Source organism: Corvus cornix, chromosome 3 (genome assembly GCF_000738735.6).
Source record: "Corvus cornix cornix isolate S_Up_H32 chromosome 3, ASM73873v5, whole genome shotgun sequence".
NCBI classification, from domain to species: Eukaryota; Metazoa; Chordata; class Aves; order Passeriformes; family Corvidae; genus Corvus; species Corvus cornix.
In genome coordinates this window covers 37097136-38250568 of record NC_047056.1, presented here as the reverse complement: position 1 = coordinate 38250568, position 1153433 = coordinate 37097136, and the positions used below count along the sequence as shown (strand labels likewise).

At 36.9% G+C, this 1153433-nt stretch overlaps 3 protein-coding genes and 2 long non-coding RNA genes across 15 annotated transcripts; 2 read left to right on the top strand and 3 right to left on the bottom strand.

The window, feature by feature from the left end:
* Positions 1 to 25692: 25692 nt before the first annotated feature.
* QKI (QKI, KH domain containing RNA binding) lies at positions 25693 to 182039 on the bottom strand. 10 transcript variants are annotated; one of them, XM_039569236.1, is made up of 9 exons: positions 181358 to 182038; positions 145184 to 145326; positions 118625 to 118741; positions 95681 to 95731; positions 77646 to 77789; positions 46229 to 46316; positions 43590 to 43886; positions 40856 to 40930; positions 25693 to 27005 (listed from the first exon to the last, which is right to left on the bottom strand). In XM_039569236.1, exons 1-9 carry the CDS (start codon positions 181497 to 181499, stop codon positions 26995 to 26997), a joined length of 1068 nt encoding a protein of 355 aa, XP_039425170.1. In that variant the 5' UTR covers positions 181500 to 182038; the 3' UTR covers positions 25693 to 26994. The 10 variants fall into 10 exon arrangements, with proteins under 10 accessions (XP_039425170.1, XP_039425169.1, XP_039425171.1 ...); XM_039569235.1 differs by lacking the exon at positions 25693 to 27005 and adding an exon at positions 30062 to 36149 and having other exon boundaries at positions 43590 to 43883; positions 181358 to 182039; XM_039569237.1 differs by lacking the exon at positions 25693 to 27005 and adding an exon at positions 30062 to 36149 and having other exon boundaries at positions 43590 to 43862.
* A 13845-nt stretch (positions 182040 to 195884) lies between these two features.
* On the bottom strand, positions 195885 to 211434 carry LOC120411703. The gene is made up of 3 exons (XR_005604210.1): positions 211348 to 211434; positions 199218 to 199341; positions 195885 to 196360 (listed from the first exon to the last, which is right to left on the bottom strand). It is a non-coding gene; the product is annotated as an uncharacterized LOC120411703 (long non-coding RNA).
* An 18576-nt stretch (positions 211435 to 230010) lies between these two features.
* PACRG (parkin coregulated) lies at positions 230011 to 445317 on the bottom strand. Its single transcript, XM_039569209.1, has 9 exons — positions 445147 to 445317; positions 444741 to 444950; positions 436256 to 436297; positions 435569 to 435619; positions 395764 to 395898; positions 335374 to 335545; positions 324154 to 324303; positions 265101 to 265148; positions 230011 to 231118 (listed from the first exon to the last, which is right to left on the bottom strand). The coding sequence occupies exons 2-9, from the start codon at positions 444906 to 444908 to the stop codon at positions 230964 to 230966; spliced, it is 921 nt and encodes a 306-aa protein (XP_039425143.1). The 5' UTR covers positions 444909 to 444950; positions 445147 to 445317; the 3' UTR covers positions 230011 to 230963.
* On the top strand, positions 233446 to 244270 carry LOC109143530. Its single transcript, XR_002043763.3, has 3 exons — positions 233446 to 233558; positions 239357 to 239445; positions 240939 to 244270. It is a non-coding gene; the product is annotated as an uncharacterized LOC109143530 (long non-coding RNA).
* Positions 445318 to 445566: 249 nt separating the features above from the next.
* On the top strand, positions 445567 to 1143483 carry PRKN (parkin RBR E3 ubiquitin protein ligase). Of its 2 annotated transcripts, XM_039569206.1 has the most exons (12): positions 445567 to 445678; positions 575670 to 575833; positions 668880 to 669120; positions 690377 to 690495; positions 760113 to 760196; positions 787849 to 787964; positions 866185 to 866321; positions 1018170 to 1018231; positions 1029787 to 1029936; positions 1124415 to 1124501; positions 1136922 to 1137039; positions 1141424 to 1143483. In XM_039569206.1, exons 1-12 carry the CDS (start codon positions 445672 to 445674, stop codon positions 1141531 to 1141533), a joined length of 1395 nt encoding a protein of 464 aa, XP_039425140.1. In that variant the 5' UTR covers positions 445567 to 445671; the 3' UTR covers positions 1141534 to 1143483. The 2 variants fall into 2 exon arrangements, with proteins under 2 accessions (XP_039425140.1, XP_039425142.1); XM_039569208.1 differs by lacking the exon at positions 760113 to 760196.
* Positions 1143484 to 1153433: the final 9950 nt, after the last annotated feature.

The window sequence follows — 1153433 nt, the reverse complement described above, 5'->3', positions numbered from 1 at the left end:
AGGAGTAACCTGGAAAGAAAAGAGAGACTGGGAAGCCATAGTGGTAACTGAGCCCAAATAGCAATTACATTGTAATGTCTGGGAATCCTGCCTCTGTACAAGTAACAATGCGTTCAGTCATCCTGAAGCTGTTCTCTAAACATGCTCTAGCCATGATGCATTTGCACTGTTCAAGTTTATGCTGAAGACAGTTAATTCATATAGATGGAAAAAGTCAGATGGATGGATTGACCTTGGAACTTGGCCTGGAAGTTATTCATAGTCTCCACAAGAAAAGCACTGTTCATTTTGCATAGTAAAGCCTGAGAAGTGAGCATGAGAAACCCTGGGATATGCTGGTGACTTGCTTGGGAGTTCTGTTCTCTTAAAGCCACTTCAAAATTCAATTTGAGTCATTTTTCCCTTTGCTACAAACATTCCTCAAGCCCCAAAGGGGCATGAAATCAGATCCAGTACTTTTCCCAATACATTGCTGAATGGACCGAGAGGTCAGGAGAGCTTGGAGAAGAAGCTCCAGGTAAAATCCTCACAGATTCAAGGAAGGCTAAGGCCTGGTCTTGTAGTGCCTATAGCCTTCCACTTGGAAGTGGCCCTCCTGCCCTAAGACCTTCAGTGAAGGACAAATACGGCAAGGAAAACTTGCCCTGGAGCCAGATAAACCTGCTCACTCCTTTCCACAGGATGAAGCGTTTCCGAAGATTCAATCCTGTGTCATCAATAACAGTGGCCAGTTTGTCATCTGAAAGGTGGGAAATAGCTGTCACCTAGACTGCTGTTATTGGAGTTATCCTGATATGGATATAGGATGTTGCCGTGAGTATGAAAGACACCAATGAGCAATGATCCCTCTCACCTTTCAATCCCTGCGCTGGCTTATTCTGTTGAATAAAATGCTTTGGTCTATGGACTGGAGCCTGAACTGGGTCACTAAGTACCTTCACTACAGTTGGGCCCATGTAGATGGTGCCTTGAAACCTTTCTCAAGTCCATTTGAAGACCTCAGGCTTGAACTTTGTGAGCACTATGTTTATAATTGGTGTTTAAAATGCTGTACTCTGTGCCCTGGGTGGGCAGCCCACCTGCTTTCCAGCGAGGATTCCGGGAAAATCTCTGGTGCTATCTGCACCTAGATTCCAGGAGGGCAGACGGGCTCCAGCGGACTCTCAGGGTAGGGATGCAACACAGCACTAGTGGCTATGATGTAGCAGCTCTCTCCTGGGCTAGCTTAATCCATCCTTGCTCCCCATGGCCCTGCAACTAAAAGCCACCCTTTCCAAGGGGGATGCTGTCTGCTGGAGGCTGATCTCCTTCCCAGGCTGCTTCTGCATCTGCTCTCCCCAGGGCAGCAGCAGCAGACCCAAACCTGGGAGGCCAACACAAGGACACACACCTGCACCACAGAGGGTGGTCAAGACAAAAACCCCTACAGTGGGTGAGCAGCCAAGCTCACGTCCATCTCAAGCGGGAGTCCTGTCACCTGCTGACAAGTGACACGCTAGAAAATGTAGAAACCTTCTCTGCTGCCTTTTCCCCTCCCAATCCAGCATAAATCATAAATTAAAAGGCAAAAGAGGTAGAAGCCAGTTGGCTTTTCCTCCTTGCTGACTCACCTGTCCTTTACCCTTGTCCCCTTGCCAGAATGGAAAGCACAGGTTCCAAAGCCCCAGGGAGTTGTTTCTCAGGTTGTCCAGTTCAGCTGGAAGAAGAGCCTAACACAGGTGGCCAGAAACCTAGTCTGGTGAGAGCTCATCTGGGAACTGCAGAATGAATTTGGCAGCTCCCCTCCAAGCTGCCCACTGTTTCCTTGGTGCAAGAGTGAACTTAGAACCTGCCCCAACTGGCATCTGGGATCCACTCTCCCCTGTGTGAGGTTCCAAAAAACAAAGGGGCAGAGCCTGTAAGCTGTAGAAGGCCTCCTTGTAAAGTCACCAAGAGACAAAAAAAAGTAAAACTCAGTTCATTGAAAATACAAGACCAAACGTTTCTTAGCATTCCCACACACAGTACCGTGCAATATACCTTCTGCAAAGACATTTTAACCATGCTTCTGTTAATGCTGCCTTGTGCCCCCTCTGGCTTGTATTTAACTTTCCACAACAGATCAGACTCAGCTTTGGACACAATAAAACAAATGCGTTTCTTCCTTTTTATTTGTGCATGTCATTAACATTAAGCACATGCTGCAATGACAGTGGAATTGATGGCTGAATGGGATGTATTTTAATTTAAGTAATATTTCCATTAACCTAAAAGCTCTCCCTTAAAAGTCTGTACAATTTATTTATTGGAAAAAATCCAGAATAATTGTACTGAAAATTCTGCTCTGAATGATAATATGTCAGACTTTTAAAGCTCTCTTCTGGCAGCTTGTCTTTTCTCCTTTGAACATTACTGACATAAGAATACATTTCTCACAAGTCTGATGTGTATTGAAAAAAAAAGAGAAAAGAAAAAGAAAGAGGGACTGCTACAGAAATCACAGTAGGTGTAAAACACCACAGCCCCAGATCTGTCCCCTTGGCTGGGGAAATGCATCCCAGATTTGTTACTCGTTTATGTTAGGTTATGGAAAATGCAGAGGATTAAAAAGGCAGGGGGAAGCAGATGCCATGCAGGCAGAGACAACTATGAGCCAATCTCCATCCGAGAGCACATAGGCACTGCACCCAGCAAAAGAATGTGTTTGGAGGCAAAGCTAAGCTGTGGCAGCTGGGGCTGGGACAGAGAGGTGCAGCTGCACTCGAGGAGGCGGAGGAGCAGGCGGCATTCCTGAGCTCAGAAAACAGCAAAATCCACCGTGCAAAACAAATAAAAGCTGGACTCTCCTCCCACCCCCGTGTTTGTGCTCACTGGCTTCAGAGCACAGGGGAACAGGATGGGGTGGGAGCTGCCTCTACGTCTCAGCCTCTAGAGAGGGGCTGCTGCAGGTTTGTCCCTTTCCTGCTGCCCACAAAGGGCATGGCTCTGACTGTGTCTCCTCTGGGACGTGCCATGAAGGGCACGCAAACACACATCTACATGTGCTTTTCTGTAGGGCAGCAAACACATCTAGTCTTCTGCCCAGACTTCTTTCAGGGAGGAGAGGGAAAATCAGAGACACATGACAGCTGTTGTCATGTCACTTTGTGCTCCACCGATCGATGTATGCAATCCCCAGCAACTCCAATTAGGCAATATAAAGTGCCTAAATAGGACAGCATGGAGCTTCTCCCCAGGGAGCACAGCCCTGAATTTGGGATGCCACAGCTCAGTCCAGGCACATTTGTCCAGCCTTTGCTTTCCCCAGCCTGGGGAAGAGGTGGTTGGGCAAATACAGGGCAGCTGTGGGTGTTTGAGGATGACTACTTCTCTCATAAACAGCAGCAGGCTTCTGACAGATATCAGCACAGAGCCCTGTGAGCCAGCACAGGTGAGAGAGGCCCTCTCTTGGGCAGACCCCTTGCTCTTCTCTCATCCCTGTGGTACCCACCTGCCAAAGCCAGCCAGCCCCAAGGCACCACCAAGGCTGTGTGTGTGAAAATCAGGCACAGCAGCCCAGCACCACCCCAGAGCCAGACCAGTACAGTCAAACCCTCCACCTTGGCACAGCTCCTTGGAAGAGTTTAGATCCACTCTGAGCACCTTGAGAAGCCACCTTGCCTGCTCTGGCCAGCACAGGTGGATGTCCCACGTCATGCCAAGTCCTCTCCTGGGCTGTGTAGGGGCTGAGTACAGGGCAGCACTGCACTGAGACCCTGGAACCATCCAGAGCAGCACTGGTGGGCAGCGCTGCTCTCCCCTCTCCCTGCTACAGACCAGGTCAAGCAGCAGCAATGAGGTCTGGGTCAGAATGTAGCAGCTCTCTCCCTTCCTCCCCTCCATCTACTGCCAAAACACCCTTGGCTGTACCCCACACCCCTGCACTGCAGCCAGCTGACTATTCATTTTGATTTAGGATAACTGTCAACAAGAGATCAGAAACTAATTGTACGAAACAGCAACACCTCAGGCAAGCAGAAGTTGCTTAGGATTTGGAAATACTTTCTCCTGTCTCCACCCGCAGGTTGTACCTCCAAGACAGGCTGGTTTCTTAAGCAGCGGAGGTGGAGCTGCTCCAGCAGCAGGTGTCCAGCAGCTGGAAGACTTTCCACCCAACTGTCTAGCTCAGTTGTGACAACAACACTCCCAGCAACTCTGTTCGGGGCCGAACAAAACCCATCTCTTCCTTGCCAATAGGGGATTTCTTCTGGAAGATGAGACTGACCCCACAGTTTCATGGTACTCACACAGGGACATGAGTGGAAAAGAGCATGCTCCCTTCCAGTCACAGCCTTGCAAGGTCTGCCTTTCTCCACAGTTAGGGAGGGTTAGGAAGGGCAGCCAGCCCTTCGTGTGTGGCCCGAGCCTGGTTAGCATCTTTCACTCTTCATCACTCAGCCATTCCTCCCATCTGCACTGGCTCTAGCTGTCTCTCCCTCCCCTCTCCTCCCCTGGCTTCTCCTTGCATAGACTGATTTTGTGATACATCCAAAGGAAGACAGTGAAAAATACATTAATATTAACTCCTGCCTGGACAATAAAAAATGTTCCCAATTCTTTACCACCCATAGAGCTAAGTAAATCCACCTGCTTTCTACTACAGGCAGCATGCTGATGCTGACCATCTCCTTGCAGTCTTGTGCAGGGGAACACATTGCTGAGATGCAGCCATGGTAAATACCTGATACAGAATGCATGGAAGGAAGTCGCTCTAATCACCAGCTATTCAGTTAGTTTATAAGGCCTCTGCAGACAGATGCCTTTATATGTCTCATTCATGTATCACCCTCTCTTTCCCCTTTGTCTCCTCCTCCATTCCCAGCACCCTCTCTTTCCCCTTTGTCTCCTCCTCCACTCCCAGGACCTCCCCATGCTGACTCCAGGTTTCAGCCATGATCTAGTGGATTAGGTACAAGGCTGACTGGCAACTCTTATAACTGGCGAGCTAATTCACACTTCTGCAGCTGGCTCAGCCCATCTCTCTGAAGCCCTCAGTGGCTCTTTTTTCTCCACCTGGGAAGCAATTATGCTTATCCATTTTGGAAAAAACGTTATTTCCACTTAATATACCTAAGAATAGAGTGGGGTGTTTTTAAATAGGAAATCTAATGTGAGAGAGCATGTGTATGGACTGCTTTGCTCGGCCACACACAGCTCAAGGAGAGCCATCAAGGATCTGCATCCCCTGGGACTGACCTAAAAGGAGCAGCCTCAAGACAGCATCTGGAGTAGCCCATCCATCTCCCTCCCAGCAGGGCACTAAGCAGATACACTAACAGCAGTTGACAGTGGGAAAGTTAATGGGTGTGTGCATTAACCTACATAAGCATGTTTAAGCTAGGGGGGCTCTGCAGAAATCAAAGGGGCTAAGTTTCTAAGCCTTCTGTTCCAGAGATCGTGAAACCACTCCAAGGGCTCAACCTCTGTCGTGGGATGGCCTCAAAGGGACTTCACGTCATCACATTTTTTACCTCACTCATCAGTGCAAACTCTAATGTGTGTGTGCATGCATGGGTGTCTCTGTATATGCTGCTCAAACTAATTGTTTTAATTTCTCCCCACTACCCCCAGAAGCATAGATCTATTATATGCAAGATAGAGGAGAGGTTTATTTCTTTAAACTCAGAAATTTTCCAGTTTAAACTCACCCTTACTCCGTCCACTGGTCCAGGCCGGAGTCAGCAAGCAGCCCACTATGGCTTGGCACAGGTCAAACACCAGGCACCTGATAGATCTGTGCCACAGAACTGAAAAGTTATGGTGACGGTTTTTTCCTCGGCATAAGGAATAGATACTTCTATTTGGCTTAATAACAGATGCAGAGCCTTGAAGTAAATATTTCATTATAAACAAGAAACCTGCATAAACAGTGAGTGTGGATACATAATTGATGATGGATGCACTTGGGACCAGAGCAAGATCTAGAGAACTTGGCTTTAGGCACAGTATCCAGAGGAGATAATTCTCCCCCCAGGTCTGACCTCTGACATGTCCTCCAGTGCAGGTTCATTCAGCTCAGCTGTATCTAGGAGCTTGAACTGCCCTAGAAAGCTTGAACCACATGGGTTGGGAATAGGGAGAGGGAATGAGAGTGAAGCCAGACTGGGTGAGTGGAAAGTCCCTCCTGCAAAAGCTGGCAAGACCTTTACGGATCATCATAATGGCTTTTTGTTGTTGTAGTTGCAGGGATCATTTTTTAAAACAAAGAGATAACGTTTCGTTCATTTCTTTCATTTTGGAAAAGGGCAGCTCCTAAGCCCTTATCATTAAGAAATAAGAGCAGTGTTACATGTTCAAACAATTTATGTGAAGATCCTGCCATTTGTTATGGGAACAGCAAGTACAACTGCAAGTCCATTATCATCCCTCCCTGCCTCTGCATGCACAGCATGAGCAAGTGAGGAAGATTAGGGGTAAGAGCAATGGAGCCAGCAAAAGTCAGTGACAAATATTCAGTACTTAAAACCCTCTTTGATGCTTTCCACTCTGACGAGAGGCTTTGATTTGGTCAGCGGTCAGACATGGACCCACTGATTTTTCTCCAATTTACTCTCAGTCTCGAAGAATAGCAACCTCTTTTTGTGATCTGATAGCTGAGAAGTAAGTGACCCAACACTACCACAGTACCCTCCCGATGGCCCCATAAGCAGTGCTGACAGGAGGTGGGCTGCAGAACTGATACAGATAAGTTAATAGTGTTGGAAGGAGTTTCTGGACACCTGCCAATGTTAAAACCTGCCAGTGATATCTGCCTCTTTACTTAAAAAAAAAATCACAGGGCAATTGGCATTATATTCTGGTCTTGTTTTCAAACCCACACTTCCTGTGACCTCCACTCCCTTTATCTTCACCCTCCCACTCACAGCTAATCTCTCCCTGCCTCTCCCCACTCCTCTGTTGTTTCTGCAGACAACACATTTATGTTGCTGCGAGTCTGCAGCAGCCGACAGACCATTTCTCATAATAAACCACTCCTGGCTGCACAGCCAGGCTGGGCCCTGCCACGTGACCAGCCAGAAGCTCATGAGTTTTCAAAAGAAGGAGCTTTGCACTCCAGAAAAAAAACCCCTACATCTCCTGTAAGTAGAACCCATACCAGAGCAAGAACACACAGATGGAAGAGAAGGACTGCAGGGACAGCTCAGTTCTGGTGCAGCCCTCTGTGATGTCCTGCACAGTAAGTGCTCAGCAGTGAGCCCATCGTGAGCAGAGAGAAGGAAACCACTTATTGACGGGCATCAAGGAAGGGTAAGGGACCTGCTACAATTACTTAGCAAAGTTTAGCTGCCTTTAAACAAAGAGAAGGTTTCTGAGGAATGATGGTGACCAAAACAGCAATTTAAGGAGCCTCCTGAGAGTGTGCTCTAGCTATGCCAGCACATCCCTCTGTTCAGAACTTCTGCCCCCAGATGTCACGAGGTGCAGGGGAAGCAGGGGCCCTGGAGGGAAGAGGCTTGTCTGCTGTGCCACGGTGCCTTCTTACACAGAGCTGTGATGTTGCCACCACAATGGCCTGTCAGGGCAGTGGCAGATGCCAGCACAGGTTTGGGAGGCAGCTTCCACGGGCAGGTGTCCATAAAGGAGGTGATTGTTTCCTACACAGAGGACAGCAGCAGCAGCAGGAGAGCCAAACCCTGCTGCCCAACTGCCCCTGCCACCTTGCAGATGTGGCAGTGCTTCTGGCACAGAGTTGGGGTCCAGCAAATCTCCAGAGGGAGAATCAGCTTGATCCAGCATGCAGGGCTGTGACTGACAGGTGAGGGGAGCTAGCTGGCAGCAACGTCCCCTTCAGCCATCGCAGCTGAAGCTGGTGGTGGAGCAAGTGACACCATGGCATCACTCCTGCCAGTGATGCTTTAGTACAGGCCAAACCAGCAAGGGTGGGGGAGAGGGGACCTTACCTGCGTAGACAATGAAATAAAGCAATGAAGCAATGAGACCCTGGACTGATGAGGTGCCAGGGGACTGATGGGGACCCTCAAGGTGTGGGTCACACCCCATTATGGGCTCAACTGCTTCTGTAAAGAGCGGAGTGTGGAAGGAAACCACATTTGGGAGCGGAAACCCTGTATGGGCAGCAGAGGAGCACCTTGCTGCAGGAGGAAAAGAGGAATAGGGGGAAGTTGCTGCATTTGTTCAGCCTAAATGCAACTGTTTCTTCCTCAGCCCCTCCAGCAGCACTCCCGTGCCTATAGTATCTTCCTCCCTCTTCAGAGGGAAAGATTTACAGGCTCAGTTGATACTATTCGTTTCACTGGAAATTTGAGAGGGACCCACTTGTGAAAGTCTGTGCAAAACACCAAAAGGAAAATGGCAGAGGGACAGGGCTGCTAGATATTGGCAGTTACAGATGTCTTTATCTGCTTGAAACAGAAGAACTGCACAGCCTACTCCAGCCACATGCACCAGCAACAAGGAAAGAAAGAAAAGGGAAAAAAAAAGGCATAATTAAAGGATGAACAAGCCCCTTAGCTTAGAGAAATATGTGTCCCTCTACCCCTGAGCTCAAGTACTTGCTGCAGGTCCCTGAAGCACTCCCTGTGCCAAAACAGACCTGTCATGAGGGGCCAACAGAGCTACAATGCAAAGCCTAAGTACAGAGTGGTAAATTTTAAAGAAATTCAGATGTGGTAGAAAGTACCAAAGCTGTGGGAACAAAAACTTTGCCCACTTCTGGCTCTTCCATTGAAGTCTCCAGTGCTTTGGACAGTGATCAATGAGGGGAAAACAACAGCATTTTCCCTCTGTACTTGCTAAACAGGCACACTGGCACAAGCAGCTGCTGAACCCGGGCATCCCACTGGCATCTTCTGGCCATGAGTCCATGGCTGGAGCAAGATGAGTCCAGCTATAGAGGCTTGGAAAATGCATCACTTTATAAAAGAAGAAGTTTTGTACTAGTGAGAGAAGAATCAAAGTGGCGCTCTCAGAAAACACCACTTTCAGTATCAAAATTTTGGTGTCAAGGCGCCAAGTGAAGGCTGCCAGAGGGCACAGCCAAAAGTGCTAAAGCAGTGAGACTCTGAGGAATTGATGGCAGCAGCATCCAGAAGAGCTCTGGCACCACAACATGTGGCAGGATTCAAGGCCAGACACCTGGAGGGTCTGAAAGCCCTGTCTCTGCAGATGAAAGAGACACATCTCAAAGTGAGGCTACCAAAGCCTTTTGGAACAAGAAAGTCAGTGCAGAGGAGGGAAAAACATCACCTTATAGGAGTGAGTAGCAAATGAAGACTCTGAACGTGAAGTCAAAATAGACACGAGCCCTTGGGAACAGAGGCATCATGAGGTATGGGAGCTCAAAAGAGGGCACATGATCGAACCTCTTTGCCTGAAGGGGTCCAGCAGAGCCACAACTCAGCAATGTGGATGATACTGGCTACCCTACAGCTTAAAAAATGGCCTGATTTTGAGTAGTCCTGAGTACCCAGCAGATTCTCACTGAAAATTTAGTCCATATTTCAGACCTAGTAAGTGCCTAACACCCTCACCTTAAGCTGGTCTCTGAAATCACCTCCTCAGGAGTCACAGCTCAAGGTTCATGGTCACACACGTGCCTGGAGCGCATCCTCATGTTCAACCTCTCCTGTGCCAGGGAAGCACAGTCCCTGCACTCAGCTACATCCCTCTCAACCTCTTCTGCTTCAACACCACAGGAAGCATGGGGACACCACTGCAGATAGTGGGAGGCCATGCTCAGGAGCACCTCTACATCCACTGCTTTAACTCACGTCCCTGCTGCTGCTGGTGCCTCACTCACACCAGGGCCACCGTGTCAAAGCCGTGTTGGCAGAGACAGGTCCCTCAGGAGTAGATGGCAGGAGGAGAGGAGAACTGACCTTCCAGTAAGAGAGGCTGGGTGAAAGTGTGACTGTAAAATAAAACACTACCATGCCCCCCTCCATGTTGCTGTGGAATGATTCCTCTCAAAAACACCAAGCCTGATCACCTGAGTGCTGGGACTGCTGCAGAAGACTTTAATCTGTTATGGTAGTGCTAGTGCCTAAAGCCATGGTGAAGGCAGTGCTTGCAACACGGAGATGTGCCTAAGCCCCTGCTCCACCTCTCTGTACCACAGTGTACCTGTGCTAAAATCTGGCCTTTTCACCAGAAAACTCACTTGCCCTTTTTCCAAGGTGAAGGAGGTGTGGGTCTTTCTCATGCATTTCCTGCATTACCAAAACAATCCTGTAAATACTGCCTCAACCTTTCCACTGGAGTGGTCCGTTCCTACAGAGTATACTCTTTCTTCCCAGGTTATAAGAAGAATGGGAAGTCCCTTCATGGCTCATTATCCTGTCTCTCCACCAACCCAGATCTCCTCTTCCTCTCCACCCTACAATTCTGGATAGGGGATCTCTTGACAACAGGGACTTAGACCTATGAAGTGGTTCATTGTCTTGGCAGCAGTGAGCAGGAAACTCAGAAGCTTTACCACCATCCCTGTGGATATGAGTCCAGCTCCCTGTATCTCCAAACACATTTTGCAGAATTTAATTCATACAGTTCAGCACATGTTGGCAGAGATTTGTAACAGAAGGTTCACCACAAAGGTGCCTCTCTTAGAGAGTTCACCATAATTTCCCAGTGTCTGTAACTTAATCCTGTAACTGAATGAGTCAGCAGAATTTTCTATCACTTATAGAGAACAAAAGACTTAAAATTTAACCTGAGTGGCCTCTGAGGGCTCAAATCCACAGACTCAATAAAATTCATGGCAGAGAAGAACATCAACACATTTGTTTGGTGTTTTCATTAACAGTTTTTTCATCTAGTCTTATAATTTATGAGACAGGGAGATCTGACTCATGCCTTTGGAATGCTTGGGGTTGGCAGGAGAAGATGCCCCATACATGTTTGTACCTCTGTCTCTGAAAAGGTCAACGCCACTCATTAAGTGGTGTGTCAGTGTCCTCATGGATAAAGCACCCACACAGCTGGCCAAGAGGTGCACAAGAAGCTGCAATGTGCATTATGCTTTATGGAAGAGGATGCTATTTCACTTAGGAGGGGCTGACCTGAATATGCAGCTTGGTCTGCTTCTGTCTTTGTAATTTTCTGAGATCCTGTGATGCAAGACTTTTGCAAAGAAAATGTTGTAATAAAAAATGTTACAATAAAATGTTGGAATATCCTGCATATTCATGTATTCACCATACAGTAGAGGTAGGAATATGAGATTTATTTCTGCAAAATTGACCTTCATGTGTCTGTTCTAGTCGATAGCATCCTTTTACCCCACTCAGGTGAATTTCCATACTGAGCTAAAGAATTCACCTAATGAACAGATTATGTTACAATTTGCTTTTGGGATTAAAATCCCTACTTACTCCTCATCTGTTTCCAAATAGTCATGGAACCTGTAGGTGGGCAAACCTGAAAAATACAAGAAAAAGCTCATCCATATATATGTTAAAATATCTGAATGGTATAAAATGAAAGCTTTCTCCTTGCTCTTCTTCAAAAAACAAATGAATGAACCGACCAACCAAATGTATTTGAATTCATGAGCATATAAAGAAGGATTTTTTTCTATTATCATAGCAAGCAGGATGCATACTACCAAAAAGTTCTCAGCTAAGCAGCACTAAAAGGGTTTATGTCAGAAACACGGCAAAAACAAACATGGCATGGAGCTATACAAATCCAGGGTGGTTTGCTACAGCTCAGTCCTATTATCCAAGTTAATGATGCTGTGGTGTCACAGCTGCACACCCCCGCAGGGTGGGTCTCCAGCAGTGCTGTCCTGTATCCATGGAGCTGACTCAGTCTCCAGATGAGCTGCCCCATGCTGTGGGGCCAATATCCTTCCTTGCCTGTGGAGAGGGAAGTGGGGCAAAAGACAGGGGGTGAAAGGAAAAGGGGAGTCTTGGTCACTGCTGTAGAGGTGGAAAAGAAAGGAGGAAGGTTTAAGCATGAGGAGCACTGAGTAGGGAAACTCCTCCCTGTTGCCCCTTCCCAGCAGGAGCCACTTCCCTGCATCCCCCCAGCCTCCCTCCACAGCTCTACCCAGATGAGCTTCTCATGGCTGGAGATGGGCAAAGCAAACGCTGAGGATGACAGCTGGTTTTGTGCCAGAGGTTTGCACTGCCCATGTCCGCCACCAGCCCTGAGACCTGCACTTCGTGTCTAGTTATACCTTTGTGATTTTGTTTCAAGCAGATATCCCAGCCTAAGACCTGATGGCAGTTGAAGCTCCCTGCATGAACCTGAGGTAGCTAAGAAAAGAATGTGTTAATCTGGTAATAATGACCCTTATTATCCAGCAGTTAAGAAAAGTTGTGTCTATTAACATGCATTTGATGTTTATATTGAATCATACATCCAAAGCCTGTTTGTTTAAGCCAGAGACATCTCAGTCATTATTATGATGGTTTTACCAGGCACATTTTTTGGAAATCATTCCTCTTCTCTTTTGGATCTGTATCACCCATTTTTCCTGCCTCCTCCCTGGCTCCCATGCCCAACGGCAGGGAAGGAGAGAGACGAGGAACTGCAGTCAGAGCTCAGGATGCTGCTACAGCAGACAATACCTCAGGATTCACCCCTCAGCACTGGGCTTCCCATTGCTTTCAGTCTGGGTGAGTGCATTGCACCAGGCTACAGCTACAAGTTCAACAAAATCAAGGCAGCCTAAGGCTGGTGTCACGCTGCAATGAACCAGACCACTGACATCCAGGTGAAAGATTTCAGAGAATCAAATACGTATTTATTCTCCTATAAGGGTTGCAGCTAAGACAGGGTCTTCTGCATGAGATTTGGAGAGGCTCTCTCCTCTAATTCCCTGAAGAAAATCCAAAAGCAGAAAGCGAGACCAACATTGCACTGCTATATTGGCTGATGGGTACAAAATCTTCTGACAAGTTGTTTGCTTGGCCCTGATTGGAAAATATCTTTAATTAAAACACCACATCAGAATCCTGAACCAATTTCATCCCAGCTCCACTAAGTGCTTTGTACAAAACATTAACTCTAAAATCTCATTACACATTAGCAATCCCTGTGACAAACATAAATGATAATTTAGCTCTAATGCATTCTGGAGCAAGCCATTTTTAAGACAGGCACATGATACCAGCTTGCTAGGAGAAGGGGAAGAATTGAATTTATCTGTCTCTTTATTTTTTAAACAAAAGGCTCCAACTGGCTCAGCAATGGGCTGTGCAAATCATTGTCATGTGTAGATCTGACAGTACATAGAAGCTGTTTAGCCCAAATCCAGCACTTGAGCCTGGGCCAGGTTTTGAAATCCCACCAGCAGTGCCGAGCTCCCAGGTCTTTAAGCATTCAGAGGAAGGGAACTGGGATGGAGAAGATGGGATGTCTCTTGATTTTACAGGACAGCAGGGAGGGAGATATGTCCAGAGACTGTGGGTAATGTGAGATTGCTCAAAAACACAGGGAGGAGGAAGGAAAAGGTGGGACTGAGTGCCTGCAGTCACTCCAGCTGGCTTCTCAGGAAAGAAGCACGAGTGCAAAAAAGGCAACACCTGCAGTGGTGATGTGATCCCTAGCACTAGTGGGAACTTTGCACCACTAAACACTGCACAACCCAGCCAGGACAACAGAGGACACTGCAGTGGATAATATTTATATTAAGTACTATAACTGTCTTAACAGCACTTCTAGGCCAGAGGGACAGCAGTGGAACTAATGTTATTTGTATTTCTTGTCAAAAAGATGTTAAATATTCCTTCTTCGATTAGCAGCAACATATTCAATCTCTCTCTAGTTTCCTCAGGCTGCACCTTGATCAATTTTTCTGTGTGCAGGTGAGCACATGGGCAGTTAACTTTGTGAAATGGGGAATTTATGGTTATTTACTATGGGATTATGAAGCATGTACATAATGAATATTATACAGGGATTTCAAAAACAGGCAAACCCCAACATTTCCTCTAAATAGACCTACCAGATTTGGTCATTTCCTGGAAATCTAGAGCTGGAATCACTTTTTTTTTACTGTCTGAATAGAAGCTGGTGAAGTTTTCAGTGAAGGGAATGTTTTTCCCTCGTCTGATCCTTTCTGGATGCAGTAGAAATCAGAAAGATTATTTCTGATCAATTTTGGTTTGGGCTGGAAGGGAGCAGATCACCTGCACCCACTCCCTTGTCAGAGCTGAAAGATATCCCTGTGGCCTAATGACTGGATGATGTTTCCTCTGTTGTATCTGTAGAGAAAAAGGTGCAAATCAAAATAAACTTGACTTTGACAGTGCACACCTCTCTCCTGTAAAAAGACTTGAAAAATCTGTGTTTGGTCTAGCAAGAAAAAAATCCCCTAAAACTTACTGCAGCATGGGTGCAATCTTCAACCAGCTCTTCTTTCAAGCAGCAGCCGTGCTTTACTTTGCCCAACAAAAGTGAGGAAGTTATTTCTACCAGCTTCAATGGGTGCCCAGACATGTTATCTCCATGTGCTTTTGAAATCTCTTTCTTGTGTGGCAGAAGGAAAGTAACCACATTAGATTTAAAAAAAAGAAAGGACTTTATTTTTTTCTTGCAACTGAAATACCATTCTGTGATTTTCCCTATTTCCAGTCCCGGAGCAGCTGCCTCCCCTCTGTACTGGGGCTGCTCCTGCCCTTTCCCAGAGCTCTGCAAGAGGTGTCAAGTCCAGCAATCTCCATAGAGAGATCTGCTAAATGCTTGGCATTTTACTTACATCTCTGTTCCAAAACATCTGAAAGCTACCACACAAATCAGACACAGCTCTGCTTGAGAGTCAGGAAAAAATGAGAAGCCCCAGAGGAGGTTTTTGTGAAAAGACAATGATCTTGCATGTAGGGAAGCTGACAGCAGTCAGGTGGTGGGTGGTTGTCTGGGTCCTGCAAGGCCAATAGTTCCTTGATTTTTACTGCTTAAGAACAGTAGCTTGGGGTTGCAGCTCTACCTGTTTTAGTCCTGCAGTTAGACCAATGTCCCAAAATCTTTCAGATTCTTTAGAAGACTTTTCCTTGAATCACAGACTCATAGAATATCCTGAGCTGGAAGTTACTCTTAAGGATCCTCAAAGTGCAACTCCTGACCCTGCACAGGACAAACCCAAGAATTCCACCACTTACCTAAGAGTGTCATGGAAATACTTCTTGAACTGTCAGGCTGGTGCTGTGGCCACTGCCCTGGGGAGCCTGTTCCAGTGCCTGACCACCCTCTGGGTGAAGAACCTTCTCCTAATATCCAACCTAAACCTGCCCTGACACAACTTCAGGCCATTCCCTCACATCCTGTCACTGGTCACCACAGAGAAGAGATCAGTGTCTGCCCCTCCTCTTCCCCTCATGAGGAAGTTGTAACTGCAATGAGATCTCTCCTCAGTCTCCTCTTCTTCAGGCTGAACAGACCAAGTGACCTCAGCTGTTCATCATACGGCCTCCCCTTAAGGCCCTTCACCATCTTCCTGGCCCTTCTTTGGATGCTCTCTAAGAATTTTATATTCTTCTTATATTGTGGCACCCCAAACTGCCCCAGGACTCGAGGTGAGGCCACCCCAGTGCAGAGCAGAGCAGGACAATCCCCTCCCTTGCCCAGTGGCAATGCTGTGCATGAGGCGCCCCAGGACAGGGTTGGCCCTCCTGGCTGCCAGGGCACTGCTGGCTCACGTTCAACTTGCCATTGACCAGGACTCCGTGTCTCTTTCCACAGCACTGCTCTCCAGACTCTCGTTTCCCATTCTGTGCATACATACAAGTTTGCCCCATCCCAGATGCAGAATCCATTGCTTATCTTTGTTAAATTTCATACAGTTGGTGATGACCCAGCCCTCTAATTTGTCCTGGAGACTTTCTGGCTAGCCCACAGTTTTTCCTTTCTTCATTTACAGTTTTCCTGAATTGTTCCCCCTCTAGAGGATTTGTCTTCCAAACCACCCTGCCACACTGCCAGGTCTCAGCAAAATTTTCCTTCCTCTTGCCACACCTGCATGTTTGCATCAGATACTGGACACTTTTATCATAGACTAAAGAATCATATATAGTAAAACTTTCAATAGCGGGCAGCATGATGCCAAGGCAGCTCTACTGCTGTAGCTGCGCCTGTGTTGGGTAGCTGTACTCTTTCTGTTCTCTGGGTTGAAATCAGTACACTGGGTTTCAAACAGACTTCAGTCAAAAATCGTCACATGTTGTCCACAGAAGGGGTGGGGAGTAATTTGAGGTGATAGCTTCTTTCCTCCTCAACATGGCCCTTGGATAATCATTAAATCATGTCGGCAGGCTCTGCAGAAGTGAGTCCATTTTGAAGGGGTGAAGGGGACCAGCTTGATAAACACTGCAGGGTGGGAACAGGAGCTGTGCTTAGATTTGTATTTGGCAGTGACAATCAGCATTGTCAAGTGATGCTTCATTGGTCATGTGAAGAACTGAATAATGTTGTTGCTTTATTTGCAGACTTCTGCCTCAGTTATGTGCTGCCCTTGGTCCATACAGCTCCAGTCATAACACTGTCCTTCTGTGGTATATCTTAACAGAAGTCATCAAGGCCTTTGACTATTCATGACATGCTTCAGAGCTCTGCCTACATACCTGCGTCTGCATGCATTAATAGCTGTGTCCCACACCTGCCCAGGACCTCACCACCCTTGTTCAAAGGCAGCAACTCAGCCAAGGTAGCTTAAAAAAAAAAAGGTTCAACTTGTTCTACTCCTTAGTTCAGCTTATCCTTGTAGAAAGTCACTGCCTGTGTACTTTGTGCCAATCACATGTTCAAAAACTACATTTGGTTCACATCAAGAGGAATTTTCTTCTCAACACTGCTCCAGCAGAAAGCATAAGCTTCACTTGCTGTGGAACACATGACATCACGCCAAAAATAGTCCGCTACTTCTTCAGCTTGTTTAAGAGTAACCAAGCTACCTGTTGGAGAGAAAATCTACAGCTACAGGCAGGGAGCATGCTGGAGCAAGGCAGAGGACAAACTGGATCCTGAGAAGCAACGTGGTGCAAAGCAGCAGTAAAAGGGGGCAAGGGAAGTAAATTGGGATGGGAAGCCTTGGGAATGCCAGGAAACAGATGCAGTGATAGACAAGTGAGAAGTATGGACAGCCCTTGTGTAGGCTCTCAAACCCATGTAGATCAGATACATCTGGAGGTGAATTTGACCTGGGCAGGTCAAATGCAAATAAGCCCTCACTTGTGAGTGATGAGGTAAATCTCACCTGGCAATGGCTCCACAAGAATTGAATGACTGCTGCAGACTTGCAGCTCTTCATGTTGCACACCATGGGTCACCTGCAGCCTGTTTGTGGTGGCAGGAAGGCTCCTCAGTGCTCTCACTGTCTTCTCCCAACTCAGCTTCCTTAGACTTTTTCCCTGGGGGTGCCAATGCCATGTCCTGCCCCTTTAGGCTGCAGCTTCTCCACTTAGCTGGTACCTAGGGAAGGGAAACAAGAGGCAGAGGCACATCACAGCTGGCTGGAGCAGGAGCTGCCCCATGGGACCAGCCTGGACATGGCACTGTCCAGCAGCCCTGGCAGCCTTTTCCCTCCCACTGAATAAAGAAGACACGAATGCATCAGTCTTCACAGGATAACCATTACCCAGGTATAAAAACAGGTAAGTCCCATTACCCTTGGGACTTTCGCTCTCTGGTCGTCTCTCTCCCCCTCTGCTTGACCAGATGCTGTTCTCTGCCAGTATCATTTCTGGAAGGAGTCCATGATAGAACACCCACGAGTGCTGCTGGAAGCAGTTGGGAAGTGAGGTGTGGGAAGTGGAAGGACTGTATCTACTCACAGAGATCTGTGCCCCTCTTCAGGAGCAGCTTGTGGGGATCCTATTCCAACTCTGCAGCTCTTGTAATTTCTATGGCATCCCCTGCATAGTCTCTGTGGCTGGATGTGCTACATGGAAGAAATTCCTCACCCCATCCCACTGGCTGTACCTGTTCCAAGGAATGGCTGCCCCAGCTTGGGTGGCTGTGCTGTCCTTTTCAGTGATCTGCATTCACAGTGATTTGTGTCTGCCTCTAAATCTGCCACCTGCGCCCGGTGCCATCAGAGCTCTTCCAGGAAAGCCCCGTGCCATGGCCTCTCTGCCTGACACTGACCCTGTAAAAGGAGGCTGGGACAAAACCAAACTGTGTCGTGCACTCTGCTGCAGGCAGGGCATCCCAGGGCTCTGAGTGCAGCCATCCCTGTGGATCAGCGAGGCTGGCCCACAGGCGAGCAGCGGGGTGGCCACTGGCCATGCAGGCAAGTCCTGTAATGTGTTTTGCTCTGGTGTCATCCAACAGAGCAGAGTAAGGGCACAGCCACGACCACCCAGACAAATGCAAATCGACTGCATCAGCTGAGGGAAGACAAACATAAGGAAGAGGAACGGGGTGTGCAGCAGCTCCTGGCGGGATCAGAAGCAGTGCTGCTTTCACACACTTTTTGCTTAGCATAAAGGCTCCTCTGATGTTTCATGACTATCAAAGGCTTTGAAATTCACAGGAATTTCAAGGAAGGCAGAAGTTCATCTGAAATGAGAGAAAGATTATATTTTCCCTCCCACTATATTTCCAGCTTCCCAAGAATTTTCCTTTGAAGACTCCACTGCTCCCAGAAATGTCTTTATGATGTTTTTAAAGTCATTTCCCATACAGGATCATCACTGCACGGCACAAGCAAATGGTAGAGGCTCAGAAAGCAACGTGTGGGGGTGAGAATTGAGGATGGGGGTGAGCCTCAGCTTCTTAACAAAACCAGTTCATCCCACCACAATGTAGTAGCATTGGTTAGAGGCAAGTGTACCAGATGTCCCTTAGTGGAGGGAGTGCAGGGTCCTTCTGAGCAGCTGTTTAACCGAGCAGTGCCTTACTGCTTCCATGCTGGCTAAACCAAGAATACAGATTTGAGCTATGGGAGAAATTGCACTTTTCCAAACTTTTTTTTCAAGTACAAGCCACTCTCATCTGGAAAAGAAAGCACCTGCTAACTGGCTGCAGCAAGGGACAAGGGTCTCACAGCAAGGCATTTTATTTTCCAGCCCCTGGAAGGGGACTCCTCTCACTGGTCTGCTCTGATAGCTGTCCACCAGGGAATAGATAAGCATGGGGCAGACTTCAGAAACTGAGATGAAACTGCTCCTTTCCCTCTGATAAGAGGGAGCTGATATTGAACCTATTAGTCAGATTATGGTGGATCTGAATTTGTTTCCCCTTGAGCAGCAGCTACAGAGACAGAGCAGCTGGATTTTCACTTTCCTATGTAAAATGACTTAACAGAGTAGATAAAGCTTAATATTTGTGAAGGCTCATGTGTTTCCCTGAGACCTGATCTCAATTATGTCTTATGAATGCCTTGCTGATTGTTTAATGAATTATTTTTCTTCCTCTCAGACTGTTAATAATAAGTTATAAGTAGAGGCAATGTACAGACTGCTTGAAATAATTCCTCGAATATGAGTTCAGCTGCAGAACTCACTCTGTTTTGCCTTCTTCTACCTCTGAGCAAGTGCTTTTTGATGAGGATTTTGGGGCAGAGGAGTTCCCCCTGTTCTTGTGAGATAGGAAGGCCCTAGGGATCTGAAGGGCAATGAGTGAGCTGCACTGGGGAAGGTCAGCCTATCTGTGAAATACATGAGGTTTCAGTGTAAACCAGCTGGCTGTGTGTGTACATTGTTGTACACCTCCCAGATGGACTTTCACTTGGCAAAGCAGAGGCAGGAGGGACAGAGAAGCTTCGGAGACAGAAGAGGAGGGATGGTCCCATTTCAAGGCTGTAGAAAAGGACTCAGGATCTCACCACCTACCTCACCTGCCATGGGCTTTGAGGGACGTTCAGCATGAGTCACATTCACCTCATGCAGGTTTTGCTGTCTGAAGGACTCACATCCAACCATGCCACCTACATGGAGAGCCCAGGCATATAACAGAGGAGAACAGTTCTTGTTTGTATCAGAATTTCTTCATAATCTAGGCTGCACTGCCCTTATTGCTGTCCATGTCCTGCAGCTGACAAGGAGCAGGAGCCTAGCTGAGAAGCCCAGATCAGGACTAGAGTCAGGCATCGCACTGCTGCTGCCAACACCACCCACCCACATAGGAATGTTATGTGGATGGGCCTCTACTGGAAGCTATTAACCATAAGAGGGGTTTCCTTATTAGTCATGAGCTGTATATATAGTCTATAATATATATATGTATTATGGAGTATAATCTACAGACTGTGAAAGTCTGTCCCTTAGCATAGCTCACCCTGGAGGTTTCATGGATCTTTCACACATTTCAGTGTTAAATTACAGCCCACACTGTACCCATAGGCACATAAATGGATCAAACTCAGCCACCTCAGTTACTCTCAGCAGCACTTTGTTCACAGGGGGAAAACAACAGAGCTTTAAAAGAGAGAGCACCAGGAGAGCAAATGAAGGACGACATGAAAGACAAAGGGTGCTAGGATGTCAGCTGCATTTATAAACTTCCATTATTAGCCTTCACCTTCATCCTTGCCTCTTCCAAATCAAAGTGCTTTCACTTTAAATAGTGCCATGCACCCAGGGGAAGCTGCTGAAAACATCCAGTAGTGCAGTTTTCTGCATGCAGCCAAGCCAGCCCACGCCTTGCATTCAAACCAGAGGCAAACAGCTTTCACCATCCCCAACATGCCAGTACCACACATGGAGCTTAACCCAAGCAAGGACATTGAGGACTTCGCACTCAAAGGAGGAGCCTTTTGAAGTGGTAGAACAGGCAACATCCAACCCTGCAATGTGGGCACAGTGTAGAGCAGGGAGGACAGGAGAGGCAGGGATACTTTGTGCTGTCCCCAGAAACACAGAGACATGGACTAAGCCAGCAATAATCCCAGGCACTCCTCTGCCCAATTGCTGCACACCAGTCCAGCCAGCTACAGCTGGCCAGGTTGGTGTGCACAAGAGAGAGTGATGTGCAACTGAAATCTTGATGGTAAGGAGTAGGAAAAGGTTCTTTAAATCAAAAACAATTCTGCAGTTTCAGCAGGGAATGACAAATACAGAAAACCCACTGAAAGCTTCCTAATTATATACACCAAGTGTTTGGGCACACATACATCCTACAACAGCATTTATTCCACTGGTAAGGTTTGCAGTAAAACCAGTGTCCCAGGTTCCCCTCTGCCCAAAAGGCAGCCCTGAGGCACACCAAGGCTGCAGGTTAGCTTGGAGTCTCAAGTGAGGAAGCATGAGATGGGCAGGTCAGCACTTTTGGTATTGCTCATTAGAATGACTCACAGCTTGGATACAAAGCCAGGTAGATGAGGATTACTCACTGCTCCTTTCAGCTGATCAGAGCTCACTTCCTTCCAAAACCTGAGTTAGCAACTGTCACCTTTGCAGGCTACAGGGCAGCCAGACCTGCATCAGGGCTTGTTACCATAATTTAGGCACGTGTAAGTCATCCTGTGGTGGGACACCACAGTGCTGCAGGTTGGCCAGGAGGGGTGCTCTGGCTTCTCTGCTCTATCCGCTCTCTCTATGACTCCCACAGCACCCACCAGCTGGTGGCACATCAGCTTTTCACCACGCTGTGTGGGGACTGCTGCTCCCTACACAGGGAGCAGTCACTGTGTGGGTGGTGCCCAGGTTGGAGGCTGCCAGGCTTTAACCCACTGAGTAACTCTGCTTCACCACTGCCATGTGTGTGAGCCAAGCTGTGGGTCTGCCCTTCTCACAGGGCCTGGAAGTCACCGAGGTCATTTCAGGGGAAAGAAAACTCCAAGAAAGGTGTGAAAGAAAGACACCTATGTCCTCAAAGACACATAGGCACCTGCTGCTGAATGAAATCAAGGGTGAAGTGGGTTTTCTTTGCACCTTTAAAATCCAGGGTGTGGATTCCTCCCAGGCCGCCACCTGATCCTCAGAAATAGCACACACTGAGGACTGAACAGCAGAGCCCCAGAAAGGTTCCTGTGTGTCATCCTAGGTTTTGCAAAATGGCACGTTGCAAACACCTGCGGTATCCCAGCTCCTTTTTCTCTACTCTGAAAACAAATGTTTTGACCTTAGCTAGTCTTCCCTACCTCCTAATCTGTATAAACCCACCATTTCAGAAGCAGTGTTTTTGGTGCTGTGTTGCTGACTCCTGCAACTTGGGCAAAATTGCTCCAGAAATCAGAAACTTGTAGGTCAACATTTATTAACCTTGTATTAAACTGTGTGGTCATTATTGCCCTTGTGTTACACCATGCTCCTGGCAGTCACTACGAGCTCACTACGAGCTCGCCTACTCATGTCTGTACCTCCATCACACTGGTTTACTGAAATAGCTCCCATATGGGAAATACATTTTCATGGTTAGTTTTCTCTTTCCCCAGCCATATTGCTTGTACATCTCCTTCTCCTTTGGCTGTCAGACCTGCACAGCACCAAACCACTGACCTCTCCTATGTCTGGCAGGGAGCTAAGAAGCATTTCCATATTTCCCCACATTGGTAACATCCTTATTCTTAGTGTCTGGGATGTAAGAAAATAGGTGGGGAAAGGAGATTTCTGCCAAAAATACATGCCCTGGTTCTTTAAAAAAAAAAAAAAATCATGTTTCAGGCATTAATTCAGCCGCCAATTATCAGGGAGATGGCTAAGATTAACTAACTAACAGGCCCTACAGCTGCTCATTGAAAGATCATTGGGCCTTCCTGTAATAAATCACAATAAAACCCCATACTTATAAGGATGCCTTCAGAAAAAATCAGTAGGGGAGAGAGAGAGAGAAGGGGAGAAAGCATCTGACCAGTAATTGTAATTAATCTGTGGAGGAGCAGGTGACAACTTAGGAGATCCAAAAATGCTGTTTTTACAGTCATGAAAATAGCACTGAACACTGCAGGCCTGCATTCAGGCCACCAAAAGAGAAATCTTGTGAAGCAAGCAGGTGGGGCTGATTTTAATGCAAGGAGGAAGCGTCTCTGAAGTTATCCATTTTCTTTTCAAAAAGATTCTTGCAGCAGGCAGGGATCAAGTAATTACTTTGCCCCTGTTCACCAGATATCTCAGAATAGTAACAGACCACACACCCAGGAGATGATTAAAGGAAGTCAGGGGTCAGGAACACAGAAAAGCTTGTGATACAGAAGAGAAGATTTGCATGGCCATTAATATTTCATGACTTACAAGCCATGTGGTTCAGAACAAATATCTGCACAATAAAGTAGAACTGTCTGCCATCAGGTTGCATATTTCAAGACATACCTGAGTCATAAAGGTATTATTTACATGCCTTTACCCATGAACAGAATGCAAAACTGTCTGAATCCTTGTACCTACCATAGGGGAACATGGAAAGCCTGTCTAAAGGCTCAGCAGGATTTAAGTGGGGCCTCTGCCCTTTGCTAGACCTCTGCACAGAGTGAGTTTCACTAAAAGCAAAGCGCAAGCAGCATTTTTCATACTGCAGGCCTATTAGATCCACTACAAAGGAAAAGAGCTGCTGCACTGTCAGTATGTCTCTTCAGCCTCTACTCCAACCCATGAAACAAAAGTGCTATTTATATGCAAGTGTATAGATAGCAGTGCAGACAGCAGATATTGTATTCTCTGCCATTATTCCCATTTTAGACACATCAAAGCTGGTAATTGAATTTAAAGAAAAAAACCAAAAATACAAAACACCAAACCATAAATGACTACTTTTCTCCCAGTGAAAAGAACAAGATGTGTCAGGGGTTAAGCAGGAGTATTTCGTCCCAGGATTTTGGCAATTATGCCTGGTGAGATTTCATTCTGGGAAAACAGAGTTTATTGTGGTGGCATAAGCAGGCCCTTTCCTCACAATCAAAGCTAGGAATTTTCCCTGCCTGCACTTGCCTGTATGTGGCTGGAATAAGCAAGTGGAGCGAGTGGTTCAGCTGACTCACCAGCACAACCAGACTCTCCTGCTGCTGCCAGCCACTGATGGAACTTTTTTCCTGCCTTTGCACCTGGGCTCTCCCTTTCCCAAGCTGCTATAAGTGGTGAAGCTCCTGACTTGAAAGAAATGCTGAGAGCCAGAGTGACATTGCTAAATCGCCCAAAGGAATTGCTCAGAGCAGGAAGGCATGTTAGCATTGCTTGTCAAAGCTGCTGCTTCTCTGAGTCTCTTAGTGCTCTGTGCGTGTGTGAAGGGTGAGAAGAAATGAGAAGCTGTGGGGAGGGAAAAAAAATAAAATAATGAAAGCACTGCACCAGAATTGCAGTGTTTTACTGACAAGAATGTAAGTCGTTGCCTGGGGAATTTATAGCCAAAATGAGTCTAATACCACAGGGCTTGATTGCCATGATTGAGTGCTTTACAAATTACTCACGTGAGCAGCCCCACTGACTGTTGGAAGGATACTTCCATGTGCACATTCTGACTCACAGTGATTAGTGACAGCAAACTGCAAGGGGAAAGGCATGACAAGGGAGAAAGTAGTCTAAGGCAACATTATTTACTGCTCCTCTCTCTCCAAAAAGAGTCAGGTGTTTGACTATTTCATTCATGGGCTGCACCTTTGTTTTAAACCAGGTGCTTGCCAGAGTGGAAATCATTTATTTTAAGGTTCCTTCACACAAGGAAGTCTGAAGACAAATCCAGAGCAGGTGAAAGTCCTACTTCATCAATATAATTTATTATTATCATTGTGAGGTACATGACAACTAATAAAACACAGTTGTTTACTTCACCAAGACAAAATTTTGGAAGAGTCTTGACTGAGGAGGTAAATCCCCACTTCTCCACCTTTCACTATACCTATGTTGGCCAAAAGCGTTTGGTTGCCAGCTGTCTTGTGGTTGAGTGTGACCAGGGATAAACTGGTTAATGTTGGATTTTGCTGAGATTAGTGATATGGTTGATGAGGTGATTTTGTTTTGTATCTACCTGCTAGCCCTGGTTCTTGCTTGAGAAAGCAAGGAAGTTGTCTCTCACAAATGGCATTTATCTCTCTCCTTCCAAAGCAAATTGAAAGCTCACTGAAAAATTGGTATCCCAAATGTAACCATTCACAACTACAGGCCTGAAGCTGCAAAAACTGTTGTTCTTGCTTCGAAGTTAATTATTTTAAGGCATTTCAGTTTTAAAAATTGTATGTTATGCTGAGAGTTGAACAATGTGAACCTCACATGATTGCAGAGGAAATCTCACTCCTGCCAACCAGATTCTCAATATAATTCCATTTTTTTCTTGGTTCTCCCAGGTCTCAAGCGCTGTCAGTGCTCCCCACATCTACATTTCACTGGCAGAGACAAAGCAGTGCTGTTTCCCAAAACTGTATCTCTGTCCCTTTGCCTCTCCTTGGACTTGCCAACTGTGAAAAACTGGAATGCAGCTCAGTCCATCCTCAATGAGCCTGCAGGATTCAGATTGTTATGAACACAATCATAGAATACCAGATTGAAAGGGATTGCAAGGACCATCTAGTCCAACCTTTTTTGGTAAAAGCAAGGTCTAGATGTGAGCTAGTATGCTGTCCAGCTGAACCTTAAAGGTGTCCAAAATTGGAGAATCCACCATTTCTCTGGGGAGATTATTCCAATGGCTGCTATCCTCCCTGTAAAAAAATTTTCTCTTGCATCCAACCAGAATCTTCCCAGGAGTTACTTGTGCCCATCATTTCTTGAGATGGCCATCCCTTGAGACAGCACTACTGGTAGGTACCCACTGAGGTGATCTGGTTTGAGACTAGGACTCAGCTGGCCTACAAGATTCTGCAAACTCTTTGTATCATGGGTTTGACTAAGCAAGAAGTCAGAGGTATTTTGTTTTGCTTTCATGCTTTATTCTTAAGTACATTCATGATTATGAGACACTTGGACATTGTGATGATACCGGAGTACACTCAGCATTGTACTGCTTGAGCACTCTACAGACTCGAATGCAGCCATCCACAGCTTGCACTCCACTGGGGTTCTCCTGTTAGCCTCATTTCACTGACAGGAAACTGAGGGACAAAGATGCAGAACAAGAGCGCCAAAGGTACTTGAGTAAAAGAGTAGCTCTCATTATGGGTAGCTGGGGAATGCAAAAGGCAAAGTTACAGCCATACATGCTGTGTATGTGGAAACAGGGAGAAACATGTCCAAGAGATGGACCCAAGCAGCCAAGCTGCCCAGCTGGTTACTGTGGGTGTGGTGGAAAGATGGGGATTTATCAATCAGTGCTTTCCCTTCTGCACTCAGGCAGGTGTATTGTCTCTGGGTACCAGGGGTTTTCTTTTTTGCTGATGTTGTTGCTTGAAACCAACAAAAGACAGTAAGGCTATGGTGTTTTCTTTTCTGGAAGACCATAAAAACGATTCTTTTGATGAAAACCTAGGTGACCACACTCCGTATTTTGATACATCACTTCAGGTGATGGTGGTACTTTGTGGATTTGGCTGCAGGGGTCTTGCCCAAAACTGCACAAATCATCAGCAATGAAAGAAGCATCTCAAAACCAGATGTTCCAGACATTAGATTTATGCCCTCACTATGAAAATATTTCTCTTCCATCTGCTCATATGGAGTCATGTGTATGTAAAACAGGCTTTCTAAATAGTGTACACTTGAACATCCTGATCTAGACCTGAAGTCTTGCTTGTTGTCTTTCTGTAGCAAGAACGACCTGTGCCACCTCGCCATCCTAATGAAGGGAGCATTTGTCTATGAAATGCAAGACAGCATGGAAGGGGGCAGGGCAGAACCTTAGAATACAAGAACAAGAAATTCAAATTAGGCCGAAAAAGGGAAAAATTTCCAACAGAGAAATTAACAAGCTTGCTTAAGATAACAGGAAGATATGGTAAACCAGTTCTTCAAGGACTGAGATAATTTCAATTTTCTTCACTTAAAATTCCAGCCTACAGTCTCTGATGAACTTCTTGTCAACACAGCATGGGCTTGACAGTGCTGCTCTTGTTTAGGGTTGTTTCCTCTTCTTGCCTCATATAAAAGTCCAAAGTAATTTTTAGTCATCTGTTCAGGGCAGGGTTCAAAGCTCTGACATTATTATTTATCTTCTTTCAGTCCACATTGGAATACATTTCCTATTTTCTCTCAGAAACAAAGCTGAAGATCTGCTTCACTCGTTGCCTTTCAGGGAAAGAATCAAAATTATCTTATCACTAAGGTTATATAGGAAAAGTCACACACGGGCATGCAAGCAATGGCCTTGTGGCCCCCTCAGCAGTACTGGATCCACTCTTCATGAAAGATCATGAAAATGATCCAGAGATTTATTAGAGTAGTATGCATGTGAAGGTCTCCAAATTGCACCCTAAAAACAAGACATGGAATTTGCCACAGCAATTAATATGCAGTAACATCTCCAAAATGGTAACGATGTTTGAACTTTTGATGATTCTTTTGATGAACTTTTGGTTAGCAGATAGGCTAACAAATAAACTGAGCCCCCTGCATCACAAATCACAATGTTTTACCCAGTATCTGAGGTCAAGACCTTAAAAAGGCTGTGCTCTATGAAAAGGCACAGATGTAGGAGTGATCTGCAGTATCTTGTCATTTCACTACCTCTGAACTGCTCAAGGTACAGTCTTACTCTCATGAAAACCACCTTGTCTGGAAATCGTAATTGGAAAGGTGTAGAAACTAACAAGACAAATATTACACAAACATTTCATTGTGGGTTTCTAATGCACATAACACAGTGAGCCTCTAAAACAGTGATCCCAGTATCTTTATCATGTATTAACACATTTCCTGTAACACTCTTGCCCACTCAACCTGCCGTTTTACTGAAATAACTTCAATTAAAAAAAAAAATCCCTTTAAAACACTGCTCTACAGACTGATACATCTGTCACGATATTAAAAAGGCCTGGATACAAAAGATGGGGTTTCATTTTCACGTGAGTATAAAAGCAAACTAGAATCAACACTGAACACTTGTTTGCTCAATGACTGACCTATGACAAGAGGACCTGGGAACTTCCTATCTTCAGGCAGTGGAAGTACCACCTGCTTAATAAAGGCCACCCTCAGTGAACTGAAAATCTACAGAATTCATTCTGAAAAGGTTCCACAAACAAAAATAGTTTCTCTGCTTAGCCTCTTGTCCTTGTAAGGGGCTTACAAACACATGAACTTTAGAGAAAACAGCTTCATTTACTGATAAGCTGCTGAAATGATGCAGTCTTGAAGAGTGCCATTATTTGATGGTTTTTTTCCTTGAACCTCACCTCTGAGTTTATTCACGTTACTCTTCAAAGTAGTAACTGTATTTATTGCTGAAGATGAAAACACTCTAAAAATGCTGTGGCAGAAATTAAAAAGGACAAATATATGGTATATTACTTTGTGAAAAAAAAACCAAAACCCCACCCCTTTTTTGAGAGTTACTGATTATTTGTGATTGTTAATTTTTATCGAGTTCAACTCAACAGGAACTGGCTGTCAGTTGTCTACTTTTAACTATTTGGGAACTTCAGAGGGGCACCAAGAAAACAGTTGGATAAAGTCTCTTTCTACGTTTGCTGGTAGACGTGAATGCCAACATGAAACACAGTAATTTCTGACCCTGCACTTCATACTCTTTGCTGTGAATGTCTCTCATTATTTTGACACTGATAATGGTTAAGTTTGTATTTCCTCAAGGGAACTACAGTAACTGTAGTAAAACGAGGAGCCATCTAGTAAGGTCAGGCCATCCCCCATAAACATACCAAACCACACAGACAGTGCTGGTAGAATGGTGATAAAGTCTGTTGATAAAAATTTTCCAGTCTTTAAACTCCACATCTAATTTTAACTTGTAGACCTATAAATGCAATTCCTAAAATGAACGTGACCATAAACAGGTATTACTGACTTGGTGCAAGAGGTAAGGAAGGTCAGCACAATTCTGTTCTCTAGGGATCTGGATGGATGAAGGAGGGGGTTTACACAGTGCAGCCAGAGACAGCACAGCAAGTGAGGCTGTGCCCACACTCCAGACCAGGACTGCAGGGCACAGGCACCTGGCACTCAGAGTAACAGCAAAGATGATAGGGGCTGCTTTACCTGCTCGAGTGGCACATGCCAAACAGCATCCCTACATTCTGTGAACTTCGGAGTTCAGCTAGCTCAGACACACCTATACACCACTACTTTGGTGAGACTCATCATGGAAGGTGTCTTTGAAAACTAATTATGCCAAATTTTTCATCCTTGCTGGGAGTGCAGAAGGGTACCTTAGCACTGGCATTTAGCCTCCTCTCCCCTACTCAACCAGATTTCTTAAGATGCCACTCTTATCTACTTCACTTATTTCTGAAGCAAACATTTTTTTATTTAAGCAGTATGAAGTGGAAGGAATTTTTAGCAAAGAATACCTTGATAAAAGAAATTGTCCTTAACTAAAACCAGGCATAATCACATAAATGAAAGTGTAGAACACCATAATCTAGTTCTTCTCCAAAGTGTGTTTCTCACCAGGTTCACAGTAGGTGGGGTGGCAGACATCTTGATTTTTTACCGTAATCAGAAACCATGCCCCAAACCAGTATGTTAACATTATAGTAAAGTAACACTCCTCTTTCTTATTTGCTCTGAACAATTTTAACAGTTATGCCTACAAAATTACAGTAACATCAAAATCACTTGGTCATCTTCGAGAAATTTATAGAATTGGTGCATCCACATATCCATATGCAAGATGTGTATTGCACGTTTATGGTATATAATGCATACTTCCTTCGTTTACAGTTACAAACAACAGCATAAAGCAAAATATACCCTGATAATTGGACAACCATGAAAGTTTAAGCCTCTTCAACAATTAACATCTTTCATAACACTGCTAGAAGCATTAATGAAAATTTAAGTGTGAAAAATGTACATTCTTTATTCTGTTGTTTAGATACAGAATAAAATTTAACTTTTCAGAAAATAAAACTATAGCTATAGCATTGAGAGCTGTCAGTTTTCTTTTGAGGATAAAGTACATGCACCTTTTTCCAGTTACTTTATTGCACATAATGTACAGTCATAAATGGTGTTTATTTACATGTGTTTTGGCAATGTCCATGTTTGCTTTTCCCCTCAGAATACATTATTTTGCACAAACAAAACCTCAAATGTTTCACACAAACTGCCATAGTACAAGTCAAAGCATTTATGTATATATGTCACTTTGTTGTTGCTGTATTTTCAATTAATTCTACAAAGAGTTTCAGATCTCAGCTAATCTTTGCCTTGGGAGGCAAAGTCCTCCCAGTTAGTCTTGTTGTCAAAGACGGACACCCAAACTGCAGGCACCAAGAAATTAGGACTGTAACCTGCTGTGCCTAAGCCCCAGCCCCTATGCACCACCTGCAATTAGTGCGCAGGCACAGAGAAGGAAGAGCACTATACTTTCGTCAACCAGTTTGATTCAACATTGATTACCACGTGCTAACGTTATGGGTCATGTGTTATTTGGACAGTATTCCAGTGTTTTAGAAAAATATATCAAGCATATTAAAACAAAACAGAAATTCCAGGAAAAACCATGTACTTCCAGCCCTAGGAATGTGTTACTCAGATTTCGTTCTGTACAATGCGCTATTTCTGATAACTGGTATTTTTATCCAGATACAAAGAACTCAGTTTCATATACTCCTAAGTATGTTTCCGCCAAGTTAATTTCTAAATGGATGGTAACACACTTCAATGCTTCCCTGCTTTTTCAGGGCAGAAAACCTTTTAGTGGTCCCCCTCACAGAGTACAACCTGGCAATAAACCTTTCATTACATGTAGATTTTCGACACACATTTAAAAGGTATGTTCAAATAAAAGATCAGTATTGTCAGTACACTGAACATATGCTCATTAAAAATATCTGAAGTGTGTTCTTGAAGGCACTTTATAAAACGCACAAAAATACTCTAACTGAAACCAAATTTGGTGTACTTTGGTACAACAGTTCACTTTTAAGATGTGAAGAGCACTGCTCAGAGTTTACTTTGAAAGGCCTGATGATATTTTTATTTATATGCTGACCTAATTAAAAAAACCCCAAAACCTAAGATAAATCCCACTTTATTGGATCAAAGAGCAATTATCTAATTGTCTTGAATGTATGATCTTTCAAATGTTAAGACAATTTAACCTCAGAATAATAAGAAAGAAAAAGAAGCTAACTTCAGTGATTTAGCAATATTGAAGTCATTCTCAAATTCAGTTCTAAAAACAGTTCATATCTTTCCTGTAAGCAGGCAAAGTAAAAAATAGTTAAATTTTCAGACAGGCACTCAGGTAAGTTGAGAAATGCCTTTGGTGGACAACAATAATAGTGTATTATTTTGATTTTAGAGTTTCCCTATTTTTTTCTGTCCTTCAGCTTTAAAGTACTACAAAATTTACAGCAACTTTCACTATGGCATATACTGAAGAATGAGATGAAAATGCACTGTGGACAAAGTATGACAGTAGTTAACATCTATTGATAAAAATAAAAAATAATAAAAATATTACAGAAAAGCAGTAGTTCTCAGAATAGAAGTATTCTTCAATATAAAACACTAAAGTTTTGTTCCATCTGAATAGTTTCACCTATACTGGATAGAGTACTTCACCAAACCGTGTGCCTCTGATAAAATTCTTTAAGATTATAAATTATTTGCACTGTAATGACACTTGTTCCATTATCCAGTCAAAAGGTCCTGATATTATCTGTTGTAATTACCTAATATTCTTATCATCTGCCTGTGGCTGAGTTTTAGGATAGCAACATGATCTGTTGAATTTTAAAAAAAAAATTCTGCACAAGTGAAACTATTCAAAAGGTATTGGTATTTCAGCTCTACCTAAAATTTTTCTAAAACAAAGAACTACATGCCATTAGAAAACCAACAAACATCATGAAAGCTAGACTATTTTTCTCCATAAAATAAAGATGCATAAAATTTTAATTACTAGCAATACTGTGAGAACTCTATTTATACAGTTTTATATAGCATGTATTTCAAGATAAATAGTTTGAAACGTCATAAATTAAAGGAGGAATTTGAACAGATTCAGACTCCTCATCTGGAATTTTACTATCTATAGGAAAAAAATGGGACTTCCAGGAAGAAATCCATCGACATCTGAGAAGTTATCTACATCGAGGATGTCCCTTGATATTAGTGGTAATTACTGCCCACTCAAGGTTACAAATCCAGGAGAACTACCTGGGAAATATGAAGGAGGCTCAGATAGTGTAGTTCTAAGAAAGGGGAAGCATTTCTGTAAAAATATTTGCATAGATGTACATTCAAAACAGCATTTTCACAATTTCAATTCCCTGCATTCATGTTGCTCCAGTCATCCACAGGGATAAAGATCACATAAAGGCAGCTCTGGAATTTGAAATGGATATTGCTTGGTAATTTAGTGAAAGGTGTATTTTTGTACTTTCTGCAGTCATTAGGAAAAAAAAACAGTTTGACCTTTGGCTTACAGAAGTTGTACTCCCCTGAGCTAGGCAATACTGACAGACTACAGCAGAAGTACCATAAAAAAAAGTTACTTGAAATAGCATGGCATAAATAAGGCACTTTTGCCAAAGGAAACCCCCAGGTTTTGTATTTCAATGTACAGCAATTTTATACAGAAATATTTTCTGCTTAGAAATGTCACATGATGCAACAGTGAATCAGGTGCCAAAACCAACAAATCACAAATTACTGTGAGATTAATTGCAACCTCTGAATGGTTCAACAAAGAATCAAACTGGTTTCTGTACACCGTCACGATTTACCAATACACTGGCATCTTTTGCTCTTTTGCTGTGAGCCAACAGTAATTATTTTAGAGAAAGAAAAAGAAAGTGTGGAATTAGTAATGCAGATGCTGAAAGGCAAGTGGCGAGACACTACAAGAAGAATGCCTCAAAAAATGCTACTTTGTTCCCATTTCTACTGGCACCTATTCCCCAAGGTAAAAGGCCAGAATGACCAAAGCCAACTTAATAGTAGTGTGCAGAATGTCAGCTGACAAACAACACAAAAACAAGTCACGTTGTGTTATCTGTGGTCACGTTCTTCAGGGTTAGTCCAGTAACTCAAGACTTTACATTCTTCCGTCTTTATTTGTTTATTTTAATTAAACATGTAATGGTTAATAAACAGACATAGTCCAGAGTTAGTAGGTTGGTATTATAACATTTATTAAAATAATGCTATGGGTTAATAGAAACAGCAAAGAACCAAAGAATTAAAATGCAAGCTATGTAAAAACCCAACTAAAACCCAAATATGTCTAATGTATTCATCCAGTAGCTAACTAAAAGCCCAAGAAAGACAACACTCCCAATATAATAAAGTACTGCAAAACAATTGGCAATTTTTCAGTTATCAAAATTGTGGGTTTTGCATTTTGTATCCTTTTTTCTCAATCAGGAAAAAAATTCTTTTGAATGTTATATAACATACATATAAAACAAGATAGAAAAATACATTATAAACTTGTAACAATGGCTGTAAATACATTATCTTACATGTTTCTCATAGGCAATAGGTTGGTTATGGTACATACATAGCATGAAACTACTAAGATAATAAAGAATAGACAAATATATGTCATCTGTACGGTTACATACAAGCGACACTCCCATCTACCCACTCTAAAAAAATTACATAATACTGTCAGAAAGAAGTCTTAAAACTACTTATTTTAATAAAGAAAAAGTCATTAAAGAATGATAATACTGAGAACCAAGGCATTCAGAGATTTCAAAAGTCATGCTTTTAAGTTGATCCAAAATTTTGTCAACTAAGTTTTCAGAAGTTTGTTCAGAGCAAACATTACTTTCACATGTCACACATCTATTCCATACACTTCCCCTCCCCCCAAGTAAAAGACCTTTGATAAATGTCTAAAATGTCCAGGTTTTATCATAGTTGAGATGAAACTGGATCAAATACTGGTATTGTTTTAGCAAATCTCTCTTCAAATGTTCGAGTGTCGCAAGTTTATTCAACCAACCAACCAAAATAAAATCAAAATGGCACAGCATATACTGTAAATAAAATCAACACAACTGTATGTGTAACAGGAAGACAAAGCCGGTGGCACAATAAACAAAAATCTAGCTGAATACGAAAGGATGAATGTCTATTGCATAGTAAATAAACTGATAATTATTTCCAGGTGAGACAAGATGTTAGATGAGGTCACCATGCAGGTGCTTAAAAACGTAAGCCCTCTTAGCTTACTATTGACCTTTCACTTGGAAGCTGTGAAGATTTGCAGGAGGAGAAAAGTTGACAAGAGGGGAATAAAATTATCACCTGATATTTGCCAAGTTTAGTACTGAGCCCCACAAAATAATACTTAACGTTTTCAGAACTAAATACTGTGCGTTCAACAGCTTCAGCTCTTGCAATTGCCCAGCTAGTCGAACCTCATGTGGAAACAAGGGTTAAAAATAAAGTATAGCTGGACTTCAAATGGCTGAAGTCCCTCTCCTGCTTATCTTTTGAAGAAAAGTCAATGGGCCAGATCTAACAATAGTCAAAGACGAGCTGAAAACTATGCAACTTCCGTGCTGTTTGCCACTGCAGGAGCTGCTTGTGAAAACTGGGGACGTGAAAACTCGCTAAGCACTTTCAGTTTCATTATCCAAAGAACATCTGTTTTCTGGGTGGTGCCAAAGCCTACTATAGTTGATGTATATTTATTTCAACCAAAATCAAGAAAACTCCTCTCCATCCCTGAACAAAAATGACATAACTTCCAGCTCTACAAACATTTGTCAGCTAATAATCTCCTTTAGCATGAGACAGTCTGTATCACAGAACCCTTTGGTTTACGTTGCACAAGTACGGCATTTACTATGATTTAAAAAGTAGAGTGGTTGAAATAATAATGGGCTGGTTTGATGAAAACTTAGCAAATACTTCACTTAATGAGATTTTGGCAAAGTCACATCACACTAGTATGGCAAAAATCAGGTAATTAATATGGTCAACTCATCATTTGTCTTCCCTCACAGCTTCTTTCACATACTGGGCGACTGAGTGGCATGCAGTAACTTGTCTGAGGGAGAAGCTGATTATACAAGACATTTGACTAAATGACCATGAAGAAAATAAGGCACTTCCTTTTCTTTAGACTTATTCCAATACTTAAAAAATAAAAAAGAAAGACTAAAAGGCTCTTTTGGTCTTTTGTTTCTTGACAACCACCAGAAAAAATCATTTAATGAAATAAAGGGTTTCTTTGTTCTTTTTTTCTTTTTTTATAACACTTGAAAGTATAAAATGCTACATTTCCAAAAATATATTTTTTTTCTGCACCAGCACCCTTGTATAGTAAAAGTATCTACTTTTTTGTTCATTTTGTTTCAATGCACTACACTTTATCTACAATTTCATTACATGTATACAGCAAATAGGCAAGCATGGCTTTTACATCCTTAATGAAATTTTTTCTATACAGGGAGGTTTAAAAAAAATATTTGAACAGTTTGCCCAGTAATGTGACACATAATGCATGTACCTTGTTCTCATGTAATCTTCCAAGGAGATTAAAATATGGTTAAAACAATTTAAACTCGTATTTTGCTTTAATAGTGTTGCTGTTTTGTTCTCTGCATTAATGTAGTTCTGAAAAGTCATCATAATCTGCATTTCATGGCACACTTTCCTTTAAAACGTCCAATTTGGCAGGCAATAGAAAAAAGGCTGCAACATCTGCCCTTTGAGGGCACTGGTAGTGACTAAAGAGCGTATCAAATTTTGAATACTTTTTGGAATCCCTTCCCCAATGACATCCCTGACCAAAGGTTCATGCATGATGCATCATCACACAGTACATTCAGAGAGAGCTTTGACTTTTTTTTTTTTTTTTTTTTCTGAGAAGAAAAATATTCCTAGAAGTCTCTCACAGTAACTGCCTCTGTCATCGGGTAGTTAAGGGACATCTGTCTCCATCTCGTGTGAGGCCTCCTTACCGTTCGCTTGGGGCAGGACACTAGAGGATGATCAGTGCGGAGGGATGAGTTGGACCTTATTGCTTTACTACTATTCAGTGCAGGTTCTAGAACCACTTTCACCCAAACAGGAGAACAACAAAAAGCGGAGTTGGAGGACAACAATTTCTTTGTCTGTTTTGTTAGATGGTAAGACGAACGGACAAGTGCCCCAGCTCGCTGCACTGAAGACAGGCAAGCAAAGGCGTTTACCAGTTAACTGATCAGCAGGCAGGCATGGTCAGGTCATCATTGGGTGAAGAGTTCAGAGGTCAGAAGGTCATAGGTTAGTTGCCGGTGGCGGCTGGGTGGTTAGAAACAAAAAAAAAACAAAACAAAAAAAAGAAAGAAAAGATAGAGAAGAGATTAGTTCCAGCTAGTGACGGCTTAATGACAACATGAAAACTAATCACAACTAATAAAAAAAACAAGCATGTTTAATTCTGACATACTGATCGACACCACCATCTACAGAATGCAATAAAATCATGACAGCCCTCCATCATGATTTGGACATGTGAAGGAGAAGCCCACTCCCACAAAACCGGTTAACAGGAGAAATAGAGATAAAATATGACTAACGACTAATGGTTAGTAGCAGTCGATGAAGGAAATTGGAAAACAAAAAACGATGAACAGTTTTTGAACTGGGTAGAAGATTTCTGGAACAACAGTCAGTGCACAGCATCAGTATCTGACTGCTATTAAGCATTAGTACCTCCCCAGGTGCAAGCATTAAAGCAACTATTAATGATGGATGTGATTATTAATAACTGGTTGTTAAAAGAATGGAGTCATCTAAGGAATTCTGGATTTAGAGAAACAATTTGGTTCAACAAACTATGGGCCAAACAAAGGGTTTTTGTTCAATAAATTTTTTATTGCCTTTCATTTATTCTATTTACAAACAACACGGAATTTCTTGGCCTCATGATACAAAGCAATACTAAACTGTAGTCTAGCAACGTAGGCATCATCGTGGAAACCAGGAAAACGCTCAGCCTGCTACTATAGCCAGCATTTTCCTGTTCGAAATACTATTTTACACATATAGGACACTTATAAAATGCACTTGCATGTAAACACTGTAGAAGTCCTGCCATTTTAAAGTCTATACTTAAAAAGCTCTAAGTACATGAAAAAATAGAGAAAATATCTAATTGATACTAATAAGGCATTTTAAAACTACAAACAGCTCTCTTTATTCATTTTCAAAGCTAATACTCTGCAAATACAATAAAATCTGACATTTCATATACATTCCTGCTTTATATTTTTATATTTTAAAAGAAGCCACCTGTAAATACTATTTTCTTTTGCAAAAAAAAGGAAAAAAGAAAAAACCAACAAAACAAAACAAAAAAATAAAACCCAAAACCACAAACAAATTACAGTAAAACATAAAAAAGTTCTCAAGTGGAAAGTTATCATTCCCAATGTTCTTGAGCTATTCCTTCTTTATTCATTCTCTCGCATTCTCCTTCACCAAACTTGGTCCACTTAACAGTAGTATGATTTTTTTTTTTTTTTTTTTAAGACTCATTCAACAGCTTAATTAGAGCTAATATATTCTGAGGTTGATAAAAGTTTCTGTACTGTTGCCATTTTGACTAAGGCAGAGGAGATGAAAGTGAGAAAGGTATTCAGTGCAAAGTCAGATTTGTGCCATTACATAAAATGAAGTCCAGTAGGTGTAATATTCACAGATACCATCGATTTAACAATGTTTCTTGTGGATTCATTTACTTTCACATAATAAAAGTGGCCTATCATTTAGGATACAGTTTATAACACTACAAAAAATTACTACTGTAACATAAATGAGACCAAACGCTCCCTGAATTTTTTTTCAGAATCATGCTAAGTGGGATTTGTTAAAATTAAAACAGCTGTTTCAAAAAGAAGAAAAAATAAAAATAAATATTTTATGTGGCACAATCTTACCACTTTACAGGTATACTAGAAACAGACTCTTAAAGCATTTTGATACTCATTACAATTTTGATTAAAAGGTATTAAAATTTATATATAAATTATGTGAAAATTGGTTTGGATAAAAAATTTGAGAAAATTCTCAGCATTAATATTTCTTGTGGAGTTTAAAATCAAAGCAAGCTACCTTTAAAAATACCAGTACACCTGTGATACATCCTCTGCCAAGTCTCTGGCCTTCTACAGTACACACAGGTTTGTCAACTGTGCAACACCATTTACAGTTTATTACAATTAAATCAGTCAGTCTCTCTGTTATATGAATCAAATTTGATTTTGTATTATTTATAAACTGGGGGTTTATTCTGAGTTAAAACGAGCTATATTTTCAAACCCTTCACCAATTCTACATGCTTAGTTGTAAAACATTTACATATTTGGGGATTCTTGCTTTAAATGCAGTGCTTATCTCTGGAAAAAAAAACCCAAACCCCAACAAAAAACCAAAACTATGCAAAGAATAAGAACTACTTAAAAAGTGAATGCAGTAGTACTACAAAGTCATCTGAGAGTCAATTTAGAATTAAAAAAAAAAAAAACAAAAAACAACTTTAGACCCAATGAATGCAAAGATAGATTTAGTGACATTTAACTACGTAAAAAAAAAGTATTTCGGTTTGCTGACATTGCTTTTCATGGCCATAGCTATAGAAGTATCTTGGTGATAGAACGACCATATAGGTGAATATAGCAACTACTGATAGGATTTTAATTCTACAATGTAATTTTAGTATATTAAAAGAAATTTTTATTGCTTAACAAAGTTATCTCCAAAACCTTTTGTGGAACTTTTAGATCTGTGCAGTGATAACCTAGGATTTAAAATTCAAAATACAATGACGTTCAGTTGTAAAATTAACTTTGTGTAAGTCTCTTCATACACATTTGGATTATTTAGATAAGACTTCAAAATAATGTTCTCCTGAAATATCAGCATGGTTTTCCTAAGACAGAGGTATGCATGACTTATTCCACAGGAAAAAGACGTGTATTTATTTCTCTGTTTAAGACAGTGGGTTTCCAATATCGCTAGAGATGAATGCTGTTCTATGAGAAAATTGCTGCATTTTAAAAGAAGGTGAAATTATACCAATAATTAATTTAAATTACTTTTAAGTGACCCAGATGAAACATCTAGGCCCTTCAAAAAATACTTAAAATCTATGTTGAGCAAACATTACAATGATAAACTACAAATTGGTATTTTCTCCATGAAAACATCTCTATCCCCACTTTATCAGTGTATTTACTAGTTCTCTCAGGTAAATATCTAATTACACAAAAAGGTAGCCACATCTGTCACATGAAACTACCATTGCAGATCATGAAAGACCATTAGCAAAAAACTGATTTTTGCAACATCAGGTCAAACTTTCAAAGACAACCAAATCCTTACAACCTATTAGTCTTGACAGAGATAGAAAAAAAAAAATAGCAAAGATTAGAACCTATTTCCTCTTTTTTTTTTTTTTTTGTAAACATGGGCTATGACCTTCAACTGATTATGTCCTGTAGCCCCATTGAAGTGTTCTTAAGAAATGAGAACAAGCCAATGGGCTGCAAATAGTGTGCAGTGATATAAAACAATCTCATAGAAAACTAAAGTAGTGTCTTCTATCAGCTTCACACTTTCTGTAAAGCCTAAAATCATATGAAAGATAAAAGTGTAACATAAATATAGCAAATATCCAGGAGGGCCCTTTTTACTGTATTGACCAGAATTTGTATTCTCTCTTGTAGCTAATTTATGGAAGGAAGGTTGTGAGAAGTGAAGTGTAGTCAATGTTAAGAGATGTCAGATCTGTCACTGGAATTTGGCTTTTGAATATTACAGTATCATGGAAACCTGCACAACATTGATCTGGATGAGAGTAGAATAATAATACTTGGCGCATAATGCTTTGCATCCTCAAAGCCCCGTACAAAACAAGAACCCCCACAACACCCCTGTGAGGTAGGGAAGTATTATTATCCTTATTTGACCAATGGGAAACCATACACAGAGAGATTAAATGACTTGCTGAAACCCACAGTGAGTCAGCAGCAGGGATGGGGTAAGAACTCATCCCCCCACACTGCTTCCTAGCCAATGTCAATAAACCGAAAATATCAGTTTTCTCAATAAGCTTAAACACTTCATTCAGGGGTCCAAAGGCATGACACTTGATAAACAGGAGAAAAATGAAGATTTACTTTCCATTCAAGGGTTAAAGAGAGATGCCCAAATATTGGATGTCATCTCACCAACAGGTCTTCAAAAGTTGTTTCTCCTTCAGGTTACACATTTTAGCAGCAAAAGGCAAATACCAAGAAATAGATTTTGGAAAAAAAAAAAAAAAAACCAACAAAACAAAACCAAAAAACAAACCAACCTCCCTTCCCCTAACCCATACTAATTCAAACTCAAACAACTTTTGAAGTTATCTTCACAGCCCTTACCTTTCTGAATTCAGTTAGGTATCTGAGAACATGCATCCTCCTCATAATATACAGTACAGTGGCTCAAAAGTTTATTGGAAAAAAAGGAATCTAAATCTTCAGATTTCTCCAAACACAGACAGGAGGCATTTATTCCTTTACTTCTTTCTCATTAAGCAACCATCCATTCATTTTATTTTGCAACACCAATCTGATATTTCCACACCAATTAAAAGAACGAACTTGGGGGGGGGGGGGGGGGGGAAAGTGGGGAACATGACCAAATTAATTATTGCAGCACTGATTTCATAGCGTTTCCTGATGCAGATAGATGTTTCATTCTTAAAACTGAATCAGTTATAGAATTTCTGTTAAATATATCAAAGTGTATGTCTTTAAATTGAGCCGGGAAAGCTAAGTTTAGAAATTTTTTTTTAAACCACAAGCATTCCCAAAGCTTTAAAATATTAACTGTCCAGGTTTTTGAGAAAAATCACGAATGGGTCAAGATAGGGTATTTGGTTAACCAGCTGTGGTGTTGCAAATCTCATGTACACTCAAAGCACTTCTTACAAACAAGAACTGCAGAACTAAACTAACCTCGGTCTGCGGTCACAATCCTTTGGTAAGGATGGACACGCATATCGTGCCTTCGAACTTTAGTAGCCACCGCACCTAGTTAAATTGCAATTACCAAGACAAAGTTAGAAAACATTCACAGAAAACATTAACAGCAGGTTTATCAAAATGGATTTAAATGATCATTAACTACAAAAGTTCATTTTAAGAAAAGCAACAAGTTAAGGCACAGTAGTTTCAAATCTTAATCTTAAAAAGGAGTTTATCTGTGCAGATTAATATTGCATTTATTTTAAACATCCTGGCCTTAACCTGTTTAATCCATTCATTTACAATCCCAAAATTACAGTATTTCATGAAATCTATTAGACCCAAGCACATTTAAGCTTTACTAGTCACATATTCACTGAAGTGCCTTTCTTGCAGCAGGACTATTTTAAATAATGCCATCTTTAATACTGACAATTATTTGCTAACCTTAAGATCACTTCCAGTTCTACCACAAAAAAAAGTTTTAAAGCAATTCTTCAAGCCTACAGATTGTGATTTTAAACTTTAAGTCAATAAGTATGAACTGCAATGAATTAGGTGATTAGTAAAGCAAACACTATATAGAACACTTAGCAGTCAGTATACTACTATACACTCATAAATTACAGCTACTCTGTAATAATAGGACCTAATCCAAATTAATAGCACTATTTTATTTTAAATCTATGTGCAAAAAAGTGCAAGTAAGTCACTGACTGCTAGGCCAAGCTTTTTTCAAGGCTGCTGAAACTAAGCATTTGTTAAAATTCAGATCTGATGAAGGATCAGTTAAGACCGTTCTTGAATTCTTAGCCTTTCGTTGGGAAAGCCATACCTGAAGATAAAAGGAAGGGAATTGAAAGTTAGTCACCAACTAAAAGTTGATCTCAACACCAACATCCCGAAAAATATTGATAGGGATGCATTTCTCTGCCATTTTTAACAGAATTATTTTAAAACATCTTAAAGGTCCACCACAAAAATGGACAAAATACTATAAATGAGAATGAGCATATAACAAAATAAACTCAATGAACCCCAAATTTAATACAATTAACTCTATACAATTGCTCAGAGAATAGAGCAGATGTATTAAGAGTTATTGATTCTAGGCAGCTTAAGTGGGAGTGTGGGGGTTTTTTTCCCTGCCCCCTTTTCCTTTTTTAAATAACATCTTCTTGATGAGGTCTGTTTTGGGCAATACACCTCACACAGTTAAGCCCAGGAGTATACAGTGGTTTCAGATGCCATTTTAGAAGTAATTTTTATTTTTCCCCTCCTATCTCTTTATAGAAAATCCTGTGAGAAATCGAAGTTCCCTGCTTTGTAATAAACTTTGGAATTATGTTTTTATTTACTTGCTATTAACTGAATTCAGGAGAGGGGTTTACCACTAAGAGCTGATAGCTACTTTGATGAACTCTCTAACTGTTACTTGACTTTAGCCCAGGATGCACTCACAGACTGGGGGTAGAGGAGCTAGGGGGAATATTTACATATTTGTGGGAAATTAATAAATCATGATGTTATCATATGCTCACTGAACTTGGCTATGAGTTAACTGACAACAACCATAAACTGACAGATGTAGTGCATACTTTTGTCCTACTAGAATTTTTGGTATTGATTCACTAATCCTGCAAGACAGAAGTCTGAAATATATTTTCTTTTTTACTGTACATGATGTGGAAACATGCACACATACAGATAACTCACCAAGTATTTGTCACATGAAACACTGATTTTTTGCAATACTTTCAACAAAATATTGACTTTTAACCTTATTGTCCAGTGTTCATTAGAGATGTTTAGAATTTGTGTAAATCAATAACTGCCGCTGAACAAAGATCAAAGTCCTATAAAATCAACATTATGCAGCACCAAGGTCATACGCAATTCAGAACAAACTGGAGAGAAAAGATTATTTAGATTCTGTAGAGGGTAGGGAAGGAAGAAACTACTGGAACTGCCTGTTCCATATTGGCCAGTTAACTGAATTGTCACGGCTGCTTTATCATTCTTGCCTTCACACACCAAGTCAGCGGTCTGAAATATTAGGAATGATGGGACATTTCAATGCAATGTATATAAAAGAAGCCATCAGTAAAGCTGCTAGTTTTATCGTCCTTTGGTCAGAACTTGGTTTGCTTTATATTCATTCACCGAAATAATTTTCTGCTCACGGTATGATTTAGAGCTGTCTGACACCGAGGAGAGATTTATCAGTTGCGTACTAAATAAAGAAACAAAAACTCCAACTGAACGAAGACTTTTCCACTCCCTCCAGTTTTGCTACTAATACAATATAGCAAAATAACAAGTCCTCTCTTCCAGAAATTGCTGGATGTTAATTTATGTTAAAGAGAATACAAACTAATCTGTTATTCATGGGAGCCCAGACGACATGTAATAGACATCAACTTGTATTTAACTGTTTTTTTCCCTTGCCTATGTATCTACCATCTAATATCATACAAACATGAAGATTTTATTTTCGGTAAATTTATTAATATAAACTAAGCACACACATTCAGGAATGCCAAATACATTTAAAATGTTTAAGAGCTGCACACCATTTGAGCAGCTCTCCTAGGCTGTTTTGATATACCTGAGATAAGTTTGTTGCTTCAGATTTTTTTCTTTGAGCACCATGAACCTCTACCTCACAAACACAACAGAAGCATAAGCAATGCATTCTCCAGTCATCCACATGCGAAGATCTTACCTAATACACCACTAGGTTCAATAGGGTACTCAAGGATTGATGTAGCTGGTGCCAGCGTGTAGGGGTATTCATATGGTGTGTAAATTAAGCCGGCCTCAGGTCCGGGTGGAACTATTGCAGCGGTGGGATGAGGAGTTCCGTTTGGCATGACAGCGGTTTGTATTTGTCTGATCAAAGGCATTATGGTAGGGCCAGCTGGCGTAGGAGTACGCAGGGCAGCTGGTGGGAGAACAGGCGCAGGCCCAGTGATAATCCTTGGAGCCTGGGCTGTTGCTGCAAGAGAAAAGGCAAGGGCTGCTACAGTAAGCAAAGAAATTCAGAGGAAAGTATGGAGATAGCAGTACAAAACGTGGAAAGAATGGGAAAAAAGGGAAAAAGTAGGAAAGAAGAAAAATAAAAGGAAATCATTAGTACATGCGTTGATCACACAGTGCCAAAGCACACCATTCAAATGCAAACAGCTTTCCATTTTCCAGTGTGATTAAGTATGAACATGCAAAATAAAAAAGGCATTGTAAAACAGTGAGGTAGATTTCTCAAACAGGTTACACAGCACGAAAGCTCCATTTAGACCACATTTCTTCATTTATGCTATCAAGACTGCATGAGACTGAGATGCATGCAGGAAATACAAGGAAAATACTGTCACAATCAAATACAGAGTACAAAATTTAGTGCATCTATAGAGTCCACAGACATTCAGTTATGCAGAGCTGCTGTATGAGTCTAGAGTTTTTATATGTCTTAAAACTGCATTTAAACATATACACAATTCCCATTTCCAGGATCAGTGAAGTTGAAGATAACCTAGAAACATGAATCGGTCCTGTCCTACTCTAGCTTGAATAAAATAGGTTTAAATTTTATTTCCGTATCAAATTTCACCAAATAAGATACTTCCTTTGTATTAGAAGTTCACTACGGCCTTGCTTAAGTTAAAGAAAATACGCAGTTTTTCTGTTTTAGTTTGGTTTTTTGTTTGTTTCTGGTGGTTTTGTTTGTTTTTTGAAGTGATGCTAGCACATTTCATTAAGTGTTATTTGAAGCTTGTTGGCACACCAGATGAACAACTTAAGCCCTAGCACATCTGCTGGTAACAGTCAATCTTATGGTTATAATTTCTATTATATTATAATCTAGGGTTATAATTTATGTATTTCTATGCACTACTGTTGATCTCCATTGATTTAATTAAGTTACAGGTGTCCTGAAAAGACAAATGTTGCTCAGATTTGAGACTGGTGCATTTTTTAAATTGCTTTTATTTTTTAAACAAAAATGCTCAGATAATTTTAAAAAGGCACTCAAATGTTTTTACTTCCTTTCGTAAACAGAAATAAACCAGTACAGCTTCTACATCTTCAACTTTTCAGTAAAATCAAAACACAAAGAGTGAAACTGTCTTATCAAATATTGAGTATTAGTGTGGCAACACCTAGTCAAAAATTAAATAAAAAAATTCCATCCTCCCACTTACACTGGTACAACAGACCAATGGGAAAAGACCAGACAAAGAAATTGCTCAAATGAATAAAAAAATTTCTGTGCAAAAGTTTGCATGAATTTAAGCTATTCTGAAAGCTATTTTACTCATAAATTTGTAATAATTTAGAGACTACCATATATTTAAAACTTACCTAGCTTTAAATATCACAGTGTTCATTAGGGCTGAAAGATTTACCATTACCATTGTAGTGGTAAAAGCCCTTGCTTATGTCTCTTTTCAAATCAGAATAATTACACTGGTGTAAGCACTCTCAAATTGACCTAACTGCATTCCAACCTTTAAACATATTCAACATTGAAACGGGGACTGTGTGGAGAAACAAATTTGCAAGTATCAGTAGGTCCTTAGTGAAAAGCCTGATTTAACTGTGCTTACATTTGACATCTGTATCACAGCTACAGCAAAAACGTACTTTTGAACAGCATCAGCAACTATATTTTCAGGAGGAGAAATTAGATTTTTCAACTGAAGTAAACAATTTGTATCACACAGAATAGGTATATGCTTTCATTAGTAGGTGCGTGTAATTAATTTTCAAGTGTAAACTTGTGCATACATGCGTTTGCAAAAGCATCTTCACACAAATGTAATGGAAGTAATCGTAAAAATGGCTCATTACATCACTGATCCCTGTGAACTCAGCTGTGAAATCAGTTGATGAATTGTTGGTAAAACATAACATTGGGGGTACACATGCAAGCAAGATGAAAGGAAGGAATATAATACAGAAAAATGTATCCTGAACATCTGTAACATTTTAAAATTAAATCTCTAAAAACAAAAATGCAAAGGAGTCAACTGTCCTGTATATGCTTTATGGAAAAAATGACCATAAAATAGAAAAATACGACTTAAGGGTTGAGGTTTTTTATACCATATATTTGTAAATATTTCAACCCATACATACTGGTAAAAAAACAATGGGGCAAGAAACAAGCTAAAAAAATCCCCAAACTGAAATAACTTCTCCCCCAAAAATCTTTTGCAACAGCTACCTACAGTTTTGTTGGGTTCTTACTGCCTTCCATTCTCCAGCGTAAATTGCCACTGTACATTTTCCAAAGGTAGCCTTAATATTCAAAACCTGCAAACACTTCTATGGCATTGACCCTTGAGCTTATGACATGCTTACGTGATTTGATGTTGGCATCTCTGTAGGTGCCATTCAGAATTGCAAGCTCCATCAGCTGCATCTTTTTAAGGCTGTCTTCTCCTTCTGCCTGCGTAGGAAAAAATGGGAAGAAAGTCAGGATTATGAACTCACTAGTGCACAAGATGTAAGTGACCTAGAATAAAACTGTTCAAGTTTTAACCAAGCAAAATATCTGCTTTCCATTAGTCACAAAAGCAGCAAGCTTTGTCAACTTTTCCATAAAATTAAGTGGAAGTTGCCTGTTGACTACCATTAAGACTTCTTGACAAATATCTTAAAAGAGTTTTGAAAAAGGTTCATAACATAAATTATAAAAATTAAGGATGAAATGTAAGTTATGTTTGCTAGAAATCATTTAAGGAATTTTTTTCTCAAATACATTTTCATGTACTCCTAAAGGTATCTTTTAAAAAATTGTATTATTGGGCCAGAGGAAGAACAGAAATCACAAATTTTAAGCACAGCAATTTATTCTAATTTGCTCCACTGTAGTCGATACTGACTACTGGGGGGTGGAGCAAACAAAAAAATAAACAACAATCTCTAGTAGCTTTCCAGACAGGATATTGACAACTGCCCTGAGGCTGAATTCCTAATTCTGGCACATGTAGATGTACTCTGATGAGGATCTAACTACTATTTACACAGCATACACTACTCTTGGTTTTGCTTCAATAAAAACTACTTCCCTGAAGTTACCTACTCCATTGGTATTGTGCAGGATGCGTAAATATTAAGAAATGCTCACTTTTTCAGTTAATAATGAAAACATTTCTAACCATATAATTTCATTTTTAAGACCAGAGATCTTCTGATCTGTCTTTCCAGAAATACTACCATTTGTTTAGTCTACAGTCTATCGAGCAGAAAACGTGATTATGACATAGGAAACCCAAGAGGGATGGTCAACATCTACTTTAATGTTAGGTTACCACCTTGCCTCTTGTATGGCATGCCACTGCTGAAATTCCTAAGTCAGATGCATAAAAGAGCAGCTTTCCTGTGAGCTGCATTGCATTCTTCCTTTGCTAAACTGGATTTCTTGCATTTTTACTTATCTACTCGCACAATATTTTCTGGATATTTGGAACAGCATTTTCCATAACAGCTTGTTATACATACTTTACTCCCAAACTATGGATTAGTGATTTACTAAACTCCAAGACAAAAATAGTTTTCAAATTTTATCTAAGCAAATACAGTACTTATTGTGAGGTATGCTCAAGGGCCATAACCCCTTGCAAAGGTAACTTTTAGCAGTTGATTTTTAGCAACAGCTCAAAATCAACATGGTAAGATGGGTCAACACTGAATTCCTTTCAAATGTCAGAAATTGAAAGTCCTAACTGTAATACTGAGGACTTGCATAAACACCAAGATTACCACACAGTAAACATTCCAAATATACTGAAAGTTAAACATTTTCTTTATATGTTAAATACTGTATGACAGGGCAAGCTGACATTAATACTAAAAAAGTAAATACACATTCAATTACCATCTTAACTAGAAATTAATTGTACTGTTTAGTACTGAACCATCCAGAAATGTCAGACACCATAGTCCCATATACCCTTTGGAATACAAAATATGCCGATTCTAGCAATCTTAATGTGACACAGAACAGATTTACAATTTACACGCAAAATAATTTTATCTTCTTTTTTTAAGAAACAGTTTTTCCGTTGCATCTTTGCTGGTAAATTACCTAGGAAATCACGACACAATAAAACCAACTCCAAATCTACTTCCCTATCCAGAGTTCACAAATTCTTGTCATTCTGGGTATACCTTATCAAAGTTATTTTAGCAATACAGAGTTTTTTAATATAGTGGTTAGTCTTTTCCCCTTCCCCCATAAGTTATACTTTGCTTTTTGTTTGCATTCATGTATTTATTTATTTGAAAGTGTGTAACAAGAAAACCTCCTCACAACATCAGCTGCATCTCCCATATAGTTCCATTAATGTTACTAAAATTGCACACTTCCTCCAAATAAGACCTTCAGGTGATTGATCTATGCCATTAAAGACTCTCAGTAAATGCTGAATATTACATTCCACTTGCTGGGATAATTTTAGTAACCCTAATCCCAGATTTTGCACCACAATGAGTATTTCCCAATATAACTATTTGTAGGGTAATAATTTTAAGACAGAAAATACTTTTACCCTTTTGACATGGTCAAAAGAAGGAGATATAGGTCTAAGTAATCATTCTTACTTTAACATTTTCCTATAGGTCACTACTGCTTTCTATTAGAAAAGATGTTGCACAATTATTTAGGTTTTACAAAGTAAATTTATTAAAATAACAGTGGACTTAATCAAACAAAGCAGATCAAGTCCTTTGATTTTTGAGATTTACTTCTCTAGACTACTCAACAGTTGATAAATTTTTCTTCTTTTAAACAGATTCCAAAACACAGCTTAAGATTTTCCCTTAAAAACTGTACCAGTAAAAAAATCAAAGATGGAAGATGTGGATTTGCATTACCAGACATCAACACTGTCTTTTGACTTCTGCTACTTTGATTTTTAAAGCATTTATTAGATAGAAAAAAACCCCCAACCCGAACAAAAACCCAACCCCACCACTTTAAAAACACGTGTAATGCTGGCCACAAGGTCATCATTCCGACTCCTCCCAGAAGATGGCACTGTTTGTTGCACAATGCCATCTCTGCGGGACATGGGTGCTCAGCACTGCTTGCACCACCCTACCAGGGCTACTCAAAATCCTGCCAGCCCCTCGCAGCCTGAACTTGGAACAGTCATTTGCCACCTCTGCTCAAGGTGAAATCACAGAGGCGGCCAGGACCACTTGGGACACGCTGTCATGTCCTTCATTCTCTGGTACCAAGTTCTCCACTTGAACATCCTTCACCAATTGCCAACCCCTCAAATTTCCAAGAGCTGCGACAGAGCAAAGGGCACATGTTTTTCCCTGCCCTATCCTCTCGCTTCTTTGCTGACAGATGATCAAATGAGGCACATGAGATCTATCTTAGCTCCAGGCATTCCTGCAGGCACTCTCTGTTTAAAGCAAAGAGAGGTTGCATCAGGGATACAAAGGCAATCCCTAAAGGGACAGTACATTACCTGTACAATAACTGCAACAAAGCTCAGTCATTTGTACCAAAAGGAAGCTACTTTGAGCAAACATCAATAAGATCACTTAAAACCAGATTTGCATTACTAAGTTGAAGCTCAAGTGATTGACTCAAACCTCTCATCCTCTTAAATCTCCAGTGCTTTCCTTGTATTGTATCATGTACAATATAACATGCAGATTAAAAAAAAAAAAAAAGCCTTAAATGGTATCTTGAAACATAATTCTTTAAATGTAAGCAACTACTTGCAAATGCTCACTGCATACAAATAGGGAAGAGATGGAAGCAGTAAATCCTAACAAAGCCAACTGCACACAGACACTGCTGGGTGCTGTTCTGTGAACACACAGCCTGTAACTCCTCACAGTAGCTCAACTCTACTTCGGCTAGCAATAAATAGACCTAAAGGAGACCAAATGCCAGTGAGAACTATCATTTTAAGTAACTTGCCTTCTAATCTTTATCAGTGTAGGATTAATAGTTGCAAGGCTCAAAACACTAGTCACAACAAGTTCTACCTACATGAAGTCTCTGGGAAACACTTCCTAAAAAAACACAATTTCAAACTAAGTAGACAGTGCTGACCATACAAATGCCCAGTTAAAACCACAATTGTCTCCCCTACTTTAGACAATATTGACAGTTCCACAAAAAAAAAAGAAAAAAGAGGAATGCAGTTTATTATATAACTGCTATTAGTAAGAACTTGTTTCATGTCATGAAATGGGGAGCTCAGATAAAACACTCTAACGAATTCTTTTCATTATCAATGCCCAAGCTATACTTCAACCTCAGATACTCCAAAACCTTCAGAAAATCCCTTATTTTTAGGCACTAAAATGCCTCTGATTCTCATGTGCATACAGTGTACCCTAAAGAGTATCATACAGTTTAGCTTCTTATTTATACACAAAACATACATATACTAGATAAATTTGTTATCTAGGTGGAAGAGAGACAGGCATGCAGACTCCAAAGGTAAATGCCTTCATTGTGCAATGTCAATGAAGGACTTCAGCAGATGACAACAGTTTAGAGAGATGAAAGGTGGACTGATAGATTCTGTGTACAGTCAACTCTGAGACAAATTACAGTGGAGAAGGAAAGAAAGATACTATTTAAAAGAAGGATCAAGTAGCAGTGTTTAGGATAGAGCAGAGATCCATAAGCTAGCATCCAGTGGAGACGGTCAGTGGCCACACTGCCCTGCCATACTGCTGCCAGACCCAAAAGGAACATCACTGCAGCTCAGGTAATTCAGAAACCAAACAACCCACTCACTTGTGCCATAGCTGAGATACCTTGTTCTGACAGAGCTTCTTGAGCCTTACAGTCTCATGTACGTAGGTCTCAAAATGTTCTCTGATTCTCATTATTACCAGGGCTGGAAGCGAAGGCTTTCAACATATCTCTACAAACATAGGCCCATTCCCCATATAATACTCAATTTTCTTTTAAAGTAACTGCTTTGGAAAATATAATAGACACAATTTTTTTACACATTCATAACAAATATATCCTCATATTCAGGTGATGTTAGTGACTTTCACTGACAGTCTAGCTTCCAAATGTCATGCATTTTGGATGACATCTTTGCAATCCTGTCACATCCCTGTACTTCAGCTGAATTCTCATGAACTGAAGTGAGCCCAGCCCTAGGAAAGGCTGCAGACAGTTTTATTATCCTGCACAAAATGCAGCGAAGTCTGGCTTTGGGGACCAGTCCTTCATAAGCTGTTCTAGGGCTGTCCTCTCAGGCTCAGAGCACGAGCAGCAAGTGGGTAGAGAAAAAGGTGGCAAAGCAAGACAATGGATAAATCAGCCAGGAATAACAAAGGCCAAAAACCAGTCTCCATCTTCCCCTGCTGGCTGCAGCAGGCCTGTCCCACCAGGTTCATGGGAAGAATGACCAAGGGCCTCAGCAATGTCACAGCACCAAAGAACACTCGCCTTCCAAGCACCTCAGCAACCTCCCCTGCAGAGCTGCCACCCTGCCTGCTCCACACCACTCCTTGTTAAACAGAAGCTTCGCCTTTCCTGCCACCCTCGGGGGGAACTCCTCCAGCTACCTAACATTTTGTCCAAGTCCATACACCCCTTCTACACATTTGCTTCAAGTAGAGAATTCTTCTAATGAACAAGAATAAATACTTAAAACTGTTCCTCAAATAGAAAAGTAATTTGTAATTGCCACATAAACATAACTTTTCTACTACCTGGAAATACACACATTAAATATGAAGACCTTAATTATTCTTTAGACTGCCTATCTGCATAGTATAAGCCATCTACTATTTACTAATTTAATATGAATTTTGGTAAAACACAGTATCACCACTGAAATATTTTACTGTCATTGATCTGATCCTACTTATCCAGGAGGCAGTGGTGCTCCTCAAGGGTCTGTCACCCTGCCTTCCCCAAGTCCCCAGCTGCTCTATATAGCCAAACAGCTGCAGCTTGGAGGCTTGCACTGTGACACTGGCTGGACTCTAGGGCTCTAGAATGCTTTTATCTCCCTGACAAAGAAAAATCTTCCACTGCAATTCACTTGTAGATCAGTAAGTATTCCTAACATACCATGCGCCAGTCAAACAGTCTTAACACATGAATGTCTCCATTCAGGGACAAAAACCTTCCATTCATAATTTATAAACAAAAAAACCTTACAGACATTATACTACCAATTCCTAGACGTACACGTATTAAACAAAAAAACAGATCTGAGCCATCAATATATTGTAAAACATACTACAAAGGCTAAAACACATTGGAATTTTGACGCTAAAGCATAAATGCTTAAAATCCATGTTTGGAAGGTCTTTTTTTTCCATATCTAAGTTGTTGAAAGTGATGTATCTATAGCAACAAAATCCTAGACAAGAAGACAGGTAACTAGATGTAAAAGAAAGAAAAGATCTTTTTTACTGTGAATGGGAGTACCTCAACTATTAATCAGTTACCTACTGCAAGAGATTAGATTTTATTTTTGTAAAGGCTTTTAGTTCTGGTAAATTACTCTATTAGTCAGTATTAAAGAAAACATCTCATCCTCCCTTTCCCTCAAAAAAATCTGGCAGAGACCTTCAAGTTTCCCATGCCCAGAATGTAAATATTGATAGTTAGAAGTTGCTAGTAAACATACATAAAAGACTTTCCCATCCTTGATTATGCACTTCTGAGGGTGATGGAGCAGAAATCCTACATAATAGGTTTGTTTGTTCTGAGGAGAATTGGTCAAAGGGGTCTTTTCTGTCAGTTTGGCAGCTATTCTTATATTAGAGGAAACTTTCCCAAATACTTCTGAGACAAAGACTTCCAGACCAGCCATGTTTCTCAGAGTCCTGTATGCCATCAACAATACTACGGCACTGAACAGGTGGCAAACTATAGCTCGGTTATTTCTCTATTTCCTTTTCAACACTGACACACACTGCTATGGCTATGAGGACAGGCAAAGATAAATTAGCATCATTATTTCTTCTGGGCAACAGTCTGCTTATCTTCTTCAAAGCAATCTCTCAGTTCAAATGATATGCAAAGAAGACTTGTGCTGCTTCACTTGACAAATTCATTGGTCATAATGTTAAAGATACACTAGGGGGAAAAGGCATCCTATCTTTTTACACTTCCCATCACCTTGTCCGACATATCCCTGTTTAATCATGATACTTGGCTTACCAGTAATACTTCTGAGAGTCCTTATGCCCTCCCTCCCTCACTTTGCATTTCTGCACGAAGGAAATACAGATAAGGTACAGAAAACCAGCACGAAGCCTGTTTTCTAAGCCAGACTGAAATAACACACCAGTGGAACTTAGAAGTTTGCTTCACCATATATCCTCCCTAGATATTAGTAGTTAACACACTGGGATGGAGGGAATTTTGCTTGACCTTAACAGGTCAGCACTTCTTTACAACAGATGTGATGAGCTCATATTTAAATCACAAGGTTTTAGGCTTTGAAGGAAAAAAAAAAGGTTCCCCGGATAAGGTAAATTAGACCCTCAACAATACTTACTTTAAGAACTTGCTTTTTGCTTTGCCTTTTTTTTTTTTTAATTATCATTCCTATTTTCCTTGCACCTCTGTTTTAATGCTGTTAATAAAATCTGTGATAAGAATCTCTATACACCACACTGGAGAGCTTGAGCAATTCGAAAGCTCCATAACAAGAATACATCTTTCATGATACACATATACACATTAAGCCCCAAAAAATTCAAAAAGAAAGAAAAACCCCATTGTTACAGTACATTCTAAAATGTTTTTAAAGGACAGAATAATACTGAGATATGTTCAGATTTATTTGCAAGCACAGACATCTGCTGATATTTGTATTAAGATTCAAATGAAATATCTATCAATCTAAAGCCATCTATGCAGTCTAAGGCATTAGACCTATTTTTAGCAACGTGCAAGCCCAGCTTAAAAACTTTCAGAGCTGAACACTTTACTTGTGGTATTTCTAGCTTTAGAATGCTAGACATTCAAAATTCCTCCTCACTGGTTAGTTTAATTCTGAAAACAGCAGTTAAACTATAAGCACGCTGAATGAGACAGTACCAGGCAAGCCTCTTGTACTAATTTCCCACATATGGCTCTACCAGCAACATCTTGAGTTCCACGAGCATCCTAGGAATCTAAACAGAGCAGAATGCAAACACGACCTATATTATGCAGGTCTTTATTCCAGCAGTAGCCTTTGGAACAGACTGAACAGTGCCAAAACACTCCGACAGTGTTGACACATTCCACTTTTATCAGGACAAATTCATTAACCCATCATGAGTTTTAAGTAAATTATGAAAACAATTTAACCAATATATGCTACAGAACGACCTATGATCAAGGTGGTTGTTCTAACAGGTACAAATCAGAGGAAATTGTTAGAAATATAACAATGGAATGATTAATTAAAATATTTACAATTAAGTGTGGCCTGACCTGTAACATTTATTTTCCCTCTGTCATCCTAGGAGGTTTCTATTCAAAGTTTGAGTTTATACACTCCAAATAGCTGTAAATTGCCCTGAACCTCAAAGACGCCTAACTCAAATGCTGGAGTGGGTCGGGACATGGGGGGGCAAGACGGGACTGGAGACATGGAGGAACCCTATTTAAGGGTTTCAAAACCAGTATTTTGTTGGGAACTCTAGAGATCCCAATGCTACATAGTTTTCTTTCCAGCTGTGCTAATGGTTTAGTACATAAACAAAGCCTTTCATTTTCAAAATGGCACTGAAATATGACTGCGTGTTTTCATATGGAAAACATGTCCAGTATGTTTTGAATCTGTTCCCATCCAGAAACACTAAAAAAAGAGAGAGAGGCAAGAAAAATGACATTTCATATCAAATTTAGTAACCAAGAAAGAATATGACAAGTCTCTCTCTTTAGAGCAACAGAAGACAACTAACTGCTGGTGACAAGGAGCACAAAGACTGTTGCTGTGAATTAGTATACATCTTTCAAGTGTATCTTCTCTCATGTGTTTCATTAAGGACAGGACTGAGGGCTGCACACTACCACATGGGAATTCAAGCTGCAGTAGTAACTTCTAAGACATTTTTATCTTCAGCATGGGATGTCCTGAAAATGTAATACTGACTAACAAAATTAACTAATTTATTACAATATGGAGTAAACCCATGAATGTTCAGGCTTTTCCAGTTACAAAATGTTAGTATTCCAGGAGCAGTGGTCTTCTAATAGCTTCTTCAACTGTCACACTTAACTGCTCTACTCACATTTTCAACAGAAATCATGACAGCTAAATGTGATAGAAAAAATTGTTTCTGCATTTCACCTACATTCCCTTTGTAAAATATTTGCTTAATTTTTTTTTTTTTCAAAGTGACTGTTTTCTGCACACACACCACCTCTAAGGTCGAGGTACGTAATGACTGTTACATGCAGAACTTTATATAAAGCCATCATCTAGAGAAACAGTATTGTCTTAAACTTAAGATAGACAAAAATTCAACCAATTTAAGTTGTACATTTCTAATACAACTAAGGAAACAGAAAATTGGAAGTTTAAAAGGAGATATGCACTCACTTTATACTTGCAGTAATTTTCAACAGCTGCTAACAGGTGAATGAATACTAAAAGCTCACAATTACCCCAACTGCTTACATGTATATGAGCAGCCCACATGTGTCTCATGCACTTTACTGGTACTCTAATACTAATGTTTAAACACTGTTTAAAAACCGAAATTAGCTCTTCCATAAACACCACAGATGCCTCTCCAGTTCTTGAATTCTCAGAGCTGATGAAGTCCAGGAGAAGGGTGCGATAATATTCCAACTGGCCAGTCTCCTCTTGTATGGCTGCTAAAACCCACTTTTCACACAGCTTAAAAATACAGAGAAGTGAAAAAACTAATTGTGTGCATTCTCCTTAGGGGCCAAATATGTCAATCACAGGACCTTCCGTTGGAAGGCTCGGGCTGCTCGAGGCAGCGTGTTGCTAGGGAGAGGGCTTTCTCTGCTATTTACTGAGCTTTCTTTTCAGCTTTTAGAGACCGGCCAACCCTTATTTTCCACAGACAGGAGCGAGAACCGGCGCTGCCTGGCAGGGGCTGGCACAAAGGGCCTTTGAGGAGTGCCTCTTCCCCAGGGAGCCACGCCACTGCTGGGCACACCTGACCACTCACCACATCTCCTCCTCCTTCAGGCACAGCCCCAACCTGCGGCTACCGCCATGGATGGATGGCGAGTCCCTGCCTCAAGGAGGAAAGGCAGAGGGGAGCCATTCTGGCTGGTGAAGGCTGCCTGAGGAGCCTGAGCCACACACAGCAGCCACAGGTGTGTGAGCTGTGAGGTGTCCATCACTTAGGAGCAGCAGGCAGCAAAGCACAGGTTTGATCACAAACTGACAAAAGGCAGCTTTTTGACCCCAGCCAGCCCTGAACGTTTATTCATGCTGTCACTTAGGAGCAGAGGGAAGGCATTGAAGTTCCTCCTATCAGTTTGTATCATTATTTTGTTTCTATGTAACATAAATTTAGCATTAAAAATACTTTTTAAAGCCTTTTAAGATACTCTCAATTAGCCGAAATATTTTTGATATCCACAAATATTACATAAAAATATACATGCAAGAGATTTTAATTTTTTAATCAATTCCTTTAATCTTAGCAACTTTAGTTACAAAAGATTAGTGGATTCTTAGTAAATCATGAAAATCATGCAGCATACTTCAGTTTCTTGTACCTATTCTAGAATAACAGAAGTGATGGTATTTTGACTTTTTTTAATGCAGTCACAATTTTCCAGTATAATCATCCAGAATAATTCAAACATACACAAGTCTTATTTTAATTATCATAGTTCTTGGGGAAAAAAACCCCATGGAACCTGAAGCTGGAATAAGCGTCAAAGAAAATTAAACCAACTTCATATTTGAAGATATTCACCTTTTGGGCTTTGGGATATAATCATATACCTTAAGATCAGTATTTATCATCCAGATTTTAACAAATAAGAACCACCTAATTTTCATAATGTAGTAATATGAATTCAGTTTCTTACAATATTCCACTTTGTATATGAGATTTTATTCTGCTACGTTTTAAGACCAAATTACAAATACTTATTACTGAAAATAGGGGACACCAGCAGTAACAAAAATTTAGTTTTGAAAGTATGACTAGTGTTTTAAAAAATACCCCTTACATTTTGAAAAAAGATACCAAGTTGCAATAAAAATACCTTGCCGTTATCCACCAATTTCTGAAAGAAATTTGTATTTCAGCAAGCTATGTTTATAGAGAACTTTCCTAAAACTTGTTAAATTAAAAAAAAAAAAAAAACCAAGCAAACAAAAAGCCCCCAAGAACAACTGAAAAAAACCCCAATACCAACACCCTCCCCCTGCCCCACTTCCCTCCCCCACTAAATAAAACAACAGTTTTTATAAAATGTGTTTTCTGGAATCTGCAGAAAAACCTACAGACTTTTTTCCCCCTTCCCAAGATTATGCAGATGCCATGCATAAATAACAAGTCTGCCAGTTTTGGTTTTGGGCCATGTTTCAGAACTCTACCTTTCCCAAGCAAGCATAAGCTGTGACAGCTCACATAGGGAAATGAGACCATGGTATAACAAACATCTTCTGTCCAGAAGGTACTGGGATTATGAGGGACCTGACTAGAGACTCGCCAAAATAAAGGACTAGCTAACCCATTTGGAAAATCCCTAAAGAAATTACTGACCAGGACTTTTTCATCTCTTTTTTTCCTAAAATCCTACATTACCAGAATCAACTAATTATAATTTATTTTCTATATAATAATTGAGCCTACATGATAAGACAATTAAGTTCTTTAAGTATAATCTTCTGCCCTAGAATGAGAGAAGTATGTATCAGGCCTATCTTAAATAATTAATTTCACCATTCTTCCCCTCTGCTCTACACACTAATTTAAAAATCTGCCTCCTCAGCAGACACAGACACTAAAGTAACCATTTAACAGGATTCACAGTATAAATTTCACTGCAAGTTAAAGGCTATACTGGGCCAGAAATAATCAAGACTTCTGTGCTTCTCTTTGTTGCTGATCATCACATGTTTTATAGTGTTGCATCTGAACAGCTTGCTACAGACTCTGGACCAGATATTACACAGATAAACTTCATTTAATGGTTTTCCTTTTTCATTTTCTAAGCAGCTGGGTACCTGAACAGTGGCTGAAACAAACTGCAGCCACTGAGCCATCCTAGATCAATGCTGTCATGTCATGCTCAGGAAACCATTCTTGACAGGATACTCCTGCAGTATTTCTACATAGCATCTCCCCTGTAGCTTCTAACTAACCTTAAATGCCAGATGCATATTGTAGGACCTTTGCAGAGAACAAGCAATGTCGGTATTAAAAATATTAATCCACCCTAATAACACCAAATTGTTCCAGTGGTAACTTAATTTCTTCCCACACACTTCCTACCAGTACCTTGCTCTTCACTCTCACTCTGTATTGTATTGATACGAGATTTCCACCTGCTTTCAGAATGACCCTTGAGTCCTGTTGAACAAGTAACACTTTACCATTTCTAGATTTCTGACCCAATTCTTCACATCCTTCTGTCTCAATCTGTTTGAATATTGTTCAGACACTCTGGTTCTCTAAACATTTACTGCTCTAATCCAATTTTTAGAAGAAACAAATTTAGACTCAGATGTTGGAAATATAGTTAGAATTAAACTTTCAGAGACTGCCAAACTGTACTTTTGTATTTCAGCAGACAAGGTGCACAACCATAAGCAAAAGCAGCTTAAAATACGTTTTCTACTACAAGATAAATCACCTTAGTGATTCTTAATCTCCTGAGCCTCAGAATCTCATGAATATTTCAAAATAATACCTAAATTCACACAGTCGCTAATTTTATGGACTACATTCTTATACATAGCACTTTGCAGCAAAAACCTCCCTTAATGTGTGTAAAAAATAATACATAGGAAAAAAAATCCCAAACCAAACTCATAAAAAGTCTATTTTAAGCTTTCAGTTACAAGACATGGCTGAAAAATTAAGAAGTGAACCTAAAAAGTGATGCAAATTTTTGGACACTGAGAGTAACTGAAGAATATTCATTTACTGAGCATTAATGGGAAGAGACAAATGAAGTTCTTTTCCTTAGGCCAAGGGAAATAAGGACAACAGTGGTACAAAAGGTGTGAAAAGCAAGGCATATAATTCTGAAGCGATTCAAATAAATGGATAAATTAATGGAATTTTCTTTCAAGAATGTGTAAAAATAAGTTGCTGTGCATCAGTGCATGAATGAGTTCAAGAAGCTAAGACTCTGCAAAACAGAGGATGGAATGGGAATCAATCAGATGGAAAACTTAGGGAGAATAATTTCAGAGGAAACAAGTTCAGACAAGTCTGCCTAGCAAATACAACAGTCAATTTCAGAACGTAAAAAATTAAAATGCTATTCTTAAGATTTTTTTCCCAGGCTACAAATTAGTTCAGGATGACTAGGCTGAGGTTTTACATTGCTGTCGAAGGAGTCAAGAATTATTTTTCAAGATGTAAAAAGCCTCTCAACTGGCACTCCTGTGGTACTTTAAGCCAATTTAGCTAGTGGCGGTCACAGTCCTACTCTCTCCTCACTGTTGCTCTTCTGCACCCATCACTGAACCCAGGACTGAACCATGCCAACCTGCTCATCTGGCAACACCTCTTTTTTTTTAAACCTGTGTATTCTTCTGCCAGGTTACAAAACGGGAAGAGCTCAGACTGCAGACTCACCAGTAAGGGAGGAGAGACTGATGGGAGCTGACACCTCAGCGTATCAATTGACTCAGTTCCATGTGGAATCAGGAGTCTTAGTTTTGCTAATTCTGAAGACCAGCAGTTTTCTAACTGAAAACCACCACCTGACAACTAAATGAATTTCTCTTCATATTAAAATATTTAATTTCATTTTTCTTATTCCTCATTCTTTGACAATTTTTTTTTTAAAGTTTTTGCCCATTTCTTTACTTACAATCATTCTCCTTTCTGTCTTTCTTCTCTCTCAATGCCAACCTTCAGTGGAGAAATACTATTACAGCTTCTCTTGGCCAGCTGTACTGATCACACTCCTCTAGCAGTTACCTTAAACTGTCTGAAGTATATTTTCTCCATCTGTAGATCTGCTCATCAGGAGCAATGGCTACAATCTCAACCATTTACTTAATACTCCAAGTATACACATTCATATTTTGGAGAGATCTTTGACCTTCTTTGGTATTTGCAGTCCATGTTCTAAAAACACTGAAAACAACTAATTTCAAACCTCTTTAAAAGCATCATCATCCTAACCTGGCAATTCTTACACCTTATACCAGCAACTTTAAAACCGTAGCAGTTAAATAGCATAGCCAGTACTTACGAAACTCCATGTTAAGAAACATGGAGTTTGCATGGTTTGATAGTGAGAGGACTCTACAAAAATCAGTTTCCTTATTGATATTTTTTCTTTTTTGTGTATTACATTCTTCTATAGAACTAGATTAAGTGAGAGCTGCTGATTTTCTTTAGCCAAGAATTGTACAACTTAGACGATGCATTTTGTTTTCATGTCTCTGCATGCAATGTTAATTTTAGCATAAGAGTATATAAACACTCTTCTGACCTGGAGTTCAGATACCCACAATACACATGCTAAGAACCCGCTCCAAAAAGTTTACAAGTTAGTAAGTGAAAAAATTGTAGAAGGAAACAAACTGTTGGAATCTAAAGATCAAAGGCAAAAGTAACAATGCCCCAGCAGATGCAGAACTAAACGGAGACTGAATAAAAATACTTGCAAGAGAGGTTATTAGAAAAGAGGGAGTGCCCAGAGAAGAAACAGCTGCTATCCCCACTGGTCTAACAGCATGCACATTTCTTTGATTCTCTGGATTCCTGGACCAGCAGGAGCCAAGAACCCTCAAAATATAGCAAATTAAACACAGAGAACAAGTACTTTGCATAGCTTCCCACTTCTTCCCCATTATGGTATTCCCACCTTTTCTGCTGTGCACATCCATGACACTTCCTCTGTGTTCTCCAGTGGTGGCTGAGACATTCAACAAGGTGATTTACCTCTCCAAAAACCCCAGAAAATTTGTGAGTTACTTTTCTAGCGCTTAGAAAAATCTGAAAAGTGTTCATTTATTATATCCATCCACAAATTAATTAGCCTGCAGCTGCATTCACCAGTGAAGCAGAGAGCAGACTTTTGCTTTCAATATGAAACAACAGACTCATGACAACTCCTGAGAACATACTTTTATCTGGAATCAGATTCAGAAGTAAGAAGGCCCATCTCAGTTTTACATAAACCCAGACTTTTTTCTGTATGCCATATTTTAGATGGTAAAACTATAAGGTTTCTCCCACACTGCTCATGAGGTAAAGGACAGAATACCCTTCAAATGAAATATCCATCGTCTATCAGGTAACTTGCCTGATGTATGTTTTCATATACCCTGGAGAAGGATGTTTCTGATGTGACCAATCAGTAAGTTTTAGGTTACGAAAACCCCTCATTAAAAAAAAATACAGTGAAATACTAGGCAATAATGCCCACCTTCCCCTTTCACAGGTATTGCAAAACTAAAATCATACTATGTAGCCCAGATTCAGTTTTCTGTAATTTTAAAATATCCTTATCTCAACATCTGACCCGGCCAAAAAATCCTGCCAGTTTAATCTTTTCCTGCACTCCTACTGCCACTTATTTTCACCTCAGTTTTGCAAGTCAAGCAGAGAGGAGAAGAGGAAGAATGCACAAGATGTAAAATAATATAGGTCCCAATCAAGCCTCACAACCTAGGGAACCAAAATTCTAAAATGCAGAAAAAATCCGAGATTTTGAAATCTGAAAACTGTAATACCTTTTTATTTTTCCAGGTTTTTTACTGCCTGATTTCTGTAAATAGCATCAATTTGCAGAGCTCCTGTAAGGTATTGGAATTAAGGACGTAAGTGAAGCACTCAGTTCAATCTAGTATCCCAAAGAGTCGTCTGAAGCACTGCCTTTTCTACATACTTTTTTTAATGCTCATAATGTCCTCTAATCATTTAGCAACCCTCTTACAATACAGAGTGTAGAAGGTTTCATAGTTTCAGTTTCTCAAGCCACTTCACACTTAGATAATACCTTTAAATTTTGCCTTCCAATATTAACTCTTTTAAGAAATAATAAAATATGGGGGTGGGGATCAATTCTGATGAAATCAATTCCCTGACGGTATTTCTCAAACTTTAAATGAACAGTTAAAATTCTGAGTATTAGTAAGAGTAAATGCTGCTCTTGTTGTCTTCTAATTTCTTTGGAGACATTTCTAAAGTTTCACAGAAACAGGACCCTGAGGCTACCAAACAGCTTCAGCTGCATCATTAGTAACAGTTCAGGAATTTGTTAGAACTTAGCAGCTGTTCAACCACTGAATCACCAGCACAAATTTACTATTTTCCTTTTCTAATTCACAGGATTCCTGCTAGTGATGTAAGATTATATCAAGGAGTTCTAACCGTTTTTTTATGGCTTTAAACTAAAGTTAAAATTGCTGCCATTACGGCAGTACTGCCCTCTTTTTAATTAGTTCCACCTCCATATCCTAATAGTCATGGTAAGTAAAGATTTGAGATATGTACTCCAAAGGATCACAAGGCAACATTTAAGCCTTAAGCTATATAACTGATATAAATTATTTTGGGGAAAATATTGCATACTGTTTCAAGTATGACATGTCCTTGAATATACATTTTTAAAGCTATTATCAAAATATTCAAGCACGTATAAACTTACTATTTAAGTTACCCGATCTAAGCGGCTAGGAGAACATTAACACATGCTTCCAAACAAGCGGTGCAAAACACCGGTCATCAGTTCTTCCACAGTCTACTACAGCTGACTTCTCGAGCCCAACTGAAGGTTAAACAAGCATAAGTGATGTTCATCACTTGAGGCACTTGTGAAAGCACCAAGTCCATCTTCTCACATTTCAATAGCATCGGTGCTGACAAAGAAGTCAGCAGGTCAAAGCCCAACTCCCTTTAGAGAGAAGGCAGGCCTGAGCTGGGAAAACATTTACATGTGACCCAAGAAAAAAAAAAAAAAAACAGTTTGAAGGGCCATAGGACCTTATTTGTTTTCGAAAGAAACCTCAATGCCCTCCCTCCCCTTTCAGAAGCAGATCTGACAAGTGTTGTAATAAATATTACATGCACAGAGGAAAGTTGAAATCAATAGCAGGTTAATGTTTATTGAAACAATACAGAGAACCATTTATAATAGCATTACTTGAAAATAGATCTAATCTAGCAAAGGAAATTCAATTTATGTTTAGAGCAATCAGATTTTGCTTTTTACTCCGGGGATTTGTTGCAAACTATGTCTCTCAAAATGTGCTTACTGTACTGTATTTAGCAGAAACAGTTTAGCCTTAATAAGCTGATAGTCTGCAAGGGAGCATGGATCAACTTATTCTCATTAAGAATGTAAGCAGCTTTCTAACAGCCTTCTTTGCTGTTCAGCCCATGCCAGAGAAAGCAGGGATCTCTCCTCTAAACCCCGTAATTTACGAGTTTCTTCAAACTCGCCAAATTGCTTTAAGTAAACGCCTCTTATATTTGAAAATTCCCATGGCAACTCATTTAGTTTGGCAGGAAGGCAGACCCAAATTCAATCCTTTTATCCTCCTGCTAAACCATTACAATGGTAATTCTGCTCTGACACTCTGAAGAGACTGCTAATTACCGTACTCGGGTCCCCAGACAGATTCCCCATTCAGATTAAAATGGCTGTGCACGGCAGAGAACAGCAGCAACACCTTTGTGTACAGGAAGGGATGTACTCTCACATTACGGCTTTTTACAAGAGAGGCTCCAAGACTTCGAAGACAAAGCATCTCCTATCCACTAAGTCGTGCAGAACAAACACTGAGGAAGGCAAAAAGCCAGCTGCATTGACAGCGAAGGAGACAACGGAACCACTAAATTCGGTGTGCTGAATACTGAAGATACTTAGTCACCTCTCAAATGAAATTAATTAATCTTGTTATTGCTATTATATACGGCATGTAATAGTCTAAACTAGATATCAAGGAACTACATAAAATGCTACTGAGTATTGTGTCATTATACTCCACGTGCAAGAGCCCGGTCTCTCTGTCATGAGAAAGTCTCAATTTTTAAAAAGCCACGCAGGCCCTTTTACAGCGTTATCTATTTTGAGAAGGGGATGTGAGGATTTTGTAGCAAAGCTTTTTTTCCCCCTGTCATTTTTAATCGAGAAAATGCGAAGGAAACTAATGACTGCACCCTTGCTCTTTTGCCCTAGCTGTCCCCTCTTTCATTGAAATGTAAACAGCAGCTCAATGCTGAAGAGAATAAACATTTGCTGTCTCTGGACTAACAGTGTATTGGAAAGCCTAAACCCTGGCTTAACTCATTCTTCTACAGCAAATAAAGATGGTGGTCTGTCCTCACAAAAAAATTAATTTTAGTCTGTCTTGGTCATACCACCACTTCTTTTGGAGCAGGAACACCCACAGTAAACATTACAACAACTTTTCTTCCTTTCTCCAGATGGAAACTTACCAGAACTAGTAAAGAACTAAGTGCACAAAAGTAAGGCACATTCTTAGAAAGTTACTCAAAAGGGAAGGAAGCCAACTTTTAAAATGTTCGAGAGAGAAATCAAGCAATGCATTTAATTTCAAAACGTGTCGTCTGATTTCTCTTTTAATCTGAAGTGAACAGCTTACATCTCATACTTTTTCTTCAAAAGATGATTTTAAATTGTGCATTAGTTTGATTCATAACATTTGAGAAAGTTAAGCTTTCACTTAAAAAATTACTGAGATATTCTAAACCTACTGCATATTTGTTTTAAGAACAGATTTAGTTCTAAAATCCTATATGCAACGGCAAACAAGAAACCCAAAGACAATTTTATCACGCAACATTTCTAATGAAATGCAGCCGTACTGTTAAGAACATCATTAAAGTGTAGGCTGACTCATCTAACAAAGCAGTCAGATCCATCTGGCCCAATTAGTGAAGCAGTCTACAACTTCTACCAACAGGAAAGTAAAAAAAAAACAACCTAAAAAACCCCAAACAAATAACCCCACAACAAAACAACAACAACGAACCAACCAACACCACTACACACACAAAAAAAAAAGCCCAAAACAAAACAACCCCAAAAAACCCCTCATATATTGCTCCATCTGACCTTTACATGCAATTCATTCTGTGGTTTATAAGGATGCTGGTGAAGTCAGGACTAGTACCAGAGGTACAATCAATCTAACAATGTACTTTAATCTGAGAAGCAAGGAGCATTTGAGATAAAACCATACTGGATGCATTAATTATGCCTGCCCATATATCATACTTGCCAATTTTATTAATTTTTTAATTAAGTGCCTATTGGTGTTCTTGATAAGGTCTTCATATGTCTGTAGAACATTCAATGCATATCTACACTGCTGCATCTTACACTGCACATACAGTGTAAATTTACTGATGTATTACATGTGAGACACCACCTACGCATATTGAATGCAGTATGGTCCCAGGTACTGCATACAAATTCCTCTACAGATAAATGTCTGCCACTCCCATCCTCCCCCCAAGAACAGTTCAACTTCAAATTTCAACTACAGAAATATCGCTCATCTTCACTTAAATAAGAATTAGTGCCTAGTGTTATTACTAATACTTTAATAAGGATAAAATGTAATTTTAAATTTGTGGTTTCTGGCAATATTTTTACATTTAAGACTGTACTATACACTTGTATTTGGCAGTTTACAAATACAAAGAAGCTCCTTTGCCTTACTGTGATGGTAACACAGACTACCACCCACACTTCTTTACCTTGCTTTGCCATTTGAAAACAGTTCATCAGTCCAGCTGGACAGCATCTGAAATCACTATATGGGATTCATATTTTGGATTGCAGTAAGTTTGTTCTTTTGTTTTTTTGGCTACCCCATGAGCCACCAGACAACAAAAAAAATTTTGGTTTTCGTTTTGATTATGAAAGTGTTCAGTAGAAACGTTCTTTATCAACTGAGCCTTATTACCAACTGAGCCCCCAGTTTTAACCCTTCTGAAAGCTCTTATTTCAACTGTCTAGGATACAATATATTGTCAGTCTTACTGGGGAGAGGAAGGGGCATCTCAAGAATAAGAAAACCCAACTGGTTTACCTAAAGATAACCAGCAAATAACACAGCAGAAGCTTTTGTGCAAGTACATAAAACTGTTGAGGGTGAGGTCTGGATGTTAACTGGAGAGGCCTAAGTGACAGACTGGTTCATATTCGATTTTACAAATTCTTTTCCCAAAACATCTTTCAGAGGAGGCTGCAGGGCTCAGCAATGATTCAGAAATACCAGCTGCTATGGTTTCCTGAAAGCAATGTATTTTAAATGAGGCAACATATAACAAATACTCTGGAAGGTAGTGGAGAGTTCACAGAAGCAGTTTTGGAAGTAGTTTCCTATACTTCCAAAAGCAAGTGTGGATAGATTAATGAACCAAAGAACTGTTCTTGAGCAAGGTCATCACTACTGAGATGAGAAGCAATTTCACTTGCATCAGATCCTTCAGGATTACAAGAGTCTCTCCAAGCAGGATGATACTCTGGGTTCAATACAATTTTCTTCCTTTTGCAGAACTCGCATGTACACAGAAAGGACAGGAGAACCGTGCTCTGGCTAGCACCCCTAAGATGTTGCACTTTGGGTATCAAGAGAAAAGAAGAGCTCTGCACTGCACTAAGTACTTGTCATAGGAAGCAGAACTGAGACTTAAATCCTCATCAGATGTATTTATACTTCTGAATCAATGAACACCGTCACAAGTGAAGGCATAGACACATTATCAACCCGCCTTTTCCAAGCAATTACATGGAAAAACTCTTAAACCCAGCTTTTAGATGGTGCCATTTTTTGCCTCTCTTAAATGTGGGTTATGTGGCAAACAGGACAGATACTGTTCTCTGCCATAAATGCAACACACCCACGTGCTTTTGAGAAAAAGAAACTTTTCTCACCAGAAACTCAAAAATAATCCTGACAAAGTTAAGGGAGTATAGCCATAAGCCTGAGGTCAAAGACAGGAAAAGAACTGGTCTAATCAGTCAGACATCTAAAGGATGCCACAACAGTAAAGTGAGAAGGTAACTGTATAGAGAAGCACTGAAAGGATAATTTGGGAAAAAAAAAAAAAGAAATATTCTTCTCCCTCAGAATCCACAGTACACTCTTATTTCTGTGCTCTGGAATGTAATATTTACTTGTTTGGATTGATACCATATGCTATTAATACAATTGTTTTAGAGCAATATGGACATGTTTAATTTCTATAAATACAACTACGTTTTTCCTGAAATTACTTTTTTTTATCATAAGTAACAGGCTGGTACTCTAAAGTAAAAACTCAGTTTTTCTACTTTTTACATAAGCTTCCCTTCAAATACAAGCTTTTTAGAGAAGCCAAAAAGTCATAAATTTACTGGTCTTATGCCAGTTAAGGTTCCCTGCTAATCAATTGTTTTAATTAAACAGGATTCTATTTTGACATTTCTGTGAAAGAAATTAAAGAAAAAAGCAAAGCTTATTAAAAAAAACCCAAAGTGATTGACATCAAAACACCAAAAGGAGTAATTGTTTTCTCTTTCCCCTCATGATTCTAGTACACATCTCCATCAGAAAGAGGCTACTGAATCTAGAAAGAGAAGCCATGCCTTAAATCACAAGTGCTTTACATTAAATGACATGGAATCATATATATAGTTTCCTTAGTTCCCCTGAACCTTAATATTCGGCTGAAAGCCTATATGTGATTCACATTTGAAGAAAATTAACTAAAGAGACTAAAATACAGCAAAAATAAATAAAACCAGCACCTCAGGTGTATGCTGGGGATTACATCTCAACTACATCATCACAGAAGTTGTCTTAGCAAAGATTTCTAAAGTTTTCAACTCAATTTGAGACTTTTAGTAAAAATTAATTCCTAGGTTCCAAACCTAAACCACTGATGCACACAACTGTGCATCTTTCAAGTTCTTAGAAGTAACCTAGACAGGTTCTGCCTCCAAAAATCACCTGTAAAACTACTTACACTGCTACAGAAGAAAGAGCATTCCAGTAATGACCTGTCACATATTCATCATTAAGTAAACATTTACCTCTCAGAGTATTTAAAAAAACAATAAGGTGCTCTCACCACATTTTACAGATGAAAAAGTTAAGGTTTATTTAAAGTACCTTTGCTATCATAGGAGAAAACAAGTGTTGCTATGACCTGGTATATTTTAAAAGCCTGATTTTTTTTAATGTTTATCTTTCTTGAATCTGACTGACCTTTGGATCTTCAGAAGTAAGAGATTTCCCTGAAGCTCTCCTCACTGCTGAGTAATAAAGTATCTCTTCGAAGAGTTCTCCACCATCCACTAAGAGAGGAGCTGATACTGCAAGGATGACTAAAGGAGTCCCTCTCCACAGCCCAACCACCTTCTTTGGAAATTAATCAGTGACTTCAGAAATGACTACTGAAAGGCACATACAGGCTTTTCTCTTGCTGGCATTAAGAAAAAACAGTATTCTTCCCAATGCTGTATCAATAGCCTATCTGTTCCAAATGCCAGGATACCACTAATGACAAATCAGATTAGCACAGTGTTACCATACATCCTGCAGCGGGTTTAAACCAGGAGAAATCCAGACAATCCTCTCAGCTCCCTTGGTCTTTCAGAACTTATCTTCCAAGACAAAAAAAAAGTGACTATACTGCAAACAGCTTTTCTGAACAATACATGAAGATTTTATTATTCAACATATCTGATGTCCGTTGACAGTAATGATTTTGACTGTTAATTCCAACGAACTAAGCAACCAAGCTTTATTTTAAAACTTTGAAACTTTTCTTTAAGATCCTGGAAGCTACAGGTCTGCTCATTAAAAACTGAAACCTCAGACTAGCAGACAGAAAAATAAGGCCACCGGCTGCCTAACATAGCCAAAAGGCTGAGCAAAGAACTGGAATTGCCCACTTCCATCACCACAGCACTCAAGTGCCCATGTGTACACTTGACAAATTGCCACTCCACCTTCTAGTTCCATTTCACCTGATTATCATTTGCTTGCTTTAGTACAACTGTATCAGCATAGCTGCCAAGAAAGTCAGGGTAGCCAAAGTTAGAATTCTTGTTTTCAAACTAGGACACAAGCTAGAGAATGAAGGAATCATAAAGATTCTAAGATGAGGGCATAGCAATGCATGCAATTACTTGACTGAAAATTAGTCTTCATGAATACTGCTTCAAATGATCGTAAGACAGCCAACTCCAAATGGTGGGTTTGGGGCTTTGATGTTTTCAGTCTCATGAAAAAGGATTTGTAATGTACAATTTTGGAGGCTGTAGCAAAGTATCTATCAAAGGCTGGAATTATTTATTTATAAACTTCTTAGTATCTGCAGCTGTGTTTGGTCAAATAGAAAACCTCACATCTTCCAATCCATTTATAAAAAGCTGCAGTATCAAAGGACTGGATATAGTGCTAGAGACCTCTGACTTCATTAGATTTGCTGGTGCTGAAGTTTCCTTCTATCCAGTATTTCCAAGTGATTTGGAATATAAAACACATCTCACTTTACAACTCAAGTTGAAACTGATTAACACAATTTACTACATACACAGATGTTGTGAAAACATTAAAAATGAGCTAATAATGGTAATACTGAAAATGTAAAAGGCAGTACTGTTTTCATTAAGCTATCCCTACTAATAAAATGTTTGAAAACAAGGCAGAGACTTTAAAATACTTAATGAAATACAGAAGATGCAAGATAAAAAATTATAAAATTCGTACCATTTCCAACAACAGACAAGAAATATACTACTTAATAAGGAAAAGCATTTAAGATTCTATCAACTGTTTTCCAAGCAATGCAACTTTCCAGTAAGATTTCATCTATCACTTTCCAGGATGGTTTACCACTCTCCAATTTATTATAAAGTATGTTACAAATGACCTAGTCCAAAATCATATAAGCTATTTAACATAATCAGCTCCAATCTCTTATATCATGCCCACCTATGTTAATCCTGCTAACATATCCATAATTCCCCTGTTAAAGTCTTAGCCTATAAACAAATTGTGAAAGAAAAAGAAACCATATTATCCCACCACTGGAAGCTCTGGTATTTCTGTACTGTTTTAAAATAGAAACACTTAAGTTTTCTATTGAATAGTCAGTGAAAAACCCTTGGCGCTTTTCCACAGGTTAGAATTTTCTGTGTCTGACGTCAAAATAGCATAATGTAGACCAACTAGATGACTGTAAATCATCAGTCAGCATTAAACCACAGATGTCTGTATGACAAACTTTACTTCAGTATAATTAGAAATCTAGATTTCAAAATTAACACTTGCAATAAAGAATGCTTTAAATGGCTGGAAAAGGGAGATGTTTACTGGTTCCTTTACTATTGTTTCACACAAAAATCTTTGCAATTGCTATGATCCTTCCAGAAACCACTCCAAGGTGACTCATGCATGAAGTGATCTGACCTCCTTAATATAGTCTGGTTAGTGTTAAGCATTAAAATGTGTTAAAAGTGCAGGATAACAAAGTCCTACTCTTTATACTACATCTCCCCAGGAATCACAGTTCTACAATTACCATTTCTTTCACTTAGGTATAAAGTTGCGATAGCAAAAAAGAAAATCAACCAACCAAAAGTCAACTGTAACTAGAAATGAAGGATAAGAAAAACAATGCATGGGTAATTCACTGCAGTTTTGTCACCATCTTCATTAAGATGGCCAGACAAGGAGAATTGTAGCCTAATCATCTGCTTTTTGAAAAAGTGGAGAAATGCTGTAACAAGATTTTATATAAAGATCCCAACTTACATTTTCTGTTCCAGGACCATCAACAGAAAACAAACAGAAGTATGGAAGAAGAAGTAATAAGAAGAAAAATCTACTAGAGGAAGCACTGGGAAAATATCCAAGACTAGAGGAAGCAAAATTAAAAAATGAGATGAAAAATTAAAAAGAAGTTACAGGTACCACAAAACAAATTACTAGAATAGGTCAATACCATTTTTTCTTTCAACTATGTCTACCAAAAAACCAAAGAGATTAAGCTCATTTCTGGAAGACAGACAAAGCCCATGCAGAACCTAATTAGAGCTCCTAATCAATGCATAATCATGCTTTAGAAGGGCATGTCCCAGCTGAGTTTCAGGCAACAGAGCTTCTTTGTTCTCTTTGAGAAGAGTCCATTTTCTAAGTTTCCCAAGGTCTTTTCCAGACTTTAGACCTACCACTTCTCTAGTCATACATTTGCAACACCTTAAATAAATGAATACAGAGGATGGTGGAGAAGAAGGAAAAGGGGAAAACAGAGGGTATTCAACAGTAACTGTAGGTAGGCACAACTAACTAATTTCCTTGGGTTCTAGAAGCCATCAGATGTCCAGAAGATTCAGAGTAACAGCTGGATTAAGGTGCTTATAAATAACTGTTGGAGAAGCTTCTTTCTGCCATTAGTATAAGGAAAGCCATGGGGAAGTAAGAATCCCTATGAACTGTTATCTAAGTTATAAGCTAATAAAACTAGACATATTTACAGTTATATTTGGTCATGACTATGTCCAAATTTGTAAAACAATCAACTGAAATGTATGAGGGCACAGATCACCATAAATTTGTACTTGCCATTTAATTACTTGTCAACTTTCTGAAAATGGAAAGTTGAAAACCAATTTATCATCATATTAAAACCAGCACATTTTATATCTCTTTTCAAAATTATTCTCATCACAGAATCACAGAATGATTGGGCTTGGAAGGGACCTCATGACAGTCCAATCCTCACCCAGAGCAGGCTGCAGGGTATGGCATCCAGGTGGGTTTTGAATATATCCAGAAGGAGACTCCACAACCTCTCTGGGCAGCCTGTTCCAGTGCTCTATCACCCTGAACAATATTCTGATGAATAATTCTGATTTTCTCCTTTGTACTATGACGATCATTTCAGGAAAGTTGACAAATTCTAACAAAATTTAAACCAGATTTATCTCAATTCAGCTGAAAATCATCACGATATGTTGTAGTAAATATGGTCTCAAAAAACCATTTCCATTCAACAGGTAGTATTTTGGTGGTAATGAACCACTGGTTTCCACCACAGTACACAATGATGGAGAGAGCTACTTCTCACTTGCAGCTGGCCCAAAATAATTTAGTTAATACTAATGTAAACTCAAAAATTTAACACTGCAGTGACATATCAAGTACAATATGTAAACACTTCGTATGTGAACTGGTGTAAGAAATTCATGTTCTTATTTTTAAAACTCAGACTTGCATGACAGTAAATACTTTCAGGAAAGTAAGACCATTAAAATGAATAGCAGAATTTACTTAAGGACTGCTCAACAGAACTCTCATAATTCTTTATTCAGTTTGTGAATAAGGTACTGGAATTACCAGTACTAGACATACTGGACAGTGGAAAACACGAAGAGGAATACTTACAATCCTCTTTTGTTTTCCACTGCCATAACAGAAATTCACTGTAGCAGGATATTTTACTCTCATGCTATTTGCAGGTGAACATATTCACTCGCAGTTGTACAGAAATTTGTTTATTTAAGGGATGTCTGCTGCAGTACCATTTTTCCCTGTCTGCCTGTTCTCAGGCTGTCAATTCTGTCAGTGCTGAACCAGGCCTGACTCTGTAGCAAGTCAGTCAGTGAGGTTAAGCTCTACACCAAATGGACTCGCCACACGGTCAGATGAAGGCCAGGGCTTTCTGATGCAAAACAGGAAGCAGGAACAGCAAATCATGAAGGAATGGCAGGACTGCAGCAGCCCTTGGTTCATACGGTCATGGAAACATTAAGTCCGCTTCATGCTACTAAAAATAACACATTATCACCTCTCCCCCACATCAAAAAGTTTACCACGTTATCTAGTAGTCGCTGCCAAGATGTTTGGCTGCTTCACTGCCCTTCGTACAGAGCTTCCCGTCTGATCGTTCACCCTGAGAGACTTCTATCGGAACTGACAAAGCAGACATAAACGTAGGAATTTCCTAAAATGCTCTTAAGGACAGCAGTATCCTTTTTCTGCTACTGCATCACTTATTAATTTCATGACTTGAACTGAATAAGCAGCAAACAATGGATTGCACAGCATGACCAACATTTCAACAGGGAAACTATACAAGGCAGCACTATATTCTCACTCATGAAAGCAAAAATGTAAAACCAATGCACCATGTAGGAATGAATCGAAAGAGCTATTCAAGAAGGTCAAACTTGCATGCAGAATTTATTGTGGCTTTTTAGATAGCCAATATAAAAATGAAATCTTCTAGTATCTTTCGAATGTCAAGTTTTTGCTAGTTTAATTACAGAGCAACAAATTATGTACAGCATTACTGTAATAATTATGTTCTTTTACTAAGGCTAAAGCACAGTTAAACATTCTTAAATTCAATTTTTTTCTCTGTATTTTGCAATGGAATTTACAGCACACCAAGTTCCCAGGGTAAAAATTAAGACACATTTGAGTTTACTCTAAGTAGCTGAAAATAAACCACAATGAACATTTACAACCACACTTACATGGAAGGTATTAGAAATTTACTTTAATTAATAAACAAGCCCCACCTCATCACACTTGCTGAAAGCAGTCTTTTAGAAAGAAATGCTTTTAGCTTATTCAGCTGAAAAATAAACCACTCTACCAATACTATTGCCCCTTCACAATATTCTCTCCTGTTATATAAAGAAACTGTGTTGTACATAGGTGTGATTAAAAACAGAAACACCATCAAGTAACAGCTCGAGTAACAGGGACTGAACAGGAGGAGGACAGTTAGTGAATGAGGACATACCAAGCACCACTATAAAATATGCTCCAGTTTGTAAAAATCATGCCATATACAGCACATTTACTTTCTCATACAGCTACATTTAAAGATATTCAAGACTAAAAAGTCAAAAATCACTATTACAGGCAAGATCCAAATGTAGGAGCAAAATGAAACAAACTTCTACTGAAGCATTTTTTCCTACCCATCGTAACTGTAAAATTCTACATAGTAGTGGCAAATTATAAACAAAGTTAGACAGGGAGCATCACTGAATAATTCTGCGTTGTAGTTGTCTTCCAAGAAGATGGCAGCAGCAACCAAGTTAAAACTACAGCTGTCCCAACACAGGAAAAGCAATAAAAAAATCTGAACAACACTGTTTCCAGACCAACTTAGAACAGCTAAGTAGAAACCAAAAATATGATCTTTTCCTCTGAAAGGAAACATGTGGAATCAAAAGGAAAAAGGGGTAAAAAGTATTCATCCATAATTTGAATTTTGTCATACATGCCTCGTCCTATACAAAGCCAGCTAGTATAAAGGTGAATTAGTAATTAAACGAGACATGGTCATCGGTAAAATGAAAGGAAAATCTAGATAAACTCATCCAGCTAGAAAGATTTATTCAACACCTCGTAGAAGCCTAACATTTCTGGCAGAAGAGTTCAGCCCTACAGCCCAGGAGCTCGAAGAACAACTTCAAACCATTAATGATGCTCTGATTTGGTAAGCTCTACTTCATTATTATGTATGTCCCCCTAAAAAGGTTCTGAGTTCTCTCTTCTGTTCTGCAGTGAACAACCAACCCAGAGCACCTTTTTCCTCTCCTTTGCAAGAGAACCACCCATCCTAACGTTAACTCTTGCATATAACAAACAACTCTCAAAGCTCCCACAATAAAGAGAGATCAATGATCTGGAGGATTCACTTCAGAAGGAGGCATAAGGAGAGCACAACTTGATGTGATCCCTAAAGTCTGCAGACTGCTTTATTAATTCTACTTCTTTTTTAAGAAAAACATGGAAGAAGTAATATTGTATGATCTTGCAGGTCTAGATAAAGATCAGTATCTCACTGAACTATGGGAAGAGGAAAAGAATTAGTCCTATGAAACTTGCAGTACAGCCAAAAAAATAAAATAAAAAAAAAAAAGGTTTCATGCTAAAGAAATGTAAATTTAATACAAATGAATAATAATTTTTAAAAAATGTTCGCCTTTCTCCTCAAGGAGAAAAAAATGGCTTGTTCAGCCAGTCTTCCTCAAGTTGTGCTTTTCATTTCTAAAGATAAACTATTTGACTGTACAACTATCTTGGTAAAAATGCAAAAGCAAATGAAAAGGGAAAATATTAATTCACATCCACAAGGAAAAAAAGTGATCCAGATTCATAAATTTAGGAAACACACTTTAGTACTGAAATAGTCTCTCTTCACCCCAGTACATTCAAAAAGAAATCCATTTTAAGAAATGTGCCTATTTGTACACTGTAGCTAGAAAATGTAATTAGGCTTTTTAACATCTTGAGTACAAAAATAACTGATCATTCCAAGAAATTAGCAACTAATTTCCATCTCTGAACACTAGAACACTAGCACGTTTCTGAAATTTATCTCATAAACACAAAGCATTGTCACACTGTATGGCAAGAATGAAAATGAGTCTTCTCTCCCACATAGCCTCAAATTTTAATCAAGTTGGACAGTGACAGAGCAGAAATACATTTACTTTTTTTTTCAATTTTGACATTTATCTGAAAAACAGTAATAGTAGCAGGTATTCTACCATATGAAAGGGAATTTACAATTTTCCATTCTTACATCTTGGAGTATCTTTATAATATTCCAAAATCCACAGTTTCACTCATACTGCTATAATTCACTATGATTTCCTTTTTTCCCTACGCTTATCCTGATTATTTGAAGGTTTATGACTTCCCTCATAGAAGTTTTCAATTCCTACCTTTTAACACTAAACTGAGTTTTTCAGCTCTCAAACTGCCTGAAGCCACAATTCCATTTTTTATACTAATTGAACAGATGCAATAGGTAGTACAAAACCAAGTTCACCTATATACCAATTAATTAGTATGTACTACACATACCTGTTTCAGCAAGGAGTATTTTTGAGAAATTAGAGCCAGCAGACCTTTAACTCTTGTGCAAGTAATACGTACCACCCAAATCTCTTATGCCTACGCATAACATATAAAAATGATAATGAAGTGAACTGACAAAGTGTATTTTAAGTGACGTTCTATTCAGACAATAGTTAGCCCAGTATTGTTATTTTTCATTAAAGGGGAAAAACAGTTATTTCTGTAATCAGGATTACAGTGCTTCCCCAACTGATTAGGATACTACCCGAGGCAGAGTGCTTTCAAGACAAAGAGCTGGCTTGTCACTTTCACAGTGAAAGAAGTACTAATGCATTACATGTTTTCTGGGGCTCAGAACACAACAGGTCCACAAAACAAGCACAACACAAACATACACAGAGTATACACACCAGTACTTCAGACATACTGGGGGTTTGTAACCTATCAAGTCATCCTGAAGTTGACCCTTCAGTCATATTATTCAGCAATAAGGGGGAGGTAGAAGAAGGAAGAAACACCTGACAAAATTAAGTCACACAGAAGTTTGGTTTTTAAACTGTTTGCTCTGCAATAGCTAAAGAATAAACATAAGGGTTTCTAAGTTTTGCCCGTATAAAAATTCTGACTATAAACTCAATCCTAATGTGCTCAAGGTCTCTTTAATAAAGGAGTAAATTCTGAAGATCTACTTTCTCTGTCTTCTGCTTTCAGAAACTGACAATGTGCAATGTCAAGAGGTCTAAATCACATTTTTTCATACCTCCTGCTTAATAGTCTACCATTTTTTGATAATTAAGAAATTAAGTCTCTCTCCCTATCTTTAGTAACTTTTAAAAATGTCTTCTGAATAAATCTGCTTATAGAGACTGCACGTGTCACTACAAGTTTCCTCACAGCCAGCATCTATTAGCATTCACTAAGTACCCAAAATCAGTAGGCCATTTTAATACCACCTACTACTTTCTTTCACAAGATAGTCTCAATTTTCCCTTGTAACATGGAAAGTTTTTCTGCCACTGAAAAAGATCTAATTTATTCTTATCATTTTACAGGGGCACAAAAGTGGTGGTAAAAATGAGCACAAGATGCAAGTTAATGGCATAGGATGCACTACACAGCCACACTGAGCCACTTTGCTTTGAGTGAGAATGCAGAGAAGATCTAAGACAAGGGCTCTCACAGGGCAATTCTGGTCTCTGAAAAAGGATTTAAGTCATCTAGCTATGCAGAAGCCCGTTTAAGTTATCAGAAAATGAGAAACACAACCATTTTCCCATTTCCCTACATTTATTTTTCCCCAGTATACTGACAGCAAAGTTTTTTGATACTAAACGGTTTTGTTCTTTTTGCAAAATGTTTAATGTGACGATCTAAAAACACATGCCTTTGTTTCTTAAAATATCAGAATCATCTCAAAGTGAAACATAAAAGCACGTCATATTTCCCCAGCCTTAAAGAATACTAATACTGAAAGAAAGACAGAAAACTAGTGTTTGTAACAGTTCAGCATTGCCTTCTAAAGGTGATAACAATTTCCTGTATCTGATCTAAAACAGGCAAAAAAAGACAATGTCTATTTAAAATACTATTGTGTCCTAAGGAATAATTCAATCTGGGATGAGACATGTTTAAAGATCACTAGAATATTACCAAATCATATCCTAACTTCCTTCTAGGATGCCACTCTGTAGGCTTACTCTTACACCTGTAGTAAATTAGTTGTATTTCAAAAGTACCTTCTGAAAATGGAAATCAAAGGCTTGCATACAAATACTTACTGCAGGTATCAGTAACTTTTTTACTTCTTCAACAGCCCTCTTCAGCTTTATTTCTGCTCTGTTTTGAGCATCCTCCACAGTGATAAGTACATGTAAATCTTCGTTCAGGTGTTCCCAGTTGGGCTTGCCTCGATTCTGCTCTTCCTAAAAAAAATTAAAACACAGAAGCTATGAAGGACTTACATTCTGTATAAAGCAATCACAAACAGTAGACAAATTCAATTCTGTGCATAATATGGACTTCATTTTCAGCAATGGTTCTTCATACTTCAGAGACTTTTGTATCATATGAACTTAGGCTTCAAACTATCATTTTTTTGGTGTCTTGGAACCTCCTACTCTATATTACACCTTTTACAGACTACAATACACATGCTGTTTCTTGAAGAGTACCTTCCCCAGCTGAACAAAGGAACAAGAAATACTACAAACACAGTATTACTTTCAATATTATTTAGAGCATTTCAAGACTTAAACAGGTAAGACATACCAGTGGTTAAGTAACCGATCTTTTGAAGAGAAGTGAAACAGACACCAGACATAGAAACTCCATCTGAACCACTCCAAAGGACAAGAAAGCAATTCTCCAGTGTTAAAAAAAGCTTTCAAATACTCATGAAGACAAGATTCAAAGAATAAAACACTACAAAAGGAACACTACAAAAGTTGCCATTTTCAAAGGAGAGCATGTACTGGATGAAGAGAAAAGAGGAGGAGATGACAAAGTTTTAATACTGAAGTTACAGAAGGGCAAGTGACAAGATGGTCACCATTACACAGGTACTCATCACATCCATGCCATTAATAATCCCAAAGATAAATCTTAGAAATGTTTTCAGAAAAAGAAAGCGTGCTAAACAAAACATTCTTAATGTAAAAAATTGTAGACAACAGAAAACAGTAAATTTAAGCAACACATTCAAGTATTCAGTCTTCCAAAAAAAAAAGAAAATGAAACACAACACAGAAAAAACTTCCCAACTCCTTTTTTATTAAATGGTGAATAAAGCTAGCTAAATTTTCATGAAACCTCACTTAAATTTGACAATATTTAAAATATAATATAACAAGTTAAAAAAAAAAAAGGCAGGGGCTCAAAAAAAGGTTTATTACAATTTTGAATGTATAAAAAGGCCCGCATAAACAAACCTCACTTATTTAAAACTTAAAAAGCTGGGTATAATAGAAGAGCCTCCTATTTGTAAGATAAACCTTTGTGGCTTAACCACAATTCACACTTTAACTTTTTTTTTTTTTTTTTAATTGCAAATGTGTCTTTTTCCCCAAATTTCATGAAAAATTCCTCCAGAAAACCAGATACATTGAAGAAATGTACTAAGATTTAATACAAACAAATGTTTGCAGTGCTTCATATTCATATATACCTGAGGGAGCACTGTTCCTTAGAGTGTTTTATTTTTAATTCGGCTAAGTCTGAAATGTTTTGTGGAATAGACAAGGATTTTTAAAAAAAGGAGGAAAAAACCTGAACCAAGAGAGATGTATGAAAAATGTATGTAATAGAATCAGTACTTTGAAACTTCTTTTCACTGTGTATACAACATGCACATATCCATCACTCCATTTTATCAGCTACAGTGGTATGTTTTGTTGTTTTCAATGTTATCTTCACCAACTTTCTAAACAAAGGTGGCTGTGAAAATAGGTCTGCCAATTTCAGAAGCTGAAAACAGAGAGAAAAATAACCCTCACTACTTATGGTACAGAACATGACAAAAAGTGCAGCTGAGTTATAACATGTTCTCTGTTGAAATGTAATCTTTGAAAGAACTACCTATGACAAGGTATTTGCATCTTATTTATTCAATCGTGATCAAAACTCCACTCTTATTAATCAATTCATTATTTTTTTTAATCCAAAGCAGGAGTGAGCTGTTTTCTTTTAAGATGGTGGCAAGCTATATCAATATGAGGTAATGTACAAAATAATATGTTACAGGTATGAAGAATGAGAGAAGGTTCCTAAACCAGCAGAGGGCAGAGGAAGAAATGTGCAACTATGCCTCTTCTTGCACTGACACAGTATTGGAACGGGAAAAGTCCTAGTTACTAACACCAGGTGCAAGACAACCTGCACGACTATAGTATCACAAGAGGCAAAAAAAAAAAAAAAAAAAAAAAAAATTAAAAAAAGGCCAAGAGGAACAAATGAGAAGAAAGGTATCCCCAAGTAAAGCAGCAAGATCTGTTCCTGAAAGAGAAGGAATGCCCTAGTGCAATTTTAGCTACGACGCCATTAAGCACCGTGCACCATGTTTACACATAGCGTGGGCAAACATGAAGGGGCTTTATGGTGGTGTATCCATTTCTCTCATAATGAAAATAATACTGTACAAAGTCTCAAAAACTTGTTTCAGATTAATGTCACATCAATTATTGGCACTGTACTCCAAATTATTCTATTGCAGCATGACAATTTTTTGTTCAGTTTAAAAAGAGAACAAAAAGCTGCATATAGGACAAACACATACTGAAGATTTTTTTTACCCCCCTAATTTACTTTTAGGTGGAACGTGTTGTGTGTAATGTTTATAATCACAGGTATTATTAGGGTGAGACTTCACAGCACAAACAATCATATAAACTACTTATCAGTAAGATAACTGAAATACTATATGACTACGATAAGCTCTTCCACGACCATGAAGTGCAGTAATAAAAGTCCTGTTATTGAAAGTGCTATTTATTAAGTCAAATGGTAAGACTGAAAGAAAGGCTAAGAATAATAAGAGTTCACACTATGTTTCAAAATAAAAGAGAAAAGACAGAGTTTGGAATGGGCTCATAATTTCTTCTGTTCTACCTCGATGCACTGGGGTTTTGAATTCATCCAGTGCTCCCATTCTGTCTCATGAGATGGTTTTCTTAGTGGGTTAACAGTTTTCTAAGAAATGTCTTTTTATACTAGTATGTATATTTGATTATTTACCCGTTCAGTTTTACCCAAATTGGGAAATTCGGGTCTTTACTAGCTCATTCATTACAACAGAAAGTCAGGTGCAAAACATATAACAGAGTTACATTCATGAAAGAGAGAATCTTCAAACCTCTTGCAGTTAAGAGCTACCTTTTTTATGGTACCTCGTTCTCCTTTTAAATCCTAAAATGAAGGTTTGGAAAAAAAAAAATTTCCCCCAAGTAAAATCTTTATTTACATTAAACTAATCCTCTGTGCAACAAGTCTTGAACACATCTTTTCTCAACCATGTTTTGTTATAGTAAAGACTGAACAGGTAATTGAATATATCTGGAACACAAGTAGGAAGGAATCTTTCTGAAGACTCGTGAAACATGGTCCACGATTTTAAGGGTTGATTAGGGTTTTCTTTTGATATTTTTGGGGGAGAAAATAGCGAAAAAATGGGCAGGAAAGAATTACAGCAACTTGCCTTGCTGCATAATTTGGCACAAAGAAATAAAGTACAAGATGTGGCAGTCTTGAAGTGAATTGCAGGTAAGACAAACCAGTTCACTTCATAGATTCAGTAAATGTCTGGGGTGGGAAGAGATCCTGAACATCATCCAAACCAAACCCCTTGGTCAGGGCAAGGTCAATTCAAGCATGTTGCTACGGGCCAGGTTTTAAACATCTCCAAGGATGGACACTGCATCCCCTCCCTCAGGAGACCTGTTCAGTGTTCAACCAGTGCTCAGTCACAACAACAAAAAGCTTATTCTTAGGTTTAAACATGATTTTTCTTCTTTCAGTGGCCCAATTGCCCCTTGTCCTTCAGTAGCAACTGTTGAGCGATTCAGCCTAGTTGCCAGGTCTACCTACTGAAAAAGCAGTCAAAAGTAATAGAAATTGCCATGAGAATTATTTTGGGAAAGAAACATTTGCCACCGCAGCAGGAAGGGTATGCAAAATGAAGGAAGAAATAGCACCAGGAAAATCAGAAAACCTAAGACTTGGGGAAAAAGAAATTCAATTGCATATACTCAAAATTGTATTACATACACAAGAAGTAATTGACAGCATGAAGTCTTCCTGCATCCCAGAGATTGCTTATGGAAGAATTATACAAGAAAAATGGCGACTGAAGATGCAGAAAACTACAAAGTAAAGTGATTTATGCCACAACCTTGAGGAACAACAATATTAAAAAAGCTTAATTATAACCAAACTATCTTGTCTGCTAAATTAAAGAACATTAAGGACAACATAAATGGCAGATGAAATTTCACTGTGCTCCTTGTCTGGCAGAAATTTCAGTATCCTTAAATATACCCTAATTCTGTAGACAGATGTGCTTTCATTCTCTTGCCTGTGCATATACACTCATTAATCCTCAGAACACCTATGCACAGTAATGGAGTACTCAGTATTTATCTTGCTATTAGGGTCAATGTATTAGGTAGTTTAAAAAAAATATTGCTACAACTCCTCAAAATTTAGCTGCACAAAAAAACGTAGTGTAACTACAGGAATTTTTTTGGGGAGGGATTTAGGGGGAAGCAGAAAAGCAGGTAAAGCATGCAACTGACTTGAATCTATACAATCAAAACTTAAATATTAGAAAGGCTGTTCCATGAGGGAACTACTGTAGTCCAGCTCACTGTTAAACTGTATCCCGTATTTTCCATACATCTCACCATAACACAGTAACTTCAAGTCGTGGTCTTGCACCTCCTGCACCTCAGGCCTAAATGGCCATTTCTATTTACATCTTCATCCCATCCCAAAGATTTCTTCTTAATTCCTCAACCTCTGACTGAACAAGAACAAGACAGCAGCTTACTAGCTTTCCACAAGCTACACAAAGCAGATGACTCAAAACTCTTCTAGAATAGAGTACAAAGTTAGGTTGCTTCCCTAGTCAATATGTTTCAACGTACTTCAAACCCAACTGAAAGAAGTGTCAAGGTTGACTGAAATTGTTAGAATTATTCAAATGTTGAAAAAGGAAAATATCAACTGAAAGCAATCAAAAATATTTTATCATCAACTTTAAAAAAAACTTCAAACCTTATGTCTCACCCCAAAGACCTTCACAGTATGGCCAACTGACGAAAAGTAAGCTGACAAATGAAAAACCGCTGAAGTAGGATCCAGTAATTTCCAACTGTCAGAATGCCATTAAAGAAAAATGAAATAAACTCTGAAAAAAATACTACTCTAGCGTCTGTTTATTTGTAGGCAAAAAAATATTAGTTAGACAATAAAGAAAGAATGAATGCGATGTGGTAAGAGTGGAAGCAAGTTTTCCACACAGCATTTTTTTCAAAAAGCTATGGACTATTCTATAGTATTAAAAAAAGTGCAGCTTCCATTCTATGCACTTTTTTCCACTCCATCTCATACAATTTCCTTTAATGTAGGCCACTAAAAAGACACAAAACCAGCTCGGTACCAAGAGCAGGGATCTTTTAAAGTAAAGCCACCAGCTCAAGCAAGTGTTGAAAATTAACCTTAGTATTCTCACTCATTTTGAAGTGATAGGCTATTAAATTGTTTTCACCAACCTATTAAACAAGCTGCTCTCCCTACTGAATGACAAAAACCACAGAAAAAATAGAGTAAAAGGGAAGAATGTTTTCATATAATGTCAAATTTAACACTAAAATTAAAAGGCATCAGAATAGCTTTAGTCCTTTAAACCATACAAAGGTTTAATTCAAGTACACTCTAAGAACTTTAATTAAAATTATCCTAAGATATAAAAAACAGTATAATCACTCACAGCCACTTCTCACAGTCAAATGGAGGAGGTAAGATGTGGAGAGAAGAAAATCCGCTATTTAGTAAAATTCTCACAGTATGTTTTGTCTAATAAATTGTGCTGCAGGTACATTAAAATTGACAGTAGCTCTAGGCGAATATTTCTTTTCCATAATGAAAACATTCACACATAGATATCAAAGCTTTTAAAATAATTCAAAGAGCAGTTTAAAAGAAGGTGTGTGAACTCAAAAAAAAAAAGCTAACATGTTGATTTTGAACAGTTTTGAAACAGAAGTTAAACTGAAAGGTCACAAATAACATCACTATAAATACATTCTAGTCCTGATCTAATTCTAGTATTTTTAAGTAAGACATGATATGTATTGCAGCCATGCAACAACATCTGAATTATTAAGTCCAAGAGAAACACTACTCGGCCATTCAATACAGTTTACATCTTACTTTACAACCTTTTGTTGACACAGTTGAACTGGTAAAACCAAGTCAGAGGAATCTTAGAAGAATGCACTTTGCCCTGAAGTCATTCACTCCCAACCTTTCAAGAGTTGTCTGTCTTGTGTTGTTTAATGAAACTTCTGCTCTTGCAACTGTTCTGCCAACCTGAACTACAAAATTGTATTTTCAAGTTTTTGGCTTTTCTGCTGCAGAGACATCTCAAAACAAACATCCAGAAGACAGAAGGTTTCTTTAACATTGTGCAAGGAATAAACCATTCAGTCTACAAATAATTCCACATCAGCTGATCCGTATTCATGAGAGGTCCAGCCCTAATGAAACAAAAATCACTTGGATAATCTCTTACTGTTGTATTCCTGCATCCTTTCCCAACCAGTGTAACAACTTCCTAAGGTTCACTCCCCTTGCCAGGCAGCCCTTACTGCTCCCACTAGGACTGGCCCCAGCACCACACCAGCCTTTCAGACTACATGCTGATGCAGCAGATGCCTTCTCACTCACCCCCCCCCCCCCCCCATTTTCTGCCTGACAAGGGCGTTTACAACCATAAAGGGCTACTGAGTGCCAACACAAGGTCAGTGCTGTAGCTGGGAAAAGGAGAAGGTGAAGGACCATGTTTTAACACGTAACTGCCCCTTAAAAGACTGTCTCACCATGTCTCATGAAACTATCTAAGTGAGATCCAAGTATGCACATGCCAGGGACAGAACACACAGTCATCTTTATTATCTGGTATGAAGTAACCTGCTCATCTGTGACGATGTATTACATGTATTAAATGCTAGTATTACAGTAACAGTTTGTAAATCGGGGCTTGCTCCTTCCATTTTTGCAGCTGAATCTTAGGTCTTGACAGGATTGACTGATAAAAAAAAAAAGAAAAAAATCGCAAAAAACAACCTACCCACCCCCAAACCCGTATTGGAATTATACAGTCTTGATATTAACATTTCAATAGAAGTTGTTAATTTCGATGAGGCCTGCAAACAACGTAAGTGCTTAGGTAAGTACCAAAAATAGAGGTTTTTAACAGATGAAACTCCAAGCCAGCCCCGCAGAAAACCAGTTTAAAATGATGCACTAATTACAGTATCTGTTTGAACAACAGAAGTAATTTTATAACATGAAGCATCAGAACACACTGATTGTTCTAACCCCTGCTGATAAACTGCTTTAATTGTGCAGTTACAGTCAGGCAAATTAACACAGACTTTCGTTCCTACTGTGTTTCTAATGGCAGCAGTTCACAAGCAGAAAGCTGGTGAAAAAAGTAAGTTACAAAGGTGTGCTGAGGGAATAGCACCTGGTCAGGGAGAACATGGCAGCTTACGCCACACTTATTTCTGATCTAAGTTTACACCTATAGAAACAACAGATCAATTGCTTAAATTAACAGTCAAACACTTGTTGTTTTGATTGTCAAACAAGTTAGTGCTATTTGTCATGTCTTTAATTATAAATTATTATTGTACGCTAAGCCCCACACCAAGATACTTTTGGATTGAAAAAGAGCGTGTCTTCCGGCACACATTAAACTAGCCAGTAGCTGTCAAACATTGTCAAAGGGCATTATCTAAAGCATCTTTTAAGAACTGTTCTAAAAAAAAAAAATATGGTAGCATGAAGCAACCTAATGTTTAAATGACACAAGAGGATTTTGTTCTCTGTCTCAAAGCCTCAACACAGACTTTGTGCTCAGGAAACTTCAAACCAGGCACCGCCCCAAGTTCAGATCTGCCCTGTAGTCAAAATGGTTCCTAAATGCTCCAAACACAGCCCTGGATCTTTGTAAAGCTGCTGCTTCCCAGCACGAGTGAGCGGGGCTGATCCAGCCCTCGGGGGCTGCTGACAGAAGAGGAAGCCCCTGTCACCACCGCAGCTGGAGCGCTCACCCCCTGCTCCGCAAGGCTGTGCTGCGCAGGAACTGCTCCAGAGAGCCGAGCCAGCACAAACGTGCTCAAGAAGGGGAAGTTTCTGGGAAACTGGCAACAGGACCGCATCTCCCCGGGATTTTCTTCTTGCATATTTCTCTCAAATCTACCAGTGTGAAGATAAGGTTTGTGTAACCAGCTGTACTGTCAAGTGCTATGGAAGTCCAGGAGCCTGTTAAGACTGAGTATTTCACTGTTGTGGGATAAAAGTAAAAAAGTTTTGCATGCATCCATATCCACAGGGAAATAAATGAGAATTTAGTACATGAAATGCATAGCATAAACTCAATACCTGGATATATTTGTTAGAGATGAATGCAATTTTCAATATTGATACTTAAAATTACCATGAAGTAACAAACTTTACCCAGGCAGAAGAGTGAGACTGTTCATTTCTCTGACTTTGGACTACAGGTTTTAACATGTTAATTTTATCAGTATTCCTGGCGTAGTAAACTTTATATGGAGACAGTTACACTGATATCCAAGTATGGTTTTATCCCCCTACAGAAAAGGGAAAAGCAGTATGAAACATTTCACAATACTGAGATTCTTTCTACACTGACCACTCACTGAACAAACATCAAATTCCCTTGAAAGAAAATGAAATACCAATAAATCCTGAATGCAAGTCTTCTTGGTTCAGAGTTAGCTTTAGATGGCTTTTTGAAGAAAAGTACCTCCATATTCTAAATCTCAAGGTAAAAAAAACATTTTTCAGTGAAGGCTTAGACCAACAAAACCTAATCTGGAAGAGTGGACACATTCCTCAGAGCATTCTCAGCAGTCAGAAAATACAGACAGTAAGTGTATTTCAACTCATGACTCAAGTCCATTCATCATCAGTAACGAATAAAATTAACTTCAAAGTAACCTGCAACTGTTCTAAAATCACTTCTGCATAAACCTATTTGCCTCTGAGTTTATGAGCATTATTAATCAGTATAAAGCTGATTCCACTATTCAGCTTTAGACAGAGGAAGGATGACAAAAGTAAGTGTTCTTTTATATACCTTATTATCAAGCAGCACCTACGTACCACGTACACAGAGCAAATTACTCAATTTACTTAACATATTTTACAGTTTTTATTTTAAGAATAATTAACAGGATGTTAAAATTATATATATGTAAAAGCAAACAAATCTAGAATACATCAGTTTTTATGAACATGAAAAGGTATTTCTTAAAGCAGGACCAACATGTCACTAATATAATATTTTACTATATAATACTATTGAGTTTACTCTTTTAAGTACATTAAGACCCCTTTGTATATCTGAGTTTTTATTTAGGCAGTATTCCAGCTGTATTATGTTTTAATTTACCATTGCATTCCCTTCTATCCAGGAAGAAGACTAGGACACCAAGGTACTAGCCTTGCTAATGCATGCCTCTCTTCCACCCAAAAACTTACCAAGGTAACTAAAACTCTGCTAAAGTACACGCTGACAGGCAAAATAGTCTTAATTAAAAGGAAATCTGATGACCATTTTCCATCTGGGATTCTCAAACTAGGAGATCTGAAAGTGTTGACATCCAAAAGGACCTAATCTAATACACTTTCCAAAACTAACTCAAGGTATGGCAACTTCAAGAAATTTGCTTGAAGAAAGAAGTTGCAACTCTAAGAAAACACCACATAACAATCCAGTGGTTCATACATGGTCCAGAAAGTGAGCATCAAGATCCTAGAACTATCTCAGACAAAAAGTCATCAACATCACCAGGTGGTGTTCCAGGAGTGCCCTAATACTGGGACAGAGAAACACAGAAGGAGGTGCTTCCCACTTTGCCATTTAAGAAAGCAAATCACTGCCCAGAAGCAGAGGGGAAAAAAAAAAAAGGGATAGGACTGGAAGCTTTTTAGAGTAGTGAATGATTAAAACATATGAAGAGCATACTGAGGTGTGTACCTTTACTTATAGCTTCAAGGTAAACATCCTAGTTTTTCATTTTTCTATTTGTATGAAACTTTTACTTTCATCTGTGCAATGAACACAAACGGTAGAAAGCATCATAGGCACCTGTGGTTCAATGATTTGGGAACTCAGGGAAACACCTGAGCAGTGTTTTCATATTTCAGAGTACTGTATTGTTTACAGTAAAGTGCTATTGCTATTCCTCAACTGTATTTAAGGGGAAAAAACTGTCTGCTCATTGGTTTCTCATCAGTTTTATTCTACACAGTATAGTACTCCCAAATATTTCTCTAGGAACTTTTTTTTTTAATGATTAAAAGAAAACCAAGCAAACAAACAAACCCAAATGAAAACCCCAACTCCAAAACACACTGTTCTCGACTCCACTTTGGAATGCCATTTACAGCATGCTGTATTTGGAAAACTGCACTCAATGTAGTAGTATTAGTCACTAGCACTTGGCCAAGTAAAAAACATAAAACAAATTTATACTTTTGTATTCAATGGATAACATGATCAGCTCCTAGGCCAGTAGTGTAATTGTACATGTTTTGAAACATTTTCTTTCCTCTTTTGAAGTACTATCATGCAACTTTCATCAACAGTAACTGCTACACATAATTGTGGCACCTGCCTTTACTGAATTTTAGCCATTTTTATTTCTCTATTCCATGTTTTATTTCCTCTGTCTTGTTTTGACTTGATTGCTGCTTCACACAGCAAACCTGGCCAATATATAAACATTCCCCTCACCAATAATTTGAATTCAGTGTTAAAGTAATCAATTTCTCAGTTAAACTCATCCACAAACCCCTGGGCTCCTGCTCTTTTATGACAGCTCCACGTATAAGTGACATTGAACAAACTGTAAGGGTCAAGAAGTATCAAAATAAAACCACACTTCTCCTTCAGGTGCTACTCCTGCTTAATCTAAACATGAATTCCAGAAACTGGACTTCATTTATGTTAAAAGCCTAAGAAGCAAAGCTACAGTAATTCATACATAAATTTGTGAAATTTCAATTTTTTTTTTTTTTTTTTTTAATAATCAGGAATAAGTGACTGGGGTTTTTTCCCCAAACTGAATTTAGAGACCTGTTAAAGAAAAGGAGGGGAATGAAATATCAAGATGAGAAAAAAATGTAATAGCTAAGTGACTTTTTGGAAGTATCAGAATAAACAGCTGCTAATACCCTGCATTTTAATGCCAACACTTCTAGTTCCTTCTTCTCAATTTGCCTATCATGTCCAGAGTCCCGTGGCTCAGCCTTTGCTTGAGAATCTGACCATTCTGCTTTTAGCACTTCCTCAAGGAGAAGCTGCACATGCCTCTCATATAGATAAAAAATACAAGATATGTCAATAGGGGTTCCTCTGCATAAATCTTAGTGAAGGTCTTAAGGGAGTATATTGAAGGAAACTTCGTAAAATTGCAATATAATCCTGCCAACCCTTTGCTTTTTTTGTTACAAAATAACTGTAAACTTTTTAAAGAGAGAATTTTTCTTCCCCATTTTCCCATGCTGCTAACATTTATAATACACCATTACTAACCTTAACATCTTTCCTGAGACTGCTTAGCACTTAGTAAGAAAAGTGAAATTTCACTAACTCCAAATCTTTGCACAGAAGTATACAAAGATGTTCCTACAGACTATTTTTAACATAAACTTACATAGAACACGTTAACATAAACTCAGTGTGCCAAGAAAATTAAAAAGCATCACCTCTTAGCCTGCAATATAATAGAAAAGTTTCAGATACAGTATAAAACCACACACAGAAGCCAAGTTTAAGAAAATAAAACCAAAAATTCTTCCCTATTTCCTCCCTTCCCCCAAAAAACTGAGGTAAAAAAGTAACAAGTTTATATTTTTTACTTTTCGTATGTACAAAAAGAGACCTCGGTTTAAGAACATGAAGTTACTACTGTTTCTATAAACTGAAATGAGACTTGTATTGTAAAATAAAATTATTTTTATAATAATATGTTGTTATCTTTATTTTAGGACATTGTGATCTTTAGGTTTTTACTGTTTGTCAAAGCAACTAAAAAAGAGACACATGACTCAAGCTAAACATACCTAGGTAGTAGTTAAGTAACTTCAAGTAACTCAAATAACCTCCCAGCCATAAAGAAACTGTTTTGCTCAGAGAAATGAGAGAAAAAAAAAAAATTAAGAGAGTTGAAACAAACATTCAACACCACTGATTTTTTTAGAATGGTTCAGGGACAGTTTGGGGAGGGGAAAGGATAGAGTATATTACTTTAATACTTTACCTGTAACACTTTGCCAATAGTACTTTATTTGTGGGCCACAAGAATGCAGTCAAATGCAGGAAAGAGGCCATGTGCAGGAAAGCAAAGCTGTTTTTTACTGCTAGGACCAGGCTGACATGGTTGCAATGCCACAGCTTTAGCTCAAAATCTGTATCTTGCAATTCTTGGGAATGATGCTTTGTGATTTGGATGTGAAAGTAAACAATATCCAAGTTTTGACAAGAGCAGGCAGAGTCAGACAGGAAAATACAGGGCAAGGGGGGGAGGGCTGTAACCAATGTTACAACAGCTCTCCTATATAAACTGAAGTGCTTTGTGGAATCCTGACCTAAGTAATATATAGTGTATCAAGTATTATATGATAATACCTAGTATTTTTTTTATTCCCCTTTCTTGTTTCAGTTCTTGGGATGAATCTTCATTGGAGATTTCCTCAAAGATGCACTCCTGCTTTCTCTAGGTCTGCCAGGATAGCAAGAAGACTCGAGTGCCTAGGCAGCTAAATACTACCCTGGATTATTTAGAGTCAAAGCACCTCTTTGCCAATAAGAAAGCAGAGTGCTAAACATAAACCAAACCTTTTCATAAGCGGTTGCTTAAATGAATATTGACAACGTTAAACACAATGTCTGTGGTTATAATTAGAACACTAATCTTGTATAGTCACTTCAGAAAAAGGGATGGTCCCAAATCCCAAGACAGAACTATTCTGAGTTTCCTTGTACAGAAGGTTTTCCTCCATAGACTCCAGTTTAACACAGCTGCAAGGGTAACCGCTCACTCCCACAAGAGAAGTGGCTCCATTCCTTTCTCCTTCTGTCTTCTTTGTACCAGCAGCAGCTTTTGCTGGGGCCTTCCAGAGCCAGCAAACCACTGCTGTCAGATTAGGTTTTGCCTGTTTAGCAAGCTGAACTGGCTCAGTGACACACTCCACAAGCAGCAGGCTGAGCACAAAGGAGGGCACAGGCAGATTCTCCCTCTGTAGGAAGCTTCGAGCTGTGTCAGTCACACCTCTGGCACAATACACAGCAGCCCAGCAGCTCCCAGAAGGCAGTGAGGATGGGGAGCCCCTCGCTCTGACTGCCCCGTGGACATGCTGGCATTTACTAGTGCCACGTAAGTCAAATGTAATCTTACCGCAATACATAAATTACTATTAAAAGTTAAGTATTCTGAAAACTCAGTTTCCACTCCAAGTTAGGCCTGCAAAGCAATCACCTTCCCTCCACTTCAGATGCTACATCTCAGTTGCTTACCTGAGAAACTAGCACACTATGTCCCATTTATTTAAGCCAGGGTGTGTCCAAGAAAAAAACCTTGCCATTCACAGCATAGTGATTAACTCTAAAAAAAAGTTCATTTAGACATAAAGGTTTGCAATCTCAACACTCTTCTTAAAAATGTGTAATTTCGTAGGAGACATCAACCAGTTTTCAGCAGCTCCATTTCCCCTCTTCATCATACAGCAGTACCAATACTGCCTTATTACACAAGGCCAACTTTTTTAAGGTTTTTGTAATCACTTAGGAGTGATTTCCACTAACAAATTATATAACTAATGTCACTCAGTTATTCACTCTCTTTTCGTTATGCAGTGATTTCTCCCACAGTACTATGTTCCGAATTTTCAAATTTGTAGAAGCATTAGAAGAACATCTTGCATTTTAGATTAGAGAAAAGCGAGTCCAGAAACAACGCATAAAGTTAATTCTGCAGTCAGCAGGTCTCCTGAAACTCTATCTGTAACAGAAGGGCTTTATCTTAGTGACCAGGTACTCTTAAGCAGGTGACTGCCTGGGGTTCTTACCCAGTGCTTACACAGTGGTTTGCTCTGCTCTAAACAGTGGCCCCCTCTACAGTCCACGATTCTTTCGGAAAAGATGGTCAAATTCTTTGATTAATGTAACAAATACTTTCCACAAAATACTGCTGGTAAGCACACATATGCCACAAAGTGGCGTAACTTCAGAGCATGTTACCAAATACACTGTGCTGCCAGATAGGGCAAGATGTTATTTACCAGTTAGAAGCAACTGGAAAACTGAATTTCATGGTCATTCTAACCCATATACTAACTTATTGGCTCTATAGCTAGAAAGCTCATGAGATAATTGCAATGTTTTTATTTAGGTTGAGCCTCCTTTCATACAGGTTTTCTGCTTGAGTTTGTTTTTCCCCTTTTCATTTTTTTTTCCCCTTTGAGGAAAGGGCTATGTGAGCTTTATGTTGTCTGGTTTGGATCCATACTATCGTAATACTTCCAAGCAGTGCAAAAATAATAGTGTGGTTTGTTGTTGTCCACTATTTACTAAACTTTTTCTTCAACAGTGAGCCACCATCAGTAGTACAGTGGTGAATGGAACAAGGAATATAGCATTTTATAAAGTACCACTGCTAAGTCTGTTAGATCTTAGCACATTTAACAGTAACAGTCTAGCCTTATGTTTTCCCTCTCTTTTTTTCTTTTTTTTTTTTTGCTGAACAGCAAGTTTACTCAAACTATAACAATTCACTCTTACAGTGATTAGACAAGCATATCTTTGTGTTTTAATCATTTCACTCCCTCCTGGAAGAGTTCCATTCTTTCGAATTTATGCAGTTGCAACAATTACAAAACAAATCTGTGTATAACTGGACAACAGTTCAAGACTGTATGGAAAGTATGGAAATGGAAACTGGTGGGAAAGATCCTAACGCATATTAAATAAACTGATGTCTACTTTAAAAATAAAGGAAATTTTGTCACAAAGAATACAGAAAATCGGATTTGCCATTGAGTACAGAATTGACAATAAACATTGGCTAACAAACTAGAGTCCTTGAAAGAATTCAGAACTCCTGCCTCAAATAATCTCAGCACACAAGTTTTCCCTGTATTTATGACTGAAACCTTGCACACAGTCTGTAATTACAGTTTCACTGCAGCAGTTGCCTCAAATCCTTGCTACAATTACATGGGATTTGACACACCCAAGCTACCACCTAGATAACTCAGAAGTGTGACCACTGTTCCAAACCTTCTTTACGACCAATTTCATGCAACTACTCTATTGATTATAATGACTGCAGAATGAGGAGTATTCCAGCACGTGCCACATGTTCTCAAGGCTGGATTAAAACGTAGTAATAGTCATGCCAGTTAAAGACTTTGCAGTTGAGTGCCAGCTAGGCACTGATATTAAATGGCTCTTGAGAATACCACTAATAATACATTAGGGAAATCCTTCCTACAGCACAGAAATGATGGATGTTCAGGATTCCCCCTTCACTGCTCAGGTAGCATCAACCCAGTGATCTTAAAAAAAACCAACCAAACAAAAAAGCCCAACACAATCAACAAAAAAAAAAAAAAAAAAAACCCAAAGCAAAGAAAAAATAAATTAATCCCTGCAACAAACACACACCACCAAAAAAACCCCCAAAAAACCCAAAAACAAAAACACCCCAAAAAAGGGCCAGTGCATAGCAATATGACTTTAATGATTCTTCAGAATTAGAACATAGAACATTGTAACTCATCATACTGTCTCTGGTGGTTTTCACAGAGAGCTCCCTGGTCCTTCAATCAATCTGTCCTTAAGGTCAGGGCTTGTAAATCTTTATTCACTTTCTACACTAATGAGCTGAAAACCACAAATTTTTTAGTTCATTTAAAATATTGCACACGACCATCAGCTCTTTATATACCAACACATTTAAAATAAAACCCTTGCGAAATTACTGAAATAAGTAATTTCTATAAAGGAGTAATTATGAAAATTCTGTCCACTTTTTAAATTGGAAAACAACGTTTAATAGACCTCCTGCTCATTATATAAGCACAAAAGAAAGTAAAAGCTATTAATAATTTCGATTAAAAGTCAAATATCACAGTATTTACATGTATACTGGTTTTAGGAGAGAATGCTTAGATATGCATCCTTCAAGATCCATTCAATTAGCAGTCCTACAACTGCTGTTTAGGGGACATCATCATCCTTTCAACAAGATACCTGGTTTCACGAGAACTTTGTGAATGCCAGAACTTCTGCTAAAATGTACAAAAACATTCACTAAAGGAATGTAATCTTCTAACAAACTCATTAAATAATGAATTTGCTGATATTTTCACTTGCATCATTTTGAGTAAAATTGAGTGTGCAAAATAAGATCTACAACTAACCAAATTATCACAGCTCCATTGCAAGTCACCATAATATGCAAAATTAAGGCTTATTATGAAAAATTTCAAGTTCTGTTTTTTCAACACATTCCCTCAGCCAGCCATTTCCCTCAGCTACCAGAGATATTAATGCAGAGAGAAATATCATGAATAAATACTGGACAGATAAAAGAGGCAAACAGAATGTCATTACAGTATGAAGCTACAGAAGCAAAGTAAATCCTTGATGAGCTAACCAAGTCACTATTTTAAAATTAGCAACTTTTAAACAAATTCCAGTATACTATCAGAAACACGCAAAAAGTTATTTAAAAAATTAACTGCTTCTGCTCTTCAAAAGACAAGTTCCAAGCTTCTTTCATTAAAATATCCATTATATATGTTTTCAGATTGCACGCTTATCTGCCCCCACAGAAACCAAATGGAAGTTTTACAGTTTAATTTAATATATTTCTGAATTACAAAAGTTGAAGGGTGTAAGACTGGATAGAAAAGGTCATTATGTGCAAGCCTTTCTTACATTTTACAATGATTTCATCCACCTTAGAAAATAAGACAGCATGGTACATGAATTGAGGACAAAAATAATTACACACTTAGCTCACATCCTCGATAGACAGGTAGAAAAAAGGTCAATTTCTTCATTCTAAATGTTTCCTCTTCTTCAGAAAAGCACAAGCTTTACAGCTTTCTTCAAAATGCATTTCCAAGAGATGACAAGGATTTACTGCCAACTGACAGGCAGTAAATTTTTCCCATCAGTACAGCTTATTAACTAGTAAATTTTTTTAAGCCCACTGAACTATTCTCTCACCTCAGCTGGCCAAAATCTAGCTTCTTTGCTGTTCCCACTGCAACCCTCTAACATGAAGTAGAACATTTGTTCCCACCATCCAAGAGAGAAGTTAAGCAAAACTTTCCCAAACACGTATAATCATGTACTGTTATGCAACGATGCAAACTGTCTGGTTTTATTCACAGTAACAGATAGGGAGGTCCAAAAAAACTTCAGCAAAACAGATGGATAGTTCTTTCCTGTACCTCCAATATAGCCTTCAAGATAATGTGATGCCATCAGGAGAAACTCAACATGAGCTTTCAGAGATGTCCCTAGCACAGAAATATTTACAGGTTTCGTATTAGTACATAATAGGTTGCTCAACTGTCCTTACTGAGAATGCCAAAGAGCTGATTTGAACACCAACAGCTGGAGGTAGGAAACAATCGGCACTTCCTTATTTTTCTAAGGAGAAAATCACTATATGACCCACTCAACAAATTTTCATTTTGTAGATCAGTTCAAAAGAAAAAACCTCAATAACTATTATCACAAAAACCTTACTAATATTAGAGCTACATATTTTTACACCAATTGGGTATTGCAACAGTGTGCAACTGATGTGAAACCTGTCAATAATCAATAAAAGCTTAAATAAATTCTTCCTCACGTAGAATCACACACAGCAAATTTAGGAAAGGGGACGAGGCTGAGGTTCCTTTTCAACCAGAGTCTCCTCAAATAATAGATGACTTGCAAAAACATACTGGAATGTTTACAAGAAGTAAAACATTTACTTGCCTCTACCTCCAAAATTGCTGGATCATGGCTGTCTCTGCTCTTAAAGGAGACCTGAAAAGCAAAAAAAAATTGGGCTTGTGCCCTATTTTGCTTCTTTAAGATGTTTGAGAGGCATGAAGAGTTGGAATTAGGGTTTTGGTTTTTTTTTTTTACCCTGTGATGGATATAAATTATTCCTTCTTGTTTACACTTGAGATTGAAATTTCAAGAAGCCATACTATAAGACAACCTAGTAAAGGAAAAACAGTGTAAGAATCAACAGAAGCTAAGTCACAGAAGAAAGAACAAACTTCATTTTTTTTTCTGCTCACCCCTACTTTTTTCAAGCTCTCTTTCATTTGAGTGATGAGTAACATAAAATTCTTTTCCAGAATTAAGCATTCTTGCACTACTACTACTGGTGATTTGCACACAAAATCATGATTTAACTTTGTGCATGCTAAAGAAAAAAAATGGGGGACAAAACCTAGAAATTTGATTGAGGTTGTATTTGTGAATTTAAGATAAAAACAATTCGGGAAAATGAAAAGTTCTTTTCAGGGACTCTTTGTGATTCAAAATAGAAAAATAAGTAGAAAAATAATTGTTAGAAGTTCTCTGCAAATGGAAAAGAGTGAAAAATCCATGAACTGGCTAGGTCTAAAAGGGAGACGAACACATGACTTTCTCTTCCACTACTAATACAGCCTGTAAGACATTTCCTGTGTATGCTGTAGTGATGCAGTTATCAGAACAGAAAAGCTGCTGCAATGTATTTTCTAAAAATTAGTGTATTTCATCTTATAGCACTAGGCTAATTTAAAAGTAAAATAAAACTAAAATTTATACTATATGCAAATAAGCAAAGAGTATAGCTTATTTTAACTAATGACCATTACTGCTGGGGCAACTAAAATAGCTCATTAGTGTTAACTGAGATGGGATGGCACCATGTATTTCCATTCAAAAAAATTGTTCAAAGCCCTTTCCTATTCCTTCCACCCATACTTCAACTATGTAATTACCATATATGAAAATGAAAGTCTAATTTTTTTTTTTTTTTTTTTTTTTTTTTTGTAAAAAGGGAAATTTAAAACGCTGCTTATGGAAAAACATGCAATCGTCAAGAAAAATAAAAGCACGATGCCTAAAAATAAGAAAAATATATTCAAAGTACATCCTTAGAAAACTATTTAAGACAACAAATTCTCATAAATTATATATCACTGAAAAACAACAGTCAACCAGTACAGGGCTGTAGTCAGTATTTTAAGCCAAATCAGTGAACTGGTGGAAGGTTCTCATCATTACACACAAGGAACATGATCTTCCTGAAATGCGAAACCAACATTAGACAGGCCAAAGAGCTGAGCATCGTTACCACAGGTCTATTACTCAACTCAGCTCTCTAATATCAACAATTATAATGTTACTTCTCCAGTTGCAACATGCAAAAGGCACCAATTTAAACAATACTGGCACTTAATTAAATGCTCCAGTGTCATAATTCAAAAAGGGTTATTTTGGTTTGTAGGGCTTGGGACAGTTGGTTTGTGTTTGGGGGGTTTTTTGGTATATTTTGCTTTTGGGTTTCTTTGGTTGGTGAAGGGGGCATGTTTGGTAGGGGTTTTTTCCCCCCCCCACATAAGAATTATAATGGAACTAAATAAAAACAGGAAAAAAAGCAACAAATTTCATGTGTCTTTAAAATATTGGAAAAACTCTTAAAAAATGAACCACATTTAAGAAAATTATGTTTAGTTCAGAAATGACTTACAAGTCTATAAAACATCACATTTCAAGATCACACAAAAGACTGTTTCAAAGCTATGGAGAAAAAAAAAAAATCACAAAATGATTTTTTTTCTCCTTTCTGTTGAACAAGAATTCTCATCAGAAACTTCTCACTTTTCTGGGTAAAATATATGGTGACATAGCAAGCTAAAAATCAAACTGAGAGCATTTTAATGCAGACACTCATGTATCTCATATCATGGAATGTGACGGTGAAGTTTAACTTTGCAGGTTGAGTCTATTTAACAACCAGCTGTCACTGAAAATAGCAGCCCTGACTCTGCTACTTCCACTGAGCTGCCCCTGCTGCTTAGACAATTGCGCAGGGGCCAATTTAGGAAACTCACAAACTCAATTGACTCCCTCAGATGCACATGGAACAGTGGGAACAGATGTCCTAAGGCCTTTAATGTGAACTGACCATCATATCGATCCAAACGTAGTGCCATACCACTCACAGAAAACCTTCAATAATTTGCAACAGAGAGAAGATTTTGTCCTCTGAGGACTACTAATATGATTAGAGCTGAGGCATTACTCCACTTAAGAGTGTGTGAGCCTCTTCAATCCTGCATAATTTTATGAAAATTTAAGTAAAGACACTTAAAATTAAATTCTAATTTAAGGATATCTGTGGTTACTTCAATATCCATTATAACACCTTCTTAATATTTATATAATGTAGAAACTACTTTAAGATTACAAAACATATGAATGACACGAACATATTACTTTTTTTTTTTAATTATGCTTTAATACCCTTTTTACCATGCAACACATAGTACATATGTAACTATTTACCTTGATACCTCTTCTACCTATGGAACTACTTCATACAAACTATTAAATCCCATTTAAATGTTATGGAACAGAAGTGACTGATCGACTTGGGGGGGGGGGGGGGAATCAAAGTAATCAAGTAATATAAAGTTAAAACCAAAGTACCTCAACCACTGGTTTCAATGCTGTTCTCCATGGGAATTTGAAAGAAATTAATCTTCTGCTGTAATTTACAAACAGTGCTTAGACTGTATACTCAAACTTCTTGCTGCAAAACCATATGGTCTCACAGGGAAAGAAACCTTCACAAAAAAGTGCTTGCATAAGTCAGAAAAATCATCAGCAAAAGTTGTTGATCGGATTTTTTCTCTCTTTTAGTAAAGCATGTTTTAATTATTCAACAAACTACATTAATACTCGTAAAACTGAAGTTTCCAATGCAAGTCATGCTCAGCTAAGCATACATAGTATAACCTCCATATCCTCCCTGTTCTGCCCCCAATCCTACCCTGCAGGCAGAGTTAACAACATTTATTCCACTTTTGTAGGTAGGATGTCACATTCTTGTGATGGGGACAAATTTTTATTGACTTTATTGACTGACTTAGTACGTAATATACAACTATTTAGCACACCAGCACTCAAGCTTCACAAGGCAAGGAAGGCACACATTGCAGTTGCAGTGTATGCAAAGTAAAAAGTAGGCACAGCTCATCATCTATAAAAAAGTTAAAGGAGACCAACAACATAAAATACACAGACAAATCAACAGATGAAGAAAGGACTTCAAAAAAACCATGAGCTGTCTCACAGCAAGACAGGATGTTTTTATTTGAGCACTTAAATACATATAAACTGTTTTAATAGCTTGCTCTAACATGACACAACATCCAGGATAACATACCTATTAGAGTTTTAAAACACTACCCCATTTTAGGCATGAGATGTTACTTCATTACTCTGAAGATACCAACAAATAACCTCCTAAATCTGGTGATGAAACAGTACATAAAAATGCCACAAATATTCAAAAACACAGGCATGCAAAGAGCTTTTCCAATATACCTATATAAGAAAAGGTACTAAGAAAAGAAAGAAATACACCAAAAAAGGAAGTTTGCACTGTATATGCTCACCAAGAGTCCAAAGAGCATCTGAATTACCAGTGAACAAGCACATAGCACCTGCAACTCCAGGTACGGAAAATATTAGTACAAAGCTCCACACTGAGCTTTTCACTTTGTACATTTCAAATGTTTCCCTTACATATGGGAATAAGCTTGGGGTTTTTTTTGTGGTGTGTCAACAACCACACACAGTCCCAGGACAGTGAATTCCATGCATTCTGCAAGTTCTGCATGTGGTAATATTCACCCCCTCCTCCAAGTAATTACATGGCTCTTAACACTATTAACCACTGTAAATGCTGGTAAGAAGAACTGAAGGAACAGACTAGAATTCAAATATCTAGTTTGACACATGAAAAATCTCAGCAGCAGAAAGCAAGAAACTGTTTATCATCACAGAAAATATACTTGCAAAATTCACAGATAAGTAAGCATTTATGAATATGATTTTTAAAAAACCAACCTTTTGCTACTATTGTCACGATTTTGTGGAGAGTTAACACTTTGTTCTCAGTTTCCTCCCAATCTCTCAGGCCTAATTTTGTCCATCTCAAACTTGCTGTATTTCCTGTTGTCTGTGTTGCCTCACTTCCTTTTTAATAAACCCCCTTGCAGAGTCTCAAACTGGTCACACAGGTGATCATACTTGACTTTTTTTGAAACAAGCAATAAAATTTCCAAAAACCCTGCCTGTTTAAACTAAATTTAGAATTTTTAGTTTTTCTAATTTAAGGCCAGTAACAAGACACACAACGAAGACCACTACTCTACTCACTAAAACTTGTGGCTGAATACTACTCAGGATTAATGACAACTGGCTAGTACAGAAGCATCACACAGTATGACCAAAGTAACAGCACTCAATGTACAAAACAAAACAACAAAAAAAATTCATGTGATGAAGATTTTAGTTCTCTGAGATTAGATGTAGACAAGCCATACTGGAGTACCAAAAATTTGGCATGATCTTTATCAACAGGCTGTTTTCATTTTAGCATATAGGAATGTATGAAGTCCATGATGCACAAAACCAGACACAAGGGAAAAAAAACCCCAAACACATAAAATGGAACTTGATTACAGAACTGTTGACACACACAAACAAGTGTATATACATATGTATAGGTAAAACAAAAGGTTTTGTGATTTGTATAACATTTTGATAAATTAGATGTTACACTATACTACACTGAAATGTTATTCTATACATCTTACCCATTATGCCTCTTTTTAGACTTAAGCTTACCTCCAAGTAATTTTTTCCCAGTTTTAGAAACTTTGACCAGAAGGAATAGTCAGGATGATTTAATCTGGCCTTCAATATATCACAGACCATTACTTTTCAATAGAAAAATAACTGTTCTGACAGTAATCATTAAAAATTGGTTTAGAGTGTATCCAAGGTCATCATAACTTAACTCTGCTAATACATGGAATGAAAGTTTGTTTCTAGATGGATTATTCACATCTTCTTGAAGACAACTCTCTATCACTCAAAATTTGATTTTAAAAAAATTCTTAGCTTTGAGGCATAGATACACCAAGGGCTAACTGGTAAATTCCCCTTACTTTCTTTCACAGTACATTTTGAAATTTTACACTTTAACCTCATTCTCAACGGTCCAAACGGCTAAGAAAATGAAGAAGGGATAAAGGACATCAATATCACTGCTATCTACTAAAAAGAAAAAAAAATCTTAGGTAGTTGTGCTCAGAGCGACCTCACTAGAGAGAATACTTCAAATACCAGATGCACCAAGAACATTGTTATGCAGCCAAAAACTGAAGTATGAATGTGAGACACGCTCTATAGGTCCCAACCATAAATAAAATATCGTTCACATTTTCAGTTTTTTAGTTGTTGATCCTACGTAGGCAGGATCTGAGCCTGCAGGAAATTATGATTCATTGTGTACCTCTGCAATAAAACCAAGTTTTATGACATGCTTTCAGCAAGACTGTTTTCATCAGAAAAAAAAAGCATGTTTAGCAGGTGTATATATATTTCAAATGACAAGTACTATCAACTCAGATTATAGGGGGAGATAGAGGGTCTGAATTTTCCTCAGTGGTACATAAACCCTGTCGACAGGATGCTTAACTGTTCTTCTGGATGACTGTTTGGAGAACTACAAGCTCTCAGCTTCTAGATTTTTCATGTCCTAAAAGCTTAGTGGTACAAGAAAGTTAAACTTTTCTTTCAAAGTTACCAAGATAGGGAGCTTTTCCTATTTGACCTAGTATATAACTTAACACAACCATTTTTGTCCAACTTTTTAATGAAATTTGTGAAAAATTGTCCATGGGGCAAGTGCAGAAAATTACTGTATTTGTACATTCTAGCTGGTATTTTTCAAATGGGAAACCCCCCCCAAAACCTTAGACTGGAAAAGAAAATTCCTATTCCGTCTTAGACCTCACTCTGAAGCACAGACACACAGCAATTCCTCCCTCCAAAAGGGAATGCAAGTCCTACAACAATAGTAAAGAACATGAAGGGAAACAACAATAGTAAAGAGAACATGACGGGAAAGCATGTTCGTGCAAAAAGGGTCCAGGAAAGGCAATTGTAAAGTTCCTTTACTTTTCCACATCTTAACACTAAAAATAATTTAAAACCAGAAATTTTCCTCTCTTCAAGAAGATCTACACGTAGAGATTATGTGAAAATATAGCAGATTAATATCTATTCAAAATGGGATATCACAACATTATTTTAAAATTTTGTACATGGAAATAACAAATTTCTCTAAAAGCAAATACAAGAAAGAGCTCCTCAAAATTGTAACTGAACTACGTAACAAAGAAAATACTCCAAAAAAGGCTAACAAATTTTTTTCAAGTGACCAAAGTCAATGAAACATAATCAGAACAATTTAAGCAGGAAAATGTGACAGCCTTGTTGCATTTTTTTTTACAGGGAACAAAAAGTACAGTATGTCCATTAAGACTGTTCATTCTGGAAGAACACAGTCATTGACTTTATTTGAGGCTGGGAATTTGTACTGAATGCATGACAGTCTGAGGAAGCCTTAACAGACTGGCTTTGATTACAAAAACTGTCTGCGGCTGGACAGTGTGGGCTGCAGTACCCACCTACAAAGTGAAATGACTATTCAATGTTTGAGCAGAGAAAGCCATCTAATCACTGCAGAACCTAATCCTAAATGGATGAGCTAACACAGTTACACTAATACATACTGTGCTGCAGCACTGCTGTGCCATGAAATAAATCTACTAATCTGAATGCATGTCAAACTCATATTCGTGGTTTTTTTACAGTGCAGAAAAAAGAAAACTGGAAAAAACTGTTAAAGAAACAGACAGATAATTGCACTTCAAAATGCCAGATCATAAAACACTTTATCAAGTTCTTTTTTAATGCTTATCACTGTTTACTTGGCACGAAAGGGCAATTGTGTGGTGATTAGGAACAACTCTGCATTTACTAACTTCATGAATTACCTATAGAAAATGTAACCGATAATCATGTAGCAACTTATTATTAAATACAACAGTTTAATGAAATTTATCAGTTAATATGCCCAGATAAACATTTACTTCAAAAGAAAAGCAGACTACTTAAAAAACATGCCAGTTGTGAACTAAGATGGGCTTTCTAGTTTTCTTTCTGTAAACCATGATCAATTAACACTATAACAACTTTTTTTCTTAGCCTGATTTCTCACAGCACTTTGCTTGCATCCTGTTATACTACAGTGTTCCACTACAAAATAAAATCTTTCTGCTCTTTAACAGTGACAACAAAACAAGAAAACCTTTCAAGTTTCCACACCTTACAAATTCTTTTAAGAAATTGTTTTATCTGTAATGATTTTTTTGTTTATTTGTATATGGTTATATCTAAGACCAGTCATTACTGCTAAACATTCAGTATGCACAATATGCCTTCTGAAGAAACTTTATTAATTGCACCTAATTAATTGCAGACAACCACTCTTACTCGGCATGTGACCTCTATTCACCTAACAGTTGAAGCTCTGAAGTTCTAGTTGAATTACCATGCATTGCCATATCCACTGAGCTCCTCAAAAGAATTTCATGTACACACTTTAAAGCTTCTACAGTAATTACTCCTTTCCACTTACTGTTTCACATTTTTGGTCAAAATAGTCTAGCATCAAACATTCAGCTTTCACTCCAGAATAGACCTGTTCAAGCTTGCTGAAGACAGACCTTCCAAATTTCGTAAGGAAAGCAACCAAACCATTCCTTAATTTCTTCGGATGAATGAAATAATAAACATTTAAGTGTTACTATAACAATTTTATACCCTTTCTTACTGCCCATTGATATAGTTTTGATATAGTATATTTTTACTGTTAGAATATTCTTCAGCACTGGCATCTGAAATAAACCAAGACTACCAAATCTTCTATGTTAACTTCTTTGCTTTACTCCTCCTTGTTATTTCTGTTCAGATATGCAAAAATAGATGCTACTTTAAAAAGTCTGTCTCAGACTGCATTAGGAAACAAGCTTCCAATACTTGGAATAGAGAACTCAATCAAAACCTTTAATTAAAAAAAAATTAAAATTCTGACATGTAAGATATGTAAGATGCCATGTCATGCATGATACAATAGATTTTCAAAAACCACTGAAATAACGACCTATGGCAACAGATGCTTCACACAGAGGAATGAGAAGGAACAGGATAGGGCAAGCATCTTCCAAATTTGCAACTCTTAACACTGAAGTTCAGGTTTCTTTCCACTTCTACTATAGCCACGGTTATTAAACAGCAGGATTCAAGAGTCGCAAAGATTTAAAAAATAAATAACCAAAGCTCACCATACACTACTCCACCCAAAAAGACAAAACTCGTTTGTCTTTACTGTCACTAGGTTCATAAAAAAAAAAAAGCTGCCTTCAAACAGATGAAAACACCCTGTTAATTTTCTTCACCTCACGTCTTCTCCACCAGATAAACGAGGGCATTATCACTGTTTAATACAAGTTTTAATTGAGTACTGTCACTGGTGGGAAGAAAAGTGTGGAACCACTACTTTCCGTATCAAACAAAGCAGGTAATTAACAGCTACTTTGGCACAATCCCTTATCACCAAAATACACAACACTGCTAAGTTCTCTCAATGTGAATGCTTTGCTTCAACAAAGGAAAGCTGATGTTTCAGGGTCACATTCACTCCTTTAATACACAGGCATAAATTTACTGCTCAGTCAGACACCTATAATTAAACACAAGAAGAATATAATTCTAATATTCAGACAGGCTTGCATATGAGTGGGATATCTCCCCCTTTAAAGATGATTGCCTTTCATTTTTTAGTTTCAAGCAGCTACAGTTCACTTAGTTTTGATTACATAGCAATTAGATATGCAAATACAAGAGATCTAAAAAAATGCTTTTTCAAATGTCAGATTGTAAGCAATCAAGCTTATTCTTTTCTCCTGTACACACAAGCTATTCATTAAATAGCTATTGTCTTAAAAACATTCCAACAGATTGCATTTATCAGTGTTTTAGAAGCAATGGGAGTGCACACTACTCAGAACACAGCTCATCAGGGAACGAAATCGATCTTACAATTAATTTAATACATTCATGATAGTGGTTAACTAAGTTGAAACTAAGTATCATCTTCTTTGGGCATTTTTCCCACCGTTGTTGTTAACAATACTGAAACTCACTGCATCATCAAATTAACCAAAAGTCATTTGTTTATATATTTAATGACAAATGTCATTTGTGATAAATGTCACAGCTAAAATCACTGAATTGTGACTATCAATAACTTTTCATCCTATACAGTAAGTTCATTCTGAATTATTATCAATTATTTTTTCATTGTATCTTACAAATGCGCTCATATAAAGGAATTCACTGTGAAATGATGTGGCTAGTATAATTTTGGCAGGAACAGCCATTCTGACACCTGTCCTTCTTTTTCTCCCCTGAAGGCCCACAAATATGTTCTGTTACAAATACAGAAATTCCCATCCATCTAGACCACATATACGGTCTTGGTTCTTTGTGACACATTTCATTTGGAAGCCGCTTGAGATCCACTGATCACTAGTTAAAATGGTGGGAAAGGATATTTGGCAGCAGCTCTGAAGAGACCAGGAAAGAGTAACTACTGCAAAACCATATGGACTGGTCTGTAAAATATTCTTACCCACAGCTCTGGACAGCCACTGAAAGCTTGCTCTTGCAAAACTCTAAAACACAAGAATAAAATGGGATGGAGGCAGGGGTTGGTCGGTTGTTTTTCTAAAGATCACAAAATCACTTTCAAGATAACAGGAGGGGGAAAATAGATCCCTAAAAGCAAGTCCATGTCGTCAGTTACTCAGCTGTGCAGAAATGTACACTAACAAGGGAAGCTGAAACAGTTCTTTCCTCAGGCTGAGCTTTCCAGCTAGGTAACTGAAGTAAATAAAATGCTTTCATAGCTGATTCCATGATCACCAACCACCCTTCAAGATATCTCTCACAGGAGCACAGACCTTTTTTCAAGGTCAGGAGAGCAGCAAAAATTACAAGAGATGCCTGATTCAGAGGTCTGTTTAAAAACCTGAAAAAAATCAGTTTAGCTCTGCAGCCCAGCTGTAAGCCCCAAAATGTTCTGCAAAGTCAGATCCAAGAATAAGCTGGAAAGGCTTTTTACAAGAATTGACTTCTATGAACTAACAGATGAATGTGTGTGACAAATTATTTGACATTTTGAGGGTCTTCAAATTTGCCTTTTTTTTATCCCTTTAAATGCTCAATGTGATTTTCTCTTTCCTTCCCCTTGCAATACAGGAGCCTTATTTAACCAGCCAGTGAGGTAAAACTCACTGCCTCTCAGCCTGCTGTTGTTGCCCATGCAATGTTTATATCCCTTCTGCTGCATCTTCCCTAAGGGTCACTGTAAACAACTGTGAGAGCAGCAAACATAACCTGTGTATTTGAACTCCTACCCACTACAGACTAACATAAAAAATGATACAGCTGACAGAGGAACGAGAATAATTCCCTCCCAGTGGTGCCCCTGCAAAAACTCCCTCATCTATTACATGGTTCTCTAAGAAGACACAGGGAAAATCCTGTATCTGCTACTGTGAAACACCAGGACCCAAAAAGCATGTGGCAAAATGCCACATTCCTGCCAATTTCTGCATCTGGCAAGATTGGTGATACAGCTTTGTGTAATCAAATCTACTATACTTAATACTCTGACTTGCAGAAACAGCCTTTTGCAAGTGGTTTTTACAGGAACACAGGTACTATGACAAATATGACTCATTTAAAATCATTACACTTTATTCTACCTGGTAGATTCTTCTACTGTAAGTCATGAAACATATATTAGACTGCACATAACAGGTGTGAAGCCTGCAATAACCAAATGAGACTTCCTTAAGAGAGCCTAAACACATAATCAATAATAAATGTGTCTTCCTCTTCCAAATGTTTCTGCAGGTGTATATAGAAGACAAGGCAAAGCCATCTATATATCTGATTTTTCTTAAAAATGGAGAATTGTGGTAGGTTTTCTTGGGTTTTTTTTTGTTTTGGTTTTTTTTTGGTTTTTTTGGGTTTTTTTTTTAGGGAAGGTTAATTTTACCACCAAATGAACTTTTCCAAAAAAGTACACTTCAAGCTAAATTGAACTTATCATTTAAAAGGCTGGATACTGAAATATTCCACAAGTCAGGCTGGAAAAACCAATTTTGGTATTTGCAATACCCTTGTGTCCTCACTGCATACTAATTTCCAGAGTAGCTTTGGTATTTCAGACTATGCAACGTTAAAGTTTATCACTTATTTTGGTTTGTAATACAGCTTATCTTAAGACCTTTTCTGATTCATGCTGTTGTGAGTCAATGTGAGCTAACAGATTTAAGTTCTGGGTCTTTTTGTCAGTCAAAATTTAAGTGAATGTTCAATTCCAGCATTGTCAACTTGAAACATAGGAGTATTTCAGAGCTACCTCAAAGACTGCTTGGTCATTTACGGATCACTTACAAGATGCAGAATGAATACAACATACTTTATCAACAGAGAAAGCATCTGTTTCTCTCTGTAAAATTTCATTTTAAATCTAATATTTGTCAACCACTAGCTTTTAGTTCTTGAAACTATCTATCACTAATAGTATATTTCACAAGTTCGGCAAGCCAGTTACAATACCTGCCAAGATCCCCAAGAGCCTAAAAATTAAATTCCCTTGAATACATACGGTTGTAAATATGGGAGTGTTTGAAATCAATAGGTCTGAATCTTAAGTGGCTCCGATATAATTCCATCAATTGGATCAATTAAAACAGTCAGGTACTTCAAGTGGATTCAGTCAGACAGTTAAACCTGGTTTTAAATTCTTTATCACTGTCTGATTGCCACAGAAGCATTAATTGTTTTTGTGTGGCTGCAGGACTGAACAGTCCAGATAACCATTTATAAAAATACTCCAAAGAGCCCACAAGCAGTGGCAGAGCTGTTAATAATTATGTTATGGGTCCCATCTTTCAGAAAACGACTTCTTTCTTATTCAAGACAAACATGCCGTCTTAGAGTTTACTGTGACTTTACCACAGAAAGGACCCAGCGCTGTCACCGCTTCTTTCCTTACACCACAGGAAAGTACCACCACAGCAGAAACACCAAGGGCCAATAAATTAAGGTACACAATCACACTTACTGAGGAAAAAAGCTTATCTAGGACAAAACATCAGGATCTGGTGTCTAGAGTTTAAAGGTCCAATAGGCAGAAAATGAACCAGCATTTCAACATGGAGAAACATGGGAAACAAAAAAAAAAAAATCTGTAACTAGGAGCCCATGTGCATGCTTTGGACAGGATTTAGGGAACTGCTCCCAGAGCTCCAAACTGCAGAGACAAGGCATGTACACCACCAAACAATACCAAGGGAGGACAGCAGAACAGAAAGACCTGTTTTCAGCTTTTAATTTATAACACTGGGGGCTGATTTTGCTGGCAATCAAGCTGGAAGAAGTTTTCTTAAGATAAACTGCTACCACAGTGTTAAAAAAAATCCAAATAAGAAAACCACCGCAATACCAATATCAAATCAATATCGAAGAAAATAATTTCAAGAAAACCCTCCAAATAGTTAAATAACCCTATACCAGAACATCCAATGCCAAGAAATAAATGCTGACCTCACTAGAAACAATATCAGCCTTGTGTCACAGCATGTGATCACAGAATATTACAGAAAGATGAGGAAGAAAGTAACACCTACATCTGACTTACCAGACAGAAAAAAAATAGTATAATGATTTACATAAGTATTTACATCCAAACATTTCAGTTATAAGCACTCACTGCCCACATGCCAGATAAAGGCACTCAATCAACAGGCTGTCCTTTGCTTTGGAAGAAAAATCCCTTCCACTTGTGCATGCAAAAATACCACTAGCACACTTGTAAAATGATGCATAAAAGAAAGGACAGTTTGATTCATAATTATATTGCCTATTTTTAGTTGTGTCAGGAATCAAAAAGGTTTCAGGAATTCCAGTTGAGATACTAATTAATCTTAACCTTTCATTTCTACTCATTCCTCATGTCACACCTACAGCTTACCTACAGAAACCTCTAGCCAAATGTGAGAGCAACATTGCTATCTACTCACCACACCTCTTCAAAAGCTACTGCATTCAGAGTTCATGTTCCAGCAACTTCAAGACAAGCAAATTGGTGAATCTGCCTTATCACCCTCTCAGGAAATAATTTTCTTTATATGTTTTTGCTGTTGGATTTTTTCTTCCCATTCAGACAGTCTTATGCATGCTAAATAATTTAAATGTTAGTTAGTAGCATGAGAAGTGTGTCATTATTTCCTTCTGCCTCATGTAATCTTCCTTGCCTGCATTACTCAGGTTCCCCAGTTACAACTCTCTTTTTAAACACCAGTGTTTATATCATTTGCTACCATAATACAAATATATGAAGTGTTGCTGGAAACCAAAATTCAGTTTATTGCACTTTCATGTCATCTAATTGTATTTTCAAAAAATAAACGAAGCACCATAGAAATTAACCGTCCTTTTATTACAGTAATTTATAAAGCACATGACCACCGAGAAGGAGGTACTCAAGGATCAAGATGGAAAAAGATAGCCAGAGAAGATTACTAGAGAGAACTAAGAGGAACCTTAAGTCAAATCAAGGAAAATGAATATAATTTACAAAACAAGAGAGAAATTCATGAAAGAGGGAGAAAAAAAACCCAAAAAGTTGACCTAGGTTCAAAGCAGTAGAAATATTAGGAAGGAGGGAGGAAGGCAAAGAGAGAGGAAAGGAGGGAGACTTAGGCTCGCCAGGGAAGTGGTCACCAAGCCTCACAGGCCACCAAGCCTGACAGAGCTCAAGAAGAAGAGTTTGGACAACGCTTCTGGGCACATGGTGTGACTCTTGGGGTGTCTCGTGCAGGGTCAGGACTCAATGATCCTGAAAGGTCCCTTCCAACTCAGCATATTCTATGATTCTATGTAAGATTGAATAAGAAAAAAAAATCTCCTGTAGCTTTTGCTGCGGAAACGTAACTGGCTCCTTAAATTATTTTGGATTACTTTCCACTCTACTATACATAGGTTCACTCCCCACAAATGCTAATTTTTCATGCATCAAAACATCCTGGTATTTCCCAGCAGCTGTGTCAAACTCATGGCATTTTTATACTAACTAGGCATCTCCTCCCTGTATTGATTCCATCCATTCTTATCAAATTTTCTGCATAATTCTGTAACACCTTCTAATGAAAGCAACCAATAATTTGATATTCCCATTTTTTTCCCACAGCCAGAGTTTTCACGCTACTTCAGCTGCCAGCTAAACCATTCTGTTAGGCCCATTCTGCTACTGCCTGAATGCAGTCACTGTTTCGCAGATCTTACTTTCAACACCCAAAACCAGCCCAATGTTTTCTTCATTTCAAGCTATTAAGGTTAGGACAAGATTTTGTTTGTCATGTAGGAATATAGTGCTGAATTGATTTATGAGTCAAATTACATTCAAGAATCACTAACATCAACAAATGCATCAAGAATGCATAAATACTGTATGTTGTGTTTGTTCCATGGCAAGTTTGTGGCACTTAAATCGGATAATTTACACAGAGTATCAGATTCTATTAAGGTAAACAGTCTCCAAGCTTTGCTTGAAGTGTTCTACTACTGTAAGAGTAACAAGTTCTCTCTAACAGAAAAATAGATTTGTGTCCTTGGCCTTACCAAACATTTAAATAAGCTTTCATCCTTTCATGCATGTACTTAACACACACTTTAAACAGAACTGTTTTGAGTTGCAAGCAAATTTTTAAAGATATATTCAGTGTGCAGGCACTTCAGTGAGTCCCACATTTATCAAAACATTCCCCATTTACTGCCCAAAAATATGTGAAAAAATGTAAAAATTACTAGACAGAAGCTGCTAATTACTCTCATGAAGGGTTAACAAAAATGTCCAACCATCTGTAAATAAATACCCCCTCTACCTTAAAAGTGCAAAGACTAAAAATAAAACCTTGCAATTGCAGCTGGATGAACTGTCAAGTGAGGATACTGTCCCATCACATCCTTATTAACATCTACACAGCTACTTGGATTTCACTCATATGCCTAATGCATGGTACCTTAGGCCATACATCACAGAAGTGGAGCCTATGATTAACAATATCCATTTCAATCCAAGCCTAGGCATGACAAAGGCGAATACTAGGCCAGAAACCTAAGGAAAGTCACCATCTATAAACAAGTTTAAATTGATCAGTCATTTTAGGAATTACAGTTTGTGACTGTTACTATACAGTTGACAAGGAATTCAGTACCTTGCTGCAAATAAACAGCACAGATTACTTGTCTCTATTTGGAAAACAATATACTAGCACAAAGTTAAATAACTATGTTCTAAATGTTCAATTAATAATTTTATTATTTGGTTTCAGCAATAGTTGTATCTTATTTTGTGCTGGATTTTTGTGCTCTTTTACTCCATGCTAAAGATCTTTCCTATCAGTCTCAATAAAATGGCTAAATCTGACCCTGAGGAGCCATATCCGCTATGGTAAATAACCACCTGCCTGTATTCTGCCTGCCAAAAGCCACCCAAAAAATAAGAACCAAGAACTGCCAGGAACTGATAGCTACTCAGGAATCACACAGGCATGCTGCTTTCCCCCCTGAAACAAGTTCTAACTCTGTTCCCACATTAAAGTGGGCTCAATCTTCATGCAGGTACAAGAAAATTCCCATGAGCCTCAAACTAAGTATGGCCTTTCCCACACAGAATTGCAAGCACAGTTGCATGATACTGAACAAACACACTGAAAATGCAAACCTGAATACAAATTATTTCTGGTAAGCAAGATTATCACAGCATTAATTCTTAAGAAAGTTAGATTATGTTAGTATGAAAAAGGTTTCAGGTTACAGTACATTTTCATTTTTTAAACCTTGCTTCACTACTTTGCTAGACAAAGCAAAATGCAGATAGATGTTTGCAGACAATTTCGTCAGCATCTCAAAACAATTCTGTATGCAGTCTCCCAAGCCTTTCAAAACTTCTATTCAAATGCCAGATACAAACCACTGTGAGCTGAAACCCGGTCAAGCTTTTACAACAAATTAACACTCTCTGTGCTTACCACCTAACAAAAGCTTAAGAGTAATTCTGCAGAAAGAGAACTTCTGCCATGCTACAGGATGAGTCAATTCCTGTTCAACAGACATAGCATTTTAATTTATAAACCAGACTTGTTTATACAGAGACGTTCAGGCAATGATTCAGGATTCCCTTGATGTACTTTTTCCACTACACTTCATGCTACTTTTCTCCAATTTCTAGATAATCTAGATTCTCTCACTGCTTGATCACAAGATTTTTTCCTCACAGGGAACTGAGAGAAAAACAAATAAAAGGAAAGCATAATACAAGTTGATTTCAACTAGCAGGGCTTTGATTACACTTCTACAGTCTACAGCTTCCAGTGTATTTAATGGCAGGAAAGAAGTGTTTTGTTAAAAGTCAGTTATTTCCATATTTAATTAGCTCAATAACCAATTTAACTGCTCTAGAACAAAATGACATATAATGAATTTTTGATAGCAAAGTTAATCATAGCCAAAGGCTTCAGCTACTTTTCACATTACACAGGAAAACCCATGTCTTAGTAGTGTTAAAATCTGCTTGAAGCTGCAACTTTGTATTGAGCTCATGTAGAAATATATCCAATATATACTGGGTATATTCGGTTTGTAGCCAACAAAGGGCAAAAGTATGTATGAAATAAACCATCTAAAAGATGCATTGCATCAGATACATATCAGTAATTTTTTCTGAAAGACTAATATTGCCTTGTAATAATTTTTAAGGTCCTCAGGCACCTAATTCTTTTTTCCCTTCAAAATAAAACCATTCTGCTCTTGAAAGTAAGAGCATTCCCCTGGCTGCTATGAAAATACTCTTGAAATAAATTACTTCAAATAAGAAGCGTTTGTCAAATCTTATATAAAACTTCAGGAAAATGTTCTCTTCTTGTAAAATTTGCATTCCCATATGTAACTATGCTAGTTGTCCCTGCATTCTTCACTACTGTCATTGTGAACTGTTTTTTACTTAAAGATGTATGAGGGTAAGATTCCAAAGATAATACCCTAGAAGCTCTGGAGTACAAAACCCCCATGTACAGGCTTAAAAGGAGTCTGATGTCAGTGAGAAATAATATCTATTACCTTCACTGCTGTCTAATAAAACTGTATTTCTAAGAACTAAAAATTCAGTAGTCTTTAGCATTTAATTATATAATTAAATCAGTAACTTGGTAAGAGGACTTCTTTTTTTCTTTGTCTACACTATTAGCTAATAGTGTAAACAACTCTTAAAAGGGTCGCTGCTCAAATATTACCAGGGATATAATTTGAGAGATCTCTGTTTTGTCTGTGAAAAGGGAAAAATGCTTTAACAATTCTTTAATTCTTTAAATCCAGCTTTACAATTCCCCCTGTATTCAAAATAATTAGCTACAAATGAAATGGAGGTTTTGAAACTGGAACAGAAAAGTCCATTTTCTGTAGTACTCACTACTAAAAAAAAATACTAGCTTACAAGCAAACAAAAATATTTTAATCCATCTTATGTTTTACAGTGAACCTCTAGGAAGGCAAAGCAGTATCAACCACCAAGTATATTCTTAAACATCTGTATTAAAATAGCAGTTGTGATACAGTGAATATGTAAGTTTACATGAATACCTTTTTGTTTAGAGTTAGTTTAAAAATATAAGGCCAGTTATTGTAGTAGTCAAAAATTAAGGATGAAAAAAGTCTGCCAAGCCTGATCAGTTTGAGAAATCAAACCTAATCAAGACATACAGGCTTATGAAAAAGTGTGTTCAGAGGAAATGTCACTGTAGAAGATGCTGAAGTTTATTGTTCCCAGGGCAGTATCTTAAACAGTTCATTCTGAATGCCTTAAGTAATTTTCTATTCCGAGTTTCTAACCTGAATGCAGTAGATTCAGGACACACTGTATAAGCCATGTCTCAGTCTTAGCTATGGAGCCTGTTCATACAATGACTTTCATGTATAGTCACAGAAGTTGATAGCAATTAAAATGAAAGTAGGAGTCTCTTATATACAGTTGCAGCTTTGATTTGCAACAGAAATTAACAAACCACAATCCAGCATTTCAGACATGCTGAGCTGCTGCTCCACACTGCTGCAGTGAGTCAGTATCCAGTCACTAGAGGTCAATTTTAATAAACAGCATCCTTAAGGGTGGACATTGACAAGGGATTCTGCTACCTATAGTTCTAGATGTAAAATTAAGCATCTGACCTCCAGAAACTCCACCAGCATTATCAAAAAAGGATTTTTTTTTTAAATAAAAGGACAGTCATTCTAGTCATGTATTATGAATACGGAATTGCTTTTCACTTTCACATGTCTATGTCCCCAGTCACTTAAAGTATTTTTCCCCTACTATTCCTAAAGGTACTGACACAGAGCCAAACCCCCACCTTTGCAACTAGTTACAAAATTTTTTTAAATTGCCATTCCAAACCACTGTTTGTCAACACAGACACATGCAATCATCAAACACCATTGGCATGCTTTTGCATAGAGGCACGTGTTAGAGGCAACAGGCCTCAGCCAAGCAATTTACTCCCGGAATACAAGAACAATGATGGCTGGGTCAGCCTTCCATTTTGAAACACAGAACAACTTCATTGCCTCCCATATGCTAAATATATTCCATTTCAACATGCATGTCAGCACCAGACCTTTATGATTTGTTCACACATAGTACTTTTCACAGAATACAGAAGTTAAGCATCTTGTAATTAAGGTAGCAATAATAGGGTTTGCTTAACAAGACACAGTACGGTGTATTTTCCGATGTCAGTAACATCACTTCATTACCTAAGCTGAATGTTTAAGCCTTTCCATTGGAAAACAAAGTTTATCAGATGATATTTTAAAGCCTAAAAGGTAATAAAATATTACGAATATGTAATACTACATATTTAATAACACAGAATGTAAATTTAATAAAATATCCTGCTCACAAGACAGATGCATTTTTCCACTATGATATTTTCCTCAGACTTTGTGCAGGTATCAAGGACAGAGTTTTTCTAATTCCTTTTTAGCCATACTACAAAAACAGAAAAATGGACAGTTCAAAGATATGGAATTATCTATTTATTGTAACAACTCTGCACAAGTCAGAGGTCAAGACTGGTACTAACTGAGAGCTTGCCTTTTGTGAAACCTTACGTTTCTGCTTGCAAGGTGAATGGGGTTGTGGGAACAAGTAATCTGGAACAAATAGGTCAGAAACCACAAATCAGTTCAAATGATCTAATACGGAGTGAAGTGCAACAGATTTAAAGCTACAGAGGAGGAAGGCACAGAGTTTTTCAAATTTAAAACTATCCATAGCTGCCTGCCCTTCTACTTGAAATTACCAATTTTAAGAAAAAAAATTCTGTGTATCATAATGAGATGCTTCCTCCTGAAGTAAAAACAAATGATGCTCTCTCATCACACACTGTTCTAGGGGAGATTCTTCTCTAGAAGAAGAAAGAAATAGAGAAAAACACCAGTTGACCAAGGCTGCCACAAGTCAGCAGCCTGATGCTGTTGGGCTTCATACCCCTCTCTAAAGTGAGATAATGGCAGTGTGTTAAAGAGCACAGGGCTGACACCCTAGGGGTGTCATCGCCTGTTTTATGGAATTCATGTAAGACAAGGGACACGTAAAAAAATCTTTTGCTTATCCATCATTGGACAGTCATCACTATACACATTCTTTAACTGGTGTGCAAGTTACCAGTTTTCTTCTGTGCCTAATGAAAGGTGCATTCAGACTAAACAAAAAGAAAATGCCTTGGTCTTAATAAAGTTACACATTCATTAGCTTTTGATGAATGCCTGCAACCCCTTTTCCCTCCCCAATAATCTCCTTCAAGTACCCCTAGGCTCTAATCACAGTATTCTCAGTAATTAAGGTTTTGATTTTAAATTTGTTGAAAGCTGCCTGGAGAGATGTTCTGATTACCAGCTGAGATTCAAATACAAACGATTTGAGGATTTCCCCTGCTTTCTGTGGGGAATCTGTCAGCAAGTTTCAAGATGTGATGCCAGTTCCAGTGTTTTGGCCATGTGACAAAGATTTCTAATTCATTACTTCTTTCATAGGATCACACAGCAAAGCAAAATTCTCTACAGAGCATATCTGGATGGTTTATTTTCCAGCATGTCAGTCTTTGTATTTTCTTTTGCATTCTGCAACCACTAGCAAGGCAGGAAAAGCACATGGACAGTTTACTCGAGATAGTATTTAGTACCATGTAGCTGTCATGTTAAGATTGACACTGCTTCAGTAATTATTCCTTCCAACAACCAATAAAGTTCCTTGTATAATTAGCACTGGGAAATCAAGTTTGCAGATATAGAATATACTCACAAAATATACATAAAAAACTAACCTGCATCTCTTATGTCTTCCAAATTTCAAAACTATTCAGTGAAAAAAAATCTCGAATACTGACAACACTGGCTGTAGAGCAAGGAAAGGGTTTTAAAAAAGAATTAGTGTATCCTAACCTGCCATGAAAAAAATGATATTACTTCTGTATTTTATACAAGTTCATTAGCATTTTGAAGTACAACCTGCAAACAGAGAAGCCCTTTGAGAAAATGAAAAAAAGGTAGTTATCATTAAAGGGCACAGACTGCCAAGAAAGTTGATCATCTTGCACTGCAAGACTAGGGAGTTCATCTGTAAGTATAACTCATCAGGAAAAGAGGCAAGAGTCAACAGCAAGAAGTGTACTTGTGCTTTAAACTGAGGGATGTCACTCATTCTTTCTTTAGTCTGTGACCACCATGTCTTAAATCAGCTTCCAAATCATCATTTTTACAAGAAACATCTTATTGGTATGCATTATAATCAAGGATTATGAAGCTCTTCCTACTGCATCAACACTGGTATAGCACCAAAAAGTCTGCTCTTAAAAATGTAAACTAATGACCAATACAAATCACCTCAGGAAAGCAAATGAGCTGAAAAGATTAGGAATGGATGACACGAAAATCAGCTCTGTGAAGAAAATTATTTGGCACTCAACATTGGTTTACAACCAATATCATACTGTTTGGTATACAAATACATTATATTATGGTATCATTCAAATACAATCCATACTAACTGCAGTATTATCTCATTAAATTATCAATGGTCGAGTACTTTATGTTTAAAAATTATGAGAGAACCAACTTCAAAGTGATAATGGACATTCAAGTGCTGACCGGATCAATTTATAGTTTTTAATGTGTACGATGTTTTATCTGATGCAGTATCTGATACTTGTCCTTGTTGAAGGTAGCTTTCTTTTCTTACTAAACTTAAAAAACCAGGTGACTGGTTAGAAGGTCTCAGCTCCTCTAATCTTTTTCTTAAATACAAAACTCCAGTAACTCCCATTGCCTATTCTTTTGTGAACAGTCAAAAAAAAATTTTAAAAAAAAGGCATAGAGAAGAGAGGAAATCAGTCCAAAAATACTTCTCCAGAGAGTAAACCTGCCCAAGCTGTCTATAGAGACGACTCCCCACAGGACAGGACTGGTTCTGAAGCACAGTGGTAGAAGAAGGACTCTACACCTAACAGCCACCTGGACATGGTCCTAGGAAACCAGGACATGGTGACTCTGCCTGAGGTGGAGAACCTCCACCACTTTGTGATTCTGTAACAGACATTTCACAAACTCCAAAACGTACAAGAATGGTAGAATAGGACAAAGGATGGTGACAGTATTATAGCAGATTATGAAAACAAGAGACATTAAATGAAACTTGACGGTAACAGATTTATAAGCTCTGGGAAGGAAGAGATGTTTAACTGGGTAGACATTAACTTTCTAATAACTAACTAACTAATTATAATTGTTATGTACTACATACGTATCAATAGAACGGATGTGGTTGATCATGTAAGGAAAACGGGGGGCGGGGGGGGGTCTCCTAAAAAAGAAGCAAAAGAAAGTGTATTTCTGGGAATAAAGAGGAAACATTCAGAACTACAGTGGAGATGTCAGTGTAACTCCAGCAGCAGTAGCCAGAGGTAGAGGGAAATAGCTAGAAAATAAACCTAGAAAAACAGAGTTACCACGAGAGCAACCTGACATTCAGGAAGGCTCTGTTCTATCATGCAGTTTCCCTATTCATATGGGCAGAGCATGCATATTACAGCACAAGGCAAGAACAGCCCTAATTACTTTGCAACTCCACCTGAACACAAAACAAAACCAGAAACACAGCGCTTTTTGGTTCACTCAGACAGAAGTGACTGCTGGAAATACAATTAACTCTTTTTTTCAATCCATACTCCATGTACAAATCATTACTTTGGTAATTCAATCCAAGAAAGTTATTAATAAGACCTTTGAGGTTAACAGCTCTTTCCTAGAAAAATACATTTAACTTCAATTTTTACCTTTACCTTGTGAAATGTGACACAATTATAAGTTACTTATTATTTAAGAATATAATTGCTGGCTAGACTCCCAGTTGCAGAATTATGGAGCATGTACATTTTACTTCTTCAGGACAGCCTGTGTTATTTACTAAGTTTATATAAGACACTAGATAATGACAAAGCATATAGTGAGAACATAACAAGTAAGAATGAGAGACATGAGCTTATTCTCCATTAGAAATCAAAATTATGCATCTGAAACTACACTACCCCTTTAAGACCTTACCTTCTTTTTGTCCCTCATTGAGCCCTTCCCTCGGACCATTATCTTGCATCCTGTTTCTGCCTCAAGCTGTTTAGCTGTTAGTCCTCTGGGCCCAAGGATTCTTCCAACAAAGTTAAACTGAAAGAAAAAAATAAATAATTTCTATAAAATCAAGCAAAGAAAATTAATTAAAAATGTAACAAGATATATTTCTGTGTTTAAAAATATCAAGGGTTTAATGGTTTAGGACACCACAATAAATGCCTGAGGTTGAAAAATGAGATAGGTACTGTTTTTCTACATTAAGTACCCACGTGACACCAACTTTGGGGATACAAGTTTCAGGTGAAACTAGGTATTTTAGATGTAACATCAGGCAGTCTACAGAAGCAATAGTGTTAATTTCCTCCTCATTAAGTTGTACAAGCTCTTACAGAAAGCTCGGGCCACTCTCCTCACCACTAACATGTCCAGCCATGCTCATCCGTAGGCCAGCGAGTGCATCACGGAAACACACACAGGGGCTGGGTGCACGACCAGACATGCACACAAATTTCAAGAGGTGGGAACGCTCAGGTGCTGGGGGAGCTGCAGTCCCACAATGGCACAGGATCTTCGGGAAAGGCCCCTGCGCTCACTGTTCAGTTGTTCCCTGCTCACAGCTAAGGGGCCTGCAGACAGCATTCTCCTTCCCCAGTCCATGTGGTTCTGCTGGGCTCCATCTGGGAAGGACATCTAGAGTAACTCTTCTTTCTCTACCCATGCCATGGCATTTTCTTCAGGAAAAAAAAATGAGGCCTCTTACATGTTTATTTTAGGTTTCATGGGGCAACATTTCTTAAAAATATGGTATTTTCGTACACACACACATATATAAAATATTTATACATGTAAAATTTTATGTGTATATACAGACAAAACAAAAGCACATCACTTTTTGTAAGTTGTATCATTTATTCAGTTGCACATACAAATAAAGCATGCATTTCATGTTTAATTGGCTGACTTCAGCAGACAGCCCCCCACCTACACTCAACACAGTACCACCACCATTTAACCATACATAACATTATTTCCTAGTTGTCCTCAACAGCTTTTCCCCTTTCATTATTTTTAACCACACATTCTGAAAATTATGACATAAATAAAAAAAGTAGTAAGTGACAGCAGCATTGAGAACACAGAGCAGTACTCTGTGACAACTGCAGTGCAAAGATGGAACACCAGCTCAAAGGATACATAAACAATGAAATTTCAGAGCAAACATTAAATTCCAAGAAGAAATTAAGAGAACAGAAACTCTGCTGTAAGGACGTAAGTCTGGATATTTTAGATCCCGGTAAAAAAAAGTTATTCAATAGAATCGTGAAGAAGTTGTTGGCTTTCATTTCCTCAGCTAATTAAAACCGGGCTTGAGTACTAAAACTCAGCATACTTGAAATCTTTATGAAACTGCAAAGACCAGAAATGATTTAAGAGTGAGCAGAAATAATGAACGCAAGCAAATTAAAGTTCTTTAAAAAAAACCCCAGTGTTTCACGGCAGCTAAACTATTCATAGAGAATATATACTCCCAAAGTTATTTAGTATTGCAAGCTCAGAAAACAAAGACATATTATGAAGCCTGAATCAACTATTGGGAGGTGAGGGGGTGGGGAGTAAAGACTAATGGAATTTGTGAACACACACAAACTGTGAATCATAAGAAATTAAGGAACATTCACTAAGCCTTGATAAAGCAATGAACTAGTAACTAGTAATAAAGTTCAGCTGTGAAATATTATTAAAATATTACATCTCACATTTCATGTTTAATACCAAAATTGTACCATTGTCTTACATGAACAACATCTTACTCGCCTTTCTCCACAACCACACTGCTGCACACCAAACCTTTAGATATCTATGCCATTCTACCTAACGCTAAAATAGTACTGCAAAGCTGACTTTAAATCAATATTTTAACCAACACACAAGCTGACTATTGTTATATTCTCAATCTCCCAAGAAGAACAGCAGTCTCCAATGTTTCATTAATTTGGATCAAGACTAAAAGAATAAATAATAACATACTTCGGATAAAAAATAAATAGAACAATATAGGATACTAAGAAAAAAAAGGGAGTAATCTGTATTAGTGTCAAGTTTGCAACTTTATTCATGTTGTCTGAACACTATTTAGAATTTGTAGTTGAGAAATCACAGACTTAAAACTGCAACACATTCTGTTGAATGTTAAGCCAGTTCCTTTACCAGTTATGCCAAGGATATCCTCCTTATAAAGAGCCTTCAGGAATTGTTCCAAGGCAGCTCAACCCTGCCTTTTCTTTCCAAATGGTATGTATTAACCTTTTTGGATAGCTATTCCTCCCAAACCCCAGCCTGTTCTCATTGCCTCTCTTGCGCCCTACAATTTGATCATTTCTAAAAGCAGGATGCCTAGACAAGGCAATACGTCTACTGAGATCTCAACTATGTTAAGTTACTCAGAACAATTTTATCTTATAAACCACATTCTTATTAACACATCCCAGGTTGGTTCTTTCCCTCCCTCAAAAATTCAGCTTTTATGCTTGTTTCAACATTCATTGACCCCAAATACTCTCCTCCATTACCTCAGCCATGATCCTTTCCCCTAGTTTTATATTCATATGAAGTTCTATGCCCCCCTACAGCAGCATATTGCTCTACATTTGTGTAACGAATTCCACATTGTTGACTTCAGGCACATTAATTTCAAGACAGAATTAAAATTCAAAACCATCTTTAGAAGCATTTGGTAATGACTTAATTTTTTTTCTAAGCATACTTTCTATCCTACCAACCAAGTTTTCTTCAATGTGTTAAGAGATAAAAGATGAAGGAGAACTCTGCAGGACCTCCCTACCTGGGGCGCAGTCTTAATTGACTCATCAGTAATCAATTATCATAGATTAAGCCAATTATTGCTTTAACAAATGATCCCCTACTTTTTATACCAATCTATCACTGTCAGTATTCAGTTCCTCAGACAACCATCTTAAAAGTCCTAGCTCAGAACTCATAGAAAAACATAACTCAGACTCTTCTGACAGAGACAGAGCAGTGACCAGCAAGACCACAACTAAGAAACACAGAGTAAGCCTTCAAGTTAGACCGTTTTTTCAGAATCCAGTTGTATCTGCAGCTACTGCTTCTCTTACCTATCAGGCCAGCTAGACTATCAGACAGAATTACCAGAACGAGACATCTGACAAATTCAGAAGACCATCCTTAACATCTAACTCAATATTTCTTCTGCTCTTTGTCTCATACTGTCACCCAATCACACTCTTCATTGCTTTGTGTTTCTCTACAAATAACATACCTGTGTTCAGGAATACTGTTTGTTCTAACATTTGTACAGGGACAAAGCTAAGAATATTTCCCTTTAATTTCTGATAGTGTTTCTCACTTTGCATTTGTCTAGTACTGTAGGATTCACCTTACCCCCAGAGAACTGCTAGTTTAGAGCAGAGGTTCAGAAATCAATTTGACCAAAAAAGGGAGTAATCTGTATTAGTGTCAAGTTTGCAACTTGGCTGTACTACTTTGACTGTATGTAACCTCACACATGCTGAAAAATGAGATTATGTTAAAAATTAAGCAGAAGTGGCCCTTATTAAAATTAACTGCTTCTACATCAACAACACAGAAAAAGCAATCAAATTAAGTCAGTCTTTCCTTCCACAACAACTAATATCTCTACACTCGATATATTTTTATATGTAAAATTTTCACTAGTGGTATTTCACAATTGTTTTCCTGAGTTTTATTTTCATGTGCTCAAATCTTCCTCAACTCAAAATCACAACTAGAGAAACAACCTCCAGAAGAAGGTGACACACAAACACAAGAGCATCCTAAAAGCCAAGAATTAAAAGTGTTTAGCAGAGCTCAGGTGCTGAAGTTCCAACCAGTTACAGCCTTGTTGCTCTCCCTCTCTGCTTGTTTCTCTGCATCATCACTCACATTCCCTTAGTTTGCTAACCTTTCACGTTTGAAGTTTTCAGCATGTACAAACACCACTGGAACGTGCCAGTGCGTAAGACAGTTGCTGCCTTTCTTTGAGAAGATATCCAAAACACACCCCCTTAAAGAAAAGCAACAGACAGCAGATGTTGGGACACTGAACACGAGGATCTTTGTTACTCAAAGACTTTAAGCAGTAAAAAAACATATTAGGAAAAAAAGCTGCTCCAAATTCTAATGTTCGCACCTACTCTGGGATATTAACGATTATTCTGCAGCAACTGACGTTCCCAAGAGTCGACAAAATTTCCATGTGGTGACCTAACAAGTCCACTGCATGAGAAATTCCCTGATAAAAACATCTTGTATTCCCTATGCATAGAACAACTAATTCCTAAGCAGACCAGCTGCTTTTACAGTCCTTCTACGCTTCACCAGTCCCCACTCCCACAACAAAAGTAGTGAAGAAAAGCAAAAATGAACCATGCCAAAGACTCAGAGCTGCTGCAAAGAAGTGTCTGGTTTCTACAGTATGGGAAATGCAGAGTTTAAGGAACCTTCCATGCAAGTTAAAATCTGAGGACCTTCAGGTAGACCAGTAATATTAAATTTCATACTACTATTGTGACTTTTGTATTTTGTGTTTTCCTTTGAAATATGAAAATAAGATGTGGCAAGATCTAATTTAACTTATGAAAAAAAGTGTCTTTACTTCATTACTGGAAATGAATTTTAAAAAATCCAATTTGATTGAAATATCCAAATCTAGCAAGAAAGAGCACAAACACATGCATTTGATCGAACAATTATTTAACTCAATTAAAAACTCATTTATTCTACCATCTTATTAGCAAATGTTCCAGTGACTTACTAAACATTGACTTTGCAGAGTCAGTTACTTATCACTGGAAAAAAGCCAAAACAAGCTATTCTTCAAGTCTATTTCAAGTTAAGGAAATCAAGAAAAGCCTCAGAAAGCTTTTATGTTCCTTAGGTACAATGCATATTTGAGTACTTTTCATACACAGCCTAAACTTTATTTTAAGGAAAGTCTCAAGAAAAGCTCAGTAGTTCCTCATTATACCAAAAGCAAAAGATGCTCCACACTTCATGCTGACTTTCAGCATACTTTAAGATGTAACAAGCAGCTAAGTTCAGAAAAAAATTAGAAACACACAAAAAAGGACCCCTTTCTTTAATAATGATTTATAACAAATGCTTTGCAATCTATGTGTCTAGTAATCTAGCATTGGTTTCACCTTCTGACCCCCAGCTTAGAAAAATCACATAAATTCTATTATTTCCTTAAACACCCCCGTAACTACAACTGAGTACTTGTAACCATAGATGTCCACTCTTGATGATGTTAGTTAATTCTTATCCTCCTGCAGAAAGCAGCTTCAGTATAGTTATGCCATACATGAAAACAAGTTCTCCATTTTGAGACTACCTTTACATATAGTTTCCTTTTTTTTTAAATCATAACAGGTCAAAAACTGCAGACTTCTCAGTTAACGAGCAGCCTCACCTTCACTTATCCATATTTTTTCCAAATTACATTTTACAGCCTAGTTATATGCTAGACATAACCGCCAACTGGCTGTGGATTTTCATCAAGAGAGAACACTATACTTATATCCAGCCTTCTCCATAGTCAAAACAGCTTTCAGATTGCACACTGATACATTAAACAAACTAAAGCACCTCAAAAATGTGCTTTAAAATGTCCTGGTGGTTAGTTTGATTTTTGAAGACACGGAGAGCAGCATTTTCTGCTCATTTCATTTTCATATGATTTTCCACACCAAATAAAAAACATCTGAAGACCAGGACTCCGCATGGTTCAGTGGTTAAAATATGTCATGGTTAAGACGCAACTGAAAACTGGATGTTATAATGGACAACATCTGCTAATTTTATCTTAGGCAGCAACGCTGGCAGTCAGTTTAGCCACTTCAGAGGAAACCTTCTATGTCTTCAGATTGCAATAGTCATATTCCAAGACCATTTAGGAGATAACTTAATCTGACAGAGTCACAGGCTAAAATGCCAACCACAGAAATGGAGTAATGAAGAGACACGAAGGAACTGCAAGACAATGAAGGCACTCAAAACAAAGTGTGATGAATGTGTATGACACTCACAATGGTGTTTGTTTAATGTTAGTACTCTTTGTGAGCAAGATTAACATCTCTCCAAGGATTAATATATTTCTTAAAGATACAATTAAATTCAAGTATGTATTTTCATGCATGTTTTTTATTAAAAAAAAACAGCCAATGCATTTAATTGAAACATTTATATGCAAACAACCTGGAAATACTAAAGAAGAAGATAAAACATAACACTACGCTGACAGAACAAATACAAGAATGGACTCTGAATCCAGTAAAAGCTTTCACTGACCCACCAAAATTAGCAAATTTAGGTTTGATTTTTTTCATTGATTTCTTTTTAAATGAATATTGTTTTATGATACTGGTAATACAGTTTTTCATAAAATATTTCTCAGAAAATCTTGTGTTGCTCTCAACCGAGTTTTAGATAATGATAAAAAAAAAAATCAGATATGTGTGGCTGATTTGATTTTTTGAAAGTCTCTAACCTGAAACAAGTATAAAACCACTTGAGATATTAGAAAACAAAATACAGCATATTAAACCTTAAGATACTTTCAGTTAGGTAGTCTAGTGTTCAATAAACAAAACTTGTAGCATAAAGTTACAGCTAGGTACCTTTGAGACTGAATTTCTGAGAAAGTAATCTGAAACATTTTACAGGAAAAAAGAAATGACAAACGGGCAAATTACTTACATTGCATATGCTTTCTAGAAATAACATTTTCCAATATTTACTCCATTTGTATACCATGCCCACAAAACCATTTTCACAATGACAACTTTGTCAAAAAATTGGCTTCTGGTTGTTGCTTTGGGGTTTTTGGTTGGGTTTTTTTTTTTTTTTGGGGGGGGGGGTGGGGAAGAGGAGATGTTTGGTTAGTTGGGCTTTTTTTACAAGTACAGTTGCAGTGATGTTTATTTATGCACATGTATATATACAAACACAAACAATGTTACCAAAACCAGCATTTACACCTGTAAACATGTAATTTGCCAGTAAGACAGCAGGGATGGATTAAATACATAACCTTTCAGTTAACATTTACAGCCCCCACCCCCTTATTTCAGTCAAAATATTTTCTTTAGATACTTGAAACTGTTGCCACTATCTCACCCCATACAGAAGATGACACCACTACATTTTTTGGTAGGTTGTGATTAACAAAACAGAAGGTTTCTTTTTCCATGAAGAGAAACCTCAAATATATTTCATACCTTAAGTATTTTCAGTGATTCAACGTCACACTTATCACAACAGAAAACAGCTACACAGCTTTTGTTGAAGCAGTAAGAACTACTATAAAATAAAAACAAGTGCATCCCATACACGACTGACTCAGTGACCACATCATAGATTAACTAAAAACAAAGGCCAAGTTTACATAAACAGCCACTTGTACATATTTCAGAAATCAAGAGGGTAAAGCATAATGTTTCAAGAATAATGCTGAAATTGTGGTATCTTTCATTAACTGCATTAGCTTGTATTCTGAGGATTAAATGTGCTCCAGTGGAATTTGTCAAGTTTGTAACATAGTTAAGAAAAACAGATTATCTGATGAGATTTTAAAGGGAGAAGAGGCTGACAAAGCAGATGGTATTATCACTGTCAATACAGTGAACAGAGACAATAGTAACCACATTTAGAAGGTAATTTTTACACACAAGCTAACTTTAGGTAGTAGTTAAGACTGCTAGTGACAACATGTGAAGTTGTTTCCCCAAGTCTCTATCAAACCCATCTACTGCTGGTCATAGAAGAGATGCTGCAGGCAACAATGCATGAGAAACATTCTCTCCATCCCTAAACATGTCATGTTTTCTAAGCAAAACAACCAAGTAAAGGCCAAAGTACACATGTAGTGAATATCAGCAGCATAATCTGCTTATGTCAAATATATCCACTTATATTTGGTGTGGGTATCTGATATACACCATTCCAATACTATAATCAAAACTAAATGAGAACTATTGAAGCATTTAAGTGATGAAGTTAAGTAGCAAATTAGAAATGCTGTGCAAGCAACATTGTATAAGCAACCTATGCATACAAATTATTATTAAATAATCTCTTCATCACTTAAACACAAAAATAAAACCATTAACGTACTGGAGAATAAAACACAGAATATCAACCGTCAGAAAATTAGGATCTGTCATATTTTCAATTAGGTACTTTTGCGCTGGACAAACAAAATCAAAACTTCTTGTAGATCTGTTGAAATACCTCTGAGATTACTTCAAGTGTGAGCAATTTAATCTCCAACATTTAACAAAAGGGTCACTACAGCTGAAATATTTAAAGTAGTTCCAATTCTCTAAAATTTGAGTTGACACAAAGAGGAGAACAACATCTTAGAAAGGAGATAATGAAAAGATTTTTTCTTTTTCTTAGTGTATTAAATGGATAAGAACCATCTTCAGTACATATGTAATGCACTAAGACTGGTTCCATCTTTATTTAGTACACTGCATACATTTTTAACAAAGATTATAGGGTTGGGGGCATTTTTGGGTTGGTTTTTTTGTTCTAGTTCAGTTACCATAATCACTTTTAAACATCAAAGCCAGATAATAACTTCTCTTGTGATGGGAAAGAACTGATAATTATTGTGGGAGTAAGACCAGCTTGGTCTAGTTCAAAAACATGTATAAAATATGTATTAATGCAAAAACAAAGGATATGAATATAATTGTAATATATTACTAAAACATAGTATTTGTGCAGCAGGAGAACAAAGTTAACATTCGGTGTTTTGAAGTCTGATGTACTATACAAAAAAAAAACAGCATCTGGAGGAAAATGAACACATTAGTGCAAAGGTTTTGACTTTTACACAATGCAGAGGTTCCAAAGAAAACTTCAGCCAGTAAAAGAGCAAATGAGTTCTCTCAATACAAATAACTTTATCTATTACTCTCTCCCAGAACTATGTTTAGCTTAAGTATTACATAATGCACTTAGTGTAGGAGTAATTTTGGTTAAATTAAAAGGAATTCGTTAAATTCCTTTAAATTACATTATATTTAATTGGGAGTTTTTTTCTTAAGTCAATTAGAACAGTACAGATTCTATGGGATGTCCAGAAAGATCCCCAGAAACTTTATCATATTTATCATATAGCAGGGCAGAACAGCTTAAATCTCCGCTCTAAGTACTGGGGTATTTATGTTTCATGGCATGCATGAGTCAGTCTTCCTCAACGCTGTTTAACTTCTAACTCACCTCATCTAGAAACCTGGTGCCATCAGCACAATTCAAACACTGAATTGTTCACGTTATGTTCGGAACCAAATAAAATCTCTTGAATGAACGTACACATGCTGCAAGTCAGCTGGCTCACAAAACTGAGCACAAAATTTAGCATCCGTTGGGACAAGTTAGTAAACAGGCCTTGCCTACACAGACTCTGCACATGATCTTTAGTAAGAAATGCTGATACAAATTTATCTGTGTTTTCCAGTAAAACTTAAATAAGTATATAATAAACTATCAGTGATGAACAGTAGTACACCTTGTTCTCGCTATAGGATTAGGAATTGCTGCCTTCCCTTCTTGGACATCAGCAATACACGTTTAATGGTTTAAAGGATGGATTACCATAACAAACAGTTTGGTCTACCTTAAAAATTGCGCATCTATTACTATTTCTTACTGGTAATGTTCTCTAAATAACATTAAAACAGGTAGTACAATAAATAAGAACTTTTAGAATGTTTTAATATGGCAAATCAGGATTTGTTTCAATTTAAGGTTTTGCCACTTAAAGTAGTTCTATTATTTACTAGAATCACAAATACTAAATTTTCAAAGGGTAACCCTGAGTCCTGTTCAACTATTAAATACTCTTTGCTAGTACCTGTATTCTGGCACTGTAACATTATTTAACAAATTGAATACATTACTTCCAGTTATGTTCTGGAATGTGCCAAAATAAACAGCACCCCCTATAATTTCAGATAGAAAACTGAGGTGATTTTAACTGGGGGATAAATTTTAATAGACACATTGCTTGCTACAATAAAAACTAAATTGTTTTTATGAAGCACCACCATACAATTAAAGCCCCAGCACCACAGCAACATAAGCATCTTGAAGTAAAAATGTCAACTTGCTGCATTTCATAAAGTCATAGAACAGTTAGAGCTGGAAGGGAACTTGAAAATCATCTAATTCCAAGCCCCCAGCCATGGGCAGGGACACCTTCCACCAGACCAGGTTGCTCAAAGCCCCATCCAACCTGGCTTTGAACACCTCCAGGGATGGGGCATCCACAGCTTCTCTGGGCAGCCTGTTCCACTGTCTCACCACCCTCACAGTGAAGAATTTCTTCCTAACATCTATTAATTCTACCCTCTTTCAGTCTAAATCTATTCCCACTTGACCTATCCTAAAAGACCCTCTCCAGATCTCTTGTAGGCTCCCTTCAGGTCCTGTAAGGGTGCCACAATTTACATACCATAACTCTGCAATCTTAAGCTTCGTTGGTAGAGTTGACTTGCCCATTACGGATTATTACAGATTATTTGCATTTGTTCCTGACTGAGCTGAGTATCAGCCACTGATACAGTGATCATTCAAAAAGCTCAGCTGCTGATCACTGCAGCTGTAAGCTAGACAAACCAGATTATCCATGTGATGTCAATAAAATATCATTTTCACCCAGCAGACCACATCCTAATGCTTAAAACACTCCTTCAAAAAAAAAAAAAAGAAAAAAAGAAAAAATACGCATTTAAAAGTATAGCTGGGATTTAGAATGAATTACTAAATCCTTTAAATCCACATCATTCACCTCTAATAACCTTTGCTGAAGGCTTTGAGAGCATGTTTAACTGACAAACAGCTTTACAAACCTCATGTAAATACATTAGACCAGATCTATAAAAAATGAAGTAAATAAATAATAATAATAATAATAATAATAAAATCAGGCTAGCTTTCCAGGTCATTTCAATAATGGTAACACAGCTTCCTTGATTAAAGAATGAAGAATCTCAAAGCACAGATTAAAAGATATAAAGCAAACTAGAAGTAATACACTGAAGTATACCACTTTTTTCTCCAAATTCTCACCTTGCAGTTTATAAGAGGACCTTATCAAATTAAGTACTTGGTGTTGTTTCGCTTAGTTATTGAAAATCTTTAATGAAATATAACAATAGCTAGGTATTTATCTAAATGACACCTAATTTTTAGCAATGAAATTCTAATTAATGCAACAGAACCATCTGAGCAGTAGCTACACCTAGTTGGCTGAATGCATTACTACTAATCAGAGAAGTCAACGTAGAGTTTTCTTTTGTCATCTGTTTGAAATAGGTATCTGTCAGAACTTGTCATCAAAATGAAGCCATAAGAATTCAGGATGTAGTAATTCCTGTATATCCAAAACTCAGTATCTTCAAAATGTTATCTAGGATGCCAACTTAATTTTCATCCATTGAAACAGCACTGACCCACTAACACAGTCTTTCCAGAAAATATATTTTCAGCTCCTCTGGGCAGAAGATCCCATCCCACCTTATTTTTTAAACACAATGTATGTGTATGTTATCACAGGTGGAAAAAATAAAAAAAAAAAATTCTATGCTAACACAAAGATATTATCTTTAATCTCAAAGGCACTGTTTTCCCAGATTAGCTGCTACAGAGCTAACAATTTCTTCACATATTCTTTGGCCAATCTGAAGATCAGTCTATCTAACAGCATACCAAAAATAGGTATCCTAATCTTCTAGATTTGGCAAATTACCACATCTAATCAATATTTTATTCAATTTCATTTTCTAAAAACTAACCCAAGATTTAATCATTTATGCCAGGAGATTTACCATTTAGTTCAAAATTAAGTGAATACTAAGAAGCTTTACTGTCCGAGGATTGAGTAACAAATCTTTTTTCATTTTCATTTTTCTGTAGCAAAATTACACCTTCACCATATAGTTTTGGCATTAAGAAAATAGAACCTTCAGATGGAAGCTAGAAAGCAATCCAAATCCAACAGCAGATCTAAATTTTTTGTGAAAATGAATGCAGCCATAAAACCTTACATTATATTGTCAAAGGATTGAGAAATTTCGAAGTATTGAAAATATTGCACTCCGGAAGTTCCTTTAAAGAGCAGCAGCAGTAGTCAGATACCAGAGTACAAAGGTAGAGAGGATTTAAAAATAACTCTTAAATTACTGACCTCTAACATAAAGCTTTAAAAGCTGTGTGCATCTGGTTTTTACTGTGCAGAATGAAACAATCACTTGGAAAAAAGTTAATGCTATGAATAAACTTGCATTAGATACATAGAAGGAATAAAGGCAAGTTTATTACATTAGCTAAGTTCTGCTGATATTTTTCTGGATATTTTTGTATAATGTAACACAAGGGTAATACTGGCATCTACCTAAACAAGTTACAGAATTCAAAATGAAGACCCACAAAGAGCTCCTATGCTAATTAAAAAAGGGAAGCAGCACTTCACAAATGGCACCATTTAGTAAACGCAAGAGAAGATTTTCAAATTACTGTACAGCTCCACAGCCATAAAGCTCTCAACACAGAAGTATATAAAAAAACCGAAATCTGCCTAAACACAATACATCAAATTCCCTGAGCAAAGCAGCTCAAATCTCTCTAATCTCTTTTATTCAAGGCCTGAAAACCTTAACTGGTGCATCATCCCGCTACGTACAGTCCACCTGAACTTTCGCATACCGTAGAGAAGAAAAACATATACAAACACAAATTAATGCAAGACCATCTCAAAATGATAGAAAACCACACTGGTGGTACTACTAAGGAGAAGCTGCTCCTATAATAGGAAGAAAACCAGCTCCTAACATTAAGACAAATGAGACCCAACTATCACTGTCGCAGTCTTCTAAAAGCTGACACTAAACTGCTCGGTTACACCTCACTTCCACAAACACTCCAACAAGCTTTAAGGAAGGCGACAGATCTAAGAGCAGGAGATCTGGAATTTCCTGATTCCTTCCCATCCTGTCAGATTATGCCACAGCACAAGGAGCACTTACAATAGGAAAAAAAAAAAAAAAAAAAAAAAAAAAGGGAAAGTCCCCTCCACTAAAGGCTTCTAACCTGTATCACATTTTCACGTCTTCAGCCCACAGCGTCTTTCAGGGACATGTTCAATCCAGCACCAGAGTGCCACCAACACAGACACTCACTCTGAGTACAAAAGAGGACAGAAAGGCTTCTTCACTACCACTTTACTTGCTGAGGAGCCATAAATGAGGTTTTGTTTTTCACTTCTCTCTGAGTCAGCTGTAAGACAGTGGTAACAATGAAGTTTGGGTTCAAGAACTAAACAGGTTCTTGAGAAGAAACTGTTAAAATCTCAGACAGGAAGAAGCAGCAAATATCAAGCAGGGCTCATCTTTTGACTAAGGTGCTGTACTTATTTCAAGCTGACATTCAAAACAGCCTTTACTGCAAGAACTAGATGTAGTTACAAGTTACATGACAAACATGAAGCTTTTAAGCAATTAAACACGGATTTTTCTAAACATTAACTTTTGTTTTGAAAGTGTATCAGACAAAATCATATTTAAATCACATGGCACTTTTCTATCTCTCTAATAAAGACGGGGTTTAAGATACATAAAGTTTATACCATTCGAGGGCATTAATGCTTTCATCTATTAGAAAAATAAGCCTTTTCTAAATTAAGCATTAAATGCCAAGATACTTAAGTATCAAACTGTTTCCAAGAGTTTCCTTATGGAGCAAGAAAACATCAAAAGTAAGTTACTGTAAAAACCACCTACCAAACTGCTTGAATCAAAAGTAAGCAAATTTTTAAAGTAATTTTATTTGGACAACAAACGAAGCATTCACATCTTTTTGTGCTGAACAAGCCACGTTCTAGAGTAGTTTTATAAAGCTACTGATAACAAATTAAAAATTTTATGTTACTAATAAAAGCACTCTTTCAAGATTTGTCCTTCCAAACTCTTTAACCTTCTCTGTCATTAGGCTGACTGATAAGCCACCAGCTGTTTTTTTTCTTCTCGGTGCTACAATGCATTCTCTTCCTTTTTAAGGCTAGTATACCCAAGCAACAAACAGCAGGACTTTAGCCAGCTGCTAGAATGTCACAAACCTATATATTTAGCTCCCATCTCATTTACTGCCATCCCTCAGTGTCAACCATTTAATGTCCCTTTTGCTCCAGTCTCCTGACATTCCTCACTGAGCTGACAACACTGCGGGCTGGATCAGCAGACAGAAGATACAAGAACACACAACAGCAAAGCAGAGACCTTATCAGTTACCAGAGACAGAAGCCATGCCTTGTCAAACACACTCAAGCAAAAAGCATTTTGGGGTTTGCCTCCCTCCCACCACTTCTGGACTAATTTTTACTGTTTATAAATTGTGTAGTTGTTTGTATAAATATTACCTTTAGAAATATTACTTGTGAAATAGCAATTTGTTCTTTTAGCATGTTTAATTAGTAACATTGTTTCTTCACCTAATAGGGCAAGAACCCCTCCTGTTTGTGTGCTGTTTCACCTCTGCTTTTTCATTTTGTACATAATAATATAAACTAGTCACATTTTCTTTCCATTTAATATTGTTTTTACCATTAACCCTTTTCCTCATGCCACAAGTTTAAAGGGAATCTTAACTGGGTAGTTTCAATTCCACTTCAAATAACTAAAATAATATCCCTCAAAATGATTTTTTTTATGCTACATGTTCTGTTCATGTAAAAACACTAATCTAATTACTGTCATGTTTTGGAAATAATTGGATTTTAAATTGCTTAGAATTATCAACATAAGTGAGAAAGCTGTACAGATAGACAAATTAACAATTTCATGGTTTTAAAATGGGAATCTCTGTTATCATTAGATTCCCATTTGCAATTATTTAGAGGCCCACAGAACCGCTTGGTAGTTCCCTCCTTTAAGTGGTCATAAAAACCTTTAAACAGTAATTGAAAGATTGTTAACAGAAACTCTCTCAGGAAATCAGATCCTGTGAACAATCTAATAGTAGGCATGCTTAAGCGAGATAGTGAATAATCTCTTTCATCCTATTCACTAAGAGGAGGTTTTCAGAACAGTGACAAGACATCAGTTTCAATAACACCACGAGATGAGTAAAAATTGTTCAATTCCATGCTCTACTTGGGAATCGTGACACATTTATCTAGAGAATTAACAAGTTGTGCTGTGTGTAAATCGGTCTCCAAAACCTAATTGTAGGATCCAGCAGTGCCCCCTAAGCCTCACAGTTTACATCATTAGACTCATATTCCAATAACAAAGGATCCTCAGGATATACAGTCCAACAACTAATTTCCATAATAATACCTTTTAATTAGATCTGACTACATATGACATTACCCAAGGCACTTGAAGTTGGCAATTTAGCTGTAGACTACTTCCATTTCTCAGTAATTAGAAGTGAGAAAGATACATTTAAGTTGGAGCACCATTGCAGATAGTTACAAATACTAAGCAGAAACAGAATACTGGTACTTAAGGGATACTATTCTCTTTTTTTTAATTTACCAGAGAAATGCAGTCACTTTTCCTCCTCTCAAAAGGAAAACTGACTTTGCAGAAACAGGCTTTGAGGTTATACTCAAGTTTATGCAAAGGAGAGGTGCTCAGTAACAACTTCATTTTATTTTATTAGTTACTGGAATTTTAGACAAAGTTCTTCATCCCTTTAAGGCAACAGATTTTATGCTGAATTATTCAGTCTTTTATAATTCTAAGTTGCAAAAATACACTTGTTTGCCACCTTGAAAGATGGGAAGGGAGGAAACACAAAAATTGCACACTTCCAAACCAGAAGACCTCAAAGCAGTACTATATAAATAGCAATTAGTATTTTTTCCTCCATAATAGCACTCTTTCACACAAGCAAAGTTAAAAATAAAGCAGTAAAGCACCACACCAAGCAACTAAACCCCATGATACGGATGCATAGTATTGTTTTGTGAATAAAGATAGGCCTTACCAATTAGAGCTGTGATGAAAGTTTCCATATTCAAGCAAGATATTTTGGGAAAAAATGCATTTTATCAAATTTCTGAAGTGAGTGACAAACTAAGGTGTTTAACATTCCTAAACATAGACATGCTTTTCATTCATGTAACTGATTTTAATTGCTTAATTTAGCTGACTAAATCGTAATTTATAATCAGAACCAATACTAGATAATTTTTGCTTTGCTTCTTTAAATTTTACACACATTTGAGAATTGGTAACACAACTGCAATCTCATTCATAGACTAAGAGCTCCATAGTGAAACAAACTGAATTTTACTAATTCATAGGGGAAGGTGAATCAGAATTCTTACCTCATTTAAGACAAACTTCTGAAATACCTATTTCTATCTTTAAATATATTGAAAATACTCCCAGTATTTTACAAGCATAACTACAGAACCCCACTTTTTATATAAATATCATGCTTAATCATAGCTTTATACACAGTTTGTACTACTTCAGGTTGATTAGGGGTTCATTTACCAAACTAGGTCTAGAATTTCAGGCCATGAAAATACTGAAACATGTCAGAGAAAGTAATTTTAAATTGTTTCATCAAAACAAAAGCAATCCCCCTTCCAAAATTTAGAACAAAACGCAGCAGGATTATCTAACTGGTAGCATTTCTCGTGCTACTACAGACTTCAAATGATACACTTCAATAAAGTGTAAAATAAAGTAAGATATAAACTCTCAATGCCTATTTGCTGCTGTATAAGCATTTCTTCTAAAAAAAGAAGTTAATAAATAGACTTCTCAGTGTTGACCATATTTGAAGTGAAAAATTAAACTAATAATTCCATTCACCTTCTGGAAACATTGTTACAAAAAGTCTTCTCCATATGTGTACATCTGCCATAATCAGTAAACTTGCAAAATTCAAACCTAACACTGCAGAACAGGTCAGAAATACAGAGGACGGCTCAAAATATAGCACTCAATATCTCCTTTAGTGTTTTAAGATCTAATCTGCCTTGTTTGCTCTAAATGACTTTTGCTAAAAGCTATTACCAAACCTTAAGTCTACGCTCTAGCTGTAAAAAGGCAATGCATAAAAAGACAAATGAGTCAAAACTAAAAAGCACCTGAAACACGTTAAAAAGCCCCCCTGGTTGGGAGCACTTAAGGGTAGAAGCCTCAAAACACAAGCACTATACAGTTATGTGCTTCAGTCAGCATCGAGCACTAAGAGCAGCAGTATTACAGTCTAATCATACAATAATAGTAGTACCTTTGGATATCAAATCATATTGAATCTACTATCCTAAATATCTACGATTACAACACTACTAAAAGAGCAGCATATCAACAATTGCTACATTCAGCCTTCATTTCAACTAACTTTTGCCTTTTACTCTGGGCTTTTAAAGTAAGGAGCGGGGTACTACCACTTTCTACAGTTCTGTGATGACCAACACTGCAACAGAAGAGAAACTACCTCATATTTACCACAGGAGAGACAGCAGAAGAAAAGAGTTATCATAACGCTCTGAGATGTACTTCAGGTTTACATGTCAGCCTACCTGTCTGCAGTGACTTAGGATTTAGAGATATATGTTATGTTCCAGCCCTATCTACATTACAAAGCCAGAGTTTCAGGTCTCTCTCTTGTTTCAGCTTGCCCATCAGCTGACTCGCAGAAAAAACCGAAGTCCTTCACAAAGACTCAAAAGCCCTTGTTTACAATTTTTCCCAGTCTCAAGGGTAACATCTGCACTTGTGGAAGAAAAAAAGATGTGCAAAATATTATTTTGGCTAGAATAACTTGAAAAAATCTAATGAGATTGAAGCCCAAGATACACTATTTTAGTATTTGTGTTGAATGACATCAACTTTGCTTTACTTTTAATGCAAGTGACATTCATTTTTTTAAAAAATGGTAATCAAATTGTCAAGTAAGTTCAAATTATAAAATTCAAGCAATTAGGTTAAATAGTATGACCCAGACATTTAGGATGTTAATTTGAATAATATATTCATTATCATCAGTACTTAAATACATTAGCAATGTAACAACTGGTCATTTCCAGATGGAACATCAATAAAGATATATCTATTTAACACAGCATTCACATTTTTAGACCACCTGTACTTTACAAGGAAAAAAATAATCTGATAAACGGCTGCATATTGAAGACAACTTTAAATCACAATTTAGTTGATAATCTTCCCAGAGCAAGCAGTCCCTGTATCACCGACCACAGGGCAAAGCCCTCAGCGCCCTCTGACACCACAGATCACAATGTTTGCAACTAGAACTAACTCGAATTTTTGGGTCAGTATGTTCTGAGTGTTTATAAACCACACAGCTGAGACACACTGATCATGCTTGTATCAGCACTCTAAAGAGACAGAAACCTTCTGAAAAAGCATTAACCAACCCAAGTAACTGAAGTGTTGGGTGGATGAATGCACACAATTAGGACAGGTGCATGAGCATTCCTGAAGAGAGGAAGTGCTATACTATATAATAAGAGACAACTGAGTGCAAATAAGGTGTAAAAAGGAACTGGCTGCTCATCAAGCAAAATTATTTTTCTTAAAGTATTGAGCGTATTTGACAGAAAAAGAATTCAGTTTCAAAGCAATGCAGCAAATTTCAAAAGGAATCAGTGCCTTCACAGAATTCACTACTATACACTGCTCTTAAAGAGAAGCAGCATATAAAACTTAGAACTGTGAATTAATATTATGTCAAAGTGACTGAAATTAAACAACGGTGTCCAACTAGTATTCTTACTAGCTTTAAAAAACAGCACACTAATTTCATAAATTGAGTAGATCCACACTACAATGGATGAATACCTATTAGCTACAGAAACCCAGAATCTCCTATGCAGAGATACCTACTGAGACAGCATTTGGGTTTTATTTTAAATCCAACATTCCAAACCAAGGCAGGTAAACAACAGTTCTCTAGCAATGAAACAAAACATGGGAAAAGGAAGGAAATGCCTAAAACAAAAGTTTACTCCTGAAGCTGGATTTGTGTACAATCTTCCCCACAAAAAGACCCTTGCAAGACAACCAAGTGACCAGCAACAATGAGACACATATGGAGAGCAAAACTACTCTGTTCTTTTGAAATACAGAACAAATTCAGATCAGAAATGTATGCTATAGATACAGCATTACACTGAAAACTTTTCCTTGACAAGTGATGCACACTTCTAAATGTATTAATAACTTCAGAAGCAGTACAACCTCAAAACAGCACACCTGTTTAAAAAAACTTGACCATGTTGTTTATAAGGCACCTTTTTTCTTTTTTTTTCTTTTCTTTTTTTTTTTTAATTAATTAATATGCACCTCCAAGGTCTGTGGGCAGACTTACCCTGGTAATAAACAATAGACCTTTTACCACTGAGGGCATGTACATTGATTTTTACCTAAGCATATGATTTAGGAGTAATACAAAGAAATTATCAAGCTGGTATTTTGACTGGAACTCAAAACTACATTAAATAGCAATTCTAAATGGGGCTTGGTGTCATCTTATCCTGGCAAAACACAGAGCAACCACAATTAGCATTTCACTGACCTACCCATACAAAGTTACCAAACTCTTGCTGTCCTCTGACTGGAAAGCATCGAATTACTTTTGCAAGGGCAACTCCATAAAAATCGGAGTGTACAAACAGTAATATCTAAACTACAGAGCTACTAAAAAGGAAGAAATATCTAATACTCAGTCTGTCAAAAGCTGACTGACCACTGCAGGGGGAGGGGGTGAAGACAACATGGTACCATAATTGCCAGTTTAAGTTTCTGGGGAAAGCACTACAGCTTAGTGCTATAGGTCTCCTTCTGTCAACTAATCAGAGGGGGGGAAACTAAAAAATTTAAAAACCTCTTAACCCTCAAAAAAGGGTTTTTCTCTCTGTATTTCCTCCCTCCTTAAAACACTGTGCTTCTCAAATACCAGCCCCATCTCCTTCAGGAGTCTGTTTCAGCTCTCTAAAGCAGAGGGAAGATCTGTTCCTGACTTTGAGTAATAAAGCACAACTACTAAGGATTCTGATGTCTAAACAGTAATTTGTGAATTCACCTATGTGTTTTAAACACAAGCTCTACCTTGCTCTGTTAAGTATTGTTTCAGCACTTACTCGATGTATTTCCATGTTTACTGCATTCCCCAGTACTAGTTAAAGTACATTAGTTCACAAAAAACTACCAACAAGTTCAGCAGGTGTGTACCCAAGCATACCTGACCTCACAATAGCAAGCAAAAGTACCATGCTGAAGCATTTCCTCATCCCTGTATAAAACTCTTCTTTCCTAAAATAAACATTTCAAAAGAATAGACTGAAAAAAAACCCCAATGTAAAACAAAGTCAGTATGCAACAATGCCTCACAGTTGACTTTTCATTACTTGTACTTGCACCCAGCTCTCCTAGACTTAAGTCTTGCAAGAGCTAATACACAAAGTAGCAGCTCTAAGAAAAATCAGTTCAGCAAAAGCAAGCACACACTGACACCAGAGTTGTAGTGCATAATCAACTGAAACCATGCACCCAAATAATTCTGTAATCCATGAAAGAAAGAAACATATGCACATGAAGTGCAGAATTCAAAATGGAAGAGGGTATTAAGAAGACAGCCCTGATCAAACAGATTGCCCACTGAAAGCCTGACTCTACACAGAAAATGAAATGAGCTATAATGAAAGGCACTACAGGAGCACAACCAATCATGATGGATGTTGACTGCTAGACCAACTTCAAAAAGTTCTGTTGGACACTTTCTTTGCAACCTCAAATTTTGTATATCCCAAAGTTAAACATTTTAAATAAAATTAATTTATTAGAATAATTTATTTCATCCACAGAAAAGTAACAGGTATCTTTAAACTAACTGTTTAGACTAATTTTCTAGACTACCATTCTCCTTTAGCACTTGGCTTCCCCATAAATGCACAGTCCTCTTCATCCACGGTGAAGAGAGGCACCCAAACATCTAGCACTAGCTGTTAATGTCAGAGTAGGGGATTCCCACCCTTACAAGTTGGAACTGTATACTGATTAAACAAGAAAAAAATTCCACTGCTTTCTGCAGGGAGTATCATATACATGCTGGACATAGCATGTATATGAACATACATATAAAACTAGGAGTTTCATCTTATGATGCTAATTTGAAGAAGTTAATAATACAAGCATCACCATAAAAACATGGTGTCCTAACAAATATGTTCAATTTTCCTATCAGTACCAGATACAACTCATTTCTTCTCCCAGATTTCCAAATTTACTTTGTCTTACATTGCCAAGACAAAGGCTACTTACTAAGTTTTTACTTGTCTTACTTCCACCCTACCTTCCTTTTCTTTTTATTTACACACACAGAAAGACCGCAGGATCTGCAAACAGCAAAATTAAAGTAAGAATAAAATGGGAAGAACAACATTAAAAGATGAATGACAAGGTAATCACCAAACCTAACTGGACTGAATTCTTGAAGAGCTTAACAGGTAAAAAATAATGGAGATATGGACCAAGTTAATTGGTACTGTTGAGTACTGAGCCTGCAAGATTACTGTAAGGGACTAAAGGACAGGACTTTTTATTCCAATGTATTCTAGACTGTTGTCCATCCTTTTGCCTCCAAGTACAAACATGCTCTGGAGATTTGACCAACTTATTTATGAATAAAATTATGACATCTGTCATCCTTCACCAAAAAAACCCCAAAACCAAAAAATCCACCAAGAAAGCACCCAACCCCCCACACCAGCTATTGAGTGTTTAGCATGGTTCAAAAAAAAAAAAACAACAAAAAAAAACAAAAAAAAAAAAAAAAAAAAAAAAAAAAAAAACAAAAACAAAAAAACTGTCAAAAGGTGATTCAGAGGGTCAGTAATGGAAGGATATCTAATAAAACATTAGATAGAAAGGGTAAAAAAAATCTTCATACAGATATTAAGGCATGTACATTTTAACAGCATCTAAACAAAAGGGCCCTTTCTCAACCCATTCCCTTACCATGTGCAACCAGAGCACATAAAGCCTCTCATGAATATATAAAGATTGAATTAAAAATTTAATTTTTAGTTCTCATTATTTCTACTAGAATGTTTTTCCAATTGACCCTACTAAGACTGAAAATTAGTAATCAAACTACTTTAGTGTTTGTTATTTTGTGTACATTTGTACTTTCATCAGTAGCTGACCTCTTTCCCAAATCTTCCTTCAGCCCTGCCATTACTCTGTATCCCAAGTTTATCTACAGATACCAGTTATATTCTCTCTTTGCTTCAAATTGCAAGGGTAAGCAAGGCCAAGTCTTTTAGCCTCCTTCCCTGTTTACCACTAGGGAACGAAAAGCTTAAGTAAAAGAATCAGAACAATAAATAAAGAAGATGTTATCATTTTTCTAATCCATATTAGGGATGCTATTAAACTCTGATATTACAAATTGAAAAAGTATTTAAACGTTTTGTCAGTAAGTTCCCCACAGTAAAATGAGTCCCTGTGTTCATCGTTGTGTTGTTCTAATTAAACAGTTTTAACTAAAACGGTCAGAAAGTACGCACAAGCTGTTTATCACTGCTGGCCTTTGAGCTTCAGTATACTCAAAGGACATGCTACTATAGATGCGATAATTACTGAGTTCTTACATTTTTACTGAAGAGGCACAGTAGAGTTCCAACAGAGAATTTCACATTAATCAGAGCTAACAGGGTACTTATTAATAATAAAGCCATGATTATAATAGAAAAAACATTTATTCAGTTCAACATTTGTAGGTACTAATTCCAGAAACTGTTTAAATTGATATCAGGCAGAAAGTTTAGTCTCAGCTCTTTAGGGAAATTTGAGAAAATTAATCATTTATCTGAAGCATAAGAAATGCTAAAGACTATTAACTATTCACCCACAAACAATATCTTATCCTCCATTCTTCTGCTTCTTAAGAGCTCAATAATTTTTCTGACATCTTTTCTTCTTACTTTTTAAAATTCTGCTGGAAGTTATTTCTCCATGAATTGGAAATGCCTTCAAACTGTAACACCAAAGACTTATATGAGAGTACAAACATTACACTATAGAGAACAAACACATTTTTAACTGCAGGGCAGAATATAGACAATTAATGGAATTTCATTTTTTTGGGTGCCTGCTGCACAAGTTCTCTCTCAAGTTTCAGGAGCATATACATGGTCCAGAAAAGTTAAGTATCTCAAATCTCAGTTTTAATACTAAAATTTCTATAAAGATTAAACACCTTTCAAGGGTGCTAGAACAAAACCATACAAACAGACCCGACTGCGTAACAGTAACTTCCTATGGAAAAAAATGTCCCAGAAAGGAGACCACCCCAACAGCTACACAATTTATCAGACTGTGACTATATCACAGAAAAATGCTCTTTATTAATACAACACACCAAAGAAAATTAATTTTTGTTTAGCAAGATTTTTGCATATCTTCCACTTACTAGTACAGAAGTAGGAATTCAGACTCTGAACAGCCAACATTTAAAAACTAAAGGCTGTTTCAGTCAAACAATTTTTTGGCAAGTTGAATCTTGCATCAACTATGGTCTTCAAATAAAAATATTAGATTAAAAATACTTAATACACACTAGTATAGAAAAATAAATTAAGAGCCTTCAAGGGATCTTATACATTTATTTCAAATTTAATTTGATATATTCTCTACTTTGTGTGGGGAACCAAAGGGTAGTAAAACAGTAATAACAAAGTGATGCAGGCTATGAAAATTTATTGTTTCAGCTTTTGTGCATGTCTATACATACACACATATAAAGTATGTTTGTTTAAACCTATGGTAGACTACTATTGTTTTGCCTCACAAGTAACTGAGGATTCTCTGCACAAAACGGCATTATAGTACTACGCAGTATTCACTATAGAAAACTAACCAATATGCTCAAAATTCTAAATCAAAAATATTTACCACAACAGAAGTTTATTACAACCTCCTAACATTTTGCTAATTTTTTTTTTTAATTTCTGTTACTAAAAATATTATTAAATATCTATCAGAAAAACAGTTTCTGGTCACTCTTCTCTGAGCAACTTTAGGTTTATTCAACTTTACATCTTTGTAACATATACAAGATTGTCAGCTGGAAGAAAATTACGGCAACACAAAGAATTAACTAGATTTATCTGAGAAGCTCACTCTCAGTCTATACACCATGTCTTTCCTACATCTGGTAACAACTAAATTAATTGCTAAACATGAGCCAGAAGTTTCACATAACACCGTGAAAATTATCACAGGTGACAATTTCTATCTTTACCCACAAATTTACCTTTACTGGTGAAGTTAATACTTACAAGTGAATTTCACAACTTTTGTTCTTTTTTTAAAACAAGTTGGAATCACTGTACCCCCAACCTTCTGAATGCTAGCCTGAATTTAAAGAAGGTTACATAATTTCTGACTTGCACAAAGATTTTAGAAAGAGCCTACGTACAAAATCAAAGCTTTCTGTTCATATGTAGTGGTATATTCTAGTTTATTAACCAGTTATTGAGGCTGTGCAAATCCCATTCAAAGTAGCAGTGAACACATATAGGAGCACAGAGAGAACACCAGGCTTGGCTCTCCAGTGAAGCTTGAACTGCCGGGTCCCACCACAGCGGCAGAAGCAGCACATTTTCTAGCACACACTTCACATCATCTCACAAGAACCAACAGCCTTTTTATTCCAGGTCACATGTATACAAATCACAAGCTTCTCCAACTTCTGAATGCGTAAGTGTTTATTACAATAATTTAGTGACCACTTCAAGGCCGTTCTTCTGAAAGCACACAAAGAGCTAGCAGTAGCTAGTGAAATCATTACTTTGACAGTAACTAGAGACAAACTCTTTCCTGCTTATTTACACTATATTTGACAATTAACTGGCAGTGAAGAGCTAAGCTACTAAACCCCTGATTTCTAGAACAGCAGCTTAATAGTTAAAATAATAGGGAAATCCAACCCCTTTTTTCTTACTCATAATCCTCGTACAGCACGCCTCAAGTTCTGTAAAAACTGCAACAAATAACTAAGGCAACTCTTCATAAAGAATACATTGTCAAGTTATGAAACAAAGATTTCAATAACTAAGAAATGTTTTAAAAAGCCCTAAGCAATATAATTCTAAGATATATGCAGGTATTAATTCCACAGCTACTTACATGGCTTTGTGGAACAAAAGGACAGGACAATTCCTCTCAAAAATCTGTAATTCTGTGAGTCTCAAAAGAATCACTGTTTTTGGTGTGGGGAGAAGTATGCATGTACAAATATGTATACAGACACACATTTGTTTAATTTGGAAGAAAAATACAATACAAGGGGAGAGAGATGTCCTTGCGCCAGTGCAAATTCCTTAAACACTTTTCCCAGTACAGGTATTTTAACCCCACAGCAAAACAACTGCGTGAAAACTTGAAAAGAGAGAAAAGACATTTGTCTAAATATTCTGTTCTGAATAAGGACTTGCACTTAATTTTCTTAATGGAGCGTGGCACAATGAGGTTTATTTAGAGGCCCGTATGTTCTAAGCAGAATTGAAATAATAAAACTCCATTTGGAGAGCTTAATCTAATTAAGCATACAAAGAAAAGCCACAGAAATAGGCAAGTGTTAGCCCCATTTTTTGCTGTTCTGTACTTTCTTCCACTTTATATCACTTTAATGGGCAAATCCCTTACTTGGACCCTGCACTCCTCTATCGCAACAGAACCTCTAAATTCTATTAGGGAAGAATAACACAATTTCTTATTCTGTCACCAATCAATGAATATGGTTGGGGTAGTTGGGGGTAGATTTTGACAGGACTGTTCTTCCCAAGCAGTTTTTAGAAACACAGATGAATTCAAAACAGTTCCAGTTAAATGAAACCATTCTCTTTCAAAAGGTAAGCGTACAATGGAACTGAACACCCCATGGAGAGCACAGTATTGACAGGCAAGCAAACAGTTTTGCTTAAGAAGGGCAGAGAAAGGGGAGAGGACAGGACAACCAACCCTGATATAAAGACACTTCTGTAAGCAACAGAACTAGTTACACAGGTATGGGACAAACAGTAACTGAGACTAAGTACAGTCTCCAAAAGGTCTCTAAAGGGCCTCTAAGCATTCTGCAGCTGACTTTTAGCAACACACCAAGAGGAAAAAACATCATCCCAAGAACTACTTTCCTCCTAATATTCACTTCACAAGTGTCTCAGGACAGACAATACTGAATGAACACGATAATTAGGATCTTACATCTATGGTTTAGCAATCCAAACTAGTTTGGTATTTAACACAACCTTCTTCCACTCACACTCTCTGCAAATCAAGCCAAGTGGAACATACACTAATTCCCTGGTGTCCAAAGCAACTCAGCATGATCCAAGGGTAGCATCACATGAAATTTACACTTAAAGACAACCACAAGGATCAAAAAATAATTTAGGGACTAAAAAGATATACTTACATCTGGATATTCTTTTACAGGCACATATAGTTTCTCTTGTAACTGTACAATAGGTCCCACAGCATCTGGTAATTCTGCACTTCTCTTCTCCGTACTACCATTTAATGTGTCGTTATACATGTCTTTCCGTACTCTGCTAATTTCTGTGGGGGGGGAAAAACGTATATTAGCCATTAAATACAGTAACAGATTATAATCTCACATGACAATCTTCTCTATTATTTCCCAAATCTTAATGCCATTTTCTTCCTTGTGTCATGAACATCATAGTAGCTGAAAAATCTGCTCTGGTTTTGGTTTTTTCCTTCTGTTTTGTTTGGGGGTTTTCAGTTGTTTTTTTGGCTTTTTCTTTTAAATTGCAGCACCCATCCTTAAATGTCTTTCATGTCTGTAAATTTGCTGCCTACTCATCCTGTTTATGGAATTCAGCTATTGAAGTAAAAATTATGTGCAGCTCCTCAGAACACTTACAAGATTGTTCACATCATTTAAAAGGTGTATAAAAACAGCTCTTTTAAGGTTTTTTTTTAATAATAAGGCAGTTAGAAAGCAAAAAAAAATTAGAAATCTGCACCTAACATAAAAAATAGAAAAATGCATCTATACAGCACTTTTTGCTAGTTATGGGATTAACAACAGCACCTGGAAATTAAATGGAGCATCTTTCAGCAATGGGAAATAGGACAACTTAGCAGTGAGCGCAGTTCATGAGCACATGGTATGACAACAAACAGGTAGATATTGTTCTACTGACTACCCCCAGAGAGATAACAAAAGAATGAAGGCATGCTCTGGGCATGACCTGGGCAAGCTCTCTAAGCACTCAGAAGCCCTACTACTTCATTTCAAAGTAATGAAAAACTCCTCAACAGCACCAGGAAATGTCAAGGGTGGACTTCTAAGTACTGTTTCTACCATTTGCACATGTATTACTCATACCTTGAGGTATTTACTTGGAAGATGTAGTTCAGTAGTTATGAACAAGGTAGTTAAAAATGGATAATTTGATTCAAATCTACATTAGCATCACTAAAATCTAATAGTCCGAGAATGAACACAAAGCTTTCTTTTGTTTAGCCAAAAAAGACATTTAACACGAGGTTACATTTTATTTCTAAACCTGTTAAATGTTAAATGTGGTATTTAAATTGCTGCTATAAGAATAAGAAATTCCACATTTCATAACTTACAAAATCCCAAATAGTGTAAAAATGTTCTCAGTGAGTTTATTTCAATACTACAGAAGAATTACTTAAAATGAATGTATTAACCAAGTTTCAAACAAAAAACTAACATTTCAACAGGATAGTTCCCAAAGCATTAAGACTTACAATAGCATGGGCTGTAAACAAAGCCAGGTATCAGTAATTCCAGTCTTTCACTTAGAATTGCAACAGCTGCTTTCAAAACCTTCAGAATTAAACATGACACTGAAAACAGAAATCTTATGTTTTCATCTAAATACAGGAAGCCACAGAAAGAAGTAGTCTGCTGCTAGAGTTTCAAGTGACAAGAGATTAATATAACCTCTGTTTCATTATCAGTTTCTTCTCTGGCAAATGATTAATAGCTGAGATTTCACCACCTGAAAAGCTGTAGGGTGGGGGACAGTGTCAGAAAGGACGCATCTCTGAAACGCATACTCAGGAACAAGTTGTTTCTCGGCTGGAAACTGACACAGTCATGTGTACTGTATCATGATTTGGTAGTTAACACCTGTTTACAATGGGGAACACAAGTTTTGTCACCATATAATCATAGCTCAAGGAAAAAATCCTCATCTCCATCTACACTGGCAATTTTGGCTACGAGCACAAATTCCTCTGAACTACAAGCAGTATTTATACTGGCTTCAGTATATAAAGAAATTCTTTTGCACATCTCTGAACAAATATTACTATCTTTTGCCACACTTTGTTTCCTTTTCATTCTCTTCAGATTTTCCATTAATTTACACTACACTGAAACAAGCTACGCAGTCCACAGAAGTACTGAAGCATAAGTAGCAACATGGTTATTTTTATTTATAACTGGCAGCTACTGAGTAGCTGCACCAAAATTTTCCTTTCAAAATGTATCTTTCATGCAGAATATAATCATTAACATTAGGTATCATAGTTTTCACAGGAGAAAACAAACATTTATTTTAATCCTTCCCTTGCAAATAATCTTATGCCACATTCATGACACTTGAAAGCCAAACATTCAGAATACACACACACAGTATGAGAGCTGGCTTAAGGACTACCACTCAATTTTTGCTTGAGTGAAACCTAAGCTACCTCAAACTTTATAGAGTGAAGACATCTACCAACTCAGTGGAGTCGAAAACGCCACTACAGAACCAGACACCTGAACTTTAGTCTTCTTTGCATGCGTAGGTTTGTATTTCCTCTCACTACATTCAAGCCAGCAGTAACGGTAACAAACATCAGGACAGGGACAGTCAGCTCCTCAAGTGCTACCACTTCTTCTGCTTCTTGGCATTTTACCTTCTCTCGTCTTAGATACTTTCTCCAAGGCCTCAGACAAAACATTCAGAAGCAACAAATGAAATAACAGGCATATATTATATATTCCCGGTTTTCTTTAACTTCCGATCCGATCTCCAAACTCCCTTTCTGCACAACACGTCATCTATGAAACTCTCTCTCTCCACTTTTCTTAAATTTCACAGTACTGAAGGGCTACTCCTTAAATGATAAAATAGATCAAATCTCTAGTTCACCCATTCTCTCTCACTTCTATGAATTGAGTACAACCTATCTTCCTTCCTAAGGTATTAGTGCAGCTGACCAAAAGCATTCTCTCAAATGCACAACTCATGAAGTTATCTGCTTGATATGCCTCCTGGGTTTTTCCAGATTCTGCTGAATCCTTCTACACATCTGCAAGATTACTTTTTTTATTATGACTAACACCAGTTTTCTCACATACCTACCTCTTGTTTAATCACACCTCTGGTGTCTCAACAAGACTCCAAAGTATTGAATTTTGATGACATAATCTTTCCTTTTACAGTCTCCATTACAGCCAATTCAAGTTTCTAGTTTCTTGCGTATCTTGCAACTTTGCCACTCGCTTTAGGCTGTTTATGGGAGTTATGTGGCACTGTATTTTCAGCACCTCCCTCAAGCTTATCAGGAGTGAATAAGGTTTCCAAAAGCATCACCAGCAGAATGTCAGAGAAGATAAAAGCTCTGCTCTCCCAAGCTCTAGAAAGCACCATTTTATTCTGTTCTGAAATACTTTAAAATACCTAAAAACCTGAGGAGCAGTGCTGAAGTAGGAAGGTCAAATCCTCCATGCACACCTTTTTATTTTTTAGCATTGAATTCACACATCTTTAAAAAAAAAAAAAAAAAGAAGAAGTCAAGTAAACAATCTTTTCTTTAGATTTATTTCACATTTCTTACACACTACCAAGTAAGTCCTCCCTTGCCCAGAAGCTTCTTTGGTATGTCTCTCATGAAATCACACTGTTCAAGTTCATTTGTAAAGCTTTAGCTCCTTCCCATTTACAATTCTTTACTGATTCTTCCCTCTCACAGAAAGCCAACTGATTCAAAAATAAGGAAAGCTTTACTTTCAGAGTGAACATCTAAGTACAATTCTAGGTACTTTATCTTAACGCTGCAGTGGTAATTACATGGTGTAACACTCTAGGGATTTAAAAGAGTGTTAGTAAGGAGAGATACTTAATTATAATAGTAGATATGGCTTATAAAAAAAAGAAAGGCATACAGCAGCTTCCCCACACCTTTAAAACCTGTGAGTTCTGCCAATGCATTAATAGGTCTCTGAAAGGATACAAGTACCCATCTCTACTGTAGGTAAAAGCAGAAACTCATGAAGAATTTTGAAACCTACAATAATCACCTTTAACAATACCCTGGTCTGTACACTCTAAGTAATAAGTTTAGCAGTAAATAACAAATTTGTCTTGCTCACAGCAGGGTGAAATAAACACAGTGGAGAAAAAAACTTTAAAAAAAAAAAAAAAAAAAAGACAAACTGGTTTCAGTATCTTCATCTTGTTCCACCTTAATATGGTACGACCTAGTTAGCCATGACATGCATTCTGGTCCAGAGGACATTTTTCTTCCTCTGTCCCTGAAACTACACAAGTAATGTAATCTTCTGTTTCCTTTATCTACAGATCGTATTTTTCAATCTCTCTAATACCATTCTAAGAGATGTTTTGAAGCAGGATATCCTGTTTATACTGCTTACATCTGTCTACAGATATCCACTGGTTTGATTTCTTCATTAAAGTATTCCTTCCCCCTGAACACACAAAGAACGGTGTTCATGTGAGTGTTTGTCATCACATGAAAAACCACCAAGAAGTTACTCATTTTCAGCTGTCAATTATTCCTTCAGAGGAAGTAAGACTCCGCACATGCATTTAAGACTGCTGGGTTGCAACGTAAAATTGGTTTACATAAACCATTTTCTGCAAGAATATTCAAAATAGGAAATCACTGAAAAGATTCAAATCCTTCCTGTCCCACCACTTTGCAAATCACTTTCATCATCAGTGGCCACAGTTTTAGTGTTTCTCACCACGAAAACTTCTTCTAAAGTTTTATCTTTTGGAAGAGCAGCAGACTTAGTGTTTTTAAACCAATGCATTCCTCACTGTAGTTTAAGCTAGAACTAAGAATTTGAAGAACTGAAACAAATCTTCTGATGTTCCAGTTTAGCTGCATCCGTTTAAACAGAGTTAAACTGATGCCACTCTCAGCTTATGTTTCTCTCCTAGGACCATGTTAAGTCATCAACACACACAGAATTTCAAGCAACAGAAAGCAACAGAAGAGCACCTCAACTATCATTCATTGTTTTTACAATACACAGCAAGTAAGGGTGGAACAATCCAATAGCCAAAATCAGCAAGAGATAGAGAATTAATCAAAATGCTAACCACCATCTAGCAGCAGCAGGCATGCTTCCTTAACCAAGTGAAGTACCAGTCTTTCAAAGATTCTCAAGCACAAGCTAGTTTCCATATGAAAAAATAACAGTTAGGAGCAAATGTTTAAAGTTAAAAGTTTAAGAGTTATGGTAAGAAAAACAGGTATGTTCATACAGCTAAAAATCTACATGGTACTTGGACTCACTGAGCATCAGTTTCAGTTTTCTACTTTCTCAGGGAAATCAAGTTACGCCCAAAATACCACCAACACCAAAATTTTTACATGCAGAGTAATTTTATGTATTTTGACAGGCAAAAGTAATTCCTATCATTTTTTTTTCTTACAAAATATGACACTAAAATGAAGCACAAATAACACTTTCAGTATTTTACCAACATTTTGCAAAAAGTGAAAAATTCTAATATCTATCAGAGACCACTTTAGTGGGTCTACTCAAAAGCATGTGATTAGCATGCATTTGCACTTAGGGGGCAGGTGAGGAATTAACTGAATCAAATACCTTCTCATTCTTTCCTACTATGCAGTTTAATTTTTTTTTAATGCTATGTGTGAATGTGTGCAATAAGTTAATATTTTTATGAAGTGTTTTTATTGCACACAACTGTTGCTAGATCATCACTTCAGGCATTTGAGAGTTACTTTTAAGCAACAATTTTTTTTTTCCAGTCAGGTAAGTCTCTGAACTAGAAAAAAAGGGTTGCAGACACTCTAATTTACAGACATAAAATTACAACTTTGTAGGATCCAAATCCACTGAATACAGACCCATGATTTATACAGGCAGGCAACCAATTCCATGTGCCATTAAAGCATCACCCATCAATTAGACAACTGCAACTAGATACCAGTTTATTTTATATACTACACATTGTGTCAAACACCATCCAATAATATTGTAAAAAATATGGAAACTATATTAATGGAGAGAAAAAAAGAAGAAAAAGTAGGAAATTTATATACTGCTCTTACTTAAAATCTCTGAAGACAGGTGAATTATAATCTCTCTTGAAAGCATTCTAAAGACTAACACAAAGCTTGTACTCAAACTAGAACATGAGTAGTGTGCTGAGTTCATCCCCTGCACAGAAAGAATACTGTTGACACAGCACATACCAAATTTAAATACAACTTTTATGATAAAAAAATTTAAAGAAAAAACAAAGTGACATCACACCATTAACGGACTGGATCAAAAGACACTTAGTCTCTCAGAAGAACTAAAAAGAATGTCAAAGTACTCGACACCACCGAGAATATGGCACACAAGTCATTCAGGAGTATCACAAAAAATCCCAAAAGTGTTTGCATTTCAAATTTCAATTCATCTTTTAATGCTTTGGAAAAACTACAGGTTCATCTCCTTTGCTCCTCAGAGCCCAGTCTAACAGTACACTTTCAATGATTAAACTGTCAGTCCAATGACAAGTGGGCAGCACTTTCAGCAATTTGTCAGCACTCCTGGTGTCAAAATTCAGTCTTTTTTTTTTGCCATTAAGAGCCTGCAAAACTCCTCCTTTTGTGGGCAGTTGTAAGGTTTGTATCAAACTGACTTCAAAACCAAATAGAGCATAGTCATCTGTTCTCTTTGTATAAATGTCAACAGAAAGCTTTAAAGTGCTTTATTACTGGTGGAACATTGCAACTCATGTGTTTTCTAATCTAGCAGCTTTAGTATGCTTACTTGGCAAAGAAATAGCTGGTTTTATTCATCACAATTTTAACAATCTTCACTGTTAACACCAGTGCTGTTTGCTACTACTGCTGATGCAGCAGAAATAGCAATGCTAGCAAAAAACTAAGTCATTTTTAATATTGTGCCACATGGACTTGTATCCTGCATGCATCATCAGCACACGGTCTAAAACACTGGCAAGCGTTTACACTCCCCACCCCTGATATTAAATCAGTGACATGCCTGAGCATCAGGCAAACAAGATTCATAGCATCTTTCCTTCAGAAACCAACACAGAGTTAAAAAAAAAAAATAAATTAAACTTAGGATCAAGTAGAGCTGATCAAACAGGCCACTTCTGAAAAATTTTCATATATCAGCAATTTTGGTCTAGAGCATGACACTGAACTCTGACATAATTAACTGGCAATTTAAAACAGTCATGCGTTTGTTTCCACTTACTAAAACTTGCATTTGTGTTATTTAATATTATGGTATGTCAGAAAGGCCAGAGGAGGTCTGAAAAAGCCCATCAATCCTGCATTACAGCTGCCAGTGGCAATCTGCATTTGCTTAAAAAAAAACAATATAAAGGAGATTGCATACAGTCTCCTCATTTTCTTGGTAAGCTCCAAAAGCTGTACATTTGAGATGAAGTTCTTGTATTTGTCTCATCATATCCCAGCACTATGCTCCAGAAACCTAAATACCTTTTACACAAAAATCAGTTTATAAATTCCCAAGAGGATACTTTAAAGAACTTTTCAGCAGTCTACTCGGCATATTCAATTAACATAATACAGCAACTGACATACACTATCCATCCTCACCCAAATGAGCAGCACTGGAAAATGGAAAGTTTCTTGAGATGAGTAATTAGCTGATACAGAGAAAACTGTAAAACTAAACTGAAGTCCATCAGCACAGCACGACTGCAGAAGCAGATTTGGTGGCTCATATTGTATCAGGCTTAAATATTACCCTCTCAAAAACCTACTCTAGCTCCCTTTTGCAGCAATTTGCCCCTAAATACTTACAGAATCAAAGAAGCAATTAGGTTGGAAAAGTCCTCTGAGATCCAGTCTAATCTGTGACCAAACACACCAACATACCAACTTGACAACAGCACAAAGCGCGACGTCCAGTCTTTCTTTAAACTGTGTCCTCCTGTCCTGCCACTGGCTGCCTGGGAGAAGAGGCCGACGCCCACCGGGATACATCCTCTTTTCAGGGAGCTGTAAGGAGTGACAAGGTCTCCCTCAACCTCCTTTGCTCCAGGGCTAAACACCCCCAGCTCCTTCAGCGGATCCTCCTCTGGAACACTTGTGCTTCAGACCCTTCACCAGTTCCGCTGCCCTTCTCTGGACTCACTCCAGCTCCTCAAGTCCTTCCTTAGTTACAAGCAGCACAGCTAAATGTGCATCAAGCTTCTAGATCTATCCAGAGTTTTTATTTGTGTGTTTTTCTTTCCATACCCAGTAGCATAAATCAAATGTTTGGCAGGTAACCATAATTATAAACAACTTGAACACCTTAGATGTGGGATAATCTGCAGTAATACTACTTTGTATGAACTACTAATCATCCAGAAGATTAAAGAAAAGAGCCATCCATTCCTGTGAGATTTAAACAACAGTGTTACCTGGTGCTCTTTAAAAACATCAGCTTTACAGTATCAGCTCAGAGGTAAGTTCTATAGTTTTAGTTCCTCAGGTGGGTATTTTTTTACAAAAAATACGTTACCTGTTTACTGTCTTTTTTTTGAAATTGATCTTTGTGAACAATGCAGATTGACTGGTCTGCAATGGAACTTCTCTACCCACATACTATTCCATGCTCCCTTCACACCAGAATCAACTGCTGTCCACTTTCCACAGGTATCTTCCGCATATGAAATAAAGTGTATTTATGTTCAACAACAATGAAGTTATGTAATGGGAAGCTCTCCAGTTAAAGCCAGAAGAACATTCTCTCAAAATGTATACTGGGCGCTTCAGAACACAACTGACTTACTAATATCAGAATCACCTGGGTATCAGCACTGAAATCCCACACTATGCTATTCTGCCAGTATGTGCAAGAAGTGCCTGAAAGTAAGGGGCAAGACACTATTTTACAACCTTTGAAACAAAACTAACTAATTTAAACAAACTCCTGGCAGAGACCCTTCAAAATAATGAGTTTTGAAGTTTACTATAAAATATAAATCATGACTGAGTTACCTAAACTTTAGAATTGCTTATTCTTGGAACTGAGAAGTAAAAACTACTAAAAAGCCCCACTTGAAAATTAAACAGCAGCACCATTTTCTTTCCTGTATTCAAAGGTGCACTTTAAGACTCACCAATTTCAAAGAGCAACATGGAGCACATGCAGAGATATTCTCTCAGTCTTTGGGAACCATCCACAATGATCCTCCACAGTCAGCAATTACAAGAGAGCATTCCACTGGTTAATGTACTCTTTGACTTTTGTATGAAAGGAGTGAAGGAATTTTTTTTTTTACCTCCATGACCACCCAAAAATAATTACCTATTCACTAACACAGTAATGTTACGTGGGTCTTCTCTCTATTTTACTAATTGTTTTAGGGCTCAAGTAAATTTCATACATTCTTACATTACATACAAAGGCAACCTGAGGAAACACAAAACTTGGTCACTAATATAAAGTATTTCAGGAAATGCTGGGAAGTGAAGATGCATATCCTCCTGTGTTCTGCCAATTTTTCAGTTTTGTATGTCTTTCTATGTCACAAAACCGAATCTTCTACAGTTCATGCACACAGTGATCACTTGACACATTGAAAACCACTAGATATCCAGACCATACCCTACATGATTCATGAAATAAAAGGGAGGAAAAAAAATTAGTCATTATCAGCTGATTAGTTGTGATGTATTAACATTATGCATTATATAGTAATACTGCTACTTAGATGCTGATGGAAACACTTTATAACCATAAAAGCATGTATTTAGGCACTACAGATTTTGTATCCATGACATCTAAACAAACTGTTGGTTACCAACTGAAGAATTTACCTAATACTGGAAGATACGAAACACCAAAATGTGAGAAAGCAAGCATACCTACACATAATTGACTTAGTTACAAAGAGAACATCTCTAATTCTAACCTGCTAGCATGTCAAAACAAAGCTATTCCAGTACTTTTAAGAAACATCTCTCTCTATGTATTCCTGAAGTACAATTTCATAAGAGGCCAACCTGACAGCTTTCATCACTTCAACTGGAATCTAATCCATTTGAATAGGACTGACTAGTGCCTCTCATTCCCAATTTACTTTTTCTTAGCTGATCGCATACAACAGTAACACAATCCCACTTTTATACACACTGCTCCCCATCACACGGTATTGTTGTAAACGCTGCCCTACCTGACTCTGTCAGCATTTTATTCACAAGACTAAGAAAGTAACTATTTTTGCTTGACAAGTACCAGCACTGACTGGTTAGTCATCTACAACACTAAATACATTAACTATTGCACTGCTCTGATATAAATTATATTATGAACATGCACTGTGCAACTTCAAATTAACTTTTAAGTATTAGAAGATTTCCCTGAGTTAGTCAGTACATAAACAAGATCTGTACTTAATCACAATCTCTACTTAACCAAATACATAACCAACACCATAGCTTAAGAAATTTGACAACACAGCTGACCAAACTACAACCCTAAATTAAGCATTAGCTAACTGTGTTAGAAGATTATACACATCCAACACACCTGAAAACTCTTGAGTTGGATATAGAATAGCAAAACACATAATCATGCAGGAAAACACTCCAAAATTTAGTTCTAGAATAAATATTCCATCCAGACACATCAGTCCATTTTTATTACTATGCCAAGTTTAACTAAAGAAATTTGGTTAAAACATGGCAGGGAAGTTGGAACTAGATGATCTTGAAGGTCCCTCCAACCAGAACCATTCTATGACTTTATGAAATGGGTACTCCTAGAAAAGCTCTATAAGCTAAAACAAAGTGACAATAGCTGTGCCAAAAGCAGAACTGATTAAAAGGAGGTTGTCAAAACATGAGTAAAAAATCTATTACAAACAACACATGCTAATAGGAACAGTTTTTACCTTAATGCAAATTATAATTTATTATACAAACACCACCAGGGACAACTATGACTAGTAAAAAATTTAAGTAACGTTATTGAATATTTTAAGCAAGGTGTTGAAAGGAGTTAAAAAATGCTTGTATTTATGCGAGGTAATACATACAGAAAAAAACACTTAAAAATTATGACTGAGTTCCTCTATTAAAACTGTTAAACAACTTCTATATCACGTTGAAGTGATTAAGATAACCAGTCAACTTTGAAAAGGTGATCATTTTTCATCAGTGTAGAAAAAAAAAACCAGTGTGCTTGAATTCACTACAAATACATACACCTGAATAATCTTCTAAATGATAAATATACCTATGTAAACATGGTTCTCCAGGGAAGTGAAACCTGGCAACAATCAAACAAAATCTTACACACGACTGAGACCTAAATTCAAGGTTCAAAAGTAGGCTCTTGGCAATTGTAATTTTTAATAAAGGTATTTTTTCAGACTTGAACATTAAATGAAGTGACATATTAGTACACTAATCTAACTGTTATCCATCCTTTTGTACCATACATTAGTTCAGCCATCTGACTCAACACATTACCAACCAGCAGGAAATCAGCAAGGCAACTAACTCTTTCTAAACATGCAGAGCCAGCAAAACTTTAAAGAATCCACTACCATCATCACCCTCCAACAAAGTGAGAAATAAGAACATTACTATTTATGTTTCTTTTACTGCAGTGAAAGGCATTAACTGTTACTTGTCCTATTTTAGTTATTCCACATAGTGAATGGAATGTTCAACTTAATTTGCAGTTGAGTATGCTAGAACCTACTTAGATCATCTTACAAAGTTTCATTTCTGTCAAGAAAAAACAAAGCTCTTCAAAAAAAAAACCTCCATTGATATTTTTATACTATGACAAAACCCCATCAACTACCAGAGGCCTAAGTAGATTCACACTCTTTTTCCTCCTTTACACGATAAACAGATACATGCTTTTGAAAAACTGCAGTGCAACTTGCTCTATCGGGTGGGTTCTCATTTCAACAAGACAGAACACAGACCTAGCTCACCCCCTTCAACCATAACAGAGCTAATGAGAATGTAGTTTGCCTGCCTACTATGTAAACAGAAGTATTTGGTTAGTGATACTACTCTAGAAGTACTACTTCTAGAAGTAATCAGAATAAAACAGACTAGGCTGAGCCTTCTAATCATCCTTCTTGTTCATTTTGCACACAGTATTTGATTTGCATATAACATCAGTCCCCCATTAGGCAGATCTGCCTTGACAGGTGAGGCAGCCAGAGTCAAAACAGCCCTCAGAGTATTTGGATCAGTACACGTCCAAACTACCTTGGAGATATCCTTGTAAAGGTATGTAGGTAACTTAGGCCGTTTGACAGGAGATTCCAAGAGGCATGGTTATGTCCGTTGTCACAACAGCAATCCACTAAAACCTAATAAAACAACAGCCTTTGCTCAAAAAACAATTGTACACTCTTCAGGAATGTGAAGAGGTGACTATTCCTTGATAAACTACTACTGATATTTTTAGAGTTGCACAATGTAACTATCCTGGGAACTATGACAATATTATTATATACCCCTGGTTCCAAACTAGCAAAAAATGCCATTATTAACTGAAATAATTCTTCAGACTTCTAATCCTCAATTACTATTACTAATCAGTAACAATTACTGCGATTACTGCATATTTAGGCCCTGCCTTGAGACACCACATCAATAAAGTATCACCCTCAACAATAAGCCCAATGCTTCTTTCCATGTAAATAAATACACACTGTCTTGGTCTATACCTTATTGTCTAAGTTAACATTGTTCAGCACCGAGAGGCATTTTCTAAAGTCTGAATCACACTCTGCTGGGAGGGAGACCTTTATGAACAGTCTCATGAAACACTATAAAGAAATGAAAGATGTGAGGTTTTTTCCTTACAATATTCAAGACCTGACCAAACAAAAAAAAAAAAAACTAATACCGCTTCAGAGAACTGCTGCCTGAGATTCCCTCAGTATCAGAAACATCACTCTTCCAAAACAAGCATGCCTGAAAGTTCTCATCTGTGTGCATCTTATGGATCACTTTTACTGCCACAAAACAACTGTGCTCCTATCTGGTAACTTGCTAAATTCAGCCAGTCAGCTAGGCTGGCATTTTTCCATCCAAAGACCTCTGCCACATGAAATAAGGTATTAACTGACAGCAGAAGAAGATACTGTCCAGCAGCACAGGAGCAATGAGACAATTTGCCTCTGGGTTTCATAGATATTTCCTGACAGCAAAGACATGGCAAGACTCCAAAACTTTGAGTTTACCCCAGGCTCTGGAAAGCAGTTTCCTCTAGTAGACACATACTTTTTGTTTTCCGGTTTTCCTCATCCCAAACCTTCTCCTACTCCCAAACTGTCTTTTCTCCATACTCAAGTCCCATTTTTTGCCTATGGAATATACAATTCTTCATTCCTTCAGTTTGTCCTAGTTTTCACCCAACATTGCTTTATACCTCCAAAGAGTCCACAAATGGTGAAGGATGGCTACACCACCAGACTATTGTGCTCTAACACAGTATCTTCCTGTTTAAAAAGTATACCTTCATAAGCTCTAAGATTTCAGAAGAAAGCCATGCTTTTGCTTACAACACAGGAAACTCAGTCTGCTCTCCCAAGTCCGTTCCCCAAATGCACATAAACTCACAACAGCAAATACATGGCTTTCTCAGGTTGGAGTAAAGCATCCCTGTCCTGTGAGCTCAGTAAGGGAGATTGCATGGAGGCACAGCACATACTCAGCAGGACAACCTTTTTGTGCTCAAATTTAGGTGCTCAAAGGCAAACATGTGATCTACCTTATTTATATCTAGGCAGACTTCCAGACAACATGATAAAAGTACTCACTTTAGCAACCTCCCACAAAAAAAAAAAAATTAAGTGCATTTTGTTTTAAAATACTAGGACTTTTTCCCCCATGTTTATTCTTGAAAACTTTTTCACTGCTTTAATTGAGGCCTAAACCACAAATTTGGCATGAGAAGCTTCAGGTAGTTCTGGAAAGTTAGAACAGCAGAAGAGGCCATTTAGTGGAATGTATAATGCAAACTTAATCACCAGTTGTATCAAAGCTATTTAAAACACATATGATAGTACAGCACATTCCAGAGATCGTATCTGAAGCTTTACATTACATAATTCATATATTTCTTCAGAAACACACCCATACTCTGAATCGCTGAAAAAGGATTTCAGTTTATGCACTAGAAATATGAAGATTACAGGTATCATGATAACAGTGTATTTCTTTTCAGTGTCATAGTGTTTGGTACCAGATACTACAGTAAAAGATAGCATCACCTCTGCCAGCCTGCCTATAGTCACTATTTTAATTTTGTTTTATGGTTTATCTTTCACATCTTAAGGAGAACCACCTCCTGCTAAAAAAACACAAAACACCAAATATCCCACAGAAATATCCCTCCCTGCCCTTCCCCCCTCTCTCCACCCTTGCTAACCACCCCATGCCCCCCACTATGCTAAGATACAGTTCAACTTTAAATACAGGGTATCAAAATGAAACGGAGATGAGGCCTCGACTACACACCAGCTTACACCACTGCTTCCAACATTAATTGCCAGATCTATATTCCACCCAAGCAGATGAGCCATCACTCATTAAATCCCAGCCATGCACAACTAGTAATGGTATATAGCTGAGGCTACATTACCAGAAGGAAATAAAATTTTAACACATACTGTGTTGAGCAGGAGTAGAGAAGTTTCATTTTCTTCCTCCATTTAACATTCCAGACTTGTTTTCATAAGCTTTGAGTACAAAAGCAGCCAAAACCTGAAACATCCTTTCAGGCTTCTATTTTCTGTCTCTTTAACTCTTCTCTTTCACCTGTTCTCACATACTGGCTGCAGGGGGAAACAATTTTTTTTTTTTTTTAATCATCTTTGAAGGATAAAGAAAAAACAAAAGGTAAATAGGCAATCCCCTCCTATCACTAGACCTGCAGAACATCTGGTGAGAAGCTTGACTGCTTTCAATTACACTGTGCTGGGGAAAAAGAAAAAAACAAAACAACAAAACCAAAACAAAATGAAACCCAAACAAAAAAACAAACAAACAAAAAAAACCCAGAAAAGACCATAGAAGAGCTTTTTGGGGTCCTCTGACACTTCAAAAACTCATTTCAATGTGACTTTCCTACAGAGCATGGAACCACATTATCACACCACAAAGTGTTCTTCCAAATACCAAAAAGCACTCTAGGTAAAGTCTATAAAGCTCCATACAGTGTAGTGAAGAACTAGAAATACAACCAGTAACACTAGTTATAATTACTATTCAAAGCAGCCTGGATGCATGCTGGATACATTTCAGCTTGACAGAGAAAGTTTATAGGAGTAATGTTCTATTACTCATTACTGTGGTGAGTATCAAATCACAACGTCTTAGTTGGTGTATTTTCTCAGCTTTGAGAGGCAGCAGCCTTGGTATCAACTCTCATGATTCCTCTAAAAACTTTGAAAAAAATAGCTTAACACTGAACTGCAAATTGCAGCTGTGCACTTCAAAAGGAGACTGAACACTGGGAGCTTTGCACTCCATTTAGGTGTCTCCCACGATCCCTCAACTCCCCCTTAAGGAGCAAATTCATATATAAATAAATAAACCCACCACAACATTTTTGGGAATAATCTCTGTCACCTGCAACATCTCTCCTCTGGGTCAGTATTGAAATTAAAGTGAAACAGGAAGATAATGCTGACTGCATGATGAAGCATCTGGACACCTCCTCACAACTTCCTATACTGGAAGGAGATCCTAAATTAAACTTTTTAGTTGATATCAATATAGAATAACATTCTGCAATGAAATTAAGAGACCCATGTATTTAAGCAACCTGCTTCTCTTATTTACTAAGACTCTGATGAATTATTTCAAAATTGTGAACCAGACAGCTGGGAGAAATATATTAAAATTTACTTTGTTTCTGCCAAAAGTCAGTGAACTGACTTTTGCCCTCTCAGAGAAGTAGCAGTAATTAGTAAAACTGGAAAGTAAATTCAGTTTCCTACCTCCTTCCATTCCTTTTTCATTCTTGCAAAAAAAGTAATCAAAAGACAACTCTAATTTTACAGATTCACACCCTGACCTTAATAAAAAAACCAGCTCTAAATAAACAATCTTTTCTTTATTAAATAATCTGCTGCTAACACTACATCTGGTTAAGAACATGAAAGATAAAAGCTGCAGCGGGGAAGATGCTTTAGTTCTTAAAAACATGGCAATGCAATGTCAAGAACAAGAACAAAACTGGACTTCAAGATGTTCATAAAGTTTTCTCAAAAGAAAACTTTAAAAACCTCTCAGTTTAACTGATTTTAGCCCACAATCAAATGCACAGATCAATTCCTTAACTTGGGAATGACTTGACACACTATCTAAAAGTCTTCCTTAAGGACAAATGTTAATGTATGTTATGTACTAGAGACAAACTGAAAACAGCTTTACAAATTCAGTCAACAAAGCAAAACAGAAACTAAACTATGAACAGGAAGGCCGCAGTAAACAACACTTATGAAAGCTATGAAATGTTAGTATAGATTGAGACTCTACAGGAGGACTGGAATAAAAAATGTAGCAGGTTAAATCCAATGCTACATACAAAGTAAATTGAGTGGGAAAAAAGATGTGTTCTCTTACACATAATGCTAAGGTACAACAGTACCAATTCAAAATAAAGTCCACATCATTCTGAGTAGGGTAACAAAGACATTTAAAAAATAACTAATATTAGGACCAAAGAAACAGAATTGAAAATAACAGAGTATGCTTAAAATAAAACAATGGTTACCATTACTGAACAAGCAAGCAGCATGGAACACACAAGTTCAAATAAATAAGAAAGTGAAAAGACACAGATTGTCTTCATCACAGTTTATGGTAGCATCAAGACTTTTTGTACTGCACACTGTAGAATATCTTGCTTCACCACAAGAGAAAGCTTTCTGAAAGCTTAAAATGTAGATATCAGTAAGGGGAAGTAGAAAAATGAGGTGGAAGTAGACAGCATAATATATCTGGTTACAAGCACAGACCTAAAAAACCAGTTTAGTGAAAAGATAAAGAAGACAAGAGCAGATGAACGGCATAAAGAAAGCAACCCAAGCCAATTTCCCTTGTTAAAACTCAAGGTGAAAACCACAGTGGATCAAACAAAGGCTGCAAAAGGAAACCCATTTTGATATAATACAGACAATACTGCCAAACTGTGAACGTGACTACACAACTACAGAGGGTAAACACCAGTGCAATCACGGTTATTGGAAACAAGCCAGCAGGTGCATAAGTGCACCACACACACAGAGAAATAGTGCAAAAAGTTAGAACAGGCATTTTCTGTGTGTTAATATATGCATAAAACAAACAAAAAAAAACAGTAGGAAAAAATTAACTTGAAAATCAATCTACATCAGTGTTTGAAAATAACACAGCATTAATCATACACTACACTGGAAGTAAAATGCTACTACTAGTAGTTTTGTTACACACATTACAACTCATTTTTAAGAGGATATTAAATTATTTTGGATTTTAGGTTGTATGTTATTTCCTTTTTATCTGAAAGTTAGTGAAGGTGAAGGGCAATACAGAAGCCTAAGTCTAGAAAGACATTTAACCAACAGGAAGAAAGAACAGTGGAAAAACAAAGTTAATGATAACCAAATGGAAGATGCAAAGAACAGCAACAGCAAGCTGCATGAAATTATTCCTGCTCTTTTTATAGAGGAAAAAAATTGCATAGTTAAAAATGACACCACTCATCCCAGAGAAGAGCTGCATACTTTGAGAAAGTTGCAAAAAATAGATTTAAAAAATGACAACACAAGAAAGTTCACTTCTCTGGAAGAAGGAGACTACATATCCCAGACTATGCACGAAGTCCAGAAGAAATTAGAAATTTGGACCATTACTCCAGAAGTCAGGTTTGCTACACCAATTCTCCTTCCTTTGAAGGTAAGAGGAGTTACTAGTAGTAGCAACACACTGCTGCTGAAAAATGAAGTTCCTTAACACGTCTCACACCAGCTCTGTCTTAGTAGGCCAATTCAACTCACTAATCGAGTGAAAGACTATTCTTAGTCATTTTCTGGTTTGCTTGATTAGCTTTCTTCCAGGTTACTGAGCTGAAACAGATCACTGAAGAACTCGCTGAATACCAGAATTAGCAAAGAGAAACAGGGACACCTTCTCCAACAAGAATCTACTTTTTGCATTATCAAGCTGCTAAATTACTTCAAAACTATCTTCCATTACTCCCCTCTGAGGTGATTCCAGTAATTGAAACAAAAACAGGTCCTACAGCTATTTTGCAGTAAACAGGTTGGACATAATCTTTTCTATTAATCAGCAAACACATTCCAGTTTCAGCTCTATTCTACATCTGTACTTGATCTTTCCTAAGTTCAATAGGTGCCTCTGAATGCTTACAGATAGAAGGCAATAAAAAGCATAGGAACAGGGGTAAAAGTTATACCAGCTAACTCTGGATGCCTGTATGTATCTGAACTTGTCTACCTGCTGTACTTCCAAGTTCCAAGGAAAAGCTAGTCTCTCATGTGCCAAAGTACAGAATTCCAGTTAATGTGTTCATTTGAATCTACTGCAGTCTTAGAACACCAACATAACAAGATTATAAATTCTACTGCATATTTCTCAAGCAAGTTAGGCCACAGCTTTCCCGTGATCAGAAAATAGAGAAATTTATACTGAAAATACATTCTATAGGAACTTTATTCTGTATTTTCTATTGAAAAACGAAAATAACGGTAACAGACAGTCAAGAACTTGCCAACCATTCATTTAATTTTGTTACGAATCTGCACTTTCAGCAAAGGAATATGGATGACTTACTCATTAACTACAGATACTGTGTAGGACAGATTTCCAACAACTGCCAAAATCAGGCTCAACTGTTTTCATCACACAGTGAGTTAATAACCCTTACGTCTTCTGTTAATAAGAGTATTACCTCTCAGGAAGCTTTACTTTGCCAAAAAAATAATGAAGTAATAATTAAAAAAAAAAAAGAAATAATAAAATCTATCAGAAATTGCTAACAGGTTTAATTTTCTAAAGGGCATAACAAAATTAGATCACGAACAAGAAATGAGCAGCTCCTCTTTCATATACTTGCTATAAAAATTCATCATGTTGGCCAAGAAATTAGGTTATATTTTACCTTAGGGATCATATAACCAAGAGAATCATTCTAACACAGACCTTTACTTCTGATGTCGCTTAAGAGGAAAAGCTGGACCAACAAAACATTTGAAGGAATAACTTTAACAGATGCCACACTCAATGTCTTAAGTGTTCCTATTCTCTTCATCTCAAAGTCTGTATCAAAATCCAATGCTACTCATTCTTACTCCCACCTGAATGATCACCTCTCAAAGCACTCAAAAGAACAGTCCAAAAGTGTCTTAGTGACTACATTTAGTTCAGTGTCCAAGTCAAGTATCTATTTCTAAATTATTATCTGCAATTTTTTCTATGAACAGCTGATAAGCATGCCATCTATCACTAAGTTCCTTATATTTTGTCTTCTCTTTTTAAAATAGTGCTCACCATACATGGGAATCATATTTGTACATTCAGCTCCTAGTTATCATATAGGAAGAACATCAGCATTCGGCACTGCTAAATATAAGGGGTTAATATTTGCTGAAATGTATCAGTCCCGACAACTCTGAAAAATGCAGTGCCGCTATCAGAAATTACATTAACATACTGCTAGAGACTTCCAGTGGGACTTCAAGACCAGTTCAATTATTTAGGGAACTGCTTCAATGCAAATAGTCTTCAAATACAAGGCTATGTGGTTTTTAAATCTCATATCACATTAGGGTTAAATCTGGCATAAGGGGAAGTCTGTGAGGCAGTTGCCAAGTTTCATTTAATTATACATACTAGGTCCTATTTTCTAATAGGAGCAAATATCAAGCAAATAAAGGAACGGATTTTTCCAAAATAGTTATTGTGTAAAGTTTAAGCAGAAGGGGCAGGGTTTTTTTATTTTTAAAAAAACAGTGCAACACTGTAACTAGTTCTTAAATAAAGGAAGAATAAAGTGTCATCCATCTGAACTAAACAGCCCAAGCAAAATACCCTGCAATTCCTGTGTTCTCCTCAATGTCGAAATGGGTGGATAAATTTAAAGCCTGCTCTCTCAGGAGTTGCTTTATAGGCAATTTTCTCCCAGTATCAAGGTCTGCAATTTCCATTTGGCTGCCAGTTTGCGATTAAATTCATCACCTTTATTATAAAAATGTGCTGCACTCCATGGCCTGCTGCACAAGAATCGTAAGGAAGACATTTTTCACTGCTAACAGCAGCATCAGTCCAAGGCAGCCATCACATCCATTCAGACATTAGCATCTCCAATGCAATGCAAGGACCTATCACTCACCTGAAAAAGCCCTAGCAGCAGGTATACCTCAGAAGAACTTCTTCACAGGTGGTACCTGTAGTTCAACTTTTTCAGTAAAAGCCACCATTACAGCTCCTGTGTTAAGTGATTCTAAAAGTCAGCGGTTTAAAAACAAGTATGTTGACATTAAACTTGCCTACTTGCATTACTCAAAACATTTCTGAGAATGAAATCCATCCTCATACTGCCTACACCTTCACATACACCTTGCACTCCTTACTAAAATACATTTTGGAGGAAGCACTCCACATGAATTTTTTTAATATACATTTTTTTTCATAGTGTCCCTTTCAAAGCGTCCCTTTCTTTCCCACACACTTTGTTCACAGATTTCCACTGATTTTTCCCACCTCCATATGATACATTTTTTCTTAAAAGTTTTTGGACAATCCTGAAAAATACTCAGAAAAAAAAAAATACTTATGCTCGCTATGCTATGTGTTTTAAGGTCCTCCTCTGATAACTAAAAGGAAAGGCCCTATCTTCTTCACTTTGCTTCCTTTTTGTAGTACTACCTGAGCTAAGCGAGATGTAATACAAAATTTGTACCTTAAAAACAAAAATATACTACTGAAAGGACAGAGCAGCAAAGCCATAGCTACCAACAGGAGTAAGAGCTAAGTGAAAGCCACATACCAAATCTTTACGCAGCATGAGAGTTAAATTCATATTGGTTTGGGCTTCATTGAATAAAAGACTTTAAATTACAGTAAAACAAGGAAAGATAATATGTAATAAGCAATTAAAAATATTAACCTTTAGCATTCAACAAGAAAAGTAGCATAAGAATGTCATTTTAGCATGTGAAACAGCTGTACTGGTCACACTGAAAGGTAATCAAATTGTATTAGAGGTAACCAATCTATATGCACAGCATGACAATTTCACACATTAGGTAATTTAAGTTTTACTCTGCTATCTTAACTAATGCAGTACTTCAAAAGGTGAATTTTTCACCATGTCCACTAGTTTTCAAAAATATTTTGTTATCAGATAAACAAATAGTATCTCATACAAAGCTGATGTACCTGAATAGTCAATCTATCTTCTTAAGTCATTTCACTTTATGTGGCCACATTAAGTGAAGATAACATTCAAAAGAATGTTGTTCTGGTTAACTCCTACACACCTTTAGAAAACGCAAGAAAAATACATTAAACCACAAATCTCTGATACCTAGCTGTCAGAAGTTTAAAAATGAAGTAAATTATGGGCACATACAAACAATTACTAAACCTTGCACAACTGAGATGTTTTGCACTGCACCAGATGGGTCCCATGAAATGAAATGAAAGTGCCATCTAGACTTCAGGGACTAATAAAAAGCAGATATTGCATGGCATTAGCAGCACTGTAAACTGGAGAAATTACCTGACAAGCCATTTGTTGAACATGAACTCTAAAATTCAAAATTAAACAACCAAAGGCTCATTAGGCCTATTTGTCTGCAAATTAACTTAAATTGCAACAAAAACTAGCAAACATTTGTTCACATTGCAGAATAATACCAGAAACTCTCTTTTGGCAATAAAAAATGGCATCTTGTCACACTGTAACTATTTGGTTTCCACTGCAATGCAGCATAGAAAGCAGATTTCAACTCAACTTTACTGAAAACAATAGCTTGGTATTTGCAAGCTGAAGTTCCGATTATTTCACAGCCCAGTACATTCAACAGTTGGCACAACAAGTTCCGGGACCATTCGATGAAATTATCAACTAGATAAGATAATGCAGCATCAGTGTTTACCTCTTGCCATTACAGCAGAAGTTGAGATTGGAGCTTTTCTAACTGAAGCTATAATGAAAGAAGGACTACTGTTTTGTCATAATCTGGAGAATTAACTAAAACGCGTTTTATTATAAAAGAAGATGCTCTGCAAGACGCCAACAGATATCAGACAACAGGCAACAACCAGCACAAAAAAAAAAAATTCCATGTGCAAGTTTGCATTATTATATCCACCATGTTCCATAAGTAAATTTCAATGCTGCATTTTAAGAAATGCAAATATTCATTTTGCTTCCTGTCAAATATAAAAATCTATTTACATTACTTATTAAAACCAGATAGTTTTATTTTTAACAAACACACTTAAAATTAAAGATTTACAATGCTGAAGTTTCTAATGTACATGTTCTTCATTCACAAAGAGAACATTTTAGTTCATCGAAGTTCAGTAGATTCTCCCCTCCACCCCTTTGGCTTTACACTACAGCAACCTGATGTATTACTTTTAATTCCATTAGAAAAAATAAGTAATTCTAATGATATTAAATTTTGCCCATAGAGACATTTATTACTCACTAAGCACTTCCTACTACTATAAGGGAGAGGTATTAACAAGCACCACTATCACAAAAGAGAGGGGGGAAGGGAGAGAGCACAGGAGATAGACTGTACTCATGTCTATATACACACATGGTAGAAACAGACAGAGAATATTAAAACAAAACTAATATTTATTTTAACAGTCTGGTAGCCAAGATCTCTGCTACTTGCATAATTAAAATGTTGAAGATAATCTAAGTTTTTATGGAGTAGCTACAGAATCATCAATTTTCTCTTCAGCTGACAAACAAACTGACTGAAGAACAGCCTCTTTTAGGAACAAACTTAACAAGTTGAAAAAGTGCAAGCCACCACAGAAATTAAACATCCAATATTGAAACAGAATGCTAAGTTTAATTCACGTAATTTTTTAGCTTTTTACAGGCTTCTAACACAGCATAGATTTCAATTATATTAGTTCCATCTATCTCTTCAATCCACCAGAAAAGATCTTACAAATTAAGCACTTATATTCAGGATTGATTTAAAGAACACACTTATTACATTAGCATGATCTATACCTTGACTAGTATGTATTAAACATGTTACAACCTCTTCTGTAAGTTCTTTTTTTCCCAAGCTCATTTATCACTAACACTGAACAACAGGTTCTATCAGCTCATAAAGCTGTCTATTGTGGGGAAAAAGTTGGGGAGGGAGGGGGGCGAGAAACAACCTGAAACATTTATTGAAATGTTTACAGCTAAAGGTACTTGAGCATCTGAAACTGGCTTTAATATCCTTGTCCACAAATTACAATAGTGTGGCTACTTTAATGGAATTTAAATTGAAAGGTTCAGATGCCCTAAAGACAGTTTACTACTGAAATTATTCTATAATAATAGCATACCTATTTGAATTTAGTAGGTTACATCTCTTATACGTACTTTTGGCAATTAACATCTTAATATTTTGGAGCTCCAATGTTGCAAACTGGACTCTATAGATTACTATAATTAGATTCTCTACATCTCATCTGGGAAAAACATCATCATGCTCACTAGCTCAGTAAATATATAACATCAGGAAGTCTTAAAGTAAGAATAAAGGCTGATAGGTGAAACAAGTTTCAATACACATAATGGTGAACACTATTTTATTTTGTGATCTTCTTGAAGTTTCTTGTTTCAAATTTTTATTTCAGTCCACAGCCAAGGACAATTACTATAATGGAAATGCCCTTACATCAGTGGTCTTCAACTTTTTTCACTTACATAACAACAAAAAGTTGCCAAAAAAGGTGAAAGCCCAGTGTAGCCTATTTAAATCTCCCTATAACAGACTTCCTTTTTCTCTGTTATCTGCAGCAACTCTTCATATGCAGTGAGTCTGCAAACAGTAGATTGAAAAACACCATTCTGGTAACTCATACTGTTTTTCACTTAACTCCACTAACTTTGCTAACAAAAAAAGATGCTGTCTACTTCAGAGAGAAAGTGGTCTCAAAGGTCTCATATCAAAGACTATTTTGTTTCCATGCAATTTCCAAATACAACCCCTTCAGTTCAGGAAAAAAAAAAAATCTGTTTGATGTTACTTTTTGTGCCAGTGACTACACTACAGTTTCGCTGATGGTGCTGCAAAATAAATACACCTGGCTTTGTAATTCTTTTCTATGTCAGAACAGGTATGGGCAAGGAATGGCTGGAGTGGCTCAGTGTGACAAGCATGAGAAAAAATAGCATAGGTTGCATTGGAAAAAGACACTACATGCAGAGGAAATCTTGATTAGATTGAACAAACATTAACTTCAATATAAAAATCTCCATCTCTCATACGTGTAATGCATAATCTCAGAACATTTGAAGGCTAAGTAAATTGTCGTATTATTTTTGTAAATTAGTAACACTTCCTGAGCAAAAAAGACATGTCAAATCTCAAGGAAATACATTCTGATTTTTCTGTTCCTTTCATATAATAATCTGTTTAATGCAGCAGTTTCAAAACTAACATACAATACAATTTTTGCAGGTACTTACACAGTAACATGTTTTTAAAATGTACTGTGTCCTTTCTGTTAATTTTTTCATTATACCAACATCGATAGTTGCATACTATTGCACTCATATTTGTGGCATTAAGTTTCATTAATTAGCTCAACAGCCTGGAGATTATCCAGGTTTCATTCCTAGCAATATTTAGCAATTCCTTCACTTTCCATGGAGGGAAAAGAAGTCCCAACTTTCCATGGTAGGGGAGGGTGTGGGAAAAGATAAAAGCTTATAGCAGGTTAAGTTGTGCTTCAGCTGTATTACATCCTATGAGAAACCACTCACTCATGACTAGACTAAGAAAAAAAGTTCCTTAAATGTTAGTGCTTTATTAGTATCCCATCTTTTATCTGAAATTTAAAACTAAGAGCACAAAATAAAAGTTTGAAGAAGGAGACATCACAATATACTTCCGATTATTCATGAATACATTTTAGTTATTAACAACTCCTCAAAACTTTCAGCAGCCCAGATGCTAAATCCAGAAAAGCATACTAGAAATGTAGTTTAATCTGTGCAACGATTTATACTATAAAATACCATTACGCTATACTAGTTATGACTGCTATACAACATACTGAAATGTTTCTTTGATACAGATTTCAGTACTGAATTGTGCTCAGGGCTCCAAAAGCCTGTACATACCGGTTTAGTAACCTAAAGTCAATCAGCAGTCAGAAAAAAATCCATATGAGGAGCCCGAATAAAGTAGAAGACTTGAATATTATTACTTTAAACCGTTCTCCATGTATCAAGTGTTCAACAATGTAACAAAAAGCAGTCAAAAACAATTCTGTTACAAACCATACCAAATGGGATTAGAAAGACCTGTGCACATGACAAAAACCACTTAGTCATGCTATTAGGCTGATGGAAGAAAATCCCCCCTCCAAATCCCAACTATTTTCTTTATCCTGAAACGGAAAAAATTAAAAATTAAAACTGAAAGTAACCAGTAATTGAAGTAACAAAGTAACTGAAAGCCGTCAGCTCTAAGACAGGCTAACACAGAACGTGAAGGAAAATTAAGTCCAGAATAAACTAAATCTGCCTCAAAATTAATTTATGCAAATTTTTGATGCCATATAAGGTTGCTGAGCCTGCAAAGATGAAGGGAAGTTCACAAGTCTGTCTTCAAAACATAACTCACATTTATCAATAATAAAGACTGATGTAATCTTTTTCAATGAATTAAAAAAGTGGTTATCCATCTGTCATTTTAAGCTGTTGAATTTCATAACCTTTTTGGACTGCAGAAGGGACACGTTTCTTTTTCTTCTCTCTTCAGCTGAGCAAAAGCGTTCGGTCCCTCCTCACTTAATTACTCAGCGTACACCTAAATACCAACTGCCATCCCTCAACACCCCAGCGCTGAATGGAGCAGCCATCTACTGCAGCATCCATTTCTCTCCAATTCATCATCGTCAGCTTTCTTGCTGACACTCTTCAGAGCTGCCTAGCTGATGAATTGCTCTGTTATTCATCCTATGTTAATCCGAGGCTGACGCAAGAATACCTTGCTGAAGACACTTAACAGTATTAAAATTCAGCACTACCAAGTGCCCTCAGTGTGCATTAAACCTCCCATTTGGAACCAACATGATTCCTCATGAACAGTTATGAATAAGATACAGTTACTAAATCAATAGACACTAAGTTTATGTACCCCATCACCTATAGACAAAGCTTCCACACAGTCCCTTCCTTCCCTGGAAGCTACACCTGAATTATTCGAAGTTGGAAATACCTGGATACATACAGAATTTAACCTCAATTAACCCTATAATTAAGATGATATCGAGATGTTTTCCCCCTCCTCCCCCTCAAAATGTCAGTATGTATCTTAAATGCCACAGGTCCCTAAAAAAGTTTTTGAAGTTTGTAACCTTAAAAAGCTTTTCTCAAAAAAACCAGTTGTTCTTTTTTTCCCTCCGAAGGTGGATTTGATCTTTAGGTAATGTTTTCTCTGGGTTTGTTTTTTTTTTTTTTTTTTTTGTTTGGTTGGTTTTTTTTTTTTTAATATAAAGAACTGTGCTAGTCTTGTCACAAAATTTATCCACAGAATGAACACAAAACCACTGCAAGAAATTTCAAAATATGACTCAAATCTCTCTAAACATGTTATTAAAACAGCCAAATATAATTCCCTTCTGTACACAATTACAGTCACTGATTTTATACCTGAGATACTAAAGTATCATTCTCCCTCTGAAGATGTTTTAATACACATATAATCAATCTTCCTGATAGAACCTTGGTTAGAATTCATTTCTGATCCCTACCACATCATCTGTGCTCAGATTTTGTTCAAGTCTATTTGAGCACAAAGTTGACATAACTACATGAAAAGTGGGAACAAAAGAATGTGCATAACGAGTCCTGCTTCAGGTTGATTCAGAGGCAGTATCAGATTTCCATAAAAGCCTCCAGTGATTTAAAGCAGCAGTAATTCCCTTGTAAACTGACTGTATACGAGCCTCTCTGACTATACTTATCTTTATAGATGATAAGATATTTAAGCAATTAAAGAACTATCAACAACTTGTCTCTACCAACGTCTAACACACACACCACTTTCTCACTGCACAGCCAATCTTCACAGCAAAAACATCACACTTTAAACAAGACAGCTGGGCCTATTACAGCATTTTAACCTTCAACTTTAGCACACAAACCAACTGTTACGAGAACACGCCTGACAACAGATTGTACATGTAGTATTTAGGCAAAGTTATTTTGTAAGTTTGGGCGGGGGTTGATGACTGAGACAACTTTCTGAGAAACTGTCCATGTTGCTTTATGCTGGAGGGGTGCAGCTCATGCTCCTTCAAATTGAGACAAACCGAAACTAACTAAAAGCAGTATGATCAGCAATACCGCTCAAAAGCAAACAGCATCGGGTCAGAGCATTGTCTTCTTGTGTTCTCCTCCTCCCTGTTCCTGCACAGAAACCTAAGATATTCACAGCAAAGAGAAGTGGATTTGGCTTGCTCTGCATCTAAAAGTTGAAAATTATGCATCAACTTTTAATATAATTATTTGCAGGTTATTAGATTAAGCTGCATTGAGAAGAATATTAACTGATTTGCTACTGCTTTGAAGTCTGATAAATAAATGGAAGCATTATGCAACATGAGCTGAATGCTTTGGTTTAGCTGCCATTTAAACACATGAACCAGAACATTAAGTTCGTATTAATACTTGTGCTAGCAGATCTGTTGCTTACTTTTTAAAATTTCAGGCACCTGCCATCTCCTACACATTAATGAAAAGAATATACCGTAGCTAGGAAAGGACAGTTTGACCAGCTAATGGTTACAGAGATTTCTAAATCAGTTCTTTAATCAGAATTAGAAAAAAAATACCAAGAAGGTTCATTATTTCAACAGCTAAAGGATTTAAAGAATTCAGCAAAGTCTGACTTCCATCTAGTGTCAGCTAGTCTGCAAATAAGCACATCCTTAAAATTCTGAATGGACCAGATCCACAATCAGTGGACATCAATCGGGAGCTTCAGACTTTTAAGTAAATGTTCAAGCAAATGCAGTTCCCTCCCCACGGCACTGCTCTACATCGTCACTATCGAGCCACCTCAGCCACTGTGCCAACACAACTACTCTGAGATCACATATGGGGAGTGAGATCACAGCTCTGAGCCATCTGAAAAGAAAGCCAGCACCACACAAAAACAAACTCAAAAAAACCCCTGACCAGTACAGAATATCAGCTGACCTTTTAAGCCAGAAACTGATCCACCAGATAAGGGTATAAAGTACTGTATTATCTTCCCCTGTCTCTGCACTGACATCAGCAGCCATTCTGATGCATTACTCCCTAGATTACGTAGAAGTAACTTCCCAGCAAAGTAACAAGATTTTAATTGCTTATCATGCCGGGATGTTTTTACTTTTCAAATCAAGTCTTAAAGACACACCAACATTTATAAGGTTATACACCACTGAAGTGTTAACTGTTCCAGCTGTTAATACCCTCAGATTTCAGTGAGTTATCACGCAAAGTGCTTCATGGTTTATCCCTTCTAAAAACGGGTATCCTGAGCACCTTCCCACATGGGCACTTCCTGCAGCACTGCAATTACAATGCAAAGTATCAAAACCTCGCTCTGGTACTGGAAACACAGAAAATCCCTCAAACTACAGAATGGAGCAAAGCAAAAGGATCCAAGTGCAGATGCAAAACAGTCAAAAATATTTTTTAAAGCAATTAAAAAAATTGACTTCCAGGGTGCTACTCAACTATGCACCACCAAAAACATTAAAACACATCAACAGCTACCTACTGCCATTCCCCTTCAAAAGAAAAATTTTTTGCACTGAACTGAAAAACAAAATTTACTATTTGACACCAAGTACAAAAAAAAGATCAATTCTCAAATGAAAAGTAACTGAAAATGTATTTTCAATTTCTACACTATTTCAAACCATGAGAATAAAATAAATAAAAAATCCCATTAGCATTACCACACTCATTCCCACCACTGACACCTGCTAAAATAACTGCAGAGATCACAAAAGTTGCAACTTCAAGTGCCAAACTGAGACAACAGAGGTTTAAGTAACACAACTCCACTTTAACTTGTGCTGTCTTGTTCTCAGACACGCAGCTAGCCTGCGAAAGATACTTTCTAATGGAAGCAAGAATAACAAAGTGGAGGAGCACCTCTGCTAATGAAGCCAGATATTATTTCTCTTTAGGGTTGTCACAGCTGTTTTGTTCATTCGTGCATAAATTGTCTCAAAAAATCTAAGCTCTGCTATTAAAAAGCTAACTCCACTTCCATGAAATGTTTCCAAGAAAAACAACCAAAAGAAACACAAACCTGGACATTACTTTGACTGCATTGTACAGGGTTACACAGGGTATTTTCTGAAGTCAAAAGTAAAAATGTAACGTTGCCTAACTTTCAGCAACCCCACTCTTTGTCTTAGCAAAGCAAAGGTATATAATTCAGACCATAAACATTACACGTATTAGCTGTTTCAGGATTCAAACAGTAGTTTCGATGTACCTCACAAGCACCGATCCTCCTGTTAGCAAGCCACAGGTGCAGCTTGTGTGGCACTTCTACTGACATAACCAACTGCATAGTGAGATTAAAAACACTGGCAGTTTTATTGTTCTTACTAGTTTTCTAAGCACTGGGTTATTAAATTTCTGTAAAATGTCAAAATCAACAGAAGATCTTCATAGTTCGCATTCTGACTAAAATCAATACAGAAAAATTCACACAGCACAAATGAGAAGTTGTGAGTTATGTTTCAATAAAGACAAGGGTCAGCGAGTGAGGTCATTTCATTAGTTCACAGCTTTCCTGGCAAGGCATTTCCCCCATCTCCCCCCTCTCCCGCCCCCCCCAACATTCCATATAAGCAGTCAAATATAAACCATCAGTTTCCATGGCAGACTCCTGCTGTACTTCAATCAGCCTGAGCTGTCAGGATGGTCTGATAATTAACACAGGTCTATCCTGTCAGCCACAGAAATATACCAGATCAGTGTCTAATAATACATCTAATTAATAGGATACCTGCATCAGTGTGCATTCTCAAAAATGGAGAACACTTTACTGTTACAGACAGCAATTAAAAACAATTCAAATGTACTTGCTTTTCTAACAAAGTCTACACAACTCAAATCATTGTAAGCATCCCATTCCTGTCCTGGCATTGTATAGTGTACTCAAGAGGAAAAAAAGTTTTAGTCTAAGAATGACTGAAACAGATAACCTAGTCAAAAACATTACTAACCCACAAAACTCACCATCCACTTCATGACTAGCCTTCTCTTCACACCCACAGCACCCATCAAACGTAAGTAATTTCTTTCCATCTTTTGATGCACGTAAACTTCATTTTCATAATCAGGACATCCTAAGCGCTCTCTTAAAATCTGTAGAGTTTTTCTCAATTGGTCGTGGTTGGTTTAGGGGTTTTTTTTCCCCTTTTACTACAACATTAACCAATACACCTCCAGTTCTTCCCCTTGTGCATTACGAAAGCGCTGCGTGCCATGCCACTCCCTAAAGTAATCGGCACTTGGTCAGTTTTTCTAACCATAGCAAGAGATTTTTGTATGACACCAGTTATTTTTGAAATTACTGCATTCAATTTCAGAGGAGGAAAATGCAACTCAATTCCAACCTTAATGAACAAGTAGCACTAAACAAAAACAGTAAATTCGAACAGGCCTCTTCCAGTTTAACAAGTCAGCACCTCCTGCATAGAACTAAGTCTACTGTGGCTCTTCTTATTTAAAAAAAAACAAACACCCTAAGACAGATATTTTAACAAGCAATTATTTGTAAGGTTTCAAAGCATGAGCTTAAAATAACTGTTTTACTAACTTAAAACTTGTTATCAGTTAAAAAAATACCCTTTTTTTAGTTACAAGCCAGGTGACTGCAATCCTATAAATGCTGCAGATACAGCTCCAAAAATAACGTATTTTAAAAAGAACTGAACTGTTGCCGTTTTAAATATTTTCCACAAGCCAAAAAAAAAACCCGCCACACTTATTTCTTAAGTGCAATGGAGCTTTTGGTTTGATGTTATAAGAGGCTGTGCCAAGGTATTAAACCCACTCCCCCCCTCCGCCAAAAAATAACCAAACACCCTCACCCCAAAATAGCTCTCACAAGGTTTTTGAATTCAAGTTCTAGAAGCATTACAATCTTGTTATTACAACACATTCATAAATCAGAAAAACACCTCAGACCATTAAATTTTAGAGATTATTAAAGAACCAAATTCAAAAGAGTACTAATGATAAACAGCACACAAACAATACTCAATGCTCTTGTGGCATGCTGTTTTGACAATTTTAACATTAATACACCAAGTTTAAAAATTAGTCTGAGACTCTCTCGGCAAACACCTTTCATAACAACTTTATCCCAAAGAATATTCATTCCTGAATATTGCATAAAGAAGCACATTTTAAATGAAATAATGGAGGCTTATTGCAAGACCTGATACAACTGAAAAAACTGACATGCTAATGTGGCCAGTGCCCCTCCATCAAATCTGACAAGTCAGCAAAACCCTAGCTAAGCTACATTTACATAATCACAAACAATAAGGTCATGTACAAAAGTAACTAGATAACTTCTCAGAGAGAATTCATTTACAACACCAGAACACAGTTCTTCAGCCTTACTTCAAGCAGACGTTTTGGCTCATAGAACTGGACTGACACAAAAACTGCACTCTTGAGCACTGGGCCCTCCAAGTTCACATGCACTTTTCTCAGTGAGCAAATTAAACAGAGAGCACAAAATTCAAGAAAAAATGAACCTCATATTGTCTACTTAGATGTTTTTACACTAGGTTTACTACACCTGGTAGACAAAAAAGAGGCAGCCTATTTGACACAAAATTAAATTTACCTCCAATAGGTAGATGCATGGTTTAATTTACATTTAAACGTAGACATGCTTTTAAGTCACCTTCAACGCAGTTTTGAAGGGAAGATGTAAGTTTTTGAGGTATAGGTTACCAAGGCAAAATGAATTCTTCATAAAGTCCGCCTCAATCTCTTTTTGAAAACAGTTCAGACCACAGATCTGATCTGTGTACAGTCCGATCAGGTGCAAGAGTCTAACCACTTACAGGTTCAAGAAAACAAAATGTAAATTTAAAAATTAAGACTACTCAGATCTCAGTTAATAGTGCAGGCACATTTGTTCACAGCCTCCTGAAAGGACACAACTGAAGTACCTCATTAAATTCAATCTGTCAGCGTGCTACTGAGGACTTTGAAATGTCCAATTTAGTTTTTAAAAATAGTGCAAGAAAATTAGTACAACTCTATTCACTGTCCACAAAGAGGATTATTAAAATATACAAGTTGTCAGAAAAAAAAACAATCTAGGTTAAGATCATAAAAGTTAGTATCTCAGAAGCTTAAGCAGAAAAAAAAAAAAATCAAAAAAAAAATCAGGTCACATTTGATGGTGCAAACAATTACAGGAAATACAGCCTATTCCACATTCAGGAAGAACCCTCTCTTCCCACAGGTTTGCACTAGTCTGATAAAAACAATTCAGCTTCCTAGTTATTATGATGTGCTCTTTAAACATCCTTGTTAATCCACAGAAGCCTTATTTACACATAAGAAGTTAAAAGCACGCATATGGAAAAATAACCGTAACATAAACAAAACTGTGACTTTCACATTTTATGACAGTAGTTTTTATTAAAAAAAAAAAAAGGTTTCCCAATACACTTCTTACATTTAAGCTAATCTTCAAAAACAAAATGGTGCAAGACAGAGACCATCTACTAAGTTAAGCACTAAAATTTTCAAAGATCAAAAAGTAGGATAGAGTTCAGACAGGAAAACATGTTTTGGATAATACACACAGCGTAGAAATGCCCCCCAAAAAAGCAGATGTATATTCTGTAACCTAACCGGATTAGATGTACTGTTCACCTTCACAGGTCCCTTTCTATCTCTTGTTGCACACAGTTACAAGAAGTCATCACAACAGAAGCCCCTTTGAGCTCTGTTTTTAAATACTGACATGGCATGTAACAATAAATAAATAATAATAAAAAAACCCACCCTAGCATTCCAGTAGGGAAAGCAATCCCATCTTTTATTTGTTTGAATTCTTAGGGCTGTGACTTTATTTCTTCATTTTGATCAGCACACAAAATAAAAAACAATGGCTGATCATAATATTATTCTTCTCAAGCATAAACAAAACCTTCAGGAAAATGGTTGTATAGTAACTAAAGAAAAAAACCCCACCTACCTAAAGCACAAAACAACAAACTAGAAGAAGCAAATCAAATGACAGGGTGGAGGAGGCAAAGAGGGAATGTGAACCCCGTAACTTTATTTTTAGATTATATATACCTATATATACACACACACTTGCCCCATATACTTGGTATTCTCAAGGGTGCCAGGAAACAACTGATGAAACTATGAAATAATACACTTTTAAGTTAAGCAAATTAAATCCTGCAGATTTTTCTAGCAAACCTGTAATTCGCTATTACTAAACTCCTCTGCTGGAGGATGTCAGTGGAGCATAGAGTTCAAGACATTTAACACAGCCCCCACTGGTAACCACGATAGGTGTTTTACAGCAAAACAGTTATTCGAACTCCTCGGCTGTTCATTGCTACTGCCGATTCCACCTATGTAATACTGCCTGGAAGCATACAATACATGGAAGTCCATGAAAATACAGATACCTGCACAAATCCACAAGTATTTTGTCATTCTTTGCCGTCGATTTGATAATTTTACTGCCCGAGTCAATACTCGGTGCTCGCGGAATTACGCCTCAGAAAAAAAAATAACTGGCGCCCCTTAGTGTTCAAATTTTGAAGTCTTCAAGCAATTTACTAGATTTGCATGAAACATTTTTTTCAACATTCCAAAAAGTTTTCTGCCTCCACAATACTTCCACCCAATTGCCAACGTAAACAGGAAAAGCAGAAAAGCTTAAAGGGATAGCAGGCTTCTTCCAGAGACCATTTAGGAACACAGAGAGTACTTTATTTGCTTTTCTTTTGAAGAAGAGTGTAAAGAATAGTTCCAACACAGTTCTTAAACTTTTTCAGCAAGTGTCTCAAGAGCCCTCGTTTTGGAACTCCAATACTTTGGAAACAGACTTCCAGAGTTTTCAGTATTTCAAAATATATGACAAGATGTATTTCAGGCATTCCTTTTTCAGTGTCCTTTTCACATCGGAAAATGTTTTTCTTCCTTTTGTTCTCTGAAAATAAAAAACCAGCTTCAGGCCTCCTCTGGCCAAATACATTACATTGAAGAGATTCAGGAATTTAAAAATCCATTATCAAGCCTCTGAAAGGCTCATTTGTGCTATAAAGGAGTCTTCTCAGTCAAGTTTCTTCTTGATGTTTATTGTAAATCTACCAACTCTGAAGAGGTTGTTCACTGTGGTGACCAAGAACGTAAGTTTTAAATAGTTTTGCTTTTCATGTCCATATTTGCTCCAATGTAAATTCAAACTCCTCCAAGTGTCTTGAAAATAAAAACAGATGGTCCTACTATAATGCTTCCCACAATCCATATTTCAGTATTCTTCACCCTTTGTTTGGGGTTTTTTAAACTCCTCTATCACTTATTTCCGAAGGTAGCATTTTCTCAACATGCTATTTTTGTGTCGTACTACAGTCGCTATCTCATTTTTACAGTCTTGGCAGAGGGCGGGGAGTTGTTCTACCAAATATAACCAGTTCTTTCATCTTCCGAGGTCAACAACTTCCCAAACTTCTTTTAGTGAGGTGGAATACATCCGCAAACAAGAACCCCAACTCAAAATCTCGAAAATCAGTACTTCATACTAAGAATCCCAACAAGGTGAAACTGTATAAATAATTTATGGTCATATCATATTCTACTAAGCTATCAAATACTATTAAACAAACAGGTCTAACTCTCCAGAAAGCCTAGGTTTAAATTGGAAGGAAAGGAAATGCCTCTGACAAGAAAAAACAAACCTGTGAACCCGACTATAAGGCGAATTTAAAATACTAAGAACAAGCGTTTCACCTAATTTTTAATACACAGTGGGTCTGTTACTGTAGTGGGAAAACATATGGGACACCGTAACTTCCCAGCTCGTACTTTTCTTTTTAATTTCTAAAATGTGATTATTTATTTGTGAAAGCTTAGCCTTAAACAAAGTTATTTAGCGAAAAATTGGGGGGTTGGGGGGCCTCGCCCCGCGCCAGGAGCGGGTGCGGGGCCGGGATGGACGTTTGGCAGGAGCGGACCAGGCAATTTCGTAATCCTTTTTGTTTCTCCCACTTCACTAAAGTCACACGTAGGAGTCTTTCAAGTTAAGTTTCTTTAAAAGGTAAAGATAGCTCAGAGAACAATTTACTCGCTTCCCTTGCGATATAGGAAAATGTAATTAGTTTGTGGCCAGTTCGGGGTGGGGTAGATCTGGAGCTGAAAAAAGAGCTCAGCCCCCCTCCGCCTTAGTTATTCAAGTCCAAGCAGCTTCCAGAACAGCCAAATCTCGAAACCAAACACCCCCCGCCCCCCCGGCGGGGGCCCTGGGGCCGGGCGGCGGAGCGCTCCGAGGGCGCCGGCAGGACCCCCGTGTCCCCCGCCGCCACGGGAGGGAGGGATGGAGGGAGGGGAGCGCCAGCCGCCAGCCAGCCTTTCCCCTCCTCCCTGCCTTCCCCCAGAGCGCATTCCTGAGCTCCTGTCCTCGTTCCCTCCCTCCGTGCTGTAGTTACCCTTCCCCCGGTTTAAGGAAATAGTGCGGAAAAGGGTTAAAAAAAAAAAGGAAAAATAAGGGGGAAAACCCTCCGGGGGGTTCGAGGACCCGTGCGGCCGGGGCTGCCTCTCCCCTCCCACTCGCTCCCCGAGTCCCTCGGCACCGCGCGACGGCGGCCAGGGAGGGGAGAGCCCGCACTTCCCCTTTGTTTTAGGCTCCCCAGCTGGGGCCGGGAGCGTGCGGGGAGCAGCGGGGAGAGCGGAACAGGCCCCGGGCCGCCCCCATCGCCCGGCCGGGCCGGGCCGGGGGGCCGAGCGGGATCCCCGGGCCGGGGGAGGCAGGGCAGGGCGGCGGGGCGGGGGAGGGGGCGGCCGGGCGAGTGCTTTTACCTTCGTCCAGCAGCCTCTCGAGGTGGTTGAAGATCCCGCAGAAGTTGGGGAGGCTGCTCATCAGCTTCTTGTCGTTCATCAGCTGCATCAGGTAATCGGGGCTCGGCTTCGGCTTCTCCTTGGTTTCCATTTCCCCAACCATATTCCAAGCCCGCGCAGAGACGGCGAGCGCCCGCAGCAGCTCCGCCGAGCAACGCGACCGCGGCACGGGGCGCCCGGCTGGATCCGGGCGGGCAGGGAGGCGGTGGGGGAGGGGAGGGGGCGGGGAGGGGAGCTTCCCCGAGGAAGGAGGAGAAGGAGGAGGATTCAAATCCGGAGACAAACGCAGACCCGCCGCTGACTCCCAGGGACCGAAAAAAAAGAAAAAAAAAAAAGGAAAAAAAAGAGGAAACTCGGTAGAAACCCCCGTGCGGGCTGCGCCCTCCTCTCCGGGCACGAGGACCCGCCGCCGCCGCCTCTCGGTGCCGCCGCCGCTTCCCTGCTCCGTGCGCCCTCGGCCGGCGCAGTCCTCGGTGTGTCCCCCCTCCTCCTCCTCCTCCTCCCGCGCACACACACGCTGAGCCCGGTTCTCCTCTCGGCGCTGCCCCCAGTCTCCGCGGCGGGGGAGGGAGGGAGGGGACGCGCGGGGCGGGCGGGCGCTGCTGGCGCGGCTGCCGCTTCCGAGGAGCCGCCGCCGGTGTCTCCCCGCTGTTGCCGCCGCCGCCGCCGCTGCTGCTGTTGTTGCCGCCGCGCTGCGCCTGGCGTGTCCTCCTCCTCCTCTCCGCCTCCCGCCCGCCCGCCCGCCCTCCCGCCGCTGCCGCCGCCGCTGCCGCTGCTGCCGCCGCCGCCTGTGGCTGGTGAGTCTCAGCCCCGCCGCCGCCTCCTCACTTCTCCTCAGTTCGCTCCGGAGTTCGCTTCAGTTCAGGCTGCGCTGGCAGCAGCGGCGGCGGCGGCAGGAGGGGAGGGGGCAGGGCCCGCGGGGGTGGGACACGCCGGGGGCGGGACCAGGGGCGGGGAGGCCGCTGCCCGGCGGCGGCGGCGGCAGCGCCGCTTGGCGGAGCCACAGCCGTCCCTCCCTCCTTGCCTCCCTTCCGCTCCGGGGGCCCGGGGCGGCGGCGGGGGGGGAAGCAGCTGCCGCGCGCGCACGGAACTCTCCCAAACAAAGTCGCGTCGCGGCACCTCCGGGGCGGGGATGGGTCACGTGCGCGCCCCCCCCGGGGGCGGGGAGAGCCCCGCCGGGGCGCGCGCGCTCCCGCCGCTCCGCACGGCCCCGGTCGCGCGTGGCGGCGGCGGCGGCGGCGGGGGGCGGGCAGGTGCGCGCGGGGGCTGCGGCCGCGCTTGCGCGCGCGGGCGGTGGGCGGTGCGGACGGCGCGACGAGCGATTCCCGGTCGGTCCCGGGGCCGCGGGGGCGGGCGGGGAGCGCGGAACCGCGGGGAAGCCGCCACAGTGCCCCGGGAGCCAGCCGCTGACCGGCCCCGCGCGGGGGCGAGGAGGGAGAAGCGGGGCTGCCGGGAGCCGCTCACCCCGGCTGCGGGGCCCCGCCAGTACCGGGCGGCCGCGGGCGGGCCCCGCGGAGCGCGGAGAGGGTCGAGATCCGTCCGCTCTGGCGCTGCCCCGGCCGGGCACGGCCGGCCCTTCCCCCGGCCCCCCGACCTGCGGCGGGCATTGCGCAGCGCCTGCCCCGGTCGGTAGCCCGGGCCGTATCCCGGCCCGCTGAGCTCCTTCCCGCCCGAGCCTCCTCGGCAAGGCTGTGCGTCGCCCTTGTTGCTTGTAGGGCAGCGCCGCGTTTTGGCATCAGCCGTGGCTTGTTTGACGGGTTTGGATGGGAAACGTGACGGGAGCAGCGGTGTCCGGCAGCCAGAACCAAAATTAACGTGCTCCATCCACTGTAGCCGCAGAGGCAAAGCAGCGCGACGGGGTTGCTTGTACGTATTCCTCCTTACCCACGCAGCTACTCGGTGTTCTTACTTGGTGTTTAGCACTTAAGAGGCTGTCAGGAAGCTTTGAGGCAGTTTGCGGTAGCTTGGTAGAGCTTTTGTTACAAAGCTGGATAAAAACCGCTGCATTCTTCACGTAGCTCGCTGAAAACTGTCATATTTCATAGGATTAGGTACAAAGTCTAGCTACTGCTTGAAGTTCTGTGAAAAATTCCAATGTATTTCAATACGTACTACACAGTATTTGAAGATACTTTCAATATTAGGTTAATGGCAATGAATAATGCTTCCTAAACTAAAAAGAAACAGAGACACGTCATCTTGACAGGAGTACAGTGTCATTGGGTATTATCAAGCAGTGTTAACTCTGCTTTTCCTGAAAGATGTGCATTGACAAAAATGTAGAGGATGCATAGTTCTCGTAACAGTTAAAATGACTTGGATTATTGCATGTTCCATTGCATGCATATCCGGTGTTCATTGTATATTTCCCCTTCAAACGTGTAGATAGAGCTCATTATTTGGACACTGGAGTTTTTATTTCATTTTAGGGTTTTGTTTACATTAGTAGAAATTAATCGCTTATGTAAGGTAAGTCAGTCATACTGCTTCTATCCTTAAAAAAACTGTATGTTCAGTAAGAAAATACTATCCTTGTTGTCAAAGAATAGCAGTGTTACAAACCATTTTTTTAAATATAGATTCTTAGTTCATCAATAGCATGCCCACAGCACACCGCAGTATGGTTATGGATGACAAAACAATGCAGTTTCTATTTAGTAACATGATTGTGTTTGCTCTTTTCCAACCTTGTTTTAAGATTGTGACAAGCTAAAATACAACCTTACACGCTTAACAAAATTGCCATCTTTTTACTTCTTGTAGACCAGTCTGGACAATGATGCATTTTTGTAGACCTTTCTTGCTAATTTTTAACTGGTGAACGAAGGCTCTCTTTAACCCTGAGAAACCGTGCTGTCGAATCCTTCCATTTGATTAAGGGCATCTGCTGAACAGCAAGCTTTCATCTTAAAATTAGATAAATGTAGATGATGTTAGAATAATTGTTCTGGACTGATGATTCTCACAGTAAAAATAGCATATGGAGACTTTTTTTCAGCAGATTTGGTGCAGCTGTTCCCATACCACTTCATTATTGCTTCCTGGACATAAAGAGTTTCCAGTGCTCGAATATAAGCAGACAATACGAGGTAAGAAATACCAGCACAAGTTGTTGTGCAGTAACACCAGTAACCTACTAACAGGAACAATATAGTTTGTCCTAAAGTATTTATTTTGTGCTTATTTAGTGGAGAATGAGATGGTGCACGCCAACACTTGTGGAATCACCCATGCCAGTGATTCAATCTCTAGTTTGCTTGGTTGCTAATCTGAATTATTTTCTCAGTCAGAACAGTACAGAAATTGAGGCAAAGCTACTTAATGAAGCTGCCCGTTTAATTAGGCGCAAATGACAGGAAAAGTTCTCATCCTTGACTTTTTCCATAAATACCTCAAAACTCAGAATTTAAGTCTTTAGAAAAAAGCCCTTGGAAAAGCTGAATGTTTTAATAAAATGCAGAAACCTCATCATTGGTTTCAAATATACAAATCAGCATGATATCTTTAGCAAGTATACAGTGAAAACCAAAAAAGCTACCTGAAAGCCCCTCTCAGCATACCTTATGTTCTGCTCTCTGCCTTTACCTTCCCATACTCCCACATTGTAAGAAAGGGAGTTTTAAGAGTTCCTGGGAGATGAAAGTTGAATTAATTCAGGTTAAAGAGCTGAAGGTACAGCTCCCATCAAGACTGCCATGACTACAGCCTGATCTACTGAGACCGTAGAAATACTTTTGCACTCTCTCAATTTTGCAGTTTTCCCATGGGGGAAAAAGGCTGGGGGGAGGACATGATAGAGGGCTGGGTAAACAGGTTCTGTGGGTATGGGGGAGAGGTGTGTGGTGTTAATATCAGGGAAGGGGAGGGGGCAGGGAGATAGAGGTTGCTTAGTCTGTTTCAAGATAACCAGGTCCTGTGGTCTTGTAAGGTTCTTTAGGTAACTACCCAATGTCTTAACTTCTATCTAGACACAAGCAGAAGTGCCTATCTTCAGCACTTGTGTTTTCATCTAGGTAGCCCTTCTTGTATCATGTAACCTGTAGTATTCTCCAACAGTTTCTCTTTTAAGGTGAAGTTTTATTGCATTAATCTAATCTCAAAGTTAGAAGGATTACGATAATGCCAGCAGCGGCCTCTGTGTATTACAGTAAAGGCCTGCAATGATCATAAAAAGCAAATTCAATTACTGCTATAATGTTCATAGCTGATAACACCTTTGGAAATAGAGGCAAAGGCTAATGACTACTGGGAAGCTCTTTCAAGAGTGTTGGCTATTACTTCCAATGTCTCTGTTGACCAAATCATAGGCATAGGCTGTTGGATGTCATCAGCCTTCTGCGATGCTGTCTGTAACAGGAAGGTACCAATATGCTGTACTACACTTCTTTAGGAAAAGAAGCAATTCTTCACTCACCCATTACAGTCACTTGAAAAAAAAAATACTGTGTGTGTGATTCAGTATTGAATCGTTCATGGTGTACAAGACTGTAGCTACTGTAACCAAACATGCCCAAAACCAGATGAACATCTGAAATACATTTATTTCTGCAAGGTGATGAGTGCCTTAACAGAATAAGGTCTAGAGCCAAACTAAAAATCTCAAGGACCAATTACATGAAAATTCTGCGCTGTGTTTGACAACAAAAACATATTTCCCTTGACATTAAGGCAAACTTGACAGGTAACTTTTCAAGCAGAAGCTATAGTAGTGTGTCATTCAAAGTAATAAGTAGATGATGTAGTTTTCAAAAGGGACATGTGCAAGTATTCTGTGTAATCCTGGAAGAGATAATGCCTGTATTTGTCCACTAGTGATGTTATGTCATTGCTGAAGAACTGAAAGATACAGGTTTTAAGCACACCTTAGTCTGGAAGGATTCAGATTTGTATCTCTTATACTTCAGTTACTTCAAGCTGTACCACAACTGTGAAGAAGGGTGTAGTAACCCACAGTATCACTCCTGGTAGAACTGGCTCTTCCTCAGTCTGGAATAAAGGAGCCAGAAGAAGAGATACCTTTGTGATTCATCAACTTACACAAGAGTAGGAAGAGCTACATTCTCTTTGCTCCTGTGGTTGTGTATTAATTAGGCAATCATTAAGCTGGGGAGAAAAAAGTAAAACAAGTAAGTATTTTTCCACTTTTGACCTAAATCTTGTACCTGTCAGCTTTCTTGGTAAGGTCTTTATTTCATGTATCTTAAGTTACTGCTGCAGGATGCTGTTACATGGATAGGATGGAGGGGACTAAATTCTGCTTGATAAAATACTAAGCATTTTGTGTAACTTTCAGTAATTAGGGAAGGCAGGAGTATCTCTGTATTGGGCTTCACTTTACCTACCTACCAGAGAGTCATGGTTATGCATGGGAAAGATGTAAATCAATATATAGTGGAATGTATTACAGCTGTGTTCAAGATTATCATAGAATGATTGCCTACGAGATTGCACTTTTGAGTAGATTATTTCCATGGGTATGCAGTGGCTGTACATGCAGTTTCTTTAAGTACTAGGCAGACTTTTTTCTAGAAAAGATCGCATTTTAGCAACAAGAAAAGGTGTGTCTGTCTAGAGAGGGTGGTGCTTCTGCTGTGCTCTTGAAAAATCTCTGTGCATTAAAAACAAAGTTTAGATTGGTTTTGTTTCACACTCTCCAGTAGGAGATGAAAATGAAGTCTCAGGTATGCCAGTTTTATTACAGCGTTGTTGAGCAAGGCAGAAAATGGTGGGAAGGAGGAAAAGAAAAGCAATCTGACAAGGCATAGAAGAGAAAAAAATTCCAGCAGCTACAGAGAGAAAACTAAACTGAGGTACTGCATTGTAAACATAAAATTTATCCACTTTATCATCTTCATAACATCTTTTTAATTGAACAGTGGGGGGGCAACACTGTTTACAGAACATATTTGAATCCTGTATTTTGAAGGTATGTGTTGCCTCTAAGCTCATAACATTCCTACACCTTATAATTTATGAACACTTGTATTGTTTTAGTGCATTTTACAGTTGTATTATCAGTAATTGATGCTTGTCCTAGGTCAATAAAAGAAGCCAACTAATCTCTTGAAACACACCGTACACAGTGTTTTCCCAGTGTTTCTAACCCCATGCACAGCCCCATGGCTTCAGTTAGTGTGCTAGGATATGACACTTCCATCTCTGCAGTTACAAAATTACTACCTTAGCTGTATAGCTCTGTGCTCACACAGGGAGGAATTTCATATGGCTTCTGGCCTGTCACTTTTGGTAGCAATAAGTGAGCCAGCCTGTGCCCCACATTGCAAAGTGGGAGTAGCAGTGAGTGCGTGTTGCTGTAAATGCAGCCCTGATCTGTGGGGCACTGAACTGACCATTGCTAAATATAATACCTGCCAGTGGAAGTCCAGCTAATGCACATTCAAGTTTAAAAGATTACCATATTATCATATCTGGAAATTAAGAATATTGAGGCATCTTGGCTATTATTTCAGACATACTTGGGGTTTTTTACCTTCTGTCTGTTTTGAACTAGATGCCTAAGTTTAAAACTATCCAGGATAACATTCTGCATATTAATTGTTGCAGTCATCTCAACTACAGTAGTGCTCTCAGCAGCTTTTTAAAATTTGCTACATGTAACTAAAAATACAATGTCGAATGACATACTTATGTGTAAGATAAGGGGGGCTGAGCTCTTTCTTCAGCTCCAGATCTACCCCACCCCGAACTGGCCACAAACTAATTACTATTTTCCTATATCACAAGGAAAGCAAGTTATGACTGAAACACAATAGAATTTAAAATGCAGTTGAAGCATTAATTTAACTTTTCCTAACGTGTGAAATGTGAATGCATATGTATATTGACTTACACTGTGGGATTGCTAGTGATGTGTTGCATATGGTTCTTAATGTTCAGTACTTAAAGAGCAGCATTTCTTACAAAAGGAGCATATATTTAACTGGACACAAGACATCTAAAATTATAAAAAAACTTTAGCCTTTTTTAAAACTATTTGTATTGTATTGCTGGGCCTTCTAAGAAAATGTAATTAATCAGTCTGAAAAGGCCAGAATTTTATTTTTTACTAGAAGTCTTCTTTTCCTATCTGCTCAAAATACTTTATATTTTCCAAGTCTTTATTAAATGTAAATCTTTGTTTTATTGGTGAAGAGAAATATGTGGAGGTACAAAGCTGTGAGAAAAGAAAGGGACTAAGCAGTATGAATGTTGAAAGCTTCTGGAGATGAGACAGAGTTGCTCAACAGTGCTCATCCAAAGCAAAGGACAGAGCAGGGCTACAGTGGTTGTTGATTACCCACACAAAGACCATTGTGCTTCTGTGCTGTAGTAGCTCAGAGGCTCTTTTTTTATCTGTCCATTGCTATTTGTGCCTTTTCTCTAAAAGGAAACAACAGCGTTCAATTTCTTAATATTTTCTCATGGTCCTTTTTCACTTTAGGAAGCCTAAACTTTGTTTTGATTGTGGATGACTCATTGTCTCCCATTTGTTCCTCCTACCCACAGTCTTTCTGTTGAGTGTGGGAGATATTTCCTGGAATATAGTAGCCACATATATTTGAATTATCATATGCCCTGGAACCCATTTCACTGTTCTCTACTCTTCAAAAGCTGTGAAACACTTTGTAGTTGAATACTTCAAGTTGCTTGGATGAAAGGCATTATGAAAGTGCAGAGAATTATTGCTTAAGCACTCACATAAATTCAGGATTTCCTCATAGAAACAGGAAGTATCCCAAATCTCATGCCATCTTCGTTGGAATTTGTAGGCTGGTGCATCGTAAGTCCCTGTTTGACTGTCACCAGAGCTCAGAGGCCAGGTCATAACAATCAGTAAAACACGACTCTTGGGCTCAAAGCCAAAAGGTGAACATCACTGGATTTTTGCTTATCTAGGAGATCTGGCTTGTTTTGAGCTGCAGTCACTTCATACAAGATGGTATCATCCTATATAGCTAATGCTGGATCTGATTATTGTTTAAAATGAGTTAATTGTTTGATCCTAGTAAGTCACTGTTACAGGTTTATAAGCACAATAAAGGATAGGGTTCCCTTGCCTTGTGGTATTCCACTTGAATCTCCAGAAGTTCACTTTAATCTCATAGTTTCTGTATGGCATCTGCCTGCTCTGTGCAGATGTGTCCTACACCTTTTGGATGTCTGGAGTGGCCATTGCAAACTGTTGAGCCATCAGCTACATCTCACTATAAACATACAGAAACGTTTTCTATTAACCACTTCTGCTCTTGGCGTAGTTTGAACAACAGCTTGGGTTCAGGATTTTGACAAGAACCAAATTACTTTGTTGAAGGTAATGCAGTCATTCCCTAGCTTTGCCTTTCGGAAGTGGGTTAATATTTTACATTCATCTAGTCATTGTGTTGGCCAGACCACAGAGTAGAGGCACAAGGGAATAAGCTGAAAAGTTCGCTGTGGTGTAGAGGCAAAATACATGCAAAAATCACTACTAAATTTGCAGTGTCTGGAAATTATGCTTTACACTGCTGGCCATTCTCAAATTCTTACAGTTTTTTGTTACTATTCTTAGTGTGAAATGTTTTGTGCTTGGTCTCAGATTATGACTGAAATATACGGAAGGGAAATACAAGGCATTTCTTCTAGATTCAATTTACTTCTGTACAGATCCCGTTCATGTGAGTCTAAATATTCCTGTTTGTTTACAACATGAGACATTCCCAATAGTGTACAACTTTTCTTATAATTTGTAAAAACTTTTAAGACCCTTCTCTAATAGGCAGCTTTTTATTATGGAAGTTACTGTACAGTTCATAAATAAGGGTGATCACTGACATGTTAACGTTATCTTTTATGGTATTGTATTTGTTTAAAAAAGAGTATATGAAAGTTTCATGGGCAGTTCTTCACCTTTTAGGTATTTAAGTAACTTGTCAAATTGTTAAAGAAAGGTTACGACACTTCTTTGATTGCAGGTTTTTGTTTTGACAGAACAGGTACAGCAACTGTCTCTGCTTTAAGCATGTGCACACCCTACACACCTCAAATTCTGATAGGGCTAAAGAACTGTTACCCTGTCAGCAGAGCAGAGAAATGCAAAAATCAGTTTCCCAGAGAGTATACTCTGCTATTCAATTTGCATAATAATACTGTTTGTATATGTATTAACAAATAAATACTTGGTCTGACAGCATGCTCAAAAAACAACAGGTTGTGGGGGCAACTGTACAGGAAAAAGAAGGTACTGTTAATTTTTGTTGTAATGTTTTGATTAAAGAAGGCCAACATGAAAACAGGTATTAAGTAATCCAGATTAGACAGCCTTCATTCTTCCCACGGTAGAAGGGGCTGTAAAGTTCCTGTTACTTGGGAGGGTGGCAAACCATTTCTCTGCTAGAGGTGGAAGGAAGGTACTGCTTGACTTAAAGCATTTCCCCATCTCTAGAATTTTTCTACTTGGTTTTAAGAAGTCATGACCTAGCCAATTAAATGGCCAATTTTCAGGCCAGAAGGTGGTCTTCCCTTTAGCAAGTCAATTAAAATATACATCCCTACTTGGTTTTCCTTCCAGATAGTCTATTTATAGCTGTCCATCTGATTCTCATTACTAGAAGCATAATTGATCTTTTGTCCCATTTTGAAGTTTGTATGCACCTGTCTTACAGGTTCATAGCAAAATCAATTACCCCTCTGGCTACAGATACATCCTGGTACTTCATTAGGAGTTCATCAGGGTAGGCGGAGTCCTGCCTGTCAGAGTGACACCAGGTGATGAGTGGGGGAGTAAGAGCAGCTTGCACGCTCATGCTTGTACCTGATGTCACTTTGGTGTGGTCACTGACACACGGTTTTGAGGAGGTCTGGTAACAAAAACCAAAAACCAGCCGACCAAAAAATCCCACTTTGGCTGAGTTCATTTAATGAGGAGACTGAAATAGAGAATAATTTGAAAACAGTACGCTTGGACTTTCCGGTTATCACAACTAGATAATAGAAGATCAGCACTGTAGTAAGATGAGTGATTATTATGTGACTGAAATGACCATTTTGCAAATAGTATTTATGTAATTTTGCTGTAATTCAATTCATCTGACTGATGTGGAGTTTGATTAATTCAGTAAGTAACACGTATTTCATTCAGTTTGTCCTCACAAAAAACTGCTGTTTTGGCTGTTTATGATCAAGAATTTTGTTTTGTGTGCAATCATTATTTGTGTCTGGTAAAAGACTTTAGTGGTCTTTATGCCCTTTTGGCTGAAAAGAATACCTGAAAACAGTAGTTGTAGATCAGAAGGCATTGTATGTTGGTAATATGATGAAATCAGTCAAAATTAATTTGTCTCAGATCATAAAATAAAAAATAATGTATTACACATTCCCTCATTTTTAGAAATTAAAATATATAAAAACAATTTGCAGAATCCTAAACTATTCTGTGACTGTTCAATTGTGAAAGTACACTAAGTCCTGAATTTTATGCGTGGTCTGGTTTTTTATCTGTAATTTTTTGACATTGTTGTTTGTTAGAAATAGCAGAGTTTTATATGTAAATATATACAACCCGTGGCCCAAGTTGTATGGATTTGTAGCATGCTTAAAGCTACATCATTATGTCATTACTTCTCATTAATTGTCAAATTACCTAAAATTGCTTTTCATATAACCTCCTTGTCCTTTTATGTAGATGTTTTAAGTTTGCATGTCAGTGTGTGGACCACAAGCAGGTAGAGAAATTTCTCCAGCTTCCTAAAGGTGAAGTATTTTTCTTCTCCTCTGGCAAAATGACCTGATAGAAGCAAGCAAAGCAGGCTAAAGCTCGCAAAGGCACATCCTTTGCAAAGCCGGGTCATGCGCAGAGCACAGCCAAGCAGTGAGACTGAGATTGTATTGACAAGAACAAGATGAATGGCCCCCTGGAGACTATGGGGTTTGTATGCTCGTTTCCACCACCTTTTCATCCTTTTGTACCCCCTTTCAGTTCATATGCAGATTAACTCAAACCAAGTCCACACTAAATACTCTTTTTCACTTTAGTTTTGGAAGGTAGGTGGAGGATCTAAATATTTATGAGGCTTTTTTCCTCTGGTTTATGATGCACTCTTGTTGAATGTTGAGGAATTACGTTAATGAATGCATGCCTGCACACACAGACACAGAAACCAGGCAAAAGGAAAAAAAAAACACACAAAGCATTGTCAGCTCTAGTGTCGGCACTTACTAAAACAGTTCCCATTTTAAAAAAAAAAAAGGAAAGAGATTTTAAATCCATTGCCAGGAGAAAATAAATTGTATGGCTGAGCACAAAAGAAAGAACAAAGTTTCATCTTTGCTTTCCTCAGCTGTAAATGAAACTCTTGTTTCAGCTCTGAATAAAATTGAAATAAAACATGTTAATTGAAAAATGAGAGCTTGTCTGAAGTCTTAACTGGATTTGTGTTTTCATTAATAAAGACCAAGCTTCAGTCCTGTACAAGTTTCCTTTAACATCAGTAGTAATAAATATGGTATTTTTTGGTATGATACAAGGTGCAGTTAAGTATACTTTAATTAGACTTACAAGTCACATAATTGAATGTCGCTGGTTTTGCCATAATTTTGCTGAGTTCAGTACACTTAGGAGAGTTAGTTTTTATGAGACGGGTTTTTATGAAAATTGAACTTTTTTTATTAAATAAAATATACCAAGATTATAGCCAGATATACTAGAATATTAATTTATTTTCAGAATGGTTAGTCAAAACTGTAACTTAAGTTACAGTTAAGTGTTAAGTACAGTTAAGTGTTTTCTATAGATGGAAGAGTAAATGGCATTAAAATACTAGTACTGAAATATGGGCATGTTAATTCTTTTAAGACAACATTATCAAAAAGAGTCGACTCTTCAACCTATAATTATCTTTGCCTTCCTTGCACCCCTTTTTATTCTCCAGTACACACATAGCTGTGTGAGACAGGGACACAGCTCACACAAGTGGGACAGTAAATTGTTCTGCATTCAGGAAGCAGAACAAGAGATTTTAAAATGTGCTTTTGTGCTATCCATTTAAAAACCTACTGAAGCATTTGCAAAATACCAACTCTTCAAGTGCAGTAGTATTTCTCTGTCTAGACTCAGTTATTCATATTAATAATATGCATATCTGAAGTCCATAAAACATTGTCCTAATAAATACGTTTATCTTTTTATGGTACTTGGTTTTCAAGGTATTCAGTTTCATAGGTAATTAAATCCAGTAAAGTCACCTGTATTTCATTCGTTCTAAACTTATTGTTTACAATCTTAAAACACTGATTTTGCTGTTTTTAATGATTTTGCCTGTGTTGCTTAAGGGTTAAGTGAAACAACTTTGTTTAGCAGATCCCAAAACAGTAAAGCTGTATATATGACCTAATAAAAAATTAGTATTTAACAATTGAAATTGCATCACTTTTGTTTAATCTTTTATCCTTTAGCCTAAATCTTTTCCCTCTTGCCTTTTTTTTTTCCTAAGTCTGCATAGCCAATTGTGACCACAGATACAATATTTTAAATTTCAAATTTACCTGGACTTGTCCATTGTGGGAAAATTGAAGCTCTTAAGTGTTACCTTAGCAAAACATACTTGCACACCTGTATAATGATGTGCCTCTTTTTGTCTGGGGGTGGGTTTGCAGGAAGGGCAAGCAGGACTTCCTTCTATGTATACATATACAGCACGCAGTGGACTAATAGGCGAGTGGAAAAAAAATGCATCAAGCTGGTAAATGTTGGAAGAAAAGAGCATCAGGGAGATGACATACTTGAATAAGCTTTGAAGAAGGAGAAGGGGTAGAGGCACACATAGCAAAGAGCTTTTATATGGAGGACAGTAAGAAAAAAACAAAGTTCTGAGAGTCCTGGGCTTGAGTAAGGGCTTTGGGGGCTCCCTTTAAGCTATTAACATTCCCAAAGAGAGAAGATAAAAAAATAACACACCAGCCAAGGTCCTTTTTTGGGATAAGAACAGTGGATGACTTATAGTCAGGGAGCAGGCACATCAGAGTGCTGTAAAAGGCTTTCATTTATAATACCAAGTACCCACACAAACACAAAAAAAAAAAATCCCCATAGCCGAAGAGGTTGTAGTGCACAGGAGTGCCATGTTAATGATGAGGAAGGAAATTATCTCTACTTTGCCTAAAAGAAGGTGGCACAGGAAAATTTAAGAATGGACAAAGATCACAAGCCTGAGCTAGGCATCATCCACATGTGCCTGTCTGCTGCACCTCTGGGCAGCATGCTGACACTAAGGACAAGCCACCTTCTCCAGGCCCAGAGGTTCCTGTGGAAAGGGGCCGTGTGAGGAGCCAGAAAGTCCTGTTTAGACCAGGGGGACTTGTGGCCTGTGCAGTAGGTAGCTCACATTCCTTAAAGAGAATATAGGACATAAACTAGTTACCTAAGCTGAGTGCTTTGCTTCTTCTGCTGAAACCAATCTGCATCTACAGATTTCTAACCCATTAGAATAAGCTCTGCTTCCAAAAGATGAGAACACACAAATTCCACTGTGCAAATACAGCACTGATGCTTTCAGTGCATTCTTCAAGGCAAGACGGTGAGCCTACCTAGTGATCCTCTGCCTTATGGATTTTTGCTTCAGCCAAGGGTAGGAGCACATTCCTCACTTTCTTGATCAAGAGTCCCACAACAGATCCAGGCTTTGGGTCCCAGTGCAAAATCCTAACTCCAGGGGAAATAAAACAAAAACAAAAAAGGTAATGGAACTGATTATAAGCACCCAAATTACACCACTGTCAGGATTACCAAACACATTAAGATTTCCAACAATAGAAGCTCCCCTTCATTTGTTTGTACTCACTCTACATTTTTTACTATTTTTGCTCTGAATTAGTTCAAATTCAGAAATCGCAAGATATGTAAGGATTAAAAAAAATAAATTTAAGAAACCCACAACACATACCACTGGAAATTGCAGGTAAGTTCTTTCAATACTCAACTTTCATGGTGAACATCAAAGATGAGCAATATTCCTTTTTCCTGAGACTGATTCTGAAGCATTGTCACAATATATCTGAAGGCAGTGGGATGCAGCCAAGTGTTTTCAAGAAAGTACTTTCGTGAGTCCACCTAATCTTGAGGCTGAGATCTTTCCAAATGGCATCCTGCATAAATTTCCCTTTTTTTTTTCTTTCTCAAAAAGAAATTTCCTACAGCTGAATCATAGGATTCTAAATGGAGTCTGCCACCTGCCTAAGCTATGAGAAGTCTGGCTCTTTCCATACTAGTGTGACAGAGTCATCTCACAGATGGGAGGTGTATCCCCACGGACAGCACTGAACTGAGAGAGAATCTGAAAAAAAATTTTGTGAGTTTGATGTACGGGCTTATAGTATTTGTCTTTGGTGCCTAAAGAACTGAATTAGATGTAAAACACAAAAATTCTCTCTACTCACAGATGCCTTAATTTCTGCTGAGAGAAAGACATAGAGCTCGTAGCAGACAGAAATGTGCAAGTGCTGAAGCCACAATTATCAGTAAGTGCTTAGAGGTCTACCATATGTCCTTAGACAAGTTTCTCGAATGGCAGGTCTACAAAAATCCCCAACAAAACAGGTCTGCAAGTTTTCTCAAGTTATGGGTGATGCACGCTTTTTTCTTCTCATGTACAGAAGCAATGTTTAAATTCATAGTTCAGATTCATTAGCACAGTCCTATTAGGACTCCCCGGCCAATCTAGTTTCCAGAAATATCCTTCAGACACTTAACCTTCATTAATTAATTGATGAGGGAACCTGAGCCCACCTCTAGACACAAAGATTTACTACCTTGGGCACGGAACTCCTGTAAGGCTTAAGTGTCATAACAGAACGGCTGTGAGATGCTGGGAGAATAAAACAGAACATCATTCCTCCCTCTTACACAAATCAACTCCAGATTTCTTCACAAATCATCAAGAGGTTCATGGTTGTTCTTCAGGCAAACAGCTTCCAATATCAATAAGTGCTGTCCTAGGAAGGAGGAAAGTGGATTTGTGAGAGTTTTATTCTCCAAGCACAGTATTTTTTCTTATCCTGCTTTCTTCTGCTTGAATTTCTCCATACAAAGGAGGAAGGGCAGAAGAAGAGGCTTCTCTTTGACAGCTATTTTCTTACCTGTTACTTTTGCCAGCAGAATCTTCACCCTTTATAGATACAAAGTGATTATTTGAAAGGCAAAAGATGATATAGGCAAAAGTTACAGACTTATTTGAAGGAGAACAGAGTAAACTGAGGAGACTATACTGTTATTTCAATAACTATTCCCTGTTTCAGAACACAATAATTTGCCTCCATTCCATTTCTGACATTTTTAAAGCAATAGCCGTTGCTAATTTGTTTGTCAAGCATTTTCTTTGTCAAAATGTGAGAATTTTTCTTTTCAAAGCTATTGAATACAGGAATTAAATAAATGGAGTTTACAGAAACCTCAAGCATTATTTCTTCTTAAAGATCATTTAGTGTTCCTAAACTGTGTGGACTGAATTTGTTATTAAGTTTGCAAATATAAATGCTCGTAAGTTGAGTATTAATTACATAATCTAATTTGGGAGCATTCAAAAAGTTCATTACTGAACCAGCTATTTTAGCTTTTTTCATTTGTCAAAAAAAAAACAAAACAAAAAGCCAAAGCTGGAAACTAATCAATTAACATTTCGTGGTATTTGTCTGAGGAAGATAAAAGGGCTTGTTTGTTCTTTAAACACTGCCTTAGTCACTTTACTAGAGTGATTGTTAAGAATAATGTCATCTGAATAAGAGTAATGATCTAAAAAGACACTGAAATGAGACAAAAGAAGTTTTAATTTAATGTCAACTTTTGATACAGATTTTTTTTCTGCCTCTTATCTAAAAAGTTTAACAAACAGAACCAGGGTAAAACTTGACCATAATGCTGCTCACCCTGGGCTGGCCGTGTTCATACTGTTGAGATTTCATCCAACACAGCATGGCAACTCATCCCACAATGCCTGGCAAGTCTTTGGGAAGGTGTTAGTTAGCCTTGGGGGAAAACTGTCCCTAGGCTCTTCTGAACAGCACTGCCACTGGGATGCACTCCCTGGCACTGGTGAATTTCTCAGTGCACATGTAATTCCCAGGAGTTTGATCAGACCATGGGACAGTTCTATCAGTAAGTGGCCCTTTAGTGGGCAGTAACGATTTTTCCTTTCTTCCTCTTATCATCTGCTACATCTATTTGGGCCATCATATCACTGGCAAAAGTAATCTCTCCCTATTAGGTGTAAACCATCTATTACAGGGGAGATCACAGCTTTAATTTGAAGCTATTACATAGTATATTAATTAGAGTAGCAACAGAGAGATTGCCAAAATATAGAAAAGTCTGATAAAAGAAAAGGAAATCTGTGTCTCCCCACACAAATATCTATATATACATATTTCTGTAAGTGTGAATCTGTCAGTATGTTAATATACAGTAGATATGTGTATATATATTTTTAAATATACCATTTAAAGGGTTGTGCATTACTACATCCCTCTGCCAGCAGAATTAAGATAACAATCTATTACACAGCTTTTTGACAGAAATGTTATAGTTAATTAGATAAGCTTATTCTTGCATTATGAATGGCTCCTCCAAAAACCTGGACATAGGCATATATAACATTTCACTCAAAATTGACAGTATTTCACAGAGAAAACAAAGATAGCTATTCTCTGATAATATTTTAAATTGTGTTTTAAGATCAGTTCATACCATATCATTTAAATTATAGCACCAAAACACCCTACTTAATGAGGGATTAAGTTAAGAATAGAGATGAAGGACAGCACAAGAAAAATAGAGCCCATGCCTGAGACAGGGGTTTTAATGGCTACATCTTGGCAGTGAATTTCTCTCTAACACTGGTAGCTGTACACAAAACAAGAAAGGTAGTTAAGGAAACAGCAAAGGATAACAGTACATGCACAAAGAGGGACCTTGCACAACAGTGCGAGACAAAGAAAATCAACCTCATAAACTGGAAACCAGGAATTCAGAAACCTAAAAATATTTTATCTTTTCTTCTAGTAATCATAGTTCCAAGTAAAACGGGATGAAAGAGCCACGAAATATGCAAAGTAGCTGTCTAATCACACTTCAAAATGACAATCTACAAATACTCCAGACTTCTTTTGGATTTACCAGCTCCATCAAGAATGTGCATTTATTACCAGCTGCCAACATTTCCAGGAACAAATGTGTTAAATAGATATTACAGCATGTGGCAGAATTTCCTCAACTGATGGTAAAATATATGACTTTGCAAACTGATACAGAGCCTCCTCCTTTGGTCCAGGCAAAGGAGCAAAAAATAAATGATTGAGCCAAACACTTATTAAGGCCCTTCAGACCTGATTAAAGTCAAATTGCAGGAAACATTTACTTTAATATAAAATATGCACAGCAACACAACCTTAATTAGGCACACACGTTTCTCAAGATATCAATAAATGTTTCCTTTTTGATAGGTCTGATTTAATAGACTGTAATAACGGGAATGTTTCTGAAACATCGTTCAAGGAAGTGAAAGAAATAAACAAGCTCAAACATTTAAAACTCAACACCAATTAGCAGACCATTCTTTTCAAAAGAAATCTGAATTTCAAGTTTATTTAACTTCAGTCAAACACAATAAGGGCTTTGTTTTTAGAATAATTGGGTTTGAGGGTTGAGAACAGCTTCTGGGTGTTGGTATCTTCATTCACAGAACGCTACATTAGCAGCAAAATGTGTTGGATGCTTTAAGTTTTAGCAGTGAATTAGAAAATGAATGTAAAGACAGATCTCCCCATCTAAAGAGGTGGTGTGTCTGTTTGTTCTTACCTTTGGCATGAAACAGAAACTGAGAGGTCGGAAATGGGATCTTGCCTTGTGCAGCTGCCTGGTGAAGGCACCATGTTCAGCTTGACCATGTGAGTTCTCACCTGGGTTTGGCACCTTAGGGAACCTTCAAGCAAGAAATGCACAGCACATACTTTTAGCAACTTCAAGCAAAGCAAAGACTTGTGTGTCCATTCACAGAGGCACTTGCACTCCCTTTTGGCCATCTACACCACAGAAAAGTGCTGCAGTTTGCTTAAAACTCCAAGAACAATACTGCAATATCTCTTCTGATAAAGGTTTCTGCTCCAGTTCCGACAGAGAGTGTTTGATTTGTGTTGAACAGTGCCTTGCTGGTTGGATTTCAGAGGTGATGACAGAAAGAAAAACTGTCACAAGGAAAGACCTGCAGGAAGAAATGAGGACCTACTGTGTCTCCAAGCACAGGAGAGGGTTTGGGGGAAGGTTTGTGTCTGAAGCCAGTAAAGGGTGTGAAATAAAGTAGTGACCTTAAATCTCACATCATACTATGGCTGTTCTGTGAAGAAGCCCAGGGCTGCAGAATGAGATCTCTTTACTCTAAAATTATTTTCTTGCCAGCAAGGAAGAGGGGAATGAGCATTCCTACATGAGTGAAACCTGTGAGAACTGTGCTGATATTATTTATTTTCTCAGAATGGTTTCCTGAGTATCAGTGGGTTCAGCTTTCCTGCATGAAAGTAAATGGCCTCAGTTATCCTGCTGTCATGGGATGTGAAGCAAATAATTACCTTTGTTCAGGTTCTTATAATTCGGAAGAAAGAATATTTGAGCATAAACTGAATAGTGGATTTTTAATGCAGTCAGTTCATGAAACCAGGTAACACAATTTTTTAAACTAGAAAGAAGATTCAAGCCCACCTGACTTCAATGAATAACTTGATATAGTGATGCCAAGATTTCATTCCTAATTTTCCAGAACAATGATTAAAATTACAATATCCTCTTGAAAAGGGCTATTCTTAAAAAAATAGAAAAAGAAAAAAAAATATTTTTAATTCCAAATATTGTATTTGGAAGGTTTTAAAATTGTGTCTCATAAACAGTGTCTGATATGTACCAGAAAAAGGAGAGATTTCATCTGTATTATTGTTTCTGTCATATCAGATATTTAAACATGCTGCAATAAAAGACCCCAGAATAAGCAGCAGTAGAAATCATAGAACTTAAAACACCAGAAAACTTCACAACATCATTAACTGCAAATAAACTGAGTCTCAAACTCGGCATTTTGTATTTCTCAACATGACTACCTTTTTTTAAAAGACATAAAATCAAAAGCATAAAACACTTTCTAAAAAGTTAGCAAATATGCAGATATTAACTGTGACATTCAAATGTATTATCAAAGAAGATAATTGATTTTTTTGTGTATACTGCTATATTACTGATGACACCACATCAAAAAACCCTACATTTTAGCAATGATTTGCTGCATTAAGTCAGTGTAAGTGCCCACCAGGCTGTCACAATGTGCCCAGTGAAAGAGACTGGATACTGCATGATATCCTAGCAGGTAGCCTCTTTTAAATAATTTGTACGTGGTGCTGAATTACGTGCATAATTCCCTCCAATCCACTAGAATGCTGGAGTGGCCAATGCATAATGGGGCCTTTGATGATGAAGAAGAATAGTGGAAGAAAGATGCTCTAACTTAGGTACTTCTCACTCCTGATCTCTATCCTTCACAAATCTTGGGGGAACAAAGGCTCTGTTGATGGAAAGCTTGTTTTCTCAAAGGTAAATGGAATAAAAGGAACATGCAAAGAAGACATTCCCCAGGATGAGAAAGTACAAAGGTTTCTTCTGCATCTTCCCTTGCCACCACCTCAAACTGGTCAGGTCTTCCAAAATTTAAAAACCACTGAAATGACTTTAATCACTTCTCAGAGAAAACCTCTGTCTCAGCAGATGGGAGTTAGATTTTTTTTTTTATTTGCTGCCAGAAAAACCTAAGTATTCCTTGGTATCTGTGATTCACCTAAGGAAAAACACAGCGAACTGCAAACAGAAAGAAAGGAGCAAACTAATGCTGTGGGTGCCAGATCACCTGCAGAAGAAAGCCTTTCCCGAAAGAAGGAGGGAAACGTTCAGCAGTGCCTATGGGAATCAGGAGCTATAGAGAGAAGGAAATTACTTAGCAGAGAGCTTTGGTGCCTCTCAACAGCAGCAGCAGCAAAAATGTAACATGAAAGTAGAAAAATGCAAAGAACTGAAGCAAAGAACAAAATGAACCCAAGAGGAATTCAGAGGGTGGTGGCGAAGGGCACTTGTCGTGAATGGGACAGAGCAGCCACAGTAAGGAGGTGATAAACAGAGTGCCAGAGGCATGACGGCATGTGCTGTGGAAAATAAAGTTTGTAACTGCAGACATTTTAAGAATGCATTCATTCACTGAATACAGTGCAAAGCACACAAGCACACAATGTCTGGAGGGCCAGAGAACTGTTCCTCCCTGAAAAGTTGAACGGCTTTTCTTTAGAAGTTACTTTATTTTGTGGTATTGGACCATACTCTGATACACATCACTGAAACTTTCACCCTGTTTTGCTTCTGTTGTGCTGACTAGAAAAGTTCTATGACTTTCCGTATGATTTTTTTTACCTGTGCTTCTATTACTAGCAAATCTGTAAATAAACTCCTTGAGACTGAGTATTGCATATAGATTCAGAGAGGTCACTAAAAGCAAGGGTAACCCTCTATCCTCTGCTACTGCTTTGCTTATAAATTGCATAGATAATCTACTAGACTACTGTTCTCCCACCTATAAAGGCCGTGTTTCCTTCCTTTTCTAATGCTTCCGTTCCTTCTTCTGGCCCTGTAATACACATCTCATCCTCAAGTTCCTTTTTTCTCCTTACCTTAATTTTCCACTGCCATGCTTGCCTCAAAAATAGATGTACCTTAGCCTCAGCTTTCCTTAACTTGAATTTACTACTTCTTCAGAGCTCAACTCCTCACCTCCCTTCTGCCTCTCAGTTTCAGATGATATCTTTAAAGCCTCTCAGGTGGCCACACCTTCCTTATTCCCTTCACCTGCTTCTCCAACTTCAAACACATAATGCAGACAATTAAATCTACTCAGTTTACTGTTCTTTCCATATGTCTCACAACTCCTGACTTTCTAAGCTTTCTGCATCATTTCTTTCCTGCCTAATTACCCAGGCTTTTTCTGGGGAGCCACTCTCCCTGAGCTGTTGGTTCGGTCAGCTTCCATGTGCTACGTCCCCTTGTCCTGCATTAAAATCCACCCTTTTCTCATGGCTGATACAATTGAAGCATATATTTTGACACAAACAATGTTATAGTATTTCCACTTTCTATTTTGCTGTGTTGTGCAGACACACAAAGGTTTCAATTAACCTGTAAGCTTGTCAGGACAAGGATCTTTCTTGCATAAACTATAAAGGACCTTTTAAGCACATAACAAATACAGAGATTTTGGCGCCATCTTATTTCCAGAGGCCTTATTTTGTGGAAAGTAGAGCTCAGTGCTTCCTCTCCTCCCCCATGTTCTCTTTGCTGTCTCTCCGATCCATTTGGATCTCCAGGCATAAACACGATTTCACCGGAGTTGTTTTGCAGCTCTGTAAAATTGCATCAGACCCAAAGAAATGTAGAGGTTTCTGGGGTGACTGTTTCTGCCTGTTACAGTAATACAGCCTGCTGGCTGCTGTGCTGTAGCACACCACAAATTTAAGTCCACATCTTACCCCAGATACCTCTACTACAGAGTATAGGTAGTGGAAAAGTAAGGAGTACAAATTAGGAGAAATATATGGCTCGTGTCATCCTTCCACAAATGTTTATCTTTCCTACAATTAAAATTACATTTTACCATCTTCATTCATTTGTTGTGTGTTTCTCAACTAAATCTTGTTACAAAACTCTGTATCACAGACCAGAGGAACAATTAAACTGAGTTATGTCAGTCATGTTGTGAAATGGCACCTTCGCTCTCAGTCTTTCATTCCACTATTCAGTAAAGTCTGTATCTTGCTCTACTGAATACCGAGAGAAGGAATTCAGTACAGCATCTACATAAGCACGGCTTAGAGGTGTAGTTGGTATAAAGATATTACAGAGCATTGTAAAATGAAGGCATAATTTAAATAACTTAGAACATTTCTTTCAAGGCATACATCACACTTAAACAATCAATTTTTTCTGCCAATATTTTTGCAAAAAGTTGAATTGCTTATTATTGCAGCCTCTTCCCTGCATCAAATGGAATCCTGATCTCATATTCAGTTTCTCTGGTTTTTCAACCACATTGCTCCAATATCCCTCCCAACCACATACACATTACTGCATAAGAACAGATGGAGTTTATGCACAACTGGCTTTTTTTTTCCTATAACGAATGGAAACAACCAGCCAGACAAGACAAAAATTTGCTGAAATTCTGAATTCTTTCTGCAAGTTTAAAGATTTTATAAGTTATCATTCATTGATTATATAGCATCCATGCTCACAAGCATCTGTTGGTTGCATATGGGAGTTAGATAAACTCCTTTTCTTATACTACTGTGGAAAGTAAGACACAACTTGATCACAAGAGAAATGCTGCAGCAGCTGTTTGCAGGATGAGCTCTCTGCCCCCCTCTGAACTGGGGCAGAAGCAACCAGTAAGAGAGGATGTACCATATCACGCACGCCAAGAACTCAGGGACAGATATGATAAAGCCAAATTTTCCCATCTGGGTAGAAACAAGGGGAGTTACGGCTGAGATCCAGCTCTGGCAACTTACAGAAAGATTATGAGCGGTTCATAATAAGCAGGAGTTTTTCTGGCAGCTGTTTCGTATGTTTATGCAGATAATCTATCCATTTGGAAAAACTGCAGACCAGGTATATGTAAGGCTGCTGAAACTCATGGATTTATTCCTAATCATTGGGAGATGTGCTTATACATCACAGATCTTCATTAGCAGAATTTTAGCCTTCAGATTTCTGCCTCCAGCCTCAGCTGCTTGTTTCAGTCCATTCAGCTCTCTGAACACTGGAAAAGATTAATAAATCCTGGCTTATACTCTTTCCTTTTCCTGACTATCAAAAGTTCAAACCTAACCATTAAACATGTAACATTTACTTAATGGCATGCTTTGTTAAGGAATACTGTTCAGTCCTTTTGAATATGCCAAAAACTCAGGAAAACAACTTAGAAAAATTTAGGAAAATTACTCTGACTCATTCAGTTTGTTTCCTTTTTTCTACCGTGATGAAACACTGAGCTGTAGGAATGGAGGCTTCCAGGAAGCACTAGGGAATTCTTGTCACCATTAAATATATCACTACATTGAACTATTTTTTTTTCCCCAGGGTTAGAATTACCAGTCTTTTAGGTTGCTCTCCCTAATGGTGAAAGAGAAGAACATGCTAAAGAAATAATAGCAAAGTCAAGAAAATATCTATCACTGGAAAAAAAAAAAAATCCCACTACTCCAAACAGCAGAAAGACAGCCAGCCATTAATTTAAATCAATAAAAGAGCTGGGCTCACTTGTCTTCACTCTGGTTTTCTGTGCTGAGTTGGGAGCACATTCCTGCAGTTCAAAACTTGGCACATTTTTCCCTTTCTCATCTATGCTGCCTCCTTCAGATATCTTCTCATTTCTACTCTTTTCTGAGCCTAGTCTCGGCTTCAAACTTTCTAAGTATCCCATCTTTTTTTAAAAAAACTTTTCTTAAATGAATTTCCAGCCATCTCAATTAAAACAATAAAGTTAAATCCACATGGACTGGTTTTTAACCAGCAGTTAAAGTTCACTATTTCTGTTTCAGACCTGAAATTCAAAAACATTTTTCCAAAAATATCATTTGGTCTAGTAAAAGAGATTTATTTCCTCTCTCTTGAAAGGAGCTATTCTTTTGTGAACAGTACCACCAGTGTGCTCTCTGGTGCACAGCTTTTCTATGTTGTTTTCCTGTGCTATATATTGTATTTCTCTGATTTACATTGTGTATTACTCAAAATCAACACCTTGAGTATTATAAGAATTTTATCAAAGATGCTCCACAAATAACAGTGCTATAGGAGATCAGTGCCAATTTTGTTAATGCTTTGCTAAAATTCGGTACAGCATTTTGTTAATTAATTGTATGATAATGGCTACTTTACGACTAGCCTGATCCAAAAAAGCACATTCAGAGTTTGTATCTAGATTTTAGAAAAACCCCAAAGTTCAAGGCAAACTCCAAAGTCAGGGTTCAGGTTTGTATTTTCACACTCCCCCCAGCACACTGTAGCTCCTACAATGCAGTACAGACAGGATTAATGGCTTCATTTCTAGCCAATTTGTTTTCTAATTCCATCTGGCTTTGTTTTATACTTTCACAATCCAGTGACTTTGTTGACACTGCAAGACAGGAGTAAGTCACATACACCATGTTGTGTTTGGATGCTGCAGTATATTACAGAATTCAGACAGAAATAGAAAACGGCAAAGCATGTGCAAAAGTAATCTCATAACTTTGCCAAGGCATTCTGGGTTTCTCCTAGGCTGGATAGTGTTTTACTCAAACTATTGCAGAATATTCATCAATATTTTTTGTTTTAAATAGTGAACATGGTCTGCTTAAAATAATGTGCCTGTTTCAATATAAACAAACCACAGCCTCTATACCTTCTACATTTAATCCATTGTAGCATGTAAGGGAGATGGAGAGAGATTGAAGAAAATTTGCTCAGCTTCTGTTTCTTGACTTCCAAGAACTTCCAAGGTCTTTTACAAATGAATGAGGAAAAAAAAAAAAGTCTTTGTATGTAGAATCTGCTGGGTGCTAATTTGACATGGCAATGAGATGAAAGTTGGATTCATGCTAGTTTCAACATCAGAGGATTGGAATGCAGCCTACTTAGCATAGAAGTCAAACAATTCACTGGCAATAGATTGCTTTCCACTTCTAGATCTGCTAAATAAATAGAAAACTAATTAACAGTGTAGTATGGCAGATGTAGCAGGCTTGAATTTCATTAGAGCACTGGCTGAGAATTGAAAGAATCACGAAGTCTTTGTATGTCCTAGTGTGTAATGAATCCTTCTTACTGTCTTTTCCATGGGACAGACAAGATATAATTTGTGTGCCCTCTGCGTAAGAATTTCCTGATACATTTCCACGTAAAATAAGAATCAAAGTATAAGCCCTTGAAATTATGCAAGTATTCATTTCATTTCCCAAAAAATAGCTTTGGTTCCATAACAGCAGCATCACGTTTCTTTGCCTTGTGCATTTTGGTTCAGCTACTTAAAGCTTATTAAATATGTTTTTCACAGGGTATTTTTCTGTTTCATTATCTATGCTTCTTTTTCCCTGATTAAAAGTGATAATAGGTTGTATTTCCTGCAGTGTTAATAATAGGGATCACACAAAGGAATATCTATACTCACATTCTGAAAAGGAAAAAAAGTTAAAGCATTTATTTTTAGACTTTTCCCCATAAACACACATTAAACTGAACTTCCTATATCCAGAATTGCATAACCAGATTTGGCAGTATTAATTAACAATAAAAGTAGTGTTTTGCCCCATAAGAATCAATAAGATAATTATGTTACTTAGGAAATGGTAGTCATATGATTTTGCTTTCAGTGCATAATGAATAACATTAAGTTCTGTGCAACAAAAAGGTTTTACAGACCTAACCAAGCCCCAGGACCTGTCTGAAATCCTTCCAGGAAAGCCTGTTTGAAGCAGACATGCTTTTGGGCTGGCATGCAAGAAATACCAGGACCATTTCTATATTTTAATATTTGGACATTGGAACACTTCTGCCACACTCCACATAGCTTCATTCCTAGGCAAAAAATGAATTAAATGTCTTTCAAGTGTCCATTATAAAGCTAAGTGCTGTACATAAATATGCATGAGAGGTCATTATTGCCAAGAGATGATTCTTAAGAGGTTCAAGTGTCTCTTACTAAGATTTTCCTCCTTGCTCTATGGCAGTGAAGTGAGTATTCAAAGGTGTAGTTGCATCTCTAGAATCTGATTTCAGTGTTTTGGCTTCTGCCCCTCCTGTTTTCTTGCAGAGTCTCCCAGTGATCAAACATACACTCCCAGGTATCCCCAACAGTGGGCTGGAAAATTGCAGGGATGGAAGTACATCTTAGGGTTTACCTGCACTAGGGCCCTAGCTGGGATCTCTATCAGGGCAATCCCTGCCAGCAGACAGGGGGATCAAATGCACTCTGCAGCCTTTGCTTTCAGTCTCAGCAGAAGCCAGCTCCAGAGTTAAGGAAATGTCTCAGATCCTCCTCCTTTCTGCAGCGTGCAGCTGCCAGCCTGCTGCACCCCGCAGCCCCTGGAGCATGCAGGCAGTGTCCGTCCTGCTCTCAGCTGCTGCAGGAGTGGGCACGACTGCCATGCTCACCCCCACCTTCCCTAACAATGGGAAAGTGCGGCAATGGGCAAGGCGTGGAAAGTGAAGGAGCAATCGTGGGTGTGATAACAAGGCTGAGGAATGCAAACATATACTCCAGGTAACTTTGCATTTCAGTCTATTCTTTGACAAGGTAAAATCCAGAAAAGATCACGCACTAAGTGTATTTAGACACGACTATAGCCTGCTGGGGGTTTTTCCAGCATTGCTAAACTCTTACATTTCCAGCAATTACTGTGGGAGCTGCATAAAGCCAGCGTCTGACTCCAAATCCCAGGGTAGACTCCTACCAAACGCTATTTTCAGCAGTTCTGTTGTAGGCACAGGATACCTACAGTGGCAGCAGCTGCACTTGTCAGATGCCACATTTATTGTGTATTCCCCCCTCCCTTTGTGTTTTTTTCCACAGTTCTTCCAGTGGGGATTTTGGCTCTCTCACATGCATATTAGCTTGGTATTATGTCATTCTTCCAACTGCACAAACCTTTCCAAAATGCTTGTCAAACCTGCAACTTGTTGCGGCGTTTTGTCATTTTTGGTTTGGTTTGGGGTTTTTCTTTCTGAAAACGTGTGGGTAGAAATACAAAACATGTATTCCCAGCCTTTACTTGTATGCAACAGGAAAGCCTGTGGTCTTCTCAGCACAGGGTAGCCTGGAGAAGGTGACTACATGATCCCTAGATGTTGTTGCTCCTTTTCCATCAAGTCTGTCACATCGTCTGTTACAGATGGCTGGCTTGTAGATAACCCAAAGAGCAAAAGAGGTCATTCACTCCTGATCATAAGGCTAATTTATTCCCATGCCTCCCCCAAATCTCAGTTTCTACCATACAACATGATTAAAATGAAAACCTGTAATTATTTCTGTTTCAGTTTTTTGTTTATAATTTCAACTGCTTTTAGTAAGCTGGTCTGTATCCCCTCAGTACATCTAATTCCAGAGCCATGGTTCAACTTCAGAGTATATTGGTTCTTGCTCTCTGGTTAATGCATCCATTTCTTGAGTTATTGCCTTTGCATTGATCTCTATTGATTCAGTTAAAAGACCTTATCCATGTTTCCATTTGTGTGAGGGAGACGTGCTTGCATTATTGCACCTTTAATGGCAGGGTTATCTCTCCTGTCATAGCCTTCATCTGCAACGTATTTTACTGATTATTTTTCATGAGTAATCCTCAGCAGAGACTGCCTAAGAGATGGAACAATAGATGTGTCTGACGCTCGTCAGGATTTTGCACTTAGCTAATGAACACACCCATGCAACGTGCAGCACTGCTGGCTTGGACCTACTCTTCAGTGCTAAGGAAGGCTGTCACCAAACCAGTAAATCCATCCAGGGCATGGAAGGAACAATAAGCAAAAGCATGCACATTCATCCAACAAAATTAAAACTGCAGTAAAGATTTGATAACATCATCTGAGAACAGCAAGGGAAAGAGCAGAGGAATGGCTGGCAGAAAGTTCCCTGCTCTTTTGCAGCCAGATGTTAAGTGAAGGCTGTGTGCTCAGACAAGAAGCTGTTTGGAAACAAGGGAAATGACATAGCGTCAGGAGGTTCACTTCCTCACACTAAAGCAGCCTGATTTCCAAAATAACCCCAGCCCTTTGCTAATGAAAATGTTGCAAATGCAGCGAAAGTACAAATAGATGATTTTTTGCTAGCTCAGCAAAAAGAAAAAAAAAGAAGAAAAGAAAAAAAAAAAAAAAGATTGGTTTTTCCTCTCAGCTAGAATCACCAAGGTTTGTGCTCTAGGACTGCAGCGTTTGCTTGTCAGGTTATAGGGAGGACCTGTTAGAGGGGAGGACAAACTCCAGCAAGGTGGCTCTGTTTCCAAAATGATCTTTGGACAGCCTGGGAGCTCATGCCCAAACCCTTACTGCATTTTAGGGAAATGAAATTCTGATTCCCAAAAATAAAAAGGAGAAATGAATCTGACCAGCTTTACATTGATTTAGTTTTCTGCCAGTCTGTGGCATGTTTCAAACACCAGCTCAGCTGCCTTTTAAAAAGAAAATCAGAGCTGGGGTGAATGATGGCTCAGCAGCTGGGTTTGCCTGATAAATACCCATTAGATGCATCAGCCTCCAAGAACCTCAAAGTCGAACAATATCTGGAATTTTAAGCTTCCTCTTTCCCCACCATCTTCCAGCTTCCCCCTGACAAACAATTAATTTTAAAACAATATGTCCCTAATCCTATCACCGTTCTATATGGTCACCAAATCACAAGATGAAACAGGTCCTCCGGGGAAAACTCATGTCCCTGCATTGTCAGTAATGAATAGAATTATTTCATGCTTCACAATGCCCTTGAGGGGGAGTCATACCAATTAACATAACCGGGCTTTTCTTATTACATGATTGAAATTAATGAGAAGAGAGAAAAAAGGGGAAAAAAGGAAGATGGAATGGAGCAGTGTTTTATAATGCATTTTGATCATAAGTTGAGGATGCATGACTGTCTTAACAAAGCCCAGCCCCTGAGAGGTAAAAGTTGTCTCAGTACTAAGAAATTCGGGCTGGTTTTGTCCATGTAAGTCCATCAGGACTAAACCCTGTTTCAAAATAAGTTTTGTGTAATACTCAAGTATAGGACAGGCCTTGTGTTTACACACAATGTGTTATTGCCCGAGTTCACTAGGGGTAAAGATCTCCTACAAGAGCAGCCCGCATCTTCTGAGGAAAGTATAAAGTCGTTACTGCAAATGTCTACACTGTGTGGAAGAGGGAGCTTTGCAGCCATAGCAAAGCAGCTCTGGCATTCCTTCATTTCTTGCTATCTACACACAGAAATACAAAAATAATTGCTTTGAAAATAGGTAAATGCCAACAGCAGTTAGGTTGGATGTTAGGATCCCTTATTTGCTTTGTCACAGCTGGGAGTTAGTAAAGATTTTGCCAATTCTTTGCAGGGCTAGATTCATGAAAACGTGCATGAGAATGCAGCTGGCATCTCATGGTCTCCCTTGTAGCTTGGTCTACATATCATTTATAGTAACAGCTTAACAATACCAGCTTGAAATACATAGAGACATTGATATAGTAAAATTCCTGCATTAAGGGAAGTATTTCTCCCAGGGGAAGGCAAGCTACTCGCAGCAGCTTGCTGTAGGCATCTACCTTCAGTGTCTAACTGGGATTGCCCGGCTGCCTCCACTGACACAGAAGCATTCTGTGATCAGCTCAGGGCCCGGGGTATCAGCCTTTCCTCTCTGTTCATACAGGGGCTGCAGAAAATGGCATTACCTCCTTTTCGTACCAAGGTCCTGAAGATGATTCTTCAGAAACTCCTCTGTTAACTGCACTCCATTACCTCCCCTCTGAAACTCACCCACTATCATTTCCCCACCAGCTAAATAATTTTCTGTCTCAGAGTTCCCTTTTTAATTCTCAGGTCATCCAGTTTCACCAGGCATCTACATTTCCTGAGCAGGAGAACTAAGTATTTCCTTTATCTAGGACATAAAATTCAATTTAATCAAAGAAAGATATCAGTCAATCTGGCATAATCTACTGCAGTAAGCTGAAATCTAGCATTTTCTTTCAATTTCTCCTACCTCCATGTATCTGAATATTCTTCCATTCAAAAATTCTAGAGCTCTACATGCCCTTAAGGCTGCCCATTTTCCCTTACTTACCACCCTTCTGCCTCCCTCCTTCTGCAGATGAATGCTGGAACCCAAAACTTCAATATTAACATGTTCAATCTTACCCACTTTCCATGTCATGCTGAAATATGAACATCAGCAGAAGGGCACCTGGGCCATGCAGGACAGTCTTGCTGAGCCCAGGTCTTGTTCTCTCTGTGAACGAATTGCAACACAAAAATTAGAAAAGCTTTCCTTAGGAGGAATCCAAAAGACCTCGTTCAAGAAGGATTCACAGAGGAGATCTCCAGGAAGGGAGGGCAAGCTTTGAACTCAATGTCCCCATATCCCAGCCACATGCTCTGATCACCTTCATGACAGGAGATTGCAACAAGTCAGCTGAAAGGTGTGCCTGCAGCCCAGCTCCAGCTGTGCTCCTGTTCCACAGCAAACACTGCACAGAAAGAGCTGCTGAACCACCTTGTGTCACTGGGGATCTGCAGCACTTCTTGTAGGGTAACCACCAGCTTAGTATGAAACAAGCTCTGAGGCCCATTGCTGGGTAGCTCTGTCTCCTCAAGCACTGCAAATGCAAGCATTAAGGTTATGAACTCCATCAAAGTACATAAAAATTAGATGTTGCAACATTCACGCCTAGTTCTTTAATTCCCTGAACCTTAAAAAGGAACACAAACAGAAACTTGGCTGCTATCCTCAGATATGTTTCCTATGCTGACTTGGCCAAGCTATCTCCTTAAGGCACCTTTACCTTGACTTTCTTTTTCCCAGCTTGACATTTTTTCAGGTTAAATTCCATATATCAGTGCAAACATTCTCTGCTTCCAAAAGCCTTCTTCCTCTTCACTCTCCCTCATGCCTCTTTCTTTGATGTCTTTGCTTCCTTGTGCTGTTTCTTCCAAGTGACAACTGTACAGTGCTAAGAGAGTTCAATATATAAGCATGTCACTCCCTTATCCACCTACCCTAAGTAACTGCTACATATTTATCACCTGGATTCAGTAATCAAGCCTGACATCAAGAAACTCAGTCCCATATCTCCCATCTTACTCAGTGGCGTCTCATAGGGCACTGAATCCTTGTACTCTTGAAATCTGCGGATGCTAAAATTAATCTTTTCTTCCTCTTAACACATTTTTTCTTCTTTTATTTAATGAAGTAAAATAATTGGTGTCCAGTTTGATCTGCTTTTCTAGTAATGATAATCAGCTGTCTTAAGTGCTCCCTGAAGCTGATAGACAATTCTTCCTCTGTTACTTCCTTTTAAAAGTCTGGGATGCAGCCATGTCTCCTCTCAGTTTCTCTGGTACCTCTCCCATAGCCAGCTTAAGTTTCCTGGATTATTTCATTCCTTTGACATTTATTTTTTAGGATAAACCTGGGGTATAAACAACCCAATTTTTAAATAGTTCTTTATCTAGGTGGGTTCAGTCAATTGTTTGATTTCCTGGTAACCTTTAGAGTTAATGATTTTTTTTTTCCTGTCCTTGGAAAATGTCTAGAAACTGTGACAGACTTCACATCTCTCCCTACTGAAGACAGAGGTACAAGTAATAATTCATTTTCCAGGCAATATTCCCCTTTTAGTCAAGGTAGCCATCCTGTTGCTCAGGAAGATGATGGCTGTATCCCCAGCTGCCCTGCAGCTTCCTACACAGCAAATTTATAAAAACTTTTATCATGTTCACATCTTTTCCCTTCTTTTTCTGTCTCAGCTTTTTGGATCATTTTCTTGCATTCTTTCACAATCAGCTCTTCTACCTGTTCCTGCAGCACTGACCCTGCTGATTTATAATTCTCATATTCTTCTCTCTTTATTGCTCATTTTGTTTCCCCAGTCAATCACAGTGGTTGTCCCTATTCCAAGTAGAACTATTCCTCAATGGTATACAGATTTCTTGATTTCCATGGACTATATCTTTGAGTATTTCCCCACTGCATCCTACCTCTTCACTGCCTTTTGCTGTTTTTTTAAGAAAACATATGCCCCTCTCAGTGTTCTGAGAAGTGTGGAGAACTCTGGGTGTTTTCTGAGAGTTCAAAGCTTTTGCACTTCTAATTTTGGGGATTCATATGTTCCTGATTTCAGAACTCATTAAGTTTGGCCTGTGTTTTCGTACCCTCCTCTCCTGGCTTTTTTGTATGATACATGGCATATCTGGGGAGATGCCAAGTGCCTCAATGCCAGCCCACAGCTTTAGCTGTATATTCATAGTCTTTGCTATACTTCCCATATAGCACAAATGCTTCCCAGAAATGAATGAACTTGCTTTCACACCACCCTGTGAGTAAAGAAAGTGCTATTACTTACATTATATGAAGAGGGAAACCAGGGCACAAAAGTTAAGATTCATATTTGTGAATGAACTTAAGTGCTTTACTCTAATTCAGTTGAAAATAAAAGTATTTTCTTAATTCTGTAAATTATTAGGTGTTTTTTGTTGTTGTTCTCAGAAGCCCAGCTGCTTTCCTCTGAGAAGCTTCCTATTTTTTAACACTTTCCAGCCCCTTTGTCCCACACACAAGTTCCGCCTCCGTCAACACCAATTTGTTCATTCCACCTGCCCACATAATTCGCTCTCATTTTCCCTTTTGCTTTTACACAGAAGCTTAACATAAATGTACTTAACCCAGCTAAAGCCCGGGCCAGCCTGCAGCCAGCATCACTTCTGATAGCAAGGATTTGTACATCTTGCTTTGTTTTCCCACCAAGAGCATGCAGAACACGGGTATGACCCATTTGCTTTGGAGTGGTTTAAAGTATTTAATTCTTCAGTGGTGGGAATTTGCTTCCTACACAGATGCAAAAAACGAAGAGATGAACCTCTGGAATGCTCAGTCCCCAGAGGATGAGAAAGGCAGTCGCTGTGGTAAGGCCCAAGTCCCCAGGCCCCGGCTCCATTGCCAGCTGCTCCTGGAAGACCATAAGAACTGCTGACCCTCATACTTCCCCTGCTGAAGCCCCACAGGGCCATTTCTGCAAACCCAGATACAAAATGATGATGGGTTACAAAACCAATCTCCTCCACACCTCTCCACCTTTTCCCCAGCCTTTGCTCTCCTGCTCACTCCCTAAAGAGGTGTGTTATCTCTACCAAAATGGCCTGAAGGAAAAGCCTACCCTGGCTGTGCCTGCAGGTGCGAAGGGTCAGGGCTGGCTATGCTGGCTGACCAAAACCCTGAAGTCAGGGTACTGCCTGTTCCTGGTGGCTTGTTCCTGGGGATTGGATCATGCTCCCTTTTAGTTAGTGGGGGTCAGTCAGCACAGTCAGTGGAGTCAAGATTTGCCTGACACGGAGATGTCCATCTGACTGGCTGATATACAGACTCTGCTGGCCACCAGATTGCTGCACATAGGACCAGCTTCCCATGCCAGGCCAGGGGAAGTCCACCCAGATCTCCCAGAACAGCAATACACCCCTTGGGCCACAGAATTTTACTTGCTGTGTCCCAGGTTATTGGCACAGTCAACATGAGTCTCACCCACAGATGGACAGAAATGCAGTGGGGCTCAGGGGGAGGAATTCAGCAGGAGCCTGTGCACAGGACATGGGACAGACAGCAATGCTCTGTCAACAGACAGAGCTAGGCAGATAAATGGAAATTAATGAGGAGAGCAGCAGGAAGTGTCACAGCCCTGCCTTCCTACATCACCAATTGATTGCAAATGACCCTGTTTTATCAGGCACTCAGTAATGGCACAGCAGTCTCAGCACCGGGCAGTTTATGGCACGAGCCAGTTTGCTGTTACAATAAGATGCTAATATTTTGAACAATCAGGTACTCACCACCATAAAATAAAGCTAAGCACTTTAGATCCTGCTTAACAAGCCTGCTAATGCACTATTGAAATCAATGACACATTTGAACAGTAAGAACTGCCCTGAAGCTTTTTAAAGCCTGCTGTCCTTATTTTTCATTTTGTGAGCAGAATTATTCCTTCCAGGAGAGCACCTTCTGTTTGACAGGCTACAGGACCGAAAGCACAAAGACAAGGACAGAGATTGGTTGCTAACATGGGCCAGCAAGTAGCATCCAAGAAGTTACTTGATCTTGCCCTACCTCAGCTTCTGCAGGTTGCTGAGAGCCAGGTATAAACACAGAAATGGCCTTCTGTACTGCTCAAGCGCTTTGTGACTTGTGGATGGATGGAAATGCAATATTAAAGGTTACAGACAATTTTTCTTAAATGGGCTCCAGCGATTTTTGTTTACACAATGCAAACTTGATAAAACAATTTCAGATAAAACATATATCAAAAACATTTAAGCAAGAGCATCTGTCACAACCTAAAATATGGAATCTGTGAGAGACAAAGAAGAGAAAATGGGAACTGTATAATCACAGACAGGAAGGGACAACGGGGAAATAATGGCAAATCAAATATAGCAACTTTTTTCTCTTTCAAATGACACTTCTCATCAGCTAGCTTATGTCGAAGGAAAAAGAAAAAATCTCCTGTGATTTTTATCTATTAGATTTTGCTCCAAATACTTGCCACGCTCAGGAGCTGCGGCTGCGAGGAGGCCCAGCTCTGCCACTCTCAGCGAATAGGTTTGATTGTTCCCTCTGAAATTATACTCACAGATACTGACCTGCGAGTCAATCTGCCACTCAGCTCTGCAGAGCAAAGACGGGCCCCAGATAAGGCGGCGGGTGAGCGACATGTGCAGCCTGGCAGCCTGCGGCGGAGCTCGGCCACCCCAGTGGCGCCGCCGCTGCCTCTCCCCTTGCACCTCGCAGCACTGCTGGGGAGGTAAGTCATTGTGATCCACAAACTGCTGGTGTTTACTAGACAGTATTTATATTTTATGAATGTTAACAAGCAAGAAGCCCTGAACAACTGAGCAGTTACAAGCTCAAAAGGCTTTGTGAGATATTTTCTCTAAGGGCTCATTAATGTGGTCTTTTAATGGAGTGCTTGCATATCTGAATCTTTAACTGTAGCTATAAATAGAGTTTATAAGCACTTGACAGTGTGTGGCAAAGCTGTGTTAGCGGTGCTTGCCCTGCTTTTTTGCAAGTTCCATTTGCAAAAGATATTTAAGAGGTGGAATATAAATGTTTCCCAAAACGTAGAGTTGTATACATCCTAATAATGCTGCATACCCCATACCCACATGCTCCCTCATTTAACAGAGCATCACAGCACCTCAACAAAACAGCTAATATTCACATGCTATTGAAGGGAAAATTAGAGCATAAAGAGGTCAAGCTGCAACCCAAATGTCCTGCAGCAAGTTAGCAGGGGAGCAGGGGCAGGAACCAATGAGCTCCAATTACCTGCCCTAATGTTTAAACCCAGAGAGACAATTTCTGCCATTATTGTCACTGGTGCTGAAGTAGAGTCACCCCAGGCCTGCAAGCCACCGTCCCTGACTGATGTAGCGAACAGCAGGATTCACCCTTCTGTAGTGGCTTCCCTTGCCCTGAGAACACCCACACTGTGCTGATCATGTGGCTTTTTCTCCTCTCTTAATGATACACTTAGACTGACAGCACTTTCAGCTTATCAGCTTATGCAATCTTACCTATAGTTTTGTCAGCCCTGGTGAAGAGCCAACAGAACTACCCGGTTTAATGCACTATACTGGAGTGTTGGTTTATGATGATACAATAAAAGCTGCTGGAGAATCACAGCTTTTAATAAATCACCACATAGTATTATCCATAAAATTGCCATTTCCATGCACTGCAGTGCTTGTAATAGCTCTCCTGTTTTGCCTGGCCACCTGGGGCTGTGCACATGTAACACACCAGCACCATGTACATGCTGCTGCCCCATGCAAAGTGGCAACCACAGGTCAAGCATGACAAATTCAAAGGGCTAGTTTCCAAAATGTCAGTGACTTGAAGCATCCAGCACACCCTAAGGTATTCACAAGGTGTAAACAGACTTTTTTTACCTGTTTGGGGTTTTTTAAATACTTTTAAAATGTGGACTTTAAAAATATTTCCTTGTTGAAGTGGGCCCTGGAAGCCTTGACAGCCCCAGTAGATAAACAGGGGCACATCCACCTTCATCTGTCTTTCCTATCCAGTAGTTGCATTGGTTTACTTTACCAGTTATACAATGGAGACTGAAGTGCTGACGTGTCTAGAAAAGGAAACGTCACACAGGTCCTGAGGCCACACTGGGAGAAGCTTTCTTACTGGGTGCTTTGCTTCAGCACCCAGTTGTATGGTACACCTACTCGGACAGAATTACATGTATTTACAGAGCATGTGTTATCCTCTCAGGCTGACATCTACCAAGGGTCATTATTTGGATTTTCCACTAGCACTTCTGAATGCTTCCATTTTTGGTTCATCTCTGATGCAGCTGCAATTGACTTTTCCGCATGCATACATCCTGAATTTATTTTAACTCTGCTCAGTGTTTACAAGGTAAGTGAGGATGCTATTAGCTACCAGTCTGCATCTATGAATGATCAATTACTACGTTCTCAGTAGTTTTGTTCAACATGTGAGAGAATATGTCAGTTTCTAATGAGACTATCAGGAGCTGCATTGTTTGAGGGAGCCGGTTGTCAAATGATTACTTTTGTCTAGAATGGGAAAAAAGAAAATCAACCAGAATAATTTATAGCTTGAAAATGTGGATTTTTTTCTTTTTTTTGTGAGCCTGTTTTGGATGCTTTAACACCAGTAAACTACCGTAAACTGAAACACAATCAAATATTTAAGCAGTATTCTCTTTACTACGCAGGAATAAGTGTCTATTTGTCTTGTATCACAACTGTAAGCACTTAGTGTCTTTTCAGCACTGTGGTGTCTAACAGTTCATACTCAGGATCAGGACCTGCTGGAGGAGCATGTGGGCAGCTCCCAACTACTGTTTGAGCAGATCTAGCAGCCACATCCTCCTATTACAGCAATGAAAGCATAGGAGTTTTTCCTCCTCCTCAGTGACCCATGTCCACCTACTACAGGGAATGTATTTTTCTCTGCTCTTTAGTTAATTTGCATTTCACTCCTTCTTTTACTTGTCCTTCCCCACCACCAATCTTCCCTGCCTTGACCTTCCTCCCCTGCTACCTTTTGCTTCCCATACGCTACAGGTCTTCTAGAATATTTACTCCTTTTCTCATTAGCTTTTTTCACTTTCCTCCTCTCACTCCATCAGCCCTATGATATTGAGCACTTCTTCCTATGCTCATGTTGCCTGCAAACCTTAATTTCTGAGGAGCTCAGCTCCATTTCTCCTGCTTGTAGAGGGCTCTGTCCCTTCCCAGAGGCATTTCTGAGCATGTGCCACTGTGCTGAGCTAAATACCACAGAGAGAAGAGGAGGAGACAGGCTGGGACCAGGTGACCAGATCTAAGGAAGCACTTGCTGGGAGAACAGTTTATTTCCACTGCCTCTTGGTGGCCTGGGAGGGAGACCATTCATCAAGGCATAATTTGTTGAGACATCTTTGTCCAGCTGCAAGTCAGCTTGGATCCATCCCTTGAAACAACAGCTGTATATTTCTCTTTCAGCACTATGAAGTTGTCCACAGGAGAACTTTCCACCTGGAGCCCAAACAGACCATTAGATGGGGGGACAAAGCCCAGCATACAGGGTTTATGCACCAACCACCTTTCCAGCAGAACACACTGCTGCTTCTCTGGCATCCAAAATGCTGCTGTAATTATTCACTCAGTCAGCAGCAGTAGGTCACCATTGGGCTCAAGGAGAATATGATCAAAATTCAAACAAACATAGGACTGAGCTAAAAAAAAAAATTTAAAAAATAATGTAACCAGCAAGGAAGGCTGATTTTGCTTTCCAGTACATAGCTATAAATCAGGGTGAGTGAGGCAGTGGAGAACACAAAACAGGATGGGTAAGAGAAGAGGACTCTGCCTTTTGACCTTAACAGGTAGGTTTCATTTTTCTGGAAGAAAAGCCAGAGACAAAAATCTCAGAATACAACCTGGGACTCAGTCTCTGGTTATTAGGGGAAATATTATGGCAGGGCTTGTCCCGTAGGCTGAGCTCTCATTAGATAGACACAGGATGTCCACATCCAAACAGGATTATCTCTCCAGCACATCCCACCCTGCCTCACACTCTCAGCTCAGCAAGCAAAGCCTGCAAGTGGTCATATTTGGGTACCTGTATGAGATTTAAAAATTGGGGTTTGACCTATTAATCTTGTTCAGGAGAGTCTATTCTTCCAGCTGGGACTGGAGGGAAAACTGTCTCTGTACTCAGGAAATTTTGGCAGAAGCAATTGTGCCAGTTGGGAAGGTACTGACACAAATTGGCTCTTGCAGAAACAGGGGCTGCTGAGGTGGTTCCTACCATCTCCCTACCTCCCTCACATCCTTCCCTTCACTGAGAGGGGTATCACAAATGCAAGGTTACAGTCAGTCTTACAGAAGAGTTATTTTCAGCTTGCTTCAACCTTCATTTATCTGTTGGCTTGTTTGTTTGTTTGGGTTTTTTCCCATTTTTACTATTTGTATTGGGTTTTATAGGGGAAAATGAGTAAAGCATAAACATACAGTTTAATTTTTCCCTGTTAAATTCAAGTTTCAAGGCTATTGCCTGTTTCAGTACAAGCAGCTGCTGACACAAAGTTTGGTTGCCTTTCCCCTCCAATTGAATTTCTTTCACAAATTCTACATTTACCTGTGGTGCTAACCAGAGTACCACACACCAAAGCTCTCAGCCCCTTCCTGTTGGAAAGGGAGCACAGCCCTCACTCCCTTCCTCCCCTCTCCCTCCCAGGGGTGCAGACCTGGCCCCACTCCCTTCCCATCTGCCTTTGGGCATCAGCCACTGCTGGTTATTTTCCTCCCTCTCTCAAGCATGGCATCAAGTGGGCAGCACGTGCTGCAGGCAAAGTGGGTTTTTCCAAGCCTGTGTTGGGAAGGTCCCAAAAGCAGCCCTTGGCACCACAGAAGGCTGGGTACTGCATGCAGCAGGAAAGCCAGACAGCTGCAAAGCCCGGAGTGCAAACCCTCTATATGTGCACTTACAGTATTGGATTTATTGCACTTTTATTGGGCATTTACTGAAATAAGTGAAGAGGTGTAAAGTTCATAATAAAAAAGAAATTCCTTTCATAGAAATTTCATGATTCTTATTATTGTCTGATAGTAGCAGTTTTGTGTAAGCTCTTAAAGAAATAGGTAAGAATCACAGATTTTAACCTCAGCCAGTGCTTAAAGAAAGGTGCACACTACTTTTTTATCAAATCACAACATCATGTAAGAGACAGAGCTCCCCAGCTCCCTGACATTTTCTGTAGAAAGTAATTTAAATAGAAAACTGCAGGTTAGGATCTAATGAGTAAAACAGATTAAAATTGCACAAACCAGAGGAACATGAAGAAGACAACTGAAAAGACCCCACAGCTACAACATGGAAATATGGTTACATGCAAATACGGTGCTTCTAAAGCACTGCTTGGGGTAGAAGAAAATCTGTACTGGAGAAAACCCCCACACAACCAACTCTAAAGCAACAACATAAGTTTAAGGTAAGCGCAGGAACCAGCTCCTGCTCTTCTTTTTCTATGGATAGTCCCTTTGACTTTATTAAGGCCAATCTGAAGGCTAAAATGGGCAATATTTAGCAGCAATTGTGGCTCTGTGCAGCTACAGCCTGTTCTGTCCGTGCTGAACTGAAACCAGAGCAGTCACACAGCCCTGCTTCCCCATTTCACTCTCATTGAGACTGAGGCAAGGAGGAGGTCTGGCACCAGAATGGCATCAGCAGTTGTTAGAGCAAGTGACTGGGTTTCACCCTCTGCTCCAGCACACATTTTCTGTGTGACTGCAGTTTGCTCAGCTAAAAGCAGAAACAGCAGCACTTTGGACTGCACGGCAGCACTTTGGGTTTCAGCTGGCTGACCCGGGGGAGACAGCAACCCCCAGGAAGAGGGCTTGTGGTGGCCTTCCCTGCCCACCATAAAGTTCCTCCACATCCACTGAGGAATAGCAAGAGAGAGGCCCTTTGCTGAGCATTAGAAGTGAACAGTCACAGCTCTTTCCTGGTCTCCCTGTATTTGCAGCACATCCATCATTCCTGTCCTTGCCTGGAGCAAAGCTAGTGCAAAGAACCAGCACAGGCATCTCCCTTGTAAAAAATATCACTGTGTTCAACCCCGTGCCCTGCTGCTGCTTCATCCTCCTCCTCCCAACCACCAAGCCCAGCTGATGCCAATTACCAGCTGCTTTTCTCGGCTGTAGCAACCATCTGTTGTGGCAGGAAGGAAGCAGATGTGTGGAGACTTTGGCAGCTCAGTGCACACTGGGCACAGTGAGCATCTGTTTTTGCCAGGAGCAGGCTGGTAGGTGCTGCAGGGCTGGGCTTGGCAGGTGCCCGACCACCACCAGGGCTGCGCACAGCTGGGTGAGGTGGCCACTAAACGCATCCATGGGCACTGGGAAAGGTCCTTTCACTGACCTTCTTGGAGGCCACAGCTTTGAGGGCATCTCGCATCCTTGGTTTATAAGGCCAGCTCCAAGGTGGGACAGCACACAGCTTGTTTCACCCTACTCTCAGCCAGGTTTGTAGACATTTCTGCATGCCAGTGAGAGCATCTGCCCTTCAAGGTCTATTTTGGAATGTTTATGAGGGAAGAGTAGCTTCCCCAAGCCTTCAGGATGGCAGGTGCACGTGTCTGCATGGACCAGGCAGCCCAGGAGGGCCATGGTCAGTGCCGTGGTTTCACAGGAGGGAGAGGGAAACAATTATCATGAAATGTCTCAGGCAAAGCAAATGAAATTGCTTTCTATAGTAAAAAAAAAAATTAAATTTTCATGAGAAACTTGAAACTCAAATTGGAAATTAAAAATTGCTGTTTGTACAACTGCCTTCTATTGATCAAATTATAGAAAACAGCCCTGAGTGAGGGCTGTGGAGAAACCAATCACACACTCAACACACTATCCATCTCCATTCCCCAAACTTAATTATAGCAATATGGGAGACATGCAAATACCGTGCAATTCTGCACAATAGTATTAAAGAGCTGAAAACATTTGTGGGTATGAAGGGAAGCTGTTTAGCAGAGCAATGCAACTATCTTCTCAAGAAGCCAAAAAATGCTCAATGAGTAAAAGGTTTTAAAAAACCCCACTGAAAACAGAGGAATATTATATTTCTTTCTTTAAAGAGAAAAAATCCATCACTATAATATGTATGGAAAAACACTGCAGTTTGCAACTGCCCATTTTTCCTACCTCATGTGGTACCAAAATTGTCTGATAATTAAAAGCTGCTATAACACAAACCACAAAAATCAATCCTGCACTATGTCAGTGGCAAAATTATTGATAGAAAACAGCCTTATCAAGTTAGTTTAGGCCCTGTTATTTTCATTACTGGATTTAAGTAAAAGAATCCATCCCTTAAAGAAGGCCAGAGCACTGTTACGCAGATTTATATATATATATATACACACACACACACACAGAGAACTTAAAAGCAAATGGTCAGAACTTACTAACTTAAATTTCTTTCCTGTGAAGAGGATTTATTTTTTTCCTTCTGCTGATAAAGACTAAAACCCTTATTAATGAGGCCGCACTGGTAGTTACACTGCTGCCACTGCACTGTGAGAGATGTACACTTTTTTTTTCCCAAGGAGGGTTTAACTGCTTTGTAGATCCATAACAATATTTCACAGAGAAAGCTTTATTCAATTGGAGCTCTTAAACCTCCTTTGTGAAATGTTGTGGTATTTTGTGAGATACGTGGCCTTTGCTATGCACGTGATGCTGGTAGGTTTCTAGGCATGCAAGTTCAAGAGCTTTATTTTTCAGATACTTTTTCAATCAATTAAGCTCATTGGTAAGACCACATGCACTTCAAAAAGGCAGGAAAAGAAAAATAACCACTAACTCTTCCTTCTGCAGAAGCAGCTGGATTTGCTGCTGTTTGTGCAGAGCAGCTCGGATGCTGGCTTTGGCTGCCTGAAGGTTCACAGCACTGGAATGTTTCTGGTGGGCTTTTCCTCCTTCATTAGGAACATTCTTGTGATGCGGGGGATTCCTATCAAAATTATCGTCACCCTCACAACGCCAGTCATTCCCCAGCCTTTGAATACAGACAGCTGCCAAGCTACAGAAAACATAGCTGTGCCTCTACAGAATTCCTCACAGAGGGTTTTTTTTCCCCCTTAATGTTACATTTTAACGTGCTTATAACACCCAGCCCCTATGGGGGAGTGAACAAAAGGCCTTTTAAAGGCAAGCTTTCAGAATGCTCCAATTGTGCCCTTAATTGCATGTAAGTACATGTGGGCTCAGCTCTATGCAGACATAGTTTTAGCTGTAGGTTGATTTGAAGCAAGCCACACATTTCATTGCAAAGCAATGCATAAAAGCACACACAAGAAAAGAAAGCTTTAATTTAGTCACATTACTACTGTAAGTAATAATACATAGCAAGCAATAATCAGATGCAAGAAGTTTAGAGCAGATGTTCCCTTTACTTTGATTCTTGAGGCAGTGCAGTAGCAATTTCTTCCTTTGTAACAGACATAGATGATTCAGTATTAGCAAAAAAAGTGTCAGGCATGGAGTTCTTCCAGTAAATAGCTGAGGAATAAGTCACACTGTGAAATGTGGGGCTGAATGAAGGCATCCAGGTATCTCCCCTCCCTGTACTAAGAGCATTTTGAGGGAGATTACTAATCTTTGGGTTTAGAGTAGTGGTTTAAGTACTATTTCTGCTAGATTCTATTCCTCCCCCTACCCCTGGAAGGATTTAGTTGCTTTCCAAAGAGGTGGAGCATTGCAGACCACCCACCTCAGAGTCCCTTGCTCAGCATGTGATGGGGAACAGGCTTTCTCCAGCTTGAGAAAACACCACCAACAGCCCATGGGGGAAAAGAGGCTCAGCGGGTTGTGCTACTGGCTAGGAGCAGCCAGGCTCAGCACCATGATGCCTGGTGATATCCTGGCTCTGATGGTGACACCATCCCATCCAGCAAGGCAGGATGTTGCCATGGGTACACTGGGGCAGAGAGGGCGGCGCCTAGAGGAGAAGACACCTGTTGAACACATGCTGCCTTCCCAGCAACATCAGCAGCTCCAAGCAAGCCTTGGAAGTCACATAGGAATTGAGGGGAGAAGTCCCAGGCTGCCTCATATCACAGCAGTGGGGCAACTGTCTGGCCCTCCTCAGGAGCAGAGCCTAGAAGGGCTCTGCCAAAGAAAACCCAGAAAACTCCCAGCCACAGAAAGAACCCAGGTTGTAGCAAATGGTAGCCCAGAGAGGCAGGGGGTTGGGATGTGCAGCTGCAGGGGCCCAAAAAGCTCAACAAATGCAGCCACTAAGTGCTCACGATGAGAGCAAAAGGTGGGAAGCCAAGAGCTTCCCACCATTTGCTCTCATTCCTGTCACCCACCTGCAGCAGAGCTAATGTTTTTCACCCCAGAGCTGCTCCCTGGGCAGTAGCTGAGGCAAAACATCTCTGGAATAAGTCCTCCTCCATTCTCTTCCTCCATAATGCAGTGTATTGGGAGAAAGAGATGCAAGTTCCCCAAAACTCACATTTTCCAAAACATAAACTGTCAAGGAAAAGCCTTTGCCGGAATAGCTGCTGACTCCTGGTCTTTTCTCATCAGCTTCCCCCCTACCCACCCAGCTCCCTCAGCATCTCTTCCAGCTCGGCACAGTACCGCAGGGACCCAGGAGAAGCGGGAAGCAAAAACACATGAAAATGAAGTAATGAGACTAATGCACAAGATGGAGATGGCCAGAGGCAGGGATATCATTCCCTGCTTCTAGGGCTAGAGTTAGGTAAGCCAAGCTGCTTTTCAGTAATTGCTCCTTAGGGAAGGGCTTAGGAGTTACACCCAGAAAACAGAAACTGAAATTTGATACAAAAACTGGATGGACCACACATTTAAAGCCAGGTCCCCTGATTAACTCGATAATATGCAACCTGCGGTAGATGCTTTATATCAGACATTAATTTTCCCTGCCTATACCCAGTGTGCTTCATCATCCTGCACTGCTATAGATGTTGTTGACAGGCTGTGCTTGTGATGTGGAGACCTCCTTGAGATTTCTGATGCGTTTTAAGGAGTTTGTGTACAGGGTTTCTTTGATCACTATGCCCATATCAGAGGCCAGAACGACTCTGTGGCAGTCACAGAGCTGCAGTGGCTGCAATGCTTTTTGCAGAGGAGTATGCTACCAAAAGCATCCATGCACTTACCTGCAGTCACATGAAGTATGGCAGCCTAAATTAATTTCTACCAAGTTGTGCATCATATGGCTACAGAAGCAGAAGAGGTGCAGGTCCACAAGCAACATGTTCCCACTGCTGCAGAGCAAGCTACAACAGCAGGCTGGTATGTAGCTGATCCCATTCTGCCCTCCAACAGCCTTAACCTTTGATTTTATTTTTTTTTCCAAATGAATTGTGCTGATGCAGATAAACACAGGAAGTTTGGATTGCTGAGACCATTTAATAAATTAAGGGTATGTCATACTCTTTTCTTAAGACAGCAATACAAGATCTAAAACATGGTGCTCTGTTTACGTGCGCCCTTTCTTCCTATTACCTCCATGCATTAACCCACCTTCACCGAGGCAGAGTAAGGAGGCTGGGATTTAACTTCTTTCAGTATTTGAAAAGCACTAGGATTACTTCCCATTTCATCCCCTCTCACCCCACACCCCCAGCAGCTAGGGTCAGCAGACCATAGCAAATACAGAGGGCTCCTGTGCATGGGCACCCAGAGCAGCAGCAGAGAGGGCACAGTCCCAAAAATGCCCCTGGCCACAGCCTTGCCAACACGGCTGTGCCCTGAGCTTTCTCTTCCATGAGGGTTTCCATTCTTCTGTAGCTTAAGGCTTTTGCTTTATGTGAGGGGGCTCTGTTGGCCAAAAAAAAAAAAAAAAAATCTGAGCAGCCCTCTTCTTTCCCCTTGAGGAAGGGCACTCAGGGCAAGTGCCACAGCAGGGTGATCAAGATTAGGTGCTTCTGCTGCTAATGGGGAAGCCCAGAGAGGCGAGCAGTGTCACCCACTCCAGGCACGCTGACCCTGTCCTGCTGCACACAGCCCACACCAAGAGCACAAGGGGTTATGAGCCAGGGGTTTGCAAGTGCTGCTCAACTCCTGAGTGACATTGGTAAAAAAAAATTTCTTGATTTGCGGCATCACAAACGGGACATGAAGCACAAAGCTGACTGCCTGCTCTGCAAGAAACATACTTTTTCCTGCCTGAGGCTGCAGTTTGCTGTCTCTGCTCAAGCAGGCTTCCACCCACCTCTCCAGAAGCCACCACACACTGTCCAAGGAGGGGAGAGCTCTCAGCAAGGAGCCCCACAGACATACCCAGGCTGGATTCGCTAGGCAAGAACAAGAACAGCTAAGATATGCCCCACCACACACATTCCCCTTCCCTCCCCTCACATGCCGGAAGGATTATGGGGCCAGTGCAGGGAACTTCTTGTCCTGCCAGGGCATAAACCTTCCTCTCCCGGTCTCCAGGAGGCACAAAGCAGCTCTGAGAGGTTGCAAGCAGACAGGCTTTATATAGAGTTGCCACAAACATCACTGCTTTTATTTAGGGCAGAAAACACAGGATGTTACAGATGAGTGGAAAAATGTGACGTGCCCCATTGCCTGCAGAGCCCCTCAGACTGGAGAGTGCTTTTCTGGAAGTCAGAGGGTCTCCAGACAGGATTAGGAAAGCACATAGTGTCTGCTCTAACTTTTTATTTTTGCCCTGCTTGGCTGCAGCTACACCTCCCTGCACTCCACACACAAACACCCTCCCAGCTAGGGTCCCATACCTTCCCTCCCACTTACAACTTCCCATAGCCCTTTTGTATTTGACTCCTGGGAGACTCTTTTCAAACTTTTTTGGCAGCTCCATCTCTTTGAAACACTGGAAAGCTACCAGTGAGAAGCCTGGCTCTGGCTCCCTGCCACCAGTGCTGGCAGCAGCTTGCTCTGTCCTCTGCCAGGCTCTGCCCCTCTGCAGGAGCCCACAGGCAGCCCCAGCCCAAGCTGGGCAGGAGCCACAGCCACCCCTGCCCCTGCCCCCCTTCACATGGGCAACTCAGAGCATTCAGTGGATCAATAACTTGCACAGTGACTGCTCTGTAGCACCTGACAGCATTCACAAAGTTCCAGAGTTCCCTAAACTCTGACACCTGTTACAGAGTTCCCTTATACAGCTTTGGGGAGGAATCATCAAAAATATTTTATTTTATGCTTGTTTTCATGATCACACATGACACAAGGCGGCCACAAGTACATTTTCTCCCCCTAACATTACCACATGCTTTTTATTCTTCAAGCTAAACAGTTGCCAGCCAACCTAACATGTTTATTGAGATAAACTGGAGATATTTAAAACATGTAGTTTCAGAAAACCAGCACTTAAACTTAACTTCCACACATTTGCTCACTGATGCTCCTTACCATCACTAAGGAGAAAGCAGCAAAAGACCCCAGAGTAAGACACAAACCACATCACTTCTGTAAAGCCAAATTAGCCTTAATAGTGCTACTTAATTTATACCCCTTGAAACACCTGGCCCAGGGTACCTTTTAATTGATTACAATTAAAAAGTGTTGATTGGCTTTCCCCTAGCATCAGTGACCATGATCTGGTCAAAAGAGAGGCAGTTACTATTTTTTAACCATAATTCTGGTTTTTTTCAGCATAGTAAGACATCTAAGCAGTATATTGAATGACATAGTATTACTTGTATGCTTAAGCACCTGAGTCCTTGATCTTGTGCTTTATAAAGTGCTCTGAGCAGTGCTGTAATTGCCTATAAATATGCTGCTGATCATGCTTAAAGGGACATTGTCAAGGTTGGAAGGCCTACAGTTTGACTTAGCAAAATGACATCTTAAAGTAGTTTAATTTTCAGTGTTCCTAAATTACCAACCTGTGGGTTTTATCATGCTTCTTTTTATCAGTCCAGCTCTGAGAAATAATAAGGTTATGGGAGAATGTTCACTTTTAAATCAATGGATCAGGCATAGGAATAGTATGATGAAGGCTAATGTTCCCATCCTGACCATGCAAATAAAAGCACTTTTCTATAAAACTTATTTTTCCTGATGTGAATATGTATGACCTCTATTGCCCTTATGGTTTGCCATAAGGTCACCCCTTGTTGAACCAATGTATTGTGAAAGAAATCTTCAAGAAAGAGCACAAGTCTGAGGCCATCAGGCCTGGCAAAGTCTGCAGCTTCACAAGGTACCCATTTTCCATGGTGTGTCTTTGTCAGTCAGCAGTCTTGTCCTAGGTGAGCTGAAGGGGAAAGGATGCAAAAGAGGGTGTTGGGGAACAGAATTAAAAAGGCTGGTGAGGCACCTGAAACTTCTCATCCTCAGCAGAGCTGTTGGGAATGCAGAGGAGTGATGGGATGGGGAAAATCCAGGGCTGAGAAGCCTTTCCCTCACTGTCCCTTCTGTGAGCAGCTCTGTGGCTGGAGCCCAGCATCAGGGGAACTGAAGCCAGCTATTGAGGAGCTTTTTGATCTCAGGCAAAGAGCAGTACTGGACTTCTCTTAAGGAAAGAATACAAATAGCTGAGGAGTGAAAGGTGGCCTGGGAATTCTCCTTTTATGAAGGGCTTGGTTTGTTTCTGAGCTGAATAACTCAGCTCCCTCTGAGCTGCAGTCTTCCAGCACAGTCTGTACTCATGGGAAACCTGCAATGCCACAGTTACTAAATCCATAGATGTCAGCAAATGAAAAAGTATGGCTCATTGGTGCCAGGGACAATGCAAGGCAAATGGGGAGAAGCTGTAAGTGAAGGCTGTGTGGATAGTGACAGGGTGGCTGTGTAGAAAGGCATTTTTGGAGAAGAAGACGTGGCCTATGCCCCCCTGCAGTATCCTGCTAAGCTCTGTGCTGCCAGGTTTGAAGACAAAGCTCTTGAGATTACAAAAGCATGGGCCTAGAGCCAGACTTCACCTCCCTTTCTGCCTGGAAGGTGAAAGATTTGTAGATACCCTAGAGATGAGGCAGAGTTTTGTACATGTTTATCCATCACAGTGTATGTTGGACAGAGGACAGACCTTGTCTAAACTGCAGGGACTTGAGGGTAGCCCTGGAAAAACTGTAAAACAAAACTCAGGAAGAACCAAAAAAACAAACAGAAAAGAAAGGCCTATGGAGCCTGGGAAAGAAGCACACCTCCAGCAGCCATGCCTAAACCAGGGGCTGATGAGGGCTCGTGGCTGGTGGCATCACTTGAAGGTGCAGCTCCTCAAAGAGGTGGGAAGAGTAAAAATCTTCACTTTTTTTCATTTACAGGAATGAGAAGAAAGTAAAAGGAAATCCTCAGGCTGAAGATGCCACAGAACAGGAAAAGGCAAGTTCTAATGTCAATCTAATGACAGATATGACTCAAAGTTTCAGCAGGTGGGAAGGTGCTTCCCACACTTACAGCAGGCTTCCCAGAGAGCAGGGCTGTGTCTCTCACTCGGGCAAGACTTTTAAGGTGTGAATATGGATATGGATAAGCACTTGGAAAAAGTCTCATGTGTCTAACATCAAAGAGTGCATTTCAGGCTCTTAACAGTTACAGTGAAATGCTTGAAAGTGCAACTTGCATACATTTGAAGAGCTCCAGAAACCAGAATAAAAGCCAGATGAGCCCAAAGTCTTTTAAAGTACTTTTTAAAATGTCATGTTTTTAGGCAAAGTTCATATCTCTGGTTTGTTTTGAGCTGACTCAATAATTTTAAATGGTTGTCCTTGAGAATCGTCAGATTGCTTTTTTTTTTTTTGGTAGGTTTATTCCATAGAAATGCTTAAAAAGCAATAAAGTCAATCTCAATAGCTTTGCTTAAATCCATGTTTATATCAGTTCTGTGTTATAGGTACACAGGGAGAAACTAACTGAGTAGGAAATTGTAAGGGATTCCTACAACAATAGCTGTATTGTTTGCACACATACACACCATAATAATAACAACAGAAAAGCAATAGCAACCTTGCAGTTACAAAAATACCAAGTGCCCTTTAAAAATGTACGTGTACATTCTGTGTTTACCTAGTGTCGCTAGGAACCAATACTTTATGTATGCTGTATCTTCCATCTGATTTATTCAGGCTTTTTTCTGGGCTTCTTTTCTTCATAACTGTGTTTGTGCCTTATGTTCACCAAGAGAAACCCAAGTTCCATGAGTAAACACCTGGAAGCTGAGAACAGGAGTGTGTAAGAAACCTTGATTAATTTAATGACAGTGCTTTATAATGGAAAATATAAATTTTCCTTCTGCAATTGGTATATACATTCAACAGTTTTATTGTATGTCAGTGCACATTATTCAGCACAGCTGCTAGAGAGGCATTGCTGAACTGGTGTTTCTCTTCCATGACAAACACCTATTAAGCAGTCAGCATAAACTCTTCTTGTTACAGCCTCTGACATCACCCTCAGGGCAAGCGGACACAGAACAGCAATTGCTGAATCGCGTATGAAAATTATAGTTTTATTGTCTACACAAGTGAAGGTTTAACTCAGATTCCTGTTCAAGTCAGCTCTGTTATAAAGGAGTGATTCTTTCAGGGAACAAACAAGCACAGTACACCATTGTAATCAAAGGAACAGACACTATTTATGTATTGGAAAGCCTTGTTCACAATAGTGCTAACACTCCAATGCCCCAGAAGCCACTATTTTAGCAGCTGTAGAGAAAATAAAGCATGACTAACAAGATGCCATACAGAGTCAGATACAGTTTTTTTAGAGCACAGGTGGAATCATCCCATTTAATATAATTCAGTTTAAATGCACGACCAATAAGTGGGGATCATGTATTTAATGTTTATATAAGCATGTTCTCCACCGTAGCGTTCAAAGAGTTCCAGTGTCTCTTGAATGAGAACTCCAACATTTTCACGCTTCTGCTGGCTGTATTCTATCCCATCACCTAAATTAACTGGTTAATAAAAGACAAAAAAAAAAAAAAAAAAAAAAAAAAAAAAAAAAAAAAAAAAAAAAAGAGAAAAAGAAAAGAATTATATTGAATTTTGTCTTACACTTCAAAATAATGACATAGGAAATTGCAATTACTGGTCAATTACTGTGCCTCTATTAGAAACTTTTCTGTGACATGAAACAGAGCTGAATTTGAAAACAGGATGGGTTTGGTATCTCTATAAGGCTTTGCTCAGGCTCCAGCTTCAAATGCTTTCAAAATGTACGTATGCATTACTTCAGTACCTAAGCAAAAATCCTAATGAAACTAAACCACATTCTTTTATAAGATGAATGTGGATTCTCACTTTCACAGTTCACCTCTAAAACCATTACTACTTTATTTTTAACACTGCTTACTTAAGACAAAATTCTACTGCCAGATGCATAAGCACTTGTCTAAAAAATTACTTATTCTAGACTTGTTATGGTTTGAAATCTTAACTAGGTATTAGTTTGGGGTGCTCCACATTAGTCATCATATTAACACATTTTTATTGTTCCTGATAGAGGGAACTTAGCTAAAAGAGATTTTTGGTGTATATCATGGTGCTCATTCAATTTCAGCTTCCTGAAAAATGTGCAAAATTAAGTCAATGTCAAAAGGACAAATTATTGCAGCCCCCAGGTGCAGTAACATTTACTGCTGTTTTCTCTGACATGGACTAGCAAGGATGACACACGCTCATACACACAGACCATAATTCTTTAAAAATCAGTATGAATACTGTGACACCAAAATAAAATCAATAAGAAATAACTTCACCTACAAAGTTGCTGAGAGATTTAAAGGTAGAAAATATATTTCATTTGGTTTTAAAACAATATTCTGAAAAGTATCAGAAAAAGTATCTGTATATATATTCCAAGATGTGTGAAAACTAATTTGGAAGGGGCAGAATGTACTCAGATCCTGTTTGGTGTAGTGGGGGAGGTGGGGCAGCTGTCACACTGCTGTAGGGTAGTCCACATGCAAGCAGCCAGTGGCCTCACTCTGGGCAGTGGTGACAATGTGCCCATGTTAACATCTCAAACACTCAGTGGCAGAGAAAGAGCCACTTTCTTTCAGCCAGAGAAAGACCCATTTGTCAAGACAATGCAACTTCTCAGGCAGAGCCGGCCTTTCACATTTGAAACAGGGCAAACAGGCAAACACGAGGGCAAGGGTAGATTTTGCCCCCACTGCTGCTTCCAGATCCCCAGGTTGATGCAATGTAGATGTACAACTCCACCCGTCCTCACAGCCTCTTCTAGATCTAAGCCCAAAGATCTGGATTTAAAGCTTGTGGTTTTGTTACCAGCAAAAACTGAAGAACCACGATCATGACGAAACAGCTGGTGAACATGGGTAAAAATCACCCTTTTGATGAATTTTCCTGTAAAATATCTGACTGCTTACACATATTTATGTCACTTTACTTTTTATGAAATGGTTACACAAATACAGACGTGACATACAAGGACTGTGCTTCTGAGTGGGAAGGAGGTAATTTTTTAAAATGATGATTACTTTTAAGCACACAAATATTTTCCAAGACATTAACCATTAATTTCATTGACATGAAAAGCCAGGATTGTGACAACAGAATTTATTACAATGAATTTACTGTAATGCTACAAACAACAGATTATGAGAGTGCATAGAAAACACCAAGAACTATTAAAAAAAGGATTGACTTATACAAAAAAAACAGTGCAAAAAGAAAAGCACACCACAACTGAGTGCAATTTAGAGTAAACATGGTTTGCTCTTGCAGAAGGCAACTGAGATAACTGTGCCTCATCACCTGTCTTGCATGTGCACTGCAAGCCCTCCCCAGAACACCTGGAGGTATTTCTGATTTCACCAGTTTGAGCAAAGGAAATCCTGAACCTTGACCTAAGTCTTGGCAAATACGTAAAGGAATTACTGACTTTCCAACCATATGTCTATTATCTGTAATTTTAAGCCTACACACATGCTCTGCTAATGAGCTTACACAGCTTTCATCGTTCTTTCAAAGAAGTAGTAAAAAAAATCAGCTGTCTGGAAGTAATGGTGATACATTTCTAAGGAAGTCTGGGGGAGGCCAATGAGAAGCCACGATAACGCTGGTAGCAGAGGTATTTTCCAGAATTGCATGTTACAATCTTTATTATGGAGCATAGTCTGTACAAAAAATTATGTCTTAGATGCTTGATTAAAAGGTATCTAAGAGTATGAGGCAATGATAAAGGAAAGAGTCTGCAAGGGAAGACTGAATGTGTGATGTATAGACTGTCATTACAATTTTTTTTTCCTACAGACCATCTGTGCTATATGAAGGTTTGTATCCTCAAGACAGCCATAATCCACACTAATGTCATGACACAAGCTACAACCAACAATACTAGAAAGGTTATGTCAGCATCAAGGTCACCTGGTAAGTATTAAAATAGCTATCCTATGTACTTATAGGAATTAACAAAGCTTTCATACAAAAAAGATAATCATTAACCCAAGAGGACAACATCCATTAAATGGATAAGTCAGAATTATCTGCCCAATGCATCTAAGGGTAAATATCTACTCATAATAATAATGATGATTAGCAGGAAAAAAATAGCCACTAAAGTATAGCGGTCTCAGCATGCCCTTCTCTGGTTTGACTTTATTTCCAAGTTAGTTTGCCTGAGAAGCCAGCTTTGTCAGCCACAAAAATGTTGCATATGTAAAGAGTGAACATGGATCTGATTCAAACTCTTTATGAAGTTGTCCTTTGTGAGGAAGAATAAATCAACATGAAAATGCTGGGATGCACATTTGTCATATCTTTGCCTCAAAGTGAAACGTCTGGCAAATTCAGCATGCACCAAGAACTCATTTCAGAGTAAATGTTATTTCTATGTTTAGAAGAAACGCACTGAAGGACTACCAACAGATCTAGAGGATTGCTATCAGGAAAAGATCTTACTTTCCCTTTCTAGATCAAAAAGTTAGTTCCCAGTCTCCCAAATCATGCACCAAAGGTTTTATGGTGCTTGAAGTGAAGTGAAAGTCTTTGCACCTGTCAAGACCTGTGTTAGCTGATGAAATCACCCGGCACACCAAGGCCAGGAGCGGCACTCCCTGCCCTCCCAATGCCAGCTGCTGTAGCCAAGGAAACCCTGCTCAGACCCTCAGGGACTGAACTCAGCATTTGGCAGGGAACAGAGGAGGATTTGAATTTTGCTATAAAAGGTGGTTTGTATTTGAGTCTAGACATGCTTCTATTCATGATTCGGGATATTAAAGAAATTCTGGTGTTATTTGTATTCTATGTCATTTCATTTTAAAGTTTCACTAGGGTAATGCTACAAATATAAAATTTTATTGCTTTAAAGAAGGACAAGCAAGTTCCTCTCTATGCACTAAGAGCCTGATATGGCAGTTTTGACATCCTGGTGTTGACAAGAAAGGTAAACCAACCCTTAAACTCACTCAGATCTATTCTTAACTCTAGACATTTGTTAGCATCTGAAAGTGCCCAAGACATTCTTTTAGTTTATTAGATTTCACTTCAAGGCAGGCTGGATCTCAAAAAGAGGAGTTCTTAATCCCCTAAATATGTTGCTTGTATTTCACAGAGACCAGAGGTTGCTCCTGGTGGTGATTGTTCCAAAGGTTCTGCTTTACACAAATTAAAGTCAGGGTTTTCATACACCTGTTGTTGCAGGGATGTCATAGATCTTGGGATATTAGATTTTCCACAAATGTTAAATACCTGAGGAATGCTTAGTACTGGAATAACAAAATATATTTCTGAAGTGACTGTGAAGACAGCCCCATGTCCCCAGTTTAGACAACATTTTAAATCAAATTGTAACTCAAATGTCATTCCTTTATTCTTTACTGATGAAAGTGGTTTTTTACTGATTTTAAGTGCATATAGTCACACTTGTGTATTTCAACTTGTCTTGGAACAAATGATTCTTGGAAGAAATTTTTGAAGTGCTACTAGTTAACAAAGAGCTCTGGTATAATGGAGTGAGCTTTTTTGTCGGCTTTTTCTTTTTTTTGTACACAAATCAATAAAACTACTTGGAAAGATAGGCATCATTCCTTCCTTTTGGATCTTGAGAAACAAAGATACTGAAAGGTAAAGTGACTTGCTCCAAGTCATGGAAGGTATCAGTCACAAACTCAACTTTTATTGTCAATAATGAAAGTACTATTTATGGTAAAATACAACCATGGAAAAAATCGGTTTTAAGCAGCTCAGTTCACCCTAGTCAAACCAACACGTATTTTCAGCAATTAGAATGACTACAGTAATGCAACATGCTAACCTGAATGTTAGTTCAAAACAAAAAAAGCCAGCTGCATTGAGATTGAACCTGTCACATAACAAAATGCAGTTAAGCAGTATAAACTAGCATTAAAACATTTTGAGGAAAATTTCAGGACTTTCTTTCCCTCTAGGAGCCATCACCAATATGAAGAAATAAATGGAAGCTGATTTAATCTATAGGCTGGCATGCATCTATGTCAGGGTTCACATCATGTAAGTTCACTGCTCAGGTACAGTTCAGAGCTTAATTAAGTTTTCAAAGTCTTCTTGTTAGGATAAATTTAATTGTCATAGAATGTGTTGGCTTCCTGACTGGAGTGGAAAATGAAAGCCCTGATGAGTCAGTGTGGGGAGAGAGAGGAAGGCTCCTCGGCACCACTCCTATCACTGTGACTCAGAACTGTGCTTTGAAATTGTCAGCTCCAGGAAAGATGAGGTAGTTCAGCCTCCCTGTTCATTTAATTGAAAGTCTGTGAAAAGTCACAGGGTAAGACTCTAAACCCCTCCTGTCTGCTAAGAAACAGTGGGACATTGCCAGTTCATTTCACTCAGGATAAGGAAGAGACACCAGGAGGTTATGACTTCTGGTTGTTACTAACCCACACAGAGAACCCCATGTTCCCTCTGTGAAGGCTCATAGTAATGCGAACATCAGTTTTAAATGTTCCTTAGGATAAGTCTAGATTATGTACACACTAAGTGCAAACTGGCCTCATGCAGGCTGGCCCCAAAGCTAGAATGTTAAAAAGAAGAGCTCATAGAGTAGTTTATGTTGGAAGGAACCTCTGGAGTCATCTGGTCCAAATGCTCTGCTCTAAGTCAGCTCTGTTTTCTAAGTTAGATCAGGTTGCTCAGGGTGGAATATCTGCTGTTGCTCAGCACAGAGCAATCCCAGAACAGGAAATGGTGCAGAGATCTCTTTGAGCTGGAGAGATTTTCACCAGCCATTTCAAATGTAATGGAGGAGAGTGCTACTCCTTTAATATAAAAATGTCTTTCATGAAGGAGGGTTTGCTGGAGTTACAAATGTAATAGGGAGAATTCTTATCTGTTATGATACAAAAAAAAAAAAAAATCTAAACTTTTGGTATAGTAACAGATTACCACATATATAACACTGCTTTTGGAAGCTTGATCTTATTCCAAGGAAAGAAGCACAAATTTGGCTGAAAGATCAATAAAATTTAATAAACACTCTGACTTGAAATCATGAAACAATTTAAAAAACTCAACATGTATATTTCAAAGTACTTTAAAACATTGAAGCTAAATGTATTAATATAACTTAAGAAGGCCAAATCTTTGAATAAGCACAGACCTGTTTTTTGACACTATCAACACTTGTCTCTTGCTTTACTTGGCTCTTCCTTCTATTTTTCATCACTAGTGCTGAGTGTTTATCACTTTACGATGCTACAGTACTGCAGAGATTACAGAAGAATGTTTCAGTCCAAGAAGGCATATATGCTTGGAATTTAAAAAGAATACTAATATAGAGACATTTCAGCTCATCATGTCTTAGAGAAGATTTTCTTAATTCTCATTGAAGGCATTTTGCTTTAGCACAAAATACAGATTCTTCCTATAGTTCTCTTCCATATGCAGCTAGCTTTTAGTTATTTCATAAATTAGCATTTATAGCAAAATGAAAGTGCTGTTACTATAAACGCTATTCAGAAAGTCAACAAGTCAGCAAGTAGACGAAGTGCTCTGATTGGACAGGAAACATGGAAATGATGTTTTCCTGATGATGTAAGCTAACTAGAGATAGCTGCAACTACTTGCAAATTGCTGTAGTAAAAAACCAAACCAAAACAAAAACCTAAACCCAAAAAACCAGAAAACCCAACTGAAAATGAACCAAGACAGCAGCTGTTACTGCAGTTTTTCCATTTCCAGGAAATGTTAGCAATATCAGATGTAATCCTTTCTAAGCCCAGGTTTTGGGGTTTTTTGCTGTTTGATTTTTTTTTAATAGAAGTACAAGAATGAAAAAAGAAATCACAGCTTTTGTAATAAAATTTATTAGCAAACGTATCAATGTGGTAAAAAAGAAGAGAATATTTTTTCCTTTATGAGTACTTAAACTTCCCCAATTAATTTAGACTTTGAAGTGTGCTTATGTCTGTGCTACAGATCAATATCAAACAAAGTAGAGTTAAATAATTTTAGACAAATAGTATGCTCAACAGGGGAATGGAATTTGGAGGCTGACATCTTGTCGGCCTTGGTACACTCTTTACTATTGCAAAACAATATATTAGTCCCAAATCACACTTAATGTGCAACAAGAGTTGCACCAGTTATGCAAATCCAATGTTCTGCCAGTTGTTTTAGATATATGTATATAAGCTAGTACAAAGTAAATAATATTTTTTTTTGTTGGAAATCATGTTTGTGTGTGCAAAATTTGCATAGCTTTGCTGGACTGATGTAAAATGTTTGTTCATCCCATTAATTTCTCATCCAAATATAGCATCATTAATGCAAAAGGAATTAAAACCATAAAAAACCAAATCTTTGCATGTGTGTGGAATGAACATAATTTATTTTTAGTGTAATTCAAAGTGACAAACCTGAAAGTCCTCAAGTGCTTCGAAGATCACTGATTTCGACATGGAACACAATCCTAAACCAGCCAATTTTTGACATTGAGTTACATACATACCTAAACCCAAGATGCTTAGCAATCCATCCTCCTTCCACCAATGGAAGTTTTGAATTAATGCAACCAAAATGCTTTTAAGGGGGAACCCTATGTTTTTCTTCACAAGCAAAAAGCTCAGTAATCCATTACTTTGTGTTAATAACTGCTGCTATGTTTGTACATCTGCCATGTACTAATGGAATCAGTTGTGTATAATTTCACCATTCAAAATCATTACCATTTGAGAACTCTGCTTGGTCTAGCTTGCCCATGAAAAATGGCAATGACAACTGAATTCCTTCAATGACTGCTTTCCTAACTTTGTGACAGAAGGGTGAACCCTTTGTTGTCATGGGAAGTTTCGCCTCAACCTGAGGAGAAACTTTTTTACATTGAGGGTGGCAGAGCACTGGAACAGGCAGCCAATGGAGGTCATGGGGTCTCCCTGTCTGGAGACATTCCAAACCCACCTGGACACGTTCCTGTGTCACCTGCTCTAGCTGACCCTGCCTTGGCAGGGGGGTTGGACTACGTGATCTCCTTTCCAGCCCTAACTATTCTGTGATTCTGTGGAATGCAACTAAATAAAAATAGGTCAATGCATTAAAAATTTCCCATCAAAATTATGGAAGCAAGTGGTTAGATATGTCTATAGGTTGCTGAATATGCCTGAAGTTGCCAGTTTTCTAGTTTCACTGTTCCTTAATTAAGCTAAAAAAGCAAGAGCCTGAAGTCAACAAAGGGTGTTTTAGCAGTGATTTGAGAAAGGACAAGGAGATGAAAGCTATGAATGACTGTGTGGATTTGCCAAGATTTCTTTCATTGGTGTAGGACAAGGACAGAATTTATGCAGTTTAAAGGACAACGAGCACTGAAACTGGAATGTGCTATTTTATCCTCAAGCGAGACATAAAGGAACACCTTGCTCCCCAGATATCAGTACTATAAGGATCAGGATATCTCCTTCTGGTGTGTCTTTATATTATTGCAAAATACAGATGTAAATGAATTGAGTAATCTGATTACTCTTCCTTTGTTTTTCCAGTTGAGTTAATGCATATTATAGATTTTAAAAAAATAGCTTTCTCAAGATGTAGATTTCCTTTCTTTTTATGAAGGACATAAAAATAAATACTTATCAAAAGCTAGTTAACAGCTATTAATTTTTACATTAAGAAAAGCATATATTTGAATTCATAACAGCTTTTCAAGCAAACAGAAAAAAGCCAATTTTTATACAACTAAAATGTATTATAATCTGTAGTCTTACAGGAATGAAAAACAGATAAAAAGAGAAAGGAAACTGTGTCCCCTAAGTGTGGTGTTTCTGGAGATTCACGGCTTTTGAATTTGGTAAGTTGAAGCCTTTTGAAAGCAATGTAGAAACTGCACATACACCACATCCAGACTGATTTTTTTTTTTTTTTTAGCTATAGGAGTCTGAATTAAGTGTGAAAACAAGATAAGTAAATAAAAACTATTTCATTAGTGACTCTTAACTGGAAAACACTCAATCTTCTTCCTGTCTAAATTACACCAGCACCAGGTGACAGAAGACATTTACATGTCAGTAACCTGACTTAGATCACTTACTAAGATTTAGTAGACTGACACACTCTTGCAATACACAGCAAAACCTTTTGTTTTGCCACTTATGCAATGTTTATAAGACTACTTCCTTCACTGTCTCATATAAAATCATGATTTACTGTGCCACTATAGATATCACAGACTCTAGGCTGTTTATCAAAATGTACTCCTAATGTTTTCACAAAGGGATCACAGTGTTATTAAAACACAAGCATTTTAGTGAGGCCTAAATACAATTGTTTGTAACAAAGAAGTAATTGCATACAATAAGTGTGTATAAAAACAATAGGATGGAAAATTATTAGCATTTTTTAAGGTAAAATTAGTATTGAAATACATTATAATATTTTAAAAGAAAATTATTTTTAATATATTCCATATATTTATTTCATTACACTTTATTACTTTTCTTCATTGTTTTAAGAAAATGGTCTCAGTCCAGTAAAAATTATTAATTAAAGGTCATTTTCCCCATTCCATATAGCATTTTTTCTGATAAAAATAAAAAAGCATTCAAAGATCCTAGCTATAGGAGTGAGAATTAAGGACATATTTTTCTGATTTCCAGTGTGCATGACACAGTTTTACTGTTGGCATGTATGAATATAGGAAAAAAACTGCTGCTCTTACTTGCATTGCTTACACCTGAAGAATTGCAATCATCCAGAAGCATATAATGCCTTAAGGCTGTTGGAAAAAAGACCTTTAAACATCTATTCTGGAACTACATGGGAGCAAAAAAAACTTTTCTGTGTGCAAAGAGGATATATGCCATGCTCAGCACTGTGAATTGGAACCTGGTTAACACTGATCATACACGTGTCATAACAGAGAAAACCTCCAACTGCTAATGATGCAGCACTTCTGGTTCACTTTGTAAAGCTTCTCTTAATATCCTTTCACTTCATTACAAAAGCAGCGAACCTGAACAGTCATGCTTAAAAAAAAATCTTTGTTTCTCAGGTGAATTTGTAGCTGCTTGTCCAAAACTGCTGCACAAATCATGTATCTATAGGCTGATGGCAGTGAAGTAGTTACAGTAATTTCATCTCCTTTGCAGTGGTCATTTGAGTGTTTGCTATCCTGATTTGCTGCCACACCAGGGCTTTAAAGCACGAGAGTAGAAATTTTGTCATTTATCATTCTCCAGCCAATCCCGACAAATATGACCATTTTTGTTCTCTAACATTTCTAAAGCATGCTACATTTTGTAACCACAATCTTAATTCTCTATTCATCATTCACTTATCTTACAGTCCTTCCAGCCCTGGTGCCTGACAAGCCTACAACAGCTAAGATTCAGAAGGAAAACAGCTCATACACACACATACACGTGCAAGTCAGGTCAGCGAGGAAGAGACAAGAGAAGAGGCAAGTGATATGGCTGAATGCTCTTGGTCAGCTCAGGCCAGCCTAGAGCTTTATAACAGCCAAAAAAACACTTACACAGCACAGCAGAGTACAGTGTGTTTGAATAGCTGGAGTTTGCATTTTCATGTATTATAATGAGGAGCAAAAGTAAAAAGCTGTCAAGAAAATTCTTCCCTGGCAACTTAAATATGCTTTCCCACACTTGAGTGATCTGAGAGTACATGCACACATTGTAATCAGCTTTACATTAATAACAATGAAATGTCCATTCCTATGAAGGAAAGTCATGAGGGGGGTTTTTAGATAAATTTGGGACACCTTGCAAAGATAACTTGGAAGTCAGCTTGACAATATCTAAGGGACATATTTCAAGAGTAATATTCTCTTGAAGTTTTCCTGGAATACTTATTGCTCAGCGGATAGGGTCACTCTCCAGAGGAAAGGAAGAAGTAACACCTCACAAAATTCCTTTATCGCTTCTCTCCAGCAGACCACAGATGGCTGTTTCATCTCCTGTGTTGTTTAATGCTAATGGCTGCAGTGAGTTTACAGGTGTCTGATCCAACTCTGCAGCTGCAGTGCTGAATTGGTACCCATGGAAGCACTACCTCAAGATTAAGAGAAAATTCTGCATCAGAACTGAGCATTTTTGGACAACAGCAGCTAGAGCAGAATGATGATTTTGAAGGAAACGATGATATGTTATTTTAAGGGAAAAGAATAACATATATTAGCCTCAGTAAAATCACGTGAAGAAAATTCATGAGTCACCAAGAAATGTCATCACTGGATAGTGGTATCTGGAAAAGTCCTCCTGAATTACTTGTCCTAACATAGCCAAAGTTTATTGGGTGCTTGACTGATAAGTAAAATAGACATTTCTTGTCTGAGGGAGAAGAATGTGGACATGGGAGAAGTAGAAGACAAACAAAGGCTGAAAGTGGAGGAAGGGAAGCCAAGGACATTCCTTTGGCTAGTTAATTTTCCAAAGTATGCTTCATAAAGGTTCTAACTCACATGAACGTATGCATTATGGGTTAGCATAACTATTCCACAGTGTAACTTAAAATATCCCACTGGATGCCGATTAAGATGTTGTGTCTGAGCCTGTTGACTTTCTGCTGTAATTTTGTAGCAAAACACGGTGAAAGGGTAGATAGGCTTATCTGCACATCTGTTGCTAGAACCCAATACCTTTGCTTTACAGTTATGAGTAAGAATCTCACCTACTTAAAAGTCTGCTTGGGAAATTATTAGAACGGAATGTCAACCATAGGGCATAGGACTCTCACAGGAACGTGTGTATCAGCTAAAGAATTGGCTTTATGAGATGGAGGAGGTGAACTGAAGCTGTTACCAGCCTGTGAGAAGAGAGGTACCAACAGCCTCCCAGTGCTTGAGACCTCTCCTCTTCTACTGTCTTCTTTTCCTTTAATTGTATGGATTAAAAAAAAAAAAAAAAAAAAAAAGTAATCCCGATATCTCTTGCTGGTTTGGTAATATCCTCATTTTACAGAGGCACCAGCTTTCCTCTCTACCTAATATCATAAAATGGAGAAAAGTCAGTAAGTTCAGGCATGCTTTTTATCAGATCTAGTGCCTCAGCCATCTGCCTCAACAGTTCCTGAAACTGCTGATAGTTGTCTGGCAGAGATTACAACCACTGTCACTAAATCCTGAGAAGACATTGAACAAGACAGGCTAATATTAATTTATTTACATATCCTTACCCTTGTAATATATCTCTATCTAGCAGCTCAGAATGGCTTAAATTGGGGTTATGGTTCTAGTTCTGCAGGGGAAATGGCACAAGAAGATAACTTGATTTTGCAGGAGAAGAACAATAATAGCACTCTCAATTTTCAGCTAACAGACTGACTTAACTTCACACATCCACAGAAGACAACTGTGAAAACAGGCAGAATTAGAGACACAGGGCAGGAGAAAACATTGTGGTATAAATCTTTTACAGCCAGAATGGAAATTTAGACCACGTCAGGAATTGCAGCACTTAATATCTGTCACGTGGGCTCTGCAGGAGACTCAATAGGGCTGCATTAAATTTACCTCTCAGCATATAGTAGGAGTTGGATTCCCAAGAGCAGCATTCAAGTGAGTGAAGGGCTGATCAGTGAGTCTCACAGAGGTAGCCAGTGGGGAACAGGGAGCAGAACAGTTTTTCTCTGAGACTTAAATATTTGCATCTGGCCTCGAGCTACAGCCCAGGAGCTTTCCTGGTTGTAGATAGCAATTGCCATTCCTTCTGGGTGAGACCAAATGATTTCTTTAAAAGCAAGTTGTGTCATGAAACAGTAGCGATACCTGTTTCCCATGGATGCATGCTGATTTTGCACTACACCTCTTTACAATGACAATTTGTTTCCCACAAGTCCTACCAGCTAATAGGAGGTATGAGCTAAGGCATGTTCTGACACCTTGTATCTCTTGCAAACCCTACAACAGTTCTCTCACCTGGACATGAATTTGGACCTCTCCCTTCTACCCTGATGCTTATTTTTCCAGAAACTCTGCCCCTTTTTCAGTTTCACTGAATTTGGACAATGAGTTTAAAAGTTATGTGAATTGAGGGGGTGGATGGGGAAGATTTACAGAAAAGAATAACCTTATGGCCCATTACACTTGGTATTTTTAAGAAGGCAGGAAAAAAAAATCAGCAAGGGCAACAATGACTGCCTTAGTTTTTATGGTTTAAAAACCTAGTGATGAAGCACCCTCCCAGGAAGCAGGAAACAAGCCCAGCCTATGTCGTTTTAAATCTGCATCTTTCGTGATCAGGGAGATTTCACCTAATTATCAAATTAGTTACTTGCAGAGAAAGGCTCTTGTGACCTCTATGCTTATGATTTGGCAAGGAAGCAGCTGTGAGACAGACCTATTGTTAGACTATAAACTTGTGTCAATAATTCAGAGAAACACAAAGTTTAGCACCTGAATCCAATTTTCAGCAGCTACCTGAGTGGGTCGATCCTGAGCCCTTAGAAGTCCCCAAATGAAGGCTGCAGTGAATCAGAACATCTGTACATGAGCCTAGATAATTAAATGTCTAAATACATATTTACATGAATACAGTCTACAGTGCCAATTTTTAAGTGTTTTGACTTGAACTAACTTCCTAACAGATGGTTATTCTGAATCTATCTTCATTTATTTATGCCTGTTTATGTTTTTACAGATATAATAAATGATCCAAAGCTTATTCCTTGTCTATTTATTTATATTTTAATAACAGTTAAAGATATTATTGTACTACAAAATTTATAGAAATTATATAAAGATGGTCTTTCTGTGTTGTACTTACACGAGATCCCTCTGAATAGTCAAGGAAAAACTTCCATAACCATAAGGCAAAGTGAACAAGCATAAATAAAATGTTAGAATCATCTATACTATTGTAAGCTTAAGTGAGATGTTGCCATAAAATAAACCCCCAAAAAATCTGAAATCAAAAAAAGAGGAGAAAATACAGGAAGACAAAGAAAGTATTTAAGTGCATGTATGAGAAGCTTCAGAAAGTGTAATTCAATAGAATTAATGCAAAATTTCTCAATAAGATAAAGCTCATGCTACATAAAATGCTGGCTTTGGTATCATAAGCAGATATAGGCCTGACTCAGGAAACTGTCATGCAAATGTTTAAGTGATTGCAAAATCAGGACTAAAGTGTGTTTATTTATATCAAAGCATTTCCTAACTAAAGAAACAAGCATATACAAAGTATTAAGAAATGAAGGGTATATAATACTGCTGCCAGCTATAGTCATGCTTCACCATGTAAATCAATGAGTTTCAGAAAAGTAAATGAGAGAGGGAGTTAGCTTTTCTCTGCCCACTACAGTGATTAATTAGCTTATTTTCAATAAGAAAAGTACTAGCTATGGTGTTATCTCACAGGTTTTTTTTTTTCACATTATCAATAGTACCAGAAAACAACAGCTGTCCTTTAGCCCTCTAAAAGGAAAAGGCACATGTGACCATGAAACACTATGAGACTTTGGTAAAAAATGTCATGAGAAAGAAAATCTCTGGACATTGAAGTTGTATTTGTTTATATGTAAGTTGTAATATCCAGGAAAAGCAAAGCTTCCCGTAATAATTTTCTTACATTACTATGACATGCATTTTTAATGTATGGCTTTAACTACCATTGTCTGAAGAAGATTCAGAAGATATAAGAGTTGCCAACTTCTATTATACTACTTTACATGCACTCTAACACCACTGCATTTGTACCAAGAAATCTGGTCTGGAAGGAAAGACAAGGAAATTTTCCCACTGAATGATAAAGATGGTTTATTTCCATAAGCTAAATAAATTTTTCAGGAAACATAAACTCAAAAAATTATTGATGTAGAATGGTTTTTATCGCATCAGCTGCAGAACTCCACTGGGGAAAACAGAAAGGAGAAGCCCTTAGGCCACATTTTGTGTGACCTAATTCTTTCAAGGGTATGTTTCTGCAAATTTTTAGGAAGTGACAATGCAAATGAACAACAGTTCCCACTGTGATGTTTTCATGGAATCTCTGCATAACCTCCAAACAGCAGACTTTGCACCAACACTACAGTACACAGTTTTGTTGTAGAGCTTAATTACTTTTGGATGTAAATGAGCAGAAAAACAATTATCACACACCCAGCAGAAGAAATGGTTATGCTTCTATAAATTTCTGGTATTCTACTGCTGGGATTGTCAATTTAAAATTTCAGTCTCTATGCTGCTGCCAGTTAATGATTAGTCTACTACATTTTGGTGAAATTGCACTCCAGTCAAGGGAAATGAAGTAAAAAGATGAGGGAAAAAAGAAACTAATATTGTTGAAGTCTAATTAGAGTAGCAGGGCCAGTGCTGGACTTAGCTGTGATGAGGCTGACTTTCTATTAAACTCAATACACTGAATTCACTGAGAGCAAGATCAAATGCTATGATTTCATTTTCATGGGTGATGTGTTAATAGGAGTGGGATTAACTTCTTCCTCATGTAGTGATTTTTTTATATTAATGTAAATCAGAATGCAATCATTCTTCTCTTTCGAAGTATAGTTCTAAAACCTGCCACTTTACTTTCAGAAGGATTAGTGCCATGCAGCTTATTTTGAACTAAATCACACTGCTTTAACAAAGAAAAAAAAATTGCTCTATTGACTTCAGCATCATCAGCAATATCTTCCAGAAATACATTTTAACAGCTTCCTATGTCAGACAACCATTTCTTACTTACATGGTTTTAATTCATGCTCCTTTGTTTCTTTCTAAATGAGTACTTGCAGCAAGTGAATGTGCTTTCATTTCCCAGCTTTTCATTTAAAGAGCTAAAGATCACATTTGAGCCATAGTTGAGAAAAACATGCTAATGATTTTTTTAAGAATATAATTGGATTTTATCTCAAAAAAAGTAATCCTCCAAAATCCTCCCCAAACCCCACAAAACCGCAAGCCAACCCCCTTCCCCAGACCACCCCCCCGCCAAACCAATACCCTGATATTGAACTTTGTATTTCCTCCCTAGAACACCTATGTATCATAATATTGCACTTCTCCTTGAGAAGTGTTAATGGGCATTAATCACAGCTTTAGTAGCCATATATGCTGAAATACTTCTGGGTTCCTGACACATGAAGTCACACTTGGTACAATAAGTATTGATAATAAAATCTTTCTGAATGCCAATAAATATATATTGTGGAGAAATACTACATATGAAGCTTCATCCTTCCACCTACAATTATTTAATACAGAAAGATCCAAAACATATATAATTTAGATAAGGCAGAATAGCATTTTAAATGAAAAAGGTCAGATGCATGTACTACACATTTTTCATTTTAAATTGTACACAAAGTCTACTTGTAGACCTTTGAAGTGGATGGCAAATGTGGGTGTTTATTCAGCTGGAACTTTAAGTATTTCATATATAATGCATATGTTCCCTGAAATAGCTTAAATTGACTACTACAAACAAATACCGGGATGTTGTGCACACATCTCAAATATTCTATACAGCATATTAAAAATGTCATATGGACATCAGTTCCCTAATGCTTCATAATGTCTATTCAATAGTAAAAGAAATCAATAAAATTTTGTATCTGATTTTCTAGGAGAACCATAACCCCCCTTTTCTTACACGAATACAAGGAAAATCTAAGGAGTGCATATAATATTTATATATTTTTCTTTTTAATTATGCTGTTCTGAGGATTTTCTCAAAAATTATTTTGAGAAACATCTTTAACATTGAACACTTCTATTGGCAGGAATATTTTCATTGGGAATAACTTTGATAGTCCAAAATCTCTGATGTGTCAATACTTCCACCATGTTGTTTATTTATCTCAAAATTGTTCTTAGCTTTCACCTGTTCCAGTGTCTCACATGAATCAGCTCTTAAAATACAGAAGTTGTACAAATTCAGATTCTATCAAGATAGAAAATGACAGGAGAAGAGACTATTAAGTTAAATTTTGCTAAAGCTATCATCTTGCAACCTATCACCTTATATTGATGGATTCTCACGTTAGCTAGCCCACCAAAGCAATCCACTTGGATAGCTTGGCATTCAATCATAAAATGACTGAATAGTTAAAAATTTTGAAAAATGCCTTTTCCCACCTGAGGTTGACTGTAAAGCTGTACCTGAGCCTGCTGTCTTATGGTTAGGCCCTGGCTTTTTCACTGAAAACTGCCTGAATTAATTACTGAAATTTATATTACTTCAACCGTAGTACAACACACACTGACTGTTGTTATCCTTTAAAATTGCCAGGCCAAAGATGTGGTCTCTATCTAAATGTAAAAGTCCTATGAAGTTTTTCCCCACATACTGCAGAATATATTTCTACACGAGGAGACTGCCATCCTCAGTTGTTCTCTTTTGTATTAATCATGAATCTATCAATCTGAAAAACAAAGCTCATGGGAGCAGAAGATACGCTAATTCAATAAACAGAACAAAAGATTTCATATTGCTTGTCAGAGGATATTAGATTGACCACAATTTTCTCAGCTTTCAGAACAAAGCTGAAAACTCACTTCAAATTAGTATCCTCATAGTCACTATAAAAAGCAGCTATGAAGAAGAAAACAGGACTTGGATCAAGGCAGAAGGCATGAGGTTAAGAGTAAATGGGATTGCTGAGCTGTTGTGAGTCTAATTAGTTTTTGGAAAATACTCAAATTCTATGATAGCTAACATTAAAATAGGTGAGAAATACTTTACCCTGGAAAAATATTTCATGTTGGGAAATGTTGGTTAAATAGAAAATAAGATAGGAGGGTGATTTTTTTTTTAATTAGCAATGAAATAATCGCATTAAGTAATAAATGCATTTTGGCTGTTGCCATAATCATAATTGATTCCTTAGTTGCAATGGTTTCTAGAAAGGAAAATGGTTTAAGTTAAGAAAATGTGCTATTTAACATGCATGTGTAAGGTACTTTGTAATAAGATATGGATTATAACAGTGTAATTGACTGACATTCAATTAAAAAGCTTTAAATTAAGTAGAGATGGGTGTGTATTGAACTGTTGCATTTTAATGCAGTTTTGGTGGTAAATCAAGAAATCATTCTTGAACTGTATCATCAAGGGTGTGGGGCTGTGCATTGAAGGGCAGTTTCTGTAACCAACATGCTGCTCTGTCTAACAGGTGTTATCTCAGCACATGCACATGTTGTTTCCATCTTCTGTACAAAACAGAAAACATTAGGACAAAATTTTAGGTTACTTTTCCATAAAATTTAACTACAACTACCATAAAATAACTTTTTTGGAGTGACAAGCACATATAGGAGTTGAAGATCTGGCCAGTTCCATTTATTTACAAAAGACAAAGAGTTTTTCTCAAAGACATATCAGTTCATAAGTTTCTGAAACAACCACAAGAAATCATCTTACCATCTTAAAAGCATCTAGAAAAATATACTTGGAATGTTTGGAATTATAACATAGACCCTAAAGAATAATTTATATATCGGCATTAAAGTCCAGTATTCACTCCAGGTTTATTGACATAGCAGGAAGTAAGTGTTATTTGAATCTTAAAATTGCTAGTGCACAGAATTCAGTTTGGCTTCAGGAAGAAGAACAGGAGTAACAGAGTGAGGGAATGATGAGTTCTTTGGACCTCTAGATCATGATGTCAATGAGTAGCATGTGACAGAGCCCACCATTGGATATTACGGACTTTCAGTGCTGGAGATCATTCCTTGGAGTTGTTTAATTTTTAATACTGCCAGTAGACCTACTTCACCATAGACCATGTAAACAGGGAAATGGCAAGACCATGGTCTTTAGGGATATCTATAAATAACAAAAAAATGAATCCACTTTTGTCTGTGAAGGTGGAGTAAATGAGTAAGGAAGAGGTATTTCCTACTCCTACGATGTAAGGTCAAATTCACTCCACGCATATAGATGTGTTTTCTATTTTAACTGAGGTACAAAGAGATCTGCAAACAGAATCTAAGATAAGGCATCTACCATTTTAAGCAGAAATAACATTAGTACAAGGTACGTAATATTAAATATCTAGTAAATTGACCTTAGTGGAGTTTACAAACTTGGACCTAAATACAAGATGCAGCTATTTGAATCACCATTTGTACTCCAGCTATATATTGTGACTATCCTTTTGCACAATTTTAACACCATTTGTTAGTTATATTTTATTTATTAAAAGAAATCAATAATCTATGTTTTATTTTTCAGAGAAATATTTTCTTAGAAATAGCAAACCAGGAAAAAGCATTTAAAATTATTCTACTTTACACAACATGTTATAAGCTTCAGCATGTATTTTAAATGCTCCTGAAGAACTGGATATTTGTGGTTTTTTTAGTTTGGTACTCACCATTGCTTCATGTTGAACAATTAAACTGGTCAAATACATTGTTTCTCCATGAATGACAATGAAAAACACACTGTCAGCATGTTTGCTAGATGTCATTGAATCAGCACATATGGTAGGAATGAAATCTCATTTTTTCTTCTAAATGTGTAGATCACATGTTGCATTAAGTGGAGCGTAACTGCCACACAATGTTTGGATTTTGTACCATTACATCTCAATAACTTCTTCTAATTTCATCATTATAGCATATAACTAAGATGCTGACATTTTTTTTTTTCTGATGAATGTTGTCTTTTTAACATATTATTTAATAACTTCCATATTTCTGAACCCCACTATTGATTAGAATAGGGATTTGAACAAATAAAATACATATATTTTGTTGGCCACAAACAACTGATCAAATACAAAGAGATGAAAATCAAAACATAAACCCAGGAATGAAAGACCTTGAGCATCAGTGAACATTGGCTGCTTACCTGACTTCTAACATGAGCTTTCATGGGCTTCAGTAGAACCCTGAATCCACCAGGGACTTTTTCTGATGAATATCCTGACTATCATTCACCGCTTCATTTATAAATAAGACCCCACAATAACGTCTTTTTTCTCCTGTCTTTCAGGTGTATAGCTGGTATATTTGGATATTTATGTCAGTGGGCATTTACTTTATGGCTTGTTAGCTTTGGTAATAAGTTCCCATTTATGTCCTAACTAGCATGTACATAAGTTTTTCAGTGAGCCACACTAACACAGAAATATAGTTTGAAATATGCTTTAAAATGACAAACTACTAATTAACATAAAAGGTAAGTGGGCATGGCTACGGTACATGGTATCAGTCATTTATAAAAATTTTTTGCTTTACTATTTAGAAACTGATGTGTTGAGCTATACATCTTGATACACATACAAACTTTTACAGTTCTAAGCAATACTAATAACATGCTTTTACTATACGTAAAGCCTCTAGGATTGTTGGCAATATCATAAAAATAAATAAGGTGTAGAAAAAACCTCTTCAAACAAGAAGCCTAATAAGGCACAGGATTTTCTCTAAAATAAGTCAGTACAAGAAGAAACAATCTTGAAGTATTTTTCTCTTTCCACATAAGCTCTGGAGGTTAATAAAACATAAAATAAAGTCAGTAGTATGACTGCTTAGCTAACCCCAAAGTTTTTCAAAAGACGTAAGGCAAAGATCATCTAAGCTTATTTCATAACTACAGTCATCCACGTGATGAAATCATCGGCCTGCAGTAAAAGTTAAATCAGATGCTGGATGAAGAAAGAGTGTATTTCAACAATATTACCAGGTAACTTTTAGACTTAAATTGGTATGAAGACAAAGATAAGAGAAGAAATGTAGATAGAATGGTAAGCTGACACACATTAACTGGATTTTCATGCCAACATAGGAGAGTTGAAAGTCAAAGTGTAAAATTGAAAGGTGTTTTCTGGTGTCTTGTCCATTTGTCCACAGTACAACATCACCATGGATTTTTCTCCAATTAATTGTGATTTTTAGCTGTGTTCAAGTAGTTTGGAACTGTACTGGAAGCTGTAAAATGAGAAAGTTCCAACACCCATGTAGAAAGGTAAAGATGTCTGATACCTCTACATTTATCTCCTTTCCATGGTAAACAGCATTTAATCTTTCCAAGAACTGAAATCACACATGAAAAAAGAAATGTAAGTAACAAGGACAGTCTTTCCTTCCCCACAAATAACAGTAGGATGAAAGAGTAGAAAAAGGATTGGAAGGAAATGCTGTCTTCTGGAAGTCTTCAGGAAGCATGAAGATTATGTACATTTAAGAGGATAAAAAATCAGATTTCATTTAAACACAACTGATAATACATTTCAGTTAATTAAGATGATCATCATGATGTCAGTAGATAAATCTCTTTTGCTTCTTGCAGTGGCCTTCTGCCACTTCTACCTTCACTCTCAGTTTATTTCTTTCAGGAAACAAAGAGGCCCATTTATGCAAATAAACTTGATATGGGCAGATATAAACTACCTTTCTGATGGCTGATATTGAAGGTTTGTAATGCATTAGTTTCTGACAACACCGACTCAGTTTCCAGAACGAATCCTGTCCACAGGAAGAATTGTATGAGGTACATATAGAGTTGTAAAAAATTACTGTCTGAACCTTCCCACACAAAGGCTGAAGAAATGTAGAATCAGGTAAGCAAGATAAGACAATAATTACCAGGGACAACGAAAATTCCACATCTTCCTGCTGGAATATACTTGCAAGTAGTTTATCTTTCCATTTCTCATGTCTTTGTCACTTCATCCAGAAGAAACGGTAGGATTTGGTAGGCTTTAGCCATTGCAGAACAATCAGCCCAGCATCAGGAAGGTTCCTCTCTGGACTTTTCCATCCATTCCTAAGATGCTAATCTATCTGAAGCTTAATCGGAACTCCTTTCTACTTTGCAACATTACAGTTCTATTTCTCATTCTGAAAGGACTCACTAACCCTTGGTATTGGGTAAATATCCAAAGTAACACAAAATTTTGAACTTCTGAAAGTTCACAGGCTACCTGTGCAAGTGCTGGTCATTCCTGTTTAGAAAATTTCGCAGTCCTTACTCTACAAAATGCAGCTAAGCTCTAAGTCTGATAACAAGATTTTCATGAGACAACAGTTAAATCAATTATATCTGAAACAATGTGTCACTAAGACGCATCATTGTAATTTTCCAGTGTGAAGTCAGTGGGAACTATAAGAGAGTGATTTTGTGCTAAATAAGAGATAATACAGTCATACCCACTTAAATGTTTGTATTCAAATTAAGGGCCAGGAGCCAAAACAGAAAGCAAACCTAATTTTTAGACTGTAGTCTCCAACTTCAGGAAACCTGTTAATATACTTAAATCCATCCCAGCTTAAGAAATATACTTGATTATGTTCTTAACTATAACCCAATGCTTCGTTATGGGATGTTTCCCTAAATTCATTGCCGCAAGAAACAGTTCTTCAAATCACTGTCGGAAGATCCTTTCTCCAAATCTCGGAGATACATTACCAGATCTAAAACTAAGTGTACATGATTGAAATATTCCTTTTCATTCAGGATCATTTGTTAACTTTGCACACTTCTTTCATATACAAATAAATATGTTCATTCTCAGTGGTCTGAAACGGTGAATGATATGAAATGCAGTGAAATGTTGTGAATGATAGCAAAGTAAACAAAGATGCTGTGGCTTATTTAGGGTCATCTTGTAAACAGGCCAGCCATGTGCTCATCAGGCAGGGACTGCACTGGGCTGGGTTATCACACATGGGTAATGTGCCACATTCTTCTCATGCCACACTGTCGCATTCCTTACTACACTGGTTGTAATCTCACAGGCTCACAGCCACGATAGAGAGTGCAACAGCAAAGTTACATGATCCTTCATTTTAAAGCATCTTCTGGGAGATACTGTTAAGGCTAATTAATTAGTCAAAAAATTTTGGGATGAACTATGACCCTGCTAAATATAAAAGGAAGTGCTAAATGCTACACAGCCCATGTTTTTCATTTTTTCATGGTAATACAAACCTTTCTTATTATCTAGAAGATCTATGTTAACTTGATAAAAACCTTGGAATATACTGTAACTCCAAATTCTGGATTAATCCCTGATTTAAACAAGGAAAATGGAGATCTGAACAGTCTCTCCAATTCTTGGCTGTAAACAGAAATGGAATAAAATCAGATCCCATCTACTGCTCATGCTCAGAGGTACACAGGGAAATTAGAAAGGCATTTCTGCATTGGCAGTTTCACTCAAAATGGTTTCTTGAATTGAGAAACAATACTAAAGATATAAAACAAAATAAGAAAATAGAAACTTTAGCGTTTCTCTGGCTAGAAAGTATTTTTCTTCTTGTAAGAGATTAATTAGGTTTATACTTCTCTATTATGAAGAGACCCAAGACTGACTCCACAACACGTTACAAAATAAGTGATTCCATTCTATTGAGTTAGATGGAATGTCATCCAGGAATAAATATTTATGCAATTAGACATGTTAATTTTGTACAAGGCAATGCTCTAACCTAAGGCAAACAAAATGGAATCACAGAAATTAACTTAAACAAAAGTGAACATAAATTTGGAAAGCGGCACATTTTTAATAAAGAAGTGTACTCGCACAGTGATGTGTGAATTCATTTTCATAGACTTTAATATTTTTCTGACAAAAATAAATTATGATTTAAAATTTACAACAAAGTTTTGACAAAAACTTGTGTTAAAACAAGAAGGATCGGTGTACAGGAAGGGGTAGGAAGAATTTAGCTCTGTTCTTTCACAACTTACATATTTTCACTCATACTTTTGTAAAAGTGCAAAAATCTCTAGCCACTTTTGGAATTCCAGGCATAGCTATTCTATTTAGACTGTATATCTACATTTTAAATATTCATGCCATCTTCAGCACATCAGTATATGAAATGATTCACCACTTTCCTGATACTGAGCCAAGGAAACAGGTTGGTTTCTATTTATAGAAGACTCTTTGTAAAGGAAGGAAATGCAAGGAAAACTAAAGATACCAAATAAACAGCACTTACAATTGTGGTCTACAAGGTACAGTATGAAGTTCTCTAATAAGAATTACGGCAAGGGAAGGCTTGTTCTATAACAGTCCAGAAAAATCTCCATTATCCTATTCTCTTACTTTATGATTTTAAAAAAGTCTTAGATTTCTAAGAAATTGAAAGGCTATTGAACTAAATTCTTTCTCTTTTTTTTTTTTTTTTTTTTTTTTTGGTGTGATTTGGTTTGGTCTGATTTTTTTTTTGTTTTAATCATACCATGGGAGAAATGACATTTTTTCCAGGAACATACAACATTTTTTGATCTTTACTTGATAGAGTGGAATAATGCCAATTAATAGAACAATGCATTAGAAGCTTTGGCTCTCTGTAAGAAAGAATCAAATACTCAGATACTACAAAAAATATTTTGGGAGAAAAGTTACCCATGTCTGAAAAAGTCCACATTAAAAAAAGAATTAGATAGATTTTTTAAAAATAAATTACATATTTTGAGTTTTTAAATAACAATGGAATGAAAAGTTAAAAATATTGACTGTTCAGAACATAATTTTTGATGTAAACTTAAGTATAGAAGTTTTCTGTTACAGAATCAAGCCTTGATTATTTTCTTCCAACCAAAAATTCCAAACTAGAAAAAGTTAAAAAATTTTCAATGACTGAAAGGTAGCTTTTGTCAGAATCATAGAACTATTTGGGTGGGAAGAGACCTTAAAGACCCTTTGCTTACAACCCCCCTGCCATGGGCAGGGACACCTTCCACTAGGCCATGCTGTTCAAAAGCCCATCCAGCCTGGCCTTGAACACTTCTAGCTTCTCTGGGAAACATGTTCCAGTACCTCACCATCCTCACAGTGAAGAATTTCTTTCTAATATCCAATCTGAACCAACTCTCTTACAGTGTACAGCCATCCCCTCTTGTCCTATGTGTAAGGAAAATACTATTAAGGCAAAAAAAGCTAATTTTTTTTGTTCAAATCGAAGTCTGTGTACATTTCTAAGCTCTGATTTGCAAAAATTTCTGTATATACACAAAACTACTCATACAGTTGAGTTCAGTCAAAAGGCAGGGAACTACTCACAAGTGCAAACTTGTGTTTGCCAAAGCAAGGAGTTTAGAACTTGATCATGCACTGATAATAAGGCTATGCAGGTACTAAAAAAATTTAAAAAATTTGAATGTAGAACATGTGTTATAAAGTATGCAAAACAGACAAATCCCAGCTAACTAAAATTTTTTCCTTCTTTTGAGAAAGCAAAAAATGTGTTATCGCTTCCTCATCAGTAGGCTGTTACAAAAAAAAATAGGGAAAACTGAATTTGAATTTACATAGTATAAGCTACAGATTTCTGAACTATGGAAGAACACATTATTGCCATTTTTATTTCTGTAGAAAGCATAGTAATGGAAGAGGAAAAAGATCTTTAGCCTTACCTTCAAATATAAATTTAACATTTTGTTTTCTGTTTTGTCTTATTCTCATTTCTGTATTGTCAGAAATAGTAATGAGTTTCTTTCTTCTGTCTGTCAAAGTCCCCTAGAAAACATTTGTAATATAGTAGCATATAAACTAATCCCAAAACCTGTTTGTAAAATGTATTTTTGATTGTTTCATTCTAGAGTTCTAGCTTTAGAATTAGGTATTAATTTACTTATTTTAAACAAATGTTGAAGTTTCTTAGTGCATCACAGGTACCGAATACAATTGTGCAGTAGAGATTCCTAAATAAAAAAACCTAAAATCAGAGTTAGTAATCTAACCAATACAGATGCTAGGAACTCTGAGATGTGTACAGGTTACAAATCATAAAGCACGATATTTATTTTGAGGTAGAAAGATCTGCATACTCACTTTTTGAGGAAGAATGTTCAAAACTCACACAGATATGAATTCTATAATGAAATATTTCAAAGAGGTGATATCTCAATTCTGAATTTATTTTTGATACAGTTTGTACACAAGCTGCTTAATTTTTGATAAATCATGCTGAATTGCAATACAACATATTCAATGGATTATCAGGAGATGTATTACAGGACAAAGGCCTGAGGTATAGAAATGTAGGCAAAATGTCAGTAAGGGAAAAAGAGACACAGGAGTTATATCAATGTACAGGAATTTTATTATTGACCCACATAATCTCATGTGAGGTTAACAGTAAAATTTCAGGACATTGGAATACAAAATGGAAAAAAAGTCCTCCTAGAATTTAGTATGTTTTAGGTCAAATACAGCCCTAGAACAGATGTAATTTCAGATATTTTTGTGTTTACTGGCTGAAATTACCTTTTCTGTTTTCCAGTTGCTGATAACTTTTTGCCTCCTTATAAAGACTCCTGAATTGCCCTCCAGGGAAATGTGTCTATACTGGGGGAAAAGGAAATCAATGCCAATGGATACAAGTTTCTTCTACCATGTACAAGTATTTTCTACATTATTAGGTTTCTGAATAATTTTCTGAAATCTAGAACCTACTTAAAATTACCAAAGCTGAATTTTGAACCAAATTAGTTTAATTCTTAGCATTTCTCATTAGAATTTGATTTGCACATTGTTGAAGCCACTGGAAGGCAAACACAAAGGCTAACATTAGCCTAAGGTTAGTCTCTTAGTCTCTTCAACATTTACAGGACAGGAAGAGGTCAGATTTCTCCTGAGGTGAATCAAAATGCCTAAAATTAGATTCTTGTTGGGAACTGACTTCTAGAGAAACTTTCTACTCACAAATGAGTAGAGAGAAATTCTATAGAAATAATCCTCCTTAGCATAATTGCTAACCTTTTGACACTCGTTGATTCTTCTTTCTCCTCCTTCCCCTGTTAAATTCTCTCTTATTCTGGATGCATTTTAATTTCATGTTAGGCCAGATTTTTTTGGTGTGTGTGTACGTGCAATATTAAAAAATCCAATATTTTTAGTACTTATTTATTTTATATTTTGGGGCCCTAGAGTTGGAGGAACACGTGTTATTCTTTTACCCTCTGTCCTGCAAACATTTTTTCCTTTCATTTTCTCTATGCATCTCACATGTTTGTAGGCAAATTCAGCCCACAAACCCAGCAGAAATACCAGCCATACTTATTTTTGTTGCTAGATTAATTTTCAGACAAAATACTTAATTGAATTAGGTGTCTTAGGGGTGAGCGGAAGGAAGCAGCAGGGCCCTTTGACCAGGAGGGAAGGTGAGAAAGTGACTGCCTCTTTCAGCAGAGGGAAATACGATAGTCACTCTGTGACTGTGGGCAGACAATCTATTCCAGCTGCCGGAGCAGACTCTGTAACTTTGTTTAAGAAGCTACCACGTAAAGTTACCAACCCTGGAGACTCATCATTGCTCCACCTACCCTCTCAAGCACTCTCTATTTTCTTTAACCAACCATATATAACTTTGGTAACATAAGCGGGAGTAAAATGTAATGAGGAAAAACTTTTTTGAGAGAAGCTTTTGATATGAAACATGTTTGGTTTTTTATACATAGGGCAAATTATAGTTATGTGCTGAAAGGTAGCAATGACTCAGATAGCACATTACAAATTTTGTGAGAGACATCAATACAAGTTTTCTGTTTGGTTGGTTTTGAAAAGCAAAGTACTATTTTATACTATGTATTGAATCACTGGTAGCCCCAGGTTCAAACTGTTCCTTCTCTCCCTCCCTGCCAATCATCTAGATACTGGCACCAGGACGGACCTTCACTCATGAAAACCAACAAATACAGGCCCTGGTGCAGCACAATTCTACTTCTGTTCATACCTGTCCATGGTATTAGTGGATTTAAAAAAAATCTATTAGTAACAAAAAATAAGAAGCATATCTACAGTCATAGTTGCTGCTGTGTCACATTGTCCTGAGGGTGTTTATATGGTCACACGTACAGGAGTGACTATAATCTTTCTTGCACCCTCCCCACCCCAAAAACAATGTGCCTTAAAAAAATTCAGTTGGTGTTCTGGTGATAACATGGATGCATGAAAGCAAGGCATTACATTCCTGAATATGCATGCTATTCATGCTTCCTCTTTTCAAGATACTTCCTTTTTTCAAGAGCAATAGTGTGTTGCTTGTGAATAGGAAGGATGGGGTATAAAACAGCAGCAAAAATATGTACTTCTAATTGCTGTGAGTAAAAATTACAGTAAAGCAACAATTTATGGAAGAATAAACAGTTTGCCTCTGAATCATTCTTGTAAAACGAATTCTATTATGGGCACTTTCGTCACAGCCACTTGTTTTTCTTGTGGGGTCCATTTCCCCCAGTTCTTCCCCGCAAGTTGCTATTCAGGAAACCTGTGGTTTGCTTAAGACAGGATTAACACCTAAATTTAATCTATAGTAAAAAAAGACAGATGTATGTTATTCTTATGGCTAGCTTCATATAGAAAAATTATTTACTAATTCCATAAATAATTTATGTTGTAAAATATCTCAATATAAATTGCTAATACATGACCAGCTGACCTTCCCTTGTATGTGTGGACAGAAGAAATAAAATGTCGTATTTTACATGTTGATGAAAAACAGAACTGGGCACAGAAGTATTTATTACATGTAAAGACATTAAGCAGTGAGATTGTCAATTAATTAATAACTAATGAACTGTTATAATCTTCTTTCTTACTAAGCCAACAGTATACTCCCCTGGTCCCTTTTTAATAATTGAATATGAGTCAGTTTAAAAGTCAATGCATTTAAGATGGCTTTGATAATGTCAATAAGTGGGGATTCTCCTGCCTTGTTCTACTGCTGCCTAATTCACCACAATTATGCAGTGCTTCATTAACTTCCATCTTATTATAAAAGAAAGTGAAATTTATCATAAGCACACATTAAATGGTGTGACTTCAGCTTCCTGCAATGGGCAAAGTAATGATTAAAATATATGCCTGCAACCTTATGGCCGGTTGGAGGGATGCCACTAATGTTTGAAAAATAATGGTATTGCGTGACAGTTGTTATGGTGGCAGGGGGTGATGTGTCAGTCATTTATTCCCTGTGGTAGAAACTTCATATGGGGAAGCAAAAAAAGCATCACATGACTGGCATTTGTAAGTCTAACTTGTCTTATACTAACCAACTGGCTTTGCTCCCCTTTTGAGAGAGAAAAAAATCAGCATTGATTTAGCCAAAGTGAATCTTATTAATTTTAAGAACAAAGCAGCCTGGATTCAGTATCCTTTAAGGTAAATTCAGGAGTGAATTTACCTTAAAGGAGAGTGTGGATATAAGATCAGAAAGAAGTTCTTCTAAGATTACTTCCCTTTCCATTTTAATTTGCATTTGAAAAAAAACTGAATTGTTCTTGGACTTTTTTATGTATCCCACTTAACATGCACCCTTTCAAGCTGATGCCACTCAAACTTTTATCATATTTCCAAGAGAGCAAAGGATAGCTAATAATATGTGCATGTTGGATTGACCACAGACAATAATGACAATAAAAATCTTAGTGTAAAAATGCTTATTTGCAATTTCCACACACAATATCTACAATGTCTCATGAACTTCACATTGGAATACTACACATGGAAGAACAGAAAATTGGTTGAGCCAGGATTTACTCAAAACATGTGAAAGAATAACTCTGTACACTATATTCACTGAACAAATAACAATTTCAGCACACGTTAGCATTAGCCTAGGAGTTCCTATTTCTCTGCAGTACAGTCAAGAGGGAAATGCATCTTCTTCAAAAATATTAATTCATAAGTTAAATGTGTGAATGTTGAACCACAACAACAAAAAACAAGCCCCCCCCGACCCCCCATCCCCCCATCTAAACAGGATTTGACAGAAGAGTAGAGTGAAATAAAACATGACTGATTTGAACAGCAAAAAATAAGCCAGTCATATTATTTTATGAAAGTGTTCACCTACAGATGAAGATTAATGGAACTGATTAGAGATAGTTAATCAAAAAACTCCACAAACAATCCCTCCCAATAATTTCTGAGAAAGATTTTGCAGTCTTCTTCCATAGAAATCATACATATACTGAACCAAAGATTATACATCATATCTTATTTAAGAGTGTTACAAAATGAATTAATATTAGATATTCATTGGCTTTGGAATGGATTTAGATTTCATTAGAAATTGAGCTTTTTGTGGGTTAATGGAGCAGGAAAAGCAGCAATCACAGCAGTAGATCCTCATTCTCATAAACTACTATGTAGTTTGGAAAATAAATAATGTGCATTGTTTCTAAACACATAAGGAAATAGATTTACTACATTGACTGAATATTCTGCTACATATTAAGAGCAACCACAAGAAAGGAAATAATTAAGAGTAAAAACCTCTAAAGGTCACACAGTCAGTAAAGAAGAGAGTGGGTACATCATAGAAAATAAAATTTTAAAAGGGAGAAAGCAAAATCAATCTAATTGTTCCCAAGCTTCTTAACATGGTGTTGCTTTCATCTTATTGACTAACACAGTTGCACCATATAAACCCCATTATAATCTTCCATCTTGACACCAATCCTTCCAGTTCTAGCCTCCTTGACAGAAACGGTTCCATTTTCAAGTCAACTCAAAACACAGCTGCTGTCATCTTCCTAGCCTGGAGCTCTGACGTAAATAACCACACCATTTTTGCACACCTTTCTGTCTTACCATTTTCCACCATATCAGGCTCAGAGTTCTGGTTCTGTAACTATCACTCCCTCTTCTACTCACCCCCTTCACAGCTTATCAACCTACTCTAATTTCCATACTACTCTATCGACCAGCTTGCAACATGTTTTATTGATTGCTCCTTACAAACAGCTTTGTATCAAAAGAAACTTTTCAAAGCTTTTTTATTAGAAAGAGGAAACTGAGAGGTGATAGAAAAAGAGTGCTCAAAATCCTCTGCAGTATGAGCTGAAAGAATCCTATATCATGCCTGGTACCAATTCTAGGTGTTCAGTTTCCCTAGAGCAGCTGCTAAACTTACTAACTGTAGCAAGCACAGATGTGTGTCAGCTCTCTTCAAAAATCTGTCAATATCTTGGCCAAATATTTTTGACTAAATAGATAATTCATTTTCAGTGTAGTAAGGTGTTTCAGCAAGAAGCAGCAGCTAAAATTTTTCAAAATGAAAGAGAAAATGCATATAAATCCATCTTCATCCCTCCTAGTTTTGTTCATATGAGTCAGAAGGCTGCTAAGAGATGTTACCATTATATCCATCTGAGAGACAGGAAAGGGAATCCCCTCACTTCCATTAAAGCTGTGGTAGAGCTTATGAGAACCTACAGCTGCAGTCACAGAGGAGATGACTGGTTCCTTCTGAAGGTTCTGTGATTACTGAAAATTAAATAGCTCTAATTTATATAATTCCCTTCAGTCCTGCCAACATCAATATCCTTCTACAGACATAACTATCTCACTACCATTAATGAACAGACTGGAGAAATGATGGAGAAAAATTAATAGGGAGCAGCACAGAAGACCTCAAACCCTCAGAGAATGGAACACGAGTCTTCTCTATAAAAGAGGGATGCTCTTATTTCCCTATGTGCAGTCACTACTCCAAAAGCTGTGTGAATGGGTGTATAGCTACACACATGTTCTGGGAGAGTCCTACAATGCACAAACAATTGCTTAAATATGTGAAAATCATGGGTTTGAATTAAAAAAAAAAACAAACAACTCTGCAGCTCTATACTTTCTTTTGGACAGAGGAGAAGACTATGAAGGGCAATGTGGAACTGACAGGAAAGCAATTTCTTTCCTAATACAGGTAAACATTTATCTCCTTAGTAAATATCTGGAAAAGTTATTTGTATCATTTGATAAGTCTAGGAGTTTTGAGAAGGAGTCTGACTGAAATATTTCAGATTGGTTAACCAGAGCTTCGCACACAGCAATCATGTACTCTTTTGAAAAATTACTTTCATTTTAGCTGCTCATTTTTGATCAAATGATTGCATCAAAAAAGGGGTTCAGCTTGGGTTCAGCTGAGGAGCAGCATGGAGGAAATCCTGTGTATTGCTTGCAACACAGCTACTAGAAGCTATAGTAGGCTATTTTAAACTCTTTAACTGTCAACTGATTCAACTTACCCAGCTTTAAATCTTATTACTTATGGTTCAATTTATGCTGATGATGACCTTTACAATCAAAGAAATTGGAAGACAACAGGCGTTAGGTATGCAAGGATGCATACCATATCCAAGTTACTGAAAATAGCTATATGAAAACAAGAGCTTTGTTGTTTCTTTTTTTTGAAAATTGCAAATGAGACCTATTAGTAATAATGTTTTCACCCAAGACTCTAAAAACAAAGAATTGTTATTACAAATTATTATAAATGCTAATAAATATCATAGAGTTACCCATGTAATACAAAGATCCTTTTCTTTTGAATGCTCATAGATCTTGTTATGCTTATTTTCAGAACTGCCCTGACAGGAAATAATGTGCCACTACCCTTATTATATGGACAACAAACCAGAACACAAGAAGCTTTGGAAGAGCAAAGTTAAAACTTGTTTATGATCCCGAGCTGACCCTGATTACAAACATTTTGAAATCTCTTATATTAAACATGTTGACAGATGTTTGAGTAGGAAAGAGAATTTGATCAGGACAATTGTTTGATTAGGTGTGAAAGGCTGTTTACCATGTTTAAAACCAGAATGTAGAGATGTTAAGCAATGTACTATGAGGGAAGCTTGGATGCTGACACAAAAGAATTTAAAAAAAACCTCAAACATTTCCTCAGCAGACAGTGGTTAAATTTCTCCCAGCAAGGGAACCATAAATTCAAGAAGACTGGAAATATGCAAACCGAGTAATTTCATTGCTCTAATAGTTCCATTTTAAGGGTAGCTTTTTCTCCTGTTAGGTTATCTTTTCCTCTTTCCTATGGTAAACCAGTGCAGACTGTCAATTAGTTCATAAATAACCTCATCTCAGAACTTCTGGTATTCAGTTAAGCTAATTACATGATTGCAGGCAGTCCAAACCTCAAGTGGTTGTTCCCTTCTACAATCCTGGCAAAGGCTTCGGGAATTTCTGGCTATGTTAAATAAAAATTTAACACACTGTTTACCAGAGATCAAGTGGAGTCATAAACACTGCAGCAGTTTTGATATTGTAGCAGATTAGATTTTGTTTGCTTTTATTTCAGTTCATAGTAGCCCAATAATACTGTGAAACCCTGAATTCAGAGTGGAAGTCTCCGATAAACCAGCTGTTTCAAGAACCAAAATAATAAATATTAAAATACTGTACTTAATACAAATGACTGGAAGGTAGTTTTAATGATCAAAATTAATTCCATAAGTGATACACAACATGGAGTAAAGACCTCATTGCAAAATAAAAATGCTTATTTTTTTTACTGCTTAAAACTTGCTCACGAATACTACTGAGCAGATGTATCTATTTTTACGCTGAGAATGAAAAAAATTATTTTCACACTTAGGAACATGTTAAAGAAGACTTTGACTCCCTGAAACAGCAAGTAAGCTTGGCTTTGGTTATTGGATGTGAAAATATTTTTTACAAGAGGCATTAAAAATGGCACTGCTTAAACACAGCATCTAAATATCATGGTATCACGTATTATACCACGTGTGTGGTATAAACACAAGTTTACACCAAATTTGTAGTAATTTCTGCTACTGATTCTATCACTTCTCACTGTCTTGTACATATCACACCTAACTTCTGAGCTTCAGGTGAAGTATACTTCCTTTCTCACTCTTCCTCTTTTAACTACTAATATTTCTCTTTTCTTCGCCTTAAGAATCAGCTCAAGTGTTTGAGCTGAATACAGGGAATTGTTAAACACTGGCCAAACTCAACAATTGATTTGTTTAAATGTATTTTTGTATTATGAAAAGAAATAAATTGAGAAGATTTCTATTCCAGCATGCATAGCAATTATGTAAAAGAGACAACCAGTTGATGACTAAACTATCAACTAAACAAGACTCATTTCAGTTGCAATTTGCAACTCATCATTGAGTGTCCTTTAAATGTTAGTTTGAGTCTAAAATCATTTGAATATCAAAATAAACAAATCGCTGTAATATTTGGACAAATCATCTTTGAGAAGTGAATGAAAAAAGAAATTTTAGCTGTCTGTAAAACTTGACATACACTGAAGGACGTATTGGCACCAGAGTATGAGTTTTTAAAGTGTCACAGTTTATATCTCTAATTATAGATATACTTAATTAAATAAGTCTTTTGAGACTGAAGACCATTTTATCAGCAATACTAATTTTCTGGGGTTATAATTTTTAACTGTAGAAAAAAATCAGTATTGTCTTACCTGTTTAAAAGTAATGATAAAATGCAGCCTTAACCAACTGAAACTGAACGAAAAATTTCTTAAACAAGGAGAACTGACTGGAACCTAAAGGTCATGAAGAAATGTCACAGTGACTGTACCTTACTAGTTCCTTCACAGCATTTTCCTAATATATTGGAAAAACTTACACTGAGGTTGTCACCAAGTTGCTAAGCACAATTCCAATCTGTAAACATTCTGCAGACAGTAATTTGCATTAGTTCCACATAATGTACAGCAGCATTAATTAATAGAGTGGATAGCGTCTGTACATCTGTTAGCTATTAGTCTTTACTCTAATTCATTAGATCTTTATCATTTACCTGAGCAGCCCATCAAGATCAGAGAAAGGAGACCTTGGCTCATGTCATCTGTAGAACAAAACAGTCCAGAATATTAAATTCTCTTGTGTATGCCCAGCTACTTTATATGAACAATGATCTCACAAATTTTGGTAAAGGACTTTGAAATTGCTCTTTTGTGTGAATGAAACATTCAAAAATTATCCAGGTCTAATCTGTGCAACTGCTGTGAAACTATGGTAAATACCATTGGAGCCAATTCACGATGCGCTTAGGATCTTTCTGATCTGACTAACTGAACTGCATTCCTGCAATTCCTCCAAGTTGCCTTCCACTTTTGGTCCAATTTAGAGCTGATAAAAATTGTTATTAGAACAACACATCTACACAATTCAGCTGATTGTTGTGCTTATTTTTTGTTGATGACTCTAAGTCTTGGATTTAAGTTTAAATGATCCAGTTCTTCTGGTTCAGCATTATCCTTTCTTGTATATCCATCTCAGAGGTAATGAAATTTAGGCAGAATATAAAGATTGAAGACATGATGAAAAATGTTATTTCACAAGTAGTGCAACAAACAATGCAACAAATTGCACTGTATAGTGCACATATTAATTTCAAATCACTTCTTCACCCTCCCGATTTGATGAGTAAGTCCTTTGGCAAATAATCTCACTGTCCATCTTGAAAGTGAGGGTGTCACAGACACTTAAATATTTACACCAGTATTACTTTGGGATGAGTTCTACTTACCCTCGTAGAAAGACTCTGACCCTTGTTGGAATCCCACTGACCTGAAAAGTTTTCTTAAAATGTGCAAATTCTCTTAGACTGGGGAAATTTCAGGATTGTCGCTATAGATCTTATTAAAACAGGTAGTGATTGTGAGAAGAGGCTTTCAACAAAGAAAATGTATTTGATTAATGGACCAGAAAACGAATGATTAGTCATTCTTACTAATTTAGCGGAGCTAAATCTATGTTTGCAGTGATATATCCAGTAAGGAGCCATACATCTTTGGCATATCTCTTAGTTACAAACATGAAAACAGATACAAGTGGCACAATAACAGTTTCAGCGTATTACACCACTGTGCTGAACCTATGAAGAAATAGCTTATACACTAAAAATTAACAAGAAGACCTAAAAAAAAAAAGTAATTCCAATTACCTAAATTCCTGGCCTCACTTAATGGTTTAAAGAGGAATAATTTTCACACAGGCTAATAATATCACATATACCTACACGAACAAGCCTGGCTCTTCCCAGAAAAGTGATGCTACCAATACCTACACGAGGAGGCTTTACTCAGCCATGCAGACAGCTGATAGTACAGATTAGCTGCTTGCAAATGAATAGTTCATTTTATTTCATGATGAATAATTTCTTGCAGGCATAGAGAAACTTCCTCAGGACTGTATGTTTACTGTAAATTGGGCTATAGCTCCAGTCCTGTTGTATCACTGGTCCCTCTGGAAGGGAATCTGCAGTGTAAGATGTGTTTAGAAAATTAGCTGGGTGTCATTGCAATTCCACCATATGATTAGATAAAAGAATCAACAAACAAAAAAACCACCAAAACCCCCCAAAACCTAAACCACCTGATTAATTATATCCCAAATCAACTTTTTATGTTTGTAAGGTACATTAACAACACAGTAGTCTATCCTATGAAGTTGGCAGTCATGGATGTCCAGTTAGGTCGACATTGCAGTAACACTTGATATTTCACTGTGAAGCTGCATATCTGTAAGCCAGTAGACTTCTCTACAACTTTTGGCACAGTGGTTACACGAACACATAGTCCTGTGTTTGAAGACGTCTCAGCAAACAGAAAACAAAGTGGGAGGAAAGAGGGAAATAAGGAAGAAGAGGGCATGGAAGGCTGATTATACAAGATAGTGATAGAGATTATAGGTTGCCTTTCTGAAAAGGAAAAACAGTGGCCATGACTGGGAAGTAATGAACAGAACTTTAAAAGCTCATATGGCAGCTCATGCTTCAGTGATTTTCTCCATAGCAATGCATTCTGAACATTTGAAAGGCTGAAAGGCTAGCTGGCAGTAAAAATGAGACACAATCCACTTCAGAGAGATCTCAGCTGATTTTATACATTGGATACTGTACAGTTGAAAAGCCTTTTCAGTTACTGAGTTATTGTTAGCCCTGGCATCTGCAGTAGCTTTCAAAGGAAACTGCAGGTTGGTGCTTATGCCCTGTGGCAAAATCTGACTTATTCCATCATAATTTAGAGGTCTCATCTGTGTTCTTGGACTTCCTGTAATTCATTTTCATACTTCAGTTTTATTGTGGTATTGCAACTGCAATTCCACTTATAATCAGGCTTCGCTATGTTTTTATTATGACTAGAAAGTGTCTCTGTCGTGATTTCTTATCTTTAGGGCTTCTGGACTCCTGACTCTCCTGAGGACAAATAAATTTAGTATTTCTGCATGGGTTCATATGAAAAGATATCAAAGCATAGTATGGGAGTAGAACAAGTCCTAACTACACTGACTCCAGGCACAAGCAAGTGCAAATATGCCAAGCCTTTCTGTCAACTCTAAAATAGGCGGGTGACATTCAATCAGCTTCCTCCAAAGTAAATCCAGACCACTCAGATTAAGCTAATAAACACACCAGACCACTGCAACAAACATCTTGCTAAGGCTGAGAAGTAGTATGGCAGAAAGAACGAAGATCTGACAAATGGACACTTACGCTTAGAATCCTTAGAGAAGCGTATGTGGGGACTATGGCCTTGATAACGTAAATATTGCTATTTACTATTCTTTATGTGTTCCACTGGAGCTTCCCTTATGGTTCAGAACCTCCATTGTGTAAAGCTCTACAGACAGGCAAAAAATCATTCCGGGGTCAAAGACCAAATAGATTTGGTGGTGGACAGAAAGCAAAAGCCTAAATGTTAATCATGGGTGCACATCATTTAAATGTAAAAGTAAAGACACAAGAGACACACAATGCTGATTTCTATCACAGTGTTACTTTAGATTGACTTTATGTTAATTTTTATGTAGATTACAGCCACTCTCACCATTATACAATTTACTTGGCCTTTTATTCAGAATTTAATTCTGTATCATGTTTTCCTGACACAGTCTGGTCACAACTGAGATGCTAAACTGTAAAACTAAGATGATCCTGAATTTTTAGGATATCTTTAAAACTTTTCCCAGTATCTATTGTATCATTTGGGTTTTGTCCCATTTGCTATTATTTTTAATTGTTTTACGTTATTGAGAGTCAGCTGCAGTCACAAAACCCTTTGATGCTGATAGGTGCTAAGCTCCTACTGATGTCAGCAGGAGATACATGGGATCAGCACTCCTCAGGTTTCACCCTACAGTCTTCATTGAGTTGACAAATATAGCCAAAGCCTGTGGGAGGAGGAAACCTTTGCAAATCTCTGCAGTCTCAAACATTACAGCAATGACAGTCTTTAGTACTTAACGGAGCTCACTTCTCTGAAGATCAAAATTGAAATTATCGTTTTGTTATAAGCTGCATGGAGCTCAGGTAAACTCCTTGGTAGTATGAAAACAAGCTGCTGCTACTAGCTTACAATGTTAACAGAAATTATCTTTATATCATCAATCATCAGAGAATTTTTCTCCTAATCTAACATAAAAGATGTGTAAACATTACCTTCTACAATTGTTCTTTGAAACATCTATGACATTTTTTTTCATCCTGCAGATCTCTTGGAGCCAACATGAAATTTAATTAAACATAAAAGCCAAACATAATCTTGTGTTTCATTTATTTATTAAAATAATATTGTCATTTTGAGGAATAAATCAAGTAACTGACAATAATATAAAGTATTCTATCATTTGATATTACACTGAAATGTCTTGGTTTTGCTTCTGCACAAAATTGTAATTTTATCATTTATTCAATTTTTTTAATTTTCGTGTTCTTAGTGAACCAAAAAAGTTATAATGACAATAAAACTACCACCTCAACCCAGATATTGAAGGTATTACTCTCTGGAGCCGACTTTTGATGGGGATGGCTGTGACCAACTGTTTGGAACACGGTAGCATGTTCTGGATGCTGTATAATGGTGCTAAAGGTTCTTGAGTTTTGACTTGACATATTTTAAGCATTGTTAAAAAAAAGTTCTGCTTCTTTCACAGGCATAGGCTTCAAATATGCTCCATTCTTGATGACTTTCTGGTAACATAAACAGTCCTTAGGCTTAACATTTAAACCTTCCTTTAAAGCATACTTAGTGCTATATCCCCTGTTAAACAATTTAGTTTATAATGATAGGTTTTATAGAGATCATATTAGCTTGTTAAAGTTGAAAACTTCCCCTTTTAGTGTCTAAAGAAAAACTTTTATATAGAAATATTTTAACAGAAGTAAGGATAGAGAAGGGGCAATTCACTTATTCAGATCTCAGTAACTTGTTCCCCGCTAAGTTTTCCAAAGTCTATCTCCTAGTTTTGGAAGTTCTAGGTGATTTTTCCTTCAAGAGAATTTTTTGAAAACTGAAATATCAGAACAGTAGGGAGTATTTCCCTAATTCCAGTCTCATGTATCTTTTTTTAAATTTCATCCTTTCACTCATCATTATAGCACCATGGTATCAATCTCTCCTTGATGTGAATGAAATTCAAATACTTGCAAGTTGAAGCCTTGCCTTTTCAAAAGTATTCATATGATCCTTCTTCATGTATCAGTTCCTACAGGTTCCAAGATCCTTTATTGCTTGCTTTAGGTAGACTGCATTCAAAAAAGTTTGTGTTTTATTGTGGTAATCTGAAGCCAAGAAATATTCAAAAATAGTGACACCAGATGCGTGCATGGGGGCCTATGGCTTTCTTAGGTCTTTAAAGGCTTTGTCTACCCAAGTTGAATTAGTTATTTTTGTTCTCTACAGTACATTGAAAATTTATTTATTGTCCACCATCACCCTGGCCTGTTTTGTCATTGCTGGGTTTTAGAGTATCCCCCACGGTCACTAATTGCTGAAAGGCAGATGGATAGAAATGAAAACACATAAAACTGCTACAACTTTCCTTCTGTTATTGAGTCTGAAGGGTGCTGCCAGAGGTGAAAAAATTAATAATACCACTCTGGGACTGTGTGTGAGTGGAGTACCAGGAGATGCATTACTTGAATGCATTTTCATAGCTGTTTCCATTGGCCAGTATCTGAGTAAGTCCTAAATACAATTATTGCTGCCTCTCCCAAGATGTGTGCAGGCACATAACAGCAGATATACCAACTGGTCTTTCTCTCAAATGCCACCTTTTTACTACCACCATGGTACAGTGATTGCTGGCAGCACAGCAAAACAAAATTTGCACTCTGTGCTTGTTGGGGTAACTTGGCCTAACATGCCCTATAATCTGTAATTGAAGATAAGTATCTCATATCCTGAATTTCACTTTATCTGCCACCCAGCATTGAATAAGTGATGTTTTTTTTCAATCTTATTTAGCTGCTTGCAAGAGACTATTTTTATGACTAAGGATCACCACTGTATCAAAGGTTATTGGCTTGGATCTATCGTACTTGTCAGAATTAGTCCTCAACAAACCATGCAGGCAGAAGTGGAGATACAGAATCATGTATCCAGAGAACCAGCCCTGTATCTGAGTATCTGTGTGTTTGACAAGGCTGCATAGAATATGGTGTTTAGCTACAAATAGAAATCAAATTGGATAATCTACTTGTGTTTCTTGCCCTGAGGAATCCCACAGAGGCATGGCCTTGCGTCCAGCAAAAAAATGTTAATTTTAGGTCGAGGTGTCTTTAAAATGAGCAACATAAAATAAATAGTGGTACACACTGAAAGGGTGTAGCTTCATCAACATGAGACAAGGTCAAGAAACTATGAGAAGCACAGATCAAACATAGGGAGGGAAATTATAGCAGATAAAGGAAACTATAAAAATGTTTTCAAAATAGCTGGTAGATATTGAACTTAGGAAAAGTGTAGTTATTGAATAATAGAAAAATCCTATTTAAAACCCAGCAGTTAGAGTTGTTTAACCAGAACTTTCATTTTCCAACATTGTAATAACTTCATTAACAGAGCAGTGACAAAGGCACTAATTTCTGGTTCTGACAATATATTGGACTTAAAACCTCAGTTTTGGTCATCCAGAAACAAGTTATATATTTATAATGAAATTGCTGAACAGATTCTGGTGAAACAGTTTTGTACAGCATAACTGGACAGTGAAAGGGACATCCCCTTTCTTCAAGCATGCTCAGTAGCAAGGGTACCCTTCCCTGGAACACTGAACACCATTTTCTGTTCTTGATGAGCTGTCACTGAACTGTTTGTGAACTCTGGTCACCTATTCATGACAGTTTTTGAGCAGAAGTTCTGAATCTAGTATTTAATTTGTCTGGCTTTGATAGTAACATATCAATGAAGAGATTGCAGAACAGTATGAGAGAAATATACTCTTCAGAGTAACCTTTAAGCTCAGATCATCTTACTTTTCCTTGTAATGTGCTGGCTCAGAATAATTGAGAGAACCGAGGCTGAGTTTCTGGTCTATAATGAACAGGGACTGTTAGAAATAGGTAATAATATAAATTCCTTGTGCACCCTGTCTGGCAAGTGTGCATAGGAAAAGTCCATAGCTTCCATTACTTTGGATTTTTTCATATTATTTTACACTGAAATGAAACATGTTGACTTGATTAAACCAGTATCTAATTCATTCTCAAATAAGTTTTCTTCAATTTTTTCCATTTATCTACTGAGTAAAAAAAAAATTTTTGTTCTTCTTTAGTAATGACTACTGCAGCTGAGTCAGATCATTTGTTTGGTAATTAGTACAAAAATTTCCAATAGAAGTAACTAATCTCATCAAGATTTTAGCATATCTTTGAAAGCAGCACTTTAAATGTACTGAATTGTTCTCCAAAGCAATAACATTTCCTTTTTAAAAGTCAGAAGCCAGATATCCTAGTTAAGCAATTATTCACCCTATGAAAAGAAAAGAAAAGATAAGAAAAGAAAAGAAAAGGAGAGAGAAGAATATGATCCCAATCCAGAGAGCATGGGTTTTATTTAACTGAACAGACCCTAAGTTTTCAACTTAAGCTTGCATACAAACATTTGGAAAACACTCTTTAAAAACTCATTTTCATTAGCCATTGGGTTTATAACTGCTTATATAGTAGAATCTTACTAGGATTGCTTATCTTTTCAATCAACTCCATTCCAAATCATAGAATTTGATTTTTTTTCCCTGTGGAAGCAAAGAACTATTTCCCTCTGCATAGGAAGTCCCTAAACTAGTATAGAAAGTGCCTGCAAATGCACCTGTTGTGAATACAGCAAAGTAAAACAGCTTCACTTCTGCATACAGCACAGATTCTTTGCCTGTGTTCACTAATAGCAATTTCTTCCTGTATTGATCTAGAGAGCTCAGAGACTTTATGTTGAAGAATCTGTATAGAAATATAACAGGAAGAAAAGAACATACACACACAAGGAACAAATCCTCATATTCCTATCAGTACATGAAACCTAATCCAAGAGACCTGTTAGTTATAATCCCCACCATTGCTTTGATCTGACTCCCTGCGTGACCCCATGAGCCAGTGCTGAGAATGTGGCTGGAATGAATAACTGGTGTCTGGGACAGAGGGCAGGTGGTAGTAAAGGACTTCTCTTCTAGGAAACAGCCCATATTTATGCTAGACATTAACTACTGGGTAACCACAAGCCTACTTATAAAATGGACAAAACTAGCCCATAAAATCCTTTTGGAGCTGACCTGATCACTCCTGTGCACAGCACAGATTCTCTGCCTGTGTTCACTAAAAACATGCCACCCTACAGGGTAACTGGAGGAAAAAGCAGAATAAAAGTTTCATACTATGAGCCATTTAGAAGAAAAAATTGTAGTACTTTATAATGATATCAAAACTGCAAGTGAAAATGACAAGAAATTCTAACCGTGGCTAATGTTTTTCAAAGCTTTTTCTGGTGCTCTGACAAAAGACACTGTAATACCAGGTTATCACATAATATTGAAACTTCTGAAAATAATAGTAGAAGCTGTAATTGGAGAGTTCTTTGCTTTACTAAAGGAGTAAAAGGGAAAGATACTTGTGAAGATCTCTCTTTGCTATTAAATCGACTTTTTATTTCTTTCTTTAAAATATCCTTTCCTGACAAGCACAGCAGAAGGATGCCTGCATTGCTTTGGGCAAGCCCCTGAATAAACAAGGTCTAGGCTGACCACTTTGTGAAATAGGAAAAAAAGAAACCTTAAGAAAATATGAAAAAGAATATGACTTGTTTGGCTTTCTTTTCTTTTCTTTTCCTTATCTCAGAAAAAAGATGCTCTGTTTTTTACAGTAAAATTTCACCTGAGAAAGTCAAATGCAGAGGCATAAACAAAGATATTTTAAAGCTGAAGTTTTCAATATGACAGAACTAATTTGATAAGATCTTTTCCTTTTTCTTAAATTCCATAGGCATTTAAACAGTGACTCTTCAAGCACACAAACACTTAAGTTTTCATAGCAAATACTGTAACTGTCCTTAGTGAAATATGGTTGCCTATAAAGTTAGTCACATAGGCAACCACGTAAGGGGGGCATTTTAGGGGAATTCATTAGCAATATCTACAGTGGCAAATAAGATCACTTGGTTATGTCCACACAGGGCAGTGGAACCCAACTGAGAGACCCCAGATTCAGCTATACTCATCTGCTTGTCTCTGGACTGTTTCATGCTTCCAGTGGGCTTGGCCTTAATGAAGACAACCCAGTGTGCTGCTACAGTGCAGACATTTCCCAAATATTAGCCAGCAGCCAGTGGAACTTTTAGGCCTGTAGCTGTGTTACTGGTAATGACTGTAGAGACCATGACTAGCACACAATAATCTATAGGTGGCTGAGCTATTCTGTCATTCATAGCTGCACACGTTTATGCACACCTTAAAAAGAAAGAAACTGATAACAATATGTTGAGATTATATTAGAATAGAACAGAAATTCCTACTGAAATTAATTTGAGAAGACTGTTTTATTCTGAGTCAGTGTTACTGAAGTGCTAAATTTGCCCTTTAAAAATATTTAACAGCCCTTTGTTTAATTGAAAATTAAAAAGAATAACAAAAATTTCTCAGTGTGTAAGTTATGTCCACTTTAACTCTTTGCTATCTTGAAGGCTTAAATTATTTGGGTTAAATTTAATTTACAATGAGAGAAAAAAAATCCCTTTGAAATCAGTAACTATTGTGTGCTTCCTTTTTTAGACATGCATTTACCCTTCTTATCAAAACACTTCTGTCAGTGATGACTATTCCCTGTCCTACTTATTTGCCACATAAGCCTTACTTATATAAATCCCGTTTTATGTTACTTGAGAAGTAAAAAAGCTGAAAATAATACAAGGAAATACATGGTGAAAAAATCCTCTAATGTGAAGTTGATAAAGCCAATACACTGATATTTCCATAATTAAAAGCATACGATAAGACATTCCTGTGAGATCAATCAAATCTTGAGTATGTGATTTTTGCAAACCTATTCTGGATATGCACGAGATATGTTAAAATACATACTGAAGTTTCACTTGTCTGTCCCAAAACTACAAAGTATTCAAACAAATATTCTTCTGTATTTTCTTGTAAACACTAATTGTATATTTATTAGTACCAATAAAAAACAACTTGGCACAACAATAATCAACTGAGGAAGAAGTTTACTCCAGCGACATACAAAACCATATGCTGTGTAAAAGTATTATTAGAAATACCTTGTCTGGTAAAAAAAAATAAAAAAGTGCAGCAACAATAAGGCGATGGCAATGAAAAGTGGGGGCTCTCTTGCTTTAACGACACACTGTGAATTGACTCCTGAAAGCCCAAGTTAATATTTACTAACTCTAAGCACATTCAATAGCTTCAGATTTCTTTTCTTTTAGTGGGGCCACTGCTCCTGTTGTTTGAAGACAGAGCAAAACTGTGAATAATGCCTAAGAGCAAAACTAAACCAGAAGTAAATGACTTTTTTAATGTGAGACCTTCAACCTCAATTCCAGCTCCCCAGAGGCCGCCTTTGACTCCTTATCACATAATGCTCTTACAGGTGTCAACTGGGGATAAAGATTCTTCCACAAAGAAACTGATGAAGAAACTACTGCAGAGAAAGGTGAGCTTACAAGTCTCTCTTGACATTGGTGAAGGGAACTTAGGGCAGTGTCATTTAGAACAGCCAATTTAAATAAATGTGCTGTAGGAGGTAGTGACTGCAGTGACTGCAGATAGCAAGGGCAAACTACATAGCTGTTAAACCAGTCAGTGAAGTCTACTGCTCAGCTAAAATAGTGCAAAAATTTTGGGTGCTATGCAACATTTTCTGGACTGTTTGAAATGCATTTGTTAGTGTTTCATGTTACTGGACCCTTCTGAAGACCTCTTATGACCCAGCTAGAAAAAAAATACTAGAAAAGAGCCATTTTATATGGATAAACTGCTCTTCCTCTTTGCACCATAAAGGAGTGTGGGGACTAAGGAAAATAGCCAGACTTTTTACTGTCTTAATGAGTGATGCAAGAGCTGCAAGAGTTAGGGTTGCCAGGAGTTAAGAAGGAATGTCCCAGGGAAGGAATGAAATTGACCTCATCCCTGATAGGGGCTGAATTTTTATTGACATTTGTTTTCTTTTCTGGAGAAAGATTTCCATTCTTTTAATGTGTATTTTGGTTGAATTGAAACTTGTTTGACATCCACTGTGATACTGCATAATGACCTAAGGGTTTTGCATGAGTTTACAATATATAGAGCTATTTTTGAAGTAAAAAGTTTATATTTAGTACAACACTACTTTCCCCCATCCCCATACCCTCTCAAAAGTTAGAACTTTGATAGCTAAATTTGAAATTTTTAAACTTATGTTCATTGATACAGCATCTATTTTATTCATTTATTATGTCAGTTTACATCTTCCTATCCGTGCTGTTGATTGCATATTTCAGCATTCCTATATTCAAGAGGCTTTCTCATCTGTGGCTTTTGAAAAGCATTCTCTCACTATTTTCACTCTGACTGATAACATTAGGTGGTTTTGCTCTCTGACCATGAACTAGCCAACAAGGAATTTGAGATGGTTTTATTTAATGACTACTATACAGAGTACAGAAAATAAAAATTAAAGAAAATGCTAGGTATATGACGTCCTATTAGAGCAGTGATTGGATATTTGCTTGTTCACCTTCAGTTATGGAAGATAACTTAATGGATGCAGCTTTCACAACTTATCAAGATTTATAGTAGATCTCAGCATAATACAAATATGTCAATGCACACCATTCTTTTATCAAAGCAAAAACTCCATACAAATAAAATGTATACCATAAAATTGTAAGTGCAATTGTTTAACAAAATTTTTGTATTCTAAAAGTGTGTATCAGTCTTACATAAATTAGCTTTTCCATTGAAAGCTGTTTTTCTGCTACTAATTTAAATGCAATGTTAGTATTTACAGTCACCAAATTTTACATACTAGAATAGAATAGGAAACTCTTACCTAAACCAATGTTAATAATTATGTATATTATCAATTGCTTCATTAAATACTTCATGTTTCACTATTTACTACTTTCATTAAATTCACCTAGATTATTTTCATAAGAGAAGGATATCAGAAGAAGTATGCAATATTTATCCCAGAGCCTCACCTAGTAACTGAACCTGCAAAGGGATTGTGTGTGAATTAAGACAGACTCTTGCTCTTATTAGCTGTAAACCAAGCCTGCTTTTCGCATCTGCTTCTTCTCAGTAAAAAAAATAAAAGTCTTATGTCCACTAACAGGGGTTGTTAATATACACTAAAAAAAACCTTAATGAAAAAAATATACTGCTTTAAATTGCAGAGGTAACATCTCTCTTTTTCATCTTCTTGCAGTAAAAAATACCTATTGAAGGATGATAATTCAAGTAGTATGATATTAAGCCTGTCAAGAAAATAAAATATCAAACTATATTTTCCCATTTAAACCCCCCCACCCCAAAATTGCAATACTTGATTTGTTCCTCACAAATCAAAGATCACAGACCCACTTCTGTAGAGAGGCCTTTTCTGTTTGTAACAAATTGTCTCTGTACAGATTTTTCTTAGTTCAGGAACTCCTACATAGCCCAAGATGACATTAAATATAGCATAGCATATGGAAAGTTATTACGCTGTTATTATGCATTTGTCATCATATTTATTGATTTGATATAATGATATTATATTTGAGGTAAGATCAATACAAAAGATCCTTGTTATCCTTGCTAGGTCCTTGATATTATTATCTCATAATTACTTTTCTTCCCTAATCTATCCTGTAGAAGTGAAGTCCACAAAGACTTTCACTCATCTGGGTGTGTATAAAAGTCTAAGTCCACACTGAACTGTACAAGACAAAATGGATCCTAGAATAAAATATCTGTCTCACAACTACAGAATAAATTAAAGTTATATCTGGTTCTTCAGGAAATAGTAGATTTGACACAATGTTAATTCTAGAGATAAATCAGATTGCTAACACAAATACAAAAAGTGTCAGAAATTACTACTGCTTTTTAAATTGGGCTCATATTTAAAGTCATGATGTCAGGAAAAACGCAGAAGGTAGAGGAAACATTGCTGTAAGAACAGTCATCAAAAAAAAGTTACTCCCATATGTCATTACAAAGCTAGCAGCTGTGTTGATGAAATCACAACTCCTTTTGGTGACATCCATATGGAATGCAGAGCTTTGACATTACCCTTCAGTAAAAGCTGTGGTCTGATTTTTTTGCATTAGGCAGTTGTCAATTCTATTTGATATTTTATTCCAAAATAAAAATGCTGTGGAGCATATATCCACAAGAAATTCAGAGTTACATTTGGTGTGAAATATGTTGTGGTGGGCTTTTTCCTGATGCAAAGAAAATTGTCTGAGTCACGAAAATCACAAGACATTCAAGTTGGAAAGGACATGAGCAGGTTTCTCATCCTCCTTCCTGCTCAAAGCAGGATCAGCTATGAGATCAGATTAGGCTGCTCAGATCTTTGTTTAGTTAGGTCTCAAAAACCTCCAAGAATGGAGACTCTGGAGCACCTGTGGACAATCTGCTCTGGTGCTTGCCTGTCCCAAGGATGGCTTCATATAGAAGTTTACATCAGAAATTAACTGTTTCATATTTTCACTGACTTGAATTAAACTGACTTGAATTTTCTACTAATTAACTATAAGGAATGTTCTAACTTTTACTCCTATTGTACTCTCTTTGGGACTTTGTTTTTTGAGTGCTAAGTCATGACAGCTTTAGGTGTATACTGAGAAAATAGTTCTGCATCCTTTATACTTCTCATAGATCTCATGATTTATTAATCCTTTAAAGAACTCCATTTAGTGCTTCTCTAAGTCTGTAAATGGCTTTTTTTGCATGACAAGAAAAGAAAGTTGCAATTATGAAGGTACCCACTGTACAGGGAATTTCACTGAATCTGAATCACACAAGTTTTCAGAACACAGTAGCCCAGCCATTGTCACTGACAGACAGGAACAGCATGCCCTTTTCCCACAATATGAGTGAGGAAATGCCCTTGCTGGCTGGCCATGAAGATAACGTAGACATTATGATATAGTCAATTCTTATAATCAAGTCGTATAAATAAAATTATATGCAAGTCATACTAGACAGCCATAGTAATTGTTTCTGACTTAATTAAGCTATAGATCATTATATGATATACCCAGCACAAACAGTAAGTTGAAAATCCAGAGATGTTGTTTCTTCCCTCTGAGTGCCTACTGAATTTTCAAATACTAAGAAAAGTCAAGAGATAAAAACCCAAAGAACTGAGGAAATCAGGGAAGGTAAGGAAAAGCTACAGATCAGTTTAATACAGGGTTTAAATATGGGACATAATATCTATCAAAACAGAATCAAATAGAGAACAAGTAACTACACATACAATATATCACTGAAAATGTCTTATTTGTGCCTATCTTTATTAGCTACTTCTTGCTGCCCTTTGTATGAATAAATATCTTTTATATTTAAGGTGAAGAGCTTATTTGATATAATGAAATAGTATAGGGAACAAATAGGTATTAAAGAACAGCAAGCAAACTGCAACAGGCTGTACCTCTTATGGTCTGTCATATTTCCTTCCCTGTTCCACCTGACGCTACAAAATTGAGATTACTGGAATTTCCACTTTAAATCAAATTAAGCTACTGAAAGTTACTGCAAGAGTGTGTCAGTAGTCCCACATAATAGTAGTCTGGACATTAGGAAAAAAATCTTCACAGAAAGATGGATTGGGCATTGGAATGGGTTGCCCAGGGAGGTGCTGGAGCCACCATCCCTGGAGGTGTTTAAAAGAAGACTGGATGTGACACTCAGTGCCATGGTCTAGTTGACAAGGTGACATTCATAGGTTGGACTCCATGATCTCAAAGGTGTTTTCCAGCCTAGTTAAAATTCTGTGATTCTGTGACATGAATGTACAAACAGCAGTAGCAACAGGATTTTAAAATGTAGATCATACTTCACACTTTCTATATTGTGATACGTATAATTCACCTTAACAACAAATGAGCTCATCAGGGCTCTAGATGCACTAACAGGCAAGGTTACCTGTGAGGAGTCTCAGTGCTGGCAGGGACTGCTGCACAGACCTCAGGACACTGATGGCTGTGGCTGCCGGGAGACCCTGTTACCAGCTATCCTGTATGGGACTGTGACCACTGGGAAGGATCACCAGCCTGTGCTGGGGTCACCTTTGGCTCCTGGCTTGTCCCCATCCATGGAGCTGTGCTGCTCTTGCTTCTCCCTGCCAAAAGTGCAGGTCCAAAATGAGCACGTACTGCCAGGAGGACTGGTGTTCTTCCAGGTCACAGGAGAGCAGGGTGAAGAAGCACCCCTGCTAGCTGATTACTCATAGTGAGTTTTCCACCTCTCATCCTAAGCAATTCTAATAATATGATCTTTAAAAACAAATAATTTGCTTCACAGACTGCTCAAATAAAAGGTCCTTCTTCTGAGCATCTTCTAAGAACTCTTGTTTTTTTAAATGGCACTTGCAAGGCTGAGGCCTTTGGTGGGTAAAAGCATTATTTGGTGGTACAAAAATCTAAAAGAAACAACTGCAAAAAGCCAGAAGGTATCTATTCACAAAACACTATGGAGTGCTTGTCATTCCTCAGCTCCACCCAGCTTGACCCAAACACCTAACAAGGTTTGAATTCCCTGATAACAGAACATTCAAACCTTGACTACATAGCTCTTTCCTAAGATCTGCCACTGTTGCTCTTTCAGAGTCACATAAGAGTGGGAAGTTTAGTGCAGAGAGGTCACAAGATGTTTTGTCACACATCTCGGCTGGCTTTGGGGAGACGCCATGGAGAGCCAGCCTATGCAACATTCCCTTCATCGTTGGCATTGCTGGAGCAGCACCCTGTGAGATCAGTCAATGTTTAAAGGACTATAAATATGGCAAGAATTCAGAGAGTAGGCAGGCTTTTGAGGCTGCTTCAGGATTCAGATGATCATTTAAATCACTGAAAAGGCTTCCAAATTAAAGCAACAGCTGCTTTCTCATTGGAGAATCAAGGAATAGCAGACAAAATTAATTTTATCTTTCATTTCACAGTAGCTACCGATCAAATGGCAAAACTGCTACTGTTAAAGCATAGACATTTAAATAGAAATTTTCTGCATTGATGCTCTGTCCTGCTGCTTTGTCGGTAACACCTGCCTCTTTTTAGTCCTTAGTGTATCTGTCAGTAACTACATGGCACACAAATGCTGTGAAGGCATCTGAACTCTACAAGTTATCATGGCATTTTGCCTAAGGCTTTGTCTCCCTTTCCTGCAGGGTTTGCTTCCTGGAGCCAGCTTACTTGGCTTTAGTGGACCCAGTACCTGTACCAGGTTGCTCAGCGAGAGCTTTCACACTGCTTTGTGTAACAAATATTCTTAACTGTCTGTCAGCTACTGGAAAGCAAGATGCTTGCCAACTGTTTGAACATACACTTAAAAATCAAATTATTTCCAAATGAAAATGTAATTTCTTATTAATTTTTTTTTCGCATGATAAACACAACTGGAGGTTTTTAATTTTACACCATTTTATTTCCTCTTTTTCAGTATGGTTCAAATTATGCCACTGAATAGATTAAATTCAGGGTATTGAATGGGTTCCCTGATGACTGTATTTTAGAAGTCTTTCAACTATGTTTCATACAGTAAAGAAAACAATACACACTGAGTGTTAAATCATGATATAAAAGCACCTATAAAGCTGACTGCTGAGTTTTTAAAATGGCACTTAAATCCTGATTTATATCTCTGAATGCATCATTTCTGAGAATCAAACTGAGGTAGGTGTCTGGCTACAACTGTAGTTCTTTAACTACACAAATTTGCATCTTCACTCAATGAAGTCCCAGTTTCAATGTTGAAACATGACTCAGCAGTCACAAAAAAATTGGAAAATGCTATTGCTCCTGTTGGATAACAGGACTAGCCTAAGGAGAGATCTATGGAAATATAAGAGTTAATAAATATGCTCTCACAACAGCTGAAAATAACATTTCACTTATACTGAGATAATGCTGAGAGTATATTTCTCAAATGTAAGCCTAAAAAAGGTGTAATAATTGTCCCAAACTAAGTACTAAGACGGCTGGAAATTCAAAGATGAGCTCATCCTCAGAGAAATCCCAAAGTTTTGAGCTAGCCATGGTCTATTTCTTTTCTCTAAACACTATTGACCATTTCTGTATTTGGATTTGTGTGTTGTATAAACCAGTTAGTTTCATGTGGTCAAGACTTGTTTTACTGTAATAAGGTACTTAAGCCTTTAAAAGCTCTGCCCATGACTGCATGCTTAATACTACTTAATTTTTCAAGACCCTTTTTCAACTGTTAATTCTGTATTTTGTAAAATTATTTGGCTTACAGTGAAGACTTCCTGGTCAGTATGAGCTATGGAGTTGCAGTAAGTTATTATGTAAGATACGGAGATAATTACTGAGGGGACAAAAAACCAAGGCCAAGACAAATTTGAAGAAGACAAAGAAAAGGGGAAAAATTAAAAGGATGAGTTTTAAAGAAAAAGGTGGACATACATTTATATTTAATGCATTCATATTGGAAAGACATAGTCTGTTATGCTTAAAAATTCATAACAAAATTACATCTTGGTTCCTTTTTTTTTCTTTGAGAAATCTACCCTGGTGATTGGAACTTGCTGCTGAGCGTTGGTCTTATCAGTGGATCTTGAACTGTATACATGGAGTGCATGTCTTTAGTACCAGACATGGAGTCCCACTGCTGCAAACATGACCGAGTACACAAGCGTTTGATGCATGAGCACAGTTTAGCTTGTGACCTTGCCATCTGTAGCTCAAAGTTAATGCCTTTTTATTTTGAAGCACATAATGCATAATGGAGCTGAGCATCAATTTGTTCCTATGATGTCACAGGTATGAGATTCGTACTAGAAATGACTGAAAGCTGTGTTGCTCTCCTCAGGTGTAGTCTGTCTTCAGATCTCTCCAGTCTGAAGCACAGAAACCAGACCTCACAGAAAGTTATAACAAGCCTTCTTGTGTTCTCTACCTGCCTCCTTTTGAGCTCGGCTCTTTTTTTCCCCTTCATCCATGATACTCTCCTGTATCTATGCATCTTTGTCTGCTACACAGCTGATTTGACCTTGCTTTTGCTCCCTTGTAAATTAATAATAAAAGTGCACTTGAAGCTCAGGACACTTTCTGGGTGACATGTTTTTAGCCTTTTTAGTTACAAAAGAGTTGATAGGTCTATTAAAATAACAAAAGAGTTCTAGTGTGCTGCAAAAAGATAGCTCCTAAATATGAGAAATTTCCAAAAAGAGACCATTTTAACCACAAAATATACTTTCTTAATAGAGAGTAGGCTACAAAACTGTGTCTGTGGGCTGGGCCAATTGATTTAAGCTGAGAGATCAGATATACTCTTTAAAGATTTTTCTTCTCCCGTGTACCTAAGAGGAGCTACTTGAAAGGATGAACTGAACTCTCACCTGTTTTGAACTATTTTGACTGAAATCTCTCTCTTGGTTTACATAAAGCATGTATAACACTTTATTCCCAGCTTCAGTAGCACAGCATCAGTTACCTGTTCTTTTGATGTAATTTTGTCAAAGTTCTTGAGTTGTGAAAGTCATCTGATGTTCTAAAGAGCAATGTTGAAAGATAGATGAATTTTAAAAAAAACCAAAACAACCCCAAACAAACTAAAAATAATCACATCTATGGTTCTATTCTCCTTCATTCAAATGAACACAAAACCATAAAGACCTACTGCCGAGGCTACTGGCAAATATCTAGATAATCAGTTGTCAAGAAGAGCTCTGCCACACATTCACTTTTCTGACAACTGCAAAGCAAAATTGCTTAGCCCACAATCTAAAAAAAAATTGACAAGAGCTTTTATACTTCAGTACAAAAGAAAGCAACACATTCCTGTGCTGTACTGAATAGTAACCTGACCATAATCCTACTAATGGAGTCAGCAAACATGAGGATTGCTGACAGAGAACAATAGAAAGAATTTTTTTTCCAAGGCATTAATAAAGTCAGAATGTAGTCTTCAACCCTGTGATAAAATGCTTTCAAGATTATGAGTATTCTTAAGCATAAGTAGAGTTTTCACTGATAATCAAACACTGCATGGATTATTGCAGTGTGCTTCTGCATCAAAACAGTAGTATGCAGTGGTGCACAGAGCCACAGATGTATAGTGGCTGTTAAGCAAAATACCAGGAAAGGAAAACATGAATGCCGCACTATATATCACTTATGGGATCTTTGCCAGAGGAGTCAGAATGATTCCTTCATAGGTCAGCCTTCAACTGCCTTCAATTCCTAGTGATGTGTTCGTGTTTTGGATTTCTGTACACATGCTTGAGCTAGAGGGTAGTGGGTAGTCTAGCAGAAGCAGTAAATTGAGATTCCAGGAGCTAAGAGAGTTTGAGATCCTCTCCACAACAGCTAATCCTGTGATAGCCATGAGCTTTATAAAGCCACAGATGTTCGCACCTGTCCAAAGCCTGACAAAGTGTTTCAACAAAACAGACACTAAAAACTTAGAGATACTCTGTTTCCATGAATGTTGGGAGAACTTTTTAATCTGTAAAACAATAAATGATGGCGGACAAAAAACATATGGGCTTAATGCAAGGCATGAAAGAATATTGTCCAATGTTTATGAAACAGATTAGGCTAGTAGAAGCAACGTATAAGAAACTAGTTTAAAGACAGAAATTTTGTTAGTAAATCACAAAGAAGGTAATAAATAAGGAACAGGGTTTTTAGCGTCTGACAAACCAGAAAGAGAAACACAGCCTATCTCATAGTCCCACATTTTAAACTATGCATACTATGATTATAGTAATAAATAACAGATACTGTGTCTATACATAGGAAAACAAAGAACAGTTCTTTTTTAGGAACTATCTGTAGGAAGAACATACAATTTAGTCAACAAGCGAGCTGGAATAACCTCTTGTATTCTTTCCAATGACTATAGTTTAGTATTTAGCAGAAGGAATGTTTTTGTCCTTTCCTTGGGCTTTTTCTCTTCTGTCTATCCTCCTCCTCTTTCTGGCAAAGCGTGCATTTTTTTTCTGTTCTTGCACCTGGTCTGACAAACAGTACCCCCACTATTTTAACATGTTCTAATGCACAGCACTTTTTTTCAGACAGCTGCAAGCGCTGTGCTCTCTGACCAAGAAGGCAAGTCTCTGATCTCCCACTAATGCATATAGGCAATCAGAAAGCATATAACACTCCAAGTAACAATTTCTTGTAATGTCCATGATGAAAAACTGTACAACAATCCTAGTCCAGCAATCTCGTCCTGAAATTCCCCTATCAACTCATGCCTTCATAATAAGTGTGGGGTAGCTACTGAATTAATTTGTGAACCTCTGTTATGTATTCTTTCTTTCAGACAACCTGAAACTGTTAGTGGAAGAAATAGATGAAGTTCAGCCAAAGTGTGTTAAATGTTAGATGGCATTTGAAGATGAACCAATGTTAGCTGGGCAACAACAGGAAAGATATCCTTAGAATAAGTTCCATTGCAACAAATAGTTTTCCTGTTCTACAAAGCATGTACACTGTCAAAGAAGAAAAACATGGGATAAACATTTTTGTGTTTTGGGCCTGACTGCGTACTTTGACAACTTCTATTCAGATGAATAGATGATCTTACAGGTTCAGTGAGGAAAGCAATTGCTCAGAATAGAACAGTTAGAAACAAGTAAAATTTCCAAATTAATATGCACTCCAAAGTGAATGTTGCCCAAAGCTTGATTTTAACTGACTACACTTTTATTGCATTTGACATTTCCTAGGATTGTTAACACACCACAGAAAAATTCTCATTTAATAGATTTTACTTCTTTGTGGAATTCTTTTCAAAGCTCTTTTTTCACAGCTATTCCATTAATCTTGATGATTTACATTTGTTAAGTATTGAAAGGCAAGGTAAACTTTTAATAAGCAATCTGTAATGGAACTTGGAAACTTCAGAAATTTAGATGAAAATATACGAGTTTTTGTTGAAAGCAAGCAGATCATAAGATAAAAAAATGTTTTTTTGATAGTGTGTTTTACACCACAATTGTTATGATGTAAATGCAAGTATAAGACAATTTAAACCCAATGTGAAGGAAATGAAAACTTGTTCATAAATTAAATGTGAATTCTTTTGAAATATATTTTCATATGAAACCTGAGAGAATCTGAAGAGCAGTAAGTCACAAAACAGACATTATGTTATTTCCTTCTCTTCAGCAAACACGGGAAAGTTTCTTTAAAAACACAAGTGATCATCTGCTGATAGAAAGTGGGAGCAGCATTTCTTGCATTTTCAGAAAGTAATTACAGCCTTTAAATGCTAGAGATCTTAAGAAGGTTGCAAATAATTTATAGGTTTTCTTGGATTTTAAGAGAACTTTTATGCATTTTTTAAAAGAACAATTTTTCTTTTTTTATTCTATTAATTTTTTTATTTTTAAAGTATATTTGTTCCAGATGACAAAACTTCTAAACAAAGGGCACATCTACCCAAAATACCAGGTTGGATCTGATATATGTTTAAATTGTCAGTTCCTTAGTATGTTTCAGAAATTAAACTATATAATGAAACCAGTAGGTTTTTGGACCTCAAACTCCCACAATTATTCCAGTTACTTTTGAGAAGTAAAGTGTTACTAAGACTTTACTGTCACCACATATTTGCATTATAAATGAATCCCATATTTATCCCAAAAGGCATATTTGCAGCATTTTGTAACATGTCAACAATAAAGCTACTTTGGATCAGCATAAAGGGAGCATTCCACAGACAAAGTTACTTATTGGAAACAGCAATCAATGAATGGAGAATGAAAGGATCTTCATCAGACAACCAGGTTAACCCATACCTAATTGATTACATAAAGAGAGGAAATCTGTCATCTGAGAAGACTGGGAGTCTTAGATTTAGAGGTAAAATTTTCAGGGTTTGACTTTTAGAAATTATAATTTAAAAAAACCCCCAAACTTAAAAGTTCCTGCTGTTTTCTGGGAGTAAATATTGTGCTTGATCCACTAATCAAGTACACTTTTCCACAAATGATGATTCTAAGAAAAACAGCTCATGGTGCCTAAGCCTTTTAGCTGTGATGTACAACGTCTTACAACTTCCTTTCTTTTGGAGAGAAAAAGTTCAAATTTTGAATCAAATTATCTTTTAAAGAAATATGGGAGGTTTAGAGCGCTAGTTTCAAAAGCAAAACTTCAGAACTTCAGGTCTTGAGAACACACTGGTGTTCTGGCTGGATCAAATCTATAGAGTTACATTTGTCCCTTCTCTGCCTGAACAGATTGTTATTGTGCTTAATTAAACTATTTATACACTATGAAATGTATAGTTTAAGCAATGTATCAAGTTCTGGTTATTATAGATATTGTATGCTGTCCAGTTGTAAAAGTGGACTGATGCACTGAGGGAAAGTAATGGAGAGACAAAAGATGGGAAGAATGGCAAATGGACTTGGTTGCTACCGGCCTATGAATGCCCTCCTATAACTGAAACACAACGTAGCACTGAAAGCATTTGGATGTAATATATAAAAGTTGGAAAGAACAGAGGAAAGACTCTTCTAGATGGTTCCCTCAGTCTGCTAGTACTGGAAAATACCAGAATGACATTGCCAAATATCTTGATCAAGATTTTTAGGTGGCTCTCTAATTTATATTAACACTGCACATCTGCTTGATCATTCTGCAGAGATGTGCATTTTTTGCAAGGTAACTACTATATTCTTCTGTCACCAAGGCACTTGGGATATTGATTTCTCAGAAAAAAATATAGCAGCCATTTTTTCAGATATTTAGTGTGTCAAACCACTGGCCATGCTCTGCTTCTTCCTTCTTTTGTCTTTACCCCAGCAATTTTAAGAAGCCAGATACACGCTGATGTCACTGGGGCCTCTGGGAGTTGGACAGCCCTATAGAAAATCAGATTTCATGTTATCTGTCTTCAGGAGCTTCACAGAATTTTCTGATGTACAGGTAACAGCTTAGCAGGACAAAAATAGTATTGCTTCAGATTTTCTGATATTCTACTGCTGGCAAGTTTTGGCACTAGAAACAAGTACATGACCGTGCAAGATACTGACCTGCCAACCTAGCTGTGCTTAACATCTTAGAATGACAATGTGTGCTACTTTTTGTAAATGCTACTACTCACATGTAGCACTAGAAGAAATATCTATTTTGGGTGGTTTCTACAATTTAGTCCAGAAACATCTTTCTATAGTGCCAGATGCTGATGACATACACAGTAAAATGTGAATTAGTCTCTAAACTCAGTTCTGTTAGTGGTTTTATGCTACAAAAATAACATACAGGACAAATAACATTTTCCTGCAAAAAACATTAACATACAATGTATGTGAAAAATAGAAGTAGAAGAAAACAATGTAATGAAACTCTGATTTACAAGTGAACCCAACTGAAAAGAAATTCTGGTGCAGTACATGCAACTACAGCGTAATGAATAATCAGCTCATAAAAATTCTGAATTAATTAGCTTTTGTTCTTTAGTCTGTATTTGTCACTGAGTATTCCTCTTTGTTATTTGTTCCTGACCTCTAATAGGCTGCCCACTTTTCACATAAAACAAATGTCTACTTATGGATTTCTAATGCATTAAGCAAAGTGAAGTAATTATCTACTGTGTCACATGCCCCATCAAAATCATTCTGACAGTACATTTGGTTGGGTTTAGATATACAACATGGTAGAAAAATAGGAAATCGATAGAATTGCTAATATGTGTTTTGACTAAACTGAGGTAAACATGTTCTAATTAAATCCATAGATTTTAATTTAAAAAAACCCTCAAAAATTCCAGCTTTCTAAACTATGTGGCTTCCATTTATGAGATACTGAAATATAGATCCTGTAAATAAGGAAAACCAAAATAAAGTATAATTCAGCTTTTAAAAATATTTAGCTGAATTCAGTTTTAAATGATGAATGAAAAGAGAAAAGTTGCTGATCTATCATAAACATTATCATCCTATTTCACTTACTAAACAGTGCCCTTCTAAATAATTACAGGATTTTCAGACTTTTGGCACCATAGAACAGATATTTCTGGAGTAAACTTTAGAAACCACCCACAAGCAAAGGATGTACTATTTTAGAATATTATGAAACAAAATTACTCTATATTGTACCTGTTGCACTTTAGGAGAAATTAAGTGTGGCAGGTATAATAGCAACAAACTACTTTAGTGGTTGGAGTACACAACAAGAGATGTATTATTGACACAGTCAATAGTTGGGTATATTTATATCAGGGACTCAATTTCTCATATTTAAGTAGGTCAATATTACCTTTTCAAAACAGTTACAGATCATACTGTGAAATACCACAATATTGTCAGAGGATTATACTACAATTACCACAGCATCACAGTAAAGTGTGATAAAACAGCTCTGACATCTATTACCGAAAAATAAAATAAAGGCTCTGAATAGCAGTTGTTATCACTAGCATCTCCAGAATGAAAATTTGGCTAAGCTTTTAAGCTGGACAATTTCTGCTATGAACTCCTAGAAGTGAGCACAGCTGCTCTTCAGCCTCATAGGACACTAAACATATTTGGAAGCACAGGGTGCCCTCAATACTGCAGGGGGGGTATTGTTTGCTTCTTATTCAGTGAAGGAATTTTATCCCTTAGCCAATTAAATTCTCCAGTTTCTTTGCTTTCTTGTTGGTCATTCAGGCTGTGGTTTGTAGCTCATGACAGAGACTGTGCCATTTTAATAATGTCTCTTGACATCTTGTTATCTCTGGCTTTATCTGTTCTTCCCAACTCACTCTTTATTCCCACCATCTTCATTCTATCCACCCTGACTTGATCATCTCGTAATGTATCAGGCCATATCACCATGCTAGCTTCATAGCAAATCATAATCGTTTTGTCAGATCATATTCACTAGTAGGAGAAACAGCAGGATGAAGCAAGTCTTGGACCTGGCCCAAGAGAATAGGAAGGAATGTACAACTTGGTAGGAGAGAAAGAAGAAACAGGACGTAGATGAGCTTGGGTTACTACTGTGGAACACTGACCACATAAAAAAAGCTAAGCCTTTCAATGTTAGCCTTATAAGATTTTGTATATTCTACTGAATATAAAATTGAAAGTATTCCCAAGCATTAGATATTATTTAAAACTGATTCCTTAATAAACTGTAGATTTTAATACAAAGATTCAAATGCAAAACCACAATTCCTGTCTTGTTTTAATGATGCTAGTGAACTTAAGAAAGAATACATAGGTTCAGACTTTAAGTAATCATTTTTTTCTCCAAAAATAAATTGTCAGAACATGTACAGATATGTGCTACACTTTGCCTTTACCCAAACTAGGAACACTCTAAATGTCCACACAGCCATTCTCACTGTCCACCTTCAAACCCCTATTTAAAATCCATTGCCATGATGATAAAAAAAACCATGAAACCCTCACACACACAACTGCTAGATGGCTGTTTTCCTGACTTCTGTTTTCATACTGGTTTGATGCTCTCCTGTGCTTCCCCTGTCCACGAGTTTTCTTCCATCTGTTAAAGGCAGAGCTGCCCTCTAGATTGTGAGGTGTTTTGAGTAAGGATGTCCCTTTGTAGCATGTTTGCACTGTGGGGACTAAAGTATCCAGGAATCTAGAACTCTACAAAGGAGACCACAACTTCATGGGACATAATGCCTGGATATGGCACTTTCTTCTTTCCCTGTGTTTGAAACGTTCCACAGGAAGGAGTCAATCAGAATGAAGAAGGATCTCTAGCCACTGGTGACATCAGATTATGTGTTACTATTAATCAACCCGCCTTTGTCCCTTCTGATTCTGTTTATTCCAGCCTTTTTCTGTTTTATACTGTATTTCAGTCACAGACATTGCTTTTTCCTATTTCCTGCTCTGTCTTCTTCTTTCACTCCTTCTTCTATATGGATTTTGCTCTTTTTAAATGAAATATTCCCTAAAAATATTTAAGTTCTTTGTAAAGCTTTGCACCTTTGGCTTTATGGGCAAAGTAGATCTCCACCACAAAGAAGCAAGTACTTATTTATGGGGTGCTAAAAAAGTGCAGTGAGAGAAGCAGCAGGAATTTTTATCATCTTGGTGAGGCTAGTTCTTGAATATATGTATTGATCCTATGTCTTCCTGAAAAAAAAGGGTGAAAAACTGGCAGAGGTATAGCAAAGAATCACAAGGTCTGAGAAAACACCACACAGTGTGAGTCTTCCAAAGTGCAACACTTCCAAAGCGTTTCAGCTATTTAGAAAGAAAACCAACTAACTTGTACAAAAGTAGCAGTACAAAAATATCTTCATGGGAAGAAAATAATATCTACTAAAAAGCTCTTTGATCTTATGAAGAGGGATATCACCAAAACAAAATGCTGAGCACCAAATTCAAATGCCAATTGAAAACTCAACTGAGAATATGCATGCAATTTCAACAATAAGAACATCTGGCTACTAGAAGAAATGCAAACCAAACAGGGCTTCAAATAAGGTATGGTTGTTTTTGTGGAAGTTAAAATTCAATCAACCTTTGAGCCCTACTTTTTTCAATAGGAGACACGTTTTATTCAAACACACATTATTGGGCATCAGCATCAGTCTGCTTATCTCTCTGGCTGTGAAATCTATGTATCTCCTGATGTTCACCAACTCCATGGCCTCAGTTCTACCAATCCTGCCTGTGTGCTCCCCTGATTCCAAAGTTATTGTGCAATGGCTGGCTGTTTATTACAGAAGATTCTTTTGAAGTACTGAGTTAAAATATAATTAACTCTTCTGAAGCCTCAAAACCTCTGTTCAAATCTGCAGCAAAGCAGAAAGACTGCTTACCTCTCATTGCTTAATTACTATACAACTTACTAAGCATTGATACTTTAGGAAGTTTATTGCTTGCTAAGGTTTTGGGTACCAGGATCATTAGCAAAAATAGGCTCCTTTCATCTCACTGAATATAATAACTACAAATTTTATGATGCAATTCAAGAAAGCTGAGAGATATGAGTCTAGGTGTTTTCAGGACATTTGGTGCATCCCTCCCACAGCAAAAAAAATGCAGATTGCAACTGTATTAATGAAACAAACAGAGATAGAGCATGGCCAAGCACTGATCCAGTACTGCCTGTACTGTTTAATTATTAGCAGGCTTCCAAGCACAAATGCTGAGCCATTAGAGAACAGGCTCAAGAGATTTTATTTGCTAATACAGACATAGCCATAGAATCTAAGGCTATAAATACATGACAATTTCCTCTCCTAAGAACTGGATTAAAATATCTCTTTAATAAATCTATCCAGTTCTATCTTAAAGGCTATTGTAGAATCCTGAATATGATACATAAATTGTTCCAGGGCATAATAACTACACTTGCAACTGGAACTTTTAGTCAGAAGCTAACAACTTTTAGTCCTTGGAAACTGTATTACCCTCTGTTGGCAAAATTAAGAGCTACCAAGAGCTTATATAATTTTTTTTTTTGTCATGAGTAGCTATCCATGTCAAAGGACTAAGTTCTCCTTCAATAGCTTCTGTAGTGTATAAAAGACTAAATCGAAAACTGTAAATTTCATGTTTCAGGACATCTTTTTCCAATTCTTTGAAATCTCTCCAATATTTCATGTTCTTCTTGAAGTGTGAATATCAGCTTTAAACACAGCACTGTCACAATAATTTTAATGAGATGTGCACAGACATGTTCTATTTCTACTTGATAGTCCTTCTCTTATAAACATTGTATTATCCTGTTTAACCATAGCAAGGCACTGAGAATTCCTGTTGAGGTAGTGATCTTCAATAACCTTTGTTTCCAAGTTTATTGTGCTGCACCTAGCTATATTAAAACAAATTTCTCTACTATATGGTGATTAAGGGAACTTTTGATTTTTTTTTACTTTTTTCATACCCAACATTCTTACCTGCCAAGGTTTTGTAACATGTATGATCAATCACACCATGGATGAACCCAAAGACAGAAAATAATTCCCTCTGAGAGATCCCTTCACTTGGAGCCATTGGTATCTTCCCACAAATGAGTGCATTTTGACATCTGCTTCTGAGGCTGTCCCTAATACACCTAGTATACTGATTAATTCCATATAATTACACTTCAGCGACATACACTATCAAAACAAATCAATTCAAAGATCCATGTAATCTATGTCAACATGAATCATTAAATGGCCTTTATAACAGTCTTACATTAATTGGTAGAGTTTACCTCTTCTGTTTATTCTATTTTTCATTTGTCAAAACTATCTTTCCATGGAATTAGAATAATTTGTATTTTTTGGATATGCTTGTTGTAAATCTGTAGTAACAGGTGCATTAAAAACATGGCTAAGATTAATTCTATTGATTTTTAATAGGTAAAAAAAAATATATATATTCTTCCCTAATTCAAATTAATTATTAGGTTGAATATTTGTGAAAGCTTTCTGTGATTCAATGAAAAGATTCAAAGTTAGAAGGTTTTTACAAAGAAAGGACTGATTAAAATACCACAGAATGAAACTGTGGCATAACATGCTACCTTGGGTTTCTCTAGCTTTAAGTACTTAAAACTTCATAAATGTGTTATTTACAATATATGTGAAAATTGATTAAAATATTCCAGAAAAGCTGTGTGATTAATACATGCAGTATTTCTATACCCTTTATCCATATTTCTCCCTACTTATCTTAAAACTTGTGTGATAACAAAAATTTACAGAACTGTCTAGTATTTACAGCCAAATACATGCTCTACCCTTACTCCCACCAGTGTCACATATTCCAGCCCCCTTTGATACTTGTCAGATGTTTCACTTGCCCTCAGTCTGGTCCCTGATGCTCTAAAGTGCTGTATGATAGGAGTTGTGCATATACAGAGAGATACATATACACACAGGCATCCTAATACACACCCATGCATGTACATACTTGCCATCACAAGAAAGACTTTTTTATAAATTTGGATTGATTACTTGAAGTTATGCATGCAAATATGTTAAAAGTTCATGATTCCTGAATTAGTGAAGAAATCATAGTCATGATGCTCTGGGTTTTTAATGTTTGTATTTAGAGCCTGGTATCAGCAACCTTAACACATATTAGCATGTCTTCTGTAGTTGTAGCAATCACAGCAAAACTAGAATGCAAATTTGGTCATTGGTTATGCCTTTTGCTTAATGTTTGTAGTTAAATTCAAAGGATGGAGACAAGGTTTTATTTTACAGAGGCTGAAGTTCAGTAAGAATATAATAAAATATTGTTAAAGTAAATTTTTCATAATGAAATTTCTAGTAAAATCTCACTTCTTTCAATAATGTGCTAACATAGTAAAACAATGTTATAGAGAACTAAGCTCCCACAATACTGAAGAATTATCAGAATACATTGGATAGTTATATTTTAATTTAAAACGAGATAACATCATCTATTTGATGCTGATTTAAGAATACACACTCAAAATATTAGATACCTAAATTAATAATGAAGAACATATGATTCCCTGCACTTCTATTCTTAGTGATTCATTTATAAACTGCATAGAAAGAAAGTGAAGAGAATGTGTTGTCACATACCATGTTCTTTGAATAGAACGAGGTTTTTATTTGATATTACAGCATTCTTTTCAGTGCACAGTTTTGGTGAAATTTTTTGAGTGGCCAGGGAGCCCTGAAGGTATATCACCTAAAACGAAGTTTCAAAACCTGTAATTCCACAGGTAGAACTGGTTTATCAGCTCTCAGAACTCAATAAAAACATCTCAGTTTCTCCACTATTTTTTTTTTCTTAATAGTAGTAGAATTTTGTTGCCTAGTTCTTGTGTTTGTAACTTCTTTTGCCATTGAGAAAACTCTGCAAGTAACAAAACAAGTTATTTAAACAAGCTTCAAAATACATTTACTAGCCTCTATAATATGCCATCATTTTCACATATATGTACTCTTAAGTTGCACGTCAACATGTGATAGAAAACTCTTTATAGTAGAAGATAGTAAATACATTCTCTACTCACACTTCCTTCACATGAAAATGTGAAATGTTTCTGCCTTACAACACTCAGACATTCCTGTTGTTTCAATAACAAAGAAAATAAAAAAATAAATACAATAATTGCAGAAGGCCAGATCCTAACAATAGAAAATGTCATCTGCCTGCATCATGAACAAGATTTGGCACAGAGAAATGTAAAGAGAGAACTGTCACTGAAGTCAATAGCAAAACCTCTGCTAATTTTAATACTCAAGAGTTCAAATTGAGTGTTTAAAAGAAAAGTAAATAGGCATGTATAATTAAACCTGAAGCTAGACAAGTTGATTTTCAAGGAAATGAAAGGAAATGCTCTCAAAAACTAAACAAGAAAACAAGGTTTTAAAATTGCTTTTCTTATACTGTCAAGTACAGGTTCTCATAGAATTGCATTTATTCTTTCACTATATACTTTCTGAATGCCTGTGAAACTGGTATCTGCAAAAAATCTGTGCGTTAAGGTAAGCCTGAAGAGGACATGTTCAGAATCTTGCAAATGAGATGACTAATATACATGAAACCATTGGACTCAATATCCTGAGGCATGAGCATACTGTCACCACTGACTGGTGACTCAGAAGTGCAAATGCTTCCTTCAATCTAAAAAACATTAATGTGGGAGAAAGACAGATGTTACTAAGGAATACAGGACTTGCTCTATAAGGATGAAAATTAATTTCTCTTCCTGAGAGTAACCAGCAGTACAGGAAAAAAAAAAGTCATAAATGCTTCTGATTAATTACATTTCTGTGTTTGTTACTCCTCCTATTGTATATGGTCTGTATTGCTGTAAACTATGCTCTTCATGCTGTTACAGAGCTAAAAGATGAACCAACCCATTTTCCACTAGCTGTCTGGATATGGACAGTATTTACCTAGAGACTGAAGCAATGAAGCTCTTTTGCAACTAGAAGGTAGTCTAACTAAACATGTATTTTTTTTTGTACCTTGCTTTAAATTGTCCAATCTGATACTTATCTTCAGTTTTTTATCACTTAGATTTATTTTCTCCAACACATACAAAGCATGTTTGATCTCCAGGGGCCATTATTACAACTGCTAAATAAAGGAGCACAATATAATTGTGTAATGCTATTTCGGATCAAAATACACTTTGGCCAATATGTCTTTTCCTTTGATATATGATGCACATTTCCAATTTTTACCATGTTTACAAAGCTTACTGTCTATTTGTGTCTGTGTTCAAAGAAAACTGCTGACTGAGATCTACCAGGAGTTTATCTTGTTGACACTGATTTTATCTTCCTCCTGCCTTTTTCACAATTAGTACTGCATATTTTAAGATTAAATCTGTCTGGAATATGCTTTATTCTATTGAACAATCTGAAAACAACAGAGAACAGTAGCATGGTACTGTCACCACTTGGAATGTAGTAGGCTGATAATTTTGCTCATAGGAGGCTCAAAAGGATGCAGAAGAAACATGACATTTTCTTGAAATAAGCTAGTATAAAGATCTGGAAGGTAGATTTTAAGGTCATTTCTGAGGGGCAGATTGGCCACATGCAAAGACTGTTTACACAAACTGTGTGTGAAACTGCATGTACTAAAGAGTTTCTTGGGAAGAAGAAATATTTTATCACCATTCTAATTACCAGTCTTTATGAAATAAGGTGAATGGGAAATACCCGAAACTTCAGTAAGTGTAGAACAAAAAATACATTTTCAAAAATTTCTGAAGTGAACCTGGAGTTTTAATATCTAAAAAATTAATTTTCTTCACTTTTATCAGTCACATCAGTAAAAGAGATCTCTCTCTGGAAACAGTGCCTATCATAATTTTTTGCAATTTCTCTCAAGTCTAATTAGAAAAAAAGTCACTTTGACAGCTCATTCCGCCAGATGGAACTGTTCATAATTCATTTGTAAATGTTCTTATTCAGACATTAGCACATATATTATACACAGCATGCACAGTATATATATGCTGAGAGTCCATCACTGAGACAAAATAACAGATCTACTAAACACCTTAAACTTCTTCTAGACTGGTTTAACTAAAAAAAAAAAAAAAGAGGGAAGACCAAATTTTAGTGATAAATTCATTTAGAGTAGAATAATCAATGTGTCCTCTTTGGTTAACTGTTTAGCTTTTTCTCCTCAGAAGACTGACTACTCCTTAGTGTCCAAGATTTTGCTTCCTAAATGTTTCAAAGTTGAATGTTCCTTAAGAAGGTATTGGCATGAATAATAAGAATTGATAATAGGCATTTTGGAACAGGAAATAATTGATTAATGCCATGAAAAGCAAAGAATACTTCTTAATAATCAATATGCATACATTCTTCCTGTGATACACAGCAGCTTTCTGACTCTTTTCTATTGTTCTATGGAAACTTGCATCTTTACTGTGAAATTATGCAGCATACTTTACACAAGCAAAGTGTTGAGAGTAAAAGCCAAATGCTTAATGAAGATGAAGTGAAAAATAATATCTAACTGATTATATCTAACTAATTAATAAAGGAGATTTCTTGCACAATGAACAGGGAAGGTGAGAAAAGAATCTCCAGCACAAAAGGGGATATTCCTACCAGCTCATGCTGGGACTCCCTGTGTAGGATGAGAAAAATAAATTCTCTTAAGCAGACTCATCCTCTGTTCTGTGTAGATCGACCTTATGCTGAAGATGAACATCCTGAGTGAGGGAGCTTCAAATCACTTTTTAGCACGTCCTTTGCCAGAGGCATGAAAGCTCTGCTTGGACAAAGTAGAGAATCAAGACATTTTGATTTGCAATTTTTTTTTTTTTTTTTTTGTGAAACTATTTCTTAACTGTTAACAAATTCAGAAAAAAAATGCAGACATCAAATTATTGTAATTTCATTGTTAATAATTACACGTAACAGGTCTCAAATACACACTAGCTTGTTTGAGAAAGTGACTTGAAAGATGCAATTTACACAACGTGCATTGAAACAATATATTCTTTGATTCTACAGAACGCTTATGGAGGTCGGGTATACAATGACAGTCAGTAATGTTCAGCTAGAAGCTAAGACCTCTTACATTTACCAAATGTTTTATGTACAGTCCTTGGGAAATTATGACATTTTTCTGAACATTTTCCTGAATTTTATTAGTATTTTTTAAATGTTACAAAAATAAATAATATATATGTTATATAATATCTATCATAATACATGAAATAAATTAGGGCACATGCTATAGCATAATATTGAAAAATATTATAAAAATTATTAAGCACCTCTTTTAAGGAACATTAATATTTTACTTAAATGTTGTTAATATTTAGTATTTAGAATTTATCTCATTAAAATTTATTCACTACAGAAACAACACTTTTTAGTAGCATTTTATTTGTAAAAAGCTGAATGACAGCATGATGAACAAACTCCGTCCCCCAAAGATAAAACAAAGCTCAAGGAGTGGATAAAAGTGAACTAAATATCAATGGCTGTCTGCTTTTGTAGATCACTCTATTTAGGTGCTTACTGCTATAGCTGACTATGTCTAACTTGAAAAGGAATATTCCACACTGACATGCTTGTAAATGTATCCCCAACCAGCACAGATGGCATAAAATGCTTAATGTTGTTTTCACACGACATGTCATGCTGTGGGAAGATACGGCTGGGAATAAATACATTTTATTTTGTCTCCTGACATTTTTCCATATGATTTAATTATTCAGAGAATAGTTTAAAGGAGAAATTCAGTATGAGGGGGGTTTATTATATACTCACAAGTGAATTCAATACTTTGTCAAAAATGAAAATACATTTGTATGACCTGTAAATAAGATAACATTAGGTGGCACTTGATTTAGCTTATGTATTTTGCCCAAAAGAACAGGTGATTATGAGCTTACCCACCCCTTCATCTACATATTCTGAACAGTCTACATAATAAGCAATTATTCAGATACCAATGTATAAATTCAGAAAATTTTTCTTTCGTGGACAGAGAAAGAGAAGATTGATTCTACCCTATTTTCACTATGTCTTTTGACAACAGAAGAAAGAAACTAACAATAGTTACATGCAGGAGTGGAAAGAAAAAAGGACAGATTCTGTGTCAGCTCTGTGCAGATGCAGAGGAATCAAGTACAATAACCTTTTACATGCAGTAGTCAAGAAATAGCACTGCACAGATACTTTTTTTTTTCCTATTGCAGAACAAAGAGCCTGAGTTCATGCATCACTGAATGTGAGGCAGCAGCTTCCCATCAGGGACTGGCTCTTGGGGAACCCACAGGCAAAACAATGCAAACTGTAATTAGAATACTTTTCTCTCCCATTCTGGGAATAAACAATCTTTTCATTGTTCATGTTTACACAAATAACAAAATGCTCAGCTGCATTTTAGTAACGATAGATGATACAGTAGCAATTTTGTTATAAATAATATATATGCCAATGTAATTTAGGATTTCTAATTAATGTAGAAATTCTTTAAGCATTTTCAGCTTCCTGAATTGCTCAAGCATGCATTTCTGCATACTATATGACTCAGATTCTGTAATGTCTTTTCTGCTTAAATATTTTCAATTAAATGATATTAAGTATAACCACTTTTAAAAGTATTTAACTTCCTTTTTCAAAGCTTTCTGACTTTATATTAGTTAATATACTGTGGAAGTTGTAAAAAAAATTACATCTGCTTGTCTGACTTCAAGTAATAGCTACAGAATTTCTCAAATTTATTTTGGTCCAATAAAAAAATAGCAGTATCATTTTTATTTCCTACAATTATAATTACTTTATAGTAATGGAAGTATTCACATTTTAAGCTAGACCTCTCCAGTTATGATTCTTCCTTACAAGCCCTATCTAACTTTAAATTCATTATTTACTTAAAGCAACAAAACACATGGGGAAATTTAATATGTAATATCAATGCATAGCCTATTTATAAATGGATGCTATATTTCAGAAGTGAAAAACAAAGCTATTAATATTTTATTAGTACTCTCAATTATGCCTCTAACATACTGTACAGGGTACTTCACTAGCTGGGGAAGAGTTAGGAGATCTAGTACACTTTATCTGAGTTTTATGATTCCCTTTAGATCATTGTGTTTGGAATGCATGCTATCATAACAAAACATGTATCAGTATGATGACTAACACCATCTAATATTAGATGACTAATAAAAAAACTAATTGCAATTACACACTATGGTCAGCTTGGTGTGAAAGCAATGAGCTCATTATTTGGACTTTGTGTGGGTAAGAAGAGTGACCATTCCATTGAATAAGCAAATGAAACCAACAGCGTGCTTTTTAAACCTATACCACACATATGCAGGCAAAGACTTAAACTCTTATGGTTACCTACAGCATATACGCTTCTTCATGAGAAGGCATCCAAGCTCCAAGCACACTACAGGTACTAGTTTATGTTCTTCAACATTATTATCTTTATTTTAGAATACACCAGTTAAAATGGCTGAAGACATCAAAAGGACATAGGATGGAGTCTTTCTGGAACACAAGTCAGCCTTGAATGGATTTTTACTTCCTGTCACCATATATCCTTTACCATATATTATAAAATTGTAATGGTAGGGGTACTTTTGAGAGATCTTCCTGACAGACAAATCTGACTTGGTTACAATTATGAGTATTTTTTAATCCATCCAATCCCAAACTCAGCTGATTTAAGTGACAGATAGAATTACAACATGGGGGGAAAAAAAAAAAAGAGAAAAAATAGATTTTCTCACTTAAAATATTTATTCCCTTTTTAGTTTTTGAGCAAAAGAGAATTTATAGATGTCATGAAGTTAAATTGGGATTACAGAATTTCACAAAAATACTTTGATTTTTGGCTAAAGGTTCGAGATTTTTGGGGATGTAAAATCAGGTGTCTAATCCTATGTTTCAGTAACTGAAAATGGAACTTGATTGTCAAAGAATGGAAGGAACTCCTCAAGAAATGAGGTCCTTTTCAGGCAATGTAGGGCTTGGAGGCAAACCAGGTATATGGGAGAAAGAGCATTTTAGTATATAATACTGAATTTCATACAGTATCTCAGACAAGTTACTGTGACCATGTCCTAGGATGCTTATCTGCGTCCTGAAATAGGCTGAGTGTAAGTTTGGCTTCAAGCCTAGTGATACACAGCTCTGAATCTCAACCTGGGATGGCTAACATGAGTAACATAGATTTTAGCTTATTGTTTTTTTAATTTAACAGCAAAAAGAAAGAAGATTTTTTTATGTTCATAGCCATGTAAGATGATCTTGCAAAGCAAAAAACAATTATATGATGTTCAGCCTTGAAATCATCTTAAAGCTGCATTCTTCTTCTGGCCAAAAAAATTAAAGATCACCTTCCCTCTCACTTTTTATCTCGTACAAACCAGATCTGGATCTTCTTAAAAAGATGTCATTGCAATAAAAATTGAGAAGATTATTATGTCCATCCTATGCATTTTAAACTACAGGAAAGAAATGGAACTAAGGACTAGACATCCAACTTCAGAAACTAGAAGGAGATGGTGGCAGCTTCTCCTGTACATATAAAAGGGGCAGAGAATCACCCAGCATACTGAAACACTCAGGTTTTCTTCTCAGATTGACAGGAGTTATATCTGCATTTCCTACTTTACACTGAAACTGCTCTGATCATTGTATTATGCATTAGCCTGGGTTTTATGCATTAATTTGTATTTTCTCACTCTTCTCTGGTTTGCATCAGTTATTTAAATGCTTGCAGACACAGATAAGATGTAGAATGTTCAACTCTAAACAAAAACCATAAAACATTAAAACTCAAATTCTTGCACTAAGAAAGATTTATATGTTGTATAAAATAGTAGTATTGGTTTACTTAGTGGAATAACACCTGAAAAAAACCCTGAAAAAACACTGTCAAAAGATATTGCAGTTCAGCTCTACCTTCTGTGTTCAAAGAGAAACGCAAATCCATACTTGCCAGGTTTTGGTTGGTATTTTAACAAGTAGTTAAGAGGAATCAGTTTCCTGCTAATTTTATAATTTAGTCTCTTATTTATGAATTATTTTCTATTTTTCTCCAAACACTATTCAGCAAAATAAAGTTTGCAAAGAGTTTACATGTAAAAAAAGCACTGACTTTGCTCCACAAGTTAATCAACATATGATATAAGTATTTTTTCATACCATCTTCTATGGTCTAGGCTTAATTCCATTTGCCCCAGAGTCAATTAAAGTCACAGATTTCAGTAGATATAAAATATTGATTTCTGCTTGTATTAAAAATTACAGCAATAAGTACATAATCATCAGCTTACATTACAGCACTTCAAGCAGAATTTAGAATCTGAATCAAACTCATAGGTTGGCTAGTGCTATTTATACACCTTACTTTTGTTCATTACCAAGTACCACAGGTGTTTGGTGAACCAGCATGAAACTTACATAAAACTCAAAAGATTTTTGAAGTGTCTTTAATTCCAGATGAGGAAGAGCAGATGATTTTACTTTAGGTATTTACTGAGATTTGTTTGATTTTAAAACTCTGACTGCAGCTCAGGAGGCAGCCTCTCAGAGTGGTTATTTTTTCACTGTTCTTATTTTTAGTTTCTTTGAAATTGATTTAGTATTACTCATGCTATTCTAGTTACAAAAATCATTATAAAGCACTCAATTCAATAGTTAAGATTGACAACCACTATCTTTTCCTAACTAATGCAATTAATAACTCTAGCACACTTTGAATGGGTGGACTCAGTCTCAAAGAACTGCCAAAGAATTTCTAAACCCTGGATATACCGTGTAGTTCTTGAAATACAAAAGCTGGACAGTAAAATGTAGCAGCCAGATAGACAATTGCTTCATGCACCTATTCCCCAGCACATGGGCAAAGGTATTGGTACAGTACCAGACCAAGATTAATTCCTTATTCAAGTTTATTTTCAATTTTCATTTGGAGTAAGTACAACTCCAGTCCTTAATGTTTTGTCCAGAGCAAATTGCGCACAGTTTAACTACTTTTTCTTGGAAGTGCACAGTCAATCATTTCATTATTGAACCTGTGGTTCTCTGCAGTCTGCCAAAAGGACATTCTTTTCAAATGATTATTGATTCAGAGAATAATCCAGATTACACCTTGATGACATGAATTATATCCTCTAATAGCACATGTAGACCTTCAGTTAGGAAGAACTGAATCACCAATTGTACGCATAGTCCTGTGATTCTGTTGTGATGACTAACTTGGCCACTTTAGTTAATTAAAAGGCTGTACAGATTGTTCATTTGTGGGCTGATCTCATTAAAGTTAAAATCAATGGGAATCCTTCCTGGGTCTAACTGTTTTCCAGCTGCTGAGTTTGGAAGGGTATTATGATTCAAGTTTCAAAAAACATTAACACAGTAAGAGATGAGCAACAAAGCTATGAGAACAATGACAGAAGAAATTTAGTAATGTCAAGTGCTAAAGAGTTATGCAGTCCAAATTAGCCATTCTCTCTGGTAGGTCCTCTCGGAAGCAGCCCTGTTCCTCCTCACTCTGGTGACCCCCCACTGCACTTCTAAAGGAAATCTACAAAATCCACTAACATTGCAGTTACAACGAGCCACAGCAGAAGAGAATTCTCTGGACTGCAGTGCCACCCAGAGCAGGCACTAAGTGCAGGGGGAAAAAAAAGGGGCAATAAATTAGCCTACTGGTAGCAGAATGGGGTGTTTTAAAAAAATGCATTGCATTCTTCACACAGATGTAGGCTCTCAAGTTCTTTGTGCAGTTAATTTTCTGATTTGTGGAAGCCAGTAGGGCTCATTTAAGGTTAAAAGAACTTTGGTTAATTAGTGAAAAAGAATATATGCTCCAGTTATCCCAAAGAAAAACGGAGCCAATTTTCTTTGATAATCCATAACCACAAATGTTTTAGAAAAATACCTTTTTGCAAAAAAAAAAAAAAAAAAGTGGTGATTTCACAATTTGAAGCTTTGCCTATTTATTGTTTCCATCTTAGAATGGAATTCGGTTATTTGGATTTGAGCAATACAAAATAATTTTACTTACTTTTTTTAGAATGTACTTTCTGATAACCTATTCCACAAGTTGTCACAATGCACCCTGATAAAGTACAATAGTGCATACACTGGGAAATCTACTGTTTTTAAACTAATAGTTGATAAATTTATGATAATAACATGATAAATATTATAATGTAATAATATAATAAAATATATTTTATTTAAAAGAATATACTACATATGCATTATCTTAAAAATGTGCAACTTAACAGAAAATTTATTATATCATTTTTTGTCCACAAGCCATTTTAAAAATAGTTTTATACTATTTTTGCTTTAGGAATTCTTAGATTGAGTTATATAAAAAACCAGGGGAAACAGGGAAGTTCTAATCTAGATCTATATATTGTATATAAGAATTTATATGTTAGTTACAAAATGGTGATGGTTCTGACAACACAAAATCTGCTTAGGTTGATTTCTGTTTTATTTTTGTTTGCACAAACAGAGTTAATGTTACACAGCTTTGAACAGAAAGAGATGCTTTGCACATTATAGAATGGGAAAAGTTCATTCACACGCTTTTCTGAACCTTAAGACTGGTGGATTTCTGCACCTGTTCGTGCAAAGGAGGAGTTTTAGTTTTGCACTGATCCAGCTGTGACTACATGCCCCATTGGTTCACTTCTGACTATTTTTCTATGTTTTTCTATCAGATTATTTTTGCTTTGGAGAAATTTTAGGTACTAGAAGTAAAGACAATTATTTTGACTCAATCTTAATTTATGGGACAAAAAAAGCCCCAACAACAACAATGACAAAAACTCCAAAACCAGACCAAGCTTCTGGTTATAACAAGGGTTAAAGCATCCAGTCAGTTGCCACCCTGCAGGCAATTCAATGTTCTCTCACTGACATAATTCTGTGTTCATGACAATAAAAAAATATAATTGCTTACTTTGTTCAGCAGTTATATCTCAAGATATATCTAAGTTCTGAAAATAAATTATCCTCAAAGCATCTACTGAGATTTTTATTTTACAGTTAGGCAACATAAAAATGATAAATAGTACTTCTTTACATTTATTTGAAAGAATTAGCTCTTCTAACATGAAAGTCAGTCAAATTTCATTTCTAAGAAGAAATTAAGTGAGAGAGATTACTTGAAAAACAAAAAGTGTGCAAGCATTACTTTAGTGTCAATGTTATGACTACACAGGAGTGGTCAGACAATGATAAAATCCACAAATGTATGAGAATTCTTGATAAAAGTTCATCCCAAATTTTCACATCACCGGATTAGTTCAGGAAGAATAGCATTAAAAAAAGTGTTTTGGGGGCCTATCAGGTTATTTCCTTAATGAAACAGGCCTACATAAATAACAATACCAAATTTGCAGCTTCATCTGGACTCCATAGCTATGTGATATTTCTAGCCTATGCTGAGAGAATTTCATTATAGCAGATGAAACAAAATACAGAGAAAACAACTCTGTAGTGGAAAAGCTACAATAAACCAAATAGAAAAGAAGTTTCAGGATAGTAACGATTTATAAAATCTTTGGTCAAAGAACACGAGGGCTCATATAGAAATTTAAGCTTGCAATGGTGCTGAAACCTCATATGGGTTTTGCCGAAAACTTTGTACGAAATAGTTTAAATTGGTCAAAGCACCAGGAATCTGGTTTGCCCCTGACTATGTAACTCCGAGCAATTCATGCATTAAGGGCACACTCCATTTTGGGTAAGCTGAGCCTGGCAGATAAACTGCTGGCCCACAGAAGTCCATTATATTCATTAGGCACCCAAACCCTCACTGAAAGTAGTTCCCCCCATCAGGTCCAGCAGTATAGTTGTACCTGCAATCCTTTTGTAACTAACTTCTGTTAGAATGAACCAGGTTAGCAGAAAGATTAAAATTCTGAGGTATTTGACAGACTTGGGGCAAGGAACAATGACACATGCAAATATATCAATTTTTAAGCAGTTTGGGCAAAGGTCCCTCATTTGTCTTCTGTAGAACCATCTTGATCTGATTTGGCTACAGCCATAAAACAAGTCTACCTCTACTGTACTTTCTCAATTTATAAATTGCTTATATAAGGTTTTGTACACCCACAGAGAAGAAAAATCCTCTGCAGTTAAGTACCACTGTCAGCTTCTATCCATGCTGATATTTTGTGTATGAATTAGTGTATATATACTTATGCAGACAGTATTTATGAAAGAAATCTTTGAAATGTTTTTTCTCCAAATTACCATGAACTGCACTTAAATGCAGTTTATTTTCACTCAACTCTATATAGAACAGTCTTAAATGGAGACTTAAGTGACTAGTCTTAAATTGATAGTCTTAAGTGGTGTATTAATTTAAAAATAGTCTCTTTCTTAGATGGAGATAAGATTTCAACCCAAAAAACATTGCAAGTGGACCACCAACTCAGATCTGCATAATTAAAAACTTCCATGAAGAACATGGGTATAAATATCCTGTTGCCAGTCTCATTTAAATCTTTCTTTTGCATTCTAATCAGATATAAACAGGATCCAATTCCCAATTTGAAAAATAAACACATTAAAGAAAATTAGTTTAGGCATCATTACAGTGTACATACACGAGTGTCTACATTTTTTTTAATGGACACTTGCCATACAGCTTTTAAGTATGAACTGTAATTTCTCTGTGTGGCTAATTTGACCACACATATTGCAAACTGTTTTCATTTTCCTTTATTGTCCTCTAATGAGCTCATCAAGAGTATATAATTAGTGCAGTAAACTGCATAACACAGGCTCTGCCCTAAAGCAGCCAAGCAGAGTTCTCAACTAGCCCACGCTCCCACCGGAACTTAGTACTGCTAATGGCCCATGATCAGTAGGAAGTATATCGAGGGATATGCTCTGCTTTAAACAGCTTGTGATCTCTGGCTCGAAGCAACAGTTCTGGGGCTATCACCATCTGTACTGACACACAAATGAAAGTTGTTCTATCTCTTTTTAATGAAGCCACTGAGGTCAATTAATAATGGCTTCAGATCCCTGAAAGACACGTATGACTGAGCAACCAGATTCTAAAGCAATTTCTCTCTGTGTATAAAAGTTTTAATATTCTCTGCAGTAGGTAATCCTAGAATTCTCTGCTAAAATCTGAACCTAGAAGTAAACATGAGTTTACAAAGATACAACTCATAAAAGTAACAAAACATTGCAGACACTCAAGGAGGGCACAAAGACAGATATAAATATGGTGTAGCAGTCAGGTAGATTTCAGACTAGGTAGCTTTGGAGGACACCGTACTTGAGAGGTATCATGCTTCCCTTCCAATATACAGTGTATCATAACAAACAAGCACTTCCAAAAATGGACACATTGAAGACTTAAGAATCTGGTGGTTTAGATTCACAGCATATGCTACGCTGTTGTCAAAGATCCATAAGATAAAGAGATTCTCATATAATATCTACGTTATCATATAGAAATTTATTCTATTTTTTGTGATCTCCTGCAGGAGATGGCTATATTAACACAAGGAATCACAAGATGCTTGGTCTTGTCCCAGTGTTTTTGTCATTCTGTTTTTGACACCACCAGCCCCCAAAATATGTGGAAAACTGTCAGTAGCCCAGAATCAGTACTGCAGTACTATTTTTCTACTTCACAACTAGCATCAACATGCCTCTTCAAAGGAGATATGGCATAGACTCTGAATAAGCAAGTTTTACAATACTTTTACAAGCTAGAAGTAAGAAATTTCTTCCAGAAGAGAAGAGTATCATCTGTGCATACCCATTAATAGAAGGGGGTGGGTGTGTATCTGTGTATGTGTAAGTATATACACAGGCATATGCATACGTACAGGTAATGTCCACAAAATCAGTTTTGGATATTTTCCTAGTGTCAACCAATCACAACTATTAGGACAGTGCTTAATCACTAGACACATGAGTAACTGACAGAAATGTAAGGCAGGGAGCAATAAAAGATAATAAAGAATGCACTGAAGAATGAGACAAAAATACAAACTTGGTTACTGTGAAATCTGACATCACCATTCCTCTCCAATCACTTCTTATTTATCAGAGCCAGCATAGCAAAATAGCACACTCAGGAGCTTCTCCAGTAATTAGTTTATCAGAGCTCTAATCTTCTTTTGCAATTAATCATGCAAAATCTTCTCACCAGTTTAATTTTAATCCCTGCTGTTCATCTTCTACAGAATAAAGTACAGATACGTATTGTGGTGGAAAGAGTTTTCCATTTTAGTAAACACTTAAAATCTGAAAGAAAAGTTAAAAAAAAAAATCTGTGCACACAATAAAATTCTTTATGGAAGGCTGAAGTACCATTATAATTCATCTTCCAGTGCTGCTGCAGCAGATTATTAGATTTCACACCACACTTAAAAGAGATAGAAAAAGGAAAATTAACAGTAGCTTAAGAATTAAGAAATGTAAATAATATTTTTAGGGTTTACTTACATGTATTTAGATTTTTCTGTAAATAAATACATACATACCAGCATATAAACTATAAAAATCATTAAATATACATTTTTGCCCAACATAAATAAGAATTTATTTATTTTTATTTTCTACAAAAGCATTTGCAAATAAAATGACAAATATATAAAGCAAAATCAGCAAGTACTAAGGATATATAATTATAAAACTAAGTTTATTACACAACAGTAGGGAATTGTTTGTCACATTCTTTCTCAGATGACATTGCAAGCAGCACTAGATTTTAAACAATGACTCAAGCAGTCACGAATTAAAAAGAAAAAAAATACTGCAGACTTAATGTATTATTCTACTCTGTGACAAAGTTGCTATTTAAAGTGAACCAAAGAGGCCCTTCAAATAATTTTTTTCAGTAAGTAAAATTCCATAAAGTTTACAAAACAATGGTGCTTATAGAAACAGCATAAAGAGTAATAATTATTTGAGTTTTAACGAAGTATTATAAAATGTCCCTGTTTTTAATATATTCTCACATCTAAAGCAGGAAATCTGGAGTTTATAATGTTTTCCTCACAGAAGGAAAGAGAAAAACTTTAAGATATATCTGCAAGTCCTCAGGAGTGAAAGAACATAAATACTGATGAGAACAAACTGGAAGTACAGAAAACGTCCAAGTTAAACTAAATTTAGACCCTTCCAGATCAATATGCTTCTAGTTGCACTTCTAGATGTAGGTTAGATCTACATTAGATCTAAAAAAGAAAAAAATGAAATGAAATGTCATTCTTCATTGTAATTCATCTCTGGGTTTTTCTTGAGAGCAGAGTAATTTATTAGAAAAGAATTTTTTAAAAATCTGAAAAGATGGACATAAATCAGAATTTTACTTTTGAAATAGAAGATTCTATTATTGAAATTAGTTTTTTATTTCCTGCACCACTACATAAAGGTCATTCCTTGTCTAACTTAGCAGTTCCTTCAACAATATTGTCCCTACAATAATGCTGCCATTTGTGTAATTTTTTTAAACTAAAATAAATTCCATACTGAGTAAGGTCTTGAAATAAAACTAACGCCTCTCTGAAGACATTTAACAATAAATATTGTGTGGATCAATATGAATCATTATAGATTTTCTTGTAATTTATAAGCTTTAATATTTAGAATTTGTACACTTCATACATGTTCTGTCAAAGACTCTTGATTTTCACAATGTCATTTCATCACATATGTACTCACCCCACTGCTAAACTTTGCATCTCAGTCCCCAGTGTTTGATGGATTTTTAAGAGCATTCCCACTTTCTGTTTCTATTTGCGACTTCCCCAAACCACAATGGGAAATCACAAATTTGTGGTAGAGGTCAATTTCAAAGGAAGCCTCTTCTTGAAAGAAAAGTAGTGAAGTTACCCAGTGGTAAATTATATAAAAATTTCTGAGACCAGAAAATTATCCAGGTACAGAGCTGAAATTGCTGAAGGGCTTGCCTGCCATTTTTAATGAATTCACAACATTTCACTTTTTTTCATATTGGAAACACATGAGGTCCTACTACAGCAGATAAACAATCATAGCTTAATGAAATAGTGATGATATAGCAGCAGCTAAATGGGATTCTGACCAGAAACATACAGTAGAAAAGGTACAGTTTGTTCCTGTCCTGGCCAGAGATAGATGTTACACAGAAAACAAAGTAACAGGAATCAAAACATGTATGCTCACAACTACTTCCAATGGGAAGATAATTTCATGTAAAAGGAAACATAATACCTAATTAATATATGCATAGCTAATATCATTAGTGTTCAGATAAATGAACTGCGGCATGGTGACTGTCACTGCATCTGATAATGTGGGCTTCTGCACTTAAACACTTCTGCTTGGTTAGCACCAGAGTCCGCTCTCATTAAGATTTTCAACAGGCCCTCACTTTGTGAAATCCCCTGGCTTCCCCTGGCAATTTGTTTCCTTGGGATCAATAACTATGAAAAGTGTTGCCTCAGTGTGAACGAGAAGTGGACCCATTGTCTCCAAATGGCTCCTTTATATAAACAGCATATTGCTTGTCATTCTAAAAAATGCAACAAGAGGGACCTTTCTCTTGTAATGTTGATGAACAACTGCACTAGAAAAAACATGGTAAATATTAATTATAGTAAAGTCAGTGTGTGCAGAATCCTGCCCTTTAATAACATACTTTGTAAGTCTGATGGCATTCAACAAAGCAGAACAAATGTACTTCTTCTGCAGTTATGAGAAGTGCATCTGTTAGATCAAAAGTAAAAGAACAAAAAATATAAGAAAGACAAACAGCATAGTGTTAACTGTTTTTAAAAACTACATATTACAAAAAAAGGCTAGAAATAATTTTTATTGCATAATCCAGATTCTCAACTGAAATACAATTGTTTTCACTTGTAAAAATACCTCCTCAAATATTTTAACATGTAACTGTTCTATCATAATTGTTGTCTGAATTTCTGTATCTAATTAATGCAAACCCATAAACAGAACAAATCAATGAAGAATCTGCATATATTCCAGCCATTTAACAAACATTTTTTAACTGCCATAGAGTATGCAGACAGCTTAAAGGTAGGATGATATTTGAGGACCACTGTTTGTTTAACAGCTCAGACTGACAAGGTGTCTTGATTTCTTTTACCAATGTGTTTGCATGTGGGATTTTCAAATCAACAGCAAAACAAGATGGACACTACCCCTGGAGAACCCTTATAACTGCCAGGAATCACCACCAACACAAAAGTGGCAGAAATAAGAGAGTAAACTTCTGTGCTAAGTTTTGCCTAGATTTCCACTCTATCCAGCCACACCTAGCATATCTGGTATTGGTAGATGGTGGCTGAAGAATTGTTTCATTTTTAGGCAAGGGACAAAAAAAGGGTGCGTTATGTTGGATACTAAACTTACAGGAAAAATACCGAATTATTCACATAGTAATACATTAATACTTGGAATGCATGAAGCCAGATTAACTTCCTAATCATTAAAACAAATTAAAACTGTCCTGGAAGTAACTGAAGTAACTTTTTAGTTACTTAGGAAATACATTTTTGGAATGTGTTTATCTTCCTGTTGCCAGCTGGCTGGTGAAAGCATGCTGCACAGCACTTGGCACTGTCTTTTGGGCCAGAGGTGACATCTATCTGACCCTCATAAAATTGGTTTCCGTTCTCTCTTCAGTTCCAAGTGTCTGAAATGAAGAGCTGCATCTAGTGCCTGAATTAGTGTGTAAAGTAGCATGATTTTTGCTGAATAAAACGTGAACATTTCATCGCATGACATATTAAAAAGGTAATTTGTGTATGTGTTGCTCCTCAGAGCTACTTTTATCAAAACAGAGATTTGAGCATGTATTTTATACCATTTGGGATTGTATTTATACTTTATTGGTTTAGATAGTTTTGTGAACTATAAGTCACAAATATCTTTGGTCTCCCTAAGCAGTTATACAAAGAAAGACATAGAGACAGACCACAGCTGACAAATATGCTGTATGACTTTGAAAAATGGGAAAAAAATTTTGTTGGATTCAGTGATTTTAGTTTTTTTTTCTTGAGAGTTTGACACTCAGGAAATTTCACAACCCTCAATTCTGAATAATCTCTGCAGAGGTTAGAATCTGCATAATGATTGTAAATTGAGTCCTTAGTCAATATTATTCATTCATAAGAAGTGTATGATCCAGAGATGTCCTAAAGATCTGGAATGCAACCGAAATTATATGTCAGAGACCCAGAAAAGAGGACAGGAAGTTCTGAAACTATCAGTTGCATTAGAGGACAGAACACAAAACAAATAGTAACCTGTTATTTTGTATGTGTCTTGGACTAAGAATATTATAATGCAAATTTAAAGATTTTTCTCATTTTATTTTCCAAAAAGAAAAGGTTTGGAATACTTCTCTTGCGTGATCATATACTCTACTATTTATATTTAAATCTGCAGTACACCTACACTATATATCCCATTCAAGTTATGTAATATTTCAAAATCTAAGTAACAAGAAATTGGCTTTTTTCAAGGCCACACATGAAATTCTTGTTCTCCAGTTGGCTTCCACAAAAAAGTCTCTGCTCCTACTTCGAGTTTCATGGGTTTTTCTGGGATTACATACAAGAAATAATAACACTTGACTACCAACCAGTTTCAGCCAGAGAAGCAAGAATACTTTCTGTAAGTTTGATAACAACACATAGAGGAAGAGTTTAATTTTCAAGAATATAGGAAATAATCTTTGTGTCTCCTCAACAGAACCTTGAATTGCTAAACCCATAAAAATAATGTAACACAATCTTCACTATAGATCTGCCTTCATTAAAAAATAATTCACTCACATTTCTCATGTTTTTTGGTTCCATCCTTACACATGCATCATTCCAGATGGAAAGTTCATGATTTTCCCTTTCACACAGAAATATGCATATGCCAACCATTCCTGATCATTTAAATTTGCTCAATCTCTTCCTCGGGGGGGCCTATGACACAGTAGTCCCCCTATAACAAGTATTTGTTTACACCAAAGAAACAATAGAAAAAGTATTCCAAAGCAACAACATCATTCACTTTCATATCTGATTTCATCAAATTGTTTGCACTACTAGTAGGTGGTTAAATAAGGTATGTGCAAGTTCATTTAACAGAAAAAGAATACAAATCATATCGGATCTTTCAAGAAGAGATTCTGGGGGCCAACAAGCATGTCTCCTGTGCCACAGGGAAACTTGCCTTTTCCTAATGCCTGTGATAACTATTTGTGCTGCTGCTCAAATAACATACTACATAAGGTTTTTATTACAGAGACTGCAACTGCAACTGAAATTATCCATATGCCTTACATTTATTTTTCTAAGTTGTAATCATGAACATCTCTGAGGATTTGCCTGTTATGACCACTCCACTGCTTAGCCTTGATTTGCAACTGGCATTTTTGTGATGATAGATGAATCCACAGGGACAGTCTGCTTCTCTCTGAAATCTAACCCATGGACAGTGTATTCACCAAAGCTAATTTTGCTCCTAAAATGGCTAATCTCTCCAGGCTCTCCTTGCAATCAGTGGAGACAGGTTGCTCCAAAGATGAACCTTAATTTCACACATCCAGCCTTTCTGAATACATTTTTAATCTGTTTAAAGTACGATCCGCATTTAACATCACACTCTTATATTTATCAGTAAAGGTTTTTGTTAGTGTATGGTTCTCACTAAACCAAAATACAGCCACATAAAGAGATTCAGGGATCTTGGGCATATGTCCTGGTTCTTTTCATTTCTCTCATGCTCAGTCAGTCAAGCCAGCATGACTGAAAAGTATACTCACTTTGCTTATCAAATCACAACACACAGATGGACAACTTCTGAGACAATGGCAAGGAAGAGATGGAAATTTCTTAGTATTAAACTGATAACAAGAAGGAAAACCATCTCAAGAAAAAAAACATCCTCAGAAGAAAGTGTCTTCACATATATCACAGAAATATCCCTCAGCTACAGTACTTTCAGGAACTTCCTCTACAATGAAAGGTTAGGTAATTTTCTTTCTCAGTCTCAAAACGGATTTATATCATTTTCTTGCATAGCACTTCTATTAGTGAGGTTAGATTTATTAAACATATAACTTAAGATTATGTTATATTGAATAGACAAAATAAAAAACTTTCTTTATGTAATGCTCCCTCCTATTTGCTTTGGTTGAGCAGGAGTTAATTATTAAAGTTAATTTTTAAGTTAATTCTTCAAATATATTTAATTTCTTTTGGCAGCATTTGCTGAAGGACTCTTCTCTCTTACACAAAGACACTGACAATAATAGTAAAGCGGCAAAACTGAAAGTATTTTTTATTCTCAAAATTGGATGAAAAAATAAAAACAAAAGTAAAGTCTTCAAAAGTAAGGCTTACATAAAGTACAATGAGATCAGAAAATGAATGAAAAATGGGAGAAAATTCTAGAAAGAAAAAAGAGGGCTGACAAACAGACACAAAAGTGAGGTTTGCAGGAGGAGGACATTCTGTGAACAAAATTTTCCACTAATTATGAATGTTATGCATCCAGTTTCATTCCTTAGTTATTTGCTAAAATTTGTGTTCTTTTCCTTATACTCTGCTAGCCACAGAAATATTCTGAATTTTTATATCTAATTAGAATTTCTGCTCACTTAAAGTATAACAGTCCATAAATTGATCATCATTGTTTTTACTACCTTACACTAACATACTCATAAGAGAAATATAAGGAATAATGCATAATACAAAACTACACTTAATTACAAATCACAATCCCTACCTCAGTTCAATGTCACATCATTGCTATGTAGTTGAACTATTGTTGAGCTTCAGAATCCTAGTCAGGGACCATGGATTATTAACTCACCATTAAAAATACCATACAAATACATCAGAAATGCATCTGCTTCTGTCTTTGAGAATTGAACATTATGTAAAAAACAAGAAACTACATATCGATACACAAGGATTGTTGGGAGTGAAAAAGAACATATACAATTACTGTTGACATTATAGAAGATCACTTCAGAATATCAATGTCTTAACCAATACCCAGCATTATGGAGGTAGAAAAGGTACTGTGCAGCGAGACAAGAGGTACAGCACCATTTGACAACCTCTGCTTTGCCTATTGGCCAAAGTCCTTTCCCATTTAATTTGTCCCTAAATGGGTTTCTGATCACTGGACTGGAGAACCAAAGGCAGACAGTAGCCTCAAGTAACCCCATCACTGTCATGTGTCAACTGAGCTCGAGGGTAGCTTGACAACTGCTAAATCTGAAAAATTATTAACATCCTTAATTATATATTGATTTAATTTCCTCCCTTGTACTGTGACATTCTTTTTCTTAGAAACTGTATCATAATACACAAAACAAAGTGAGACGAGAGAGAGTTCAGTGATGGCCGTGGCATTTCTTAACTTTTGCTGAATGTTCGGTTAAGTTTTCAAAGCAAAAATAACAGGGAACCTAACATGGTGTACAAGTGGAAAGTCTTAACATAAAACCAGGTGGTTTAGGGGTTGGTTGTTTGGTTTTGGTTTTTGTTTGGATTGGTTTGGTTGGTTGGTTTTGCAATATTTTTTTTCCCCAAAAATGTAATTCCTAGCTGAAACTTCTAATTTTTGAATTATATTACATTAGTAAGCAAATGCCCTTATCATAAACGTCTAATCTACTTCACCTAATTCTCAAATAAGAAAAGTCCAAAGGGTACCTCTCAGCTAGTATAGTCCTGTCAAAGAAGCAAAGATTTCCATGTGCTAATTGCATCAGTATTGGGACAGCCAGATGATGTTATAACAAGAATACATATTTTTGCTGGAGTGTCTAAAAACAAAGATGATAGATGTGCAATATAAAAAAATAAATCAATAGGCCAAAGCTGTGGGCCTCACAAAATCAATTTTGTTGCCTAGAGTGTTCTTCAAAAACTATGAAAAAAGCAACATCTTGAAATGAGATGAAATGATATAACAGAATAATAACTGAAAGACCTGAAGCACTTTAATCACCTGAGTATTTTGGTGGTTTAATCACACTGCAATATTTATGTTCCCAGTGGTATCATTCCATTATATGGGGCTTTAATCTGTTTTCCTTCAGGGGAAGAGAAAGATGCCACAAGAAAAATTGTCATCCATACAAGGAGTTCCCTCTCTCCCAAGCTTCTCTTCCCCCACCACCTGTTGGTTTTAGGGTTTATTTTTATTAATATAAGAACAGAAAGCCAGGTGCAGTACAAATTTCTTCGATTTTGGCAACCTCACACTGACTTTCACAGAAATATTTTACTCAGAACAGAAATACTAATTGAGCACACAAAGAAAAACATCTGCAACAAACAAGTATAATCAATTTAAAAGTATTACGTGAACACAGATTTCAGATGTATATTTAAAATAAAAAAATATGCTACCTTAAGAAATGTGACAAGCTGAAATCACCTCTCCTCAAACTTGAGGCAAATTTGTAAGCATATATAAAAAGAGAAGAATTACACAGAAAACAAATATTTTCTCAGAATCATTTAGTGTGTACTCAAAGTAGCTCTAAGTGAAGTTGGCAGTGCAAATCCAAGTGAAGAAATCACTTCTCAATTCCAAAAATCAGCTGCAAACCAACTGTGTGAAAATCATAGAAATTAATTGCCCAGGAGAAAGGAATAACTCCTAGCTGGAGGGGCAGTTGTCAAATTTTAAACAATCTACATTGTGATGGGTAGATCCAAAGAAAGCCTTAGTATCTAGAGAACAAATGTAGGTGTCTCAGCTCTTTGCAAACTGAAACAGGAGCCTGGGTGACAAAAAAGTCCATAGGAAGCTGCTTACAGCAAATCAATTGAAAATGAGAAGTTCAGGCACATGTATGAAAGTCTACTTCTCCAAAGCCTAAAGGCCTTTAAACAGAACTGCAGAATGGAAGGTGTTCTGATCTACTCAGGGGAGCTAGGGAACTGTGAACCTATGGATATACAATTCCACCAAACTGGGACATGTGCTGAACTAGCTGATTCTGTGGGGTAGTATTTTCTAGATAAATCTGTGCCAGCCTGCACCATCCCTTATGGTGTGGTTCGGTTAGGTTCAGCAAAGAGTTCAGAACTCCTACCCAAAGAAGAAATTACAGATGAAAAAGTTACACAAGTCACAGCAGTTGAGAACTGTGGGTTCTAGTTCCAGCTTGCACAGCTGTACATGCATTTTATTTTTTAAAAAATAGCATAGAACTATAGAATTGTTTAGGTTGAAAAAGATCTCTAAGATCATCAAGTTGAACCATTAACCTAACCATGTCAAATTCACCACTGAGTCATATCCCGAAGTGCCTCATCTACAAGTCTTTTAAATAGCTTCAGGGTTGGTGACCCCACCACTGACATGGACAGTCTGTTCCAATGTTTGAAAACCCTGTCCATGAAGAAACTTTTCCTAATACACAATCTAAACCTTCCCTGACACAACTTGAGGCCATTTCCTCTTGTCCTATTGCTTATTACTTGGGAGAACTGGCCAGCCCCCATCTTGCTACAGCCTCCTTTCAAGCAGTTGTAGAGAGCAAATGAGATCCCCTCCGAGCCTTCTTTTCTCTAGGCTAAACACCCCCAGCTCCCTCAGCCACAAAAGACTTGTGCTCCAGACCCTCTCCCAGTTCCACTTCCCTTCTCTGGACACACTCCAGCACTTCAATGCCCTTCTCACAGTGAGAGGCCCAAAAATGGACTACAGGATTGGAAGTCTGTCCTCACCAGTGCCAGTACAGAGGGACGATCACTGCCCCAGTCCTGCTGGCCGCACTATTCCTGAAACAAGCCAGGATGCCATTGGCCTTCTTAGCCAACCCAATGCCAAACAAGCCAGAAAGAAAGCTGCAAGCAAAATGAACTAAAATTACTATGCCTGCTGTGTTTTGATGTTAGTACTACAGCTATGCACTAGATTTGCTCAGAGTATGCTTCCACTATGGACGTCTCAGGTAACTTAAACTCTTCCTTGTTTCATTTGGAGGCCAGATACACACCTGCTGATATTAAGACAGGTATAAGCATCCAGAATAAACAGACATACTGATGCTACTGTAATTCTGTCCAAGCCTAGTCCTGAATGTCCAGATCTTCCTCAAACATGGTTTCCAAAGGCAACTATTTCCCAAAGGAACAGAAATAGAGCAAAAGTATTAAAGCAAAGCACAATATGAATTCTTAACTCTATGAAAATTATGTTTCACTGACATATATATCCACACTCCTGGTACTTTGTGAAAGCTCTGATTAATTGCCAAACAAAATTGAAGCCTACAAGACCTTTCAGGTTATATCCATTTTACAGCTGTTTCTACTGAAGCAAAGGAAGAATTTAAACTTTCCACTATTTTACTTGTCCATGAATTTTCTGTGAATTCAGAAGTCCTAACTCACACACACCCTGTTTGTCATTCAATAGAAAACTCTCATTTCCTTGAGTCATAATACCCAGAAAATTAAAAACTGAAAAAAGAAAAAGAAAATATTGGATGTAATGTATCACCCTCTGACATAGGAAGGTTTTCATCTTTCTTTTATCAAAAATTCAAAATGCTGAATTAATTAGACCATTAACACATTAAAAGTAAATGCTAAGTGTGAATAGCTTCAATTTAATCACAGCTGAATCAGTTTTATTTTGCACAGACTGGTGCTGTATTTTCAGCTAAGAAATTAGATAGTAATTAGAAATTACCCATCAATTATGATCTAAGGGTGATGATTCTCTCAATGTGTTAGAAAGTACCTGACAGAGTATTGATTATACATTAGAAGTTTACTACATAATCAGCTTAAAATCACATGCTTTGTATTGAAGATACTAAGGCAACAAATGCTCCAGTACAGGTGGATCTTGTGACCCTCTAATTTCTGTGCTTCAGAGTTCCAGTGAGTTTTTTGTAGCTCCATATGTAAGAGGGCTCATTGAAATAAAATGAGATTGATCAGTGCAAAAAAAGGTGAGACAGCAGATGACAATGATTGAGGATCACTTTCCTGCTTACTCAATTACAATATAAAGCATTATTTTGTGAGATTCTTACCTTCAAGATGAGACTCTTGACAAAAAGTACTGAGATATTTTTGAAAAATACCATTAAAAGACCATCAGCGGATCTCATACATGAGAAATGTTTTGATGTTCTTAAAACATTGAAGAATATTTGTTAAATAAATATCCTTAGAACTATAATTCACAGAAAGCCTGTTGAAATAATATCACACACACAGTTGGGAATGACGAAAATATATTTTGCTTCTCACCAGTATGGTAATAACATTTTTTGGAGCGCAATCAATCTGTCTTTATCTGCTTAAAAAGGTGATTTACTTGCAGATGCCATTTTGGGAAAACCACAATGTTTTTCATTAAATTTTGATGCATCAGAATGCTCTGAATCCCCTTGTACCAAAGGTATCTATTAAAAAACCCCCAGAAAATGTATCAAAACTAATTTTTTTCACTCAGATCTGTGGTGTCATGGTGGTCTTATTCCTTCGAAGTGTGTATTATGAAAGCCACATCAGAATCTTTGTTGTCAAATTTTAGAAATTATAACTGAGGGAATTCAAAGAAAGCTTAGAAATAATGAAAATCTTTCAAAATATGCATAGGAATAGGAAGAATAAGTATCATAATGAAGCCTAAGAACAATGTGAAAACTGGATGTAGAATACAGTTTATGTTACTAGTATACTAACATGGCTTATTTTATCAATAATCTTATGGCATTAGATTTTTTTTATGCAAATTTCAACAATGAATCAACTAATTCTCTGGGAATCTGTATTTTCAGTTTAAAAGCAAAAAAAAGAAAAGCTAAAGCTAGTAGCACTGGAACTCTGAGAAAAGTTGTCTGAGAATAATCTGTAATCTCAAAGTTCATAGGAGCAATTAGGAGAACCTCAAATACATTACCTTGTAAACCTTGATGTTCCATTTTTTGTCTTGTTTGTGGGGTTTTTTAAATCTGAAACAAGATTTCTGAACACAGAGTTGGCAACATGCAAAGTATTTTAGAACAGGACTGACATTCTTTGTGAAAGAACTTTTGCATTTCCCAGCGGAAGAAGCAAACAGTTGAAATGTTCTGGGCAAGAGATTTTTCTTTAGAGCATATTCAATCACATTAAAGGATAATTGCTGCTTCTTACTAATAACCATGAACCACTTGGAGGAGCATCACTGCCTCTGGAATACACAGGCAGTTCTGAAAAGACTCGAACTTCAACACAGGGAGGACTTGTACCTTTAGGCACAGTCTTTCGCTTTTGCCATTTAACACTTAGGTCCTGATTCTTCCTTTAGAGTCTATGCAGTACTATTGCATTTTGTAAAATAGAGTTCTCCAAAGTATGTGAAGTACCTTCCGGACAAGAGAATGTTTTTTCCCAAGTGAAGTTCAGGTGCTGTAAAGCATGCAGTAAAATTCTGTTTTGTGGCTTCACACTTGGTTGAATGCTGTGATACAACTGCATCAGGTACTCTCAGTCATACCTCTAAAATTTTATTTTCAAGGACTGGCTGCATAGGTAGAGACTGTCCAAAGTTTATGTTAGCTGTAAGTTATTGATAGTGTCAAGGCATTTTTATTGCAACCAAAAGAAAGTTAGGCTTCAGTCTGCCCTACTTCCACTGTTTACCTCACAGTGACTGTGACAAGCCACATATGAAGTTACCACGCTAGAGAGGTACCTTCCTAAGAGCAGTGGCACCCCACACTTCTCTGAGGCCTGTAAATCCTAATAATATCTTGGTTTCATCTAACTCTATTTTATCTGTTCTTGATCACTACCAAATAATATAAATTGATAACATGAAAATAGCTGCTAAACTAAATAAATGAAATTTTCTTTTACCAGTCAGGTAAATCAAACAGGAGAATTTTGCTTTTTCTAACAGTCTAATAGTTTTAATGAATAGGTTTCTGTTTCAGACATCATTCTGGTATAAATGCACCCTAATAGCATATTCCAGGCTCTGAAGACTCCTTTTTTTCCCCCCTTTTTTTCTCTTTTATTTTTCTCTTCCATCTGCTTTCATAAAAGAACAGACTTACTGTATTTGTTTTTAATTGTATTTACCCCAGATAATTCACAGATTTATAAAAGACATTTTAGAAAATAAGATAAGGGCTTTGTGATGCAAAAGAAGAATACTTCTGTTTGAGTCTATACAGAATTTTCTTTCCCTCTTCACAAGATTTAAGTGAGTTTTATAAGAGTACATTTACCTTACACATTTAAACTACAGTGGCATTACACAGTTTATAGTAAGATTTAGTAAACACTATCATGAAACTTTTTTGTTTCTTATCTTATATAGTAGCAAATTTGTATAATATGTTGTATAATATGTATGTTGGGAAGCTTGCTTGGAGACTGTCAGTCTCCTCCCAGTCTCCAGAAAACAGACAAACAGCTCCTGTATCTCAGCAGTATTCCCCTTCCTCAACCCCTGGAATATACTCATGTTCCCCTCTCTTGCTCTCCCGCCAGCCTTACAGCTCTGGTTAGCAGTTCCAACACACAGCTTCAACCCTGTTTCAGGGCACACTCTGGCCAGATGGCGAGGCTACTCTCCCTGTCCCCGCCAATAAAGACACGAGTGATAGCAGCTCCACCAGAACTTCGCTCTTTTACGTTAAAATGCCCTGCAACAGGGCACTTGGGAACCCGAGGGAAAACAAACATCAGCAGGGCCTGAGTTCCAGAGAGGGCACAAATTCAGACACACCAAATATGCTTTCTGCACCAAGAAGCCCCTTGCTTACTAACAAGACTCTTCAGAAGTTCGTTGAACGCTCTCCTCTGGCTTTCACACAGACTGTCTCAGGAAGTTTGGATTTTTCCCCTGGCATTTATAACTTAGATTACATTGATATATTTTAATAAAAAATCTGAATCTTACGACTCAGATGGGTGAACATGTTTTATAGGTTTTCAATTATTAAAACTTCTAATTTATTTTTCATCAATACTCTACTTTTTTATAATTTACAAAAATTACCAATAGCAATGATATATATGTTTTACTAAACAAGCAATATCCTCTTTTTTATGACATTTCTGAGCCTCCACCTAACTCATGGAAACCTCTTATATCTAAAGAATTTCAGGTTGGGAGTTCCATAGCTTCACACCACACATACTGCATGAAGAATCATTTTGGTTTCTTCTAAATTGGTCACCAGGTAACTTGAACTTAATTTCTTAATAACACTCTTTTTTTTTTTTTTTAATATTCTCTTGACTATAAGCTTGTTTACTGAGAGTAGTATTGACACATGATGAATTTAGGACAGAGCTCTTTTCATCAGATAGGTACTGATCTAGTGAGGTGCCAATGACTAAAACATAGCTTCTTCCAGTTAACTTAATTCTGGACCAACTTCCACAGTGTCTGATTTAATAGACTGCAAATCATACAAGTCCTGGAAGATGCACCACAGTTCTTACTTTCACAAGGTATACAGAAAAGAAGGAAGAAGAATTTACACTTCACTTACCCCTTCTTTCAGCTGTATCAATAAACAGTGAAGAAAAATAGCCCAGATCAGCCTCTGCAATTTCCTTGTAATTGGGAGCAAACACCTGCACCTCAGTTGCCTATTAGCTCATGTGAGATAAAAAGAGGAGGAAAGGACCCTCTATTTTCTGTCAACCACCAGTGAAGGAGGAATGAAATATAATCTTCTTGTGGAAGGAGAAGACAGAGTTATTCCCTATCATCCACATATAAGTACAGAGTAAGTTGAACAGTTTCATATGGTAGGCCTAGCAAATAGCATCTATTTCACTCCTGGTAATACCAAAATTTTTATTTCTAAAAAAGTAATGAGTCAACAAAATCAGTTAATTTTGGACTATTACTTTTCATTTATTTTTGGGGCTTTAGTTCTTAAATGTCAAATACCATGATTTAGTGTAGTTTTATACTTGAATTCGCAGAGCACAGATCTCATGCAAATATGTTGAAAATATGTTTTATTTTTCTCACAATACAATCAAAACTGAAGATATATTTAGATTGGGTCTAATGCCTTGCTAATCTATGTACCTGCCTACACTTGAGCTTTCCCTATTATTCATCTGAAATCACTGTAGAAAAGCCTGGTCAAGAGAATTTATGGGCTACTTCAGGCTGAAATTTGGAAAAAAGCATGTGTGGTATATTCATTAATCAATGAGAGTAATTTTTACAGTCTTGTTTTGTGCCAGATACTGAAATTAGATCTCTTAGGGGAAAATCTTCCAATTCATAAAGAAACCTACAGAAATTTCTTAACTTCAGCCTACTGATTTCACTCATAAGCTTTCATCCCACAATTTCTGGAAAGCCACAGCTGTCGCCAGAAAAAACTTGCATTTACGGAATTCCATGTTACTGCACGTTTCTAAGTAAAACGAAGTCAGAGATGTAAATGTATCTAAAGGGATCTAAAATGTAAATTTCATTTGTACCTCCAAGTCAATCTCTGAACAGGCATTTTTCAATCTGATTTGAATCTTATACTCACTAAAGAGTGAGTATAAGGCATTATATAGTAATGCAAACAGAAAGTACAACAGGAAGGAGTCCTGCAGAGAACTATTAAAATGCCATGAATTTAATGAAGACCCTCTTTTGAAAGCTTGTGAGGAATTAATTTCTTTTCATCTATATGGCCACAAGTCAGTAACTTTGTAGATAATTGAAAATAAGTAGAGATATATTTACTACAGAAAAATATTTTAAAGATTAATTTGGCAAAAGCAATATACATCATGTTGATTTCAGCTGGTGACTGTGGTGTAAACGTATTCACGGTATATAGAACTCATAGTACCAGTTATTAAAGACTGAAACTGGTAAGATCTGCACTACAAAGAAAACACATACTTAACTGTAGATATAAAGTAGTTCTAAATTTCTCTATAATAAAAGCTGCTAAGTGTGCAGCAATAACTTCAAACTTCACTGTTTTGCTCAATATTATCTAACTTGAAATTCTTCTTCAACATGGAGTTCTCTCAACCCTCAAATTAATTAGTTTGATCTCTACTTTTATTTTTAATCTTTCCTAAACCTTCTGGTAGCAGAAAATTGCTTGTGGAGAGCACAGAATGGAATAAAACAGCTGGACTAAACTAATGTGTTGGAGGGAAGGAAAAACCTTTGCCGTTTATTAATGTATTCAAAAGACTGTTACAAAACTTTACAATTTAATTATTGGAAGATTATAGAACTGCTTCACTGCTTCTGTACTGTGTTAAATAAACTCTACGTGCAAGGAGTAATAAATGAAATTGTTAATTTCAGTGCATCCTTAGGGAATAGTAAGAGGGGGAGTTTACATTATTTAGAGTTCCAAATGGATTTGAGTTTATATACAGTAATAAATCTTAACTTCATTGTTAATTAACCCTGCCTCAAGCCCCTTTTTGCCTTAGGAGTTGAAAGACACAGTGTCTGTTAGGATAACTCACCATTCATATTCTTAAAGATGCTTAGGACTGGGAGAATTTGCCGATAATAGGGCACCAAGGCCTCCCCCACCATTTCAGCTGACACCACCAGGTGCTGGAGGACTTTCAGTGTGGTGCAGAGGATCTGTCGGTTACGAAGGTTCAGTGCATCTGTGATGCAAAAAAGAACAACAGGCAGAAAGCAGAATTAATTTCTAAAATGTAGAGGGAGGGGGAGGAGTCCTCTAATGGACAAATTTAATTAAACTATACTCTGTCGGGAATTGTAAGTGGGCCTTTATTAGCCCAGCTTAGAAAGATCCCAAAGATGGATTGCAGTCCTGATGTTATAAAACACTGCCTTGTCTGATTGTTATTTGTTCCCACAATTTGTGCTGACTCTTCAGTAACCCAAAGAATGCAGCTCATTATTCTCTCATGCTGCCTGTATAATACTGGTGTGGTCCAAACAAATGAAAAATAAATGTTCAGTAAGTACCATTTGGGGCCAATGGAACTGTACAACTGCAAGACAACCTGCAAAGGTTGACAACAGATGCATTCTAGTGCAACAATTACTGTTTGTATGTTTGTACTTATTTTTTTCATGATCATTTTATTCATTCAACTGACAATTCCTAGTATTCTGAGAATCAGTACAATGAAGCAAATGTTTATAGAAAAAAAAAAAACACAAACAAACCTTGTAGGCTTTTTTCAAAAGAAAAACATTCTAGGGGAAAAAAAAAGATTTTGTCTAGCCTACTTAAATTTTTCTCTTAGCTTTCAGTGTCATGCTTCTAATCTTATGACACTAAGACATTTCATAAAAACCTCTTGTTTCTCCTCTTTTAATTTTACTAAAAGCAAGTACTTTGCATTCTCTTTTAATTAAAAATGAGTCATGCTTGAAATAAGTTTTTTTTTTTTCCTTGCAAAATCCATCTATTTATAAAAGCATTTCTGAAATTATGCAGCTGGATAAATTTGTTAGCAGTTGTCAAATTCGGTATGCTCTTATATATTGGTCTGCCCACCAGTGTTCTGCCCACTTACAGATACTTCTATATCATTTCACTGGGACAGAACTGAAAAAGATAAGCTCATTTTCATTACTATGTTTTATAAACACAGAAATATATAAATATGTGATTTGAGACACTGTAACAAAGTATATGCATTTAGAAAAAATTGTAGCAAAGAACATAAAAAAAAAATTGAAGAGGGGTTACTAATAACTTCAAGAACTGCCTCTTCAAATCAAAGTAAAAGGATTGAAGATATCTCTCTACTCATTGCAGAGGTGCTGGAGCTTGATGATCTTTAAAGGCCTCTTGTAACCTGAACCATTCTATGACTCTACAATTCTGTGATTCAGTATTTCCAATGATGAGTTTTACCAGAGCACAGGAATGCTGTTTCATAGGGGATGAAGAAGTATTTCCACAAAGGAGCAGTGTCAGTTTTTCCATCTCTTTAAGCAAATGCACTGTAACCCACCTGCTTCTGCTTCTTATCACATGCCTGCTGAGTGTTAAAAATCAGAACTAGATTTCCAAAGCAAGGGCAGAGCAGATTGGTTGTGCGAATGGACAGAGAAAATTCTCAAAAATCAACTAGTAAATGATTATTTACTTCCCTTCACGCCTCTTTACATGCTTGTGAACAGCACACTGAACCTACTGTTAGAAAACAGAAAGCCTAAGGTATAAGGGTACTATTGCACATCATCCAACTTAAAGGAGTAGTGTCAAATGAAAATACAGACTGAATTCCATACTTCCTATTTTCTAGTCCCTATTGTAGTCACCAGGCTGCACTTAATTTCATATTGTCTCTGAGCAAAATAATGTGTGGAGAGGAAGCCCAACAAGGCAGCATGCTCACACTAAGTTCCAGCAAAGAGGCTGGCTATTCCAAATTACACTTTTGAGGATAGACGTTCTAAGGCTGCTTTAGCAAAGAGAGACCCCCAGACACGATTTTAAAGACTGGGTCCAAGTCTCAGGTAGGAAAATACTCTGTCAGAGAGAAACAGGCATTATTCATTTTCATGAAAGAGTGACTGGAAGAGGAAGTTTTGGGGTTCCAACATATAGATTTATTCATTACTAACTTGTCCTGCACATAAATAATAGCTAACTGAACTAATAGGGAAATTATCACTAACGTTTGTAATTTTCAGTTCAATTTCAGCATGAATGTTTATATTCAATTTTATGCATTATTACAAATTAGCAAAATTAATTATTCATACACACACCAATAATTAATTAAGAGATATATCATTGACAGAAATCACTGCTTCTTAATCCTTAACAAAAAAATTGTACCCACTCCCAGGAGTAGTACTTCTGGACTGTAGAAGCTGTCCCAGAGGATGAAAAACCTTATTTTTAGGCATGCAGAGTATGTCATATAAGTGGAAATGGCTGTCCAAATACTCCTAAGAAGAACTTTTGGATGGATCCCATCTGATGCTATAGACTTGTCTCTGTCCAAGTGGAGCAGGAGGTACCTAACCATTTCTCATTGGACCATGGTGACTTCATTCTGCTCCCCATCCCTATCTCCAGCTCAGAGGTATTCTGAGTATTCTGACAATACCTGGTTTTACAACTAAAGATGGAGGCCATACCAGGGGAGGAAGCTTTCTCTTCACATCTTTAACCCCTGCAGGCCCCAGGGAGGCATCAGAATTTCCCAAGTGGGTCCAGTCTGCATATTGAGCCTTCTGTCAGCTGCTGATGGGACCCTCTTATTAAAATGACCAGTTGTTTTTTTATTTATGGAAGCAGTTTTGATGCAGGGCACAGGTCAACTTAACCTTTGTGACATCTTCATGCTAGATGAACCATTATCCTTGTTGTTGCTTGGTACCACTTGCAGATCCTTATTGTATAAGGGCACCTGGGAAGCTGAGGCGGTCCCAGAGGAGATGTGCTTGTCGTACCAGCGAAGAAACTTGTCACCTTTGCCCCCTATCCCCTGGGGCATTCTGTTTTCCCAGGCAGAGAAAGGACAGGGAACCAGCGGGTCTGCCTGTTGGGCCTGTCTCAGAGAAGACAGGGTGCAATTTCAGTAGTCTCTCTCTTGCTCTCCTTGATACACCTCAGCCTATCCACCTCCTCCTGGAGCTCTGTCACTAATCTAAGGAGTTCCTCTGCCTGGGTGCACCTCCCACAGCTGTGCTTGCTGCTGCCTGGTACTGGTATAAGAGTAGGGCACACACTACAGCCTGCAGAGGTATGGATGCAGATGGATATGGTAGAATCAAACAGACTGAGAATTCAAGCCTGAATCCCTTCAAATTGCAGAAATTGGCAGCATGTTAGAAAAATACTTGTAAAAATCAAAAGAAAGATCATTTTGACTACAGAACTGTTGTTCTTAAATATTTGGGCTGCAGCATGCATAACAGTAAACCAGCTCCTGGCTTGATTATATTAGGCACTTTATAAACATTCAATTAGAGGCAGTCCCTGCCCCAAAAAGGTACATTCCAGTACATTGGAAAACGTCAGTGATATCCAGAGGTTAACAGAAATGGAAGAAAGCACTAGTATCCTTACACAGGAATAAAGCAGACCATTTAGAAATCCTGGTACAGTACAGCTACATAACCTAGATGAAGGAAAGATGCATAATACCCAAAGTATTCCAATTTAGGAAACATTCTAGGCTGTTGCCTCTTAGTCTGGAAGTCTGCTCTAAGACATGGATCTTCACAATAACAGCAAAGTGAACAACTGGTTTGCTTCTCAGCTAAAGATACTTTTCTGCTCCCTAAAGGGTTTTGAGAGGATTTACCTCCCTCAGTGGTACATATTTATTTTTGGTCATTTAGACTACTGTAACATTCTCTTAAGCAGCAAAAAACTCCAGCCCAATAAATTTACTCTGTTGCTTGGTAGTTTTGATGTTTTCTACTTTAATGATATAAACTGGAAGATTTTGCTTCTGATTTAGAATACACTTTTCCAAGAAATCCTCCAGCTTAAATAATTGCTCAATTGAAGTATATAATGAAGTATTTTTCGTTCAAACATACGTTATTTTGTACTGCTATAGCTTTTCCAAACAAATATTTTCTGAAGTTCATCATAACTTTCTTAAATAAAAGAGACTTTTACCATGATAGCAGATTAAATATCTGATTTAAAAGCTCAGTATTTGAGTTCGTTCTGTTTTTACCATTCAAAGCCAAAGATAATTATGAAATTTGAAAGCACCATAGTGCTGTTTATTAAAGCCTGTTAACAATGAGACAATATAAAATACCAATTCATTCACTTCAGTGAATGTTAATCCACCCTATTTTTAATTTCTGATAAATTTTATTGGAAATTCATGTAAATTGATGTAAATTTAATGTTTCTTTTGTTAATTTCCATTAAGAGCAGAATCTTAAGATATATGCCACTTTTTTGCTATCCATTTAGCTAATGTTTGCATATAAAGCAATAGAAATAATTATTTTAAAACATTCAAGTCTTTTTCTTGAGTAACACTTCTAACATCTCAAAGAAAAGACCTAGAAGTTATATAAGTTTATATATATTTTTTTTTTTTAATTTTTTTTTTTTTTTTATGTGGCAGTTTGGAAAATCCTATCTCAGTCCCAGATATTGTCTATAATAGAAGCCAGAGTTCTCATCTGATAGATGATATTGATAGATTTTACAAGCCAGGAAATACGACAGCATTTCTCCCAGTACCCAGTGTATCTTTTTCATGACACAATGTATTTCCACAGAAGAGATCCAATCAGAACATGCTCTCCCAGACAGCACATTGATATCCTGAGCTTTAGAGAATCAAGTCAGTTTCCCTAAACTTCCATCTCTTCTCTAAATACTAACTTTAGATTTTGGTAGTTATATAAAAAGTTATGTTGATAATTTAATTCTCTTCAACTTCTTTTTCAAGTACACCTGTGAATCTATGCTTAGAATTGAACCAACAGTTTCCATTTTCTATTTAGGTCTCACAACCCAACACTAAAACCAATTTAGTTTGCATTCATATCTCTCACTCAATTGGCAAATGAGGCAACAGTTTTAGAAAATTCTTTGCCTGAAGCAGAACAAGATACATAGAATATCCTGTGGGGTAACAAGCACTCAGGATAAAAATGCTTGACTGTTGTGATCTACTTAATCTTGTTGATCAAGGTCTTCTTTTAAATTCACGGAGCCAGGTTTAAAGAACTCCTAACGTGAAGGATTCTCACAATGCAATTGATTAAAGTGATACATACTTCTCTTAGAAAATTTTGTCCAAAATTTCCGAAGTGTATAATAATTAACTACCTGCACTTATATAATAGTATTATGCTAAATTTACAGAACAGTAATGAAGGCTGTTACCAAACAAAGTGTTTCAATCAAGAGTGAATAAAAACCAGAACAAGAACCTTGTGTTCTGTGCTTTTTAGAAGTCCAGTAAGAGCCTGATCCAAATAACAGTATAGATGTTACAAATTTCTTTCTGTACAACTGGAAGAGTGATGTGTTACAGTGAAATGATGGGAAGGAGGAATAGGGGGCAAGGCATGCAAACCTTATGCCAATTTTGTCATCAAAGACCTTTTTTTATAAAGCCAAAGTCTAAGGCACAGAAAAGGCTGATACATAACTGAAACATTGATGCTTGCAAGAAACATGATCTAGCAGAATGTGGAAGAGAAAGTCAGTGGCTTTTTTCAGCTTGAGTTGTGCTTGTAATTGTAGCATTTTACTAGATCAGCTCCTATAAAGCTTGAATTCTATTAACATTTTTGGACCTGGTTTAATTATACAGTATAAAGAACACTTAGAGGAGAGTCCCAAAAACCTGCTCAGTGACTATGCCAGTCTACAGTTTCCATCCATTCCTAGATGTACGTTCATTCCTCTGTGCTAAGATACTAAAACTGCACTGAGTACCCACCCTCCTGATGAAAACAGGTCTCTTACCAATGAAATGTGATGCCATTTATAAAAAAGGTCTGCAGAATCAAAGACCAGTAGTACTGGCATCTGTACTGCAAAACTTAATATAGCATTCTAAATGTGCTGTCTATGTTTGAAGAAGAATAATGTGGACAAGAAAAACCTGATAATAAAGTTTTCTTAGACTTTCAAAAGGTATTTGATAAAGTCCATCACTGAGCTGCTGTGGCTTCCATATAAATAAATAATGACTTAGAAACTTAGGGCAACAGTAAACGATCACAGAGGAGGAGTATCACTAGTAGGGGCTAGAAAGAATCTGTGCTGAAGTTCATGTTTTCCACTAGATCCATAGGTGATTGGGAAGAGATTTTACTGGTGATAACAAAGATTTCTGATGATACCAAGTTATTCCAGATGCCAAAGACAAGGACTGACTCTAAACAACTTCAAAAGGACTTTAGAGTACAGAACAACTGGGTGATAAAATTGCAGATGAAATCGATTACTACTAAATGCTATATATATTAATAAATTTATGAATTCAGGAGAGACTAGCTCTAACTCCAACTTTGAAAGTCAGAGATGTTAATTGCAGATTTCACTTTCCAAACATGGACAAGATTTATCTTTATTGAGTAAGAAACACAGTTTCTCCTCACAGACAAGAGTAAATAGCAGTAATAAAGAATCTACTTCCTATACCATTTGAAAATACCTGAAATGACCAGTTTTGAGCAGAAGACTAACATAAATCTAATTGCAACTACTCGTACTGGTTGATGAAACCTCCAGGGGAAATGCTTTAGTATTTGAATATCACAACAATTTAAAAAAAAAAAAAATTCAGAGACCTTTGCTTTCTTTAAAAGCATTTTAAGTCTATAAAAGCAAGCTTGTTTTCTTTTATCTTTCAGTCTGTGATCTTAATAAACAGAACTGGTTCTCAAGAGCAACAGTCAGCCAGGAGGAAAATTACAATTACATTAGAGTTTTAACTTTCTATCGGTGATAGAAATCAACTTACACGATTTGCAGCAAGAAAATGACTACAGACCAGAAAAACAAATTTATTCCATAAAACATTGCAACACTTTGTGAAAGGAAGTATTTAACAGTCATTAAATACTCCTAAATACAGTGAAGATATGTGAGAAATACAACTGTGCTTAGAACGACTGCTAGCAACACATTCAACTTTACATATCTAAATGTAAAAGTGATACTGATTTGACATTAAATGGGAATTAACTACACTGTAGTCCAAGACAACATTTTACATACAAATAGAATGTGAACAATAAGAAAACAGAAATCAGTTTAATTTGGAAATTTATTAAACATTAAAAAGGACTCTGTAGGTGACACTGAATGAGGAATACTGTATTCATTTCTCTAGATCTGAGTCACAAAAAAATCTGTTTCCTTAATGAAACATTTTCAACAAAGTTTAAGGTTTCCTTGATTTACTGTATCACAGAAGTTACTTTTAACAGCATGGTAAAAGCCTCAAAAACAAAAACTTCAGTGTTCCGTAGGATGGAGATTATTCCTTTTGGGCTCAACCAGAAGAGCTAGTCTGCTGACTGGAACTGTGTAGAAACAATACTTCCTTCTAAGTTACAAGTGCAAAGATGCGAGCTTTTCTGGCTTTTAGGACTAAATTCAGATTATCTACATATCTGTTTTAGGATTCACAGCACAGAAGAGAAAAGATTCTGGCAAGTGGGTGATCCAAGATACTTAAGTGTTTAATTTCACATTATTATCTTCATTAGCAAAGCTATATGAAGATCTTCCTATTGATCATTTCTACCCATTCATGTCTGTGCTATCATGTACTGTTCCTTCATTTGTGCATTTATAAACTAGATCATTGAAATGATCTGACTTTCAAAGTAATGCCACTCTGGAAATATTTTGGATTTGTTTTAGATTTGGGTTCTATGGCTTTTTTTTTTTTTTTTTTTAAATACATCTAGATGAGAGATTCACTGAATTGCTCCACAAATAATTGCACTAGCAAAAGTCAGAGTGTGGGAGCTGGAACAATTGGTGACTTTATGTATGAAAGGGTTGAAAACTCCTACAACTACATTGCCAGCAAAGGGAATGTGAATGATAGCATGCTCGCTGCCTCTGAAAGGAGAGGAGGTGCCTCCACACTGTGTTGCATGTCCCTGATGTTACTGCTAGAAATAATAGACAAAGGTGTAGAAACTTCTGGCTCCCTCAGTGTCTATGTCTGCACGTGTGTCTCATGCAGAGAACATCGGGGAGCCTTGCGGTCAGGAATCTGGGACAAGCCTAACGAAAGCAAGCAAAAGGACTTCTGGCTTTTCTGATCTGACATTAATTATGGCAAATGTAATATTAAAAGCAATAATTTGCCCCAAAAATGAGTATCAAAAGGAATTTTACATTCCTATAACGACCATACAGAAAAACATGGAAATGCTAGACAGATTCCTCAGTTTCCTAAAAATAAGGGAACTCTCATGTAACCTACAGATATCTTTGCTTGCTCCCCCAGTGGGCTGTGTCTGGGTTCTGTTCAGCTCTCTGCCACCAATGCAGCCTGTGATGTGGGGTAAAATTAGCCTCCTTCTTCTGCTTTTTTATCTGTCAGCAATATGAAAATAACAATAGGAAACTTTTTGGAAAAGCAGATCTTTGGCTTGTGTTGTGCCTCAGAACTTTCATGATACTGCTGCAAAGTACTTTGCTACTTGCTATATTTCTCAGTTCATATTTCTTTGCTGAGGTTATATAACTAAATAACTTAGACAATGGGTTTGCCTACATCTTCTGTGAAAGGGAGCAAAAAGCCCTATGCCTTAAGTAATTCTATTTTCTGGTATTGTATTTTATTTATTTTTAGTAGGATTCCTTACAAGTTTGACATATTCAGGTAATTTGTTACTTCTAAGTTTTATGTCATGCAATGACTATATTTATAAACTATTTTATATTTTTACAGTGCAAGATACAATATATTTTTAATTTATATTTTGAGAAATCAAAATATATTTTGAAAATTTTTCTCTCTGAGAAATTAATGCATCCAGCCTGAGGGATTTTTTTCTTCCTCTGAATTTCCAGTAAAAATATTCTTTCCAGTGTGACAAACAACAAAAAAAGAGAATTATTTTGCAACTAAAGATCATTCTTTATTATTTTGATCATATTTCAGGTATTTTAGAAGAGAAACCAGGCCTGTAAATTTCAATTGTCTTTTTTTAGTTTAACCAGAAAAAAAATTGTTGAAAGGATTTGGGCTTACAATAACCCAGAGATGGATTAAATAATATAATTTTCATCTTTAATGATATAGTGTTTAAATGTCTGAACTTTAAGTAAGGATGGCTGGAAGACAAATTTCTCCTTAAATCATTAAAATATAATACAGAATTTTAATATTTAATTTAAAATGTTTTTAGAGAACATTTAGATCTTTACTAATATATTCCTTTGATGAACATGCAGGAGAGAAAACTGCTCTTAAAAGCATTCTATCTGTAGAGTTGTTTTTCTGTCTTTCTTTTAGCCTTTTCCCTTCAATCATATATATTACCTTGGCTAACAATCAATTGATTCACTCTTTCACAGTCGAAATATGGTAGTGGTATAGAACAAGACTGGTTAATCAGAAATAACTCACCCAGTGGGACACTTTAGAGACAGTAATCTCTGTAAAACATAGCTGAGTTTATTGTGGATGCAGCTGAGTCACAGAAATGTATAGCTATGGCTATGCTGCTGTATTACACAGTCATACCAAATTTAAAACCCCTTAAAAGTATACATTTTCAAACTCCTGGAGATGGTGGTGTCTTTTAATATTAGTATGGCTTCAAGTAGGAAGAAGCCTTTATCACTGATAATACTTAGACTCTTCACATATTAAAGCTGATACAGAAGCCTTTTTAAAATAAAAAATAAGCACTTTAGCATAAAATAAAGCAGAACCAACAACTAAATTTAGCTAGCAAATTCTTGAATGTGTTCCAGCACCATAAATTATGACTTAAGACTACATATCAAACCCACAGAAATACCCTTACCTAGCAGTCTCCTCCTAATTCTAAATGCTGTGTAACAGCTAAAACTTCCAGGTAATTATATCTAAGCTAGATTCTGGTCTCAGCAAAACTTTTAAATCCTAACTGAATAGATGCTGTCATAAACTTGCAGTCTTTTCTGAAGAAATTATTTCAGCTTTCAAAAAAAATGATACTACTGTAGATATATTTGGGTGTCATTGGAAATACGATTCGAAAGAAATTATATCATTCCTCTCTTTATGTGTTTCCCTTATAGAGAGAAAAAATGGTAACATTGTTTTCATAACCTTTCTCAAGCATCACAGAGTAAACATTCTGAATATTATATATTCCTTTTGGCATTTTCAAAACTACAGTAATATAGACATAGTGACATCTATAATCAATCTTTTTAAATTGATAAAAAATTGAATGAAAAAACCACAATTCTGACCCTTCCCACACTATTGTTTCAGTATTATCAGGCTCCAAACTACATTCACTTTCCCTTTTACAAAACTGTATTTAAAGCTGAACTGTCTCATGGACAGGACAAAGGACAGCAATGATATCATTAATGATTAAAAGAGAAACCAAATTTAACAAACACGAGCCCCTATCAGTATAGGCGTACCATGTAGATTTAAGAATCACAGTAACTAATTAGAGAAGGATGATGGCTCAGAATAATAGCTCTTCAAGGTACTGACCTAAAGAAACAGGAAGGGACAAAGAAATACATCTGAAAGACTAGGTGGTTCAAGAAACTAAAGTTTTAGTTTTAGTGGTAGTACACTTGAAGTTTAGCAGTATTGCATTTGTGTTAAAATAATTTATTACTTCTTAAAATTTTTTTCTACAAAAAATCTATGTTTAAATATACAAAACCTTCAAAAGTAATATTTTTAAAGTGCCATCTGTTGATTTCTCCTGTCATTTTAGATGAACTGGTCTGTACAGTAGAGGATTTACATAATAAATATACAAAACCAGCTAAGAAAATGTCACTTCACATTTCCAAAGACCAAGAGCCACCTTGTAATAAGGAAAACACTAACCAGAGAGTCTATTCTTCTGAAATACTGCACTTATCAGGGTATTGAGGGCATAAGCTTTCTGGCCTTATATCTTAAAATTTACTCACATTTGCAATAATCTTCATGTGATGTTCAGGCTGTCATGTCTTACAGCTCAATTAGCAACTTTTCAAAAATTTAGATCATATAAATACAAATTACGGATTTTTCTCCTACATGTTTACCTACCTTTTATTGGGATAATGAGCTGAGGAACAACAGGAAGAATCTTGTTTCCACCATGCTCCAGCATGTCATGGACTCCTTGACGAGCAAAAAACTCATATGGAAATTCTGTTTCACGAAGCCCATCAAAGAACAAAGGCAGAAAGTAATGATAGTCCAGATTTTCAATCTCCGCCTGAAAATACAAAATAAATAAACAGATAAATGCAATTTTTCAGTACTAATACAATGTGATCAGGCCAACAGATAATTCATGCCACATATAGAGGCATGTTTAGTAAATAATAATTCATTTTTTATCACTGCAGAATATATTGAATCCCAAATATGGTTTATGACAACATATACTAAAATACAGAAATATTAGATCTAAATAAGAGAATAAAATTAATATATTCCCATATGTTTTTGATAAGACAGTACCAGATTCTGATATTCTTGCTTACACACTTTACTTTGCAATAGGAATCAAACCAGTAATTTTAAGAACAATACTCTGCCCATTTAAAAACTTGGACACTGAAAACAACAAATAAGAGACAGAATCCTGTAAGCAACAAAATATCCAGTACAGGACAAATATCGATATTTGTACATAATTCCTTAATTTTTAGAACATTGACCTAATTTATTTCCTATAATTTCAAGAGCATAATTATAAAGAAATTCCATGGTTCTCTACTGTGAAAAAAAGGTAGAGAAACTATGTACCTATTTTTAATAGTAATCTCCTTCCAATCCTAAAATACAAAGTATACTAAACTTAGCACACTATGGAGGGATTTTGCACTCTAGTTCTCTTCCCTTTTCCTCCTTTTACCCATTAGGACTCTACCACAGACACTCAGGCTAGCCAGGGAGAATCAGAAGTGTGTTTATGGCCTGTCAAAACTCTGAATACAGCTGAGAAGTGACTCAACAACAATGCATTTTCTCTGAACAGAATAAGATCCTTAAAAACACTTGGAGACAAATCCATCTCCTTATGAATGCACTTCCATCTTTAAAACAGTGCTTAGCTGCTACCCTGTTTTTCCAGTGAGATTAGGTAATATCCAGGTAAGTTTCTTCATACGTAACAAGCTTTGTCACATAGACCAAACTGAAGCTCCAAATTTGTCAGGTTAAGCAAAAAAAAACCAAAACCACCCATTGATTTCAGAACAGAAATCACATTCTCATTTGAACTGTGGAAGTCTGAACTAAAGCAGCCAAGAACTGAACTTTACAGTTCTTGGGTAAATCCCACAGTCAGGAAGTAGCACACAGACATTCTCTGTTTGAGGCCATGGTTCATTTTCCTCCTTGCTTGACTCTGAGTAGATCTGAGTCCTGGTCTTGCACACCTTAGCTACTGACTTCAATTTTTTATGTTGAAACAGATCAATCCGTGATAAATCAAAATTAACTGGAACTGATACTTGAAAGTAAGTATTATACATTTGCTGTGAGCATCTCACTATTGGCAGACATAGTGCCAATGACATACTAACATAGTCTCACATGCACTGATTGTTAATCCCTCATGGGAGATTAAAAGGGCAATTGCATAATACCTATTCACCAATGTGAATGAAGTCAAGTCCCAGCAGTGGATCATGCAGGAGAAGGAACAAAGGAAACCCGTATTTCCTGTTTTCTCAACATCATATATTATTTGCTTGTCTATAATTTTTTTCTCATTGGCCTTCACAAGAAAAAATGTCTTTATCAGATGCCTTTGGAGTTAGTATGAACCCAGGGAAACGGCCACAAGTTGCTCCAGGGAAGGTTTAGATTAGTTATTATGAAAAATTTCTTCACAGAAAGGGTTGTAAAGTACTGGAACAGACTGTCCAAGGAAGTGGGGGAGTTGTCATCCACTGAAGTTTTCAGAAAATGTGTGGCTATAGCACTTGAGAACATGGTTTAGTGGTGAACATGGTGGTGGTGCTGGGTTGACAGCTGAACTTTAGAGTCTTTTCCAACCTTAATGAGCCTATGATTATATAATTCTATAAATATGCCAGGGTCAATTTGTGAGAAAGTTCAAAAATAACAAAAGATATAACAAAAAAAATTAAATAATATGATTATTAAGAAATAAAACAACAAGAATTAATAGACATTTAAATTCCTAAATGGATGGGGTTTGTATTTCTTGAGGACATTCAGCATGCTAGTAGCAATACTTGTGAGATGACAAAAGAAGTCTCCCCCAAAGGTCTCTGAGAACAGAAGACAGCATTACAGCAATTACAAAATTCTGGTGACAAGCCTAAAACAGAGGTCAAATTTTTCATTACAGAAGGAAAGCTCTATCAGGTAAGAAGAGACCAGGAGGTCAAAAAATCATTGACAAAAAAGCAGGACCAAGAAGAAGCAATTTTTTTCATGTTCTCTGTCAACAGGACAATAAAACTTCCTTTAATATTTCTTTTTAATGCTTAATTTGTAATTTATAATATTATTAGATTTTTGTTATTTAATGTTCTAGTTTCAGAAAATCAAAACCAAAACCTTTCACAGCTACTTGTGTCTGGCAAAAGCTTTAGATGTTGAAGAGAGATACAATTAATAATATGTGGGCTTGTTTTTTTAAATGAGAGGTGTTTCAAAAGGCAAAACACCTTTACCACACTATGTCTTATTGAGATGGGGTTTGGAATGTATTCCTTAAATGGGCATTTGACAATCCTTTCAAAATTACAAACTATTTCTGTGGTAAAAAATATCCTTAATACATATCAACATTAGGTTACTGATTCAGGATTTGGAACTATTTTCCTCCAAACACACACAGTAGAATGTCTAATTTTTTTTCTACCACTCTTCATTAATATCTCATCTAACTGCATCTACCAGTTATTGTTCTCAAAGATTTGATACTTCTGATACTCCATGCCATTTTTTCAGCTATTTTTTGTGCTTGAAATATGCTTTTTCTTTTAAGGAAGAAGGCTTCTGTATTCAGAAGCTTGTCAATGTTTTTCAGCAATAATAACTAGTGAATAAAAGATACTATCCTTATCTATCAACTCTGTATTATGGTTACACATTACATATACATAGGAATGATATACCAACTTTAAGGTGAATATGATTTCAGGGTTTAAAAACAACTCTGATTTTTACACATAGCACAAAAGATTTATTGAGAAGAATCTTTTACTAAATATACATATGACAAGCTGTAGATTATAAAGTATTTGTGTGTACTCGTCTCTTCTCAATTAGTTTCAAATCCCTAAGTGGTTGGCAACTGGCACGATTCTGAAAAGGATTCTGATTTCTAACTTATTTCTTGAAGTGTCAGCTGTCCAAGCACACAGACAATTTTTACTTAGCTTTTTTTGCTCTATAATAACTCCCACAATATGGAAGCCAGAAATATTTTGTCTTACATTCTATGGTGTGAAACCCTTTCCTTCTGTGTTTACTATTTAGCTTTTAAAAGTGACTATTATACAGCTGTTCAGAGAAAAATGTGATTTTTCTGTTCACGCCTACAAAATCCTTTTGTTTTTTATATCCACCCACAAAAAATGCTGATTAATGCTCAAATTCTTGGCAAAACTTGTCCACATCTGACAATAATGCTGCAGATATGGATTTTAAGAAGAAATCTCACAATAATTATTATGAACCTCTGTTCATAATAGTTCAAACTAGCAGTTTGTGAATTTTGCAGACATAGCCCCCGAACTTTCAGTAAATAGGCACTAATAAAAATTAATATATAATATATGATTAAGTAACAAAAGCAACCATAGTATGAGTAAAATCTGTTTCTCAAAACTTCCAGGCTCCTTATGTTCTAAAAGCTCCCTAGGTGAAACATAATATACACTTAGTAAGTGTAGTTTTATCATTACATACAACTAATGTACAAGATGGAAGGAAACTAATGGCAGTATCAAAGTCACTTTGTCCAGGAGAAAATCTGTTCTTATGAAGTAGCCCAAAGTGAGTGGCAAGTCTGCTGAGACAAGGAAAAATCAGATAAAGATTCTATGCTGACAATAGAAAAATTAGCTTTGTGGCTAATCTGTCTGATAGACAAAAAAACCAAACTATTTGAGAAAAGATATAGAAGAACTTTGACAATAATGGTATCATTGATCTTCCTTAAAGGATCTTATTTAAAATAATCTAGTAAACTATAAGACAAACTCAAATTTTAGAAGGTAGTGTTTAAGCCACATAATTTTCCATCTCATTTCACACAACTGGTTACATAATACTGCGTCTTTGCTCTGATTATCCAAAAATTGGATTTGATCTCCCAGAAACATTATATATAACTGTGTATGTACTCATTTAATATCTTTGTCTAAGGCATTAAAATTAAGTATAGTGAAAGAAATTCTGGAATTCTTGGGTTGATAAGGACAAATGGGAGTTTTTTGTAAGGATTTTTTGGTAAAATAATAGAAAGATTTACTTTCATTTCTGTTTTGTAGTTTAATGAAAGGAGAAAAACAGAAACATTTTTGAGCAGTCTCAGTTTTGAACTTCCTTTACACTTTTTCTTCCAAGATTTCTTTCAACCTTTCTTTTTTTCTTCCAATAGCCTGTACAAATAGTCAAGATGAAGCCTATGTGTTTCACAGCTCTTGGTTTCTTGCTTTTAATATATTTGATGCATAATGGCCTGTTAGTTTTAATCTTCATTATGGACCGAGTAATGCTCACTAGTATTTTCCAGACTTGACTAGATGGATTTTTCAATATGGTAATTTTGCTTATGGCTCAAAACACAATTTTGTCCCTACAAGTTTTCTAGCAAGAAAATATTCTCCTTTTAGTCTGCTGTATTTCACCTTCCAGTAGGGTCATACTACAAAGATTTCCTATTGAAAGAGCTTTAGTCTAAGTTATTACCTGTGTCTTATTAAAAAAAAAAAAAAAAAGACAGTTCTGCCTGTATTTTCCATTCTGCAATGAAATGCTAAAATACTTATCTTAAAAAAAGTGGAAAATTATCAGACTTGAAGAGAAACAGATAATGGCAAGGGACCTAACAGAAATCTTTTAACTCAGACTGTATTTAGAGCCTTTTTAACATATTCTGTAGATATTTAACTTCCCACAAGAAGTTAAATAACAAAAGAAAATATTTGCCTCCTATGGATAAATTAAGAGAAGAAATAATAAGAAATGTTATTGGAGTGTTACTATACTGGCTATCTGAATTCAGCTTTGAAATAACTCCTCATGTAAAAATTAAACCCAAACCCTCAAAATCTAAAAATACAGAAATGTCAATACATAATAATTTTGAACGTACTGCATTTCCTGCTACCTCCATGATAGTTACAAAAGTAACAGTTACTTGGGAAGACAAACCCCATCACTCCAAATGTCCCACCCCCCTCTTCCTCCTTCTTCCCTCCCCCCCCCCCACTTTATATGCTGAGCACGATGCCACATGGTCTGGAATGTCCCTGTGGTCAGTTGGGGTCACCTGTCCTGGCTGTGTCTCCTCCCAACCTCCCATTCACCCCAGTCCCTCACCAGCATGGTGGAAAAGCAGAAAAGGCCTTGGCTCTGTGCAAGCCCTGCTCAGCAATGACAAAAACACCTCGATATTATCAACCCTGTGCTCAGCATGAATCCAAAATACAGCCCCATACCAGCCACTGTGAAGTTAATTAACTCTACCCCAGCTGAAACCAGCATGATAGGATAACCAAAACATTTTCCTTTCAGTTGCCACAGCTGAAGATGACAATCTAATCTTACTGGGGTTACTGAGGTGAGGAAAATTAATAGTCAACAAGAAGGTCATATTATTCCCTAAATAACCAGAGGATCAATGACTGGCTCAGAAATGGAGGCTAGGAGAAGGAAGATATGAATTTGTGTAAAATCATCTCCTGTTAGAGAGAGAGTAAAAAGCCCAGCCTGAAATCTTGTCCTATAAATGTAACTTAAGAATTGATTTTTATTAAAGAAATGTGAATCTCTAAGTCGGTGAGCTATGCCATTCAGAAGATAATCTAGCACATTTCTGGGAGGAGGGGATTTTAATCCTGCATTTTCATAAATCATTTTAATTGTACTGCTGGGATTTAAATTTTTAAAATATACACCTCACTGATAATACAGAGCAGGCAAGTCTTGCCAAATATAGAGGAGGGTCAGTGTATCACCCAGGAAAAAGCAGGATGATAATAAGCCCTTGGATTATGGGATATAGGCCTTAAAGTACGATATGCAATATTGAAGTGACAGATTAACAGCAAGACTTCTGCTACAGTATAGGAGTTCATTACTGTGACACAGAAATAGTGTGACAGGAAATAGAGTTGAGCCAACTAATTAATCATTATGAGCCACCAATATGTTGCAGCTATGAAAAGGCTAAATATTATTTAAAATGTATGAGCTATTTCCAGTACAGATAGGAAAGCATTAAGGCTACTACACAAGGCAGTCATGAGACCTCACCTGTCATTATCATCAATTTGCCCTAATATAAAAAATATAGAATTTATCCTCATTGATTCCTCATTGGAAATGACAGGGACAAACTGATATATAGGAATACACTGAACTGAAAAGAAAATAAGTGCTAACTTGCTCTTATTTATTTGGATTCTGATCATATTAGATTATCTGAGTCAACTGATTTCTAAAAAAGCATGTAAAATATACCATTCTTTCAATACAGCAAATAGTTGTACACTACACTTCAAGGACTGCTTCCTTTTAATTGATGGGAAGCATTATAAATAGAAGATGAAGTACCCTGAGAAAAGGGCTCTGTAAACACGACTCTGACAAATGTAGAACATACCTGAGAATTGTTCATGTGAAGCAAACAATGGACCACATGATAACCTCAGTGGCAGACAAAAGTATTTCTGCTACTTCAGGATGTATGATTATCTAGTTACAATCCTCTTGCTCTTCAAAGGATTGCTGACACATTTTCAGACACTCAGTTGTTCTCCTTTTTCTTTACATGATTTATTAATATGTTTTATGTATTTCACAAGCACAGTAATGTAAAACTTTAGATTAAGACAGAGAAGCATTACTTCTCTACATTCTGTTAATCTCTCATATTTGCAATTTCTTAATATGAGCTTTACATGATATACAAAGATAAATTTCACAATTTAAAGCCATGTGATATTATATGTATTATATACACCTACTCTGAGAGGGGAATGGGAATTAGGGTCTCCACTGGGGTCCATGGCCCAGTGGTAGATTAAGTTCCACCCTCAGGTGCAACATCTAAGAACTCCTCCCAGATGCACTTAGGCACCAGCAAGAAGCAGAGGACAAGCTCTGGTCATTTACTACAGAACACGCAGGGGATTATCGTTGTGAAGAAGAAATGTTCAGTTTTGCAGACACTTTTTATCAGACACCAGTGGACAACTCTTCTCTGACAGGGAAAGAAAAGATGCTAAGACTGTCCCAGGCAAGGGGAGGAGGGCAGGCAGAGCCCTCTGTCTAAGGCTGAGTTTGAAGGTAGGATTATATGGAGCTGGCTGCAAGACTCTCCCACTACCTTCTGAGCAACATATGCTGATCTTCATTTATTTCCTTCGTGCAGTACGAAGTTCATTTTAAACTTCATCAGAAGAAGAGTGAACCAGTTTGTTCATCCCCACAAAACACATACAATGCAGTACGTCAGTGAAGAATTAATTTGAAATTGTCTTTTTGGAAATAAATACTCTTTTGCTTAAAGAAGGTTTGCTACCATTTTAATAAGATTAAGCCTAACACTACATGTTATTTTTAAAGAATTGTGAAGGTAAATCAGGAGAGAGTCAACTTATTGTATCCCCTTAGTGAAACCAGTGGCTAAATTATTGGGTTTTTTTATTTTTTGACATTCTTCTCCTTTCTCTTTGCCAATTATTCATGCATAGCTGTTTGCCAAATTAACTTGAAATTATTTGGTTTTAATAAAAATAACACAAAGTTAAAGAAGAGCACTGGGACAAAGGCACATATAAAAAGTGTCTGTGGGAAAAGTTAAATACAACTCTGAAGACTTACTTTCTATTAATAATTAAACTATAGCATAAAATACCACAAAACCTTCTACAATGTAATGCACAACTAGAATTGTCCATGCATCCAATTTTTTCATGTTTGACATATAAATGTAATGAAAACCTGGCAGTTTTATGGTGTTGGAAATTGTGGAAGCTTATAAAACATGTCATTAAACATTTTCATTTGTATTTTTACACACAGTTTTTAAAAAATATATAACAGAAATGACAAAACCAAATAAGAATAGTGATTTTTCTATACTAAGAGCATTCTATGATACAGTTCCTATTAGCTTCTGACTCTTGACATTTATCTCATGTATGAAAATGACACTCCTCCCCAAGAAAGAGCCATGTCTGAACATTTCCACATAACCATCCAGAATCCAGAAAGATACTATAACACAGTGGGACAATAGCCATGAATGCTGTATATCTAGGCCAGGAACTCTTGCATCTTACCAACCAAGAAGTTATGCAGTCAAATCTCCCTGAAACAAGTTGGAGAAAGCAAGACCACAACATGTCATTCTTCACTAACTTCAGACCCAGTACAGAGGAAAACCAGAATGTTCTCACTGCCTCCAAGTGTGATTGAGAAATAGCATGGACCAAGAGCAGTTTTGAAGCAGATGACTGTCTTAAAAAGATGAGGTCAACCACCAGAAATCCTTTGTCCCATGGTTTCCAAGAGTCCTGGGAGATGGCTCAGAAGTTACTTCATATTTTCAGTCATAACCTGGTGGAATGAAATACCTGAGATAATGTGCTAGCAACACTGAAAGGTCCTCAAAGGTAAACTGCAGACAGGTGAACGAAATACTAAGTGAACAAATTCTAGATATTGACAGAGCCCAGAAATGGAAGGGAATACTGCACCATCTGCTGGCTGACACCAAACACTGTGAAGGTGTTCTCTCTATTTCAAGAGCAAACAATGAAACAAAACAGGCAGGATATTACTGACAATTTCAAGGTCAGATTTTGGAACAAACTAACTGTGTTACCATAGAAAAGTTAAAATCCTCTTATGAAAATCCACGTTATTTCAAAGAAGTCAAAATTCAAGACTAGCACATAATTTTCAGAACTCATAAGCAACAGCACGACTAACAGATGTTTGCATGAACTGTATCTATGCTTAAAACCAAAACAGGGTGTGAGTCATTCTCTGAGCCTGAGGCACAGTAGTATGGAAGAGATAATTTCTGTACAGCTAAATTCTTTGATTCTTTGTACAAGACAGGGTAGTTGACTTTAAATTATATGCTGTAAATAGCCTTGGTAGTTGCTTATCCTGAATCATGGATGAGCATTATCTAGGCAAATAAACACTAGACAGAATCATAGCAGGGCCTGTGCTATCTGCATACCTCAATAGTGCTGTGTCAATGCTCAAGGCCATACTGTGGTATGAATGACCCTGCTGGTTTTCCAGGATACATGAGGATGTTGGCATGACCCACCCAAACTGAGATGGAGTGAATAGCAGAAATACATTTGAAAAAATAATTCAATAGGACTTGCCTTGCATAACTTTTTAATACTGTATTAAATATATCAAAGCATATATGAGCAAAATTTTAGGTGCAGATGCATCAATCAAGACTATTAAGGAAGTTGAGTTGATTAGACAGTATTACTTTCAGAAAGTTAAAAATAAACCCAGCTTTGGGAGGAGATTAGAGTTGCTTGTGGCATCTGACATGGGTGTCTATGAAACGAGACACCTGAACATAACTGTTACATTGATAGTGCCATTGAAAATGGCATTTAACAGTTGGAAAGAAGTCTTCAGATGACTTTCAGTCAATACATCCATATGACCTTTGCTGATTTTTTTTTTTTTTGAGATAATATGCTGTCAACAAATTCAACAGAAACTTAAATATTGTAATTATTCATTTGCTTCTTTGTGGCATATTCATTTACCTGTGATAATTTATCAAGCTACAGTAATTTGGATTTTCTGTGCATACTGCCATGCCAGCCCACACAGAAGTTTTCTTCATATATTGGATACAATGTTAGTGTTACGATAACTGAGTACACTCATAGCAGTCAGGTCATTCAAAAGATCTTTCTCAATTTGGTACTCATAGAAAATCTACTTAGGTGTAAAAATATGGCACTTTAAGTGGCCCAAATTACTTAAGACATTGAATTTAGAAATGCTTCCTGATGTAGTTCTGAGTTCTTTATTAAGCATTTATCTGCTCTCTCAGGGAAACTTCTTTCCCAAACTGTTTTACTGTTTTCATTTCATCAAGACAGAGTGAGTCCCCAGAAAGATGGAGTAGTTTTGGTAAATTGAAAACTTTGAAAAAATTGGACTACAATACCCAAAGGTTTTATTTTGTTGGGTTAGAAAAGTAACAGATAAAATTGGTTTTTAAATTTAATAAATAAAAAAGCTTCTGTAGTGTGCGTAAATACAAGGATCATTTGCCCAAGTTCAAGTGAAATTTCATCTAGTAAAATGTGTTTTCTGACTTAGCAACTGAACGAGTTGGTAAAGGATTATTTTCTAATGAGAACCATGACTAGCAACCCAGCTTTCAATGTTGGAGCATGGGTCTTTTTCTCTTTGCCTTAATACATTTTATATACTTCTTTTGTTTCAATACTAAATTTGTCTTGAAAATTCATGTGCCCTATAATGCTGAAAATGTGTAGTTTTAGAGGTTTTTAAGTTCTTGCTTACAGAGTGCATATTACTGAGAGTCTAGATAAATTTAAGAAGGAAATATTAAAGCATTGTATTCATACATTTTTCTATTTTAATAGTGGTTTTTAATTCTGGAAACAACAAAGAAACAATTTCAAATTATTTTCCCAAGATCCCGGAATCCTTACATTTTGTGGATCTACTTTGCAGGCCTATCTACAGTCTTCACAGAAACTCCCAAAATATTCTTTTTAAAATACATGTACTTAAGATCTGACCATACTGCAGATATTGTGACAGTGGTTGCTGATATAAAATTCTGTCACTAATACACATGAATTGAAGATAAGACAATAATATTCTGAATATATATGCAATAAGAATATTTGGAATTTGCATAGCAAACTTAAAAAATGTTCCTAATCAACTCCTTTCAAAAACAGAAGCCATTAAGAAATAAGCTAAATTTTGCATTTTTAGCTCAAAATTAGACTTTTCCCCACTACAAAAAAATGAGTATCATGTTTACTATGGTTATTAACTGTGGTAGCAATCTGCACAGCAATGCTTTACATTTTAACCATCCAGAATAGTGACTCAAGAACTTTTATTCAGGCTAGATGAAACTCTTCTGAAAATTATGGGCAAGGACAAACTACCATAGAAGCTCAGATAAATAACGGCTGTAGAATATGGCAATGACAGTTCTGGCTGATTTTTTATTTTCTTTGAAGGTAATAAAACTTGTAAACCAAAGATGAATTCATGGAAAGTAAACTGAACTTTTATAAAATAACTATCAGTTAAATAAAGTAAAATAAATAACGGCAAAATGGTTGCTAGCATAGTGCTTTAATATCTCTGCAAGCCTCATGAATTACATTACACAAAATATTATATCACACAGCACAGTAAGTCAGAGTGTATTTCACAGGATCATTGCCCAGTTCTTTGTCTTTTCTATTCAATTTATCAGTGAAAGATGAACTGTGCCTTTCTGCGTGTTACAGTCTGCATTTTAAACAAACAGATTTTTAGAATTACAGTTTTTTACTAGATGAAATGAGACAAGGTCACTGGATTTGCAAACGGTCCTTAAAAAAACGCACTGAGGAGGTCAACATATCATGTTGTATGTGTCTCTAAGTTACAGTATTGATAAGTGTCCTAGGTATGTATCTTTGTAAGTTTACTTCATAAGATTTTTGATTGATACTTCTAAGAGTTTTATGTTTAAGTGTTGGAACCTTGGGTTCAGAGAATTTCAGTCTTTCAGTGCTGACAGGCAATGATCTTCAAAAGCACGCTGCATTTGACCTGAGGCCTTGGGAAAGGCTTCCCAAATTATGTGATAGCACTGAGATTGTTGCTGTGTAATTAAAAAATAAGTTTGTTATATCACTGGGTGGAATATGTAGAGATGTAGAAAATTTAGGTTTCTGGGATATAGTAATATACATGTAACAAGATGGAGGATTTTGGGTGTAGGTTAGTTCTTCTTCTTTCTTCTTCCTTCTTCTTCACAAGCCTGGGTGATCTGGTATTGGTTCAAAAAACCCGCAGTGAGGAACATGAATGATTAGTTACTGGATTATAGGTAAAAATAAATTCGTTGACATTCCATAATTGGACAGTTAGGGATTTAAAAGACCTTGGAAGGTAGAACTCTGGGGCCATTTCCACCTTGTTAATTTAGAGGCACATTCTGTGCAGCTGCACCATAGATAAGAAATAATAAACATCTGAGTCCAAAGAAAAACTCCACATCTGCTGCGTTTCAATCCAAACTCTGAGTAAAAGAACCAAGAGACAGAGGCAAAGAAAGAAAGAAACAGAAATGGGAAATTTAATATTTAAGAGACTTTCTAAATTCAGAAGGAATGCTGTGCTGTTTTGACATTATCCAAAAGAATAAATGGCAACAAGTTATACACAAAAAACTTGAGAAGTTATGCCTATACATATGGGATTTTTTCCCCAACGCTTTGTCAGCCATAGCTATATTCATTCACAGTTAAATAGCATACATAAAGAAGTAATGTCAGTAAGTTGAACACAGAAGTTAAATGGACTAAAACCATTGTCATATATAAAGGAAAGATTACAAGTTTAAAAAATACTTGGTTTCCAGGTTATATATATAACTGCATAATAGGGGCAGAAGGGAAGTTAATGCAGGTAAAATAAGCCACTGTGTTTGGTTTGCTTCACATAGTTTTGTGTGTAAGTCCTATATTGGACTACTTGTCAGTATTCATAGTTGATTTATGGTTGATGGAGTTTTATGCCCAATTAATAGTCATGTTCTCAGGTCTAAATTCCTATGTTTTTTTTGTTGGTTAATAGAGCTATAGATTTTAGGTAACCCTATTAACGCAACCATTCCTACACATTCTCTAAAGGTAAAAGTAGTTTTGAAAAGCAGAGATCAACAACGAAGATCTGTTCATTACCCATTACCAGAAATCTAATAAATTTTTCTCAAATAGAAATATCCAGAAGTCATTAAATCCTAACAGTGTAAATTCTGAATATCCATACAAAGTAAATGGAGACTGCACTTTTTAAAAGTAATCTTCAAAATAACATTTTTTCTTTTTTTGAAGTATGTTTTATTTGTCACTGAAGGCCTACTTGTTACCTTATTTCAATAAGCTTCCAGGCAGCTTTTAAGCTCAGTTAGGATTGAAATGTACTATAAAGACTAATATAAACATATACTTTTATTCAATGTAAGATAAATCTGAAAAGTGAAATAATAAAAAGAAGGAAAATGGAATCTGATAAAGATTCATATTAATAGCTGTCAAATGAGCTGCAGAACATAAATTTGAAAACAGGGCGAACACACTTTGCTGGAACACTATGGAAAACCTATGACAATATTCTTTTTTATTTTCCATACCATCATCAAGTATCAGTTATGCCTAACAATACCTAAAGAGGCAGACAATTAATCAAACTTCTGCAGGAATCCAAGAAAGTTTTAAGTGGGCAATAACTCAAAATCCTCTTAATCAATTTTTTAAAAGAGCAACAAATATTTTCTTTATTTGAATAATCCAAATTATATTTGATAGACCATTCAGTGGCTGCTACCATACTTACAGCTTTGTTCCTGTACTACGAAATTCAGTAAGATCAATTAAACTTTTTAACAACTTCATCTAATCACACCAGACAAGCATTCAAGACGAATATTGTCATAGAATAAAGAACTCTAAAAATAATTTAACATATTGAGATTTAAGTGATCATAATCAACTTTCAGACTTAATACTCTGTTAAGATTGATGGTTTTGTTTTTATCTGCCATGGTATTATCATTATAACAAAAGATGTCTTCTTGACAATACCCAAAGAGACCAAAATAAGATCTTTAATATTTAGATACCAACTGTTTCCAGTGTAAAATCATTCTATTCCATTTTATTAACTGAAAAACACTTCATATATAAGGTCCAGAATTTCAATGGAGAATTAAGGATATGATGTAGGGCCAATTCTATATAGGAACCAGAGAGTGAAGTTGTGATTTGTGTTCTTTTTATATAACTGAGCCACTAGTTTAAGCCTCAAGTCATTTGTAAATTCAGTTGATGTTTCTAGTTCATCATCTCAAGTAAAGTGAGCTTGTCTTTACAGTCAAATGATGGTAAGTATTAACCTATCATTTCAGAGAATGAATTTACATTATTAAACCAAAAGCCATGACTCCATTTCAAATTGAGGTAGAACGGTTATGGAGTTTGGCACACAACATAACCCACAAAGTCTGATCCTTGTGCACAAGTTCTGCAAAGAGGAAGGAGACAGTGGAAAAAATGGAAAAAGATAAAGCGATAACGGCTAGCAGGTTTAAAAAATAAAGATATGTAAATCTGCCCTTATAAGTCACTGCACCAAACTATCTCAAATCTCATAATGGCTAATACTGATACTTCAGTAGAATGACCAAAAAATGCCTGTTAAAAATCTGTTTCTCTCTCATACAGCTGAATGATGCTTATAAGCAGGATGAGTGTATCGTTCAAATCTTCAAAATTTTATTTAAGCACCAACTAAAGTTCTGATTCTTGAGATGAATAATTTCTTAGCCTCAGTGGCTTCTTGTAAGGATATTTTTCACTGCACAAGGATTTCTTATGCATTGTATTATCAACATTTGATCTTAATTTCATACTTGTAAGCATTGTAGTTTTTCTCATCAATATAGAAATATTTTGTCTGCCAGTGGAATATGCTCTCAAGTAAAACTTCAAGAGCAAAATTTCAGGCCTGTGACAGTAATACCCAATCCTTCAATTTCTTATGAACTGCATGTGAACAAGAATAGCTTCCAGCTCCTCAGCACTAGGATAATTCCAAGCTACTCCCAGGTTCCATGTAAGGGAGAAAGTATGAGAACATGTAACCATTTCCTCTCTCAACCTCTGTCCTCTTTCAGAGGAAAAGGCAGCTAAACAAGGAGGCTGGAAAGCATTCCCTGTAAAACCAGGCCACTCAGTGTCCCAGGATATATTGTGGCAAGCACCTATTTCACAGTTCAGAAATAAACTAAGATTGTACCATCATACTCATGACAGTTTGCTTCAGTGACCAGTGAAGCCTATGGAAATGCCAGTTGATTGGTCAGAAGCCAAATCCTCAGTTTATTCCAAAGGCTTGTTAGTTACATTACTTTTTAAATAATGGATTATTGTCATCTATTACCAAACTGATGAAATATCCTGGAGTACCAATTTCATGATACAAAGGAGACAATTTTACATGAGCACTAACTCCATCATGGTTCAATCCAGGGTAATTTACTGAAAACAGATATGGTATCTAAAACCTTTCATTTTGAGAACTCTCACACTCTTTGTAAGACCAGAACAATAAGAAGTCACATACCATCTTCCTCTGTGGCAAAACTGCCTGAGTAGACCTGGCTGTATCAGAACTAGTCTTTTGGATTTATTTAGCCAGATCTATGTTTTCACATACAAAATTTAAGGCCTATTTTTAAGAACTTCATGGTTGCTACCACATTAATAAATATATTTCCTCATTTGTACGAGAAAATTTTGAACAACTTATCCTTTGTAAGGTAATGGGCAAGAACATTGAAACTGAAGCTATTTGTATTATCATTACTATTATTATTACTTATATTTTCTTTAAATACCTTATCTCCTATAGATTCTTAGAATGGCAATTCTAAGTCTTTAAAAATAGCTCTTTCCATGCCACAGTGCCTTCAGCTCCCAACAGCATTATTAACTGCCATGTTCAGGTCAAAAAGAAAAAGGTCAAGGAGTACTAAAAAGTACATCTGGAGGGAAAACCAGTCGCTGCATCTTCATGTAACTTCAGCGAAATACATCCCAAATAACTTCTATCAAGAAAAATGCTTATAATTGACCTCGTCACAACCCTATGAGTTCATCAGATACAAGCGTATGCTTATCTTACAAAATGTATTTATCATTTTGGGGAAAAAAGTATTTCTTGTCATCACGCCAAACATATTCACTGTAATCACACTAACACTTCAGTTTTGAATTCAAACTTCCTGTCATCTTCAATATGAAAAAACATTGCTGTTTAGCCATAACACACAGTAAGGAAGATATGCATCATTAAAACACCAAAACAAAAGAAACCCACAAAAAAGAAATGGGGAATTAACAAAATATCTTTGGTGTTAGGGTAGATTTTATATTACAGACAGCAAACAAACCCATATTTAATCCTTAAGTTTTCAAACAAAGCTAAAAATAACTGTAACATCTAACGACACTGAAGGGTAAATTATCAAAAAAAGCTTCTCATTAGTTGCCAGCTCAAAGTAACTTCAAAAGCAGTCCCTGAGCATCCAGTAATAGCTTTCTGACAACCTCCTTATCTCTTACAAGCTGTTGTGAGAGCTGAATCAAACCAGCATGTCAGGAAAACTTCTTTCTAACAGTGTAAATCAAAGGAATGACATGCATCTCATCAGTTAACTACTCCTTTTCAGATCATCACAAAAGGTTAAGTTTATATAATGAAAAATAGACAGAAATCTACTTCTGTCACCTGAACCTGTGGGGATTCTTTGGTTTGTTTGTTTTGGTTGGTTGGGTTTTTTTTAATATAACATCATAGAAATAGATTAATGAGGATTTAAATATACAATTAAAAATGTCAAACCTTTCTAAATGAATTGTGATTTCATGTTTCCACATTTAAACATTATATTTTGAAAGCAAAATTAAGACACTATAGTTTACTAAACTTTCATTTTCCACTTTTTTCATGTGATACATAGTAATCTACTATCTGCATTCACATCTGTGTTGTAAACATATTTACATTGACAGCTTCCTGAATACACTGCCTCAATACAAGCTCTGGCTACAAATGTTCCAGAACACTTTGGAATTCAACATAAAATGTTATATATTTGTTTTTAAATATTCACTTGTAGAAAAGTGGGTGGTACTATGTGAAAATTTAATTTTATCTCTTTTTGTAGCTTTTGAATTTACCTGAACATGGAAAATAGTTTTTTTGTTCTGTCGTTTTGGGATATTTTTCTCTGCTTATCTAGAGAAAGCGAATAAGTCATAGGACATTGGACAAAATCCCTCTGTAAGTCCAAGACTAATGTAACTTTTGAGTAATAATGATGGTACTTTCCAGATTATACAAAAGAAGACTGTTATGCTGTGGAGCCCCTAAAAGTCTATGTGTGTTAACTACCTTTATGTCCCCCTTTTTTTTTTCAACAGTGAACAAAAGCAGAAGGCAAGGAAAAGATTTTCACCAAGATTTCCTATCATAGTATAAAATACTCTCCAGATGGCTGAGAGAGTAGAAAACCACTGACATGAACAAAGTGGAAAAAACCCCCAAGTTGTTGAAGAAGAGAGTTTCATATCCTCAGCCCTACAACCTCCAGAAAACTGTGAGTTTAATGTCTCGTAATAAAATTCTTCTGAAAATATTAGCATGCAAACAGTGAATATGATAAGACAAAAATCAAATTATGAGATTAAGACATTCAAACATCTGAAACTTGAATGTCTGAAATTATTTTGAAAATCTGAACAGCTTTATTGTACAATGTGATTCCCATACCAAATGAAAAACATTTTGCAGTAAAATATTCTATACCCACAGTTACAATGACAAATCCTAGGCGGCTTTAGAAAAGCAAGAAAAAAGCCTACATATATACACATATACACATGCTGTTTTCTTCAGTTGCTATTGTGTTCAATAGTTTTAATAATTTTTTTAACTACAGTGAAATTAAAGATGAAGTAATAGGTTGGATCAAGCCTTAGAAAAACTCTTATTTGTAAGCTATTTCTTACTGAGAAACTCTATGACCTCTGTGGAACTCACAGTTTTTGTGAGCATCATATTGGGCAGATTATGTTTCATGTCTGTGTGTGAATGAGGCAGGCCAGTTTTTGAATGAGATAATCAACTTCTAGAAAAGGTATAAAAACCCAGGGGTATACGTTCTATGCCAGAAAGCTTCTTCTATAGAGAAAGCTTGAAATTAGACTTTTAGTTAGAGTGAAGACTAAAAAAGCAGGTGCCATGAGTTGAAGCTGTTTCCCATCCTTGAATTCCCCTAGCATTTAGGAAAGCAGGACTTCACACTTTCTTGTAAACAAACAAACTTGCATTAAAACATGAACTTCATTAATACTTCCTCCTCCAAGCTAGAAAGATGTGCAAAACCTTTAAGTCCAGTTAATTGCTTTGGTCAAAACCCATAACAAACAAGTAATGTATCTAACTGGAACAGAATTATTTTTCCATGGCATGTAAATATACTCGAAGAGGAACATAGTAAGGACACTCATAAGCAAATGAAATAGCCCAGGGTTATTTTCACAGTCATATAACACAGTACTGTCATGCAATGTACTTATCAAAGAATTCATATAAATTCAAGCTCAATAGATACAATAAATCTTGAAGTAAGAGGATACGAATGTTCCTTTATATTACACAGCATCTCCATTTAAAGTCAGCTTTTCTCCATAGAGAAAATGTTCTTCCTTTCTAATCAATCCAGAAAAGTAGTGAAGCCTTCCACTTGTATTTTTTTTTTTTAATTCACATTTCCCAGACTTTTATACTGCAAAACCCGACTTACTAGCCCTGAAAACAACACATGTTGACTTGGAACACTGTGATACCACAGAATAAATTACTGGAAAAGATGGACAGAAACAGGAAGTTTCATCCAGCCAGTTTGAGAGGTCAGCTTCAGTCATTCTACAGAAAGAGTGGACCAGGATACACTTGAAATCTAGAAAGGCAAAGAAAGAAAAGATCTTGACTAGAACAGGACGAATGGAAGTCTGACCCCTGGGCATAGCCAGGTATCATCAAAAATTTCAGCATATACAGGCACTCAACTGGTTCATTGACAGTGAACTAACTTAGGCATGCAAATCACAAGGGTTGTAGAACTTGGTACACAATAGAAACAATTCCTTGTGAAAAAGCAAGCAGCTACTACAAGAAGAGCCAAACATTTATTGCTCTTTATATAAAGTACGGTCTAACAAGTTTGATGGAAAATGAGACACCATTATGGTTTATGTGACTATTTAGAAAAGCAATATATTTATTTTGTTTTCCAAACAAAATAAATTTACTGTGGAAATCTAACTACTGAATATATACTATGATTTATTACATAAACAAGAAAAGATACTACTAGAAATATAATATTTTTTTTCCACTAGACACATTGAAACATAATTTCCAAAACTGCTCTCATATGGAGCAATGTCTACCACAGAAGTAAGGTAAACTCATTTTAGCACTTCTTTGTTTCACTCCTGCAGAAAACAATGTATTAAATCCAGGTTTATTTTTGGTCCTTTACTAATGCTTTGGGTCAAAAATAGACCAGTATTTAATGAAATAGTATGTTTAAAAATATAAATATTTTTGGCATTTGAGCAAATAAAGAATCTTCGAATTTTGCTTTAACACTACTTGGATTTCTTCAAGCTTTCCCTATAATAACTAAAAATTAAATCTACTTTAATTTCCCATTGCCTTATGATATAGTGTCTACATTTTCTTAAGGAAATATAATTCTGTAGTGGAATTTGTTTGGGTTACTTCCGAAAGTACGGGATTATACATTACAGAATCAAAGCTGCCTATGTAATGACCCCTTAGTACAGAAGGTGTAATTTCTTCCTGACTGAACTTAATAATTGGCATTCATTGGTGGGACAACAGAAGAGACAGAATAAGAGACAGTAAGGGCTCTCATTCAGACACTCCACTGATCTCGTTTAAAGAGTTGAGACTCTCATATTAATTCTTATTGTTAAACTAAATAGATGTATACAAAATAACCAAATGGAAAAATGTTTTTGTTTTAGTCTTTTTTAAACAAGGCCATATAAAAAACTTTACTTAACTCAAGATGGATTAGCTTCATTGCATTACACTTAAACCAGATGTTTTTCAATTAGAAAAACATGCAGTCTAACATGATTTATTTTATAGAAAATCATGCTTTTTTACCCTCACTGTTTTCTTCCGTGATATTGTCAAATTGATTTACTTTAGGGTTAGCGTCTAAGTTCTATAAAAATCCCCTACTGTACTGAATCTGTCACTATTGAAGATGTTACTTGGGCTTCCTAGTGTGATTTTAACCTTATGATGTGGCTACTCATTGAGTTCTTAGTTTAGGCCTGCATCACCTTTGAAAGGGACAGATTAAAGAACAAATATGAGTAACAGAATAGAAGTGCATATTCACTAACACTAGAAAATAGGGTGTCTGTTGTAATTTTCACCCCATAGAAGACTTCCCTTTGCCTCTGCCACTCCATACTTCCTTTTACTTTCCATAGACTAAACTGCAAATCTCCTATTTATAAGATGAATAACATAATGGTTTCTGATAACGATGGCTGATAATAGTGTCTGAAAATGTACACAGCTTTAACATTTCGAAATTGTTCCTACAACTAGACCTATAATTATTTAATCAGTAACTTATAATTATTTAATCAGTAAACAAATATTAGTAGCAATTTTAGGTATATACATGTGACTATATATAGAGAGGGTATAATCTGTAGTATTTATATCTTGAGTGATAACAGGTTCTAAAATCACTCCACGTGAACAATGGCCTTCTTCTTGAAGTCGACATATGAAGAAGATATCAACTGACTTGTTTACACACTTCTGCAAGTATAATTCCTGAAGACTATGGAAGTTTTCCATAGATATCATTTTGCAAGGCTAATTTATTCAGGAAATATGCTCTGACCTCTAATGAACATAATCACTGATGAATAATAATTGACTAACATTTTCCTGCTTCATGACACTTAACACAGAATGTTGTATGAAAGACCACACAGGCAGGAACATTGACTGTGTCATATAGGAATTTTTATGGCCAGCAGAATGAGGGACGGGATTCTGCCCCTGTACTCTGCACTGGTGAGACCCCACCTGGAGTACTGCATCCAGTTCTGGGGTCCCCAGCACAGGAAGGACATGGACTTGTTGGAGCAGGTTCTGAGGAAGGCCACAAAAATGTTTAGAGGGATGGAACACCTCTCCCATGAATACAGACTGAGAGAGTTGGGGTTGTTCATCCTGGAGAAGAGAAGGCTCTGGGGAGACCTCATTGTGGCCTTTCAGTACTTAAGGGGGACTTAAAAGAAAGACGGTATAACATTTTTTTGAATGGCTTGCAGACACAGGAGAAAGGGTAATGGTTTTAAACTAAAGGAGAGTCAGATTAGATAAAAGGATGAAGTTGTTTATGATGAGGGTGGTAAGACACTGGAACAGGTTGCCCAGAGAGATGGGGATGCCCATGCATTTAAGGTCAGGCTCGACAGGGATCTGAGCAACCTAATCTAGTTGAAGTAGTCCCTGGGTTGGACTCTGTGACCTTAAAAGGTCCCTTCCGACCCAAACGATTCTATGATTGTATTATTTAGCAAGGGAATTCGCTCAGGTTGGAAATGGGCTTTTCCTTTGTGATGAAAAACTCAAGCTTTAGCCAAGGTATAAAAACCACAAAATACATGATAAACTCCTTTCTCTTATTTGCAATGTACAAGCACATTTTAATGGATTGCCAATCTGGCTGAGTATGTACTTTCTAAGCCTGGGAAAAAGCTGTTACAAAAGACAGAATTACGAGATATCAAAAAAGGTGTTGTGGAGCAGACAAACAAATCTGTATTAGACTCTCCTCCTGCCACTGTTTGTAATATGTTGTTGAAGACTTATGGGTGCAATAAGTGCTAAGGTCATATAAAGTTATACTTTCTTAGAAAAGAAATTTTACCTTTTTTTCTTAAAAAAAGAAAATAAATTCATATCACTATGAATTTATTTTTAAAAATATTAAACCTATTTCAGAAAACCATTAGAATGAAAAGTCAACATCTAAAAAAACACTGGGTTCAATTGTCTGCACAGTGTTAAATTCCCTCTTTGTATATCTGCACCACTGAATTCAACAATTTGAAAACTTTAAACCTTATATTCCATGCAAAGAAAGAAAGTGCAAATGATCAGAATTTGAGTTATTCAGGCACCTGTAAGTCTGGTAATTCCTGACTTTCAAGTTTTAAAAGCCTCATCTTAAATAATGCTCTTTTAGCTGCCATATGTAGTCCCATGAGATTATATTTTTAGTACCAGAATTTTTATTCTCCATTATTCCATATACTAGCAACTCATAAAGTTCTTTGATTATCTACATATGAAAAATGGACATTTCACTAAAAAGAAAAAACATGATTCTAAACAAAGATCATGAAGTACCACTGTCATAAGCACCATAAAAAATATAGAGGGGATTTTGCTTCATGGAATAGCCCATTATTTCTTTACATTAGCACTTTAAAATGTACATGAAGTGTATAATGTGATTTTTTCTTGAGCTAAAAATTGCCAAGAAACTTATCTAGGAGATCTGGTAGAGAACCTTAAGGATGGAACTCTTGTGACAGTACTGAAGACTGTGAAGTAGATTTTTGTCAAGCGGAGGGGAAGGGGAAGGAGAAAGGGAAGGGGAAAGGGAAGAGGAAGAGGAAAGGGAAGGGGAAGGGGAAGGGGAAGAGGAAGAGGAAGGGGAAGGGGAAGGGGAAGGGGAAGGGGAAGGGGAAGACACTTTCAGTGGAAAGGACTATAACGACCATCTAGTCCAACTGCCTGATCAATGCAGGGATGGCCAAAAAGTAAAGCATCTTGTTAAGGGCATTGTCTAAATGGCAGGCATCAATCACCTCTCCCAAGTTTGAGTTATGCAGCTTTTCACTCATCTTTGTTTTCAAAAGTGATTTACTGAAAGTAAATTCTATTCCACTTAGTGATAATTCAAGTGTTTTGTAGCAAAAAGCCCCTAAATCAGAGCGTAAATGTGTTACTGAAGAAAAAGACAACTGCTAAGTCCAGTATGAAAGATTTGGATACATAATTAAGGAAGACTAGACATCAAGGTTTAAGAAACGAAAATTAGCTGTTTTCTACTGAATCCTCATATTGAGAGTTAATGACATTTTTTCTCCCACAGTAAAATACATTTAAGTCTTCTAATTTAGTTGGGTATCTGAGCAATAGTGCCTGGTAATTTCTTTGCTAAATGTCTACCAACACTCAAGTCACCTGAAAACATACTTGTTTTGTTTCTTTCTTTGGAGGGCCATAAATTTCCATGTCATTGTTGTTTATTGCTGTAGTTTTATCTCACAAAGAAAATATCTAAAAATATATTGACATTGCTGGTGCTTTCCACTACTTTACAGATAAGGTAAAGTTTAATAAAAAACATAAACATGAACTCCAAACATCTTAAAAGAAACTTTTAACCAAAAAGTAATCAGAATATAAAAGTCCTATCAGTTTATTAGGTAGCTACTGATTAAAGCAGTGACTGAAAGTCAAATATACTTTTTTTAATAAAAAAGGTACTTCAGTCTAGATCTCTTTGTGTCTTATTAAAATTCAACATGTAAATATAAGAAAGAAAACAGCCATCCATGATTGTTTCATCACAGACCACAAAAGAATTAATCTGTTTATTTTGACTTAAAAATATTATTGGAGAGTTTTTCACTGACAAGGTTGAAGTAGATAGTAAACAATGGTCTGCATTCATTGTTGTAGGAATGATATCTATGAGATCTAAGTTAAAAAACCAATAAATCACTTTTTCTATTGCTTAATGCAGCAGCTGAGAGTAATATGAGGTTACAGACCTGCAGTTTTACTATTGGTATGTTTCAGGTCTTTCTCAGAAATACAAACTCAAAATATCCTAACATATATGCTATTTTTTTCCCAAAAGAACAATGATTCTAGGAAGGTTTTGATTCATGATTCTATAGATAATAAAAAAGACATAATAAAAATAGGTGCTAAAGAAAACCACTGCTTTAGAAAGATTACAAAAAGTTATATCAAACTGAAAATTATGGTATGAATTGTGTAATGACACAGTTTCCAACACAAACTACTTTTGCCTGTATGGCAAAGCACTACTCCAATTTGCACATAAACACACTTTTAGATGCAGGAGCTCCAGCAGTCTAATCTGCTCAACTCACAGTGGACTTTCACATAACTTTCAGAAAAAGGGACATCATTCTCATACTGAATTCCTCAAAAATTCTACAAAATGGACAGGACAAAATAACAATAACATTAACAATAATATGTGTCCTGCTCATTACCAAAGTAACTGAATGAACACATGACCTGAAATACAATGAGTGTTACTAAATGCAAAACAAGCCATACAGGTGAAAAAAAACCTCCAGCAAATTGCAATGACCTCAAGAAAAGGCCAACTCATCAATCATTCACAAATAAATAAAAACCAATATGCTCATTAGGGAGATGTATCTAAGCTGTAAACAAAATGTTAGAATTTGGAAAACATGGAATAGAATGAAAAGCAGAGAAAAAAATGTAGTGCAAATCATCCAGAATATTATAGGAAGTAATGATTACTTCCCTTTAAATGAAACCTCAGGGTTAAAAAGAGTTCAGAGGTAGTGAAACAGTGAGACGGGTTAAGGATTTAAAAAAAAAGCCTGAGGAAATAAAAAACTGTGATTGATTATTTCAAAATGGTAATGAATAAATATTATTTTATTGGAAGTACATGAAATAATGAATGGTATATGCAAAAATAGATTGGGAGCTTCTGCTCTTCCTGTTGCAAAAAACAGCAAGGCAGGCAGTGAAAATAGGAAAAAAAATTTAAAATAGTAAATTTTTAGTCATAAATGCATAATTAATGCATGAAACTCATCAAATAATATTACAAAAGAGTAAAGAGATTCAAATGACTGAATAATCATTAGACTCTCACTGAAAACATATTCGATCATTAATTGAATAATACAACAAAAGACAAAAGTCAATGCTTTACAAAGTATGTTGGAGAGTTAGAAATGTGGGATACCCTGTGCTTCATAGTTTTGGTCCACTTGCAATTACAAGAAGAAATTTTCAGATAATTCTGCATTTCAGCAGCCTGGTTTCCCTTTCTTCCCACTGCTTCTGGCTGAACCAAAACTCAGAATATAACAGGTCCCAGCTGGCCCTCCTTTGATCTAGTATTCAGTATTTAGTAGCTGTGGTGCAGAAGTAGTGCTACAGTACAGATGAGGAATTGGACAAAGTAACAATGCTTCAGCAAAGCTAATACCAAGTCTTTGTTTTCATGTATTCATCAAGGTATTTAGGGAAAAAAAAATCTGACCTTCTGAAGAGTTATACCAACTCTAGGTTGTTGTCATGTACAACTGCGTGCCAAAAATTTTAATAAGAATCCAGTAGAATGAAAAAATTACTATGCAGGACAAAGAGGGCCAAAAGGGCTAAACAAGCCCTTTGAAGCATGACAACTTCTTCACAGTCAAGCAAGCATGGCAGAAGGACAGCAATTTTCCATGGAAGTTACAGAATCTTGATACTAGGAAATTTTTGAAGAACTCACTTCTTCAAAGTTGAAGAACTCACAGCTCTGAGCTACCTGATCCAAGTGGTTCCTGCATGAAGGTTTGGACCTAATAAACTTTAGAGGTCACTTCCAATCATAAAGCATAATTTACTCTTTTAATAGTCCTGTATGAGTATCTTATCTCAGCCTGCACTTCAGCACCCTCAGAGTAAAAGAACCACTTTTAGTGCTTATCTCCCCATGGAGTAAAGAGTTGCCTCCTAGTCTGCTGCCAATCTCCCAGTATACTGAATATCACTTTTTCCTTAGTCATATCATTATGGGTAATATAGCAAATTCTAACTCAAATTTTCAACCATTTCTTCCAAAAGGTTATCAAGAATCTAGGACATCTAAAAAAATCTTTTTTTTCAAAACTTAACTACCATGCATGTTTAAGAAAACATTTTGTTTTAGTAGTTTCTAATCACTAAATCTCCTTGTAGTAGTAACTAGCAGCCACCTACTGTACAGGTATTTTGGAACAAAAATTATATTCTGCACTAAATTGCCAGACAAAGATATTCCATTTAGTTAAATATTTTCATAAGCATTGAAGAAAAGCTACTTTCACATCTAAGGAAATACAATATGTGTTTCATCATTATGGTACAAGTCCTAATATTTAAGCTGAAGATCATATATTCCTCTTAGCTAAAAGACATGTTCAAAGTAATACAAATATAGAGAGATAAAATTACTGCACAACTTTGGACAATGTAGACAGTGCAGTAGGAGGGATAAAAGTTATTCACAGGCTCATGGAGCTCCTGTACATTAAGTAACCATGCTTATTCAAAGGAATAAAGCAGTGTTTTGTTTTCTTTTCCTTATTTGTTGATTTTGCTAGGGTAAGCTCTTCAGAAGCACTAGAGATGATAAATACTGAACTTGAAAATTTTTGTCTCTGCTTGACACTTACATCCTTCCAAAGTATTGGCATGAATGGGAGACTGAAATATAGATTCCATGGAAATGTAGTGGAAGGAAGAAAATCAGTGAGAGGTATTATCAAAGGACAACCTATAGCTCAGCCCTGCTGTTGGAGGGCTTCGGTTAGACATTAAAGGAAAAAATGCTGTGAGTAGATGTTAGCTGTAAAAAGATACATCAGTAGCTCTAAAGGTTTAAATGCTACATTTAATAATAATTTATTTGTATCAAAGCTACTGACAACAATTTATCTTAAAGTAAATAGAGCTATGAAATTTCTGTATCACCTACTGCAGTGTGCATCTTATCACATAAGCAAATACTAAGAGCAACAGAACGGAACATGGCAGATATGACAGCACTTGAAAGGGTAAAACAGATCATAAAATTAATGGATACATATGTAAATATGATTTACATGGAACGATTCAAAACATCTTAAAAGCCATATAGCAGGCATCTACTGCAAGAACAAGCATGGTTCTGTGTTTGTATTGGTATTTCTAGAAACCTTCAATGAAAGGGTGCATTCTTACCTGTTGGACCCTAGCGTAATATCTCTGGAGCGAAGAGGTACAGAAGAGACAGAAGTGTGATTCTGGGGGTGGCTTTCAATGGGAGTCTAGCTTATTCCATGTGAGAAAGGTCTATTTCAGTGCATTAGTTAGGGGAAGTATGCTTTTGAAACAAATCTTCCTATCATCCTCACTAATAACATAAAGTGATCTTGGAGAGCTTGAATGGGATTCCATTCAGATAAAGCTAAATCAAAAGATGTGCTCCAAGGACTAACTTAGCCTATTCCAACTGCCAATGGGTACTCAATGCACAGAATCAAAGCACAGATACCCAGACATACGTCTCCCATAACCCACATGGTATGGATGCAGAGTTATCATGACCAACTGTTTCACAGACCTGCTTCTATTGCACCTTAAAGTTCACTAAGGTGATGATAGCTTGAGTTTGTTCCAGTGAGTTTCCTCTTTCTCTGTTGTCTACAGAAGATGCTTCCAAAGGATATTTAGCACAGTTAGGTGTCTGAAATTGCACACACAGAGCACCAAATCCATCAAAAGATTCTTACGGAGACTAAAGACCAACAGGATAACAAGGAAAATCCTTTAATGTAGTAGTAACTTGTCAAAGTACAGTAGTGAGGGATAGAACTGAGTATTCAATTTCTGTAATGTGGAGAAGTTACTAGCATGATTCCAAAGGGTTATGTGCTGGCCCATGCTGTTCAAGGTATTTTAAAAAGAACTAGAACATGGTGATAGCATGATAGATTAAATTCATTATCGGTAAAGACAGAGTAATACATATGAGGGAAAACAATAAACAATCCTGATTATACAATCCTGAGTGTTCTACTCAGGAAAGAGATCTTGAAGCCCTGCAGATAGTTACCTGAAAATGTAGGAACAGCGTTTGGCGACAGCAAGAAAGACAAATAAAATGGTTTCAATCATTATTAAACATTAAGTAATGGTCCTAAATCGTCATTACGTCAGATGACAAACTCACCATGCTTGATTGTTGCAAAATTTTGTACTCACATGATTCTAAAGAGGGTGCAAAGGAAGTTGAGAAGATAAAGAAAAGGGCAGCATGGATTACCCAAGGCACAAAACATTTTTTCATAGTGGAAAAAAAAAAGTTTTTCTTAGTTTTCTTGGGCTAGAACTGTTCTGTTTAGATAAAGTGATGACTGAACAGCATACATCAGAAACCATGAACAGTAGAAGTGCAAAACAATAACAATAATTCAACTTTTTCATAATACAAGAGAAAAATAAACAATTGGGACTAAATTTAAGATCAAAGGAAGAAATTTTTTTCCATAAAATGCATAAGGAAATAGTAGAGTTTATTGACAAACTGTGTTGTGGAGATCAATTAATAAATACATTTAAGAGGATTAAGAAAGGTCCATCCAGTCTTCCTAAATGCAAAAATTTTTATTCAACATCCCAATTAGGAAGCTGTTAAGCTACTGACAGCTGGAAACCAGGAGGGTATACTGGAGAATACAGATGAAATATTTACCTCGTTGATGATACTTTCTCCAACTGTTGCATCCCAATCACCTTTAGAAATAAGACAAACAGACCTTCGACTGAGCGTAATACGGTCTTGTTCCTATGAATATTAAGGTAGTTAAAATATTCTTGGGCTCTGTATTGAAAGGAGAATATGATCATTGGAATTTTAAAACTACTTTGGATAACAACTCTGAATCTATATTTTTAATATTCACTGAATTCGAGTGTAATCTTTTTTGTTCTCATTCAGGACCGGGATTGTGCTTATTAAAAATGAATAGGAGGCTTTTTATGAACTTCAGTAAAAGGCCTGAAATTCAGTTTGAAGTGACATGTATAATTGTCAGTGAAATATATGAACCAAATGTGAAAAATTAAAAAGAAAAGCTCAATTCTTTCTCCATATAATTTAGTAGTAGAAATAAAACATGTATTACCCCTGCAACTAGGCAAATTACATCTATTTACATGTCAAAGTAACTTTAAAGATACAATACACCAAATAGTGATTGTAGAATCAGACTACCAAGGAAACTTACCTACCTCTCTCCCTAATAGAAAACCCAAGCATCACTTCACTACCATGCACTCTGAAACTAATCACAAAATGAAGGAAAAATACTAGAGAAGAAATGACAGAAAAAATAATGGAGCAATTAATGATGTTGGAATACTGAATTTACTCCAAAATTCATTAACAGTAATATTTAATACATGGATTTTTGGATTTCCAGACGAAAGCTTGTCAGAATTATCTCTAAGGTAGAAGAATGATTGGAAACTGTTTTAACCATTAAGAATACCCCTACTTAAAGATAAATAAAGCCTATTTTGTAAGAACAGTAAGACTTCTCAAAAAACAATGCAACACTGCTTAAGGGAAAAGTTTAGGTATGTAACAAAAATCTCTCTCACCTGATATTGAACTATTACATGTTCACTTGCTGCAATAGGAAGCAAGTCTTGTTTTACACAGCTATATTTATCACAGAAAGGCATTAGACACATCCCTATAATGCTCAGTCTCATTTCAAGAGGGTTTTTTTTCATTGTTAACTTTTTAAAAGCAGTATCATGAAAAGAAGGCAGTGATGGATTCTTCCATTTCTGCAGGCCACTACTTTTTAAAATCCATTCTCTTGTCAGATATTTATTCCTTGACTATTTTAAATCTCATTTGAAGCATTATGGCCTCCTCAGTTTCCACTAAAGAACACACATTTTAGAAAGAATTATATAGACATTACAAAATTAATTGTGTACATGTGATTTCAAAGCGTCAAGGCTATTTAGACCTTCTTTTAGAATAGCATCATTCTCTATGTTATGATCATTATTATAATGCCAATTATCTTAATCTACTGGTTTAATGTGTGAATACACTCTCAGACCTGTACTATAAACTTTTTACAAGTTGCATGGAAAGTGTTTTGTAGCTACTTCTGGAAAACAACTATTTTAAAAGCAAAATGCAAAGGTATTTTCCTAGTAGAGGTCTGCTTTCTTCTTCTCACTCACCAGTCAATAACACCCATTTTCAGTTAAAAAGTTAATTCTCATGGCAAGATCTTCTTGGAAGTTTCAAGAAGAGATATTGAACACGATGAAGAAAAAAAACCCAACCACAATATGATATTAACTACAAAAGCAGTTTTGTGATTTAAAAGTATTTCATTAAAATGTTCTTAGCAAAATGATACACAGTTCTGGGTTTGATTGTAATGTATTACTTTAGCTTCTAGACTATATAGTAGTAATTACTAAGGTAGAATTTACTGTCATGTGACAGTTCTAGGTAATTACTTGAAATACTTAAAAACCATCCTAAAGAAGTTAATTAAGCCATGCCTGTGTGCTTTTACATGGCAGTATTGCTTCTGACAAAGGATTTGGCACATCTTGGTGACATATATCTCAATAAAAATGTATTAATATAAAATTATAATAAAATCCAAAGAATAATAAATATGTCCTGTAAAACTTCCAGCAGAACTGAGGTATTTTTTTTCAGTACTTGCGTTTAGATTGCATTTCTACTAATTCCTGAGATGGTCCTAAATATCAGTGCCCAGAGGAATGCTTGCCATAAGATATTCTTACTGGAGCAGCTGTAGGTTACCCAGCAATCAGTTTGTATCAGTTCCAGCTGGGTCCTCTATCAGGAGCAAGAAATCAGTTATTTGCCTTTCTCTTATTTCCCTTCTTTCAAACTCTTTAGAAAGGAACACTAATGTTCCACAGTCATACTACGGAACAGACACTACACAGGAAGTCCTAAACAGAGAAGCTGACAAAAGCTTGTACCTAATTACAAACTACTTCAGTTGTTTCTGCCTGAAGGTTGCAACTGTGTTTGCTGTACAAAACCCCCACAGGACATGTCATTGAAAACTTTCAAATAGGTTCTTGCAACATTACTATGTAAAGGATAAACAAAGTCCTTTTCAGCAATAGGATATGGATTTAGCTCTTCTGATTATTTTATACACTAAGTTGATAGTTTATGGCATTCCAAGACACATTTTATTGTAAATTACTATAAATTAATGGAACATAGGTCAAGTTTTAATACTAAAAAGATTACCAAATAATCACACGTCAAATTACTTGGAGGACTCAGCTTTTCTACTTGGTTTCTCTCCTAACTCAAATTTTTGTAGACATATATATTTATATGTGATAGGCTGCTAAATTAAATAAAAATTCATAATTCCATAATAAAAATGAATATTAATAAGTAAAATTCCATTTTGTAGTTCTCACCTCTGCAGTAAAATGTGACCACTCCCATTTTCACTTTGTCTAGCTAAGTGATAAATATTTGCTAAAACAAAATTATGGGGAAAATAATTTTTTAATTTTTTTTTTATTTGGGCTACAGTGAATGAGAATGAGCTTGTAATCAAAGGCAACATTTTTATAACAACGAATAGTTACTGAAATATGTCATTCCTCTAGTCTTCTGGAAATTGTAATTTATAATGTAGATATAGTCACCAAAAAAATCAATGTAAGTTTAGATCCTATACTGAATACCTCTTGATTGTTGTGCAATTTTGAAAAATTTACATCTGCAAAATGAGGAATCATGATATGACCTTACTCTGCAACCACCATATTAATATTTTATTATTATGTTTGTTTCAAGAATATGTAAATCTGCAAATGTAATTGGAGTAGAACGATTTTTGCCACACCTTCTAGACCACTGGGTAAAGCTGGAAATTATTAAAAATTCCCCCACCTCAATAAATCTACAGAATAAAACTACTGACAATAATTCCAAGTGTCTCTCTTGTTTTAGCTTGCTTCATGAACACAAAACCCACTCATGGCTACAAGTATCTTGCCATGCTACAAACAAAGGCCAAACTTGTGGAGGAGAATTGTCCTGATAACTTGCTGTTAATTATAGAAATGCTGAGTGCTTCAAATGAATAAACAAAAAAATTAAACAAATAAAACAAGGGAAAAAATATTTCCAGTCCAAAAGCTCTTTGTTTTGCACTCCTACTCTCAAAAAAAAGAAACTCTAAAGAACTGAATAAACAGAGTGCAAATAAGAAGTAGAGGTTTTATTTTAGTACTCATTCAAGGTAATCATACTTATGAAGACATATACAAAATAATTTATTATCTACCAGAATTTGTTATCTCCAGGAATTACAATTTTGACACGTAATTCTTCCACAAGCCTTTCAAGTGACTGCTGCCATGCAATTTTGAAGATTATTCCAGATTTCCACTACTGACCAAATTTCTAGTCACAATTTATAACCATGTATTTATTCTGAGTAGCCATATTTCCCTCTAAAGTTTTGTTTGCCTCAGCTAAATACATCACTCTCCTCAACTATCTCTCTCTGTAACTGGTATTTTATCCTTCTAGTCATCCCTGGGGTTCTCTACACTAGTTTAAATTAATCTTTCTTGAACACAGGTGACTAGAACTACAGAATAATAAAATTACATCTTTTCAATGCCTTGAATAATTTTACAATTCCTGTCTCTACTAAATTCACTAATGAATAGCAAAATTGCGTTAGATTTCCATCATACCAGTATCCTATAACCATCTTCCACTCAACTGACACTGTCAGACTTTTAAAAAAAAAGTTTTATGTAAGATAAGCGCAACTCCCACTAACATCACAGAAAAAGAAATCCTCAAGAATCAAGTTAATATCACCATGAGTAACTTTTACTATGACTCTCTATAACTTTTTGGCATTAATTTTAATCAATTTCTTACATTCCAGCTGAGAAACTTGTCTAATTTTTCTTATCTGAGGTTTTTTTGCATTAGCAATACCTTCCAACTTTGAAATACTTTTTACTCTCACTAAGACTCGCAAATACCTCAAGGAAAAGGAAACAAAAGCATAATAGGTCCCAGCAAAAACAAAAAAGGTGGCATTGGTATTAGACTGAAATGAAGAGTAAAAACAATGTTACTGTAACAGTGAGAAAATCATGAAGTAAATGGTTGGTAACACCAAACATGTAATGACTCATTTTATTCATTACCTGTAGAATGCCTTTCATATTCTGCTTTACATAATATATGAATAATACTTACTAACCTACAGAGATATTAGGGTCCCTTATTCCTCAGTACTCTCAGTGTCATTGAGGCAGGCAGATAGCAAACTGACACTGCTCCCCAATTCATAAGTAATTCTGCCACTGAAGACCACAGGATACTGTTCTAATCTCAGTATGTTTTTCAGGATACTTTGACAATTATGTGCCTCCTGTTCCAAAAATGAAATATGCCAGCTGATTCTTGTGGGAATAAGTTGTCAGAGATGCCATGAGATCAGGTGAGTTTCACATATCCCAAAAGTTTCTGACAAGCAGAATAAATCAACTAAGAGTGCCTAGCCAAAGCAATCTGTAGATTTTTTTTTTCTGGAGTCTAGTTCATATCTGAAGTAACCTCATATAGCAGAATATGGCTCACTTTTGTGTTATAGTAATACACTGTTAGAACAAATAAAATCAGATTTTCTTTATGCTTGCTTCAAGTAAGATCCTATGAAAGCTTTTTTGCTAAATTCATTTATTGATAAGATAAAAAGCTACTGAGCTTGCCTTACCACAGCTCAGTGAAAATACATTACACTATGAAAATAAAGGTCTTAGAGGTGATACGTAAGTCATGAAAAATGAATGTCAATTAAAGCTCTATATTGCACCATACCACTATGCACTTTATAAATGTTTCTTACACTAAATAAATTCTAATTGATAACTAGTAATGCAAACACGCTAATCTTAATTTTATTACCATCTCTCCAATTGTAATATCCTTTATGACTATTGATATCCTCAAAAAAAGTAATGATTTTCTAAAAACTAAGCCAAATGCATTTAATATGTTTCATATAATATTTTTATTATAAATTTCACAATCTAGTGAGGCTAGAAAATATTTTAATCCACTGGAATATAGCTATGGCTATCGAACCGCAGAAAACCCTTATTCCTACCTGCCTCAATTGTTGGACTTTTTGATGCAGGAATTCTTTCCTCCTATCTTGGTGAAGATATCCTGTCAGTGAAGGACAGAGATTCCCTTCATAGAAAGAAAAGTTTTAAATACTCCTTGTATTCCTACTCCTGTATTTTTCTCAAAGTAAGAAGCAATGATTTGAAGATGCACAGAAGCAAGGACAAAAGTAACTGGTCTCACCAGTGGGTAAATTCACAGATGAGGTTACTGTATGTGCATCACATGCAGAGCTTTTCATAAGATTTTCAAGTTAAAATCATGGCCATATTCAAGTAAGTTCCTTATTTATATTACATCAAATGAGAATCTTCTTTTTAGATAAATACAGTGCAGTTCCTTATTTATATTACATCAAATGAGAATCTTCTTTTTAGATAAATACAGTGCATGACACTGAGCTACCAATTGGGTTGTCTAATTAAGTTTAGGATATCCAGGTGTTTGGCATATGACCCACATGGCTTTAATTTGATGGACTACTGGAAAATGAAAGGAAAAGATTAAACAAAGGCTTTCCATACAAAAGCACAAGTATTTAAGACACATTAGATGCAAATGAGGTAAAAAGCTTTTGACATACTCCCTGAACAATTTTAATGGAGGGAACTGAAGTAAAAGGACTAAATACAATCAAGGCCTGCATGAGCATAATTTCAAAAGTTGACTAAAACAATCTAGCAGAGTGACACACTCAATGAGGTTTCACTTCCTCTCTCTCTCCATCTCCATGTTTGAATTTGCACTATCCTTCTGTCCTGCTTGCGCTGGTCTTGTCATCCCTTGCTGAGCAATTCAGCTCACCAAACCAACAGAACACTATCCACTGTTGGTTTAATGAGCAACACTGTCTCAGGTCTAGCTGAGCAGCTGGACTTACCCAAGGGAAACTGCAGGAGCCAGCAGGGACAAATTATCATTTTGGCAGCAGCAAGCTATTTTCTTGGCTCAATCATTTCATGAAGCACTATCGATCATGCTTTCTCCACAGAAGTCTACAAATTGGGGCATGGTTGAAAGTAGTTGTTCCATGAACCTTAATGAGAGGCTTGTGCACAGCTGGATCATACATAATTCATAATATGACAGAATCTCTACCAGACTAGTTAAAGGGCACACCAAAAAGTTCCTATTAATTGCCACAAAGGCCTCCACACAGCCAAATCAGACAATTATAACCATGTGTTTTAAGACAACTGATAATGAAAGATGTACAGCAACTTGGGCAATGCATCATTTTGTGGTACAAAAGTGACAGAAGAATCAAAGTGTTATTTTTAGTGACAAACTACAAGATCATGTGAAATAAGCACCAATACAACCTTTAGCCTAACACTGAGGTCTCACAAAATTCCAGTGCTTAAAACTGTCTAGCCAAAACCCGATATATACAGTAAAAATCTGATCCTGTGCATCAACTTCATCAAAATTTTTGGCAACGATGATGTCTTTTGTATATTGAAATATCCTTCTAAAAATAAAAGGGCCTTTGGACAAAGTGCTGACTTATCTAAATGACAGTAGAAGACCCAATAAAACTAGAGAAAACATACATACAAACATCAGTGCTCTGAAACAATTGCTATTTACTTTATGGTTTGTGTTTTTTCACATGGCAGCTCAGTAAAAGGGATTTTTTTCTATAGGTTTTCTGAATATGTAGTACCTTGATACTTAAAACACGTCTATGTCAAAGCAAGGTTTCACTGAAGTCACACAGCCAGGTGATCCTTTCACACCAACTGAATCTATAAGAAAAAAATAGTTCCTCAAATGTTCCCTAGAGTACTGAATCCAGGCTATTATATTCAGTACAGTACTTGCTTATAAACAAATTAATCGAAGGATTTTTTACTATGAAAATATAGTCTCATGTAATAAAATGTTCTAAATAAAATTTGGAATGAATATTAATACACAAAGAAAAACTGTACTGCTCTCAAAATTTCATTGCCAAAAGATTAGCCTTCATTTGACTTTATGTATATGTTGCTAATATTTCTTCATTTAAATAATAAGGTAAGAAAAATTGTATGAATTTTTAGTAATTTATTTACATTAGCCCAAGTACAACTTTATAAAGGCAGATTTAAGATCTGCAGTCTTTGGAGGCAATGTCAAAATTCCCATTTACTTCTATAAAATTAAGTTTGGGAATGAGGTAGATAATAATAAGACAAAGAAACTTCATTGCTTTTCTCAACATAGATAATGGCACTGCTAGCAAGGGAAACAATAGTGTGTTTATTTTTCTAACATTCTATCTACTTGCCTGAAAAAACAGGTTGCAACACGATCCATCACAAAAGGAAAGTCAGAATATTTTGAAACAGTTCCATTTTATCCAGTGAAAGTACGAGTGAAAAGGATGCATTCTTACTCTTTAGACTAAGTCTATTAAAAGAATGCTAAAGAGAACTGAGCATGCAGATCATCTGAAGAATTCAAAACTTGAAGTGATTAATTAGACCTTACTTTGTCTCGAGCAGATTTACGGAGGTTTTTTCAACTTAGCCCCATTGTTCGTAATTACCAAAATCACACCTCCATTGGCTGGTCTGCATTGCTTCATGCATGAACAGCAATCTGATCGAGCACTCTTGTTAGGATTCCATTCGTCATTGTAATTAGCCATAATCATAGCCTTCCTGGGTGCATGAGAATGTGCAAACGACCGATTCACAACCCCAACCTATTTGAATATGAATCTTCTCAGTGAGTAGCAATAAAATAGTGGAAACAAAGCAGCTTCTCTAGGGAATTTTGTAAAGCATCCCTGTCTCTGATTCTCCCCCCTTAAAAATGTTCCCTTTTTAGTATTTGAATTCTGTTTGCTAAAACAAGGCTTGCTTAATGAAGACAATGGCTTATTATTTCTTTAAGTGGCACAGCAGGGCCCAAGTATTACAGGCCCAGCTCTTTCAGCCTTTGCCAAGGACACAGGGAACAAAGGGGCAGGCAGTAACGCCAGGCAAATAGACCTCTCCTCACACTGCACTTCGGGAGCACTTTCCCCAGAGCAGGACCCAGGTCTCGCCTATTCTGGAACTCAAAGACAGGGTCTTTTTCTCGCCGTTCCCGTAAATGACCCGCCCGGCGGCCGCAGCCGCATTCCCAGCGAGCCCCCTAATGGTGACAGCTCCTCCCGCCCGGCCCGAGCCCGCGGGACGCAGCCTGGGCAGGCGCGGGGGACAGCCGAGCCCGATCGCTCCCAAAGCAGAGACGCAATTAGGTGGGAAAACAGGAATTTTGGCGACCGCAGCTCTGGCACGATGATCTAGTTAACTTTTTAACATATTTAGCAATATTTCAGCAAGAAGAAGTCTCAGAGGCACACTAAGTGTCGAATAACAACAATTATTACTTAAGTTGCCACATACCTCCGGACTGAAATGAAATTCTGGCTTGTACGATCCCCAAACCAGCCTTTCTTGTATAATGATTATGAATTGATTTTTTTGTTTGTTTATTGAGGAACTAATAACACGTAAATAGTGCATGGGATAGCATACAACCCTGCAGTTTTGTTAATATTTAATTTTGAAATGATAACCCTCTCATGCAATATGTTACATTAGTTTTTCTTCCTACAATTTCTTGTTTCCAGAGCCTTCAACTTAATAGAGCAGCTATGCAATGGTATTTTATTCATTCAAATATTTTATTCAACTTAAGACTATTAGTAAAAAATATTAATCATAATAATAAACTATAGATTAACTAAAGATTTAAGGAGAAAGTCCCTTCAAATGATCATAAAGCTAATTTCACAATATTATCTCCAATGGAAGAGAAAATATTTATTATATATAGGTCTCCACATATGTAGGAGAAATGGCAAGTCCAAGTGTTTCACACTTACAGCTTTGAGTCAGCAATTGTTAATTCTTGTAATTAACATAACAGCCTTTCTCCTTAATCAGTCTAACGTTTTCATGAAAAAAAAATAGAAATCTCAGGATTTATTGTAACTAATAAAGGGGATAATTACTAGATCACATATTAAATAATTTTGTAGATTGATCTTCACTGATTTAGAAACCCTGCTAAATGTGGGGGTGGGAGGGTTGACACTTGTACTGTTTCTGGGGAAACAGCTACTTTCAGTACAAAGCTATGCTTTCTGGCGGACTGGTGAAGTCCATGGTCAGATCATCCTGAAGAAACTGCAGCAAGGAAGAGATGCAAATTAAATCCTGCCAGATGTTGCTCTGCCATTCTAGCTCAGAAAATAGTTCCATAGCAACCATTTCCCTGTCAACCCTTACAGTCCATGCTGAAGAATCTTTCCCAGATGCTGAAAAAACACTACTGTTTTAACTAGAATAGCAAATACTTTAAAAATAACAATATTCAGCAGGCTGCAACAGAAAGGCATCTAGTTACACAGAAGTTTTTGTCCTCTTAGGCTTCCCCATTACTTTAGAACAAAGAGAAATCAGGGAAGTAAATAAAACAAATGTAAAGTTTTGCGATGGTAGCTGTTGCTCTCCTGTTGTAACCCTTTTTGATCTCTTTGGGTACATCTTGGTGTGATGCTGCAAACATTCTGTATGGGTATTTGTATTCTGACGTCATCACTGAAAACTCAACAAGGTTGTAGGATCATCTCTTGCCTTCAGCAGAGCACCAGGCTGAAAAAACCCCTGATCCTAATATGCAAAACATTTAACAAGTGAGACAGGGGGCTCAGAGAAGTGTTGCTACTTTCTTTGGGTTCAGTTTTGCTGATCAGTTGAAGGAGACAAATTTCTGGTACTTCTACAGCATGTCTCTTCAGTAACTTTTTTTGTAAAGGAAATAGATGATAGAGAGTCTTAGTTCAATGAAACTTATGTCACTCATTACTATTTAATTTAGATTTTAGGACTTTATCCTCCATACTTGACTGATGTTTTGGCAAATCACTAGAGAAAAAACTCTTTAAATTCTTTATATCAGTACCTGTAAGAACACATTTCACTAAAACTGAAAGGTGGTAAGTGGAAGAAAATCTTTTAGCTCATTACATAATACATAAATTGTTAAATTACATAAATTGTTAAATTATAGCAATATGGCATAAGATATAAAAGGTGTATGAATGATAATTTTATTACAATCTATTCCATACAGATTTTTTCACTACAATATTCCACCAAAATATTTTAACCATCTTCTGCATCAAAAGTCATCAAAATATGAAGAATGAATGATTTCATCTCTCCCATGCAATCTATATAAAAAGTGTGTAGGGTGGACTTTGCAATTCCATTCAAACAGTAACCATTAAGCAAAAAATCTTGGCATAGTTTGTGAACACTTTGGAAAAGAGTATCTTAAACTTATACCTCTTTCTGTGAAGTTAAGGATTATTCCTGTTTATGCCCCATGCTTAACTTTGCTCAGAAAGATGAGATACTTGTTATGACTTATACAACAAATTCCCTCCTCACCAAATTTTGAAATTCTGCTGCAATGAATGTCAGCTTGTTAAGAAAGTTTCTGCTGTCTCAATATATTTTGTATATGTATGATAGATTCACTTTTACTCTACTGCTTTTTTTCCCACTTCTGTGTGGCAACTGAACATTTGTACAATTTAATGTTTCAGTTGTTATTAAAAGCTTTTCTGTAAAGTTTACTAATAAAGACTAAGGTAAAATGAAATTTAGATCACTTCATTATTCTGTAATATTTCTTATATAAGTCCAGCCAACTGAAAGCATGCAGCCTTGTCTGAAAAACAGAATAGAGATTATATTGAGCTAGCTATAAAATACATATTTTAATAGAATTCTATATATTTTTATACAATTTTTGTAGACTTATTTTTATATAAGTATATAGATGTACATAAATATTTATATGCATGTTTAATTATTTGAATCTCTTCTCAGCTGCAACTATTCCAGACAAACTGTTCTCTCAAACCACAGATGTCATTGGATTATATTTATGATCTATACTTTTGAGTAGCCCTCTGGGTGCACAAACACAATATTATACTTTTTACTGTGTACTCTGTGTTCCATAAAAATGAGATTTTGTACCAATGTTATTTTTTTTTTCTAATATACTAATATCAGACTTTAACTAGCTCATTTTCCTTGGGGTCTCCATATAGCAATGCACTTTATTGACTTGTGTATACAAGGAATAGTGATTACTCTTAGATCGGTGTCACACAGAGCTGTAGTTAGAGCAGAATACTTGATTTTAAGTTGACCACCTCCAGCATGATTCAAGACAGAAATCATGTACATAACGTATTTCCATTTCTTACTATAATGCAAGCAATTGAGAATAACTAGTCATAAAAACAAATATACTGGTTATTGATTCTATTGAAATAGAAAAGCTAAACATTCCTACTGTTATAATTGGAGTAAGATTAGGCTTCAAAATATTAAAAGGCATGAATAACAGCTGCATACTGAAAGGTATTTTATTCAATACATATTGAGGCATAAGGTTTCACAGCTCTATGAAAAGTTTAAGATATAACAAACAGTCTTTTAATAGAGATGGAAACATTCAATTTTGGGTTTTGATTTTTTTGTTATTAAGAAGTTGGAGTTTTTATTTATTTTTCTTTTCCTTAAATAGATAACCCCACATAAATCTCTGTAGAAATATCATTTTTTCTTCAAAATTTATCTCTCAAATTCAGGATGCTAGAATAAAGTTACAAAATAATTAAATATGGCATTACAAAAGAAACTTGTTTCACTTTCATTCTAGAGGACTTTCAGTTAGTTTCTGCACTGCACAGAGTAGGATAGTAAATATTATGTATTTAAGATTGCAAAAATACAGGCAGGCAGATAAATACTGTAGTCAAAAATTATAGGACAGTTCTGAAGTTGCATCACTGAGTACTTGTTACATTTGCTACACAATGCAAAATGTGATCTTTTTGTTTTTTACAAAGATGTCATAAAGTTTTTAGCTATAGAATCAACCTTCCTCATCTCAACAGGGATGACTTACACACTCTGCAGAAAGGCCCTATCAGAGAAGATATACGGTGTAAATTTATTAGCAGTTTGGTGTCTACAAAACCTTTGATTCTTTGGCTGAAGAAACTGAAAGATGTGTTCTTGCTAAGAAAGAAGAACTTCAGAAAAAGAAAGAATAATCAAAAGATGCATTGGAGGGCTCTGGATGCCCTCTTTCTGCCTCGTGAAAAAGAAGAGAACATTTAAGGCCACAGAGTATTTCACTTTAAAATTTTTGTATGTCTACTCCTTGTTTTCCAGGGACCATACTTCAGAGACCTGGATTTGATTTGATTTGGTTTGAATTAGAATTGCCGAGTAGAAGAATAAAGAGGGTTTGGTTTGGTTCCACTTCTGTCTGGAAACTACATTTTCTGTGTTTTTAACTGAAATACTTGTTTCATTTTACTTAAATAGTATACTTTGATTCTAGGCAACTTTAAAGCATTTTAAAGAATTCGAAGAACAGTTTCTAAAGTCTTTCAATTACAGCCCTCATAAAAATTGTATAAGTCAGTAGGAGCTGACCAGAAAAAATAAATAAAATTAAGTGATCTGAACAGTCAGGTCTAAGAATAAAATTACCAGCTTCTAATTAATCACTAAATTATTAAAATAATTATCAGGATTAGGTTACAGTTAGAAATCTAATACAAAGTCTTCCTCTGTGACCTTTCTCTGCAAGACAGGTTTCGTAGCATAAACTGTGTAAAACAAACTGATGAACATTTATGAGGTGATCTGATAGAACACTGAGGCCACTATAAAAAAGCACAGATTATAAAGATATAAAACAAAATACTCTTCATGCAATGTTCCTAGAGACCTAGATATTTTATTTTTTAAAATTGTACACATGTATAAAATGGATTTAAGATGTCTTCCCTCCCTCCTTCCCTCTGCTTCCTCATCTACTGCCAGGGCTCTCACTCCTTTGCACCAGTACAAACATCTCTGTGGCTGCTGTCAGGTTACTGTAATGACCTAGATAAAAATAAAACTAAGAGGAAAAAACGCACAAAACCAAAACAAAACCAAACCCACCACAAATGCATTTTTTACTGGTTTTAAGATCTACCATTATAGTGATCTGATTAATAGATGGAAACCTAAGTGCAACCGAGAGAGCATTGAACTGTGGCACAGGACATGAAAAACAGATGGAAATTCCTTAATCTGGTTCTGATGCAACAGCAAGCGTTCATGTAGCTCTATCCCAAGTGAACTCTCCATCCCGCATATGAGATCAAGTCATATCCTAAGGGAAAAATACATGATTCTGTAGTAAAAGAGCATAATAATGAATCAAAGTGTAATTTTTGTTGATTGTGATGTATGGCATTTCCTAGTTTGTTAAAAAAGCAAATGAAAATTTAAGATTTATGTGGCATCATACTAGCATAAGGAACATTTATTGACAGAGACAGAATATGTAATCCAAAAATGTGACCCTTTCAACATTAATAAGGATGTGCTGTTTCTCACCATCCTTGGGAATGGAAAAACAGAACAGTATCCAAACACAGAAATTTTCCCACAAATCCAGTGGTATCATTAGAACATATAGACTCAAAAATCCTGAACACCACCCTTACTTTATCCTAGTTTTTCTAGCCCAGTAACTCCACTTGAGCAGTCTGTTTTTAAAAGCACTAGTTATTCTTGCAAATAACACTACGCACAAGTAGAAGGAGCCAAAATGTCACCAGCTTCGATAATTATGCTCAGGTATCCTTCTTAAAGGGCAGTTGGATTGATATTCCTTACTCTGGTCTTGCCTTAGTAGAGAAACAAACTGCAGTCAAAGGAGTGCAGGTAGATCCAAGGACGTGGAAGGATTTATGAATCTTTAAGGTTAGATGTTACCCACTTATCCAATACTACATCTTTAAGACTTTCCAGACATTTCTATAGTTGTGTCATTTCTACAGTTTATGCTTGAAAACTCATCGTCACATTGACCATTCTAAATTACCAAAGTAAACCAAATGTTAATAGGAGGAAAGAACATAGATATATTTAAGCACTCAAAGACAGTAAAACAGCAAACACAAACAAATGAAGAAATGGGGGGTTCAAAGAATCAATCTTGTTTCTTTAACTACAAAATGACATATTGCCTTTCTGATATTATTGGTGCATGTACATGCGTGCACACCCACACCAGACCTTGGAGGAGATATTTTCGTAGCAATGCTTAAGTCACTATTGACTTTCCTAGAACATGTGGAATTTATATTTCCATTTTACACCCCCCCAAAATGTGAAAGGCAAACCCCAATATCAAGAACGATTAGTAAATGTATACTAGAGCTTAAATTTTAAGGAACCTTTTGAAATGTGAAGAAAAATTGTGGTGTTCTACAAGCAGAAGTGCAAAGCCCTGCAGCTTGGATACAACAACCCCCTATACCCCCTATACCAGCAGAGGTTGGGAACTGGCTGGTTGAGTAACAGTCCTGTTCCCTTGAAGGTTACGGTGATTGCCACGTTCTAGTGCAGCCAGTAGTGCTCCTGCCATAAAGAAAGCAAATCACGTCCTGGGCTGTGTTAAAAATAATGTGGCCAGCAAGTAAAGGAAAAATATTGTCCTAAATGTCTATGTAGAATACAATGTCCTGTTTCCTCACCCCACCGTAAGAAATACATTGAAAAGCTGGAAAGATGTTCCAGTTCAGGGTTACCAAAATAGTTGTCAGATAAATTATTTACTATTCCATATATTGCCTCTAGGTTCTGGTATTCAATAGTTTGGCAGGAGATTTGTGAGGTATTAGATACATTTTTTCCTCATTAGATTTTTTTAAGTTAAAGAGAAAACAGATAAGCCTGTCCACTTCAGTCACTTTTAGAACCTGAGACTATATGACAGGTACTGTTGAAAGTCTTCTAATCATTTGAATCACATGGAATCTAGAGGCCCAAAGCACTTTGTGCATTGTCAATAGACTAGTCATACTAATTTTAAACATCTCTGGCTTTCCTGCATGAAAAAGGGATATTCCTTGGTAAGCTAAATCAATATCAAAGCCTTCAAGAAGAATTAAACTGACACAAGTTTAGAGAGTTTTTAGTGTGTTGACTGTGGAATCTAAAGCTGGAGGTCTTTTTACATTTTTCATTTAGTTATGGTAGACTGAATATGAATCTCAGACTTCTTATGAATGCAGTTTTAAATTTACCTGATATGGCTAGAAAGCGAAACCAAGTATGTACTGAAAAATACACATGTATGTATAAATACTGCACATGGTAAAGATGTAGTTTTAAGTTAAAGGAATGTTAAGAATATAATAGAACAAATGAAGTCTGTTAACACATTTAAAGTTGTACCATTATTTTTGTGCTTCACTTTCTTTACCTGTAAAACACCTGTGTTTCAGAAGCATAGGGAAGTCTTATTCAGTAAGCAGCAGTATGTTATGACATTTTCAAAAGGAAGGTAATGCAGAAATACAAAATAGTAGGCTCATCCATCTAATTTCATAGAATCACAGAGTAATTTCCTTTGGAAGAGACCTCTGTAGATCATCTCATTCAATTCTCTGCCCCAAACATGGATAACTATTTTTCTATTATCCAGCTGAAATTTTCTTTATTGAAAATTGTGACTGCTGTCTTTTCGCTTTCTGTTGTGCACCAATGAAAAGTGTCTGGCTCTGTCTCCTCCATAACACCCCTTTAGGCACTGGAAGACTGCAATTAGATCTCAATTAGCTTTCTCTTCCCTAGGCTAACCCAACCAATAAAATGAACAGAAGATTCTGGAATAAACTCACAAACTAAATGAGATGGTGGGAGTTTGAAAGGACTGCGGAGTGGTTAATGATCTAGAAACCATTCATGCAGTGATTAATAGCAACAACTGCCCCAAAGATATCTGATGACCAGGAAAAGCAATAACCTTCCAGAAATTATAGAACAATAGTTATTACATCCCTAGCTAGTAACAACACTGAAACTTTAAAAAAACCTCCATACCAAAACAAAAAGCTAAGATGAGCATTGGATAGGATATAGATATACACTTTTTGCTAAGGAGGAATGAATGGTTTGAACTTATTTAAATTCTTGAAATATCAATAAAGTTGTAGGCAACTGGGGAAATATGTGATATTACAAACTACACCTCAACTAGAAGGTGTTTCTTTAGGTCTTGAAAATGGCTTTGTCATGGTTCTTCATTAAAATGTAGCATTTATTGGAGAAGAGGGTAAATATTTCTATGAGGAAAAAACCTCACACACAATTAAAGTTAGGAATAAATAGGACTAAAAAGTAAGTACAATAAGAACATAATTTTTGGTCCACCAAATCTGTGATTTAGATAGATTGACTTAGATGGGAATTTGCAAACAAAGAACTTAACTATTTAGCACCTTCACCAAGTACTTTAAAGTATTCTGAAATAAATACTCATCAAATGTGACTCAGGTACTACATATTGCTGAGCAACTGTAAATAATTCCTTGCAGGAAATTTTATTCACTAAAGACCTGAAGACCTGAATCAAATAATTTTCATATAATATCATATCAGATCAGACATAACTACTTTAAAAAACTCATTTGGAAATAAAAGGCAGTAGTTTTTACCTAGATAATATCTTAGAGCCTTATCCTGTTACACCACCAATTTCATAACCTGCAGGTGAGAATGTGGATATAAGCAAAGACATTTCTTAGCTGATATGGAAATATTGTTTTAAATACAAAAACTTAGAAAAACCATTCTAATTTGCTAGTGCACATTATCCCTGTGTAAGGATGGAATAGTTTTGACTTCCTTACAGAAGTAACAGCAGCATAAAAGGCTGCCACTTTATAATGAAATATACATGGGTACAGAATTATTAAAGCAGAGAAAACACGCTTCACTCTTAGAGAGAACTCACTTTTACATTCGAAGGCTTATCAGCAAACCTCTGATAAAATAAAAGATTATGAGGAACAGCACAGTTCCAGCAGTCCCAACGTGTATTTGCTACTTTTAAATTTTCATCAAATAACCCAATGCTAACCAGTAACTGGAATTTCGAGCTACAGCTAGAGAAAATCCAAAAATTAAGTCACTTCTTGAAAGATATTCTTGAAAGATTATTCTAACCTGATAGTCGTCAACATATTAGATGATATCACCACCTTAGGTTATGTTTAAAAAACCTAGATTAATAATCTAGGATTCTTAATGCATAAATTAACAATTACGTGGGGAAAAAATATGGGGCTGAATCTCCTGCTCTCCATGATTGTTATTACTGATGGTTACTAGTTTTGTCTAACTAATGCATCAGGATGTGGTCAGGCGGTGGACAGGATTATCTGGGTATGTCCCTTCCATCTGAAATATTCTATTCTATTCTATTCTATTCTATTCTATTCTATTCTATTCTATTCTATTCTAATCATGTGAGCATTTGAAATTAACTTCATGCAAAGTCAGTCAGATAGTCTTAATCACCTTCTGAGATGGTAAATCCATATAAGTTTGACTTTCCATACTCTTGAGAGCAAACTAATGTCCCAATTAGCTGCAAATCTGCACACAAGACATAGACATAACCTTGTTTTCTGTTATCATGAATGTCTGGAGAGAAGAGATCACTGATGGACTGATGTCAGGAAGTATGTGAACAGGAAGCTGTATTCACACTTGCTATACATAGCTTAAGGACTTTTGTTGTAGGTGGACTGAATTTTATGAACTTCTTTTATTATTTCACAGAAATAATAGATCAAATTTATCACAGTTGATGATAAATATATTGCAAATCATATGCTATGCATTTCTGATTTAATTTGTCATGGAATTTTTTTGAGTAAGTTCAAGTTAAAAAATTAATAAAAATCCATGCATAAATTCAATAAAGATCAAGGTTTTTCCTTATCAGATAAACTCTATAAAAAAAAAAAATATTGTTTTGGGGAGGGTTTATATTATCATTACTCTGGACAGATGCTTCTTATAGTTCGTCAAAAAAGGACAAATTCAGGGATATTACTGAAGAGTTTGAGACAGCTTATTTTTCCAATCTCTTCAGAAAAACATCAAAGAACATAAGGAATAAAAATAGTAAAGCAGAAAGAAGACATAAAATAAAGATTTAATTCTAGAAAACAAAAATGCAGCTTTTCTCATCTCTAGCTTAAGCTAGAAATTCCCAGCTAAATTAGAAAATTGGCAACTATTATTTGAGCTCAATATGAATCAACCCCTGAGAGCTGTATGACAGCAAGAATTTTAAACAGGCTAGCTTGTTTTAACAATGAAAGTAGTAGAGTAGCCGTAATAACGATGGAATACAAATTTCCAAACAAATGCATACTTTTGTATCAATTTGTACTTGCTTGTGGCTTCACCCAAACTGCTGCATGGAACAGACGGTTAGATTTTGGAACAGACATAAAAAGGACTGCAGTGTTCACTAGATAAATATGTGGCCTGGCTTTTGTTGTTTTTTGGGGGTTTTTTTTTGGCAACCATTTGAACTGATCTGTGAACATATCAAGCAAAAAAATCCTATTAAGGTAAGTTAATGCATTTTGTCTTTAACACTGTGGAAGCACAAGGTAACCAACAGCTCAAAGGAAACTTAAATTCACCTGAGTTCAAGTGCAAAATTCACACTCTAGCCCAAGCTTTGATAAAAGGAACGTATCTGCCTCAGATACGAGCTTTGTCCAGGGCCCCTGTCTACCACTCTAGGAATAATAAGAGTAGCAAGGTTCCAATGCTGTTACTAAATGGCAAGGCAAAGTAGGGGTCTCCCATCTGAACTGGCCTTTTTAAGAGCCTGAAAGGCCAAAATAAGAAGCACAGAATGGGAACATAACTGACTGTACAGGCTCGTATAGATATTTATGATTCAAAGGTGTACCACCACTGGCTTCTGACCCTAGCAGAATTTGTTTGGATATGAAGAGAACAGAGCAACATTGACTGTGTTACTTTTTGACAGCAGAACTGTACTTCAGTGCACATAGTCTTCATTATGAGACAAGATCCCCTACATTACAATAGAACTCATATTTCTAAGCAGATCTGCATTCAGACTAAAGTTTCAACTACACTGGAAGCAACATCCTCTTTTAGCCTCACTGTAGCCTGAGAAGATATTAATCTGAATATTTGTATCTCTTTACAGACCATCATTTGTGATTTTCATTTGTCTTTTTGTAATAGTTCTTTAAATAAGGCATGGATTTACTTGCATATATGAATATAATATTAATTTGAAAACCATGCATGAGATTTAAATTAATTATTTTTAAGTCTAATGTGTTAGTTAGGTTATTGAGACGTTTAACTCTGATATTCTAAATACAGAATTCTACCAGGTCCTACAGCGATTTAAATTTTTTCAACGTAGAGAGGCTATGTAGCTTTAAAACCAAAGTCAGACACTTTTTTTTTTTTGCATGGTATTGAAGGAAGCCACAGTAGAGCATACTAGCAACCCACAGATTCTGCCACTTAGTACAACTGCAGTATTTATGATTCCCCACAATTGTCTGTTTCCTGAGTGCCAATGTGGAAAGCTGAAAGCCAAGAGGAACTATCTCATTTAAATATTTAAGATATTTTATTTTTTCTCTGATAAAATACCACATGCTACAACTAGTGTCAAAAATTCACAGTGCTATTTGAAATGTAAATATAGACTCAGCCTTCTTTTTTTTTCATAAAACACATAATTCAGACACCTTAATAAGAGATTTTATCAGACACTTTAAATGAGCTGAATTTTTAAGATCGTTAATGTCTTAAAGATGCAATAATATCTTGAAACTAACACCTCTTAAGAAAGTTACATCATTATGATTGAAAACAAACAAATGGAAGTATCTTTTTCTCATTGTAGAGGTAGGTACCTCTCACACCACTGCTACATAGTGCAAGCAAAAGTTTTACTTCAGTGGGTTTAATCACAAGGCATTAAGTGCATGGTTAAATATTTGCAGGAACAGATTTCTTTCATGCCAAATTTATATTTCATCAAACCAAGTTGTCAACAACTTTCAAAGGATGAGGAATTTAGGGAAAGGAAAAAAAAAAGTGTAAAATTTAGGTCTTGCTGTTTTAGGAAGTTTTCATGAATGTTAATCCAAATGATTTCTGTCCAATGACATACTTACTTAATAAGAAAATATGTAAAAGGCATTCTTTACTTAAACCAGATCCTGCTGAGTTATCCTCAAGAATAACCCCATGAAGATAAACCCTTCATAGTTAAGCAAGAGGAGATACAGATGAAAAAAGCAAGATGGAAGAAAGTAAAATGACAATAAAATAGATATTATTAGCAAAGACATACTACTATTTTGCAGAATAATAATATGAGGAATGAGAGCAGTGCTCAGGCCAGATCAGAACTCAGTAGCATAGTAGATGTGAACATGAATTTGATGCGAAATATTCATTGAGGCTAGTGATGAGAAAATGATGCTGAAATGATGATGAATTAATTTATACTTTGAAAGTAGTATAGGAAATGAAATGGAACTGACGGAGATAAATTTTTCTCATGCACATGCATCATATATAGTGGACAACAAAAATGAAACAATGAAAAATTAACAAAATATATATTGTTTGTCACAAAACTGATGAGAACAGACATCCACAAAAAATACACTTCCAATGCAGAGACATTCATTGAATATGGTTTTAGAGTATATGTTTCCAGTGATAGTGAACTTTTCTCTATTAATTTTATAGACATACAGTATGACATTTTCTTAAATGCCTCACATTCTCCTTTACACCTTATTATTTTATAAGCTGTATTATAACTGTTTAACATATCTCTTCAACACTCTTACAGCAAAATAAGGTATTTACAATTTGTATTTAATTTCCGTAGTTTCTTAGCTCAACATTTTCATCATCTTTAGTCAGTCAACAGCATACACAATATATGAATACCCATACCTATGTTGGGTACTGACTTATATTTATACAAAAGAAATAATTGATAATGATGATCCAGTTAATTTGCACTGCTCTGCTTTTCTTCACTGAATTTTATGTTGTTCAGAAAGTATGCTTGTCTGTATGAGCTAGGTCAGGATATCCATGGCTACATCAAATCAGGTGATTGTGGAAAGCTACAGAACCATTTCATTTCTAACAGATGCTACAGCTACCTCAACAAGCAAGAAGTTCATAATCGTAGAGGATGACTCTTCCTGCTATTCACATGAATTTTTTATGCTACACCTTTGTGTTTTTCAAGGCAAAATCTACCCCAAATTTTCATATTGAAAGACTGTATAATTCCTACATTTCTTTCTTAGATAAATATTACACTTAACTCTATGCCATTTTTTCACCTGAAATGATATTTAAAAAATCAGAATTGATACGAAAAAGTAGTTGAAGAAATTATTCAGTATCTGAGCCTCAAAGCAGAATGGTCTCAGTACATGACTACCAGAAATGAAAACATCAAACACACATTGATTTTTATGTTGTCAATTCCATTTGTTTTGTCACTTGCCAGAGAACTCTGCAATATTTGGGTAAAAGGAGGAAGGCTGATAACTAATGGCCAGAGAACAAGTCATCCATTAATTGTATAGGGCTCAGAAATCACCTTCAGGGTAGATAGAGAAAATTCATCAGTGCTATGTTTGTCGCACTGAACAAAACTTCCTGACAAAACAACAAGATGCACTTTTAAAGACAGATGTTTCTGCTTGTAGCTTAAAGATTAAAGTGGAACAAGTCCTGGCACTTCTAGATGACAACCTTTCTAGCCAGGAAAAGCTTACTCTGCCTGAAAATAACAAGTATAACAAGAAGTCTTGGCTACATTACCTACTTACTTTCTAAAATGCTTCCATCTTCAAGAAGAAAGGTATCTGCTTACCTGAAGGAGGAGGAGCAATTTGTTTTTGTCCTACATGTCAATTTACCAATTTCCAAAGCTTACACCACCACTTGTGTCCTCTGGAGTCCATAGTAACGTGAATTGTCTTTATCCAAGTACCTAGCAAATCATTGTCACATAGCAGCAGTCGACCTTTCTGTTCAATCTATGCACTTTTCAGGAGCTATAAATCAGTTGACTTTCAAGCTCGATGAGATGGCATATGCCCTGGTTTGAAGAACAGATGGAGGCTTGGGGGAAAATTGTTTCTGCAAGCTTACTACAAGCAGCACTGCTCCATAAAAGTGAACCATTCACACTAATTTCTCACATAAATTATACAGGCAGGGAGCACCAGCCCATTCAGCAGAAAATCTTTCATCTAGCTTTCAGAGGTCATTTAGCAAATTTAAATTAGTTATTTCTGATCCATGGCCGAGTTTTCATTCCATACACTTTCAAGAGATGGCAAATTACATCAAATAAAGGAATGACTTTAATTATGTATTCAGGGAAAAAGGAACAGTAAATTAACTGGCACAATATTACTGTTTTCTAGAATCCTGGGATAAGTTGCAACTATTAATTAGCCACAGAGGAATCAATGAATGAAATATGTCTGCTGTGTGCTACAGGAATCAGGTAAACTGTCACTATCTTTTGCAAGGCTTTTTTTAGACCCCATCTCAACACTAGTCCCCAGATTCAGCATTGATGTTGTTAAAAGAAAGGAGATCTCACACATTTGCAGGAAAACCTTTACTTCTTAAGAAAAACATATTATTCAGCGGTTAAGTAAATGGACATGTCATGCTTTTAAAAAACATGGCACATTTTTTGAGCACAGAGGAAAGAGCCATTTTGTTAAATTAATAAACTATAAATATGAAAGAAATGGAAAGGACTAGAGGACTGTAAAAAATCTAATTCTAGAAAGAATTACATTTTACAATCACATTACTTGTGAGCCACAAGTGGTAAAAAGGAGAGATTGCACTGAGTAACCTCTAATTCATAATGTGACATAACTCGGTGTTTCACCACAAACATTAGTTCAAATATACAAAGTAAAATCAACCAATGAGTATACTGGTAAGTACTGAAATAGTCACAATGATTTTTATAGGTTTTCATAAAAACATAGTGTTTTGCTACAGGGTTTTGCAGTAGCATTTTGATAAGAATCTTTTTAAATCTCTAACATTTCATATTTCTTCTAAGACCTAAGTATTATTAAAAATCTTTTTCAACAGAAAATTAAATCTAGCATTGTGCTTTTGAAAAGTAAGATTTGAATATGACAAATTTATTTGGAATCATGTTATTAGTGGTGGGATCAAATCAACAAAGAAACTTCAAACTTGAAAAATTTATTGTTTCAATACTTCCTCTGACTATATGTCCCATGGAATGGAAACTGGAAGTACCCAGAGTTACGCAACAACTTATAAAATGTTGCCTTAATTGAAGGATATCAGCTTGGTACCCCATTTTAGTCAGTAAATGATTAAAACTGAAAGATGATTAAACTTAGCCATGACACATAAAATGCTAGAGTCAATATAAAAAATCCAACCACGAACCTATTGCATATAAATATCAAATTAACACATTGTTAAATATAAATGTAATTAGGTCAAATCTAACACTTTCTTAGACTTAAGACAGAGATTTGAATTGGCAGTTGTTAAAAAGGATGATGATAAGCTCTAGAACTTTCATAATTTGAGACATTATCATAGAATCATAGAATGGTCTGTATTGAAAAGGACCTTAAGATCACCTGGTTCCAACCCCTTCACTGTGGTTAGGGATACCTTCCACCAGATCACACCATAGGTTCCTCAGTCTGGCCTTGAACACTTCCAGGGACAGGGCAACCACAAATTCTCTGGACAACCTGTTGCAGTGACTCACCAGCCCCATAGTAAAGAATTTCTTCCCACTATCTAATCTACACTTACTCTCTGTCAGTTTAAAGTCATTCCTCCTTGTCCTGTCACTACATGCCCTTGCAAAATCTCTCTCCATCTCTCTTGTAGGCTCCCTTCAGATACTGAAAGGCTACAATTAGGTCATCCTGAAAACTCCTCTTTTCCAGGCTGAAAAATCTCAATTGTCTTAGCCTTTATAATTTATAGATGGACAGGCTGCTGGGCCATCTTGGCTAGACTATGCTTTTGCCAAGAAAAGTCGGACCAGATGGTCATTGAGAATTGTATGATTCCATAATTCTGTGATAGCTGATCAAAAATGGATTCCTGTGAGCATTATCAACTAAAAACTTAATCGATTGTAGGAAAATTTGTAATATCATAGGGAGAAAAAGGGACAGGATAATGAATATTGTTTACATCTGGCAATGAGGATCCCGTTCTACTGCAGTCAATGGAAATTTTGTTGTTTTATTTGCTAGCAAATATATTGCATTTATTCTCTCTTTGTATGATCTAGGGTCGTAGAGGGGGCATATGTACACTAATAAATAACATTGCTCAAGAAATTTAAAGGAGTTTTCATTAAATGAAAACCAGGTCATAGTCATTAAGATGTGCCTATTTCTTAGAATTCTGCATTTAAAAACCAAAACTAGAACAGTCTTGTGATAGCAATTTTAAACAATCTCTAAGAAAAAGTCACATGCACATCAGCCAAGACAACACTTTTTATAGTGATTAGCTGGGTATTAATATCACAGTCATAAAGAATGATGAATGACATTTGTCTAAACACAACTGTTTATGCACAGTATTTGCTTGTGCTTGCTTCAGTAAGCCATAGTATACAGATTATTAATAACTTCCAACTTAAGATGATGCAACTGAACTATTGCTACTTTTAGTTTAAAGCTGAATATTTCTTTCTTGCTACCATGCCACACAGTTTGCTGTATTACTGTCTTCATAGAAAACTGAGAGTTTTACTTTACTTTAAAATAAAAAAAAATTATTTTCCAAACTATTCCTTTACACTACATCTGTTAATACAATTGTGGGGTTTTTTTCCTACAGGGAGCATCTAAAATTTGCTTCTTCAAGACTTTACTTCTTCACCTCCATTCATACTTCTATCTATTATTATGCATTATTATGTATTATTTCTGGCTTAATAAATTCTTGCTTTCAGTTGTCTTTTTTTGAATCCACACTGCAATTTTCTGTTATACCCACACACTTGTATTGGAGACAGGCTTATAAAGGATCACTGGAATGATTTTTAAAAAGGAGCCCTCTGGGAAAGATAAACAGAGGTCAAGTGCAGCAGAAAACTGAACTATTGCTTAAAACACTAGCGAAGACATTAACTAAAATATAAACTAACATGACTCCATGATGTACTTACCGTGTCTACGCATGATACATGACTGTTTCTCTTTCTACATAATTTTGCAAAAAGCTTTCATTCTGCATGACAGCACTTGTGGGGTACTTACTGGTTTTTTTACAGTGTCCTCTCAACATCTTTTACTAAGAAGACATTAAATACAGTTTAACAAAAAATAGAAGCAGAAAAAATATGTCTCTAAAATAATTTTTTTTGGAAGTATTATTTTTCACAGCAGTCTGCTCTCTTTGCTTTCAGATTCTGAGGCTGCAATTCCATGAACAGTTAAACTAACCTAGCAGTTCATCACCGCTGAAAGAAAAAGTTTTGAAATCCCTCAACTCTCTCACATTTTTCACTGTACTTCACTACTGTTTCTCTCTTCTTCACCAACAGACCGCATTAGCACTCATGGATTGTCATGTAATCAAAGTTTCCAGGACTATGAACATGTTGCTTATCAAGAAAAAACACACCCACCTTCTTTTCCTGAGTTAGTGAGATAAAATTACTCACAGAGGTCTCTGATAAACTTCAGTGCCAGTGTCAACTATGCTTTAGAAATAGAGAGCAGAAGAGGTGAAGCTGAACCTCCCCTTAGACGGCAATAAGCTTAAAACCCCTCAACTTCTTGAATTACATCTTGAACTACACAAATTGCAAGAGGACAGTATAATAATGGGGCCATTCTGTAGGGTAAATGAGCTCCATCCAATTACTTTTAATTTATTTGGGGATTTGAACTTTAGGTACCAGCTTAATCATAGCAGTTCAGAATTCTATGTAAACTAGTATACAACATACTAATAAAAACTGTAGTTCTATGGAAAGTTCAAATTATTTGTAATCCGTACTATTAAAATCAACCTTCACTAACAGGTGCAAGGAGAAAGTGTATGTGCATTCCAAATTCATGATGTTGAAGGCAGATCACTTTCTTTCACCACTGCATTTAGTTTCTATCACAAAGAAATAATTTTGCTACCATAAGTTATACTAGCTCCTGAAAAAAAACCATTAACTGTGTAGGAAAGAGGAGATGAAGAGAAACTAAAATGGTAGAAGTCATATCCTTAGGAGACATTGACACTCTGGGAAAAAACCTCCCAAGCCCCAAAAGATGGATATCATGTTCATGTTGACATTTTGCTTAAAAAGTTGGGAGTTTCTGAATTTGGTTTTCATTTCTCTGAAATTGCTACAATTCTTCTGAAGAACAGAAGCTTTTTTTACTCCTGCATAATGACTTGCATAATTAACTCCACTCCCTAAAACATAATTTTTCAAACATTCTGATGACTTTCTGTTTGATACAGAGAGACTGCATTTCAAACACATACTGTATAATTCAGAGATACTTTCTTGGTTTTTATCAACTTTTTTAGTCAAAGGTTTAATTGCATTCTGACCTTTTTTAATTCAGTATCATATATTTAAAAATTGAAGTCCTTTTCAGACCTGAACTATGAGCTTTTATTATTCATATCTTGGTATGAGATTGTGCAAAAGAATGTATTAATACATTTTGAAATAAAATTGCAATATACATAAGCAGAAAAAGAACTGTGGGATCCCACAAAAGTAGTCAAAAGACTTATTAATATTTTAGTACATTCTTTTTATATAAAGATCACTTTCTAATATTATCAAATTCTAAATAAACAGCAATTTATGTTCCCAAGTTTTATGTTTAATACACTTTAGAAATACTTTTTCAAACCATACCATTATTATTCATTCTCTCTTAGTGGAAAAAATCAAATACTTAATATTTGGAAAGACCCTTGAATATTTGTTCAATAACTCAATCAAAGAAGTTGTGTATTTCCAGATCTTAAAAACTACTTTATAAAAGAAACATAAGCATTAAATATTTGCAGAAATTTTAAGGCACTGATATATATGCAGTTCTATTTATGATTACTGAGGAAGGATAAAAACAATGGCTTCAAATTAGATATTAAAATCTTATATTGAGTTTATACCATTTAGCACAGATTCACTGACTGCTAGTACATCCACTGAATGGGGATGAAAAGTCTGGAATGCATTTTGAATTTTTTTTTAGTTTAATTGCAATCAAAGCCAGAAATTTGTGTACCGTGTTATGTTTTGTTTTCACAGAGATAATTAACAAGTAATTCTCTATATTGAGTTTTTGAAAATGACAAAAAGACAACTTTTCTCCAGATTTGAAAGCAAACATTAGGAACCCCAAGACAACCATGTCTTCTTCTTTTAGACATAAATGCAGTTATACCCTCTAGAACCACATAATTTTGCTTTGGCATTATCAGAGTTTTTTTGATCCTTTTTTTTCCCCTCTGGATGGTATTCTTTAGAATCAGGTTCGATTTCCTGTTCTTGTATTGTATTGTATTATAATATGTTGTAAATATATATTATCTTTTCACATTTTTTCTTCCATTAGGTTGAAACAGGTTTATTTGAACATGCAACAATAGTAAAACTTACCAATCAGAAGGACAGCATGACAGAAATATTCTAGCAGATGCCTAACTACACTTAAAGAATTAGTCTGAAAATTCACCAAGAACACACATCTTGCTATAATGGTCCTCTAGTGAGATCTAATTTGCTTTGGTCCCTTTTTTAAAGAAAAGACACCAAGGTAAACACCATGGTTTATCTGCACAGTTTAAACTTGTTTATGCTTAGGATTAATTTGGAGCAAGAATGCCTCTTTCTAAATTTAGTGCATTTTGGAAACCATTAAGCTATGTAACAACAACAAAGCACCATTATTTCATAATTAAATATTCAACACATGCAGTTACTCAGAAATAGTTCTACACAGTTCCTGAAGTTTAAGTTTATATTTTATCTAGGTCTACAGTTATCTACATAACTACAGTTATGCATAGCCAGCCCTTACAGGTAATTAATTAATCATGGGCTTAAAATTATAGATATGCAGAACTGTCATAATATCAAGGGTCATTTGTGTGTATTTTTTGGTATATATTAACCAAACACAATTCATGTATATTAAAGCATTCTCCTGTTCTGGCTGAAAATGACAGTATTCTGTCCACAGAATTACAATATAGTGAACAAGTGTTCAAAGTGTTTAAAAAAAAAATTAACGTCTGACAATTACAGTTTTGTTTCAGTAATTATAGAAACAAACAAAGAAGCAAATAAAATACATCTGTGTGTTTTACAGGAAAGAACAAAATCCTTTAGCATTTTCCTATGTCAGTAAAAAATCAGTTTCTGAGACTCTCCTGCATTTTCTCTCATGCACCACTTCATAGAAAAACTAACAAGAGTGAAATGAACCATGACATACATTATAACTAAACAGAGTAAATAAACCTCTCTCAAAATACAACATTGATACTGTGCAATTATAGCAGGATTAAAATATCACTGTTACCATTTATTTCTTCTTTTTATCCTTCCACTAGATCATGATTCATGCAAATAATTATAGTTCAGCCAAGCTTTTATTTGCCTAGATACGTTCCATTAATAAAATATATATTTTTAATTGTCATGAATTTTAGCAGTATTGAGTAAAATATATTAATAAAAAATTAACTTCTTTATATGGATATAAAATTAAATATGATGAACTGATGAAAATTAGCCACTAAATGTCTTTTGGGTAGTGCAACTATGTCCTTAAAACAAGTGAAAAATACAGACCTTAGTTTACCTGTACCTTTAAATATCAGCTAATGATGAACATCATTCTCACCCTTTTGCAGCTCTGGGCAGCCTTTAAGACTTCAGAAGGTATCTAATGCAAAGTTTGAACTGGAAAATGCCAATTTGCCTGCTTCATCTACTTAAACTGCACAATAATCAATGACAGTTGTGTGTCAAACTAAACAATAGCCTCAAGTAATTCTACTACCTCAGTATTGTTTTCTTGAGTGTCTGCCGTAGAACTCAGCTGGGATTGATTTCTGACTAAATTGAGTGGCATGGAATAAGGGAAAGAAGGTTGGATCTGAACATGCCCTAATATAGGAATGGACTAGTCCATTACTGTGCTGCTTACTTGCATTCATGCTGAAGTTCTGATCTTTTTTTTCAAAAGAAAGGAGTAGCAGAATAGCAAAAAACCTCTTGCATGACATCTCAGTCCAACATTCCACTAGCTAAAAGCTAGTGTTTTACTGCAGTAGGTGGACAGTAGTTCTGTAAGACTGCAAATTGTATTAAGAAAAAACACATGCTGGATCTTTGGCTAGAGACTCTGCTGTTGTGATTGTTCATGGTAGTATGTTTTCAAACAATTAAAACTGTCAGATACAGGAATCAAACACTTTAGCATGCACCTGTGTTTGGAAGGCTTGCAGATAAGGTAGCCAGTTGGAAGTGACCCATAAGGATCACCAAATACAATTCCCTCCTCCTCACAGGACTACCTAAATCTAAATCATATGACCAAGAGCCTCATCCTGAAACTAACATGCTTGGTGCTGTGACCACTTTGCCGGGGAATCCAGTGACCAACCACACTCTCAATGAAAAACCTTTTGCTAATGTCCCATCTGAAATTCTTATGCAGCTTCATTTCATTTCCTGATGTCCTAAGTCAACTAAGCAGTCACTAGCATCATCTAGTGGAATGCCAGTCCAGTAGTATTTCTGTACCTCTCAGTTTGATTTTGAGAAATTAGAAATTACAAAGCCTCAAGATAAAAACTAAATTGTGCGGATTTTTTTGCAGTGGCTTGAAAATCACCTTTGGGTCTTACCAGGTGATGAAAGATCAGAGTGCAGGTTTAAGTTGTAAGCCTGTGAGTCCAGCAAGGGAATTTCTAGCGTTGCCTAAAGCCCAATTGCACTGGAATCTCATCTTGATTATGGGTAAAGTCTTTTGGGATAGAGATTCCCTTTGCTGCAAGAACTCTTAATTGTTCCTTGTGCTGATTCCAAACTGCTATAGGCAACAAAATAGTAGCACAAATCTTTCTTCTGTATTTCAATAAGCAAAAGAGCTACCTTAAAAATTTAGTTACTATCGAATATTGTACTACTTACCACACTACAGAGCTAATCCTGTTGGCTTCATTACAAGCAGAATCAGTTATAAGATTGCAAAATCCCTCTTTTAGTGTTGACTTAACATAGCTCTACATTTAAATTTTACATGTTTTTGACACAAACAATTTAAAATATTCTACAATCTGACACATTTTGTTCATGCATACTGCATTCATTTTCTCTATCATTGCTTCCAGCAAAATCTTAGTCTAGTCCAATAAATAACATAAAAAATAAAGTAATTCATGATAACCAAAATAATTAAATAATAGGAGTAGGTTAAAGATCAGCATTCATTTTTTAAATTAAATTTAAAAGTCTGCAGTAGTTACTTAGAAGATTGGCAAGTTTTACAAATAACATCACCAAGCATTTTAGAGAGAAACACAGCCGCATTAGAATGGAGTCATTAGGCAATACATTTATTTTGAAGCCAATTAACCTTTTGTCAGAGAAATGTCGGAGCTGTAATGGTTTCAGCAGTGGAGGTCAGCCTGTAACAGAGGCACGTATGACAGCGATTACGCTGTCTGACATATGCTGGAGTCTGAGAGTACAGCCATGGAATGAGAATCTGCCTTCGTTTGTATTCCGCTCTGCATTTTCAGGGAGCAGGCAATCTTGACCTATCCATTTAGGTAATTAAAGCTTCTATTTGGAAGTGTCCTGCAGGAAGGTGAAATTTGGGGGAGATAAATGGCTGCTGCTCACTGTATCCAGCCACTTCCATCATTTGATGGACTGCCTGAAACAGGCTGCATTGCCAAGTCATAAAAATAGAGATGAATTGGGCAGGAGACAATTCTCTAAGGCAAAGCAATTCTGTCATCTTCCTTCTTGCAGCATATAATTTAATTGTTAGCCAAGGCAGACAGCTGACTCAGGGGCCTTTCTCTAATGACTTTCCCACCATCTTCCATTTGCTAGGAAATTATTTCAGTGTATTTACTTGCAAGCTAACTTTGTTTGACAATGAGAGATGTCACTTCAATAGCTCAGCTGGTTGTCACAGCTGTGCCAGGACTTACCTTCCAGGCAATTTTGTTTCCTACGTGACCATGCTCAACAGCAATTGGAAAGTCTCCTCTGTCATAAAACTTGCGAAAAGCTGTGCGTTTTGCTGGTCTTTGTTTTGCTGATCCTGCAGGTGGGGGCCCTCTTACCTTAAAAAGAAAAAAGCCAAACAAAATAAAAAACCCCACAGTTTAGTGGTAATATAGTTTTAGAAAAAGCCTAAAGCTTGGCTTAAAAAAGATATAAAAGAAGAATAATACTGATCTCCCAAATTATAGTTTGCTTTCTTCTTTACATGCTACACTTCACTTCTTTGAAAGTACACTTTGATAATGATCTACAGGTTTTGTTAATTGGTTTTTTTTATTTGCCACTTTCAGATTGTCCTATAAAAACTGGTTATATTTTAAAGTAGATCTCTCCATTATCATAGGATTTTTAAGCAAAAATAAAACACCAAGAAGGTATTGACATTACATAGTAGAAGTTGTTGGAAAATTAAGTATTTCTCCTTTTTCTGTTTATTTCTAGAAGTAATTTAACTTGGTGCATTGGTTTAACAAAACCTGGTTTCTGGGGGCAGGAAATAAAAAAATAAAAGAGAGAGCTGCTCAAAACTTCTATGTCTGGCGCAGGGCCATTCGCTGAAAGCTCTGACAATGGGCAGGTTACTAGCCCAATTAGACAAGCTGGTAACGCCTCTGTAATGACATATTTAAGAAAGGAGAAACCTCAAGAAGTTCTCTTTCTTGCTCCCCCTGGGCCCCTTCCTGGAGAGGGCCGCTGGGCCCTTCCTGGCATGACAGCCAGGGCCGTGCCACTGAGGGGGGGAGGGCCACTCTAGCTCATGCCGGGGGGCTGCTGGGGGCCGCCTGGCCGGACCCTCCTGAGGCCGGGACCGTGCAGCCAGGCCCCTCCTGAGGCCAGAAGCGCCCGTGGGGTGCTGGCAGGGGTCGCGTAGCCAGCAGTGAGAGACATGGCGAGCAATTCCCCAATGTGGAGCCCGGACGAGATCAGCCTCTCAACTGCAACTTGCAGACACCAGCTTTCTTCCAAGTAAGAAGAAAAGCGAGGACACGTGAGGAAAACCAACATGGTGGCACCGAGGTCAGTGAAAAAAAAGGAGGAGGAGGAGGTACGCTAAGCGCCGGAGCTGAGATTCTCCTGCAAGCCATGGTGAGGACTATAATACAACAAACTGCTTCCCTGTAATTCATGAGGTGCATGGGGGGGGTGCAGAGATCCACACGCAGCCCTTGAAGAAGAGTGTTCACACTGGAGTGCGTGGATACTGAAAAGCTGTAATCTAGTGAAGAACTCAAACAGAGAGAGATGACCCTTGCTTTTAGAGATCGAGGAAGAGAGCCTTTGCTTCCAAACTAGAGCACCTCATCCTTAAAAGACTAAACCCCATGAACTAAAATGAGCCACACTAGGCAGTTGTGGGAAGACTGCTTAACCCGTGGGAGGGACTTCACATTGCAGCAGGTTCGGGCAGGCTGTTGCTTGTCAAATTTAAAACTATGCTAGAAAAGTCCGCAGAGAACTATCTCCTGTGGGAAGGATCCCATGGCATAGCAGAAGAAACTCTTTTCCTTAAACACACTGAAGAAAGACTTTTAAGAAGTGAAATACTGATCAAAACCCCATGTTTTGTTTCCTTGAGCGGTTGGTAGAAAGAGGGAGGGATTGGGGAAGAAAGGTGTTCTGAAAGTTTGCTTTGGCTCTCATTACCCTTTTTACTTTTAATTCTGTCAATAATAAATCTTCTTTATACAGTTTAAGTTTTTAATCTGTTTTGCCTTAAAAGTGTTTTCTTTTCAATAATCCTTATCTCAACTCATGAAGTTTTTTTAATTTCACCTCCTCTGCTTAACTATAGCAGAGGAAAATAAGTAAATGGTTTTTTTTTGTGGGTGCTTGGTGCTTAACCAACTTCAACCTGCGACACTTAATTTCCAACTAATATTGCTGTTTGCACATTCTACTGTTTTTTCCTAGTCATTAGATAATGAGAGTAGGTAATCTCTTTCAGCATATCCCTTCCCTAAATGCTATGGATTTGGCTTTCATATGACTTCTAGTCCGTCAGTATTGATGGCTGAAGCACTGGAAAGAATGAAGGTCTTTTGCTCAGACCTCTCTTGTCTGCCCGTGAGGAAATTTGATTTTGCTCCACTTAGTTCCTTATCTGAGCTATTGCTGTTTTAGCATATGGCATAGTCTGAATGACAGTCCAATTCCAAAATGCTCATGCTGGAACCTTTTTCTCAGACAAACATGGTAGTAACAGCAACTAACAATTGGCACTACGATAATAGAATTTCAAGTACTTATAAGAAATCTATAGTTTAAGCTAATTAACAAAGCTAATCTCAAATGCTAAAAGAGTCTAAGAGAGCTAAACTAATCTCAAATGTCCTTGACAACTGATTCTTCACTAAGAAACTCTCTAGCTGTGCATCTGGGATAAGAACTTCCTACAATTCTCTGCATGTTTCTTTTGTAAAAATACTTTCATGATTTGCTAGAAAGTCTCATTTTCAAAAAAAGGTGAGAGCTTCAATGATCATAAACCATACCCAGTATTTTGTATTGTTCTATTTGTCTTCACTGACCCTTACATTAGTTTCTAGCAGTAAAGACATTCAGCTTTCCAGTGAACAGATTGTAAACTTGTAAATTCTCTGTTTCATTTGGGCTTTTCTGTAATTTAACTCTGGTAACTACAGATCTAAATTTGACTTGGCACATTTTTCCCCCAAAGCGTTTTCACATAATTTTCCACTGGCCAAGGTAGAGAGGTCTACTAGTGATATGCCTACACTGTACTCTCCTATAAATTGCTTCAAATAGGGCTACTAAACTCTGATCTATTGTTGCATATTTCTGTCCCTGATAGACCATGTCCAGCGAAAATAGATTTGATATGCACAGCTGTAACTTTGCTTAGTAAACACATCTGCAGCAGTTGAGAGTAATACTCCAAGAGAAGCGTTTCTAACCAATGTAAATAAACCTCCACTTGCTTCTCTGCAGAGGAACAATTTGTTCTATGCCACCAGTATAAGTATTTTCACTGGTTTTTTTATGGGTTGATTTTGGTTTTTTTCTTTTCATTTGAGGCAAGTCTCATAGTCACTGCGCTTTAAGGCCACTGGAAAAGCACCTCTGTTCTTTTGTATATTTTTCACAAACAGGTCTTTCACACATCCTTTAAAACATTATTTTCTGTACAATATTAGAGGCCACTGCTAGATTTTAACTTAAATTATTGTTAAAGAATATGTTGTCTTGATTACATGAGATACAATCTGAATTATTTCTAGCAGATTATCATAATTAGAGGTAGCTAATGCAATCCCAAATTACATCTTCCCTGATACCGAACATTCTCTTCCTCCCAACTCATGTTAGTAAATTTGCTATGAGCATTTTCCTACTGCACGTTACAAATTTTCTAGAAAATACGTTTACATTAATTAGATTTCTTCCTATTCTTTATCCAGGAACAAAGATGCTGGAAGGACTAAAAGTGTTTTGGTATCAAACCCATTCTGTTGTGCATTGTCCTTACATGAAGGCTTAGAAGCTCCATCTTAAGTAGTATACCTACTCTGGCCTGCAATCTCAAAAAAAGGCATGGTAGAATTAGAAAAGGTTCAGAAGAGGATAATGACTGAGGGTATGGAATGGCTTTCACAAGAAGAGAATACAGTGTGGAAATTATTGCTATGGAGGAATAAAATAAATATAAAATAATGACATTATGGAAAAGGTAATAAGGACAGATTTTCCACTATCACCTTCAGTAAAAGTATGGGACATTAAAAAAAATCTAGTTAGTAAAAAGTTTGGAACAAACAAAAGTAATGTATTCATGTGCCAAATAGTGGATTTATGGAACTCCTGGCCAAAAGTCAGTATTGGAAATACTCAAAGTTTCTGTACATTCAAGGTGTGACTGGAAAAGTTGATGAAAAATAAATCCATTCAGGTTGACTAAATCCTTATTATCATTAATCATAATTACAATGAGTATTATTTTTCATGTGATACAGTCTTTTTGGTAGATCTCTCAGCCTTACATTTAGTCTCTCATAGGCGACATCACACCTAGTCATAGTTTTAAGTACATTATGTTGTACTTTGTACTACTATAATATTTAATTCCATTTCTATTACACCAGTTCTCAAAGGCTTCCACTTCTATCTGTGCCACACCATGATCTTCATCTATTTTAGTAACAACTCCAAACATTATGTCAACTATATATTTCATTATGCAACCCTGATTTTTTCAATGAAAATATTAAATAAAGTTATTCCTGAAACCAAATATTAAGAAGTTTCATTAATAAATTTCATCTATTATCATATCTCTCATTTCAATATTACATGCCATTATTGTCTCGACTTCAACATGGACATTTTTACCCTCCTAACACATCTAGTACTGTGTAACTACCAAAGTACTGTGTATAGCTGGAGAAGTAGCAGCATACAGAATACTTGAAAATAGTCTCAACAGAGTGAGCTGTTGTTTTTCCCTTTGTCTTAAAGATGCTTTTCTTGTCAGGTTGGTCTGCAATAGGTACAGAGACCTTTAAATACCTGGAAGAGTACAAAGCAATGAAATGATCAAGACAGGAATTAGCCTAACATCTGTCTAGAACAAAGAAATATCAGCAATCAGGAAGACAGTGGAACTGTCCCTGCATTGAAGATACAGTAATGTTGCATGACTGAAGAGTACTTTTTTTCTCCTTTACTTCATGAAGACAGCTTGTTTCACTTGTATCTGACAAACCTAGGTTATGAGACCTTTGCTAGAGTGGCTGCATTGAGACAGTACTGCTTACCTTTTGCAAACAGTTTCTTTTCCTTCCAGTCTTCATTACTAGGGAGATTGCCACAGAGCCCTATTCTCTAATGCAGACACCACTTTGGGTCATTCTAGCTGTGCACAGTCTGCCTGAGGAAAAGTTTATGTGTATGATTTCCTCTTTTACTTTTTTGCAATTCCTGATCTAAGCCTGGACCACATGATCTCTACAGGTCTCTCTCAGCTGAGGCTTCTCAGTTGCTAAGTGAAATACACAAAAAGTAATCACAATGCTTTTCTTTGGTATAACGAGTTTTGCCTTCTTACATTTTATATTGTTATAATTACTGATAAAAAGGTCATTCTGAAAGTATTCCATTTATTGGAAAAATAGTAACAAATACTATCTTCTTCAAGCTAATAAAAATTTTTCATTGCAATATAGTGAGAAAGATTAAGATTAGAGTTCCAGTTAATTAAAGGCTAATATTCATGATGGCAAAGTATATGAAGCAATAAACAGATTCTGAGGTTCGTTAAATGCCAAAGAGAAGTTGAAGAGTTTGATAATTGCAAAACTAATTTATTGTAATTCTATGCCATTGAACTATGTGACAAGATAAAAGATACAAGCCATTAAGCAAAAAAGAGAGAAAGACCATATTTCTTTGATTCATGGGCATTGAAAGCCATTTTACAAGGTTGCATTCTTAAACTTTTCAGTGATGGCACATTAGGAAAATGACTAAGAAAAATTATTTGAAGCCAGGTTTAAACAGTGATTAATATTTGAAGACTGAATTTTATACATTTTCTGAGTGTCAAACTCTATGCACACTTGGGGACCTAAACACGTGCCTGTGTAGTACAACTGGCGGATTTGTGAACACTAACACTAGTTTCATGAGCAGTTTAAGTCAAACAAAAACTGGACTAAGATCCTACTGTTCTTATATAACAATTCATGTATTATATAAAAAAAAGGGCAAGTGATGTAATCAAATTTAATAGTCAAAAATATATTTTTTTTATTAACCCAGATTAATGCATTTAGAAGAAAGAAACTACTTCCATTTATTGTCTGCCAAGATTCTTACAAGAAAATTGGAATTTAACCGTAGACTTTTATGTTTTCTCCTCACAAAAATATTTCATTAAATTTATTTTTGAAGCTACAGGGATAAAAGCTATATGACCACTCAGCTGTCTTACCTAAAAAAGGCAGTCTTCCTTGAGAATATAATGCCATATTATCACCTTGAAGAATGAAATCTTCAGAAATAAAACCATAAATATCCATTCTTTGTATTCAAACTAAAAAATGTATGGGTACAAAATTGCACTGTACCCACAGAATAAAGTTTACTAATGCATGCTGTCTCAGGAAGATGTAAAGGCGATGGCATTAAGGAAATGTCTGTGTTACCACTGACAGACTCTTTGTTTCATCCTCCTCTTTTGCTGGTGTTAAACTTGGCTAATGCAGCATAGTTCAACTGGCAATCCACTTATTTTGGCATGGGAAAGATCCTAATTTGATTAAACTGACTGAGGTGGTTAATACATTCTGCAATCATGTTTGGATTTTCTTATGCAGTCATACCAAAAATTGAATGAAAAATTTCAAATGACAGGAGAGTAAGATGTAAGATGTCCCAGTAGGTACTCCTGAGTTCCACATTAATGGCTTTTATTTAATATCAATATCACAGGCATTCAATATCAAAAGAATGTGATCCATCAACATGTATCAGATAAAAGCTTTTTATAACCAAAAAGAAACAGGGAGATATTTCTTCAAATGTGCCACTCTTGATATGCTTTAAATGATGCCTAACGTCTAATGCTTAAAAGCTGCTTCTGGGGCTATTCCACAGATCTGGACAACAGATCAAAGCCCATCTCATAGCTTCAAAAGTCAAATTGAGAAAACACAATTTTATGACCCCCAAATGAAACTACTGATAGGTCAGCAAACATTACAAATGCTTCCAAAGCACTAGAACTTGAAAGAAAAATTAGACATGTGATTTTGTACAATGATACTGTATCTCGTTATTGCCTTGAGACACTACAGAAAGTAAGTCATAAGCTGCATGCAGAATTACTCTATTTCACCACCTCAGAAATGTTATTTTTGATTGGAGAAGAGATAAGCTGTTTCTGTAAGACAGATGTGCTTATGTTATAAACTGCTCTACAGCACTTTGTTCTTGCAATGTCCTTCATCTCTTATTCTCTACTGGAATATAGTGTAACTATTTCACATAATTTAGATTTCTCTCCTGATGCTTGCCAAGAAATTTTCTTTGATGCAAAGGGAGAAGAGTGACAACTGCTAATATATTTCTCTACTAACACAGTTCTTTCCTTCCAGTCCAGATATAGTCTTGCTCTGTTAGTTTCACAAAGCTTTCCAGTGCATCAATTGCACTAAATCTGGAAGCCTTCCGAATTTTTCCTGATAGCTATTTTACTCTGTGGCAGGTTTTTTTGTTTTCAGTGCTACTGTTGCTGATAAAGGTATTTATTAACCTGCTAAGATATCTGGCCTTTTTGCAGGAAAAACTGATGAATTGATTTCTTTGATGTTAAATTCAAATCATTCCCTCACAAGAGAACACTAGCAGGAAACAAATAGTTTTTAATTCCTATCATATGCAGTTGAAAAGGTTTTAACAATCTCTGCTTGTCTGCTTGGCATATAGGTAAAAAAAAATCTTCCAAGAAGAGGTAAAATTTTCCTTGGTGAAAGAGTCAGTTTTGTCTCATACCAGAAGTCAAATTTGTAGGATGCAAGTGAAAAGGAGCACTCAGAATATTTCTTCACAATGCTGACAGTAGCTGGGTTGGTAATGTGAAGGGACAAATGTGTCTTTCACAGGTCATAATGCTCTTACTTTCATAATTTTGTTATTTGAAATGCTTTTCATATTGGCAAATGCAGGATTAATCACTTTCTGTGGTAACTGATATTCCCCAGATAGTTTGTTTCAATCTCCATAACTACCTAGACTGTTTGTTTGCAACCCGTCTACTTGAAATATAATTTTTCATGCCTAAAAGTAATGATAAAGTTTTATTATATGGATGTTAATAATTTCAGAACAACTGGAAGTTATACTGTTATTGAAGGCTACTAAATCTGCATGGAAATACATTAATCTTGACCAGAACATATGAAATATTTAAATAAAAACTTTGAACTTTTTAGTCTGTAGAATACTATTACCATTTCTATTTATTGAATATAGCTGTTCCTCGTACTGAAGCTCTTAAGCAGCATCTTTAATCCATACACCATTGTTACTGTAGGCTAAATCAATCTGCCCCATATTCAGGGCAGTGAGAATTCTGTGGTCTCTTTAAGGTCTAGAAGATATGGGGGACCCTTTTGTTAACTTTAAAAAAATTCTTTACATAAAGTTATCATCTTCATACCTTTTAGCACTTTTTATTCTGGCAATCATATGTTGATATTTTTTAATCATCAGTAACAAATTTTAAATCTATCCAGTGTCAAGTCCTATGCTTTTCTTTTAGAATTGTTCCACTTATGTGTGCTATGACTTAAGAAGTGGCTTAAATGCTATTTAATTGCTTATTTCCTTGAGACCTTTACTGGAGCCCTTCCCCCCCTTTTTCTTTCCTGAAATATCTGAAAGTAATGTACCATGAACTTTACCATGATTCTTTAATAGACTGTTTGGGAAGGAGTTGATAACTATTTGGACATCATGATGTCTCAGGTGTGAAGTACAGCTAGATTAACTCATGTTGAATGCCAAATCCTGCCCCATTTTTTAAAATCTTACTATTGTTTTTTGCGATCAATTATTTCTGTCATGCTACCAAAAATGCCTTAAAATATTACAAATCTTTCTTTTCAGTAAGCTGATTAGACTGGAGAGTACTGACAGGGGTTTTGGGGCTTTTTTTGCCATATTGGAAAGGAGTCTGAGACACAGATTCTTTTTAGCATTGTGATCATTCACTGCCATAGGCTGTCCATAGCTTCAGCTGTAATTTCCTCAGTTTCTTTCCACATAAGATAATTAGACCTTAAAATGTCACTTCAGCAGCTTGCTAGCCTTCCTGTCCTATATATTTATGTGATTATAGATTCAGCTAGGCATTTTTTTCATTATTGCATACATCTTTTATTCCACTTACACTTGAAATAACACAGAAGATTGACCTAAGCTTTTCTATGGTTCACAGGAAGATTCTCAGGGATTTTTTTTTTTGCATAGGAAGGCATATTCTATCTAGCTAGTCAAAACATGATTTTTAAACAGTTTGAGAGCTCATTTCATTCTTTACACTCAAAGCATCCCCACAGCAGATGTAGAGCTTTTTCCTTCATCTTCCAGCAAATATGACCAATTATCTATTTTCTTTACTTCATCATGATTATTTCTTCTTATTATACTCATCATCTCCAGAACTGATTGCTAGGGTGCTAGCGGAGCAGAATCTCAACCTTCCCCAGTTTTGAGCTTACCAGGAAGCAAGAAGATATTCTTAGGTGAAAGACAAAGGACAGGAAAAGGGCATATAGTATATATTATTAGCAAAGTAGCCTTAACTACCTAGACATTGAACACATAAAACTTAATGAAAATTTTCATTTTTTGGTGATTTGAAGAGCCTAAAAAATTAACAAGGATCATTTTTACTTAGAAGAAACTGAAAATTATGCATAATGTGCAGAATAAAAGTGGTTCTTTTAGACGTTATACCATTTCTCATTCAAATTATGTCTAATTCATCTCATTTTCTTGTGTTGTAACATACACATTTATACTCAGTTCAGTTTAAATTGACATCAGCAATTTACTGTGTACAGACTCCTTACACAACAAGTGGTGTAGCAGAAAAAGAGAGAACACATTATCTATGTGACTTCAATGTACTAGGATGCTTTTTTCCTAGCATCTTCTGATGTAGTTTTATATGGTATATATGGTATTCTGAGCAGAGACTGGAATGAAGGTATTTAGCTTCAAGGGGAGTGCTCTAATCAAGTTATTTATATCTTATTTCTTGTACGTGGTTCTAGAACCCTTGAAAACATTGTTTTAGTTAAAAACATATCCTAAATGCATCAATTGCAGTGCTATAACTGAAAAAATCTAAGACTTTCATAGCGCAGATGAGTGTCAACCTCCAGGGCACCAAAAGAGGACACTAGCTATTCCTGAAATTTATCGAAGAAATAAAAATACCAATATAAATTAAGGTGGAACTATGATGAAACTGCTTAACATAGCATCTAGGAAAGGGCATTAATAATAAAACTATTAAAAAATCCTCCCAAATGCAAAATTGTATCAATATTGTACAGGTACATCAAAGTGAAATATTACTGTCTCCATACATTAGTCAAAAGTAATTGTTCTAAAAACCCCACAACTCACAACTATGCACATTAAGAGTTGAAAAGTATACATTATAGACTAGAGTGATAAATAGGTTGCTTACTAACATTGGTAATTAGCAATAGGAAACTTTCACTGGGCATTTTTTTATTTATTGACTCCCAGCTCCTTAAGGAGGACCAGAGTGCATCAGAAAATCTAGTGCCACAAGGAAAAAACTGCTACAACTACACAGAACAATGCAATACAAAAAAAAAAAAATGTTTTTTGAGTTTCACTAAACTTGGAAAGTAGGCAGAGTGTCTCAGGGAATCATATTCTTTGTATGCTTAATATAGTTTCCATTATAATTTCAATTACAATTATAATTATAATTACAGAATCATTATCACCACTTTGTAAGAACAATAAAGGATAAAAAAGATTGTATATTGATAGATTTAAACACTTCCCAAGCAGACAAGAACAAGTATACAACATATGCAAACCATATAATTTATAGTAAATTTGGATATAATGTGGCAATGAAGAAAAAGTCAGCTGTGTTAGCTAGTATATAAATCTGATGCCAAACATACCCAAGGTGTACCCCTTGGTTACGGGGGAAAAAAAAAAAAATCAACAAAACATCACATTCCTCCTATCAAAAAAGCTGGGATGCTGATCACTTTGCATAAGTCTTTCTTTCAAGGAGGAATAGCACCACTGACTTCAGAACCCAGACATGCAGTAGAAGGGTGAGCACAACATCAGCTTAAGGCACAGATACTAGAAAGCTTGTGTGTATACATTTCAACAGTTTCACTACTGGGCATAAGCAGCAACGATTGGATAATTTGACTATATGTGTAAGTATCTTCTTACCTAGACTGATTTTTTTTTTTTTTATCAAACTGCTAGGATTTTAATTAAATGAATCACAAATTCTTGGTTTCACACAGAGTATTTTTCTGTAGCTCAAAGAAATTGCATAGGCTGCTTCGTCCGGTAACCTTGCCGGCTTTGCTATTAGATCTCAGCACAGCAACTGATGGAGAATGCAGGAGACCTAGGCTGTAATTCAGATGCAACAGCATTTATTTGCCATGCTACTAGATGCAATCCTTGTATATTAAGCTTTTTTTTTTTAAAGAGCTTTGACTGATTTATTCAAATTTACATTTTGACAGAAAGTTCAGATTCTCTTTTTCTGAGACATAGCTGGACTATAAACTGCTTCAATTATTTGTTTGGAGCTTCATTTCCTAACACAGGTACTCATGTCTACTCTAATTTTGTATATCCTTGCCTCTCAGACTAGCATCTCTAAGTGAAGAGAATTAATTTTCGAACTCCCAGTTTGAACTTCAAGACATAGAGATCATATTTTAAAGACCATGCCAATCAAAGTAAAAAAATTTATATTGTTTTAATTATAAAGAACAGTATTTTAAAATAAATCAACCTGTAGGAAAGGAAAACAGAATTCCAGTAAAAGTTTCAATTTTCAGTATCACAAAGTATAATTCTGTTGGGACCTGGCAGACTCTTGAGATAAGATAGAAAACATAGAAGAAACGCAGTTAACATGATCTAGTTGTAGATGGAGTTAAGGGAAAAGGAGCTAGATTTTTAAGTGGCAGAACAGAAATACAAATAATTTTACTCCACATAAGTTGCAAGAGAATCAATTAGAAAAACCATAAGAGCTTGTCAGAAAGCAGTTCTTCCATGAACACAAATGAACAAGAATTATGGCTCTGAGACATGGAAGTTTTTAAAATTGTTTTCCTTTGCTCTCACTGCACCATTTTTCCACATACAATGAAAAAAAAAAAAAGAAAAAGAAAAGAAAAAAGCCTTCATTATTATGAAAGAAGCTTATCCAATATGGAGAAATGAAGGACTGTTTGAAAAAGCATTGAAAACAGAGTTCCAATAGATGTGACGTTCCCCCTCAGTTTCGAATCTTTATGACTTTTTTCAACATACACAGCAATTTTGCTGGGGGTCATTTAAACAAATCATCTTTCAGTGTCCATCATGCTGCTAGATATAAATACAGACACTAGGATGAAGACTGCGAGGTATCTGGCTATTCTGAACAACATCATAGAGTTTGCTGTCATAAAGCTACATAGGTCATTTTTTTCTGTCAGAGGAGCCAGTTTTCAGTAAGCTAACGTGGATACCAAAAGATAACTGGCAATTTGAGCATGATTCTCTACCTGGCAAAATTTATTTTAATTTTCATAGTTTTCTCCACCTTTTTGGGTAGAAGAAATGCTCTTTCCAGTAAAGAGTAAAAAGTAAAGTTGAAACCCCAGCAGTGACAACTGGAAACTAGCAGTAAAAAATTAGGCCTCATCCATCTTTTCTTGAACTCATTCAGCTTACCACAAGATAAGCACAAGCATGAGTTCTTTGCAGAACTGAGGATCAACAAAAAGAGAGACCACAGTAATAGAACATTATGCATTAATAATCATTGTAAAGATACTTATGATTTGTTTCTAACCCATTACAATTGTTTATTTTCTTATTAGCTCTATTTTCCTTGACAAATGCAATCAACATATACAGAATCTAGCAACAAGATTTGTAGATAGGGTGAATAACATTAGACTAATTTACATAACCAACAAAATCAAAACAGAAGCTCTCCTTCAGCTCTGTAACAGAAACTGCAACTTCAAAGTTAAACAGAAATTGATAAAAAAACCTGACAATTTTATTTGATATGTATCAATTACACAATCTCAGAAAGAAAAGATGGCTGGCTAATTGTGAAGTAAAAATTTGAAAGACTGGTGAGCAGTAACTATTATTTACTTATCAGATTTATTAACCTTTTAAGAAAAATTTAATTTTGAATCATACAGCATTTGACAGTTCAGCTGTCAACTGAGAGCAACTAATAATAACATTGATACAAGTCAGAATAAAGTACTGCATCTAATAATAGAATAGAATCAAGAAATCATTAAGGTAGGAAAAGATCCCTGAGATCATTGAGTCCAACCCTTAACCCAGCACTTCCAAGTCCACCACTAAACAATGCTCTTAAGTGCCACATCTTCATGCCTTCTCAATATTTCCAGGTATGCTGACTCAACCACTTCCCTGGACAGCCTGTTCCAGGACTTGACAACCTTTTTGGTGAAGTTTCGCTCATATCCAATACAAACCTCCCCATGTCCAATCTGAGGCTGTTTCCCCTTGTTCTATTGCTTCTTACTTGGGAGGAGACTGACCCCCACCTCACTTTACCTTCCTTTCACTTTCCTTTCTCTGTAGAGGGTGATAAGGTGTCCCCTAAATCTCCTTTGCTCCAGACTAAGCTACGTGCTGATAGTTTTTAATTTTACTGGTTACAAACATTTAGCTCAATTTTTCAATCCTTTTTTTCATATTGAATTCTCTACAAATTTACATGAAAATGGTTTCTAATAAGGTGTATGGACAACGTTTACATTTCTGGGACACTTTTTTCTGTGAAAAAGAACTCTAGTGCAATGAAAAATTGCTTGTTACCCATCCATCTAACAAGAGCTCTCTTGGTGAATTTATGAGATTACTGAAAAAAAATGAAAATCTCCAGCTGATCATATATTAAATTTTGTATTTTATTGCCCAAGTACTTGCAATCTCACATTTTATTTTCCAGGACAAAATAGCCATAGTTGTAAGTTACTCTTCAAAGTCTTGAGTATAGTGATTCTACTCTGAATTATGCTTTCTTTTTCAAAAGAAAAGATGGTCTTCCAAAAGATGGCTGACTTAGATGGATTGAAGAGACTACTTAGAAAGTCTACCTAATTCAAACTGTGTTTTATTATAAACCAAATAACTCCATTACAAATTAATTGCCAAATTGCTAAAAATACTTGCACAACAAATCAGTACAATAGATAAGAGTGAGGGAATTCAGATAGTCTCATAAACAATTTTGAAACATGAGACAGTAAACTCATTTAAACTCATTGAGCAAATTACTTGCTATGAATTATTTCCTTTATTCCTGAAAAAAATGAGGCTCTAAAATTTCAGGTTTATGTGATCAGTCAGCTTTTGCTTTATATTTATCAATCAAAATACTTTCAGCTAGTAATAAAAGAAGGAAGAAATTAATCATATGGTTACTGGTAAAATCACAACTTGAAAAAAATCTCAACAAAAGATACTTAGGATTATACAGTGTTGCCACAAAAGAAAACTACAAAGATGCGCAGGCAGAGCATGCAATTAGAAAAATCTGATTTCCAGAATTAAGCCAGATTGTAACTGGCATAATAAAAACATTGATGTCAGACACTGGCATCTGCAATAATAAAGGGTATTAGAAAGGATTAAAGAGGCTGTAAGAGATTATCAAACTAATCACAGCTGATATTGGCACAAATCAGTTATCAGAAGCCATATATTAAAATCTTTAGATATGTCTCCTTCAGAAACATGAAGTCCTAATATCTCAAAAAATAAAGAGAAAAATGTATATACATAATAAACCCCAGCATTTTGAAAACCTAGTGAGGTGCCAGTGGAAAATCCACTTTGAGGCCAGTTCAATGCTGAATAAAAGGAGGGTTCCCAGCATCTGAAAGGACATAAGATTTATTTGCTATCTGTATTCATCTTTTTATTCTGTCCTATTAAAATAGATATTTTATCATGTCTTTTGTTGTCAGGCCTTTCTTACTGCGATCCAGAAAAAACCTATACACCCTCTCCCTACGTCCCCCAGATGGGTTGCAGAACAGCTGTCATCCAAGGATCATTAGCAGGCAACCAGATTATCAGACTCAAGAGCACCTACATAAAAAACTCTAAACGTTCAGTTGTCAGTTTTCTTTAGATTGTCAATGAACAGAATCTACTGCTGAAAGAATATGAAATAAATTTCGAAGAAGTTTACATATATTTTTAAAAATTAAAAAAATGAAAAAGGCAAAAAAAGGTGCAATTAGCCAAAAGAATTGTAAAAAGCCAATGCCAAAAAATATGGTTCCATGCACAATTTTTTGGTGAATTTTCCAGTTTCAACAGATAAGAAGAAACAGAGAGAATGCACTCATAAAGATACAGCTTCTGTGAAGATCAAAACCATATTGAGTAACTGCATAGAGAATTCAGAAAAAACAAAATTAGAGCAATGACAGAGCTCGATGACAGGCAAAACCTATTTTCAAAACTACTGGAAGTGTTGACATCTAAAATCTTAACAGTAACTACACCTCAGTGACAAAATAACTTTGCTCAAATAAACATTAAGTTTGCTTAAAAATGATGCAAAGATAAACCACCCCTCAATAACTCTAATAATATATTTTCGTATTTCTTTCTCACGTGTTTTTAACTCTGGAAGAAAAGGGTCATTATCTATCACACTGACCAATAAACTGGATTAGACATAATGAAACTGCAGACAAATTGAATCAGAGTAAAATACTCTCACATAGGGACAAAGACTAAATGAAAATAAAACGTTAGTAATTATCACTACGTGATAGATGTGTTTCCATACCATTTCTGTAGCTTTCTGAGAATAGTCTGCCAGAATATTCCTCCAAGCTCTTCAGTTTTCTGTTTCAGTGAAATAATTATCTTCAAATATTTCTATCATGTGCATAAGATGCATTTAAGATTTTTAAATCAATAATAGATACAATAACTTTGAGCTTCTCATCTTGATATGGTTTTATACAATGCCATCAGCAGATCCTGCACTTTTACTATGGCTTCTAGTGATAATGTGCTATGAATCTGCAATTACACCATTAAGAATAGTACAGTAACACACATTTTTCAAAGATTCGAAAGCCATATAGATAAGGTAATCTCAGAAAACAAAGAAGTTACCCTTTCTCCGGCTTGCTTTGTTTTCACTTATGGGAAGAAAATGATCCACAAAGGAATTATTAGTAAAATTTTATGCTGTTTAACACCTTAGTATTTCTGCATGCTAAGGAATAAACACAGGAACATGACTGTAAATAATATCTGGTGTTGAGAAACAAATTATTGTGAAAATCAAATACGTGACCACAAATCTTTGCCCTGAGGCAAAGGCAGCATAAAGTTCCAACTAGTTCTAGAGAATGACAGAATATGCAGAGTTGGAAGGGACCCACAAGGATTATCGAGTCCAACTCTCAGCCCTGCCCAGGACAATTCCCAAGAGTCACATCATGTGCCTGAGACCATTGTGTAAATGTTTCTTGAACTCTGTCAGGCTTGGTGCTGTGACCACTTCCTAATTGAAAAACATCCCAGTGCCCAAAATTGAAGAAAATCTTCCCCTAACATTGCAAAAGTGATGATTGTTCTGGAATCAGCAATGTTGCAGTAATTATTATTGATATTGATATTATTCATGTGACTGAAACTGCCTGAAATGCAGTGTTCTGATAAACACTCAAGACTGGATAATTGTGGTATGATTGATTTGTGCCTTTTCTTCTCCTCCTACATCTTCATTGATTCATTAGTTTCATGGGGCTTGCTGTAGCCAAAGCAGGAAGGGAACATGGAATATTGCAATAGTATTGTGATATAAACCTGGAAGTTTATTAAAACAGCTTAAAGACATTTTAATTAATGAATAATAAATTACATTTTTACAGGAAAAGTACAGGAACTAGAAATGTTCACAGTGATTTTTTGAAAACTGCTCAGAAAAAACCAGCACTTTTATGCTAAAAAAGGAAGAATACCTAACCTGGGGTTATTCCTAAAAACCCAATCATGACTGGGAGATGAGTAAAATCTAACAAAATAAACAGATTAAAATTCCTCTGAAAAAGCTATTTCTAAAGAGAATATGCGAGCCTTAAATAATCTGATAGCAATATTAGAGAAAATACTGAGAATGTTAACCTATTGAGAAATAGATTATTTCCTAACAGAAAAAAAAAGCTAAAAAAAATTGAATTATCCACGAAACAGTAAATATGGGGAAGAGATACAAAATGAATTAAATGCTTATCAGCGTAATAATTTTCCTGCTTTTAGTTAATGACATTGAAAATACTGCATGATGTCCAGCACTCAGGAATATGTACCCCAGTGCATTAGGAATGGAAAAATAAAAAAAAAGTATTTAACTGGATAATGACAACAGCATAGAATAAATAATAGACTACAGAGGTATTCCATACAGTATATATTATATTGCAAACTATATCACAAAAGAACTATGATGAATGTAAAACTTCATGAGAAAGAAAAAGGGAGAGAATGCATACACACAGCCTGAACATTTTTGCCCAATACACCTGAATAGTACACCAAGTGAAAACTGAATGTATCACAAAGAAGTAAAGAGAACCAAGGATCCTCTAGAGGATAAAGAATTCATTCTAAATATAATGGGTTTAATAAAGAACTAATCCTAATAGACCTTTTTTTAAATTTTAGATGTGATTATAGAAACGCTTACACATTGGACCCTTAGCTCCATTGCCTGAAGCAAGAAATCATGCCTGCCAGTGTATCTTCGAGGGATCACTGTCAAGTGCAAGCTTCAGTAGTGGCTTTGCTATCACAACATTCCTATACAATGAGCTGATCTAACATCTCACCACTGCTTAAAGGTAGAGTTTCCTTTTTTGCCACTCCCTGCTACCCAGCATACACTCCCAACATCTGACTTTTACTGGGTGACATGTTTGTGAGTGTTCCCTGAGCTGAGTCCTCTGAATAATTTGATAGAAATCTAACCTAGGAGAAAAAAGTTGATAGTTTTTTGCTGGCTTAGCAAGCTAAATCACCTTACTCTAGTGTCAGAGGAACAGGAGAAATGACACAAGAAGAGAGGCTGCAAAATGAAGACCAGGGGAGAAAAAAAAATTATAAGCAATCAAGATTTCTAGGCAGTAGTAAAGTGTTATATGAGCTCACCTGCTCATGGAACCATACCTGCAGAAAAGAGAATTTACTGCTGCTTTTGGAAGCTGGTGGAAATGTTTCCTGCAAGGTGCGCACACATTAATGAGCAGGTTGTCTCCTCCACTCTGGAACAAGACAACTACAAAGAAACTCAATCTATGTAACACTTTGGAGAGCTCAATAAATCACCTGGATGCCCCATTAAATCCTATTCAAAATTGCTAATTGCCTGAACTCTATCTACTCCAGTAAATATTAAAAGCTGGCTCAGTAGTTCTGAAAGAAATTTCGTTGAAGCAAGGGGAATTAAATGCTGTGGGCTCTGGACCAAGTCTGCAGGGTACATCACTAACACCCATCTAGAGCTGGAGATTTTCTAAAATATTTCATTATGCACTAATTAGTCTAGAACAATTTTTCCTTTTAAAGTTCTTTCACCTTAAGTCCGTATGGTAACACACCTAGGAGGGGACCATTCATATAAAGATAATTTTTCTATAATAATTATACTTTGGAAAAGTCTAGAATGCAAACAAAATCAGGTAAATATTCCATTTAAATATGTCTTGCATAAATATGTTTTGCAGTATAATGGATTTACACATAATGCAAGAAGTTATCTTCATGACCTTTTCCCAACTGCTGATATTATATATGAATAAAATAACTTACGTACAGTCTCTACAAGCCTTGTTTAGTCCATGATATACAAGGCCACAGCCCATTGCTGCTTACCACTGCTGTTACCACTCTTGTGATAGTAATAGATAATTTTTGTTCATTCCCTTCTCATTCTATGAGCTTTACAACACATAGACCCTACTCTGCACATTTGGCCTGCGCTTCCTGCTTGCAGACAGTATAACCTTACATTGAGCTGTCAAAAAATACATTTTTTGGAACACATGTAATAGTTCAAACAGACCATATAAGGAAGCCTTGGGAAATCACAAAACTGAGCAACTTTATCACCAGGAAATAGCCTATACCTTACCGAAAATTACAAAATTTGCTTTATAGGAAGAGTTAGTTTTGGAAATTTCAAAGTAAATGTTATATTTTAGTATTTAAATACCTTGAATTTAGAATCTGTAAGAGTTATAGTATTTATTCAAAGTGTTTTTCTCCTCAAACAATCATTAGAAGAATAACACAGATTTTTCAAAATTTGCATGAAATTAAAAATGTATCAAATTCAACTTATTTGAATAGAATGTTTTTACATTAATTCCAAACAAGCTGTATTATATTTAACCTTCACCAAAAAAAAACCCCAACAAAGCCAAATACAAAAAGTACCAAACAAGCAAAAAATAACAACAAAAAACCTACTTCAAAAGAATATCTGTTTCCTTGTAATTCTTAGTAAAATTCAAGTTAAAGCCTATCTGTGGTAGATGACCTTCTTTCACCATCACAATGATTACTTCCAAAAATGGCTGATTCTGTAGGGCTGCCTCCTGTTAGCTAAATTCAGGTGCAGGGACAAGGCTCCTTTAGAGCAGCTGTTCCTAGAAGGCAATTAACCTGAAGATATGCACATTATAAATAAACCTATATGACAATTATTGCAGTGTCCTTATTAAAATTGATGCAGTTATATGTATTATAAGTTAAAGAAGAATCTTGCCAGAGACTACATGGCTAAAACATGATTTAGATTACATGGCTAAAAAGTGTTTTTCTTAGTTCTTTTAAATTATAAGCATCCTTAATTTTGTTGATACATAAAATAAATCAGATAATATCTCACTGTCTTCAAGGAACAAGGAAATACTTAGTGAAAATACAGACTATAACAGCAAACATATATTAAGTGAACATAACAGATTTTGAGCCAGTTGGCTGAAATTACAATTATTTTGTGTCTTCATAAATTACTCCATATGAGAATCTTCTGAGACTTTAGAAATATCAATGAAATGTATTTCAACTTTAAAGATTGGATTGCTGTCTTTTATCTTATATGGAGTTCACTGATCAGAGCACAGATTAATGATTTTAAAATGCTTACCAGTAGAAGTTAAATTAAACCAAAATGAAGACAAGATTTTAGAGCCCTTCTGGAATTTACAGGCCTCCTAGTTTAAAGAAACGCAAATAGTTTACAAACAGACTGGACAAAGACTGGAAAAATCAAAAGCACATGAAAAATATGAAACTAATAGTACATTTATTCCTAAGGAACTTCTAAGTTTTAAAAATGTACTTAGGCAATCTTATGCCCAGTATTTCTGCAGAATTAAGAGTTATGTACTAAGCAACTCTACCTAGCAATAAAAGAAAAAGGTAAGATAAAATATAGGCAAAGTTAAAACAGCTATTTTAAAATTTCATAAGTAAGAAAACATTGGAAACTGTTCTAAAGAGTAAAAGCTTTGGTACTAGAAATCCATAATCTTTTTTTTCCATTAGCCTTGGTGGAGATGACAGTAAAATAATCAGTGTTTTGTTTAGGTCATCGAACTTAATACTGAAATCCATTAAGGTAATCAAGTAAAAAAAATTACAATGCTTTTCCTTTTTATTGACCATTCAGTAATGCCTTAAACTTTCCATTTTTAAGAACTGAAACTTTCTTAAGTAGAAGACACCACAGAAACACAGAAAACGTAAAAATTTTATTCTGTTCTAAATTACAAATGGAGATGAAGCTTATACCTAATGCTAGGAAAAATATGGCTTGTTAGTTTTTTTTCATGAGGATCAAAAAGCCAGTACTTTTTCCCAAAAACTGACACATCACTTTGTCTAAAATGATCCACATTTCCAAAAACCCCTTCAACTCCTATAAAGAGTAATGTAATAGAACATCTGGATAATCCAAACAGCGTAATACAAGTAGAATTACAATGATTGAAGTTCAACTGATGCTAACCCTTAACTTTCTGGAAGAAATAAAGACACAGATGAATATTAAAATTCACTGTAATTTTAATCAGTAATATGCTAAAAAGGTTGTGACTTTCTGATATGAAATAGTCCTTGACTTTCATAATTCTTAAGCACTTTCTTTTATCATTTTGCTGATGTATGTTATATTTTAAAATCAGAAGGATAATGGATGTGCTTCTTAAACTGTAAATTGGGTTTTATATCAGAGACCTGTCAGCACCACGACAAGTTGACCTGACAGTGGTCTTGCATTTGCAGCTCTCCTTCATGGCTGCTTTTCAAGGTGATAGGTCAGTCTTTAGAAAAGTACAGATTTCTTGATCCCTCAGGAAACATCTTAGAGTCCTAACATTTACTGCTTCTGCGATCTTTGTAACAGACTGAAAGCAGAGCTATCCTTTGCTGTCACATATATTGTTATTAATCAAGGGCATTTAAGTTTTGGGAAAACAATATAAATTACAATACATTTTATTTTTGTGCTGCCTCCAGGGCGAACATCAAAATTCAGGAGAAATGGTTAATTTCTCACTGTTACTGCCAGCTGCAAAACAAAACCAAACATTTTTAGTGAATAACACCTTTGATGCCACTCATTTTAAAATGATGAGTGGATTTAGAAAGCAACTCAGCATAAACATTAGACTTTCCTTTTAGTTAGGATGTGTAGTTTCAATAAAATAATGAAAACCAAAGCTCAGAAGATAACGGCAGCTCCAGCAAAGTACTGGAACACCCGGAATTCCCATCTTTGTTCAACAAGTGCTGCTCTGCCACAGTACCTCACCTTAAATACTCGTTAATTTCTTTGCTACGCTGATTACTCCAAGCCTAATGATAATGTTTTTTAAACACAATGATAATGTTTCATAAATCTACTCACACTGTATAAAGACTGTTTTGTAGGTATTATTAACTTTGATCATAATCTCTTGAAGGCTACTGGTACCACTCTGCTGATGATACTGCTCCATAATACAACATGGATGAAAGGAAAAAAAGTCCTCAGAAAACTAAGTGCTAATTATTACAGAACCTGCTTTCTGCTCTGTTTTGCAGACTTCCTTGCTTGGCTTACATAGCTGCACTAACATTTAAAATCTACTTTGCTGTTTGGGTTGTTACTTCTAAAAAAAAAAAGAATTTTGATTCTTTTAGCATCACATTGTGTCTTTCTACTGCAAAAACTTTATTAAACTACTTCCAAGTATGTACTTGAAATTCATAAAAATAAATGACATGGCAAAGGCAGCAGTGACTGCTGACTCTTCTGATATGACTCTTTCAACCAAGCTCTGAAACAGTATATATTCTCAAAAACATTTCTGTTTGCAATCAACAGAAAACACTAATCATAATTTATTTTAATAACTGATAATGTAAGTGTTCACAAATAACTGTGACGTGAAAATTATTTATTGGTCTATTTTCAAATTAAAAACCAATAAAAATTTACACTGTACTTAAATTATATTTTGACATTTTGTCTTGCAGTGTTAAGTACTCAACAAAGTGATAATGATAGAATACTGTTCTTTGGGGTTGAAAATACTATAGTAAACCTGTTGTAACAATTTGGCTTTCTTTTTCAACTAGCAATTATAGGTTTGCATTTCACTGAGGGGGAAATGAATGTTAGCTCTGCTTTCAGATGAAATAAAAGAAACTTACTTTGAAATACATTCAAGCAATATAGTAAGTTTGTTTGCTTCCATTTCAGGATGTCACCACTCTTCTAACGAAAATGTATTTTAGCATGTTCAAAGCTGTAGGGCCACAATAGCCTTATTCCTGCTGCAATGTTTGCTTTTTCTCTCTTGCCTTCTATTTGGCTATGCTAAACTGTTTTCATGCACTAAGTAATCAAAAAATTATATTCATGTTCAGGGAAAAGAGGGATTACACTTCTGCCAATTTATCATGCTAAAACAGCTCCTTTCAAACGTAAAAGCAGAGAACTCCTTTCATTGTTGTCACTTTCCCATTTGACATGAAAGAAGTAGAAAATGTTAAGAATATATATGAACATATGGAGGCTCTTGTGAGAAGCGAACCTGAATCTCTTCTAGAGAATCCAACCTAGACTTTTCGCTTGTTAGACAAAAGCCTCTAAACACTAAAACTAGTGTCTAGAGGCTTTTGGCTAACTAGTGAAAATTAGATAGAGGATGGCAGCTGTATCACTGGCATAGGAGCAAGTCCCAACTTCATTTGTTCAAAGAATACTGATAACTGATTATTCTCTGAAAAAGATCTTTCAATCTTTTAACTTCAAGTGAATGAGTGTACCTTCCTGCACCTGTAAGCCAAAGATAACAAATGTTTCACATTTCCTATTGCAAGAGGCATCTATTCAGAACGTAAGTTTCATCTTTTTATGGCACTTATCCTCAAGATGCTATACAGGGAGCTTAGTGACTAAGCTTTGGATTCCATGTTCCTCCTTGGGGAACAAGAGCCTAAAATTCAGGATAGCGTTCCATACCCATTATTGAGATTTGCAAAGCCTCTTGACAATTCAATGCCTAATCAAACAGCTGGTACCAGGCTCGAGAGGCAATGAAAAACCACAGGGGTTGAAAGAGAGATGTTATACAGTCATCATCACAGGGTAAACCTGACTCAAGACCAAGGCTTTATTGTTGGAAAAGTGCCAATCAGTTATATTGCTCTTGTGACTGGATTGGGAAGAATAAATCCCAGTAACACATGATTAAAATGGCATTTTATATGTGAGGATAAGTCATGTCATACCTCAGCAAATTAACAGGAAGTGTTTTAGTGAATTGTGTATTTTATGGCAGCTTACCAAATACAAAAATCTATAGAAATCAGCATTAATCTTTTATAGGTTTGCATAAATCTCTACCAGGGTTATCCCAGTTAAGCTAATCACAGATCTTTAAGGTGAAGAACAGTAATTGCATTAGGAAAAAAAATCCTCAATTTTCTTCTTTGCACTTTTCTAGAGCTACTAAACTTCATAATTATGTCCTGATTTACAGTTTTTTCACTGACATAACATGCATCTCAATGTAGGATATATAATTAGCCTTCAAGAAGCTTTCAAGAACAGATTTGTCTGGATGACTATTTGAAGAATTGCTATAAAACAGCAAGTTGAAATTACATCTACAGAGTAACTGAAGTTCATTCTCATGAAGAGATAAGTGAATAGCTACATGGAGATATTAGAAGTAGCAAAATTCAGAATTAATGAAATAATCCCTATTTTTTCTGACTCAACACCTGAGAATGTTATATCAAAAGAAAAACCATTCAACAGTCAATTGTTTAGCACCCTCAAGATACGAAGTATTCATAAAAGTGAAAAATATTACTTTAAGGATGTTTGAAAGATTTATTTTGAATCTTTTAGAGACAGTGAAATATCAGAAAAACATTTCATGTTTCAAAATAATAATTATTCTTAACCAAGTAATAATACAACCAAACCAGTGATTCAAAACCAGAGACTGTCATAGGTCTCAAGCCTTGAGTTGCGTAGTTGTTATTGTGCACGTTGTTAACATTTGTAACCTTTACAAATTAGGGCAATACCATATATTCAAATACAGAGATATGCATGTTTGCCTTCTTGGAAAATCAGGCATATATACTTAATTTTTTAGTCTTACAATAAAAATATCAAATAGAATTAAAAACTGCATATATAACTACATATTCAGCTGAGTTATGTCCCTTTATGACAGTAATTTATGTGGTTAACATCTTAATTTAAAGAAATGTGGGTGAAAATTGAAAGGACATGGCTCAAATAAAAAAAAAATCCAGCATCCAGCTTATTTCAGATACATATGAACAAGTTTATTGCTCTTTCACATGATAGCTAGTTCTGAAACCTTCCAATTCTCTTCAGCTCTAAACAGTGGAAAACAATCCAGCATTGGGGCTCCTGGGAGGATTTCCTTGTTATCATATGAATAATCCGCCCTAAATTTTCACACACACACACACACACACATATATATTATAAGCTGGTCAGGGCTATTAACTAATCTTAGAACACTAGCTCAAGACAACAATTTTTTGTATTATAACATTACAGTGTGTCTGATGAGGTGAAAAATAAAAGTCGAAGTTAGAATTCTCAAAATAAGTTGATCCAAAATTGAAATAATCTACATTTGGAGGATAAAGATACAACTAATGAAAGTTTAGTCAAGGTTCAGTTTTTCAAAAAGTAACATAGCTTTTTTAAAAAGAAATGTTATTGCTTATGTTCCATTCCAGTTGCCTTTTGTTAGAAGTAATATTTTTAGAAAAAAATTATTTAATCATTTAGTTAGCAATTCAATCCAAAGTTTATATAAGAATTTGTCATAACTATTTTTAAGACCCCATGAATTCTCAGCATATAGACTGCATATGAGATTTTCAAAAATCAACATTTGTAAAACCCACATAATTTAATTTTGTAAGTGAAGATTTCAACAACTGCTTTTTCTCACTCAAGCTGTAATATAAATAGGCATCAAATAGTTTTCCATTTACAGAGAAGCAGCAGAAGAAAAAAACTCTGTTGATTGTATCAGTAATTACTTATTGCTTCTTGATAGCTATAAAAAGAGTACAGTAGAGAGGAAATCATAAATGCATCCTATGTGCTTTATTTATTGTACAGCTTCAAAAAACGAATGCATTTGAAACAATTAAATATACTTTAGCCTTAACAAATTTGGTAAGAAATCTTACAGCTCTGTATTTTAACCACAGAAAAAGCATCAGCACCCTAGTTTTCCTGATTAGTTAGCCCTTTGTTATATCACAGAGTCCTTTAAGGGCAAGTTTAAACACTTCTACAGTGGCAATGTACCAAAATAAATTGTTCAATAATAGGAAGAATTCCTAACTGGAGTTTCCTACTGTTTTGTATTCTCCTCCATAGTACCCAACACCACAATAATCTCAGCTCCTTTAGCATTTCTTATGACCTTGCCTTGCCCATAGTTTCTCCAGCTTCATCTCTCCCCTTTTAGAAACTAGGTTTAAAAACACAAAACATTTTTGTGGAAAGAAGGATGGAACAACAAAAAAAAGTAATCTGGAAGCACTTAAGAGAGCATCAGCAAGGAAGCATGTCATATTCTTTAAATATGTGCCAGAGGAGTCCCTTTTGCAGGCAGAGTAAGATGGAAGTCAAACATCCAGCAAACTGGAGAGGCAGAAGGAAAATGCTACAATATTAATAACTGTCAGAAGGGCTTGAGTCATAAGAAAGGATAGGTAACTCACAGAAGCATTTCTCTTACTTCTCAGATTGCTTCTTTAGACCTACTAAACAGAAACAGAACATAATCTGTGAACAGGATTAGCCAGGAGAATTTATAGCAAAAATAGCATTAATCACAAAGAGAATTAGACAAAATGAAAAAAATCTCTATGCTTTAAATAAGTCTGCAATCTTTGATGGAACAAACGTGCAAATTTGATAACTATTATCATGAGATAATTATAAGTCTTATTTGCACACAGTAAAAGATGCAAATATAAGGATAGTCATCACTATAATGAGTTTGAATTACATTAGTTTTATATAAAAGGAATTCTATTATATTATCTAAATTTTCTTTTGCTCATAGCACTTAGCATATTAGAGTTTTACAACTAGATATTCTTGCCTTCATTGCACGCATGGACACAACAATGGTAAAGACAGATATACACTCTATTAAACATTATTTGTTATGAACAGTATTTTCTGATCAAATAAATTTTAGCACTCCTGCACAATAATTTAACAAAATAAAATGCATCTAACATAATATATATTTCTAAAATATTATTTTCCCAGATATTTGCTGATTAGATTTCATCACATTTGTTGACATACAGTGATTGAGCAAAATATTTTAATGTTGCAAAATGAAGCAGTAATCTAAACCCAGCAGATTTAATATCGTGCATGCAATCTCATTTCTGAGTCTTCCAAGTTTATCCTGAGGACTAAATAATAAAAGTTACTGTAACATTATTAAAAATTATAGTACACTATAAACACACAAACAAATAGTAATTAAGATACCATAGGCAATGTAGAATCTGGAGTTTCCTAATTTTGGTATGCTTTACAGCTAACATAGTATTTGTTCCTATGTGCTCTTTTAAAGGAACAAGCAAACAAATAGTTCCACCTTTGGTAAATGGAACAACTCCCTCCAGTCTCTTTTTCTCCTCTACCTCTCATTATCTTTGCTGGAATATTAAGATACCTTAATGTCCATGTGGTGCTTGTGTCAGAGGCAGAGAAGAAGGAAGAAAAGAAGGGAAACTGCATGCCAGAAATAAATGCCTGGACATGGGGCAACATTTACCAGGAATAAGAACCAAGCTTTATGTCTTCTGCAGACATTCTGCTGTTTCGTCAGGGGTAGGATAAAGCCAAGTTCTGAAAATGGGACAGCTTGGGGTTTTTTTGGATCCAGTTCCACCCCTCCTAATACACAGCAGTTCAGAGGGCTCTCAAGTATTCACTTTGGCTGAAGGGTCTGGTCTGACACCAAATTTTGATGCAATATTATTCTGGTAGTTGGCCACAGTTATTCTGCAAGTAAGAAAGGAAATCCTAAAATTCAAGCTTATATATCAGCCAAAGCTGAAGAGAATTTCATGTTACAAAACACACACACTATAGCATAGTCATCCAGACTTTGGTGTAAGTAAACCGGTTTACTTACACCAAATTAAAGAACTGCTGCAAACACTGTAAATGTGACAATTTATCAAAAAAATAATGTAAGAATCTATTAAAATGGTAAAAGTTATGCCATCTAAGTACTAGGGTTGCTAGCAATACCCCTATTAGCTACCAAGCTATGCTATGAAGACTGCAAGGAGAGGGAACACAAGAAATACTGCCATTATGAACTCTTACTTTCAAAAATTGCTAACTGGGCAAAGCAATCTTTGGGCTAAATTTTTTTTATACTAATTCAATGCTAAAAGGTTAAGCTCTTTAAAAATACTTACAAATGATCTCTGCAGATCCATGTAAAATAATTAGTTATGTCTGCATGGTAAAAGATAATGATAATTTTGCTTTAATATTGCATACACATTTTCTCATTCATGTTTATGAAAATGCCTTAGATTTTTTTTAAATTATGACATATCCAAATGGTATGAAAACAGAATTTGAGAAATGTATCAAAGTAACTTAACTGTGAATTTACCTATCTCTTTGTGAAAATACAAGAACACATACTTATTTATATATATACAGACATCTGCATCAAGTAGCTGCATAACTACATGTATATACAATTCAGTTATATATAAACACACATAACATTAAACATAACTAGACATGTTAAAAATCTGGTAGATCTATGCGGTGAACATCCTCCACTGTAAACAGAAGGGTTATCACAGCATGTATTAGCACACTCTGTACCAGCTTTCCCTGAGCTGACGCTGAGATGGAACTATCAGTAGCTCTGCAATTTCTGGCACAGAGGTGTTCATCCAGATTCCCCAGTACCAACCACAGTAGCTTCCCTGTACTGAACTTAATGCCACAGCAGCACAAAGTTTTATATTCCTGCTCATACTCAAACCAGACATATTCCATGTTTACAGACGAATCCTTAATATCCCAAACAATTTTTAATTTATATCAATATCTTTAATGATCTGGGTTCAATGGGACACCTATGCTCATCTGGCTTCTACAAGGAAAATGAAGATGTTCATGGGCTTAGAAGTCTACATATCTACAAGTCTATGGGGTTGGGTGGATTCACCCCAGACCACTGAGGAATCTGGCAGAAGAGTTCACAAAACCACTCTCCATCATTTATCATCAGTCCTGGTTAACTCAGGGAGCCCCAGATGACTGGAGGTTGGCCAGAGTGATGCCCATCTACAAGAAGGATTGGAAGGAGAATCAGGAAAGTACAGGCCTGTGAGCCTGACGCCAGTACCAGGGACGGTTATGGAACATCTTGAGTGCATTCACATGGCACATACACGACAAACAAGAGATCAGGCCCAGCCAGCACAGGTTAGGAAAGGCAGGTCCTGCCTGACCTACCTGATCTCCTTTTATGACCGGGTGTCCTGTTTAGCAGATGAGGTGGATGTTGTCCACCTGGATTTTAGTCAAGCCTTTGATCGTCTCCCATGGCATCCTCCTGGAAAAACTAGCAGCCCATGGCTTGGACAGGTGCACTTTTCATTGTGTTAAAAACTGGCTGGATGGCCAGGTCCTGAGAGTGGTGGCCAATGGAGTGAAAGCCAGCTGGCAGCTGGTCACTAGTGGTGTTCCCCATGGCTCAGTAATGGGGCCAGTTCTGTTTAACATCTTTACTGATGATCTGAGTGAGCCCTGAGTAAGTTTGCAGATGACACAAAGTTTGATGTGAGTGTTGGTCTGCTGAATGTAGAAAGGCTTTGCAGAGGGATCTGGACTGGCCGGATCAATGGGCTGAGGCCAATTGTATGTCCTTCAATAAGAAGTGCTGGGTCCTGGTGTTGTGTCACAACAACCCCATGCAGTGCTACAGGCTGGGGGCAGAGTGGCTGGAAAACTGCCTGGCAGAAAAGGACCTGGAGGTGTTGGTCGAAAGCTGGCTGACCATGAGCCAGAGTGTGCCAAGGGGGCCAAGAAGGCCAATGGCATCCTGGCCTGTATCAGCAATAGTGTGGCCAGCAGGACGAGGGAAGTGATCGTACATGGCACTGTACTCTGTACTTGGCACTGGTGATGCTGCACCTAAAGTATTTTGTCCAGTTCTGGGCTCCCACTTCAAAAAAGACATTGAGGTGCTGGAGCAAGTTCAGAGAAGGGCAACAAAGCTGGTGAAAGGTGTAAAGGGTACGAGAAGTCCTATGAGGAGGAGCTGGGGTTGTTTAGTCTGGAGAAAAAGAGACTCAGAAGGACCTTATCACTCTCTACAAGCACCTGAAAGGAGGGTGTAGCCAGGAGGGGGTTGGCCTCTTCTCCCAGCCAGACAGTGACATGAGAGGACATAGCCTCAAGCTGTGCTAGGGGAAGTTAAGTTTGGACATCAAGAAGAATTTCTTCACTGAAGAGATGATCAGACATTGGAATGGCTGCACAGGGAGGTGGTGGAGTCACCATCTCTGGAAGTGTTGAAGAAACAACTGAATGGGGCACTTAGTGCCGTGGTTGAGGTGACATGGTGGAGATTGGTAAAAAGGCTGGACTCAATAATCTTGGAGGTCTTTTCCAGCCTTTATGATTCTATGATATCCGTAGCTCAATACAAATAAAGTGATCTTAGAAATTAACACTAAAAGCATTCTGAGAAATATAAATACCTTTGCATAAAATAATAATAACTAAATTAATGAATTTAATTAAATAATGAACTTAATTAATTAACAAAGTACAGGAAAATATGAGGTTCTATGTACTTTCTCACTTTCTTTTTTCATAAAATACTTGTTAGGAAAAGCCTAACAAGAGTAAACTTTGATGATGCTCTACACCCACCACTTTAATTCTGTAAAAACACAGTCAGTAATCAAGCAAATGTTACTATAAGAGCATTATAGTAAATACATTACTTATGCATAGGCTACATTGAGTATAATTAAATTATACATTCTGATGAAAAGAAGACATTTTTATTTGACATGCTGATTAAAAAAAAAAAACAACAAAACCAAATCATTTTTATGATTTGCAGAAAAAACCTCATTCCTTGACAACATTTGGAGAACACAGAGAGAGGCTGACATCCTAACATTTTGTCATAGAATATTGTTCACCCTTATTTACATTTTACCTTAACCACAACACTGAGAGAAAGTTGTTTATATATGATTACTGTTTGCTGAGTTAGGTTGGTGGCTCTATTTGGTTTTGAGCTACCACACAAGCCATCATTACAACTGACAATATAGAATTATTATTAACAGACAAGCTAAAAACTGAACAAACCAGAAAAACTTATTTTCATTTTTATATCAAATGGAATCCTTTCCAGTTGCCTAGATAAATATGTTGGTAAAGTACGACGAATTTCAAGAACAAGTAAAATACTTAACTTCAGTTAATCTAAAATGCTTGAAACCTTTGATTTTCCTTAAATATTTTCAGGTTTTTAGAGATAATTCTGATAAATTAACGTATAGAACAGTCCGATGGATCCCATGCTATGTATCTGGTTAAATGCAATGGTATTTTATCATAGAAACTGCAAACTATAGTTTTTAATCATTAATGTTTTACTGCCTGGAAGATAAGTTTCAAATTCCACTACAAATTTGAACATAACAATACATTTTTTTAATAAAAACTAGTGTTTTGGAGAAACGATAAAACTGAAAATTATTCACCACTGGCCTTTCCCTTTACTGAATAATTTATGACAACCACACAACTCCTGAAGCCTGTAAGATGTGATACACTAAACACATGCAGGGAAGTTGCTTGGCGATTTCTTTCTTTTCATAAATATTGGTTGAAATTAAATTAAAATATTAAAATATTTTCTTCTAAATTCTGCCTGATTCAACCACATACACATTTATGTTGGGCAATGTGATCTGATTACCAGAGAAAGTTCTCAGTATGAATCACACATTGTGAAAAATGTTGTTTAGTATTTCATAGAACTAACTCACTCTGCAAAAATTTTGTAACAGAAAAAACCATCTTCAGGATGCCAGTCATTATGAGGTAATAACTCGAAAAATTAGTAACACGACTTCTGCCATGTAGCCTTAAGGATGCTTTGTTTAATTCACATTCACTGTAATTTGTTGCTCAGTTATACCTCTGATCACTTGTAACTGCCGTCCTTTTGGTCACAAGCAAGCCAAATTTCTACTCACACTGCAGGACTGTCTGCCAACTACACTACAGAATACAGAGAGGTTCATTTTTACAACTGTACACCATCACCATCCTACTATACCACTGAAATGGCAATGAAAGAGTGCTAATATGATTACACTGTGGCTAAGTGCTATGCAGAAGACTGGATACTTTACATTACCCTTTAGACTTCATACAAAAAGAGATTATTAGAACAAGACTTTAACAAAAAGTCAGACTGTTAAGACAGAAGAAAGTAAAGAAAGTAAATAAATCTTCACTCAGGGTAGTTACAGAATAAATACTGGTTATGAACCTTCTCAACATGTTTTCTCTACTTATGTCCCTGACAAATTTTATAAAATATGAATGAAATAAATTTCAAAAAGATGACCAAACCCAAAAGGCTGACTTCCAAAAGAAAATAAAGAGAAGCCAAGATACACAATACTACATGAAGCTTCAAAGGTTATATATATAAAACTTGCTTTCATTAAGAAGAATTAACTTCCTTGCATTATTTTCCTTCCATGGAGTTTAATAAAGCAGGTCTGGTTAATGTGTAAAAACTGCATCTTCCAATGCTGTTGGTTAATTTATACATCTAGCTTTGCTCTAACCTACCAATGCAATTATATATTCAGCCCGCATTTGTTATAATCACCATCAAAAATAATTACAACAATATAGCTATGTAGAAGCTAGCTGTATGTATTTCTCCACATAGAAAACCTAGTCATTAACAAACTTCTTCCAACTTAGTCCTAGAGTTGTAATTGAAAAATAGCTAGTATTCAAACAGTACAAAACTCAGAAAGCACTTAAAATACTGCACTGTAGTATTTATTAGTGCCATTAGGATGCTAAAATTTTACTTGCATTACATAACCAGAAATCTACACAATCTAGAAATGAATAGTAAAATCATCTGGCCCTGTTAATATGATTTACATTGCTGTTCCTTCTTGCATCATGAAAATGTAATTATATACTTTTTTAACTCAAATTTTATATAGTAAATATAGAAAGGTCTGCAGGCTATCAGAGAGAATGATACATATAAAATACACTGATTACAGAGCAATAATAGTGATTAAAAAAAATCAGATTTATGCTGGGAAAAGAGTATTAATCCCTTCAAGAAATGGTGGAGAATTAAATTTTAAAATTATGGAGTGTAAAAGATTTATGTCACTTGATTGTCACTCTCAAGGAGTACTGAGTTGAGGTAGAAATGAGTTCATCCATGACCCATGATCTTAATGAGATGGAGCCATTCATAAATGTGATGTGTGGTATCTAATGCCACTCAGCAGTCTACATCAAATTTCGAGGAAGGCATACAGAAATGTCTTGACAAGCTGGCAAAATGAGTTGACAGGAATTTCATAGAGTTCAGCAACAGTAAATGCAAAGTTCTGCACCGGAACAATTCAAGCCAGGCACTAACTGGCTACAACGCAGCTTTGAAGGAAAGATCTTGGGGGATCTCTGTGAACAACAAGTGGAACATTTGTATACCCTTGTGGAAAAGATAAGGTAACTACATTCTGGTGTACATCAAGAGTGTTGAGGGAATTCAGCATTCTCCTTTACCTGATGTTTGTGAAACTGTATTTGAGAATAAGGTCACAATTCAGACTACCCAGTACAAGAAAGACATGGATATACTGAAACAAGGCTGGTGAAGGCCACCAGTATGAAGAGAAGGCTAGAGCACATGACACATAAGGAGAGGGTGAGAGAAACTTTTCAGCCTTAAGAGGAATCTGAAGAGGAATCTCATTGTTGGCTTTAGCTACAAGCATGAGAGCACAGTAGATATGAGTCAAGCTCTTTGCAGTGATGAACAACAAAAAAACAAAGATGTAATGGTCACAAATTGCAATAAAGGGAATTCTGATTTGACTGTAGTAAAATCTTTTTCACAATGAAGGTAGTCATTGGAATAGCTTATCCAAAGATGATGTAGAATGTCCATCCTTGGAAGACAACCAAAACCCAGCTGGACAGAGTCCTGAGCATCCCAATGTAATCTGAATATAAATCACAGTTTTTAAACTAACATGAAAAATGAAGTGTAAATGCTCAGGCTGAAAAAATGTTCTTAGTCCAAATGTTTTGCCCAGCTTTTTATTTTTGGGAAAAATGATCAAATAAATAATTAAAAAAACCCAACCAAACAACATACTCTTCTACAGAATTTGACTTCTCTGCCAAGAACCTAAATCAGGGCAGTCAGGCTTTTAAACTTGGTAACAGCTTTCAGAGTGCATTAGTCTTGCTTGTGAACAATTTCCTCTCTGGCACAGCTCAGAGGAAGGTATCCATGCTTACTTCATTAAACCTATCAGCAGTGTTTGACACTGAAGATCACCATGTGCTGCTGACTTGCCTGGGAGACAGGCAGAAATGAGTCAGTCACCCTCAACTGGATAGGTCAACTCCTATCGGTCAGATTTCAAGACAATTGTGATGGGTGGTTTCCTTCCAGCCCTGAAAGCTTTTATTTGTGTAATGCTACAAGGACTGGTTCTACCTCTTGTTTTATTTAAAACAAAACTTTATGAGAGGTCTTCAGACAACAACACTGCTTCAGTGGCAACAGAAGCTATCAGATTCCTTATCTTATTTCATTCCTGCAAACACAGACGGACTTGTGAAAAAAACCCAATGCATTGTTAAAAAAATGCCTGGAATGAATGAAAGAAAGGTGTGGTATAGTGTAAAAAAGACAAAAGACACTGAGGGCCAAAAACTGTGGATGAGGTACATGTATGTCTTACTTGTGGCTGTGCTAGAAAGGAACACTTTATGAGGAAGACCAGTATGCTCTCAATGCAAGACTGAAGAGATGGCCAAACCTAAATCACTCAGGCCCTCCCTCTTCTTCACTGAGCACCACTCCACAAACAGCGCCATTAGCCATCCATACACACACACTACCACCATCTTTGTTTACCTGTTTTCCAGTTGTACATCAGTGTTATGATCTACATGTTCACTTTCAATCTGTAATGCAAAAAACTGTAGCTAAGGATGACATGACCGACTCAAAAAATTCCTTCTCAAGATTTTTATGTTATACTTCAAAAATCTGGCATTCAAAGGAGAAGAGTATACATTATAGATTTAGATAACTAAACAGAAGGTCTGCTTAGCAGGATTATTTAAATACTGAAAAACCCCATCACTTGTGAAGTGAAAATGGGAAGATTTTTGTCTTTTTTACATTCCATTATGGTTTTTGTATACAAATTCTGAAAATATCAAAACTTCGCCTACTCAAGTCTTTAGCAAAAGCATGATTTTTCAGGTTAAATAGCTGTATTTTGATAGCTGAATTTTGTTTGGAGCATGTGTACAGTAAATCATACTGTTTTGAGAAAAAAAACCAGTATACACACAGGGCTTATAGCAAAAAAATTTATATATATATATATATATATATAGATACTTGTTCCATCCTCTATACTCTTAACAGTGAAAGTTCTCAGCTATCAGTTTCTTTTCAATTTTTGGTAGTTACAGAAATCATATCTAGTAATTAAAAAGCAGTATTTTAATGTAGGTTGTCAATCTATTTAGAACACTAAATAAAAATAATTATATACTCTGAGAAAATAAAGTATCCAATACTTAAGTACCAGATAATTAACTGAACTCACAGATCGCTAAATAAATGGGTTTTTTAAAAAAATGTAAAATGTATGTTTATCAATATGTTAAGAATTTATTATCCCATGATAGCATCTTACCTGGGTAATTCCTGCCATTTTATTTCTAAAACAAAGTTAGCTAATGGTAATTTTCCATAAAATGTCTATTCTTGGAAGAATTCCTTTTATTACCCTTCCCAAAATACAAATGGTGAATAAGATCTAGGAGATTAAGTGGTATTTCCATTAATTGTCCTTCACTTACATAAGTAGCAAACCCATGTTAATCTCGCATGTTTACTCATAATAAACATAAACTACAAAACCATATTTTATAGTAATGAGCATTGATAAAATTATTTTGGTCTTTTTCTCACATGTGAACACAGATATTTGGCTTATACAAAGCAATAGTTCCCTCTATCTGCCTTTTATCTACCACTTAATTCTATTTTATTTATAAGAACTTATTGTCTCAAGGCCTTTTTTCAGTAATACTACACAGATTTTTTATATAATAAAATTTTCGATACATAAGCATTGTAATGCTTAGACTTACTGATAACTTTGCAGCTGGAATCTTTGCAAATTAGAAGGGTTACCATGATTACTACCTTTCAGTGTTTTATTGTGTATCAGAAAACATTTAGTAAAGTTTGAGAAATGTTTCTTAAATGTCATACCCTTTTCACTAAATTCATGTTTCTAGAACATTAAAATCAGGAGGTTCAGCAATAGGACCTAATAAACACAATATACTTCCTGGTTAACTGCAATACTTAGTGACAGATTCTTGAACCTTTAGTCACATCAAGTAACACCAATAGGCTAAACATGGGAGCCAGTGAGGAAATCAGAGGTTTCTCCTCTGTCACTATATGGAAATAACTTCTACTTTTTAATGAAGTTCAAAAAGATCTGCTTCAGATATTCTGATTCTACAAGAAGTTCTCTACTGTGCTGCTGATGCCCTCTGTCATCAACTTTGCTGATACCAGTCACTTCACTGGAGAAGCACCAAAGACACTAATGCTCCTGTAGTTCCAGCATTGAAGTCGAGGCTCTGAGAGAGACTATTCATTTCCACAATGAAATTACTATGTAAATCAGTTATTCAGTGTTCATCTTCAAGCAATGGCTTCTGATTGAAAGGAACTCAATCTTTTTCTTGAATGCCTGATTAATTTGTGATACTGCTATAGCTCCATTTTATTTACTTCCTTTGTAATCCCACTTTTTTTTTGGGGGGTATATGCATATGGGTACCCTTTCTAAAACACCTTCATAAGGAAACCAGGCTTATACATCCATGCTGTGTGTACCCTTGCCTGCCTTTACTCCTAAAGATGTGCATCTGTTGGTCATTTTCAACTGAATTTGAAGAAAAGGCAGTTTCAAGCATAAACAGCTACCCTTGTGTTTTTGGAAATAATGGAGAACAGAGAGGGTGCTCCAAACAATAGGCTTGTTTGTCATGTTACTAGACATCAAATATTTTATTAAAAAGCAAAATTAAAAGCTTAATTTTTATACTAATCAACCATAAAAAAACCCCCCAAACTCTGCAGGATATCAGGCTTTGTTAGTTTGAATAATTGGCACCTAGTGAAGTATCTTATTTTCACTTTGTGGTTTTTTTCATATAATAACAAAATCTTCTGTGGTTAGGCTGCAAATTTTACATGTCCCTAGAGAGTCCTTTTGAAAACACAAGAACCATGACAATATTTATGAAGATCTCCCTTAAACACACACCTTATTTCCTTTCTTTAAAAAACATGATCTGAAATGATAATTTTGATCAGTTTCTTACTTGCAAGAAAACAAGACACTGCAATGGCTCCTTAATGGTTATCTTGTGAACGACTCTGTCTCTTACAGTGGGTCTATGGGACCCTGAAGTAAAGTTAATAAACATCTAAAGCTGTCAACTAGAAAGGGATCAAGAAAACAGGGAAACAAACTTGAAAAAGAAAATATAAAGAAACCAAAAATATAGGCTAAATGAAACAGTACTAGATACCACAGAGACTTACAGAATCCCCTCATATAATGAGCATATTACACTAAGTGGAATTTTTTTTAAACTCGCAGTGGGTAATAACCAAAATTTACATGACAGCATTTTCTATAATGCCTAATGAAAAGCTTTTGGTCCATTGCGTTATCCATGGTACAAACCCAAGACTGGTTTGAACACCAGCCCCCAACGTCAGGGTAAATTCAAAGAGCCTAAATTAGGCTTTGAACCCAGGTTCCTTCAATATTGGTGAAGAAAATGAGATACTTCAGGAAGTTTAAGTGCTGGAAGATATGCTGAATACCTACAGAACACTGAATACAGGGATGTATGTGAAATTCCATTCCTCTTTGGAGTTCAGACACTTGAATCAAGACTATAAATTGATATATCAGAATACTGAAAATGCAGACCATGAAATTATTTTCTGAAGACTAAAACCTTCTTTCAGGAAGGTCCCCTAAAATAACATTGTGTTCTTTTGCATATTTACTTAGGAGTTAGAATACAAGCTCAAGAGGTGATGGTTTTGTTAATTTCTGTGTTAAGAACACAGTTCAAAAGAACTTCTAACACAAGGGAGTCTACCTCCAGCCCACTGGGAAGAGCATTCAGTTAGGAGTCAACTGATTTGCATTCAGCCTAAGTATGAACTCTAAACCATGACTTCAAGCAGAAAAGGTCACATGCATATTTCAGCTAAAGGAGCTCTCAGAGGAACTGTTTCGGCAATCAGAACAAACATTTTGCTAGGAAATTCATAGCCTTGTCGTAGGCTAAACATTTGTGCCAAACACCCTTAGGTAAGTTTTTTTTAATAAATCTTAAAATACATTAACTTAAAACTAATAAAACTGAAGAATATTTAATGTTATAAAAGAACAAGAGCTCAAAGTGTTCCACTTGCCAGAAGCAAAAGAATTAATAGGATAAAATAAGGAGAATAATCACCTAAATCCTACCAAACGATGACCCAATAAAGAACAATTAAATGAATATCAAATGGGGGGAAAAAAATATAGAGTCAACTGATTGGGTAATGGCAATTTTTAATTACCTCTGCAAATATATTTTAATATTTTCACCCAATACACGCTTTGTTATTACAGTCTAATGGAACACTGTACAACAGAGGAAGAATTGTTCTATTGCTAGTAAAGGGTCATTTGTTTTCTCACTTAAGCTGAAAAATATTTCAATCCTATCTGATGTCAGGGAAAAGAAAAAATGACAATCCAAACAAAAACAAATGTGTTAAAACCCAGTAATTTCTTCAATAGAATTTACACGCAAAGGTCTGAACATTGTATCCTATTGACAGGCACAGTACTGTCAATGGCTGGCACTCAGTTAACATTTCTGTTATAAAGATTCCTTCGTCAGATAACAGCAGACAGAAGAGTTTGTGAAATCACCTGCGATCTTAAATGCATAACTCACTGATTTCCTATTGATGCATTGGAACTTATTTTACTTTTTAAAATTAAAGTGATGGATGTTACACAATTTTAGTGCACTGTCTGAATTCTTCATACTAGATGAACACTTGGATGACCGAAAGCCTTCAGAAGCTATCAAATAAAATATTAAAACTTGATTGTTGTCTTGAATAATAATACTGTAATACATCTTGAACATGCCCAAAGGCATACTAGAAGCTCATAAAATAGTCATGACTTAAACAGATTTTAAGCAGAAGGCAGAAGCATGCTAAAACTTTACTTTTGTGGCTTTTTAAAGATTGTATCCCTCTGTAAGTAGTTGTCTCATTCTAAAATATTTGCACAGTGAAATTTGACTAATTTGTAATAATTTCATATAGGGACGGACTGCAAATTTCTAACAGCATTGCATTGGTTAAGCATTGGCATAATTTAGAGATAAAACAGACTCTGACACCACCATTACCTTTGGGTTGCATTATTTTCTAAAAAACCCAACGTATCTCCTAGCTCAACCAGAAGTTACACATCATACACAGAAATGACTTCTGAATTTCACAGACTGCATTACACAGGAGATAAAATCAAGTTGTAGTAATTTTTCCTGTGACCTTTAACTATTAATATAAAACCTGATGAATTAAATGAAGGTCACACAAATTAAAAGGGCATGAGATAGCTAGCAAAACAATGTATAAAAAGTAAAAAAATACCCCAGCTAATACACATATACTTCCTGCAAAAAATATTTCCCAGTCATGCCTTACAAAACTGCAATTTAAAATTATAATAAGCTCATTCCTTTGAGATTTTTTTTACAGTAAAAATTATTATATAGGGTATTCTAACAAGGTCTGGGTATAAGCTTCACATTCTCTAAAAGTTTTTTTGCCTTGTGGAACTGCCCTCCCCCCAGACACCCACCTGATGAACATCATTGCAAGGGAAATCCACTGATTCAGAAAAAGACACCATCTGGAGGAGAAGTAAATAAAGTCAGAGAAAAAGTGAGCACAAACAGCAGATAAGAGTGCAGAAAAAGAGAGATCAATAGACCTGCTTAGGGAAGTTAAGAATGTAAGTTTTCAACTTCTGTGAAAAACTAAAAAAGATTTATCAAATTCTAACTACAATGTCAGTAAAAGTATGCATGCACCTTTGCCTAAATAGTTTTACTGAGAAGATATCCAATACAAAACACTAATGTCACATTAAAACATCATCAATAGGACAGTAAAATAAGTCAGGGCATAATCTTTTTTTCTAAAGATTTAAATGTAGACCACCAGTCTTTTCTAGTAAGGGTACAACTACTAGCCTTGAAACAGAAAACTTAGATCATAAAAGATGTCCCCTAATTCTATGCACCAAGGCTTATAAGGAAAGAAAACTAAATCCAAAGCTTTCAGATTTTTTAGAACACGTCTTAAATATTGTTATAAAAAGCGGTCTGTGGTGGCCACACTCAGTGGAGCATACGGGAGTGGGAGCTTGCGTAGGGGCATGCACCACATGCATGATCTTGCACAATCCCCGTCTTGCACAGATCCTTGCAACCTAGCTCTTTAGCCAGGATGTTCCTTGCCCACAAGCCCTTGCACACTCACTCACTTGCAGAAATTCTCCTTCCATGGGGCTTTCCTCATTCACTTCCTTAAATAAAAAAAAATTCAGGAAAGAATATTTCATTCCATAAATCATGGGCTTAATAATATGGCTGTCATTAAGAAAAATCTTACACGGAAATAACAGAAGAGAAATCCTATCTGAACAATTACTGAAAGAAAGAAAGACCTGCTAAAGTTAGAAGACCTAATACCTACAGATATTTTCAAGAACATTTAGTAAGTCCAAACAACATAAGCAGAAGCAGTTGTTTCATATTATAATGAGATGCAGAGTGAGACAAAAAATATTAAAAATGCTCATGTGATAATGGCAAAATCAGTGGATGTCTTAAGCACATAAGACAGGCAAGAAAACACTGCACCCTTTGATCTGGATTTTTGTCAGTTTTTGTGCAGAATACTATGTATTGCCTACCAGCCACAAAAAACATTCTCATTAATATGCTTATGATCAATGAAATAGGGATCAAACATAACTTTAAACATGTATTCTTCCTCCAACTGGTTGTTACACAGGAAGTTAGCAGCATGCCATGCTTGCTTCAAGAGTTTTCATTGCACTGATATTACTATGATGTATTTTATGTTCTAACTTTGTCACATTCTGCAGAATTTTTGTACTTACTGCAGTATACACTTTTTTTAGAAGTCTTTCATTACACAAAAAGTCCAACCAACCAACAACCAAACCCCACCAAACAAAGCTAGTCTGGATCCTAGTCAATCTAATGACATACTTCTATTATGAAACTGAAAACAAATCAGTATTTACTCTTGCTATCAAGGTCGTGACATCACCCCTTACAGAAATATGGGTGAAGAGTAATTTTTTAAAAAGAAAAATCTTACATTAAAAGAGACCATCACAAATGTATGAAAAACTAAATTATATGTTTACCATTCTATTATAATTAAGGCAGGTTTTCTTATCACATGAGAGTCCTGTTTTTTTCAGGCAAGAAGCCCAACAGAAATTCCACAGAAAGTCTGACTAGAATTAAATTGCTCTCAGGAGCAATTCCTTTATTTGCAGGCATCCCCTCACTCAGCAGACACCAAAATTAGCAACTATAAGAAACATTATATTTGTAACGTATCTACAGAATCAGAGTGCAACTATTAAACACAAGATTCCATAATTCAGCCTTAAACACATTGTGACCCCATACAGGAATTTATAATTTCATCTTATCTGACATGTATTTTATCTAAGAAAGGAAGTTATCAGAGCGCAGTAAATTTCCCGGCAAAAATTATTTAACTATGCTATGAAAATGAAAAGATATGCCAAACTACTTATATGGATGTCAAGTATACAAAAGAATCAACTATTGCTAGGAGGAACCAGTCAGTCTTTCACAGCAGTTTTTCTATGACATTATCTAGAAATTTTATCAATTTACCAATAGTATTGTTTGCTACATTTTTTTTTGACTTCGCAATAATTGTCATTTCAAAATGGTTAAGAAAACTTCATGAAAAAAACAAAACCTCTCTGACCCCTTCAAAGTCTCACTAGGTAATTCCACTTAAACACAGACTAAGCATATATACATTACCCAAAGTATCGGTTATGAAAAGAAGGAAAAATTTCATTTCCATGGTACAGACTCCAGCACTCTCTGCCTGTAAAGTCTGGGAACACAGCCCTAGGAAAAATCATACTATGTTAGTGATTACCTAGGTCCCTGCTTTAGGGAGTCACATTCAGTTCCTTTTCTGTTTCCCCGCTCCTTTTCCTAGTGCACATGCCACTGTGCTACATCTCCTGTCTCTCTCACCCACTTAAAGCTTCCAGTGTTATTTAAGTTTTAGCAGTGACAGGAAGAGACTGTGAGACAAGGGACTGTATCCAGAAGCTGATAGCTGTAGACATGGCCAGCTGCTCCAATTCCTTGAAGCATTCATTGCATACTTGGCAGCAGCACTCCCTGCATACTTGCAGCAGACCACATTAGAAGAATTAGCTGCAGCTGATCTCATCTAATAAGCATATGTTGCTGCTACCCAAGCACTGATGCAGGCTTATGCAACTGTATTCAGAAAGCCAACCTTAGGTTTATGATGTAGTTCACCATTATAACTGGAACAATATGGTGTTTATATAGTTTTCCTGAGGGTCAGAAGGGAGTTGTATTCATTACCCCCTCCACATCTTCAGAAAAGCATAAAATTTATTAAAGCAAAAACCTTCAAATGCCTTTTCCCTTGTCCAAATAGAAAGTAAATTAGTCATCACTAATTTGTCTGACCTTAGCAGCAGCAAAGCCACGTAATGACTGCAAACAACCATAATGTGGAAGAAGTAGATTCATGGGAAAATTCCAGTTGAAAATTACTCCAAGAAGTCTCTAATTCAATCTCTTTCTCCAAGCATGGTTATCTCAAACAGGTTGCTCAGGGCTTTGTTCCATTTAGGTCTTGAAAAATCTCCAAGAAGACTGCACAGCTCTGGGAAACATGATGCACTGCTTGACTATCCTCATAGTGAAAAACCTCTTCACCATGAACACCTTATCTCAACACACATCTCTTGTCCTCCCATCACTAGAGAGAACAGACTGTTTTTTTCTTCCTGACAGCTTTCTCACAGCTCTTGGGTCACTAGGTCTGTTAGGAGTTATTACCATGAGATATCCTGGTAGCTTTCCCTTTTCCAGGCTGAAATACAGTTCCCCATAGCCTCTCCTTCTGGAACATGAGCACCAGAACCCTGCCTTGATGGCTCTTCACTGAACTCACTTCAGGTAGCATCCTAGAGCATTCCCAGTCAACTAGCAGGGAGAAGACTAAGACAAAGGCTGAAGCCTACACAGAGTACAAGATTTTTCTTAAATGAAATTGAAGATGCCAAGTTAAAAGAAAGAATATGTACATATGTGTTCATTTCTTTGGAAACTGGAGACTTAGTGCTGAGAAGGGTGTATGGTAAGATGCTTTCTAACTAATCTCTTTCACATTTTCAATTGGTTGGCTCCAGAGGCATACTCAACTGCATGTAGGGAATGCTGACTTTAGATAATTCCCTACACAGCAAGTTGACAGCTTAAATTCATGTTTGGAGACTATTCTTACTAATTATTGTCTAATAATTTGTTCCAAATTCCTACATTTGCAGTAAGAAAATCTCAGAACTGAAAAATGCCCCCCTCGTTCAGAGAAACAACAGATGAAGATACCCATATACTCAGACCACTGGAGGATTTTAACTTGTATGAAACCTTAAACAGTTTGCAAAGTTTAAAATAGTTTAATTCCTTTGCAAGAATGGACAGAATTTGACAACTATCTCTGTAATCCTCTCCAGTTAGAATTATTTTATTCATGAGTTCATAAAAAAGTAATTAGTAGAGGAGTTTTGAAAAAGCACTGCCATAATGTTTTAAAATCAATTTACATTTACCTTCTCTAGACATGAAACTCAAAATCTCCCAAGGTCTTTTTCTGTGTAAAATATCATGAATCAAATGAAGTGATTTAAGACAAGAATTGTTAACCAAACCACGAAACAGAGTCTAACCAATAATTTACTTATTAATTAAGTCATATGACTGAATTGTAAGAGAAGATTAACTGGAGATTCAAATGTGTAACAGATTTTCATAAATGAAGCAGCATGACTTCTTCATGCTTATGGTAAGAAACAGATTTTTTCATCCTCACACTGCAGCTATGAACAATACCAACTTCTCACCACATTCACAAAAATAAAGTGCTGACTTTGAAGTATTTTAAAATAAGAGCAGTATGATTAAGCCATCTAGGTTATATCTGGAAAACATAATAAGAAATAGAAGCTTTTTGGTGAAATTACAGTCTTAAGCGTTAGTATTTTTTCTGTATATTCTGCTTTTACATTTTACTATCAAACAGGTCATTACAGTAAATACAAACATGGAATTGGAAAGGAATGTAACTTTATGAGGGAAAATAAAAACCTCCTTGCATTGAAGCTTTTCATTCTTGAACCTAATGCAACTGAAGTGCCTCATCAATCCAGTGGGATGACTGTGTACTGGCACAAAGGAGGAGGTACAAACAGGCAGCACACACAGGCAGGGCTGTAGCACTGAAAACTTTTGTGAGCGTATAGTGTTACCAAAGTGTATGTCAAGTCTGTGCTGCTATAAAAAAAAAAAAATGCTGAGCTACTTTTAACCAGGGCTCCTGTCCAGTTCACCGCAAAGCCATACAGAAGTTCATGTTGCACAAAGAATAAATGTCCAGGGATGAAAACAACACCTTTCAATTGTGGTGCAAGTTTATGCTGCTGTAAATGCTTGTGGAATCACCCTGCTAGAACTTGGTATCATAACTGGTTTTAAATGAACTAAGACCGCGATGTGGCCAAGAGGGTACATTCCCACCCTCACAGCTGGTGCTGACATTCTCCTGCTTCCCTTCTCATTGCATATATTGACTTAAGAGCTGTTACAGCTTATCCAACTTATGCTATATCTGCAAGAAAGAACAATGTCAGTGCAAAAGGAGAGATGGTAGCATGCAGTCAGGACAGGGAGAAAGGCAAAACAGATGAACCTCATTGATGCAGAAGCTTTGCTTGCCTCAGTCCCACAGACAGCAGTTCAACACTGTGAACTTCAACAGGCTGCATTATTTTCAGCAGGATCAGTTCTCTGATCAGCCAGCATTGTACAAATGAGGACACAAAAAGGGGCAGCAGTACTAAACAGCCTGAGAAAGCAAGAAGATAGGACTGCCTTCCAGAGCACTGACAGTTTAAATTGTCTCAGTGTTCACTGAAGTGCACTCATAGATTGTACACAATTGCTATTGTTAAACTGGAGCAGTTCTTCCAAGACAGATGTGCTACTTTTCAATATACATTTATCAAAACACTCTTTAACTTGACATCTACTTGCCTGAAAACGCACTGCTTTTTTCAATAAATTAGCTGCTATAATCAAAAGATACAACTTCTTTCTTGTATTCCTTCCTAAAGCCTCAAAATCGAATCAGAAACTTTGACTGCTACAAGGTAAATAACAAAAGTAGTCCTAGTTACACAGTGTGGATGAATGTAAATATAATGTGAAATCAAAAGTTTCAGAATGTAAAAAAATCACATTATGGTTTAAATGAAACTCTTCCTATGAGTTATTTTTGAATGCTAAAGAGTAAGAAAGCCCTTCACAACACACATTACTGAAAATGGTTTGAAAGAAGTGTTTAAAGTACAAAGATTGAGAATTTATCCCAACACATACAGACCGTGGACTCCTAAATGAGGAACAGAAAATGAAAATCCAGAGCTGCAATACAAACAACGATTTTTCTGCTTATGAGCAATTACACTTCTTTTAGGAGATAAAAGATGTGCCCTACAAATAGCTAAGACTCTCTAAGGTTGAAGAGCTGCTTTAGTTTTAGATATCCAGAAACAAGTTTTAGCATCCCTTCCTTTCTAAGGCCATATAGTAAACATTCTCATTCTATCCCTGTGGCTGTTCCTGAAGGCAGTTTCTGGCTGACGTCATGGAATACGTGTATGTAATAGTAATCTTTTAAAAGTTGGGAGATAGATAGAAATTCCCTTTCTACTATTTCCTTTAAGTACTAATATGAATCCTGTGGAGAAAGTGCTTTTACCACTAGTGTATTACAGAAAAGGGGGACGCCAACACTTTATTCTCTTATATACTGTTGCAGAAAATAGGAAAATATCATCTGGAGAGGATCAGAAGTGAACAGAGATATCTTCCTGCTGTCCACATTCACGTTCAGACACTTCTGTACTTGCCAGCCTATATATTCATTCTTAATTGTATTCCTAATTCTACACACAGTACCTCTGAAGTAAGAGCACATAACATTGTTGATCCCACTTGAGGACAAAACAATTAAAATGTAAATGTAACTTGTTAGTATAGAAGACCTTTATTGAATCTTGCTTTTAATCTAAACTGCTATATAAATGTACAGTTTTGAAATAACTTAAACACTTTATTCAGTTCAGGAACATTTTTAGGTGAATATTTAAGCATTGTATTTCAATAAGCAAGTTTTAGATTTTGCGAGAGCTGAGAAAAGTCTTAAATATTGTATCTACTTAATTTCTGCACTTACTACTGGCTATGAAAGCAGACTTTATTCAGGAACATTCATGAAAAACAGCTTAGTAAAACACTCTTTGCCCAAGCAACATAAACAAATTCTGGAACCTTTACTACAATATTCACAGTCATATGCACAATGGTAATCTGTTAAGACTCTACACTAAGGGTTTAAGACTAACTGCGTGCTCACACCAAAGACTATTAATCAATACCTCATTGTTTGACCTGGAGATGCCAAACACGTTTAACCCTATGCCTTATCATGCTGTTAACAAAAAGAATTACAATGTCTTAACTACATATTCCTGCTGTGCTTTCAACCCTCCAGTCAACTCCTAAGCCTTCCATGAGAACTTCATCAATGATGTCAACTTCTGACAAGTGAGTACTTAATAAATCTGAAGCTCCATTTAACCAGTAGTTGGAAAAGAGAAAAGGAACACCCACTTTTCCACAGACAGAATGGCAGTGAGCTATTTCTTACTCTGATTTTTTTGCACACTGACTGGAAATGATTCTGGTGGCTGCCTGACCTCAATTGCAGCTTTTGCAAAACATAGCCCTGGCACTATGAATCTCACTAAGAGTTTCACTGCTTCCCACCCAGTTATGAGTAGAAGGTGTGCATCAGGTCAAAACACCTCTGCTAGGGCTGAGGGGGCAGGCAAGGGGGCAGCTGAGCAGGGCAGAAACAAAACAGGTTGCCTAGAGAGGTCAGGCAATCTCTGATGTTGGGGGTTTTCACAGTTTAGCTAGGAAAACCCATCACTGACCTGATCTGAGCGCTAGCGATAGGCCCACTTCAAGTGGGAGGCTGGATTAGATGATTTCCAGATGTCCATGCCAGGGAAAGTAATTTCTGTTACCCTGTGAGTAGCTCCAAAGGCAGCAGACTTACCTGTATGCAGTATCTTAGTGACAGTATCACATGATTTAATGTTCTGTTCATATTTAGGAAGTTAGAAATGCAGCCATAAAAGTTAATATTCTCTAAATATTTAAAAGGAAACCTAAATTCTGATTAAAGTCATAGTTAGTTGTGTTTACAAGTCACAGCTCCTTTTTTAAAACTAAATGTGTATTTCTCAAACTCCACTGAAACTATTGATTCTTCTAGACAAAACCGTCTTTTACATATCTAGGTGTAAACAAGTATGTGCAAATATCCATTACTTGAATATTTTCCAGAGAACAGGAAACATACTTTAAAAATAAATTCTTAAGGTTGCCGAAGAATTATAGTCTATTCCATGCATCTCTAGAATAAAAACAAACCAAACAATCTTTAAAACAAAGAGATTTTTGGTCATGTTCATGTTGTGTTTTTCCAAGTAAGGTGAAACAGGTTTTAGTTTTACTAATTAGGAGAAAGTTTTTCAAGTACACAACTTTTACTCCATTTAAAATTTGTTTAAAGGTGGACTTGTTTGGCTTTTTAAGAGGATGTTCTTGCACATAACAAGATCAGAGAGACTGGTCGAGGAAGACCATTTCAGAAAAAAAAAAGGGAAATAATGTATTTCATAACTGCTGTCAGAATAGTCTATAGATTTAAAAATACCTTTGAGGACTTAAGACTTTGCTAACACCTTGAACTGTGTCCAAATAAAAAAAAAATACAATTCAGGAGCTTAGGCAGTGATGTATGGCAATATTACCTCATCCAGCTACATGTAGAACATTTGTACTCTGTACTAGTTGAAGCTTTTTTAATTCCTAAATTGTGATAAAGCCAGACAAATAAAACAGTATAAAGTAATTTGAAGGACCATTATATAATACTTCAACTCCAAGTTCATTAGAAATTGTGACTATAACTTAAAATGAAGCTTGCTGGATCAATTTCTCTGTCTTTGAACTACAAGTTGAAGAACTACTGTTTGTTTCCAGTTTAGTATTCTCCTAGATGGTGTGGAAGCTTCTCATTATTTTCCAAGCTTGTTTTAAAAACTAATCTATTTTCCAGATCTCTGCCATCCTATTTGACATTCACATCAAATTCATACACTGTATCAGTGTATGAAAATTTTTGAGAAATACTGCACTACCACTTGACAGCATTTTGCTAAGTGGGAGGCAGTAAGCCTCATACACAATTCCACAGGCTGGCAGTCTAATAGGATGTGCACTGCCAATATAAAACCACACAGAAAAATTGTGGCACCAAAGCAAAGCACTTAGTAATTGAAGCATCATGACTTCCACAGGCACAGAGAGTTACCTTGTGATAATACTTCTGCAAAGTCTGGAGGTAATTTCAGCAACCAGCAAACTCCAGATAAGGTATTAGCAACTTGCACACCTTTCTGACATGCTTTACCCACAACTCTAACTTGCTTCCCGGACACGTTGAGTTAATTTGTATCACCCCTATGCTAGCAGCAAACGTACCACGCTGTTTTTCATCATGGCTCTAATAGTGAATCCCTCGCAGGCCTGTTGCTTGTCCTGCTGCTTGTCCTGCTGCTTGTCCTGCTGCTTGTCCTTCTTCTCCCGCTGCCGGGAGCACCTGTCACATGCGGGCTTTGAGGGGCCCGGGCCCCCCTCCTCCACTACCATCTCCCCACCGGCGCCCGCGACGGACCAGATGCAAATTACGGACTGGAAAAAACAAGCGAACATCAGCGTCCCGTGCCCAGCGAGTCAGAGCAGGCAACCCTGCTCCCTCCACAACCAGCGACAGCCCCACGCACCCGTCCCGCGCCCTGCCTGCCCCTCGCCCCTAACCCCAGACACCCCTTCTGAATCAGCCCAGCTCGTCCCCCCCACTCCTCCGTGTCCAGCCCTTCATCACCACCTGATGTCCTTGTCCTCCGGGGGCTTCTGCCCCCCGCCCGCCACTGTCCCCCCGCCGGGTCCGGCCCTGCGGGTCCCTCTCGGGGTCCGTTCGGCACCTGCCGCCACGCGCGGTCCCCGGCCACGCGACCGTCGCTAGGCAACGCGTCAACAACCCGCCGGGGAAGAGGGAGGGGAATCACCGGGAGCCCCGTCTGCACCGCCCGGCCCCGCACAGCTGTACCTACACCCGGCGCTCCGAACACCGGGGCGGCGGACAGCAATTAACGAGAAAGTCATTAGCGAGGGCGGGGGAGAAATGTGAGGCGATGACGTGATGGGGGGAGGCGGGTGTGAGCTGGCCAGGAACTACGCTACCCAGAGGGCCCAACACGCGCCTCCGCCTCCCTCACTGAGGCGCATGTGCCGGCCCACCCCCGCCCGCAGTCGCGCGACGCCTCAGGGCGGCTGCAGGGGGATCGCTCGGGCGGCAGGCGCGGCCGGCACGTGCGCGCGCGTGCACGCCTCGCCCCTCTCCGCCGCCGCCATGATCGGTGAGTGAGCGCGTCAGGGAGCGGGGCGAGCCCGGATGCGGCTCCGCCCTTCCCTCCCCGCCCCTCTTCTGCCCGCCCCTTCCTTGCTGGTGCCGCCGCGGCTGCTGTCTTGTTTGCAGCCCTGGGGGTTAGCGGAGGCTGGTGTGGCTCCCTTCGTTTACCCTCGGCCCTGCCCGCCTCCCCCGGTGCCTCGGCAGGGCGGGGGCGGCTCAGACCCCGCGGCGGGGACGCGCCGGGGCTGCTCTCGGTCTGCGCCCTCTGGTTAAAGCGCGTCGGGGCCGTGCAGGGCTCGCGGGGGCCAAAGTGCTGAGAGGGGTCACTGCCCTTCTGCTTTACCCCCGTGGGATAAAAAAAATCTGGCCCAATCTTGTGACTGAGGTCATTTTAAAATTACTTTCTATTCCTTCTCAATATATCGTTTGTAATTGCTGCTGGGCAAGGTTTGTGTGATCTGCGAACTTTTTTGCCCTTGCCGGCATATATATATACGTGTTATTGGTATGGCGTGGTGTCTAGTGGTGACCTGGAAAAGAAGCAACTTAGAACACCTGATGGTGTTGGGAGTGTGACCCTTTGGTCCTTGAGCTGCTTTCTGTACCCACCCAGTGTTGGTGTGACGTGTGACTCGGTTGTTTCAGCAGTGGCTTCTCTTGTAAGATTAACCCATGCCTGGGGGGTTCAAAGTTACAGGATCCGTTTTATAGCCTCCGCATTACGCATTTCATCTTGCTTTGACTTTCTCAATTTTGAGAATTATTTAAAGTAAAATCTATAAAGTGTAGTAGATGCACATGCATTTTAACAACTCTTTGCTGTCCTTAGGCTTGCTGTTTTATGACCGGTGTTGGTGTCACAGTTGCTGCCTACCTAAGATCTGATCAAGTTGAAAGCCATGCATTTTTTTGTAAAAATACTTATTTTTAAGTTGAATGTCTCAAAAGTTTCCAAGAATGCTATGGGTTTTTCAGCTAGATAGTCTTTTTTCCTTAGCAGTATATGATTGCAGGCGTATGGCTAATGTTCTTTCAGCTTTCCTAAAGCTAAGAAGAAAGTTAAAAACAGTTCCCCAGTATTTTCAGTCTGTATATATATTAATGCAAATGATCTCTTCCTAGTTGTGGAATTTTTCTTACAGGACTTTCTTGTCATTTGGGCTGCTTTTTTGTTATGTAGTAGAGAAATGGAAGGCTTGGCTTAAGGAAAGCACAGAGGGTCAGGTGTTCTACTGTTTTTATTTTGCAATGTCATCTGCTGATCTAATGTATTACTGTAGTATATAAAATACATGTGCTTGCAGAACTGCAGTGTGTGTTTGTTTTTGAATGCTTCAGGAAAGCAAGTTGAGTTTACCTAAGGGACTGCCCATGTGGTTACAGAGCTGATGCCTCTAGCCCTCACACTGAAATCTAAATATTTACTTGCTGCTCATGAATATAAATGCTATATGACTGAGGAATGATAATTTTATTTTCACTGTGGCAGACGGAAATGTTTGTGAATATTGATTATGAAATGTACATACCAATTAGTTGCAAATTTAAAAACATAGCTTTACATGAGCTGCAACCTGCCCTGGTTTAACCCCAGCTGGCAGCTAAGTACCACACAGCCACTGGCTCACTCTCTCCCCTGCCTAGCAGCAGGACGGGGAGGAGAACTGGGGGCAAAATAAGAACAGTTTGATAATTGAAGCAGAGTAATAATAATAGTGATAGTGCTAATGATGGTGATAATTGTAATGAAAAGGAGAGAGAGGAATAAAACCCAAGAGAAACAAGGGTTGCACAGTAAAATTGCTCACTCACCAAAACCCAGTCCATCCTCCAGGCCAGCTGCCACCAGTTTATCTACTGGGCATGATCTGTGGTATGGAATATCCCTGTGGCCAGTTCGAGTCAGCTGTATCCTGGCCACGCTCTCTCCCAGTTTCTTATGCACCTCCTCACTGACAGAGCATGGGAAACTGAAAAGTCCTTGACTTGGGCTAAGCACTATTTAGCCATAACTGAAACAACAGAGTGTTACCAACCTTATTCTCATAGTAAATTCAAGTGCAGCATTGTGTGAGGTTCTAAGTAGTATTAACTCTATCCCAGCCAAAATCAGTATGACACCCTCCCCACCCCCCAAAAATAAAGTAATTATCTTCAAAGTATGTGATGTGGAGACCTAGTCCAATTTCCTGCTTTGAGACTTTCTGAAAAGTCTCCTCTAAACATTTGCGAGCTGGGAGTGCCGTAGCAAAATTGGGGGCAGGAGGGGAAGGGTGAGAATTTGTGTCATCTACTCATTTTTTTTTTACCTGAGTATTAAAAGAAATTTTCCTATGAAACATATGGTATATTTTCCAAAATGTTTCTGTTTCATATCTCTAGAAATGCCTTATGTCCTCATAAGTTAATTCTACCATATAATTGTGCAACTTATGATAATTCCTTTAACTGGCTTTTGATTTTCTATCTTCTTTCTTTTTTCTCTTCTTTATTTCTCACAGACCAGGTCTTACAGACTTGTGCACATTCAGGTTCCTTAAATCGTAATTTGAATCTAGACAGAGCTAGTTAAGTGGTATGGGTTGTCAAAAACCTCTACTTACTTAGGGGCATGGGAGTTTTGGGGGTTTTTTTTGTGATGGGTTCTTTAAGTTTATTCTTCATTTTATTTATTTGCTTACCATTGCATCAGCTGAAAACTGGTGTTGGCTCAGTGGAAGTGACAACCTGCCTTTGGATTGGCTGAACTATTTCCTAGTCAACAGCCCTGGCAATAGTGTCACGTTCTTGAACCCTGCTCTGGGGGAAAGAAAAACCAACCAAACTGATTTTGAAGGAAGATCCTGGGACAGCTTTGTGAAAGTTTTCAGAAAATATCTCTCAAAGAGCAAAAAACACAGGAGAAGGCCCCAAACTGTTTTATAAATGTAGAAGATGGGCTCTATATAGTTAACAGTGGCAGTTCAGCATTTCTGTGGTGAATGAGAGATGAAGGTGGTAGTAGCGACAGGTTGCGAAGGGCTTTGACAGTGAAATATGATTCATCCAACAGTAATCAAGTTAAGGGAGAATGGGAGCCTGGGTGAAAGTTTTAGCTATCTGGATGACCGATCACTCCTCCATGTTGCACCCTTTTTCAATGTGTTGGTAATCTACTTTCTGCATAAATACTTCTCATTGGTATGAAAATAACCTTGAGGAAGCAAAACAAGAATAAACCCTTTCTGAATTTACCTGAATGTATTTATATATATGGTACTATATATGATAATAGTACTACTGTAGTAACCAAAAGAAAAGTAGTTTAGGAATTTTCTACTTAGATATTTTGATCTCTTGCTGCAGTTTTGGTTGTTTTATATTTTGTTGTCATATTGGTGTTCTAGTGCTATGGATAGTTCCACTACAATACTGGAATAATAGTTCAAATTGTAGTTCATGAGCATGTGGAATAATCTTTCTGATGGTTAGTTTGATTAAACAAAACCTAAACCTCAGAATATCAAGGGCTACTTGTATTTCAAATATGTGACCTGTTTTGTTAAGTTTGTTTTGAGCCTTTTTCCTTTCTGCTAGGGTAGCTGTATTGTACTGCATGTACAGAATTGCATCATGAAACACTTTGTGTTTTACTGGAATTATATTTTAATGATTTTTTCCTACAAAATGCTTTGTTATGATTCCATCAGCAAGGTTTTATAAGGTTAGTATCATTTTAAGTAGGATATCTTTGAAAGACAACTGAGTTTTGCTAGATATACATAAGCATTCTGGATTTTGTTGTTTCCTTTAAGGGAGATGAGAAGACCTTTTGCTTGTATTTCTTTTTGAAAGACAAGTAGCAAGGGGGAAGAAAGTGGGGCGGGTCTTTTTGCTTTTTTGGTATTTTTGGTTGATTTTTTTTTAAGGCTGCAAAATAACTATTATAATATCAAGACACTGGAGACTAAGCAGGGGCTAAGGATGTTCTGATTCAGTGTTTTGAGTTTTTCAAATAGACCCCTACAGAAAATTGATCTGGCAGTTTCTTGCAATTACTGCCCATGCTTACTTACATGTCATGTGTAAATACAGTATCCATTGCCAAAATCTTTGGTCCAGCATATCTGTGAGATGGGAATAAAGTTAAGAATTTCAAATTCCACTTATTCCCAGAAATGATTAGGAAAAGGCCTTTGCTAACAAAATATGGAAATTGAAAAAAAAATATTTTGGAAATCGTAACAGCAAATGCTGCTCTTTAAGAGCCCTTGCCAAAGTAGTGGGTGTCTTTTGTAGATACATTTAAAGCTGAAGACATTATTTGGTTCTGTTGTGATGACATTGCCTTGAGAAGTGGAGTAGTTTTCTTAATTGGAAACACATATATCCCCATTTACTGAAATAAGTTAGTTGGGCTGCCACACCCTGTATCATGGAACTCTCAGTTGTGTAAATGGTCAGGCCACAGAAGCAAATGATACTGAGACTGGGGCAAGTTCTATTTCTAAGTTACTATATTTATAAGAAGCCCAAGGGAGAATAAAACCATTAGTGGGAAGTTTGTTACTTTGCCAGACAGGTTTGTGTAAAATAGATAAATTAATTATTTTCAGTCAGTTGTTGTTGTTGCTATGTACTGTGTATCAGTATTGTTGGACTCAAAATCAACTTCTAACACAAAATGCAGCCAGTGATGCATGAAGTTTTCCATTAGAAGAAGAAGGTAATGTAAGAAATGTGCAGCTATATAGCCAGAATTCACAGAATGCCACTACAAAGGTTGGTTTGGAGATAATTAGTTGGCAAGCTTTAGTTATATAATTGTCAGTTATTTCACAGTTATTAATGCCGTAAAATATTACCGTGTCCCGCAGCCATAGGGAGGAAGAGAGAAGATCCAGCAGGCAGGAATTGTGCAGCAAGATTGATTTATTTAATTATTTTACAAACTCTTTTATAGACTTTTTCTTCATAGTCTAATTGGACAAAGGATCAGCTACCCCTTGGGGGTGATTGGCTAAAATCCTAAAACATCCATTGTCAAAATATTTTTCTACTGTACCATAAACATAGTTCTACAAGGTCGCAGGTGTTCTTAGTTTACAGAACTTCTGCTGTTATCTTCCATGAGAGAGAAAAGTATCCCACGGTTTAGAAGAAGCAGGGAAATTCCTTGCTAACAGCATTTTTGTATCCCCACACAATACCTGATTTTTTCCTTCTGAACTACAGTGTGGATGGGGCATCTTTCAAATGTTTGTGCTTTATGAGGACTTTTAATCATTAAATAACTAAATTTTAATATGGTAAATTGCATCCTTTAAAATTATAATATTTTTATAATTTTTCAGTTTCCAAATGTACTTCAGGCCTCTCCCAATACTTCTGTGTTTTGATCAGTGCTAAAGGAGTGGAAAGATGGATGATCTTACAAAATAGGGATAAAAATCCATCAGGTTTATCTGATGTAGAAAAATGCATCAGTACCCTTTTGCTTGGTTTATTCTTGAGGCTGGACAAGACAGAGAAAGAATTAGTTCATTATTGTGCGCTTTTTGAAGTAGACTGAAGCCTGCCAGATTGTACTAAACAGGCTTTTAAGCAGTAACTCTTGTGTTACATCACTTTTCTGAATCAGCATGTTCATGTCTACATTAGTATTGTTAAAGCTTGACCCAGGAAAAATTGTAATGTAAAAGTTGTTCTTTAAGGCATGTGGAAATAACTGAAATATTTGCCATGTTATTACAAATTCTCTGTTAAAATGGCAAGAGACAAAAACTCATTTAAGCTCTCCAGCCATCACTCAAATATTAAATTTGATGTTAGTGATCTTAAGGGTAGAAATTAATAAATAATTAATCATGAAACTGCCTTTTATTTCATGCCCTTGAGCAATTTGTACAGTGGTAGCTGGTATTTGTGCTGGTAAACATGCATCTTTTCTTGAACAAGGCAGTCTTATTAATGATTTCTCATAAATTCAGCCAAAAGATTGCATAAATAACTTGTCACAATTATGATGCATTAAGTGCATGGTAGCTTTATGTAGTGTCCTTTTTACAGTGGCTACATGCCTATGATGGATAAGCCACAAAATCTTCAGCGATTTCTTCTCCATACAGTGGTGTAATAAATTATGTGCTTCAGAGAAATTAACTCTGCTAACTGTTTTCCTGTTTTTTTATTTCTAAGTAGGTTTGGTTTTTTTGGTTTTTTTTGTTTTTTTTTTTTTTTTTTTTGATGGCAAAAGCTCACTCTTGGACTTCAGAACTATTTGAGGCTGTCTGCAGAATATAACACCTCTATTCATGCTAGCAATTTCAATGATGGAAATTTTAAAACTGACTCTAAAACTATTCTGAAGCTTTCATCCCCTCTGATGACCTCTGAATTTATAATATTATATGTCACTATTTTCTTCTCCATTTACCTTTGGAAGAGGGAAAACAATGACATACACACATTTAAAAAGAATGATAGGTCATTGCCCATGAAACATGTCCAAAATAAATTATCTGAATCCTGCCGTTTTTAACCCATACCTCTTGGCTGTATTCCTGTTCGGATTGTTGAGGAAGACTTGATTTTCTATCCTTGGCTGATTTGAGCTAAGTTGAAATGATGAAAGGAAGGTGGTTACCAAATGAACATTTTCAACAAGTGCCTTGCCATTTATGTCTTCCATTTTTAACCCTGACTTTGGAAATCTGATCTATGGGATTGTGTGATTATTTTCTGAATATGTCAAAAGTTCTTTTGTTATGCATTATTTGTCCCTACAGCATAGATCTATTAGTAAGAAAAACAACAAAAATATTGTTTGTGTTTTGTTTTACTCCATGGGGTTTATACTTTTGGCATTCCCTTATGATTTGGGGACAGTTTGTTTTTACCTCTAAGCTCTATGCCCATACCTCTTGGCTGAGAAAAGAAAAAAGAAAAGCATTAACAAGTTGATTTATTGTTTAAGAATTTCAGAAGCTGATAAAGATAAGTGAAGATCCTAATTGAGGAAAGAGCTTGTCATTCCATGGCACTTTAAAGGACAGCAAGGTTATAATGTATTAATGTGTAGGAAATGAAAGCACAGCTTTTTAGAGAGCAGTTGCCATCAAAAGCTGTTGGTTGTGCTGTGTTATTTGTGAAGGTGGTACGAACAATGCATTTGTTGCCACAAAAGTTGGACATCCTCCTTTGCTTTAGTTTATCTGTTGGGGGGTATTTTTGTGTACTATGTAAGAGTAGGCTTATGCACTAAGCTTGCCCTTGATATAGAAGGGCACTGAAGCAAATTTATTTACATTTGTAAATTATTTGTGACTTGTCTGTCTGTGAACAAACAGAAAAAGCAAAGTTGACTTTCCAGTAACAAAAATGTGCTTGCTTTGTTCACCACTGTTATGATGATCGATGTGAGTGTTGTTTTGTTAAAAGTGTAAAGCTTTTCTATATTATGATGTATTTTCTCTACTTCCTTTTATTTGTTTGGGTTTTATTTGTTTGTTTCTTTTTAATTTCCAGTGTCTTCCGGTCTGTGCTGCTGTTTTCTGTATCTTTTGTTTAGCATTTCTAAATGTCTTGCTCAGTGGTGAATTTCCTCCCTTAGTTCATTGATTCTTTTTTGCTTTGTTTTGTTTTTAGTAAATTTAGCCCATAGAACTGTCTTGTGTTAGATCTAATACATCAGATTTAATAACTTTTAGTTATTTAGTTAGAGCTAAGGATATTTAGCTAAATTCAGAAGAGTAAGAGTCACAAGAAACTGAGATGCCTGGGCTTTTTTAGGCCCATTGTGTGAGCTATTTCTCTAAGACACCCTTTCCCTTGGTGGAAACATTTAGACCTTCAAAGTTCACAGAACAGTGTTCAGCTGCTTTTTGTCATAATAATTTTACATGTGTATTTTCTATTTTTTTTTTTTTTAATATGCCAATCCAGTAACATTTGGTAATGTGTTTTGATGTCATGGAAAAATAATTTTCCATTTTCTTCATTGGTATTAAAGGACTGTACATAATGGAAACAAAAGTGGTTCATATTCGACATCGTATTACATCTCTGGCATATGGTTGTCCTTTCAATTTTAATTTCTTTTGATGAGCTGAAATATTTTTGGTACGTTTATGTTTACATTTTTTCCCTTTTCTGATACAGTATCCTCTGTGGAATACTCTCAGTGGAAACATATGTTCAGAACTTCAAAGTACTTACACTATTACTAAAAGCTTCATAATGAGATTACTGAAACTAAATGTTGAAAAAATTTGATTTTCCTTTATCCAATCATATCAATTTCATTCCAATCTGCTTTCTGGCTGATTGAAGAAACATGGTAGGGCAATGTCAAAGCCTGAAAAGAATGTCTTAAGTCTGGTATAGACCAGTTCCTGAAGGAGAAAAGGGAGCTTAGAGCAGTGTTAAAGCAAGATTTTAAAAAAAGAAAACATATATTGCCCATTTTAACAGTAAATTTTTAGTGGTAGGTACCTCTACTTGGCAAGCTGGATTGGGATAATAGAAGCATGAGCTTGTCTCTCTATGACTGACCCCACTTCTCAAAAGTAATGGGCTCAGTATGGGTCTAAGCTGCTTTGTTTACAAAATATTGCCTTTATTGCCTGTTATCTTTCTTTAAGAGCGAATTTCTTGTTGTGATGAAATGGGTGTAGCTTATGTTGAAAAAATCTGTTTACTGCCAGGAACAGTTCAGGGCTACAGTCTAAGATTGCTGCAACAACAACAACAAAACAAAACCAAAAAAAACCCAAACCAGAAACCTTTCATTTTGCTCTAGTGCAGTTAGGGCACAATACTTCAAAGATTCTTAGTCAGATGTACAAGAAGTCATCAAAAACAGTAACTGTAGAACTATACTTCATCTACCTTCTTTGTCTTTTGTAGCTCATCTGGAAAATACGGGGTCTTTTAAGGACAGGAGGTGGTATCTTAGTGGTCCTGAACAAAACTTCTGTGTCTGTTAGGTCTCACAAGGCCCTGCTGTATTGGTCTGTTGACATGCTTCATATTTTTTCTTCAAGCTGTATGAAACCACAGGCTAACCTTCAAGTTTATTATTGTTTACTTACTTCACATAATCTTAAGATATTTTATTCATACTAACTCTGCTACTGTTTGAGATTTGGCTTTAGCCTTGTGTGTGCGTTATGTAAGCAGTTGGTGTTCTGAGGCACATAAATTCGAAACTTGGTTAATGATTAATGTTTTGAATTTTTAAATTTTTGTGGTCTGTTTTCATAGTCTACTTTTCATTCTGCCTGCCCTTATTATACACAGTAAAATAGCAGATGCAGCTGAGAAGTTTCTTTTACAGTACTTCTAACAATTTCCATTAGAATTATCTTGTTGGAAGCAAATATCCCATCTGGTTTACTTTTTAACACAGCAAAACTCCATAGTAAGCTGTGTGCGGAGCCTGGCTGAATTCCATACAATGAGACTCTTGGCCCTAAGCAAGATGAGCACAATCTGTTTCCCTTATTTCTAATAAAGGAAAAGGAGAATTTCTTCATTTGCTTCTTTGTTGCATTATGTTTACATTTTATGTCTCCCTTTCTTAGAATAACTGCATTCCTGCTGTTATCCATTCTTTTTTTTTTTTTTAGTACAGGTAAAATGAAAACACATTACAGCCTTATAAAAGTACTGAGTGCTGCTCTGAAATAACATTAAAACTCAAAATTTTCAAGTATGGCATGGTGCTTTGGCCACATCAATCTCATAAAACACCTGATGCTTAGGAGAAGCACTTCTGGAGCTTTTTCTTTTGTCTTGTTCCTCAAGTAAATACAAGATTTAAGTAACATATACTAAGATCAGAGTCACACAGTTGATCCTAGCACTGCTCCTACAGTTTACCTGTGCTGTCTGAATTCAGCCCACAACTTTATGCTCCTATTTGTACCTGGGAATTATTGAGTCACATACACTTAACACTGTCTGATTTAACTGTGCGTATGTGCAACTCCGCTTAGGAGTTATGAAATTGCACCTCTGAATTAGTCTCTGGATTAAATTTGCTATTTTTTGTTACAGATATGGAGATAAAAATAATTTCACATTTAAAAATAAGCGTCAGATACTTTAAAATTTTATTTAAAAATTATACAGTTATTTTAATATTACATCAAATAAGTGAACACTTTATGTATATTAGCATAGTTTCCCTTTTGCAGTCCATTTTTGGGTTCTTGGGTAATATCTTGATGGAAAAACATATAACTTGCATTAAAGTGAGCAGGCTGTTTTGGGACACCAGCTTGTTAAGATTGTGTCATGAACACATCTGGGATGTCTTTTTTTCCTTCTCAGTTATGTAGAGTTTTACATTAAAAATGCCAAGTAACACTCAAATACTACATAATTATTGTTTATGGTATAAATTGTATTTGGTGACAGACTTAAAATGTTTCTCATGATGCACTTCACTTCTGAAAGCCTGGCATTTCCCTTCTTTTATCTGTCAGCAACAACAGTTCCAACATAAGTTTTCCACTCCTGATTTTTTCAAAATTAAGAAGTCTGTAGTTCTTTTTAATGTAAATAAAATTGAAAAAATTATGCATTCTCAGTGGGTAATAATAGAACTATTGCTGTAATTCTGGTAGGAACCTAAGATGTCCTTGTGTATCACTGTGTGCAATGAGTATTCAGCATCAATTTCTGTTTCATTTCAAATGTGTTATTTTAGAACTATTCATGTAATCAGTTTCCTGAACTAGGAAAGCAGACAGTGAGCTCTAAACCATTGCAGGATACAATTGCAACACATAAAAAAATCACATAGTTAATTTCATGTGAATGCAGATTTTGAAATCTTAGTTCAGTAATAGACATGAGTTAGAGTACGCAGCCCTTTGAGGACAAAGGAGTGTTCACAGGGAGACTTTTGATTTACTTTGCCATTTGTGCAAAGGGGGCATTAGGGTAAAAAGTCAAATGTTTGGGTTTCTTGTTCATTTTATCTACATGAAACTGTTGTGCATATCTGCTTGCTGTGTGTTGTTGCTATAGAATTGGACTCTGTTAATGCAACAGTGATGTTACAGTCAAATAAGACAATGCTGATTACTTCAGAAGGAAAGTTTGGATCACTTTTGTTGGTTTCCAGCTGGATTTAAAAATCAACTATCTTAGAAGAAACAAGTGACTTTTTGAGAAGGCTTCTCAACTATTTCTTCCATAAGACAGTAATGAAATTCTGTTTGTCCTTGGTGTTTATGTCAGGAAACACAACCTTCCTGGCCTAATACATTACTGAACAGGGAGCGAATGAGAGACACCAGGGAATAGTTACTGTGTAGATGATACAGAATCAGTACCCAAAAGTCTGACCTTCTTTGTTTTCCCCAACATTATCAGAACCAATTCATCTAAAGTTTGTCTTTAAACATATGTAGATAATATGTCTATGGAATGATGATACAGGCAATAAACACAGTCTCCTTTCTTGTATGTTGAAAGTACAGCAGTGAACTATTTAGTCCCATGTAACTCTGAAGCATTGCCCTTTCAAGCTTTTGTCTGTGTTGGACACTGATTGCAAATTACAACCCACTCACTTATACCTTATTTCTTAATACCAGAATGTGCTTTTGGGGCTACAAAGCAGTTAAAACACTAACCGTGTTTTCTCTTGTTACTTTAGAGACTAAAAGACAAATTTTGAATTTTCATAAAACTAGAATTTTTTGTGCATAGGGCATTATTTTACTCAGCAGACTAAGCTTTTGAAGTGGACTTGTTTTCTTTCTACATCAGAATTAAGTCTGTAAGGATAAAGCTGATTTTTTCCATGGTGGTTTAGTGATTCATCAAAGCTAATTTTGTTCTATTGAGTAAATTACAAAATGAGTATCTAGTCCCTATCTTAATGTATTTATTTTGAATGCCATTTTTTCCTGAATCTGTCCATCTAGTTAGTCATGTGCATTGAAATCCAAATGTTACTAATGCATGACATAATTCTGTAAGAGCCATCTATTCTGTGACCATGAAGAATAAAGTCTTGTGGTCTTTATGTGTCATAATTGGTGTCGACGGTAACTGCTTTATTAGTAGGTATTTTTTACTATAGTGAAAAGTGTTCCAATTCCAAATAATAATATTTTTGCATCATAGATATGTTTAATGGGATATAATCAGTTTAATCCTTAACTGAAGTAAAATATTATTGTTAAAAGGGTCTATTTCAGAGTAATGAGAGCATAAATAGTTCTTATGCAGTACAGCTAAATGTGTGGAAATGTGATACTTCAAATCTGCAGATAAACCAGATTTCATTAGATGAAATTTTGTTGGTTTTACTTATCTATTAAATTAATAAATTTTAGAAAGAATAGAATTCTGGATTTAGCCTGAAAATTGTAAGGATTTAAATTCTTTAGGGCTTTTAGAGTCCCTGGGTTTATGGTAGGTGGGTTCTCATTTTAATGGTAACACTGTTTATCTGACTTTCCCTGTTATTTCAATAAGAATGATGCCCTAAGAGTGATGCCCCTGTAGTGAACTAAGGAAGTTGCCATGAATTATTAATAACAAGCTGAGTTTAATGTGATCTTATAGCCCCTTAAGGAGTTGGAGTAGTGTACTCTGTAAAACCATTCAGTTCACCTGATCTTGACACTGGAAGCATCAAAAACATATTCCTACTTGTTAACACTAAAGGGGGGAAAAAGGTGACTTGGGAATACGTAGTTGTTTAGACTTCATTATTTTTAAAAACCAGTAATGTCTTAACAATAGATCAACCAACCTAAAACTGTAAGTGCATGAAGAATTCTAGAATTACTGAAATGCCCAAAATTTGTTGCTGTTTTAAAGACGTAAAAATGAATGTTCGTCTCTATAATATTAATTCTGAAATGACTGTTTAAAATGAGGTTTTTCATACCTTTATTATTATTTGGCAGTATGTCCATATTTCTCAATGATGTTTATTTTTAATGATTTGTCGCTTAACTGCTTAACTTAAAAGCATAGTGATCTTTAATATCCAGCCTGAATTTGGCTAGTTTCCCACTGGTCACCAAAAAGTATAACTAAAGAGTTTGTGTGTTGAGCACTATCTGTCTTTTCGTGTATGCTCCTTCACCTGCAGTAGAGTTTGTACTGGGCAGTAACCATCTTAGCAGTGCAAGTTTGTACAAATTCTGTTTAGTTTTCTCATAAGATGCTGACTGTTTTGTGTTATGTGCATGAGTTAATGTTACTTATAATGGCTCTTGACTGTAAACTATCATTCTTACATTAATGCTGGGAATTAAATTGTGATTTTACTGCAGCAAAAGCTTACGCTTCTCCTTAAGCTACTTAAGTTTTGTTAATACGTAGTAGTTTATACATATGTTAGAACCAGGTACATTTCTTATAGAGTGAGCAGTTATTTTATCAGCCTTGCTGGGATTTCTCTTTTGTTTTTACAGTATACTACAGCTTCTGGGTCTCAAAGGTATGTTCAATTTTTTCACATTACTCCTCTGTTTACAAACACGCTGAAACTTCTAACACGTAAATCAACAATAGTTCAAACAGGAAAAGCACTAATTTAAGAAAACAATTTCCCTGTGTTAGTGGGGTACCTTAGTTTTTTTCTTTTGGATACTTTTTAGGATTTTCTTTTCATTGTACTGAAATTTTCTTTCATAAACATACATGAACTTTCAGATACATGAGCTATTTCTATACAACTCCACTTTTGTATTCTTAACATATATATTTGCTTTTTTCACAAGTTGCTGTTTGGCTTAGTTTGAGTTGTTTTTTAGGTTGTGTCTATTTCCCAGTTACAGCAGAAAACTCTGTTACTTAAGCTTCAGCTGTTTAGATTCTTTTGAAGTTCAGAGTCTAAGATTTCAGTTAGAACATTAAAAGTTGGTTTGTAGATAATATGTTACGCTGAAATACAGTAGTTGTAAAGCTGGCACATACTCATCTCTGTTGCCCAGATTCTAAGTAGGCAGGAAGCTTGTGGCCAAAGATGAGTGCAGAGATGGGCAGTAATAGCTCAACACCCCCGCCTTTGTTAAGGGACTAATCTTAAAAGTATTTGTCTAAGTTGATGGCAACAGAGATGGAATTGCCCAGCTGGAGAATCCTTTGGATTGTGAATTTTGTTTCTTTCTTCAATAACTATTATTTTAAGACTAGGTATTTATTTTGTCATGGCTCTTTTCATTATATGGTTTCCTTTGGGTTCAGAATGGCAGATTTCTTTTGTGTCATGTGTTTCATGGATAGTCAATAGATTTGAGACGAACTGCAAAATTAATTAAGTTTGTTTCTTTATGCCAACACGCTAAGAATAACTTAGGAGCATAAAATGGTACTATTTCAAATCCAGCTAACAGGTTGATGTACCTGCTTGCTTTTCGTGAATAGTTGTATTGATTTCAGTGAGGGGAAATGCTGGAACTATTCAAATATAAACTGCTGTCAGATTTTCAAATAAGGTGAAAAATGCTGAAACTTCTTAGTTGCAGTAACATTTGGTATAAGAGTATATTAAAAGAGCACATTAAAATAAGGCATTGTTTTTATAAGTTAATGTTGTTTTAATTGAATGAGTTTGTAAAATAGCAGTGTTTAAAGGCAAATTTTAATTCCACTTTCTTTTTAAGAAATAAGCACTATTCATATCAAGTCATAGGTTTCTACTAAAAAAGTGTTTCTAAAACTTGTGTTGTTGCAAGGAAAGAATGTAATTACATGTGTGCTTTGAACAGTCGTGTTCACAATCTGAAAAGTGAATTAGATTGTGCCTTTGTCTCGTTGCTGAAACAAATCTGTTACAGTCTCAGAGCAAGGTCTTTGAGAAATCAAGACAATGAGGTCAAAGAAATTCGTGTACTTCCGCAAATAAAATCAGGCTGGGTTAGCCTTCATAATATATTGGTAAAATTTAGTCTGCTTATTTGAAACAGAATCTATTAATTTGGAATTGATTGGAGAATCTTCATACACTAAGGAGGGTAAATCTAGAAAATTAAATGGAATGTCAGTGTGAAACCTGTAAGTGAATATAAGCTGCAGAACATGGTACAAACAATGACACTTTTTCTTTAGGTAGCATTGTGCATGTAGGTAAATATCTTTAGTTAGATTTCCTTATTTATGTTAAGTTGTAAGAATAGTAAGAATGTCTCTTAAGTGTACATGAGTTAATTACTAACCTTTTTGAGGAAGTCTGGATCACTTTAACAGTTACCTGCTTTTGAATAGGTAAGTATGTATGATGGGCAAGTAAGGGAAGAAAAAGCTATTTGAAAAAACATGGATATATTAAAATTTATTTATTCTACTATAATTCTAACGTAGACTTCAGAATAAATTTTAGTTTGTTTCTGCAGAGCTTCTGTCTCATTCAGTTTACATTCAGTGTGCCACTGTAATATCTCCTTGTTCAGTACCTTAGACTGTGACTACCTTGTGTTGTATTGAAATCCGATTTGAAATCGGGATATATGATCTTGTCTTTGATGATAAACACCATGGTATTGGAATTTTTCCCTCATATGTTCCATGACTCCTTGAAACTGGCTTTGTTTTCTTTTAATATTTCTTTATTGGAATATTTCTTTCTGAATATTTAAAACACAACAAAGAAAAAAGGAATTGAATCAATGTCTTTCAATAGGAAACAAAAGGCAGTCTAAATAATGAACTGTCCTACATAGCTTGCTTGTAATATGCTGTCTGCTTATGCTCAGCCATAAGCCACAAAATTACATCTGTCTGGTAAGCATCATTTTAGTGTCATGCAAAGACAGGCATAAGTAGCTGGATTTGATAGTACATTTTCTTTTTTTTAAACTTTCAAAAAAAAAAAATCCCCCTACTTCAAGAATTCTGGCTGTGAACTTGTTTTGTTACTGGAATTGTTACAGAGCTGTGTGTCAAACTTCAGGAGAAAAGTATTTTTAAGCTACTAGGATTGTATAATGAAGTCTGAAGTTCTGTTCAGAAGGACATATACCAGCAGTGTCAAAAGTACAAACAGGATTTTGGTTTCTCTGTATGCATTGCACCTTGCTGAGGGGACCTCAGTTGGTTTGTCTTGGGTTTGGAGTATTCGCCTTGAAACTGTTTCCTCAAACTTACAAGTTATGCTAGTTAACATACTCCAGGATTATAAAAATCTAGAGCTTTTAGAATGTATTGCATTTTTTAAAATATCGAGTGCTCACATTTGTGATAAAATGCTGCTTTCTCTTGATAATTTTATCCTGTATTTTCAGGCTTCCTAATTGTGTGATTTGCTCTTGTGCACCTCTGTTCTGATAAGCTCACATTTGGAGGCAAATTCATGTACCAAGATTTTAAGAAAAGAGATGGGAAAGCCTGCAAGCAAGCATGTTGTCCTATCCAGTCAATTTCACTTTTTAATGAAAGTGCAAAGTAATCTCTTCTAAAAATTTTTGTGTTTAGATTGCAAATATTTGGTCTAAACTGATAAGCAGTCAAAACTAGTTATCTAAGAGATGTAATCTACTTAACAATTTCTATTTACATCCTAAAGAAAAATGGCCACATTAGCAGTAACCTTATTGGCAGTATTGGCAAAGTAGTGATTAAAATGATTCACTTTCTTAATTCTTAGGTTTTTTGGGTAGCTCTTAGTAGTTGATGCAATTTCTAGAGATTTCTTTAGAAGGGAAGGGCTCAATCCATTGCAAACTTAGTAAATATTCTTGTTAACTCTAGTTCCTTATAAACAGAAGTTGTAAATTTAGGCTAGGGCTCACCTACCTTATGATGTCAGAAATTCTTGTCTGAATACAAATGAAATGAGAACACTTCTGTCAGCAAAGGTCCTGAATTACCCTTTTTCCAAGCATTTTGAAGAGAGGATGATAGTTAATTATTAGAAATACACACACACACACACGTGTGAGTGTATCTATCTATATATCACAGAATATGCTGAGTTGGATGGGATCATCAAGTCCAACTTCTGGCCCTGCACAGCACCATCCCAAAAGAGTCACACTGTTTGCCCAAGAGATTTGTCCAAACGCATCTTGAACTCTGTCAGGCTGGCATTGAGACCACTGCCCTGGGGAGCCTGTTCCGCTGCTCAGCCACCTTCTGGGTGAAGAATCTTTTTCTAATTTCCAACCTAAACCTCCTCTGACACAACCTCAGGCCATTCCCTTGGGTCCTGTCACTGGTCACCACAGAAAACAGATCAGTGCCTGCCCCTCCTCTTCCCCTCATGAGGAACTTGTAACTGCAATGAGATCTCACCTCAGTCTCCTCCAGGCTGAACAGACCAAGTGACCTCACCAGCTCCTCACATGGCTTCTCCTCAAGGCCCTTCATCATCCTCGTTGTCCTGCTCTGGATGTTCCCTTAGAGCTTTCTGTCTTTTTTACATCGAGGTGCCCAAAGCTGCCCCCAGGACTCGAGGTGAGGCCACCCCAGTGCAGAGCAGAGCAGGACAATCCCCTCCCTTGCCTGGTGGCAATGCTGTGCCTGAGGCACCCCAGGACAGGGTTGGCCCTCCTGGCTGCCAGGGCCCTGCTGGCTCATGTTCAACTTGCCATTGACCAGGATACACATGACCCTTTCTGTGGCACTGCTCCCCAGCATCCCATTCCCCAGCCTGTCCATACATCCAGGGTTGTCCCATCCCAGGTACAGAATCCAGCACTTTCCCTTGGTGAACTTCATATGGTTGGTGATTGCCCAGCCCTCTGATTTGTTGAGGTCTCTCTGCAGGTTCTCCCTGCCCTCAAGGAACTCAACAGCTCCTCCCAGTTTTGGAACTTTCCTCTGTGAACTTGCTCTGTATCCCTTCCAGTCCTGTGCCCAAGTAATTTATGAAGATGTTGAAGAGCAGGGGGCCGACGATGGAGCCCTCTGGAACTCAGTGAGAGGTCCCCAGTCTGATGTCACCCCATTCACTGTAACCCTTTGTGCCTGACCTGTGAGCCAGTTGCTCACCCATCCCATGACGTGTTTATCCAGCTGTGTGCTGGACATCTTGTCCAGAAGGATCCTGTGAGAGACAGTATCAAAAGCTTTACTGAGATCAAAAAGATTACATCAACTGGCTTCACTTGATCAGCTAGGTGTGATCATAAAAGGAAGTCAGGTTTGATAAGCCAGACTTTCCTCTCATGAAGATATGCTGGCTGTGACCAATGACTACATTGTCCTCCAGATGTTTTTCAATACCTTCAATACCTATAACTTTGCCAGGCACTGAAGTGAGACTGACAGACCTGTAGATAAGTTTATAACACAATGGCTAATGTATTGCTTTCACCGTGATATTAGTTAGCAAAATTTTTAAATATGTCTCCAGTTTTTCACTCAAAGTTAGTTTGTACTTGTTAACTTAAACTCTTTTTCATAAAGTCAACAAAATACCTAATTTCATTTAGCAGTGTCAGTAGTTGATGTATTAGGATGACTGAACATTCATATTAGTTGATTGGGTCTGCAACTCAGGTTGCAGTTTCAACATAAAGCTAACATGTTAAAATGGGTAGGCAAAACAAAAATACAGCTGAATCATCTCTTCCAGCACCTTTCACATGCCAGTACTCTCACTTGTCCCCCTCAGTGCTGAGCTGATTCAGAAGGTGCTCATATTTTCCCTTTTTTTTCTAGTTGTGGTGAGTTTTAGCTCCGTGAACTGGGCAACATGTCCCAGTGCATTCACTGCTCGCATAGTGAAGGATTTTTCTCCCTAAGACCTAATCTAACTCTGCCCTCTTTCAGTTTAAAGCCATGCCCCTTGTCCTGTCACTACACACCCTTGTAAAAAGTGACACTCCAGCTCTCTTGTAGGCTCCCCTTTAGGTACTGGAAGGTGCTCTAAAGTCTCCGTGGAGCCTTTTCTTTACCAGTTTGAACATTTTCAACTCTCAGCCTGTCTTCCTGGGAGATGTGCTCCAGCCCCTTAATCATCTTCATGGCTGTCTTCTAGACTTGCTCCAGCAGGTCACATCCTTCCAATGTTGGAAACCCCAGAAACTGGATGCAGTACTCCAGGAGGGATCTCGTCAGAGTGGAGTAGATGGGGAGAATCACCTCCCTTGACCAGCTGGCCACACTGCTTCTTAGGCAAGCTAGGAGTTGTTCCTTTAAACACAATAGAATCTTGAAAGTGTTGAAGCTTAATATCACTTGTCAGAGCTTTTCTGGGAGAAGCTTCAAAGCCACGGAAGAATTTCTGGAATGATTTAAGCCTGTCTCAGAAATTTCTATTTTGTGTTCCCAGTACTAGGTGTAGTTAGCACTGGATTTACAGACACCTGCAGAGAACTGCAATGTAAAATGAGTAAATAGTAAATTAAATTAAACGCTCTTCTTGAGGGATAAAAATGGAACAGTAGAGAAGCACTCCTGATTTTTACTGTTGTTTTGTTGAGTCATATGCTGTTTAGCTCTTGTAAAATTAAAAAAAAAAATATCTTTTTATCCTGTGAGTGTTTTTGTTTGGTTTTTTTTTTTAATAAGGGGCCAATAAGACCCTGCATAGGATTGAATGAGTATCCAGCCATGCTAGCAGTCTGATTTTAGATATTGGTGTGCTTATTAAATATTCATTTAAAAGTTCTACAGTTTTTAATGAAATAATTGAATAATAACCTACTGTTCAGGCGGTCTTTGCTCTACCCAAACTGTTGGTTCTTACAATAGTAGACTTTCCACTCATTGTGGCTGTGGCTTATAGTAGAAGGAATTAAACCTCTGTAGCCTTTTTCCCTTTTCATTCAGTTTATGACTCAATAAAAAATTCAGTTTATTTTGTTGCTTTTCTTTGACATTAGTGGCTATAGGGTTTTCTGCATTTTGCACGTGATTTCTAAAATAACACATTAATCTTTTAATGTTTTACCAGTTTCTTGTAACATTGGCTGAGAATGCCCTTTGATTAGACAAGCGTTTATGTCTTGTGTAAATAAACAGTCTTAGTATCTCCTCATTTCTTCTCATGTGGTCATGTAAAATCCACACAGATTTTTCTTTCTCCTAAGATATTAACCTGAAATATTTTTGAATTTCCTATTTTCTTTATTAGTTTTTCCCTATTGAAAAAAATTACAGTTGTGGCCTGGCTTGTAATGAAAGTTATTATGAGATCCATTAAATATATGTATTTGTATTATGCTTTTAAGTTTTGGCATTTTATCATTTTAGAGTGGAAAGTTACTTTATGGAATTACTGTCCATGTTGAAAACTGGATAGAAGGTCAATTTTTTTCTCTTAACCTCCACTTCCTGCTTTGCATTTAGTCTGTGTCGTGTCTTTGTGCTCATTGATATAAACAGCCATGAAAGGACTGCTTTAAATCAGGACGTGATGCCTCTATGAACTAGTGATGCATCCTGAACTTAATATATATGAACCTGCAACAATCAGTATTTCTAAGAAGAAACCGTAGTGGTGGTGAGAATTTCTGCGCCCTATAGGCTTAACACACCATCCAGCAATGAAGACAATTTAATGTGCAAAGATACAAGCATAATTAAATAATATTCCTTGGAAGGAGAAGAGTCCATTGTGCATACATAGACAGGGTCCCTAGATGTTAAGTGAGCATATCCTCCTATATAACAAGTTAATGTGTTTGAAACTTTACAAAGTCCCTGTGACAATGATATGCCTCATGCTGTGAGCATTAAAAGAAACTGGTTGTCTTATAATGAGATGGAAATTGATTCCTTAATATTGATTACAAATTATGATGATTTTGAAAACAATCTGTCAATATTCTGGATGACTTACGAATATTCTTACATCTGTTCAGTAGCATTGTAAGGAATGTAAATTTTAAATCCTTCAATTTTTAGGAAATTAATTTAGGAATTACCTTTAAATGATGCAAACATTTGAAGTTCCAACCTCTCAACTTTTTCCTCTAGGATTTCCCTTTTATTGAATGAGGAAACATAATTCTAATATTCCTTTTTCGGTTTCTTTTTTCTTTTCTTTTTTCATTTTAATAAAATTAACATGTGAAACTGAAGATAAGTGCCAAACGTTCTTAATTCCAGCTCAGCAGCCTGGCTGGTCGGAGTACAGGAACTTGACCCTTTTTTGTTGCTGTCTTGTTTGTTTCTCCCTTGTGAAAGTCAATACAATCTGCAAAGCCAGCATAGATAAAGAGCTCTGGAGGGTTGTGGTATAGTAGCAAGACTGTTTTGTGACCATGTTCTGAAGGCAGACCGCAGGTGACAGTATTATTTACTTTTGTTGCTTGGGGTCCAAAGAGAGAATAAATTGCTATTGATTTTTGAGACATTACAGTGAGGTGTCTGAATGCCTGCAGAATGGCTGGGTGGTAGGACAGTCAGAATCTGCATGGAGACTACTCTGGAAAAGATTTTTTTCCCCCCTGTTGTGTTGGTTTGTTTTTTTTCTTAATTTTCAGAACCAGCTGCTAGAAAATTTTGTTGTTTATTACAAATATATTTTATCTCTCCAAAGAATAGAATTCAACAGCCATTTTATAACAATTTGAAATAGATGAATGAAGTTTGGAATACAGCCATCTGTGTACATTACTGTTAAGAAGAGAATGCTGAGCGTTGCATTAAATTAACCACTTCATTAAAGACATCTCTTTCAGAGGTATAACAATTTATAAGAAAATCGGCTGCATGGAAGTGGAAATGATACATTGCTAACAGTTTTCCCCACCCTCTCCTCACAAAGCTCATTTGTGCGGACTATTCAGGTTTTACATAATTAGTCTACAGAGGTACTTTGCCATTTGGGGGGAAAAGGAGCCCGCTACTTTTATATTTGTTACTGTAAGATTTTATAGCTATGCTACATCGTAGTGACACCTGCTGGGAGAGATCTGGAGGAAACAGCTCAAACTATGGCTGCTGCCTGTCAGCTCTTTTTCCTGAGTCCAGAGCGTGTTCCCGGGGTGGCAGTCCGGGATGACGCTCGGTTTGTAGCTCCCCTGGAGGGCATCTGCTGTCACTCCTCTCTGAGGAGCCTGACTCCCCTGCCACATTCACTGAGCCTCACAAACTCACTCGAATGTCATTGTGCGTTTGGATCTCCCAGCTGGGACTTAAATACACAGCACCAAAGAGCCTGGGTGGATGTGTAAAGTAATGGGGGAAGGTATTCACAATGGTGCATCGCAGGATTTAACCTGCTCTACTAAGGGGAACATAAAACAAGATTTCCCTTTACATTAATTGATCAACATTTGTGTGTTTACCGTTCTGCAGTGATAATTTATGACTGCATTCATACCTATTTGACTGTTTACCATGGGAAGAGGAATTTCCTGCACGAAGAAGCTTTTCAGGACCAGCTTGCAAATATAAACAAACAGAAGTTGATTGATTCTAAGCTGAAATAGTGTGAGGGAAGCTGCAGCTTCCTCCCATCCCCAAGCTGAATGGAATGAAATTTCCAAGACTTCTATCAATTGTAACCTTCAGTTTTCAAATTATGTGGAGAACTGTGAAACTTGCAAACATTTTTTTACAAAATCAGTGGAAAGAGCAGTGGAATCATGTACTTGTTCCTCAGCTTCTGTAGCCTCATTTTTGCTTGCATCTGGTATAGTTCTCTGATTTATAGCTCTTGGTGTATTTGTCTTGAGATTTGCCTCGAAACAAGCTAGATACTTGAGCCTGAGAAATAGCTATCTGATTTCTGTCCAGGATACTGCCTCTCAGAGCCTTCCTGAAGATTTATGTAAAGCAGTTCCCTGAACAAGAGTGCAAGGCTTTCGTCTTTTCTTAAAGCTACAGAAACCTTTTTTGTTTCTTTTCAAATTTTCTGCAATTGTTTTGCCATTCAATTAAGAAAGTTTTCAGAAGTGACACCAAAACTCAACGGGTTTCAAAGGGTTCCCCATAATCTCCCCTCAGCGCCCTCTCTTTTTCTTGGTCTGAGGGCTCTGTCCTGGTACAGGATGATGGGTCTGGGTGAAGTTGTATTGCCATTGCTAACAGTAGTGCTAGAAATTTTCTCCCTATTTCTAGGTATACATATTATCCATCCATAAAAATTGTGTGAAGTTCCAGATTTAGTTAATTGCTATAGACAAAGAAAATACACTTTCTGGCTTCTGAGCAGTAGAGGTCTGTGAAAGATGAAAGACCCTGAAATTACCTTCCTTTATCTTTCCTAAGGAAGGCTATTGTATTTCCCAGACTGACAGACATTAAGCCAGCAGCCTCTCCATAACAGTGAAGCCATGTAACAATGAGGCTGTGCCAGTAAAGATCAATAACTGCCACTTAGTTGAAGGGTAACAGTCTGTTCCTACCTGAACCAGTAGTTTGCCCATGACAAATAATCCTTGAAGATAACCAGATCACACCACTTGATTTAATTCACTTTCTACAGCAGGAGTATTTGTTCAATGGACCACAAACCCCTCTGGTTTAGCACGACTTCATATATATTTGCTCATTTGTCTTATTCAAGACTATTAAATTTTGTTTCTATTTCTTATATCTAAAAGGTCTTGCTGTATAGCATTAAAAATAATTTTTCCTTTAAAACATCCTTACTTTAGCTCCCTACAGCAAGTCCCTAGCCTAGTAAGCACCAGCTTCCAGAGGGATAAAACTTAAAGGAATTCCTGATAGTGTCATTTAATATCATCTGATGAGAGACTGGTGATGGTCTGCTCCATTTCTGCTGCTCCTGGCAGACTCTTTCATCCAAGAAATCTTTTACAGCTAACTCTCTGTGGAAGCTACTGGACTGTCTTGTCCTGGTTTTTTTGGAGAGCTAAGAGAAAGTTCAAAAGTGAATTTGTGGGAGCCAGGCCAGCCTTTATTCCTAACACTGATACTCTCTTGCTGTCCTTAGACTCTTCATTGTTGGATAATGAACTTCTAAACTTGTGTAATGGTGCTTGATCTTTAAGCTTGTACTTATTTATCTAATAAATGCTTTACTTTATAACATTTAACCTATGAAACTGCACAATGAATTTTATATCTCTTTCATTAAGTATAGTATTATTGTTTGGCTGTGCAGGTTATCGTCCTTTACAACACAGCACCTGGTATGAAATGAGTTAATGCTGTTAGTCTGCAGAGAAACTATTTTTATGAAAAAAATAAAATTACTTTGGAAAAAAAGTACTTTAATTGAAAACCCATTTAAAGGATAAAATTATATTATTGATTATGATCAAAATGTCCCAGACACTGATGAATTCATCAATTCCTGGTTTAGACATGCTATAAATCTTTTAGTGGAGGCAGGTGAACGTGAAAAAGGCGAATATTTTCATATTATGGTGGCACATTACTTTTTATGTGTAAGTTTTTTGTTCTTTGCAATGTACCTGTGAATGGAAACAGCTTTTTAAGAACTGCACCAGAAAAATAACACACAATGAAATGTGCATTATAAATCAAGGCAAAATCAAACTGGTTTATGCCAATAAAAAGTATTTTTAAAAAATCATGACAGATTGTTTCAGAGCTTGCTGAAAAATTATTTCAGTAGTTACCCTGCTAGAAGAAAAACTGTGTAGTAAACAAGTGTAAACGATTAAGGTTTCAAGTACAGTGAGATATTAGAGCACTATTTTTTATAGTAGTGTAAGTTGCAACATCTTTTATTCAAGTTTCCAGATCAAGATTCATAAAGCAGTATTTATTTCCTGTATTAATTTGAAGATTATCTATGATGAATCTGCATTATAGACTAATAGCATTGTTTTTTGTGCCAATGACGTAGTCTTAAGAATGGAAAATAGTCACCAGTAATTGTATTTTCCAAGATGTACAGCCCCTTACTATCCATGGGAATACATGGAGTAGGTAGATCATAAATTACATACATTTTTGAAGATATCTTACCTCTTCCTAAGTTCCTGGAATAATTAAACTTCTTGGTCAGGGCCTGAACACAGTTGATTCACTTAGATAGCATGAGCTTCAATTCAAAACACATTGTGTGACAGGAACCTTTCACACAGACTGTGTGGGTGGTGAGAGAGCATAAACTGAGAGAAAGCCACAGATGCTATTTGCAAGTATATTTCTCTGCTTGCATAAATGTATTCCAAGCTAGGACAGGGAAACTGGCCATCCCTACAGCTGAACCTGGGATGTTTTGTAGCGATACTAGATTCATGAGATGTTAGATATGGCTTCTTTTAAGTGCTAAGGCTGGTGTAAATTGTAGGTTCTGATCCCCCTGTGCACACAGAGACTCAGTCACTGTGGTGAGAGTGGAAGAATCCTCTTCCTGGTCTTCTCTACAGCTTAGAGCTTTTTCCTAGAAAGAAGTTGTGGCTTAAGGATGACCATGGTCTGGAAATCAGCAGTCAGATGAGTGCTCTGATGACTACACCATTGTATGAAAGGAGACTGAAGTAAAATAATTATCAGTGTGCTGCTAGCACAGTTTTGCACAGTCATTTTTAAACTGAGCTGTGAGGATTGTACCTTCTTGAACAAAGAGTGCTGCTCCTTATAGTGTGATTTGTGATGGAAGGTACCTGCTTGTGATATTGCTGCTTCTTACCCCCATGGTGGTCTACACTCTGTTTTAAAGGGTTTACAAGTGTGCTACATAAACTGCACTGAGACACTGATGATGTTTTTGAGAAAAAGTTGACAATTTATTTCTTTTTTTTCTTTAAATAGCTCAGTTCCTCATGTCCTAGCCAAAAGACAATCTTCTGCTGCAGTGTGGGGAGAGCAGCAATTCTATAAATATATGGTATATAAACCGGAGTGTTTGTAGCATGAAGCTACAGACAGACTGGTTTTGTATAATGAGGTCCTTTGTTTATAACTTGTCTGCCCCACTGAAAATACTTAGCATGCTGTTTTGCTTTCTAGAAAACAGGTATTTGGTATACTTGAGTAAATACTAACTGAAGGGTATTACAAACAGTGGTGTGTTTCTTTGGTTTATTGTTTAAGGAAGTGCCTGACTGTCCAGAGGAGGTGGCGTACATTCTTTACTGCCAGGATATAGGAAGAAAAAGGGAAATAGAAACACATAATTTTTTTTTCTATGATACTTTTGGTAAATGGAACCTCCTTCCCCACCCACCCCCCCAATTACAATGGCCCTTGTAAAGGTATTTAATTGCTGTCCAATTCTTAGAACAATAAATTGTAAAAATAAGATTGCAGGGAACAAGAATTAATATTCTCCTTGGAACTCCTGAACATGCAAATTCAGTCGTAGTCTTTTAATTCCTGCAGCAAATCCATCTGCATGTGGCTGTCCACATCAATCTGCTAATTATGCTCGAGATAGTCATGAATATCACAGAGCTGATAAGAACAGACTAAAAGTTTTTGGCTGCTGAAGCTTAGATTAGAAATGAAGTTGAATCTGGGGTCTAAAATGCATAAGAAAATAATAAGAATAGTAATAGCGGTAATAATAATAATTTCCTGTATATAATTGAAAACAAAATGTAGATATTGGAAAACAGGATGCATTTTAGTACAAGTCAGAGTGCCACTACCAGATAAGTGGCTTCAAGGATGCCTGTGTTTGCAAGTTCAGCTGTTAGCAGTATCACAGCTACTGTCCAGACCTTACTTTCACAATAAAACCAGCTATCTTCTATATAACATCAGGTAGTGTTTTCAGAAAGATGTATTTATTTAATGCCTCAAGAAGGATGCAAAACTTAGTAATGCTGTGGATTGTCTTGTTGTGTTGGGTTTTTTTTGGTGGGGGGGAGGAGGTTTTCTTGAATTGGAGGGGTTTTTTTGGTTTGGTTTCTTTTTTGGGTTTGGGGCTTTTTTTTTGTGAGAATCAAAGAAAATGCTCAGAAAATATCTTTTTTGAGTATTTATGATCCCGACTAAAAGAAGAAATGCTATACGTGATTGTAGGGGTTTGAGTAATAATTTAAATCTAACTTGTAATCTTCTTCAGTTTTTCAAACTGCTTTAGAAAGTAACCGGACTCCTTGGGTTTGGGCTGTAATCTATTGAAAGGATAAGGAATTATGTTTATTATAATCACAGGCAGCACAAGGGTCACATGAGAGGTATTGGGAGCTTCATCCAGCTTTGTTCAGGGATTGGCTAAACAAAGTTCTGAGGTTATAAAGCAGCAAAGGTGTGGTTTAGTGCAGCTTAAAATCAGGTGTTTTACTAATACAAAAGTAACAACTCTTAGTCATTATTGACTTGCATTGTGTTTGTAGCAGTGACCCAGAGGTGAAAGGCTCCACATCTCATTTCCAACCCTCTGAGCTATGTTGCCCTCCATAATTTAATTTGATGCAAAGCAATTATCAGGCAATTGATTTTTATTGATTGTGCTGTAGGACAGAAACATTTCTGTTGCAGCAGACAAGAACTTCTGGGATTGCCATCCACCCGTATTCACAGAAAGCAGAGAAATATTTAAAGCTATGTAATTGAAGCTCCTAATGACCTTTGATGTCAGTAGATAGAATGTTTCTTTCTTTACTTCTTGTGCCAGTGTATGTCCTCTGACCTTTCTTAAGTTCTTTGTACTTTTCTTGTCCCTTATTTTGCTTTCTTTTGGTTTGCATGGATGTTTGCTTGCTTACTTTCTCCTTTCTCCCCAAGCTCCCTAATTTTTGAACATTTTCTAGTATCTCTTTCCACTTTCTCCATTGCAATATTTTCCATTGTCAGGTGACTTTTCAGTCTTCCTCTTACACACATTTTCTTTCTCTCCTTACTAATTTCTGCCATATTTAATGACGCTGTAATGCTTTTCTCTATGGATCCCTTTTCTTTTGCCTTGTGATTCTCAGGTTCTTTTGCTGCTTCTGTGGGGATTTACTTCTTTGCTCCAGCACTTGTTGTCTCAGCCAGTGCTAATTTCACCTCCTTTGTACACCTGAATTGCACCTGTAGAGCTCTCCTCAGAAACCTACAGCACTAAGTGTATGTTAGTGCTGTAATTTTACCCATGTGTGTAGTTGCTTTTATAGTGTGGAAGCTTAATCTAAGAGGCATTGAATTGAGATATGCAGATTATTTCAGATGTCAAGTGCTTCAATTTATAGCACAGTTGCCTATTTTTTCTAACTTACTAAGAACAAGAATGTATACCACATAATTTAATGCTGAGATACGATTTCTGACAGTCTCAATATAATGTATGGAAAATAATGTAGCATGGATTTAAGAGTATAAGTAAAGTGGAGGGAAAAAAAGAGATTTTTAAGAGCTCTGAACTATCCTGAGCAGTTAGAACTGTATTTGCAAATTACTAATTTAGGTTTGTGGTTATTGTGAATACCAATGTATCTTTTTTGAGTGTACTCACTGTGCGTTGATAGATGATTTTAACTCCTGATTTTATCATAAATTCTTAAATGATCAAATTATTCTACTTGGAAGTAGTTTAATTGCATAGAGAAAAAAAGGAACTAAAAATTAATCATAACTTGTTAAAAATAAAAGAAAATGTTGAAAATGTTTTTGTATGAGGACTTTCAATAGAAGTTTTATTCTGAGTAATTGTCTTGGTCTATAGATCTTTGACAACACCATCAGTGAAATTGGTTTCACTGTTGCTCTCTGATAAAGGTGACTTGGAAATTCAGGTCATGGGTTTCAGTATGGGCAGTAGAAGACAACTTTAATGGCCTGCTTGTGAGAATTGATAAAGCTTTTGGAAGAGCTTTGGGAAATCATTCCACTGAAGTATTGTTTGTTGATGCTGTGACTTAGGAGACAGAACATTCTGCTGCTGATCTTTTTAGATTGTTTAATTCCTTGCAGTTCAAGGCAGATTGTTAAGTGTGGCTAAAATGTGTGCTAAGAAGATAGGACTGACTAAGTTTCATCCTACCACCACAGTTTTTGGCCAACTGATGTTTGAACGTTGTTGTAGTTGTCCTTTTAAATGTGATATTAATACTTTTAAAGCCATTTCCATCTATTTTTTTTTCTTTTTTATTGATTCCAGCATGTTGCCATCCACTGCAGAACTACTGTCTGTTGCTCGTTTTGCCTTTGTATTTACAAATGTAAATAATTCATATGATAAAAAATGCAGAAAATATTGGCACTGATGGAAAGCCACGCTATTATTCTACATTACAGTAATCCTTTGATAAATTAATAAAGCTTATTTACTAAATTAATAACAACTACTTTAAATTCTTTCAGAGCAATTTAGAGACATGTCCTCTTATTTTAAGGATTTCAGAGAGGGTTTTGTACTCACAGTCTGGAGTTTTGGTGTGAGAGGACAAAATATTTTGTGAGTATAACACTAGTGTCCTGTATCTTGTTAAGTTTGATAGTGTCTTCAGAAGTCATTGAACACTTTGAGGGCATTCTTCCCAGTGTCCCATTCTAGTTCCCATTTTTAGGTCTTAATCCACTATAGTTATCAGTCCTGCCCCCTTGCCCCTTTCCAATAAAGTTTTCTTATTTCAGGACAGGTGGCAGCTGCACATCATTTTGGAAGGACTTATGAACAAGATAGATGTTCAGGGATAAATTATTCCTCAGTCTTTCTCTGTGGTTTCGGATTTTTCTGAGCTAAAGTTGAAGCTGCACGTTTATTTACTAGGCATTGGTAGCAATTTTTACTTGTATTTATCTAATTACATTTGAGCCCATCTATAGATAAAGAAAGCATTGATTGGGGGAACCTCTTCTGTGTAGTAAGTGGCACCAGGGCAGTTAAGGAAAGAATGATGTCAAGGAGAAAAAAAAAGAAGACAATGAAATTTGGGAGAAATTTGTAGGAGAAATATAGAAACTTCAAATGTCACAAACTATTAGTGTTTACCAACATAGCAGTTTACTCCCTTGGAAATGAATGTTGGGTGTAAATGATTAAGAAGATTGATGTAGCATCCCATAGTTCATGCTTCTGAACTCTATACCAAAACCTTGGGAAATCAAGCAATATTATATGTATCAATCAAGGTTATTGTATAATTAGTGTAACATTCAGGTTTTCATTAGCTTTATTTGTGATTAGCAGCAAATCCAGCAAGTTTAAATCCCTTTTCTGCAATTTGGGCATAGATATCCTTAACTATTTTTCTGTGGAGCAGGAGTGTGTAATACTGAAAAGAGTGTGAATGACTGGTTTTCTACCTAACAATGGAGATAATATAGGTAGTTTTAGAGTATTTATGTAATTGTGAAGACAAAGGTAACAGCTATTTTGTAAATTAAATAGGGGAAATAGTAGAGAAATTAAGCTTAGTAAAATAATAAAATTAAATCTATTAAAATAATCCTACTCAGCCTAGGAAATAAAGGGAGAAGTGAAGTAATAATGTCTTATGAATGTCTGATAGCAATTAGCATTGGGAACATTTATTTTATTAATTTGTGGAAACAACAGTGTATCACTGCAATGGTTTCTGGTTGTTTTTCCAGTTTAATTTAAGCTCAACTTGCAAAATCTTAAGAAGATTTCTTACCCCTTTAGCTATTGCAGGAAGATGTATTTCGTCTGAAAGTTAATCTGTTCTTAAACCCCAGTTAGGCTAAGCCATATAAAATTAGCAATGTCATCAGTTCCCTTTGAATACATGGCTTTTGAGAGTGCCCAGCAATTCAGGGTATAGTCCAGCACATTAGAGAACTGAAATGCTGCTCAGTTGTCCTGATGGTTCATATTAGACTTTAAAAAAAAAAAAAAAAAAAAGTCATGGTATTCAATGGGTGTGGATTGTTTTGTCTGCTCACTGACTACTGCAGAGCATAAGGCAGTATTTGCCACACAACATGTTCTTACTACTGAGTTCTTGTAAGTAGAGCAAGGAATTACAGCAACTCAGATAAAGCAGCACAGAAAATCTAAAAACTATCCATAGTTGATAAAGCCTGCTGTTGTATTATACAATTTAAAATGGTCACCAAAGGAAGAGAGCTCATGAGCTATGATACAGATCCAATAATTGCATTTTTTCCTAGTTACTAGTATTCCTTCATTCAGAGACTTAGGTCTAGTGAGTCCTAGGACACTTTTGTTAGGTTAGTGGTCTTGAAATTCTGTACTAGGAGTCGTAAGCACTGAAAACTTAATTTGAAATCGTTTGCGGGCAGAATGACAGATCAATGGCAAGATCAGTTAAGTGTGGCGGGGAGAAATCAATTTATAACAGATAGATCGCTACTTATTAATGGATTAATTAGATTGCCTAGGGTAATCCTTTAAAAGATTGCTAGAATACAGTGCATTAATTGACATGACTGGGATGTTCTTTGAGTTATTTTCCTTTTTCTTTATGTATTTGAAATAGAAAACTGCTCCATACATAAGGAGAGTTCAATTTTATTGATAGTTTATTGGTCTGTGAAGTTCAAGATACAGTGATTACAAGCATTGAACAATAGATAAATACCAACATTTTTCTTACTTGATAAGTTTTCAATTTTCAGTCATGATATAACACAGAATCAGTCATTGTTGCACATATAGTTAAAAGTCTATTATCTTAGTGTAATAATATATATTGTGTATTAACTAATATATCTATGGCCTTTTTGCAGTATTATAGCAGTCAGACATAATTACAGTCTCGGGTGCCTGGGGCTAAGTTTCACAGTTTGCACACACAGACATACTTAAGCATCTGGAAAAGTAACAAAGAATTACTGTTAGTTTGGATATAACAAGTAGGATCATGTAAAGAAATAATAGGTCATTTAAGATAGTGAAGACTTTAAGTAAAAGAAGCGATCCAACCAAAAACATAAAGATAATTTTTTTATATATGCTGAATGTATTTCAACTATGAACAGAGAATTCAGTTATGGAAAGTGGTGCTTTAGCAAGGAATGATCAGTACTTTGCTATTAATGATTTCTGTATGAGTCTTATTCAAGGCAATGTTATGTGATCATCTTGAGTTCTTAAATCTCCCCAGAAGATAAATTGATTTAGATTTCGCCATAGGTTGAATATCCAGCTACAAATCACTTCAAATGAATCAGCCCATTGTACAAGATTGATTTCAAAATGTTTCTAATTCATTTTGTCACACTTTCATTTGCTTATATGATAGCAGTAATTCAAATAAATATTTGAAAGAAATGGCTGCCTGTTAATATTTCAGTTTTGTTTTTAATTCTGATACAGATACGCATTTCGAAGGAGCGTGCACATAAACAACTTCATGTGGCTCATATTTGTATAGTGTATCTTAGGAGTAAATGACTAAAATTAATAAAACAATAATGAGTAAAGTGGTGTGAGTTAGATTCACTCTTTCAAAGTATAGTTAACTTTAAGTATCATCAGAGTATTTTAGTATATAATTATTAACCTTTGTGGAATTAAAATGTATTTTGAGCACTGTTATTTGCATATTTGCCCTATACTGATATATTGCCATTGGGGATCTTACGTAAATAGACATATTCAGAAACTATAATTTTCTAGCAAGTTCAGTTTTGGCACTGAACACTACGCAGACAATGAAAATATTACTGTGGTTAACATTTAATTTATGAATAATTATGAGAGAGCTTACTTTCCTTAAGTGCAGTTATCTCCTCATGTTTTTAGTGGCTCGGCGTTCATTATGTTTCTAAGTGAATAATAACACAAGCTGTGGAATAAATGCCATTTGGGATTACAGTTGTTGATGACCCCCAGTCTGGCTCATCATTTCTAATATTTCTGTCTTGTGGTTCTAAAGATTTTCAAAGTAATTGAATCTTTCCTTTTTGTGACTGAACTCCAAAGGGGTTTTTCAATTCCCCTGTTTTCTTTTATAACCATAAAATTAAATTTTTTATCCCAGGGCTTCTCTGTTAGGAGAATTTTTTTAGGGAAAAATTAAATATGAAAGTCTTCTAACTGGGAAGAAAGGAGATTTACATTCTCTTTACTAATCAGTTCTGATAAAAAACAGCTTTTATAAAATTATAGGCAAGGAAATACATTTGTGGGCTTGCTGTTAAAAAACCAAACAAACACAAATAAAAGCATTACAGTTCAAACTACTGGGAGTGTCATCAAGGGTACTCTGTATACTTGTGTTTCTTAAAGTGAGATTTCCTTTAAAGGTCCTGACAGTTTTGTAGATCTGTCCAACTGATCTGCTCTTCAAGACTAGTAGGATTTTTTAATATTTTTTTTACCTCAAAGGCAACTCAGTTTTGAATTGAAATGTGTTTTCGGAGTCATATTCTTCAAATTTTAAAACCAATGTGATCTAACCCTCTGTGAGAAGTGGGAAAGGAGACCAGTTTGACTGCATGACTTGGTGAGGACTTCCAGCTCAAATACCTTGTGTAACTGCAGCGCTGCAATAATACCTGCTCAGCACAAGTCACGGTGTGGGTTCATTTGACAGACACAAGTTGGAGATAAGAGTTCTTCAATGCAAATCTTGCTTATTGGTGTTAGAAAACAAGGAAGGAGCATTTGAAAGAAAGGAGAAACAGCTTTCATTTTGCTGTCTTAAACTAAAACAAGTTCTTGATGGACATAAGACAGAATTAAAAAGGCTACTAAAACCTTGATAGCTGATTTATACAAAGAAGTCCTTATTTGGTAGAAGTCAGTTTACTGACAGAATTATGACAACAAATGACACAAGACCTTTAAGACCTTTCTTCATCTGGATTGTATAAATCTCTGTGAGGTTTTTCTTTTTGTTTAGTTTGGGGGGTTTTTTTTGCTTTTAATAGTGACTGGTGGTAAAATTTTTCAAAACCATGATTGATTTTCCTGGATTGCTGTGACTAGTGACAAAATTATCTAACAAGGCCATGTGGCTACCTGAAATCTGTTTATTCTGGATTTCGTGTTTTCCTTTGTTTTAATGCCCCATTGTGTAATTAAATATTTTCATATTTTGGAATATATGCGAAAGAATACCATAAATAATTTTGTTGTAGTGATGGATGACATAATGATGTAAATTATTAAGAAATGAAATAATAAACCTTCCAGTTCTGGACAGATATTTATAGATGTAGCGATTGTCCTTTTTTTTTTTTAAATTTATTTTGGTGATGGGTAGGTAGGCTTATCCCTATGTTTCGACTGTTAAGTCTTTGTAGTGATTTTCTTGCAATCTTTGCAATACATCTTTGCTATATGTGTACAATCTATATGCCTTGTGTAGATTGTACACATTTTTTTGCACGATGGATGTCCATATTTAAAGACATATTTATCCATTGTCTGAACCCAGAAACACAACGCTATGAAAATCCTGTTGCGCTAGAACCTGTGCTGTTAGTATGAACAAGAAAATGTATTTGTGTGGCCTGAAAATTTTTAGATTTTTAATAGTAATCTATAGATCCAGTCTATTTAGGAAACAAATGTTGTCCAAAATGACGGCATACATTAATACAGAAAACTTCAGGTTTTTTCATGTGGGGAAAAAAAATCCTGTGCTTTGTCATGGGGGAAGATTGTGGGGTTTTGTATTGTTTGGGTTGTGCTGGTTTTGTTTTCTTGAAAGTATAACTAATACAATCTGTAACTCAGTAGGGTAAAATTATTTCTGTGGAAACCCTACTCAGAAGAAACCCCAGAGCATGAGCCCCTTTCTTGCTTCCAATGAGTGCCAGGTCATAAAATTTATGGATATTAATACTAGAAAAAATAAATTTTCATGTGTGCATAATAAATATCTCATTTCTGATTTAGCTTTGAAATCTTACTGTCTTAATCAATGGCAATATTTCTTACTAGACTTTAAACTAATTTTGTGACTTTTCTATTTTTTTTTTGAGGGCGCAGCTGGGAGCACAGGTGTTATGTCTTATTGACTGTAGATTTCTATTTCTCTTGCTTTGAGCTGCAATTTCTTGAGAGGCTATTAAGAATTTTAGTGTTTCTCCTGTTTGCAAGAAAAGTAGTAGGTGAAATGTTGTGTGTTTATAATCATAAAATTTGTCGTGTTTTGGAAATTGGGAAAGAAATACGCTATTAAATACTAATTCTGAAAAAACTCTCGATGAGAGTATACATGAGTTCACTCACTTGTGTAGTACATTTTCAATTTTAGAACAACTCTGATAATAATGTTATACTTTGAACAGGTGAGGTAGACTAATTAATGCACTCCCAGTTCAACTTCACAAATTTTCCTTAATACATTTTAAATTTTAGAGGATTTTTTTTTCTTGGACTTCTAAAATTGTATTTCAGAAAAGTACTGCATCAGTGTTATGCCTCAGATATATGATGGACTTCTGCCTCTCCCTAAAGTTAATGTAGAAGCCACGCTAGCTTATTGTTTCACATAATGGTCTTTAATGTAAAAATAAACATTGAATGTCAGTTTTGGTATACTGTAACTTGGATACTGGGGTTGAGTCAGACTATTGACTACTGTGTAATTGTCATGTCCTGTTTATAGATATATGTATGCTGCCCTTCTGACCTTTCAGTTCAAAGGTGAGATTTTAATAATCCGTTGGACAAAGCAAGCAGTTCCAGGTATTGAATTGGGCATTAACTGATACTCAACACTTCAAGTTAATTGGTTCCTTTAAAATTCAGTTTTGTGACAAAATGTGGCAGGTGCAAGAATATGCACAGAAAAATGATGCAATATACATCTGGAGGGAGCAGTCAGAAAGAATAATGGTTATTGGGCATCTTTCATGGTCATGTTCAACTTGTAGGACCATTTTCAGTGTTGAAGTGTGATTATTCAGATTTGTTACAATTGTCTCGTGAAGACTAACAGCCTGAAAGTTGAAAGCTGCCCTTTGAGTTCCTTTGGAATACCATCCCCTGAAAGGAAAAGATTAATGGTTACTGTGAACTTTAATACTGTAAATACCAACTTTGTGCTTTTTCACCCCTTATTACTCTGTCATCATCCTGATGTCTTTTTCATTGGCTGATTATCACCACTGCCACTCTTCTGTAGGAGCCAATGCATAGGAAGGGCATAGCTGGCTGGTAGTCCATGGATGTGCTTCATAATTGCACCTTGCACAGGGGTCTCCAGTGCGGGGAAGAGATAATGTAATGTCCAAGAGTGGTACCACAGCCGCCTTCTAGACATGTGGGTGAATCCAGTCAGGTATCACCATGAGGCTTCATCCTGTAGAGCCCACAGTCTATGAAAGGGACAGAACAGGCTGTATTTGGCCTTAGGAAGAAAATGCTAAGAAGAAGTGTTGTTGCTGTCTAGTGCAGTCTAATTAGAAGATGCACAGTGAAACCAAGCTCTTTTCACAGGTGCACCGTGATAGGATAGGAGGCAACAGGCGCAAGTTCTAAAAAATAAAGTAATATTTTAGGGAAAAAATAATCATGAGAGTCCTAAAACATTGGAACAGGCTGCCTGGGGAGGCTGTGGAATCTCTTTCCTTGATATTCATATCTTGACTGGACACAGCCCTAAGCGCCCTGATATAATTGTGTCTGCTTAAGGCAGTGTGTGGACTAGATGACCCACATAGGAAGGTCTCTTCCAGCCTTAATAGCTCAGTGACTCAACCCAGTCTTCCCATCAGTCATGCTGGTACTAGGTGTCTGTCACACTGTCAGACTCCTTTTCCTCCTTATCTGTCTCTGGTATTGGCCTTCCCTGCATTTCAGAAAGGCAGCTTAGAGAATAGTGCAGGAAGTGGCAGGACTAATCCGTTAGTTCATACCTAAAATTCAAATGGAAAGGAACTAAAAATGTAATGGAAGTAAGACTGTGTCATAGTTCAATCTTATTGATGGACAAATCTGTTTCAGAGGACCAGGCATTGAGTACGCTATTTTAGCTGTTGATAACACCTGTGTCGATATCTTGGAAAGAATAATATATTCTGGGCCACAGCTTTGTCAGCCAGATGCCTGGCTGCAATAACTGTTTTCTGAAGAAGCAGTTGCAGCAAGGCTTCTATGGAAAAAAGCAAAATGAAGAGTGCATCTTGTATGTGGCCCCACTTTGTATAGTTAGAGGACAGCTGTCTTTGCCAAGGTGTCCACTCAGGCAGCACTCTTTAGGATGGAAGCTCATAGGCAACATGGATGCAAATTGCCTGGTTCAGCATGCTCAGCTGAAGAAGCTGAAAGGTGTGTGGGAGCTGCCTCTGCCAGTGTGCATCCACCCCTACACATGATGCTTGTGCTGGGCCCACCGGCTGAGCCAGGCAAGTGGCTGGCCAGGAGTGTACAACACGTGGAGGCTGTGTAAGAGACTGCACAAGCTGAGCTGGGAGAGATGGCAGCCCTGTGTCAAAGCCAATACACTCTGAAAACAAACATAACACACTCCAGGACCCTTCTGTTTTTATGTTTGCCTTTGTGAGACTAAAATCACCTGGTAGTCTGACAAATGCTGTTGGTAACAAGACTTATGACAATGTCTACCGGTGAAAGTGGCATCATTATAAGTAAATAATTTTAGAAAATCTTTCATTCAGAGAATCTACCTTCTGCTGGTTTCTAAATTGATTAACCTGAAAAAGTATGTCTTCTGTGCATTGAAAGGCTGGAATATGGAAGTATAAGACCAAAAAAAAAAAAAGTCTTGCACTACAGGAGTGCTAATCATTCACATTCTCAAAAGCCATTGGGACCTCGTGCTTATACAAGTATTTTTCAAATACTTGTTTATAACAGTGAACATTTGGCTTGGAGTGCTTTGTCACATGAATGTCTTTGAAGTCAAAGGCTACTGATGCTCTTGAGCACCATACTCTTTAGAAAACATTTGCAAGATTGGGGGTTTATAAATAAAGTCTTCATAAATGCAGCTTTCCTAATTGAAGTATGAAAGTATTGTCCCAAAGGGTGATGACTTTGAACAGTAGCCATGGGGTGTGTGTGCTGTATGAGGAACAAAGTCAGAACGCAGTCTGATTATAACCTCCTGGCAGCAGCTGTTCAAATATTGTTTCTCTGCTTCCATCTCTGCAGAGAATTTGTCTCACAAATATAAACACTGTTAAGTCAGTAGATCATCTTATGTGCTAAAAATAATGACTGCTGGTAAGTAATAAGATGATGTACCATTCTTTTTCTAACTGACGACTGTAATGTTTTCAGGGAGAAAATTGGCAAACAAATGTTGTCTTGTTTGGGTACTCCAATCCAGACTTTCCACTGGTCCTTTACAAAATGAAATAACTTCTGTGGTGAGACTGGCATGCTAGCAGAGTTGGATACTGCAAATCTTGCTGAGAAAGCTGGCTTAGAGGCTACAGGGTCAGTTACTGTGCTGTGAGATATTTTGCATGTACTTGGTGAAATGTTGCCAACAGCAAAACAAAACAAAAAAAAAAGGAGTCTGCCATTTCAATGTAGATGTGAGAGATGTGTACATGAGAACCAACCAACTACAATAATACAAAATCATTCAAACGAAACAAAGCAAACTGCAGAGTAACAAGGTTCAGAAAAACCGCACTGAAAACACCTTTGTCTTTCAATAACTTTTGAAATAAACAAAATGAATATTCATGAAACTGTGAAACATTTATGGCGTGAAATGAGGGCAAACATAAAATTTTTATCATCTTTTGTGGAAGCAATGGCTAGAAAGTAGTCTGGTGACAGATAATCAAACAGTTAAAGACTTAAGAAGCAAAGAAGTTTATACAAGGGGGAAATGCCTCTTGATATTATGTTGTTCATGGCTATTGCTATTAAGATGATTGGAAAACAAAGCTGCAAAAAGGATTTTATGTCTATGTTGTTTCCATACTATATTCTAAGAAAATATTTCTAGTTTTTTATTTCTAATGCTAAGGGTTTTCAGCTGTTTACTTGGAAAATAATTCAGGAGTCTACTAGATCTCTGTTTGAAAGTATTTTGTTAATAGTAACCTCCAGTTACACACTTAATTCTTTAAAAAAATGAAACGGTTCTGAAGAAAACACATTTCTTTTCCCAATCTCGCTTCTTTCTTCTTGGTTTTCTAGAGCTAGTAAGTTTAAGTATTTTTACAAGATTTACGTATAACAATGTTTTCACTTTGCATCCAAATTGGTATCTGAAGAGGCAGCAGAGGACCTGATCTCATTTCTGACTTCCTTGTTGCCTAAAAATGCTTTGTAAAATTTTCTTCCATATAATTGTCATAGCTTTTTTTTTTTCTTTAAACTAGAGAGTAAGTAAAGTGATTAAACTGTAACTTGTTATTCTAAAGCAAGCTGCAGATAATGTATTTCAATACCTGTTTTCAATGTTGCAGCATTCCTGTCGTCATTCTGGCCTGGAAACTGTTTAAGGAGGGTGAGGGAAACCCTTCTGTATTACCAGTACTCAGAGAATTCAAAATTTGAAATATTTGGAGTGGAAATTACTGAAAATTTCTTAAATTATTCTCATGCCACAGTGAAACACAAAATAGTGAACCTGTGACTAAAGAGCTGTACTTAACATTTACAGAGGAAGAATCTTAATGTGAGCAAGCCCTTTGCTTATGGCCACAGTGAAATATGAAGTAATTCATATTACAGCTAGCAAGAGCTAGGAGCAGGCATTGAAATCTGCTGTCACAGTGTTATTTTCCAATACAGTAAGTTGGATTGCAGATTGTTGCTAAATTATCACATTTACTGCTTTGGCACAGATCTTGATTAATGGTTTTTTTTCAAACCTGCACTTCTCAATCTTTCAAATTTTTGCATGTTTGTTTGTTTGTTTCAAATTATTGTCTGCGTTTGAGGTAATGAAGACTAAAGACAGTAAGAACAACCCGTAATTATTTCGTTTGTTGCATATTTCCTCACCACCTTTCTCAGCTACTGCTCAAGACAGAGCCACAAATTATTGTACTACAAAGAAAAAAACAGGGAAGGGGATAGGGGTCAGAGCATGTTCTCAGAGACACTTCAGTAGATTAGAAGATTGGGAACACTGACCAAACTTGTGCTTTCCTAGTGAGGTGAATAAGAGCTGTATTTGAAGGTGCCCTCAAATACCATAAGTCTTACAACATTCACAGTGAATATGAGTTTCAATTCCTTGGCAGTACAGCTGGAAGGAACTCTTGAAAATGCATTCTGAAAGCTTCAGATGAATAATGCAGCAGCCTAAAACTTTGTCCGATATTTTTGCAGGACACTTTTATTGCAAATCATGGATGTTTGTGTATGGGTAATTGTTTCAGACTTCCCTGCTTTTGTTCTTTTTCTCTGAGTTACTGGGATGACTTCATAATTCACAAAAACTACATAATAACAGGAGAGTTTTAAAGTGTGTGTTTATATCCTGTCCTAAGTAGACATGTCTTAATAAACAATATGTACAAGCAATGTCATCCAGGCAAGATGTTTGTGAAGTTCTTGGCCAGAGCCAGAAGTGCTGTATTTCAGAGTACAGTAAGTATCCAGTATATTAAAAATTGAGCTGAAATGAACTTCTAACACTTAGGTCACCAAAGTTTCTGAATTCATTAGTAATTGATTAGGTTTTCAGTACAGAGGTACACTACTGTACTGCTATTTTTAACTTCTATCTTAACATGAAAAATGATATTAATGCTTTAAAAATTCTGAAAATGAATACAGAAAGCAACTACAGTCTAAAACTTAAAAACTAGCATCCACATAATGATGTACTTGACAGATTTCATAACAATCACCTAGGGAAGTAGAATATATATCTCTTTTTACTCTAGAAACACCTTTGGTTTTAAGTGGGCATGCGTTAAGCAGCGTTAGAACTGCAAACATTATATGTAAGCCTGCAGGCATAACTTAAGACAGCTGAGATGCCAATTCCAACAAGTGATTGTATTTTAGCAATTAAAAGGTTTTATATTTTAATTGTCTAAAAGAAATCAAGGAAACAAGGGATGGAAATATACCATATTTCAGGTATTTGCATATCAATAGAGTCTGAGTATTGGCCAATTAAGCTTTACTTTGAAAACATTCAGAAAACAGACTTATTGGCATCAGATGTCTAGCTGACAGACAGAGCTACTCTCTGGAATATATTATGCTTTCTAAGATATGGACTCAGGTGTTATCAATAGCTAAAATACTGTGCTCTATCCCCAGCCCTCTGAAATAACGTATTTAGAAACATAATGCAAGGGTAACATATCCCAACATTTGAATAAATACAAATTAAATATTTTTTAAGCCAGGTCTCAAGATAGTTTGTGCAGTATATTAAAAGAAAATCCATTTTTACTATTTTTTTTTCTTAGATTCTGAGCTTTCCCAAAGTTTTCCCTTTTATGCTTAGGAACCACTATTATTTATTTCATCCCATGAAATCTGATTATAGGGCTCCAGGGCCATGATATGATGCAACAAGGATGTGTTTTCTAGCATTTTACAATAAATACTAACTTTAATGTATTACTTTGCATAAAATTGTGTCCTAAGACACTTCAGGGTATGACACGTTGCAAGCCATAAGAGAGCCTGTACTATAAATCATAGAAAAGACTTGTTTAAATTCATTGGATGGTGAACAAATTAAATCACTCATTGTGCGTGGCCAATAATATTTTCATACATTAAGCAGTTACGGTATTTATTTCTATAGCAGTAGAGCCTGCCATGAGTGTGTTGCTTTCAACAATGAAAGGTGACAGCAAACCTGCTTCTCTAAAATAATTAGCACATTCATCAGGGCATATTAAGCAATTGCAAATTATTTTTTCATGTGGAGGATTTTTTTTTTTTGGTGCAAGTGAGAATCAGCAACTCATAAATCACAACGACAGCAGAATGCGCTGAGTGCCAGCCAAATGGGATCTAAACATTTCCACCATGAAGTAATGAAAAAGAAGAGTATTTTCTTAAGTAAAATAAAGAAACAATAATAATTGAGAAAAGCATGTTAGAAAGCAGTAGTATCAGAATGCATTTGAGATATAGCATGGAAATGACATTACTGCTGGACAACAGTGGTCTGTAAACTCACAATTTTACTTCTGTAGCCACATGTATGCTTTCAAGAAATGCACTGGTAATTGTATTGATGGGTTTTATCCCTAGAAGGCCAGTATAGCTACCCTTGACTTCAGTCTTATAAAGTCTAATTTTCCTCCTTGTGGAATAAGGAAATGAGAAGAAAGGACAGGAGTAAGGGAAAAAACAACAAAACTGCTATTTAACAAAACCTTTATTGTGTTGTAAATTTGTAGGTTACTCAATGAGACAAATATTAGCTCATGTTTCAAGTTAAGGCCTTTGCAGATAATTTAGTCCAAGACCCTGCCTGAACCAGAGTCAGTTAGGTTGCTCTGAGTTTTGAAATGGTCTGAGGGTAGAAACTGCACAACCCCTCTTGACAACCTTATTCCGGTGTTTGCCACCCTTGTGGTCTAATATTCCCACCTTTTTATCTAATTTGAACTTTCTGTCTTTCAATTTGTTGCCTCTTGTCCCCTCCCTGGGTGCCAGTGTGAAGAGTCTGGCTGCATTGTCTCTGTGCCCTTCCATCAGGAAGCTGAAAACAGCAGGAAGATCTCTCCCGAGCCTCTAAAGCTGAACAGTTCGTGGTCTCAACTTCGTCTTTACAAAGTGTCTTCTACTGGGCTTGCTCCTGTACATCAAGTCTTTTCCAAGGCTGAAAACCCTAAACTGGTCTTGGGACTTCAGATACACTCTCAAAAATGCTCAAGAGATGGGAATAATCACTTTTCCACATTCTGGCTGGAGTGTTGCTAATGCAATCCACTAGGTCACTGGGTTTCTGGGCTGTGAGAGCACGCTACTGACTCATATTCAATTTACTGTGCACCAGGAACCCCAGGTCCTTTCTAGCCAGCTTGCTCACAGACTATGCTGTAATTGGGTTATTCCGTCCCAGATACAGGGCTAATTTACCTTTTTTGAACTTTGTGAGGTTCTTGTCAGACCAGCTGTCCACCTGCTTCTCCAGGCTGACCCTGCAGCATATTGGCTGCTCTCTGCAGCACGATTTGAGCTTTTTCGAAGACAAAGCTCTGTGCTTGTGAGCAACTCCTTTGCACAGATTACAATGCCACATCCTCACCTTTCCAGCCTCTCATTCCTGGAGAGCTTGTTTCCATCCACTGCAGTACTCCAGGCATGCAAGCTATGCCTCCACATCCCTCTAATTTCAATGAGATCATAACTCTACAGCTGTGCACAGATTTCTCATTCTTCCTGTTTTTGTATCCCATGCTATGTATATCCATTGTAGAAGTGCTTGAGATGAACCCTCAGTCACCTGGCTTTCAAGAGACAAAGGGAGTGTGAGAGCCTGCCTCATCCTGTTAAGCCCTTGTCTATTTCTCACAGCCCCTGCACTATTGCTTTAGGTAATAAACTTTCTCCAGTTTACCTAGTTTAAATCCCATCTCATAAGGTCAATAAGTCTGTTCTCTTTATGCCTTGAGGCAGATCTTCAAATACTGTAAAATGACATAGATGTGGTGGTAGGAAGGGATTTCTGCTATTTCAAAGCACTTAATAAAATTACAGTTTAAGTTCTAAGGTTGGTATTCAGCACATTGTTAATTCAAGGTGTAATTCACCAATTCCATTCATCTGGTTTTATTCCAAAAGCTCAGGATTAGTGATGCTTTAAATTTGAATTTGAGCAGTGTGGATTGAGTTAGGAATACAATAGCTACTTGGTGCTGCTAATGCAATCAACTGTGCCATGTGTTTTCACTGTGCCTGCTCTCTTCTGAGCTAGGTTAACTCAAGAAGGGATAACTCTCATGGAAATCACTTCAGCTAGTTGTAGTGAAGCTGCATACATAGTCTTTTCTACTCATATGGTGTTTTTTAGCTTCCCAGGTGGCTGGTAGATCTTCCTTTTCTTCCACTTTTTAAGCAGCTTTTATCATGCATGGTAATCTTAAGAAAATATAGGTGTATTCTGTATGAACATGACCCAACAACAAAAAACATATTTTATCTATATTGCCATCTTTTAATTTATATTTTTTAATAGAAAATAACACCCTTCTAACTCAAGTTTGCTAACTCTTTGAGAGGAAATTTATTTGAAAACCTAAGTCAGAATTGTGATTCCATTTTTTACTTTTCATTAATTGTCCCATACTTCATAATGAGGCCAGCTCAAAACTCTTAATCTAAATAAAGTGATTTTATTTCCCCCAGCACATTGCTAATTAACCTAATTTTGGTCATGTTGTGGGAAAGAAGTAAAGCAGATAGGAAAAAGATAGTGCTTCCTCATTAATTGGCTCATGCCACAGAAGTCCTTGTTGCAATGAAGTCAGACTTGACTTTTTGAGACTGGCACTGCTGAGCCTTTCAAAGGCGCTGAAACACTCAGACAAAAAAGTGAGTAGAAGAAAGAAGGCTGTAACCACCCTTGTGGCAAGCATGCTACCAATAGAAATGTCTCATCTGGGTTCTTTATACTACTCAACCACAGATACGAGTTTTTTTGGATTTCTTCAAGTTTTTTCCCCTCACCAGAAATATGTTCTTATTTCAAAGCATTTTCCTGCTACCTGAACAACTGATACCAAAAGTGGTGGGGAAAAGCTACCTAATACTTTGGTACTCCATATTTTGGCAGTGGGAGACATGTAAATAAGAAATGAAATAGGCATCAGGAAGGGGTTCCAGGTTTATAAACACATTTAATTAATTGCTGTGAAAACCAGTAGGAACAAAATCTCCCAATCACCAACATTAAGGATTGCTAGGGAAAAGGAAATCTGTTTAGAAACAGGGAACAGAATACTGATTTAGAAGGCTGTAATATTGGAGAAGATTAGAGAACAGCTGGTTGGGAATCTTCTGAGCAGATGTCTTTTTGTCAGAAATAATTTGCCAGTTGAATATGAATAACAGTTTTATCATAGATTTTTCCCTTGCTTTGTTGGAATTTGTTGTCAAAATATAAAGGTAAAAAATAACCCTGTCCCAGAAAAAAACATGAGCATAATGTTCCCTTCGTTGCCTCTTGCAGATTGCAAACTTGAATACTGTTAGAACTTCCCATATTAAATGCATGTGTTGGCTGTCGCATTATTATTTGTCCTTCTTTGCGCCTTCCCTCTTTGTGTTGTCTGAAAATTTCAAGCAGAGTATTTTTAAAATCTGAGAGGTGCAAAATCTGTCCCTGGTCATCTCTGTCAAATAGTAGATACTGGAGACATATAGGAAATAAAAAGGAATGGTAAAGATGAAGGAAGGCCTCTGCCTTGATGGTTGTAAAGTATAAGAACTTGATGTGAAAAGTGATGTGATACCAGACTAAATATCCAGGTTTGTGGAGGTGATATTTTGAGAACTGTGACAGATACAATTTTAGTTACAGTGAGTTAGAATCACGGGATGACTGAAATTGAAAAGTACCTCTGGCGGTCATGTTGTCCTGGCTTGAGCAGGGCCACCTAGAACAGGTTTCCTAGGACCATAATCAGACAATTTTTTAATACCTCCAAGGATGGAGACTCCACAAGCTCTCTGAGCACCCAGTGCTGGTGCTTGGTTACCTTCACCACTCTCTGGGCCTGGCCTCTGAGCTGGTTCTCAGTCCCCCTCTCTGTCTGCTCATCCAGCCCATACCTCATCACCTCATCTACAAGGAACTTATGAGAGGTAGTGTAGAAATTCTTGAAGTTTTACTTTATTGAATTATCTTCATATTGACGATATGACAGAGAAGAATCCATAAAGTCCATTACTCACTGTGATGAGTAGGTAGAATTATAATGAATAGTTTACTCATGGTATTTTGCATTTGTTATTTAACCCTGGTATTTATAGGTTCCTTACTAGAAATAAAAATGAATAGACATTTGCAGATACAGAATTTCATATCAGATAACCAATAGCTTGAAACAAATAAACAAAAGAAATCGTGTAAAAATAAGGTATTGCTGGCTTTTTAATTTATTTGAAACTTTTCGATTAGCTCAATTTATGGAAATGAGGAAAAGTTAGTTTAAATTGCTACTTATGTTTTTCTACCAAGAATTTGTGTAATAAATATTCATTAGTTATACTGTTAAATGTGAAGTACCTTACAGAAGAGAATAATTTTGATGCATTCACATATCTACAGGAAAAGACTAACGCATTTATCTCCGTAGAAATGCAAAGTTTGTTATAAAGTATGGAGATGGTCTTGTTTGGGAATCATTTAAAGCAAACTTTTGAAATCATTATCTTCTAGTTAGCAGTTTTGGCAAGCTAAACGTGGAATTTCTACTGACAAACATTTTTTTAACAGTACATTAAAGCTGGTTGGTTTGGGGTTTTTTTGCCTAAACTGTGTTGATTATTGATCATGGAAATTTGATTTTTTTTTCTTAAACAGTATAAATATATGAAGGAGGAAAATAAAGTGTATACATAATATAAATAAGCTAGGCAAAGTTATTTATTCTTAGCTGTTGAAATTTTCGGTCGGAATTTGTATAATTGGCTGTTAATTAAAGAGTGGAACTTCAAGGCTTTCCTGGGCACCTGGGCACCCTGGGCAGGGTGCTTAAAAATGAATTTTACATGTTCTTTTAGTTTTATCTAGTTGGTAAGAGTGCCTTAACCATGTCCTATGAATGATCATAGTTTCCATAATCGATAGTTACGTTAAAGTTCTTATATTGCAAAAGCAATAATTAAGTTTTAAATTCAAGTACATGGGTAGGGAATTATTGTTGGAAGCAGATGCCCCAAATTAGATATGGCTTCTACAGAATGAATCATTAAAAAATGCTAATTACTTTCTGTATAAAAAAACCATTATTGCATCATTTTAATGCATGTCAGAGTATATGCCCAGGGCTACATCGTTGTTGCATAGCCAAAGAAAATTCTGATGCAAATATAACTCTTTTCAGTCCTTTCAACTTCTAGTTTCAAAGCAGCACAATGTGTATGGCTGTAGCTTTTGTTAGTCAGCTTTTTGGCTGGGAGGTGTCTCTTCTCTACAGAATTCATTTGTAGAAGGTGTCCTTTGCAATTCAATCCATCCAAGTTCATGAATCCTAAATGCATTTTCTTTGGTGAGGTTGAAAAGATAGGAAAAAGAGTAACAATACTCGGGAGGAAACATACTTCAGTTAGGAATAGCCAGCAGCAGTAAAACTGGTACAGCAATTTGCAGGTAATTAGCCAACAGGACAAAAAAGACATGTGGTCAGGCACTATGCATTACTTACTTTTCTGCAAAAAATTGTTACAGACTAAGTCTTTTACTTAATACATATTACTATTACTAATATTATTACTTATTATTATTACTATTTATGCAGTATTTTTGATACTAAAATAGCATGTAATTTGTAAATTAATATAAGTACATAAATATGCCTTGGTTATTTCTGGGTTTTTTATCTGCAGGTGGAAAAGATAGTGTTATTTAATTCCTGCATCTGATTATAGGTAGCAGGAGACCTGTAGAAGTAGAATTTTACATTTGTTTCTTGTATATTGACGTTGACCAGAGACATAGATCTGCATATATGATGATAATTTCAAGACTTTAATTATACAATTATTCACAATTTGACAATTGTATTTTAGAATTTTAGGCAATTGCAATATAACAATTCATGGCTAAAGAGGAATGCAGAAGTGTAATTTCAGAAAAATATATATGTTTTGAATTGAGATAATGAAAGTACAGGAATAGATCCGTGCCAAATAATGGTGTTACCATAATGGCAATAAGAAAGAAGTGTGTCTCAAACATCCACTTGTTCTATGCATTTCATACAGCCTTCTATTTATGTGGTTTCTGGGGGCATTTGCGTGTTTCTCAGCTTTGCTGTTGCAAAATCTGCAGGCTTGTTATATGAGAAGCCGTAGCTTAGCTGAGCCGGCATGGGAGCAGAAGACAAACCATGCATGTATAACTGTAGGACCAGGTCTCTCTCACATCATCAGATGTTGACATGCTTAAAAAAAACCCCACCTCCCTACTTTACATGAGATTCCAAGACGTCCTATCACATAGCCAGTTCTGGAAACACTTCTAGGCTTATCTCCGTCATGGTATGGTTGTGAGGCCCAAAGAGCCACAGTGGGCTGGTGAGCTGCATTTAACAGTGTCCTCAGTAGGACTAAATATGTTGAGTGCCAACATTGTGTTGACAGGACTGTACTCTTTCATGTTTTGGAGCTGCTTTGAGCTTCCCATGTGTTCTGTTGTGCCATATAGTAGAGACCTTAAAAGTCCAGGAACACTTGACCTGCTAGCTGGTAACATCCCTCTGCAGCAGCAAGTAAATAGCACTGCTTTTGCTTATCTTTGCTTTCCTAGGGCAAGGGCACTTGTTGGGCAGGATTCATAGTGAGCACACAGGAGGGATAATTGCCAGAGGAGTTCAAAACACAAGGCAATGTTCATCATTTTTGAAGTGGGCATCAGTAGGTCTAGTTACTGTTGCAATAACATTTATTATCTATTATTAGATTTATCTGGATTCAAATGCTGTGCGAGCATTGTCCTGAAGCTCTTTGCAGAGATAAGAGGAAAGATGAATTAATGTAATGAATAGCATGAGGGACAAAAAGCATGGAAGCTAATGAAAGAGAGGTTAAAAAGTGAGACTGTCAGCAAAAGATATACAAAGTATGAATTGGAGGATAAGGGACAGCTAAATAAGGAACAGAAGAAATCAAAGAGAAAATAGGAGTTTAAATTCAACCTCCACAGAAAATAAAGAATTTTTAAGATAAACTAACTTCCTTATTTTATACTAGTCATGTAATATAGAATTTTTGTATTACCAATTTTCAGAATATACTCTTAGGAATGTTATTCTATTTCTTAATCCTTGTCTTAAGGGATCAGCTCCAATTTATTTTCAACACATGAGCTTCCACCCTGTTTCCTGTTTCATTTAGCTAGTCCCAAACAGCAAGGCCTCTAGATCTTCACTGTCAGCAGATGCCCAGCTGGGATCTCCATGTGATTAAACTTCCAAGACTTGTGTTTTCCATGTGTAAATATATGTACTTCAAGCATATGAGATCAGCTTGTGCTGACGGAGTTCACCTACCAGTATCTTTAAGAAGCTACTTTAATACTTGATGGCAGCTACTCTTTTGCTTTGTTAATCTATACCTGGAGAAACACTGATGTAACTGACTGAAAAGGAATTTAAAGCATTTGTCATGATAGAAATACTGAAAAAAGCCTTTATACTTTGCCAAGGAAGGACAGGCTCTGAGCGGGTTTTTGAAGTTTCAGTTACGCAGCATTTCTAGATGGTTATTAGATTCTGGTGGAAGTCTGAAGGATTTGCAGCTTGCTGTGAATGTAATAAAATAGAAACATTGAGATGTGAAGTGTTTCATGTTTTAAATTTAATTTACTAAACAGTTTTGTTTAAAACAGTTCTGTTTAAAGGCAGCATGCTCTAATTTAGAGACCACATGATCATTTATTTTAAGAAATGTTTTCTTTTTATGGTCTCTCTGAACACTGCCATTGTATTGAAATACATCTGTTTCCATATTTCTTGAGAGGAGATAACTAATGTATTAGTTCTCAGGCAATAAAATCTGTGAAAATAATGGAATATTTTTTATGGGTGTAAGATTATTTACAAGAAAAACCCAAACTTGCATAAAGTAGCATTCCTTAGACATCAGGGAAAGTTTGAACTTTACTTGATGAGAATTACTGTTTAGTTACAAACATGTACAATGAACCCTCTGTTTCCTATGCAAGAAAATGTCCCCAAAACATGTGGAGCGGCACACTGAAATTAAATTATACTGTCATAATAGTAGCATTCAATAAAGTTTCTAACTAAATAATACAGGGACACTTGATACTGTCTTGAATCCTATGTTGCATTGAACATTTTCAGTTAAAACTCTTGAAAGAAGAAACAAGAATTGTATTTTGTGAGCCTGGATTTACTTAATTTCTATGACTTTTGTAATAGTGGCAGAGTAGCAACCATACTGATAGGAAGAGCTTTGATTCAAAAAATTTACTTACTTCACTAGCAGCTGCAAACTTGTGCTGTTTATTGGTTAGGTTGGAAAAGACCCTCTAAGATCGTTGAGTCCAACTGTTAACTTAGCACTGCCAAGTCCATCGCTACCATCCACCATGTCCCAAGTTCCATAGCTACACATTTTTTGAGCATTTCCAGGTATGAACCACTCTCTACCACTTGCCTGAGCAGCCTGTTCCAATGCCTGACCACCCTTTCAGTGAAGAAAGTTTTCCTAACATTTAATCTAAACCTCCCCTGATGTGACTTGAGGCCATTTCTTCTCATTCTGTCCCTTACTACCTGCAAGGCCAACACCCACCTGGCTATAACCCCCTGTAAGGTAGTTTTGGAGAGTGATAAGATCTGCCCTGAGCCTCCTGTTCTCCAGATTAAACAACCCCATTTCCCTCAGCCACTCCTCACCAGAGTTGTGTTCCAGACCTTTCACCAGCTTCGTTGCTCTTCTCTGGACATGCTCCAGCACCTCAATGTCTTTCTTGTAGTGGGGGGCTCAAAACTGAACACAGGATTTGAGGTGCAACCTTACCAGTGCTGAGGGGGACAATCCCTGCCCGAGTCCTGCTGGCCACACTATTGCTGATCCAGGCCAGGATGCCATTGGCCTTCTTGGCCATGTAGGCATACTGTTGTCTCATGTTCAGCCTGGTGCCAATCAGTACACCATGGTCCCTTTCTGCCTGGCTGTTGTCCAGCTGCTCTGTCCTCAGCCTGTAGTGCTGCAGGGGGTTGCTGTGGCCAAAGTGCAGGACCTGGCGCTTGGACTTGTTAAACCTCATATTGTTGGACTCAGCCTATCTTTCCGGCGTGTCTAGGTCCCTCTGCAGAGCCCTCCTACCCTCTAGCAAATGAATGCTCCCCCCCAACCTGGTGCAAATTTGCTAATGTTAGACTTGATCCCCTCATCCAGATCATCAGTAAAGATATTAAACAAGGCTGGGCCCAACACACATCTCTAGGGGACGCCACTGGTGACTGGCTGCCAACTGGATGCAGCACCCTTCACCACCACTCCCTGGGCCTGGCCATCCAGCCAGTAGATTCAGCCAGTATCTACCTGCAGATATCCTAGGTGTATTTAGGTATTTACATACAAATATCTCTGTGCATTTATAGCACATTTTATCTTAATTGCTTTGCCTATGAGGTCTGTGATTAGCTTTACATAATGTGTATGCATATGAAGACCATGAGTAACTCTGGCTGGAAATAGTAGTCATAAAAGAATCTAAATACTTGAATAGTGTAACATGATATGTTATACTGTCAATCTATTTTATGCTATTTACCTTTTCTGCCAAAACTGTGAGTTAGATTTAGTTCAGAACCAGACAGCGTGTTAGCAAACACTTTATAGGTTTTGGACACATTTGTGATCAGTGTTCTAACCTCAGGGAAGAAAAATCCTTAAAAACTTGAAAAAAAAAGGTGAAAAATACTACAGTATTTAAGAAATGCACACTGTATACTAGGTATAATAAAAGGAGGTGTCGTAAGGAGGCTTAGGAAGGGCTCTCCCCAAATTAGTACTGCCTCTAAAAAGAAAACCATGAGCCGCTCCCCTCCCCACCTTCAGTTGGAGACAAAAAGCAGAGATTCGGGGTTAAGATAAGAACAATTTACTGGAAATAGCAATGAGATAAGAAAATGAAGAGTAACAGCAACAATATTAATAACAAAAGTGTACAAAGAGAGGGTGACTTACGTGCAAAAAGTGTTCATTGACCAATGCAGCACAACCCCAGGACAATGGCCAACAGCCAATGGGTTCCCTACCTGGCCACACTTTTTTTCCACCTGAAGACATGCACTTCTTCCTGGAAGCAAGTGTCCCTTCCTTGCACCCCCCACAATGATGTGAGGTGGTATACAATAACAAGCTAGCCACATACGCACATGGCTCCAGGCTCAGCCCCCTTATGGCTACTGAGGAAAAATTAATGCTACCCTGGCTGAAACCAGGACAGGTGATAAACCTAATATTTTTGTTAGAAGTTACAAATTGATTTTAAGGAAATACTGACGATTCCTCATAGAAAAATATTATCTGTAAGGAAATAGGAGAAGACAGTTATAGAAAAACTATAACTAAACTTTATCTAGAGCAAGTTATGACACAATTGCAGAAACTACTTCTGGGTCTCTGGAGGCACCATCTGTTCCCCCTAATTAATCAGAGATCACAAGAAAGGGTAATAATTATAGTGTTTGCATTTCTTTCTTCCATAATTTCAAATACTTTGATATCACAGTTCAACAGATACACCATGAGAAAACTAATAACAATGTCTTTGGGTTGTTTACACCTACAAATAAGAAAAAATGAATAGTTACAGTACACACAGCAGATGTGCTTGCACTGCTGCACAGGGAAGACATAGCAGGTGAATATGGTGAATGATGTTGAATTTGAGGCATGTCTTTCTATGAAGTGCAGGTCTTCAGTTTCTCAAAAGTACATAAATTAAAATATAGTTTTATGGTTATGTCTATGACTAATGTATTTAAGATAATAGACAATTATCTGACTGTGATGTTACTTTAAATAGGAGAAGTCAGTTTGCATACAATTTTATCTTATGAAAATATGTTCTCTATAATGAGATATCTTTCTTCTAAAATATATTGTGGAATTCTTTATATGAGAAGCACCATGAGGTCCTTGCCTGAAAAAATGCTTAAGGATCTCATTTCACTCTTTAGGGTAGACGAGGCTTTCTCTAAAAACTTTGGGTACAGAAGGCAACCATAACAGTTCAGCAATCCAGGTCAAATAGATTTGATTACAGAATTTTATTGAATGTCTTTTGGAAAGTAATTATTATGGATGATACTACAGTAGGAGTACTTCCCACAAATAGGCAACACAGAGGTATCAGTCAAACATAACAGCATCACAGCAGGATGTTGGCCAGTATGCCATGTCTGAAATTCTTAACTTCTTACTTACAGTCTTCAACATAAGATTTATGAAACTCTGGATACAAGTAGTCTAGTAATTTAATAGCTTAATGAAAAAAAAAATCTGTAAAATAAAAGTTCCCTAAGTTATATGTAAATGCTGCTTTCTCTTTTCTTCACAGTCTTCCTGCTTTTGATGTTTGCAATTCTTAATAGGAAAAGCTAAAACAAATCTTCTATATAGCATTGTCAAATACAAAGAACATTGATCTGAATGTGACAGCCAATGTATTGGAACTGCCAAAACAGTGCATTGATGCTCTTTATGTTTTATAAGTATTGAAATATCTCAGAAGTGATGTACTTCATTATTTTGAAAGCATGGTTTTTATAATACCCATTTCTCCTTCAAATTTAATCAATTGTTTGAATTGCTTTGAAAAAACTAAAAGTAGATGAGTATTCTCAGAATACAAAAAAAACTGAAAATGGAAAAATGCATTCTGGCTTGCCTTTGTCTGGATTTTGAAAAGCTGTCTTGGAAAACTTGTATCACTATTGAGCAAAAGTGCATGTAGGTGTTATGAAATCAAATTATTCACTGAATTGTGGCCAGAGACAGGTTTTCTAATCAGAGAAGCACATAATTGAAATAAGTGTTACAGTGGAAATGCCATTGCTCCATTGGTGTTCCTACTTTATTACATATTCTTCCTAATACTAAAACTTGATGAAGTGTAGACAGACAATAGTTTACAGAAGTTTTTGGTTTCAGTCCATTACTTCTAGTTTGGCTTGTATTAGGAGCAGCCAAAGTTGAATCTCTGATGTGAAGGTTTCTTTCTGGTCAGTGACACTAAAAGTAAGGCATCCATAGTTTAAATGATGCAGCCACTTAATAAATAGCTTCCTTTATTAAAAAAAATAAAGGTGAAAAAACTTAGCTGTCATCCTATAGGCAAGTCTCCAGATTTTTAAAAAAATTTTATATCTTTCATAGTCAACAATACAAATAATAATAATAAAAAAAACTAATAGAAAATTATTTTACCTGTTGATAATATTTACTTTTCATTTAGTAGACCACAGCCACAAAGATATTTTGAATAGCATGCAGTTCAGGGAGCAATATATTACTGTGGACACTAACTGTATTCTGCCCCATAAAAAGGTAAAATATGTCTGAATGACTTGAGGCACAAAGAGAGCAAGAAAAGCAACAACAAAATTAAAACACAGCACAAATCTACTCAGTTTATAAATATACTACCATCCAGTGCTTATTTTCATAGATTATTTTTTCAAGTTGCTATTTGGAATTCAAAATTTACCAATTTTCCCCAACATGTTTTTCTCAAAGGCTTAATGCTAGGCATATATAATTACCACTAAAATGCTGTTTGCAGTTTCAAAGGTTGCTTGACATTAAAGAATCATAAAAACCAAACAAATATTTCACTCAAGAAAGTATGTTCTTTTGGAAGTATGCTTTTAAATATTCTTAGTAACTGTGTGTTGAAAACAGATTGTTACATAAACTGTAGACGTCTAAATGTTAAATAATATTAATCATAAATCATTGTGGTTAATTGATTTTTCAGATCTATCATTTTATTGTGATAATTTTAAATCTTCTTCATTTGACAGAAGACTACTTCCAGTAAAGGAATAACTACTCTCTTTTTGAAGTCACATTCTTTTACATTCTGAGTACTTTGCTCATGTCAGTGTTTCTGTGAATTTACAAGAACATGAATTCTTCAGTGAAATTGTGAATAAATACAGCATATGGCTTCAAAGGGAGTTCAAGGAAATGTACTTTGGTGGTGGGGTTTATCTTTAAAAATAAAAACATGAATTTTTGTCCCACCCAAGATGAAATCTAAGAATTCTAATTTTTTATATTATGAGGATGCTACCAGGTTTGGTGTACAATATAGCCTGAATCTCAACTCTGTGCTGCTTACCCTTTTTTTAAAAGAAGAAAAGCTTGCTACTATTATTATTGCTCTAAGTGCCATAAAAAACTTCCATCCCTTTCCTAGAAATAGGATCCATATCCTGTATTTCTGTTTGTAAAAGTACTTCTGCTCATATTTCCAGAAGATTTTGTCTCCTTCTAGGTGACAGAACAGAGTACCTATTTATTTTGTATATAGACTAGCATGCCTAATTGTTACTTTGAATCAAGTGGTCTCATTGTGCAAGACTAAGCTGTGATTTTGCTATAGATCAAGTGAAAAATATCAAGTGCTGTGCTTTAATGGAAGCAAATTTAAGTGGTTTTGTCTTGTTCTGTTGTCACTGAGAATAGATACTGGTAAATGATCACACATCCAGATTTTGTCATGCAACGCAGTGCAATGATGATTTAACTAAACATACTTATTGAGTGCAAACAAATGAACTGGAACAGTAAACAGACAGAAAATGAAATAAATTGACTCAAGTGAACTGCATACACTAACACAATCCAAATGCAGGCACATCTTGGATCTCTTCAGCTTTCCTCTTCAGAGCCAAAACTCTGATACAAAAAGCATAGTTGATCTAACTTGATCTAAGATCATGATGCCACTGAAAATGATGGCCAGGTACTTTGTAACACCTCTGTTTCCTTTCCTTATCATCTGCCTGTGATAGTATCCATGTTACTTTAATATGAATCAGATATGGTCGTAGATGCCACTAAAACCTAATCTTGGAAAAATCTGAAAAACTGCTGCCCACAAAACCTGTAAGAAAAAATGGACTCTAGATTTTGGTGAAGTCACTTTTCCTTTAAAGTAAATGGTCTGAAATGTGAGTTTAGAAGTGCTACCACATTGCATTATTTATTTTATCCCCACTTGCACAGCAAATGTGTTCTCTTATTTAAAGATAATGGCAGTCAGACTGCCTAGTTTACCAGTGTTTGTGTCCTGAATCAGTTAAAAGAAATTCAGCAACTCTCATTTGCTCTTGAGACTTACTCCATTTATTTTTATAATGTAGTTAAATATTAAATCACTCATTGTTTTCAGCAATTTATCTAAAATTGTCACTTTTTTTCATAAATATAATCTTTGTGTTTAGCAAAATAGAAAAAGTAAGTAAGCAAGGATGCCAGATCATGTTAATTTTTATGGCTCCTACATGCTTAGAATTAGCATTGGTGTTCAGGATTTGACTAACAAGTAGATTAACAGAAGGAAAAATAGAAACATGTTTTATGATTAATTTGATCTATTAGGGCTGAAAATGTCTATAGGTCTGGCAGCTTGTAGTTCTGATGAATGCACTCTGGTTAATAAATAACTGTAGCCTTTTAAAAGAATAATAAACCAGCCCTTATTCTATTTCCATTTGTTATATTTCTGTTAAGCCTGCCTTAACATTCATTAAGTTTACAAGCTCACATTGAAATCTTATTTGTGGTAAAAAAATTTTTAGAGTTTAAGTTTTCTGAAGTCTATTGCTGTGATAGCTGTGTTACTAGTACCAGCATTTTAATACCAGCATACATCATTAGAACTATTCCAATATCAGCAGTGTTTTCTGGAAAAAAATAAACAAACCTCTACATAAACAAGGAAGGGAAGAGATTGGAGTTGTTAGTTTGGGGTTTTTTTACTTCCTCTTAAGCATTCATTGTAAAGTATGCTTGGTTATGATTATATTGGGTATAGAGAGCTAAGAAAATTGAATGAAAGGGGTATCTTTTACCAGAAACAGATTGTTCTCAGCTTCTGTAAATCAGGCAGTTTGTTTGCTTCAGGAGAACTGTGCCATCTAGCAACAGCAAACAGAGATTTTAACTAGTTCCCAAGACTATGTGTATTTTCTTAAGTCATGGGAAAAATTAAAAAGAAATAATAGTATTTTTTCTGTTTCATTGGTTGAAGATTCAGATGTATGCCTTTTTCAGAGTCAGGGCATCACTGAGGCACAGATGAAAACACAATTCTTCAGGTGACTCATTCTCAAATTTCATTTAGGCAAACCATCAATGTACAAATTGATTCTGTCTGTAAGGACATGTCTCTAACACTGAGGGAGCTTTTCAAAAGCACAGATACTACTGTGCACCTACTAACTTTCAACTGCTCTTTTTCTTCCCAACTTGAATTGTCACACAACTGGTTCAACAGCTGGCTCAAACAGTAGCCAGGTAGTTACAGTAAGGAAGAGGTACTAAATCAGGATATTGCATTCATTGCATTTTAATACAATTTCTTTGAAATTGTACTGAGCACTTGCCCTGGGCTATACTCAATACTGAATGTAACAATTTGACAGTCACTATAGCTAGCCTATGTTCTTAGTATTTGGTGATTTAGCTTTCTGACTGGAGTTCATGGTTTTATTATAAAATTGAGTGATCTGGGACTTTTCAGACTGATGATATTCCATCATCTGCCAGAATTCTCTAGCTGAGATCAGTGGGGATCCTCCCCACTGAGAATCTCAGGGTATATACAGTCCAGCTGCAAGCAGTTTTTCCTAAATAACTACTTCTTTTTGTAGTTATATTCACATCAAAAAATTGCTCACGTCAGCTGTGTTGGTATGTATGCTGTTATGCTTAGCCAATGAAAAATAAATACACACATTTTCTAGGTCTTTCACTGTTGTGGTATATTACATTCTAGACCAAAAAAAATTTTTTTTCTTAACCATTTCCTAATATCAGTCTGCCTTTATCCCACTGAGACTTCTACCAAGTTAATTCATATCAATTTGAAGAGTTGTTGAAAAATGATTATATGGTTTATTCAGGTGAACACTACCTGTTCAACATTCTGTAGTTCTTAACATATTAGAATATAGTAGTCACAGAACATAAAAAAGAAGGCACATATCTTAGTGCTAGATAAGTAATTAATTTTTCTTTGAGGGGAGAGGAAGGTAAAGAGAAAATTATCCATCAAGATTTTGGAAATATATAAACAATACAGCCTTGTATTCATGATGCCAAAGATATATGTCAGCACTTCTGTAATGAAACTAGGGGATATATGCATCTGCAGTAAAATTTCCCTCCAGAACTACTTGGTTTTCTTTAGATTCCTAACTCTAAGGAATCATTTATTTAGCCTAAGAAAAATAAAATTTAATTTCTTCTGTATTATTTAAAATATGTTTACTGTTTGCATAGCAACTTTTAATTATCATCATATAGACAGAGTTTTCAGTTTGTGAACACATGACTGTTCAAATGCAAATACTACAGGGGTAAAGAAAAGAGAGCAGTAAATTCTTAATATCTAATCTGGGAGCAAGATGGGAAAGTTTTCTCTGGGCCACTAGATCCTGGTTAATAAGGAACTCTTTTTCCTTCCCTTTTAGTTTGGGTGATACAGATACCCAGTATATCTGTGGAACAGTTTCTAAGGTCACTTCTGAAAGAGTGTCGTGAATTGTGAATTTGTGGACTAAAACATTGGGTTATGGCCTGTATATGGTCATAAACCAAAGTGACAGTTTGATAGCTTGCCTGTTGAACTCCATTTTGAACAACCCACTTTATATTTTATGTCCCTTTCATTTGTGGTTTAGTGCTTCTAAGTTGTCACTTAGTGTTGCAATTGTGTAAAGCATACAATATATTGTCTGCTTAGCATTTGAATCTAAGTGTACTTGGTAGGGCTAAAAGAGGTCCCTATGCTTTACTCTTCCATTGGTAACAATAGGTAAAATTTCTCTGTGTGGCTAATTAAACCCATTTTCTGGGGAAGTGAGGCTTGTTCAAGACCCCTTTCAGTTCATTTGTCAGTCCTCACTCTTTCCTCCTCACCTCTCCTGACATATTTTGAACATTCTGGCCATGAAGGCTTCTGAGAAATTTTGGGGATAACTTCTTGGCACAGTACTGGATGGCTCAAGTAGGAGTGATGCACAGCTGGATCCACCTATTCTTTACTAAACAGTAAAAAAACAGTTGTGGGAAAATGTGGTAATGGATGAGAGCCTTGGATGTTGTGACCATGAAATGGAGTTCAAAGTCCTGGCAGGAGTGAGGAAGAAGAACAGCAGAGTGAAGATCTTTATTCAGGAAACTGTAGTTTGGGACCCATGGGAAGCAGCTCTTTAGGGTAAATGAAGTCAGGGAAATGTCAGGTCTGTAAGGCCAGCACTCTTCAGGAAAAAAATGGTCCCTCCCATCTCTACAGAGCGTTCTAGACGAAGATACTGAGAAAATAGGTCATAAAGTATCTCTTTACAGTATTATTTAAGGTCAGTCTACACCTGAAAGTAAGCAGAATGCTTGATGAGGCATATGTGCGTATAGATATACATATGTACCTATATGTACACACACAGTTTTCAATGTACAAAATGATGTTAATTACTTTATAAATAGTCAGAAAATACCTTCAATCAGTTTCTTTCTGCCACAAACTTATTTCCATGTTTTCTTTATTATATATTGCTGAGTGTGGTGCCTAAATTTACTAAGTACTACATTTTAGTTTTAAGTTTTTCATATGCTTACTTACAGAATAAATAAACCTTTCAGTTAAATGGCAACACATATGAAATAATTGAGTTAATTTATGTCTTGTTGTTTGTCATTTGTTTTCTTTAGGAAGATATTAAGGACATTGAAATTAACACTACAGAAGTCCTTGGGTTGACAAAATTGAACGTAGCAGAATTAATGCAATTCTATCAGATTTTAGGGGGCAGGGATATAGGTTGTCGTGGAAATATCATTAGTCATCTGCTCAACTCAGGTAGGTACCTGAGTGACTTTGGATATGCATCTTTCACATAAAAACTTTCAAAATCTATGTCATTGTAAGCATAGGTTTTGAAATGTTTTTGGAAAATCTAGTACATCTGTTACCAGGTTAAAAATTGTACAAAGTTCATATTTGAAGATAACCTTATTTATAGTGCTTCCTGTAATGCTGTACATTGGGAAACATAGATTAATAACATAAATACGTGGCATTGCCCCATAAAAATAATATCAGAACGACAACTATAATTAATTCTAAAATTACTTCCTACATTTGAAAGTATCAGTGAGTGCTTTTACACGAAGATTATTTATATCATAGATAATTTACAACTACATAATTGAAGTCTGAAGACTTTATAGGTAACAACAAATAAAATATTAAAATAGTACATTAAATATTGGTGGGGTTTCCTGGAGTCCATTCTAATATTTTGCAACAGCTTCATATTTTTTGGTTTTAATCACCTCATTAAGACATAATGATCTTCTTGCACTGTCATACCAGATAGCCTGTTAATGGGCTGGAATAAAACATAAAGCTATCAGGGGCATGTATTAGGGTTGATTAAGCACTGCATTACTTCAGTGTTTCTCTAGTGTAACCCCTCTGAAAGCAACTGAAAGACACAACTAAATAGGTATAGTAATGCACTGGGGAAATCAATCTTTTTACTTTGTTTTGTCATTGAAAAGAGAAGCAGCATCTGCACTATGGAAAGTGGTTTAGTGCAGTGAATTATACTCAGATAAATTTCAGTGTGATCAGCACTATGCTGAGACACTTGATTTGAGAAAGAAACAAATTTAATAAAACTTTTTCAGCATTAGGTGTAAGTTTGACTTTTACCACTGGATTGCCTGTCATAGGCTGAATGGAGGCTTAGTGTTTGTCAATATATGTATGGATAACCATTTTTAAAAGGTAATCTGACAGATACCAAAAAAACAAATTGTAAGTATATCCAGAAGTATATAAAAAGATGGCACTCATTCAAGACCTAAGAAAGTGTTCTAAAGAAAATTAATGGCATGAAAAAAGATCAGTGAATTAAAAAAAAAAAAAAGAAAGAACTAATGAGGAGATTGAGGAAGAAAGAGAAAACAGTACAAAATGCTCAGTGTCAAAAAGCAACACTTTTTTTCATCATGGTGAGGACAGATTTGTATTTTCACTGGTTAAACAAGCATATATTTACAGGTTGCTTCTTTTTGTGATTTGTAAAGGACACTGTCATTTTGTGTTCTTAAAAAAATGTAAGACATTTTAGGAATACAGCAGGATAAGAGAGAGGGCAGCATTTAATGAAAGGTTTTATTTTCAAGAGAAGTGAAACAGAATCAGTGGCATTAAACACAGGCAGAAGAGGAGATTTTGCTGTGAGGAGTTTACCACAGGAAAGTCAGAGCAGGGCTGAGCATCACCTGCTCTTAATAGCACTGTGCTGTTAATATCTCTCTCTCTCTATGTATCTACCGAATCACTGTCATAAAAAATTGAAACAATACCACCCAAGAGTAGCCGTGATATTAGATCCTGTCCTGGGACAAAGGACAAACTCATATGTCAAATCGAAGTATGTGATCCATCAAATGTGGACTATTATCTTGTTTTCTGACAGTTAAATTGTTTACATGCTTACACATCTGCAATTGAACCTACTCAAAGTACTCACCATCTAGGGATGCTGCATTTTTTATATGCCTCTATGTCATAGAGTAGTCCATAAACCAGATATTCCACTCTAGAGCAGAAAAAATCCTTAGATCGTGCCTAGTGCATGTAGTAACATATCAGATTTCAGCATATCAGTCTCAGTAATTCTGTCCACCATTCATGTTGTAACATGAATGAGGTTACAGTATTCAATCAATAACCATGGTTGTAAACATGCTTCAGTCTCTAGTAGTGGAAACTCTAATCTTTTAGAGGATTGGCCACTTCGTCATCGCTGGAGTAGAGATGAGATGAGATTGTCATGGCAGACTCATCCTCCCTCCCTTCTCTTGAAGAAGAAAGGACACAGCACAACCAGAAATAGATTCGTGGGGCTGGAAGCGATGGGATCAGCTTTGCCTTTGTGAGGCACCTAGCTTTAGTATTCTTCATAAAGTGAAAACCCTGACTTTTGTTCCCTGTTCAAACTGCCATTTGTGTATTTTATGTAAAGACTGATAAATGTTAAAACCAAAGCTATACAATAATGCTGGCCTTCACTCACCTGTTTCTCAGGTGCATGATCTCATTCACTGAGATACTAAAACACGATGCCTTTTTCCTCATCTCTGTAGACTGTTATCTCTTCACACACTTCAGCGTTCACCTGAGGTAAACAAACTGAGAATGGCATGGATTTTTTGCTTGATGGTTAAGGAACCAAGCGTGAAATGATTAAGGAACAGTGGGATACAGGAAACATAAATTTAAATTAATTCAGGTGAATGGAGACCTAATCACAGTATCCCAGAACTTTGATCAGTATTCCAAGGTATTAATTGTATAAGTTTTTCATGTTCAGCTGAAAGCTGACTAAGCTGGTTGTCTATATCTAGAGGGATATTTTTTCAGTTAATAAAAAGGTAACAAGCCAAATCTCCTTTAGTCGTTTATCTACAGGTCTGTTGGAGAAACCTAAACACCGAAGAACACCCTCTCCCCCTTTTGCTAAACCTGCCTATGTCATGCAGTGCAGCACTGTGTAAAGCTATTCCACTTGCTCCAGTGCAGCACTGAGCGCAGATATTCTAGCTCATATTCTGAAAATTGCATGCCTTCAGTAGCTCATCTCAGTGCCTGGGCCAATTAACCCTGCACTTTTCAGAGCTACTCAGTTCTGGTGAATTGATACTCTGAAACAGGTTCATTTGGTTTCAAGGCTGGAAACCTTTTATTCACTGGTAGCTCTTGCATTTGCGTGGCGTTACACAAGGACAGTATCTCGCTGTGTCTAAACCAAGTGAATTTCTACTTTGCAGCCTGGTTGGGAATCCTGATTTCCTTATGTAGGTCATTTGCATGCTTACCTAGATTATAAATTCCATGTTGGGATCAGGTGCCTTAAAGTTAGATATGGTGATACTCTATGTTACCACATCTAGTGGGATCAGGGCTTTCAATATAAATGGTGCAAGATTGCCCAGAGATCACAAAGCAGGACTGTGGCAAAGTGTAGAACCCAAATACCCTAACTTAAGTCCAGTGTGCTGCATCATAATTTGGAAATATGTCTGCCTGTAGATACAGATATAGCAAATATCTGTGAATACCAAGGACAATTTTTTTGCTCAACATGTAATTAAAAGGAGTAATTTTCAGCCTTTAGCTATTCCCTGAAAGCTGGAGTAAGGGATTCAACCCTAACTCAAATTAAACTATAAAGTTACTGAGAAATTGTGGGTCTCTGATAATTTCTTAACTGACGCATTTTCCTTGGCTAATGGGATTTTATTAAATGTGATATGTAGCTGTAAGATCACATTTATCTGGGTAATGCTTCTTTATATCTGCATTGGAAATAAGTAGACAGACCAATGAGTCAAGAATTACAGTGGGAAGTAATTGCTTAATGGGATAAAATGTAACCAACAGTAGCATATTATTCCAGAAGTAAAAATCTCACACCCTAGTCACAGGTGTGTAAATCAGTACTATAATTTCCTAAGAGCTTTTGTTGCTAAGAATCTACTGTATAATAATAATAATGCCATTTTGTCCAACATTTTCTCACTAACAGGCATGGTTTAGTGATAGCTCTTTACTAATATGCTCAAGACATAGTTGAGATACTTAAAAAGCAGTTTCCAAAACCAACCCATCTGTACAAAACATTAATTTTGTATTTTTAACATAAATAAGTGTATATTTATTGGCTTGATGAAATGTTGTGAGCTGCTTCTCAGAGTATTGTCTTAGAAATGAAGTGCTACAATTCTCAATATGAATTTCCAATCATTCTGTGTATATGTATGATAAGACTTATTTTAGTTTGGTTTACTTCCTATTAGGAGATACAGTCTATAATTTTTCATTTCTACTAGAAAAAAAGCCCTTTAAATATGATTTTCTTTTCATTGCTTTTTATAAATTAATTTCTGTGAACTCTGAAAACATTGTTGTTTTCATTCCTCTATGAAAAAGTCAAAATAATTCATGAATAACACAAAGCATTGTTAGGAATTTTGGGCTGTACTGATCATACTTAAAATAAGTTCTTGTACATTCAACACCGATCTTAAAAAATTGCAAACTTCCATATTTCTGAGTGCTTTGCTGTTCTAAGTATGGATAAGTGCACCAGGCTGCATATGCTGCATATGTTTCTGGAAGAATACAAATTTTGAAAACTATGGCTTCCTTTTTCTTTCTGTTTTGAGATTAATAGTACATATAAGAAACTGTAATTGAAGGGGGAAAGCCCAAAGCTGAAGGGCTTGTTTTTACAGGTTTACTTTTCTGCACATTTTTTTTGGAGGCTTGGAGCAATTTAAATTAAAAAGAAAAAGAAAAATAAGTATAATATAAAGAAAAATGTGATCATCCTGAAAAATGTACTGGGTTGGCTAATGGTAAGAGGTTTCATATTCCCTTGGTGTACCCATGAAGTTACTCAATTACTAAATAGTTCAAAATTTTTTATTATGTAGTGTTTGCTGTTTTTCCAAGCTCAATATGAATCTTGATAGTAGATGGTAAAAATTACACGCACTTGCTATATTTGTGTCCTTGCGAGTCATTAATTTTTTTCTAGACATGTCAGTAACTGATTTGAGTAAACTTGGGGCTTTTTGTAGAAGAGGTCCATTGGTTTTTATAAAATTAGGTAGAGAGCACAGCAGTGATATAAGCCACAAGGTTCACCTTTAGCATTAGAGGAGAACTGCAGTGGTCATGTTGCTTCATTAGAGGCACACCTTTAAAGTTACATCTTCTAATTAATGTTGAAGTCCAAGCAAGAAAGTAGGGGATTCATTCTTCCAGTTACCCTAAGAATGGTTTATGTATATCTTTTGTTATCAAGCCACATTTATAATCGTCTGACAATTGGTGAAAACAACTTACATATATCCTAAAGATTAATTAGGAGATATATTAAAAGAAACTCAGAATTTAAATCTGCCACAAAAATATTAAATATTATATCTTGAATGATCAAAATTAGCTATAGTTTGCTTTCATTATTTCAGTAAACTTTGAGTAAGGTGTTTGCTCTTAGAAGGACTCCTACAAATACTTCTGAGGTCTTTGGCAATGGATATTAAATCTATTGTCTGAGTTTGAAAAATATGAATTTATTACCCAATTTAAAATTAGCACAGTTTATTTAATATTAAGTTTTCATTAATTAAATGTTCTCAGCTTGCATCTCTAGTGGAATTCAAAACATCCCCATTCTGCCATTGAGGCACTTGGCAGAGCCATTGAAACTCTAAATTCTTAGTCACAAACTGCAGGTTTTCTCTTGTAAAAGGAATAAAGTGAGAAGAAACCAGTGTTGCTTGATCTAACTACTTATTATCACCATTATATTCACCATATATTAATGTTATTTGACAGTATTTTAAATTCCTGTACACTTTGTGTACCTTTACGTATTGTAAATTGCACTATAATTTTTATTTATTTGAAACTTACGTACTACATTACTGTAAGCTTCACCACAGGCTTTGTCCTGTACTTTCAGACAGTATTAAATGACAATATAAGTAATGTCATAATGAGCTAACAGTGTCACCACAGTCTCAAACAAATAAAGGTTTAATATAGTTCCTGAAATAAATTGAAAGACTCATTAACTTTCACCATTCATCAGATTGTCCCTAATTGTTCATCACAAAGATTGTTAATCAGAGAAGCAGGATAGGGTTTTACTGATTTGACCTTGCATATCTGCATGACTGCTGTATTATGCCTAGATACTTTGGTGAATCTCTTAGTTTTAATTTTCTGTAGTTTGTGTACATAAGCATGAAATATAGCAAGCCTTTTTCGTTTTCTTTTTTTTTTTTTTTTAGCAACAAAAAACAAGTATGTAAGCGTGGCTTTGTAAAGGGACATTTAATGTGTATTTCTTGTATCATTATATGATGCTAATAAAAGTCTACAGTGTATTTTATGTGAAATGGAGAGGAGAGTCATTAATTTCAGATGTCATAGTAAGGCTATATTCCTAGTTAGCATCAGCAACTGTTCAGCAGTGGTGCAAAACTTAATCGTGCAGTTGTTTCCTTAATCTGTTTCTTTCTGAACCAAATTTGATAGTGCAACTAACCCCATAGTCTGTTTGACATTAATATTCCACATTCACAAGAAATAGAAGTAGTGTGTATTAATGAAGACCATAGTATTGTGATTTTCCAACAGCAGAAGAGGAAGGGATTTGGAGGAGAGGAAATATTTCCTGACTCCTAGTGCTTTAGCTTCAGGCTGATAAATAGCGTGGTTTGGAATCAATTTCAGCATTGATCTGAAAGATAATCCTCTTCACAACAACCACGTCCAGAGGTTTTTACTGTTAGGTGTGAAAATGAATGGCAGGTCCTAAATAAAAAAAAAAAAAAGAAATAGAAAATGGAATGAGGCCTAAAGGGAGAGGGGTAGGTAGTTATTTTTCTGTCACACATGAGTTAATACACTGCAGACATTTATTTAGAAAAAAAAGAGAGCTGTACATGGAAAGGGTATTTATTTTCTTAATTGCCAAAACGATGCTCTGAAATTGAAGAATCAATCATGTTTATTGTTATATGTGGGAAATTAAAAATATACAGTATACGATAATTTAACTTGCAGCGCAAGGAATCCATAGTACACTTCTAATCGATATTCTGTACTTCATGCTAGCTTGGTCATGTAGGGCACCAGGAGGGGAAGGAAAAGCTATGAATGTAGACTCAGCTGTTCGACTTGGAAGGCTTTTATTCAACAAATATGGATTACAAGAGGTACCTGAGAGAATACATGTTAGTGTTTTGAGTTGAAATGTATTTAACACAGTGTCTAAGAATTTCTGTGAATCAGAAATGAAGAGTTTTAGCTTTCTAGTTAAAATATGCTAGAAGAAAGAAAAAAATATGTTTTTCAAAACATAAAAAGCTCATCCTATCCCATAGGCCATAGCTAAATGGACTGAAGGCACTCCATTCTACCTAAGCCATCACCATCTTCATTCTTTGTCACACCATCATGCTTGGTTGAAACACAAGGGCATTTTTCACCAAGACTCAAGTGAATTACACTTCTGACAAGGTGAGCAAATGTTTCCCAGTGGTACAGAGTGTGTCTGTACTGCAGCCTTCAGATGCTGCCTGAACTTCATCTCACATCATGAATAAGTTAGCTGACATGAGAATTCAGGGACTTGTAGTTTCACTACCTTATCTAAAGTTTCCCAAGTTTTTGAAATATTATGCCACTGCATACAAACAAATTAATTTCTTTCAGACTGAGCAAATACAATTGAAATATATCTGGTCAAGTCAGAAAATATATCTGGTCTTTGCTATATATTATGGCATCTTCTTGCTTGCATCATTTAAAGCATTTACAAAATGAAAAGTGGTGATATTAAAATGACATGCAGACACCTGAGTTTGTTCATCACCCAAAATGAATTGGATTTCACCTCTGATACTACATCAGCATTCTGCCAGCATGAATAGCCAGTATTGTACTGGTTGTACTAACCTTCACACTTAAGGCTCTCCTGCTTTCCTGCAAATAGTTTCCAGACTGGGTTGAAGTTGTTGCTACGAACAGGTTTTCAGGAACTTTTCAGGTATTCCACTTTCTAAGATAATTTTTTCCACATGATCCAGCTTTTTTTCAGTCCTGGAAAACATCTTACCTGTAAGCAAAAACCCAGTCTCTGAAATGAGCGGGAATTTTGCCACAGACAGAGTAATGGCTATGGTTTCACTACCTTTCCTACCTTTAATGAGGATCCACTAAGGCAGAGAGACAGGATAAAAGTAAGCAAGTTTTTCTGGTGCAGGTTTCAGTGATTTATTTCAATTTCAGAGAAACCACAGAGCTTGTAGTGAAGAAGTGGAAACTGATGTAGTTCCTGAGACACGTTTCAATAAAGCAAAGCATGGTGGATAAAAACAAGGTAATTATATGCATTTTTTGTAGCATAAAAAGTATTTCTACTCAATATTTTTATTAATTGCAGGACACTTTGCAGAATTAGAGCAGAAGTAAAGTTTGTAAGAACACTGCTGAGCAGTGGGTTCTGTCTTTTTGGAAGTGATACTGGAATATATAAAACAATTGTTCAGAATATGAAGAATAAATAATCCAAGACAAACCCTGAAGGATTGTCAAGTTGCAAGAAAACAATTAAATCTTTGGAATTTTGCCAGAACAATAATCTTGGGAATTTTATTCTCACAAGTTGCTATGTGTTTTTTCATAGCTGCCAGGAGGTAAGTTTCATAACCTTCAGTGGCAGTTTGTTTGCTCTTTCCACTTTGGGAATACTAGATTTTTAAAATATCCAAATAATTTTCTTCCGACTTAAAACCTAACAGAGGTTTATTTGATATAGAATGTATATCTGCAAATGCAGGGTCATTACATTTGTGTGTAAACAAGAACTGTTTTTCATCTATATACCTTACATGTGATGTTTGATAATAAGTGCTGTTTGATAGTGGTCTCTGAAGCAGGCAGTTGTTTTCTGTGAGCATATGTGAGTCTATTTATTGTTTATTAATTCATACTTTTGATTCCTGTTGGAAAGTCCTGATTTTCGCTGGTGGTTGAAGTAGTACATAAGTGTCGAGTTTTACTAGTCCCACACAAGCCTCCGTGCAAACATCACAAAACCAAAATGCACATTGCCACAAATAAAATTATCTCACTTCAATAGTTACTTTCAAGATGAATTATACTGAAAACAAGTTTATTGTTACAAATATTAATTGATGGGAAGCTATTGTGCTTTTGATTTTCAGTTCACTTAACTATAATAGTGAAAAAGCACACAAAAGGGAAGCAAAGGTAATTGTAGTTTAAATCATCAAGGCGTAGTGCTGGCAAAAACCCCATTTTATTGGCTAGTTCTGCCTTGGCTTGGATGAATATACTGGCTTCTGGACACTGATGCAAGTCTGGATTAATATTACTGCTTCTATTGATTTAATTGGTCATGTGAACCTTCCATTTCATTAATGGATTTTATTGACTGAATCGATAAAAATTATATTAGTGTTTCAAAGCATGAATATCAGTTCTGGTAGGCCTTTTGCTAACACTTGAACTTTAGGGCTTATATATAGGAAATACTTGTACTTCTGCAGATTTTTAGAACTTTTATTTGCTTCTGTGAAGGAAATTATTTTATTATTTCATAAGTCCTTTCTACAAAGGGAACTGCTTCTGAGTGTAAAGACCCTCAGCCTGCTATTTTTGATTTAAAAAATCCAATTTTTTTTTTTGGGGGGGTGTCACCTAATTAAGTTTATGTCTTCATTTTAAATATGTTTAGAAGAGGGGTAAAAAGAGACGTGATATGCTGGAATGAAAACGCAACTAAGGAAATAAGAGTAATAAGAACTATTGAAAATGAGATTTAAAAAGTGCTTTGCAAGGTCATTAGCTTGGAAGTACAATGAAAAATACTTCTTAATATGTTTTTATGGACGTTAATATTGCATTGTTGATCCATTTGAATCTTTGCCAGTTGCTTGATGAAGATCTTGGTGAGTCACAGTGAACAATGGAGATGAAATTAAAATCAAATTTAGACATGAATATTTAATGAAGACAGAATAACATAGGTCTGGAATAGTGATTTAAAGCACAGCAATGTATAAGTGGTGAGAAGTCGCTCACCTAAATGAAAATTACTGGACACCTTTGTGCCTGGTTCACAGTACCTCTGGAAGATTTTAAGGAGAGTTAACATTAAAGAGGGTGACTAGTCAAGACAACAGTATCTTTGTGACCTTTCCCCTGCCGTGTAACACTGTGGTGTCAGCTGTTCTCTGAACAGTAGCTTCAAGCCCAGGGGGTCTTTTAGCTCTTCTGGGAGGAAGATGTGTATTCTGTCTCTCCATGTCTAACAAGCCACTCAAGTGGCAGAGGAAAAGTAAGCTATTTCCTGAAAAGACCGTATAGATGGACGTGAGGTCAGACTGGATGACTTCCAGGGGTCTCTTCCAATCTAATTTGTTATACGGTTAAATGAATTGAGCTTTCATGGCAGTTGATTTGGGCTCTTTTCGCAGATGTGTAGCAGCCCAAACTCGTACCTCCACTGGTCAGTGCATGGTGCTAACAAAGCCAGGGTTGTGGGTTTGATTCCCATATGGGCCATTCACTTAAGAGCTGGACTTGATGATCCTTGTGGGACCCTTCCAACTCCGATCAGTATTCTGTGATCTTACATGGCAATAACAGTGGCTATTATAGTCTTACTTCTTTAACACATAACTCACCTCGATAAAAAGGACAATTCTCAATTATGAAATGTGGAAAGGGAGAAGAAAGTGAGATACAGCCTATAACAAAGACTTAAAAAACTATTTTATTGTCTATGTTTAATAGTTTTGTCAAATCAGCACAGTCACAAGCCAGCTGATGCCTTGTTGAATAAGCTCACAATGTCCTTACCTATGGTCTGGTGCCTTTGGTCTGGAGGAGATACAAAAAACTTGCTGGAGAAGTTCAGGAATAACCATCCAGTTCCTTTTGCATATTGCTAAATCCGAGTTTCCAGCTGCTGCTGTATTGTAAAAAGCAAGTACTGCTGCTGCCACTACAGGGACCTGCTGAGGAATTGCAACACTAGGACTCAGCAGCCCACCTGACTGTGAAATTAAACCAATTTACAGGTTACCAGGACAGCAGCATAACATTTGGCAATATTAAAAGAAATTAATGTGATAAGCAAAAAATATTTTTAATGCATGTTCACTATATCGAGTAGATATTTATAAGCTTCTAGACTGTTTTGGATTTACATAAGTGAAAATTCTGGCTTCACAGGTTTATTGAAAAACAGCACACACTTGATGCTACTTGGAAATATCATTGATTTTTCCTGTATTGGCAGCTGGCCTCCTGGACAGGCTTCACAGCTTATGAATATACCAAAATTGATTTTGCAGTTCATATGGCTTACTATTTTATTGCAAGAGAGCAAGTAACCTTGGATATTTCTGTAAAAAATAAAAAGTTCCATGTAACTGGTAAAACTGTTCAGATCTTAGGACTGCAACTCTCAACAGGTACTAGTAGGTTTTTCATTTAGACCTAATAAACTTAAAAAGACCTAATAACATATTGTTCGACTTGCAGCATTGCCTCCTCCTGTTCCATAATACCAAATCTCGTGCAAAGGAGTGCACTGGATACTGCTCTGATTCGTGCTGTTATATATAATACTCTCTTTCTGATAGCTGAAAATAATTTTTAGAAGAGCAGTTTTTTCAAAGTAGGACACAGTAGGTGAAAAGAATAATTTTCCTCTAACATACGTATGATTTTTGAATGAAGTTTAATAAATCCTTTACAGTCCTACCATTAATGTTCCAGAAAAAGATTCTTATGATTTCTCTATGTAACTACCACTGGATATTCAAAAAAGAAAGAAGTTTACTTTAGCTAATTGAATTGTCACCCAGATGTGTTACAAGTCAGATTGGAGAAACTTGTTTCGACAGTTGTACTTAACCTCCTGGGAATTCTTTTTTGAAAGTCTCTTGCCCCCAGTCTCCTCTTTGCCATGTGTTTCCCTGGCTGAATTGTATTTTGTTAATATATTCAGTATTATACACCTGGATGGATCATCAAACAGATCCTGATCAGAAAAAAATCGTGTATGATTATGCATGGTATGAGATCAAAATGAGAATTTTCTTGTGGTAAGGTTTATGAACATTACACTTCCAATCCCACTCGTGTGACTGGTCTCAGCCCCTCTATGTGCATGTGGGCACATTTGGAGTGGGGCTGGAATAGGTATATACCAGATTCAGGTCATATAATCCCGTTTGTTTTATAATCTCTGAAGAATTTTCTCATCTCTTGTGTTTATTTAAAAAGTTAAAACTTTTCAACTTTCCTATATTCCTCACACAGCTTGGTAGATAATGTGGAATAGGCACACAGTTGCACAGTTTAGTTTATAGTAGTGTAGTATCTCTTTGGGTTTGAGCCAGATACTCTTCAGAGAGCTGATACATTTTCCTTGTGTTAATGAATTGCTTCATGTTGCTTTGGTAAAGAACTCTTCATCTGGAATTGTTGGAACAGTGCTGAGATGAAAACGGTACCTAGCATACTTATCTGGCAGAAAAATATTTAAGGAAAGAAAAATAAACTTCAGCATTTCTGTTGCAAATATGTGAGCTTCCTAACATTGCAGTCTGTGATTTGGAATTGCATTGAAAATGAAATCTCTACCATCCTGATTTAATTATAAATTAAGGACAACACCATTTTTTTTTTGGTTAGAGTTTTTTCATTGTTGTATCATTGTGAATTATGCAACTTCTTATGTGAAAAGCAACTTCTTATATTGCAGAAAAAGAAAACAGCAAACAGAGCCCTAATGCAGAGAATAGTTAACTAGACTCTAACTTAAAAAGACCACCAAAGCTGCAAGCAAAAAAGTGTAGCTCATGCATTTTGTCTCACAAAATTTAAATAGCATTTTGGTGACGCTTTCTGGTATAGGACAACTCGGACAGCTTTAGAAAGTCTTTGTTACTTGAACCAAGCACTAGTGTTTGTCTGGACCACTGAAATCTCTTTGAAATCCTTTGAAGCACTGTATGCCCCTCTGAGCCCTCTGTGTTGTTCACTGGCGTGGCAGACATAGCACAACCATTTGTACCTCCTGTACCAGAGGCACCAGGTGTATGGGAGGTTGATCATGGTGCCCCATGGAGAGCAGGAGATGCTTTATGCCTGTCTGCAAGCGCTGCTGGTGTTGATTAAATACACTATGAGCTGCCTTGGGCTGTTCAAGAGGCAGTGTGGGAGAGAGTGGTCACAAAGCCGCAGTGAAGAGAAGGGCTATCCCCTATGTCAGGGGGTGTTGTCATTCTTGAGCAATTAAATACACTTACATTTTCAAAGAAAGAAGAAGAAACCTGCCTTGGATGTTGCCTAATAACATTTTCAGACAGCTATGGCTGTAGACTGGGTCAGTCCCTCTCACAGCAGGGAAGGCTGGGGCCCATCAGGACCAGTGTACCCTCGTCATGGGCATGCAGATTTATGGAAAGGAGCATCTCCATTTCTAGGTGGCAATTCCATACTCATGCCAGTATATTGTCTTTAAGTCTTAACAAAGGGAGATATTTCCATAGTCTTGTTCTTTTTTTTTTTTTTTAATGTTGTTTTTTAACCAAGGATAGTATTTGTTTTTATACAGGTTAGAGTTCATACACAAGTTAAAATATGCATGTTTAAACAAGGTACCTAGAGTACCACAGTGTGTCATCTTGGCCATATGGATAAACTCAGATGAAAATGAGAAGTATCCTTCTCCCTCCAGCTCCTCAAAACACCTAGTAAAATATACTTGACATTAAATTTAATGAGACTGCATTTTTTCATACTTGTAAATATTGATATCAGGATGAAAAATTATAGCAAAACCATGATGGATGTAATTTCACGTATCTCTCGTACGTCTTAACCTGAGCTGTCTTTAAACAGGTTTGAAACAATTACCTGGTGTCCAGGATCTCAGCATTTCCATAGATTCCATAACTGCTTTTGTAGGATTGGCTTGACAGCACAGTTCAGGGGCAGGCAGCTCCCTTGCATAGATCAGAGGGGCAGCTACAAACTCATCCAACAAAATGCATATTCTAAGGAAACAGTAAGTTGCAGAAATTGCTGGCCATCTCCAACAGCTTGCTTATTTTTTGAAATCCTCTCTCTGTAATGACTCAGTTCCTTGTGTGAGATGAAGGTTTTTGTTTTTGGACAGAAAATAGAAGTACATTTCTCATAAAATATTTCAATAGAGTTTTCTATTTTCATTCTGTTGCACAAAACCAGAAGATTTAGTGTATTTGTGCTCTCACACATGGGGCTATTCTACTGGGTAGCTTGTATAATGTGTTCTTAGTTTTCTCTGCCATAGGTTTCAACCAGTCTGTGCACTTACTAAAGGGACAGTGGGATACATCTGCTTTATTATTGTGTTTGCCAACTGGTCTGCCTGAGTTTTTATATTAATATTTTATTGTTTTGTCTACATTGGTTATAAGATGTTTGGGGCAAGACTTGCATATATGAGTTACTCGCTTGTTGAGCACCTCATGCAAGAGAGCTGGGAGCACTCTGAAAGCCTAAGGCACCATCACAGTTTTAATAGCTATTGTTCTGCTAATAATAAGATCATATTCCCCTCTTGTGTTCATTTACACGTCAGACTCCTAGCTGGCCTTAGATGTCTGAAGACTTACAAGAGAGTCTTGGACAGTGAGAATTGTACTTTGAGTCAAGCTCAGATGCTTGTAGGGTTTATCTACTGCAACTATAGAACAAGTTTCTGTTTACTCACTGTAACTATCTCAGCCAGTTAGTGTTTCAACAGGAGTTGAACTGGAAAATGGAGAACAAGAGTAAGAAGCAATCAGCAGGATTCCCAAGTATATATCCCTTCACCAACTCTTGGTTATGGTTTGAATGCCAGAACCTTTCTTCATTTACCAAGATGTAGTCTAAAACAACTAGTGAGTATTTTCGATTAGGCAGTGGACCCTTTTTGTCAGTCTTGATGAGTGAATGTCAGTTCCTTCATTTCTGTAGTTCCATGAAATGCAAAAAAAGGAAGACAGCTTATTTCCTCAAAATTCACACCTTTAATTTTAATTGCTATAGTACCAAAGACTGCCATATTCATTTTTAAAGTACTCTGTTTTGGTCACAAGCTCTTAAGGGTTTCAGTATTGGTGAGCTCTCTACAAATTCTTCATAGAAGGTAATCTGTGATTCAGGTTTATTTTGCTATATGTCTGAGGACTTGAAAGAGTGGAGGTGAAACAGAACAGAGAAAAGTTTGTGGAACAACTCATTAAAGGTTTCTTAGTGGTATTAAAAGTTTCTCAGTAACTTCTGACAAGTTATGAATATTATGAATAACAGTATGTGTTAATTCTCTCACTCACATAAAGATATGCCACACTGCTTAAAATCCAGAAAGAATTGTGACAGACTGTCTTCCAACCTATCTATAGTGGTCAAAGACTATTTAATGACACAGCTGTGATATAACATTAGTTGCTATGGCAGAAATTCCAGTTTTCAAAGCTTTGCTAACATTACTTTTACAATTTATTTAGTTTCTGTGTTTTGTGTTTCCATGGGGTATTTATATGTTTTGTAAAATGCTGAAAATATGAAGTCATTACTGATGACAAATCAGAAATATGGATGAGTCTGCAGAAGCATAGGGCCTTGATGTATCTCAGTGAGCTCAACTCTGTATCTATTTACAATGAAAGAAGTCCATTTATTTCCCTAGAAGATCTTACTAAGCTATCATTTTGCAGAGTTTTGTGAGCTTCCTGCTTTCACCCAATACTTATCTCTTCCTACCTTCTTCTGAATAGACTGTACAGTAAGAGAGAACTCTGTAGCATTCCAGTTTCTTATACACTGCAGGGGTCCTTTAAAACTGTATATCTGCACTGGACCTCTTGGTTAAAACTGGGAGCTCACGAAACCATAACTGCCTTTCTCTGGCCATGCAAGTCTACTCTGAACATAAAAGAAAGTGAAAAGGCAGTGTGTATTAGTATTACAGTCAATATGTCTGTTCTGATTCTGAGATCAAAGACACAAAGTTTTACTTTTGATGTTGCATGTGTTTTGTAATTTCATGACACTGAAGATAAAATGTTCTGATCTTCCCAAGAGGAAAGAAATAATTCGTCTGGATCTTCTCAAGTGGAAAATATACACGTAAGGAAAAATAGCTGCAGATTAGTAAAGAAAATAGAGTCGGTTTCACTTTTGCAAAACCTGATACTTTGGGGTTGAGTCCAGTGATGTACATCTTAGAAACTATTTTATTTTTTCATTCATTTTCTCTTAATTTTTAGGGTGAAAACAGTATAATTAACTTCTTTTATATTCAGTTTCCTGGTTTTGTTTGTAGCATAATACCTGGTTCTTTGAGAAAAAAACCCCAAAAAAAACAACAACAACAACAACAACAAAAACAAAACAAAACAAAAAAAAACACAAAACCAACTGAGCAATTTATTTTTTTTCTAGTGTGTTATACTGTTCTGCACACATGAGTGAAAGGTGCTTGCAATGGTTACTTAGGAAAGCCAGCACAGGAACATTTGAAAACCGAAATGATCTAGATGAAAAGATGCAATTAAAGCAAGCAGAAAAGACAATATTATTTTTGTAAAAAATTAAGGACTTTATCTTCTGACACACACTTGGCTGAAAGTATTCATATGAAGACAAGCAGCTGTGTAATTGTAAGATTAAGATCCAAGCATAAAAAAAAAATATTAGAAAGCTGATTAGAATTTTGTCAAGAAGGAAAAGTGTCAGCCACTATGAAATTTTTCATTAGTTGAGGAATGTTGGAAACCCATCTGCTTTCTCAATATCTGATCTCATGTTACTGAATTTGAGGCAATTGTATAATTGTTAGTTTTTATGATGTGGAGTGTTTAGAAACAGGTAAATTAAAAACCAAAATTGCAGTCTCTATCAGAACTAGGAAACCTGAACTTTGAAGACACTGTGTGTCATATTCTCATGGGCCAGGATTCTCCTCCAAAAGTATCCCAGAATCACAGAATATTCTGAGTTGGAAGGGACCCCTGAGGATCAAGTCCAATTCTTGGCCCTGCACAGGACATCCCCAATAATCACACCATGAACCAGCCCCATGAATCACACCAAGTAAAACTTGGAGAGAACAGTTAAGAGAATATCCTTTATTCTATTGTGTTCTTCTGCTCTGTGGGCATTTAATTTTGTCAGGATTTTCTTGGTTTTTGCATTTATTTCACCATCCTCTGGACCTAGATGAGGTGACACCCTGGGGTGGTCTACCATCATATATAGTGCCACAGGTATTCAAAGAACAGCTTTTCTTGACTTCAGTTGCAGCTGTTTTCCTCATGATTGACCCATACTGGGGCTGAACTAACCGCTTAAATAAAATTTTACATGAATTCACAACATGCTGCACTTCACCCTCCTCATTCACTGTCCCACTTGCATTTGGCATGTTATGTGTCAGACTTCGCACAGTTCACTAAATTTGAAAGACTTTGGGTCATATGTTCATTAATTGTGGTTTTCTCTCTGGAACTCATACTGTAATTAGTAATCTACTTAATGTGATGGTAACTATTAAAGTCAAGCCATCTGATCACGTCAGCCTTGTTATAAAATTGTAAAACCCTAAACTATGCATGCAGAACACTCAAAATTCCTATTACAGTAATTTAATTAAAGTTCAATTTGTGCTTAAAACAGGTTCTAGTACCTGAAAGCTAAAACCACAGTTTACATTTAAAATATTTAAAAGTTAAAAGTGTTTCGTTTTATTACTAGAAAGAAACTGAAGTTTACATTATATGGAACCTGATGTTTTTTATGTAATTTAGGAAATGCAAAAATAAAGCAGACAAAGTAATTTCTAGATGCTTAAGTTTGCAGCAATATTGGAAAACAGACTGTTCTCCTTTGTATTTGAGAATAGTGTGGAGACAAACATTTCTTAATGGTTGAAAGTCAGATGTTTTGGGACCTTTTCTTGGCTGGGATACTGACTTCTGTTTTGTAGTTTATCTAATTCCTCTGTGCTTCTTCATCAGTAAAACAGGCAAACCTACATTTAATTAGTGAGTGCAAAGTGCTTTGGCATAATATGTGATCTCAATAGAGAACTGTGTTGGAAAGTCTACTGAAGTTATATTCAATATTTTTGAAAGTCAGGCCTTTTCAATTATATACCTACGTGATGTATGTCTTTGAACATCAGACTTGACTTCTGAATTCAAAAAGCTTTTAAAATCTCTACTTAAATGGCTGTTTAATATGTGCTTCATACACAGAAGTAATATGAGTTGCTGGATATATAAATAAGCCTCGGCAGGAAAAACTGCACATTTTGAGGGGCAGCATTTGAAGCATGTAACTACATCTTAGTCAATACATACTAACCCCTTCATCCCATAGCAGGAAATTCTTGCTTTAGTATTTCTTCTTACAGTTCTTGAAACTGAGGGATTTTCATTGGTTGGCATTAACCTGATTTGATTTTACCTTTAAAAATTTTACTTTTTGAAGCTTAAGTGTTTTATTTAGTTTTGTGCTGTCATAGAGCACTTCCAATGGCCTGTGTTTCCATTTCAGTGTATGTTTCAGAGTAATCCTGCAATTTTTGTTACAGTCCCTATTTGTTTCTTCAAATAGAAGACTTTCAGGATCAAACCCAAGAGCTTCTTTGCAAAAGATTTCTTTTTAAAGCACCCAAAGCAAAACAAATTACTTTATTTTTATCTTGATTTGGACCAAATAAGTGTAGATAGAAATTAAGAGTGGAAAGACTGTCAGCAAGACCAACAAATGTTTTGAAAATTGATTTTGTAAGCATGGTCTTTAAATACTCCATACAGTATTTTCCCAGTAAACAGAATGGACATTGCTCCTTGTCCTGTCGCTGGGTACCACCAAAAATAGTCTGGCACCATTCTCTTGATATCCATATTTGAGATATTTGTCTGTATTGATGAGATCCCCTCCCAGTCTTCTATTTTGTAGACCAAGCAGGCCCAGCTCCTACAGTCTTTCCTCATAAGAGGAGAACACTTTGCATGAGATGTCACTAACCTTTGAAAAAAGAAATAGAATAATTTTATTTCTTGTATTAATTGTCTTGTAGAATGCCACATTTCTTGCTATTTTTGATATTCAGAAATCTTGTAGCACCTTTTAAAATGGAAATGGCATTTGTTGTTGCCAGTATTTAAAATATGTCCTTTTAATATTTTTAGCAGTTTGAGTAACAGTGAGCTCCCTTAAAAGAGATACATTGGATCATTATGACAGACATCTTAATAAAAATATACTGGCTTTTGCCATATGGACTTCCTCAATGCAAAGTAATTTGAACAGACTTTTTAGAAGTTGGATAGGGTAATGTCTACTTGATGTGATCTGCTACCATTCCTTTATGCTGTTTAAAAGCTGCCTTTATTCTTTAAAGAGGAAGATGTTACATTTCAGAATGAATTATTCAGGGGTTTCCATTCTGATTAAAAAAGTGCAGGAGTGCTTCTTCTTACCTCAGAAGAAATTCCATAATTACAGAACTAGGGATAAAAGAAATAAAGAGCACAAGGATTCAGATGAAGACATAAAACATAACATACTGCATATTAATTGCACTATATTGATTCCACGGTATCCACAGTTTTGAAAGAACAAAGTAAAACTGGAGAAAACACCAAGGAAGCATACAAAATTTATACAAGTTTTTTCAAAAAAAAATGCATGTGGGACCAAAGTAGCTAAATTAAAATAGTCTAGGAGAGAGTTGAGCGCATAAAAATGGGAAAAGTTAATTATGCTTTATCTGGAGTCAAGCAGTAGCCTGAAGCTAAGAAATGAAAGTTTAGGCGAGTTATTAAGAGTAGGCACTTAATAGCTGAGGAGCAGAACAGCTTACTGAAAGGCATGGTTCTACTCCATAACTGTAGGTACTTAAAAGCAAGTTAGGAGGAAATAGTATTTGACATATATTGCTGATCCATGACCTGATCCTGTGCTTATTGCAGTCATCTTCTCAGAAGCTGGATTAAATGTGCAGTGCATCAGAGCACTTAAAGTACTTCTTTTTATTATGATTAAATAATACATAGATGGGATTCTTAAGATTTTGTTTATTTAATCTTCTGTGATTCAGATGTAAAATAGAAATCCAGGCAAACATTGCTAAACAGGTCAACATAGGCCTGAGCCTCATGCAAGTCAAATGCATTCCAATTAAATATCAGCTTAAATGCTTACCTAAATTGGATCTCAATTTTGCCCACTTTAAAATTTCATCTCTCTAACTATATCAGCTATCAGCTCATTCTGTAATATGTCTGATCTTTAGAAACATTTGGCATCCAGCAAATCTTTAGCTATTTGGATTTAACAGGGATTCCTTTTTCTAATTTTAAAAAGTATTTCTTTTAATGATAGTCAGAAACAATAACTTGCATGATAAGAAATTTTTAGATGGTTACATAAAGTCATAGTGAAATTTGAATCACACCAAAATCACCCTAAAACATTAATTGCCAATGTGCCATTATCAACTCATTTAATTTTGCTCTCTGCCTCATATAATGCAAGGGGAGATCACCAGAACTAATAGGTAGCTGTAGTAATTAATTACTATTTTACCACAATCACTCACCTCCCAACCCCCTGCAAAGCAACAGGTGCTGCCATTTGGAGATATGATGGCCTAGAATCAAACAGAAAAGCCAGCATAGAGATGAGATGAGATGAGGGTCATCTGCTCAGCATCATTCACAAACGGCCTCACATTTTTATTATGACTTCAGTTCTGCAAGTTGCTCATCTGCTATGGCTGTTGCCTGTGCACACCGTAAAGGGAATAACTTGGGCCAAATTAATTCATATTGTATTGAATGGCACTCAAATGCACCATTCATGTAAAAAGTTTTTGGATAAGAATTGCCAATGGAAAAGCTCATACAGTAGTAATTCCTCCCCGCCCCCAGAAAAGAATGTTACACAGCGGGCAGTGCTTTGATGGGTGGAGTTACAAAAGAATTGTCTGGGGCCTGAGCCAAGGGATGTTATTTACCATATGTCAACTGCAGTTGCAATGTAGACCTTAACCCACTTCCACAGATGCTGCAGTTAACCTGCCCAACTTACACTGAAATACATTTGCATTCTCAGTCATAACTATGTGATAATTTAAGAAGCTTTTGATATAGTCTTGTGTGGTTGATTGTTGTGCTGCCTTCTTGAAGAGCTCTTCTAGGAATGAATGGGAATGAGGACAGGGAAGGGGAAAGGAGCTGTGGCAATGTTAGTTGGTAGTAAAAGTTCAGATACAACCCGGATACACACCATGGAATTTGCTCTCAGATTACTTAGTTAAGGTCTTCTATTTCCTAGTTCTTTTACGTGGCTTGGATTTTGGGGGGTTTGGTTTGGTTTGTTTTTTTCTGTGATATAACAAATCTGTGGCAACTCTCTTGAGATTCAGAAGAAAGATATTGTTTAATTCTACCACAGCTGTGGTATCTCTTGTCGTATTTTGTCCTGGTAGTTTTCACAAGCTGCTTTGTACAAGTATGCTTCTACACAGTGGAATGCATAATATCCACCTTCTGTTTGATATTTTTCCTCAGAAAGTAATGTCTTCTGATCTACACATCTCCAATGTTTCCCTAAACTTTAGGAATTATACATTTCAGTATTTCTACTCCTCTTTTGGAATTAGTTTGAAAATCAATTAACTCAAAAGTCACTAGAGGAAAGAAAGGGCGAAAATTGTTTTAGTCAGTTTACCTCAGAAACCAAACTAAACTCACATTTTTACATATACATGAATTATTCTTTGATATTCTCAGTGCCTTATTTGTCTTCACAATTTGGGTTTTCTAGTTAATATCACCAAAGGAAGTAGCATTGGCCAATACTGGTTTTGTTATTTTTTAACATGTATACAATCTGCAAGAAAAAAAAGGGCTATTTTTTATTGTAAGTGATAGTGAATATCTGTAGCTCCAGACCAGCTCTGTTCCTGAACATTGTACAAAATACCTAAATCAGCCAGTCATACAGCAGTGGTAAAACATCTTTGTGTCATCTCCTCTGAATAAAAGTCTACATTTGGTATGTAAAAACTTCGTGTGAACTGCTGAAGTTCAGAAAAAGTTAAAGAAGTTAAGTAGATTTCTCTGTATACAATAATCAGCAGCTCCATTCTGCTGGACTTATGGAGGCTTCTTTCATACAGCTGATGTAGGCTTCTTTCTTTCATTTTTACTTCTCAATGACATGTGGATGCAACTGGAAAACAGAACTCCGTGTGCAGGAAAGAAACACTTTCTTTTAGCAAGTTAAGGAAAAACGCAAATCTAGAAGAGGATTGCCCAATTCACACAAAGGGGGAACAATCTGGTCACCTAAAACTCCAGAATGAAGAGATGATCAATGTGGAAAATAGAGGAAGGTGAAAACCATTCTCCTTAAGATTTATGAATAGAAGTGCTCCCTACTCAGGCAGTGATGTAGCAAACTGTAATGATTTGAGTCTCTTATGGTTTCCTTTCCTAATTTAAGAGGATTGTTTACATAATGAATATATGTTTTGTCTTAAACAATGAAACTTTTTTCAGAGTTCATAAATCTTGACACATGCTGGGAGGGATAATGCTGAAGAACAGCTTCCCTGTAGAGACAGAGACAATAAATAGCGTTAGTCTGAGTGACAAGGCCTTACTGAACCAGCATATCAATCTTTGAAATAATTGTTGAAGCTGGCAAGGAAGTTTGTGCTTTGTGAAGTCCAGACTATCCTCTTAGTCATTTGTAACTGCAAATGATACAGTGGATATAAAGTAAAACAAAACAAAACCACACACATACACAAACAAGTAGAAAACAAAACATGTCAAACATCAGTTACACAGTAAGAAAAAGAAATATGTTCCAAGTTCCATGATCACTGAGCTGTGTTCACTTATGGTATGGTCGATAGGTTTGAGTGAAAGAAGATTGGAGGACAAAGCTATTGGCTTTGTTAAGACTGATGAATTAGTTCAATTACTGCAGATAGAATTCAAAAAAGGATACCTTTTTACTGCATCTAGGTTGGTAAATGGGAGAGTGAAGTAATTGAACCAAGAGTCATTTCAAATACTGAATGATGTCATGTGAAAAAGACACCAAGTACTGAGGTCCCTTATACAGTCCTTCATATTTCTCCCTTCAGACTTTCAAAGAATGCAGAAAGTCAAATTCTGTTTTCCTAGTACACAAGGATTCCATGCTGCTGAACCATGATCTTACTTGATACCAAGTCATGCAAATCCATTGATTTCTCTTCCTGTGAAGTTCTCTTCCTGAGCTTAATTATCTGGAATATTTGTACTGCCCTCAATGGTTCTCTTTATGATAGTACCCAAACACACCTTTATGGAGAAGACAAGAGTAGCTGATACCATTGATAGTTTACTTTCATCTGTTCAAGAAGCTGTTTTTGTTTCTTAGAAATATTTTTTTCCAAAGGACATAAGTATCATATTTTATTCTGCGTGTTAGCAAGAAGACATTAATTTTGGCACTAAAGGAAGAGAGTTGGATATCATTAGCTAGAATAATGCACACAGCATGCACTCATTATATCTATGATAAGTTTTTCCACATGAATCCCCAGAGATTTGGCTTTGTAGTAGTATTACTTCAGAATAACTTGAATCCATTCAACCTATGTTACCTGGAAATTGCTCACATCTTTTTAAGAAGTAAGTTGTTTTTTTCCCTAGTATGTAATCTTTGGAGTGACATGCCTTCTATAGTGAGTTTGTGTCCTTAAGATTTTCTGGGAGTCCTCCAAATAACTTGCTTAGCACCTTGACTGACAGGTCTGTGAATCTATGTGTATTGAGGACAGCTTGACCAGATGTCACTTCATTCAAATGCTGGCAGTCATGCAAGTATTCATTTTTCAGTACTAGTAAGTTCATGTTTCTCTTATAACAACTGGACCTTTAGTGAAATCCTTTCTGGATCATTGCACAGCTTGAAAAGTTGGCTATCCTTGTGGTAAACAGCTGGTAAAATAGAAGGTACATTTTTGCCTCAAGAAGGGTCACTATATCCCAATTACAGTGTAGTACACAAGGAAGAACAGCTGTTCCTGGAATTGGAATAAATCATAGCTCAGTGTGAAGGGATGTAATTATAAAAAATGTTGATTTATTTGTTCATCTGCTAAGGAATTAGCCTGGTGACATGTTTCTGTAGATCTTCCAGGTGACATAGTTAAACATCCACTGGTAAAAATTTATATTACTGTTTTGGTTTAACCCCAGCTGGCAACTAACCCCACACAGTTGCTCATTTGCTCCCCTTCCATGGTGGGATGGGGGAAAGAATCAGAAGAGTGTAAGTGAGAGAAATTTTGTGTTGAGCTAAAGACAGTTTAATAGGTAAAGCAAAATCCATGTACACAAACAAAGCAAAACAAGGAATTAATTCCCTGCTTCCCATGGGCAGGCAGGTGTTCAGCCACCTCCTGGATAGCAGGGCCCCATCACACATAACAGTGATTTGGGAAGAAAAACATCATCACTCCAAACATCCCCCCCTCAGTATTTTAGTTATTACTACTTGACAATGACATTAATTGTTCCAAATTGACAGAAGTCTGCCTGCTGTCCATAGCAATACATTTAATTTCAGCAATTGATATGGTTTGCATTACAGCACTTAAAGGCTAACTGATTGACTGAAGTGAGTTAGTGTGCAACTTAGTGCCATAAAAGAAATCCAAAGTAGATTATAGCAGGTGTCTAGATATTTGAATTACTTTATTAAGTACAATTTGAGTTCTTGCATTAAAAGCCAATGCTGTTCCTCAAATAGTTTCTTTTTGTGTTTGTTCCCATGGAAGACTGAACTGTTCACCATAATTAACAAGACCTGATAAAACTGTCATATAAACTGTAGTTCCACATAAACTAAATTTCAGGAAAGTAGGGATGCAACATTAGTAATGATTAATTTGACTGATATTTGAACTATGATGTGACCTTATAATTAAATAGCTTATCTAGCCTGTAAATCTGACACATCAGTAGATGCAGCAAAAAACATGCATGTAACCTTAATTATAGCATTTCCCATGTAAATGCTTAACTATGTATCCTTAAAGTTTCAGGGATGCCTCATCTATAGGTTCAGGAATGGCTCTGCTGGTCTACTTATCCACTGGGATGTATATGCCAGCAGTATGCCTGACATACTTTCCAAGTGATTTAGGTAGAGGCAGAACCAAGGGAGTCAGACAAGTAATATAGAAAATACAGATTTTTTTTCAGTCTGTGGAAAAAGTGCAGACAGAATTTGTGGTTGTGTTTAGAGCCAGTTAGGGTTTCCCCTGTGATAAGAATAAAAAACATCAATGGGAGAGTACTCCTGGCTCACAGGGGCAGGAGCTATGGACCTTGTCAGGTGCTCCAGTTGTTCATTCCCACTTGGCTTAGAAAGCAGATCCTCAGCTTCTGCACATGCATATTCTGCTATTGGCCTAAAGTGTACGATGTCTTTCTTAAGCATGAGTGTTTTAGAAGTTGCTCTACTGACTCAACTTAATTACTGGATCAGCTTAAGTTGCATTCTGTGAGAAATAGATCTTGATTTTTTCCTGAGAAAGGAAAATGAAATGAAATGACTTAGTGATAAGTGATAATGATAAGGCAGTCATAAGGGAAGAGTCATCACTCTGGGTCCTGACACATTAGAAAGAGTAAATGGTAATGTGGAGAACCATTTAAAATGCATACACTGTTATACCAGCATAGGACCATTAGCAGTCATCAGGTTTGATCTACTGAGCAGAGGTCAAAGAATGTTGCTTACTAGTTTCTGGTTTATGACCAAAACTTCAGTCTGGACTATAGCATCTCTTCAAGAAAGATGTCTGGTCAACCTTAGAGAGCTTCAAATTGTGAAGTGTCCCTCCTGTACCTGGGTAAATTATTTCAGTGGTTAATTGCCCTCAGCAGAAAAATAATTACATATATAATTATATTCTAGTCTACATTTATTGACAGTTGCATCAATTTTAACCTCTTCATGGATAAAAAAACCAAAGCACCATAGATTGTAGGTTTTTTGTCTAATTATAATGGAGTTTATTTCTAATTTTTAGTCATTCACACAGCTTGTTCTCTTCATCTTTTTTCAGTAACCTTTTGAAAGGAATGACACCAGAAAAAATGATGGCATTCCAGCATTGATCCTTCTTGTTTCATGTACTACATTTATAAAGTGGAAATAGAGGGAGTTGTATTCACCTGCTTACATGTTCAAGGTGGAAATATAATTTCCACACATTGACAGGCTGGATTGAAACTGAACAGTTACTCAGAGCTGCAGTTAACTGAATGGTATTTTGCCTCCAGTTTCCTATGTTACACTAAATGGACCTCTAACAAAGAATACTTTGGGGTATGATGATTCCTGATTCAAAGCCATCAGTTAAACAGTTTTATATATAGTATAAAATTGTAGTTTTCTTTTGAATACTTTGTATTCATAGGATAGATTTATGGACTATAAATACCTTTTCATTATGGTGTGTTAAAAAATGGCAAATGGAGTATAAACTGACAGTGCTTAGCATTAGATTGTCCTGTGCTTATTTTCAAATTCTTCTAGCAATATTACTCATTTTAAATCTCTTTTCTGTTAAAGATGAAGAATTCTCCCTCACGGTTCAAAAAACATTAAGGCTCTCATACTATTATCTCTTTTTTTGACTTTTTACAGTTTCTGACTCTCAGTAAAACACTTGTTTCATTCATTTTTTTTTGTCATAAACTTTCTTCAAGGTCTAGCAAAAATGTCTTTAAGACCTCATGTATTGTGCATCCTCTTAACAATCCTCGTGCTGCAGACTTCAGATAATGGGTCTAATTTTCCTTTTTTTCTGATGCAAATCTCTTGAAGTTCATGGTTTTGCATTTCTTCACGTCTCTGAATTTTAATGCATTTCAAAGTTTTGTAAAATAGAGATCTAGTAATTTCATGTATAAACAACATCACGTAATTATCCCTTGATGAAATCCTGAAATTTTCATTGTTATTTCATATTACTGTATTTTATCCATTTCTAGATACTAATTTTTAATTTGGCCCGATAACATTATGATGGTGAGGGCTGCAGGGTTTTAGATGTGTCTCATTCAAAACAATGTCATTTTGCTATGAAATAATGACCAGACACTAATTTGCACCACTTGTGGAACATTAACCTTAGCAACTTGTATCGGAATCAATTTCTTTCAGGCTTCATCTGAAGACTGATCAGACCCATACCGTACAAAGCTGATGAATTTGTCCTCCAGAATACTGAATTCTTGGTCTTTTCTTGGAAATTCACATTCCCTATGCATGTTCCCCACATCAGCTGTAGGAACATGAAATAAAAGATGTGCAACTGAGAGGATGAATTCCACTATTAATAAAAATAATAGTAAGAAAAGACAAAACACGTTTATCTGCCTTTTTCTAATTTCCTCTTATGATAAGAGAGCTAACATCATAGTTCAGTTTTAAGTGGCTTTAATCTACCAGCTCTACTACCATCTTTTTTCCTCCAGTATTGAGAAAGGTAAATTATCCATAAAATAATGAATAGTAGAGGAAAAACTTGGGTATGAAGAGGAATCTAGCCATTTTCTTTCCCCTTGAAATCAGTTACAGATTGAAGGGGGAAATAGTGCTATTTTAGCAGGATTGCATCTGAAATGTTATTGGATATCTTCTGAGTATGTTTTCCCATGGTATTTCTAGGCTTTTGTTGTAAAACCTGACATTCAGAAATTTACATCTCAGAAGCATCAAGGTACAGGTTGTGTCAGTGAGGTTTTTATTTACACCTGATTTGTCCAACTCTATGCTGATTTCCCTTTTAATACTCTATGTAGAAAGAAACCATATAAACAAAAACTGCACTGTAGGCCGAAGATGCACTTTTAAGTAATTGGATGTTGCATTAAAGTGTCCCTGGGTTTCTTTTTTAGTGATGCTTCTGCTTAGAATTGAGCCAATCTGTCTTCATATTTCCTCTTCTCTACCATTATAATTGATCTGGCAGTTTGCCATACTTAGACCCAGAGAGTAATCACTTGGCATAGAGGATATTCTGCCTCCCTAATTTGACTGACAGAATAAATCCTGGTTTTAAACTGCTGTCATGTGGTTTTTATCTGTAAATAACACACATTTTACTATGGCATGTGTACATTGAGATAGACAGCTATGTCTTTTTAATGTGCCTACCCGGCAGCAGAGGAGGAGTCATGAAAAGCAATCATATTTTCATCAGCTCTGCTGTAAGAGTGCAAACCTTGAAAGTGATTCTTAGGAAAAAAACTCTAGAGCTGGAAGACATCTGTTAAGTTTGCATTTAGAGGAAGTTGTGTGTGTGTTATACCATCTAACAAACTGAGGGAAATGGGCTTTACAGCCCATGTATTATTAGAAGTGGTAAAGCGAATACTGTGCCCTGTTCAGGTTGCACTGACCCACTTGCAATTTGCCTGGGAGAGGACAAACTACTTGGGTGGCATGTATACTGTTTTCAATTATGTTCAAAGAAATAATTTTTTTGGTAATGAATAATCTGCTGTCAATAAACAACAAAGTCCCCACTGCCAACACCATTAGGCTAAGTGGAGTCACTTAATGCACAAAGATCTACAAGCTCACACTGCACCTTGTCAGCATAGTTTGGGAATTAGTACTGCAAAAAATCAAACAGGCGCAACAGTTGTTAAATGATTGCATGTGAAATCATCTTATCAGTATCCATTTTGTTTAAAACAAACAGAAATTAGTCTTTTCGGTAGCAGAAATAATTATGTTACAGAAAACAGTGCATCACTAAAATGCATGCATTTTTTGCAGGATGTGAAAGATTTGGGCTTGCTAAGAGTAAAATAGGAAACAAATCCCATCCTTCAAGGAATTTTAAAAAAAGCCTTCTGAACCAACTGTAGTCAGAGAGAGCTACGAAATTTACTGGATTTTTGTCATAGTGCCTTGAAGCTAGTTTTTTATCAGAGCTATAGTTTTCAACCTAAATACAACACTTAAATTAAGCTTTAAATTTACATCATGTTTATCAATGAAGACTGGGCCCAACATTTTTTTAAGAAAAGTTTCTTTATGTTGCAGACTTGCAGACTGATCCCTCTCTAACAGTTCTCTCTTCAGTACTCACTGGCCTCCTGGTACAGGGGTTCTGTTGGATGTGTCTGCTGTGGGGCGCGACACATCTCAGAGGTATCTTAGACACCCAGGCAGATTGCCATGGGAATTTTGAATATCTGAGCAGATAATATGATGTTCCTCCATTGAATAAAGAATTGCTATAAAAAGCTGGACTATGCAGAATGGTAGGGGGAATGAAGTGAGACACATTCACAGTGATTGTATTGCTAAGAAATTGGGATGGTGCATTTCCTGCTTGTTGAATTTTTCTAGGAAATGCAGCTTCTTTTTATACTGAAACTGTATGAACTTAAAAATATTACTTGGTACTGATTTTGAAAAATATTACCTCATCTTTTTCTAGTTTTTGGTCATTACACAGGATAGATACAATGGTATGTGTGATCAGGCAAGTGTCAGAGCTGGACAGCCATATTATCATAACCAAAGGCATGGCTTCCATAGCAGCAGTGAGTACAGCTGGGAGTTCTTAAATCCTCTGTGAAACCTTTGTTTTCAACTCTTCCACAGTTCTTTTGTATGGTTGTTTTATATCACAAAAAAGAAATACAGTGAAAGAACAGCCAGTAAAAATTAACTCTTAATGTGCTTATTTCTTATGTAAAGATGACAAGGTACTCTACTTTGACTACTAGTGGTAAGCATCTCTAAGGTGTTTTTTGTAGTATTGTCTGTAGTTGGCAGCCATGGATAAAAACTTGGTCTTTTTCGAAAAGCTATTAAATAATTACTCTCTCAATCTGCAATCACAAAGCTGATATTTTCAGATTTACTCAGAAATTTCTGTACAGTTTTGAATGAAAGTATTAGTGTCTATTTCTCCAGTTTATATATATTTTTTTTTCTTTTAAGGAAAAATAGTGAGTAAGAGAAATTGATTTGTTAATCAGTTCAAGGTTTGTCATCATTTTTCAAATCCTTAATATTTAATCTGAAAAACTGTATTATTCTGTGAAAATAGCATTTCAAAAGTTGCAAGATTACTTTTCAGGCATTCAACTCAGATGAGAGCTGAGAGCATCCCGATGTGAGATTCTTCTTGAGTGCCTTCTGTGTAAATGATTTTATTTACTATACTATAGAAAAAATGATTATATTATAGACGATTGTATGTCTTTCTTTGCCCTGAAGAAACACATAATTTATAGTAAAAATTGCAAAAATATCTCAGAAGCTTTTTAGCAAGAGCTATTCGTCTTGTATCACATCAAATATGTTTTCCATTGTGAATTGTTACAGCAGGTGATATTTTCTTTTTCGGATTTGTGTCTGATGTCATAACGTGTAAAGGAGAGCAAGCTGCAAAAGGCATCTATGGATCTATTAAAAAAACCCCAAAACAACAAAAGAACAAAACTAACAAACAAAGAACACCCCACCAAGAAAGAACCACAAGCAAATGAAAAAAAAAGAAAGAAAGAAAGAAAGAAATGAACCAAAATGAAAAATATACAGGGGAAAAATATATAGGGAAAAAAAGTTTACCTATTTCAAGGTGCTTTGCACAAAGAATCAAAATCCTTTAATCAAAATCAGCTTTCAATGTAAAACCTGAATAAAAGAAATATATTTTGTTTAGCAGGCTAACTCAAGTGTTTTAGTTTCTTATACTGAGGAACGATTGGAACATAAAAGTACTTGACAGCGGAGACAAAAATGTCCTTTGGTATTGATAACAGACTTATTTAGGATATGAAACCTAAAGAACATTGACTTAACTGTATTAAAATGCTGGTTTTATGTACATTATCACTGAATGAGCAGCATATTCTTATTACCTGAATATCAGTACCAGAGGATCTTACAAAATATCCTTCATAATGTAGGGTAGAAGTGTGTCAATACATCTGATGCATTCTTTTGACAAGAACATGTTATTTAGCTTGAAAGTTTGGGAATTGCTGTTGACCATACAGTCTTCTTTCTTGTTTAAAGTGAGGCTAAGAACAGTCTGTCTAGAGTACAACATTTCCATCTCCCTCAAACCAAAAGAAAACATCCTTTATCAGGAAGCTAATGTACTGCAAAACAAACATACTATTTGTGTTCTAAATATTAAAATAGCTAATAATAGCATATAAAAAGATTATGTATTTATTTTTTACTTTAAAATATATTTTTTAAATGTCTTAGATGTATTTAAAAAAGAAATCACGATTCTTCTGTCCTTACTGAGGATGCAAAATTTGTGATTTTATAGAAACTGTACCCTCCTGAAAATATACAGAAATATACATTCAGCAACTTTTTATTTTAAATAACCTCCCCCTTGATTTTTCCTATGATCCAGTAGGTTTTGAAGTTGTAGCTGTCAAAACTATATATAAACAAGTGGCTGTATCACTTGTCCTGACTGTCTGAACTGCTCCATAGTTGGATTAAATATAGAGGGGGAAAAAAAAAAATCTCATGGGTGTCTACAAATGCCTGAAATGCCTGACTTCTCACATGATGAAAACCACTTCTTAGCAGAGGGTGCCATATGTGTTCCACAATAAAGATTAGGTATTTTCCCTGCTTTTACTCAAACTTGCCTCTACATTCAAGCAACTGAGCTGGTAGTTTCTTAATTTAATGTAGTTTGTCTGTGAAGCCTTTTGAAACAATCAGAGAAGCAGATGGGGTGACTTCTGTTGTAAAAGTTGGGTCCATAATCCTGGTGCTTTGTGCCATTTAGACATAGTGAAGGGAGGTGGGAATGACCAGTTGTGCTGAATGTGTACTCGTGCCATTAACTAAACCCTTCCGTTTTCAAGGGGCTAGAGAGCTTTTCACATCCCCCCCCCCAGTGCTACCGAAATAGAGTGAAAAAAGTGTTAAGGTGGAGTTGAAAGAGCAAGTGAGGAGGGGGTAGTGAGGCGCCCCACACAGCCACGGCTGCAGCAGAGCTCAGGCAAGGCCAGCGCACCTCTGGGGTCATGTGGACACTGGTGGACCTCCTGCAGCTCTCACACATGGCTCAGTCTGGCCCTTTTGTTCTACCTGCTTCTGGAAATCCTCTTACATGGCCAAGGGCACTGTAATAGCAGCAAAGACTTTTTAAGACAGGAAGAGATATGGTATTCCTAAAATGCATATTTCCTTCTCTTCTGACAGATTTGGAGCTACCTGTACTTATTTTAGAATAGTACATCTTCACTGGGCTGCTGCAGTGCTGTAGTGTTAATCCACTGATAATACTGATAGGAAACGTATCTCTGGGATTTAAGACGTGGCCAATATGTCACTTTAGAAAATATGAAAAATATTGCTGGATCTGTTTACTGTAAAGTATTGACTTGATCCATCAGCTGGTTTTCTAAACAGTTTCCTCTTGGGATATTGCATCTGTTTCAGATGATAGGAATACAGTAACTTTGATTGTATGGAAAAATTCAGAGTATGTCTGAAGGTCAGGAGTTGGTTTGAGGCAAAAAAAATGCCAGAGACAGAGCAATCCCGCCTTCAAAGTTCTGAGTAAGATATGCATTCCTTTCTTTTCAGATAAATCAAATACTCCACATTTATGTTTAGCTTTCATTTTTTTTTAATTGTATTTATTTTAATTGTTTGACTTTGTGTTTTACTCTATTAGAGGACATAATATTTTGGTGACCTCGCACAGTTACCAAAGAAAAGAACTACATGTCCCAAATTCAGCAGGATGTATGCAGTGAGGAAGTTTTTATACAAGCTACTGCAGCCTATGAAGCTGGTTATGGGATTCAGGATTTAAAGCCAGAACTGCCAAAACCAGAAGGCTGACAATAGCAAATATCAGAGAGCCAGGTTGTAGCTGGCTGTGAATGGCAAGAAGTGCCAGCTATGACCTAGGTTTATGTATCCTTGCATGCCCAGTAGCTCACTATTGACAGGTATATTTAAAACAGGAGAATATTTGCCAGCTTCAGTGTCGTACAGCATCAATAATCCTGACACCTTTTTTGACTGCAAGGCTCATTTCTTTGTGTCTCAAAGAACAAATTAACTCCATTCAGTTCTCCTGCAATATTTAAAATAGCAGTCAAATATAGCTATTAAATGAAACTGTATACAATCATTTACTAGGTCTTCATCTAATCCAAGTAAGAAAGCAGTAGTGTGGCTGATGGTGCAGCTCATGCTTTGCGACGGTGCTCAGTGTCTGATAGAGTACCACGACTGGCAGTTTTGATAGCAGACTAGATATGGTATGAAGGAAAACTTCAGATATGGTCTCTTTGATCTTGTCCCTTTTCAGTTCATGTTATAGTATTTGTCATCCTGATGTAGCGCTTTTTTTACATAATCCTGATGTAGAACTCAATTCTTCCATTTGTTACATCTGCATTTGTTTTATGCACCTTATGTATACCCTTGGTTTTTTCAGGTGAACTAGAAAAATAATATATTATTAATGTGTTTTGGAGAGTTGAAACTGTTTTAGTAATTCCAGTGTTAAAAATAGTTGTTAAACTCAACTCCTTCAAAACAAATTGTAAGTGCTTTCATTTCACTATGTCACAGTTCTTTGTAGCCAACAGCCAATCCTCCAGCTTGGAAAGCTGGACCAGGGATTTTAGAGTTTATCAGTAATGGGTATTCTTACATTCTCTTAATTGCTACGTCATAATTTTCTGTAGGTGTATCTCTTGGAGGGGATTTTTCTCCCCTTCTGTCACCTCTTTTAGTTTCATTACTGACCAGTTTCTCTGAGTTCTAAGAAGGGAGTTCTTTGGTTCTCTTTTGAATGTATTTATGTGCAGAAAGCACTATATGTATTTCTGTTGCATATGAATATGAATCTTTTTATGAATATTTGAATAAAAAACTCATCAGCTGGAGGCACTATCAGCAGGTTTCGATTACCAGGACTCTTTTTTTTTTTTTCCCCAAAGGAAACTCAGACAGGATGATTGCTCATCACGTAAGTATTATCAGCTCCAAAGTAAGAATCAAGAGATCATGAATCATAAAAAACAGAGCTGAAAGAGACCTCAACGTGTCATCTAATTCCCTTTCACCTGCTCTGTCTCTCTTCAGTTAACTCTATAAACGTGTTTCTTCATTGATGTTTCTTTGATCTCTCCACTGAGATTCCACAATCACCTGAGATTATCTGTTCCAGAAGAGCTCCTCTGCCCTTGCTGTTTCCGTTAGTTTTCCTGAGTGTCTAACCTGAGTCTTTCTTTTACACCTTGTTTTATACCCCATGGATATGGACAACTGATTAGTCCTATCTCTTTGCAACTGCCTTTCACAAACTGCCAAACTCTGTGCTGGGCTTTCCCAGTAGTGAGGCTCAAGGGCCGTGCTCTCTGTGTGCACTTCTGGCTGTGAAGAATGTCTTCTCTGAGAGGCATGGAAAAGGATTTCTCAGAGGCAGGGTTTCACAGTGTTGTTTGCTGGTACAGAGACCTAATCCTTTTCCTGCTGAAAAAAGGAACAATCTACTAACATTTAAGTTTTCCAGTTTTCCTGGTCAAGAGCTCACTGCCTCAGACAGTTTGCCTACAGTTGCTCTCCCCCCCACCAAACACATAGCTAAAAATTTTGGTTTAAAAATTAAGATGCTAACTGAGTTACTGGGATGTCCAGATTCAGTTCTGTCCTTTTCCTCTCATCTTTCAGATGGGCTGCTTCTTGGGAGCACCAGAAGGTGTTTTTGTAACTGTTTTTCTTCCCAAACTTTTCTGGAACTCATGAGCCGTATGTTTTCTGCCTTTGTCCCCTGAAAATCCCAATCTCATTAACATGCTCTGTGTACATCCTGTCAGGGAGCAGCAGGAACAGGATGTTCACCAAGGCAAGGGAAGATGGGAACTGAAGCATGATAATAGGGCAGGCAGAAGCTGTGGCTTCACTGTTAAGGGTGCAGTGACACAGTACCCAAACAGGGAGGGTGACAGCAACCAGGGCTGAATCAGCAGACCATCACCAGAGAAGTTCACAGTGATGAGGCGAGTTCAGGGTCAAACCAGGAATATCAGTCAGTGGGTCAGAGTCAGGGTGCAGAAGCACAGCTTAGGCAGGGGCTGGGGCTGTGAGCCTCAGCTTAAAAGCTGCTTCAGAAAGTGGAAGAGAGTAAAGTGCTCCTGCTGAGGCTCCTTAGCCTAGCTGCTTGGAGGAGTCTCTGCTCTTGAAGCTTCTTCTAGAATTTTTTTGAGGTTCTCCAAGGCAGGAGAGGCTTCTGACCCTGCTCTTTTACCAGAGGTCTGGCCTTACGCACAGAGGGCCCCACTGCAGGAGGCGGGAAGTGCAACCTGGCCCTGACTCATCTGTCATACTGCTACAGTGTGGTGTTCAGCACATAATGCATTCAAATAAGTGGGGAAGCCTGAAGAGATGATAATCCTATGGTTTATAGTATTTGTATTTTTATAGTTTGGGCCTTTTTTCAGAGACAGTTCACTTCCAGACTGAATGATATATCTAGAATTTCTTCCATTTCTAAATACCTGCAGTTTTGAAATCTGCTAGCTTCTGCCTAAACTCTCTAAGGGACAAAGGAGGGATAAGATCTTGCAGTGATGGATACTGCATGAACACCTATTTTCTATGCCTAGTATATGATGGAAGTCATCATGTCTAACTTGCATTGTGGAACTTCAAGGACTGTCTTTCACAGAGTGGCATTTCCCTGAGTCTTTAGGACTGGTGTTACAGCGGGGGTACTGCAACATGCATATATCAAACCAGGAGTCCCGTGGAAAGGAAATACATATGGACGGATTCTTGCTAGCTGTTTCAGAGATGTTTATTTCTCCAGCCGCATGGCCGGGGCTCTGCCGAGGAACTGTTCCAGTCACGGGACCAAGGGTCCTTCTGCCCGCGCAGGGAACACAAACCAACCCATGGGAACGAGGCTGAGCAGGGGCAGGGAAGCCCCGTGTCTGTGCCCTCAGGGCCCCTCTGCCAGGGCTACACGGCAGGGGAGGGACCCCAACAGACTGGTATTAGCAAGGATGGAGATTGGCTTTTAGAATCCTAATTTCTTCCGGCTTCCAAAATGGAATGACTCCTGGACAAAGAGTATCTGTACAAATCTGAGACCAAAGTTTTGCTTATTTATGTCTGTAGAAACTACTTTTATAGAAAGTGTAGGACAGAGACAGAGAAGATTTTAGGGAACTTTGTTCTTTGACTATCCAAACCTTACTGAGCTGTGCCAGCTGTTGTATCTGAGAGCCTAAATATTCATGCAGCTCCACCAGAGACTGAGCTTTGGTAGTGGTCCTGCATGATGCAAAACAGTTTAATGATGATAATGTGTTTCTCAAATCCTGAAACATGGGGGATTTTATGGGTTGATACGTGAACTCTCGAAGCAGTACTTCAGGAAATGAATCTGTCCTGAGGATGGTTATGTGAGCCTCATGAGGGAGCACTTAGCAATATGGTAGCTATTTTTAGCCTCTTGAAATGGGTTGAAGTTTTGATTTAAATACTTTTCCCCTGATTTCTGACAAAATGTTGAAAGATTAAAGAAAAGAAACTGCATAGGAAACATTATGTAGCGCTTGTAGTGTTTTTTATGGGACAAAGGGTTTTTTTACAGCCCCTTTATCTTTTTGCAGGGGGTGGGGAGGGAGGCATTATGGGATTTTTATATCATAAGCGCTATTTTTTCCTTTTTTTTTAAATAATTTTTTTTTTAAACACCAATTATTATAACAAGGTATTTAAAATTCAAATTTTTTTCTTCACCTTTGCAAATATACAGATAAATCCTAAGCATACAAATTATGTAGTTGTCCCATTAAGTACATTATTCTCAATACAATTTGTAGGAATTATAATTAAATTAGAATATATATATATATTAGAATATATATTAGTGGCGCACAAATATGCTAAAAAGATCATAGATAATTACAGATTGAATATTCTGGGTTTTTATTTTCAATTCTATATAGTTCATACACAATGAATTCACAATTTACATACTCCATCTGTAATCAGTACCTTTCCGAAAGAGCATGTATTCAGAAGAGCGGTAATATAGAGAAAAATAGTGTTTGAGATCAGGAAAGTGCATTCAAACTTGCATAAAGTTCTTGGCAATGCTTCCTCCATGAGTAGCAACTTTGAAGGCTGATTTAAGTCGAGTGAACAGCATGGCCCAGATGAAATTTTCCTGAACACCACCAGTGTAGCTAAGCAAAGCTAGCAGTGACCCTGGCTGTTCCTTAGGCAGTATTTTCTGCAGAATGCATTGTTGCTGGGCACAGATAATGATTTATTTCTAACTTCAGGCATACAGGCTAGAGGGATTGTTTTTTCACCTTCAGAAAACTTCCCACAATACCTCTCCCCATTTCTCTGTGATCTACCACCGTGTAGATAGTGATGCATTACACCGTTGGGCCCTGATGCTCACGTCCATTTCAGAAGTGAGTTATGATTTAGTAAGAAAGGCAGGTGCTTGGCTTTCTTAGAACAGATTATGTTTGCTTTCATAGGAATTGTAGCAAAATGGAATAGCCTCATTGCAAGGAACAGCTGCATATTTTTTTCCAAATCGGGTAGGGATCGAAGAGTTTTATTGATTTATTAACAAGATGTAATTAACTGGCAATCAGTGAACTACACTTAGAGGATCAGTCAGCAACACAACAGATAAACCACAGCATGAGGCACCTAGAGACTGTAAACATATTCTTTCAATTTGCTGAACACCATTTTGTACTCATTCCCAGGAAGTTCTCATCTCACCACACACAAATGCCTCACACAGCTGGATGGGGACACACGGGGTGGGTTACAAGCACCTCCCTTCCTGTGAGAGCAGTTCCTATATTTACATCTTCCCCCACCCCTCCCCATGTGCCTGCACTGCTCCACATGATGCACTGATCAACACGCGTGTGAGAGGTCACCATGTTGCATCCTGTGCTGTCAACTCCCTCCCTGCAGGGCAGGGAGGGGCAGCATTTTGGCAGGTGGGGTTGCAGCACCGGTGGGGCAGCTTCTGGCAATATCAAACCCTGTCTGGCAGCTGCTGGTCTCCACCCAGGCAGAGATTTTTGTCCTTTTTTTTAATACTTCCTTTCAAACTCACTTTTACTCTCTTGTGAGCCTTGCTACTTTTTCATCCAGCTGGTGGTCACATTAAGTAAACTGTGACTCTTAATTTCTTCTTTTCATTACCAGGATTGGGGCAAACACCCTCTCAGCAGATGCAGTTTTGGAAAATCTCTTCACACACCCTGGATACACACAAATTCTTCTCACATCACTTGCTGTTATCAGGTCATGTTAACAAGAGCAGACTGCTCAGATTCCCCCATGCCATTTCCTAAAAATATTGGTGCAAAACTGTGCATTATTTCACAGAAATAAATCTGGGGAAAAAATCATACAGTGGCCAAATAGTCACTATATAAATGTAGGACTGGCAAATATGGATTTAAAGACATAAAATAATCATTCCCAGATTTTAAGATGGGCCTCCTGGCTACAGAATATGCTTCCTACAATAGGTTTGTTTGTTAATACCTACTTGTGGCTTCAAAATACACTTATATCGAAATACATCTTCAGCCTGATAGATGCTTGATTTAATGTGCTTTTGGATTTTGGTCTTTTTGAATGCTGAAGGTGGAGTTTCTCCCTTCCAGAATGTCATTGTAGCCATGAGAATATACCCAATAGTTAGTTCAGTGTGAGAGACTGTCTCATGATTAGTGAGAACCTAGAAAAATTGTGAGGCTGTAGCATTGCGAGTATTCAAAGAAATAGATTTTTCTAAGTAAATTTTTCTTTGCTATTACCTTAATCCAGCCTGGTTACTGGCTACATCTTTAAGGAATCCAAGCAGTATAATTTACTGATGAGTTACAAATGGTTGAGTTACTCTGTTCCTCTAAATGTTCCTATTTCAGGCTTCAAGTTTTAATGTGCTGTCTTGTCAGGGCTTAGTGACCACATGTATCACCACGCTGCTGAAAGATTCCGTGTTTCCTATTAATGAATACTCTGGACAAAAAACTTAAAAGATGGGAAATTCAAAGCCTCCCTAATGATCCGTAGTAGGTTCTTTCCTGTGGTTCCTATGTGTTAGCCCAGTAAGTTAAAATGTTAGGGCATAGTTAATGCAGACTGTCACTTGAAATATAGGATAGGGGCCTGTGGAGTTTTTTTGCATTAGAGCATTTCAGTGTGTTGTGCAGAAGTAAAAGTTAACATTGAAATTTCTCCTTAGGCATTCTTCTTAGTAACAACTTAAATGAGATCACAAAGGACATTCAGAGCTTCTACTGGTCTCTAACTAACCCGTCATGGTAAATGAACATAATTATTGTTGCTCTTTTTTTAACCTGCAGCAAACTGTGATTGTTGAGCTCTGTCTCAGATTATTCATTTGCTTTAGCAGCATGTACAGTACTACATTGGCAGGGGTGAAGAAAGAAGATTTCAGATCCCAGGACCTTTCAAATGTTTATTAGAGTTTTTGTATGATTTCTTAAATTTGCAGTTAGGATATTATGCTTGGATGCTATACTTTTCGTTTTGCTTAGAAAGAAATGTTGCTTTATTCCAAATGATATCCTCTCTCATGCAGAGAGTCTTGGATTTTCAGTTTTCCTGTTTTATGTTTTGTTGACTTTAGATTGTGAGCAGAGACTGTGTGGCAGAGACTGTCTATTTCCTTTTCAATTTATGCTTCATGTCATGGGAATCCAGTTCTAACTGAAGGCATCAAGGGAAAGTACCATTCTTGTAGGGTTATGTAATTTACGACCTACTATTTTCCCATCTGAAAATGGTAAGGTTTGAGATGAGCAAAATTAATACAAATTGTTTGCTTAATAAGGACAAGAGAAATACATTTCCAAGGGTATCTTACCTTCATGACCATGATATGAAAAATGAATATTAGATGTAAGGTAGGCTCTTTTTATTGCCTACTTAACACCTCCAACATAAAACTGTAATTGAGCATAAAAAAATAAATTCTCCTAGCACAAAACATTTCTTATTAAGATAAACCTGTCAGTATGATGATACAAGCAATAACCTTGGATTACAAGAATGCGGGCTAGAAATCTTTATAAGTAATCTCACAAAAGTCCTCCCTTATTGACTTATACTTTAAGAATCAATTGCTTCAGATTTTCATTGGATTGAAAAAATGGTTGAAAAAGCCACAATAAAATGTATATAAAATACTGATATCCTTATTCTGCTGGCTCAAAACTTTAATCATGCAGTTTTAGCTCAGGAATGACTGCTGTGATTTGCTCTTTTTTTTTTTTTCTTGCATAGCATTCATACATCCAAGTGCACCCAAAAAGAAGCCAAAAAAGAAAAAAAATTGCTCAGCCCCATCACAGATTTACATCTGAAATTCTGCATTTGTAAATACAATGGTCTTTACTGTGTCTGCAATCCACATTATAATTTACAATTTAGGATACTAACGTACACACACATGCACACACACACACACCCATATTTAAAAGTAATTATCTGGTGTTCTCATCAGATATATTCATCTTTCATTTTTCTGAATGAAAGCAGAGCCAGTTCACTGCTTTTATATATCCTGTATTACAGATAGACAAGAGGAATAATATCCATAGTAAGAGTCTATTTGTTGAAGAAAGGTGGTCTCTCTCTCCTGGTACTTGAAGTGCTATGTAATGACAGTCCAATAAGTCCTATATAACACAGCAAGAGTAGAGATGCTCTGTTTGTTGGCCCTTATGTTTCTGTTACAGTGAAAGTGATTATGTTATTACTACCTGCTCACTGAAAGAAAAAACAAAAATAGCTTTTCACAAAATAGCAAAATCTCTACCAATTATAGAGTAAAACCAGAAAAAGAATATTTTAAACTTTCAAATTATTACTGAAACATTTCAATTAGTCTGTGATTTCAAGAAATCTGAATCTTTAAGTACCTAAATTTATAGCTGTGTTTGAATTGAAAGTGTCCCTTAGTGAAATGGAAGTCATTACTCAGACAGAATGTAATGAAATTAAAATCAAAGAAGGATAGCAGCACTTTTAATGAAAGATTCAGTTTGTGTTAAAGACAATACGTTTTGACATTCAATCCGTTTTGTGGAGTTTAGTTGGTTGAAACTATTTTAGCCTATATGCATATCTCATTAATGTAATCTAATAAGAAACATATATAGCCTAATCATTCAAATATGCTAAAAGATATTTCTATATTGTCTTTTGACCCCTAGACAGTAAGATATAAATAGGTACATGTCCTTTTTTTTTTTGATAAAAGCATATTTTCCAAAATTAGTTCAGTCTAGTTGAATCTCTGTCTTTCAGTATGTTGGGCAATAAAGAAGCTTCCTCAATGCTGTCACTCAAATGCGCTTAATCCCTGTTCTAAATGAATCATGTTCCAGAACAAGGAAGCTCAGCTCCAAACCTACAGAGCCTTTTGCTTCTCTGTGTGCCAAATTTGCACTGATGCTAGGTATTTTTGTTGCTCTTGAGGTAAGCATATAAATGCTTATTATGAAGAGGACTATCACACTGTGTGTCTTGCATATACGAAAACGCAAAATAGCAGTAGCTGATTTCATTACCAGGGATCCTACTGCAAGGAGCAGGACTGAATAAAGCTATATACTCACTTCTTTCTCAGTGTCATATAGAAATAATTTGGTAGGTCAGTGAATACAGTAATCTACATGTGTAACACTGGTTTTCCGAACATCACTTTTCCAGTTTTGTACTCTAAACACATGGCACATTTAATTTAAAAAAATAATGCTTGAACCTTGCTTCAAAAATTATGTTGTAAAACAACCCATAGAAAATAGGTATCTCCCTGTAAGAAGAAGTAAGAATTTCCCTCTTGTGTAAACTTTACTTACAAAAATAGAAAACTATATATACATTTTCAACAAACTTAGGCATTGAACAAATATAGGGACTTTTTGCCCCTTTTGCTTGTTTAATCTGATATTGTCTGTGAGCAAATAAAAAGGGTACCATGGTAAAATCCTGCAGGCCACTTAAAAGAAAAAATCATCATCATATGATTCAATTCCAAATCAAAGCAAAAGTTCTGCAATCTGGGAAATTTTCTTCCACTTCTAATCCATGGTATTTTTTATTCTGTGATTTGATTGGGGTTTTTTGGTGAAGTTTCCATTAGGCAGTTGCCTTTAGTTTTTAAACTGACTTTCCTGACTTGAAGTCATGTGGCCATTGTCTTCCAGTGCTTTCAATTTTGCAGATGTATGGCTCATCTCAATATACTGAATTCAGATATATGGAATTCATTAGTGTGAGGCTATCAGTAGTTTAATTCCCCATCCAGCAATTCAGTGCTAGTATCAATTGAAATCTTGGAAGGAAAAAATTCTTTGTTACCTTGCAGGTAAGGACTTGTAATAGGTTGTGAATGAATAATTAGACCGCAGGTTCTTCTGGATAACACCAGTTCTTTACATTTGTGTTTCTGTAATGTTAAACACAACAAGTCCCCATTCATGCAACAAAATTAATGGAGTTTAACTAAAATCCTATTAAACCTTGTGTCTGTTAAAGGCAGTGGTCATTTTGCAGCAGATAGCAGTGATGACAAGAACAAATCCTCACTTAAAAGCACAAGCCATTGTTGTTTAAGGAGTATTCTATTATAAATGTTAATTGTTTTCTTTAAATATAAATATGTCTAATGAAAGAGAAACAATCAAAGTGAAAAGAAACAAAAATCTGGCTGGAAGGGTGGTCAGGCAGATGGTAGTACCAAAGCTCCTCACAGTCTTAGAGCATCATTTATTTCATTTTTTTAAAATAGAAAGCAACTTTCCAAAACCAGTTAAAAATAAAGATCTGACCTATATTTTTCTACTGGTGTGTCACTGAATGTTTACATTATAAGCTGGAAATAGTGTGCTAAGTAGTCAGAATTTAAGAGCAACTTAGATTAAACATTTTCATGCTCATTTGTGCAATGCCTCTGGTATTTTAGCAGTATAAAAAGATTTTCTTGGCTTCAAACTATTGGATTGGGGGGATTTTGACATCCTTAATCTCTCTTTAAGAGCATTAGGGTTTTTTTTTTTTTAATTTAAAAATCTGAGTGGTAAAAGTAGAAAGAAGTCATTTTCTAGAAATAGTGCTTTTTAAAAAGTTATGTCAGCAAACACTGCAGATAAAAGAAGTGACTGAATTCTAAGCTAATGGCTCCAAAGATAGTACAGACGTACAAAGTTTGCAAGGTCTAAGGATATGATTTTGAAGAAAACGTATAGCCTTGAGCTGACTAGTCTACATGCTCACATATGTGCAAGGAATTCAGCCTCAAGCTAAGAATCCTCATTTCAAGAAAAGACAGTTTCAGGAGAAATAGTCTTTAGGGTCTGCAGCATGTTAACTCACATCGAAAACCGCAATCCACTCATTAGTAGTATTGCCTACTCCTGGGGCTAGAGTACTGCTACCAGGGTGGGAATTCTTCTTTAGTTGTGTGACTTTCTAGGCCAATGACTCACATGTTAATGAGTTGATTATTGATACACATTTCATTGAATAAATGAATGATTGGTTTTGAATTTTAGCAAGAGTTAATGGTGCTTTCTGTTCCACCATAAAACTATACTTGGGAACACACTAGAGTATTCTTTAGTGATGATGAGAGATGAGTTTATAAAACCTTCAAACACTGACACTGGTGGGGGGGAGAAGGTATACTTGTAACACAGCTATAGTATATCAGTTCTACAAGGTGATTTGGATGGTACACTAACATTGGTTAATCTGACCAGGATTGGTTTAAGTAAAAATTAATGCAAAGCTTGTGCCATTTTTACATGATTGTCATTTGGAAAACAGTCAAATAATGTAAGGGTCATCAGAGACACTGTTTAATTGAACATGAGTTTCAGCGTGATCTGGTGGCTGATAGAATAAATGTAATTTCTGTACACAAGCTGAGGACTATCAATTGTAATTACACCAATATACGACATTTACAGAAGCGTTACTGGACACAATGGCCATTTCTGATGCCCATATGTTCAGAAAAATATTGATAATTAGTAAAGAACTTTAAGAAATTTGGGAAACCTGGCCTTTGGAAAGCCTCATTGCCTTGCTGTGATTAATTACTGCATGAATTCTGGTTGTTCCTGCATAATAAGCCACCAGTTTATAGCAAAATGTTCCACTATCCCTTAAATACTGTAAATTTTCACCTTCTCTTGTTTTAAATTTCTGTATCATCCATCTCTTTAATTCTATGCTGTACTGATGATACCTTCCAACATTGAAAAGTACAATTTAATTAGGTATCCACATCGTCAAAGAATTAAAGAGTTACTAATCCCAAGGCCAATACTCATGGGACTGTAATAACAAAATTATTCTAGCGTAACACATTGGTTTTTTCCTTTTTAGCTTTTAAGATATTACAGTAGAGAGAGGGTAATACAAGTTCTACACTTTCATTGCCATGTGTTAGCTCTACTGAACTCCAGACCAATTAAATCTTCATTTTCTAGTCTTAAAAGAAAGAAACATATTTAGCTTGGCACACAGCTTTACAACTTTGTAAACTTAAATTGCCTTTTATTTCATTTTTTCTTTACCTTTATGGGTTTAATTATACTTTCCTTCAAAATTTCTTCTGTAGCTTTTCAGCCATTAAGGTAAGATTAATGAATCTGTAATTGCCAAGATCACTTTTATCAGTTTCTTAAATATGCTTGTGGCACTTGCCATGCTCCAGTTATATCCTGTTTTCCTGGGTTTGTTAGATTTTTTAGCAATACTTGTTCTTGAATTTGTGTTGTCATGTTGTTGTTTTCCAGAGACTGGGGGTGATCCAGTCATACTGGAATATAAAACTCTTTGGATGACATTTCATGCTGATATGTTGCATACTCATTCCCATTAGCCTTCAAGTGTTTCCTGGTATGGTTTTGATTATTATTTTTACCAACATATCAGATAATATAATCAAGAGACCAAAGTAGAGGCCTCCTCATTATAAAGAATGTGGGCAAATACTCATCAAGCATAAAGGTATCATTCTGATCATCCACATTCAAGAAAGACTAATTGAAAGAGAAACAGGAAAGAAAAGCTTTTGGGACATTTCTGGGCTACTAAGTAAGACTGAGTCAAATCCAGTTCAACTGTCTGGCAACTTTGGGAAGATTCAAATATTGAAGTTGTTGTGAATGAGTGTTTTAAGGTCACTTAAGGAATAAGTTAAGATGCACTAATTTAGGCACCAGTTGGAGTGCTTGGCTGTTTGTACTCACATTTGGATCACCAGACGTGCAATCTTTACAGACAGTGCAGTGTTGTGAGCTGAGAGAGCAGCAAAGAGATAATGACTTTTACACTAAAAGCACACACCTGCGACCTAATCCTATTTCCTACACACTGTCATGCTCTGCCATTCTAAATCCTCTCCTGCTTCTTACCTGGCCTCCAGGTGTCACCACCTGCTGAAGTGAATGTTCTCCCTTGTGTTCTGTGCCAAATTTGCCAACCCCATGTGCAAGTCCCCCCATGGTGCATCTCAGATGACACAGGGCACGTATCCTGAAGGAAAGGACGGAAATTTCAGTAACATTACTGTACATTGGACCATATGCCATGATATTAGGAGATGTCTGCCTCTAGTCTCCAGTGCACAGACTTTATGGCTTATGCAACTCTATTCTTTAAAGGTCTCCAAAAGTAGTGGATACGCTCGACAGTAACTGTGACCTGTGATAGCAAAAGTTAGGTTCCTTCTTAAGCTGCCCTAGCTATTGTTGAGGATTGAACAAATTCTACCATAGACACAAGAGAGTAAGTTGTCTGAAGAGCACAATGAAGGGAAGTTCACAGTTAAATGTACTTCCTTATGTCTGGAGCAGGAATGTGTGAAAGGGAAAACTGGACTAATATTTTCATCATGCTTTTTTTACTGGCTATATTAGACATATTAATTAATTATTGCTATTTTTATTTTCCTAATAATTATTTAATCCCATAATTGATTAATTGCATATGTACTTATTGACTAACTGGTTCTCTCCATTGCTGATTATCTATGTTATTGATTCATAATACTTTATTTCTCTTCTTATTTACTTAATGCAGTAGATGATGCATCATAAAGTTACTTCACAGCTTAATTGAATCATTGCACTATTGAGCAATTCTGAGGTAGCTGCTTTCTAGATAATTGATAACTTGTTGGTGTGACCAACCATAACTCTTAACCTGTCGTTCTTTACAGTTCACTTTGTATTTCTTCTTTCCTCCTTCACAAAACTGTCCTTGTCTTTCTATGGTTTCCATTAACTGTATAAGTCCTTCTTTTCAGTACCCATGAGTTAGTTTTTCATCTCTTTCCCATTTGGTTAGTTACCTCTTTAAGCATGTGCTTGATTTTCTGCTTTCCCACTCTGACTACATCCAATTCAGTCCAACATTTGCTCTTTCCATTTTCCTGATCCCAGTATAAGGCTAGAATCTCAAAATGGTCTTCAAAATTTCTCAGAACCTCCAAGTAATTTTTCTTGCCCTCCATCTGGTTTAGATTTTGTTGATCATATTAACCCATATTAGCCTTAAGGCCCTCATGTCCTTCTGTTTCTCTTGCCATCTCTCACTTCCATTTCTGGTCATACAAGGGTCCCTCAGGTCCTCTTTCTTTCATTTGTGTTTTTGATGATCATATCCACTTCTAGTTTCAAATTCCCACTTTCTACTTGCCAATAAGCCTGCCATTTTGCCCTGATCTGTCTGCCTTTGTATGTTCTCAAATTGCACTGGTTTTAGGCAGCTTCTGAACAGTTCTTTTTTTTTTCAGTTTGAATGTGACTAAAATTTAAACTGCTTCAAATAATAGAAACATCAGACTTGATTATTCTGAATCACACCAAGGTCAATCTATATCAGTATCCTATCTCCAGTGGTAGCTTGTAGTAGATAATTAAGGAAAAGACAATAGCAAGAAAAGCGTCTAATGATACTTTTTTCAATTTTCCCTCCCTAAAGATAGCAATCCCATATTTACTTCCATAAGAAACAAGGTAGCCCTGGATCTTTGAACTTTTCTCTTACAGTGTGAAAAGTTACAGTCAGTTCAGTTTCTCCCTCAGTAGATACTAAACCTCTGGGTATTCTTATCAAAATTCTCAGTGACTTTTCTTCTTTTCTTATTTTACTTTATGAAATGGAGAGGTAAAGATTTTGTTCAGCTGCTCAAATTATGAAAGAATGCTATAATGATACAGTAGCAAATTGAAGTTTTTTGTTCTAGTCTTTATACCTTTTTTAATAAATCTTACTTTTAATTTGCCTTTTAAATTGCCATTAATTTGATTATTTCAATGAACTACATATAATCTTTATCCTCAGGCACAGAGGGCATTTAGAGCCCATTGTTCACATTTATTCTATGTTTTCCAGTCTGTTATAGGCTTTAGTATCATCTTATCAACAAATATCTCAATATTGTGATTTTGGTAAATTGGCTGTAGTTTTATATCAGACAGTTTTAATGTTGTAAATTACTTTGTCTTCTTACCTTTCAACTCTTTCCCTGATCATTTATGACTGTCACAAACAACAGAGGGTCCAGCACAAACTACTGTGGAATTCTACCAGTAATCTTGCATTGCGAAAACCTATTGCCCTTTTGTGTCCTTTCCCTCTTGTTTTTAAATCGGTCAATAATCCATGCAGGAGCATTTCTCTTTATTATATGCTTAGTTTCTTTAAGTATCTTTTAAGGGACATTGTGAAAAGTTTTTTTAATCAAAATGCACGTTTTTGACCAGATTACTTTTCTTTCTCATGGTCATCCTTTCCATCAGTGAAGGATATCTTTGTAATGCTTCTTTCTACCAAAACTCTATAGATGCTTATTCATTGTACCAGGAGACCTGGTGTTTTCCTGCTCCCTCATATTCTTCCACTGGTACAAACTTGGGGACACATTTGGCTTGCGCCTGACTTAAATTGTGTATTGCATCTAATAGTTGGTAGGCTTACAATTATATATTTAAGTTTCTTCAGAAGTCTTGGAGAAGTGCTGCTGGTTATGGTTATGTCAGTATTTCTCACTCATATTTTCCATTTGATAAGGTTCCTTGTATTTCTTTTTTTGCAAAGATAGATCTACTTAAGCTCCTGACCACAGGCTGCAAATTACCCTAAAATCTGAGCTTTTCTCTGTAACAGCTGAGTCATTCCCGAGAGATTCTGTTATGCTTTTATCATTCAATAACTGTACAGACTTTATAGCAGTTTTCTTGCCTAAAATGTATTTGAAATAAATTTTTACTGAATTTTTTATCTTTTGCAAGTCATTTCTCAAAATCCTGTTGGGCTGCATTTGTAGCTCAAAAACATATAACTTATGAGGGCACATCCTTTATCACCATCACATGAACAAACCTTCATCTTTTATTTAATTTGAATAGCCTTTTATTTTGCCATGTACCTTTTCTGACTCTCTAAAGTATGGTTGACGTTTTCGTGAGTGCTGGCTTACATTTACTCTGAGCTTGAGTCTTTGCACACTTAGTCCACTAATGTGAGTGCTTCACCCTTTTAGCTCCTCCTTTTAATTTCCTTTAATTTTCCCTTCCTGTATTTCTTTGGATTTCTTATGTTTATTATGCAACAGTAAAGAGGTTTCTTTGTTTAATTTTAGTGCATTAAGATCACAGTTTGTTTTCAACTAGGAGGAGTCCTTTACACTCAGGAATAGAAAAGGTCACTAAAGGTATCTGAAAATTTAGGTAACACAGTCCTCTCTGATATGATACTGCATTCAGAGGATTCTCCCATTAACATGTGTTTTCTTCTCTTACATCTCAATGACCTTTTTTTATAAATTCAGTCACTGTTGTTATGTTAGTCAAAAGACAGATACAGTAGTCCTCGATCTATATTCCTCCTTTTTAGCCAGTTACTTTCAACCTATAGAAATTCTGTGATGCATGTTCATTCAACTAACTTCATTAGTCTCAAGATTTTCTTGAGCATTCATTAACAATTCTTCACAGGCTCTTCTTGTGGTCTATTTTAATCTAAATTATTCCCGTGTTCATAAGTCTCCTGCTGACCACCTTTCAGTTGTGCCAGACATGGATGTACAGTTAATATTGTCAATTAGATCCAAGCATTCAATTTTATCTAAATATCTGTGTGGTGTCTAAGTAGAAATACAAAGATTTTTGATCTTGGTCTTCTCAGATGTTTTGATTGGTATTTCAACTGAACTTTAGTTGGTGAGATTGCTCTTTGCTATTTAAGGCCTGAATGTTATTAGCCTTTCTGTCTTCTCCTTTCTTGAAGTTGCTTTATTGCTCTGTGCCCTGGAAGATTTGTTATTCCAAGCTTGGCTCTTCAGTACTATTTTGTGTTCACCTTCATTTCTATTACTTACTTTCCTTTCCTGTGGTATACTTGCCAATGACTCAGCTTCCTTTTTGGTTCACCTGAAGTCCATCCTCTCCATATGAGTTTCTAGAAGTCCTCAAATTCATCTCAGAAAATACTACCATCTGTTCAAGAACAGCTTAAATTTTCTCTCAGACCTACTTCTGTTGTTTCATTGCTTTAATCTCCAGTAGTCAGGTCACAGGCATTATACACCCAGCTATACATTCAGTAGCCTTTTTCTATTGTTTGAGCTTCCCAGAAGGGTAGTAGCTGCAGGATGATGTGAAGCAATCATTGAAGGAGAAAGTCACACTGGTTGCTTTGCTCTCCCTTTTCAGCTAAGTGCACTTCTCCTTTAAGGTGTTCTCTCATGTCATCAGCATGGAGTCTGTGAGGGAGCTGCTGTGTGATTTTGGGAGGTTTTTGACAGACTGAAGCAGAGCTCATTCTTTCTCCAAGACAGTTGCTTTCTCTAATAGTTTTCATTTTATGGGAGAACTTCTTACATGGTTGCAAGGGTATATAATAATATTTTTTAGCAAGAAAACTATAGGAAAAAAAGACACTGCATTAACCAGAAACATAGTATTTATAGAAAGAAAAGAGATGGGCAACAACAAAGGTACTGAAATACTCAAATAACCTTGCCCATATAAGAAAGTCTAGGGTCATAACCACTAGAAACAACAAAGAATATTTGGACTCTTGCTTTAGATTTGGCCATTTAACATCTTTTTGACTTAGTTCAATCCTGGAGGATAGGTCAATAGATGTATTTATATATCTATTAATAATTTGAAACCTTTACGTCAAAGTCAGGCCTTTATAAACATGAAAGAATTTCTATCTTTAAGTAAAGGTCTTCTCATAAGCATTTCCTAAGGGACTTCAGAGGAAGAAGGAATATTTTGGAGGGAAGTGCAGAGGAATGCAATGGAGGAATTTATTTTAATTGTGCATAGAGGCAGATTGCTTCTTTCCAGTTAAAACCTTTCTAATTTATTTTCAGTGAACATCAACACTGGTTTTGTAATGATTGATTTATATTTATTTAACACACTTCAGCTAAATAATTCCCAAAAGATTTAATAAATTTACCAAGAGATAGAACTAATTGTAGCTAGTTTTAGAAAAAAGTGTATGAGCCAGCACTGAATTTTAGTTACCCATAAGGTGAGCATGTCCCAAACTTCAGTTGGTTAAGTCATCTCATTTTGTAACATTCTCACAGCTTTTTTTTTTTTTTTTTTTTTTTTTAATAGGTATTATGGTCCACTTGAGTGAAGCTGTGAACTGAGGCACAGAAGTTCTGTGTTCACACTGAGTTCAGATAGACTTTCTGAAGGACCATTTATAATCATATAATTTGTCCAATGTTTCTGTTCTTTCTCTGCTACATGAAGTTGGCATTTATACTGTAAAGAAATCATTGTCGTTTTGTGGGAGTGAAGACTGGTGATAGCTAAGGGCTACACTTAAATAGCAGACTATGCTGGAATGAAAGCAGGAAGGATATTACTAGAAAAAATATAACTCTGCACATTTAATTTGTTGTTGGAATACCGTCTAGTACATCCATCTAATATAAAATGCTTACATTAACATTGGAGGTCTTTTCCTCAGAAAGGCTGTAGAAAGATCAGCATCATCAACTTCTATTGTTGAAGAGGATTATCTTTCTACTGAACTACATGCTTTGTAAATGTCTTATACCTTTTACTGAACATTAAGAAAGTAGCATCACATTCATTTAGTTGTTTTTTAGACTGTGGACAATATCTTGCTAAGCAGACTGGGGACAGAGGCTGATAACATATACAGCAGATCCAAGTCCACAAGTGTTAGCATATGCATACGATGCATTTAGTGAGGTGCCATTAATTCAGACATTGTGGTTTATACATTAGGGCATTAAGATGAATGAGACCTTGTTGCAATGTTCACAAGTAATTGCTGTCATGTGTCACATAATCTGAAGATGCTTTGTATAAATAATCTGTAACATTTTCTTCAAGTATTGCTTTCCTGTACAGAGGATGTACAAGATACAGCTGTGGCCAGTGATAATGGAACAATAGGCAGAAATCAGATGAGAAAATAGCATGCAGTGTTTCACGAGATGCTTACCAAGGGTAGGATTGATCTAAGATCAGTTTTTCAAATTGAAAAAATTGAGTTATTTTTGACAGAGCTATTTATCCTACCGGTTTATCTCCATTGACCACAGATGTAGCCTGGGTGGAGTGCTGTGTCTCCGGTAGTTTATATGCCTCAAATACTCTCATGGATAAATAATTAGAGTTTTACGTAGCTAAAACTAATCAACTACTTAGGGCCTCATCAGCTGTCACTTTTGCCAATAACCTTCTACTGCTAATACAATTTACTCTAATGGGTACCTACTGCTTTTAGGTGGTCCAAGGTCATCAAAACAGATTCATCATTGTCAACTTCCATGTAACTTTGAAGTCTGTAGTTTTTATTTCAGATCTGAGGAAGAGCCTTCAAGCCTGTCTCCTCTTTACCTCTTTATATCAGCCTTTAGGCATCCCATCTCCTTAAAACTGTGTCACGATCACATATTTGGACTAAGTAGAACAGCACTGCTGTTATGGGGCCAACCTTCTACAGTTAGGGGAACAGATGTTCTGTTGATCTGAAAGAGAATCTAGAGAAAACTTATTTTGGTTAGATATTTCACTTTTAAATAGGTAAAGTGATAAAAATCCAGTAACAAAATACTATATATTTTAGTAGTAAACTTAGTTTCTACACCATTTAAGGACAGTAATTTTCCAGACAATATGAGCATGGGTGTTGATTTTTAGAGCACTCAAAAAATATCTGTTAAGTTAGAAGCTCATCTCAGTTTAACTGTGGTGTCACTCCACTAATTCAAACTCATAAAATATGCAGTGTTTACCTGCAACAGTAATTGCATATAAAAATTTACATCAGCTGCATCCTGTATGTACACACTACTCACCTGAAAGTACATATTATATCCCTGGTCAGATGTTAATTATGCACATTCCTTTTTTTATTGTATACATTATTCATATGAAAAAATTTTAAAGCTTGGCTTTTGGGTAAATTTATATTGTCACATGGATGATGATTTTTAAAACCTACGTTATTTACTGCATAGACTGCTCCACTGAATAAATAGAAGTCTTGGCGAAGTCAACAATTTTGCAAATAAATGTTATTTACATAATCCTTTTCACAGAAGTATGCACAGTATTTCCAAGATCTGTTTGTGAATAGTGTTAATTAGAAAAGCAATTTATCTTCTAATGGACCCTAAAAGTGGTTATGGTCGCCTCGGTTGCACTTTCTTTGTTTACAGATTGTGGCTCAAGAGATTTTTGGGAGGATCTCTTTTGTCAGTCTAGGTGTAGTGCTTAAAGTTCATGCATTTTGAGCACTTGAAGTCCTTGCATGTTGTTTCTTAGGATGATAAATCATGTTTCCTACACCGTAAAGATCTGTATTACATTAGCTTCAGTATCAAATAAATTTTGATTTACATATGTTGTGAAAATGAAAGCAGTACTCCCCCATTCTCCCTATTTTCCTTCAAGTTTTTTTCTGTGAAAATGTGGATGTTAAATCTCAAGCTTCTGGAAAAGAGTTATACCTCCCAAAATGCAGATTTGTGTACTTCAGCTTCTGATTAAAGAAGCCATGATATCTGTGACTAAAGTCAGATTCTTTGATATGATAATTTTAATGAAGCAGTATTTATGTAAGCTTCTGGAGGTTATTCTTACTTCTTTGTCATGCAGTCTTTGTTCTGCTTCGCACCATATTAATGAAAGTCTACACTGAAAACTGGAAAATCCAACTGCTGTATTTATTTAATGTACTGAATACGCAATTTATTTTCTTAGGATTGAATAGGTTTTAGTTTGTAGAAAAAACAAAAAGAAAAGAAAAAAAGTCAGGTGGCATTAGTTTGTGCCCAGTATTTGGATCTGCTTTGAGAAAGGGTAACTGCTTCAAAGGTTCTGGTTTTGCCTTGCTTTCCCCGAGGCAGCTGCATGTGCTCCCTAGCAGGAGTCAGTAGATAGTGAGGAGTGAGGCCCAAACAAGTTGTCTTAACATTTATGCAGATTGCCTAAGGAAAAACTCCCAGTGATTGCTGTCACCCTGTTGTTATCTGAGAGAATGATTTTTCCGACAGAGACAATTGCTGCCCCAACATTTCTGTTAACATGAAGATTGATTCTACCTTTAGGCATGATTTTGAGGTCTCAGTGGAGCTCCTGAAGCTTTTTCATTTCCCTTGTACATACCTGCTTCACTTCTTTCATGCTTGGCATTAGTAAACATATTTCGAAGCACAAGAATTAAAATTGTAGACAAAGGATGTTGCTGGGTACTGTATTGAGATTGACCTTACTCTGGGGCCAGTGTGTGGATATCTTTACAGAGAAAGGCTGCATAAAATAAATATTAGAGGTGGCCTTCAAGAAGGATCTGGTGTTGAAATGTTGTTATCATCACTCTACATGTTATCAGAAGGTCGATATGTATTTTTAATTAGGGTAAATTTTAGAATGGGATTTTTTAGTATGTGGTTTGTTGGTTTTTATATGATAGAGCCTCAATTCCCCTTCCCAAGGATATACATTAGTCCTAAAATAATCAGAATGCTGGGAATGATTTGGCACCGCAGCTGAAGAAAACATCTGTAATCCCTTCTGACAACGTAAGTTATTTAGTATTTTTAAAGTTAATTCAATATTTCTGAATGTAATCATATTCAGAAATTCCTAGCACAAAACAAATCTATTATTGAAGAACTCTGTAGTAATTCTTATTATTTATTGTATTTAGCCTCCCCACAGTACAGGTTTTAAGGTTTCATAAAAGCAGCTGGATATTAGTGCCAGAGGCCAGCAGATAATGAGATGATTTATTCCACAACAAAAGGGGCTATTAGAAAAATTAATTTTTAAGATGTCAAATGCAGTATATATGCAGATAAAATTAACAAAAATATAGGATGTCATTTCCACTATGTTATTTTTGTATTGCTATGATTTATTTCTGCAAACAATAGAAAAAAAACAGTTACTCCCCAAATCATGACAGTATGATTGAGAGCTGGTTGAGCCTCCACCTCCTTGAGTAGGCCTGTTTTGTCACCAAATGCATGCTCCTGTAATGTACAAACCAAATGTAAGACAGTAAAATTTATTCAAGCAAGAAATACAAATTTACCTCTCTCTGATCAGGATTCCCACCAATTCATCACGTTAATGTATGCTTTGCCTCAGCATAAAAGCCTACTTAAAGGGCTTTAACTTACTCTAATATGACATGTTGAACAAAGTAACACTATTTAGGGAACAAGCCTTGTTGCAGTTATCACCACTGTTAACTTGATGAATTCTAATACTGAGAATAATTTACTGAAAATGACCTACTGAAGTATCACCTATTCAGTGAGGAGGCAGGGAAGAGTAAATTACCCTCATAACACAGCTGCAGAACCAAATGAAGGTCACAGGGTCACATTTCAATATTGAGCTTGTTTTCTCTTGTGTTATCTCTAGTCTATGAACTTCTGACTTTGTTATTTAGTATGTTTGGTATATTGATTAGTAAAGGTTTTGTTAGTTCACAGTGCTGGAAAAACACGGTAAGGCACCCCATGTGTCTTATTTGCTGTATTAAGAATTGTCCTTTAGACACAGTTTATTCCTGTCTGTTTCTCCCTGCTGGATCCTAGTCTTCTAGATCTTCAAAGTTGATTTGGTATGAGTAAATAAATGGATATTTAAGCGTAGGAGCATATTCCTGTTGGAGCCCAGTTGTATGATGTGGTATGGGATTTTGAGTTAGTAGAGCTGTACAACAATACATGTAAATCACAATGCTAGGACAAATTACACTTTGCAGAATACAGCAATTTATATATATAGTTGAATCACAATGTGAACGTCATTCCTGTTGGCAGTCTCTATAGTATTCTTATTGTTGTGATACCAGGTGTCACCAGTGGCCAGGATGGAATACATGGAGTGTGAAGTCAGCCAAGCCCATTGGTATCCAAAGGTCTTTTTGTTCATAGTTCTATTATTTAATACTCTGTGCTTGGTAGAGGTGTGGATATGCCCCCAGTGCTGGTCTGGCACGTGCAGGAAGACATTTGGTACCTTTGGATTAACTTGGGGATGAACATTGGTTGGTTGATTCAATAACAATAACCAGGTGCTGATCCACTATACTGATATATTTACCTAGCCCAAAGTCCCCCTGTGGGCCTGTTTGTATGGAGCCAAGTTCAGCTGTTTTTGCAGCAGCTGTCACCAGTGACTCCCTACATCCTGCCATGAACCTTGGGAGCGCTCTGCCCTTGGCCATCTCCTCTCAGTCTTCTTCCATTGTAGAGCTTCAGTGGTTGATCACAATTCCTCAAAGCAATGCACAATGGCAATTTAATACCTGTCTGCAACCTTAGGCAAGTTGTACCGGGCTCTTTGCAAGAAATCCTTCTTTGTACAAGTAAGTCAAGCTGCATCCCTAGTGCAGCTAGGATTCTCAGCACACATAAACACAACAGGGGTATCTCATGCAGTGAATTACAGTGATAGTTCACTAGATTAAAACCTCTCCAGGCAAGCTGGTCTGAATTGTCAGGATTACGGCAATCACTGTGGATGCTGATGTTAAGTCTAAGACAGATCAGATAAAAAAAGAGATGGTGATTTTTTTTTTTAAGATAAATATTATATTCAAGGAAATAAAAATATTAATAACATTATCATAACTGAATAAAAATTGAACCCTTGGAAAGCTACTCATGCTGCTTCAGGAGTTACCTATATTATACAAGAAAATGGAGACCACTCAGTTTTATTCCCCAAATCATGGCCCTGACTGTAGATCCTCTCTAGCACCCTCAGCAAGCTTGCAGATGACACCAAGCTGAGTGGTATGACTGACACACCTGAAGGATGGGATGCCACGCAGAGGAACCTGTACAAGGTAGAGAAGTGGGCTCTTGGGAACCTCATGCGGTTTAACAAGATCCAGTGCAAGCTGCTGCACCTGGGTTGGGTCAGCCCCTGGTGTCAACGCAGGCTGGGGATGAACAGATAGAGAACAGCCCTGCCATGAAGGACTTGGGGGTGCTGATGGATGAGAGGCTGGACATGACCAAGCAATGTGCACTTGCAGCCCAGAAAGGCACTTGTATCCCAGTCTGTATCCAAAGCAGCATGGGCAGCAGGGTGAGGGAGGGGATCCTGCCCCCCTGCCCTGGTGAGACCCCACCTGCAGTGCTGCATCCAGCTCTGGGGTCCCCAGGACATCAGCCTATTGGAGTGAGTCCAGAGGAGGGACATCAAGGTGATTAGAGGGATGGAGCACGTCTCCTGTGAGGAAAGTCTGATAGAATTTGTTCAGCTTAGAGAAGAAAAGGCTTTGTGGTGGCCTAATTGAGATCCTCCAGTACTTGAAGGGAGCCTACAATAAACATGGAGAGGGACTTTTTTCAAGGGCATGTAGTGACAGAACAAGGGGGAATGGCCTTAAACTGAGAGTAAGTTTGGATTAGATATTAGAAAGAAATTTTTTGCTGCAAGGGTGGTGAGGCATTGGCACAGGTTGTCCAGAGAAGTTGTGGATGTCCCACCCCTGGAAGTGTCCAAGGCCAGGCTGGATGGGGCTCTGAGCAATCTGGTCTAGTGGAAGGTGTCCCTGTCCATGGCAGGAGGGTTAGAACTAAATGATCTTTAAGGTCCTTTCCAACTCAATTAATTTTTGATTCTATGATTCTACTTCTGGAAAAGCATTTTCTTCATCATCTGATCTATTTCTTTCCTGCTTCCAGTCTTTTCTCCCTTAACTTCATTAATCCATGTCTTTTGCATCGTTCTGTTTTGCTTGTGAAAGCCAGAAAACTTCTAGGATTCTAGTTCTTCTTGCCTCTTACTAGGCCAGTAAGTCTTGGGAATGAAAAGCACATTAAAAAACTGGCTTCAGAAAAGCTGGATGCTGGGGAACCCAGGTTAACACTCCCTTTTAAATCTGATTTAATACAATTCTTGGTTTCTCTACTTGTTGTAAATAATATCCTTATAGAAGTTGTTTATCATGGCAAGGAAACAGTTTCACTAACACAGTGTAAAAGTTAACTGCTGTTGCTGTTTCAGCCACATTAATCACACAAAAAAATCTTACATGGAATGCATTGTTAATAAGAGCGTCTTTGGCAAATTTAAAGAAACCTCCCCATAAAAATGATCTGTGTTAATTCTCTGGAAATCACAAGGCATTTTCTAGATCTTCTGGGGCTTTTCAAGAAAGAAAATAAGGATTTCGTCTATGTGATGATAAATATTTGCCATTTTGCAATTACCAGCATATGTGTGTTGCAAATGCATAATAGTTCAAAGTCTTTTGAATATATTTTTGTTACTAATGTATCTTTCTTCTTCCATAATGAGTATAATTTTTTTTATCTGAGAATTATTAATTATTCAGTTGTGATCCAGCTGGATAATTTATGTTTAATTCTTTGGAGGGAAGATAACCTAAAGAAAAACACTGGGGGTTTTTTGTAAAGGACAATAATTTATGAGAATAAATATGTCTGTACTTTACTTCTCTTTTCTAAAATGAGGATTACAAAAACATTGTCACGCATTTATATCTAATGCCTGACGTACACAGTTTAAACCAGCAATTTTTGTTCATAATTCTTATTCTTAAACTAATTTCATTTTGCTGATAAGTTCCTCCAAATAGCTTTCTAAATATCTGACCAAATTATCTATTTCTGTAACTTTCTGGCCCTTTAGCTTGCCATGGCATTTAATTTTTAATTTCAGTCACTATTCAGAGCTCCCACATGCCATAATAAAGGTGTGGTTTGGATCATCACTTGGATGATTGGCTTAAAATATTTAATGGCTTTATTTAAATAAATCTTGCTCTGATTTTATTCTTGTTTCACATTTATCACTTGCCTAAGCTGACACAATTGGGTTCATAAGGTCTTAAGTGTGTTACTGAGATGGATGTGTTGGGATTTTACGTCACAATCATTTTATCCCTAATCATTGTAAAAAAAAGTTAAAAGTCTTATTGAACTCAGTGAGGTTATTTGCATACGGAATTATTCATATTCTTAAATTCATATACTGATAAAGTCTATGTATGGAGCACATGCTGTGAAAAAATTTACCTATTTACAGGTCCTGATGCCCATACCACTCTAAATAGGGTGTGCGAGAAAACCGTGATCAGAATTTGGCAGACTTCCACTGTATCTGAAAACACCATACAGTTTGTAATGTCAATATACTGCAAAAGAACATTATGTGTTGAAATCCTTTTGGTTTATTCCTAAAAGGCTCATCTAAAGTATACTATACTCAGACTCAGCATTTCTGATCTACTGGTGTCTTGCTTCCACCATCTGCTTTTGCAGAACTATTTTTACCTTAACAAGTATCAGTGGCTGCCACTGAGTGGCCCTTTGATGTGCAGTCAATCACAGACAAGAATAAAATTGCATAATAGACTATAATTTCCTGTCTGATCATAAGCTCTGCTTTTTGTGCTGGGCGATTTCCTTCAAACTAATTGACAAATGCGCTGGCACAGGGCGTGATGGGCTGCAGCTGCCTGCGGTTTGTTAGAAAGACAGAAGGAAAGGAAATCTTGAGGAGTACTGAGGTGTTCGTGACATTGAGATGGATCTTCTTCTGGGAATATTTATAGTTAGGATGAAGAACTTGTATTTTTTTCAGCAAAAAACTGTCTGTTCTCTCAGGCTTTAAAATAGGTTTTGAAAAAGAGAAAATCACATGGAAAACCAAGTTGCTCTGCTAGCATCATTCCTCCTAACAACAGGGACAATGGAAACACAGCACACAGCCCAAAATAATAACCCAGTACTGGTCTACCACATTTTCTTCAGAGAGCTGAAATAATTGGTCAGCACGATCAGCCTTTAAAACCAAACAAAGAACACCTCTTCTCTTTCAAACTGTGTTGCACCTCACATGCCTCACAGAAACGATGGTGCATTTTTGTCTTCTCCCCATGGTTATAAGGTGTGCCAGCCAGGATTTTTGCAAGAGAGTTTGTAGAACTGTGCTATGCAGATACATTTTGGCAGCAGTGACCCATTCACAAAGGTTGGATGTTAGGTGCAGTCTGTACTAGCTGCCTCTCACAAAGGTCCATGTTTTCCAATGTAAAATAGCCCGTATATAGAGAATTACATGTCATCAAACATAGATTTATTTTTCTCCTTGTTCAGAAATTGTAACTTCATGCCTTGCTCAGAATTCTTTGAATTTGCATTCTGAGCTCCTGGGACATTTTTTTGGGGAAAATGTGTTAATTTTGATCTAATGAAATTAATATTTTAACTTAAAAACTGTTTTAAAACAGCTTTCACTTCAGCTAGAAGGAACAGATTCATCCTGTCATCATCAACTGAGCTGTTATTTCACATTTTAATTTATATGTATCTTGCTTTTGACATGGCAATTCTTTTCAATAATTTTCTTTATCTGGCATTCTCAAAATGATGGATGCCCAGAAAATCTTTGGCTTCAGTACATGTGGCAGTAGAAACTGCTCTTCCATGGGAATTATGACCTAATTAGATAAACAGTTTGCCTATTCTGATATTTAAGACTTTTTTGATCTATCATGGCAATAAGCTAAAACTTCAGATTATGAGGCCTCCATTTTTTAACTTTATGGAATTACTTTATATAGCTATCTTAGTCTTTAATTTTTAAAAAAACCTATCATTTCCTAGATTTCTAGTGAAATATACCTTGAAATGATAAACCTGCAAGCTTTGAAATATCTAAGTTTGTATCATATATAGACCTAGATGTAACAGAGAGAGAAATCATTATGTTATCTTCCTCAAAGTTGCTGATGTGTTGGACAGTAAATGTAAAAGCAGCAAAACAGATTGGCAAAGAATTGGTAAAATGGCAAGAAACTTATTCAGTACATTTGTAGCACAGCATAGCTCCACATGGTCTTCAGTATTTGCTGTTCTTATCTATAATTTATACATGCTTTCAGTCTGCTTAGAGTTGATTTAAAAAAACCCAAACAACAAAACAGAAACAAAATTCCTGGTATGTGAAATGTTTCACAATTTTCATCTCATCATATTCAATTGGTATGCTGGATACTCCACCATTTTTCAGTCTCCTGAGAGACCTCCTACTGTATTTTGGCATTTCATTATTTGGAGTTTTTAACGTTTCATTTTTGTAATAGTATTTGAGTCATGAGCCCAGTAAGCATTTTTGTGAATTGGAGCCCATGCTCCTAGCAAGCTCATGTCTGTGTCTGCTCAGTGAATGGGATTTGACTCTGTACTGAAATAATAGCATCTGGGTTGAGGGGTTTAAACATCTATCTATAAAATACATCTATACAATTAATACATTTAATATATTTAAGGGAGATTTTAAATTACTATACTCTGTAAATTTTAAACAGGCCCAATAAATTTCTCTGTGTGTCTGTGTTCAGAAAATATAGTGAATTTGTAGGATTCTTGTGTGACACAGAGATATTTGAAATGGTGTTTCTCTTTTCCCTCTAACTAGCAGTTTTTATAGGAATGTCAGACTATTTTTGGCAGTAAGTTTGATGCATGTGTTTTTTCATTGAACAAGTGGCTGCTGGGTATTTTGTTGTGTCAAGGACTTAGAGGTGCTTGTTATTTGGCTGTGAGATGGACAGGAAAAGCAGATGTTAAAAAACCCAAAAAACCAAACAAGGGTGGGAAGAGCTTTGAAAAACTCAAGAGGGAGAAAATTATCTTCTATATATGGTAAATCTTCAAGCTTAGCTACAAGAACTTCTATTTTTTCTTCTATTTTTAGTTCAGAAAAAAAGCTGGCTACACATTCCTATGACACAGTTGTAAATTTCTTTGACAACCCATCATTTTGCAGTTCTCTTTTGATTTAAGTGGTTAAATTTTACTGCCAGCTAAGATAGTTTTACTAAAGCTAGTGTAATTACTTAGGATCTTTAATTCATCTTTACGTTACATCCTTAACAGATGTAATTTTGCCTTAAGAATTTAAGTTGAACCCGTCAGGGAAGAGTCCAAGTTGCTGCAGAAATGGTGTGGCTGAGGCAGGGACTGTAACCCTAGGGGCCCTGGGCAGAGTGTGGAGCCCCTGGGGAAGCCAGGCAGGGCCAGTCAGGGCTGGTGGTGCCCCCAGTGCCCTCTCCGGTAGTGTCTCTTCAGGCTGCTCTGCCACTGCCATAGTTTGACGGGTGAGAAAAGAGGTCTTGGGGGAGGAAAAAAGATGCCCATGCTTTGAAAGGAGTAGGGTGAGGTTAGCGTTTAAAGGTAAAGGGCAGGGAGTGGACTATCCCAGAACATCAAAGCTTATTTTTCTGCTAGTCAAGAATTATTTATCAGTAAATTTGGTAAAATGGAAAGATACTTAAGAAAAAAAGAGGCTGGAACACGTGGCCTTAAAATTAAGTTCTCAATTAAGAAATACAATTTAATTTGCCTATCGTGTGTTTTAAACCAAATCAGGACATGATTGTCATGATCCTGGGATCCCCTCTAATGAAATGAGTAAAAGCAAAGAAATGTGAACAATTGAAAGCTGACATTAGATCTGCAAACACCAAGGAAAGAAGCCCTATTAATATTTCTGTTCTCCAGAGCAGCCAGCCTCATCCTCTCCCTTCAAGCAATGCACTTGGCTGTATAGCATCCAGCCAGGTAGTACTTGTACAGCCCACTGTCCTGGGCTTAACAGGGCTGTAACAATGTTTATTCCTTGGAGTTTTGCCTTGGTGTCATTTGTCATAGTTCTTGTAAAAATGAAACACATGGAAACCAAAGGCTTCCATGTCGGTAGGTGGGTATGTATATAAGTTTTCTCTGGGACTTCTGGGGTTTTTTGTGTGTGGAGCTAATCTGTTTCTACATAGCCATGTGGATTTTATAAATTTTTATACTTGTTTTGTTCTATACTGAGCATCTAACAAACTTCACAAGGTGAGACAACTCCTTCCTTAGTAAAGTGTGACAGCTGCCATATTTTTCATACATTTGTTTGACTGGAACTTCAGCTGTCCAGCAATGCTTCGTATTTAGATGAATGTAGATGCCTCAAGAAAACTATATTAAATTTCACATGGAACTGCAAATGCGTGTAACTGTTAAAATGGTGGAATCTCCCTACTGAAGTCTTCACCTTGACAGTTCCCTTTACAGCCTTAAAGCTACTGCAGTATGTCCTACTTCAGATTTTCTGACCCTCTTATGAATTTCATTGAACTCATGCAGTCTTTGCAAAAATACTGGCCCATTCTTTCACAGGACAGGGGTAATTTAAAAGCTGCAAGAGTATAAATTTTATTTTTAAGTGTAATACTTCCTATTAATACAGAAAGCTGTATGTAGCATATGGCTTGAAATATGTGGGATTGAAAGACTCTTATCCATATCCAAGCACATTAAAGAACAGTATGCATCTATTTAAAATGAAACATGAATTTAGGTTGATTTTGTATCAAGGAAGTTCATGGCAGCTTGGTGCTGATATAAGCAGCCAGTAAATCAGAGCGAAAATAGCTAGGAAAATAGCATTTTTTAAGAGACTTATAAAGGAAATGCCAACATAATTGTAGTGTTGAGTTAGCTAGCTATGCATTCCTCCAACTTAAAGAGAATAGTAAAACTGAGTGAATTAATCACAGGAAACAATTTACTGGAAAAATTTAGCATGTGTCTTGGATTAAAAGGCATACTTCCTAGAACAAAATTAGGTTACTGTGAGAATTGCTGAGTTTAAAAATTGCCTCACTGCAATACAAGAAACCAACTGCATGCACATGCATAGCTCTGGAGGAAGAAAAAGAGACTAGTGCTGAGCTCTTGTCTTTTTTATTTGCCTCTATTCTTGGTTTGGATTACTTGGTAGCATGAAGAGTCAGGAGGAAATTGTTGACCCACCTGCTTGTTACTCAGTCTTACATTATATTGGAGTATGTGTATGGAAATGCAAGCCCAGGACATATACAGAAGAGCACTCTTCTTCAGAAAAGTCTGTTAAACCCTTGTAAAAAAAAGAACTGTAAATGTATTATTGTCTCCAGCAGCAACCATAAGCAGAGACCCTTCTGAAGAAAGACAATAGGGCAGGCGTAGATCATATTTCTCCCTGATGTCCTTCCAACCCAAATGACAGGAGCTTTAAAATGCATTTTCCTAAAAATGAGAGGGAAAAAAAATTGTGTGATGGTATCTGTTATTTTTCACTTTCCTTGCAGTCATAAGCTCCTCTTTGGCTCAGCATACGACTGAAAGGCGTTGCTTTTCTGAGCTCAAAACCTACGTATAAACTATTTATTACGTATTTGTGTATATTAGTCTTTTGTTTCCAGTATAGAGATTACTGAGCTGCCTGAAACTGCCCATTTCTTTTCTTGCCTTGAACCAAATTTATACATTATGCATCTACCACTTCTCTGGCAGAGTTTTCCAGAAGGTCTGCTGCTAGTAGTGTGGGCAAATGTAGTGGGTTTGCCTCTTTTGAACATGCCTCATATAAATTTAATATGATGCCCCCTAAATCTTGTGATGGGGGTGAATGTCCTGTCCCTACTCATCTTTTCTGTGCTGCTCATGACTTCGTAGAAAACTGTCATTGGGTACGTATTTAGTATTTATGAATAATACTGTCTTGCTTTCCCTAAACAGTAGTTTGAATAAAAGCCAGTTGTTATTTTTATTTAAAAAGTGAATAAAACCAGGAGAAATCTCAATCTTAACATTTAAGTTAATGATCAAGGGACATTTTTTTATGACATTCATTTGGTGTTATCCAACACTAAAGATGCTTTCCTGAGAGTTTATTCTTTTCTAAGGGGAGAGATAACCTCACCAAGGATGAGGTTTTATAGACATTGTTTATGTTAGATTACTACATCACTCTCTATGTGTGCCTACATCATAAAATCATTCGTTAGGTGAAGGTAATTTACAAATGATCAGAAGCAACCAAATTACTCCGGCTTAATGAGTTGCCACTTATTGCCTGTGTAGGCTCTTTTTCTGCTGCGCCTGTGAAGTTGGCTTACATTAATGTGCATTAATTTTATTTCACAAATGCAGTGATCAAGGAGACCTAATCCTTCCAGTTATCATGGCTCAGCAGTGAGTGGTAACTCATTAAGTCAGGGGTAACTTCATTGCATATACCTGTCACCCTGGACCTGGTGCAAAATACATACCAGGGTGTTTTTCCAGGAAAATGTCATACCAGTGCATCAATATCTGCAATGGCAACCCACTCATCTTGAGGTAGTGTTCAAGTTGTTGATTTTTAGCCATACAGACTGAAATGTGTGAAATCATTTATTTCTGAGACACTATCTCCCTCCTTGTGTAGACAGAAGAGGTTCTGTAGTTGGATTTCCTTCTCTGAAGAAGAGGGAAATTGTTGGCAGAATGTTCACTGCAAAAGCATCAAGACTTGGGATCCTGCTATCTCAGCTTGCCTCCAAATCATCAGAATTTGGCAACTTTTTGATGAAAAGACATCTGTTTGAGAGTTTTCTTGGAGAGTGCTAAGGATGTTTTTGCTAATTGATGAAAGGGATTCATTAATTGCTATGGGACTGCTTATTCCAATGATGATAAAATTTTATTTTATCACATATTTATGTCAAGGAAAAAAAATCAGGCAAGCCAGTTGGCCAGAGCTCTGTTACAGTGACAGCCTCCAAAGTGGGACTTGATGTAGTGGAAGTAGAGGAGAAATTAAAGTGGAATTTTGTAAAGTATTTGAACCTTGATAGTGTACCCCAGCCAAACCATTTTTAGTTATTTTTACAGAGCCCTCAGAGTGGGACCAGGCTGGAATTACCCTCACTGGCTTCACCTGGCCTTTCCACCTTCAGCTGCAGCACATCAGCCCCAAGAGGGTTTTTAAGCTCCAGTCTGAAGGTTGGAGGGGAGAGGTGGGATAGGCTTATATCTGCACTCTGTCCTTTGATGTCTTGTTGTTTAGATTTCCTGGACTAACTTGGCTGCTGATCACTGGATGGGTTTTGTTGTGGTCATCATCTTGATGCTGCTTGCCTGGATCAGGAGCCCCACCTGTTAGAGCCCTCAGGAATTCATCAAGGACTGAAAGTAAACTGTGCTAAATTGGGAAAGAAGTAGCTGAAAAAATAAATACTAAGACAGCAAGGAATAGATAAAAAAGGACTGTGCTGCACTAGAGTAAAGCCAATCATATTATCAGAAAAGTCCATGTGGAGTTCATGGGCAAAACAGAGAAACCAATCAAGCAATGTGAGATCTCATGCACAGCAGGTGCAAAATGTATAAGTAGTGTATTATGGATAAGTTGTAAAGTGTATAGGTAGGGTAACATATATAAGTAGTATAAGATAAGCAAGTGAAATGTGTAAGTACTGTGTTATGTTGAAGTTGTAAAAGATATAAGTAAGTAAGATGTATAAGTAGTATGATATGTGGAAGTTACAAGTTATAAAATGTATAAGTAAGTGAACAGTATAAGTTATGTAAGTAGGTAGAATGTATAAGTAGGGTATTATGTCAAAGTTGTGAGATGTGTGAGTGGAGTGTATTTTAAACAATAAGAAGCTTCTGTGTAATCATATTGATTTGTTGATCAGAAGGTGTGAGTTCCTGCATGGAGCTGACTAAACTACCCTCCTCTCCAGTGCTCTTGGGAGCTAAAGGTGTTGGGAAGGTCTCCTATTTCAGTGCAGAACCTAAATGCACAGATATGTGAAGAAAAGGACCATATCAGTTCCAGGCTGCTTAAGTTGCTATGGAAGGACAAAGTTCAAAGAACTTTGCACAAAGTTGTTTAACCATTTGATTGGAATTTTATTAAGATGTACTGACTGGTTGTGTAATACAAGCCTGACACAACTCTGAGTTACTCCTTTCCAGTCCAGACCTCAGCTTGCAGAGTCTCTTCAACTCATATTTTTCCATTTTTTGTTTCTCTTTAGTCTTTTGCTTTACTTCTTTCCCTTTTTTTCAGTTCCCCTAGCACCAGGAAATAACAATAAAAAGTTGTGGAATAAGATTTAGTGCCATCCCATTATCTTGTGCTCTGCTGCTAGTTTCTCACACTGCATATATCCTACAGTTGCATTTCTACAATTTAGGTTGCAGAAATTCCAAGCAGCAACTGATATTCACTGGGGTTTATAAAGTATCTAATGCTAATTGAGTCTAAAGATTAGAATACCAGAACAATATCTTGTATGACTGAAGATGTAAAAGCCCCAGGGATATGAAAAAAAAATGTTTTATATGTTTTTATTTTATTCGCTGAAATAAAAAAGATACTTGGAACAGCTGCCTTCATCCTGTGCCTTGAGAGGTGGTGCACAGTTGTGTGGTAATAGAGGGACTTCCAGAACATTTCTACAGTACTTTATCAGGAGGCAAGGATTTTACGTTGTCTCGATTCCTACCTTCTCTTGTTTTACTTATCCTTTCTGTGCATTATTCTGATTTTAATCTGTGCTAAACTGGTTAGCTGTACTGGATAAATTATTAATCACAGTTTATGACAAAAATTTAATAGTGAAAAGGAAGGGATAATACTTTCAAGTGTGAAATAATCTAGATGGAGATTTTTGAGCTATGAGGAGTTGTGTTCTCAAGTCACGTGCTGAGGCAAAGAGGATCTGATCACCACAGACAGATATTGTCACAAGATTTTTTTTTCCCCCCAATCTTAGGAAAATAGCATTTCAAAGGTCTTCTTGCCTGAGCTCAGTAGGGAAAGGGCTTTTAAAAATAAAAAAAGGTTCCCGTACTTTACACTGCCTTTAGGTTAAACTTTTGTGACATTCTTTTGGGGGTTTTTTTTGTCCATAGGAAGAATGGGGAATTAGATCTTATTGATTAAGATCTTAAATTTTAAATATGTGAGTTCTTTTGCCACAAATAGTATGTTTTATATTATAGCTTTTCTTTGGTGTGCAGCAAAGCAGGATTGTGCCATTCATTACTTTAAGAAGAAAAATAATTGGCTATTTTATGTCAGAACTAAAAAGGAAATTTGTATTGTGCATGCAGCAATGTAAAGACGTCTACAACTTCCTTTCATTTGTGCCACACTTCATTGCTTTGGTTCTCTGTATCAAGACTGCGCTTTCACAGTTTGTTCACAGGCAAGGCCTAAGCTTCTCCAATATTTTACATTTATCTTCTCCATTAAGAACTGGAAAACCTGTTGGATTAATAACAATGGGGATTAAAGTGTTGGAATTTTTGATACGACTCGCCAAAGAAGACAGGCTGCTGAATCCCAGGGCTCTGGAATGTGGCCTGTTGAGATTCTGGCAGGGGTGGCTGCCCCCAGGGTTTCTTCCAACCTTCACTGAAATTCTGCAACTCCTCTACACACCTGCCCCATGTATTTGTGTCTGACTAACTATATTTATTTCATTTGGATTTCTGCCAGCAATTCAGGCCTCAGGTAAATTCTCTAATCTTCAGTTAAGTCAATATTTATTTACATTTAAGTAGACAAACTTTAAATTCTAAATCTTTTCAACATATGTATTCTTTAGAAGAGGTCTGGAGGGTCTGCACAACTTCACCTGTGATCTCTTGAATAACATGTGTTGTTAACAATATCAACTTGATATTGATTATTTAGTTAGTCAGGTGAAATGTCAAAAAGAAAATGAATTTATTTTTCCTAAAAAGACAGTTTGATATATTATATTGATGAAATTCTGGTTTTATTCCACAGACTGAAGGCTTGTATTCAATCTTTTTATGCTCTGTGCAAGTAAGCAAAGGTCTCTTCTGCTCTTTTGCTTTAAAAAGAGTTGTTGGATAGCAGACTATGTAATAGAATAAAAGTGCTTAAGGGCAAAATATTTGTGGCTTGGAATTTTCCAGCCAGCAAATTTGGATTTTAGCATTTATTTCTGAGTTAGCTCATCAGGCTTCTGTGCTGTAAAGAAGAAAATTATGCACTCACACTCATTTCCCATGTTTGCTTGTGGTAAGAATTGGGAGACTGAATTTCTGATACTTCATACACACTGGGAGGACAAGAATATACCTGTTGTAAGTGAATAAAAAAAATTTATTAGAGAGAAGGGTTTGAGATTCTTGATATTAAACTTGACTTACATTTCCAGTAAGTGTGTTGGGTTTATACTGTCTTTAAAAATAAATACTGCTGTGGAATTAATATAAATGGTGGTTTCTTATGCTTCTTTTATCAAGCACTTTACTTTTACCGTTTGATTTGCAGTCACTGCATCTGCTGATTTTTTTTTTTTTCCCCCCCAAAACCAATAACACTGGCTTTTGCAAGACTAAAGAGAAAGAGGGTTATGTATGAGTTAGGAAGAGCTCTTTGGAGATACACATGTATTCATTTTGTGTGTATGTGAGCATATCTATATAAATATCTTAAAATACACATATTAACATACATAGTCACAGTGTAGTCTATTAAACTATAATCCCCATTGATTTAACTATATATTTTGCTATTGGCATGGATAATGTTATTTACAGTTGACGATTGTGTGTTCCTGAAAAGATGGGAAATGTTCAATTGCCATTGGCTGTAAATACCTTTTGTCATATAAATAATCCTTTGGTCTCCAATCCATAATCAAAATAAAACTCAAATCCCACTGATTCTTCTGAACAGTCTGAATATACAGCTTGCACAGTTTAGTTATTTCCAGAACACCCTTTAATAGAAATCAAATGCCATAATGAGATGTACTGCAGGGTACCTGCCTAACACTGGATTGTGCAGTCTTGCCCTGCATTTTAGTACATTAAGAGGGTACTTTCAAGTACAAAACTTAAAATGTTGCATTTAATTTTATTGGAATATGGCCTTATTCCTTAAAGATTAGCCAGATCTGAACTGAAGATGTGAAATTGCAAATACTTACAACATTGGTGGCTGAGCAAAACAATGGTAGCAACTTCAGCTATATGCAAATGTTCTTAAACTTGACAGCTTTGGAGTTGTCAGGTAGACTGTACATTGGAAAAATCATAAGACTCCTATTTTTAGTTCTAAAAATAGTTATTTCTATAAAATCTATAAGTATTTTTGAGCTTATGCTTCTGTCAGTCAACAAAAATGCAAAGGAATAGCATCTTGAGCTAAAATGCTGTAGTGGGAATGGGAAATAAATCATTAAAAAGACTGGTTGTTATAATCAATACCCAAGCAGTTTAGGTGACAGGTATAATTGATATAAATGATTTTTTTGTTTTATATTGGGTTTTGCTAATTCCTTTGCTTCCTGCCTGTGAAAGTATTGGTCAAAGCAGTCCACTGGGAACATGTCTACTGTACATACAATCTCCGTGACTGATATGGATGTAATGAGGTTTTTTCCTGTTTCATAGGTCTTGCAGTCATTCCCCTGACCAATGGCTCAACAAGCACATTCAGACTCCTTATGAAAAACAGCTCTGCCAGCTGAATGGCTGGAAGCTTATGAGTTTGTTTGCCAGGCTTCTCTGAGTGTATAAACCAGTTGCTGCAGCTCTAAAAATGATGTGACTGGTGCAGTAGTGATTTTCTGCACTGAAGGTGGATGCTGACAGGAGTTATGTACTGCAGATATTTTAGTGAATTCTGAAAGGACTCTGCTGTAATAGAACACTTCCAGATACAGAATTCTGTGGTTCTGATTTCTTCTAATGTGTGATTTCCTTTCCATCATTATCTTCTGTAGAATTACATTTGTGGGAAACCAGTCTATATGACTGTGCTTGCCTTGTAACAAGGAATTGTTTTCCCTTGTTTACTTTAATATGTTTTGGCTCTAGAGCATACCTCAGTTTCCTGCATTTATTTGTTATATGTGTTGGGGCTATGCACGAGGGACACAGAAAGTGCGTGTGCCCTGTTCTTCTGAAGGTGAGGACTGAACTGAAAATTTATTGTGCCAGGTAGCAACTACTTGGACAGCTGCCTGGCTGGGTTTCTTTTGATTCTAAATGCTCTATGTCATTTCTAACACTGCCAAGGGGAAACATACGGGTTTTATTTATTGATCTCTCTCTGTTCCGTGAGGGGGTTAAAAATACTATGCTGGGGTATTAATAGCTTTTCTCTGAAAATAGTAAATGCTTCCTGTAATTGAAGAGTAAGCCTCTCGCTGTCATTCTAGTATAAACATGTCATGAGAAATGCTCGCTTAAAAAGATCTTTTGCTCTTGTTCAGTGTTTGTCAGGTTCAACTCCAGCCATGGCTTCCCGGTGGAGGTTGGTCCGGATGCCAGCATCCTGCAGCTGAAGGAGGCAGTTGCCCAGCGACAGGGAGTTCCAGCTGACCAGCTGCGGGTGATTTTTGCAGGGAGGGAGCTCAGCAATGACTTGACACTGCAGGTAAGAATCCCTTGGTAGCTTCTCCCCTGGACGGCTGCCAGCTACACTGCCTCTGCCTCTAATGCTGCCAATCTGATGTTCATGCCTGAGATCTAATAAAATAAATAGTGCCTGGGGATTCCTTGAACTTTACTCCACACTGCTTCATTAATTCTGACCTTCTTAATTACGCATTAAAACAGCAAGCAGGAAGGGTAGGGAAAGAGAGGGAGCACGAGAGAGAGCTGTGTCTAGTGAATAAATGTTTACTGACTACAGAAGCAAGCCATGCACAATTTCTGTATCTGTTCAATTTCTATCTTACTTATTCCATTTGAATCTTAATGAAGAAGGATGTGAATAAATTGCTCTGCAGGCTGCACAGTCATCACATTTTATAGAATTTGTAACCCAATTGTGACCCCTGGAGGATAGCTACATGGCTGCTGCTGTGCCTGCACAGGTGTGTGTGATGCTGGAGAAGTGGTTCCAGATCAGAAAGCCCACAGAAGTGTTCTCCAAACCACTGAACTCATAAATGTGTGAAGCTAAAAGAGGAGCAGGAGGGCACAGAAGAGCAGCTATAAGCAGGTATCTGAATTTCAGCTCCTGAAGGTTAGCAAACTGTTCAATAAATGCAGAGGGCTGTTCATCTGTAGTGAGCAGCAGGAAGCATTGCAAGATATGTTAAAGTTGCTCTTTGCTACTGCTACCAGTGCAGCTGCAGTTGCTTTATAAATAGCTTTGTTTATCCAGTGTGTACATTTGGCAATTCACTCCAATAGCCAGAGTTTAGCATAAGATCACACATTTAAGATACCTGGGAAACTTGGGGAAACCTACTGGCCTTTCAGCAGAGTGCAAATACTGATTTAATGAAACTGCTATCCTTCTACAGTGGTATCGAAGAGCTCCAGATACAACCTGTAGTAGTGCAGGTGATTGCATAAAAGATCCCTCACAGGCAGAACTATTCAGATTAATCTGTACTCATGTTTCAGACATATTGTTGTGCTCAGAATGGCTGCTAAGCCTGGGTACAGAAAGTCACTACTGTATTGATGACCTATCACTGCTTCTCCTTGAGTATGGTATTTGTTGTTTTGCAAAGGGCTTTAGGGAGTTGGAGCACACAAAGGAAGCTGTAGAAATGTGAATTGCTGTCAGTCTCCAGTGCATCAGCTGTGAGTAGTGTTGATGCATACCTGCAGTGTGCTCAGTGTGCTCCACACACATGTGAGAACATATATATGAAAGTGTGAGAATGAAAAACAATCATGTGAATTATAGAAGTTGTAAGTTTCCAGTTGCCAGATTGGGGTGTCTGTGTTGTTCTGTCAGAAGCTTCTGAACCAGTTCACTTTTCCTGGCAAGCTGCAGGTGTTGGTATTACTGCCATTTTGTGTCAGCATGTAACACAGATTTTCAGCCCAGTTTGACACTTGCAACCAAGTTTGTTGTCGGCTACAACATGGAGTCTGTTGCCAGGGAAATTAAAAATTGCATTACAGGTATACAGACCTCCTGATGATGTAATTTCCTTGGAATGTCATAATTATCATGTCTAGTCAGGACTTCCTGTTGTTTAGTAAACCGGATCTAGATTCATCGCTTTGACTCTTGGTTTCTAAATCAGATGGGAAGTTCAAAAGCTGTTTCAGATGGTACAATTCATGCTTCTGTTTTTAGGTGACTTAAATATTGCAGTGATTAATACCATCAGCATGTATCAACTACACTTTTATTCTTAACATTTGATTGAATGCATTCTAATTTGTTTCTGCTTTTCCTTTTTTTTTTTTCTGTCTTTTGATTGTGTATGTATATTTATTTATCGTGGAAATTTGTCAACACAAGAAAAAGAGTTGTGTATTGGAGGTGTTTGGGTTCCTGTGGTAGGCTGTCTGGGTTTTTGGCATAAGAAGCTAATAAAAGCTTGGGTGCTAATGAAGTACTAACTGCTAGCATTTATGTTGCATCTGTAATTTCAGAATTAACATCATATATGAGCAAATTAACTAACTCTTGTTTTCTAGAGCTATGGATTTGGATGCAAAATAAGAAAAATTCTACTCTAAAGATGATGCTCTAAAGTTATTTCATTTTATAGTAGCATAGAATTTCTGGTAAAACCGTTTAGTCCTTCAGTTTTTGGTAAATTACTTTTGAACTTATTTGCCCAAGGAAGGTACTGTGGAAGAATCTAGAGGTCAGGAAAAAGAACTGATGGTATTACAGATAATGAGATTATAGAGGACATGAGAGAAGTTGCAGTAATTGCAGGAGTATGAGGCAGGGATGTAGGAAATACTTCAGGACAGCAAACTTCATTGGTTTCACAGCTCACAGAACAACCAGATTTGGCTTGACAGCTCCCTCAGAATCTCAGGCAGCTGGTACAAAACGTGACTGAGAATGCGAAAGCTGTGTTTGTTTTCCTGTTTGGAGAGAAGGCAAAATCTTTCCTGGTAGCTGAGACTTGTAAAAAATATAAAGCTGGAATGGACAGACGTTAAAGAGAAATTATTATAAGAAAGAAAGTGCTGAGATATTAAATAAGTACTTTTATATCAACAACAAGAGTAAAAAACTTGTAGGAGGGATAGGAGTGAAATATGTGTGGAGACATTTAATTTGGTTCCGCAGATAAGTGTTTTGGCCTTGAAAAAAGAAAGGAAGATTAGACATAGATTCCATTGTGCACAGGGGAGATCAGTATCTAAGCTAGTGACTAAGGGACAAGTAGTGAAATTAGAGCCATGGTAAGCAAAGATTGGTAATGACTGGATGAAGAATGAGACCTGCAAATTTGAATCTCATAAGAAGGAATTAGAGCTATAAGCTGATTCCTAAAAGCCTAGCAAATGGTGTCACTTTAAGGGTGCTAAACATTTTGAAGAATGATGAAGAGCTCCCTGCTGATTACAGTTCAGTTTGGAATGAGTAGAAGTAATTAATTAATATAGACCCAAAAATAGGAATTCTTTCAGAAGGTTGTCATGAGTATGGAAGATACGAAAGATCTTCTTGTAGCAATCCTAAGACGGAAAGAACAGAACCATAACAGAGTCACAAACAGAATAAACATATCAGGGACCTTGAAGTGTTCTAACAGGAGGTAACTGCTTACAGTATTGTCATTGCCTCTGAGAATGGCAAAATTAGTTAACAAAGCTTCTGGTAGTAAAGTATGTAATATGTATTGATAAACAATTTTGCTCAGTGCAAGCAATTTGAAATTTACTACTGATAACAGCAGTAGTATTATGTTAGTACAGACTTCTTCTTTCTTGGAGAACTCAGAGTCCCCTTGTGTGAAAGAGCTCTTTGCAAACAGTTTGCAGGAGAGATTCCCTGCCTTGCAGAACTTACAGTCTAAATGAATAAAGCAGACAATGATGTGATGGGAATCAGTAGCTTAGCTTGTCCACAGTCAGTAGCAAAACAGGGATAGAATTAATTCTTGTTTCCCAATTCTGTACCAGTTCTTTTTGACAGTGTTTCCTATATGAGGTAAAGCTAGAAAATACTGTTCTTTGAAACAGAGAAAGACTAAGCATGTGGTAAGTATCAGGGCTTGTTAGCTTTGTGCTAACAGCAGCGCTCCCCTGAGACAGCTTCTGGATCAGCGTTAGCTTGTACTTGACTGCAGCATAGGCTTGATGCTTGGAGCATAGGTTTCATGTGAATTTGGCTTTGGCTGCATCCATCCATATAGGTGCTTGCCTATGATTAAAAATAATTTATATGTACATTCAAGAAACAAAGAAGCACGACTAGAAGTTATTGTTGAACACTGGTTTGTGAGCTCATAAACATAACTGAAAGTGAGTGAAAAGGAACAGCACAATTGCAGTTGCAACATAGATGATCATCTATGCAAAGGAGGGAAGAGAGAAGTGGTAGGGGAGAAATGGTGCTGGTTTTTAGCAGGAACAGGTACTTGAACAATGGAGTATTGCATTTCATCAAAGAAGGACCTTGTGTACATAAATGTGTGGCAACTTTCTTGCTCTCTAAGCACTGTGCAGTACAACAGAGCTTCCAGCAGTTCTTATATTGCCCTGTTTCATTTTACTGAGGGTTCAAAGAAGAAACCAGGTGACACAGTGCAAAATTTATCCCTCACCAGCAAAAAACCCCCCATGTTTAATTATAAAGTACTGAATGCTAAGATTAGATTGGGTCTTTTGGCACAGTTACTGCCTTGTGCTACAATCTACAGTTTTATATATAGGATACCAAATCACTCACGGAAACAACTTTGATATTCAGCAGTTTTGTGGGTTACAGAATACTGTTGAGCCAACATTTTCATACTTAAATGCTGTTTGTAGAGAATTGCCCATAGACATACTGACTGAATCAATCATCATATGTGAAATTCAAAGAGAAAAAAATCATTTTATGTGTGTGCGTGTTTAAATCAGTATTTTTGGTCAATATTTGATTGATCTGTGGGTCTTTTATTTCTTGTAAAGCTGGAAGAGATGTGTACTGTACTTCTTCGAAACAGCAAAAGATAGCTGAATTATACTTAGGTATATTATAGTAACAAGGAAATCTAGAGATGCTGCATCTGTGTTGCCAGGTAATGTGGACTTGGCTAAATGAGAGGATGGCAGGACTGCTCACCCTTGGTTCTTTTGATGGCTACAGACTCACCGTGACAACAGAGATGTGTTGAATAAATTTTTCCAAGACTTGTGTTGGGCCTCATGGTGTTACATGCTCACAGTGCATGTGGAAAGTACCACAGAGCCATATTTACTGTGATATTAAGTCAGGGCTAGCTCGGGTCTACAGATTTTCTGTGTTGTTTAAGAGGATACATTGCTCATTAATTGTGCTGGCAGATCAAGAGCTAAATGCATTTATGGAGGAGACCTTCAAGCCCAGAAACATATTTCCATTCTGCTTTTAAATGCACTTGTGTTCTATTATTTTGCTAAGTTTTTCCTGGAATTAGAAGACTATGAAAAATATTTAACTACATCTAAATGAGGGGTAAACTATCTTCAAGTAGTTTGATAATTTCAAAAAATTAATGGGCCATTTCTGATAGGAGCTACAGATTCTAATATGACCTTGAAATTTTCTGGGTCCTTCTTGATTCTTCTGATATTTCTTAATGTGTTTTTGTTGGCCTGCTGATGATTGAGGACAAACTGTGGCAGGGTTTTCTTTGCAAACTTTTTTCATTGTGCATTCAGTACAAAAGTGGTTTTAATTTCTAGATTTTTCTAGCTTTTGGTACCTAGATGAATTCTGTGTTGTCTGCTGAGTCTGGTTCATGGGTTCCTGGAATAGGGGTGCTGGTGCCAATGTTCTTATAGGAGTCTTATGGACTCATAATATTTCTGTATGACCTGTGCTGTCTTTTTAGATTAATTTCCAAATTTTTAAATGAGTTTTTTTTCCCCTTTGCTGACAGTTTCAGTAAATTTTGAACCTATTAAATTAATAATTAAATAATTTCTCTTAGGCAGTTAAAATTCCCTGTATTGAGGCCATTAAGTGAATTTTGCAAAATCCGTTTTTGAAAGAGCAGTTGCTTTGTGTGGGTCTGATACAGAAACTGCAATACTGTTTGCATGAAATACAGTGCTGATAAGAAACTCCTCTGACAAAGCACTCTAGTTCTTCTCAAGGCATATATAGTGTTTCAGAATGAAATTATCTTGAAAATTGCCCCAATATTAGATGTGCCTTTTGTTTTCCACCTACATACTTGCATAAGGCAGACACTTGTTGAATCTTTTCCCCTTGTCATGAGTATAACCCAGTTCATATGTTTACAATGCTGTCCATTTTATAATTCAGATCCATCTTTAGGTTGCGGGAGAGAAAACGGGTAAGCAAAAACTTTAAAAAAGCTGTAGTTGTTAAAGTGGTGGCAGTGAGTAATAACTTTTATGAGTCTCTAAATCATGACAGTAAAGGAAAGGTCAGCCCACATCTTTCATTCATCACCTTTCTAAATTGCTGTGGTGAAAAAATGTTTAGCATACAGAACATCATTACCAAAAACTGTAGTTGAATAAGCAGAAGGTCAAGGATCATAGGGATATTTCCTACCTTCTTCCTTCCTTTTCCTCAAAGAAAAAACATGGCATTCATTGTTCTACTAGACTACATTTATAAGGAAGTATTGATAGAGACTGTGTACTTTATAATTCATAACTGAAATAGAGAAATAATTTGAAAATATTTGTATTGTCTCAAAAAAGAAGAAAAAATTAGGGTTTCATTAACAGTTTACATAGTGAAATTACTGGATTAAGAAAGGAGAAATTGGGACAGAGTATCTGTGAATTCGTTTTTAACATTGAAAATGCTGTGTCAGGAAAAGAAAATTGTAAAGGAAGAATGGAAGGCACTGGAAATTTTTTTTAAACAGCAGGTAGCATACCAAGCATACCTCCTCACTAGAAAGGTGAGATGTAGTTCCTTGCCATTATTTCTTTGCTTTTTATTTTAATTCTACTTATCTAAATGCAGCTCTGATTCTCTGAAATTTCATCTGTAATACATTTATATTTGTAATTATCAAGGTCACACAGCTATTTAATTACCCAGTCTGGGTTTCCTTATTTTCTTTTTCAAGCTTTTTCACTAATTGTAGTTGAAAATGTAGGAGGGAAACTTAAATGCTTCCTATCTGGTTACAGTTTTCATCACAGATGAACCTCCATACTCTAGGGGGTGCAGAATTATTCCTGTGAGTCATGGCTTTTATGGGTGATGGGAGAAGAAATGAAAAAAACAGAGTTGCATTATGACAGCAAAGACCCCATGAAAGTAAATAAAATTGGTCATCCTAAAAAAATAACACCAGTAGAGGCTTAAAGAGAAAGAAGACGATTATTTTAGGAGTTATTGAAGCAGAAGTATATATGTAATTCCTTATGTATCCTTGGAGCAACACTTATTGCATCTACAATTCCTGGAAGTTTTCTTATGAACTCTAAAAGCCTGTTGAAGAAACGAAAGTAAAGTGTTTAAAAAAAAAATCAGTAATAAGGAATACAGTAGAGCAATGCAATCTTGTCTCCTCATTTAGACTAAATAAAGCAGCAAAAGTACCCGTTCCACAAATGAATTATTTTCCTCATATACTGAGCAGGTTGTTACTCATTTTTATCGGGTAAAACATTGGCTCCTTTGATTTAGTGAAAATTATGCCACTGACTTTCCATGAGCCAGCATTCTCCCTCTCATTTTCTCTTGCTCTCATTTTCCCTCTCACTTATTCTCTCCCTCTTTTTCTCTCTCCCTTTTTCTCTTACAAACACACAAAATCCTTATTGTCCTGGGGAAGCTTCTCAGCTAGTGCAAAATGATATAACTTCCATGCATAGAGGTATGGATGTGATTCCCATTCCCATGGAGTCCAGTTTTCAGTGCTCTTCCTGAATGAATTGATCAGTGTTTTCCTCACTTGTATTGCTGTTCTTACATTAGTTTCCCACAGTTCAAGCCACTTTTCCTGCTTCCATTTCTGCTTTTCCCAGTCAATTCCAGGTCTTTGAAATCCTGTCCCCATCCAACATCTGTTGCCTATTAAACCAGCTTAGGAAACTAATTGTCCTTTCTAATCTTTCCCTTTCCCAGGCTAAGAAATAATGGGGAGAGAATGACAAAACTAAGTTACTTTGCAGATCTACTCTATCTGCAAATGAGTGGAAATTTCCTTCTACCCATGGTTTCTGTCTTTTATAGGGTGAGGTGCTCCTTGTTTTCTGATCTCCTTGTTTTCTGATCTCCTTGTATGCAACCAAGACATCTGTGTGATAATGTATGAATTACTATCACCTTATTTTAGGTAATTTTGTAAAGGTGCATAAGTGTTGGCACATTTTGGTTGATGAGGTTACACTTCTCATAAAGAGACATAAAAAACCCCCAGTTTCTAGTTCTATGGTAGAATTAATACAAAAAAAGGATACCAATAATGAAACATCTTTAAACTGAAAAAACATTTCTAATACAGTTTTTCCCTATTAACTATTTGACATAAAACAGTACGATGGAAGCATATAAAAGTTTTATTGTCATATATTTCGTATGCATGATATACCAGAGCTCTGACTTCATGATTTGTTTCTTATGCAGCTCATCCCAAATTATCCTATAAAATATTTTTACTGTACTACCTTGCCATCTTTAACATAGCAATCTATTCATTTGTATCTTTCATGGTATGCAGCAAATTGTGTGTACAAAACAAGTAAATGTATGCAGGTATGTTTAAGGAAAGAAAATAGTAGCTGCTAACCTCTTTAACCAGTATCATATAACCTTTTTTCCTGCCTTATTTTCATTACCCCAGATGGTAATTTTGGGTCTTTGTTTACTATTTATCTTGCAGCAGTGTGTTTATTACTACAGTTTAAGCGCATCTAATTTAAAGTGTCAGAGCTTCAGGAAAGGAAGAAACAATCCAATTTTAAAGTATCTTAATGTTTCCACTGTCAGAATTTTATAGCAAAAATGTCTCAAAGACCATAAATGGCAATAAATAATTTAAAGTGACCAGCTGAATGTATATCATTGGAAACATTAATCTTTATGAAAGTGTCCCTTCTTTATAAATAGTGAAAACTGCAGCGCCTTTCTTCTGAATGCACTAAGATGTTTAGCTTTATAATACTGGTGTAATTTTCGTTTCTGGTCCCTAAGTAGTAGTGGAAACTTCTGTTAGTTTTCTAAAAATAATTTTTAAAATGTTCGTGCTATGACAAATAAAGGAAGCAAGGAAATGATGCAGACAACAACACAGCAGAGTATCAAGGGGAAGAAAGGATACATGAAGAAATATATGCCATACTGAGTATCAGAAGTCTAGAAGAATTGTGAGAGTTTCAGATAAAAAGGTTTCAGGTACACCTGAGAGGTTTGACAAAGAAGGTTATGCTTAATTATATGGTATTTACTAAATGTGGTGGAGATTACACGAGCAGCCAAAGAAAAAATTATTATATGGCAGGGCTCATGAAGTATCTGAGGTTGTCCTACCAGGCAGGAAAGCAAGAGATAAGATGAAGGGTGAGATATACAATAGATGACCAGAGAAGCATGGAAACCCAAGGAATTGAATTGCAAAAGTATATGAATTGACAGCAGCCACTGGTAAGCCCATATCTAAAACAAAGCAAAACAAAGCCAAACAGTAAATTTTCAATGTGTTTATATCATTTGCAATGTAAGGCTATTTGTGGAGGATATAAAGTAGTGCATTTAAGGTCTGACACCTAAAATGGTGGAGATGAACATGTTATCACTTTTAAAAGAGGTGTGATTATATTACAGAAATCAACCTTATGCAGTAGACCCACTTAGTGGGTCATCAGAATCAAGTGATTCTTTAAGCCTATCATTGGATAAGATTAAACACTTTTCCCTTGCAAAATAGTAATATTTTTAAAAATTAAAAAGCCTAGAAATGTATTCAGTTCATTTTTAAAGAAATTAAAATAAAAATCTGAAGAGCAGTAATCCATGCAGGTCTATTGTCTGGGAAGCCAATTTAGGAAATACTCCAGCTCCTTTACCTGACTTGAGCTGTGCAGTGAATGCATTACCTACAACAATAAGTTGAAACAAAATATTAAACTTGCTCAGCATACTCAGTATTTATTATCATTTTTATTGAAGGCAGATACTGGGAATTGTTATCCCATAATCCATCAAGGCAGCTGAAGAATTATGTAGTGCAGAAGTGTGTGCAATTCTAAATACATTACAGGAAACAAAATTTGGGGAGGTTGAACCGGTAGCTGTTGATTTGGTGGGATATATTTTCAACCAGAAATGTTGGCCCTATAAGCACTATTCAGCCAAGTAAGCATTTAGCTTTATTATGAATTAGAGCTGTGAGTTCTGATTTCAGAAGAGTGGAGAAACTGGATGCAGTAGCACATAACAGTGTTAGTACCTACACTGTGTGCCTGCGATGATTTGTGCACTTGCTTTTCAGAGGACCATTCTGTAAATGCCATCCTTTATCACTGTAGAGGTAATAAAAGCAGCATCCCCAGAAGTGTTCATTTCTGATGGAATTCATTGCTGATCTCATCTATTTAAGTGAATGCAAATGAAAGCTCTCTCTCCTGTTTCTCTGAAGGATTGATGCATTTCTGACTTGTGAGCAATGCTCAGTGTCAGTCTCCAGAAACAAATGGAGGAAGATTGACACAGAATGGGTTCCTGCCTCAAGTAGCCACAGGATTTAATCTCCTTGCATCTCTGGGTGTATATGTGTCAGTCATAAAGCAATCTTTGAGTTACTTATCTCCTGACATAATTCAAATCTCTCAGAAATGTTATTTTCCTATTAAAAAGAAGGACTGACTTTGCAAGGCCCCAGTGGGCTATAGAAAATATTGGAAAAATTGCTATCAATAAATAAAGGAAATATAGAACTGGAGAAAGAGCTCGTTTTGTTCACATTTATGGAAACTTTCATATGTTCTGTTGTTTCACTGCACTAGAGACATGCTACTTCCATTGTAAGGTAATTTAGTGTGATGTATTGTGTATTTGTACTTAAAACTAAAAATTGAATTTTTCTAGCAGCAGAGAACAGTAACAGCCCTGCAGGATATACACCAGCTCACTAGTTAGGCCACTACCTGCAGTTTTAAAGTTGCACTATACTGGAGGCTATTAGTCAGCACCATGGTTTCTAGTGCTGCTTACATAAGAGAAGTTGCTTTAGAATTTAAAAACAAAAAAGAGCATTTGAGAGAGAAATAGCCTTTCCTAAAGTGAGAGAAGGAAGAGGTTTGCTTTGGAAGCTTGTTTTGCTGTTGCTCACTTTGAAATCTCTTTTGTGGTAAGTTTGTTTGGTGCCTTTTGAAATTGTCAGCATGCCAATGCCTTTTTAAAAGATGCATACTGGGGACAGCATGAGAGGTCCTGTTGCTGAAGAATTGTGTGTCACGTCCTGATTTACACTACAGGAGGGAGGCTGAAATATGCTTTTTAATGCCCTCATAACTCAGTAATCCTCATAGTACTGTAACTTCATGTTGTTTTGAAGAAGACTGCTTTTTATTTTCTTGAGGAAAATGCTGTTTAAAGACCACATGGTTTATTTGGCTATGTTAGGCTGGAAGCTTCCTGCAAGAATCAGAAAAAGTTTGTGACATTCACTTATATTTCTGATGGAAATGTATTTCTACTAATTTTTTTTTTACCAGTTTTCATTGTATTAGTAATTTATATCCACGTGATTTGATTTTACTGGAGTACATTATTAATTTGCAGCCTCTTATTCTGGAATGTGGACTGCTGACTTTGAGCTGAAAGAGGTGCTACAACCTGCTGCCCAAGTGACTTACAGGGTGATCTGCCAATATTGCTGCTTTTGAATTTAAATCTACTCTTATGTAGACCATGTGAGAGGTTCTTTGTTGTTCTGTCTTGTGTAGTCAAGGTGCACTGACAGTATAAGAAGTAGTACTCTTTCTGCACACCTTGCTTCATTCACTTCTTATTAAAACTGTTTGTTTGTTTTTGTTGTTTTCAATTGCATTTTCTGTAGTCATTTCCTCCTGTGCAGAGTTCAGGTTGATGATCTGAGCTCTCACAGACCAGCTTTTTGCAAACTTCGTATCCTAGGGCTGAAAGTGTATGTATCAAACTTGCATTCTTTTTTATCAAACTTCCACTTAAGCTTCTGGGCTTTGATGGTTTTGTTAGTTCTATGCTTTTCATCCTCTTCAATTTATTTGCTTTTATGTAGGAAAGGTCAAATGCTGCACATGAACCAATGTTTGCATTTTGAAGTGTTTGCAGAAGAACCAGGGTGCTATGTTCTTCCCTCCTGCCTAGAGCAGTCTTCCTTTTCAGTTCACAGGGAAGATGTGCATTTTGTTATGCAGTGTGTGGCTGGATAATACATAAAGCTTGCTCCCAGTTAATTTTCAGCTGTTAGTTTGGAAACAAAACTGGAAAGCAAAGGCATATGTTAATGATGATCACATACATTAGGATGCCCATAAGGTCACTCCAACTTGGTGGAGTTGGACTAGATTCCCAGAGGTTCCTTCCAACCCTAACAATTCTGTGATTGCTTGAAATTGGTTTAAAAAAACCAACCAAACACAGACTTTTTCCTTGCCATTGCAAAAAAAAATAAAAAAACCCCCCAAACCCTATCTTTGTTACTTTTAGAATTCAAAGTTGCATTTGGACCATCACAGTTTGTAACTGATTCTACTTAACTCCATTCTGTATTTCCTGTCTGCCCTAACCCATGAACCCAGAAGATTTTCACAGAGGAATAACCATGGGTTTGTTACTGGTACAGTAAGAAAACTCTCTGAATAGATCTTATACAAAGAGATGCAGAAACATACAGTGACATAGTCTTGTATGATAGTGATTTCATTGCAACTACAAATTGGTTTTGGTTTCATATAACTTAAAGGTGGTAGCCCTTTATATTTTCCTTTGGAAGATGCCATGCTTTCAGAATTATGTATATGTGTGTCCAGACAGTATATATAGTTTTATGAGCTTTTTAGTATGTAGTTCATTTGTGGTTTAGGTTTTAGGAAAATGTATCAAATTTCATAATCATAAGCAGGTTCTATGTCCTATATAGCATGCATATGTTGAATGTACAGTGTGTGTGTGTGTGTGTATATATATATGTAAGACTTTCTAGTTTTTCTAGTTCCCAATACAAAGTTAGCCCCCAGGCCACTGTTTTGTTTGCCCTGTTATAGGTATTTGGAAGATTTAGGAGGGAACTTTTATTGCAAGTATTAATATATTGATATTTACTGGTATTTTTATTCATAATAAGTATATATCTTAACTGCATTCCTTACGTATTATTCAGATTTTGAATAATTTGGAGATCTGCATCAGGGTTGATAAAATGCTTTCCAAAATGGTTAAACATGTGGTTCAAGTAGGACATTTCCTATTATTATCAGTTATAAAATATTCTGGTTTTATTTTAAGGCTTTTTATATATTACAGGTTCTGATAATATCAAGACTGGTTGTTTCAATTTCGTTTCACATGTCAGAAAGTAATGGTGTTCAAATTCTAAATGAACAGAAAAAACCCAAAGCCATTAGGTAGGAGTTGCATTGCTTTAGATTGGAAGCAATCATTTCCCCATCCTTTCATTTTATGCTGGTTTTCAATTGCTAACAGTTTTCAAGAAAAGCAGACATGGAATCAAGCTGTAGAATATAATACCCTGGCTTTTTCTAGGGTTTGCCACATAACTGAATACCAAATGAACACAATCTCTGTAATTTCCAGGCATAAGTAACATGGAATTAATCTGGGAACAGCTATATTTGCTCAAATATTTCTCTGAAATATGATTTTAACAGAAAAGAGCAATTGTTCAAAATAAGTGTATCCAGACTGAGAATTATTTAGGAATATCTGGAATCGAAAGTGCTTAACACCTGAGACGTCAGCTCATGCTTATGTCATACCAAAACTGCAGCAGAAAGTCATCACATCAGAGTGGCATTTCCTTTCTGTGCACTGGGAAGCCTCGGAACCTGTAAGAGATACATCTAATGGAGATAATTGCTGCCAGATGTGCAGAGAGAGAAGATACCTCAAAGCATACCCTGATTTATCCCTTTTTTCGGTTTTTTTTGATAGAGTGGTTGTCCTTGCAATGTGAGGTGATAGCTGACAGTAGTATATTTTCCCTCCTAACTATAACCACAAAATTAAAAATTTAGTTTAATGAATTTGAAATAGCTTTAAATAGAATTGAGCTGGCAAAAATTTGTGCTTGTTTAGCTTGAAAGATCCTTTTTTCCCCCAAATAAGACTCCAATTAATTGACCATTTCTAAATGTAAAAAGTATCATTTTAACCAATTTCAGGGTATTTCAGGCTAATACTATTTTAGCATGTTTTACTACAAATTTCTAATGCAAAAGAACCAAGATTTGGTAAATGCTAGGAAAAGACTAGTACAGGAAATAGTGAAATTTATGAAACATAAATGAGATTGGTATGCCTCTGTTACCAACAAACAAGTATATAAGTTTTTGCTGAACATTTGTTGTTTGCTAACTCTTTCCTGAACTAATGAACATCAGCTAAATTGCTGGTCTCAGTCACTCGTTTTGTAATCCAAACGCCCTCCACATAAAGACACTCTTCAGTTGCTCATACTTTCTGTCCTCATTTTCAGCATGTGATGTATTACTTTTCACTTAGTTACTAGTTCATTGAACTTATTAATTTCAAACAAATGTTGTCTCACCTTCATCTTGGCAGAATACCTACATAATTGACACTATTCATTTTACTTCTGCCTATGTTGAGTGTTGGGTGACTTTTTTAGCTCACTTCATTGATAAGAGGAAATATGAAGAACATACAGATTTTTAGGAAGCCTTTGAAGAGGCTATTAAATCATCAGGATAACTGCAAGAGCTACTGTAATACTATGTTCTGTGACAATATACATACAATAGGTTTTATCTGGATGTTATTTTTTCAGATAAAGGAGTGTCATTCCTTGTGACAACTTTGCTATTTTTATTCGGGTTAGGTAACAGGAACCTTCATGTCAAGATATTGAAGTGTCTTTTTGGAAACAGCTGAAAAGTCCTGCTTATTCTTTCTGAAAATATTTGGGTTTTTTTATAAATATCTCACAGTCACTGAACACATCTGGCATTTTCTCCATTGGGTATTTCTCTCCAGAAATAAAAAATGTCATATTTTTAAAATCCTGCTGCCATACTTGGGCTGTTGAGTATATCAGGAAAAGAAATATATACTTGGATATTAATTTATATTTGGATGTGATTTAAAGTCTATAGAGTTTAATAGGTAGCACACCTAATACTGCCACATGCTATGTGGATAGTCTTCCAGTATAAGGAAGTGTTGTTTTGTTTGCTTGTGTCACTTTTGAGATGGTTGAAGCATAACACTTAGAAGCTTAATTAAAAAAAAACCCAACATGTGGGAACTTGACTCCTTATTAGCATATTTGGTAGAATTTTTCTTCTGAGTAGATAGACTCTTAGACAATATTATCAAAATACGAATCTTAGAGCAAGCTACTAGAGCTCAGGATCTGGGGGAAAGACCAAACTAAGCCTTGAATTGAAAGTGATGTGGAAGATGGTAGATAACTGAAATTCATGCTTCTTCCTGTGATCCCATTCAGACCCTTTTTCTTTGTTAAATCTAGGGGAAAAAAAAAAGGAAAAAAAAAAAAAAAAAAAGACATCCAATGCTGCAACATTTCTTGAGAGGGTCATGGTAGCTATCTGCTTACTTCAGACACTTCTGGGGCATATAGTGATCACTCTTAAAACTTTCCCTCTGCTAATTACAGATAAATAAAGTATTTTATTTTTATATTCACTCATGGAAAGCATTGTCTTTAAAGTCTAACTTCCTAAGTAACTTCCCTTCAGAGCTTGTTCCCTTTTCAATCAATAGAAGAAAGACAGCAATCAAAAATGAAAATATTCTTCAGGCTTCAATCCCAGGCCCAGCAAGACAAAACATGAGTTAAAATTTTAGTAAGATAACAAGTGCTCTTGTTTGTTTAAGTAGGTAAGTAAATGCAAGAGTTAAATATAGATTAAGATGATTTTACTGTGACTATACTGGAGACTCTTTGACCCACTTCAATAGAGTTTGCTCTTAAAAATTCCTGCACTGAGCTCTGGTCTCTGAAGCTCATGTTGCCTCTTTTCTGGGGGCCCTCGTTCCCCAGGCTTGCCTTGGCAGATGGTTTCATTCTCTCCTGTCTCTCTGCCCCGTTCAACCTGGTCAATCAACACTTCTGTTCTTATGCCCTCACTGTTCTGGTCCCTGCGGTTTGTAGATTTCTGCCAAATATTTTACCAGTTTGTCACAGGGAATGTGTTGATATTATGTAATTATGAAATTGCTTACTTTTTTTGATTCAGCATAAACTGTCCCTCATTAGACAATCATTAGAAAGTGCACATAATATTTTCGTTTCACTACTAAATGTCTTTCTGTAACAGTGTTGGTTATTGTTTGTATGACATAATGTTGTTATTTAGTCTGTGATTTCTAATAGCAGGCATTAACACTGATTAGTATCAATTATTTCTTTGTTATTAGCAAATGTCAGGGAATAGAGATGTGTTCCTTAGTGTTTCCCAGTAAAACACATTCTGATGCATGCAAAAATGCTATTATACAAAGGATTTACAATTTCCAAGAACATTTTAAGCAAAACATCTTTTGATGATATACCTGTTTTTTTTCATAATGAGTTTCAGTACCACACAAGATTCTGGCGTTACCCATGGAACTCTCCAGTTCAGAAGACACGCATTATCACTCAGGTTGGCACACACTTAGGTGTCTTGCTGATTTCAAGGACTAGCATTCCTTGTTTACAGTATGACTCCGATATGCAGTGGATGTCACTTGGCATCTTCACATGTTGAGAGCATAGAGCAGCATCCTGCTTTTTCCAGAACAGTTAGGACTCTCTCGATGAACAAACAGCTTAATGATGTCTACAGCTACCAGCTGAGTATCCATGTTAGGTGAGAGGAGAAAGGCAACTGTGTCCTGTACCCAAGATACTACAGTTATGAGCTCCAGGAATGCTGCCAATGGATAAACTTCAGCTTCAGAAACAGCAGATGAAGAATCAGCCACTGGAAAATTGCCAGCCTACTTTCCAGACTATTTCAGTTTGAATTGTCCTGTGTTTTCAGTTTGTGCTGAGCACAGAGTTGATAATATAGAGATGGTTTTGGTATTGCTGAGCAGGGCTTGCACAGAGCCAAGGCCTTTTCTGCTTTTCCTACAGCCACACTGCTGAGGGAGTTGGGGGTGCATGGTAGGGTGGGAGGAGACACAGCCAGGACAGGTGACCCAAACTGACCAAAGGGATCATGCTCAGCATATAAAGTGGGGAGAAGGAGAAAAGGAGGGACATTTGGAGTGTTGGCAGTTGTCTTCCAAGTAGCCATTGCATGTGATGAGGCCCTGTTCTCCTGGAACACCTGCCTGTCCATGGGAAGCAGTAACTTAATGCCATGTTTTGCTTTGCTTGTGTGTGCGTGTCTTTTGCTTATTAAAGTGCCCTCATCTCAACACATGAGTTTTCCAGCTTTTACCCTTCTGATTCTTTCCCTGATCCTGCTGGTGGGGGAGTGAGTGAGCTGCTGTGTGGGGCTTGGCTGCTGGCTTGTTAAACATGACACTATTCAGCCCATTGATGAGCCTGCAATGACTGCTTTTTGTTATTATGAGACAAGGATTTGATTTTTCTTCTTGTCTTGTTCCCTGAAGGAGTAGGTCCCTGGAAGTCTGCACAAAGAATAAAAGAAAAACGCTTTTCCTCACTCCCCATTGATTCTGTGTCCTCTTAGGAAGCCACATTGATGAATTTTTAGAAATGGAATTCCATATCCACCATACTGAAGGAAGAAAGTTTTAAACAAATGAACTTTTAGGGATCAACTCTTGAACTCTTATCAAAAATGGCAATCATTGAAATACATAGCCCTCAATTATGGTTATTCTGCCCCTCTTTCTTTCATCTATCAGCTATCCCATTCCCTGTCTCTTTCCAAGAATCTTTCTCATGAGAGCCTGCTTCACTGGCAGGTCTTAGTATGAGTATCTCCTACAAATAGGCTACACAACAGAACAACTACTGCTGAGAAAAAGAAAGGTGATTAGAGCTCCATTAAAAAAATGAGAGTCATTTTTTGGAAGTTTGGAATTTTCCAGATGGTGGCCCTGTGCATTAGTAGGACCCCTGCCTGAAGGAGATTGGTTTGTGCTCTGAACCTGCAAAAGCCTTGCTTCTGAAACAGACAGCAGATACATCGTATCAACTTAATGTATGCTAAAGATGTGGAAATTGTTGGACTGTTCTTGGACCACTCTGTCAAAGTGGAGAGTTTGAGATTTTTAAATTAGTATATATTTAGTTTTGTTCTTCAGCCTGAGTTATTTTGAACTTTCTGGTCATTAATGGCAGGCTGGGATGTCAGTCATTTTCAAGGACTCATGTCTGCCACTTTACCTTGACACCAACAGGAAGAGTCAGTTTACTCTTTTAGCTTTCCTGTTAAATACATTTTTACTTCCCTAGAGATTTTGATAAACCTGTTTCTCAGGTGCCTTCTTTGTTAGTGTTCTATTCAGTGTAAAGAAAGATGCTTTTTGAGTGCTTATGCTATTGCGAGCTGAGCAAGACAGTCTTGGTATCTAGATCCTTGTCTCTTTATGTTAAAAGGCTGAAAGTCCACCTTCTTCACTGAGCCTCTACTTCCATTCTTCAAGCGTGGGAGCTGGAGGGCTTTAGGGATTAGACTACTCTTGCAGTCCCCAGTCAGGAAAGGTGTGATTAACAGTAGTGATGTTTCCAGTAGGCAGATCCAGATTTTCAGTGTAGTGTGTGTCCATCAGGCTCCCTCTTTCATACAGCTTTGCTATTCTGCATTGCTTACCATGGTGACAGTTTCTCCACCACTTCTCACAAAGTGTATTACCAGCTCTATCTAGATACCTTGTATACATGGAGGATTCATTATTTTTTAACACTAAGATCCATAAAGGATTTGTTTGGAGGCTTCTCTTCTGTGCATTTCTTCCCTGCCCTGGTAATAAAAGACCCAGTTCTGCTGTGGCACATTAATCTAGTCCTTACATTGTTAATGTACCAGCTGTTTGAATCTATGGTCATGGCCTCCAGCAGGATGGGAAAAGAAAGCCTTTGCTCCTAGGTGATCTTTCAAATACTTCCCACCCTGCTGCCTTCCCTGTTTTGGTTTTCAGCACAGGGTCTCTATTACAGTCTCCTTTAGAGCCCCAGTGTTATTTGAATTTCAGTTACATTTGGAAATTAACTGCCAGTTTATTTGTTTTCCTAAGCTGTATGTTTGCAGATCTGAGATGTCCCCCTGTATTTAAGGTACCAGAAAAGCTCTCTTTTCATTCATTGACAGAAGAATCCCTTCTGGGAGACTTATGTTCACATCTCTAATTCAAGAAGTACTTTCACCATGGGTGATAGTTTCCTGTCTAAGTGTTTAAAAAATAGTTGTAAAGCTACAAAGATTGTTCTGTTTGTGGCTACTGTGCCACTTTGTGTGGTGTTTAAGCAGAAGAGGGATTATTTTTTCAGAGAAACATTTTCCCTAGAGCTGCAGAGCTGGTACTGGGATCTTTACACTCAGGGAAGTCTAAAGCAAAGAAAGGTTGCAGCATAACCTGTCCTTTTATTTCAGTGAAAACTGAACATAGTTTAGACCCAGCAAGGTTTAAAGAAAGGTTTAACCAGGAAGGTTAAAGGAAAATATGTACAGAGTAAACAAAAATGAATGCCAAAAAAAAAAAGAGAGAGAAAAGGAAAAAAGATATACACACACACAATATAAGTGATAAACCAACCTTCCTTTGTTCTTTTTCTCAGTCCAGAAAAAAGTGTGACCCTAAACCACTGCACCTTACAGGTAACCCAATTTTTTTTGTGTTTGAATTTCACATTTAACTAAGTGGGGTTTTGTTGTCTGTGGTGGATTTCTTTAAGAGAGGAGAGCTTGAAATTATGCAGACTGCTGTTTTGGAGTGGTTTTTCATTCAAATGAGCAGCATCAAAGTAGTTCATATTCTAAATTATGTTTTATTATTAATATGACTTGAATCATTTCAGCATCTGAAGTAAATCAGTTGTGATTTCCAGGGAAAGAATGAACAGGTCAAAAGGACTCTCTGCTGTTGGAAAAAAAAAGTATCAATGGAATTTGAGCAGCTTCAGAGGGAACCCATCTCTACCAGATAAAAAAAATCTCAAACAATCCTAAATATTTATTCTTTGCAGGTCATCTCTGTAGCAGAAGAAAAGGAAGTGAGATTTTTTTTTTTTTCATGTGAGAAGCATCTACTCATACAGCTATGAAGTGTGAAATCTTAGAGTAGTTCAGGAGAAAAAAAAAAAGGTTTGATTATGCAGTACTCTTATTTTCTACAATAAGATATTTTGATATATGTGCTGGCTTGATGAAAGCTGCTCAGTTGAGAACTGGTTTTCAGTTATGAAAACAAAATTAGATTGTTTCTTTATTTACAGTGTTATAAATGCATACACCTTATAAAAAGAAAATCCAGCTATGCTCTCTTACTCTCCCAAAACTGAATTTTATACGTTAAATCCTTGACTCCACTCCAGACGGATTAGTTTTGATACATCCTTATACTGGTAAATGTAAAATACTTATTTTTATTGTACTGTAGCATGAAAAAAATCATCAATTGGAGTGAATTTTTAGTGATACTGTGAAGTAGACAGTGCAATTGACTTAGTAGAACAGAAACAATTAAGTATACCTTTGACAAGAGTGAAGCTTTTAGATAGCAAGAAATTCCTGTAGCAAGTGTATTCCTGGGTTCACTTGTGAACTGCTAGGGTGCTGCAAGTGGATCTGCAAGAACAGGGAGCTAAATTTTAAGGTTCCGTGTGAGGCTGGTCTCATGAGAGCCAAGTACATGTTCAGACCTTTTCAAGAATATTTGCAAGACTTTACAGATCTTTTCAGTCAGCTGAAAACATGTTAAATGAAAATTTAAGGTTGTTTTCTTTTTAAGTGCAGATTGCTTTTGAACTGTGGCTTTAACTCCTGTCTCCAAGTTTATATATTACAGCTTCTTTTTCTTACCTTTCCTTGTACCTCTGGTGCTTCTTACTGTAGCCTTTTTCTGTGAACAGATATTTGATACTGAGTCACATTTTGTGTATAAATGTTTGTTGCATTGTCAGATGTAGGGTCCTAAATCACTTGTCCATACATGGAACTCTGAAAGAAAACATTTTCTGTATTTGATCCTTGTCGGAAGTGGTTTCTGGCTGGCCTGTTACAGGAAGGGCTTTTTAAGCACAAAAATGAACCTTGCATCTAAATTGAGGCAATAAGGCAATGATGAAATCTTTTGCTCTCTGAAGCAATAGTTGTTGGCTTCCCTTATACCACGGCCTATGCAAGATTGAGGGAGATCATGAAGTGTTGGTTTCTAATGTTCATCTAGAGGGGGTTTTTTTGATTCATCTGTTTCAGACTGTTAGTGCTTTTAGAAGAGTCCTCTGCAGTTTGTAAGTTCCTATAAATCAAACTAAGACTGCTATTGAAAAACTGAATTATTATCTTAGGAAAGAGGTTTAGAAGTAGCTTTTCGAAACACATGTGAATTATTTTTATTTTATTTCTTTAGAACATAGTTTTTCCTTTGTATTTTTTTTAATTACTGTTGGCATTTATTACTCCAGTGAATTACATTGGGCCTGAAAGGAAGGAAAGTATTTTGTGCTCTAGCTAGAGGTAGAAAATTACAAGAGCCTCAGAAATCACTGTTCCTGATAACTGGCTTCACGTGCTGTTCTCTGTGTGAAGACACCAAAGGCAGATCCATTCCAGAACTGTAAATCTCATAGAAAGCATTACAGTTCACAAGAATCACACCACCTGATCCTTCCAAATGAAGATGTTTCTGTAAAATGTGTGCAATACGGTTGCAAGAGGTTCCTTACTCTTGCCTTACTAGAGCTCTTTTCAGCCTCAAGCTGCATTAGCTTTGGCTTTTGCCTCCTGTACTTCACCAATAACTTACATGTCCAAGCGCTGATAAAAATGATCCTTGTCAGGCTGTGTGCAGGACGTGTTTCAGGAATGTCCAGCCAGAACCCTGCCCCTACTACAGACAAGGCAATGATGCCCGTAGCCGCTTCTGGCTCAATCGTGTAAGCTTGGAAGCAGACACACTAAATCAAATGGTGAATGCTCTGCACATTTGTTTTGGGCTTTTAATGTGTAGCAATCTTCAGCTGAAACATCTGCTATAATGAACTTGACATTTGCACTAATGACAGCATCAGTTTACTTAATGTCCTGCATTAAATTTGCTTCCCAAAAGAGTGATCCTTTTTCAAAGTGGAGTGTGAATTTGCTACTTGTGTTTTAGAAATAGTGAAAGAGCCGGCCTTTAACTGTGCGGCTGATAGCTGGTGTTGAGGCTGGACACTGGGAAATGGGAAGGGAAGCAGCAGGGCTGGCTGAGGAGGAATATTCCAGATTTGGTGCTGACAAGGCAAATTTATGAATCCAGGGAGCAGCAGTGTGTGGAAGCAATTAATGAAGGCTGAATCCAGTCTCCAGTGCTTCAGATAGATTTTTTGTTTTGGTTTGGTTTTTGTTTTTTTGTTTTTTTGTTGAGGTTTGGAAGATGGGACAACTTATTTTAAAAAATAAGTAGGATGACTGTGACATAAGGCTTTCCATATAATTTCATTCTATTTCTAGTAAAAAGCCAGCTATTTGTTTAGAAATTTGTGCTGGCTTTGTAGAGACTGTTAGAAAACTTCAGTCAGAGCAGCTAGCCAGAAAGAAGAGAAATAAGCAGTTCACTGTTATAAGAAACAAAGAACTGATATAATCACATGATATACTCATGTGATTATATCTTTACCTACTTGATGAGTATTTTTTCTTAATCAAGCTTTTTGTTTGTAGCTGAACCTGTGAGATTAAAAGTATCCACTGCAAGAGAAAAAAAGAAAAAGATATCTTGTTTACTGAGTTTTGTTCTCTGTCTGAAGGGAAATGTTTGGATTCAGCACTCTGTATTACAACAGAACAGTGATGATTTGTTTTCCAAATGAGAGGCTTTTTATTTAGATTTTCATGATTTTTTTATACAGTAGTGCAGTTACTAACAACATGATGCATTATAGCAAGAAGTGATGAGACTAAAGGAACTACCCCTTTGATTGGACATAAGTTATATGGCTTTGAATTTGGAGGAGATTTGTAAATTGGAGAAAACATTGGACTCACTTCTGTGCATAAACAAGCAAATATTGTGTTAAAACTCATTTGATCTGAAATAAAAAATTTAGCCTGGATTGTTTTAGTCATAACTGATTTTTGCTAATAAAAGCATGAAAATGTGAACTAAATATAGCCTCAATTTTCCAGATGACTGACTATGCCATAGGGCTGGAGCTTTTGACATTAGTGCATCTCTTGGGTCAGTTTCTGGTTCTTTTTCAGTTACATCTTTTATGTGCAGACATTTTTGTAAAACTAATACGAGTGAAACCCCAGTGCATCTTAGAAAAACATCCACTCTCTTTTTACACAAGGACAGATGTTTTCCCCATTCAGATGATGCTAAACTTGAAGAATAATCAGCACATTTTGGTGTGTAGCACTTTTCTGTTTTGGTGTTCATTATCTTTCTTATACTGCAGTTTCTGCAGATTATCTTGGAAGGTTTAAGGTCACAAGTAATAATGTTGTAGGTTTGTGAAATGTTTTGAAATATCTAAATTATGATGATGACTTTGTGTTTGCAAAGTATGTTCAACCATGTAGATATTAACACCTCCTGCTATATTTATTAATTGCTAAAGTGTTGGTCATATATAACTAATTCATCCCCTTCTTGCTGCATTATTCCCTCAAATCTGTGTGTGTTTATATAATTCAAATTTTATTCAGTTTTGTGTCAAAAGAATAGAACTTTTGTTGCAAACTCAAGCACCTGCAGATTGAAAATGGCATTTTTATGGCTGTTAGTACAATGTTAGTTCATCTCCTTTCTGCATTCAGCTGGTATGCTGACTGATGTCCTGTGGAAAAAACAGTATCCAATGGGGTAATTAAAATTATACCACAATGTGTAGATACGCATGCAACAAAGAGAGAATTAAATTTACGGAGGCAACTGGATAAGTCTGGCATTTCCCAGTCTCAAGTGCTTGACTTTGCAACTTAAGTGTGCTTATGTAGTATGCTATTGCAGACAGTTCCTAATTTCCTTTAAGAGACTAAAGGAAGCTGTGACAGACTGGACTACTGAAAGCCTCTTGCCTGACAGTGTCACTCAGGATGTTGGAGACTTGAATTCTTAAACTAAACAGCTGCTCCCCCACAAGCTGCCAGACTCTCCATGTATTAGTTTGCTGTTAATGCCGAAGGGGGAGAGAGTCTATTGATACAGATTTCTTATCGACTAACCAGACTCTAGTCTAGTTTCCAGAGGTATGGATTTCTGTGTGTTGGAGGGCTGGAGTAAGTGCTGAATTATCATGAGCTGAAAATGGGATCATCTAACTGGCAGGCTTAATTAGGTTGTATCTTTACTTACATAATACGTGGTAGGAATATTTTTAATGCAGAAACCAACAAATGCAAAACACAGAGAAATCAAATTCTGTCCATCATTATAAAGGGAACTTAAAGATCGTTTTAGGCACAAAATGAACACACTGTACCCAGCTGAAGGACTATGTAAAGAATGCATAGTGACACTGGGATTTGGATGCATAAGTCAGTTCTTGCCAAAATTCATTTGAGTTTCGTGTCTCCTCTGAAATTTGGAACCTAATCTGAAAAACTTGTTCACTACTTGCATACTATGAATTTAATGATTTTTTTTTTCATAAGCTTCATCATGTCAAGAAGGGTCAATTGCTGGTTTATAAGTTAAGGAAAGTAATAAAGGAAAAAATTTCTGTCTGCATAATAAAGAAGTCAGTAGTGTTTCTGTTGCTTGGTCATTTGGTATTATTGTGGTTACTTTTTTCTGAAGTCTAAAATAATACATTAAGTTAAAGGCATGAGAAATTGTGTCACTGAGGGAAAGTATGAGTTTTGTATCAGTATTAACATTTACATTCACATGAAAAATGGAGACATTTATTTCTTTCTTAGAGGAAAACAGAAACATGTTTGTTTCATGAACACCAGAGAAACATATTGGAGTTGTTGCATGATCCAGATATCTAAGGAGGCTGATTGGCAATGGTTAAAAAATATTTTAGAATGAGTATCTCAGTTGTAATTTTCCCTTACAAATCCTCATACTGCCTTCACCTGGTCCCATATTTTCTTCTGAATTGTCTTTTTAAATTCTGTTCTCATTTTGTGGGATTTTTTAGCCCATAACTAACCCACAGAATAATGGGTCAATAGAGATGCACTGAGGCTTGCTCTGCTTTTAGGAAGTTGCAGGGACAGCTGTGTAGGTTAAGAAGTGGATAAAAGTACAAGTGATTAAGTAGTGCTGGTAAAGTCTTGATGCAGACATGGGTCTTGGGATAGAAGAGAAAACCTTTCTTTTATCGGTATTTCATTCAGAGAATTGTTTCAATGCTGTATCATTAGGAGTATTTTCACCAGCATAAGACACTCCTGGATATTTATTGTGATGCTGTAAAGAATTATTTATCAATGTTGACAAACACAAAATTGTCTCTTCCATATACTTGAGGTCTAAACAACAGACTTGACAGAAATTCCAAACATTCAAGAGCAAACCTGAGAAAACTGTCGTCTTTTTACAGTACAAATTCCACAAAGCAGTTTCCGTCTGCATGTGAACCTATCATTAAACAGTCTTTCATCCAGCTGGGATGCACTATTTCCAATGTGGGCTTCTCCAAAGTTACTTTTGTTTAAAATGTGCCAGAATATTTTCTTGTTTCCTTTTTCTCTTGGTAATTCAAAGTAGGGTAGATTTTGCAGGTAATATTAAGTGTGAGAGGATTCAAAGGAGGTCCTGAATCTGAATCTTCCTTTATACTTGACTGGGCTGTGGAAAGGATCATGAACTGGTACATTAAAACTTCAGGTATTGATTGTGAAGTGCCCTAGCACAGCACAGAGGCAGTTGGCTGGGACCCACACCCAAACACAGGCTCTGATTCAGGGGGTGATGTGAGAACCTGGGCTTCCAGGATGGACTGTGGATGATCTCACACCAGAAATGTCATTCTTGGCTGAAGAAACCTTTCCCTACAAAGAAATACTTGAAACTAGTATGCTTCTACAGTTAATTTAACAAATTATCATCCTCTGATGAAATGCATAGCGAAAAATGCGTGGGAAGCCGTGTGGAGACCCTGTTTTCTTGTTTGGCAGACAACAAGTATTACCTTCTAATTTTGCAACTTACATTGTCCTGTATGTATTCTTGAACCAGCCTAGCATTTAATGAAGCTGGATGATATTATTTACTTTAGGTTTAGATATATATTAATAAAAGACAATAGATCTTGCCTTTCATTCCATCTTTGAAAAAATAGTAATTAATTTACAGCAGCATCAGAAGCCACTGTGAATTTGGATCCTGAAATGTAAAACTGAGATTAAAAATATGCGTACTGTATCTGTGGGTTTTTTGTTTTTATTTCCTTTCAGTGATTTTCATTATAAATGAATTATTTTTTTTCTGTTTAAGAACACATTTGCAATTTAATTTTTTTTCAGCTATCAAGCATTAAACACTTGATTAGCTTAAACTAAGAGGATTCAAAAAAAGTTCTTCGTGCATGATTTTCAGCTTCAAGAAAGATAGAATAAAATAGATGTTAATTAAATACCTCTGGTGCTGTCTTAGGTTATGCAGGAAGAAAATTAGAAGGGCCAAAACGCAAGTAGGACTTAATCTGGCCTCTTCATAAGAGACAATAAAAATGTTTCTATAAATACATCAGCAACAAAAGGAGACTGAAGGAGAATCTCCATGACAAAGGATAAGGAAAAGACTGAGGTACTTAAGGCCTTTGCCTCAGTCTTTGAAAGTGAAACCACTTGTTCTCAGGGTACTCAGCCCCCTGAGCTGTGGCATGGCAGTGGGGCACAAACTGCAGCCCCCGTAATATGAGGGGAAATGGTCAGTGGCTGGCTACACCCCTTAACACCAACAAGTTTATGGAGCCAGATGGGATCCACCCAAGCATCTGGGAGACCTGGCAGAAGTGTTTATTGAGCCACTTTCAGTCATTTACTAGTGGTCCTGACCAACAGAGGAAGTCACAATTCTCTGGAAGTTAGCAAATTTGATGCCTGCCAACAAGAAGGAATGAAAAAATGTGGCTTGCAAAATTTTATAACCTTGAAATTTTGGAACATAGGGATGTAAAACTTTGAATAGAAAAAAAAAATCAATTCTATTAAATATATAATAATTACAGCTTGGGCAAAGACTAGGAAGTTCAAATCTTCGTAGTGATACACAGCAGTTACACTTCTGCAAAGCAACAGAATCCTAAAGGCTCCTGAGCCTCTCTTCAGTAACCTCAGTTGAAAGTAAGGCATATCAAAAGACACTTTGGGCTCCAGTGAGGTTATGAGGCTCTGCTGAAGTGATATCAGCATTGGTGAAAACTTTTGATAATTCTCTTAGAGCAAATCACTGTTATAAACCTATTCCCTAAAAGGTACGTGTGGAGATGATACAGGGCTGGTATGTTTTTCTGTCTGCTGTTATCTGGGCAGTGGACAGTCTTTCTATCAGTGTTTGATAGACTTTAATTAGCTTTCTATATTTCCTTAGTTTGAACAAATTTTAAGGGAATGCTTGTTTAACTGTCTCTATTGGATTCAGAGAGCAGGGGCTCATCAGGCAATGAGCTTCCTGGGAAGGGCAGATAAGTAAGATGCAAGGGGGCTCCAAGAAATCCTGCTTGTTTGGCTGAATCCACAGTCTTTTTTTACACTGCTGTTTGCACTGTTATAAAAGCATCTATTTGTTCAGCTGGTCTGTTGGAGGGAGATATTCTGTGGGCATAAAGGAATTCGCCTGTGGCTGTGGTACTCAAGGGAGCCTGTGTATTGTGAGCATCTCTGCGGCACCAATGGATCTGTGCACTGTCAGCTCCTTTCTCCTTTGGTTTCTGTTCTCTAGTGCTGCTTCCCTCAGATATTGAGCAGGGAGATACCTGAAACATGACCATACCTGGCCACTACAAAGGAAAATTAAACCTTTTGTACTCACTTCCCTTCTTTTCATTGGGACTGCTAAATATCCCATAGCATCCTGGCTTTTTAAGTAACACACAATTCTGGTTTTCCATTGTTATTGTGGTTTAGGATTTTATTTTTTAACCTTCCATTCATGCTGCACATTGATAGCCATGAAAGAGCATACACAGCCCACAATACATCCTTGCTGAATTTTTCAGAGAATGTATTTAAATGAATTATATTCTGAAGAAAAACAGAAGAGCAAAGCTGCGAGTCAGCCACTTTGCTGGGTTTCCCATTACACCTTGAGGATGAGTTCCTGATACACAATGGTACCTTTACAATCAAATCCCAGGAGCAAGTTGCTTCTGGCATTTGTCAATGACAAACATATAGCCATGGAAAGTTGGCTGTGTCAGAAGCACAAAACACTGGCCAGAAGCCTACTAGAGTGACCCTTCGACTGGTTAAGAGAAATACTTGCATTGTAAGGATTTACCGATCATTCAGTTTAATTGGTTTGCACAAAGGAGGAAGTAGTGAGCAGTTTCTGCTTGCTTGCTTGCTTATTTACCACTGTAGTGCTGTAATTCACTGTAGGCTCCAGGCTCCCAAAAAACCTAAGCTTGTTGGATTGCATAAGATTTTTTTTTTCTTTGTGAGTATGCCAATATTTTTACAAGAAAAGACTCAATTATACTGCACTGACTTTAAATACCAGATTACCATATCATACACCAACTCCTAAAAATGTTTAACTGTAAACTTTGAAGTGATTTTAGCCTTTCATTTGGATCTTTTCTTATTTATCATGAAGAAAAGTCTATTTTAGTAGACATCTCTGAAAGGAATAAGTGTCTGGATATCTCTAATTTTTCAATTCATGGAAATTTAAAAAAATAAATTTAGGTTATTTCTATAGTTTTTTCTTTTCCTCTTTCTTTTTTTACTCCTAGGTCTGCCTGGGAATTTTTTTTTTTAATCTTTTTGCATTTGTTTTTATACAGGATACCCAGAATTCCAAGGCAAAAGATAGGTTTCATTAACAAACGCGAATGCACTGTTAAAGCGAAGGTGATATCTTAATGTCAGTGTGAATCTGCAGAGCACAGGCATACTGTAGCATGTTTCTGCACTTTTTTTTTCAAGCTATGTTAGATAAGAAGGACATTTAGAAAGTAATTATTAAGCATGACATTTCAATTTTTTTATAAATACAGAAAGATATGGAGCACCTGTTGATTGACATCTGCATGTAATCCTACTTATCGGATTTAACTAAATCTCTCTTTGAAGTGTTGTTAGACTGAACTGAGATGCTTCCATGAAATTTCACTTTAGATTGTAATGTGTTTTTTGAGTTTCTCGTCTATTGAATAAAATATATAAACTTAAACTCTTTAAAATGTAAATAGAAAAGGTAAAAAGTATGCTTTTTCTCTGAAACTCATTTTATGTTTAAATCATTCTGTGCATGTTCTGAGAGTTACTTCCTTATTTTAGATCCTTATAGGGAGCAAATGCTGACAAAATTAGAGTTTAATCAGTGTACTGGGCTAGGTTTGTAGATTTTGTCTAGTCTTTCTGTCTTTCCTCAATGTGTTAACATCTTGTTTTTCACTTTTCATAGTGTTTTCTAGCACTATATGCTATTTTTGACTTTATATTGATTCGTAGATGAGTAACTGTTGGCACCAGGCTTCCTTTGCACTATCTTTTCAGTACATTTCAGATTCATGCTTTGTTTGTTTCTATGTTTTTGCTTAACATTTTGCCTTCATAGTGTTTGTCAATCACATATAGTTGCAGGGATGGATTTCAGTTGATAAGGCATTAAATCATAATACCCAAATGTGCTTTTTGTATTTGTTGATTTAATATCTGAAATAATAATTTAAACTAGCATAGTTGGGTTTTAATGTTGTGCATTTACTTTGCTCATCTTTCATTCATTTTCATTTTTAGCTCTCCAGTTTTTAACCATCTAGCTGATAATTCAGTCAAAATTAGACTACAGCTACTGAACTGAAAATATACCTAAAAATATGTCCAAACTTTATGGATTTATTGATCTCTTTATGAAATGTTTAATTGACCTGGCATTTCAAATTAGAGATGTCAGCTTCTTCTCCTGGCAGACTATTTGGAAATGCAGTCATTAGCTAACAGCTTTATTTTGCTAGTTTTTCTGAAGCTCCACTGTAAAGAAATTAAGCTTATGTTTGCACATTATTTGTGTTACTGTGCAAGCAGCATCTGGAGCCAGCCCATGTGTCTGGCTAGCCTGGGTGATGGTTGCAGTGTCAGCTCTACATGGGCAGTGTGGACAGAAGAAGCTTCTCTGAGCAAATGGGCTGTACAAAATCATATGCATCCTACATTTCCATTGTGACTGTTACCTGAGATAGGTGCAATTAAATCATGTTTGAGCCATGCCTACATATGTTACCCTTTTCTGGAAGTAAATTTGAAATTCAGAGGCACTGAAATGGGTAAGGACTGTAAAATAGCTGGAGAAATAGAACCAAGAAATAAGCTTTTTCAAAAAAGAAAGTCAGTATATTGATGGCGTCTTTGTTTGAAGTCTTTAAGAAGGGTATAAGTATGGAAAGCACGGCTTTAGAAATGCACTAAAAAGCATAGTGGGTGTTGAAACAGTGCCTGTAATTGAGCAGAAGGTAATAAGCTAGTTTGTATAGTGACACTAGCAAGCAAAAATAAAAGATGGCTTTTGGCCTTTGTATTACTCAAAGAAATGGTAGTTGAAACACATTAACTGCTAGAAGGAAAATGGTAATGAAAATGAGAAGCAAGGAACAAATCACAGTACATTCAAGTATCAACAGTTTACAGGATAAAGATAGGAAGCGTAAAAGATAAGGAATGAAAGAATTCTCCTGACAATTGCTTCAGGTGAATTGAAAACACTTTTTCAAAGAGAAAATGTAATACAAGAGGAAAAGAAGTCTAGTAGTAAATGAGGTTAGGAATGGAACTCTGGTTTCTACCTGAGCCACATCTTCCAGGCAATGAGGAGACTTTGTTTTAAATGTTTCCTTGGCAAACAATTCAGTCTTGCTGCCTTTTTCACCAGAAACAGCTTCTTTGTATTTTTATCTCCTTTGTGTCCTTAATTTAGCAAAGGGAATAATTTCTTATTTCTATTTAGGTATCTTGTTATAGATAATTCAGAAATATTATAGTACTGCTTGACTTGCCCTGCCTACAAGATGAAGGTCAAACCAATACATACTATTTTCCATCTCAGTGCTTCTCAGCTTGCCCCCAGCTGTGAGACCAGAGGTCTGGAGGGATGGAGGCCATAGTGCCTGGTACCTCTCTGAAGGCAAATCCTGCTGAGCTTCACCTGTGCTGGGAATCCAGATCCTAGCCACAGGTACTATGTGCCTGCCACCCACAGCTATATCTGACACTTACAGTCTGCTCAAATGGTCTTCCACCTTATTGGTTATTTGAAAACATTGTAAATCTTCACCAGTTTGCAAACTTCAAGACTGTTAATCTCAGGACATTTTAGCCTGAGATTTCACAGGATGAGATTGATACCTCTGATAGGAGCAGCTTGGCCTTTATTATGTGAGGTTTGTTTAATTCACTTAGAAGTGTGTCTGTCCCTCTTGGACTGTGTGTTTTTACAAGGTAGTTAACACATGATAGCTGCTGTGTCAGTGAGTCCCTGTCGGGTGTAGTGAGGCAGCTGTCCCGTACCGTGCTGTGCCAAGCTCCCTGTGCCGGGAGCCCGAGCCTGCCACATTGGGCAACTCACAGCAGTGGAGCAGGTTGGAGCAGAGCTGGGACTTGCAGTCGGGGTGAGGAGATGCATGGCCAGGCACAGGGATGGCTGAAGCTCCTCAGGCATGGGTGAAAGGTAGCTCCCCAGTGAGGGGGGGTGGCCCCACTGCTCACAGCCCCATTCCAGCAGCCTGGTCCTGCCACTCTGCCCCACAGCAGGGCCGACCCCGTGCACAGAGCTGGATGTTTGCCACTCATTCTGGCCTTCCAGAGTCCTTCTTAATTCCTGGTGATTTTTCATCTGCAAGAAGCTCTGATTTCCAGTCTCAAAGGAAGAGCTTTCTTAGCAGAAGGGGATATTATTACTGTACCAGCAATAATGATTGAAGAGGGCATGATGTTTTTGCACAGCTTCCCCATGTGTGCCTGTGCTGTCTCCGCGTCTTCAAGATCTCACTGGCATAGATGAGGTGCAAAATTCTCTGATTCTTGCTGCAAATTGGCTGGCCCTGAAGTGCTACAACATCCTAGGTCAAAAATATCAGTCAAAAATAAATAGGCCCGATACATCTAGTTATTTTGAAGAGTGATGAAATGCAGTAAATAAATGTCACCCTTGATGCTAGTAGGAGTAATACGAGGATATTTTACAGGCATCTGCTCTATATTCTGAAATGCTAACTAAAGTTAAGATTGCTGAAAATGCAAACTATCACATAGGGATTTTTATGCTAAATATGTGAGTGAAACAATTCCTAGAAGGCGAATGGAAATGTTATGATATTGTTGAGTGCCATCATGGCTTGACTAACAACATTCAGAACATTCTTACTTCAGGATTGTTTGTGTGAGGTTTGATTTCAGTGCACGTTCTACAACATGCTGGTGTGTTTTCTGTAGTCTTCCATAGCTGTTTTCTACATTAACAAATAATTGAGTGGGATAGGAAGGGATCAGTAGATCAAAAATTTTGTATTAAAGCATCAACGTCTTTACTGTATGTAGTTCAGGGAGTCTTTTCAAAGCTAAATTCAGTTCTCTGAGCCAGAATGCTAATGTAAATACAGTTTATGTATTCTGTATATCTAAATGTTTGAAAACTGAAAAGGATCATCTTCTGTTACATGATAAACCCTGTGATTAATGATTACACTGCATTTGTGGAAGAAACTGTGAGACTGCTTTCAAATAACATCCAAACCCAAGACTAATTTTACTTTTCAGGATGTAACTGATTCATGCTTTAATGCTGTGGGATTTTTTTGTTGTTGTTTTGAGGGGTTTTGTTTGTTTTTGTTTTTGTTTTATTTTGGTTTGGGGGTTTTTTGGGTTTTAGTGGGTTATTTTGGTTGGGTTTTTTTGGGTTGTTGTTGTTCTATACTCAGTATGCAGGGGGAATTGAAAACAACTGTCTGGGCTACTTGCTTCAATTAAAAAACTCTAGAAAAAAAAATTAACTGATGACACATTATTCATGCTTCCTCCCCCCCCCCAAGTTATTTTGATTTTGGAGTATCATAGATAGGTGGTCTGTATATGGACTCTATGGCTATCTAAAGTGAATTTGATATTCCAGGCTGTGGTGATGAAATAGCAAAAAGCAATATATCAGCAGTAAGAGGAGAAATTGGGCTTTTGAATCACAGGAACAGAAGCTGACATTAGGTGGAATATAGTATATGTTTAATGCCCTTAAATAGAAAGGGGATTTTTCTTAATTCGGTAGAATAGCTGAAAATTTTCCACACCTCTTGAGGACTCAGGAAGTATAATATGCATAAATGGCTGATAGCTAGATGTTTTCAGTGTAAAAAATATTTTAGTTCTATGAAAAGACAGAAAAACTGTCTGACAGATCTACTCTCCACTCTCCACTTGTGCTTGATAAATAGAGGATAACAACAGTTATCACTTTTAAATGTGTCTTTTGAATGTCTGTTATTTTCTCTAAACTTCTCTTTGTTCCCAGACTGAACAGGATGTTTGGAGGACAGGAGGAACAAAAGAAATATTTGTAAGAATCAGCCTGTTCATATTGTTAAAATGAGCAAATTCATGAGGGGGGGGGAAATATATATATATATATATAAAGAAGCTGGAAGCTGCATTCTGCCCTGCCCTAGCTGATGGATTGTGTTGTGTACTGTAAATTTACAGTTGGCTATCATCATTCCTTTGAAAGTAAATCAGAGCTTCAGCTTATGTTGGGAGACATTTAAGCCTTTTTCTTTCCTTTCTTTTTTCCCACAAACGTCAGTCACGCAGCCATCTTCTATTACAAATTCAGGAACACTTCAGAGAGCGGCTGATTTCCTTCCATCTTAAGGTAATCCTGTAAAGGTCACCATCTAACCAGTGTGAGCTTCCAAGATAAGGTACTAAGAGTGGGTATTCTTTTTATTCTGTGATTGGATATTTGAGAGCTTTCTTTGAAGTTCGCAATTCCTTTGCCAGCTGGTCCCCAGCTTGCCAGAGCTGACCTATAGCACATAGCTGGTGACTTAGAAGCTCGTTTTAATTACAGAAGTACTGGAATGAACTTCCTAAGCTAGTTGTCTCTTGGTCAGACACTGGTCTAAAATCTGAGAGAAAAGTTGATTGCTTTGAGTATTTCAGATCCGGCTGTTTGTCTGACAAATGAACGGCTGCTCTTTATGTTTTCTAAGAGGCCAGTGGAGTTACTAGGCTTTGCCGGGATTTACGTTCTCCTACAGCACTTAAGATTGTAAGCCAATAAAGGTGTGGATTTGGCTTTGTTACGTGACTTTCTGAAATGAATAGGGATAAAGAGCATGAATTATGTTGGTTTCTCATTTCATAAGTGAAAAGCAAGCTCATATTTCAGTTTCCTGTTGGCACCTTTTATAGAAATTGCCCCAGAGGCTGTTGGCTACTGGAAAGCAGTTTGTTCTCCTTACTTGGTGTCTGCAGACAGCCGCAGTGTGCTGTGGCTGGGCTTACTCAATTCCTTTGTGTTGATCTGTAATTTATTTGAACAGCTGTCTTTTTTCTTGCTTTGTGTTTAATTTCTCTACCCTGGAGATTTAGAAGGAAAGGATTCTTTAATTTTAAGTGTATTACTCTGCATCTCACTTCCTATTTTAATTTACAGGTCATTGACACTGTATCTATTGATCTTTGAGGCTTCTTTTCTCTTTTTGGCACACTGACCTGTGTATTCTGCATGTGGTCCCTCCCTATCTATTCATTAGCTATTACTTAGCAGTGGAAGAAAGAGAAACTTTGCTTACCAAATTGATTTTGACATCAATTCCCTGGTCAAAAAACAGTCTGGAATATTTTTAAAGAGCTGCAGACAGCAAATCACCTGTCAAATTAACAGGAAAATCTGCTGTAGACAACTCTACAACTCTGCATATATTTTGAAGGTGAAAAAGGTGGTCTTTGTTTACAAACTTCTGTTGCATCCTATGATCACAAAATACACATTAAATTCAATATTGTTTTCAGAGGATGTATGCAAAAATTATTTCCTCTCTTTCAGAAACGCAGACACTGTAAATATTCATACTAATTGGACTTTCAGGTGAATAAGGATGTGCAAGATAAGACTCCTCATTGCCTGTACTACTGACTCTGCTGAAATATTGTAAGAAGTTAATTTGGTTGTAAATGAAAATTTCCATCCGGCCTGTTTGGTTGACCTCATTAAACATTTTCTTTCTGCCTTCTTTTTTTTTTCTTTCTTAGTCAGTGCTCCAGAAGAACAAAATAGCAAAGAAGAGGAAATGCTTTGAGCTCCCATTAATGTTTAAGTATCTTTCCAACTGAATCCCAATTACAGAAAGACCCCATCTGTCTTGAATCATGGTATCTTCAATAGTGTTTGAGTCGCTCATCAATAAACTTTATAAATAGTTTTCATAGGCACGGAATTAAAATTTATTCAGAGGTGACATTACAGTCTGCCTGTAAGAAATGTATTCAAATACTGCATGAGGGAGCAAAATTTTAATGTACTTTAAAAATGCAGCTACAATAATTCAAATACTATAAAAATATTTTTGAACATATTTGAAAGATTGCATGTAAAAATGGAATGGCATTGGCTAGTACTGATATTCTCGTTGAACAGAGTCCCATAGAATTACGTATTCCCGTTTAAGACATGAGATGGCAACTATATATTTTAAGAAATAATAAATGATCTATAAAAGCTAAATTTTAAGAAAAATGTAATTTTTAATAATCTTTTCTGAAACATTTCTTGGCTTATTTTGATTCTTTTCCCAAGTCTTTTGTGTTTTCATAGAATACCGCAATATACTCTTTGGATGTGATTTCATAAATTCATTCAGTAATATCTTTTCTGTATAGAAACGATACTTGAACCCTAATTTTATATTAGTTCTCATTTTAATTTCTTTTTATGTGCTTATATTCTGTTTGCCTTGAAAGTGTGACTTTGATATTTAACCATCGTTACCGACATAGACATGAACAGCAGAAGAAAATAGTAAATTTTCATATAATAGTCTTAATCTGTATACATTTGGTCCAAAATTTAGCAGAATACTTTTGACTGATTCCTCTACAAATACTCAGTCAAGGTATATCATCAATTCATCACAGCTAGCTAAAAAGGTGGAAAGAAAATGAAAGAAAGAATGTTCTTTAATGTCTTTAAAAAATTTAAGCATACTTCTAAAATCTTAAGACATAGTAAGTACAAAGCCAGCGTACATAGTGAAAATGCAGCCATTTCCAAACTGACTGATGTTTACAAGCCATGGTTTCACCACTCTTTGAAAGGCATTTCTACCCAGCTAATAAGTTGGATGTCTTGTTTTGCAGCCAACTTCAAAGGTACTGAGTGGGATGCCAAAGTTTCTTCTGAAAATATTTCTGTTTTGATGAAAGGCTTTTTTAATATGTTGGACTTTCTTTCCCCCTTCTAATTTTCACTAAAGCTCAAAGCTTTCACAGTATTTCATTCTAAAAGTCAGCATTTGTCCACTTTGCCATGAAGAGACCAACTTCCATTCATGAGAAAAAGTGTTTTAAAGTATGGAATCTCTTGTGAGTGGAAAGCAGAAGAATGAAAGTACTGTTAATGATTAGAATCAGAATATCTGTGCTATTATCTTATGCTTTGAGTGTTAGCTTTGATTATATTTCATAAGCAAAGGTTGAAAAAATTAAAGTTGGAAAAGCAAAAAAAATTTGAAATTTTCATGGTTTGATTTTTTTCCTGACGTGTGTTTTACTGTAATGCCTCCTGAGATCCCTTTTAATTTTCTTGGCATCGCTCCTTTCTCACTGATCTAAATGGATGTTGACATTTGAAGTTTGTTGATTTACAAAATGTCAGATAATTACAGGGAGAAAATGAATTATATCCTCCTTTCTCCAAATGAAAGTTTGTATCATGTACTAACCTGGGATTGTGAAAAAGATAGTTATAACTGCCATGTTGTAAAACCCTATTTTATAATGATCTTGTGAGTCTTCCTGTGGTCTTATAGGGAAAGCTACAGTTTTATATAATGCTTTACCTTTTGCTTTTGATAAATAAGTACAGCTGCTGATAATTTTTTTGGGAAACTTTCTCTTAAAACTGCAAAATATCTCGTTTTGGAAAATGTGGTAGTCATTCTAACAGAAATTGTCGAAAAATTAATGCAATTAATGCAATTAATGCAAAAATACAAAAGTTGAAGAGAATGCTTTCTTCTTTCTGTTCACAGCATGCTAAAAACATTATTACTATGAGTGACTTCCTTTCCAATTGGCTTTTGTATTAATAATTTTGTTCTGGCCACTTGAACCCTTGGTTAAATGTGAGTCTGTGGATTCAATAACTAATTCAGTAGTGCTTGTTCCTTTTATTTTCCATTGTGCTTTGCTTGGCAGACCACTCTGTGTATTTGACATTCTGTAGGACTGTTTTCAATCTCATTCACAAGCAGCATTGATTACATTCTTTATTTTAAAAAGATATATGTATCTCTCTGTCCACACAGTATGTGACTGCAAAGCTGCAGATCTGCCATAGTGATCACCCATCATAGCAGGGTGCAGTAGGCTTTAAGCATTCATTTCAAAATTTCCTACTGTTCCAAAGATAAGTTTCCAAACTGTGGGAAGAATGTAAGCAGGAGCTGTGATCATATCCTGCTGAACTTCTGATCATTCAGGCAGCTTGAAATATTATTTCTGAGATGCTGGGGTGGGAAATTCCTCATTTATATGTAGTCATGAGAAGTTTGAATCCAAACTGCTAGCTTTGAAATGTCAACATTATTCTTTTTGAAATGGGAGAAGTAGCGTGTACATAAGAATGGCAATTTTATCTGGGAGACCTGGAAACTCCTTTATCCATTTGCCTTTTGGTGACTTTTCTCTGGACCTTGTGTTTTCAGAACAGTCTCATCTCTTGCAGGCTTTTTTTCTCTGAAGGGCTTCAACCATGCTGAACTATGAACAATAATAATTTAAATTAAACTGAGTTGGTTAGGCAAAATTATGGTTAGGCTTTTCAGAAGAATACAGTAGAAGAGCTGGCTTCCATCCAGAGTTCCCTTCCCAAACTTCATATTGGAAAGAAAAAGACCCGTTTTCTCTTTAAAGCCTTGGTCTCCCAAGTGTCTAAGCTATTTATCACAACTTGTTAGGTAGCCAGAGCTCCAGCTGCACCCATCCTGGCTGCCAAAATCTCCAGCTTCAAATCTGACAACTTCTACAGTTATTCATAGGTTTGGTTTTTTCAATCTGTGACCTTTTGAAAATTTGTGGCAGCATGAAATTCAATTACTTACCTATCTAAATGAATAACAGAAGGGATTCTGAAGTGCCCAAATTTTTCATTTTCCCATAAATTTCATAATACTTTTCTTCTAAGTATATTTGAAGTTGGGATGGCTGGAAGCATCTTTCATTCTGTGTGCAACAGTGTTAGTTTTTTATCATTTTACACACACAAAAGGACCGTATATCACCCACATCACTCCTGAGATATTAATGAGTTACAGGTATCACGATGTCAGCTGTTACATACTGACAGCAAACAGCAAAGTTAGTTAAAGGTATTTTTAAAGAGTAAAAGTTTTGCTTTTTTTATTTGGTTGGTTGGTTTGGTTTCTATTTCATTCATTGAGCATCAGAAAAGACATGTCATTTTTGATTATTTCTTTCTTTGGCAGGTGCCAAGACACTGCACACGCATAGCCTTCAGAGCATCATTTCCGAAAAAACCCCTAGCCTTTTTCAGAGAGTGAAACCTTAAGTTAAACAGAAGGCTTGAATCTTTTCATATGCAATTTCATTTCTTCAGCCTCTCCTGCTGGGAGGCATATGGTGACATAGCAATGTAGTGATTTTCCACCAACTAGATTTATATGCTGTACTGCAGGATCAAGCAAAACCAGAATGTTGTCATTCATCTCATTCTGGGAAATTAGATGAGACAATGTCCAGGTACTTCACTACTGAACGTTTTTGCAGAACATGAGGTGGTATTCCAGATGGTCAGGTGATAGAATGAGGGACTGAGCACTCCCAGAAAGCTTTGCTATTGTTCACAGTAGGATTTTGTTCTTTCAGTAATTTCATTTTAGGAACTCCTTCTTCAAAACTTAAGAAAATACCTCAGTGATAAAAATGTTGACTTGGAACTTCTTTTCCATTTGTATATAAACTAGACTGTGAAAACAACACCTTTTTTATTTATTTTTTTTTTAATTTCCAAACACCTTGAGAAACAGTAGGTATTTTAAAATTGACAGCCAAACTGCATTTTCTGTAAGGCTGCACAAAAATAAAGGAACATAAAAGAAAATGAAGCATAAACTGTAAGAAAAACTCTTAAATACACTTTTGGGTTTTTGATGAAGACAGAGAACTAAGGAAAGTTATTAGTTTGTCATTGAATTAAGGGACGATAGGGGCTAATCTGATATACAGTTGCTTATATGTAATGCTTAAGGACTTGATTTAAAGTCCTTAAGTCCAGTTTATAAATATCTTTGACACTTACTGTGATGGTGATTCCTCTGGCATTTAAAACAGATTAGTTCTTCAATATATGTACAGACAATTGTTGTGGTTTTTTCTACATTTGTATTCTCTTCTGTCCAGCCTTTACTTACTAATCCATTGTACTTGTTCATCGCTTTGAAAAAAATTAGCGGAGCTCTGTCAGGTGAACACTCATGCATGATATGAACAGAAAACATTTCAATGTTTTACCACTTCACAGAAAATCTAAATAATGAAAATGTGGGGGAGTAGAAAACATATACTATAATACAAAGTACTTATTAAATAGAAGAAAAACTGTAAAATTTTTCAGAATGATCATAGCAAAGGTTATTTTATAGTATTTCAGTCTTCATACAGAAAATGTGATCTAGAAATTTTGGTTTTTGGCCTTATGCCGAAAGCACAATCCAACAAGAAAACTAACCAAAAATGTTTTCATCGTAGTAAAAGATTAATTTTGTTCTAGTTAAACTAACAGTTTCTTCTGTATTTCTGTGATTTGTTGTTTATCTTGTGTTTATCTTTCCTTCATCTTATGTAACTGCAAATCCAGTTATTCTTTGTTCATTTGATAGAGTTTATGTAGTTACTGGTAGTATAGATGATAACCTTGAGAACATGGCTCCCAAATATACTAAGTGATTGAAGATCCATCTTTTAGCCAGATAAAGTACAAAAGCAAAACTCTTCCTATAAATGAGCATGAAAATCCTATTGAGTTTTATAACTTCCTTGAATAGCAAGTTTCTCATCTTCATTTTAAAGAGTAAATTCAGTGTTGAATAGAGGATTAAGACAACTTTCAGAGTATATAACCAAACAACTGTTAATCCTTAATGTTTTCTTAGTTCTACAATAGGCAGTTTATAATCAGAGCATTTTGATGTCAGCTCAGTGTCTTCTGAATTAGATTTACTGTCATTTGATAAAATGTAACTTCTTTAATAAGATAAAAAGATTGCAATCAGCAATCTTTTGGGGTAATGACATCAAAGACAAGGGTACCCTGTTTCCATGAAATCAAGGATGAAGGACCAGCACAACAATCTGATTTGCTGCAGTAGGATTCTAAAATAGTCATCCTAAGCCAAGGGAAAAGGAGCGAAATATCAAATAATTCTTGATGGCTTTCACTATCACAATTATTCCTAGCAACCCTGATAATTATAATAAATGATTTAATTTTTACTTCATGAATTCTGAAGGATTATATTGATCACAATACTTTGCTTCCCATTTTTTCTCAGATAGTGTTGAAAAATGGGAGGAAAGGAGAGTCATTCTGAGAAATAAAACTATTATAATTGTTACAAATTAATCTTTGTTTTCCACACTGTATTCTTAAAAATCTACTTTCATTCTTACTTAGTGTTTGGCTTCACAGAGTGTTCAAATATAGTTATGTGTCTTGTGGTTGATGCCATAGCATCCAGATTTTATCATTTGACTCCGTTTTCTTAGTTTTGTTTTGCATTCAGTAACTTGTTTAGCAGTTACATTTTGGTTGCAAAGCAGTTTTTGAGCCATTTTATGCCTGCAGTAGGAATCATAAAAGTAAGAGGAAACTGTCTGCATTGAGATTGTAGGGATTGTTAAATGGCTCATCTAGAGAGACAGGCTTTCTCATTATTTAGAAACTCTTTCTATGGTAGGATTTGCACTTTACTGTACTCCCTTCTCATGCTAATTCTGTGATGTTTACAATATTCCTAATCTAATGAGGCCAGATTTCTCATCCAGCTTTCACTGACCTATTTCTCACTCGTTTTGTACCCTCCGCGCACTCCCAAAGCTCTCATGCTTTGTGTTGGTTAAGATCGCTACACACCTGTGCAACCTGGTGCAATAGGTCAAGTATTTTGTTGGATAATTCTTTTGCTCCCCGCTGCTTTACCAACCTGGCATTTTTCCATACATGTGGAAAGATTAATTCACCACCAGCTAATACAGTGAGGGTTTAAAAACCAAGTAATACAAAAATAGGCTTTTATTTATTTTCTTTCCTCCCCCAGGAAATGCTGGCATGTATGGACACACTTGAGGGAAAATTTTCAAAAGTGTTCAACCTTTCCTGTTGCCTGCTTTCATTGACTTTCAAAGTAAAAACTGGTGAGAACAATATTCAAGTAAATGCTGACTTTCTAAGAATTCCATGTGTAAGCTAAATATATTTATTTAGTAAGAGGAAAAGGAGATGCTAAGTTGCAGAGTTTAAGTACCTGACAACTTAGACTTATTTTTTAGCTATTGTATTTAATTAAGAAAGAATAAACTCCGAACCATATAATGCCAGCCTATGATTAAAGTAGTCTTTTCCAAATTACCATAACTCCTCATCAAGGGCAGATTGAAAATAGCTTCTCTTCTTTTATTGAACTCATGCATGCTTGGAGAAGAAATCTCTTTGCTTTTATATGAAGAAAAATCTGCATTAGTAGTGCACCTAATAATTTAGTTTGATATTACACTAAGAAGTCAGGCTCCTAAATGACATAGTTCCTGGAAAAACATATTTCCGTTTTTCCCAAGTAACATATTTAGCAATATTACATCACTACTCTGGGATTAAAAAAAAAAATCAATTAATTAAGAAAATTATGCAACATAAGGAACGAGTACAAGCGCAAGAAAAATATCCTGCCACAATTTCAGATCTGGTTTCACTCAGTGTGCATGCCTAGACCGTAGAATGGTACCTGTGGCTGGATAACAATTTTCTTAAATGTATTTTCTAATGCCGTGGGAACAAATAGCTCAAAGACATTACTAAAAATGTAAGCTCAAAATCAGTGCTTTAAAAATATATCAGGTGTGAAGTATGGGCAGAAGACATGTCACAAAATCCTTATGACTTGCCTGTTGAGTCTGGACCAGCTTACAGTTGCACACAGAATTCAAGACTGAAACCATCAAGACAGATTATTTAATTACTATTTTATTTTAGTATTTTATTACTCTCAAGTCTTAACAAGATAAGAATGACTTCTGTTTAAGTTAACAGCTGTGAGCTTTTGCCTAAACAGTTTCCAATAATTGCTGAACAGTTACTGAATACTGTATTAAACACTGAATATTATTATAGCTGAGTGATTATATCAGAAAGAATAAGGAAAGTAAACAGACAAGAAATGAGGATCTGTATATGGAAAACATGTCCCTAAATGATTAAAACCGTACACTCAGTATGTGGAAAAATTTTGCCAGTTTTCCCAGGCACGTATTATTTTCTTTCCATGGTAAACACAGGTAAAGTAGTGCTAGCTTTCCTACTAACAGTCTTTAATTCTCACTATCTTGTTATAAAAACTGGCGAAATACAAGCAATACCTTATTTACAGGGAAGCCAATAAAACTAGAGATACTACAGAAATTTCCAAAGGGCAGATGTGGTAGAAGTTAGAATAAAGGTACTGAGTATGGCAAGGAAGTTTCCTAAGAGCAAAAAACATTTTATTTCTGAAAATGGCAAGGTCAAATTCTTGCATTGATTGAAGAGGGTACTTGCATCGAAGTGGTAAAAATATACAGTAGAACTGCTGCAGATCTCATTGTAATAAATTTTGCTGTATGATTTGAAATTCAGGTTTCCAGTTGACTGAGTTTACAGTATTGAATTTCCCTTCAGTTTCTGACTAAAATAATTTCATACTGCCTCCATTTTTTATTGCTAGAAGGGTCATAAATTTTAAAAGATCTGTTATATAAATGATGCAACTGAGATGTGCAGAGTCAAAATACCTTTATAAATGAAAAGATGTGGCTGTGTTTTAGATACTGTGACACTGTTTTGTATGGGGAAATCTTTGCTGCTACAATTTTGCCACTGGTAATAATATGCACAGTATGAATTAGGAAGCTTGGAAAATATGTAGAACAGCAGTTCCACCCATCTGTAGTGAAACACTGAATTCACTCAAATGATAGTCTCAGCTCCCACAGATATTTTCTTATGTTGTTTTAGGGTCCAGAACAACTGCTACTTGCTTGACTACTCTTGCAGTGTTAGATCTGATCTAAAATAGTAAGGTAGAGTTCTAAGATAATGAGTGACATAATTCTTAGGAAAGAGAAACCCAGGCCAAACTAGCTTTCAGACAGCACTTGGAAAAGAAACTAGAAAGTAGGTGGTTTTGCCAGTTCCTGGAGTCATGGGACACTCAGCTTCACATCTGAAGCAATCTGTCTGTGACCTAATAATTCTCTGGGAAAATTAGGTCACAGTCATCCTAAGTGCCTTTATCCTTCCCTCCTGAAAGAGTGAAGGACTAAAAATCCCCAGAATAGTCACATTCTTTTCAACGCACAGGAGATGTTCTTGCTAATTTTATAGTAGGTATCTCCTCAACATCATTGTGTTTTGCTCATCAGCATAGTTTTTACTGCATTTGTTTGGGAATTTTTATCTAAAAATTTAGGAGTTTGAACTCTTTTATCAAATTTTCTCTCCTTTATGCAGCTTTGTATGTCCTTTTTGGTGGAAGTAATTTCTGGCTTGCGAAGCTGCTGTATCATTAAATTAAGGCCATATAAAGAGCATGGTACATTTTTCCGCATTGTAGCCCCCTAAAAACTGTGTGTCTAGCCTGATCTAATTGCCTAAGTTCTGTTTCTATTCAATAGGGAATGTTATATGCTTCCAAAAGACTTGTCCAGCTTAGGAAACTGTCTTGATGATTTTCCTTGTTACGCCCTTTGTGTTCTGATTGTGTATTTTATAGTTCATCTGTGTTGGATATATGCTTTCTTGGTCTCTTCCATTGGCATGAAATCCTAAGAGACTGTAATTTTCCATTTGCAATTTGTGCTATAATCTTTTGGGCCTTTGAAACCTCCTGTGCTCACACTTTCAAGGTGAATGCTGTGATCCTGTGCATGGATTCTTGAAAGCTTCTGCTGTAGGAGAAACCTTGCTAGAACTTCCCTCTTAAATGAGGTTCATTGAGATCTTTAAGGTAGAATTAGCTGATGTCTTTACATAATACACTACAGGTCTTTTTCTCTAAGGAAATTCCTCATCCTTGGTTAATGTTTTAATAGTAAACTCTTGAAGATAAATTATAGCACTATAAAAGCTGGTTCCCTGTCTGCTCTTTTGGGTGGGGTCTTTTTTTTTAAATTGTAGACTGAGATCAACTTCAAATCCCACTTCAGCAATTCCGTGGATAATTTTCTATCTAGGATGTTCCATGGCAACCTCAGCTCCATCAGTTCTTATAGTTTCTGTGCCAGACATGTATGACTTAAATCCTCATATAAAAAATCACACTTCTCTTGAAGTGGGTCCTGAGCTAGTGCTTCTATAAAAAGGGTGAAATTTATGCCAATAAATACTTTCCTAAAGACTCCTCAGTCTGACTTTGCTACTGCAGCTGAGTCTTTCAGAGTCCTGTGTAAGGCCATGCATCACAGCAGGCGTACGAGGACCATGCAGTTATTTTAGAAAAGCGGGGACAGTTCTGGTACTGCTGTTTGGCTGTACAAAAGCTCCAGTGCATCAGCACTGGCCACATGGCTTGCATGTTTACTAGAGAATGGAACAGAGCAGTGGAAAGGGCTCAAGCACTGCTAAGCAGCCATCCATGCATTTTTATTACCAGTATACTCTCTGCTGTAGCTTTGATGCGCTCCAACCTAACAATTTCCCAGACAGTTCTCAGGAGTGGCTTGAGTCAACAGCATATGCTGGGATCTGTTCCCAACAGGCACTTTAGATGCTGCTGTTCTATTTTGAGTAATTCTGGCAAGTGAATAAAAACTGCTGTGTTGCCAGCCTGAAAAGCAGAGATTAGTCTTTAGCACATTTTATTTACTGTTTTCCTTCTCTAGAGCAGTGTCAAACTCAAAAGTATCAGGGATTACTTGGAAGCTATATAGTCTGTCTGCAGGGCTTTTTAAGTCTGGTAGTTTTGTGGTATATGCACGACATTACCTTTGTCCATTTAGGTTTTTGAGACTCTCCATCTCTGGTGGCTTGGTGTCCCTTACAGGTTGCTCTTAAGGCCAAGTGGTATTCTTTACCTTAACTGTGTTCACTGGCCAGAGATCCCTCACTGAGGTCATTCTCATATTAACATTTTAATATAATAGAAATTTATTTGAAATTTAGGTCCATTTAGGTCATATGGAGGTCTCAAGAGTGAGCACACAGTGTTAGAATCCCTATCCTTACAGTATCCCTTTGGGTCCAACTGGACTTAACCTATTGCAGGAGATGCACCTTCTGCATCTCCTTGGAGAGTCCATCCATTTCTCCTCCCCGAGATCCAGTTCCTGTTCAAGAAAGATATTACATGATATGATGCTTTTTAAAACTTTACTTACAAACCATGACTGAAAACAAGCTCAAGAAATTGTAAAATATCATGACATTCAAATAAAAATCATGGAGATGTATAGAAGAGACCAGAAAGCAACAAACATTTTAGTATGTGCTAAAATACGTCATTATTGGAAGAAAATGTTCTCCATCTGGTAAACTGATTATCATTAAGGCCATAAAAAGAAAAAATGTATATATTGGTGGATTATTGGTGTATCTGTGTGTACTTTGTGATTGTAATGAATCTGAGGATGGATATGTCTGATAGTGGTAATGCAAGGAATAAGGTTTCTCGTCTCTGCAATGTGTCCTAATGAAGAACACTGCTGAGAAGTGTAAACGTAGTTGAACAATGGATTTGGCAGCAGATGCAACAGATCAGGCAGAACACACACTGTGGCAGTCAGGCAGCCTGAAATTAGTCTAAAATCTCTAAAAACGTGGAGTTTTTGAAAACAAATTTTTGTCCCTCTACTGATACAAAGCAAAAAATGTCAGCCTTACTGTGCATTTTATAAGTGCACGTTGCTAATCAAGCCTTTGGGAGAATTCAAAGTTAAAAGAATTGGTAATGAGGACAAAGAAAAACAGAAACAATAATGCCAAAGCAAAGTCAATAGGTAACTGAAGTTAAACAGACACAAATTATAATTAGACACAATACAATGAGGTATTCCTTCCATAAGTGTTAAAGTGTCAGGCTTGTTCTGTTTCTGATACCAGTGGTTAAAGGAAGGTGGGAATGCAAACCATGTATGTGTTTAAACTTAGAGAGTTTTTCTGAAGTGAAAACAAGGAAAATTCACCAAAAAATGCAGTTCAGGATTTAATAACATCTCGTAACTGCAAAGCCTTTTTCGCCTCCTGTCTTCTGTCCTCAATGTCATGCAAAAAACCCTTCATTGCTAGTATTATGTTAACATCCATTTATGAATTTTAAATGCACCATGGTTGTTGAAGTGGCCAGTCATCAAGTACAAAAAAATGAAATGATAGAACAGAAACATGTGAACTGCTGTAATTGTGATGCTTCATTAAGGCTCCTGAAATGAGAACATTCGCGAGAACTTGACTGTGAAGTCCTTATCCATAAAGGTGTTTTTCAGAAGCACTGCCACGATGAACTGATCTAGTCAGTCAAGCTCTTTTAAGACATAATGAACTATGTAGTATCTTTCTTGCAGCTGTGTCAGCTTCCATAAAAGTAAACAGGATCTAGGCAGAGGCTGGCATAAATTTGGATTCCTTATCAGCCCTGTCATGTGCACTCCTCTTACAGTCAGCAAAACAAACAAACAATTTAGTAGAAGAAAAACATAGAAGGATGATTGGTTTTATATCAGAGTATTGGCTGCAAATCAAACAAAGTAGATGTGCTTAAGTACACAATACCTCTGTAGCTGAAAGGCACTTTTACTATAAGCACCACTTTACAGACACACATGACTTCCTGAAAAACTCTTTCAGCTGAAGACTAGCACATCTATTTTCAGCACAGAGGTGTTTTTTATTTCCAAATGCATGAGAACTGATTTTGATATATGAGTTCTAGTGTCTCATCAGATGAGACCTTTATAATTTTTTGAAATACAAATTTTGGGATAAATGACTATTCTGATAACTTTTTTTTTTTAACATTTACTTGGTGTTTCAAATTTTTTTAAAAAATATTTTCATTCAGATACACTAGCAGTGTATAGTAAAAGTAAGGGCAGGGTGAGTAGGGATGTTGGTCTGTTGTCTGTGAGACTCCGTATTAGGAATCTAGAAGAAAACAGACCAGCTGGATAGAGAGGATAACTAGTAACATTTGTTTGCAATACAGTTAAGTCTAAAATGCTTTGGAAAAAATAAAAACCACATGGATTTATTTTGATTCTCTGGGACAATAGAAAAAAAAGAAAATCATATAGGAAAGTAGGAAATCATGCTTGAAAATTTAAAAAACAGATTAATTCCTCCCCAAAGTAATAAATATGTTTAAAGTATGTCATCTGAACAAGAACTTTTTTTAAGCTTTGTGCTTCAACATTTTCTCTGTTTTCCTTCTAAATTGTGTTTGAAATTTTTCAGTTAACTGGGAGATTCTAATTACTGTTTCTGAAGGCACAGCCTGAGGCTGGAGCTTTAAACCAAGATTTTGTTTTCTATATATTAGTATTCAGAATTCTGGGGAGACAAAAGACATCACTTTCAAAGCCTACATTCAATGCCACATATGCAACCCTTTTGCCTTCCACTGGTTTGTATAGTGTTGATTTATTGGCAAGTGATCAATAAAAACCATAAGTTACAAAGAAGGGTAGAATTGTTATTATTTTCTTCTGCCTATGCTGGAATTAAGCACTTCCAAGACTTTGAAAAGTGCTTACGGACGGACTTTTGCAACTTTATTCAGGAATATGAACAAGTCTTGTGGATAGGGGTACATCAAATTTACTGAGTAAAAACTTCTTTTTAATTTGTTTTTTTTCATCCTAAGAGGAAAGACATTTTAAATATTCCACTCACTAGTGTTACCTAGTCTTTAAAGCTCACAAACTTCATTTTCCACTAATGTTTTTAAATGATGCAAAAGTTAGTGCTCTTCAATCATGTTCCTATATTCAATAGCACAAGAACCTCATTCATTAGGTGACTGAGAAAGGCTTTGTACTTTAGACTGTGAAATGATGGTGATTAAATGACATGGATACAGAAGAAAGTTTATATTTGTATCTCTACTTTCTACCTTCTTTGCAGAGAAAATAATTGAAATTTAGAGCCTAATTATACACAAATGAAAAAAATTGAAGGTTTCTGCACTCCAAATAGGAATGCACTGAAATATCAATAAGTCATTTTATATAGCTGAAGTATTACCCACTATTTATAAACCATTAAAATAAAACACTTCAAGCAGTTTGTGCTCTATTTTGCAGTTAAAAGAAAGCATTCTATGTTGTTGATTAATAGGCTGGGATTCAGCTATACAACTTGAAATGTATTTTCTTAATAAAAAATGCAATGGTGTGTCTGTAATGAGAAAAACAGCCAGAGACAAAGAACAATAAAACTAAATAAATATATTCTTTTTGATAAGATCTGATGAGAAGGGGTGGGTCTAAACCAAGTGTATAAAGCCCATGAATCTTGTTCTGTGCTACTTACTTGGTTGTAGACCCCTTTTCTTATGTATTTTTCGTTTTATGTTTTTTCTCAAAACTTACAGGTTTTTTTTGGCTTTTTGGGTCTTTTTTTTTTTTGTGAGCACTATTCCATCTGTGTTGGGCAAGAACATTCCTTTACATTGCCATCTACACTGAAAGGCTTTGGTTTTTTTTTAATGTGTTTTGTAATATTCTGTTACCTAAGTGGGCACTGACACATTCTTGATAGTGAAGTGGATATTACAGTGGAGTAGATTCTTCATCAGACACAGTGTAAACCAAGAAGAATGCATTTCCAAAAGAAATTTTTTACCTCATGCAATTCATAGGTTTTATGAAGAAATTACTCTGTAAACCTTTGTGACAAAAACTGAATCTGGATCCTGAGCTGAAAATCATAATAGTCATGTCTGATTCTAAAATTTGTTACCTTCATTTAATAAAAGTCACAGATGGTTTAGTACCTGGTGCTACCTTTGTCTTTTCCACTTCATGTTGAATTTGAACTCATAACCTGGAAGTAAACATCCTGCTGTCAAATGCTTGTATCCTGTATTCAGCAACATGTTATGAAATCAGATATTTTCCTTCAATTTTTATATGATGCATATGAAACATTTATACAGAATGCTACATTTTCCAAATATCCCCTAAGGAGTCCAAGAATAATCAAGTGTAAATAGCTTTTATCTTGAAAGGCTAATAATAGCAAAACACAGATATAATAGAGATTTTAATAGTAACTAGAAACTGTGATGATTAAAACTGACATGACCTGAATGTATCTATACAAACGTGTTTAAATTCACAATATTTGGTAATACTGCTGTGCTAAGGAATTTTAAAAAATGTACTAGAGAATGATCCAACTTTAGGAGCTCTTGAATGCTAAGGATTATGTCTGAGAAAACTGTGGCAAATGAGATTCTGTATTAAATCTGCACCTGCACATATGCTATTGTGTGATACTTTAACAGCTTTGGTGTAAGTATGGAAATTTGGCTTCATTCATATTTGACACTAAGGCATGGTCGTATCTTGGAAATGAGAACTATTTGGATGAGATTAAGAAATTCATCACTATTTGGAAACAGATGAAGATAAAATGGGAACAACATAATAAGGATGGCACTGTCACTAGCTTCATTTGATCCAAGGCAGTTAAATTACAATGTGCCTTCCTTTATAAGGCAGTTTTGTCAAGGCAAATATTCTTAGTTTAGAAGGAATTGTGCAGAAATTTAAATACATCATTCTTCGTTTCGAAATTAAATTGCTGCTGCTTCTAACAACAGAATTGAGTATCTTGTGCTTTCTTGTAAAAAGCAAAATGTATGAGAATATGTTAAAACAAATTAATTATATCTGGTGAAGTAATTTTCCCTTGGAAATGCTCATTTGACACAATAGAAATTTTTCTCAAAACTGTCAGTTCTGTCAAAAGTGTCAGTGGAAGTCATACAATCAGTAGTAATAGCCAAAAAAGCAGAAATGCCATTTTGCAAAACATTTGGGGTTTGGAAATCTGATTCCATTTCACATCTGATGACATTCAAGTGTCTTCATGAAAAAAACAGCACAGTATTTGAGAGACAGATCTACATCTTTGTAACATTTGATGTAGTGCCAGAATAAGTCTTCCATATTTTTCATGAGAGCCCAAATAGCAGCTAGTGGCTCATTTGGAGAGAGTCAGGCTCAGTCCTCTTCCATCTCTTTTTAAGTTTTTTGAGGAATTAACTTCTTTTGTTTACCCAATGGTTTTATGTTCTCTAATGATGTATAATCTCAACTACCATCTTAAAAAAAAAAAAAAAAAGATAAATTAGTAGTCATGCTGTGATGGTCACCAAAATGATAATTATGATTTCCCTGGTGCATTGCCTTTTGGACGAAACACTGTCCATTCCAAGATTCAATATTTTCTTGTCCTTTATCAACTGCAGGAATGCACGTAAACTTCAGGCTCTGTCATTATCTAGATCCTCATTTTCCTAATTTGGAAAAAAAGGAAAGTTTTGCCTATTAGATATTTTCTAATCCAAGGCAAAATTTTACTTATTTTATTTATAGATATTTTAATAATATCATTCTGTCACAAGAAAAAGTTCTTACTCATATCTGACTCAAAGAAAAACTTGTCAATTCCAAATAAAACTATTTTATTTTTTTTTAGAAAGCTTTTTCTTTTTTTCCTTCCCTCCTCTTTCCTGAAAATTTGGAGCCATAAATGTGATAACCATATAAAAATTTCATAGTCCAGTGGATTAAGTATTTTTAATAGAATTTTTTTACCAAAAGCTTTACTATTCAGTGATTATCACTTTCCACAATGTAACTCTCAGAACTGTGGCACCCTGGCTGTGTTCCAATTTAGAAAATTGAAGTGGCCACAGTTCAGTAATTTTTCTATGTAGGAAATAAAGTTGTTCAATGTAGAAGTGATAAATATTGCTTAGTAATGGATTACACTGTATAAACCAAACAATAATTGTTTTATGCTAGTTATTAAAATGTTTCATAAGCCTGTGCCCAGAATCAAAGTTTAAATTATTAATATTTTAAAGTTAGCTGAAATTTACCGTACTTAATTTAAAGAAATCTCTGCTTACTGATAGACACTAGAAGTTTGGCAAAAGTATTCTAAAAATAGTAATATATTATGATGTAAACTTGCTTTAATCTTAATTACATGGAATAAAATTCTCAAGTTTTATATAGTGGAAAAGTTTATTCATCACAAATTTCGCAGAAACATTTTTTTTCCTAGAGTTTTAAATCAGTGTTTTCTTCTAAGGAATGATTACAAGGTTCTTTTTTTAATAGCTTTTGTTTTAAGGTATTTACACTATGTATATTTGTTTCTGTATTTCTTCATTATGTCATTTTCCCAGAAGAAATATACTTCCTCTCTCATCCTTTAGTATTTGGAGATTTTCAGGGAAGTATCATCCTATACATCTCTTGCAGAGCTTTTTAGCTATAGCTTGAATTTATTTCAAAGTTGTTCATAGTATTTTTCTCATGTTTTGTAGCACTGTGGTCTTATTGTGTGACTAATAACATAACTTTATTAGAATAGCATGGAGCAGTTGAAATCTGGGCTCCTTCTGACATCATTCATAGATATTCATGAGCATTCCTAAAAACAGTATGAGAGGCAACATATGGAGCAAGGGCAGTTGGCAAACTCTGAGTGATACATTTAATGCACTTCTCCCTCTGGGTCTTCTCTCCCATGGCATTTCCAAGGCAGACACTCAGCAGGCCATGGAGGGAACCCACTCAGTGGAGCAGGGCCAAAGCTGCACTGGTGGAGTCTTGGCAAATATTCCATGTGTCTTTCTGCAGGTGACTGTAAGGTGAGGACGATGCTGATGTTGTGGAGATCATCACTGTAAAGGACTAATGTTTTTAGATCTCATAGGGAAGATACAATCCTAGACAAACCTTGTTTCTAAGCAGGTTTTGGACAATTCAGCATAGGGTGTTTTTTACAGGTTATGAAAGTATTAATTGTACTCAGAAGACTTCTTTTAAAAACTCGTCACTTTCAGGAATATGTCAGTAATATTTCCGGGATCATGTCATGGTTCTCCATTGGAGCTTTCAGTATAAACTTCACACTAAATACAGTCATACAGAACTTGTTTTTATCTTTACATTTATCATGAGAGTGGCAGAAGCTGTGATAAGGCTCATATTCTCAGTTGCAAGTAATAATTACTTGATCCCAGACTCAATTGGCACAGGAATCATCATCAAGCCCAGTAAGTAATGATAATAGATGAAAACCTGCTGATCTTCCAGCTGCCACTGACAATGAGGGAGATATTATGGAGGCAGAGTAGCAATTTATTTGTTTAAGACTTCATTGGAATATGAATATTATCATAGCAGCTTTTCCCAGCTTCCATTATGAAAAAAAAACTTACCTATATTTAATTTATGTATTAAAAAATTCTATACTTTAAAATAAATTATGTAAATTATTTCTCTAGAAACTCCATAATGCAGAGAAGTTTTCATGTAGTATACAATCAAAAATTAACACTTAGAAAAAATTGTTATAATGTTTTATAATTTTTTTTTAATCTTTAGTTTTCTCAGTAGATATTTGACAACGTAAAATCTCTAGTCTTTATGCTGTCATCTCTATTTGATTTAGAAAAATAAAAGCTATTCATTTAGTCACATAAATTGTGGAACGATGTTGAGACTCAATTCGGTCTGGCAGGAGTCAGTGGCATTGTGGAATTTCAATGACTTTCATAAACTCTGAGTAGAAATTGGAGTTTTCAGCGATTGACATGTGCAGAGACACAGAGCCCTGCTCCAGACAGTTTTAGTAACATTTCTGGTCTCCACTTGGGAATTTTGAAAATACATATTTAATAGTATGTCATCTCTTGAATAACATTAAGAAAATGTATTGAAACTTAATGGAATCTTTTGCTTTGGAATATTGACCTCGTGCCATCCTAAAATCAGGTAGAGAGAGAAACATAGATTTGGATCTGGAAGAAAGGTATTATTTTGCAAAATGATGCTGTTTTCTCACTGTAGTTGTATGATAGCAGAGCCGCAAACTGTAGTTATTGAAACAGAAGCAGAAATTGGGACGTTAGAAAGAGATGTGAACCTTTGAAAAAAATACATGTGACTACATCTCCATAGAGCTGAGCTTTGACTGCACTGAGAAGACCTGAACAATGAGGTTTGTAGCAGTATATTTTTTCCTGGCTTCCTATATGAAGACTTCTGTATCTCACCAAATTCTTGATACATCAGGGTAGACTTTTTTAATCTCATTCTCACCAGTGGAATTCCTCAGTACCCTTTGAAATTGTCAGATTTATTCTGAGAGGATTTTTAAAAATTATTTTCAACTTTTAATGAGCTGGAGTATCCTTTACTAACAGCCAGCCCCTTTCTTTGAGTTTTATTTTCCGTTTCATTTCAGTTTTTATTATCAGTTATAAGGACTGTCTTTGGCAGCACTGAAGCTGAAAAGTAGTGCCATGATCCAGAGAGAATGTTGTCTTACCAGTAGATAATTCACACAATCCTTATCAATCTTTGGAAATCCCTGAGCTGAAAATAAATGGAGATTTGAAGAGTGAAAAGGAAGTGTCATATATGCTTGCCCTATTGTATTTCTTCCATCTGCTGTTTGCAGCCACTATTGAAAATAAGATTGCAAGGATAGATCGCCCTTTGGCCAACTGAGAATTTTTTTGTTGTTGTTTGGTTGGTTGGTTGGTTTTTTGGTTTTTGTTTGGTTTGTGGTTTTTTTTTTGAAAGAAAGACTAGGACAACACATACCAGAATACGACATTTTGAGACTGAGTCTTAATGTTTGCATTAAGCACTACCCCAGTCTACTTGTAAGATAGAAAGCAAGCAGGAAGTCTATTCACTGATTTGCATCTGGAAAAATTCTCACTGCTTTTGACATGAATTATTGTGGTTTTGAAACTTATCTACCAATGTTTTTGTCTCATTGAGACATATGAGAAAAAACATTGGATCATAACTTACACCAAATAATGAATATTTGTGGTTTTTTAGTGGACAAGAGGAGGGAGCAAGAGCAACAATGAATATTCTGCGTCTGTAACCATCTTCCTCACGGCCTACCAGAATGCTTCCTGTCTTTTGAACTTAGACCTCTGTTCTTCTTCAAACAGGGACTCTATGCCTGCAGGATCTGCTGTATTATTAAAGGTTGTTAAATATTTAGTCTTATTCTACCCTGTTGAAGAGTTGTTTTAACCTGGCCATCTCAAGCACTTTATCACTACTAAACCATCCTTTTGCAGGATTGACCAAAAAAATACTCCATTGAATGTATGGTTAATAAGGACAGTTTATAATAACAAGTTAATGGTTTGAATATGATACTTAATTATCTTAATCCATAAGGTAGAATAAATAACTGATTAAAGCATATGCTATTCAAGGGTCAGGGTTTCCTGAGGGCTGGGGGCATCAGGGGCCAGGGCCTGTCCCCACCCTGTCCAGGCATGGGCAGCCCCAGTGCTGGGCATTGGGCTTCTCTCTGAGAAAAGTCCAGGCAGGTCTATGGGGAGCTGGAGACCAGCCCTGATGCAGAATTGTTGGAGCAGGGGCTGACGTGGGGTCCTGGGCCATGGGGGAACACAGTGGGGTGGGGAAAGGGAAGTCAGGGCTGGTGGTGCCACCAGGGTCCTCACTCGCATAGACATATTTATAGATTTAATCCATTAAATGATCAGAAAAACCTCTGAAATGTCTCTTTATTAATACCATAAGGTGCAATTCTGGAGATTCAAATCCCTATTGCTCCCTTTGTACTTAGTCTAGTTTACCATTACTAAAGCAGAAGCAAGTTTCAGTACTTCCTCTTTAACACCAGTCTGATATTATTCTGGAGAATAGTCTTTGAAGGAGATGATTATTTGACTTGGGTTTTGTGGAAGCACTCGTAAAATGAGCTGAAAAGCAGAACTACCTGCCAAATTCCTTACGCATTTTCTGAAAATGTTGGCTTGACATTATTTGAGTCATTGACTGGAGGTAAGAGTAGGAGATGCTGTTGATGAGGCTTGCCTCAATCATTTTCACATAATAGCCTCCATGTTCATTCTACTGTTCTAATGCAAAACATGAAAAGAATTAGCATTTTTTCATGATCCTCTGTCAGTTCAGTGCTTAACAGTTGGCATCAAGTTATGTGCCAGATGGGTGGTTTTAACTTTTAAAACAGGAATGGCTATTTGGATAAACTGTCCTGCATTATATAAACACACCACTGAAACATCAGAGGACTTGAGCTGCTCAAGAATTGATATACATACACGGGTCAAGAAAAAGAATGCATTGAAACACACCCACAAACCCGTAAAACTCAACTGAATGTTTGGGATCTGGCAACACATTATCTTTGACATGACTATCCCTACCGCAAAGAGAAATCAGTCTAATTGTAAAGCTGTTTATAAAAGGAGAGACCATAAATTGCTTTTTAAAGAAAATTCAGAAAAAACATTGGTTTTATGTATGTTTCTGCTTTTTTTTCCCTGCATGTTTGTATCTTTTGATCTTATGATAGGTTAAGGCCATCTTGAAGCAAATGTCAAGATGTCTTTTGACTTTGATGAGATAGTGGTTTCACCTATATTGAGCTTTTGGAATATAATGAATACTCCAAGAGACAGGGCTAGAATGTAATATTTTAAAAACCCTGATTTGAGAGCACAGCAATTTGTCTTGAAGAAATTTATGTATTGTTGTTTTTATGTATTATTGCAATTCGGGTTCCTCTGAGCTGATTTTCACACTTTAAGAAATGTATAATTATTGCAAATGTAAAACCTAATAGAATTTTAATTATAAATTCTTCCTTCCTTGCAGTTGGAAGAATTTGTCTGTGATTATTTTTTTTTTCTTTCTGTGATCACTCAAGTAATGAAAATCAACAAAAGAGACATGCAATATCATTTCTTGTGTAATTATAGAAGCATTTTTAAAAACATAATGAGATTGTGGAAAGTGTTTTTTGAAGAGTTGTGGAGGAAAAGAAGGAAAATTATTTAATGATGGAACAAAAAGAATGAATCAAAATATCTATATAACAGGATAGCTGCAGTCCTGAAATTAGACATATGAACATTAGATGTGCAGCTACAACTGATGAACTTATAAATATTCCTTCGACATAACTAAAGAAAATACCAATCATTGTGCCTGTGTAACATATTTGTATTTAATTTAAATAATCTCATGGTTCATTGTTTTTGCTGCTCTGCTGCAGACAGTAGGAAAAACCACATTTTATTTTTATGTGTGCTACAGATTCTGAGCATTTTTTAATTTTCTTTTGGCTGAAGACAGAGATAGGATACTGGTGAAGGAAGCTTCAGTGGCTCTCTAAAATTTCTCAGGAAAAGTGCTTGTTTGGTGTGTCTTGTTAGGTATTTGTTGATAGGCTGACCCACCAAAGCTGCTCTATCACATCCCTCCTCAGCTGGGCAGGGAATAGAAGATAAAACAAAAGGCTCAAGGGTTGACATAAGGGCAGGGAGAGATCACTCACCAATAACCATCACAGGCCAAACAGACTCAACTTGGGAGAAAAAAAAAGTATTATGAATTAAATCAGAGTAGGATAATGAGAAATAAACCCAAATCTTAAAACCACCTACACTCTAGCCCTCTCTTCTTCCTATGTTTAATTTTTCTCCTGATTTTTATTCCCTTGCCCTGCAGTAGTGTAAGGGGACAGGGAAGTTGCAATCAGACACATTGTCACACCTTTCTCCTCAGGAGAAGGGCTCGGAAGCACAGAATCACAGAATGGTTTGATTTGAAAAAGACCTTCAAAGATCATTTAGCCCAACTCCTCACCATGGGCAGGGATGTCTTTCACTAGATCAGGTTGCTCAGAGCCCCATCCAACCTGGCCTTGTATAATTCCACTGACGACAACTTCTCTGGACGAGCTATTGACTTGTGTCACCAGCGTCACCGTATTCCTCACAGTCTTTCCAAGCTCCAGCCTGAGGTCCATCTCATGGGAGGCAGTCCTCCACAAACTCCTCCATCATGAATCCTTTCCATGAGCTGCAGTTCTTCAGGAACTGCTCCAGGGCAGGTCTCTTCCATGGGGTTTAATCCTTTAGAGACAACCTGCTCCAGCATGGGTCCCCCATGTAATCACAAATTCTGCCAGCAAACCTGCTTCTGCATGGGCTTCTGTCTCCACAGATCCACAGGTTCTGCCAAGAGCCTGTTCCAGCACTCTTTCCACAATGTCACAGCCTCCTTTGGGCATCCACCTGCTCTGATATGGGGTTTCTCCATGGGCTGCAGGTGGATCTCTGCTCCACCATGGACCTTCATGGACTGCAGGGGCACAGCTCCCTCACCATGGTCTGCACCACGGGCTGCAAGGGAATCTCTGCTCCAGCACGTGGAGCACCTTCTCCCATTCCTTCTTCACTGATCTGAGTGTCTGCAGGGATGTTTGTCTCACTGTTGCAGTGGGGATCCTGCAACATGCATATATCAAACCAGGAGTCCCGTGGAAAGGAAATATATACGGACAGACAGATTCTTGCTAGATGTTTCAGAGATGTTTATTTCTCCAGCCGCATGGCCGGGGCTCTGCCAAGGAACTGTTCCAGTCACGGGACCAAGGGTCCTTCTGCCCGCGCAGGGAACACAAACCAACCAATGGGAACGAGGCTGAGCAGGGGCAGGGAAACCCCGTGTCTGTGCCCTCAGGGCCCCTCTCCCAGGGCTACACGGCAGGGGAGGGACCCCAACACCTCACATATTCTCATTCCTCTCAAATGCATTATCCCAAAGACTGTCACTGATGGGTTTGGCCTTGGCTGGCATCAGGCCCATCCTGGAGCCGTCTGGCATTAGGTCTGTCTGACACAGAGAAAGCTGCTGGAAGCTTCTGGCTGCTTCACACAGAAGCCACCACTGTAGCTCGCCCCGCTACCAAACCTTGCCACACCAACCCAGTACAGCCCTTAAAGAGATTACTAAGATGATTTTTCCTCCATGTTAACATAGAAGAGACTGAAGAGATTTTCTGGTGTTCATTTGTAGCATGGTTTAGTTCTTTTCATTGCGTTACTGAACTTGCTGTGCCTGATCAATTCCCTTCCAGTGCAAACATAGAAAAAATATATTTTCTATTCTTTCTTAGCACTCAATTTTTTTTTAATTTATAAATTTTGGTACTTATGTTTTAAATTTGTTTGTGGAATAACTCATTGAAATAGAGTTCTCACTTGTCAACTGTCAGGGGCAAAGAATGCTTTTTCTTGTGTACCCTTCTGGATAAATACATATTATATGGTCATCTGTTATAGTGAGGACTTACATTTAATACCCAGGTAGCGCCAAATAACAAATAAGCAAATAGTACCAAATAACTCAGTAGGAAGTTTTAATTTTCCTGCAATTATTCAGCCAGCCTAATGTAAGTGACACTGGGCATGTTGAAGTACTTCACCAATTTTGTTGATGTATTTTTCAGGGGAGTGTTAACCATGCCTGAAGGAGTCTGGTAAAATATATTGAAATTACACAGCATAATCACATCTGTGAAATTCTTGACAAAATAAAACTTCCCAGAGAGCAGTTGTCAACCTTGTACTATCCCCTGGCATATTTTGAAAAAGGCTTCAACCTGATGAATAATATTCACAGTACAAGTTATGCTTCTTTGCAACCTATGAGCTTGTCATCTTTGATTCTCATAAAATGTGTTGGTTCTCCACTGGAAATATTCTCACCATCTTTTTCTGTCTACCGATAACTTAGCAGCAAATCTGAAGTTTAAATTCTCTTAGGATTATGAAAATCATAAGTATAAATCTATCGGAGAAACTCTTGTGATTGTTTTTGTCGTCTTTAGTTTTTACACCCATCATTTTTTAAAAAAGATCTTCAGCAAAATTGAATGCTAGTGTATTTTGGTGATGTGAGTATTTGTCTCCTCTCATAAACTGCAGAAGCATAAACTGTGGCAGTGCAAACTTTTTTGTTCCCCTGTTATTTGAATATCAAACAATAGGGGTTTTACTGTGACCTGACTGATTCTTTTCCTTCTTTGTAGAGAATATATATGTATCCAGGTTCAGTGAATAAACGTTTAAAATATTTATAAGTCAAACATGTGCATACTCATTTAATCTGTCTGTTGAATACAGATCTGTCACAGCAAAAAATAAATATGTCAAAATGAAATAATAACCTTTGTGACATAAAGGAAATAAATGTAGAAAAATAGGCCACCCATAACAATAATTTTTTAAAAAAGATTTTGCAGAATAGTCATACTTTGCAGAATACTTCATTTCAATAAGTCTTTCTCTCATTCTTTAAGGAAGCCTACCTGCACGGCATTTTTGCCATGTCGATTGATACAATATGTAAGGCTAAATGGCTTCCCAATTATCATAAATGGGCTCCAAATATAATTCAAAATTTAGATGACGTTCTTTGAACAGTTATCAGAGCCAAGTAGTGAGCTGCTTTTCATGGCAATGGAAAGAAATTGAACAAAATGCAAATTAAATCTACAGACCTCTTGGGGTTTTGTTTAAGACAAAATATTTGTAAAAGTAAACTCAATAAAAAGGACTCGTGAATTGGAAACTCACTGTGGAATGTGCAGGTTTTTTAATATTAACCAAATCAAAAATACTATATAAAAAATGTAGTTTGTTTTTTCTTATGATAAGTTAGTTTAATTGTAGTTATATTTACTGCACCAAATCACAGTAAATGTGCTCTAGAGTGTCCTGGCTCTACTTTACTGAAGGTTTAAGGTGTACTCTCATGCTGAAATCTGTAAAAACAGGAATTACTCCTAATATTCTGAGTCCACCAAGAAATCATAAGTATTGCTTTGCAAATGTTACAGTGCTTATTCTTGAAATATGTGATGACACTCAGCCTGGTTGAAAACATGGTTCTAGAATTTACCTAGATCTATGTCTACAGTGAACTATCTGAAGGGGAAAGTCTTTTAAACTCACTCAGCAGCCCTCACTCACTCAACAGCTTCTCCTAACTACAGGTTTTCACCAGTTTATAACCTTTTAAATTAGGAAAACTCAAAGTGGTTACATAGAAAGTAATAGAAATAAAAGCAATTTATGAACATCTTTGCTCTTTCCACACCGTGTCTTTCTGGATGGGTTCAATTTAGTGTCAGCCAGTTCAGAGTGAGAAAACACTGGGTGTTTCTCCATTACCACTAAAGCTTACCTTTTCAGCTTCCTTCTCTTAAGAGTGTCTTTCCACTGCTGTGTTCTTTTTTTCTCTCAATCTTTCCTGTCCCTTACACACCTTATAGTCTAGTCTCTTGGAGCTTTCCAGCTGGAGCATACCTAGTTCCCCTCCAAGCTGGAGCATTCTACTCACCCATCCATCTGAGGGGCTCATCTGTCCCAATGTGGTCTAAGGAAAGCAGATGCCTGAGTGGTTTAGAGACTGACATCTTGAGTTGTGGCACAAACACAGTCTCTGTGATGTGTCTAAGTCCTACTCTCATTAACCTCCTGCTCAGTTGGAGCTGTGCAATTGCTTCTGAAACCATTCTGTAAGATGGATTGGCAAGATGAGGAGAGTTCTTTACAAGAGTGTGTGATTTAGTTTGGACCATCCCAGTCTTACAACTGAAATACAAAGTTTCCGGACTGTTTCAAGGATAGAACCTGGAAAATACTCGTCTGATGAAAATTACAGACCGTTGGGAGTTAAGTCTCCAAGGAGAGCCTAAACAGAGAGGTACATGTAGGCCGTGATTTTGAGGCCAGTCAAGCACCACTTAGAACCATGGGTGGCAGCTGCTTTTCCTTGACTACAGACCACCTTATAATAGATGCTTACAGTTCATATGTATAGGGAAATTCAAGCTACTTTTCCTGCAGTGCTGTGCTTAATTCAATCAAATTCTCTTGTCTGCTGACCTTGCTCTCTCCCTTAACAAGATCAAGACTGTTTCTTTATTGGGTGTTTTAATCTCTGGAGGTGTTATTTCTGTGGTGTGAAATCCCACAAGTGATCATAATTTCCATAACTACTCTGCCTGTATTATCTAACTTTCCCATCACATCTTGACTCTTTGTGTCTTCCGACCCCACAACACACAAAGGTTGCAAAAAAATAAGTATTCAGGCACATTCCAAAATTAATAAAACTATAAATTATTCCTGTCTATTTTTAATTACTTCCTCAGCATTTTTGATCCAATTTCAAACCAGTTATGACCAACATTTATTTATTTTTCAGTGTCCATTGTGCTGATTCACAACATATGTTGTAAAATAGAATTTGTGGATAAAAGTTCATTTTTGGCAAAGGTACTGAAAAAATCATACTTTTTACTTGGGACTTAATTTATGGAGTATCTTTTGGTTTGCCTTCTTCAACTTCAAAGGAAATAACATTTCATAGACAATAACCTGGCTCAACCTTCAATTCTGAGCAAGGATTTTAGACTTTAACAGCAGCAGAAGGTAGCATCTGCCAATTTAAGGGTAGCCTGCCAAAGCATGAAGAAGGTGCTATTCTGCCCTGTGTTATCCCATACACCATTGGTTTAATGAGGGTCTTGGACAAAGCAGAAATAGATAGGCACATCTATTGCTTAAACAAAACCTCTCAATTTTCTGTGAATTAGGATACTTACTCTGCTATCCTTACAACTGTGCTTATGTACACAGGAGTCTCTGCTCACCTGACAGACTGTTGGTCTTCAGCAGAACTCCACAGTCACAGTTTCTGAATCTAATGCCATAGAGAAAATGGCCGATGTCTCAAATGAGGGCATTTTTTAGCAGAGGAACATGGTTATTTTTCAAGTTCCTTACTGCCATTTTTCCATTTTGTAAAGGCTTAGGTTGTTTTATATCAAAGAAAAGTTATATGGTTTGGAGAGCTATTTTTAATCTCTTGAAGTTTGAGTAGTAGGGACCTCAGGCAAGAACAATTCTCACTGTTAAGTAGGAGATTAAAGCTGAGGTCTAAGATTTGCATAATGTAAAAGGTGTACATCATTGTAAGTATCATTAATATTTTTTAGTCCTTAGGCAATTAATAAAATCACAACTTTAGAATTTGCCTTTGGGTAGTATCAACATATCAGCATATCAAAATATTATTTGTTTAATTATATTTGACTTCTGTTTCCCAGTTTGGTGGTGGTGTTTCCTCAAAGGAATTATGAAACCATCTAAATTCTGCTAATGCTTCCATAAAAGACTTATAATAAATATCTCTTCTGATCTTCAGTATCACCAGGCAGATAATATATGTCTTTATTTTTCTTTTGCAAAGAGTGTAAGACTTGAGTGCAGTCTCTGAAGGAACAGATTATTGCTAGTACTTCACTGTGACCCTCAGTATGACCCTTGATGAAAGGAAGCTTTCTTTTTATCTCAGTGAGCTCCAGATGGTGGTTTGTCTCACAGACCAAATTCACAAGTTTTTATTAGAGTTTTGTTTTAAAAATGAACTTAAAGAAATTTCAGAGTTCTTTTTTTAAATGATGGGTTCATGGTCATAACATTAAAAAAAAGAAAAACTTGCAAATCTGCCTACTCATTTGCCCAGGCAAGTGGGGGTGTGGAGGAACTTGGGGTTTTTTTCTGTGTGGGTTAAGTGTGAAGTGGGGAGACAACAAAGGAGCTGAGTGTGGAGTGAAATACCATTTTGTCTGTATCAGTTGGTATGATGTAAGTGATGTGAGTCAATTTTTTGCATAGACTGGAATTTTCATTGAGAGTGTGGTTAAAATCATAATGGATGATCACTGTGAGATGAAACACTGCCACTTCTGAAGCGTTCCTGCCTTCCATAGATGTGCTATGAAATAGGCTAAAATTGAATAGGCTATGAAATTTGGCATCTTAGAGTCATAATCAATGTTTCATGCTGATGCTAAGGCAACACACTATTATGGACTCCAAAATAAATAATTTAAGGTTCACTTTAGTATGTCCTGAGAATGAAAAGCAAAACATCTTCACTGTTCTTGCAGGTCTTGATGAAAGGTTGAACTGAACTTCTGGCATATATGAGGGAGAGTTTTGATTTTTTGCAATGTATGCTGTAATTCTTATTTATGTAGTTGTTCAGCCTTCAACTGTTACCTTTTGATTCAAGCAGACAGAAAAGTGGTAACCTGATAGGTATGATGATAAAGGTTTTTTTGACATCTTTGAGAACCTGTTTGCACACTCTGCCTGAGTTCTAGATAGAGTAATTGTGCTCTGTTGACTTTAGTTTTCTGTATTTGTTGCTGGATTAGGTTTTATCTTTTTTTTTCCTGACGTGCTGAGTCTGTCGCAGCAGTTGCCAGATTACAGCTCAGGTTTCAGTGTTTTGATGGTGAAAAGAAGTGATTTGTACATATAGTGTTTGTATATTCTGAATTTAGATACCCCAGCAAGTCTCCCAGTGAGACCACACAGAGTTGGGTGTCTCTTATCATTGCATGACTCATAATCATTGTCTTTGAGACCCAAGGACAGGAGAGACTCTAAGCCCCTCTCAGACTGCTCTTTGGCTTTTCTGTCAGATGTCTCCTGAATTCATAAGGATGAATAGTTCTGTAATGTTTACAGTATCTGAAGAGTTATTTATGTAGATCTCTGTAGATGTATGTGGGTTTTTAGTAAGCACTGCTCAGGATCTCATTGTGGTAAGAAAAATATGTAAGGTATTTCCTACCATATCATTGTGGAAAGAAGAAAGCGTGAAACAGGAATTCAAAATCAGGAGGTAAGCTCCTAGCTTGCTTTCTACTGTTTTGTTCTGGGGTTTTTGGTTTTTTTCTTTGACATTTTACCCTCTCATCTATTTTCCATGCTTGGTTCTGGAACAGCCGAGTTGTCTGTGCTTTAAACTAACAGTGCTGGTAAGGAAGAGGATCCCACCATGTTAAAGAGGTAGAACAGCCTGTGACTTCCTAATTAAATTATGTCCATAGATGTTTGGGAACTGTTGCTGTTTAGTCAGGAAGGTAACTGCTTTAAACTGTTTTGGGTGGGACAACTAGTACAGCTGTGACTGCATGGATGCAGCTTAGTATGGGGACTAACTTGCTTATAAGGCCATCAGTAAGAACATACACTGTAAATAAAAACATGCTGTAGAGTCAGGGCCTTCTGCTCTTTTACAGGGACTTGGAGACTTCCAGCTAGAGAAAACCTTTGGGATCATTTTGTCTCACAGTGTTAAATCACCATGTGTTAGTATAATTATGTATATGGGGAGCAAATTTAGGGTAGGTGTTGTCTCCTGCTGCTGAATCATGCTGAGTGCAAATGTCAGGGGATTCTTCCAGGAGTGTGGAAGGGTTTTTAATGTACAAAGCTCTATTTATATGTTGCTCTTACACAAAATATACAACTCATTTAATTCCAAGAAAACAGTTAAAAATATTGGGGTAGAGAGGAAGGTGAAGCTGAATGAGTCAGGAAGTAGAAGATAAAGATACGGGTCCTGTCTAATCAGTCCAGTGTTGATAGGGACAAAAATATTACTATGGTTTCTCATACAGCAGGAGTCTTAAGTTACAGGAAAATTAAGTTCTAGAATTATATTATTCTTTTTTCTTTGTTTTGATGTCATCTGTAAGTTACTTACCATACTTTAAGTTACTCTTGTATTTTGTAACTGGACCCTAGATTATACCCGCAACTTAAAATAAATGCCTATCATGTGATATTGAAAAATATTCAGATTTTATTTCTGTATTAGCCTTTTTTAATTCTCTGATTGAAATACATCTAACAAAAACATCTCAGATTTATCTCAAATAGGAGACATTCTATTTCTATCCCATTTCTTCTGTCAGTAGTGGTCAACAGATGCTGATTTAAAGAGCTCAGACAAGCAATTGTGTAATTGCTCTCATCAGATTGTTTCTGATCTTTACACAGTTGTAAATTTAGTTAAAGGATATGTATGTATTAAGTACCAGTATGTAGTTTAATGGAAGAGGCTACAAAAGGCTCTTTACTTTGGTGAGATTGGTAAAATATTCCTCTCCAGTGCAGTGACCACATATCCATGGCTGACCTGAGCAGAAGCCAAGCCAGACCAATCAAGAAGTTGCCTATTTACAGACGAGAGAGAGGGACCTTGGCAGGTTGCATGAGTGTGAGAAAGAGAAAGCTGGATAGCAGTGTTTAAGAAACAGCAGTTCAGTGCTTGCCTGAGCCAGTCTAGCTCCTTGTGACCAGCTGGGACCCGGTCAATTCCCTTCACTCTGTTTCCCCCATTTTCCCTGCTTGAAGCCACTAGCTCCCACTGCTCACCTCTCAAGCATGCGGAACTCCTCTTTAGTCTTGTCTAACACCCTAATCCAACAAAAAATTACTCCTTTTATTGTCAGGTGGTTTCTTCTTTGCATGTCCTCAGCATGGAGCCCAGACAGGACCACTGCATTGTCAGGGAGGGTGGGTTGAGAGGACCCAATAGGCATCTGTTGATAAGGATTCCCCCGGTATTATGTTGGGCTGATCATTCAGAAAATTAGGGCTACAGTTCATGAGATTTTGGTTGTTAGCACTACCAAAACAAAGTGCAAGGGTTCGGTCATACTGAGAGATCAACAGAATGGTAATTGCTGCCAAGCAGGATGTAAGAAAAGCAGAGCTGTGCAGCACTGACTGAAAAGCATCAAACTCTGACACTTTTATGGGGACATCTACCTATTTAATTTTTAATGGTAATTACCAGCATATGGGAAATTAGAAAATATTAAAGTGTTTCTGGCTTTATTAAGAAAGATCTGTAACACTGCAAAAGGTTACACAAGCTTTTGTTGCTCATTTTTATAACAGGTGCACTTACATTCCATGTTGAGAAGCAATCTTTCCTTTAAAAGAAAACAGTTCATCCCATTGTGATGGCATTTGTATCTTTTCTCCTTAACAGCTTAGCAGGAATTTCTATAGACCTGTTTTTGAAGATTTGGATTATCATGCATTCACCAGTGTTGACAAATCCATAAAAGACACTCAAGGAAATACTAGTGTAAATCTAATGTGAGAGTAACATTTAAAGGAGTCTTTCATTTTTACAGTCTGGATGCTAATTTCTTTACAAAGTGTCTCTTAAGACATGGGACCAGTTATTGTAAGAACCATTGGTTTTCTTTGTCTTTCTCTTGTTAAGTTCTATGCCTTGAATGACTTCTCAACATGATCTGCATATGATATTTCTACCTAATGCAACCAAGTAATATATCAGTTTTATTTTGAAATGTTCAACACATTGAGTTCCCTGTATTAAGTTATGATTTTTTTCCCCACCAGTTGAATCTTCTCTCTTCCCTGCATCCTTCCTATATTTCAAGATCATAAGAATAATTAAGAGTAAAGCAGTACACATCAGATGCAATTGTGTATTTATTCACATACTATTGATAAAAAAGTGTTGCACCAGGCTTTTTACCAGTGACTGTAGAAAAATTCTTAGAAGAGCCCCATTTGAGAATGAGTCTTTACAGCAGCAGGTGATAAGTCTATGAAATGGGGGATTTGGTAGCAATTTTAGCTCATAGGAATGAACTTTTCACCTTCAATCTCTTCTTCCTACCTACGCCATGCAGCTCCATGCCTTTTATTAAGATTTATGTAACCATGATTGAACTCACTAAAGGAGTGTGGAAAAGTGTACTAGTTTGAAAACAAACTAGTGGGAGGCACCAAGTCAGAATAACAATTTAATAGGGAAATAAAAGGAGGGGGGAGAAAAAAACAGTAAAAGTGGATAACACTGGGTTAAACTGACAGAGTTAGGATACAACCTGGCACCCTGTTAGTCAGGGTGGTGGTAGCAGTCTGGTAGAATGGTGGCTGCAGTCCTCCTGAAGTGGCGATCCTGTAGAAAAAGGGTCTGCTCCTCCTCAGAAGGTCCAGTGGTGGCTGTGTAGCTCCTGTCCTCTGGAAATCCAGTGGGAAGGATTGTTTCTGGTGTTCAGTCTCAGATTATATCCACGATGGGATGCTTGGTTCCTCCCTCTGGGTGGAGCATCTCACAATGGGGTAATGAGTCATGAGGCCAAGTGTTGATTAGGCTCATTAACAGAAGATAGTCCGGAGGGAGTTATCTCTGAGTCAGGCGGCAGGACAATGATGGGCAATTAACAGAAAGATAGTCTGGGGGGAGGAGGCAAGGAAACACTGCCCCACCTGATTTCAACAGCTCATGAGGATGGTAACAGAATACACTGCAACCCAGGACAAAAAGTTTAAAAATGAGGTGAAATATGTTGTTTCAGATGTAGTTTAAGTCCCTCATCCTGTTTGCAGGGCAGTTCCACAGATTTGCTGGAACAGCAGCTGGAATGCTGAAACAGCTCTGCAACAGGCTGAGGGGGAAGTAGAGGCAACTCCTTAAGTTAGCCTTGCTGGCAAAGGAAGTTACCTTTCTCAGCCAAGCTGCTCATTTCCATGTTAAAAAATGAAACGTTTTGTTTAGCAAGATCTAGCTTTCCATATAGTCTTGTTGACCCAAAAGGATAATACAAATATTTTTAAAGCTTTACATTAAAGTGAATTATTTGTAATGTTTTGATTTTCTTTTTCTTCAGATTTATGTCCAGCTACCTGTCTTATGCTGGAACATAAGCAGCATAAGCAGGTTGTCTTGCTCATTTTCGGTATTACAAAATAGTGTCTCACACTTAAGTACAAATTAAAATAAGGGAGTCAGAGATCTTCCCTTAGACTACCCAAGTCTTTTGACTTAAAACTGCTTATATATGTTTTGACATCCTCACTGGATGCTATTAGGATGGAAACTGCTTCTTCACCTTGTATCATATAGTTCTTTCATTCCTCTCTACAAAAGGAGAGTAAAAATATTTTGTGCACTTCTTTGCATTATCAGTATTTTTTCTGTCTTTATCAGTGGGCTATGCCACTCTTCAAATTCCTTTTTTATTACAGAATGCTTTTTAAAACCCTGCTTATTTCCCAATAAAGTAAATTTCATTTTATATCTTTGTCATCTTTCATTACTTTTTGCATCAATATAAAGTGCTATTTCTTTAATTTTGTTGCCCATTCCTTTTCAAGTTCTGTTGTCATTTCATCATTGAACAAGAGAGTATATTTTAAACAAAGTGATTATTTCTCTTGGCTATGAAAGCCTGTGATAAGCAGTCAGAACAGCTGAAATCCATACTTGTTTGCCACTGCATGACAGATATATTCATTTGATAATATTTACTAATTAACTTTTCAGTGTGTGCAGTTGAAAATCTCCTCTCACTTATCTTTGGACACAGGGGTTTTCAAATATATTCGATCAGAAGTCAGAAGAGACATCAAGGGAATTTTTATTGAATACTAAACCCTCTCTAGGTTGCAGGGATAGCATCATGCACCTATAAAGTATGCTTATGTGTACAAAAGGTCCAAAATGGTTATGAGTAATTGCGTTGGTTTTGCACAACCTGGTTTTTGGTAGCAGGGAGGCCACAGAGGTGGCTTCTGTGAGAAGCTGCTGGAAGCTTCCACCATGTCCGGCAGAGCCAATCTCTGATGGCTCTGAAGATGGATATGCTGCTGGCCAAGGCTGGGCCAATTAGAAATGATGGTAACACCTCTGTGATAACATATTTAAGAAGAAATCAAAACAAAGGTGGAGGCGCAGTTTTCGTTTTTCAGCCAGAATAGGAGTGAGAACATGTAAGAGAAACAACACGGTGACACCAAGGTCGGTGAAGAAGGAGGGGCAGGAGGTGCTCCAGGTGCCAGAGCTGAGGTTCCTCTCCAGGCCATGGTGCAGACCATGGTGCAGCAGCTGTGCCCCTGCAGCCCATGGGTCCATGTGGGATGCAGAGATCCACCCGCAGCCCGTGGGGGAGGTGCCCGTGCCAGAGTGGGTGGATGCCTGGAGGAGGCTGTGGTCCAGTGGAAGACCCAGTGGAGAAAGAGGGCCCTGCTTCCAGGCTGGAGCAGCCTGTCCTTGGAGAACTGCACCCGTGGAAAGAGAGACCCACGGTGCAGCAGTTTTGGGAGGGCTGTGTGCCCGTGGGAGGGGCTCACGTTGCAACAGTTTTGGCAGGACTGCTGCTTGCGACATTAGAGCCATGCTGGAGAGGTTCACAGAGAACTCTCTGCCATGGGAGGGACCCCACAGTGTAGCAGGGAGGGACTCCTCTCCCGGAGCAGTGGAAGAGAATCTTGGTGATGAACTGACCAAAAGCCCCATGCCCTGTCTCCCTGCGCTGTTGGCGGGAAGGAGGGACGGGTTGCGGGGAAGAAAAGGTGGTTTTAAGGGCTTATTTTACTTCTCATTATCCGGATTTTTTTAGTAATAAATTCACTTTGTACGTTTAAGTTGAGCCTGTTTTGCCCTTGGAGTGTTGTCACCAGTCTTTATCTCAAATCATGAGCCCTTCTTTAAATTTTTCTCTCCTCTGCCCAGCTGTAGCAGGGAAGGGTGAGTGAGCAGCTTTTGTGGATGCCTGGCATTTGGCCAGTGTCAAACCACAACAATAATATATGCAATAGATTCCAAATTTTAATTTCTTTTTTTTTTTTTTAAAGAAACCAAACATAAATTATTCCTTCCAATTCTATAAATCTTCTGATTCTGGACGAGAACACCAATGTGGAAATATAAATTATTTCCTTATATCCTCTTCATGATTATATAATTCTCAGAGCAGATTTGACTGAGAAACTGAATACTTTGGCCAATCATTTTCAATATTCTATTTCAGGAATTCCCTATCTGATATATTTTCTAGCACAATTTGGTATAAGAATTTATGAAGGGGAAGTGCATTTTGATCTAGTGTCTTCATGTTGTATTCAGTTATATTTAGTCTGAGTATAAATGATAGAAGTAATATATTAAAACAAAAAGTAGTATATGTCTTGGGCTGTCTAATACAGCCCTGGATATAGCTGAGAGAAACCTATTAATTGGTCCAGGCATCGAAAATTCCTCTGTTGGTGCTATAAATCTACTTGATTTTTCTTGAGCAGTTGATTAAACATTTAGGTGTTTAATTTACATTGGAAACTGGAAAAGTTCATAGAGCTCTTAGGTGCCTCTATTTCTACATATAAATGTATGAAGTTATTTCAACTAGTACCAGCACTAACTTACATTGTGTTGCAGTTTCTTGTGAAACTGCTGATTGATCTTTTTGAGTTTCCTAGTTTTTAACATCTGTACCATTTATTGGTAATATCTATTTATGATTTCTTGAATGTTCATGAATATTTCTTAATATTCCATCTTCTTTTCCTCTATGCACTAGCATTCATAACTCTTTAAACCTTACTCATTTAAAAAAATGCAGTGTTCTCTCAATAAATCTGTTCCTTGGATTCAAATACTGCCAAAAGTGAGCATCAAAATTGACTATTGAACTGAATAATTTTTTCAATGCCATCACTTTCTTTCCTGGTAAAAAGTGATCCAGAATTACTTTTCCCTGCTTAGTTTTTGTGTTCTCTGTGTAATACATTTAAGTCAATAAACAGAATTGTGTGAACAGGAAGACAGGGAAGCTATTTTAAGAAAATCTGAAGCACACATGAATGCGTGTTTATCCAGTTCCATCTTTCTTTGCTGGGACAAAAATCTACTGTGCTTGTGTGTAAAACTTAGATAACTGCTCAGTCAAATAACTAAACACATCAACAGGTCTTCATGATAATATCTAAAAGATAAGTCAGCCCATTGAAATGCCTCTAGCAACCTTCCCACGTTTTTTTCCAGCTTAGGTTATAATGAAAACCCCTTTCTTAAGTGTTTTTCAGGCTTGTTTTGTCCTTCTCCCTCCCTCTGTATATCAAGTCAGCCATGTACTACTTTGTTATTGCTGAAAATTACTACTGCAACTTTTGGATTAATTAACTTTTTTTTACTTTTGTTAAAAGAAGTGGTCACATCTTGAGCTAAGAATTCTCTTTTTATTAGATGTCTCTAGTTAGAGTATTAAATTTTAAAATATGAAAATAACATAGTTTTGCTGAGTATTTCCTTGAAACAGAAAAACAGTACTTGTGTCAGGGGGAAACAAAAAGGTAGCAAGAGTTACTAACTGCAATTTTATAAACTAAGATATGAAAAAAACAGATAGGGTCCCTTATGTTGAAGTGTTTTGTTTCCAATCTGAACTAATATTTTCCTTAGGCAATTCACAGAAAAAAAAAAAACAAACCTGTGTGGAGGAGTGCTGGAACAGCAGAAATTAGTGCCTGCAAACATCTGTGCAACAGACCCAACTTTTGTGTCCCCAGATTGGATCATAATACCTAGAAAATGACCAGGAGATATTAAGCAATGTGTGTTGGTAGAGGGATGGACGTATGCTGGTTAACTCTGGTCTTCTGCTTTACCTTCCTTCACTTTCCTGAATGAACTAGAGACAGGACAGTCTGTGTTCAGCTCCAAGAGGTATTTAGACTTTGTTCTGGGGTGACTACAGACTTTGTAGAGGCATGCACGTAAGGTAGAATGGCCAAATCAGCTGATGTAACTGTAAAAGCAAATGTCATTTATGGTGCTGTACATCTGTGGGGTGACTGCAGCTGCCCGTGGGTTGCTGTATGACCTGTGTGCACACAGGCATCCCGAACATGTCAGCTCACTCCTGGGCTGAAGTCCTGGATCCTCAGTGCAAGGATGCATTCCCATGCTGTGGACATGAGAACCTTTGGGCCTTGTGCCCAGCTGTGACGTTCAAAATGTCCTTTACAGCTTCCAACGGCAGACACAATAAAGCTGACATGCCCTTATAGAATATTGTGAAATTCTGCCATATTCCCTCTTGTATTCTCCTTTCAGTTCTCTCCTCCATCCCAGGGAGTGTTTGCATAAATTCCCAAAGCTCTCATATGTTCCCCAAGCTCTCAAATTAACTTTCAAAGCAGTGTCCAGTAGTTCCAGGATTTACCAGACTTGATTTTGTATTTTCTGGACTGTATTTTCATATATTATGCTTCAGTACAAGAGCTAGATTGTTATTTAAAAAAAACCCAAACCGGGAGGCCTCACACCCTTTAATCTTCGAAGTTTGTTTTGTCTATTTAGTATTTATTAACTGATTATAGATTACCTTATAAGATGTCCTAAGTTTGGGCAAAGTCATAAAAAATATATAAGAGCCTCACATGGTGGAACATTGTGTCACAATTAGAAAACTAACAAACACTTGGCATAAAATATTAAGACACCCAGCCAATATAACAAAAAGTGCTATCATTTGACTGTTTAGACTTTGTTCTGAGATGACTTCAGATAGTTCAGAACCAGATTTTAATTTTGTAACATTCGGCATTTTCCCATGATGGATTGAGCCAACTGCATCTTGTCTCTTTTGTTTACTCTGGATATATGGACATATGACCATCTTAGCTGCTAATGAAGTTTGTGGTGATGACAATTTGTACGTTCATCTGTGTCCAATTCCATACCAATCTGGTAACAGCTGAGGCCCTCTTAAAAGGAACATCCTTCTAAATATGACCCTCTAGCAAATAGAACAGCATGAATAATATATCTCAGATAATTATGATGCAGAAAATTCCAACTTTTTCTTACATCTGGCAAAATATTTCAAATTACCTATTTTTTTCAGACCTCTGAGTATAAAAAATGAACTTGAAATTTCCACTGTCTTAATCACTTTTAATCACAAACAGGAATGTGTCCATCATAGCCATTCCCCTAGATGAGCTATTTTTTTGCTTCATGTGTCCCTCATACAAGCATTAAAAACACCCTAGCCTGTCTGTTCTCATTAAGGGACAACTAAGTAATGCAAAAAGAAAAGAAGACATAATTTCTGCCAAGATGCATTTGTCTTGGAATAAGGAAAGAATATACCTATAACCTGGTATGGATTAGAGGAAAAATAGATTTTATATCTTCTTATAAGTGGTCCACATGGTTTATGATATAGTCCTTTAATGACACAGCCAGACTCCTGAATGAAGCAGAGATCCTGTAGGGGGAAAAATTAATTATTTAATTTATTATGTCAATAATTAAGGCCTTTACTGGGTTTGAAAACTGAACAAAAAAATTGGAAATCGGTAACAGATTTGAAATCACTTACACATCCCAATACGTCCCACAGACCTTTGCCACATCAAATAACAGAGTACCTAATGTTGCAGTATGTTATAATCATCCCTTGTCAAAGGCAGGGAGGAAGTGAAGTACTTGGGAAGCACTTTGGCATCTAGTTTCATTTGTATTTTCTAACAACAGACATTGTGGTTTCCAGGTTCCATTGTGGTTTAAAGAAAGACATGCCCTTGTGGCCTTTAACTTTTTATTTTCTTTGATCATGACTATTTCTCTCATTTCTTTTTCGGTCTGACTTTGGCATTATTCTCCCTTTTCTCTCATTTGGTGTCTAGTCCCTGCCTACTTGTGGAATCTCACCCTGTGGCCGTTTGCCCAGGCTTTTTCTTGAAATCCCGTTGCCCTTGTCTGACAACTTGTTTATTGAGCTTCATGTATCATTAAGCTCTGAGCCCTTTTCTCACATTCATAGTCTAATATCCTGTGCCAGTTGCTGAACTTTTGTAGCATCACCACCCACTTCATTATCATCAAAAGTATTTCTGTTGAGGTAAAAACATTACATTTTTCTTTAGTCTCATTCTTACAAGGATCTGAATTCTTTAAGCTGAGATTTTTCCCTGAACGTTGACCCTTATGTAGAATTCTGCTGGAAAAAAAAAGGATTCTAGATACTTACAATGTAGTATTATGAAATATGTAAACCAGAGCAAAGTAATGACTGATGTTGAGGAACTGCCACAATAAAATCCTCAGCCTATAGGACATTTTCATTAAATGCTTTTGTATATTTTGTACCTCATCCCTGTGAAAAAAAAAAAAACAACAACCAAAGCCCCTCAAAACAAATGTAAATTAATGTCTAATAGGAATTAGTTTATTAAGTTTTCACAGCAGGTAATAGGAATCTTCATTTTTGGTTTCTCCCTAGGTTCAGTAATTATTATTGCAAATTATATTAATGACACATATTTATGATGCACATTTGTAGTGTATATTCTAAGGACTTTATATGTATTTGTAAGCTGGTGCCTCAAGATTGTTTGAAAAAATTGAGCTGAAACAAAACATGACAAAAAATTGCTGAAGTGTTCTTCATCAGAGTGCAATTACTGTCCTCTGCATATCCATACATTAACATTCAAAATTTACAGGAATTTCGCAAATTTTCTCCCTTAGAAAAAGATGTCATCATGCCTTTCGATATTGCAAAGCGTATTTACCATGACAATTCTCATATACAAACTCAAGATAATAGCAGTAGGATTTACCATTCCATCTCTTTTGTATAAAATTAGACACTATCTTTCTAGTACTATTTTAAAACACTGAAATCTTCTTAAGAACGAGGCATTGCAATTTTGGATCTTGCAGTAACTTAAGGATCATTATAAAACTGCATCGTCTAAATTCTTAATGTGATTTGAAATTAAATATTGTATGAAATAAGTTTTCCTTCATTTACTGTCAGCAGAAAAATGGAATAGTGTTTTAGAGACTAATCGGCTTCTCTTCAAATTGAGTACAAAGTTACTAGTATCTTAAAAGATTAGCATATTTACTTTCATGGCTCACATCTTCAAGACCTTTATTATTAGTTGCAAAATCTGCTACTGAGGCCATGGTAGAGGAGAAAATCAAAAGGAAAGACATTTTGAGTGATTTGCCTTAGGAGTAAATGGTGGAAAACTTTAGCTTGAGCCTTAACCTGATAGCTACTGGTAACTTCCAGATGAGAAAGCATCATATGTACATTCTCTCCAGCCTCCAGTTAGCAAAATTTTGCCTCTTTTCATCAGGAACATGATGAAAATGTTGAATGTTTGCATTTGTCATACTTAAGTGTTCTCTAAAAAGAGAATTTTTCCATCCTTTGCATTACTAACACCTCATGTAGGAAGGAAAGTCTTTACCAAATCTGCCAACCTATCCTGTAGGCATCATGTCAGATATAAAAATATTTAAAAAAAAAAAAAACAAAAAACCCAACAAAACATTAGGGCTAAATATAAAGAGCATAATGGGAAAGAGTCCTTACACAGTGCTGGCTCTAAGAGATAAATTATCTGCTTCCCTGTCTGATGGTGATTTTCTAATCCTCAAACACATCCCCCTCCACCTCCCTGCACCTTGATACAAGGCAGCTGCATAGAAATAAAACATAAAATTTTGGATGAAAAATTAAAGCCTCTATCTTATGTTATACCTGGCATTTTTATCAGATGTTTCCTTAGTACTTAGGAGCGAATAATCATTCTTCCATCACCTTCTGTGTGTCATTCATGACTGTATAGCCCGCGCTCTCTCTCTCTGTAGTCTGTTACCCCCAAAGTCAACACTGACAAATCAGCAGTTTGTCTCCAGCATTCTCCTAAAACACTACAACGCGGCCACTTTTATTCCGAGTAGGATCAAGTCAAAACATGTTCCTAAACCCCAGCAGTTTTTGTGCCTAATGGTTGAGTCCTCCTGCCTATCTTCATCTGTGCTCCCATATATTGGCCATGTGAGAAGGCATCATGAGGAGGTGGGGATCTGTGATGATCCTGGTACTGGGGTTGTTTCCTCTATGATTCAACTTAACACTTTCCTGCCATGAAATTTTTCTCCTTAGCTCAGGAGCTGAGAACCTGGTTGGAGCAGCTTAGGTGTAGTCTGCCTCTACAGCTATAAATTTCATTTATGGATTTATCTAAATGAAGCTCTTTGTCTCCCTAGTTCTCCTCTGCCTGGAATATTCAAGGCAAGGTTCTTCCTGTGAGTGGCAGGAACAACCTGATGCATACTTACAAAGCAACACATGCATAGCACTTGTGGGGGAGCACAAGGCTCCAGTCATTTGCCCAATAATTTAATTTCATTTGTAACTTTCTTCCCTTTCTCTTAAGGTGGTTTTATTTATATTTGTTGTGGTTTTTTCCTCTGAGGAGTTGAAAATGGGAATTTTGCAGCCTCTTTGTCTCTCCTATGGAAATCATTATATATTCAACTTTTTGTCACTGCAGCAGCTCACTCTGTTCTGGAGCTCTGTCACTGTACATTGGCCTCAATGTGCTGTGAGACATTCAGAATGACATTTATTTGTACGAACTGAGGATCTTGTTCAGATATATTGAAACTTTGGTTGCTGTCCAGCTTTAGCAGCAGAAAACAAATGGTATTTGTTCACAATGTTTTCTTCTGCCAGTCACAGATGACGTTTAAAATGAGTCTTCAGACTGCATAGCTCTCAATGCATTTTGGGCTCAAGGAGATCAAGCAAGTCTTGTGGGCCAAATATTATGGACTTGGACTATTTGCTAGATTTAATTTATTGTCAATTAACAAAAACTTCTGAATACTGAGTTGGGTATTGAGTCAAAAAGGAAAACATAAATAAAAACCTTGTCTTTCCCTTCCTAATCTGAAGCCCCCTTGTTTTCACTGCTGGTTGTGGTCTGTCCCTCACACTCTGGTTGGTGAGGTAATGGGCAGCACAGGTGTTTGGAGTAAAGTACATAATGGTTTCTGTCTGACACTCCTTTCTGTTTTTCCTTTGTCTGTCCTTTGTTCTTTATGTCCCTGCCTGACAAGGTTCACCTGTGAGTTTCAGTCCTTCAGAGGTGTTTCTCCACAGTGAGGGGTGCCTGTGGGCTGCAGTCCTTCAGGGATCTCCCTACCCTGGCACAGCTTGCCCTTGTGGGCTAAAGTTCCCTACAAATAACCGCTTTTGGCATGGGGACCTTCCTTCAAAGAATGCCTCTGGCTGTGTTTCCTCTGCAGCACCTTCATCAGCACATCTCCATCTGTCTCCTCAGTCAGGCACCTCCAGCCATCAGTCTGTGTGCTTCTTCCCCTGATGCCTGCAGGTATTTTATAAATATGGTGGGGCTGGGGTGCTGCCAGCTAACTTGCCTGCCTGCAGTTTTGGCACTCTGTGTGCTGCTGTCACCCAGTCCAAAGGTGTCTGGGCTTGGCTGTGACTGGCCCGTGGCAGGTCATGGCCTCTCCCTGCACACCTCCCACTGCAGACCCCAGTCTGGGGGCTGGAAGCCCAAGCTCTGTGTTATATTGGCGTTGGATATTCTCTTTCGACCTCAATGAACATGTCAGAAAGCTATCTGGAAGTCAAGTTCTCTGTTAAATCTTCATTTTCCCTGTTTAGAAATATTTGGAAATGAAAGAATTTCTTGTAAAAAGGAATATTTGTACATTCATGTAGATGTGCACACTTGTTTTCTTACTTTGTCACTATCAGGCACATATATTTCTACTGTTCGGAGCTCTGCAGGGTCATGATATATCCTTCACACTTACTTTTTGTTTCCTGATTGATGGAGGTGCAGCCACAGTCATGTGTAAAATGATATTCATGTACCTTCTGCCAAGAAAGGGGAAAAAAAAAAAAAAAAACAAAGGAGAGAGAGAACTTTCTCTGATAAGACTGAAATCAGAACAAGATTGCTTTTGATAAAAGATTGATGAAGAGGCATTCACTGCTTGCAGGAGAAAACATTTGTGAAAACAATTGATAGTGGAAGCTTTTGATAAGACATGCAAAAAAGATTTCATTTTAATATTTATCACTTGTTCTGAAATAGATAGGCAGCTTCTGCATGATGAGGTCATGAAATACAAGATTGGTTCAGGCAAATTCATTACTTCTTTTTCTGTTTTTTATATTAGTTTGCCTCTTCTCAGCTTTATATAATGTATTTTTTCTGTCATCTTTTATAAAATACTTGGGTGCCCATCTGGTATGAAAGTAGGTATAAAAATATTTTTCAGAGCAAAGAGGGCCTAAGTTAACACACTAAGAGTCACTATTTGTAAACCATATTAGAGATAAGCTCGGTAAGATCAATTCACTTCTATGGATTTGTGTTAAATTACATTGACTGGTGCCAGGGCAGTCTGCCCTATTTAGTTTGTTTTTTTCCAAATCCATTAAATAGACCTTAAGGGTTTAAATCAATAAAAGAAATTACTTACACAGGTATCTGCAATATTATTGTAGAATTCTTGTTTCATGTGGGACTTGATTTTATGCCTAATTTAAATAAAGAGGAAAATAAATACAAAATACAAGAGCAGGAAAAGAAAAGGGTTCCATGAAGCAGAGGAGCATCATCCATTAAAACTGCACCACACTGTATTACAGTTCGGTCTAGACACTAGCTGTGCAGATGATGCCACACTTCTTAGCAGGTTTTTTTTCTTATTTCTCCTGGCACATTGCAGGACTGCTACAATAATCAAATGCTTGAGGTCAGATCAGAAGAGCAGCTGTGGAAAGGATTGTGAGTCATACACAATTGCTAGTACCAGAGAAAACTTTTCTAGAAGAGAAGATACTTGAAATGCTTGAAAATACTTGAACTGTTGCTGTGAGAAAGAAAATCAGTAAATGACATGATAAGCATATCTAAAATAACAGCTATAAAGTGACTAGATAGTAGAAATTTTCATTCATCTGGTTTTTTGTGAGTTATATAGTATGAGTCCTGTGGTTTGAGCACAAATGTCATTACAGCTACCGTGTTGACAGTCCCATTGGGAATTAAGGCAGTGGATTTCCTGGAAGTTTTCCATTTGTGTTACAAAACTGTGTATCTGTGTACAAATAATAAAAATATCTAGAAAGACTAGGAATTTAATGGATCCTAATGCTAATTTTAGGTATAAGATTTTGCTCTAACCGCCTTCTGCAGTTTCTTATAAATTCCCTTAAAGTTACTGATGGTGGGTGAGATGGAGACCCTTTTGAGTCATTCACTGTAGCTATTCCTCTTTCTTGTTATCAAATTACTTTTACAGACCACACCAGTTCTTTAACTGAGCTTTGTGTTGTAATCCTCCTATTCCTTGCTGCCCCAAAATTCTTCCTACCAAAATATAACATTTTAGTGTTCCTCAAAACTACAAAGATCACCATTAAGTAATAAGATAAAAACTAAAAATTATCTTTTCTTACAATTAAAAGGACTGTAGAGTGAAAGTTGTCGCACTTCATTGAGGGAGGCATTTGAAGATTCTGTTTTGCAGCTCAGAGGGACAAGACATCTCACAGGATGTTAGGAATTTATGAAAGTAATTAATGATGTTTTACTGAATACTAGATTAAATATTAGCTTGGAAAACTAAGTAAATGTCCTGAGCGAATGAAAGAGCTGCCCCTGGGCTTCAACATTTGCATATGTTCATTTAGAGAAACCTTCAAGTGTAACTTAAATATGTATAACTATGTTTTCATCTCTATCAGTCACTGATTTGTGCAACTTGTAGAGCACAGATTAAAATTAGCTTTTCCTTTTTCTTTTAATAATGACAAGACAGCTTTTAGTAGTGAATTGCATCATTTGGTCTTTGTGGGTATATCTATGGTGTCCACATAAGTGGTGCATTGATGTTTGTCCTAAGCCAAGCTGTGCCTGCTCTCTGTGCGTTTTTGTTCTGCACACATCCTGGGTGCCAGAGGCCGGCAGAAGATTGCTCCTTCCACAAGGTCTCTGTGGCACCACAGCTCCTAAAACACTGATGTATTATGATTAATACAAACACTGAATGGAATTTTTTTAAGGATTTAGTACATGATTTGGAAAATATACCTTTTATTAATTTCTTCTTTGTTTGTTCCTTTTTTTTTCCCCTGGTTAAGGGGGGGGAGGGGGTGGGGGTGTCATTTAACATTGCTGTCAGAAAATGACAGCAGAGATTTACAAGTGTAGCACTCCCATCTTTAAGATCGCTTAACTCCTCCAGTAGAACCTGTATCATTTTTCAGGACTTTTGGGTTTTATATAAGAAGCTTTATGGTGCAAAATTCCACAATTTTTATGACTGCCTTGTGGCTGTACCTTTAAAGGTGATAAATAGCAACAACGAGTGCCCTGAGGCTGCTTGTATTCATGGGTGTGAGTGTGTATCTTGCTGGAACTTGAATGCACAGCTTGGGTGCTGCATCTCCAGAAGCAACTAAAACAGTGCTAAAATCTGAAGAGATGAAGCTTGAGCCCAGCAAAGGAATCTCTCATCTTGCTTGTTTTGTGTGAAAGCCCCATCCCTCCATATCTAGAAAGCAATATTGAACTGGCAGTGCCTTGTGACAACCAGCACCAAAGCCTGAGCAAGGATCTTAATTATTTGCAGATAACATTGCAAACTTTGGCCCAGTTTGTTTCTCCCTCCTCTTCTCAGTCACAGGACAAGTGAAAGAGGTAAAAGAAAAAGTAAGAGTAAAGGAACTCTTACTGGTTGAAATTTACCTAAAGGCATGAAAGCCCTGGATGCTCTGAAGAACTGTGACTAGAACCCAAGCAAAATCAATTTGAGTCCCCTACTTAAATTTAAAAAATACATATTTCCAAACATTTTAGATATAGAAAAAGAAATAATGTATGGAAATTTGCACATTTCTAGCTGCTCTCCCTTGTGTTTAACTTACAGAAGTATACCAGCCTTGAATAAGGAAAATTCCTTCACTTGGTAGAAAAACAGGGAAGCTCCCAGATCTGTGGCCCTCCATATCCACTCAAAACAGCCCATCACTGTTTCCCTTGCATCTTTTGTGTTTTCAATTCCAGTGGTAGCTTATTTGAAGAAAGGATAATTTATGCTATACTTGTAAGGGTTTCAGTTTTATATCCTGTTAATTGCAGCCATCCAAGTTTAGCATCATTCAAGTGGACACTGATAAAAGCATGCAAATATAAGCTCCACATCACTCTCAACTGTGTGCCTCTAAAGACACACGTGCTTGTCATTGAATTAATTTCAGAGCTTTTCTCATTCAAGGCAAAGAAGATGAAAACAAAAGAAAGTGAAAAAAAGAAACAGGACTGTGTTTTGTCATTGGCATGAATGTTCTCAGTCCCTTTTTGAGGGACCTAAGCTGAGGCTGGACAAGATCAAAGAGCTTTAGGGAGATTAATTTTTAGCATCTGTACTACAAATTACAGTGTTGATCCTTTCAGAGAGATAAGATGAGCATCACCTTTTACTTCTCAGTAAAGTGAGAATTGCAGGACTGTTAAAGCTGGTCCCTGGCTGAAGTCAGAAAATGTTCTCACACCATAAAACAATAAGAGGTGCTGTGAGGATAAGGGGAGCATCTTGTCCATTGGAGTATGCATTGGAGTATGCATCCACTCTGATAAAAAGTGTGCTAAAAGGGATGATGCTTGTTGTGTGACATGACAATTCCTGCCACAAAGAGCTAGAAGCTGTGCTGGTAGTCTCTCTGTTTTCTCTTACTGAACTGTGACAGTCGTTGGCTTTGTCTTGGATTTTTTTTCTTGCCTTTATTGTGTGGCTGAATTACCTGTTTCCTGGCTTTAAAATGTGTCTGTACTGTACTGCTTGTTCATCTTTAAGACAGAGATGATTTACAAGTCCAGGCTTACAGAGCTTAATTCCCATTGCTAAGGAAAGTTCACAGGAGGTTATACGCTTTCTTGGTACAACTGTTAACAAGACATTTGTTTTTAAAATAATAGATTTTTAAAATTGATTTTTAGTGGAGCTAGCCAAGCGAACCAGGTCTGATTCTCTGAGGAAATCACTGTGGTGGTTTTACCTGATACACCAGTAGAAAGTTAACAGTTGTAAAACCTGCTGAATCTCCACGCTGTAGGAAAAAAATGGTCACCTAATCTTTTAAACAGAAGTGGTTTCGTTTTGAAGAGAGGACAGCATACAATTGCTGATCTTCTTTTAGTCATTCCATGGTACTTTATGTGTTTCCTTTACTCTCTGTAAACGTAGGTAAGTGTAACTTCCAGCAAATCACTGCACAAAAGTATGTAACTAGACAACACTTGTGGCTATTTTAATAAAGCTATTACCTTTAATCAGTAGTAGCACACCCATCAGATAATCTGAAATGTATCTGCTGATGCCTTTGATGAGAGCTCAGTATCAGAAAACTTTTGTGTGTTTGGACTAGTGTCTTAGTTTGAAACAGGAGTCAGCTTTTGAAATGGATCTCCCGATCATCCCCATTTACCGTGCTGTGGCTTGAATGATGGGGCATTATCAGAGCAAATAAAGTAGATGCCTTTTGATTGAAACTAAACAGGGAGATGTGTTTCAGAACTTCACATATTAGAGTTGCAAAAGAGAGCCAAGATTAAAGGTAGTCTAAACTCAAAATGTCCGCAAGCATCTCCAAAACCTTAGCCCCCAAGCTTTATAGTGTGGATTTCTGGTCCTTGACACAAACCATTTTGCTGTGGAGAGCTACTTCTTTTGGTCTGCAGTACTTGGTAGTGCAAATTAGGTTGGTTGCTTGCTTGTTTACTCAGACAAGCCTGACAGACTTTTGAGAAATCTACATCTCTGTAAAACTTCAAATTTTTGAAACCTTGGCGCTTCTCAATTTTACAGCACTTCTTTTCTCTCCGTGAATGCTGCTCATAGACATCTTCCTGCATGTGTTTTCAGAATGTGAATCTTGATCTGAATCCAAATTACACAATTTCTCATTCACATGGAAAGATCTTAATATTCCAGATTTTTTAGCAAAGAGTTTGAACTTATATGTGACATGCCTATGAAAAGCATATGACATGTTGTAAACTGAATGTATGCAGAAGAGAGAATGCCATGATACAAAAATCTTCAAAATCATTTTCAGGAACCTGCTTGTCTTAATAATCTATGCTTTTCTAACTAAGTGCAAGTACTGAACCTCTCTATCGTAGTTTGATGCTGTATCACTGAAGATTTCTATCTTAGAATTGAATTGCCTCGGGGGAAACTGAACATTTTTTCCCAGCTATGGGTAAAAGTTAAAGCAGTTTTCTTTTTTATGGGTCATAATTCTCTTGTTATGATGTTCAAAAACATCTTTCATCTGTAACTCAACAAGGTGTTCTCACCTCCCTTTTATAATGGCATGTTTCATATATACATTCATTTTTTAGCAGAATTGGTCTGGATTTATTTATAGTCATGATTTCCATTTATGCTAGACATTTTTTTGAAAAATAACACATTACTTAAAGGCATGAAAAAGATCTTTTCATATGAATATCAATTTTTAATTATTTATCTTGTATTTTCATAGCATTCACCTTGTTTGTATTAGCGTGATATTGTGGTTTCAGCCAGAATAGAGTTAATTTTCTTCCCAGTAGCTGGTACAGTGCTGTGTTTTGGATTTAGGATGAGAATAACGTTAACACACTGATATTTTAGTTCTTACTAAGCAGTGTTTATGCAGAGGCAAGGGCTTTAAAGCTTCTCACCCCACCCCAGCAGCAAGCAGGCTGTGGGGGCAGAAGAAGTGAAGAGATGCAACCAGGAGAGCTGACCCCAACTGACCAAAGGGATATTCCCCACTATATGGCCTCTTATGTCTATCAGTATATGAACAACGGGGAAAGCCGGCCAAGGGCTGCTGCTCAGGAGCTGAGCTGCATCCGTTGGTGGGTGGTGAGCAGTTGTGTTGTGTATCCCTTGACTTACTGTTTTTGGGGTTTTTTCCCCTTTCTTTTCTGTCCTAGTAAACTGTCTTTATCTCAAGCCACAAATTTTACTTTTTTTCCCCAATTCTCTCCCCCACCCCATTGAGGGGTAGGGTGGGTGCAAGAGAATTGAGGGAGTGGCTGTGGGTGTTTAGCTGGGTCAAACCACAACATGAGTGTTCTCCCTTTTAAAATAAGACATGATTTCATATGGGGTGGGAATAAATGAGGTGACAAACTATGCCCACATGTACTGGGCATAGGGATTAATTGTAAGAGTGTTTTCTGATATGGCATGGATCTCCCATTAGGGATTGGAAGAATCTATAAACTGTCTCTTTTGTAACGTACCTGGCTATACCTCTGGCAAAGCAGCTTCTTCTACCTTAAAGTCCAATTGGATATGTAGGTGTGCTGCATAATATTGCACTGCATAGATTTTCCAGCATTATCCTGCTGGGATATTTTGGTAGGCATAGCCCAAACATCAAATCTAAGACCGTCACGGAAACTGCTAGTTTAAGAGCAAGTCTTCAGCTAAAATCCGGGAAAGCTCTGGAAAAGATTTGATCTCTTGTCCATATTGATACTAGGGAGTTAAGTTCCCAGGTAGGGCCACATAGGGTGCTCACTAGGTTTTATTTACAGCTGTTCTCATAGCAGCTGCTCAAACTGATATATAGATGCATGAACTGGGACAAGTAGAAGACCAAAGTGCTTTTTGGTGGGGATGTATACCAGGTGCTGGCCATAAAGCATGAAAAAGGCATCTGTGAATGACTAGTTGAAGTAATTGGAATAAATATTTATAGCTATTAAACTTTTGATGCAGTAGACAATAAATTCACAGGAAAAATTTGCTTTCTACAGTGGAGTATTTACTATACATAGGAATTCTTTCAGAGATCTTTGGAGAAAGGAATTTTCCAAATTCCTTTCTGCAGCTCTGTAGCTGCCACCATAGTGCCCCATCAGCATGAGAGACTACTGAAGTCTTTAAAATATTTTCAGAGTTCTGCCTAGTAAGTGACTCTCCAGTTTTTCAAATAGAATTTATGTCTCAGTAATGTTCTGACACTTATTAGGTGTCAGTGTGAGGCCACTTTTATGCCTGTTCCTCACATACTCACTAATGCTTAATGTATACCTTAAGTGAAGACAGAGAAGTGTGAGCAGATTGGCAGTGTCTGCCGTGCTGAGATAAATCTTCCCAAAGAAGAATTTAAGGGAAGAGGAAATAAAAATTAGATCTTACATTAGTCAAATAACATACAGTCCACAGTCCTGAGGGCATGCTGCACTCTGCAGACTGTGAGCAGTGCTCGCTTATTAGACCTTTTCTGAGCACAGTACCTTTTATTACCATTTAACCCAGACCAAAATGTGCCCAAATGTAATTCATTCAAGCATTTTACAGAATACACTTGTTACTTGTTCTGTTTCATTGTGGCTTGAGAAGAAATTAGAGCAATGGAAAATACAATCCATACCTGGTAAATAATAAGCTTTCTTTTTTATGTTTACTGCTGGAGATAACATGTTTAGAGAGTATAAATTCTATCAGGTAGTTCAGTGTGGAAGATGGAATAACAATGAGGTGCACTCAACTGTGTTTAGGAGGCAAGCAAATGGTCATGAGAACTTAAATTCTTTTTTAATGTAGCATTATAAGCTTTTCATTGTCCTGTTGCTTTCTATACAGGCATTATAATAAATGGCAGGTTTATAGGTTGTTTTTTTGTGCAAAATATATGAAATTACAAGAAGGAAAAGGTTGTTCATTTACTGAGAAAAGTTTTCTATGAATTTAGTGTTCATTTGACTATTTCTCTTCCGTTTTATATCTGTACGATATGTTCTTAATGTCACTGTGGAGATACAAATAGCTTTGTAAACATAATATTAAAAAGTTCTGCTGCCTTCTGTGTCTTTTGCAGATTGTTATGCAGAGTTTTGAAGGGAATAACAATAATCTAAGCAGGTATTTTTATGTCGCAAACTGTCTCGTGCTGCCAATAAAACATTTTTATTTGTTATAAGGGTTAATATATCTTTCAGGAATTTGTGCTAAAAGATCTACATTCAAGAAAAGTTATCATATTAATGGTGTCATTTTACTAGTAATGCCATTTAGAAATATGTATATAGCATTGCTAAGATCTTAGATTGTGTACAAAAAGTAATAATCCTGCAAAATTCCTAACTGAGCATTAACTCTGCATTCCCTCCACTGAGCTAGAAATTAACATTAAATTTTTGTGTTGTAATGTGAAAAAGATGGAAATGAAGCGTGAAGTGATTTTTAAGTGCAGGAAGAGGGGGAATTCTGACTTAGTTGGAATACATTTCCATTTCCAGCAAATTATTAACTCATTAAGGGACTAGTCAGTATAAAATCCTAAGTCTTTTACTTCTCTTTAAAGAGTATCATTCAGAGCAGAACCTTTGTAATACATGAACTATTGTGTTTGGCTGTAAATCAGGGGATTTTATTTTTGTAAATGCTAGTCTGGGCTTCTTGCTACACAGAGGGACCATTGGCTGAAGGAACTGTAGTAAATCATACAGTATGTACTTATTTCCTCTTGTTCAACGTCCACTGTTCTCTTTGCTAAAAAATAATAGAATCTAAATTTGAATGTGTCTGAGTTAACTCTTTTTGTGTAGCATTACATAAAAAGTACTTGTTAGAAGCTAAGTAGCAAGCATGTTCCACATGGAAATTCAAAGCAACAGTAAGATTTATGGTTTTAGGCAAATACCTCAGGAATTTTAGGGTTATCCTTCCTTACAAATTGTAGATGGAGTTTATTCCTCTCACCTGGCACTTACCTATGGGACAGAGTCTTTATAGGCGTCTTCAGAAAGTTCAGTGTTACAGGAAGAGAAAATATATAGCAATATATATCAGTATGACTGCTATGCTTACTGGTTGCTGTAATCCTGAATTCCCAATTGGCAAACATAATCAGGATTGTGACAACTTGGTAGAACATGAATGTTTATCAAAGGGAGGTTATATAGAGTGGCCCTGACTTGTTACTCAGGAGCCTTTCCTGGCTCCCACTAAACTTCATTTGTCTGCTATCAGTTTGGAAGGGACCTCAAGGATCATCTGGTCCAATCGTTCTCGGCAAAAACATGGTCTAGACAAGATGGCCCAGCAGGATGTTCTTAAAAGTGTCCAATGTTGTGAAATTCTCCAATACACTGGGGAGATTATTCCAATGACTGTTCTCATTGTGAAAAATTTTCTTCCTGTGTTCCAACTGGAGTCTCCCCAGGATTTACTTGTACTCATTACCTCTTGTGTTTTCCAGGTGACTCCGTGTGAAAAAGGACTTGACTCTAATAGTAGTCCTTAAAATGATACTAGGTTTTGGACATAGAAGGCAATGAATCCTTTTTCATATCACATTTTTTATATTGTTCCTTTTTCTATTTCTTCGGCAGTGCCAGTAGTTAAACTACTATAAGAACTGAATAGGAAAAGTTTATAAAAATTAGGGTACAAATATTCTGCTAAGTGAAGGGTTTTCTGCCTTTTCATCACATTTCTTTGAATGTGTGGTGCTTTCAATAACACATCTACTTTTCCTTCTATTTCTAGGTGTTGCTTAGCACCTACAATATTCTGAATTCTAAATGAGAACAGTAATGTATAACTCTGAAAATGTTGAAAAGGTGAACTGAAATCAAATATAGATGTATTCCATAGCATCATAAAATAGCAAGTAGTTTCTGGTTGCTGGAATTTAACTGCTAAGTGGTCCATGTAATTTAGGCCTGATGGTGCACTGGCTTTTTTCCCTTGCCCCATGTGGTGCAATATTTAGTTCACTGCCACTGAGCAGACAGTATTCAGAAAAATGGATGGTGATATCAGATCAGAGTGCTGATTTGCTTCATTATTTTAACAGTGCTTAATTTTCCCTTCAGGTTTCTCCTTGCTATGACCTGCATAAGATTCTCTGAGCCCAGAAGCTGATTTTTCTTTCTATATTAGCTGCTCAAATAAAAGAGGTTAAGTCTTCTGGCAAATCTTGCTTCTGATTTCTTAAACCAACATGGTTCAACAGAATATTACTATCTCTGTATTTTTTTATTTTAGGTAGTCTCTACTTTCATTAATAAACCAGCTTTAGCTTCCTATGTAATAAAGCGTACTATCAGGCTGTTGCTTTCTTCTTCTTGCTTTTTTGCATTCACTGTGATCAGGGGATGAAACACCGTTGCACTTCCCCTTGATTTCCTTTCTGTTTCTGCTGCTTTTGAGACCTGGACTCTGATCTTGTGAAAGGGTTATAGCAACAGTAGAGTAAGACTTGGTGAGCTTTTTTTTCCTCTCTCTTCTGGGAACTTAATATGTTTATTTGCCTGTTTAGAAGGTCATCTCTAATGTCTCTACATTATCCATGAAAAAATATTTCCCCCATAAAATTGGTGTGTCATCTGCACTTTTACATGGGTCCTATTGGTTCGAAGAGATATGCTGTGCTATGCACTTTCTGGAAAACAGTTTTATTTAATTCACTCTTCAAATTAATGAAACAAAAGTGTCCCCTTTATTTTTCCATCTGATGCTGAAATGCAGCACAGTTAAGGAAAAAGAAAACAAATTGGAAAGCCAACTTTTTGGTTTCTGTTGATCATTCATAGAAAATACCTTTTATTGAGAATTGGGCTTGTGTGAATCTCTTAGGGAATGGCATCAGGTGGTCTATTATCTGCTTGATCTAAATACACAGCAGTTAGACAATTCCGCTGTTATTGTATCCACAAGAGGCCCCAGCGGAGTAAAGGTGTGAGTCTCCAGCTAACATAAAAGTTGGAAGTCCAAACTGAATCATATGTAGGGGAGTGTGAAGAATTGCTCTTTGTGATTGATATGCAATAAGAAAATACCTCAACACATCAAAACTCCCAACTCATGGTTAGCAGGAAATGGAAATTTATAAATGTGTTGTCAAGAAAATCTCAAACAGAACCCTGTCAGAACCACTGAATGGTTTGGGTTGGAAGAGACAATAAAGATTATCTAGTTCCCACCCCCTCACTATGGACAGGGATGCCACCCACTAGATGAGGTGGCCCCATCCAGCCTGGCCTTGAACACTTCCAGGGATGGGGCATCCACAGCTTCTCTGGGCAACCTGTGCCAGTGCCTCACCACCCTTTCAGTAATGAATTTTTTCCTGACATCTAATCTTTTTGTTTAAAAGTGTTCCCGTTGGCCTGTCACTAGCTGCCCATGTAAAAAGTTCCTTCAGGTACTGAAAGGCTGCAATGAGGTCTCCCCAGAGCCTAACAAGAGGATTTCAGAGTAACTTAAACACAATCATCTTTTCCTTCTTCATAATTTATTTTAGTCTTCCCAGCTGACCTTCTAGTTAGCCCACAGCTCTCAGCACCAAAGGATATTTTGTTGTTCATTCAGGATGTGCTGATTCAACCTTGTGAAATTCAACTTGAGAAATCAGGAAAAAAAGAAAAAAGGCTTGAATGAAAAAAATTTTTATTTTCATTTCCTCTGCTATGAATTCATTTTCCCAAGTTGGCCAAAACCCATTTTCTCTAAAGAACTAGTCCTTATTACTGGGTTTTATAATTTTTGGATCTTCTCAGTTCCCTTTGCTCTAGTGAAGGAAGATACTTCATAATCTACTTTACATACACTTGCAGTATTTCCCATTGGAATATGGAACACAGGCATTAATTTGGATCAACACATAAGACAGACAATATCTCTAGAATCATTAATAATAGATATTCTCAAAAGAATGTTTCTTGAGGCGTAAAACAAATACATGAAGAAAATAAAAGTGACATTGACATAAACAGTTGTATCTTACAATAGTAACCTAAGGCAAAACCCAAGAACTCAAAGAAATAGTTAGAATTCTACCTCTTTTCTCAAAGAAAAAGCTGCAGACCTAGCCCATCTATTGTCCATGAAATGTAATTTGCTATAAAGCATTAATCACCCAAGTTCTGGGAAATGCTTGGTGATATTCCCATCCAGATCTCTCCACAATTAAGATATGATCACAACTCTTTTTTATTTTCTTCTTGTACTGTTTTATCACTTTTCTTACAAAGGTTGAGGATTAGTTTCCTCCTTTAAACACAAGCCAAATTCAATTCAAATGTGGTCAGAAAAATGTTACAAAGCTGGTGCTTTGGGATTCCATGTTTGTTATTGCTCAGTGACTTCCATATGAAATCTATACAGGGTACAAATCAAAGGATGTTGTTTCTTTCTCCTACCTGCTCTCTTTGAAAAGTTATCCTGAGATCTGCTAATTAAGCTTTCCTGAGACTGTTATCTATACTGTTATCGTCAGTAGTGATGTTCAATCTTTCAAAGTTTGTTTTTGTTTTAGATAAAGAGATGGAAGAAAGCTAAGATACATGTCCATCTGTCCTTTTAAATTTTTATTAAGTGAAATACCAAAATAAACTATTGCTATGGTCATATACAGAATCACAGAATATTCTGAGTTGGAGGAGACCCACAAAGATCAGAGTCCAACTCTGCAGAGAATGGCCCATGCAGGGATCAAACCCACAACCTTGGCATTATTAGCACCATGCTCTAACCAGCTGAGGCAATCTATGGAATTGCCCAAAGTGCACATTTCACAACTTTTTCTGAAGTATGTAATTGCTGATATTGCTGAAGAGAGAATAGTAGGTAAGATGGAGTTCTTTTTTGTCAGCCCTCCCTTTGTTTCTAAGCTAACCCCATAGCTTCCAGCTTGCAAAAAGAACTGGAAAAGGACCTGTACTTTTAAAAGATCAATTGGTATAACTAGGCATATAAACGTGCACAGCAGCCAAGATCAAGCAAGAGTGGTTGAAAAGGTTTGTGGGGGAATTTTGTTTTGTTTAAGCAGCTCTTTCCGTCCTTATTCCCTCATATGCGCTATGTCCTCAATGTGATTGTAGCACAGCATCAGGCAGTGAACTGAATCAGGAGCTGATCCAAGCTTTAAAAAAAAACAAATAGAGAAGGACAGTAGATGGTGAGAAAAAAATGAAAGGCAGAACAGGGTCTGGTTAAGCAAGCAAAACTGCCAGAAGAGATGATCATTAAAAAAGGATATGATTGATTGGCAGTTTATTAGGGGTTTCCAAGGTTGTGAGTTTTTACATATATACCTATTTCTCTTTTTAAACTCTCACTCTAACTGAGCAAATCACTTTTGAGCTCTTCATTTGCCTAGTTATTAATTTCATTATTAATTTCTTTTAGATTATTAAATTCTTTAATGTTATGCAGTATTCTTAGTTGGAGAAGTTTTAGAGTGACAGACATGTTTTGGATATTGTGTTAATGAATGGAATTTTTGAGCTATTTAAATGGATTTTGTTAAAATGCTGGGGCAACAAGTTGTATAAAAAAAAAAAAGAAGACCTTTAATGTCAACATAATATTTTAAGGTTGAAATAACTGCTTTGATTGACTATTACGACTGCAGTGTCCTTGCTCTGACAAATCTCTGCTGGCTGATTACTGCTTCACTAAGGAGACAGTGTGTTATTAAAAATTCAATTAAAAAAAAATGAATGCCAGATTCTTGTCCTTTAAATTGCATTGCATAAGAAAGAAAGTGTGGAGGGAGAAGTACTGAGAAATAATGTAAGAGAATGAAGAAAAACCACTCAACAGAAAAAAGACCATAATAGAAAAAGTGGTAGAAGAGAGAGTGGGAGAATGAGGGTATAAAGAGCACTAAAATATCTGTGGAGGAATCTTTTGCAATTAAAAGTGCATGTAAAAATTGCATATACAAAATACAAATTTTAAATATTGTTTAGATACAGAGACAAATGCTTCAGAACTCTTTCTGTTTCTCCCAAATGGATTCAACAGTCTGTCTTGACATTTCACAGCAGAGATGGCCAACCTAATGATGTTGCAGTTAGAAAAATAATTTCTTGACAGACTAACTACTTTCTATGTAGGCTGATGTTTGTGTGTGGTTCATTCATGATACTGGAGAATTAGGTGTGGGTTTCCAGAAGGTATCACCTAATAAAGAACAATTTTTCTTGCAAGGTGTGTTGTGGAAAGATCCATGCAAATCTTTCTTGAAACCCCTATAATAATGATATGTCTTCTAAAATCTCTGTAATTTCTAGTTATGAGGTAATATTTTGATTTTCTGTTCTGTATTGTGAAAATGATGAACAAGTTGTGAAAGACATCCTGATTTATCATTGTTAAACCTCTCATAAGATCCTTATTTACCCTGCCATTTTCTAAGACACAAGATCCGGAAAGACTGTCTAAGAATCGCCTCTGATGAGGACTGAAAAGGAGGAGGAGCTTCTGTATATGTGAGACCATCAAATGGTCTAATTTTGGGCTAAAATGGCTAACAGTTCTTTCGTTTTATCATGAAAGACCACAACAGTCATGAGGTCTTCCACAGGCTTTCTCTAAATCTAAAGTCAACAGTTAAATGTCATTTTTAGAAAGAATGGGAAACTCATACTGAGTCTACATCTCAAAGCAGATTTAGACTGAAAATTGCATTACAGAGAAGAAATAAGTATCAGTCTTCATCAGTAGCATCATCTTTCCTGTTTCTGATTATAAAAATATTTTGGAGTACCTTGTTCATGAACTCTCTGTGATCATCAAGTTTGACCCTGAATTGCTACATGAAGAGTGTGTTTTAGCATTATCTGTGCAAGTGCCTCTTGAGTGTTGAATAGTCTTAGTGCTTGATTTAGTAGTGCTCCCTCTGGAGATTTTTTACTTTGTGCCAATAAACCTGACTTACTTAGAGCTTTTGGCTCTGGTCCACTATTTCTTTGTCAAGTGTTTAGAACTTGTAAGTGTTGTGACCCGATTGGCAATGCAAGTAATCCTAATTCCAGCAATTTACACTTGTCACTTTGCTTTACACTCCATTACTGCACACTGAAATTCTCCACAAAATGGTTTGGAGACCGTTTAACAAATAACAAATTGGAGATAGAAGGATTTTGTCCATTATGTCACAATTAATTACTTATTGGGATTTTGGTTTTGTGTTGCAGAACTGTGACCTGGCCCAGCAGAGCATTGTTCATATTGTTCAGAATCCACAGAAAAACAGTCAGAACAAGGAGGAGACAGAAGATAACTGTGTTGGAGGTGTTCTGAAAGCCTTGAAAAGAGAACCTGAGAGTCTAACTCGCATAGATCTCAGTAGCAGCATCCTCCCATCAGTCTCTGCAGGGCTGGCAGTTATTCTGGATCCTGGAAAAAACATAGTTTCACTTTCCTCTGAAAAATCAGGTAATTCAGTGACTTAGTACCTTTCAATATACATTTCTAAACGTGTATTTTTCTTTCTTAGGGCAAACAGTTCTAATTCCACACCGCAGGGAAAAAGCCCTTAAAATATATGGTTTATTTTACTTATTAAACAAAAAATACAGCAATGTTAAGAGGTGGTAAGCATCTGATGTGTCTTCTAACAAAATTATTTTGCTTTGTGGATAAAATGAGTGATTTCTTGTGTAGTTCCTGTCTCTAACTTGTATTATGCTACTATTTTTACAAATTATTATAAGATGGCAAAACCCCCAGAGGTCTATGAGAAGGCAAAAAATAGTGTCTGTAAAATTTCCATTATAGAAGTTTCCTTAACTAGAATTTTTGGCAGCTTATGCCTTGCAAATATGTTTAATTCCCAATCTGTTGTGATGTTTTCATACCCCTACGTTTTATAAAAAAATATTTACAATAGATTTAAGATTTATTAAATCTTTGCTGGCACAACACATGATGGTGATGATTCATACTATGGACATTAGTAGTTCTTCATCCACCAAATGATTACTAAGAATATCTTCTTTGTGAAAAATAATCTGAGGCATAAGTTACTGCAAAATGGGTTCTGCTATAATATTTAAAATAGTTCATGACAGAGAAGCTCAAGTCAGGAGCAAATATAAGAATCTCTTAGCAATTACATGAATCTTCTCGGAGAAGCCTTCTCTTTACAGACTTTACAGACTTGTGTTGCCCCAGGGAAGATACATCATTCTGTGCAATACCAGATTCTGTTGTGATTTATCATAATAGTCCATCAGAGATGTCTTTTTAGAAAGAACAGTACACAAATACCCTTTTTGCACAATACAGAAGGTAATACTAAACGTGTCTATCCAGAGTACAGAAGATAAATTGTGAATGTGACAGAGATACCTCTATGACTAACCTGACCACAGAAATCATCATGCTTAACAAAATGGCTACTAAAACTATTAAAATAACTTCTAGAGAATTTATTAAGTAGCTCATGCAGAAAATATACAATCCTTGGGAGGGTCACAGAAGTATTCCACAACTGACTTGGTCAACCTCTCACTGCCAACTAATGATGAATGAGTGCAGTTTAGGAGCAAATTAGTACCCAGCTTAATGATCCACATCTCCCAATCTGAATGAGTAATGAGATAAGAGGGGCATGCTGATTTAAATCTGGTAAACTAGGGACAGGGTGTCAGCCTGGACTTGCTCTGAGAAGCAAGGCAGAAGTGTGAGCTTTTAAACATTGCCACATATTTATTTTTTCACTGCTGTACATGATACATACAGGGATTTAATATCTGTGCTTGACTTTACAGAATAGTTTATACATGTGTAAGGGCTTTTAAAATGTGTTGTGTGACGTGGTTGTCCACAGACTATGAACTCTGTGAAGCCAAGTACAAACTGATAGGTGTCTTCTATTGCAGCAAGTATTTTCATGGCAGAATGAAAACTGAGGAAAAAAATGTACTGATAAAATATGTGGATTAGTTTTATCTGTGATTAAGTTATAAAGGCTTTTTATCATAAGAAGACAAAAAAAAGAAGAACCACTCTAATGACTGATAGTTCTTTGTGGAAGGATGTTAATATTAAGTACTTTTTAAAGGCCTTTTAACTTCTTTCCTTGTTTTGATTCTCAGTATGAAAACTTGTCCTTTTGGCTGTTCAGCTCCACCCCTTTGTTCAATAGGGGGAACTATATTTTTCCTAGGCAGGAAGTCAGACTGCAGAATCCCATTCCCTCCCTTTTTTAAATGTATGACTAATGTCAAGCAAATCTGTAATATGAAATAAAAAAGTTAGTTCAACAGAATCTCTTTTGTGTAAGATGACGTGAATGTTGTTACTTACATAATTCCCAGTTTAATTCATTATCAGCTGATTTATTTTCTCTGAATCAACTAGATGTGGTCATCATTACTTAGGTTTTCTATTTTCAACTTTTAAATCAATGTTCATCTGGTCAGTTACAAAAAAAAGTTCTGATGTTCTTTACGTAGTCTTTTACAAATGCTTGCATGCAAGGCACCTCTGTTTCCTTATCTTTCTATGTTCTTTTCACAGAAGAGTAAATAAAGTACTGGTATATACTGACTTAGGTGTGCCAAGCTGTAAATTCTAGCAAAAAGAGGGATTGATTGTTTTCCATCTAGTTAGGAAATGCTTAACGAAAAGTTAATATATGTTAAAACTTCTTGTCTTTCCAAATAATACAAGTATCAGTTGAGGCAGATGAAACTGGGTGTAGATTGACCCTCAAATTAGTATTTATACACAATACTAATATATTTATGCATAATACTAATTTTATATACATATATAAAACCTCGGTATTGTTAGTGGTGCATAAAGAGATGAACTGGTTCCCATTCCATGTAAGAGTCTGATACATGAAAGAGACAGTGAAAAACACTTAGAAGGAAAAGCCACAATTTAAGGTGTGGATAGTCAGAACTGTGCATACTTCTGAGACAAGCCCTGATGAATAAAAAAAACCCCCATATCAATTTAACCAGGGAAATTGCTGACGTTGTACAAATAGTTTTTGGATCGTATTCTGATGATTGTGTGTTAAAAATTCCTGTGCCCTGTAATTGATATTACACTTTATTATAATTCTTTTACTCAAAAAGCCTAAAAGCATAAGAATTTTTATGTCAGATCTGTTTGACGTAAAATGAGTAGTCTAAAGTCCTGAAGTATTATACAATTATTTCATAGTTTCATAGCATTTATAATCTCAAATTAGATCCAGGTTGGTCAGTGTTATGGTGTACATCTGCCACCCCATTTGTACGTGGTGTTCGGCTGAGTACTACTACCCAGTACCGAGTTGAGAACAACTGTAGCTATTTCTTACCCATTTTTGAGAATTCCATCAAAACATGAGCACTCATCCATTCAAAATGGCTTCCAGTGTAGAAAGAATATTTTTATTGTCACTCAGAAACATGAAGCTCTGTAAGCTTTCAGCAACTGCACCAGACAAAGTGAGACAAAAATGAACTTATTTTCCCATGACCTATTATTGCTTTTCTGTGTTACAAATCCAAATATATAAGAATTTACTATTACCTTAAAAGAGAATAAAGGATTTCTAAATTTTTCTTGTGTCGTTTAACTGCATTTTTTTTTCCAAAGAAACTAATAAGTATAAAGTTTTTTTCCTTTGGCATCTGTACAAATCATTTGTCGATTAATTATAAAAAATATACCTTAGATCCATGGTATTGTAAATGAGTAGTTTGGGGATGGGAAATCAGTGTTCTGTGAAATTTACATTTAATAATTAGGTCCTTTTTCCTGGAATTATCAAAAATTTGTTCTAAAAGCAATTTTTCAGAGTGCTTATGCTGACCTTTCTTGAATTTCTTGAAATACTAGTCAGCATTTCCTGGTGGTTACGTGATTCTTATGATGGTCCTCTTTCACAGATATCTATTTGAATAAGATTCATATTGCTCTACAAGAAAAAGTAGTAATTTACTTAATATGCAACCAACGTATTCTCTCAGTAGACATATCAAGTAACTAGTAAGGTTACTATTTATTTTTGGATTTGGTGCCATGACAGTTTACTTTTGTATTAGGATTAAATGACTTTTAATTTAAATGAAAATTCATCATGCAGCACATTGTGATCTAGCCTGTATTTGATTCAGATTTTTGATAATACATTATTTTACAAACTTTTAAATATTAAATGCAAAACTAATTTGAGGATCAATCTACACTCAGAAAAGGGAAAGTATTAACTTACCTTTTTTAGAAATGCAGAATAAAGTACCAACCCAGAAATAATATACTAGTCTTGATTCTGGCAAATAATTTCTGGAAAGCAAGGCTGCATTTGTCTTCATTACACACTGTGTAAATTTACTGTATGTACAATTCTGTTTTAAAGTTCAAACAAATCTTTACAAAATTTCTGCATGGACAGCTGTCTCTGTGCTAGTGGTTAGGTCCTGCACATTTTTAATCGTTATCACTGTGCATTCATGACATACATTAAACTGTTAGACTTTCACTGTTAGACCTTTTATCTTAAATTTGTTGTCAATGTACAGTACCATAACCTGATGCCATTTTCATTGCACTGATGTATTGTAGTCACAAAAGTTGAATTCATCAGGCCTGAGAGCTCTTTTAGAAGAGAAACTGGAACTGAAGTACTTGTCTTCCTTCCTCTACATTTTTCCCTTTCTTATTTGATTTTTTTTTTTAACTTGTCCCTGTCCTGAATCTCCTTTGTGCTCTTCACTGCTTCCATTGTTTTTTGTTTTGCCAGCTACCTTTCATGGCTGTTCCATACTTGGAAGATATTCTGCCTGTTTGCAGTCCCTCATGCATTTTGTTTTGTTTTGTTTTGTTTTACAACTTTTTGTCACATGGATGCCTCCTGAGAAAAAGATGTGTGCAACTACACACTTCTTTGTTCGTTTGGTAGTCACGCTGCTCACATACTTAATGCAAAATACTTACACATCATGCCTATTTCACAATGTTAGAACATGTTTTACAGAAGTAACCATCTTTTAAGTATGTTCATCTCAGGTCTAAAAATCTGTGTGTATTAATAGACGAGTATGACAACAACATTTTCATAGTGTAAAGAGACATTGGATTTAATTTTACCTCAATTGCACTAAATATTTCCTAGGTACTGAATGAGAATTTTTCAAAAATTTTAAGTTCCCAAGCTGTTTGGTAAATGTTGCATGACAGAAGTTTTTGAGCTGTAATACATGTTTGAACCTGTGAGATCCAGAAGGGTGTTTATTGATGATCCAATGAGAGAGTGGTTAGAGTGCTCTAGCTCCACTTGTTTTCGACTGCTAAAATATATTGCAATCACAGAATCATGGAATTGTTTAGGTTGGAAGAGACCTAAAGGTCATTGAGTCCAAAGGTTAACACATCACTACCAAGTCCACCTCTAAACTATGTCCTTAAGTGCCAGATCTGAACTTCAAATACCTCCAGGAGTGGTGATTCAACTCCTTCCCTGGGCAGCTTGTTAATGTCAGTATATATTAAATTATCCTTCTTGATGTTGTACTTTCATGGATTATGCTCTATGACTATGTTCAGAGGTAGGGAAGGCATGCCCCTAGGAAAATGCTTCCTGTTAAAAATAGGATAATGTTTCTGAAACTATTCTATTTTTTTTTTTGATGCACAGCAAAAAAGAGGGGTTTTGGATACAAATCACAAAACCACAGAACTGCTATTATGCGAGATCAAACATATTGTCTATCTAAAACTATTTCTCTTCTTCTAGTACTTTCCTGTTGTGTATACAATAGTTCAAAAGAAGAAAAATGTTATTATAGAAAGTTTCATTTAGAGAAGGAGTATTCCCCTTTTCAAATAATCACCCATGTACCCCTGTCCGATTATTCTTCATGTCTGTTATTTGGGCAAGTTGACAAGAATGGTAATGGCATTTTCTAATCTGGTCTTCATTGGAAAAAACAGTCTCCAGTGTCAATTCAAGGGTTAACTGGAGAACAGAGGGAGAGTTTTAGCCCAGCAATTAACTGTTGCTAATTCTGTCAACATTTCTTTTAAGAGAGTTAAGCTTAAGAAAACTATTTTGCTTCCAGTAGGGTTATGAAAATGTCATTACTAAGTCCTTGGAAGTTTTCTCTTATGTATATTTTACCACCTGTTAGGGTTGTTAACCCTTGACAATTCACTGCTGCAATACTTCCAAGTTCTATATATAAAAATTGATATCCCTTCTTCACCTTCTAGCAACAGCACAAAGTGATTTTATAAGACATTAGCATAATGGAACCTTTTCAATAAAATGATAAATTGAGCCCATTTCAGAAAACAGAACGCACACTTGATAATTTATTGCAGCCAGTGCCATGCTGGAGACCTCATTCATATCATATGCTTTTAACACTGATGAGAATGGTGCCATTTTCCCACATTTTACCATCACACCTTGCATGTCTGTGAAATTAATTTGAGAGGAAAAATGTAAAAAATATTCTTTTCTGATAGAGGCTAAAGTTCTTCCGGGAATGCTTATCTTTGCATGACATAATTACCTCTCATGAACGTGTCTAATTGCCTTATTGTTTTTAAAGGCCTTCCATGTTAATTGAACAGTAGCATTTGCTGAATCCCCTGTGTCAAGGGGTGGAGTGGAGCATTGTTCTTGCAATGAATTTTGATTGTTTATGGGGGACAACACAGATGGACTTTATTCTGCAAGTGCATCACTTGCCTCTCTGTACCACCAGTTGGAGGTGGTATATGTAGGTGGAAATATTCTGTACTGATTAAACAAAACTATGCATTTTATGTTTTCTAGAATAACTGCTGACATGAATTTATTACTGATGCTACTAGGAAAAATAGGAAAGTAACACTAAGGAAACATCTCTTACGTGTAAAAACATGATAATAGAGTTTTAGGGTGATGTCTTTTTGACAGGAAGAGACAATTATGAAGCACAAGTAAGAATCATAAAAGCATAGAATGGTTTGAGTTGGGAGGGACCTTAAAGCTCATCTAGTTTCAACCCCTCTGCCATGGGCAAGGGCACCTTTCACTAGAGCAAGTTGCTGAAAGCCCAATCCAACCTGCCAGGGTTGGGGCATCCACAGCTTCTCTGGGCAACCTGTTCCAGTGCCTCACCACCCTTATAGTAAAGATTTTCTGTCTTATATCCTATCTAAATCTACCCTCTGTTATTTTAAAGCCATTCTCCTTTGTTCTATCACTGCGTGCCCTTGTAAAAACTCGCTCCCCAGCTTTCTTGCCGTCCTCTTTAGGTATGGGAGTGCTTCTATAAGGGCTCCCAGAGCCTTCCTGTCTCTGGGCAGAGCAACCTAAACTCTCTCAGCTTGTCTTTATAGGAGAGGTGCTCCAGACCTCTGGATGCACTCCAACACATCCACATCCTTCTGTTGGGGACCCCAGAACTGGATACATGACTCTGGGTGGGGTCTTATGAAAGTACAGGCGGAGGATCACCTCCCTTGCCCTGCAAGACATGGTTCTCTTGATGCAGCCCAGGATACAAGTGGGCACACACTGCACGTCATCTTCTCATCCACCAAGGCCCCAAGTCCTTCTCCTCACGCCTGTTCTCAACGCATTCTCAACCCATGCCCAGCCTGTACTTGTGCTTGGGACAGACCTGACCCACATGCAGGACTTCACACTTGGCCTTGTTGAAATTCATGAAGTTTGTGTAGACCCATCTCTTAAGTCCCTCTGGATGGCATCCCTTCCCTTCAGGGTCTCAACTGCACCAGAGCACTGCACCATTGTCCATGTCGCCGACAAAGGTGACCCCTGAGGAACACCACTTGTCATTGGGCTCCACCTGGATGTTTCTTCATTCTACCTATCTGTGCCTTTGCCTTCTACCACTTGGGTGGTTTGGCCGGAGCACTTGCTAGTAAAGACTGAGATAAAAAAGTTGCTGAGTGCCTCAGTCTTCTCCATGTCCTGGGTAACCAGTTCTCCCATTTCTTTTTTGAGCAGGCCCACATTTTCCCTAGCCTTCCTTTTATCACAGACCTATGTATAGGTTCTTTCTTGTTGTCTTTGGTTTCCTGAACACAGTTGATTCTATCAGGACTTTAGCTGTCCTGACCTGATCCCTGGCTGCTTGGACAACCTCTGTGTATTCCTCCAAGGCTGCCTGTCCTTGCTTCCACCCTCTGTAGGCTTCTGGTTTGTGTTTCAGTTTGTCCAAGAGTTCTCTATTCATCCATGCAAGCCTCCTGACTTCCTCTGTGTTAGGATTCATCACTTCTAATCTTGGAAGAGGTGATCCTTGAATATTAACCATTTTTCTTGTTTCACTCTTTCCTCCAGGGCTTTATCCCATGGCATTCTAAGAATGCCTAAAGTTCATTAAAAAAACAATAGTTGCTGCCACTGTGCAGCTTAATGCTTGCACTACATGGTCTCTGTTATGAGCTCTTAGCACTTGAAATGACAGGAATCATAGTCTGTGCTCAAGTCATGTGCTCAACGTTCATTAGTGTCATTGGGAGCTCTGTGCATACAGCAAGGACATTGGGAGAACAGATCTATTAAAAATGTTTGATCTACAGAAAGTAATTTTGTGGAAGAGATTAAGAAATTATGTTGATAGAAGGTAAAAAAATAGCTTTGCAAAACACACTCTGCTTTCTCCTTATAAATACAAGTAATTTCAGTGGGACTAAATTTGAGCTTCTGTGAAAGAAAAAGATCATTGTATTTGGCAGGGGAAGACAGATTCTCTGGTTTTGGTTTTTGTTTGGTTTTTTTGGGGTTTTTTTAAGTGGTCACTATAGGAAAATGGACAGTTAATTCAGAAGTTCTAATTCATATTCACAGAAAAGCAGAACTGAAGTCAGTGCATGCTTTTGCATTGCTGTGCCAAAAGTCATTAGGATTTTACCATCAGCTTTATTTTGGTGAAAATTTCACATTTTCACCACTACATGAGTGACCATTGTTAGTGGTGCCAAGGTAGTGACCTTCATGTTCATTCACACTTCTCTTCACAGAACTGACAGCTGGGATTTCAGTTGGTTTTATTAATTCTTTGTGCCTCTGGTTTTTTGTGTTTGTGTTTGTTTGCGTCTTTCTTTCTTTTAGAGACTATCTAATCATAGAAGCTGAGATTCTCTATCAGCTTTATGTGGATTTCCAAATACCCTTCAGTGCAGGGTTTCTGTCCTCCTACTCTGAGGTACATTGAACCTTTTGTGTAAACCTTGTTCCTCCTTACATGTTGATCATGAAACAACACTGCCTACATCATGCCCAGCAATGAAGATTTTATTAAGTTGGAACAGAAGAGAAGATGCATATATAGTAACATTTATCATTGTAATTGATAAATATTTTCTACAAATTTCTGAAATGTTGGTGTTCTATGGGATCTGTTGGCACCGTCAGAAAGTTTGGCCTAGATAGGTTACAGCATTTGTGATCACATTGTATCAAACTGAAAGGAAAATAAACCAAGAAAATATTTTCCTTGATCTGCCTTTCACGTATGAGACAGAATCCTACAGTGGCCTGCAAGTGAAACTGTCTGGAATATTTCTGAGCTGGATTACATGTGCTGTGGCACCAATTTTTTGTGCAACTGCTGTCTCAGGATCACAGTTTTCTTAGTGAGGTATCCAGGATCTGGAAGTTCCTATTCAGTTATTAATCTTAAGATTCAAAATACCATTTTCAAATGCTAGTTCAGAAAAAGATTAATCTTTATATGCACTGATACACCTGAAACTGTATCTTACAAGCCTATCTGTACTGTTGGCATCTCCGCGAGTATTCAGCCTTAGGTCTTGAGAACGTGACAGATTCTCTGAATATATAATATATTTTCAGTTATATATTATTAATATATTAGCGGTTACAATCAACTACTGCCATAACTGGTATTTGCAGATGAATTCCTCAGATTTAGTTTTGACAGTCTATCTACATGTCATGTTTTCTGCATTTCTGGAGTAGAGTATCTACAACTACGTTTCCACTTCAAATGCAAGCCCATGTGGTAGAGATATATATATGTAGTTATTTTAACTATCCTCCCACTCAGCAAAGCACAGATTGAAATATCAAAGGTGGCAGCTGCATCCTGGAGCGAAGTGCCCCAGGGGTCCTTGAAAGCCAACATGTTTGCTGAACACCATCAGTCTCTTTCCAGCTTCCATGATGCCCTGCTGGTGCAGCAGTCAGTTCTGTGGGTCTTGACATTTACCTGTCAAAAGACAGGAACAGAGAAAAAGAAACATAGAGATATCAAGTTGGGGTCTTCAGGTGCAGCGTGGGGGAACAGAAGGACATCATGCTCCAAGTTGAGCCTGTTCACCATATACTGTACTCATTGATGTTCAGCTTCCTGCAACACTGCATAACTTGTCAAGGATTTTATAGTAAGCCCTGGTATCCTGGTTTTCAGTGCTGGCTAGCACTATTTTATTGCCTTTTTTGCTGTGAAGGTGGTTTAACCAAAATCGTAAAAGAGATCAAAAGTTCACTTGAGCAACTAAAGCACCAGGAGCCGCAGCTCCTCCTTTTGTTCAGGACAGTTTGCTTTTTAGCTTTGTCACACAATAAATACATGGCATATATTACTGAAAGAAAACTCTAGCTGGCAACAGCTGGTTTCTGATTTAAAGGTGTATCACTTGGCAACTGAATTTTTATCTACTGTAACTCTTCCCTAGTAATTAGTCTCCACTAATATTTTTTTGGAGTAGCTGAATCAAACATCAGTAGTGTTTTAAATGATGCCTGTGCTGGAGATATGGCCAGGTGAAGGTCATGATTAACATTATCGGGGACTTTTCCCAAGCAAATTTTAGTTCTCTTCAAAAGAATGTTGTGTTTATGCTAATAATAATGAAATAAGTAGCAAAATCTACACTGTCTTCAAATGTGGAAGGTTAAGATCTAAATTCCCAATTTGATGCAGATTAGTGGTTATGGATATTGCATTTTTTTCTATCTTGATACCCAGAATGTGGTGAATAGCTATAGATCATCTTATCCTGGTTCCTAAACGCCATACCATTGTTCACAGTAATTTTTAACTTGTTAGGAACATAACAGTGGCCGTAGCTGAGCTAATATTTGACTCATCTTGATCAATATCTTCTTTATGACTCTAGCCATTGTGAAGTATTCAGGATGGAGATGAAAAAATCTGTTTCAAACAAATCTTACCAGTCCTCAACATTTTGTCTCCTAATCTGTAATAGGAATTTTTCAGGTACACTAAATCTAGTGGTATAAATGTGAACAAACACATTTTATATCTGCTATCCAGGCACAAAGATCTGTGTTTGACCCGCAATATGTAGATAAATAAAACATCTTTATGAAACATTGCCATATCTAAAATTAGCTAATGTTCTGCTTTTCTGCACTATCTCTTCCATATTTCATTTTACTATCCCTATTCTCCTGTACCTCCCTCTTGAGTTTCTTTCTCTGGCTAAATGGCTTATAAATGTACTATAAATATGGCAGAACTGCAGGGTTGATTAGCTCCTGCACAGATACATAGTAGAACAGGAATCTGCATTAGATACCAGAAATGTAGATATAATATCTTGTTTGTTTCCTAGATTATTGTAATCCTTCAAGAGATTCAACTAGAGATGAAATGCTTACTGATGAAGGAAGCAGGGAGGCTTTGGAATGAAATCTTGTCTGTTTAGAGTCTGCAGGAATGTCTTCTACTTCATAGTGTGAGTTGGGAATTCAACACTAGAAAGGAGAACCCCTCTAGCACATAACTTTGTCAATCTGTGTAAAGTATTGTACAAAAAGAAAAAAAACCAAACAGCTTTCTTAGGTTTATGTGAGATGTCAGAAGAGTAACAGGCTTCTGTAGAGATTTAGAGGTACAAAGTACATCTCAAGTTGAATGTACAAAATAGTCTTTAAACATTTCTGTTTAACTTCAACAAAACCATTCTAAAAATCAATTTGCTTAATTGATTGGTGTGGCAACCCAGGGAACAGCTGAGCTCAGCTGGCAGCCTCTGGTTTGGTGTCACACTAATTGGGAGTAGGGTAACAAGTAGCTGCTAAAGCTCTCTGCTGTACATAGCGTGGTGGGGAGTGGAGGCTCTACAGTCGTGTGGTAGGAATGCAAACATGGGGCAGAGGGTGGTTTCCTAAACTGACAGGTTGAAGAATGATAGCAGGACCTGGTTTAAATTAATCTTGAGCAGAGAATTACTATGCAATCTAGTCTCCAAAGTGCAATGAACATTTAATACTGATGTCACATTTGAAGACACTGTACATATAGTATAAAAAATATCTAATAATTGATAAATCTGAGAACATAATGGTCAATGAACCGTATGCATACTGATAATATCTCTTACTGAGAAGGCTTACAGGGCCTACAAATTACTGCATTCTCACTTCATCATAGGTTTGCATTAAGGGAAAAAGGGGTAATTAAGAGTTATAGTGACAGATATCTGCTTAGAAACTCCATCTTGAGTTATTTTGAGTATTTAAACTTTGGATTCATTTATTCTGATAGAGAAGCCATTTGATTCCTTGTGGATAATAAAGTGTGTTTTTCTGTTGTTTATGAAGATGATCAAGCCAACAGGTTTATCTGGCTGAACCTGCCCCAAAGGATCTCCCCAAAGTGCAGTGTGGAAAGGTCAGGAGATGAAGATCCCAGCTTTCCTATGTAGAATTATGTCTCTTGGCATAGCAAGGGGGATCACTAGATCATAGGTACCATCACTTCTCTGTGAGGAACTTTTAGATCTGTTGAGCCAACTGTAAGAGTTGCAAGGATAGGATTAGTTGGTATCACTGTTTCAAAGTCTGAGACTATTATTTCCATGTTTCTTATCAAATAACAGACGTAGATGCTCAGCAGACTGTACATGTAAACATGTCAGTGAGGATTACTATGATTCCATTTTCTGCACATTTAACTTTAATGCGATGAATCTCACTGCCTTTCAGCTAATCTGTGGATGGGGAATTCTGTTAGTAATGCAGAGCCAGAGGAGCTTTGAGGTTCAAGCTCTGAGCTTAGAGTGCACTCTGTCTTTCTCTTTGTCTGTCTTTCCTTCTTTTCCTGAAATACTTTGTTCTGTGTTTTCCTTCCTCCCCAGAAGGAAGTTAGCTCTTAGCATGTGTCACAGCTGAATTGCTATAAAGAGCTGCTGTTTACTGCCCACTGCTTAAATACCTAGGCTGGTTTTAATAGCCTGGAAAAAGTGTATCCCTTCTTCCCAAATCCTTTTGCTCAATGTTTTAAAGAGATAAAGAAACCTTTTGACTTAGGTTTGTATTTTGAAAACCATCTTCTAAATGGAAAAAGGTGCTGCGGCATATAATACATTCCAGTTTAGAGCATATGTGAGCAGAATATGTGAAATTCTAAGCTGAGCTTTTTCTTAAAAATGCATTTCTACTCTTTACAATATAGTCCTGGCATTGCATTATGTAAAAATGACGCAATGATCATGCCATTATGTTGAGATAACAGAGCATGGTAAAGTGCCATTTTCACACAATCTTTTCCATTTTTCTGGACAAGCCTTTAAGAGATAGATTGTCAATATATATGTTTTCACTTTCAAAACCAGCTAAGGATCTTCCTCAAAATATTGCTTTTACTGAAATAATGAGTTACTCATGTCATTAAATAGAACATTTCAGAAACTAAATAGTTCAATTTTAAAAGTACTGGTATTTTCTGTCTGTATTGAAAAACATTGTATCAACTGAGTTATAGATACATCTTTCCTGAGCCATTTCCATCTCTCATTTCTAAGAAAAGTAAATTGTCATTAAAATTCTAGTTCTATGGGAGCTTCAGAGTGAGGAACCTGACATGCATGGCATTGAAAATGAAAAGAAGTACCACAGGTCATTTGAAAAAACAATTTCTGTGGTACACTATTATTGTGCAATATTTTGTGACACACTGAAATGTTAGAATAAAAGCACTAGCAAGTTATTTAGTACACTAATGGACAGTCCTGTGAAAGATGTATCTGTGGAATTGATGAATGCAGAGAAAAGAGAATTGCACATGCTACTGAAAATGGAGCACATCATGGACTTTTATAGCTTTTGTACAACACTGTTTTCTAGGGTGGGGTTTTTTTGTTTGGTTGGTTTTTGTTTGGCTGGGGTTTTTTCCTTCTTGATTCCTCTCTTAATAATTCCTAGCATTCAATTTACTTTTTTGATTGCTACTGAGCATTGAGCTGACATTTTCATAGAACTAGCTATTATAGCCCCAAGATCCTATTTTTGTGTGGTAATAACTAGTCAAGACCATCACTGTATGGGTAAAATTATTTTTCCTATGTACATCACCTCACATTTATCTACAATGAATTTAAGTTTTCATTTTACTGTTAGTCACTCAGCATCCTGCAGTCTTCAATGTGTTTTTTCCGGTTGGCCTTAATTTTTACTATCCTGAAAAATATCGTATCACCAGCAAACTTTGTCACTTCACCGTTCATTTTTCTTTTTCTGATGGTGAATACTCAAGTCTTGGAACAATTTTCTTTTGGGGCTGTACTGAGAAAACTGATCATTTATTCCTGAACTTTATTTCCTGTATTTTAACTATGTATTTGAACACAACAGAATTTTGCTTTTCGTTCAGTAACAATATAATTTCTGTTAAAAAACTGATGAGAAAGGTTTTTTGGTTTTTTTTAAATCATAGAATCATAGAGTTATTTGGGTTGGAAGGGACCTCAGAGATCATCTAGTTCCAATCCCCTTCCATGGGCAGCGACACCTCCCACCAGACCAGTTTGGTCAAAGCCCCATCCAAGAAGGCCTTGACCACTTCTAAGGATAAAGTTTAAGTACCTTGAATAAATCAATTATCTTCTATAAGCCTTGTTACCTCATTATGTATTCCTTGGGTGCTCTGAAAAACAAACTTTTTCAGAATGTTTTGTATTAGGGTGACAGACCTGCTGTAACAAAGCTAACAGCAATACTGTTGCTGCTGGTTTCCAGCCTTTCATAGTTGTAATTACTATCGATATGTTAGATTACCTATATCTGGACAACATAAATTGAGCACAGCTGGGGTTTTTGGGACACTGGAAGTAATTAGGGAGCTAATACAGAGAAGCAATGCAGTAGGAGTAGCCATGATTTTGACTTCTTCAACCTCCCTCCCTCCTTGGGTGTTTAGCCAGCTGTGAAAGGGGCAGTTGTGTAACCTTGGGTCACACTTTTATCAAAAGAGCTGTGTGAGAAAGAGCTGCCAGAAGCCTTGTCAGAGGTTTTCACCTCACACATCCTCAGTGGGCCCACTGGCCCACGAGTTACATTTAAGTTCAGGTCCTTACCTTTGTTTCATCCCTGGGCTATGTTTTTAAGTATGCTGTGTCTGGATGTATATCTTGTATATTCTTGTTTTTCTGGCCTGACCTGGCATTAGCCTTGTCCTTATGGACTTTCTTGATGACCACTGGTTTAATTTTTAAACATTTCTTAGTTTATTTGCTGACACTGTGTTCAGCTGGATCTGCTGCTCATCCTGAAACCTAGACTGCATGATCTGTGCCACCCATGCACAGACTACTGGAGCATCCTTTGATGTGCTTAGGCTTAAACTCAGAAGTCGCTGCCTTCAGCTGCAAATAAAGCAGTCCTAGCCAGCTGTCATCACCACAGGTCACACTCGGTCCCTTCAATGATGTAAAAAGCAGCTCAGGGTGGAGCTTTGTGGGGAATATTATGGTTGGTGCATAGTGGTTTCCTCATGCACAAGAAGTATATTTTATTGGAGATTTTTTGATATTCTTAAGTCTTGAACACTTTGTTGTTGTATCACTGTTTTTCTCCCATGTATTTATTGCCAAGCTTTCAGCAGTTTCATGAAATTTCTGGGGTTTCTTTTTTTTTTTTTCTTTTTTTATTCCATGTTTTGCTGTCTGACAGAATCATCACAATTGGGTTTTTTTCTCTGATTCTTTTACCCCTTATTGTTAATACGAACATTAATGTTGAATTTTGCTCCTTTGTCTGAAAATCAGAAAGCAAGATGAAGGAGAGAAAGATATATTGTGAGAAGTAAGAGAAAGGTGAAGCTTATATAGAGGTCAGGAAAGGGAATGAGACAGGGAAAAGGTAATTGCAGATGTTAGATGGGTAACAAGATAATGAAGGATTTGGGTGAAATATAAAAGAAAGTGAAGGTAAATGATACTGGGGCTCAGAAAAGTGGAGCAGATGATTCTTTCATGGTAATGATTGGAAGAGAAAGCCTAATATACTAATTTCCTGAATTCCAGGAATTTAAGATAGAACAAGTGCTGTGCTTTTTGCATTTTTTTAATTCATAGACATCTCCTGGTTGTTTTTTCTCACACAACATTTTTCACTGAAAAGGCATTAAAAAGATATGTGCCCCGTTGTCTTTATCAAGTAACTTCTGATACTCCACCTCTTGGGCATTACACTCTCTTCAGCCAAATTTCAACTCTTCCTAAATTTTTAGTCCTTGTAACAGTGACAAGTCCATTTATTTTTTCTAAATAGCTGTGTATTCCATATACATTAATTATCTGAGATCCATAGGCATTCTGCAAGTCATATTTGAGTCTCAAGAAAAAGAATTGTGGTTGGTTTGTTGTGTGTTTTTCAGGTTTATTCTGTTTCTTATTGTTATGCATACTTCAGAATTCTGCAGCTCTTTGTCATGAGTTCCTGTGCATGGCACCACCAAGTGGGGTTCATCTTCCCTAATTTTAGAGGTTTGCAAAGCAGGTATTTCTACCACACCTTGTGGTTCTAAATCCCCACAATAGAGAGAAACAGACCCTTTTAGACACAATTTATCTGGCATGTTTATATCTTTTTATATCTACTTTAGGATGAATTGAATCAAACCATGAAAGTGTCAATTTTTCTCACTACAACATAGCACAGTCAGTTTAGATGAATCTACCTCTTAAATGAACATTTTCATGTTTATTTATATATTTTTATTTATATAGTTATTTATAAATTAGATAGGCATCATAAAGACTAGGTATCATCTAGAACAGGTAGAAAAGTTTTATAAATGTGTGCATCCACACACATGGGTCTGGCGAGGAAAACTGTGTGCTCTGTAAAATCTTTGCAGGCAAAGAAAAGTGGTTAAAGAACAAAAGTTTAAAGGCAGAACACACCAGTTGTATTTTTGTCAAGTGAATGGGATCTTATAAGTAATTTCTTTTTTTTGGGTGCAGAAGTGCAACCTCCACACTTTTCTTAAACTTAGTTTTGAAAATTTTCGCTAGTTTGAGCATTCTGCATTTATACTTCAGATGTTTTTCCTCCTACTGTGTTGAATCAAGCAAAGTCCTTAAAGTGAACACAGTTGGAATACTTTTTTTTGTTCGCTTCTAACTGTGCATTTTTCATTATATGGGTGCAAATTGCCAATATAGTCTGAGGTCTCAGACAGTCAGTCTACATTTTACCAATTAGAACTAGTCTAAATGTAAATATAATAGAATCTGAAACTATGCTAGCTTTATGTAGTTTTCAATCTGTTGAAAGATTTCCTGTAGCTCTGTCCTAAGAAGGTGATTATAGGAAAGACTCAGTAATCGTTATAATCTATATGAAAATGAAGTTCAAATGAAAACGCAGTTCAAATGAAAACAGTAGGTTTGCTACAAATATCCCTATTCAGATTTTATTCACTTATACAGTCATAGAGATGATAATGGGTGTTTTGACTGATTAGAGATTTCAGGATCAAGTCTATAGTCATTATGACTAATGTTTTCTCGTTAACTAGTCACGCATATCAAAATAATTGGTCTGTGCTATCACTAACATGCACAAAGCTCCCACAGCATGGTCGTCATTAACAACACAGAAATAAGGAAGTAATTCAAGTCCTAAGGAGCTTGAAAACCTAGATGGGGAGACAGTATAAAGCACTGGGATACACATCAGAGAAAACTACTTCCCCTTTTTATATAAAACACTAAAGGGAGAGGACAGTTTTAAGACTTTTTTTTTTTTTTGGGGGGGGGTGATGGGATATTTGTGAGGAAATTAGCTTTGAAGAGGTAGAAAAGAGAGAGTGTGTCTCATTGGGGTGAGAAGACAGGTCCTGACACAGATCATAAGTGAGAGGCCTCTTGTATTCCTCTCATCCTACTTTTTTTTTTTTTTTTTTTTGGCCAGTTAAGGTAGCATAATTAAATGAACTCCATGGAGAAAACCATCAAGCATTTTCCTAAAACTAGCCTGTAATAAGTGATTTTATATGATAATATTTGGAAGTGAAAACTGCAAAGTAGGGATTGTTTTCTGAACTCTTATTAAAGTCATACACCCAAAAGGTGTGTGTCTCATTTATTTACTATATGGTTGATTCTGCAGCAATTTTAGTGATTACTGGCACAGTGTCATAATTACCTTCGTTGTTAATATTGATACATCAGAGCTGGTGCATAAAACAGATTTCCTTGTTCCTGTGTCTTTCAGTTTCTCTTTGAAAAGGGGTCCAAGGGGATGATGCAGTCTCAGCCAAGGGCCATGCTAATATAATCAGTGACGTGAACAAGTCAGTAAAGAGCTTAATGCTGGCCATCAGTGTTGTACTGTAAGCCAACTTACAGCATTTGCATTTTTTATTAAGTCTTTGTTTTGCCTGGTGATGCTGCTCAGGACATCCACCTAATGATGTAACTGCACTTTGTGAGAATGTGATCAGCATGTCTGCATAAAATGGTGAATGGGTTGCAGAATATCTCCATTTAACACATTCCCTCTAAAATCAGTGCATTCCTCTTGTTGTGTTGTGCCCTTCCAGCTTTCTTGCTATAGCAGATATTTCTAAAGTTATTCTCTCTTTGAATAGATCTGTGCTGCTTAACTGCTCCAACCCATTATATAATAAATTTGTTTCTTGTGTTTTAAATTTGTGCACAGGGAATGTGTTTGGGGGGACTTTTTATATTCATGAAAACGGAAAACAAAATTGAAAGTGCTAAGAAAAATGAATATTGAGCTAATGTAGTCTATTTTTGCACAGAGCAAATATCAAGCTAATGCATAAGATTTATCCTCTATAGTAAATCAGCAATATGTCTTATTTTAGGCCTCTCCTATGACTACTATTTTTTACTGCCGTATTCAGTCATGCTGATTTATGCCATACTATCCTGTGAATATTTTGCAGACTATTATCAATAAAATAATTTTATCTTTGGGTCCAGATGGAATGAGCTTAGAACACAAAGCAGAGAGAGAGAGAGCATGATTCCTGCCTCAAGTGTTTTAATCCTTGAAATAAATTTTAATCCTTGGCATAAAATGTGAGACAGGGACACAAGACATCAGGGAGTGGAGGACTGGGTCAGGAAAGGCATCAGCCAATTAACAAATTGCTGTATGCTGTAAGGGCTCATGTACTCAATAAGATGGTTCTGTTTAACTGGGAGGGTTTCATTAGAGTCATGCCAGGAATCATTTTGGAGTGTAGGACTAAACTAGGACAGTGAGCAGTGGCATGGCAGAACTACTCAGGGTAAGCGTGAATAGAAGCAGCAGTTTCAGTAGTCCCATTAGACAGCCCACATATGGAATTGGAACAATGGGAGAGGACTGGTGGCAACAGAATAGATAATGGGCTCTGGTTTCACTTCCTGCTCTTGAGACCAAGTCAGGAATAAGTGGCTGAAATCATCCTGTTTATTGTGGAACTTTACTAGCAATAGCATTCTTGCTTACTTAAGTCATGTAGCATTCCCTTTGAATTGTGCTAAAGGCACTGACCTTTAGTCTTATTGACTGTTTTGCTGATCCTGCATAGAGGAGCTGCCAAAAGTAAAATTAAGTCACTTGAAAGTGACTTAAGTCCTCCTTCTCATATGCAATACCATAGTTTCGATTTTTGTTGTGGATTTTACATCAAATCAAGTCTAAGACGTGCTCTCAGTTGCAGTAATCAGAGCCTCCAGCAAAATATGAGTGAATGGATATCCAGATGTCCAAAACTTTGTCATATTAAGTTTCACCTCTCAACATTGCACCATATATTAAATAGTTCGGCATAAGCCTTTTTTTCTTTAACTATTTGAATCCCAGAACTGTGTTTTAGACTGATTTGAGAAGTGTGCTCTCAGCCTTTTGAGTTGCATTTATTCATATGAAAAGTGGGTAAGTGTGTGAATGTATGGGTGTGTGTCATTCTTCCACAAAAACTGGATTCAATTTAAGTTCTGTAATACTTTATGTTCTGCCATGGTGGTTAATACTTTCCAAGGAAGCATAGTGAGAACACTTGACAGATCAGTTGGCTAAAGTTAGTTTTGGTTACATCACTGGTCTACTCTTATGTGGCTTATGTTCCTGAAAAATTGAAAAAGTGTTACAAAATTTCTTCTTTCAATGATGTACATCTTCCTTGTAGACATCTGCACACTTTTTCTTAGAAAAAAAGATTTTTTGGATGACACAGTTCTCTGAGGTTGAGTTTTGGAAACTCAAATTATATTTGAGTTACATTTATATTATACTAGAGCACATTTAAATCAGGACAGCCATGAATAGGTATAAAACGTAACTGACTGGCATTTTGCATTGGCATAACACAGGGTGTGACCCTTTACTGTGTGAGGGACGTGTGAAAATAAAGGAAGTCAGCCATGTTTAAAAATATTATTCCAGGTTGTATTTACTGTGGTAGTGTGCTAGGGTTCAAATGTACATAAAACATATATTGCTGATGAATGTAGGGAGAAGTAAGAGAATAGGGAGAAAGACAGTGAAAAAATTTTCATCTCTAAGGGGTTGCTACTGATTCTGAAGTTCACCACTGTTAATGTGTCAAATCTCCTCTTGGTACTGAGAAATTTCTGTTTGAAACTTTATTCTGGTCTCATTTCAACTTCTGATGATAAGCTTGAGTCTCTGAACTTGGAGCTGTCCAGTATAGATTAAAACCATGCCAGGGATATTCCAACAGTTTGTAAGGAATAGCCATAGCTATTCTAAAAAGTGCTTCACTCAAAACAGTGATCATTGTTTCCTGTGAAATGAAATTCATTAGCATTGCACTGGGCTTTCACAATTCTCTGCATATCACATTCTGTTCCATAGTTTCACAGAACAGAATGTGTTTCATTTCATTTTCCTTGAAAATTTACTTGGCCTAATATCTTGGCAGCAGTTTGCAAACTTTGCTAGGTTATAAGGCTGCCAGCAAGAATAAAGAACTGGCTTCCAGTCTTCCATGAATAGAAGTAAGTTTGCTAAATTAAATATTTGTTTTCTTTTTGTGATATCAGTCAAATTCATCTTTTAAGCTTCATCTAAAGAAATTTTCATGCAATTTGACCTCATAAAAATTGCAGGTAGACAATTTTAGACTAGAAGTGAGATGCAAATTATGGAGGACTGGGGTAATTAATGTCATACATCACTTGCCAAGGATTTCAGTTGGTGCTCACCAGTGGTAAGCTCTGGATGCATTTTCAAGGAGTTACAGTGTAGTTCACCTGTACTTATTGATCAAGAAGCAGGAGTTACTGGAAGGTGTTAGGAACTAGATCAGGCAAGATAAGATGATCACAAAGCTGTCTTCAGAACTTAAAATTCTTTTAACTTATCACTTACAGAGTGAAATAGAAAGCTTTCATGACAGTTTGGTACTGATTTTCAGTATACATCATAAGTGGTTGTTTACTGTTTGTTTGCTTTTCCTCTTGACAGGTGCAGCAAGTTACAACAGTTTTTATGTTTTTTGCAAAGATTTCTGCCAAGCTGTGAAGCCTGGAAAACTGAGGGTCCGCTGCAGCGTGTGTAAACAAGGAACCCTGACGTTGGCAAGGGTAAGCTTTTTTGGATTTGTTTCAAGGTTTTGGGGTATATGGAGATGATATAACTAGTCTTTTCTATTTGCATACATATGGCTATATATATATGTAGTCCTGCTTCTTTTTTTTTTCTTGCTGTTTATAGCAGAGAAGAGTAATTCAAAGGATTTTGAAAATTTCACTCACTTATTTCCATTATTTGGAGCATATACAAGGAACATCATGCAGACTAGAGCTCCAGTCCTTGAAAGACATACTTAGCTCTTTATTTTAAGGGCTGAGGATTAACCTGATTGTATGCACAATTTATAGAACTACATGTGTGCTAAAAAGGGGATGGTAGATGTTTATTCAAAGCTTGGAGCTGTTGTTAAGGCCACAGAAAGACGTGAATTCAGATCTAAGTTGTGAACATTATCAGCTAAGGCCAGAAGGTTTTGAATGGATGTGTAGTTGAGAATATTAATCCCTCCAGCTGCAGCATGTAAAGTCAAGGTAAAGGCGTTGTTCTTGAACAGAAAACTGGTAAGAGATCTCTCAAGTTTGGTTTGCACACTAAAATGAGAAAGTGTTGGGGAGTGACTTGAATGTGCAGTAGTCTAAAGTTTTAAAGGGTTTTTTTTGTCTGAGTGCTGCTAATTTTCACTGGTTATGTTACTGTTGAATGAGAGTCCTTCCTCTCTCCTAAATCAGTGCTTGTCAACCACGTTTATGTGAGAGGCTTAGGTTTTGAAGACTGAGCCATACCATGCTATAGCTTGGGGGGGGGGGAACTTCCATATTTAGCCCACATTCAAATGTCTAGATTTGTCTTCTGCTGTGGTTTAAAGTTTCAGCTTTGTGTTCTCAATGTGGCACAGTGCTTCAATGTCTTTACATGAAATAGCACTGTAAAAAAATAGCAATTAAAAACCCAGGTCCTATTCTCCTTGGAAAGAATAAACCATACCATGTTTATACACATCTAATTCAAAAAGCCCACAACCACAATCCCCCTCAAGCTTTGTGTGCTATTCCTGGATTAACCAACTATCTCTGATTTATTTCAGAGGCTTTGAAGTGTTGCATTTTGTGGTGTTTCAGATGAACACATCAAGGGGATTCTTTTTCTCTCAGAATTTGTATTTAAATATTGGTAATTAGTATAGGCTTAAATTACATATCAATCAAGACAGAAGACACCATTAATGTACATTTCCAGTGGTAGGAGGGATAAAAACAGAGACAATATTGTATTCAGATTGAATACATGAAGTCAGTGCTGCAGAAAGACATTGCTGTTATCACAAGATGAGTGTGAATCTTTTGGATTCCATTTACCTCACACAACATGAGTCCTTTGCTACACTCGGCAGCTTCCTTCAGCATGTCTGCTTTTGGAAATGAAGACTTTCTCATCTGTGCTGTTTGATTTGGGGTCACTGCATTCTAGTTCTAAATAAACCTAAATAAATTTCCAAACTTTTCAGCTTTTACAATATCTACTAAACACTGTTCTTTGGTTTGGAGATTGAAAAAACCCCCCAAAAGACACCAACTCTGTATTGTCTCCTAGAAATTCCTCAGAACTCCATGGTGGAAATGCCATATTAAAAAGTTTCAGTATGGTATACCTATAAATAACTTCCGATTGCCTGGAATATATGCAGGCCTACATTCTTTTTGGCAAACATGGGGTCAATGACACAATTAATATATGCAGGCTGATAAATTCAATTGAATGAGCAGATTACAGCTGCTGCTTTTTTCTATTAGCATATTTTACAGTACATATGAAAAGAAAGTAGCTGGAAACTTTTAGTGGAAGCTGTTCCAATTTTCAAGGTTGATTCAAAAAATCCCAACTTTCAGAAGATTTGAAAAGGTAGTTCAGCATAAAAATACAAAAGAGGGAAAGGAGATATCTTCTGGAGTTTAAAATGATAATTTTATTCTGTTTCAGTTTTCAAATAATGCTTGGCTTGGCTGTGAAAATAATTTGCATGTAAGATTCTTGATACTTTCTCCCCAAAACAAAGAAAATCTGCTATCATTCTTTTCCTCGCAAATTGAAGCAGAACACAGTAGTTAGGAACAGTGAGCATGCTGTCCCTGCAGTTTGGGCTGGCAGTCCTCTGGGCTTCCAAAGTGCAGTGTTTTCAATATGGGCACTCTTAATGTCATGAATGTGCTATGCAACAGTCAGTTTGTTTTATAAACACACAGAATCTATCTCACTCCTGTGGTTATAAAGAGTAGGTGCAGACTTTGCATGTGCCTGCCCCACCTTCTTTTCTGGTCCACCTTCCAAGAAGACAAGAAAATATTTCCAGCTGGGGTGGCTTCTAATATGTACTGGAACTTAATGTGCAGAGACCTCTCTGTGTTAAGGCCAGGTAAAAGTGTGGCTCTCACAGCAAGTGAGTTGTATTTGCCCTGCTTTCTTCAATGCATTGCAGTCTACAGTAGGCAAAGTCTGCTGAAAAGGTTAAAAAAAGTTCAAGTTAGTGTATTATCCCAAACCTTCTGTCTTTCCCCTCCAATCCCATTGGGCTGTACCACTGATTGCAGATAGATATCCTCTCTACTGGTACTGTAGTTATTCTCCTTTTATAGATAAATTAGTCAAAATAAAGTTGACATAAACTATTAAAAAAATTTGTCTTTACAACTATACTACAGATCTGTCAGCAAAGCCCCTTTTTTTTTCATCTCTTGTTCCCTGCAGTCTTGGTAAACTGTGCCTGACCTTTACATGGCAACACAGCAAGTTTCTTGAGAAGCTCCTTTGTGCCATAAGCACCAAAGCATGCTGTAAGCCAGCATTTGTTACACTAAAGCTTTTATTGAGATGAAAGTGAATACCTGTGTAAAACCTGCGCAAAGCTTTGTGCAGCCTTCACTTACTCTACATGCTAATCCTTTGACTACCTAAGCCACAAATGACCAGCCTAATTAAATTGAGCTTTCTTTTTTCATGGTTTGTTGACTGACATTTTAAATATTACTTATTCATTTAAGTAGTCTTATTCTAAAGATTCTATATTAGCAGTCATGCCTATTTGCATAGCATTATTTTAATATATGATGCTCAGAGTAGATTTATGATACGATATTTCTGTGAAATAAAAGAGCCCACTGTTTTTATTTTTACCGAGGACATCCATCTAAAAATTAAATTTGTAATTTTACAGTTGGCACTTACCTGGCACTTTACAAGAATTTCATGACCTAATGCTTTATGGGAGATATATGCAGGTTAATTTAATTATAAGAAAACATCAGTCACTGTAAAAATATCACATCTCCGTAGTTTCTCTAATTAATCAAGCACAAAAGATATCTGGAAAGATTGGAGTGTGGGAGTCTTATGTAGGCCACCTACAGGCCTACCAGTAAGTTTTTTCACATAGCTTGAAAATTTTAGCAGCCATTATTCAGATAATTAGGGTATTCCTCTTTCCAGAAAAATAACCAAAAACAAACCAGAAACCCAACAACAAACCAAACAACAAAGCAACAGAAAACTCAAACAAAAAAAGAAAAGCCCACACAAAAAGGTCTGATTATAGCAGTCACATTTGCAGTCCTTTTGGAACTGTAACAGTGTTAACATTCACAGTGTTAGTTCTCTAGTGAAAAGGAAAACGTGTATCTGTGAATGGAAGGCCTGATTCTGCAAACTGATATGCACCAGGCTATGCACAAACCCACACTTTCCCAAAGTAACTTACTCTGTGTGTACTCCTGGTAAAAAAAGATGTGAACATTTGATTTGGTATCTGTCATAATGCAGCATTCAACCAGAGTAAGAGTCTGGATTGAAGTGTGGCAAATAGACTTCGGGCCTCCCTTCTCAGGCACAGGTGCTATGGTGAGGCCATTTCTTGTGTGGGGACTTACCACTACTTGGTCATTGTTCTTCTTTTGTGTCCTTACTAGTTAGTACTGAGTTTTCAGTATATCATCCAGCACAAGCACCAAAGGAGTTTGTCATAGCTCCTCTATACTCGCAAGTGTTCACATCATTATGTCAGACCTTTTCAGACATGAGGAGTTACATTCAGATCTAACTCCTTCCAGCTGAGATGGGATTTAGTTTCTGACACTTACAGCACGTCTGGTGCCCACTGTCCCATTGCTGTCCCTGCCCTCTGTTCTCCAGAGGAGCCTCCTGACTTCACAGATTTTGTTATACTGTCTCTGCCACAGAACTGCTCTTCCATCATTTGTCATATCAAGGATGTTGCTTACATCTATTTCTTTTCATCTTAAACCTAACAAAGAAATGGACATTTGCTGAATTTTGTTTCTCCGGAACCATGAAAGGTTTGTGATCTGGGTGGCTTGTCAGCATAGGCTGTGTGGTACATCACAGTTTTGCACAAGAGTCAGAATTCTGAGTGCCTTTCAGTGACTGATAAATAATAGCTCATAAATGGTGTAGGTGGTCTTCTTAATAGATGATAGTACAGTGTTTGGAATTTGATACTTTGAAATTTCCTAGGAACAGAATGATCTGTAACACAGTAATTTGCTTTGAGATCTTGCTTCCTATCTTCATTTAAGCTATTTTAATAGGGTGATTTCTTTTTGATGAATGTAAACTTAGCAGAGATTTTACAACAATATAAAATAAGAAGGCAGTTTATTTTGATCTCTCTTTTTTAAATACATAATTGTAAAACTCCATTCCACAGTGCATAACCTCTCACCACTGCTCATTTCAGATCACATTTTTTTTCCTGGAATTCGTTACTTGTGTCCTCCCTCAGTGACAGAGAAAGGAAAGGGTACTGCTCACTGCATCAGAGCAAGGCTGACTGAAAGAAAAAGGGACAAGTAGCACCTCTGAAATTTTGTAGTCCTTCCTGCTGCTGAGTCAGCTTCTCCCCTCTGCTGGTTACACTACTGGGGTAATATGGCAAACAGATTACAAAAAATCAATTTGTCCTTTAAAGCTAAACTGCAAAATAAACAGCCATTGAAGTGTATGTGAAAAAGCGTGATTTCATTTACAGGCTGGGGAGGTATTAAAAATGTGATTGAATTCTTGAGAATGGGTAACATAGGTATTTGTCTATTCAAAATTACATGTGTTCTGGGAGGATACAAATGTTTTTGATATATATTATAGCTTACACATGACAAACACCATGTGCTAAAATGCTTCTATTGAATACTGTGCATAAGAAAGTTACCATTGCAATGTGTGACTCCTTGGTCAAACTAACAAATGTGGAACAACCATTTATTGTTGGGTTTCTGTTAATGAATGTACTAGTACAAAAATAGCCTAATTTCCCTGCATTTGGCTGACAGAAATAGTATTTACAGGAAATTACATGTATTCAATATATGTGCTTCTTTTTACATAAATAATGGAAAGTGCCTCAATTCTGACATCTAAATTGCCACCACTGGGCACTGATGTTAATGCTGCCTTGAGAAGACTAGGCCAGAGAAAATGAGCTCTTGGAACAATTTTTCCCAGGGTTTCCACAGAATCAGGAAATCCTTCTGCATAAGTTGTATTAAGTCAAGACACTTAATTGTAAGCCTAATGTTTTTTCCTAATGATCCAGTGTTTTTTGAGAGAGAGGAAACATCTTAAATACAGATATTCTGTTGTGTAGTCCAAGCTCAGCTGTGCCAGGATTCCACAGAGAAATCAGGCATATTTTGATCTTCTCCCTACCTGCTGCACAGGGAAATGTTCTATTTTGTGCACTCATTTCTCTTACAAAGTGATCTGATGGTAACAGGGATGCTGAATATGAACTGCTGAGGCTGCCATTCACTCAAGGAATTCATGTCATCAGCTCTTCCTTATTGTTCTCACATTGCTTGCAGTCACTTGGTGCACAGCATCAACATTAAGTAAATTTAGTGCTGAGCTGACTCTGAATTTAGGATTACCAGTGGAACTTTTCCTAAGAATGATCGCAGGGAATCTGCAGGTCTGATTCTGCCATCACTCATCAAGTGTCTTCATTGCTTGTAATAACATGGATATCAGAAAAAAACCCCAAGATAATACGTACATTTCTATCTTTAAAAGTCTCTTTTCTTTGATGATATGTTAGATTTTGCCAAATCCAGATGCACCCTGGGGAGACTGCTCCAACAAATATTCCTGGGGCCTGTTTAAGATACTGTGGCACTTAGAGAAATAAGAAAACTCAACATTGGATGGCTGCAAATTATTATTTTATAACCATTTTTGTTCTTTCTTCTCCACTTCTGTTTCTGGCTCTAACTCTCGCTTCACTCTGAACCTCTTAAAGGACAGCTTCACTCTTGCACCTGTCTCACATAGTGACAATGCCATTAGGGATGGCTTCCAAAATGCTCAGCTCCATCTGAAGAGAACAGTTGGCAGGATTCAGAAGACTTGACATGGTTTTATTCAGGCTTTTAGCTACCTCTTTTGTTTATTTTTAAATATCCCTTAAGAAAAATTTCATTACGTTGGACATAAATTGTAATATACAGTAAATGAAAACATATTATTGATTTATGAAAAAAAAATCTCATCCATTTCGAAAGAAGGAACAGCAATTCTTTCATGCAAAATAAACTTGGCTAAGGAAACAGTTTTTCCTCTATGTTGAAAAAATAATGTAAGTTCTTCTTTTATTTTAATAGAATAGAAAGTATATTTTAACTCCTCATTCTATTAGAAGCTTTGTGATATCTATGCATGATTTATAATATTTATTGCAGTACGTGTTTTCAGTGAGGTTACACATTATAAAGTGTCTTAAAAGCTAGAAAAAATACCATTGGAAAGAGGAAAAATGACTTCAGTATTATGTACTGCTTCAAGTCATGCTGTGAAATAAAACTGCCTTTTAATGTGAAGCCTAGAGTGAGTTTCTCCAGCCTGGGTGACAACAGTCATAAATGAAAAGGAAAACAGTTACCAAATTTACTTTCAGATAAGACTTTTACATGAGTTTCTGAATCAAATGTCTAATAAACCCTTTTGCCGGAGAGGATAGATTTATGCCTAGTAATACAGATGGTGTTCAGTGTATTTTGTCCTTGCAATTGCTGTGATATCAGGAAGCACAGATTCACAGAATGGTTGTGGTTGGAGTGGAGCTCTGAAGGTCATCTGGTCCAACCCTCCCTTGGAGCCAGTTGCCCAGGACTATGTCCTTTTGAATATCTCCAAAGATAGAGACTCCACAGCCTCTCTGTTCAACCTGCGCCAGCACTCAGTGACCCTCACAGTACAACAGTTGCTCCTTATGCTCAGGTAGCATCTCCTGTGTTTCATTTGTGCCCATTGCCTCTGGTCCTGTCACTAGACACCTCTGAAAAGAGACTGGCTCTGTCTTCTTTACATTCTCCTCTCAGATATTTATACAAAGAGGTGAGATCCCCACTAATGTCTATTTCAGTATATCATGGAAGGCCTGAGATTAGTAAAAAATACCATGCTCAGAGTAACACGTGTTTTGTCAAAAATATTAGTTGCATTTGATTATTTTTCATGCAATATTGTACATTCTCTGAGTGTATAAATGTAGATCAGATGTGGACTTTTAACTCTTTCACTCTTATAGGTCTTGTGCTATTTCTATTAATGTTATGCCTTTTTGTTATATGTATACCTTTTGGGGAGAAAAAAAGGGAGTACCAGCAGATGTGATAAGTATTCAGCTTTAGTTTGGGGGGAAGTATGGGGGCTCCTCTTCTGGGGGGGCAGAAATGTAACCACAGAGGGAATGCTCTGTCCCTCCGCTTGCATATTGCACCTCCAAAAATGTATTGTTCAACGGGAAAATGAAAAGTCACATATTAATTATTGGCAGTACTGCTGTCATTGCCTTAACTACGTGCAAAGATGGCCTTCTCTCCATAAAGTAACTCTTCCTCTCACAAAGAAGGGCCCTCTTTCTAATGTTTCTTAGCCTTTTGTGATGAAAGGAGGTACAATGAATATTCATCAGCATTCTTGACATTAGAGCCATAGTTGCATATGTAGGTGAATCCTTCCTGATCCCTCTTGGATCCCCTTTTCTACTCAGTAAGACCAAAATGTGCTGTGGATGTATTGCTGGAATGTATTACAATACAAACAAATCATGGGATATGACAGTGGGGCTTGTTTTTTTTTAATATGGCAGCTGCCACTGAGATTCAGATGTCGCTGTGTATAACTCTCCTAATTTGCTTTCTTTATTAATGTGCAGCCAAACTTCTGTCTACCCAGTATTATTCCTTAGATAGCTGTGGGTACAAAGAGATCATGCTCACACTAAATTATTTCAACATTTTTCATAATGATTAATATTAAGAAAATCTAGAGGGTCAGTAATTTTCATCCTAGTTTTTAAAATGCTGGAATATCAAAGGCACCAGCTGGCTCAGGAAGAAAAAAAAAAGTATATTTACTTATAGTATTGTAGTAGCAGAAGTAGAAAATGTCAAACTATTGTCTTACAAGTGTACCTTCATCTCCATTAAGAAGCTGATGTATTTTCTTAAAAATAATAATAATAATCATTGTTACAATAATGACGATGATTAATATTATTATTAAAATTATTGATAGTTTTTAATGGTTAATTTAAAACATAGTGAAGGGACTGTTTATGTCCAAAAGAACTATAAACTTGTATTTATTTTAACTCCCTGTGGAAGAAATCATTCCAAATCTTTACATTTGGAATGTCTCAGCCTGTGCTGTTTTTCCTAGTTTCGGACTGAATTACTCAATAAGAAAGGTTTAGGGTACTTCTATGTTATGTAAGTAAAACTCAGATTTCTCTAATTTAAAAAATCAGCTAATTTTAAGTTATATTGGTGAGACTAGTTTAGATAGGTTTGTGATCTAAAAGTGTTAAGGTCAAATTCATTAAACCTTTCCTCAGAGCTTTATTACTATAAAACATCTTTTACATGATGGAGCCACAACCAGGGTAGTTACATTGATTTAACTTTCTTGGCAGAGGTAAATGGTGTTCTAATGAAGGTTTTCCCCTTCTTGTTGGGGGTGATAACCAGTTAACAATCCACAAATAAATTCTTAGTACTTATTTAAGTTTTTCTGCTGTAAGCAACCAGACAAAACAAAACATCCTTGGTTTCCTGTAGTAATTGCATATGTTTAAAGCTTGCTACTTCATGCAGGAAAAAGAGTTTAGTGATACATCCTGAATGTAGAAGGGGGTTATGTTTGTTTTGGGGTAATTTTGAAATATCATAAATTATTCTGTGTTAAGAACTTGATTATCTTGGGAGTCCAGTTCCTTTTTTAAAAAAAAACTCTACAGATATATATGTAACACTGAACCCTGTTAATTTTCTAGGCTCTATTTGCACACTGTCATAAAAGATGAGTGAAGAGAGTATCACTGGTATATTTACTTAGATTTGATCTGCATGTGCACATTTGTTACAGTGTGGATACTGCAACATGTGTATCAGACAACGAGGCCCGTGGAAAAGAAATATATATGGATGGATCCTTGGTAGATGTTTCAGAGATGTTTATTTCTCCAGCCGCATGGCCGGGTTCTGCTGAGCAACTGCTGCAGTCACGGGACCCGAGGGTCCTTGCCCACACAGGGGAAGACAAAAAAAGCCAATGGGGAACGAGGCTGAGCAGGGGCAGGGAAACCCCATGTCTCCCCCCCAGGACCCCTCTCCCACGGCTACATGGCAGGGGAGGAGACCCCAACATACATCAGCTGTTTATGATCTGATGGTGGAAGCACTTCGCAGTTTTGAATCTGCCTGTGCATCCCCAAGTTCTAGATTTTATAGCTTTTTAAAAAAAATTTGAATTCAGGCTTTAATAATTAGAATCAGTATGTTCTACATGTCCTTCTTTCCATAAGTGTAGTCAAAAAAGTCAGTTCAGTTGGCAGAAGTTAGCTTTTTCAGAGTAAGGCACTGCATTTTAGCTGATGCCTCAGGTTCCTGTAAAGAGCACCAAGAGATGTTTTTGCTGGCTTTCTTCTGCTTAGCTCTGCACATATCCTGCCAGATGAAAACACTGCTGCCTCATCCCGACTCCGGAGTGTTGCAGAGCAATGTTTGTAACTTTGAAAAAATGACCAAAGATGGTGTTATTTGTCTGTTACCAATATAGATGGTAGGCCATATGCTCAAAACATAAAAAAATATTTCCCTGAAGTGTTGGGCCTTGCTCAGGTTGCAGATTGCCTATCTGCTCGTACACCACAACCTGTGCATCTAAAAGGATGTATTATAAAAGGATATATTGTGCACTGTCCTCATCTGAGCAGCATGTTCTTTCTGGGTGTTCATACTATCTGTGTACATTTTGACTTGCTTGATTTGAAAAATTTAGTTTCAGATGGAGAAAATTCATTCCCCTGAAGTTAGGTTTTTCATTTCAGTCAGGTCTAATTACTTTCTTTGCTTTGAACTTGGGCAAATAGGCAGGAATGTGTTTGACCCAAGGTTTTCCTGGTGTTCTAGGTGGTGCTTAAGAGTGGGAGAATAATTTAGTTTTAATATGCATTCTCTTCTGAATCTGTAGTTATATGTGCTTTAGCTCAGGTCCAAAACTTCCAAGCTCCTTCTATATGTGGTTAGAAATAATTTCATACAATTTTGTAAAAACCGTCACCAAACTGAACGGCATTCTGGTTACTGGCATGAATCTTGAGCCTCATGGACCTTTTTGTAGAGGTCAAGTCACCAAATTGAGTCTCTGCCTGAATGAAGTACAGAGTTGGTGAGAAGCAAAATGGATTTAAAATGGTGCAGTCAGGTGCCATCAGAATAAACAGTTTATATATGCATCTCCTGTCTTATAAGACATGAATTAGTTCAGTCAATTGTAAGGTGAAAAATGAGGGTTGTTTTTGTTCTGGACTAATAGGAAAGGATGCTCTGTGGTTTTGTACAGTACTAAAAATTCTTTAAATATTCTTAAAAGGAAAAACAAAGGCCACAATTCCAACTTATGGAAGCAAAGCTACTTTCACTATGCGATAGTTTTATTTATGTTTTCTTTCACCTTTTTTTGCTTGCATTTTAGGCAATGTGTTTATTATGTGGTGTCATACATGGTGAGGTTTTTTGGTATAAGACCATGTCATAAAATACCATCAGTTCTTGATGGTGATGTACAGATTTATTTATTGAGGATGGATTTTAGAAATAAATTAATGGTGCCTCATTTCCTGGCTTGGAACAGTGTCAAAGACTTTTTTTTTTCATTTTTCTCTTAATTTCCCTGCAGGTCTTGACCTCATTACAGTAATTCTTTAATGTTTATTCATAATTATTCAGTTGATGTCATTATACGTTAGACCTGATTTCATCCTATCCCTGTGGCCAACCTAATTAAGAGGAATGCAGGATGGGGCAGTTCATATTCTAGGCTGAACTGTGATTGGAACCAAGAGCCAGCAGGTTTCCTCTTTGGTTCTCTGTCCCCTTCTGTTTCAGTGCTGCTTTTTTTGCTGATTTAAGAAGCTGTTTCCTGAAATTCAGGCCAAGTGATGAGGGCTAAGATTGCTGATTTTGGCGAAACAGTAATTTAAGGAGGAAAATGGAATTCATAGGCTTTATTTAGTTCAACTACAATGAAATTGCTAGATTAAGGTTCTTGTAACTCTATAAATGTTGTCATTTTATTTAAAATGTTAGTACTCTGCTGGAAAAAGTTTCGTTCAGTTTGACTCTTATGTTTCTCTTCTGCTTTTACTTCTTTCTAGCATATATCAGTTTGTATTTTCTGTTGAAGAGAGCTGCCACTTTGCAGCTTTTTTATTTGGAATATAACTGATATGCTTGTACCCTAACTTTGTGTGGTGAGCAAGGTCATCCTGTATACTTCAGGGAGGTGACATGGTTAGATACAATCCATTTTGCCCTGTATTCTCTGATAAAGTAAATTAGGGGGCCTGAGTGGTTTTTGTCTGTCTTAGGTGACAAGGGGAGAAGGAAAGTGGGAGAGTGAAAATAGTTTACTTTTTGCCAGTACAGATACTCATTTTATGCAGCGTGCATATGTTGGACATGCATAGACAGTAACATGTCACAAGAAAATTAAGCAAAATTTGGGATGGGTCCTGTTATATTCTGATAAAATTACTATTACTTCCTAATGCAAAATTTTTTGAATGCCAGCTCATCCATAACTATAATAAAACCAACTAATGCATAAATTAATCCTGGCGATTTTCAGTAAAATTTTAAAACTTGATATGACAGGCAGGAATGCTAAGAGGTAACCAAGTGTATAAACACTAAATGAAGGATTATCCTTATTTGTGAAAAATCCATTCCAGCGAGAAATTGAATTGAGGGTTTCTCTCAAAAAAGAAGGGCTACTGTGGCTAGTGAGCCATATCAGTGCCTGATTTTACTCCCTTTACAGTAATAACGTTATGTGAGACCCATAAACAATACACAAGTGAGAATGAATATAACTCAACACTCTATTGTCCCTTCTCTTTAAAGATTCATCTCTAAACAGTAAAGTACTGATTAAAACTGAATGTGATCAAGCATATTAGGAGTGATGCACTTCATTTATTAGACCATATTCCATGAGCAGCCTCACCTCTCATCTGGCATTTTTACCTTGCAGTGAGGATTTTCTGTGCAAAGCACAGAAGTAATTGCATAAAATGATAGATCCTGTATTTATTATTCTTTCAACCAAAGAAAGATTTCACCTGAAACAGCTGGTCCAGAATCTGGGTTATGCCAGTATTTTAACTGTCATAGAGGTTAATGATAAAGAAAAGACCAAAAACCTTCATGCCATTAATACTGACTTTTAATAAGTCTCAGCAGTTCAGAAAGTAGACCTGTAAGGAATTAGGCTGCAACAATCTTGGCACTAGTTTACAGTAAATAGATGCATCCCACTTAGAAAACAATTTGCATTAGACATACCTGTCTGTATGTGCTTTAATTATACATAAATATTCTCCAATTATACATAAATCCAAAAACTGCTGGTAAAACCTAAGGCAGTAGAATAACTTCTGGGAAAGGCTCTTTTTAATGAGCAAACTTTAAGCCTCCTGTATTGTCAGGAATTTAAACTGTCTCAGAGTACAAAGTGCTCCTGCAAATCCTGTGTCTCATGCAAAAAAAGCACAAGTTTTGTAGCAACTGGTACAGGACACACAAAAAAAACCCCCAAAACCAAAAACAAAAAGAAAAGAGAGAGAAGGAGAAAAACATATGGATCTGCTCCTTTTCAAATGCAGATTGTTGAGGCTGGAAGTCTACCACTTAGTCACTGTGTTCTCCGTTTGACCATATGGTTGTAAAATCTAGTGGGATGATGTAAAAACCTTAGTTAGCCTCCTGAAAACAAAATATAGTAGAATAAAGTGGGAAAAGGAAAGGAATTATTTTATTAATTCTTGCTATTATGCAATATTTAATATGCTTTATTGTCTATAGCTCTCATATGTTATGAAATCTATATCAGTTTCTTGGTATTTGACTCAGTTAATTTCTTTGTTCTTGAAATATATGGGGTGAAGTCTCTAAGTATACCTTTACATTTAAGATGAAATGACAAGGCTTTTTCTACCTACTTCATACAGAGCTAAAACTCAGCAGAATGAAGCACACCTATTAACAACATATCTCATACAAAAATTGGAAGACCATAGGTGAAAAAAGAAGTTATTTTGTGGCCCATCACAACCTTATGTCAACCTCAACTATACAGCTAACATTTTGATGAATTCACTGGCACTAGGTCTCCATATGATATGAAGAAGGATGTGACTATCTGTAGCAATTCCTTGGCTATCCTCCTGCTCTCACTTTGCAAACAAGACTCAAGAGAGAAGGGATAATGCAGACACAGATGAGGACTTCTTGAGATGGGGCAGGGGGAACATAGTTTTGTGTGTGTGTGTGTGTGTAAAATTCCTTTCAAATGGGAATCATGAGGGAAGAGGCCTCTCCATTTGTCACCACCAGCAGCGTGTCTACATTGGAATAAAATTTCAGTTCAGGAATAAATGGAAAGAATCACTGGTCTCTTTTGGACAAATAGCAACTGATAAGTAAATTGAATGTTAAACAGAATTTTACTTGGCTTCAACTATGTTATTTTACAGTTACAGTCCAGTTTCAGTATAGTGTAAAATCAAGTAAACAACAAGATCCATGGAGTGCAACTTTGCAGGAAGTCCCACTGGCTGAGACTCTTCTCAGGCACCGATTTCCGTGTGCGATGCCTGGCTGACACGCAGAGACTCACAGTCTGTTAACAGGGGTGTTATGTAAGAAACAAGAATTCAGTTCTCTCTTTGTTTTTACATTATATTATGCCTACTCGTGGTTTGAAAATCACAGTGTTATTGTAGACAGGGTCTTTTTTATGTATTCATCAATATACTGTATTTCTTCATGGTTAATTAACTTCATACTGTAAAAATATCAGAGTAATACATTCGTTCTAGTGTTTAGTAACTAAGAATAGTTATTTATAGACTTTGAAAGTTCATAAAAAGCAGGTGTTTTAGTCTCTGTCACTTAAAACTATTTTACATTTACACCTATAATACTTGATGAGTGAAGTTATACTTACCCTTCACCCAATAAAAGTGAAAGGAAAATTAATTATTTGTGAAAAATTAATCTTCAAAAGTTTTACATTCCTTTGCATCACCTTTGGAAATTTTTATGGCTGAAGTAAACCTTTCCTTCCTTTGTATTGTGGTAGAAAATTTCCAACATGATTTTCTATCTTTGTAATAGTATTTAGAAAATAATAGCATTTGCTGCAGCAGTTACTCAACACCGTATCAAAGACACAAACTACAGACTACTACTTCTGGGACTTCTGTAACACAAAATCTTCTGTGGACTGGTTAAAGAGAAGATCCCATTTGTTAAATTGACCAGTTTGATACACAAGTGTTTTCAGTTCAGATGCCAGTAGCAAAGATGGAGTTGAAAATTCCTCTTGTGAGAAAAAGAAATCTGTCATTAACTATGCCAAGAGATTTACAAAAATGGTAATTTAGTTTCCTAGATTTAGATTCCTGTCACCACCTGTCTGCACTTGAATTTGGAGATTAATTTTAATTTTCTAGCCTGTTGTTTGCCAGTGGGATGTTCCTCATGAATTATAGAATAGAGCAGAACTTCATCCCATGTTGTTGGTTACAGCAGAGCTTCCTAACCCCTGTGACCCACCACTCTTGGTGCTGAAGGGTCAGCTGTTAAACACTTTCTAAAGATGCTCTAAATCCCAATGTAAAGTACATCTGTTAATGGTATTGTACTTGTTTTCATTCTTCTCCCCCTGCCCCAGGACCAAGCATATCACTTTCAGAATATGTGGTTTCTGTCAACAGATAAGATACCATAATGCCAATATTACTTCTATTCTTTCTTGTATTGCCACTTCTGCTCTTCAACCCACCAAGAATTTTTTTTTCCCCTGTTCATGATTTAGGGTCTTAAGAGGAGAATCTATGTATTTATCCAAGAAGATTCTTTTTTCTTTCTCAGTGAGATAAAAGGGAAATTCTTGAGAGGCATTTTACATAGGGTTTTTTGCACAGTATTTTTCTTTCTAAAGGAAAATGTTTTATACTCTGGATGTGAATATAAGTATACAAGGGGAGGGAAAGACATAAATTCAAGTATTGAAATCCATTGTGGGATAAGGGAGACAAATCTTAACAAAACTCCATACACTTCTTCATTGCAGATTGTAGTAGATTGACTGCAGACCTGTAAATAAACTGAAGGGGGCTTTAAACTTGCTAACTTGGACCTCATAGACCGAAGATCAGGAACTCAGTACTGGCCAGCTGATATTCTGGTATGTTTGTAGGGCCTGATGAACTCCAATTTGCCCTGTCTAAACTTCTACCAGTACCTAACAGCCCTTTTAAAGGTCTGAAATTCTTACATCTACAGGTATTATTGCAGGACTAAAGCCTATTTTTTATGAAAAATAGAGTAGGAACTTCAGCATCCCATTACACAGGATGCACAGGCAGTTCTTTCCTGTTTAAAGTCTCAATTAAAAGTTAATCGATTAATTAAATGCAGTTTATTGAATTCAGTTATGTTATCTCAAAGAGATGGAGACCAAGGACACTTACAGACTTACAGGAAGTAGAGTTACAGGTTATGACTCAGTTCTTAGGCTTAGATTCTTCACCTGTCTCCTTCAGCACAAAAGCAAGGAGTGAGTCCTTGGTTCCTCAATATTCAAACCTGTTTTGCTCCCTATTTAGGCGCCAAAAAATTTTACTGAAGTTTCTTTATTTGATGTTTTTATATAGTGACCAGGTGTATAAGAAAAGAGACAACAGACCCTTTGAAACTCAAGGAAGTAAAGGGATAGCTGTTGATAGGCATAATAAAAGTGGAATGCCTTCATGCTCCTTTCCTTCTCCCATTCCTTTCCTTCCCCATTGGTGACTTCTGCAGTCTCATTTGTTTGTTCCCAATTTTTATTCTCTTAGCTGTCTGCATTTTATTTACAGGAAAAGTGAACCATCTTCATTTACTTGCACTGATTTTGCTTTTGCTTTGGTGTCAGAATATAATCTGGCTAACCTTATATGTTCACACAGGAATATACAATTTATGCATGTCATAATACTTGTCCTTAACAGTGACAGGTATGTGGCAACTATTAAAGAAGTAAACATTGTGCAGAAAACATACAAATATTGGTATTTCATCACAAACAAACTGGCAGTCAAGTCAGAAGCCTGTTAATAAGCAGCTCTTTTGAAGTCAGGTTTCTAAAAATAAAGCTCTCTAGTCAGAAAATTTTAGCTGTAACTCATTATACAAAAGCATGCACAGGAAAGTAACAATGGATATTTGGGTTATGGGGTTTTTTTTTTTTAAATTCTATCTCCTACTTTTCTTTGTCTCAGGTTTTAATGTGTAGTTGTAATCAGGGAGGAAAGGAGAAAAACTTCAGTGCATTGAGTACTGAAGGAAAAAAATGGAAGCAAACGCTTCTCAAGTGAGCTTATTGCTTTTTAATTAGTGCCTGTGGGAAGATACTTTGCTGTATCAGTGCCATTTATACTAGTACTGTCTTGCAACAGTGATGTGCAAAATGTTTCCCACATCTCCCACCATCTTGTATGGCCCCAGAGCAGACATACATAAATAAGTAATGGAGAAGGTAGGAAACAGATTCAGTCATGCCTATTTTGCTGATGCCTGATCAAGGGGAAAAAAAAAGAGGGAAGGTACAGAGGAAGATGAAGAGTATGTACTTCATAAATTCACTGTAACAGCTGTTCTATGAAATGCTGGGATTTGCTATTCCACATGGCACAGGATGAAGGCAAAACTTGCAAGACTGTATTTCTCCGTGTAATGAGGTAGGCAGCCATGCGGTTAAATCATTTGCTTTCTCTGGGACACTGCTGGGTTCTCTGCCTTTCCATCTAACTGCTCTCAGGTACCAGAGTGTCATTCTCACCTTCGTTATTATAATTTTTCCCCTTGTACTTCCCGGTAAATGAGAAGTTTTACAGTGGAGCAGCTGTTGATAAAAACATTGACCTAAAATAAAGCAGTCAGTATCTTACAGTTGGTTGAAGTCACTTCAAACTTCTGGGTACAAGAAAACAGAAGCTGTGGCAGGATGACACCTGTTTGCTCAGGAGCTATTTTGGAAAATCTTACTAGGTTTGTGCATGGCCACTGCTAACTTAGTTTTCCTGCTTACCCAGCTGGATTTCCAAAGATAATCTTAACTCTTCTATGAAAAACTGAGTAGAGTGTTGGGAAAGTAGGATATTCTCTCTGAGTTTGTCTTACACAAATATAAACTACAGATAAATAAATTGATAAACGCTTTAAGATTTTGTATAGAAGTAAAAATTGAGGGGTTTTTTTTAATAGGGAAAGAAATTACTAGTAAAAAAATAGTTTGATGTTTTATGTTGGTGAGTTTGAACAAAAGTCATCAGTATAATACTGATTTTACTTCAAAAAAAGTCAGCTTATTTCTTACAAAAGTACTTTGCAGTCTCTCTTTGGTGAAATAAGACAACTTGCAAAGTGTGAAAAAACCCTGCCTTGTATCTTAGGCCTGTAAAGTAGTTGTAGCATGTCACGTCAAGTGCGTAGTCTAGATTTAAGTCTTTTAGTTTAAACTGCAGTGTCATGTCTAATTTCTGAAACTACTGTTTCTAACTAGTTGTATTGTAACATATAATATATTCTAGCAGTGTTTATTTTATTCCTAACCACGGCAATTAAATTCAGTTCTTGAAAACCAGGAATCCAAAATAATTTGTGCTCCTTTGTCATTGTCATGACACAGCATTGATCTCATTTCTTTAATGAAGGTTTTCAAGTAAAGACACTACATGGACTCAAATATACAGGGGGAAAAATTCTGACTGCCACCATGGTTCTCCTGACAAGTGTGCTTGCTCCATGTATTTAGTGTAGAGTGAAGAACGTAAGAAATGGTAAAGAAATTATCCTTTTAGAGTGTTCGTAATTAAATATTATTTAGCCACAAGGTCATTCTCTGATCATTTGTCTAAATATGTACTTGGGGAGATCTGTTCGTATATTAAAAACCTCTGTGGGCTGAAGCCGGTATATTTTATCCATCCTTTCTAATGGCAGTATTTTCTGCAGTATAGGTTTTGACCAACCATCACCGTATTCAGCCTTTTGAGTTATTTTAAACTCCTAAAGTGAAGATTGTATATTTTTAAAGTGCACATCTTATGGTTTTTCCAAGGTACATATTTTAACTACTGCATTATTATAACAGAGTGATAGTATTGGAGCATAAGGAAGCTTTTAAATCTCCAAGTCAAGGGTAAGGTATATTAATCAAGGACTTCAGAGAAATAGTCTTAAATTTTGAAGTATTGTGCCATATATTTGAAAAATATGGGTTTTAATCCTTCTCTCTGTTTATTCTGAACAAAATCTTTCTTAAAAGCGGAACAGAATAAAAAAAAGTGTTTATGACTGAAAAGGCTTCTTTAATTGTAAGGAAGTGTTTCGTTTTTACCTCTGCAGGCAGAGGGTTTAATAAAATCTTGGCATTTGAGCTGAGATATCTAATGCTTAGGAAAAAAGCTTGTTTTTATATCACCTCTGAAAATGCTGTTCTATTACGGAAATTCTCATGGATCAATAACCATGGCATCATTAATAGATAGGGCCTGATATTGAGAAAGGTAAAGTGATAGTGTTCATATTCTGATGCCGGAACTATTAATTATTTAAAGCCTTTTGCTGCTTTTGTGTAAACTCTGTAAGCTCTGTAAATGCTGCTTTCATCTTTTAGGAGAACTGCTTGAGAAAAACGTATGAGTCCTCAGCAATGTGTTTTGATGAATGTCATCAACTCCTTCAGGTTTCTAAACCACAACAGAATTTGTCACACAGCACACAAAGGTTACTAACTGTGTTTATTAATATAGGTCTGCTTAACTTGGGGCAAAGATCTTCAGAAAATGTAGGCAATGTTGTGGAGTAGACAGAATTTATTAGAGAAAGGGAATGTTATGTTTTCCAGTAGTACATTTTTGCTTCTTTCTGAACACTTAGGACCGTGCCCAACAACATGTAGCTTCCTGTAAAACTGTGAGGTTTGAATTCTAACTATTGCACTTTAAATATATTTTGTTCTTTGATCTTTTGCTTTATCTGAGGTACTATCTTGATGGACCCCTATGCAATGCCCTGGTGAGCTGTAGAATCCATGGATGTCAATCTCTCTGATTTCCAGCTCAGGACAGCTACCAGAGACTCTCATCCCTTAATTTACAATCCTGACGTTCTCTGTTGTGCAATGAAATCCATTGTATAATATTGAGGCCACACTCTGACTCATATTCAAGTTGTTGAGTGTTCCTGTTTCCAGTGATGTCTTTAAAATAAACAAACAAACAGCCTGTCCCAAATAATAATTCCAGTATAAATGGTAGTATTGAAAGTGTCACTCTCAGGGATCCAGATTCTTCCTTCTGTAAAGACTTTCTGCAGGAGCTCAGAGGAAGGCAAATTTAGCCCCCCAAAATTGCAGTTGCCTAGGACCATGTCTGGTTGGGCTGCATCTCCGAGGATTGTCCACAACCTGTTCTTTGCCACAAGGGTGGACATGTTGCTTGCTCATTGTCCATCAGGACCACCTTTTTTGCAAAGGTGCTTTTTAGGTGGTCAGCTCCCCAGGTGCAGTGGAAGGATATTGAGAACTTTGAACATTAATACCTGGCAACAGATGGATGAAAATGTAGAACTCACCTAAGAATTGTCACAAATATATATCCAAAGTCTTCAAGGTATCTGATCTGAGTTATAGCAGATCATAAGAAACATGAGCAAAATATACTGCTAATATTGCCTGAAAACTGCAGAAATATACTTGATCTAGGCTAGACGCTTATTATCACATAATTTTTTAAAATATGTTTTAGTTTAAAACATTTTAATTCTTTTATTGAATCAGTATTCAGGGTCACCAGAGAGACTGGGCAGAATTGTTAATGCTAAGCTGAGTAATTCCACTTTTGTATCACTGGTACTTTGAATCCTATACGATACAGTGGAACAAGTGGGGTTCTCCTAGTTCCTCCCAGGTAATGTATACCATAAAACCCTAAGTCACCCATTAGAATTCTTTTTCTTGTGATACCTACTAGGTGTCACATATTTTGTGTAATTCACTGCTAACGTCTGGCATTGCTTTTCAAAGCTATGAAAGAAAAAAATCTCTCTGCAATCATCAATATTCAAAAACACGTTCAGTTTTCTGAGGCCTAGGACACAGCTGCTCCAGCAGGCAACACAGCAAATAAATATATATTCCTTCTCAGCACAAATCCCCTAGAGCATTCTTCCAGTTGAAAAACAGAGGCAAAAAATATTCCATGTCAAAAGTTTCATTGTGGAGGCATTTCCAACAGGAGAAGCCACTCCTGCAGCTCCACTCCAGGACTGCTGAACAGATTCTTATTATTTGGATTTAAATACACATGAATTAAGTAAATTATTGCCATCTAAAGGTTCTGTCTTCATCTTCTCAGTACATGAGAGCTTTTCTAAAGGCTGGTCTAAGCAGAATATAACCCAGTTTAGACTTCCCGGTGGAAAACTCGTGATTAGAAGATGCAGCTGGAGGACCCTTCCCTTAGCAACTTCAGAAAGGTTGCATAAACCCGTCCCTGATGGCAAACCTCCCATTTTCCACCAAATCCTCACAAGCATTTACCATATCTTGACTGCCAGGTTTCTAAGCAGAGGGCTGGAAGTCACTGGTAATATAAACGAGTAACCAACTGCAGAAACTTCAGCCGAGTAACACAAAAGTCTTTTCTATTTGTCTCAGGCACGTGCGCTTCAGAATCTAGAGAGGATTGTGAAATGAACCTTACTCTCCCCATGGGTTGTTCAGTGTAAAATCAGAATTTGAATGCATACACCTTCAAAAATACACTTAGAAAAACATTTGTGCAAGTTCTACAAATGTGAAGTCAGACATGATGTCAACATGACTCTTCTAGAGCAACATGTGATTGCATGCTAGCAGGTGTCCTTTGACTGATGCTTTCCTTTGTGCATGCACATTCTCATTCACTTGTGCATGTTGTCTGCTCATTTTCTACACAATTTGCTTTGGAAATATTTAAGTGTGTCTCTATGTTAATAGTTAGAGAGGTGCATTTTCTGGTTAGTAAGATTAGTGGGATCTGCAGCTCAGTGTGGGTGACAGCAATAAGTAGAAGTGATGTTGTTTAGTGGTACTGTCTCATTCAAAGACGGCTGTGTGGTGACAGCCTGTTGGACTAAATGTGTTTTTTGGAAGTGTCACACTGTTTTACAGAGCTGCTTAGGAGTCCACAATGTGCTGTGTTCATTTTCTGGGTTATTGTCTGGCTTAAAACCACTAGAATTTTTCATACCTTATTTGTGTAGTCAGCTGAAGCACGATTTCAGAATTTTATCAGTCTTCAACCACAGAAGATACCAACTTTGCTGTTTTCCTTCCACCTCACTTCTCTCAGCCTGGAGCTCTGTCATTGAAGTTGTTTCTGTATCTGCTAGGGGGGATGAATTTTAAGACAGTTACTTCAGCTACAGAAAAACAGTGGGATGTATAGTCAAAAAGTGATAGTCATTAGGAAAATGTTGTAGGGGCTTGTGGCAGTTTTAAACACTGAATTTGAATAATGAGAACAAGTGAGCAACCTTTACCACAGAAAAATTTTAGCAAATTCTTGCTTCATATAAAGATAAAAGGAGGCTTGTTAAAACTGGGAAACACTCTAATAACTTTCATCAGTAAATATACAAAAACACAAGCTTCTTTGCTTTTGTGTGAGTCTGTGCCAATTCTGCAATGCTTAATAAGTATTTGGATCTTTGCCTTTTCTTTCCCCTACTACTAGCATGCAATAGGTACAGATTTTTTCACTTTCTTTACTCACAGAAAACACCCCAGTTTAACATTTGTGCACCTTGGAGGTGGGAAATGACAGGTGCCAAGCACTCAGCTCTGGAGATGCCAGTGCCTTTGAACACAGAGTTGGCACTCTGCTTTCTCTCATTGGCTTTTCTCTAACCATACAGTCGTGTTTGGATTCTCTAATAGACAGTCACTAATTAGTGTTTACCTAAGAAACTGTTGTGATTCCACCTTTCATAACAACACTGAGGTCTCGTGTGTGAACATACCCTGCAGACTTTCACTTCACTTGTTAAGAATGTTTGAAATATGCAAACTCAAGGTATAGTTTATCATGCCACAAGCCAGGTGGCACACAGATGACTATTTTCTAGTGCTAGCAAAAGTTCTGCGTCTACTTAACACACCCAGTCCTCAATGAAGCCTAGCTAGCTGACCACCTCCTTCACTGTCAAGAAGCAAGCAGTCTGTTGTACTCTTAAGTTTCCTAGACACTAAAACCAAGCTATTTTGATGACTTTTTGAACTTTAAATAATATCCTTTTTATTCCTTGCTTGCTGTGTTAGATTATTTTTGTACTGGATTTTAAGAGAACATTGGTGACATGTGGATATTGCACTATCCTTCCAGTAGATGATGAGAAGTTTCTTAATTAACCTTATTTTGCTTAGTCACCCCACAGCAATTTTATCAGTGTCCTATGAGCTACAAAATTGCTGTTGTTTATTTTGAAGGATTCTGTGTGCTTCTACGCAACAAGATTTTGGAAGCAAATTAAACTTATATTTTTGGGCTCCACTTTGATCAGCTGAATAGGTAGAAAATAGGTACTGATAAGCATAAAGCTAGTAATAGGCAGATCAAAAAGAATGAAGGGGTAATCTTTATATTAGTTTGACCAAAGTAGCTTTGAAGGAAGATTTTAGGATTTATGAAACTACAGACATTCCTCCAGCTTTGCTCTTGACAACTTTTGTTCATTTGGCCATTCCTTGCGTGCCCATGCCATGTGTTTCATGAGGGTCCATGCTCCCCAAGGTACAGATTGGCTCTGAAATCCAAGTTTTAAGTGAGCTAAGGACTTCTTTGTAAAGATATAAAGAATCCTTTATGAAAAGCTGGAACTGGTTTAAGCTGTCTGAATAGGCAGATGCTGTAGTGGAGGTAGGTGATGAAACAGAGTTGTAGAGGAAGCTATCACGTGAAACCATTTCAGAATTAAATGCAATACAAATTTCTTAAAGCAACCCTTCCAGCAATTTCCCTTCTATCTGTTTTTCTCATAGTAATTTAAACAAGCCTAGAAACAAATTAAAACAGTTTCTCCTAAGCATGGAAGGAAGCAAAAGAGTGGTAGCCATTTCTATGTCTATTTCTCAGTGTTTGCAGTGTTCAGTACAACAGAAATGGGCCCTGTTAAAGATGAATAGTTGGGTCTGAGTCAATTTGTCTTCCAGTCAAAACTTTCGGCAGAGACGTTATGATTGATTTTTGACAGTACATTCAGCTATTGGCAAAGCAAAATAAAGTCTTTTAGAATTTCAATCTGAAGCACAGTGTAGACTGTGAGGAGGAAGACTCCTGCTTGAAGTACTTTCAGCAGTACCAGAGAATAAACTGATGTTTGTTGGTAAATAAAAAGGGTGAGGTGGTTCTTTTGGGGTTTGTGCTCACACAGAAGGTTCTAAATTAAACTTGGTAAAGTGAAGAATTAATTTCTTGGTAATATTTTCTACCTTCTAAAAAGTTCTTCAAAAATATTTATATGTAACATTAGTGGCATTAAGAAGGTTGTGGTTTTTCCTATTTTAATAAAAATAGGATTTATCAAAAGCCTGGTTTATATTAGTTTATGCAACCAACCAGCCTAGCTTAATTGTTTTAGATAAACAAAGTAAAGAATATAAATAAGGAACTAAAATGGTAAATTAAATTTGGAATGCAATCTTTATAGATACCCAGGATTTCACAGTTCCCTTTATAAATGATGGAATAAATTTACAGAAATTACTTTTCCCTGAGAGTGCTTGAGCTGACCAAAAGCCCAAAGTAAGCAGGAGCCTATGAAGCTTGACTAAGGGTCAGTCTGCTGGCTGTATGTACTAGTTTGAAAACAAACCAGTGGGAGGCACCAAGTCAGAATAACAATTTAATAGAAATAAAAGAAAAGGAAAAAAAAAAGTAAAAGAAAACACTGTCAAACTGACAGAGTCAAGGTACAACCTGACACCCTGTTAGGCAGGGTGGTGGTAGCAGTCTGGTAGAATGGTGGCTGCAGTCCTCTGAAGCAGTGATCCTGTAGAAAAAAGGTCTGCTCCTCCTCAGAAGGTCCAGTGGTGGCTGTGTAGCTCCTGTCCTCTGGAAATCCAGTGGGAAGGGTTGTCTCTAGTGGTCAGAGTCCCAGATTATATCCACGATGGGATGCTTGGTTCCTCCCTCTGGGTGGAGCATCTCACAATGGGGTAATGAGTCATGAGGCCAAGTGTTGATTAGGCTCATTAACAGAAGATAGTCCGGAGGGAGTTATCTCTGAGTCAGGCGGCAGGACAATGATGGGCCATTAACAGAAAGATAGTCTGGGGGGAGGAGGCAAGGAAACACTGCCCCACCTGATTTCAACGGCTCCTGAGGATGGTGATAGAATACACTGCAACCCAGGACACTGTATTTGCAGTGTCTTGTTCCTCAGCAGTGAGGGACTGTCTCTTTGTGGAAGAGAAGCAGCACCAAAACATTTAAGAAGGAGTTTGTTCTAGTGGAGGAGTGCTTTCCAAGCAACCTCAGAAAGGGCAGCTGTGAGAGAAAGGAACAAGCACAAGGACAGACCAATGCTGTTAGGAAGTCATTCAGCAAGGGAGTACCATGGATTTAATGGTACGAGTTTCCTTTGTGATGCTAAGCTTTAATGATGTTTTAACTTTCTTTTCTTTTGTACTTATAGTAGTAGGAAATAAAAGATTGCTTTTATCATATAACTGCTATAATTTTATTTCTGGAAAGCCTCAGAGCAGAACTGCCTAAACAAATAGACATTTTTAAACTTTATATTGGAGTTCTTTTGCTATTTTGGCAGTAATATTTGGCTACTACAAAATAGCCTATTGTAATGCATTTAATAAAACTCCTTCACCTAGTCTTTCAGCTTTCCTGCACCACTTGTCTATATCAACATTCTAAACTATTATTTAATAATGTTAAAATATAATTTAAACAACAGAAATGCTTTAGGACCAGGTCACATAAATTTCATCACTTTGTTCATTAGGCTTTCAGTTCCTTCATGGCTACTTGAACATCCTTCAAATGTGTTCTGGTTTTATGTTAACCATGCATCAAACTAAAATTTATTTCCATTACCTAACATGCATTTTGTGTGATTAAAATAGTCCGTTATTTTACTGCAGTTCCATGCTGCACATACCTGATGGAGCCCAAATGTTGGACAGGCTGTAAGAGTGGAAATATGGCCAGTATAATATAGTAAGACCAAAGCAGGAAACTGCTTCTCTTCCTGAGAAAATGAGTTTGTATTTTGTCATACTTCTTTCTGGTTGAACTGTTCTGTAGTCTTCCCACTTGACAGAAGAGAGAGATTTTGGGTGGCAGAACCAAACTGAAAAGACAGCTTTTCTCATATGGACCTATTCAAAGACCCAAACAGAAACCACCCTGCTACTCAGCTTCAGTAAACAAATGAAAAAGAAATAAAAGATCAGGGGTGTTCAGAGGAAAAGGGAAAGTAGGTTCTCAAAGGCTGTTTTCTTTATAATGGCATTTAGTGATAGTATTATCGACAGCAGCATATTGAAACATACTGATTAGAATTAAGTTCCTGTAGATTTACAGTGATAAGATAAAGGGTTTTTTTACCATTTACCTGATTCTTTTTAAACCCCCCTGTGTTACAGGGGATGCAGACTCTTCTTTCAGTGATTGCATCTTAGTACTTTCCAGAGGCAGCCTGAAAGGACCAACCTGTCCCTGCAACCAAGGAGAACCTCTGAGAATGTGCATTATAATCTAAACTGCAACAGGGATTTTTTTTTTAAATGAGGCAACTGAGAGAATGGAGGTGGTAGTTAGGCTATGTGACACTGTCAGAATGTTGCTAAGCTTTAGAGTGGAATAATTTTAATTGGCAACATCCTCATTAATCATAGCTAATGTTAATGATAGCTCCCTGTAGTGACTCATGAAGAGGTGATGGCCTTAATGAAAGCTGCCTTAGAGGCTAACAGATGGTGCTTGAATTTCAGTATTTTAAATATACAATTGTTCAGTTCTTTTAAATAAGTTTTTTTCCTACCAAATAATAATATGGGAAACTTGGTATTCAGTCCTACTCTTTACTGGGCTTGTTTTTAAAATTATTGAGTATGTAATAGACAAGAGCAAAAGGAAGACAGTTTAGCATGCATTGGAAATTCAGATCCACGCACGCAGGTTAAGCTTTATGTTTTCTGATCTATGTTTAATACTATAGATGTCATTGTGAATTTACTGAATAACACAAGAGTGTTTACTGTTACATAAAAGAAATATTGGCAAGATGTGGGAAAAAAACCATAATTGTCTGCTGCTTTATCTCTCTGCTAATGCTTGATAGCTCAATATTCAGTATTTTTCAGTGTTGCTAATCTCCTGGTTATGTTTATGAGTGCCTTTGGCTTCTGCTCCTCTTTTTGTGAGCTTAAGGAATAGGAGAAAAAGAAAAATCAGCTCTCAGCAAAGGCATCACTTTAGAACCTCAGAGAACTTCAAATTTTGGCTCTCCTAGCGTTTTATTCATAAGTATGGATATTTAAGGACTCGATAAATAAGGGTTAGATAAGTAAGATACTTGTGGTTCAGTTAGAAAACTGAAATTGGTCTAGTGCTTAAATGTAATACTCCAGTAAGGACTTCACTGAACTGGAACACAATATCTATTCTCTAAAAGAAAAAAAGAGAAATAATGCATCCTTATTTCACTAGGGTATTTTAAGATTATTACATTAATAGTTGTTAAATGCACATATTTTATAATAACAAGAATAAAACTTTTAAATGAATTTTCAGGGGTTTTTTTTCATATTTCGCGTTTCTCTTGCCTAACAGTTTATTCTTATGTGCTTCTCTTTTATTTGCTTAATCATTTATTCTTTCTTTAGCAAAGTAAAGCCTTACAATTTAGTAGGGATTTGTTACCGTGGTTGTTGTATGCATATATGTTAATATTCTGGGAACAGAATTCAACAAAGGTGCCATCATGCAAGATCTAGATAGGAAATGCATTTTATCATTCTTTCCAGTGATGGAGTATCTTTTATACACATAGGTGAAATGTATATTGACCATTTTCCTTCCAATTATGTGTTCATCTCTACATCACCAGCTGCTGTGACATCACAGCACATCACGTCTTTCGGATTTACCTTTGTCTCTGAAAGAGGGGGGTCTCCGAGTATATTCTCTCAAATTATTATTTTACCTTTAGATACGTTTCAAGGTGCATGGCATTTTATTGTTTTATGACCAGACTTCCCTGTGAATTTCCCATTCTATTTATGTATTAGCTATTCCATCCAGTGTAGTATGCACAAGAATGCCAATTTTGGAACATTTTAAGTAGACCTTTAAAGAGAAATTCTCAACCTGACTATGGCAATAGTTTATACTATGTTGAAATAAGGCCAGCCTGAAGTCAAATCTCCTTCTTAACGTACCAGCACCTTCTTTGCATACCTTTCAGTACTCATGTCACTTGTACTTGTGTAACCAATCTTACAGTTGGTTTCCAAACCTGCCAGTTAGAAGGCCAAGTATGTGAGGATTTACATGGAGATTTTCTGAGACACTGTGTCAGAACTTTATTGTTTAATGTGAAGGGGACTGTTGATTTAGAAATGCTGCATGGAGTTATCAAACCTCTGAACATTACCATCTTTTGTTGAGCATTGCTATATCAAAAGTGTGTTATTTGTGCAATAAGGAAAAACATTAAAAGTACTGTAAGATACTGCTATATTTGATACCTCTTGATTTTGAAAAATGGTAATATTTAGGGTTTCTTCACGGGTACATTGTTTTGGCACAAGGACAAGGTACATCATAAAATCTTCAGCTAATTCTGAGTAAAATCTGCAGGTTTTCCAATGATGTGAGGAAACCTCATTGCTGTTTCCATACGATTCCTTCTTGAGCTACCTCTTGTTTTTCCTGCCATCACAGTAGGCTTTTGGGAGAGTCAAATTATTTGTAGCTTATGGAATTAATTTTCATTGCTTGTTTTGAGGAATTTTAGCACAAGAAACAATCAGACACCCCAAAGAGCTGTGGGGCTGAGGGTAAGGGATCAATTTCGTTTATTTTTCACCATACTAAGATTTTTCTTTGATTGTCAGGTCCCATGGTCCCCAGCACACTGGTATCTGAAGTAAAAAATCTGACCTTTCCCTATATGTAATCAGATATGGGAAAATGGAGTGGGGAACAGGATGTCAAATATCAGAGGTCATTGGGATGGAGAGAGTTACCACTTCCCTAGAAACATAGTAGGTTAAAAATCTGTGGAAGATTTACAAGCTGAACTGGTGAGACAGAAAACTAGATTCATTATTTAAAAAGAGGAAAACAAAGAACATCCATCATCCAGACAGATAGCAGCCTTAATTGTATTCCCTTTTAATTTGGGCTGTTCAATAATGCATTGTGTTAGTCATCTAAGTTGCACCTCTCTGTGTTGCCGTGTGTTGCAGATAGGAAAGTAAGTTTATTACAACTAATCAAACAATTAGAACAAGTTTCAAGGCAGGTGGGTGATGGAGCATTGAAATAATAGATTGCAACTTTCAAGTGAAAATTCCAGACAAGAAAAGCCAAATGAAAAGAAAGGCTGTTGGATAAAATTAGGTCAGCTGAGGGTAATTTCAGGGAGTCATGTATGACAACTTCTGAATCTGTGTCCACTGTGACGTCTAAAGGTGATACTTTGTACCTTCTAAAAGCTGGTAAGAGATATGTGTTGTATTACACTAAAAGAAAAAAAAAAAGACCCTCCTCAAGAATGGTTTTATTTCACCTGAATTAACTAAATATTTATGCTACTTTATACCCATACCAGAGTAGGTACATATTGCAGTATGACTGCATTGTCCTATCATACCTATAGGGAAGTGGGAAACAAGATCTTATTCATTTACTATATGCCAGAGACTTAAGTTGTTATGTTTATATTTTTTCCCTTCATGTAATAATGGCAATACTGATAATTATTCTCCGTACTCTCAAGTTCTGAGAGATCACAAATATATTGTTTCTTTCATGGTGGGATCTGCCTTCAAAATTTTTTCTAAACAATGTGAGAAGGTACATGCTGCTTCATTAAAACTTCAATATTGAAACACTGCAAATTTTAGTCACCCCCCCCTGCTGTGCTCACTTAACAATCACATTCCTTTTTTCTTGCACTCCAGACATGGTTTCTGGATCTACTGTCATTCTGAGGCAACATTCTACAAGATGATGTTATTGTTTAGCTTTCATGTTTTAACCTGTCAATCTATAAGCAGTGATACTGCCATTGATTCATTTGGTTTGGAGCAGGTCTTAAAATGGGTCATGATTGTCATAAAGTGAATCATCTTCTCTGATCTGCTAGAAATTGGAAGCAGTTCCTCAGCTGTGCCAACCACAGGGCTGTCCCCCAGAATTTTTTTTTCTCCCCTCATCTTTATTAAGGTTTCACAATACTTTTGTAGTTAAGCCATATTCATTGTTTCATTCTAACATTTTCTGTTAGAAAAATAGTTTATTCTGAAAAAATTGCGTATTTTCTTGAGCACAGAATTAATTTTATGGAAGTCTGTAAGTAGGTCCACTTAGAACTTAAATCCAATTAGGCAGGAAGGTTAAGAACTTTGGTACTCTTTTTATTCTTCTGTCCTGGAAGTATTCAGAGTACAGAATTCAATGTTCTTAAGTTGCTGATGCACCTACTGTACTTTCAGTAGTAACCATACCACCTGTAGAGGAAAAAATCATATTTAACAGAGGGAAGTTTCTTTTGTTGCATGTTTGTTCCTGAAATACTGCCTAGTAATGTCAGACCTATCCAAGATTAATGTCTATTGTTTTGTAGTTTTATCAGATCTTTCTTGTTTGTGGATTTTTTTCCAGATCTTTTCCTACTCGGTTTTAATCACATTTAGTCTATGGCTTTAGGTTTTATTTTCATTGCATTACATATATATTCTTTTCTTTTTTTTTTTTTCTTGTTAAGGATTTGTTGAGCCCTTATTCTGTCTTGGTTTTGTGCTTTGCTTGTGCCCTTTGCTGTGTTGTTATAAGTGCTCCTTAGATAAAAGATGGAGTTGTTTGAATCCTTTGAGATTGCTACCACCTACTATTTTTTAGTACTGTGCACTTTAGTACAAACTTCTGTGAGACTTAAAGGATATGGCTGTACTGTTATATCCATTTTTATTCTAGGTGATATTAAGCATTAACCAAATATTCCTTCTGACGAATAGTCTGAGATACTTTAGAGGGATCATAAAATGCAAACTATTCTAGGAGGTGAATGAAAAGTTGCTCAAAATGCATATTATTATTTTAAAACTGAAGTTAATTCTTGTCTAGATTACATGTTAAAATCATATGGAAAGATTCATAGGTTACAGTTCAGTATTGTTACATATAGTGAAGGACAAAACTCTCAGCAATAACATTGTGCAAAGGAATCAGATCAATTCACATTTAGATAGCTCATAGGTTTGAAGTGTACTTCCTGGAGCATAGCAGTGCCAAAGATCTCTTCTTTTTTTTCCCCCTTTGTGATGCAGTGATATAATGGGTTAATGGGATGTCAAAGGAATGCCAACATAAAGTTCACTGAAAAAAAAAAGTCAGTATTTGTTTCACTTATGTGGCTATTGAAAAAATTACAATTATTATTTAAAACAGAAGGCAAGCATGCATACACACACATATATGTAGTAAAAATGGAATTTAACAGAAAATATTGGTTTAGTTTCATCAGTGTGATTCAGACTGCTTGGACAGACAGTGGAAATCCTAGCTTAGGTTGTGATTTTTGTCTTTTGAGCAATTTGATTTAAAGGTTGGTATATCATTGTGGGGGCTTTTTTGGGGTTTTTTTGGTTTTTTTTTTTTAAGATCAGTAGCATTTACTAGTCCATTTTCTCTCTTAACCTGCTGTGGAAAATAAAACATCAACAATAAAGGAAGGAACAGCAAAAGCTAATTTGGTCAAATCATCCTGAATAAAACAAAAAACAATCAAAAGCAATGAGCCCTCTTAGGCAGAGCATCCATGAAATTAAAGGGAAATTTGAATCATATGTTGCTTATTATGTGTGACTGCCACAGTTTGATGTCTGTCTGATGGTTAAAATCAATAATCCATTTTTCTACTCTGGCTTATGCATCCCATCCCTCTCCCCTCCTGGCTCATCCATCTTGCTTATAGCGACTTTGAATATCTTAAGTTATACAAAATATCCAAGTATTAAATTTTCTGCTCTCCTTCTGGTCCTAGAAAGGAAGTGATTTCTGTACTTATATGAGGATAAAAGATTTTAAAATTATGTATCAATTTATAATGTAAGTCCCTTTGGAGACATAGGCATGTTTCTTTGGGTTTCCAAAAATAATTGCTCTATGAAAGATGATAAAGTGTCTGTCCAAATGCATTTTAGCAAATTCTTTTACTCTTTGGTGTGAGATGCCTTAAATATTATTTATACACAAACTTTACCTGTAACATCATTAAACTATATTAATAGCCTTGGCAAGCAAGCATGTTTTGTTTTTATTAGAAACATAATCTGTCACTTGAATTTATGCATTTATTTTTTTCTTACTTGTGCACGTTACTTGCTTTCCTATTTACTCTGTAATTAAAAAGCCAACCAGAATAGGTTGGCACTACATTAATCTGCTGCCATTCTGCTTGCATTTTCCCTGGACTCAGTCTCATGTTGAGTCACAAGGTATTCTAAATTCCCCATAAACACAATTAATGAGAAATTTTGGAAGTACAGCAATGGCTTAATTTTTTTGGGAGAAAGCAGTTTGGTAGGCACAGTTGTACCACATTAATTGTAACTAGGTTAGATGTGCTACAAAAACGTGGTTGTATCAGCAGAGTAACAAGGACTTGCTTTGCCCAGGTGTCGTTATAGTAAGATGTAGGATGTACGTGGTTTTACATTTTCAAAAGCTTTTAATTATTTGTCTGCAACTTAGAAGCCAATGAACAGGGGGCTGGTTTTTTTGGGGTTTTGTTTTTTTGGTTTTTTTTCAAAATTTCTGAACATCTTTCTGGCAGTCTTATGCTGACAAATAGGAAAAAAACCCTTGCTTAGGGTTTCTTTTTCCTGTTAGGGAAACAGATTTTTACTTTAAGGATTGGCAAAGCACAAGTAGAATGGTAAAGAGTTCTATCACTTTGATTCATTTTGTTCTATGATTGCAGCTCTTTGAAGAAGTCATCACAAAGGGAGAGCAAGTGACAAAGATAAGCCCCCTCTGTTTCAGAGGGGTCCCTGTGTTGGAGCTGTGAGCTGCAGCTCTGTGCCCGTGGGTGCCCCGGTTTAACCCCAGCTGGCAATCAACTGCCATGCTGCTGCTCACTCACCTCCCCCCACCCTGGTGAAAAGGGGAGGAGAAGCAAAAGTAAAAGTTCTAAATTGAGATAAGAAGAGCTTAATAATTGAAACAATGTAAAATATGGTAATAGTAGTAAATAATTATGATAATAAAAAGAAAAAAATAAGTAATGTACAATACAATTGCTCATCACCCACTGACTGATGCCAGACCCCACCTGAGTAGCTTGCCCTGTTTATATTCTGGGCAGGATGTTCTATGGTGTGGGGTATCCCTCTGGCCCGTTTGGGTCACCTGTCCCGGCTATGCTCCATCTCAGCTTTTTTGTGTGCCTACCTCCTCACTGGTAGAGCATGAGACACAAAAAATCTTGGACTTAGAATGAACATGACTTACGAACAACCAAAACAGCAGTGTCTTATCAACTTTATTCTCGTATTGAATCCAAAACACAGCACTGCACCAGCTGCTGAGAAGAAATTACCTCTATCCCAGCTAAAGCCAGGACAGTGGGGAAAGCTGCCCCAGATGCTGGCAGTACTTCCTCTAGCCCATCAATAACTCAGCCTCTATCAAAGCGAAAGTTTCCACAATCTTGCAGCCTGGTAAAAAATGCCAAAAAAGTTATGAGGAACAGCTTGACAGGATCCTCCTAAGATAAATGTGTATATTAGAGATTAAACACTTCAGTTATAACTTGGATGAGTATTTTCATTTCCAGCATGCTTTGGTTATTTTCTTAATATCCATCTGTTTCTGTGTTCAGTAATTTATACTTTATTTACTAGCACAAATTTAGCCCTTAGGCTCAAAAATAGGCTGTTTGCACTATGTTTTTGGACTGCTCATGCCTTCTCCTCTCTTCCCCAACCCCTGCAAGCCAGTGTTTGGCCACATCCCAAGTATGTGTAAGGCTCTCTTTGAGGCTTTACCTCGGTGGTGGCCTCCAGGAGCTCAGTTGGAAAGAAACACTGTGCTCTGCTTTATGCATCTGTTAGAGCTAGTGCACAAGAGCTGCCACCAAATCAGAAACAGACTTTTTGAGACTTTTCATTTATGCAGCAATTCCAGGGAGCTTCAGGAGGCATGCTAGTGTTTCAGAGTAAAGTTTGGGGGCTCCTTATAGATTAGAGGAAGTCAACTGAATGAATTAAGGAAGAAGCCACTTTATTTTAACATCGTTATTGTTGGAGATGTATCTGGATCCTTACAGATCCCTGCAGACCCTTTCAGCCTGGAAGTCATAACAGAGCTGAAAATGTGCAAGGTGTAGTGGTTCCAAGATTGCATCCTATCCTCTGGAACACCTTCTTTTCCATTCTTCTCGAATTACATTAAATATTAAACTGCTTTAATGAAAGAAAATTATGTGGAGAAAAAAAGAGAATGATTTCATAATTTTCATAAGATTGTTTATCATGACAGAGATAGAAAAAGTGTTTTGTTTAACATGATTAAATGGAGTGTTGGATGAGAGTATGTAGATATCTTAAATATGTTTGGTTGTTAAGATTTGCAAATTATTGTCTTTGATTATGGATGGCGTCTCATTAAATCATCTGTGACATAAGCACACATTCAAATATATTGTTGAAAAGACCATGTTCAAGCACAAACTACATTTTTATGTGCTTTAAAATTGTTTTAGTAGCAGGCTTCTAAAACAATATCTCTTTTTCCTTTCTTTTTCATTTTTTTTTTTTTTTTAGCTGTGGGTAAAGTCTTTTGTCTTTTCAAATTGCAAAGAAATGTTTGTTGTTACGTTATATTTAAAATATTTACCAATTCACCACTGAGGAACCTCAATTATGCTTTGTGTCAAGAATTTGTTACTCATGGAGGAATTGCTCTGTAGCACATTGTACATATTTAGACCAATATGATCAAGAAAAACACCACTGCTGCTTACAGACAAATTTTCAAGTATTTTGAACTGTACAGTGTTGTACTCTGTAAGAATTTATTATAAATATATTTTTTTTACTCCTTGATTAAGCTATTTTGAAAAGCAGAAAAACACATGGCCTCCCATACATATTTGGACAGTAGGTGTTAACATTGTTAACATTTTTATGTGTAGCCTATACATTTATAGGAAATATGATTGAGTGAAATAGACTGATTAAAACATTTTTCGTGTATATTATATGGTATATGGTATGTCACCAAGCTTATTTTTAATGTATTTGAGCTCATAACAATCAGCTTCCAAGTATAGCAAGTATTTAAAAAGGAAAAGTATAGTAACTCTTTAAAATATGCAGTGAGATGTGATGATGATGCAGTATTCTGCACGGTTACCTTCTCTCCTTCATAGTTTTCATGTGAAATTCATACTTCCCAATTGCTGCATTTCTTGGAATGCTTACAATATAGCCTCTGTGTCTAAAAACCCCACAAACTTCTTATAGCAATAAATTTCTACTGACATAATTCATCTGTGTGTGCTGGAATAAATTGCTTTCTTTTTGTTCAGCTGTTTCAGGGGATTCTTTTGGAAATGCTTGAGGTTGTTTGGCACCTTTCATGAATGCAGTAGTTGTCACTTTTCTTCCATTGGCAAAACTAAGCTGCTTAAAGAATGCAGGAAAGCTAACATAAAACTCTTTAAAATAAATCTAGAAAAAGTGAACAGCTTCTACATTCTCAGCTCTCTCCCTGCCCCCATCGTGTGCTTTATTTTTCAGTTGTCATGATTGTTTTTCTTCACTGTGTGGCACAAAGCACCTCTGAAGCCAAGCACAATTGATATTGCCAAGACAGATCCTATAAAATGAAGCTTAACATGGCAGATGTTGAAAGAGTTGTATGTTTGCAAATGATTACCTGTCATAATATGTTTTTCTGATTTTTTTTTTTCTGAAACTCTGGAATAGAAAAGAAAACAAGGTGGCCTGTTCTTTCAGTGCCTGATTTGATACCAAGGAAGAGGAAGAGCTTAGCTGCTCTCCCTTAGACTAGAAGAAATAGCTGACATCATAGCTTAATTCCAAATAACATGCTGACAACAGACACAATGAAAAATATTTCACAACTTTGAGTAAAGACCTTCTTTGATTCCTTAGAGTAAATGAAAATTACTCTGAAGGTTTGGATATACAAAATCAAGGTGACAATCTGAAAGTGTCATTGTAGAGCCTTCTACTGCATAAGCTCTAACAGCAACTTATTCAAAAATACCCTTTTATTTTTAATTTTGTTGAGACCTGGTTCTGAAGTTTTCACAGAAAACAAAAGATGGAAGAATTTTTGTCACAGCAACTGTTTTCCGTCTCTAAGTCTAAACAAGTGGAAGATGACATTAGTCTGAATTTATTTTTAGTTTGAGACATTTAAATGTTCATTGAAAATATTTTTCAGAAAAAGGATTTGATTGAAATTTTTCAGTGATCTATTTTGTAATTCAGTTGGGTGTTTTCTTTTGAAATACCATGAGCAATTAATACTCAGGAACCTGTGCTTCACTGTGTCTGATATTCTCTTGATGGTGGAAAGTCTGCTCAGAGAAATGTTACAGTCTGGGAAGTAAACACAAAACTCCACACTTGCATCATCCTCAGAAACAGATGATTTTCCTAAGAGAATAGGAAGACTTGAGGGTGCTGTCTTTCTGTAAAATCTACGCATCCTCCAGAGTCTCCTTGACAGTAAGACATTTCTCCTGTCAGTAACTTTTTCTGTGCTCTCCTGGAAGTCAATATCTCCTTGGTACAGGTGGATGCAATTTGCATCTGACTTTGCCAACTGTTATGGGGGAGAGAAGCTGGAAAATCAATTTTATTAATGCTAGCTGCCTCATATTCAGTACAACCAGGAATATTGTTCTATTGTCTATGAAATGGCTTCAATGAAAAATTCGATGAGCAATTTAACATTGCAAAAAAAGAAATGCAAAAATAACAATATCTCTTTTGGTAGTTTTCCCAGGGGGAACTTACAGTATTATAAGCAAGGTATTAACTGTATTTTAAATGGCTAGGGAAAAAAAATTTAGAAAAACAATTTTGGAAAATATTTTATTTTGTGTGGTCTCCTGGGGTGACACGTTTTATCTCCAGGAAAAGTAATGCACTCAGTCATCCCAGATGGTGCTAGGTCCAGCTGGCCTTGTGTAGTCTGTGCTATGTGGATGGATAACTGGTGTCAGTTCATAGCTGGCTGCTTTCTAGAGCTTGCTTACCTTCACATATATTGTGATAATTGCTAAGGCAAGATGAATGTGTTAATACACAGCATCTCTTAAAACACAGAAAACAATTATCAAAAAAAAAAATTAATCAAAACATTACCAACTTGAAAGAAAGTACTTTTTAGCAGAGAGAACAGTGCCATAAATTGTGGTTATACAATGAAGAATAGATATGGGTAGAACAGCAACTGAGGTTAAGAAAATACAAGCCAGGGAACCCAGAGTGTGCATATACACACACACACAAAGAATATATAAGTAATTTCAGTGTTACATCTTGCAGATGAGACCCATGTGCATTATTTTTGTTGTATGCTTAGAGCACACAGCACAAAGATGGATTTGAACAAGTTAGTAGTAGTATAGCCATTGCAGAACTGACACCTTTCTGGTCTTTGTGGCCAATATACCTGCTGGAAAACCCAAATGTCCTTGCCTGGCTGTGAAGCTCACTGCACAGGGTTTTTATCACCTCATTTCCTTTCAATTCCAGGCTTATTAGTTAAAATAATCTGCGTAATTCCTACTTTGTACCACCATCAATGTAAAAGAATAGATATTTGAGAAATAGATCTGTATCATATAGCTTATTAATTATTTTGAGAATCTCTTCTTGTATTTGTTATACTTAATAGCTTTAAAAATTATATAATAAAATTAATTGCTCCTATATGGAGTGCTATGTGAAGTGAGAGGTAGAAGACATGTAATGAAGCTTTACAAAGTCAAACATTTGAGCTGTGGGAATGATGTGCTGCAGCAAAAAGTCTGTGTTTCCAGAAGAAAAGGCTGGATACTAGGGGAAATAAAAAGCCTTTTTTAAATCTGGGCTTGATCCTTATGTCTATCACAAGGCAATCCCAAACTTGTAGAAACCCTAAGTTGCTCAGTTGCTGTCCTTCCTAGAGCTTCTGACAAAAACCATACAGATGAGAGTGACACCCATTTACCTCTGGCTGGTCATGGATCTGGGAGACAGGATGGACAGGCCAGGCAGCATTTATGTTAGGACACATTTCCAGCTATTTCCATTTAGCTCAGGATGTTTAGGTGGGCCTGCTGCAAAGAGCTCTCAATCTTCCTGTGAGTATAGCTAGCTTAGAGAATGAGAGTTTTGCCTCTCAGATCTCTGTTTTTTTCTATGGTTTGAGACTCATGAGGTCTGCAGATAATTATTTACCAGCAGCACTTCCATGTCCAAAATTTTGTTTGGTGTTTTTGTTTTGATTTGCTTTGCTTTGCTTTGCTTTGGTTTTTGGATTTTTTTTTTTCCTGGTAAGTGTCTCAGGTTAGATAATAGCTTTTCTTAATGCTCCTATTTATACTTCGAAAGTCTGGAAGATGAAAGACTTTCAGGAAGAAGTTGTTTCTGCTTGTTTGTTATTTAGTTGATATTCTTGTGGAAAGCAACATTTTCTAAAGATAAGGTTAGCCACACAGCTCCACACTGCATTTCCTTCTTTTTAATTGTGTTGTCTTCTCCACATAAAACGTAGAAATGTAATATTGGTTCATTTTAGGTATTACAGAATATGGGTATGTGTCAGATCAAACCTGAAACTTCAGTTTTCCACTGCACAAAGGTAGTTTTATTTATTTGTTTGTGTCATTACAGGTACTTTTTAAAGGCATTTCATGGCAGCCTTCAATCTAATAGTCCCTGCCCCAGCTTATATGATTCCCTCCCCAGTTTACTGCAGCCTTGCTGCCAGCTGTAATTGTCCAGAATGTCTGGTTGTGTTAGAGTTATTCCTGCAGTATCTTTTGGAATACTGACCCAAACCAGCTTATTTGAAACAAACTATTGTTTAATTCAATAGTAGGAACAGTGTATATGAAGTGAAGGTGATTTTAATGCAAATATCCATACTTGTCAGTCTTAATCCAAATACTCTCCTTCTGTTAAGTGGGCTTCATTCAGCTTCCAAACAGCCTTTGCTTTTCTCCCTCTCCTTTTGAGACCTTTTTTCCTCACCAGTCTCAGAATCTCTGGTTTCTTCATGTTTTTTTCCCCCATAATTTCCTACCTGGCTTCTCTCTGTCTTACACGATTGCAGTATTGATCTCAACATGGCCTGAGCAAATAGCACCTGCACAATTTACTGAAGGTGAGAGAATGGGGCTTTAAAAAGCTTATTTATCTGCTTTCCTGACTGCTAGCAATTATCTCTTGTTGGAATGTTCTCCTTTCAGTTGCATAGCAAACATCATCATAATGATCAAAGAAATGAATGTATCTTATAACATTAATATTAAAGTATTATAGGCAAGTTCCAGATATTTCAGAGCTGTCTTACCAAATATATTAAGATAGTACAAAGATGAAAGGGACAGAATTTCATTAAACTATTGAAATTTTAGTTATTAGTTATGGCTATGGGTGATGATAATAAAAATGAAAAGGCAAAAAGGCAAAGATGTCTCAGACTTGATCATCCTGAAGGATGTTCTTAGAGTGAACTAGTTTCTGTAACTGATAAAACAAGTTGAATTCATTTAAATGTGTCGACAAACAGGGCACTTCCCAATCTCAATTAACAGGATAATAATTACACACAGGAAATTTCAGCAGAAGTCTGAAGAAAGCCTGGGAGCTGTGGTGAGATACCTCATCTGCTCTACCACCATGCTTTGTATCTGACTCAGCAATATTAAATTATTTGCAGGTAAAAGTTAAACTCCACCAGGGACAGGAAAAAAGACATTCTAACTTCTTTGTTAATTAGCATGAAACAGAATTTAAGGAAGATAAAGTAATTTGTTTCCATATTTGTCAGACAGTTAAGGTAGCAGCAACAGGTGATCATAGAAATCCCTTGATCTTTGGATTTGGGTGACAACTACAAACTACTTTATCTTCCTGACACATTATTTTGAAATAATACGCCCAAGTATAACTCTGAGGTCTAAGCTCTGTTTTATAAAACTGGGCCCATGGAGATGAGCATGCTGTAGCATTAATGGTGTGATTTTGTGACAATATAAGACTGCAGTAATAGGATTTGTAATTTTAGATTGGGAAAGCCTAAGTGAAATTTTAGATACAACTGTATAATTCTAAAATTCACTTGTCCATAAAATGCAGTTTGGGATAACTGTAAGGTCTTTTAAAAATATTTATTCTTAGGTATGAAGTATTCCTGGTACTTCCTCTTAGTCTTAACTGCCAGTAAATACTTTATCTCAGATGTACAAATTTACCTGCCTTTCTATTAACTCTCATTGCAAAATAACAACATAGTACAGAAGCAAGTGGCTGATTCATAAGGTTACAGTTTTGAAAAATTAAATGGCAAATCAATGATGGAAGAACCACCTTGCAAGGTTTTGTTCACATTGACCGTTTTAAGGTTGCCGTATGTAGCAAATTGTAACCTCAGCATCTTCCATAGTCACAGCACTTCGTACTCTTAAATAACAAAGCAAGGACAATCCTCTGAAACATCAATTTAAATCCCCCAAAGAGAAAGCTACTGATATAAAAGGTCAGTAAAACATGCCCTTTGCTCTACAACAGTGTGGGAGAGGGAAAGGTGGGAAAACAAGAAACTAATGCTTGATGTTACAGTAAAATATATGTCTTATGAACTGGAAGCGCCACTCAAGGACAGTTCATGCTTAAAAAACACGATCTGTATAAATCTTCCAGAGTCAACAAGGGGCTGACTTAGCTGTGCCACAGATAAGTGGGAGAAATAATAAACCTCCAGTTTAGTCTATCTCACTGTCATTCCCTACTTTTCTCATTCACTGTCCTTTTCTCAACACCAAAAATTACACCAAGAGAGGCAGATGATTTTTTTGTACTGTCGCTTGTGTTGATTTTTTCCCCATGTTTTTTTTAAGTCGCACAAGAATATCCTCCATGCTGTTTCTCTCATAACAATGGGTATGTGGCATTTTTAGGAGAAGTGATTCTTGCATAAACATGCCTTGAGCAACTAGTCAAAACTGTACAGTTATTCACTTTCAGCTCCAGCCCTGAGAAGTCTTTGTACTGCATTTCTAAAAGGAGCAAAATCCTGACAGGTGCTCCTTAAAGGTTGAGGATCAAATGCAGATGATTTTCTTCTCTCCCTGCCCCAGCCTCTGCCCCCTCCCATTCCAGCACTGAGGGAGAATCTTTGGACTGCGGGTGCATGCCAAAGAACCGAGAATTGTGCCTGCAGTCCTGGGGCTTCAGCTTAAGAGAAAGAAGACAATTGCTTCTATCTATATCCTCATTGCTGCAGTGACTTGAAAAAAAGTTTCAGGAATACTTAGGATCTTATCCAAATTCTGTTCAAGTCAGTGGGAATATTGTGTCAATCACTAGAGAGCAGCATGGGAAGGGTGCTTGATTTACATGCTCATGTCACATACCTTAAGGCGTATGTTCTGTACTGTTTGGATAGTCAGTGTGCATGCTGTACTTCTGTGTGGACAGTTCAGGCATTATCTGTGAGGAGAAGCTTCTATTCAGAGCAGGTTATATGCCCTTGTCTGTAATATGATAGTAGGATTTTAATCATGCTCAAATCCACTGAGGTTTTTACAGAAAGTGTGTTGGAATTATGCATCACCATAATTGTTTATTAATTAATTTGGGAAGCTGCATATAGTTCATACATTTAAGGCTCCACTGAAAGAGCTTTAACTCAAAAGACAGATGCAAAATTGAAGAATAACAGATCTCATTTAAAACAGCAATGTTTTGGTAAAAACAGAGTATGAATTATATCATTAAATGAACCAGAATACTTTATTGAGAAGTTTCTATTTCCTATTTGTTCAAAAATATCACAGTTTAGAAACATGTTTTATCTCTGTGGATCGTGTCTAAACTGGAACCTTTCTTCAACACCCTGCAGATGAAAAGGAGGATCAGGAATAGGTTATGTAAAGAGACAGAGTAAGATCTTGCTCATAAGTAAAAAAACTATCTGTGCTTATACAGAAAATTTTTTTCTAATTAAAAAATTTAAATTATTATAGCTCTTTTGAGATTTTAAACTAATCCACTCACTGAATTCACTTGTTCTTATGAACATTAAAAAATATTGTATTTTGGAAATGCCAATATGGAAAGGATCTTTCTTTAAAATGAACTTACCAGCTCCCCTCCAGGAGAATCTTTTACAGATTTGAAAGGTTAAAGAACCATTTTTGCCATCCAAAGACACCATCACAAATATCTTTTGCATGTATATACTGAAATTTGAAGTGAAAAAATGGACTTGCTTTCTTTGTCTGTTCCTAATTTTTTTCTCTCTCTTTCTCTCTTGACAAAAAGGGAATGCAGAAATTAAACATGATTTTTTGATATACACATTTTTTCTTGTATTTTTTACTTATTGTGGTGACATTAATAATTTGCATCTTAATTTCAAATATCTCAAATAGCTTCCCAGATATGTTGATATATTTTTTAATCACTTCTCAGTACTTAATTCAAGTTGTGGTCATGCTGTGAAACAGAAATTGTTATCCTGTATATTTTGCAGATGGTTAAACTAAGGTGCAGAGAAATAAAGAGCCTTTACTGTAGAGGACTTTCAGGTATGACTTTTCCCATCACAGAGAAGTGCCTGATTCATAGATATCAGAGACCTGAAAGCAGACAGGGAAATGATGCGTGAAACTCTACAGTGGGGACAGAGGAACAGTTACACAGAGAAACTTGTGCAACTGCACTTTATTGTTTTGGGAGGCTTTCTAAAGTGTTAATTATAAAATTTAAGGCATGAAGGATGCCCCAAATGCTTCTGACTCCACATTACTTTGACTTCCAAAGTCACACATGAGTGACTTTATAAAGTGTAAGATAATAATTATGTACACGCAAATTGTGCAGTGTTGCCTTGGTGTGCACACTAATGCAAAACTGGACTGACTCATCTATTTTAAAGGTGCTGCAGTTCTTTTTAGGTCTATTAGAATCTCTGGTCCTCAGTGCTCCTGATCATTACTAGCTTTTAATGTTTTATCTGAAAGGTGCTTCATGTAGCAAATTGCATGGAACACACTTTACCTTAGAAGTATAATAGGCCGAGACATTCCTGATGAAATTTCACATTAAAAATGAATATGGGTTGAGGAAAATTGATGTAAAATGTTTCCAAGTAACATACATTTTCAGAATTTTTCCATGTAATAAATATTTGTATTATATTTGTTGTACCATATGCAAAGCAGTTATTTTGAGGTCATAAAGCACATCGTTATGTAAGTTAGGAAATTCTTTATAGGGTCATTCTCTTTGTATGTAATTTATTCTGTAATTCTTTAGCTATTTATTTTAATAGTTTCCTAAAAGGTTATGTGAGATTTAACCTGTGTCTTCTGGCTGTCCTTAAGCCTTTTCTTTCAGAACTCCTTGGATAGACCTTAAATGATGAAGGCAGCTTCTAGGGCAAGCAGCAAGAGCTAGCTCTTGTAACAAACTCTTTCCTCTCTTCACTTGAAGGGACAGCAAAAAAATATCTCCAAGGATCATTTACATCCTACTTCACATAGTCCAACATATCTTCTGATAAAATTCAGAAAGGAAACTTAAAAACAGCCAAGTTCTTTGCAGCATAATTAGCCAGCTGCCACACTCGTGCTGCTCTGAGGCCACCACCAAGCAGCCCCTGTACCCCTCGCTGCTCTGAGGCCACCACCCTCACATACCCTCTTCTGAGGAGAAACCCTGTATTTCTGCAGGATAAGCATGTGGTTATTTTGTAGATTTGCTTTGCTTTGTCCAGCAAGTGAGTCTTAATCATGACAGAGTTCATTACACAGAAAGGTTTCTGACATGCAGTTTCTCTCTTCTGTCCCTAAAAGGGATTGATGAGGGCTGGTGGAACTGTGAAAAGGAACGATCTTGGTTGAGGGAGAAAAAAGGAAGGCAGGAAGTGAAATTTGGGAGTGGAGGGGAGAGTAAGAAAGTGAAAAGAGAACAGAGGCAAGAAAAGTTGGTGCAGGACCATCCAAGACAGAAGGAGATGAAAAGAAATGGCAGTTTGTGCAGGAGACTGGTAGACTATTGAACAAAGGCTCTTGGCCAAGGAAACAGAGAAGAAGGGTAGACAGTGAGGCAGAGAAGCAAATAGCAAACTGTGGGAAAAGGAGGGCACTGTAAAAAATTATTATGTGAAGAGATTGAAATCATAGTAAAAAAGAGGAGAGTTAAGAACTCAGAGATGAATATGAAAACATCATGATAAAACTGACTTTAATTTTTTAAACTTTTAATTTTAAACCCAACTGGGCACGGGCCTGGGCAACAGGCTCCCGCTGATCCTACTTAGAGCAGGGTGCTTGTTCTAGATGATCTCTAAAAGTTGCTTTATACTTCATCATTTCTGTAATTGTGTGGACATTTTCAAGGGTTTATGAAGATGGAATTACTATTTTCCTTTCAATGTGTTGGGTTTTCTTATGCAATGCTTTCAGGATTTCTGCTGATGATTTGCAAGGGCCTGGAAGTATACCTCAGTACCTAGACACATAATTTGGCTTGAAGTGCTGGGTTTGAGGTTTTCCTCTTCTTCAGAAGTAATGGAAAAAGCCAGGGCTAGATAAAAAAAATGTATACAGTTGCTTTTTTATTACAATAAAATCTCTCATTTTTCCTGTGTGATAAAACCCACAAATGTGCTTGGAGTTAAACTAATTGCCAGCCCCCATGTAACAATATGGCTGTGGCTTTTTCCTTTTTATTTTTTTTTTTTCAACTGCACATCTTCAGTTTGTTTTGGGACACCAAAGAGATGTTGTGATTGCGGTCTCATTGTGTGTAGATATTTTATAGATAGCTTTGAATTTGACAACTTTTTATGGAGATGTGCAGTTGCATAAAACTGTAATTCATTTGATCCCTCTGCCACCCTATGCTTTTATTTCAGAAAGAAGGAAATAAATAGGAAGTAATCCTTGTGATTTATAGGGGAAAAATACAAATATATGGACACATGCAACCATTTTTGGAAACATGTTTAATCTGTGCAGTAAGCAAATAACACTGATTGTGGTGATGAACTTCCATGAATTTCAAGCTGTCTCCATTAAGCTATGTTTCTTACCCAAGATATCAGCAGCACTGATTATCAAGATGCTTGTTTTAAACAGTTACTTATTTTAAATACCTCTTTGTTTTATTCATGACATTCCTTTCTATGACATCTGAGAACCTACACAAATATTTTCATTAAAATTACAGTTTAAGTGGAAGTTTCTATGTTATAGGATACTTCAGCTTTATTTTAATTACTCTCATGGCCAAGTAGAAAGCTATTACAATGCAATTACAGATAAAAAAAATGTAAAAATAGAATTTATTTTGGACTAGCCTCTGCTATGACTCTCAGTTATTATTCATAGAAAACACAAATATTAAAAAATTAATGAAAGCTTTCTGAGACAAATTGCTATAAACAATAGTAAAAGAGTTTAATAGGGGAGAAAACCAGAAACAGTAGACCATACAAATTTGAATAAATTTGTTGGGTCAGAGTTTGATCTGACAAGATACTCCAGGCTCACTGCAGATCAGATTCTGTTGTCACTCCTTTATAATGCATCATAACTCATTGTTTTTCTGTAAATTCTCTTTGCTTTGTTAAATATATCAGAAATTCATCTCACATGTAAGCTACATGGGCCTCTCATTACCTTCAGGGAGCTAGCATATCTCGCAGGTTCAGAGAAATTCCTGAAAGCACAATGCTGCAGATGTTAGGGTCCCTAACAAACTTTACTGTGCATGTTTCTTACTTCAGTGATAGCTTCAAGTGTACAGCAGCTGTGTAAGTTCAGGGAGCTGAATAGGACTCATGAAGCATAACTGGCTCAAGCCCTGTTACGGAGCAAAGCTTATTATTTCAATGGGGAGTGTTTTCACGTTTAAACAACCCTGTGCTCGAGTTGCTGGGTTAGGGCTTTTAAGGATACACTAATTATATAAAAATGACTTGCATTAGCATTAATATATTAGTAGTTGAAAGAGCAAATTATTGTCGTGCTTTTGCGTATATTTTTTTAAAAACTATGAAGTTACAGATCAATTTTAGATATTATAAATGCCCCTGGACAGCTGAAACAAAAACTTTTATTAAGTAACAAGGAGGCTGGCAATACGGGAGAGGGAAAGCTGAGGTATGGTAATATGATCACAAACCTTATTCTCAAAGCTTTATTAACTTGATCATATAGATCTGTTTGCCTTTTTATTTGTTTGATTAGTTTTTCATTAGAAAAACTAGATAGGTGGATTTTTGAAGATTAATTTTTGGAATGCATTACAAAAAGGCTCATTGAATAATTGACATTTCAATTTTGTGAAACAGAATTTTATGATATACTGTTTGCTTATTTCCAGAAACCAAGATCCTAGATTGGGCATTACTTTTTGTTTAGCTTAGCATTTAGTCAGAGGTTGAATTAGAATGAGACTGGGGAAATACAACACAGACAGTGCTTTGATTCTTTTCCTTTTCCTTTGCATATATCCATTTTAAGTATTATTCCATTTTCACCATATAGCTGCTCAGGCCAATGGCACTATATTTAAATCTTAGGCATTCAGCTGAATACTTTGCTGAATCAGGGCCATTTTCAGGGCACACAATTCTGTGGAAAGGCTTTATTCCACAGTACTCACGGGATCATTCTAATAGTAATAATTCTTCACAGATAGAATATTTTTCTTCCACCCAAGTAACTTTAAAGATGGAGGAAACATGAGCTGATTAAATCCCTCTAATTTCTTGGTAGTAATTGATATTACTTATAGTCCTAAGGAATTTTAATGTGGGTGGTGGAAGCAGGCTACAACAAAATTTCTAGTTATGTAAACAAAAAATGGAAATTGGGATGGACTTTTGCAGATTGTCCACTCACCCATTGATTTACCATCTGCAAAATAAGATCCTTTTTATTAAGATAAGTAAATATTATGTAAACTCTTAGGGTTCAGTATCCAAAGTATATTTTCTATTACCAGGTAATCACAATTAATATTGAATATCTACTTGTAATTAGCTTGTTTTGTAGTATAAAGAAACCCTGAAAGTCAGGATTGTAAAAACTATTTTTAGATTTAAAAATTTTCCAAGTAGCAGAGAGGACATTAGCTATAAAGTCAGGTGTACAAATTAGAAGTTTTTACAGTTCTTACAATCCTGGCAATTGTTCCATAACAGACCCAGAAAGATCTGGAAATATTCCACTTGAGATTCTCACTTTAGTCATCTCACATTCTCCTCTAGTATGATAATATGTGACATAAATGTTTTTAGACACAGTTTGTTACTGTCATGCTTGCTTCCAGCATGCAAACAAAGCCAAAATTATCTCTTGAAACCCTTGAAATACTTTATTTTGTAATTTATAATTACAGACTCTAGTGTGCTGTCTTGTATGAGATCCTTTGTAGAAATTACTTAATTGTATTTTTTATTTTTTAAGAAATAATTTGGATTTATGTTGCTCTTTAGGTAAATATTTACAATCTATTTAAGTTACAACATAAAGCTATCCCAAAACCACTTCATTCTCTTACGTTGCCTTATTTTCTTTAAAAGCTTGTTTTCTTGGTAGTTATACAGTAATGATCTTTAATAATTTTCCCTCGTCTGTTAATGGCAGTCTTTTGGGGGAAAAAAAAAAAGGAATTTTCTTTTTTTTCCTTCTTTTTTAGTTTATTTTAAGCTTTCAGTTTTTTCCTAATCCAAAAAATCCACTCAAATATAGAAACATAGTGCTATGTTCTTATCTGCTGCTAAACCAACAGAAGATGACTGGGTGCAGCATCTGCTCTCATTCTTCTGGAGAGAGGCATAGCTTGCTCATTCAAATCTTTAAACCAAATACCCAGACACTTCCAATGCCAAAACCCAGATCCAGAAGCTCATCATAAGCTCGAGTCCCCATCTGACCCCGAACAGTACAATGTCTGAGTACTGAAGTAAGATGTAGTTGATATGTTGAGAACAGGGTTTCAAAGACGAATTTTTATGGCTATCAGCACTGAAGGGTTTTGGCTATATGCATGTGTGGAACAGAGAGTTATTTGGGGAAAAGAAAATTTCATTTGTGTGATAAACTGAATTTTTGGCAATTCCCACAGTGCTAACTGAAGCATTCTCTCTCCGTTAGTTAGTCCATGCCCTTTTCTGGCTTTGTATCAAACATTGTTAAAGGCTCTTCATTTTCAAAAGAGTCTTTGAAGTGGCTATCTTCTAAAGAGCAGGCAAGGATATTTTTCTGTAACCTTTAAGAAGTAAATAGAGGGCTGTGATGATCACAGAGTGAAAAACATGGATGCAGATTGACAGAAAGTAGTGCTTAAGTAAGTTATAAGAATTTGTATTTATTTATGATAATCCTACCTTGACAAAACAAATACTAGGGATAATAGCAAAGTTTTTAGGTATTGCAAGAAACAACCCTTCCTCTGTTAAGTTTGTGATTGAGAGCTTTGAAACAGCAGAGGGATAGGCAGTTTTGAATGTAACTTTGCTATTGGATATACTGAATGCAGATATAAATGGTACAAATAAAAGCATCTCTCCTCCTGTTTAGTTTCATAGAAAGATCTCTAAGAAGTAACTGTAGATCATAATGTTGACTTTACAGCAAAGGAGACATTACAATCTAATGAAAAATCTGCTATGAATCATTCATAATTTGCTCAATAGTAATTTACACATGGCTGCACTTTATTGTGTTGAACAGAATGTAATCAGGCTTGATGACCTTTAAGTTCTCTTTTAGGTTAGGTATCTAAAAATTTGATCTGCGCTCAGCAAGGTCTCATTATTGATTTTTTTACAAGGCTTTGAAATAAAAAGCTCTGCAAAGACACAATTCATATCCAGTCTGTGGATTGGCAGTACATTTTAACACTTATTCTCAGCTTTGTGCATAACTCTGATTTTTATTTTGTTTGTGTCAAATCATAATGTCTTGTATTAGTGATTGAGGAGTGCGGACTGGAGCCAAAAATTACAGAGATGAGAACAGAAAATGTTTCTCTAAGGAAAATATTTTAATAATATTAAAAATAGTAAGAAGAATATCAATCAATATATGAGCTGTTCAGTACGCTATTTTAGCAATATACCAGATTCATTTCTAGAAGAATGTACTTTGGGATAAAATACATTCCGCTGTTGAAAATGGCAAGCTGTTTTGAAAGTGAAAAGTGACGCTCCTATCTTTGTTGTCAAAGACAGCAGAGACCCTGGTACTTTTTATTACAGATTAAAAAAGAGTAAAATTAAACTCATGTCCTTCTTTTGTGTAGAGCATAATCTTAAGCCTTTGGTATTGTTAGAACCACTGCCAGCTTTGCTAAAAGCAAAAGATAAAAAGTACAAATCTCCAAATTTAATTTTTCTCATCAGAAGTTTTTTCCCTAGGATACCTGAATTGTCCTTCTATGAAGGCCCTCTATTTCTTTGCTTCCTATTTGAGATAAAATCTAATGGGGCTGGACTCAGCTTTCCTCTTCTCCTCTGAAAGCTTAATTCCTTCTCTGCCTTGCCACAGCAATACATTGTGACTTAGTTAAGCAGCTGGACTGCTGTGACAGCGGGTTGCTGAGCTAGTGTGACCTCTTCCAGCAATTAAATACATACACCTGCTCAAATAAAGAGGTATTCTCGTGGCATGACAGAGGTATAATTAAGGCTCAAGAAAAACAGGATGTATACTTGTTTTGTACATAATACTTATTAACAACAAAAATTCATTGTGGTCCCTTACCTTCATCCATGAGGAGCCATATAAATCTAGGTAAACGGGGGAAACTCAGCTTTGCTCAAGAGCATTACTGTTGTCCATACTAGTTGGCATACTGGGATCTGCTTGTTGTCCATACTAGTTGGCATACTAGGATCTGCTTGTTTCTTATTTCAATGCTCATTAATGTGCATTATAGTATCAATGAATTTAATTGTGTTAGTAATCTACAGACTGATAGATGATCATGCTACCCTGGCATGTGATGTATTCATCAATTTGGCTTATAGTATTCTGTCATGTAATCACATGCAAGAAAGCCCAAACATTATATCCCTTTTTAATTTTTTTGAAACTAATTCATTGTCATGAATTAGAAGGCAAGAGTTTTGTCATCTTTAATAAAAAAAAAGAGCGTTATCTAATGCAAATGTAAGCTAGATAGCACAGTAAGAATGGAAACTATCCCCAGGTAATAAAATTTCAGGGTTCTCTTTAAAATAAATACAAAATATAACTGAAATGTTATAAAATAAAGGTTCTTTCAGCCTTAACTAGCTGCTCAGTAATATATTTGTAATTATTTGATCAGTCTGATTTCAGATTCATATTTCCAGCATTCTCAAGAAGCAAAAAACCAGGAAGCAAACTTCTCTTTTAGCTGTCAGTTTCACTTATTCATTCTTGAGCCAGAGAAGATGCTAACTACCAGTTATTTTTCGAGTTGAACATTAGCAGACATATAAACATCTAATTCTGACCCACACAAACATACAGTTTTGAAAATATTTCTAGTTGGAGATTTTTCGCCTGTTCGTGTTTACTTCTGTCTTCAGATACATATTGTGCACCTAAGCTCTATACTTAGCCTTGTGGCCAAGGGGATTTGTTAGAAACAGTAAGTTTTTCCATCAAACATTTTTCCATATGTTGGTAATGCCACTTTTCATTCCTATTATTATGCCTTATTTAATAAGCATCTATTAGGATTCAAATACTTCTTCCTTTATTTGCTCAATGAACATGTGCTAAAGACAGGTCACTGCTATTAGCCCCTTTTATTATGAATCAGATTTTCCCTGACTTCATATCTCCTGAAAAGGTGCAAACAATATCAGCAGTTGTTTTAATGAAAAAGAACTCTTCAATAATTTTTATATCAAAACCAGCAAAGCAAAAACAGTTCTCTTCCATCTGAGGATCAGAACGGAATAGATTCCCCTCACCTGGACTTAAACATTTATCACACAGATACTCGTGCTGGAGTTCACTCTGTGTTGTGGTAAAAAGGAACAGACAATATCAGGACACACATCATCTGACCTGTGCTACACATTTATTTGAGAATAAGATGATCCAACTCTGAAACTATGTATTTTTCTCCATTATAAAGAGAACATAGGCAATCTTGCCCACATATAAACGTCTATATTTAGTTAAATAAATACCACTGAAGGTGTCTCTGGACCAGGCTTTCAAAGATAGAGTAGGGGTCTGTCAGTGGAACTGTGATTTACTGTTGCATCACAATTTCCACAGTGGATCTTTGCCATCTTAGTTCAAGAACCCTCCCAAAACTAAGTGGTGCAATGTCTAAAATATTTAGAGCCTGAACCTCTTGTCTCAATATAGACAATCAGTGTTAATGTAGGAAGAAATACTGCCTCATTCATTGGCGGCACTTAAAAAGGGTAAAGAGGGAGTGGAAATATGCTTAACATGCTTAGTAGTTTCAGTATTTTGGATAAATACCAATAAATAAAGTTGCTAGTTCGCATAAATATTATTGAAGTCAAGTCATGACAGTCTCAGCTGGGTGAATCCATCATGTCATTTACCTTGTTCAGAATTACAAAGCTTGCTTTGGGTCTTCAGGTAAAACAAAATATGTGGAATGCTGATGGATGTTCAGGGTTTTCTTTGGATTTGTGTACTGTGAGTTATAATATACAGATTATTTAAAACAGGGGCCAGTTTTGTATCTTTATTATGGTAATCTATTGTGTGCCACAAAGAAGATTATCAAGGCTTTCTGTCTTTTAGCATATGGTCACAGTCTTAAAATTGGTAAACTAACTGAGCTGTGCTGGCTAGGTTTTCTCCTCATTTTCATATTAAAACCAAATATGAGTCACCTGCCTCACTGACACTGAGTCATTTTTCTTTTGCTGACTAAACCTGCAGATCTAACTTCCTTTGTTTTGGATAGCCACAATGTCCTTTTCTACTTCAAGGTACTTAAATGAGCCATAAACAGAGAGTTTCAGCTTCCTTGACTGCTTTAACTGTTAAACAGAAAGTGCTTCCTTTGCGTTTTTTAATTCTGAGTAATTTTCATGTAAGTGCTTCAACCAATTTAGGTGGGAGCACCCAGAGGACAGTTGAGGATATAGTGTTGTCTGGACTTACTACCAGGAAAGAATTTTTGTGCGCATCTCCCCAGCAGTAATGCTGGCAGCCCCCCAGTATCTTATTAAAAATACAGATGTGACTAACCAATGCATACTTTGCCCATGTTCCCTGTTCTCCACCAGCAAGGATGTGACCTAAGTGTAGCCATTGGCATTTGCAGAGTCCTCAACTCCTGTCCCCAGCTCTTGATTGCCTCAGCTTTTCCCTGCATTAGCCTAGATGACTTCTTCTGCCTAGTCTGCAAGTGAATCCAGGTGCTTTCTCAGCACACAGGGCCAAGCCTTTGTCCTGTAGTTTGAGCACTCGGAAGGGTCCACCAACAGCCCTATCACTGACCAATGCCCCCAGCTGGCAGTCACCCTTCTGATTTGGGAGTTCAGCTGTATCTGATATACAGCTGCTAGTGATAATCCTGCTCACCAGTTTATGTGGTGCTCCTGAGTCTGTGTTCTGCCCCAGACTTAAAGAGAAATTGCTGAAAGAAGTATTGAGGGGGAACTTTCTTAGTGTTGTGCAAGGACAAAAGTTTGATGGTGGATATCTACTGTGTCCAAAGGCTTTTAGGGTCCCTCTGTTATCCTGGAAAGAAAAGAGGTGTGTTTCTGGTAAGTGTAGGGTTTTTGTTTGTTTGTGGGTTTTTGGTTTTGTTTTTTGGGAGTTTTTTTTGTCTTACCCGTTTCTCTGCAGTGCTCTGGACAGATAGAACTTTATAAGCGTGGAATTACGAAATCCAGACACTTGAATGTTTCTGATTTTTTTTTTTCCCCCCCTACTGGAATCTTTAAAAATCTATTGGAACATATTTCTAATTCTGGAGATTGCTTTGGGAAGCAATTCCTCTTACTTACCCTTTCCTTATTTCCTTCTTCTTGTACACCTCCAAAGTCCTTTTCTGGGAAAACAAAAACCAAACAAAAGAAAAACATGGAGTAAAAAATATACCTTTGTTTGACAACAGCTGTCTCTGAGTACCATCCAGGTTTGCGCTGTAGGTTTTTATTCAGGCTTTGCTTTGCACAGGAATGTCTCATAATTAATCCACAGTATTTTAAGAAGATAATTATCTTTTTCTTTTCTTTGTCCTAAAGGAATATTTGGGAATAGTGTCTTCAGTTCATTAAAATAAATGTGTCCTGATAAATAAAAACTAAATATATCACATCTCAAAATGCTCCCTTTCAGTTTAATCTGCTTTCTTTTGGGTGAAAATACTTAACACAAAATGTGCTGCGGGATTACCTGACTTGAGGGAGTTTAAGTCCAACTAACATCAAAGATATATCTCCTCTTCTCCTTGGTGTTTCTCTATTTATTTATATTTCTGTGTTTGTGTGTGTTTAGTCAAAAATAGCACTACTCAGGTATAAAGTACAAATATTCAGTAGCTGATTAGTGCAGTATTTAAAGAGAAAGTTCAGCCAGTAAATATCTGTGATATTCTCAGCAGGAAACAGACAACTGGAATTGCTGATAGGAGTCAAGAGGAAAAAGTGCAGTTAATAATTTGTAGATATTTACACCTTTGCTGTTTTCTTTCACGGTACAAAGGCATTAGTGAAAGTGACAGAAACAAGTTATGAACCATTTACTTGGGCTATCTGGAGGGATTTAATCTCACTTGGGTCATGGAGTTGAATTCTCTGGGAATTGGTGTTACCGTGATAGGCTGTATCTGAAGGCCTGGAGTGCAGCGATAAGACTTTAAGTCCAGCTGGAATTAGAAGCAATAGAATTAACTGGATTGTAATGCTGTAAACCTTTTGGTTTGGATCCTGAAATGCCTCTGGATGGTAGTTCAAATCTCTTCCAGATGGAGGTTTGGCTCTGGGACCTCTGCACAAGACAAACATTCACAATGTCAAGGACTTTTTTTTTAGGAGCGTGCGCAGTAAAATCAGCCTTACATGGCTCAGCATGCTTGTTGTTGTTGTTCAGTCCTACAGTTTCCTTAATATGGTGGGGAGGATGGTTTACTTGTTTCAAAAGGCTAATTTTCCACTTCACTGACACTCACATGCATGTTTGTGGTTATTTCTTTTAAAGGAAGGCTAGGAAAGTGTTTGAAAGGTCATTGCTTTCATAACGAATGAGACAAGGCTGAATATAGCTGGAGTATGCATATCAATGTGAGATAATGGTGATTGCTATAATGGAAAACATAAGATATCTATAAATGAGCTATTAAGGGCTGGGGGTTTTGTTCTGTTTTCCCTTTTGTCGTTGCTGCTTGAGAAGGCTTTCCAAGGAAATGCTTTAAAATAGTGGATGCATGGAGACTCACCAACATGTGCATATTTTTTGTAATGTAGTGTATTTTCTGTGATCATATAGCATAATTAGAAAAAAGTGACAATGCATGGATAGATTAATTCTATGCTTACATTAAAGATGAGAAGTTAATTGCAAACCATGATTGTAAAAAGACAACAGCTTGTTTTTCTGAGCTTAAAAGGAAGCAGTTTCCCCTAGCGTAATAGGAAATACAATCTCTAAGTCTACTGAAGAGAAATAAAATTAAAAGCTAAAGTACCAGAGAATACTGATTAAGGAATTTTTTAAAGATCTGAGTAGAGAACAAGTCCTTTTTCTGATTTCATTGGAAAATATAATTTTATAACAAGAGCCAGTAGAAGTGCTTCAAAGTTTCATTGCTGTAATAACTTTTATTTTTAAATCAATGCTCTTATTAATAACTTTTTTTAGTTTAGTTTTAAATTATTATAAGTTCTGCTAAATTTAAAAGTGAAGGTTTCTTAATAGCTCTGAGGCAATATGAAGAAAATTACTATATCATGGTTTAGAAAATGGTGGGCCAAGAGAGAAAGTGCCATTCCTACAGCCACTCAGGAGGCAAGTGAGAACTCTGAACAGAATCCTCTTTTTTCAAATCCCAGCTATTCCTGTTAGATACTGGGCTACAAACACTTTCTCTAAAACAATTATTTGATTACTACAAAATGGCAGTCTTGTCTTTCCTGTTTGTAATAGGATTTTGTTCTTTGCTTTTGCGACCCTTTATCTCAAAGGAGTTATACCCGATGGGAATTTGTCCAGTGAAGCGCATGGATGTTTGCACAGTGTAATTAAATGCTTACGAATAGTTATCATGCATTAATGTCCATCTATAGTCCATGTGGTGGGAGCATCAATGCTCTAGAGAATAAGGCTTATTTTCAAAAGTATTTTTCTGCCTGGGGAAGCTTGGAAGAATTTAGCAAGTAACAGCTCAGGAACTGGAGAGTGTGAGTGTGTGTTCTTTATTTTGCTTAGAATTTTAAGGTGTGAATTGTTTTGGAGTTGTTTTTTTTTTTTTTTCTTTTTCAGGTCTAAATGTATTGTGTAAATGCACAGTAAGTTCAGAACATTTCTTTGGTGTTCCATCACTGTGAAAAATTATAGAAATTGTATAAGAGGGAAAACTTGTGACCTTTTGATAATACAGAAATTTTCAAATGGTCTTAATAGAAGAACATGGGCATGAATTAAAAGGAGGGTAGCATAACACTGATGTGTAAAATAGCGCTTTTACTAGTGTATATCAGAGTTCTTTTTATTTACTATGTACTATTTTACTGCTTTTTGACTCTTACTGGCGTTCCACATCAGTGAAGCTATGAGAAGAGACATTAGATCCTTTTTTAATTTGTTGCTCCCCTTACCGACCCTCCCCCCACCAAGACCCCAACTTTGTGTGGCATCCTTTTTGTAGCTTTTTTTCTAAATTCTAGGTATAGATAAGTAAAGACCTCATAAATTGAGGGACGAAGGTAAAAAAGTTGTATGAAGATGATGAATATACTTGATTTCCCTTTTATCCAAAACAGGTTCAATGTATTTGACCCTTTTTGTTTTCATCAGAGTTGTTCACTGTGTAGTATCTAGTATCAATTTTTGCAAGGAGGAGATAATCCACCAAGATTTCTTGTGTAGCATCTGTACTCTGTAAAGGTGATGGGTTTACATACGCCTTATCTTTGTGAAGAGAAGGCACTGCCTTAAATTATAATTATCTTGTTTACAGAGTTGCAGTTCTGGGCTATTAGTTGCTCTGCAGATAGTGTCTGTTCAGACCAGACCAAAACTTGAAATAAAGATGAACACCTTGTTCCTCATATAGGGACTGAATCTCAGAGAAATATGTGAGACCTGGAATGGCAGAACACAGATACAAAGAACAGTTGTGCTTGTGTGTGTATGTATATTTGAGGAAGTTCTACCTGGTTTAATAATATATACTGTACTCCTATGTACATCTGTGTTCTGATTAACATGCCAGTTCTAGATCCTTTTCATTATCATAACTGAATTTGTTATAGCTAAGCCTGGTGATGACAAATAAATAAAAAGTACTGATTAAGCCACTGCCACAGGCACTGAACTGTGAACTAATCATAATATTAATTCTAGTTAATCAATTTTATTTTTTGTCATGGTTTACACTGAGCCATAAGCAAGGAAAACATCACAGTGATTGTTAAAATGTTATTATGAAATGCCAAACATTTAAATAATGTATCTGTTTTCTTCCATATGACAAAAGAGATTCTGAAAGAGATTGCAATAAAAGGGAACTCTGTCTTCAGAATAAAATGTATTAAAGTCTGTAGAAATGCAAATAAGTTTGAAATGACTGTCATGTCAGTGTAGAAGTACCCTGATTTTATGTCTGAGGGCCTAATCTTTTCTGAAATGATTAGGGTATTTGGTTTTACATGTGGTCTTAGCCTGAAATGGATTCAGTAATTTGAATGCAAGTCATAACCTTTGTAAATGAAATACAGATATCTTGTCTACAAAACTAAAGTCTTTTACTCAGGCTGTTCAGAATTCAGGGGAAATCTGAACTTCACTGTGAAATTAAATCATGTTTTATGTAGCTTCTAGCTGATCTGTCCTGAATTATGCATTTCAAAATATCCTGATAGCAGTCACCTTTTAAAATAAGTTATTTCTATACTTTCTGATGCTTGTGAAATGACTTCAGATGTACCATCTTTGTCTAGAGAGTTAATCATTTTATAGCCAAGTGTATTCTCTATATATCTATATGTAATGTCCTCTATTGTGTGGAAGAAATGAAAAGTTAAACCTAGAAAAGCATGGATGATCCTGAAAGAGAGTGGGTGTGGGGTGGAGTTATCCTAGTGGTGTCCTGCTATGTTGCCCTTTAAGCCTTGTGGGTGTCTCTTCAGAACACTGGAGCACAGGGAAATTTAATGCTTATGCCTCAAATTCCTCTTATTTAAGAAAATCAGCTCCTAGAACTATATAAATGATTCAGAGCAGGTGTAAAGAAATGAGGCATTTCTCCAGTTTAATATCCTTCAAAGGCTTATCCAGCAAGACATCCACAGAGATCACCTTGTATGCACAAACTAGACAAAATTCTTACAAAATTCAGGTGTTGGGACACCCTTTACTGTTTTGCAGGGGCCTCAAGAGCTTCTGTTAGAAAATGGGAGAGTTAATTTCAAATGCCGCTTTCACCTGAGTCTGTTCACCTTTTTGGTGATTTTTGTGAAAACCATAAAGATGGGCTTAATGTATTTTCCAGTTGTGCCAATGTGTAGAAAATAAGTCAGGAATAATTCAAAATAATTCAAGATTCATGCAAAGAGAGAGATGAAGTGGAAAAAAAAGACTGAGCTGTTTTTTAAAACACTGCTTTAGGAGAAGAAAAAGTTGGAAAATTTGATACTAGATTATAGGGATAGATCTCTGTTACATGGTTATGGTTATAACAAAAAAATTGTGTGAGGTCTGGAGCCACCTCTTCTTGAAGGACAGGCTGAGACAGTTGAGGTTGTTCAGCCTGAAGAAGTGAAGGCTCCAGGGAGACAGGGTTGTGGCCCTTTCAGTACTTAAAGGGGGCTTATAAGAAGGATGTGGACAGACTTTTTAGTAAGGCCTGTTGTGACAGGGCAAGGGTAGTGGTTTTACCTGGAAGGGAAGGTACACTTAGACTGGAACTAAGGAAGGTGTTTTCTACAATGTGAGTTGTGAGACACTGGAACAGCCTGCCAGAGAGGCAGTGGATGCCCCATCCCTGGCAACATTCGTGGTGAGATTGGATGGGGCTCTGGGCAACCTGATCTAGTTGAAGTTGTCACTGCTTATTGCAGGGAGGTTGGAGTAGATGGCCTTAAAAGGTCCCTTGCAACCTACTGAATTGCCATGATTCAACTTCCAGCATATTAAGTATCTTGATAGCAGAGGCAAGATCCTGAACTGACTGGTACAACCTTAATTCTTTAACACTAGTTATGTTCTCATGTCAAATGCTTCAAGAATCATCTTTTCTTTGTGTGTTAGCAAGACCATGTTTTAGGGGAAAAAACCAAATACTAAAAACACCATGCATGCAACATAATCTTAAATGGTTCTCCAGTGAATCTGAATAATGCACTTGATGGACGGTTGACTGTATTTCTTAATAGCTAAAATAAGGATATTTTTGTTTGTGAATATGGTAGTGCACATGTTAAGTTCACAGTAATTGTAGATTCAGAAAAAAAATTAAGTTTTTTTTTGTTTAGTTGTTTTCCTTTTTAGAAAATAGTCTTTGATATCCTATAACCTTTCCTTTTGGAACATGGAAATATTCCTGCTGAAATGGATATGGTTTTGTCTTTTGGGGTTTCTGATTATGTGTAAAATCAAAAATGGAGGATATAGCAATCTATTTTCCTCAGCTACTGTAGCATGTAATCTTGATTTTTACAGTTTTATATAACCGCAGTAAGCGAGAAAATGTTTGAACACCTTATGAAGCAAATCTCTTGCTAGTGGCCCTTTAGCTTTAGTTGAGAAATTTATTCTTAGTAAAAATGTGTAATGCATTCTGGGGTGGGTGTGGGGTTTTTTTGTTTGTTTGTTTAGTGTTTTGGGCTTTTTTTGGTTTTGTGGTTGATTAGTTGGAGTTTTTTTAAGATGTATGTATTAGCCTTGGGGGGTGTTTGTGTGTCTTTCCACAGCAATGGGAGAGAGACCCTTTGGACAAAATAAAAAGAGCAGAAGTAAGGAAGCAGTAAATGACAGCTCAGAGAAGGAAAGTAAATGGCAGGAATATTTAACTAAGGGCATTATCCATTCCATGTGGATTTACCATAGCCCAGATAGACAATATGTCCACTGACAACCGTCCATTCAACTAACTTACAGAAGTGAATCGATGGGCTAAGGGCTTCTCCGGATATCGCCTACACTGGAAATGCTCTACCTTTGTCTCTCTGACAAAAGATTTTTAGTTTTTTAATCCTTGTCAAAAAAAAAAAAAATTAATTGAATGATCTGACATATAATTATCACATCTGGATTAAATTATTCCTGTGGAATATTCATGAGGCTTGGATTTTTATTTTACATCTTTGGTTTATTGCCTTTGTTTAACTTCAGCTCATATTAGTTTGAATTATAAGGTGTCTAGTTGGCATTATTAGCAATATGTTACCTGCTGACCTTGACTTGTATATTGACTTAGCGAAGATTTTTTATTTTTGTGTACTACTTCATTTAGTCCATATATTTCCCGTGCAGATGTAACTTATGATGTATCCAAATTGCAGGACTGGCCTCATCTTCTCTGCCTGAAATGTGTGAAGTTGCTTAAACATTTCTGTAGCTCAAAACTTTTAGATGAAATGCTTTCATGTTTGACATGAAATTGTAGTTGTAACTGGTAGAAAAACACCTTCACACAGAAAATATTTCTTCACCTACTCTGTTCTGATTTGCCTTAAGAAATAGAAAATTCAGTGTAATCCCGGTTTATTGTGACTTCCAGAATCAGCAGTATGTTTTCGTACTGAATTTAAAATATCTTTACTGAATTTTAACGCTGCCACCCACTTCTGGAGAGCTGAAAGACATGAGGGTTTGCTGCCTGATCCTGAAAGTGCTTAACCTCTGAGTGGCTGACACTCCTCTGGAGCTCTCTGACTTGTAGGTTACTGATAATCTATCCTTGTGCTAATCACTTCTCTTTTAAAGTTGTGCCAAGTCTGTCGGTGCCCCAAGGGCCCTGACCAGGCCCCAGCATCCCCCTCTCACCCTGCATGAAGCACCCAGTGGTGCTGGGCTGCTCTTCACTGCCCTGAAAGTCCTGCAGGACAAAATCCAAGTGCTGTGGGCAGCTGCCACTTCAGAAAAAGCTGAGGCACACAGTAAATTGAATCCATGTTCTGTCAGTTTTTACAGCTTGTAACTGTGATTTGGGAGGGGAAAGCATAGGAGCAGGAGGAGCATTTTGGGTAGAGAAAAAAACAGCCTTTTGGACTTTCTGATCCCAGCCAAAAGTCCTCAAAACATACTATTTTTTGTATGTTGACAGTTGTGGCTCAAATAACTGTGAGCACATCCCAACTGGAGAGAGAAGAGGGATGGGTCTTAGAAGTCTTGATTTCTCCTGTCCGTTAGCTCCCTGTCATCTGCCTGCTTCCCTGTGGAAGAAGCCCTGCATGAAAACTCACCACAGCAGAAACAGCAACTGAATCCAGAGGGCTTTAGTCTGTTCCTGGTTACTCTGACCTCACTGAGATCTGCTGGTGTTAACACTTGTCACTGTGGATTTTATTTTATTTTTTTAATGTTATAATTTCAATGGGCACAGTAAGTACATGGCATGTTTAGACAATTACAGGTGTTTTCTCCAGTTCTTTTCTTCTTTCAGTCTTGAAAAAGTGTTTAATGCCATCTAGACAGAACATTTGTAGATAAGAAATCATTATTCTGACAGGTTATTTGAATGAAGTTTGGTTTTTTGGTTTAGGAGGCTTTACATCCACCTCTTCTTACCGTTCTATTTCTCTCATTCAAGACTGAAGTTTAGAGCAGCAGCAGGACTTAGTTCAATTTTTCAGCTGCAGTTGTTGTATTTGAATTATCTTTATTCTCTTTTTGCCCCTTTTTACTGGGAAGGACCAACCAAAATAAATGTTTAAATGCACATTTTGAATATTTTTTTTGCTTGTATAAGAAAGCGTTTGTGCTGGCAACACAATGCATGTTACAAAATATTGTCAGTGAAGAGATGAATCTGCAGACCTTTATCTTAGGTGTCTTTGTATGAGCCTTCATTATTTATTTGAAATCCAGTAGGATGACTCTTGTAAATCCCTGCACTATAAAGAGTACAAAAGAAAAGAAAGACCAGAACTTTTTTTAAAGCATCTCATTAATGTGTTTTCTTTTCTTTTTTCTTTTTTTTTTTTAACAAAGCAATCTGTGATAAGAAATAAAAAGCAATGATGGGTAAAACAATATGATGGAAATTATTTTTACTATACTTACCTACATTTTCAGTTACAGATGTGATCCTCTCGTGTTTCATTTGAAATAACTATCATGCAGGAAATGTTCATAACTGCACATCTGCGAGCAGTTCAGCTAATTGTCAGCTACTTAATTTTGGAAGAGTTATAACTATTGACATAAAATTGTCAATTTAATAATTAAGCTGGTCACTCTTAAAGGAAAATTTTATCTCTAAGATCCCACTATAAATCAAACAAGTAGGTTGAATCCACACAAAGACTTAAAGCATGTGATTGACTCTACTTCAGTATTATTTCACATATAAATAAAGCTATCCATGTGCTTTATTGATTTGGTCTAATAACCTAAGTCAATAATATGCAAAACATTCCTTCTGATGGGTTCTTTAATATGCTGTTTAGACTAAGCAGTTAACTCCAGTCCTACCAGTCCTATCTCCCAAACTTCTTTAAAACCAACCCAGGACTAATTTAGTAGTCTTTTCCTATACTGTGTTCTTTGCTGTATGGAAGATTCCATGTCAAAGTCGGTCCACAGTAAATTGGTTAGCTTCACCTGCAGTAATGTGCCCATGTGCTAGTCAGTTGCTATCAGTCGTGTCAGAAATATTTTAAAAAATACATACTTTGGAAAAAAAATTAGTCTTTCTCTGCTACAAATGGTCTTTGTAGATCTGCATAAGTTGTGGGTAAACTTTATTTACCTTTGCCTTTGAGATAAGCTTTGTGGCTAAGCAGATGATTTTAGTCATGAAAGTTGCCAATCTTAGTTTTTCCCTTCAATAGAGTATCTACGATAACAAATTTTCAAGTTTTAAGTAGAACACCCGTAAAAGGCTAGCAAGAACTTCCTGGCTAATTCAATAATAATTTCTTTTATAAACTATTTTTATCTTCTCTCTCTCATGATGGATGCTGTTCGGCTGGGCTTTGGGAATCTGGAGAAATGCATTTTGTGCTAGATTGGATGCTGTGGTTCATAGTTTTACTTAGGAAGAAAATAATACTATCTGTATGATATTTAAGCATTTAGTAGAAATCCTAGAATGATTTGGGTTGGAAGGGACCTTAAACGTTATTTAGGCCCTCTGCCATGGGCTAGGATACCTTCCACTAGACCAGGTTGTTCAGTGCCCCTTCCAACCCGGCCTTGAACATTTCCAGGGCAGGGGCATCCACAGCTTCTTTGGACAACTTTTACCAGTGCCTCACCACCCTCCCAGTAAGGAATTTTTTCCTTGTGCTGAATCTAAACCTACTCTCAGCTTGAAGCCATTCCCCCATGTCCTGTCAATACATTGTAAGAAGTCAACTGTCTTGTAAAAAGTTCCCGTCCATCTTTCCTGTAGGCTCCCTTCAGATGCTGAAAGGCTGTAATTAGATCATCCATAAGTCTTCATTTCTCCAGGCTGAAAAAACCCAATTCTCTAAGCCTTTTCTCATAGGAGAGATGCATCCTTACCATTAGGGTACATCTTGGTTCCTACTGTGTCTGTGAGGCAGAGTAGTCCATTTATACTGACTTTGGAAGCAGTGAAATGTGGTAGCTTGGTGTGGATACTGCTGTTAGATTGGCAAAAAGGAAATACATTTTTAATTAGTTTTAATTAATTTTGGGACACTTTTTCTGTCTTACTCTCTCAAAATGCCAAAATCATGCCAAGGGGTCCCCATAAATGTTTAGCTCTTCAAATACTCTCACACAGACAAGTCAGTAGCCATAACTTTGCAGAGGAGCTTGAATGTTAGCATGGTTTGCATCAGATTTAGCACTTTTCCAGTGTCTTGTATGCTGATTTTTAAATCCTCTCAAGACCTGAAATTATTTCTTACATAACTTTAAGAATCCTTCTGCATTAATAGTTTTTCCTTGGTTGGGTCATTTGCTCAACATTTTAATGATTTATGTCTCTCATGTAGATCATAGCAGGTAGAAAGATGTGTTTTAATGATATTCTGCTGCGTATTGTTCACTGGGGGAGAAGATAAAGCAGGGAGAATGCAAAGCATTGAATACATGGATAGTTTTCAGCCTTTTAAGTGATTCAGAGTCTTTGATGACTCACTGGTTTCTATTGCTGACCTCTGCTTCTGACCTTTCCCTGACTTCAGAGGTCAACAGTTCTGTCAGTAACCACATTTTGAATAATTTGTCATCCAAGATCTCTAGATGTTATTTCTGGTTTGGAGGAATTTTTTTTTTTTTTTTTTATGAGGTTCTTGATGAAAATTCAGTTTTGGTTCTACAGTACAGAATTGTATCTTGGCTACAGGATAAAAAGACACTGACAATAGAGTGTACTGTACTGCCCTCTGCACTGGGCATCAGTACAATATACTGGTGGAATGTAGACAGACTTCCAGTTCTTTCCTCATACATTGAAAAAAACCACCTCAGTCCTCCCTGTTTGTCATATACTGCATAGGAGTTTCACTTCAAGCTTAATATACCATTTGCCAACTTTTTTTTCCTGTCTTTCCCTCAAAAAGGGAAGCAGCGACTGCCATATGCCCAAAGCACAGAAATTTCCATACCTAGTTATTAGGGAAATACTCAAGTACATTTGATATGATTTTTTTCTCTTCAGTGCTGTTCTTTCTATTTCTTTCTTTGTTCTGTCATTTTCCCATTTATACACTGGAAAAGTCTTCTCTGATGTGTTTATTTTAATGCACAGCTTTCTTTGTGAGCCATTTGAGCTGGGTACAAGAGGGGCAGTTGCTTTAATCTCGCAATCAGAAGGCTTTGTTCCTCTCACAGTATGTTCTTGATTAATGCGAACTAATAATTACAAACACTACAGCCTGCAGAGTTATAACACCACAAGTGATTGGCTGGCCTGCAGGTTGACAGGCTTTTCTTAGACTCAAGAAAGAACGATACAAAAATTGCATTTCAAAGTGTTTATCTTGCCAGAATTCCTAATTGTATTTTGACGTAATTATAGCAATGACATTTAGTAGTACTGTCGCTACAGAAACATTAACATTTTGAATGCACAGTGTTTTTCAAGGACAAATGTCTTTTCTTCTGTTTTTGTTTTGAAGGTGGAAAAGTAAAATTTTCAAGCACACTGAATCTTTTGGAAGTGTGTTAGGTTAGCATTAATAATAAAATATGGCTCTGAAGAATGCCAAGAACAGATGTGGAAAAGGAGATTTTTCCCCTTACTAATTTGGAAAATGAGGTGTAGAATAGGGGTCTCTGGTTGATTGGGGTTTATTGTTTTTTTTACTTTTTTTTAATCTCCGCTCATCAATGCCAAACAGGCTGAAACCTATTATGTTCTGTCAGTCTATAATTCCTGCTGGCTTAATGCCTTCTTATGCCTTAAGAACTTGATCTAAGTTTTGCTAGAACAGAAAAATAGAAACAACTGTTGACTTAAAGGTGGGTCTGGTTAATGTTACCAAAAGACTTAAGCACATTTGAGTTTTGGATTTTATGCCCGTCATAAGAGTTAAAGAAGTGACAAATATGGTGGGGGTTTTCATGAAGAAAAAAATAGGAAGTTGTTAGCTACAGTGTGAGTGAACCGGTGATAGTTGCTGATAGTGTGGGACTCTCATCCTAGTTCCCTGTGTATATGCTTTTAGCATGCCTTTAGTGGAAGGTGACATTTTTATTTCAAACAGTGAGCTGCTTTGTGTGCAAAGTGCTCCTGTGTGTGTGAGAAATGTCATGAGGAAATTATTGCAGAGAGGGAGAGCACTCTAAGTTCATACCATGCCATGTAGCACACTAGCTTTCCCTTGGAGATAAGAACTTAAAAGGTGACTGCAAAATTCCTATTATTGTTGTTACTGTTAATAAAATATTCTCATACTAAGCATATTTGAACCTGATATAGTGCTAGTTGTAGTGGTTAAATTCTAATGGTAGTCAACATTGTATCAATTTGTCCCTATTTTGGTTTCTTTTAAAAATGCATATTTCTAGAATCTCAACCTTATAAATGATCCTGTGGAGATTTTGGGGTTTTTTCTTAGCTGGAGAATTATTGTGCCTTCTTGCATTTTTGTGATTATATACCTGGACCTGCAAACTAATGAATACTTGGGAAGTTTTCACCTGAAATCACTTCAGTGAAGTAAAATATTAATTCCTCTAAGAAGTTTAGTTTGAAATATTTTCTTCTTATAAAATCAAGATAATTAGTACCAGAGTTGATAACATACCTGTGGAACTGCTTCTATGAGACTCTTTTAAATTATCTTGGTGTGTATCTTGGTGTGACTATTTTTTGTGTATATGCTGGTGTAGCATCATTAACTTCGAGAGTCTCCTATTAATCACACAAGGATGAAGTAACAGAAAAAATCAGTGTCCCATGTTACCAGTACCAGAGGAAAAAAAGGGCTTTGCTTGGGGTTTGAGTAAATATGTTTCTGGGGTTTTTTCATTCAAATTAGTGTTCTCCCATATCCCCATCCCTTCATAGATCCCAAGTTTTATAAAGCACACTTGCTTCTTATTTCTTATCCTTTTTTTTTTCTAGTATCCTCTTCCCAAATGGAAATTATGTAAGGATTAGCCAAAGCTAAAAAAAACCTATTGAATTCCTCTCATTTGGAAAAATAAATATGTTAACAAATGTATGTTAATAAATATGAGTATGAAGGAGGAGGGACAGATGTTAAGCAAATATTAACTTGTTAGTCTTGGTTATCTTTAACAAGTCAGTGAGTTAGATGTTATCCCTATGGATTGAAATTCCAGGCCTCAAAAGGGAAAAAAATATGACTCCCTGTAACAACCTTGTGACCACACAATGATAGCAAGCCTAACATGCTGGGAAAAAGCAAAAGCTTGAAAGTGTAGGAATAACCATCATAACTGGATATTTAAATTGCTTTTGTGTAAATTATGTAAGTATCAAGTCAAATCATGATCCCAGGAGTAAACTTCTGGATGCCATCAGGTTATGTTATGGAAAAGTTGATCAAAGAACCTCCAAGAGATGGAGTGCCTAAGGAGGATCTGGTTTATAATGTTAGTAATGCAGACCTGGTCTTTAACAGTGATAACTGTAAACTACTAGAAAGCCAAAAAAACCCCATAATTCCAGCACCTTAAATATAAAAATGCAATTAGGCAAGCAAAAGCCCTTAAGTTTCTAACTTGCAAACAGCAGAAAAAACTGTTGCTGAGTCCATTTAAACTATAACAGAAGCAGAAAATGTGCAGATACATCAGGTGATTGCCATGATTTACCAAAATCTGAATATTGATCTAATATCGATATCCAACTGAGACGGACAAAAACTCTCTAACAGTTTAGAGTTAGAAAGTGTATGTTTTATTTGGCGCCAGGCACTGCGTGGGATAGCTCCCTAAGACGCAGGGCCTCGATCCAAGCAAACACAAAGCTTTTTATTTACAAAAATTATGAATATCCAAAATACAAATGCATATTCATAACATTAACACGTCCCATTCTCTGCTTCGTATGGAAACGAGCTTAAATGTCATTGAGCATGCGTAGTGTGTGTTTTGAATTGAGTTGGTGGTCTTGAATTGGGTCAGTGGTCCCAAAAAAGATGAAGTAACTCATCTTCCTCATTTTGACCTTTTTGTCTTTCTGAACTTTAACAATCCTAATTACTTTAGTGACCTCTAAGTTTCCTCTTGCGTGACTTTTGAATGGGTTCCCACCAAGGGAAGAGATTGGTAATTGTCCTTGTTCCCTACACCAACTTATCAATGTTTCTATTCCTTGTTCTAAGCGCAGCTAAACAAACATACAAATGACAGATCATCAGTTATTTGGAAATCAGTTACTAACATCTTAAAACCCATTTCAGGTCCAGCTCTCTTAACTATTTTAATTAACTCTAGCTGGGCCCAAATTCCTTCCTATTCTAACTAATTTCAACACAGCTAGCCTATAACTAAAATCTTTATGCTTCTTCTAAATCTGTGTTTCAGCCACAGAAAAGAAATGCATGGGTATATAGCTGGTTCATCCTTGGAAGCAAATAGATGGGTTCAATATGGGAAGAACGTAGAAAGTATCTACTAGAAAGAAGCCTCTCTGTGGACCTTAGGATGACATTTCAACTGCTGTTGAAGTGGCAAGTGAAATTCAATGTATGTCACAATTAAGTGATGTGCACTGAAAAAAACCCTCCAAATTTTACATATATGTGATGGATTGTGAGACAGCTATTACATATAGAAATGAGATCTAGGAGCTCTGAGAGATAACTCCACCAAAATGCTGCCTTGGTGCTTAGTAGCCATCAGCAAAGTAAATAACATTTTAATAATCATTTAGGAGGACTTGAACAAATTCATAGACATCATCTTCCTATTCACTGGTCCAACACATAAGTCATGTGTACTGTGTGATGTTCCTCATATTCCAAAAGGATAGAGCTGGAAAAGCTACCAAGAGAGTAAAAAGTAAAAGATAAGGAATGGCATCTGTATGAGAAATGGGAAGGCAGATTACTTTCCTTCCTGAAAAGTAAACTGCTGCATAAGGAATGTTAGAGATCTGCACAATCTTTGATGGCATGGGGAAAAATAAATAAATGGGGGGGGGGGCATCAAATAAAACTTTCAACTACTGAGTTGAAAGCAACTAACAGGAAGTAGTTCTTTGTGCAACATCTCAAGGTGGCCTTACTGTTCTTCCTGCAAAATTTCAGGAATGCTAAAACTTCATGAGAGGTCAAAAATTCACTGGAATAGTTGATGGCAAACTTTATTTTTTCAATGTTTTAAATGATCAAATCACGGCAGTTCACCCTCTCCCTGCCAATTTCAAGAATTATTACTTTATACTGACTTCACTGCAGCTGTGTTCACCCAAGCACTCAAAACCTTGATTGGTCACCCCTGTGTCTGCCTGCAATTCAACTTACCTGTGTCCAAGCTCTTTTTTTTAACCTACCTCTTCATGGTATCACCTCAAATGCCAGCACTTCAGGTGGATGACAGTAGAGAGCAGAGCTCAGTGAAGACTAAGCTGTTTTACTCAACTTTCCAGATAGGCTGGATCAACCTTTTATAACTAAGTTCGCACTACTAAGATAATTTGAAAATCATTTCAGCTGTGCCTACACTATGCTGAAGAAATGCCTCATACAGAGTTAAAAGGATATGGATCTAGATGTGACACTGGATCATTTTGTAATTAAACTGTTTTAAGTAGTCACTAATTTCACTAATGTGGTTAATGTCTTGACTGCCATAATTTCTCTTCTGGATAAAGATTTTCTGTTATTTCCTGGGCAGTGACTTTATACCAAACACTGAGTAATCCAAGTACCAAATACTTTCATTTTTGATACCCTAGTTGTTTATTTCTACCATGTATGTGGATACCTGTAAGCTTCATATTTGTTGCTCAGATTAATTTTATCATCTGTGAATTAAATATTAATTGGTATGAAATTAATATAAAAAGAGAACACATATGAGCACCAAGTTTTTTTGTGATGCAAAATATGGTTATAAATGTTCCTATAGATGCTATATATATAAATTTTCTTCTTGGATAGATTATCCTGTTTACCAATTATTTTGCAGTTGTGAAATATTGATAATGATGATTTGCAATCTTTATTTTTTCCAGTTTTTACTATACTCATAAGTAAACTGTTTATATTCAAAAAGTCATTGCAAAATTTGATAAGGATTTTCTGACCTTTTTTTTTCTGGGTTTTTATATTGTTTTGTTGGAGAAGGGGTTGGGGGATTTTTAAGTTTCTTTACTAATGACTGATAAATATGGGAGCTAATGTAAATATCCAGAAATCTAATAACAGTTCTCACTTAACACTTTCATTATGTTGTATTACAGTTTAGTAAAGGCTTTATGTAGAGCCAGCACTGACCTTAGGGTGGAGGGACCACATGTCCTGTCCATGCCTGAGCTTTACTGGTGAATGTTGTTATATAACCTGGATGATCTCTTTCAGTGTAATCATGATAAAACTGTCTAGCTAAAACCTAAAAGAAATACAGGTAGGAAAAGCAGCACAATATCAAGTTTTATATGTTTATTTCTGAAGTAAATTGTAATCTTTATATGCTTTGGTTTTATTTTGAAGGGCCCATCTTGTTGGGATGATGTGCTTATTCCCAACAGAATAAAAGGTGTTTGCCAGTCCCGAGGGTGCAATGGAAATGTAGCGGTAAGATTTTGTCATATTTCTCCAAGTACTGTGGCACTTATAAGACTAATTCTTTGTAACAATTCTAACCATGTTAGAATTTCAGTAATGAATGTAAAGTGACACATAGGGTACACTTCAAAAGAGCTGTTCAGTATCAGATAATATACCTCTGATGTCTTGCAAAAGAGAGGAACTTTGGTCAGTTGCTATTTGGAATGAAGGAGGAAATGATTTTATTTCATCTTTTGCACTGAAGTAAAACTCATAAATTTTTGAGTATGCATAGGTTAAATGCAGGATGTAATACTTAAATGTTTCTGTCAGTGCTTGTTTTATAATTATTGTGTATATCTTTGCCTTGAAACCTTCAAATTTCCATCATCTTGCACATCAGAACTTGCTTGTTGGGCTTTGTCCACAGGAGCAGGTTCTTCACACTGATAATAGTTTTTCTCCCACATCTTCTTGCTGTTGCTTCCTTTGTTTCTTGAAGTGACAACAATAAAAAGACTGAGTAAGAAGGAGCATAGATATCTCAAATTCTTAATGAAGATTTTTCAAAACATTATTTATGTATACTTATATCTTCTCATGTATTAGATATTTACAGCATTTAATACTAAAGATGTCTTAGAGGTAATTCCTTCTCAGGAAAAAGCCTAATTTGTGTGTTCCTTCACGACAGAGATTTTAAAGGTAAACTCAAATTTTCTGTGTATGAAAGGATTCTATTCATTAATGATTTGCAGATTGGGGCTCCACAAATGGCTTTTTCTAGAGTCGCTCACCTGCTCTCATGTAACCTTCTCTTTGTCTTCCCTAGCAAGACAGGTGTGAAGTGATGTGTCCATACAGTTCCATAGGTGTCTCCTATGCTTGGCCACAAATGGTGTCAGGAAATATTTTTATCTAACTTTAGATACCAAATGATTGTTTTAATAGCATGGGATTTATGGCTGAGTCCATGCACAGCCAACAGAAACTGAGGTCTGGCAGCCTTTGGGCTTCTGCTTCTTGGTGTGCACCTTGTAGCAGTGGCTCAGTCACCCAGGAATCACAGAATGTCCTGGGCTGGAAGGGACCCACAAAGACCATGACCTTGAAAGTGGCAGGTGTTAGACATTCAAATGCTGTTCTCTGGGCAGTACAATTCCCAGTTTTGTCACCTATTGGCAGAATGTACCTGACTGACTTGCAGCTGCCAATTTACAGCTTTTGTTATCTAGTATATTTGTGAAAAAGGTCTGAAATAATGACACTTTTGGCAGCCCTGCCTCCTGAGCTATAACCCATTCTCTCATTGAATCAATTCTTATTTTTTAAAAGCAGAGGCAAAATACCATTTTTATGGAGAGAGAAGAAAAAAACACTGACCATAAAACTAAAATCTGATGCTGTGGCAAACAACCAATATCCAGTCAACTAAGCCCCATTACTCCAGTTGTCAATGCCTCTGGCAAGTTGCATACCTAGCAGAGCCAAGGATCAGTATTATCTTTCAGTAAGGTATCACTGAACAAATTTCAGAAGATACCCTATGTTAGACAGACATGTGGCTAATGTGGCTTCAGACCACATGAACTACAGGCATGAGGCTGTTACTGCAGAAGTGTGCTGTTCCTTTATTTCCAAACTGACACATTTTCCCTTTATCAGCTACAAACCACTCTATTCAGTAGTGTTAGAACTGAACCAGACTGAGGTGCAAGAATGCTCCTAATTTTTATGATTCTTCAACCAGAATTTCCAGCAATATCAATCTAGTCAAGAAAAATTAAGCAATTAAATGCATTTAACTTATTTTTTTACTTACCTATTCAGTAATCCTGCATCAGATATTTGAAGTGATGGCTTGTTGAGGTCCTCTGGTTGCTGAAAGACATCTTTCTTATGTTTTGGGATGGATTCTTTTCCTCAGCCTCAATCACTGTGAAAACACATCTTTACTTTCTGGGAAATCTTCCAGTTCAAAAGCTTAAATTACTAAGTCTTTTGTTTTGTGTCTTGCTCCAAGTAGGAAATAACAGAGATCCTACAGATGTGTTTCCAAGGATTTGCCATTCTTTTCTGCTCTGGTAAAATAGTCTGTGTGGAACAGAATAAAAATAACCTTAACTAAATCATGGGTTGAAACCTCTAGGCTTTTCTTGCCTGTTACAATCTTTGGAAGATTAAGGCACATTTTATCATTAAATATTCATTTTTGAATTGTTATGACAAAGTTTGTACAGTTTTGTCTCTCTTAAATAGCTGCACAGTGTGCATGCTTCTTTACAGTGATGTGCAATGAAGAAGCTTTAAGGCTGTTAGTTGAAAGTTATCAACAAACTGCAAATACTGCTGTTTAAGGAAAAAAAAAATTCCTCCATTATTTCTCCCCCAAGACATGTTTCATTTAAAATATGGTTTTTCATCAGTTTTCAATTTCCATAAGCACCAATTTGCAACATACAAAAACACAAGGTAATGTGTTTTCCTCCAAAATACTAGTTCGTATGTATTTTTGTATGAAATTAGTCTCTTGACAGAATTACAGACTTTAATTCTTCTGGTTGCAAGAATGTAAATAGAATAATTGACAATATCAGTAAACAATGGAAATCAAATTTCAGTTCAGTTAAATAAAATTTATAAATGATTTGTAGAAGATATAATGATTATCTTGATGTTAAGTGCACTGTGATTTGGTATGTGCTCCGATATGCTCCCAAGCAGAGATCAGTGTGGGGTTTTTTCACATTATTTACAGTCTATCAGAATCACTCCAAACTTCTACAGCTTCAAAAAGATGAAGCTGGTATGAACACTCATGTTGCTGCAATTGTAAAACACTCACGTCACTTTTATAACAAACTTTAATTATATTAATTAGAAAATGGAAGAGTCAACTTTAGCTGTTTTAAATGAGGGTCAAATTAATCTTTCAAGCTGTTTCACAAATTAGGACCATTCATTAAATGAGAGATAACCTTGTACTTTTGGTGTCTGTCTCAAAACACTTTCAGCTAGAAACACTGTATGTAGCTGTGCAGGTGTGCTTGGAAATAGGTGTGGTTCTGTGAATTTCCAGATGATCTTCTTATACGAGCATAATTTTGTTACTGCTTAGAACCATAGAATCATTTAAGACCCTTAAGATCACCAAGTCCAACTCTTAACCTGGCGCTGCCAAGCCCGCCACTGAAACAGGTCCCAAGGGTATTTCTGATATAATTTTTGTGGATTCATGCTCATCGTTACAGGTGATCAGAATATATGTGATACTAAAGTATTTAGCCTTTCCTTATTCAAATGAAATATTACTGAAGGAGTGTTCTTGTTAGACTTTTACAGTTCTCTGAAATGCAGAACACTTTCTGGTTATTGTCCATTGAAGTGAATTTCTGATTGAGGACTTTTTCTCCTTCTGTATATAAACATGCTATTACATTTCCTTTCTCTTTGTAGGCTCATGTTTTTTAAAAGTCATCAAGAGCCACAGAAATAACATCTGTTTTCTTAGGAGACAGAGCTAACCACTGGAGTGATGATTTCATAGGAATAAGCTCCACATTAGTTCCTCATTCCAGTGAACATGCATTGGTTTCTGAAAGACATTTCCATGTCCCCAAGGCAAATTGTAGGGCAAATGTTTTTGAACTTTAGAAACCTGTGGAAAAAGTATTACTGTTCCGTATGTGTTCTTGAGATTCTCAATTGATGTGCAAAAAGAGTTGCTGTAGATTTGAAAATCTCAGGAATAATTAAAGGGTTAAAGAGGATTATAGGTCAGACATGGCTTAAGGTATTGGGAATAAGGAAAAATGAAAATCACTTTAATGGAAATATAAATGTACTTCTCTTCCACTTTGATATATCTCGCTACTGTTACCTTGAATTCTTTGTTCCTGATGAAGACTGCATCAGCTGTCTCTCATCATAACTGAAAAGCATTTTTGTCTCTGCTCCAGTTACTGAAACATGCTAGCCTTCAACAAACCATTTCTAAAAGAATCAACAGGACTTCTGTGAACTTTTGGAAGCATCTCTATTTTCTTAAATATCAGTACACCCTTCTAATCAAGCTCTATAGCAGTCTCCCTTGTCCAGAGTAAAGATTTATATTCCAAGTTTGGTCGCTTTTTTTAGTATCGGTCATTATATGTGATTTTAGTCTGGTTCCACTGTACAGTAGTCTCACTCTTGTAGGGTATGTTTGAGAGCAAAGAGTTTACCATAGGAAGCATGTTTGCTTTTTTAATTATGTAGCTTTTCCTATTATTATTCCCATTCCTCCTGTGTGCTTCTGATCTTGCAATTTTATTTTTTATGATATTTATATTTTTGAACATTTCTCATATTTTTCCTTCCCTGCTTGTTTATTGTCATTAGGTTTAGCACTGAGGACAGCAATATTATCTGTTCTTTTCATAGTCTGTTCCATAGGGAGCCTGTGCTCATCTGAAATAGGCTGGACTAAGAAATCAAGAAAATAGTGTTCAGCTTGTATGCTTTAAACATGCAGCTTACCAAATGATTTTTTTTCTTTCAAGCATCCAAAGCTATACATTTCAAATATCACTGTTCAGATGAAATATGTTTCATTTTTCATCTCATTTTGCTTTGATTAGCTCAGAACTCAGTTTCAGTTGAGAAAAGAAATAAATCCTGTAGTACTTAAAGTATCATGAGCAAAGTAGTAAATTTAATGATGTTATCAAAATATGAATGTAGTAAAGAACTATCACCTCATTATAGGAAGGTATTGATACATTGCTATATTATTTATTCATTGTTCTTTGTGTACAATGATTATTGTTAAAGGAATTATGTCTGTCTGTCCCTGGAGATACTATAATATTTTCAATGTCATAATATTACTATGAGTAATTTTTTAGATTCTGGGATGTTACTTAATACCAAGAAGCCTCTTTACTTTGCATTTTTCATTTATTTCATTGCTGTCCACGTTAGTTTGCCTTATGCATTAGAGAATGGTTCAGGTAATATATTCTATTAAAAAAAAATCACAGTGAGTATGATGGAGTAGTAGTGCTAATTAAAATACCAGATAATCTTACTTCAGAAATATTAAATTGATACAAGGATTCTTATCACAGAATGATTTAAGTTGGAAAAGACTTCCAAGATCATGAAGTCTAACCTTTGACCAATCAGCACCTTGTCAACCAGACTGTAGCACTAAGTGCCATAATGAAGTGTTCCAATGCTTGACAGCCCTTTCTGTGAAGAAAGTCTTCCCAATGTCCTACTTGAACTGCCCCTGGCACAGCTTGAGGCTGTGCCCTCTTGTCCTGTCACTGGTTGCCTGGGAGAAGAGGCTGACCCCCACCTGGCTTCAAGATCTTTTCAGGGAGGTGTAGAGAGAATATGGTTGTCCTGAGCCTTTTCTTTAATTTGTGGCTTCATTTCTGGCTGTTTTAAAATGCCATATCATGTTTTTGGTCTCAGATAAGCTGTTTATGTGGCTTTGTCAGTGACTTTAAGATTTCACTGTTTCCACTCTCTCAGATTTTGGGCCATTTGTAATATTTATGAGTAATTACTTTGTGCCTTCATCCAGATCATTAAGAAATGTTTTGAATAGCATAGGGCTAGGAGATGATCACTGCAAGTCACCTTGAAAAACATTGGATGATTTGCTGTGGGAAATTACATTTTGAAACATATCAGTTAAATGTCTCTAACATTGATCTCACAGTGTTCTAGTTTCTTAATCAAAATGTCAGTGCCGTATCAAATGCCACACATAAATCTGGGTAAATTCCCACATCACTATTATGATGTTCCACTAAATTTGTAATCTCATAAAAGTGTCAGGTTAGTTTGATAGTCTAGTTACCATAAATCCTCATTGATTGGCGTTAATTACACATCCCTCTTTTATTAATCAAGCACCATATTAGCTATGTATTGTATGTAGGACTGGTGTCAGGTTTCCATGCTGATAATTGCCTAGATTACCTCATATAAAGCTGCCCTAAACGATGACATGATGTGGTTGTTTCCCTCTATTTTAAATCCTCTCGAGGTGTGGGTGGGGGTGTTTTAGCCATCAGTGCATTTCTGAGGAGGAAAGAAGAGGGGAGCAGTACTGAAAACAACACCTTGGGACTTTGGAGTAACCTGTGAAAGTGCTGCGATTGTATTACGCTGACTTTGGTTAGGCCTTTAAATTTACATACTTAATAGCAATTAGAGATTAAAAATATTTACTTCAAATGCTTGATTATGGAGAAAGACACACAGCTGTTGGCTTTCCATAGTATTTAAACATTTTTAAGGTTCTTTGAGGTTCTTTTTCCAAATTATGTCACCTCTACACTTCTTTTCAGATTCTTCTTTAGGAAACCATAATTAGATCTTTTTTTTACAGGTATTCTCAAAGTAACCTCATTCTGGAGTAGATCAATTTTTCCTTTATAAAGAAATTCTGTTATTCTACTTCTCAGTTCAGAAAAATCAATGATAGGTGAAAAACTGAATTATAAAATAGAATTAATTCTATATAGGGACAAAAAGCTAAATTATTTATCTTGGAAATAGAAGCTAAAGCTTTTATAGTCAAGATCTATCCTCCTTTTTTTTTTTTTAAATTAAGTGAATACTTATTCACTCCTCATCAGTGTAAATACAATATTTCTACAATATATTGGATTTTTTTTGTGGGCCACAGTCTCTGTATCAAAACCCATTATTAGCAAACATAACAGGTATTGTTTAGATTGGTTAATTATATATATGATATACTTTTTTTTTTTCACCATAAAAGTCTTAAAACTGAGACAAGCCAGGTCTTTGGAACTGTTTATCAGTTTTCTCATGTCACCAATAACTAAAAATAGTTTTTCTGAGCTGAAATTTTCATACACATTCTGGCAAACCCAAAGGGAGTCAGTAATTTTTGCTCTGTGCTGAATGGTCTCAGGAAATTAAGCTCATCTTTCCTGTATTGATACCATCATTTTTATTTACATGTGTGGAAATGCCATCATTTTGTAAAAGATCAAACAAAAAATGTTGAAGATTATAATGCTTTTTTCAAGCAAATCCTCTCCTCTTTTAGGTGTTGGTCTTCAGTTATTAACACTGTCAAATAAAGAATAAAAAACACCACCACCACCTTTGTTGCTCATTTTATTTTTGTATCTGTAGTTCAGTTGCAGAAAACTTTATCTTGAAGACATGAGCATTAAGTGGGCTTTCAGTGTTTTATTCTGTCTTATATGAGTAATTTGTGATTGTGCTCAGCTGCTATGTTTTCATTTCCCTTCACAACTGCCTTTTAAAAGTAAGCAGTTGTTTTGAACAGAACTTTGCATTTTCTTTAGTGATAGAGTTGTTGAAAAATTTTTCAGATAGTGTAGAGGCTTCATCATTTGATAAGAGGCAGTTTCAGGTGAGTTGAAAGTTTGTCTTTTAGTAGGAATCAGTGACAACTTTGTAAAGACTGATAGCTGAATACTAACAAGCCAACAGCTTTTCTTCAAATTTTTGGATGCCCCTTGTTTCACTGAAGAGGAAGTGAATTTTTGTAAATGACAGTTTCTATATCCTCCTTGAGACAGTCGGTATCAAGGGTCTGATGTTATAGAAAGTGAGCAGAGCACAGCTTGTGTTCATCTGACCAAATCCTAGATCATTTGCAGCTCTTGTAATAATTCCTTTGACTGTGCTAAAAGGAAGATTTGGTATTTGCAAACCAAAACTGAATGTAAGTGCACCTGTAGTGGTTTGGTCCAAAATACTCATTACTGTTTATCTTCTGTGAGATAAGAATTAGGAGAAATGCAAAGCAGGCACCAAAATTGAGAGAATATAAAGAAGTTTATTAACAGACCTAAAAGAAGGAAAAAAAAATTATACCACATCTTCAGACCACTTCTCCTCCCCCCACCTTCCTCCCTTCTCCCACTGACAATGTAAAAAGACAACCCTTGAGATGTTCAGTCTGTTTACCACTTCCATAATAACCTTGTTCAGTCCATTTAGGAAGAGGAGTCTCTCTTGCCCATGCTATGAACACATTATCACAACGAGACAGCCGCCCACTTCCAAATAACCTTGTTCAGTCCATTTAAGAAGAGGTCTCTCTGCTTGCATGCGAGTCCCTTGCCCCCAACTTGCAGCTTTTCCCACAACTGCTTTCGAGGGTCCACTCTTGAAGTTTTTTGGGGTACAATTTTAAGGTTGAGCCGTTCAGAAACAAAAGTTCTCTTCACCCATCTCTGGTAGCATTTCATCTCTAAGAACAGAGGCCCTTCTCCTTCCCTGGAAGCAAAGGGTCTTCCTCATCTTCATCTTTAGGACTATCTCTGGGAGCATCTCTAGGAACTGAGGTTTTCTCCTTTCCCATTTGGAGCAAAAGTCCTCATCGCTTCCATCTCTCCCTGTTCAAACTTATCATGAAATTACAGCTGTGTCAGCATCTGCCTATCTCAGCGCAGGTGCTTTTGCTCACAAGTACAAGTTGAAAGCTCCACCTCCCATGCCTTCATGAAATTACAATGGGATTCTCTGATATATCACAGCTTTACAACAGAATTTCAGCTTTAAGCATCTCCTCTTTCTCTTCCCTCAGGTTTTCAGCTCTTCACAGCACTAAAAGGGTTAATCTCACCTAGGCCTTGCAGCTGGAATGAAGCTTATCGCTGTTGGTCACATGATCTTTGCCAGACAGCCGTGCAGCTTCAGCTGAATCTTGGCCATAGGGGAGGGGGGAGCTGCCCGGCTGCCCACAGCAGGGCTGTGGGGGGGTTCCGCAGGTGGAACAGGGCCCATCGGCTCCAGGATGGCCGTGGCCCAGCCCAGCCTGGCTCAAGCAGGGCCTGGCCGGGCCCGCTGGCCCCTGCATGGGACCTGCAGCCACCTGTCCCAGCACAGAAATGAGACAGAGCTGGGGGGAGGGATGTTTCTATTCTTAAGTGTGGATCACAGAGGCAGTCACAACTTTAAGTGGCTTAAAGAATTGTCCATATTCAAACTGGCCAGCTGATGGGTTCTGTTAGGTCACAGAGGAAGCTGTAAGCACCCCTTAGCAAGGACATCCCTTCCAGGACTATGCTTGCTAACCCATGACAGCACCTTTAATGTTTTCAAAGTACTTTGCTTCTAAAAATGTCTGAAAAATATTCTGATGATGCGCTGTAGCAAGGAACTTATTCCGTACTCACGCTGTGTGGCTGTCATAAAGACTTAATATTGTTTGATTATAACATCCTATTTTGACCTGATGCAGTGTTCTTTTCCTGTTATTGTGATGTTCAAATCAACCACAGGGAGATTCCTGTGCCCATTACATAATGATACTTAAATTTTTAGCACACATTCTGGGTATCTACTACTAACTTTCTACTAAAAAGAAGATATTAGGTTGGATGGACTGCTCTATGATTTCGTGTTGTGAAATTTGTGTAACCAGAACACTTCTCTAATGGAAGCTGGTTATCATCAGATTGAGATATAAAGGATAAATATAACCAATATATTTCTCATAAGTAAATTGAAAAAAATTACCTAGATTATATCCATCCATCCCAAGTCTTAGTTACACCTAGCATGAACACAATAGGCAAGTGGAATCCAAATTCACTGTGTTGTATTCTGCTGCCACGGGCAGGAGGTGTGAGAGACTGCCACTGGCGTGATGTGCTTTTGCCGTTACATAGTCTTGAGCCAAGCAGTGAGAGCAGTGTTACAGTTACTGTATTTTTTGTTGGATGTTGACCAAGAAGTTGTTTCCACATATTATTTGGAGGCCATTATACCATTCATGTGTTTGTCTATTTGAGTTGTAGGAAACATGCAGTCATTCAGGGACCTGAACTGAATTGGGAATCAATAATTGAAAGCCATGGACAAAACAGGATTATATTAAAACCAGAGGAAAAATAAACTCAGGAAGACCCAGTGGAGTCAGTTCCAAACCCTAACATTCTGTTTACTCCATCACTTATTTCACAAACCAGACCCACATTTTCTTTCAAATGAAGCTTGTTTGATACATATTTTTGCATGTACTGTGTCAATGTGTCTAATGTGTTCAGGGATAGTTTTTTGTAATTAAATGGATTTCAGTAACACTTTGACTGAATCTTTTGTTTCTCACTGCACGTGACATTTAAATAGTATGTTACTGTCTGCAGCTGTTGCAAATCCATTGCTGATGATTGGAGCCTTGGATTTCCACTCAAGCATGCAACATGTTCCTGCAATCATCTATCAGCAATCTAATCAGATGAAGGTGATTTTATTAGGGTACAGTATGGTTACAGAGGAGTCTCTCCTCAAATGTCAGGCAGCATTTATAATGCAAGAACACAATTTCTTCGTTCACATGTGGCAAATACTGTTATTGAATGTTTAATAACTGTGTCAGTCTGCAGGCTGATACGCTGTGTGAGAAATTCTGTTAGATCTAAAAGCTGCCATAAAATTTACCTTGGCATTAAATCTGTTTCCCACCTATAGTTTTCATGCTTAATGTTCTGGTCTGGGATTCTAAAACATGAAGGTATTAGGTTTTAATTACCAATTGTCTACTATATTTTTGGTCTAACTATTTCTAAGAAATTGTGCCTGTAACTGATCTAGGACCAGTTCGTAAACTTGAATTTGTGTTGTCTACTTCTGTGCATGCACATAATGAAATTAGCTGATTTTTTACAAATCAGAACTGAATTTAAAATAAGCATGCACTGTTCATAGGATGTGGTGGTATGAGATAATGTAGTCAATGGCATTACCTGTGAGCTTCTCCCACCAGGGGCTGCAAAGTAATTTGTGTTGGAACTGCTGCAACATATTATGGGCTCTGTCTCTCATGGTTCATGCTAATGTGATGGGTAATTATTGAATAGCTGCTGTCAGAAATGCCTGAATTCGCATAGTATAGCTATCTGGGGCAAAGCTTAAGGGGTTGTATTCAGTTTACAATACGTATTTCTAGCTCAGAGAAGTCAAGTATAAGGAAAACTTATGTTATTTTGAGTTTAGAAGACTTAAATTATAATAACTAATGTCTTTTGGATTCTATTTTCTGCCTTAATGGCCCATCTCAGGAAGATACTTAGAGTGCATACCCAGCTTTCAGTATACAGATACTCTGCTGAGGTTAACAATGCTCTATGTTTTAAGCACCTGTCCTATTTGGGACATCAATTTGAATGCATACTAATTAATTGGATAAATACTTAAAAATACTTTAGTGAAGGTCTTGCAATTGTCATTAGAAATACTCAATGTTTTGGCCTGTTTGCTGGGAGGATGCTCAGAAGTATTTCCCTTCCTTTAGCACAATGGATGGTTAGAAAAATATGGTTAAAAAATCCCCAAGAACTTTTTAAGAATGTGTTATTGACAATTTTTGACAGTAAGGATTGAAACAGTTCTATTTCAAATATTTGTGAAACACTGTGTTTCATGGTAATTACATCTGCTGATCAGTTGTACTGTACATCATGGCAGCTCTTTGGGACTTTGGTAGATGTTTGGGGCATTCTAAAATCAAATGTTTGAGTTTTTCTACTCTGGCACTTAAATGTATGCGGGCAAAGTAACTGTGCTTAGGAATTGTTCTTAGAAGCTACAGATGGTTAAACTGCTGCCAGGAAATAAGGGAAAGAACGTTCTACTGAAAAGTGGGTTTCTTCCCTTTGATGCATAAAGCTGCTTCATTCTCCTGCTACTGGACCACTGCAACATCAGAAATGGCATGGAATTCTTCAAGTTGTATCATTGTGTTTTATAGTCATCTCTTTCAAAGAAGAAATGGATATTTCTAGTGCTTATGGGGTAATTACTAAGAAGTAACTTTTCACTGAACACCACTGATACAGTGCCATTAGGAGGAGCTGAAATTGTGCATATCTCATTCTTTGCAAACAAAAATATTAGCCCCATGTGAATTTGAGTTTGTAAATGGGAAAAAGTAATGAAATTTGCTGTGGAGATATCTACTGAAGGTGCTATGACTTTTATGTGCGTTAGAGGTGGCACCCACAGACAATTTGATTTCTGGAAGCTTGTTCTTAAGTACTGGTGGACAATAGTGCACTGCTTGCAGGATCACTAACCTGTCAATAAGGATTTGTTGCGATAACTTAATTCTTGTAATTTACAGGTTTTGCTGGAGCATTTTTTTTCCGCAAAAATCTCTTTTAACCATTTTTTTTAGCTCAGAGAAACCTGACCTAATGAATTTGTACAGCTTATTTAAACTTTGATTTAAAATATTTAGTTTTCTAAGTAACTATAAAAGTCACAAATACTCCTTGAAAATATATAGGAATAAATATGAAAAGTATATGAAAAAGAGAACCATGATGGAAAACATTTGGTCCATATTATCCTCTCCCCTCATCCCCTGCCAAAAAAAAACCCCTGACCAACCGACCCAAAAAAGCATCCACAAATTAAAGTGGTAAAAATTGCAAGATTGAAACATCTTAAAATCAAATAACCCACATTCATTAACATACTGTTTGCAGCTGTATTTAAAGTAATGCTATTTCCTCTGTTGTGTTTTGAGGGATTTTTTTAATTTTAGAGATTATAAAAAGTTACATACATCAGATACTAAGTTAATTTTCAATATTTTAACTAGCATCTTGGAACATGCTTTGAATGAATTATAGAATGCTTTGGATTGGAAGGGATCTTAAAGATTGTCTAGTTCCAACCTCCTGCCATGAGAAGAGGCACCTTGAAGGCCTGTTCCTCATTTTGGTTTTGAGAAAGCCCCTGTGACTGGGAGAGGATCAGAATAAACAATGTGGGTTATCTAGGAGATGGCACACTGTAGCAAAAAGATTTATTGTTCTGTATTCATTTTTAACTTATTTTTCATGCTTCTACAGAAGGTTAAATTGTTTTTCACAATGTTAGGATGGACTTGCTGCCTATCCAGTTTTGGACCATGATGTTTTAGGGTGCCTGTCAGGAATCTCAGTTACAGCCTGGCTCAGGTCCATAGATGTACAAGAACTACATAACTGGAACTATGTTTCAATTTCATTAATACTTTGGTGTGTTATATCTGTAGTATCTTAGTGTCCCTGAATTTCTGTTTTCTCTGCTGATGTTCTTCAAGAGCAAGGGAAACACCCATTGGAAAATTGCACTCAATGTTACTTGTCTCCAAGCTTTCAACAAGGTAAAGGCACAGCCCACATCTTGTTCTTGATAGTCAGTGCAGAGATCTGAACGTAGTTTAGAGGGAGTATCTGCTTCTTTGGAATTAATTTCTATTGAGGATGATCTTTTGATATAAGTGAAACACTTGCTGCTTGTTTCATGTGGTCTATGGAGAAAAAGGTGCTTTAACTGTTAAGTTAGTGCAAAAGGGCACCCCCACCACTATTGTCCTTGTGACTGAGGGTAGTTTTGTCTTCTGTGTCTTATGTGTGAGGTATACAGGAATTACCAATGGGAGCAGCATACAGAGGATCTTCTTTTGCAGATGGTAGTCTTGAATGTAGTAGGGTTTGTTTGTTTTGGTTTTTTTGGTGAGTATTGTGCCTGGGCTGTACTGTCCTGTGTTCCAGTCTCTGAGTTCAGCACTAATTAAGCATTTGGTATTTTTTGGGTACATGAGCTAAGTAGGTTGTGTTTGTAGGTATGCAGTTGCATACACACTCTTCTAGGAGCTGAGTAAAGAGCTCTGTGTGCTCAGGAAAGAGCTAAATATGGTTTTCTGCATTCTGTACAAATGTGTGTGTTTTCCAAGGTGTTGCTGAGGCACATTCTATTATTGATTGGAAATAAGTGACTGGGCAGACTACTTATCATTATAAGGGCTGGACCATCTTTTCTCTGCTAGGGCCTGTTTTAGAGGTGGTGAGGTTTATTTCCTCAAGACTGGATCATAGTGTGGTAGTGGTTAAATGAGAAGTTAAAACTGTAAACATGTGAAGCAGGCAAGGCAAAACCACATCTGATATCCAGCTATAACCTCTCTCTGAAATTTAAAGGGCACATTTTCTGTAATTTGCAGGCCTGAACATTAGAATGAAGTGTGTGTTTTACAGACAATTGTAATTCTCATTTTGACTACTAATTACCCTGAAGGGATTATTTTATGCAATGTACTTCTCCAAGGTCTTCCTACCTCAGTACTGCATATTCATGAATATGTAGGCTGCAGGATGGAAGGTTTGTTTCCAAGTTGTGAGCTTGCTGCTATTAAATGAGGTAATTTTTGTACAGAAAGAATAGCAGTCAGGAAACTGTGAAGGCAGAGGTAAGCACAGGGCAGTGTTTGACCAACACTAGCTGATTAATTGCTTATGCCATCTATGGGAGAATTTTGGAGTCTGAAAAAAGATGTGTCATAACAAACATTATAATAGACTTGTTATGTTTGCACGAACACAACATTCATGAGACCAAATTTGTGCTGTTGGCTCAGTTACTTCTGCAAGCTCTACATCCCACCCAGGAAATGGAGTGAAACAGATCAGTATTTCTGTGTCTGACTCTGCCACCACCACACACCTGTAAGTCAGGGTCAGCTTGAATTCCCACCAGTGGTTTTGGCAGAGTGGTGCTGGTGCGCTGGACAGAGTGAGTTCATGACTGTTTGTGTGAATGCTGCCCCACTATTGTAGTGCACTCAGTAGCCATAGGGACCTGTGTGTTCACAGCCCTGGGGACTCAACATGGTGTGTTTAAAGTTTTGTGACTAAGACAATGCATCTGGACAATTGTTTTTGTTTAATGTCTATGGTAATGCATCCCATTACAAGACAATGATTTTGGTCATGCATCTGTATCTTTCAAATGATCCCTTTTCCGTACATAAAATTAAAGTAAAATTGTTTAGTAATATACAAAAGTTGTAAGGGTTATTTTCTTTTTTTTTCTTAAATAGATTTTTGAGGTAATTTTCAAGTTACAAACTAAAATGGTCAAAGTTTAAAGACAGATCTTACAATAAAAATAATTTTAGACATGTCAGATGCAGAAATTAATGTATATTGTTTGGGGAAATCATTCAAGAGCTGTTCATGCTCTTTTAAAGATTCTGCTATTGTGTAAACCCATTTTTAGTACATTTTCAAACTAAATTACTGTTTTATCAGAGTGAGGGCATGAATTTCTATTAAAGTAAATTCTTTTGACTGAGTATGAATTTATATGCTATTTATACAGTTAGAAATCTACTTTAAAAAATCATGAAGCAGAAACTGTTTAGCAATGGAGGAGGGTAAAAGAGTCCTGCTGTCAGTTACCTGGCTGATCAGAAGACTAGAGGAAACTGGACTGGGAATTAGCAGCAGTTAGGAAGGTAATATGTTTCCAGAAGTAGAGAGATCTGCAAAACCATGCCCCATTTAGTGTTTCTAGGAGGTCCACAAGGTCAAGTATTGCTGATAAAATTCCTCATGCCTGAAGGCCATAGCTTATCTATAGCTAGTAAGTTTTCTCAGTCCCGAACACAGGGATGGACCCACAGACTGTGCCTGGGTGTGCTGGTTCCTTAACTCTGCCTGGGCAAGGTGATGGTTGGCACCATCTAAAGCATGTCAGGGACATTGCTAACCCTGCAAGTGTGTGGATGACTGTGTTCAATCACCCTGAAATGCTCTTGGATTAACAATAAACTGTTTGCTAGTGTAGATGTAGCCTTATTCTCTTCTGGATTTTTTTAATTTAGAAAAAACATGGGGGAGGGGGGGGGTCTGCTTGTTTTTACAATGAAGACGATGTAAATAGACAATGGTTTGTTAGAAAAAGCAAATTAAGTCACATTAGTGAAAACAGTCTATCAGGGCTTCATCAGCATTATACTAAAGTTATGCAAACAGCCATCTACACTAGATAGTATATCTATGCATTAAATTATCTCAAAGGAAGAATGTCCATATCTTTCTGGCTTTAATAATGCAAAATACCTTTTCAAAGATGACACCGTGCTGTCATCTACTGAGAAATGTTGTCTTCTTCTGTGCTGGTATGTACATGAAATATGGTTTTTGTGTTAAATGCTTGTTTAACTTATTTACTGCATTTTTCAGATTTCTTATGCTATAAACTATAGGTAAGAGTATGCAAACATAGATTTATTTTTTTCCTAACAAAATTATACAGGAGCTAATGAATTCCCCACTGTGACTTATGTTTTCTAGCTCATCTTGCATATATATTGAATCTGGCTCATCTGTATATGTTACATATAGAAAACATATTTGAAAAAAGGATGACAGCATAAAACTAAATGCCAGAAAACAATCAGTTTTCTGCAGAGACTTTAAAGATTTTTCAATGCAAGATTAATCAAAGACAAGAGTGGGCTTGGTGGGATTTTTTGATGGGTTTTCTCTTTGTCCCTTCTACCCACTTCATTTCCTGCAGCCCTCTGTAACTTTCAAGAGCATCTAGTAACCTGTAAGAACATCTGGGGAAAGCTTTTGCAAGAGTTTAGTCTATAGTGCCATTTTATTAGATAGGGATATATTTGACTCCATAGCAAAACTGTGTATGTTTGGGTTTTTTAATGTGTGAGTCATGTAAAACACTGGACATATATTTGTATTTCATAAGTTCGTGAGGTGTTTCTGCTAGATGTCATAGTTCAAATTTTGCTTTTTAAAACACTGTCTAAAATACTTATCTTGCCAATAAAACCTCTTTTTCTCATTGCACAGAAGTGGAAGAAATATTGTAATGTTCCTTGTGCAGGGAGTTATATACAGATTTTACTCAGCTGAAACAAATAAAATTAACTAAATATATGCATAGTCTTCTCCTCTTCTTGGAAGATGGCAATATGAATCAACTATTAGTGTTAGTGTATTCATGTGATTATATTTAGCATAATTGCTCCTTTTTCTGCATATCATATGTTTTGGCTATCATGTAGGGTATTTTGGTTGCTTTTTGTTTTAAGTCTCAGTTTATTTGCTGCAGCACAAATATGCCATCTGTCTTTTCAGTCCATGCAGAAGAAAAGATTTAAACCAGGAATCCAAGGGAAAGGAAAAAAAATCTAAATTTACTAAAATTACGCCCAACCTCATCAACTCTGGCAATTGAACAAACCTGAAAAAATAATTACTGGTAAAACTTTGCAGAATTTTCTCAAATGCTATAGTGTCTTAATATAGTGTAATAATGTGTCTTGTTCTATGTGGGCTAGGCATTACCTCTGGAAGGACACAAGACCCACTCTTTAGCATTTTTGTAGAAAGGAAAATATAAGGAGCATAAACACTTAAGAATTTAGTAGAACTCTATTAAAACTTAAGGACAGCATAGCTGTAGATGTGCTAACTGTATTGTCATGACAAAGAACATGCATCAAAAGAAAAGCCACAGACTGCTGGGTGGTAAATAGAACTAAAAAAACCCCCCTGTCTATTCAAAGAACATGCAGAAGATGCCAAACATTTTTGAATCTTCCAAGGCAAACATACACTGTACAGGGGGACAGAATTACATTTCTGCCATTTCCTCTCTCTCCTCCTCTCACTGTTTCCATCATAACTGGGCAGTCTTGGCTGGTTTGTTCTTATTCATATCCTGATTTATGGCAGGCTTTGGAAAGATGACAGAACAAACTGTCCAATTTTTCAAAGCTGAAGACACAGAGATGAAGCAAAGAGCCACTCCTGTAGTATTACGGCCTAATCCTGTCTGCCCGGTGTCATCACATAAATACTGATGCTCCCCCTGAGGCAGCCATAGTGTTAAATGAAAGGTGTCTTAGTACTGTCTTTTAGCTGTGTTAGAGACTTGTAGATCATCTAAATGGTTAATGGATGGATGTGAGGCTCTAGGACATAGGTGATGTTAGTTAAAGGCTGAAAACCTAAACCCAAAAATAACAGCCATTTTTTTAAATGGCTATTGGGTTAAAAATACCTTTTTTTTGAAGTTTTGAACTTGCCCAATTCCTTCAGTATCAAGGGATGGACAAAACTTAAATTTTTCCCTTGTGACAGGATCAGATGGATGGAAATCTACTGCATATGTTGCAGAAACACATCAGTATTAACAGACTAGACTATGGAATTACTCCTGTCATATAGAATACTCAAGAAAAAGTAACAGTTAAAGAAATTATGTTGTTTACTTAGGCATTCTGATTTGTTAACGCTGCGGGCTTTTCGCTGAAGCTTCTTTGAGAGACCTTACTATTGAATGTCACCTGTGCAATATTTATAGCTCAAGTATAGGAGTCCTGTTTCTTGTGGATTTTAGATTTTTTCTTTAGTTATTTTGAAGCCTTGCTCACTGTCTTTACCCTAAGTGCTTGCTAACATGGGTGAAGATAAACAAATCACTCAAACCTGTAATTGCAAGCAACTTTTTGTGCCGTAAGAAGCACAGCCTGAGGATCTGCTATCATGTAGTATTCTAGTTTCTTCCCTCCTTGAGCCCGTTTCATGGCTTTTGTTCACATAAAAATTCAAATCTGATTGCCAGAGGAAATTAAGCTCAAAGTAAAGGGTTTCTTCTCTACAGGAAACACTTGATAACAAATTTAGACAGTTGGATTCTACTTTAAAAGAGGCTGATGGGAAAGTTTTAGTCCTAGAAATCAGCACTAGTGTTCAGGATATGATGATTATAATACATTGTAAGTAGCTACTCTGAAACTGAGACTTCTTCTATGGCTCAAGTAATTCAAAGGAATTTTTCCAAAATAATCTGTTTCATACATGCTGGTGAACAAATTCAATGGAACAATATGGGTTCCTGGGCTAGGTAATTTAATCATCCTGACACTTGCAGTCTTGGTTCAGCCCAAAAGTTAGTGTTGATCAGAGATTGCATTGGATAGATGTGTGTATAAAAAAGTTAGGAGCCAAGAAGGGAAAGGGGAGAGTTTGCATTCTTTCAGAGAAAGGAATGTGTAAAGCTTTCATGTTGTTTTATGTGAAAGCATGGCTGTTCTGATTGAAAAGTTATTTACTTAAAATATCTTACTGTATTTTTACATGCCACAGGCATTACAGTACCTGTGACCTATTAGTTATGCATTTCTGGGGATTGGCTGTCTATAGGGCCTTTGATTTCACTGCAAGGTAACATTCCAGGCAAAGATCAATTGTAAGGAGACACAATGCCCTACAGCCTTCATTTCTGTCTATACTGTGAGAAAATGAGTGATAAGAACTCAGTTGTGATGACTGTTCTGCGTTGGTGTCACGGAAGTACACATTCACTTGAAGGAATGACAGCAGATTTAGTGACTGTTTGAGCAAAAGTCACAACTTGCAGAGAAATGAAACAAGTATGTTGTGTGGTTGCCTTTAGACAAGCAAAGCAAATGAGAAATGTTGTTAAAAATGTGAAAAGTCACTTTCACACAGAGTATTTCTTGTGTGGTTGAAGTAGTATTGTGTGGGCAGGAGCAGCTAAGGGATTCCCAAGGCACTTGTGCTCTATTTTCCCACTGTGTCGTTTTTAGTAGACAAGAAAAGCAAATTGCATAATAGGTACTACATTTCTTATTGATTTCCTTGTACAGAAAATTTCTAGAAAACTATAGTTTCGTGTTCTATTCGGAGGCCAGGTGTCATTATAAACTTGTATAGTTAATAACCCTTCATGCCAGTTATTTGAGTCTTATCTTTCTTCTCTCTTTGGATTTTAATAAAAATCAATAACTTCGTGGGTTTTTAATGCAGACAATAGATAGGTGAGCTTTTTTTCAATTATCAATAATCTTGGTTATATCACATTAGATATCTGAATAAAACTGAATGGTACTATAGCTGTCCTGTTAAAAAAATTTGAACAATACCTCTGTTCTTCCAATGAATTGTGGAAAATGAGAGATAGAAATGTTTTTCTTTGGCAAGGGGAATAAATACATGAACAGAAATTTTTTAGCTTGATTTTTGTTCCTTTTGTGTAAGAATGTGGATAAAAGTGGGATCTGGGTATGATGACAATAATCTATTACTATTTCCTATCCCTGAAAATGTCTCATGAAAATGATTTATGATGAGTTTTAGATACATTTTTATATGCCTGAAGCTTGGTTTTCAGTTACTTGGTCAGGACTAAAACACTAGGTCTTGTAAAGGTTCATGAATAGCATGTACATTTCCTATCCCATAATCCCGCTACACTCAAATACGTTCCATATCAAAGGCTTTCTTTTCAAATAATTATTATGCAATAATTTTTTTTTATATTCTCTACTGAATTAAAGGCATGGTGAATATGTTTAATTCTGAGAGAAAGAAGTGGAACTGTATATTTTTAACGTTCTTCTTATGTGAACTGGATTAAAGTCAATCAAGAATTAAAAGGAGATATTATAAGAGATATTGACACTTCTTTCTCTGAAATACGTGTCTTTTAGTTGCCTGGACACATTTAGATTTCAAGTGTTATAGATGAAAAGAAGAGGAAGTCTGAAAAAATGCAGGAGGATACCATTTTTGCCCCTGAATGCTACTTGTCTCAAGAATGCAATAATAATTTTAAAAGTTCACTCCCTCCATCCTCCATCCTTCACACAGGTCAAAGTTGATGTTTTTACCAAGACCGAGCCTGGGTGAAGAGTTGACAAAGGATACTCATCCTAAAGAGTTTGTATTACAAGTAACAGCTCTTCTTAGCCAGAGGCATTTTTAGAAGGGCAAGGGGGTTCAGTCAGAAAGCAGATACTAGAGAGATGTTTGTATTTCTTCTACCCTTTTATGCTGCTTTTGTCTCTTGTCAAATTAAATAAGTATATAGTACTTACAGATATTTAAATTTAATATATTAAAACTTTATTGCCTTTCTTTGCATCAGAAGGTGTTTCAACTTGTCTTTGAGGTCAGCTTAGTTATCCAGAGTGTATTAGCAAGGCTTATTATATAACATTTGATCCTTTTTGGAATATCAGTTTTTCTCCTTGCGTCCCATAAAGACACTTCTTTTGAACTTCACACTTTTGACAGTGTCCGTGAATTGCCATTTCTGGCATGTTCAGCAACAGGGTTTCTGTGAATTTGAAAGTGGAAGGGATAGGGAAATTTGTGTAGAAATGTATATAAAAGATGCTGGGTTTGGTGGCATGCTTGTCTTTTCATTCTTGCTGATTTTTCTGATTCTATTCTGAATGTTTAGGTCTGAGATCAGGTGTTGAGTTTTTCACAGGATCTTCTCTGTCTAACAGGAAAAATTACTTTAAGTTTTGGGGCTTTTTTGTGGTGAAGAAATGTTGTCTGAGTGTAATGTTTTTAGAGGTTTGTTTTAGTGTTGGTATGTGAATGATTAGAGTGAGCAACATATTTAATAGTTGCATTGAAGCATTCCTAAAATCTATGTTAAGGAACTTCAAATCTGCTGTCACTTAATAACCTTCAGTATTTTTTCTGCTAAATCTTAATTGAAAATTAGCTATTAATCACATGCATTATTATACTGTTCGTAGTGATCAATTAATTTATTTCTTTAACATTGAAACTGACTTAAGGACCAACACAGTGCAGCTTGAATGCTGATTTAATACTATGCATAAATTCTATCCCTTTAAAATGAGTTAACTGTTTGTTTGTCCTTAACCACTGAGGCATGAGGGCTGTATTTATCCCTTGTTTGCCTAGGAGGTGATCCACTTAGCTGTGCCCAGGGGAAGCTGTATTTTTCAGTTTAGGGAAGTCAGCTGCCCTCTGGAATAGTGTTTACATCACTCGTATCATGATCAAGCATCAAGTTTAAGAATCACAGGAAATCCACAGAGAAAAGGTTTGATTTTGATTGGAATCTCGAGTAGGAGAAAAATATTCTTGAATGGAGAGCATCTTAAAAGAAAATAGTGCTAATGATGGGAGCAGAGCCTAAGGTTAACTTCTCATCTACAAGTATTGCAATAGCAGTTCCCAAGGAACTCCAAACATAGAGGAGGCAGAAGAATTTGCTTGTCTAAAATGTAGTTAGCTATAGGAATGCTTTTGTTTTATTTAGGTAGTTTTTATGCCATAAACCCAGCTCTACTGCAAGAATTTGACATTTGGGTAATAATTTTCTCCCTTTGATCTTAACAGCTGTTTGGGTCTCAGTGTTTGCTTAGCAAAGCCAAACCATGCAGAGCAGCAGTCACCAAATAAATCATATTAGGTGAGGCTTACTATGCTTAGTACCTGATTTGAGGTTCTTGGTAGTATCTGGTGAGGTGCATGGGGGAACTGTCACTATTTTGAGCAAGATATCTTCCAGTAACCAGAGCTAGTCAAAATACTGTTGGCTCACAGAAGAAAGTGGAGCAGTCTTGTGTATGTAATGCATTCACGAGTCTATCATGAAATCATTGAGGGCTTAAATCTTTCAGAGTTGCTCTTTGTCTGTACAACCTTCCTCATACTAGTTAGCCAGTGTAGTTCTGACACTTTTTACTTATGTAACTTTAAAAGCAGTGCCTGTTCTACCCGTGAATAGTGATGTTTTAGGTTTGGTTTTTTTCGTCCTTGAGATATTTCTACGGCTTGGGAAGTCACTGCCTGTAGTTCTGGGATGTGGAAACCTGATGATGTCTCTGCACAGAGTTAAGTCCAGTCTTTCCCAGAACATCCCAGAAGAAATATTTGATTCCACAGCTGTTCTGAAATGAGTTTCTTTCAATCTGTCCCCAGATCTACTGAATATCTACTAAATTTTTCAGTTTCAAAAGCAAATGAATCATTATCACAGGGATGTGCCAAAATAGCATTGACATTTTCTCTCTCTCACGGGGATAACTCTGATGTTATAGTTGAAATGAGATTTAAGTTTACTGATAATTTGAAAAAATTAAAGCCATACCTTCAATTGCTATAAAACATATTCATAAATGGCTTTGCCTGTCAGTCCTAAATAAACATGTGTGGGTGATTCAGGGGGAAAAATAAGGCTCTCACCTTCTTTTGTAGCTTATTAAGAAATGGGAATAAGAAATCTGGCTGGGCTTCCTTAGGTTAGTCAACTTACACAGAACAGAATGAGAAGCAAGGGGAGGAACGTGTATTTTTATGTGTATATGTTGTACACCAGCCAAGGTGCAGGCTATCTTGGTGGTACTTAGCAAAGACTAGTGGGTTTTTTTCTAACAGTGTAGCAAACTGGACTTGAGAACATGAATCAAAAGAGTAAAGTTTCTTCTAGGCCTTTTTCAGACTGCCTTCCCCCTGATGGTTTGTGTATGACTTTGATCTTACTTATGATGGTTACTTGACCATATAGAAGACAATTCAGTTATCATCAGCAGTTAGGGGTATGTAAACCTCCGGTTTGTTTGAAAAGACAGAGTTTACAGAGACAGACTTTTACTAAATATCAATGAAGATTGAGGGGTTTTTGAAAAATTTGACCATTTTCTTCTTGAGTTTCATAAAAAGTAGCTAGCATTGACCATGTGTCTTTGAACCTTTTTTTCCCTTGTGCACTTTTTATGATGTTGTGTGACACAAAAGCGATAACAACAGTGAAGAATATGACAGACTATGTAAGAGTGATGCCTGCTCCCTTCTCTCAATAACAATCTATCAGATACACTGCCAAAAGGAAGACATTTATAGTGTTAAATAGAATGTTCACAATTTCATGGGACCTATGCCTTTAGGCAAGAAAATGATCTAAAGGTATTCACTGCAGTAGAAGGTGTCCATAAAACTACTCACTTTTAAAACTAAGAGAAGCACTTAATTTTGTCTCAGCTTTTGCAGTATTTCCTTGACATCCTTACTCATTGTTGAACAGCAATACTTACAATCATCAGAGTTTTTTGTACCTAAAAACACATGTGCAGAAAGGAGGAAAAATATAATTTCTTCTATTTTAAAATATTTTAGAAGTAGTCAGATACTGATGTAGACTGCAAGGATTTTTGCTTATTCTTTCTGTGTTATTCTGTAAGGTTTGAGGGGTTTTTTTATTATGAAGTCGAAATTAGGAAAGTACTGTCTCATATAGCATAAGTTTAGAGACATTTCAATATCAACCTTAAAAAGTAACTACTGCTTGTATGAATTTTACAGTTTGAGGCTAAATTAGAGTTAGTCCTAAATTGGCTAGCTCCTAGGTCTCTACACCTGTTCAGAGATTAACATTGCCACATAAATTATTTGGATTAAAAAATCCAGCACATTTCCCTCCTTAGGCTACCATACACTGGGTGAAAGAGTAAATAAAAGAATAGCTACATTTACATGCCCGGTGAAATGCAAGGCTGAAGAGTGAGAAGTGGCTACACTCCTCCCTCTTATATTTTGCTTTCAGTAATTTCATTGCTGGAAGTAATTGAGAAGTAACTTGTTCTGATGGGTTATCTGTAGTGATAACTTCATAGGTATATGCCCTGGCATAAAAAAGTATGTTAAGTTAAATCTGGTAGATGTAAGAAATAAATACTTGTGGATTATGTATTTATGCAATGTGCAAAACCAGGCAACATACATTTTATATGCAGCTGGAAGTGTAATTGATTTCATGACTTTTAAAAGCTTTTAAACAGATGGAATGTGTATTACTGCAGAAAAAAAGAAAAAAATGTGGAAATGAAGTCCACCCTACTGCAGAACTGTGAGGCACTCAGCATATTGTGGTTTTGATTCCCATCTCTCCCTGTACTTCTGAACTCCCAGCACAGCACTGAGGTCTCAGACCTCCAGAGACAGACTATTGTATTGATTGTGTACAACTGTACTTTGTGTGGGTTGATACAGTTTGATTTTCCAAGGGTATACTGCTAATCTCGACATATTTGTTATGAATAACTCTTTTATTCTTTAATCTTCAGGATTTCTTCTGAAAAAAGACTTGACACATAATCTTGAGGGGTTTCTTTTCTGTATTTTTAATGAGCCCTCTGTTCTGTTTGTATTTTATATTAAGATTTACTATTTCTTTAATTGCAGTTTAGTCAAGCAGAGCGTCTTTCAATGAATAGCTTTGGAAAGTGGCAAGATTTTTCTTTTGTTATTTTAAACAGTGTTTTCACATTCTATAATGTTCTCAATTCAGCAACACTGAAGCACATAATAAATTTAATTAGAGGAGTTTCCTTAAAGCAATGTTTGGGCCAAACAGAAATATTGAGAAGTAATTTTCCTAATGATATAGCAGAAGTATTTTGGGACTGTAGCACAAGACTCTTGACTATTTTTCCGTCGCTGTCTGTCCTTCCATGGAATAAGAATTCCATAGCTTTATTAACCTTCTTCAATAAGTACCTTTCATGACAAGAACTATCATGAAGTATTATCAAAAGCAATTGGAATCACCAAACAGATGCTCATTAGGGACAAAAAAAGATCTAAATCTATTTCAATTGGTCCAGAGCTTAATACCTTTATTACTCTGTTTGTGACCCAGATAAGGTTTTATTATAGTGGATAAGTACTTCTAGCAAAAAATTTTTTTTTTGTATGTTTGCTTGCCCATAGTTTACCTGTTCTGTAATTGTGAATTGCCAATATTCTTTTAGCTGTATGCAGAAGATGTACTGAAGCAAGGAAATCTATATCTTCTTCTGCACTGAAATAAATCCTTCTGGACATTTAATTCAAACAAAAGTAAACTCAAATTAAAGGGCAAAGAAACTGAAGCTCCAAAACCTATTAGCAAATAATAAAAAGATCAATGGATACATTTTTAAAGGTTGAAAATAAATTGAAGTTACAGACTGTGTAAGGTTAGCATCTATTCCGGATGAATGTGTAGTTCCATTGACTCATTTGAAACTGAAATTCCTCCAGTTAAGCTGATATTTAAAAGTTGTGTGTATATATCTGTGTCTCGAACAAGAGGAAATGCTTGGAAAGTCTGAATTCTTGTCTAAGGATGACTTTAAGCATACTTTTTTTCCTAGGACTACTTCCTAATGTTATGAAACAGGACACAAATATAATTTAGCTGTGTATAAACATGTACAGGGCTATACTTCAAAAGTCTTGTGAACAATTACTTTGAAAGGTAGGCTTCCCTTTAAACTGTGCTCTTGCCACATAGTTCTCTTAACTGCTATTAAGACATGCTTTAGGCATTGTGCCTTTCACTTATAGCGGGCTATGAGTATATTGTTGAATCTATTTCCTATATCAGTGTTTCTGTGAGAAACAGGAGTGACTGACCTAGGAGGAAGGTTACATTAATACTTCTCATACCCCAGTTACCAGATTCCACCATAGAGTGGCACAATACTGCATGGTACTGGCTTTGTCTTAGGTAGAAATACACTCTATAGCTAAATGATCATCATCACTGAAGAAAAAAAACCAAAGCAGTAAATGACAGCCGTTTTGCAGACAAAGAATTCCCTACTGCAAGGCTGTAGTCATTGAGAAAGTAAGAGATTCTGTCTGGACTGCTTCTGGTACACTATTGCAGTAAATCTCCATGAAAAGCTGTAGAGAGGAAAAGGGGATTTTGTATTAAAGAAAACTGGGTTTTTTCGTTCTCATTCATCTACACATTCTCTTTTACTCATGTATTAGGGAGTGCTACAATATATGTCCACATAGTCTAGGTAGGAACTTGGAGTGACACTAGCAAACACCTAGCATGTCTTTTTCATGGCTTTTGGATTGTTCCTAATGCTGAGGCCTGGATGTGATGTTTTCATCCTAAAAAAGTTGACAGTAGCTGTAATTTTTTTTTCCTTCATCCCATCCCACCTTCAGGAGTCATTAGGAAGTGCTGCTGATTCGTTCACTGTTTTGTTTTGGTTTCTTTTTCTCTTGCTGCAGTTCATTTGGATTTTTTTCCTTGTTTTCTTAGCATTTTTTTACCATGGCCAGGTTTCTTGAGAATAAACTGTGATCTTAGTATCTTGATATTGTCAACAACTGTCATTCTTTTATGCCTTCTTATCCTTTCTTACAATGTTTTTATACCCTTACCTTCTATTCACATTTTATTTATACTACGTTTTCATTACAAGCCTCCACAATTTGTTACTGGAAAGAAGATCTCATAGCAACAAAGAAATTACAGACTTTAATCTGTGGCTCCTATTGCAAAGCATGTGTCTTCAGACTGCTTTTATTTACGTATGCTTAGAGTGATTTGGATGCTTAGAACAATTTCTTGTAGCAAAATCTTATCAAAGAATAGTATGGTTCATATGGCCTTCCCTGGGGTGCAGTGGAAAAGAGAACAAAACACACATTTGTGTGAAAAGTGTTATGCTAATGAAGGCAGTCTAAGAGGTGAAAGAAACTTGATTCAAACACTGTATTCTTGCAAATGTAATATGGGCTCCAAGAGAGCTAGAGCTTTCCTTTATTATGATGGTAAAATTGTATCTTAAATATTTCCAACATCACAAAAGCAAGGCTGGACTTCACTATTTTAGGGCTAAAATTCTGTGTTGTAAAGTTCAGAAAATGGTAATATTTGTAACAAGAAAAGATAGCGGCAATATTAATGCATATTGAAATTGGTTAGTATTTTGCCTTTGACTATACTTAGAGAAAGTCTAGATGAAGTGATTTTTTTGTCTATAAATCCAGAAGATCACAGAATGTGTCACACTGATATAGCCTTTTTTAGGAAAGGCACTGAACATAATACACACCTAGACTGGTATTTTTGCAAGGGATCCCTTGTAAACCTTTCCTAATGATTGTCCTCCTTTGCTGCTGGCAGTGGTGATTTGTCTGTTCTCTCAAATGTCAGTTACCCAAAGATAAAGGAAGGACATGAGCAGCAGGTATGTAATCTTCTCTTTATCTCTCCTTCAATATTTCAGGAGTTTTACTTTAAATGTGGAGCACACCCAACCGCTGACAGTGAAACATCTGTGGCTTTGAACCTCATTACAACAAACAGTCGCTGTATCACATGTATAACATGCACAGATATTAGGTAAGTACAACAAAAACTGTCAGAGATGTACAGTCTCAGTGCTTCGCAGTACTTATAACTTCCAAAGAGCCTCTTTCTCTTTGTTCATTTTCCTTTTTAAAGGCTGGGTTTTTTTCCCTGGTAACATGGTGAAAAATGGGTCATATTTTCAGGTGTGCTATTTGTTTTGCTGGTAAAATTGCAGTTCATATTTTTGTACCTTAGTCATATTGCACGTGGAAATCTGACTGCTTAAGCTCCAACTAAAACCTGGAGTGCTCAAGATAGTGGCATAAATGTGTAGATACTTTCTGCTAATATGTATTCAAGAGCCAGGGAAAGAGCTGGATTTTTGAGGGGGACAGAATGTTCCTGAAGAAATTAACTTCTTGGTGTGTGCTCTGTAAATCAAAGTAAAATGCATCTGTTCTCATGTTTGTGTTTACTGTAGTTTGAAATGCTGTAATCCATCTTTGCATGTGGTATTTGGGCACATACATTCAAGAATATCCATTTACTTGCAAATGCATAGATTAAAAACCAATTGCCCGAAAAGGACAGCTACCACTGTAGTGAAGAATTAACTGAAACACATTTGTCTACTGATTAGGAGATATTTTATGTGAAAGTGTAAAGCAAATTGAGAAATGGTAGTTGTTGGTCAAAAGAGAGTAATTGGAAAGGACACTTGAACTCTGTACTGATTCATATAGTATGTCTTCTGGAAAGAGCTGCTCTTGGAAGCATCCTTTCTGGTATATTTTCAAACTGGCTCCTGGGTACAGATTAAAAAAAACCCAAGTATTGGTCTTTGTCAAATTGGTACATCAGCATTTTGCAGCAAGGGTGCAGACTCAGCCACTCAAAAGTGGCTGGTTCTCCTGTCCCTTCTAAAAATTCACTGGGCAAGAGGGATGATTTGGCTTACTGAAGTGCAGACCCCTAGTGTGTGTCTGTACTGCTAAATACAAGAGGGCCAGTGGCTGATCCCTGATCCCAAGCCAGATGGAAATGACTGACAGATGTCCTGCACAGAATTGTGTAACCTAGTGCTTTGTCATAGCCAGCTTGGGTTAACTGTGAAGCTGAAACCCAAAGGCTCATTGTTGAAACTAGATCTGCCGTGAAAGTATACTTTTTATCCTAGCAGCAAGACGGAATGGAAAAGGGTTATTCGTGTCCCAGTATTTCCTGTGTAGGGCTCAGGAAGCATCAGAAGACCTAACTGAACTACATGAAGTACCACAAAGGGGTAAAACTTGCTGAATAGCTGAGCTTTTTGGGATAAACAGCACCTATCTCTGGGACCTGTGTCCACCAGGATTATCAAGAACTCTAAGTATTTCTAGACTGCAGGAAAAGTTGTCTGTCCCTGAGAATTTACTGTGTTTTTGTTAAGGTCTCTTCCTAATAAAAAAAAAAAAAAAAAAAAAACAGAACAACCATAAAAAAAGAAAAGAAAAAGAAAAATTAAGGAAAAAAACTTGTCTAAAATCCCCTTTCTGGGTAACATTAAAAGAAGCATAATATAAGAAATTTTTTCTGTTTCATCATGTCAAAATATTGATACACATTTCTATGATAACTCTAAATTTTTGAGAATGTATCCATGCATTAAATTCTGATTATCTTTCAGAAGTTAGATTTTTTTTTTTAAAGCCATAAAAGCCTACCATGCACTTTTGTGTAATACTAGACATTTGTAGGTGATACCAAAACTCAAGATACTATTTTATTTTTTGTATGGCAAATTCTGAAAGTTGTTAAAATAGAATTTCACATGTATCTTTGGGTGGGTGAAATAATTTTCCAATTAAAGCTGTGCAAGAAATTGGTTTAGTTTCTGATTTTGTCTTTTACAAATTGCAGGGATGGTCAAATGTAAGTCTTTGACCATCGGAAAGAGCAAGAGATCACACAATGGAAACATTTATCAGTTATGAAAAGGACATTGTAAAATCTTGGGCTACTTTAAAAATCTCCATTGAGGTTTTTTGAGTTTCTAATTCCTTTCTCTAACCTAACATTCTTTTAATATTTGCATATAATTCCAAGAAATTACAGAAATAGCCATAATGTTTTTACTTCAGTTAAATATTTAGGTGATTGTACTGGCAATTACTTTCTAATATGCTTATGCAGTTGAAAAGTAGCATTGAGGGCACTCTGCAGTTTAGAGTAGTTTGTGAAACCTACCTTCATCCTTCTGTAGCATTCATGTGAAAAAGAGGATTAACTGTGTTCCGTACATTAGCTATTGCTTTATATTAGCTTCACTATAGTAATAAGAGATTTTTGTGTGTTCTTCGAAGTAGATTTTTCTTCCTTTTTTTTCTGAAAAAAAACCCAAACCAACAAGACACCAAACAGGAAAATATGACAATGAGGTACTATTTGCATTTTTCTTAAGTATTTTTGTTTGCAGCAACATATGCCGTATCTCTAGGTGTTTTCATCGATATATCATTGACAGTCCACCACAGGCAGAGCAATTAAATTCCAAGATTCTTGGCACAGTCTTTGTATGGCTTTAGCAAGGTTAGCAAAGCTCCTTAAATTCTTATTTAAAACAGTATTGTACACTGTTGTATAGTAAAAATACAAAGTGGAAGCAATGTTGGTCTATTGCCAGTTTTTTATTCTCAAGTTTACATTAGATACACTTAGTTTGTCTTAGGTTTATATTTTAAATAAATATTTTCATGCAGGTCTGGCCACCAGAGTGAAATAGTTGAAAGCCAAACACCCTTGTAGGGCTATGCTAAATCCACAGGCAGTATTCTATGTAGTGTAATGCCTTCCAATGCATTCTGCTTATCTACGGCGGAGTTAGTGTGAATTGGCAGCCTTTATGCATTTATTTTTTGCTGTAGCATTCAAGGTGATGGTTTGCTATTCTGTGTCTTTGAAGAAGCTTTAATAGGTTGAGCAAATGGCTGAAAGTTGAAACAAATACTAAAACTCTGCAATCCTCGAGGGAAGATCTGCTTTTGTCAACTGTTTCCAGTAGAAATAACATCAAAAGGGGTTAGGAGGACCCCAGGGTACCCATAAATCAGGCTCAGGAATAACAGCAGTTTTAAGCAGTGTAAAAATAAAATGTGGAGAACAGAAATGCCTCACGTCATCTTTCACAAACTCGGTAGGGTACAATTCCTAAAGGCACCATTATTTTTAGCTTTCAGCAGATACAGATAAGTGTAAAAGATATATAGGACATACTGTCACTTAATAGGTAGAAAGAATTCTCCAGAAGGAGAAGTATTTGGTGGTGTTATCAATTTTTTTTTCTAATCTAATAAATCCCTGCTTCATAGTCTTGAACAAAGGAATGTTTTGCTTTTTTAAACAATGAAATCTTTTATATGTTTTTCTCCTATTTGAACTTTCTAATACTGGAGTTGGAATCAAGAACTTCTGCTAGAGGTGATAGTGTGCATATGCTAGTTATTCTTCAAGGGTAACTGTGATGTCATGGCTTTGTCATAGTTCTTTTCTGGCAAATCAATTCAATGTGATCACATTAGAATCCATGGGCAGGAGAGTAATGGAGAAGGTCAGTACTTAGAAGGAAAAAAGTGAATGTACTATAGGAAGTCCTGTTGGAAATTCAATGGGCATCTCTCTTCTCCTTCAGACAATAAAGAATAAATGGCTGCATTTGACTGCAAATAACAGTGTGTTAATCTGGTTTGGGTGGGATTACTTTGGGCCTCCTAAGCTTCTCACTAGACCTTAAACAGCCATCTTTTTCAGTCTTTTTTTTTTTTTTCCTGAAGTAAAAGTACAAGTTAGAAATTTTTTCCCTCCAGCAGCAGTTAGTGACATTCTCCCATCACTCCTGCTTGCTCATTTCCTCGATTGTAGAGTTAGGATTGAGACTGATGAGTTGTTTGTTTTTTTTTATGGGGTGGTGTCCCTACATTGGTAAGGGATAGAATTGTTTGCTTCTCAACAAATACATATGTGAATGATTTTCTGTTGTGGCTTTTACCTATGGATTTTATATGCCAAAGAAGACAATCTCCCCAAGTTTATTATGAAGATCAGGGTTTTTCTAATTTTGTATTTTGATCTTTATGATGTTATTGTTGATACAGGTGTTCCATGTTACTTATCGACCTACATGTTGTACTGTATTGTGCATTAATGTTCTTTCTACATTGCATTGAAGTAAAATATTTCTTCAGTTACAGTTTAAAATATTGTTTAAAGACACCTGAAATAATTTGCCTTACCTTTCTTTCTTCTTGTAAAAGATATATGGTATTAATGCAATCTGAGTTCCAAAAAAAAAAAACAAACTGGAAAGAGTATCAGAAGAGGAGTACAGCAGTGACTATGACAAGAAATAAATGAGGTAGAAGGTCAGCCACGGTATTTAAAACCTTTACATTACAAATAATTCCAGAATCTTTAGTTGGTTATTGGAATCTAATGCTACAGCTGAAGAGACAGTTTGCAAAATTCAGTTTTTGATAGAGAGCCACCAATTAGCTCAATTGGTTAGAGCATGGTGCTAATGCCACTGTTGTGGGCTTCATCCCCTACAGGCCATTCACATAAAAGTTGGACTTAATGATCCTTGTGAGTCTCTTCCAACTCAGAATATTCTGTGATTTGTTTGAGAGCTGTTCACATTTGCTAAGTGAAAAAGCTGTGCTACAAATTTGCTTCAGGTCACTTTTGCTGTTATTTGAAGAGAGTTTTACCAAGGACCTTCTGTTGTTTTCTAAGATGAAAATACAGACCATGTCCATTAAAAGACATTACCCATGTGATGTTTTCAGAAGAAAAAATAGCACCTTATTTTAGCCTTATACTTGCTATTTCTCTTTGTTTCTGGGGCATAGGATCCTAAATTTACCCCTTGGGCCATTATAATCCAAACAAGTTATTAAATCTATATTTAGCTATTCTTTTTTTGAAGTACTTTTTCCCCTCTCGGTGACCTATCTTGATAATGTGGTCTCTGCTCCAAATCTCTGTCTGTTAAATTCTGTTGTCCTTACAGACCTTGAGTAGCTCAAAGAGGAGTGGAAAAAGATTGCGCTAAGAATTAAATCTACTTTGTCTAAGCACTATGACCATCAGGGACAATGTCTGCTGCTTTATTCCCTAATGTTTCTTAAATTAATGAGATTTCTTAAGAATCACTTATTTAAAGTAGGAAATTAGATATAAAACTAAGAACTGTTACTAATTGATTTAGAGATTTTTTTTTTTTCTTTTCCCCTATAAGGTAAGCTATAGAATACTCTTGTTAGAGCGGTAATATTTGAGTTCTGATACAAGCAAAACCTTGCAGAGAAAACCTTTTGCTGAGACTTCTGTTGGTCTTTTGAAAAGTGAACCAAGTCTAATAATGCCAGTAAGTGACCTTCATTTCCTCTGAGATGCACACTGTGGACTTCAGACTTAAAGACTTGTACCATGGGCTACTGGAAGATATGCCTTTTGCATGAAATTCAGTTGCCTTAATCTTTCTCTTGAATTAGAATCACTAGTATTCAGCAGCCCCCTATGGCAATGACAGGACAGCAGTGCAGTTCTTACTGCTTTGTCTCTGAATCTGGTAAGATCTGCACTGCAACTGCATCTCAGTGAGACAGCTTCCAGCTTCAACACATCTGGGAAGAGTACATTGGCAAAGCTATTGCACTGTCACATTGTACATATCCTTTGCCAGCAGGGGACAAGTGATGATTTTATGCAACCTCACTTGTTTCCTTTGCTGAACAATAAAGCATGAATTCCCCTTCATCTGGGAGAAAAAAAGCCTGTCTACTTTTCCTTCTTTATGATGCAGAGGTTTTTTTCTATGTTATTCCTTTGCTTGGCATATATGTTAGTGTACAGTTGACAGAAAGGACAATTGGAAGGGAATGTTTTAACTGCCTGCTGATTTTTTTTTTTTTTTTTTTTTTTTTTTTTACATTTGCTCATGTGTTTGTGAACTTAAATATAACTGCATGTGGTATGTCTATGCATGTTTGAAACAGCCATGGGTGAGAATTTTTATGTCATGAATCACAAGTGAATTTCATTTCTAATTTGAATTTATTTTAATAATGTGCATCTCCTGATCCACGTGGGATGAATTTCATTTTGTATTTGACATTTCACCTGAAGCCTACAGATTGCAGAACATTATCAATAGGCTCTCTATTATATGTTGTATTTTCTCTGCCATTCTAATCTATGGCATGATTAATACAGTGAGCTGTTTTTGTAGACCTCTTCACTTACATATTTTATTCATGTTGCAAGACACAAAGACTTAAAAGTTTAAATGGTTTTGGATTAATCAGTAGTTTTAGTGTCAGGTATCCAAGTGTAACATATCCAAGATTTCATGAACCTCACTTCCAAAATATTCTGAGGAAACCTGAGTATGAATACTTGCATATAACCAATGAAAAATGATAGCTAATGAACGTAATTTTGCTCAAGTATTGTTAATTTAAATGTTAAAGTTAGAATTTATTTGCAATGTCCAAGAAAAGCAGAGTAGCAAATGTTTCTGAAATGTTATTCTAAGAGACTCATTTGAAACTTGCAAGCTCACAGTTTCTCTCTTGCAAAGACTTGCAAGCCTTCTTCTCTCATAGGTGTTTGCAGGTTCAGGTGTCTGGGACTTTCTTTTCTTTCTTTTTAGAATTAATTGCTTAACACAGAAGGCAAAGCATTTTCATCTCTGGTTAGTTTTGCTTCAGGCAAGGTTAGTAATAGCTGAATATTTGCACCATCTGGTAGCAGTGTAGTGACCTATGAGAATTGTTATTGGAGGCCACAACCCAATTGTTTTTGGAGAGATATCTTATTGCAAAGGCACCATCACAGGTGCTACTAATTAGCAAGCCTCATCATTTCAGCAGAGACCTGAGGTCTAAAGGAACAAGGTGAACAAATTGCAGAGATCTTCCTTTCAGGTCTCAGCTGAGGCATCATGGGAAGGGTTTGGGGAGGACCTTCAGCTGTTGCTCTCTGCTGAGCAGCCGGTGGTTTGGCTCATCCTGCACTTCAGTAAACTGAGAGCTGCTGCACCCTTGCCTTCTGTTGTCTCTGACTTTCTTTTATCATATTTTATAAGTTTGCAACAATAAGGAATTGAATTTGAGTATGTGACAAATGAAGAAAATTTTACAAAATCAAGTGCAACAATGAGAAGTCTGCCCTATAAAAAAATTCAATGCATTAATATTTTTAATGAATTGACACTTAGCAACTAACATTTGATGTGTCGTTAAATGAATCACTGATGGAAGATGGGAGACAGATAAACATTCTTTGGAAACAAATTTAGAGTAGTAACATGCCTTTGTGTGAAAATTGCTTTCAAATATAGTTCAGGCAAAGCATTGTATTTTGATTGTGTGTATACACACAAAAATATCTGTACACATATGAATTGATAGCGTGTGTGAAAAAAAGTAATGTTTTTTAAACTTATATGTATTAATTTATTTCTCTAAGAAGCTGATTTTGTGAAAAATATGCTATGCTTACCATTCCACACACACTTATGTACTATTTCTACTGTATCAGGGCAGATTTGAAATCTAACACATCCCTGACAGTCCGTAGAATCAAATGAGGAGTGTACTTGATAGATAATGCCAGCTTTTCTAGCCATGACCCCCTCACAGCCACTCTCCTACTTGGGGGCAGAACGACTCTCTCCTGATAAATTGAACAGCAGCAGAAAAATTCATTTTTCTGCTTAACTGAAAGAACTTATCAAAGGTGTGAAGGAATCATGGTATGGAGTGTCTTGGCTCATTTTTTACAGTTATATATATAGTTTTGTACATATAGGTTTAGATGACTTTTGATGTATGTAAGTGTTTTTCAAACAGCCACTGCTAGGAGTGTTTGAAACAATTACAATTGAATTTTATTTCTGCAATGAATTGGTTTAAGTAATGGGCATTTCTAATGTCACATGAGAGACAGTACATCTTCTCAATTTAATTTTCCCAATTTCAGTTTTGTCCAAATTGTCTTTTTTAAATTCTTTATTTTCAGAGTCAGAGAGAGAATGATTATATGTAGAAGAGAAACTATTTTATTTGCTACAAAGGAGTATCTATTTAATTGTATTTCATTTTGAGAAATTCATTTTTAGTTTATACTCATCAACTTTTGTTTAAAAAAAGAAGTGCATTCCACTAGGACAAAAGAAAATGTGAAGATACAGAGAACTCGATGAATAGAAAAGTATGCACAGAGTGTAGGCTGTTATTGAAGCAAAAGTCAAATAAAAATAAGTAAATTCCTAAACGCTCCTATGAAGGGTATCTAAAAATGATGAATGCTAGGTCCATTAAAGGCTAATTTTTGGAAGATTACTTTGTTAGACAATTTTTTGATATGGAAGAAACAGAGCTCCTAAATCTATTTCTGACAGAATGTCTTAAGGAGTAATTTGTTAGCATTTACATTGATAATTGAGTAATTCTTTTAGGATGCTGTGCCTTGGATAAAATCTTATAGAAAAAATTTAACTGTAGTTTTAGATACACAGAAATATAAATGTTCTGTATATTTAGCTTTATGAAGCTCTATATAGAAAAAAGTTACATGGGCATTTACTTTCCATTACAATTTATATTTTCTAGGTTATTTTTGAGTCATAAAAGATCATTTCAAGCTCATTGACATCTGCTATAGCAGTATTGTCAAACTCTGATCATTATAATTTAGCAAGAATTGGAAAGCGGGCAAGGAAGGGAAAGGATTTGTGAAAGACGTGGTTGGCTTTTACAGCACAGAGAAACAAGAGTGAAAATATCCAAGAAATAATGAAGCTGCCCAGCAGCAAAAAAACTAAATATGCACACAACAGAAAAATTTAATCTGCAGGAACTTAGGAAAAATTGAAAGTAGCGGTACTGGACGAATGTACCAGGACGTAATTTCTGAAACCAAATACATGAAGGACTATTAATAAGGCAGAGAACCTGTCATAATATATAGAGAACTTTATTAAATGTTACTTGACACTTCATAGAGTCACTTAATGATCTAATATGGAACAATGACTCTTGTCCTGGGTAATGTCTTGGAGAGCCATTCTGTTCCTCAGTCAAATAGCTCCATAGGAATTGTTATCAGATTTCAAAAATGCCTGATTCAAATAAACATTTTGATGGAATTTGATGGCAAGTGTTTACACACTGCTTTCAATAGATGTCTGGGGCAAAGTACTACTCTCAAATTCTATAATCTTATTTTTGATGTGTATCACATTCAGGGGCATATGGGTACAAAATGTTGGGAAAGCAAGGGATGGATTCAGGAATATGTTGGAGAAATATGTTCATTTGTATACATATAATAGATAGGGACACTTACTGCTTTATTTCTCTCGAAACCATGGTGTATAATGAATTGTCATAGCAGTGTACTGACTGACGTCAATATAAGGAAAATATTTCACATATTTGCTGTTGACAGTTTGCAGTGAGCATGCAAAGCTCTTGGTGCATTACAGTCTTGATGGAACTGTAATGGAATTTTATAATTAGAATTACTTTTTTCTTTTTAACTTAGCAGCTCATGATCATTGATAGCTCTCTTCCCTCTTAATTTCTTGAATGTTGTTAAAGGTTGCTTCTGAAGGCGAGATAGTTTCTGAAGACAGTCTTAGAAAGAGTCTGTTATTTATTTTGTTCTGTAAGAGAAACCACTAGGGTTCTAAATTTTTCAGATCTTCAGAGAATTGCCTTCTTCCCCCAGATGAATGTATTTGTATAAATTTTCATTTAGTAAACTTAACTATATGTTTACTTTAAAACAGCAATTTAAAACCAGTAAATTATTGCAATAACAGTATCATTGTTGTATAATGATAAATTATAGTAAAAATGTTAGTGTAAATTGTGCTGTGATGCACTAGGTTCTTTATCAACTAAGTTACCAGCACAATTAAATTTTCCTTATAAAGGGAAAATACAGGGCAGGGTCAGACAGGGACATAGAGAGTAAATTCAGTCCCATAGCGGAAAATAGACAAAATTCAAGTTAAATTGTTAATACATAATTGTTATGAACTTTGGTGAAAAAAGATGCTGATTTGCAGTGTGGTTTGAAAATGACAAGAAATAAATCATAATCAAAATCAATCAAAATCTCTTAAGTTCAGTCAATATCTGTGACATGTTAAGGGAGCTGTGTGCAGACATTTGAAAATGGATCAAAATGTACACAGTTAAGGAAATAATAATTTTCCCAGTACAAGTTTGTAAATGGTAGTGATACTGCACTGGCATGTCAATGTAAGAATACTGCAAGAAAAGTGGCACCAATAAAACCACATTTTAATATTTGTACAAACTCCTATGCTAAGACTTGTATTTTCACTTGACATGTTTGGTTTAGTTTTTGTTAAAGTAATTCCATATCACTGTGCACTGAAATGCAGTAAGCAGGATGAAAACAAGTACATTTGTCCATCAAAAGTGATTTTTTTTTCATAATATTTCTCCAGTTACACTGACACACCTTTCTCTTGCAGAGAAAATAAGTCTTAGAGGTGATCTCTAAAGATTGACTGTGACTGTGGTTGGACATGCTCCTGAAAGAGTTCAGTGTTGGTGAAAAGTGATTAAAATAGTAGAGAAAATGTGCTTTGCTAGATAGCAAGATAAGGGGAAAATGATGCCTGTTCTACTGAAGACGTGAGTTAGCATAAGTGTTGCTTGTTTGTGCAGAGATTTCTGAGTTTTTCTACAGCAGCAAACTTTTACAAAACCCTCCTCTCAGTCACTTTCAGTTTTGTTTCCCTTTAAGGGTACATACTCCGACGTGTTTGTTAAGTAAAATGGAACTTTGATTAATTTTTCATACATACTTATGTATAATACATATGTTTATATATACACATTATTATGTATATGTACTTGTTTCTTTCTTTTTTTTCCCTTTCTTCTCTATAAGCAGTCATCAGTTATTTGAAGTGCATTACATTTACAAATGTTTTCCCCCCACACTATTCTTATTTCACTTTGCGCAGGAGACAAATCTGCCCATATTTGTCGTGAAAGTAGGAACCAGACAGTGCTCTTTTGGCATGCAAATTTCATTTGCATTTTGCAAATTCCTCTTTCTTCTTTTTTTGTTTGAAGCAACAAAGAGAACAGTCATAGCACTTTCCATAAGGTATGTTCTCTGTACCCACTAAATGCAATGTCAGCCAAACAGCTGCCAAGAAAAGCAGGACCAGCCCACCGGTATACACAGTGCAGGAGAGACGACTGCACTCAGAGATGTCACCTCTAGGAATCTGGCCAGCCTCTTTGGAAATAGGCTAATGTCTATCTTGAACTGTACTCAAGAGCAAGACTATGCCTTCGGTCCCTGGGGATTCTCTAACCTTGCTGGTGTTTATTGAATTTCCTGACAAAAGAAGTTACATTTATTCACTTTTGCTATATGTGCTTCAAAAGGTGTCAGAGCATGTGCTCGTCAGAAAGCATGTGGTGAGAGTGATGCTGCAATATGGTTCAGTCTGGTTATATAAATATAAAACAGCTTCAGAAAGTCATTTATTCAGTTCAGTGCATTTGTAATTTAATTTTGTTTTTAGAGTGAAATACCAAAATGAGAGAAAAAGCATTTTAAAGACCCTCATCATTGAGATTTTGAAAAATAGCTCTTTTTCTGTTGTGTCCTTCAAATAAATCTATAATTTCAGTCAAAACAGTCATTATTGTTTTGTGAGGACATATTTATGCACGTATCTGCTAAAGTAATTGCAATTAAAAAGACACTTCTCTCAGCTTGACCCTTTAGACTTTGATTCTGCCAACAGTTTGTGGGTTTGGGTATTTTTTTATTATATAAAGTGTTTGCAGGTTAGGACTTGTGTACTGCATAACTGCAGATCATTTTCACATAAATAGAACTATGACTTTTCCAGAAATAAGTGTCTTCTACGGATGCACAGCCTGTCCCTCTTGCATTCAGCTGTGACCTTGAAAACTGATTAACAAAATTGTACTCTAAGGGATGCAAGGCTTCACATAAAGCGAGTGAAGCATGTACAGGCCCTTGAGGGGTGCTTAGAGTATCTCATAGACTCTAATGGCAATTCCTTTCTCTTTTAATGCTATCAGGTGATTCTGGCTTGAGGCAATCTGTAGTACTTCTCTCTTTATTTAATTTTTGTGCCACAGATTTTATGAATTATCTTATTACAACCTCTTTTTCATGTTTTAAAGACAAAGTGCTTTATATGTCTGGTGTGCTGTGTCTTCTTCAGCTACTCAGATATTTTGGGTTGTTTTATTGATTTTACAAGGCATAAACTTTGGCACAGTAAGAAGATGAAAAGTTAAGTAGAAGTATGATTACTTAAACCTGAAAACAAAGTGGTACTTGTGAAGAGCATGCAGAGTGCCCTGGATTTAAGAACTCATTTCCTTCAACGATTAGGACTATTTGAAAATACACCATTTGCTGCATTCCCAAAAGTAGCACATTTATTGTTGTTTAGTAACATTGGCAAGCTGTGAAAACCTGGTTTCAAAGTTAATTTATTAATTAATTAAAGGTTTGTAAATTATTGTACTTTTGACTTTCTAACTCTCTGCATTTGTATTTGAATTATGTTTTGGTTAGTGAAACACCACCTTCTCGAAGTCTGAGGATTGAGAAATAAAATGCAATTTAATACATTCTATACATCCCTCTCAATCTTGATGCCAGTTCTGGTGTCTTTAAAGTCCAATTTGTATTTCATGAACAGGGATGTCAGGTACTGTTTTAACAAGTCATTAAACTAGAAGAAGACATTAAAATGAATTTTGCTGGTGATAAGAACAGAGGCAAGACTGAATCTGGTCTTAAACATCTCTAATGTGCCAAGGTACAGACGTATGAAATGTAGCGTTCCCCCCACCCCTGCTTTTTGTGTTCCTTGTTAAAAAAACTCAGTACCAAAATAGGAGATTTTTGTTGGTTTTTGTCTCTCAAAGTTAATGCATTCTTGTTTCTGAAGCTAGAAAGAGTGGGGAGAATATACAGATATTGTTTAGTGTGCTACAAGTGCTGTACACCTATGAGAGGTGATGGCTTCACATGCCCCTGGGGCAGTGTGGCCACTTGGCAACTTCTGCTCTGGTTGTAATGCATTTCCCTATCCAGGACAAAGACATTGAATCTCCTGAGAAATTTTTTTCCTCTGATATCTTTCATTTAATAAAAAGTGTTGTTTATAATAGCAAGGAATAAAATATTTCTATAGAGGTGTCCTTATTGTGTTGATAGGGTCTCTATGGTGGTTTGAGTTTCTGCAGAACATTTAGAACCAAACTGTGACCTCATCTCAGTACACAGTTAAACCCATGTTTAGCCTGCTGCATCTGCATAATCCCTTCAAAACCAACAGGATATAAATGCAGGTGTATGTGCTTTGCTCAGTCAGAGCCTAGACTCATCCAGTCTAATCATTCTGCCCTTTCTGAATGATACCCTCACATCCAAGAACTAGTCAAGGAATGTCTTTAATGAGTCTCTCAGTGTGAGGTAGGATTTATAATGCTTTTTATCACAGGAAGCAGATCTAATAGTGAATATTCAGGGGGTTTTGGCTTTATTTTTGTGAGAATAAGACATTTCTGGAAATGTCTGCTGTCATGAGAATGAATATCACTGGAGAGAGCTCTTTTCTCAACCATTTGCTGTCTTTTCTGATTATCTGTGCTAATCTGTATGCATAAAAAAATGTATTTTATATTATTTATCTTTCACTTTGCTGTGTATCTTGATGCCTTGTAATGACCCCCTGTTTTCAGAGAGATATTTATGGTTTTGATCATATTGTCTGAGCCTTTCCTGTTTTCTAGAGAATGCATTATGCATATTTGCAGTTCGGATGGTATTTATCTAAGGGTTAAAGTATTAACACTAGTAATAAAACATGTTAAAAATATTTCTGATTAAAATGGTTACTTTTCTCAGCATGTTGAGCAATATTCTTGGCCTTTCAAGATATGTTACAAAAAAGTGAGCATTCCTTTGGATTCTAGTTGCTGATCAAGAAATACGATACTATTACTCTTTGTGTTCCTTTCCTTTTTTTCAGTTTATCTGTTCTTTTCCAAATGTATGAGTATGTTATTTTTTCTTTTTCTACAAGATTCATAAGATTGTATTAAGCTCCTAAAGAAGCCAGGGGAATATCCTTTGAATTCTTTTCTTCCCTTCTCTCTTTCCTTCTCCCTGCTGTGTTTAACAAATTCTGCAAAGATTTTTTTTTTTTTTTAGTTGAAGGAAAAAAGGAAAGGGGGAAGAAAAAGAGAATGAAGGCTTTACATTAGATCTGCCAAGAATGTTCAAGAGGTCATTTTTGACACCAGCAAGCATCTTTACTTCATTATTTTATTTTAAAAGAAAATTCTTTTCTAATTGTTTATACAAGCAGTAAGCCATCATGTAGTTGAACTGTACAATAAGAAGATATTTTTACAATTCGGTATGAAGTGGATTGGGCAGTATTGCATTGACCTCAGTTTTAAGTACTAATGTTATGTAATAGTTTGTGACACTTGGGCAGAACATGCCATTAAAATGGCTATCTTAAAATTTTCCGCTTAGCATTTACTGATATCTGTCTTTTTGTTTCCCATATGCATGAGTGAAAAACATCCTACAGGTAAAAAGTTTTATTTTCAGAATTGGGTTGGGTTTTTTTTTTTTTAACATTCAGTTGCATTTTTAACATTACATGGCAGTTTTATTTATTTTATTTTAGCATGGTTTTTCCTACTGTGCATATAATCATATGCCAATGAAAGATTGATTCTGCAAAGCTGTGAGCACTCAAGTTCTAGAACAGGATGTTATTTAAACATATGCTTGACTTTGAACATGTGAGTAGTGGCTAAATACGCCAGCAGAAGAATGCTTATTCACGTTAGCTTTTTTTTTTTCAGTTTATCCCTTACAAATCTTTTGTTCTCTAATGGCTAGTCTTGTCAAGGTTAGGTCACAATATCTAAATTTTGAGAGCCCTGAACAAAGGCACACAGATACCATAGGAGGTGTTTGCAAAATCTCAGTAACTGTCTCAGGGTAACTGTCTGTCTCGAGGTGGATGAGTTTCAAGACCTGAGGCAGACAAAGAATTACCTTTTTAGTGGTAATAAAGAAGTTTAAAATACAAAACCGTTTTGGGAACTAAAAATTGGAACCTTCCTTCCTTGTTTGGTTATTGTAGGTTTTCTTGTGGATGTTTCTTTTTAAAAAAATAACTCTTGGTCTCCATACACTGTCATGTTTTTTTGATATTTCAACCTTCTTTGCTACTCTATGATGCTATGCTTTTCTTAAGTTTAATTAGGGTGGGGTAGCAGTGCCAGTTAGTACAATAAGCATGAGGTCAATGATTTGTAGGAAAAAATGGTTATTTAACTAACAGCAGAAACCAGAGAAGTAACAACTTGGTCTAGGCTCAGTTGCTGGTAGGTGAATTATTCTATAAGTATTGACATACAGTCCACTTTGTGCCTTGGATTTCTGAAAGGCTGCTTATGTTACTGGCATTGCAATAGCTGCCTGTGCAAAGTAAAATAAATAAATGAAGACTTTGCAAATTCAGACCTACACTAACATTTTTTGAGTGTTCAGTGCCTGTTGGCAAAAAAAATATCAGGGCCACAACAACAAAAATTTTTAAAAAATTTTGAACAGTATTGGAGAGCACAGATAGCAGGAACCACTGCACCTGTATGAGAATTCTTCAGGTACTTTGATACTGCTTGTGAAAACTGAGTCATTCAGTGGTTATGTGTTGAATATTGTGAGATGGAATGACTGCCTTTTGCACATTGTACAGTTGTTGTATACTGTGGCTTGACTGATGCTCTAAACATTCCAAACTTTTTATTGCAGAATGTTGTGCTATCTGGTTTGGGTCTGATTATGCCAGCTTCTTCCCTCATGTGCTGAAAGAAATATTGCAAGGTTTGCTTGCTTGCCACCTTCTAGGTTTGACTTGCAGCGCAGCAAAATGAGGAAGCCTACCTTTTCTTAACTGTGGGTCCTTGGTAAATTATAATTTTCCCATGCAGAACAGCTTCTTCTTTTTCCATGTTTTGCAGATGTGAGAAGTTTGTCTGCACGGTTACAATCATTATGTGCTTTTTTTCATTTATGTGACTTTGCTGTTTTGCTCTGCTACCGGAGTTAGCATAAAATTGGCATGACTTCACTGAATCAGCTAACATAGGTGGATTGCTGCTTGTAAATTGTTGCAAGAGGCAAGTAGCCAGCACAGCCAAGAATATGGTATATGTTCAGGTTCCAGAAAAATTTTTGGTTTTCAAATAAGGTTTGTCACTGTTAGAATTATTTCCTGGAGAAAATTAATATCTGGACAAAAGTTGTTAAACCAATCAATGTGTCCATAGAGCAGGATGCAAATAAGTGTTGTTCTCCCTGGCTTTAGAAGGTTTAAGGGATCTCTTCCCAGTGTGAGACTAGGAATAAAGTATCATATTTGGGTAAGAATGTTTCACTGCTGCCAGGGTGATTTTGATTCTGAGTTTAAAAGCCCGTGCAGAGTTCTATAGGGTTTTTTGGTTGAGGGTTTTTTTGTTGTTTTTTCTGTAAAAAGAGATATATATTTTCTGTATTTTGATATATTTTTACCAGGAAGTATTCAGAAAATATTTGTCTGAAAAACTGTGACTCCTTGGATAAAATTGCTTACAATTTCAGACAAAGAGATTAAAAAAAACAAAACAGTCAACACCACCATCCTTATGCACTCCAAGACAAAGAATTTTAAAGATAGTGGAAAGTTGTTTTCAATTATGTTTTTATATACAATTGACAGCTCATGGATTCAACACTGAGCAATCTAAAGAAAAATAAATTTCAGACCTTCGTAAGTTTTAATTCAAGTGATATTACTTTCCTTAGCCTGCTTCACTGTTAGCAAGTTCTTGATGCTTTGTTGCTTATGTATGCTTATGCTTGAGTATGTTCCTACCATGTGCCAAGTACCTACCTCTCCAACTCATTCTACCATGAAAGTCCTGACTTAATTTCTTCTTAGATCTGCAAGTTTTTCCTTTTTATAAGCCACACCAGAGCTCTAGTGTATTTTTATTTGATTGGCAACCTTCAGTTTTGTTTGTTTGAGCTAAAAAAAAAAGGCAATTAGAAACTTTTATAGAGTGAAATATTTTATGTGCTGATTTTATGAGTGTAGCTTTATTGTCGTAATCTTAAATGGGGATGACATGAATTTTCTCTGCTGGGTGAGTTATTAACAACTTCTGAACTCCTGCCTTCAGAATAATCTTTTTTTGTTAAATTTTATTGTATTCTGTTTTTCTAAATCTCTTTTAATGATGCCTTCTAGGTAAAGAGATAATTTCATGGGAACTTCTGAAAACAGAGCTTTGTGGCAGAAGCTTCGCTTACTTTGTGACCTACATGTATATTTTGGCAATCAAGGTTGTTGAAGTACTTTTGCCTTTCAAGAGAGTAAAATAAATAATTCAGAAAGCATATTTTAACCGAATACCAAAGCAGAGATATATTTACCTTGGAATGTAAAGCCTTATTAAATTAAATGCCTAATAATTGAGTTTATAAAGTTGAAATTCTCATAGCTCTGGGATGCTGCAGCAGTGAAGGTAATGCTCACCAAGATACACCAGAAAAGCAGAACAAAAGTAGATTGGTCTCCTGCGACCATTTGTGTACTTCTTTACATTTTATCTGCACAGACCATTCTAGTGACCAGAATCACAGCCAGCTTAGTGCCAATTACAGAATTGTACCATTTGCTTTGTGCCATATTTATATCCCAAAAGTTATCTTTTCATAATTTCACATATACCAGGTGCTCAGAAAAAGGAAAAAAAAAACCCAAACAGCAAACCAAAAACACCCACACACAAAAAGCTCCAAACAACAAAACTGTTAAGCTTATCAAGATTACCTTTCCAGTGTAAGATTTTGCTGTAAGAAAGCCCCTGAGGTTTTGTCTAGAGTAAATGACTTTTGAGAACAGGATCTATAGAATGTCCTATGGAAGTTTGTATTCTACATCTTTGTAGGTTTTACCTTGAAGAATTTTTTTTTCATTTTTTATCCTAAATTTGCTGGTACTCCATTTTACTTAATTGTTTCTTAGTAAACAATATGTAATTTAGTTGTTTCCAAATATCAGTTGCCTGAAGAAGGACGTATTTTGCAGTTGGCAATTCTCAGTCCCAAAACAACAGGCATGCTTTATTTTTAAACTATTGTCTGTTAATTTTTTATTCTTTATATCTCTCATTTACTCTACTTCTCTGGACTTGACTGAATTCTTTTTATTTCTTGTCATCCTAGACTTTGTTTCTCTATTTATTTTGTTTTCTTGTTTCTCTACATTTTATGTGAGCTTACATTGTTGGATTTGAACTAAGAGTAGAATGCTTTGAATCTAGAATTGCATCCCATTTGTGGTTTAGTTACTGTGTGGAGCTCTATTTACCCTCAGTGCATAAAAATTATTTCCATGTGAATCTCCTTTTGCGTGTAGCATTTGGATTTGGGGCTAAGCTTGACCAACTGTTACCTAACAACTTTAAAAAAAAAAGATTATTCATATTTCATTTGTTAGAGCCACAAAAATAATTTACTTTTCTCCAGTAAATATCTTCCTGAAGATTGTGCAGAGTCTGGCTTATCACTTTTTGGTACTTCATTACAATGGTACTTCACAAGAGCAAGGTTGATACTGGCCTCCTTTTCTTGACAGATACATTTGCTGACCAATATGGCAGGCCAAAATGCTAGAAGAGAGGTGTACTTGCACATCCAGTTGCACCTCCCGTGCCCTTTTCTTAAATAGTCATTTACTCTTTATTATGATGGGAAACAATAATGCGTTAACAAAACATAAGTACCTCAGATTAATCAGCTGCTTTGCAGGCAGACAATTCCTGAGTTCCCTGGGGTTTCTATCAGCAAATTGTCGTAATGATGCTGATTTGCACAGAGCTCTTGTTTCAGCTGTAAATACCTGAATTGATTACCCAAGAGCCCTGGTCTCAGTGTAGCATTGTTTTCCTTTGTTCTTTATTATGTTAGGTATCCTGCATAGCAGGGGGCCTGTAACCATGGCAGAGTCACCTTGGGACTTCAAGTTTGGTAATCTAAATGAATTCTTTGTTACTGTAAATTACAAACAGAACAACAGCAGCCTGTTGCCACTTTTATAAATGTGTGGTTTACCTGCCAATGAAATTATGGTGAGGGATAGATCAAAGTGAATTAGGAATTGTCAAGTGAATTTGATTAGTCATTCTGAGCTTTAATTTTGTTCCTTTTTCTCCGATTTGTGACACAATAACAAAACTAATGGTTTTGCTTTCCTTATGGCAAAAGCTGTTGACCACACTAAAAATTGGTTTCAGACAATGCAGCATTGACAAGTGATTCTTTTATGTAGACCATCTTGATAGCACACCCAGTGATTTGTAGTGCCCATGGTGCACTTGTACGTGGTGAGGTGTGAGCTCTGTCTTGTGTACATCTGCAGCAGTGCTGGCTGTGCAACAGAAAGTGTCTGCTGTCTTCTCATTCTTGCAGTAGGACTACTCTACTCACCCATCTCTTTTTCCTTTTTCCTTCTAAAATGGGAATTTCTGATTCAGACTCACTTTAAAGTGGCTGAAATATTCCAAGAAGCTATCAACATTTCTTTCTTTCCATTTTTTGTTTCAGCCTGTAATTATCGCTTAGCAAATGAGACCTCTTTACCAGGTGGTGTCTCTTCACCTTAAAATCATCTCCGGTAATAAATTATCTACCAGACAAAGCAATTATTTACTACTGAATTCTCATGCCTAGAAAAGATCTGAAAACAGGCACTTTAAAAGAAATATTCCTATGAAGATCAGAGATGAGAATAAAGAAAACCCATCTACATTTGGTAGGGAGAGCCAAGTCTCACAAACAACTTTTTTATTGTGCTGACCCAGATGTGCAGATAGGTCATAAAGATATGTTATCCAAGGGGAACTCCTTCCAGGAGAAGCAATGCAAGACAGACATGAGAAATCAGAGGAACTGGGATAAAATAGCAGGAGTTTCCAGTTGCTTTTGTCCTTTTCTTGGTATACTCTGAGGCTAGAATTCATTTATCTTACAATGAATGGAATGAAAAAAGGAAACATTTTCATTACTCCTTCTTGCTGGTATTGTTTTTCCAAAGCATCTGAACAGTCTTATACATGCTTCCTAAAACCAAGAATCCCCTGAAATTAATTTTAATAAAACATGAATGATTCTGTGAGCGGTACATTACTCAACCCTGCAGCGATAAATTAAGGACACACACCCCAAGGGGAAATCCTGCCTAAAACAATCATGTTCCCACTGAGTAGAAGTCTGAGATACTGGAACACTGAAATTGTGAGAAATTAGATCCTGATTCTACAAGCATATGTTAGCAACAATACTGCAAGTAGTCTCCAGTGGCTTTAACTGGGTAACTGCTTATCGCTGCTATAGGAAGATGCACAGTCATGCCCTCTGTAGATATTTTTTCCAGACCCAGTCTCGGATGAATTACTGGCTTTTTTCAATGTAAATACTCATACACCTCCATTTCATGGACAAGTGAGGCAAGTCAGTTTGCCTCCTTATTTCTTAAAAGATTAATTTTAACCATCCTGAATGACAGGTCCCAAGTTTGTCCTCTAGACGTGCAAGGCTTTTGTGCTTGCTTTTGCCTGCCTGCAAAGTAAACAGTGGCAAGAGTTAGTAGTTAAGAGCATGCTGTGTTGTGTTATGCTTTATTTCGTTTTTTCAAATGCTTTGTGGTAGTTGACACAAACCAAACTACCATGCCAGATGAGCATTTAGTGCATCCATTTTATAGGCTAAAAAATTGTGTAACAGGAGCCAGAACCAACATATACAAATCTATGGGTTTGCAAGGGGGTGCTAAAGTAAGCAGCATGTGTTTGATAACTACTGAGCCCTTGAGGATCTTGTTTGCTCTCAAGGGGCCTAGAGATCTTCACAACATCAGATTATTTGTTAACAAAATGCTAATCCGCAGGCATTTCTACTAGTCTGGAGAATTTTTCCAACTGACACAGGGAATTGCAGAGTAGGGACAAAAGTCTTCTCTGGACTGCTGCTTCTGCTGGCAATCGGATTGAGGAACGCCTCCTGCCATGGTGCAGTGTGGGGATCCTGCAGTGGTGAGCTGGCAGGCAGCTGCAGGGCAGCTCCTGCAGGCGGCAGATGGCAAAGAGATCCAACCCAAGCTCTGGGCGAACTTCAGAATGCTCATTTTTGTCATCCCGCTTTAGTTTGGTACTTAGCTCCTCAAGAGAAATGTTGTCTGTGCCTCTGCCTTTGATTTTATCTACAACAGCAGTGTAACTCCCTGACTGAGGCATCTGGTTATTTCAAAACAACAAATGTTATTAACATGGAAGTTGTGCTGTTGTTTTCTTATATGCCTCTTGCGGCCAAGCAAGGACTAACATGAATTTAAAAACAAAACAAAAAAAATAAAAATCTAAGGGTGTTTAGTCCATCTGGATGCTCATAGAAGTTCTGTCTATGGCTTAAATATCAAGCAGCAGGAACAGAGAATGGAAAAAATATAACCCAAAATAACTCATTAAATGAAACTAGGTTTATTTCAGATGTATTTTCTGTAGCTGAATTACCTTTGTCAGGCTTTGGCCAGGATGGATCACAAGCACTTTTTCATCAGTGCCTTTTATTCCAGTAGTATCAACAATTGCTTGTTTTTCAAAAGGTGATACTGTTTTCGTAATTGTTACAGGCTTAGATATATATTTAGAGTCAAACTGGTTGTGTAGAAACAGGTTTCTAGGATTTCAATTCAAGAATAAAATATGGGATACATTACAGTGTTTGGACATCTTCCTCATGCTGTATCTTAGACAGAAATGTTTGGTCCAAATTCTTCTTGTAATTTTTCCAAGCTCCAGTGATAGGCAAGGATTAGTTTGGCCCATGAAGACTATATGAACTAAAAGACATTTTTACATGAGAAAACAAAAAAGTGACTATACCAGTTGAAAAATTACTTTGGTATTGGAAAACGGATTTTAGTACACTTTAAAAGTATATGTTTATTGAATTGCATTGGGAAGAAAAACATATTTTTAAAAGAAAAACAAGAGAAATTATTTATGTTGTTTATACTCTTTCAAAGAACTACATATCATATTGAAATGGAGGTCAGGGAGTTTGCTGTCCTACCAGGAAAGAAAACAATATTCTGAGAAGAAATCTCAAGTGACCATAGCATATGGGCTGTTCACCAGTGAGTGTGCCAGGTTAGGCTTGGCTGCCTACCCATTATCACGCTTGTTCTTGTATCTGCTGCATCAGTGGAGCTAGCTTCTCTGGCAGCCCACAGCTGAAGGGTTGTAAACAGCAGCACAAAGTCAGGAAGTTCTCTTAGACATGACTCTTTACCAATTAGTGTCTAAAAATACTCTTACTCCAACATGTCAGGATTTCAGGTGGTCAGATGCTGTTCCAATAACCATGGTGGATGAGACTGAGACAAGTCTTCAGGATAAGTTAGCAGATGGCAAAGGAAACAATTAACTTTTTAATCTTAATGAACTCAGAAGCCTTTTTGCTGAGGTGTGTCTGTTTGTTGGGGTTTTTGAGATAGCTGGTAGCACAGTGATGTTGTATCTTGTTAGGAGTTGGGGAGTTGAAGCTGCATGTGAGGCTTTAGGCTGCTGGAATCTCTGCTTGACAAAGAGGTTGGGTGCAAAATACTGCCGAGCTACTACAGCTGCAGTTGGCACACAGCATCCTCTACAGATACAGGCCAGTGTAGACCAAGGCAGAGTAACAAACTAGGAAGTCATTATGTCTGAGTTTATGAGGGCTTTCTGGCTTAGTTATGTGTCAAGGGTTCTGTGCCGTAATTGTTTCTTTCATTAACCATGAGGATCCATTTAATGCTTGTTTCCAGTTTTGTACCTTTTTAAGACTGCCTTTTTTATAGTTATCATTTTGTGTATGGGAGACACTAGCAAAAAAATAGAAGCCATCCCACCCATTTAAAAATCTTTCTAATAATGCTATAGTCAGTAAATGTTGAGATGTCTGCATTTTCCTGACCTTGCAGGTGGCAGAAATCTGCTGTGATACTAGATGTCAGGCTAAAATAAGAAATAGAGAGAGACATTATTAGGACACAAATTGTGTGTGTTTTTACTGCTAGAATTTAATTCAGAAATACACTGCGTAGGCTTGTTTGTGAGACTCCAGAGTCTATATTAGAATATTAAATTTTATACTTAAGATTTTCAGGCTTAAAACTGTTCTATTTTACACATACTTATGATCATGTTTGTGCTCTAAATCTGAAAGATTGAGAACTTTGTCTAAGATTATAAACTAACAATGTTAGAAGTTAAATGGCATCACCTGATTCTTCATTAGTGGGTGATATTTTCACTTTTTGCCAATTAAATAGATGCTGAAGAGATGTACTTTCCCTTCAGTTCATACGTGCTCATTGTGCTTCTTGCATCCTCACAAGCAGCTTCAAACTCTAATAATGTGGAAGCTGCAAATAGGTTTTGATGGTTTTAATTCTTAGGAGAAAAAGGAACACACTCTGAATTTCAAAAATGTAAATTGTATTTTCTAAAATATTCCTGATTCATATTGATCTCTAGAAAGTTTCATTTACAAAAAAAAAAAAAAGTGCAAACATTTTTGTTTATTTATAACTTATTTTTTCTCCAGCAAATCACAAACAAGCTTACACAAAATCAAATTTTATGCCTTCTTTGCTGCAGTCTGATCAAACTAACTTGCAGTGGAATTAATATGCTTAGTTCAGTACAACAGTACAAATACTTCTTTTGTTGGAAAGCTTCACATTCTTTTACTGGCATATTTATTTCAAATCTCTTACTTAATTGACAGATTACTTTGGTTTTTAATGCTATTAGCCATGCCTTTGCCTTTTACAATAGGAAGGTTAAGGCAATGTAAAAGAGTACAACAAATATGATACATGATCAAAGGTTACAGCCGCCCAGAGTAGATGAGGTGTCCATGGAACACTAAAAGATTAAAAGAGGGTAAAAGGCTAAGGAAGACCAGCTGGCCCTGTAACATATTACCATTCAGGGTGCATTACCACTAAATTGGGAAATGGGTTCAAACTGCAGGTTTCCAGGATGCTGCAGAGTGGAATGCATACCAAATGTGGTTACTTCAGCCTGGGTAAAGAGTAAAGGAACATGAACTGTTGAATGTTGTTGGCACTGTTAACAGCTATTTACTCTTTCTCTAGGGCATAGGTTAAGGATAGGGACAAAGCACAAAAATCAAGAGAAAGGAAATGGATAAAACCAACAGACTTTGGAGGGACTGTAATTCCCTATCAATTGCAAAGTAGGAATGACGTATCTCCTTTTCTTTTTTAAAAATTATTTATTTTATATGCATGCTATCAGAATAAACCTACATGACATGAACAGGGCTTTTTGACATTTACTGAGAAAGGATGATTCTCTCAGTTTTGAAGCAGAGATCTGTTGCTTTAATCCCTCTCTTTATCATGAACGTCTGTGTAACCTAAAGCCCATCTGTGGCCCACTGCCACAGGGTTATAAACAACGTCAGCAAGAGTTAAGAAAAAGATGATGCCCAAGTGTACAGTCTAGATCTAGATAAGCTTGCATTCGTGTTCTCTTTCTGATACAGACTTCCTCTGTGACCTTCAAAAACTTTCTCTGTCTCATCTGAGGTGGAGGTCCCCATAAATAGAGTAGTACTGACAGTCCATTGGGAATGTAGGTGCCCTACAGATTGTGATAAGACATTTCTAATTAAAGTTAGGGCTAGGCAAAAGTGTTTTTATATATATGTATAGATAATGGTATTTCTGTAATAACATATCTGTAGACAGACTAGTTTAAAAATCCCCAAACAACTGTCAGTTGGAAATGGTGTGTAAAGGTCTGCTTCATAATTGTGAAAAGTTGGCCAGTGTAGCCACACACCTAGCAAAAGCAAGAGATCATTCTCAAAATGGGATTTTTCCTTTTTTGTTTTTCCCATATCCACTGTATAGAACTAAAAAAAAGTTAATTTGAAATCAAATTAGCTAATATTTTTACCATGCCAAAATAGCAGGTATTCATATCAGGAAAGTGAATTCTTCCACAGAAAAAAGACTGTATTCCCAGGTGGACACTTAGCACTTCTGTTCTCTAGGGGAATATATTACTTACAGTGCAAGATATCAGTGAGCATGGTTTGTAAAATTGTATTTAAAAAAATTCTTTCCTCTTTTTATTTTTTGTGCTTTGTTATAAATTGACTTTCAACTCTTCTTGTGATTAGATCAAACTTTGCTGGGAAAAGCCATCTTTTATATACTTTCTGGCATAGCAGTTTCAAAGTCATTTTCCCAAAAAGCATTTTTAGTATCTGTATCTGGTATATTTTGTGTGTTTCAACAGAATATCTGTTCAGCTTCTTCAGCAGCAATGTGCAAAGACCAGATTGAGTTCCATTATTTACTCGTCATATCAAGCAAGACTCAGGAGATGTATAAAAATAATAATTAAAAAATAATACTGCAGGAGAAAGAATAGTTTGCTGCTCTGGGAAAAAAATTAGATTGCATGTTAATGTAATTTAAAGTATTAATTGACTTCCAATGTATCTGTCAGAGACTTAAAAACAATCTTGAAAGCTGAAGTTCAAGAAAGCTTTAAAATTAAACATAATTTTAATTATGTTTAATTTAATATACTGTGACTTTTAAAATCACAGTATATTAAACTATCCTTTAACAGATCTCTAAAACTAGATTACTGGTAATATCTATTTAGCTTACAGACATATTGTACAATGTTCTTAGTGCTTCCCTGGAAACCTTCATTTAAAAATGAAGAGAAATTATAACAGTCATCAATGAAATTTTAACTGTTTACTGAAGTAGCAACTTGTTAGGGTAAAAAAAGTGTCATTAATATGAAAGGCTGATATTCCAGCCTCAATTAAAAAATAAAGATCTATATTATAGATTTCTTTTCTTTAAGGATATTAGTGTATTATTATTATTTAAGCACTAGAAAAATTTGGTTTTATATTGGCCTGTATTGAAAAGTATACCTTCTTTTTATAATTGTCGTTCTTATGGGCAAATATGTGTCACAGCCATGACAGTCTGCCACAACTGGCAATGTGGTATCTTGGATCTAGTTCTGGAATGCAGGGTGCTGCACTGAACTGGTGCATCGCTAGTGGAAGATAAGGTTAGGGTATAAAAAAGGCCAGTTGAGACTTTCCAGACTTTTCCTTTACTAGAGTCTTTAGCATCTCTTCCAGTCTGTGTGGGAAGATCTTTTTTCTGGCATCACAACATCTGATCTCATCTTTGCCTCTTCTAAGATTGTTGTTGTGCCTGTTTAGCACGTACACACTGAATGATGGGGTATAGGTGGGAGTAAAGAGCAAGTGGCAGTACATCCTGGTCCCTTTGCACCTGGCTCTTTTAACACAAGTAAACTGTCTTTCAATAAATAAAGGAAATGGGGAAAAGTGACTCTTACATTATTCTTTAGAGCAGCTGAAGCAGCTCCTAGTATTCCCTTGGGGCTTTCAGGAGCACAGTTGTGATGTTGTCAACAAAGAAAAAATAGCATAGCAAAGTGAATGCACTGCTGTTGTTCATCTGTATGTGGACTGATGCAGCATTGGAGTAGCAGCTGCTGCCTTTTCTCAGCAATGACTTCTATGTGTCTGAGTGTAGGGTAGCCATGAAAATCCCTTGTCATCCATTTAAAAAACAGCACGAATTAGAAAATCACAATGGAGCTTTATTCATTATTAACACTAAATTGTAAGCACCATAGTGTGCAAGTGAGTTTGGGCTGGAAGTGTAATGAGATTTCTGTTCCAGAAAATGATTTTTGTTTGTTTTCCTGACATGTGGTCAAGCTGACCTGCTGTTTGATTTCTTGGCCATACTTGTGGTCATGAGCTAAGGAAAGAACTTAAGGCAGAAAGTTTTGGCAACCCAGAATGAGGAGAAAGGTTTAAGTTTAACATTAGTTGTGGGGAAAAAAGATACAGATAATTAGATTTTATATGGTATGGGCCTCAGAAAAACACTAAGATGGTTACAATAAGAGGGAAAACAAAGAAAAAGAGGTATTTAAAAGTCTGTAAAGAACGAGTAACTCCCCTTGTGTGGCCCAGTATAAAACACCTCTGCAATTAGTCCAACTGCAACTCTGCTTAGGCATGGGAAAATCACTTCATGTTTTGATGTGACCCCTATCATACAACCAGGACATACTAAGAGCAATGCAAAGTCTTCCCTGTAAATATCCCTCTGTGGTGGGTTAGACTTGGCTAAAAGCCACACTCCCACCCAGCTGCTTGCTTACTCCCTCTCTGCTGTAAAGGAAGAACAGGAGGAAGAAAGCTCATGGGTCAAGGTAAAGACAGGAAGATCCCTTACCAATTACTGTCATGGGCAAAATGGACTTCAATTTGGAGAAAACAAACTTAATTTGTTGCCACTTAAAATGAATATTTAATTAACAAAGGCAAGAATCTGTCACAATTCTTCTTCATAGTGCTGCTCTTTAGATAAAGAGTATTTACTTGTTATTGCAGACAAACATTTTTTCTCATTGTCACATGTTTAGCTTACTCCTGAGATCTGACAGAAAAGAGAAGGGCACACTTTCAGAAACAGTGGTTGGATTCATGTGGAGAACTAAAAACAAATGCAGATATGTATTTGAAAGACAGGATGAATGGGCTGAAGCTGCTTAAAAACAGTGAGGGGGAGAGGTGTTTTGTTATGGCAGGCTACACATTAAGAAGCAAATAATTTTAATGCTTGCCAAGTCTGCCTTTGCAACAATCCTGTTGCATTCCCAGGATTCTGCCAGTATGGCTGCTCTAGCTCCATTCATTTCCCAGGCTGGCACCCAGCAGTAGAAACTATGGTGGCCATTCTCAGTGACTGCTTTCTCAAGCAGGGGTAGTTCTGAGACCTGTTACCTCCCTTCATGTTGGTATATCAGGACTGACCTTGGCAATTACTGTCATTTTCCAGATATTTCTCGCCTGTCATCCCTGTTGGAAGCAGACTTAACACAAATACTGCTTCAACAGCTGCAGATTTCTGAATGTCTCAATAATGATCAGCGGCTTCACTGAGTGGCAAAGTAGCTGTTTCTCTGTCTTTCAGTGCTTGGCTACAGCTGTTCTATAACTACCATAGGACTACAGCTATTGTACAATGAAGTCATTGCCCTATAAAATTTTAGAATTTAATCTAATTGTAATATTATATGTGTATACATATGTATATCATTTTGGATAATTAAGGAGGTAAATCACATATTTGTGATAGTGTGCAAATTACTGTAATTGAACCCTACGTCAAAAAGAACATCCTGAGATGCTTCACAATTTATGAGGTACTATATAGATTATGTCTTGTTTTCATCAAAAGACTATGAGGGTAGAAAAGTCAAGCACTCCAAAACTGGAAAATAAGAAATCTTAAAGGAGGCTGACTGCAGTTTTTTCCATCTAAATCCTTTCAAAAACAATTTCAGTCTTCAAAAAGTTTAAAGTCACTGTTACCTGTATTTTTCTTCTCATTGAAATAAAGAATCTAAAATATTTCATTTGATAAATTTTAAGAAATCTATTAAGGAATGCTGATGCAAAGCCTTGTGGCAGCAGGAAGCTTATTTGTCTAATATCCCTGCTGTTCTCTATTGGTTTAGCACTGTCATTCATGCACTTTTTATATCACTAGAACAAGGGGCTGTGGTCCATCATGAAAGAATCAGTGTAATTGTGAAGCCAATGAATGCTTTTCTGGAAAATAGTAGTTGAGTGTGTTGTGGTAGCAACACTGACTGCTGTTTACAGTGAAAATCATTCCAATATATTTGGCATATTTGATCTAGATGAAAGTATTAGGCTTAGCTGCTTAGTTGACATCTGGATTTGGGGTTCTATTTGAAGCAGCTTTTTTTTGCTACCTTTGTTATTTAACTTCTTAAGCAGAAGGCATTAATGAAGTTTTATGGGGTTAATTTGTTAAGCAGAAGACCTGGTACTGCTGGTACCAGCCTTAATATTGAAATCTCCTGCTTTTTTAAATACTAAGAGCAAAGGTGTGCTAGTAGTTTTAGTGGCATTTATCTTAGAAAAATACAGAAAATTACTGGGAAAAAAAAAGGAAAAGCAAAAATACTGTCTCCAGGAAGGAAAAATAAACCTCCATCTTGAATGAACTCTTGCAATGGCATTTGGCACTTGTCTAGAAATAGAAAAGTCAGTGTAGGAGAAAAAAATGAACAGCTGTTTAGCTGCACAACATAATGATAGTGCTTTATGCTTTCTTTTTTTACATGCATTTTAAGAGTCATGGAGTTACTAATGCAAGCTGGGCACTTTATGCTCAATGAACTCACAATGAATTTCAAACTGCTGAAAATGGAAATTGAGAATAAATTGTAACTAAAAAAAAAATTTAGGGTTAAACTTCACCTTAAACTTGCATATGAACAAATTATCACAATGCATTGCAAGAAATTCTAGAGAGCTTTATCTAGTTTTTATGTATTTAGTTTCAAATGCTTTAAAATATATTCAGATTTTTCTTAATCTAAATGTAGCTCCCTCATAGCAAGTCATCTGGGACAAGTATGCAGGCTATTCCACCTCAATTAGAGCAGCTATGCATATCTACTTTCTTAGTGTGATTATTCTGTATGAGTTAAGGTTGCAGTTTTCTCAAAAAAGATTGCAAAATACTTCAACCAAGAGCATCACTCATTCTTTTTAATGGTTTCCTACCCCCATACAGGTTTTACCTGTTCAATGTCTCACATCACTAAACCTTTCATCTGATTGCCTTCTTGAATATTAGACATCTCAGATAAAGCTTTTCCGTTTTGATTACTGCCTACAATAGGCAGTATTTCATTCTTTTTAACTGCATTCACCCCCAAAATCTGCCTTGTCATAATAGGGCTGTGTTAAAAATCCTAGTCATCCCTGAATGACTTGTATCTCATAAATTAGTCTTAACTCCTACCAACACCAGTTTTATTGTTGTTAGAAAATACATGAACTAGATGTCAGATACAGATGAAGGAAGGCCCATTTATATTCTGATGCCCTTTGTGGTAAACTGTTCAACAGATAAATGAAAAGCATTTCAATGCTGTCAGAGATTTGATTCACCATCTGTAGACCAATCAACATTTTGAATTGTAAATCCTCCCCTGAAAAATTGTTCCCTTTGAAATTCTTAGAGTGACAATCTTTCTCTAAAATGGAAACTAATTTCATTCTCATCTAACAGTAACAGCCATGTTACATGTTAAAGTGTATTTCATATGTCATTTTATACGGAACATATACAATATAACGATCATTTCAAATATATATTTTTAATCCAGCAGGTACTGAAATACTATTCCAGTGTGGAAAGTGAAGTACCTGGTGGGTTGAATTTCCTATTGTGTCTTTAGGGCTCCTGTCTGTGTCTGAAATGTATATAAATGTTTCTACAGTTCCATTAAAAATATTCAGTTTGAGCATGGACTGGGCCAGCTGTCTACCCCAAACAGACCTGAGCCCTTCAATGTGCTTGCAGATCCACTGACCTTGACTATTCTGTTTGGCCTGCTTACATTTTGCTTCCCTTTCTTGATTGGATGAGCTCATTTTTCTAGGGAGGTACTCCAGAACAGTTGACAGGTGAGTAACACCTAGAAACAATTGCATCCTCACAGCACTTCTGGTAGTTTTTTTTGTTGTAGTAACAGTGATTTTTGTCACTCTAGTCAGCAGATGTGACTGGGATTGGCTAGAAATAAATATTACCACATCTAAAACTGAAATTGTGAATATTCTCACTGGGAAAAACTTCTGTACTTCTTACTGCAAGCAAAAAGGACCTCACAGCTGCCTTGTGATTCTTTTTGAATCCTAATCTGTATGACTCAACAGCTGTCTACAGGACAGCTTTCATACACGCGATAGGAATATTCCTTCTGTGGTACAGTAGCCTATAATCATCCCTAGGGTTACGTGTATGAATCTAGAAAGAGTCTGTAAGTCCAGTGTGAGGATGCAGGGAAAGAGACCCAGTAACATTTTTCTTCCTAAACTCTAAAAATTCTATATTACAATTGATAGTCCATTCAGAAACTGTAAAAGAGTGCCACCAGTATTTCCTCTCAAGTAAAAGCTCAAAAGGGAATTGAATCACCAGAAAGTATGCATGCTGTTCTTAGAATTTGTTGTGTTCACTTAATATGCAGCTTTTTGAATGGCACATCACAGAAAAATTTTGCCTTTGCTGCCTTCACTAAGGCAATGATCTCTCTCTCTTGCTCTCTCTCTGTGACCATACAGCATGTTGTAAGGGGCTTCCCTGTGAGTGGTAAATCAGAATTAATACCCATATTGGTGGCAGGGCTGCTCACTCTCTTTATCATTCAGTTCAATAGGTATTCTTCCACTGATTTAATAAGGAAAAGATCAAGTCCTTATGATAAAGCAGGGAGTAAAATAACAGAATAAAAATAATAGGGAATAAAAATGTATCATTGAATTGTGTGGTGAGATTGCAGGTTTTGGAAATGAAAGGGAATTTAACAATGACCAATTTCCTTTCTGGAAAGAATATCTCATAAAAGCAAAGTGTTCTTGAGATAGATTTTAGCAATTCAATCTTTAGGCCTTATTTGCATCATACATGCCTTCTTATGTAGATGGCCACTACATCTGACAATCAAGTAACTTAAGTCTAGCCATTGAGGTGACAAGAAACTATGCTCAAACTCCATTCAAGTGAAATTTTAAATGTTGAGAAAATAACAAAGTAAAGACAGAACCTTAGTGGGTTGTATTTTGCTTTGGATCTGTGAGTTCAGTAGCTGCAAGTTTTGTCTCCTGTAGAGACATAAACTCCTTTAGAGTTTATTTTCTACTAACATGCTGAAGGAAATACAGTTATTTAAGTTCTTCCTAAACCTTGCTGCTTTGTAGACTATTCTGTAAAAGAAAAACTACACATCAGTTTCCCACAAACCTTCCCTAGCCACAGAAAGGTGATCATCAGTAGGAAGACTTTCTGTAATGTTTCAAATGAAAGAAGCAGACCATGATGCTGAAGTCTAATCTCTTTTGGAATTCTGCTTGAAAAAAAACCCCAACGAATGTAAATGCATATTTATGCAAGAGTGGGATCTTAGCCTGGATTACTTAGAAAATTATTACTTCTAACATAATTTTGTTTGAAAGATCCTCAACTTTAAATGTATGCAGTTAATATTATTTAAAATTTTGGATGTTGGTCTTCATTTTTGTGGAATGTAATGTACTGATTACTTTTATATGTATTTTTAAAAACCTATCATGACTATCCTATAGAAACACAGTTCTTCATTCCTGCTGTCCTATGTGTAAACCTTCGCTCTTGTTGCTTTGTGCAACTTGTTTTACAAACAATGCATTCTGGTAATACAGAATTGTAAGGTTTGCCAGGTTTTGTCCATATCATAGAATCACAGGATAGTCTGGGTTGGAGAGGACCTCTGGAGATCATCCAGTGCAACTCCCCTGCCAAGGCAGGGTCACCTAGAGCAGGTGGCACCATGGAAAAGAGTCTGGCACCAACCTTTGGGCACCCACCTTTGAGATACTTGTACGTATTGATAAGGTCTGAGGTCTCTCAGTCTTCTCTAAACAGGCCCAGCTCCTGCAGTCTCTCCTCAGGACAGAGATGCTCCAAACCCCTCATCATTTTTGTGGACCTCTGTTGGACCCTCTCTGGTAGCTCCTTGTCTTGTACTGAAGAGTCCAGAACTGCACACAATATTCCAGATGTTGCCTCACCAAGGCCAAATAGAGAGGCAGGATCCCTTCCCTCAACCTGCTGGCCACACTCTTCCCAGTGCACCCCAAGATCCCATTGGCTCTTTTGGCCACAAGAGCACTGCTGGCTCATGGTCAGCTTGTCATCCACCAATACTCCCAGTCCTCCTCAGCAGAGCTGCTCTCTAGGTGGTCAGCCCCCAGTCTGTGCTGCTGCTTGGGGTTATTCCTCCCCACGTGCAGCACCCTGCACTTGTCCTTGTTGAACCTCATAAGGTTTCTCTCTGTCCAGCTCTCCAGCCTATCAACGTCCCAGGGAATGGCAGCAGAGCCTTCAGGTGCATCAGCCAGTCTGCCCAGTTCTGTATCATCAGCAAACTTGCTTAGGGTGCTCCCTACCCCTTCATCCAGGTTGTTGACAAACAAGTTGAATAAGACTGGACCCAGTGTTAATCCCTGGGGAATGCCACTGACTACAGGCCTCCCACTGGCTTCTACTCCACTCACCACAACCCTCTGAGCTCTGCCATTCAGCCACTTCTTGATCCACCTCACTGTCTTATTTATCCAGCTCCAATGATGTTATGGGAGAAAGTGTCAAGAGTCTTTCTGAAGTGAAGGTAGACAACATCCATATAAAAGTTCCCATTTTTCTTTTCAGTCTTTTTCACAGCAATCTTACAAGCATAACTCAGCAATTTCAGGAAATGGAATTGTGGAAAACAAGTTTCTTTGAAATAGGTTGGGTTGTTTTTTACTGTGGGGTTTTTTTTTTAATAACATAGTTGTGAGCTTTACTTTCTTACAAGTTTGTAGGAAGACTACTGCTCTGCTGGAAAATCTGTAGTTCTGCTATGTGGCCAAACGTGCCTGTGTTGGACCTCAGCTTCACTTTGTTTTCCCTCTAGAGCTACTTTTTTGTTTTCCCCTATATGATCTCTGTAGAAATAATATGCACTGGTGGTGCTTTCTCATGTTTCACACTGGATTTTATGAAGTTCTTTTCTCTTATGAGCACCATGCTGCGTAAAGGACACAGCAGAACAAATGTGTTGTCCTCGTTGGTGGCCAGCAGCGAGCATTCAGGTAACAGTCTCTGAAAGGACACAGCAGGAACAGGTATTTTATTGTCATGTCACTGTGGCACTACTGTAGTTTGAAACTCACTGTAGAGCACAGGAGCAGGTATTAGCATTATGCAGTTCTTATTGCTCACCCAAAAATTCAGTCACAGAGTGCATAAGAACCAGACCAAGTGTGAAAGAGAAGGCAGATCTGCAAATTCTCAGAAGATAATTGGCCCTACGCACTGTTAGTGGAAGGACTGACAACAGTTCATTCATGACTGAAGCAGTTCATTTGGGAGAAGACGTTTTTTGATTGTGGTTTGTGACTATGGAATGGCTTTTAAGAAGACAGAGGTGCTATTCCAAAAGTGGTATCGATGAAAAGAATACAAAAGTAGTGGAATGGTAGAAGAGGCAGGTGGAGAATTGCATGCCTGACATCAGAGCCCATATGTACATGTGTGGAAATTAGTGATCTCATACTATGCATATATTTGTTACCTTTTGAAGGACTGGGGAATAGATAGAATCTGGACCATTGCAGCTTGACTATCACTTGATTATCAGTACCTCCTTGGAGCATATGTATAATTTGTTTGGTTTTTTGGTTTGTTGGGTTTTTTTTTTGGGGGGGGGGCGATGTGGGGTAAGGAGGTGAGTAGTGGGGGTGGATTTACACAGCAGAATTCACCTGTTCAGCAATTATCATATATTTGAGTTCTATACTGATGTGCTATGTCAATTAACGTTAAACCATATAAAGTCCTGTAAAATTAAAGCACATTAATTGATTCTAGTAGGACTGTTATGGTACCTAGGAAGAACTCTGCCCAAACATGTAAAATAGCAGATATTATATGATAAGTTTTAGGCAGGAAGTGATGCCAGTTATTTTTCTTGCATAACATTTTTGCTTGGTTGCTCTTTAAATTTAAAAACAAAATTGTAGTTTTAACTGTGGGAATGTAATAATATATTATCATCTTTTATTTGGTGGACAATATGAACAGGGAAATATTATAGCATGTCCTGAACACCAAGGGAAAAAACATACATGAGATCTTATATGCTAATTCAATTGAATCTAGTACACCTTCTTTTTGTCTAGTTTTTGAGAAGTTTGATTACCTGATAGTAAGTCAAGCTAAAAGATGATAGGGGTAATGAAAACTTCGTAAGAATGTAGGTTCATTGAATATGACAATTCTTGCATTCCATGTAATGTTATTTTCCAGAAATGAGCAGTGAAAGATGCTAGAAAGAAAGCTGCAAAAACCCATGAGGCACCTAGTTCTGTAATATTGGACCACAGGGAGAAATTTCTTTCTGACCTATAATTTTCATCCTCCTGAATGCAACTGCAGATACTGCTCTTACTCATCTAAAGTGTCATTGCAGTACCTCCTAGGGACAAGCACAGTACTGTAAAAACATTCACCTAGGGCTTCAACAGTTAATGACTGTTGTCTGAAAGAGGAGGGGAAATGGGCATTTATCTCTTTGCCTAGAGCAGCAAGTAACCCTACCTCTAGGACGGGTGCTGAGTCCCACTGTAGAGGAGGATTAGTGCCAGTACATTATTCTTGTGTGCAACAGCTGTGAGTAATCTCCTCCTAAAATCTGACTGAGAGCTAACAAAAATAAAACTAAAACATCTGTGCCAGCTATGCACAGCTGTGTCTGCCTCTATGGCTTTATCTGCAGCACATTCGCTACCATAGCTGCCTATTTTCTTGTGCTCTATCAATTCACACCCGGCAACAGGAGAATTAAAAGAATAATTTGGAAAATCATTTAATTTCATTATTTTATTACATCTTTCCTGATTACATTGATTCTTCTTCCTTTCCCAGTTTTCTATGTTTTATTTTTAGCAAACTACTTCTAGGCAACCTTGTCAGTAAATAAATAAGTGAAAGTGTTGATAAGAGCAGAGAAGCTGTCCTATCACTCCTGCACTCCTCCTTCCATTTGTCACAGTATTACTCAGAAATTACTTCTGCTGAGCCATGTTCAGTCAAGCAGCTGAGTGTACTTGATAAGACCTTTGAATATTCTCATTTCCTGTCCTTTTGGACCTGGTTATATGTTTTCTGTCGATATCCATGCACCCAGTGATCTTTTAATCAGATGTAAATGTGGACCAGGACACCTGGTCTGAAGTCTGTATTACTTGCACTGCTTTCAAACCCCAGCTTTGAACTGTTTACCTTTGCTGCTTTATCACCACTTTTGTAGTCTTGAAATTCCCTCTACAGTGTAAGCCAGAGGTATGATCATCATAACAAACTTTGAGAAGGTGTCCTATTTTATATTCCACTATTTTTTTTCCTGTTGAATCACATATGATGTGCACATCTAACATTTCTCATTTTCTGATAGTATGTGGTAATACCTACCTAGTATCCAGACTAATTCCCCACATTTATCCTCCCACCAATCATATTAATGGATGGATATCTGTATCATTTGTGCTACCCCTTTTTTACTACACTTGTGGCAAATTTTGAACCATAGGGAAAGGAAAACCAAAAATTAACACTTAAAGAAGCCCCAGAAATACAGAAGTTATGTCCTCAGTGTCTTCTTTAACTTTTGATACAAGCAGAAATTGCAGATTTCATTTGCTAGTAAGTCCTTTATGTTAGATAAAAGCTTCAGCAGGGACTTCCTCACTTAGTCTAGGACCATTTGTGAAAGACCTACTACGTGTCTGCTGTGGACATTCTCCTTGATTCCCTATGAGTTGTTTCTAATTTATTTAATTTAAAACTGATCTTCAAGATTTCCTAGATCCATATTACACTGGAATCATATTAAGAGTATATTTTCTTGAAATTAATTCCAGGAAATAAGAAAAAAATTTACTTTGATAACTCTGAAGAAAAAAAAATTGAAGCTTATTAATAGGCAGAAATAAGAAAATTCATATAGGCTGGCCATGAATAAGTTCTAAGGTTGAACTTAGGAGGTTCCAGTTACGAGAGGAGAGCTTCTGAGAAAGAATGCTGCTGGGGAACCCTGCCCCACCCTTAACTAATTGTAAATATTAGGTTGATTACTAGTGGGATAATATAATGCATTTTATACAATAAAAGGTGGATTTTGTCTTCTTTCTAAAGTCATCTTAAGTGTCTAGAAAGCCTAGATGAATAAATTACATGCTGTACAGGGAGAGATTGTGTGACTTACTTGTTAGCTCTGTGTTGATCAAGATCCTTTCTGTGGTTTGCTTTGTGCTCTTCTGAGCAACATGAAAGTGTTAAATCCATGAACTTAGGGTTCCAGGAGCAGTCACACAGAATTGGTGTGCCCTACTGTGGATGGACTGTGTTAAGAAACTATCTCTGTGCTGAGACAGAATTCCTCCATTTCCACTCTTTGAGAAAACCCAAAGAATACCTGCAATTTCTTTTTGTATGGTGCTAACGTACAACTGTATTGGAAATTAATATGAAGAGAAGGTGAAAAGGAGTTGTTTTAGGTTAGTGAAATAAAGAGTAATTGTATAGCAAGGGTGACCTGAAATATGTAATATGTGAATTATGCTGACTCCTGATTTTTGCTGCCCACTGAAATTACCCTGGAGAAAAAGTTGTTAAAGGAATCATATAGAGAAGTCATGCATGCAAGAATACACCTCAGTCATGCACTTCTCCGTTCATGCATAACACAGGTTGCATCCTTCTAATAGCTCAAATAAGTAACTCAGTTTAGCAAAGTTGAAAGTATTTGTGTTGCTAGAAAGTGGAGTTTTGAGTCAGCCATTTAATCATGTAGATATTCTTATTCAACATTACAAGTAAAGAGAAAATTAAATCATTTTTGATTACATAGTCAATGTTATACAGATCATCTTTGATAATGTCCTCAAAACATCACAGTTTAATATCATTAAAAAGTATTGTCTCTTCTCCATTTATATTTTAGTATCAAACTGTTACAGACACAGATTTCTCTGTTTTAACACTCTTGAAAAGTTGCCAAAGCCTAAGCAAACAGAATTAAAATATGCTGATTATAAACTTAATCCAAACAAAATTTATAGATAAAAAAATTAGGTAAGCTTCTGCTATTATCACTACTTCTTGGTATTATTCCTCATGTATTTGGCTTGGTTCCATTTATCCTTGTAAAAGTTTTCATGGTCAAATTTAGTCAGAGTTACAGGGGTTGTGCATTTATGGTATAAGACCAGCTCTGATTCCTACCATATATTCAGTTACTTTTTTAAGTGTAGCTGCAAGCACCATGTGTTAGTAAAATTTATTTAGTGTTCTTAGATTGGAGAATATTATTGAGATTAGCTTTGAAAAAGTAATTTCAGTGCTTCTTCTTTAGTTGATCAAGTTTTCACTTCCAGTCCTAAAGTTTTCACTTTCACAGTCCTAAACTGTTTATGGTATATGAAATATTCTGCCCATGTAATGAAGACCTCTGGATGACAGAAGAACAAAAGAAGGATAATGTAACAGAATCTTTAACTAAAAAAACATCTTCTAGCTCAATTTCTATGTAAGTAGTTGTCTTGTGTTTACCTCCAAATTGCATCACTATGCAGTTTGGCAAGTTCATGTGAAAATGAGGCATATTTTGTAAAGTGATTGAAATAATATTAACAATTATTAAATAAACATGAGAAGGATCTCTTCATAGGCAGTTTCATATAATTTTCTGTCATCATTTTAAAAAAGCCAGTTTTCAGGAGCCAGAGTTCCACGTTTCTGGAACATGGTTTCAAGGTCAAAGTAATACAAAAATTTCCCCTTCCCATTGGTGTAGAATTTATGGTTTTGTTGATAATCTTTCAGTTTTGGTGAATTACCTATTTGTCCTTAATAATAGATGCATGGGTTCATTTTATGTTTCCCAACAACTGGCTTCTTTACTTGCACTATTACAGAGAGAACTAGAACAGAGAGAAGTAGCTCAATGCTCAAATTACTTGAGAGTGCCAAAGTTGTATAACCTGTAGTAAGCACAGGGGACTTTTAGCACATTACTGTTAGAAAGGGAAAAATAGAGTAAAACCTGTGTGAGTCTGCAGGGAGATGAAGAACTCAAATCTGAAGACTTGATTTGATTAAGAAAAGTCAGAAGGAAGACTGTCATGGAAATGTAGAAGTCAGTAGACTTCACGAGGCCACTTAATCAAACCTGTCATCCATGGCAGGATCAAATATGCTGAAATTAATCCAGACTGATATTTGTCTAGCTTGTTCCTGAAAACCTCTGAGGATGGAGATACTGTCTCTTCCAAGCAGTCTGTTCCATGGAATATCTGTTCTTTACTATGAAAAAGTAAAATGTCTTGTGCCTTCTGCTCTGGTAGGCAAGCTGATGTTTTTTAAGTCTTTCTGCCTGTGGACATTAAGAGCAGATGGTCACTGTGTTCTTCTGACTGTTTGCCTATTGGAAACCCTCCATGATATCCCCTTTATCTCTTTTCTAATTTGAACAAAGTTAATCCCTTCAGTCTCTCTATATAACTCGTGTTTACCAAAAGACTTAATGTTCTGTTGTTTTCCTTTGAAAAAGCTCATTTAGCCATATTTTCCTTAAACTGGGTTGCTCAAAACTAGGCAGTTTTCTTCAGCAGTGGATAGAGCACAATAATTGCCCCTGGTGTATTACACATGTCATATACATGCTGTGTTGAAGTATGTCTCAACTTTCTCTCTTGCTCTGTATAATTTTTGGTTAGTTTGCACTTATTTAAGGAGGGACTCAATTTTTTTATTTAGGCCTTAGTGCAGCCTAATAACTTATTCTGCATTTTTTTTCCGTTGTCTGGTTCATTTGTGGGACATCTCTTCAAATCTGATCCTGTCTTTGTTATCTTTCCAAGACTAGTGCTATAGCTGAAAGGTTTGTTCTCTAGTCAGTCCTACAGGATGTTGTAAACTTTGGATAGATGAAGATTCAAGGGCATATACTGATAATTAATCAGTAAATATATATCATGATAGAAATTTTGCATGAACTGTGTTTTGCCATATTGCTTGTGAGACTGTTGTTCAGAATGTTATCGAGAAAAGAGCTAATTTCTAAGGTAGCCAGACTAAATTGTGAATCCAACAGGCAATATTTTCTGGCAGTAAGTTTGTATAACTTTAGTCAATTTTTAAAATTTATGACATACTAGACAGGTACCGTGTCTTGGGGTGACTGCATGATAGTATATTTCCTATTGTCTTCCCTATGCCAGACATGAATCCTGTGCCTTTCTTTGTCTTTAAGCTGGGTCTGAGAGAAAGAGAGAAAAAAAACCAAGCGGTTTTGTGTTCAAGGATGCTGATACACACTTCCCTGCATTCTGGGCTGCTACAGAGCAGAGGAAAGCACCTTCCTGCTTTTCCCAGCTCTCAGCTCCTTTTCTCAGGAGAGAAACAGAGAGTTAAACTCCTTTGCTTTTCAGCTAGTCTGTGAGCTGAGGCAAGAAAGTTTTTTTCCCTGGGACTTTGGCTTATTCTTCTTCTGTTCTGGACTGTTCAGTAGCACCAGAACATCACTGGGACACCCTACACCATGGCCTGGGTCAGGGGCCCAAACTGAACCCCAGCTCAGGAGAGGAGAGAGCCACATCCACAAGGACTTCGAATTTTACTCAGGTTCTCTCCACAGTGAGAGGTTTTATTATTTAGCATTATTCTTTTTTTTTTTCCTGTGCCTGTGTGCACTTTACTTGTTAAATAAATAGGGGGTTTTTTCACTCTCCTCTGAGGAAAATTCTTTCCAAACCTGGTGGGGGAGGGATGTCTGTAACCTGCCTTCTATCAGAGGACGTTCAATATGGACGTTCCTCCAAATTTGTCTCAAACTGGGATACATGGCTAAGCAGCATGTGACTTCAGGGCTAAATAAAAAGCAAAACACAGAAAAAAAAGACCATATAATTTATTTTCAAGCAATGAAAATAAACCACAGGAGTAAGAGTTGAAAGAAGGAATGTTGAGATTCCATCCTGAAAGAGACCAAGGAAACACTGTTACCGGGTTGTTTAGATAGCTTGCTGGCTTCCTCTGATTGTGGCTGTGTCCTAGGATTCTGTGTTTACTGTTGTATCCTTGGAGATTCATATCCTTCACAAGATCACAGAGGATGCTAAGCTTCTTTCTTTGACTGCAAGAAAAAAAGATGTATAAAGAAATATATGAAAGAATATATAAAGAAAACATGGGGGTTTTTTATGACAGCCTGTCAGTGACATCCACCAAAAGATTACTTACCCATCAGTGATAGTTAGAATAAATGGTGTAAAAAACCAAACCACCAGAAGCAAGGGTAAAGATCACCAGAGTGATGTCATGGTCACCATACAGTTTCCACTTCTATGCCCATATAAACCTATAGGGTTGCATAAACCTATGAATCAGCTGAGTTTTCTGTCTTCTCATTCAGAAAATCATAGCTAGAGCATGAGGGAAAGTTTGGTTAAATAATATGCTGACTAATTACTTTGAGAATCCCTCTCAATCTACTTCAGCAGTCCATATACATTCAACCTGGCAGTATTTTGCTTAAAGGTAGGGCATGCCACTTGGTCTAAGTGCCACACTGCCTAATCTTACGCCTTCTGAAACAATGCCTTTCTTCTTGACATCATGCTAGAAAAGAGGAATGCCAGCTAATACAGTCCACTGTATCCATTAGCACTTACTTTCTGTCCTAGAAGACTCTGAGAGATTTATCATATGTATTTTTATACTATTATGCTTTAAAAATATATTGCAAATTTTGCATAACTGTATTTGATATAATTTTACTCATCCTTCCTGAGTAGTTGAATTTGAGCACATAAGCTGCTTGTCCAAATAGAGGACAGAAAGAATAAAGGAGAACTGTCCCACTAAAACATCTGTAAGTCTCTAGAGGTATGGAATGCAAAATGCTGTAGTATTCTATGAAGAATTTTCTACTGTTCATTTTGACTTTATTCAATTGATGTGTCTTTCCTGAACTTGTGGCAGCAAAGTATAACACCCACTGATTTAACCAGATATTCAAATGTGCAATTACACAAAGGGAAGGCTAACTGTGCTTATTTTTCCTAGTGTTACCAGCATCACTTCATTTTTATAGCATAGAATGCATTAAGAAAGGAAAAAAAAAAAAGAAATATGTCTGTGGCCCAATTAGCTACCACATTATTATGTATAGACTTATCTAATGCCATTTACAGAATACGAAAAAGCTGAACAATAAAATAGTGTCACTGTGATTATATTACACCATAAAATAAAGCATGCCAGCCTGTTAAAGGCTAAATCAGTGTGAATATCATGCATCATCAGTTCCTTTCTAAATATTTTTTGTCCCTCTAATGTGGCTCTGATGATGGATAATTTATATTCTACTTTCATTTTCTGTCTTTAAGTGGTTTCAAATTCTAGGTATGATCATCGTGTTCCACAAATCATTGATGAGATTCACGATCTGTTAAATACAGACTCTATGCTTTCAAAGAAGAAGCAAATTGCACTAATTACCTTGCAGTCCCTGCTTTATAAGATTTAGGGTAGTATTTGTAAATGGCTTATGCAAAATTAATCATACCTTGCAAACTGCATCAGAAGAATCGCTCACAGCAATGCAACTTAATCCATTGGATGAAGTATTGGTCACAAGACAAGAGAACAAGACTGGTGCAAAATGCTTCTTGCTATTGCTCTTCTGTGTGCTATCATATAAACAATGTCAAGTCCCTAAGTTAATCTATTTTTTTAGCCATTTTTTACATTGTATAGGTTTTGGAGGAAGAATGTTTTTCTTCTCTACCTAGAAAAACTGAGCCTTGGTGTTAGAGCAAATTATTAGGCACAACTGTAATGCAGATAGTAAGTCATATTTGCCATCCAGTGTTCATTAATGGAAGTCATTTATCATTCAGGATTTACCTGATGTTGCATCCTAAAGGCACCTAAAGCAAGTGCAGTGTTATAACTGATGGAATATATAAATTCATCGCTAGGATACGTCACTGGAGAGGAATGGAAATTCAATACAAATAGATGGAAACAATAGGGTGGTTTCATTCTTCTGGCCATGCAGCTATGAAAAATCCTACTGCAGCACCCTAAAAGTTTGATTCTCTAGTAGCAGCAAGAGGCAGAGTACTCCTAAATTGCAGATTTGAGTAAGAAGTAGGCAAAATCTCAGAAAAAGGGCCATGTATAAACTTGACATTAACTCTTACAGGCTTCTGTCACTCTGCTGGTATCACACCCATTTCCCTGAGATCTAGTGTTACCAGCTAGTCTTCAGCAATATGCTTCAGTCTTGACCAGATGCTCTGTAACATATTTGGCAGCATTTTCTGTGTTAGGTGGCAGAAGGGACTATGCAGCTGCTCTTCAGTGATGTGCAGAGAGCACAAATATCTTTGCATTCTCACATCATTTTTCAGCACCCAGGTATTCATTGATATTTGTGAATAGTGAGGAAAAAGAGGAAACCTTATAGTGTTTAATGTAATAATAATAGAAACAACTAACAATTGTCTTTGGCACTACTAAGTACAGAAGGATCAGAGTTTCTTATAGAGCAGCCCTATTTGTTCCCTGTATACAGTTTATGTTTGAAAATGTAGGGTTGGTAAAGGGACTGACATGAGCATCCTCAAAAAATGCTAGAAACTCATTTTGTGCAAGGAAAGCCATGAATTCAGCCCTCAAAATCCTTGAAAAACAGTCGATGCATTGTTTATTAGTCCAGGCAACTGTCCTCTTCTGTGATGTCTTATCGTTGTTTAAAAATCTGCAGAAGTGACAAAATATTCATCTTAATATGCACTATTAGTAAAATGCTTGGCAGTTTATTTCTTTAAAATTCTGGGTGTGACTGTGAGAGAGAAGTTGAGACCAACACCTTTTTAGATTAGACACTTTCTAGGTTATACTTCCCTGGTATAACAACTTGCTGGAAAGATGTACTGACATCACAATGTCAGTAACTTTTTTTTGCTAAAAGCTCTTCTCTTGTGCTCGAAATAATTCATGGGTGCTCAGGTTTGCTCTATTAGGTTTAGGCTGAAGTAGCTAAATTATGAAGTATTATCTATGATCTGTTTCTACCAGAAGTTTAAAAATGCATATTTTGTTGAGCAAATTGGGTCATTAAATATGGAAAAAGGTCACAGAGTTACCTGATCTGCATATGTAGATAGACATTCTAAATGCGTGCACATTTGGACTAGGTTATTTGAATAGTAACCTAAATGCTTGCCCATGTTCATATGAAATATGTATAAACATGTTTTCAAGACAAATGCATGAATATATATTCGTATATTTTGGAATTTTTCATGAAGACAGTTGTACAGACTGCAAAATAATAGACCTCCTTGATAAAATAATAAGTGTTTTACATTAGTGAATTCTTCCTAGATTCCCCCCCTTCCATTGGTTAGGTAATTAATTGCACTATTTGTTCAAAATAGTGTATCTTAGTCCTTCTGCTGTCTGATCATTGAATAGCAGACATAGCCAGGGAAGTAAAGATTCAGTGTTTTGAGCATCAGAAAATTATTTTCGGTATTTTTAGCATGTGCTTCTGTAGTTTTCATTAGAAGAGAATTCCATACTCTTTGTGTGATATTTCTACCATGAAAATTGAATATCCTTTTGGGATAAATGTGTCAAGAGAAAGGCACATCACAAAAATAAATTGAATAATTGTAAGCAAACAATTTTCAGCTTGTGTTCTCAGGACTCTTTTATTTTTATTGATATTTCACTCACTCTGGGAATCTTTCCTGATAATGTAATCTTGAAAACAGCTTCGTTCTTCTCTGACCTTTGTATTCAGAAACATTTGTTGAAGTGGTTTTGCATGTATTTTTTCCTCCCCTAAGGTATTGCAAGAAATTCTGATCAGGGACAGTTTCACTTAAGTGTAAAATGCCTCTGCACAAGATCACAGATTTAAAGGAGGCATACAGATACTTCACATTTTCCATATAACTCCCTCAGTTTCATCTTTCTGGCATTTTGTGTCTGTTGATCTCTGTAGATTAAGAAATATAATAGCAACAAGTATGCACCGTAAAGGAAAGGATATTTAAATTTAGTTTCTCTCCAGCATGAGGCATGACTGGACTGCCTTGCTGTCTTTCTTGTTTGGATCAGTGTATCTGTGTTCCAGCCCTTCAAGCCCAGTTTGCATTATATCACCAGAAAAATCTGAGGCTGATTTTACTTGCTCTTTGTTGACTCTGAGGTCTGAAAAGATAAGCTCCAAACTTGCTGGAAACAAGGAATAACAAACAGTTGCTTTTCTACCTTATTTGTGGGCTGCAGGGCCCAGGGACGTTTTTGTGCCATTCTGATTTTGGAGGCTGCTTCACCCTGTGCCACTTTGCTATGGTCTGTCTGCACACTGGGTCTGCAGCATCCTCACACTGCTTGGCCTGAGACAGGAGCTGAGATGTCCAGCTGACTCTTCCATTGTACTTGAGGTAGTGCATCAACTCTCTGACTTTTTTTTCTTTTAACCTTACTTTTCTGACAGAAGCTTGGTCTGAGCTATATACTAGTAATGCCACCTTAGGGTATAAATCAGTTTACCCTTTCCACATCACTTCATCCAAAATGCCAAACAGTAAAAAAGGAGGTCTCAGAACCAGTTGCATAGCACTGACATCTAAATGGAAAAACTATTTTTTCATGTCAAGATGACTCAGAGCTTTTCCCTCTATAAAAAATATATAATAATATCTTTGTGGCAGCTGCAATAGCTTCTCACATCAATTAATGAGAATAAAGAAGCTATTTTAGCAGAGGAAAGAAAGAGTGTGAGTTAGCATGTTGCTTAGTTATCCCTAACAAGTGTTTCCCAATACCAGGCTTTGAGAACAAGCTGTTGTATGCAAAAGTTTAAAAACCTTACTAACAAGGATAATGAAGCTTTTTAATGACAAAGTCTTTGCAGAGTCACAGTGCAAAATTGTGATTATGATTAATTTCCTTAGGGGATGCATGACTGACAGCAACTGAAGCTGTCTATTGTATAGCCATAAATTGAGATATGGTTAAGTTTTGCTGTTTGCACAGGGGCAAGAAATACAGACTGGCATGTTAAACTGCACAGGGCATACCATATCTTTTAGCAGAGCAGGATTAAACCTTCCCTACTTTTGCCCCAAACTCTTTCTGACCTTTTTCTGTGCTCTCTAGCGCATTTGACATTCCAGAGGAAGGCACAAACCAGCACAGCAAGCACTTTCAAGATCTTCTGCAAGGAGAATTGTACAAGTTATGCTGAATCCCAGTTGACATTATGTTCTTCCATTTGCATTTGTTGTCTCAGTAGCATTAAACGTGTGGCCAAGTCTAACTAGTTAGACTTTTCAGTTTCTACTTTCATGTAAGGCAACTTATAGCTAATGGTCCTTTTTAGCCTCACCTTGTCAAGCTACCGTCAGAGGAGATATGGCCAGAATGCATCCAAAGTGCTGAACTGTCCAGAAGTTCCCAGCTGTCTGTGGTGCTCGGCCTTTTGGCATTCTTCTGAAAAGTCTTACAGCTTCTTTAATCTATGGCTGTAAGAACAGGACTGAAGCATCCTGCATAACATGAAAGCAAGTTCCCTCTCCACAGTTTTATTTCTTGTGCTTGGTATGGTTTGAGCTTGGAAATCAAATGTAGGATGTTCTAAAGAAAGATGTCTATTATCACCCATTATCCAAATTTCCAGGATTTTTTAAATAATTCCTAAATCTTTGAATGAGTTCTACAGAATGAAATGGTTTTTTTAAGAGTGTTTAGAGACAAGCCCATCTATAACAAGGACTTGCCTAAACTACTTTTCTTTAAAAAAGAAAAGGATGCAAGAAATAAAAACCAGGAAAGAGTTTCATTTCACAGTTACAAATCTCTACCCGTCTTCTAGTCTGTGTTCTTCCTTACATTCTAGTCACTGTAAGCTAGAGATGATCTTATAATGAATTTTTGAAGGTAGATTTGTTTGTTTGTTCTTAAAAGCATGTACCTGACTTCGTTTACCATCAGTGGAATCTGTGATCATAAATGACTTGAACATTTTAAAATCCTATCCTCAGTCATCATCATGGCTGTGTTGCCATTTCAGCTAGTCCTTTAGTCTTTGTAGCATTAGGAAACAACCTGCTTGACAAAGAGGTGTCAGCCCACAGCAGGATAGCTAGCCTGTTGTGGCATAGCAGCTGTCAGGAGAAAAGAAAAAGAGCTTCAGTCTTTCTTTTCCTTTTCACAGGTGACAGCTGAGGGAAATAGAGCTAGATTTTAATGCTGGAAACAGTTTTTATTTTGGAAAACCAATTGTTTTATTTTCTTTTTGTTTTTCCTAGTGTATTAGGATATACTGTGTCAAAAATGTTAGTCACCCCATGGAAGAGTACACTGTTAAATCTTTTGATTTTTCTTTATGTATATAAGCTTTATCAGAATTTTTTCTATCTTAGAGTTTTATCTCCAGTTAGTTTGCAAAAATAAATTTATTATAAAGACTAGTGTACACCGTAGTAATTGTACGGGGTTTTCCTTCTCTTTGAGGTGTAAAACTACCAGAAAAAGGTTTTGTAGTGAAGTTGTGTACTGTCAAAAAGTGTTCTTTATCAATATCAATTCTCTGTTCAGACAATAAAATGAAGACTGAGGTGCTTGGGAAATTTCTTGCAGAAGTGAAACATTCAAGCTGACTTGTGTGGCTAATCAAGACAAAAAAACAAGCCTAAGCTTAGTTAACAGAAAGGCACGACTAAGCAATTACCCACACTGTATAATACTGTTTGCATGCAGCCACCCACACGTTCTACTGATCCCAAGAACAGCAATGATGCTGTTCTGTCACCTTTTGAAAGGCGTAAAGAGAAGACTTTTAGAAGTTTGGCTTTGCGATACCCACCTCATCAGGAAGATACTCAAAAAACCCTTATGTCAAGGTCCTTGAATCATAAAAACATCATCTGAATTGTGTCTGAATCCTGTCCTGATGGACAAGAACAATTGCGTTATATAGTAGGCAGGCACCTTGTAGGAAAACTGCCAGGATTACTTTCAATTCTTTGCAATACTTAAAACAATTACTTAATAGACAGAAAGTGAATGGCCACAGTGGTTAAGTAACTGTTCAATAAATTATGTAGCTGTCTTTTAGACTAGATGGTCACTCTCTTAATCCTTTTCTGTGCTAACTTGCTGGAGATGATACAGGGATTGCTAGCTGGGACATGATACAGGGATTTCAGATGACTTTAGGAGTAAATGGTAAGCAGAAAAATGTCTAACTTGGTAGTCACTGGATTTCTGGTTGATTCAGGTGTGTAGTGGTTTTGGTTCAAAAGATTCATTACTTACTTATTTTCCTTCTGTGAGATAAGAATTAGGAGAAAGCAAAGCAGGCACAAACCTTAAACAGTTGCAGTACAATGAAAGAGTTTTATTACTAATAGAATTAAAAATAAAGAGAAATAACAAGAAATTAAAGCAAATCCCCCAGCTGTCTGTTGGGGTCTCCCCCCCCCCCCGCCGTGTAGCCCTGGGAGAGGGGCCCTGGGGGGGAGACACGGGGTTTCCCTGCCCCTGGTCAGCCTCATTCCCCACTGGTTGGTTTGTGTTCCCCTGTGTGGGAAGGACCTTCGGGTCCCCTGACTGCAGAGTTCCTGGGCACAGCCCTGGCCATGCAGCTGGAGAAATAAACATCTCTAAACATCTACCACGAATCTGTCCATATATACTTCTTTTCCACGGGACTCCTGGTTTGATATATGCTTGTTACAGTAATCCCTGCTGTAACAACTGTCCATCAACTCAGGTTCAACACACTACAAGGTGCTATTCAAAAAAGATATTGCAAAGTCAAGTGATAGGTAAACATACCAGCAGTGGCATACTTATCACAGTCTGAGATCCAACAATCCAGGGTTTGAGCTGTGTTTAGTAGGTCGAAACTAAGTATTAGGGGGAGGTCTCGCTATCCAGTACTTTAACAGGAGAAATACAGTCATGTTTATTGAATCAGATAGTGAAGCTATCAGAAGGCTTAGAAGTCACTATTGTAACTTAAAATTAGGCATTTTTCCATTTGTAAAGCCACACAGTGGAAGGATTTAGAAAGTACTTATCGGTTGAAAATATTTTTCTTTAGATGGTAGTGCTGAGAAATTAATAAAACTTGTCAAACAGAAAATATCTTCAATTATGACAGGAGGAATATAAGTTTCTAACCCAATGTAATAGTTATAATCAGTTTTTGAAACACTGGAATATGCATCATGGATGTTAGTCAATCTCCGCGTGTACTTTTATAAATCTGTCTGTGGCAATTCTAAAGAAATATCATCAGACTGTGATCTGGATTTGTTTCCTTGAGAAAAAAACAGGTATAGCCTTCATGACATTACTGTGCCTTGTCATATTTAGAGTTCTCAATGTGTATAATCCCTCCATTTTGGGTCAGCCCAGAATAAAAGCTTATTTCATATTAGAATGGTCCAGTCTGCATGGCATTAATAAGACAAATCTGGGTTGGCATTATTTAGGTCCTAGATTTCATGTAAATATTCTTTCATATAGTCCAAAATACATGGATCACTGTCATTGGTTTGTGAGTTTGAACAATTTGGGAGAAGTTAACCATGATTTTGAAAACCTGTTTCTTCTTCCTTATGTAGGGTTCAAATAAGGACAAGTACTGGAAGTACTGGGTGTCACATAAGGATCAACTTGTTGTAAATGAAAGAAGAGTCAGGCTTCAGGGCTTTAACTGGGATCCTTCCCTTAAATGTGTTCCTTGTAAAATTTTTCTGTAAACTGTAGGCAGCCTATTTGGAAAATTATTTCCAGCAACTCTGAGCCTTTCAAGGACTATGTCATGATGCTACCTGCAACGAACACTGTAGTGTCTGGATAAATAGAAATGTATCCTAGAATGGTGATTTACAGTCTTGACAGAACTCAGTGGGACGTATATTAACCTGACTATCCATTAAGTGCCTTCCTGCCTTGAAAAGGCCTGTTTTTAAGAGCTTCCTTGACTCTCACTGGTTTAGAATGATGGAAATTAGCACAGCTACTAGCAGATGTTGATCATGTAGCTTAATGCACTGCTGGAGGGCATTTGCATTATGGTGGTGGTGAGCATGGTGTAAGTACCTGTACAGAACAGATTAGACCTTGTTGCCCTGTGTGTTTTCAACAGATGCCACACTCTCCACTCCAGAGAATCTGCTTGCAGTACAGTCATAACTACTTTTATTCTGGCTCAGTGTCAGTGTTTTAGTCTGCCCTAACTTCATGAAAAGTTTTGGCTGACTTTCTTGTGCTGGGCTACTTCCTTTTTCTCTTCCTCAGCACCTTTATCTAAGCACTCATGAGAGCCCTCACTCAGCTCTGCTGTCACTCCCCTCACTTTTTTAGTCACTGTTCTTCAAAATTCTCTTGTGTAAGTCCTCTATTTTAGCATGCTTTAAGATTTTGCTCTTGACCACTTTTGTTACCTCATCTTCTACTTTTACCACTGGGATGATTATTTCTTTGCTCATTATTTCTATACCTGCTTTTTCATTCTGTCTCCCATGGGAAAAGCCCACAGTGCCCTCCCTCGCTCACCTAGAAATTTTCTTTTTCTCATATGTAACAAGGATCAAAAGTAATGTAGATTTTTGCTTTCCAAATTGTCCACCTGGTATCCATTCACCAGTTTTGCCAACAGAACTTCCACTCCAACAGCCTGTGCCTGAATCAGTCAGCCTGGGAGACTTGCCCAAAACTGGAGTTAAAATCAAAAATGTCAAAAGTTCCACTAAGAAAACTGTAGTAGGGAAATTCAGTACTTTGAAAAAGGAAGCATTACACATAGGTAGCTTTATTTTTTCAATTAATTTTAAAAAATAAACCATCCCACTGAGCACTGTCTGCTTGGGTCCCAGGTCTTGAGTGCTGCAGCTGGCCCACTCAAATTTCTACCTACCTGCTTTTCTCACAGGACAAAACTTGAGTTTTGCTGATTTTTTTTTTTCTGTATTCTATTACACACAAAAATTGGAAATTTGGTAGTTTTCTAAATTCCAAACATTTTACTCTGTTTAAGGGACTATCCCACACTAATTAAGACCTAGTCCTTTATCTCATTCTTCCTCGTTACGGAAAACATCTGTCAGCACCTTTCTATTTTACTTTCTAAATCAGTGACATGTTGAAAATATCCAGTGCTAGCGACTGCAATCTCCTTCTCTCCAACATACTTATTCTTTCCTTAAAAGGAAATATTTCCAAAGTATTGCTCATAAGTAGTCCTCCTCTCCTAGCATTCTGTTGGGCAATGTGTTTAGGGTCTCAAAATTAAACCTAAGTTATATACAGTTGTCAAAGAGGCTAGATCAAGTATTTTACAGTAACATATTGTGCTGGTATTAGCAGGAAATGGTTTTCATTTAAGTTCTCAATATATTGATGTAATTATGAGAATCGATTGCAGATGCTGCAGAATTGCCTTATCCATACATTTAAAAACTCAAAGCATGATGAAGACCAAATAGTATGAATGTCTGCTTATTTTCCCTGTAATTCTGATTATACTTTCTATTCTGAATTTTCATTTTGTCACTTAAAGCATCATTGATCATTGTGATCAAGTCCTTCATACTGGTGAGTTACAGCCAATGAAAAGCAGACGTAGAGAGTTCCAGTGAACTGCAAACCAATTAGCGCTAGACATGGAATTTTCATAATTCAGACTCATTTTTATTTTCCTCCATGTCTGTTACATATAACATTAGATAGAGGGGGAGAAAGTGCACATGCTCTCACTCTCTCTCTATTTATCTTTTATTTTCTTTTTTTCCCCTGGTTCGGACATATCTACTATTTATGTTATGAAAGTACTGAAGTATACATACAGTATATCTTTTTTTTTTAGTGTCAAGTTATGCCTCAAGTGAAGAATTGGACTAGGTTTTTCCCAGGTCTAGTGTGTCCATGTTCAAAATGCTTTTAGCTGGTGTGACCCAGAGTGTTGAACAGCCAGATGGATAATTTTTCATTTGCTTGGAGTGAGGACCTGCACAATTTATATCCAGGGTGGTTACTAAACCACACAAGGTCTGGTACCTCCCTAGTGACCTCCTTCACTTCTTCATGTGCATAGAGAGGGGAGTTCAGTGTGCTGAAACACAAAGGCTCAGGTGATATGTGTCTCCTCTGGAGATGTGGGGTGGTGGACGGTCTTGCTGTCCTGTAAAGACTGGGAAGGACACACTAACTTATGTATGACTCTGTGTAGCTCCTTATACCTGAGCTAGGCAATTTTGGTGAGGATGGCTGTGTTGTGAAGTCTATGTTAAAACTTAACAAGGTTACTCTTGAAATCTCTTCTGACAGCTATTTAATGCCTAGCAAGTGCTGAGGCTATAAAAATGCATTTTGCAGCAGCATTCAGGTAATAAATACTGTGAACAGTTTAAAGTCACTGGCTTGTCTTTACAACTTTATGCTGTAACAACAGTAAACCTTATGCCAGTTCTTGTTTCATTTAAACAGACTCAAGTATTATCTCCATGTTCTTGATATGACATGTACAGTATCTTTTAGGGAACAACCCTGACAAAATCATTACACAGAACATGAATGTAGTGAAGAGTATGAGGGATAGCACTGTTCCTCAACAGGCACTGTTCTGTATGCATTACTTACATTCTTATTTAATTGTGTTTTGCACCTATGGATTGGAAATATTGATTAAGAGAGGAAAAAAAAGTGCAGGCTTGTTTGATTAAAAATTTCAATGGAATTGTTAGACTATGTTCAAAGTACTTTACTTCTTGAAAGCTGAGAATTTGAAAAAAGCAACAGTAATAAGTACAATTTAATTGTTTGCATGGTGACTGTGGTCTTATCCCAGGTCATTAGTTTTCCAGCATGTATCTAGGAGGGATGAAGCTAGCTGAGTTCTTTCTGTGAGTAAATTCTGTATTGCCTTATATAGAGACAAATTCTCAGCTGCTTATACAGTTCTGCTCCCAAATTCTGTCCAGTAATACATATAATGTATTTAATTTGAAGATTAAGGTAGTCCATGGTCTCCAGTGTATTTTCAGCACTGTACTCTGGATATCTTTATCGTGTATGCAAATACAGTGCTCTCTGACTTTTTATTGGGTGCATAGAAGGATACTTGTCCTGTCTGTCATGATGGAGGGCAGTTTATTTCATGTCCTTAAGCGACTTTTTATACCCTACAGTGTTTTTTAAGTTAACACACACTTAAGGGCTGTCCCTCAAAGCACTCGGACTGTTCAACTCTAGGGCAGATATGCAGTGGAGGTCAGAGAAATTCCCCTCGGTGCACAGGACTCTGTTCTGTTTTCTCTTCCCTGGAAAAAAAAAAAAAAGAGGCATCCTGTAACTACCTGAGTAATGTTAGTAATCCAGTTATTAGCTTTCCTTTTAATTTTCTGTAATTTCATCTGGAAATGCACAAGTGTTAGAAAATTATCTGTATTACCATCCAGAATATTAATATTCCAGAAGAAGTAATTTGGAAGCTTTTACTTCAAAAACAAACAAACATAAATTATCCCCTCAAAAAAGAAGCAGAAAAACAGAAAAATGCAGGTTCATCTACTTTTGAAAACTGGCAGTATTCTTGGTTACGTGAGCGGCAGCCATAAATACCTGTAAAACTGTAATTTAATGCCATGTATAAAGAGTCAAATTCTAAGGAGCCAGTGAAGGGGAGTTGAGGCATAAAAGAGAAAAGACATAAAAGAGGAATGACAAATGTTGGAAAAAGTATTTGGTCTATTTTGTATGGCTTTAGTAAAAATATAATATTGAAAAATAATCTGCATTAGAAAATTTCAAAGTCTGAACTGGTTAGAATCAATCCTTCCTTTTCCCTTCCCTCTTCCTGTCAGATTTCTGATGCATCTGACAGTGCTACCAGGCTGTTTGTTACCTTTATGGATATCAGAGCCCTGGAAGCTTCTCTCTCTGAGCAGAAAGTCATATTCAGTAAAATGCCCTCTGAGAAAGGCTGCTTATATAAATAAAAAGAAATGTTTGTCATAAAGAGTAGGTACGAATACAGTTTCAGCAAAACAAGTCACGATGACATTCTTTTGGGTTTCATAAGTATCACCCCTGCACAACAGCAAATTCCATTGGCAAATATTTATATATTGCCCACTTTCCCAGAAGATTTTGGTCCCTAGATTCTGAAATAGTGCAGTGATATAATGAAGTATACTGTATTTTATGCAGTTTAAAACAGTGATTGATTTTTAAGGAGTGAGGTTTTTATTCTTTACATTTCCACTGGTTCTAAGTAAGCAGCATAAGTTATACATCTGATATCCTTTAGTTCACTATCGACTTCATTACTCGGAATCCTTTAGATTGGGATCATTACTAAGAGAGTTAAAAAATACTCACAAATGGGATTTTTCTTTCTTTGATTACCCTCCTTTCTGAGGTACAGAAATATTATTCATTCAGCTTTTTATAAGTAAAACATGGATAAGTGATGTTACAGACATTTTCAAGAAGGGATTTAAATGGAAAAACTATTCTTACAGTAACTGTTGCAGTCTGCATGTCTTGCTCTATTTCTAAACAGGAACTTATTATTCTGGAGCAGAATATCTGCCTAATACAGTGACTTCCAACCTGGTAACTATATAAGGATTTTTATTGTGAGGTAATTGTTCCTCAATATCTGTTCTAGTTAGTTGTCTCTATAGAAAAGACCTCTCTGTGTATATCCAGCATATCTCTGACAGAAGAACCTCAACCTTCTTCCAAACCTGAAGCTTCTGCCTATGTGCAGGCACATCAATCCTTTCACGAAAATACATGTTACAAATTCTTGCGTTCTTGTAATGCTTTGACAAAAAGACCACTTTATATAACTAGTAACTATGTAATATATTTATATTTACTTACATTATTGAGAATTGTAGGGGATTTTTTTCTATCTGGGAAAAACATACTTTCTATAAATGTGCAAGTTATTGCACTTTGCTGGAATTTTTATTGTGATTGTCAGCTACATTCTGATTGCTTATTTTTTCTTACTGGTGTGATTATCAAAGGCAGCAGTGCTGGGATTTTTGGGTTCCCACTTGGCTTGAAGAACTAGAAATTTGAAAACATCTTCTCTTTGACAGGTAATCTGAACATTTTTGATGGGCAGTCATTAGAGAATAAAGCTGGGATTTAGCAGTTTCATTTTACAGGCTCACTTCTCTACAGCATTATGTTAACAAAAATCCTGATGACACAATGATGTGAATATGTTGAAAATGAGGGACTGAGAGCCCAAAGAGAGATATAGAGCAATTGTGAACTTGAAAAGTTTTCACCTGCTCTCTGACAGGCTCTTTTATTGTGAGCAACAAAATCAAGGTCTTCAGTGTGGAACACAAACCAAAAAGGCCTCTAATCATACTGAACTGTGTGGTTTTACTGTGCCTCACAAGGGAAAAGATTAATAAGTTATTTTCATTAGTAACCTAAGATATCATCTTATGTCTTTTTTTTTTTTTTTTAACTTTAACAGATGATTAATCTTGTTGTCTGTTTAGTAAATACTATTTTCCTCAGCAAAACACTGTTATTCAAAGTTCATTCCTCAATTCAGTTTCCCTCTGGTTTGTGATATTTTGCTCTCCTATTGCTGGTCCCAGCAACCATTCAATGGAAGCTTCTGTATGATCATCTTTCTCCATCCACCATCACTGTATGGTATTGATGCAGATCTCTCCACAGATAAAGGCGGCTGCTTAATCTCTTTTTCTTTTGCCTGTCTTTCCAAGAAATCAGTAAACTTTTCACAGTTTGAATTTTCCTGAGAATGTATGAAGGACATTCCTGAGCCTGTGACCAAGGCAATCATAGTAACTGTAGGCTTTGGTTATTTTTCTCTGTTTGAGATAAATGTCTTGATTTAGATTGTTTGTGAAAGACACTCGTTCTGTTCCCACTGTGACGCTGTGAACCACAGGTAACAGGCACTCATCCTGATTCTGGCCACCTACATGCTATCTCTGTTGTTCATCTGGTAAAAAAGGTGCCTTTTATTCCAGACAAGTCATTTTACTTCCCAATGCCTTTTTACCTCTTTTGTTTATTTAGATTCTTATCTATCTTATGTTAGGAATTGTCTTTCATTCTCTCTTTTATATTGTGCCCAGCATGATGAGGTATCATTCTTTCTGTGTCTTCTGGTATGGCTACAATTCAAATAACGAGTAGTAGTCACCTTTATCTAAGAACATCTAGTAAAACAGTGGCATTTTCATGAGCTGACAATTCATAGAAGCTCCATTAGTATCTTCCTTCTATTGTAAACACTTTGATTTATTTTGGTGCAAGAGATTCATACTGAAAAACTCTGGAACTCAGAAGCCATCTTTGCTAGTGGTTCCTAAGTGGTATTAATGTTGAGGATCACTGAATATTTCTGAATTAAATCTCAGACTTCCACTGAAGGTGACCAGCAGATAGCATATTACTGTGCCTAAGCAGAGTCCAGAATATGGACCATTTCAGGATTGTGGTGATTTTCTGCTGGTGCAGTCTGGGTGAAAATACTCTTTATGAGGACAACCTTTGCTCTGCTTTCTTCTCTTTGTTATATGTTGTTAACTGTTCAAGAAATTATGTTGTGAACTCAGGGGGAAAAAAGACATTTAGGACAAATAACAGAAGAAAGAAAAGCAGAAGAATAATCTGGACAAGATTTGAATCATAATTTTGGGAGCATTTCTGGGGGTTCTTGGGCTTTGGGAAAAGTTCTCTGTATCTCTCTTGATTTTTTAAGGGAAATTAATTTAACTCATTATTTTATTGATAGTGAGATTAATAGTAGAACGGCAGGTGTCTCTGGAAGTTTTGTCAAATATTTTAACAGCAGGTAAAGGGAGATACATAAGATAAAGAGAGAAGAGGAACAAGGTGCTCATAATATAAAGGAGGTCAGAGAAATGCCAAAGCATATTAGGATCCAAACTCCATTAATATCCTGTCTGGCAGGGGCAGGCCATTTCTAATTTGCATCTCCTCCAGAGCAAGTGTGTGAGACTTTGCTCTGATGCTGGCAAGCTAAACTTCTGTTACGTTTCTTTTATGTTTCTTTAACGTTTCCATAATTTACTTCCATAGTCTAGATGCTGCTCGAGGAGATTTCTACGTACAGGGTGGATGGGAACTCTTGAACTGACAATAGAGAACTTGGCAGCCTTTAAATTTTCAAGCTCTTTTTATGCCTTTTCTTTCCCTTGTGGCTTATCTGGCATGGAGTGTTTCAGAGTCAGTCCCAGAAATGCTAAAACCTCTTCCACAAAGTTTAGTTAATCAAGCTGGGCATAAATAAAACTCAGTACTCTGATTTTCCTTGTTGAATTTACATCTTAATTAATTGTGCTTGAAGTGTGTAATGTAAACTTAAATTTTGAGAACAAATACCTTTTTCTGTTTTCTGACTTGTGTTTGATTTCTTAGCTTCTAGGTTACATTTTGCTTTGATTTGGATTTTTTTGTTTGTTTTCCTCTGCCAGTAAAAATTATGGACTGTGAAGAAAAAAGACAAGATCTTGCTGTCCACAGAACCCTGTCAAATCAGGATGTACATCTTATCCAGTATAAATTACCAAGCAAAGCCCCTACCTGTGCTTTTTTCATGACAGTCTTTCTATATTTTTTGTAGTTATTTTCTTTTAGCAGAAATGTAGACAAGCTACTCAAAGGTGTACTAAGTTTGCCACTGATAATAAATTGGGAGGAGCTGTTGATTCCCTTGAAAGCAGAGAGGCCCTGCAGAGAGACCCGGACAATGACAGGCCTGGGCAATCACTAATTATATGAAGTTTAACAAAGACAAGGCCAGATTTTGCACCCAGTATGTACATAAGTATGTGCTTTCTGAAATGGTGACATAATAATGATCCCAGGCAAAAAAAAAGACACCCAAACCAACAAAAGCAATAAAAAACCACAAATCATAACATATTTACTTTCTGTTTTCAGAACAAGCACCTAATGTCCTTGGGGAGGTAGGAGGGCTCTGCAAATGCTTTAATTGACAAGTGTGTTCTACAGCTCTTATAAGGAGATTTTTTGCAAACCCAGGAACAGACAAGATCTGTATTTTTTTAATGCAAGCAATTAAAACCATACCATGAGCTACAGAAATTACTGAAAATAACTGTATTTATTTTGATAATACCTCAGGGATTAATGTTAAGGATTTGGTTGATTTGTTTGTTTGCTTTGGGTTTTTGCTTAGGATTTTTATGTATAGATCTGTTCAAGTACAAAGAGACCTGAGGAGTCATTAATGGGGAAACCTAAACACAGGAATCAAAGAAAAAGAATGAAGACACTAAGTGCTGAAGCTTCTGATTCCAGACATAAACCATGGAGTCGGTCTCTGATTTTGGATCAGTAAGAGTTCTATGCTGTAACCTTGATTTGAAATTGAAAATAAAAAGGCACATTATTTCTGACATTTGGGAGAATATCATATATTATGTTTTCACAGAATTGCCATTTTAGAATAGATTTAGGACTTACTATGGTATGGGTGTTGCTAAGAGTCTTTCTACTTGATGGAAATATCAGACCTTCCATCCCTGAAATACATTTCCTGAGGGCTGCATATCAGCAATGGGACTCTTTGCCGTACTGAAGATGATGTATTTCATTTGAGAAGATAACTGACAAGATATCAAGCTTATTTTGGCATGCAATTTAACATTCAACCCCAACAGTTGCAACTGAAGAAGTCATTTTCAGATTCCAATGGTGAAAAAAGGAATATAATGGAATCATAGCATAAACTCCCTTTCAGCTGTAATTGTTGCTTTTACTAAAATTAATTTGCACAGAGAAAGAAGAGCATAGGGACCAGCTTGATTTTCATCTGAGCAGAAGTATAAAAATTTTAATTTAAATAGATGGGGTTGCGTAATTAATGCCAAAAAGGTATCTTTTCTAAATGCTCAAACTTAGACCAGATTAACCAGCCTGAAACCTCTTCTTCATGAAGTGAGTGGTAGTTATGTCTGTGGTAACTTCTTTTAAGCACATTACTGTTAAGAAAAATGGGTTCCTGAACCTGTCATACCAATAAGCATTCAGGCAGTGTATTTTTTGGGTTTAGCTACTGCATGTAGCCTGCTCCCTGGATAATCAGGCAGACATGCTTCAGCTGCTGGTTTCCAGTTGTTGCGATAATGTGCTAACATGCTGGTCCCCTGAAACAGCGTTCTTATTAACTGTGATGCCCAAAACGCCATCTGGAGTGTTATTCAGACATCTATAATTATTCTGTCTACTTCTATTTGATTGTCTGCTTTGTTTCACTATGCTTGCTCTTTATTCCTTTTCATTTTTTCTTTCCTTTTTTTTCCTTTACTTATCATGGAATCATTTCATTTTTTCATACAGAAGTACCAACAACTCTTCTATAAATTCATTTTACATAAAGGTGATATGCAGACTTTCTAGAAGAAATTCTAGGAGAAAAACTGCAGAATCTATCTCTTAAGTTAGAGTAGAAAAAAATACCATAATAATCACTTTGGCAGAGACTAATAATCATAGAGGAATGAATTCTTTGCTTCATGCCTTTCTCCATTTATACTTGGTCATAGTGCATATAAAACATCTCCAATTTATATGACAGTGAGTTGCACTCCAAGTGTAAGGGGAAATGACTTTAAGAGGTGCAGGTCAGCACAGAACAGGTTCCTGATGCAATGAAGTGGAAAGGGACCCATAAGTACGCAAACTAAATTGTTTGATCTGTTTATATTGCCACTATTCATTCTGCTGTGTGAAATCACTCTGGATATCTTGCAAAAACCATGGAAAAAATAATGAAATTATTTTATTTGGGTACCAAACATATTCTCTAGGGATTTTCTTTGACTTTTCAATATAGTGCAAGTTAATTGCAACCAGCTGAGAAAAAGTGTCAAGCTGAAAATAGAAATTAATATGAAGAAGATAATTCACTTGGCAATAAACGTGAGAGATACTACGTGCCATACGAGTTAAGCAGAAAAATTAACGCATGCATCCCATTGGTGTTTTCAACATTATTATATCTTGCTGAAATACGTCAGTACTCATGACAAATTGTTCCTACATCACTTGCTGGCTGCTGCTAATCTAGGAATCATCCAGAGTTTTCTCCGAGCAGCCGTTAGCTCTTCCTTTTTCTGTCTAGTTTTATGTGACTGGAAAATAGCTCTTATTGCAGTGTAGAAAAGGGATGAGAGAGAGTTAAAGGCTTTAATGTGATCCCTGGCGTGTGCCAGCCCAGGACAGAGAAGTATGTAAGAAGGATGAGGGGGTTCATAAATGGGCCAGAGATTAATAAATAGTCAGTACTTAATTTTAGTTTCTCGCGCTGGGAGAATTGAATTTGTAATCCCAGCGCAGCGATTTGCGGACAGTATCCCCATCTAGGGGCCGATCTGAGTATCTCGGCTGTCTGGAGCCTGCTGATGGGGGAAGGGAGCCTTTGGGAAATACCCACATCCAGGCCGAGATAAAGCTTGCGAATACAAACAAGTGCACTCAAAGCACGATGCCTTTAGCAGCAGGATGTAGTGGAAAAAGCTGTGCAAAGTAAGAATTCGAGAGATCAAGAGGGTTTCTAAGCTCGCTGGTATTGCAGCGCTGTGGTGCCCGGGCTGGGCTGAGCCGTGCCTGGCCAGCGCCCAGCCCTGCAGCGACAGCGGGGACGAGCAGCTCCCGGGCTGGGCTGCCAGCAGGGCAGGGCCAGGGAGCGGGTCAGGATGTCTGGAGAGGGCCGGCTCTGTCTCTGCAGAATGTGAGTGGGTGGCCACTGCTTTTTAAGTGTCTTCCACAGCATTCATTTTAAGTTGTAGCTGTTACACTTGAGCTGGGCTCATGTAGAGGTCCCTGATGAGAAGCCACACAGGAGCTGAGCTCTCACCCAGAACAGATAACCTCATGTCCTTTGAGAAAATGATTTTACAGATGAGGGCTGAGGTCACTGGCAGGACAACACGGGAATGCTTGCACTGGGGCCATATAAATTGTGCCTGATGTCGAGAAGAGAAGGGTTTTGCTCTTAGGCCCTTAACTTTCATGAGCTACTCTATTCACATAATTATCTTTGTTGTTGTTGTCACTGGTTTTTCTCGCCTTTTTGTATAAAAATGCTCTGTGTAAAATACCATCTTTGAGGATGAAAATATATAAATAGCAAGGCAGTTACAAAATATTCTGTGATGTTATTGAAGTGACTTTGTTGCTTTCCTTTTCACTGCATCCTCTTTTTTTCCTGAAGTGAAATTATTTGAACAAGATAACCTCTTGTAACTTTATAGAAAAATGTGACCTGCTCAGTCAGTTGCCTTTGCAGGGCTCTCTTAGCTTGGGGACAGAGAAAAGGAAAAATGACTGCATGTAAGTCTCTAGATTTAAGGTCAGCTATTCTGGCTGATGAATTTAACAGAATTATGTACAGCATTTTCCTCCCATCCTCCTTCTGATCGAGTGATCCTGAGTAGAAGGAATAACCAGATTAGGGTTTCAACGTGACTATTTGCATAAATGAGCCTGTATGTAAAACTGGAACGAACAGCCTAGCATTGGCAAAGCTCCAGAGACCCTAAATCAAATACCAGAGAGAGAGAAGTACAGAGAAGGAGGGGAAAATACTGTATTCAAACACAAGATATTGGGACAAATATTGCACAGTTGAGTCACTGTGGGATGTTTATGATAAAATAATCCTTTTCAGCTCTCCCACCCTAATAACTGTGCACAAGTTGTGATGAAGCAAATTCTTGACTTGATTATTTTGTTTTTTTAAGAAAAATATGTTTTCCCTGTGCAGCACAAAGTTCCTAGGGTCTTTTGAAATAATAAGCGTAATTTCCACATTAACACACACAAAAAATACTGTTTCATAGCAAAGCCAAAGTCCAAACAAGGCTTCTTACACATGATGTGTATTAATAATAAAACTTGTGAGCTGTGTTGCTGTTTTTATGCATGCATGTGCTGTGTGGCAGCCCATTTATGCATTTTCCACTGTACTGGGGCTTACATCACTGTCATATTAGTCTAAGCAGAATAGAGCAGATTGTTTATTTTGGTTGAGCTCCGCTTCAGGCTGTAATATCAGATGTAACTCTTAGAGTGACAAATTCCAATTGCAGTGTCACAGATTAAACAAGGGTACAGAGGAGCCCTGCAAGCAGTTTTGTTTCTCATGGGAGTGAAAGGATACTGTGCTTGCTAAAGTTAGTACTTGTGATCCCACCATGACCAAAATAAAATAATCTGCTCTCATCACTCTCTTCTGTTTAAAACTTACATTGCCCAGCACCCCTTTTGTTGTACACTCTTCAGTTTGGGGTTGCAATATTCAGTTGCAGTTAGTTGCCTTTTATTAATGAACAGCACAACTCTGCATTACTTTTAAGAAACACAGTAATTTTAAGCTGTCTTTGTTCTACTGTATGGTAATATCTCCTTCACAAAATCACGGACTCAAAAATCAGTTGTGGTTAAAAGGAGCATCTGGAGGTCCTCTGTTCCAGGCCCCTGCTTAAGCAGGATCACCTAGAGCAGGTTGCTCACACCATTTCCATATGGCTTTGAATAATTGCCAGGTTGGTGACCCCACAACCTGTGGGAAACCCATGTTAGTTCTAGGTCATATTCACAGTATGTATGTTTCTCCTTCTGTTCAGCTATAAGCTCCTGTGTTTCATATTTATGTTCTGTCACCAGCACCACAGAAAAGAGCCTGTCTGTCTTCTTTACACCTTCCCCAACAAGCCCCTCATTTTTTAAAAGCATGAAATCCAGCAGAGCACCTTTTCTTGTTGCTCCTCTATCACTTGGGTCAGGAAGTTACACATTTATACATTTCACTTAACAACTATATATTGCACTGGCATGGTTGGTTTCTAGGGTGATTAAGTATCACCTCTACTGTGGAGCATTAATATTACCATCAGAAAACATCTGAAGGTTTGCTTCCCAGAGACAGGTGCAATAGTTTTATCTCAGCTAGACTTTTTTGCAATATCCATGACAGATAAGAATAGTAACCTTTTGGAATATAAGATGCTTACACAATAACTATAGTGAATAATAAAAGAAAAACAAGTAAATGGATAAAATGGCTATGAGTTTCTCAAACTTTTCAGGTGGCCTCTTTGCCCATTTCAAAGGTAAGAGTTTTTGTAATAGGCCTCCTTTCATCTCATTTTTAAAATGTGCACTGTTGTTACCTGTAAGACCTGACTGAAGATTTTGGACTCCTTAAGATTGTTCCATTAACGTGACATTTTTACTGCAATTTCCCAGTTGTTCCATTTGTGACCCATTATCTGAGAAACACCATAAGAGAGAGTTGTGAGTACTCTGTTTACCAGAAGATTTTGATCTCCCACTGTCTTTACAGCTGACTACAGTTTCACTGTCCTCAGTGTGTAGTCAGTTCTGATTAATGTAGAACTAAGCAAGATTAAATTTAGGCCCCATCCTCTGAGTTCAGATAAGAATATTGACAAGGTTGCTGAAGCTCTTCACCTTTCGAGGTACATAAGAAACATCTCCCATGCAATTTACAGCATGGGCAGGCTATTGAAGGTCATGTGGACATGTGTGGCTTTTAAAGAGGTGCAGTTCCATTCTACCCCACTCCCATCCCATGCCAAGAGCGTACATAACGTAACCAACCCCACCATTCAACTGTTAGGTAAAGGAAAGGTCTTATTTTGTCATATAGCTTCTCAAAAATTGAATACTAAAAGGTCAAAATTTTCTTAGCTACTTGAATGTAAAATTAAATGTGGATAATGCTAAGAAATCCTTCGGCAATGTACAACGTGCCATGTTTATCATAAATGAATCCATGCCTGTTGCCCCTGTGTTCCTAGAAGTTGGAGTTTGTACAATAAATACAAACTCAGATTAAGAGGAAAAATGTCTTGTAGCATCACTTTCAAGGGAGGGTCATCCTCTTTTGTTGGACTAAATTCTTTGCCCCATAGAAAATCAAGATCATCAAACTGGCCTTTATTTGAAAATGAGAGCTGAAGATAGAACTAGAGAGATTTTGAAGGAGGAATCCAGAGAAAAGAGAGGAAAAAAAAGAAGTATTAGGGAATTAATTTTGGAGGAAAGTGAGTTGCTGCAGGGAGTGCTTCATTTATTCAAATGATTGAAGAACTAGCTGCTGAAAGTGTTGTATTTGTCAACGGAAGATGCAGGAAAATATCTTTAACAAAAAAATAACTACAAATACCTGAAATAAAATAACTAGTTAGCCATATGTTTAGGTCTCTGGGATGTCTCTGTAAAGTATAATAGGTAGATGTACAGACACAAAGAGAAGCAAAAGCTGAAACTCTGACTGTGGGCATGCAAACGAATTTATTCATGCTTTTTTATATATGTATTTAATTGTGAAGTTCGTGATTCTGTGTTTTCAGTTCTCCTCTCTGATACAAGTAGTTGATGTTAGGAATCACAATGCCTCAGCAGAGATCAGGGATATTTTTTCTGTTGTCAGCTCACATGTCAAGGTGTTTTTTTTAGCTGTTATGTTCACAGAGTGCAGGACACAGATATTTCTACACTTCTGTCACTTCATGTTTAACTAAAAGGAATATGTGAAGCAGAATTGGAAGATATGTAAGCAGCTGACATGTCATATGCACTTGGAAACGTGTCCTGAATACTAAGAGTGTTGCTTCTAATCCGATGAACCTCACCCCTTGTAACAAGGCTGTCTGTAGTGAGGCCAGTCCTCAAAAATGTCCTTTGCCCAAGTACACTGAAGCCCTGTGTAGGCACTATTTATAAAACCTGCACCACTCCTGCGCTCAGCCCAGCACGTGTAGTGTGGTGATTCAGAGAGCTGGGGGCTGCGGGTTTCTGGTGCCACAAGACAAGGAAATGTCACTGACTTCTCACACTTTGCCAAAGCAGGCTGGGGTTCAAGGGCTGCTCTCTTCTACAGCTCATGTTCAGAAGCAGAAGGAAAACCTAGTGAATCACACATGGCTGAACAGATCACTGTCAGGCTAGCTAATGTTCCACAGAGTGGGAAACATAATTTGTGCCTTATATAATGGGGAATGTGTGAGTCAGTTTTGGTAAAAATTGGCCTGAACCTTCTTTGGGGGATCAATCATACTCACAGGGTTTGGCAGCTTGTGTAAGAGCTTTGTATTGCATCCATACAGTTGGATTGCTGACTGCTCCTAGTAGCTGTCATTTCAAGGGTTGTATTTATTTTGGTTGTTTCTTTTTTCTTCTTCCTTCTCGGTCTGCACATTGCCTCCAGCTTGTGAAGTTTCCACAAAGGGGGAGTGAGACAGAGTCTGCTCCAGTACCTGTCTAGCCAAAGATGTAACTGCTAGGAAGCCCGGTGTAAATAATAGTACTGTGAGCATCCTAAAAAATGATGCCTTATTGCACTTTACTGATATAACTTGGTTGATGCACCTTTTTCTGAACTCATTCTGAACTCTAATCAGGTCAGGCAAAGCACAGCAGTGAGATTCACTGGCCTTAACCAGTGCCCCAAACTCCTGAATAAGTGATATGAAAAACATGTTGATTGTAGTATTTGGGGTGGAGGCAGAAAGATACCATTTTGACAGACAAGGAAGTTTTGGTAAAACTTTTCTCAGTTGGTTTTATTTCAGAAATGAACTTTCTGTCACCCACCACTTAAAAATGCAAAGATGTCCAATGAATGCTGAAGCAGAATGTTTCCAGCTAAAATTAAGCAGATGTGCAGGTGCAAACATGTTTTCCGTATGCAGCTGCTGTGCAATTAAATTTTTTAGATGTGATTAAAACACCTGGTCTGCCCCTGTCAACATAAGATGTTATTTTTCACATTGAATTATACCTTTGTAGTTATTCAAAGAAGTTTAGGGCCAAATTATGGTCAGATAGAGTAAATGACATTTTAGCAATTGGTTATAATTCAAAAAGAATCAGATCCAGGAAAGAAGTGACAAGTCTTAACGTTTCTGTTAGTTGTTTTGGAAACTTAAATGCCAGTGTTCTGTGTAGTTTTTCATTGCTATGATTGCTCTTTTACAGAAATGCAATGCATTCCTGTTTCAACTGCAGAGAAGCAACACCAAATTCCTACCAGATTCAGCCATTGCTTTTGTGCTAATCAAAGTCTATGCTGTGTCTATTCCTTTAGAAATGAGTGTGGCTGAGCCCAGGACAGTGCCCATTCTCTTGAAGAAAGCATAAATCCTATGTATGAACTACTTTCTAAGACATGAAGTGGTACTGAGAGGAGGATGTATGATTTCAGACAAGTTTGTTCTCTTACTGTCTTTACTCGTTAACATAATTTGCACAGCTGCATTTTCTTTGTGCCCTCCAATTCTCATCACTGAATTTCAAGGTTCTCTTCATCATTACCAGAAAAGTCTCTGTCTGTGTGAGACTAGAGTTTGACAGTATATGATATATATGGTAGAAACTACATGAATAAAATTATTTTAAAATTAAATATCAAACATCTATTGACATTTTATTTCTCAGTATTGTTACATGTAAACTCAATAATAGTGTAATTGAATAATGTTTTACATGGGTCATGTACATGACTTGTAACTTAGGAGATGGAATTTAATATCCCATGGAAGTATTGCAGTTTCTTCTGTGAATGGAGCCATATACCATGTGGCATTTTAGATTATTTTGAAACGTAATAAAGAAGCCAGACTCCCCTAGTTTAAGAATAGCTTTTTTCTAAGCATCTCTAAGGGTTTTGAGGCAGGAAATCTGCATTTTTGTGATTCAGTTTTTTTCCATATTTTATCTAACACAATCTACAGACTACAGTTTACCAAATGTACTTTTGCTCTTTATTGCTAACATAAAAAAACTGTTTATTTTTTACCACATACAGTCTTAATCTCAGAGGTTATTTTTGCATGGCAACTAAAGTAAAAACCAAAATCTAATCAAGTCATTTCCCTATATTCTGGTCTGCTTGAGGTTTTTTCTGAAACAAAATAGGTGACTATCCTCTATTAAAAAGAGCTGATTTTTAAGAACTTATGAATTTAAAAACTCTAAGTAAAACTTAAAGGTAAAAAGTACACCTTGGAGTACAGTTTTCGTATCTAATGTTTCAACTGATTAGAGGAAGTACAATAGTCTGCATGTTTCACTCAAAAGTAGAGGATAGGGAGTGGTGAATGATCTGATTGCCAGTGATCATTCGTAAATACCAAGGTGGGGTTGTCATTTTTTCAGGTATTGTTCTATAATTTGAAACAGAGAAAATCAAGAGTTCCAGAAACTTGTGTTGGGAAGTGTTTGTTATTTTGGGCTACAAAATGCTCTGTTTGTTTGTTTGTTTTGTCAGCATATTTTGCATAATAAAGTATCTCTGATCACTGAACAAGAAAAGGAGCAGGAAGGGTTTTGTCACAGAGTCTGAATGTATCCCTTGGACACATTTTAGTGGTGTACAGATTCTTAGGGCTGAGCCAGCTCGTAGAACCCATGTGCAAAGATACTTTCTTTGCCACAGTAATGGAAGAAGTCCACAATTTGTAGTGAAAGATTTCTGTATATTGTTTATGGTTTGATCAGTCTGTGAATGAATATAGGTGAACAATGAAGTTAATGTAGTGATATTATCCGTATTGGTTGCAGGGCATCTCCAGGTTATTATTTCATATGTCAAATATTTATTATTATGTCAAATTATTGGTTTCCTTGTTTTCCATTCTGCTTCCTTGTTCTCTTTATTCCTCCTTTTTTTCCTGATAGACTATAATCCAGACCCCAGCTCATATGCAGTTAAGTATGGTGTTTTCAGGGAGTTGTCAAAAGGAAGTTGAAGACAGAAGATAACTTAGTTTAGTAAATGCCTTTTAATATTTCTGAATTTATTCTTTTGTCTTTTTTTTTCCTCAGACATTACTGGGATATATATCAAATTTCTACCTATAACCTGTCTTCTACCCCCAGGCCAAGTTAACTCTAGCAGAGTGTGCAACAGAAGAGACAGTATGAATAGTCTCTGTGGGAATGATCCATGTGTTCTGGGGAAGCTGTAAATAGTGCTTATTAGCATTAGTGCTGATAATTGTGGCTATTATGTCCCCTGTGAGAAAGTCGCAGTTTGCTTGCTGCATCCTTTTCTTTAAGTAAATGCTCAGTGAGGACAAGGAGACGGTAAGATCAAAAATCCATATGACTTTTCTCTCACCCTGTGTCAGTCCATGTAACTAGGTATGTGTGAGGTGGGAAGTAAGCTGCTTTATTAAAACAAGGGAAAGCTGGACAAAAGTGAAGTTTTAGTGAGATCCCTGAGATACGTGCCCTTTCAGTCACACTCATTTTCCAGTAAGTGTCTTCTTATAAGTTCTGTGACATTTATATGAATAGTATATCACTATTTCATTACCTGAAAACCTGTTCTGCTTGAAGAGCAGAGGAAATGGCCACCACAATTATTTTTCCTACAATGTGTCTTCTGTCGTCAGTCAGTTCTTGTTAGTATCAGAAACAGCGTCCACAAGATTGTCAGAGGTGATATTATAAAGCAGTATGGTAAGTACCCTTTCTTCCATTCCTGCAGTATTCAGTAAGTGTAGGAGAGGGATAAATCTATCTATTTATTATTTATCTATTTTTTTTAATGTGTCTATTTTTTATTGATTTTCACTGTACTTTGCACATTGTTTGGGTATCGAGATCTGTTATTCCTATAGAAATGCAAAGTTATATTTAGATTGATGTCAGTCTTCCTTAGAGTTACACAGATCATTAGATCAGGTAGGGAGAAGATTTTTCCTGATTTCTCCTATACAAGGAGCAGTACATTACCTGAGACCTCATACATAATGTAATTCCTTGAAAGAAGAGCAGCCAGCAGGCCTCCAAGTAGGCAGTATAAAACTAATGAAAATGGATGCCAAGATTAAATAGAAAACAGCCACCTAAAATTATTTGAGCTTCCGGAATCCTCTTTTGAATTGAGTTCAATAACTATAAATCTTTAGAATTTTCTGCATACTTTAATTGTCCCAGTTACAAATTCAGAAATTACACTTCCCAAAATTTGTAGTAATTTTTTTGGTTTTACAATTTAATTAGGGTGGGGAGGGTGTGGTGGTGTTGTTCGTTGGTTTCTTCTAGTTGGAAAGTTGATTCCATTTCCTCTTTTATACACTGGAAGTATATACATACACATGTAGGGAAGAAAAAAGAGGAGGTAAATGAAATTTAAACATAGAGCTGAGTGCATGTTGTTCATTTAAATTCTACAGTTGTGTCAAAGGGCTGTCATAAGATCAGACACAGAAATTCACAATATGAAAATGGCATAAAGAAGCCACTTTCACTGCTACTACATTTTTTTGGTGGATGTTGCAAACTATTTTCTTCAGATTATTAAAGATAATTGACTGCTTTGAACACTTAAAATCTGCCAAGTCAGAATGCCTTCTGTGAGACTTTCTAGCCCAAGGCTTGTTCTTTCCTTTGAGTGGAGGTGCTGATGTAGAGGGTGTTCTCAGATAACTGCATCTTGACGTTTATGCTAAGGTATTTGCCTTGAGGAGGAAAGGATAAAATATTGTCTCTAAATTTTAAAGACAGTGAGGAGCTAAAAAAAGGGATTTCTATAAAGAAATGTCTTGTTATAACAATAGCTTTAGGGTTTTTTTGTTTATATGATAATAATCATATCTTCAGCTCAGGCTGAAGAGTCATTTAATGAGAAGCACCCTCAAGTTATTGTTTGGATCAACATATAAATTGAATATCCATATTTGAAAAGAAAGATGAGAAAAAGCATAAAACATAATATTAAGGTGGTGAAAGATAATTCGCAAAGAGCAAATGCACTTATCACTTCTACCTTCTGTTCCCTCTTTCATCTTTCTTTCCTCTCCCCTCTTCTCTGCTTCTCTACCTTACCTTGTTTTCCAGTCTTTTTTTTCTTCTGTATGTTAAGGAATACAGTCCTAAAGTTCATGTACCAGGGTGTGTTTTCAAAGCTAACTGGAAGGGAATAGCTGAAATTTACAGAGTGGAGATGTGCTTTATCCAAAAGTTCTAGTTCCTCCTGGAGTCCCAGGGAATGAAAAGTATAATATGATAGCATCCCTTAAAATGATATCCAATATTCTTTTCCTCCTGTACCTTTCCAGGGTTTTAAGCATCCCCAAGAAGGCAAAAAGAGCTCATGATTGTGTCTTGTCTTTTGTGTTAGGAACATTCTTCTATATAACATGTTTATAGACAATATAATTTTCACAGGCTATCTCTAAAGATTTGGTTTTGGGAAGGGAAAATAAGAAAACAAAATAATTTGGTAAGGTGTGGTAATAAGAGAACAGTCCCAGATAAAGCTCTGTTGTCATACATCTCTGTTATGGGACTCTTGCTTTTTAACCGGAGTGTCCACATGCAGACTGCTGTTGCCTGTTGGAGACAGCACACAGTAACCCCTGGGCTATGCCCAAGAACTAGTAGGGACTTTCCTATTTGGCAAACCTAAAAACCATGTCAGGGCCCATTCTAACAATTTAAAAGCACAGACAGTTGCCTTCCAGTGGCATAAGAACATTTTCTGACAATGTTAATTTTACTGGCATAGATATAGAGAGTAAAACTAAAATAAGGTTACTAAATAAGGTTTAAATTCTTGAAAGAAATCAACAGGACCTCAGTAGGCCCAGTGGGACCAATCAAGAGTATAAAATGCCATTAGGATATGAAGATATTTTGACTTTTTTCGTTTATTAATCATTAATTACTAAAGGATTGTGTGGTGCTGAAAATGGTGTAGGTGAAATTAGGCCTTCTTCCTCTTATTGTGATATCCCATCATTCTCCCAACTTCATTGGTTACCTTGATGGTTTTTTTTTTCCTGAAAAACAAATGATACTGATTCCTTACTGTGTGTCTCTAGTCAAAATGTTATGAGTCTGTGAAAAGAAGGCTCCTTGGGCTAACAGGAGTGTGTGATTGCTGTGGACTGTCAGAGATGAGCAGTTTTGCCTGTGCTGCTAAGGGCCAGGTGCTGCCTCAGAGGAGAGGAAAGCTTGCTGTGACCCAGCTTAAACCTATGGAAGGGTGAAAGGAGCATGTGCCACCCTTTGATGGTGTAGCAGGCTGGGTTTGTAACCGGGCAGAAACACCAATTTAGTGTAGTGGTTTGGTCCAAAATACTCATTACTGTTTATCTTCTGTGAGGTAAGAATTAGGAGAAAAGCAAAGCAGGCACCAACCTTGAAAGAATATAAAGAAGTTTATTAACAGACCTAAAAGAAGAAAAAAAAAATCATACCACACCTTCAGAACACTTCTCCTCCCCCCACCTTTCTCCCTTCTCCCAGTGACAATGTGAAAAGACAACCCTTGAGATGTTCAGTCTGTTTACCACTTCCATAATAACCTTGTTCAGTCCATTTAGAAAGAGAAGTCTCTCTTGCTCATGCTATGAAAACAGTATCACAGTGAGACAGCCACCCACTCCCAAATAACCTTGTTCAGTCCATTTAGGAAGAGGAGTCTCTCTGATCGCGATGTGAGTCCCTTCCCCCGACTTGCAGCTTTTCCCACAACTGCTTTCGAGGGTCCACTCTTGAAGTTTTTTGGGGTACAATTTTAAGGTTGAGCCGTTCAGAAACAAAAACAGAGGCCCTTCTCCTTCCCTGGAAGCAAAAGGTCTTCCTCATCTTCATCTCCAGGACTATCTCTGGGAGCATCTCTAGGAACTGAGGTTTTCTCCTTTCCCATTTGGAGCAAAAGTCCTCATCGCTTCCATCTCTCCCTGTTCAAACTTATCATGAAATTACAGCTGCGTCAGCATCTGCCTATCTCAGCGCAGGTGCTTTTGCTTACGAGTTGAACACTCCACCCCCCATATCTTCATGAAATTACGGCAGGATACTCTGATATATCACAGCTTCACAACAGAATTTCAGCTTTAAGCATCTCCTCTTTCTCTTCCCTCAGGTTTTCAGCTCTTCACAGCACTAAAAGGGTTAATCTCACCTAGGCCTTGCAAATGGAATGTGGCTTATCGCAGTGGAGGGGCGGGGGAGCCGAGCTGCTCTGGCTGCCCACAGCAAGGCTGTGGGGGGGTTCCGCAGGTGGAACAGGGCCCATTGGCTCCAGGATGGCCGTGGCCCGGTCCGGCCTGGCCCGAGCAGGGCTTGGGCTGGGCCCGCTGGCCCCCGCACGGGGCCCGCAGCCACCTGTCCCAGCACTGGAAACGAGAGAGAAAGTCTGCCTCAGGGTTTCTATTTTTAAGTGTGCATCACAGAGGCGGTCACAATTTTAAGTGGCTTAAAGAATTGTCCGTATTCAGACTGGCCAGCTGATGGGTTCTGTTAGGTCACAGAGGAAGCTGTAAGCACCCCTTTGAAAGGACATCCCTTCCGGGACTATGCTTGCTAACCCGTGACAGATGGCAAAAGCTGAAGGTACAAGTGACATAGGTTTGGGAGGTCATTGCATGCCAAAGAGTCAGTATGGAGGAATCAGTTCACAGTAAGCTGTAGCTCAGCAAGCTACAAAGGGTAACCAGCAAGCAAACCAGGGCTTGGGTTAGGGAAGTTTATGGGCTGCTGCCTTTGCTCACATTAGTCATCTCTTGCTTCCATTACCAAGGTCTTTTCTCTCCAGTGGAGCATTAGTGAGGTTTTACAAGCACAGATGAAGGAAAAGGAGCAGGTTCTACTGATCTCCTTTCAAAGCATGTCTGATTTATTGGCTATTTGCTGTGCAGAGGAGCACTGTGAACAGCTAATCTGATAGGTTACAGGATGAGTTTCTCCTCCAGTCTGTTCACCATCTACCCTTGATATCATAAGATTCAGCTGTTAGTGGCAAGGATGGTTATTGTGTCTGAACACAGAGCTCATACAAGGCATGTCTGAGCAAGCAGGCAGAGCACACACAGTACCAGGTACTAATTTGAATTTACCAGTGCATGTAACATAGAATTCCCTTGCCCGTGTCCTCAGGCGGCAGATGCTGCTGCCTGCCACAGTGATCAGAAATTTTACAGGCAATAATATGTGTCATTTCCATAGCCTGAAAAAACCTTAACAATGGAGTTAACAGGAACACTGCTGAAAGGAGTACTTGCCATCATGTGCACTAATTTTAAGTGTGCCTGTTTTTTCCTCTTATATTCTGGTTTATTACTGTCAGGCTGTTTCTGGATTCTGGCCTCTTGGCACTGCTTTCCAGCAGAAATAAGAAACATGAAAGCACATTTTAGAGGAAAACATGTAATGTAATAGAGGAGAAAATAGGTCAGATTTCACTTGCCGATGCCTCTTTAAGTTAACAGCTGTGGGTCAGAATACATTTTTATACAGAAGCACAGCCAGAAAATTTAAGCTTGCAGAGTGATGTCTCATGGCATTCATAACCTTCTTTTCATGACCTTTGAGGCTTTGTGTGGCAAGTGATCAAATACAAAAAAACGATGGGGGGCAGGGGGTTGGAGGGGGGCTTGTGGTTATTGTTTTAAGGGATTTAATATGTCAGTTATCTGATAATACTATATTTTTATATACTGGGGGTTTTAATCAACATGGCAACCGTTAAGATATATTTTCATCCCTTAGGAAAGGAAAAGTAGGGATGTACTTTTTATTTGTTTCTAAAAGTCCATGAAAGATGGATTCTTGACTGCAAAGTCATATCATTGATATTACGTTCTTAAAACTTTTTCTTTTTTCTGGCAAGGTCTTGATACCCATTTCATATGCCTACCCTTATCTAAATATTTGGTGCCTGCATTGTTACTCACAAATTGCCTGAAATTGATAGGTCACTGTTTCTATTAATCCATAATAGCGTATTGCTCATTAAAAGGCAGGATTTGCTGCTCTACTTTCCTCCAAACTTATAAATTTTAAACCACAAATGACTGTGGCAATTTTTCTGTATTTTCTACGTTTATATTTTATAGAAATATTAGCATCTTTCGAATGGATTTTAATAACATATTTAATCAGAAAATACCTGGAAGTATTTTCATGGTAAGAAAACCGTGCACTTAAAGCATCATAAACAGGCAATTCTTTCATGAGTTTTGAATAAGACAGTGGAATGTGTGTGATAGACAGGAAAGCCAGAAGTGACACCAGCTTTGTATGAATTAGAAGACTATATTCTCCTACATACAGTTCTATGAGGAAGCCACATGATGGATGAATAATTTGGCTTATTTAGGCATTGTAATTTCATTCTGCTACAAGGATACAGCCAAAACAGATTGACTGCTGCTCAAGGACAGTATTTCTGTTTAATTCTTTTGATTGCTTATGAATCAGGAGAATGCCTGTACTGTCTGTGTCACTAAAGTTTATATTTTCCTAATTTTTTTTTCCTTACACATTTTTTTTCAGCATTTCACCTTTTCTTGAATGGTGAATGACCTAAAACATAACACAGATCTGTTTTGGAACAACATAGAGATCCATTTATAAATGAAATTATTTCACAGTACTTATATAGTAAGCTTTTTGAAGTACAGGAAGATTGCCAAAGTGGAAAAATGTGCTGGAAATACAGAAGTGTTTTATGATAAATATAGTACTCATAGGTGGGGTCAAGGACTCTGATATCACTGTGTTCATTCATATTTATTTACTGCAGAGAAATGAACCCCACATGGTTATTTTTGCTTCACTGACTGTAATCCCATCAAGGCAGCCTTATAGACATCTGCTAAGGTTTTTATTATTACTTGGTTAAGATTGTGAGATTGAGGTGAGAAAAATCCAACTGTCACCTAGAAATGACCTCAAGGGGGTTTCACAGATTTGTCCAACTTTATTTCTACATATTTCTACAGGCTTAGATGTATTCCTTGCCCCGAAGTGCTTCAGACTGTGGCTACTCACATTTTCCAAAAAATAATGGTCTCATATATGTGGTGTGCTCTTTAACCTTAATTCCGTCAAGCTTTTTTCAAAATACGAAGAGTAAGGACCAAGCAAGAGACAAATTGCCCCAAATATTTTTCTGTAGACATTGAAAGATATATCAGCTTTATAAAAGGTTTAACATCCACTGTTATGCCTACAAATAATTCCTTATGCTAAGTAGACCCTTCTATCCATAGCCATTGAATTCAATCTCAATACATTAATAACCATCATGAGGTTCTTGGGATATCCTAGAACAATTCATTTCTCAGAGTACTTCTTATCTAAACAAGATCAAGTCCTTGTACCTTTCTTTAGCCAGTATCCTGTGGTAGTCTATCTGAGAATTATCTGCATCTTGCTCCTCTGGAGGGAAGTAGGAAAGGGCTTATGGACCAGAAAGCACTTCCATCGGTGCTGTTGTTGTGCCATTCAGTTACCCAACAGTAGTAACATGAAGCAGAAACCTTTCGGGTCCCCTTTCTTTTTAATTTAAGTCAATGCATGCTGATAAAATTTTAATAAAAAGGAATCCAAGAAGAGGAGTGAGTTACTTATTATGGAAATTTCCAACGACCATTGTAATGTTGGATTTTCAGTTTTTAAAAGTGGTTACATTCCTAATTGGGGAACAAAAAGGACCAATTTATCCCTTGCTGTGAGAAACATTTTTCTTATATATTAGTCTCATGAAGCCTCTAATTCAGCCAAACACATTATGTAAATTGAATGCATGAAACACTTTCTAAAATATATATCAGATTTACATTACTAGTCTGTTGCGTTAGATTCAGGAAGGGACCTTGTTACATTGTGGCAAATTTTTTTTTACTTTCATAATACTCCTTCCTGAAATAAACTGTGTTTAGTACAAGCAAATCTTCTATCAATAACTCTTGGGGATGTCCTAAATGAGTATTCACTAGCTTCACCTGGGCCGTGTGAACGTAATCGCTACATCTTCATCTTTACTGATCTCAGGAACAAGACTTTTATGCCCCTTTTAAAGTAGAATTGCATTCTTTTGATAAAAAATCTGCAAATGTTGGACTGCAGCAATTGTTCCAATGCGAAATGAATTTGGATAAATCTGCACTGCATACAGATTGAGTATCTCAAAGCCCTATGACACAGATACCATGGGCTGAAAAATTAGGGGGCAGTGTAAGAGCTGTGAAAGCTAAGCTTGTTTTTTCTTACACTGTCAAAACCCAGATTTATATCTGTCTTGTACACATTGCTTGGAGTCTGATGGTGTTAAAAGATAGCATTTTTTAAAGATTAATAAGGATGCAGTTTAAGTATGTACATGTATGGCTGTGCCCTTTCTGGAGAATATAGTTTTGATTTTAGACAATGGTGATACATTAAGAAGCAAAATCAATTATCACAAAATAATTTACAGTAGAAACTGATCATAGTAGGTCATTTGCATAATGAAGTGCTGTTAGTATTAATTTTGTACGCGTTTAGGTGGAAGTATTAATAAACCATTTTCATTTCTGGCCTGGCTTTTTTAGGATACACCACTTTTGATGGCTTTCTCTTATGCATCTCACCACACACATGTATTTTGTCTTTGAAGTGGGGGTCAGAGAGGTGTGAATTTAGAACCAGGGAGCTTCCCGTGAAACTGGAAAAGATATTCAGATACTGAAGTAATAAAAAAGAACAATTAACCCTTAAAGTGAGATATCCATTAAAACTGTAGGCAAATTTGATTATAGCTGCAATTTAAGAAGAAATATTAGGGGTATTTTTCTAAAGGTTACATTTGACTGGTGACCACAGGGACTTTTGTACCATAGGGACAAGATAACTGCTCCTCTACTTCTCCATAATGATTTTGCAACCCTCCAGAGCAGATAAATTCAGAGAGATCAGCTTCTCATTTTGCCTTACAGCTGTCTTTTTTAAATTGTTATTTGGTACATTCAGAACAGCAAGTCGGCAACTAATAAGGATTAGTAATGGGGAGGTTTTATTTAATTCAGTTTTAAGCTGCTTTATTCAACAAAATCCTTAAAACACAGAGATTATATTTTTGGAGATTCTAACACACTGCCATGAATTCTATAGTATCTGCAATACTAAAACATATTTCCATGGAAGATTAAATGCTTGTATACAGTATGTGAATTTATTGATTACATTTTGAAGTTGTATTCCCACACTGAAGGCTTTGTGTTTTACTGTTTCAGCAGATTTTCAAAGCATCATCTAGCAGGTTTTGGACAGTATGTAGCAGTACTGCTAACTCTAATGATTTTATCAAAATTTTTTCTGTATTTGATTTTTTTATTTAAAAACTTGTCTCCTGGAGTACCATAAATGGGTGAGAATTCATACTTTTATTTTTAAAAATAATTATCCTTCTTCCTAGTTACTAAAAAATTGAAATTTGTGTTAAATTTCTGCCTGTGTTCACTCACAAGCAAATTAAAGGAGTAAAGTAATTCAACATTTGAATGGGAATCTCACTGATGTGTTCAACTTAAGGCATCTCTCTTTGCCATTTTGAGACTTGAGGTTGGTAATAGTTCTGAAAGACAAGAAATAATGTATAGCAGTATTCTGTCAGGCTTGGGATGGCCATATTTAGTTAGGTCTCTGCATGTGTGATGGGTGTCTGAACTCCTGTAATGGTCCATGGACACAGCCTGTACAGGCAACGGAGCCAAATTGGTGTTTCAGCTCACTCCTACTGCAGATACCTGGAGGCCGATCAGCTCCACTAAGCATATTGACCATAGTGGGAATTTCTCACTTGCCATATGAGTTGGTATTTATACCCAGCACTTAAGTTTAGGTGTCTCACTCCCAAATTGAATCCCATACCTCTGACCAGAAGCTGAATTACTTTACTCATTATTACTAAGGGACTGCCTTCTGTGCAGAGTTCAAATGGCTGCCTTAAGAGGCTGAAGGCACAGGGTGGTTTTCACAAAATCTTTAGCTTTCCTAGCTGGTCACATTCTTATTTTATCCTACCTGTCGCCATGTTTTACCATATATGATCTTTCCTCACCTCATACAAAGGATATCTGTTACTAAAGGACTTTTCCTGCTTTATGTTTCAGTTTTCAGTAAAGTTTCAACTTTCAGTAAAAGCTTTACTTACATTTCCTCACATCTGATTCATGTTAGAAGCCATCTCTTTTAAAAAGTGCTGCAATATGCCAGGATAAATTCTATTTTTACCTATGTAATAATCCTGTTTACTATGAATTAAAAGTTATCATTAAATTAGAAGTTTGAAATGAGGCTTTTTGTGGATTTCAGTCCAGTCCTTGTTCATCATTCTCACTACTTTGTTTTTAACAGGAGTCCTGTGCTTGTGTTCCAATGTGTGCATCGCCATGTCATTTGCCTGGACTGCTTCCATTTGTATTGTGTGACCATGCTGAATGACCGCCAGTTCATCCATGACCCAGAGCTTGGCTACTCCCTCCCCTGTGTAGGTATGTTCCAGATGATTTTTTTTTTTTTTAATGTGATTTTGATTTCAGGGTAAGTTTTTTTTAATCAGCTATTAGTTTTGAGTATATCAGTGAAATTATACTGCATTCATAGGAGTTGTTTAATTTCTTGGAGAAAACATTTGAATGTTGATGTGGTTTTTGCTAAGCATGTGAACTGGAGAATTAACTGGATTCCAAAGGGCATTTCTTTTAAAATCAAATGTTTACTTTCTTCACATTAGTCTTTTATAATCATGAAGTGCAAGCAGATGATAGCATTACACTCTGGTTAAAAAAACACAAAACACTTTGACCTCCACATGTCCACTTTCAAATTAAGTAAATTATTAACTTTCTTGCTCTGTCTTCAAGTACTAACAAAAAAGGATTGCAACAGGAATTTTAAATAATCTTCCTGTTGGTGAAGTTATTACTGCTAATTATCACTTCACTGAATGAAATGTAGTTATGTGTTTTACCTGAGTAGGAAACAAAGTTTGACTTAACTAAACAAAGACTTAAATGGAATATGGAAGATTTGTTTTGAGAATTGATTCAATTACACTGGCATGTGTACTGAAAATTTGTCAAAAATTTTGCTATGAAGAAGTATATTCTATGCATAGAATTCTTTCTTGGGGCTAAATTAGCATGTGAGCGTATATGTTTGTCTCAAGTGCTGTATCGTGGTATGAGAATTTTACAGCATATTAGAAGCTGCATAGAAGATGGGTTTGCCCAGTTACCTGAATGGCTGATAAATAAGTTTCAAACCCCACTAGATGGGAGAAAAATTGACAAAAGTTCTTATGAGAGTAGCATCTATTTAATCTGAGAACATGCCTTGAGGATATTGAAAGTACAGTAGTAGGAAATATTTTAAATTATTTATTTTTATTTGCTTCGAGGGCAAACAAGCAATGTTTCTTCACATTTCACTAGAATTACTTTGTACATGCTGTGTTGCTGGCTCTTATTTTACTCCCCCCTAAACAGGTCACTGTGCTACTGCGCTTACACACTGATGTCATCCTGCACAAAATAATATTTAATGTTGTGTAGGAAAACTTGTCATGAAAAACTGAACAATCACTTTATACCCAGTGTTCTTTCCTTGACCTTTACATTAGCATAGTACTGTGTGGTCAATCTGTACTCTCATCCACCTTCCTTGCTTCTCCAGAAGTCAATCCATTTTCTGCTCCCATGCAAATTAATAAGCTGCTTGAGTAGAATCCTTCCTTTTTTCCCTCTTTTATTGATTTTCTTCCATTTTCTTCTGTTAGCTCCTTAAGTTAATCAGTTATGCCAGTGGTGCAGCAGGCAGCTCATCTTTCTCCTCGCTTGTGGGCCTCCTTGCTGCTATGGCTGGTGTCACAGAGCTTCCTCCAGTTCAGGCTGATATGTCAGACTAATGACCCTTCTGCCTCTTCTGTCTGTAAACCCATTTCTAGTCATGCTGCACAAAACTTTTATTAGGATTTTTCCATATATCTTCAACTTCAGTGGTTCAGTTCAGATGTCCTTTTTTCTCAGAGAGGAGACTAAGAAGTTTTCAGAAATTTTTACCCCTGACTGGCAAAGCCAATCTTTTTCTCTTTTCTGTTTGCTGAAGTTGGACATTATGGGAATTGAACAGAAGAAGCAGAGTAGAGATGGGATGAGGAGAATATGCAAGAAGATGGTGCTGGGATGCTCAGGGTTGTGATTTCAGTCTGGAGTTGCGAGGAAGGCATAGGTTTGTCTTAAGAAAGGGATACTGTAGAGGGTGCACAAAGGATGGGTGTACTTCTATTGTTCAAGTGAGATAAGGTTCAGCTGAGGGAATGGAAAAGAAGCTATTGCTGCCAATCTAGCCTCAGCTGTGTTACACTCTAAGTGTTACAACAGCTAAATATGGGAAGACTAAAATCTTGCTAATCTCAAAGTTTCAGAACTCTCCAAATCGGAAAGTTGTTTTCAAAATACTATACCTTAAAGTAGTTCTAATAGCAGCAGTAATAGTAATACAATTGCAATACCTTTTCTCTGTCTTATTGATTGCTACCTCCATCAATTGTCTCTGTGATGTTAGCAGTTTTGAATTTAAAAAAATGTGTTTGGAAGTATCCTCTTCCAAGCTGCTGTGCAGGATGAAGAATCTAAGCAGGGCTATTGTGACTTCTGTGACTGGTACATTTCTGCAGCTACCTGAACCTAACTTTCTGATATACAAGTAATTTGGTTGTCTCTAGTATTAAGTTATACTTGAGTTAGGAACTAATGATTATTTTTTGTTCTTTGAGAAAGTCATGAGACTGAGTTTCATCATACCTGTGAGGAGGAGGCATGCCTGAGTTGCCAACCCCTTCCTACTGTTCAGATACAAGGGGTTTTAGCCTCCTTCAAAGCTATGGATGAATCAGCTTTCATCATCAATGAAATCAGTTAAGAAACATTCACAACAGTGCCACTTGATTTTCTTTTCTATTTACCATGGTACTTGTACTGAATAGCATGAGATGGCATTTTTACAGTCTACAGTTCACAGTCTTCATTTTGCAACTGCAATTTGCAGTTTATATTTACATGTGAGTATGAGAAAGCACTATTTGGCACAGCTTTTTCTAATTACCTTAGTGAAGCCTGGCAGGAATGAACACCCTGGGACATGCCAAGAAAATCCTTTTCTTTCTTATTCTGGCAATGTTGGTTTAATACATGTTGTAGATAAACCCTAGTAGAGCATGGCTCAAATTAAAAAAATATTATGTATAAGCTTTATTGAAAGGATAGAGGTTCATTTGAGCCTTCTTCTAAAAGGAAAACAAAACAAAATCATATTCACTCTGATGAGATTTGTGTTATGGTAGCTGACCGGGTTGCACAGACAGCTCGAAAGAGTCTGCATTAATACATGTATATTTAAACTCCACAGACTAATGCTGAAATAGTGTTTATGAGGTCTTGAAGTTTGGGGTTTGGACTTTTTAGAAGTTATTTTATCATTTTCATGTAAGAGTAGATTTACTTAAAAACTAGCGCATTTCTTCAAGGCGTATGTGCACACATTGCCCTCGAACTGTACAGGAGGGTTTGATTTTGTAATTAAGCGTATTTAAATTGTTGGCACTTCCAATTAGTTCTGTTCATTCTAGTGTTTTTCAAAAATAGAGATAACATAATGAACATAGCCTGCAGTTTCCATTAACATTTGACTCACTGTTCCCGATTTTTATCAAGGGAATGTACCAACATAGCAAGTTTTTTATATCTTTTATTGGATCAACCTAGAGGTGAAAGCACCACACACACAACAGAATAAAAATAAACAGCAGCTGTTACAGCAAAGGGTCACTGTGACAGATGAGATCAGTGTTGTCATCACAAGTGTATGATAACTTGAGCTGGAAAGGATCTAGGGATTTCAGATAAACAAGTCTTCTCAAGTAGGTTTAATTTCTTGTTTCCTGGCACAGATGTGCCAGAGGATGAATTTTGTCATTGCATTCAGGTATTTTGTGTGGTTATATCCTTGCTTTTCTTTGATTTCTGTTATGGGGCCTTATTAAGCAGGAGATAATATGTGTTCAAAAGAAAGCTATCATCTCAGCTGATGAGCTATGATATATCACCTCAACAGTGCCACAGCTTCACTTTGTTCCAAAACAAAAAGCGTCATTGCTGTGATTTTTGGAAGAACAGCATTAATTCCTTAGTGTTCAGCTGCTAATCGAGTGCCAGGCAGCAGTACTATAGCTGAGAGCAGCCAGCATTGAGCACCGGAGCTCTGAGCACAGTAACTGGTGCATTGATAGGATTAGCTGTTCACAGGAGTGTGGCAGCAGTCCCACGACTCAAACCCACTGGATCAGCTCAGAGGAAGGACTTGCAGATAGGAGCTGTCTGAATTTCATTGGTCATTAAAATAAAAAAGTAAATGTTACAGATTTTACTCTCTGCCCTTGTTAAATAGCAACAAAAAAATCTATCCCATTTCTCTGTGTGGTGTCTTGTATTAATGAGGCTTCATGCATAGAAATTTCCATGAGTAGTGACCTCCAAGTATCTTTGAAATAATTAATAAGGTGCTTAGAGGGATAGATTTGCATATGCATGAAAGATCATTTATGGTTATTTAGTTACTGTGTGGAGCAAAGAATCTTACAGCATTACCTCAAAGAAGGAATTGTACACAAATATACAATGTTTTACCCCTTTTAAACACATTATGTTCCTATGAACACCATTGCAGTTCTAAAATAGCATTATAGCATTATGAATCTTGGTCCCCAAAGTAAAAGAGGCTTCCACAGTTCTTTGGTAGTGGAAAAGTTGGTGACACCAAGCAAAGGCAAGGTTTTACACTGCTGTAGGCACTTTGCAAAAATGTCTTTATTTCTTATGAGTAATCATATGCATGATGTATTTTAAAGGAATCCAGATAAAAGATGCAGTTCTCCTGATGACTGTAAAGCATTGTTGTATCTGGAAGTAATCTGATTTTACCACAGATATATAAATAAATAAGGAGAATTACCCCAGTTTGTGTATGAAACTGCTAATAAAAAGGACTAAAGCTTTAAAGTATAATAAATTGCCTCAAGAACCATGTTTTGCTGAAGGAAAGCTTCTAGGGTTAGATTAAATTTTTTATCCACATTATATGCTATTTATATAATAACAGTATGTCAATGCAGTCATGAATCTTTGAACCATCTTTCAAAATCCTAGTACCCTTGTAGAAAAGGGGAGAATGAACAGCTTAAGCAGAGTTTGCAAGTAAAAGGGAGGAGGAAAACTGTGTTTGATTTGATCACACCAAATAGTGTGTTTGAATCTTTTGTTATAGACAAAAGCTCAAATAAATTTCAGAAGGTGTGTGTATGCAAGGGGATCTAAAGTGAAGGTCAGTGTTCTATGAACAGAACCTTCTCAAGAATGTAATTTAGAAGCATGCATGGTTTGGTGGGACCTAAAGTGAACCAGCTGGTATAAGAAATAAGAGCTGCCTGGTGTGAAGCCTCAATATGTCAACAGTTTCTGAAATCTGTGTTCTCCAATAAACTTGCTTAAACACATTTGAGATACCTTAGGAAATCACAAAATTCAGGAAATGGGAGCAAAAGAAGAATAAAATAAAAGGGATTTAAAGCACACACATTTGCAGCTTTAGGAATTAATGCAAAGTGCTCCTTAAATTTAATGTTTAGGAGCTGTTAAATTCTTGGCAGATGTAAACTTTTTGTAATTTCTTGTTTGTGTGAAATATCTGAGCATACAGAAGTAGACTTTGACAGAGAATAGAGCCAAAAACATATCGATAAACCAGATTTTTACTCGCAAGGATTAGTTGAATTTGGGGAAGCTTCCTGAAGTAGTTTCCTGAAGAATTTTTTATGGTCTTCTGCATTCTCCTCTCACTGTGGTCATAAAATAAACATGAGCTAACAGTGTATCAAGTGATTTTTTTGTGTTCCTTTACTAGCACAAGCTCATGAGACTAGCTCAAAGGACATGGTTAGAAGTCACGGCAGCTCTTTCATTTCCATTTTCAGTGTTGACTGAAGTTCAAGCAGTGACATCTGAGGTTTGTTCCCTCAAGTCTTTGTGCTGTTTCTGTGGCTACAGATTGCCAACTTCTTATCTAAACAGCCTCCAAATCTACAGAACAAGCAGAGCTTAATCCCATGGTATATTTGAAGCAGGCATTGGATTCTTCTCTGGGAACAGCTACAGTGAAATCATACAATGTGATACGGAAATATGAGTGGCCATAATTAAATTCTGCATGAGATGTCTTACCCATAGGTGTTTTTCTCCCTTATCTCTCACTAGTCCTTCTATTGCAATGTATTTCAGTTGTAAATTGCATAGAGATGACAGTGCACATAGGCTTAATCTGGTTAGCAATAATGAAGGACAAGAGATAATGAAAAAGTCTTGCATAGAAATTAATTGACTTTAAAAGGAACTAGAAATGAGCTTTCAAAGCACACTTGTCGTATAAAATGAGCTGGCCTGTGTCTACATAAAACAAACATACCAGAGCAGTGGCAGAAGTCTGTGCAGAGGGCTCTGTCTGTCTTTCACCATTTCTATGTCTGGCTGAAGCAGAGGTGAATTTTTGTCTCAGCTGGAGCCAGTGAAATCTGTGACTTTGTCTTTGGAAATGAAAGGTATTTGTTCTGACTGAAAACACTTCTGTCCATACTTGTTTACCTTACAATGATTACTTGACATGGTTGGCAAGTCACTTTTAAGTTGTCATCTGATTGAGAAAAATCATCGCATACACGAACAGTAAAATCAAGTCATACAGTTTTATTAGTCACCAGCTTAACGCCGAACTGCTTGGATGGGGTTTTAATTCAAGCTATTTTCTAATTCATCTGATGTAAGTGCTGTTATAGCAAGTACAATGATTTTGACTGTATTTCCTTAATGCCTATCTTCTCCAGAAAAATACATTTTTTTAAGAAAGAAGGGTCAGCTTCTGAAAAAGAAACTTTTGTGTTCATTCATGGCTGTAGATTCACTTGGAACCAGGACTACATTCAGTTCCATGGATGGTGTTCTAAGTCCTGAATGGCCTTGCTCGGTGTTCCCATTCTAGTCCGTAGGCAGTTAATGCTCATGAGGAAGTCTCTGGGTGAAAGATGGGAACAATTGAGATGAATAGGAGGAAGGAATAATACAGGGAAGTGGAAAGAGGAGTCGTGAAGTGAAGGAACTGAGAGAGGCTGAAGAGGCTGGGAATTAAGGAGAAGTGTTGGTGACTATTCAAGGCATGAAGCAAAAAAATATCTAAAGAGCAAGGGTAGGTAACATGAATAAAGAATGTCTCCAGTTTCTCTCGCAAGGCTGGGAATTTAGCTTTCCATGACAGTAGTTCAGTAGTTTATATGTGGACTGTTCCTTCACAGACTGGAGACACCTGTTTGTCCTAAAAATATCCAACAGACTGAAGAAGATGTTGATTTTTACAGCTGGAATTTTTTTGAGGTCTTTATCTTACACTCATGCAGCTTGAGGGGAAGCTGACCTTTCATGTTTGGATAATTAGAGATTTCCTAATGGATCAGTTTTTATCTGAGCAGAGGGTTTCTTTCAGTATAACGCCATCCCTGAGGTGGGCTGTGCAAGCAGCAGCCTGTATAAGAAATCACTGAGTGCTAACTTATATACTCCATAAATAACCTGCTGGGACCTACTGTGGCACATTCAGCATGTGTTTAGTCTCCAAAGACTAGTGATTAATATTCCCTGAGTCACTTTCTGAGCCTTGGTCTCCCACATGGCAGCATGTAGAGCTGCTGCCATATCACAGAACCAGCTAAGGACATTCCCCTTCAAGAAGGAGTTGGCTTTAATTAAATTTCTGTGTCTGGGAAGTGAAAATCTAATTTTCTTTCTGACATTTTCTATATTACTACTTAGACAAAATTATGAAAATAATTAATCCCTGTGAAGCAGACATCAGCATTACAGGGGTACAAAAATATTGCATATAAATAATACTACTAATCACCAATTTGTTATAAGTTATTGATGCAAGGTCTTATTAAAACTCTTAAATCAAATTTGTTCTTGATATAGCAGATGTGTCAAATGATTACACAATGTAGGTGCAAGTGAGGGTTATAAAAAGTAACATGGTTCAAACTGCTTCTCAATAAATTCTACCTCCCCAAAAACATATTTCAAGACAACAAATAAATGGGGGAAAGGAGATAAGGTGTGTGATTTAGGAAAGAGATTTTAATTGTGTATCAGGGTCACATACAGTGCAATATAGTGGTGAATGAAACTGGTGATAGATGAAAGGTCTGTATGCAATAACAATATTCTCATTCTGGCCCATGGGGAATCCTTTTTCACGTTAAAATGCCATCATGTCACCTATTGTTATTTGGTAGCCTTGGTTTCCTTCCCTTCTTATAAGCATGGAAATTATTATCTACAATTATCTGTTGCTTATAGAAATTTGCCACCATATGATAACAGAGTAGTCTTATAAGTTCTTTAAGATAGAAAATATATATGCTTAAGCAGATGGTGAGTTTAATATGCTCTTGTAAAGGAGTTATTAGGATGCTTACAGTTAGTTTTCTTTGCTTTGATGCCTGATAAACTTGGGCTAGTTAGAAATGTTTATGTTTCATTTTCCAGTTTTAAAACAAAGGTAGCCTCATTTTTTCAGTGAAACTAATAGGACAATAGGATTTGCCAGAACAATTTAATATCCCCATAATTACTGCAATATTTTTTTTAGCATAAATGCATAGATATCTGTAAGGAAACTAAGATTGAAGTTTGCAGAGTGTGGTGATTCTGTCAAGCACCTCTGGATGGAATCAGGGACACCTTCTAAGAAGGGACTTTTCTAGTCCACAATTCAGTCTGATTCATAGCCGAGGTAGAAATAAAGGCCCATGAGATACAGTTAGTTGAAAAGGAAGTGAAACATATATTTTACTTATACATTGTTTTAGTAAGGGTGAATGAAGTTCTTAGAAGACTTTCCCATTTCTGAAACACCTGTGAAGTGATACTTGACAGATCCTTGTTAGTCATGTCCTTCACTAATAATTTAAGTTCTAATATTCACACTTTTTCTGTCAATACCTTTGCGTACCTTGCTCACTGCAAATGCTCATGGATAAAGTCAACAGTAAATAATTTGTAATACAACAAAATTCATAAGATTACATAATATGTGGAATGTTAAACCTTAGGAGCCTTGAGCAGGCCTAGACTGAAGCACTAAGATGCATTCTATAATCTATTTCTCTTTAACAGATACCAGAATGTTAGGAAACCGATATATGTGAAACTGAGGCCATCTATCAGCATTGTAGTGGGTGACTGCCAGTACACTATCTGCCTGTCAGTCAGTACCTGTTTCCTTTTCTTCTCTGTTCCCCTTTGCCCTAGATGTCTCTTTTTAAACCTCTTAAAAAATGAGGTACTGCTATAAAAGCAATGACCTGGCAAAGTGTGCAGTTCTTGCCACTTGGTGCACACCTCAGCTACTCCACCTCCAGCTTTGCAGCTAACACTGCGTGAGACACCAGTGCTTCAAGAACACTTTTACTGTTAGACTTTTACAGAAATAACCAGAATATTCACGACAGTTTTACTGTATTAATACCAACTTGGAAATCTGAAGAAATTCCTCACCCCCATTTAAGATACTTGGTTGTGACTGTGAATTCATATATATCTATATAACACGTATAAATGTAAAACACGTGTAAAACTATGTGTAAAATGTAAATAGCTTAGCTGAAGGTGTTAAAAGCCAGACAAATGACACAACTGGGAAATACAGTGACAAATTCATGCCCATTAAAATTCTCCTGCTTAGTTGTTCTGATTTCTTTCCCTATTCATATTCTTTATTTTTCCCCAAGAATATGCCTATCTTGATTCTACATTATTTCTTTTCATGACTTTTTTTTTTTTTTCTGGGAAGTAAAATATTTTCTATTCTGTCCTTTACTGCCATTCCCTTTGTTGTCTGCCCATCTCTGTTGACTTATTTGCTGATCCCTAAATATTGCTGGCACGCCCTCTGATTCTTTCCCACCTTTTTCTCTTGCTCTTCATTTCTCCCTTTGTCTTTGTTTTTTCTCCCTCACCTTGTCATGCCTTTCTGTCTCCTACCCTCTTTTATCATAATTGACATTCCAGTCACTCTTGATCTCTTCTGTAAGGACCACAAAGCAGTGAGGCCTCTCAGCAGATGAAAGCTTAAGCAAAACTGACTCTGGAGGTGGAGTAATGAAAAGGGGTCGCTTTTAGGGTCATTTTTTTGTCTGTGATTACTAGAAGAAGGGTGTTTGGTATTGTCCTTTGGCTGCACAGGAGAACCAGCTAGGTCTTAATGCCTGACCTTTTTCTTTCCCACCTGGTGACCAGGAATATTCACATTCACATTCACGTGTTGAATGCCTGGCACTGTGACTGTGTGTCCCCTAGAGAGGGGCAATGGGAGTAGTAACAAGGGAAGGGTGGTATGCTCTGATAACTTGGCCCAAGACAGCTGCTTGGGAAAGAGAACTTTATGTCAAATGGAGTGTGGGGCTCAAAGCCTTGATTATTTGTTTTTTGACAAACACGTTTCCTTCATTATCCTTACCAGGTAAAAAAGAGTTAATAAGAACTTGGGGCTTTTCTCTCTCTTTTCTTCTGTAGCCATGCATGCACATAAGCACGAATAGATACAGCCTGCAGCAGAATTCCTGGCCAGCTAAAACATGAACTACAGTACTAAAAAGTCCTTTTGTTTGCTTTCTACTGTGTTTAGAAAATGAAAGAGTGCAATACCAGGTACAAAGGAAGCTCAGCTTGTCAGTTAAATGGGCTGCCTGGCACAGCCAGATTTTGCTTTTCATGATCCATGGCCCCAAGTAATATCCTCTGTGGATATCACTGCTGGAGGAAGGCTGGAAATTATGGAGGCGTTTTTGGTAATAACTGCTAGCAGGGAGACAGTATTTACCAGGAGTCTGCGATGAGACTCTCAGGTAAATAATAAGCATTTTAGAAAAACAACCTAATTATGTATTTAATCGCTTGGAGCCGTTCCATTCACTTGGGGAAATAGTGTGCGTTTTGTAAATCTGCCTAATTATTTATTTGGGAAGGAAGTAATTCTAGCCTCTGGGGTATATATGTAGTGTGAATTTTTTGACTTTCTGTGCAGATCTGATATGCTTGAGAATGTATTTTAAAAAAAACAGCACCCCACATCTCAAAATACCAAGCCAAGACAAATGTTATTAATACAGTGAGGATGTTTTACTTTTCTATCCAGTGCTCTAGTATTTCTATAAGGGCTTCAAACTTCATTCTGCTTTAACACAGGCATCTTCTTAGTATTCTCAATAAGATAAGCAGTAAAGTGCAAGCAGCCATATTTCTACATGGCACACTGTCTGAATAGGGAGTTTTGAGGCCACTAATGAATCAAGTTAAATCTAGTCAGCAGTTATTAAAAGCTAGAGCACATTTCAGGTCTGAAACTCCATAGCATCTTTGCACCGGACGTGATGGTTTTCTCTTATGATGGTATGAATAATGAATTGCATACTTTGGCCATAACTAGTTACTAGCAAGAGAACTGAATGTCTAATATATGTCAGAATTAAAATAAGTAATTTTGTACAGTGTATGCCAGTCCACGGGGAGTTATATAGTCTACTAAAATACATTCTTCCCACTCTCAATTTGTGCTTTTTTACTCTGGTTTTTTCCTTAATCAAGAACTTATATACTGGTTTCCATAGACTATCATTAACTGTGCTGAATTTACTTGGTGTGACTCTCTATTTGCTGTGCATTTTTAAGTGCAATGAAAATCCACTTAAGAAATTAATTTTTATTTTTCTAAAATTTTAGAAATCATTTTTGGCAGATAATAAACCAAGGCAGAAGTATTTACAAATCATATATTTACCCTATGTAATGATAAGTAGAATTTTCATAATGAAATATATAGTCAAGAGGAAATATCTGAAGAATAAGTTTCTTGACATTGCATTTTCTTACAAAGTAAATTACGGTGTACTGCTAAAAATGCAAAATACTATCAGCATTTACAATATTTTCATTATCAAAACAAATGTAAAATATTGTTCAGTTAAAAAAATGTAGTGTATTGGTTTGGAATACTGGTCATAGCCTCTGTATCTCCTCCTGACTTCATCAGGATTTATGTGGGTGTTACATGAAACCTGTTTCCCATCACAGAAACATCAAAAGCTCAGGACAAACCAGTCACATTATGCCTATAATTGAACACTTCCTCTAAAGGGCCAAAGCTCTTCTCCTGAGTTGGATGTCTTCCACAATACATAAGAGGAAAAATTCTAACAGAGAGTTCTTTCATAATTCTGTACCCATTTCTGTATTTCATCCCAGGATAACCTCAAACTCCCACATCTTTTACTTATTGTTCTTATTGCAGGTAACCTGCAGCTCACTCCTTTTTTTCCCTCCTTTCGGAAAATTCTGGCATTTCTGCTGATTATATTAGGTCCTTCACCAATCAAAAGGAATATTGCTCTTCTGCACAGAAACATGCATAATTAGCACATGCTTAACCTGGTTGATTCATACTCAAATGCTTATGTTTATGCATGGACCTGCAAACCTTTCTGGGTAAAGAAATTTTCATACATCAACCTCATTGCTAGATAGCATCAGTGTCATCAAGATGGACTGATTCAGTGAACTGGTTTATTATTTCTAAGTAAACCAATTTTCCTTGCTTTTTTCCAGCATATATGGAAATACGTCCTAGCCTGAAAAACACCTTATTTCAAAACACATTGTATTCAAAAGTAATTTCAATCCTTCATGCATTGTATGACTATCCAAATGCACAGAAAGCATAATAGTGAATTTCATGTACTGGATGAAGCTCATGAAAGTGTTTTCCCTCTTTTGTTACACTGCTTTTATTCTAGGTACCAGTTAAGCAGCATTCTGTAATAGATTTGACATATAAAACCCTTTAAAGAAAACAACCTCCAGTTCACTGTATTATTCTATTTTTTACAAAATAGTAGGCATTTACAGCATTTGTAGAACTAGAAAATATATAACACAGTGGATTGATGTCACACTCTTTAATTACAGACTGAAGCAGTGCAACATTGGGATTTAGTGCAGATAGCAAGGTCCAACCATAGAGCAAGTGTAAGATGGTTTAACCCATGCTTTCGTTTTAGTCATACTGGAGCCTGAACATTAACTAAAATTTGGTAAGGGAAAAGTATTCCTTTAGAATGGGATACCTCTATGCTGGGTTTGTTCTCTAGATGCCATACAAGTTGTATAAGTGATGTCATTCAACAGACAATGACAATGAAATTCAGGATAGCCTCTGCTCCTGTTGCACTGGGAGAGTTTCATAACTTTAGCAGAATCCTCATGTGGCTGCTGTGGGTGTGTTAAGGTCACTTCCTGTATCTCTCACGAGGCAGCCAAAAGCAGTTGAAAATTGGTTTGTACAGACTGAGAGGAAAGTAGGATAATTGAAGTGATATTACATGGAATATAAGGAGATTTATAATGACAACTTTGGTATTCCAGAAATCAGGACTGGTGTGTGACCAAGATTTTTCTCAGAGATGATTACTGCTTTAACTATGGTAATTAAAAGTACCATGTAATTCATATTACATCACAGGTTAAATATTTGAAAGGAACTTTAAGTTGCAACTGAGAGAGCTTGTTTGTTCTAGAAATCTTTATGTCCTTTTAGAACAGTGTTCTAAAGTTTAACTTATTATCCTGCCTGAGTTACATGTTTTTAAAATGGCAGGGTTTTGATGGACAGCAACCAGTGAAACTAATGTGAGTTTGGGATAGATCTTGGTGTTTGAGAATATAAATGAAAATATTCATGGCTTAAAATCCTTCTTCCCCAGGGTTTAAAAAGGAAGTCATTTGAATCTTGAAATTGAAAAGTATCTGGGATGGGGAAAACTGTTTGGTTTTAATCATAACACTGAAATTCTGTACAGTCAATTCATCCCAGTAACACAACTCTCCCAAATTCAGAAAGTTGGGGTTCGTATGTAGAAAGCTTCCTGGCCATTTCGATAGAGACCAGAAAACAGAGGATACTTCTGAGATAAATTTTTTATCTTAGATACTACTGGAAAATGTGGATTTATGCTGACAATAAAGACAAAATGAGATTAAATTCTAGTCCTCAAATTCAAAAGCACAGAAGAGGCTTCTTATGAATGATAATTCAGTATTTTGGAGAGGTTTTAAATATAAAATGTTCTCTAGACCATATGTTGTGATATATCCAAGGCACCTGAAAATATGGTCCTCTGTCTTTTCTAGTTTCTCACAGTTCCGGTATGATGACGTTCTTTTTTAATTCACTCTCTGCTCTATTTTGAGAGGCAGTTTTCCATCTCAAATTAAGGCATAGTACTAACAATATGACACATACAGTATGGTATTGTTTGCAGCCAGAAAATGGTTGCTAATGCACCAGAAAAATTTGGAAGAGATAACACTGAAATCTTGGCTTGCTTCAGCCTCCCACTTACAAACTGCTGATCTGGCAGCATGTAGACATCGACTTACACCCAGAAATCTGGGCAAATCTAAGCAAAATGTAATGCAGTGATTTGTACCTGCAAAGAGTAGTCCTGACTTAACCCGCTTTGGGTACTTATAAAAGTAACTAAAATTACTCTAGATTTACGTTTCTGATCCTTGTCTGTCAAGTTTGATATGTGTGCAGATATATGTACATATATGTATTTCACTTTCAGTCTTTAATCTTAACTTCATTGTGATAACTTTCTATTGGGAAGATAATGCAATTTAAATGCACAAGTACATCTTTATTTAGCTTTGCATTAAATATTTTAATTTTTTTCATTAAGGGACATGCATTATTTAGCTTTATCAGTAAATTTGACTGTATTGACTAAGTCTTTTTCTGACCTTTCTTTCAATATAAATCAGTGAACTTTTCTGAATTTTTCAATCTCCTAATGAATGGCTTTACATTGTAGTTCAAATGTAGTCACCCTACTGATACTGAATACCTACATATAATAATAAAATTATCACTGATGAAAGTAAAATATTATTACAATCAAATTGATTGCTTTTAAGGGTGAAGTATTACTGTAGCTGTTCATGTTTAAACGGGTATTATTGAAAGACAATTCTCTTAAGCACATATTGTATGTTAAATTTTATCACATGAGGCTTTCCCCTTATTTCAGAAGTCCTCTATTTCTTCTAAGGGATTAGAGAAGTGTAACTTTGTGTATTAGGCTTAGAATATTTTTTTTTCTTGCCCACAGAGAAATGAGATTTTACAGGCATTTTGAGATAGTCATTACTCCCAAACTGCCCTTCTCTAACAGTCTTAACTCATTTTTTCAAAGCCAGTTGCAAAATTTATTGCCAAATCACTTGTTTCCATTTCCCTATGTATAAAATAAAACTCTGGCTTTTGTTTATGTTATTTGTAATAGGTGTCGATTGCCTAAATGTGGGAGGGCAAATTTAAAGTCAGGTTGTTCAAAAAGCTTCCTGTGTGGCTGCTCCCAAAGACCCCTGTGTGCAGTTTTCCTCGTGTGCCTGCTCAGCCAGTCTGACTCCTGAAAAGGTCACTTATTGTATTAGTGTGTCACATTGTGTAAAGTATTAGGTATTCATGTGATCATTTATAAGTTGTGTGCATTTATAGCCACTTAAATCAACTCCCCTGCTCTTGTCTCAACGGGACTTAGCTGGAGTGCATTTCCAACCCTAGACCTCTAAAGAATATCAAGTTGCACAGTTTTTAGTACAATTTGCAAAGGAAACTTTTTTTTATTTTTCATGGTTTTGTCTTTTCAGAATGTGCACAAGCAGTGCTAAAGTTAGATTTGTTGAAGAGCAGGTCTGGGCACAGTTTAGTGCTGGTGCCAATTAGAGATATCTTGCAAATCTAAGAAATGAAAATGGAAACTTAATACTCTAAGGGAAGAATCCTTGATTTCCATTGGCACATGCTTTTAGCTCACAGCTTATGACACTTTTTATATGTTGGAAATCTACTTTGCATAATTTGAGAGGTTTTAAAAAAATATTATACTATTCCTCTCCCTCAGGGCCCTCTACAGTTGGAATCTTAGTAGTAAGGGAGCCTGTTTCTACAGGCAGATGGATATGAAAAATAACGCTAATAAAATTTGTAAAACTCTTTTTAACATTTTTATAGGAATATATTTGTAAAATATATATAGAATACAGGATGAATGATGCCATTTTATGGCTTAATATTGCTCATTTAGGATGACTTGCATAGCTCCCTCATGGTTTTGCCACTGTTTATTTTATCCATTACAAACTCATGTTATGCATTTTATATAAACATAAATATTTGTATATGTGAGGTATGCATGTATATGTGTAGTATGCATATATATTCAAACATAATTCATATGTGTACATTCACATGCACATAATTATATATAGAAAAGTGTAACTTTTGGGTTAGAAGTCAAGAAATCTCAGAAATTGTTGTACTGTTTTTACAATTTCATTTAATGAAGTCATATTTTCCTTTAAAGTATTTCTTCACAACTTCAAATGAAGTCATTTGGATATGATTCTTTACGTTAGAAGAGCTGAACCACTGACTGTTAAGAAACTATAAACATTTAACATTTAACATCATCATGTTAAGCATGCAAGTGGTCAGTTGTGGTAAGAGTTTCTGCCCCTATTTTTCAGAATTTTTTTATGTTTTATTCTTACATTCTTTCCCCTTCTGTGGAATATTATCTTCTCTTTTTTTCTGTTTCTTGTTTTGTTAACTCATTACACATTTTATTAAAAAATCAAACAAAAAAACAAACAAAAAAACCCCAAACCCAAATGTAATGTAAAACTCATGTAGTTATATGAAGAGGAATGAAGGTGAGAATAAATATTAAAATAAATAAGCAAACATAAAGGAAAGATGGACATGGACTCCAACCATTAGGAACAGCTGCAGATGTAAAAAAAGAGATTGTTGGCTGCAGGAAGAAGGCATGGAATTGGCAGTATCTCCTTCTTTCATTCTCTTCAGAGGATCACAACAGTGTGATTCAGTGTGATTACCTTACTCTGGGGAAAGTTGTGGTGTAGCTGATACTTTCCTTTTCTCCACCTTTTGGCCTTCAGGGTTAAGACTGGAGACATGTTCAAGCCAATGTGTGATCTCTGAGGAAATGAAGGTGACTTTCAGACAGCTGTTGTTTTGTTGTGATTGCCTCTTCCCTTTGTAGAATGGCTGTTTTCTCAAGCCACCTACCTGGTTTTACCCCATAGCTGCCAATTTTTTTGCACACCCTATTAATTCACCTTGTCTTCTGGACTACTTGGCCATTCACTTTTCTTCCTTCTTTTTATCTTATCTCTTCTTCCATGCCCTAAAACTACATTCAAGGAATAAATTATATTTGACACTAGGGCTCATCGCTTCTTAACATGTGTGTCTGCTTTACATAGAAGCTATGCAGTTAACATAAAGTAAGGATTTGTTTCCAGTCCAGCTCAAGGGGAGGTTTATTGGTCCTTACTATTGTAAGCTTGAATCTCCACAACAAATTAAAAAGGCAGTTAAAGGAAATCTTTGAAGATTAAAGGGGGGAAAAAAAGGATGCAATTTATAAGAATGTAGAAAACATTTTAAAAGACAGAGGTTCAGTGAGAACGATGCTAAAATATGCAAAGAGAGATGAATCAAACAATGCGTAGGGTTGCAAGACTTAAAGATGACTGGGTGAGTCACTAAATATCTGTGAAAAACGGAAGCAAAACTGCAATACCATTAGATATTGTGGGAATTACATTTGAGATAAATATAAGCACAAGAAAAAGTTGGTAGAAAATTATTCTCTCATCTAATTTTGCTGGCTAGTGAGAATCTATATGCCTATTAAGCTCTGAGTGGTTAGCATCTTGGAAACCCTGCTGAAGGACATGAAGAGATCACTGTTATTAGAAGTGAAATGGGACACAATAGCTCTATTAGAATCCCCATTTCTAATAGTCCTTTCCTGCTCTCTGAAGCGGTCAGCATGGCATCTGTCTATTTCTTCACTGTAAATGGGTGAATATTCTCTGCAAATAATGCAACCAACTACATTACTGGTAATGCTTATAAAATCCTTGGTGGCTGGGAAAGGACTTTTGTTGCCTTGGATGTCAATTCTAGGGGAAAATAGCATACAAATGTAACAGATCCTGTTCTATGTGGTGCTACAGTGCCCAGAACGGAGCTAAGGCTTACAAAACTTATTACGACCCTAAAACATAGTTTCGTTAGCAAAAAAAAATGTTAGAAATTTGACTGTCTGGCTTTGTTGTGAAGTAGGACACCTCTGAATAGGGGTGGGAGAACATTAGTGATAGACGGAAGCATCAGTGACATATGTAGTCCTGATAGAGTGGTCCATTGCGAAAGACATACTGATTTCAAAAAATGCTGTTAAAAGTGATTCTGGAGTATTTTGGTTCTGTATGCCCATGTGTTTCAGGCCAGCAGCGTAGACCATTAATGAAATATTAGTCATATGTACTTCAGCTTTCTTCTGAAATGACTTTAAAACTTGCATTTACACATTAGATGTGATACTAGACCTATGGATTTCAGAGCATAAACTGAAAAGTGACTTAATTCTGTTACTTTACTGTTTGCCTTTTTTTTTTTTTTTTTTTTTTTTACAGAATGTTTGTTGTGTCTGATCACTCTACAGGAGTATGGTGCGCTTACATGAATTGCACCTTACTTGGCTTTTTTAATATACTTTATAATCAGAGTTACTTAGTGGAAAACTCAAAGGAGTGTGTTCTGGTACATCTAGCACTGAGTAGATCATCTTACAAGTCATACCATTATGCCAATGTCCACACATCCTGGAGCCCCTTGGTGTCACTACTTGGCATCCTTTCTGTGCACATTCAGATCTTGCCAGTTCAGCTTGCTCTGTTGCAGTATTTCCTCTCAAGTTTACTGGAATATTTAAATGGCAGGTGTTCTTTCAATTCAATTTCTACACCTAATTGCTCCCCTCATTTCCTCTCTCCCATCCTTTGTGTTTTTACCGTTCACCTTTAGTCAGCTGAGATCTCCTCAGTGCAGGGACACTCTTTCCACTCTTTAATTCGCTCCCATGTAACTGTCTTTATCTGTGCTCTGTGCCTCATTTTATTCTTACTAGGACATTTCCTCTCCATTCCTGATTGAACTTCACAAACTTTCTTTTCTCTCTTCTTTTCCAGACTCTCACTGTTTTATTGCTTTGGCAGCATGAAGTGTCTAATTTGCTTTCCATCCCTTTTTTTTAAACTCCATTGGCCAGCTTTACCTTTTACTCTGTTCTTTGGTCTTGTTATGCCTCTTGCCTGCTTTTATCATCTACCAACTCCACTCTAATTATAAACTCCGAATTCAGAAACAGTCGGCAGTCAGCTTTGACAGTGCTAATGTCCTGTCAGTGAGTCAGAACCTATGGAGTGAATGAAACACAGCCCATTTTAATATGGTCAAGCTGTCCCTTTCTAAAAGTGCGTGAGTCCCAATCGTATTTCCTGATGTCACCATTTCCAATGGCCTTGTGGGACAGTAAAGTCCCTTACACTATTTCTTGGCATGGATACTGCCATCTGTACATTTCAGGGTTTGGGTTGGGTTTTCTATGTAAGGGAAAAAGAGGGTTGCAGTAAGGGAGTCTTACCTTCTCTTTGTTTTCTCTCTATTCTTTTAACTCCCATTCCTAATTGTCATTAGTCTCTTTCTGATGCCTTTTTTTTTAAAAACTTTTATCATCTCTAAGGTGAGAACAGGAAAGTCCTGCTTATCAAACTTGGTTTCCTTTTCTGACAAGGTACCCCACCTAGCTGATAAAGGGAAGCCAGTTGATGTAATCTTTCTGGATCTCAGTAAAGCTTTTGATACTGTCTCTCACAGGATCCTTCTGGACAAAATGTCCAGCACACAGCTGGATAAACACGTCATGGGATGGGTGAGCAACTGGCTCACAGGTCAGGCACAAAGGGTTACAGTGAATGGGGTGACATCAGACTGGGGACCTGTCCCTAGTGGGGTTCCAGAGGGCTCCATCCTCGGCCCTGTGCTCTTCAGCATCTTCATAAATTACTTGGGCACAAGACTGGAAGGGATACAGAGCAAGTTCACAGGTGGTACAAAACTGGGAGGAGCTGTTGACTCCCTTAAAGGCAGGGAGGCCCTGCAGAGAGACCTCAACAAATCAGAGGGCTGCGCAATCACCAACCATATGAAGTTCACCAAGGGAAAGTGCTGGATTCTGCACCTGGGATGAGACAACCCTGGATGTATGGACAGGCTGGGGAATGGGATCCTGGAAAGCAATGCTGCAGAAAGGGACCTGGGGATCCTGGTCATTGGCAAGTTGAACATGACTCAGCCCTGAACAGCCAGGAGGGCCAACCCTGTCCTGGGGGGCATCAGGCACAGCATTGCCAGCCGGGCAAGGGAGGGGATTGTCCCGCTCTGCTCTGCCCTGGAGCAGCCTCACCTCGAGTGCTGGGGCAGTGTTGGGTGACACAATGTAAGAAAGAGATAAAGTGATTAGAGAGTGTTCAAAGGAGGGTAACAGAGCTGGTGAAGAGCCTTGAGGGGAAGCTGTATGAGGAATGGCTGAGGTTACTTGGTCTGTTTCAGCCTGGAGGAGACAAGACTGAGGGGAGCCCTCATGGCACTCCAAAACTTCCTCATGAGGGGAAGCGGAGAGGCTGATCTCTTCTCTACGGTGACCAGTGACAGGACGTGAGGGAATGGCCTGAAGTTGTGTCAGGAGAGGTTTAGGTTGGATATTAGGAGAAGGTTCTTCCCCCAGAGGGTGGTTGGGCCCTGGAACAGGCTCTGCAGGGAAGTGGTCACAGCACCAAGCCTGACAGAGTTCAGGAAGCACTTGGACAATGCTCTTGGGGCCCATGGTGTGACTCTTGGTTTGGTACATGGCAAGGAGTCGGACTCAATGACTTGTGGGTCCCTTCCAACTCAGCATAGTCTGTGACTCTGAACTTTTGAAAAACGGATTTGTCTTGATGCTGCATTAGTCAGGCTTGGCATTGCACTGATTTCTCTCAATTGCGGCAACCCATTGAGTGGTTTCCCAGAGATTTGTGATATCTGGTCAATAGATTGTGATATCTTGAAAACATACAAACACTCACTGAAAAAAAGAATCATTTTAAGGTCAGTTATCTGTGTGGATTCTCTGCTGTCTAATACATTGTGAATTCTTATATCCATCTTTCCCTTAGATACTTATCAGGTACCTTTCCTCTGTCCATCTGCTTATTTTTTCAGGACCTGTGATAATTTTAATTTGTACTTCTCTGCATAATCAGTCAATGTGTTAAAAAACTGTGTGAATGTGTGGTATGGGAAGGTGAGGGAAGAGACTGTCTGATAATTTTTTAAAAGTCCAGCTCCGGAGGCATAATGTCAAATGTCCTAAATGTCTTATCTGCAGCTCAAGTTCTTTTTTTCCATACTGCCATTCTGATGATGCAGGAAAAGGCAATTGTATTACTTTCCTGATGACTTAAAGTAGTAGTAATTACATATATGATGTTACTAGATTCTCAACATCCTGCATTAGGACAGTTATGATTGACTTATTGATGACATCATTAATTCATTTCAGAGGACAAAAGCTTAAAAATTACTTTTTTAAGATTTTCACATATAGGCTTGACAGTCTGAAAGATGTCCTAATGTCTAATTTACAGTTCTTTGAAATCACCAGCTTTTCCAAACTTATTAGTTTCAACAGTTATTAGGAAATAAAAGTCAATTAGCACTTCCAGTATGTACCATGAAAAGATATTTCCCCAAGGTGTAAATGTGTTACTTAGTAAGACTGCTAGCCAGTTATGTCTTGTCAGTATCCAGAATGTGAAAGCTTTGGATACATCTAAATAATGAGAAAATCAGTTTACAGTTCACATACTGCAATAAGTCAATAAACAAAACTTCTCAGCATCCATTGGAAAGCTGTGAGATACACTGTGCTGTCTCTTCCATTAAGAGATGGATACCATAAAAGACTGTGAAACTTTTACATGCGCATATTGAGTGAATTAAAGGATTGACTTTCACTGAATATATTTATATTTTCTAACCTTCTTAAAGTGAGATATTTATTCCCTGGAGAGGGGAAAAACCCTGCTTTACTGAGATTGCTAACTGGGCCAGGGAAGGTTTGTTGTTAGCATTAAACTTCTAACCATCCCATCCTCCTCTTGTGGCTGTATGTGTTAGAGGAGACACGTGCTTTCAGCCTGGTTCCTGCTTTCATGCAGTTTCATCATTCCTTCTGGCTTCTTGTTCCTTTGGTCCTTTGGCCATTCTTTTTATATCAAATGAAAAGAGATCAGCTTTTCAGGATAAGAAATGGTAAGAAATGTCAGCCCAGCAACCTTCTGTCTTTGCTTTTAAATCCTCACTTTAATGTTTGGAAAGACCTTTGCTTTTCTGAAAGGAAACAGTCATTGAGGGTGAATATATCTCTCTCTTTCTCCTTTTCTCCTTCTTTTTTTTCTTTTTTTTTTAATTCTGTCTGGGAGAATAATCTCTTCTCAATCCATGGAAAAATAGACACACATGAATTTTCGTATCTTGGCAGATCCACAGCAATCCCATTAGAAAAACCTGCAGAAGGTAACAAGCTCTTAATTAACATTGAGTTAAAAATGGCAAAATAAACTTGCTTTAATTGGGCCAGGATCATAGGAGCCAGGATTTAACTTCCACAGAGATGAGTCACCATCATGAACGAATACAAGTAGCAACTGTTATTTTGTTGTCACAAATCAAAAGATGTACAGAGGCAGGCAAGATGATATGTTTAAAGGTCATGTACTCAGAATCAGAGTAACAAAAAGTATTTGCTGTGATTAAAAAAATGACCTGAAAAATATTAGGGAAAGTTTTTTCTGGAGTGTTCCTCTATGTTTTTGCTTTTATATGAATTTGTATGTGTCATAAAAGAAGCTTATGATGTTTGCGCATCTGTGGTTATTTGCTTAAGTGGAATAATAGCTATAGAATATATGCTTTTAAAATATTTCTACCTAGAAAGGAATGTGGGAGGGTTTAAATTAAAAAATTAAGTATTGGATGTATTTCAGAATTATGTAAACTTTCTGTTATTCAGCCTGACTTACAAAGCTGAGAGGTGTATTTTACTGACAGGAGAGAATAAAGAAGATTAAATGGCAATATTATCATTCTTATAATGAAGGTGATCTAACCTTGGTGTATGCTTAGCTAAGAAAGGTGAATTTCACCTTTGTACAGACAGTCTTGTGGAAGACTGTTCCTATAGCATTGTGGAAGACTGGCTTTTATGATTGAATGTTAGCCATCATGAGCAAATGAGTTATAATAACTGTCATGTAAAGTGTTAAGAAGATGTTTAGAGATGGATTCTTCACTACCTTCCACTTTGTCCAGTAATTTCAATCTGTGCACTTGTATATCCACTTCACAGAGCTGTAAAGAAGGAAAAGGGCTGAAGCTTTGTGTCAAGTTTTCTCACTCCCCTTCTCCCTCAGTGGTGGTGTATGTGAATGGCTGCAGAACTAGTCATGTTAACAGTGCATGGGCTGTATAGAACAGAAACACTTGGGAACACATTTTTCTCTCCTGTTTATCAGTATCAATTTTCAGTAGTGCTACTTAATTCAATTTCACATATTCCAAATTTACCCTTTATCTTAGTATAATTAAAAAACATTCTCCTCTGCATTTTTTTGAATAGCATTCTATCTTTATTTTATGCACACATTCAGATGTAGTTAAAAAGTAGTAATACTGAATTGCTTCTACTGAATGGGATGTCACAGCAGAATAGTTCAAGTGTCTTGCTGCCATGCCAAGCTTGAACATGGTCCTGAGCTTTTGCTTTAACACCGCTCTGTCACTGGGGACTTCGTTCTTTGAGCTAGGAAATCAAAGGCTTCTGCACACAACATCAGTGTCATCATTTTATTGTGTGCTATCAACCACAGAAAGTGACCTTTTTTTTTTTTTTTTTTTACCAGTGATAGAGCAGTGGTCAAATGGCCTCTTGTTTGTATGAAACTTTTTGTGTGCAAAACTGAAAGTATTTTGCATTTAATATTTGATCAGAGTTTTGAAAAATTCTATAAAAATTTTAACACTTGAGTAATTTTTATTTATATAAAGATCATGATGTAGTAGAGCTAGTCTTCCCTCACCAGCTGCTGAATCCCTATTAAGGTATTTCTCCCACCTTTTAACTACATTTGTCATTGGAGATTTCCAGCAAATTCCATTAAATTCTGCTACTCTGCACAGTAAATAGCCATGAAAGCACCACGCTTCTTAGCACAAATCCTCAATCCCCCGCTAACACCTTATATTACAACTGTCTAATTACCATGTTCTGCAGTAACCTTGTGGGACTTCCATAGGTAATTAGAACTCCAGAGCGTTTCTGCAATAATCCAGTAAGGACCTCTTAAGTAGAAAGAATTATGTGGTACTAATATTTTTGCACCCACGTGTTCTTCACAGTTAATTGTTTCAATTAATATTTGGCAGCAATGAAGAAATTCATGGAGGTTCATAAACTGAGACAATTCTCAGGAAACTTTTAAGGCAAATGAGTTGTAGTTGTGGTCACTTAAAGATGCAGGGCACTTAAGAAAAAATTAAATTCCAAGTACGTCAAGGTATTGCAACAGCAGATTTTCATATTACTACTGGGAGAGATGCCTTAACTTGCCCCATTCCTTTAAGACTGTAGTGTTTGGGTAAATTCTCTTTTCTTTCCTTGGAAGTTTTACCAAGGCATTGTAAATGAAGAATACTGTGTGAGTTAAAAAGCACATGGTGAGTACACTTTGATACTGTTCTACAGACGTGTCTTTGATGACAGAGAATAGTAGAGAGGGCTATTGAGATGCTCCCTTGATTCTGGATGTCTTTATTTCACTTCAGTCTCACCTTCCCTTTGTTTTTCCTTTCAGAGTAAAGGATATACCACGTACTATGCAGCTATAAAGGTCCTGTGTACACTGCACATGCTGCACACACTGGCAGTGTGTGTTTCAAACCTTGGATCTAAATAGTACTTACTGTCTTTACTGATTATTCTGATTCTTCACCCCTGTACAGTCAGTGTCAGGCCAATGGTATTTCTATAGATTTATGACAGTGTCATCTGTGTAAGAAAATTACTCCATCATTCATGAAGTACACAGGGAGGTAGAAAACAGCTTTAATCCCAAAAGCACATGTCATTCCTCCCTCCTTCTTGCTCCCCTCAGCCTTTGGGCAACCCTTCTGCATCCTCGCTCGGTGCTTCCTAGGGGATCCTCCACCCCTTTGGAGTGGCCTCAAACACACCCAGTTATTTTGACACCAGGATAGAAGCAGCAGCCCAAGAAAGACCAACAGGAGAGAGTGGGCATGTGTGGGGCATGATGAGGGTAGGTGCATTTCTTCCCATTGTGCCCAGAACTGGTTTCCTTTTCACACTGCCCTTTCTATATTGTCAAGTATATCTCTATGTTGGACAGAAAGACCTAATGCTTTCCAAATCTGCATGTCTCATCATAGGTACTGACCTGTTTCATTAGTTAGCTCCCAGTAGGGTAATGACTACAATTTATTACTTTACTGTCAGAAAGATAATGACTACATTTTGTGGTTGTTTGCCATACCCTTTTAGTCTTAAAATCTCCGATTGTTGTTTATGGTTGTTTTCTGCTTTCTGTGTAATTTTAATTTTTGTTTAACTGTAATATCCTGTAAAATAAGGAGAGGTCTGGAAGAAGTCTTTGGACGGGTTGATTAGAAGGTCACTTACTTTTCTTGCATTGAAAGGGCAGAAGAACAAATGCCATTCCAATTTATCATCATATGTAACCTTTGATTAAACAATTTTTTGCTATATCAGTGTGAGTGGCTTTAGGCTTCAGAGTAGATTACTGAAATTAAGAACTTTAGCACAAAATAAAGAGTCATTTGTTTAGATGATTATTAAATTTAAAAGTCCAATCTGGAAGTCACCTTAACGAAATGTAAAATTGAGTCTACTGAACCTCATGCACTTTCAAATCAGAGCATGATGCTTCCCTAAAATATCATAAATTGCCCCTATTCTGCCAGTTAATTCTGTTGTTTTGCAGCCAAGATTATAAGTTAGACTTGATTAAAATAAAACGAACTGTTTCTTAGAATGTGATCCATGAACCCTAGTCAATACAGTCTTTCCTTTATTGGCCTTCTATCTATTGCCAAGTTATGAATTTAGTTTAATTTATGTTGCAAAGTTTCCAAATAGAATGCATTATAACAATCTTAAAATTGTAGGAATAATAGATCTATATTTATGTGATTTATTATTGTTTGTATAGCTTTGAGAAGGTAGTATATTTTCTCCTTGGTATGCCTAAGAGGGTAAAAGCAACTGCATAAGTGAGTAGGTGTGTGCACATGGAGAACCACATGTAGTTTTGCCATGAAAACAGACAGTCACCATGTAAAAATTCTCAGTACATTCTCAGAGGTAGTACAAAATGTTCTCAGAGAGAAAATACATCACCAAAAGAATCCCTGTATGGTGACAAACGTTTGAATAATGTCCATACAAATCACTATTCTTAGTGAATGGGCTGTGGCTTCTGTTTCTTACTGAACAAAAGAAAATTTACTAGCTGCCACACAGTGTGGGTAAAACTCAGATTTAGTGATGCCAGCAGCAAAGGCAGCAGAATTTACATGTTTCCACAGGATAGGATTTTGACAAGCTTTTGTGTATTTGTACAGCCCAAAGCAAGGACACAGCCACTGTTGCTGTATTGCTGAATAAGTTTTTCTGGATCAGATGGTTTTTTTCCCTTTGTTTCTTTGTTAATTTTTAATTTTTTTATTTATGGTCTTTGGAGATAAACCATTCCCATAAATGCTTACTACTTTGGTTTTCTCCAAACAAATATGGAAGATAAATCTGATTCTAGCTGTGCAGTTTAGAGGAATTCTCTGAACCTTCAGGAAATCTTAGCTGAAGATACATGCTTTTTTTATACATGTACAGCTTGCTCTCCTAGGACATAGAATTAAAATTTCCACAACAAATAACAAAGCAGTGCTTCTTGCCATGGCAAAAATGAGTGCATACATTATGGACGCAGAAGGGATTTGCCTGTCCATGTGAGTTCTCACTTCTCTGGGACCAAACTGTGAAATGTCCTCATTTTCTCAAGCTTCTGTTTAACAGTAAACAGAGACTATGTACCTGCCATTTCTTAAAGTTGGGGGTGGGGTGGGAGGGTGCTGGTGAATAGACACCCACTGTGGATCCCTTTCATGGATCCATTCTAGTTATGGTGCTACTGGGCAGCCCGTACATATAACCTGTGCCAGCTCAGTCACAAGCCTAAACAGTAGTCTTCATAGGACTACAAAATGGGTAGACAAATGCCCATTTCTTCCCAGGGAGGGCAAACCTCCCTGAATGTATTGATACTCCTCTATGAAGAAAGTCTGTAGAGTCTCCGCTTTGGAGGCAATCCAATGTTTTTGCAAGGGCTAAATGAACTACTCTCTAGACCCAGCTTTGTACAATTTGCTGAACTCAAAGAACTCTTTTCTTTTCTCCTTTCTTCCTCATACTTCTTTGTTACTTTTAACAATGTGTAGTAGAAAAATTGGCAGTTACTCAATGAAATCACTGTTCAGCTTACACCAAAAGGAAGATTTTTTTGTGAATTTGCACTTCTAAGAAGATGTCACAGTTTTCAAACGAAGTGGTGAGACTCTGAGTTAATGCTTTTTGAATAGCTTGAATAAAAGGTTGCCCCTGAGTCTGTAAAACAGAAGCAGTGAGGCACAGTACCTCCTGGAGTTCCCTTTGGCCACTTTGTCTTTGCTCTGCCCTTAACTTGGGTCTTTGTCTGCTGGGCACAATCTTGAGCAAAGTAGTCCTCAGTACAGCTTAGAAATATCAATGGAATGCAGGCTCCGACTGATTTATTCTTCCTCCTTTTTTTTTTTTTGTCTACATTACAAGAGAGTTGGCTCACGGTATTTCTTTGCTCCACCATTACTTTTCTTTGGGGCTTATTCATTGAAACTTCAGGAGGAAAATGCCACATTTGCTTTTTCTTTATCTCCTTTTTCTTTTTCTTTTTCTTTTTCTTTTTCTTTTTCTTTTTCTTTTTCTTTTTCTTTTTCTTTTTCTTCTTTTTCTTCTTCTTCTTCTTCTTCTTCTTCTTCTTCTTCTTCTTTTTCTTCTTCTTCTTCATCTTCTTTCTTCATCTTCTTCTTCGTCTTCTTCTTCGTCTTCTTCGTCTTCTTCGTCTTCATCTTCATCTTTGTCTTTTTTATTGTTACTGCTATACATTAGTGTTGCTTGTAACATGCCATTTCTATCACAATTGTATGTGGCTGCCAGAACAAACCTGCTTCTTGGCTGTAATATGCAAAAAGCTATACAAAGTATAATTAATGTAGCGAAGCAAAATGACTCACAGGTGACATTTTTTCTCCTGAAGATTAAGTGGACTTTGTGAAAACCATGGTAAGGATGTAAGAGAACAAAGGAAAGGAAAAAAATGTAGGTAGGATTTTGCTGGTTTTGTATGTGTGCTAAAATGGAGATCCTCAGCAATATGCAACATGGCCTTTCCTTTCTATCCAGCATTCCCCCCACCCCAGTCTCTGAAGTATGAATGTATGCATTTTCTTTGCTAGAATGAATAAGGAACACGGGTGTTCAGTGGCCATGATCTTCATTGAAGTTGTGGAAACCTTTTTGTATAGAAATACCAAATTGATAATGCTATCATTTGTATCATACCACTGATCATGGAATGAAATCTGTCATTTTAAAACCAATTTGATGCTAATAAGGAGGTATTTCCATGGCACCATTATAATCTACACCCATGATCCTGTTTCCTTTTCTCAACAAAATATTGACCATTACAGACAAGCTGAGTTGATCCATTTTTGGTCCTGATATTGTGAAATTAAAATATGACAACCATCCATAAGTAATACTTTTGGCAAGTTCACTTTATGGCTAATAAAAACTAGGAAAAGAAGAGAGATTATGTTAACAGGTGATCATAACGATGTAATTTCTGGGGACATTGTGTCTTTTCTCAAAAGAGTATGCTAGTGACACTAACACATAATAATTACAAGAAAATTTTGCATAAATGGTTCTGTATTTTATAAAGATCCTCAACAGGATGGTGATCCATCAGTTCTGCCTAAGTACATACTCCTGTTATTTCCTTTTTTTAAAAAATAGAGTTGCCATAACAACTTCATGCAAATTTCATGTGACTTATATAGAACATTATTTTTAGAAGTATTTAGAATTTTGGTTGCTTTAAACTGAAAAAATATTTTTATGGAGATAGTGCTTTCATCTTCATCTCTTTTGCTTTTCTTGATAAGAGAATCCAGTGTTTTATTTCCTTCAATAAGCTGAAGAAATAAAAGTGTTTAAAAAAAATTCAAATAATTATTCCCCACACCAGAGTTGAAGTAAACAGTCGTATTTTCCAGATTAAAAAATCATCTTCATAGCTTTTGAAAGGTCTCAACATTGATTTGTTGGATCAAAAATAGTGAATAGAGAAGTTAGGTTGTTTCTCTCAATTACCGCTGAATGATTAGGTTAGACTATCACTAAACATACCCACCTAGCACTAATGAGCCACCTTTTTGTGTACCTCAGCAGACAGTCTCTAAGTGAAACAGGTATTGAGAACCCCTTAGAGTAGTCTAGGAGTTCAGGCATTAAAACACTGAAATATGAGTTGTAGCTGAATTTGGTGCAATGTTTTTGGTTTAGATTTGAAAAAGAAATGAAGAACTTTTTGGAAGTAAGTTTATCTGCTGCGTGTCCTATTTTTGTACATCTTAGGATAATTTAGCACTTCCTTGTGTGCTGAAAATGAGTCCAAAAAAGGAAAGGGTGAAGTAGGTGTTGTAGTTTTATATCATTATTCACTTTGTTATAATTTTTTTTCTTTTTTTTTTACCTTTTTTTTTTTTTTTTTTTGAGGCTAAACATTCTGGTACACTATATTGGTCTCAATCAGATGAATTCAGTTGTCATAGCTTTTAATATTTATGGTACAGGATTTGTTTCCAAGTTCATTATAACTGTGCCACTCTGCTCTATAGCAGAAAATACACCAGAGGCTTATCTTTGATCTTCTGATAACTGTCCAAGTGGAAAGTTTGGTAGTTTGTTGTCATGAATACATTACTTGAGTTTTTGTCATAGCTAACAATAAAGGAATGAACTTTGCAAAGTTCACTCTGGTTTTAGTTTTATATTTTTTAAATATTTTTCTTTAATATGTACGATGTTCTGTATAAACTCCTATTTTACTTGCTTAATGCATCAGTGATGCTTTCATCTATTTAATGTTTTGATGCCTTCACTACCTTTGTATTTATCTTGTTCTTCTACTACTTGTCATTTACATACCATTTTGCTTTTGCAAAGTAAGAAATAGAACCTGTTTTCTCTGGGTGTATTTTTATTTGACTTCTAAGTAGTACATGCTATAATCCAAGAAAACAAATGCTAAAAACCAATTTGTAATTTGTCATGACTAATGTATTTTGTTGTTTTAAAGTAGGAAAAAAATTAATCTCTATTTTTGTGGTGTGTCACAGCATTGATTTTTTAAAGCAAACCCCACTGAAATCAATTGGGAATGCTGCATATAAAACCATGCCACACTATGGCTCTTTATTTATTGGTTTTAATTAAAAGGGAGAAGACACTGGAAATCTCAGTACAACACTATGGAGGTCTTTAGGATTTTTATTTTTTAAAGTTCCGCCCTTTTTATGATTCCATCAAAATGCCAAAACAAGATGTTTATCTAGTTGTGTAAACTGGATGGGAAAAGTAGATAAATTTAATAAATCGATGAGCTTACAGCATCATTCAAGCGATTAAATTGATTCCGCACCACCTCTCCCCTTCTCCATATCCCCACTCCACATTATTCTTATCTGCAGGATTAGACTCCCCATTAGGTCTTCTGATAAGAGTCCTCCTGCTTTCTGAGACTCACAATTCTCAGGGCACAAGGGTGAAGTATTGTGCCTGTGGTTTCATATGTTATATTACGTACTAAATCAAGAAGAGGATTTGGGTTGCAGTAAAGATTGAGCACAACCTTTAAGAAGCAAGGCATGGAACTTCATTTTAAACTCTGTGTCATGTTTAGATATTGAACCATGTGCACTGCAGTAAGCTGAAAACACCACTTACTTGCTACAAATCAGTCCCTTATCTATGAAAACAAACCAGACCGTGTTTTCAGTAAAATTAGCACATAAAACAGTCATGTGACATCCCAAGTGAAAATGAGATATATTGAATAAAATGCTTTTTTAATGTAGTTTAAAAAAGCATTTTACTTGTGGATTTCAGTGGGTTTTGTTGGCTTGGGGGGTTTTTTTTGTTTCTGGTTTTGTTTTGGTTCGGGGTTTTTTTCACTAACGTATAGAATTTTCCACACGAGCACTAGAATCTGTTGCAGCTATTTAGGTCACCCACTGGGTTCGTTGCAGTCAGAGGACTAAGGTCACTCCTTAAAGATAAAATACCTCCTCTCAGCCTAGAGGTCTAAGCTGTGACTAGGGGTCAGCTTATAGGTGAGTGGTGGATATTTAACTTAGAGAAAAATGGATGGAAATTTCCAGTTCTGTACAAATATAATCCCTAAATAAACCAGAGGCCATCGGGGGTGGCCAGTATCAGCACAGCAGAAAAAGTTTATGCTTTCTTTTTCTAGGACTGCACATTCAAAGATACAAACAGGTATCTATACACATTTATATGCGCGCACATTTTCATACTTTTTTTCAACCATGTATGTTGTGTCTATATGAATTTGTATGTAGCTCATATGATTAAATTATAAATAGTGCTGCTGTGTGCCATTTTGGACACCACTACATGGGGCATGTGTTCACTGATAAGTAGAGTTCTCCAGATGACCTCTTGATACTGTTGCAGTCTATTGAGGTCACCCTCAATAGGTGACCTTACATCCCTTACCCATATGTTTGGGTTCATTAGTTCTAGAAAGGTTTCTTTCATTTCTGTGCAAAATCTAAGACTCTGCACCATCTATGGATTTTAAACAGCCACTTGTTCTGGTTGTACAATATTAGTGTGATCCAATCAATAATTCTACAGAAATTTAACTCATCTTTCAGGGACTAAAGCGCTTCGTTTTATGGTGATTAACTTTCTGTGAGGTTACTGCTACTGTAACCTAAAGGAAACAAGTGCAAGATATTTGTAGTTAGACCAAATTAGTTGCAGGGATATTTTTTTTTTTAATCAACAATGAATTGGGTAATGTATCTTCTTCCATTTCAAAAGGGCAATAATAATTTAATCACAATAGTATATCATGCCAGTATAAGCCCGGGAAATAAGGTTGATTTGTTTACATGTTCCAGTTTGCATTACTTTTGTGACATGGTCTTTAACAGTAGAGAGAGAGTCTATTGAATTGATCCTTAAGTTAAACCAAATAATAATATCTCCTCAGATGAAATTTATGCTTCAGGTTGTAACCTGGAGCTGCATTTTGTTTTCCACATCACATTATACGCATTTGTCAACAGAGATTTTGTAAAGGAAACTAACACCAAATAGTTCTATCAGAATTTTATGGTTTAAAAGTATTGTGAATGTCTAGATTTTTGGAATCCAATCCAATTCTTCCTATAAATATATTAAATATAGTCCAAGTACCACATGACTTCTTAACATCACCAGAAGCAGCTATACAACATCTGAGGTATAAGTATTTCCTTACTTAACTGAGTTTAAGATAACTGGTTTTGCACTCATAATCAGATAGAATGAGTGTAGGTTTTTATATGGATGTGAACGTTTAAACAAAGGATAAGCAGTCCACCAGAGTTCTGAATAATGAGGAAAGAAAATGAAAAAGTTCATCAGCATTGATAATTTTTGAGAACAAAAGCAGCAATATTTGGAAAATTGAACATTCAATTGGGAGAGCTGTTCAAGAAAAATATAAAAGCAAACTGGACTGTCTTGGAAATTGGATTTCAAAACTCTCTTTGTTCTCTCAGTTGAAGTATGGTCATGTTTACTCAATAAACACTTGCTTCTCCACTTCTGTTTAAAGCTAGGAAATAAAAAGATGTTTGAATGGAAAAATGAGTAAGTAATGGAGATTTGTAGGTCAGCATTCTGTTTAACCTATATGAGCAGCTAAGTAAGTTTTTACTTGCTGCACAATTTTTTTTACTGCGAAACAGCCTTCATTCTCTAGACCTAAAATTCTGGGTGTTTTATGGGGTGAATTCCTTCCTATTGATATATGTTTGAGGGTTTCTTTGAAAACAAAAATTTGCTTTTTGAATGGAAATGCAATTTTAGGTTTAGAAAACACAGGCCAGTGTGGGTTTTGTCATCTTTTGATGTCTGACTTTACTAGGGGTTAAGATAGACATGTATGGTAGCATCCACAGTTCTAAATCTGTGTCATCATAACTCATAAATTCTGTCATTCAGGTCTTCCTGGCAGTATGCAGTAATGAAAAATGTCCAAAAAGTAATAGTGGAGGAGCTTCTTCTCAAAATTCTGCAGCAGGCTATCTATAATGGATCATTTCCAAGAGGAGTTGAGATTAATATGACTTTTCCTTTTGCTCTTACGCTGATGAGATGTCTCATTATGCTCAGCCCTTTTTAATACATGGGCCATACTACAAGATTTAATTTATTTATCCTGTAGGTGATTTCCATTTCCTTTTATGTACCCTTTAGGCAAGGTAGCCGACTACACAGCAGCCCCTGCTGTTTGGACTGGACATGAATGGATGTCTGAAACTTAGTTTATTTGGCATAAGAAATTGAGCCAGTCAGAGCAGCTTCAACATGGCTTAATAAAAGAGAAGTAAATTTGTGTGAAAAAAAATTCTTCTAGGCCATATTTGTAACAAATATTGTTGCATCTTGTTCAATTTGGGGGGATTGGTCACTGTCCTGGAGACATCTGCTAAGGCAGGTACAAATCACTGCTTTTATATTCAAAATGCTTTTTAAATGTCTCTATGAATACTGAAACACTTTCTACATACAAAGCTACTTGAAATTACTGCTGTATTTAAAAGGTACAGCCTCAAACAATCCTTCAAGAGTCATTTAGTTTTTATGAATTTTCTTCTTTGAATTATCCAGCACGTAACACTAGGGGTTAATGGTTCTTTAAAATGACAGACTGGAAGTTTCCAACATGGATAAAAGGATACATTTTTACCACACATAAGAGTCTAAAGATCAAATTTTCTCCATGTATTATAAAATTTATAATAATTTTTTGATTGTTAATAGAAGTAGTGAAGTTGCTTGCAAGGAGTAGAGATTTCTTCTGCACAGAGCTAGTCAGATTTTCCCTTTCCTTTCTAAAGTCGCTAACACTTTTGAGGTGTTCTAGATATTGCAATGTACTGATTTTAGAAAATGATTGAGTATTTAATAGAGTCCATTTAATTCACTTGAAAAGATTCATTAGCTTTAACTTTTTCTATTCCATGGATATGATATAATCATGCTGCAAATACATCAAACTCTTTCTGCTCATTTTTTACCCTGCCACCATATAGGTCAGTTGAAACAGAGAGGAAGCAGCCCAATTCCTGTTTGCATTCTTTTAAATCCATTTATTAACCAGTTTGGGCTGTGTCCATTATGGAACTTTTGTTTAATGGTTTATAGCAATTTCTCAAAGAGTCCATGAGCTTCAGCCTCATCAAATATGAAAAATCATATTTTTTGTTGACAAAAGCCCCCATGATTATTGATTGACTAGGTTCATTATCTTTTCTAATGTTTCATTACATTAGTAGCATTCTTTTCCCTGGTGGCACGTTTCTGTCCTGATGATGCTAGTTATTCTGTATCTAATTAACAAAAAGTTGTTCATCTGGTAAAAAAAGAAGCAGACATGTTATTAATATTCTCCTTAGTAAACTGTCCTAAATAATTAATGCAAATAGACTTCCAGCATTGTGAATTTTGATGAGAAGTTACTCTCACAGATGAATTATTTGGTTTAGATATTTTCCCTGCTAATCCACAGGTTTTTGTGTTGATTCATGTAAAACTGATTTTGCCTTAGTCTGTTGAGGAGGAGGGGAATACAAAATTTAAGTTTTCGATACAAATGAATGCCAACAAAATGCAACAGAAAGCTAGATTGAGTTAAAATTCTTCTACAAAGCTCTAAGGCATTGAGTTTGCATGTGTAATAGAACATGAATCTGCACTGCTGGGAATTCTCACAGAAAGAACAGTTTCCTTCCATTACTGTAATATTTGAGTTCCAACTTTATGTTTGCTTAAAGGAAACTCAGTGCAAACACAAAGTAAAGGACTGTGAAAGATTTACAAAAGAGATCACGTTTTCCCCTTTTTAAGCAATCTCTTGGGAGGGGAGGAGGAAAAAAGAGTGCATTTTTGTGGGATGATGCATTCCATCTTTTCATCCATATAGTTTGTGGAATTGTTCCAGCTTCCCTGGTGTTGCACAAAAGCACACAATAATACACTTGTGCAGCTCTGGGGTCTGAGAAGAAAATGAACCCTGCTGATGCCAGCACCCTATCAAGCAACATATCCTGAAAGCTCTACATTGCACATTCACTTCACTTCCTTCCTGGGCATTCAGGCGCGAGTGAACTCAAAACAAATGCCATCAGTTGAGTCCAAAGTGTTCTAAAAGGCTTAATATAAATTCCTTGCTTGTGATGCTGTGATTCAGGTTAACTCTGGGAATTTATATGTATATTCTGCTGCCATTTTTTTTTTCCTTCTTTCACTGAAGATGGGGGCACAGGGTTATTTTCCATATGCCTGTTTTCTGCTCTCATCTCTCTTTTTTTGTTTTGTTTTGCAGAGAAGCTTATTGGAGAAGGGTTATTTTATGCATTTTGAAAGCCAGCACACATCACTCGGTGTCTTGTAACATCAGATGCAGTCCTAGTAGAGTAGCTGATTTTACAAGACACCTGCCTTCATATTTGAGGGCAGGATCAAGCCCTTCCTTGAAGACTTGAGGACAGAAGCTCACTGCTTATTCATGGCGCTATATCTAAGTGTGAACAGGAGCTAGAAGTTTAGTCTCTTATGCCACAGGCTGTGTCCTGTATTCCTATCCTATCCTGTCAAACTACTTGAGTCCATTTTTTAATTAATTGATGACAGTTGTTTGGAAAAGTTCACACTTAAAACTTCTTTTCACAACTTGCACACGCATCTCTGTTCAGAAATGCAAACATACACTGAGTATCTTTTAGCTAATACATTACTGCACCACATATCAACCCTTTCATGTGTCAGCAAAATGTGCCTGTGTCACATAGGTGCCAGTGTTGATGAAATTCAATTATTTAAAATTACTTCTTTAGGAAAGCCAAAGATATTGGCAGTATTGAAGGGGGGCTTCACTTTGGAGAGGGCTTTGCTTCATAATGTATGAGCTTGCTACCATTAACCATGTTAAGAGCAACCTCACATGTCTGCAAATAAGTATAAAAATCTTTCATTTAGTGTCCCCTTCTGGTGATTTTTACAGGAACAGCCAGTTGGAATCAGGGTTTGAATCAATGTGTATTCATGTTTTCTTGGTTTCTTGCACAAATTAGGAATTATGAGAAAATGGGAATGTGTATTTCAAATCTTTACCTATTCCTGAGGTAACTTAGCTCAAGTACATTTTTATCCCAAGGGAAGATGGCAGCCTATAGAAACCTCAGATAGGATGGACTGGATAGGTATTACTTTAGATTGAACCTAAATACATCCTCTGTCTTGTGGAAGCAGCATCTTTTCTTCTTCTTCTCCCCCACCCTCCCCACTTTCTTTTAGAGATGTCATCCTTTTTCCTTTGCACTCTGATTCTTCAAAAAGCAAAAGACAATTGATTTCCCTGGTTGGTGCCATTATCTGAGATGCAGGAAATTCTATTTTTTGTCTAGGACAGAGCTAAGCGAAAGCAACTGTAGTCTGTCTTTTGTAAGTTAAATTAGTAAGTGATGAATAGCTTCAATAAGGAAAAAATATCATATCTTCTGTTAAAGAAAATGTGAACATTTGCCTTTCCTCACTCTAAGTCACACAATGTGACCTACGAAAGTTTTCAGACCTGGAAGAAAGTTAGTTATGCTTTCAGTTGTAAGATTTTCCTAAGTGTTGCAGAAAATAGGTTGAAATTATTTATTTTCTGAAAAGTAAATCTGTAGAGCTTTTTTCAATTACCAAAATGCTTAATGTGTTGAACTTTGTAAACTGTAACTATAATCTACGTCAATGTCACTGTGCAAGTGTGTGAAATAATCAGAGCTCATATACTGAAAATCCTTTCTCTCATGATATTTGCATTGATCATAACAGTAGTTTTACCTGCTAGGAAAAAATTTAGGACTTCACGACCTGCATCTAAGTCTGCAAGCATCCAGAAAATAAATGTCTTATAGCAGTTCTTAATTTGACCATAATTGAGTTCTGGATCCTTTTTGGATCAAATATATTTTTATTTTGGAAACTTCTCTTTTCCCCCAGCCACGATACAAACACTTAACAAGTGTAGCATGCGGTGGGGTTAGGAGAAGCAGCTCCTGGACCATAAGTGCTCCCTCTCCTGTTCTCCAACAGTGGATGCAGCCCTCATTGGGAAAAGCAAGGGACCTGTGGTTGCCTCAGCAAGGGTTGAGTGGCAAAGATATAGGGCTTTTTTCTTTGCTCTCCTCTCTCCCTCCTTTTCCCTTCTTTGAAATGAGAAAATAGGCCACCAGTTTAGTGGGAACTGAGTCTGGCCAGGCAGTGCTGTGAGCTTTGTGTGCTCGATGGCTGCCCGCCATTTCCCAGACCATTGGCAGCCCTCTCTTACTGTTTTCCCTGGCTGCATAAAGAGAACATTGTGTCTCTTGGAAGCTCTGGCTCATACCCTGCCCTCTATGTGAGAAAAGGAAATGCTCCTTCTGTTCATGACTTAGCAACGGTTGGCAAAAATGATGTCATATCCATGGTAGCAGAAAGACAAAAAGAGAGAGAGGGACTGCTTTTTTAGACAGATTTTACACACCACACTGTTCCATGAAGGGCTGAACAAAGAACAGGCATTGTAATGCTCCATTTAGAACAGAATACCAGTCTATTTTTTTCAAGCTGGAAAGAAAAGGGGTTTATTTATGACTGTGTTTGAGAATCCTATTTAGTAACATTGTAATATGGTATATATGGCATTATTTCTCTCTAGGTTTGGTCACCTCACTGTTTGCTTCAGCCCCTCTGTTAGAAGTACGTGTGCTAGCATGCTCTCCTTTATTCTCTTTCTTTATTGCTACTACGTATACCCATACTATTAAGTAAAAGAATATGGAAAATTGCTCATGAAATGTTACAGACATTCACACAACTGCAGTTATTTTGTTTTTGTGGTCCCCTACATAACTCTGTACTTTAATAATACAGTATTACTAACACATTTATATAGACCTCAGTGAACAGAGCATCAAAATGTGGGCTTTTCTTGCTCTGTAGTTTATTTCTCTTTGTTCAAATATACTGCACAGTGTCAGTGCTCATGTATGATTAAGAGTTTTTGGAATAAGCCTGTTCAGGAAGTATATGTGCATCTATGGGTGTGTTCAAGACTAAAGGCAAAAGAGAGGAGGAACCTGGAAATTTGGGATGTCTTATTATAAAGCCAATGACCCTACCCTCCAGGTGAGATTTGAGCAAATTCGAAAGATCAAATTAAGGCCTCTCCCTAGTTTTATGGTGGATGATGCTATATGATCTTCAGTTATTAAAACTATGACAGATTTATGATGAAAACCAGCATATTCAATCTCCCACTCCATCTCTGTTCAGTAGGCCTTTCCCTGGAGAGCAAGGGGTAACCCTCTTGGTTCTGTAGCAAAATTTGGAAACTCGTATATATAGGGACCTGTCCTTTTATGAAGTGCTCTGATGCTGAGCATCCTTCACTGACTTGGAACACTAAATTACATCCGGCACGTATTGAATTTAGAGTGCAAGCCAGTGCTCTGCATGCATAAATCCCAAACCTGAGCTGAAAATAATTTTCTTTAATTAATTAAATTAATAATATGTGCCAGGTTTTCCTGCTTTTCTTGCTTTTTTGTTCTTCTTACTTTTTTTTTTTGCTCATAGATGTGCACTGCTGTCACTGGGGATACCTAAACCTTGTCCCCAGATGTAAGGTAACAAGGTTACTGACAGGTGTCACAGATTGTGTTTGTTACTGTCATGGTCACTACTTTTTCAAGTGGTTTCTAACTTTCTCTAAGAATGAGAAATATCTGGAGAGATTTTAGTTGTCTTCCAAATGCGTGCCTTTGGGAATTGAATATAGCTTTAAAATGAAATGAAAGCTTGAAGTGGGCTTCTCTGCACAGTGCAGTATTAAACTGCTTTAGCTGCTTGTCCAGTCTGATTTTCCCTTGGCATGGCTTTGTTTTGCAGGTGATTCAAATATTTCTATGAGCATCTTATTTTGAGATAGAGAAAAATTCTGTTGGATCCTGAAATAGTTGTTGCTAGCCAGTTTGGTATAGAGCTTTCTGCCTCCACAAGCTCCTATAGCATTTTGTTTATTCTTTTTGCAAAACAGAATGAATCTCTTTGGAATAGACATTGCCAGCCCTTCTTGAATCGGGTTTGAAATGACTTTTACTGCTGCTGTAAATTGATTTGGAACAGAATTTCATTTCTGTTTTCTGCCAAAATTTTGATGTCATTAATCTCTACTGACTTGAAGCACCATCATAAACACCAGCTCTGGCATGTGTAAGGAGGCAATCTCCCAGGTACACAAGACAATAGGAATGAGCTCCAGAGACCCTCAAGCATCAGCTACAGATTAAGTAACACTATTTTTGTGTTTGCTGTGCTTAAAATGTGGTCTACTGAATTTGGTATCCTTTTGGCTTGGAATGAATTTAAACTGTAGCCACAACAGCAATTTTTAATAGTGTAATTGTTTCTGAGATATCAGAGAGAAATTGCACAGGTGGCATATGGATCCAAAATTAGCATTTGAACTGTGTAGAGAGCTGATGCGATCGTTTCTTATAGCCATGTTAAGAATTTTTTGCTTTCCTTAAGGGAAATGCTCTCTGAGTTTTTGATATTTTTCCATTTTAGATAACATTGTTGCTGTCTTCATTTAAATTCTGTTGTGAATGTTCTGATGAATTTATGGTAGGAGCACAAATACATCAAGGATAAATAAACAAAGGTTCTCAAAGTGTGTTCGGTTTGTTAATTGGCTATGTCAATAGCAGATGGACATTTCTCCCTGTCCACATGTCCTTATGTGCCTAGAGCTCCTTCCTCTTGCTGCAAATTTAGTATCAGCCAAAAAAACAGAAGACATAATGTCCTGCTATTGCAACATTAATCTTTTCTGAAGGATTCTCTGATGACAAAAGATTAGGTTATTTTTCTCAACTGCCAGATAGCACGTGCTTATCTAAGGAAGGAACACAAGCTTTTTCCTATGCCTTTTCAACACCTGTGGAGGAATTTGGGATCCATAAACGTTGTGTAGGAGATGTTGCAAAAATTTGGATTTTTTAGTTTGAATTAGAAGACTGAAAAGAAATATGCATTATTTGTTCTTGAAAGGGAGGGAATAACTATTTTTAAAAATGCAAAAGGAGGAGTCCATTGCACAAACTTCTAATTTATTTGATTTAGAGAAAATTTATGTTCTCCTGAAAATAAAGACGTAATTTTAAAAGTACAAAGTAAAGTACACCAAAGTGAACATGATGCAACTTGACCTGAATACAGTCTTTCCAGATCCCAATTTTCTTAAAGGTAGGGAGTCCACTTTATTAGAGAAGCTATAATAACCAGTCTTCTCAAAGAGCGAGTGAAAGAGCACCTCTCCTCTTTTAGCATGTACTCAGAGTTCTGAAAGTTATCTCTTCATGAAGACCATATTTATATCATCAGACTTTTCTATATCTGCCTTTCAATCTGAACAACATCTGCCTTCTCCACTGAAAGGCTACTGGCATTTCTGTGAATCCTACCTTCTGTGCACCCTGGTGGAAATTGTCCATTTTTCTGAAAGAAACTGGGTCATGGAAGAATCCTAACCACAGTGCCCTGCATTTGCAACCAAGAGGTCTGAACTGTGTCACAAGCAGGCCCTATTCTGTGACTTCACTGGACTGAGGTGTAGTGACAAAACCTGCAGCTGTGACACAGTGTATTTGCTCCCTGATTTATTTATCCTCAGGAGCATGCCTGTCCTAGATGCCTTGCAATAATGAAAAATGCACCAGTAAAGGAAGCAAGCCTTTCCTTAAACAAAGTCAGGATATTTTCTATCTTACATGAAACCAAACCTTTTGACAACTCTTACAGCATACAATGCTTCTGAGGCCACAGAACAGGATAGTGGGCTCAGCCAATACATTAGAATGCAGCTGAGATGTACTTCTGGGCAGTGTTGTAGATTTTTTTTAAAACCACATAGCACAGGGTAGTGCCATATAGACTTTACCACATGTGTACAGGTGCAGACAAACAATATCAGTCTGGTGTCAGGATATTGTTGTTCTGAGACATCAGATCTTGGTGACAGACTTCATGAGTCCCAGTCTCCTACATCTGCGCTGTTGAACTCTGCTTCATGTGAACTTCTGCATCCTCCCAAACAGATCTTCCTGTTTATGCTTACCTTCTCTCTTGTCCCTGTATATCCACTGCCTTTTTATATTTCCACACTAAATCTGATGCCTATTGATTCACTCTTCCTTCCGGTCTCTCTCCTATGATGCCCATTACTTTTAAGGTACTGTAATGAATTCCTTGCTTATTAACATTTACATCTTTAATTTTGCTTGTGATATAAGCCACTTCTTTTCTTTCATTTTAATATGATCCTTGCTTTACCTTCTAATTTCCTGTCTTTGTTTCCCTGTTGACATATTGCAATGGGAATGTTTCCTAGTTTTGGCCAGGACCTGGAGGTTGCTCTGTACCACCTCACTTCATTGCCGGGGATGAGGAGAAAGGGACTTCCAGGCTTCCAAGAAGAAGGGCATGGCTTCTGGTCCTGAAAACGTGGGGCATTTTCAGACATTGTTCATTATCTCAGGGTCCATGTTGAGCATTTTTATATGTGGATCACTGTCTCTCTTGTATACTTTTGTTATTAATATTGTTGCTGTTACTGTCCGTTTCCTTCTTTTGTTGCTGTTTCCAGTAATTTGTTCTTATCTCAACCCATGATCTGCCTTTTGTGTCGCCCGTTGTGGTGAGGGGGGAGGGGAGCGGCTCATGGTCTTTCTAGTGGGAGTACTAAATTGGGGAACACCATTCCTAAACCAGGACAGAATGTAAGCTCTTTGGGACAAGAAGCCTTTTCAAAGGTGTGAAAATGGTGTGAAAACTGTACTACTTCAGAAATATTTTTTAGTAGTCTGGTGTGCTAGAGTCTGTCAGGGAACACAGTATACCTATTGTCCTCTTGATTGTGGTAGGTGTTACATTCCAGATTTGTTGCAGAAATTCTCCAAAGTGTAATAAAATACCATGTTACTAGCATGAAATTGCATGCTAGCATGAATGTCAGCAATTTGTACTTGGTACTCATTTTTTTTTCCTAGTTGTCTGATATAAATATTCTGAAAAACGCTGCTGATTGTTAATCGACCCTCTTCTTTGGCATGCATGTTGTCATCTTCATCAGGGACACCAAGAAAGATAGTGTTTAAGGAGCATACAGCGTATATTCACTTTCAAGAGTGGATATCAAAGCTTTACACTCAGGAGAAAAGAATGTTAACAACCATTCACTTCTGAATTTTTTTTTAAGCATTCTATCTTTAGGTATATCTGTAATTTCAGTCATTGATATGGGGTTTAATTTGGTTTCATTGTAGCGTATCTTTACATGCCTTCTGTAATTTTTGTGTTTCTTTGTTTGATGGAACAAAGTCTCCACTTATTGCCAAGCATATCAAGATGCTATCATGTGTAATTCTGAGTTTAGTTGAACCTGTCGTTGAGCAATTTCTTTCTTGGTGATTTGCTTGCTGTGTCCAGGACCTTTCAGTTATTTTTCAGAAAGTTCACAAAATTAACAGCATTCCCTCATTTGCAGAACAGACTAATACTTGATGTTTAATGCTTACAATTTCAGTATTGGATGAAGTATTTGTTTGAAAGAATGTATTACCAATGCATTTTGGCTTGCTGCTATCACTTTCCCCAAATCAGGCCAATATTTCAAATCTGAGCTTGCCAGTATCTTTCGCACTCTGTTGTCCTGGCACCTGATGTCTATACTGCTAAGTACTTGATACCTTGGCTGCACTTCTGCTATCTATCAAATGTCTGGACCAGGAGCATCAAAACAAGAAAGTAATGCTTTGTGGCAGTTATTTTGTGAAAAGGTAGAGTACTATTTCATCAAATCATCTAATTACAAATATTGTTAAAACAGCTGTGGCTCCTGATGTTGAAATCAGGTATAGAATCTAGGTATAGCACAAAACCTGACATCATTCATGAGAAATCATTAAATTAAAGCCCATATAGTGTCTAAATTTTGTTTGTGTTTGTGATTGATACACTTTGACATTAAAGTGAGCAGATGTAGAACTGCTTATGGGAGCAATACTAGTTTCTGCCTAGACTCAGTTATTAGGTGGCTTCATGAAAAAGTAGAAATTGCTCTGGGAGACAGAGGTTGCTATTTTTAAGAAGTAAATGCTTCAGTCTTGGCATTCAGAGACTCAGCTCTGTGGGAAGCCAAATTCTGTAAATTTAATATCTGGAATAACAGAAAAGCTCAAGGAGTGCTGCCAGGTGCATTCAGCTGGCATGTGTCTGAAGTCCTTGGGTGAGATTGATATCATATGTGCACACGTTCTATTGTATTGTATCCAGAAATTAAAAGCTATTTGTCGTGGTTTAACCCCAGATGGCAAATAAGTACCACACAGCTGCTCATTCACTGTCTCCCAGCAGTGGGACTGGGGAGAGAATTAGCAGGGTAAAAGTGAGTAAACTCATAGGTTCAGATAAAAACAGTTTAGTAATTTAAATAAAATACAGTAATAGTAACAATAATAATAAATTTTAATGAAAGGCAAATACCAAAGAGAGAGAAATAAAGCCCAAGAAAGACAAGTGATGCAAATGAAAGTGGTTGTTCACCACCAAAGGACGGATGCCCAGGCAGTCCCCAATAAGCAGCCCCCTCCAGCCAGCTGCATTTGCTGAGCACGACCCCACATAGTCTGGGATATCCCTTTGTTCAGTAGGGGTCAGCTGTCCTGGTCACATCCCCTCACATCTACTTGTACACCCCCAGCCCACTCAGTGGTGGGATGACAAGCAGAAAAGCCCCTTGATGCTGTCTGCGTAAGTGCTACTCAGCAATAATGAAAACATCCCTGTGTTATCAGCACTAATTCCAGCAAAATCCAAATCACAGCCCCTTACCAGATACTGTGAAGAAAATTAGCTCTACCCCAGTCAAAACCAGCACACAGATGAAACAATGCTTACATTCATGCTGGAATTCTCAGCCAGCACTACACAGCTGTCATTCTGGTTTTGTATCTGTTATTGTTCTGTTCAAGTCATTCTGGAATAAATAGTTAAAATGTTAATTGACATAAATTGATGCTGTTGTAAGGTGCGTTTTGAGAGGGGTTCTTACAGAGCCATCTAGTTGATGCTACTTAGTTTCAGTAAGAAATGCTTGGATGATTAAAATAATTATTTTTAGACAAAAGTGAAAACTGCCCTGTTCTTGAACAGGAGGAGACACGATGCATCGAGATCCTGTGTAGCTACATTATTGCTCACTTGGCTGCAATATTGTTTCTGTCAGCTATTGACTCCATGTGGAAGAGGGTTTTTAGCTCTCTTCACTATTCTTTCATGCTCATAGTTGTTCTGCTTCACTTTATGAGGCATTAGTGCAGGTTGTACATATATTATGTACGTATATTCTATGTACTTCTGTATTTGTATTCCTCACATCATCAGGAGAGACTTGGCAGCACTATGACTCTATTGTGCTGCAATATAATATGCTGCTATCGGTCCTTACAGATGTTGGCTTATATTCATTATTCCTGGGACAGGGCGAGTAGGACAGGGATTTACTGCCTTAAATGTGATCACTTCCATGTACTTCACAGTGATCTTTAGACATTCAGACACTTCAGCCATGAGGTGGATCCATGCCTACCGTAAGGATACTGCGTTTCTTTTTTGTCCTATAAAGTTTGGATCCTTGTAATTTTCCTCCAGGAATTCTTAGCATATTCCATTAGTTTTCTAGCACAATGTATGCAGAATTGCATTTTTGAACATGTTTCTTGTGACTCCATTTGTTGGAGAAGGGAGAAAAAGAGGGAAAATTTTATAAAATTAAAATGTTTGTCTGTGAAAGATCATTCTTTTATGCAGAGAAAAATTCAAGTGATACTTTCTGCATTCATTACCTTTTATGAAAGCAGTCCCATCTCTAGGGTATGACATAAGTACAAATATACTACATTTTGCTATAGCTTTATCTAAAATCAATCAGTGGATACCATTATGTTTGCTGAAGAAAAATAAGATTAGGATTAGAGATTAGAATATCTGTCTTTTCAAACTGGAAGGGTTCAGTGAAATGATCAGTACAGCAATTCTATTTTTTTTTTTTTTTTTTTTTTTTTTTTGATCCTTGTATCACTCTTGGTTAGTAAACATGAACATGGTGAAAAAGCAACTGGAAACACATTGTCCTTCTTAAATTCTTCAATTTGCTTATATGCTCATGAGGGTATCAATATCTAGGATACATTACAGATGGTATAGTTATTTCATTATGCTACATAAGCTCAGTTGTTCAGGTAAGTGAAATAAAAAACTAGATTCCAGTTACATTCCCTTTATGATTTTACAGCATGTAATTTTAAAGTATTTTTTCCTAATTCTGTGTCTCCTCATAGCCACCAGAAAGAATTCTGCCCAAAATGTCAGGTTTGGTGCATTTCTATCTGCCTTGTGACTGATCACAAATTGTTGCTTTCTTTCACAGCCATATTTCATGGATTTGAAGTAACATTAGGGGATACCTACCTTTTTGCTTGAAGCTTCACAGAGAGATCGATCCATGTTCCTTTATCCTAGCCAAATCCTTGAATAGCAAGTGCAAGGAAGCTCTAAATTCTTACTTAGTAGACATGACCCAACAGAGAGAGATAAATAAGCCACAAGTTTAGGGTTGCTTCTACCTATTAATTGGTAATAGGAAATAGTATCTTTTTCCAGATGTATTTACTATTTTGTGTTCTTGTACTGCTTCCATTACTGCTCTTAAATTGCACTCATAAAAAAGGGAACTATCACTATTCCTACTTTACTGATGGGAAATTGAAGTATCAGGTCTTTGTCTAGCCCAAAGTCACACAGGAAGCTAACAGCTGAGTAGATCTCCCAAGGAGTATTTTTGTAATTCCCAAATCTGGAATCATCATTTTATGGTCCCTGAATTATTCATTTCCCATTGGAAATAATTACCATAGAGAACTTATGCGTTTCCAAGGCTTCTATCAGGTAGACCACAAGCATATCATAGCACAGTTTCTATGAGGCGTGTGTATGGCTTTCTTGAAAACCTATTTCACATGTTACATTTATGTATGTATATATTAGGGATTGGCCTTTGTTGTTTCCATGCATTGCATATGAGGTATATACACAGAAAAGAAATGAATGAATACATACATCTCATTGAAGAGAGATAAAGTATAGCCAAACTTATTAAAAAATATCTTGGCTGGGAAATTACAGTATTTCAACAACAGCAGCCCGCACAAGCACTTTTCCAAGGGAAATGGGTTCTTCATCTCTCTCGTTAAAGGTGAAAATCTTTGCTGTGTGTTGGTAGCAATAGATAAAATGTAGTTCTGGTATTGAGTAAACAACAATTTTACTACACAAGGTACTAGTAAATGTTTCTCTGATATGTCAAGTAACAAAGAGTGTAAAAATATATGTGTTCAAGTGGTTTTGATCTGCTGAATTTTTTTTTCTTACGTAAAGGTTCAAGTTAAATTATAAAATTAATTATGCTTTATTTCCTAATTTACAGTTCATTAGATTTGATTTTAGGAAGTGTTTAAGGGAAAGCAAAATTATTTCGTATGTGTAACTCCACTTTCATTGTCCTCTATTTCTCAGTCTCCTAAAGCAAGTACCAGTGAGAAGCTGCTACATGGATAATTATATATGTGCAAGTGGTATGATGTAAAGAACCTCTGTGTTCCAGACAACGAGGTCTTGCACATCAGCACAGTACAGAGCATGGTAAGAATAAAAAGAGAGCAAATTCATCACTATGCAGTACAAATATAAAAGTTTCAGAATTGAAAATTAATGCCATAGCTAAGAGAGTGGTCAGGAGAGAAGCCATGGGCTTGCATATATGAAATTCAAAGGATACCTTCAAGACTAGAGGATAAAAAACTCTTCAGAGAGGAATATCCAAGGCAGGTCAGAGGTCTCTTTCCTTTACTACTAAGGTTTCAGGAACATTACTTTGAGCAGTGAATTTGTTATGTCAGTGAAATTATTGTTTTTCAAAACATGACATTCAGAAACATCATTTTAAAGTATCTGTTACAAACAATATTTGAAAATAACAATTCTTCTGTAAAGCACTGGTTAGCCACCTGTGTGCACCTATGCCTGAGTGAGATTACAAATTTAGGAAAATGTATACCTGTGTTCCAAACTGCAGAAAAAAGAATTTCATGAACTCCTAGGGGATCGCTTACTGTCATTTACCACTTTAGAACAGGACTAGACGTGCTGGCTTTGTCTCAGTGTGCTATTATCTACCAGAAATTGTAACAGCAGCAAACTATTCAAAACCAATCACCACTGTGTGCTTGATGACTCTGCTGACTTACTGAACTCTGAGTGCCTTTAGCTGAGCAGTTGGCAATAAAGCTGCTGCTGGTGGCTGGCCATTCCATCTGACTTTTTTACTGTCTGGCTTAATAATTCAGTGCAAGTTAGCAGTAAGGGATAAAACATGGTAAAATTTGAAGAATTTCAGGTTTACTTTTTGTTCTGTGAATTGCAGTGCATCACCTGGGCTATGACCAGTGCCCTGTTTGTGCTCTTAGCCCAGAGCAGTGAAGACACTTTGCTTAACCTTTTCAAGTGTGTGCAGCACCATTTTGCAAGGACTGCACGGGCCGCCAGTTGTCACAGCATTGCTCTCACTGATCAGCTGAGTATCAGCTGATGATAGCACACCTACACGTACTAATTTTGGGATATATATGAAGCCTTGTACAGTAACAATTATGGTGTCAAGCGCTAAAGAAATTAAAAATAAATGTAAGAGATTGTGTGAGTTGGTGGGCGATCTTTTATTTCATGATAGTCTGTGCAGGTGCTCACATCATACCACGTGTTGTTCTGGTTGCTGGTTCAGGAAATCTGATGGAACCAACATATTGTAAGGTCGAAAGGAGAGTGGGAGTGAAGCCAAAAGAATTTGGTGCCTTTAACCTAGAAAAATGAAGATCTGAGAGGGAATATAACTCCTACCTACAAATGTTGCAGAGATGATAAATATTAGAGCATGAGAAGAGCTAAAGAACTATGCTGACATAAAACCAAATGGGTATAAACTGTCCAAAGATCAGTTTAGGATTCAAAATATAACTCTTCTAACCATTGAAAGCTGCTGTTCTAGAACAAATTTTGTGGGTGCTAACAGCCTTAACACTTTTATGATAGAGCATGATAAATTTCAGATAAGGATTGTAAGAAGTAGCTGTCTATAGACGTAAATATCCATACTTGGTGACTTAGGAAGTACATTTCTGTGATGTGGTTTAACTTTAGTTTTTATTTATTTATTTATTTTAATTCTTTCTTTTTCTCTAGTTTCTGGGTTTTTTTCCTAGAAGTTGAAACAAACAGGGTAAAGAGATAAAAATGTATGGAAAGCAATCCTGAGATTTATAAATTCTATTTTATAAGAGGTACAGTGGTAGGTTTTCCTACCCTAGGTTTGGGGTTTACCAGAGGTTATTTTTAAAACTTTTTCTTTTGTTGATAAATAAGTTTCCACCTTTAAATAAACCAAGATATCAATACTGTATTAAAAAAAAAATAAACAAAATGTGAGATGTAATTCAAATATTAATAGGCTTGTACCAAATTTATAGAATATTCAATCATGTTTATATCCTGCATCTGATCAAGTTAATGATATTTTCTCTGTTAAAAATGGAAGTGAGATGGGATAAAGACAAAGTATTCAAACTATTCAAAAGATAGGAAAAAATTTCATCCAAGACCTGAACTTGTGTGTCCAGTTAATTTTTTACATAGCAGCCCTTAAGAACCACTATGCTCCAAAAGTCCAATTTTTTTTTATATTGGTAAGTATATTGCTCTGGTGAATTTGACCATTTTAATTTGCTGTACAAAGAAATTTGTTTTCCGACATAAATCTTCAAATGAGAATTTAATTTTTTCAAACCACTGCTTTAATGCAGCTGTGTTGTTTTATATTGGGGAGAACCAAACTGTTGCACATACTTAGCTCATAGTATAAAACTATTAGATCAAAATTCTCTTTCCATTTAGAATTATGCAACCACACTGAATTAGTAACTCAGCAGATCAATATTTAAAGTGTTGCTCAAGGACTTCATTGCATAAATCCCATTAATGTTAATTCCTAGGCACTGTGCTGAAAACGTACCTTTAAGTGTCTGTCAGACCAGCGATTCTTATAAAAACTTATAAGCCAATTTAATTTGGAAGTAGCACTCTAACCCAGTGCAAATGCAAGTTATTAAATATTAATTCTTTAAGAAATCAGTCTCAGGCTTTTAATCTAGAAAATAATTGTTGTCAATATATCTTCCATTGATCTAGGAATCTTCTCTGGTTTTTTTCAGGGGATTGTTAGTTTTTTACTACTTAAGCTTAGGTTTTCTGTTGATTTAACTTATCTGTCATTCTCATCTGAGAACTTTTTTCTTGCTTAAGTACTTTTGAATATGTAGAGAAAAATGAACCAAAAAAATGTCATTTGTAAGCTGTTTAGTCATCTTATGCTATATTAATAATACATCCTTAATTGTTAATCTTTTGAGAAGTATTTCTTTTTTGTTTCCAAGTTAAACACACTTTTGAGAAATGGACAGTGTGCCAAAACATATCCTTCTTTTGCAATCTTTGTTAAGGTGTATTTAATACTTGCACTTCAGAATGTGTTAACAAAAAAGATATGTACCAGTAAGAGGTCTCAAAGCTAAGGGAAGGAAACCCTACCACAGTCATAATATATTTGCTGAAAAAAAAAAGCAGATGCTACTGATTCATAGAGATAATTTCCATGGAGGAAACCTTGAGTAAAGATACTTAAAAAGAGAGGCCTAGGTTCAAGAGCATAATTGCATTGAAGCTTAGAAAATGCAGGTAGAAAGGTTTTTTAAAGAGGGACAGAACTGTAAGTTTTGTTTGGACAGGGTGAACATGGTGTTATGGTTTATCCCAAATGTGCTTCATCAGTGCTAAATTTGATTGAGCCCTAAAATATGCTATTTTAAAAATTATTTAAGGCCATTTGATCACACATAACATCCAGGTTGCAACATACCTTCAGTGGTATGAAATGGTTTAGCAGTGGTTTCTCACATTTCTGTGACCATGTATCGGAGCCTGCTGCTGCCTTGCCCCAAAGTGCTGTGGAACAGGCAGGTGGCCCCCCAGGAGCAGTGCCTGGGAAGAGCAGCCACCCCCTGGGCCATGCTAGGACGGCCCCTGACATCTCCCTGCTGCTTCTGCTGCTGCAGCGCTTCCCTGAGGGGCTCCCACTCTAGGGGAGAGCTTCATTTTGAGCAGGAAGCGTGTTTTGAGGGGATGGCTACTGGCTTCAAAAATAGACTTTCCTTCTTCCTTGAACCACTACAATTTCCACACTCAAGGAGACTCTGGAGGAGGAGATAGTGTTTCTCCACACCACAGGCCAACATGCCTGACAGAAGTGGCGTGACAAGGCTGTAAATGAAGAGACTTCCTGGTACATTGAGGTCTTTTGTCAAGACCCCCTGTACAAGCAGTTTGAATCTGTTTTTATGGAGATACCCAGTAAGTTGAATCAGATTCTTCTAGACAAGTTTTATAATACATTTCTGCTCTTGTTCTGGTTCAGTTTCTAATGCAAAGTTTGCTTTCAAGTTCTCTAATACCTTCCACTTATCAAAACAACAAAAGCATTTTTCTTCTTATTTGATATTTTTCTTTTGGAGTGGTGTCAGGTAGTACAGCTGGAGCCCCTCATGTCACAGGCTTACTTGAAAGGAACTAGCTGGGAAGCTTTGCAGACTCTTAATGTTTCTACAAAAGAAGATTTGGGGAACAATTTTAAAGGGAGAGGAAAGCTAACTAATGTTTAAGAAAGGAGAAACCAGAAAACTTGGGTAACTGCAGGTCTGTCATTTTGCTTTCAGACTCAAGTAATGGAGACCTAGAGAAGGGTAATGTTAAAAACAACTAAAAATTATTTGTGAAAAATCTATTTTAATTATTACATTTATCATTTTCAAGAGGTTAAAGATTTTGTTATAAAATTAATAATGTTGGAAAAAACAGGCTTAAAAAAGCCTTTTGCATAGTTTAATAAGGCAACAGATCTAAATGTACTAGAAGAGCACAAAGTACATGGCATAGTTTTTTGGTTATGTGAAAGATCTCAAATGTCAAATGAGGAACTAACTGCTAGATTATAACAGAAACATGATGTTTAAGAAAAAGTATTCTTGGTTGTATTTAAATTTTATGAAACAAGCAACTGCAGAAAAATTAGAGGTTGAGTAACTGTAAATAAAGAGTGAAAATATCACTGATGCAGAACAACCTTGCTAAGTTGACAAATTAAGAAAAGAAGCAGTAGGCATTTCATTAGGGGAATACATCTGGAAAAGGAACATTAATTATATGTGTAAAAACAAGGAATCCATTCCTCAAAAGTGCTCAGTCTGGAAATGATTCAATGGTTCATATTAAATAATCAGTCTGACAGTGATCTCAGTGGAATTCTATGGTATGTAGAGCTAAAGTGATCCTATGTAATCAGGTGGATATCACATAAAGCAAAAAAAGGACCTTCACTCCCATTTTTGGCTGTGTGGTAAGAGTTTCTCCAGTGCTTCTGAGGAGTTTCTGTAGTTCTGAATTCAGTGCTTGAAAAAGTTGAGTACTTTGGAGGGTTCAGTAAAGAGTCCCATAAATCTCATCAGAAGGGATAATAGATGTCATTATATAAAGGAAAATAGTTTCATAGAGTACAAAGAAGTAAGTGCAAAGTCCTCTTAGTTTAATTGTGAAAATTTAAATACATAACTTAATGAGTATAGCTACATATTTGGGAGACAGAATTTTGATAGTAGTGGGTTTTTGCTGTATCAGGCAGTGGCACTGAAGACAATACAGTATTTTTAACAGTGAAGGAAGGAAGTTAAGCATTGTCTCATGTTATCAAGAGTTGTGATGGATTCTTCATCACGGTCATTAAAATAAAAGCTGAATGTTTTCCTGAGGAACAAAATTGTGTTTGTCTTGAAGCAGAATTAGCTGAATAAAGTTTTTTGGAAGGTATAGCAAGCCACATGTACAGAGAGGTTCTTTCTCTTTTCAAATATGTCAGTCAGTTAAACATAACAATTTCTGATTACTTCATAGGCTTTCTACAAGAAGCATATTTATAGCCCCATCATTCTAAAATCTTATGTACAATTTTATAAAATGCTTGTTCTTTTCTTCTTTTCTTTAAGCAAATAGTGTTTTCTAGTCTCACTTTCCATTTAAGTATGGAGAGGTGAAATAAAAAAAATAATAAAGTACAGCTCTCCTTATTCCCAGGCCAGTTTCCTCCAACACCCTGTTTCCAAAGTATCACAAGTCATATTATTTTTGTAGGAAGTCATATTCCTCAAAGGAATCAGGCATTTATGTTTTTTTTGGCCAACGTGTTTGATTGAAGGGGAATTATTTGTACAGACATTGTATACATATTTGAGACTTAAGTTGAATAAAGACATGCTATTTCATGCACTGAGTGGCAGAAAATCACAGACAAGATTAAGAAGTGAAACTCTTGTTCTCCTTTCCTTTTCTTCACCACCGAAATAAAAAAAACCCCAAAAACATAAAGGGGTAAAACATATGGACCATTTCAAGAATTCAGTGTAATTGATGTCTTTCTAAATTGGTCGAGCATTTATCCCTCCGTACTATTGAATGGTGTAGTAATTTAGCTCATGGGAGTAAATCTTCTGTGTAAAAGGAAAATTGCATGATCACTCTATCTTATTTTAGCAACACTGTTAGACATAGTCACACTTATTTCTCATTTGATGAGTTCTGTGTCTGTCCTTTATTAGCCTCTTTAATTCCTTCATGTCATTGCCAAAAACCCAGCTTTATGCAGTGCTGCTCACATAATCCGCTGGCTTTCCATGAAATACTGTTGGAAGACACTGGCAACCTTTAACTGTGCTTTTATCCTTTCACAAAGTAAACTGCACAATTTGTGGAAACAGTATTTACCTGCCGAGGACTCTTTATTGATCCCACTCAGTGCTTGCTACCTTTGGCACAAGTGGTAATCATGCAGACTAAAATAGCATTCCTGAAGTACTTCCTTGGTCTTTATGACCCCCAAAGTACTGCTTGCACAAAAGCAAAACCACTACCTGTTAATCATTTTGCACTTTATATTTCTCACCTGACAGGCATAAGTTTATCAAAATTTTTCTGAACACCCCTAGTTTTAAATAAATAGAAATTTTGTCTTTCCAGAGATTAATTTCTAAATTCTCTGATTACTTATTTTAAAGTGGGCTTTAGATGTGCCCAACTTTGATTAATAATGTTTTCAAAGATGCTTAGAAATTTGCCAAGCTAAATTCTACTATCTTCTCAAAGCTTGGGCCGTGTTTGTGTTGTCACAGAAGTTCCTATTTTCTTGTGGTTTTCCTCACCACTCCTTTTCATAATTATTATTGGCACACAACAGTATTTCTTCTCAAATAAATATGTTTCAAATAAAGCCTGTGATTTTTTTCCCATCTGAACCAGTCTACTAATTTCTATATTTTCATGTGTCAGGAATGTATTTAGTATGTCCTTGTTGGAAAAGGCATACTGTTCTTTGCACCAAAGAGTTCCTGAAAAGATACTTAGCTGCTAAAGAAGACAAAAACATTGATATGATAGATTGCTGACAAGGTTTTTTCCAGCCTGTATGAACTTACACTTTACAGAATGTTATTTCATTATATATTTTTAAATATGCTTCTTATTTACCTCTGTTAATCTCTGTGAGTCTCAAAGTAGCCGCCTATGCATTCCTATTGTCCAGGTTCTTGTACATTTAGCTGCTTGGTTTCCTATTTCAGACAAGAAATTGTAATCATGATGCTAAATATGGAACCATGTTTGTAACTGAGCTGTTTTAGAGGACTTTGTTGCAGTTTACGTAGTTATTGTTATCATGTTAATAACAATATTGTCTGAACAGTAAAAAAAGAGTGGGATAGAGCAAAGCAAAGTTTACAAGCACGTAGACCCTACAGTGGAAAACTATATTTCAGTTTGAAAATGACAGACATTCACTTAATCATTGTCCCTAGCTGATATTTAATTAAAGCGTATATGCAATTTGAATTAAATGCCTCGTCAATTTGAAGGTCATGTCAAATTGAGGTTTTTGTAGATAATGGACTAGTGAAATATGCTTTAAAGTGATTATTACTGGTGTGAATGATTAGAGAAGAAAAGAACGATGCATACTGAATCATTCATTCATATATATGCGTGTGTATGCGTATACATATATATGTTTGGACTCTTTCTGAGTTTCAGAGGTGTGTATGTGTACCAAAAAATATAGACCAAGTAGTGCCCCATATCACAAAAGGTCATTTTCTGTAACAGAAGTCCTTGGCACATAGGCAGTTTCCTGTCTACAACTTCTATGTAAATGCCAAGTAAACTGTTAAAGCAAGTTAAATGTCTGTGGAGTGTCCAGCATAAAATCCCTGCTTTCCAGTGTCACTTAAAGCCTACTTTAATGTCCTTAGTATCTCTATTGCTTACTTTTCACAAAAGCAATTATTTTGCTGAAAACACAAGTCATACTCAAGTTAGCCTTTATCAAAGAAACCAGACCTGGCCTCTGTAGGGAGAGTTTTGTACAGAGTAGAACAGTGCTTCCTGCCCACTCTTCTTAGTTCTTAACCTTTTCCACTCCCCACAGGAAATCCAGATCATGCTTTAATAGGCTAAATGGCATGTGAAACATTATCAGTGGAATTGCTACTAATTATGAAATTCTGTAGTCTATTAATTCTGAATTCTCTGGTTTCTGGGAGATCCTGGTTTGCTTCCTTCTTTCCTTGTTGTGATGGGATTTTCAAAGCCAGCTATATGTGTAATTTGTGTGGACACCGTACCTTACTGTTGGAATTGTGTTATCTGGCACATTAAGGCACCTCATAAACTCATTCAAAAGAGACTTTCACCTTTCTTCTGAAAAGATGAAAGCTCTTTTCTATAGAAAAGCAATTTAAGTCTGACCAGGAGGGCGGATTTAGAGATTCTAGACCTTATTCCAATGCATATTTAATTCTGAAATATCTAGCTAGTAATGAAGAAAGATAGACATGGGAAAGAAATTAAAATGAAGCTTGCAGCTAGCTGCTTAAAATTATCAGAGCAAGTGAAAACTCAGTGGCTGGTTTCCCAGATGCTATTGCTCATCAAGGCTCCAGGCCAGTGAAGAGGGAGCATTATGGAATTTGGTTAATAAAGTTATATATGATGTATTACAAAACTCCTATAATAAGCCTTTGCAGAACTGTTTCTAGGCAGTTCATTTGAAGTTGGATTCATATGTTATTCCTTCCAAAAGTAATTCAATGCCACTGAAACCAGCATCACTAAACAGAGTGTTCAAATATATGCACACAAAAGGGTAGATCTGGGCTTAATTTTAATGTTAAGTTACATGCATTCAGAATTACCTAACTCCCAAATACTGTTGTTATGTTTATTTGTGCTCTAAAAACAGTACAATACACATGCATTCAGTCAAACATGAGTCTGACACATTTCCAGTTGTAGCTGCAGTTTCTTGAATAGGCCAAAGTTCAGTACAAAAGTTTGCAAGCCTTAGGACACCTCTCATTGAAACTGATATCTGATATAAAAACGGAAATCAGGTGAAGTTCTCTTTCCATTGAGGTATCCTTGGAAACATTTCCTCAGTACTTCAGCACGGTAAATTTTACTGTGTTTACAGAGAATTAAGGATTTCTGAGTTTTCCTCTAGAATCTCAGGTTTTCATTGCAGAAGTGAATTTGCTTGAGTAGACTAGAAGAGGAGAAGAAGCTTAGTCCTGATTAGACAGGTTGGAAAGAAGATTATTGTTGAAACTTGGAAGTTCATTGTTGCCCAGAGGACTAGTGAAAATGAGAAAGGTTTCTGTAATGATCTGAATGGGCTTTGGATCATTTTTATTTTGGCCAAGTGATAAGGAAGAACACTGATTTCAGGGATGTAGGAGAAAGATCTAAAGCAGTGCTATATTTCTCAATTTTTTGGGTTCTTAGCAGATGGAGATGCAATGCAAAAGCTTTTTCATGTGCTCTGTCCTAGACATAGGCCTAAGAAAAGCAAATTGCTCTTTGCACTTCTGCATTCAACAGGAACAAGGATTTTAATGTGTGCATTCTATGATACTGCTGGCTCTTCATCTGTCCAAGGAGCTGGCAGTGGCAGCTTACACCATTATTAGTTCATCACTGCATAATGAGGTCATGCTTGTGAATCACAAAGCTACCAGTTCCCTCGATACACAGGTCATGTGTCATGCCAGGTGCAGAATTACTGATACACTTGCCTCATTCCAAAGGTTGTTCTATAATTCATTCACTAAGGAGTTTGTAGCCCATGTGATCCTGAAACAGCTACCACAAATGTGAATTTTGTGTAGCACCCTATATGTTATGTTTGCACTCTGAATAATGAATGAAACAATGGCACTGCTGAGCAGTCTTTATTGTGGTTTTGAGTACTACTAAATTGTATCTGCAATTAAATCAAACATTTTCTTTATCAACCCTGAAAATTTAATAGTTAGTCCACAATATGAAAATGAATGTTGGTTGGATACCTTTTTGCTTATTGTTGCTGCTGTTATAAACTTCCTCATACCATTTTGTTCCTGTCCCTTACATGGGATTCCTCTAATAAACTTTTCTGATCCTCATGTTGCTCTCTATAAAAATTCATGGTCATGAGAGTTATACAAGTTATTGCAAGAAAAATTAAATTCACAGTCTTACAGAATTCTTTTTTATTCTGTATTATTTGAAGAATAATCAGGAGGTACCCGCAGTGAGACTATTGAAATAATGAGAGTGGGAAAGAGATGGTTATATTCAATAGTATTCTCCATTTCCCCAGTACATTTTGCTGAGCTTGCAGAGATTTTATTTCTAGGGCACACAGGTAAATAATCTTGCTATTGAGCGATGATACTCTCTGCAAAACTCTTTGTTTTATCAGTGACTAACACAACTGTAGACCTGTAGCAGGGTTTTGTTAAATAATTCTGAGTACAAATAATGAGCATAAGGTATTTCACTCATCCTTGAACTGTGCTTCAATAACAAGTTAAGAACTAAAATCTAATAGAGGTAGTAGAATCTGAGTAAGTTGGTTGTGAAGCAAGATAAAATTCATATGGAGTCACTTTTGTATTACAGAGTTGCACTTTGCAAATTTTATTAACGTCCTTAACTGCATCTTGCAATGGCAAATTCAGTTTAATAGACACCTGGCAAAGTTCGATATTTGAATGCATAAACTGAATTTGTGCACTTTTATGGGAAGAAGGAACTATTACAATTAAGCCAGTATAGGGTTTACAGTTTACATGTGCAATTAGCCACTGATTTCACATGCACATTTCTTTTCACAATGTATTTGGGAATCAGCAGATTAGATCCTTTTGTACGAGGTAAATTGAGCATGCAAATATTATTTCTTTTGAAATGCAATAACAAACAAATAGCTCATTTACTTGCATAATGTTAATTGGTTATGTTAACCATATTCATGAATGCACATTTTATCTTTGCTACTTGTTTCTCTAATTCTTTATAGTACTGTACAACTGTAGAGTACATAGTCCTAAACAAAGGATCTTATCACCCTGTATTGTAATAAAACAATAAATAACATTGGGTCAGGCTTTAAAAATAGCTTCATAATGCTGCCGCTCCAAGTCAGGCATCTAGTACAGGGAAGATTATTTTCAAAAGCACTCAGGACCCAGCAGTTCCCACTACGAATGGTGAGAGCTGATGAGTAGTAAGCATTTTTGACACTCTAGCCTCTTGTTCATATCAATTGAATTTAAACTGTATTTGCCAAAAAAATTCTGTGTTGTCTTCTACTAAAAACCTCTTCTCCAGAGAGATGCATTATTCCAAGTACTACAGCTGTGAACCTGATTCTTTTCTATTTGAAGAAGTAACTAACTAGTATAACAGATGGGCAGGAGGAGGTGAAATAACTGTTGTATACCTAGCACAGAAAATGGAAAAAAACTGATTATTTCACCAGAAGCTGTTTCTTGTCCTGTTCTGCTTTTGCAGATTTCTGCTGGATCTGTTCTTAAATGAAGTCGTAATTGTACAAGTTCTACAGTAATTTTTATTGCTTTTTTTAAAAAAAGATACACACAATTTAGCTCAGTGCCTGTACATATACTTTTCAAAACCTTGTAATAATGCTGCCAGTTGGTGAAATTAGATATTTATCATGTGAATCTGGCATTAGAAAACAGGGTCAGAAAACCTGGAGGATAAAGATTTATATCTATTAACAAAAAAGAAAAGTAATGACCATGAATCCCAATAATTTCCTACATTATTCAGCTAATGTGTTTCAACTCTGAACAAGAACTGTCTTCTGCAATAGAAGAAATTAGTCTATTTACAGTCACTGGCTGGTTTCTTCACTGGAGCTGGCAGACATCAGTGTTGGAGAGATTTTCTTGGCTAATGAAAGACGAAGAATGCCTTCAGGAAATAGAGATTCCAGCTTTCATGATCCAGTGATGTGAAATTTTGTTATCTGTTTTTGAAATTCTAGCTTAAAATGACCCTTCTCTTTTATTCTGAAAAATGAAGAGAATACTCAGATACATTTGAATTTGGCAAAAACTGTCCTGGAAAATTGGCATTTGTTGATTTTTTTTTCAACTAAGGCATCAAAACTCTAATTCTGTCCTGCTCCTTCCACTGATTTCTGAGACTGACCCATAGTAATGTGGAGGAGCTTTTCTTGCAGCTTTTGGTTTACCTGTATCTTTGCTAAGATGACAGAAACATGTCATTTCTGTACTTGCTGGTTTTTAGCCTGTCATGAAATTCATTAAGAAAGCACTGAAAAAGAGCTAAAGAAAAGGCATAAATATCCTGATTTACTAGAGGTGACAGCAATTCTACTGTATGAGAAATAAAAAATAATGTATAAAGCAAGAGTTTGTGGTAAAAGAAACATCATTCTGTCCTCTCATTGTGTAGTTACCTTTCAAAAGTTGAGAAAACTTTCTTTTCAAAACCATCGTTGAGATAATTTTTGTTTTACCCTGTGCACTTTACATTTAATTAATTGCTCAGTTTTATTAATCTTATTCAGTACAAACTATTTTTATTAGAGGAATAGTGTTGAATTTGAATTAAATCAAGCTCCCAAGAAAGTATACCTTCCTTTCATGAAGAATACTCCTTTCATGAAAGGACAACATACTCCTTGCAAAAATATAATTTCTTTTCATGAAACTGAAACGAGTAATTTGTAAAGTATAATTGTTCCATTTAGCCATGAACTAATTGAAAAGGAAGGCAAAAAAATGGTTCAATGATCACTTATGTGCTATATAAAAGATAAAAATCAAACAGAGCAACAAAATGAACAGTGTTCAGAATGCTAAATCAAATGTGGCAGAAGCAACTTTGAGTGTTTGGACTAAAAACAGCAATGGCAAAAGGGTTGTAACAGAATTACTGAGTATTTAGATAAGATTTGTGAATTCCGTTATTTTTGTTCCCACACGTGAGAAAATCTTCAACTTTGATAATAAATGACAAAAGGAAGAGCAGTAATCAGATGGTGAACAGCCTGTAATTTGGAAAATTGTATCTTTAGTCTACTCAACATATCCAATTACCAATCAGCTTGCTTTTGGTACATTTGAGGAAATAAGACTTAATTTGATAAGTAAACAAAAAATTAACCAAAAAATGTTAAGACTATTATTTACACATGATGTATTTGCTAAAGGAAGCTTTACTTTTATGTGTAGTTTTCTAGCTTTGTGTCCAAAACTACCTGCAGCTTTAGCAAAACTTAGTATTATCTAGATTAGAACACTATTCTTGAATTTTTCTCTGGACAGAAACAACTAAAATTTCCCTATTTATTTTATTACATGGGGATAAAAAAAAAATCCAACAGCACAGTTTGAATACAATATTGCAGTTTCTCTAATTTATATAGAAATTATTTCCCCTGCTCCTCATCTTCAGACTGAGAAGTACTGAAGGTTCTCTTTAAATTAGTAGTAGTAGTACCAGAATTAATAATAGTAGTAGTAATAATAATAATAATAATAATAATAAATAATATTGGTTAAGAATTTTAAAATTAACTATAGCATATTAATTATAAATCTTGCCAGGCATGACCTCAGCTACAGTGTAAACTCTTACTCCAGAGCTGCTGGAGTCATTTAGATTGAAAAATTCAGTAAAGAGATGAGAACTCTTTGTATCCTCTGGTGATTTTTCTCTATGGGAAGGATCATTTTGTGTCTCATGAAGCAAATATTCTGACATGGTTCTGATCCTAAGTACTCTGTTTTATAGGAAGCTTAAGGTAACAGAGCTCGCTGCTTCTTTTCTCCCTCTCTGTTGAAGATGTCCTTCACAGAAATGCAAGGACTTTTAAAGTGATTTCCAGGCTTTCAATCCTCCTCTATCAGCTGCTTAGCACCTCAAGCTAATCTAACTATGATATATGGTAAATATTTTCCCTTGCAGGAAAAGTGCTTAAAGTTATTTCTATGCATTGATTGAGCACATTAGGCTAATATTTATCCTTTTGAAATCTGGAGGTTTAGCAGTACACCACTTAATAGCTATGCACTGATTATAAGAGGTAATTATACATAAGAATATCAAGGAATATTAAGTCCCTTATGGAGGAACCATCACAGATATTTTAATGGTGATTAAATCTGGGGAAGCTGGAGTAGTTTGAAACACTGCTTATTAATTTCAGAAGGTGCATGGCTCTCTGAGCATTGCATATAAATACGAGCACTAACATTTATGGATTTAATGACATTTTTGAGCATCAGCAATGTGGCCTTCAGGTTTCTTGCTGCAGTTGGGTGCATTTGTTTGTTTCAGAGGCTGCTCTCTTTGCAAAGTTCACATTGTTTCCAAGCTGTATCAGTAGGGAGTAAGATCTTAGCAATGATGTTTATCCCCTTTGTTTGTGCTTGAAGGAGTTCTTTAGCCAATGTGATCTCTGAGTTTTCGGAATCCTCTTAATGTACATTTCCTTGATGTCTTTCTCCTAAACAATTACCACTACCTTTTGTCTTCAGTGTTGCTGCACATTGTTTCATTGTTTTCTCTTGCTTGTTGAAGCCAAGGACCTAGTACAGGACTAGTTGGAGAGCTGTGCCATTCTAATTTTACCTCACCAAAAAAAAAACCAAAAACCAACCTAATTAAAAAAAAAAAAAAACAAAAAAAAAACACCTAAGGAAAGGAGAAATTCAGACTTCCCAGGAATCTTTGGGAATAGGTTTTTTCTCATGGGCATTTATTTAGATGGGCAGTTTTCTCAAATAGGCATGCACTTATGATACATTCTATATTTGTTCATTTAGTTGGGGTTTTTTTTAAGATCAGAGGGTCAATTCTGATGTTCTCTATGGAATGAAAATTTGTTTTTTATATTATGAGTTTACTTCAGTCGTGGATGACAGGCAGCGCCTTCAAGTTTGGCATCGAGTATTAAAAAGACTTTTTTAATTTTCAGATTATCTTTAGCTACTGCCCTGACATAATATTGTGAAAGAACATAACAAAAACATACAAGAATCGTTTGCTGAAATATTGATACGTTTTTGTAGTAGCATGGAGTTAGTGTGATTTCACTGGCACCGCTATCAAAACTATAAATGCTATTCAGAAAATGAAGGCATAGACTGATCCCATTGACTTTTGAGATCTGCTTACACACTAGCCTTAAAATCTGACCTATTTTCTTTGCAAGTGCTATTTGGCCAGTGACTGCTTGTCTAATTCCATAGAGTTACGTCAGAGATTGGTACATGTACAATAAATATATGCCCTTTTAATTCCCTTATGAAATGGAGGACGTGTTATTTATTATGTACAGTGATGTAAGACAATAACTTAATTTTTTTGCAATTTTATCTTGTTAGCCTTGGATGTAGATGGAATGCTAACTTGCAATTACCATCTTCAGATAGTGTATGATAGAGTGATCTACAGTCCCACAATTGATTTTAATACTTTTTAGTCTAGACACTCTTCATGTTATTGTTTAAAGAGCAGGTCAGCTTTCCAAAATTATTCTGAATATGCTATAGCATGTTTCCTTGCCTGTAACTATAAAATACTGGTTTTGGATATAAAATTTGGGTTAGATTCTTATCAGGGGTTTTTTGGATTTTTTTAACTGAAAGGCTCTTTTATGCTGAACAATGGGTTGTTGTCAGCTGTCTTACACCCATGCCTCTCCTCATAGATAAAGAATGTACCACCATCTTCTGTCACCATCACTGTCTTAGAAACAGGGATGCTAAGCCCAGAGTGTGAGGTGTGATTTGCTGTCACTGGCACAGCTCACATGAGACAGAGATTAGAGTCTCACCTTTCCCTGGTCCCCTAGACCCCTAGAACAGTCTGCAGTGCTGGAAAGGGCTCCCATTTGTGCCGAAAGGGGATTCTGTACTGACAATGTGCTTGAAGACCAACTAAGTTTCATTCTGAGTTTTCCTCTGCAACCCTGGTACAAGAGGACTGGGAAGAAAACATAGGGGAGAAAATGCTGCGGGAAGTCAGGAAAGCTCTGTAATTTTTAGGTTACCATAATTAAAATGTAAATCTAAATTGATTATTTACATTAACCCGGGTATTTTTCATTAATGCTACAAATTATTGTCTAAAATAATTCAGCTGTACCTTCCAGTTTTTTGCCAAAGATTTTATCAAACTTTCCCTCAGTTTTGTCCAACCTTCTCTCTTGAATGCCTTCACATTCTCATTTCCCTGTTGTAAAACAAGGAATGTACCAAGAACTACATCTTCTTTGACAAGGATGATGCAACATTTCCTTGCTCAGTAAGTGAAACTTCTCACCTGTTGCTTCTTCTTGATTTACTAATAAAATTTGTGAAGACAAGGGAAATGAATGTGCAGATGTCTGTTTTATCTCTTGGATTAAAGATGCAACAGAAGACACTGACTGAATATAAGAGAAATTGGAAGCATATCCTGTGATATATTTGCAATATACTTTATTATTTTCCCCTGAAATAATTAATATTAGGTTTAGAAATCATCTATAAAGCCTGAAAACTCCATGATTACATCACAGAACACAGACCATTAGAGTCATGTGGACATAAAGTCCACCTGCTGTGAATACTAGGCTCTCCAAGAGCCACCATCAATGCTTCAGGAAAAAATTAAGAAGTATATAACTATTTGCATTTCATAAAAGATAAAGTGTTGGACCTTCAGTAACTCCAAACTCCTTTGGGCAAGTTGTTAATCTGGCTTGATCCACTTTGTCTCTATCTTCCTCTAATCAGTCCCAAGTTGCATGTATTGTAAGAAAAAGGGGGTAGAAGTAGTCCTAAGTATTGATTCTCAGAGATTCATATACTGTTAAAGACTTTCTCTCAGCTATGGGCTATTTTAATTACAGGTAGATTAGGAATTTACAAAAGAAGGCAACCAATATCCTAAAATCAAAACTGCCTAAACAAATTTTATAACTCAGTAAAATAGAAATTAATATAAATCATAATAAAAAATCTGTGGGTAGAATCATTAATGAGCAATTTTATGTAGAAAATAATGATTTTCAGAAAATGAGTTATATGTTTATGATGTATGTGCATATTTAGAATCAAAACTGGTCAGTGTTTAAATTAGAAATATCGCACAAAATCTTAAAATACTGAAAAATCCTGGGCTCAAGAACATAATGCATTGCTGGATATGAAAATATAACCAATAATTTATGTTGATTGCACAGTATCTGTTTCTCTTGCAGAAATACTGGAAATACGCTCCTGCATATTTGTGTTTGAGAGAAGAGTGGAGGATCTGTCATTTTTCTCTAGAAATATAATCTGTGGTTTTGTGTTTGGCTGCAGTAATTTGATAATGAAAAGTTCTGTGAAAGGTTTTGATGAGAATTACTTGGGAAGTTTAGATAGAGGTTCACTTTTCTTCAGCTCTTTCACATGTTAATTCCACTGAACTATCAACTGAAAATATCTTCCTTTTTCTACCTGCAGTTATGACAGTTTCAAATGTACCTTTTGCAGGTGATAGCTAATGTACCATTCCTCAGCAGCATAGCTTCTGCCTTGCTTGCCTGGTAATAGTGACTCTAGTGTCAAGTTTCCTAAATCATCGTGCATTACGATAAACTGAGCTGTGTGTTTCTGATTTAGAATAGAATATCTGCATCTTTTACAAATGTGTAGATCTGTAACTTTTGGCAGTAGGGCTTCGATGCAGATATGAAATTTCTTAATAATTTTCTTATTTAGCATTAAAGGTGTGGTTCAGGTTAATTCTGGTATCTTCAGAAGCATGCAATTTTTTGCAATCTGCTGGGGTTTGCTTTTTTCATTACCTTGACTAATAGTCATGCTTACTTACTTGATTTTACCTTTTTTTCCCACATCTTCATGTTTGCCATTATTTAACAAATGTTATTTTGAAGTATTTCTTCAGAGTTTCCCAATATTTGTGAAAAATACTGACCACAGTCAGAGGAAAAGAACTTTTTCTCATCCTTATTTTTCTCTGGCGTAAGTTCATTGCCTTTTCTGCCTCGGTCTTTGACAAAATAGTAACATTCTGAAGGTCTTTTAACACTGATTGTTTAGTTCAGTCTGCAAATCCTAAGCCAAAATTATAGGAAAAGTCAGTATTTTTGCTGGTCAGGCTGAAGATTTATAACACACTTTTCAGCAGGAACAAGATGCAAATGTATCTGAAAACAGTTTTAATTACCCTTGTCATGTTACAGCAAGAAAGCTGTCACCAGTCAGAGGCTTGAAAACGCTACCATCTGACACTGACAGGTAGTGCTCCTATTGTAAGAGACTGTAAACAAATTTCCAACCTGTATAGTACTGATTTAGCAGTCAAGATGAGAAGTTTAATCTTTAATATTTAAACAATATGATAAATATTTAAAGCGTAGAATATTTTATTTTTCTGGGATTCATCAACCGGTATTAAATCAGGACAGACACTTCTTAAAGTAGCTTATCTCTTGCAACTGTGTAGCTGGTGTCACAAATATACTACTTTTCAGGTAGATGAATGCCATCAGAGGGTGACTCAGAAATCCCTGCAGTAATTACCTTTATCTTGAAATACCTTTCTCAATTTATTCATGTTATGAGTGATGATTGAGATTTTGCAACTTTCATTTTCTAAAGATTAGGGTCTGTTTTTCTTTTAATGAGTGAAGCCAGTACTTGTAGATGTTATAGAACATACAGAAACACATAAACATTTCTCATGCTGAAGTTTAATTACCTCTCTGCGGTATTATGGATTCATTAGTCATAACTCTACAGCCAGTGATTCAGTGAAAACTAAGCAGGGAGCTAAGTCCATTGATCTATATGAAAATACATGTCCATTTATACTATTTTGGCTTTTCTCTCAGGCTGAACTGAAGCTGTGGTGTCTCCTATGAACTCCTTACACTGCATGCTGTCCTGTTTGTAATCTGACATTACTGTACAGATGCAGCAAATGGGATAACTAAGGAAAACGCCCTGCTTTGTGAGAGGCTGTTTCTTTATCCATCAAAATTTTTATGAAAATACAGTCTTCCTTTTCATCCAACGCCCAGATGTGCTCTCTACCCTTCCCTGTTCAGGCAGAAGCAGAGAGGACAACCACTGTTCTTGAAATGTAGGCACCAGAAGCAGAGTAAACTACTGTTTCTAAGCAGAAAATACTTTGTAGAGAGAAGAGGAATTCATATTGGGATGCCTTCAAAACTAGGTTTCAGGCAATGAGGTCTAGGCTTTTGTTTCCTCATTACTAATGGCAGTGGAAACACCTTTGTTCCATTGCTTTTTTCCTCTCACATGCCCTGTGACCCTTTTGAGACATCTAATATGGGCAGTACTTGAAGATATAAAGGTCCTTTCATGCATTCCCACTTAAATATTCTTATTTCTTTGAGTGTCTTCCAATTAATCTATTTTTTCTGCCTATACTTGGCAAGTAGTAGGTTTTTCTTCCCCTGCACTACAAAGGCAAATTTTCTCCTAATTTTGGGGCCTTATAGTCCTCTTATGACCAAAATAGGAATATTCATTAGGTACTGCATCTGGAGCAATTCTAAGAAAAATCAGCCTCAAAGTGAAGGGTGGCAAATACAAGCTAAAAAACCTAAAATTGCCTTTGTACAAAAGTTTGCCTTGATGAATGGTTTTGAAGACAGAACAACCCAGCCAGTCAGTTGTCCCAGTGTCTGTGTTACTATAAGTTTAGGAAACAGTGAATGATTCTCATTCCCAGAGTGCTCTGATGTCTGTTGGAGATCTTTAAGTTGTACAGTTGCTTCTAACTCGTTTGTTAACCATCTGAGTGAAGATTCTGTGTATGTCAGGTATAGCCCCCTGCTCAGGAAAAAGATATGGTTTTCACTATTAGTTGTAAAAGACTGGTGTTTTGTGGGGGCTATGAAGTCTGTTTTGTTCTGTACAGTTGTAGCTTTGGTTGCTAAGACAAGTGGTTATGTGGCCAGAAAAACAGCTTTGAATAATGTTTTTCAGGTTCTCATTTGATTCAGTCAGTAGCTTAGAGAAATTAAATGCCAAGGGGGAAAAAAATGTAGGAAAATTTTAGCGTCTGATCTTGTAGGTTTCCAATGATGGTGGTTTCTGGAGCACCGTGGCTGTAAATTATTGGAAACTATGAAATATTATTGCTGTGCTACAAAATATTAAAGGGAATCCCTGGAATAATGCATTGCAAAGAAAAGAAATCAAATGATTTGCATACAAGTTATAGCTTTGGATTCATATTACAGTAGTCTTCCAAATCTTTTGAATATCCAAAGACAGTTGGTTGATCTCTGCTTTTTTCTTGCTGTTTTTCTTTGTCACCTATTTCCTGGGTCATCGCAACTTGGAAGTCAGCTTGGTCAGCTATTTCTTTCTCTGCAGAATCACAGATTGGCTTGAGTGTATTGCATTAAGTGTCTCATATTTATGAAACTGGTTCATAAACTCACTGTTTTTCCAGCAGTTTTTGTGTTGAATTTATTTAGATGTAATTTTCAACAAAAAATGGAAGTTTCTTGTATCAAATTTTTGATCATTCTATAATGGTAAGTAGGAGTTTTACCATTAAGTTATCTGGGAAGGGAGTTAGAGCAAAATTAGTGAAAAAAATACATTCTATAAGCAGAAAGAACTATTTCCCACATTTTACTGGTTTTCAGTAGATATGGAGGCTGATACAGCATAAAACGTATTTGTTGTGTTTTCAACATAGGAAATTTGCTGAATAACTGATATTTGTCTTCCATTTTCCTGTAGGTGTATTTCTAATACCTGCTTGGCCTGTGGTTAACTTCTAATACTGATCCTAGTGGTATCTTTGCTTGAGTTGATTCTTGAAAATGAGCTGCAGATCTTTCAGCTTTAGGCCTGATCCTGTTTGCAGTATATTGCTGGAATGTTAAGGTTCATCCAAGCAGCCTGCAAAGCCTTAAATTAAATAGTCAAAAGCTTCAAATAGTAAAATAGAAAGAATGTCTGTAGTTGGGGTCATCCACTACTGCAATGTAAATTCCCATCTTATTTTTCCACCTATAAACTGTGTCACTAAATCTATAGGTACTATCCTGACTCTTGTTTCATTGATAGCCAGCACCCAAATATGTATGCATGATAGACAATTGATAAAAAGGAATAAAACAAGGCATAGGAATTTCTTTTAGTAGCACACAAATTAATAAGAAAAAGAATACAAATATATTCCAAATCTGTGGATGAAAAAGAGATTGAATCATAGGTGAGTAAAAAAATATGTGACCCATAAAGCCATCTCTGTGGGGACAGACTCAAGCTGTTCATATTCAGAACCTATATTTGTTATTGTACTTGTTGAATCATTAACAGAGTGTTACGATGTTTTCAGTAAGTGCTATGTGACAGAGTAGGAATATAAATTTTGTAATGTACATGGCCAGAATGTGGCATAATGCCTGCATCAGAATGTGGTGACAGTAGGTTGAGATATTGTTAGAAATGGTGGTATGCCTATTTAGAACATTCAACAAGTGTGGTATTTTTCTACAAGATAATACAACAAATTTCAAAAATAAGTTACCTGTATTTAGTGATCTGAATTACAAAGAAAAGCATTAATTGTGAATTGCTAAAGCCTGTGTGTTCTTTGTATTTGAAGTCTAACATTCCTATCATTTAACACAGCTGAAAATTTACTCTCTGGCTGGCAAATTGCAAAGCCTAAGTATTAGGAATCAGGTATTTAAGTTACTTTTAGTTTTTTGTGTTTTAGATTATCCACTGATTTAATTTGTAATTGAGGAAGCCAAAGACATCTAACAAATCATAGCAAAGAACTTGAATGTTTCTCTGCTTTAATATCTGAATTAGTGAATATCCATTTTTACATTGATTCCCATATGCTAATTTCTGAATTGCGCATTGATTCTCCAGGTTTATTGTGAATTGTGAGTTGCTTAAGGACTCCTGGTGTTTAATCCATTTTCCTCCCATGTATCCTCTTTCAGCATAAGTTATAGCTGTAGTACATGTTTCTCTGGACTTCTAAAGAATGAGATTTTTTTTTTTCTGAATACAGGAAATCTCTTACTGGCTTGTGGTCAGTTCCTTCTCTCTGATGGCTTTCCATTATTTTTGGTAGTCCTACATTTCATTATTTATGGAATTCTTTAATAAATAAGCAAGCACAAGTCAATTTTGGCTTTGATAATTTCCTCAAACAGAGCAGTAGATACATATAGATAACTATACCATTTCCTAATCAATAGAGGAAAGAGAAATTGTTCCTGCAGGTTTGGTGCACAACAATGGAAAAATTACTGCATTGTATGTCCAGTGCATGTTTACAGCACAGCCCCTCACTGTGTGTACCAATCCTTCTGTCTGCAGCAAATAATGAGTCAGATACGGCTCTTTACTCCTACTGTCTTCTCAGCAGTGAGGTCATTGCTTTTTCCATCGTCTTTTTAGCTGTGTAAATTGTGTGGTGATTTTGCAGTACATTTACCCTGACTCTGTGCACATAAACCTGCATGGCATAGGAATTGAACTGTTCTGAACTCCACTAAAATCAGTAGAAATATTCTGACTGACTTCTGCTGAGTTTAGCAGATGAGCATAATATTCATTGCACATTATAAGGGAAAAAAAGGGGGGGAGACAAAAACACTTAATAAGTCAAATGTTACATTTTTGCTATTTGATCTTCTTGATTAACTTCCAGTTTTATTCTTTAGTTTCCAGGGGGCATCAAGGCTTTTCACCTGCTGCTTTTGATGTTTCTTTGTTTTTCAAAGCTGCTAAGATTTCCCACCTATCAATAACATATGGTGATAAAATTTTTTTTTACAGTTGTTTTTTTTTTCCCAGCAGAAAAGAAAGTACTGTCTTTTATATATGCCTTGTAATACTTGTCTGCTATTTCTGCAAATCATAGTATTCCAGTTTATTGTAAACCTAAACATGTTTATTAAGCTGTGATGTCTTTTTGCTTCTCCAAGATGGAGTTGACTCAGAGGGACAACACACCTCACCTCTGCATTCAAGTCTGATGATATCCAAGACTTTGAATTTGTGTTTGCCTTTGTGACATGGGTGCATTCTGAAGCATGTTCACAGTACTAATCACAGTATTACCTTGTCTATGATTAGAGAGGGGTATCTCTGTCTGTGCCAGGTATTGGAATAGCTAGTTATTGACTGGCTGATACAGCCATGCAATTTATCCAGCACTTTGAGTTTCGTGGTAGGTTCATAGAGCTCTACCTCTGTTGTAGCATACACTGGCATTTTATATAACTTGAAAATGGAAGGGGAAAGGAGATCTGTTGTTTCTGTTGTTTCCTGGCCTTCTCTAAGATATCACAAGTTTTAGTAATTAGAATTAAGCAGAAAATAGAGGGCTGTGTTTTATTTCCCTTGGGCAGCAGAGCTTTTGGTCCCTTGGAAAATGGAGTCAACAGATGCAAAATGGTTTGCATTATCATCCCAGCACATGAACATGAGAGTATTTGTACATCCCTGTGATCTCATTCCTTCATCCTTCAGTCCCCAAGAGACAGCCTGTATCTACTAGGGCAAAAGGGAAGAGAATGAAAAGGAGACAAAATGTGGGAGAGGAAATGTAGGAAGGAATGTGATACCTACAAGCATAGACAGCATGGGTGAAAAGTGTAAAACAGATTAAAATAATTCATCCCATGCTTAATTCTGTTCCTCTTGGAAGTTACCAAATGTTTTACCATGAAAGTCAGTAATGACATCCTACTTGTACCTATAACTACTCCTTGGTGATACAGTTAATGTGACTATGACATTTTCTTGCATAGGCCCACCTACGCAGAATTTTGTTCTGCATCCACTCTGAATTTAAGTCTGTCTTTAACAGCATAAAAAACAAGCCAAAGCTACTATATAAATCTTTCAATTTGCATTCATCATATATAAAATCAGCTTTATTTTTCCTTGTTTGTTTTAGAATAACAGTTAAAAGTGGAACTGTGTATGTGGAGATTTAATTTGAGGACACAATGAATGTTGATTTTTATATTGAGAAGTAAATCCCTACAATAATACTCAGACTTACTCATAGAATACTCAACATATTTAATGAATAATGATGAATTAATTAAAGAGAGGATTTGGTCTGTTATAGCTTTTCATGGATAGTTGTGTAATGTTTTTCTTATCCCTATTCCTGCTGATTTCACTACAGTCACTCTCTCTTGTGTAAGAGTGTCTTCTGTGGTCTCTTTCAGTGACTAGTAATATCATCATTGTCAAGGCTTATGTTCCAGGGTTCTGACAAATAATGTTGTCAAAGATAATGCCTGGCAGTTGAAATTTAATTTGTTTTCTTGAACCTATGTTCTTTTTCTGCATCTGCTACATCAGACAAAAGGGAAAGAGCAGAGGAAGTCTGAGATCAAATTCATGCTGAGTGTGCTTACTTCCTCCAGAGAGCTTTTGAACAGCTTGGTATCATATGACTGTATGCTCATTATCAGGAGACAAATTAACCATGTTTAAAACAGGACTTTTATGAAGCAAATAGAATAGGAAATGCATGGGAATTCACTAGAAATGGCAAACAGAATCTGGAGAGGCAGAATGTTGAAGCCAGATAAGCAATTTAGCTCTGAGATGTCTCTGTAATAGGCTTCCATCATACAAAAATATCTGTACCAAATCTGTATCAGAACACCAGTGAACGTCGCAATATATCAGAATTTGTAATACCCCTCATGCTTTTATGATATTACAAATCTTTATTTCCAGGATTTTTTTAAGTTCCACTTTTTCCACTCTTCCCCTTCCCCATCAGGGGGAAATCATCATCCTACGGTATGGGTGGTGAGAGCAAAAGTTTTGAGAGAATTATTAGTGTGTCATAGAAAAGGAAATATTCATGGAGAACAGACAAAAAGAGGAACAAAATAGAGTTATTTCAGCAAGTAATTAAACTGCCAGCTACACACTTGATACTTGTTAATTGGTAGTGCTGACATATGCTATTCCTTTGCATGTATCCACCCACTCGTTGTGTCCTTGAATTCTTCACTCGTTTGTGCTCAGTTGTGGTCTTGTTTTCACATACAGCTTCATTTTGATATGCCATTTTATAGAGCATCTGAAAAGCTCATAGATATCATTGAATCCTTGTTGGAATAATGTGGCAAACACACACTGTAGATAGATGTTTGGAATTCATTATTAGTGATACACATATCATTCGTTCTGAAATTAGCCATTTGATTTCTTAACTCTTGCCTGGTATTTGTCTTCCACCTACATATTGCTGAAGGGATGACAAGAACAGAGGAGATGACTAGAAACAGAGCAGTTGTTATCCTGAACATTCAGGGAGATGTGGAATTCTGTAGCAGAGCTCCTGATTAGAAGGACCTTGTTTCCATTCACTGACTGGAGAAGGAACACCAGAAAACTGCCTTTGGAGCCTAAACTTACCCTTGTGAACATTTTTCTTACTCGTATTTCACAGTAAGACCCAGGTCAGCTAATCCACTAAGGTGGATGCTACGTGCTCCTGGTGGCATCAATGTACATTCAGTAAACTGTAAAAGCTGCTTAGCTAGTCTGAAAACAAAGATCAAGATGTTTATTCAGACCTCTTGAGTTTACTAAATGGCATTGGAAATCTCTCTACGAGAGCCTTTTGAGAGAAAGCCATTAATTCTCCAGCTTATAGGAGTAAAGCATCATGAAAACAGCCTTTCTTACAAGAAAAATGTTTCCGAATATTTTCAGATCTCACTAAGGCTTCAGTTCCAAAATGGAAAGGGGATGGATCATAAAATTTAGTAAAAGCCTTTTATAAAAGTAGATGATGCAAGAGCAGGTTCTTATAAGTTCCACCCACCCCACCCCTCTTCCAGTCCTAGTACTTTCTCCATCCAAAGATTTTTTTTCAGTGAGCTGATATTTGTAAGATCTAAGAGTAAGTCAGGAAAAAGGTATGTGGTTTTTTGGAGGTTTTGCATGTACTCTCACAAATCAGACTATTTTGAGAAGATAATATTCATGCTTTTCATTGTATTATGTAGCAATAATAATAATAATAATTTTTAAGGTAATTTTCTTCCTCCATCTTTAGCATTGTTTTTTTTCTTCCTAGTCTTCATTTGTGAAAATATTCTTCCACAGCAATATAATGGATACCTACAAAGGATAGTCCTTGCTTTGTGGAGCCAGGTGCCTTTATTTTCCAGTATAATTAAGGATAGCAAGTTCTCCAGCAAATGGCACTGAGCACCAAAATTAGGCTTATGCTTTGAACTGGACTCTGGAGAAATGAATCTTTCACTGTCAGCCACAGAGAAAGACTCAAAAGACTAATCTTCCATATGTAAAGCTATTAACAAATCAAAACATGTTGGATGACACCCTCCTTCACATTCAATTAAATAGTAAGACGAGCAAACTGTAAACTTGTGATTGTGAGGACAGCTCGGGGTATTGGATGATAGACAGGATCAGCTGGAGAACTCACCATGTTCCCATCCACCCAACTGCAAGGGATACTTCCAGTTATGGAAGTGATTAAAGGATCCGTCTTACCAGCGTCTTGTACGTGATCATCAAGTCAGCAAGCAACTGATTTTATACCATAATGACAGATATTTTTTGATTGCAGTAACAACTCTACTTGGAATTGAACCTCATTTCTACTCGCCATCTTTCCTTATTTCTCTACTTACTGTAGAGGAGATTTTCCTTTAGAGCTGCATTGATTTCTGTTAGGCTACCTGCCAGAGAGTAATGCTTGAGATTTGGCATCTTCATTCTTCAGCTGTTCCATAAAATACAGTGCTTATAATTTAGTAACTCTAAATTTCCTGTTAGCATTCTTATAAATGGTAGCATAAATGTTCTGGTGGTATTTTGGAGGATGTTCCCAAGGTTTTTAGACATATGTTGCCAAGCAGACTGTCAGTGGTTGATGTAGACTTTCTTCTGATCAGCATCTGAGACAGAAGAAACTATGTCCTTCATTGTCTGTTGAGCAATTACAGATGCTTTCAAATGGGAAATAGTCTCTTTTCCAGTCCATATTTCACTTAACACCTGCAATTGCTTTGGAAAGGGATTGTCTCACACAATATCACAAGCTTAGTTTTACGTTGTGTAACTCAAGGAGAACTCTCTATATATCTATAGCTCCTTAAATTTTACCTAATATACCTACAAAATACATGTAATTATCCTCCTTTTGTGATGTCAGGAGTAAAAGTAATTCTCCTATTCACCAAAGCTGTAAAAAGTGGTGCAGAAGTATTATCTGCAATAAAAACACTTGACATTCTACTTTCCCTTTGTTTTTCAAGGTAGAGGTATTTTTCTTCATTTGCTACTTTTTGGATCTTTTTGCAGAAACATATTCCTCTGATTGGTAAAAACTGTAATCCAATTTCCAATCTAAGTTTATTCATAGCCAGCTTATAAAATATTTGTTGATTTAAATTCTTTTTCCTGCCAGGCATTTACTTCTATTGTCTTATCATGTCCTACACAAATTGCCAAACTTTATATCTACTTGCCTGGACTCTGTGTTGATAATCATAGAAGCATAGAATATTTTAGGTTCTAAGATCACTGAGTCCAACTGTTGCCCAACATTGCCAAGTCCACCACTAAACCGTGTCCGTAAATGCCACATCTACACTACTTTTAAATACCTCCAGAGATGGTGACTTAACCACTTCCCTGGGCAGCCTGTTCCAATGCCTGACAACCCTTTTGGTGAAGAAATTTTTTCTAATATCCTAACATCCACTGGGACAACTTGAGGCCATTTCCTCCTGTCCTATTGCTTGTTTCCTGGCAGAAGAGACCATCCCCCACCTCACCACAACCTCCTTTCAGGTCATTTTAGAGAGTGATATATAAGCACTTGGGTCATTTCTCCTTGATCCCACTCAAACTACTAGTCTGACTCAGTGGAGTCCTAGTGTACATCTTGTTATAGATGTTACTTTCCAAAGTAGGACAACTTTAAGGATAGTGTTTTTCTTAGGAATGTAAGACTTGTAGTTCTGTTAAGCCATTTCAGTGAGACAGTGAAAGAAGCAGTCATGAGAGATATAAAAAAATAACAGAATGGGATACATGATAACTGTAATGCAATAGGAAGGGAGAAAGAGCAGCAGAGCACACAGTGTGAGTTCATATAACCAAGTGACGAGTAGGTGAGGAAGATTCATGCTTGCTGCTCTGCACCATTGCCTGTAAACGTCGCTCACCAGCACAGCGTAGTAAATTCGATGACACCCTTTTTTGGTTTTTTGCCAACAAGAATTACTTAATTATAAATTTATAACACTAAATATTATCCTACTTGCAAATATTATAACTTCTTATTGTCTTATTCGACATATTTGTTGTTCCAGTGTGAAGGTTGATATTGAAATAACTTCTTTCTGTTTCCTTGGTGACTGCAGCTGCTGTCTGATCATACCACAAAACGCAGGCTTGAAAGCAGGATGAGCAACTTGTGTGTAATATTTGAAACTCTTTGTTAACAACAGTAGCCTGCTGCTAAAGAGGAGGACGAGATTCTGGTAAATCTGGATTATAGGGACAAACTTTTTTAATTAACTGTGTGCTGGTTTGAAAACTTGTTAAGGACACACATTAGCAATTTGCATTCAAAAGGTATCAAATAGGACAACCTGTTTGATAAGAATATCAATAATGAGAGTATCTGTTCTTTGGGAATTTTCAAGGAAAGAATTACAAATCAAATCATATTAGTGCTCTTCATCTTGTTTGCATCTGTTTTATTAGCAAGTACATAACAAAATACGCATTGTGTTAACAGGGTAATACATTATAGTTCCATAACCCAATTAAGGTGCAATGATTACATGGAAATGAGTCCATAAAGGATTCAGATTATATCATCTCAATGTTGTTTACATTTGATTTTTAATCTCTTGTGTTCATTGTATACCATTAACATCTTTGACTAGTAAGATGCCTTGGGTTTTTTTGTTCCTAGTTGTATTGGCAAAGCAAAGGATTTTTTTTGTGTCACCTGCTCCTACTGCTCTTTGCTCAGTAGTGGAGGAGTGCAAATGAGTCATGTAAACAAAAATAATATAACATTGACATTATGTTACTAGACTAACCCAGCGTCACAAAAAAAATAAAAACTTCCATATAGTGCTAGGTCAGAAATGTTGATTGGTGTTTAGAAGCATCTAACCCTGCAGTTTTCAGAACTAGAAGACATTCTGGAAAATCATGAGTTTGTATGAAAGTTATTAAACTACAGTTAAATGTGATTTAAATTCAATGCTAGGAAAGAACTCATTATTTAAGGAAATGTGTAACAACCTAACAAAGAATGTATGAGTAGTATAAATTGTGTTATTTGGTTTAGTGATACCACCTTTGCTGCACTAGTGATCCACTTTAATAGTATCTAGAGTTTCAGGGGAAAATGTTATCTTTTTATAGTGTGATATGAAAATTTTAATGTCTAATATATTCTGTGAGAGACTGTAGTATGTTTTACTACTTTGATCTTTTCAGTGTTCAGTATTTTGATTGGCTGGACATTTTGCTTCTTCCCCACAGGTTTCTGAGACTGTAAACAGGGGAAAAATTAGAGTGGCCAGTCAGTCAAATGATGGAATATTGAAAAGGTCAAAGCCATACAGGACTGTACTTAACTTATAGAATATATGAAGCATTAAAATTCTGATAGCTTGTTCTTGTGCCATGGGTTGAAACAAGAGAGAATAATGCAGTAGTTCTAATCTGTACCTATGATGGTAATTATAATGAGAATGGGAAATGGTACAACCATAGCCTACTGTCATTCTGAAAGTCTTTTAATTTTTAACATAAAGGCTTTTTTAAAAGTATTCTGCATGTAGGGCTAGAAATACATTTATTTGTAAGTTTATTGAAACTGAGGTTTCATACAAGTTCAAACTTGTAACTTCATTTATAATCAGAGACTGGTTGTAAAAACAAAGGGACAAGACAAAAGCAGGAATGTGCTGTCTCTCATTTATAATACTTTGCATAATGTAATGGACACAAAGATGGGATCATGATTATAGAAATGAAGAGCAGTAAAAATATCTGATCTTCTAATTTGGCATAGTAACTTTAGGAAAAACTGATGTTCCAGGGGAAGATAAAATTTGTCCAAAACCTGCACATATTAGCCTTTTCAATGCAGGTATTATTTTCCAAAGTATTGGCAGGAGAAATAAAGGGTAGAAACACTTTATTTAAGAATTAAATTTAAAATTCTAATTCCATTGTTCTTTTCTTAGCAGAAAGAACGAAACAGTTTTCTTATTTGAAAACTAGCTAGTCATTTTTAAAATCCACCCACACTACTTTTTTTTCTTCTAGTTTCTTTGTAAATGTGAAATTGTATGACTCCCTAATGTCTCCGTGCGGGCCTGAGCTGCAATGGAAACATCAGGATATATAGTTAAACTCTGCCAAGCATGTTAATTTAAAACTACTTTTTAAACTTCTAGAAACTTGCAAGTTCAATTGCCAGTGTAGGCAGCTCAAGGAAGATACTTCATCAGAACTGAAAGCAGTTAAATACTAATTGCCTTCCCACTTATTATGAAATCCCGGACTTGGATTTTACTTCCACATTCTTTCTTAAGACAGCTCAAGACAGGTAGGAAAAGTAAGGAGGGATGGGAAGTGAAAGAGATGAGGGAAAGTAGAAGAGTTAAAGGGATTTCCAGCCATATAAGGTAGTCTTTTCTACCAGTTCATCTGCCTTGTAATGAGATTTACTATTTGCAAAGTAGCCAAAGTTGATGTTTTATGACCTTTACAGTTATTTCTTTTATTGTAGTGCAAATGCTTCTGGGCTAAGCAGAATAATTACATATCTGAGTATATTTTTATGCTGTAGTATTACTTGGTGAAGTATTTAATGAATGAAAAGAAGCAACTGGCATGTCCTGGTTCAAATCTTTTTAATTAGGGTACAGATAGATTTTCCACAGTATTTGCATCTCTACTAATTTCAATTACATCAATACCTCAGACTGAGGTATTTGTGTCAAACGGTAATGTTTATGTTGGGTGGATAAATCTGTGAGTTATGTGAGTGTTTGGAACAAAATTTTCTGTTTATTAAGAGTTTATATACCCAGTAAGGCCGTGGGTAGGAGAACAACACCTATGAGGCACTGTATTTGGGGTATCCTTTTGTGTGGCCTGTTTTTTTGTTGGAAATATATAGTACCACTATCTTCAACTAGGAAATAGGAATATATAAGAAGGTTTTCCTAGTGTCTGCCCAGCTAAACTGATAACTGATGTCACTTAAATGCATAAATAAATAGGAATACAAATGTTTTTAAAGATGAACATTACTTCCTATTCCCTCTTAAAATACATATTGATACGGTGAGAATAAAATTTGCTACAACAGCAGCATTTTCTCTCCATATGGAGGTTTGTGAAAACCTACCAATGACTGTTCAAACATCCCCTCATTTTTGTAACCCTCTTTTAGCATTGCCTTTCTAAAGAAATTTTAATAACAGCAAACTATCCATGTCCATTCACTGCCTCCCTTCTCTCTTGGAGAATTAGCATCAATTGTTGCAGCTGCATTGCTAATGCACCTCCAACAGACCAGCATGCCTTGTGAGGTGTCTGAGGGGTAAAACTGTAAAAGATGATTGTGGAAGGTATCTTTTCAGCTTTATACCGGCTAGCGCTCGTATTTCAATGCCTTAGAAAGCCTCGAGCAGCCTTGAGAGGTAGCAAGGGCGATCTAGCACTTTAGTAGCTCTAAAATCGGTACCTGAATCAGCTGCAGAGCAAATACCATCAGCAGAAGCAAGGAGGGAGAAATACAGCTCCCTGCTCGCTCAATTCCCTGCAGTTAGAAGCTTTCAAAATGAGACAGACGACCAGAGATGTTTACAGGAAAGTAGCTGAGCTGAGAGAGGGCGTTTGCCTCCCCTCGACCATCTTTATTAGGAGAAGGGGAAAGGGGAGGACTGGGGGCGGACCCGGGGTGAGCGGCCAATCAGACACTGCTGAAGAGTCTGAGTTACATTTGGCTTTGCCCGCACTTGGAACAAAGGAGCTCAGAGCACATGTCTTTGGGAGGGGGGAGGGGAAGCTCAAAACAGGCCACAACAGATGATGAGTATGAAACCTCTAAAGAATTCACAGCTGTACATGCAGAGTTGGAAACTATAGTCTGAAAGAACTTTTAGAGGTCTCTGTCCACCAAAGTTCCCAAAGGCAAGTGAATCATGTCATGCCATGCCGTGTCTGAAAGGTTTGTTCTCAAAAAAATTCCAGCAACATGGGCTTCAGCTTTTTTCCAGTGTTCACCTGTCCTTTACAGGCTTCCTGAAACAGGTGAACTGAATCTCTTTGGCTATGATTCATTCTCATTGTCCTCTATTGGCTGTGCTCATGGAGAACACTGTTTCTCGCCTCCTGTCAGTTCCTCTATCCATATTTGTAAGCTCTTAGCTTCCTTTTCTTCAATATTTTTTTTTAGACTAAAATAAAACCAAGCAAAAATCTAATGAACAAATAAACATTTGTTTCTTCCCCAGTCTGCTGTCCTGGACTGCAGTATGCAAAACATAGCATAGTCCATCTGAGTCAATCTTATTCAGGCTAAGTAGACTGGAAGAATTACTTTGCATTCTCTGTGCATGACATTTCTCTTCACATTAACTTATTCCATAATATTTTTTTCTGGCTACAGCGTGCTATCAGATATTGTAGAATTGGTCTTCACAAATAGAGAACATTTACTCCATGACTAAAATGATGAGGCACTGTGGATATTCAAATACTCTGAATATTGGTTATTTAAATTTTCAAATGAAGTTAAAAAATTCAGGCCAGAGAAAATCTCGTGGAACTCTGCTGACTTCTAATGCAGATGGAGGATTAGGCAGCATGAAGGCAAATGAAATTCAACATGCCAAATACAAGGTTATACATACTGAAAGTAGGCTGAACATTTTCCATGTTGGCCAGGACATCTCTGTTCTGATCTGAAAAAAAAAGGGTCTGGATGTCTCCCACTGTCTTGTAATCCTTGGCCTTCCCCAGCACTGACAGAGAGGGGTGAAGTATGAAACATTTTGTGGGTAGCAGTTTGACAAGCAGCAGGGCTCTGAACAGTGTGTTAATGTTTAATGCTACTGTTAATAGGCAGCAAATATAGATATTTTAAATGTATATATAGCTGTGTTAGGGAAAAAGATGTAGATAAACCTGCTTGCTATCTGGTCATTCTTCTAGCTTTATTAGTTTCTTCGTCTTTCATTCTTTTAAATCATGAAGTGCATGTGGTTTTTTAACTCTAATTTTAAATATAGAAATATTCTTAGCAGTCACAGACAAGAACATAATTTAACACCTTTCCTTCACAATAATATAGAGGTATGAAAAATGCCAGTTCACTGTATTTAAGTATTATTCTCATCTGAAAGAACAAATTTTACAGTAGAGAGATGACTGAATATGTTGGGTGGATGAGCTAGCTACACTGAAACTAGAAAAATATGTAATATCTGCAAAAGACCTCCACTGGTTTTAATTCTCTGCAATTCTTCTTACAGCAGAAAGTGACAGATTTTTAGTAGTGGAAAAATATACAGATTTAATGTGTTCTTAAAATCATGTGTGTCAGAGGGGAAAAAGCAGAAGAAAGTAGTGTAGGATGTGTGTGCAAACTAACCAAGAGTGGGAAAATTCATGGTATTCAGAAAAAGGACCTGGGAATTCAGGAAACAAGTAATCTCCAAACTGGTAAACTAAGATGACATGCCAACTTATATTTATGTAATTATTTGAAACAAAAACTAGGATAACTCTTAACAAGATATATCTATCTGGGAGACATTTTCTGTCGGGGGGGCAATAATGTCCTCTAATCCACCCACGATGAAGGCTCTGTTCCAGGACCTCTCTGTCCAGACGTAGGTTTTTAATGCTAAAATGAAATGTGCTGTTTACCAACATGCCTCAGTGTTGCTGTTTGTAGCAGACAGTGTTACTGGAACTCCATAGTATTGGCTTTGGGGCTGATAGGTTCAGTGGAGTTTGTCAAAGTTGGGCATATAGTCTCAGCAGATTTATGCTACCCTCTTCATGTGTTATTTGCTTTGTTATGTAAATATAATGATGTATTTTTCTGTAAAAGTAGTCAGAATTATTTATGTCATCTGTTTGCTGCATGTTATTTTAGAGAGCTTAATAGCTGGTTTCATTTTTTATGATGCCAGAAGCCTTAGATAAAACAGACTATCAAAATTTCCAGTAGAAGAAATCAAGTAATGTTGGCATTAAAATCCAGGGTGTTGCTTTGTCTCTTAGGGACCATGTCCTATGTGACACATTGAAAATACTGTAAACTGAAGTCCTCTCTTGCTATTGTTAGGCATACAGATTAGGTACTATGTACTGTAACATTTTCCATGTTGGCCAGGACATCTCTCTTCTGATCTGAAAAAAGAGTCTGGCTGTCTCCCACTGTCTTGTAATCCTTGGCCTTCCCCAATACTGACAGAGAGGGATGAAGCATGGAGCACTTTGTGGCTAGCAGTTTTACTGGGCATGGTCTCATTTTATGCGGTCTGAGACTTGGTTCATGTCTTATGGCTTTTAATGAGATTAATTTGTTCCCAGCAAAGAGTGTATTTAGATAGTCTCCATGGAGGTGAAGATGAATCTGTCTCATTATTTACCCTTCAGCCAACAAAGCATTGTCAAAGAAGATATCATATTAGCATGCAGGTTCTGTTATTCCATTTTATTTTTACAGATTTATTGGGATTTTTTGTTTAAATATGTATATACAGGTAAATTTGTGGGTTTTGTTTGTTACTTGTTTATTATTACTATACTCATAATGGTAAACCAGTGATAGCAAGCAGTAAGCACCAATTTCTTTACTTGGCCCTAATAAGAGGAGAAATCCAATAAAATTAATTTTTTTTTTCCTTAAAAAGCATTTCATAAAGTGACCAAGTTTAAAGAATAGCATTGAATAAATATCAATCCAAGAGAAATACATTTGGGGTTTTTCTATATTTCAACTGAATCAAAAGAAAGAAAGAGACTGGTTCAAAAATTAACACCTGAGAGATTAAATTTGAGTAAATTCATATAAACAGCCTGCGTTGCCTGCCATGAAGGCAGTCAGAACTATGAACATAGAGACAAGCACTATGAGCTGTATGTACTTTGTGAAACTAAAGAGTTAAAAATACAAAAAGTTCTTTTCTAGCTAAGGGCTGGACAAGTTACACCAGGGAGGAAGAAGGTGGAGAGCAGAGAGAATATAATCACTTGAAACTGGTGTCATCTCTCCTTTCCTTGAAAACTCCTGTATTTCTTTTATCAGTTATAGGCTTGACACCATGCCTAGGAATTATCCCTTCCATTTCTCTTCCTCCGTCTTCCACAACATGACCTGGGTTCCATTTTACCAGCTCACATATCATTAAAGCAACAGAGACAGCAAAATTTTATAAATTGACAGCTATGACAGCAAAGTAAACTGACGTGAAATGTTACATGAAAATCTCTTTTTTTCCATGCATAATTTAGGGCTCCTGAAACAAAATGTCTGGCAGTTTTTAAACTGGAATACTGGTACATATATACAGTTAATTTTTCTATCACATCTTCATTGCACCAATAGCAACAGCATTAACAGCATTAACATTAATTAACATTAATGTTGACAGTTAACATTAACTTGATATTGAAGCTATTTAGGAACTATTTTAATGTGCCTGTGCATAATATGCTAAAGTTCACTGCATTTTGATACAGCAAATTTCTTTTTGAGTTAAAAATCAGAGATGTGATTACAGCTTTCTCAAATTTGTTTGCTGTCTTAGAATAAGAGAGATGTGTTGTTATCGATTGGAATTTTGGCTGTCATTTTGCAGTTCATGGGCATGAATCAAAGAAATACTGGGGATCCTGCCAGTCTGCTGAAGTCAGTGGTTATTTAGGAGCCTAAATAAGAGGTAGGCATCTTAAGGCTTCACTGATCTATGTGATGCCTCTGCTTAGACATCAGTGCCTCTCTAGCCTCTTTACTCCCATTTAGGAATTCCAGACCTACTTAGTTAAAAACAAAGTTTAGATTTTGTGACCATGAACCGGACAAAGTCACAGTATCAATTGTTGAAGCAGCTCAGTTTTGTGTCCTGTCCTTGCTCTGGTCAAGGATGTACTCTAGCCCTGCCGCAAATTTCATCCTGGAGAGACACATCCATCATTTTTTTGCTCGTGAGAAATGTTAGCATAGTTATTACGGGGTGTTTTCTCAGGAAGATGAACAGTAATTGAGATGTAACTAGGAGGGTTGAAGCAAGTTTTTAAAATGTTTCTTAAAAACATTCTCATTAACTTTATTCTACCAATTTAACATGTAGAGCTATAAGTCAGATCAGTTGAGAGACAAATGTTATCTTACAGAAACAACAAGATTTAGAAAAGGATTTGAACCTGAAAAATCAAACTAAAGACTAATCCTAGTGCTCTGATCCATATAAATGATTGGGAGTGGTAATAGAAAATCCCTTCTATATTGTGCTGATGTCAGCTACAATATATGTGCAAGCTAGGTTGCAAATACTGCCTGCCTGCCTGCCAACTATAATGGTTAATAACATCATAGACTTTCTCATGCTAAAACATTCTGCTTGTTCTGTATGGATGCATGTATTCAATATACCTGATTTTCTAAACTAGAAGAGAATCAATGACTGAAAAATTTTGACTGGTTTGCTTACCAGATAGATCCATATTACTGTAAGACATTCTGAGAATCACAACAAACACAGTTACAAAAATCTCAGCTTCAGTGTCGTCCATGGTGTGTCCTGAACATAACTGAGTTGCAATAATTGATACTTTCATTCATCATTTCAGTCTTGTTACTTTTGACAAAATTATGCATTTCTGAAGTCTTGAAAGTGAAACCTAATCTGTTATCACAGTGTATGAAAAAGGAACTTTTGGAACAAGACATGTTAAGGCTGTTATTTTCTCTCACCAACATCAGTTCAATCTTTGAAGTCCTTGAAAGTTAACTGCATAGTATTTCGCATTATGGTAGTGCTTTGTAAATCCAAAGCTTTATGACAAAGAAAAATTGTGCTTTTCTTCCCATTTTACCTGTGAGGGAAACCGATGTGTAGAGGAACCAAGAAAGATTTTCATGACCAGGGGTCAGCAACAGCAGCAGCAATAAGAGCCATAATGCTGAGACCTTGCTTGTTAGTCCTTATCTGCTCTATGTGGCTTGAGGAACACTGCTGACCTGGCCTTGGGCTGTTGAAGGTTTCCTTATGGCTGCAACTAGAACCCAGAAGTTTTTGTAAGCTCTGTTGCCGAATCTGCTAAATACACTCTTTTGTCCTGCTGGTCTATTTGCTATCTCCTGGCAATCTTTTTTTGTTCAGGTCTCATTCATTTGAACATATGGAATATAATATGTCTCCTCTGCTTCTGAATAGGTTTTTTTTCCTGTGCTATTGTTGTAGCAAAAGTAATTTCAGTGGAATTCCTTCAACTATATAGAAAATTCCTTTCATTTGTTTATTCAATACTTACCAGGTGTACAGGGTTTGGCTGGGAATTTTTTCATCACACCCACGACATTAAGCTATTTTATGATTTACCTTAGTCCAATGACTTGATTTTTCTTTATTTTCCTTCAGCAAATGGCTGGGCTGCAAATACATATTTCAGTTTTTCAAGAGTGTGATCTCTGTCAGTGCTCCTTACAGAATAGGAATTTAGTAATAGTTTCATTTTAGTAATTCACAATGTGGTTATGTGACCTACAAATGCACAGGGCTGTGAGAACACAGCTGCCATCACCTGTAGTAACCACTTCTTTGCATTCAGAAAGTGGTTCTGCAACATGCACAGGAAGTTGATGTTGCTGGTCTTCATATCTAAGCCAGAAAGGATGAGCATTAGACCACAGGCTTCATTAGATGAGAAAAAAATCCTTCCACCAGAATATGGTACCTACTGAAACAGAAGCAAAAGCTTAATTCTATACTATTCCTTTCCTTTCAGTGTTAATAGATTTTATAGAGTGAAGTGGATACAGGGACTATCCCAGCTAATAAAAGTCATTGGAGGATACTGATTTGAACAACTCTGTCTTGGGAAAAACTTGGAAGTAAATGTTCCCTGTTCAAGCAAGATCGACATTTGTGGAGTATTTTAATAATATTTGCCTATATGTAGTGTATACCTGCAACTGAAAAACCTTATGTGGACATCGGGAAGAATCTGATAATATTTGATGTAAAGTAGAAGTGTTTTGTATTTGTGTACTGGATTGCTCTTGGATGCACATTCACTGAGTGAATGACCTGGAGTGAACTGGTATTGAAAGGAAGCTGAGTGAACTGGTTGGAAGAAAGCTCACAGAACTAAAGCAATAATAAATATGGTTATAGTTGTTTGGTATGGTTTTCAGACATGTTTTTAAATGTTAGAAATTGTCTCCTTTTGGTCCTGCTGTGATGTATTCAAAGAGGTGGCCATGGAAAGAGGTTCTCTCTTGTATTCTACCCTCTGCTTTGCTTCTCGACTTGTTAGGGTTCAAACAGAACAAATTTCCTTTGTATTGAGAAGAAAATACCATGTGCCATTGCTTTTCCGTTTACTCTATTTCAAATTATTTGTTGTTGTGTTGAGTAGAGTGGGGTGATGGAAACAGAGAGCAGAGAAGATATTAAATTGACAGGAGAAAAATATTCTCTTGTATGAGCACTAAGGCAGTTAGAAGTGCATAATTATAGGACATCCAGAAAGAAGATTTGACTTTGTGAATATCCAGGTAAAATACTTTTCTCTATCAGAAAAGCTGATTAATAGGTGCTAGGATGCCATCTCATATAATTTAGGAGAAACCTTTCTGATGCTTTTTGTTTATTTATTATCACAGAATTTTGTTTCCTTTTCTTCTTTAAAAAGCATAGCATTCACCCTTTTTTTATGCTGGTGTCTGATTTTTAGCCACTTAATCTTTTTATTATCACCATGGTACAGTCTGTCTGGTGCATATTGTACTGCCAGAGGTAGTTGAGGACTATAAGACACAGACTGCCCACAAGTTGCTTCTTTCTGAGTTCTGACCATGTTAAAGATGTTAAAGCTCCAAGCTGCATTCTCAGATTTGACCAATCTGGCAGAACTATTAGCCTTTGAAGTGATCATTGCTGTGTATTGAACACTGACAGGTTCAATCAAACAAAATTTACTCTACTAATAAATTTCATAACCTTAATAACAGTAGAGGTCCACAACACAAAAAACCCCTGCCTTAGTTTATTCTCTATGTTAATTCTATCAACAAAGAGAATCTGTGATTTTAAAAATGCATAACTATTATAATTAAAAATCTGACCTTTATCTAAATTCTTCTGCCTGCATACCTGGAATTTCCTCTAAAGAGCAAATTTTGAGTTGTTATTACTATTAAGGATATGTCCCCCAATTACGTTTTCAAATGTAGTTTCTGTTTTAAAGGACTAACTTTTTAAAATCACTATAAGCCAAATGGTTGGGGTTAATAGAAATTTTAGCTGAAGCAAAAATTTAAAAAACAAAACCAGAAAACACATGGTGTATCTTTTATTGAGATATGAATGTATAATACAGGGTAACTGGCCAAATTTCCAGTTAATGCCTATCATTCATTCTGATGTCATGTTTTTTTCATTTCCCATCAAAGCAGGGAGGAAGATTTTTAAGGAGTATGTTTTTTACCATCTGATATGTCTAAGCTCTGCATACATTGGTTTTGTGGTAGACCAGCTTAATCAAGGTGAAGGAAAGAGAAAATACTTTTTCTGCAAGCTAATTTTTCAAATCGGACAATTGGCCAAACAGAACTTCCTGTTTGGGCAGGAAGGAGTTCTGACACATCTTCCACTTGTAAGATATTTCTCGTGGTTTAAACTTCTCATCTCATCTTGGGATGCTGGAGGGTATAGCTCTTAAACTCTTTTGTTACAATAACTGCTAAGACTTTTTGTCTTTAACAAGATATTCAAGATGAAGCAAAAAAAAATCTAATATGGTTAGCTGAAATCTGGGACATTACTGCTATCTTTATATTTAACTCTTAGTTTGTCTTATTAAACTTTTTGTAAGTGAATTTGGTGTTTATTAACAAGGCTCAACTAATCTCATTAGAGATAGGGAGCTTATTTGTCCATGGTTAGACACATTGCTTTTACCAATGTACTGGTATTGGGAACTAAGTTTCTTTCAAAAAAATCAAATTATCTTCAAAAAGTATACACTTAACTCTATCTCTGCTATCTCTACAGAGGCTTTTATTCATGGGCATTATTCATTGTCATTTGGCATGACTTTGAGCAAGAACAGGCACGTCAAGACAGTTTGACCCTTGCTTGCTCCAAATATTCCACAATTGCATCCAAACCAAAGTCTAAAACAGAATTTTTAGATAGTATTGCACATGATTAACCTGAATAGCTCTGACCTCACACCAGGTGAATGCCCATTTTCCAGGGCATTAAAATACAGTTTTCCAGCCTGCCTTTCGAGACTGATTTATAGTAAGCTACAGGTTGGTATTTTAGTTAGGTCTGGAATTCTTTAAAAGACCTGTTGAATGCTGCTTTTGTTTTGACCATTTTAAGAAGGACATCAAGAGACCAAAGGGGAAGTTCTAGGACTCTTATCTACTACATTTCTACATAGCAACAGTTGAATAAGTGTTGTTCATCAACATGAACTGTAATAAAACTAAATATCTATTACTGAATTTTAATTTTCTCATGAAACCATCAAAAATTGTATTCCTATAAAAGTATAACCTTACAGAAATGTTAACCAACCTCCAAAATTCGTGGAGAGGTAGATACATATTAACTGATTGAAAACCTTGTAATGCTGTGGACTAGCTGTTCTCCAGCTCAGAATGGCTTTGAGTGACCTCCTGTAAAGCCATTATTTTATGTTAATAAATTACCAGAAGGACCGTTTAGCAGTAATTTATTAAATTGAGATTAAATAAAGGATGAACTTAATTTACCATTATGAATTAAAGCAGAGCTCAAGGCCATAGAGTCGTGACAAACAGGGGAAAGGATGATGGATGCCAGCAGATAAAATCTATTTTTAAATGGTTATTTCTCTGGTTTTGAGTTGTGAGCAGCTTTCTTCCTAAGCAGATTTTAGGAGAGCAGAATGATTTTTTTTTCCTTTTCATTCTTTTTTTTTTTTTTTCATTCTTTTTTTCAATGCTATTTTCTTATTTTGGTAGTCAAAATATTGCCTACTGTATTTGTAAATTGATTGTGCATAAACAAAGCTTGAAAGGATTAGAAAAAATGAAAAGTTTTTCTAAATAATGCCTTTTGATTTTTGTTGGAACCTGATGAATCAAAATATGAGATGGGAGGAGATTATGCAGGATAACAAGTTCACTTGTGCTACATGGTAAGCATCATCTTCCTTCTGTGCACCTAAATGTCAAAATTCCAATGTCATGCATTAGTGATTAGACAGAAGTTGCAAGTCTTTTCTGAAGAGGAGTTAGCAATCAGAGTGCAATGGAAACATCATTTTGGCATGGGAGGAGCTCATCATAGATCAAGGTTTTCTGAGGGATTTCCTTTACATTTAGTAATTGAGTTATGCTATGGATACCTGCAGAGGACTTCAGACAGAGTAAGAGTCCCATGGAAAGGCAAGACCCACAAAGTCTCCGTTGCAGGGGGCTCACTTGGGGGACTTAGAAGTCATCATTCTTGTTGAGTTAATATCCTTACGGAACTCATGAGTTTGTTCTGTGCATGGTCACCAAATTTTTGCACCTGGGCTGACTTCCTTGTTGGTGAGAGCCAAAGATTCTGGTCAGATTTCTTCACTGAGCTTGGTAGTTTTTGGAGCTCAGCTCTTTGAGGTAATTAGTCTTTGTGCAGTTCTTTCATGAACTTTCATCTGTAACAAATAAATGTATCAGATTTGTCAATACAGCTGATAGAGATGTCTCATTAGTATATATTCCTTTTTACAGGTAGAAAAATATTCAATATGATTTACATTACTCTTGCTTTCATTTCAATAGTTTTTGACATGGTGAATCCTTAACAAATTGCAATAGATTATGGCAAGTGGGTAATTTAATTTTCTGAGCAGTCAGAAATGCAAAGGGGGAGGAAGCAGCTGTAGCTTCAATGCCAAAAGAAATGGCATTGAAGATGGCATTGGCACTTGTCCTTGAAGTGAATACAAATGTAGCACTGTTTAGCTAGTTTATACAACTCCCCTGCAGTATTACTGGCTATCATGCTAGTCAATTTGTCTTTCTGACACTGTTTATTCCCTTGTTGTTGCTCTTTCACTGTGTTTTGGGGTATGGTTGGTTGGGTTTTTTTCTTTAAATTAGATTGCAAGACCCATAGTACATAGACTATATTTTTATTCCGTTTTTGTCCAGCATGAATCACTTGATCTGTATCTAGATGTTATGCTGATGGTAATAGTAATAATATCAATAACAATAATACCATAAATAATTGTTAGCAGTGGTCATGAATAATTTGCACAAGAGCCATATATTGCATGGTAGCTTTGATTTTTGCTTCAGGACATAATGTTGCACTACAAACTATTCTGGAAGAGTCCATGGCAGGTTTGTTTATTTCTGTAGGCCTTTATTATCTCTTCATGACAGTTTTCTCATCCACTCTTTTCCCTGAGGAAAGTACCTGATATGCAGATTTGGAAGCTCTTATTCAAATCCTACTGAGGTGTTAGTTGTTGGTATGTTGGAAAGAACATTATAGAACCATCACACACAATTTGGCACAGTCCACATGAGGGAAAAAAATCTGGGTGAACATGAAACCTGACTGGCCATTTTGCCTCAGAAGAGATGCCACTTTAAGCCAGATGTGAAGTGGATCTGCACTGGTGGAATAACTTTGCATTGCTTCCACTTGAACTATTCCTAGCTGCTACATATGTAGAGGACTCAGGCTTCTGTGCTGTCATTTCTTTACTCATCATGAGAACCAAACTGGTAATAAAAGCATAACTAAACAATGATTGGGGAATAGCAAAGCCTTATTGAATTTATTTTATTTCAGTGAACTGCAGAGCATATTAAATTTCTTAGATGCATGAAAATATTAGGATCTTTATTGCTCAATTAAATTATGCTTTTTTCATGCTAGCTCTGCTTTAAAAAGAAAGGGTACCAAAAGGCTAAAAAAACAAGACAGAAAATAGGCTCAAAGTACACAAAATTTTCAATATATGTTTTCATTTTAAAATATGCTTAATACTCGAGTAAGTAAACAAAACTGGTTTGTTTGGTGTGGTTTAGAGATTAGAAGCATTAAGCAAGACCCTCATCTAGTAAGTTAATATCTATTCCTGGAAATGATAAAAGAAGTGCCTGCATCAGCATTTCAAGTATTTTAAAACCTTCAAAATTTATACTTATTTAAGGAAAAACCTATTTACTGTTTTCACTTCTTTTATCATCCTACTCCCACACCCATATTCAGTATTATAAACTGAAGTGATTAATCTCAAGGGAGGGGTGGATTTAATTTCCTGGATTGTCATTTCATTGTCATCTATATTCACTTTTTTTTCGTTCCAAATGTTAATTGATTTTGTTCACTGCTAACAGATGATGGGTGTAACTATTCAAAACTAATTGATAAAATAGTACTTGCCACAACAAATAGAAAACAGCAGCAGCTATTAGTTACCTCACCCTAGCTAATCTGCAGTATTCACACTAATACAAAAAAAAAAAACCAGCAACAACAAACCACCACAAAAACAAAACCTTAATTCTGCAGGCCTTAATGTTTAGAAAAGATTTTCGAGTTTTAATAAGTCAAGGACCAGTTGAAAGTATTAAACCACAGTAAATTCCTTTTTTTAATAAAAACTCTCCAACAAAGTAACAAAATAATTACTAAGCATGAGCTCTCCAGTCTAATATGAAATGAGTGGGCTACTTCTAATTTCAAAGGTGGGATCTTATTCATTTATTGGACTTCCTAAGACAAAGTTTGGATCACATCGCAGCTCTTGTATGAATCCATGTTATATGTTCTATGTCATATGAGAAAGGAGTGCATGGTTAGTAAGCTTGTGATTAAGATATTTTTAATTTGAATATTTCTTCAAGAATATACAGGAAGCCTTGTTTGGTTTTAGTTGTTTTGGGTTTTTTTTCAGTAAGCATTTTTCTTTTGCACCAGGAATTCTATGATGTTCTGCCTTCGTTCTGCATGTCTCATGATATTTTATGCTATACTTTGTGGTCTACCTGCCAAAAGTTAGTATAATCCTGGGACTTGGGTGTTAAATTTAACAGGTCTTATAATTTTTTTTCTTTTAACCCATCCTCTCTTTCATCTCTTTTTATTTTTTGTGTGTGTGTTGCAGGGGCATGTTACTTCTGTACTGAAAGGGAAATAACAACAAATGCTATGCTTTTCAGGTGATGCATCTAAGCAGGCTGCTTCAGGCATATTTAAGTTCACTCACTGGCTTTAGAAACACAGCAAAGTTTCTTTAAGGCAGAGAGAGAAAAGATGGGAGTTTCTCTGAGTGTTTATCTGTATGCATACGCACACTGCATCTGCAAGTGCTATGAGGGTCGTGTGCTAAACCCCTTGTCTTTGTGTGTTCTTCTGTAGTTTTTAAAGGAGTGAGGAATACTGTTTCCTCTCTCTTTCTTCCAATGTTCTGCTGAATGGAAATAATCCTTCTGTGCCTGCCTAAAGCAGAGTACCCTCAATATTTCATTATTGTTGAAACCCACTTATTGCTACCTTGAGGATGTATTTTTGTTCCTCATAGACCAGCACAACCATTAAAAGAGTCTATCTTTGGCAGGAGTACAGATAAAGTTCTAATTTTGCCTTTTTACTGTGTATTATGACCCCATTTTATTCTGATTGTCCTCTGAGGTTCTATCTTGATGAAAAGTTCTTTTTTGTCACACTATGCTCCCATGCTCCATTGCACCTCCTCTCAGTGTAGCAATACTACAAAGGGAGTTCTCGACTATCTGGTCACTAGCCTCAAAGCCCTCAGATTCATGTTTTCTGGGAAAGCCCACTTTAATTACCAGTAGGAGCTGCAGTTATTCATATAGTGGCATATGATACCTATTAGTCATTCCTGTAGCTTTTAAATAGATTAGCTTCCTCTTTGACTATTCCCCTTGAATAAGCTTCTACATAACACATGGTCTTGAACCTCCGCCATTATTCAGTTGCTAATTTTTTCTCAGCTGTTAGTGCAGGGCTTGAGTTACAGCATGTGTAATTTGATACAATATAGTCTCAGGGAAAGATGGGCAGGAGAAAAATGTCTAGATGAGAGGGAAGAGGGTCCTGCATTGCAGGATAAGATGCTACATTTCTTGTAGCTCTTCCTCTCTGGAAACTGCTGCATCCACTGAGAAGAGCAAGGAAACTAAGACTTCACATATTTGTTCATTGGGGGGTTGGGGGACATAGGGCATGGACAGGTTTCTGTGGCTGTGCTGCAATTTTGAGCTGCATATAGTGAGCTGACTGTTTTTCCATAAAGTCCTTGCCCTTACTGTCTTTTGGGGGGTTTCTATTGCAGGAATTTAGAAAAGTACACTGATTATTTTTTTCTTACAGTTGTAATTACAGCTGTTTTCCAAAATCCTTAAATAACATTGGTTCTTAGAAGACATTTCTAGTAAAAAACACAAGGGATTCCAGAAGGCATAATGCTTGATCCCAGTTTTTAGTAGGAGAGCAAAGACTTTCTCATTACTTGCATGTTGAGACACTCCATTTACATGGATATTTTTGAGTACTCCAGGGACCTTAGCTATTTAAAACCACCTAGAAAGATGAGATTTAACTAACAATATTCCATTTGTGTCAGATGCTAATATTCTGGTGTATCGTTTTTCTTGCAATTGACACACCAGCAGTCTGCAAAAATTCACAAACTGTTTTAGTTGTTGCTGCTAACTTGGAATGGATTTGGGAGTAATGCAGGCCTTAATGACACCTGAAGTCACATCAGAGTGGCATAGAGTATTGTTCCCTTCTTTTATAAAATCCCTGTGTACCTCGAGCCAATAAGCTCTGGTGAGCAGACTGACATATTTTTTTTAACCAAATTAGGTTATATATCATGTGAAACAGATGGAAAGTTCTGTGATTTTTTTGGCATTGCCACTGTCTGAACCTTCTTCCCTTCTCCAGTGGACACTCTGAGAAGTGTCAGTCCTGCTTGCATCTCCAAGATAAAAAAATTGGTGAGAGTTCATTTCTCAGGAGAAAGGACTCCACAGCAAATATTTCCATTTGCAGAAAAGAACAGAGGGTGGAGAGCATCCTTAGGTACTGAAAATTTAACTCATTTTATTAGAAAGTTAGCATGCAGAAGATGGCCTCAATGAGTTACTCTATTGCTCCAGAAGGGAGATGGGATTGCACCTTTTGACCTGTGAGATGCTATCAAGTTGTGACATTGGGTTATATCTAATCCTGGAAACAGAATCAGGTAGTTAACAAATTAGTCTTCCTTTAGGTCTTAGCAACCAGTATCTTCACAAAGACTTTGGCTCTGATTGTTCAAAGAAAGCTGTGATCATCCCGTCTGACTGATGCAGAATAGCTCTTTTCATCAAATGATGAATCTGCCAAACTCAATCTGAATGTCTCAGGTTTGCCGAGCTGAAGTGTGAACTACCAATTGGTTCACTGTCACTGCCTGACATTTACAGTAGAAAAACTGGACTTAATTGTAGCCTCTCTTTAGTAGCTCATCAGTAGAAGGAGCTTGATTCCTATGCTTTCAGTCTCTTTTAACTCTAGCTGGCATTAAAGTCTTGCCTCACTTGGATGGGCCGTATGATTGTATTGGTGTAGCTCATGTATACTAGACTTTGAACGTGTTTTTTGTGAGCACCATATCTTTTCATCAGGCATCTCTTAAAGAAAAAAGCTGGGTCCATCAGTCCACAACTTGCTTGATACAAACCACAGTAATTATTGTAATTAATATTCACAGTTCCACATGCTACTCAAGATACTAAATCACATCTGCAGAAAAATATAGTTTTGTTTTCTTACTTTGTGCAGCATGATAACAATTTTATTTGATACCTAAGAACCCATTTGACCGGAACAAGAGCTCAAGGATTATATGCTGTGAGCGAGTTCAGTGTGCCTGAAGATATTTTAGTCAAGACTTTATGCTACATTTTGCAGAATAGAAAATCTGTAAGGCAACAGGCAATATTACTATCATTCTCCTACATCAAATAATGGTATTGTTAGATTCTTTTAAGTATAATTTTTTTATGCATTTTGTCTCTGGACTTGGTGCACAGGCCATCTGATTCAACTCTTAGTTCATCACCACTCAAGGATGAAAATTGTAAAAACGAATTAGTTAGTTCTTTGATGATGCTAGATCATGAGTAAAATGTTAAAATGATGGGTTAAATTATTTTAACAATAAGTTTTTAGAATTGGTTCTACTATAAAACTAATCTGGTTTTGATTCAAGCATCATTAAAAATGAACAACAACAAAATCCTGTTCCAGAACCAAACTTCCTCTTGGGTGTCCAGGAGGCATTCTTGATTTTGTTGTTGGAAGAGGTGATGCACATGTTTGCTTCACTTCCCTTCCTTCCCGAATTAGTGCATATGGCAATACAGAACTGAATAGCCAAACTGTAGGTGACCCCACTACAAGCCAATGAAGCAATATTTTTAAGACAATTTCTGGCCCTGGTTCCATTGACACAAAATCCCTAAAAATTATTTTCTAGAAATTCTTGATTGTTCACTGGACCTAAAGAACTTTTTCTTTTAGTGGTTTTCCTCAAGTTTCATTGAGGTGCTGTTTGACTTCTGCATCCTGAAAATAATCTTTTACACATTTTATTCATTTTTCTACTGGTTGTTTTTGAGGTCTTTTATTAGACTTATTTTGCCTGTCAGGAATTGTGTCTTTCAATAAGGTCTTGATCTTGTACTGTTTTCTATAATTAAAAAGCCCGTTGATCTAATAATGACATGTTACTTTTAGGGTGGGAGAGTCTTATTCTACAAATACACTGGTTGCCAGAAAATCTGCCCTAAGTGTGGACATATATCCCCCATATGTCTGCTGAGACAGCACTGTTTACTGTGGTTGTTAGAAATGTCTTTTTTCTATCTGCTAGAGGGTTCCTCATCTTCCATGTAAGTTTTTTTGACAAAGGTATCTGTGGTCAAATATTATCAATTCTGAATTGTCAATTTTCTCATGTGGCTTACCTATTTTGTCACAGAGACTTGCAGATAAATGATTGTATAAAGAGGTAACAAAAAATTGAAGTCTGAAAAAATTATCTACAGGATTTGCTGTTAATTTCTTCCATTTATCCTTGCAGATGCAGACTTTTTTGAAATCTCTGAGGTTATATCTTTCTCTTCAACTTCTGGTCTGATAGCAGTACATGTTTCCATGACCCCTCTCCTCATGTCTGTATCCTAGAGAGTACTAACGAGGAGCATTGTCAGGGGAGTCCATTAAGGGTGTTGGGTGAGCAGTGAGATCTCCTGCAAACATACGGTTTGGCTGATCATAGTAATTATTCAGCATACAGGCTTTTCCCTCAAGTCCAGTAATTGTGTTTACATTCATAGACTGTCCACAACTTCTTTCTCTTTGCTACTGGACTGAGCCTCTGCATTGCCATCTCAATTAGTATAAAAACACTGATAAGTCTGAGTTTTGCCACACAATTTAAAAAATCTTACAGTAGCAATGATGTAAGTGCCACATTACACTGGACATGGACTATGGTTTTGTCATCTGGCACTGCATCCTAATTGGGCTTAATTCTCAGGTTCTGCATGAGAGAATAGCATTTTTCCACTGGGCAACAGCAGCACAGGGAATGTCTCCAGATAGATTCTCCATGAAATGGTACCAGGTAATCAACCTCTATGCCCTATGCCTGAGCTACATAGAAAGTTACTCAGCAGTCAGGTGTTTTAGCCCGAATTTCACACTGAACTGAGTTCTTCATGGTTGGAAGAGTGTTGTCAAAAACAGAGTCTGGTGTAGTTTGTAAGAACTTCATGACTATATGCCTGTCTTAGTAGCTGAAATTTTTTTGTAGATGTGTTGTACTAAAAGAAATTTCCCTTGAGCTCCTAAAGTATTCTTGCTTTTTAAACAGAATGTAATAATTTGCCATAAGAGGATTCGTATTATTCTCTGTATAAAAATAAAAATATACTTTAAAATATAGTTTTTATATACATACAGCTATGTACTTACACAAGAAATTATTTCCTCGAACACAGATAATAGGTCTTGTGCAATCTTACTTTGCCACACCCACCAATATCATATTCCAGTAGGAGGGGTTTACTAAAACATGGATTATTAATCAGAAAGTACAATTTTCACTTAATACTGAACATTTTTCTCTTCCTTTTGAATTCAGGGATGAGAAATCTGGATAATTGTGACAGTTGTTTAATCACAAGAAAGCTGCTCTATTGCTAAAAGCTCAGGGGGTTTTAAAAGATTTAAAATGAAGATCCTTGAAAGTGTGGTGCACATTCAATATTAATTAAACATGTAGATGTTGGAATCTGTATTTTTTATTCAACGACTAAAAAGTGATATCGTTAGACAGAGCAACACTTGCTGTCTCCTTTCAAACTGATATTGGCAAATTGGCGCTAATAATCACATCTGGTTTTTCAGCATTGCTGAGTATAAAATTACTTTCTGCATCATCTGCATGTCTCTATGGCTATTCCAATATATTCCTTCATAATCATATGCAATTAGAATGTCCCATAAAGGCTTTCAGACTTTTGTATCAAATTTTGTAAGTTTTGTTTTTTCTTGGGAAGGTTTTCAAGAAGCAAAAAATGGACTAACGCTGCTAAAATGCAAGTTGTTCAAAGTACAATGGTTTATCTTAATTTCTTTGTTAAACGTCCATTTCCAAAACTTAAAAAGCTGAATTAGTAGTTCACTGATTCTGTAAACAGAAAGCTTGCCTAGATAACTATTCTTGAGTCATATTTTCTAGGGTTTTTTTCATTTTTCTAATAAATGTTTTCAGAATATGTTGCATTTTGTAATCAGTTGTGGGTTTTTAACCTACTTTTATTTCTTGCCCCGTTCTCTGATGTATGGCTTATGCAGATATCTATGGCAGTATGAAATTAGCTTTCAGAAACTGACTAGGTTGCACCATTTTCAGTTCTATTAGCAAACTGCTATGATAATTTCTTCACAATAACAAAGAAGTGATGCAGTCTGATGTATGCAGCATCTATTCTTGCCACTTATTCTTTACTTGTCATAAATTCCACCTATATAGAATGTGTAATAACTTGCCCTGAGGACATTTAAACTAATCTTCGTGAGACAAATGTGTTCTCAGCACTTACTGGTGGCATGTAAAGTTCATCTCAGCCCTTGGAGTTAGCACATATTTGTGCTATATTTTCTTCTGTCTTAAAAAATTGCAACTCAATTTTCTAATGCACTTTAACTTTTAACCACTGATACAATTCTTCTTTTTTTTTGCCAGGATTATGCTGAATCTTGTCTCAGTGGAACTTTTTTAGCAAAATATGGTGTTAGCAATGATCAATGGCAATCGTGACTGCAAGACTAGTTGGTACTTAAGGGGAAGGATGGCTTACTTTTTTATTTATGATCAGGATTTTGGAAAAGGCTTAGTTTCTAGTTATTTCTTTAAATTCCTTAGAGCTGTGGAAAATTCAACGTTTTGTTTCATATTTGTAAAATGACCACAACAATCTTTCTAAAAATGTACTTCATTCTATAGTAATTTTGAAAACGTCAATCAAAACATGTAAGAATTAATAAACTCTTTTCAAGATATACTACTAGGATAGGAAAAAATCTGCTTGTGGGATTCCATGTAGATTTCTGGGGCTTGGGGGTTTTTTACCTTCATTGCACAGTTGCCTGCTGGTGGCTGAGGCACTAGACAATTAGAGTGTTCAAATACTGGATGAATGGCAGGATAAGCTGCAGACTGCAGTGGAGATATCTGCATTTCTATTCCCAGACTAACTGAATAGTCAGTAAGACTCAAAAGTTCAGATTCAATGCCACACCTGACCAGGCTATGAACTGTTCTGGTGAGTTCTCTTTGACTAACAACCAAATTCTCACCCAGTGAGGTCAGCTGAGAGATGCTGTGCAAATGAACAAGCTGAAGTTTTCTCTGAATGAGAGAGGAGACACTTTTTTCCTTTTATTTTATTTTTCACATTTTCCTATTCACATATACTCTTTTTCAAATGCCCCTATGAGTTCAAGGACAACTTTTTCTATTTTTTCTACTCCCTTTTTCTTTTTTTTTTTTGTAAGTGTGACCACTATGCTGTATTGATGATAGAGATTGCAGCAATCTTAAGTAGAAATTGAAGGTTTCTTTTGCCTCTCCCATTTAATGTTATAGGACAGGCCTAATACAGAGAGGATTTTGTTTTGCTTTTCAGTATTGTTTGTTGTGTTCTATGTGGAGCACTGCTGGAGGCAGGTAGTGTATTGGTGAGGTGATTCTTCAGTTTCCATGGGGCCAGTTTTTCATGCTGCAGTTAAAAACTCATTGTGCCTTATACTCTACACAGTTGTTAACAGAGAAACAAGTGAACAGCGGGGACCCAGCACAAGATGAATAACAAAACAGGAAGCAAAGCAAAGATTGCAAACCCAAAGGAAATTACCTAGAAGGCAAATCTGTAAATCAATAGAGCCGTATTAACTGACACTAGCTCAAAAGTAATTCGGTGTCTAGATTGATCTAACTAAACTAAATCCACTTTCATTTACATTGTACATTCTTTAAACTGAGCCCAAAGCAAAGTTTATGCAAGAATGGTGCACAGCTAGCTCTAACCTCTCGAAAGTTAAATGAATTAAGGGCTTGTGTAGCTGGGACAGGAAAGGTGCCTGGTCTCAGGTAACACAACTGCGTTCTTCTTTTGGGAGTGCTCTTCTTTGATAATTTCCTTCGTGTCTTTAGAGGGCTGCCTTGGGACCAAGATCAAAAGTTAGCAAAAGGAGCTACCACTCCTGCTATTCAAAATCCGCATCTTACACCCCTAGTGGGGCATTACACCATCCTGTGCTGCCTCTTCTGAGAACTGGTTGCTGATTCTCTCCTTGTTAATGAAATGTAATACAATGGGGCAGTAATCAATCAATCCCTAGTCACTGGTCTTCCAAAATGCACATTTTCAACCTGTTCCTGATTCTAACTCCATAACAAACAGGGGTTGAGTTTGTTCCAAAAAGGTTTTTTCAAAATAACTTTATTAAGGTTTAGCTCAGAGATGGTATATTGGAAATAACCCAAATTAACTATATTTGTTGGCTTAATGTAACTGTACTTTTCCTTAGGGAATTTTGATTAAGAGAACATATAAATTAGCAATACTTCCAGTTTGAGGAACTGCATCTCCTTTATGTAGCACTTAACTGTTATTTTCAATCCATTTACTTTAGGCATTCTGTCAGTCTGCCCTTTCTAATACATAATGCATGAGAAGAATATTTAAAGTATACTTGTGTTTTGACACTAATGAGCAGTGCTCAATAGCATATGTATTTTGTAGGAGCTAAAACCACAGGAATGAATAACAGTTTTGGGAAGATGTACATGTACAAGATATAAATGTCTGAGTCACAAGTACTATATTGCTACTAGAAATCATGTATTTGAATTTCTGTAACAAATTTCAAAATCAACATTACCACTTAATCATATTATTCTACAGTTCTTTATTTATTTAGTATATGTAAAGTTAGGACCTTAAAAGTGACTGTTTTGAAATCCAAGTTTTTTTAAAAAGGTGCTGTTTTGTGCTAATCCTGTGAATCCGTACATTTGCTGCCAGAGGAAGGATTGTCTTTCAGTTGAGACCTCAGTCAAGAAAAGCAGTCATTGACAACTGAGCCTGTCATTTCAGACTCCCTTACCCTCAAAGGTGAAAATAGATGTTTCTAGAGGTCTTCGAGGTATAAAGCATTAAGAAACAGTTCTCAAAAATATTTTATCCACTTTTAGAGGGCAAATTATTTGAGCAAGCATGTTGGACTTCTCTTTTTTATTTTAGATGGGTAGAAAATGGAAATATCTGTGTGTTTTCTTCGTAAACTGAGAGCAGAAAAACTTAAAACAAGGTTTGAAGGTAGAGCAGTATGATTCAAGCATTCAGATTTCTTTTTCCACAAACAGAATTCATTAGTTACTAATGAAGTGGATTGCTAGGTCATTTCTTTGTCTTTGGAAAGTATTGCCTCACTTTTTTGTTATGCAACGATCACTCATAAGATATTAATTTTTTCTTCACACTTTTTTCCCCTTTTTTACCATAAAAGGAATAAAACAACGGCACAGTCTTCCTGCATGTTCTTGCCCTTGACAGTTTAATCAGAGAAAATGTATTTCAGCCATTTGACATTTATTTATGGTAATGAAATTGATTCAGATTATGTAACCTCCCAAAGCTCTTGGAGGTAATGTGCTTTCAGCTTTTATATGTAGTAAATTTAAGTGGACAACTGGGGGAAGTAATGTTAGCAAGATAAAAAGAATGTCATGGAATTAGCTTGCAGAAGTATAACTACAAAATAGAAATGATCAAGAGGAAAACATGCCACAAAGTTGGAAGTTTGTAAAACTCATTCATGCTGTTATTCAAAAGTCTCATGTATTCTAGAATTCCATTTCAAATCGTCCTCTTGGTTATGCTCTATTAACTCTTATGAGAGGTCTCATACTCCACCAGTTGCTATTTCTTTCAGATAAGATGCTTGTGTGAGATGATACAGCTTATTCAGTAAAGGTTGTTAATTCTGTGTGCAATCTAATCTAAAATCGTGGAGAAAGATCATATATAAACACTCATGTTTAAAGAGTTCAGTGGACTGATTAAATATCCCTATGCTTTGCAACTTCGTTTGTTTCTTTGTTTAATTTCGCTTGTGCATGTTGAACATTACTGGAACTTTTCTGATACAAATCAGCACAGTCAAAAATACCGAAGTGCATTCCAAGATTGCAGAATTTTCACCAGCTGTCAGGTACCACTGTGAGTTGTAGCATTGCTAATAACAGCCTGACAGGCCAGCATCAGGATTGGTGTCTGACATTCAAATGCATAAAAACTTGCACAATTGCATAGTTCTGCTTTGTTTTGAACTTTGTCCTTCTGACCTGATATCTTCAGCTCCTGCTTCATATTCTTTCTTGCTAGGTAACTAGGGGCACTTCGGACAAAACCTGTTCATGAAGCACCTGCCAAAGGCAGTGATGGCTTTTATGAAATTCCTTCAACAGGCCTTCAGCAAAGTAACCTCTTTTCTTTTTCAACTTCCTTATCTGGGCTCAACTGCTCATACATTGCTCAGCCATGACTTTCCAGCACACTTAGTGAGGGGATTAGCATTCAGTTGAATGGTGCACTGTGTCCTCTAACATTTTTTAATGAAAAGAAAACTCCGCTTCCTGTCATTAGTCATGTTTATTGCCATCCTGTGCAATAGCCAGTAAAAACTGGAACCTGCCGTGCTAGCCCCTGCAGAGGAGAGTAGCAAACAGGCCGTCCACATTCTGACCTAAACAGATCCAAATTGAGGCAAGAAAGGAGGTCGGAGGACAAATAAGCAAAACAAATGGTTCTGGATGGAAGACTGGATTTGAATGCAGATGGTTAAAAGAGAAAGCTAAGTGAGAAGTCTGAAAGAAAAGTGGATGTTGGCAAAAGAGGACTCAAACACTGTAAGACCAATAGTTACGAAAGCATTCGAGGGGACAAGGGATGAAGCAGTACATACCTGCCAGTACATGGGAAATAATGCAAACCTTAGGATTATGACAGGTGAATAGAATTTAATATCAGAAATATACCGTCATAAGCATCTGATCTCCTACATAACACAAGCTGTATTGAATCTCCTTCTCTAATGCCATCCTTAAAAGAGAAAGAGAAATAGCAATGCAAATAGAAACAAAAACTAGAGGAGAGCAGTGAATACATAAATTTGAATTTTCATTCATCTTTTTTTTGCCCTTATTTCTAAATTTTTTTTTACTTACATCAAAAACAATTTTAAAAGAAATTCATTAACTTTGCTCTCCCTTAGTTTTTATCTTTATTTTCCTTTATTTTTTCTCATTATAAGAAGGTCCAAGAACGAAGGGAATTGCACATGTGTATTGGATTGGCACGGCCTGGTTTTAGGCAGCAGGAGGGCCACAAAGATGGCTCCTGTGAGGAAGCTGCCGGAAGCTTCCCACCATGTCCGGCAGAGCCAGCAGCTGATGGCTCTGAAGGTGGACATACTGCTGACCAAAACTGGGCCAATGAGAGAGGTTCGTAACACCTCTGTGATGACATATTTAAGAAGAAATCAAAACAAAGTCACAAGATTTTGGGATTCTAGTCAAAGAGGAGGAGGTGAGAACATGTAAGAGAAACAACACGGCGACACCAAGGTCGGTGAAGAAGGAGGGGCAGGAGGTGCTCCAGGTGCCAGAGCTGAGGTTCCTCTGCAGGCCATGGTGCAGACCATGGTGCAGCAGCTGTGCCCCTGCAGCCCATGGGTCCATGTGGGATGCAGAGATCCACCCGCAGCCCGTGGGGGAGGTGCCCGTGCCAGAGTGGGTGGATGCCTGGAGGAGGCTGTGGTCCAGTGGAAGACCCAGTGGAGAAAGAGGGCCCTGCTTCCAGGCTGGAGCAGCCTGTCCTTGGAGAACTGCACCCGTGGAAAGAGAGACCCACGGTGCAGCAGTTTTGGGAGGGCTGTGTGCCTGTGGGAGGGGCTCATGCTGCAGCAGGTGTGGTGTGGCTGATGCTCATGAGAGTGGACCCACGCTGAAGAGATTCACGGAGAACTGTCTCCCATGGGAGGGACCCCATGGCCTCACAGGGAAAGCCTCCTCTCCCAGAGCAGCAGAAGGAAGTCTCAGTGATGAACTGACCAACCCCCGTGCCCTGTCCCCTGCGCTGTCAGTGGGAAGGAAGGAGGGGCTGGGGGGAAGGTGTTCTAAGAGCTTATTTTACTTCTCATTATCCTCCTCTGATTCTGTTAGTAATAAATTCACTTCACAACTTAAGTTGAGCCTGTTTCACCCTTGAAGAGTTTCTCCTGGTCCTTATCTCACTCATGAAGCCTTCGTTAACTCTTTTTTTCCTTTCCCTCCTCTGCCCAGCTGTGGAAGGGGAGGGTGAGTGAGTGGGCCAGCATCAAACCACAACAATGCGAGGTAGAGAGAGCCCTTTACTCGCAGTAACTCTACATATTACTAACCTGGAAGAACTGGAAATTTCAGAAGAGATTTTGTTTCTGCATTTCACATTTGGGAGATATTTGCAGGCAGATTGGAATTTTGATTGCTGATACATATTGAATCTGATGACATTTTAAAATTTCTTGTCATTGTTTGTCTTATCAATATTACATACTGCATCTGAGGCTTTGTGGTTTGAGAATTTGCATCATTAAGCAGTCTGAGTGTAACTGCAATATATATTTTTTATTTTATATCAAGGATGAATGTGTAAGGTAGATATTATCTACAGCTGGATTGAACTAAGATTGCCCTGCTGTTTTTTTCCACTGGGTGAATCATATAGCAGCACATCTCAGTATTATATGAGCCATTATGAATGTCTGGGAACAGTGTGTCTCAGTCATTTATCATTATGCAATTATTTGACTTCCTCATTGACAGGGGAAGGTGCAGGAAGGACGGAAATGCTTTTATTTTGCCAGTTATTTATTTGAAGCATATCTCAGTTGATGTCGTAGGACCTTCCTTTATCACTTCATGAACACACATCAGCTATAAGACCCTAAATGTTCTTTGCACCATGGAAACCTATTTGCTGAGAATTCTTTGCTCCAGTACAAATGTGCTTGTTACTTTAATGTGTGGCATTCTAATCAGCTCTTTTCAGTCTCTGTTAAAAGTCCATAATGCTAATTTGTTTGATTAATTTTGAAAGAGCCCAGCCAGATTATCCCATTAAGTTAATGCTACTGATTTTTAACAGATGTTTAAAATAGGAAATGCTACTAAGGGGAATAGTGCAAGAATCGCAATAGTCTTTTAGAAGCTGAATTTTAGTTACAATAGGCTAAACGATTTTAAAGCTTCATTCTATAGGTACTCTAATAAAGAACTATGAACTGTGGATTTAGCTAAAATGATAATAGTTTGTTTTTAAGTAATGTCTAGAGGGCCTCATTTGTTTTGTAGTGTAAGCTATTTAAGTCTCTCAGCACCTTCAAAGGAAAGTCTGAGACACCTAGATCACTTGCTGCAAATGTCACTCTGATAATGGCTGAGGACCTCTCTTTAAAGTGCTCCAAGTGAAAACCTTTCAAGGGCTGCCACTTGGGAAATTGTTGATACCTCCTGGAGGGAAAATGTGGGAATGGTATCAGAAACAGCAGATCAGTTCAGCAGCATTTCATGTTCAGTAGCATCACAATTCTTTCTGATTGGGATGTAGGGTAAAGATTAAATCTACTCAGACTTTGTATCCATACAGGATTAGAGTATTGTTCTTTAAAACAGAGATAAGGATTTGAGAGAGTTGGAAGATAGTAAAAGTAATCAAAGAGAAAGCTATTCACACCACACTGCTTAGGGTGATCAAATACGGACCTACTAGAAGGAAGATTTTGGTAAAGTGCATGTGCACAAGCTATTTTTCATGTTGTAAGGAGTAAAGAAGAGTGAAAGGAATATTTTCCAGTTATTTTCTATTCCTTTAATCCTCCTTCACTTTTCTGTTTGAAACATTAAAATCCAGCAGAGTTTTAAGTTTTCATTCCCATTAAGCTGAAAAGACACAGTGCAGCAATTGCAAAGTGAAGAATGGAGTTGAAATCAAAGGAGTTTTCCTCCCGGTCTATGCAGTCATTTGTAACACAGAAAGTCTATTCACTCCTTAACGTACTGGCATTTCATGGCAGACACAGGAAAACAGTCTGTGTATTTACTGACTCTTCTGATTGTACAAACAAATGCTTTCTGTAGTTTTGTATCTCCTGTTTTTAATGATAGTGTTACTTACATGAGAATGAGTTTGAATTTTAAGTGTTCATCTTGTTATTTTGCTAAATGCAATTTTTACAAATAACTGGTTGCTGTGGAAATACTTTTGCCATAATCATATTGTGATTCCAAATATTTAACAACAGACAGGAGCAGATGAGCTCTTTAAAAGCATATCCTGTTTTCATGTGACTATTCACAAAACTATTACAGATACTAAAAGAGAAAAAAAAATATACATTGTGCGTATCTTGCATCAAAATACTTGTTTGTAAAATGAATTTTATTTAAAATATTTTATTTTCACTACTTTTTCGAGCCGTTATATCTCTTCATAAAGGATTAGAAACTCAGGCCTGTTAATGGATAATGTTGCTGGTCTATAGGCCTCTAACTTTTAAACCATTGGCTTTAACCTCATGCAAGAGGATTGCCTTACTCCTTTAAAATAATCATCTGTCTGGCCAGCTTAAGTTTGAGCATTTAGCTACAGAAGAGATTGAGGAAAAACTCAGGATATCCTTGGAGAAAATTGTAGAGGGCTTTCCTTGTCAGATATACTTCTGTGTGCCCCACAAAAAACTGAAATCCAGTATAGCTTTTGGACTAACCAGCTAACAGATTGATCCAATAGTTAGAAGCATAAAGATTCTACATGACAAAACCTTGCAGAGTTTGTCTGGGCACATAGTGTGCATCTGAAAGTTAATGAGCTGATTGTATTTCTTTTTATATTGTGTTGTCCAACCCACATTGCTCAGGCACAATCAAGTTTTACTTCTTCCTCTGCTTTCATGACTTTAGGCCTCATCTATATTAATGACAAGATTGTGTAAAGATAGAGAAGCCTTGTTAAACTGAATCTGTGAGGTTTTTGGGGGTTATTTTTCAATCGTCTTCTCTCTGTTAGCTTGTAAGTTCTGGTATTGCGAAGGTGCATATATTACTCTGAATTGGTAGTACAGGTCTCATGCTTCTATATACATACAGACTGCTTTCTTTTAACAGTCATTGAAACATGACTGCTCATGCCAACAGCCTGATGAAAATATTCTCTGTTTCTAAAGGAAAATATGTTAGTTACCAGATTAGCTGTTACTTACAACTGCCAGAGTCTTACCAGAGAGTAGGTCTGGGTTTTGCTGAGATAAGCTGCTCAAAGTTAAGGTCACCACTGCTACCCTGAGTTCTCCCAAAAGTGGGACCTGTACTTAAAACTCTGTAGAACAGAAATGGAGAGCTTATGGCACATAGATAAAAAAAATAAACTGGAGTTTAATGATGCAAAATTAAACTGAAAAGTCCAGGGAACATGGTGCATGCCTTCTTCATTGTGTCATCCCAATTCTATCTCTGTATCTTCTTGTTTCTCAATGATGGAAGGAGGTTAGCTGGAGAAGACTGGTGTAAAGTTTTTGTTCTGATACAATAAACCGTGTGGGTACCTCTTGAAAGACAAAATATGTCTAATTTCAGTCCTGAATTCTAGATAGTGTTTCAGGGCCGGTGCACAGATGGGATTTATCAGCAGTCTGATGGCAACACCACTATTGTTTATGGGCCCTTCTAAGGGGTGAGTGAATGTTATGTCACCAAATTAATTCTAAGGGCAAAGTTAAGTGATAGTTATTAAAATTACTTTCTCCTTTCCCATTGTTAGGAGACACATTTTCCTTTCCACCACATAGAGAAAGGAAATGTTAGTCACATTCACCACACACTGAACTACTTATTTATTGAAAATAAAGATAACCCTTCCTAATGTGGAAAAATAGATAATTTTTCCATTTGCAATAACCCAAATAGTACTGTAGATCCCAGGAGTTCCTTGGCTGTTCCTTTTTTCCTAGTACTAATATCTTGTTTAGCAAAAGAATGTCAGGTTACTGCTTTGCTTTCTTGGAGGCGCTCACTCATCACCTATTTGTATTAGATCACTGCAGCCTGTTTACTCATCAATTCTCCTCCTTTTCAAGGAATTCAGTCCATTTAAGCAACAAAGAGCTTTTGCTCTCATAAGAAGTTTGGCAGAGTGACATAATGATACATAATGTCATATACAGTACATAATTGTACATAAAGCACATAAGACTACCTAATATATTAAATATTATTGTGCTAATATGATTAAGATAAAATTCAAACATGTGCAGTCCAAATTATCTATAAATTGGTAATCTGCATCAAGTAGTATATGTAAATCATGTTCTTCCCTTAGGCTTGTTGCTATTTTGTAAATTACTTCTCAGTAATATATAAACAAATGAATTTTACTTCACCTTTTGTGTAACAGCAAAACAGTTTTGTTAATATATGAGTAAGCAGTGCAATTTTTCAGTAACACAGGTACAAGTTACATGGGAAGACAAAAAAAAAAAAAGGTTTTTTTAAAGCCCTGTAGTGGTAAAAGAGTGAGACAGACAAACAGAAACAGCCTTCGTGCTCTTCTCTAGTCTTTTACTTGATTTTTAGCTCTGCTATGTTTACGTGCTTTTATTTCTGCCCTTATGACGCTGTCTGCTTCCAAATTTGTTAACCATTTGTCTGATTCCCTGATTATCTGAGATCTATTTGGGTCTTGTGGCTTTGGAAAGGCTAGTGAGACCAGGCCTTTCATTGTTTTTAAATACCAGAGGAATAATACTGGGATGGGATCCTTTCTGTCTGTTCTTTTTCTGACAGTCTGCTGACAGGCTGGAACTGGGTTTCGTCTAAATGAATCATTTCCTTTGTCATTTCTCTGAACAAACAGATCTAAAAGGACATACTGCAGATATTGGTCTGTATCTTTAACTCTTCACGTCTGGATTCCTGGACAGTTAATTTCCTTATAGAAGGCTGGAAATTTTACCAGGTGCACTTCCCTCTGACATTTGCATTCTCATTTTTAATTGTCTGGCTTCTTCACCTCTACCAGAGCCCAGTTTTTCACCATTTCCTCCTTGAGCTCATTGGACTAGAACAATGGAGGAGCTATATAAGTGAAGTCATTATTGTTTCAAGACCTTTTTGTTTACCTGCTAAAGGGGCAATTATAATTCAAAGCCCCTCTGACTATCTTTAAAGAGAATAAAGAGGAAAAGGTTTTAATGGAGAAGGATGGTTGTACCAGCTGTATGCTGGCAGGAACTCAGAGAAGGACTCCACTCCACACCTCTTCTCTCTGTGTTTTCAAGCTTTTAAGATAGAAAATGGACAGCCAGTTTCTTGTTATCCCACACCTGTGGTAAACTTGAAAAGCATGCAGAATGGTGGTAAGTGCACATATCAACTGTGGACAAGGATTAGGACATTAGTTATCTTGTGTTCTGACTCAGAATTAGACCCAGTGTCTGCAGTATAGAAGCTTCCAGAAGACATGAAGTGGTCTCTTAAATCTCATACCTTTATGTTTATAGCTGAAAACATCTAGTAGAGATAAATATGGTTTGAAACAAGACTCCAGCAGCTATGAATTGCTCAATTCATCTCAGTGTTCTCCTCTCTTTGAGTTCTTCTGACCCTACAATTCTACCAAGTGTGCCTATTATTTAGTGTGGAATCTTTTACCTTACTTCTATTTATTTATTGCTAGCCTTCTGAATAGTACCAAAGCAAAATCTGTGTTTTCCTTTGAGCTGAAGATCTCTCCCACTCAAATAAGCCAGATCTTAAAGCTTACTTGAGCCTTTACACCCTAACAGGCAGAAAAAGTAATGGTATGAGTTAGGATTTTCAGAGTAATTCCAACTTGAAGAGCACATTTTATACAGTTAGAAAATCTCCTTAACTGGAGCAGAGTCACTAATTCTTTGCAGTACCTTTCAGATTCACTTCTACAAAGCTACGGTGTAGGTTCTAGGCTCACTTAACATAACTCTCACAGGAATATTTTCTGTGTTCTCCCAAGCTGTACAGTGGAAATGATCAAGTTACTGGGGTCTTTCTCTCTCTCTTTTCTTTTTATTTTCCCCTTTTTCTCTTTTTTTGACATACTGAGTGAAAACAAAGTTCTTGTCTCTGATGATGCTCTTCTATGCAACTGGGCACATTTTTCCCTTAAAGAACAGTAAGAGAAAGAGTATGACAAAAGCATATCAGGATGTAAGAGCAAGCCTATAGCAGTGCCTCCTCCTCCTCCTCCTCTACAGCTTCCTCTCTGTGGCTGGAAGATGATTCTCCAGCCATCTGCATCTTAGGACACATTGATTAGGGAACCTACTTTCAGTTCATGTTGCCTCTGCTATTGTTATATTTAGCAAAATGAAATTAGAATTGCACTGAATATGGAAGCTGGGGTTTTGTGCTTTGTTTTAGTTGCTGGGTTTTTTTTAGCCTTCTGACCTTTTCTGAAGAAAGGTACTACAGAAGTGTTAGCTGGTCTAGAAGCTAGTAATTGAAAGTCTGAGTGTGAGCATAGATATAGGGGTCTTCTTTAATTGCTGGATCTCTGAACCAAAAATATGGTATCATCATGTAGTAATAGATTAAAATTGTACACTCTTCTATACTTCCTATGGCAGATTTTTCTGAGGCATCTGCTTCAGTCATCAAACTGTGGGGTTTTTTCAGTGTAGTGTCAAACTTAAATATGTTATTTTAAAAGTTAGTGGTTTCCCTCTTGCTCTTTGCCTGTGTCTTGCTATCCTAAAGGACAAATATTGCTCAATAAAGGGCAGAGTTGTAAACTATAGGAATAGTGTCTGAAGCTGACAGCCTTCACTCATTGTAATATGTGTAAAGGAATACTGTTATTGTCTTAAGTGCTGCTGTCATGTTCTGTTCCTGCTCTTGGAGAAATTTCTGTTCCTTTCAGAGCAACAGACTGACTCAAAGAGTCAGATTTGTATTGTGAAAATGGGTATGAACTGTGACATTCTGTGTTTCTCTTCAGTTTTTTCCTTGGGTCATTAAAAGTTGAAAAGCTTGTTATTGGAGTCCTCCTCAAGTGTGCTTTCAGCAACCCGCTCACTAGATAGATGATGGGCTGCCAGTTTCCTGAACCCTATTGGAGATTAGGAAATTTGCTCCTTTTTCTGTGGCATGGGGAACATTCTGGGCTTGTAATGATGAAATGTTATGAATATTCATGGAATATGGTTGCACGGTTAAGCTACCTTTACCCTAATGTAAGAGCAGACAGAGTAGGCAATTACCTGCCTGACAGCTATCAATCAGTATGTTCCTTGTTAGCTTTTCCTGTAGAAACCTGTTGTCCCATACTCTAAAATTACATTTGTGCGAGGCACATTACTGCAGTTTCCAAAAGGAGTACATACTGGGTGGCCAAAATGAAATAAGAGTTTTTATAGATCTGCTGCACCTTCATGCTGTGGCTTACTGGGATTTATCTGCTTTGTCTAGATAAGCCCGCACAGACATTTTTAACATTCTGACAATTAAGAGGAGAGAACTAAATTTATCTGTTGTTTAATGGAGAAGAGTCCCTGTGCTAGAGCCTAGCCTGGATCTAGTTATAACTATTTTTGATTTTTATGCTGCAGGTTTCAGTCCCTAGAGCAATAAAATGTTACTCTTTTTTTCCCTTAGGAAATAAAGTATCCCACCCACAGCCAAGAAGCAGTAACCCAAGTGGCACATAAATCCGTGTGGTATCTGGGTTTGCTAATGGGCTTGGTTCCACTGACTACACACATCATGTCATTAGAGTGCTTTGTGTAACCCATAGTGTCTTGAATCATCTCCAGATAATGCAGGGAACACAAAGCTGCGTGTCTTATCACTAATGATATGTACCCAGTGATGTCCCTGAGTCCATTTCCAGGTCACTTGTCATGCTATTTTTGCATGAGATCTAGTGAAAACAGTTTAGTATTTTGCTTTCCTGATTCAAGAAAAAAATCTGGCATGTAGCATATTGATTTATAAATAAAGTTTACTCATTCTGCTTTAAAGTGCTACTGATTATGGTATAATCCTCTCTGCCTCTTCTTGAATTCCTCTTTTTCTTTTTTCACTGTGGTGTCCTCAGCATTGTTCCTTGGGATCTGTTAGCTAGCAATGTCACTCAAAGTACCTAATTTCAGAAAAAATTAAATATATTATTGAGGTCAGATTCATGATTCAGCTCTATGTGGAGATGATTGACAGAAGAGAAGAAAATGGTACAGAAAATCATGCATAACAACATAGAACTACTTTTTAAAAATAATGTGTCACCGGTTATTCCACTGTTAACAAGAAAATATAATTCAGAGATGGATATAGACTCAGAATTATAGGGGGACTGTCAATTTTTCTGGGCTAGTTTATTTGTCATGTTTGATGCCTGTTAGAAAAAGTCTTATAAACATTTTAAGTAAATAAATGTATGGAGCCAAGGAAAACAAATGGAATTTCCACATTACCCTACTTATATATATTGCTAAGTGTTTTAAAATTAAAAACATTAGCCAAAGTATTGAAAAAAGAGTATTGTTTCATTTACTCCTAAGATCACTTTAAATTTTCTTTCTTTTGTAGTCATTTAAGACTCATTTTTATAAATTGCCTTTAGCCCTTTTTATTAGCTCTGACTATAGCTCTTGGCTCTGTTAATGGATTTTATTTGTTTCTGCTTGTGTCCCAAAACCAAATTACTGTAACTAATGTACCACTGTAACTTTTCGTAACTGTCTGTTCCTGAGAGGAAAAAGCAAGTTCATCAAGTCAAAATATTAACACTTTTATGTCTTATTAAATAACAGCTCAAAGAAAATTGTGCTGGTGTCTACAGGACTCAGCATTAAACCTACGAAATTTAATGTACTGTAGCAGATTGAGATTTGACACAATTTCCCTCTGTGGAAATTTTCTTCACTATTATAATACCCATACTAAGCAGCAGAACTGGGATAAAGCACAACAAGAATGAGCCCCATTTGGAGCATATGTTACTGTTCCAGCAAGTCAAGAAGTTTAGATTGTCTATGTGGGTATGGAAATTATGTGATTTCTTCACGTTTAACAAGCTGTCTCGTTTATTTTTCATTCATGAAGCTCTTTGGCTTTCCACATAAATAGACTTCCTGAAGTATTAGAGAAACAATGAATGGTTGTTCCATCAGCTTTGAGTGAATATGCAGGTGTTAAGTAATTGATGAAGGAAGAAAATGGCTTTCCAGCTCACGCAGCAGTGAAAAAATGTGATTGTACACAAGAGCATTGCAGAAATTAGTGTAAACACAGCAAATGTTCGATTAAAATTCTATTTTCCCCAACCAAATCAACCAAATCAATATGTTCCATGCCAATTTTTGTTTTTTTTTTTCTCCTCAGTGAGTGTATTTCTCTAGCTCTGATTGTGCTGGGCAATAACACTGAGAAGAATTAACGCAGTCATCTACAATGAGTTTAATCTAAATCAATGAAAGGGGTTATATTGTTTTAGGCTCTATGGTATATAACATTGCTTCCCACTAATTTTTAAGAAATGCTTTTAGAAATGCATTCTTACATATCACTGCAGTACAGACTGCAACACAGGAGAAGCCAGAAGGCTGGAACTATGACATGCAAACAAGGCAGAAATTGCTGCAGATTTGAAGATGGCCAAAGGTAAACACAGTCCATGAATAGCAAAAGATGATATTGCTTATGCAGGAAGGCTACTGTGAATACTTCGAGCAAACTTGCCTAACTACTTTTGTATAGAAACAATTTTTTGGTATTTTATCTTCCTTGCATTTTGTCTTTCTTTACCTTTCATCTACTTTCAGGCCTTCCAAAGCATCGCAAGTAAGTTCGGAAACAGTGGCTCCTTACAGGGCCCACTTTTTTGTGAAAACACATTAAAGAGAGCAAATCCTAAACTTAACTAAAAGCAGGAAAGGGGAAAGAAAGTATAGTCTAAAGTTTGAATCAAACTCCTTAAAGGAAAAAAAACACATCTTGATAATCTAAAGCTGGGCTTTTGCTCTGTGGTTGTCGGAATAATTTATGTAAATAGTTTTGCACAATATTTTGTTACTTAAACTCTATTTCTAAGCTTATGTAAAGTATCTTTATTTTTCAATTATTTCTTCTGTAAGCAGTTCTTCTGAGATGCTTGTATGTGTGCCTGTATTTTATTTGTATGTCATATTTTACAGATGATCTATTAGCAGTAATGACAAATTATCCCACATAGATTGTCTGGCAGAGTCAGGGCTCAGGACCATCACTGGCATACAGCTGATTTTTTCCAGTTTGGATATTAGAAAAATAGACTGCTTACCATCAGGTTATCCTGAGACTGGTAAAATGTAGTTCACACCTGCTGATTTTGTGAGCCTCAACTCATGTTAGGCACACTAAAATTAATGCAGAGAGCCATGGGCAAGCTCAAGGGTATTGAGGAATTAAAGTTCTCTATTTACAAAGCCAAAGAAGCATTTCTATAAAGTCAGATCTTGCTACTAATTTTTTAGCCCTTCCATACAGTTTTCTTGACCTGGCACAATAAGGTGACCAATAGCTGTTAAAATTACAATTTTTTTAAGAGCTATTTTTTAAACATGTCCTTTCACATACAGTAGTGTTTAAATGAGAAATGTTTCAAAATACATTTTGTGTGCTTAATTTCATCAGCTAGAAGGAACGTATTTACATTTTCTTTCCTTCTGCATGTGTAGCTTCATTTAGTTCACAGTGACCTATTTAATTCAATATTGTATTGAAATCCTCTGTGGATATATTGACTCTGCTTATATCTTATCAAAATCTTTGGTGTAATAACATCCTAGCTTACAAATACCTTGTTAGAATATCATCACTACAATTTCACAGCAGTTTAAAGACTTTTCAGTCGGACAGATTAGCACATAACAAGGCAGTGTGTTTTATCATCTTTTAGCCAATTAAAAAATGATTTCCATTCTTTGAAACAAAAACCATGCATATTTCTGTCATATGAACCAACCAGATTTCCAATCAGCAGGGTATGGCAAGTCCTATTTTTCTCTGTCTCATACTACTGTAGTACAAAAACCCTTTATATAATCAATTGCATCATTTTATCAATGTTTATCAGAGAAACTGTGTGTAAAACCCAGTCTGAAGGCTGAAGTATTGACAATAAGAAGGATGGGTAATTGTTCTACTCTATTCCTCAGTGTCATGAAAAGTGAAAGTTACTTCATAGCACCAATAGTTTCAAACACCCCAATTTTTAGCCTAGGGAGTGTCTTCCTTTCTGAAGACACTGTAGGTCTTGAGGGAACCTTGTCTTAGATGGTGTTTCTTTTTCTGTAAGCAGGCAAGCAGTGACCCAGCTGGACAACGGCCCTCAGGTGGTCCACAGAACCTTTACTACCTACTTTCAACTAACACATTAATGTTTTAAATTAGGAGAATCCTGGTAGTAAAAAATAAATTTGGGAGATAGATTAGTCTACAATCCAGGAAGTTTGGAAAGGACTAATTTTTAAAGCATTAAGACATACAAGGTGGAGATTGAACATTTATGTTACATTTGATATTAATTTCATAGCACTGTGTTCTACCATGTGATGAAGTATGTTTTCTTCTCTAAGAATAAAGACAGACTGTCAGGTTTATCCTGATAAATTTATTTCTCTAGTTAGTTATTTCAGCAAATGATTTTATATTTTATTTGCTTTGTTTTGATTTCAGAAGTTCATCAGATTATAAACATGATTTTTATTTAGGCTTCCTATCTGCTTCCTTGGCATGTTCAAAGTCTGTTCAAATATTTAAGATATGAATGGCCAAGTAAATTTTAGAAATAGAAGATGGACAAAGGAGGGAAGTGTCCACTGTTTGTTAACTTGGCAATTTTGAGTCACCCTCAGAATGAATGAGACCTTTAAGCAAGTCGTATCACCCCTGTAATGATAGGTCATGCAGTACTTTTATCAATGCCGGGTGAATGCTCCTCAGAGCCATCTTTCATGGTCTTCTTCTGTCTTTTAGCCCTTTTACATGGCTGGGTCACAATAGTTTCACTGCTAGTGAATCCTCTGTGCCCATCAACTTCTGAATCACAATATTGTTTGAACTGTAGCCACACAAATCAGTATTCTGATTTAATAGATACATAGATTTTAAGTTTAGGATGCATAAATTAAATAAATATGTGTCAAAGACCATCATATTTTGCACATTTGCATGTGTATTTCTCCTGAAATTGTATAATCTGGCAAAGCATAACTGTTTGGCAAAATTAAAACTTTCAGAAAGACGCTGGATTTGTATTGGGAAGTCACAAAGGAACTGCCATTTTTCTTGCTAGTTAGTCCTAGGAGGTCAATCATCCATCTTCTTACAGAAGAAATTTTGCTTCATTGCTTCATCCTTATTTGGATTTGACTGGCCTCAGCTTCCAGCGATAGTTCTCATTAAGTGTTTCCTCACTAGATTATAGTATCATGTACTATTCAGGGGGTTTTTGTCTTGTTTTTTTTGCAGTTTTTTTCTGATCACAGTACTTATCCTTCGAAGTCGAGTCAGTTCTCAATCTTCTTTTTCAATAAGAGTAACAGATTAAGCTCTTCAATTCATCACTGTAAGATTTTCTTCAGGCCTCAATCATTCTTGTAGATCTTTCCTCCCCCCTATTTAGCATCTTAACGTGGCTGTAAGACTAGGGACACTACACAGATGTGGATTTTAAGTGTTAGTTTGTAGCTGTAGTATTTCAAAGCTGAAATACCTGCTTTTTTCCAGCATCACTACCTTCATTTCTGCAAATTTAAATACCTGTAATAGTGCATTTTTTGCAGCTAAGAGCTCATGTTTACCTTTTCTATAACATGTGGCTTAGGACCCAGATGTTCTTTCATTGCTTGAAAAGGGAAAGAACAATCTTCTGAGATCTTTGCTATTAGATGACCCACAGAGTTTATTACGATTCTCTGAGGACCCTCACTAAAACAAGCACTTCACAGAGGACCCATACAGCTGTAGTTTTTATCATCTGTTTTTTCCTACCCATATTCAGACCAATGGTATAAGAGAATGATAAACTCTTGCCTAGAAAAGAAAGGATTTTTAGGGATTTAATGATAGTGCCAAGAGAATGTCGGGGTGGATCTGCATAATTTTTATGTTGGAAAAGAACGGATGCTTACAGTTCTAGATCCAAGCCAGCTGTCACGTTCTGTGTTGTATTGACCAGTAAACCCACCAGTATTAGGACACTATTAATATCTAGTAACCACTGAGACCCTCCTCTCAAAATGTAATTTTTTTCTATTAGATGGCAGTAGAAACAAATTTTCATATTTTCTTACTCTAATTATTTCAACAAGCATACTGCCTCTAATGCTCCAAGGTGACCTTAAAATTCCTAAGTATTTGGTTTTTTAACTTTATGGTATTTTTTTGTGTCTAAAGCTGTATCTAAAATGCATTTCCATAAAATGCTGCTTAGAAGTGGCTTTTCTTTACCAGAAATCTCATAGTTAAGCCACTGGGATGATGTATCTAGAGGTGACCTGATTAAATGTTTATAGGATTAGGCCAGAGATCAGATATGCCATAACGTAGCATGAGGTAAATTACATTGTCTTCGGTTTACAAGGATTTACAGCATTTTATGAGTTTTCTGCATTTTGCCGTTACCCTACTCCCTCTTTGACTGAGGAAGTTTAACAACTAAAAATGATAAAATAATAAAGATGATATAAAGTGACATCAAAAAAGGGTGGGGACGTTGAAAAGCACAACAGTCCTTGCAGTGGGGAAGATCTTTCCAAACCAAATGAAGAGGGAGTGAGATGACTACAGAAGTCTACAGGGAAGCAGACAAAAGGATAAAAATCCTAATTCTAATGAATTTCATGTTCCATGAGCATGTTGGGAAAGATTCTTTCCTACATGAGGTTGTGATGTTTGGGACAAGAAGAAATAAGGAAAGTAACTACCTAAAGCATACTGATGCAATGGAGTACCAGCTTTCATGTGCTAGCTCTTCCATTAGAGTTAGGGATCAAGAGATATATGTTATACAGGATATATTTGTGGTTTAGTCCCTTTCTGCTTGTCAGTATGGTTTGACTGATATTTTATTACAATTTATTACATTTTCTGTGAAATAATGTGGAAAGATACAAGCCTAAGGAGGTATATTTGATGGAAGCAAAAAAGTATATTATAGGCCAGGAAATATATTAAAGTTTTGTTAATTTGCAGTGTAAACTATAGGAAAAATATGGAATTAAAAATTCTGTGTAATTCTTTTTTCCACAATGGTAATAGAAAAATAGTCACAAAGCATAAAGATATATTAGTTATCTATGTATTTCAGTCTTTGATCTTTATGTAGGTTTTTTTTGAAGAACCATTTAATCTGAAATATATTCACATTTGAACTAGTAAATGACAGTATATTTTGTGTAACTATTTATGTTTAGATTTTTAAACTTTAAACCATCTTTTACATGTACTGAGATTTGAGAGGAGAGCCCTGTTTATTTGTATCAAGTTATCAGCTGGGAGATCAACAAAGTGAGAATTTGAGGTATTAGCATTAGTTTAATAAAAAAGGTTGGAGAATATAAAGAAATTTTGGGGAAGACTTTGTAAATCTGCCAACCTAATCCAGACAGAAGCTGTCTATGTCAATAGCTAGTAGCATTTCAGAATGATTTGGACACCTCTTTAAAATTTAGAAAATATTCAGAACAAATTCCTTTCAGGAAAAGAAAAGGTGACTTCTTGGATGAGGGCCAGAGCACTTTGTATTTGAGCATTCTTCCTGGAATTATCACAACCTTTCCTGAAGATTTTTTTACTATTTATTATTGTAAAATGGATTCCTCAGTATTTCAGCTCAAACAGCAGGAGTGAAATTTCTGTCCTTTCATTTTTCCTGTGTTCCCGAAATTGGAATTGTACCAGTTGTTTCCTCGCACATATATAGCAATTCTGCACCAGAGAACCCAAAATAACAGCCAGAAGATCAGAGTGCATTTTCATTGGGTTCATTAAAAACTGTTAATATTCAGTAGGGATTATTAGGATAGCAGTTCTTATCCGTGATGTCTTTTCACCAGTCAAGAGTACAGGCTTGATAGAAGAGGCTCTAAAATCCCTTGTTGCTGCTGAAGGAGCAGGTCCATTTGGCACTGGAGTAAACTCTCTCCCCAGGCAGGTCATAAAAATCACGGGATCATACAGAGGGGTGCCAGATCAAAGCAGTAGTCTCTTCAGTTCCACATCCCGCTTGACTGTGAGTGGCACTTTCCTTTTTGTCCTTTTATCCCAGCACTTTCCTGCAGAGGCTTTTACTCTGCTCTGGTTTCTTGCTGACACAGCCAGTCTGTCTCACTCATTGTTTCAGCACTTTCCATCGTCAGTCACAGCTGTGCAGGGTGAGTATAAATGCTGCTAGTCAGAATGCAGCACTGCAGTTACCAAAATGAATGCACAGGTTACAGGGCAATGAATATTCAGCACTTCTGCCTCCAGTATTGAAAAAGGGACTTCTTGTCCATAGTTCTATTCCCACATTACCTTCATCTGGACAATAAATACCTCTTGCTCCAGGAGGAAAGATGAAGAAAAAAAGAGAGAGCAAGTGAGCATATTGGATCAAAGGGGTTTTTTTTTCTTTCCTCTAATATCTACTTCATAATCCAGGTTGAGGGCAATATCTAGGTTGTTCTTGCACTAGAATCATTCCTCCAAACTAATTTTTTAAATATCTTTGATTACACTTAGTGAAGGTAAGACATGAGTACCGCTTTAATATTCTAGATGGTCTTGTGGATTAAAATTAGATTTATACATTTGCATAATAAAAGTAATGTTGTGAAAGAAAGTAGTTTGAGTATGTGAGAGGTAATTGCATTGTATGACTTGCCTTGGGCAACCCTTATTGGATTGAACTCAGCACCAGCCATTATACTGCAGGAGCATTTTGTGTTTTTATGTAGCAGTGCAATAGACTTTAAATTTTATGCACAATTGGTTCTGTATTGATGTATCGTTTGTAGGTAGGGTCACATTATAAAACTGAGTGTAAGTCTCTAATGCAGCTTTTCCTTTGGTGGAAGGAAGCATAAAAAACCACATCAAGTTGGTGGAGAGAGCGAAATTTCTAGGAGTCCAGCAACATTAAGAAAATTCTGCTGGTTTCTGTCTAGTAGCCCGAATTGCCAATCTTCTACAGTGACTCCCCAGTACAGTATTTCATGCTCAAGAAGCTCAACACAGGTATTGACAAATCCTGTAACTGCTTTAATGACACCTCTTAAATTTGAGTTTCTCCCCTACCATTTGCCTTTACACGCTACAATATTTAAGAAAAAATATGAAGCTGAGGTATTTACAAGTTGACTGTATAAAATGGAAGGCTCTCTTTGCTGCAGGGACGCCTCAGAATATTTTGAAATATTCCTTCACAAGCTGACATGACAATAAAATGACCCAACCAAGTGTGACACAATATTTTACACCATGTTCAGATTTAAGGGTGAATAGTCAGTTTCTTTCTTCATTCTAAAGAGTTTTAAGTAAAACAAATACCTTCTCAGAAGGTAGTTATCCTTAGAGCAGCCAAAGAATTTATAACACACTCAGTCTCTATACTAGTTTGAAAACAAACCAGTGGGAGGCACCAAGTCAGAATAACAATTTAATGGAAATTAAAGAAAAAGGGAAAAAAAAGGTAAAAGAAAACACTGTCAAACAGACAGAGTCAAGGTACAACCTAACACCCTGTTAGGCAGGGTGGTGGTAGCAGTCTGGTAGAATGGTGGCTGCAGTCCTCTGAAGCAGTGATCCTGTAGTAAAACAGTCTGCTCTTCCTCAGGAAGTCCAATGGTGGCTGTGTAGCTCCTGTCCTCTGGAAATCCAGCGGGAAGCCCGTGTCTCTGGTGTTCAGCCTCAGATTATATCCACGATGGGATGCTTGGTTCCTCCCTCTGGGTGGAGCATCTCACAATGGGGTAATGAGTCATGAGGCCAAGTGTTGATTAGGCTCATTAACAGAAGATAGTCCGGAGGGAGTTATCTCTGAGTCAGGCGGCAGGACAATGATGGGCCATTAACAGAAAGATAGTCTGGGGGGAGGAGGCAAGGAAACACTGCCCCACCTGATTTCAACAGCTGATGGGGATGGTAATAGAGTACACTGCAACCCAGGACAGTCTCTCAAATAAATCTTTCATTCTGTGCAGGAGTGGGGCAGAGTCAGAGTGCTGGTGTATCTCTTTAAGTCGTATGAATCATGTTATTAAAGTTATCCTCATGACTCCAATGAGCCTTCTCTTTTCCAGCTGCCCTTCTGACGTGGACACCTACCACATTACTGGAGGTTTCTAATGATGAGCCAAAAGATTACAGGCAGACAGAAATTGCCTGCACATTCCTAATCTTGCCCTTTTTAAGCTTTTTAAAAGCTATCATTGAAATTAGTGTTGTTATTGTTCTGGGTTTATGGTCTTTATACTGCATACCTCTACCTCTGATTCCCCTTATTTCTTGAGATAGTAAGGTTCTTTGCTACTTCTTTCTGATCACATTTTCCTCAGCAACTCTTTCAGGCGTTTTTTTTTTATTTTCAAATACACTAAATCTGGAGTGAAGAATACTCTGCAATTAGATTTTAAATGCATATGAAAATTCCTTTTGAAATGCAGGATTGAAAAGAATGGTTTTGGGATGAGAAGTTGATTCTCCCAGCAGAGAGTCATATTTTCATTCTAGATTTGGTTTATTGCATTGCTTAAATTAAATTTGACCTCTATTACTCTCCTGCTGACTTCCTTTATGCATGATGACTTTTACAGCGACTTTTTGCTGTAACTTTTACTTTTCCTATGACCCCAGAGTTTAAGGGTATGCTTAGATGGAGTGAAGTGTTCAGTAGTAAAAACATCTCATTCATAGGCACCATCTCCCTTCACATCAGCCCCTCTTACCCTTGCACGTTTTTTTACTACCTCTTCAGTTGTGTTGGTACAGTTCTTTCTGAGTTCCCGAAGTAAAGCAAATCACTATTTTACTTAAGGAAAGCAAGAAAGCATGTGTGATCTGGATGTTCCAATAATCAGGTTTACAAGTGGTCGGATTGGCATGGCTGAGAGGATAATGGACTGGAGAAACCTGTTCCTTTAGCCTTTCTTCTGCCATTGCTTTTTGCAGTCAGTCCTTGAAGTCTAGACTACAGCATTGTACACACCAATTGTATTGGTCTTCATCAGGACCAACTATTTAATGAATTTCTCTTCTGGGTTACATTTGTACAAGGAGATTTAATCAGCATTGTCATTGGTAATATTTAATAGCACTTCACTGAAAACCCCGTTGGAGAGCACTTGCCTTGCCTGCTCTTGTGAGTTTTTTGGGTAAAAGAATGCTTAAATCTTGAGGTGCTGTCTTGGGAGAGCTCATCAATTCATGAAAAAATCCCTGTTTATTTGGACACAGAAGAAGATGATGTGTTTTGGTTTGGTTTGTTTTCATGATGCCTAGTGCCTTTTGGGGAGCATTCATCCAAAAATATTCCTTTCTAAGAATATTCCTTATCTCCAGGCTATAATTCTAGGAATTTTCCCATTCTCAAAGCTGTATTCCGTAGACTTACCTTGCCGCCTCTCTCTCACATCGCACTTCAATGCACCATTTTTTGACAGCAGTGCCATTTTCAGGTATACCTGAAGTATTTGCCTCTGGATTCCCTATCCCAACTCCTAGCCATCTCCAGAAGTGGAGCAACACAGCATTTTTGGGGCTGCATTGAGATGTAAACCAGAGGAATTAGCTGGGTTGACTCCAACAGGGTTGTGATGACAGATTCGCAATGTTGTTTTTAATATGGACAGTTGTCTTACATAATTCACAATGTGGGCTCACAACAAGGAAAGATGTTGTGTGGGATGATGTTTTTCACTTTTCCCAGTTGTCTGTTCCACACCCAACCCTTCACAGAGCAGTAAACAGGAAAGCTCCTCCACTGACACCTGCTTCTGTAGTTGCTTTTGCTTTGCACAGTCGTCTCTGCTTTGTTTGGGTGGGAGACCAGTACTGTCAGTTGCTCCTTCAGAAATGAGCAAATTTTTTTCTCGCACAGCTCTTAAAAAAAGTGGGTATTTCTACAATCTATTAACTTTATTGTGAGGATAACATAAAGGGGAGAAAGGGAAGGAAAATTTTCTCAGATCTCTTTTACACCATTAAGGATATGATGAAACTCAATTGTCCTTCAAATTTTGGATGATCTTTAAAAACCTGTCTTTTAGAAAAATGGCCAGAGGGAGAGGAATTTAATTTCATTTTATTGTGTATTTTGACAAGATAATGATGAACTTAATGTCACCCAATTTTAATTAGGTCCTCCAAACCCTAATTACATTATAAATTCATTATTAATTATTATCTCCATTAAACTGAAATTTTCCAGTCGAAAATTTGAGGAATACAGGTTTTGAAGTGCTATTAACATTTAAAATGATAAAAGAAAACGTAGATTATTTGAAATGGCCATTGGAATACTTAACATTTTGTGTTGATAGCATCGCTGGGAGTGAAAACAATGCAGGTGTAGTGTGCTATGGCAAGCAAGCTGTCTTCAGCTGCACACTGTATTCACTTTCAGAACAGGTATATATTTGGGAAATATTAGCAAAACTGCTTTAACTTTCTAATCTGAGGGCTTTCTGAAGTTTCTGTGCTGGATTACAGTATTATCTAGTATTCTACAAAAAGGAAATTTAATGTATATAATATCATGACTACATAACCAATCTGCAGGGTGGAGTAAGGGAAAAGGGAGAGGGACTACAGGGGAAAGAGGCATTTCTGGGTTTTAACCTCATGGTCTAACCTATGGGGGTTAAAGCAGAGAATTATTGATTTTCTATGGGTAGCTGAAAGAGAATTCAAGGTCATGATACATCATAAGAACTTTCCCTCTAAAAATAGATTAAAAATGAGTCAAGTACTATTTTGAAATAATTGTCAAAACTTGGAGAATATACTGACATTTGGAACTCTTTTGGTAGCATTCCAACATTTGATTAGGGAGCTTTGGAATGACAAATGAATGTTCTATAAAAACATCAGCTGAAGTATGTGGGTAGTTTTACTGAAGCGAAGAGGTTTTTCACATGTGGGCATTTTGATTAATACTTGAAATAAAAAGTAAGGTAATGCAGATTTTTGGCTAATTGATAAGCATAGATTTCTCTGAAATTCTAAAGATAATATTTCTATTTTGAATATGCTCAGTTTTCAGAATTTTAAAATTTTAGTGTTATAATAATGGTAATGTATTTAACTTTCAATTCTAATTACTCAATTAGGCATCCAATGACATTTCTAAACTATAACAACACTCTAGTTATAACAGAACCAGTTAAAGTATGAATTCATGAAACTTGCTCCTAAGACAGAGTCAAATCTGTTGTTTTTCTGCTGCAGGCTAAGCTCAATCTTTGAAGATACATATAATTTTTTTAACTTTTTTTAGTTTTCCCAGCCCATGTTTGTGAATTGTCTGAAAATTACTAAGACTCCTTGTTTTTTGAATTTTTGGACAACTACTTTTACCAACTTGATTCTTTGTTTGGCTTATAAGCAGTATTTTGGAAGTATTTATTATTTCAAGTTTGAAGTGTTTTTATGGCTTACATGATATATATTTTATCCAATTGTATAACAATAATTTTACAATGGAACTTTGAATGCAATTGCTTACACTAACAATTTAAAAATTTTTTTTTTCATTGTGTATCTGAAATATTTATTTTAGAAAGCCTGGTCTTGCGAGGTCCTTTACTAGTAAGTGCACTCTCCTGAATTATGGAGATGCTATGTTTTCTTCCAAAATCAAGCACTGCAAAATAGAAAAATTCAGCAGTAAATTTATGTTTGAACCAAAGCATGAGAAACACAGCTAAGGCATCTAGAAGCAACCTTTATGCAGTTACTTGGTTTTGTAGTGCAGTGGCCATTCCATTTAAATTTTCAAATAATCCTTGAAAATATACAGCTCTGGCAGTGTCATAAATAATTACATTGCAAATTCCATTGCCCCCTCCTCCCCCACCCCCAAGCCCCAAAAAGTCCAAAAACAAAGCAACAGGCTTAAGTAAGAGAGCAGGTTTTTACAGGCAGTATAGGTCATGTAAAGGTTGTGTCATTGTGAAAGCATGCATGTAGAAAAGAAGTTAACATTATTTTTAAAATATACAATTTTAAACAGGTTCATATGCTGCCCCTTGACTTCTTGCTTTTCAGAAAAGGTGTATGAACTCACCTGCTGGGAAAATGAGTATTTCTAATACAGTGTTGCTTATTCTGTTTGGGAAGTGGCTAGATCTGCTGCTTTGCTTACAAATATATCAGCACAAGCATCCACATGATTACTGAACGTTAAACATTTCTGCAATACCCTTGGCTAGCAGTACATCACTGCTTTCCAGCTATGTACGTTGTGCACATTTCCTTCACTGTAACTCCTTGTGTTACCATTTACCCTTTAGAACCTTTTCTTCTTTTTAGACAGGGAATGAGAGCTGAACCCTTGAGTGTGTCTGATAATCTTCCATGCCCTCAGGGCAGAGTTAAGGAGCTCTGTGTTGGAGTGCCACAGCCCTCCGCTGCACAAGTATTGAAATACTCAGGGAAGTATACAAATTTACCCTGCTTTTATACTGGTAATTATGTGTGGTTTATACATTTAAACATTCTGGAACAGAAGTGAAAGCTCTAAAATAAAAAATATAAGTTTAACTTTTCTCTCTTTTAGGAAATTAGCAGTCATTTAAACTGCTTCTGAGATTTGATACTGCTGCATATCTGCTGTCCAGTGGAAATGAAGCCCTTATTAAATCTAAACTTACAAACTTTTTCTCTATAATAAAACCTTTCACTGTAGCAACTTAATGTTAACAATTTGTAAGGGAAGATAATAATCCCTAACTAAATTTAAGTAATGCTTTCCAAAGTAGAGCCATAAATCTACTGCGGTTGAAGTTCATAAGGTCTCAGAGGAGAGGGAACTTACGGCCACTGAAATGAATAATCTACAAACTGCCAGTAATTCATACTGTTATTAAGACTGGTAATTTCTTTGATAGAAGTCCTTGAATTTAGTCATTAAAACAATTGACTGGTAAGCTAATACAGCAGTTCGTACACAAGAAGTTTTAGCATATCAAATGATTTTACTTCTCTTTCCTCCAGCTCTCACAATTATTGTAAATCTTTAGTGTTTTAATCCTCAGGACATAATATAAATCAAAATGTAGTTTTCAGAAATTTTTACCCCAGAAGGTAAGGTTGTACAGAATTTCACTAATAGGACTTGACAGATAGCAAATTATGTTTCCACTCTTAGCTTGGACTGAAATTTTCTTTGAAAAGAATTTACCTTTTGCCATAAGCACCACATCTGTATTGTCTTTTCAAAAGACCTAACTCTGCTTCTATTTCAGGACAATGAGAGCTTTAACTTTGCTTTCACTGAATTAAATAGTGTGTTAATACTAATTCCAACTGAGGGAGTAATTGATTGTTTTCTAGTCCAGGTCCATTCTTGTATTATAACACTAGAGATCAATAAGGGAACATTCAAGACCTTTTCATATGTGATGTTGGGCAGAAGTAGGAAGCTTTTTCCACAGATTTGGACTTGGTATCTAGAGCAGTGAATTAAAAGTGAAAAGATGGGGAGCCAGACACATGAAGGCTGCCTATGACTGTGCTGGGGAGTTCTTCAAATGTCCAATCCAGGGCATTTGCATGCAGAAAGCCTTTGGGAAATTGTTCCTGACATGTTATTGCTCTGAAACTATTCTCAGGTACTATTTTAGTACAGTTCTAGGGTCAGAAATACACCAGGACCCATTCTGATAGTTTATATAAATTACCATCGTATTTTTTTAAGAGAAGAGAAGTAGCCAATGCGTCACCTATCTTGCTATAGGAGGACTTGAACCCGTTTCATAGCCAAAAAGCAGTTTCTATTTCATGATCTCCTAGAATTTGTCCTAAATTTCCAGGGGTTTTGTCTGACTTTGTTGACCCAGCAAAATTGTCTGTATTAATAGTCCTGATAATATTGATCTAGCATCAACAGATTGTTAGACCCGCTGAATCTCCCTTGGGTAGACTTGTCCTCAGGCAGGTTAGTCCTTTGCTGAGGTGTAGTTTCTGACAAAAGCAAGGAAATGTTTGTGTCCATATTTGCACTTTCCTGTAATAAAGCTGGGGGGTTGGCCAGTTTGACAGTGTTTAGCAAACATTGCAAAGACCATTCAGGCAATTTCAAGCCCAAATTGCTCACAGTGCTGTCTCTTTTCTACAGAGACTGATTCATCTGATTTAGACTACCTGATGTCTTTGAAGGGCTGAATGAGTCCCACTGCTTTTCAGTTTTGCACCTTCCATCTGGATCAGCTCAGTGCGGACCTGCTCTGCACTCCAATGAATCGTCATAACCAGCAGGAGGTAATCCTATGAGGATTACCTCCTAGGAAACTCCTGTTTCCTCCACTTCTGATCTTTTGGGATCTTGTAGTTTGTTGAATCTTATTTTGTGCATTTGCCATCATGTTATTTATGCTGTACTAATAGCTATGTTATGACTTAGGACAATACAAGATTCATGGTGAATCCAGCAGGCATTTGCTTTTAAAACCATAAAGTCACTTCTAAGTCCCAGCCAGACTTTGTCCTTAAAATTATTTCCAATCTTGACTTAATCCCTTTATTAGACCTGGACTCTATAGACTTTCTCCAATCTGGAACAGGCTGAAAAACTTATCACATCTGATCAGCAGAAATTTGCTTTTAATCTTAGAACATCCTCTATTTTCTTAAAAATTCTGGAGGAGTGAAACTGAATATCACTGAGCCAGTGTGTAGCTGAAAAGACAATTCTAGTAACAGCTTCATAGTCTCTTAAAATATTTCAGATCTTTCACACTCAGCTATATCCTGAACTTTTCCACATAAGAGTTTGAAGGAGCTTGGGGACTATATTCAGCCATGTGTTAAAATATTGAAAATAGTTTAGGTTCAGGGGGGAGGTTTCAGTCCCATTTCTTTTTTCTTATGTGGATATTGATGCACATAAAATTTTTCCAGTGTTCTTCATAGGAATGGTCTTGACTGAGATGATAGAACAGTATTGAAATAAATTCCACTTTGCTTCACACGTTTCTTGCTTAAGAATTAATCTTTTAGATATTGTTGACTAGTGAACAAAAGAAAGGCAAACTTTCAAAATTATTTTAACTGCCTAGCTCAAAACTTTGCAAAAACACAGCATCCCTGTAGAAATTTCAAGCTTCCTCTGAGAATTGTGACAGGATTATGCCATATTCAGTCAATAGTTTGCCTCATCACTTCCAAGGCCTTCATGCCCAGCTCAGCAAGGCCTTGATGTTACAAAGTCCTTTGAATTTTACCTAAAGGGAACTAAGGCCCTTTCGCACTCTAGTCTTGCTTTTTGTTTCATCTGACATTACTCAATAGGTTTTGCTATGTCTAAATTAGAACAGTGTCTAATAGCTGTCTGATTGCATTCATCATTGCTACAGCTTGACAGGTCTGCAGCATGAAGGTCACATCAAATCCCAGTTCACATAAGGCAAAGTCCTGATTTATTTCTGTCCAGAGCTCTTGTGAGGCAACTGCAGCCCCCTGGACTTCTTTACACATAAATACTGTGGATTATTGATGAGAATCAGATTTCTGGATGTAAGGGCTAGGATTTACTTAGTTGAAGTCTTGGGGTACTCACCTTGCTGTATATTGACAGGGGGGGGTTTTATTTCTTCTTTAGGGGACAAATATTCAATTTTCTTTTTGCTGTGTTTTCATACCACAGATTTATTTAAAGTCCATTATAAGTTTATCATTACTGATTGACTTTAGGTCAGTGATATGCCCTTCCAAAAATGTTTCATTTTATATATTTAATAGTGTATCACCTTATGATGATACAAAGGTGATTTCATTTAAAAAATCATATATGATCCACGTGAAAGGGAATTTAGACCTACAAAGGAATGTTTTGCACATCCTTTTCTGCAGAGACTGAAGAAATGTTTTTCTCAGTGATAGGTAAACCTGTATGTTTTGTATAGATAAGAGATTCAGAAATACTATGTGGCTCACACTTGTATTTGGAAATCTCCATTTACCTTTTTCTACAACAGCAGTGTTTTTATCTTTTTAAATGTTGACATGCTGTCATGGAGCACATCCATGCCGCCATCAAAGTGTGAAATTGAGGTGACATCATGTAGTCAGCTAAGATCTCCCTTCCTGGCTGATGGCACAGAGCTGTGGAACTGCCATTAGAGACTCTAGGGAGTGACGAGTAGAAAAGGGGGGTCTGTTTAAGGCACACTGAGCAGTGTCTTAGTGCCAAAATATATTTAAAACACTGCAGTTGTTGCAAAAATGAAAATACTCCATAGGCTGCTCTGAATGACACCATAAGATAAATTAGCCTCTGGCTCTGGAGGTTAGGGGTGGAAGGGGCAAGGACTGTACCTCTTAACACCTCTTCCAAGCTATGTGTCTCTTCATTCCCACTCCTGAGCTCTTATGCATTGTATGATGCACAAATGTTAATATATGTCACTGTTAGAAAAATTGCATGTGAAATATGGAGAAATGAAAAACACTGAACACAGGCCCTGCAGCTATCACCGTCAGTTGGATTTCACAGAGGATCTTGAGTGATAGGTCAGCCAAAATCATTCTTAGGGGCAAGGATCTTGTCAACATCGAGTGTACTGTCAGTCCAGCTTTTGTTTTGTTTGTTATTACTTGTCGTAAGTCAAGGACTTGAAGATGTTTTTCTGTGGTTTTACTTAGGCAAACCTGTTCTCCCTGAGTTGTCAAAGGACACTGCAGCAAGTTGCAAGTTTGCTTCATCCACTTCTTTAACTATCCTGAGATAATGTTTGGGAAGCTGTGTTCATGGAACACCACTCCATGGTTGAGAGAACTAATATTCCTGTCAAAACCACGTATACTTACCTCTGGATCATATCTATCTTTATCTGATCTTTGACACTTCTCCGAAAGGATTAATGGGAATATCCCCAGAACTGCCATCTCTTCATGTGTGCTCACAGACCCTCCAACCCTTTTGGTATTCCCAAGATCATTATATGTATTGGACAGCTCATGTCCTTGCAGGCCAACATGGGCAAGGACAGAGCTCATTTTGTATGTGCTCTAGCAATTTTTCAGTGGTCTCATGCTTCTGAGAAGCAGCACATGAGCTGTGTGTCTAGTATATGTGGCAAGGGGCTGTTTATGCCAATTTCAAACTTGTCACCAATTCTTGGTTAAATTTTTGTCTGTTACTAGTTCCTTCCACATATCTGTTCTTACTAGGGAGTATAGCACTCTACCAGCAAAGTGACCATGTTTCTTCCCTGAAGAGCAGCCATTTACTCCTGGGAGGTATGCATTCATCTCTTCTGTCTTTGGATGCCTCCCCACGTACTGTATGATTACTCTCAGTGAGGTCTCTCTGATTACAGCTGTGTCTCAGCACAGCCCCCTTGTTCTGCATCATTCCTTGTGTCAGTGAGATGCTGGTAACTGCAGCTCCCTCAGTGCAACCCATCCCCTTTCTGGCCTTGTTTGTCAGGAAAATATAGGCCACAGTCCGGCAAATGTTGCTCAGTGCCTGGTTTGAGGCATGGCAATCAGTGTGCTAATAGGTCTGGCCCTGAGAGTTTGCAGGTTAAAGAAAACCTGACATGAAAAATAGCTCTGCTGGTAGTGTGTGTCTTCAATGTTCTCTATTTTTTTTCAATCCCTGTCTCTTCGTCCTGTGCAACCACCATCAAATTTCCTGCTGAAACTATCCCCATTTGGTCTTCTCTGTTCGCTAGCTACAAATTATTATTTTGGCTTCTGGGGTTATGATCTACCCTCCTGTCCAGCAAAGCCCTACTTCCTTCAAAATTGAGAGAGTTCATTTCTGAGTACTGAACTCAGATTTATCATAACTGTCACAGGAGAATATTACAGACCAAATAAACTGCAGATTGCATCCTAACAATAAAACCATTTATTAACAAAATTATTTCTAATATATAGCTCCAGGCCCTAAAGTTTGCTTTAAAAATAGTTGTATTGCTAAAGTAGAATAATGATGTGAGAGTTGGTGCTTAAATGGCATCCTCTGGCTTTTTGTGCAACCTTCAGAGCCACTAATGGGTGGACTCTAATAGCTCCTTTTCCAGCAAGTCAGGTAAATAAGCCAGGTTAATTAAAGAAAAGGAAAAAGGAACAGGCTCTACCTAGCACATGGAAATTGTTAATTTAAACTCTTTTGATCTTATGGGCACTTATCTTGAGGCTAAGACTTCAGTCTCTTGAGTAACATGTACATTAGTATATTCCATAAAAAACTTTGTAGGAGGCAGATCTTGTATTTTTTAATCTTATATAACACATACATTAATGTTGAGTGAGCCATATTTAAATACTGCGAAGACTTCGAGAGAAAAGTCAGAAAATATGGAACTGATGTTTCATCATGCAGCTGGGACTGTTCTTTCTCCACAAAGTCATAAAGTGAGGATTCAGAGCCAGATCTTATAACTTTCAATTGTCATTGCCTTCAGTGGAGCTTCCCAAGGTAATTGCATGGCAGCACTGGCTTATCATTGTCAAACACAGCTTTGAGTCAGCTAAAGATTGTTGGTATATACATTCCAAAGTTCAAGACATGGGATTTCTGGTTTTCTGTTTGTAAAGAGTAGTTGAAGAATTATCTTTGGCAGGGTAATATTTTTTTATGTAAGATCGCCAAGTTAGGCCAAGCTCACAGCTTACGATGCTGAGAGACAAAATTAAAATCCCAGTTTTGCACTAGTCATTATATCCACAGAACAAAAGAATGGGCAGCTTTCTTGTTCTGCTTCGAGCTCCTCCCTTGGGGAATCTGCCATGCATTCTGTACCACACAGATTCTCTCACACGTGGCATCCTCTGGTAGACGTACAAATGACTGTATCATCTGTTTAATGTGACATGTTCACCCACTATTTAACACAGCAGGGTTATTAACAGAAGGGAGGCTTTCAGATCAGCTGTAATATAAATAAAAATTAATGTATCACCTTTGCACAGCTAGATGCAGCATACTTTACATAACCAGGATTTGGAATCGAAAAAGAGCTTGTCCTCAGAATACAACAGATAAAAAAACCCACAATCCAAACCTGCAGAGGGATCTGCAGATGAAAGACTAAGCAACAAATGGAGATTCCATTTTCCAATTATTATGGGTTAAATGCTGTCTAGGTTTGAGGTCCTTGTTTCTCCTAGCACAGATAAGAAAACTGAGGGCACCACACAAACTTTTTGTCTCATCCTTAGGAATTTTCTGCATGAGTTCAATACAGGCTATACCTAAAGAGCAAGTGCTTCAGCATGGTGCGTGCACAGGTTGGCTTGCAAGGAACTTTGTCTCTTTATGAAGCTCCAGGGTTTCACATCCAGGGTATAGAGAGATCATTTTCATAGTTTCAAAATTCAACTCTATAAGGCACATATGCAAAAGTGCTTTCTGTCTCCATTTCTCTTTGCCTTGATGGAAAGACAAGAAGCTATATCCTATACAGCATACAAAATACAGTGCCTTTGCAAATGTTGTGTATTTAAGGGTTACTTTCCCTACTCTTTTCTTTTATTGCTTAATAACATGCTTTGAGGACAGTGGAGAAATTCTACTGAACATCAGTTATTGACTAGTGTTGAATTTCCAATCCTGTGCCATTTCATCTGTCAGAAAATTAAATGATCCTTGTAATTTTCTTGTTATTGCCTGATCTCTAGAAGGAAAATTACAAGGTTACTTAATACAGGGTAAATATAGTGTTCTTAGAGAAATATTTGCCCTTTAGAAGATGAAAAGAAGGAGGCTGATGGTAGTTTTCTTTGTTCCTTCTATTTGTTTGCTACCCTGATCTTTTGTTCCTCAGTTTCAACTTTCAGATAAAATCTTTCAGTTGTTCATTTTCTTGTGTTAGTTTTGGATTATCAGACTTTTGTCCATTTTGTTTCCTGCCCTCCTACCTCCCACCACAGCTTAGCTCCCACATTCTTAACTCCTCAGAGACTAGGTAAGGCATTTTGCAATCCTGTCTAGTGACTACTTGCTGGCTGGACATGTTGAAGCACAGCAATTCTGGGGCAGTAGTGAGGCCAGCTGTGCCATGCCGTGCCAATGGGGCATGCCATGGAGGGTTAGCCGTAGCACTGTGGTCACCAGGGAAGTCCCAGTGCTGGGGCAAGCTGAGGTGGAGCCACAAAGGTAAGTTAGGCTGATGGAGTACATGGCCATGTCCTGAGCTGGCTGCACTGGTGCTGCTGCACTGCCCAGGTGCAAGGATGGGTAACATACCTATTCAGTTTACAGAGCTGACTGTCAGCATGACACTGCTAGTGTTTTTGAACAGGCTTTCCAGTAAGCTGTCTTAGAAAGCAGAGGTGGTATCATTTGGAGTGTCCAAGGGCAAAAGCAGACAGTGTGGCACTGGTCTCTCATCTGCTGCCTCATTTGTTTGGCCTCTTCCTTGGGTGATTCACTGAAAATATCATCTGAGCACTAAGTGAAAATCAAAAGGGCAGTTCAGATCTTAGGAACTTTTTGGAAAGACAAAATGTTATTTCTCCATGGAAAATCAAGAGTGCCGCTTGCTCTGCACATTCCAAGAGCAGTTTTGGTTATTGTCTCTGAAAAAGAAAGTGCTAGCTATCATTTAAACATAGAGCAGAAAGGATGACTGGAGGTAGGGGATAATTTGTGTGTGATGAAATGCTTATTTTTCTGTTCTGACGAGGGTCATCTGGACCAAGATGTGATGAAATTTTCTAAAATCACAAGGGGAATAGAAAAAAGTAATAGGAATTTAGCCATTCTTATTACATGAGAACTGGAGATAGCCATACCACTATAAGGTAGCACATATAAAGCAAACCAAGGAAGCTCACATGCTGCAAATTAAAATTACGGAACTCAGTGCTAAAGGATACTGTAGAGCCCGAAATTATTCAGGGTTCTCAAAGTGACTAGATACATTAATGGAGAATTCCCAAGAGGGAGGAAGGGGATCTGATTGCATCCTCTATCATAGAATGTCCCTAAATGGCAGTGTGCAGATAAGGATGAAATACAGACATATTTAACACTTTTCTTGTTTCTTATGCTTTTCTCCTGGCATCTATTACTGACCTGTGCCAGAGACAGGGTACTGAGAGATGGATTTTGTGTTAGGTTCAGTACAATTGTTTATCTATAGTACTTACAGCCAGCTCCAGCTTCTCCCAAACCAAAGATACCTTTTCTTTCCTGGAAGAGGGATGAGAAGGAAGAGGAAGGATGAAGAAGCAGGGTTGAATGACTTCTACCTTTTGTGCATTGTGGAGCTTAGTGTTGCAACTCTGTCGTGTGTGCTATTGTGGAGGTCCAATTCAACACAGTCCTTTTTTGCTCTTGCTGACCTTCAAAGGTTGTTTTCCCATGTTTTTCTAGCAGACAGTAATGCTAAGAACAATGGTTCTACAATATTGTCAAGCTTATTATTTTGTAACCAATACAGATGGATTACCAAGACCTAACTTGGAAGGTAGCTTTACAACTATTTGGATGGAGAATTGGATAGCTGAGGGGAAAAAATGCAGGCAATTACTTCTAACACTGGGTTTCTTCTTTATCTAATCTGCAATTTTTCTGAAATACTGCTATGTCTTTTATCAATAAATAGAGGGTAGCTGGCTTGGAAAATCTGTGATAAGGAGTCTCTGAGGCAGGAGTAATTGGTTGTGGTAGATTGGGACAAATTAGAAGGCTGCTCAGCAGAGTTGTTTACTGTAGTGTGTACATGCCGCTTATTTCAGCCACTTCTGTCATGTTTTGCTTTGTCTCTATTTATTTATTTATCTATTTAATATTGAGATAGTCAATGACATTAGCTTACTTTCCTACATGAGACTTTGTCCTGAAGAACAAAGACACAAAGCACTAGCCTGAAACATAAAAAAGTCACATGTCCTCTTAGATTATGCACAATCTGTCTTTGAATGTTAGCATTAACCTTCAGTTCAGTAGGATCTGTAGATGTAAGACTGAAAAAATGCGAACTGACACTGTGCTATATTTTTTCATTGCAAATATTTATGTTTGTCTCTGATGATATTTTCCAGGTATCGAAAGAAGTTAGGAAACTATTACTAGAGTTGCTGGAGTTTCAGTTGGTTAAGCACCTGTCATCAGAATCCGTTTTATATCACAACTGCTCTAATTCAGTGACCCTTGCACAAAAAATATCATTGTACCTTTCAGATGTTTGCCACCTTGATTTGTTATTGTCCCAGTAAAGGAGGATATAGTCCTAATGATCTGAAGTGTGCTGTGTTCCCAAAACCCACTTCCCATCGAAATCCAAAAGTAACGAAAAATAAAAATAAAACTAGATAATGCTCCACAACCTTCAAAGGAGAACTATAAATACATAGCTAGAAAGGGAAAGAGACAGAGAAACGACATGTGCAAAGAATTTGTTTCAGCAAAGTTTATTATGCATTCAAGGCCAGAGACTGCTTGATGTCAGCCATGTGTTTGACTCTTTAAAATGACTGCAAGGGGTGTGAGCAGAATTAAAATGGGTAAATGGGTGAAAAAAACATGAATGTAGCACTCATCGATATTACATTCATGCAACTCCTGCAATGGGTTGTTGAATGAATGGAGCATCAATGTGTCACAAGTTAGGCATGGCATACTTCTTGGTAAAACCAGTAAAGCAGGGAAAAGCTCTCTAAATGGAAAGTCACAGGTATGTGTGGAAACAGAGATAGGAAAATGATCAGTGTCAGCAACCTGTAGCCAATCATCAAAAGTCCTACGTTTCTCTTTTTTCCCCTCCTCCTGTTTCCCTCAACAGACATCCATCAAACTGCAATTGGATTTCCGCTGGCCAGTTTGTATCTTGGAAACTGACAAGAGAGGGGAGAATCACTTTGCCCAGAATCCTTGCTAAATTACATGAAAACAGGATTTGTGCTGCATGTAAACTGTGTAAATCCAGTCAGCTTTTAAGTGGAAACCAATTTTGTAGTGTGTAAGTATCATTGATTTGTTAATCTGACAATTTTTTTAAACAAGCTGATGCAGATTAGCCAGTTCTGATTGTATGTTTCTTACAAGTCATTTGAGTGCTGGATAGTTTGGCTAAAAATTAACCTTTGAGGCCCCTGCCTATAAATAAATTATTGATCCTTAAGAAAGAATCAGATAATCTCATTAGATATAGTTTTCTGTAGTGTGAGTCTAAATCCTGCCATACGGAATCATTTATCATAATTGACAATCTTTTTCCTGAAGCAGACAGGAGCTAAGCTACAATGGAAAGCAAATCCTGCAGGAATTGATATAGAAGAGCAGTATGAAGAATTTCCAACCGATTTGATGCTTAAGAAACTTGTTTTGTTTCCCCTCCAAGTATTTCCAAGGGCTTTTAGCTTTTATGTATGCTTTTATAGCTGTATATCCAATAATTCTCAGTCAGGAAAAAAAGTGTCTCTGAAATTTCATGTATGATGGTATTCTGGAGCCAAACAGAAGTCCAAGGAATGAATTTCTGATCCATGACATAACAGACACAAGTGGAAAATACACAGCAAGAAGTGTAATATCAAAAGGCAGAAGGGATATAGAGTTCAGTACTTAACATATAAATGACTGCTTAGAAGTACTTTACAGAAAAAAATAGTTAATGTGGTGTCAAAAGGTAAATGTACAAGCGATGAGACCTAGTGTTGTTATTTTTTACAACTGCAGCTCAGTGATCTCCTGAAATTAAGCAAAGTCAGGTGAGCATTTTAATGACATGAGGAAAAAAGAAAGCTGAACCTTATCATTAGTTTCAATAACTTGACTTTCCATTTTGTAGAAGTAAAGGAAAACCAGAGGACACTCATATCTGAACTCTGTTCCTCTGTTTCTGGGCAAAGAGGAGCTGTAAACATGGGAGGGAAAGGGGAGTCCTGGGGGGAACACCAGTTCTTACTTACTTGGTTTATTAACCAGATTAAATGTTAGTGTCAAGTTCAGAGACACTGCAATCTCGATTTCTAGTGTCTGCATCAGCATTCATAGTGCCCAACTATGTCAGCTTAGAATCCCACTAGTATAAATTTTCAAAGAAATTTTTTTTTTCTTGATTGGAAATGATTGATGAAGCAATACCTATTACCAAAGGGAGGCAGGAAAAAACCACGTGCACACCCCTACAACCCTCTGCAGCTGGACTCTGTACCCTGTGGGATTTCACATATGCGGGACCTAAGGTAGGAGATCTGGTCCTATACCCATCTGTCTTCAGGCTCACAGCTTAGAAACCCTACACTGTTAAAAGAATACAGAAAAAAAAGTGTAGATAAGGGAAATAATGTGCATGGTCTAGCTAGGGAAAGTAATTCAAATTTTAGAAGATATCCAGGTGTATAGTGTCTGATTTAATGAAGATACATAGGACTTGTGATAATGGAATTATTTTTAGTTTAAAAAAAGTTTAAAGACCAATTCATTACAAGGCATAGCACATCTCTGTGTAAGGTGGTAAAGATCAAGGATAGATTCTGTTGCTCTGGATTAACTCAGAAGTTATTTGTGGTCATGTAAGTAAAAACTAGAGGGAGAATCCTGTAGTGTGTTGTGACAGCTGTTCTGTACCAAATTGCTGGCGTAATCTCATGAAATTGCTTGCACTAATTCACTTCAGCGTAGCGATGAGTCTGATGGCATAATGCTGAGCTGTGGGGGTTCTCTCTTGCCCTGCACATAGTAAAGCATATCCATTTCCCACTGCATTCCTAGTCTGCTGCAGCCACTGAGCTTCAGGTAAATTGTGACAGCCTTGGAATTTTATCACCACAGTGCAAGCGCAGCATCCTTCTCTGACTCATTGGAAGGGCCTGTCCACCTGGCAAGGCTGTTTTCTCTTTTATGCCCAAGGGAAAGAATTTAATCACTTCTTATATCAGCATGATGACTGACCAGAGCAGAATTTTTTTCAATATTTTGCAGAAACCTATGGGTTTGTAAAAATAGATATTCCTCCACCAGGTAGAAATCATTGAGTATTTCTTCACTGATACTAGTGTACTAGTTTTATCCCTTGTGATTAAAGTTTTTATCCCTGCTGATTGAGAAAACCCACACTGGGCTGGACTTCAGCTGTAGAGTAAAAATGATCAGGAATTTTTTTTTGTTATTCTCAATAATTTTTTTAAAAATGTTGCAGAGAGTTTCTTTTATTTCATAGGCAAATATGAAGTCATGCACCATAAAACGGATAGACCAGCTCATTGACAGATCCAAAGAAAAGCACTCTTTATGAGAAAACACTGTATTGCTAATAAAGTGATCCCAACAGCCAAGCTTGTGCTGCTTAATTTGTTACCTTGGAGTGATATTATAATTCTGGCATACTGAAAAATCACCTCACAGAGACTCATATTGCATTTGCTGCCGAGTGCATCTTTGATATAACATTTGTTATTGTAGTGCTTGGGGTGTCTTCAGAAGAGTAATATTCTAAATGAACCTGGCTGTATCATCCCTTTAATGTAGAGTAGAGTTTTGCATTAAATTTTCAGCTTATTTCGAATGTGTTTTGCCAGCTATTCTTCATGAGCGATCTGTTCAAGAATAGGGCCAGTATATCAACATAAAATCAGAAAAATCCTTAACACTTTCTCTTTGGGGAATCTCTCAGGTCGTTTCAATTCTTTTCTGTTAGATGAATAGACAGTATGATCTCTTGTATTTATGCCTGCCTGTCAGGTTTTTTATAGTAGAAACACGAATCACTGTTTGTAATGCAGGATTAGCCTGTCTCACACAATGTTATTAGAATTAGACCTGACTAGTGACTTAATTACTTTTTCTTCTATATTTAACTTTAGTTTTCATCCCACACCAGCTTTTTCACTCCCAGGAACTTCTTATATTAGAGCAAATACTGAAGAACGTATGTATTATTTGTCTGGATTTGCACAGACAAAAAATAAGAGCAGTATGGAGACCCCCCTCAGTGGACTTCTGTATTCTGAGCTGCCAGTAAAATGTAAAAAGATTGCACTATGATGTCCTATTAGACCTCAAGACTGCAAGGACAGTTTGTGTTGAACACAGGCATTTTTCATAATTATGTTGCCTGCAGAGTTGCCACCTGCCCTAATTTGATCTGATTACGGTGAAATGCAAAACTGTCCTCATTTCTTAAGTGGAACTTTTCCATGTTCCCTCTCCGAGAACAGCAAGATATGCACACAGGTACTGCTGCTGCAAAGGAGGAACGAATATATTACAATTAGGTATCAATTAAGATCTGAACTCCTTTACAGGAGTTCAGGTCACTTTTAGACAATTGTTTCATTCTTTAGAGTTCTGGAAATGGTTTTCTGTCTTAAAATCTCTGTGAAAAAGAGAAAATCATAGCCATTCATCCAGATATGTCTGTACTATTCTGAGAGACATTATATATTCTGTGGCTTTTTAAAATTCTCTTTTGGTTGGATGGGCTTATTGTCCATGAACATTTATTTTTAGAGTAGCCTGGGCTTGCCTTGTAGTCTGAGTCATTTATGTAGCAATTTAAATATTTGTCTAAGCTCTCAGTGAGAGGCTCATGTTGAAGTCTTATAAATGCTTCATAGATTAAAGGAATAGCATTTTTTTTATATACTGTTTATACAGAATGATGTCATATCCCGGGAAAAAAAAAGAAATGCAAAACTCAAAAGAAAAGCATTGCTGTTTCTGGGTCACTGGATATTGTTTGCCATTGTCCTTTCTCCAGTAGTAATTTTGTGTATGCTTATGCATGTGTGAGTAAAAGAGTGAGACCTGCATGTGTGCTTCTTGGTTTTTCTGACAGATGTTTTTTTAGCTTGGCATATTGATTTTCCTGTACTGTGGACAGAAAATAACCTTTCAAAATTGTATTTTAATGTCCTTAAACAGTAGGTTTGGAATTAAAAAGATGGAAAGCTGTGTTTGTTCTCTGGCCCTTGTCCACATGTTTCTTGATGGTGCAGTGGCTTATTCTACATTACATAGTCAGTGTAATAACCTCACTTGGTAAATACAAATGAGATGGAAATTTATTGCATTATGAAACTGGTTTTTTGTCTATAACTTCCAAAATTATAGGAGAACATTTTCCGTAATTCAACTTTTAAAAGGAAAAAGGATAAATATTTACTTTCCAAATCTGATTCTCAGCATTTGGGCTTTACAGTATTGTTTACGATGACAAATATATTTCTGTTCTTGAGCCATCAGCTGGAAAACGTCTGTGTGAACTTCAGTTTAATTTCAACTTAGAAACCTTTTAGCATTTCTATTTTATACTTGCTTAGTTCTGGTATTCAGAAATTTGAATCTTCTAAGGATTTGCCCTTCAGTAACTAGCAAATTAAATTCTTCTATAGTTATTTTTACCTTGTGTTGACTTTTATTCAGGGATAGTTGGATTTTCCCTGAGAAGGCAATCTCCTCTCTCATAAAGTCTCCACCACATGCTGAAAGCTCCTGACCTCTCACTTCCTTTCTCAAAGGTACTGATCATCATCAAAGGCCAATGCCAGCATGAAGGTGGGAATTTGAGAGAACAGAGTTTTCTTTAGAGATTTCAACTACTTTTTGAATAAAAGATGAGAAAACCTTTCATGAATTGAGCTGAGAGAGCTAAAAACCTAGAAAACTGAGAGTGAAGAGCTCCTTTCAGGCCAGATCCCTGCAATGAGATTTTCACTTCCATGGTTTATATGGTATAAGGTGTGAGTCTTCCAAAAGAAGTTTAAAACAGCACTCTTGTATCTCAACTAAAAAAAACCCTAAAATCACCTAGTTCTGGTAGGAGCCCTAGTCTTGTTAATTTTCTCTTCAATGCAAAGAAACTGTAGAAACAACTTCTGTTATTTAAGAAGCATTAAAAAATGGTTTTTCTGTAAAATTTAATTTGACAATAATCAATGCTAGCATGGAAAGAAGGGAGTTTCCTTTTTATTCTTTGCTTCTGGAGCTTCTGTATGTGAGCATTAAAGGTCATAGCTCAATTTCTCATTACAGATAGACAGCATGGAATTTGTTGTGTTGCATGAGTTTGGTATTCACTGACTTTATTGAGAATTGTATGGGTGAATTTATGCCTGTAATTTAAACTGAGATATTGAGCAAGCAGATGGTGCAGACTATTCATCAAATATGTTTGCACCGTTGCATGGTTGCCCTGAAGTCTCAGGCTCTTGGGCTAGACTGAATATTATTTCTTAGAGAATTTCCCCTCTCTGAAAGACTCTTTCAACAGTTTGTCACATAGCAGTGCAGAATATACAGAAGGTGCCAAAAATAGTGAACAGTGGCTTGCTGGCATTGCAGAACTCAGTGCAATTCAGGGTTTGAATGCTGATGTGACTAAACGTTACTTGTTCAAGTGTGGTTTAACTGTTGTTTTAAATATGCAAAAAGGAAGCAAGGAAGCAGGTTCTAAACTGAACAGCAGGTCAATATTCCTGCTGATATTTTTTGTGGTAAAGATTAAAAGAAAGACCTTAGCAGAAAATGGCTAATGTGGTTCATTACTTCTAGTCATTTGGCTTTAAAGCATCATTAAAAAAAGCAGTGAGTAACAGCATAGTGAAAGCCAGAGCTGTGTGCAATGTGAGAAAGCCAGACCATCAGAATTTACTACAATCACTTTATGTGATCCTTTCCCAACTCTGCTGCAATCCATTTGCAGAATTCTTTCACAAGTACTCCATGAGAGTAAAAAATGTGCTCTGTGTCTTTGGAGGGTTTTGAATTTAAGAGCGCACAAAGATGTAACCTATTCAGCTGGGCAACTAACATCTAACATCTCTAGTGACTGGTCAGAACAGGACAAGTATTGCGTTCTGACAATCAAGCTTTCATGAAACTTTCTTGACTAATAGCTTCAGCAGCCTTTTTGATAGCAAAATAACGTATAGGTCTTTTTACGGACTTCAGCTGTCAGAAGTCAAGCAAGAAAGAAAAAGCAAATCAACGTGGTACTGTTTGATGAGGTCATTAATGAAGAGCAAATGGAATTTCAATTCTGATTTTTTTTTAAGACAATAGGTTTCTTACTGCAGATTGACCTTTGAAGAAGTAGCAATTAAATATGTCCTTTACAGGCACACAGTCTTTTTAACAAGTATTACGTTTTGTGTACGTAGTCTATTTGTTTGTTGGTACGAATACCTGTAAGCACCATTGACTTAATTGTTGCTGTGATAGTTTGCTTGAGCTGAAGAACTGCTCCATCATTTGTAGTTTTAGAGAGATTTTTAAAGACTTAGAGGGAAGGTCTTCACTATGTTGACCTCTGAGTACAGAAACCACACACGAGCATTGCTTGTCATCTTCTCTGGTGCAGCATTGCCCAAGTGCAGAGCTGAGCTTTGCAGTCTAAGTATGTGCCTGCTGACTTTGAAAGGACAGAAATCAGTACTTCTTGCTTTTGAAAAAACTTCTTTTTAAATTTTTTTCCCTGACCAATCTGTAATATTGAAGTCCTCTAATGTGTCTCTTTTTCAGCATATATTTGTTTTATCTTGCTATCTACTCATCTAGATTATTGTACAGAAAAATATCATCTGCAAACTGATGATTATTAAAATGGCATGAGTACAAGAATGCCATGTAATTTTTTTAGTTTACTTTATTTGTTTTTGCTGAGTAGGTAACTTTTTACACAAATTGTAAGGTGGCCAGTACAAGATATTTTGGTACTAAAGGATTGTCCCCCAATTTTCAAACATACAGCTGACTGATTTCATGAGAGGGTTTTGACTCTGACATGGGATTTTATGATCAATAGTGGTTAGTAATAATTGATTCTCCAGATGAAGTTGTGTGCCCCGTGAATCCTCTGCTTTTTCAGACCTGCAGACGTAAGGCATGGGACTTGAGATGACAAGTTATTCACAGGACTGTTTTATGACCTTTCTTTCTTTAAAAATTAAATCTTTTTATACAAAGGAAGATCTATGTAAATATAAGTGTACGTATACAAATTAATGAAGTTCCAAGTTTGTCTACATTGGGAAATTATGTAGGTAGCAACAAAGAAAAAAACTCAGTAATTTACTATTTACAAAAGTATTGCTCATGACTGTTGTAAAAAAATAATGAAAATGGCTATAGTAATACTCTTCTGTAGGATCTGTGAGAAAATGCTTCAACATGTTTTCACAATGCACAAGCAGTATTCCAAATATAGCCTTGTATGCTTGTATTTTATAAATTACATACTCAATATTCTTCATAATATCTTTTTCTCTTTTCAATAAAGTATTTATGCATTCCAGACACCCTCCTTAGTTTTGTCTTGGTTCACATTCACGTAACATCAAAAACGAGAAAAGGTCATCTGTAACATCTAAACATTTAATTAACACAAGCGCAGTGAAGTCACTTCATGCTTTGAAATCATTGTCAGTTCCTGTAAGAAAGGCTGCACTCTAACCAGCACAGGACTGTTTTTCACTGGAAGAGCTGCAGACAGCAGAAAGGTGTGGGGGGTTCCAACAATATTCCAGTTAGTTGAACAACTTGGAGGAGACTAGGAAAGTGACATAACAAATTAATGCACATTAAATACTACTAATTACAAACTAATTAGAGGACTTCAAACTTGCTAAGTTTTGTGTGAAAGTCTAGTCTGACTCCAGCCTTCTTACTACCCTGTTTCCATTCCCATTGTTACTGTACTCACTGCAGAGTTTTGCTCTTCCTGCCATTGCTGCTCAATCAACAGAGTAGTCTGTGCTGTGCTGAGTAACTTGTAGTCACATCTGGAGTCCCAGGCGCTGTCCCACTGTAGCTGAGCTTGGCTGTGCTCTGGATGCATACCTGCTATAACAAGCACCTCTGAGTTGCAGGATTCCCTAGCCGTCTTTCCATGCATGGCAGACCAGCTTGCACTTGCCTATAGATATATGTAATTGTTGCTGTATTGCAAGTCCTGCCATTAGAGTGCTGCGCTGCCAGATTTTTAGGATTATGTTTTTGAATACGGAACATTTCTCATACCTATACTAAAGTCAGGAAAAAAAAAAAATACCAACATATCACTTAATTTTCTAAGCATGAAGTGGTTTTCTCAAGTATTTGAAACGTTTTCTAGTGGCAAGCTTGGTTTAGCAACTAGCACTGTGAAAAGATATCCTTTGAAGGACACTGATAGATATTCACGCGTGGTTATGTTCAGAGCCCACAAAAGGGATGTACTTTTCAGAATTAACAAGTGTTGATGCAGACATAAATTCTGAGTGTGAGAAATGGAAGTTGCGCTGTGCTCATAATGTAAATGCTTAGCTTGCATGGAGCTAAATGTGACGGGGAAATTTACATGCTCCAATGTTAAGCATGTGCAGCAATGATTGGAATTGCAGCTGTTGGGTGAAATTCAAATAATCTAACTTTAAAAGTCTAAAAGTTACTTGTGTAAATCTTGCCAAGTCACCTTAAACTCCTCACTTAATGGAAATAAGAGGATATTTTTTTTGTGCCTGTCTTGGATGATGGGAATTACTCTGTGAAGGCATGTATTCCTTCTATCAACTAAAAAGGAAGCATGCAAGGAATAAATTAGACTCATGTAGCCAACATTTTAATGCTTAAATGCATTGAAATGAATTTCACACAACTATGCCATTTGGGGAAAGATGAAATTTAAAATGCAAAGCATGAAATAATGCTGCAAATGTATGGTAGAAGATGTAGCACACAACCCTGCAGTGGAGATACATATGCTTGTAACTGTGGTCAGTGAAGACATTTTGTGATTTTCTATGATTCTCTGAGTGATTCAGCCAGGGTACCTCCATCCAGGTGCTGGTAGACAGGGGTACTGGGACAGCCCCTGCTCTGGGCATTGGGCACCTCCCTGGGGATGGGCCTGAACATGGCCCTGGCTTGCCAGGGCCTGTGGCTGGGGAGGGCAGGGCTGTGGGGAGCTGAGATCAACCCAGATGCAGGTGGGTGAGGCAGGGGATGACATGGGGTTCTGGCTGGGACAGGCAGGGCTGGTGGTGCCATCAGGGCACTGACACTCATGTTACTTCTCAGCTGGCTCTATTTGAAACAGCTGTCATTTTTTGCTTCCATTTTGCCATTTTATGCAACGTTAAAGGGTTGTTTTAATTTTTCCTTTGCCTTCTCTCTGAAGAACATAAGTCATACAGAGGGATAATTTTAAGAAAAAAAACCAGAAGCTAATTCTGTCTGAGAGAAAATATGTGAAGATTTGGGTAATTAAATTGGTGTTAGAATCATAATTTAATTACAAGTGTAGTTGAAAATGTGTGTTCAGACCGATTGAAATCAGGGTATTTATGATGTTAGGAGACATCAAACCGTCCTTCCTAAATTTTGCTTCTTTATTCTTCTCTTGGAGATACATGTACTTATATGAACAGATTAAAAGTATGTTTATGAAGAGAATAGCACAATGTAAATTGCAAATTTACAGTTGCAAATTTCTCTAACTTTAAATGGACCCTTCATTTGTAAGTACAGCATTTGGAGTTAAATTATAAAGCAATATGGGAATCAATTAACAACAAAATTATTCAAACAAGTGAACTTGTGTATGATGGAACATGTAGAAGCAAATAAAATGCTTAAATTTAATTTAAGTAATAAAACTTTAAATAGAGGCAAAGAAATTACTCGTTGTGACTTTATAAAGCTGCTGGTCCTTTGAACTGGGCATCATCCCTTCATTATTTTCCTGCTTAGACTTAGGCTCATTCCTAAGATATCACATTAGTCTTATGGATCTGATTGCTCTAAGGTCAATGGAGCTATGAAAGAGTAAAAAGTGGTGTAGAAATATTAAATATTTGCATCAGTTTTGTATTTCTTATATCTTGCTCTGCCTTCATAGTTAGCAATTACCTGTAACAGTCACTGTAGCTGAGAACATATGAAACACATAGGTTTGAATGTAAGCTGAAAGAGGGAAGGGATAAGCAATTTAGCTGCCATTTTATCAGTCTGCAGGTGTCCTCAATCCTGAGTTTTGGCTTCTGATTAAAGCCAATTGTCCATGCTTTTGCATCATTTCCTTTCAACACTTCCATGTATAATTATTATTGATTTATTTGTTTAATATTCCTGTGGTTTGTTTATGTCTGTGGAAATTTCATGAAGGCTTTTACTTTTCAAATAATAATTGGTAAGAGGGAAGTGAAAAGTTTTGGTAATTGCTAAGAATATTCATTATAAGGGGTTCTGTAGTATAGAGGTGTAGTGGTTTGGTCTAAAATACTCATTACTGTTTACCTTCTGTGAGATAAGAATTAGGAGAAAAGCAAAGCAGGCACCAAACTTGAAAGAATATAAAGAAGTTTATTAACAGACCTAAAAGAAGAAAAAAAAATCATACCACACCTTCAGAATGCCTCTCCTCCCCCCCCACCCCTTCTCCCTTCTCCCACTGACAATGTAAAAAGACAACCCTTGAGGTGTTCAGTCTGTTTACCACTTCCATAATAACCTTGTTCAGTCCATTTAGGAAGACGAGTCTCTCTTGCCCATGCTATGAACACATTATCACAACGAGACAGCCGCCCGGGTTAGTTCTCTGCTTGCATCATGTGAATACCTTCCCACAACTTGCAGCTTTTCCCACAACTCCTTTCGAGGGTCCAATCTTGAGCTACTGGGGTGCAATTTTAAGGTTGAGCCGTTCAGAAACAAAAGTTCTCTTCACCCATCTCTGGGAGCATTTCATCTCTAAGAACAGAGGCCCTTCTCCTTCCCTGGGAGCAAAGGGTCTTCCTCATCTTCATTGTTAGGACTATCTCTGGGAGCATCTCTAGGAACTGAGGTCTTCTCCTTTTCCATTTGGAGCAAAAGTCCTCATCGCTTCCATCTCTCCCTGTCCAAACTTCTCATGAAATTACAGCTGCTTCAGCATCTGCCTATCTCAGCGCAGGTGCTTTTGCTCACAAGTACAAGTTGAACGCTCCACCCCCCATGCCTTCATGAAATTACAATGGGTACTCTGATATATCACAGCTTTACAACAGAATTTCAGCTTTAAGCATCTCCTCTTTCTCTTCCCTCAGGTTTTCAGCTCTTCACAGCACTAAAAGGGTTAATCTCACCTAGGCCTTGCAGCTGGAATGAAGCTTATCGCTGTTGGTCACATGATCTTTTGCCGGAGAGCAGAGCAGCTTCAGCTGAATCTTGGCCGCACTGGAGAGGGGGAGCCGGGCTGCTCTGTCTGTGGGGGTGTTCCACGGATGGAACAGGCCCATCAGCACCAGGATGGCCGTGGCCCGGCCCGGCCCGGCCCGAGCAGGGCCTGGGCCGGGCCCGCTGGCCCCCGCACGGGGCCCGCAGCCACCTGTCCCAGCGCCAGAAACGAGAGAGAGCTGGGGAGCGGGGCGGTTTGTCTATTCTTAAGTGTGGATCACAGAGGCGGTCACAACTTTAAGTGGCTTAAAGAATTGTCCATATTCAAACTGGCCCGCTGATGGGTTCTGTTAGGTCACAGAGGAAGCTGTAAGCACCCCTTTGAAAGGACATCACTTCCGGGACTATGCTTGCTAACCCATGACAAGAGGGCATAAAAACTAATCCTCAAAGCATTCTGTACAAAATAGCAGAAATCTGTAAAGTGCAGTTTATTTATGTCATTTTGCATGTGCTAGCTTCACATCAGAGACTTAGACAATACACTTTTCTGTAAATGTTTGGTGTGTACAGTTTGCCAGTGAACCCGTCAGGTGCTGTGCTTAACTAGTGATAATATTCAAGTTTCTATGTGTGCTTTCGTATACATTAATATGTTGATGGCTATATGGATGAATTTTTGGGTGAGATGATAAATAGTTCTTAATGGTTTTGAGCAGAATAGGGGCTTTTTTAATTCTCTTTACTTTTTATTTATGAAATTGTTATTTTTCATAACCTTTGTCTCTAGTTACAGTGCAGGAATTTAACATAATCCAACACTTTTTCAAAACTCACAGATATTTGGTAAAAAGAGGTTGCAGTGTTAGAACATGTTTTACAAAGGTCCACTTGCAGAAAAGAAGAAATGAAAAATAGAAACAGGAAACATCAGAAATATACACAGAAATATTAAAAAAAAAGAAAAAAAGGAAATTTTTTTTCCTGAAATTATTGCTTCTGAAATGTGACAATCTGAAATGACTTCATGCAGACAGCAGACTGTTAAGATGTGTCAGTATGATTCAATATTGTATGCATGTGACATTTCTGAACTTGTTGCTTGTCATGGGTTAGCAAAGCATAGTCTCAGAAGTGGTGTTCTTGTAAAGGGGTGCTTACAGCTTCCTCTGTGACCTAACAGAACCCATCAGCTGGCCAGTTTGGATATGGACAATTCTTTAAGCCACTTAAAGTTGTGACCACCTCTGTGATCCACACTTAAGAATAGACAAACTCTGGGCAGAGCTCTCTCTCGTTTCCAGCGCTGCAACAGGTGGTTGCGGGGCCCCATGTGGGGGCTCGGGCCAGGCCGGACCGGGCCACGGCCATCCTGGAGCCGATGGGCCCTGTTCCACCCGCAGAACCCCCCCCACAGCCCTGCTCTGTGCAGACAGAGTGGCCCAGCTCCCCCTCTCCAGTGCAGTCAAGCTTCAGCTGAAGCTGCACGGCTGTCTGGCAAGAGGTCATCTGACCAACAGTGATAAGCGTCATTCCATCTGCAAGGCCTAGGTGAGACCCTTTTAGTGCTGTGAAGAGCTGAAAACCTGAGGGAAGAGAAAGAGGAGATGCTTAAAGCTGAAATTCTGTTGTAAAGCTGTGATATATCGGAGTACCCATTGTAATTTCATGAAGGCATGGGGGGTGGAGCGTTCAACTTGTACTTGTGAGCAAAAGCACCTGCGCTGAGATAGGCAGATGCTGAAGCAGCTGTAATTTCATGAGAAGTTTGGACAGGGAGAGATGGAAGCGATGAGGACTTTTGCTCCAAATGGAAAAGGAGAAGACCTCAGTTCCTAGAGATGCTCCCAGAGATAGTCCTAGAGATAAAGATGAGGAGGACCCTTTGCTCCCAAGGAAGGAGAAGGGCCTCTGTTCTTAGAGAGGAAATGCTCCCAGAGATGGGTGAAGAGAACTTTTGTTTCTGAACGGCTCAACCTTAAAATTGCACCCCAGTAGCTCAAGATTGGACCCTCGAAAGGAGTTGTGGGAAAAGCTGCAAGTTGTGGGAAGGGACTCTCACATGATGCGAGCAGAGAACCAACCCGGGCGGCTGTCTCGTTGTAACAATGTGTTCATAGCATGGGCAAGAGAGACTCGTCTTCCTAAATGGACTGAACAAGGTTATTATGGAAGTGGTAAACAGACTGAACACCTCAAGGGTTGTCTTTTTACATTGTCAGTGGGAGAAGGGAGAAGGGGTGGGGGGGGAGGAGAGGCATTCTGAAGATGTGGTATGATATTTTTTTTCCTTTTTCCCTCTTTTAGGTCTGTTAATAAACTTCTTTATATTCTTTCAAGTTTGGTGCCTGCTTTGCTTTTCTCCTAATTCTTATCTCACAGAAGATAAACAGTAATGAGTATTTTGGACCAAACCACTACACTAAATTGGTGTTTCTGCCCGGTTACAAACCGAACGCGCTACATTGCTGGAAAGAACCATGCCAACAGTGACATAGTTTTTAAGCTCTCTCTTTGCTAGTAACGTCAGGATCTGTTGTATAATCAGCTAAGCAAGATCCAGTGAAAATCTGAACTATGAAAAGATTGAAAACTAGGTTGGGCAAGTCTCTGAAAAACAGACTATACAAAATATTGTATTTGGAAGAGGATGCAGCAGTGGATGACTACTAACACTTAAATATGTATGGTTTTGATAGAATCATAGAATAGTTTGAGTTGGAAGAGTCATCTAGTCCAGCCCCCCCGCAATAAGCAGGGACACCTTCAAGTAGGTCAGGTTTCTCAGAGCCCTGGCCAGCCTGACCTTGAATGGGGCAACCCATTCCAGTGTTTCACCACCCTTACCATAAAAACTCTTCTTTCTTATATCTAATCTAAATCAACTCTCATGCAGTTTAAAACCATTACCCCTTGTCCTTTCACCGTAGGCTGCCCCTAAATAATTTGTCCCCATTTTTCTTATAAGCCTCCATCAAGTTCTGGAGGGCTGCTGTGATGTCTCCCCCAAGCCTTCTGTTTTCTGGGCTGAACAATCCCAATTCTCTCACCTTTCCTAATAGACCAGGTGCTCCAGCCCTCTGATCATCTTGGTGACCTTGCTCTGGACCCACTTCAACACACCCACATCCTCCTGATGTTCTGGGGACCCCAGACCTGGATGCAGTTACTCCAGGTGGGATTCTCACCAGAGCAGAGCAGATCAGCAAGATTCCCTCCCTCTCCCTGCTGCCCACGCTGCTTTGGATACAGCTCAGGACACGTTTGGTTTCTGGGCTGCAAGTGCTCATTGCCAGCTCATGTCCAGCCTCTCACCCCCCCACCCCCAAGTCCTTCTTGGCAGGACTGCTCTTAATCCATTCATCCCCAGCCTGTATGGTAGAGAGGATGCATGTAAAGAGTTCTTAAAGGGGAGATTATATAATTGATGTGTGAGGGCAGAATAGGATGGATTTCTGGGAGAAAAATGGTTCTCAGGAAATATAATTTCAAGGAGAATGGAGAGAAAAAGTTCTTGCTAGGGAAGAAAAAGGAAACCTTCCAGTTTTAAGGAGTTTAGTGAATAACAAATTGGAAAGGATAAGAGGGAAGAAAGAAATAATTGATTGAAGTAGAAGCTGTAAGGACTCCAAAAAGCAGAATGCAGTTTAGCTGGTGTTCTAAAGCTAACATCTGTCAAAGATTAGCAGGCAGCATTACATGAAATCATAATTATCCTCTACACTTAGAAATTCTTATAGCAGTATGCAATCAATGTAGATTTTCAGGGAAAATCACATGCAGGAAAAAAATATTGCTGATTATGTAAGAACTTGAGGCTAAGAGAGAGGAACCGTGTTTTATACAATAAGTTTTGATTTGAAACACAGAGAAGACAACAGCTCTGGACTACAAGTCAGGGCATGGGTCAAGAAGTTAGTGAGGCAGAGTTGGATTGAGATGTAAATCCCAGTGAGAAGACAAGGAAATGCTGTGTAGCAGCAATTCTGTGGTAGGAGTAGCAAGGACAATTAAGTACATTGAGAAAGAGAAAGAATAAACATCATGGAAAAAATGAGAAAAGAAATTTAAAGGTGATACACGGGTTGTGCTTCTAGAAGTTGAGGAGAATAAAATCTGATTAAGAAATAATGACTTAGAGCTAAAACTCACACCCTCAAATATATGAATATCCTTGTGCACGAGGAAGAGGTGGGTAAAAAGAAGCCTGTAAGGATATCATAGGTTTCATTAAATGGGAAGAAATACTCATATTTAACGAGAGACAAGTCATTAATAGACAACTCTTACTATATGCTTAAACCCGGGCCAACTTTAAACCTTGTCTACCTTTGTAAGGGTTTGCTGATGAAGTTGTGTAGATGGTGCATTCTTCACCTATTCCTCCACTGAATGAAGATAAGACATTTACCAGCAAAAGACTGACTTGAGTAACATTTAAATCAGTTCCCTAAGTGGAAAAATGTATGCAATTACAAGACTAGTGTCATTTTGTCTATTGTTTGGTTTTTCGCCTTTTTAGTATGCTGCTTTCAAGTGTAGCTTTTCCTTCGGCATCCCTAAGACAGCTATGCCAACAGAAATTGTGAGTGTAGGTCGTGTCTCATTGGCCTTGAGTAAAACCCTGGTGCTGGTGGAGATTTTTCTGATAATTACATCCAAATTAATTTGTATTCTTTTAATGGCAGTCATTAAGAGTGAAAGGTAACTATTTGTAGTTGCATCAGCAGAAAACCAGGTTGATAAAGATCACGGTGCCACCCATTTTCTGAGGGGAACTATGCTCTTTATTCCTTTTAAGAAATGTTCTCTGTTCGCAAAGAGATGCTTCAATTTATGGTAAAAAGAATAAAGCCCAGATAGCTTTCTCAGTCTGCACTTTCATCCATTGTCAGGAATTAGTCTAGTAGTGTACAAAAGTCATTTACAAAAGTAGTGTTCAGCAGCCTTGGATTGCATTGCCAGGAAGGTAACCACGGTCTAAACAGGGGATTAAAGCGGCAGCTATCAAGACATATTCTTTCTTACTGGCTGGTACAGATGTGAAAGTTTGTAGTGATTGAAAATTAATCTCATTGCAAAATTCTGGCAAATCACTCCTCTGCCTGTGTTCTTGGTTTGTGTGTTAACACTAGCAGGTAACAGCCATATATATGTGAAATGGGTTATATTTGCAACAGCCAAAATTAAAGGGATCTGTGGGGCCTATGAAATCCTTCAGGGAATCAGGAAAAGCATGTATTATTCTTAGAAATGAGTCCAAACCTGTTGTGTGAATCAGAATTCAGCTTTGGGCAGCTCCAATGTTTTGATGAGAGATCCTCTCTTAACAGGCTTTTTGGCTTATACTAAGGGTTGGCAGTATCTGGCAGACAGTGCTGCCCTTTTCATCTTGCTTTTGTTTGTAGTCCTTTGGGGAAAGGGCTAAAATATTCAGAATATAACCTTTCTAAGTGTTCTTGGTAGCATGCTCCAAAATGTGGAAGGATTATTTGATAGATGGCTTTCAGTATTCTGGTGCCTGCAGAGCCATGGCTAATCTTTCTAATCTTCTTTATCTAAGGTAATCTGTATATTCTATCCTCTCTGCATCTATGTGTCTTATGCTGAAACTGCTCTGACAGGAAGCTCTAAAATGCCTATTTTTTTTTTTTCTTTCCAACAGCTGGCTGCCCAGATTCCTTGATTAAAGAACTTCATCACTTCAGGATTCTGGGAGAAGAACAGGTAAGTTAGCATCTCAAAGGCAGCATCTTAATGTCATGAAAGATAGACGCTAATGAGGCAGTTTCATCTCTCTCCAGGGAGACAGAGTGTATCTCATGACCCCCAAAGACCTGAAATGTGGGAAAAAAACCACACAGGAGTTATATGTGAGAGCTGGGGGTTTTTTCAATCTATCCGTCAGCCTTGACAGGTTATTAATTGGTACATCTGCTACCTGCCACAGTTTTTCAGCTTTTGACTACTGCAGTAAACAGACTCTCTAAAGCAGCAGACAGACAAACAATCTGACTAAGGGATTGGTACTTACAGCTACTCATGATATTATCTCTCCCTTTGTGTGTCCCTTTTTCTCTTTTAAGAGTGTTTCTCATAATTATAGCTGTACTTTGCACTCAGAAAACTATTTCTGTAGAGGCACCTAAGGAAAGCCTAAATGAAGTATGCTTTACAGCACTCACAAGAAGGTCAGTTATTATTTTGTCAATGATGAAATTAACGTACAGAGGTATTGAGAAGTGGCCTTAAATTTTGAGAGACAGGTTGAATTTTCAAACCCTCAATGCTTCTGAAATTCAAGTTGTCTTTATCTCTGAAGTATCCCTCCTAAGGTAGTGGTTACAAAGCCTGACTGCCTGACACAGAGCTACAGGTGCTAGGGACCAGGGGGCTGAAAGCCCAGCATTAGTGTGTTGTACATGACAACATCCACATCTTTTAATGAACCTGGCACCAAGGGACTTACACAGGGTTGTATGAGGCCTGTGACAGAGGTAGGAGCAACTCCTGAGATGTTAATTCAAAGTCTTTTTTCATCATTTTAAAATCTTATTATATTGTCAGGAACACCCCATTGCTTCTCCTTTCCCTGTCACTCTCCCTTTTCTTATTACTGCTGTTACAATTTCTGGACTTCCGATTTTCGTCCACAACCCCCCACTTCAGTTGTTGTAGAGAGTTACAGGTCATGTTTTTCAGGCACTCAGTTTTTCCTTAGCAAGAAGGCAACATGAAGGGGAGTGTGGGAGGGTTTGTCTGACAAGAATTAAAAAAAAAATAAAAATAAAAATAGATTAAAAAAAAAGACAGAAAACAGAATAGGCCAAAGGAGATACTGGAAGTGGGAATCTGGCGAGATTGAGGATTTAGGAAGAGGAAATAAAAGAAGTTACAACTAGGATTGATGGGGCCAAGAGACTGATTAGAGCTACCTGACAAATGGAGGGCAGAGTGAGATGAAGCTTGGGTAAAGTGAAGAGATGGGGTTGGTTCATGGAAGGGATTGGTAGTAGAAACCGGATTGATAAGGATAAGGGTCTGACAAGGAGCGTGGACCAAGGACTGGAAGGGAATGACCAAATACGGAAGCTTGCTGAAGACACTGGTAGATAAAGGAAGATCTGCACTTAAGGTGCATGAAGAGGTGAAGATAAGCAGACTAGGAAGAGTGGGACAAAAGGAGAAATTTGAGGGAAAAGTAAGGAACAGCTAAACCAAAAGGCTGCAAGTATGAGAGAGAGGACTAAATCAGACAGACTTGACAGCTTCCCTGGCAAAGCCCTGAGAATGGAGTTGTGGACTGTAGCCTGACTAATGACCCCTGACAGAGCATCATATTTAACTGATGGACTTTCTTTGCAAACAGTGAACATTGTCATGAGGCTTGAATTATTTCATTAGCCTATACAAGTATAAGGATTATTGCAAATATATTCTGTCCCTACAAAAGCATTGTTATCATGAGTCTACTGAAGACCACAGTAGCTTTTGTTTGAAGTTAGCACACTCTTTGATAGTCAGGAAATAAATTGGTACAAAACCAAGACAAAAAAAAAATTAAAGTACATCTAAATAAAAAAGAAAGGAATTACAGGCAAAGTCCTTATTCATGTGACTATCTATTTATTTCTTATGTTTATTTAGTTAGATATTTGCTTTTTAAAAAGACCTAAAATGTGTCTTCTTCTGTTATCACGTATACTACATAGAAAAATTCATAATTAATTATAACACTATTTTATTCAGACTCCTTACAATTTCAGTATTATAAACCATCATATATTTTCTCCAGGAAATAGCCAGAGAAATACAGGGACATGTTCCTGCTTCATATCCAATCTTGATTTATTTTTAAAGTGCTTATGCATTTAAAGCCAGATTATAAAAGCAGAATGGACTATTGTGATAATCTGTTCTGATCTACTTTAGAATACACATTACATGACTTTTTTGGATTAATTCTTGTTTAAACTGCAGTTTATTGCCTAGAAAAGCATTTATTCTTTGTTTACAAATCACTTGCAGACCTTAGATCCTATTATACCTCTCAGTAGTGAAAGACAAAATATTCCCAGCTTCCTACCTTTCCACCACTCTACCAGCACCAACATGCTTCCTATGTTGCATATCTCCCATTCGTCAGAGTTCAAGCAAAAAACCCCTGGTCTCCCCCTTTTGTTCACTGAGCATTTGTTTCCAGTAAGTAAAAATATAAATAAATTGACCATGTAAATGGTCATATAAATGTAAATACTGACCATATAAAATGTTTGTTGAGGTCATTAGGAAAGAAAGGTTTTGGGTGGTTTTCAGGATCGAACCTCTTGAAAACATGTGTCTGCCTGTCTATCTGAATTGTCATTATATAAATGTAAGCATTGATGGAAAACCAATGCTGAGAAATAGAAGTGTGAAGAGTTACTGATTAATATTTCCTTACAGGAATTGTATAATAATAATAAGACTCTTGTTCAAAATTTCCATGTCTTCTATTCCTTTAGGAACATATATTGCAGGAAATTTATTCTAGCTGGAAAATCTATCTTTTAAGGTTTAGCTGATGGCAATAAGATAGTTTTTAAAGAGGGAATCAGTTTTTAGGCTTTATGGAAAGACACAGTCATAGTCTGCGTGGTGAAATAGAAGAGTACAAGCTTCCCTGGTACACGATATGCATTGGGGATACCTAATTTACCACATAAAACCAGCTTCCAGAGTAATTGGCTTAAAAGGCAACACCAATACACTCAGCAACAGATTGCTACCCTACTTGACCTTTTGAGAAGGTGCCAGAGAGTCTGACCCAGGAAAAGTCTCCAGGAGCAGCTTTGACTGGCTTTTTTGGACCCCCTTTTCACAGACTCTCCCAGTCCACAAAGGTCTGTACAGGACAAAGAGAGTCTCCTGCACATGGAGTCCCAGGAAGGGTAAAGCCTGAAGCTTTCTAATTGCCCAAAGCTCTGCTGCACCTTCTCTTGCCATTTGCTCTCACTTTTCATAATCCATCATTTTCCCCTAGCTTAATGGGTGCAGCCCAATCTGCTGGCTAACTCCTCCATTTCCTAAGTACCTGAGATACAGTCAGGATCGGGTTGAAAGATTTATTAAGTGGGGAGCTACTGAAAAATAGCACAATGTAAGAAAATCTCCTGCAGTAGCCATTTGCCCTGTCAGGCTGGCTGTCTCTACAAGTAAATGTTTCTACAAGCGGTGATAGTACAAGCTGCTTACAAAAATATGCTAAAAATGCACCAAGTATGGGCTCTGTTCAAATACAGTGGAGGGCAGGTAAATTCTACAAGCCAATGCCAGAGACAGCAGAGAAAACACTCTAATTCAAACATAAACACAATATACCAGCCTAGCAAGATGACTTGCAGTGAACTGTTATGGAGTCTCCCTAATGACTCTATGAGAAACTTCCCTCTTGTCCCCAAAGTGATAAAAAAAGTCTTGTTTAATTGTTTAAATGGAATATTGTGATTCATGAATAAAATAGCAGCTACATCTGAAGGCTGGAAGGGAAAACAAATAACGCGAGAGCAAGCAATCTGCTGCTATACCTGAGTGCCCCCAACAGGTCACAGCACAGATGAAGCAGATGACTTGCTAGTGACAGAAAAGGAAGCTGCTAAGTAACGTATAGCTGCGCTTCTCTGTTACATCATCTGCTCTGACAACTTTGCAGGATGTATTGGCCAGTTCCTTGATATTTTGACAGGGGAATGATCAATTTTAACAGATCTCTCCTATCAGCTGCTAGTGAAATATCATATCACTGCTCACTTTTTTTTAGAAATGATGTAAGCATTTATATCCCTGGAATCTGAGCAAGCTTGAATGGGGGCAGTTTGGAGAGGGGGAGGGGGTGTCTGTTTGTTTTGTGGGGGTTTTGGTTTTTGAGTTTTTGGGCTGAGGGGGGATTCCCACATTTCCTTGTCAATTAGGGAAAATTTATGCAGAGGAATACCCTAGAATACCCTATTTTGAAAATCTCTAGATGCACGTTCCCATGCTCTTCAAAGGTGGTGTGGGCTTGCACTAGTTTTCCCAGTGAGCTTTAACTTTAGGAGATACAGAAATCAAGTATGAAATTAACACAGCGTGGTTAGAGATCATTTAACATTAATTGAGGTTTGGAAGGATTTTGTATACAATGTGTGCATGTGTCAAGGCTGATTTTTTTTTTTTAATTGCAATACTTGCTAGAGGAATTTTTTTTCTCAAATGCGTGCTACTGAATATTCATATAAATCCAGTCTTAAAGTAATTGATATATATTTACCCATTCAGGCAAAAGTAATGTCGTATGACAATTCTAATTAATCATCTGAGTTTAGTGCAGGAAACTGTCAAATATGATCAGCAAAGTGCTTCTGAAGTATTTGTGGTTAAGATTTTTTGATAACTACACTTGGAAAAAATACAAGCTACATCTCAGTAATTCAAATCATTTCAAGAACAGAATAAATTTTTCATTGGATTATTTCTCCAAGTCCTAATAATTAAGCCAAAGCTATTTTTTTAGTATTCTAAAACCTTAATCTTTACAAGTGTACTTTCTTACACCTCTGCTGCTTCCCACCCAGTCCCCTGGCTTCAGCTACTACTCAATATAAGTGATACCTACACACATCTCTCAGTTTCTGCCATTTTTCTGTCTAACATCTGTTTTCTCTCCATCTCATTTGGCTCACCTTTTGGATTTGTCATCACCATCCCATCACCCACTCTCTGAGCTACTGCATTCAAGTCTAGATCCTCTTTACACCACTTTTTTTTTTTAATAGCTAGAACTTCACAACAAATTTTATAGTCTTCCAACTTCATATGATTAGTGATATGCCTCTCTTTCCTTCCTATACTGTACCTGCCTGGAATATCTCCAAACCACCTTCTTCCCTCACTCAGAGGTAGCTGGGATTTGTGTGAATTCCTCAGCTTTGTCTCTTACGGAGTATCATAACTTTAGCCTTTAAGTTCTTGTCTTCAGCAGGATATCTCTACTTTCTTACACTTTTTTAACTTATTGTCCCTACAGTGGGCAAGGAAAAGTAATTTATTTTTGGTTCAACAGCTGAAATAAAGAATGAAGAAAAAGAAAGAAGGTACTTAGTCAAAACTAATTTAAAGGATTTTTTTCTTCCATAAAAACCAAAAATAATGTCAATTTTATAGAATTCAAATTTCTCTTCCACCCAGATTTTATTTAATTCAGAGGGAAGATTTGAACACCAGTGTTCAGGATCTCAGGTGCATGTGGAAGTTAGGACGTCTACCTTCCCTTGCATAGCTTTGATCTACTTTCAAGGAATATACATGGGTTCACTCTTGTGACCTGAGAATTGGGAGCCGGTATCCACTACACTGAAACTCAGTTCCACAGTTTGCAACAGCATCAGCTGAACAGATTTCCTTGAATCAATTACAGCCTTGATGGTTGTTACTTGCAGTGAGAAGAGGAATGTGCATTTGTCCACAAGGGTGGGAAGAAACCAATATTTATCTTTAGCATTCAGTCTATTCAGACTGATCCCTCAAGTACCTGGTGGAAGATCACAAACTTCCTGTAGTTTGTAAATACAGTGCTAACCCATACATTGTGCTCAGTCTCCTTTCTTCATTGCTTCATGTTATCCCTCATGTATTCAGTTTGACTTCCAATACAAGCTGCTCTAGTGTCCTCTGTTCTCTATTTTCTCTTTTCATATTCTTCACCTTGTGCTTGCTTTCATATCATTCCTCTAACTGCAAGCTCTCTTATTTTTTCTCCATCTCTACTCCAGTTTAATTTTGTCTGTGAATGGTGATGCACTGGTCCAGTTAGAAGTTTCTTTCCTAAATATTTTCTTCAGACAACTGCCTTACCCAATTTTCCATGACTCTCCGGTCAGGCAAATTCCAGCCCTCTAGAGGTGGTTGTCTTGTCTCCATGAGTGCTCCGGTGGTAACAAGAAGGAGCTGATGCTCTGAACTTGCTCTTCCAATCTGACCAGTGGCCAGCAGAAGAGCCCAAAAACTTAGGAGAAATAAATTAAGGGTGCTCCATGGAGAGCCATGTCAGTCCATCACTTTTTTATCTGTATTTTAGATGACACGTTTGTAAGTATTTTTACTAGTTTAAGGAGTATTACTGGTTTTGTACTGTTAGTTGCCTAATTACATTATGGAACTAATTCTTCGAGTTTTTGTATGTGCATAATACATATAAATAAAGTGCTTAGTCTACATTATGGACTAATAGCCTCCACAATCTAATTTTGAAACACACAGATGGTTATTTGATTTATAGGAGCAGTAAAAACAATCTGACTCCAGAAAGTAGATTTGCTTTCCTCTGAGACTCATACATGCAGTTAAAGAAACAAGTAATTGAATTACATTTCAGAGATTTGGGCTTTACATCTACTGTTATACTTCTGTCCAAAGTTCTCTGCAAGGCTGCTACTGAGCAGATGCTTTTAGGTGTGGGAAAATAAATAAATAAATAAATAAAGGTAAATAAATAAATAAGTAAAGGTAAATAAATAAAACAATACCCAAAGTATAAAAGCAAAATTAAAACAGCTCAAGGCATATGTGCTGCGGCGGAGGGATTGGAATAAATGACATTTTAAGATTCCTTTGAACCCAAACCATTCTATAATTCTATGATATTAAATCATAATTTTTTAATTAATTTACATGGCCAGGAATCACTGTATTCATGAAGCGTGTTTTGCAGGAGTTTTGCACATCCAGGTGCATTTCAGTTTTGTCTTGGTATCTGAATCTCAATGTAACTGAAAAGACTGCAATCTATAGTTAACCTGTTATTCCTGTGTCAGCCTGGTGATTTCATTTATATTACTCTTGATTTACAGCATCAAATGATTGAATTTCTACTGGTTGAAAACCCAGTACTGTTCTAACACTCAAGAGAAACCATCCCAACCTGGAAAGTAGAGAGCAAGGAATAAATGGTTTCAATTATCCAGCCTCCATGTCTATGTCATACTGTAATTTATAATCTAAAGGCCCTGGCAAGTCTTACAAGCAAAGATTGCACAAAAGAAGTTCATTATATGGTCAAAATATTGTAAATAGGGCTTATGAGTAGAGCTTTTTCCACTCCAAATTTTATTCCCTGAAACGTATAGATTTGGGCTGACTGGGACAATTTACAAATTGAGAGGAAAGTTCACAAAGGGATGCAGTTCTCAGAGAACAAACAGAATGCTTTACAACTACCTTGTTCATATACCTTTAGCTGTCTTAGCACCAATGATTTAGAATAAATTGTATTTTTGAAGGTTTGGGGTGTTTTTTTTCCAAATAGGCATTGAAATATATGGTTCTGTGGAGAATCCAGCAAATATTTACCTACCTGTATTTCTGAGGACCTTATTACAGTAGCCCATAACTGCCTGACATGCTTTGCTTGAAAGCTGCTTTCTAGCAGCAGTAGATGGCTGATGATTTCTGTGTAATTTTATGCCACTCATTACCATAGTATTTGACATCCTCATGACTATTAATGGCTTTTGCCTCTTAACATTACATTGAAATCAGCAAGTATCATTCTTCCTCTTTACAAACGGGGAACTGATGAGAAGCATAGATTAAATGACTTACGTGAAAGCTGCAGGAAGGCTGTGCTGCTGCCAGGAATGAAATCAGGTGCCATGAATGCCAGTTCCATCAAGTTTCCCATATATTATACTTTGTGAGAGGTTTTTCCTAAAACTAATTGGAGATACTTTCTTCCCTGTAGCATGCAGAACAATTTTACACATGATGAGTGCATCTCTAAATAGGAGGCACACTGATAAAAATTGAGTAATAGATACTGTGAAATATTTTGAATGGACAGAAGAGCTAGATTCATTTAATGACAGTTCTTTACGTATTAGATATCTAGTCTAAGTTAGTTTTCTCAGCTTCAACTATAGCACTTCTGTAGGGTGCTTGATCTTGCCTATCTTAGACATCGTATGTAAGTCAGGATAAATTCCCTTCTTGAGATCTTACCTCTTCTCATGCACTTGAAACCCTGTTTAGGCGAGATGTTTAACTTTCAATGAGCTAAAATTCTGCAAGGTGGTTCACAGTCTAAGCTATTTAGATACCTAAACCTTGGTTTTAAAAATAGCTTAGGCCAGGTGAGTTAGGATCAAACTTATTGGAACTAAGGCAGCTATTGTGAGAGTCACCTGGTTCAGGTGCTGTTATCTAGGAAGTTGTCTGATGTCTCGTTATTGTTAAAAAAACAGGGCACTTCAGCACTCAGTTCTTGTGCTGATGTACAAATTTAAAGGTGTAAAGATGAATTGGATCCTATTTCTCCTGTTAATTATAAAGGAAGTCTACACAAGCAGTGCAACTATAGGCATCATCACTGTGGAAATGCAAAGTAAGTTAAATGAATTCTACTTTAGATCTCCAGTTAAGAGGCAAAGTAAACCAGTGGGTGTTGTGTGCTGTGATATCCTTAAATATTTCATCCAGATATGTGATCAAAAACACATCATGGGCTCCAAAGACATTTAAAGGCTCTTTAAATTTGACTTGCTTAATGCATTTTGATTACATCAGTCCAGTGTGATGTGTATGGCTGTGGTATACCGGAAAAAATGTCTCTAATAGATATGATCTGTCACTGTATGCAAATAATTAATTAATAATTCATGATAAGTGTTTTGGTCCTTTAAAAGTTTTTTATAAATGCACCCTTAATGTAAAGTGAGTCCTTTTTTTCAGGCCACTGAATAAAGAATATAAATCCACATATGTTGTGTAGATTGTGTTATGGCAGCAAACATGCATATGTTCTGCTCTTAGGTGTTTCAGTTGGTTGCTGGGCTTTAAATGAGCAGGTTACAAGGAAAAAGAAATTGGAAAATGACATAAATGTATCTGGTCTTTGAAGGTAGAAAACAGGCTGGTAACTAGATATCGAGATATGCAAATGCATTTAGCAGGATCTTTTCTGGATCAGTTTTTTGGCTGTTATAGTGTGAAAATCACTGGTGAGGGTGCCATACTGATTTAGCATGAGTCCTGTGCTGAACCTGTATAAAATGTCAAATTTGTTGGACAGAAGCCATATTGCTGTCCACCTTGCCAGTAGGTAAACTGGATATTTACATTCTGTATCTTTCCCTAACAAGACAAGTTAAAAAAAAAAAATAAAGGAGAGGAAATGAGAGAAATCTCTCCATGCCCTTTCAGGCTAAGGTAATGGCTGGAAAGTATATTCCTTTTTTTCTACTGAGAATTTTTAATGTAAATGCTGACAGAATCTCAGGTACAGTGTCACTGGTGTTTGCCTTCATAATCAGAAGCTATTAACAATCCCACATCCAGCACAAAGTTCCCTCTTAACAGGGTAAGACAATTATCATCCTCACCTTCAGGTCCAGTCTGTGCCCTGAAGAAAAATTAGGCTACTAGAGAGTTTTGGAACAATGGCTACCTATATTTCTATAAAAGCCAGCAGAAGGACTTGGAGCACTCAACATGTATTTAGTGGAAGGACCACAAACTTTGCTGAAAATTGAGAGCATCCAACATTAAACGTTTATGCCATTACTCTGGGTTTGAGCATGAGAATAATGCAGGAAAACACCAGTTGACTTCTTGAGCCCCCGCATTCAAGGAGACTTTGCAGACATGTCTTTCACATTCCTCAAAATACTATTTTTCCAAATACAAGATTCTTAAGTCAGAATTTATGGCTGACATTCATACACTGAATGATATTTTGAAGTCTTTTTCTCCTTTTAGATTTTGTTTTTCTTTTGAGAGGTTGTTTGGATTTTTTGTTAATTAACAAAGGTGGATACTTTAAGTTTGGGTTGATTTTTTTTTCTGTGATGCAAACTTTTGTGTCTATATGTTAAAGTCTTTTAAGAGCTCTATTATTATTTTCAGAAGCCAGTTTAACAAGACATGTGACAGCATTTGCAGAAGAATCTTCTGAAATGTACCCAGAAGATATGTAGTAGAGCCTTCTTTGTAATTTAATTTTTTTTTTTTGGTATGCTACATGTAAGAGGTCTTGGTCCTAAAGATTCTATTTTCCTCAAAAGATTTCTTTGGAGGGGAGTGTGGATTTGAGAAAGAATTTTTTCTTTGTTATCCTCCCAAAAACGGGAACAGTATTTTCATGAGCCATTATGGGATAAAATCTTACAAAGAACTAAATACTGTTGTGAGTCCTGTAACATAAAGCTCTTCTTTTGTTTCTTTAGCACACCATGAAGTCTGCTCACAGAGAAAATTCATACCTACTCCCTTCCTCTTTGGCCTTTTGGATTTGCCTGTTTTCTTTGGGGCTGTTAGGACCAAATGCTTTCATTTATTTCCCTCCACAATAGACCAGATTTATAGGCGAATCTGAAGCCTGGTTTACAGCGGTTATATAGCCACTGGTGTGGAACTGCACCAAAACAGAACCCTAGAGTGGATGTGATTTACACGTACACAGCATGATTTGTACTAGCTCAGCTTATCTTTGGCTGAAAGCAGGGTAAATTAGACATGGGAAAGTTATTGCAGTGACATCAGTCATTTTAGAGCAGGCATTTCTGTCAGTGAGCATACACTGAGCATGTTACTTAATGCTGTGTGTCAGTGTCTCCATCATTAAAATTAAGGCATTTCCATGACCTTTTAGGCTATCAGGATGGAATTAAATGAAAAGTGAAAAAACTAAAGAAAATTTCGTGGGAGACCCAGGGAAAAAAATATACCTAGCATTGAAATGAATGTATATAAGAGAATTATTCTGCTGATCAGTTTAATGATGGCTTACTTTTAAAATAAAGTTGCCTAGGCAAATTTTTACAGCCCTTAAGGTCAAAACATTACACTGTACTTTAGATATAGATCCCTGAAGGGGGAATTTTGTGTGTTCTTTTCAATCTGTATACAACTTTTATCATTTATCTGTTGGACTATTTTTATGACATTTACAATAATTTTTTATAGTAATATAAGTGTACTTGGTGTTACTTACAGAAGAAGTCTGCTGTTTTCTTGATTTTAATATCCCACACAATCTTCTGGTGGTGAAAATGGCTGTGAGCCAGAAAATGATGCATATGATGTGAGTTGGAGCAGAGTGACACCCCATTTAGTAGTACTGCAAAGTTTTAGACTTTTGACAAATAACCTAAACTTAATATGTGAGACATTAGGACAATTGTCTGCATTATGTGGGATAGAGTCAAGCTCAAAGTTTTGGGGGGTGTTTTTGCATGCTGCTAGGAGTTTAACACCAGTCTGTTGTGTTGTAGTACAACCGTTACCAGCGCTATGGGGCCGAGGAATGTGTGCTGCAGATGGGAGGAGTGCTGTGTCCAACCCCCAGCTGTGGAGCAGGTTTGCTTCCTGAGCCAGGGCTGAGGAGAATCGTGTGTGAACCAGGCAATGGACTAGGCTGTGGGGTAAGAACCTATGTTTTCCTTCTAGTGGTGTGGGAAATAACTGATATTGGACAACGAATGCTGAGACAAAGGGGGAAAATGTGGTTGGCTTTTTTACCTTTTCCATCAGTGACCCTGAATTGCCCTTCATACCAGAGTGGGATAATGTAGCTCAATAAACAATTTAAATATAGCACAATGGCTTGGGAATGATGACTTCATCATGTAGAATGTGTCCATTCCATAATTCTGTGCTCTATTTGGTTTAAGAAGTTGCTGAGCAGTTACAGTAAGAAATTGAACTGTGCAAATGAAAGTCCAAATGGGCTCGCTCTTCTCCTAGCACTCAGCTAAAATGAACAGGGTCTTGAGCAAACCATTCATTAACTTATTAAATTTTTTTTTACAGAAAAAGGAGAGATAGAATAGCCTGTTCATGACACTGTAATGACATTGCTTGTGCATGTAAAAACACATGATGAAAAGAAATATATAAATAGTTTTGTGTACTCATAAAAATTGCTTTTAAGGAAGGGGAATGAACAATTAATGGTGGATTTATGGAAATCAAAATCAGATGAAACTTGAAAATGTTTTTGCTAAGAGATCAGATCATATGGACTATCGACAGTTTTGGCAGTAGAAAAAGCAAGTGCTTTACAAGAATCAAGCTTTGGGGAAAATAGATATACATAGAGACAAATCTATAAATAAAAGAACCTATTAAATGTTCCGTCAGAGTGACTAACTGGTGTTTGCACTATGTGACTCTTTCCATGGTTAGAATTGTGGTGGAATTCCATGAACACTATGAAAGATAAAATATCTATATTTGTAAAATACTATGATGCTCTTTCTGCTGTCTTTCTTGTGTAAAATGCACTTTTTATTGTAGTTTTGATGTTGCCCAAACTGATACCATGGAAGAATAATAGTTTGCTGAACTAGGAAGTTGCAGTAACTCGTCTTCTGTGAGTAGGTTAGCATCTGTCGACCTTGGTGAGACTTCCTATATGTCCATGCAGTGGTGCATGTAAAATAGAGTACTACCCAAATTCACTGAGCAGACATGGGGCTGCAAAACAAAGCAGAATCTGGGAAAGTAATAAGAAACACAACTGCATAAACAAAAGGGAATGCCTCTGGATTAACTATTAGGCATTGGTTAAAAAAGATAAAATCACAAATAATTTTTATTCAGCTCTCTGCCTTGACGTGGTGAAAATCATATTGTATTTTTGCAGCTTCATTCATCATCATTCTAAATCTGAAAATGCCCTGTAGATAAAGTGTACATAGCATAAAGGCTTGATATATTGCCCAGTTTAGCAAACTGCTCTGTTTCCTTCTAAGGACTCCGAGCTGTGCTTGGTAGCGATCAGATCTGCAGCCTTGAGTGTAAGCTCACCCTTTGTTTTGAATTATGTGGTGTCTTGAACTTTACAGGGTACAATTCACCGAGGCTGAAATGAGAAGCAGGAGGCTGGTCTGTAAGCCAAATTTTGGCAACATTAAGGCCCTTCCTCAGAATCTATAAGGGAACAGAGTGAAAATATATGCCTTTGAATCTTTCTTTGCACCCTAAAAAATTATAACCTCAGGGAAGATTTGTCACAGACTTGCTGTGTTGAGGGTCCTAGCACTGAAATCAGATGCTGGTGATAAAGTTGGCTGAAGGTAAAGATCCACCTGCAAGGACAGCAAGACAGTTAGAAAAGCTATTTATTTTTACTCTATTTATGTAGTCATTTTCAGTGTTTTCTATTCTTAAGCTATGATGTGGTTTTTCCCAGTCAAAACCTCACCTTTTGTAGTGTGAAGGCCTTCCACTAGTTTTTATGGAATCCAGAAAGATCCATTTCAGAGCTCAGCATTCCCCCATGAGTGTATGCATGATTTACAAGCTCAAAGAATGGCCCGAGATGAAGAATGTCCCTATCATCCATCCAAATAAAGGCTGGAAAAGATGTTTTGCAGTACTTAACCTGTACAGCTTAGATTAGAAATACACTCCTTGCTGAAGCTGGTAAGCAAAGAAATAAGGAAAGTGGTGTGAATCTGGAGATTCTTTATGAATGTCCGCGTCATTCTTCAAGCTGTACTTTGGTTATGTAGAGTCTCTTTTGGGATATTTGAACCTCTGTCTTTGGTTCTTTAAAGTTTATATTGGTAACAGCAGAAGTTACATCCAACATCAGTGGTCTGTTATTCACACAAAAACCCTTGCAGAGAAATAGTTGCCTTTTGAACAGAACTAATTGATTTCTCAGGTCTGAATTGGCATGTTAGGGTAGCTAACAACCCTCAAGTAGCTGAGGATTTTGATTAGCTGATGAGATGACATGGGGAGAGAGGAAGGACAGGCAGTCAAGAGAAAGTCGAGACAGTGAATGAGAAGGGGTTTCAACAACCATTTTAGAAAAGTAGAGGCTAAAGGAACCAAAAATAGAATAAACTGGCCACCAAGGACTGAGGCAAAATAAATATTCCAATATTCAGAGAGATAAGTATGGGAGGCAGTCCCAAATATGTAAGGACTATGACCAAAACTGAAGGAATAATGAAAAATTAACAGGTGATCAAGCCAGGCTGGGATGCAGACATTTTGGTTTCCTCAATTTCTTACTCTGTTATGTGGAATGAGAAACTGTAATCTCTTTTTGCAGAGGAACTGCCATTGGTATCAAAGGTAAATGTGAATCTCCAGGAGAGTGCTTATAATTTGCTAAAAGGGCCTTTGGGAAAGTTAAAAGATGGATTTTGCTTTGTCTCAGGAAATTTGGAAACAGCAACATGTAGGGCCTAGAAACAGTTTGGTAAATGCCTGTACAGAACGGTACCAAAAAGATGAGGAAAGACGTTTAAATGTAATCATCTCTAAATATACCCCTGTAGTCAGGCACTGCTGTCTATTCAGGCTTTCAGGCAAAAAAAAACCTGAGATGAAATGTTTATCTTGACTGAATAGTAGTATGCAGATATCCTTTTAATGATTATGGATGGTCCTCACCTAGAGCCATGTTGTGGAACCACTGACTGACTCCACTGAAGTCTAATCTTCCTTTTTATTATTATTATTAGCCATAAACTTATTAATTGATTTATAAAAATTTACCATTATACAGTATTCTACCTTCATTACTATGCATCAGACCTATGTTATTAACTTCTGTTGCTCAGCTATAAAATCTTGACATATTTAATACTAGAAAACAGCAACAAAACGCAGTAGATAGTACATATTGTACCAGCTGGCCTAGGTACAGGAAAAGCTGTGGTAAACAAGACATACAAAAGCTTTATGAATAAAACATTTTTGTCTTGTTTTGTATTATACTGGCATATTATTTACTATACATTAAAGAAGTTTGGAGTTAAAACCAGGTTAGAATGGATCTTCAAAAGGGGCTATACTATTTATTTGTTAAGAAGTGTGCCTTGATTTTTGCACAGACAGCTCAGTTGCCTTGCAAAACGTTCCTTGTCAGTATCTTTCAGTATCAATGGGATGATAACTGACTGATGTGTAACTGCATCCCAGATTTTGCTCCACAATGGTATGTTGTGCAGCAACAATGGTAAATGTTTTGCAGCATGCATTATCAGTTGACCCATCCCTTGAAATGGGGTGAGATGGGAGATACAGGATAGTGGAGACAGAGCCTCTGCTGTTCTTTTCCCCTTGAGTTTCTTCATTCCTAGCATAGCATATGTAAGCACAAAGAAGAATGTATTTCCAGAGATTGTCTGTTCTTTGATAATCCCTTTCTAGGAGACCTGACTCTTGAAGGTCCATGGAGGTCCTGAGACCACTCTAAACTATACTAAGGTCTGGGTGACAATTTAAATGGTTTTAGGAATAAGCTGTCATCACTGATGTTTTTGTTGTTCTTCTTTTAGATCCCCTAATGTGAAACTCCAATCTGCAAGTGGGTACTCAAGTGCAGTGTATTAAATGTGCAATGATAAAGTAAATTTTATAGTCTTTCAAAGGGAACACAAAATTTGGGGGTATTTCATCTCTTTTACACCGTATGTACTGTTCCATAAACAAAGTGCATTGAAGAACATCAAAAGATCCCATCTAGGACAGGTGAAATTTTACGGCTGCAGACTACAAGAGGTCCCTGAAAAAAATCAATAGCTATAAATACCATGTCTTCCTTATGAATAGAATTCCTAGGCTGTTGTATTACATAAAACAAAATCCCTAAGGCAATTTCACTCTACCCAGCAATTTTTTCTCATTGATTTCTTCTTGCATTCTTCTTCCATGGCTAAGGAAGCATATGTCAAAAGCAATTGCACCATATTTGTAGGATTAATAATTGTCTGCCTTTTCAGAAAGCTTAATAGAATAGAGGACACTCTAAAATAGTTACATGAGAAGTGCACTACATACTCCTGTTATTTGCAAAGTTGGGGTTTTTATGATTCATCATCGTGTGTTCATGCACGTCCTAGCAGACGCGTTTCATCTTCAGTAATGTCTTTTTTAAGCCCAGTAATACGCATGTAGACAAACCCCAAACTATTGGGGAAGATCTTTTGTCTTGAGGAGACAAATCTGAACTATAAAAATTCCAAGCAATTCTTATCCACTTAATTCTGATAATTCAAATGTTAGTTGTATATGTCCTTCTAAACTGCTGGAGCTGGGTTGTTTAATTTAGGCTTTTATATATTGGTTGAAGTGCTATGTGCACCTATACTTCCTCTGGAATCTGAACCAGCTTGCAAATACTGCTTCATTTATGTGAAAGTGCACAAGAGTTTTTGAAGTGAAAAACAGTTTCCACATCTGGAAGTTATAAGTCTTTTATTGTGAAGTTAGGTTTTAATGCAATGCATTGTCATGATCAACTTGTACTTTCTTTCTGCAATTTCTCTCCCTTTCAAATCTGGTTTTATCATGTTATTCCATCTACATTGCCTGATCAAAATTTTTGAAAGTCTGACTAACCTCAAAGACTTTATTTTCAAACAAAGATGTAGGTATGAATTTGTGGTTCAGGACATGTACTTTATTTCTTTGTTAGTAGTACCAGGAGAATCTTCAATGTACATAAAGAGAAGATAGGCAACATTTAAAATAATTTGAGATATAAAGATAGTCAAGATGAGTAGTGGTAATTCAAGACAACCTTTGAAGGTACTTGACTGAAAATTTTTTTTTCAATTTTAAAATCAGATGAATAAAAGGTCATGGGTGAAGAAGGGCTGCGTGTACAATGATCTGAATTTTTCTCTCAGTTTTAAGATGGGAATAGAAGTTGAAGCAGAAGCAGAAAATAGAGGCTCCAAGGTTTGAAAAACAGAGGAATAATTCAGGAAACAAAACACCTTGAGACCTTTATGTCATTTGCAAAACACTAAAATGGAAATAGAAGATTGCTGCTATCTAGTAGCCGTCGCAAAATTGAAGGGTTATTCCTTGTTATTACATTTCAGGTATCTGTCCTTGTTCCGTATGTCATTGAATTTTTGCTTTTAAGAGAATTCACCAGAAAGGTGTGACCATGGAAAAGGTAATAGCTGAAGATATTGCTGTGATTAAGAAACCAACTCACAGCAGGAGTGTTTCATAATATTGTATAGGGAGTGTTTTCAAGGGGAATGAAAATGAGACAGACATTTTCTATTATTGCTAAATGCTGAGTTGCTAGCACTGTGCCACAAGCTCTAAGCAGTAATCATGTACTGCTTTCTTCTATTGAGTGGGCACTCTAGCCTTTAGAGAGTGGAATTCCATCTTGTTGACACATTATGCTTCAGTGGCAGAGCAAGTTGTTTCATTGCTAAAATATGACAGGCTGACCAAAATTCCTTTTGGATTTGTGGGCTTTTCTTCTGGTACTGTTTTACATGGGTTAAAATTAACTATAAAAGCATGGGGCTTTTTAAGATGTAGTAGAATGGTAATGTTTTAATAAAGTGTTTACCCCAGAATTGCACTGTGCAGTTAACCAGCTATATATTGCTGCCAAGGTGCATTATTTTCATTGCCCATATCTTGCAGTGCAGGGCAATTCATTGATCTAGTGACTGATATGAAAGTCAGCTGTTAGCAGCGCATGGATAAAGCAATCTAGAGAATGTTTCCATTTTTAATAATACGGATCACAATAGTTCATAGGACTAGCAAAAGAAAAATACTTTTTATACAGAAAACAAATCAATTACTTGGACTTGGTTTAATAGCAGAAGAATAACCACTTTTTCCTTTACATCCCAAATCATGAAGTACTACCTAGAAAAATATTGTTAGAAAATATGTGAGTCTCTTCCATGCTATGTGAGCTAAAACTGAAACTTCATTAGTTTTGTCTGCTAGATTTCCAGAATATTATGGGATGACTCATATCATGTGATAAAATTCTGTATCCCTTGATTTATGTAGGGTATAGCTTTTACCTCACTTCTGCCTCATGCAGGCATCTGGAAAATGGCTTTGTACATTTACATTGCAAATTGAAAGTGCGGTGTCTTCAGTTATTTTTGCTTGACTTATTATTCTGTGGCTACCTAGTAAAATTTAAAACCATTTAAAATCTGTCATATGTGTTCTAAGACAGGATTAAGGAAGCAGAGAAAAGAGGTAGTTACCCAATAAGAGGATGGATGATCTCTGTAATCTAGAGATATCATAGATATAAGAATAACACTGTATTTGCATCAGGGAAATTATATTAAACTAGGATAAAAACAAGTTCTTCCTTGTAAAGATTAGTCAAAACTGGACACACAGACCTAGGAATTAGAGACAATGAAACTGATGTCTGTGAGTGTAAACCAGCTCAGACTGGGATTTGTCTTGCAGAAGATATATTGTCCTGGTTTAACCAATTGGTCTGAAATAGGAATGAGCTAAAGTTGCAAGCATTTGAGACCCATTTTAAAATGAGGGCTGACATAATAGCAGGTGGGTTTAAAATCACATCAGTAGTTGATTTTGGGATTTATCAGCTAACTCGTCCTTGTAAACTGTTAGATCAAACAATCCCCTGGAAGGTTGACAAGGGTTTTCATATTAGAGATACCAAACACTCGACTTTGTCGCTTGTTCAGTACTTAGATTGCAGAGCCAAAGATGCCTGGGCTTCCATTTTCTTCATCTGTGGAAAGAGAACAACATTTTACAATAGATGCAATGCAAAAACGTGCATAATCCACAGCTTACCCTAAACTGATTTTAGCACACAGATGTGGAAAAAGACCTCAGAAAAAAAAAGTACCTTCTCTGGAGAGATTCCTGGTTTTAAGTACCCACGGAGTATATCATGCTCTGATGCTCAGGTCAGGATAAATTGATCCCTGAATTTGAAGGAAAGACAAAATTTTCTCTCAGGGCTTATTGTCAGAGACTTGATATTCTATGCAAGAGTTGGTGGATGAGCTAAATACCATCTCCAGGAATCTGGGAGGGCATTTCTCACCTACAAATTCCTTGTTATTTGAAGAGCCACAGGGTTTGATGACATCTTTGTCTATTTTGGACTATGTCTGTGGCACAGCACAGTTTAGTCTCTTGACAACTGCAGTGCTCTTGTCTAATTAAAGTAACTGGGCTCCATGTAGCAGTATCTGGGTGATACTTAATGGCTTATGATGCTCAGGAGATTATGTTAGATGAACTCATAATTCTATCTAGTCTTAAGTATAATGGAAGTTTATGACTGGAGAGAACTTGCAACTACTTTTTTCTTACTACTCATCTCCTCTTCAACGAAGTGCCTAGAAATATGTCTGACAGTCAGGAGACAATGTATTATCATGTGGCCCATCAGAAAAGACATGGAGTGCAAAAACCAGAAAGAAGGAAAAATAAACTGTTTATAGGAATTGCCCATTAATTCTACATGTATGAAAAACAGAACTCTGTTTTCTGGCTTCATATTTCACTTACATTCAGGATAAGATTATTCTCCCCTACTTGATAGAAAGAAACGCTTTGCACATGATAGAAAAGTGTAGCCATTTTAAATCAACCTGTACTTCCTTCTGCTAATAGATTAAAAAGTCCTGGTTGCAGCAGCCTGTCCCAGACCACAAGAGGGAAAAAAAGCTTGAGCTTTTTTGCTTATACAGTTCATCTACTGACTGCAGTTTCATAATCAGTAAGACAAATACAAATTAATTTGTAAATTATCAGAAATAGGTGTTAGTGGAAGATTTGATGTGAATAAACAGATCTATCACTGAGTCACTGGAGAGGGAACAATAATGCAATCAGGACAGGATGTGCTGCTTGAGAATGGCAGCCGCCAAGGGGAGGATTCTAATTGTGCAAGAGGCTTATTTGAGCAATCTTCTAAAAAAATTTCTGTATTTGAACAGGAAAGAGAAACATGGGCTGAATGCAGGAAATCACTTATAAATGAAAAGGAAAATAAATATGAATCAAATAAGCCTATTTATTGCCTTTCATATGAAGTTTCATATGAAGGCCTCCTGAGGCACTTTGGATTATATTATTACATTATTGTAAAAAAGCAGGATTAAAATCAATGATGGAGTAAAGAGCTAGGACCAGCACAATAAGACCTTAGATTAAAATGAATCTATTGACTCGCATTTTTAGCTAAGCCAGGATAAAAATTCAAAGTTCTGAATGTTAAAGAAGAATTGTCTTCATTATGTGGCTGGAATAATTCTAGCTTGTAGCCCAACTCAGAAGTAAATCACAAGATTCATGAAGTGAGCGGCTCGCACAGATCCTGAAAAACCATTTCTTTCTACTGCTTTTGTGGCACTTGTAGTCTTCATGTTGTTGGATGTCAGAGTAAAAAAAATTTAGTAGAGATTTGGGGTTTAAGTCCATTCTTTGTAAGTACAAACACGAAAAACAGTAGATTGTATCAGTTTGGAACTTACAAAGAATGACACTTTTTTTATCTAAAACGAGTATCTCCAATTAAAAATGTTTGCAAGTTTTATATTTCTTTATTAGCTGATCAAAGAAATGCCCAAAGAGTGTCTTTCTCAACTTTACTTTGACTCCACAAATACATAAAGTCTCTGTTGGTCAGGCATACTCTTGGTTCATTTTTGCAAGACTACAACACCATTTTTCATCTGAAGGGCATAAAATGATAGCTTACCAAGACTATGAAAGTCTTTGTGATAAAAAAAGGAGTGGCACAAAATGCAGAGTACAAGTAGTGTGGTAGTGTTCAGTGACTTTTTCCTGAAGAATATTTCTTTTGTGCTGACAAACAAGATGCTGTGTAAAGCTTCCCAGTGCTCCTCTTGGGTTTACAGTTATATAGAGTTTCTCATTGGATCTTTAAGGAAAAGCTTTTTCACACACGTTACAGTTACAATAGTATGTCTGTGGAATGAAGCAAAGCTACTCCTTTTCATTTCACCAGTACAAGAGAAATGTTTATTTTTCATTGCATATGTTGCATCACTTCTCTGTACTATACAGAATCTGGATTGACTGGACACTGAAATGGATCTCTTTGGGCTATGCTCCATGAAGAGTGGGATGAAATTGGCATTAAAAATATTTAAAGTATAGCTAAATGTATTTCTCATACAAAAAAAATTAATAGCTTTTTAAAATAAAATTAAGTAGAACAGAGTTATTCTGACATCAATTCCCTCACCACTAGTATTTCAGTAAGGTATTTAATAATGATGTCACATGCAAAATTTTATTATTTCAAAACCATTTCAAAGAGATAGCAAAGCCACCATTCCGCAATCAAAGCTGATTTTGAAGTGCTGAAACAAAGCTGATTTTCAATTATCAGAGTCAAAAAAAAAAGTGTCTGAAAACTGTCTTGATTGCTGCAAAACTGCTGTCTTTTCAAGTTGGATAACTCAAAACAAGTAGATGATTCTTATGAAGCATCAAACAAAAATCCCCTTCTAACAAAGTATAAAAAAAACTTAGCCTGAAAGAGAATATCTCAGTAAAGTTATAAGCTTCTGAAAGTGAGTTTAGAATAGAAGTTGCATCTCAACTTTAACAATTGTATTAAGGTCACTAAGGTATAACAAAGGGAGTAAAGAAAATGTTGCAAAGTCAAAGGCAAACTATGAAAATAAAATAAAATGAAAATATCATGACCAAATTAAATAAAAGACATCCCTTACACAGTAATAACATTCTGAATGAAAAGCAAGGACACAGATTTGGAGAACAGTGACCAACTGTAATTCAGTGAGAAATAATAGAAAACCAGAATGCAGTGTGTGCTCATAAAACCCTCATGAGAGGAGAAAAGTAAAAATTCTGATAAGGATAATATAATATATATCTTTGCATAGAGGCCTTGACTAAGGGCATAAAATCATGGGTGGATAACCAAGGCTCAGTTAACTCTATTTTATCCTTATATTTCTCAAAAATTAAATAATTCATGCTACTCTTTTTTTATACAAAATCTCTCACATTATATTGGCTGACAATCACTACCTTGATAGCAAATCTATTCCACTGACACATAAGTGAAGAGATAAAGAGAAAGGCTTAAAGGTACTGGTGGCTCACTTGTTCAGACTAAATTAAATGAGCAGTAAAATAGGCTGGCAAAACTGAGCCTTGTTTCCTTTAAGAAATATCAAATAGCAGTAATAAGTTTTGTATGTATCTCTGTCATTTTTATGCCAGTGAAAATGCTCACATATGTAAAATCAAACAGTGACATGGATAAGTCTCTTTTGCACACCTGAAATAGTTATATTAAAAAATATCGACTTTCAGACTACCAGTCTAAAGCCAGTCTTTGTTATTAAGTATAGTCAATTTAGTCTGCAAACGAAAAATAGGTATGAGGCACGTTCTACAACACTATCATATATAAAGCAAGCTTGACAAGACTTTGCTTTCTACTTACTTTCCTCTTCAAACTAAAGCTGATGTAAATTTTATTCCCTTGTTTTATTTAGGAAACTTCTTGTAGGTCTCCTAAACATGCTTTTCGAAATTCTTTAGTTTTTATGGAAAGGATACTTATGGTAAAATCTAATTGAGCAGCATCATTCTGGAAAAACAAAATAGTTGAATAGTTGAATATACCTGTTGTTAGCATAGGCTTTCAGTGTCATTTGACCTAAATCAGAACACTGAAATCTTAAAAACCACCAGGAGGTTGAAACTGAAATCCACAAGTGGAATCTCCTCCACTGGAGATGGAGGAGCAGTAAATAGGAAAGTGAAGGCAACGAGGAGCCAGCCTTAAGGTGAGGTCTGAGAAGACATGGTGGGAACTTACTGATTATTCAAAATTCTCACTGAAGCACCAATATATTCACTCCCTCTCTTGACTCAAAGAGTGGGAAATTGCTCCTCTATTTTGTGGCAACAGCCTGGAAGAGACAACAGAATCATTAACTTGCCTCCTCTGCTGAGAGCTGTGACTTTATGTGAGGTGGTATCACACCTCTGGTTGGTTGTTTGATCCCTAGTAAGCAGATTGAGATGGAGAATACCAGGTAGTAAGGGGGATGGGTTCTCCAGAGATCCCAAGCAGAGTCTGCAAATGCATATTCTATAAGGAAAACCTAGAACTTATTACATCCTTTGATGGGTGGCTCTGGCATAAAAGAAAAAAGTATAGATGAGAGTATGTGTGCCTTGCCTGCATGTATTCAGGATGATGGGAAACTACCTGCCACACCTTTGTATAAATGAACATGGAATTGGGATGGTTACCTGAACTAGTGGGTGATATCCCTGCCCATGGCAGGGGGGTTGGAACTAGGTGATCTCTAACATTCCTCCCAACCCTCACCATTCTATGGTATCATGGGCTGTGTGTAGGAGTTGCAGTGCTGGGTGTGAAAGGAGCATGGGGGCAACTGCAAGTGTGTTCAGAGTGAGTTGAGTGGTCTGTTAAGTGGGTGAAAGCTTCACAAAGACGTATAAGCATCAACTGTATGAAGAATGGCCTAGCCACATGATCATGATATTTTACATGAGTTCCTGGTCATTGCAGAATTTTTTTGTGAATGTATACTGATTATACCAAATTTTGTGTTTGCAAGTATCCACAAGTATCATATTTTAAAATCCTTTTACACTGACAGGAAGCTTTTTCTGGTTACCTAAAGTAGTTATCTAAAGTTATTTGGGAAAATGTTTTGGATTTGGAGATGGAAAACAATGTGGCTGCCAAACTGTAGGATTGCTCTGAGCTAGAAACCCACCATATCCTGCTATGAGAGGAGTGACAACAACTGGTAATTGGTGAGTCAAATAAATCAAAGAGGAAATAAACTGTACCATAAATGTACAATACAATAACAGCTTTTATATGCTGCTGGGGTTCTCACCAGTGGTGTTTTCATAAAATGCATCACAAGCTTTCAGTGTTCAGGGAAACACATTAGTGTTTTTGAATTGTTTTTATTATAAGCCATGCAAATAGTGTTTGTCCCAGTGGGGTGTGACATTAATTATTAGCAAAAGATGTTTTGCATGATTTCAGTCCACACAGAATGAACAGTTTAGTCTTTATTTTCAAAGAGTGACAGATAACTATTCAAAACTGCATTAAAAAACATTTAACCCATGCAGAGTATTCCTGCTGAAAAGGTGACACATGGCAGAAATAAATTGCCCTAATAACATTTGCAAATGTTTTGTGACTGCAAAGATGTTATCAGTGTAATTCAAACATGTTCCCTTTCATTATGCTTCAGAAAAAAACAGTACTTAAATTCTTTTGTATGGATGACCAGTGGTCAAATCCTGAAATAAAAAAAGTTTGAATCTTGTAGAGATAGATTTCTTTTAGAATAAGTCCCCTAGACAAAGCAAACAAAACATATTTCTGCAAGAGAGGCAAGAGGAGAACAATGACTTGTGAAAGGTAAAAAATAAGTATTCTTCTCTAACTAATAAGAAATCAGTTCTAGGCAGAAAAGGGGAGCTGATAAGTCAGTAAAGAAATCATAAAATCACAATGGTAAATTATCTCAGTGTAAAGGAGGATTAGGAAGGGTAAGGAGAGACCAACTTGCTTGAAAAATGACCTTTTTATCACTTGAAAAGTAAGAAAGAAATTAATGCAAAATTTAAGCATGTTGTATCATTTTTAACAGCTAGAAAAACAGAAGACACACACAGGGGCTGTCAGAAAGTGCAAGGTGTGAAATAAAATATTTTTCATATAAAGTCTACCAAGCAGTATTCAGAATGCTTTCCATAAAGAAGAGAAACAGTAACATGAAAGATCAAGGAAGCTTTTATTTAGCTTCTCATTGAGAGGAATCTGTATCATTAAAATGCTCCAAGAAGGCAAAAGTGTTTACTTTTATGTTTAAATCTAAATTTAAAAGGTCAAGCCTGCTTAGATGGTTAGCAGAGCTAAAACCTGTGAAACAGAATTAAAAATACCCACTACAGTGGAGAAAGGACAGCATAAAGATAGGTTTTCAAATCCACTTGCCCTGATGAAATTTTTTCTTGTAGGAATGGCTGAAGAATATCCAACATATTAATCATCACTTCTAAGAACAGGGTAAGAAAGATTTTGCAAAAGGCAAAAACATGAAATCTGTGTCTAAAAAGAGGAAAGAACACCATAATCTGAGACTTACAGAAAGTGGTTTTGGACTCCTGAGGAGAAATTGTAGCAAAAACTTTGACTATTAGTAATAAGAAAGAGGACAAAAAGATAAAGTCTCAGGAAGCGTGGACTTAGCCAGAGTCTATCACATCAATCTAACTTATTTTGCCAGATAACAGGACTTGTGAGTAGGAGAGAAGTAGATTATGTTTTTTGTATTGAATCCATCTAAGCTTCTAACATTGTTTCATATAAAATTCAGGTGAACTAGGAGATACAAGACCATATGATAATTTCATTAGGTGGATATATAATTACTTGGAAAGATGTGTGTAGACTATTTATCAGCATTATAGCAGAGAGTTACTTCAAATCTGTCCGGAGGTTGATAGGTTTTCATATTTTCTCTGATGCCTTGATGAGTAATTATAAAGTTATTAAATTTGCATAGGATATGTAGTGGGGGGACAGAAAACAGTTTGGAATTCAATAGCAATTCAGTAAGAATAAATGTAAAGTGTCTATACATAGACAAGTACAAACTGTATGTTAAGAGAAAAAAATGCATAGAGAGACAGCAACAGGGCAAAAGATGATCTGGGAGCACAACCTGATCTTAAGTCAGTGGTGTGGTAGTGTAGAAAAGGCAAATGGCTGTACTGACATATGTAAATCACAGTAATTATTTCTCCTAATCCAAAATAACACAGCAAGGGAACACGAACAACAGCCCTGTTTTCTTTTCTGATGTTATTGTTCAGTTAAAGAAGGAAGATGTCCATTTTAACATGCTTCTTATGCCAAGAAAAGGGCCTTTTTTTTCTAGCCTCTTCCCATTCCAGTTGGTTTGGAAGATAAATTGGTGAGATGTGCCATCAACAACTTTCTCCATAAGCTGCTTGACTCTGCTCATTCCAATCTGTAGCAGACTTTGCTCTAGAAATACTGAGTCCCAAATAAAAGCCATCTGAAATAAAATCTAATAAGTGCAATATTGCAGAATGCCTATATGCTGTCAGCAACTAACATACATAAACCTAAGGAGAGCTGATACCCATGGAGTCTTTCTAAACACTGCTTTACAGAAAGCCACTCCTAGCTCAGAGTCACATTAGTTCTTTCACCTCTCTTGTGAGTTCCCACTGCCAGGATTTGATTAGATAATCTTTTTTCCTTCAAATAGCCAGCTGCTTATGAAATGGCAATGCTGATACTTCATGATAACACAGAATAAACTAGCTACTGTGTATAGAAACACTGTGGACATTTTATGAGGAAAGAAACATTTAACTTAACCTTTACAAAGAAATCTATCTAGTTCATACAGTCCACAGTTGCAGAGCTCCCAAATATTTGATCCATCTCCCAGGTCTTTGAACAGTCTGGAAATGACATAGGAAAGTCCACACTGTAACTGGTCCCATTCAGTCACTAATTTGGTTGAAAATGTTCATGGAAATTGTGGAACTTGAGGCATAGCATTGTGTAAAAGGCAGGAAATTGTCCATCTGCCTGTCTTTTTTCTCCTAGCAAAGGTCATTCACATTTTGTGCCACATAAATCTTGCAATTATTTTATTGTATTTCCTCTTGACTGCATATAAAGTATGGAAGCAAAACAGCTCCAGAAACCTTTTTATGCATGATAGTTCTTCAGTGCTATTTTCTTCTCTGTCCTTTGGACCAACTTGTTCCTTGTAGGTGTCTTTCTCAGATTTAAAGATGCATAGCTGTGCTCTGATGCGTGCGTAGGTGCGTGTGGGTTTTCCATGCCTTGAATTCTATCATTTGTCTTGTGGTTTCACCCTTTCCCCTCTTCCTTACCAATTTCTATAAAAAACACATTTGAAGTAAAGCCTCCAGAGCTTTTATCAAGGAAGTGAAGTATTTCAGTTTGTCTTTTTTAGGTATTTTCAACTTTTTCTGTTTTAAAACAGAAAAAGACCCTCCATTTTTTTGGCAAAATATCATATTTATCTTAAATCTTTTGGGTACAGTAGGATTCACTTAATTCCCTCCATATTTTATTTGTAGTATATTGGTTCTTCAGCACTTAGATATTCATGTAGCATTTCTGTTTCTTGTGTGTATGTGTTCTTTTATCTTTCTTTGTGTATGGATTATTTTCTCACCTTGTACAATCCTCTCAAATGCAGCATTTGCCTCAACTATTATTATTGTTTTTAAATAACTCTGTTCCTGCTGCATTAATTTCTGGAAGACATTTTTTTTCACTTTCTCCATTGTATCTCTGTGTTAAGATTTACCTGTGAATTTACACAGAGAACAATACCTGCATATACACAATTCAACAATTCAAAGTTGCATTTTGGAATATTTGCAAGCAGCAGAGAATTCATTCGTTTAAAGGAACTCCTGTAAGTATAACAGTGTTCTCTCTGGCACTTTACCAGTGATATTTTTTTTTTGTGAATTGCATAATCCTTTTCACAGACCTTCCTTTTATTGTGGAATTCAATGAACAGATGCAATGACACCTTTTCGGTTTTTTGGGGGTTTTTTGCATGTATTGCTGCTTTTCAGACTTCTGCAGCTAAACCTTTCCATTTGAATATGTGGAGAAGATGAGTAAGGAAACATATTAGGCTTTTAGGAGTGGAATAGTGTTCATATATGAATTTTCTTGTCATGTGAAGCTTATTCAAAATAGTCACTCAAACCAGATAAAACAAATTTGACAATCAAGTTCAGTCACACCTTTTATTTAATCTGCTTTTATTTCAAAAATATAGGACAAAGCCAAAGATATAGCCAAAGACAAGTTATAAATGGAAGTTGCAGAAATATTTGAGTGACAGCAATCAGGATACACAATGTAATTTTTCAAAGTTTCTTCAATAATTTAAGAAGGTGTTTTTGCAGATACGATACCTGTGAACAGTTAATAGAAATTGCACAGAAATATTAAGAGCAGGAAACCCCCTTTATCTTACTGATGCCACAACAACTAATCTCATTATAAGCTAGAAATGTATTTAGCAATTGAGTAAAATTCTTAGGTTTTGTAGGGACTCATACATTTGACCTACCTTAAAAAGCATATTAAAGCATGTATTTTTTTTAAAAATCTGAAAAAATTTTCATTTGGTTCCCAAAGGATGATAGTGTGGCTTGCAAGCATTATGCCTGTAATATAAACTTAGCTTCTGAAAACAAATATGTTATTAATATTTAACACAATTACGTCACACTGTGATTATTTCTGATGAAGTAGTTGTGATTGGTATTTTAAACTTGAATCATCAGGCAGATGGCAAAAGCTAATGGGAATCTTAACTGGGATTCCCTTTTGCCCTAACATCACTTTTAGCATTGGCTACTTTCATTCTTCTGGACATCTGCTTTGTTTGATATTCTAAGCAGTTCGCAGTAATTCCAATTTCTTAATAATGGTAACACCTCCTAGCATGCAGTTTTCACTGAGCTAAGCAGCATCTTTTCTAGAGAATGATTAACTTTGTATATGGCCTTTTTTAGATCTGATCTCTCAGGACTAGTTTTGGAAAGCTTTATTCCTTTGTATTCTTTTAAACCTGAAAACATCATATGGTGAAGAAAAATGAAAATGGACATGGAAAAGCTGAAGACATCTTTCTAGCTTGCCTTTTGATTAAAAGCTAGTAATTTTTTTCAAAGTAGCAAAGGCTACCCTTTCTGAACGTGATAGGCAGAGTCAGATCAAGCAAGTAGGTTATCTAGTCCAGTTAACCAGCATGTACCACACTTTAACTGCAGCTGTCATGTCTTTAGAACTTGTACTGAATTGCTTAGCATTTGATTGTGGATCAAGGAATTGAAATTAGTGACTAATTAAGTGTGCAGTGAATAAGATTAAAGGACAGGACTGGAATAACTTCATGAGCTAACATTCTGGTTTTACTCATAAAAGTGAGCTCTGTAAACAGCTACAGAAATAAGGATGGCACAAGATCATTCCACTAAAATACTATTCATGAAATTTACAATTCCTGATTTAAATTATTAGAAATATTCTGTAAATGTTTCTTGAAAATTTTCTAAATTATTTCATTTTTCAATGCGGGCCTGTCTACAAAGGGAATTGGAAGATTTTTTTCTAATGTCGTGACTTGCTCCACCACACATTTGGAGTAAGTGAGTACCACTTTGATTTGTTTACTCAGAGAGCTGTTTCATTCCATGTGCTTTGAAGCAATGGTGAAAAAAACCTGGCAGTATCAGCTGTGTGGTGTTGTCTGTCATATATAGTGTCATTTTAAATGTGAAGATTAGTCAAGATTCAGGAAAGTGGTAGTTGCTGCTTATCCTAGAATGTTTTAACAAGAAACTGATTTGTTTTCTTACACAAAAAGACAATTTGAAGAGCTGAGCAGAGCTCAGAGAATATAAGGCAAATTAGACAAAAAATAGACATTTCCCTACCAAGAAGCAAGTTGTTAAGTTTTATGGCATAATTTCACAGGTGGTTAACTGTGTAACTTCTAATATTTGGATGGGGGTTTTTTAAATTAATATTGCTCTCATATTCTTCATAATGCTTTGGGGCTTGGGGAAGGGGGGTTTCTTCCAAACACTCACTACTTCCACAAACCTGTATTCTCACTCTACCCAATATCAATTTAAAGTTATAGAGCCCTGAATGACACCATCTGGCTAACACATGTGACACACGGGAGACCAGAAACAGCTTCCTGCAGCTGAGCTACCAGTAGAGCCAGGGAATCACATTTTTGGCATTGCAATCAACAATTATCTACATCCTCTTTCTTCTCAAGTCACAGCACAGGTCTCTTGCATCATGGGTGGGCTGTGCAATGGGCTTACAATGTATATAGCCACCAGAACATCCAGCCTTCTATTTCCTTGTTGTTTTGAATAAGAAAATTTTAAGAACAATAGAAAATTGTAGCTAAGAGGATCCTCTGTCCAATCACATGCCTGACAAAAGTGTTTGGCCCTCCACAGCAGCTGTTGGTTTTGTCAGAGTAGCAGTTATTGAAACATCCTAGAGTTGGTTCTGGAACTGGTGAGCTGCAAATCAAATAATGCTGCTGTTCCTGTTCATACCATCTGCATATGGAATACAGAGCCCCAGTCAGAGGAAGAACCTTGGAGCAGGCCCCCTGAAGACAGAGGACAAAACTTACCCTCAGCACTTCTGTGAAACCCTACGCTCACTGAGGAAGTTCAAAGTGATATATCTGGAGTTGGCCAAGTCATTCTCAAGAAGCAAATCTCCCTGTAATGTCTTCCTGACACTGGTTAGACGTCAGGACGCGTGATGTAACTCTACACCTGCACCAAGGGGCTCGCACTGTTGTGCTCAGGGGAACATTTTCAGAACATTGGGCCTGCACTGCTGATGGAAACATTTCAAATAACAGTGTACTTGTGATGGATAGTTGAGCAGGGAATACTTTTTCTAAAGCATCCTTGATCAAGATATCTAGATAAGGGGTCATAACTGCACTTTATTATAGAGGAAACACTTCTGTTTTCCAGTTAAGACATGTTTGCTTACTCCCTTTCTCTTATAGTCATCCCTAAATCCCTTCCAACAGCCCTAAGTTTTTGACTTCCTTCTGAAACTGCCTTTCAAGGTAGTCTGACCGTAATGCCACTTAATCCTGAAACATCTTCCTCAGACTTTGAGGTTTTCTTCCTAAAGAGACAGTCAGATTCAGAAAAAGTCTTGTTTTTCTCTACATCAGATTCCACCATTCATCCTTCTCTTCTCTTACCAAATACAATCAAAGAATCATTGCTTCACAAAACTAATTAAGACTTGCAGGAATGCAGGTTCTGGTAACCTAGGGAATTCCCAATCCTTTCTCTCCAGATAGTTGTGGAGACCTTGCCCAACTATAGCACACAGTTTTTAAAGTATGACATGTTCAAGTTATTCCCTCCTAAGAATTTGCTATGGATTGCAATGAAGACTGGATTATGCAAAAATAAAAGCATGTTTTACAGATTTTAAAAGCATTCGCTATCAAAAAGTACTGTCCTGGGTTGCAGTGTATTCTATTACCATCCCCATCAGCCGTTGAAATCAGGTGGGGCAGTGTTTCCTTGCCTCCTCCCCCCAGACTATCTTTCTGTTATTTGCCCATCATTGTCCTGCTGCATGACTCAGAGATAACTCCCTCCGGACTATCTTCTGTTAATGAGCCTAATCAACACTTGGCCTCATGACTCATTACCCCATTGTGAGATGCTCCACCCAGAGGGAGGAACCAAGCATCCCATTGTGGATATAATCTGAGGCTGAACACCAGAGACAATCCTTCCCACTGGATTTCCAGAGGACAGGAGCTACATAGCCACCACTGGACCTTCTGAGGAGGAGCAGACCCTTTTTCTACAGGATCGCCACTTCGGGAGGACTGCAGCCATCATTCTACCAGACTGCTACCACCACCCCGACTAACAGGGTGCCAGGTTGTATCCTAACTCTGTCAGTTTAACCCAGTGTTACCCACTTTTACTGTTTTTTCTTTCCCCCTCCTTTTATTTCCCTATTAAATTGTTATTCTGACTTGGTGTCTCCCACTATTTTGTTTTCAAACTAGTACAAGTACATACTAAAAGTTTCTATGCTTTCCCTGTTTCTTAGCACTGTTACACTGTTATGCTAGACAGCTGTCTGAACTGGCTACATTTTTGTTCTGAAATTTGCCTCCACCTGAAAATGAAATGCCTTCAACCTATTGTTATTCCTGTCTCCTCAAGGTTTTCTCTCTTTTCTTTCCCTGCAAATTTTGCTGCAGTTCTCTAGAGAAATGAAAGGCCTTTGAATTGAAACTGATGCTCCTAGACAGTACAATGCTGTTGTCATCTATGCATTTACATTTTCCATTCTCCTTGGCTTGGCTATTTACTAGAAATACCAGCTTTCTATAGCCTTAAGACAGAAAGAATGTCTTACACGGTGTACTTCTAGAAGCTGTTGCTATGCCCTGTAGGACATCCTAACTGTTGTCCTAAATTGAGATGACAGTGTTGCTCATATTAAATTGCCTTCTTGCTTGACTTGGCATGCTGGGATCCATATCTATTAATGCAGGAGTGTCCAAATGTCCTGCTAGGAAAGCAATTTGTTCCTCAGTAGGGTGTCAGGAAAGCAGCTGGTCTAAGAAACTATCAGAGGTGATGTTAGGGGCAAATTGTGTTTTTCTTGATTTAATGGAAATTTTTACTGATCCATCTCCTTGCCTGTCCCCACCACTTGTCGACAGGGCAGCACATATCCATCTTCAGCCATCTCCTATCCCTCCCGACAAGCCTGTCATAACTCTCTTGTGGAGAGACAGGCTTTCACACAGCCTGAGCCTCATAATAGACACTTCAACAACAGAAAACATGTTATTAATGGATTTTTTTTTAATGCCCTACAGAGACACAATTTCAGAACATTCTTGCTAAGTACCAGTTTTTAAACCTCCACTTGGAGAGAGAGACGATCACAAACTGAGGTTTATTTTTGTCCTTCTCTTTTTGCACGCATACCGTAAAGTACTTTTAACCCCTTGAATAACTTTTATCAGTTTGCCTTTTTTTCCATTTATATTCTAAATTAGATTTTAAGTCAACTAATGAAAGAGAAATGTGAGTTTTCTGGAGCCTCATTCAATGGCTTATTAATGTTAATATATGTTAGCTTTTGTTTGGAACAATTGTTATGGGGGTGAATACATTTATGAAGCTATGGTTATGGCAGAAATAATTTTCTGGTGATCTTAAGAGGAAGCAGAGTACCAGTAGGGTGTGACAGCCTATATCTTTATGTCTGTAGCTGCATCATGATGTAGGCAAGTACGACATGAGCTGTAAGATACAGTTTGCTAATAAATAAGAGGCATGCATGTTAAATCATACTTCTTAATTAGGTCTGCTTGAAAAGTTCATAAGGGCTACACATAACTGTAGGAAACCTCCCTTAGAGACCATGATCGTTATGTCATAGAACAAAACAAGTTCTGTCAACAAATTCTGGAATAAGGAGCCTGTAAATGTTCAGTGAGAGCTAAAATCATTTTCTTTCTAAGACACAACAGAATAGTTTGAACTCTCAATGTAATGAAATTCAGTAAAGAAAACAGCCTTAACCTTAGCTTACTTAATTGTGCCTCAGTGCTTCCGGATATCCCTTAGGACTGCAAAAGCTACATCATTTTTCAGAAGGTAGCTGCTGGGAAATAATTTTTAAACATTAAATGGGTTGTCAGATTTTAGTTTGAATTAAACCCACTAGGATATGCCAGGGTATGTCAACTATATTTTTCTTCTTACTTTAAACAGCCACTTATACTATATATATTATGAAATACACCAGTGAGGCTTCTAAATCCTTCCCTGCTACCTATTTTCATTTTCAATGTCTTTCTGAAGTTTTTGAAATTGGAAGCTCAAAAATGAGATAAGTTTTAACTTCCAGAGTTGACGTGCTCATTGAAAATGTAAATGCTCATATTGACCTGGCCACACTTTTTCCTGATATCAGTGAGAAAATTTTGGTTGATTTTACTTAGAATATAGCTGATATCATGGTATGAAACTATCATGAAACTGCTCAGCCTGTAGCAGAGCAAAATGGATAACGTGGTGCAAGATAGGAAGAACCTTTATTTTGTCAAGGAAGAATGAAAAGTTAATTTTGCAATTCATTCTAATCAGATTGAGAAACTCTTTAAAAAGCACTATGTAACCTCCCTAAATTCCCCTAGTGCTAGCTCATTGTTATTTAATCCATAAAATGCAATTTTTGTATATGAAAGGCTGTAATGGTTAATTTTTGAAGCACAGAAAAAATGGATTTTAATGTGATATTTTTATTTAAAAATTTTTAGCCAGATAATTTTAAGATTTGTTAGTTCATTTCTACAGGCAGTTTTTCATAACAGTGTCTTTTTTTTTTAATTTGCCACATATTTTCCATATTAGGGTCATTATAAAAATACCAAATATATAATTTAATCTATAGGTTACATATTTTTAAAACACTTTATTTTGGATGTTGATATGAACATTATAAGATTGAGGTTTTGCCAGCATTTACCTGCTGTCCCTTGAGGGAATCCTGTCATCTCCATGGTCTGGATCTAGGATTAATATTTTGACAGGGCTTGATTTCAGATTTAGCTGACTCACAGCTAACTCAAAATTATTGTTTACCGGTATCCTCTTGGAATTATTTTCCAAATACTGGCAGATGGGTTTTTTCTTCTTTCTGCCTATAGATGCTGTGATGTAATACTGCTGGCTATATAATTTATCCAACCATTTCCAATTTTCACCTGTATTCTTTGGCTAGGAGTCTTTTTTGTGTCATTAATTTGTAGAATGCTTAGTACACTATGGTTCCTTAATCAAAAAGTTGTGTTTAATGAATTAAGAATTACAGGCATATGTGAATACATAACTGAATATATGTAAGTATATATTTCACTCTTACATGTAAGATGTTCCAATAAATGCAGTAACAAAACCAGCAAACTTTACAGAAGAAAAGTAAACAAACAGTAACTAACTTTTTTAAATGTGACAAAAATATCAGGGAGTTTTGGGGCTTTACCTACTAGGACACAGATGATTTTACCCATAAGCCAAATAAGAAAAATAAAACACACCAGAAATAGTTTAATGTAAATATTATGAGAGAATTTTTTTTCATTAACTGAGGAGAATATTGAATTGCAGATATAAGTGCATATTTTAGTCACAAGTGAAGGAAAGAAAAACAAGGACTCTATGCCTCCAGCAGTTTCCAGTTTACAGTTCCACTTTGAATGGCGTTTGCTCTATTATATAACTGATGTTCCTGCACCACAACATATTGCACACTTTCTCATCATTTTTGTATTTTATTATAAATATTATTCAAGTTCTAGATATGGGAGACTTTATACCATCCAAACCAGATATTTGTCTTACCTCTTGTTGGAATATATGACAAACGATTCCATATTGGAAATGCACAGAACCCATATGAACATGAGAAACATGTGCCGTTATTTGAAATATACTTTCTTCTATGTCTTTTCTCCTGAGCTAATTATGTTGTTCCGTGTTTTTTTCATTAATGTATTGGCATTGAAACTATATTAAGAAGGAGCACAACAAGATTGATTTAAAGCTGCCAGGGTGACTAACCTAAAAGGGAAGTCCTTGGAGATAACTTGAGGGGGTGGGATGCAGATGGGTAAGTCTGTAGATATTTCCAATATGCATGTTCTTATTTATTTGCTGTTGTGTTTAGATCAAACTTTAGATACCACATATGCCTAAAAAATCATCACAATACAAAGATCTCAGAAACTGCATATGATTACTTTGATTTTGAGTACTCCATTGCTTTTAATGGAAATTACTCCTGACTTGATTTTATGTTTGCATTTACAAATTAATGGATAGAAGAGAATCTGAAATAGTCCAGGCTATCTTCTTAATTCCCCTGCTGATCTCTTTATACTAATACATCCATTCACGGCAGTAAAACTGGATTAATCAGATTAGCACTAGGGAAAGTCTATTTAAGATAAAGCAGCCTCACTGAAACTTCAGTGTGTCTGAGATTGGCCCAGAAGTTACTGGGTCGTGATTTGGTGGAAGATGAAATCACCTTTTCTCCTCGTCCACAGCTGTATCAACCCAGCTGAGAAGCTGGGTAAGAATAAACAAAGTTCTCTGCTAAATTGCTTCTCCAGTGGAGCTTCTTGCTCTTGTCTTTGGAAATGCTTAAGGTGAGGGAAGTATAGAGCTGAGCATAGACTTGTTATTCATTATACACAGAAAACACTTTAAGTCAACTTTAAGACATTTTGCTTTTGAAATGAGGAAATAGAGAATAAAGTAAGAAATCATAGTTTACTGAGGACAGCGGAGTTTCCAAACTAAAATGATGTGAGAATGTATGTGAGGAGAAGTAGCATAGAGCTATTTGTCAAACAATTCTAAGTTTAGAGTCTGAAAGTGAAAAACAATGTGAAACAGTTAAAGAATTTTTCTGGTTTTTGATAAATCCCCTTGCATGCTTTCCCATTCTTCTGGAAATCTTATTTTCAGTAGATCTACTGACAGTGATAATTCTCCTGATTCACACATATTATACCAGTGACAAATTTAATTTTTTTTTTAATTTGTTAAGGTGTTTAAATTTAGCCATTTGATTTTTCAGAGTTTAAATGCGGCTCTTTTTCAATGGGCTCATTATGAATATATTGTATGTTATTAATATTCTCAGTATTCTCAGATGAATCTTCTCTCCTTGCTTTCCTAGATCTTTCTTATTGTTCTTTTCTTTCCAGTCTCCTTTATAGCAACAAGGAGTATGGGCAGTGTTTAAACTGTGGACCAGAGATAAGGAGATGTGCAGAACAAGATATTTCAGTGTCTGAGATGTGACATTTCCTTATGTAAGCCTTTATCATTGAAAGCCAATAATAGTTTCCACAATAAATGTAGTAATGTATGTACATTTTCTCTTCATTCATTGTTGCATGTAAATTCTTATTGAAATAACAGCAGAATGCTCTCCTGATAATGTTGATTTTTGAACAGTGAATTTCACCACTGGCCACACTTAAGACACTGCACGTGTCCAGATCGCTAAATTCTTCCTATTTGTTAAAACTTATTTGAGAACCCATAACTTGAAGCTTTGGTAGAGATTTATTAAATTTAGAGACTTTAAGCAAACTTATATTAGTAGAAGATTTAATATTCGAGAATTCTTGTAGTGGCATTCATGGTATGTGTATGTGAGTGTGAAAAAGAGGGTGAATTTAAAAATTCTCTCCTGTACTGCAGCTGAAAGCTCACAGTGAGACAAAGTCAATCTCATGATAAAAATGAGTGCCGCTATAGAAGCTGTCTCCACAAAACTGAGATATTGTTTTCTCAGTCTATCATTTCTCCTGCCAGTTGGCAGATTTTTTTTCAGAAAGCGAGCCATCTGCTACTTGAACCACACAGTAACTTTGCAGCTCGCTGCTTGCACTGTTTTTTCTCATCTTGACCTGTGATCAGAGGAATTTGTGCTTCAGTGATATTGCAGCTAAGCAATAAAATCAGAGTATTTTAAGGAAACACAATCCAGGAAATAATTGCATATGTTTACTTTCAGAGCATGGTGTGTGGCAACTGATGATACTTGTAGACATCAAAGGTTTCAGGGTCTCCTAGAATTTAGTGTTCCCCCAAAACTGTTCCCTGTTAACACAGCTTATCCTTTGTTCTATCTAACAGCAGTTCTCACAGCACTTCTGTGACAGTTTTAAAGGAATAGTTTTCCAAAAGGTTTGTATTTTACCATTAGAGATGGATCACTGAAACTAAAAAGATTGAGATTACTGTGATTGCTTTTGATTTGCCTGAGATTTTTTTCTATTTGAGGTAGATAATATTATTTTTTTGTGATAATATTTCTTATCATATAAAGCGATGGACAATTTTCAGTCTCTCAGTCCTCGATGGCAACTGTAGTTCTGTTTGCATAAAGAACAAAAGAACAAATTGACAGCTTTAGTTTAAATACTACTGAATTTAAAATACAATAGACTCAGCTCTATTCTTTGTAGGCCTTTGCTTCCTTGCTTCCTCTTTAAGTCAAGGTGTTCAGTTAGCACAAGAGAATCACAGAGGACAAGGATGGATCATCTTTCTAAAGTGTGTTCTGGGTCTGAATTTCTTACTCCCATCCTTTGATCAGTAAAGGGAACACATCATTGACTGATCTTTTTGTTCAGCCATATAATGAAAAAGGCTTAAATTCACCAAAGGAAAACATCATCATATCATATAAAAAAGTTTTATTTGGCCCAAACTAGTCCATTTCAATTCTGTAGAGTATTTCTGTTATAAGCAAAGCAACAGAAATTCTGGGCTAGGTTTAAGTCAAACCAACAAAGGAGGAAAGGGAACTACAGCTTCCCCTCTCTTAAGGAGGTAGGAAACACTTTTCCGACATTGTTCATCTGGTGGTCTTTGAAGTACTTTCAAGGAGAGTTATCCAAACATGCAGTGGTGTTCAGGAATTTCCTCTGAGAGATGAGGGTCCAAGGCTCCTCAGGCAGAAGAGAGAGCTGCTGTCTCCTTGTCATCTGCTCCCATGCTTGATTTTTGTGAGTATAGCCAGAAAATGAGAATCCATGCAACCTATCTGCCTAGCCCATGCCAAATTCACATAGTGTTGGTGGGCTTGAATCAACTATAAGTAAATGTAACTCACGCTTGCTAAATTTGCTTTCCTTATTGAGCATGTGGAAAAGAATTTTGCCTTCTCTGATATCATCAAGTAAAACTGAATGGCAAAATTATTTATTCTGTAGTTTCAGCAGGTTCCATCCCTACCCCTCCAAAGAAAAACCCAAACAGAAATCAAAAAACAAACAAAAAGCCTTTCAGGCAGTTCTGTCTATCCAGTAAATACCCCAAAGTCGTATAAGAAACTTAAAAGAGGAGTAAATGAGACAGGCCATGCTAAATTTGTTAAAACAGACAGATGGGTTGAACAGAAAGATAGCATATTCTCTCCCTCAACTATAATGTTCTCAGCAAGTGTCTCTGTTGAAAGGATAAGCATGAGAAGAGGTAATAGGATCTTAAGATAACTAGCAGCATATCAACAAAGCCAGTCTGGCACAGAGTTATAAACAAGAATTATCTTGGTATTATTTGAAGGCCCTCCACATGCTGGGAACTGCAGCCTCCGCCTTTTATTTGGAAAAGATATTCATCACATGGTGGGATAAAATCTATCAGGAAATAAAACCTGTTTGGTTCATGTTAGTCAACTGACTGGGGACTATTCTAAATATTTTTGGAGAACTTTGGCACAAGTGTTAAACACCCACTTTTGTGAAGCATATGCTATGGTATAATGGATTTGTGTAACTGATTTTTAAGTTTGTTGGGTCAAAGAAATAATAACATCAGCCATTTTTTTTTCTTCTGAATTTACTAAAACCTATCAAAAATGAAGAATATTATGGGGAGAGTAACAGCATAAAAGACCATTTAAAGTTACACACCCTTGGGAAAGACAAATAGTCACTGAGACATTAAGAATGAAGAAATCTAGCAATTTTTTAATGTGACTTGAGGACTGTGGAGGAAGCCTTGTGAAGACAATTAATTAGTTTCCTGGATCCCAAAAAGTCACGCAGTGATTCCTGCTTCCATATCCCTCCTTTACTAAGCAGGAGCTTTTAGAAGTTGCTGTGATTTAATAAAGAAAAGCACAACTTAAGCTATGAGCAGTCAGCTGGAGGCCATTGGTGGTGTGAACAGCTGGAACAGAGTAGTTTGCTCCCGTTCAGTGAGGGGACTCTGCTACACAGGAATGCTGGCAGTTGCTATCGCTGGGCTGCAGACTCACAAGAAATGCCATTCTAGTGCTTGGCCCTGGAAATTGAGGATCTATAGGACACTTTGTGGCTGCTGGTGGTCTGTGACCTCAAAGGTTTGGGATCCCATGGTTTTCAGATGTTTTTACATCTAATAATTTTAGAGTTTATATGGGATTAAAGTGATACAAACAGGTTGGGCTGAGTGTTTTCAAGGGGGTAATTATATTTCCAAGAGTTAAGCTATGCTGGCATTATTTACAGTGATGATATCTTGACTCATCCTTTTACTTATGAGTGTTAAATGTGTGGCAAGTTTTGTGTTGGTTCAGTGGCTGCTACATCATGTACCTGCTTGTGAATGGGGTTCCTTGACTTCACTACCATAAATTATTTTATGTTATCAGTAACATACACTAATAGCTCTGCTAGAGTCATTACAGTTCCTGTTACAGAATGTGATTTAGTATGTGAAGGCGGTCAAAACTCTCTCTTTGCTAGAATTGCTAAGATTTTCCTATTTTTAAATTATCTTTGATATTGTTGTACTGAGATATCTGACCAAGATTAGAAACCTTCCTTGCCTGAAAAATGTGAACTCTTTAAAGATAAAACAAAAAAATCACTGATCAATTTTTAATCAGTAGTTGTTACTATTTATTTCATTAGGAATTTACTTTTGTTAAAAAATAGATGAATACTTGAAGGTTTTGGTATATTTTTCTTCATTGATATTTCCAAATGGTGAACATAATTGAATATGGCCATTTCACGCTCAGAGACAATTAAAGTGACTGCATAAACACTGTTCAGCAATCTAAAGACAGACAACAGAAACAAAGTCATTAGGTTGCTCTTTTCTAAATCTCATGTGGGGCAACAAATTGAACCTGTGCATTTGAACAAGAATCACTATTATTAGAGAATAAATTTAGTAATATCCTGAGGTCCTAATAGTGTTGAAATAAAGATCTCTCAATCTGTTGGTGAGTCAATACATCAGAAGATTACTCTTTAAATCTAGTAGTTAAGGGAGTAAAACCTATTGTGAAAGCTAATACTTTTTTTTTTCTAAAGTCTGTCTTATGCCACAAGGAGAGAAGTTATAATACTAAAAATTGTCAAGTCTTCCAAATTGCTGAGAAATTCCTGTCTAATGCACCTGGCAATTTTTACTTGTTATTTGGCACAGTTTGTGCCACAGAGTGCTGTTTGTGTTCTTGGTCCTCCAATTTTCTGCCTACCCTAGTCATATTTTATAAAAATAGCTACATCAAAACCAGAAACAGGGATGAGTTGGGAGCACAGCTACCAGAATTATACAGTCCCTGAATTATGCAGTACCTGCATCAACTTTTCCTAAGGTTACATTTCAGCAGGGTCTCATAAGAAGCCTTTTAACTATTTGAAGTTGTTGGTTTGCATTTGTTCCCAGCAACTTCTACTCAGCCTTGCTTACCAGAAAGAGCTGAACACACACTCCTTCATACACTAGGGTGATAGCTCTCTTCCTAATTCAGATAAAACAGTATGACAAGGCAAACATTATTATCTGTGGGCCTAATTTGTTGTTCAATGGCTGAACATAATCTAAATAGAGATCTCCTATCACAAGTAGCATCAGACTGACTGCTTTCATTAAAAAAAGGTTGTAAAGCACTTACCAGTCAAAAAAAAAAAAAAAAACAAAACCAGTCAGATAAAAAGCACAAAGGATGAAGTGATAATTTTTTGTTAGATAGTTTGTTATCTGATCTGGCCAACATTTACATAGGTACAAATATATGTCTCACTGGTGGAGCTTCAGTTTCATTTCACATAATTGGATCTGAACTGAGCTTAGACAGAGTCGTTCAGGGGATAACTGAATATCACTGGGCCTCTGTCACTGTGCAGGTGTTGGAGTAGCCTAGTTGTAATTCCAATGTGCAATTCTATACTTCTTGTATTGGAATTGTCTCCATGTTACAGGCTGCCTCTATCACTAATACCATGGAAAAGTCAGAATCCTTGCCTCAGAGCTAAAACTTTGAAAGTGGCATGATGAAAGGAAGTGATGACCAGAAGATGGGGAGAGAGGGGAAGGAAACAAGAGGGTAACATATTATTCCAATTATCTAAGTTGGTTTGCTTTCTACTTAGTTATTTCCTTTTCTTTTCTTTCAAGACTTACACTGTGCAGGATGGGTTTCTTAGGGGATTTACTCTGGTAAATGTTTTAACTGTCATACCAGATACAGAAATATTTCAGGAGATCAGGTTTTTTAATAGCTAAGAACCAGATCCTCAGCTTTTTGCTGCTTTGCAGTATTTGGGCAATGTAAAACAACTGGGAAATGCCCTGAGGAGGACCTTTGACATGCTTCTGCATTTTGGCTGATTCTTGCTTTTATAATGGTCCCTGGTAGGTTATTATGGTTCATTTTGAGCCAGGTCAACCCTGTGTATCTCCTGAAGATACTAAGAAAATTCAAGAGAGTGGTTTTCAAATGTTTTCTTTGTTCCAACATAAGAAATTAGATTCAAAGACCAATAAATGATTCACAAAAGCTGCATAATAAATAGTTGAAGGGGGGTAGCAGGGAAGAACTCAAAAGAGGAGGAAAGTAGATGAATTTATCTATCCATAAAGATAGATATTATCCATCCCCAAGATAACAACTGATGCTATCTATAGAAAGTATTATCCATAACTGTCTTTCTTTCAACATTTAATTTAGAGATCATAATTGAATCTAGAGTATACATTGTAAAATATACAGACTTGACAAGTTGGCTGAGCTAACAATGCTACTGGATTCTTAACAGGGAATTTTAGAGATTTTGCTATTTTGACTACTTCGTTGCATTTTCTGCTGCTTGTTCACACAAGCTGCAGAAATGCTACATATAGAACTTTGCAAGTTGGAAAGTCACAGCTATTAGTTTATCAGATAAATAAAGTTTACAGAATAATAAGAGTCTCTGAATATAAAAGAATATACAGAAATTATGTAATAATCAAGGATCAGGGAAAAAAAATCTCCATACTTGTTCACGCCTCTGGAGAGGCAAAAATGAGGAGTAATACATTTTAGCCTTTAATGTAACATCATTCAGAAAAAAACAGCCATAGGAATAGCTGTCACAGTCAGAATACTTTAAACCCTGATAAAAGAATAGTAAATTGCTAATGCTACTGTATTCCAGGGGAGTTGCCTGTGGTTTCTAAAGTAAGAAGATTAATGAAACGCCACCTGCTGATGGCTAAGAGTAGGTATTTGACCTCAGTGCAATCTGAGTCAATCAGAAGCTTACAGAGTATCCTTAGGCTATTTTTCCATTGTTAGATGTTCTGTCTCTGTGTACTAATAAAGCATTCCTCTTTCAGGCTGGCAGCCTGGTACAGGTATACAGAGAATGGCTGTAAGGCTGTCTTAAAGAAGCCCTTTGTAAATCTCCTAACAAGAAAGTAGGGGCTTGCTAAACAGACAGTCACCACCTGCAGTGCCACTGATATTCTGGACACTGTTATAGGTCACAGGAAAATTTACAGAGCCCCTTATAATTTGGAGAGTCACATATTTCCATGTTTGACACCCACTGAACTAATTTTTACTTTATCTTTTAGGACCACATCTCTCCTTCAACTGGAACACACTGCATCATGACATAGTTAATTGTAAAATCAAGTCAATTAAACCACTAAGTCACTGTAAACTTGCTTGTATTTCCCTGAATATTTGGTTCTTGCAATTGCCACCCTCTATGAGACAGGGGAAAATGCTCCCGTTGTCAGCACTGGCACAAAGTAGTACAGCTCCCATAGAGCAGAGGGGGATAAACAGACATAAATTCTGTGTCTTCTGAAAGTTTTCACAACCCAGTTCTACTTTCTGTAGTGGAAATATTCTCTGCTTCTAAAAGACTTAATGAGAAGAAATTTCAGTGATGAGAAAACTTGGACTTTAATTATTTATATGTGAGAAACTCTTTTATAAGTCTTTCTGGGCTGTTTTTTGTGTTTGATGAACTTAACCAGATTCCCATTTTATGTGGTCAGGAAAAGAACAGGTTTATAAAGAGTGCCCTTTATAAAGGTAAAATTGGGTTTTGGCTTGCAGGAGGTCACAAAAGCAATTAACTTCAATCAACAAGAAGTGTCAGGAGTCCAGGGGAAATTATGCAAGTATGTTTCTCAAGATTTAGTGATAATTGTCTACTCATCATGCACCAGTTCTTTAAGGATCTTCTGAAGATAATTGAAAAAAAAATCTTTCCTGTTGAAAAAAAAGTGTTGTTATTCTGGATATGACTTAGTACCGTCTTCAGCAGTTAATTTACTTTTAATTAGGAAGCTACCACTATCCTGCTGAATAGCTTAAAAGAATATTTTCTGCTTTGATGATGGCATTTTGGTAATGAGTGATCAGGTACTTCTATTGACAAGATGAGTTTTGAGTCATTAAACTACAGGAAAATCATGTTCCCAAGCTTTTCAAAGACATATTTGTTTTAACTCAAAACTAATCAGGTGGCTCCTGTTGCTAAAACATCTAGGTAAACTTTACTATTATTAGATTCTGAGTTAGTAACACATTTGGCAGCCCTGAATAAAATCACAGAAATTATTCAAAACCCTCTGGAAATTTAAAAGTAATATCCAAGTTAGAACACTTTCTGCGTGTACACTCACACTAATATGCTCTCACATTCTATTATCTATTAAAGAACTGCATTTACAAAGCAGCCTGAGCTCTTTGGCAATCAGCTTTATTCAAGCCTGTTGGCTTGTCCTGTAGTCACTTTAGGCACTGAAATTTAATTCGTTTGAATGATCTGCTTTTTTTTGTCTGCAGCAATTTTCAGGCCTGTGTGTAAAAAGTGTGCCTAATGCCCTGCACTTTTAAAAGGTGAATTAACAATAAAGCTCCTTACACTGTAGATAAAGTCTGAACAGTTTGCAAAAATGGCACTGTGGGAGTCCATGCTTGGTACTGCATTAAGCTTACTGAAGCAAGGAACTGCCTTTATATTTCCTGTCCATAAGGTGCCTTGGAGAATGCAAGCCCAACCTCTCAGTGTTGCTGTTCATCCACTGCCCTACAACTGATACTCATCCATGAAGTAAACACCCTGAACTGAAGAGTCTGTGTGTGTTGCTAATTCAGCCTGGACTCAAAATATCACCATGAATGTGCTATCCACAGGCCATTCCTTGTGATGAAGTTTCTTTTGGAAGACCAGGCAGCCTCATCATGAGAACCTTTCCCTCAGAAGTCATTTATTGATACAGTTGGTAGGAAGTCAGTGAACAATTTCATTTATAATGCACCAGGAGAATTAGAACCAGGATCACCACAGCTATTATCTAGTATATACCTGTTATCAACAGGAGCTATTTTGTCCCATAAAACTCTGACAGCGGGAAGCAACAGTTGTTACTTTTTTCCACTGAAGGCAGTTGATATGACTAAACATCCTCAGAGAAAGGTTCAGTTCTCAGGCAGAGAATTAAAGGATTTACTCATCCAATATACAAACACAAAACATAGAGTAATAGACAAAATATAAAAAACAAGGGACGTTTACATAAAAAACACGCTGCTGAAAACTAGCATGGAATGCCATGGAGATACATCAAAAAGCTGACAGGAAAAAAATTGCTTTGGATGTTTTAGAATGTATTAAAATATTCAAAATTTCAGCCAGTTAAATCTTAAAAAAGAATAAACAGCAGCTTGTTCCCACTTATATTAGCATCCAAACTTGACTTATTATTTTGGAGCCTTAACTGGACATGTTTTTGATGCTACTCACATTTTAATGTGGAGAATCAGAGGTAACTTATCTAGGGAGGACTATTAATGGACTTTTAGATCCCACGTTTTCAAATAGTAAAGATTAGTTACATGTTCCTGCTCTTAGTATAAAGAGTTGGCATTAAAAGTACCCTATGTTAAATGAATGTTGATTTACTGGCATTTCCACTTGACAAACAAAAGGCTTTGTCAAACCACTTTTTTCTCTTTTGCATCTAAATTTCTCTCACATATTTGTAGCCCAGAAAATGAATCTCGATTTCATAGCATAATTACAGTAATTCTGTGAGTTGCTTACAGCTTGTGTGTGTCTGTGGGTGAAGGTATACTCATCCATACTTTTTTTCAAGAAAATGGACAGAGATGTGGGATAAGCAGAGGCTGAAAATAAATTCTGTCAAGCCCCAACCAACTAGGAAGAAAGACATGAAGAAGCATGCATATATATTAATTTGCTGACAACTTCGCTTCCCAGAAATGCTGTAGGAAAAGATTATTCACATATGCTTAGGCAGAATTTTGATATTATGTGGAGATTAATGTTGCTGTCACTGGAAACACATGAAAGGGAAGTTAGGTGAACAATAGAAAGTGGAATGTCATCAAATTCATCTTTTTATACAAAAACACAGAATCTGATCTTTGGTCTTTGATCCCTTAAAAAAAAGGCTGCTCCTTTTAGTTGCTAAAGAATAAGAAATCAAACTGCTCTTCTGTTAAACTAAAGAACGTTAAAAATAAATATATTATTTTTATGGATAATAATGTGTTAAAGACAACAAAATCGTGGTAGAACAGTAAAAATGTTTTTAAGTGGCTTCTAAATATACTGAGAGCTAGTAAACCATATATGAATGGAGAAAAGAAAATAAACACCTAAGACTGAAATTGTAATTATCATAAAGGAAGAAAGCTAGTTGTGAAATGAGTGCTCTTTTTATAAGGCAGTTTTCTCATTGGAAGAAATACTAGAAATAGAGAAGAGTACCTAATTTTTTTCACAACCTTACCACTAAAGTGAAATACTAAATTAAATGTTCTTATAGGGACAAATTCAGGCCATACCCATTTGAAATAAACCCTTTAAAGAAACTGTCCTTTGATCCTAATATAAATATACTATTGTATATTTATGGTATTTATATTCATCTTCTACATACTGTAAAGAAAAACCCAGACTTCCTTATGATGAAATGATCTACTGACAGTGATCTTTTCATGTATTCTCTGCTTTCAGGGAAAGGAAAAAAAGAAGGGAAGAATACAAGTCATGAAGTAATCTGAATTGCTGATTTCTAACAAATCATGATATACTGTATAGTGGCAGGTTTTTAATTAGTAAAGGGTATGCTTTGCTCTTCATGGTGGTTTAGATGTTGATGTCGATAAACAAAAGTGGATACTAGCATTTTTGATGCCACCTGGTCAATTTAGTGCTTATTTTGAAGCAATCTTGTAATAAATAATGGTCAGGAAGAAGCAGAATTTCAATCAAATGAACATTATTTAGTAGTAGGTTTTTTAATTGTTTTTTGTAGTAGAGAAATGCTGTCTCATCACTGGAACTTGTATTCCTTTCGATATTAATTACAAGTGAATCCCAGTCCATTTTTTAATATCTGGCTTGAAGGTAATGAATTATTGTCTCTTTAAATTTGTTTCTCCCTAATAAGCTAGTTGCAGCCATTGTAATCACGGTCAATGAGGGGCTCTGGAAAGCAAGAGTCATGCACAAAATAGTGGGCTGTGCCACGTCAGCGTGCTAGTGCTTCAACCTGAAGACTGTCTCTAGAATGAGCAAATTAGCTGAGTCACAAATCTCTTTTCTTTTTTCTTGGTCTCTCTGCTGTGTGCTTGGTACTTATGCTATGAACCCTTGTCCTCTGGAAATTAATTCAGGGTAGCAGTCCATTCCACGCAACCTACTGAGCAAAAATCAGATTTTAGTGTTTTCGTTAGAGCTGCATTAGTGACCTAATGATGATAGGATAGTTCCTTGAACTATCTAGATCCAACACCTCTAGGCCACAGGTGTATGTAATTCAAAATATGTTTTATATGAAAAAATATAGGACAAAAGAAGGGGTTTGGGGTTTTTTTCCTATAAATTTATATTTGCAGCCTGTAGGGTGTCAATTTTCCATATTTATGCAGCATATAGAAAATACTTTTGCTTTTTTGCTGGATTATTAGTAGCCCCTTCTAAATGAAACTGGTTTTCTTATTCCATTTTTACTTATAGTTATTAATGTATGGCGGTTAATCCATCAATGATATTGGATTTACCAATGCCTGGCATTATATATTATACCATGTTATCTCAGTGCATAAGAGAAGGTTCTTCTAAAACATTATTTCAGCTTTCTTCCTTGTGAAAATAGTAATGTGTACAAATGCAAGTAATGAGAGTTTGCAGCCTAAGAAATTCTTTCAGTCTGGTTGTATTTTGGTGGGAGAGAGCATGAACTCTGAACGTATTTTGCCATCAGTAGCTGATGAGAATTTTGCAAATTTTCCTTTCAGATGTGGAACTAACATGACTGTGCCTGATATTTCTACTTTAATATACCTCATATCTTTACTTGAGGTCTATAAGGGGAGGTGTCCAGAGGTTTCAGTGTACTAGGCATTCAAATGTTCATGGAGCAGAGGACACCTAGAACCTTAAGAATCTTAAGGGGGAATTTCCTAAAAGTGCTGTTTGGTGTGTTCTTAGATGACTGTGTGTTGTGTTTTCACTTAGTTCAACTCCAGTTTAGAAGGAGCTTTGTGAAATGGTCTGTAGGGATTGCATTGAAATGCATTTTAGTAATGACACCCCTGCTCCACTGATGTCAGTGGCAAAATTCTCATTAGGCTGAGTGGGGTCAAGATTTTATTTCTCCTTTCATGCAGGACTGGAAAGTGAAAGAGCAGATGAGACTCGAAGACAAAAAAATGTGACTCCAGACTTCCAGTTCACATCTAAACTTCTTCAGGTGGCAGCATTATTACTCTTAATCTGAAGTAATTTTTTTTGCAGTACGTACACAAAACTGAAGTTTAATCTGAAGACTGAAACACATATCAACTTGAGGTCTGAATCTCCTCAAAACCCATGAGGATCATTTCCTACTTGAGTACTCTATAGTTCACAGTCCTGCCAGCACAGGCTCTGTCTGTATTAGCAAATGGAGTTGCAATAATGGATCTGCAAAAGGAAATACCATACTGCTAACATTGTAGGAGTTCTGCTTCAGGTTAGTTCTAATCCATCCTATAGACATAATGTCCACTAGCAGCATATGGCATTAAGTGACCTCTTGGAGTACATCTTTCAGTTCAGCGTAGTAAGAAAATCAAAATGTGAACCAAAGAGTGGTAGGTGAAGGTGGCTAGGAGTTCTGCTTTGAAAGTGCATTTTTGCTCCAAAATACAGTGCACATGTTGATGCATCCTTGGGGTTTTTTTCTCCATTTGATGTGTTTATATTCTCTTGTAGATTCAGATTTGTCTGTGGACTCATTTGTACAAAAGCTTCAAGACTTCAGTGTCAGGAATTCATTTGCATGTCTGTTTATTCATTGTCAAACTGTAGTATACACTAAAGCTGAACTTTCTTCTGTGCAAAGAACTTTTGCCCATGGAGTCATTGATCTATAAATACACTGCAAACATGCTGGGCAATGGTTTTGAGTCACTTAGTATTTTTTATATGACTTATTTGAAATATTTACACCAAATTGTCTTATGCAAAGGGAATACAACAAGGATTCATCAAGTCTGGTAATTTGCACACCATAAAATGTGTGATTACAATGATGGGACAGCTTGAAAGCATGAAAGCTTCCAATCCATGAATGCAAAGCATTTAGCTTTTTCCCTGAAAAGTTGTCTGTTCTAGTCAAAGCAGTAATTTTTAGCAGTCATAAACAGTGAAGAATTACACAAGGGTGAAATTTTCTTGAAAAATGTCTTGGCCCTATCAAGTAGACACACTTCTTTCAGCATCAGGCATTCAAAACATCCCATTTTGTTTACATTATTTAACAGTCATGCATATTTTTTCAAGGTTCATCTCTTTGTTTTTGTATTTTAATTCCCATAAGAACCTACTGCAGCTCCCCAAAGGATTAATGAAGTATGACATTTTCTTCCTTGCTTGTACCTCAGCCTACAGAAAAAATGGTTTTGACCATTATTTACCACATTGTGGTGCAAGGATGACAACATGCATTAGTCTCTTCTACAGTATCTTTGAAGTACACAAAAACCCTTGGAAAAATCTAGTTTTATTAGTTGAACCATAAAGAGGTTATTCAGGGATTTCATCATATTTTCTTAGAAGATTAGTTTGGTCAAGAATCAGTTCAGTTTAATTTTATAGTCTCTTTGATAAACAAAGTATAGTTCAAAATTTTACTTTCAAAAAAGTATTGAAAGCCATATTACTGAGAAAACAAAAAAGCCACTGTGCCTACACATATTTATATTTTATCTATTTTGGTCAATATTCCCTTTATTTTCAGATTATTATTAATCACAGGAACATGCACAAGGCTAGACATGGAAGACTTGATAGAGGTAGCAAGATCAGCTGGAAAGTGGTGACAAGCATGACCATGGCCCAGCTTCCCTTTCCCATGAACAGCAGAGCACAGTGCTCGCCCTGGGGTTGGACTGTTGGAAAGGAAGGGAAAAGTCAAGAAAGAAGAGTGGTTAGATGCAGTGTTTAGGAATTTTGAGGACTTAGGCTGGACAGTAGGAAGGTACTTTTTAACAGCTGTTCCACTCCATTAACACCGACTGGAAAATATTTTTTCTTAACAGGGCATAAAGTGTGTTTTGACATGTCTTCATCCATCCAAGAAAACCATTTTTGTAAGAGTTCTTGTTCCTTGCCCTAGACCTCTGTGAGAGACCACCATTAGTCCACCACCATTATATTCTAGGAGAGAAGGAGCTGCTTTTTTAAGTTCGTTCCGGAGCAACTAGGTGCAATTTCTGTGTCACAATCTGTAGCTGCATACTGGATTTGGCAGTGCAGCAAATATTCCTTTTGTGGTGTTTCTTTTTAAAAGGCTAAATTAAAAAGACAAACAAGACTGCATTATATCAGTAGAAGGTAGAGCCAAAAGAAATACAACATTTTCTGCTCAATTTGCTAAAGTACTAGTTTCCAACACTACTGCAGTACTCAAGGGAAGATATTACAAACAATATTCAGCTGAAGTGTACAGTAGGTTATTGCAGTAGTTTAAGAAAGATGAACTCTGCTTGATTTCGAGGATTTCTCCATTTTCTTTCTATATCACTTAATGTAGACTTCTCAGTATTATCATCATAAAAATGGTCTGTGGGGACTAAGGATGAAGCCTGACAGATTTAAAATGAAAGGAGAACCTTGATAGGATTTTGTGACTACAGAAGAATTTAATAAATAGCAGAATGATGATTCACTGATGTAGGTGAAAGTTATTGAATTATAAGATTAACTAGAAGAGTTCCCAGAGAAAGGATCCAGCTTCTGCTGGTAGTCTGATTTTCTGCTGTTATTTCTGCTCCTACTTCATGGCTTCATTTGCACCCAAACATGAAGCTTTTTTCCCCGGTTTTAAAATGTTGAATTCAGGAGTATAAGATTTTAAAACGTCTGTGTTTCAAAATATCTTCTATTCTGTCATCTTGAATCTTGATAGGAAATCTGAAAAAGTTTCTGAATAGTCAATATATAAAGTTTCAATGGTTATCAGTTTGCTTTGCTAAAGAATTTAATTCAATATTGTTGTACAGTGCTGTACTCCTTTATGCTGGAAGGCTGCTGTATTTACCCTACCAGTTTCTTCTGGCTCTGGGAGGGAGAAATAGCAGAGAATGCTTAAAGCTTCGCTCCTGTGGTGTTGCTAGACATGCAGGAAAGTATCTTCCTTGTCAGAGGCAATGAGCTGTGTTTACTACACCAGTCTGGAAGAAAAAAAGGACTGTGAAGAGAGCTGATCCAAATACCAACTGCTTGACAGTAGCTACTGAGCTAATGGAGCTCTTTCCACATAGGTGATGCTTCGCATCTCTAGGTTATACATTGTTTATGATGTCTAAGTAGAAATTCCTCTCAGGGATGCATCAAAGAGACAGTGCTAGGGAGGGACACATGCTGCAATGCAAGCAGGTCAAAAGCCAACCCAATGTGCACACCAGGGCATAATGCCAAGGTAGGTTTTGCTGAACCTGGTGTAGGAGATGAACTGTGAGACCTATCACATTACTTCAGCATTTCAAACTTGAGGTAACACAAGAATCTGCTTTGGGTTAGGAGCTACTAAATACATTTCCCACTGGTGAAAGCCAGGTATGTTTCAGTAAGTATATAACTCTTCATGGATAATATGAAAAGATACACGTCCCCTAAAACATTAAGAACTGGAAATTTATATTAAAATAGAATGCCAGGTAATGCGGTGGTTTTTACACTCCAAATCTGTATTTCTATTCAAACGACATTTTGAGTGCATTACATATTTGAATTACAGCATTTGTTGTAGGCATTATGAGCAAATGCTTTGGTAAGAAATCCCTTTTCTTTTCTTGGCTCTGTCAGTAAGACACCTGTCCCATGGCAGGAGGCAGCAGGCACTCTCATTAATGGCTATTTATTACTGTGAGAGAAAGTATTACTCCAGTTGTTATAGATGGAGGGCCTGGAATTGCAAGATTAAGAAACTTGTTCAAAGCCTCAGGGGTTCCATACTCCCGTTTCCGAGTCTAACCATTTAAATTAAAAACTCTCCCTTGGAAAAAGAGGAAGTTCTTTTGTCATGTAGAGATGAAGGGTATCATATTCCTCTTATGTACTCCACTGCAAATCACAAATAATTCCATTGCAGTGAGTGGAATTGCCTGGGTAACTCTGAGACAATAAAAACAAAACTGTAGGGGATTTTTTAAAGCATCAAAGAGATTTGGAAGCACGTATCGTTCTGAATCTGAATGTGTCTTGTGTTCCTAAATTACTTTGGTGCTACAGAAGTTGCCATCCCAGGACATATTATCTCTTTCTAGGTGGTCAGTTTGTCTTTCTGGTGATTATTATTTGATTACAGACAAAACAGAGAGAGCTAAGGAAGAAGCAAAGCAGATTCTTTCCTAGCCTGTCAAGATTCCTTTCTGTAGAACATAATAGAAATATACAGTATTGAGGTGATAAGCTGAAGATGTTTGAAGTATCCTCATCTTGGGAAATGATTCTATTGTGGCTGTTTCACAGGTAGCAATTTTTCATACATGAAATGTGAGTCTGTGTGTCTGTCTGTGTGTGTAAACAGATTAAGATATTTTTCTATTCATCATTTCTAAAAATTTTCCTTTGCTGATGCTCATTTTAGAAGGAATAAGCAACTACTATATTGCTTACCATTCCTCCAGAAGGACAGTTCTCTTGTTTCCCCTGGCACATATATAAATTTCTGTTAATCTAAACAGCAAAACAAAAATTCCTACTGGAACAATGCCATGTACCCAGTTCCCTGTGGAGATACCCCAGGAAAACAAATAGGTACAAAACATTAGCTGTATTGTGCCTTGAATTCCTGAAAAGCAATGTTGTTGAGCAGTGAATAAAAGCACAGCAAAGTGGAACAGAATTGCTTGAAGTTGTATTGTTATGCATTGAAAAAAAAATTATATTTAATTGTAGTAATATTTAAATTCCACCAACAGGCAGAAAATAAACTTCTAGTGAATTTTTAGTGGATAATGGGATATCTGATGATCAGTCCTTTAACTGCCTTTGGGTGTTTGGATGTAAACAATGTTGTTTAAATCAACAAGTATGACCTAAAATCCTCCCAAACAAAAACAGAACTGCTATTTTTCTGTACTTGGTTAAAAATCGTACTTGATATTTTTGAAACAAGAAAGAATACATCTTTCTGAAAATTACCTGCATTGGAATATTAAGTGCTTCTGGCTTTTCCAGAGGAAAAGTATCATCTAAGTTAACTACAAAACCTCCTTGCTTCCTTGAGAGTCCCACTGTTTAATTAAGGTAGTGTATGCCAGTTTGTATTGAATTTAACTTCACCTCAGCTCACCCAGTATTTTTTCAGTTAATAACTTGTAAGCTGACATCTGGTTTTTGTCTTTTTGTCTGTCCTGTGTGTGATGGGTGGTGACACACAACCATGAAGTAGGAGTTCATTCCACTGTTGTTGTGGCAGGTCCCACTGGGAGACAGGACCAAGTGTGGTGAGGTGGTGGTGGTTGCGGTTTGTCTCCGGCACTCTCGCAGCTGATCCCTGTGCGGTGGCAGCGGCAGCATTCAGTGGGTCCTACAAGGGACCGCAGCAGTTTCACACACAGGAACGCTTTTGTCTCTTTTTGTAGTCATTTGAAACTCATCCTTCAGGAATGAAAAGTAGGAGAGGTTTTTCTTTAGCAATTTCACGTTTAATAATCCAGCAACTTTCCTAGGAAAAAGAAAAAATCTGTTGTCTGAAGAGGCTGGGTTTGTACCATATTCATCAATACAGAGTTGTTTTCTTCCTGAATAAGGCCCTCAGATATTCATCTTATTGATCATTAATTAGGGACATCTATTTCACATACAAGCAGAACTAACTCAAAGACTCCAGTAGTTGACTGAGTTTGTAAATCATCCAAGGCTGGATACATCTGTAACTTTGATGGAGAGGTAAAAGGAAAGTTTTTCTAGCTGTGCAGTTCTTTTTTGTATTGCAAGGTTTTCTTCCTGCAAATCTGCACCTAAATACAGCCACAACATATACAACCTTGGTAACAAAGTGATAGTAACCACAATATTTAGCTTTGTTGGGTCCTCACTGGTAGATAAGGTTTGGTATTTGATTGCCTTCCAGTAAGTGATTTAATAAGCTAATTATTTTGTAGAGCAGAAAATTCCCAGAACTGTGCCTGCATAAGCAATTTGGCCAGTATTTCTTCCCATCAGCACTAAGTGCAGTCAAACATTTTCTGAATTGTTGGCAATTTTTCATCTCTTCTGGGCAGCTTATCTACAAATGAAATATTATTTGAGTAGTTGTCCAGATTTTATGGGTAAGTATGGATACAAACATACGTAGGCAGCACGTTAGGTGTGGCTCCTTTAATGGTGTCCTGATACCAAATTCCATAGTGTTTTTTAATAAGTGTTTAATTTAATTGGACTTGCCACAATGAGGTCAGACATACCAAAAAGAGAATTTGTGGTTGTATTGAGGAGACCTTTCAGTTTTGAACACACCTACTTAGTTTTCTAATATCTAAATAAAGGGGGCTTTAATTTCCTAGGTTGATGAGGAACCTCCTTGCTTAACACCATTTGAATGGTCATTTATTGCTACAAGGATTTGGCTGGAGGGGGAGGATCTCTGTTAAGCACTAACAGGTGCAATCACATATTGGATGGAAAGTGAAGCCAATTTTTCAGCATTGTCAGAGAGAATGGGATTTTTTACAAAGGACCCAGCACTTACAATATTAGGTATGCTGCCTGTCTAAACCTACAGTCACTTGGCACTGAACCTCTAGCAATATTGTCCAAGTAATTTAGATGGCACGTGTTCAGATGGCACAGCTCCACCCAGAGTCAGAATCAGCCAAGAGATCATTCATCTAGGAGCATCAAGTAGTGCTGTAGATAATAGGGTTTCAAGCCAAAAAGGAGTTTCCAAACAGCTGTCTGTTCCTGTATCACATACTGGGAGCTAAAATGCTAGGTGATTGATAATCTATTTTTTGCTTGAATTTCTTTTCAAAGTATAGCCCCTCTGTAGATGTAGACACCTTGACCCTGCAGTGCAGACCTGGTGCTGTGGTGAGTCAAGAGAAAGAGTAACACCTTCTCATTTTTAGATAGCTGAGGAAGCAGAATCATCCCTGTCCTTCTGTTCTAGAACAAGTGACATAGAGTAATTCTGCTGAAAACATCCCCATTGTTATCTGTCAAAGCAATTAGTGAGAATATGAAATATGTGAGGTAGTTTTAGGGGTTTGAATAGCAAAGTCCAAAGGTGTTTTAGGCATCTCTGGTATACAATCAAGGAGATCAACATTTTGGTAGTAAAATTCATGCTCACAACATTCACACTTATCCTTGAGAAAGGAAAGCTTTTAATACACACAGGTGAGTCACCCTTGCTGTGCAACCCAGAGCTCTGTCTCTTTGTCCTGAATTTAAGGACTTGTCATGTGCCCGATTCTGAGAAGGTGAAAGTGAGCGCAGTTGCATGGACTTCAATGAAACTGCCAGCATACCTCAGGCAGCACCCTGATGCTTTAACAAGCAGTGGGAGAGGAAAAGAAATTAAACTAGATTAGTGGTGAACAGATACACTGATATACAAGAAGATACAACTGTGTCTTTCAGAAAGAATTCACTTTTTCTTTGAAGAAGAGAGGGAAGTTTGATCTGTGATTGCTTTGAAGAAATTTCTGAGATTAAAAGATAGGATCAGAAGCCAAAAGAGAAATTGCCAGGATAAGTCAGAGTCACAGGAAAATGGATTATGGGAAGTCTCCTCTCTTATGAAGCAACTGGGATGGGCCATAACTGAACACCTCCTTGCAGAGTTCCTAGGCGAGCCATTTCACAAAATATCTGCACAACAGTATGGGTTCCCTTGCAGTTTTCTCATTTTGATAGGACAATGGACATACCACTGTCTCATATAACTGTGAAACAAAGTAGACAATAAATTGAACACAACTGATAAGGATTAAGTGAAGATTAATCTTTAACTAAATCTACTGGGATCCCTATCTAAATCCAGCCTACATCAATGGACCTGGAACTAGCTAACTGGAAGCTCTAACCACTGAAGTTAGGTAGAGTTTAGGCAGTGGAGTTATGACACTGAATAAAGTTTGATCTCATTAGAATATATGCATCATTTCCTGTTTTATCATTGATTGTGGTGTAGTAAGTGGTGAGAAAATTATATATCAGTGGTCTCAAATTCTAAATTTTGGGTGGTTTATGTACTACCAGCTAATCCTTCACAGCTCTCTGATGTTCTGGGCAGCACTTAGTGGCTCAAAGCCAGGCTGAACCATACCACCGTAATGTAGGTCCCCTGGCTCATGCAGATGACAAACTTTTTGAACCAACAGATTTAATCCATAATCAAAAGATAAGAATTAGTCTGTTTTCCTTTCAGATTTTGGGGTGCTTCATGGAAACACAAATTTTCTGCATCCTCATCTAATTTTTCACATCAAAAAGATTTTAAAAGGTACTGTTTATAATATCACAATAATACAAAAATATTTTTTCTTTATTTCTTTCATTTAGTTAAATATTTGGTCAGTTTAAAACTCTGCACAAAGTGTCAGGATGAATAATGGTGGAAAGGAGCAGCAGTGGGAACCTTATTTTAAAGAGTTACAAACTTCAGAGTAGAAATAATATTTTTTAAAAGTAATAATATCTCAGAATATCATAATGTGTGTTGGCCTTAGTGTTCTCATCTCAGAAGAGTCAATTTTAAGCAAATTTCTTGATTTTTCCCACTCACTACACTTTGATTCACATCATAGTGTGATCTCAGGGCACATCAACTGGCCTTTTGTCCTGAAGAAATTAAACTGAAGGATGAGGTCCAGGAGCTCATATCATGCATTCCTGCTGCTAATGAGCACTCAGTCCACAAGACAGACTAAAGCTGGTCTGAAATAAAGCTCCTGAAACATTAATAGTGTGGACATTGTGTCTCCCATACCAACTGCTGAATGTTTCAAATCTGTTAGATTGCACCACTGAATAAGTCTGCTCTGAATGAACAGAAAAAAAGTAAAAAGTGCCATGATTTTGAGCTTATCCTGTTGAATTAAATGGTAATTTTAAATATTTTTTTTTTAGTAAATGTAAAGTTTACCTCTATCTACAGAAAATAGGGCTACCCCCTTTTTTTACTGGAAACATCCTTGCGGCAGTCCTTAGCGTACAGTTTGGATTTCAGTATATGTCACCTGCTTGCAACAGGATGAAAAGAGGACTTCCCACCTCCTTCTCCAATTTTAGAGGAAATATTCAAAAGCTATTTATTGCATAAAAACTTTGGTGTAGGGGTCACATAGCCTGCTAATGTGAGACACAAGAAACATTTTGGCTTAGAGGGTTTTCTTTGCAGCAAAAGACACTTTAATGACTGGTCAAATGTACTACCCATCCACTCCTTGCCTTAGGTCTTCAGACTAATTCAGAAAGTCATTAACCATTCCCTAATAGGAAAGCATATGCCATGCTATCCATGTAGTGCATGCAAAATCAAATAAGAAATTCTACTCTACCGTTGGAAATGTAAAATAAGTAAATAAATAATCTTAGTCCTAAAAGAATTCTGTATCCTTTGCATGTGAAGCTGCAGCATCCATGATAAAGCAAAACTATGTATCTCTCCATTTGGTTCACGTATGTATAATTAATTGTGGGAGATGTTCAGTCTTGCTGATGATTTGATCCATTCAGCAAGAATGCACTTTTCACAGTACCTTACACATTACCAAGTCACAGAGACTGTCCTTCTTTTTACTTTGAATGCTGTGAATTAAAAAATTTATACATTTGCATCTTGCTAATGAGTTCAAACCAGTCTTTCCATTCTGAAGGTGCCTGTGAACCTGATCAGATTTAGTGCTGTGCAACTTGGGGTTTCCTGTGGAGTGAATGAGAAAGTGATAGCACACAGTCTTCTATTCAATTTCATAAAGCTGCACTCACCCTGGCCTCAGCATGTTTCATGAAAAATGTCAACCATATAATCACAGAGGAGTACGTGAGTACATGAGCATAAAGAAGGAAAACTATATTAAAAATTATCCACCACTTAGTACTTAAATTTACCCTCCTAGATCTTGTTTAGTAGAGCATTTTCAAACAATTTTTTGAAGAGTCTTAGCAAAAATTAAATGAAAATTTATTCAGGGAGAAATACTTTTTGTTTGAAACTGGTTGCTTATTTGATATAGAACTGAAATAGATTCTTCTCCACTTGACAAATGAAAATTTATTAAGTGTTTCAATTATTAATTATCTACAGTAACTATTTGTTGAATGAATGTTCATTTTTATTATGTATCCAAGATCCAAGAATGCTTTACCAGATGTAGTTTCAACTCCCAGTTGATGTAAATTGGCTTTGCTTCACTGAAAACAGAATATCTATATCAGTTTATAGCAGCTGAAGATCTTGCTCCAGAAATGCAGGACAGCATTGAGATTTCAGACCTGCTGGGCAACATGCGGCTCCCCATATTAAAATATTCTAAGTATTTAATATTTAAAACAAAAAACAAACAAAAACAAATAAAAACCCAAACAAACAAAAAAACAACACAGAAAGTTCATTGGTTTCTGCAGTAAAACCTCAGAGCCTTGTGTCTCTGAGAACTCAACACCAACTAAAGGCTGAAGCCTCAAGGCATCATAAAGGGATGGAAGAGTGTGTTACAGTAAAGATAGTATCTCCTGCTGCAGTGTCCCAAACATTCCTTTACTCCTACCACTCTACCAGCTTCCTTTCACTCACTCAGAAGTGGCACACTGCTACTACAAGAAAAACATGATACATGAGTTTGATTAACTTAAAGCCAGTAATAATTTGTGAATCCAAATATCCAGCTCCAGTATGGATATTGCTCTCTTACTCTTTCGTGCTTTTTTTTTTTTTGCTAACCTGTTATTGTCATAGCTAAAAGATATACTTAAATAACTAGTCAAAGATCCTCATTTTATAATTTCATCTGCGAATTGTCAATTAAAATGTAATCTGGATCTCTTAATGTAGAGAGATTCTTATTCTACCTGTCCTGTAATTGCTGCCTTAGAGCTAAAAGGGAAAGCTGAACTAGAAATAATTTCTAAAGATTATGGGCTGGAAACAAAGAAAGTAAAAACTCATATAGACCTTTCTCTGCCACTAAAATAAATTTTAGAACTGAAACAGGTGTGACTTTTTTTCCCCCATTTCTTTTCTTCATGGCTCAAAAGTAACTTGTAGAGAGTGCCTCAAAAAACTTCAAAACATGTGGCCCACTACTGAAAGGACATCGTGGCCTTGTCACAATGTTTTGTAGAGACAATTTTGTTGTACTACTGAGAAACTGTGACTTAAATTTGAAAGGGAAAAGGTCCCCAGTTACATTGTGGGGCCATGATAGTCCTGTTCCTTGTGTTTCCTGTCACTAAGTCTAGTCAATGTGATTTAAGTCGAATAGAGGAGAATAAAATAAATAATTTCTTCTGATTTAGACTTTGTGAAGTGCTAGGGCAACTTACATATGTTTAAGAAGATACTGTGGGTGTGACTAGGCAGCCTACTCTTTTGTGGTACTTAAGTTATATCACCCTGGTAACAGGATCACAAAGACTATAGGAAGCACAGCTAGGTGATGTCTTGCTGACTGGTGGATTAGTGTGGAAAGGTTGTTTTAAATTTCTTTTTACTCTACTAATTAAAATTTCAGTCTTATTTTTTCACAGAGATAATGAAAATGAATGGCCATTTCTAAATTCTGAAGAAAATATCAGAAGTTTTCAATAGTAAGCCAAACTCCCAGGACTTTTGTGAATGGCTGATACTGTTTGTCATCTGAACATCTGAGTGCTTCACACACCGTAGAGCTAGGTGCACCTCTTTCTAGTAGAATGGTACTGCACATACAAAATTTTTTTTGAAAGCTTAGTAATAAGAAAAAAGTGTTTCTCATCTTTCTATAAAGCATTTCAAGCATTCAAGGTAATAGTAAAGGTAGTAATTTTCCATGTGGTAGTTCTCCCTGTGTCAGATAATGATTTTGCAGCCTTTGAATTCCTGGCTCAAAATTGCTCTAGATGTTTTTATTATTATCATTTTTTCCAAACAGCTTTACAAAGGGAAGACAACACGAGCACAACTTTTATTGTGTGGGTGTGTGGTTACCTCTGTGTGATAGACTCCCTAATGTTCTTGGTTATAATGTGTAGCACTGCACATACAGCACTCTGGATTTCCAAACTCCATTTTCAGGCTCAATAATAGCCTTTCATTCAGCCAGAGGATTTATACCTAATTATAGATCTGTGTGCTTTTTGTTCTGTTGTCTGGTTGGAAAGTATCTCGGGCATCTTGGTGTGGTCATCCAGGGCGAAGAACCAGTGTGTGTCAAGACGCTTTTGAAAGTTTTTGATTTTTCTGAGAATACAGCTATAGATTTTAAACAACGTCTTCTAAAGGCTTACTAATGATAGGAATTGCCAAGACACTAGTATTGGAATAACCTTTTTTTGGAAATTGCTGATAACTACTCTGTATCTTCAGTAGGATTTTGCAAGAATGGATGAGAAAGGGAACAGAGAATTTTTTTACCCCTAAACTGTCTAAGTATGTCTCTCTTAAAACTGAACATTAATTTGTTGAATGTAGTTTATATCTTAATGTAAAAGCCTATTTCTGTGCATTTTATAATAAATCCGTATTTCTGCAGTCATTGAGTTTTAAACTGTTTTGAAAGGAGCTTTAAAGATTAAGTAGCATTAAGAGAAACGTAAGTGTAATACTGGGTTTGAAACTCTTAACTTCATTAATCTAATTCTGTTCTCCCTCTGACCTTAATTATGGTGTTGCTACCAACTCATACCTGTATTCAGACATGCAGAGGGTTTTTTTGCTGTGCAATTTATTTGGAATAGCCAAGGAACAAATCCCACTATGAAACGTCAAAAAAAAATATGGTAACTACAATAAAAAGGTAAGACACAAGACAACAGAGAAGTGAAGGTATGTGGGAGATGATATGACAGAGCAGCAAACAGGAATCTCAGCAGATGAGTGTCCTAATTGTTCTCAAGTATTTTTGTAGGTAGACATTAAAGCAAGCAGATGCTTCACTGTGGAGGATGTCAAACTTGAGAAAGAAATTCTATGCAGCTATTTATAGGTAGCTTTTCTGATCTGGAAGTGCACTAAGGTAGAAAGCAATAATACGGTTAGATGTTTGGGGCTGACATTATCACAGTGGTCTAATAGGGATGGGAATCAATATTTTGCTTTGGTGAATGACAGATGGTATGTAAAGAAACGATAGTCTGTGAAAGGTCTTTCAAAGATGACAGCTTTAGCTTAAATATGTAAAGAAAAAAAAGATGAAGGAGGATGCAGAGGGAGAGGGACATAGCTAAAGTTACAGGTTAGGTAGATGATCTCTGCAATAGAAATCTGAATGCAAGCAAGAAAAGGGGATATTCTATTAACCAGAACACAAGCCAGCACTGCTTTCATCAAATGTTTCCAGATGTGTGTATGAATAGGAAAAACACTTCAAAGCATCACAAAGAAATGAAAGGGGTAAAAACCAACAGTGAGTACCAAGTTACACATCTAAATATAGTTCTCTTGCCCATGGAAATCAAAAGATACAGTAGGGAGAAAAATAGAATTCTAATTTAAACACATCTTTATAGCATAGCTAAGAATCTATAAGATTGGAGATACACAAAAAATTTAGTGTGGATGGAAAAGGCAAGTATGTAGTAGAGAAGGAGGCCTATTGTCAGGTTAAATATACATCTACAGATTGAATCGCCCCAAAATATATTATACAAAGAGAAGGAAATAAAGAACAGAATCCTTAGAACTGTTACACCCAAAAACAGTAAAAAAGGATCAAGAAGTTGCTTAAGCTGAAGGAGTAACTTGAGCTTTTCTAGAGAGCATGGGGAGGACAGGGTTGTGGAAACAAAGAAATGACAGCAGATTAGAGAAGGGTGAGCAAAATCTAAGTCCCACACAGGCCAAAGGGAATGAAAATGGAAAGAGGGAGGAGAATGAGTATGGCAGCAGTCAGGAAGAAGACTAGGGTGAAGATTTAATGAAGGCTAGGAAGAGGACAACATCTGAGAAATGACTAGGTTTAACAGGGGAAGGGAAAGGAGTTTTAGGATGGTGAAAGTGAGGGGAAAGCACAGTGCATTTATTATAATGAGAGAAGGTTGAATGAACAGCTTTTTTATGGGAGAAAATCTTAAATAAGGCATTACAGTATTAGTACTGATAGCAATCCAGGAAATGTGTAAGAAATAGAAGCATTAGTAATTGACAGTATATTCTTCCCCACGTAAAAAGCCGGATTAGGATGTGATTTTCTGCATGATGACATGAAGAGATAAAACACATTAATCTTCTTTGCTACTTATGGTAATATAACTGTGTCATTCTTTGTGTACTGCCACACTAATACTGATGCCAAGCACTTAATGCATACGTCAATATATTTAGATAAATTTTCACTTATGTCTGTCACATACTTTATTTTACATTACTGATGGTTATCTAAGAGAGTCAAGCCGCCTGACCCCTCTTAGTCACCAAAATAAGGCAGTTTGACATGGAAAAGTGATAGTTATAAGTAAATCAAGTACCAGTAGAAATATGTAACACAGAATAAAAGTGAAAAGGAATATTTGATTGCAATACGGCGCAGCAAATTATCATTAAGAGTCTTCATATGGCTGAAATCTCATAAAAAAGTTTAGACCTTTGTTTTGGAATTTGCACATCCAAAAAGCAAGAACAGAAAGTCCAAAATTCATGGCTCATAGCAAGGGTGATGACTTGGATAATCTCTTTACAATCAGTTTCTGAGTTCTGGCTGATGCTGAGGATTATTTCTTTCATGTGAACCTGAGAGCGTTTTTACTTTCTTGTTAGGTTTTTTTCTCTGTTTTAATTGTGTGGGATGAGAGCCTCAGGAAGCATGGGCACAGAATTGACAAGAATGAGTCTTCAATTTCAGGTCTTCTGTCCCTGAAAAGAATTGATTCAGGGCAATAGGTTGGCTTCTGTGCAAGACAGTTGGCTTAGCAGGGGTGACGTTGCCTGTAAGTGATGTGTATTAACCTGTCAAAGTGGATCAGGAGTCTATGCCACAAAAAAGTGAAAGGTTATAAAAGCACAGACAGTTCTATGCCTCTGACCATATTCCTCAGTGGAAATAGAGATTATGTGTTTTCGGACCCTATTGAGGCAGAGGAAGTCCTCACAATTTCATCACAGGTGAATCATTCAGCTTTAAAGGAAGGGGATGCAAGAGCAGATACCATTGCTCTGAAAGAATTTCTTCTTATCAAGTATCTGTAGGCTTTTTTGCACATCACGTATTTAATAAAAAGTAACTGAGTTAGTACTTTCCACAAAGTCTCCGCTCATTTCCTACAGAGCTGAACAGTAAACCAGGAGCCTCAGTCCTTCAGTGAAATGATTTCATACTGTAGAGGTGAACACATAGGCCTGAACAGAGGAACTGTAACCTGAGGCAGTAAGGCCATGGCCATGCCTGTACAGCAGCTCAGCAGTTCTCAGTGAAGGAAGCTGGATCAGGCCTTTGATTAAGTACACAAAGATAAGCCCATCATTAACCTTAGTCATGCTGAACTATTATGAATGATAAAGAGATACATTTCAGAATTTCTGTGGTGTTCTGTCTGAATTACACAGTTGCTTTCTCATGCTTTTGCAAAAACGTTCCGTGTTTTCCAACTCACTTCTGAGCAGGAGGTCTAGCATGAAGATTTAAGGAGTATTTAAGTGGTACAGAGGCCTTATGCTGGATTGTCCATAATTAGCAGATGTTGATATTTCATTATTTTTTTGTGTGTTTCATAATACATGGCTTTTTCGCATTGCTGGGCAAATTGTTTTGCCACTGTAATTATGCTGCCTCCTGTGAGGATAAAACTGATCTGGCCAAACTAGGAAAGAAATTAGATTTGGCCTTAACGTGAGTGACCAAAGGAAAATGCTGTCAAGATGTATCTAGACAGAAAAAGTTCAGCACTCCATGTTGAGGCTAACCACCACCATCTTTCAGGTTTCAATGGCACACACATTGCCCGTGTTTGGTGTGATAGACATTAGTATCTCTTGAGTGCACACTGCTGCATGACCTTGCTGTTTCAAGAACATTTTTCTTTGGGGCTTCTGGGAATCTGTTTTCTTTTTCACTGCTGACCTCTAATGATAGATGAGTCTGAGCTTATGTGACAAATGTTCTTAAGCCTCACATAGGCTTGTGAACTGTATTTGCTGGGGTTTTCATTACTTTCTTTCAGATCACAAAAAAGATTTTAATATAAATGGATAGGCTTTTATGGTGCCATTTGTTTGATACTTATTACCATACGTGATTTCTTTTTCATACCACAGTTAGAGCTGCCTGGGGGTAGAATGAATATAGCTATACATTTTTTGTCAATTTTGATAGTGACGCCAGAAAAAGAAGAAAATTGCATACCCATTGTATTCCTTCAGAATGCATGAATACTGTTACATTATCTAAGCCATTGATAGTTTCAGATTATTACTGTAGTTAACTGAATCATTGATTAGTTTACAATCAAGAGTTCATATTAGTTCTTTTCTTCTGTGCTTCTTTAATGCTTTAAAATCTTGAATTTTCTCACCAAAAGTGGAAAATGGTTAAGAGTAAATAGGGTTTAGTTCTCAAGACAAAGGCCCTGATGTAAAGGTTTTGGCTTATGCTAATACTACTACTTAACATATAAAACTGACAAGTCACTAAGGGACATATTTTCACTTGACTGTTCAAAATAGTCACTAAAATCCAAATGGTGGCACAATAAAATGATAGTATATTATTCACTATTGTAATAAGTAAGTATTTTTCAATAGCTTCTTGGTGGTATTTGTCACTTTGGCTTGCAGAGGCATTGTTCACATTCGATGGCTTGTCCCTGACCTGTGTGGTAAAACAGTACCACTGGGAACTGTGGCATAGCAAAAAAATTCTCCAAGAGAAATGGAAACAAAAATAAGATATTTAGTATCCCTGAGAGTGATTTAATTGCAAGAACATCTTCTTTTGGGAAATATTAATTCACATAGCCCTGAAATTTAAATGTGGAAACAGGTGTTCAGTGCCAGGTGCCCATGTTTAAATATTTAGCGTTAGGCAACGTATACCTCATTTTATTTTTCTTAAATCAGAGCTTAAAATGCTTGTAAGGGCTATGAAGTTTGTTAAGAGGGTTTTTTTCTTATTATCTTTACACATTGTATTCTTTAAATACACATATGAGGTATCAGCAAAATTATTTTCAAATGCCTTAATCTTACCTATTTTAAATGCTACCTATTTATGCCATGAATTATGAAAGGGCTACCTGATAGTACAACCTTACTGGAAAGCAGCTCTGGATCTGTGAAAAAGGAATATCAGTAAATTAATAACATAGGTCTTAAATAACTTCTGAATATTTAGAAAACATTCATTGCTGTGGTGAGTTATTAGTGCAAAAAGCTGTTTATAAACCATGCTGCCCAAGTATCAGTAAAATGAGTTTAGGGCATAGTCTGGCCTGGAAAGAAAAAAAGTTCAGTCTTCCTATTGCCTTAAATATATGACAAAGGTTTATTAAAAACACATCTGATAGTATTAATAGATACAAAATGGGGTTTAAAATTTCAATTGTGGTATGAGTAGAGAAAACTATCGTAGTGGATTACATGAAGGATGACTAAGAGTGAAGAAATGTGGTGTGATGAGATTCAGATTGCAATGCCACACAGATATTACAATCAACTAGCACCACATGTTTGAAACTAGTAGCGAGTAGGAATAAGAATAAGGAATAAGAAGTAGTCATTGATTTATGTCAGGAAAGATATGTGTATTTTAATGCTTTGCCATATTAGCAGGATATTCTGATGAAAATATTGAAGTATCAGCAATTGTTTGTTACTTTTCCAATACAGTGAGTTTAACGGGTTTTGTACCTAAGCTGTCATCTCCACTTTCTTCTGTTAGATGAGCAATCTAGAAGAAAAAAGCTGTTGCTGCTGTTATTAATTCAGATAAGAATGCCATAGTCATCACTGTCCATGATTGTGGAGTCTTCAGCTGTGAGCCCAGGATTATGCAGATCCTCCGCAGTGGCCAGTGTTGCCACAGTGTGAAAAGGGGCACATTTCCCATTTGAACCCTACACTCTCAAATATTTCCGTTCCAATCCTGGGGCACATTCTCCCCAGATTAAATATTCATAGCTCTATGTATGTGATTTATTTTCATCTGATTGTCTTGTTTGTGTTCACCTGAAGCTCCAAAGGTATCCCAGAGATTTGGGTTTTTGCCTGCAGTAGGGAATTTATTTTCAGACTGGAACATATAAATCTGTCTCATTCAATCTGTCTCACAAGCTGGTTAAGAGAAATAAAAGAGGGAAGTGTACATACTCAGACCTGTTTACTAAGTCTTCAAAATGATACTTCAAAATACACATTTTTAAAGGCATTTTTAAATTGTATCCTTAAATGAGTCTAAGGCTTTGCAGTTATCAAAACTCCAACAAGCATTACATTTTCCTAGACATTTCCCATGTGCTGTCCTCTAAAAACAAGCCAAAAAAAAAAAAAAAACAACCCAACAACAACAAAACTGTCATTCGTCATCAGTGCTATTCATACAGGTGAAGTTTAGCCTTGAACTCTTGTTCCATGTCTTCACATTTACTGATCTCTCAGAACTTTGTTTCTCTAGCCAGCCCTCTTTGCTCCTCATTTTTTTACAACTTCTCAAGGGGTGCCTTTCCAAGTCATAGTATTTTTAAATATGTGTGAATAGTTTGAAGTGTGGCTAGATGTATGATTGCACAGTGTAAACATTTTTAGAGTTACCTTTGTAAGAATGCTATTTGAGCTGATCACAGTAGAGGTTCCCAAAGAAAAAGAGAGGCCAAACACTGGAAGCCAAACTTAGTTATGAAAGAGAATCTCAAGAAAGGAGCTTGGCAAAGAAAAAAAAAATAAAAACAAGAACAAAAATCCCACAAAGGACAGTTAGAGATGACAAAGACCTAAAAAATATAAAACTGCAGTCTGCACTATCCAGTAATTATAGCACATAAAATAAATGTTGCTTTATTGCTTGTTCTCCACAAAACACTCTCACAATGAAATAATGCTTCTTTTCCTTTTCTATATCTTTATCAGGATTGCACCATTTTATATCTGTAATGGGCTGTTGCACAATACTAAGTGTTTTATTTCTGTGTGTAATACCTAGACAAGCTATATCTCATCTGTTTAGATTCCAGCAGAAGAAAAAGTTTAATTTCTTGGCTGTAATGCAACGGGCACAATAGGTTATTCTAGATAGAATAACATCGTTCCTTTCAAAATGGTGGAATTGTATCAGGAGGAAGCATTAGCTGGAAATAACAATTGAGTCCCTGCTACCCCTGCCGAGTACTGATTTTGCTAAGACATATAGAGATGTCATAATTATTTTAAGATGGTTTTGTGATAAAGAGACAAAGAAAACAGTTGCCTACTTAGGTGTTTTTAACAACTTAGAAAACACTCAGGGTGTTTTAGGTTGAGCTTGCAGTGCCACAAAGAGGTTGGATTAAAAAACATAATCTAAATTAAACAGATATGTTACACAAACATGATGCTTTAAAATAAGTTATGTGGAAGAATATATATATATAAAATAAGTAAGTCTATTTAATTGAGTCGATTTCAGCTTAAAATGCCTTTTTAAGCATTTTATGATACAGTAGAAATACATTATTTCTCAGTTAATCTGTCAACAGTGGCAGTCACTGACCTCACAAGCCTTTTTCCATGACTATAGGAATGCAGACTTTCCCACTAAGGAAACTCTAGAAAGGGAGCTGCAGAAGATGAGATGTTTTGTAGCTTAGGAAATTCTTACTCCTCTTTACAGGTTTCAGCTCAGCATATGTATGAATTTATAGATATGGTTTTGAAACTATAAGGCACACAGTTTTTAAATGAGCAGGTGGCATCTTTAGGGTAAGCTGCAACTCCTGCTAGTAGCACTTGCAGTGTTCACATACCCATTAAATTTTTAGTAAGAAAACAGAGAGAGTGACTTCCTGAGTCAGTCTTTTAACATACGAGAGTTCTACTGAAACCATTTCCATCAGCCTTTCTAGGAGAAAAGGTTCTTTGGTGGGTGAAAACACATATTATTCCTTTGAGAAAGAAGACTATGAGAATGCTAATATCCTTTTATCACCCACTGTACCTCAGAAAAAGAATAGAGTCAGGAAGGTTGATTCTGGTGGGAAGAAATGAGGAACTCAGTTCATTATCCAGCTGGGGACTTAACAATGACTTCTAAGTTATTCTGCATACAATTGGTGAAGATCAAGGAACAAAATCTTTTTAGCACTAATGGACTAGTCTGGGATTTTTTAAGGGTCTCACTAGCATGAAAAAGAGCCTGATAAACCACCCAAAGAAAAATCAGAATTGTATTTATTTTTCTTCTAGAAGTAGTAATAGGGGTGTTGCTTTATTTTAGTCCATCAGAGGATCAGTCTGAATAGCTAAATAATTATCACTGGGATAAGGTATCAAACATTAAAAAGAGATCTGTATGTTTAAAGGAATGTTTGGAGCAATGTGACTAAGATGAAGGAGTAAAATTTTTCAACATTGTGCCTTGGAAGAATCATGCTATAATTTTTTTTTTTTTTTTTTTTTTTTTTAACCTTGTGGAATAATCCAACTTTACTGTTGATTTCATACAGTTTGGGGTGAAACATTATTTTCATGTTCCCAGGATGCAATAATCAAATATATGTCAATGCATATACTACAAATATTTGTGAATGGAAATATTCTGACATTTTTCAAGGCAAAATATGTAACTGTTGCAATAATCTGAGAATCCAGATATCCACAGAGATGTGGCCATGTGGATCGGAGCTAAATCACTTTTTACGTGTTTGTTATCAGATTACAGGTCAATATTAACAGGAGTAGCGTTTTGCATGTCATAATTTGCAGTGTCAGGCATGAAGAACACTACTCCATCACTAATCTTTGGGGACATGGAAAACACTTGTATGGAAAACTTGATCCCTCCTTTATCTCTGCAAGACTGGATATCTTAAACCAAGTTTAGAGGAAGCAAGAGTCTTAAATTTTGGAAAAGATGTCTTTAAATTATAAAAGCCAGACCCACAGAATGGCTCCTTTTCCATTTTTCACCTTTTAAGGACTCCGTTTGTGGTAGGAGGCTTTGATGACTGAATGTAGCATGAACAGTAATTTTATGGTGGTTTTTAGTCTGAGAAACAAAGGTGGGTGTTCCAGTGCATCTTCAGAGAACTATTATTATTATTGTTATTGTTATTACTACTAATACTATTTATTATAGTGCATGCTGAGGTTGTGGCTAGAAAAATAACTGTTGGAAATTAAAAGATAGCCCTTCAGACCTATGGAAAAATACCCATAAACAATCTAATGGAGTTATAGTTCAACACACTTTAAAAACTACAGCAAATTAAACCTTCAAGCCTACAGTAAGAAGCATATACTTTCAGAATCAATGCTGAACGACAGAATTGTGATATAGAGCCCCATCTGTTAGATATTGAAGTCAGACAGAGTCACACAGGATATGTCTGCTCCACCCAAACCCTCCAGCTATATTTTCTGTCTGCTTTTCTTAGATATGCTGGGGAAAGTGTCAGGCTTTTATGTTTTTCAGATTCTTGACTTGTCCGATGCTAAAAACTTAGTGCACTATCTGGGAAGAAAACAATAGATTGCTTTTAGAAAGTCTTAGTTGCTTATAATATATTTGATTTAAAATGAGAGAGAAGAAGTCCATTCTCTATCATCCTGGGACCAAAGTTCAGAACACTTAGGAAGTGCTGCCTGATTCAACCATGCAAGACTGCAATGATAGCAAAGCATTACTCACGGTTTTAGCCCATGCCAAGACATTGAATTTGAAAGAGAGGAATTGGGAGCTTCCAGCAGCGACCCGTTAGAATGATGGATTGGTTTTGCTACTTGTTGGGACCTGTAAAGCCTCTATGAAACAGGAAACCTACTATCAAAAATCCCAAACTCAATTGCGAGTTGTTTGTCACCTTCACTTAGAAGTGCTGTACAGAGAAAACATCTCAAAAATTTTTCAAGAACTTTTGAGACTTCGGTTTATAGTTATAGTTTTAATAGTTTAGGTAGGTAAATTTTATACAAGAATTGCAGCTATTTTTGCGGCCTTATAGAATTCAAAGTTTACGGTATTTCCAAATGAAAATCACTGAAGTCCAATGTATACAAACCTGCAAAATGAAACAGAGTGGTGACAGACTTTTACATGTTTGGGCAGGACATCTTTTGTTATCTTTTCCTGTATAGCAGAATGGTGTTATCAGTGAATCTGTTAGCCTGCAAATTGACATTCCTGTGGAAGAAGTGGCAGATGTGGATCCATCTTGCTAGCAAAAAGTAAGTAAACAGCTTGCAGATGTGGATTCATTTTGCTAGAAAAAGTAAATAAATAGCTCAGGTTAGTGCTTGTGCTAGAACTCTTTAGTTTTCATCTCATTTTTGCTGTAATTAAGAAACAAAGGTCAAATAGCTTGACCATGTGAGAGCATGTACTTAATAGAGGACAAAAAAAGAAAACATTTGAATGGATAAGACTGTTCATATGAATGTAGGATGACTTCTGATTCCTAGTGTGTTATGCAGCTTCACTGTGCCCACTTCAACTTTTTTCTCTTTCTCTTCTTTCTCAGTGGGAGCAACTCTCAAAGAAAGATCCTCTCTGTAAGGCATACAAATAAATGAATTTAAACCATGAAGAGGTCTTTATTAAGCCCTGTTACAGCTAAGACAAAGAAAATGAAACTAGTGTTGAATTCATTCTTACCTACCCACACACATTTCTGGACTAGGCTAAGAGGAAAAGGATAACTTTACCTTACAGCTAATGAAGGCCAAAATAGAGGGAGGGACCTCAAACTAGTGCTCTGTTATTTTGCAAAGAAAATATTCTTAAGTGGCCCCGGAAACGGAGAAAACTGCAAAACCAGCATATCTGTATCTTTCATTAGGAAAGAAAACAAAAATGAGGCTGAAGAAAAAACTAGGAAAAAACAGGTTTGAGAATAACTGAAAAACATCCTTGGCTTCAACTCATGTTTAGGACATTTTACTTAGTTTAGCAATACCTAAAAAATAGATATCAATTTTTGTAGTATAATATCTCCTCCCAAAGTTGTTTCCAATACCTTATATATCTGCAGCAATACCGATCAGCTTTAATGGACATTTTGAAGTGGGAATTTGCACGTTCTTTGTGATGGTGATGCCATGAAGATTTTTTGCCTTTCCTTTTATACCCCTGTTCTGAACTTCTGTGTTCTTGCTGCTTTTTGCCTACATTCTTGGACTTGTTTGTTCAGCTAGAAGACTAAACATTTTAGAAATTTCTTAAGTAGAAGATAGTGTGCCCCAGACCCCAAAGTCCTCTCCAAAACACATTCTGTAAACTAAGATAGAACCATCCAGGGGAAGGCTCCTTAGGGAGGGGGGCTCACTTGAGCCTCTCATTGAGGAATTTTTGATAGATATGCTAATTAGTAAAACCTATAATGTTATACCCGATCTTTTGGGAGAGCATTGTAATGTGCTTTTTGGTGCATTCGACCTGGACATGGTGCACCTAAAGATCCTGAAAATAAATACCAAGGTAAAATCCCTTTTTCCCTTCTAACTGTGTTTAACTCTTGATTTTAAGACCAAGAAAAGGCATCAATGGAGACAGAGTAGTATTACATATGTAATTATACATGTAAGCAGAAGCTTACCTGTATTACTTGTGAAAGCAGAAGCTTTCTTATAGTATCAGCTTTAGGATGGACATCTTAGTACATAGGACAGTACAACAAGGCTAAGATAATCTGACATTTGAACATCTGACAAGTGTTCAAATGTCTTAAGAAAATTCTAGCATGACAGTGAACTCTGAAAACTGTGAATTTAATAAAATGAGATTGCAATTTTGTGGACATCTTTTCTTAGTTGAGGGCATCAAAGTGAGCCAAACTATGAGAGGTGGCTGTAAATGAAGGATTCTCATATTGCCAAGAACATCAGTGCTGTCGACTCTTTTCGTGGTATGTCATTACTTCTGATGTATCACAGACTTTCTAGTTGTCACTTCATCTCTCAGAGACTTAATTTAATAAGATGCTAAATTTAAATAGCATCATAGGCAAAATCCAGTGTTTCAAGTACCTGGGGAAAGCATTAATCTGTCCTATGCTTTCAAAATTTTGTTTTCTTCCTAGAGAGCAAATGGATAGTTCACTAAAGCCTGGTTGTATTAGTGTGGAGGCAGTGGCTGTGTAAGATCATTTTTTCCCAACATGCAAAGTCAGAACCTTTAAGGGCTTTTGTTGTGTTCTCTCAAAAAGTGACAAATGTGTGTGTGTTTAGTTTAATTGGAGATATGATCTCATCCAAACATAGCTCAAAATGGAGAATTTTGAAACTCAGATACCACATGTGAAAGTGGTTGGCATGTGAAACTTACTTTGTGGACCTTCCATGTAGTTTGAAGTGGTTCAAAACTGAAACAGCAAGCAAAATCTTCTTCTTTTGATGTTCCTTGTTTTCAGCTGTTTAATGTTTTTGATACCAGTCAAATTGTCATTGATCTCAGATGTATTTTACAGTTCCAAGCAGATCAGTTTGTTTTCACCTTTAGATCTTGTTAAAGCCAAAGGAAAATTCCTTTTTTTATCTCACTTGCATATAACTGCGGATAATTATAATCCTTGAAATTCAGATGGTAAGTGTATATATTTTTCACCCTTCAGAAAGCTTTACTTTCCTTTAAACACAGTGTGCAGAAATATTATTGTCTGTCCTCTGTTCCATTCTAATTGATTAAAAGAGAAATAACCCACCCTGCTTGATTCTCTCTGCTTGCTGCATGGGCCTTGCATAGCAATGGGAGTAGGAAATCTGAGTTGCTGGATCACATTCTGTCTCTAAAGCAGCAGTGGTAGAGAACTGCACAAATTGCTCACTGCACAAATTAGCCTAGATTGTAGAAAGCAATCAGCCACAGTCTGGATTAAGGAATAGAATAGGTTAATGAAGTTCAGCAACACAATGCCATTCTCAGTACCTTCCCTCATGCTTGGGACTGTGGTAGAGTCATGGCAAACATTTTTTCATTTCATAATTAACAGTTAATTTTATAGTGTGCTGTCCCATCGCAGACCAAGAGTTTTGACACTTTATTGAAATATGCTGTCATGAACTATCTATCACTGTACATAATACCTCAAGAAGCAAAATGTAAGCAAAATTGTTCGGAAGCTGCATTGATTCTGAGATAGTTGGCTTTTGGTCATGGATAAGCATGACTATAAACCCTGCACATCAAAATGCCTTACAAAATCAAGGAAAAGTTTTTCATTTCTTGCTAGATGAGTCCTGTTAGGTATGCATAACCACTCATGAGATCTAACACTCAGTGACTGACTTTTTTAACCACTGACTGTTTTTATAAGCTTCTGAGGCTCTGAAATGGCAGAGTTGGGAAATGCCATCCAGTTCACCCTTCTGCCAGTGCAGACTGCTCCTTACTGATCCCTGTACTTCATGTGGACTGAGTTCAAAAAGCTTCAGAAGCTACGGTTACATTATTGCATAGTTCTTTGTAGTCTGTTCAAGGAGAGTTTTGAAAAATGGCACTTAGTCACCAAGGACCTGCAAGGATTTGGTGAGGAGTTGCAATTCTGTCTCCTTGATTTCTGTGTGGTCATGGACAGCTGGAAAGATGATCAATGAGGAAAAAATTCTACTGAAGACCCATCAGCCATCTGCAGAAATAGAGAAATCCTTCAATATCTGGCCCTGTTTTCATCCATAGAATTAATAGAAGCATCTTACCAGAATTCCTATTTGCTAGCCATGTAAGAAATACTATACCCAGTAGAAAATATGCAGCTGCACTTTTTCTCTTCACCAGAGGATAGAGTTTAGCGCAGAGGAGAAATGGCAGCCACATATGCCTATGCTAAGCATTAGCTTTAAACTCAGTTCTGGAGGTACCAATTTATTTGTGTGCTCTGTCTAACCTCAGGAAGCCCAAACTCAGTGTTACAAGATTCTCAGTTCACATCCAGATCCAGGTCTATCTGAAACCCCTCCAGCAATGACACAGTTAAATTCCTTTATAAATTATTTTATCTATAGAGATACAGATTAAACTATATCTCAGCAGCTATAATAAGCTACTTTAACTTCTCGGCATTTTAAATAAATTCCACATATTTTCATTAATTGGGAATAAGATATTAACTAGATTTCTCATCCTGTTGTCCCAACAATAACTGGTATAGGCTTAAATTCTTCATGGAAGTTATGAAAAGGCTGAATTAGGAAGATACAGAAGAAAACCATTTTAATTGAATTGTTAGAGATTTTAGTAGGGAAACCAGTTTATGAATATTTTCAAAATGTCAGCAGGCAGTCATAAAATCATCATAATATTGAAATGCATGGGCCAAACCCATCAGGCTTGTTCCTGCCTTCTAAAGCACTTTATGTGGTAGGTTTTGCAAGCATGACTGCTTACATAAATATTAAATGGTACAAAATGTATCATGTGTTCACTGGAGCACAATGAAGAAGGAATATTTTCACAAAATATGATTGCTAAATTTGGAGGTGTTACATGTTTTCAAATATAAATATAAATATTACATAAACTGTTCTTGAAATGAAGAATGAACTTTTAAAAATGGATTAATAGATAGTAATGATCCATTATTCAATAAACATAATTCTTTATTGACCATACTAGGGTAAAGGCAGCTTTGACTTACAGTTTATCTAAAGCAGACATAAAACAGAGCTAGAGAGCAGTATATGACAAATAGGATGAAAAAAATTAAGTTATTGTTAATATCAATTAGAATTTGTCAAGAATAGAAAATCAATAAAAGAAAGTAGAGGTTGAGCTAAACAAATATGCATTGTTTCTAGAGATATGGAAAATTAAAAAGATAATAACCAAGATGAGTACATCCAATGTTAAAGAAAGCCTCAGTTTGGTGTCTCATCTTCAGATTTAGTCAGCAAAATTATCAATAGCACACCATAAATACTTTAGCTCTGCATTTGGACAAAAGTATCATAAGGCATTTTATTTCACACACAGACTTTCCAGTCTTTTACTACCTTGGAAGGACTGCAGAAATTTCTGCTTGGCATTAATATTTCTAAATAGGTAGTTTCTATAATACATGTTCAGTAGTCCTAGATAAGGAGATCTGAAGTCTGTTGATACTCTTTCTAGTTAATTTTGGAACAGGGTGAATTCTGGTAAAATGAAATAACAACAGTGATGAAGTGCCAGCTGTTGTTGCAGTATAGAGTGTCTCTTCCCTATTAAAAATGTCAAGAAGGATGTCCCAAGTGCTGGTTAGGCTGACACCTATTCCTGACAAAAAAAAAACGAAAGTGCCAATGAACTTAAATTAATAAAGACTCAAAGGACAAGAAAGTATTCAATTTCAGACGGCATGACTTTCTAAAGAGAAACTCTTGTCAACAAACTTGATTTAAATCTCAGGCGTCATGGCAGATTTGGTTGATGCATGTAATTGGGTAGAAACTCTGCATTATGATTTATTGCAAGGGGTCTGACTTTGTGACTTATGACATTCTAATGTACTGAACAGATGTCAAAAATCTGTTGCCAATGAGAAATTATCCTGGATGGGAGTGATTTCATTGGACTTTTATAGACATTGATACAAAGCCACATTTTAATCAGTGATCTGGAGATAAATGGAAATGACCCATCAGGGAACTGGTGGATGACACAAAGACTGATAGGAACTGTAAGCAAAGATGCAGTCATTCTCAGCCACTGAGATCACAAACCAAATGTACTTTAATGTACCTGCACAACTGTAGAATTACTTCCCAAATATATTACATTTAAGAAAGAGGTGACCTTGACAGGGAACTCTGGATTGTAAGGGATATGCACTCCCAGAATGATGCAACAGAAACAGGTGAATTTTGTATGTAAGAACATCTAAGGGAACAGTTTACTGGGAACAGCTGAAAATTTGAGGAGGATCTGATAGGTAGAATTTGTTTTAGAACAGGAAAAAATGACTTAAAAATTGAGACTGCTCAATTCATTTAAGTAAGCAGAAGATACTGAGGGATGACTGATCCCCTTCCTGGGGACAGTACTAATGGATTTTCTAATCCATCAGAGAATTTTAAAACTAGTAATGTATAAGTTTAACAAGAACCAGTGTATGAAAACTGCAGCCAAACAAAACTGAATTGTACTAAGACTGGAAGACCTTGTGCACACTATAGCTTTTCAAAAACACAGTTATTAAATTTCCACAATTAGTGAATCAAATGTTTTCACAAATTATAATACAAATATTGGATTCACATAACCAGTAGTATTAGACACAATATACTGAGTTTAGCAAAGCAGTGCAGGTACAGTCTCATAGCTTTCTCTTCTATCTTATTTCCTCTAAATGAATGCTGAGTTATATAAGAGCTATATAATGTGAGAGAGTTATATAATGTGAAAATATTCCACATTTGAGTTAGTTAATTATTGTTGAATTTGGAAGACAATTTTTTTTTGGTAGTGATGATGTTTCTTACTGGAACTGTAATATTATACAATGCTATTTCTCCAGAATAGTTAGTTAATTTAAAAATAAGTATGGTTTAATACTAAGTATGGTTGGACTTGCTCACTTCCCATTGCAAACATATCATTGCATCAAGTTTTATTTCTGCTAATGTTAACAAAAATAAATTGCATGTCATGTTTCACAGAAATATTTGCAGAACACATTAAACTCGTTAGCAATAAAGAGTCACAAATAACAATTCCCATTCCCTTGTAAATAGAATTGACCTCTAATGGAGAAGTCAGAATTGAGAAATTCATGGTTATTTTCACTCTGGAGAACATACTTGCTGTGATGCAACAAATAAGTATTTTTACTTTCTCTCTCTCTCTCTTCTCCTCCATTGTCTGTAAGAACAAAACAATTCTACTAGTAGAGCATGTAACGGTATTCAGCTTTTAAGACTGAACACTGCTGTAATTCTTAATGTCTTAATTACAAATGAAAACAAATGAATGTGGTACTTGGAAAAGGCAGTAAACAGGAAATTGCCATTGTGGGCAGGAAAGGGATCTATAAAAAGAAAACCCAGATAAGTCAAATTATACAAAGAACACCCAACTACACTTTGCTTGTCAAAACGATTGCAGTTTTCATCTATAAAAAGACGCTTCTGGGTGGTGACTCAAAACCCCTACATTTGCTATTTCAGATGTAATTTCCCTTATTCCATTCTCCTCTGGTGTCGAGTATAAAAAGAGACACACAGATTGCACGCTCCCTCAGCAGACATCCTGTGAGCCAACACAACCTTTTAAGAACTAAATTCTTTACTTTAGTCATACTTGAGTTGGGTCTTCCTGTGTGTGTAGGTATAAAAGTGCTACAAAAGTGAAGAAGGACTTTGAATTTGGCCGTTCTTATAGTAAGTTTCGTCATCCAAAGATACCTGGATTTTGTCTTTAGTTGGGTGTGGGGGCAGGACTACACCGTCTGTGTTAAGTGGCTAGGGACAAACCTCATCCCCTTCATTTTTCTTTTTTTTTCCTCTTGCCCTTGGCAGGGGAAGCATTGTTTTGTTTATTTTTTGGGGTGGAAGGGGGAGAGAAGGACCTGGTAGTTCAGTTGGAGATTTTCCCTCTGGGTCCAGAGTTCCCCCAAGGGAAACTGAAATCCTGGTATTTCAAATTTGTGACCTAGACATATGCTCAGCAACATGTCTGTTCCCCAGCATGCCCAGGGCTGAGTTCACCTTCTGGGGAGATTCTTTATTCAGCTCTGCCTCTCTTTAAGCCTTTCTAGCAGCTGGTGCCCTCATAAATTCAAGGGCTGCTCTAGGCCAAGAAAAGCCAGAGGCTAAAGGAAAAGCTCCTGTCATCTTCTTTCACCCTTATTAAATGTCTTGTAAGGCAGTTTGACAAAATCTTGTGGGAAGACAGCAGCTCCTTTCTGCCCAACAGCCCTGTCTAGACAGGGTCACCTTGCTACGTCCCTGCCAGGCAGAACTGGCATAGGAAGGGTTTCAGAATCAGTTGAGAATGTGGACAAATGCATTGCTCAGAACAGAGACATAAACTGATAAGCAGAAATAGAAATGAGTGTCATAAAGGAGAATCTCTTCATTCAGATAAGCTGCTATTATTTATTCTTCAATCTGCATTTTGCATAATCTGACATTTAATAGAATAGAATTTTCCTATGAAAGCTGACCCACATTTAAAGCATTTGAAGAGGAAGATGTTCCCTGCATGGATCGTGGCTGGTATGGCAGGTTTTGCATCTAAGTTGCAAGCAGTCTGAAGTATCCATTGTAAAAGATGTATGAATTTTACAAAGCAAAGCAGGAAGTTTCTACGTACATTCTTCTTTGCTTCATTTGAACAAACAGGCAGCATTTTGTTTTGTATCTGGCTACAACAGTGGAAAGACATGGGCATTTTGAGAGGAATCACATTTGTACTGAATTCCTTTAAAGTCTTTGGTCAAACTATAGTTGAAAAACACTCGTGACAGTTGTAGCTGGTGTATGGCACTGAATTGAGGCACATACTGAATCCATTAGGTACTTCTGGTCACAAATACAGCTTGATAAACTAAGAAATATGACCATTTTCTTTGTATGGAGAAGAAAATTCATTTTAGAGATTATCTGTACATATTATTTTATCTGTGATCCTCAACACTTACAGCTAAGCTCTCTTGACACTGTATAGCCTCAGAAAAGTAAGTAATCATAACCAGGACCCAGAAAGGACATTAGCTTTTCCAAAGAGAAATAAGTTCCTTTTCAAAATCTGTTACAAAAATATTATGGATGAAGAGCTTGGAAGTCAAAAGTTAAGAAAATGTCGTATTAGCATATACAGCCTTGGCTCAGCTGCACAGGCATCGTTAATATGTACACTTATCTTCTTAGTCACAGTCACTAGCAATGTGTCATTAGTGAGCAGGAGACGAGGCCTTGAGTGTGTTGCTATTGTTTCTGATAAAGCCTGGTCCATCCCTATGGTATTATTAATTATGAGAACGGTGCATTAGTGACACAGCACCTGTGGTTTTCACAGCTTTTTGGAGGAATGACAGGCTGTATGTCATTAACCACTGAAGCTGTCAGATAATTTTAGAAAGAGAGTGAATACTCGGTATTTCTCCTTCTCAGAAGTTTAATTTTCTGTGAATGGAAAGAGTGTCTGAATTTAGAACTGAAATCCATTCATTTACAGCCCATGTATAATGTAGTCTTTGACAACTAGAGAATCTTACCACAGTTCTCTGTTGATATTCTGATCTATAGAGACCATCCTCTGTTGGTTGAGAGAATAATTTGCCTTTCATGCATAATCACCTCTGAGCTTCATCTGAAAAAAAACCCCAGGATATATGTGTATAAAATCCTTATTCAAACAATTCCCTCTTCTCTTGTATTAGAGTAAAAAAGTAGTTTAAGGAAATAGTCTTAAAAACTCAACTCCTTTTGCCTGTTGTTTGATCTGTTTTCCTACCACAGTTCAAAAAGTTCAGCAAGTACAGTAAATAATGCACTATGTGTCCCAGAGCCATGTATTCCTGACAATGTTAACATCCCATGTTCATATATACTTTGTATCCCTAAAAATATTCAGCATAGAGATGGGTCTTCAGCGTGAAATTCCACAGTTTATTGTATTACTAAGTATTAAAATCCGTGGGCAGAAGTTTAAAACCAGATCCAAACTTGCTCAATTTCTCTTGCTTTTACTGAGAATCTTATAAAGTGAAGCATATGCTTCACTGGGTTGTAAGAAATCTTCAGGGTCTGATTTTCTGGTTGCAGTCATTGTAACTCAAAATTTCTGTGTTTTATATATTTCAAATAAATGTGTACACAGGACACTGGTATTTTGCACTTCAGGAAGAAAGGGAAAGAGACTGAGAAAAATGTGAAAGGAGTGGCCTTTCAAATGAAAATGCAGATTCTGGTTCTCTATCACTGTGTGATAGGCAATCATGGGATATGTTCCTGATGATTGAGTAGAAGAAATAATCACATTCATATGTGAAGTTGCCAGAATTTTTTGTGTTTACAAAAGGCTTTTGCTGGTTAGGAAACATAGGAGTCAAATTAACTGTGGAACAGAGGTTGTGTGTGGCAAAGGTATACAGGTTCAGAATTGCTTGATGGCACTGAAGAATTTACAGGTTTTTTAATCTTGGGCATTGGGATATTTCTATCCAAAAGGTGCTGGGTCCTTCTTAGTGCTGGGAAGCACTTCTGAATTTTTTAAAGCTTCTATTAACAGGACTGCTGAGATGAGTAGCAGGTGGGGGAGTCTGAAATTGGGGATCATGGGTGGTGTGCTCCTTGGGAACATCCTAAAGCTTTGAAATGCAGAAATAATTGTATATGGGGAAGGAAAAAAAAAAAAAAAAACACCACCCCAGATATCTGAAAGTGAGGAGATTTGCTTAAATGTGTACAAACTGTATTACAGACATTTCCTTTGCATGCAGCCTGCATATACAATTCTTTCTCTTACAGCTCTTTTGTTTAACATGTTTTTTCTGGGTCAAGGGCTTTTTCTAGGGTTTTATGGAATGCATACCTTGTAATACAAATTTTGAAAAACTGCCTACACAGGTAAGATGAAAATATGTGCAAGGCCCTGAATTAGAGCTGCTGTCATGTTTCCAGTGACAGTGGCTTCCAGTTTCAGAAGACAGTGAAGCCAGTGATTTCTGCTACATAGAGAACACCTCCTGCTCTCGCTAAGCAGCCATGGGCCAAGCTCCTAGCTTTCAGCTAGCCTCTTTTAAAGCTCATTAGTGAGAAACCCTGGGGGTTTTGGTAGCTTAAAGGGCAATTTCCAGATGTTGATGTCAGTGCTGATGTGCAGCAGTTGCACTCGGTTGCTCTGTGGTTATTTCGTAGCAGTTTCCTAGGTTACAGTTGGCTCCATTTTGTTGCTAGTGACAGGTTTCTTATGAAAGCTGGTAAGTGATCACCCCCTCCGTGTCACCTCAACCAGGAGGTGCCTCAGTGTGACCGAACTGCGCCATGCAGAGGGAGGTTCTGCTCTCTCTGCTCTCAGCAGAGTGCAGGTGCTCACATTTGCTCCCCAAAATCTGCAGTGCCCAACTGCATCTCTCAAGTATTAGGAAGTGCTTCAATACATGGGTCCTTCGGCAGAATTTTCAAATTCTTATAGGCAGAGTGATAGGAGTTCCTGGAAAAGGGAGAGTGAGAACCAGTGCCACAGGTAGGAGTTAAAGGGATCTATCCTCTGATCCACCACATGAGGGATTTCAGTTTGCACATTTCAAAATTTTCTGAAGTACTTCCCAGAGTCATTCAAAAATGCAAGGGATAAGAGTCAGGAGTTGTGACTTGCTGGAGATAGCAGTTAAAAGCAGAACCAGAATCAGAAGTCAATGTTCCCGCAGTTTCCACTTCTTAGATAGCAATGATATGGGTGTTTCAGGCTACTGTTAGCTACCCTGGAAATTATTATGAAAGTAGTAGTTCAACAACTGATGTTAGAGCACTACTATTTCAGCAGAAGTCATAATAGTAATAATAATAAACAATAACAGCCATAATTCCATGGATATGTTACTTGCAGAAGGAAACACAGAGCTCCAAAAATAGACGTAGCAGTCGTAACAGCTTCCACACATAAAAGAATCCCTGCTAGTAAACCGAATTTAGTTGCAAATCTGTATGTCTTGTCTGACTGTTTCAGCATCTTGTCAAAAAATCCTCTATTGTCTTTGGAAAGTTATTCTGGATTTTTCTGATGTTCCTAGTAAAAGGAGACAAAAGCATTGCATTTGTTTTCTTGTCCTCATCTAAAAAATAATCATGCTGTAAATTATTCAGTAGCAACTTGCATTTTTACTTAGCTATCTGAGTAGTTAACATATTCAGCTGAAGTACATTTACCTATATTTATAGTTAATGATTTATACATGTTAGCCAGCTTGGGAAATAGGCTTTTTATAATTCTATCCACTACGACAAAATTTCTACAAAACCCTTAAAAAGATGAAGGCATACATACACAACTAGCCTGGTTTCCTCCAGCACAGAAGTATTTACATAGAAAATACTAATATAAAGTATAACTTAATTTTAAAAGAAAATTATCAGATTAAATTTGCTCAGATTATAAATGTAAAATCAATCTGTGAAGTAATTTAAAATCAATATACATTTTCTCTTGTGCTTTTGTTCTTTTAAAATATCCACTGATCAATGAACAATCTGTTTGCTTTAACTTCCACATTAGTCCTTACAGCACTGAATGAAATGTTCAATGCTGGTATAAAAGATCTTGAATTAAATTTTGGTTTGAAATTTACTGGGTAGGAGAGCAGATGTGGATTGCCTCATTCAATTACCCTGGCTGTTTCTAAAAGTAAACGGCAAAATGTAAAAGCAATGTCAGTTTTATAAAGTAAAGAGGGATTTTTTTTTTAATAGGTTATGAAATATAGGCACCTTTTAACCTAGTCAGTTCACATTAAAAAACTCTCAGGATTGCAAAAAGCAATGTAAAAATAAATTACAAAAATAACTGTGATCTGAAGATATTCAAGGGTAAAAAATGTCCCAAGTTATATAGCATTCTCTCTTGCCTTTTGTTCATGGTGTAACTAAGAGAGAATTTAATCTCCCTGTTTCAAATATCCATTAAAATACTTTTGATTCTACTTTTCAGCAGAAAAGCAAGATGGGGTCAACTTCTGCTACTCAAATTTATAAAGATACATAGGAATGTTATTGATCTGAAGGAACTGGAAGAGCCCCAGGAATGAAAAAAGAGGTTAACTGATGTCAAGAGCTGCTGTTTCTTTAAGCTTATACTGAAGGCTGTATAATTTATAACAGACTGGGGAGAAGAATTGGTTTTGAAGCCCTGCATTTTAAATTTGATTTTAAATTCTTATTCCCTATCTAGTTTTTCATTGCTTAATGTAGTGCCAGATCTACTTCTATGTAGTCAGCATCTCGTATATAAGGAATGAGTTTCTGAGCTGCACCTCCAGCAGGGGCATCACAGATAATGCAATTTAGTGCAAATGAAGTTGTAAAAGGTGTGAGGCATGCATTCCATTTTGAGTTACTTCTGGCATTGTCATGACCCTCAACACAATAAGCTGCAGGGTGGATCAGCTCACTGTAGCTCCTGTAATCACCTGGTATAGCTGTCATGGTGCCCTAAGACCTCATTTTTGGCTCTACTGCCCAACAAGTTCCTACTGCCAGAGCTTGTTGGCAGCAGTGGTGGGTGGTACCAGTGCCAGCACCTCTGCCCTGGTACCAGTACCACAATAATACCCAATTCTAATTCTCTGTGACAGTGAATTTCAGCCACTGTGCTCCTGCCTGTGCCACCCTGGGCAGTTCATCCAGCCTCACCAAGTCCCACCTGGCCCTGCAGCACCCCTGTCCTAGGCCAAGCACTGGCACACACCTGGACTCTTCACTTGGGAAGAGGCAGAATGGCCATGCTATGCCAGCTCTGGCATCACCAGCAGTAATCATAGGTCCCTAGGAAAGAGTAGGATAAGAAGAAGCAAGTATGATACTTCAACATCTTCTCAGGTTCCAGTTAACTAAGGATACTTCCCAAGATGGATGTGTCTGTAATTATTTCCTTTGGATTTGTCTGCTGTGTGCTTGACCAGTCTTTCTTGAAAGGGTGTAGATTTTCAGCTTGCATAACATCCTTTGGCACTAAGATCTACAAACATATTGTGCATGGCATGAGGAACTGCTTCCTTCCAGTGAGCTGCTTTGAACTTCGCTCCTACTATCTTTGTTTGATACCTCCTAAATCTGGTACTGAATCAGAGTACATAGCCACAAAAACATACAATGAATTTAACCTGCCGCTTTATCATCCATCTTACAAGGTTCTTCTGCAGGTCTTTACAATCAGCCTTCATCTCTGCCTCTCTAAACAATGCACCTCATTTGCAAACTTTTTCACCTTGCTGCAGGCTCCTGGGAGGGTGTGACAAATGGCAGCTCCTAGCAAGCATTGCCAGGGAACTCCACTCACACCACATTTACACTGCAAAAACTGGCTAGTTTTTGGGGGGGGGTGTTGATCTTGCGCTGTGTCTACTTGCAAAATACTATCTGTTTGTTTCTGTGTAGGCCTCTCTGTGCTGCTCTTAAACACCTAAATCAGATTGCTGTACCTGTGCAAGTGCCTGTATTTCATTCTAGGACATTAAATACTGCAGTATTTAACTTCTGTGCACCCACGTCCTTTACTGGATCTAGCCTGAAGTACACACCAACACTGTTCCTTTGTATAGACAAAGCAGACTAGAAAAGCATTTGAAGGTACTACCTTTTTAAAGTCCTTTACTGGGAACCCAGCTACACTTCTCAAAGACTGATAAATGTTGGGCTGAGGATGTCTGCACACTCAGGAGGCTGAAGCCTTTCTTTTGCCCAGACTTCCTCTCATACTTCTCTTTCATCAGTAAGTCTTTGGATCTCTGAAGACATGTATCACTGAAATGGGGAAGTTTATGTGGGAGACAGAACTAGATGTGCTTTGGACCCTGGGTGAGACCTGCTGCAGGGCATCTCACTCTGGGATTTTTGCAGGTGGATCTCAGCTGTGTATGCTGTACCTTAAGCCACAGGATTCCCTTCACAAATCCCTTTCCAAATACACATCAAAAGGGATTGCATAATCCTAGAGGTTAAGTCAGTTTTAATAAATGGCTTCATGTTGTTCAGAAGATATGAAAACCTCTCCCCCATGATTAGATTTTGTTTCAATATAATTCATTTATTTACTTAAACATGATTCACATAAAGAGACTGAAAGACAAACACAGTGAAGATTAATCATTATAATATAGTAATTACAGGAAAGAGTCCTAATTGACTTATCTTTTGAACCCAACAGGTATTTACCCTAACTGGGCAATAATGAATTCTTACTGTATATTACAGCTGAACCTCCAACTATCCAGGAGCTGAAAAGCTGAACTGGTCCACTTTTCCTTAAAAAGAAAAGAATGCTGAAAAAAAAACCAGGAAAAAAATTTCCACTTTTGGAGCAATTTTATTAAAAACATACCAAACCAGATACTACCTATACTTTTTTAATATGTATGTATACACACACATACAACTCAGAACTATACATGCATATTTATATCTCATATACTGAACTAGAATGATGCAATAATTTTAAACATAACAACAGTGAGTGGCCAAGACATTAAATGAATGTATCTGGGAAAAGACAAATCTTTCAGCATGTCATTACAAGTGTGCCATTACTTCCATTTTGCTTTCCAGCCCATCAAGTGTCAGTGGCTTTTTAGGCTGCAACAAACTTCCAGAGAGCCTTCCAGATCTTTAAGAACTCATCAGCTATCTGTGAGGACTTAGCTGTGGATTTGCTCCCTTCTTCACACAAGTCCCCACTGCCTCCTGGGAGATTCCCACCCTATATTCATGTCCTAGCTGCCAGGTCTCACACCCTGTTGCATTCCATACTCCCAGAGTTTGCCCCATATCCATGTGCACTGTGGGAGCAAGTAAGTTCCTGCTCCCCTGGGAGCGCAGCATGGAACCCAGAGGGCAGCAGCCATGACAAGGCAAAATGTAGCTTTCCTCTTCTGCATTCTGAACTTTCTTAACAAAAGCATGACACTGCTGTGACTACAGAGCCAACTACAAACAAAGTACATGTTTGTACCCCCTGTTGGGCACGTAATAAGGAAATCATTCTAAAGCTCTGTCCTTAGATATTTATGTACTGCGCATATTACATGTGTGGCAAATGGGTTATGTTTGATGTGCCAATCTGTTTGCCCTTGCATCATGTGTACTTGCCAATACCCTCTGCATCAGTGAGTGTAGTTGTGAATCAGCTCAAAGCCTCATTAATCAAGAAACCATAAAACAAATACCTTTAAAATGTTATTGTTTTGTCATCTCTGGGGGAGGATCAGCATAGGTTATGAACTCTCATAGTATTAAATAGACATAGATGATTCATGAATTACCACTAGCTGATAATGACATGAGAATGAGCCTATATTTAGCTTTCTTCTGGCTTTTTCTTGATAGGTTCTGCCCATGAGCTCACGTTTGTTTATGACATCAAAATTCTCTCTCTTGGAAACAGCAGCAGTGTTGCAAGCACTGTGTTGGGGTCTTATCATGAATGAATTGGTAGGAAGGTTGAAAGGAAACAACTTCTACTCAGCTACTTTGTTAATCAGCACTCACAGAAAAAAAATCCTTCCTAGAACAGAATGGGGATTATTTGATACGAGGGAGATTTGGGAGTTGTTTATAGAAAAGTCCCTAAAGCCTTTGGACTAAAACACAGCTGCAGTGCTGAAAGCAAATCAGATGCTGGATTGTATTACTGGGGTAAACAAAGTGAAGCAAAGCCTGGGAGGGGATGGTCTTGTTACATAAGATAGCACTTACATTGCATCAAAAATGCTGTAACTCCTATTGTGTCCTGTGCCTCCGGGTGTAATTGCTCTTGAAACAAAGGAACAAAGCAGAACTACCAAAATGATGACAAGTTTCAAATAGTTTAACACTGAAATATTGGAAAATATGAAGTTTTCTTTCCATGGGGGGAAAAAAAAAAAAAAAAAAAAAGAACACCTTTAGAGTAATTTATTGAAAGTGTTTGGGTTTACCATAAAAAAAAGCTAACCTGGATATAGGTGCATTTCTTTTTTCACAGTCAGAGAGAGCAAAAAATGAAGCTAAGTAATGTGAAAATCAGATGATGGAAACATAATGAAGGCTAATGATCACATAAAATAGGTTACCAAAAACCTATTGAGGGCCTTTAAAAGATATCTCTCTTCCTTTCAGAACACACAGCAGAAAAAAGGATAGAGACTTACAGGAGCACGAAAGAAAATTATATATAGAGCACAAAGAGGAGCAGATTTAACAATGGGACATGTCACTCTGTTCTCTACTCTGTAAGTCTTTACCCTGTTTTCATCACTGTGTATCTGCTCCATGTTCCTGTTCCCTCTTTATCAGCAGACTTTGCCTGTCAGAGTGTGAGATGAGCTCACTTTTTTTATCCTGTTTTTGTATGGAAATAAGTCTTATGGAAGAGCACTGCTTCTGCATCTTTGCTGATCTTTCACACCCCCTTAGTATCTTGGTAACCTATGGGGCCAATTTTAAATATATGTTATCAGATATATTTCCACAAATTTCATTAATAAGTAGTGGGATAGAAGAGAAAAAGAGAACTTTCAAATGTCCTGAGCTGCATTATAACCTCAAGCCTGGTTAAACATCAGAAAATCCATATCATCTCTCAAACTCATTATACAAATGTCTGCAAAACTGTCTTCTTTATTGCTAATGCTCATAGAAATGCTCCTTAATTTCTTTTATTCCAGGAAACTCTTAAAATAGAGAAGATTTTGGGTTTGGATTAAACTGAAGAAGCCAGTATATATCCAACAACCCTGCTCAATATTCTATCTGTACCAACTGGTCCAGCAAAAGATATTAACTGTCTCCAGAGATCTTGCCCTTGTACAGGATACTACATCTCAGTATATGTCATATTTATTTGTGTCATGTTTATGGCACAAATATGACATGACATAAGTAATATCATGCAAAATAACTGGAGTTATTTTATACTGAATAGAGTATAAAATAATAACTGAATTATAATGTATCTTTACAGCTAAAATAAGATCTTAAGAAATTCTTACAATGTACAGTGCTTGCTCCTATGCTGCTTGAATGTTGAGGTATTCGTTCATTCATCTGCTTTTGTATCAAAGCTGTATTTTAGTCCTGTATATGGATTTTGTATGACCATTACTCACAGGAAGGAAAAAAAAAACCCACAAGAGAAACTCACTCTTGAATGTGAACCACTTCACTCGTGTGGAACCCACTGCTTCAAGAGGACATTAAGACAAGTCATCTGCTGAGATGTTTTTTTAAGTTGATTGCAAATCAATATTTGGACTATTATGCCAGACAAAACCAATATGTATTCACAGGACAAAGAGGACAATTATTGGTTGTTCATTGCGATAATCTGGACAAGTTTCCCATCTATCTTATCTGTAATTGATTGTCCAACAAAATTAGGAAGCATTTTCTGTTTTCAGAGAGTATAATTCAGAAACTTTGTTAATGGCATTATTGAAAGGTTTCTGCAAGAGGGAACTGGAATTTGCTGGTTTAGTATCTCTTAGTATTTAATCCCATATAGCTGAACTGGCTTTTTTTTTTTTATTTTATTTCTTAAATGCAAAAGACAGAACACTATAAATCCAGAGTAGTCCCTTGCTAAAACATCATGTAGGGTTGCAAGATTTCCAGGTGAATTGATAGATTACTTACTGTTGTTAGATAAATGTACAGTGACGATTATCAGTTTGTACGAATGCTTTAGAAAAGGATTCCATGTTTTCTGGAAAACTTGAACCCACTAAATTTTGTTTGATTGGAAACATTGAATTATTCTAATTACAAATATATATATATATATATATATATATATATATATATATGAATTAAATTGTAGGTTACGAAATTTGTGTCTATACAGGACTGTGGTTTGATCCAGTAGAGTAACTATGGCACTTCAAATGCCAATCAGAATTATAAACAGAAGTGTGTCTTGAGAAATATTAAGGTGCATGAAAAAAAGAAAAAATCTTTCCAAACTATCTCTTCCATTATTTCATTCTTGTTTTAATGAAGGACCTTTGGGGAAATTGCTATGCTTGAATAGCATGAAGAATGTACGTGACATTTTATTTCATTCACCTGTGTCCCTGTCTATTGTTCTCCTCAGCAGTCCAGAAATGAAACATTTCATGAGTTTTTTGCTTTTTACTGGCCATTTAATTATTACGCACCTCACTTCTTTTGTTTAGTTGTTAAATTAAAAACCTAATAATAATTTTCTGTGAGTTTGGGGCTATTTTATAATTTCATAGGATATTCCAAGGTGTGTATGTTGCTGCAAGATAACACTGGCAGGTCACTAAAAGCGTTCACCTCTGCCTCAACGCCCACAAGGCATGTGTTATCTCAGAGTACCATGCGTCCCGTTAAGCCTTACAGTTTCTGTGGTTGATGGACAAGGATACTGTCAGGGTCTTAACAGAAGTGCTACTTCTGTATGTTTATAGCTCTCCCATTGTCTACAGTTCAGTGCTGAGATGCGCATCCATTGTATATCGCACGTGTGTAATGGGGAGGCACTCAAACCAGTCAAGAAAGAGATAGGCATAACACTAGTTTCCTTTGAAAACCTGTACAAGTGTGGACACATCTTGAGTGCAGAGCTGCTGAGATGACCCAGCAGGAGCACCAAGAACTCTGCCAATAAGCCGAACTATTTTTTTGTTTAAGAAAGAAATTCAGTAGATAAGGCATTAACAAAACAAGATTTACAAGGACTTGCTGTAGGTTGACTCATCAATTGTCAGGTGTAAAAAAATGACATATTGGGAAGGCTTCATATAGGTAATCATGTATTTTACTTGCTTGGCATTATATATTTCTAATAAAAGCTCTTAGAAAATCTGAATTAAATAAATTTGCTGTGCATTAGGAGTAAAGTCCTAATGAAAAAATTTGCTTAAACATCCACTTATACTTGAGATCGATTTGAGTGAGACTGTTCAAATGCTTTAAATTAAGCCTATTCTTAATGGGGACCTAATGTCTAGCCTGCTACTCTCAGGCATTAGGCATCACTCTCATTAAGAATTATACATCCTAATTCCTTGTGTAATGGCATGTATATGCATCCCTAGAAGCCATTATGCAATTATATATCTTAATTCCTTGTGTAATGCTATGTGTATATATCTTTAGCAGTCATTATGCAAGACAAAACATCTAATTGGATCCCACAGCAGCAGTGGCATCTGTCAAAAATCAGAGAAATTCCTTTTTTTCAGAGGAAGGCTTTTCAAAAAATAGCAAATGTGTGCATTATTCCTTGACTGCAAGGGAAATTCCTTTTTTTTAATCTATTCTCATATTAATAGTTTTGGTGGTATATACATACTATGAGTACAGAAAACCATGGGTTTGCCTCCTGTAAAGTTGTTTCCCTTTGGAAGCTTGTATGTGTGTCATCAAGAACAGGCGCTGTCATGTAATTCTGCTGGACTGCGTGTGTGTGTACTGAGCAGACAGGTAGATAGTTCAAGCATCCAGGATGGGGGACAAGCTAGAGCAAATAGTTGTTAATTCTGACTTTTGAATGTTATCTTAACAAGGGATGAGCATTTAAGAAACTCCTGAAAGTGGACACTGACTAGAGCTAGAGTCCACAAGCAGAGGCTGTATAAAATGACCGGAATGTAAATGTGGGATTAATTTCCAACTTGTTCCTTGAACATGAGACTGAACAAAATGTTGATACAAACCTTGAATTTTGTAGCTTTGGATGGTTTTTAATTTAAAAATACAGCACTCTCTGTTAATGGAAAATAGAGATAACTCAAACTGTGAGTCAAATTGCATCCTTTTCCCATTAATACCTTCCAGGTTTTCATGAACTACAGTTTTCTCATAAAGCAGCTGAGAAAAATGATGCACGCTTGATTCTCCAGTGGGAAAATAACAGATATCACAACTTACAGGAGCAAATTAAAGTCCGTCTCTGTTTGACAAATGTGATTTTGCCACTTCAGTACAAGCAGGCATGCTTTGCCTCTTTTTGTTTTGCTGCTTATAGGAAAATTCCACCTCCTATGTATCCAAAAATGAGATTGAAATCACAAAGAGTTTGTGGCACACAGTTGTGGCACACAGTCGAAGTAAACATACTACATAAAGGTAAGACATCAGAAGACTCCAAACAAGGTTTTCTTATTGATCCTTATTTATCAACAAGCTACAGTAACAGCTCCCAAATACTGCAGTGAGACAACTGAGAGCTGTAGTGATTTGGGGTCATTATTGTTGAGTGCTTTTAAGACAGTTTACAAAAGCAACCTTTCTTTGTTTTCTGTGTGAGCTGGTAGGTTACCTTTGAAGCCAAAGAATAAAAATACAGCAGGATCATACACTAACTGTGGCTATTTTCTCTTTTCTTTTCATTACATTCCTAATAGCAAAGGAATTTGAATTTTGAGGGGAAAAGATAAAAAATTACAACATTTTCCCACCAGATTGTAATTATTTCAAGGATAATGATACATTTCTATTTATGAGTGACCCATGGGTGTGTTTCTTTCTTCTTTGATTTGTGCAAAAAGAAACCCCCAAAAAAACAAAAATACCATGATTAGCAACAGAATACAATCATATATAAGCTTAAGTAGTGGGGATTAGACACACATTAATAATTTCCTCAGGATCAGTTATATCTGAATAATATATTAAAAAAAAAAAAGCAAAGTTTCTTATTTTCTTTTCCCCCTTGATTAATTATCTACTTTCTATGTGGGTCCTGAATACAGAATTTGGCTCATGCTACCCTAATTACCATTGGCTCATTTGCATAGAATGCCTGAAGCATATACCTCAGGAGGCAGAAAGGGTGAGTGTCTCCAAACACATACCTTTTTGTTCCTACCTCAAGAATACACCAAAGTCATGTGCCTTCATGGCTGAAAGGCTTCCAGGTGTGGCCACTTCCGAATCTTTTGAGAGTAGGGAAGGAGATGAGAGGAAGGAATGATGCACCTTGTGTTTGACAGTAGTATTGTTCTTTGTTGTTGGGATAGTGGTATGGTTAGCATTGTTATAGTTGTATTATTGCTTTTATAAAGTTCTAACAGCAATTAAAAGGTTCTTGCTATCTTGAGGAACAGTGTGAGAAGAGTAATGCTTCCAGCTATTAACAAAAGGAAAATGAATGTACTGGGAGAGAGGGAGCAAAAAAAAAAAAAAAGAGAGGAATTTCAATAGCTTTAAGACAAAAGGTTTTTAAAGACATGGGAAAAAATAAAAAAGAAAGATAGTGAATAGCTTGAATTTTGTTTTTGGAATGCAATCAAGAGAGTCAAGATGTAAATGTAGCTAGATATATGGAAGGAAGAAGTGAATTTAGATGGAATGAATAAGAAGCGGGGGGGGGGGGGGGGGGGAGAGCCCAGGAGGAGATGCATTACTGCAGCAGAATATCTCAAATGAGAAATATTTAGGTATGTGCTGTACTTTGATGCCTTGAGAGGCCTCCTAGAAACAGAGACTAGACAAGAATAAGGGAATAAAGGTAGGTGTTTATTTGAAAGGCCTTCAAAGGTACACCCTGGAGAGCCAGAGGCTATTCTCAAAATGGACCCCAAGATGGATGACAGGTCACGAGTTCTTCACACCTTTATAGGTTTGGTTCATTTGCATATCAGGGTTACTTCTCCAATTAAAGCTTCAGTTATTGATGTAGTTTCCCTGAGCTTGCCCCCTGCTTTAGAGGCTTTGGTTTACAGATTTTGGGCCTAGGATGGTCTGAGTGTCCTTGGAGAGCAGGCCTGGAGAGGCTTTGTTATGTCTACCTAGCATGAGAGCAGAAGTTAACAGGCTACAAGAAACTTCAGAGTTACACACTAGGCAGTACAGGATTTGAAAATTATGGAAGTTAAAACCTAAGGCATCACTTGACTAGTGAATCTTGATGCCATACAGCCATATGAATTCATATCCTAGATGTCAGAAACAGGGAGGTAGGCTCTGATCCTGAGCAGCTGTGAATTAATGTAGCTCCACTGGAGAAAATGGAGTCATGTCCATTTGCATAAGCCCAGGAACTGGTCATGATAGCAAGAAATTTCACATATAATCAGATCATCAGGCCACAATCTAATTATCACATGAGATGAATTTGTGAACTCCCTTTCTTATTAAAAACGAACAATAAGCCCTATCACATTGGTTTCTTAGAAACCATACATGAATGAGGAATTCTTCAGCCATGCATGCTTATTCTAAAGATCTAGATAATTTGCATTGCAGTCATTAATTCCAGAAACTAAAAAAAGTGTACTAGTTCAGAGTTCTGAGAATGAGACCTGTTGGTAGGCACAGGGATGTCCTAGAGATACTTGGAGGGACTGCATCATGCTTTCCCAGATTTCAGGCAAACTGTTTCAGCCAGCACTGGTATTTGGATGCACTGTGTGAGATTTGCCTTCTTGCAGTGGATCTTTTGAACAAAGACTGTTTCATTAATATTTTTTTGGTCAAGCATAAACTGTTTTTATACAGAGGTCTGGTATACTCCCATGTTATTCAGAAGTTCCAGCTTGGAGTCATCCTTCTGTACTCATGCACATGCAGATACACATTTCCTTGGGATTTAAGGATTGCATCTGCTTTTCTGGCTATGCTGAGGAAAGGGTGAACATCTGCACTTTGGTTTAATGTTATTTGTTGTGCCATCCAGGGTGTAATTGCATATCATACGTTTGTAGTAGTGAAATTTATGCTAATTGTGGGTCCTAGGACTGCTCTGGCTTTTTCCATGTACTTTGTCACCAAATTCCCTGCCCAGTTCATCAGCAGACTTTCCTTGGTCTTCTTTGCAAGTCTCCTACTATTTTTAATTGACTTCCTGATGGTCAGGATGGACCATTGCTGAGCTGGAGGAGGTGATCCTTGAACATCAGCCACTGCCCATGACCCTTGTTTTCTCGGGGGCCGGCTACCATGGCACTCTTTGGCCCTGAATAGGCCAAAGTAGGTTCTCCTGAAATCCAGATTTATGGTCCTGCTTTTTGCCTTGTTCCCTTCTGTCATGATCCTGAACTCCATCAGTTCAGGGTTGCTGGAGCCTAGGCTGCCTGCAGTCTTCACATATCAACTAGTTCTTCCTTGATGGAAGTGCAGCAGACCATGTCCCCTTGTTGGCTCCTCCATCCTTTGTGTCAAGGAATTGTCATCAATGCACTCCAGAAATCTTCTAGATTGCTTGTGCCTTGCTGTGTTGCCTCCAAGGCAACTAGAGAAATGCAGTGCTTCTTGGGCGATTTGTAGATGTCAGAAATCCAAAGAAAAGTAAGAAAATTGCTGAGTGGAAAAATTATCTTGATAAACATGAATTATTTATGCAGTGTATTTTTTGTAGACAGAGATCTTGCTGCCTGTCAGTATATGCTGATACAGGACAGTATTTGCTGGTTTCATACACGTGTATGTAGTCAGAGTCTGAATGGAGTTTCTTTTGCAATAAAATGTTTATTATGTGGTTCTTCAAAATGGTGCTGAGACAAGTGCCAAATTGTATTTCCTATAAACCAGGTAATGTTGTAAGCTCACATTTCAGGGATCATTTTTTGTAGTTTGTATAATTTCTTTATAGAAATGTCTAGGATCAACAAACCAGAAAAGGATTAGTCTGGAAGGTCAGACAAGAGGTCACATTATTGACTTGGTACATACACTGTGAATACAATTAGCACAAATTCTGTAAGTTAAAAAAACATTCCTGTTTCAAAAGAAAAGTTCTTGAAATCACACAGCTAGGCTTTGCACCAAAAAGAAGGTACAGAAATTGAGGTATCCTTAATGGGAGCTCTGCATTGTGACAGGGTATTCCTGGCATAAACCAGTCCAGCTATCATTGTTTTTTGATTTGGCCTGTGTTTTTCAGGAAGCATCTGCTTTTGTTCCTTGAAAGATGAAGGGTGGTATTTTCATCATTATTCCAGTGCTTTCTCTAGCAGTGTTTATAGAACATTTTGCAAAGATGATGCTCCATTCAGAAGAACCAAATATGGCAGTTTTTTAAAAGTCTTGCCATTTCTTTCTCACTTCTAAACTATTTTTATTTTAGTTTATTCCCCTTTCAGATTACTTGGAATTGTAGATCTTTAGTTTAAATCCATCCTTCAGAGCCTGGACCTGGTGGAGTTCCAAGGTCTGGCTACATCCAATTTTAGACTGAGGCTTAAAACGAAGTCTTCATCTGTCTTTGAAATTTGTCCAGAGTTTCTCAGTGTTGTGCAGTGTCAATATTCAGACTTAGAGACACCTCTAATTAGAATCCTCTAATGCAGGGATTTTTTTTTTTTTCTGGTTGGTTTGGTTTTGTGGGGTTTTTGTTATTTCCGGTGAAGTACTATTAAAATTCACTCAGAATTTGAAACAAACAGCTGTTGAACTGAGTGGTGCTGGTCTTTGGAGAGAACATGGATTGGATTTGATTTGGTCATAGATTAGTTATGCCCTAATTTTAAAAGATTCACTTTTTCATATGACAAACATAAATTAGAAGCAGAATAAAGACCTGAGGTCGTTCTTTCCCCTCCCCCCCTCAAAAAAAAAAAAAAAAATTTCTGTCAGAGAAATATCCTCATGCCCTTAATCTGGTCACTAAGAGGGAAGGCACGCTCACTGGATCCATGAGCAGAAGCCAGGCATTTCCTGAGAACAGAGAGACACACAAATCTGTTCATTATTTTATGCTCTCCCTAGTACATAAACTAGATATGTGTTGACAGTTCTAAAAAGCAAGTGCTACAAATAGGAGATAGCATGAACCCAATAAAACACTTAAAAGCACCACAGTTATCCCAGATACATTATTGATGCTATTTTATCTGGTCATATTCAGAAGGATGTTCTTTTTACAGGGCTTCAGCTGTTACCAAATCCAAGAGCAGTAAGATGCAATGCCCTTGAAACAGGGAGTACCCCTTACTCCTTTTTATGTGTTTCAGTGCATCTGAATACCATTTCTTCTTTGTGAGACTGTCTTGTCAAGACTGGTTTTGCATGTATCAGCTGTTAGTAACCCCGGACTGGATCATAGCTGTTGACTATGATTTTTTAAGAATCTTTTTCAACTGCAAAATCTTAGCCAAGACAGCTTGTGTCGATTCCTGTGTCACTGCTGCCATCTTCGGGAAGTTTTTAATATTGTTGGGTGGGCTTTTTTGAATGTAGATGAATTCCAGCAACCAGATGAACAAAATATGTGCATCTTGCACATTGTTACAAGAACACAGTCCGAATGGCACAGAATAAAAGTTTTTATGTGGGGTGCCTTCATTCTGTTAGGGATATTTAAAAAGACATTCAAGGAAAGGAGTGTCCTGATTTCTATTGCAATTCAGTGTGAATTAAGCACTGGGTAATTGCTTAGCTCTCATCATCTTCCCAGCCTGCATGTTCAGTAGTTCATTTCAAGAACCACATTAATGAACCCGTCAGATTTCCAGGTCTGTTTGCACATATAAATGTACAGCTAGGTGCTCAAATGCCCAGGGCATGCATGCAGAGCAGCAGTATTATCATATGGAAATAGATTTGTTGTACTTTTTAAGGGCATATTAATAGAACTCCAAGGCTGCTAAAGCAGGAGCTAAAGCCAAAGGCAGTAAAATTCATTCCTCATGACATTCCTTATGGACTGATATATGCATTCAGCAACAAAGCATCTTTTTCAAACCTGGAAGAAATGATATTTTAATGTAGCTTTCAACCACTTTGTTGAAAAAAAAAAATTAAGCTTTTACATCTCAGTTGTAGTGTTGCATGTTCTGCAGGAAAAATTAGCCACTGTGTTATACTTGTTATAAAGTGCATTGTCTCATACTTTCTAAAGGCATCTCAAGGAAACTATCATTTTCTCTCTTTGCATCCTAGTTCCTAAAAATAATGCTTTCTTCCATGTAAAATTCCACTACCTCTTTGTATCCATTTCAGTGATAACAACATACACTCTAGCTTTATTTTCTTTGCAGTGTAACTCATGCTCTGACTTTATCTGCTCTGGGGTAAATACTGTATTGTTCCACTGGAGTGACAGAGGATTTCTACCACCTTAAGTGGGAGAGACACATCGTTTCTGTTTTAATACATGCCTATATATATTATATATTTAGAGGTTTGTTCCTATTTTTCTTTTATTTTTCCTTTTCATCAGTTGTAAGTGGGATGCTACAGTCTTTTATTACATGCTCAAAACAGAGAATTATGGGCACTAGATTACAAAAAGTCTTTTTAAAATCCCATTTAATACATTTTACATCTTCAACTGCTTTAAAATTGTTCCTCTTATTCATAAATTAATAGCCTTATCCCTTGCATCTAGTTTCTAAGACATTCCATTAAATTATAAGGTGGCAATGATATTGGGGTTTTTCAATGTTTCCTCATATAAATACTTTTTAATTTATTATGGAAATCATTTGTAGAAATCTTACATTAACCTGCATCCACTTTTCATTTTATTAGTCATCCAGGCATGAAATTGCTAAACATTATACACTAGATAGATGTGATTAGGTGTCTGTACTACTTACTAAATTAACTTAAATGGAAACAGATTTAAGTCAATACACAATTGTTTTTTCTCTCCAGTGGGGCCGCCAAGGACCTAATACTTAATTAAATTTCTTTTTCATGTCTGTACTGCAGAGGGAAGTAAGGGATCTCTGCAGCTTTGCATCCCCAAGCTGTGCTGAGACCTCTACCCAGCATAACACAGCACTGTGCAGAGAGAGCAGTGCAGGTCCCAAATACGCTACAGCTGCATTAGCTACAGATTATCGGTATGGCCGTAAGACTTCCAGCAGGGCTACCCCAAAGCTTCTCAGCAGTGCAACCTGCAGGTAAAGCTCAGTTTTTCCACCTGAAGAAGGAAAGGATCTAGGCTACTGCTGCACACAAATGAGAAGGCAGAGAGGAGAAGCGGGTACAAAAGAATTAAGAGCAGAGGAGGATAAGTAGCTGTGACAGCTGGTCCTGAAGGAGGGGTCAGAGTCCATGGCAGCAGCTGTTTCTGGGGCTAGGAAGAGCTCCTCAAAGTAGTCGTGTTTAACATCTAAGGTCTTGTCAGAGTCCCTGTAGCATGACAAGCTAGACACCTTGCTCTCTCTGCTTGCTGTCCACAGCTCTGGCACAGGTAAGTAACAGGGACACAAATGTCTTGCAGGGTTTAACAGCCTGCTGCTATAGGCAGCTGCTTACTTTGTTTAAGCTTGTTTGGCTTCCTTTTCCAGAGGGAGTTTGGTTGGCATCTAACTGGGCATCCCTTCCTAGTGCTTCAGGGCACAATATTGTTCTGCTTCTTCCAGTTAGAGGTGTGCAACTCTGCCAGGGCCATCTATGCCTGTTTAGACAACCAAAGCTATGGTCTGCTTTGAAAATTTTGCAGTGTTTGAACTCATGTTTGCTTGGGTAGTCAGCTATCAGATAGGATCCTTCAGTGATAAAAAGACATGACTCTCATATGTGCACATAATAGCACAACCAACAACAGGTTTTCATACTTTTGGTATACCACATAATCTTGTTACTAACTCTGCTTTATAGGCTTTTCCTTCTAATTTTCTGGGATGGGCTAGTAAGTCTCACATCCCAGCCAACACACTAAGAACAAGACTGTGTAATACCCTTGTGGGTAGGTATGGGTAGAGGAATCTGGAAAGAGCATTCTCTCTTCTCCCACAGGGGCTGAAGTCACTCCTTCTGAGAGAAGTACGTGCATTCTGCCCTGCTTCTTTCTTCTCTTCTATCCCTTGCAGCATTTGGACGACAAGGCAACAAAGAAGGGGGCTGAGAAGCAGAAATAAGATTGCCAATCCACATAAATCAGCAAATTAGTTTGGGGGAGGTCTGGGACAGGTTTTCTGGGCTTATGCTGCCAGTTTAACCAGCCCATCTTTCAGGTTAATGCTGTGTGATGTAAGGCAAGCTCCAGGACAGTATGTTTGGCTGGAGGCGCAAACTCGCCAGCACTCACTGAAGAGGCTTCAGACATAAATGCCATCATCTAGATCTTAGGGAATGAGCCCATGGTTGTTTTGCAGAAGTCAGGAAGGAGACTTTCAGATTCAAAAGGAAAACACTGAAATCTTGATGCTATGCTTAAGTCCTATGCTTAAAGCTTTTTATGTTTATAGAAAATTGCCTCTTATAGTATTGATGGCAAATTGCCCTTAGATTGCAAAAGCTGCACAGAGAATGCAGCTGTATTTTTGAAACCATGTTTTGACAGATTGTCATGCTTCTTACAAAAGTTTGCTTTTAGCTGAAATATGCATAGTGAATGTGTGTACTTTATTATACGGAAAAATACCAAAATTTCTCTGCAAGTACTACTATGCTTTGCAATTGCCTTATATCTGATAAAACTGGTGTCATTAGAAATGACTTTTCTAATGTCTAAATGGCTTTTTCTACTGTGGCATTTATCTTCATTGTAGTATTTGCAGGTTTTTCTGTAACTGACAGTTGGCAAAGCCACAAATTCCAAGTAAACATAGCTACTCCAGATGGTAAATATTCTGCTTTTAAAGTTTCCTGCTGTAAGGACAAGAAATACCAAAAGACAGGGTGTGTGGATGGTGGTCTCACACTTGGTTCTGGATATAACAAAGTGCCAGCAGCAAAGCCAATCCAATAGCTGAGATGTCTGGTTCCCAGCAGCAGCATGACAAGGACTGGGACTTTTATGGAGGGTAAGGGATGGTTTTAATTGACTTTGGGTGGAAATACATAACAAAGTTTGTAGTTTCAAAGTAAAAAATACTTAGTCTGTGTTTATGGAGGTCTGAATTCTTGCCAAGATCTAAGTCCTCTCTTACTCAAAAGAAATATAATATGGTAAAATCTTTTTCTGTGAAATCTGGGATTTGGGGGCTTTTCTAGAAGAAAAATAAAAAAATTTGTATGTATTTCTCAGTCACTATAACATAATTTGTACTTTGGTAAGTGCATTTGGAAGCTATATTTTTCTAAATGGAAACACTGTAGAGAGATGACTTGGGTCATTCTATTTGTCACTTCCGGATTGCTTTGATTTCCCATAAGGCATGTTCATATTTTCAGTATAAATGTTTGCTCCAGTAAGCAAGCCTATCGTTAGACTAGAAAAGCTTATTTAGGATTGAAACTTGGTGCCTTAAAATATCTTACATTTTCAAGGAATTTTTTGACCAGATGTTGATGTTGTCCAGTGAAGATAATTAATTTTTTACCTATCCAGTGTTTTGTTTGTACTACGATTTAATAAAACACTCTTCAGATTAAAAAGTCTAGTAAAAAAATCCCGTTAGTCTGATGAAGAACAAACAACTATACATTTTCTCTATACCATATAAATATTTGATGGTTGGAACTCATAGGATATTCTGTGTGATTGGTGACTACTTAGTTTCACTCCTCCATTGTATTTTCATTTAAAGGAGGTGGGGGGAAAGCATGGAAATACTTCACTGATTACCTCTATTAGGTGAAATTTTTACCTTATTAAACCAGAGGCGTGGTTCTTTAGAGGAATGATCTGACTAGTGGGGGAGTCCAATGTCTAAAAACTGGAAATCTCCTTTATGTTATGTGATTTTGGACAAGAACCTTTAGTGTGGATCCTCAGTGACATTTAGGTACGCATATCAACTGAATTAATATCCTCAAATTTTAAAGATCTGTGGCCCAGGTTTTCTACAAATTAGGCTTCAGTCACTAAAACAGTAGCAGCAGTCCTCTGCTGCTTCACTGGCATACAATGAAAGAGATTTTCTTACAGTTCCAAGATGTTCTGATGCCGTGATGATCAAAGCTGTGCAAGTATCTTGGACTGTTACTTATTTTGCTTTGATGTGTAATATATAACCAAACTGGTTTTGAAGACATAAAAATGTCTATTTAGTTCCATACGTGTCTTAGATTATACATGGCTTCTCTGGGATTCTCTTTAGACTACACTATAGGCTTCCCACATTACAAGAGCACTTAAAGAGCATTTTCTGGCAGCTCAATAAATAATAGAATTAACACTTGTCAGCTGTGGTGGATGTCAGCCTTAGCATGAATTATAATGTAGCACTCTTTTGGTTTGGTTTTGAGCTTGATTTTAGAAGAAAGAGTCAGTAGATGCATTGCAGCTTGATTTCTTGAAGTACTTGTTTTCCTGAGAAGGAAAGTAAAACTTGTAAGCACTGCATTTTAAATGAAAGGTGAGGAGATCCGTGTTGGTTTTACTTGTTCATATAGGTATGGTTTTGAGGAAGCTTTGCATTTCTTGCATACTACTTTTGCTCCAATACTGATGAAGATGTTGATCCTGCCTACATTCAGTAGCTTTTAATTTTCACAATTCTCATCAGTAGTGGAGGGCCCAGACAGCCACCACCAAATGAGGAATGATCAAAATAGAAAAAGGCAGAAAAAAGAGTAATTTTTATAAGATTTTACAAGTCTATATATTCTCAGTGATAACAGGTCATAACAGAAGAAACTGATTTCATTCTATGATGAGATTGCAAGTTTGATAAGAAAAAGTAATTGCACAAAATCAATTTCTTCAAGTCTTTTTGTAAGACTTCAAACTACAGAATATTGTGATAAGGTATTCATCACCATATTATATCAATAAAAGGCTTTAGTGGGCTAGGTTCCAACTGATGTGGTTGGGGTCTGAGCAGCAGCACTGTGTCATCACTGTCAGATGACAAGGTAGGGATGTCTCATCATGCTTTGGTCATGAGGGTTAGGAACTGGCAGATCACAGAAAGCAGTGTGAAGAGTCTATTCATAGCAGAGTATTGATAGCAGCATTTGACAGGGACTGTCAGCAAACCTGTCATGATTCAATACTCAACAGTGATTCAGAAGTATATAATAAAACTTTGCTGATGCAGCACAGCAATGATACAGATTAGTCAAATATAACTAGTAACAAAACCAAGACAATCCTCAGATAAGTGCAATGAATATGATTTGGGGCTGGAGGAGAGAAGGAGGATGAATGGTTTAACCAGCAAGAAGCTTAGCAGTTTCTCTGCTTAGGTTAACCAAGATTCAGAGGTATCTTGATTGCAGTACGTAAGTACCTTCACAGGAAGAAAGTATGGGATACTGAAAGGCTCTTCATTTTAGCAAAGAATTGCAAACCAGAAAGCAGTGGCTGGAAGCTGAAACTAGAAAGAGTCAAAGCAGACATTAGATACAAGTTTTAAAAGTGATTTTGAAGAGCCAATAAAACACTGCATTAGAGGTATGAGTGCATCTTTCCTCACCTGATGTCTTTAATCTGGATGTGAATGTTAGTTTTGGATGACACACCTTGGCTAAAACATAGTCTGTCATCAGTATAAAGCCAATAGTGATAACGACAGGAGGGAAGAAATGACAGTTCAGATTTCAACGTGGATTGCAGAAGGCTGGTAAGAAATCTGGGTATGTGCTTGAGTTGTTACTTGCACAGAAGTCCCTAGCAGTGCACCTACAGAGCTCCAGATTAAACCCTGTCTGTGACTGCCTCACTGCAAACTTCCCTACATTCTGCTGTGTAGACACATGGAAGGAGGTAAGGGTGAAAAAGAAATGGAATATCTGAGTTGAGGAGTAACTTTAAAATAACAGAAGGGAGCTCAAATGTGAAGCCTTGTGCAGGGAATGGGAATATTTTCTTGAAGTTGGAAGAAAGATAATTTTAACAGTAATATTTATAAGCACTATAGGGAGATATTATCAGAGACCAAAGAAAAGGCTTTTGCAGTAGGCAAGGGAGAGTGAGAGCTGTGGTGCTTAATCCAAGGGAAAGCAAATCTTTGAAATGTTGTGAAAAAGGAAATGATAAAATCTTATTTCTAAAAAACCAACCAGCATAGCATGCAAGTGACAAACTCATTCTCCTTTCATCCAAAAAAAAAAGAGCCCCATTCTGCTCCCACTTCCAAACTCAAAACACTGTAAATGAGCCAGTCAGGAATAACTGAGACTGGAGCTTGGTTTTACCACCCTAGTTTTTATTCAGTGTCACTGCAGACATCATCTGCAGGGCTTGAATTCCAAAGAACTGACCAGAGTTTGGTCTGATTTTACCTTTTGTTTGAATAATCATAACGATAGGGGGATTTTAAAAACAGGATCTGAATCCCTGTTGAGGTTTTTAATACCCCCCATTCTGAGGTCACTGGATTTAGGATTTCTTCTTGGGCCTATCTCATACGTTTTTACAGATATTCAAAAGCCTGTAATAGCCAACACACAGGTTATATTAATTTCCAGTGCCTAAATCCCTTAAGTGCTTTGGGGATTTCCCTGCTAATCCTCTTTCTAATGCAGGGGTAGGTTTGAACCTTTGGGATTTATTCTTTTTGTTGATTGTTTTCCAACCAAAGAATCTTTCAAGGGTAACAACAGCAAGTGCTAAATACATAAAGACGTAGAAAGTTTACCTGCTGTTTATATTATCACAGCAATCTTCCAGTCTTTTTTTGGCACAAGAAGGAAAAGAAAGTGTGACTATTATTAGTAATTACACTACTTATAGTAATTTTAAGCACTGACTAATACTAAATTTATGCAAAAGTATTAAATCCTGACTGAACATCAAATCCTTTCCTTTCCAAGGGCAAAGTAACTGTATGAATATTAATGAAGCCATAAAATACAAGTTAACTGACAGCATTTTTGCAGTTGCTTACTGCAACTGTATTTTGTTACTGAAAATTTATCATATTTTTCATGTCTGAAAGTAAAAAATGAATAAAACTATCACAAACTGCTCTTTGTTGTAAGTGACATGCCTTTTCTTTATGATGCATGCTTTGCCATAAAAAGGGAGTGCTTAATGCATTTCTGTTGGGAGATGCCTATTTATTCTGACAAACCGATCAGCCTCCGGGGTGTTTCTTTGCCACAGAACTGATTCTACATCTCATCCATTATCTAATAAGATGTGAAAAGAGTATCCTGTCTCACAAAAAAATCAGGCTTTGTTTCATTACAAGGATGTGGCAGGCTCACTCACAGACTTACTTGCAGGATATACAATTGTTAGTGAAAGGCCCAGTTATACACTCACGAATGTTTCCAATAGGCTTGTGGGGAAAACATTGGTAACATTGGTACTGAAGATAATTTATTTCAAAGGCAAGTATGAAATGTGGCCTCTATAATGAGAAAATTCATTTCGCGTCTTAAATAGTACTGCATGAGCTTATGAATTTTATTATTATAATAAACACCAATGCCACATAAACTAGTCAGCCAGAATGTCTCAGCAAAATATATGCCCTGGTTGTTTTTTCTTCTCTTTCTTCATTATTTCTCCCTTTTCAATGTTTATGAAAGGTTTAAAATTGTGCTTGCATGGGAAAAGAGAGATTGGAGTAAGGAAAGGAAGCTGAAGCATTGTGTGATAAGGCAGTGATAAAGCAAGTGTATACAAAACCTTATCAGACAAATGTCAGTCAGATGTGCTCATAAGGAAATAAAGTCACAAAGGAAAAAGAGAGTAGGATACACAGCAGGAAATTCCATTAAACCCAGGCATAACCTTAAATGTTAAGGGATAACAAGTCTTTAAGACCATAGGTGTTCAGATGGAAAGTATCTCTCTGGATGTGTTTGAGCAGTGCTTAACATGCCCAAAACTTTTGACCATTTAATACCCTGTAAATCGTTGTTGTATTTAAATGATGCTCTATTACAACAATGCAGCCTCCCATACAACATACCCCGCAAAAAAAGTGCCTCCGTTGTGAAGCTTTTTGCTAACAGCCACAAGTGAATTAACAAATCAGTGTTAGTTGAAGTAAAACAAAACACTTTAGATCATTGACAAAATAGTGGAGAGAAGTGACAAGAAAGCAAACAAGTGATTAGGTTTGATATCTCTGGAAGTTAGAACACTCACTCCACTCCACCACTCCCAATTTCCCCGACTTTCTGAATAACAGGATCAATTCTTTTGTACTTGCACAATGCTTCTTTTCATTAAGTGCAGTTTCTTTAGCATGACAATAAAATATGATTTTCAGTGCTTCTTAGAAAAGTGAAAATACAGCTTGAAAAAGTTCAAATGAAAATACAAAAGCTGGAATTACTGGCAGACAAATGTTCTAGTGTCATGTCCTCCTGATATCCTTTGTTCATTACATGAGAATGCAGCTCTGTATCTAAAAATCAGGGCTGTTTTATCAGTCTTGCTTATAATGCCAGTCAGAATGGCTTACTGCTGAGAGATCTTTCAGAGCATGGAGTTGCATCAAGACAGCATAGCTTTAAAACAGCATAATAGAGACCCATTCTGCATTATTGACTTTTCCCCTTACCTGCAAGGACACAGAATTTAATGCAGCATTGATGGGTCAAAGATTTTGACACATGTCAAGACAGATATCTTCATTTTAGAGTTTAACAAAAGGCATCAAACCTGATACATATGAACCACTTTAGGTGGCAGAGGCAGTCAGGCTGCACTAGGGACAATTGTTTCACTTACCTGCAAAAGACATTACTTTTCAATGAAGCCTTATGTAAAGAGCAATGTTATTTAAGGAAGATGAAACCGGAACAGTTGCTAAAAGTGCAGTAAAGGTCTAGAGGTAGATCCCTAAACCCTGTGTTAAGTATCCTATCATTGTGTTATTTCTGTGGATTTTTTTAAACCATCTTAAAGGTCTATGGCAAGGATATAATTTCCTAGAAAATGGTATTTCATACGGCCTTTTATAAAGTGGTCATCTCCTAGCAAAGTCAGCAATAGTTTTCCATAGAGAAGGCATTTGATTCAGAGCTACGAATAGACTATTTCCATTAGCAAACACTATACAGCAGAACTGCTTTTTTTCAGCCTTCACCCTTCTAGAAATAGATTTCACAGCAGGAAAAGCACACCCAGAAGTATCTAGTACGACTTTACGTCCCTAAATGAACCATGTAGCAAAATCTCATTTTTAATAATGGCATTTATGTTACTTCACTGATGAAATGTGTAATAATAACAGCAAAATTGTTGTGTTAATGATCAGAGTGTATAATAAGATGCACAATTAGGAGGATTATGGGAATTTAATGGAAAGTGAAGGGCAAGGGATCATCTGTTGTATGACTGTTCATGATTGTAACCTGCTGTCTATGTCCCTAGTGTGTTTTTATGACTGGCATGCTTTGGTTTGTTTTCCAGTCTGTGTTCTGCCGTGAATGTAAAGAAGAATATCATGAAGGGGAATGCAACTCTCTCCTCAGCCCGCAGGGAGCCATGGCCCAGAAGGTATGGATCTCACAATTCCTGATCATTTTCCCTGGCTCAGCCAGAGTGACATTTGTCAAATGGGCCCTAATTATAATCCTGAGTAAAAGCAATTATGTTCATGCTGAATTACTCCAGCCGTCGGAGTTGCCGAATTAGCTTTGCTGTGCATTTCAGTCTCTTTGATTGATAGAGTAGCTGAGTTCTGTCAGGAACACACAGGGCTCTGCCATCAGTTGCTAAAGAAAAGGCCTTCCCAGTGGGCTTCTAGGGTTGTCTCTATTCAATGTGAACACTTTTGAAAGACTTTCTATAGTCTTGCTGCCTTTCAGCTTATTTTTACTGCACCAGTCAGGAGCTCATGTGGGTTTATAATATAAATAACAGGGCTTTTATACAGCCTATGCAGAAAATACTATTGGTAATTTATGTTTTAGCTTACAGAAATAAAAAAATAGATTGTCTAGGCTGCAAGATGTTAGATGATAATTATTCTATGCTAGTCTATAATTTCGTAGCTATTGTAGCTATAGACCTGGACAGGAAATAGTTTTTCTGTCTTGGCATTTCTCTTTGTTTGAGATTCAAGTTTTCCCTAAAATAAATAAATCATGTAAACCACAGTCTTTCCAACTAAAAATAAAAATTAAAAAAATAAACTTAAAAAATTAGAAAGTGGGAAGTGAAAAGAACAGAAAACATACCCGCTAAATATCTCACAGCTTGATGTCCAGGGTGCATTCCTAGGAAGCAGAAAACTGCTATTCAGATATCTGGCAGGTTTGATGCTAAGAGGAAACTCAAACCCTGAGCCCCCACACAGTCCAGTGTAGCAGATAAAGGTTTGTGGGCAGGTGCTGATGAGGAATTGCATCCAGCCAGCTCTCAGGGAAGTGTGCCAACCTCCTGTAACTGCCTGCAGGCAGGCTCTATCTGAGGCTGGCTTTTGGGGACTCACTGAACACAGAAACTGGCAGGGAGCTGAAGCTCTCCTGGGAATCTTTGCCATGTGCTACCTGGAGATGGTTCCTATGCCATACTTTGCAGACATTGCACTAGGCCATGACCTGTGTAGAGATGCTTCTCTTTAACCTTTCTTAGTGAAGCTCTTCTAATTTATAGAAAGAATTAGCACTGGTTGAGACAGAATGAAACAGTCTGTATTCTAGTTGTCAGTCAGGTTATCTACCTCTGTTGTGCTGGAACATGAGTATTGTATCAGACCCAAAAGCCATCTACTTTCCCAGCCTCTAGTGATTTGTGATGCAGATGTGGTATTTTATGTTTAGTAGCTATCAGCAATTTTTTTTTCCATTAATTTGTGCAACCCAGTTTTGAAGCCATATGTATATATAATAAGGAGATTTGCAGATTATCTGCCCTCTCTGAAGAACAGTTTAATTTTATTTGCAGTAGCCTTGAGCAGTCTTCCAGTTCCCATTCATACTTACATAAAAACAAAGCAACTTCAACAGAGACATTGAGAGATGCTTAACGCATCTAACAGCCTAGTAAAATAGGAGACCAAGGCCCAATGTCTTGATTGAGTTAGGACTTGAAAACATCTCGACCTGAACAGAGAGCTCTATATTCATTAAGTTATTTATGCTCAGTTTTGCCTAGAGTACTGAAAGTTGTCATGGCACATTACAAGTGAGTTCAACAATGGTGAAAGCTAGAGTTCATGTAATTTTTATGTTGTAGGGCAGAGATAAAGGAAGAATCAAATACCACAGGAAAAAGTCATTTGTTTTAAATATTTGAATATTGCCTTAGCTTTTCCTTATAACAATGGGAGCACTTCATCCATCCGATTCAGTCTCTCAGCACACAAATTGCACCCAAGTAGACCTGGTAACTTAGTAATGTTGACTACTTTTGCAGTTCCAGTGTAAGGTGAACATTCTTGCTCTTCCTGAAAAATGTCCTGTACTCTCAAAGAACTGCTCCAGAATAGCTAAATTATAGTACCAGAATAACTCTTGCATCTATACAAATCACTTCCCCAGCACAGACAAAACCACAGACTACGCAGGATTCATTGATACTCCAGTTTAAGCTGAAGTTAATTGACTTAGGTCCACCTTCTCTTGCCCTAAGAAACTGAGAGCGGCACTAATTAAACTTCTCCACCAGGCGGTGCTGTGCCACTGAAGGAATGTTTTCCTTGCTTTTCCTTAGCCAGGCGAGCAAACCGAGCGGCAGCAGAAATAGGGCAAGCTCAGGTGCTGGTGAGATGCTGGTTTCACCCGCCCAGCATCACTGCAGAGCCGCCCAGCACACCGCACTCCCGTACCGGGCACAGAAACCTTTCAGGGGGCATGTATGGAGGGCAGGGCCTCTGGGACAGTTTCCATCTCTCTCACTGAGATTAGTGTAAACATTTATCCACCTGTGCTTTCAGGCTGTCTGTTCCACTTGGCACCACCTGCCAAGCGCATAGGTCTGTGTGTCAGACCTAACTTGCTGTGATTGTAGTGCTTGGTGAGGCAGTGAGAAGGTTTTATCTTTGACTGTGGTCTGTTTCAAGGTAGGAATAATAGACTTCGGAGTTGTCTCCAACTCATGCAGTTTGACTCCTGTCTGGATCTCTTCCATATCATTTATTTTATAAAGAGATCTGATTGTCACAACTCCTGCCAGTCGAATGTAAGGACAGACATACTTCCACTAAACTGTTCCTCTCCAGAACAGGTGCAGGATACGGGATCAGTCTCAGGGAAATACTTCCTATAAGAAAAATGCAGGGTTTACTTTAGCCTGTAGTGGCTGCAGTAGTGAAAGGACCTTCTCTTGCCTTCGCATTTCTGCAAATGCCTGCAGGTCTCCGATGTTCAACGATATGAGAGGAAACACTGTGGACAGGTTCAGGCCTACGTCAGCGTGACAGAGGTGAACATGGTGAAGCATGAGGAGTGGGAAAAAGATGAAAGAAAAACCAAAAAGGAGAGTTGTTGTGGAGGAATTGAGTGACCAGTAGTTGGTGACAATATAGAGAGCAGGAAGAGCTGTGGCGGCACTCCATGCAGTGCTCCCAACGTGTGCCAGGGCCCTCTACTTCCTCGGGACTTTCCATGTGTCAGGGCAGGGCCTGAGGACAGGGATGAGTCAGAAGGGTGGAAGATGACCTATGACTGGGCTGGGCAGGGATGTGGGGAGCTGGAGACAGGCCCTGCTGCAGTGTCACCAGGCACTGACATGGGTTCCTGAGCCATGAACAGGCTGCAGAGATTATTAGGGGACTGGGACAGCAAAGTCTGATGGTACCCTCAGAGCCTGGCACACATTTGGGAAGACTTGGAGAAGGAGATCCCTGTGAAGGAGAGGTAGAGGCTGATACAGAGGCATTTGAATGTCCGTGAAAGCCAAGAGCTGACAGGAGGGACTATGACCTGTCAGATAGAGCAGAAGCTCCAGAAAGAGGAAAAGAAAGAGAGATGTGAGATGACATGGCACAGCTATGAGGGTCCAGGAAACATAAATGGTAGTGGTGGTGAAATGAGCCTGTGCTTGGGCAGATGTCAAAAGGAGGGAGGAAGAAGCCTGAGGTAAAGAGAGGGGAGTGTAGGTGGTGGGACTGTGAAGGAGGGTAGGGAAGGATGGAAGGGGGAATGGGGTCAGTTGGCAGGAGGAAGGAAGAGACCAACCACAACTGCAGGGCACAGGAGGACAAAGTGGGTGCCACATGTGGATCTTCGAAAGCCTATTCCAAATAAAGGAGTTGGAAGCTTATAATGGTGGGAAGCCAAAGGGCATCACTTGCTGCTTGGGGTAGAAAAGGCAAACTCGGCAGCAAGCATGCAGAGAACAGCCCAGCTTTAACTAGTGGCATATCATGACCTTTCAGATGTGTGCACAGATATTGCATGGCCCATTGGGAAGGATAAAATGTTCTCTTTCTGCTGAAATGTCCATTTTTAGCCCAGACGGGCTATTGGTATCTTAAACATTTACTTACTGATGCAGGACTGATTATTTCCCATCTTAGTGTGTAAATTACATTATTTCAAGGAAAATAAAATTTATCTGTGGCAATATCAGTTGAGAAGCTTTGTTTTAAAACCATTGCAGCCTCCTGGAGCTGTTTGAACTTTGGGATGACAGAACCAATCATATTTGATGAATTAAAAGGCACAGTGTGCATGATGGAATCAAAGACACAGTAAAGGTGACTCCAGCCAGATTTAGGTTTAGAAATAACCACATAGTCCCTGCTATGTACACCACAAAACCAAGCTTCCTGGCCTCTTTTAACCTCACACATATACAGTCTATGCTGGTGGGGAATTAGCCATAAACCAGCTTCCTCTGTAAGTCCCCACCTTAAAATTAGCCTAGCTTTTCCAGCACAAAACTTTCTAGATGGTTTTCCTTTTACAAGGATAAGCAAAGAACCTTCTTGCTCACTAGCAACTGGGCAATAAAATGTGACCACATATTAGATTTGAACTTTTCAGAGTAGCTTCCAGGATGGTTTTGCTGCTGGGCATGTTCATAAGACACCAGCAAGGTAAACTGTAATAGCAATAGCAATGACACTGGTGTAAAAGCAGTGACTATGTAAATAAGTGAATAGAATATGGGGCACTGAGTCATAAATGTTTGGGGGGAAAAAAACATGACACAAACTGGATGAAACATGTTATTAAAGAGTATGTTTTAGAGATGGTTCCGTGGACATTCTCCAAGAAGCTGCTGATTATCTTGTCCTACCAAACCAATGAGTGCATAATTATAAAAAGCTTGCTTTTTAGCAAGTTTGCTTTTTCAGAGGTTGCTGTGAGTTTAGTAAAGAGAATAAATTAAACATCATGATAGATTTCTATAGTTACAGCTGTACACAAATACCTCCTATAACCTGCATTCAAAGGTGCGAACCTAAAAGAAAATCTGATGTCTAATTCATCATTCCATAAACCAGTCTGGCAGTCTTTGTAGAAAACCCAGACAAAAATCTAGTTCCTCTCATTTGAACAAGTTCTGCCATTAATGGTAGGCAAGCAACAGCTGTAAAGCTAAGCCTAGACTAAACATCTGTGGTGTCTAAATTCTTAAAGTTTACCTAGTGGTCTCTTCTGCTCCAAGCTCCAACCCAAACTCCTTAAAAATCCTGTCAGAACATACCTAGTCTTAGTTCAAGCCTTAATTCCAGCTTGTTCTAGCAAGTCTGGCCCTGCAATTCATGCAATCCAGCAAAATCCTTCACTAAACATTCATCTTTAGCTGCTGATGCAGCTAAAAATTGTTACCCATTTCTTGCACACGGGTTACAGACTAGGTTGTGTAAATTTCTGCCATTTTATTACATTGAAAATCTCATTACCTGGTGAAGGTGTTTATTTCAGACCATGTTCACTGTATATGCAAAATAAAAAATGTATTGCTAGTTTTATCAAAGTCTTAGAAAGCTAATCAATGAAGTATTTTTAGTCAATTTACAATAACACTAGGACTTATAGTTCAAATTATACGTAGTTAAAATAAAGGATATGCAAACTTTCAGGTAACACCCATTTCCCTTGTGTTGTTTTTAACCTTCCACTGCTTCTCTGGGTTCTAGGCTCAATTCTGCAGTCTGGAATGGGCTGGCATGGTAAATCCTTTACCAGAAGGAGCATGATGTTGATATTAAAGGATTTTTTTCCTTCTTACTGTATAATCTGCTTGGAGTCAGTCTTATGGGTTTGTTAACAGACTCCTTCTCTGATGTACAAGCCAACATTGGCATGTTTCCAAGTCAGTTATGCCTTTGTTCTCTTTGTTGTCCTCAAGACTGTTTTTATCTTTCAAGGCTGTATTTGGGTAACTGACCACCTGAGAGTGGTTTTTTATTGCTGGGGCCTCCCATATCATCCTGTGCCTCTGCTTTCAAGGCCTCTTCTATCATCCCATGCCTTTACTCCTCTGCATAGCACATTATTGTACGGTCAGAGAGAGTTTGTTCTGCCCAATAGTACCCATAATGGTCACTGCTGCCTGTTAGTTACAAAAATACATGGAACTGTTAAAGCAAGAGCAGAATAGGGAACAGTCATCAGATCATTAAATAATTGTTGTCACATGCTAAACCAAACCTCTAGGGCATGCCAAGACAAGTCCGGATAAAGCCTGATGGGTCCTGAGGCTCATGGTGCTGGCTTGGCACAAAGGCTGTGGTCTCTTACAAGACACAACAACAGCATTTTTACTGAGCCACAAAGATACATGTTCTAAACGTTCCCCTACAGTCTCTTCCAGTGTAAATTTATAGCTAGTGCTGTAAAACTTAACTTCAATTTCACTCTTAACCTGTCTGTCCTGGCTGTAGCCCTAAGCTGGAGGCCTTTGTCACCCAAATCCCAAAGCCCTTCCCAGACCCAACACCTTCAAATCAAACCTCAGCTGCTCCTTGTTTGGGACTCAGCCCTCACAGTCCTCAGGTAGCTAATGTAGGTAATAGCTTTGCTGTTCTGCAACTAGCAGTATAAAATTTATCCAGCACCCCTGTCAGTCCAGGAACCTATCAGACCTAAGCAAAAGCAGAGCAGTCAGTGCCTCAGCTGAGTCAGGGCAAACCTGATCCTCTTCATCAGCACACGCTTGCAGGGCCCTGGCTGCACCCTAACCAGAGTTTCTGGGCTCAAAGCTGACTCAGGCACGATGTCCCAGGCAAAGGATCAGCTGGAAGCAGACCCATTGCATCACTTCCCAGACGTGTCTGTTGCTGCACAGGTGCAACATAGAGGCACACACATGCAGGAAAGCCTGTCACAGCCCCTGGCATCCTGCTGAAGGCTGCTGTAATGTAGCTCCTGCAGAAGCTCCCAGATCACTTGGGCCTCCAGCCCATCTTCTCCTCCCATCGCCTCCTGTGTGCAGCTCTCGGAGTTGACAGTAGGGGGTATGAAATGTACAGGCATTGCCTGCCAGGCTTCTTTTTCCATCGTGGAACAGCTTCTAACATCTCATGCCGTGTATTTCCAGCAAGTATGTAGGGTTGTGAAGCCTGGTCTCAAAGCAGCTAATGATAATCTAAACGATAAATAGTAAATGCGAACCACAAAATACATTAATTATTTCCCTGCATTTTAGTGAAAGGAAAAGCTACTGAAAAGGTTCATCATACATAATATCTTTCACTGAGTCCTGAGTCACAGTATGAAATGTGGAATATCTATTATTAGGCCATTGATTTTTTTTTTTTTTCCCCATCAGGTCAATTTTAAAAGTTAAATAAAACATGGTTGTACAAGAAATGGCACACCTAGCTTGATTTCTAAAATATCTTAAATAACTGAAAAAGAAACTGAGGCTCAGCGATATGGTATTTGGTATATTCAAAATGTCAAGCTCAGGACATTTCAACCTACAGGTGCCTAATTAAAGGAGCAAGAAAAATAACTATAACCAGGAAATGTCCTGTAAAATTAACCTCTGTGTTATAAATAAAGATGCACCGGAGGAAATCTGAGAAGAGGTCTTAACTTCCTGTCTAATGAGAAATAGACGAGAACTATAGAGGGAGAATTTTAGCTTTTCCTATTTTGGGTAGCAATAAAGTAACAAAGATGTGACAGACTGCTTTTGTTTATGAGGTTAAGCTGACAGTCATTTTCAGCTGTGTTCACTTACAAGAGAAGGCACATTCTTTATTCCACTCATGGAAAACAGTTATATAAGAATGACCTGTATTAGATTAGATTTTATGCTTTAGAGCAGTGCAAATTCAATATTCACCATCTACCTGAATTTAATTCATTATATGAATGGCTGCAACACACAGAGTGAGAACCTTGATGTGCAGTGTCACCAAACCAGAGCACTCTTTCATCTTATATCCAGCATAAGACCCTGTGTATATCCTAGTTGCTGTCATCACAAAGCAGCTCTTTCATTTTATGTCAGAATTCCCTAGGCACACCAGACAAATTGGCTCACACAATGCTTCATGTGGATTTAACTAGATCACTGTAGTACTGGCACCTCTATTTTTCCTGTGCGTGAAACATTCTCTTTCAATGAATATCTTCTCTGTTCCTTATCTATAGCCACATTTTAGTGTTTTGATTAGCCTAAATCTGTCTCCAAACTAGAGCAGTAGTCCCATAGCTATGCACATCTCTCTGTGTGAGATTTTGACTCTTAAATGGCTCAAATAATCAATTTTCTTCCAAAACACTCTAGCCTATCTAGTGCCCTAGTCATCTGCTATTTTTACCCCCACAACTGCAGTAAAAGGCACCACTAAACATGACAGTATGTTAATTCATGTGATCATGTTCATAAAACAGCCCTGTTGAAGCCAAGAAGACAAAATAAATTTAAGCTGGACTGTCATCATGCCTTGTAGATCAGGCTTCAACAACTGAGGCTGCTTTTGCTTAGAGCTCTAGCTCAAGTGGGCTAAATATTATGGTGGGCTGAACATTGCTCGTGTGCAATGAATTATTCTTTGTCTTCCTTTCAAATGCTTTCAAGTATACATAGCTTTTCTCATATTCTTGTTAGAAAATAAGTAATACTTTCTGGTTTGAGACATCTAAACCTTTTTAAAATCCTGTATTTCACATAAAGTGAAATAATTTTACATATTTCTATTAACCTAAAAAAAAAGCTTATTTTTACAAGTAAAATTCTCTTAAAACCAAGCATTTCTGATCAAAAGAAAATGTATTTCTGATATAAAGAAAGCTGCACTAGTATACATTTTTTTTAAGTTATGCATGACCAGCTTTTTTGCTTATCAGGGAGGAATGAAGCACCAAGAGCAAGCAAGCAGGAATGCAGAAATTACATCCACTAAAGCAAAGCACAAATAAGGTTGACAGCTGCATATTCTACTCTGAGTTAAGGGACTTCAGTTGTCAGATGTTGTCTACGCTAGGCAAAATAAGCACAATCATAAAAGAAGTGTGCTAAAATAAGGCAGTATATAATTTGGTGGATGTCAAAATTTAACATTAGATATCTAAGACTTCCAATATTTTGAACAAGAAGTTTTGCCATGAATGTTTTTAATCTAGATGGTACTACTTAGTTGCTGTCTGTGAACACATACTTCATTTGCTTCAATGTAGTTCTACTGACAGGTCGATGTGTACTCTTTTACCTGACTGAGATGCTGCTCTGAGAAGGACACTTGATTTCTATTTCAAGATGCTTTCTGTCCCTGTAGATCTTTTTCCAGTACTGCATTGTATTGGTTAACTGCAAAGAAAGCTTTCCATGTACATGTTTTTGTATTTTTGTATGGTCCTCAGCAGTCTCTGTGGTCTCTTTATCCCTGTTAGGTTTTCCAAAAGACTCAGTAAAGAGACAGAAGTAAATCTATATCCGTCAGTGTGACCCAGAGATAATAAGACAAAATTTCCCTCCTGTCTCACTAATGGAATACTGCAGGAGGGATATTAAATAGTGCTTACAGCAGCTCTTACTGTAGCTTGCTGTTATGTATGAGTATTCATTCCTGATCATAATATGCAGCACAGTTGAGAATCAAAAAAATTATTCATAAAGTGGCATGGATGAAATCTAGTAGCTTTTCAATAGTGCTGGGACAATGTTCTATACTAACTGGGGAACTAGAGCGTATTGTGTTGAGTGAGCATCAGAAGTGATCAAAGATTCCCGTCCTCAGCACATGTGATGCACACCTGGAGCATCTCTGAATTTCCTATCCAAGACCAGGCAGAACACACGAAGTGAGAGACCCCTCTGCTTGACAGACCTGCTGTATTACATAGGCCATTGTCAAGGAGATTAGGTTTGATAGTTTAGGATGTAAGAACATAATTTAAATAGACACTGGTAATGAAGAATTGCCATACACCTTTTCTTTATTGTTTGAAGAAAAAATGCAGAGAAATACATGCTTTCCATCACTGGGTGTGGAGCACTAAATAAAGCACATGAACACTGAAGGCTCATAGATCTAGATTCTATGATTTCTTCGCTAATCAAAGGGACTCCATCACTGAGCCGTTTCTCTGCATTTGGTTCATGCAGCTGGAAGTTTTTAGCTTAGTATTCAGCAAAACTGGGCATAGAGGGGGATGTTTTAGCTCTAATGGGCTGAAATATCATGCTGCATCTAGTTCATGCTAGAATTTTTGCAATGGGATATACTAAAATAATAATTCACTGCTGTTTTCTGCAATTTGTTCTTGGTGAACTGCATGTGTGTGGCTGGAAGTAATTTCTTTTAGTTGTTTCTAAGGTCTCCCAAGTTTGTATTGTTTTCAGAACTAAGATCAAAACTGTTTATACAAAAAAAATTAGAAATTTGGTATGTGAAATTTTGCCTCAGTGTCCTTTGCTATAAGGTCACAACAAAGATATAAAGATGGAGGAAAAAAGTGTATTTGCAAGTATTAAAACACTGGACTTGGACTATTTGAAAAAACTGAGCCACTGTGAAGCTCTTTTGGACCAACTACAAAAATTAAAAATACTGCTGGTCTTCTCATTTAGCTCTTCTGAAAAGAATAGCAATGTTTTGTCACTGCTGTAGTGATTTTCATCTGTATGGATGTTAAGTAATGAGTTCCCATTAAACCGAGATATCTTTTTTCTGTCACAGGAAAAACTGAGGCCCAGGTTAAGTGTTCCCCACTTTCCTGATCTGCCTCTCTGAGGTAGCTCAGATTGCTTGCAAAAGTCATCCTTCCTTAAGGATGTAGGTGTTGAAAAATCGATACTAGATTATGTTCTTTGCTATTAGCCTGAGGAGCTTTTTCTATTTCCCAGACCTTACTAATGTGCTGTTGTATAGAGGTCATCTTTCTGCCAAATTGCTGAATAATCCAGCAGGGTGCAGGGCTGAGTTCCCTCTCCTCAAGCAGAGAGCCAAAAGTAAAAGTCACTTCTGGGATACAGATAAGAAAACTTAGTTCACTTTTTTCACTTCTACATCAAAAAGATAAGCAAATTGAAGAATATTAAGTGAGGGGCAGCAAAAAAGATTCACAGACTGAGGAGACTGATGTAGGTTGTAAAGTAAATAATGTCAAACACATACTTTTGAGGTTTCCTGATTAAAAGAAGACAGTGTGTACTTTTTATTGCTTTGTTGTTCTGGTTTGGTTTTCTTTAAATGCATATTGCAATGGCCACTAGATGAGCTGGAAACAAATTTCTGCAGATGTTGGTCTTTGTAATTCCATTTTAATTCAGGTCATTTCAGCCAAGAACTAAAATCTAGGCATTACTCACTGACACAACTTACACATTTAACAATACTAGATGACCAGAATTCAAGTGGAGTTACAGTTTTGTTGCATTTTTTAAGGTTGGGCCAATTTCCTTTTTCTGTCTTACTAGAAATAAAGATTAAATTAAAAATTATCCATTTAAATAAATATAAAAGTCTATCCACATAACAGCCTATACGTATTTAGAAGGTATACACTAAGAAATTTTAGGAATTGTTATAAATTAAATAGTTTTGTTTAAGCTCATCATTTTCCCACAGGCTTGAATGAAACCATATTATGGATGGAGAGAGCAGAGTTTCAAGGCTGGAACCTACATACATTGGTTATAGCTACTATTCACATAGTTGCCAACCTTGTGTGATGGAAATGACCCAAGGCACTGCCATCTCTTTTGTCCTTGTACTATCATTTTAGTTAGGAAACAGCCAAATAGGCCACTTGTGTAGATTATATAATTTTGTCCCAGTCATAAATAGGACAAACACAGGAGTCCCTTCATGATGACTTTTTCCATCTGTGTCATTCTGTTTGGGGAGCTTTCATTGCTCATTAGTTGGTTTTTTTCACTTTTTTTCCCAAAATTTTTATGTTTATTCTTTGTGCCTCTTGTATTTACATAGAGTTACATTGGAATAAAACTCAGACCTCCGATACAACAGAGTACACTTTTATTATGAAAAACTGTTTCCTTCCAGGCACCCCACCATCCTGCGTTACCTAATGTTGCACTTTCTTGGTGTTTTTGATTTTCTTGCAAGAAGGGCTTTAATTCCTGAAGCAGAATCAAACCTGTGGTACCTAACATGTCATGTTGTCAGCTGGGTTAACCTGACTCCTCCTTCGCCCTCCCTTTTGCTTTACCTGTCTTTGTGCATTTGCAGCACAGCTTGATGCTCCGACAAGAGCTCTGCCCGCCTCTCAGGACAGGGAGCAGCAGGGAGAATGCAGCCTGTGCTGCTGCTGGATGTAGGAAGAGCCTCCAGGATGGCACATGCTTCAGCTGCTGCCACCAACCCCATCATCCTGCAGTTCAGGATGTAACCCAACACACGTGCTGTGCTCACTGGGACAAAACAGTCTGTGTTTTGAAGCAGAAATTCTGCATCTCTCACAAAGTCCAGCCTACCTGGCACTGCAGTCACTCCTGTCTGTTTCTTGTGGGTAAATGGTTGTCACCTCAGTGCAGACATCATGTCCCAGTGCAACCTTTCAGTAATGTGCCCACAGGTGCTTTTCTCTCTCTTTGCAGGGGTATGTAGTAGATGAACATGCAGCCATGCAGGCTCGATGGGAGGAAGCATCTAGAGAAACAATCAAGAAGACAACCAAGCCATGCCCCAACTGCAATATTCCAGTAGAAAAGAATGGTAAGTTTATTAGATATCTTGTACTTACCTGTCTTTAAAAATTCATTTTACAGTATAAAAGTATGAATGTGCAGGTGTACATATGCATAATATTATTCCAAGAGGGGGAGAGCAAAAAAGGCTTGAATAATTCCCTGTGTCACTTTATCTAAATTATCTTGAAAACACTAAGCCTAAATCACTTAGTTCTAAAACCACGAATTAAGCCTCACAAAATGCCCAGGTATTTTGTAGGTAGGGAAAATGAGGCATTGGATGTAGCATTCATATGACTGGATATCCAGCTAGTTGTCTAGATTTTCCATTGTCACTGGGAAAAATAGGCATTTGTAGGGTAAAACTCATGTCACGATGAAGCAGAACATATGTCTGATGTAGGCCAGAAAAATCACACCTAAAAGTGAGTTGTGAAGAATTAGTCCTGCTGTAGATGTCTACACAGCATATGGCTGAATTTAGGTGAGATTAAGGTGAGATTTAGGTGAGATTATGGCATATTCAGCCATATGCCCATGGTAGAAGAGCATGTTAGAGGAAGCAACATGAGTCCTGACAAACAGTTTGCATTAATCAACGCTTACCGTGTAGGAAGAAGAGTAATCTGCTGGCACTGGGATGTTTAAAATGAAGAACAGGAATGGTAAATAGGCTATACTTTATAGGTTAATGCTGTTCCAAGACTTAATTGTATTTATGTTAATTAATAAAAATACATTAACATGATTGCCTAAATATTATACAAACATTTAGAGGATGATTCCCGATTTTGTGGCATTCACATGGGACACTGAAAACACCAAATAAGGCACTATGAACTGCAAGGGGAGAACACTTCAAGCAGTGACACTGCAGAAATATTACTGGGTTTCGAAGAAATAGGACAAAATCCTGAAATCTGGGGTTTGATGAAAGAAAAGAAGGCAGTTGGCAGATGGAAAGTGGGAGACACCTTCAAGCACAAGAAGAAAAGGAAAGAAAGCTTGAATTCAAGAGTGGGAAGGTGAGACAAGACTTGGCATAGCGTAGAGAGCAAGCTGGGCAGCAGCAGAGAGATAACAGAAGGCTGGGTCAAAAAATTATTTACAGATTTGTAGAACAGACTGAAAACCAGAAGTTTTAATCTGATTAGAGATAGACAAATTATAATGGTGACTATTTATATTCAACAGCTTGTGCACAGCCAAATAGAAAACCCCTTCTGGTTGGGCTTGAAGGAGTGGAAGGACCTTTACTTTGTCTCAGACTCTGCTACAAAATCTTTACTGGTAAATTACAGACAGTTGTCATTTGTCACAAACAGGATATCCCTATTTGACACCATTCACACAAGTCCCATTAATGCTTAAGGAAGTTGTTTGTAAAAATCAAAGAGGAAATAAAGGCAGTTATAATTTTTATTTTGAACCATGAGCAGGAAAAGACCTTTTGTTGCCTATAGCCTGACCCAAGTCAGAACTGTGCCTCGTAATGCAAAATGCCAAAGCCACGGTAGCAGGCTAGAAACACACTGGAATTGGCTGATTGTGCTACCATTCAGAAAAACCTTGATAGGTTGGAGAGATGGTCAGAGAGGAACCATCTGAAACTCAGCAAAGGCAAATGCAGGGTCCTGCACTGGGGGAAAAATAACCCCAGGAACTGGCACAGGCTGGGGGCTGACCTACTAGAAATCAGCTCTGCAGAGAAGGACCTGGGGGTCCTGGAGGAAAACAAGCATCCGTGAGCCAGCATTGTGTCCCTGTAGCCAAGAAGGCCAATGGAATCCTGGGGTGCAGCAGGAAGAGCATTGGCAGCAGGTCAAGGGAGGTGATCCTGCCCCTCTACTCAGCCCTGGTGAGGCACATCTGGAGTGCTGTGTCCAGCTCTGGGCTCCTCAGGACAAGAGAGACGTGGAGCTCCTGGAGCAGCTCCAGTGGAGGGTAACAAAGATGATTAAGGGACTGGAGCATCTCTCTTATGAGGAAAGGCTGAGGGAGCTGGGCCTGTCCAGCCTCAGGAAGAGACACTGAGAGGGGACCTCATCAATGTCTGTGAGTATCTGAAGGGAGGTGCCAAGAGGATGGAGCCAGGCTGTGCTCAGTGGTGCCCAGCAATAGGACAGGAGGCAATGGGCAGAAACTGATGCACAGGAAGTTCCACCTGAACATGAGGAAGAACTTCTTTACTGTGTGGATGACTGAGCACTGGAAAAAATTCCCCAGAGAGGTTGTGGAGTCTCCCTCACTGGAGATATTTAAAATCCATCTGGATACAATCCTGTGCAATGTCTTCTGGGATGACCCTGCTTGAGCAGGGAGGCTGGACCAGCTGACTCAATGTGGTCCCTTTCAACCTTACCTATTCCATGAGTCTGTGATTCCAATGAAGGACTACAAAGATTATAAAAAGAACTGTGTAAATAAATAGACATGGGAGGAGTGAAGAAAACAGGGACAAATTCTTCTCATGGTGCCCACTGAAAAACAGACAACCACGTGCGCAAATTGAAACACAGAAATTCCATTTAAACGTAAGAAAATACTTTTACTGTGTGGGTGGTTGAAGACTGAACATGTTGCCCAGGAAGCGTTTCCATTCTAGGATACATTTGAAACGCAACTGGATGCAATCCTGAGCACCCTACTTTAGCTGCCCTGCTTTGAGCAGTGGGTTTTGGACTGGATGATCTCTAAAGGGTCACTCCCACCTCAGTGATTCTGTCACTTTGCAAATTAAAGCATGAAGCTTAAATGGTGCAGTGTTTGCCTTCTTCTTTGGTCATGGGTACTGCATGTGCCAGCTTCTAGGCTGCCATTTGTAAACTTAAAGAAGCACTTCAGAGCTGCCTACGTACAGCTGCAGTTAAGAGACTGACAACTGTACCTGAGGTCTGCCAGCAGTCCTCATTTGGGAGGAGTACACTGACTCCACTCAGAAGAATAATTCTGCTTTCCTTCCACAAACGTTCCGTGGACACTGTCTTTTACAAGGGACAGTGACAATGCCAATAACTTTTCTGTAGTTTCTGGATGCCAATAACTTTCCTGTAATAGCTGAAGTGAAAGAGAGAAACACTTTCCCACAGCTCAGTCCCCAGTCCGAGTGAGTTTAAACACACATCCACATCTCGCAGAGGACTGCTGTACTCACAGAGCTTTAGGTCACGTTGCTTGAGGCACTCTCCACTCTTGACTGCTGATCTCAGCTGCCATGTAGCAGAGAATAACATGATTTATGTAGCCTAGCAGGGAGGGCACATGTTTGACAGAGGGCACCAGGACTGAGACGAGTTTTACCCAGTGACGGCTTAATCGAAACTGTAGGAGAAGACTGGATCTAAACTTTAAATAAACTGTAACATGGAAGCTGGCCATTTGTATGTTTACATTTAAATAAGATAAAAATCTTTCTGGCACATTGCATTTCTTACACAAAGATATAAACTGACAAATATACCTTGCTATCACAAGTAGTTTCCTCTCTCTGTCAGGTGAAGCAGACAGGCCTATTTTAACAAACCAGTTGTTGTTTGTTTTTGCCTTCTGAGAAACATTCTGGAGTGGCATTTATAAAAAAGGTGCTGTAAGGGTAGCAGCTCGAACAGTAGGGAGCACACACTCCCTGTACCTCCCCCATCACCATTTGGAGTCAAACCAAGATGACATTTCAGCATTTCTTCATACTGCATGCTTTTCTCTCAGTTTGAATTATACAAAAGATCTCTTTGTGTGGTAAGCAACATAATTTCCATTTGAAGTGTATTTCTGTAATGTTAATGTTTTATATATTACAAAATAAACTTTTGATCAAGGTTGTGAGCAGAGAAATTAAAGCTGCTGTCATGGTATGAAGAAGTAAGAAACCCAACATGCAAGAAGCATTGATATGATCAAAGGCTGCTTCAGATACTAAAAAGGTCAAATCAAATTATTAATGTCATTTTTGTATAATCAGGAGTCAGACACCAAAGCCTGTACCTTCTGATTTACTAACTTTGCAAATCTTGCAGTTGTTGAATCCAAATTCAAAAAATAATTTAATTTTGTTTATCTTATGGCTCACAGCTGGACTAGTATAGAGTAACCTTGAGGAGATATCTCCATGACTGCTTTGAGATGCCACAGATTATCATTTCTTTTCCCTATCCCTAGCATAGTCTTTTTAGTTTCCACCTACCCCTGCAGTCCCTCAAGTGAAAAAAGCACATTAAAGCCCAGTAAGAGAGGAGTAGCGAGTTTTAGAAAGCCCAGGGAAATATTCTTCAGGTTTGTACTTTTCTTTTATTAAATAATTTAGTTAGTTGGTAAATTAATGTCTAAGAAAGTCGATTTTAATGCTCTTAATTGCTGATTAACATCTCTGAGTGTTTGCCAAGTACCAAAGCCATTCTGTTGCGATTTTGCAGGTGGCTGCATGCACATGAAATGTCCTCGCCCTCAGTGCAGATTTGAGTGGTGCTGGAACTGTGGCCTGGAGTGGAACAGAACCTGCATGGGAGATCACTGGTTTGACTAGCAGTGCTGAGGCCAGCTCATGTTGCTGCTAAAGCTTGTTTTTATCAGGGCCAAATTCTGAACCTGTTGCTTAAACAAAATTCCCAGTGGTTTTAGGGACACAGAGTTCAGAAGTTGGCCTAGTTTGTTCATTTTTTGCTTTATTGCATATGCAATCATACCAAAATCACATTGAAGTTATGCCAAGGCTTTTAAATCCACTAAGTAAAAAGAATAATTGTTTTAATGGACAGAGTTGCTCATCATGGTACAAAGAAGGGTAAATTACTACTTTTTGAACTTGTGCCGTCTGGAGAATAGGTAGCATTACCATGAAGAACCTTACTTGACATTTGTAGTCAGGAATCCATAGCTCTTGCAGGAGGGAGCAGCCTGCATACGTGTGTGTGTGTCCGAGTGTGTGAGCATCAAGGGGGGACAGAAGATGTTTCCTACACCATCTGCTTTTTTTCTTTGACCACTTCTTTGCTCATTCAGCACAATTTTTGATTTCGAGGCAGTATATCTTAACAGAATTTTTGGCAGAGGGAAGACTGTGGCTCTTAAGTTTTTTCTCAGGGTTTCTTCCTAACAGGCTTTCTGTAGGGGTTTTGCTTTCAAAAGAAATTCTCATGGAAACACCCAGCTTTATGTCATGCTTATGCTTGTGTATTTGTGACATACAACACAAAGCCCACCTAGCTACTCATTAGAGACTTTGTTACCATGGGAAGATTAGCTAAGGATGCAGTTTCAGCCCTATCTGTGACTGTTGCTACAGTGGTGACTGCATCCAATTAAATGTTGTGCAAGCTACACTCACAGGGCTTCATTTTTCTTGTACTTACGGAATGCTTTGGACATGGCAAAGTGAGGCAGTAGGAGACTTCTCAGGGCTTTTCTCCACCATGATTCTCCTAAGCTGAATTAGAATATGGGCATGATTCTGAAAATTTATTTGTTGCTCTAATGGTGTGGGGCAGAGGGACAGCTTCGTTTTACAATGTTAACACCGTGAGTAAAGTTTAATAGTGTTTCTAAGTCTGAACAGTTTTACTGTTTGTGATCTTTACACTGATGTTTTATTCTGAAAAGAAATGGGTTATGTCCACATCCAACACACCATGTAAGGATTTCCACAATTTAGTTTTGGAAAAAAAAACGCACAATAAATAAAGTGGTCAAAATGTTAAACTTTATTTCTTTTTTTCATTTGAATACAAAGTGAGTACAAAAATGTTGGGTGGGTCATGCATTGCCTTGACTGATTCAAACTCCCAGCTGAGAGGCTAGCCCTTTGATCAAGACAATGTTAGCACAAAATAAATTCCACAATCATGGTCTTCCTTTTATCAAGTTTGAACTAATATTTTGTATGGCATGACTGTAGAGCCCTGAAAATATGGGTGTGCCTCATATCAGTGCAGAACATGAACCTTGAGGCATAAAAAAAAATCCCAGGCTCACTAGAAAAAATGTCGAATTGCTAAAACCAGTGGAATATTCATCTGTCTAAACTGGAAGTGACATTAAAAGTGTGAGGAAACAAAAGAGTAAATGGCATGAGGTACCAAAAATGAGAGAGTGAACTGGTAGAATTAAGAAAATGAGAAAGAAAGGAAGGGGCAATGAGAAGACAATGGACATTTCCTAAAGGTAATTATCCTGTTTGGCACTGCTAAACTAAAATTTATATAGAAGTAGCTACATTGAAGTGTAGGAGTGCAATTGAATGCCACAATGGAACTCATTTAAGTACTTTGTCTTAACAAGGGTATTTTACTGTGAACTCTGATTATCTCACGATTTGATTTCCTATATCTGGGTCTATTTTATAATTTATATGGCTTCTTTCCAACAGGCTAGGGAAAAAGTAACAGTGCTAAATTTTACTTTGATCATGTGTTACCTGGGAGTTCATCACTGTATTTCATATTTAAAAACATTCAGAATTAAAGAAGTCTGAATCTCCCTTTTTTTTTAAGCGTCTTTCTTATTTAGGATGAAGAAGTCATTCACTCTAAGGCAGTTTCACTGATTTAGAGCCTGATCTAACATGTTAATGTTTTAATTGTTAGGTAGAAACACATGATTTACACCCCTGGATCAAGGTCCATTGAAGTCAATGGACTATAGACTATCTACTGTATTTCTTTCTGGCCTAGGAAGGGCATGACAGGAGTGAGTCATAAGGCTAGAATAGAAACATCTCTTTCTTGGAAGAACTTGTCAGAGAACGGGATTATGAGCATTCATCTGAGACGTAAGCAAGGGCAGGAAAGGAGAATAAAGAAAGGAGTTCCAGCATTGGCTCAATGTGTGTTGCATCACACAGCCCAGAGTTTGCACTCTGCCAAAAACAAATGTGTATTCTGCCGAATTTAACAGAACATGTCCTGATCTTCTCTGTGTTAGTACTATATGTCTCCATGCATACATGCACAAACTTTGAGATGGTACAGGCTGTTAATCTGATTTCTCTTTATTGTAGGGTTCTCATCATTTCCACAATTTAAAGGGCATGAAAATTCAGGATTAATGCTCTGCTGACACTGTAAGAACACTGGAATTCCTATAGAGATGTGTGAATTGAACCTAAAATGTCCTGCACTGGTAACTTTTTTTTGCATGGAAAGTGCCATTTAAAAAAAAATATATATAAAACACCTTTTAAAAATCCTATTTATTTTGTAATTTGAAGCAAAACCAGACAGAACAAACCAAGTTGTCAGTGTCTATTCAGACTGCTCCTCTTATTTCAACTCTGAAATATCAGAGTGAAATTCGCCTCACTCAATTTTAGCTCTCTGGTCGGTTCAGTAGCTTCTGAAGCTTGTTGTGCATGTGTATGGTGCAGCCTGCTGAGTTTTTAGTACAATTGCTCATGGCTAGAGGTGTGGCGGCAACATCCCTGCCAGAGACTGGGTGCAGCTCCTGACAGGATGCACCAGACCTGTCCTGTGTGCTCCTGCACACTCTTGGCTCGGTTGATGCATGAGGAGGGGAATCTTCCTTTTTTTAAAACTTTTTAAAGCACTGGCATTGCTTGCTAGCATTCCTGAAGCGAGCCTTGGCAAACCCTTCCTCAGGATTGGCACGCACATCTCTGGAAGTGGTCCTGGGCAGCTGTGGAGGGTTAATGAAGAGAAACAGGACTCAAGCATGAAAGAAGGTAACAAACCTGAGGGCTTAAGAGTTCTCGAGAGCCTGTGGGTTTATGATCTCTGCTAGCAGTACACCCTGGAAACAATGACATTTAAGTGTATGTTCTAAGAAGATGATTTATTATGGTTCTATAAAGCAAAAAAAAGAAGTCTGTACCTTTTCACATCAAAGTTTGGCTTTGTTAACTGAATTCTCTTTACCTTAAACCTTCTTTATCTTTCAGATTAAAGCAATTACAGACTTGTTCTTGGTACTGCAATCTGGGATCCTTTAGTGCATGTTAAATGGATAAAGTACAGGATGTATGCTTAAATACTCAATAATAATTATTATTATAATAATTCAGCTCTATAACTACAATGAAAACCTCTAATATGTAATTCCAGCTGGAAATGAAATCCAAATATGAAGTAGATTAAAAAGAAAATACGTAACAGTTTGGGTTCCTCAGGAAAAAGCATATCTCAAACTTTAGAGTAGGTAATACTTCAGGAACTGTGACTTTGACTAGAATATCATTTATATGTCTGCTTTATCTCATCACAAAACGCAAGCCAAATTATTTCATTTTAAAGGGTACACTTTAAAGAAAAAAATCAGTAAATGGCACTTCAAAAGAAACATTATGCTGCTGATGGGAAATAACAGTCAAGCTCTGAAAGAACAGTAAGCAGTGCAAAATGCTATTTGCATATGAATAGTGAAGTGCCATCTGTATTGCAAACCAGCATGGTACTTAAGTTTTTGCCTGCAGATCTTATACACCATGTAAACTGAAGTGAATTGGCATTTGTGGAGGGAAAACTGAGGCACTTGGAAGTAAGAGGCCAGATTCCAAGAGATTCCGCTGGCCTGGAAGACTGGGAAGACTTTGTGCCAAACTTTCTCACACTTTGAGTAACAACAACAACTGTTATGTTCCTCATGTTGACTGTGCTGCTCAAACCATTCCACAAGTAAATCATTGTGTGCAGGAAACTCAGTAAGCAACACTTGCAGCAAGACTGGAAGAATAACACATAAAATCAACTCCAAAGATTGGTTAGCCCCATGCTGATTTAATTTGTCTGATGAGTATGGTGTCACGGTTTAACTAGTCAGCAAACTGAGTACCATGCAGCCGCTCGTGCACTGTGCTTCCCCAACCCTGCTCTGTGATGGGGAGGAGAACCTGAAAAAGGTAAAACCTGTGGGTTGAGATAAGAACAGTTTAATAATTGACATAAAGTAAAATATCATCATCGTCGTCGTCATTATCATCATCATCATCATGGAATCATAGTAAGGAAAAAGAGGAAAAGGAATAAAACCCAAGAGAAATGAGTGCTGCACAATATAATTGGTCACTATCCACCAACTGATGCCCAGCCCAGCCCTGAGTAGTGGTCGACCCCTTCCAGCTGACTCCCCCAGTTTATATACTGAGCATGTCCTTCTATGGTGTTGGATATCCTATCCCTTTGGCCAGTCCAGGTCAGCTGTCCTGGCTGTGCTCCCTCCCAGGCTCTTGTGCACCTCCTCACTGGCAGAGCATGGGAAACTGAAAAGTCCTTGACTTAAGCACTATTTAGCAACAACTGTTATCAGTTGTCAACATTATTCTCATACTAAATCCAAACACAAGCACTGTACCAGCTACTAGGAAAAAAAATTATCCCATTATCCCAGCTGGAAACAGGACATATGGTGATGGCTGATGGAGGGAAACCCTACACAGAGATAGAGAGCTGCAGTAGCTCTTAACAGCTAGGTTTTGTTTCCAGGCAGCAAAATTCTCATGCTTCCTTCAGTTCCTCATTAAGCAACAGAAAAGCCTGAAGAAGACAACACCAGATGAAAGTTTCCAGGAGAAGGAAACCCCATGTTCAGTGGTTCCTGATGGTCCTTCAATAGCTTCACCCAGATGTATCTGACAGTATAGCATTAACATTGATTCAACAAGAAGAGACAAAAATACCACTTTACATTTTATCTATTTACAAATTTTAAAGAAATATTTCTTTCTCTAATTAGCAAATTTAGAAAAGCACCTCTCCCTTTTTTTCAAACATGTTTGTCTGCTGGTTCCTCTTATGTTTATTTGTGTATGTGTTTTATGTGTTTGCCCGTGGGGTTCCCCTTGTGTATCACCCACTGATTTCCAGCTCTGCGTGTCTCATCTTCAGACAGTTCAATGCTCTAGAAGTCTGTGGCTTCAGTGTGTAGGAACTACTGGAGTTCATGCTCTCAATAGTCTCTTCTCATACTCTGGCTAAGTTTGTGCTGGCCAGAAGAAATGTCAGCAGCTTTAAGGAAGCGGAAAGGAAGGCAAGTTGAGAGAAGCTCATTTAATCATACAGAGAATCATATTTAATGTAGTGCTCTGTAGGAATATCTTTTTTTAGAAATCAGGCCATATGCCATTTCATTTTTCTTCATTATTATTAATAGCAATTTTTCTTTGCTTTTAATTTGTTTTTCTTGTCTCTGTCTCCATTTTTCTGAATAGTGGAGTAAATGGTTCTATGCCAGTAGATAAAATATGCAGCAAGACATCACCTGTTACATTACTTTTTGGCTTTTATCCCTAGAAAGCTTGAGAAATTCACATAATCTGTGTAGGCAGGGAAGTGCCATTATCTGTATTTTACAGTCAGGGAATTCAGTCCAGAGTACAGCCAGACTACATGGAGGCAACAGCTCAAATGCACATCATCCCTTTCCTCACAACTGGGAAAATCCAGCTGCACCAAAGTGGAGGCCACCTGTGTGCTGGGATGGTGATGACACAGGCTTAGGGACACAGGAAGCAAGTTTGAAGCTTAAGGTCCAGAGAACACTAGTGTGATATTAGGGACACAAAGAAATAATTTTTTTAAAGGTAGGATTTTCAGTGGCCTAAAGAACAATGATCTAACCTGACATCCTTTGCAAGCACTGGGAATTTTACTGTTGGCTTCACTGGGGGAAGACTAATTTAGACTTTGAAAACGCTACTTACTTTGGCATTTTAGCAGTGCATAGGAGATCTCTGAGAGAACTTGATGTCCCAGTTTCCTCTTTATCTGTTTGTTAGTTAAATATTTCATCTAAAAAACATACTTATGCCCACCTCATATTCTCTCCACCTCATTTTGGTCCAAACTAAAATCCATCAAGCAGTGATGTCATACTGGTTTTAAAAACCTTTAGTTAACATCTGAAACATCTGAAGCAACAGACTGTACATGCATTCTTACTTGGTACATGATTGTATTGTCTGCCTCATAAACAGTAATCCTGACAGCCTGCCAACTTCGGCTGCTGGTTACCAGGCCAAAAGCTGGTTGAATGATGGCCTTAAGTAATGCTCAAAAGATAATGCTAAAATCGAAAGCAGCAATCAATACAATGAAATAGTATTCAGACACTTCTTCTGTTGGGGCCAATATAATGTTTTTCTTGGAATGGATGCTGAATGCATCCAATGAATAGGTTCAGCCAGCTGAGTTTGTTTATGCCTGGAAGCTAAACCTGGAAAGCTCTCCACTGTGTTTTTCCAAAGTAAAGAGGTCACAATATGGTCAAAGGGTTTGAATTTTTTTTAATGAATAGCTGAAGTCCATGTGTTGCACAGCTGATGGAGTTAAAAATCAGAAAAAACCCTACCTGACTAAGCTACACCGATATTTTTCAAGTACTCAGTGAAACAACAAATGCCAGGTTTGCTTTTTTTTTTAATCTGCTCCTGAAAGGCCAGAAATACTGTGATATTTACATTAAACTCAGTCACTTAATGAAGCTGAAATCAGTTTTGATTGAAGTTTCTAAGTTTTAGTGGTGATGTAACTGAATCTAACATTTTACCAAAATATTACTCAGGCTTTGCTTAGTAAATATTAAGGTGCTAATTAATGGAGTTGCAATCACTCAGGTCCTTACTTTATTTCAAAAGTACAATGATAAAGGCTATTCCTGTTGCCTCATTCTGTTGGATTTTACAGAAAGCAAACATAGGCTTCAAACCAGTGCTAGCAATAAGCCCCTGCATGGTAGAATATCTTCTCCTGAAGCAGTGATTTCTTCTGTGACATTTACTGTGCAGAAATTAAAAACAATCAGTGGCATTTCACTTTTAGTCCTCTTTATTGTGTGAGCTCCAGCGTAGAACCAAATAAATAAAAATATAAAGTGAAGTCTGCACAACAGAAAGGCTACTCTTCTAGCAGTTCAGTACAGCTGTGCCACCAATCTACCTGATATTAGGCTTGGTAGACCACTGCATTATACTAAATTAGCTGTAGATCAGCAAATTTACATATTTACTTATGCCATTATATTGGAGTATTTTTTATGGCTTTTTCCAGTCTAGAAAACTCATAAGCCCCTTCCTTCCCTCCTCAGGAAGGACTCATTCCAAAAGACGTCTGTGATGAGTGATGGTTGGGGCAGTCCAACTGCTTCCACATCAACTGTGTCATCATCTAGGTGAGCTGGGGCACAGATTGCTGCCATGAAATACCTTTAGTGTCTAAGCAAAGGTAGTGCACATACATAAAAGAGAACAGTTAAAACTTTTTCTCTGATTCTGAATGCTGTGCAGGATGGAAAAGTCTGGCCCTGAGAAACTTTAAATCAATACATTTGCTTCTTCAAAAAACAAAGAAGTCCATGATCCAGAGCCCTTTGTAATGACTGCACCCAGGGTCACTTTGCTGTTATGTTTCCAGCAAACAGTATAAACGTCAGAGTATTTTGCTAGTTGTGTTTACTTAGACATTTGTATTGGATTGTAAAAGGCCTTAGCAGAACTTTAGCAAGTCTCAGATAAATGAGGTATACTTATTATTATGTAGCGCTGCTTGGCCCAAAGAAATAATGGTGTTTACTGCCTTTGCTCCATTATGGAAGACAGAACTTTTCTTACAAGCAGTTAAGCCTTGACAGATAAGATGACCTTACGAGGTCCCTTCATGTATGTTCCTACAGTATTGTGTTCACCTACTCCCAAATGAAAATTCCATCTTTGAGAACTATTCAATGAATTATTTAATTGCTCAAAAGAAGAAAGAGAGATCCAGAAACCTTTCCTATTAATGCAGTTATTGTCTCAGATCCAGCAACTTCCTTTTCTAGTCAATGCCATTACCAGAGAGACCTCCATACCAGGAGGTTTTCCTGATATTTAACACCCAATAATTTCTTTCCTTTTCAAGCTATTAATATCTCAGGAGTATAAAGGTCTTATTGGTTTGTTGTGCCCACTTACGATCACAGGCATCTTGTTATGTAGGTCTTTCCATGAATTTACAGAGTGCCATGGCAAGCAGCTTTCAAGACCCATTTGCCTTCACGGCAAAGCAATTCTGCAACATGATTCCAGCTGCTAGTGATGAGAAACCTTTTCATGCCAAGGTATTAACAGTCACCTTATAATTATTTATCGTTGTATCAATATCACTGGTAAGTTTAATGTTTTTGTTTTCTGGTTAATATTTCCTATTCCCTTTGTTCCTTGACTGGGTGGAGTAGACAGCAATCACATTTCCACCTCACTCATTTTACTAGGCTTAATAGGCCAAGCTTAAAAGCTTGAATAAACATTTTTCTAAGCATCCTAGAATCAAGTATGAGTGATGGACTTTGGCATAAGATGCAGGTGTGATTGCACCACCACCTCCTTTGGTATTCATGCCTCTGTGTCTCTAGTGGAACCATTCCTGACACATGCCAGATCACAATACGTTGCTCACTGAGACATCATGCTGGTAATTCATGGTCATCCTACAATTGTCTATCTCACTCAAAGCCTTCTTTGCCTCGTTTCCAAGTGATTTCCAAGCTTCTGGTTTATGAGGTGTCTACACTTTATGGCTTTCTTTTTCTCAGTTTCTGCACTTATACAGTTCTAGGCTGCCGCTGTGCATCTCAGGATATGGGCAAGCTACTGCAAAGTCAACAAGTACAGTAGCATCCTTTGATAATCACCCCATGTGTGTTTGTATTCTAAATGTTTTTTTCATATGCTACATGAGCATTTTTTTTACTACTTTACAGTACTGTAAATCTGCTATGTTCAATGCATCTGGGTTTGAACACCTCCAGTGTGGCAAGTTACTGAATTGTTTGCTGAACATATTTCAGCTCTTTATCCTGAAGATTCATCTGTGCTGCTACTGGTAGAACTCATGTAGATGTAGATTAATGCAGTGGATTGACCCTGTCCAGCAGCTAAGCACCCGCTCAAATGCTCACTCACTCCCACACCCAGCAGAATCAGGGAGAGAGTAGGCAGAGCAAAAGCAAGAAAAAACCTCACGGGTCAAGATAAAGACAGTTTAATAACTAAAGGTATGAAAAAAATAATAATAGTGATACAAAAGCAATCACTCACCACCTCCCACAGGCAGATGGATGCCCAGGCAGTCTCTGGGCAATGGCTACTTTAGAAAGACAGCATCCTGGGTTTTATATTGATGGGCATGATGTTACATGGTTTGGAATATTGCCTTGGTCAATTCAGGTCAGCTGCCCCATCTGTGTCTCCTCCCAGGCTCTTGCCCAACCCCAACCTACTCAATGAGGTAACAGAGTGGGAAAAACAGAAAGTCTTGATGCTGTGCAAGCACTATTCAGCGTCAGATAAAAGAGTCGTACGTTATCAACACTGTTTTAGTCACAAATCCAAAACACAGCACCACACCAGCTGCTAGGAGGAGAATCAGGTCTGTAGCAGCCAGATCCGGTGCCAAGCTTGCTTTACACCGGCCAGCACAGGATGCTGCTACACCTGTGGTCATGGCTCCAGATATCCTCTCCTGCCTTGGGTCCCTGATCCTCTGAGCCAAACATGGCTTGAACTAAGGGTTAAGGACTTTTTTTCTCAGTGCAAGCATTAACAGGTTTACTTTTATAAGGCTACTTTTATAAATTACTTAGCAAAAATTGGCTAACTTTGAAAAAAGCCTCTGTGGGAGGACTGACAGACAGCTGCACAGACAGACAGATGGAGACAGCAAAGAACGTAGGCCAAACCCCAGACAGCTACATGAAATTCTCACCAAGCTGCTGGGGGGTGTGGAGTAGAATTAGAGATGAAGCTGAGGAGGCTAAACAGCCTCATTTTATCATTAAATGATGGCTACACAAAGCATTAAGCATTCCCAGTCCAGTCATAATTTCTGCTTCAAATTGCGATCAGAAGTTCCCCATTAACTTATGGGGAAAATTATTGCATAAATTTGGATAGGTGGTTCTGGTAAATGGATTAACACACACGCACTCCACCCCCTCTTTTGGGGCTTTACAGGAAGCATGAAGAAGTTTGTTGGATTCACCCCAAAAGCTGGGCCTTTCCTGTGGTGTTATTGAGTGATGTTTCGACTGACTCATGAGGAGAATAAGGTTGGCATTAATTAAAACACATCAGTGATGAAAATTATATAAATTATCTGTTTCATTTTCACCAAGTGTCTGCCTGTCTCTCTCTCTTGACTACAGATGAAGTTTGGAGCAACCACTCTCCTAACTCGGGTATCTCCATTAATATCTCGAGTTGGTGGGATGACACCAGCAGCAGCCTGCCTGCTTTTGGCTACTATTTAAAGATCACCAGGACAAAGGCAATGCACCTCCCAGGTCACCAGGGAGGACATCTGAGTCACAGCTGACTACAGTCAAACTGTTTTCTGTAGTGGCAGTAGCCCAGTGAAACAGGGATTATAGAATCATCACTTCATGCAGCTTCAAAGAATGTAACACTCAGGGGAAAGATGAGAGCAGGGAAGACATAAGGATGGCTTTCAGTGATCTTATTCTTCAGTCTGCCAGGTTCCAGGCTGGGCCCATTTATCAGCAAGGAGGGAATAGGAAGAGTTTCCAGAGGGGATTATAATGGCTTTTTATCAGTAAGTGCCAGTGTTTGAAATACTGCCACATAATCACATCCTTGTATTATCCTATTTAGTTTAACATCTCATAGGGGATTTTTAAAAGTATGTGTTGCTTCATTTTTATTGAAATCATTGTAGTATGGTGATTGGCAGAATATAAACTATATTGCTAGATAATAACTTTTTTAAGAAATTTAAATGAGACACTTCTTGAAAGAACTTTTTCCAGTCTTTATTGCAGTACCTAAGAAACCTTAAGTTACAATAGTATTTTGTCTTTTCTGTCATTTATGCACCTTTAAGCATTTTTCCCAGAATTCTGTCTTATACCACCAATAGGAACTAAATAAATTGCATTTTATAGACATTGAGGAGAATATTAAGGAGGTATAGCAGATACGATTTTATCGCCTCTATATGCTTCTTGGAATATCTACCACTCTATAGCATTGATAAAGTTCTCCTTTCTTTATGTAGAAAGGAATAAAAAACTCTCCTAAGCTCTTGTACAGAATTTTTTTTTTTCCAGAAAGAAAACAAAACCACTTCACTGGTCAGGAAATTATTCAAAAACACATGGAACATTTTAACAAATGGCAGTACCACCAGGTTAGGGGCTTCAGTGCACCTGAAGCCATTGCTCTGCAGACAGCAATGGCTTGTCAGAAACCATTGCTCCAAAATAGGGTTTACTGTTTCTGGAAACCGTAAGACTTCCATATTCTGAGAGCAAACATAACAATATTAAAATCTTCTTATGTAGCTATAGATCCTTTGAAGTTTGATCATGTCCCACTTCAGTGAGAAAGGAAAAAAAAAAGCTTTTTATGCACAACTTTGTCCCTTTGTTACTTCCTAGTTACAGACATTGCAAATCTTGAACTGCAAACTTTCTAAGTGGTGGTAC

Bases quoted from the DNA above. Each gene is read 5' to 3' on its own strand.
- PACRG (XM_039569209.1), bottom strand. From the start codon at position 444,908: ATGGTAGTGGAGGAGGGGGGCCCGGGCCCCTCAAAGCCCGCATGTGAC. The intron at 436,298-444,740 runs GTACGTTTGCTG...TTTTTATTTAAG, and splicing joins CCATGATGAAAAACAGCGTG to GAAGTGAATGAGGAAAGCCC. The intron at 335,546-395,763 runs GTAAGTCCTGGC...TTGTATTTTCAG, and splicing joins GAAACAAAATTGCCTGGAAG to GCGGAGATTGAAAATCTGGA.
- PRKN (XM_039569206.1), top strand. The intron at 575,834-668,879 runs GTAAGAATCCCT...TTTGTGTTGCAG, and splicing joins GCAATGACTTGACACTGCAG to AACTGTGACCTGGCCCAGCA. The intron at 787,965-866,184 runs GTAAGTACAACA...TGTTTTTAACAG, and splicing joins ATAACATGCACAGATATTAG to GAGTCCTGTGCTTGTGTTCC.
- QKI (XM_039569234.1), bottom strand. From the start codon at position 181,499: ATGGTTGGGGAAATGGAAACCAAGGAGAAGCCGAAGCCGAGCCCCGAT. The intron at 77,790-95,680 runs GCAAGTAAATGT...AATTTTTTTTAG, and splicing joins CAGCAATTTTGGAGGTAGAG to GAAGAGCAGAATCGAGGCAA. The intron at 40,931-43,589 runs GTAAGATCTTCG...CAATTTAACTAG, and splicing joins TGAACCTAGTGGTGTATTAG to GTGCGGTGGCTACTAAAGTT.